The 1,153,433-nt window shown below is 40.4% G+C and overlaps 9 protein-coding genes, 5 long non-coding RNA genes, 2 other non-coding genes and 7 pseudogenes across 64 annotated transcripts; 16 read left to right on the top strand and 7 right to left on the bottom strand.

Annotated features, from left to right (window-relative positions):
* Nucleotides 1–86,161: 86,161 nt before the first annotated feature.
* On the bottom strand, nucleotides 86,162–110,501 carry LOC140607879 (uncharacterized). Of its 10 annotated transcripts, none has more exons than XR_012009797.1 (6): nucleotides 107,011–109,276; nucleotides 104,432–104,483; nucleotides 98,562–98,642; nucleotides 92,348–92,466; nucleotides 89,727–89,951; nucleotides 86,162–89,448 (listed from the first exon to the last, which is right to left on the bottom strand). It is a non-coding gene; the product is annotated as an uncharacterized lncRNA (long non-coding RNA). The 10 variants fall into 10 exon arrangements; XR_012009796.1 differs by having other exon boundaries at nucleotides 86,162–86,797; nucleotides 89,292–89,951; XR_012009794.1 differs by adding an exon at nucleotides 95,118–95,229 and having other exon boundaries at nucleotides 86,162–89,951.
* Nucleotides 109,438–173,409, top strand: TMTC4 (transmembrane O-mannosyltransferase targeting cadherins 4). Of its 8 annotated transcripts, none has more exons than XM_072782470.1 (18): nucleotides 109,438–109,598; nucleotides 115,085–115,300; nucleotides 119,542–119,657; nucleotides 120,788–121,004; nucleotides 126,711–126,798; nucleotides 144,650–144,750; nucleotides 148,382–148,474; nucleotides 148,704–148,826; nucleotides 149,733–149,935; nucleotides 151,519–151,690; nucleotides 151,778–151,909; nucleotides 159,535–159,614; nucleotides 159,775–159,882; nucleotides 159,991–160,132; nucleotides 166,828–166,942; nucleotides 168,054–168,166; nucleotides 170,824–170,893; nucleotides 172,118–173,409. In XM_072782470.1, the coding sequence occupies exons 1-18, from the start codon at nucleotides 109,506–109,508 to the stop codon at nucleotides 172,264–172,266; spliced, it is 2,331 nt and encodes a 776-aa protein (XP_072638571.1). In that variant the 5' UTR covers nucleotides 109,438–109,505; the 3' UTR covers nucleotides 172,267–173,409. The 8 variants fall into 8 exon arrangements, with proteins under 8 accessions (XP_072638571.1, XP_072638575.1, XP_072638576.1 ...); XM_072782469.1 differs by having other exon boundaries at nucleotides 109,439–109,598; nucleotides 144,653–144,750; nucleotides 148,704–148,868; XM_072782468.1 differs by having other exon boundaries at nucleotides 109,440–109,598; nucleotides 148,704–148,868.
* On the top strand, nucleotides 119,866–119,970 carry LOC140608502 (U6 spliceosomal RNA). Its single transcript, XR_012010523.1, has one exon. It is a non-coding gene; the product is annotated as a U6 spliceosomal RNA (small nuclear RNA).
* A 13,125-nt stretch (nucleotides 173,410–186,534) lies between the features above and the next one.
* On the top strand, nucleotides 186,535–229,125 carry GGACT (gamma-glutamylamine cyclotransferase). Of its 14 annotated transcripts, XM_072782493.1 has the most exons (5): nucleotides 187,269–187,685; nucleotides 190,982–191,164; nucleotides 215,130–215,181; nucleotides 215,974–216,025; nucleotides 228,096–229,125. In XM_072782493.1, exon 5 carries the CDS (start codon nucleotides 228,110–228,112, stop codon nucleotides 228,578–228,580), a length of 471 nt encoding a protein of 156 aa, XP_072638594.1. In that variant the 5' UTR covers nucleotides 187,269–187,685; nucleotides 190,982–191,164; nucleotides 215,130–215,181; nucleotides 215,974–216,025; nucleotides 228,096–228,109; the 3' UTR covers nucleotides 228,581–229,125. The 14 variants fall into 14 exon arrangements, 6 of the variants coding, with proteins under 6 accessions (XP_072638590.1, XP_072638595.1, XP_072638592.1 ...); XM_072782489.1 differs by lacking the exons at nucleotides 215,130–215,181; nucleotides 215,974–216,025 and adding an exon at nucleotides 186,535–186,622 and having other exon boundaries at nucleotides 187,409–187,685; XM_072782494.1 differs by lacking the exons at nucleotides 187,269–187,685; nucleotides 215,130–215,181 and adding an exon at nucleotides 186,540–186,622.
* Nucleotides 220,736–223,219, top strand: LOC140607881 (heterogeneous nuclear ribonucleoprotein D-like pseudogene; annotated as a pseudogene).
* A 1,161-nt stretch (nucleotides 229,126–230,286) lies between the features above and the next one.
* Nucleotides 230,287–692,946, bottom strand: PCCA (propionyl-CoA carboxylase subunit alpha). 9 transcript variants are annotated; one of them, XM_072782479.1, is made up of 26 exons: nucleotides 692,839–692,946; nucleotides 691,634–691,689; nucleotides 657,426–657,580; nucleotides 623,293–623,370; nucleotides 613,204–613,251; nucleotides 613,029–613,097; nucleotides 572,566–572,679; nucleotides 570,705–570,758; nucleotides 526,808–526,939; nucleotides 511,085–511,121; nucleotides 489,095–489,173; nucleotides 485,349–485,451; nucleotides 474,372–474,466; nucleotides 470,797–470,947; nucleotides 443,683–443,826; nucleotides 441,926–442,000; nucleotides 437,666–437,734; nucleotides 436,073–436,148; nucleotides 420,792–420,902; nucleotides 409,594–409,702; nucleotides 374,319–374,424; nucleotides 329,181–329,279; nucleotides 307,765–307,818; nucleotides 244,749–244,889; nucleotides 233,272–233,349; nucleotides 230,287–230,631 (listed from the first exon to the last, which is right to left on the bottom strand). In XM_072782479.1, exons 3-26 carry the CDS (start codon nucleotides 657,429–657,431, stop codon nucleotides 230,563–230,565), a joined length of 2,097 nt encoding a protein of 698 aa, XP_072638580.1. In that variant the 5' UTR covers nucleotides 657,432–657,580; nucleotides 691,634–691,689; nucleotides 692,839–692,946; the 3' UTR covers nucleotides 230,287–230,562. The 9 variants fall into 9 exon arrangements, with proteins under 9 accessions (XP_072638580.1, XP_072638581.1, XP_072638578.1 ...); XM_072782480.1 differs by lacking the exon at nucleotides 657,426–657,580; XM_072782477.1 differs by lacking the exons at nucleotides 657,426–657,580; nucleotides 691,634–691,689; nucleotides 692,839–692,946 and adding an exon at nucleotides 633,504–633,651.
* On the top strand, nucleotides 230,657–250,667 carry LOC140607887 (uncharacterized). Its single transcript, XR_012009809.1, has 2 exons — nucleotides 230,657–231,759; nucleotides 248,060–250,667. It is a non-coding gene; the product is annotated as an uncharacterized lncRNA (long non-coding RNA).
* On the top strand, nucleotides 292,890–295,540 carry LOC140607882 (malate dehydrogenase, mitochondrial-like). The gene has a single exon (XM_072782488.1). It carries the CDS (start codon nucleotides 294,303–294,305, stop codon nucleotides 295,317–295,319), a length of 1,017 nt encoding a protein of 338 aa, XP_072638589.1. The 5' UTR covers nucleotides 292,890–294,302; the 3' UTR covers nucleotides 295,320–295,540.
* LOC140607885 (uncharacterized) lies at nucleotides 299,160–366,741 on the top strand. Its single transcript, XR_012009806.1, has 5 exons — nucleotides 299,160–299,242; nucleotides 301,136–301,228; nucleotides 338,002–338,050; nucleotides 362,876–363,073; nucleotides 366,360–366,741. It is a non-coding gene; the product is annotated as an uncharacterized lncRNA (long non-coding RNA).
* On the top strand, nucleotides 306,885–309,163 carry LOC140607884 (large ribosomal subunit protein uL29m pseudogene; annotated as a pseudogene).
* Nucleotides 509,498–509,629, bottom strand: LOC140608475 (U4 spliceosomal RNA; annotated as a pseudogene).
* LOC140607886 (uncharacterized) lies at nucleotides 533,387–536,193 on the top strand. Of its 2 annotated transcripts, none has more exons than XR_012009808.1 (4): nucleotides 533,387–533,512; nucleotides 534,697–534,893; nucleotides 535,410–535,504; nucleotides 536,008–536,193. It is a non-coding gene; the product is annotated as an uncharacterized lncRNA (long non-coding RNA). The 2 variants fall into 2 exon arrangements; XR_012009807.1 differs by lacking the exon at nucleotides 533,387–533,512 and adding an exon at nucleotides 534,156–534,256.
* On the top strand, nucleotides 560,907–561,011 carry LOC140608498 (U6 spliceosomal RNA). Its single transcript, XR_012010520.1, has one exon. It is a non-coding gene; the product is annotated as a U6 spliceosomal RNA (small nuclear RNA).
* Nucleotides 644,110–645,098, top strand: LOC140608300 (high mobility group protein B1-like; annotated as a pseudogene).
* LOC140607749 (asparagine synthetase [glutamine-hydrolyzing]-like) lies at nucleotides 659,175–660,293 on the top strand (annotated as a pseudogene).
* Nucleotides 692,947–704,553: 11,607 nt separating the features above from the next.
* ZIC2 (Zic family member 2) lies at nucleotides 704,554–709,645 on the bottom strand. 2 transcript variants are annotated; one of them, XM_072782496.1, is made up of 3 exons: nucleotides 708,225–709,642; nucleotides 706,236–706,399; nucleotides 704,554–706,024 (listed from the first exon to the last, which is right to left on the bottom strand). In XM_072782496.1, exons 1-3 carry the CDS (start codon nucleotides 709,294–709,296, stop codon nucleotides 705,665–705,667), a joined length of 1,596 nt encoding a protein of 531 aa, XP_072638597.1. In that variant the 5' UTR covers nucleotides 709,297–709,642; the 3' UTR covers nucleotides 704,554–705,664. The 2 variants fall into 2 exon arrangements, with proteins under 2 accessions (XP_072638597.1, XP_072638598.1); XM_072782497.1 differs by having other exon boundaries at nucleotides 705,885–706,061; nucleotides 708,225–709,645.
* A 10,242-nt stretch (nucleotides 709,646–719,887) lies between these two features.
* On the top strand, nucleotides 719,888–728,623 carry ZIC5 (Zic family member 5). Its single transcript, XM_072782499.1, has 2 exons — nucleotides 719,888–721,541; nucleotides 725,869–728,623. The coding sequence occupies exons 1-2, from the start codon at nucleotides 720,047–720,049 to the stop codon at nucleotides 726,309–726,311; spliced, it is 1,938 nt and encodes a 645-aa protein (XP_072638600.1). The 5' UTR covers nucleotides 719,888–720,046; the 3' UTR covers nucleotides 726,312–728,623.
* Nucleotides 728,624–734,340: 5,717 nt separating this feature from the next.
* Nucleotides 734,341–823,388, top strand: LOC140607892 (uncharacterized). The gene is made up of 3 exons (XR_012009811.1): nucleotides 734,341–734,475; nucleotides 787,334–787,578; nucleotides 821,950–823,388. It is a non-coding gene; the product is annotated as an uncharacterized lncRNA (long non-coding RNA).
* Nucleotides 748,507–1,048,534, bottom strand: CLYBL (citramalyl-CoA lyase). 10 transcript variants are annotated; one of them, XR_012009810.1, is made up of 12 exons: nucleotides 1,048,401–1,048,534; nucleotides 894,968–895,154; nucleotides 821,993–822,181; nucleotides 817,935–818,036; nucleotides 816,107–816,200; nucleotides 814,587–814,754; nucleotides 809,919–810,043; nucleotides 791,669–791,788; nucleotides 763,523–763,655; nucleotides 750,579–750,715; nucleotides 749,895–750,132; nucleotides 748,507–749,061 (listed from the first exon to the last, which is right to left on the bottom strand). XR_012009810.1 is itself a non-coding variant. In XM_072782509.1 (10 exons), coding segments are annotated over exons 3-10 (963 nt in total). In that variant the 5' UTR covers nucleotides 941,745–941,843; nucleotides 979,481–979,533; nucleotides 1,048,401–1,048,463; the 3' UTR covers nucleotides 790,562–791,692. The 10 variants fall into 10 exon arrangements, 9 of the variants coding, with proteins under 9 accessions (XP_072638604.1, XP_072638603.1, XP_072638609.1 ...); XM_072782509.1 differs by lacking the exons at nucleotides 748,507–749,061; nucleotides 749,895–750,132; nucleotides 750,579–750,715; nucleotides 763,523–763,655 and adding exons at nucleotides 941,743–941,843; nucleotides 979,481–979,533 and having other exon boundaries at nucleotides 790,562–791,788; nucleotides 1,048,401–1,048,463; XM_072782503.1 differs by lacking the exons at nucleotides 748,507–749,061; nucleotides 749,895–750,132; nucleotides 750,579–750,715; nucleotides 763,523–763,655 and adding an exon at nucleotides 772,053–775,057.
* Nucleotides 955,313–955,902, top strand: LOC140608301 (transcription initiation factor TFIID subunit 13). The gene has a single exon (XM_072783255.1). The coding sequence runs from the start codon at nucleotides 955,382–955,384 to the stop codon at nucleotides 955,754–955,756; it is 375 nt and encodes a 124-aa protein (XP_072639356.1). The 5' UTR covers nucleotides 955,313–955,381; the 3' UTR covers nucleotides 955,757–955,902.
* LOC140607890 (keratin, type I cytoskeletal 18-like) lies at nucleotides 1,018,686–1,031,263 on the bottom strand (annotated as a pseudogene).
* A 30,405-nt stretch (nucleotides 1,048,535–1,078,939) lies between the features above and the next one.
* Nucleotides 1,078,940–1,142,392, bottom strand: TM9SF2 (transmembrane 9 superfamily member 2). Its single transcript, XM_072782510.1, has 17 exons — nucleotides 1,142,015–1,142,392; nucleotides 1,128,848–1,128,915; nucleotides 1,126,671–1,126,764; nucleotides 1,121,045–1,121,172; nucleotides 1,116,781–1,116,910; nucleotides 1,115,605–1,115,729; nucleotides 1,113,165–1,113,276; nucleotides 1,111,639–1,111,718; nucleotides 1,110,786–1,110,894; nucleotides 1,103,565–1,103,697; nucleotides 1,100,556–1,100,675; nucleotides 1,097,267–1,097,324; nucleotides 1,093,869–1,094,028; nucleotides 1,091,859–1,092,010; nucleotides 1,090,670–1,090,781; nucleotides 1,083,434–1,083,605; nucleotides 1,078,940–1,079,629 (listed from the first exon to the last, which is right to left on the bottom strand). The coding sequence occupies exons 1-17, from the start codon at nucleotides 1,142,180–1,142,182 to the stop codon at nucleotides 1,079,562–1,079,564; spliced, it is 1,989 nt and encodes a 662-aa protein (XP_072638611.1). The 5' UTR covers nucleotides 1,142,183–1,142,392; the 3' UTR covers nucleotides 1,078,940–1,079,561.
* Nucleotides 1,086,561–1,088,924, top strand: LOC140607894 (guanine nucleotide-binding protein G(I)/G(S)/G(T) subunit beta-1 pseudogene; annotated as a pseudogene).
* Nucleotides 1,142,393–1,153,433: the final 11,041 nt, after the last annotated feature.

Genomic DNA, 1,153,433 nt, shown 5'->3' on the forward strand with positions numbered 1-1,153,433 from the left:
CCACCTAGATAATTTAGGATGATCTCACTAACTTAGGGTCAGCTGGTGAGCAAATAGTTCTACCTGCAACCTTAATTCTTCTTTGCCATAGAACAAAGGCAAGGCAGGTTCCAAGGGCAGGGATTTGGCTAAAGCTTCACTCCCACAATGCCTGCTCTCAACTAGGCATCATCAAACCATTACTTGTCTATATATTACTGAAGCTTAAACTGGCACATTAATAAAGAAACGCCCTAGAAATATTGAAAGAAAAAAAAAACCCTTTAAGAACCACAGGAATGAATCTAAAATAGATCTTTTAGATAAGGTGCCCTACCTGTAGAGTTGTAAGATAAAAATAGAGGATGTCCAGCTAAGTTTGAATCTCAGATAAATGACAAATAATTTTTTTAGTATAACTATATTCCAAATATTGAATGAGACATACTTATACTAAAAAAATTATTTGTTGCTTACCTGAAATTGATATGTATTTGATTGTCCTGAATTTATTAGCTAAATCTGGCAACCCTATATAGTAGAACCTCTTTAAATTATAGTGTCTTGGCAGGTCCATATTCCTCCTCCCCAAAGGCCAGACATATTTCCAAGGTCCATTGTTCCCTAGTCTAATAGAGAACCACATCATACAGACCCAAAAATATATTAAAATTTTTTATTAGTTATATTAAAAGCTACTGTATGACAACTACTTTTCATGTGTGGTTCCTAAAAATATGTAATATAACCCTCCAATCAGTCCTGCAAGGAGAAAATTCAGTCTTAGAGAGTAACTTACCCGTGGTTACCCAGCTACTAACATGCAGGCTGAGAATCCAATCTAGGTCTATCTGCCTCCAGACACTGGGACCACAGCCTCTGCTCTTTCACAAGTTTCTGAGTTTCTCTGTCCACACATTTCAATTCCCTTCACCAGGACTTACTTTCTTGGGCATTAATAAAGCCATATGTGATGGTTGTCAAACTTGAAATAAATGTACACACAGGCCCCAGGCAGAAAAGGATAAAAAGCACAAGTCAACTACAATACTGAAGCGAATTTCTTCTGTCATGTAGCCACAGCCGCTTAGTTATTTCTGTATTTGTAGAAATTCTCTAAGCTATTTTTAACTCAGCTTTTAAAGTCTGAGACTTATTATTTACTAGGCCATTTTTGACTAAGTTGACAGGATCAATTTTTATTTCATTCCATTCAATACTGGATCTGCTCCAAAGGTCACATTTGCTTATGTGGACTGAAAGAGGGCATTGCAAAATGCAAGATAAGGCAAAAATTAAATTTCCATTCAGAAGCTATTTATGCACCTACATTTTGCTTAATGCCATAAAGTAGTGAGTCAGAGGCTTCTCTACCTGAATTCCTACTAAGCCCCCACTCCTCCTGCTTGCCTCTGTGTGAGTCAAAGCCCCAGACTAAACAAAGTTACCATATGCTGTGCTCTTCCCCCAAGACACTGAAGTGGGGTAAGCATTTGGTCCCCAGAGGGCTGTTCAATTAGGACACAGCTGAAGATCACAGCCTCTTATAGGGGCTCAATCCTCAGATCATGACCTGAGCCAAAGGCAGACACATAACCAACTAAGCCCTATGAATGTACTTATTGCCACTGAATTGTACACTTCAAAATTGGTTAAAATGTAAATTTTTATGTGTATTTTGCTATAATAAAATAAAACCATAAAAAATTTAAAAAATTAAAAATTAAAAAAAATTAAAAATTAAAAAAAATAAAAATTAAAAATTAAAAAAAATTAAAAATTAAAAAAAAAAGGGATCCCTGGGTGGCGCAGCAGTTTGGCGCCTGCCTTTGGCCCAGGGCGTGATCCTGGAGATCCGGGATTGAATCCCACGTCGGGCTCCCAGTGCATGGAGCCTGCTTCTCCCTCTGCCTATGTCTCTGCCTCTGTGTGTGTGTGTGTGTGTGTGTGTGTGTGACTATCATAAATAAATAAAAAATTTAAAAAATAAAAATAAATATAAAATAAAATAAAATAAAATAAAACCACCACAAACTGAAAATTTCCTCTTCAGGTAATCAGAAGGCTTGTAAGACAAGTTGAAGGCTGATCATTTCCTTGCCAGTATAAATGAGTAAATACAATGTAATTAATGCGTAGCTGACACATTCTGTAATTATAAAGGAATACTTGAATATATAAAACCAAGATGCCTGCTGAATTCACTAGGACACCAGTGTGATTTTGCTTGACAACATTCAAAGTGTAGGAGATGATCTCTTTCTTAGCAGGGAAATTAGAAAATGACTCGGCTCTAAGCTGCTACAGAGGATAGAAATCAATTCTCAGTCATTCTGTAAGGGGCAGGAAGAAGGAGCTTTCTTGAGATGTTTGTTAGTTATGTTTCCCAAAGAAATCTGTCCAGGGTCAGATTGGTTCTGCTCAGCTGTTTTTCTCTAGTGTTCCCCAAAGAAAAAAAGCTGTTATGAGTCTCACAGAGAAAATACATTTGAGCTTCATTCTGGCATCAGGGACAGTCTTTAAACAGAAACACACATAAAACAAAGTCATGTATTGATCAGTTGACAAAAATGTTGAGACCAGAGGCTCACAGGAACCTAACCCTGTATTTCCCATAGGGGCAATGGTAGTGTATGCATGAATTCAGCATTGGAGGAAACAGTCTAGAACATAACAACCCGTAATATCTAAAGTTAACCAATATCTCTTTACTATCTGATTGGGAAATTGCCACATCAGCCATATTCATTGTTGCATCCTCGGTATCAAGTACAACACCTGGTACACAGTAAGTGTACAGTAAATATTTGTGGGATAAAGGGATAAATGAATTCATTCACTAATAAATGAAGCAACCATCAGCTTGTGTCAGAAATATTGTTTGCTCTTGACTCAGAGTCTCAGAGCAATGGCACTGCAGATCTTTGTCAAAAAGCATGAGCATTGCCTGTAAAAGTAAGAGGCAGTCCGGGAGCTTGAAAATTACATCATATTTACATAATATCATACATAATTATTAAGACTGCTGCAAATGCTCCCAATCTGTACTCAGTGCTTTCATTCCTAGAGCTGTTTGAGGATGCTTCACCTCCCTTGGGTAAGACCCAGGTAAGACCCAGAACCCGCTTGCTGGTAATTCTGTTGCCTCTAGAGGGAGAAACAGACACAGTGACACAATTTGCTTGTCTGAGGTCAGCAGTTAACACCAGAGAGAGGATTTGAAGCCCACCATGTGTGTCATAACCCTTACTCAGTATTCATTTCCTCAAAGTGAAGTCATTTTCCAAAGAGAATTACCTCACATTTCAGTAATTGGAGGTGTCACTATAACCAGAATTGCAATTTCAATGCTTCCATGTTGGGACAATCTGGGACTTAAATTTTACTTCGTCATGTTTCATTATAAACATTTCCACTGTCAAAACAGAGTTCAGCTGGCAGCCTTTGCCCAGAAGCATCTCAGAACTAATTTAGCATGAAGAATTTAAAGCTGTCTTCCTCCAGCCCAGTTTTCTAGGTTGTTCTGCAAAGCCACACGGAACAGGATGGAGAGGTACTGCATCCACAGCTCGTGGCCTTCACATTAATCTTCTCCCCAGTGCAATTATCTTCCTAGACATTGAAAAATCTATTACCCCAAATTTATGGCAGCTCTGGAGTTGTAAGAAAGTGCAAATTGTTCCCATTTGATTGGAAAAGATAAATTGCAATCACTTCAAAAGGAAACTCCAAATTGGAAGCCCTTGTCGACCAGAGTGATTTTCCTTGGAAAAGAAAGAGCTAGTCACACAGGACAGCTGAGGAAGGAACAGTGTTTTGAAAAGATTCTGGTTCCTATGGCAAGTGAGGCTGGATGTATTCACTGCACAGATTGTGAGGAATGTTACCAAATGTAAATTTAGAGAGGCTACTAAATGACTCATATATTGCATGTCATATTCATATTAGACATAATGAAAATGATTGCAAACATGGAGTAATCAGTACAATATCTGCCATGCCCAGAGAAGCCAGAAATAATAACGTAGTTCTCTTCTTGATTCTGACCATGAGCATCAAGTCAGAGTTTGTGCTGAAGCACCGAGCACATTAGCCTCTTCCAGAGCATACGGCTTCCAGAAGTGTTCAGTGCCTGCACCCTAATAGAAAGACAAGTGAGCAGGGGAAGCAACCTAGAATGGAAGAAGAGCACTGAATTCAGAGTATAAAGACTCATGCTTGAGAATTTATCTGTCAATCATAAATGGCTCTGCCATTTGAGACAAGTCACTTAGCTTTTCTGGGCCTCAATTTTGTATTCAGTGCAGTGGCGGCGATTAAAAACTTCACTCTCTGTAAAACAGAGTTGTTAGAAAATGCAATAAAACCATGCACAAGGTTGTCAGAAGTCTAGATATTAGTTGCATGTGCCATTTAAGGACTGGGGGGAAACTAAGGTAAATTTAAGTTTTTATAACTGCGCATGTTCATAAAGGGATTGTTGACTCTCATACCTTCCCTGTCCATAGCCAAGATAATTGTGCAGACAGAAAACACAGTGGAAAGAATTAGATGCAGAGTCAAGACACCTAGAGTTACTCTCCCAGGCTTGCCACTAACTAGCTATAGAGTTTAAGCATGTTGCAGTCATTCTGTATATAGAATTACTCATCTGTAAGGTGAAGGAACTTGACTAGGTAGTTCCCAAAGCTTTTTCCAGTTCTAAGATTTTATGGACGATTTTTTCCATCCACTGTTCTGAGTCACCAATACTTTGATGTTCAGGAATCTTGCCCAGTCCAGCTTCACTGCAAATGGCACTGCCCTAAAAAGGTTCAGGGCAGAGAGGATCACTGAAAGCAAATGACAAATTTCTTTTGTTCTACTTTTCTGAGGTCTCATTATAAATGGGAACTATAAATGAGGACAATTAAGTTCAGAGTTCTCAATTTCTTTTTTTTTTTAAAGATTTTATTTATTTACTCCTGAGAGATACAGACAGAGAGAGAGGCAGAGACACAGGCAGAGGGAGAAGCAGGCTCCATGCAGGGAGCCCGATGTGGAACTCGATCCCGGGACTCCAGGATCTGGCCCTGGGCTGAAGGCAGCACTAAACCGCTGAGCCAGCTGGGCTGCCTGAGTTCTCAATTTCTTGATAGGAAAAGAGTATTTGCAAGAAAAGTTGACTTTGCCAAGTGTCACAAACTCCTGAGTGATCATATTTGAGCTGAGTGGTTATATGCACCTGTGTTCAATAAAAGCATATCGATTGGACAAAGTAGTCTTCCACGGCTGAGGAAAGAGGATACAGTGATCAGAGAACCAAAGTACCCCAGACTTCAATAATGTATTGTTAACTGGTGTAATCTTCTGAGAAAGTGCGAGACCTCAAATTAACAGGACTGAATTGAGCCTAATAACTACATTGCACAACATCATATCTACTCCTCAATCAATACTTAATTTTCTCGCACAGCCCTCAGCCTCCTGCAAGCTTTTATTGTGTTTTACAAGGAACTGCATTGACCTTGAGGAATGCCAGTCACCTTCAACCTTAATATCCCCAAATGGCCAAATGAAATATTCCCAAGACAAATAGAGGCTGAAATCCATACCCAAGAAAATAATTTTTTTCTACATTATTCACTTCATATTGTCAGATTTGTCAGTTCTTCATCATATGGTAAGCCTGAAGTGATTGAGATTTGACAATCAACCTATGCTTTTATAAGAGGTAAATTTAAGAGACTTTGCTTGAGGTCACACAAGTCATATCAGCAAAGTCATACTCAGAGATCACATTTTGCTGCCTAAATTTCATATTCCACAATCCTGGAGCTTTGGTCACTGAAGCTTAGCAAGTCTTAAAGGAAAGTGACTTTTTTTTTTCATATCAATTAACAAAGTTTGCTCTGGAGTGTGACAATGTGATTAATATTGAATCTTTGGGAACTTCTTTAATATTTTGTTCCAGCTTCTTGATGTTGTATATTACAAAGGAAAGTCATTTTTTAAATATTTATTTATTTAGGGATTTAGGGATGCCTGGGTGGCTCAGCAGTTAAGCGCCTGCCTTCGGCTCGGGGTGTGATCCTGGAGTCCCAGAATCGAATCCCACATCATGCTCTCTGCATGGAGCCTGCTTCTGCCTCTGCCTGTGTCTCTTGCCTCTCTCTGTGTCTCTCATGAATAAATAAATAAATAAATTTTTTTTAAATAAAAGATTTATTTATTTACTTGAGATGGAGAGTGTGCATGTGCACAAGTTGGGGCAGGGGCAGAATGGGGAGGAGAGAGACAAGCAGACTCCATGCTGAGTGCGGAGCCTGAATTGGGGCTTGATCCCAAGACCCTGAGATAATGACCTAAACTAAAGCTCAGACGTTTAACTGATTGAACCACCCAGGTGCCCATAGGAAAGTCTTTTTTTTTTTTTTTAGGAAAGTCATTTTTTAAGGTAGGAGGAGAATCTTCACAAATAAATCATCTGCTATCTATTCACTCATTTATTTTTTTTAATTTTTTATTTTTTATTTATGATAGTCACACACACAGAGAGAGAGAGAGAGAGAGAGAGAAGGGCAGAGACATAGGCAGAGGGAGAAGCAGGCTCCATGCACCGGGAGCCCGATGTGGGATTCGATCCCGGGTCTCCAGGATCGCGCCCTGGGCCAAAGGCAGGCACCAAACTGCTGCTCCACCCAGGGATCCCTATTCACTCATTTAATTCATAAATGAAGTGCTGAGTGCTGATTCATTTAATCTAGGTCCCATATTCTACCCCTGGAGCCAGACAGAAGGCAAAACTCTTTTATAAAAAATAAGCATGCATATTGTACACCTGAAACTAATATTGGACTATGTTAACTAACTGGAATTTAAATAAAAACTTAAAAAATAATAAATTTAAATAAAAATAAAAATAAGCATGAGTGGGTTTTGGGTGGCAAAATCATCATGTAATTGTCCACTATAAAGTAAACAATCATTGAAGAAACAATAGGTGGCAATGGAAAGAGTGAATATGAACAGATGAGAGGAGAAAGAAAATTTATATTGTAAAAAGAAAATCTGAATCTGACTTCTGTGATCTTGAAAACAGTATTTAACCTCTCTGAGCTTCATATCACTATGAGACATGAAGCTAATGCTTCTTACCTTGTATTTTCTTCACCAGGTTCTTTTTTTAAAGATTTTATTTATTTATTTTAGACAGAGACACAAAAAGAAAGAGAGCATAAGCAAGATGGGGGGAGAGGCAAAGGGAGAGGGACAAGCAGACTCCCCACTGAGCAGGGAGCCCAATGCAGGGCTTGATCCCAGAACCCTGGGATCATGACCTGAGCCAAAGGCAGATGCTTAGCTGACTGAGCCACCCAGGCACCCAGCACAGTGTTCTTTAAAATATCATATTGAGTGTATCAAAGTGCCCTATGACTATCAGGTGATAGAATAAATAATAAAATGAGAAACATTCCTTAGGATACTAGGAAGTTTTGGCTCTGCAGCCCTTCATTAGAAGCCTGTCCTGATGTTTTATCACCTTCATAGACCTTAATGATAGGGACGAGGAAAAAAAATGGCAGATGGGGAAACAAAACATATTTAAAAGAAAACTAACCAACCCAATTATGAGATTCCAAAAATCCACTTATTAGATATTCGTACTTACTACTAGGCAAACAGCATTGTGAGGGCTCTCAGATGGACTCCCTACCCGGAGTAGGAAGCAGATCTAAAGTTATAGTTGATGGTGCTGCTGAAAACCATTATTCCAACATGTCGTTGGGGTTGAAACGGCCAAGGGAATATTTAACACTATCAGGGTTAGAACTGCACAGAAAACAGAACCCACCCATGATACCATCAACACAGCCAGCGTAGTAATGGTGTTTCCGACCTCACAAAAAATAAAACGGAAAAGAAGCAGAAAAGGCCAGGTAAGTGATAATAAGGAACAAAGCAACATCTAGGGTAAAAGCAGATTCATTTAGGAAGATGAATTTACTGAAAGTCTCTAAAACATGCTGCTACCCATTTACAGGCTTGGCTTCAGCCACAATTGAGGCAACAGAGCTTTGTGTGGAAGAATGAATGTACAGATTTTGCATACAGGGGCAGACTGCTGGCTGTGCGGCCCTTCAGCTGACACACTCTGGCCCTCGAACTGAAGAGTCTGTTCACAGCTTCTGGGAAAGAGAGGCTGGTTAGGACGGCTGCTGTCACTTCCCATAAGCCTCTCAAGAAGAGCTTCGGCACACACCTACACGGGGCTGCTGGATCCCCCCCCCCCCCCCCCCCCGGGGCAGAGTAGGGCCTGGAGCTTGTGGACATTACAGGAGGATTAATTAGATCATGTCTTCAAAGCACTTTGAGCTCCTTGGAGGGAGGCCTTTTAATTATAGTATTGGCCAGGAGCAAGCGGGAAAATAGACATGGAAATAATATCAATTTTGTCAGGGGTAGGAAAGAATACTCTCCGGTTAGATCATTTTCTTGCCTCAAGTGATACATGTGTGTTTTCCCAGCCCTTATTCTAGACCTATCTATTGCTTGAATAAGACACGGTAAATTTTATGTCTCCATTTGCTTATGGGATATGCTGTGGCTATTCTTTGTATTGATATTATTCAGACATTGTTATTCAAATCAACTCATTTTTGAAATTTGCCTTTTAGAAAAGTAAGATACCTCTTTTCTCTGCCTATTTTGAACTGTCAATGAAATGTATAGCAAGAGCCTATTTGCCTTAATTTCGTTGCAGGATTTGGTGAGAGATGTAATTTGTCTGCTCATAAATTTATTCCGTATTGAGAAGTAAATACCAGCTACTAACCACCTGGAAAAGGCAGACAACACAGTTTAAATTTCTAGGATATTTTGCTGTACTTCAAAATTCAGTTAAGAAAGCCAGACAGGGCTTTCTAATTGTGACACTTCATTAGATCTGGTCCCATCTGCACGAAAATTTGGTTTAAGGAGTTCATATTTATGCACCATCCACAAAAGATTGAAATAATCAACATTTTGGCTCATATGGCAGTTTGTTACATTTGGGAAGTGGGAGGTTTGACTTTATTTCCATTATAATTTTAGGATTAATCATTTAGGATTAGTCAGTTCATTAATGATATGAAGGAATTGGAGTCAATGAACTAGGCAGATGAAAGCTTCTCTATCATCTACAGATTTGCGTTCTAATGTTAATAAGTTGAAAAATAATTTGGATTGGTGCATGCTCCCCTAACATTATGGGTCCACATTAGAATGCAGAAACAGTACTGAGTTTCTCTAGGTCAACATATGAAAAGATTAGAGTTGAAATGACAGGTGCTCGCTCACTGGACTTGCCAGTTTGCACAGTGCTTGGCACAGACATGCCCCTCACTCCTTGCAATCTGTTAAGGCAGGAAAACAAATATGGGCTTCTTCTAACCTGCCCTCCTCCAGGGTAAGCAGGAGCTGGAAGTAAAGTTGGGAAGAAGATTGTGAAAAGCCCAGGGTACCATTAATTCCTTTAGGTTGCCAGTCCAAAGGCATTTCAGCCTGTGAAACTGAACACTTGAGTGGAGGATGATTTTCTTGATAATTAAATTGCAGCCAGCCATCTCCAGGCATCAAATGCCTCTCCTGTGGTGCCCAGAAGTCCTTGCCTAGGAGTTAGCAGCCTTGTAACAAACAATAGATGCTTAATTGGGGCTTACAGTCCAGCAGGCATCCCAAAAGCCAGGTAAGAACATCCTTCCAACATCTGCATGGACTGCTCAATGGGCTATTTTCCCAGCACCATGCAATGTAACACAGAAACATTATTATCCTCAATTAGAGAAGAAGCAACCCAAGTTAGGGAATTTAAAGCATTTGATCAGTCAATAAAAAGAACTGAAATTTCCATAGGCCAGAGATTTGGTTGTATTTGCCTTAATTGCTTCAATATCTATCCTTCTTTAGAGCTTCCCAGAGCCATTGCTACTTGGTTCTGTGGATCAAGGGCATATAGGACTGGATTGGATAATTCCCAACTCTGGATCATCTTTCTCATTTGCATTATGATCTCTGTAATCCAAAGGGCTACTCAGACATGTGGCTTAATTTCTAAATATGTGGGGGTATATTTCAATTTAATCTTACTATTGATGCCTAACTTAACGTCATTGTGGAAAGAAAAATGCGGTCTGAATATTTCCAGTTCTATGAAAGTGGTTGATAAGGTCTTGATAAGACCTTGCCTAAGGTCTACTATGTGGTCAATTTGTGTAAATGTTCCATCTGTGCTTGCAAAGAATGTACCTTGAAGCAGAATTCTACATATGTTCAATAAATCAAGCATGGTGATTGTGTAGGCAAATCTTCTTTATCATTTTTTAGTCTGCTTGACATATCAATAATTGAGAGAGACGTGCTGGTGCATTTGTCAATTAGTTCTTCAGTTCTATCAATTTTTGCTTTATATATTTTGAAGATATTTTATTAGGTACATATACATTTAAAATATTAAATCTTCCTGACGAGTTGAATCTTTGTCATTAAGAAGTGACACTCTCATTCTCTAATAATGTTTTTTGTCTTAGAATCCACTTTTGTTTGATAATAATATGACTTATCCCGGCATTCTTTTTAATTATATTGATAAATAATATATTTTTCCATCCTCTTTCAAGCTTTCTGTTCTTATAAGTGTGTTTCTTGGAAACCTGATAGCGCTACATTAGTTTCAGTATTGCTACTCCCGCCCCAATAGTTTTTTGGACAATCTCTTTTATGTTGTAAGTCCAGTTGATTTATTGCCATTGAGATTATTGATATACTTAAACTTGCTTCTACCACCTTTTTAATTTGTATTTGTCTCTCCTTTTCAATACTACTTTTTTCTTTCTTGGTCTTCTTTTTGAATTGACAGGATTTTTGTTTGTTTTCATATTATCTTTCCATTTATTCTCTTTACCGGCTGGGAAATTAAAGCTGTTCTTTTAGTGATTCTTTTGCAATTGCATATTTAACTTAATAAAGTCAAATAATAGATTATATCTTAAACTTTGTTACCAAAAATAAAAAGCACTTTACATAGTTACTATCTTTTCCCTAATACTGTTGACAAGTTCATAGCCAAACTGTGCTTTCATGTCTTTTTTAAGAACAAAAATTAGTATTATTCTCCGGCCTAGAAACTGTTTAAATTTATGTTTACCATTTTATTGGCTCACCATTTCCTTCTGCCTCTCAGACTTTCATCTAGATCATTTTTTTTAAAAAAAAGTTTTTCTTTTTTTTTAATTCCAACCATGATCGTTTTCATTTTAGAAGTTTTATTTTGCTCTCTTTTGAATCTTCTTGGTCATTTCTGATGTCTCCTATTGCTGATTCTTGACATCTCCAATCTCTGTGATTCCATCCTGTATGAGTGCCCAGGGTTAACTTGTCTAAGACAGATTCCCTGGAGGTTGGCCTTCTAGAAGAGGACTTGGCCTCCTGCAAAGCAATGTGGAAACTTAGCCATGGTTCATTGCTTATGGTGATCAATCCTAGTCAACCTCAAAGCTTGGCCTGTGGCCCTCTGACCACACCAGGGAATGGGCTGCACTTCCTCACCCATGAACAGAGTTGACAAGACAGTGCTAAAGCCAAGGCTCAGCCACATCATATTGCTACTGTGTCTCTTCCCAAACCATGCAACTTAAAGCTCCACAGCCCATGGTCAAATCCTCTCTGTGATGTCTGGCTCTGTGCTACCCTTAATCTGTTCATTTTAGCAAATAAACACTACTCCAGTGAGTCCGTGCCAAGTCTCCAGGCCACCTGCCCTCCAGCTTCTGGTCCTCAGTTTAGTACTCACTTATTCATCAAGATGCTGCTGTTGGCATTTGCTCCCAGGGTAACCTTTTCCTTCTGCTAGCTTATTAGCCAGAGTTACTCATAGTTTGCTCCTTTGGAGAAAGTAGAGAGGGAAAATCCCCTCCATGCCTCAAACTAAGCAATTCATCAAAAAGTAGGTTTTATTTTGAATCTAGTTGTTGTTTTTCGCTAAGAGGGTCATCCACCCCCCCCCCACCACCACCACCAAATATCTTAGCTTCAAAATGCCATAAGTCTGATCTAGAGAAAACCTTAAAATTCATTCTAAATGTAAGGCCTCAAATGCAATGCTGGTTCCAATATGGCGCCCATATAATTTTAAGTCTCTACTTAGCATCCCCACCTTCCCCCCCACATATACTCTGATTTCACAACAAAACCAAAGCTGGAGGTTGGTTTCAGCATCCTCCGCTCCATCACTTGAGAGTAAGTTCTCCCAAGGGCTTAGGAAAATGGTAGGATCTAAAATACTAGACAAGGCAGTTGTTCTCAACCCTGCCCGTAGGTCAGAATAATTTGGGGAGCTTTTAAATATCTCAGTGCAGCACCCCAGATCAATTATATCAGAATCTAGGGATGTAGGACTCAAGCATCAGTAAGTATTTGGATGCAAAGATAGATAATTCACAGGCTTAGATTCCAGAGGAGGAAACATATAGACAGACTAGCAAACAATGTGACCTACGCCATCTTAGAGAGCTGAAAGGGAAAATGTCATCCCAAAATATGCCACTTTGGCATATGGATTATTTTGAGCTGGAGTCAATTGAGAATCCACAGATGCAGGCCTTCTCAGAGCTTTCCTTATGTGATTAAATGTGGAAACTTCTGAGAAAACTCTCCCAGTTTTATGGCCATGAAGAAGATGGGAAGTAAGCACCAAGATAAGTCTTTACACACAAGCCTTACTAAAATATCCCTTATCTTTCATTGGTCTCCTCATATATTTATGTTTCCATAATTTACCACTCCTAGAAGCCCACATACCCTTCCTTTGTACAGTCACTTCACAATGTATTGCTCTTTGTTATACTGGTATATAAGCTTCCAAATCTATCCCCTTCTTTAGGTTTTTACTTATTTTCTATAAAACCCCCATGCATGTAAAAATATGAACATCAATAAAAAAACATATGCCTTTTCTCTTATTACTCTATCCTTTGTCAATTTAATTCATCAGCCCCCAATCACTGAACCTGGGAGAATAGAGAAAATATTTTCTCCCCTTACAGATATTAGCAACAGAGAGAAGAAAGTGATTCTCTCTAAGAAGGGAGAGGAGAGAAAGGCCAAGCACAGATTCACAGAGGAGGAAGGGGATCCTGGGCTGTGACTTGAAGATAATATGGAGTTTGCTAGATGGAAAGAATTCCAAGCAGAAGGAATAGCAGGTGCAAAGCACAGGGGCATGAGAGAGTAGAATGCCTTTAAGGAGCATCAAACATTTCTATATGGATAGAGAATATGAGATACGTTGGAAAGCCTCTTAGATACCAAAGTTACATCAATGAGATCAGACTTTATTCAAGAGGCAATGGAAAGATATTGACAAATCATCAATAGTAATTGACTTGACTGGATTTGCATTTGAGGAAGACTTTTCTTTTTAAAGATTTTATTTATTTATTCATGAGAGACAGAGGGGGGGAGGGAAAGGCAGAGACACAGGCAGAGAGAGAGGGAGGGAGGGAAAGGCAGAGACACAGGCAGGAGGCACAGGCAGAGACACAGGCAGAGAGAGAAGCAGGCTCCATGCAGGGAGCCCGATGTGGGACTTGATCCAGGGACTCTAGGATCACGCCCCGGGCCAAAGGCAGGCACTAAACCGCTGAGCCACCGAGGGATTCCCGAGGAAGATTTAAGCAAACAATGCCTCTACTACTGTCCCTGTTCCTCTTGTTATGAGATTGGATGTGGTTTTCATGTTGAGACTACAGGGCTATGCCATGCCCTTCCAGGTGAGGCGTGCAGTTGCCCTGAAGGGTGTGGAGCCCCAGTATCAGCCCTCTTGGGAAGACTGAGATCCTAGGGCAGGAATTGAGGATTTAGAGGTTTGTTGTGAGATAGAAGGGAAAGGAGGTTCCAGAAGCTTGGAGAAACTCCCTGCCCGAAGGGAAAATATGGCCTCTGCCCTAACTGAGGAGCACAGAAGCCGATAGGGAGCACCTGCAGGTCTCAAGAGGTTACTAAGTATCACAAGTAACAAATACAAAATGACCTCTTGTATTGTCATTTCTTGTTTTTCTCATGGACAGAAAAGGCTTTTTAAATGCTTCTATGTTAATGCTGGTCTCAGCTGTGAGATAGAAAATTAAACAAAGGGCCCCTGTCCCAAAGTGCCAGTAAGAAAATAGAGCTGTAAAAGGCCAGAAAAGGTAGCAGCCATGATTGACGGCATCCCCATGGAGAGGCTAAATCTCCAGGACAGAAGAGAGGGAGCATGAGACCCAGATAACCCTCCTCACCACCTCCCCCCCCCCCCAGAATCTCTGTTATCATCCTCTAGTTGAACTGGGGTGTCACTTTATTCAGAGAGCCCAGGGGTCTTCAAAGTTATGACGACAGGGGACCAGCCCAGAGGCAGGAAACTCCATAGGAGGATTCACGCCCAGTTAAGAGAAGATGACCTAAGACAGTGACCTAAGACAGTGGGCGTGGAGAGGAAGGAGGAGAGTCACTGGTGAGGGACACTGGGCAGGGATTAATGACACAGGCCAGATGCTGGGAGCAGGGAGAGAGCAATGATCTTGCAAACTAGGATAAAGGGAGCATGCTTGGCAAGCAGCAGGGGAAGCTCCTGAAGACAGCAGAAAGAAATGCTTGAATCTAACTAGGATGCAGCCTTTTCTGGTCCACAGAACCAACTTTTAAAAATGTGAAGGGGCGCAGAAAATACACAGAAAGCCCACTCCTCTGGACAATGACGACGAAAATCGTGCGCGTCTTTACATCTGTCAGGGTCCAGCTTGCTGCCCTAAGCGTGTTTAATGAGTGAATAGAAGAAAAGGGAACCTTCTATTTATTAGCTACCCGAAACATATCAGCCCAGCATCAGTGAGCCTGCTGCATGATAAGAGCCAGGAATCGCTCCCAAATCACTCTTGCTCCAAATTCTGCATTCCTTCCACCACAGCATCTGGTGCCCCGGGGTCAGGGGAGGGGAGAGGGCAGATTCAGTTTTTCTGTTTTTGTTTTGGCTTTTGTTTTTCCAGTTTTTTTTTTTTTTTAATTGGGGATATAGCTCAGTTTTGTTTAATAGGCACTGTTCTGTCAACGAAAGCCACATGCCACATGGCCGGTGTGGTGTGTGTAAGAAAACTGAAGCTCAGAGGAGCCAAGCATCACATAGGTAAGCAGGATGTGAACCTGAATTCACCACCTTTGCCTATCCTGTTCCCAAACCCATGTTCTTTCTACTGCAAAAGGCAGGTTCAAAGCCTACTGCAGCTTCTTGCTAGTCATTCGCTCAGCCTTGATTTTCCCACCTGCTTAAAAGGGCATCACCATCCTGCCTCACAGCGCAGGGCAGGCTGAGTAAAAGGTGCATATAAGACCAGAGCAAGTGCTCCCACCCACCATCAGTCCATGCAGGAGGCAGAATAATGCCCATCCCCACCCTCATCCCCCGCCCCCGCCAAAGGCCCCAGTCCTAATCCCCAAAACTTGTGGCCATGTTAGATTATATGGCTAAAGGCACTGCACAGATGTAGTTGAATTAGGGACCTTGGAATGGATGCAGACTATCCTGGGTTATCCGAATAGGAGTGATGTAATCACAAGAGTCCTTGAAAGCAGAAGCGGGAGGAAGAAGAAAATCAGAGAGAAAGATGTGTAGATAAACAGAGGGCTGGAGACAGATGCGAAGTTCCTGGCACTGAAGGTGGAGGAAGGATCCCCAAGCAAAGGAAGGCAGGCAACTGAGAAGGGAAAGACAGGATTCTGCCTTAGAGTTTCCAGAAAAGAAAACAGTCCTGCTGACACCTTGACTATAAGCCATCTCAGACTTCTGACCCCTAGAACTGGAAGGTAATAGATGTGTATTATATCACCCAGTTTGTGGCAACCTGCTGCATCAGCAACAAGAAATTAACACATGAAGGAGACAAGGGTATTACTGGTCAGCTGTCCGGCTGTCCGCCCTGCTTCTTAGGAAGGCTACTTGGGTAGAATAAAACACTTGTTTCCGAGCAGGGACTATGGCTTGCATTTCCATCTTCCCTACAATCTTTCTCTTGGAAGAGTCCTCTGAGTTTGATTAATTGACCCTTTGAGTGACTGAGTAAAATGCATCAAGATAAATAACCCCATGAAATAAGTCAATTGTAGAAGGGCAAACATTATATGGTCTCATTCATTTGGCGAATTTAAAAAATAGTGAAAGGGAATAAAGGGGAAAGGAGCAAAAATGACTGGGAAATATCAGAAAGGGAGACAGAACATGAGAGACTCCTAACTGGAACTCGAATAAGGGGTGGTAGGAAGGGAGGTGGGCGGGGGTCGGGGTGACTAGGTGACGGGCAGTGAGGAGCGCACTTGATGGGTTGAGCACTGGGTGTTATGCTATATGTTGGAAAATTGAACTCCAATAAAAATAATAAAAATAAATAAAAATAAAAAATAAATTGAGTTTCTTTAGACAAAAAAAAAAAAAAAAAAAAAAAGATAAATAACCCCAGTGACAGTATCTGTAAAGCTCTAGAAGCATTGCTTTAATTCTGTCTGTCTGGTGGTCCTGCGAAATTTTGCCAATGCATCAGGCCTCTTGGAAATGCTTCTCAGAGAAGCCCCTGTCCCTTCGGGACCTCTTTTTGGCCATCCCTTCCATCCAAACACAGGACACTGGGTTTGAGACATGCTAATTCAGATCAGGTGGCAAGTGAATTGATGATGAGTCCATTAACATTCATTGAATATTTTGAGTCCAAATGTTTAAGTATATCCAAGAAGTTGGACATGCAATCCCCGTCTTTAAAATGATCAAAATGAATTTAGTAAAACAGAACATGCATGTGAAGCAAATAAAGAAAACATTTGTAGAAAGGAGAATGTGTCCAAGCAAGGCCAGGCCTAAGGCATCCTAGTGATACCACCTTCTGCATGTCTTTCAAGTCTTTCACTTCTCACCACCCACATTGTCGTTAGGATCCTGATCCACATGAGCTCTCGCATGATGGACTCTCCCAACACATCTCCCCACTTCTAGGCTGGCCCCTCTCCAATCTACTCTTCATATGCCCCATTCCTGCTTCAGTTCATCCACTGGCTTTACCTTCCTTTGGAGGAATTTCAAACTCCTTAACACAGCTGCAAGGCTGTGTTATGTGGCATGTTGGATCTTCTCAGCCACTACACTAACATCCAAAAGTCACATCCCGTGGTTGTTCAGTGCACAACCTACACAATCATATACAAACAGCCCTACAGCACCATCTAAACTTCCTTCATGTCATAAACATAGCATGTTCACTTGCCCCTGGACCTTCACCCAAGCTATGCTCCCTGAATGAATAGTATCATCTTTGAGAAGTCTTCTCCACCACCAAGTCAGAATATCAGAGCTTACAAAAATAGTGTGGAGACCAAAAGAGACAAAATCCATAGCTCCTTCTCAAAGACCATCATTAAGACCCAGCATTTTGGGGTGCTTGGGTGGCACAGTCAGTTGAGTGCCCAACTTTTGATTTCAGCTCAGGTAGTGATGTCAGGGTCATGAGATGGACCCCTGTGTCAGGTTCCGCTCTGGGCGTGGAGCCTGCTTAAGATTCTCTCTCCTTTGACCCCCTGCCCCTTCTACTTGTACACTCTCTTTCACAATAAATAAATAAATCTTAAAAGAAAAAAAAAAGACCCTAGCATTCGGGGGACCAGAGCCAAGAGGGGTTCACTTGGGATGTGAAAATATGAAGCTAAGTGGGATCCAAATAACAAATTTCCTTTCCACTCCTGAGGCCAGATGGGGGAAGCAGTGCTAACAAAATAAGGCAGACTAAGGCCTGGGATTATGAACAAAAGGCAATTAAAGGAAGACTATACAATGTTCAGGGAAGAAAGGGTGAAGGGCCCTGGAGAGGCCATTCCTCTTATGCCCCTAATGCCCAGCACAGTGTCAGACAGGCAGCTTGGTCTCTACGAGTCGGGGTAGAGAGTGTATGAGGCTCCGAGCCAAAGAATGAGCTGCCTGGGACAGCCTCTCACACACACAAGGTTTGGACCAGGCCTTGAGGTCAGGCTCAATCTGACAAGCTGAGGATACAGGAGAAACAGAAGTACCAAAGTAGGTAGCAGAGGTAGGTGGTGATGAGGATCCTCTCCCAGTAAGAAGACAGTGCTGGTGTCTACCATCAAAACTCCTCTCCCTGGGCTCCGATGCCCTTCTCAGGCTGCCCAGAGCTAATCAGCCTCCCAGGGGGGCACAAAGCATTTTCCTAAATCCAACAGAGCAAGAGTATAGTAGTCATTAGTGCTACTCACCAAAATTTTCAATTCTCTTCCCTTTTAGAGGACATGAGGATGCACTCCCTAGGCCTCTCTGAAGTGGCCACCTGACTTGATGGGGCCAATGAAACATGAGCTGAGGCTTCCTGCATCATTTCCAGGACAAAGCACCAAAGTGCACATGTCCCTCCCACCTTCATGTTTTTCCTGCCTTGGTGTCCTTGGAAACGTATGTCCAGATACAATCTCTAGCAGCACAACAATGTGATTGGACTTAATACCACTGAACTGTGCACTTAAAAATGCTTAAGATGACAAATATCATCTTATGTGTTTTTTGCCACGATTTTTTTTTTAAGCAACGACATTTGGCTCAGGCCATGATCCTGGGGTCCTGGGATCAAGCCCCACATCTCTCTCTGCCTATGTCTCTGTCTCTCTCTGTGTGTCTTTGATGAATAAATAAATAAAATCTTTTTTAAAAAAGCAATGATAAGATAGGGCCTCCATTAGGCTGTGCCCCTATGTGACTACAACCAGCAAAACCCTGCACATGAAGCATGAGCTGGAAATAATCTTCTGTTGTGTTAAGCCACTTAAATTTGGGGATTGCTTACAATCTTGTCGCATTTTTATTGAACAAGGGGTAAATTTAGTTTCCATAATCTCTTTTGAAAATCCTACCATGTAACCGCTTAACACTCTTCCTATTTAACTTTATGCCATTTGTTAGAGTTATTAGAAACAATATACTAAAGAATGGGGGGGGGGTTAATTTCATTTCTTTCTGGCAGCATTTTTGTAATAAGTTAGAATCATTTCACCAGTAAAAAACACACACACACACACACAAAGGTAAAACACTGCTATAACATCAAGCCTTAAACATTGCAATCTAATGTTCACATTATCTTTATCTGCATTTGTCACATGGCCTACAAAACAACCCTGAGCTAGCAATCATTCCTTGTTACTGGCACCCAAGAGCTGAGAACACAGGTGCAGAGAGAGCAGAAAGTGGAAGAGGTAGGATTAGAACCCAGGAGCTGAGAGCTCCCTCCTCTGTGCCTCACTGATAATGAATACTACAGACTATGTTTTCATCTTATTGCTAAACAACAGTGCCCCATAGTTAAGACAATATAACCAGAGTAAGAACTAAAAGTTCTTTCAACGAAATGATAGCAATATATTGCAAAGCTTAGCATAGCATTACAAATAGCTCATTGAACCAAGGCAGTTTGTTTGCAGGGTAAGCAAGCAGATTTTCTGCATAATATAGCAGTGCAGCTGGTAATAGCAGCCGCTAAAACAAAGCACGAGGTTGGGGTGGGGGTGGGGGGAGCCTCATTTATAGACAAGTTGTAGGCCCTAATGAAACTGCATTTTGGCCCTATCATCATCCTCCTGAGAAAACTCCCCTCGAGGTTTTCCATGTGAATCCTGGGCATATTTATGAAGATCAAAGTAATGGCTTTTTAAAATTAATTACATGAATTTGTAGCTCAACAACACTGAGTGAAAGGCGGGTGTTGTACCCCATGCCTTGTTACAGCTGTACATTACACACATCAAAAGCCCAGGACGCTAGCGAGAGCACGTTCCCTGCCACATCAACCCCCAAGCAGCCGGACGGACATGGAAAGAGAACAAAGGATCAGTCCCCAAAGTTGTTGTGACAGCTTAATTGTATTATGGTGCTCAGATAATTCCCATTTATTTGGCTTTTTCCTCAGAGCAAATGCTGACCCCCCAAGCATAGCTATTACCAGGAGAATAAGGATTCACAACTTTGATGGTTCTTCTCGCCGCACCCCCCCTAACGCCAGCTCGCTCAAAAGTCCCCATAATTGTTCCACGGTGATCAGGCTTTCCCCCAGCCTTCAGCATGCTGAGACCCGACAGCAGCTAACTAATTGCAATTAAAATCTGCCACGTGAGTGGCAGAGAATAACATAAATTAATCAGTACATTAGCAGAATTACATTTAAATGTCCAAATGTGCCTGCAACATAGTGGGACATTTTAAATTACAAAGCAAAGTACTTCATTATGGATGCTGATATTTTAATGAGGAAATGTGATGTTTGGTTAAATAGGAGTACAATATAGAGACTTCCTTAAAATTAGCATCAATGATGCATTTTAATTCAAAAAACAAGTTGTGGTCTGTGTAATTCCTGCATTTCAATGTGGAAAAATTGCCTGAAGCTGTGGAAACAGTTGAACATCTCATTCTCTGAAGAATTAATAATTTCAGCTGTACTAACTAGCACTTTATGTAAATTGTTAGATAAATCACAGCAATAAATACAGGTTTTAGAAGAACAGAACAGTATGCTTATCCTTAATTTATTCAATCATCAATTCATGTATACTAAAGCTAGGGGATATGAAAGATTAAATGTACCAGGCAAAAAGCACAAAAAACAAAAAGAAAGGGAAAAAGGAGAAAAAGATGTCTTGGATAGCCATGTACAGAGAAACTCCAGAATAAAGGCCCCGTCCAATTTTATAAAAATCTTGCATATAGAAATCTCTTATGATGCATGTAAATATAAAAGATGGGTTACAATCTTATTGTTTTCAAGTACAAAGCTTAGTGATCAACACATATACCAGAGTTCGAAAAGCCCTCCTTACAAAATAATTTTCTTATTTAATTGCATAAGACATAGAGCCTATGTGATACACATATATTTAAAGGGCTGCATCAGGTCATCTTTATAATTTGTATGTGCTGATTGAAGTTTGATGTTGGAGGCACAAATCCTAAAACAGATGATACAAGCTGATCTCAACCTGGCTTGCTATTCCTGTCACAGGTTAGGGATGGGGCAAATCCAAGAAGGCGGTTTTGTCTTCTCCTGGCCTCTGCTCGGATTTTATTAGCAGTGAGATGAATTCTTGCTGGTGTCTATAATACATCAAAGGCAGGGCAGGGCAGGTTTTAACAGCTAAGAATACACACAGAACCGCCACACTTATCGTACATACAAAAAAAATCGAGTATTTACAAGTACCCAAGGCAAATGCAGACCAGAAATGGACAGCATAAGTGAGCAATACCAAACATAGACCAAATGAAAACAAAAATAAAAAACCTGCCTTCCATGACACCCATTCACAGTTTGGAATCACCACCCACTCCCCATCTCAGCCCCACTCATAATTCTCTATTAAAATTGCCTTATTAATGTGATTTTTGTTCTTCTTTTGCAAAGAATAGAAGGTCTTAATCTGCTCCGTCCTTGGGTTTCAGGAAAAAGATTGCTTTGGAAAGGAAAAACAAACTCTCTTTCCAGAGCAATCTTTCCCCCTAAACAAAAGCCTTTCCTGAATGGAAACACTCCCATGGTTGACTTCCCTTAGGATCTCTTTCTGGCCCAACTGGTGGGGATTCACCTTCTCCCGGGTTAAGTTACAGCACAGCCTGGCAACCTGGCCCTTGACAATGTTAGATTTCACCTGAGCCCAGTGATTCTGGAAAACAGTGGAGGTTAAGGAATGCCCCCACTCTTTGCGACTTCCTACAAAGAACCCCCTTCCTCAGATGACTTAGATAAGCCTCGTGGATGTCCCCTTTGTTTACCTACCACCAGGCCAGATCTGCACCCTGCAATCCCCCATTGTTGGCCTCGTAAAAGATTAGCTGAACTGCTTATGACCAGTGATGAATCAGAACAAAATACTTTTTCACCCAGCTGTGGGGAAGCGTCTCTCCTTCCTCCAGGCCTCTGAACTTTGGCCCACCTCAGCCTTGAGCAGCACACAGCCCCTCCGAGAACAGGCTGGCCTCAAGGTCAAATAGTCTCTGATCCATTATCTCACCATCTCTCTTACCTGGTTCTCCCAGCCTCGTTTATTCATCCTTGTAAAAGAAAAATCTTTTTTCTGCCTGACACTTGAGACAGTTGCAGACGTTACGGGTATGGTTTTCTTTCCCACTCCTGCAATCCTTTAGAATAAAGTCTCTCCTTGCTAAGTATAGATCTGGTTTTTTATTTGATACCATCCACAGTGGTGTCCAAGTGCAGCAGCTCTATGCATTATTAAAATCTATGCAAAGACATCTCTTTAGATCCCATTGGAATTAAGAGTACCAAATCCCAGAATGAACTGAGGCTGCTAAGATATACTATAGACAACAGGATTCTTTTTTTTTTTTTTTTTTTTTGGTGCTATCAGAGGAAAAAGCTATCATTTTATTGCCCCGTAAACACAGCAGCAACTCACTACACAAGGCAGTTTCCACTCACAACGGCCTGGGTCTGGTCTGAACAAAGGATTGAAAAGAGTGAATAGGTCTGTCCCTCGGCAACTCCTGTAATAATAATCAACCTTGAACCGTGCAATGGGGTTTTGTATACTAATATGGCAAAGCTCCGGAGCAGGTATAGGAACAATGATGGTTACAAACACTATCATCTCGCTAGGTTCTTGGGTCCACCTAGCCGTTGCATTCACATCTGCATCCATGAACACGGCTACAAATCACATCAGTGCTCATGATACTTTCACCCCCCACAAATATACATGCAAGTATTCCCAAGAAACAAAGTAACTCTATTAGATAATTTTCTCAGTCGATCAATTCGAGTATTTCATCTTCTCCAGAAATAGCCAAAAGTGAACGCAAAAGAGAATGAGAACCAAAGCTAAGAATGCTTTTCATATAATAACTTCGAAGTTGGCTGCCTCGGCTGGTTTGGGTTTAATAATGTGATATGGTTTTCCCATGAGACTGTATTTATTACCTGCTCCATTTCTCACCGAGAGCAAGAAATACTATCAAGCAAAGACAAAATAAGTCACAGGAAAATTGAAAACAGATAAGTCCTGGTGTAGTTTATCTTTCCTCATCTCTCCTGTGGAAATGTTCTACTGCATATGCTGTTTTAATAATACAAAACAAAGCCAGGGGAGGAGAAGAATAAACAGAGAAACAAAGGAAAAAGATTGCTGGGTTCCATTTTCCGGACCCATGGGAGCATCTAAAGCACTAAGACTGAAGCTTCAGAATATAGTGATAAATTGTCACCGAGAGCAAAAACTAGGAAAACAGGGAATGAGGATCATGTATATAAATTAAAGAGCTCTTTGTTGTGTGCTGCTGAGAAAACTGGAGCTTTGTTTTAACTTCTCCATAATTAAAATTATCCTTACTGTAAACGTTTTGTGAACAAAGCAATATTCATTTTCTTCACCCTTTCTTCTTCGTAGCAAGATGCAGAGAGGAGGATTAAAAGCTCTTTTACCCAGCCCAAGACTGAGGAAAGATATTTGGAAAGTACCTGCTTTCACTCAGGCAACAAAATTTTCCAAAAGGGTGCCAAATAATCCATAGAAGCACATAGTCCTGGTGACTTTCAAGACTCTGATTCCAGCTGGTTCCCTGCCCATATTGTACTCACCAATACTGCCCATCTTTTGACTAAGTTGGTTCTGCACCTAGGGTCCTAACACATATTTGGTGTGTGATCATTATTGCAATAACTACTACCTAGCACTTATTACACACCAGGCACTCCAAGTGCCCTATTATACAACCAACCAAAGGGCGGGGGGGTGGGGGGGGCGCTGACCATTCCCACCACAGAGGCAGGCTATTTGAGGCATAAAGAGGTTAAGTAAATTGTCCAAAGTCACTTGACTATGAAGAAAGGGAGCAAGGACACAGATCAGGGACTATCTGGATCTTAATTACTCTGCTACCAGCTTCCCAGGCCATGGGACTCAGGAGCTCCACATCATGGGCATACAGAAGATGCTCCCCTTCATGGGTCTCTCTGTTCTCCCTTGTCTCAGGTTCCATAGCTAACTAATCCACCATCCACCATAAGACACACACACAGACACACACACACACACACACACACACACAGTAACACAGTGTTGAACTGGTTGCTGCTGGGTCTTAGTTAGAATCTGCTTTGTGTCTTTAGGTTGACCTACTGTTTCCCTGCACTAACCCACTGTGTATAGTTTAGCTATCAGAGGACAATGTTTCCCCCTCTCTTCTTCATGTTTTTGCTAGAAAGACCTCAAGGTTGCTTCTTTGTGTCCTCTATAATAATGACATAGAAGAAAACAAGAGTATCACAGAAAGATTAATGTGCTTATGGTAAACAGAGAATTAGGCATTGAATTGTATACTTCTCCCCCTACCCCCCACCCAAATATGTTGAAGTCCTAACCCCTGGTACCTGTGATTATGATCTTATTTGGAAATAGGGTCCTAGCAGGTATAATTAGTTCAGATGAGGTCACAGGGAATAGAGGGCCCTGGATCCGGTATGACTGGCATCCTTATAAGAAACAAGAGAAGAATGCCATATGGAGACAGAGACACATGGCAAGAAGGTGATCTTGCCTGAGCCTGAGTTGGAGTAAGGCTGACACCACCTGAGGGGTGCATGGGGCTACCAGAAGCTGGAAAAAGTTCCTTCCTGACAGGTTTCAAGGGACATCTGGCCTCGCTGACACCTTGATTTCAGACTTCTAGCCTCTAGAACTATGAAGAACAAATTTTTGTTGTTTTAAGACACCAAATTTGTGATACTTTGCTACAGCATTTCTAGGAAACTAATACACAGGGTGATTAGGCTAGAAGCAGGAATATTAGTTTGGATGCTTTTGTATTTGGCAGTTTCTTTATAAGATGGGAGGCACCAAACTCTGGGGCAAGGTGGTACTGGGCTGTGAGAATAGATAATCTGCTAAGAGGATTGCCTCCCATTAAGTCATCAAAGAAAAATTCTGCTTTAATAGATATTCAAATAGGAATTGGCCATAAAAAAAAAAAAGGAATTGGCCATAGTGAGCACTTGAGTGAAGAACCTCTGGATGGGGGCGCCAAGCATCTGCCTTGGCTCAGGTCATGATTCCCAGGGTCCTGGGATGGAGCCCCACATGGGGCTCTTTGCTTGGTGGGGGGTCTGCTTTTCCCTCTCCTTCTGCTGCCCTTACTGCCCCTAAACTTGTGCATGCACACACACACTCCCTCTCTCAAATAAATGAATAAACAAAAATTTTTTTAAAGTTCTGGAAATTGAGGCACCTGGGTGGTTCAGTTGGTTAAGCATCCAACTCTTGTTTTCAGCTCAGGTAGGAGATCGAACTCCATGTTGGGCTCTGCACTGGGCATGAAACCTGCTTAAAATTCTCTCTGTCCCTCTCCCACCACCCCTTCTCCCATCCGTCTCTAAAAAAAAAAAGAAAAGAAAAGAAAAAAGAATGCTCTGGGAGTCAAACTAGAGAACCATGGCCAATTGCTTTCTATCAGCAAAGATAAATATTGCATTCACTTGGTTTCTGTTTCCAATCAAAACACTCTAATGTCTCTCAAAACACGAGATTTTCATAAAATTTTAAAACCTAAAAAATATAGAATTGTAAGAATTAGATAGTATAATACAAAATTCCTATAAATAGAGGCAAAAATAAGGCCTTGAGAAGTTGAGTTTCATAAAAGTTCATAGAACCAGATGGACACTGAGCAGGGTGGTCTTTCACTCCACATTCACTGCTATTCTTCAGCAAGATGGCAAAATAAGAGATTCCAGCCCTCATGCTTCCACAGACGCATCCATTTTGATCACCATCCATAGATGTAGCTCTGTGAGAATCTGGGAGTCAACTGGAAAGGCCCCAGAGCCCTGTTCAAACAAAAATCACAGAAATAAAATAAACAATCCTAAATTCATAGGGAACCACCACAGACCCTGAATAAAAAAACAACCTTGAAAAAGAAGAACAAAGTGGGAGACAAAACACTTCCACATTTCAAATTATATTACAAAGTGACAGTAAGCAAAACAGTATGGTACTATCATAAAAAATGGAAACACAGACCAATGGAACAGAAATAGAGAGCCTAGAAATAAACTCACACATATATAGTCAACTCATCTCTCACAAAGACCCCAAGAATACACAATGGGGAAAATATTGTCTCTGTAGATGGTATAGGGAAAATCAGACAGCCACATGCAAAAAAATAACACTGGACTCTTGTCTCAAACATCCACAAAAATCAACTCAAAATGGATTTAAGGTATAAACATAAAAGACTTGAAACCTTAAAACCCCAGAAGAAAACATAATAGAAAAGCTCCTTGACTTTGGTCTTGGCAATAAATTTTTAGATGTGACACCAAAAGCACAGGCAGCAAAAGAAAAAAAAATAAATGAGATTACATCAAACTAAAATATGGTGGAAATGGTTTATTTCCACCATATTTTCTGGAAGGCAGTAATACCTTGTGTTTCTTTGCATAGCAAAAAAGCAATCAACAAAATGAAAAGGCAACCTACAGAATGGGAGAAAATACTTGAAACCATTTATCTGATAAGGGGTTGCTATCCAAAATAAATAAGGAACTCATATAAGTTAATAGCCAAAAAACCCCAAATACTCCATTTTAAAAATGGGCAAAACCTAAATAGACATTTTTCTAATTTAAGACATACAAATGGCCAGCAGGTACATTAAACAGTCTCAATAATCAGGGAAATATAAATCAAAACCAAAAGGAAATATACCTCACACTTGCTAGGATGGCTGTTTAAAAAATAGTAAGTATTGATGAAGATACGGAAAAAAAGGAACCCTGATATGCTGTTGATGGGAATGTAAATTGGTACAGCCATTTTGTAAAATAGTATGAGGGGTTCCTTACAAAGTTAAAAGTAAAACTATCAAATGACCCAGCAATCTCCCTTCTGAGTATTTATCCAAAGAAATTGAAATTGAAATTAATATCCTATATTCACTCCTATATTTACTGCAGCATTATTCAGAGAAGCCAAGGAAACAACCCAACATCCATTGATGGATGAGTGAATAAAGAAAATGTGTTATAAACATATGATGGAATATTATTCAGCCCTTAAAAAGGAAAGCCTGCCATTTGTGACAATATGAATAGACCTGAAGAACATCATGCTCAATGAAATAAACCAGACACAAAAAGACAACTACTATATGATTTTGCTCATATGCACAATCTAAAATAGTCAAACTCCTAGAAGCAGAGAAAAGAATAGTGGAGATGAGGGGAGGGAAAATGAGGAAATGTTGGTCAAGGTGCACAAAGTTTCAGTTACACAAAAAGGAACAAGTTCTGGAGATCTAATATACCACATAGTGACTAGAGGTAACAATACTGTACTACATGCTTGGAAGTTGCTAAGAGGTTAGATCCTGGATGTTCACATCACAAAGAAAGAAAGGAGAGGAGAGGAGAGGAGAGGAGAGGAGAGGAGAGGAAGGGAAAGAGAGAGGAAGGGAGGAAGGGAGGAAGGAAGGAAAGAAAGAAAGAAGAAAGAAGAAAAAGAAAGAAAGAAAGAAAGAAAGAAAGAAAGAAAGAAAGAAAGAAAGAAAGAAAGAAAGAAAGAGAAAGAAAGAAAGAGAGAGAGAGAGAAAGAGAAAGAAAGAAAGAAAGAAAGAAAGAAAGAAAGAAAGAAAGAAAAATTATGTGAAGTGATAAATGTTAGCTTGATTGAAGTGATTACTTCACAATGTATAGACGTATCAAATCATCAAGTTATATACCTTAATTATTTACAGGAAAGCCAAAAATAAGTAAAAAGAAAAATACATCACAATAAACTATCAAATCTTATCTGGTGGAATAAAATTTCTAGAACTTCCTTTCTGTGATGAGAAGTCCCTCCTTACCTTCCTTGGCTCATTGGAGTGGTAGGGGTGAAATCATTGAAGAGGAAAGGTGAGAGGTATTTTTCTTCCTTTGGGATAGGGAAGGAAGTTGATTTCCATCATATTTCCTGGAAGGTAGTAATACCTTGTGTTTCTAACACTTTTAAAATATAGCTTTAGGGATGCCTGGGTGGCTCAGTGGTTGAGCATCTGGCTTCAGCTCAGGGCATGATTCCGGGGTCCTGGGATTGAGTTCTGCATCGGGCTCCCCATGAGGACCCTGCTTCTCCCTCTGCCTGTGTCTCTGCCTCTTTCTTCTCTGTGTCTTTCATGAATAAATAAATAAAATATTTAAAATGTAGCTTTAATTATTTCATATAACTGAGGCTAACAGATCAGGAGATGATTACCATTGAAGAGACAGTTCGTTATGCTCACGGAACCTGAGAGGAGGGGACACACCACACCATGCAAGACCACACAGGAAAGAAGTAAGGTGGATCAGGAGTTGAAGATCAAGGGAAAAAGCGAGCAAGACCCTTATTGTGGTCTCTGTAGGAAGGAATGTATGAGGCAAGGTAAGCAGGTTTAGGATTGGCTAGTTTGAATAATTTCTGTGAGCTCTGGGGTGTAGACGCTGTCCCCAATTATCTGGTACTTGGCTCTGGGTGATGGGGGCAGGCAGACAGTGGCCTGTGGTGGAAAAGCTCAGTAGAAGAGGTGGTTTGGAGTCTGGACTCTGGATTGGTTGGTTTGCATGTGAAAGGCATATCCACAGGTGAATCATTTGCTGCCCCTAGGAATTCACCAACTCTGAAAGGGGCAGTCCTTCTATGGTCAGCAAGTCCTCAAGACGTCAAAGCATCAAAAATACAGAAAATAAAAAGAAATGATTAATGCAAATATCTAACCCCATTTTCATGGGCCCTCAGGAATTTGGTTGGTTCAATTGAAAACAGAAGGGTAGGACCCTGAGTGGAAGGGTGAGAAGTCAGTTGGGGAAGGAGGAATGGTCCTGAATCTTAGGAAACCAGATCCATCAGCCTGATCCTAAGAACACTGTAGGGGTCAGAAAGAGCCAGAACCTGTGGATAAGGACTAGTGTGGAGGGCAGGGCAGGGAATCTTGTGGGTGACCAGAACCCATCCCAGCACCCTTACGAATGAAGAACAATGACAAGACAATCAGGGTTGTTATCCTCCAAACTTTCAAATAACTCAGTACTATTGTAGAGGTGACCCGTTTACCCAGTCAACAATATGGATGCTATCAAGTCAAAAAGAGAGACTTGATTCACCACTCAATTCACCTAGACTCAATTTACTAGGTAGAAGTAAAATTACACCTAGGTTATAAACATGATTTTTTCAGCATTGTAGACTTAGAAGGATGAGTCAGAGATATCACACATTGAAAAGCAAAGAATGGCCTATTTAATTAATTTTTAAGATTTTTTTCCCCTTCAATCTAAAATGTCCTTGTATTTAGAAATATTCTTTACCTGTTGGATGCAAAGTCCTGGAGAATTGTCAGTGTCCTCAATGACATCAATGCTGTTATTCTCAGGATAATCAATCACTACAAAATAGTTATATACTCCAATAGGAGAGTTCACCCCATCCTTTCATCGCTGGTCACTGCACTGTGAACTCCCACATGATACAAGGAACTTATGGAAAACACTGTGCTGACCAAACTTTAGCCTGGCTTCCACCTCTACTGTGCCACATCCAGGCAGTTTTTGCTCAAGAAAACACAGCGCTGCCAACCTGCAAAATGTCCATAGTCACCACCTACATTGCCAAACCATTTTCAGTAACTCTCTCCTTACTCTCCTTCTGTGATTTTCCATTTGCCGGTGTCCTCCCTGGTCCCCTTTCTTGTTCCCCTTTCCTCAATTCCCCATGGCTTCCTTTCATTCCCTCTCTGTTCTCTCTTTAAAAACCTCAGTCATGGGGATCCCTCGATGGCCCAGCGGTTTAGCACCTGCCTTCGGCCCAGGGCGTGGTCCTGGAGTTCCAGGATCGAGTCCCAGATCGGGCTCCCTGCATGGAGCCAGCTTCTCCCTCTGCCTGTGTCTCTGCCTCTCTCTCTCTCTCTCTCTCTCTCTCTCTGTGTCTCTCATGAATAAATACATACATACATACCTCAGTCATTATTGTTTTAGTTGGAGTTGAGCTCAGCTCATATATAAGTCTCTGGTACCTACTGCAGTCAACTGAAGAAAAGTTGTCTTGCCGCCGTTACCAAGAATCTGTGATGTCTTCTTTGACATCACTGTAATAAATTAATTAGAATTGTTCAGTAGTATTACAAAAAGTGGCTCCCTTTTTCCTTTATGCTAGAAGCTCCAGATCAGGAATTGAAGTTTCTGGAAGAAACACAAAAGGAATGAACAGGAGAGCACTGTTCCAGCTACTCATGACACCACCATAAAGTGACATCATGTCCTGTCAGACTGTCCCAAAGGACCAAGATATAACTCCCTGGACTCCTATAGCTCAGAAGCAGGTGACTTTATGAAAGCCAGCTGCTGACTCAAGATCCAGAAGAACAGGAATCAACTGTGCAGGATTAAATGGAACTGAAAAGGGTAATTTAATTGTGGTAAATGTTCTTCTTTGGCTGTAGGGGGGAGAAATATCCTTTCTTGCATCTTGATCTATCTTTTCTTTCTAGAATTTAGCAGGCTAATCTGCAAGCAGCAAGAAAAAACACCTTGTTCCAAACCCCTCTTCAGAAGTCAGGGGAAATACTTTATGAGAAATCTAATATAAGTTATAAGCTAGTGGGGGCACTTGGGTGGTTCAGCTAGAGAATTGACAAGGGAACTTTTTTTTTTAAAGATGTTATTTATTTATTCATAAGAGACACAGAGGAGAGGCAGAGACACAGGCAAAGGGAGAAGCAGACTCCCTGGAGGGAGCCCAAAGCAGGACTCCATGCCAAGATTCCAGGATTCCAGGATCCTAGGATCACACCCTGACCCGAAGGCAGATGCTCAACCACTGAGCCACTCAAGTATCCCTGACTAGGGAACTTAAGAACTATAGAAGACTGCAAAATTAATTCAAACCACCAAAGTGCCTTCACCAAAGGCCTTTATTTCTCCTGGCAATGTGACTATTTGCATCGGTTCAGTAGGAATCTGTAATGATATAATTGGATAAACCAAATTTGTTACCATTCCAGAAATGTCTTAATTAAATCCCACTTAATTGAGGATGATCAGCCCATTTATTAAGGAACAAGGACTGTACTTCCTAGGTGATAATAATGCCTACAAAATCTTCCAGGGAGGGATCCCTGGGTGGCGCAGCGGTTTGGCGCCTGCCTTTGGCCCAGGGCGCGATCCTGGAGACCCGGGATCGAATCCCACATCGGGCTCCCGGTGCATGGAGCCTGCTCCCTCTGCCTATGTCTCTGCCTCTCTCTCTCTCTCTGTGACTATCATAAATAAATAAAAATTAAAAAAAAAAAATCTTCCAGGGAAACTGCCCTGATGCCTGATCCGAGGCTTATGAAGTCCCGGTCTTAAAGGAGGTCAAGGTTCACACTTCCTGGCAGGCCAAGACATGCAAACCTGCTGTTACAGACTATTGGTGTCTTCCTCAAATTCATATATTGAAATCCTAAACCCCAATGTGATCATATTAGGTGGAGGGGAGTCTTTGAGAGCTTATAGGTCATGAGGGTGGAGCCCTCCTGAATGGGACTGGGACCCCGGAGAGCTCTCTTGTCCCTTCCACTGGGTGAGGACACTGCAAGACGATGGCAATATATGAACCATGAAGCAGGCTCTCACCAAACAATCTTCAGGCATTGTGAGCTTGAATTTCTTAGCCTCTAGATTATGAGAAATTTCTGTTCTTTATAAGCTACCAAGGCCATCGTGTTTATTATGGCAGCCTGAATAGTCTATGATACATGGGGCATCACAGAGAAAGAAGAAAACCTTACAGATACAGGTACTCCAAGGAGAAATCTAGTAAGTATTCTTGGTTTCTGGAAAAAAGATAGGCAATATAGAATATATCTGGCATAATAAAAGTAATCCTGGGGCTTTGTAAGGGGGTCACAGACACGAACTCACTCTTTAACCCTAACATCTTATTACTAAGCTCAGAACAAGCAGGTCTTTACATAATATCATCACTTCTTCCTCTATGTTTTGTTTTTTTTTTTTTTTTGTCAACAAAACCATCCAAATAGAACAGAACATCAAGTTAATTATGCTAAATCAGAAATTCTAGAATATTGGTCCAAATATTCTACATATTTGGTCCAAATCATGCCATCAGGGTAGAATTTGCTTACAAGAAGACCTCAAAAAATAAAACCGACATTCTTATCCTTAGCTTAGCTCTGTCTCATATGGAAAGATGGCAACTATCACAGCTGAGAAAAGATTTACACTTTTAAAAGCCTTGTATTCCCAGAGATAAGCCTTGAATTACAGGGCCATTCTAAAGCCTTACAGCCAGAGATAAGCTGTGATCCTGTTTCCTATTATCAGAGACAGGCCTTTAAATCAAAACAGAACTGTCAACTGCTATATAATAATTTGAACTATAAATACAGTCTTCTGTCTTTATTCTGAGAACCCAGTTGCTCTGAAACCTTGCTTTGGTCATGCAAAACTCATCCAGGTGGTAAAAATATATATTTTTTTTATGGGGAGAGAGAGGATAGATTTCTTTTGAAAAGAAACAATGAAAAATTGCATTGGGAGGAATAAAAAGATTTTTAAAAAGGTAACTTTCCAGCCATCATGAGCAACAACTAAAACATGACTTGCAGAGCCTTTATTGGGGTGGGTGAAGAAAACCAGGATGAGGGTAGTGGTAAAACAGTAAACAGATTTTATTTAAGAACCATCAATAGGGGAAAAGAAACCTTAGTATAGAACTGGCTCAGTTCCTAAATAGAGCACAGACAAGCCAGGATCTATAGTCAAGGTAGAGGGTGGAGTCAGTGAAGGGACATGTATTTGGGAAAAACATCAAGGATGGGGAGAGATCTGGTTAGATAGAGCTGGTGGGGGATCCCTGGGTGGCGCAGCGGTTTAGTGCCTGCCTTCGGCCCAGGGCATGATCCTGGAGACCCAGGATCGAATCCCACGTCGGGCTCCCTGCATGGAGCCTTTTTCTCTCTCTGCCTGTGTCTCTGCCTCTCTCTCTCTCTCTCTCTCTGTGACTATCATGAATAAATAAATAAAATCTTTTTTAAAAAAAAAAAAAAGATAGAGCTGGTGGGATTCTTGCTGAAGGCAGACCTGAGTGATCAGAGATCACCAGGGGATGGTGGAGGGTGAGGATATTTGATCAGATATCCAAGGGGACCAGATTTGGAGGGTGAGGTATTCTCACTAGACTGACTCAGCAAGATTCCTGCGACAACAGGGCTTTACAGGACAGGTTCTAGGACAGTCTACTAGAAAAGGGGCTCAGAGTCTAAAGTTGGTCAAGAAGAGACTATCAGGGGATCCCTGGGTGGCTCAGCAGTTTAGCGCCTGCCTTCTGCCCAGGGCATGATCCTGGAGTCCCGGGATCGAGTCCCACATCGGGCTCCCTGCATGGAGCCTGCCTTTCCCTCTACCTGTGTTTCTGCCTCTCTCTGTGTGTGTCTCTCATGAATAAATAAAAATAAATAAAATCTAAAAAAAAAAAAAAGAAAAAAAAAGTAAGAGACGATCAGGGGCGCCTGGGTGGCTCAATCGGTTTAGTGTCTGCCTTCTGCTCAGGTCATGATCCCGGGGTCCTGGAATCGAACCCCATGTTGGGCTCCCTGCTCAGCTGGGAGTCTGCTTCTCCCTCTGCCTCTGCCCCTCCTCCTGCTAACCTCTTTCTCTCTCTTTCATGCTCTCTCTCTCAAATAAATAAATAATTTCAAAAAGAGAAGAGACTATCAGTTGTCAGGAACCTGGGCTGCCAATCGCCTCAAGGCTGTATAATCTACATACAAGTTATCCTGATAACAAAAATCTCCCCCCATTTGGGAATTTCTGCTGCCCTGAACATGAAAGGTCAGAAAGAAGTCTGTAATTCTTGGTGTCTCCCTTTGGTTCTGTAGTGTAGGCAGGTGTAGACAGGTATGCCACGTCAAGGGAAGCTGCTATTTGCTCAAGAGGGAGCCAGGACCAGGAGATGGAGAAAGGAAACAGTGAGGCACAGGGAGTTAAGCCAACAGAAGCGATGATGGGAGTCTGTGGATGCTCACTCACTCATTCACCTTCTCTCTATTAAAACAAACCCAGGGAATCCTTCAACTCCAAAGACCACCTTCTGCAGAGTAAGTTTCTTTCTTTTTTTTTTTTTTAAAGAATATTTCATTTATTTTATTTTTTTATTTATTTATTTTTATTTATTTATGATAGTCACACACACACAGAGAGAGAGAGAGAGAGAGAGAGGCAGAGACATAGGCAGAGGGAGAAGCAGGCTCCATGCACCGGGAGCCCGACGTGGGATTCGATCCCGGGTCTCCAGGATCGTGCCCTGGGCCAAAGGCAGGCGCCAAACAACTGCACCACCCAGGGATCCCCAGATTAAGTTTCTAAGCAGAATTCCCCTTCTTCTCCTTAATTCAGCAAAAACAATTCCAAGAAGAAGGAACACCCCAGGAAGCCAGACCACAGACTGCATCCTGACCCTGTATCAATTTTGGGAGCCTGCTGGCCAGCACAAAAGCTGTGTCGCCTTGAACCTAGCAAGGTGTAGACTCACCGGGTGGCTTGTACCCGCTTGACCCTCAAAGTGCTGGCTTCCAACCTGCTATGACTTACCATCAACACCCTGTAGAAATGGTGGATGGACCCATCCTGGGCAGCACGTGCCACATGCACCCCTAAATCAGAACTAGAGGGAATCTCACGTTCTTCCCACACCAAGCAGACACCTGAATGTGCTCAGACACAAAAAAAGTGAAACAATGAGAGTGTATCATTTCTTTTCTATTGCTTGGAAAACAAAATGCCACAGAGAAAGACGGGGCCTTTTGGAGAGGTACTCAGACATAAAGACTTAAACCATTAGCTATTTCTGAGTGCGCCGGATACATCAGACAGAAGGCAGTCTGCCTGGGGCTGCCTGGCTTTCTCTCATTGAATCTTGATACTGGTTAAAACTGGTGAACTGATCAAAAAGACTATTCATCGTTACTAGCTAATGTTTATTAAGTGCTGTCAAAAGGAACACTTTTGAGGACTCAGTGACAAGAGACTTCTGTTCAAAGGCTTATTTCGAGGAATGGAAAGGGACTATTGAGATGGGGGAGAAGGATTAGTGATCACAAGGTCTGTAACACCTCAAAACCAAACAGAAAAAGGGTTTTCTTTTATATGGTAAGAAGCAGGCAGAAATAAGCAGAATCTTTGAAGGGGAATCTGGGCAAGCAAAGAGAAATGACCAGTGGGGTCTGACTAGAAGAGGGTCTGGCTATGGCCAGTTGATTTCCAGGAGAAACTCATAAGAGGGACAGAGTTCACTGCTCCAATTTAGGTATAAGCAGTTTTCAGGGCCCGATAGGCAAGAGAGAGTTCTGGCCAAAATCTGGCAAAGACAAAGCAGAGGGTTAGAAATGGGCAATTGTGGGCACTTGGGTGGCTCAGTGATTAAGCATCTGCCTTTGGCTTAGGGCGTGATACCGGGATCCTGGGATCAAGTCACACATCGGGCTCCCTGCAAGGAGCCTGCTTCTCCCTCTGCCTGTGTCTCTGCCTCTTTCTCTGTGTCTCTCATGAATAAATAAAAAAAAAATCTTTAAAAAAAAAAAAGAAAAAAAGAAATAGGCAATTGTGAGCACTATGCTAAAATCCCACATGAAAAAGTGCTTTGATTTTTCCCTATTTTGTAGAGGCAAAATAGATTCTGAAAGTTCAAGCAATTTTCCCAGAGTCACACAGCTGGTAAAAATCCCTGGAACTCTTGTTACCCAAAGGGAAATAATCAGAAATATGATATGTAGATGGTGATATAGGGAAATTAGAACTTTTCTTTAACCTCACTCCCTAGATAATGTTCAACCCATGTTTGGGAGTGAATATAGTGACTATAGGAGGGGAGAGGATATAGTTTATAAATCCACCCACTTAATCTCATTGAGTCTTTTCATAACTGGTGCCATACAATTGATACTTTTGTTATCTTTTTAAATCTTAAACTAAGTAGGCTTTGGCTGAGCTTTTTCTTCCCAAGTTGTCTACTAAGCTGCATGGGGTCACCCCAGAACCATCATGGGCAGACAGGGCCAAGGGTATTGACCAACATCTACACAGCTTTCTCAAGAGCTGTCCTGGGAAGTGGGGGAGGGGTAAAGAACTCCTCCTGACCAAGTCCACCCTCTAAAGGATTATGCACCCACAGAGAGGAGGCCTCAACTATGTAATCTCTGCCACAACAACTTCTACACTCTTCATGGGCATTTAAAAATTCACATGTGCCTGTCCTCATGCCCAGTCACCCATATCGCCGCCAATACCACAGGGAGCTCCTTAGACAGATCGCTCCTGGGGAACCTGGCATCTGCCAAGCAGATACCAGCATTCTCTCAGCTGTCTAAAACCCCCTTAATTAATGACATTGAACTGAGTGCACTTCCACTCATCTAGGTGGAAAAGGTATAAACCTCTGTGCCTGGCTGGCCACAAAGAAATTCAATTAGAGGTCTATACAGATACAAAACCTCAACTCTCATCCTTGAAAGCCTCACTCCCAGAGGGGGACAGTACCCTTAAGCCACTAAATCAGAATTATAACGTCTTATTGCAGAGGCCCCCACAACCCTCTTCAAAAGTAATCCCACATTCTGAAGGGAGTGTTCTCCAATGACCTGCACACAGCTTCTAGCACTTTCTGAGCATCTCCTTGCATCAGTGCTCCATGGAGGCATCCTTGAGTTAAGGCTTGCTCCCCAGCCATCTCACCTCTATCAGAGGGGGGCAGTTGAATACGAATGAGGTCTCAGAGAGTCTGTGTTATAGACAGATACAAATGTACCTGAACTCTGGTAATAGGAATGTTAATTATACCTGTTCATACTGGACTATAAATTCCATGAGGTTGAGACCAGATCTACCTTATTCACTGTTGTATCAACAGTACTTTGTAATGTGCCTGGCACCCACTAGCAATTAATGTGATTTGTTGAATGAATAAAAGAATGAAGAAATGAAGGCATCCTGCCTCATTAGGTTTTTGTGAATATCAATTAAAATCACATATAATTTGTAAATGACACTTCTCTGCATATAAGAGCTAAAAATAAATTAGCCATTGTTGTTACTCTCAGAGGTCTCTACTGTAGGCATAGTTTATTACAAAAATTAAAATGAACCATATTTATTGTAGAGTTCATTCCCCAGATAGCACATTTTTCTCAAATGATAAAAATGAAAGAAATTCCTTATTTTGAAAGGCTCACTATTTAAGTCACTTGTATATGATAATAAATAAACACACTTTATATTAAAGACATAAATACCATGTGCAATGAATTACCATTGAAATTGAAGTATTTTCAATCCGTAGAATCAGTATGGAGAAATAAAAATAATCAAAGTCCTATAGAGAGGAGTCTGGCCATATTTCTTCTGTACTGAACAAACACATACACAAACACACCCACACACAAGTCAAAAAGAGAAATTCTGTAAGCCATTGTTAGAGGCTGCAAGCTGCAAAGCTAACTTGTTATTCTAGAATGGAGCAAGAAATTACTAGAAGCAGGAAATGATGGCTAGAATTAGCCAACCGGTCAAACACTCCCAGAAACAAGCCATCCTAAGGTGTGATGGGGAGAAAATTTACTGATGACTTGGAATGTCCAGAAGTAGGCATCATAACATGTAGCTAAGATAAATTAAGCTGTCCTCATAACCATGACACAGGGAGCAAGGGGCACTAAAATGGTGAATTTCTCTAACTCATAAGAAATGTTATCATAAAAGGGAGTGTTGGGGCTCAGAATTTTTCAGCACTTATGCTGTGCAGTCCCAAGAAGGAAAACACCATCTAATGGTCATTAGGTATGTCACTCTATTAAAAAAAAAGAGAGAGAGAGAGAGAGAGAAATGGAGCGTCTGGGTGGCTCAAACAGTTAAGCACCCAACTCTTGATTTCAGCTCAGGTCATGATCTTGGGATCATGAGATCTGCTTAAGATTCTTTCTCCCTCTTCCCCTACCCCCTCCCTCACAAAAAAGAAAAAAGAGAGAGAGACAGAAAGCCTCAAGCAGCCAACAGAATTCTCCTTCTCAACTCATACTGATTCTGTGCTAAAAGCAAGCAACTCTGGAGAAGGATTTTCTTCACTAGGTGCCTCAGTACTGTGAGTGTTCCCTAGATTTTTCTTCTTTCGTGTTATCACGGGGCTTTTCCTAAGCCATATGCTTCACGTGCAAGAGAGGACATTATTGCATTTATGCTCTCCTCCCTGGACAGACCACATGGCCATGCCCTGGGAGCCAAAAAGCAGAGCCCGCCTACTGGCAGGCAGCCAAAGCCACTCAAGCTGCTCACTCCTCTTCCTTTACCTTCTGGAAGGAGACTGTCTCCTCTCCACAATTTGGCATGCCCCAGCTGGTCTAAGAAGTCAGATCCGGGGTTGTTCCCAGATTAAAGGGGTTGCTTGTTGTGGCCTTGGGATTGGGGGGTACTTGTGCGATATTTGTTTTCCTCCATTCCTAGACATCTGCCAGGGTGCTGACAAATACAGCATTCAGCTGCCTTCTTCAGCAGATCATGGCCTGAGGAGAGCCTCTATTTAGAACAAAAGTAAATTGCTCTCTGCTAGATACTATGTGAGGGGTATTTTTCATTCATTACAATAATTTCTGATTTCCAGCATATATTTTTTTAAACCACTGCAGTTGGCATTTTCAGCTTATAGACAGATTGGGGTCTCAAAATCTGGGAGTCAGTTGTTCGATATTCCTCAGAGCAATTTAACATAAACCCATAAATGGAAGGTATTTGGGGACAGAAGCATCTTTTTTAAAAAAGATTTTCTTTATTGAGATGCCTGGGTGGCTCAGTGGTTGAGCATCTGCTTTGGCTCAGGTCATGATCCTGGGGTCCTGGGATCGAGCCCCACATCAGGCTCCCCACAGGGAGTCTGCTTCTCCCTCTGCCTATGTCTCCTCCTCCTCTCTTTGTCTCTCATGAATAAATAAGATCTTTTAAAAAAAATTCATTTATTTATTTATTTGAGAGAAAGAGAGTGAATGAAAGGGAGAGAGAATCTGAAGCAGACTCCACACTGAGCACAGAGCCCAACATGGGGCTCGATCCCACAACCGTGAGATCATGACCTGAGTGGAAACCAAGAGTCAGATGCTTAACCAACTGAGCCACCCAGGCACCCCTTGCATCTTCTAACTTCAGAGTTGTTTCACCAGGGAATGCGCTGTTGTAAGAGATGATGGATTTCTTGTCAACAGAACAGGTCACTAGTCAGCAAGGTAAGCTCTCCAATTCCTTATAAAACAAATATATCACGAATATGTCTATGGATATTTTATACACATATTTAGAATAAAAAATTAAAAGCTCATGTGGCAATTTTAATCATCAAACAAACAAATAAGTAAATGACCCCTAGTATTGAGAGGAAACAGTTCAGTTAAAGGCAGGAAGGTGAGCACAGCAACCTTTGTGGGACTTCCAGTGAGTCTTAGAGAACTATTCTGGGACTTTCCAGCACAAAAGTCTGGCCCTTTGTCACATGTTCCACTTCTGGCACAGTACAGATGTGTCCATATCCTAGTTTAGCATCATTACTGAGAGGTGCTGTAGCCCATAAGTGGAATAAAAAAGGAGACCAGTGTAGGTTTGTATTTACCAGAAGGATCTTTCTCTCTCTTTTTTAAGATTCTATTTATTTATTCATGGAAGACACAGAGAGAGGGGCAGAGACACAGGCAGAGGGAGAAGCAGACTCCACGCAGGGAGCCTGACATAGGACTCGATCCCAGGACTCCAGGATCACGCCCTGGGCTGAAGGCAGGTGCTAAACCTCTGAGCCACCCAGGGATTCCCTTATGAGAAGGATCTGAGCAAAGATGGAGAGGATGATCATTAAGAATAAGGATAAGGATAAAAATTAATTAATTAGTTCATTAAAAATAAAATAATAAATTTTAAAAAGAATAGGATATGGAGGTGTGCGCACATGAGAACTCTTGTCTGAGGTGGCATCAGGGGTACCGGAAGCAAGACAAGGCAGAGGCCACAAACCCATGGGGAAAGAAAATTTTCAGTCCATTTGTCCTGATTTCTAAAGAATTAGTATTTTTTCCCCTCTCTCCTCTTTTAAGGAAGGTACCTACCTTCTTAAAACAAAAGGCAAACCTTTAAAGTTATTACTCAGAAAAAAAACTAAAGTCACCCTGATGAGGGGTAACTGACAGATGGGTTGGCCCTAATCTAATCCCTGAGTGCTCTTCCTCGATGGCTTTGACCCCCAGCAGGACATGCTGCTCCCCTGCAGGCTGCTCCTTGACTAAGGGTTCAGCTTGCTTTGGCTGCCCTGCCTTCTACAAGCAGAGGCATGCCGGGACAATCAAGGAGAATTCAGGAGGCATGGAACCTGCTACCAAGGGCAGGTTTCTTGTTCTCCCAGATTTAGTCTCCCCCAGATCTCAGATCCTTTCCTATCCCACCTGCTGAGTAAATTATCACCAACATAGCCCCGAAGAGGCAAAGAGCACTCTAGCCTACTCCCCTCCCCTGCCAGGTGGCTATCAACCCATGATCCTTGTATTAATCTCCTCCAGCTGCTGTAACAAAGCATTTTTTCCCACTAAATGGCCATGCCCTGGGGCACCTGGGTGGCTCAGGGGTTGAGCTTCTGCCTTTCACTCATGATTCTGGGGTCCTGGGATCGAGTCCCGCACCGGCTTCCCCTCAGGAAGCCTGCTTCCCCCCTCTGCCTGTGTCTCTGTATCTCTCATGAATAAATAAAATCTTTTTTAAAAAATAAAAGAATAAAATAAATGGCCATTCCCTATGCTCACGTCAGAGGACCTTACCCTGTATGGGCCAACAGCACTGCCGCAGCCTTCCTAATACAAAGCCTGCATACAGAAGTCAGCAGGAAAATGAGGTCCTCTTTTCCCCCCAAATTACTGACTAACCACATAAGTCACATAAACACAAAACCCCTTCCAATTAAAAACAAGTAAGAACTAAGCATGTAATTCAATGATGCAAATCAAAAGCTGCGATGTGAATAGAATATTATCTTTAACACCCCACTTGTTGCGGAAAACCTTGGCTAGCCCAGTTATCGGGCTGGAAATTGTTGAGAGGAAGATATTGACCAAACAGACTGATCACAGGGTCACTGCCACAGAAAGCTCAGAAATCATCCTGCCCATGTCCCGCATTCATACCCCACCCCAATCAGTTGGTGCTTAATGCCACCTGTTGTTATTGTTATTGTGAGGTTGTTGTTTGTTTTGAGGCTTATCTCTTCCCTGGGAAAAAAAAAAATCTTCATGTTCCTGCTCCAGTTCAGCTTTCTCAGTCTGTCTGTCTGTCTCTCTTGCTCCAAATCCCCAACTTGGGAAAGTTGAAATAATGATTATATTCTGTTTTATTCCTTAGTGTTCAGATCATGGTTGATATCTGACCTATGGGTATCAAGTTACCTATTCCATGCAGCTTGATACAAAGCTAAATTATGACTATGTCACATCAGTCAGATGGAATTTGGCAAGAAATATTCACATAGATCCTATCACTTTGGCGATCCAGTAACAAGGGAGGAATAGAATATCCGCATTCTGTCTTCTGAGAATTTCATCATTGTAAATTAGGACCCAACGGCATAAAATATGCGTTGAAATCATGTCCTCCAAAGATCATTTTATTGAAATATTTCCTTTAAATATGATCACCCAGCCATAGTGAGAAGAGGTACCAGATAAAGTATAACCTAGAGGGCCATATCTTGCCAGTGGTCTGTTTCTGAACAGCCTGCAGGCTCAGAATGGTTTTTACATTTTTAACCAGTTATAAAATAAACAAGGAAAGTGAGACATAGACCATATACAGACAGCAAAGCCTGAACTTTCTGGCCCTTGAGGGAAAAATTTTGCCAGCACCTTAACTACAGTATCATAGAATAAGGATGCGACCAAAAGTCCCTCTGCTATAAGTATTAGTCAATGCCATTCATATTTCCAAGTGAAAAACTGAAGCAACTCACCTAAACACATCAGTGAAGCAAGTAATAGGAGAGAGAGAAAGATAATCATTTATTGGCTATTGACCCTATTTGTTCTTGTCATATTGACAGTTGGTAAATTGCACATAAGAAAAGATGCTTTGGGGAGATGTGAGTGGCCCAGTGGTTGAGTGTCTGCCTTCAGCTCGGGTCATGATCCTGGGATCCTGGGATCAAGTCCCGCATCAGGCTTCCCAGAGGGAGCCTACTTCTCCCTCTACCTGTGTCTCTGCCTCTCTCTCTCTCTCTCTCTTTCTCTGTGTGTGCCTCATGAATAAATAAATAAAATCGTTTTTTTAAAAAAGATGCTTTTCTGTTATAATAGAGGGAGGGGAGAATCTCCTCCAAGGCATCCCACTAACAGCCAGCATATATTCCTCACTCATCCTGAAAGTAGTGGCACTGTGGTCACTACTACACTTTAGAGAAAGCAGCCCCTGTCACCTGTCTGATGCCTTTACTATAAGTAAGCATCTCAGACAAAAGGAACAATGCCAGCTAGTGCTCCTGGGAAAGCCCCGGCCTCCAGAGACTCTCCATGTACCATGAAAGGTAGATCTGTAGCCATTCGTCTACTTAATTACTCTGATCAGAAAAGCAAGGCACCTGGGTGGCTCAGTGGTTGAGCATCTGCCTTTGGCTTGGGTCATGATCCCAGGGTTCTAGGATCAAGTCCCACACTGGCCTCCTCATGAGGAGCCTGCTTCTCCCCCTGCCTATGTCTCTGCCTCTTTCTGTGTCTCTCAAGAATAAACAGAATTAAAAAAAAAAAAAAAAGGAAAGTTAATAAATCTTTTACTTTCCCAAAGGCAAAATCATTACATCCTGGAATAGGTACCAAAGTTAGCTCCAAGGGTGTTGGGGAGACCGGAGCATCATCTTTCTGGACATAAAATGGAGTTACACAGGGCTACCTAGTTCCTGGGGGAATTTTATTTATGTACCAGAAGGATTATGAACAGCTGCCTCTTTTCCCCTTTATGAGCAAAGTTAAATCATTTATCCATCTCCCTCACCTATGGTATGTCCACTACTTAGATAGGGAAAAAAAAAATCCCCTTTGGCTCTTATGTCACCCAGAGGTAAGCAATGGTACAAGGGTTGACACATTGATATTTACTGAGCAATAATAAGAAATCTCTCTGAGCTTCCAGGTTAGTAAACTCGTGGAGATTCAGAGAGAGTAGCACCTGGAGAGGGCATGGAAACTGCACCCTTCCCCCACGCCTCACTCCATGCACCTCTTGCATCTGGCTCTTCCTGAGTTATGTATGTCCTTTCATAACAAACCACTGATCAGGAGTCACTTGTTCCTGAAAGTCAGGAGAAGGCATGAAGGCATGATGAGGAACGGAGTCAACCACACACACTACTATGGCAGAGAAAAGCAACAAATTCTCGTTTTCTAGCCATGTTAAAGCTTTGACACTCAATGACAAGTGCAAGATAATGAGCACTTTAAAGGACACAGTTCTCAATGGAAATAAGCTTCACCTTGCACCATGGATTTAGTCAGGCAGATTCCTGGAGGGGCTGAACCTTGCCTTGGCATGGAGTGTAGAACTCCTTCGCCAATGGCCTCGAGTATGAGGCTCTGGGTGGAACACAAAGGGACACTCTGCTATTAAGCCTGTCTGGAGTGGCAGCATTCTGAAGGTGTGTGCCACAGCACTGAGGAAAGAGCAGAGGCCTAGGCTTGCTTTTGCCTGGATTTAGGACTGGACATTCAGGACTGCTGGTTGTGTGTGCTGCAGTGCAACCATTGCCCATGCATCAGATGAAGCAGTTCCTCTCCCACTTTGGAAGGAGTGGTGTCTTCTAGGAGGTAATCCTGGCCAGTCAACCCTACATTGGCTCCTGGTAGTCTCTCAAAGCTCTGTGCCTGTCCACGCAGCCTATTTTCTTTTTAATGGCCCCCAGTATTTGAGGGTATACCAAGACCTGTCGATGTCCCTAAGAGTCCATCTCAGCACCTAGCTTCTCGCTGGCCAGAACCCAGCTCCTCAAGCAGCAGCTTCTATGGTGTGCAAAAGATACAGTCCTGTGGGTGGCATGGGTCAGTCCTGTCGGCACCCAGAGCCAGCCAGCCAGGAGCGGCCCTGGGCTCTAGTGGCAAAGGGTGCAGAGAGGAGCCCACCCTAAAACTGAGGCCCAGGTGTACACCGGATGCCATATAAGACCTGGACCTGGATGTAACTGGGACCCAGACACAACTGAGGCCCAGATGTAAAACCAGACCCTCGGGAGCAAAACCCTAGCCCGGGTGCAAACCCAGGAGGCAGCAAGGGGCACAGGGCCCTGGAGAGGGGACAGCGCGAGGACCCCCGGGTGCCGGCCCAGCCGCCCAGCGCTGCAGGGGGAGTCCTCCCGGGGGCTGGAGGTGGGAGCTGGGGTTTGCAAGCTAGAGGACTCGGGGCTTGTCCCCAGGTCCCAGTCTTAAAAGCGGAGGTGCCAGGTGTGAGCTCAAAGCCCTGCCCCTCGGGCCCCAGTTCCCTCCCAGCGCAGCCGGAGGGCCTCATCCGCGGCACCTGGCAGCGCTCGCACCTGCGTCCCGGCGCGGGGCTCAGCCAGGTGCGGGGCCCCAGAGCGCGTGTGCAGCCTCCCCGGCCCTCCGCCCCACCCTCGAGTCACAGCCTCAGGTCCGGGGGCCCTCACGCCCTGGGGGTGCCAGTTGTCTTCCCTCCTGAGACACCGTTTGTCCCCGCTCTGTAGAGGAGTAAGGGGACCGAACAGGTGACTGAGGACAAGAGCTAAGACCGTGGCGGCCCTTGAGCTGCAGAAGCCAAGGGCTGCCTGGCTGGGCCCTTTTTACGGAGTCCTAAGGAAATAATCACCGAGAGAGGGCAAAGTCTCTGAAACGTTGATTGATGACATAATTATCACATCGGAGTTTTATGGAGCAAAACCTGTATCTTACAATAGAAGATGATCTTATTATGAAAAAAAAAAGAAAAAGAAAGAAAGAAAGAAAGAAAGAAAGAAAGAAAGAAAGAAAGAAAGAAAGAAAGAAAGAAAGAAAGAAAGAAAGAAAGAAAGAAAGAAAGAAAGAAAGAAAGAAAGAAAGAAAGAAAGAAAGAAAGAAAGAAAGAAAGAAAAAAATCACTGACCCGGAACACCTCATGTGTGCATTCGGAATAAAATTAACAAAGGTGAATATGAGAAACTCAACAGACACCTTTTAATTGTGCCTATTTCAATCATTTTATTTCTGAGTTTTTAATAGAATGAGTCCAAAAATCAGCACGTTTCCACCCTTAGCACTAACTCAGATATTTATTTGGTGGGAGAACACAAAGCAAAGATGGTTATGCTGTGTTTTTCTATCCTGTTGTAAAGATGTTTTCCTATCCCACTGTAAACACTGCTTTTTTTTTCCACCAGGTTTCCAAGGAGATTTATAACATAATAATTAGTACAATATCAATAATCCTGACAGCAATAGGTATAAAAAATTGTTTTGTCTTAAATATGCACACTACGGTATGTTCCAGGCCTTCACAGCCACCTGGGAAGGGTCAAAGCTATTGAGAGCTATAAAAACAGTGACATGGGAATCTGGAGGCTAAAGGTCCATTAGGAAAATATGCTCATCTATGGCTTTTTAAATGTCATTTGCTTTGTTTTATTTTTATATCAATCAATGTTTTTCTTTCTTTAGGGAAATTAAAAATGAATAATAAATAAATAATTAATTACAGAAATATTGTCTAAATATGCTTCTTGTCCCTCCAAGGGAAAAAGAAAATCCTGTGAACACAAAGTGATGATTTTGGTTTTGGTGTGGGTTTTTTTTTCTTCTTCTTTCTTTCTTTTTTCTGGGGGGTGGGGGTACTGTCGTGAAAGTAGCAGCAAAGGTTTTCATATGTTGTCTCAAACATGCTGTCTTTTGAGTCCCTGTTGGTTTTCTCAAGCCAAAGGAAGTCAGGAGCCAAAAAGCTCATAGTCCTTGGAGTGTGTTCAGACACCTCAAACCCCCCAAACAAAGCTGATAGATGAAAGCAGCTTCCTTGTTCCAAAGACAACTGAGGTCTTTCTGAAATGGAAATGAATTCTCAAATTCTCCCTTCCTACACCTTTCACAGTATTAGTAACTGCTATAACTTTTTGCTACACAGCTAGCTCTGTGCCAGGCCTGGTTAACTATCCTATTACTAATCCCTATAATTGGATGAGGTCATTATTATTATTCTTGTTTTATAGATGAGAAAAGCTGAGCATAAGTAATGTACACAAAGCCACCGATGAGTAAAATAATGAGCTAAGATTGGGACAAGTGGCCTAACCCAAAGTCCAGGCTCCTTCTGTGTCTCTTGTTTGGAAGCCTCCCTGTCAAATACTATCTAGTGAAATCTGATGAGAGGAGGTTTATTGGTTTGGTTGGTATTCGTTTGTTTTTTAGGATGATTAATTGGTGAAGCATCAATAATACAGCCACTCAAAAGTTTTGGAGTTCTAACATATAAGGACACTTACTTTATGACAAAACAATGCAAAGCAATTTTAGTGTATAGATTAGTTAGATAGCCACGTGGGGAAAAAAAAGCATATCTATTCCCTCATGCCCCATAGAAGAATCTTTCCAAAATAGATCTAAATATGAGAAGTAAAATGGTAGTTTCAAAGATAAGATAGAAGAATATATCTATTGCCTTGATGTAGGAAAATTTTTCTTAAACAGAATACAGAATATAGGGATCCCTGGGTGGCGCAGCAGTTTAGCACCTGCCTTTGGCCCAGGGCGCGATCCTGGAGACCCGGGATCGAATCCCACGTCGGGCTCCCGGTGCATGGAGCCTGCTTCTCCCTCTGCCTATGTCTCTGCCTCTCTCTCTCTCTCTCTCTCTTTCTGTGTGACTATCATAAATAAATAAAAATTAAAAAAAAGAATACAGAATATATTAACCTTAACTTAAAAGCTGAATTAACAAAAAAAAAAAAAGTTGCAAAATACAAACTCTTCAAGAGTTGAATAGGTTTTTTACAAGAGAATATTCAAATGACCAATAAACATATTAAAAGGAGCTTAACTTCAGTAGTCACCAAGGAAAATGAAGTGTAATACCATTGTACCCCTGCCAGAAAAGCTGAAATTAAACAGAACTTAACAGAATTTTAATATAGTTGGCAAGAACATGGAGCCATTTAAACATCCATATGCGCATGATGAGCTGAGCACTGGATGTTATATGTTGACAAATTTAATTTAAATAAAATAAAAAAATTAAAAGTAAACATATGTTGCTGGTAAGAGTGTAAATTGGTACAATCGCTTTGGAAAACTGTTAATGTTCATCAATGGTGAACCTTTGCCTATGACATAACAATTACACTCCTAAAATGTGTCCCATGGAAATATATAAACAACGCTACAATAGACATGTACAAGAAGGTTCATAGTGGGGCTGTTCATAAGAACCCAAAACTCAAAACCATTCAAGTGTCCTCCAATAGTAGAATGGGGACATATATTTTGGTATTTTTATACAATGAAATATTGTATAGCAATGAAAATGAATGAACTACATACAACAATATGATTGAATTTCATAGATTTAATATTAAGCAAAAAAAACCCCATGGTTAAATTGTATAATTTCATTTATATAAAGTCTTAAAACAGGCAAAACTAATTTGTGGTATTACAGTTAAGATTTTGGTTACCTTTAGAGAAAAGGAAGGGAATAGATGAGAAGAGGTCTTCTGGAATACTAAGAATGTTGAATTTCTTGATTTGGGACGAGGGTATGGTCACTCTATGAAACTTCCCCAAGCTGTAGACTTATAATATGTGCACTTTTCATAAGTGTGTTACCCATCAAAAAAATGATTAGAAACAAAAAGGGAGAAATGGCTAAGCATAAGTAGACACATTATAAATGGAAAGGGCTGGGCAGAGACCGACAAAGGCCAAGGGAGAAAATAAAAGGCATTGTGACCTTAGAGAAATTAGCCTTCTGAGGATGACAAAGTCAAGCGACAATGTCAGGAAGCCAAGAAAGGAGAAGAAAGTGAGGAAAGAGATGAGGTAGTGAAGACTGTCCAAGGAGAGAGTACAAAGCAGAAGGCTCAAGTAAAGATCATCTTTAAAAATGAAAATTGAGTGTGTCTGAAATCATAGAAGATAGAGGCTCAAAAACATCAGTGAGAGAAGTAAAGCAAAGAAACAAAGGGATGGATGAATAGATGAATGAAATAATAGTTACTGAGGGCTTACCCTGTATCAGAAACTGCTAGCAGCAAGTTTCAGGTAAAAAACAAAAGGGAGGAAAAGTAGAAGAGAAGAAAAAAGAAGAGCAGTTTTGCTTTGCTAAAATCATCGGGCTATAAGCCAAAGCTTCAAGTGTTCATACCATATAAACTTTACCTAGCATTTCAGGTAAAGTCACACATCAGGCAAAAACAATCTCATCTATAATAGAAGCACAAGAAAGACCAGCTGCCTTAGAGGTAGCTTGGTGAAAACAGCCTCTCAAGGTTTTGTATTAGTTAGCTAGGGATGCTGTAACAAAGTATCACAAAGTACATGATGTGAGAAAAACAGAAATATATTGTCATAGAGTTCTAGGGACTAGAAATCCAAAATCAAGGTTTGGGGCAAAAGGGCTGTGCTCCTTTTGATGGCTCTAGGGAAGGATCTTTCTTTGCCTCTCCCAGCTTCCAGGGTCTGCCAGCAATCCTTGGCATTTCTTGGCTTGTAAATGCCACTCCAACCACATGAACATCTCTTCCCTATGTGTCTTTACATCATCTTCTCTCCATTCATGTTTCATCACACAGCTGTCGCCTTATAATGATGCTGGTCATAGTGGATTAGGGACGCCCCCATCTACTCCCATACCACCTCATCTTAATTAAATGTGCAACTACCCATTTCCAAATAAGGTCATATTCTGAGGTACCTGGGATTAGGACTTCAACATCCCTTTTTTTGTGGACACAATTCAACCCCTAACGAGGGTACATTAGGATTGCCCCAAACCAATAATCATATCTTCTCTTAAGAGGAGTATAAATGGTAGGTCACCTGAGCGCAATTATGTTCCTAAGCCATGCCACATTTCTCTTCTAGATCTCTTTAACCCAAACTACATTTCAGTATCTGAAGGGCTAGGACATCGCTTCTCGGCCTTTTGGCTAAGATCAAGTGAAGGGCTAGGACAGCAATGTGACCAAGAAGTCAATGAAGCAACCCATATGCTAATCCATATTGTGTATTTTTGTGTTCCAGTTGCTATGGCTATGTAACAGATGATCCGAAAACTTTGTACTGTGAAATAACCACCATTATGCTCACAGATTCTGTGGTCACAAATTCAGACAGGACACAGTGAGGACAGTTTATCAGGGCTCACGATGTCTAGGGCTTCAGCTGGAAGAGTCAAAGGCTGAAGAATGGAATCACCTGAGGTCTTAATTTACTTATAGGCCAAGACCTCAGCTGAGATTGTCAGCAGGAATAACAATTCATTGTTTCTCCGTGTGTCCTAGGCTTCCTCATAGAGAATGATGGCATATTTTAGAAATTAAGAAAAGTAGGTTAGCTGGAGAAATGGAGGCAGAAATAGTACTAGCTGAGGCAAGCAGAGGCTGTGATCATCTGGGCTTCTGTAGACTATGCTAAGAATTTTGGACTTAGTTCTAAGGGCACCAGGACACTTTTGAAGTGTTTTAAGGAGGAGAGTAATACAATCAAGGTAACATTTTATAAAGATCACTTGAAGATGATGAATGCATTAGGCGAAAAGGGACGGGAGGGGATTCTGGAAGACGGATGGTTTCAGAGGATCAGATCAAGAAGGGAGACTGAGCACCTAATTTAGGAAAAATTTTAAAAGTAAATTCCTGAAAGATGAAATGCAAATAGGATACATTTCACAGGGAAAATCGGAGCCCACGAGAGATCAAGAGAAACTTCTGGCTCTGAGCCAAGGATCCGAACAGTGGGACGGGCCCTGGGTACCTTGCAGGGTGAAAGTAACAGAACTACAGCTACTCCTGCTGCCTCCGACCTTGGGTGGCTACAGCAGCAGTTTGATTCATTTTGTTCAATTGCTGGATCCTTCCAGCCTAGAAGAGCATCTGGCAAATAGTTGTTATTCCCTGTGTACTGATGAATGAATGAGCATGGCTCAGACTGGAAAGGCAGGGCAAGGTTCCTGCGTGGCTACAAGCTCTGAGGATGAACAGGGATCCCCAAAAGCAAAGAACAAATTAATCAAATGATACCCCACCTCCACCACTACAGTCACCTGTGGTCAACTAAGTTAAACAAAGCAGGCGGAAGAGTCTCAAAAAGAGTAACAGACAACCAGGAATCAAAGGATACGTTAGGGAAATCAAACCAGTGAAAAAGAGGACCCAAGCCTATGAAAAGGAAAAACATAATCGTAAAGAGACAGAGTTAACAGAGCAAACAGAAGATTTTAATGTAAGTGTAATTTATAACCTCACAGATTTTTGAGAGGAAATAATGGCCACTATCCGGGACAAGATGATGGAGGCCTGGTGTAAGGTGATGGCAGTGATTACTGAGGAAGACACTGGAAGATTTAAACAGTATCAGAGGCAGGTCTGATCAGACTTGAGAATTGATTGAAAGTGGAAGGTGACAAACAGGGAGAAGTAAAGACTAACTGGGTTCCTGCTGGAGGAATTTGGTAGAATTACTGATATGGGAAAATAAATGTTTCCCCCACAAAATTCATATATTAACTAACTCCCAATGTGGTGATATTAGGAGGTGTGGCCTCTGGGAGGTGATTTGGTCATGACAGTGGAAACTTCATGTATGGGACAAGTGCCCTTATCAAAAGGACCCCAGAGAGCTCCCTCGCCCCTTCCACATGTGAGGACACAGTGAAAAAACAGTCATCCATGAACCAGGAAGCAGGCTCTCACCAGACACCCAATCTCCTGGTGCCTTGATGTTGGATTTCCAGCCTCTAAGACTGATAAATAAATTTCTGTTGTTTACAAACCGCCTTGTCTGTGGTATTCTGTTATAGCATCCCAAACAGACTAAGACAACTAGAAAAGCAGATTCTGGAAAGGGTCTCAGGAATTCAGTTTGGAGAGTGTTTGGCTGGTTGGCAATGCCCATTAGACATCTAATGGAGTAGCGAATGAGCTGTTGGCTATGTGTGTTTGGCACTTGGAACAGATGTATGAGCTAGCTATAGATTGGGGAATATCAATCTATATAAAGCATAACCGAAGCCATGAGCGTGAATGAGGTTGTCTGGGGTGTGAGCAAGGGCGAGACTAGCAGAAGTCATAGAACAAAAGTCCTGTTTCCAAGAAGACCATATGGGGAGAAAGAGTTTTGCAGAGAAAAAGCAGAAGGCTCCATGAAAAACCAAATTGCCTGTAAAACTTTTAGTTTTTCATTTTCAGTTGTTCTTTGGTGGGGGACGCTGCTTCATATAAAACAAACTGTAAAGTGGGGATCAGGGCGTATTAGTCCCAGAGGCTTTGCTATGAAGATTAAATGAGATGATGTGCAGTGACCACTTAGCTCAGCAGTGGACATGGAGTAACTGGTCAGTTAATGAGTTACAGTATACTCAAACATAGTTGACGTAGCTAAAAAAAAAAAAAAAAAAAAAAAAAAGTTCTCTCCCCAGGTTCTCCCAGAATGCATAATATACCTGAAAACTGCTTTCCTCAAAATTAGGTTCATTACTTTTAGGTTCATTAGGTTTTAAAAAATAAAAAAAGAACAATGCAGGGGGGTTTTGTTTGCTTAAATAGTGGAAATCTCGTATGTATATTTTGTATTGTGTAGCTTTTACTTTGAAAACACACAAAAAACTTTAAATTTATCTTGTATGAAAAATGAGAAACAGAGTATCTGTCACAGTGAACATTCAATTACATGTCACAACAACAATAATTTGTACAAAGTGCATTTTACAATACCTCTCCTCATGTGCCTGTTTGATTCTAGATGCACCCAGTCAACGTTTCTCTCACTAACTCAATCACAAAGCCTGTGTAATGAAACCAAAAGCAACTTGGATTTTTGTTAGTGTTCCCCAGAACTGTTTGGCAGAATTCTCTTGTATGTGTAGATGGTATGTTTTTATTTGCAACCAAGATAAACAGAAAACTGGATCTGGAAGCAGACTGAGAACAAATCAAGACGATTTTTGCACCGCTATGAACAATCAGGCAATTTTTTTTCATGTCATTTCCATACCACATAGCCAACAGAACGCATTCAAAGGAAAATCAAGAATTAATTTCAAAGAATGCATGAACCTATACTGTTATTTTGTCTAACTCTGAATGAGAACCCTCATCTGCCAAAGCTTGTATCAGAATGAAAGTAAAGAGGAAATGGGAACCATTTCAGTGTCAGGGTCATCTTAGCTAAATTCAGAAGAACACAACCCAACTGAGAAAACCAAAAAGAAATAAGCAGCAAGAAGCAAATGATTTTCAAAAGAGAATTTCACTGGATTTTAACTTGTTTCAACAGGATATTTCTTCCTTTTTTTTTTGCTGCTTTCTTTGGAGTGGCATAGCCCATCTTGGGCTTCCCTGCCTTCTGGTTTCTTCTCCTTTCTTCAGTTTGAAAACAGAACCGTATTCTTCATATTCCTCAAAGACTCTCTTCTCGTGGCTTTAATACTTTCCATTTGCCTTTTTAATAAAACTGAACTGTAAAATCAAGCCGAATTTCCCATTAATACGTATGATGATGTTAATAAACCTAAAGCCTTGCCCGCTAAGCCACCAGCCCCTCACTGGCTGCCAGGGACTCTGGCAATTGCTGCTCTCTTCCGACTCTGGCAAAAGAAACTCAGCCTATCAGTAGGACCACTTCTCTCACCCACCTCTGCCTCACCTCTATTTGATCATGTGTCCACCTTCCAAATGACTCATGTTATCCTCCCAGGACATCACAGTACTGTTTTTGTTCAGTGAATAGCAAATCGAAGAGCATTATGTATACCATGATCCTGTTTATAATTTTTTTTAAAATATGTAATCAGGGATGCATTAAAAAGTTGCAGGACTCTGCTCAACAGTATTGTAAGGGGTGATAATAGAGAAGACTTTCACTTTTACCTGTGATATATTTGTGATATTTAAACATTGTATATATTCATCCACCTGTCATCTCCAAACTAAAGACCAATTATTCCAAGACTACCTCTTCCTTGAAATTTTTTCAGATTACTCCTTAGCTCTACTTACTGCCCTCACTTCAGTAATGTTTTTGACAGCTGGATATTTTGTCCACTGTTTATATGTATATATTTGTATATTTGTAAATATATATATACATATATACACAACACAATATACATATATATTCCTTCTTTCTTTTCTTCTATGTGTTATTGTCCTGTGTTAAAAATCTCCTTAAGACTAAGGTAAGTTTTATATAAGAGAACAGACAAGACTGTGTACAATCAAAAGACACAGATGTCTATTTTAACATCATCTAGCTCATGATAGACATTCTTGAATAACTAAGAGTGACCATAGTAATGAATGAACCATATTAGCACATGGACCCGTATAAAACCTGCTTCAACATTCATTTGTTCTTCTTCAGCAATTATATATTTTTTCTGAAATGTATATAAAAAGTATGAAATTATACTGGTCCTAATAATCCTGGAAAACCGCCTTTTCTTTGTTTGCAGCTGCCAACAAAGTTACAAAAGCCAGATTTTTTTTACCAATAATTTCAGTCATTCCTGACAACTGGTTGAAAACCCAGGACCCTTTTCAAAAGATCAAAAGATGTAGTGATTTAAGAATTGCCATGCTCAGTTGGGGTTAATAGTGACATCTCCCACTTAGCTTTCTCAGACTGGATGAAACAAGATTTTACAGCTCTTTATTAATGCCTGCTTTTCCAGCCTTGTATTTGTCTATCAACGGATAATTGTACTTCCAACGACTGGAGACAAACTATCTTTTCTTCTTTCCAAATGAGAATTTGTAGGGGTTTTCTGGTCCCATTTGCCACCAAGTGCACATCAGAAGATGAATATCCTAGCAGGAGGTCAATGATAGCTGAGGAAGAGAGAGGCCTGCTACCCGCCCAGTGACAGAGCCAGCAGAAGGGCCTTCCCCAACTCAAGTTGCCATGACAAACTGTCTAATGAAAAATGCTTCCATCTGAATTCATCACTAGAGGGTGATTAGAATGTAAATAATAGTGAGATATGTAGGTGATAACATTTTTCTATTAAAAGAAACGTGATGAAAAGCACATCCTAGTTGGATAGCCACTTACTATAGGTGTGGCTACTGTTTGTCACACACAAAAGCCCTGAAGCTTTTTACAAAACCTACTGTTTTTCATTGGATCTTTCTGTAAACTTTCAGTTTATTGCATAAAAACTAGGCACCAATTAAGGCTGTTTAAGATTTAAATGTATTTCGGGCGAGTAGAGGGAAGTCTGTCATTTTTCTTGCTGTATGGTGTGTGTAGTGGATGGGTTAGCATCTGCTCTCAGTAATTCCTCCAGTTCAGTTACAACACATTTGGAAATTGCAAATATGTACAAGGCAGTATTTGAATCACAATTGTATTTATTTATTTGTTTATTTATTTAAGCTAAAATCAGGGTATACATTCCTAACTCAACATAAGAAATTTATGTTTTTCATTCCCATCTATTAAATGCCCCCAGCATTGAAAACCATATGGAACCTTGCTGTAGTATAACTTTTGTTACAACTTTTGCCTCCTAGACTACCTGGACCCCTACCCCTACCGCAGGGACCTATATCTCCCATGTTGTGAAAAGTGATACTTGCATTCTTTTGAAATTAGAAGAGCAGAATGGATAAAGGCATCAGCACATTTAATATTCCAAAGAAAAACAGATTGGTATCTTTTCATCACTCATTTATGTATTTGTGCATGTGTTCACTCAATTAGTATTGACTGAACACCTGATATCAATGCCATCTCTACATTGACTATAACTGGGTATGTCAATGAAGCCTTATGTACGTGGCACAAAAATATGATGTTACTTTCTTAAAGTCTATCACCCTTGTCTTTGTTCAAGACCTCACAACAGATAATAAATCTCATTATGTAACTCTGCCTAAGCACCACAGTTGATACTGCAAAATAACTTTAGTTCTGTGATCTAATCGTCCCAAGATTGCAGCCGTGAGTCATTGCTACTATTATGTCACATTTGTGAGAATTACAAAATGGCACCCTGTCAGTGAATAAATTACAAAAGCAACCCCTCTCTTGGGATTTTAGCCCTACCCACACCCTCTACCAGGCTCCTTTGAGCATGTGCTATCTGCACACCACAGGGAGATGCTTGTTCCCTCCCACTGCCACCCACTAGTCCAGACCTGATCCCATTTCACCCAGCAAGAGCCATTTCCTGCATATCCAGTATCTCGGTGGAATGATGCTGAGTTGGACCAATCCAACTCCAGATGGCTCTCCCAAACAGGCTGAGTTAATCTCTAACTGCTTATGTCTGTCACACTCCCTTCCTTTTTGTTTCAAAAATGTACCTGGTTTCCCAGGTGTTTCCTGAAAGGTATCTTTGTTGAGTCTTAAAACTTTTCTCAGTGGATTCCTCCTCCTTATTCAGAGACCCTCTAGACCCCAAAATGCCTTAAGATCTAATAATGCAAGTGACCTTAATTTATTACACAGCTTTCAGGATGTCTGCCTCACCCCAATTCTATATTTCTAATTTTATTGATAGAAGGTAGAGCACTCCATCTCCACACCTGACAGAAGGTGTGATGCAAAACACATTCTCACAGAAATTATCCTATCAGAACACAATGCTTATTATGCTAAAAGGACACATCTGATAAAACTGGGGGAAGATCATGGTTTGATCTCCTCTCCTCCTTAACACTCTGGAGCAAAAACACCAGCCAAGCTGGAAGAGTCTGGAGGGTGCATTAAGGCCATGATTTCTTCCAAGATCTCTAAAAGAGAGGGCAGTATGGATGTTCTTCTCACCAGTGTCCAGGGGGACATTGGCTAGGAAAGATTGTCAGTGGCCTCCCTCTCAGGAAGACTTGGCAATGTTCCAGTTTATTCACTGTAGGCTGACCAGCTAGACACTGCTCAGGAGGTCTCAACATCCTGACCAGTATAAGGGCTGAAGGAACACCAAAGTGATTGGGTTAAAAATATATAAACTTGGGATCCCTGGGTGGCGCAGTGGTTTAGCGCCTGCCTTTGGCCCAGGGGGTGATCCTGGAGACCCGGGATCGAGTCCCACGTCGGGCTCCCGGTGCATGGAGCCTGCTTCTCCCTCTGCCTGTGTCTCTGCCTCTCTCTCTCTCTCTCTCTGTGACTATCATAAATAATAAATAAAAATGAAAAAATATATATAAACTTGTATTTAAGAGGACTCAGTAATCTGGGAAAGGGAGTGAAAGAAACAGGAAGGAAGGCCAGGCCATGAAATGTTTGGATAGGGGGCTCCCATTGGAGGAGAACTAAGCGAAGACCCAGAAGGTAACATTTAACAGATGCCTAATAAGAACCCCCAAGAAGATTTAAATAAGATACCTAAAACATGTTCTGAAAGTTGAAGAAAGGAAGAAAAAGCTTTGATGCTATAGACTGAATTGCTTACCTCTCCCCAACCCCCAATTCATATGTTGAGGCCCTAATCCCTGAGTGATGGTATTTGGAGATGAGGTCTTTGGAAGATAATTAGGTTAAGATAAGGTCATAAGGATGGCACCCAGGCAATAGGATTAGTACTCTTATAATAGACACCAGAGAGCTTGTGCTTTCTCTCTCTCTCTCTCTCTCTCTCTGCCCCATCTGCGTGTGTGTGTGTGTGTGTGTGTGTGTGTGTGTGAGAAAGAGAGAGAGAGAGAGAGACTACCATGTGAAGACACAGAGAGAAGACAGATATCTGCAAGCCCTCACCAGAAACTAACCATCCTGGCACCTTGATCTTGGACTTCTAGCATCCAGAAAAGTGAGAAAATAAATTCCTGTTGTTTAAGCTACCTAGTCTGTGGCATTTAGTTATGGCAGCCTGGACTAAGTCATTTGATATCTTTATTTAAATATGCAATGTGTGAACTGAGAAAGATGATGATCATAGCTGAGAACCAATTAAATGGTCCAAAAGATCAAGAGCTAGTAGCCCAAAGCAACAACACAATGAGATGAAAATCCCAAGGGAAAAGATAAGAGGTTTAGAAGAATCAGGCCAACATGTCCCTCAGCAATAAGGGCAGAAGGATTTCTTTTTTTGTACTTGCAAGGATTCAGGACATAGACTATTAATGTTCCCTAGCTGAGGAAAATAGGAAGACTTAAGTAAATGTCCATTGACTGAGGTCTGACAACCCAAGAGAGAAAAAGATGAGGGGAGCAGGCACAATGATACTTTCAATCTATAGCTACACTAAATGGATAGGAGGGTGTCAGGGAACCTAGAATATGAATGATATAGAAAAATATTTCAAATAGAAGAGATTTACTTAATGGAAATACAGGGACAACGTTTTAAAAATGATAACGAGAAAAAAAGATAACGAGATTATAATATACATCTTTCAGAATTTGACAGATCAAGTATAGAAAAATCAATAATGATATACAGGATTTAAATACTATAGTCCACAAGAACAATTTATGAAGCACAGAGAACTATGTTTTCTACAAGCAGAGAATACAACTTTTCTTTTGTGTCCATGTGAGAAAAAATGATTATGTGCTTAGCCATGAAGAAAACTTCCCTGAAGTAGAAATTGTGTAAGCCATATTCTTGGTTCATACTCTTACAAGGGAGAAAAGATTGATGATAAAATGGTCCCAAAATGTGCATTATTAAAATTAAGGCACATTCCCTTAATTGACCCCTTTATCAAAAATATATCAAAATTTGTCTACAACCTACCTGAAATGCATCCTAAATCAAGCTGGATTGGTGAATAAACAGAGGAATGGGTAGTTCAATGTATATGTGATCTAATAAATACAGCAAAATATTCATTGGAGAATTTGATGGTAATGGTTCTGTATGATTCTTTCACATTTGCTGTAAGTTTGAAATGTTTTATAATAAATATTGGAAGAAATATATCAAAATCAGAAACAATTATCAAAAAAGTATTGAACGGAAGGTTTCATACCAAAACCATAACTAATTATGTTTTCAAAAATAATATTATCCGGGGGTGTCTGGGTGGCTCAATTGGTTAGGTGTCCAACTCTTGATTTCTGCTCAGATCATGACCTCAGGCCCATGTCGAGCTCCATGCTCAGTGCAGAGTCTACTTCAGATGTTCTCTTTCCCTCTCCCTTTGTCCATCCTTCCCCCACTCATACACTCTTGCTTTCTCTAAATAAATAAATAAAATATTTAAATAATAATAGTATTATCAGGACTTCCAGAGAAGATGGTGAAGTAGGAAGATCCCAAGCTCACCCCATCCCATGGATACAGCTAGGTAACAACCAATCAGTGTAAATAACCCAGAAAATGATCTGAAAACTGGCAGAACAGCCCCAACAGCTAAATGTGGAGAAGAGTCTACATTGAAGAGGATAAGAAGGGTTGAGACATGGTGGAGAGCTAAACGGACCCAAGGGACTGTCGGTGGGATGGAGGGATGCTGCAGGCATCACAAAAAGCACCTCAAGCATGGGGAACCCACACAGGAAAGATGAATCCCCATGACATTTGGCTCTGAAAACCAGAAGGGCCTAATTTTCTTATAATCAGCAGGGTTTAACACCTGGAACTTTAAAAATCAGCAGTTTGGCTTTGGGAAAACTGGGAGAGCAATAGGAAACTGAGTCCTCACCCTTAAAGAGCACAACAAAGAGCCCCCTGGAGATACAGCATAGAAGCAGCAATTTGAAAAATACCTGAGGTATGTAGGGAAGAGATTTATTTACTAATCTCAGAGTATGTGCTAGAGGAGCAGGGACTTTTAGGAGACTTCTCCAGCAACAAAGGAGCTGGCAGGTGCCATTTTCCTCCCTAGCCCCCCAGCCTAGACTCATAGACATCTATGGGAACCAGCAAAGCACCAACACTCTCCACCCAGCTTGCTAACAGCATGCCCTGCCACTGAGCTCTCCTGCAGACTTGTCCCCTCCAGCCTTTGGTGAGAATTTTCTAAAGTGACTGCAGGTCTCTTCTCACAACAGATGTGCACAAACCTTGCTAGTACCACATGCCCTGCCCTCATGTTCTGCAGACCTGCTCTGCCCAATAGGCCCTTGGCTGGAGCCCATTCAAAGCCACAAGCCCGGCAGAATGCAAACAGCCCCCCAACAGGGCCAGCACCACTCCAAATGACTCCTGCCCTGGGGACATAGGAAAATTACCACATGCACAAATCCAATTGCAGCCCCAGCAGTGGGCTGGGAGAAAACCTCTGGCCTCACTGCAGGCCCTGCCCACCAACCAAAGCTTCTCAGGGGACAACACAGGGAAAGCACCCTGCAGTTCAGTGCAACCACAGCACTGACAAACACCTGGTCTGACTCAACTCAAGCTCTAGGTGGCCACAAATTGTCCCACTAACAACAGAGGCCAAACTTTGCCCACAGTAAGCCAAACAGCAACTGCAGATGACTGGACTGAAAGCAAACCCAGCTCAGCCACAACAGTAGGGTGCCCACAACATACATAGGAGAAAACCCTGAAGCGCCAGGTCCTGGTGAACAGGGGGCATTGCCCTGCAGGGCACTACATGACCTCTTCTTCATAAGACTACTGCTTTCAGGATACATAGCTGTCATAGAAACAGACACAGAGAGTTAGAGAAAAATGAGAAGACAAAGGAATATGTCCCAGATGAAAGAACAGGACAAAATCACAGCAAGAAAGCTAAATGAAATGGAGATAAGTAATATGCATGATAGAGAATCTAAAGTAATGGTCATAAAGATACTCACTGGACTTGAGAAAAGAGTGGAGGACCTCAGTGAGAACCTCAACAAAGAGATAGAAAATATTTCCTAAGAGCTTACATATATTAACTCATTTAATCTTCACAAGAATCCATTTTCCAGGTAAGAAAACTTACCTGTAAGAGAGTTTAAGTAACTTATCCAACGTCAACCCAGGTACTAAGTGTCAAAGCCAGGTCTTGAACCAAAGTAGCTAGTGTTCAGTTCATGAACTTAATCACTACCTTAGACTTCCCCTAAGTTTTTCAGTTTAGGAAACAATAAAATTTATCAAAAATAAAGGAAGAAAATTGATTTTAAAGATAAAAGCTGAAAATAATTAAATAGAAAAGATAAAAATTATGGAAAGAATGATAAAAACTAACACTTATCATTTTAAAAGATTCCTGAAATAGAAAATCCCTTGAAAGCATAATTCAAAAAAAAAAAAAGAGAGAGAGAAAGCTAATACATAATTCATAGGAATGAATAAATAGATTTTACTCTAGGTGTGAGATATATTAAGTTTCAAAAAATAATAGGTGCACTTTATAATAATACATTTGAATACCTAAAAACAAATTAGTATTACAAAAAAGCAATCCAAGAAGTTGAACACCTCAAAAGACCAATACCAAGAGATGAGATTGGAATATTAAAGGGCCAGTATTTAAAAAGACACATGGTCCATTTGGTTTTATTGCTGCTTTCAAACTTTTGGACAAGAGAAAATTCTTATTTCTTGGCCTTTCCTAGATCTTAGAAAAAAGTGGAAGACTTCCTTAGTATGACCTTCATATGAATTATGGAGAACTATGCAAGTATGTTCCATTTGTATAGAAGTAAACAAAAATTTAAGCCTTAGATATGTGTATACAGGTTGTTCAAGCATAAAAGGAGTTGTGAAAGGTTATAAACTAGGTTGCTAGTGTTATTTATTTCAAGAGATTGAAAGTTGGAAGGGGTGGAGGCTTAAAAATGGGCTTCAGGTCAGACAAAGCCAAGTTCAGGTCCCAACTCTACTGTATCTTCCTTTCGTGACCTTGGGATTCTTAGGATACCTCTGTCTTCATATGGGGTTATGATAACTAGCAGTGCATTTAAAATGCCTGGTGGTAAAGAAACACTGGCTATGACAACTAGGATTCCCTCTTCCTCCCAATGTGCTTTTTGTAGTTATAAGAAATGAGTCTCTGTGCATCCCACAGGCTCACTTCTCTAAATGTCAGCTGTATCCTGAAATTCCTATTCTGCATGTTTCAAGTGGGTATCATTAACTTGCAAATTTCCAAACTATGTCATAAAAAAAATCAGTTGGGGGAGGTGGTCTATTCAGCAAAGCAACTCCCCTTATGAAGGGGAGTTGTCTTTATACAGAATATGCCAGTTTCCAGTTTTGCAAAAATTCAAGAATCCATCCCCCACAAATATGCAAAGATAAAATATCTAGTTAACTGCCACTTCCCACTGGTTTTAGAGATGTGGGCACAAGCCGTGGCCACCACAATCCCTGGCTCACTAACTCTAAAAGAGACCTAGTGCAGGGGTGGGAACACTGCAGGGAAAAGCAGGTATGTGGGTGTCTCGAGGGGAGAGTTGTTACTGGGTGTATCCTGTCTCCTAGCAATGATTATGCAAAATTAAACAAGAAGGTTGACCTCTCTGATGTCCCAGTCAATTGTGCCTCTCTCCAGGTGGACATGAAATTACCCATAACTCACTCTTTACCTAAGAGTAGCAGGACTCAACCCAAATCCTCCCAGCCCAAGGATGAAAATGTTGTATGGAAAGGCTCCTGGAGCCCAGATATATTTTCTACACACTTGGTTCTGTTCAGCTCTTTTATCTCTTGTAGAAAAATTTCATCTACTTTATACAAAGCTAGCCTGATTGTTCTGTGTCACCTTTTTCTTTTCTAGGTTATCACAAATTGATTGTGCATTGACATATCCTAGTCACTTCCAAGTACAACAAGTAAAGGGAGCTGCTCTGTAATTACTGAACTTATCATTTGTCCTTTGAAAAGATGGACACAATTGCTGTCCTCCTCTGTATAGAGGACTTCCCACTCTTACCATGGATTACCATGATCAGTGTCTTTTATAATTAAACCCATCACTTCCTTTAGATGAATTCCTTTGTCCTGGAAGAATAGATCCCTGATTATGTTGGCCAAAGATGACTAGAAACATGTGCAATGACAGATCAGGAAACCCCTTGAAAAATAAATGCACTGTGCATACCTAAGTGCCAATGGTGTGTGTTTGTGTGAAATGCAATCCAACACTTTTAGGGAGGTTTCACAATATTCCTGACATGTTACCATAGAGAAAACTGTCCTTCTGCCATAACATTCCCAGAATTGCTTAAACTCAAGCCAGCAAGAAAAGCATATTTCTGGTTCTAATAGTGGATATGAAACTCTGAAATTCACACACACACACACACACACACACACACCACATGGATTGAGGACCTGTGTGGTGCAATTGGGACCACCATCCAGCTGTCAGTGGGCTGCCAAAAGGAAGAGAGAGAAAACTTTTGATTGTGGTTCCCATCCTCAGGGAAGGGGAAGAATGGGGGTTATGATTCTGACCCTCTTATTGTGTACATGACTGACTTCAAGCAACTCAGTTTCTAACCTAATAACTTGGTCATAAGCTCTATCTAGATATAATTCATCACCAACAACAGACTGAGTTTTGTTCACCCCCACCCAAAATTCACATGTTGAAAATCTGACCCTCAAGGTGATTGTATTAGGACATGGAGCCTCCTGGAGGTGATTAGGTCATGAGAGCAGAGCCCCCATGATGGGATTAGTGTCCTTTATAAAAGAGAATCCGGAGAGTCCTCTCATCTCTTCCAACATGTAAGGTTACAAAGAAAAGACAGTGTCTCGGAAGTAGACTCTCAGCAGACATCAAATATGCCAGTGCCTTGATCTCGGACTTCTTAGCCTCCAGAACTGTGAGGAATATATGTTTGTTATTTATAAGCCACTGTCTACAGGTTTCTGTTATAGCATTCCCAGCAGACTGTGACACCTGCTAAAGATGATGCTTACATTGCCACCCCGATACCAAAAACTAACATCAAGGCTTTACAAACTGGACTTTCACTACTCTCACTGAGAAAAGCCAAATAGGAAGCACAGTATAATTTTTGGTAGAACACAAATGCCTTGTTTGAATCTGTATTTTTGTGTGTGTGTGTGTGCACAATATATCAGAACCAAGAAGTGTAAAAGAACTGGAGAGGGTAGGGAACAAGCTAAAGCCATATCTTTTGAGGAAGTACCTCTAGAAATTGTTTTGTTCTGGAAATATGGGCCATATCTCCAAATGCCAAGTTAACTGAGGAGATTAGCTCTATAATTCAAGGTTCCCAATTACTTTCACTGGAAAGAAATATCCTGCTGATCATGCAAAACTGTTTTCTGTGAGTTGAATAATGTGGATAATTGCCTCAATTCTCGATTACATTTTGACTATATCACTGCCATCCAGTCAGCAATGTGTGAACTAACTAAAGCTTTAAGTATGTTGCCAATGTAAAGCTTGTCTTCTTCCCATATGAATCAACCCCACATTCTTCACAACTAGCTCATCTACTGCTGCCGGGCGCCCTGCAATACTGAGAAACAGCCAGCCAGCTGTCACGGATGCTCCAATAGCTCACGGTTCTCAGTGCAATGCATGTCCCACAAGCCCCTAACTTTGGGGACCTGCCATTCACCCCAGCACTGGCTGGCACATTGACAGTTCTGTCTAGGGAGGGGTTTTCACCAGCATTGTCCTCTTTGGCAGGGGTTCAGATGATGGGATTCTGCAGATACTCATCTTTTGATGAATACTTGAGGGCATATCATCTTGCCAAATGAGGAAGCCAGACAACCTTTGCGGTTCCCTCGGTGTCCAGTGCAGAAGAACACATGTACAGTTACCTTATGCAACTTCACCTGGCCTTCGGATAGCTGCTGTCAAGCAGCAGGAACAGCCTGAATGGCTGGCAAACTCCAGTACCAGTGGGCGCAGATCTCTTTATTTCTCATAGTTCTGAGGCTGGTAGGTGCCGGTAGAGGTGCCAGCCAGTTAGGGTCCTGGTGAGAGCCCTCCTCCTGGCTTGCAGATGGCCACCTTCTCACTGTATCCTCAGGAGAGGGAGAGAAAAAGGGTGAGGCAGGAGAGGGGGTAGGTACCTGAGATAAGTGCATGAGCCTTTTTACTTGGCGAACCTGCCTCCCTCTGTGGTCTGTTTCTGGGACCATGTCTTCACGTCTTGGTTCTAAGACAAACATAGTCCCTTCCTTGCTTTTCTTCTTATCCCTAGTACTAGCAAAGAGCCTGGTCCAGCACGAACCAATGCTTGAATGGATGAATGAAGAGCCATAACTGAGTTTAAAGTTAAAGCTAAAGAACCTCGGGGAGAAGATACAGGTGGAAATAAGGAAAGGAGAAGGAATGAGGAGGGGGCATCAAGTCCAAACTAGCCACACAGACATCCTCGGGTGCTCAGGGCTCACTGAAACAGCTGAAATGGGGAGCTTCCTCCTGTTTTCCAGATGATATAGCAGGTGCCTCTTGTGTGCACCTCACCTTGGACTCCTGCTGCAGGTGTGGACAGCAGCCCCAAGGAGCTTTCGATCTATTGTCTGCTCAGGGACCTGCCCTTCACCCTGCACCTCTCAGAGAACAGGGAAGGAGCCTACTCCATCCACTTCCTTGCAGAGCTTCTCAGGGCAACCCGGGGTGGGAGCCACAGGACAGATGCTCCTCCAAGACCATCCCTGTCTATGGGATGAGTTTGAAAAATGAGTATGATTTTTTTTTTAAGATTTTGTTTATTTATTAGAGATGGAGAGAGAGAGAGAGAGAGCGTGGCAGAGACACAGACAGAGGGAGAAGCAGGCTCCACGCTTCCAGGGTGGGCCTGTTACTTGCATGTTCATCCGTGATCTGTCCACCTGCTCAGGCTACAAGCTCCACCCGGAATCACGCCCATCATGGACATAACTGCAGCAAAGGATGATCTCCCTCCTCCTTTTGTCTTTCTAACCTCCCTTCCTTTTTGCTTCCACTCTACTTTCGGCTCAGAATGCAATATCTTCTCTCTGCCTCCTTAATCATATTCATTTTTCGGGCAGCCTGGTGGCTTAGCGGTTTAGCGCCGCTTTCCACCCAAGGCCTGACGTGGGACTCGATCCTGGGTCTTCAGGTGGACAGATCACGGATGAACATGCAAGTAACAGGCCCACCTGGTTATCAAATGCTGTAAATGTGTCGGGAGGAGCTGGGCAGAGGGAGAGCGCAAAACAGCGGGTGTACATATGTGTGTGCAGCCACAGCCCTGGAGAGAAAGTCACTACATGGGTGCCTCCTGTTTAATAACGTGAAGCGGCATTGCCAAAGCCATCCATCGAGAAGTCCTCTCTCTCTAGCTTTCCAATCAGCTTAAATTGGCTTGATCAGTCCTAAACACGAAGACCGTTGTGCCACCTTCATGATGCATGAGCTAAGACATAAATATGTAAGCAGTTCCATATTAGCGTTAATTAGCAGCAGTAGCCTGGAAAAGCTTAGCATAACGCTGGGAAGCACTAATGGAATTGTGTATCTTTCTCCTCCAGGATGAGCAGTCAAGAATCATGCATAATGTAAAAGCGTGGAGTGCAGCTGGTAGCAGCAGGCTGGATCACAGAAGATGATTTCAACTCGTTTTTATGATTGTGCGGAACTACCTTTCAATCAGGCCCCCAAAGCAAATACTATCTTACAGCCCTGGGGGTGTGGAGGGACGCAAAATCATACTACATAACAGTAAATAACAATCCCACTTCGAGACCCCAACGCTGGCTCTTTGTTGACATTCGATCCACATTTAGAGAGTCTAAGGGAGTGTGTGTGGCGGCGAAAGAAAGCAGATGCCACTCGACCTGCCACCTGACCATAGGCTGGTCGAAACTCAGGGCTTGAGCCCTTCTCTGCTGGGGCAGAGGGCTGGTCAGCCCTGGAAGCAGCCACTGGACATGCTGTCGTCTAATTTTGAAATTGTTCAGACTCAAGACAGAAAGGCAGCAACAGAGGAAAGCCTGATAGTCTCAGCTCCCCAGTGGGTCCTAACCCACCCTCATTGGTGGGTTAGAGAGCAGAGGAAAATCAAGGAAAATCCCAGCAGACTCCTCAGTTTCACCTGTTCTCCCTGTCTTCCTTTTCTCAACCGCTATGGGTTTTTGGAAGTTTTTTTTTTTTTTTTTTACAGCTTTTTTGGCATGTAATTTGCATACTGGATAACTCACTGATTTAAAGTGTTTAATTCAATGCATCTGGGTATATTACATTATTCATTTTTTGAAGTTGTGAAAATATATAACAAAGAAGCTTCCATTTAAACCGTTTCAGGTAGGATAATTTTTATTATGGTAAAATATACATAACGTAAAATGTGCTGTTTTAACCATTTTTAAGTGCACGGGCCATTAAGTACATTCACACTGTACAACCATCACCAGGATCCATCTCTGGAACTCTTCATCACCCCAAATATAAACTGTCTGGTCACGAAGCAATAACTCTCCATTCTTTCCTCTTCTCTGCCAGGCCCAGGCTACCTCTAACCGATTTTCTGTCCCTCTGAATTCACTTATTCTAGATATTTCACGTGAGTGGAATATATAATATTTGTTCTTTTGCGTTTGGCTTATTCGACTCAGCATGATATCTTCAAGGTTCTTCCACGTGGTAGCCTGTGTTAAGATTTAATTCCTTTTTATGGTTGAATAATATTCCATAATATGTATATACTGCATTTTGCTTATCCATTCATTTGGGTTTTTTTTAATTTTTTTTTATTTTATTTATTTATGATAGTCACATAGAGAGAGAGAGAGAGAGAGAGAGGCAGAGACATAGGCAGAGGGAGAAGCAAGCTCCATGCACCGGGAGCCCGACGTGGGACTCGATCCGGGGTCTCCAGGATCGCGCCCTGGGCCAAAGGCAGGCGCCAAACCGCTGCGCCACCCAGGGATCCCTATCCATTCATTTGTTGATGGATACTTCAGTTATTCTCACCTTTTGGCTATTGTGAATGATGCTGCTATGAACACTGGTCCCCAAGTATCTGTTTGAGTTTCTTTTCAGTTCTTTGGTATATACATGTAAAAGGGGGTCGTATGTTAATTTAACTTTTTGAGGAAGCACCAACCTGTTTTCCACAGTTGCACCATTTTACAGTCCCATCAGCAATGTATAAGGGTTCCAATACACTTCTTATTTTCTATTTAGGGTTGTTTGTTTTTAATCATAGCCACTAGAGTAGTAGTAGCATGATTAGTGAAGTGATGTCTCATGGTTTTGACTTGCAATTCCCTGCAGATTAGTAATATTCAGCATCTGTGCATGTGCTTACTGGCTATTCGTATATCTTCTTTGGAGAAATGTGGTAGTTTGCTAAGGTTGCCATAACAAAGTACCATAGACTAGGTGACTTAAATCACAGAAATTTATTTTCTCACTGTTCTGGAAGCTGGAAGTCTGAGTTCAAGGTGTCAGCAGATTTAGTTTCTTTTGAGGCCTCTCTCCATAGTTTGTAGAGAGCTGTATTCTCTCTGTGCCTTCATGTGGTCTTTTTTCCATGCCTATCTGTGTCCTAATCTCCTCTTTTTATAAGAACACCAGTCCTTCTGCATTAAGGCCCACACCAGTGACCTCATTTTACCTTAATTACCTCTTCAAAGACCCGATCTAATATTGTCACATTTTGAGATACTAGGGGTTAGCATGTCAACATATTAACTTGGGGGAGGGAGAGACACAATTCAGCCCATAACAAATGTCTATTTAAATCCTTTGCCTATTTTTTTCAATTGGGTAGTAACTGCTGTCAGTTTTGATGTTGGCTATATGGTTTTATTGTTTATAGAGGTAAAAGTAGGGATAGGAGAATAGGAGAGAGGAAGGTTATTACTAGGTTTTTCATCTTGAAATGTCTTATTTGATTAGATCACCCTCACACTGTCCCAAAGGACGTCTTCCCATCCTTTTCCCTATAGAGTTCCAACCATACTATCTCTCACGAGAATAATGCGATAATATCCAACAGCAGCAAGCAAGAAATCACTACATCATGCCTGAATCATAGTAAATTACTTTTCAAGTGCCTACTAGACTATAACTTACTTGAAGGCAAGTGTCATTTTTCTTTTATTTATTTATTTATTTATGATAGTCACACCGAGAGAGAGAGGCAGAGACATAGGCAGAGACATGAAGCAGGCTCCATGCACCGGGAGCCCGATGTGGGATTCGATCCCGGGTCTCCAGGATCGCGCCCTGGGCCAAAGGCAGGCGCCAAACCGCTGCGCCACCCAGGGATCCCTCAAGCGTCATTTCTTACTCAACTTTGAGTCTGCCTCAATATTTGAGTCCCAGGCCATGACAACATTTTCTCATGTGAGAAACATAATAATCTATGTAGTAGCTCTTACTATGCCCACGACACAGATGAGGAAACAGAGGCTCAGAAGGATCAAGGGACTTGCTCAAAGTTACAGAATAAGCAGCAAAAGGAAAGTATAGACCTGGACCTAGCCAACTCATCCTTCTATCCACTGTGATTCCTTTCCTGTAAGGGTGGAAATGGGGCATAAGTGCACTGTAAGCAAGCAGCATTGAATCCACTGAGATTTCTGAATGACCTGAGCTCATCTCTATGTGGTAAATGCTTACCATTTAGAAGGTGGCACTGTCTGGGTTCATAATAGTTCCCCCAACCCCCACCCCCCGTTCCTTACTTCTTAACTTCTTATTTTAAGTCTTGCTAAAATCAAGGGAGATTGCATCTCTAAGTTAGACTTTTCCTACCAAAAGATTTAACAAAATAATGGGTCCTGAATGAAGTTGTGCAATGTATTAAAGACTCTCCTGTCTTCAGCGGTACATAAAACAGCCTTGTAATCAGATCAATCTCTCAATAGCACTTCAATTTTACACATTCACTGATGAGAATCCTCTTGGTATTGTTAGCATAAGCTAAGCTTATTTTTTTGAAGTGAGGTTTTCTAATATCAGTCATAAAGGAATAATATTTTAGTATCTCACAAATCAATTAAGTAGATATCATACCAACACAGGAAGTTCCGTCAATATGCTACATTCATGGTGACTGTAATAGAGACAAAGGATTTTTTTTTATTAAAAATGATGAGATGGGGCAAAAGGTTATTAGATGACAGTTTCAGTACACCAAAATATTGAAAGCTGTCAATGATTATTGTATGTTTTTAAAAGATTTTGTTTATTTATTTGGCAGAGAAAAGGAGCGAGAGAATACAAGCAGGGAGAGCAGCAGAGGGAGAGGGATAAGAAGGCTCCCGCTGAGCAGGGAGCCTGACTCAGGGCTCCATTCCAGGACCCTGATATCATGACCTGAGCTAAAGGCAGATGCTTAACAGACTGAGCCACTCAGGTGCCCTGATTATTATACTTTTAAAAAAATTCTCATAATAAGACAATGAAGGCAGCACGCACAAATTATCCACACTGGCTTTCAGCCCTCTGCTGCTAAGGTGAATTTTTCTTTCTGGCTTTTTTTTTTTTTCCAAACAAATTTATCTGTTTTAAAGGATGTATATCACACAGTTTCCAAGTGGTAAAGTAAACAATATTCTTCCTTGTAAATTTTAATTCTTTTTTTTAAAGATTTTATTTATTTATTAATGAGAGGCACAGAGAGAGAAAGAGAGGCAGAGACACAGGCAGAGGGAGAAGCAGGCTCCTTACAGGGAGCCTGATGTGGGACTCGATCCCAGGTCTCCAGGATCAGGCGCTGGGCTGAAGGCAGTGCTAAACTGCTGAGCCACCCAGGCTGCCCTCTTCCTTGTAAATTTTAGCCAATTTTTTTATAAATTTATTTTTTATTGGTGTTCAATTTACCAACATACAGAATAACACCCAGTGCTCATCCCATCAAGTGCCCACCTCAGTGGCCGTCACTCAGTCACCCCCACCCCTTACCCACCTCCCCTGCCACCACCCCTAGTTCGTTTCCCAGAGTTAGGAGTCTTTCATGTTCTGTCTCCCTTTCTGATATTTCCCACTTAGTTTTTCTCCTTTCCCCTTTATTCCCTTTCACTATTTTTCATATTCCCCAAATGAATGAGACCATATGTTTGTCCTTCTCCGATTGACTTATTTCACTCAGCATAATACCCTCCAGTTCCATCCACGTCGAAGCAAATGGTGGGTATTTGTCATTTCTAATGGCTGAGTAATATTCCATTGTGTACATAAACCACATCTTCTTTATCCATTCATCTTTTGATGGACACCGAGGCTCCTTCCACAGTTTGGCTATTGTGGACATTGCTGCTATAAACATCAGGGTGCAGGTGTCCCAGCGTTTCACTGCATCTGTATCTTTGGGGTAAATCCCCAGCAGGTGCAATTGCTGGGTCGTAGGGCAGGTCTATTTTTAACTCTTTGAGGAACCTCCACACAGTTTTCCAGAGTGGCTGCACCAGGTCACATTCCCACTAACAGTGCAGGAGGGTTCCCCTTTCTCCACATCCTCTCCAACATTTGTGGTTTCCTGCCTTGTTAATTTTCCCCATTCTCACTGGTGTGAGGTGGGATCTCATTGTGGTTTTGATTTGTATTTCCCTGATGGCCAGTGATGCGGAGCATTTTCTCATGTGCGTGTTGGCCATGTCTATGTCTTCCTCTGTGAGATTTCTCTTCATGTCTTTTGCCCATTTCATGTTTGGATTGTTGTTTCTTTGGTGTTGAGTTTAATAAGTTCTTTATAGATCTTGGAAACTAGCCCTTTATCTGATACGTCTTTTGCAAATATCTTCTCCCATTCTGTAGGTTGTCTTTTAGTTTTGTTGACTGTATCCTTTGCTGTGCAAAAGCTTCTTATCTTGATGAAGTCCCAATAGTTCATTTTTGCTTTTGTTTCTTTTGCCTTCATAGATGTATCTTGCAAGAAGTTACTGTGGCTAAGTTCAAAAAGGATGTTGCCTGTGTTCTCCTCTAGGATTTTGATGGAATCCTGTCTCACATTTAGATCTTTCATCCATTTTGAGTTTATCTTTGTGTATGGTGCAAGAGAGTGGTCTAGTTTCATTCTTCTGCATGTGGATGTCCAATTTTCCCAGCGCCATTTATTGAAGAGACTGTCTTTCTTCCAGTGGATAGTCTTTCCTGCTTTGTCTAATATTAGTTCACCATAAAGTTGAGGGTCCACTTTTGGATTCTCTATTCTGTTCCATTGATCTATGTGTCTGTTTTCGTGCCAGTACCACACTGTCTTGATGACCACAGCTTTGTAGTACAACCTGAAATCTGGCATTGTGATGCCCCCAGCTATGGTTTTCTTTTTTAAAATTCCCCTGGCTATTCGGGGTCTTTTCTGATTCCACACAAATCTTAAAATAATTTGTTCCAACTCTCTGAAGAAAGTCCATGGTGTTTTGATAGGGATTGCATTAAACGTGTAAATTGCCCTGGGTAACATATTTTAGCCAATTAATTTCAGCCAATTGATTTTAGCCAATTGATTCTCATAGAACACTTTCCTTGATCTTTTGCCAAACTCTTATGTTTACAAAAACCCATGATTGCAACTGATAAGCAAATATAGTTTTGACAAGAACGTCAGTTGATGTTTTTATTTACATTAACAAGTAGGGTGAAACAATGAAGACATTCAAACTTTCACTTAATCATCATTGACATTATTGACTTCCTTGTTGAATCTGATAATTTTCTAATGCAGGAAGAATATTTCCTCAAATTTTTGTGCCATTCACAATGTAATGACCACAGATGTGACCATCTTAAAGTTTAGTCTGTATTGTTAATATTTCCACCATCCCTTCTTATGTCTAGACAGTCATTAAACCAGTAAATCAAGCCCTAACTTGTAGCAGTTGTCAACTCCCATGTCATTATTACTCCGACCATTGCAGACTTGAAGCTACCAAAGTGACATTGAGAGAGATGCACAGTAGCACACCATTATATACTATTGATACCATATAAATACTATAGATATAAAAATCTCAAAAGATTAGACAGTAAACAGAAGGTGATGAATTTGTTTTTTAATATAACTGATTTAATTATAAGTGCATACAATCTAATTTTTAATAATGGCTGTGTTTAACAACTGATTCTGAAAATTTCTGAATTTAATCATAAGTTCTTGAAAACTGGTAGGAGCCAAATTCAGCACACAACTGCATTGAACCCACAAAAGATTACATGACACTATCAATGTTAGGGAATGCTTTAAACTATAGGTAATAGTATCTGGCTAAGAAGGGCTAGAATTAGCTCTAGGATGTCAAGGATCTTTGTTCATTGAGATCTCTTAATGTACCTAGAACAGCTCCAAACACATTAGAGATGCTCCTTAAACATTGCTGAGTTTGTTGAAATAACAGAGGGATTTAGTTACTACACACAAAGAAGTACAAGTGCAGGTAGTTTCCAGAGCCAATCCATCCAGGGCACTCCATCAACCACTCTGTAAGGTTCTGGCCTTCTTATGGCTGGCAGAGTGGCTACCACAGCCCCATTCATACCCTCACAGCACAACACTGAAAGGAGGAAGTAGCACTAGCCATGCAATCAGGGACATGTCCTCAAGTGCTCTTCTGTTTTCTCAGGTAGGTCAAACACAATCAATTGCAAGGAGGCTGAGAAAACAGAGGCCCCCTTTTTGGACCCCGTGCTGAGAAATAGGTAGAGAAAAGGAAGGTCGGGTATCAGTACACCATCTAATAATTTCCTTGGTTTCCTACTAGGCCAATTCAATGTTAAGAATCGAGTAGCATAAATACTTATTATGGTTCAAGTGTCATCTGAATATAATCATTGCTCTGGAATTCTCTCTTTGTATTGAGCTCCTTGAAGTATTGTTTTAAAATTAAATGTGTAATGACTCTTCCTGATTACCAAATGATCAACCTTTTGAAGGAAATCTAGAAGGTCTAAGTACTTATGTACAATTTGATTAAAGGAGGTCTGTATCAGATTATCACAAATCAGATTTCTAATATAATAAACAGAACTACAAAGAAAAAAATCCTTGTAAAAATTCTCTAGCCCATAAAACATTCAAATAAAATACAGCAAATACAGTAACATTCTGCGGAGAATTTGAACAGTTTTTACGAGTATATTTTCCTAGGCTTTTGATCTACGTTAGTATTACTAACAAAGAAAACAACTGAAAATTATTCACACGCAAAATATTTACATTCAAGCAACCCTCAAATATTTTGAGGAGCCTCCTTCCACGCAGTACTCAGAGAGCCCAAGGAAATAAATGCAGCTTACTTTGGGCTCCCAAGGCTGTCGGCAGAGATTCTGGTCACTGAAGAAGATTCTTTCCCATCTGTCACGATCCAGACACATCTGTGGCAGAAATAATCCCCGAGTTCAGGAAAAGGCAGAAAATAATTGTCAGAATTAGTACCATCTGGGGTTTACTCTTTTCAGACTCAGAAAATGATCATAGGACTTAGAACTACGATGGACTCTAGAGATCATCTTCTTCACTTACATTCAGAACTATGTTCTCCTTGCTCAGGTCATTCTAGAAAATGGTTTTATACAGAAGAAATTGGGGCTTTTTACTCTAGACTTCTTTCGTGTCCTGTAAATCTGAACAACTATAATACCTAGCTTTTCCAAACATGATGTAACCATGGAATGCCCACCCCCTTTCATTTTGAAATGGGGCACATATTTTTTAATTTTTAAAAAATTATGGTAAAACATATAATAAGCCCCCTGGCTTCAATCAGATTACATGGTTATTTAGGGGCTTTTCTGGGGTTGCTGATAGCTTTGTCTTTTTTTCTAATGTCCCTAAGGCATTTCTGAAATTTCTAATATCTGCAGAGATGCTTACCCTTTTTACTTAGACAGCCTGTTTACTTTGGGCAGGTTTCAGGAGGAAGATGATGACTTATGTAGTAGGCAAAGGCTCTTCTACTCAAGCCACCCCTTGATAATGCTGTGGAAGAGCTGATATGAGGATTCTTGAGCAAGGGAGGGAATATATATCATGTGTAGAAGGCATATGAATTGTTGTGCCAAAAGGTGTCCTCTGCCAGATTGTGTTTTCCAAATATTGCACCACAACAGGTCCTGTCCCACATGCTCTTCTTGCAATGTGACCTAGACACTCCTCCCATGGTAGGAGAGTCTCTACCTCCTTCTCATGAGTCTGAGTGCCACTTTGACTGCTTTACCAATATAGTAGGTGGAAGTGACTCTGTGACTTCCAAGGCTTAACAATGCCACACACACTTGCCTTGGGAAGCTGATGTTTGGAATTCAGCCAGGGTGCTATGAAGAAGCCCAAACTAGTTCGTGTGGAGAGATGCTGTGGCAAGGACACATATAGGTGTTTAAGCTAAGAATCTAGCTGAGAATCCAGTTGACAGCCAGCACCAAACACCAAACATGTAACTGAAGACTCTACCAAATGATTCTAGCTCCTAGCCTTGGGCTACTTTGTATCTTCCGGTCTTCCCAGCTGAGTATCTAGACATCATGGAACAAAGACAAGCCAGCCTTGTTTCTCCTGCCCAAATTCCTGATTCACAGAATCCATGAACATAACAGAAGGGTTATTTTTTTAAGACTTATTTATTTATTCATGAGAGACAGAGACAAAGAGACAGAGACATAGGCAGAGGGAGAAGCAGGCCCCCCACAAGGAGCCTGATGTGGGACTCGATCTGGATTCCGGGATCACACCCTGAGCCGAAGGCAGACGCTCAACTGCTGAGCCACCCAGGCGTCCTGGAAGGGTTATTTTATACTCCTGAATTCTGTGGTGGGTTATGAGATGATAGTAATGGAAATGAGTAAGAACAAGAGCTATACATTTTATTTGTTGGATTTTTCTCTGCCCATTCCAGGAAAGCCTTTATGTTTCCTTTCCCTAAAAATAGACTTTTCTGGAACCCTATCTCTCTTTTTTTGGGGGTTACATCCCAAAGATGGAAAGGAAGAAAATGAGTATGTGAGAGAGGGGGGAGGGGGATGGAAAGGCATGGAGAAGAAACGCAGAAGAAATACAAATAAGGGAGGATCCCCTAAACTAGTATACTAGAGCAGGGTAGAGGCAGGAACTTACAGCTCGCCACCAGGTCCCCCATGATGGCCACCAAAGGTAGCCTAACCACAGAAGAAAGGCTGATGTCATCCTAGAGAGACTGGATTCCAGGCACAGGGCACAGCACTGGCAAAGATTTCCGTATCAGTAGTGATACAGAAGTAGCAGGACAAGCAATTTGCTTTGGCAATGGGATTCTCAAGGGTAACCAGGGCAGACCACAGATCTGCTCCCAGGATAGCTACCTGCTAACTACCCCACAGCCTTATTATTTAATGAGGGTACCCCAAAGTGATTGAATGCATTTTTTTTTGCCAGATAAAATGGTGACTTGGACTTTAATTTGATATAAAAGAAATGAATGTCCCATGGCAGATTGTCAACCCCTTTTATATGAAACTCATAAAAATCATCACATAGAGACATTTTAAAAAGTACAAAAATGAATGAAAAGAAAGAAAACACTGGGACAACCAGAAACTGTAAAGACTCTCTTAAAATTACAAAGTAGGCAAGAATACATTAAAGAAGAAAAACTGCAGTCCAGGATGAAGATGGGAGAATTCTGCTAAAAGCCTCAAGGGCACACCAGACCAAGTGGGAGGGAATCCAGAAGGGGGCACCAGCTCAGAGCCACCAAGGCAAGAACAGCAAGCAGCCCCTGAGCATCCCGCCTCCTCCCCAGGCATGGCAGCAGGCAGCCACGGTACAGATTCTTACCTTTCACAAAGCAGTGGGCACAGGAACTCTGGGAGAAAGAGAGAGAGGGCAGGGACCTGGTGTCCCTTAAGGACATATACTGACACATCACAGAAGCTCCTGCCATGCTCACTAAAAACATGAGTACAAGCCTGAATGGCAGTCCCCACACTCCCTCACCCAGTCTGCATAAATTGTAACAGCACATCTGTAACACAGAATCTTATCATTAAGGTACCTAAGCAAGAATCAAATATTTGAAGAGAGCCAACACCATCAGATAGAAGGAAGGGCACCTGGGTGGCTCAGTGGTTGAGCATCTACCTTTGGCTCAGGGTTTGATCCCAGGGTCCTGTGATCGAGCCCCACATTGGGCTCCCTGTGAGGAGCCTCCTTCTCCCTCTGCCTATGTCTCTGCCTCTCTCTGTGTGTCTCTCATGAATAAATAAATAAAATCTTTAAAAAAAAAAAGAAAAAGAAGGGAGTGGGGAAATAAATGGAAAAAAGGAAATGTACAACTAAAGAAGCAGATTGAATAGTGCAATCATAGAAGGGTTTTTTTTAACTATAGCAAAGGTTTAAAGAAATAATGCAATCAAAAGAATAGATAGATAGAACTAATAAAAGCTGTTGGGCATTAAAATTATACTTGTTGAAATTGAAAGCTTAATATGATGTATAGAGAAGCAGAATGGGCACAGCTGAGGAGCAAATCAATTGGAAAATGAAGCTGTAGAATTTGCTCAAAAGACAGGAATTAAGATACTTCATAGAATAAATCTAATTCCGGTATCCATTACAAAAAAAGAATTGCAAAAGAGTCTACAGAAAATGAAAACAAAATTTAAAGAAATAACTGATTAGAAAATTACAGAACTAAAGTAAAACATGAGGTCTGTGGAAGAACTCATCACCCAGTAGGATCATTTCTTAAATTATTCAGACACAATTGATATTAGAAAACAGTTGTGTCCACATGGCTTAGCTCTTGGGACCAAGAACCAAAACCACCTGTTTCAACATGACTTGTTTGTAGCAGGAAATCCTTGCCCAGAAAGATAAGGCTCTAAATCAATAAATACTTGCCTTTTTCCTCAGAAAACTCCTGAAAACCAATTTGTCTGGGCAAAGGGTGTATGCATCTGGGCAAACAGTTTTCTTCTCTCAACAATAGTGTTTACACCTGAGCAAACAGCTCATTTATCAACAACAGTATATATGTCAATATTTGTTTTGAGCTTCACTGTGTCCACCAAAACTAAGCTATTAGTGAGGAATTTTGCCCAATCCTAGTCAGTTCCCTGCCTTGAAAGACCTGCCTTAAATCACATGAGCCCTGACTCCAGAACCCTATAAATACCTACCTTGGCTTTCCCCTTCTGAGGCACTCCTAAGAGCCTCTCTTAGGTGAAGGTCTCCCTTTCTGCAGTAGGTTTAATAAACTCAGCTTTGCTCATCAAAAAAGTTACTTCCAGTAGACATTTTGGGGAGTGGGCTATTGAAAATCCATGGAGAAACTTCATTAAAGTAAAAAAAACCATCCTAAACCCTCCAGAGAGGTATGTACTGGTTGTCTGCAAAGGAAGATGAACCTGGTTGATGTCAGGCTTTGTGGCAATGGCAGTGGATACAGAAAGACACCGAAGCAATCATCTTCAATATATAAAGGAGAATAACCTTTGAGCCTAAAATTCTATACCCAGACAAACTAACATTTAAAACAAAGGTCAGCAGGGACACCTGGGTGGCTCAGTGGTTGAGCGTCTGCCTTCGGCTCAGGGAGTGATCCCAGGGTCCTGGGATCGAGTCCTGCATTGGGCTCCCTGCAAAGAACCTGCTTCTCCCTCTGCCTACGTCTCTGCCTGTCTCTGTGTCTCTAATGAATAAATAAATAAAATCTTTTAAAAATATAAAAAATTAAAAAAAAAATAAAACAGAAGTCAGCAAAGTATGGCCAGTGGACCAGCCACCTGTTTTTATAAATAAAAATGTCTTGGAACACAGCATGCTCATTCACTTACCTATTGCCTTTATATATGTAGTCTGTGGCTGCTTTTGTGCCACAATGGCAGAATTGAGTGGCTGTAACTGAGACCATATGGCCTGCAAGCCTAAAATACTTATTATTTGTACCATTTAAAGAAGTTTCTGGGGGTTCCTGGCTGGCTCAGTTGGTAAAGCATGTGACTCTTGTTCTCAGGGCCATGAGTTCAAGTTTCATGTTAGGCGTAGAGCTTACATTAAAAAAAAAGTTTCCTGACATCTGCTTTAACATAAAGACACTTACAGACATAAGCTCTTATGAAGTTTACTATTCAGTGACTCTTCTTGGAAGCATCATGATGAAAATTATGGGGGTAGGGAGAAGGGAGTTTCAGGATAAAGAGGGAAGATTTATAAAGGAACAAGTGACAATCACAGTGGTAAAATTAATTGTTACATTAAAATAAGTATTAAAGGGGGCACCTGGGTGGCTCCATGGTTGAGTGTCTGCCTTTGGCTCAGGGTGTGATCCCAGGGTTCTGGGATCAAGTCCCACATCAGGCTCCCTGCAGGGAGCCTGCTTCTGCCTCTGCCTATGTCTCTATCTCTCTCTGTGTGTCTCTCATGAATAAATAAATAAAATATTTTTTAAAAAAGTATTAAATATTTAAGTTTTAAATAAGGTATCCAATGCAGGTGGAATTTTATGGAGACAAGTGAGATTGTGAATAGGTAGGGAAACTCTAAAGGGGAATAAAGTTCTTGCCTTTTTGTTGGGAGTGTGGATGATCGAAGATAAAACTAATTCCAGGCAAAGTTTATTACTTCCGGATTATTTCCAAGTAATTATGCATTCTAGACAATGTTTAGCATTTAATGTAAGCATTACAAGATTACATATAAGGGTAAGCATTACATGTCTACAAGGGTAAGCATTACAAGCTTACATTTTTAAACTTATGGAAGGAAAAAGCAGAAAACAAACAAAAAACCAGTTAACTCAGTTATACACAACTTAAAGGCATAGTAAGAGAAATGCAAATAAGGCAGCAGGAATAAACCCGAACATGTCTATGAATTTGATCCATATGACTCAGGTTACTTTTAGTTCATCATTGTTTACCACGTGCATCCTTCGTGACTGGCATTCTTATAGGCTCTAGAGACAATTAACAGAAGCTTACATTCCAGTAAAGACACAGACACAAACCTATAGGTATGTAATATAATCTCACATAAAGGTGCTATCCAAAAACAAAAAAAATCAGGAGTACTTGGGTGGCTTAGTCGGTTAAACATCTAGCACTTGGTTTTGGCTCAGGTCATGGTCTTGTGATCATGGGATGGAGCCCCGCTTCAGCCTCTGCATGCAGTGTGGAGTCTGCCTTAGATTCTCTCTCCCTCTCCCTCCTACTCACTCTCTCTGTCTCTCTCTCAAATAAATAAATAAAATCTTAAAAAAAAATAAAAAGCAGAGGAAAAGGCTGGAGAGCGATGTAAGTTGGTCACCTTGGAGGCTAACAATATGTCAGTCCAAACAATATGTGATGGGGGCTCAGATTAGGGTGATATTTGTGGAAGCAATGGCAGTGATAGCATTTGGGGGAGATTATAAAGAGAAAGATGACAGGATTTGCAGACAGAACCTATGAGAGGTACGGAAGGGTCAGATTACATTGACACATTACAAAGGAACATTCAGTTCTGTGTTAAAACATATGGACAAGCGCACGATCAGCCATATTATTTGTAATATTTGAAATTGCTATCCATCATGTATTGCAGGGTTCTTGCCTCACAGAGTCGAAGAATGAATCTCTTGGACAATAGGGTGAAGCAAAGTGAAAGTTTATTAAGTGAAGGTGAGAACAGAAAGGAAAGCTCTGTAGAGTGAGAGGGTTCCTGAATAGGTCACCACTGAGGACTTTTATGGTTGGTCTTTTATAGAAAACTGACCAGGGAAGAGAGTTAATAAATATTCGAGCAGAACTCAATAAAATAGAGACCAGAAGAACTGTGGAACAAAACCAAGAGTTGGTTCTTTGAAAGAATTAATAAGATAGATAAACTATTAGCCAGCCTTATTAAAAACAAGAGAGAAAAGATTCAAATTAATAAAATCACAAATGAAAAAGGAGAGATCACAACCAATATCAGGGAAATACAAATGATTTTAAAAACATATTATGAGCAGCTACATGCCAATAAATTAGGCAATCTAGAAGAAATGGACACATTTCTGGAAAACCACAAACTACCAAACCTGGAACAGGAAGAAATAGAAAACCTGAACAGCCCAATAACCAGGAAGGAAATTGAAGCAGTCATCAAAAACCTCCCAAGACACAAAAGTCCAGGGCCAGATGGCTTTCCAAGGGAATTCTATCAAACATTTAAAGAAGAAACAATACCTATCTACTAAAGCTGTTCTGAAGGATAGAAAGGGACGGAAGACTTCCAAACTCGTTTTATGAGGCCAGTATCACCTTAATTCCAAAACCAAAGACCCCACCTACAAGGAGAATTATAGACCAATATCCCTGATGAACACAGATGCAAAAATTCTCAACAAGATACTAGCCAATAGGATCCAACAGTACATTAAGAAGATTATTCACCATGACCAAGTGGGATTTATCCCTGGGATGCAAGGCTGGTTCAACACTCGTTAGCAATCAACGTGATAGATCATATCAACAAGAGGAAAAACAAGAACCATATGATCCTCTCAATAGATGCAGAGAAAGCATTTGACAAAATATAGCATCCATCCTGATCAAAACTCTTCAGACTGTAGGGGTAGAGGAAACATTCCTCAGCATCTTAAAAGCCATCTACGAAAAGCCCACAACAAATATCATTCTCAATGGGGAAACACTGGGAGCCTTTCCCCTAAGATCAGGAACATGACAGGTATGTCCACTCTCACCACTGCTATTCAACATAGTACTAGAAGTCCTAGCCTCAGCAATCAGGCAACAAAAAGACATTAAAGGCATTCAAATTGGCAAAGAAGTCAAACTCTCCCTCTTCGCCGATGACATGATACTGTACATAAAACCCAAAAGACTCCACCCCAAGATTGCTAGAACTCATATAGCAATTCGGCAGTGTGGCAGGATACAAAATCAATGCCCAGAAATCAGTGGCATTTCTATACACTAACAATGAGACTGAAGAAAGAGAAATTAAGGAGTCAATCCCATTTACAATTGCACTGAAAAGCATAAAATACCTAGGAATAAACCTAACCAAAGAGGTAAAGGATCTATACCCTCAAAACTACAAAACACTTCTGAAAGAAATTGAGGAAGACACAAAGAGATGGGAAAATATTCCATGCTCTTGGATTGGAAGAATTAATATTGTGAAAATGTCTATGCTACCCAGGGCAATTTACACATTTAATGCAATCCCTATCAAAATACCATGGACTTTCTTCAGAGAGTTGAAACAAATCATCTTAAGATTTGTGTGGAATCAGAAAAGACCCCAAATAGCCAGGGGAATATTGAAAAAGAATACCAGAGCCGCGGCATCACAATGCCGGATTTCAATTTGTACTACAAAGCTGTGATCATCATGGTACTGGCACAAAAACAGACACATAGATCAAAGGAACAGAAGAGAGAACCCAGAAATAGGCCTTCAACTCCATGATCAACTAATATTCGACAAAGGAGGAAAGACTATCCACTGGAAAAAAAAGTCTGTTCAATAAATGGTGCTGGGAAAATTGGACAGCCACGTGCAGAAGAATGAAACTAGACCATTCTCTTACACCATACACAAAGATAAATTCAAAATGGATGAAAGACCTAAATGTGAGGCAAGCATCCATCAAAATCCTAAAGGAGAACACAGGCAACACCGTGTTTGAACTTGGCCACAGCAACTTCTTGTAAGATACATCTATGAAGGCAAGGGAAACAAAAGCAAAAATGAACTATTAGAACTTAATCAGGATAAAAAGGTTCTGCACAGCAAAAGAAACCATCAACAAAAATAACAGACAACCTACAGAATGGGAGAAGATACCTGCAAATGACATATCAGATAAAGGGCTAGTATCCCAGATTTGTAAAGAACTTATTAAACTCAACAGCGAAGAAACAAACAACCCAATCATGAAATGGGCAAAAAAACATGAACAGAAATTTCATCAAAGAAGACATACACATGGCCAGAAGCACATGAGAAAATGCTCCACATCACTTACCATCAGGGAAATACAAATCCAAACCACAATGAGATACCACCTCACACCAGTGAGAATGGGGAAAATTAACAAGACAGGAAACCACAAATGTGGGAGAGAGTGAAGAGAAAAGGGAACCCTCTTACACTGTTGGTGGGAATGTGAACTGGTGCAGCCCCTCTGGAGAACTGTGTGGAGGCTCCTCAAAGAGTTAAAAATAGAGCTACCCTATGACCCAGCAATTCCACTGCTGGGGATTTACCCCAAAGATACTGATGCAGTGAAACGGTAGGACACCTGCACCCCAATGTTTATAGCAGCAATGTCCACAATAGCCAAACTGTGGAAGGAGCCTCGGTGTCCATCGAAAGATAAATGGATAAAGAAGCTGTGGTCTATGTATACAATGGAATATTCCTCAGCCATCAGAAATTACAAATACCCACCATTTGCTTCAACGTGGATACAACTGGAGGGTATTATGCTGAGTGAAGTAAGTCAATAGGAGAAGGACAAACATTATATGGTCTCATTTGTTCAGGGAATATAAAAAATAGTGAAAGGGCTTATAGGGGAAAGGAGACAAAATGAGTGGAAAATATCAGAGAGGGAGACAGAACATGAGAGACGTCTAACTCTGGGAAACGAGCAAGGGGTAGTGGAAAGGGAGGTGGGTGGGTGACTGGGTGACGGGCACTGAGGGGGGCACTTGACGGGTGCCCTCAGCACCAAGGGCCGAGCACCGGATGATATGCTATATGTTGGCAAATTGAACTCCAATAAAAAGAAAAGAAAAGAAAACTGACCAGGGGACTTGGTAAATATCTTGTAACATTTAAGACAACAAAATGGATTTGTATATATTATGGAAATATCTAGACTATATTTAGAACAAACAAAGTGGATTTGTTATGTTCCCTTCTCTCTGGCTAATACCTTGTCCATAACATTTTTCCACATCTGGGATATCTGTGAGCCTCGTTACTTAGCCCCCTTGAATGAGCCTGGTCACATGGCCCCTACCTGTCTCTCCCTACCTAGCCTTGCCTGTCCTTTATTCACATGGACAACAGAGACTTTAAAATGCCAGTAAAATCTTGAACATAGCATCTCACATCCTAAAGAGGGCTCAAACTTGCCAAGGAAGGAATATTCCCTCAGGACAATGGAGAGTTCTCAGAAGCTGTTCTAAGGACCGCCCTTGTTGGGCACTCTAGAGCAATTTCCTGTTCGAATTAATAGATTAGCTCTTGAGAGGTCACGACCGTCGTTCTGCACAGGTGTGATTGATGAAAAGCTGCACAGTTGCTTGGGGAACACAGTGATTTATTCCACCTTTGAGGTGGAAGGAGTGGCCACCGCAGCTGCCTCACAGTCGCTGGGAAGCAAGGAAGGCTGCATTGGCGCTGTATTCGAAGCTAGTCATTTGATGCATCACATCCACCAGCAATCTTTAACGTTTTTTCACTGGTTTTCCATCAAGCAGCCACTATAATTACAAACAGACCTTTGAATCGTAAATATTTCAAAGAGATATCACAAGAAATAAATGGAAGTTGATTTTAGGCTTTATCTTTTTGTTGTTGTTGCAACTTTCTTTCAGATGAAAACAATATAAATCTTAATACTTCCGCTTTTCTGACCAAATTTTCCAGCAGTTTTCACATGGAATAGAGAAAAGACATCTCTTATCTTCTAAAATGCTGTATTAAGGAAAGTAGATGGTGGCTGGAAAAACCCTTCCCTCCTCAACCTGATGTTCTGTTTTACTAACAGGTTTCCTGGAAAACAGTTAACAGATTGCAGGAGAATTAGACATGGGACAGTTAGGCTTGAGAAGGGAGAGTAGCCAAAATATAACTGATTCCAATGCCATCGGGTACAAATGCTATTTCCCTTTGCTAACTTGATTCACCTGCCCCCTACCAAGATCAAGTCAGTGGAGTTAAAAGTCCCTGACCATGTGGAGGATTCTGCTTTCCTGAGTTATTGTCCTCTCTTGCTTCTCTGTGTGTGTGTGTGTGTGTGTGTGTGCTTCCCTTCTGGCACTAGCTCACAGATATTCCTTCCCAAAGATTCAGTCCCACACCCCAGAATTGCTCAAACCACCCCCACCATCAAGCTAGACTGGACCCATCGCTCTATGATATGGAGTGAAATTGTCCCCCACAAAGTTCATGTGTTGAAGCCTAAACCCCCTATTGGCAATATTTGGAGGTGGGTCCTTTGAGTGGTAATTAGGTCTTGAGGATGGTCCCTAGGTTAGGAGGAGTGCAACAAGGAGATGAAGAGACCCAAGCTCGCTCTCTCTGCCATTGCAAGAACATAGCAACAAGGTTTGCCGATGGAGGATTCTCTCCAGAACCCGACCATGCCAGCACCTTTGTCTCAAAGTGCCAGACTCCAGAAGTGTGAGAAAAAAACTTTTGTTGTTTAAATCCCCCCAACCTGTGGTATTTTTGTGATAGCAGCCTGAATTTACTAAGCTGGCCAATCCCCCCTTTCTCTGTATTCATCTCCTGTTGCTACCATAACCAATTACTACAAACTTAGCAGCTTAAAACTATACAAAAATGCATATTTGCTCCTGGAATTCTGGGTGGGCTCAGCTGTTTCTGCTCTGCGTCTCATAGGCAGAATCAAGATGCTGGCCTGCCTGGGCTCTCTCTCATCTGGAGACCCTGGGGGGAATCTGCTTCCAAGCTCATTGATATTGTTGGCAGCATTCACAGCCTTGCAGCCAGCTATAGGACTGAGGTCTGTTTCTAGAAACCTGTCTGAACTAGTTAAGACCGCCTGAGTTCCTCATCTTGATTCCCCCTCCATCTTCAACTCAGTAATGGCACATGGAATTCTACTTACATCTGGAGTCTCTCTGACTTCTTCTGTCCTTTCTCTTGGACTCCATTCAGAGAGTGTTCTGCTTTAAGGACTCATGACAGTGTGTGTTCCCCTCTCTCCTTCCCATCTTGATCCAGAATAGTCTCCCTATCTTCATGTCAATCTGCTATCAATTACAAATTTTTATCACATCTGCAAAATCCTTTTTGCCATGTAATGTCACGTATTCACAGGCTCTAAGAATTAGGGTGTGGACATCTTTGGGGGCCATTCTATCTCCCACCCACCCCCAAGTTTCCTTTGATGTCAAGCAGATCTAGAATCTATTGTGCCTAGAGCAAGCCCTCTACACCCAGGAAAGCCTTTGAGTGCTGCACCAAGCTCTGCAATCTACCTACCACCTTGATTCCTTAATCCCACCCACTGTCCTGCCAGGGACTCAGGTCTCCTCGGCATGACCTGAGCACCCATCTGAGAAACTGGTCCTCCTCTCGCCCCCCCCCCCCCGACCTCCCCAGGAGCTTGACCACAGGTTGGTGTTGTACTACAATTGTACAGCACTCCAGGAACTGCCTGACACCTCCAAAAATCTTTTATCGTGGTGAACTGGCCTCCAACATGCCATGTCCCCAGGATCCAGTACCACTACCAGTACTCCCAGAATCAGCCTCCATTTTCTCCCCACTATGGCCACCAAAGAGACTTTCCTCACTAGGGCTAGCAGCAGAAAAACAAGAACAATAATCCAATAAAGTCATGGATTGCCTGTATAAAGCATAAATTAGGACCAGTTCATTTTTTTGTTGGAAATCTAGTGAATATTTCTAATGAAACCACATTTTGTAATCTAACGATGTAGGCGATATGTTCTAAATGTTGCTTGTTTTGAAACATTTCTCCCCTAAAAAAATATGTTCGAGCTCTCTTCTCTCTAAACCCAGATAATATAAACACACCAAGAATTTATATAATAGAGATTCAGTATTTCCCAACTTCCTTATCATTTCTACCCTGCTTTCAACTCCTATTCAGTGCATTTCCCTAAGGGAGTCTAACTTCTTACCTGATTCACAAACAAAATCCTGACACAAAGAACAGCCACAAAATCTGTAATAAGAAGGGAAGGGAATCTGCACACAAATGTAAACAAACATGCTCCTTGACACTAACCAGGGGTGGCTAGATAACTGATCTATCTCTCCAACTTGGTCTTCCATCCCCCCAAGTCTTGAATGTTTCCATACACACAGTCCACCCTGTGACCTCGAAGACACACAATGTGAGATAATTTAAGTATTTATTCTGTGGTCCTTTTCTTGGTGTTAATTTCATATAAGTATCCACAATTCACAATCCAGAAACTCAGGTGCAAAAAGCCCCCATCTCTTTATTTACATCAATCAGTCTGATTTCTGATTCAATTCCAATAATGCCAGTCTGGTAGAAAATGGAACCTTGATCACTTTCAGGGTTTCCCGATGGTTCCCTGGGGTGCTCGCATGGAGGTTTGTCACAGTTCTGTGATGAGTCCCCTGGACAAGGGTTATCAGGTTGTCATTTCTCCTTGCATGGCCGAGGAGGCTTACTGAGGCTCTGCTGTTGCCATCCACATGTGGGAGCCTAGCTGGGTCCAAGGACTTCTGGGAAGCCATAACCAAGACACTTTCCTCCAAGACCCTGAGACTTCCCTCTCCTTTGATCTAAATTCTTTCTAATCTGTGATGGAGAGTGGCCCAGATGGAGCGGGGAAAGCTCCATCACACCTCTCATTCCTCCAAGCAGATCTCCAAGCAGAAGAGTCTTACTGGGGCTTCCTGATCAGGGACCCACAGTCTTATCTCTTCAATGGGCTGGGCTTGGAAACAAATCAGTCAGCTGCAAACCTTCTCTGAACAAGGAACATCATGGTCTACTATCTGTTTAAATAAGTGAGAGGAAGGGAGAAAACTGGACTGAAATACAAATATCTCAAAATGCTGCTTAGCCAATAATAATGAAATATGCAGCCTTTATACTCAAAACAGTTTATGCTCATGTTTGACAGAGAATGCCTGAAGTCTGGATGAGCCCCTTCCAGTTTCGGTGGTTCAAGTTTTTCTTCAATTCGTGAGCTAAGAGGGGAGATCTAAGCTATATCTGCCCAAACTGTTCTTTCCCCTTGAAGGTAAAACAGCATCTCTCCTTCTGTCAAAAGTCTACAAGTTATTTTACCACTAGTGTACAAAAATTTTAAAAAGAAATTATTTAGGAGAGTACCATAGGTGTTTTTCAGCTAGTTGCTGCAAGTTTGCACTCCCAACCTTCCCTGATAGAATGAATGGGTCTTTCCTTTATTCCCACACAGTGTGCAGTTTTTGAGGTATCTTTAGCACTTACTTCCTTCTGCCTTCTCTATGTGTCCATAAATGAAGACCACCCAACTAAGAGTGGGCAAAGGCTACTTATTTAGAGCTTGCCATGACAAGGGAGTGGACCACCACTTGTATTTCAGAGACTGCAAGGAGACAGCAGAGTGGAAGTGCTTTATAATAGAAGAAGAGAAGGCTCCAGGGGTGCCCTGATTGGCCTGGAGAAGCTGGAGCTAGGTCAACAGGGAGGAGGGAATCCTGAGCAATTGGTTTGGGGCACATATTTGGCTTACTGTGGTTGGTGCCAAGGTGGAAGCAGAGACAAAAAGAGAATTAGGGAACTGTAAGATTTTTTTTGGGGGGGGGGGAACTGTAAGATATTAATCAAATCCTGGCCACTTGGGGCCAATCATTATAGAAGTTATTGTATGGCTTCCTGGGCTGGTTGCCAGAAATAGTGGTCTGACTTCCTACGAGTCTAACCTATAGATAGTAGTCTGGTCTTCCGAGCTGCTTACTGTAGATAGTGGATTGTTTTTCCTGAGCTGGCTGCTGCAGATTTGAGGTCAGAATTTTATTTTTATAGTTTAATTTTCTTTTATTATAGGTCTGGCCATTGTCCATTTTATATTCAGTCTCTCATCTATTATAGTTGCCTATTTATGTTCATGATTATAAGCTCCTTGAGAACAGAGATCAACTCCTTGTGTTTGTGTTTCCAAGACCCAGAGTCTAAGATAATTATTTTGAGAATAAAACTGAATCCATCTCACATATGTTTTGGGAAGTAAGTTGACTATATTTCATTTTCCCTATTATGATCATTGGCTTTATTTTTCCCTTTAGCACAAAATTCTAAATGCACAATACTATACCGTCCAGCATTTGAAGCAAGACATTTGAAGCAAGCTCCCTCTGCTAACAATTCTCCAGACTCCACTTGTGGCTGATTTGACCTCAATGATATATCTGTCCTCTCATCATCTTTGTATATCTCCCCTTGCCTGGATTCGGTTGAAATTAAGATGACAGGTCACCAATGAGAGGCAAAATACCATCTCACTGGGTTCATGAATCAGTGTTTTATTGTTATGAAACTGAACTCTATCTACCTTTCCCAAGTTGGCTTAAAAACAAGATGCATTTGTATTGAACCGCTGTTTCCTTGTATGATTTCTTTCTGGAGCATGTTTTCATTGAACTATACATTTTTACAGCTATATTTTGATTGCCTGTATGGGACTAACATAACCCTCTCTAAGAAAAATAAGATCGGTGGTTTAGGGGATCGAAGAGATGCTTTCATGATTTTTTAAAATTGTTTTCTTTTTCTTTTTCCACATAGATATTCATGCCAGAAACCTGGGTGTAATTCTAGCTTCTCACCCCTCCCTCATTACCCACACTGAGGCATCACACTGCCATTATTACCTAAATATTTCAAACACCTCTTTTCTCTTTCTTCCCATTGCCACCACCTTGGTACAGCAGACACCCCTTACCCCCATCCTGGACAGCTATAAATGCATCTTGCCTAGTGTCCTGACTCCAGTCAATGCCCTACACTGGCAAAGAGGATTTTTCCACACTGAACATCTAGGCACATCACTACTCTGCTTATATCCTATGATGGATTCCCTACCACTTGCCATATAAGTCAAAATTGTGACCATGATTTTAGTGATCTAAGAGCCATCTGACACTTCTTCAATCTCCACTCTATCTCTCTAGAAGCAGACAACTTCAGCCACATGGGACTAAGTGCCAGTCTCTAAAAGGACCCAAATTCTCTTGCTCACTTGCTTTTGCACCAGAATCTCATTCTACTTCATGATTCACATAAGTGGCTAGTCTTCCCTGACCTTCTTTCCCCAAGACTGAGTTCTATTTGGTTTTCATTCCTAGTACTTAGCAAAGTAACTAAGGCAGAATGGGCAGGCACTACCTACTGCTTTGATGCAATAAAGACATACACAACTTACATTACGTGCATATCATCTCCTAAACCAGGAGCTCATTAGACATTAAGCCCCTTAACATCCTGCTTCCCACCTAGTCATACCTTGGAAACTATACTTTTTGGTTTGCCTCCAGACAATGGTGTGGTGAGCTTTGTTTGGTAACCGGTTCTCTTACAGGACAAAGCCCTGATATGTAGCATCTGCCGATTTCTTCAGTGTAAACTCTGCCACGCAGGACCAGCTACATAATTTATGGGCCTGCCACAAAATGAATATGTAAGGTTGATTGTCAAAAAATTATTTAGACTGTCAAGCGACAAGAAAGCATTAAACCAAACATGAGTTCTTGTGCAAAGACACAGATTTCACATTCAAGGAGCACTCGCTTTGGCCAATGAACTCCAATTTGGGGGGATTTGCACAATGAGCTTGTGCACAGGCAAGCCGTTTCCAGAATACTACTGCCTCCAGAGTACTTAGCATCACACAAAAGGCCTTCTCTTTCTACCTCTACAGCCCCAACTTCCAGTCCCTACCTCACTTTCCTCTACAGGAATTGCTTGTAGTTCCTCCAACTGCATCATGTTTTTTATGCTATGCTATTTTGTTCATGCTGTTTCCTCTGACTGCATTTCCTTCTTTCCACTCCTTCCCAAAGTTATCCTCTAAATGGCTTCAATTCATCCTTCAGTGCTCAGTGCAGACAGGAATTTTCTCCTCCGGAAAGTTTCCTCTGAAATCCCTTCGACCAGGAGATTCTTCTAGATTGAAGGAAGGGTAAAGAATGGAGAGCAAGAGGTCAGCCTGTTACACATTTCTCCCCTTGCAAAAGGAACAGTAAGAATCAGAATACCTTTGTTTATATTTCAAAGACTGAGTATATTTTGATGTAAAACGTGCCGTGAACTAAAGATAACTATGAAGAGATCCTTTTCTCCCCTATTAGTGGCTTTCCCAGGTAAGAGAATTCAACCTGCCTAATTGGTGCCCCTTTAGCTTTGGTCTGAACACAAATAACTAGGTCTCCCCTCTCTGACTCTCTTCTCTCTCTGTCTCTAATTGAGGTAAAATTCACATAAATAAAATTCACCATTTTAAAGTGTACAATTCAGTAACATTTACGGTATACTCAAGGTTGTACAATATCACCTTTATCTAGTTCCAAGACATTTAAATTTTCATTACCCTAAAAGAAACTCCATGCCTATCCTCATTGTCCAAGGCAACCACAAATCTGTTTTCTGTCTCTGGATTAATCTCTTCTGGATATTTCATGTAAATGTCTGGAATGTCCTATCAATGACTGGGTTCTTTCACTTTGCATGTTTTCAAGAGTCATCCATATTGTAGCATGTGTCAGAAATTCATTATCTTTTACAGTTGAATAATATTCTCTTACATGGATCACATTTTGCCAATCCAATTCCTCAAATAATGGACATCTGAGTTGTTTCTACCCTGCAGCTATTGTGAATAATGTTGCAACACATTTCTGTGTAGACATGTTTTCATTTCTCTTTTCTCTCTCCTATCTACCTAGGAGTGGAAATGCTGGATCAAAATTCCATATTTAACTTTTGGAGGAGTCACCTCGCTTTTTAAAGTGCCAGATGTAAGGAGTGTTCAATCTGTTTGAAACATGCTGCTGGCAATGGAGAACTGGAATGGGCTTTCTGTAACCTCCAGCAGTGTCCCTTCCTCTCTGCTGTGTGGTAAGACCTCTGTGTATCACACCACATTGTACTGAAATTATCCATTTCCAATGGCAGTAATCTTGACTAGCCTGCAAGTCTTTGCACAGCAAGAGCCAGTGTCGTATTTAGCACTATGCCTAGCACATAGTAGGAGTTCAAAAACATTGGTGAGTCTAAAGGAACTCATGAATGATTAAATTAATTTAGGCATCATGCTTCAGTGTTTTGGTCTTCATTTACTAAATACAAAAATTTTCCCCAGGATCCCCACAGAGAGCTGCTGATAAGGCACAGCACCATCGTCTAACATGAGGGGCGTGTAAATTTGGAAAGCAATAAACCCCAGATATACTAATAACAATGACAACAACTCTGCTCTGGGGTGGTACATTTAACTTGTGATTAAATTAAAAGTGAAGCGCCCCTGAGTATTTCTCAGTTCTTAGTACAAGGGCTCATTATCTTAAGCCAAATACAATCTTAGATAACACTGACAATAAAGCTAAGTGTTGTGTCTGTAAGAAAAATTATTTCAGTGATACTCTGGTTGTATTATGTTTTTATCATTCAGAACGTTTGGCCTGTAAGGTCACCCCCACTCTGCTTCAGCAGAATAATGAGTATATTGTAGGATCATGAAGAAGGACACAGTTAATTTTTTAAATGTGCAGTAAACTCAGGCCTACAGTTAAATGGAACAGTTTCACAGCTCAGTACTCCCAGCTGGCTGCTCAGTTGGCATTAGGTGTTATCTAAATGCAATGCATGCCATTCAAGAACCCGTTGGAGGAGACAACACGCCACTCTGTGAAACTCCCTGTCATTGCAATGAGGAGACCTCTTTCTCCCTGCTGTAAACTCTCTGTTGATGTTGAAATGCCGAGGCTAAGAATGATCAAATACCAATTAAGCCACAGCAATCTAAGAATTATGCAAGATGATGACTAGGAAGGGACTGTCTAGCCCTGAGAGATAAATTGTGAAGCATGTAAGGGGAAGAAATATTAATTCTGGGTTAAAATGGGTGGTTTCAGTGAGGCAGAACACAGGTGGAGACCAGGTTCACCATTTCTTTCTAAATCCTCCTTCTTTCTGTGCATATGGTGTCCCCGTGTCTCCACATGCCGAGACTCAGGACAAGGCATCAGCTTAGGTGCCTTTTCTCTCAGCCTTGGTGTTAGTCCGTCCTGTGCCTATAAGTCCTCCTCACGTGTGTGCCATCCTTCACCTCCTGCTGCCGCGTCCTACAAACATTTTAAGCTCATGGTAATGGGGTTATTGAAAGAGCCTTCTAGCTGACTTACCACATCCAGATTCCCTACATTCTAACTTATTTATCAATCCCCTTCACACAGAGGCTAATTCACATTGAGAAACTGCTAATGAGGGCCTGCTCCCTCCAGAATAAAGTACTAATGCCTTGCTGGGCTGTCAAAGCCCTCCGTAACCTGGCCCCGACTTACCTTTCTCCACCACAGTTAAAGTGAGCTATTTCTGTTCTCAACACACGTTCTTACGATTTCAGCAGGGCTTCCCCAGGGTCCTTGACATGATGATTAGTGTGCATGACTTATGGAGGCAGCTAGACACAGGAGGGAAAAAAGCGAAGAAGGTGTGTCATTTCTGGTTGGGAACATAGGCCTGATCCAGCATGGGGAAGCTGCAACTTTGAAGTCAGCCTCAGAAACAAAGTTATTGGCCTTCTTACTCCTGCACCAGCAAGTCCTTGGCTAGGGGCTGGGTAGGGAAGGTGAGATGTAAACTCTAGGCTTTTCTGGATCTCTGTGCAAGGAGACGAAACTGGCCCAAGTAGTCCAAAGGCAGTCCTCCAAGAGTCAAAGGTGCAGAGCTGTTGAAAGCAAAACATATCACAGTCGGTGTAGGGGGGTGAAAGATGAAAAAAGGTAAAGGAACCTAGAGGGTTTGGGTGGAGTAGTAACAGTGCCTATCACATCTACCTGGTATCTTACTTCTACCTCATACTAGGAAAGAGCTTACTCCTGTAGCTAGGAAAGAGCTTTTCATCTCTACTTCCCCAGAGCCTGACCAGTTCCACAGCCCAGCTCAAAACTGTCAACACATCTTCCCTCACTGGCATACACATGCACACTCACACACCAAATGTCTTTAAACAGATGAATGAATAAACAAAATGTGAGATATCCATGCAATGGATTATTATTTAACCTGAAACAGGAACGAAATTCTGGTACATGTTTCCACATGGATGAAACTTTAAAATATCATGGTAATGTAAAATAAGCCAGACACAAAAGGGAAAATACTATATGTATGATTCCGCTTTTCTGAGGGGGGTAGAATTGGCCAATTTTGTAGAGACAACAAGTAGAATAGTGGTTGCCAGGGGCTGGAACGGGAGACGGGGTGTTATTGTAAATTTCCATTGGAGCTTATGAAAAGTTCTGAAGCTCACAATAATTTTTTAAGAGTGCAACAAGAATTTTAAAAAAATGCTCCCGATAAATAGAGGAGAGAGTTCTAAGGATTTCACTCATCTAAATATAAGGATATCTCAAAAAAAAAATCTAAGTTTCAATTCATTCTTCTTTCCAAAGGTGGATGCTTGGATGCTCTCCTCACCAGCAGAACCCCTTAGGAGTCCGTCACACACCCACAATAGTGCCTCCTGGTAAGTGTCCAGTAAATATGGGTGGAATGATTCTTCTCAGTTCAAAAGAAGGCCCAGAACCCAGTCTAGGATCAGGATAGAGAGCTAAATTGCTATATATAATTCAGTAACATAAAGTTTTTAGTCTTACCCAGGGGAGTTGGAAGAAAATTTTGGAGTGGATGTTAGGACAGGGCAGAAGCATGGGAAGTAGTTTAAGGGAGACAGGGTGAGAGAGGCAGCCAAGCAACACGGAAGAAAGCCAACCTTTATGAAAGTTGCCAAGTGAGCTATTCTCTGTGCTGAGCTTAGGCAAAGAACTTCAAGATGGAGATAATTAATACTGGAAATATGGAGCTAGAGATGAGCGCAAGATCAGAAACTCCAAGGAAATCCTCCAAAGTCTGTAGATAGGGTGCCTGATACTCTACTATACATGAAATGTGCACACACACACACATATGTGTGTGTATTGACATATCTGTATGCACATATATATACATACCAGGATATACCTAGTCATACATATGTACATACATATATAATGTTGTATATATAGATACATATATAAAATCTCACTGGTGTTAGAATGGATGACTAGAAAAATTATGCTCTTTGGTTTTACTGTGAAGAATTGCATGATGCATAAAATTCTCACATCCAATACACACTTGTGGCACTTCCTGCATTGGACTACAATAGTTGATAATCACTACAACTCTTTGTTAAATGCTTCGGTAATGGTCCATCTCTATCAGTCACAACATCAATAAAAGGATACGAGCTATGCACAATTCACCCACAGCAGCTTGCCCTCTCTCTGTGACTTTTAATTGAATAGCATGTCAAAATATTAAAAAATTAGAGAAAAAAAATAAAAATAAAAATAAAAAATTAGAGACTAATCATTGACTTTGTAAAGTCAGCTATCACCAACTGACAGTGATACAGAGAACCCACAGTTCAGTGTTCCTTAGAATGACCTGGGTGGGTCTTCCTAGGTACCACCTTTAAGACATTCATATTTACAGTGCACCGGATGATGAGGGTAAAGACAGGAGAAGGAAATAAAGCCATGTTAAGAGTCATATACTGCTTCCAAAACCAGCAGGACTTGGCAAGCTCAGCTATTATGGACTGAATTGTGTCCCTCCCAAATTCACATGTTGAAGCCCTAACTCATAATGTCATAATGTGACAAATTTTGGTTCCTTTTTTTTAATAAATTTATTTTTTATTGGTGTTCAATTTGTCCAAATTTTGGTTCTTTAAATAGGATCTCTAAAGAGGTGATTAAGTTAAAATGAGGCTTTTAGGGTGGGCTCTAATCCAATCATATTGGTGTCCTTATAAGACAAAGAACATTGGACACAAAAAGAGACACCAGGGGTACACAGAGAAAAAAGATCACAGGAGAGACCCAGCAAGAAGATGGCCATCTGCAAGCCAAAGAGAGAGGTCTCAGAAGAAACCAAATTAACTAACACATCAATCTCAGACTTCCACCCCCCAGAATTGTAAGAAAATACATAGCTTGGCCAAGCTACACAGTCTGGTATTTTGTTATGACAGCCCTAGCAAACTAATAAACCAGCTCTTCTTACCTGTTTCAGAGCTGGCTCACAGCCTGTAGGAGTTGGTTTGAAATGTGTCATCACAATATGGCTTTCTTCATTTCTGGGATGCCAGAATTTGGGGAGTGAAGGCTACAACTGTCTGTTTATTTGGGAAAGAGACACTGGAACACAGACTATCAACAATTGAGATAATATACTTGTGTCTGTTAAGATCTGACCACAAGCCCTCACTCTCATGTGATTGAGTGAAGGGAGTGGGTGCCAGAGGCTGACTTCTTGATACCAGAAGCTGGATCAGCTTGATAAAGTGTATTCATCAGCATTTACATGAGCCAATGCTTTGTTGATTTGATTGAAATCACTCAAGTAAAAAAAAAAGAAAAAGAAAAAGAAAAAAAAGAAATCACTCAAGTATTAGGCATCAATGACATGCTGTCCGATTGCAAACCCCACTTGTCAGTAAAGGCAGGACCCACTGGAGGAAATATAAAATGGGTAAATGGAGTTGATGGATTTATTAAAAGTTTTATTGCTGAAGTTAAGAGCTGTAATCCTTTCCTACTTATTTAGAAATCTACTGCTGTACTTTATCAAAATCTGACACCATTCTGGCAGGTATTATGAAAGTGGTTGAATAATACTCACTTAATTAGATTAATTGCCTGCTATAATTATCTAGAGAATTTCTTCATCCTTATCTCCCTTCTTTTTTCTCGGCTCTTTCCTTCCAGGTTGTTTACCAATGGGTGGTATGTTCAAGATGGCAGGATATTGAGAGAGGGGGAGAGAGAAAGCAATTGCTAAGACATTGTCATTTCTCTTCTTTATTCACCTCTGGGCCTCTGAACCACCTCCAATGGAGGCAACATCACCACCAGGAGAGACATAGGGTTTGGTTTACACTGGAAATGAAGAGGAGGCTGGTCTGGGGTGGAGGTGGATGAGAATGGAGAGTACAGATGTGTGGAGAAAAGGGAGAAGAGTTAATAGAATTGTGTTCTTTGCCAAAAAACAGGTTGGAGTTATATTCCCATACCTGTGAATATGACCTTTTGGGAGATAGGGTCTTTGCAGAATTAATCAAGTTAAGAAGAGGCCATATTAGAACAGACTGGGCTTTAATCCAACATGACTGGTGTTCTCATGAGAAAAAGAACATTCAGGTACAGACACAGGGGGAAGACAGCCATCTGAGGTCAGAGACAGAGGCTGGAGGGAAGCTGCCACAAACTAAGGAACACCTGGAGCCACCAGAAGATGGCTCACTCACAGGGCTGGCATGATGTGGGTGTCGGCAGTTGGCTGGGAGCTCAGGTGGGCACATGTTGTGCAGAGCATCTCACATCATGGTGGCCAAGTTTTGAGGATAAGCATTCTAAGAGAGAGGAAGCAGAGACTACCAGTCCTCAAACTGACAATGGTTCATTTCTACTGCATTCTATTGGTTAAGTGGTCACCAGGGTGGCCCAGATTCAAAGGCATGGGAAATGAAGTCCATCTTCTAGTGGTAAAAATGACCAACAACTGGTTGCCATCTTTAATTAACTACAGACAGCTAATGGAGCTTTTAAAAATGGGAATGTCTTCTATGCTCATTAAAATTGTTTGTTTTGCTTCAATTTAAACTTATCTCCAATCTCTCTGGGGAATGTATATTGTTTATAAAAGCTTTGTATACATGGATTTTGGTTTGGGGTTTTTTTTTTTTTTTTTGAAAATCCAAACAAATATTGACTTTTACCTCTAGATTAATGCAGGATAAAATAGATACAGCAAAGATATGGATGCAGAAAAGTAGAAAGGACCATGAGAACACGTCCTTGATAATTTAAAGGAAATCAATATGTTCTCTTACATTGATAAATACATAGAAATACAACAGTATTAAGTTATAGAAATAATCATTATGAATGATAAAAGTAGAAATATTTAAAATAGGGAATCTTTTTTTAGATTTTATTTATTTATTTATGAGAGACACAAAGAGAGGTAGAGACACAGGCAGAGGGAGAAGCAGGCTCCTTGCAGGGAGCCCAATGCAGGACTCAGACCCCAGGACCCTGGAATTATTCCCTGAGCCAAAGGCAGAAGCTCAACCACTGAGCCACCCAGGTGTTCCAAAATAGAGAATCTTATAGAGTAGAATTAGACACCAAGGTGGTATAGAAAATACATGAATTTTAAATTTTTTAATATTTTATTTGTAATATTTTTGAAACAAAGGAAAACTTTGTCTCTCAGGTGGGCAAAGATTAAATATATTGACAAAACCTGTTTGGGCAAGGTACTGAGAAATTGGCTTTCATGAACTGTTGCACTAAACATGAATAGGGAAAAAAAATATAATAAAATAAACATGAATGGGGTATAACCTCTTCAGAAATGTTTTTACAAAAATGTTTGCATATTATTACTAGCAATCTCATTTCTAGGAGTTTACCTTAAGATGATAATTTTTTGAAGATTTTCTGCTTTATCTTTAAAAAAAAAAGATTTATTTATTTGAGAGAGAGAGAGAGGAAGAGAGAGAGTGCGGGAAAGGGCAGACAGAGAGACTCTTCAAGTAGACTTGCCACTGAGCACAGAGTCAAATACAGGGCTCAGTCTCATGTCCCATGAGATCATGACCTGCACCAAAACCAAGAGTCAGATGCCCAATTGACTGAGCCACCCAGGTGCCCCCACCTTAAGATGATAATTACCAACAATGTCAAAAATGTAGGCACGAAGATGTTTAGCATTGTTTATAATGATGGACAATCAGAAGCAACCTAAATGACCTTCAATAGAGAACTAATTATGGTACAGACAATGTGATAACCCCCAATCATTATAAGTGATTTCTAGATCCACATTTATGAAGATGGATACCTAAATATTTTATAATAAGTAACATTTTAATAAGATTTTCATTTTATTTTAAAAATATTTTTATCTATTTGAGAGTGAGCAAGAGACAGCACGAGTGGGGCAGGGGGAGGAGCAGGGGAGAGTGGTAGAGGGAGAAGCAGACTCCCCACTGAGCAGGGAGCCTGATGTGGGGCTCAGTCCCTAGACTCTAGAATCACGACTTCAGCTAAAGGCAGACACTTAACCTACTCAGCTGACACACAGCTTACTGAGCGTCCCACAGTATACTCACTGTATACTTATTTTAAAATATAAAGCTAACTTTGAAAAGAGCTACAGAAAACAATAACAGCATTTGCAACAGTTCAAGATTATACCTAGGCCTTTTGTATAACAACTACTTGGGAGACATGACAGCATTTTATAAAGCAAATACCATAAAGAATACAAAGCATACTTTTTTGCAAATGCCATAAGCAAACAAACAGAATGTCATCATCTGTTTTGAATGACATCATTCTACCCACTTCTCTGGAATGTTCTTCCAGAAATAAAACAACACATTTCTAGTTAGAAACCCAGAGTTTTCATATGAAAGAGAAAAAGGAAAGATTCACTTACTTGGGGGGTAACTTGCAGCAAGAAGAAAATCAGGCAAAATATTATTGAATTTCTTGTAACTAGTTGAGCCATCTTATCAACCTGGGAGAAAACCAAGGTAATTATTGCTTTTAGTTTTCCAATTTCTTTCTTGAACATTTACCTGCCCTATTTATCAGAAATTTCATTATCTTCTCCCGGAAAGCTTCCTTATACCTGCCATCTCAGTGCCAAGAATTCAAAGTTCAGTTGCCTATCCCCTAGTCCCAGGCAGAGGAAAATCTGAGTTTTGCAGATCAAGCTCAGCACCATCTCTCTGGGGCCGCCACTATGCCTGACAGATGCCCAGTTGGCAGTTATGGCTTCTTGGTTTCAGACACAGTTGTATCCTGCACCTGGATCTTACAGTTATATTACCTTTACTTCAACCACATGGTTGGCTATTTTTTCCAGCATGATACTCTGCTAGAACAGATTTAGGAAGACCACGAATATTTAAGGCTTGTGCTGAACCTAGTTCACCAGTCCAGATACAACTCCACCCAAATAGATAGATTAGATAGGTAGATAGCTAGGTAGCTAGGTGGGTAGGTAAGTGAATGGATAGATTTGAGTCCTAGGTGACCTTTTCCAGCAACTGACTTCATCTGGGTCAAAGCCATCTTGATTCATCAGAAAAAGCCTTAAGAACATGGAATCTCAGGAGTGAAAGGATAGATGAGCCTCACTCCTCTTCCTCCCAAATCTACCCACCTGCTAATTCAGTAACTGTCTCCAACAGCCAGGGGTTTTGGTACAAAGTCCAGCAAAAAGACCAGAGTAATGAATCCCTAGTCAAATTACATTTGTATGACTGAGGGGCCCTTGAGGTGACTCTTTTCTCCAGCAACCCCAAAAATTAACTCTAAAGACACTTGTTACAAAGGCTAACCTGGCTAAGTGCAGATAGCTCCTCTGTTATAAAATCCTAAATCCTGGCTAACTGGATATCGTATTAAGAAGGTTTCATTTAAACAAAACAAGAGGGCAGGGAAGCTGCCTGTATAACTTAAAATTTTCTCCTCTGTTCTTAATTTGTGTCAAGACCTACTCTCCTGAATCAGCCTTAATAATTCCAGGGACACATTACATACCCAAACAGCTCATGACAATGACTTCTCCCAAAATGGTAACCAAGTGACCTGAGACCTGCACTAGAAGTATTAAAGCCTTTTGTATGATTATATTCAAGCATCCCTATGTGATCTAGACCTTACTTTTTTTAGACACATACTTAGTATCTTTCTTTTGTATCATGTCAATGCATATAGAGCTAGCCCCAGCTGGATGACTATGGTTGAAATGTATTAGACATCAGTGGAAAGACCGGCAAGTGACTGCTGCTATTCAGAAAAAGTCTTTAAAACTTGGAAATAAGGTCAAAAAAAAAAAAAAAAAAAGAGTAGGTGGCATGTCCCATTACTCACTTAGGTTGATTACACACCACACACACACATATATACACACGGCAAATTCATGTCCTTCCCAGAACCTCAAAGTGTGACCTTATTTGGAAAGAGGGCTTTTTGCAGATGTAATTAGTTAAGATGATGTCATACCAGGGTAGGGTGTGCCCTAAATCCAATATAGCTGGTGTCCTTGGAAGAAAAGAAAGATAGAAAAATGGTCAGACACACAGGGAAGAAATGCCATGTGATGGCAGAGGCAGAGATTAGAGCGATGTGTCTCCAGGCTAAGGAACCCCAAGGATTGCCAGCAACCATGAGAAGCTAAGAGAGAAACATAAGACAGATTCTCCCTCAGAGCTTCCAGATGGAACCAGCACTCAGGACAATTTGATCTCAGATGTCTGATCTCTTAAATAGTGAGAGAATTACATTTCTGTTGTTTTGAGCTCCCCAATTTGTGGTGATTTGTTACAGCAGCTCTGGGAAGCTTAACACACTGAGGCATTGTTTAGCAGGCTCATCCAAGTATTATTAAATTTGGGGGGATTGTCACTTTATCTGCTTTTTCTACTTAATATTAATAAGAGTTCTGTCTCTGTGTGGTTACTATTAACTTTAAGCCTTATCCAGGAGAGATGCAAATAATTTCCATCTAGTAAAAAGGATAATCTTAAAGGTATCAATTGTATTCCCTGTAGACATTAACCAGTTTTATTTCACACTCGGCAGTTATATCAGAATAAGTAACTCCTATTACTCTAATTCTTTTTTAAAAAATACTCATTTCACCATTTCTATGGTTATACCTACATTGCAAGTGTTTGCTACATTTACATTTATTCTCCAAACTGTTTCTTGCAGTGCATTTGCCTTATTTACTTTTTGTAAATTTTTTATTTAAAATTCAATTTGCCAACATATCTATTCCTCTAATTTTTATTGAACTGGTTTTACCACCTCTCTAGTTCTCTCATTAGAAAGCTGGATGAAATCTTCAACACTTTTTTATTCTATACATGTATGGGAGGCATGTTTTCAACTTTTTTGAAAATTATACCTTAACAGCACCAGAATCATTAAGATCAAGATGTCCTTTTGAGGTCATCTGATTCAGTGTCCTTCTAAAGGTAGGAAAGAATTCCCTTCTCTGTACATATGCCATAGGTTTGTTCCGCCTATGCTTAGAGATGTTGCTTAATGGGGAACTCAAGATTATTTTTAAGGTAGCCAGTTTGTTGTTAGATATTTATTATTAGAAAGTTATTTCTCAAACTGAGATACAGTCTCTTTCCAACTCTTACCCATTAGTTTTAATTGTGTTTAACTGAGTAACAGTCCTTGGGATATTTGAGATCATATCCCTACTGGTATTTTCTTCCCTGGCTAAACTGAGATTAGATTAGATTCCATAGATTAGAGTCCAATGCACACTAGAGTATTCCTAGTTGAATTTGGAAGTTAAATTTAACAAACACATTTTTTAAAAAGATTTTATTTATTTATTCATGATAGACGGGGGGCGGGGCGGGTAGGGGGCGGCAAAGACACAGGCAGAGGGAGAAGCAGGCTCCATGCTGGGAGCCCGATACAGAACTCGATCCCGGGACTCCAGGATCACGCCCTGGGCCAAAGGCAGGCGCTAAACCGTTGAGCCACCCAGGGATCCCCCAACAAACACAATTTTTGAGCTTCTATCATGTTGGGCCCTGAAGCCATAGAAAGGGAATCACACCATCTGAATTGTGGAGATAACTACATTTTTAAACAAATCTCTACAAGAACAGTTAATAGGTTGGAAAGAGTCTCACAGCTTTATGGGATCCAAGGAAGAGCCAAGAGAGGACATGATTAATTCTACCTGGGGGGTTGAGAAAGGCTGACTTCCAAAGAAAGTGCCCCTTGAACTAGGTTCTGAAAGTAAGTGGAAAGTCTCTGGAAGGTCAAGGTGTGATGGATATCCTAGACAAAAGTAGAAAAACATATGAACCAAAAAGCCAAGGGAAAATCCTCAAATGGTCAGAAGGTACTAGAGTGCCCTCCAAATTCCATGAGAGCTACAACAATATAAATGTAATTCATAAAAAATGAATTACAATCATGGACATGTAATCCATTACTAAAAATGTAGACAGGAGGGTGGTGGTCTGCACAAACACCATAAAACTTGAGCTTAAGAGCAAGAATTTGGCAATCCAAAGATATGGGAGCATATGGGAAAGAGTCTAGTATTTTGGAGGAGAAAAGCAAAACTTTGAAGAAACAGTAATCAAACAGGAGGCAATCCTGTATAATGATTCAAAAAATGGGATCTGGTGCCATGTTGCCCAGAGCAAATCCCAGCCCTGCCCTTGGCTTTCTTCATGACCTTGAACAAGCTACTTAGCATCTCTAAGACTGATTTCCCCATCTGTGAAAAGGGGAAAATTAGCACACTGCAAGGGTTATCGGATTCATATAAAATCATCTATGAACACATGTATCATATGCATATGCCTGAAGCATACTAAGCTATCAGTGAAGATTAACCATTACTATTGCTGATTATTCCATGTTTGTAATATTTATTTTAAATAGAGATTTACAGTAAGACAGCTGGAGATAAGAAGACAGGGAGAAGGAAAAGAAAATAAGCTGCTGAGCAGAGGAATATTAAAGGTCAGGCAAAGGAATATTGAGAAGAAGAAAGGAGGGGGGCACCTAGATGGCTCAGCCCGTTAAGCCTCTGTCTTCAACCTAGGTCATGATCTTGGGGTTCTGGGATCCGAGCCCTGCATTGGGCTCCCTGATCAGCAGGGGGTCTGCTTCTCTCTCTCCCTTTGTCCCTCTCCCCGCTCATGTGCTCTCTCTCTCTCTTTCTCTCTCAGATAAATAAACTTTTAAAATCTTTAAAGAAAAGAATAGAAGAAATGCTGAAGAGATAATGATGCAAGTTTTGACAAGGAATTTGTACAATTCTTGGTTGATGTGCACCCCAGGCCATGTAGGAGTGGAAGACAGAACTGGTTAAATCATGATCCTTGCCTGGCCAGACTGCCTGGCCCTAAATCCTAGCTCTACCCCATACAGCTGTTACTTCTCTGTGCCTCAGTGTCTACATCTATAAAATAGGGGACAATATTAGATCTACCTAATAAGGTGTTGTCTGGCCCTAATGAATTAATACACCTAATGTGCTTAGGACAGTATGGCACAGAGAGAAAGCACACTTTCGTTCCCTCTTCTGGCATAATACTCTTTCACCAGCCACTTATAGGGCTTAAAGTTTAGATTCAAATATAACTATATTGGCTAGACAAACTTGTTTGCTTAATGTATTATTACACACCTAGTGTTGAAAATGCACATTAAAAATGAAAATGTATGGAAATACTATGTAAAATATGATGCTTTAAAATGAAGCAAATAAAACCACTTAGCATTTCTCTCCAGAGCATTTTTAGTGTTTATACCAAAAAAATATCTACACTTCTCAAATATTGATTGACCTACAAAAGTTCTTACCAACTCTTGTGAAATTTGGGAATTCTAAAAACAGAGATGATCATGGGCTTCTTGAAAAGAGAAAAATTTAGAAGAAATGAAAGAAAGGAGGTGGTTAATTTTTTTTAAGATTTTATATATTTATTCATGAGATTTTATTCATATTTATTTATTTTTTATATTTATTCATGAGATTTTATATATTTATTCACACTTATTCAATATATTTTATATATTTATTCAGTATTTTATATTTTTATATATTTATTCATTTTAAATATTTTATATATTTATTCATTTTTTAAGATTTTATATATTTATTCATTCAATATTTATTTATATATTTTTTTATATATTTATTCATGCAAAGAGAGAGGCAGAGACATAGGCAGAGGGAGAAGCAAGCTCCATGCAGGGAGCCTGTGATGCAGGACTCAATCCCAGGACCCCAGGATCAAAACCTGAGCCAAAGGCAGATGCTCAACCACTGAACCACCCAGGTGCCCCAAGGTGTTAATTTAAGGGTAGATAACCAATTTGTTGACGGCAGATAAACAAATTGTTTCCCCCAAATTAGATAACACTGAATGGGAGGTTTATCTTATTTAGCATCATTAAATATTCCTTAGCTTAAGAGGAGAAAGGTATCTATTCCAACCTGTACCCTGGATTAGATTTTCTTCTTAGTTCCTCAGAGACCATAGTCCATATCATTTTACCCCCCTCCTTTCTCTTCAACCTCTCCTCTCCCTGGTTTTTACTTCTCAACATACAAATTCAACTCTTTCATGTGTTAATAGTAAAATTCTCCCTTGATGCTCTATCCCCTTCCAAATGCCACCTGGTAAAACATGCTAATGGTTACCTATCCAACATCCATTCCTCCCAACAGAAACTCCCCAAGTTGCCAGCCCACCAACTTCTCCCACCCCTCTGTGATTTAGGGAAACAAGACTGCGTTACCGTTAAGTCCTGATCAGTCTATTGTGGTTCTCTTCCATTGCTGGTAGATGATCTGTGGGTGAACATATGGCCAGGATCTCAGGTAGACAGTTTCTAGGAAAGATTTCTACCCTCCTAACAGTCAGACGTCATTGGAGAAGGTTCCTTCCTGCTTTTAGATTTTGCCTTTTTCAAATAAGACACCAGGAACTGGGAGGGCCATTTTATACCACGAAGGGAACTGAAATGCCACCCCAACATGGATGGCAGAACAAGGAGATGGAAAGAACTTGGGTCCTTGATGACTAAGCCAACCCTGGAGCAAACAACCTCTGTCCACCTTGACTCTGGCAAGAGCATAAACGTAAGGGGACTCTAAGGTTCCCTTCTTGCTTGCCACCCACCCCAGTTAGAAGTGCTATCAAGGAACACAGGTGCACTGAACAGCAGCACCAGCATTCAGGGTATACCAATGAGAGGCAAAAGTGTGGCAGCTGGGCAAGGTGCCCCATAACACCTGTCCTCAAAAAATTATGTAGTTGGGCAGCCCCGGTGGCACAGCGGTTCAGCGCCGCCTGCAGCCCCAGGGTGTAATCCTGGAGACCCGGGATCGAGTCCCATGTCGGGCTCCCTGCATGGAGCCTGCTTCTCCCTCTGCCTGTGTCTCTCGCTCTCTCTGAATAAATAAATAAATAAATAAATAAATAAATAAATAAATAAATAAACAAACAAACAAATAAATAAATCTTTAAAAAAAATTACGTAGTTGCCCTCCAAAAGGCTCAAATGGTCCACCTCCCTCTAACAACTTTTGACACCTGCTACTAAAAAAAGAAAAAGGGAAAATGTATGGGGGTGGAGGGGAAAGGAAGACAATACTTAACCATCTTCTCAGTTCTAGTTCTTTCCTGCCCTGAATATCAACCTCATTAGGTATTAGTGGTTGAGTGTCAATAGTTCTTTAAATCTCCAGCTACATCCCGCAGTCGTACACTCAGTCTTGGCTCCACTAAGAAATGCTCTGGCTAAATTTGCAACAACATGGATGGAACTAGAAGGGATAATGCTAAGCGAAATGAGTCAGTTCGAGTAAAACAAATACCACATGATTTCACTCATATGCGGAACTTAAGAAACAAAACAGATGAACATAGGGGAAGGGAAGGAAAAATAAAATAAGATGAAAATTGAGAGGGAGGTGAGCATAAGAGATGCTGAACTCTAGGATACAAACTGGGGGCTGCTGAAGAGGAAGGGGGTAGAGGATGGGGTAGCTGGGGGATGGGCATCAAGGAGGGCCCTTGATAGTAATGAGTACTGGGTACTATTTGCAACTGACAAAGCACTAAATTCTACCTCTGAAACTAATAAAAAAAAAAGAAGAAGAAGAAAAAGAAGAAAGAAATGCACTGGCTAAAAGAAAGAAAAGAAAGAAAGAAAGAAAGAAAGAAAGAAAGAAAGAAAGAAAGAAAGAGAAAGAAAGAAAGAAAGAAAGAAAGAAAGAAAGAAAGAAAGAAAGAAAGAAAGAAAGAAAGAAAGAAAGAAAGAAAGAAAAAGAAAAATGGACTGGCTATTTGCCTCTGGACCTCTATGCTTCTTTTTCCTCATCCATAGGCTAAGGATAATGATATTCACTTGTTAGAGTTTCTGTGAGGATCTTTAAAAATAGCATATGCAAACACGGTTTAGAAGCACGCCTGGCACACACTAAGCACTCAACCAACCTGCTTTCTATGTGTGACAGTGACCCAAGAGGCTGTGGTCAAAGGGTGAGGGTCAGTGTATAGAGGTATTCTCTGCATCTCATACCTTTTTTTTTTTTTAAAGATTTATTTAGAGAAAGAGTGTGTGTGAGTGGGAGAGGGCTAGAGAGACAGGGAGAGGGAGAGAGGGAATCCTCAAGCAGACTCCCCAGTGAGCATGGAGTCTGACTCAGATTTAATCCCAGGACCCTGAGATCAGGACCTGACCTGAAATCAAGATTTGGCCCATTGGCCACTTAACTGACTGTGCCACCCAGGTGCCCCTGCATTTTTTATTTTATTTATTTATTTATTTATTTATTTATTTATTTATTTATTTATAATAAATTTATTTTTTATTGGTGTTCAATTTGCCAACATACAGAATAACACCCAGTGCTCATCCTGCCCCTGCATTTTATACTTCTTAATAAACCACAGGACTGTGAAAGGCGGAATCAGCACTTTGTTCACTTTAATATTCACAGAGCCTGCCCCCATCCTTGGCACATAATATGATAACACTTTAATCACGGCTGGCTCAGCAATTTATGGAATAGAATTCCATTGGATTAAGTCAGGAGATTCCAATTCTAACTCTAGCATCGCCAATAACAATGTAGTATGACTTTCAGAAATGTACTCCTTTTGGAGAGACATTGTCGAGTGCCTGCTCTGTGGGAGGCACAGCACCTGCAGCGGTACAGTATTTAAGACAGCCATGTCCCTTAACTCCATGGAATTCACAGTCTAATGATGGAGCTAGATTTTGTACAAGAATCACATGGATAGTTATACTTGTGATAAGAACGATGAGAGCACAGGGGCACCTGGGTGGCTAAGTGGTCAAGCATTTACCTTTGGCTCAGGTCATGGTCCTGGGGTCCTGAGATCAAGTTCCACATCAGGCTTCCGGCAGGGAGCCTGCTTCTCCCTCTGTCTATGGCTCTGCCTCTCTCTGTGTGTCTCTCATGAATAAATAAATAAAATCTTAAAATAAAGAGAGAGAGAGAGAGAGAGAGAGAACAACGAGAGCACATACAGAGGGACTTAAGGGTGTTTGGGGAGATAATTCAGGGAAGGCTTTTCTGAGAAATTGACATTTGAGCAGTGACCTGAAGGATGAATTAGTTAGCTGAATGTCAAGGAGAGCAGGAGAGAGTGCTGCAGAGTGTGTGACCAGCCCACGATGGAAAGGAACATAGCACACTGTAGGACTATAAAAGCTCAATGGAGCTGAATTCAGGAAACAGGCGACAGGCACATGAGACAATTTGGGAGCAGTAGGCAAGGGGCCAGGTCATGCAGCATCACTGGGGCATTCTACAGAACATGTTTGTTGATTTTTTGCTGAAGGCTTGTATCTGTATCCAACCGATGCTTGTAATTCAACTGCGATTTCACAAAAGGATTGTATCTCAATCTGCTCTTTTTCTCAATTAAGTTATTATCACTAAATCTGATATGTGATCTGCTAAGCTGTTTTTTTACCCTGTATAAATAAACCCATTAAACTACAATCTTTTAGCTTCAATACTAAGCACAGCACATTTTAAAGTTTAATCTGCATTATTAACATTTTTTTCCCATCACTTTCTTACGTCTAGAGACAATCAGCAAAACAACAAACTAAGCTCTGATTCATAGCGTTTGCCAATTTCTATGGTGTAGATACCGTCACCATGGCCGACTGCAATCTGCCGATGTGACATCACTGAAGGTAGGTTAGGAAGACCCAAGCACAGCAGCATGCTATTTCCTTTTGGCAGTGGAAATGGAAAGAAGTGGACAGATTTGATAGACATTTAGCAAGTAAAACCTTGGTGATTTGTTAGATGCCAAGGGTTTGGGAAATACTGGGCAGGTGGTAGTATTACAATTACATCACTTATTACAGGGAGACCTGAGGAGGAGAAAGCAGTGAGAGCATGCATTCCATTTGGGATGTCTTCCATCCTCGGTGCCAGTGACACAGCCAGGTGGAAGCTAGATAAATGGGTTTGAAGCTCAGATAAGTAAGGACTGGAGCTGTATCAATCTGGGATATATTGATTGAAATGTTGGCAGTGGATTAAATCATACAGGGAAAAACTGTAGCATGAAAAGGCTGAGACCTTAACAACATGTCCTTTGGAGGTCATCAAGCAGCAGATGAGCAAAGTAAGGAGACTGGGGAAAACAAGGGAGCAGCACACCACTATCACCAAAAGAAGTGTGTTTGAGGAAGAATACTGCTGAGAGATCAAGTAAAATGAGACAAGAGAGTGTCCCTTGGATTTAGTGATTGTGGGTGACTATAGGAAAAAGGCAGTTTCAGTGGAATGTGGAAACCAAGAAGTGGCTCTCGGAGCTGAAAGACTAGAAAGGGCGGGGGGCATGGGGACCGGCAGCTCTTTTAACTTCAGTTATGGAGAGGAGGAGAGGGAACAGGGTGGCAGCTGGAAGGGTAGGGTGAGGGGCAGAGGAAGGCTTGGGACTGATTAAACGCTGATGACAGGGATCCAGTCAGGAGGGAGGGATTGATCTCAGGCTGGATGGGACTGTGTCATACTGGGGGGGAGGGGGGTGTTGGAAGCGGGGGAATGAAGGGTGGAATCCGCGTTTTAAGGTTTGTACGTTTGGCGGTGGAAAGTGGAAAAGGCTCCCCTCTTTCTGTTGAGGCAGCAAAGCAATCTGCTGAGATGGGAGTTCCTGGCGGGTGGCCTGGCAACCCGGTCGGGAGTAAAAGTTTAGGACAAAGTGACTACTGGTGACTGGACGCCGGAATGTCGGCTGCAGCCGGGTGAGGAGCCACGGCGGGGATGGGGCTCGTGCATCAGCAGGAGGACGAAGACCCGAGCCGAGGAAGAGGATCCACGGAAAGCAGCAGGCGGCAGGCAGGGCCTTGGATGGCGGAACGCAGCCTTCAGTTCTGCTCCGAGAGGCACCGAGCGGGGACCCACAGACCTGAAACAACTCCTGCCAGACAGGAGGAAGTCGGGAAGGCCGAACGCGGAGACACACCGATTTACACCAACTCCTCCCCGGCAGGAAGGGTCCCGACGGTCCTCTCCCAGCTCGTTTCCCTGCAGGGCCGCGGCGGTCCCCCGCGGAGCGCCACCCACGGCGCAGGGGCGCAGGCCGAGCGCGGGCAGGTCCGCGCGCACGGGGGGGGGGCGGGGCGGGGCGGGGCTCCGCGGCCTGAGCCCGCCCCCGGGGCCAGCAGGGGCCGCCTCTTCCCGCCGGGCCTCGCCGGGCCTCCGCGCCGGGAGCTCCGCTTCCTGCGCTCCCGCCGCCGCCGCCGCCGCCTGGCCCTGCGCCTCTCTCGCCGCCGCCTAGCGCCCGGCGGTCCGACATCCCCGGCGCGGCCGCCAATGAGCTGCAGAGGAGCGGGCTGCGGCGTGAAAGTGACGGCCGGCGCAGCCAATGGGCGCGGGGAGAGGGCGGGCCGAGGCGGGAGTGTGAGAGTGAGCGCCCGCGCGCGTGGGGAGCCGCGGGCGGTGCGGGCGGCGCGCGGCGCGGGGGGGGGGGGGGGCGCGGCGGGGGGCGGGGGCGGGGGCGCGGCGCGGGCGGCCCCTCCCCTGCCCGGCTGCGGGCGGGCGCCGAGAGCGGCCGGAGTTTCCGCGCCCGGGAGGGAGATGCGGCCGCCGCTCGGGCTCCTTGCAGGTAACGCGCGGGGCGGCCCCTGCAGGGCCGAGCGGCCGAGCGTGCCGCGAGGCGAGCGGAGTTGGGCGCGGAGTGGACGCGGGGTGCCCGCTGTCGCCGCGCTCCGAGCCCCGCGGGCCGGCCCGGGCCCGGCGGCCGTGCTGCTGGGAGTTGGCTCCAGGACCGGGGCCGCGGCCGGGGCCGGGGTCACGGGGGACGCGGCGCGCCCGGTGTGAGCTGCCCGCGGGGCAGTGGGCGCGGCGTGGAGGGTGCGCGCCCCGCTTGCCCTCGCCCCGGGCCGTGGTCTCCGCTGCCACCCCCGCCTGCTCCAACGGCGCGGCGCCCCGTCGCCCCGTAGCCCAGGGCGCGCCAGGCGCCTGCAGCGCGTCCCCGAAGCGGCCACCTGGCCGCGGGGCCCCGCGCCTGGCCGCCAGCTGGCCGCGGCGCCGGGATGGCTGGGCACAGCCGGGCCTCCTGGCCGCCCGCCCTGGGGTAAAGGCGGCTCCCCGCAGTGCCGCGAGTGCCAGCAACCCCGCGCCGGCGGCCGAGCGGAGCGGCGGGAGAGCCGCGTGCCACCGGCCGGGGTGCCCGGGGCCACCGAGCTGCCACTTCCCTGCGCGCGTTTGGAGTTTGGGGAAGCCGAGCAGGTGGCGCAGCCGCCGCCTCACCTCCTGCGAGCTCCGCGGGGCTTTGGGCTTGTTGGTGTTTTGACTGTGGGCTCTGTGTGTGTGTTTCTTTCTTTCTTTCTTTTTTTTTTTTCCAACCCCACACAAAAGAAGGGAGGAGTTAGAAAAAAGATCAAGCCAGCGCGTTGTGAGTCATCATCCCACACTGTTATCTCTAGAAGAGCAGATGGACGCGCAGAATTCCTGGAGGAACAATTACCATAACGACTGGCTGGGTCCCTCTCGGTCCCCTCTCCCGCCGGGCCTGGCCGTGCCTGGCACACCCCAGATGGACGTGGGGTAAAGTGATGCGCGCTGACTTAGCTGGGAAAATGGCTACAAGCTAGCAAGCTGGAAACTTTCTGGGACAGTGTAACTGTGGATGTCGAACCACACGCAGTCATTCTTGCTCTGGGCAGGCGTGGCTCCCGCCTGTTCCTGAATTTAAAAAGAAGAAAGGCTATCACAGGAGGAAGATACAATGAGTAGCATTTGTTTTCCCAGTTCTGCGTGGGGGAGGGCGGTGGAGATGACCAGCTCCCATACCTTGAGGGCCCCAAGAGAGCAGCGGCCAGCTCAAGTCTTCAGATGCTGGGTCAGAAATGATGGTGTTCCTTAATCTGATTTCCAGAAGCACTGTCTCATCTCAGCCTGGTAGAGGGCAGCTTGGCACGGATGGATTGTTACTGATGAGGTAGAAAGGTCGCCCGGAGGCCAGCGGGCCCTTCCATGCATGTGGAAGAATATTCTGTAGTAGTTGGCTGCTGCTTATAAGTCCAGGGTGAATCCTTGGGGTTTAGTCTCATCATTCCTATTTCCTGCCGTCCAAGGCAGCTGTGTCAGCTGTCACTGGGTCCCCAGGTTCACAACTCTGTGACATTTGTTTTGGGAGGTCGAGTCCTTGTATGAGATCTTTCTGACCATTGACGATTGATTCATTTGTTTCAACCTCCTGGCAATAGAGGCTTCATATTAGGAGTTTTGAGAAATCGAGACTAGAGCCTTTTGCTTTGTTCCAAATTCAATTACACCTGGGGCCAGTTAAATTCGGAACAGTGAGAAATGAGCACAGGAGTCAGGGGTCAGAGCAGAGCAACCTTACTGGTAGGCAAGCTGGCTGTAGCACCACTTGGGACTGAGCTTGTGGCCTACATGAGGCCCCCTCCTTTTCACCCCATATGGTGAATTTACTGTCCAGCCACCCCCCAGAGCCAGGGCTTCCAGGCAGGACACCTGGAGGAGAGAAACGAGACAGTGCAGCTGGGGACCTATCAAGAGAAAATCAGAATGTGTGCCTTCCCATTTCATGGCCTGCATAAACAACAGGTGGAGGGGCGGGTACACCTGTCTGTATCCCCTCACTCTGGCAGGGCTTCTTTTACTTGAGCACCAAGCCCGGCTGGGATCATCACAGAACAAAGGCCATTTCCTTTTGGGGGAAGTGAGGTTGGGAGCAGGGTCACCATGATATACTGTGCAGTTTATGCAGGACATACAGACGCCAGCCAAGCACACAGTGCCCTGGACCCATCCAAAGAAGGGCACCTATTCTCAGTTATATCGGGACACTGGATGGGCTACTGCTGGCCTTGGTTGGTAAGGCCATCTACAGGAATGAAGAGTTGATGGCATCAGTGTTCCCAAGACAGGAGATTAGGAACCAGGCCCTGGGAACTAGTTTCTCCGAAATAGTAACCATAACAGGAATGAATTATTTCCATACATTCTCTCCTCTAAGCCTATGACAACCTCCCAGAGTATGTAGTGGTACCCTGTTGGGCCTATGAGAAACTGATCCTCAAGGTCTCAGAGATGACAAGTACAAGTCTGCTTGCCTCCAGAGCCTGAGTTCTTAACCCCTGGGCGACGCTCCAAGAACTTTGCATAGGTTCCTAACACACTATGGCTTTTATCGCATTGACTGATCTACAGTATTCTTTCAACCATCCCAGTGTATACATTAATCATCATACCTTAAGTAAAAAGGGCATTTGTGAGTATTTACAGGGACAGCAGAGTAGTGAGAACCTCAGAGACTTGGGAGGAAGCTGCCATGAGGTGGCAGGAGCCCAGCAGAAAAGAATAAGCTGGAGGGTGAGGAATGGGGCAGACTCTAGGTTTGCTGATGTCCTTGCAGTAGAAGAGGGGGAGATCATTCCAAGATTGCCTCAGCTGTCCTGGGAGTGCTCCGGGAGTCCGGGCCTGGCCCACCAGGGCACTGCAGATCTTCAGGTCTATAGTCTGCCTTTCATATGTTTTGGCTGGTGCCTGACTACCAGAATGATTCACCTGTATTACAAGTCATCTGAAATGAAAAGTGGGGCAGGACAGTGACTTCAGGAGCGCAGATTATCTCTTGCTTCGGTATTCTTCCTGTATGGGTATTGGAACCTCACAACAGCCTTTTGTGAGATAATAATAATACTCAGATATTTGGGCCTAAAGCAGGTAACATCAAGACCAGCTCTGTGACCATGCATCAGCTCACAGCTCTATTGTGCACTTAAAACTGATGTATTTTAGGGCACCTAGGGGCTCAAACCATTAAGCATTCAACTTGTGATCTCAGTTTAGGTCTTGATCTCAGGGTCATGAATTCAAGCCCCTCATTGGAGCTCAATGGCCAGCATGGAGCCCTACTTAAAAACAAAAACAAACAAACAAAAAACATGTATTTTCCTCCACATTAATTTTCCAAATCCAAGAACACTTTCCCTCCATGTTAAGTCGTGGTATCTTTCTAACTACATAGTCTTTGTGATTTTTTTTCACATTTTTGTCTGTTTTGCTTTTTTTTTTTTTTTTAGTAGCGATTTCTTTAGCTGAAATGCAGACACAGTAGTAGGGGCCTGCATGGTGACCGTGACCTATATTGTATATGCAGCTGTAATTTGGATATCACCAATGGTTTAATCCTTTCAGTGGAAAAGAAAAAGGCAGCAGATAGTAAATGGACTATTTCCCTCCAGCATTTGCTGAGAGTGTGAGTTACATTAGGTGGAGAAGCTTTGAGGGACCTGCAGTGAGAGATGCAGAGCGTTTCCTCTCTGGAATTGTAAATCTAGACCTCTTTCCAACACCCGGAAAGGGACAATGTTACCCAAGAATAACGTGTCCCATTGACTGTTGGATCTTTCTCCACATTTACTCAGATAAAAGCCTGTAGAAAAGATGCCTGTGACCTCAGATGGCCTATTTGGCTGATTTCTTATTGATTTTGTTATCCGGGGTATTCCCTTGGAGGCCTGGAAACAAATACATCTAAACTGCCTTCCCAATCAATGACTCTGGGATTCTCTTCTATCTTAGCATTAAAGGACTGGGGGCCAGGTCCCTTTACGACACCAGACAATAAACCAAAACACTAAAGGGGATTTTAAGAAATAGTTCTTTCGCCTGTGCTTTTACCCTTCTTATAGAAAGTGTTTGTAATAATAGTTACCTCCCCTGAGCATTCATTAAAGCCAGACTAAAGTTCTAAGCACTTTAGGTGGGTATCTTGTTTAATGGCAACCACATAAGGTAGAAGAATTATCCCCATTGTAGAGGCCAGGAGACTGAGGCCAGAGAGGTTAAGTAACTTGTCCAGAGTAACATAGGACTGGAACCTGAACAGTTTGAGCCAAACATGATTCTGGTAAACCCAGAGAAAACACCTCTTGAGGGTGTAGTGAGGATAGGGACAGATAAAATGTGATTTGCAGGATAGTTTGATATTTGGCCAAATTCCAGAGCAGGAAGCTCTCAGGCGGATCTCACCACTGGAAAGTCCTTATGCTTTGCTGAGTGACTCAGGAAGTGGACTTTGAAAGGGCAGGTGACACACATGAGGCCACAGAACTAATAAATGGCAAGGCGGAGAGACAAACTCTTCTGGCTTTAACATTTTGCCTGTTAGAAAAAGTTAAAAAATAAGAGTGTATTTTTAACTTGACTCTTTCACCAACAGTGAAGGTCATATCCTTACTTGGAATAGCTTCCCCTCTTCTCTGTTAGGATTCAGTTCAGCCCTTTCTGGACTAAGGTAAACCAGTCCCTATGGCGTTCTCTCCTTCCTCTGTCTGTGTGTGAACCTCTCACCTGGCCATCGATCGTGTGCTGTGCCTCATCATCTGTGTTAAAACTCTTCTCTCTCCCAGATCCTCATCTAACTGGAGTGCGTGTCTGAGTTGTAGAGAGACTGTCAGCTCTTTCAGAATCAGGACCATGTTTTGTACCCTAATACGTAGACCTACACCACATGCTAAGACCCAACAAGGAATATTTATTGATTACTCTTGATTGAATGAAGCAACATGGTGACTTTTTTTTTTTTTTTAACTTTGGTGTAAACTAGTTCAAAGATTATAAAAACAATTTGTCTTAAGGGATTGATATATATACCAGATTCTCTGAAATTAATGTTTCTCAGGATAATCCTGTATCAGAAACCCAAAGGCTTCGGTTTGCTAGGTTGCCGTTATGCCCAGGGAGAATTTACATGTGTTCCGGGTGACTCTTCTGCCCACAGAAAACCACGACTTGAAGTTTGTAACGACCACATCCACGAACGTGCAGCATAGATGGCTGCTAGGTACACGTGTCCGCTGCAGAAACATTCCTAACAGCGTGTTGATGACTGTGTCGTGTCACTTTTCCCGTAGATTTCTAACCAGCATAATGCTGGAGCGAGAGGCCGGCAGGCTGCAGTTTTCAAAATGACCGAGTTGGATGCCGATTTGGATCACATCATTCCAGCTTCTGTCCTGCCCCCTTTCTGGGCTAAGTTGGTGGTGGGATTTGTTTCCCTCGTGTGTTTCGCCCGTAGCTACGATGGAGATTTTGTCTTTGATGACTCGGAAGCTATTATTAACAATAAGGTTCGTATCGTAACTCCTTTTTGGTAAACTTGTGTTAACCATTTGCCTGTTTCTCGTTAATAATCACAGTTTGTGTTGAATAATTCTGTGTTAAGCTTTGGTTAAGCATTCTAGATTTCCTACCTCTTTTAGGTCGCATCTCCTCAATTTGGGACCCCTTTAATTTATTGTTGGAAGCAGGCTCTCCAGCCCCCTGCCTGGCCTCAAGCTTTACCCTCACCATGTATACCCTTTTCGAGGCTCCAGTCTACTCACGTGTCAGAGAGACTATTTCTCTCAAATTACGAGGCAAGGAAGGGTATTGCAAGGCATTGCAGACTAAGTATCTTAGGTTTTAGGACAAATTTCCAGAATCGTAGGCCACAGCTGTCCTCCCCCTCCCCACCCCTGCCCTGCCCCAATATGCATTTGCTGCAGCAATGGACCAGTCTAATGACCTACCAAGAGGTGCGTCCTCAGCAGCAGGCAGTGAGTTGGCTGTGCTTCTTTGTCCTTTGCTTGATAACATCAGGACAGCCTGCTGGTAGCTGCTGGAGAGTGAGGACTGTGTTGTCCTGGAAGCTGCAGTTCCTGCTCATTTCTTGTGTGTAGACTCAGATTTGCTGAGTTTGCAAAATCCCAGCCAGTTTTGCTCACCAGTGGGTGCTATATTGGTGCAGGATAAATGATACTGCTTTTCACTAGCTGGAGATAGAGAAGAATAATTAGGTTTGGAGGAAGGGAAGAACAAAATTTAAATGAGCTAAAAAAAAAAAATCGAAACAAGAAACTGGGAAGTAAGGAGAGCCAGAGGAGAGGAGGAGAAAGAATGCAGAAATGGCATAGATTAGAATTTTTATGATGACCCAGTTACTCAGCAGATAGAGTCTGTGTGTGCCTTAACCCAATGAAGAGAACCTGAAGGTATATATTAATCTCTCTCTAGTAGATGCAACTGTAGCAACTCTGCAACACTGTGGTTGAATGCCCTTAGCATTTCAAAATTATGGATTTTTCTCAAGAAGAAAGTCATTTTCATATTGAAAATGTTGAGAAAACGTCTCTGCGACCAACATGTGTTCTGTGGGTGAGGGTGGGGGGAAGTAGGGGTGACTTGTGCAGGTGTTTTATTTGTAACATATTGTCTGTACCTGATTGTCTCTATTTTGATGACATAGACCACAGCCTCCGTGATGTTTGTTTTTAATCTGAGTTCTTCATGTGTAATATTTCTCAGATTCACCAGGCAGTGGCTGCAGTGTTTTGTTTCTTTTTTCAGCCCGCTTAAAATCAAAAGTAGTAAGTTTGTAGCTCCCAGCAACTGTGTCACATCGTGGCTTGTGGCTGTAGAGTTGGCTTTTGAAACAAAGACAGAAGCAGATGACTTAATTTTAAAGCCCATTCTTCATTTTGTTGAGGGTTTCTTAACTCTTCCACTTTTCCAAAGTGGAAGATAGATACAGTATTAACTTAGGATGTATGTTGAAGACCTTTGATGAACAAGGCAGGGGAAGGTGCGTGCTCTGTTGTATGTGAGATGCCCTGGTATGCGGTTATAATTCTTCCTTCTGTGTGGGGTAAGGCAGATGAAGCCATTTTGTGGCTCTGCTGCACATTGTCTTGGCAGTGTTTTCTAGAGCATCACACTGTGCCCCTTTGTTAACTTCTTAGCCTTCCTTTTTTCCTTTCCTGTTTAATGAAAGGCTCTGCTCTGTTCGTTGGCACTGTGCCCACCATAATGTGAAACAGGCTGTTCCTGCGTTTTATTGGTGTTAAAGACTGTTTTCCAGATGCTTCCTTGTAGGGTTGAGTTGCCTTTTTTCATTGAGATGGTGATTTTCTTTGAGACAGTGGAGTTAGCAGGAATTTCAGACACACGTCTTTTCCATAAATCATTAGGAGGAAAATTGACCTTTCTTCCTATAGTGCGCCCTGCTGTGTGTAGGCTACACCTAATCAAATATTTAGAGCTTCGTTGGTGTTCATTTTCTACTCAAATGGAGGGAAAGAGCCTACGCCCAGCTCCTGCACAAGTGAACAGGTACTTCTGGGAGAATGCAAAAGAAGATGAACTTCCAGTTTTATAACCGAGCAAGCCAAATTAGTGGGTAGTTTCCAAGATCTTCCTGAAATGTCAAACTGACTCGTAGAAGAGGGGACAGTATGCTCCAGGGTGGTGAAACCGGTATGCAACAGAAGTGAAATTCACCATCAAAGTGGGTATGGGGTGGTCAGCTTTGCCTGTCACCCATCCCCAACCTTGCCCTTTGAACCCATGAGCACTGAAGTCATAAATACTTACTGAACTCCACCATGTGCCATAGACACTGGGTGCTCTCCTGGGCCAGCCATGATCTGACATTCCTGCTTGAGGCTTTCCCCACCTCGGCTGGTCAAAGCCTCAGAGACTGCCTGGGTTGGGTGCAGACTTGGGCGCAGGCTCTCCTCTCAGGTGCACCCACCTGTTGGAGTCAGGAGCTAGCCACACAAAGAGGACAGGGCCTGGAAGTGGCTGGGCAGCCTCAGCAAGGTGTCTGGCAGTGTGATTTGTGGGTGTGCATCTGGCCACAGAACCCCAAATCTGGGAGCCCACCTGGGAATGGAGAGCCTTGCCATCTTCCCTAATGCATTTCTTTTGTGCTTGTTAATCAGAGTTGATTTTAGTTCCTGCACTGAAGACTCTTGATTGATACACTGTATGTGCTTAGCATGTCATAATTGCTAGTCCCTGAAATATTCCTTTTAGTTATGCTTCAAAGAGAGAATTGATATTCACTTGTGTCACTTACTCTGTAGTGCCTTATCTGCCTCTCTTCTTGTTAAGATACAGTTTAAGCCATCTAGTGTTACGTTTATTTTTTAAGATTTTATTTACATATTTATTTTAAAGAGTAAGTGCACATTACTGAGGGAGGAACAGAGGGAGAGAGACAAGCAGACTCTGTGCTGAGCACAGAGGCCGACACAGGGCTTGATCTGACAACCCTGAGATCATGACCTGAGCGAAAATGAAGAATCAGACACTTAGCCAACTGAACCACCCAGGCGCCCCTGGTATTATGATTAAATGTGTTTTTAAAGGTGCATTTTTGGGGCACCTGGGTGGCTCAGTGGTTGAGCATCTGCCTTTGGCTCAGGTCGTGATCCTGGGGTCTTGAGATTGAGTCCCACATTGGGCTCTCCACGGGGAGCCTGCTTCTCTCTCTGCCTGTGTCTCTGTCTCTCTCTGTGTGTCTTGCATGAGTAAATAAATAAAACCTTTTAAAAATATAAAAAGTAAATTAAAAGATACATTTTTAAGCATCTGTAGTATAGGACCAAATTAAATGACCTTAATAGAAAGATAAGTATAGTTTTTTTAATATTTAGTAATTTTTTTTATCTTTAAAAATTATGTAGAAGTTGGTTTTTTCTTCAATTTTCTGTTTAGCTCATGATATAAAATAAACATATGCTTCTCCATCCATGTTTTAACCAAGATATTGTAGGGAAATTAACTTATGTATTGAATATGAAAGAGCTATATGATCCATTAGTTCATTCAACATGGATTAAGCACCTTCTGTATACTGTATACTCCACAGCCACAGATGTGACCTGGGTCTCCTTGACCCTCAGTCCTGTGGGGCAGACAGATGGTAGTTAGAGATGATAAACCACCAGTGTGCCAGCTGCTGTGAGGCTGGGTGCGAGATGCCCTGTGACCCATGGAAGGGGAATTGCATCAGCTGAGGAAGGTCACAGCTCACTGGTTGGGATATGAATGATGGGATGCGCTGGGCTGTGAAGAGCTGAGGGATAACTGGTGGACACCTATGTGTGCAAAGCCTTTGGGGTAGTTGGCAGCAGGTGCTGAGTGGGTAGGACAAAGGTCAGGGTCTGAGTGAGAGGAGTGTTGCAGGTAGAGCTCGGCAGGAGCCAGAGCACCCTGTGGCCTGTGATGTCCACATCAGGATGTAGGCTTTGTCCTGGGGGAGGAATGGAGCTATTGCAGTGTTTTAAGCAGGGTAGGGTGGGTGCCCAAATCTGTATTTTGGAGAGGTCAACCTGGAGAACATGTCACAGGGCATAGTGGACCTGCTGGGAGGCCTGGCTGTATCCTAGATGAGAGATGATGGTGGCCTGGCCCAGGACTGGTTGGAGAGGTGGAGCCTAGGGCAATGAGCAGCTCCAAGGAAGAGCTCAGGGTGAGGGCTTAGACACGAGATGAGGGTGAAGTCCTGACTCCTTTGTCCAGAATGCCCTCTGCTGTGTTCCTGCAGGACCTCCGAGCAGACACCCCCCTTGGGGACCTCTGGCATCATGACTTCTGGGGCAGTAGGCTAAGCAGCAACACCAGCCACAAGTCCTATCGCCCTCTGACTGTCCTGACTTTTAGGTAAGATATGATAGCGTGGGCTGCATGCGATGCTGTACCAGGTTCTGTGTGATAAGGCTCCCAGTGTGGGGTAGTCAAGCCAGTGGATCCTAGGGAAGAATAAACCACTTATTCATATGGGTCTCCAAAAAGTATGTGCCAATTCCAACTGCTAGGAATAGGTCACAGGAAGATGGAGAGAATGTGCATGAGGAAACACGACTCCAGGGCTGGCTCTGCCAATACAGATACTAGAAGTGGAAGGATACAGAGAAGATGAGCATTGGCCCCTTGCAAGGATGACACACAAGTTAGTGAAATGTTCCGTATTTTGCACATTTCTTGGAGGTTGCACCTTTGTTGGTGTTAACCAGAGAAACAATGTGAGTCAAGGCAACATGAGGCATCTAATGAAATTGTGAGGTTTTTTCCATTACAGAAATAAGGTAAAAATCTTCCTAGTGTTACCAAGCCAATAGGCAAAAAAAAAAAAAAAACCAAAATAAAGCTAAAAACACCTCTCACTCACCTCCCCATTTGCATTAAGTAGATTTATTCACCTCACCAAAATTCCCATTCATAGCTATATCTCAGGTGCATTAAACACTTGTGTACAATCTCTCAGAAGCACAGAAATGATGAATTAGAACTGGTGGTAATTGAGAAGCAGTCAGAAATAAGAATCCATGACAGTGAGAATGTTTGTTGGATGGAAGGCTGATGGATGAACTATCAAGGAATGCTTCCTGTCTTTTGGATAAGCAAGTCACATGACTGTCTTAAATTTGGGTCCCTGTGGGGTAGCCAGGAGGAATGTGGGCTATGTTATATCATCTTGGCATGCAGTCTTGCCTTTTTAGCACTTAAAAATTGGTCCAGCTCTCCTCTTGCTTTTCCTCTCCACATATTATCTGCCTCACTCCTCTGACATGCTCTTCTCTTCCATTTTTGCCATCTGCACTTAATTATGCTCTTACCCTTTCTTCAACCTTCCAAGCTTGATAGACATTATTCATCTTGATGTCACTTTCACCAGAACTTTCTCTTCCCCCTTTCATGCTATTACTCACCAACCTTTTCCTCCAGGTGGTTTGCATTTTACTGTGCATGCTTCTGTGCATCTGGTATGAACAAACACCTTTCACTTACAGGATTAACTACTATTTATCTGGAGGCTTCCACCCCATGAGTTTCCACGTGATCAACATCCTACTTCACGGTGGCATCTCTGTCCTCATGGTGGATGTCTTCTCTGTGCTGTTTGGTGGCCTGCAGTACACCAGTAAAGGGCGGAGGTTGAACCTGGCCCCCAGATCGTCCCTGCTGGCCGCTCTGCTATTCGCCGTGCATCCGGTACACACTGAGTGTGTAAGTAGCATCTGTCCGCGGCATACGTGCTTGTGTGAGGACAAGGAGCCTTTGATCTGTCGGCTCATTCCCTAAAACAGGCTCCCCTTGAAGAGCCTTATTGCAGTACCAAGTGTACGGTGCTACCCCCTGCCAGACACCTGAGCCACTTATTTGTAAATCCCACAGGTCTCTCTTAGGAAAAATGCAGAGTCCCAAGATGGGCGAAGACCTTATAATACTGATACGATGTGATATCTGGTCATGCAGACATCATGTTTCCCTTGCGTGACCACACCATAAAGGGTAAATCGTGAATATCGCCAGCTTTGGAAGTCTAAAGGCCAGAAGCTAGGTAGGAGCTTATCTTCAGCAAAGGGTCCAATGCAATTTTTTTTTTTTACCTCCACTGAGAGCAGTCTGGGGGCAGAACTTAAGTTCTGGTGTCTGAGGCCCATGCTGGGGAGATGCCGGCACTGGGAAGGTGTGGTTTCCACACCATGCTAGGGACTGGTCTGGAGCTCTCCCACCTTCTCTTCTTCTCTGCTGCCTGGATGGTTCTCCTTCCCTTGAAAGACTCCACCCAGGTGGCCCAGCTGACGTGGCAGCTCCTGACAGGGCCCTCACCTGCTGTCCTGCGGGCCACACCTTTTTTCCATTGAGTTGCCACTGAATGTATTTGGTACAAACTGTGTTGGGATTTAACCATATGTGTGGGGATTTCAAGAACCACCCTATTCCCCTGCCACCATGGAACCCTTTAAAAATGAAAGTCTACATATTTGCTGAGGTAAAAGATGTGATTTTAGCCATTTGTTCTGTGAGCTTGAAGCACCTGGTATAAAATATTACATGTTTCTTATTACTTCTCCACAACAGATTTTTTCATTTCATGTGTGTTTAAATCCCCACATTTAACCAAATGTATTGAGCATCTTGAAGTGAGTTTCACTATATTGAACCGAATTCCTGCCTTTAGAATCTGCTTTTGTTGGACTCTATTCTCGGTATTAAGAGGATTGTAGAGTTGTTATCACAACCTTCTCTTAGTATCTTATCACTATAAAGCTTTTTTAAAAAAAATTCTCATAATGTTTTACTTTAGCAAATTCAGAGGACTGACAATCTGGAAACTGTTACAAAAGATTTGTTATAGACTATTTATATATAACTGTGACCAAATTAGAATTTGCTTCCATGTGAGTTCTCATTATGGCTTAAATGTTCGTTGGGACCCAGAAATAGTGTATGCGTTAATCAGAAATAGGGGAATTTCTGGCAAAAGTATTGATTTACAGTTTAATTTAGTGTGATCTTAAAGCAAAATGGAATATTTGAATTATTAGCCAAAGAAATTTTCCTAAAATTCTGAATTTAAATGTTGAGAAGTTAGTTTATAGAAAAGTTTCAAGTGCTAGCAAGTATAGCTAGATACACACACACACACACACACACACACACACACCCATGCCCCAGTAGATGCCATCTGGGATCATATTAATCCTAAAATTCTACATTTGAAGTATTTTTTTTTGTTTTTTATTTATTTATGATAGGCACAGAGAGAGAGAGAGAGGCGCAGAGACACAGGCAGAGGGAGAAGCAGGCTCCATGCACCGGGAGCCCGATGTGGGATTCGATCCCGGGTCTCCAGGATCGTGCCCTGGGCCAAAGGCAGGCGCCAAACCGCTGCGCCACCCAGGGATCCCCATTTGAATTATTTAAAAAGAAGTCAAGGAAGGTCTAGCTATAGGAGAAAAGAAATATTTGAGAAAAATCTCTTCATCTCCCTCAACCTCTATTCCGTCAAAGTCATTCAAACTCAAATTGCAAGAAAAAATTATGGGTCATTGAAAATCAGCATTCTTTTTCTGAGATTTTATTTATTTGAAAGAAAGAGAGAGAGAGAGAGCACCAGCAGTGGGGAGAGGGCAAGAGAGAGCAGACTCCCCGCTGAGTGGGGAGCCAACACAGGATCCAGGATCCTGACCTGAGCCAAAGTCAGACGCTTAACTGACCGAGCCACCCAAGTACCCCAAAATTAGCATTCTTAAATAATTTGTATGTTCATCTTTCATTGTTCTGGCAAATAGGGAGTATTCAGTTTCCTCCTATCTACACCCCCTCGTTATACCCCACTCTGCATTTAACCCAGCTTTAAAAATAAGCCAGAAGCAGGACCCAAGGAGTTAGGAGGAAGGAGAGCCCTTTGAAGCCCCCAGTACAGTGCTGGGGAAGCAGCCCTGGGCTATGGACTCCAGATGAAGACCTGTGTGACAGCCCTTGGCACAGTGCCCCCAAACTGACCAGCGAGCTAGGATGAGGTCTGGGGGTTGGGGAGTTATTGTGCTTCTGATTACATTTGTGAAGAGAAAGCACTGGCAATGTGGGTCCCTCCAGGTTTTAGTAATATAAATTTCTTTGTATTAGCATTTATGTGTTTGTGTCTTTATACTTTCTTGATATTAGCATTGAGGATGTTTTTGTCTGCTGCAAATAAGAATCTGAATTTCCCAGTCTTACAGGGTGACTAGCTATCCACTTTGCCCATTATTAAGGGGGTTCTGGGACGTGGGACTTTCTATTTTAAAACTGGGACAGTCCCAGGCAAACCCCAGGGTGAGTTCATCACCCTACAATTTTCCCACCTCCCAGGCCCTGATTGGTAATGAATAATTTTTTTTAAAGATTATCTATCTATCTATCTATCTATCTATCTATCTATCTATCTATCTATCTATTTATTTATGATAGACATAGAGAGAGAGAGAGAGAGAGAGGCAGAGACACAGGAGGAGGGAGAAGCAGGCTCCATGCCAGGAGCCCGATGTGGGACTTGATCCTGGGACTCCAGGATCGTGCCCTGGGCCAAAGGCAGGCGCTAAACCGCTGAGCCACCCAGGGATCCCCGGTAATGAATAATTTTAATGAGTGTTATTTGCTCTTCAACTGACAAGAATGTCTCTCGTCTCTCGTTTTCAAGGATACCACTCCAAATCACTCTGGGGTGTTTGTAGGCCTATAAGGCCAGTCATTATGGGAGGGAGTTGAGCTAAGGGAGATGGTTGTCGAACCCTCATCTGTGGCTGTCAGGATGGAGGCCCCAGCAAACACCAGTGCCACCACAGGGTTTCCTTTTCCTCAGAGTATTGGTAAGGATATCAAGTATTGCCTGGATTTGGTATCAAAGAGGGAAACTTCGGGTTCTGTAGGAATTCTGTCTATACAAACCCCAAACCCAAAGTTCAATACTCAGGCATTAGGGGGAAGCATTCCCCCCTTCCCTTCCTCTAGTTCCTTCTTACAAACCCATGCACATTGTTCCCAGTGGGGAAACAACATGACCCGCTCTGTGGATTTGAGGGAATTGCAAACCCTGATATGAGTGTTTCGGGTTATCTCTGTAGGAGTGGAAACATTTCCCTCTCTTCCCTCCTAGGTTTCACGTCTGGCCTAATGATTACATTGGCCTAAGACAGATTAACGAGAGAAAAACAAATTTGATTCCTGGAACCCCATAAAATGTACTGGAGCCCTGTAAAAATAGGAGATTCAAAGAAGTGACCAAAGCAGGAAAGTTTTCCAAACTTGTGAAGAAGCATTGACAGGACAATGGGGTTTGGGCTTGGGGTCGTGAATTAGTGAAGTAACAGGCTTGTTTATTTAGCCTTCTGGGGATGAGGGTGCCTTCTACCCTCCTGACAGAGGGAGGGTGCTTTTAATAGGAGAGATTTATTTCCTGCTTTCAGGGGGACAAAAGATAGTTAGATCATCCTTCTTGTCCTGACTGTTTCTCAAGTACCTTTAATTCAGAATACTCAGTATGCCAAAGTGGCATATCTGAGGATAGCAGAGCCTGCTCCCTTTCCTTTGTATGAAAAAAAAAAAAAAAATAGGGACGCCTGAGTGGCTCAGCGGTTGAGCGCCTGCCTTCGGCTCGGGGCGTGATCCTGGGATCTGGGATCCGGTCCGCATCGGGCTCCCTGCGTGGAGCCTGCTTCTCCCTCTGCCTGTGTCTCTGCCTCTCTATCTCTCTGTGTCTCTCACGAATAAATAAATAAAATCTTTAAAAAAAAAATAGCCTGCAAAGGCTATTATAAAGACCTTTGCCTGAAAATATATATAATGCAGATATTAGGAAAGAAAAATAAAACCTCTCCACACTCTTGCTCATGTCCCCAAACAATTGGACACAGTACTTCCTTAGATAGCCCTTAAAAACTTTTTTCTGTGAAATCTGTCTTTAATCACGATGTCAAAAGTTCTTTGTAAGGACTAAAAACTCTTTGTACTTCAAAACGCCTGCTGTACTTTTTAAAATTTGTTTTTCTTTATGTCAGATAATATCACGTACATTGCTTAAAGACTTGGGAGTATTTTCACCAGTGAGCCAAAGAATGTTTGTTTTAAAAATAAGCTTATCACGGGAGCGCCTACGTGGCTTGGCTGAGCATCTGATTCCTGGTTTCAGCTCAGGTCGTGATCTCAGGGCCATGAGATTGAGCCCCGCATAGGGCTCTGCACTCAGCTCGGAGTCTGCTTGGGATTCTCTCTCTTCCTTCTTAGGAGGTTTTTTTTCCCTGTGGGTGGCATTCACAAGTTGGATTCATCAGCTCTTCCAGTCTTAATGATCGTGTGACAACCTTGCACTGCCACGTGCGCTGCCATCAGGAGTTAATGATCAGAATGGATAATCACCTCCGACGTTTTATATCTAGCCATGGTAGCAGGAAACTGTTGTCAAAAAGCAAAAGTCATTGCTTGTCCACACAGTTGGGAATCATACATAAATAGAGTAATTTTCATGTTCATTGTGTATTCTCTTTACCTCCATTTATAGCTTACTTAGTCTTTATTATGTCCCACATATCATGGAACTGTTGGAGAGGCCTGAGGGAAGGGTACCATGATATGTGTGCCATTGGAGAGATACCTAGAGAATCCCAGTAAGGCTTTGGTATGTGTCATATCCGAGTGCGGGTTAGCAAAGCATGCCGCATAAACCAGACCCACACTCCTGGGTGGAATTCTGTGTCTTTCTCTGCCAGGAGATTTTGGAGAACAATTACTGGATGTGATGTGAGAAAGCAAGGGAGGAAAGGGCATTTGTGGAGAAAGAAATGGTAGACATTTTATTCTGTTTTCATCTTCCTTCTCAATCACTTTTAGCATTCTGATTTCCAGGTCAACCCACTGAATTGATTTTGATCTTGAAGGGAGGAGGAGTGGCAGGGGCAACTTTGAATGATTGTTCCCATACCTTTTTCTATTTACCTGATGACTTTTCACATTTATTTCCCACCTTTCCTCCATGTTTCCAATCAAATTTTCTTTACTAAATGTTATGCCCTTTGAGCTGATGGTTTTTTCCATTGACAATCCACATTGTGGACATCAGTGGGATGGGTGTCTGGGCTCCAGGGTGCAGTGTGCAGGGATGGGGCTCTCACAGCTCATGCAGGACTGTGTCCTCCCAAAACAGCCATCAGTACGATCCTTGCAGCCTGGCTCTCATGGAAGCAACTAACTCAAATCTTAGACCAAAGAGGGAAAAGAAAAACCAATTGTAAGATAAGACCACAGGGCTGTTGCACAGTTATTTTAACAGATGGCAAAATCTTGTAAGGTTTTTGCCTTGCCTTTCTAAGAATTTTTTTATGTTTCCTAAGTTTAGGATTTTTTAAATGTTTTTTTACATAAATCTTTTTTTCTTCTCCTTCTTTTAAGGTTGCTGGTGTTGTCGGCCGTGCAGACCTCCTGGGTGCCCTGTTCTTTCTGTTATCTTTCCTTGGCTACTGTAAAGCATTTAGAGAAAGTAAGGATGATGTTTGCCTTCTTAATTTTAAGCTGGGAAATTATCCATTTATTTAATTTTATCACTTTGCGAGAATGTGGACCAAAAGATCTCTCTTTAGATACATGTTTACTCTGTTGCTTTTTTAATAATACAAAGTTCATACATTAGCATTCACAGGGGAGCCTTCTATTGGGTGCTCTTTACTAAAGCAGTTGTGATGGGTGTTTATCATTTTATTTGCAGCAAAATTGTAGGGGAAAAACACTTTTGTTTATTCTTTATTAAAACTTCTCAGTGAGAAAAATAGAAAAAATCTAAAATGAATAGCTATGGATGTGGACCTGGATTATGAAATTCTTGGTTTTGTCATTGGAAGAATATTAATACTTACAAAGAAAAGCATTGTTTCTGGAGTTGAAATGGCTCAGAGTGTGTGTGTCGGGGAGGAGGCATGGAGGAATGGTTTGCAGCAGCACAGCAGGTGCATTAACTGAGATGCAACAGAGTCCCTGTATGGCTCAATGATCCCCAAGTCAAGTCCTACCTTCCCAATTGCTTTATTGTAGACATTGGATGGGATGAATTCAGCTTATGTACCTGTCATGCCTGTTAGCTCCAGCGATGCATATACATTCAGTTTCTGTATCTGAAGAAGTGAGAAGTGTATGGACTGTAGAACTCTCCTTGTATATCATAATCAATGATTTATATTTGGGGGGAGGGGAAAAGAGGGAAGGTGAGTGGGATGATTTCCTCTGGAATGTTGGAGTAGAGCAATTTAAGCAGGAGCATGTGTATCTTGGCATGTTGAGGCTTTTTCCATAGAGTTTCTCAAAGCTCAGGTGTGGTCCAGAGCTGCCAGGGCTTTCATATTGTGGTCATGTACTGATTCTTGTACTTTGGTTTCTCCTGTGAATTAATCTCTTACTAATAATGAAGAGCAGACTGCTCATTGAGAATTTTGTGTGCTGGGGCTGGTGAAATGGAAATTTCAGGGTTAGTAAACAAAGGGACCCAAGGCCAAAGCCAGCCCACTACCCCATAAACTTTCTCATGTGGCCCATAAACTAAGAATGATTTTTTTCCAAATACATGTTGAGCCACTACTATCTAATTTAATGACCACTGTGGCAAATTTTAATAATGATTTTTACATATTTTTGTTACCATTACAAAAATGATTCCGTTTTTTTTCCATAATTAAATTTCCACAACACCTCACAACTATTACAAAAGAAAACTTAAAAAAAAAATCATGTTTTACAGATCTTAAACTCATCTTTAGCATTTAGCTCAAAGGTCTCACCGTCCTCAAAAAATAGTTCGCCTGGGGTACCTGGGTGGCTCAGTGTTGAGTGTCTGCCTTCAGCTCAGGTGGTGATCCCAGGGTTCTGGGATCAAGTCCTGCATCAGGCTCCCGAAAGGGAGCCTGCTTCTCCCTCTACCTATGCCTCTGCCTCTCTCATGAATAAATAAATAAAATCTTTAAAAAGAAAAAATAGTTCTCCTGCTAACCTCCTGCTAATCAGCTTAAAGTTCTATCTCAGTAGTGAGAAGATGGTCTTCACTAGCCCATGGTAATTCTTCTCTCATTTTTCCTAACCAGTTAGGGCTGAACAGCAAGGTAAGGCTCAGATTGGCAGGTGAGGGAGGAGGGACACAAGGACAAGTTTTCCCCAGAACAAGATGGCTTCTGAAGCTGATGGGAGAACAGAACTGTTGGAGAGGCCTGAGGGAAGGGTCCAGAGTCAGAGTCTCTGCTGGAAGAGCAGGAGGAGGAATGCTTGTCATGCTCATGGTGTTTATGCATCTTTTTATGAACTTTCTTCATTTTCTTCCACATCTTCTTGTCCATCACCATTCCTCGTGCTACCATGCCCTGTGCCCAGGGATTCACGGGAGGCGTGCCAGGAGCAGGTGGTGGGTGAAGACTGAGAGTTTGGCATCCTGGATACCCTGGTTGTGGTACAAGATGAGGGAGTGCATCTGGGGAGAAAGCTAGATTCCCCTGGGGAGCTGCCAGGGGAGTTGGAGAGAGTCCTGGAGGATAGGCAAGATTGACAGGCAGTGGATGGGCAGGATGGGCATCTCTGGGGATTTGGCCCTGGCTGCCCGGCATTAGGATTCCACACGTAAAAAAAAAAAAAAAAAAAAAGGATTCCACACGTTCCAGAGCTCCCTCCAGCCTTTATGCCACCGCCTGGGCTTGACTCATCCTCAGCGCTCTGATTTTGACATGTTTAAATGGTTAGGAAATAAGGAACAATAATAACATTTCATGACATATAAGAAGTTACATGAAATCCAGATTTCAGTGTCCATATATAAAGTTTTATTAAAACAGGCACACCCATTTATTTTCATTTTGTCTGTGGCCACTTTTGCCCTTCGATGGCAGAGTTTCACGGTGTTGGTACAGGCCATCTGGCCTGAAAGCCTAAGACACTTAACTGTCTAGTTCTTTGCAAAGTTTGCCAGGCTCCAAGACAGATGATTCCCAGTGTAGCTGTCACCATCTGAGTGGTTCCAAAATTGTTTTAGTAATGATTAATAGGGGTTTCCAGCAGAAGGTTTTTACTTTGGAACGTAGATGACTTTGCTGTTAATATAATAGCTGCCATTTTTTGACTGTCTACTGGCACATGTGTATTTGTGTGTGTGTATATATATATATTTGTATATATATTTTTTTCTTCTTTTAACTATGTAACAATCTTTAAAATAGGTAGAATTACTTTCCCATTTCTCCAGATGTAGGACTTAAAGTTTAAGTAACTTTTTCAGGGTCACACACTATTTATGGCAAAACTGGGTTCACACTGGAGTCTAACTTATTGTAGTCTAACTCACTTCAAAGCCAACACCAACTGCCTTGTGCTCTTCTGCTTCCTTATATTTATTGGATCAATAAGGCAAAGCTTATCAAAACCATCATTAAAAATAACTGGGGGAAGGGGGTGGGACACCTGGGTGGCTCAGTGGTTGAGTGCCTGCCTTTGGCTCAGGGTGTGATCCTGGTGTCTGGGATCAAGTCCCACATCATTGGGCACCCTGCAGGGAGTCTGCTTCTACCTTTGCATGTGTCTGTGCCTCTGTGTCTCTCATGAATAAATAAAAAATCTTAAAAAAAAAAAAAAAAACAGAGCAGGGTCACCTGGGTGGCTCAGTCGGTTGAGTGTCTGACTCTTGATTTTGGCTCAGATCTTGGAGTTGTGAATTTGAGCCCCATGCCAGGCTCCATGCTCAGCAGGGAGTCTGCTTCAGATTCTCTCTCCTCTCCCTCTGCCCCTCCCCACCCCCCACTTGCACTCTCTCTGTCTCTTTAAATTAGTTAATTAGCCAGGAGACACATTCAATTCTGCTAACAGATTATTAAGATATGAGGCATGATAATGGCATCACAGGTATGTTTTAAAAACAATCCTTTACTTTTAGAGACACATGCTGAAATTCTGACGGATGAAATGGAATAATGTCTGAGATTGGCTTCAAAATAATCTGAGAGGAGGCAGGAAGAATGTAGTCAGATTAGCCAGAAGTTGATAATTATTTAAGCTAAGTTAGAGGATGTAAAAATCACTGTAGCCGTATCTATACTTTTGTATGTTTTTTTGTTTTTTAAAATAGTTTTTTTTTTTTTTTAATTTTTATTTATTTATGATAGTCACAGAGAGAGGGGCAGAGACACAGGCAGAGGGAGAAGCAGGCTCCATGCAGGGAGCCCGACGTGGGATTCGATCCCGGGTCTCCAGGATCATGCCCTGGGCCAAAGGCAGGCGCCAAACCGCTGCGCCACCCAGGGATCCCAATAGTTTTTTTTTTTAATGCCAGGTGAGTCACCAGATTAAGAATCAACGGATTTTGATGACATGCTCTTTTCATCTTTAAAACATTGTGTTTATCTCAGACAACTGGATGATATATTCTTTAGGAGTTTTTTTTTTCCTCCCTACATTACATGAAACGAGTGCATAGTTAATGACTTTTCATTATGGAATCAGGAGAGAAATTTTAAAACCAAAATGTAATAATATAATTTAGCAATTAAGCGTGAAAAACAAAATACGAGAAAGGCAACTAGACACATTTGTAAAATATTTGAGACACAAGAATGCAGTTGATATATAAGTAGTAAGCCAGAATTCATTTCTGTAACTCATAACTGTGAACTCATTTCCCAACTTTTAAAAAAGGCACCTTTTCAAAATTAAAACAGTTTAAAGACTTTGCTTCTTCCCCTCTCCCCCACCACCTCGTCTCCAGCCCTTTGGCCGCGTGGGACCATCCCTGAGTCCTGGGGCTCTGCCTCTCCTGAGGTCTCTGTGGGTTTGGAAGACAACCACTTAGAAGGTTGAATAGTCATCTCCCTATGACTCCCAGGTGGTGTCCATCTGCACAGTAAATGTAGGTGAGGCTACTTAACCTTATTATTTGCTCTCAGGATTCTGAAAAGAGTTTCTAATACAGTCTGCCTTCCAAGAAATGCTGTCCTAAGTTGAAAATGGCACAAAGACCAGATTTTCTCGTGATTTTTTTAATGTCCTGTGTACTAGTGAGAGTTCCCTAGCAGACACAAAAAGAATTAGTTCTATTATTTAAATCCCAGTAGACTTTTCCCTCTTATTTTTCTTGTGGTAAAATATACATAACATAAAAGAGACCATTTTTAAATGGTTAAAGCTTATTAAACACACTTATTAAACACAGTTGAGCTTATTAAATACACTCCCATTGTTCTGTAACCATCACCACTGTCCATGTCTAGAACTTGTTCTTCTTGCAAAACTGAAACTCTACACCAATTAAGCAGTAACTCCCCATTCCCCCTTCCCTAACCCCTGGCGACCACCATTCTGCTTCCTGGCCATGAATTTAACTGTTCTGGGGCCTTGTATAAGTAGAATTGTACAATATTTGTCCTTTTCTGTCTGGCTTATTTCACTGAGCATAACATCCTCAAGGTAATTCTATTCTGTGTGTCAGAATTTCTTTCAAAGTTGAATAATTCCATTGAATGTATATACCACATCTTGTTTATCTGTATATCTGTCAGTAGACATTTGGGTTGTTTCTACCATTTGGCTACTATGAATAATGCTGCTCTGCACATTGGTGTACCCAATGGACTGTTTTAAAGAAAGAACAATAGATTTCCTTTTAACCTTATTTTTTCCTACAAAAAGATTTAGGCAGGGTTATAAACTCTTCTAGCACTGCCTCTCCTCCATCCCATCCTTTACAGGCTGAACATGGGGCAGATTGTGTCTTGGAGCATCTGTTCTTTCAAACCTACAGCTCTGCTAAGATGCAGCAGACAGGTGACCCCAGTGACCCTAGGCTGTACAATGCTCACTCAGAGCTTGATTACATACAACAACTCTGTACCCCCCTTGTTACCATTATTTTATACCGATATAAGACCACCAGTTTTTTGGTGACTCACCATGTTTCTGATACAGCAGAGAGGTTGGGGAAAGCTGAATAGAACAGCTTCAAGTACAGAGAATATTGGTGGTAACTTTTCTTCCTGAGACTGAAAGTTAACTTAACAATGAAGCATGTCCTGCTCTTCCTGGGGTTGAGATCTCCCTACCCATCATGAGCATACGGTTCCTAAGATACACATGGCCCCAGGGGCCTGGTGGGGGAGCAGGGGGGTGTACACCTCATAGATGCCTAGCGTCATAGGGCATTCAGCACCATCGTGTGACTTTTCCATAAGACTGGCTCAGCACGAGAGTGGGAGAGCAGGAGGGGGTCCATTCACTTATTACTCTTACGTATTATAGATGGTGGTAATTCATGTGTCTCCGTTGGCAAATCTGAATTTCCAGTTACAGAGGATAATCATTTACCAGTCATATTTTTCCTAAAGAAAATGAAAACTTAAATCTGTTGGCCTTTCTCAAAGACAGCTAAAGTTTCATGAAGAATCATTTTATTAATTTTAACATAAAGAATCTATTCCTTATTCTGAATGCTTGTCTTTGTCAAAGACATCAGAAGGGGTTTTTGGAGAAAATTCTAAATGTTGATAGATTGAACATGTGGGGGATGCCTGGGTGGCTCAGTGGCTGGCCATCTGCCTTTGGCTCAGGGCGTGATCCCGGAGTCCCGGGATCGAGTCCCACATCGGGCTCCCTGCATGGAGCCTGCTTCTCTCTCTGTCTATGTCTCTGCCTCTCTCTGTGTGTGTGTCTCTTGTGGTTAAATAAAATCTAATACATTTATTAGCCTCTTTTAATGTGGAATATTCTCAGAGAAAGGTACAAAACTAAAGACATCTTACATTCTTCTTTTGGTTTCTTTAGCGTTACCTTTTTTTTTTTTTTTTGAAGGTTATTCGTTTGAGAGAGAGCAAGCGAGTGAGAGCATGAGCAGGGAGGAGGGTCAGAGGGAGAGGGAGAAGCAGACTCCCCACTAAGCAGAGAGCCAGATACAGGGCTCCATCCCAAGACCCTGAGATCATGACCTGAGCCAACGGCAGAGGCCTAACCAACTGAGCCACCCAGGCACCCCTCCTACTGATCTTTTTATTTCACAATGTACATATTCTGATATATGCATCTGTTTTAAATTCATTTGTAAATTACAAAATTATTTCTGAGAAGATAAATTTTTTAATAAAGCCTTCAGAAACTAATACCAAAGGTAAAAGTGCTCCAACGTGTAATGGCTTTTCAACTACTAAGTTGATGCTTGAGAAATTTACAAAGTCTGTTCCAGTCCTAATGGAACTATGTTGATTGTAGTAGCAATATGACCTTTCTTCTTTGGTCCAGTGGCATTCTTTTGACATTTATGTATTTGCTTTAAAATTGGAAAGAGCTGGTTGGGCCTTTAATGTTACATTTGTTAATGTTTTCAAGAAAGTTAACCTGGAAATGTTGAATGTTTGCACGCAGCAGTGGTAAATGTGGCTTCTGCAGGGAGCCTTTTAAGAATATGAATAGATTTTCATGAGGTTGAAGTTACTTAGAATGGAAGACAAATGCATCAATTAGGAAGTCTTTGAAGAAGTGTTGACCTCTTATCTACAGCACCTGCCTCCCACGCCTTCCCAGGGTCTGTTCTCCTGTTCACTTGAACCCTCCTTCAAGAAGAGGAAAGAGTAGATAAAAAGGAAGCCTGTGGCCCTGCTTCCAGACTGGAATGGTCTTTTACAGTCCCTGGCAGCTTATTTAGTCATTAGAAAATGTAAAGCTATGAGCTTGCTTCTCTCCACGCAGCCAGCCTCAGGGTCTTGACCCTGAAAGTTATTATTGGCTGTGGTCTTTTGTGTCCTTTTTGTCCTTTCTTGTATCCACCTGTCCAGGTATGCTTTGAGTTACAGCTCATGATTGTTTGTTCCTTGTGAGTTTAAAGTAGGTGGTTGAAGACACCCATCCCTCAATCTGTACTCTCCATCATTTTGAGTTGGTTTTCACTGCTCTTTTCACTTCCCACTCATTGTTTCACGTCACAGAGTATGGAGGGCATGATTGAATTCTGCAGGTCTGGAGGCACAGACAACCTGGATACGAAAGAGAATGGCTTCCACTCGGCTGCTGGCTGCTGGCTGCTTGGGGGAAGCCCCGTGTCTGAAACAGATGGCAGATCTCTTATCCCTCTGCACAAGGCTGTGTGCTATGAGCCCCCACCTGCTGTACCTTGGGAGCAAGCAGAGCAGGGCAGGACATGGTGACTGGATGCCCCACCTTGTCCCCCGCTTGCTCTGCTTACGTCAGACAGCTGCCCTCACTGTGCCAGCCACCCCTTCCCTCCCCTCTCCCAAATACCCCTTTGTTTCATTACTTCCCCACCCCCCACCCCAAACCGGTGCCCATGACGTCTGCTAGAGTCTTTCTTAGTCTCTGTGGACGAAAGCACTATGTTTTCAGCCACTTTTCTGTGTTTCAGATTTTTCTGTACTCCTCTTTAACCATACTAAGAATAGAAACTACTTCTTTGTTTATAACTCTCTGGAATAATCTCTACACATCATGTTTAATGTTTGACTTCCTCCCTATGGTGGCTAAGAGTCTTTTTTTTTTTTTTTAAGATTTTATTTATTTATTCTTGAGAGACAGAGACAGAGAGGCAGAGACACAGGCAGAAGGAGAAGCAGGCTCCATGCAGGGAGCGTGATGTGGGACTCGATCCCAGGTCTCTAGAAACACGCCCTGGGCCAAAGGCGGCGATAAACCGCTGAGCCACCCAGGCTGCCCTAAGAGTCTTTTAAAGAGGACCAAGACTTTCAGAAACTAATAATACGGGGCCTGGAGCCTACTTCTCCCTCTGCCTATATCTCTGCCTTTCTCTCTCTCTCTTTCATGAATAAATAAATAAAATCTTTAAAAAAAAAAAGTAATTCTGGTAAGGGCATCCATAATAAGACAATTTTTCTGTTCTAAAATAGAGTAGAGGCTTCTCAATTTTGGTCATTTATTCTTTCAGCAATAATTAACCAAACATTAATGGTGTCCGTGGTACTATGTCCTATGCCCTGTTTTGGAGATACAAAAACTAGAAAGATACATCTGTGCCTCAAAGGGTTTACAGTCAAGTGTGTTTTGATTAAAATAAAGCTGTCAGTATTGAGAATGCCCAAGGAGTAGAATATTCTGGTTTTTCATACCTCCTTGTTAATTTTTTCCTGTACGCCCTTGCAATGGGCACTCAATAAGTATTCTCTTCTTATCATGGTGCATTAATGCAGAATTGATAACTATGGCCTTTGTGCTGTTAATTTCTTTGTTTGCCTTGGAATGTGCATTGTTTTTTTTTCTTTGAGATATAATTGACATATAAATTTTGTTGATTTTAGATGTACAAAATATTGAGTCAATATTTTTACATATTGTGAAATGATCCCCACCTCGCATCCATCACCATATATAGTTATAGGGGTTTTTTTTCTTGTGATGGGAACTTTTAAGATCTACACTCTCAGCAACTTTCAAGTATGTAACAGTGTTGTTAACTATAAAACTATAGTCACCATGCCATACGTTATATCCTCAGGATTTGTAACTAAAAATTTTTACCTTTTGGCCACCCTTGTCCACTTTGCCCACCTCCACCCTCTTCCAGCAACCACCAATCTAGTCTATGAGTTTGTTTTTTAATTCTACATATAAGTGAGATCATGCAGTATTTTTCTCTGAGTTATTTTACATAGCATAATGCCTTCAGGGGCCAAACGTGTTGTTGCAAATGGAAGGATTTTTTTCTTTTTTATGTTTGAGTAATATTCTATTTTGTTTATACTGTGTATGAATATATATTTGCACAGTATATATTTTATATATATACTACATGTTTTATAGTATATTTATTCTGTATATCTTTTGGATAATACTATACTATAGTATTACATACTGTAGTGTAATATGCTGCACTATAATATGTTACGGTATTATATAGTAATATACCACGGTATATAGTATATGTATACATATACATACATATGTAGTATAGAGTAATATACCATGAAATTACATAGTATTATGGTATATATATAGTACACACAGGGTATTTTATATATAGAGAGAGAGCGTGTGTGTGTGTATAACAATTTTTCTTTATTCCATTCATTCACCAATGGACATTTAGGTGTGTCCATGTCTTGGCTCTTGGAAAAAATGCAGTGAACATGGAAATACAATATCTTTTTGAGATAGTGAGTTCATCCATTGGATAAATACCCAGAATTGGAATTGCTGGATCATATGGTAGTTTTGCTCATGCTGCTAATTTCTTTCATCTCTATTAAATTTCCTTCAGTCCAACAGAGCAGAGCGGCTGTTATTTGTGGACATTCAGGTGTATATTTTTTCATCTGGCCTTTCAGATATGTTAAGAAATAGTCACTCACTTTTTGTTTTCTCCCATCTGGTCAGTATGGATTGTACAAAAAGCCAAGTAGTAAACACGTGTGGTAAACACGTTGTCTTGGCCATGATGATTCCTTGTGCCAGTTGCTCCTGTTATCCACATGTTTATAAGCGCTCCACTGAGAATCAAAGCTCCTTTGTGGTAGACGTTCAGGCCAGTATTTATTGGATAAAAATAAGAATGCTATTTATTGTTTAAACATAAGGTTTAAAGTGACCTGGGCTTTGTTCTTTTTGGATCTGAGCATAAATTCAAAGGTCTAGCATCAGTTACACAGAAACTTGTACTTCAAGAAAGGTTTTTAACAATTTTTATAACGGAATGAAACATTGGGAACTCTGAAATTAGTGGTTTAACTAGTTAAAGAGCTCTTTCAAAGGATACCTTTCTTTTTGATAACCTCATTAGCTTTCTTTATAGATGCAATGTCTGTATTTTAAACCTCAGGACAACTTTTAACTGCCTGAGTTTATTAAAAAGCAATTCTGTGCTAACCTCTAGAATCCCTGCATTTTCAGAAAATGGAAAAAAATCTACTCATGTAACATTTGTCTACTTTTTTTTTTTTTTTTTGGGTAGTGGTAATGAGGTATGGGGTACTTAAATAGAATATCTCCATGCAAGATATTTTGCAACAGAATCCTCTTTTAAAAAATAAATGTCCTAGGATGCCTAGGTGGCTCAATCAGTTAAGCATCTGCCTTCAGCTCAGGTCCTGGGGTCCTGGGATCAAGTCCCAAGTCAGGCTCCATGCTCAGCTGGGAGTTTGCTTTTCCCTCTCCCTTTGCTCTCCCACTCCTGCTCTCTCTCTCTTTCTCTCTCTCTCAAATAAATAAACAAAAATCCTTATTTAAAAAAACTAAATATCCTTATAAGGGAAACCATACTTTTTCTTCGAAAAAAGAAAAACACAAAGTCAGATAAAGTTGACGGTGTGCTGGTCATTGTTTCCAAATGCCCAAAACAAAAAGAATTCCTCTTGTGATGAGATATCTTGTCAACATTTACATCTCTTTGAAAGCCTGGTGTTTTGGGTTGGAAGCAGATAATTTCTCTGCACAGTAAACATGGTAGAGTAGCCAAAACAATTTCTCTTCTAAACAAATAACTTAAAAAAAAAATAAAAATAAACAAATAACTTATTATACTTGTTTCATAGGAGTTAAGACTAATGAGGAATTTAATTAGTTCATTTATGGTGAGCAGGAGAGAACTTTCTGTTTTGTTTTGTTTTATTTTGTTTTGTTTTAGGAGAGAACCTTTTAAGAGGAGAATGAATCGGCTACTTCCTAGAACAACCATTTTTTTAAAAAATTTTTATTTATTTATTCATGAGAGACCCAGAGAGAGAGGCAGAGACACAGGCAGAGGGAGAAGCAGGCTCTTCACAAGGAGCCCGATTGCAGGACTAGATCCCCAGACTGAGGATCACGCCAAGCCAAAGGCAAACGCTCAACCACTAAGCCACCCAGGCATCCCTAGAACAACCATTTTAAATTTCAAGTGATTACAAAAGACAAGCTCCCAAATATGAGTCATTGCAAGCTCTTAAACTTTGTTTGCTCTATTGCTCTCCTTGCAGGAGTTCAGGCAGCTAAAATAGGATAATTCTTACTCTTGGGGTATCATGTCCTCATATTTGCATTCTGACTTAAGACATCTGTTTTTCTTTGACTTAGAATCATGTGGCTCTAAAAAAAATAGGGCAATTGTGTAACTCACATAGCATGGGACTCTTGTTTTTAGGTTTGGGGTCATTGCCGACTGAATTCTGATGGTGGGATTCATGTGGATTTTCTTTTCTCTGCCTTCATGTTTCTTTGGTTCCTGCATTGCTTGATTTCGCCCAAACGGGCTGGTGTTTTAGAATGACAATGTCTGACTTCTTTCATTCTGCGCGTGGAAGCACTGCCTGGTTGGCTCCAACATTTGGAACGGGAATCTGACGCTCATTGTGTCGCTCTGGCAGAGGGAGTAGGGGCCACCTGTCGGGGTGGCGTGGTTCCCACACACAACAGGACGTGCCAGTTTCAAGGCAGCAAAGATGCCAGGCATTGAGTGGTGAAGAGGGTAGCTCGTACAATGCTTTTTCTGAAAGAAGATCTTCCCACCAGAAAGTAGTGCCAAATCCAAGGCACATGGTTCATTAAATTGATCACATCTGTTGGCACTTGTGAGTGTTAGCACTGACAAGTGTCTTTCTGTTAGTGCATCTTAGGAGTGAGTTTTTTTTTTTTTCCTGGGCTCCCTCCACTCCATTAACCTTTACCTCCACTTATCTAAGTGGTTGTATTCTCTTAGATACTGCAGACATATACGGAAACAAGGAAAACGTTTTCTAGGCCAGTTTATTAAGTTCTGTATCATAAACTATTGAAGTTCACTAATGCTGCATAATTATCCTAGAGCAGGTGGTCTTCTTATGTGATGAGAGATGTCACATGGTGTAAGGGTGATTCTCTTCTTCTCCTGGGTCATTGGTGATTACAGTTTTGCAGACTGGATGGAGATGAGACAGAGAACTCTGGGTACATGCAACAGCCCGAGATGCTTGCATGTAGCTACATACTACTTAGAATTGCCTGTTTGGAGAAGATTTTTTTGAATAAAAATATTCATAAATGCAGTTACACTGGAAATAACATCTGGCTCTCAGGATTTATTTTTTCTGTTTTTAACAACTCTAAATTTAAAATTAATATAATTGATTTTACTGTGCTTTTTTATTATTCCTTATGGAATTTTTAAAATTTTTAATTCCAATTAGTTGACATACAGTGTGACCATTAGGCTTATGTAATTTTTTAAAACATTTTTTTAAAGATTATATTTATTCATGAGAGACAGAGAGAGGCAGAGACATAGGCAGAGGGAGAAGCAGTCTCCCTACGGGGAGCCTGATGCAGGACTCAATCCCAGGACCCTGGGGATCACAACCTGAGCCAAAGGCAGATGCTCAACCACTGAGCCATCCAGGTTTAAAGACATTAAATTAATGTCATATGATAAGATGTGACTTCTGGCTATATGTGTTCACATTGAGCAAATTATTAGCTTTTTGGTATTATTACATATCGTAATTGCATAAGAAATATGGGAATATAGTAAGACTTCTGGTAGACATAGAAATAAATGAAAGTATTGATTCCCCAAATATTTGTTGAGTGCCAACTATATTGGAGGTGGCCTATCATTATCAGTATCAGCTGTCCTATTAAAATAGCTTGCATTAGTTACTAAATCAGAGCATACTCCCAAAATTGCAAAGTCCAAACTCATCTAGGTATGTTGTATCTTAGCAGCTATTAGCATTGGTCACTTGACAAATCAACTCAAGAAAAATTTATCCGGGTAAAACTATGCTGCTGCAGGTCATATTACCAGAAGTCCACTAGGCTGGGCTCGGAACCAGTTTCCCAATTGATATTTAATTTTTATAAAGCCTTTCTTGAATACCCCCATAATAGAAATACTGTCAATGCACAGTGGTCTTCACTTATCATGCGCGTGTGTACCACACCTTTATAAAGAGGACCCCTTTGATTTATATGAAATCATTTAAAAACATTAGTGAAATTAAGCTTTCTTGTTTGAATTCTGGAAAAACTGAAGTGTTTGTGCATGCTTCATCTTATGACTCCCAATAATGTCAAGTGGCCAATCTGGTTAGGAGAATTGCAGGAGAAAGAGAGCTAAACAGGCAAACTCACTTCATAGTTTCTGAGTTTTCGAAGACAGACTTGTAATACAAAGCCATGTGCAGATCATTTCCTCTGTGAACTGGGTCTCTGAGGACATAATATAGATAGTACTGTGCAGTAGAAATATAGTATGAGCCATGCATGTAATTTTTAAATTTCTAACAGCCACATTATAAAGAGACCCTGGTTAGATGAATTTTAACTACATTTTTAGCCCAATATATCAAAAATATTATAATTTCAATATGTAATAATCAGTATAAAAATGATGAAATATTTTACATTTTTTCCGTACTGAGTCTTCCAAATCAGGTGTGTATTTTATGCTTACAATACATCCCACTAGGGACTGGATAGATTTCAGATGCTCAACAGCTGTAGTGCTGACTCTTCTAGACAGTGGCAGTCTCGAATTTGATTTTCTGAATGTGAAGCCATCTCTGGGTTTGTAACCAATGACTGAAATTTTGCCTTTGATCAGAAATTGCCATTGTTAAGCAGTGGCATAATATTTAATAATCACTGTAACTGAAGACATTTCTTCAGCAAAAAAAAATTGTCTTTTATATGTCTTCTACCAGACATGTCTGCACAATATCAAAAGTATGAGAGATAATTAGAGAGTGGGACCCTTCCAAAAGAATTGTGATAGAGGATTTGAGAGGTGTGGGGTGTCCAGGTCCTTGCAAAAATCTGGGGTTTGAGAAGTGTGAAATTATGGGGTGAGATTAGGGAGAAGGTTATCAGTAAATCTGAACACTGTGTTTTCTATAGAAGTTATTTTTCTGTATTCAGTGAAATCTTTGATTTAGCCATCTAAGGAAAAAACCGTTTTAAATTCCAGACAAGTGGAACATGAGCTCATTACTTTCACATCTCTCTACTAATTTAACATTGTGTTAATGGAGTGCATCAAAAGCTGTCCTTTGGGTGTTTTAATGGAGGAACTGGGAATTTTTTCTTATCCAAAGCCACTGGTCCATGGTGGGGGGGAAATTCATCCAGGTTACACAGTCAAGTAAAATACAAGCTCGTTTAGTTTTTCTAGGAAGGAATATATAATGGCCAAGGGACCTTCCTTCTTAATTTTTTTTAAAGTAAGTTCTACACCCAATGTGAGGCTTGAACTTACAACGCCAAGATCAAGAGTTGGATGCTCTACCAACTGAGCCAGCCAGTCGCCCACAAGGGACCTTGTGTAAATGTTAAAAACAGTAGCATTAAATTGGGAAGTCCTGTTACATTTCATGAAGAGTTCCAAACACAGATTGTTTGAATGAGGAAGCTTAGAAAAACCCAATCCAGGCAGTGGAAGAGAGGTCCATTTGGTTCCTAGTGAACCACCAAACCTAATGCTTAGTGGATGTGGAAGCAACTGGCCGAGGCCAGGGCCCACAACACATCTCTCACGCTGGCCTGGAGCAGGCCTTGTCCTGAGCGGCCTCCCTGGGGGCACATGAGCCACGGGTCATTTACTCCCTTTATCTGTGGAGGAGACCCCCTGGTAATACATGAGTTCTTTAATAATTAAAGGCAGCTGTCAACTGCTAATATGAGAAAACCCTGAGAGTGCTTTGACAGATGCAGGAAAATGTATGGTGGGAAAAAAGTGCAATGGACCCATACATCCACCAGCATGGAGAGAACAAGCCTTAAGGATGTCATCTGCCTCTCCCATCTCCATCATATGTCAGAAGCATGGTGCATTGTGAACTCTGAGCACCCCTGGGCTGTGTTTCCACAACTTGTGAGGTCTTTCATAAAATCATAATTTAAAAGGAGCTAACCAGTGTGTTAGCTTTAGAGTTATTTCAGCCAAGATTTTATGTAAAAGCTTTGGGTCTATGATAGTGTCTGCTCTGATGTTGTTTGCTGATGATCACCAGCAAATCCCCTCCCCCCAAAATAGTAAGTTCCAATAAATATGTAAACACTCAGATACAATCATTGGTTTAATGGGGTTTGCTCATAATTGTGATCTTTCAGTTTCACATCCATGGAATATCATTAATTTCTGCAAGTGTAATGACCCTGGGTTGGATTGATGGGGCTCTGTATACCAATATAGAATGGTTTTCAGTAATGAGAAATTAGCTTTCAAGCACTGTGCTTCCTGAAGAGTTGGAAGGTGTTAGAGCAGAGCATAGCCAAACCCTGACATCTTGGGAAGCAGGTCTGGGCTCACCCTGAGAAAGAACATTCCAACAGCTCAGAGTTTAAGGACCAAAATGGGTCCTTGCAGAAAGAGAATACCCATCCCTGAAGTTATTGAAGTCAAGACCACGTGGCCCCCTGCTGGAAGCGTCTTAGATTCCAGCACTTCCTGCACAGCCTCTAAGAAGCACTGCCATTATTCCTGCATTGTGGTTCTAGGATTTGTTGACGTCTTGCCCCTTTTTGGTAGACTAAGACAGTAATTTCATTCACCAACCATGTGTTGCCTTTCCAGCGTCAGTCAGGTGTTGTGGATTCCTACAACAAAAGTTTGAGTTGCTCCTACGAGCTAGGCATGGTACCAGGGATGCAGCTGGGAGCAAGCTTCCTATCTAGGGTGATGCTCTCCAACCTATAGCAAGCAGCAGAAGCACCTGGAAGCCTGGTTAAAAGGCCAGATGCTAGGCTCCACCCTCGCATTTCTGATTGCACAGGTTTGGCTGGGGCCTGAGACTCTGCATTACTAACATCATCCAAGGGCAGGTGCACAGACCACCCGTTGTCAGTACCACTGGTTCACAGCAGTGATCCCAATTGCAGGTGATTTCTGTCCCCCTCCTCCCAGGGATATTTAGCAAAACCTGTGATGTTTTTGGTTGTCAAAACTGAGGCCTGAGGTCTGCTGGGTGCTGCTGGCATCTAATGGGTAGAAGTTAAAGATGCTGCCAAACATGCACGTGGTTAAAGAAAATGTGAAAGATACGTGACTTTCTTTTTTTTTTTTTTTTAAGATTTTATTTATTTATTCATGAGGGACAGAGAGAGAAGCAGAGACAGAGAGGGAGAAACAGGACCTGATGTGGGACTCGATCCCCAAACCCAAGGACACTCCCTGAGCCAAAGGCAATGCTCAACCGCTGAGCCACCCAGGCTTCCCAATACATGACTTTCTTCCTTCCACTGTCAAAAATTTTCTTCTTAGAACTGTTCAGAAACTACTGTGGTTGGTTTTGTGCATGTTTTCCCGATACGTTTTGCATTTACAAGAATGTTTATGTAATTTTTAACACAAATGGCCAGGTATTCTATGTAACTTCTCCCCTCTCAAATATATCAGTAAGTAGGTAATGTTGCTCCCATTTTATAGATGAGGTCATTGAGACTGTGTGTGTCAATTTGCTCAGGGTCACATAGTAAACAGCAGAGCTAGAATTTGGACCAAGAGTTGTGGTTTTAATCAGAACGGAACCAGGATGCATAGACAGCCCAGGCAAGCTAATGGTTTTGCTCTCTAAGCAGGTTCACTTTGCCCTACTTCATACCTGTCTTTCTGGAATGTTTGTTTACCATCCACATGGGTGAGGAGGTGAAGTCTTTACAAAGGAAGAATGGAGATGAACACCACATGTGGCCTTTCCTCCTTTTAAGCAGTTCAGCTCTGGCCCCCAAATTGCAAATATCCCCCACCAAACAGCATGGAGCCAGACCCTCCCTTTCCAGAAGTCAGTTCCAGGACTTTCCGTGATTCCTTGAGCTCATTCCCACCTCAGTCTCCTTACTCCAGAGTTCACACTCCGAGTAATGTTTTGGCTTGAGTCCCCATGGAGGTCAGCAGCCCAGCCTGGCCTGTGTGATTCCCTGGACTCATGTGCAGTTGTCGGGTTTCTCAGGGCCCCTCAGCCATTGCCCTCACTGCTGTGCTGACAACAGCAGTCACTGCTAGGGTCAGCCTATGACCAGATGCAGTGCCTATACTCTCAGGGGAGTGCTCAATACAACTTGCCAGAGTGGCCTGTTAGGTGACTGTCAGGTCGGGCAGAAGGAACTTGGCCCAAGGGAACCTTCGATGAGCTATCTCTGTGGCCAGGGCTTTGCTGGAATGCCTCCCAGAGGCCGTGGGCACCTGCTAGGGTCTGCCTGAAGAGTGGGTGTGTATAGCATTTTGAGGGTGCTGTCTAACTAGAAATGCAGAATGTAATATACTTGCCTACAGAGAAATGCTGCCAGAAGACCAAACTCTTTTTTATGCAAGGGAGGTTGTGGCTATTTTAAGGTACATGCTTAGAATTTTAGTTCTTGATGCTAACAAGTCTGAGCTGTATTGCATGACTTTTATGTTTCTCACTTCTCTTAATCAGCAGGTAACAAGGAGGGAACACATTCTACGTTCTGGGTGTTGCTGAGTATCCTTCTGGGAGCAGTGGCCATGCTATGCAAAGAGCAAGGGATCACCGTATTGGTAAGAGCCGAGATGCAGTCAGGGCCTGCCCTTCTTCCCCTGTGGTAGAGACGTCTTGGGCTAGCCCTGCCTCTACTTCTCCACTCCATTGACCTTTCTGCCAGTTATTTGTGCATTTAGTACATCTGATATTTCATGGAAATGGGCTGTCTCAGTTGATGATCATTAGCAAACAGTGGGAAATGGGAAGTGGGAAGGACTTCAAGACAATGATCGGCTCCTGGGATACCTGAGTGGCTCAGTCAGTTGTGTTGTACTTATGGTTTCAGCTAAGGATGTGATCTTGGGGTCATAAGATCAACCCCTGCAGGGGATCCCTGGGTGGCTCAGCGGTTTGGCGCCTGCCTTTGGCCCAGGGCGTGATCTTGGAATCCTAGGATCGAGTCCCACATCGGGCTCCCGACATGGAGCCTGCTTCTCCCTCTGCCTATGTCTCTGCCTCTCTCTCTCTCTCTCTCTCTCTTTGTGTGTGTGTGTCTATTATAAATAAATAAATAAATCTTTAAAAAAAAAAAAAAGATCGACCCCTGTGAGGCTCCACAGTCAGCATGGAGTCTGCTTGAGGAGTCTCTCTCCCTTGCCCTCTGTTCTTCCCACTCGTGCACACACTCTCTTACTCTCTCTCTCTCTCTCTCCAATAAGTAAATCTTAAAAAAAAAAAAAAAAAAAGACCATGATTAGCTCTCACAGAGGTATACTGTAGAAAAAGAGAAAAGAGGAACAGAATGCCTGGGTGGCTCAGTGATTGAGTATCTGCCTTTGGCTCAGGTTGTGATCCTGGGGTCCTGGGATTGAGTCCCACATCAGGTTCCCCACAGGGAGTCTGCTTCTCCCTCTGCCTATGTCTCTGCCTCTTTCTGTATCTCTCATGAATAAATAAATCTTAAAAAAAAGAAAGAAAAAAATAATTTAAGTTTTCTAGGGTGCTCTCCTATTTTAGTAGTTCTGAATACAACAGTGGGCTGACCCCATCAATGCTTCCAGTCCTGATTAGAGAAGTATTGAGTGTATGTTGTGCTCAGCTTCAACTGGAAATATCAAAAGGAAAGGAGGAGCCTCTGAAGAGTACAGATGTACACCTCTTATGTCTGATTAGAATTGAAGCTCCAGGGAGGGAGAGGCATTGAAATTCATTTTCCTTTTTTTCCATTCTAGCCAATTTTATGCTTGACATTATTAGAGGAAAATTTAGAAATTAGGGATGTGATCCCAGGTAGAGAAATGGAAAACAAAGATATGGGATTTGAATCGCCCATATAGGAATAGCTTGGGAAAGAAAGAGCAGGTAAAAGCTGTATGGGATTTGATGTAAGTCAAAGCAAAGACCCATGGTTTTATTAGGCTCAGTCTATATTTTTATTTTATTTTTTTTTAATTTTTATTTATTCATGATAGGCACACAGTGAGAGAGAGAGAGAGGCAGAGACACAGGCAGAGGGAGAAGCAGGCTCCATGCACCGGGAGCCTGACATGGGATTCGATCCCGGATCTCCAGGATCGCGCCCTGGGCCAAAGGCAGGCGCCAAACCGCTGCACCACCCAGGGATCCCTATATTTTTATTTTTTTAAGTTATTTTTTTAAGTTGGTTCTAAGGCAGTGTTTCTCAGTCTTGGCATTATTGATATTTTGGGCTGGATCATTCTTTCTTATGGGAGGGCTGTCCTGCACATTATACCACAGTAAGTGACATCCCTGGCCTCTACCCCCTAAACGTCAGTGGGACTCCCTTGGTTGTGACAACTTAAAATGTCTCTAGACATGTCAAGCATCCTTCAGGTGGCAAAATCATCCACTACTATAAACCCTTGCTTCTCAAAGACCAGCAGCATCAACACCATTGGGCACTTACTAGAAATTTAGGATCTCCAACCCCACTTTAGACCTGCTAGGTCAAAATCTCCATTTAACAAGATACAAAGTGGCTCCTGTTAATGTTCGAAAAGCACTAAAGGATTAAGTTGAATTTATGTGACTAAAGATATGGTAAAATTTAGCTATTTCCAAAAATTTAATTAGAATGTGGAACTTAAAAAAAAAAAAGAATGTGGAACTTTTGATGATGCATTTATAAATGGCAAGTTGGAGAGTATGAAACAGAAGTGATGACAGGTCCCCTCACCCCTTTGGTGATTGTCCTATAGCTCATAGGGAGAAAAACAAATGGTATAAGACAACAGCAGCTCAACAGGGAGCTTCTGCCTTCTAGAAAATGGTTTTATACCCAGGCAGAAATGGTCCGCTGTGACCCACTAAAATCCTGTATCACATGAGTGGATAAAATCAGAATTCTTTGACATGATTAACCCAGCACTAGCCTATGTATTAGATAATTAATGGCTTCCAGCCTTTATGGGAGAGGGTTAAGTAGGGGTGTCATCCTTGCTCTGGAAGCCACAAATTACCACTGGCTTCTGATGATTTATGAACTTTTCCACCACAAGGCTCCATATTAAAAAGGCCAAAGTCATTTAGGGGGAACTTTAACCATATACGCCACATGTATTGTGACCACCTTATCTAGATTGGGCAGGGAGTTCCAGAAGATGACAATGCCTGCAGCGATGGCATCTATAGAAAGTCTCCTACAGGGTAGAGAAGGGAATCCAAGGCTCATCTAGCCTCCAGTCTATAATTGTAGGTATAGTAGTTCCAAAAGCAAACCTCACCTACTAGAAAGAAACTATTTTAGTGCTACCGGAAGCTGTCAGCAGAGGTGGAACTATAGTATCACGTCCTAAAATCCAGTGGCTTCACATAATGGAAGTTATTTATCGTTCACCTAGTGGCTATGGGCAGAGGTGGCTGTTGTCCATAAAGTGGACCCAAGCTCATGGAGGCTCTGCCATCTTGAGAGTGTAGTTTCCAAAGTTGACCCAATGGTGTCCATCCCAGCCAGCGGGAAGAGGAAACCAAGTGGCAGAGTGTGCCCAGGTTATAACCAAACCTCCAAAATGAGCTTTATGGCTTCTACCCATGATCTGGAGGCTGGAACTCAGTTATGTGACCACATGTAACTGCTGGATTGGCTGGGAAGTGCAGTCTGGCTGTGTGCCCAGTGAGAACTGAAAACCAGCAGACAGCTAGGAGTCTGAACCTGAGAGATCTCCAAAGCCCTATCAGAGATTATTATGTATGGTGTACCCCTGCTACTACTCCACATGCTGAAATCAGTGAGTACTTGGTGTTCTGGAGGTGCAATTAATTACTTATGTGCCTTGATTTTCGAGGTTGATGGCTGCCTTTATCTTTTGAGGCATAATTACTGTGCAGGGAACCCCTCCATTATATCAACTAAGAGTCTTTTATAGTGAAAGAAAAACAAGGACCTCTGCAGAACTTCTCCTAGGAACCCCAAAATTCCAGCTATCCTGAATCTTAAAAGACCCATACATGTAGGCTGTGAAATTATGACCAATAGGGATATCTTTGATAATAAATTTGATATATCACCATGAGCTGGTTTTATAGGAACAATAGTAGAGTGTCTGTTTTAGAGCTGAAGACACCTTCCGTGATTATCTTATCCACCGCAGTTTTTGTTGGGATTCAGTAATAAAATTATGAAGTATAATTGCTGCCTAATCAGAGCTAGGCTCTCCCATCACTGATTGCCTTGCTTTGCTTCCTCAGGGTTTGAATGCAGTCTTTGACATCTTGGTGATAGGCAAATTAAATGTTCTGGAAATGGTCCAGAAGGTACTACATAAAGACAAATCATTAGAGGTAAGTATATACTTTTGTCTCCAACCCAGACGTGGAAAATGTCAAGTACCAGCTGATTTAGAAATGCCATTTTCAAAATATTTCTTGTGGTTCTGATTTTTAAAATAACTAGCCCTTTTAAGCACAGTGTCACCGTGGTTCAAGTCAGTATGCTGCATGTTTGCACCTAGCTTGGCTGCACTTACATTTGAAAATCTGCACCATCAGGGGCTTTGTATTGTCCTTTCAGAAAACTGGTATACTCAGGAACGGGGGCCTCCTCTTCAGAATGACCCTTCTGGCCTCGGGGGGCGCAGGGGTGCTCTACATGCGCTGGAAAATCATGGGTACAGGCCCCCCGGCGTTCACAGAGGTAGACAACCCCGCTTCCTTCGCTGATGGCATGTTGGTCAGGGTGAGTGGTGAGCCTGCCCCCCCCCCCCCCGATGGATTGCCCACCAAATCTCAGAAAATTTGTCCTCCTCTTCTCACTTCCCAGCACATCCACAAAACCCCTGATAAGTGGAACACCTCCACATTTGTTTGCTCTAAGGATACTCTAGGATGAAACCAGAGTTTTATTAGGAGATTGAGAGGGTATAAGCCCTTTGTATTTCCATTCTAATCAAAATTAAAGAGAAATGATTCTTTCAAATATCAGGTTTCCTGCCAGCCTCACTAAAGTGTCCCCTGACCCCCATTACTTTTGTCATAAAGAAAATTGATATAGCAGGATTAAGACAAAATAGAAGCACATTGGTTATATCTTTAAACATCCAGCAGTATCAAGACTCTTTATTGTAAAGGTTTGCTTTTTCTGAAGGCAAGGATGTCAAGCCACAAATTCTTAGCTGTGCATTTCATAGAGATAGAAATCAAAAGAAGGAAAAACCCTGTTCTTATATTGTAAGGCACATAGGTGACCCCTGGGCCTCAGATTTCCTGGGTCACAGACTTTGGGCATCACTAAGTAAATGGGACATACTTTGACCAGAAATATAACAGATGTACAACAGAGTCTGATGGCTTTGCTGTATTTTTGTCTGTTATAATCCGAACACATTTAATAAATGGCAAACCACGGCCTCATGTCCAATGTAGAAACTGGCAGTATTTTATTTTCTACAATTGCTCTCCTTGAATAGAATGGATGCCTCAAAAATGAAGTTACAAGATGTGTATGTGTGTGTGTGTGTGTGTGTGTGTGTGTGTGTGTATACATATGTATGTATTGGAAGCTCTGTATCAAATAAATGTTTGTTTTCCTTTTGACTGACAGGCCATAAACTATAATTACTACTATTCACTGAATGCCTGGCTGCTGCTATGCCCCTGGTGGCTGTGTTTTGATTGGTCAATGGGCTGCATCCCCCTCATTAAGTCGGCCGGGGACTGGAGGGTAACTGCACCAGTGGCCCTCTGGTTGTGCCTAATTGGCCTAATATGCCAAGCGCTGTGCTCTGAAGACAGCCACAGAAGAAGGTAAGAGGCAGCACTGAATTTTAACTTCCACACTGGGTTAAGTCCGAGCATTTTGCTAAATCCAGCACCAATCATGTTCACAGTTTTGTCATGTCTAAGGACATTTATTTCCAATACATCCTTCCAGCCAGGATGAGTGCCGTCCCTTTGGAGTCCATTGCTGCTTTCAGCTGTTGGGGAGTGGACATGGAAGAGGGGGGATGGCTGACTACCCTCCCTTCTCCTTCCACAATCCCCTTGAAGTAGCATCTTGAGATCCTACTCACTGTAGGTGGTAGAGAGTAATTTATGGTCAGAATGGAGAGTGTAATTGATGTGTGCCATGCCCATTATTTCACAATTCTCCTTCAGAAAGCCCTGATGGATGCTCTAGTGTAATTCCTTCTGTTGTTGTTTAGTAGAAAAATAAACTGCTGCCCCAAAGAAACTATTCTTTCTTGCCAAAAGAGAGAGAAAGAAAGAGAGAGAGAGAGAGAAAGGTTATTGAGAAAATAATTGAGGAGGGAAGCAAACAAGTTTCATGATAAAGAAAACTATTTAGGGATCCCTGGGTGGCACAGCGGTTTGGCGCCTGCCTTTGGCCCAGGGTGCGATCCTGGAGACCCGGGATCGAATCCCACGTCGGGCTCCCGGTGCATGGAGCCTGCTTCTCCCTCTGCCTGTGTCTCTGCGCCTCTCTCTCTCTCTGTGTGACTATCATAAATAAATAAAAATTTAAAAAAAATTAAAAAAAAAAGAAAACTATTTAAGGTGATTTATTCCCTTTAAGCATAAGTGTTTATGGAACTAGATTAGTAATATCTCAAAATAAAATAAGTTTTAAGTTTATTAAATTGTTTCATAATTCTAAAGAACAACTAACTTTAGTCCCAGCTTACTTATACATGTGCAATAGTATTTTTTTTTCAGTCCTGGGGGCACAAGTTCCAGGAAAGAGCCACCAAATTTGACTTAGGAAATTTAGTCTCTTGCATCACATGGGACACTGGGAATGTTGCCTGGTTCCAGAAGTGTCTTCTTGTTCCACTTTCTTTTTGCTTGACTAACATTTATGGTAATGTACCACCCAAAAATGATTTCATTGATTTCAGATTTTTATAAAGCGTAAACTAGTAAAGTATTACTATTCCTCATAAGATTGAGGGGGGGATTTTTTTTCCCCATGAAAGCTATATTGGACTAATTGGGACCAGTATTTCCTCTGATCTATTCAATGCTACATGGTTTGAGGTGAGGCTAAGGGTAGGTGAATTAATGAGGCCTCACACAATGTGATCATTCTAATCTTACTCAGATGGATTGGGCAACTTACAAGTCCTATTCCAGTGTTTGATGCTAGGTGCATTAATAATGAGATTTTTTTTTTTTTTTTTTTTTTTTTTTTACTTATCCCTAATCCTACCAGGCTAAGCCCTGGGCCCTACTGATGACATTTCTTTGCTACTGCTGATACCTTTTCTCAATTGATGGCATGAAAACAAAACAATACAAAACAAAAAGAGGCTTTTATGACTATTTTAATGTTGACAGGATTTTTTTTAAAGGTCTGAAAATAGCCATTTCAAGTACTTCTCATTTTCCAGGATCCTTACACTGGGCCTGGGATTTCTCATTATCCCATTTCTTCCTGCAAGTAATTTGTTCTTCCGAGTGGGCTTTGTGGTTGCAGAGAGAGTCCTCTACCTCCCCAGTGCTGGGTACTGCATGCTGCTGACTTTCGGATTTGGAGCTCTCAGTAAACACACTAAGAAAAAGGTATTGGGCCCAGAGTGGTGCCATTCATAACCAAGACAATTAGACAGATCTTCCTTATGACATTTACTATCTCTCTCTCTTCCTAAGAAATTGGTTGCTGCTGTTGTACTGGGAATTTTATTCATAAACATGCTGAGGTGCATGATTCGCAGTGGCGAATGGCGGAATGAAGAACAGCTTTTTAGAAGTGCCCTGTCTGTGTGTCCTCTCAATGCCAAGGTATGTTGGCTGCTGTGTTTCTTTAGAAAGACTTCTTTAGGATAGGCTTTAAGTTCAACTTAACAAGAAGATTGTTTACCTTCACACAGAATCTAGCATAAGACCATGACCAAATACTTGTTTTTTTCTTCAGTTTTGTTAATGATTTTGATAAAACTTATTACAATTCCACTTGACCAAAATAATTCAGAATAAATTATTACAACCAATGTCAGTGAAACTGTAATGAAGTTTTGCTCATCTTCCAGTTAGTCCAGTCAATCACCCTTTGAAATGGTGGCAGAGAAGTAACCCCACACATCCAGACTGTGGCTGGGAGAAGGACAGAGTAGGAATTTGTTTCACTTGTATTTTTGATGAATCCAGTCTCTTCATTTAACCAGCTGTGCCTTTTTGGGCAAAAGTAAACTGTTTTGAACTTTCAGTGCCCTTATCTATAGAGGGGAGATAATGTCTGTCTCCCAGGTTTGTTGGGAGGCCTTAATGAAATATGGCATCCAAAGAGCCCTAACATGGTAGTTAGAACATAGTAGGTACTCAAGAAATATTAGCTTTCTGGGGCTCATTTTGGTTTTGGGTTGTGTCATTAAATGACAAGAAGAGAATGCTAAATGACAAGAAGATAATCCTTCCCAAAATAGGAGAAATGGGTTTGGTTAGAATAATTTTCTATCGGTATATAGATTATTAATAAATAATGATATATTCTCTCTCAGGTCATCAGAATAGGAGTTCCTAGGATGCTTAAATGTGATCCTCTAGGTGGAGAAAAAGAGCTCTCTGGAGTTCTTTCTCATTTCCATATTCTATATTTAAGAGAAAGCAGTGATTTCAGACAAAATTATATGAATAAATCTAATGAAGAGTTAACATCTTATTGTGATCCTGAATAAAGAATAGTATAAAAGGTGCTAACTCCTTGTTTGTCTTTTTATTGAAAAAAAAAGCTTGTTCATGTTTTATAGTTAAGAGACTTAGATAAGAGTGAATTACTTCAAGCTTTTCTCCTTAATTTGATTTGCTGATCTATCCATTTATTTTATGCTACTAAAAATAAATTGCCTGTGATTGAATTTCATAAATGTTAATAGATATGCTTTATTTTTGCTTTTCTGTTTGAATAGTAATAATTATCCCTTCTATTTATATAGTTCTTTCCCACAAGGAACTCTGATATCTTTGTAGAGGCTCTATAATTAATCTCTATTATCCTCCCTCTAAGGTTTTTATAGAGAGGGTTTTCTTTTCCTTACTTTCCAAATGGAAGAAACTGAGGCATAGAATGATGGAACTGATACTATCTAGATGACTAATTTAGGTGGTAGATAGAGACATGGTATGATATACTGCCCAGGTTATGCAAGTAAGTGAAGGGGAGGGGTGACATATGTGATGTTTGAGCCTATATGTCTGCCCTAGTAAGTGATTTCATATGTTATAATAGGTGATTTCCTTTGTTAAAGGTATGACACATGGGCAGACAATCATATGTCTGCATGTGTAGGGTTTTTTTTAATAAATTTAAGACATACATGTGGTGCCTGGGTGGCTCAGCTGGTTAAACGTCCAAGCTGGTTAACCATGACCTGATTTCAGCTCAGGTCATGATCTCAGGGTCATGGGATTAAGCCCCACACCAGGCTCTGCACTCAGCATGGAATCTGCTTCAGATTCCCTCTCCCTCTCTCTCCCATTCTCTCTCTCCCTCTTTCTCAAAAAAATAAATCTTTTAAAAAATTTAAGACATAGATACAAAACCTCATCCTCAAAATGGACCCAGTGGTGAAAGTCCTTCCTAAGAACCTTTCTCAATGTTACCATTCAGTATAAGCAAGATAGCAGTTTGGGGGGTTTCTTTATCTGTTTCTGTGTATTTGTTTCCCTTTCCACTATAAATTGCCATGTAATAAAATTATGTTTCCTTTTTTTTCTTTTTGGAAAAAAGCTAGGCTGATTTCAGGGAAGAGACTGCATTTAGAAAGATGCTGTTTTCATTCAGCTCTGTTGCAGGAAATACATTTTCTATATTGGTTTCCACTTTATATTCATTGCATACTAAGTAAGTGTTTGGCACTTGGCTCTAGACTAGGCCCAGATTTACAAGCTGAGACTCATCTTTTCCAAATATTGTAATATCCACGTAGCTAAGGCCAGTGCCTGGTCTACAGTTAAATTACCCACACTGCCTTGCATGTGGTAGGCACTCAATATTAGTGATGGAATTGATTAACATGGAAATTAAACATCCTTAGCCTACAACAGATGCAATATCAAGGATTTAATTATACTTAGTCATTTTTCATTTTTAAGCTTTAAAAATAATTGTGCCACTTTGTATCAATTCAGATACAATTCCAAATCCTTTTAACAATGAAAAGGATCATACGCCATGATGAGGTATTTCCTTAAGGATGAGCCAGGATAGTTTATAGGACTTTTAATGTGTTTAAAACATTTTAGCATCAAGCGTGAGCAGAAAATTTGAAGCAAACTGGCCATAGCTCTGGTGTTAATGTACCTTCCATTGTTGGTTCACGTGTCATGGGGCTAGGGTGGTGGTTTTTTTATTTGCAGTTTCTGTGCTGGTTTGATGCCTCAGCAGATGAATCACAAAGGCTAGAGGCAAAGTTCAAGAACAAACAGGGTTTTTCAGTCTTTTACATTGTATGGAAACAAAACTCACTCATTCTTTAAACGCTGTTAGAAGTGAACTGTTTAGGAGGGTTCGGGTGTTTATCCTTTTACAATGGGTTATCTAGACAGCTGTTTTCCATATAGATACTTCCCTCCATGTAACCCATAGGATGAGGCTGGCTTCTGGGCCAGCCTGTTTATATCAATTCTTAATTATGGACAGCTTGCCTTCTAGGTCTGTGTCAGATTTTTAAGTAGTTCCATGGAAATAACTAGAGTCTGAATTTCCAGAGCACTCCATCTTTCTCCCCTGATCTCCTGGCTGCTGTCATTCTGGGTGCCTAACAGAACACCATGTGTACTGCAGAGGGCAGTTGAACTCTTTGTCTGAGCTTTTTATTGAGAAAACAGAATTTGCCCATAACAAAGAAAAGCAGAGGAGCCCAGGGGCAGAATGGGCCAGAGTCCTGTGAAAGTCTGAGTAGAAGCTGAATTTGTATTCTAGGGACCACACACCCACATTGCTCACCGGTTGGATTCTCCAGATTTGGCTGCTTTGTGCATGGGATGGGAGGTGAGGTAGCACATCGAGGCTGGGGCCAGGGCAGGCATAAGGTGAAACCATCTAGAGCCCACTTTTCAAAGCATGTGCTACAGCCATAGCATTAGCTACAATTTGAAGACACTAATACCTATGAATGGACAATAATATGGGTCGAGAAGCTTAAATTATACCATATGCTGTGCAGTCCTGTACATTTCTATCACCTGTGACTTCCCTGCTTGTGATTCCTTTTGTCGGGTTAGATAAAAGTAAACGTATAGGCTTTAAAATTGGCAGTTAAAAAACGAATCCCTGGTATGTATGTGCTTAAAAGAACATCGCACTGTTCCATACCTTTCCAGAAATACTACTATTTTTGAAGACAAGCTGTAACTGTAGATTAAGATTGATACGGAAGGATGTGGTTATATTTCCAGAAGGGTTTTTGAAATATTCAATGTGATGCTACTTGAAATGCGCTTAAACCATTACCGTATTTCATGATATATTAATTGGCGGTTTAAATAAGAGACATTTATTTTCTCACAGTTCTGGAGGCCAGAAGTCCAAGATCAAGGTGTTGGCAGGGTTGTTTTTTCCTGAGGCCTCTACTCTCTTGATGTCCTCATGCGGTCTGTCCTCTATGTGTCCTCTGTGTCCCGATCTCTTCTTCTTACAAGGACAAAGGTCAGATTGGATCAAGGCCACCCCAATGGCCTCAGGTTAACTTAATTTTCTCTTTAAAAGTCTTGTCTCCAAACACAGTCACATTCTGAGGTACTGGGGGTCGGGACTTCAGCAGGCGAATATAAGGTGGGAGTGGGATACAATTCAGCTGTTAACATGCAACAAGAAACATGATTTACTTTAAGAAAAATAACAGATGGCATGAATGAGTGGGTCAAGAAATCATTTCAAGCAGCTGGCCCCATCCTCACCCAGTGCCCTCATAGATAGGTGTGATATAGTGAGAAAAGCACAGGTTTGGGAGCCTGGCTTCAGACTCAGCACCACATCCCTTGGGTGAGATGCTTGATGATGCCACAGCAGTCCCCAACTCAGAAGGATAGCCATGTGGCAGGGCTGCCATGCAGAGAAATCACATATGTATATGGTGCCAGCCTGGCACCGGGCTTGTGGTAACCCTCAGTATGTGCCAGCTTCCAGAATTACTGTTGTCATGAGCCACACTGAACACATCTGATTTGAATGAATTTCTCTGGCATCATCTCGTCTGAGATTGCTATTGGCCTATGCATCATAAGCCTCTAAGAGGAGTGTCCATAAATACTTCTGACAATAGTCCTTGTGAGTCTGTGATTCTGCTGCCCCAGCATTATTTTGGGTCCCAGCCCCTTTCCTTGTAATTAGTTCTGAGCCCATGTACAGTTGAGAAAAATGCCCATCGGTTGGCCTCCCGGGGGCCCTCAAGTTAAGCTGACCTGAGAATTTCTGGTAGCTTTGCAACTCTGAGTCCAGTTTCTTCTAGTTAACTTTACCACCCTCTTCAATCATTTAAAAATTATCTCCTTATTCTCCCTTCCTTTACATTGAGGCAAAATTCTCATAAAGTTGACCATTTTAGTTCTTCAAAAAATTAAAAATATAATTAACCATATGATCCAGCAGTTCCACTCCTGCGTAGATACCCAAAAGGAAAGTAGGATCTCAAAGAGATGTATGAACACACATGTTTTTAGCAGCATAGTTCACAGTAGCCAAAAGGTAGAAGCAACCCAAGGGTCTGTCTGTCAGCAGATGAATGGATGAACAAAATGTAGTATGTGCATGCAATGGGATATTACTCAGCCTTGAAAAGGAAGGAAATTCTGGCACCTACTACAATGTAAATGAATCTTGAGGACATTACGCTAGGTGAAACAAGCCAGTCACAAAAAGACAAATACTGTATGCTTACACTTCTGGAAGTTATCTAGCATAGTCAAATTCATAGAAACAAAGTAGAATGGTGGCTGCCAGGTGCTAGGGAGAGGGGGAAACAGAGTTAACTGTGTAATGGGTGCAGACTTTCAAATATGCAAGATGAGGAGAGTTCTGGAGATAGGTTGCACAATAGTGGGAATGCACTCAACCCTACTGAACTATACACCCAAAACTAATGAAACATTGTGTGCTAACTACACTCAAATAAAACTACATTCTTTCTAGTGGTTAAGATGGTAACCTTAAAGTTATGTTTATTTTAAATTAACTAATTTTAATTAAAAATTTTTTTAAAAGATGGTAACCTTAAAGTTATGTTTATTTAAAATTAATTTTAGTTAAAATTTTTTTTAAAAAACTTCCCATGTGTTTTTTAGAATAAGATGGTCACTATTAAATACCTTTTTAAATTAGCCATTTCAAAGAGAACATAGTCAGTGACATGTAGAGTGTCATGATGTAGTGGGACCCACACTTCTCTCTAGTTCTAGAACATTTCATCACTTCATTCTCCTGCTGTTGCTATATTATCCCCAGTTCGCAGTTTGATTAGAGAGGTTGAAACAGGAAAGTCTTATGGGATCTCTTCCTCTCCTGGCTGGCTTGCTCCACATGATCACAGGACCTGTGGCTGTACCACCTCAGCCTCCCTGCCACATTGGTGTCCCCAGCCTGCTCCTCTCCTGAGCTCAGGTGGCCACCTTGGTCTCTCTACTTGAGTTCTCCAGGGATTTCAAAATCAGCCTGATTCCTATCCCCCCAAGCAAGCCTAGCCACCTCTCCTATCTCCCTGCAAAGCCATCATATCATTCAGGTTGTGCAAGTTAGAAACCTCGAGTTCATTCTTTACATGCTTTCCCCACTCTTCTTAATCCATCACCAGTTTCTCTGCCCTTTGCTCCCACAGTGTTCTTGAAATTCCTCTGCTCTTTCACCACCACCCTGTTCAATCAGCTGTCCTCCCTTCCCTGGGCCTGCTTCCTTGGGCTCTCCCTGGACCCCTGCTACCTGCTGCTTCCCCACTCACGTGTCTCCCACAGCATGACTGATTTGTTATAAACCTAACTCTGATTATGACCTGCCACCCTCCTACACCTGGCTGTGGTTATGGGTTGAATTGTGCCCCCCGAAAAAAAGAGATGTTCAAATCTTACGCCTGGTACCTATGAATGGGGGCCTTGGCAGGTGTCATCAAGATGTAGGATGAGTTCTTAGTGGTACAGGGTGGGCCCTTAATCCAAATGACTGGTATCCTTATAAAGAAACACAGACACACAAGGAGAAGACCGCGTGAAGACAGGCAGAGATTGGAGCGACACAGCTGCTAGCCAAGGCACACCAAGGATTGCCAGCGATCCTTAGAAGCCAGGAGAGGACGGAATACCTTTTCCCTTAGAGCCTCTAGTAGAAATCAACCTTGCTGCCACTAATCTGCCTCCAGAATGATGAGGGAATACACGTCTGTTGTCTTAGCATCCCCAGGCCCCAGATTTTGGTATTTTGTTTGGCAGCCCTCAGAAACTCACACACCTACAGACCCTGTGCTGGTCTTTTACTGCTTCTGGGCAAAGACTAAACCAGACCCATCACTGCTTGGGGTTCCCTGTGCAGCCTATTCCCCCATGCCCTCCTGCCTGCTCTCCCTTGCCCTCTGCACTCCAGCGACACTGGGCTTCTTGTAATTACCCAACTGAACACACTGGCTTCCTCCCTGCCCATTGCCTGCTCTGCCCTGCACACTCATTCCAGCCCCTCACCTGGTGACCCCCTGCAGATCTCCACTGGAGGGAGGGCCCTGTGACAAGACAGCCTTCTCCCGCCCAGACCAGGTGCCACCCTGGGAACTCCCCTTCCTCCATAGCCCCAGGTGCCTTCTAGTGACACACCTTCCAGGAGGGTCATTTCACCCACAGCTGGGGCTCCAAGAGGCAGGGATCTGATGGGTTTGCTCGCCCCTGTGTCTCTAATTGCCAGAAGTGCCTGGGCAGTCACCACAGGCATCACCTGAAGGAACAAGGGTGTTAGAATTTCATTAGCATAAACTAGGATGTTTGCAATGCTACAGAAGAAAGGTGTCCTACAAGAAAGGGCTGTAGTTAAAATGCAGAATCCTTGTTTTTTCCTCTCACAGCCCTGTGTGGTTGGATTTTGCATCTCAGCCCTCATGGAGGATGATGGGCATCTGGGAGGAGGGGGACTGAGGGTTTAGCAGTAAGACCAGCCCTGCTTTGTAATTTTTGAGTTTTCTTAAGTTAAATATCCTTCTGTCCTATCTGAGTGATATCATCTGCTTGTTGCACCCTGTCTTTCTTTTTTCTTTTTATACAGGGTGGCCTGCCCTCTGTAGGGTTTTAGCCAAAGCTCTGGTGGGATTTTGTTGATTTTTTGTGGTTTTTTTTTTTAACCTTTAGTTTTTCTTTTCAGTTAGAAGCCATAATAGGTATCCCTGCTCTGAACAAAGAAGCCTATCAGCTGATGGCCAAGTTTTTATCTGTATTTTCAGGTTCACTACAATGTTGGCAAGAACCTGGCTGACAAGGGCAATCAAACAGCCGCCATCAGATATTACCGGGAAGCTGTGAGGTACTGCAAGCTACTTGTCTCATTTATACCCATGTCTTGTTTTAACTGTCTAGGATTTAAAAAGACCCCAACTTTAAATTTCTTTGCCAATTCCTGACAATTTAGTGAAGACTAACTACTGAGCATTTACAGACAGCTCGGTTTCTCTCTCTGCTTTCAGATTAAATCCTAAGTACGTTCATGCCATGAATAATCTTGGAAACATCTTAAAAGAAAGGAATGAGCTGCAGGAAGCGGAAGAGCTGCTCTCTTTGGCTGTACAAATACAGTAAGCATTGGTTTTTATAATTACGCTAACGACAAAGAGATGGACTCCTGCATTCTGGGGTCTAAGCCTTTCTTTTCTTTCTCTTTTCATTAAAAAATGCTCTTCTAGACCAGACTTTGCCGCCGCATGGATGAATTTAGGCATAGTTCAGAACAGCCTGAAACGGTTTGAAGCCGCCGAGCAGAGTTACCGGACGGCAATCAAACACAGAAGGAAGTACCCAGATTGTTACTACAACCTTGGGCGTCTGGTAAGTGTTAGGTGTCCTATGGCTGCAGAAGAAAGGCTTGGTTTTTCCTTTTTATAATAAAATGATAGAAGCAACATTCAATGCTAGCACCCTACATCTTATAAAGTGATATGCTTATCACTTGAAGGTAACTATTTGATTTCCTAGTCTGTAACTTCTTAAGCTCTAATTAGAGAGCAATTCAGCTTGACTTAGCCAAATTTAAGTTATCTGAAAGGCAACAGGTTACACCAAGGAATAAATTAGAATTTTTTCAGGTCCCTTGTGCCCTATAAAACAGTACTCTGAGGGTCACTTCCTGATAAACATCAGTTTCTTTGTTTTTAAAACATGAATAAAAGCAGAGATTAAAAAAACAAACCCATAATGTGGTTTCTGAGTTTCCATCTTCTTCTTCCAAGGACAGCTCCCCACATCCCTAGACATTCATACTAACTGTTCTTCCTGTAAAAGAAAGCTCAGGGGGATTTATTTGAAAGGGCCTCCAGATTCTCCAAAGGAAACAGGAAAGAATGTATTCCATAATGACTTCCTTTTTTTAGTTACTGCTAAAGATCTGATTGCTCCTGATTGTCTTTTCTTATACTTTATTTCTTTATTCAAATAAATATTACAACAATAGCTAAAACGATAAGTTCAGTAATCCTAAAATCTGAAAACATGCATTGGTAAATGATGTGGATCCAGTTATTGCTTCTGAAAAACCTCCATGAGGATGCACAGCTTAATCCTTTGAGCTCTGGATTTTCTTAATGAAGAACCATACACACAATGATGTGAGGTGATGGAGGTAGTATAACTAGCCTTATTGTGGTGATCATTTCACAATATACACATTTATCACATCATTACGTTGTACACTTTAAATTTATGTAGGTTCTATGCCAATTATATCTCTGTAAGGCTGGAGAAAAAAGACCCACAAACAGCAAAATTCCTTAAATAAGAATGATTATATTCTCCCTTCAGTTAAGCCTTTAATTTTATTTTAAGAAACTAAATGCATATGTTTCTAATATATTCAGTTTGATTAAATGAAAATTTTTTTTAAGATTTTATTTATTTATTCATAGACACAGAGAGAGAGGCAGAGACACAGGCAGAGGGAGAAGCAGGCTCCATGCAGGGAGCCCGAAGCGGGACTCGATCCGGGGTCTCCAGGATCACACCCCGGGCTGCAGGCGGCGCCAAACCGCTGCGCCACCGGGGCTGCCCGATTAAATGAAATTGTTAAGGGAAAAAGGGTTTGCTCATTTTAGCCAAACTGGAATACATATATAATGATATAACTTTTAAAAGAAGTTTAGAGGGGTGGCTGGGTGGTTCAGTCAGTTTATCATCTGCCTTCAGCTCAGATCATGATCCCAGGGTCCTGGGATCAAGCCCCATGTCTGGCTCTCTGCTCAGCAGGGAGCCTGCTTCTCCCTCTTCATCTGCCTCCTGCTCCACCTACCTGTGTGTTCACGTGTGCACATGCTCTGCTCTCTCTGTCAAATAAATAAGATCTTTTTAAAAGAAAGAAAAGAAATTTAGACATAATTTTCCAGATTTCATCCAGACTTGCCTCACAGGTAGGATTACATCAAAGTTGTTTTAAAGAGATACCTATTTATCCTCACTTTAAGGGTCCTGAAACTTCTTGGTTTCATGGAGTCCTTGTGTTAGCAAAACCAGTGGTTTCTAAAACTGGTTGAATACTAAGTCCTTCTACCCCATCTCAGATTTATGGAATCAGAGGCTCCATGGATGATCCACATTTACAAAGCAAACCAACAAAATTCTCCAGTCATTCCAATACCATATTGTTGGCCCTATATTTGGGAAGATCTATCTGAGCCCTGAGAAGACAGACCAACCAGCTTAGAGCAGAAGAGACTGTTTGGGGAGGGCAACTTGGAAATCATGAATTGCTTGAAGATTTTGAAAATCCAGGGTTCAGTTCTTAGCATGATGGGAATGTATGTGGTCTAAACTGCTGTTTATGGATTGGGTAGCCATGATTGTGGGTGTCATGGAGGCAGAATTTTATGAAGGGAGGAAACTAAGTGGTAGGAACGTGTGGCTAATGATGGTGAAGTTTTACCTCTCCCACTATGTATATGTCACTTTAAATGGACAGGTACTGTATGTGTTATACATTTTAAAGTGAAGTTGAAGTGGCTTGTGTGTTTATTATTCAAAGAATAAAAAACATGTTTCAGTTAGGATATACCCTGGGAAGATACCATCTCTATATAGATGCTCTAGTGTGGAAAAGAGGAATTGTTTCTTCCTGTGCTCAGAGGAAGGTGGCAGTAATGTGACTGAATCCATGCAACAGCAAGGTGTTTAAACAAGGAAAACTGATGGCAGGTGATTCCTGTTGTCCCACATAACTTTCTTCAGAGCCTTTCAACCTTTCCCACATTTCTATTTTCCTTTTACATTTTAAAATTCTGTGCTTTACGATCTAGTTACATACATTGATGTTGAAATAGTTTTCTCTGTGAAACCTAAGATTTGAGGAAAGCTGAAATTATTCTAGTGAGAAGCTGTTGAAGGACAATAAAAACTTTCCTCTACCCTCTTATGTTCTTCCTTTGGGGCCCTGCAAATTAGACTGACTACAGACAGATTAACAAGAGAAAAAAAAAACAATTTTTTAACACATACATTGTGCATACACATGGGAAAAACAGTGATGAGTAACTCAAAGGGGTGGTTAGAACGTGGGCTTCTATAGCATCTTAACAAAGAACAATACATTTGTAGATAAGTGACAAGAGAAAGGAAGAGATTTTAGGTTTCCAAGGGTGGCAAACTGTCAGAAGGTAAATACATATGGAAACTAAGGTTTGTGTGGGTCCTTCTTCATGGCCATAAAATGCCCCCAGGAGAAGGGGGCATATGACAACCCTTATGTCTCTGTTTCTGCTTTTAGTCAGATAAGGGAAGCTCCATGAAGGCTTCTTTCTGCATTTGTGGAATCTCAAATGTCTTTAATGCAATAATCCTTATGTCGGACCAGTATATTTGGGATGGCATATTTTGATCCTGTACATTGTTCTCTCTGGGGCAGAGGGTAGGGAGACAGTAAAACTTCACCACAGTGATACAAGTAGAGACCAAAAACTTCAACCACATGCAAGGCAGGGTGGATCCTTCCAAAGTCAATGAAGTAAGAATGAGGGATGGGAGCAGGTTGGGTATTATCTGAACACTTGCAGGGATTACTGTTTCTATTGACTATGCCTATTACACTAGGACTTGCATGACATTATATTTGATATCCATATGAGTTCTTTCATTTTTTTTCTTCTGTTTCGGAGGTAGCTTTCTAGGTTATTGTTTGCAAAGTGAGTGTATCTGCCTCAGTCTTCTAGGTCACACTTAAGGCTCTAATGCTTGGCAGTCTGTTTCCTTCCCCTAGTAACGGCCTGTCACTGCAATTCTGTGGGGTTTGGAAAATAGAGAATTTATGCTAAATACGCCCTCTAACAGGTCCTAAGAAAGGGAAACAGAATATAAAAGTCAGGATTTTATCCATGGGCTTTAGTCCTTGGAAAGTCCTTCCCACTTTCATGTAGAATATCATCTGTAGTATTAAGTATATTAGACCTGGTACCACTCTCTCTGTATATTGTTTACTAATTATGCTACTGTGAAATGATCTTCCTGTGTTCCCTTCTGCCAACTGTTCTTGCTTATTTAAAGATTTTGCTCTCCATTGTTGTTTAATTATCCAGCTTTTGCCTGCTTGACAGCTTAAAAGCATTAAGAGCTTAATCTTTAACAGCTCAACCAACACATTTATATATTGATGAATAAGATGAACCTAATAACTTAAAATTTTCTTTTTAAAAATCCTCCTTAGTCACTCTTTAGTAACAAGAGGCAGAAACATGCTTTGATTTCTGCACTGAATGAGAAGGAGATGTAATGCAGTTTCCTTGTAAAATAGAAAATTGAGAAAAAGTGGCTTATTTGGGACATGTTACTATTAGAGAATTTCAGTAATAGTGACTGGAAATATTATTAGAGGTGATTCATTATGCAAGGACTGATTGTATCAATCAGGAACCATTCAGGAAAACAGAAACTGTGCTAAGTATTGTATCTTATTTTTATTTTATTTATTTAGTTTGTTTGTTTATTTAAGTAATCTCTACACCCAATGTGGGGCTCAAACTCACAATCTCAAGATCAGGAGCTGCATGTTTTCCAACTGAGTCATCCAGGTGCCCCTATGCTAAGTATTTTAACTTAGGGAACTCCTTCCATTTCTGCTCTTCTAGCCTTCTCACAATGTCTAGCCACGATGTTAACTCTGAGAGTATAAGGAAACCCTGTAGGAAACAAACAGGAGGAAGTGGTGCCACCAAAACATAAGGGCTCAGAGAAGGGAGCCCCTGTAATCCCAGGAGCTGATATCATGAAGGAGGACCACTGCTTCCAGCCTGGAACTGTGAAGTTGGGGTGAGGGGGACATAGCTCCTTCAGATGCGCTATGTTACGCATTCGTTATTTTACGAAGGGAAAGAAGGGACAGTGTGAGAGTGAGGGAAAGGATATCTCTTCCAACCATCTGATGTCATCTGTGACTCCTGTGGCAGAAAGCTAGCAAGGAGCAAAGTGGCAAAAGACCCTGAGACATGCATTTTGCAAAGTATAGAAGGATGGGCATGAGGCTAATATGTAAATAATGTGTGCATTACCTGTCTGCTTTCTGCGTGGGTAGTTCTGGCCAAATCACTGTTTTTCTCTATATTTCCCTGAAATATAGATGCTACAGAAGGGGGAGTTTGAAACAATATAAAAGTAAAGTAAATTTGACCTGATTTAGTCTGTTGTTGTTCTTCAGGAAATAGTAATAATAAAAAGAAAGAATAAAATATGTGAAGAATTTTGTTGTTGTGTACATGATGTTATGTTGGCTTGCGCCTGTGTGTTAGAAAGAATGTCGCCACAGATTTTGTCCCAACTGATTCAGATGCATGTTACTTGCAAGAGAGAATGGACCAAGAAATCAGTGGAAAGTCAAATATGAGCAACTAAATGTTGGTATAACTAACACCCTAAATTATTTTACTTTTTGAACTTTTCACATCTTTTCCTCACTTATGGGGTGAAATATCGTGATTTGAGTTTCTGAGTCTCATGGAAAATCTGACAACATCATTAGCAAATGGATATCCATAAGGTTTCCATAATTGAACCTTTCTTTTAAAAAATTTTTTTAAGATTTTATTTATTTATTCATGAGAGACAGAGAGAGAGGCAGAGACATAGGCAGAGGGAGAAGCAGACTCCCTGTGGGGAATCCATGCAGGACTCGACCCCAGAATCCTGGGATCACAATCTAAGCCAAAGGCTGACACTCGGCCACTGAGCCACCGAGGTGCTCCCATAATTAAACCTTTCCTTTCCTTACCTAATATGCCACCTGTTTGCTGTGTGAGTCAGAGAGAAAGTCAGGATGTTTCTGTTGCCTAATAAAAAGACTTGCCAGTAAGGAAGGAAATTGCCTTCAAGTCCAATGAATTGTTATCATTTCTAGTTTTTGCAGACAGAGGCAAAGGAACTAAGTTCATTCAAATGAGATGGGCATTTGAACTGAGTGAAAGACTGCAAGAAGTTCACCTGCTAAAAAAAATCTATCACTTCCTCACTTGGAGTGCTTTTATTAACTGCAAAGTGAGAGCCACCATTTTGTGTTGTCATCAGTGTTAAACAACGTACCCTCTCAAAAGAAAGCAACAGGGGCACGTGGGTGGCTCAGTGGTTGAGTGTCTGCCTTTGGCTCAGGTCGTGATCCCAGGGTCCTGGGATTGAGCCCCACATCAGGCTCTCCACAGAGAGTCTGCTCCTCCCTCTGCCTCTGTCTCTGCCTCTCTGTATGTCTCATGAATAAATAAATAAATAAAATCTTTGGGAAAAAAATAAAAAAGAAAGCAACAGATAATTCTCTTCTTCCTAAAGGAGGCAAACAGACTTCAAATTGCCAATGCAGGGGTGCCTAGCTGGCTCAGTCTATAGAGCATGTGACTTTTGATCTCAGGGTTGTGAGTTCAAGCTCTGAGTTGGGTGTGCAGATTACTTAAAAATAAACCTCTTTTTTAAAAAATTGCCAAGGGGTTCCATATTCCAAGGAATTTACTAAAAGTATGTCTAACACACTCATTTTGGATGTTGCTTAGACGTAGGCAGGAAGAGCCTACCCAGAGCATCCATCACAAGATGAATTTGACACATGTAGCTGTTAATCACATTAAATATTTTCTTTACCTCTTTAAATAATACTTTATCAAAGGTAAACTATGTGGTCTTTCTAGAAAAAGTAATGATTAGATTTTTAATTTCTCTCTCCAGGAATCTCAAATATTATTTGACACCTAGAATCAATAAATTATGAATTACAGTTAAGAGGTTGTAGGCTCAGGAACTAGACTACCTGGTGCTCAATCCTTCTTTCCCATTTCTAGATGTGTAACTTTGAGCAAATGACTTAATATCTCTGTGCCTCAGTTGCTTCATCTGTAAAATGGGGCTAGTTATCTACTTCAGTGAGATATTTGAGGATCAAATGAGTTAATATGAAAACTTAGAAGCTCAGTAAGCACAAGGCTTTGTTTAGTTTAGGGTTTGATTTTAGTTATGTCTTAGAGGAAGCAATGACATTGAAATACTGATATTTAAGGGCCGTGCTTTATTTTCAGTATGCAGATCTAAATCGCCATGTGGATGCACTGAACGCGTGGAGAAATGCAACCGTGCTGAAGCCAGAACACAGTTTGGCTTGGAACAACATGATCATACTCCTCGATAACACAGGTACAGAAAGGCACCTTGTTGCATAATTCAGAGGACACTGTGCCACAGTGCCATTGGATAATCAGCAGATTAAATGTACATTCTTTCTCTAGTGTGTATGAGTTAAAAAGAATTAACATGGGATAATATTTTACATGACAAAAATTATTCTTCTAGAAAACAGAGTTTCCTTTGACAAATATGTATGTGTGGGGAAATGGTGCACTTAGAATTAGTGCTGAGCCATGGGGGAAGGCGGGTGCTCGGATCTCATTTCTCCTGGAGCCTGTCATCTAGCATTGTCCATCATCTAGGGTGCTGGAGGTACCCAAAAGTGATCAATAATGGCTTTTGGGTTAATAAATGCGAGGTCCATGCTCTAAAGTTCACAGACTATTTTTAAAGGAGATGCCCTCAAACCTACACTGAGAGCCATGGATTCCTATTTTAGATCTAATGCTAACAGATTTGATGTGGTTTCTCAGCCAGGATCTTAGCTCTGTGGACTGAAAGTTACTCTACTCCCCTTCTTTTGAAAATCCAAGTATTCGGTAAGAAATGACAGTTTTAATTTGGCGGAATTTCAAGCTAGTGAGCCATCTAAGCAGTGTGGAGAAAAGATACACACTTGTTTCTAATGGAGGTATAAAATGTGTACTTCAACATGATAAATACTCAGTTATTAAAGTGTTACTATGGTTACTCTTATTCTACAGACTTGTTTTCTCATTTAGGAATAACTGGTATCTGGGGAAAAATTAAAACTAGGTTTTATATGCTTTTATAGCATTTAATCAAAGGCTGTTTATATATTATGTCAGAATTGTGCTGGACTGCAGTGGTTTTGCAACTGATCTTATCGTGTGTGTGTTGTGTGTATGTATATGTGTTGTGTATAGTGCATATGTGTGTGTTGTGTGTCATGTGTGTTTGTGTGTTGTATATGTGTTGTATATATGTCTGTTGTATATATATTGTATGTGTACATGTGTTATGCATTCTTCATTGATTTTCTTAAGGAATTATTCATAATCATTGTGTACAATGCACATAAGCACTGTTTGAGAGACAGAATGAACTACCAGTAGAATGTTAACATGTTTTTTTAAGTTTTTCTATGGTTTCCTCACAGGTAATTTAGCCCAAGCTGAAGCAGTTGGAAGAGAGGCACTGGAATTAATACCTAACGATCACTCTCTGATGTTCTCGCTGGCAAATGTGCTGGGGAAGTCCCAGAAATACAAGGTGTGTAAACTGCAGGCCGAGATTTCTTGCAATTAATGCCAGCATCTGACAGAAGCCATAAATGTTACTTCTGCCCAGTTAAATTCCAAATCAGGCCAAAAGAGCAAGGGCAGGGCACCAGTGTGGCTTGGTCAATTTGCTTCCTAGAGAAGTTGCCCAAAAGATGGATTTGCAGGGTCAGACTTCATGTCTTTTCTCATCAGAGTTCATTACTGTTGCTCTAACATGGGGAGGGGAGGAGAAGACCACAGAAGAGACAGTGACAGCTCTCCTAGCAGATACCCCAGCCCCTACTCTGATATTTAAAAATGAGAGACGTGCATGAAATATCTCGCTGGGTGGCTCTGAGGTTTGGCGCCTGCCTTCAGCCCAGGGCATGATCCTGGGGTCCCGGGATCAAGTTCCACATCAGACTCCCTGCGTGGAGCCTGCTTCTCCCTCTGCCTGTGTCTCTGCCTCTCTCTCTGTCTCTCTCTCTCACTCACTCTCTCTTTCTCTGGGTCTCTCATGAATAAATAAATTTCTTTAAATAAAAATCTTTAAAAAATATATCAGAGAGTTTAATAGCTTCATATTAATGTTTCTAGGTTTTGCTCCAGAGAAGCTTTTTTTAAAGATTTTTATTTATTTGGGAGGGAGAGAGAGAGAGAGAGAACGCGAGACACGAGCATGAGCAGGGGGTGGGGGGAAGGAAGAAGCAGGCTCTCCAATGAGCAGGGAACCCAACTTGGGACTTGATCTCAGGATCCCGGGATCATGACCTGAGCTGAAGGCAGACACTTAACAACTGAGCCACCCAGGTGCCCCTAGAGAAGCTTTTTGAGGGGGTTAATTTTTGTTTTTTATGGGTTTACCTGTGTAGAGCTGGGGGAAGAAGGTAAGGTTTATGGTTTTCCCTTCCATTGACCTTTCCAGCCATCTTTGTCAACCTAATGGCTCAGAAGTGTCCAGCCACCAGCTACAGCCAGTCATTTTCAAGATACAACTTATATAACCATTGTATTGATTTCTTTCTATCATCCCACAGTCTATAAACTAGAATCCTAATAAAATGACTGAAATTTGGCTTCTAGTTCACTTGTTGATTTTTTTCTAGATAAAGTAGACAATACTCCATAGAGCAGAATGGAGAAATGGGTTTCCTACTTTTTCTATACATTTTGCATCCTAATTGTCTAGGCCAGGATGCTGAGCCTAAGATAAGGAAAGAAAATAAGTTTTAAAGTCGTTTTAGATTCCCTGGCCTTCCTATTTCTCAGATTTTAGGTTAAATGATAATGTTTGACAATCATCAGAAAGAATAGCTACTTAGAGCATAGCTACAAATCTCTACAATCCTTAATTTTTTTTTCCAGCATACCTAACATGGCAAGAGAACCTTACACTGCCTCAAAGGAGTTTCAGCTATTCTAACTTGGACCATAGTCATTGACTGAGTTCTGGTAGTGATATTTGCTGACATCTTGTATGTTAGCCTGAGATCTTCATTCATTCAGTCCTTTCTGGATGACATTCCCAAAATACAAATTTTCCTTTGCCAGCTTTCTCTAAAAGATTGTGGTTTCAAAGATGTTTTCCCAAGGGTCCAGCCTGCTTCTCAGGAGTTCCCGAGGCCATCTCTGGGCAAGAAATTCAGTCTTTCTATACCTTATAAGATGCGTGATCCTAGATGTGGGAAGCTCCCTTGGAAATTCACAGAAGGTGCAGCTCGAAAGAGGAAACTCATCCCTGAACCACCAACTTTAGTTGATTTAGATTAGGGTTTGATACTCACTAACACATGCATGGCCCTTTAGGAACACAAATGTGGATGGTGTGAATAGCTACCCCAGCAGGTGTCAACAAAGAACAGTTAGGCATCTTTATTTCTCAGTATTATGGTAGAATGGGACTATCCAGGCAGCCATGGTCCCATAATGATCAGGTAAGAAGACACTTGGCCATGCCCCATAGCAACCCGATTGAAAGTGAGCACTGTTTGGAGGAAATGCAAGTCTATAGAAGAATCGGTTCGCGCCCATCAGGGGCATTTGGTCATGGTCACATGCAGTATTGTGACTGCTTAGATGACAGATGGCTGTCAAACCGTCATTCTCTCTGCTTATTTTTTCCAGCTGAATGGGCTACTTATGGATTGCTGAGAAGGTTGTGAGTTCTTGGGGGAGATTAAATTGGCCCCAAGCTCCTACCTTAAGAAACCTGGAAATGAGTTTATTGATGCTAACTGAAAATGATACTTTTGTGGGTGTCCTTAGCAGCCCAGCCCTTTCCTGGTCATTTGACTTTGGCTCATCCTCCACTGCACCCTGGGATCTTGCTACTTGAAGTAAGTAGCAAAATCCCACCCTCCTCAGGGAGGCAAGTGGCAGAGCTCATTTGCATATCCATCCTCTCTCTATGGCTACCACTGCTTCCCACTGCCCATCTTCCCCTCACTGCTGCCCTGTCACCTTTGTCCTGCCGCACAGTGCCCTGCCTGCCCTTCCAAACCTCTGCACAGGGTGTGACCCTCCTAGTCTTCCCAAATGTTTCTGGGAAAAGGATGCAGTGGTACACAAGGAGAACATTAAGAAGTCTGAAAACCATACACAGCAAAACTGTGTTGCTTTTGCATCGTCAATACCTTAATACCTTCTTTTTTTAATATCATTCTTCAGGAATCTGAAGCTTTATTTCTCAAAGCAATTAAAGCTCATCCAAATGCTGCAAGTTACCATGGTAATTTGGGTAAGGAAGTGTTTCAGTTTGAATTGTATTGAAGTCCTGTGGAAGTTTAAAAAAATGTGTGCATTTCTGTAAAATCAATGTTGGGAGAATGGTTTTTTCAAATCTAGCCTGTATTGGCCTTTATAATCTGGTTCTAAGATGTGTGTGTGTGTGTGTGTGTGTGTGTGTGTGTGTGTGTGTGTGTGTTTGTTTTAAGAAATTAACACATTAAAAAAGTATCTAAGTAAGTCATATTTACAAGTCATAATTGTATGACTAGACCAACTCCAATAATCCCCCACTCAGTGTATCCCCTTTTTATGATAAACTTTGATTTTCTTCCTTTGTGTGAAAGATCCTAGAATGTTAAACTAAGAAGTACTTTGGAAGTTTCTAATCTAACTTATGTCCTCTCCCTTCTTCCCTAGTGGACCTCCCATTGTAGCCTGGTCTCCCCTGTGTTCTTATGTGTTCTCATATCTTGGCTAAAAGTGCATTTACAGTGATTTATTCCTTAAAATTGCTTTCTTCCATTTTTACATCTCAATAATTAAGATTTTTAGAGCATAACAATGTCAATGTTTAGAATGGTTCACATGTGAATATATTTTTACCAAATCTGTTCCCTACAGACTCTGTAGCTTCTCATCATGAAAGTCGTGAAACGGCAACAGTTACCCTTCTGCCCATGTCAAAAGTTGGTTTTACTCACAAAATCACAATAATAATCAGACATTTTATCATTCTGATAATTAGATTTTAGTTATCATTTTATGGTCAGATCTTAATGTTAGAGCCCTTATTTCTAGCTAGTAACAAACAAGATATTATTTTGACAAAAGATATAGGGGAATCTTTTATTCATATGCTGGGCTTCTGCGTGGTCAGGCCTCTGAGCAGTGGCGGACTCCAGCCCTATCCAGCCTTACTTCCTGGAAATTTCATGGCAGCCTTCGTGTACTCTTCCTTTAATTCTTTATGTAATAATGTTGCTTTAGGTAGATGGGTTATGTCTAGTGATATGCAGAACCCCAGGAGTAACAGGAGGTGGTTAAACGGACAATCACCAGAGAATGTGGTTGTAATAAATAAAGTTTGTGGTACAGACAATATTATTTTAAACAACAATTTCTGAAAACTGTTTGCAGAGGTGCTGTGATTTTTTTTTTTTTTTTTACAAGTGGTTAGGAATACCTCAAGGTATTCAGAAGCATTTCCAATGAAATCCATCTCTTGCTATTTCAGCTGTGCTTTATCATCGTTGGGGACATCTAGACTTGGCCAAAAAACACTATGAAATCTCTCTGCAGCTTGACCCCACTGCATTAGGAACTAAGGAGAATTATGGCCTGTTAAGAAGAAAGCTGGAACAAATGCAAAAGAAAAACGTCTGATCCTTTATCCTACATTTTTGTTTGTGTGCATGAAGCATATCATTAATATTATGTGGTTATGTTTAACCATTTGAAAGTCTTAAGTGTTGTTTATTTTATTCTGGGTTTTTTTTTTCTATGAAAACAAAGACATGCAAAAAGATTACAGCACCAGCAATATACTCTTAAATGCTTGATGTGGTTTTTGCATTGAAATTGTATTTTTTCAGACAACTCAAATGTAAATTCTAAAATTCCAAGAATAAAATCTTTTTTAATTAAAAAGAAAAAAGAGAAAAAAAATTATCTGGAGCAACTCGCAGTGGAATTAAACCTGCATTTGGGGTGTGAGCCATGTTGTACAGAGACTAGTACTATTACATGTCAGTCCTGAACAAGAAATGACAAACTGACTCTTAACAATTTATATAAATATCAAATGTGTCTGTATATTAGAATTTTTATTTAATGACAAAGAATAAATTGAGATTTTTGTTTTTTTAATCATTTTTTTAACAATACACCATAAACTTCATTTGTAAGGAAATATATTTATTTGTATTTTTATGTTTTGAACAGGGCAAATAATTGCACGAAGAATGAAGTTTTAACATCTAATATATTTATATACTTTTCCCCCCATTGGAAGACACTCACTCCTGCAATAATTTTTGGATTCTCCCAATTTGTGCAGCTTCATAACATAGGAAGTTATATAGTATTCATATTCTACTTAAGCTGTTACTATTAATAGAAAATTCAAGCCATGCTTTAGGCAAAAGCAGGCAGTCTGAAGTCTTTGTTTTTGTTATATCCGGTATTAAGAGGGCTACGTATCTATGTAAATTGCTTTTTCATGTTTTTAGCTGTAAAGCAGTTTTCCATTTGGCTTAATGGAACTGCAGTCATTACTGTATCCAGAAAATGCAAGAGGTAAATTTTCTCTTAAAAGGAGTCATACTTGGGGTGTTTGTGGTATTTTTAAGACTTGAAATTTTTCCTCTTACTTGATCAGAATAATCATGTTTGCTTTGTTTTGCTCTTCTATATATACTGTTGAGCTAATGATTTATGCAATCTCTGTAATTTCTTATGCAGTAAAATTATTACACAAACTGGTATAAAAATGTTGTACTGCCCTCTTAATAGATGATTTTCAAAGTAGTGAACTTTGTCTTCCTTTCCCTTTAAAATGAAATCAAAGTGACCAGTTCGTCCTTTCTAGTATGTGGCTTCTCTTTGGTGTCAAGGACCATGTAATAGGATTGCAGTCTGGAATATCCAGGTTTAGAGAACAGGATGAACAGATCCACAAGGAAATGAATTTAATTCTCTACACTCAAATTTGGATGGGAGGGCAGGTCTGCGTCAAATTGTAATTTAGAAATCGTAACTTATGATGGTTTGAGGTACTTCAGGAAAGAAAGTGCTAGTGTTTGACATACATCAGAAAAGAAAGTGCTGTGTTTCAAACATTTCTTAAAAGGTCCCAAAATAACAGTAACAATTTATAGATCTCTCAGGAGCAAGAGCTGTCATATTCTTATTTATGTTCCTACAGTACTCAGCTTGGCAGATAATAGATGCACTATATGCTTGTTGATCTTTTTTGTTTTTAAAGCAAATGTCTTTCTTTAAAACAGTACATGCCTTTTGAGAGTAAAGAAAAACATTTCTTGTAAAAGTTCCTTCAGGATTCTTTTTTTCTACTGATACTAAAACTTTCATGTCAAATCAAGACACACCTATCCGGGAGCCCTGCCTGCAGAAGGAATCACCTTAGCTTGCACTGTTCCAGCTCCATCTCTCAGGATTTCCATCACAGCTGCCTTCTTTGCAGAGAAAACAGTAGTTTGATTGGTACTACAGTCTCCTGTCTCTGCAGATCTTGAAAGTGCACCACACTGGTGCTCTTCCTTCTTTCTCCACCTTTCGATGGCACCTACCTTCTCCTTCCTGGGTTTCCATCCCAACCGTCCACCGGAGGCAGAAGCGGGAGACTGTCACCTTGTTCTCCCCCTTATTTTAATGTTTTTGTTACTGATCACTGTAGGGGGGTGGGATGGGTGGTTGTCCAAATAGACATGGTTAGGGGTAGTTTCCTGTTTGAGAAATCTGAGTCCTGATCCCCATCTTGCACCTCCCTGATGGTGAAATCCCCAAATCCTGAAAAGCAGTTTGCAGTTGTTCTCTCTTTGCTACATTTCTTCTTTGTTTACATGCAGTCTTATAAAGTAAGTAATTCTTAAAAGTTTCATCCTTAGACTTAGCCTACTGCCTAGATGGGGCCCCCGGGGGTTCTGATTCTATCCTATTTCTTAAGCATGGCCTTTGCATTGATTTCAAATTATTCACTTAAAATATGCAGGATAAAAGACTGAGCCCCACAGCAAAGCACTGGACATCCATGTCTGTATTCACATCTATCAGCTTAGACTTTGGGATGAGAAAACCTAGATTTGAGTCTGGGTTCTCCCACTGTGATGTCATAGGCAAGCCATTTAGCACTGCTTAAGCCTCAGTTTCTCGTCTGTAAAATGGGGATAATAAGACTTCCCTCATGGCAATGAAGTACTTGACCCAGTAGACCCTCAATAAATGATAGCTTAATTGAAAACCAATAAAAAATAAATTTATTATAAAGAAATAAATGATAGCTTGGATTTTGGAAGGGTGCAGATTTTACAGCAGATTTGACCTTAAACACACTCATTCCCTCATTCAAACAAATCTAAGTGCCTGCTCTGTGCCAGATACTCTCCTAGACACTGGGAATACAGTGGTGTGTAGAAGTTGACATGGCCCATTGCCCTCATGTAACGGGTAGTAACCATGAGAAACAATACTTATCAAATAGTCATAAAATTAATAATAGAAGAGGGAGACTGGATCTTGCCTGAAGGGGTTCCCAGGGAAGGTGACTTTTGAACTGAGATTTGATAGGCAGAGAGGAATGAGATCGCTCTAGGCCAGTAGTTTTCTCACCCAGGGGAGATTCAGCCCCCAGGGGCCAGTTGGCAATGCCTGGAGATTTTTTGGTTGTCGCAACTGATGGTGGGTGAGAGGATGCTACAGTTGCATATCCTCCAATGCACAGGATGGCCCCCACCAAAGAAAATTATCTGGCCACAAGTGTCAGTAGTGCCAAGCTTGGGAACACCTGGGCTGTGTGCATAAGAAACCCCACATGCAAAGGCTCTTGGGTGAAAAAGTTAGAGTACTTGCAGAACAAAGTCCAAGGAGAAGGGGGAGGGGCACTTGCTAGAGCAGGTAAAGGTAACTAGAGCCAGATTCACCAGGGTTTGCAGACTAAACGGTCCTTAAACCATGGAAGGCTGCAAAGTAGAGAGGCGACACAATCAGATTTCTATTTTGCAAGGATCACTTGGGCTATCGATGGGGGAGGAATTGGAGTGAAGAGACCATTCCATGTGTCCAGGGGAAGGATGAGCCAGCTTGCTGTAACCAAGTGGCAGTGAAGTTGAAGACTTGTGAACTGATCTAAGAAATGCTTAGGAGTCAACTGGTGATGGATGGGAGGTGGGTGGGTGAGGGAATGCTAGTGTTCTCATATAGTTAAACATAGATTGATAGAAGCCGAGTCAGGACCCAAACCTGGTTGGAGTTTAGCTCTAGAAAAGAGGAAATAAAGTCCCCATATGTTACAGGTTACACAAAGAGACAGATGTAGACACATCTGTACATTTTTATGGTTGGCCAAACCCCAGTTTGGGAATGAAAATTGTAAGGCCAGCCAGAATCTTCACAGAGGATCTGCCAAATACGATGTCCAGCAGATGTTCAGGTCACTGGAGCCCTCTTCACTCTACATGGCATTGGGCCCGATCTTGTGATGTGTATTTTGGGGCCCACCATGCGTTCCTCCCACCTGGGCAAGTAGCACTAAGCTCATAGCTCTCCACTTCTCTTTATCTCCCTCTGGGGAGCATCCACCCCTAGATTTCCACATACGTGTCTGTCTTGTGACTCCTCCCTCAGGGGCTTCTCTCTTTTAAACAGTTTAGCTTAAGTAACTAACTGGAATTTAAATAAAAAACTTAGGGACGCCTGGGTGGCTCAGTGGTTGGGCATCTGCTTTTGGCTCGGGGTGTGATCCTGCAGTCCCAGGATCGAGTCCCACATCAGGCTCCCTGCGTGGAACCTGCTTCTCCCTCTGCCTGTGTCTCTGCCTCTCTCTGTGTGTGTCTCTCATGAATAAATAGAGAAAATCTTTAAAATAAATAACTTAAACAGGGTTTAGCTTTTCAAAGTCAGTCTATCTTGACTCACATTTACATTCTGGACTGCTATCACCTCTCTTAGACTGTTTTTACTCTCACATTACTGCTTTATTTTTTCTCACATCACTACTTTTCATTTGGAGGTTGTTGTCGATTCATGCAAGTTGTAAGAAATAATACAGAGCTCCCAATACTCTACACCCAGTTTCCTACAATAGTAATAGATTAAGTGACTATAGTATAAGATCACAGCCAGGAAATTGACATCGATACATCTACCAACCTTATTCATATTTCATCAGTTTCATATGTCCTCATTAGCTCTATAAAATGTTACTTGTGAGGATTTGTGTGGTCATCATGGTCAAGATATAGAACAATCCCACCACAAGGATCTCTTGTGCCATTCTTATGTTACAAATTGTCCCTAAATATGTTTTTTAATCTTAAAAAAATATTTAGTTATTTATTTTAGAGAGGGGTGAAGAGCAGAGGAAAAGGGAGAGAGAATCTCAAGCAGACTCCTTGCCAAGCTGGGAGCCCAATATGAGGCTCGATCTCATGATCCTGAGATCACGACCAGAGCTGAAATCAAGAGTCGGACACTCAACTAACTGAGCCACCCAGGCGCCACCCCGCTACAAAATAATTTCTTGTATACCATCTGTGCCAGCTGCTGGGGACACCAAAGAAAGTGCATACAAAGGGAATTTCTGCCCCTATGGAGCTTCAGTCTACCTTACCTCAGCCTTTAAGCACTGTTACCATCCCCTTTCCAGGGAACTTCTCTTGGGGAGTCCACAGGCCTGTTGGTCAAGCATTCATGTCTACATTTGTAGCTGTCCAAGTCCCATGTTGCCAGGGCATTTCTTTTCTTCTGTGTTCAAAATTCTCCACCAGTTAGTGAATCTGTTTTTCCTGGAGGCAATGAAACTTACAATCAAGTTCAATTTTCTATTTCACAGAAACAGATAATGGTTCAGTCACCTCTGCCTTCTCCTTTGGACCTCAAATTTATAGTGAAAGCTTCACTGGGCATCTGGGGAAGAGGACATTAAGGCATAAAGTCCATCAAGGGGTCAGCCATATTGTACATGGATAAGTGTTTGCATTTACCATATTTGGCCCAAATAGGGGATCCCCAGAGTTGAGTAACCCTAGTTTTCAGTAAAGTAAGGTACTTAATATTACTCAAAATATTCATTAATAAATACTAATACTAATGATTATCGAATGTTATAGCCTCATTTTAAAAATCCCACAGAGGGGATCCCTGGGTGGCGCAGCAGTTTGGCGCCTGCCTTTGGCCCAGGGCGCGATCCTGGAGACCCGGGATCGAATCCCACATCAGGCTCCCGGTGCATGGAGCCTGCTTCTCCCTCTGCCTGTGTCTCTGCCTCTCTCTCTCTCTCTGTGACTATCATAAATAAATAAAAATTAAAAAAAAATAAAAAAATAAAAAAAAAATAAATAAATAAAAATCCCACAGAGGGGATCCCTGGGTGGCTCTGCAGTTTAGCACCTGCTTTCAGCCCAGGGCGTGATCCTGGAGTCCCAAGATCGAGTCCCACATCAGGCTCCTTGCATGGAGTCTGCTTCTCCCTCTGCCTGTGTCTCTGCCTCTCTGTGTGTCTCTTGTGAAAAAATAAATAAAATCTTAAAAAAAAAAAAATCCCACCGAGTCTTGTCTTAAATGATCTCGTTCACCTCTAAAATTCTACCAAGAAGACATTAATTTAGGCTCTTATCCTCTTTTAAGATTAATACTCCTCATAAAATACAAATTGGACAAGCTGATGTCTAGCTCAAAGGAGAAGGAGCAAAGGTCCTGTGTGGAATAGCGTGGTTGGAATGAAGGAGACAAGGAAAGATAATGGTGGGGACAGAAGCCAAAAGAAGATACTAAATATTAAGGCTCTCAGCCTCTTCTGTCATTTTCCAATCTCTTTAAACTTTTATAGGAATTATAGTTTATCTTAACGTTGGCCAATTCTTTGTAATAAGCAGTGGGAATGAGAGACTTTTCACCTTCTACCTTGTAATATCTGCATCATTTGATATAATTTTTCCCTCTAAATAAACTACATGTGCAGCTCACAGAGAAATCTTTACTCAAGAGAGCCATGGATTTGTTTGTAATAAAGCTGTGCTAAGGGGCATTGGTGGGAGGGAGATACTATAATGGAAACTCAGGTAACCAAGGTGGTTGCTAAATTGCTTTGCCCAGCAGACAAAAAAAAGTTCTGGGGAGATGGGGGCTCCAGAGCAATGCTGAGTGGCAAGAACTTGGAAGGCAGCATTTTCCAGATCATTGGCTGAACCCCGGGTGTGCAATTTAGACTCTTCTCTGAACAAAGCCTTTATATCTTCACTAGATTCTAGATGCTATGTGACCATCTTGGTGGTAGTCTGGAAATAGCTAGCCTTTGGGTGCATAAAGCTTGCATGTGAAAGGAAAAGGTGTTACACCTGGCTTTGAATCTTATTCTTCCACTTAACCAGTTGTATGACCCTAGGCAAATGTAGTGGGTTGAGTAGTGTCACCTCCCAAATTCATATCCCCTGGGAACCTCAGAATGTGACCTCACTTAGAAAGAGGGCCTTTACAGATACACTTAACTATTTTGAAATAAAATCATCTTGGATTTATGGTGGGTCCTAAGTCCAAAGACTGGTGTCTTAATAAGAGGAGAGGTCACAGAGAGATACTCAGAGAAAAATGGCCATAGGAGGAAAGAAGCAGGGATGCTTCCAAAAGCCAAGGAATGCCTGGAGCCACCAGAAGCTGAAGAGACAAGGAAGGATCCCCCCTAGAGCCTTCAAAGTAAGTGACTCCAAACTTCTGGCCTCCAGAGCAACATTTCAGTTGCTTAAAGCCACCCAGTCCCTGATAATTTGTGGCAGCCCCAGGAAACTAGTTCAGCGAGTAACCTAGTCTTTCAGCAATTTGGCTTTCTTGTCTACAAAACGGGATAAAACTACCTTTTTTCACAGAATTATTGACAGGTTTAAATGAGAAAAGTTATATAAAGCCCTAGATCAGTGTTTGACATGTAATAATGTTCAATAAATAATTGAAGGGGGATAACCCTTACTTTTCTTGAAGTTTCGTATCCTGTAATTAAATGCCTCAGAAACAATCTCAGATTTATATTTTTAGCACTGTGTTCTGAGTCTGATTCATTTAGCAAGTACTGTTTTTATTTTTTTATGTGTACAGTTAGAGAGCCAGGAGAGACAGGAGAGGGACAGGCAGAGAAGGGAGGAAAAGGAGAAAGAGAGAATCCCAAGCAGGCTCCACACTAAGTGCAGAGCCTGACATGGGGCTCAATCTCATGATCCTGAGATGATGACTTGAGCCAACATCAAGAATCAGACACCCAACTGACTGAGCCACCCAGGGGCCCCCCTTTAAATCTGCTACACTATTTATAAAGACTATCTTGAGCATCTTGCCTTTCTGATAATTTTTAAATACGTGGCATTTTTCAAGGAACAATAAAGATTTCTGCTTCCAACTTGTGACAAGCGTTTGAGAAAAATTTTTGCCTGCAGATTTAAATTGCACTTTTATTCATCTTTTAAAAGCAGGTTTGTCTTAGCAGCTACATTTCTATAGCATTAATTTTGATGGCCAGACTTGAGATTTGTTCTTAAAGAAAATAAAAGCTACTCATTTCTAGAACTTTCTGATAAAGTAAATTGGATGATAGCTTTTAGAGTACTGGTCTAGTAATTTGCAGACATCAGCAAACAAGGTGATAAAGTAGAAAGAACAGAGACCAGGAGTATGAGATTATCCTAGGGCCAAGTTCAAGGCATTAGTCATTTTTTTTTAAAACTTTAATAATTCAGTTAGTTACAAACACTTCCAACCTGCTATTAGTTACCAGAAACCTGGAATGAGCCACTTAATTATTTACTGCGTATCAAAGGTGCTTCTAATAAAATTAATAGTGGTAGTGGTGGTTGCGGCTTTGTTGTTAATTTCTCTCTATGAAATAAGAGGGTTGTGCTATGCCAGGGTCTTCAAACATCCCCAGATGCATAACCCTTTTTTACTAAAATACCTAAATCTTATACAGAAGTCTTCTATAAAAAGCTATAAAAGTGAGCCTCTTTGGATGCTGATATAAATGGTTATTTAAAAATTTGTTGTGTTGGGGGCACCTGGGTGGCTCAGAGTGGGGAGTCTGCCTTCAGCTCAGGTCATGATCCCAGGGTCCTGGAATGGAGCCCCACATCCATTCCCTGCTCTGCGGTGACCCTGCTTTTCCCTCTCCCTCTGCCTGCCACTCCCCCCACTTGTGCTGTCTGTCGAATAAACAAATAAAATCTAAAATTAAAAATAAATAAAATATTTGTTGTGAAATGTAAGAATGTTTGAAATGCCAATGCTTTTGTGGAAACAAAATATTTTCAAGGTTTCTAGTCCTTCACAATATTTTGAAGGTAAAAGTACCTCAGACTGAAAAAGGAAAATTCTCCTCTGCCATTCATCAGACTAAGATAGCACAGATTATGTTGGCTGCAAAGTGAACAGGAAGACACATTCCTCCCATGGATACACTGAAGTGATATGTCAAATATCACCCTTCCCTGGGTGACTGCTGCTTTCCTACTAAGAAACCTTGTTCTGGAAAAGCACTGACAATAAGAAACATTGCTATTTGAAATTATCAGTAAGAATGGGCAAGCTATGTAACCTCCCTCCTTCATCTGTAAAGTAAAACAAATTCTCTAACTGGTCTTTACCATACAATGCAAGAGTAAGCCTCAAATGTAATCACGTATATGAAGGCTCTTCAGGGAAAGAACTACACGTGTAGAAATTGTTCATTGGAATCAGTACCTTTAACAACAAGGTTCAAATGTAAAAGAAACTGGGATGCCTGGGTGGCTCAGCGGTTGAGTGTCTGCCTTCAGCCCAGAGCATGATCCTGTGGTCCCAGGATCAAGTCCCATATGGGGCTCCCTGCATGGAGCTTGCTTCTCCCTCTGCCTCTGTCTCTCGGTGTCTCTCATAAATAAATTAAAAAAAAAAAAAACCTTTTTAAAAGAGCCTACTTAAAAAGAAACTATGAGCCCAGATGACATACATCTCAGTGTATATTACCCAGCTTCCCTATTTTAGCCCTCATGTTAAAGAGCATGGGTTGGGGCTCACCCAGATATGGGTTCAAATCCTATCACTTTTATTTACTGGCAGCATGTCTTTAAGTGAGTTGTTTAGCCTTTTGGAGCCATTTCATATGTAAAATGGGAATGATAACCTCTGCTTCATACTATCATTCAAGGGATTAAAAAAAGAGAAGAGTCATAATATGCTGGTCACATGACAGCACTCAAAATATGTTCATTTCCTACATCAATAGTTCAAGGGAATCAAGCTACATTTTGTAATATCTACATTTCTAGGCACCAGGTCAGCATTATTTCCTTTAGAAAGTTACTGTTTGGAGAGCAGGACCAAATTACTTGATTCTGGTTTTGGGAAGAACGATGACAGCAATATTATATACTCAGAGATTAGTTTGTGGCCGAACAATGGTTCTTTGCAACGTAATTAGCTTTCGTCATGATGGATAACATATTTTATTGGTCAAATTACTTTTTCTGGGAGTTCTCATAATTATTCTCCTACTCATGGTTAGGGATTTATCCAACAAAACTAATGAAATAATCTCATATATATTATCTCTTTAGTCTTTACTTGTCATCCCCAGAAGTACAGAAGATGGGCAAGAATAGCATAAACCATTTCAACTGCAATTGCCTGGAAAAGTCCATAGACTTTTCAGAAAAGATACCACATTTCTTTTGCGGAGAAAAAGTCAATGCCTTATTTTTAAACATCTGACAGCAAGACAAACCATGAGAGATCTTAACTCTGGGAAACAAATAAAGGGTTGCCAAAGAGGAGGCGGATGGAGGGATGGGCATTAAGGAGGGCACATGATGGGATGAGCATTGGGTATTATACTATACGTTGACAAGTTGAATTTAATTAAATTTAAAAATGATATCTGACAGCAGGGGCGCCTGGATGTTTGGGTCAGTTGAATGTCTGACTCCTGATTTTAGCTCAGGTCATGATCTCAAGGTCATGAGATTGAGCCCTTCATGGGGATCTGCAATAGGTGAGGATTCTCGCTCTGCCTTCCCCACCCTGCCTGAGTACATTCTCTTTCTCTCTAAAAAAAGAAAAAAGGAAATAAAGAAAAAATCTGACAACATTAATTCCAGAAATACCAGGATTGAATTTAATGTGAGTGAACATAGATAGCTTCACAAGGTTGGTTTTCTCTCTTCGTTCATTTTTTGGCCACGGAAATTGTTTAGCAGTAAGATCTCTTGTAATAAGTAAAATAACGTGACAGAATGAAAAGAAGGAAAAAAATATAACCCTGCTGCCTTCAAATTTAACAACAGTTTTTTTTTAGAGCCAGGTTTAGAAATGGAAATAAGGAGTCCAATTATTGGGAGAACGTATTTGTTTCTACTTTCTGCACAAAAAGTTTCTAAATTAGCCTAATTAATGGATCCTGTGTTGAACTGCAGAGCCTTTTTGTTAAGTTCACATAGATTTGGATAGGGAAGGGACGCCTGGATGGCTCAGCAGTTGAGCATGTCTGCCTTCGGCTCAGGGCCTGATCCCAGGATCCAGGATCGAGTCCCACATCGGGCTCCCTGCATGGAGCCTGCTTCTCCCTCTTGTTTCTGCCTCTCTGTGTGTGTGTCTCTCATGAATAAATAAATAAATCTTCAAAAAAAAGATTAGATAAGGAAAATGATCAAAAAGTAAGCTTCACTTAAATAAATACTACTGAATACCTAACTCTGTGTACCATAGTGGCAAATGCTGGAAACTCATAAAAAGGATACAAGTCTGCCCTCATGAAACTCAGTCCAGGAGGGAGGCAGTCATATAAATCAACTATTACAGAAGAGACAGGTAGGTATTGTAACAGAGGCTGGAGCAAAAAACTACAGGGCAAGGTAGACAAACTCTGTAAGAGGGCAGTTGGTAAATACTTCAGGCTTTGTGGGTCACAGAGTCTCAATGACAAGCAAAGACTCCATGATTAAATGATAGTGACTATGTTTTCAGTAAAAGTTTATTTATGAATACTGAACTGTAAATACCATGTAATTTTCATGTGTCATGAAGTGTTCTTTTTTCTTTTTTTTTTTTTTTTATTTCAAGCATTTAAAATGCAAAACTCATTAGCTCATGGGCCATACAAAAACAAGTATTGGATTTATGTTGTAGGTTATTTGGGGCCAAAGATGACTTTTTAAAATGATTTACCAGAATAATTTGATAACATTTCAGTAGATTTTGTAATGTTATTTAGTTAGATTCCAAGCTCCTTATATAGTCTCCTCATTCTGTTATTTATTTCACATTATAACTACAGTTTCAAGAGGTGAAGATGTTTTCCTATCTTCAGTATGGTATTTGCAATGCTGGCGGCAAGTGGGAGGAGTGACAAGGAGATGGGGCCGTCCCTTTTGCATAAAGTAGCAGTGTATTTAGTCAAATATAAATATAAATCAGGCATCTATTTTATCTACCTTATCGCACCGAAATCTGGAAAGCAAGAGCTTGGCAATTACCCGCTTGGATTTAAACAATGACAATGGCTAAACCAGAAAACTCCAATTAAAGACAATCTATTGGTTTAAATCATTTGAGTTGATAAAGGAAATGTCGTCTGAGCTTTAAACCTACATAAATCGGGATCCCTGGGTGGCGCAGCGGTTTGGCGCCTGCCTTTGGCCCAGGGCGCGATCCTGGAGATCCAGGATCGAATCCCACATCAGGCTCCCGGTGCATGGAGCCTGCTTCTCCCTCTGCCTATGTCTCTGCCTCTCTCTCTCTCTCTCTCTGTGACTATCATAAATAAAAAAAAAATAAAATAAAAAAAAAATAAAATAAATAAATAAACCTACATAAATCATTTGTACGCTTGACCCTGAGCCTGGAAGATATGGGAGATTATAGATGGCAAAATAATAGACCAGAATGAGCACAAAAACAGCTAGCTGATGGGAAGCTGAACCCTTTTTGGTGAGTCACTCACCTCCACAATTTGGATGCAGCCAGATAGCCTTCCCGAGTCAACTCTGTTCCTAAACCCACCAGAGCAATTGGCTTACAAAGGACTCCTGTGTGCCCACCAATCCTAAACTGACAGGCCATGGACTTGTAACTGACCACACAGATTCCTTGAAAAACTATGGGACTCTCACCTTTCTGAAAGTAATCCACACCCTTGCCTTTGCTGGGCAGTTTATTCACACAGGGTCACACCCTGTGTGTGCCCATCTAGTAGATCCTGGGAATCTAGATCCTATTCCAGTCCACAAGAACCAGAATGTGTATTTTTAATCCAGATCTTCAGTTGATTCACAGGCACATTTCAGTTTGAGAAGCACTGGAGCAAATCTTCACTAAATCATGGTTCTCAAACATGAAAGCGCATCATAGACACTAGTCAAAATGCTAAGCCCCACTCCTGGAATTGGTGATTAAGAAGACCTGGGGTCTGACCTGAGATTTAACATTTCTAAATTCCCAGGTGCTGTTGATACTACTGGATTGGGGCCACATTTTGAAAACTTCTACTATAAACTATTTGTTTATGAGTTATTTCTTGAGAGTTAGCTGAAGACATTATCCCACAGAGCTATGTTGAATCAGACTCCTCAGGCTTACCTGGCATTAAATACAATTGAATGCTCCCCTTGTCATCGTCTTTAATTTTCCTTCACCAGAAGAATTATTTATTCATGTATTTGGCTCATTTTCTTTTGCCAACATGATTTGTTCTCCCTCACAAAAGAATCATTCTTCACTAAAAAAAATATTAAGATGATTACTGTTACTCTTTAAATATATTGTTGAAAATATATGTTAGACAAGTTTTTTTTTTTAATATTTCAATTTAATTATAAACTTCCCAAGACAAGAAAGAACTTTTGGAAATAAATTATGGCTTATAAATATGATCTTCTAGTTTTCTTTGGGAACTGTATATCCATCCAAAACACAGCCACATCTGCATTATTATTGGAAACGTTTGGATAAAAATGAAATTGTAATAAAGTTTCAACTAGTCCACATACGAGGCATCTGGGTGGCTCAATTGGTTGAGCATCTGCTTTCAGCTCAGGTCATGATCCCAGGGTGTGGGGATGGAGCCCAGCGTCAGGCTCCCTGCTCAGCGAGGAGTCTGCTTCTCCCTCTGCCTCTGCTCCTCCTCCCAGCTTCTGCTCTCTCTCTCTCTCTTTAATAAATAAATCTTAAAGGGGATCCCTGGGTGGCTCAGAGGTTTAGCGCCTGCCTTTGGCCTAGGGCGTGATCCTGGAGTCCTGGGATCGAGTCCCGCGTCGGGCTCCCTGCATGGAGCCTGCTTCTCCCTCTGCCTCTCTCTCTCTCTCTCTCTCTCTATGTCTATCATGAATAAATAAAAATTAAAAAAAAATCATCATAAAAAAATAAATAAATCTTACAAACAAAAACAACCTAGTCCACATACATGAAAGAGTGGAAGGGGCAGAAAATGATTAAGGTGGATAATTCCATTCCAGTAACTCTGTGTCTTTGGAGAGAGGCGACAGGAGTGGGCTCTGTCTCTGTGCCCTTCTCGTCACCTGGGTCCCAAAAGGAGCATTGTTTAAACCCAGAATGAACAAAGTTTCCAGAGAAAAATTCTCCTTCAGCTTTTGGTCTTCACTCTTCTAATGTCTGGGGTTCCAGGTTTGTCCTGGGCGCCAGGGGACAGACGGGAAGTCATTTCTTTCATTGTCCCCCACAACCACTGTTTTATTCTAAAAGGGAGAATCGGAAAATGCCCGTTGGTATGGACGTAGGAGCACCTGCATCCGCTGATGCCAGCGCTGAGCGCGGGTGCTCCGGAGGAGCCTGGTGGTGGGCGCGCGTGCCCTTAGCTGCGGGGCGGCCCCAGGTGTGCTCGGGCCGGGCCCGGCCGGGGCGCGCGGGCGGGGCCGCGTCCCGCCTCCAGGGGGCGCCGCCGGGGGCGGCCTCCCGGGGCGGCTGCGCGCGCCTCGCCCCACGTTTCCGCTCGCTGCCCGGCCGGCCCTCCCGACGGCGCCGCGCTCCGCCGCAGGTGAGGCGCTGGGCGCGGGCCGACCCGGGGTCTCGGTCCCCGCTGCCGCGGCGCGGGCGCTCTGGGGACGCCGGGGACTCGGGGCGCGGCCCCCCGCGCGGGCGGGGGCAGGAGGAGGCCGGGGAGCGCGCCTGGCCGCGAAGGGGCCGCGGGCGGCCTGCGGGAGCTGCCGGGCGGGGGCGGGGCGGGGGGGGGCACCCGGAGGCGACACGGGCCCCGGAGCCGGCGCGCGGCGTGACGCAGGCGCCACCGCCGGAGCGGGCGAGGGCGGGCAAGTTAGGAGCTGTCTGCGGGGCGGACGCTGCCGGCTCCCACAGGAAAGGCGGGGGTTACTCGCAAGGTAGTTTTAAGAGGATCTCTCAGGGGAACCAGGCTACCGCTTTTCAGAATTTTTTATTTTTTAATTTTTTTTTTTTAGATTTTTAAAAATTTATTCATGAGGGCAGCTCCGGTGGCTCAGCGGTTTAGCGCCGCCTTCAGCCCGGGGCGTGATCCTGTGGAGACCCGGGATCGAGTCCCACGTCGGGTCCGTGCGGGGAGCCTGCTTCTCCCTCCGCCTGTCTCTGCCTCTCGCTCTCTCTCTGTCTCTCATGAATAAATAAATAAAATTTAAAAAAAAATTTTTTTTTTTTTATTCATGAGAGACACAGAGAGAGGAGGGAGAAGCAGGCTCCCCGTGGAGGTGGGAGCCTGATGCCGGACCCTGGGGTCACAACCTGAGCCCAAGGCAGTTGCTTAACGGACCGAGGCACCCAGGCGCCCCTGAAAATCTGTGTGTAATTTCAGAGATTCCTGTTTGTGAGGAAACCCGAAGCTGCCGAAGAAATCTAAAAACTTCTGGTGTTTGTCAGCGTGTGACGTTAGGTTTCTTTGGAGCTGTTAGGTACACGTCTGAAACACGGGGAGAAACTTCTCGAACAGCCTTGACTACCGAGTCTCGTTGTTGCTCTTCCGCTCTGTCGGCCAAAGGGTGCCCGGTAATTGGACTTGAAACCCTGAATCAGTGCACGGTTCTTGAAGCACCGCTTCTTGGCTCCAAGCTGGCTTTATGAATACTGAGCTGGTAAGAACATGCAGGAGACTTGTAGCCGCTTTTTAAAAAGCAGATCATTCATTGTGCCAAACGCCCTAGGGAGAAATCATGTATTGAAAACTAAAGGAAAAAAAAAAAAAAAAAAGTAAAGGACACGGAGGCCCGGGTGGCTCAGTGGGTGGAGCCTCCGCCTCTTGGTTTCCACTGGGCTCTGGGTGGAGCCTCCGCCTCTTGGTTTCCACTGGGCTCGTGATGAAGCCACAAACCTTAGACAAATTAAGCACGAATCTGCTTAAGATTCGTCCTCTTCTCTCCCTCTGCCCCTCTCCCCGATTAAAAAAAAGAAATAACCTAAAGGGCATCTCTCAATCTGTTGGATTGGCCTATATAAAGTGTAGGTCTCACACTGTCCTTAGGTACTTTTTCCTATAACGGAAGACTGTTCTCCTTGGTCTCTCATTCAATTTATTGAAATGCTAATATGAAGAGCTCCTGCAGTTTGCCCTCATTTTCCCAAAATGCCTTGTTTTCCTGAAATGACTCCCAGGAGAAGCCGGAAGTTCCTGAGTAAGCAGACAGCCCTGGTAGAGAGGGTTTGTATTTCAAAAGCCGCGTTTGTAAAGTTCTGTTAATTTCCTTTTTTCTTTATGAGCTTTTTATTTTTTTAAGATCTTTATTTATGATAGTCACAGAGAGAGAGAGAGAGAGAGAGAGGCAGAGACACAGGCAGAGGGAGAAGCGGTCTCCATGCACCGGGAGCCCGACGTGGGATTTGATCCCGGGTCTCCAGGATCGCGCCCTGGGCCAAAGGCAGGCGCCAAACCGCTGCGCCACCCAGGGATCCCGAGTTCTGTTAATTTCTAATTGGTGGATTTTGGTTCAGAAATATTTTGGACTAGTTGACCTTGCTAACGACGGTCTCAACTGTTAGCATGAGATCTAGAGAGGGTGGTTATTCATGCTGGCCTTAGATATTGGGCAGCAGGAAGTATAAGAGAACAGGCACAGAAGCTGTTACTGTTTTTAAAATTATCTGCCCTTTTTTTTTTTTTTTTTTTTTTTTTTTTTTATCTAGTGAGATCTCTTGAAAGTTCCAGCCTGTGTCAGCTCTTCTAAGTGGAGTCACTGAAAGGCTTTGTACGCAGTTAGCCAGGCCCTTTACCAGGGGGCGGGGCACCCTGCTGACTGAGGTGGAGGTGAGGGCTGCAGTGTTTGTTTGCAGAGGGACTGGTCCCAAGGAGAGGTGGTGATAATAAGAGGACACATTCAAGCAAACTTAGCATTCCCCTCTAGAACATTCTCTATTCAGGGGCAAACCTTAGCAATTAAAGAATGTATTAGGAGGGCATCATTTAAACATGACCAGCCTCTTAACAGAAATTCATTCTTTACTTGAAGGTCTCTCTCTTGTCAGTGAAACTGCTCAGGGCAAGACAGCCTTGTTTAGGTTGGACCTGAGAGCTGTATAGACAGAGCTTACTGTGCATAAGGTGGTATACTCCGCCACTGGAATTACAGAAAGACCCAGTTACTAGGAATCTCAGGATTTGTAGGGCATTATGAGGTAATAGACACAGTAAAGAGCTAAAATGTTAAAAGGGATGAAAAAAATTTCAAAGTGGCAGTGGTCTATTGGGGCACAGAAAGATAAATTGCCCTTGGAGGACCTTGGAGGACCTGGCTAGGGTCACATTTGTGCTGGACCTTGAGCAGAGAGTGGAATCTTAATGGGCTAAGGAGTTGAATGGGGCATTCCTGTGGCAGACACCATGAACAGAGTAAAGGAGCTTAAAATGTAACCAGGTTCAGAGATATAGGAGCAACTGGTGTGTTGAGTCTGGACTCTGAGGCGGAGGTATACCTGAAGAGAAAGGCTGTCTGGCTATAAACTCTACCATTTTTTTTTCTTTGGAGAGGTAAAGAATCTAAGCAGGCTCCACGCCCACCATGGAGCTGGACATGGGGACATGCGGGGCTCAATCTCACAACCCTGAGGTCATGACCTGAGCTGAAATTCCAAGAGTCTAACTTAGCCAATTGAGCTATAAGACACCTCTATAAACACTTTTTGATCAAGGTTCTGGGTTCTTTTTTCCTTTTTTATTAAAGCAAACACAAAAGCACAGGGAGTAGTACAATGAACTTCCACAAATCCATCAAATAGATGGAACAGTTTGTTAAAACAATTTCATTGGCCATATCTGCTTCATCTTTTTTGTTGAAGCAGCTTAAATTCCAGACACCGTATCATGTCATCCTTAGTGCAGTATGTGCTTCCAACAAAAGGTCTTTTTCTTGTATAACCTTAATACCATTGTTATCTCATTGTCACGATTATATTGACAATAATTCCATAATGTTTTCGAAGACCCAGTCCATAAAGTTCCTTGATTGCCTCAAAAATGCACTTACTTTTCTCTTGGTTTATGTGAATTGGAATTCAAACAAGGTCCACACATGATATTTTGTTGAGCAGCTGATGCCTCTCTTAATCTAGGACAGGGGTTTGGCAGACTTTGTGAAAAGGGCCAGATACTAACTCCTGCAGGCTTTGCAGGCCTTATGGTCTCAGTTGCAACTAATCAACTGTGTTCATACAAAAAGTAGCTGCAGATGATATGTACATGAATGAACGTGGCTGTGTCCCGATAAAATTTTGTTAAGACTTTTTGTTTTAAATTCCACTGGCAGGCTGGACTTACCTGAGAGCTATAGTTTGCTGACACTGGTCTGTCATGGTCCCAGTGGGTTTCTTTAATGCCAATGATTTACTGGTGGCACTTGGTTGCTTATAGATGCCTCACGTTCTGGATTTATTTGGCTTTTTGTGTAGTATCATTTAGCTTGCTCCTCTATCCCTTGTATTTCCTATAAACTGGAAGTTAGATCTAAAGGTTCTAAAGGAAGTTAGATCTAATTAGGTTTAGGTTCTCTGTTTTTGGCAGGTGTACTTCAGAGGTCATTTTAATTGTTTTTTAATGTAAATATATGGCTCAATATTCCTAAAATAGTCTTTGCCTTATGGCTGAAAATACATTTTTCCCCCCTTGTCTTAATATTCCTTACTTGAAGGAGAAGATATGGCTTCTATTTCTCCAGGATGTTGAGAAATTTGAATCCCTCTGCTAGGTCAGTGGAAACCCCACCCTGTGGCCCCTTGGCTGGTGGACCACATTTTCCCACTGAATGGAAATATCTTCCTTCCCAGACCCAGGGTTTCAGATGCCATCTGGTAAGGGCTAGGTTGGTTTGTTTTTGTTTTTAAGCCCCTTGTCTCTTAAACACTCAACTTTCTTCACTCATCTTCTTCCTCATCCTCCCAACAGGACTGAGAGCTGGAAAGAAATACTTGGTCCATGCCATGGTTTCCTGGTCATCCTGTGAGGTGGGAGTACTTATCCTGCTGTCCCGTTTAGAAGGATTCTAAAGTCAAAAGCTTTTGTAAGCTCATACACTTATTCTGGTGCTGGATTCTAGGGCAACACAGCTTTGAAGAAACATGTTTACAGGTAAGAATTCTTGTTTTCCCCTCTGTTGTAGAGTGCATTTTACTCCTAAATCCTGGACCACCAGAGGTAGCATCTTGACAAATAGTGTCACTTGGAAGTCCTTGTCTTTCTGTTGTTTAATAGATGAAACTGTCTGTTCATCCCTATACCCATTCTTCTGAATAGTATGTTATTGATCTTTCTCTTATTGATTTGTAAGAATTCTGTATACGTTGGAGATACTAATCTTTTGTTATATGTGTTACAACTGTTTCCCCCATTTTTTTAAACTTTGTTTACAATAGTTATGCTCTGTAAAAAATTTAATTTTATATAGGGAGGAAAATAACAGTTTCTGTTTTACAGTTCCCTTGTTTTATATTTTGCTTAGAAAGACTTGTCCAGGGGATCCCTGGGTGGCGCGGCGGTTTAGCGCCTGCCTTTGGCCCGGGGCGCGATCCTGGAGACCCGGGATCGAATCCCACGTCGGGCTCCCGGTGCATGGAACCTGCTTCTCCCTCTGCCTGTGTCTCTGCCTCTCTCTCTCTCACTGTGTGCCTATCATAAATTAAAAAAAAAAAAAAAAAAAAAGACTTGTCCATTTCAAGATTTTTTTTAAGGTGTTAATAATACAGATAAATGAACATGTGATGAGAACGAGGAACATGTGATTCTGTAAGAGAATATTGAGGGGCACTTGAGTGGCTCAGTTGGTTAAGTGTCTGGCTCTTGGTTTCAGTTCAGGTCATGATCTCAGGGTCGTGAGATTGAGCCCTACTTTGGATTCCACCCTCTGCGTGGAGTCTGCTTGAGTTTCTCTCTTCCTCTCCCTCTTCCCCTCCCCCCCACTTGCATGCACTCTCTTTCTCCCTCTAAAATAAATAAGTAAATCTTAAAAAAGAGAGAGAATATTGAAGTGGGTTTTTTCTGCTAGATAACATTAAATTGATTAAATGTTGGTGTTAAGATTGGCCCTACGTTGGTAATTGTTAAAGTTGGAATTTGGGTATTTGAGGGATCATTATATCATTACTTCTGTATATATTTGACTTTCCATAATAAAGAAGTTTTTCTTAAAAAAAAAAAATAGTAGGGGAAAAACCTTCTTTGTCCCATTTGTTCATATTCAGCAACTATTAAGCTTCTCTGTGTTGAACACCGGGAGTGTTTGTGTTATTAAATGCACAGGCTAGGGCAGCCTGGGTGGCTCAGAGGTTTAGCGCTGCCTTCAGCCCAGGGCGTGATCCTGGAGACCCCGGATCGAGTCCCATGTCGGTCTCCCTGCATGGAGCCTGCTTCTCCCTCTGCCTGTGTCTCTGCCTCTCTCTCTCTCTCTCTCTCTCTCTGTCTCGCATGAATAAATAAAATCTTAAAAAAAAAAAAAAAGAACTGTGATGAAAGTTACATCAACTTTAAAACTTATAGAATTATACAACCAAAAAAGGCCAATTTTACTTTATATAAATTCTAGTAATGATGAATGAAAGTATCAGAGATGTAACTACTCTAAAACAAAATAAGAGGTAAAAGTAAGAATAAGAGAATTCTGAATTAAGCTAATGCCTGGCACATATCAATTATGATTATTAAAAGAGACCTAGGACATATATAAACCAAATACAATGAATGGGCTTTGTTTTGACTTTGGTTTGAATAAACCAACTGCACAGACCTTTTAGGCAAATGGGGATATTTGAATATAGTATTAGATGATATTAAGGAATTTTGTTCATTGTTAGGACTATAGGTATGCAAAAACTAAAATTAAAAAAAATCATAGTAAAATATTTAGTATTTATCACTAAAATATTTAGTGATAAAATTATGTGATTTCTGGTATTTGCTTCAAAATTCTTCAGAAGAAAGCAAACAAACAAAAACAAAAAACAAAGGGAGAATGACAAATGGAACATATATGGCAAAGCCAGGATGGTGCTGTCAGTTCATGAATGGTTAAGATCTACTGTACTCTATTTTTGAATACGGCTGGAAATGTTCATAACAAAATGCTAAGAGAAGGAAAAAAAAACACAGTGACTTAGTCTTTGTAAATACTCCTCAAAATGCAATCTAATTGTTCTTTATTCATTTATAAGGTACACTACAGTTGATTCTTGAACAATGCTTGGTTGGGGAACCAACACCCTGCATTTGAAAAATCTGAGTATAACTTCTGACTCCCCAAAAACTTAACTACTGAGAGCTTACTGTTGACCAGAAGCCTTAGCGATAAGGTGTGCGTCAACTAACACATATTTTGTAAGCTGTATACATTATATATTGTATTCTTACAAGAAAGTAAGTTAGGGAAAAAATGTTATTTAAAAAAGGATGAAGAAGAAAAAATATATTTATAGTACTATTTTTATAAAAAAAAAAAGCTGCATATAAGTGGATTCACAAGTTCAAACCTGTGTTGTTCAAAGGTCAACTGTGATTTCCCCTTAGAGTTTTTATTAGGCTTTTATAATTTTATTTATTTATTTTATTTATTTATTCATGCGAGACATAGAGGCAGAGATATAGGCAGAGGGAGAAGCAGGCTCCTCACACAGAGCCTGATGCAGGACTTGATCTCAGGACCCCAGGATCATAACCTGAGCCAAAGGCAGGTGCTCAACCACTGAGTCACTCAGGTGCCCCTCATCACAATTCTTTTACAGAACAGCACCACCAAGAAAAGCCAGAAAACAAAACCAAAAAATACTGGCTTCCCTCATTCAGTCCCATTGTAAGTCAAACCCTTCCCCTTCCCCTAGTTGCTGACAACCCTTGATCTAGTCTCCATCTTTTTTTTTTTTTTTTTTTAAGATTTATTTATTTGAGAAAGAGTGAGTATGTATGAGGTGGGGAGGAGCAGAGGAAGAGGGAGAGAGAGAGAACCTTAAACAGATTCCACGTTGAGCATGGAGCCCAAAGCAGGGCTCAGTTGCACAATCCTAAGAACATGACGTGAGCTGAAATCATTAGTGGGATGCCTAACCAACTGAGCAACACAGGTACCCTGACTGATCTCTATCTTGAAATGTTTTGCCATCTCTAGATTGTCACATAAATGAAATTAAATAGTATGCAACCTTGGGACTGGCTTCTTTCACTTGGACAACATCTTCGAAATTCCTCTGTGTGTGTTCTTATTTACTGCCCATCTTACAGGCATACCCCAGTTTACATATCCATTCACTGTTGAAGGACATTGGATTCTTTACAGTTTGAGGAGATTATGAATAGAGCTGCTATAAACATTTGTAGATAGGTTTTTATGGATTTAAATTTTTCATCTTTTTAGAGAAGACCCCCAGGAGCTAAATGGGTGGGTCATATGGTAAGTGTGTGTTTAACTTTTTAAGAAACTGCCAAACTTTTCCAGAGTGGCTGTACCCCATCATTTTGCATCTCAGCCACGAATGTATGAGAGTTCCAGTTGCTCCATATTTTTGTTAGCACTTGATGTTGTCAGGGTTTTGTTTTTTGTTTTTTTTTTTTATTTAAGCCCTCCTAATAGGTGTGTTGTTTTTTTTTTTTAATTATCTGATTTCAGTTTTTTTAGTATTCTAAAAAAATATTTTTAATAACTCTTGAGTAAATTACTGAATTAAATTTATTTTATATACCTATTATAAAAATAATTATTTTTGGCTTTTTGATGATATTCTGTATTTAAATACGGTAAATATTCCATATAGAAAATAATCAAAACCAGAATGTTATTTGGATAGATTTTCTTTTTTCTTTTTAAGATTCATCCATTCATGAGAGACATGGAGAGCACAGAGAGGCAGAGACATAGAGGGAAAAGTAGGTTCCCTGTGGGGAGCCCGATGTGGGACCCAATCCCAGGACCCTGGGATCATGACCTAAGCCAACGGCAGGTGCTCAACTGCTGAGCCACTCTGGTGCCACTAGATAGACTTTTCTTTAGTTTCACCAGTCAACACATCATATTTGGCAAAGGATTACAGAACAGTACCTGAATACATGATGCATTTTGCGGTGATCCATTCATTATAAGCATCTTGTGCTTGTCTCATTTCTATTTTATAGAAATTTTATAACTGCTTTTGGCATCAGTTTTATATTAGATTGATCAGGGGGCTCCCAGGTGGCTCAGTTGTTTAAGTGTCCGACTCTTGATTTCGGCTCAGGTCATGATCTCAGGGACGTGAGATCAAGCCTCGTGTTGGGCTCTGTGCCGGACATGGAGCCTGCTTAAGATTCTCTCTCCCTCTCCCCCTCTTCCCCACCGCCTCTAAACAACAACTTTATTTTAAAAAGAAAAAGAGGGCACCTGGGTGGCTTAGTTGGTTGAGCATCTGCCTTGGGCTCAGGACATGATTCCGGAGTCCTAGAATCGAGTCTCAGGTCTGGCTCCCTGCTCAGCAGAGAGACTTCTTCCTCTCCCTCTGCCCCTCCCCCCTGCTTGTACACACTCTCTCTCAAATAAATAAATAAAATCTTTTTTAAAAAAGAAAAAGATCTGTGAATAGTAAATTACATGGGAGCAACTGGATGTAAGAGTAATTTATTTGCCTTTTAACTACAGAGAACACTGCAGTGTTATAGTTTAAAAATGAACTCCCATGTGTCTAAAGCTGTAGTGAAAGCTTGCATTTGAATACCTTTTTCTTTATTAAAGCATATTGAGCTCAAGGAAGAAAACCATTTGTGAAATAAAGATCGTCTGCATCTCTTTGTATGACTTAGGGACCATAGTCACTGGTTACTATTGCCTGAAAGTGTGGAGTTGCCTCCTGGTTTAATTACCTAAATGTCACTGCTAATGCTTTTGTCCTTCCCTCCTTGAATTAGATGAAACTGTGGAGGTCACTGCTGGGGGACAGCTCTGTCAAGTCTCACCATTAGCTGCTATGGTTTGAGCTTCCAGTTGGTAGTATCATTTAACAGAACGGAAATTACCATCATCCAGAATCAGAGATTCTTCTGAATATTTCTGAAAAGTTGCTGAAGGATTAGGTCAATTGGGAGACCTTCCTTTGTAATCCCAGGGGCATTAGAAAGAAAGATGGAGGGGTGCAGTGGTTTAGCGCTGCCTGCAGCCCGGGGTGTGATCTTGGAGATCCAGGATCGGGTCCCAGGTCGGGCTCCGTGCGTGGAGCCTGCTTCTCCCTCTGCCTGTGTCTCTGCCTCTCTCTCTCTCTCTCTCTGTGTCTCTCATGAATAAATAAATAAAATCTTTTTTTTAAAAAAAAAAAAAAGAAAGATGGAGCCAGACAAAGAAACCAAGATGGAGGACCACTTGCCTGGTAGGCTTGAGGTTGCTGTGGTATGAAGACTGAGAGGCCAAGTGTTAGGAAAATTTGGTTCAAAATGTAAAGCAATGGGATGCGTTCCTGTGGCTAAGTCATTTTTGGTTTAAACCTAACAGTAATTAACCCTTATGTCAAGTAGGATTGGGATAAATAAAAAATAGTGAAGGATTAGGAAGGTTGTTACCTCCATTGGACCTAAGTCTTTGTTTCGTCTAAAAACAGTATAGATGTTCTTTAAACTTCATTCCTGTTGATACTAATAAAGTCCTATAGATGTGCATATGTAGTGTGGGGGGTGGAGGAACAATAGACATGTCCTGGGGCCTTAAATTGGGGCTTTGGAGTACCAGACTAATACATCTGCTGCCCCCTGGTGGCATCATGTTAAACAGTGACATTCGGCGGTGAGGCATTCCACAGAGCTGAGTCTTGCCTTGCAAGAGGAGACGTTTTCTCTTTCCGGCTCTGTTCATAATTACTATCTGTATGATCTTAGGCAAATCATTTAGTTTGATTACAGCCTATATTTCACTTCACCTTTAAAATGTAATTTTGAAAGTTTTTTCCAGCTTTCACATCTGCCAGAATTTCAAAATTCTCTGATGGTAATACCACATATTATGTACCGAAAGATGTTAAGTTCCACTTTCTCTTTTAGCAGCTAAATCCTAACAAGTCCCAGATATTTATTAAGAAAGCAGACTCTAGAGTAACTCCTGAGGCTTGATACGGACAGCAAACTGCATAGATGTATCTGTACCACTGTCCATAATCAATCAGTATGACAATCCTGCATTATGATGAAAGCTTACAAGTTATATCATTTAAAAAATATTTTAATTTTTATTGTGGTACAAAAATAACAAAATTTACCACCTTAACCATGTTTAAATATACAGTTCAGTAGCATTAAGTATTCACAGTGCTGTACAGCATACCTCCAAAACTTTCATCTTGTAAAACAAACTGTGTACCTGTTAAATAACTCCCCTCTCTTCCTCCAGTCCTTAGCAACCAAATTCTACTTTCTGCCTCTATGAATTTGACCATGTAAGTGGTATCATACAGTATTTGTCTTTTCATGACTGACTTATTTCACTTAGCAAAATGTCCCTAAGGTTTATCCATTTTGTAGCATGTGACAGCATTTCTTTCCTTTTTAAAGCTAAATATTGTCTGTAGATACCACATTTTATTTATCTATTCATCTGTGAATGGACACCTGGATTACTTCCACTTCTTTGCAATTGTGAATAAGGCTGTGCTGCATCATTTGTAGTATGCAGTGTTTACAAATGCAGAGAGGGTTTATACAATTTTTTCTGTGCATAAAAGGCTAAACTTTATTATGAAGAGCTACCATTCAGCCATGCTAGAAAACTAGGATATGGTGACTTTTTATGTGGATGAATAAGTTAGAAAGGAAGTATCTCACATGTGGTACTTCGCCCTGCTGGTAAAGGGCAAGGAAAGGTTCCCGGTTGTCTAGCAGGCTGAACTGCACCGGGCTTTACAATTCTGGCCAGTCCCTCTTGGAGGTCAATGCTGTGATTTTTGCTCAGGATGTCAGAAGGATGGCTTCTTCTTCCTCATGTCTCCCCTTTGTTTGAAGTCTGACCTGAACCCCAGTTACTTTAAAGAATGATTTTTTTTTTTAAAGAATGATGTTTTGATGGAGATTTTGGATTTTTAATTTCAGGCATGTCATCAGAAGCCAATCTAAACCAGGTTACCTCTGAATTTGGGTAGCAGACAGACAGGCTCAGAGGATTGGGCAGCGGGGAGGTGAGGCCATCTCACTTGTGGAGCATCACATAGAGAGAAAGCATTTCAGGTTCACTTCACTCTAGCTTTTCCTCACATCATTATGGTTAGAGTTAAAAACAAACATAAAGACTGTCCATTAACCCTGGGTGATTCCTGGGAATTCAGCCACCTGGGGCAATGGTTAAATCATGCTTCTGGAAGATGTGAACCCAGCCTCTGGGCTTCCTTCCCCTGAAGGCCCAGCTGCTGCCACCCCAGGGCACACCCAGCTCAGAGCCTGTGCAGAGAGCCCTGGACTGTGTTATGCTGCTGACACCAGGTGTTGAAAGTAAAAAATGTATTTATTCCACATTTTTAACATGATTATTCTTGTTGCTTAATATTTGTACTTAAGGCTGACCTCAAATCGTAAGAATAAAAACATGATGCTCCTAGAACATTTGTATTTAGTGATATTGCTGAGGGAACCCTCTCACAGTGAAATGATGGGGCACATTAAAGGCCTAACATGTATTATACTTGGAAGGGACCACCTTTTAGTTACTTAGAATCTTTTTAATGTATTTTCCTTTTTGTGTCACTTGGACAATTGAAGTGTTTTATTTTTAAAGACACAGGTTTCCACTTGTGTTACATCTTTAATATTTGAAAATTTTGCTTTTCTGGTTAATTGAACTTTCCATATAGATGAGAGTTAAGCAAAAATCTTTTCTAGAAAATCTTGTGAAATGAATAAATATGCCTTCCCTGTTCTTACAGTATACAGAGCATAATGAAGCCTCTTTTACCCTAAAATTAGTAATTCTGTAGTAGCATCAGCATAAAACTAAAGGACCTTACTCAGAGTAGGCAAGATATGGAAACAATCTGCGTGTCAACAGTTGAATAAAGTGTGTGTGTGTAATATTCCATTATATGTGGAATTATATATATATATAACATAATGGAATTTTATATATTATTCATATTACATATATTTATATCATATATATAGTTATAGTATTCAGTCATAGAAAAGAAGGAAATCCTGCCATTTGCAGCAACATGGAAGGACCTGGAGGACGTTATGTTAAGTGAAATTAGCCAAACACGGAAAGATAAACACTGTATAATATCACTTATTTGTGGAATTTAAAAGTGTTAAACTCATAGAAGCAGAGAGTAGAAGGGTGATTGCCCGTGACTAGGGGGAGAGGGAAATGGGAGCTGGGTACAGGGTACAGAATTCCAGCTGAGAGGAATTCACTCTAGGATCTACTGTGCAGCCTGGTGAACTATAGTTATAATACATCGTATTCTTAAAATTTGCTAAGACAGTGCACTCGAGTGTGTGGTAACTTGAGGTGAGGAGTGTGGTAATTAGCCTGATTGTGGTGATCATTTCACAATGTGTACATGTGTCAAGCCATCACATGATCCAGGGTGGGGGGAACCCTGAAAGACCCTTCCCTAGATGGGAAAGCTCACTGAGAAATAAATGGTTTCCCAAAAGATTAATCACTAGAGAGGTTTTTTAAATGTTGTATTTTATTATAAATACAGGTTCCTGTTCCAACTTCAGACTTACTAAATTAAACTTTGGGAAAAGGAGCCCAGGAGCAGGTATGATGAAACTTCCCGTGTTTCAGCAGCTCAGCAGAGTCTACTCAGTGACCCCAGGCTCCCCTCCATCCATCTTCCCGGGCAGGCTGTGCCCTAGGCTCCTGCCAGCCTCACCTTCCTACCTGGAGGCCCCGGGCCCGTCATCTCCCCCTAGGAATACCACCCCTGCCACCCTTCTGTTTCTTTCCAGGAGACCTTTGCCCTCTCTTCAAGGTCAGTTCATGGCCAAATCACACACAAGCAGGATTCAATTCTCTCTTTCTGTTCTTCATGACCCTCTGTTCAAGCACTTTTACCTGTCAGTATATTGTATTCTTGTATGTGTATCTTTTTAAAGATTTTTTTAATTTAGAGTTTTTATTGAGATGAAATTTACATAACATAAAATTCACTATTTTTTTTTTAAAGATTTTATTTATTTATTCATGAGAAACAGAGAGAGAGAGAGAGAGAGAGGCAGAGACACAGGCAGAGGGAGAAGCAGGCTCCACGCAGAAAGCCCGACAGGGACTTGATCCCGGAACCCCAGGATCACACCCTGGGCTGAAGGTGGCGCTAAATCATTGAGCCAACCGGGCTGCCCTAAAATTCACTACTTTTAAGTGAAGAACTCAGTAACATTCAGCACTTTCATAATGATGTATGACCACCCCTGTCTAGTTCCAGCACATTTTCATCATCCTGAAAGAAAATCCATGTAGGCTCGGCAGTCACTTCCAAACCGTCATTCCCTGCAGCCCCTGGCAACCACCGTGTCTGGATTCACCCATCCTGGTATTTTATATCATGGAATCAGACGATATGTGACCTTATGTCTAGCCTCCTTCACTTAGGATGTTTTCTGGGATCATCCATTTGTATCATACCTCATGTTATCCTAGGAGCTGTATCACAGCTGTTGTGTAACGAAGTTCCGCAGACTGAGGGCTTACACAACAGAATGTATGGAGGCTGCAAGTCCAGGGCACGGTTGATCTCTCCTGAAGGCTCTCTCCTGGACCAGCAGACAGCCGCCTTCTCCCTGTGTCCTTACATGGCCATCCCTCTGTTCCAGCATCCCTGCTGTCTAACTTTCCTCCTCTTATAAGGACACTGGTTGGACTGAACTAAGGCTTATTCTGAAGACCTCGTTTTAACTTAATCCCCTCTTTAAAGACCCTGTCTCCAAATATAGCTACAGTCTGAGGTGCTGGGGTTTTTATGAATTCGGCAAGAAGTGGGCACAATTCAGCCCATAACAATCAGTATATCTTGTTTGCAACTTAGGTTTCACACCATTTTCCACATTAGAGTTCTCTGAGCACATGCCCCCTCTTCCTTCTAGATTTTGAGCTTGAGGGCAGAGCTCCCATCTGTGTCCTCACAGTGTGGCAAGCTCTGGGTGGATGCTGAGTGCTGTGGCTCTGTCCAGACCCAGTACAGGGAGCTGAGTGTCCTCTTCTGTCCTCCATCTGCACCAGTACACAATACGTGTGTCTCCAATGAACTAATGATCCTTGTAGATCTTGTTGTTGGAGAAGGCAGTTTTTATCTAATACCTGCTTGGAAACTTTTGTTGTCATTGATTTCTTTCTGATCAAAATAGAGAAAAGAATTGGCTATTTGAGAATTCCCAGAACCAGGCAGACATACTCATTCATGTTCTCTGCATGTGCTGCATTATGGGGGACAAGTTAAAATGTGCTCCCTGTCCTTCAGGAATTTAGTAAGAGAGCAAATAACCAGAATGTAGGACAGAATGTGACCAGCGCACTAAGATACAAACAGAGAAGGCTTTGGGACAGAGGCAGGATCTAAGCTGAGATTTTATGGATGGGTTCGATTTGGGCAGGAAGGTATAAATGTAGTGTCCAGGTGGTAGTAAAAGATTAGGATTGAGGGAAGCTGGGGAGGGTTCAGGGAGCAACAGCAGGACAAGTTGGCGGGGCTCAGGCTGCAAGTACAAGGTGGGATTGCACACAGCTGGACAAGACGCAGGGGTGTCCTGAGCATCACCACCTGGGTTAGAGTTCCTGAACTTGCCTCAGGAAGCTCAGTACAGCTTAAGGGTGAAGGTCAGGGCTAGAGCTCCTAGAAAGGAGAGATCTGATTGGGACTGTAGCTATTTGGAGGTGGGTAAGGGCTTGAACTCCAGAATCAGACCAGCTCTGCTACTTGTTAGCTGTGTGACTTTGGTCAGGTCAGCTCTGTTGACCTATACCCTCTGTCTCCACTTCTTCATAGGCAGAATGGAAACAAAGGTGCCTAAATTACAGGTTTCCGGAAGGATTAAATCAGTTAAGATATGTAAAGTGCTTAGAAGTACACCTGGCTCTTTGTAAGTACTGCAGAAGTGCTGGTCAGGACTATTAGTGACACCAGGTTTGAAGAGGGTGATGATTACCCAAGGAAATACTACTTTTCTTGCAACACTAAAAAAGGGTGTGTGTGAGAGAATGGAAATCAAGATGTCAGCCTCTCCTAAACTTAGTTGACTAGATTATCTATTATTTGCTGTTAAGGGTATGTGACTGGGGACCACATAGGCAGGGCTTGTCATTTATGGAAAAATAAAATTTCACAGTGTTTCCATTGCATCCAGTAATTTGAACATTATGACAAAGCCAGTAAGGCAGGCAAGACAAGCGGTTCTTCCCTGTGAGGCTACGTGAGGTCCCCCAAGGGCTGCCCTGAATCCAGACCTTTTGAGTCCCACTATGTCACATGGCCTGGGAGAAGTTCCAAGGCAAATAAGCCTCTGTTTCCTGTATCTTCTCAGATCAGGGAACCTCTGGAGAGTGATCTTTTGAGCAGAATTAATATTTTTCTATTTATTTCATTGAAAATAACTCTGCTACGGTCCAAATGTTTGTGTGCCCCCAGAATTCTGTAAGTCACCCAGTCCATGTTATTTTTGTTACAACAACCTAAACTGACTCTTGTTTGTTGGGTACCTACATGGATGATACTCTGTACTGGGGCACTTTACCTGTGTTATCTGAGGGGGTGCCCACCCTACCTCCATGAAGTGCTGCTGTGCGACTGGACAGAGAAGGAAACCGAGACTCAGAGTTTCGGTCATTTGCCAGTGTCACTGTCCAGGCTGGCCTGATCTCAAAGCCAGTCCCCACAACAGACATGCTTCTGCCCATCCTGGGGCCCTGGAAAGATGGGTGAAAAGCACTCCCAGAACTCAGCATAGCTGAGTTCTAAGTAAGGGAATGTTTTCTGCACAGGTTTTTATTCTAAAGATAGCAAAAGGAGACCACTTGGAGAATGTTTGGCCTTTGAAAAATCATACTTTGAAATAGGCATCGTGTCTCAGAAGAGCCCTCACTGGCAAGACAAGCTCTAAAATGGGTCAGAAATGGGAGTAAAAGGGGTGCGTGCCTGGGTGGCTCGGTTGGTTAAGCATCTGCCTTTGGCTCAGGTGCTGGGATTGAGCCCCGTGTTGGGTTCCTGCTCAGTGGGGAGCCTGCTTCTCCCTCTTTCCCTGCTTGTGCTCTCACAGTCTCAAATAAAATCTTTAAAAAAAATTTTTTTTAAAGAAATGGGAGTAATGGAGCAAAATATGGGTCTTACCTCTCAGTAACAATCAGAAATAAGCAATTCTCTGGGGAAGTTTGTAACTAATATAGAACTTTTGCTTATATGAGAAAATAACCAAAGAGAAATACAAAGCAGAGTTCAGGAAGGTTAGATAATAAATGATGAGCCCAAGAAAGTTTAGATCATTAATGGCGAGTTAATAAGAAATGTAACTTGAAATACTGAAACAGTTTAAAATGTTCCAGGAATATTACTGTTTAACAAGACAGGTGAGTAGGCCAAGAGCTTACCCTATGGCTGCAGAGTCAGAAGTCAGGGACTGGGCAAATGAGACAGTGTGTGACTGTTGGGTGTTCTAGGTGCATTGTGATCAAATGATTCCCATAGTCGTAAGCCCTGGAGGAGATGGGGTGGGGGTGCAGCCTGGGCTGTCAGAGACATTCTGGATATCAGAGATTTCCCCCACATATACATCAGTCTTGTAGCTCACATGTCCTAGTGCTTTAGAAAACAACTGCACTATATTTGAGGACAACGTGTCCTAGAAACTTACACACAACTTGGACAAGAATCTAGGAAAACAGAGATAGATTATGTGAAGATATGGAATTGTCTATAACAAACAAACAAAAAAACCCAGGCAAGTCAAAAGCATCGAATTAGATCAAGTGATGATGGTACAGATACGGGTCCTTAACTGGGGGAGCAAGGGGGGGTCATTAGGTGAGAACAGTAGAAATAGGCATTTGTCCAACAGGCATTGTGTGCCTGAGGGCAAACCAGGTGCTCTGTGTCCTTATCCAGCCTTCTCAGGGCCTGGCTGAGGAAGAGGTTTTTCACCCAGCTGGTAACCTTGGTGGGGGTGGAACTTCACCCCAGAGCAATTCTGTCTTGTTTCTGGATGTAGATTTGAGTTAAGCTTCCCTGGGTAAAAGTTAGGAAAAGAGAATATAGAGATTTCTCAACTGTCTTCATTGAAATTGGAGCAGAGAGGAATGGATAAATCAGTTTGGCAAAGATAAGGCCTAACTTTTATGGAGTCTTAACCTATTACAGAGGTGCCTGGGTGGCTTAGTTGATTTAGCATCTGACTCTTGGTCTTGGCTCAGGTCGTGATCTCAGGGTGGTGGGATCAAGCCCCACATCAGGCTTCACACTCAGTGCAGAGTCTGCTTTTGTTTTTGTCCTTATTAAGTTGTGCGAGTTTTTAAAAATATATTTTATATATTAACCCTTTATCAGATAGATGGTTTGCAAATATTTTGTTCCATTCAATAGATTGTCTTTTCATTCTGTTAATTATTTCTTTTGTCGTATAGAAGCTCTTTAGTTTTAATGTTCTCTCACTGATTTTGTTTTTGTTGCTTGTGCTTTTGGTGTCACACCTAAAAAATTGTTGCCAAGACCAATGTCAAGGAGGTTTACCCCTGTATTTTCTTGTAGTGATTTATTTATTTTAAAAGATTTTTAAAATTTATTCATGAGAGACACAGAAAGAGAGAGAGGCAGAGACACAGGCAGAGGGAGAAGCAGGCTCCATGTGGGGAACCCCATGTGGGACTTGATCCTGGGACTCCAGGATCACGCCCTGGGCGTGAAGGCAGGTGCTAAACCACTGAGCCACCTAGGGATCCCCTCTTGTAGGAATTTAAGTTTCAAGTTTTATTTTAAATTTCTAATCCATTTCAAGTTAATTTTTGTGTGTGATGTAAGATGAGTATTCAATTGTATTTTTCTGCATGCGGCTGTTAAGTTTTCATGATACCATTCATTGAAGAAACTGTCCTGGGCAGCCCTGGTGGCGCAGCGGTTTGGCACCGCGTGCAGCCTGGGGTGTGATCCTGGAGACCCGAGATCGAGTCCCACGTCGGGCTCCCTGCATGAGCCTGCTTCTCCCTCTGCCTGTGTCTCTGCCTCTCTCTCTCTGTGTCTATGAATAAATAAATAAAATCTTAAAAAAAAGAAACTGTCCTTTTCCCATTGTGTATTCTTGGCTCCACATTAGTTGACCATATATGCTGAGATTTATTTCTGGGCTCCCAATTCTGTTCCATTGTCCATGTGTTTATGTTTATGCTACTACCATACTGTTTTAATTACTATTGCTTTGTAGTATAGATTTAAATCAGGAAGTACGATGCCTGCAGCTTTGTTCTTCCTTCTCAGGACTGCTTTGTCTGTTTGGGAACTTTTGTGGTTTCATACAAGTTTTTTTTTAAGATTTTTTTTTTTTTAAGATTTTATTTATTCATGAGAGACAGAGAGAGAATGGCAGAGACACAGGCAGAGGGAGAAGCAGACTCCATGCAGGGAGCCTGACGTGGGACTCGATCCCGAGTCTCCAGGATCACGCCCTGGGCTAAAGGCGGTGCTAAACTGCTGAGCCACCCGGGCTGCCCTCTTTCATTCTATTTAATGTGGTGTATCATATTTGTTGATTTGTGTATAACAAACCATCCTTGCATCCCAGGGATAAATTCCACTTGATTATCATGTGTGATCTTTTTAATGTGCTATTACATTCCATTTGCTAGTATTTTGTTAAGAATTTTTGCATCTGGGAGCCCCGGTGGCTTAGCGGTTTAGCATTTGCCTTTGGCCCGGGCATGATCCTGGAGACCCGGGATCAAGTCCTACATTGGGCTCCCTGCATGGAGCCTGCTTCTCCCTCTGCCTGTGTCTCTCCCTCTCTCTCCTTCTGTGTCTCTCATGAATAAATAAATAAATTCTTTAAAAAAAATTTGCATCTGTATTCATCAGGAATATGAGTCTGTAGTCTTCTAGTGGTGTTGTTATTTGGCTTTGGTATCAGGGTAACATTGAACTTGTAAAATGAATTTGGGAGTGTTCCCATCTCTACCATTTTTTGGCTGAATTTGAGAAGGATTGGTATTAATTCTCCTTTAAATGTTTTGTAGAATTCAGTAAAACCATATGGTCCTGGGCTTTTCTTTATTAAGAGGTTGTTTGTTTGTTTTTAAGATTTTATTTATTTATTCGTGAGAGACAGAGAGAGAGAGAGGCAGAGACACAGGCAGAGGGAGAAGCAGGCTCCATGCAGGGAGCCTCATGCGGGACTCGGTCCCAGACCCCAGTATCATGCCCTGAGCCAAAGGTAGATGCTCAACTGTTGAGCCACCCAGGAGTCCCTGGGAGGTTTTTGATTACTGATTTAATCTCCTTATTTGTTGTTGGTCTGTTCACGGTATCAATTGTAATGTCTCCTCTTTTATCTATGATTTTATTTGCTTGAGTCTTTTTGTCTTAGTCTAGCTAAAGTTTTCTCAGTTTTACCTTTTAAAAAAAACCAGCTTTTAGTAGCTTCATTGATATCTTCTATTATTTTTTTTTACCTCTATTTATTTCTGCTCTGATCTTTGTTATTCCCTCCTTCTGCAAACTTTAGGCGTAATTTGTTCTTCTTTTCCTACTTCCTGGATGTCTGTCTTCTACTCTGTTAATATATATGTCTTAAAAATGTAATGCACAGGGGCACCTGGATGGCTCAGTTGGTTATGCCTCTTGATTTAGGCTTAGGTCACAGTCTCAGGATCCTGGGATCAAGCCCTGTGTCAGGCTCCCTGCTCAGTGAGGAGTCTGCTTGTCCTCTTCCCTCTCCCTCTTCCCCTACCCACAGATGTGCATGCATGCTTACTCTCTCAAATAAAATCTTTTTTAAAAATTGTAATGCACATTTTTTAAAAAGATTTATTTTTATAGAGAGAGTGCAAGCTGGGGGAGGGACAGAGGGAGAGAAAGAGAGTCCCCAGCAGACTCCTCACTGAGCACAGAGGCCGATACAGGGCTCAGTCTCAAGACCCTGAGATCATGACTTGAGCCAAAATCAAAAGGCTTAACTGACTGAGCCACCTAGGCTCCCTATAGTGCACAATTGATGAAAGTGTAACACATCAGGAATGTGTAGAGTTCATGTAGCCTGATGGATTTCCTACTAGGAACATGCCATGTAAGCAGCATCTAGATCAGGTGTCCTCATGTCTTTCCTCAGTGGCAGCTACTGTCCTGACATCCAGCCCCAGAGACTAGTCTGGCTGTTACTCATGTTCATGTAAATACAGTCACACAGTTTGTGCTGTTTCTCCCTGACTTCTATCACTTGGCGTTGCTGGTGAGATTCATCCGTGGTGCTACACGTGGTTGGCCATTCATTCCCACTGCTGTTGGTCCCCACAGTGTACCCCACTTTATTAGCCCATTTTACCGGAGGTAGTCATCTGGGTAGGAACTGCTTTTGGGCCATTACAAATGGAGCTGATCAGAAATGCTTGTCACTTTTTGCGCACTTGTGTTGACATTTCTGTGGAGCATCTGCCTGGAGTGGATGGCAGGGTCATGGGGGAGGCACAGGCCCAGCTTCCATAGATACTGTCAAGCAGCTTTCCACTGGGGTTGCCCTAAATAATTTTTTAAAACAGAAATCTTACCATGTCACTTCCTAGGTTTAATACGTTTAGTTACTGCCATCACATAGGGCTGAAACCTGGGCCCAGCCTCCCTCCTTTGCCTCTTCCCCTGTGGTCCTGGCCTTACACGCACACTCTACCCCCAGGCATGGCCAGGCCATCCCCCCTGCCCTGACTATCCATTTGTCCCCTAACCCTGACTTGTGCCCACCTCTTTCCTGTTTCTCCTCGAAGACTCTGCTGTTCAGATAGTCATCCTTCAGGACACATGGTGCCCTGGTGCCCCAGGCATGTCTCATTGGCCTCCCCACAGTTGTTTTGTAGTCATCTTTTAATTCTTAGCCCGTGGGGAGGAGGTATAGTCCATCTGGGCTGCATCAGTCTTGCTTCTTCTATGAGCTAGAGACCAGCTCTCTGAAGAACGGTCTTTATTCTAGAATGGGAACAGTAGGAGGGAGGGCGAAATTTCCTAACTCAAAAATAGTTGAGGGATCCCTAGGTGGCGCAGCGGTTTGGCGCCTGCCTTTGGCCTAGGGCGTGATCCTGGAGACCCAGGATCGAATCCCACATCGGGCTCCCAGTGCATGGAGCCTGCTTCTCCCTCTGCCTGTGTCTCTGCCTCTCTCTCTCTCTCTCTCTCTGTGACTATCATAAATAAATAAAAATTTAAAAAAAATAGTTGAAATTGTTGTTCTAGTAATATAATGCCAAGTTTGCGTGAATGTTGAAGGATCCGCTCCTTTGGGCCACTGTGGTGCCGGGGGTCCCCCTGCTTGCTGCCTCTGCACCGTGGTCATGCTGGATAGCAGGGCCCAGGTGTCCTGGTTGGAGGGCCCATTCGAAGGACTGGTGTAGGGGTACCCGGGGGGCTCAGTCGGTTTAGCATCTGCCTGCAGCTCGAGTCATGATCTCAGGGTCCTGGGATCGAGCCCTACATGGGGCTCCCTGCTCAGCAGAGAGTCTGCTGCTCCTTCTCTACCCACCCCTCCCCTGCTCATGTTCTTTCTCTCTAATAAATAAATAAAATCTTTTTTAAAAAGATCCAAAACAAAGGACTGGTAGGAAACGACATATCCACTTCAACCAAGACTCTCCTTGATTCTTAGTTTGTGGCTTGTGAAGCAGGGCCTTGGGGAGTTGGGGGGGGCGGTTATTTGTTTCCTCTCTGGGGAGATCCCTGAGATACCATGTGACACCTGTTACCTCAGCCTCAGCTGGGGGAGGAGCTGCTGACCACAGACTGTCCCAGGATGGGGGGAAGGTGGACGAGAGAGACCTTATTTTCTTGTCTTTGTTGTTTACATATATGACATGTTTCTTGGGGTTTTTTTTTTTTTTTTTTTTTAAATTTTTATTTATTTATGATAGTCACACAGAGAGAGAGAGAGGCATAGACACAGGCAGAGGGAGAAGCAGGCTCCATGCACCGGGAGCCCGACGTGGGATTCGATCCCGGGTCTCCAGGATCGCGCCCTGGGCCAAAGGCAGGCGCCAAACCGCTGCGCCACCCAGGGTTCCCATTTCTTGGGGTTTTTAAATATATATATAAGAAAGCCATTTGGGGCAAGAAAAATGACAAAGTTCCTCCAGAAAACTAAAATTCTTGGGCTATTTGATTAGAAAAATGTTTGAATAAACACAATGGTAGCTCCCTGAATCTTTCTGTTTATCGTGATTGAAAGAACATTAAGAAACCTAACAAAAAAGTCTAGTAATGGAAAAAACTAAGCTACTCTGTTTTTGAAATTTTTGAAAAAGTGTTTAAACTGAATACAGCAGCATCTATTCTCTGATAACCACAAAGTAGCAACGAGGGATTTTTAGATTCTCACTGGATTTTGCGCTTCCAGGAATAGACTCTGTGTTAGCTTTTAAGTGCTTTTTAAAAGCCAAGTATAGACTAACTTGTGCTTTTTAGTAATATTTAGAGTCCTGAGATCCACCCCCCTACACTAGAGAGGCCAGAGCATCATGAACCCTGAGAAAGAATGGTGTGTTCAGCCTCAGAGCTGCTGGCCGCTGGCCCTAATGGTACCATAGCTTTTAAAGTGGGATTAAAAAATTTTTTCTGGTGGGGGTTTCGTATATGAAAGGATTGGATTCAGTTAGTTCAGTGCATCCAGTTCCCCTGAAACCCCTCCAACACAACATGTTTTTCTAGTAGTTTTTGGACCCAAAGAATCCTGGCTGCTGTCGGCAGACAGCGACCTGCTGTGTGTTTTAGGACTCAGGAATGTGAGTGAAGGATCTACTTTAGGTAAAGTATTTAAAAGCATGTTCATAACACAGCCTTCATTTCATCCCCACTTCTTTCTTATAATTCAGAGTTTTAGCTGTTCTCTTAACTGTTTTAATTGAGTTGAACTGAGGGTAATGAGAAAAGCATTGGAAGGATTTGAATGCTTGAGGGACAGATAATTAATCAAAAACCCCATTAGGCTTAATTTTCTGTGCTTTTGTTTTTTCAAAAACTTTTTAAAAAATGGTTAAAAATGGAGAATCATGTGTCACATATGCATGTGGGGTGATTCTTCTGATGAGAGGCAGTCAGTGTCTGTCTGGTTTGCCTTCCTCACCCTTGCCTGTCCGACAACCTCCAGGTAACCAGGATTTTTGCAGAGAATTTAAACTGGCTTTATCAATAGTTTTAGCAAAAGGTAATTCTGCAGGTAAATCTGTTACCGAAAGAAATGAGTTCTGAAGTCCAGAGCCCCCTGGAAATGGAGTTTGGATTATTGCTGACTCGCCGTGGGCTGGCCATGCCAACCAGTAGTAGAGCCCTGGGTGGGGAGCACAGTCCTGGCCCTAGTGTAATGTGGGTTACCAGGTTAGCACCAGACCAGTGGGTGGGAGCCACGTGTTGGTGGTCCCTGAGTAATGCTCAGGGTGCCTTTTGTAACATAGATGGCGTGCTGGAGCTTTGTCGTTGTACTTGGTCATGTTCCAGGGTCTTTTCACTAACTTGTTCTGCCCCACGTCATTGGGAGGCCTTTGACTGGCTCTCCTGCAGACCCTGGTCCAGGAGCAGCCAAGTCCAAGATGCCTGCATCTCTCACTCCCAATCACTGTGGCCTTGCCCCATTTGGCTGGGTGAGGCAGGTGTCTCTGACCATCAGCTGGGGCTTGGCTTTGACCTCTGACTTCTCGGCTCTCTGTCCAGTGCTCCTTCTGGGAGGCTTCTTCCCCCTAAGCTATGCAATATTATATTAAATATAGGGAGCATGGGCTCAGGAGCCCTCACCCGCATTTGTAACATTATTCACTTTTGGGTAGGCCTGACTTCGGCAGGTTGTTTAAACACATGTGTGTTCTCTTCTTGGAATTGTTAGCAAACCACCTAAAGGAATGGTTTTCTTTTCTTTTTTTTTTTTTTTAATTTTTATTTATTTATGATAGTCACACAGAGAGAGAGAGAGAGAGAGAGAGAGGCAGAGACACAGGCAGAGGGAGAAGCAGGCTCCATGCACCGGGAGCCCGATGTGGGATTCGATCCCGGGACTCCAGGATCGCGCCCTGGGCCAAAGGCAGGCGCCAAACCACTGCGCCACCCAGGGATCCCAGGAATGGTTTTCTATGACATTTTGTAATAGTGTTTTTCTGTTGCTTCAGACTTAAATTTAAGTGTATTTCCAGGCTCCCCATTTCTCACCTTAGAAAGCAGAACAGCTAAATAAAAACCACTTTTGTTAAGATAGCCTTAAAATGTTTCTGAAAAACAAAACCTTTTATTTTTAAATTTTTTTTAATGATTTTATTTATTTACTCATGAAAAACACACAGAGAGAGGCAGAGACACAGGCAGAGGGAGAAGCAGTCTCCTCGGGAGCCCGATGCGAGACTCGATCCTGGGACCCCGGAATCACACCCTAGGCTGAAGGCAGACGCTCAACTGCTGAGCCACCCGGGCTGCCCCAAAACAAAACCTTTTAGATGGTGCACTGAGGGATAGTCATTCCCATTCCCTCTGTTGCTTTTGGCTCGAGTTGCCACCAAGAAAAACAAAGACCCTCGGGGGGGATACAAGGTGGGTGGGGGTCACCTGCCTCTAACCAGACCGCTTGGCCCTGTTGCTATGCCCTGCAGACGGATGTCGGGTTGGGACACGACGCACATTCTTGGCTTTTTCTTCTTGATCGGAGGGCTTGTGCCAGGCAGAATGAACATATTTTGAGCAAGTGCCAGCATGTCAGTTAAGAGCTGCACTCTCCTCTAGCAGGCTTGCAAAAACCCTCTTAAGGGCAAATCATTTGCTGTATTTCCTAGTAGCCAAGTGTGAGAAACCTCTGCTTGGTCAGTGGCAGTGCGGACAGGCCCTGGGTGGGTAATGACAGCTTGTGAGACCCGAATCTCAGTAGCCATGCCCAGAGCTCACGGCACTCACAGCCCCACCTCCGAGGGCTGCTTCACCTGCCACGAGCCCAGAGAACAGATCCAGAGAAATTTGCTGGCCTCGTTTTACTGCATGTTGGGTTCCAGAAAGTAACTAAGTTTAAGGGAGGCCACCACAAATCCTAAATAAAAGATGGGAAGGTTTTGCTGTTGATTGGGAACTGTGAAGCATCATGAACTCAAATAAGAATATAAACCTGTAATAGTAATTATAGACTGAGAGGCCAGCCAGTTGTGTTCCCTCTATGATCTCAGTATTTTTCTTTAGATCAGTTTTCTTTGAGATAAAATTTTACAGACAAGAAAATTCACACCTGGAAAGTCGAACCCTCTGGTAGATCATTCTGAAAAATATATATACCTCCTTCCAGTATTCCAAGGAAGTTCTGCTGGGAATGGAGTTTTGCTTCTCTGAGCAAGACAGTCACAGGCAAGACATGACCTCTTGTCTTTGCTCTGAGTCTCCCACACATTGTGGGACCCTGGGGTTCTGTGCTCCTGGAACATCAAGAATGCTGTGCCTCTGGCTGCGTGGATCTCCTCTGTTCACTAGTGTCCCATCAGACTTCACTTAACACAAGTTCAAAGATAAAAGTAGTAAGAATTCCAGGATGGTGGCAGCTTCTGAGTGCGGATTCCATGGTGCACGCCTGGAAGGCTGCAGTGATGTATGATCAGTGCTCAGCGAACACCTGTGGGTGCCTTCTGGGTGAGGACATCAATGGAGCCCAGTGTGGAGCCGTGGTCCGAGCCACTGGCCGCCTGGGCCCCCTGGAGGCAGGAAGGTATCCCTGTTCTGCAGTTTAGGGCAGGAAGCAATGAGAGGAGTGTCTCCTCCCAGAGCTGGGTGAGAGCAAACACATCTGCTCTGTTGGCTATAACTGGCTAAGTCACTCTGTCTCAGTTTCTCCATCTGTAAAATGGGAGAAGCTAGAGACTAAGGAGATCTCCCATTGAGTGTTAACTTGCATGGGGCAGGCACGAGTAAATGCCGTTCCGTTGTGGAGGCCGGCATTATTCCTGTTGTCCCCTCTGAGCCACAGGTGGGCCCCCTGTGGGGATGAGCCTCAGCACCTTGTCCATGGGCAAGCCCGTGCTGGTACCAGTGCTCTCCCTCCACCTCCGGCAGCACATGGTCTCTGGCGGGCGCGGCCAGGCCTCTCCTGAGTGTTCAGTGCCTCCTCCCCGAGCCTGATGGGGGGGTGGGGGTGGGGGGCTGTTACTCCAGGCTGTGGCCCCGGCAGGCCCGGCCCGTTCACCATCCAGCCTGTTTCCATCGAGCCCTTTCCCTGACTGGGTGTTCGGGGAGTTTACAGCTGTTCTTTGCAGACTTTCAGAGTAGGCCTGGGGGTGTGTGGGGATGGTCCTATCTCCCTTGTTGGTCACTTTGTTTTAAAGATGGTAAAAGAATTGCCTTAAATGGGCAGCCTGGGTGGCTCAGCAGTTAAGCGCTGCCTTCAGCCCAGGGCGTGATCCTGGAGACCCGGGATCAAGTCCTGCGTCAGTCCCCCTGCATGGAGCCTGCTTCTCTCTCTGCCTCTCTCTGTCTCTCATGAATAAATAAATAAAATCTTTTTTTTTTTTTTTTTAATTCATAGAGACAGAGAGAGAGAGAGGCAGAGACACAGGCAGAGGGAGAAGCAGGCACCATGCAGAGACCTGACATGGGACTGGATCTAGAGTCTCCAGGATCATGCCCTAGGCTGCAGGCGGCACTAAACCACTGCATCACCGGGGCTGCCCTAAATAAATAAAATCTAAAAAAAAAAAAAAAAAAAAAAGAATTGCCTTAAAGGTGGTATGACATTAAAACATTCCTTTGTAAAATGTCCGGCACAGCCAGAGTGAAAACCCATGGGATGGTGGCTGAGGCAGCGTTCAGAGGCCCCAGTGTGGCATCAGGGCCCATAAAGCCCCTATTTGTTGCACGGCCGTGAAGGGATAGGGCAGGAGGGGACAGCTGTGAACCGAGACCCTCACTTCGTGAGTTCAAAGGCACTGCAGTTTTGCCGGAGCCGCTTGGTTAATGTAAGAAAAGTGTTTTGCCGTAACCGTTTCTGGGGTATTCACTGGGGTGGGCGAGGGTCGGCGGGCAGGAAGCCCTGTCGCTGCTGTAAAGAAAGCAGCAGGCAGCAGGGCGACAGTATCAAAGTGCCCACAGGATGCAGCCGAGCCCCCCTGCCCCCCGCCCCGGGGGCCACTTGAGGGGAGCCTGACAGGGCCTCACGGCCCTGCGGGCTCGGGCCCAGCTCCCGCGCAGGGTTCAAGGGATTTTGTTTTTTCACCTGTTTCCTACAGCTCTGAGAAACTTGTGAAGAATTAATGGGTAACTGTATGGGACACTCGGGCGTTGTCTCCAGGGAAAGTAGCAGCCAGCAGGGCGGGAGAAGCAGCCCCGGGACTGAGCTGGGGGCTGGGCGGGGTGGGGGGGGCTCTGTGGAGCAGGACCGGTCCAGAGTGCTGGCAGGCCCGCAGCCCCCCGGCTTCCGGCTGAGATCTGGCCCCACGGGTCAGGCCTGCCGGAGGCTCCTGCACACGCCCGCGGCCCCGTGGCCCGTAGCCCACGAGCCCAGAGCGCAAGGCCGCGCGCATCCTGCACCCCTTACGGCAGGCAGTGGCCATTGCTGGTGGCCAAGAAAACAGACAACTGCCATTCCCTGGATCGTTACACTTTAATCCATGCGGGATGAGTATTCTCTGGAGGCGCCTTTCTTTAAAGGTTGTCTTCATGTTAGAAAATGATGTCCATTTAAGTCCTTTTGCGGATAAGTTTAAGAAGAGCTCAGTATTAGCCCCTTTTTTGTTGGGCTCACCTGGTCTGCATGTGTTCCCGAATAGGTCCTCAGCACGCGCAGTAGTCACTGTGTATGAACTAGCATCATAAACCCTTCAGCCGAACCCTGCCTTGTACACTCTTAGCACCAGGTGGCTAGGAAAAAAAAATTAAGCAGGAAAAATTCAACAATTATAGGAATGACTTGTAATCACTTTCAATTTCTGCTTCAGCGATGAAATATGAAACCATAGACGGGTTGCGCCTGCAGACCAGAACTGCTGAGTAAGTGACAGGCATCTCCTGCAGCGCCAGGCCGAGCAGCACATCCAGGATTGGCTTTGTTTTCTTAAACACCGACGATACTCAAGTAGCCACATTTTGCTGAAGTAAAACTTTTCGAGACTCTCTGAGCCTGTCCCCCCTTCCCTGCAGACCCCCGGCTGTCCACACCACTCCCAAACAGTTGGGTTTGGGACAGGGGTTCAGTTTGGGGGCTCTTCGATTCCCAAGTGGAAGGTGCTGAGACCCTGGTGCAGCAACAGCCTCCACTCAGGCCTGTGCGCATTGATCACATCGTTGGAGGAGATGGCACTCGGGGTCATTCAGAGCTGCCTTTCCTACCTGAGAGTGACATATGCCACGTTGAATGTTAGTCTCCCTGCTTCTCTCTCATTGCTTTTGTAGGGAAATCCATGCCTGGGGGATGGTGACCTAACAGGTAGAAAACACTGTGAGACTTTTTCTCCTAGACTGCATTTGTTAGAGGAAGGTCAGGCACCGGAACCCCCTGCCCCCACATGACTGTGGCGTTTAGAGTGGTGGGTCTTATCCCACCAATACAGAACCCCTCCAGTTCACTGGCCTGCACTTCCTGTGGCGTGCAGTTTCTCCTGTGCATTCAGTTTCCCTTCCATTCTCTAAGTTATTAACTTTGACAAGTCACCTCTTGGTTGTACATGATTTTATTCACAATTTGTTTTTCTGATTCAAAGTGAACATGAGTGCCTTCATCCTCTAATGGGAATTAATTGCTTGTTTCAGTGCTTAACTCTGATCCTTTCTCAATCCCCACAGGGATGAGTTTCTTCCTGCAGGATCTCTGTTTGTTCAAAACACAATCAGAAAGGTAATGATGTTTTTCTTATGAAAGGAGCCAGAAATGCAAAATGTTAATTCTTTTCTTACATAAGTAGTAAAGGATACAACTCAATAGATGAAATGTAGACTATTAAAATTTGGTCATTTTGGCAGGCTGCATTATTACCTAGAAAAGAAGTTTAATTTTTATTGTCAAGTTTTCTTTCACAAGAAGAACTTGTCTTCTGCGGAAGAAAGCTGCTGGAATGATTCTCCACAGAGTTAAAGTTAATCTGTGGTCTACCCACAATCGTTTCTATGTAACACCACCTTCCCAGGTATCCTTGGCTCTGAAAAATCATTAAGGCCCAACCAGTAATTGATATGGCATGATTCCCTCTCCCATTTATTATGCAGAATATTCATTTTTTAGGAGGCTTCATTGAAAAGCATATAAGCTAGTAGTAGTGTAGTAGTAGATATTTTTATCATTTTAATATTCCTGCTGAGGATTGATGCAAAAATTCTAAATATATTAGCAAACAGAATTCAGCAACACATTACAAGAATTATGTACCATGGCAAAGTGGACTTTATCTCAGGAATGCAAGGGTGGTTCGACATAAGAAAATCAATGTAATGCATATTAACAAAATGAAGGAAAAAAAGTTTGACAAAATTCAGCACCAGTTTGTGGTGAAAACACTTAAAGTAGGAATAGAAGGAAACTACCTCAACATGATAGAGGCCATATATGAAAAACCCCAAACTAACCTCATTCTCAAAAATAAAAGACAATGTTTTTCCTTTAAGAATAGAAATTAGATAAGGATGCTATTAAACATAGTATCAGAAGTCCTACCTGAAACAATCAGGCAAAAAAGTAATGTGAGAGATCCAAATTAGAAAGGAAGAAGTAAAAATAATTATCACTGCTTATGTTATCTTATATGTAGAAAGCTCTAAGATTTCTATAAGAAAACTGTTAGAACTAATAAATGAATTCATGAAAGCTGCAGGATACAAAATCAGTGCACAAAAAGTCAGTTGCATTTTTATATATTAACAATGGAAAATCTGAAAATATAAAAACTAATTCCTCCTCTTAGAGTAACATCAAAAATAATAAAATACCTAGGAATAAACATAACCACGGAGGTGAAAGACTTACACACTGAAAATTACCAACATGTTGCTTAAAAACATTAAAGACAAATAAATGGAAAGAAAGCTCATGTCCATGGATTGGAAGACTATTGTTAGGATGCTAACACTACCCACAGTGATCTACAGGTTTAAGGTAGCTCTTATGAAAATTTCTAAAGGTGCATTTTTGCAGAAATAGAAAAATCCATCCTGAAATTCATAAGGAATATCAAGGGACCCCAAATAAGCAAAGTCATCTTGAAAAATAACAAAGTTGGAGCTCTCATGCTTACTGATCTCAAAAAACTTACTGCAGAGCTACAGCAATAAAAAACAGGGCAGGGGATCCCTGGGTGGCTCAGCAGTTTGGCGCCTGGGTGTGATCCTGGAGACCTGGGATCGATCCCACATCAGGCTCCCTGCATGGAGCCTGCTTCTCTCTCTGCCTGTGTCTCTGCCTCTCTCTCTGTCTCTCATGAATAAATAAATACAATCTTTTTAAAAATAAATAAGTAAATAAACAGGGCAGTACTGACATAGAGACACAATGAAAGACAATGAGAGTCTAGAAATCAGTCCTTGCAAATACAGTTGAATGATTTTTGGTAAGGGTGCCAAGACCAAGGGGGAAAGAGCAATCTTTACAACGACTGGAAAACTCGGTCTCCGTATGCAAAAGAATGCTGTTGGACCCTTACTGTATGCCACATACAGAAAGGACCAACAACATAAGAGCTAATGTTACAAAACTCTTAGGAGAAAACATGGGGCAAAAGTTTCATGACACTGGATTTGGCAGTGATTTCTTGTATATGACACCAAAACATGGGAAACAAAAGTAAAAATACATTGGACAACACCTAAGCTCAAAACTGTGCATCAAAGGACACAGTCAACAAAATGAAAAGGCAACCTACGGAGTGAGAGAATATATTATAAATCATGTGCCTGGTAAGAGGTTAATATCCAGAAGAGCTAGAGAATTAAAATTCAGTAGCAAATACTTGAGACATTCCTCTAAGGAAGATATACCAACGGCCAATAAGCAGATGAAAAGATGCTTAGCATCACTAATCCTCAAAACCACAGTGAGATACTGCCTCACACCAGTTATGGCCACCATTAAAAAAACAACAAAACAACAAAATGGACACCTGGGTGGCTCAGTGGCTGAGCATCTGCCTTGGGCTCAGGTCATGATTCCAGGGTCCTGGGATCCAGTCTTGCATCAGGCTGCCTGCGGGGAATCTGCTTCTCCCTCTGCCTGTGTTGTGTCTCTGCCTCTCTCTCTCTCTGTCTCTCATGGATAAATATAAAGTCTTTAAAGAAAAAAAAAGCAAAACAAAAAGGAACAAGTGCTGACAAAGATGTGGAGAAATTGGAACACTTGTACACTTGGTAGGAATGTAAAAATGGTACAGCTGCTAGTGGAAAAACAGAGGTTATTAAGAAAATTAAATAGAATAACCATATGGTCCAGCAATCTCACGTTCATGGCAGCATTATTCACAATAGCCAAGAAGTGGAAGCAACCCAAATATCTACTGGAGGATGGGTGAATAAAATGTGGTGTACATATATATGATGGAGTATTATTCAGCCTTAAGTAGGAAAGAAATTCTGACAGGCTGCAGCATGGATCCTCATGGAACCTTGAGGACATTATGCTCTGTGAAGTTAGCCACAAGAAGACAGACACTGAATAATTTCACTTACATGAGGTACCCAGAGTAATGAAACTAATAGAAAGTGGCATGGGGTTGCCAGGGGTAGGGAGACAGGGCAGGGGGTATAGAGTTTCAGTTTTATAAGATGGAAAAAGTCTTGGAGACGGGATGTACTTAACATTACTGAACTGTATAATTAAAAATGGTTAGAATGGTAAATTTTATATTTTGTGTATTTTATCACGATTTTTAAAAATTTTGAAAATAAATTCAGAGAAGGAATTGGTTTATCAAAATTTAGTGAAAAGAAGTGAGAGAGACACAAGAATATAGTCGGGAGTGTCCTTTGTAAACCGTCGCTGTCACTGCAGGGCCTGAGTCCTAGGCTGTGCGGTGGGCACTCACCTGTGGCCTTGGGGTCAGCCGGAAGGGCAGAGCGCTGGAGCCTCATCTCAGCCACCTGAGCCTCCCCCACCCCTCAGCGGGGTTCCCCCACCTGCAGAGATGGCACTGGCGGGCATCGCTGGGAGGAATCAGCCCTGCAGATGTACCATCTTCTCCAGCTCCCTAACCGCAATTTCTGTCCTTCTGTCACCCTCAGTAGGCCAGCCTGTGTAGTCCTGGTGAGCTGTCCTGGAGTCATGGAAGCACGGTGCTTTCTTTGCAAAGAACCTGCTCTGGCATCCTATGGCTCTTATTCCAAAGCCCAGGCTTTTCCCAGGAGGGCTGTTCTAAACCTCTTTCCATTCTGCAGGTCCTCAGCCCTGGTGGCACCCGCCCTGGACAGATGACATCACCTATTTTCACATCCCTGTGGCCACCCATCTGTCCCTTCTGAGGCAGGGCCTCTCACCACGCCCTGGGCGCACTCCTTCCCACTGTCCTTGCTCCACTTTTTTTTTTTTTTTTTTGGATGCTGCCTGTTTACTAGTTTATTTCCCCTGACCTTCACTGTGAACAGGAGAGGGGAGACTTTGTCTCAGTCCTTATGTAGGAAGCCGAATTTTCCCTCTACCTTTAGTACTCCCTGTAGTAAAAGATTAACAGGAGAGAAACACAAAAATTTTATAACATGTGTCTCTCCTGTATACCCCGGGAAACCCAGGAAAAGGAGTAACACCCCAAAGGCCACACCCTCCCCTGAGATACTGTCTCCTGCTAAAACAGGAGAGACACTGGGGCCCAGGAGCCGATTGTGGGAGGTTTGCAGGCAGAGCTCAGTAAACAGGGTAAGGTTATGCATCTCCCATTCTCTGCCTTTGGCACAGATAGAATTTCTAGAGATGGAAAATCATCCCCCTCTTGCTGGGACAGGTAGGAAGACAACCTTACAAATGGAGACACCCCTTAGAAATGCAAATGACTCTTCTTTTTTTTTTATTTTTTATTTTTTTTTATTTTTTATTTTTTATTTTTTATTTTTTTGCAAATGACTCTTCTTAAAAGAGTTACTTATCTCAGAGCTTCTCCTGTGTTTCATAAAATATAATCAGCCTAAAGTAATCCTCCCACCAAAGAGGCATATTGTGGGGTGACAAACTCAGCTCCCCTGTAGTGTGCACCCCTGCGGTTCCCTGAGGGCCCTGCTGGCCTTTCCCTCTCCTAGGCTGCTCTTGCCTGCCAAAGATGATTCCCCTCTGCAGGTCTGCCCCCACCTGCACCCCGCCCCCGCCCCTGCCCCGGCCAGCCCCCTGTGCCCACCTGCCACCTTACTGGCAATCTAAAACATAGCCAGATCAGTGGTGCCATAAACTCTTCTCAGCGCCCCTCTAAGCAAGTGGTTTCCAAACCTCCACTTGTGTCCCATTTCATATTGAGCCTCTGGAAAGATGAAGGTCTGTGGGCCTGTGAAATGGTGGAGTGGGTGGTCAGGGAGGGCTCCCCAAGGAGGAGATGCAGAGGAACAGGCTCCACTAGTCCTGCTTTCTCCCTAAATGCCACTCCAGTGACCTATAAAGACAGAAGGCCAGGGAGGACAACAACATTCTGGAAGACAAAATGCCTTAGCAGCCTGAGAAGCCAGAAACCCAAACCCCTGCACGGTGTGAAGGAAGCAAGCAGCTAGCCACCTGGTACAGCAGACCACCCGGGAAACTCTGCACCCAAGGGCGTGTGAAGATGACGGTCAGGGAAGGGTAAAAGTCTGTAAAGGGAGCAGAGATGCCCAGTCTCCTCTTCCCAGCAGGGAGTAGAGGGTATGCTGTCCAGAGAGGCTTCGTACTGGGGGCACTGGGCCCGGCTGAGGGTGAGGTTAGGTGGCACCCTAAAAATGGAGACCAAGGGAAAATCTGCATACCTAGATTCTGTTACCTGCCACCCCCAAACCTGCACCCAGAATCCCCACACGAGGCCTGCCAACCATCAGGTCCTCAACGTTGCACACACAGCTTTCATTTACTATATGATGTCTAGATTCTCAATATGAAAAGCCAGTGGCCAAGGATTACCAGCTTTGGAAGAAAACCTGTAAAGAAACACCAAAACAAAGTCAATGCAGGCAAAGATGAAAACATCAAACAACAACCCAAACCTAAGGTAATTAATACCTTCCCAAAGATGAGAGGCGGTTTGAAGCTGGGAAAGAACTATGATGGCAAAGATAGACACAAACTCACAGAAGAACTGGGAGTTAAGTAGATTAAAAAGAAAAATACCTAGAAAAAAAGGAGGAGAGAGAGAAAACGGGAAAATTATTTCAGGATATGGAATACGTGAGTATTAGATCAGAAAGAGAACAAGAAGGTAGGAATGAGAAGGAAATTTCCCACGGTCCAAGATGGTGAGTTTTCAGATGGAAGTTCCTGGCACAATGAATGAAAACCCCACAAGGAGTGGGGCACCTGGGCAGCTCCATTGGCTAAGCGTCGGACTCGTGATTGCAGCTCAGGCTCATGATCTCGGGCTCATGGGATTGAGCCCCGGGCAGGGCTCTGCGCTCAGCAAGGAGTCGGCCTGAGGATTTTCTCCCTCTGCCTCTCCCCGCGCTCGTGCTCTCACTCTCAAATAGATAAATATTTTAAAAAGGGAAAAAAGAAGAGCTCGCAACTCTCCAGGAGGAAAGCTCAAGTCCTGAACAGAGGATGGTGGAGCCCAGTGGCGCTGGACTTCTCAACAAGATCTTGGGAAATTTAGAAAACAGGAATGCCTTTAAAGTTCTGAAGAGCTCTGCCGCCGCCGTTTTAAATCCAGCTCCATACAACGCTCCGCCGCCGACCCCGGCCGCCAGCTCCGCCACCATGGAGGACATGAATGAGTACAGCAACATAGAGGAGTTCGCAGAGGGATCCAAGATCAACGCGAGCAAGAATCAGCAGGATGACGGTAAAATGTTTATTGGAGGCTTGAGCTGGGATACAAGCAAGAAAGATCTGACTGAATATTTGTCTCGATTTGGGGAAGTTGTAGACTGTACAATTGAAACAGTTCCAGTGACTGGAAGACCAAGAGGATTTGGATTTGTGCTTTTCAAAGATGCTGCTAGTGTTGATAAGGTTTTGGAACTGAAAGAACACAAACTGGATGGCAAGTTGATAAACCCCAAAAGGGCCAAAGCTTTAAAAGGGAAAGAACCCCCCAGAAAGATTTTTGTGGGTGGATTGAGCCCAGATACTTGTGAAGAACAAATTAAAGAATATTTTGGAGCCTTTGGAGAGATTGAATATATTGAACTTCCCATGGATACAAAAACAAACGAAAGAAGAGGATTTTGTTTTATTACCTATACAGACGAAGAGCCAGTAAAGGAATTGTTAGAAAGCAGATATCATCAAATTGGTTCTGGGAAGTGTGAAATCAAAGTCGCACAACCCAAAGAGGTATATAGGCAGCAACAGCAACAACAAAAAGGAGGAAGAGGTGCTGCAGCTGGTGGACGAGGTGGTACTAGGGGTCGTGGACGAGGTCAGGGTCAAAACTGGAACCAAGGATTTAATAACTATTATGATCAAGGATATGGAAATTACAATAGTGCCTATGGTGGTGATCAAAACTATAGTGGCTATGGCGGCTATGATTATACTGGGTATAACTATGGGAACTATGGATATGGACAGGGATATGTAGACTACAGTGGCCAACAGAGCACTTACGGCAAGGCGTCTAGAGGGGGTGGCAGTTACCAAAACAATTACCAGCCATACTAAAGGAGGACATTGGAGAAAACAGGAGGAGATTGCTTAAAGTTAACCCATCTTGCAGGACGACATTGAAGATTGGTCTTCTGTTGATCTAAGATGATTATTTTGTAAAAGACTTTCTAGTGTACAAGACACAACCGTGTCCAACTGTATATAGCCACCAATTAGTTTCCTTTGTTTTTACTTTGTCTTTTGCTATCTGTGTTACGACTCGATGTGGATTTGTGTTTATACAAATTTTATTTGTATGATTTCATGTTAAACCTCAAATAAATGCTTCCTTATGCGACTGTTTTTCTGTGTCAGGTACTAAATAGCTCTGTAAAAGTGTAATTTAAAATAAGCAATAATTGAGGCACAGTTTATTTTGTAGGGACTTTTGGTCCATGAGGAAAATCTGTGGTCCTTTATGAATAGCCAGCTACAGTGTCACCCTGTTCCCCATTTTTGTTAAATGTATACTATTCTCTAAGGCTTCATTTCCCTGCTGAGGATTCCACCACACTTTTAATGTTTCTTCTCTGTGTATCCGGAGATCTTGTCATAATGTTGTCATTAGTGGAAGATTTCCAGCTGACCATCAATCTTCTGGACTGTGTTTTTGGAAAAGTGCACCTTTTTGGCACAAGGCATGTTGGTAGCTCCTTTCATGAATAGAAATGATTGTGGCTTGTTTGCTTCTATCTCTGGGAAGCCATTTATTATATGCTAAATCAGAATCAGTCTGCTAGGAAGAGCTTTGGCTAATCATAATACCATGACTTTAATTCTCTTGATTAAAATGTCCAGATACACACAGGGAAAGGCACTGTTAAACTGTGTATAGGAGCTGCAGTTTAAGAGTATCAGAGATGGTTAAATTTTAACAAGCATTTTGGCAGATAGGTGGGTTGAAACTTGAGCAAAAGTTAGATTCAGTTACTTGGAAGTGTAGTGGCTGAGGAAATTAGTTGTATTCTGTTCTGTATTGTCACAGCAAGCACCAAACTGAACAAAAAGTTTAATATTGGGACATTTTCAGGAAGCTATTTTGGGTATTAACTGTTAAGGTGGTGTGAGTTTAAGAAGTCATGGTAGTAGGTTGCATCATTTTTAATGCATTAGTGCATGAGCTGAGTAGTTAAGCATACCCAGATTCAGACACAGGAAAGAGTAGTGGCGGGAAATACACTTCAAATTTTACATATGTCGGTGCAAATCTAAGTGACCCAGTCATTAAAACATCTTCCTGGTGCATCAAGAGGCAGTTTTAGCTTTAGATTTTGGAGAATTTCCTGGGTAATTAAGTTTTGAATTTTACGTTCAGTGTAGTTGGTACTAAGATAGAAGTTTTGTTTCTGTGGTTCCACATTAGTCTCTAGTATTGACCTACATGTTCACATGTGGAATAGTTGATCTCACCTTCAAACTGTAAATTTTTCTTGCTGATGAACCTGCCTTTTGTTTTATTTGGTGCCTGCAACTTCCTTTGTTCAATGATGTTTGTACTTGCTGGCTATCAAGTTACAATGCACTTGGCCTCCTTTTGCTCTTGTTTTGCTATTTGACCTTAAACCTAGGCCAAGTACCAAGGTTGGTTATTGCAAGGGACTGTTTATTCTTTAAACATGCAACCTTAGGGAACAAGGGAGATTTTCATTTTAAGTTATGTTGTCAAAAGTCTGTAGGTGCAGCCTTTAGGGCAGTGAATCCTGTTAAGTTAAAATTTATGAATAGGTGACAAGTTGACATTGAGATTGTCCTTTCCCTGAGCAAAAATGAATAAAGGCTTTTTAAACAAAAAAATAAAGTTCTGAAGAAAATTGTTTCTAGAATTCTCTACTGAGCCACGCTGTGAATTAAAGGTGGGAAAGAATTAACTTCAGCAAAATGAGGGAGTCGACCAAGAAGGGGCCATGGGATCCAGGTGCCAGGCTCTGGCACTGGCTCACGGAAGCCCTGGATGGCATCACGGAACGTCCCAGAAGGCAGCAGTGCCCAGACAGGAGCAGGATGGGCTCCAGGGGAACATGAATGGAAACCAGTGGGTAGTGGTTAAAAAGAGATACAGAGGTGCCTGGTTGGCTCAGTCGGGAAAGCATGCAACTCTGGATCTTGGGGTCCTGGGTTCCAGCCCCACATTGGGTATAGAGATTACTTAAATGAATAAACTTTAAAAATAAGAGGCCCCAAATGGCTGCATTTTAGGCCAAGTCACTAAACCAGGACTTTATACCTAACCTTTTTGTGCTGTCAGACTTCCTTAGTAACTTCTCTAGACTGATGAGCACCTATGAGGTAACGTGTCACCCAAGCCCTCCTCCATCCCCAGAGGAACAGAGCAGCTAACTTGCTAGTAAGACCACCTGGCATCCTGTCCTCTGCCCTCTGGGGGAAGGTGCCCTTGCCCAGAACAGTCCTTTTCTTTTGCTAATAACTTCCCTGCCCCACCGGCCTTCCTGGAGCCTTCCCTTTAGTACAACTCCTGTGTGCCCGCGTGCCCGGTGGGACGCTGCCTGACTCGTGAATCGAGTAATAAAGGCAATTACATCTTCACACTACAGAGTTTGATTTTTGTTCTTTAATGGTGGTCAAGGCTGAAAGGATGCTTTCTGAAACTCTCTGAAACCGAGAGGCTGAATTACTGTCAGAGAAGCTTGAGCAGAGGAGGGAAAAAGCTGCAAGCAATTTTTAATTCCAAGAAAAACAGAAAAGTTGTCCAAGAAAGGAAATTAATGATAGTACGCTATGTGCCTTATCTGAGAACAGTGTTTACATAGTTCTAACGCTGACATGAATATGGATTTGACCAAAACTGTGACGGGGTCAGCCGGAGGGATGCGGGGCAGAGCGGTGTGCGCGTTTGGGGCACAGACCCAGGCGGGAACAGCGACAGCAGGAGTCCGCTGAGCCAGCGGGGAGTCGGCCCGGCCCGCCCGGTGTACCCACTTGCTGAGCAGGTTGCCATTACTTCCTTTTACAGCCGAGGCAGAGAGGTTAAGTGGTTTGCCTGACGTCACAACCCCGGCAATGGGGTTCTAAAGTCTGTGCCTTAAACCACTCTGTTCACCTGCTTCGGGGGTTGGCAGGTAACACTTAATTTAAAACATCGAGAAGTCAGGGCAAGTCATCAACAATATGAAGAGAAACACCAAATGCTACAGCTTGAAGGCTTAAAAGTACTGCCCCCCGCCCAGGCTGTGGAAAGGGTAGGCGGCTTGATTGTTCTGGTAAAGCTATTGGACTTGGACATCACGGACACATATTACTTTAAAAACTTAAAGAGAAGAGCTCGGGCAGCAGTGATGGCGCATCTCCGTGAGGACTCGCTCTGCCTGGCTGTGCACGCTCAGATCCTCACCAGCCTGAGCCTGGGCATCGCTAGACCCAATGTTTCCATGTTTCCTTCCAGCTCTGAACAGCCGGGACCAGGACCAGCAGCCCCTCAGAGAGCAGGGACCACGGAGAGCATGTCGGGGTGGTGCGGGGCTGCTGGGTGCTGCTCCAGGCCAGCGGGGGGAGGCCTCTGTGCCCCCTGCGGAGGGCCCAAGGCTGCAGGGAACACAGGCAGGTCTGGTTGGGGTTGGGGGCAGTCCTTGGGCGAGGGTAGGGATGGCGACCAGGGTGAGAGAGGGACCTTGGGTTCCCCTGGAGGAGCTGTGGCCAGATCGCACCAGCAAACAGGATGCAAGTGTTGGGGGAGTCAGGAGGCTCCTCCTGAATGTCTCCAAGGCTGGCGCACAGCCTCCCCCACCCCCCGTGGCTCCTCCTGACGCCCTCTTTGTGCTCAGGTTTGCCCATCCTCTCTGGTCCCCTGTAGCAGCAGCCCTGTCACCTTCAGCTCCTTGGTGCCCACAATGTCCTTTTCCCTCTATGGCTGCACTCTATCTTCTCCTTGACTCACCTCCAGACTCTCATGCCCAGCATGCCTCCCTGTCATACCCCACAGCTCTAATCTGTCCTTCCTGTCACTGGAGTCACTAGAACTAGAGCTCCCACCATGTCCCCTGTCCTGCTCAAGGTGTCCCAATGTTGCCCGGTATGCACATGTTCGGCCAGCCTGGTGCTGCTCTCACAGCCAACCCTGTCCGACCGCAGTTTACCTGAAACCTGTGCAACTCTTGACACTCTGCAGGCTGGTGATAGAGGCAGTGCGTCTGTGGGGGCCGTGCACCCTCCCCAGACGCCCTGAGGAGGTGAGGCGAGGCTGAGACCCCCACACCAAAAAGTGCAACTCCTGTGAGTCAAATGTGACTTCCCCTAAGGGCCACCTGCCAGGTGACTGGCACCTAGGGGGTGTCACCCTCCAGGTGTTCCTGGCAGGGGGCGGGCTGCTGCCAGCACATGGATGCATCTTGTATTCCTGTGCAAGGTGTCTTCCTTCCAAAGCCTGCTGTCCTCACACAGCGCTGGGCATGTAGGGCAGCGAGATGCCAGGCCCTGAGGAGAGGCCCACTTTAACTTCATTTCTAGTTTGGTTTGAGTCACTTTAACACAAATGACTTTTATCAATTATGTAACAATCTGGGGCCCAGACCCCAGTGAGCAGTAAATATTTACCTTCACGACAAGAGCCAAGACTGCCGCGCTGAGTCACAGTGAGTCACAGGGAAGCCTCATTACCCTCTAGGACCTTGAAAAGGAAGGTGTGATTGTTAAAATTTGCTGGGTCCTACTGCCAGGGCCAGAATGTAAATTTAGTACCGACACCTGAATAATCTCTCGTAGCTGACTACATGTGACTATTTTCTACGTGTGTGTCTATGCACATGTGTATGTACCTATATTTGCTTATTGGTATTTCTAACTTTTCTAATAAAATATATTTATGGTATAACTTTTAAAGTCTTTTCAAAAAGATTGAAAATGAACCGGCCTAAGAAACAGCAGTTCTGCAGGGCTTGATCCCAAGGCAGGCAGTCTCCTTCTGACAGGTATGGTCGTAAAGGAGTGCCTCTGCCCAGAAGACTCTAAAGGGTGGCTGGTGTTTCCTGATGCCGTAGGGCCCACCACACAGGGGGCAAGAGTAGTGGGCTCTAGGCTGTGCGGGGCTCGTGAGCAGCTGCTGGCTGAGCAGAGCCTGGAGTACTTCCTGTCGGGCCCTTCCCGAAGTATCCAACCCCCACTAAGATGGAAAGATCCTTCTCTGCCACACACAGTGTGTACAGTCTGCTTCCTTTCTCTCCCGCAGCTTCTGTGGCCCGCATGGCCCCTGTGTTTGTGTATGGGACTCTGAAGAGAGGCCAGCCCAACCACAAGGTCCTGCTGGATGGCACCAACGGCTGCGCGGCCTTCCAAGGCCGGGGCCGCACGGTGGAACCGTACCCCTTGGTGATTGCTGGCGAGCACAACATCCCACGTCTGCTGAACCTCCCGGGGCAGGGGCAGTGTGTGGTCGGGGAGATCTATGCCGTGGATGAGCAGATGCTGCGCTTCTTGGATGAGTTTGAGGGCTGCCCCGACATGTACCAGCGCATGCTGGTGAGGATCGCCGTCCTCGAGTGGGAAGACACACAGGGAGCCCCTGAGGAGACGCTGGCCTCAGACGGGACCCTGCAGTGCTTCGTCTACAGCACAGGCACCTACTCACCTGAGTGGGTCCACCTCCCATCCCATGACAACTATGACTCCCACGGGAAACATGGGCTGCGCTATAATCCCCGGGAGAACAGGTGAGAAGTGCCAGGACTGCTCCTTGACCAGGGGACAGAGGGAGCCCTGGTGATGACGAGATTGTGGACAGATGGTAAGCCCCGGAGGCCTCCCCTCGGACCACACCACTGAATGCACAAGCGGAATAATGCTCCCTGAAACACATAGTTGTAAAACTTAATCTGTGGGAAAAGGAACAATCTCTCTTTCAGTTGTAGCCGATTTCCCCAATATTTTGACATACTGATCACAAGATTATGCCTGAAGCCCCTCTCTCTGCTAGCGCTTTGTTGCTTGCTGCTTCAGGAACGCCCTGGGCTTGAATGGATGGGATAAGGAAGATCCAGGATTTTAATTCCCCTAAATGACATTTCAAGAACTCATGTCATACTTTTCTTTCTTTCTTTTTTGCTTTGCTTTGATCTGAAGAGAACATTTAAAATGTAGACTTTGTGGAGCAGCTAGATTTTAGCAACCCCACTGTATGGATTCTAACCTGTCACAGTGAGATGAATTTTTAAACTGATTTGGGTTATCTCAGCATTAATAAAAGAACCTCAAGAAAAACATACTGTGTTTTGGGGGTAGTTTTAAAGCATATAAAACATCATATTCACAATTTTCAGATCAACCTTATTAAAGAAGGGATTACTAAGAATGATCATGTAACATTAAACTGGATGTTTTGGGAAACCGAATTTAAAAGTGTTGGTACTACTGTTGGGTTTTTTTTTGGGGGGGGGCGGGGCATTACTTACTTGGTAGAAGGTTCTTTTTTTTTTTTTTTTTTTTTTAGAAGGTTCTTTTCATTATAACCTAGCAAAATAACAAGCCACCTACTTGCTGGCAGATACTGCTGAGCAGTCCGATGTCAGCTAGAAGCTCACCCGAGCCCGAGGGGCAAGGTGCTGTCCCTGCCCCCAGAGGGAGCGGTGTTTAGGGAGTACGGGGGGCCTTTCAGAGAAGAACCAACACATTAGTAATTTGTTCTTCAGGCCTGACAGAAAGCTTAGCTTCCAAATACAAACAGCACTTAAAATAATTTTAGCAAGGCACGAAGTACCAATTACTACCCACCTCCATCTGATAATCTGTCAGCGTAGATTCAGATCAGCGCACGCCTCTGCCTCTGCTTACTTACCAGCAAAGTATGAAATGTATTCCAAGAATTTCAGAAGCAGTGAAAACGCAGCTGCTGATCCTTAGTAACCTCGTTCTCCGCTGGGAGAGCTCACTTGCTCTTCAACTTAATGGTAGACTATGATTACTAACTGCATCTGGCACAAAAAAACCATCAGTATTTTTAGTATTTTTAGCCCTTTTTTCTTAATTGGAAACTTGCTTCACAAAAACACAAAAAGGCAAGGATGGGTATCAACTGATGGGCTTGTGGCAGCCACACCCACCACTCTCAGGCCAGGGAGCCCCAGCAAAGCCTGGGGGAGGCGGGGCAGGTGGCAGGGGGTTTCCAAGCTCCTGGGTGGGGGTCCTGCACAGGCTTTTGGAAGTCAGGTGTAGCCACAGACCAGAGTGAGGGCCTCAACCAGGAGAGGTAGGTAATCAGATTATGAGGTGGCAAATGATTATTTAATGAAACTAAGGCAAAGAACTAGGATTTATATAGATTTTTTTTTAAAGATCACAATGAAACACTAGTATTTAAAGTCTACTGGCACAGCCAGTCGCCTCTTATGTACATTGTCTTCATTCAAAAAAAGGCCAAACTAATATTTAGACAAATGCTCAGCTTTATTGATTTAATTTTGACACTAGGAAATCTCACAGCAGAAGTACAAATCATATGTACAAGTATTTATATCAATAAAAATTTCCATTGGTGATTTTTTGGCAGAATGTTGGTTTTGACTATATGTGGAATAAATATGACCATGTAAAATCTGCTGCACAGGAGTGTTCCTGCAAAACGCTTGAATAAATTGAGTGTGAAATAATAATAATACAAATGGCTAATTAAATTGGGTGATGACTGAAAGGCTATAAATACTTCATTCCAGTTCCACGAGCAGATCTCCTTCTCCAACTGTGTCTCCAGCTTTACAATGCACTGATTTCACCTTGAATTAAAAAAAGGGGGGGGGGGTAGTAAGAATTATTAACTAGACCATGAGGGAGCCAGCTCATCATCCACTTCTGGAAATGAAGAGACAGCCTGGCAGGCCCTGCACACAGGTAGCACAGTCGGCTCCCACCCGGCAGAGGGGACTTCACGCACAGCTATGTCCTCGTGGAGGGCTGTGACTTGCCGCCTCCCGTCTCCCGCCTCCTGGCCTCTCCTTGGCTGTCCCAGAAGTGGCTAGTCCAACAGAGTTTGTGCTGACGTCTGCCCGCTGGCCCTGCCCTGGGTACCCCCAGGGTCTGCACGGCATCCTAGAAGCCAGAAGCACTTGTGCCAGGTGAACCCTCCACAGCCAGCCCTCCCAAGCCCTTCTGCAGCTACAGGTGGCATAAATAGTTTCTGCGAGTTAATGCATACTTGGTTTAGTGTTTAAAAAAAAAAAACAAAAAAACCCACATAGTTCTACAAGATTCAAACAAAACAGGGACCACTAATTAACAGGAGAAACTCTGTAGCCTGAGATCATAAACTTCCTTCTGAAGGGAAACGAAACGCTCCGAAGATGTGCGGCTGCATGGACGGTGCTCGTGGCCTAACGTGGAACAGATGCTGAGCCCCATGGCCGTGCCACACTGCCCTTCCGTTCTACTCATTTATCTCGGTTGTAGACATGTTTTGCTTTCCTGAATTTGTGTTCAGCTTTAAAATGAGTGGGGAGGTACTGGAGTGGAGAGAAGCAGCCTTTGGACTTCTTGGGAGGTTCTTGCTCAGGCATAAAAACAAACGGTGGGCGAGGACTTCCTGGCCACCTGAGACCTGGCAAACAGGAAGAATGTCCTGGACCGCACGGGTCGGGTGCCCTGGCCTGCGTCCCTGCTGCTCCGCTAGGAAGCCGAGGCCTAGGAGGGCCTTTCTCCCTTGAATTCCAGCCCAGGAGCCTTCAGAACCATGCGAAGCTATGCAGTGACTACTTCAAAGGCCTGGTAGGTGCTACTGGCACTGGCTGCTCTTTCTGATCTGAAGCCTCCGATGTTTGCAGAGGATGTATCTTTCATGCTGTGAGGACGACACGGAGGACCGGTTTCCATTGTGAACATTTTCTCTGGGAGGAAAAATGGCTCTCCAGGTAAGAACTGCTAGTCCCCAGGCTCTCCAGGGTCTGCTCCTCTGGGCCGGGGCTCTAGCCACTCCCAGGGCGCCGCTGGGGGCAGAAGGAAATGGGATGGCCAGGAAGGGCTCCAGATGATAGGGCTTAGGCCAAAGTACAAGTTGACCCAGAGCCCATCACCACCCTGAAAGCCACTGGGGGCTGCCGAGGGCCAGGGATCAGCTGAGCCTCCACACAAGACCCACCATGAGGCCACACAACACAGTGATAGACTAGGGAGCTAAAGCCATGTTTGTTGTGAGTCAGGACCCCAGGCCAGCAACATGGGCGGCCCCTGGCAGGCATCTGACATGCATACACGCATACACACACACACACACACACACACACAAATATATATTTATTTATTTAATCTGCCCCCCCACCCAAGTGAGGCCAGGTTCTTATCACACGTGGACATTTTGTGACACTAATGTCACATAAATGTTAAGTAATCCCAGGAGCAAAAACAACAATTTCCAAAAGAACAGATACCATTTTTGGTTCACTTTTAGAAAAGTCATCAGATGTAGAGGGCAGGATTCCCCAAAACTGGATTCCCAAATTGTGCCATTCTCATCTCCCAAACGCCACAGAGATGGGGCCCAGCTGACGGCAGCCTCTTCCAGCCTGACCAGGCAGCTCCAGGCCCACCCACCACAAACCCGGCCTCTGTCCTCGCTGCCAGACCTGTGGGCTGGGCCAGCAGCCTCACTTCCTTTTGAGATGACAAAGGCTGCATCCCTCTGACACAGATGACACTGTGAGCGGACAGTACTTCTCTGCCAGGGACCCCCCCGTACCCCTGGCTCGGTCTCGGCTACAGCCAAAGGGCAGGCCATGGCCACGGCTCCTCTCCTTGTCCCACCCTGCCCCACCTCACTCCAGGATGCAGACACCTCCAAACCAAGCTGTCCTTCGGAAAAGGCTCATTCTGCTAGTGTGGCATCTTCTTAGAAGCAGGAAGGATAATGAAGTTATTATTAAAAGGACTTTTCTATTTTCTTCAAGGAGAAAATACATGTAAGAAGTTTTAGCAAGTTTCAGGACAAATACAAGTCCTTTTTTTCTCCCCAAATCATTACATCCCACGTGTGTACACGGGGTTCTCAGCTCCTCTTGATCTGAAATTGAATTGTTCTCTTTGTGGAGAAATTATCTTGAAGAGTTAACATTAATTCTTGCAATCTCTAAAACCATGTCCTGCTGTGTCATGTAAGTCTCAGATCACTAACTGCCTCCAAGACAGATGTAAACATTAAAAATTAAGGACCCCTTAATTTGAAAGACATTAAGGTGAAAAAGAATTGTTCTTTGACTACCTGCACCTCAGACAGACCTCCCCATCTTAATGTCCTGGACTGCAGGGGCAGGAGTTGGCAGTGGTCACCCCCACGGTCCCTTCCAGGCCTGACCATCCAAAAGCCAAAGGTACAAGGTCTGCTTCCTGTCACAGAGCAGGCGAGGGCTGGTGGGAACTTGGGGACATACCTTGCCAGTTTTCCCAGCTGTCATACTGTTCTGCATTTTCATGGCTTCAATCACACAAATTTCCTGACCTTCTGCTACCTGGAAAAACGAATAGGAAAAAAGACAAGTTTTAAAACCATTCTAGTTTTGCAGCAACACTCAGGAGTGAAGCCATCAAGAGATTCTTTGTCACATGCTCAGAAATGTTACCCAAGCAGCAGCAATGACCTCTAATATTTTATGTTCCAAGTGAATCTTTGGGGGATAGCAGAGAAGGACCATTCCCTCGATCTTCATCAGGCACCACCAAGACGTGGCAAAAATGGGACATTCTCCTATGTGAAACGTCCAGACTTGGCACATCTCTACAGACTGGAAGATTTGTGGTTTCTAGGGGCTGGGAAGAAGAGGGGAGCCATTGCTGATGGACACAGGGTTTCTTGTGGGAGAGGGGGGGGTGTTCTAGATTACCTGTGGTGATGGTCGCACGAGTGACTCCAGGAATCGAAGAGAACCACTAAGTGTACACTGTGAGGGGCTGAGCCATACTGGATGTGAATTTTATCTCAGCAAAGCTGTCACCGAAACATGGAGTATTTCTGTCCATAGTCCTGGGGAGCTGGGAACCACGGCCAGCCGGGGGACCACTGTCTTAACCTCAGCAAGACATGCCCAGGAACAATGGGGTGGCTCCTGGAAGGTGTCTTCCAGCACAGGGAATGCTTTCTCCAGCTGCGCCCAGTGCTTGCATAGAGACCCGCAGCCCCACAAGCGTGGGCTCAAGCTCTACCTGCCTTTCCTTGGAGGGGGGTGGGGGCGGGAGGCAAGCCAGGGGAGGCTGAGAATGAGCTCCCTGGCTAAGCCTAGGACTTCAACCCAGGAGGCAGTTGTGACCAAAAGCCACTCTACGAATCCTCTTTCTGCTGCCCCAGGTGGGTAAGCACCATGGACCTGAGCCGAATTTTTCTCCTATCGTTGTGAGAAGGGCCTCCCAGTTCTTGAAATGGTAAAGCTGAGTTTCCCAGGGCAACTGGCTGGCTGTTTCGGGGTGCTGGTGGGCATCCCGGTGTGGAGCTCCTGGACACACACCACTGCGGCTGTGCTGGCTCAGGGTCACAGGAGCGCCCAGAGAATATTCTTTCCTGAAATCCCCAGATGATCCCCGAGCTCCCCCTCCGGCCCCCTGCGCGGCACAAGCTGTCTTGCTGGCAGTTGGGACTGCTTGCGCCCTGTGCCTTCCTTTCCTCTGCTGATCAGGTGGTGGGCTGCCTTTTCCTGGCACAGAAATCTAGGAAGAGAGGGGATGCCAAAGGCTCGATGCTGGCACAGGAGAGAGACGCTGTGCTGGGGAGCTGGGCTTTGAAGCGCTGTGCTCACTGCCTGTTTTGATTCATTTTCCCCTGGCATCTGCATTCCATAGAGAGTGAAGAATCCACACTCGAGGGCTGCTCTTCACAAGGTAGAGGGACGGCAGGCAGGGTGGCAGCACAGCTACCCCCTCCAGTCCTCATTTCAGGGCTTTTTTTTTACTCTTCAGAGGCAGGCAGGGACCCCGTGAGACAAGAGAAGGCCAAGTCCCCAAGGGTAGCACCTGCCACTTAGCTCCACCCATAAAACTCCGGTAGACCCATAGCACCATCTCACGGAGGCTGGGGAGCCTGGGCTGACCTCCAGGATGCAATGTCCCAGTCAGGTCCCAGTGGATTTCTGGAAATGGATCTGAAACTCAACAAAACAGAACGGAAATTCTCCCCCCAAATTAGTAATCCGCTCTTCACCTCTGGGTTCTGGTAGCTCTTTCCTTCATGGGGTGGATGAGTGCCCACAGCGGGGACCCAGGTGAGCTTGCCCCCCAGCCTCCACCCAGTTGGGCTTCCTCTGCTGTCATCAAAGAGCCCAGGGCTTGCTCAGAGGCTCCCGTCTCCCCATCCTTGGCTCAGCGGGCTTCTGGGGTGGAGGGCACAATCTAGCCCCCTCTGCAGCAGGTGTGATCCCTCTCAGCTGCTTGGCCCACCCCCCAGAATCTCCAGGCCACACAGAGCGCACCCCACTGGTCCTTTATGGGATCTTCAACTAAGTGAATTCATGGTTAATGCACATAGGAACCCAGGGGATTTCCAGTGGTCATACCAAGGGGGCACAGACCAATCTGACGAGGATGCCAAAGGGCCCACGCTGAAGGGCAGTGGGGCCTGGGCCACGGTGGTGCTTAGATCAGGGCCTGCTGCCCTCTGACCATCCTTCCTGGCTGGCTCTGGGTGCTGTACCCTGCATGATTTGCAAAGAGGTGACCTCCAGGTGACTCAAGTGGCAGGTCCCCAATCCACTACTCAGAAAAACAAAACCTCTCATTTAGACAGAGATAATCAAGAGAGGTGGGAAAGTCCCAAAGTTACAGTATTTTTTTTGTTGTGTGATTCTGGCAATTTAATTAAAAGGACTTCAAAGAAAGTGCCTCTGGATTTACAGGGGCCCAACGGGCAGCACTGCCCTGAATCCACATCCAATCCTTGCAACCCGGGCCTGCTGTCCCCTCCTGTCACCTCCCTTGGTCTGCAGTTCTCCATTTCTACTTAGGTCTGTATGGAACCTTAAGTAATTTATTTCTCCCTCTCTGCCTACTTAGGCAATGGGTTTTGCAGTCTGTTTTCACTCACTGATCCTTAAAAGAGAAAACTCTTGGAGGTTGTTCCTTGGGACCCCACAAAATAGTGAGGAACGTCTTGGTCAGCAGAATTGTGTTACGCACACGCGGAGTTGATCTAAATTCACACTATTTCATCCCTCCATAATTGCAGCCGGAGGAGCTACGTGGGGCTTGCTGCCCCCCAGAGTCCCCCTGCCCACCTCTCCCCCACCCATGCCCCCTAGATCCCAGGGCCTCCCCTGCACGGGGACACCCTCCGCATTTCCCCAGGTGCTCGCATGGGCAGGGAACGCTTGGACAGCTCCTGTGTGAGGGCACGGCCTCTGAAGGGTTTGTGCGCACACTTCTCTAACACTTTTGTGCATCATCTGACAAAGACTCACTGATTGTGACAAGAGGTCTCTGACGTTGAGCTTACAAAATGGTCACAAGCCTCACCAGTCTTTTCGATAAACCTAGTCAACCTGATGGACTTCTCTGCTGCCCGTCTAATTGGTGTAAAGTTTGGAGGCCCCAGTCCTGTATCTTTCATCCGGTTTATTGCGTCTTCTCCTTTGACGTGGGGTCAAGGTTCACATTCGCATCCGATTATCAGGGCGCACTCATTAAGCAAAGGCCTGCCTCACTCCAAAATGAGTAAGCTGGACAGAAAACCCGGCCCATTTACTCAGCAGATTTTAGTATGTTTAGGAGGCCTGAATGTCAGGCAGCAGTGCTCTGTGCTGAAGAGTTTCAGACATCTCCAGCTGATGATTAATTGTGAGTGATGGGAAATAAAATCCAGTAAAGCCAGCTGCTTGCCATGGTCGGCAAAATGACTCTAATGGATCTAGGCTGCCAATTTTCCAGTTTTACTGGCAAGTCTTCCAAGTGTAATTAAGGGAAGTTATAAATGATATGGAAATCTATCAAGTTCCATTTATTTTCAGAGGACTCTTTCCCCCAGAGACTTTTATCTTCAAGCTTATAGTATGCTTTGTTGTGCTAATGATTTAAAACCCTTCTTATTTCTGATTAAAGCCCCCAATATCCTTCTACCAGTTCGCTTCACTCCTTCCCCAAAGATGAAAAGGCACAGAACCTTCTCCTGCACATGTCCCTCTTGGAAAGCACACTAAGACCGGGACACGTTTGGCAACTTGTATCGTTCAGACTGCAAATGCCGAAGAAAGCTCAAAGAAAGTGCGGAGAGAGGATGAGCAGAGAAAGGGGGGAAAAAAGACCTCCACCAAACATAAAAGGAAGCCCCCAAAAGTCCAGACTTGAAAGCTGTGCTCGAGAGCAGACATTTATCAGAAGATGGTGTAGCCCACTAATGTTATTTGATTTGGAATAAAAGCATGAAAATGATGGCAAAGGCCTAAAATTGGAGATGTAAAGGCTGACTGCACAGTATTCCATTTCTCAATTTCATCCTTCAGAGCCACAAAATGGGGGTGATACAGTGATGGGATGAGGTTTACAGTAACAGCTGTGCTCTTCCCACACAGGGGAGGCCCTTCTAATGGGCGAAGGTCTGTTTTGAACAGACGGGGAGTAACAAAACAAGGTTCCCTATTAAGAGTGTGCAGTCCTATTTCTGATCAAGAAAATGAGTATGGGAGTCGGATTTCCTCGAGGATGGCCCCTACCCTCTTTTGTCGTCCAAAACCAGGGCTGTTTTAAAGGAGTTATCCTTTAAGTGGAGGAAGGAGGACATAATGTCAGGGAGCGCTCCCCCCACCCCCGCCCGAAGCCTACTCTCCAGCAACTGTAAAGAATGTACAGGAAACGGTGCCAGTGGCATATGGCTTTCTACTGTGCTAAACGTTCACACAAAAGACAGGTTCATCAGTCATTGTGGTATCTGGATAAAAAATTAGCTCCTGATGGATGGTATTTTGAGCTTACCTGCTGCTATTACATTACCAGAGAAACACAGGTTTTGAAACCCATATGACATTAGAAATTGCAGACCATGAAATACGACACGTGCGGACGTACATAATGTACGCCAGATTATACAAAATAATAAATAAGCTATTTAAACCCTCTGCCTAAAATTGGGCCCCGCTGCAAGGAACCCTGGGTCACTTCTACGCAGGCCAATTAATGCACAGCATCTGCTGTATAGAAGCAGGGCATGAAGCACTTCCGAATGATTTCAGCAATTAAAAGAAAACTGTTTCCTGCCTGTTCAGACAGCAACTGTTTCAATGCAAGAGTGAGCACCAAATCACTGTGTGCAGCTGAAAAATTAAGTCCCTTTTTTGGGGAAGAGGGGTGGGCGGGAGGCAAGAATTTTTACGGAAAAGGAGCCTTCTTTTGTTGTCCTACATTCTGTGTTTTTCTGCCAAATTAGACAGAAGGCTCGGAGGGCTTACCGGCCCGCTGCAGTCTCCCCTTCTGCTGCATGGGCCCCCGAAAGTGTGGATCAATATCAACCCTGCCGACGACTCTACAAAAGTGAAAATCCTTCAATTACTTTTTAAAGGCTGTTCTACTTAGAACACAGGTGCCTGAATGCAATGCATTTTATGGCCCTTAGATCTGAAGAAAGACGCAGTTAACGGCCACAAGATAAAGGCCTCTCAGATTTGGTTAAAAGGCACTGCTAGAATCTGATTATAATAACTTCCTCTTTCTGAGCCCGGAAGATAGGCTGGTAAATATCCCCTGATATTTTCCGAGAAGAAATGTGCATTCGCGTCCCAACATCGTCATGTAAAGGGGGAGGGAGGAAGACCCCGGGAGACTGTCTAGTATTTAAGCAGTGATGGAAGGAACCAACATCAAATTACAAAGAAAGAGGAGGCAGGTGACAGAAATGCCACCAAACCCCTTATCTGCAGTCTGAGGCCTCCTGCCATGAGTTTGTGCGCAAGCTGCCTGACTCACTGGGAAGGGCACGTGCAATGAGGAGTGACGCATCCACTGAGGCTGCTGGCTGGGGCGGGCAGCGGGCTCAAGGCACTCCGGGTCCCCGCCTGCCCCTTCCCCACCCCGGCCCCCACTCTCCCTGCCTGCTCCTTCCTGGCCCCGCTCCCCTGCTGCCCTGGTAGCCTCCCTGACTCCATGCAGTGGGCAACCAAGCAGGGAGCAAATACAGAGTCATGGCCAATACAAAACAGGTCCCGTTTCCTTAAAATGGAAACCATTTCTCCCTCTCGCCCTCTAAATTTGCTGGGAACTGGAGCCAGAGCCCCTAATTAGAGAACTTACAGTATCTGTAAGAAATCAATCTGGATCCTCCACCTCTGTGAAGGACGTTGTTTTTAAAGTACTCAGGGACTTGATGTGGTTTTTGGTTTTTGTTTTGTTTTTTTTTTTAAGCAAAAGGGTGAAAAAAGATCTTTTGAATCTCGGTAAGGTTACAAACTGCCATCTATGAAAATGGTTAAAACCAAGATAACATAGCCTCTAATCCCAAGTAGATCATTTCTTGAAAAATAAAATAAAATACCAAACTTGCAGAAGACTCACCTACAACAATGTATTGCTTGATCTGTAAAAATATTTTATCTTATACTGGATAATTAAATTAGATTTTTAAAATTCTCAAATTGCTACCTCCAACAAAAATTAACCCTAACATTGAAAAATTAATGTTATCTGGAAAGGACAAAAAGGCCAAAATAAGAGTAGCCATCACCTCTGAAGAAGGAATCTGATTAGGGAGGAGCCCCAGGGTAGGTTCACAGTATAAGCTACGTTTTATTGTTAAGTACCTTGGGAAGCAAAACTGGTAAAAATGAGCAGAGAGCGTATGAGTACTTGTATCATTCTCTGCAACTTTGTTTGCAATATTTTGTAATTTGAAGTTGAAAAATCGATCTGTCAGGCCAGGTCCTCTACAAGGAAAAGATGCAGACGTGGATACTGGGCCGCACGAGGTACAGAAGCCACTGCCAAACAAACATGTCAAGAGGGCCCATTCCAATGCTCCTCATCTAGAATACCTAAGAGCAAAGGAGGGGGCCTTCAAATCTGTTTCTTCAAGACTGGAAAACCACCGGTCTCCTGCCAAATTTATTTGCAGTTTCCCCAAAATTAGCTGTAGGCTCAATTATAGATGATTTGGGGGCAAAGATGTGAACACCATGCTCTGAAACAGCACACTTGTGCCTAGTTATCAGTGGCCATCTAGCTGCTTGGGAGACTTCCCTTAGATCCCCTGAAGGAGCACAGGCAAGGAGGGAAAAAAATCAGGGCAAAATCTGGGTGGTACTCCCATTAATGATGACAAATTTTATGTTCTCACTGATGCACTTTACAATATATCATTCTTTGCCCAAGACGCTGTGCAGGAGAACCAAAGTCCCAACCACTTACTTTCCCTTCTGCTAAAGGCCAAGTTCCATTACACATGGATCTTCCCCATCTTGGCCACACAAAAATACTCCCAAGCCTGTCTTACTAATATGGAACAAGCCATGTGGCAAGAAAAGCAGCAACAGGTACTTATTGCCAATCTATTCTTTGATCTGGTCTCACAAATAAGTCACAAAGTGATAATTATGAAAGAAAGATACGTAAAAGGAGACACAGCCCGCTTCTGGTTCATGTCTCAATTGTTATCGGATTAAAATGGTTTGGATATTTCTTCTTCTTCTTTCTTCTTCTTTCTTCTTCTTCCTTCTCCCTCCTCCTCCTCCTTCTTCTTCTTCTTCTTCTTCTTCTTCTTCTTCTTCTTCTTGGATGGTTTGGATATTTCAGATACAGATCTGAGATGTCTGCTGAACTGGAACCTAACTCAGAAGCAATCTCGATTCATTGCAACAGTTAAAATCTCCCCTTGGGTTGCCTTATTTTTATTTTTTTGCTTTGTTTCTGATATCAAAGGGCTAACAAAACAACTGTTCCCCTAATGACTTTATTTTACACTTCAGAGTCAAAATGGAAACTGATTTCAGCAGCTCTCAGCCTAAAGCTGGCAAGTACATTCTGCCATTATTGAGAAAATATGTGTTTTTAATATTTTTGTTCAAGAATACTATAAAGGTAGACATTTTAAAAATTAAAACAAGTTACAAGAAATGCTGTCTTTGTTTAAGTGCCCTCAGTTTATGATGGTGCTAAATAAAAATAGGTATTTTTCTAACTGAAATGAAAAATCAGTTGTGAAAGTATTTTCAGAGGGTAGATTATAAAACAAAACAAACAAAAAAACCTAGCGGACTAAAGGCGTATCAAAGTCATTCTATTGGGGCAGCCCGGGTGGCTCAGTGGTTTAGCGCCGCCTTCAGCCCAGGGCCTGATCCTGGAGACCGGGGATCAAGTCCCACGTCAGGCTCCCTGCATGGAGCCTGCTTCTGCCTCTCTCTCTGTGTCTCAAATGAATGAATGAATAAATAAATAAATCTTTAAAAAAAGAAGTCATTCTATCAACTATTTTCTGAATTAAATGTGTAACTCCTGAGTTTCCATAATCAACTCCTACTTTGTTATTGGGTTGTTTGCTTGTATGCATTTGGCTTTATTGACCAGAATCCACACCCCCCACACATGTTCAAAAAGGCTATCATACAATTGTTTAAAAAGATGGTTTTACTGCCACATTTAATGTCAAACACTATGTAAAAGACATTGAAAGATTTTAGAAACTTTTGCTGTGTGAATCCAAAAGAAATAAAGAAAAAAAACCCACACAGCTTCTGTGCTCAGAGAGGGGAAAGACCTTCCCACAGGCAGCTGAGTGCATGTATTACTTCTGAACAACCACCCCATATCATTTCATCCTAAGGTGTTTTTTTGTTTGTTTTTTAACTCTGCTAAGATTGTTTACTTCACAAAGCAGATTTATTATTTATTATTTATGTGGTGCTTTTGTGAAACACATTACTGCCAGGCCCACCATTCTAAGATCTTTCAAGTTTTACTTAACCTAAATATAAAAATTACAGATACCTGGAATTTAATCTATTAAAAAAATTCAAAGAATAAGAATAGTTGTAGCCCCCTACTTATTTCTTAGGTCCTATTTTTCCTTGAATACACACAGAGATGATTGATTCCATTATCTTTCTACTGATAAAAGCAGAACTTTGGCTCAGCTATTGCTAGTACTAGAACAACACAACATGCCCCACAGTGCTAAAATAATTTAAAACCACAAAACTTAAAAGTTACAAGTATTATTTTCTCATAATGGCCTCAAGTCAGTGCTGTGCCTTTGGGCAAAGGAACGTTTTTTGTGTTTTAATTACACAAAGCAGATTTCACTGTACAAGTTGCTGTAAAGAGTCTGCGATGAACCCCTGCTCCCCGTCCCCCGCATGTGGTGAAGGTATTAGCGGTTTGGGGAGACTTTTCACAAATAGTAACTCAAGAGAAAACATTGTTTTACCAAAACACAATGGCACAGAATAAGAAAGGAAGTTGTGCAGGGGCCAAGAGGTGTGGGAAGTGGAAAGAAGAAAGCACAAGTTCCCCGACCAGCTGAGGCCGGCAGCGGAGAGCACTTGCATCTAAGTTAAGGTGAGCGACACAGATTTTAGGAGCCAATTCACCCATATCTGACTTCAAAGGACTACATAAAATAGAGGTCCCATTACTACACAAAAACATATTTTGAACAGTTAGTTCTCAAATTAAACCCTTCTCGAATACCCACATTTAATTATGGGTGGTGGTTTTCAATATTTGAGCTATCCCAAAGAACTAACAACTAATACCACATTGTCCTAACTTACTAAATGCCTTGCTTTCCCACATAAAATTATTAGCCAGGAAATGGAAAGTAGGAAGACTAAACCCTCCCGGTGTCTGGAGAAGCTAGACTAGAAGAAAGCAGTTGCTGGAAACAAGGAGGCTGCATGCTCCCTCCCAGTTCTCTGCCCCAAGAGAGGTACCAGGGAGGCTGGTGCCAGAGGGAAGCTAGTGCCCCTTCCTGCCCACCCTTCAGGTTTCAACTTAGGTGTTGGAAAAGTAAGGATTTCAGTTACACGCTTATTTTTTTTTAAGTGCAAATATGATTTTATAATGAAAACTACACAGTCGGGACTGTCAAGCTCAGAATGGCAGCCTATGTAGCTTCTACAGAAGGCTAAGAAAAATGAAAACAAACAAACAAAAATAATCACCATGTTGCTTACAAACCTACATTTCTAGTTGCTAAAAGATTCCACTGACTGCTCTGATAATGGCACTGTATGAGGGTAGGCATTTCCTTAAAAGATTTATCTATTTTAGGGAATGTGCATGCATGCACACACACACAGGAGGAGGGGTATAGGGAGAGGGAGAGGAGCCTCTGGCAGACTCCCTGCTGAGCGAGGACCTGGAAGCTGGGCTCCATCTCATCACTTGAAGACCATGACCGGAGCCAAAACCAAGAGTCCACCACTCAACCAAGCCACCCAGGTGCCCCATATGCAGGCATTTTTACAAGATTTTTTATTTGAGTAGAGTTAACACATAAGATTACATTAGTTTCAGGCATATAACACAGTGATTTGACATCTCGCTGTAGGTATTCTTAATGTCAAGGCCAACCGGCTATCATCTTACGACCCTAACCCTTTAGAATGCAAATGCATATATGTAATTTCTATGTATCATTTCTCCCAAATTCTTTTTTTTTTTTTTTTAGATTTATTTATTTATTTATTTATTCATGAGAGACACAGAGAGAGAGGCAGAGACACAGGCAGAGGGAGAAGCAGGCACCATGCAGGGAGCCTGACATGGGACTTGATCCCGGGTGTCCAGGATCAGGCCCTGGGCTGAAGGTGGCACTAACCCACTGAGCCACCCAGGTTGCCCTCTCCCAAATTCTTAAGACAGTCTTAACAAGTACTTTCTTCCAGGAATATCAATGCCATTAAAGTAAAGGTAACAATTCCTAGCTGAGCCTCTTCTATGCTTTTCTGAAAAAGCAGGTAGAGGTCCATTTCCATATCATCAGGTAAAAGCAACTGCTAAGTCAGTTTTCCAACTTCACTTAGCATTTCAGGGCTAATCACTTAAACAACTGAAGCTGATTGTTTTTCCTTAATATGCATTTATTGTAAATATTTTTCTAGAAGCCAATGCCAACTTCATGAGTTTTCCTCAACATTATTTTACTTATGTTAATGCAGAAATATAGAGACAGTTTTAATGCACTCTTTACAGCAAAATGTGTAAACTCTTGTGACTTACCAGACATAGAAAATGGAATGATCATGTTTGGCCATTACTTTCCAGCACATAAGTAAAACTGCTAGTTTTAAGTTTCCCCTAGAAATCTGGTTGCATTTTTGTTTTCTTATTTTTGCTGCAAATCAGTGGAGATTTCTATCCATGCTCTATGGAAACGCACGGATCCCATCAATTTGTCTATAGCCTATTTATCATGAGACTGAACATGTGAGGAAATATTAATATAGCTTTGATTTGTGCCTTAATGTCACAAGGTCAAGATGAAAAGCTTCAAACTGTGATCCCAAATTACATGTATCAAGTTACGGAAGTGCTCTGGTACTACACAGTTTATGGGATTAACTTTCCTTAGTTTCCTTCCCATTTACTTCAGAAATCATACAGAAAGTTCCTCACCAAAGGGCTATTTCTTGGTATCAGTTCTTCAAGGATGCTTAAAGCACAGAAAGCTAGAAAGTACCTAAAAATTAAATAAAATACTTCCAAAATACTAAATTTGCCAAAGAACAGAATGAATCTGGCCTTCTTTCTATTCTAGTCCCAGGTCTTTGGGAGGGAAGGTATTCAGGAGATACTGCTACTAACCCAATTCAAATGTGCAACAGTTGGACAGAGAAGGCAAGAAAGCTATTTTGCTGTTCTATGGGGGCAGCATGAGTCAAGCAAGAGGGGCACGGAGCAGGACCACACGCTTCAGCCCACCTGCCCCACAGACAGGAACGGTCCTTACCATGTCTCCAGGCTTGACAGAGATGGCCACCACCACGCCAGGCATCGGGGAGCGCAGAATACTGCTTGTGTCCTCAGCCATTTTTTCCAGCATATATCTGTTCAGTTCTGCAGCTAGTTTGGTTAAGATATGCACCTGGTACTTAAGGGGGGGCAAGGAGGGGGAGAGAAAACCGTCAATGAGTTTAAATGAAGAACTTTTCCTCAGCTGTAGCACTCATTTGGCATACGTTTTTAGCTTTGAAATTTAAATGATAACATCTTTGAAGTCAAATGGATTTTGATAATTGTAGTTAGAAACAGAACATATTCATCTGTTTCTGGCACATGTTGTGAGCTAGTTATTTAAGAAACTTCTTGAAATAAGAACGACCCCAGAAAAAAAAAAAAAAAAAGAACGACCCCAGTAACTAATTAATGACAAACGGTGGTCACCCTGTATCACTCTGAGAAGCAGCTCAAAACTTGATAAACAGTAGGAATTTCCCTTGTCTTCTCTTCACCGCTTACAAACTTATCCCAATTAACATGACTTCCGAGATTGAACTGTGTCAGCCTGAGCAAGAGGGGTGAGCCTGCGAACACCTGCCAGCAGATGGCAGCAGATCGCTGTCTCATGCCTCCCACTCCCCTCCGCGGAGGCTGTGCCACCTGGAAGTTAAGACAAAGGCTTTCAGTGTTCCTTTTGGGCAAAATAATATTTAAAATTCAAATTTTTCTAGAGACATAATATGTTATATTCACTCCTGAGAAAATTAGCTTTCTTTTTAGACACAACGTGACGTAGTTTTCCCAAGGACAAGTAGGGTAAAGATGAAATAGAATGAGTTATCTTCTGTGAGGAAAAACAATAATATCCAGATTTTAAAACCACTGAAAGAAACATCATGCACAAGCAAGTATTTCAATGGAAACTTCTGTAGGTGGCTCTCAATTAGGGGCGCATTAACGGGAGTTCAAACAAAACATTTCCAATAAAAGAGAATTTCTGTCCAGCAGGAAAAAAAACCCTCTATCGCTGTGGACAAATATAGGAGCCACAGTTTGGTCTATCAAAAACAAAACAAAAAACAAAACAAAACAAAACAAAAAACACCTAACTAAAATGGTTGGAGGAGGTGTTACTCAGTGAAGGCGAAACCACCACCTGAAGATTTCTGGATTCCTACCAGATCACATCTCCCTGGGGTAAGACAGATGCAGCATGGAGGCAGTTCCATTTTGTTCGAAAAAAGCTGCTGTAACTCAAAGCCTCCTGTGGGCATCGTGATGGCAGGGATGCAAAAACAAAATAGAACTAACCCTTTCATTCTGGACAGGGATGGCAGAAATCTCTAAGCCTGCTCTTTGCAGGGCCTATTCTAAAGGGGTAGGGGAGAGCCCCAGGAGGAGATCTGATGGCCTAGGTTCCAAGCAGATTTGCCACCATGACAGGTTGAATAATAACATCTTTTGCATGTTTCTTTACTCCTGAGTGTGTGTTTTGCAATCAAGACATACAAGTGTCTGCCAGTTTCTGAAGGATATGATCCTTAAGTGAAATTACAGTGCAAATAAAAGCTTTTTGCTCCTATTAAAATTCATCTGAGTCATAAGTGGCAATGGAAAAGCAAGGAGAGTGCATTCTGCTGTCAGTCTAATAAACATTCTGGGCAGAGGGACTATTTATCGGTGTTGAATTGTACCTCAAAGTCCTTCATTAAACTATGGGGGGGTGGACAGCAAAAGAAGGGAGAATATAATTGTACCAAATTGCATGGTTTTCATATCTGTGCTCCATCTGCTTTAGAAAAGGAAATCCAGTATCACCAGGAGGAGAGTCACGGGGAAAGTCACTTCTCCAGCCACCAGCACCCTCGGCTGCTCCATGTGACTGGCCAGCACCCAGATGGAGATTTTTCCCTCTGTTTTTCATACATTTGACCTCAAAATGTGAAGTCTGAATTCAGGGAAACTATCTTTCTACACTGAGGATAATATGATTTATCACATTTCACCACAGTGGATAGGCTTAAAAACTAATTTTAGCTAAATCACAAACAAGTCTTATTATAAATAAAGAGCTAAGATTGTACCCAGCTCCATTTCTCCCCAGAAATTACAAGATCCTGACTAAAACTGGATCCTTTTACTATTTTTATAATTTTCATATCTCTTGAATTCCTTTCTCTGTAGGACTCCTGCTTTGCTTGGAAAGAGATGTAAAAGAGTCACAAAACTCAACGCCTTTAGATGCAGTCTTTGTTATTGATGAGATGTTCCTTTTCCTTTTGTATTTGTTTATTGTTCTTAAATCTGTTTGGGGGATAAGCGACTTATTGTAATCACAAGTGAAAAAATAACAACGGGGTAAATGCCTCGGGAAAGGCCTCGGTGCAAATAGTTGGCTAAGAAAAGACCTTTCTGAATATAAAAAGAGGAGGCAGCAAGAAGGTTCTCTTTTTAAGATTACCTTTGATGTTGTTCTGACCCCTTGAGCGCGCCCACACAAACACGCCTCTTAAAACTGCGTCTTGGCTCCAGGCTTGGCAAAGCGTGGCATACAGCCTGCCCGGGTGGCATCCGAGCGAGTGTAGCACATGGGCCCTGCAGAACGAGCTGCCAGGGGAGAACCATAAAAGCTTCTAGATGCTCCCAGAAAAGAAGTCATTTAAGAATGTACACTAGGGCTTTCAAAGCTTATGATCAGAACTGCTATTTATTGGTTTCTCTGAATTTTGAGGGGGCACGAGCAGAGCAGCCAACCAGCTGAGAGAATCCATGAAAATGCCTTCTGAGGGCACAGAGTTGGTTTTTATGCCAGGCATTTAAAAATTCCTAGTGGGTTCTGCAGAACTTCCCTGGAGGGTTTTGACTTTAAGTTGTTGTTGTTGTTACTGTTTGCAAGCACAGAAACCACAAACTTGATGTTTTGGCGGTGGGAGTCCAAAATTTTACAGGTTAGTTGACAGGACAGGGAAGTAAATCCTCAAAGAGACCAGAAGGTTCTCACCCTGCAAGGCCATGAGGGATTAGAAGCCGCTCAGTCCTGGGTCCTGAACTAGACTCGCTGTGGGTCCATTAATGGATGGAGCCTCACTGTGGGCTTAGGGAGGTGCTCAAAAATTGCAGCTGAATGAATGATCAAGTTCTTGGAAAACACACTTCACGGTGTAAGCACTGAGGACAGGTGCTCTCCAGGACTCCAAGCTGGACAATAATGGGAGGGAAGGAGGTGCCATCTAATGACCCCAGTTTAGGTCTCTAAGCAAATGAATTGCTTGGCTTCTGCAATGTAAAACCATGTCTAACAAGAAAATTTCTCCCAAAAAGTTCAACAGAAAGAAGGAAGAGAAGGCAATCATACCAGATGTAAGAGGACCAGGAAGAAAACCACCAGAGATGGACAATTAAAAGGAACACAATGGAATTGTTTTAAAAGTTGATGTGCAGCTCTTAACATGGAACCTGACAAAAGGGGGAAAGGTGTGGGGCAGAGAGCTGCTGAAGTTGGGGGAGGAGGGAGCGGTCAGGGTTTGGGAAGGATCTATGTTTTTGATCAGATCCGTTAACAAAAAACACCCTGAGAACAGGCATGCCCACCGGTGCCATGCATACATACAGCTCATGTGCCACTGAGGGGCAGGGCAGCCCTCGCTCCAGGCAGCTCTCACTCTGGACGCAACTCCACTCAGGTGGTCACACAAAACACCTTGCTGCCCGTCTCTGTGTCTCCTTGCGTCTCTAGGGCCTCTAGATCCACCAGCAATTTGACACATCCCATGTGCCCGCACTTGCATGACCCAGAGGTCTATGGGTTCTTTGCAAGAGGAGTGCTTCCAGTTTGCTTTACCTATTTTTTCACTTGTGATTTCCTCTTAAAGTAGTTCACCTCTGGTTTCCGTTTCTATGTCGTTCTTCCAAAACAATGAGGATATGTACAGCTGATGAACTGTTCGTGTTTTTGCATGGCAACTGTGGGTCATCTTGGCCAAGGGTCAAAGATAAACTTTACTAGGAATTATTTTACATCGATTCCCTCAGCATCCTGAATCACTGGCCACATGCTACATATGGACCCTCACTAAGGTGGCCAGCACTGCACTTCTTCACATACAAGGCTCTCTTCTTCAAGGTTTTCCACCTTTCAGCCCCAAGGGTTTCCAACATTCACCTGTGCCTGCATTTCCACAGTGTGGCAGTGAGAGCAAACACTCAAATATGCCCCTAAAAGTCTGCTTTCCTAACTCTGAGCTGGAGAGCAGTCAATGTTCTTGAAGTGACAGAAATGACTAGCTGCAAAAGATGACACATCTTTAAAGACATCAGTAGTTCGGAAAAGTACTTTTAAAAAACCCCACTAAATAGAAATTAAAACACTGAGGTAGAATTAGAATCTTAATTCAACTTTTTTTTCCTCCCTTTCCTAAGTTCTCTGTGGGATATACAATTAACACGAGAGGAACATAGCAAGGGTTTGATGTCCTGTAACATGCAAGCATCTCTATTTCAGCATTGGGCCCAGCAAAGCCAAATCGACCAAAATCTCCAGGAATCAATGCCCCGAACATCCAACATCAAGAATCAGTGTGTATGTAGCTGCCCTCCTCTTGGAGGGATGCCCCTGGCGATGAAGGTGAACTGAACAAGCGGCTGTAAAAGTGTCTGTACAGCTGCAACCACTGGGGCAGCCTGTTAGCATAATGCTGTGACAACTCCATCCACACAGTCTCAAGGTAGCCGTCAATCAGGACGCATCATTTAATCCAACAGCACTCGAAGGACTTTCTCCGACAACCCACATGACAGCATATCTACAGCTCTATTTATATCAGCGCCCAGTTGTGTTTACAATGCTGTAGCAATTAGAAAAGATGCAACAGGCAGCAATATTATGGAAATTTTCATTTTGCAGTATTGCCCCGTAAAGTGTGATCCTGCTTCACAGAGTCAGGCTAAATGACAAAAGGCTATTTTCTTCACTCTCCCAGCTCAGACAGCACTTCATTTGCAGCTATCTATAATTAGATTAATGGTGTAGTGCAGTACAAAGCAGGCCCACTTCACATCAGATAGCATATGAATTAGGACAAACACTTATTTCAATTCCAGGCAGAGAAAGCAATGACTGGGGTATTTAGCATACCCTTTATGGTGGAATGAGATGTTAATTGTGTACCATTACCTCTAAACTGCTTGCTTGTTGTATAAATCACTGTGCTAATTGATGCAGAGATAGAAATGTAGCCACAGGCAAGAAAGCAAAGGAATGACGGCTGAAGATGCTGGATAAAGGATTATCGAGTAAAACCATATGGAGATGAGGTTCCTTTGAAACCTTTCCTTTCTGCCCAAGAGCAGGATTTCTTAAAAGTACAGAAAAACTCTTGTGCAAGTAAAGAAAATTTAATTTTTCACATTCCTTTTTGGAAACACCCACTTCTTTGAAAAGTTCCTCGCTGCCAGAAATCTAAATAAGAGGTATGTGGAATTAATCTGAATATACACTTACAAAAACACGGGCTGCGTAGTTTTCAAAGTCAGATCTCCCTATCTGGGTTTTGGGCTCACGGGTTAATAAGGAACACTTGTAAACTACCTGAAGCAGATGTTTCTGACCCATCTACAGGGCAAAAATAAATTCTTTCCCAAGACTTGGAGTTGTTCTTCTAGACCAAAACAAAACACAACACAAAACGCTGCTGGCCTATGTCTGTTATCGACTCCAATTACGTAGAAGGATTTATTCAGGATGTGAATCCAACAGAACCATTCTGATCTGCCATTGAAACAATGATTTTAACACCATCACCAAAACGCTGAAATTGGACTACTCCCGTTCATGATTTTATATCAATAGTAATGGATTAGAGGAAATCTTTTTTGGTTTCCCCCTAAAACTAGCACAACATAATAAACAAAAGCACATCGAAATTTAAAAGTATCAGTCTTATTACAAAGTGCTACTCTTCTCTTTTTAAAATGTCTCATTCAGCACTCAACAGCTCTTAGTGGGGTAAAAATGAGTGTCTTGGGAGCACAAATATAGAAATCAAATGCTACACTCAAAAAGTCAAACTGTCAAAGATCCACGGATAAATGTGCTCTGGGGAAGTTTATAAATCAAGTGCATGCATCCTGGGTGTGTTCACAATTTTTTTCATAGCAAAGCAGCAGTAAGGTGCAAATTACTGCTGTGCACTTTTTCACAAATCCAGCTGTTTAGTAATTAGCACTGTTATAACAAACTTTTACACAGAGAGTAAATATAGTGGGTCAGTTAGTAGTTCAAATTCTCAACTTCAGAGTAACAGTTAATATATCCATCTATTGGAAATGCACTTTTGAGAAATACTGGGTATATAGTTCAGCCTTGTGAAATCCAAATACCATATTAACTTGCAAGACAATAAAACAACATCCCAAGAAACTATAATGTCTGGTCCCAGTTATCACCAGTGAAACCTGGGCGGGGGGGGGGCAAACCTGCTTTTCATGGTACCAAATGGTCCTTACATATCCTCAACACCTGTACTGCAACTGCAAAGTCAACAGTTTAAGGTTTAGGGCATTATGCTAAATAATACTTATATATGTATATATTATTTATAGTATATTTCATATGATACTTAAATAAACACGCACAGAGAATATGTATATGTATATAAAGAAACATCATTGGTCCTTGAAATGGAAAACAGTGTCAGCGAGATAAATAGCATGATCTACCCTGAAGTAACACCTCCCATGCGTGCAGCTAGGTGACATAAATGGAAGTGCACTGGAGAAAAGATCTGGAAGCAGTGTAAGGGCCTGCTCCCTATCATTAATCACTTGTTTGAACCACTTAAACTAGGGCAGTACAGCCCGCAGCAAAACACCATCACACCCCTTGCTTGCAAGCTTATTTATGATGCCGGTGTTAACAGGAGAAAATATATGGTTTCTGATATTGCAACCAGTTCCCCAGCATTTGCTCCCTTTAATTGAAAAAGGCAGTTAAACACAAAGTAAATCATTCAGTTAGGTTAGCTGTTTAATGACACATAATTGATAATGTCAATATGTGGCAGTGACATAATGCACCACTTTCAACACCGGCCCACTTATGGTTATGAATCAATCTATATTCCTGGTTTTATTCTTTCACTGCTAAGTTGGTTCTTGAACTTCAGTCTTTGGGGGAACGACCAATGTGCCACAAGGAGTCACAGTGGTGCAGCAATTTCATTATGGACAGTTTTTGAGGCAAGAATTACAAAAATAGAGGTAGGAGGAAATTTCCAGCAAAACAAAACAATAAAAATCCATGCAGCCCATTTCTGCAACTCATCTTTCAAAGTTCTTGCTGAAAAAGAAGTTTTCTTAGAGAAAAGAACTATCTTAGGCTAATATCAAAACCTTTGGAGGAATGGGTCAATGTGGGTGTATCTCTGGCTTATTTCCAAAAGACAATTCCCTCTGAAGGGAAAGATATGGGGACAATGGTCAATAACATAAAACCTAACCAAACTTTTTTTCAATTTCTTTTTTTTTTCATCTGGACACACGAGTCCTTCCAATTCTAATATCCTAAGATAAGCAACTTTTCTTTTTTCACAACAGTGCTGAAAATGAAATCGACAATTAAACATTAAGCCCAGTACTTCATAAATCCTATTTCCTCAGTTATATTCCACTGACGTTACTTTCCTCATGATTTGAATCGCTGGTATCTTAAGAGAGAACCAAAACTGATGGAAAAGTAAAGGAGCTAAGCACAGGAAGCCAGCCCACCCCTGCTCTGCTGGGCAGGCCAGCACTAATCGCAGGTCCTCAGTGGGTTTCTCAAAGAGTGAGTCTGTGAAAGGGGTAACGTCCCTGGTGCCCAGCACGGTGGGGACACGAGGTACAGGTGTGCCACGATAAAGGAGCTCAGCCTGTGCTTCACTGGGGTGCCCACAAGCTGTCTAACAAGCAGGTACATATACCACAAAGGTAATTTGCTGGAATAAGTGGCACTTTCCCATCCACAAAGGCAAGTCCATTGACAATGTGCTATACAGAACTCACAAAACAGAGCCCATGTATTGTTTGATCAGGAGTCTCTGTGACACATTATGACTATAATGAGTCATTTCTTTCTTATACAAGAAAAATATTATAGATCTTTGAAAGCCTTGTACTCAATTATGTAACAATACCAACATCTGTGAACAGTATAGGCTGTTTCTATTCTGTATCCTGAATTGTTTTACGTAATTACACATTTATAAGGTATTTGGTAAACCAGTAAGAAGGTACCTTTTTAAAAGCACTATATAATTTGAGGTACAATGAAATGTTCTCTTGAAAATCTATAATTAGGGCAGCATCAGGTTACAGAAAAGTACAGGAAATGTTATAAAATAGGGAAGTGTACTATTTTGCTATGGTCCCCCACCCCTCTATTTCCTCCTCTTCTATTTGAATTATTCTTTGCTCATCTCAAGTTAAAGTTATGTTGTCTCTGGGGTGCAGAATAAGTGAACTCTGGGGGGTAAAGTCAGGGAGCTTGGCCTTCCCTTGTAAGTCCTACAGTCCTGAGATGGAACACCAGAGGCCAGGGTAGTGTGCTGATGCCAGGAGCTGTTCAACGATACTTTTGGTTTTATATGGATTTTTTAAATGACGAAATATTTTTTTACTATTATGAATTCACTACAGAAATTCAGAACCCAATAAGCCCAAATGTTGGCTTGTATTGGTCAGAAATCTGAAAAATATACCAAGGCAAAGCAAACAAAACTACAGATAATACTACTGGGTAGTACTTTCGCACAAGGAGGTTTTGAGCTGAAAGCAATTAATTCTCTGCCCTCCCCATCCTGTCTAAAAGCAGGTCTCTTTCTCTCCCACACACAGGAAGAGAACTGCTCCAGAACTACTATTATCACCTGAGAAAGCTCTTATCTGCCCCAAGTTCTAAATGTCTCAAGTCACATTTCTTTGGGAACTCCCATGTAGAAGTATATGATATTACCTATTTTTTTCTCTTGTTAATCTGTCTTTGTCAGTTTGATTTGCAAGGCTCCAGGCACTGAAATCTAAGACAGAGGGGGAAGTTTTCCTCTCCTACACCACTCAACAGCCAGTGGTCCAAAGTACTGGGAATGATCATGTGAGGGACGACGAAATTTAATCTGCCTTTCAAGGTCCTTCTTTCTAGCTGTACCAAGGATCAGATGGACATAAGACAGATTAACAGGAGAAAATCAAATTTAAAATCATACTTATGAGGATTTTACACAGACATGAAATTGCAAAGACAGGCAAAATGAGGTATCTCTGTCATGCTGAACACTGAGAAGTGGGTAACGGGGTCTGGGACCTCAAAGGGAAGGGATGCAACCTTCGGAAAAAATAAAAAACAGGAAATGGTATGGTAGGCAAATGTTTGCTGGGCCACTCAGAAACAATGGGACATAGAGGACTTTGATCAGATAGGCCTTTCTGATTCCTCCCTACCAGACCTAGTTCACAGTATAATGTAATTATCTATGGTGACAGCTCTCTTCATGGAGCAAGTCCTCTATCTAAATTTTTTCAGGCAGTTATGGAGGAGGTTGGCCTCTGCCATCTGTCAGGGGGTACTGCTTAGCAATTTTATAGTTTAAAATTCTAACATATCTTAGAAGTTTAACCTGTGCCACTTAATGGACTTTTGGCATGTCACAAACTATGCACTATACAAAACATATAATACTGAAAATAGAAGAAACTTGTAAGGTCCTGTGGTCATCTGAGGGAAGAGGAGATGTGACCACCATACTGGAAGCAGCAGAAAAGAGTGGGGGGAAAAAAAAAAGCATAAGATATTGAAGCCAAATGACTTGAATTTTGATATCCCAATAAATGTCACCTTTAGACCAGTGACCTAACTTCTCAGAACAAATCTCTTCATTTCTAAAATCAAGAAAAAAACATGCATTAAATGATGTAGGGATTAAACTGACAAAGATTTGCAAAGTAACTAGCAAGTACCTGACAGTAACTGCTCACCAAATATTTTGTTTCCTTCCTAAACACCTCTCCATGAAGACAAGGGACAGTAGATACAATTTGCTTTTTCATTGCATATTGTAAAACATCTTGAATTAGCAACTTTACTTGTTACAGTTCTAGTTCTATGGTTCCACATTCAGGAGTGAATAGACTAAATTTTTCAAATACCATGTTTGGCTCTAAGATCAAAGAAAGGAAATTGGTTCTGATATTAAGAAGGCTTCTAGACCAGGCAATGCAGGATTCTATGGTCATCCTTTCCTTAGATACTGTCATACTGAATTAGAGAAATAGTTTGGTTCATTCATTCAAAAACCATTTATCAAGCATATATGAGCAATATGAAAATATAAATAGGAAAAAATGGCTTCTGACCTCAAACACCATAACCTGGCCAGAGAGAAAAGACAATCATGAATAATACATAATAATATAAATACATATCAGTCCTACAAAGGATGCAATCAATATGATTTGGACTTTTTTATTTTAGCCCCTCTCTTGAAATTAAGTGAAAGGAAACCAAACCTCTTTTTCATACTCCGATTACTCTGGACACTAACTCTGGGCATTTTCCCCACACCAAGTAATTCTCCCAGTTGATAGACACCAACTGGGTATTCTACAGTTTGTTTCAGTTCTTATACTATCTACCTATAGTTAGCGTCAGACCTCACAGGTTAGAGGCTCAGGCCCACAAGACAGCCCCCACATCACATGCCAACCGCAAGTCCAGCTTGTCACCTGTGCTTCTGACTGACCTGCTATAAACTGGAGGTTCCCACAATCCCCTCCTCAGATTTGATACTTTGTTAGAATGGCTCACAGAACTAGGGAAGATAGATTACTCATTTATTATCAAAGGAGACACCTCAGAAACAGCCACAGAAAAGAGATGTGTAGAGCTAAGTATGGTGACAGGAGTGTAAAGCTTCCATGTGCATTCCAGGGTGGTACCCTCCTAGCACCTCCATGTGTTCAGCAATCCAGAACCTCTCCAAATCTTTTCAATTAGAGTCTTTTATGGAGGCTACATTATGGAGACATGATTGATTAAATCACTGGCCATTAGTGGTTAGTTCAACCTCCGGTCTCTCTCTATTCCCTCCCCAGAGGTCAGGAAGGTAGGGCTGAAAGTTTTAGTACTTGAATCATCTTCTTGGCTTCCGTGGCAACTAGGCTCCATCTTTAGAGGCTTTGCAAAAGTTACCTCATCAACACAGCTCAGGTATGGTTTAAAGGGGCTTGCTATAAGTAATGGAAGATGCTCCTTTTGCCTTCATCACTCATTTCACTTAGGAAATTCTAAAGGATTTAGGAGCTGCATGCCAGGAATGAGACAAAGACCAAACATTTATTTCTTATTACAAATCACAGTATCTCACCAAGTCAAAACTCTTGACACCAGAATTCTGGGCATATTCTCTGAGAAGATGCTGGAGGCCATACTGGGTGGGTCTAGAATTCATCAAAGCATACATATCTAAATCTCTCTTTCAAGTACATGTAAACACATAGCTTACTTCTCATGCTTCATTCTCATTTGGAATTTTCACTGATAATACCCTTAGCCTAATAATTTGGCCTTCCATTCAATTCTTTTTTTTTTAAAGATTATTTATTTATTTATTCATAGAGATGCAGAGAGAGAGAGAGAGAGAGAGAGAGAGAGAGAGGCAGAGATACAGGCAGAGGGAGAAACAGGCTCCATGCAGAGAGCCTGAGGTGGGACTCGATCCAGGGTCTCCAGGATCACACCCTGGGCTGCAGGCAGCGCTAAACCGCTGTGCCACCAGGGCTGCCCCTTTCCATTCAATTCTTATGAGTGTTCTCCTAGCTGGAAACTTTGCCATATCCATGCTGATCTATCATAATCTTTCCCCAGATTATGTTTCTAATTTCTCATGGCAGAAGAATTCATATTTGAGGAAATAGAGAGATTTATGAGAGAGAGGAGGAGAACTGGGGACCGAGTTTGTAAGTGAACCTTGAAAGCTCTTATAAAATTTAAGATGTATTTTATGGAGTTAACAATAGTTAAAGGCTTGTACAAGTACTACAATAAAGAAGTATATAAAACAAGCTAATAATCCCCCTACTCCCCTGAAGTCATGAAATAATTTGTATTATAAACCTCCTACTCAAAAAGATCTATAAAAACATAAACACACATATCTATTTTTACAAATGCTTCCATACTGTGTAAAATACAACGAAGCCATTCAAAAAAGGAGAAATTTTAAAAAGGAGAAATCCATGAAATTTTGCCATTCAACAGTCTTGACTCACTATAAGCTCTTAAACAAAGGGATGAACTTCTAAACACAGGAAGAAATTTAGGTAACTTATTTTTCTTTTTACATGCTTAGCTCATCTAAAGCAGAGGAAAATACCCGTGTATTGCTCCCAACCCCCCTCCATAATACACAGACTCTGCCATGACAACTCCAGAATGTAGAAAAATAGACCCACATGGCCCTGTCAGCTTCTTTTACAAGGGCTCAGTTCCCTTCTCTGTGAGGATGAGAAAGCCCTGTTGTAAATGCAAGAAGGCCTTGGGTATGCTTCTCCAACCCTCCTTCCCAAGGCTGCACTGACAAATCACATACTCTGCCATCTGCTCTATCTCCCTATCCTTTTCTCAATTTTGTTCTCTTTTTCTCTAACTATCCTCAACAGCATGACTTGTTATGTGTACCGAAGAGATAACTCAGCCTGGGTGCAATGATTCCACAATAATTTCCCCAGAAGTGCTGAGTGAAGTAAGCCAGTCGGAGAAGGACAAACATTATATGTTCTCATTCATTTGGGGAATATAAATAATAGTGAAAGGGAATATAAGGGAAGGGGGAAGAAATGTGTGGGAAATATCAGAAAGGGAGACAGAACGTAAAGACTGCTAACTCTGGGAAACGAACTAGGGGTGGTAGAAGGGGAGGAGGGCGGGGGGTGGGAGTGAATGGGTGACGGGCACTGGGGGTTATTCTGTATGTTAGTAAATTGAACACCAATAAAAAATAAATTTAAAAAAAATAATTTTTCCAGTCATTAAAAAAAAAAAAAATTTCCCCAGAAGTCGTCCTTCACTCAAATACTAATACTCATACCAGTCAACATAAAGCTCTCTTAACTTTATAAATTTTAACTACTTGGTGATTTTCTGAGTCTAGAAGGAAAGAAATGCCAAAAGAAACCACCAAAAGCTTTGGTCACAGAAGTTTTGATCATTTCGCTATTGACTTATTTCTAAGTGATAGCAGTCTAATCAAACTGAAAAACACCGAACACTTTGACAATGACAACTAAATGATGTTACACAGCAGTCCATGAAATAAAGCTGAGAAACATTTCAAGTGTGCCCATAATCCAGAGACCAGGAGTGCTACTGGCTATTCTTTGTTGACCTGTAATGTTTTCCTCTGGGTTGCAAGTATAGGATAGAGAGAGCCCGGGGAGTGGGATGGGATGGTTGCTGCTGGGCAACCTCACTCCGTGGCATCCACTTTAGTGAATCCACCCTGGATCAGAGTCTGGGCCTCTGTTTCACAGTCTTAGAAATTAGACTTCCTCTATAGCACAGACTGGGTCATTGTCAGTTAGATGTATCTGCTCGTTGAACTCACAAGAAATGGATGTGTAAAATCTATCTTATGAATTTATAATCAGAAATATATCCGTACCCTAAGGGTAGCAGTGTGGGTATACAAATTACAGTCTGTGGTTGTTTGATACGATGGAGTCAGCAGAAGGGGCATCAAATGGTCTTCAGCAGTGCTCTCCATTCAGATAGAATAAGCAGTGGAACATTCTTAAACCAGAAGTATCAAAACTTCCCCAGAGGCCTTGCTAAAACAGATTGCTGAGCCCCACATCCAGAGTTTCTGATTCAGGCCTGGGCTGGGTCTTGTATTTCTAACAAATGCTCAGGAAATGCTGAAGTGTGATCTGGGGCCACACTTGTGCAAGTGTGGACATAAGACATCCTTCTCCACTATTGGAACAGCCTTTCCAAGGGGGCTTTCTTAGACCCTCTGGGCTGCTCTAACAGAACACCAGGGCTGGGTTGCTTATAAACAACACACATTTATTTCCCACAGTCGTGAAGGTTGGCAAGTTTAAGATTAAGGCATCGGCAGATTTAGTGTCTGGTAAGAGCCTGCTCTCTGGTTCATAAGCAGCCATCTTTTTGCTGTCCCCACATGGTAGAAGGGGCAAAGGATCTTTCTGGGGTCCCTTTTATAAAGGCACTAATCCCAAAGGCTCAACCTCCAAATACCACCATAAGGCAGCTAGGTTTCACCACATCAATTTGGGGGTAGGGAGATATAAACACTCTGTCTCTAGCAGGGATTTTTGAGCTCATGTCCAGTGAGAAGTCTCTCTTTACCTAGACTCAGCCAAATATAACGCTATTAAAGAATGCTTCTTTGACTCTTGCTCTGCATAGAAAAAACTTCTGAGTGACATGGTCTTTCTTCATATATGATAATCACTGATAAGCCCAAGAAATTATGAGTAGAGGGTTAGTACTCTCTAAATTGGGTTCAGGTCCTGACTTTTTTGTGTGGTCTATGGTGTTACCTCACTTTCTACCCTATTTCCTCATCTGTTAAATGGGGGAGAATATTGCTGTCTTGTAGAACTTTTTTAGCTGTGGTTAAAAAAAAAAAACTAACTTATAGACTTTTTTCCTCCAAATTTTTATTTAAATTCTAGTTAGTTAACAAATTGTTGACTTATTTTAATATTTCAATGAGATAAGATGTAAACTGTCTGGCATAATTCCCAGCCCACAAAGTATCCAGTGAATGGGAGATACTATCATGACTCTTGTTATGTTGATATGAACTGAATTTTGACTCCTCGAAATTCACAGGTTGCAGCTCTAACCCCCAGTGTAGCTATATGTGGAGACAGGGTCTTTTGAGAGGCAATTAACATTAAGTGAGGTCATAAGTAGGGTTCTAAGGCAACAAAACCATGTACTTATAAGATGTGGAAGACACATCAGGAGTCTGTGCACACAGAGGAAAGACCATGAGAGAACACAGGAAAAAGGAGAGTGAAGGACAGCAGAATTTGCCATTCCAAATTGTGTCTCTTTGGCATGGCGATTATTTGAAGCTGGTTATTATTTAAAAACAGCAGACACAAGTGAAGCTCTAAAAACGAAGTGAAAGTTATTACCCTTACCCATGTAAGCAATATCCACATTTATAAGGGATTCTCCATTTGAAAGTGCATCTCCTTCCCTGTACCAGAAAGAGGGGGATGACTTTAAGTCTCTAGAAACTTTGTAACTATAGTTGACGTATTACATTGGTTTCAGGTTACAACACAGTGGTCAAATCTCTGGCAACTTATCAACAGAGAAGGCAATGACTTAGATATGCATAACATTACCCTTGTTTATCAGGCTTTTCCTGGTGACCTTCCATAACTAACTCCCCTGCCTCAATATCTTCTTTTATCATTAACTGAGATGGGATTTTTAATTTTTATTTATTTATTCATGAGAAACAGAGAGAGACACACACACATAGACAGAGGGAGAAGCAGGCTCCATGCAGGGAGCCTGATATGGGACTCGATCATTCCAGGACTACAGGATCACGCCCTGAGCTGAAGGCAGGTGCTCAACCACTGAGCCACCCAGGTGTCCCACTAAGATGGTATTTAAGGTGAGGGCTTTGGCCACTTTGGGGAGTTGCTCAGTTTTCCTGGGTTTCTCCCAGGTATGCAGGAGATGTATATTTTATCAAACTTCTGTTTTCCTCCTGTTAATCTGTCTGATATCCACTGAATTACTAGACTCACCAAAGAACCTAGAAAGGCAGAAGGAAAAAACCTTCCTGCCCCTACAATTCTGGCAACCCCAAAGGTACCTTCACTGGCAGGACACTGCTCATTTCCAGGCTGCCACAGCTGAGAGATCTGACATAGGAACAGTGAAAGGTAAGGATTCTTACCATGTCAGTCACCCCGTGGAGCAGAGAGTGGTGAGAGTCCTTTTTTGGTTTTTTAAATTTAGATTAGCATGAAAAAATATTTACGGAACTAGTTCCTTGAGTATAGCACCTAGGATAAAAATTGGTTGAATACTCTTGGTTTCTTTTGATCCATTTCCTCCCAGAGATGGTTACCGTTTTAACTTTGTCTATCTGTTATGTCATTTGTCAGAAGGAGGAAAATCACAGGGCAGAACCTAATAACCTGCTGTTTTATCCAGCCTCACAGACTGGTGAGTTCATAGTCTTCACCAAACTAGCATCTGTTTAGACCAACTTTGGGATAGGTTAAGGTGTACATGAGGTAAAGGCTATCCCCAAGGGACATCTTGGAAGCCAAAGCTGCAAAACTGGTGGGCAAGGATAGAACACTTCAAAGCTCTTAGACCGCCTGCCACCTAACCCAGACTCTCATATTAACAGTTGGACACACACAAAAAAAAAAAAAAAAAAAAAAAAAAAAAAAACAGTTGGACACACAATGGGTTAGACTGACAGTAGGTCACCCACCAACCTCAAGAAAGCTTCTGTGTAATGAGGCACACTGTAAAACACTACACGTTCCCCAACCCAGTGATGCATCCCTCTTAGGTATTTGTTTGGCTCCGAGACCCAAGGCTTGGCTCACACTGTACTCTTCTGAGGAGACAGTTTTGAGGGGTGTCCACAGTTTAGCCATAAAATGGCTTACTGGTGAGTCGTTATTGAGATTTTTTTTTTCTTAAGATTGTATTTATTTATTCATGAGAGGCACAGAGAGAGAGAGAGAGGCAGAGACACAGGCAGAGGGAGAAGCAGGCTCCATGCAGGAAGCCCCATGTGGGACTCGATCCTGGGTCTCCAGGATCACACCCCAGGCTGAAGGCGGCGCCAAACCGCTGAGCCACCCAGGCTGCCCTGTTATTGGGATTAAAGTAAGATTTGTCTTGTAAATGGCAGGAAGATGATGGATGCTTTGAATTGAACACCTTTCTATATGCTATATGTTTTTAGATAAATATCATCCTTGGGCAGCCCGGGTGGCTCAGCAGTTTAGCACCGCCTGCAGCCCAGGGCCTGATCCTGGAGACCCGGGATCGAGTCCCACATCGGGCTCCGGGCACAGAGCCTGCTTCTCCCTCTGCCTGTGTCTCTGCCTCTCTCTCTCTCTGTGTCTCTATGAATAAATAAAAGATTTATTTTTATTTATTTATAAAAAATAAATTATTTATTATTTATATATTTAAAGAAAAGATTTTATTTATTAATGAGAGAGAGAGAGAGAGAGAGAGAGAGGCAGAGACACAGGCAGAGGGAGAAGCAGGCTCTGTGCCGGGAGCCCGATGTGGGACTCGATCCTGGGTCTCCAGGATCAGGCCCTGGGCTGCAGGCGGCGCCAAACCGCTGTGCCACTGGGGCTGCCCCATAAATAAAATCTTTTATAAAAAAAATCTTTCCTTAAAAAAAATAAAATAAAATAAATATCACCCTTAACGGATTGTTTTCTCTGTCAAATAAGGACACGGAAGGGTAGAATAGCCTTAGGGACTCCCTTAGTAAAATGGAAGAATAGAAATTAGACTAAGAACAGTAATTTGAGTCCATATCTAACATAAATTCCCCTTCTCCATCCTCTTATTTCCTGCTCTACTCCCAACTCCATGTCCCAACCTTCTGGAATACATTTTGGATCTCTGGGCCCCTAGGCTTAAAGCCCTCCTCCACCTCCAAGTCCAACTCTAACACCTCAGCAAATTCCCTTAGACCCCCCAACTCCTCCAACTTCCCCAGAATATTCCATAAACATCCAGCTGCCTGTCTGGTCTTCCCTCTTTTAACAAGATTGACCGAGAGCACTACGGCCTGATCTCCAAGCCCAGGATATGCAGCTTACTCATGTAAATACTAAGAGCCAGGTAGTGAATTTGGTAAGCACCTTAGCTGGTATGTGGAATAGCTCTGAGGTCCCTTACAATTGCTCCTGCTTTCCAGGGCTCTGTAATCAGGCTCTGCCAGCTTTAGGCTTTTGTATACAATGTTCTTACAGATGCATCTTGGACACCCAATGCAAAGAATTTGCATCCCTTGGACAGCAACAGATCTTTCAATTACAGAGCTCTTTGACCTCCACTTTCAGATGATCCTACCAAATTTAGAAAGGGATTAGAAAGATTAGTGGCCATTCACAACCCCTTATCATAGAGGAAACAAATGAACAAATTTCTCCTAGGCTCTCCTACAAAATGATCAGCAGGAAACCAACATTTAGGGACTGATAAAAGCCAAGGTTGAATTATGCTTTCAGGAAGGAGAGCATCCAAGGTCCCTTTTAAAACACTTTATATATAGACTTTTAAAAGACATAACTCATGAAACCCTGATGTTCTAGAACACAGAAATCTTTTCATTCCCATCTTAGCTGGAATGGAAGTCTTCTCCCTGATATAAAGAAGCAAACTGAAGATAATTTTTTTAAAGATTTTATTTACTTATTCATGAGAGACACAGAAAGAGAGGCAGAGACATAGGCATAGAGAGAAGCAGGCTCCACGCAGGGAGCCTGATGTGGGACTGGATCCCAGGGCTCCAGGATCAACGCCCTGAGCCGAAGGGAGACACGCTTAACCGCTGAACCACCCAGGTGTCCCAAATTGAAGATAATTTAATTGAATGAGCAAGTCAGTCCCTTGATATTCAGGCTGCACTCCAACTCTCTGGGGCATCAGAAACAACTGTACTGTTTAGCAATCTCTACAAAATCAGAAATGTGGTTCTAGAAGCAATTCAAACCTACCCTATTCATCCCAAAATACTTCTAGGTGCCATAAAAGATCAGGACATTGGAAACCATGGTCTTGTACTTAAGGGAAGATTTAAATAGTAATCGCTCTAGACCTCTGATAATTGGCAGAAATAGCTCCAAAACTCCTTGAAGAAAAGTTGGATACTTTCTCTGTACCTTTGCGATATAGATTTCTACCTCTATCTTCTCTAGGATGTAAGAGCCATTCTTTGAAATGTGAACATTAGGGAGATGTTTCTCATCAGAAGGTGAAAAAGGAAGGGGACAGTGGGAACAGGAAGGTATTTGGAAAATAGGCTACTGAAAAATCTTAAATGTCTTCTCAGGAAATAATAGAAAAATCTTTGGCCATCTGAGCAAGAAACCTTAATATATTCCATGTGCCAGAAACACAACTTGGATTCAAACGCTCTTTTATAAGTTGGTAAGTTTTGCATTATTAGACCCATCTCATGGCTGAAGTTGAAAATGAAAGCCTGGGATGCCCGGGTGGCTTAGTGGTTGGGCATCTGCCTTCGGCCCAGGGCGTGATCCTGGAGTCCCGGGATCGAGTCCCCCATCAGCTCCCTGCATGGAGCCTGCCTCTCTATGTGTGTCTCTCATGAACAAATAAATAAAATTTTAAAAATTAAAAAAGAGGGCAGCCCCGGTGGCTCAGCGGTTTAGCGCTGCCTGCAGCAGGGTGTGATCCTGGAGACCCGGGATCGAGTCCCACGTCAGGCTCTCTGCATGGAGCCTGCTTCTCCCTCTGCCTGTGTCTCTGCCTCTCTCTCTCTCTCTCTCTCTCTCTCTCTCTCCTCTCTGTGTATTCTCATGAATCAATCAATAAATAAAATCTTTAAAAAAAATTAAAAAAGAAAGAAAATGAAAGCCGTATGCATCTGTAGGTTTATGTGTGTCTATATATATATGTTACAGATGTGTCATATTTTTCTACTTCTGGATGGTACTACCAAAATTAATTTGTCAACAGCTCCAAAATTAATTGGCTTAAAATTAAGCACTTATAAATGAAGTATTCCTAAAGTTCTCAGAAATGTAATAAACCGAAATGCTTCCTAGGTTCACTTGGTCTGGGAAATTATTCAATATTAAAACTAGTTTAGGGATGCTTAGGTGGCTCAGTGGTTGAGTGTCTGCCTTGGGCTCAAGGCATGATCCCGGGGTCCGGGATCGAGTCCCACATCAGGCTCCTGTAGGGGGCCTGCTTGTCCCTCTGCCTGTGTCTCTGCCTCTCTCTGTGTGTCTCTCATGAATAAATCGATGAAATATTAAAACAACAACAACAACAAAAAAAACTAGTTCAAGTTTGTTGGTCAATTAAAATAAGTCTTTAAAGTTATCAATATTCAATATAATACTTTTATTCTACCTAGGCTTACTAAATACGTTTATTATCTTGGCGAATTTTGGCAGCAAGGAAAACAGCTTGGAATGATGACTGTGTCTAATGTCTCATGAAACTTTTGTCAGTAGTCTAAACACATTGCTGGAATTTACATAGATGTAAGCAGGATAAGAGTCTCTAGGGGAACTTCACAATAATTATATTGTATGGTATGTGTACTTAAAAATAGCTTCCACAATCTTCTAGCTAATTTAAAACTTCCCAGTTTTGCTAAGTTTGGGGAATTACTCTCTTGTTGGCTCCAATGTTGCTGTCCCCGAATGAGATCATACACATGATTTGAAGGGTATGACTGGGGAAAGAAACATGTTAATAGGGACAGCTGGGTGGCTCAGCGGTTGAGCATCTGCCTTCAGCCCAGGACATGATCCTGGGGTCCTGGGACCGAGTTCTGCATCAGGCTCCCTGCATGGAGTCTGCTTCTCTCTCTGCCTATGTCTCTGCCTCTCTCTCTCTCTCATGAATAAATAAATAAAATCTTTTAAAGAAAAAAGAAACATGTTAATATAGATTGAAGGCTAGGCTTCTCCGGTTCTGTAAGTAACCTTCTGAAGTTGGAGAATACCACTGGGCTCAAAGTATCTTCTGGAGAGACGTTCTCTTTAAATGTTTACAGATTGTAGATGGGCTGAAACTGGCCATAACCACACAATATCTGGGCAATGGGGGGAGTATTCATTTGATCTCTTGGTTTATTAAAAACTATGGGGAAGCTAAAAAGTCTTAGAAAAGTTGGCAAGGATACTTCAAACGGAATGCATATGTTATTACACAAGCTTATTAAGTATAAATCCCTTGAAAAGAAACTTTAATATTAAAGAAATTAGAATATATCCAAAGGAGAATTCTAGTCTCAATAAATGACAGCAAATATGAGTACTAGATCACTACTGCCTTTGGTCTGGCATCTGCAAGAGGAAATTATACACTCAACCAGTTTGACTCCCATGTGACTTTCAACATTTCTCCAATCTTGTTAGAACATGGAGAGTCTGGAAACTCCATTCTTTTTAAAACTAATCGCCTCAATCTGAAGATGGTCCCAGGAGAAAAGGAGTTGAACTAGAACTCTTTAGCTCCTTTCCTGGACAGTTAGACTCCATTCTTACCAAATTTTTTACTTCAACTAAGTTCAGAGCTGCAGTGACTTGACAATAGCATTCAAATACTGTTCATCTTATCTTAAAAAACAAAAACAAAAACCAACAAACAAATCTTTTATTCATTCTCCCTGAACGGCAGAAACATGATTTAACTGAATAGTCCTTAAAAACTCTCGAGACTCTTAAGCTGGGGACAATTAAATACTAACACTTCCAGAAAAGTCTCATGTATCCTATGAACCAGAAACACAAAATGTTGTTTTTCTTGGCTTTTTCTGTATCATTTTGAAAACTGTCATCTGTAAAAGAAAAGGCTTTATTTTAATGTCAAATATACTTAAGATTTGTTTATATCAGAAAGTATGTCAAAGTTCACATGAGCTTTGGTCTTCATGGCAATCCATGCTCTTTGTCATGAGAAGGCATGACAGGAAAAGCTGAAACTTTACTAAAATATTACTCATCATCCCAACATAAACATCTGTCTTGAGGCACCCTACAGGCTTGCCTATTACTGCGCCAAATAAAAGAAGTCAAACAGTACCAGGAAGGCAGGGATGAAGTCACGTGGCCCAGAAACTGTGATTGCTGGCCCGGAGGGAAAAAATGGGAAGAGTTTCTTTGTCAAACATTAAAAGTCATCAACATCAGAATTACAAATATTTCACTAACATCTTATATCCTAGAGACTGGATTGATAGGCCATTTCTGTCTGCCCAACACTCCAATCGAATGAAACTTATCTCCCAGGGCAATAAGCTCTTAGTTTTACCAGTTTGTGAACAACGATGCTGACAAAGGGGGAAAAACCCCCTTATTTCCAGGCCTCTTTTGGGAATAGTAAAGGCTGTTGGTATTTAGGAAAGGTGAAGCAGTTTCATGCTGAGCACTGAAAGGAAACACTGTTCTCTGCATAGACTGCACACCTGTGATTTCCACCTATAACAGGTGGAAAAGCCTCCACCTGTCACCCCAACTCACACTTTTCCACGACGGCATTAGCTGACAGCAGTGATTTTGCCCACAAGGCTGATTCAAGTCTTGTTGGCTGTCACTGCCAAGTTCTCAGAACCAGAGAATTAAGTTGATGCCTTGCGAAAAGGTTGGGCAAGGTTTGTGGGCAGAATACAAAATTTTTCCCTACTCTAAAAAATTTTGCTAACAAAACAGAGCTGACTCTTGAAATTGCTCCAATCCTAGAAATATCATTCCAAAATAGTTCAACAGGGAGGATTTGGTTTTTAAACATAATTAAAGAATATACTTGGTAGTGGAATATTACTACTCAGCCATAAGAAGGAAGCAAGTACAGAACTTACTACAACAGGAGAACTACAAAAAAAAAATTATGCTAAGTGAAGGAAGCCAAACACAAAAAGTCACATATTCTATGATTCCATTTATAGGAAACATCTGGAATGGGAAAATCCAGACACAGAAAGTAGACTAGTGGCTGCCAGAGGCTGGGGAGAGAAAGGAATGAGGAGTGACTGCTAAGAGTTATAGTTTCTCTATGGGGTGATGACAATGTGCTGGACTAGAGAGAGGTGACAGCTCTGTGGATGTACTAAACGCCATTTACACATTTTATTTATTTTTATTTTTTAATGTATTTATTTGAGAGAGAGAGAGAAAGCACAAGTGGGGGGCAAAGGCAGAGGGAGAGGGAGAAGCAGACCCCTGCTGAGCAGGGAGCACACTGCAGGATTCGAACCCAGGACCCCAGGATCATGACCTGATCTGAAGGCAGATGTTTTACCAACTAAGCCACCCAGGCGCTTCACAATTAGTACATTTTATTTATTTATTTTTAAAGATTTTATTTATTCATGAGAGACACAGAGAGAAAGAGAGGCAGAGACACAAGGCACAGAGGGAGAAGCAAGGCTCCATACTGGGATCCCGATGTGGGACTCGATCCCAGGTCTCCAGGATCCCGCCCTGGGCTGAAGGCGGCGCTAAACCACTGAGCCACCCAGGCTGCCAACGATTAGTACATTTTAAAATGCCATAATACATTTAAAAATAGTTAATGGTTAATTTTAGGCTATGTTAATTTTAATTCAATTACAAGAATATGGTTTGCCACGTGGATGTCGTAAAACATTCATGGTAAGGCTCTTTAGTTACAAGTATGGAGATGCTAATTGATTTGTGGCTGGCAACTATACACATATCCATCTTCTCCAACAGATAGTAATAACCTCCATGAGGTAGGGATCATAGTGTCTGGTACATACAAGATACTCAATATTGTAGATCAAAAAAGAAAAGAATCTATAATGATTTACCTAAGCTCTACATGTCTCTACCCCAGCAAGAAGTCGCAAAAAAGCAGAGTTATCTGCTATGAAAAGTTCCAATGCTACAGAATGAGATTCTGTGAGCCTCAAATCTGGCAATTACTCATAGGGAGAAATTTGGCGGGTCTTGGAAACCTCAAGGAATTCTTTTGAAAATGTATTTTTGCCCAGACATCATTAAAATTTAGAGAGGTTCATAACCCTTTTCTTGCTCACAGTATCACTAACGTTCACCTTGCAAAGATGACCTCACTGACAGAACAAAGGAAATGTCTTGATGTGAATTTAATTTGAAGACAGGAGAATTACAGCAGTTGCTTGACAGAAACCTAGAGAAGTCCTGGCCAGTCCAAATGTATCTGCTACCTCATACCTGGGTAAGTTAGCAACATGCTGCCACTAAGCTAAAAATTTTAAATAGACTGAGTGTCAAAGAGCATAGAGAGGCTACACTCATTCACCATTCTACAATTTTAACTTCGTGCTCAAGCCAAAGAATAACAGGCTTCTTGGATAATATATTGCAAAGCCAGATTCAGGTTGACTTTTTATTTGCACATTTTTTACTTTTTATTTTCAATAACTTTTACACTCAAAAAAACTGAGGGAAAAAAAGTGACATAATTTTCTGCAAAGATAATTATCTTCTTTGAGAAGGAAATCAATTTCCAGTGCAATAAAATAAATTGTACCCCCGATGATGTAACTTTTGTGACTATCAAATACTGTGACTTTCCCTCTAATGCCCCACTTTCCTGCTACTTTTGGCTCTGTTACTTAGAGGAGAGAAGACTATAGACCTCAGAGACAAAAGAGACTCCACAAATCCTGAGAGAGCATGGGCTCTGTTTCTGGCTTCCCATGAAACCTCATGCACTCAGATTTCTATCTTAGAACTCAAGTTGCCAACCACTGCAGTTTCCTAAACATATCCTGCCATTTCATGGTTCCATGGCTATGTTTATGTGTTGTATCCTTCTAGAATATCCTCCCCAGTTTCCTTTGGTTGGCTGACTCACAATCATTCCCTAAGTCACCACTGTGGTGTCATCCAGTCAGGGAACCCCACAGGCTCCCATGGTACTTGGCATGTCTTACCTACCAGACTGTACTGAAATTACCAGTTTAAGGGTTTATTTCCTTTACCAGACAAACAGAAGAAGGAAACGTAGTAACCTTTTTTTTTTTTTTTTCTTTAAGATTTACTTCATCTGAGAGACAAAGAATGAGCAGGGGACGAAGTAAAAGCAGAGGCAGAGGGAAAAGCAGGCTCTCCACTAAGGAGGCCTGGGGCTCGATCCCAGGACCCTGAGATCATGACCAGAGCCGAAGGCAAACACGCCTGAAACACAGTAACTTTAATAGCAGAGAAATTAGATGAACCCCAACCTTAACCAAGAAGTCAAAGTAATGTCACCAGTAATGGGACAAACAGAAACATGTGCATCCCCATAGAATACACTGAGGACACAACACAGTTCTGTGGTATTCCTGCCAAAAAATATGTATCTTAATCTGATTATGAGAAAACACCAGACTAACCAAATTGAGACCCATTTGACAAAATAAAAGGCCTGTCTTAAAAAAAAAAAAAAAAAAAGTAAAGGTCACGAAAGACAAAGACCAAGGAACTGTTTTAGACTGAAGTAGGATAAAAGGACATGAAAACTACATGCAACGTGACTCTGAATTAGAGCCTAGATCAGAAAAAAAAATATTTTGTTTTGCTATAAAGACATTAGTAGGAGAGCTAGCAAAACTTGAAAGGCCTTTAGACTAGAAAACAGTACTATACCAATGTTAATTTCCTGCACTGTGGTTATATAAGGGAATGCTGCCTTGTCTTTAAGATACATTGTTAGGGACGTCTGGGTGGCTCAGGGGTTTAGTGCTGCCTTCAGCCCAGGGCCTGATCCTGAGACCAGGGATCGAGTCCCACATCTGGCTCCCTGCATGGAGCCTGCTTCTCCCTCTGCCTGTGTCTCTGTCTCTGTCTCTGTGTGTGCGTGTGTGTGTGTGTGTGTGTCTCTGTGTCTCTCATGAATAAATAAATAAATAATCTTAAAAAAAATTAAGATAGATTGTTAGTGGGGCCCCTGGGTGGGTGCAGTTGGTTGAGCATCCAATTCTCGGTTTTGGCTCAGGTCATGATCTCCATCTTGAGATCTAGCTCCATATCAGGCTCCAAGCTCAACATGGAGTTTGCTGGAGTCTCTCTCTCTCTCTTAAATCAATCAACCAATCTTTTTTTTTTTTTAAAGATAAGTTGTTAGCAACTTACTAAAATGGTTGAGAGAAAATAATCACAGGGGTGAGATGATGACACACAATATAAGCCACCACAATAAAATGTTAATTTGGGGAATCAGTGAAATTATATGGACATTCATAATTGTACTATTTTTGTAATTTTTCTAAAGTCTCAAATTATACCAAGATAAGTTAAAAATTTTTTAATTACAAATACCTACAGAAAATTTTCCTTTTAGATGAGAGGAATAATGTATGGGATTAGAAACGCATATGCTATGTTCAGGGTAGATGAGAAAATCTGCAGTAATTACTCCTTTCTTCCTTGCAGTAATTACTTTTAAAATGACATCAGTGGCTACACAGAGTGCTAATTGGAAGTTGGCACAATTCCAGGTCACTGACACTATCTCCCAGATTAACCCAACAAACTGGACAGCAGAGTAGTACAAGGAATTTTCTTTAGTTGTGTCGTCATAAGTAAGAAGCAAGAACACTGCAAACAATACTGAGATCTCCACCTGCTTTACAAATAAATATTTTTCACACAGCCTTTACAAAGTTAAAAAAGCCCCAGCTTCACCTTGAAGGTAATCATCTTACAAATACCCCACATAAAAGACAAGGGACAATACACTGAACAAGGATTATAATCTGTCATCGATGGATGCTCACTGCCAGCAGCAGCACTATCCCTATGGGTTTGGTCATTTCAGAGCTGGCACTTTCCAGGACAAGACTAAATTAACTGTACTCGCTATAGGGCTATAAAACAAAAAGAATGAGGCTTTGTGTCTGCCATCAGGAAGTTTACCAGGACATCTGAGGAACATACCTGTAGAGGTAAGTTGGAGCACAGGATAATTGGAGACCAACGAGGGGTCCAAAAGCTGCAAGGACTCACAAGGGAGCTCTATAAATAACTCCAGGTAGAAAAGGAATCGATTTATTGCCCAGCCATAGATGACATACAGGAAGGCAGAGTTTGACTTAACATAAGGTACAATTTCCAGCAGAGCTCTCCAACAATGAAATAGGTGGCCTGTGACATAGGAAGCCTCACCCCTGAACACATTCGAGTATGTCCAAGATGTACTCTTCATGTCCTACAAGAAGCTAAGATTCCTACATCATGTGGGCTCCATCACTGAAGGTCAGGTTTCTCAATGCAGCATCACTAGCCTCTGGTCCCTAGATAGCACCTGCTCCCAGTTGTGATGGTTAAAAATGTCTCCAGTCACTGCCATGTGATGGGGAGTGGGAGCAAAATTGTCCCCAGCTGAAATACTCCAAACAGCAAGTTTCTGAGTCTGTGTGTTAAGAAAATAAATAATACAGAACCTCAGAGAGGGCTAATGTAGTCAGGGGACTTGTGAAGGCAGGACTGGAGAGGAGTCTTGGAGAAAAATAATTCTAAAGAAAGGGAGAGGAAAGAGTGAGCTTTCTTGGATAAGGATGGTACGAGTCAAGGTGTTGAACAGTTAGGAAGGAATAAGGCTGTAAGAGGATCATTAGGAAGCCAGCTGGCCAAGCAGAAGGGTTCAATAGTAGATAAAGCTAGAAAAATATGTAGTGTTGAAATGTGTTGAAGGAATTTCCAATCTGAAGTCAAGGCTACTTAGATTAGCATCCATGACCTATCCATGTCATAGGAAAGTTAAAGGTGAATGTAGTCCTGGAGGACACACATTCTGGAAGAATGATGGGATTCTGTACAGGTAGGTGACATGGAGTATTAACCACTCCTCCATTTTCAAAAACATTAAATACTTGCTTTCTTATCTGTCATTGCTCTCTATGTGTGATTGACACAGATATGATTCTTATTTTACCTTTTTTTTTTTTTAAAGATTTTATTTATTTATCCACAGACACAGAGAGAGAGAGGCAGAGACACAGACAGAGGGAGAAGCAGGCTCCATGCAGGGAGCCTGATGTGGGACTCGGTCCCAGGTCTCCAGGATCACACCCTGGGCTGCAGGCAGCGCCAAACCGCTGCGCCACTGGGGCTGCCCTCATTTTACTTTTTTAAGAGAGGAAGTGCAAGCAAGGATGGGAGGGGCAGAGGGAGAGAATCTCAAGCAGGCTCCACATCCCTGTGGCTGTCATTTTATTTTATTTTATTTTTTAAAGATTTTATTTATTCATGAGAGACACAAACACACACAGAGATAGAGGCAAAGACACAGGCAGAGGGAGAAACAGGCTCCATGCAGGAAGCCTGATATGGGACTCGATCCCAGGTCTCCAGGATTGGCGCTAAACCACTGAGCCACCCAGGCTGCACCATGTGACTGTCATTTTAAAGTCCAAGTGGAAGAGGTACCTGGGTGGCACAGTCTGTTAAGCTTCTGACTCTTATTTCAGCTCACGTCATGATCTCAGGGTCATGAGATCAAACCCCACATCGAGCTCCATGCTGGGCACGGAGCCTGCTTGAGATTCTCTCTCTCCCTCTTCCTATGTGTGCCCTTACCCACCCTACCCCTGACCTCACAGGTGAACATGAGCACTCTCTCTCTCTAAAAAATTGAAAATAAAGTCCATGTTGAAGAGAAGCTGAAGGCAAGTAAGTGGGGAGTAGGAAGAGAGGAAGAGAACAGTAGTCACCAGACACTGTACTGAAACACATCAGGTTTCCTGAAAGATGGTAGGATGTTAACATTCTGCGATATTCAAGCAATATCCTCATGCCAAGAAGTCTGGAATTTCCAAGTGTATGAGATGATCAATACTTCATTCTTTATTTTGTTTGGTTCTATAGATCTGAAAGTCACCACAAGAAGGTTTTCCCAAGTCATGCTGTGGGTGTGAGAAAACTGGGCATGTGGCATCACTGGGGGTCAGAGCTTAATCAAGGCCAGGACCAGCCTTAAGAACCAAGCTCCCTTAGGGCAGGCTGGGTCTCCTTTGGCATGGGGCCAAGTGTATTCAGAAAGGCTCAGGAAGGGCTCATGTTCAGAAGGTGTGCTGGAATCTTGGGAGACTGAAGGACCACTTCCAGGGCACCTCCTCTGTACAGAGACTGGATGGCAGTACAGGCAACTCCATCCGGAGTCCTCTGAAGGTCTGAGATGCCAAGAGTGCCTCCCACCCACTGGCCGTGGGGCCCCTTCACTGGTGCACTCAACTGTAAGAAACAGTAAACACCTTCCTGCTGAGTCTGTTGTCTTCTGCTGTTTAGAAAAAGGGCAGTCTATCAGAGTAGTTACTCAGGGGCAGGAAATTACTGGCTTCTCTAAGAAACCTATCAAACCACCTCCCAATGGTACAAATGAACCTCTTCTCAGTAATTCTCCCACTGCATTCCAAAAATCCTTCTGAAATGGGCCCTCCCATTGACCTTCACCAGGTTCTTTGGATTATAGTTGTACATGACTCTTGAGAGTCCTCTACTGCTTTTGGGGCATACAAGAAGCCACTTGCTCCACCTTTACTTAGGCTCATTCACTAAAATACTTTGAGTTTAAAAGGTAGAGAAAAAGAGACCAAGATATTTACATTGAGAGAAGACTTGAAATAAAAGCATGACAAATGCAAATGAGTTGGTACAAATGGAGAGCTTTCCATCCAGGCCTCCTGCTGAGCCAGCCACTAACAGCAGCACCTTCTGCCACGCATCTCACTTTAATGGAGGCACTTTCTCGAGGGCTGAGAGTAAGTTATTAAGAGTGTGAGCTTTGGCCATTATTTCACAACTGAGTTAACCTCTATCCCAAGGGCAACATTTTGCAGCTGTTTGCAGTGAGTCAGTACTTTCTTTTCATTCTTTCTTTTCCTTCTTCATTTTTTTCTTCTATTTGGGTAAATTACTCTTGACATTTATGTCTGTAACTAGGGTTGTTAAGATAAAGTTTAGGTCTGTGTCTTGCTGCTGTGAATAGCTATATGCTTTTTAAAAGGCAGAAATGAAAAAAAATAAAAGGCAGAAATGTTAATAGAGGCACAAGACGTTAATTCGTTTGAATTAGTCACTCAATGATGGGTTAAATACACACGAGTGTGCGCACACACACGGAAAATAAGCAGCCATGGCACTTCAAGGTGATTGAAAAACAGCACCGTTCAGGTGGTAGTTAGTGGTAGGTTCAGCATTTAGTCTTACAAGGTGTATTTCTTTCCTCTAGAATTAGCTATATGTTAGTATGCCCGGCACCAAGCATACACAGCAGACCCGTCATAAAATATTTCTCACAATGCTGGAGATTATGTAGACCAGTGGTCCCCTGACTAGCAGCATCAATGGGAACTTGTTTAGAAGAGCTGATTTTCAGGCCCCAGCCAAGATTTAAGAAAGGGGGCCCAGCTGTCTATGCTCTCATGAGCCCTTCAGGGGATCAGGATGCTGGCTCTGATGTGTAGTGACTAAAAGGGCTCATGTTTGAATCCACTGCCCCTGTGCTCCCATTGTCTCACTTTCTTCACCAGGAAAAGAGAGGGAGTAATGGTAAACTATCTTAAAAGACACTGTGAGGAACACATGAGTGTTCACGGCAGTTGTCTGGTGCTGGCAGTGGGGCAGGGGTCAGCTGCAAACAGGCAGAAAGGAACTTTTGGGGTGACAGTAAATGTTTGACAACTGAACTGTAGCAGCAGCTGCACAAGTCTATAAATTTACTACAAATCACTGAATTGCAACTTACACAGAAGACTGCTGTCTGTGAAGCATACCTCAGTAAAACCTAAAAATGTTTAGAAGAGTGCCTAGTTCATAGGATCAGATATTGGCTCTTATCATTTAAGCCATTCAAACAGATTTATCAAATTGTACATGTTCTAAAAAGAACTAATCTCCCTTTAAAGTGTGAGGGTCACATTCTGCCTTGATGTCTTGAGTGGGATCTGCGCTGTAACCTGTAATTGATTCAAAAAGTAAATTAGGACTATGGCAATCATTCCTATTATGAAGATTTTACATATGGAAAAACAATTTCCCACAGAGTGATGTATCAATGGCAAACTGATATGTAACCAATCCAGTTATATTGCTCCATAATCATTTACCATAATCACTTACTTTCCTTTCAAAATACAGTAAACGTGGATTTTTGTTCTAATTCATAGTAGTCCTCCTGATTGCCATCTATTTCAATAAAGAATGACTCATCACAAACTGTACTGATTAGCATACAGGCAAGAGAAGCGATGCAAGACAAAACACAAGAAGAGCCAGACATGGCCCTGGATAGAACCTTAGCAAACAACTACATTTCAGTGCCAGAACTATATACTAGTCTGTATTTAACAGTACTGATTTTGTGGACAACTGACAATGCTGAACCTTCCCTGAGCGCTGTGCTCCCAGAAAACAGAAATGGTTACAGATCCCTCCCACTCTCGTGTCCAGTAAATGACTAAGGACAAAGAGCCACTCTCCCCACACGATTTAGATAACATTTACTATCTTCTTCTCCTCATAAACCCCATTAAACTCATGAGGACTCCCCTGTGTATCTGCTTCTATGCAACCCGAGCCCTTCCTTTTCTTTAAGACATCCCTCATTAATAAACATTCTCTCTCTTGCAATAGCCTGAATAAAAGGGTCTTCTCAATTATCCAGTGCCTTTTGTTCTTGACACAGTAAATACAATGAATAAGTTTGGCTGGCATTTCTATCCACCCTTGGTTAACAATGTTATTTGAAACACTTGACATTTTACGATATTTTAGAATATACATATGTGCACACATATACACACACCTGTGTGTATGTACTAAAAAAGGTAAAATTAGTCTGCACATCAACCAGCTACAACTGATCATCCAGGGCAGAGGTAGACACACTTTTTCTACAAAGCGCAGATAGAGAATCTATCTTTTGGGTTTCACAGATCATACTGTTAACTCAGAGTTTATGTTAACTTGCATATTGTATGTTAAGTCAGAGAGTTTTTGCTTCTTACAAGTATTTTTTAAATCTATAAAATCATTAAGTAAATCAGTGTGTTTTTTTTAAATAATAACTATATTTCAAAACTACCTATGTATTTGAAACAACTGCATGGGGTCACCTTTTTAAAATATATAAGTACTCTTTATAGAGGTACAATATAGAGAACATTAGCTTATTCTAGTTCAGACATGCTAGTAAGTGACATGCTACAATCCTTCCTCTAAGATTACAGTTTTGTAGGGGATTTTTTTTTTTTTTTTTTTTTTGGAGGTCTTCTTCCAAATCATTGGCATTTCGGCTATTATTTCTGTTTCTGAGTCATCTACACCATCCTGCTTCTTTCTAACTCCTAGTTTAAGAGGTCCCAAGGCATTGGGCACCTGCAGACTCATTCAAAAGAGCATGCAACTCTTGGTCTTAGGATTGTGAGTTCAAGTCCCATGTCAGAGGGGTAAAGATTACTTAAAAATAAATAAAAACAAAAACTAAAAGTTCCCAAGGCAGTATCTCCTATATTAAGTCTACAAAACGAGTTCTGGGAAAAGCTAATAAGTACTCAGTGAAAAAAAGAAAATCAGTGGTCAAAATAAATTTGAGACTACTGCATTCCATATTCCCTCCTGAAGATTCAAAAATGAATGTAATTCTAGTAAAGACTAAGAAGTTCTAAAGTAAAAAAAAAAAATTAAAAACAACAATAGCAACATTGTTTAGGGGCACCTGGTACAACATGCAACTCTTGATTTTGGAGTCAATGAGTATGGACTCCATGTTGGGAGTAGAGGTTACCTTAAAAAATTATTTAACCGACCATTTCCCAAATTATCTAAAATAGAATATATTTTTTGAAGCATTACCATTCACATTGGTTGGCAAAATTGTCCTAAATACACACACAGAGATCCACTTATTCTTAGAACTGGCTGTAAATTATTAGAATTAGCTAATTCTTAGAATTCTATGTAAATTGAGAGTTAATAAAATTGAAGTCATGAACTTAATAACAACTGTTTAGTGATTTTCAAGTTTTTTCCAGTTATTCCAAGTTAAAAAAAAAATCCATGGGGAGATGCCTCCAGAAATCTGGGGTGTTAACCTATTAAAGAAATATAATTTTCTTGTTTCAGCTCCTGAGTTATAATGCTGCTCTATTATTAAGTCCCCTCGTGTGATTACCTAATTTGTTGTAGAATACAGGTAAAAGTTATTCTTTGGTTGGTAGCCCCTATGTCTTACTCTGTTCTCTCCTTAATAATTAATACTTTCCATTTTAGCTAGTTATTTTATATTATAAAATATTCTATATTTTTAAAGATTTTATCCATTTATTCATGAGAGAAAGTGAAAGAGAGGCAAAGACCTAGGCAGAGGGAGAAGCAGGCTCCTCCTGGAGGGGAGCCCGATGTTGACTCAATCCAGGACTGGGGACCACGCCCTGAGTGGAAGGCAGACACTCAACCACTGAGCCACCCAGGCATCCCCATTTTAGCTACTTTTAATTAGTGCCTTGGTATGTTTTGCAAATATGCTGCTGAATATATATGTAATGTATGTTCATTATTAAAAAATCAGATATTGGGGGATCCCTGGGTGGCTCAGTGGTTCAGCGCCTGCCTTCATCCTAGGGCAAGATCCTGGAGTCCCAGGATCGAGTCCCACATCGGGCTCCTTGCATGGAGCCTGCTTCTCCCTCTGCCTGTGTCTCTGCCTCTCTCTCTCTCTCTCTCTCTGTCTCATGAATAAATAAATAAAATTTTTAAAAAATCAGATATTGGGGTTCCTGAGTGCCTTAGCTGGTTGAGCATCCGACTCTTGATTTCAGCTAGGGTCACATTCTCAGGGTCACAGGATCAAGCCCCATGTCCAGCTTTGCAGTCAGAGGGGAGTGTGCCTGAAGATTCTCTCCCTCTGCTCCTTCCCACACAAACTCTCTCTCTCAAATAAATAAATAAATCTTTAAAAAAAAATCAGATGTTAGCAGAAGAGCATGAAGAAGATTCTACTCAAATTAAGCAACTATTAATATTCCTGGATTCCACTTTCTAAGTTTGCATCTTTTAAATAAAATAGTGTCCTATATATATCACTTTAACCTTTATTTTTTCATGTCAGTGTAGTTCATATTGCATCTTTGCATGTTAATAAACACTGACCTAATCTTAATTTTAATGGCTGCATATTAATGGTCTACCATATGGAATGCCTTGATTTCTTTAATCAAACCCCTGTTGATGGACAGGCTGGTAGTCTCTAATTATTTTGCTAATATAAACAACACTGTGATGAATATCACAGACATATTTTCGGGAACTCGTCCAATCAGTTCCCATGGTAGACTTCAGTCTGAGTACTTGTCCCATCCAAGTTTTCCTAGGTGGCAATGTGAGCCCTATCACCTGTCCCTGGGCTGGTGGGACCTCTGTAATCCACTACACATCTAGGTGAGACACAATAAGATGGGCTAGTTTGAGTCTCTATCTCAGGATGAGGCAGATTCCAGGAATAGCATGATTTGGAGAATGGCTGAGGAGGCTATGGCATGTGTCAATCTGCCATACGTAGTCCTCAGTTACAAGACAGAAACTGTACCCAGCAGAAGTGAAAGCCATGGATGGATGCAGGCCGACCCCTGCAGAGACAGTCATGTTAGTGGGGGTGCACAAGAGTGAGGAGGGTCCAGGAGTTGCTCTTGTTGGGCTTCTAATCACAGCTTTGCTGTCAGAGACCTCAAGGGTAAAGCTGGATTTCTGATTCTGGCGGCATGACCCTGGGAAGACTACTTAGTGTCTGTGCATCTTAATTCATCTCAAAAACATGAATAATAACAGTATTTATCTCATCAAAGATTAAATGAGAAGATAAACTAAAAAGCTTCAAATATATTGAGCACTCAATACATGTTAGCTCTTATAATTAGTCTTATCATTATGATCAGAGCTACCCAGGGCTCAGAAAACCTCCAGTTAATGCATTCTCTAGGGCCTGGACAATTGGCCTTTCCCAAAGGTGTCTGTACACATATCCTGGTAATACGTTTAAGAAACTTGAGTGAATCTCCCACATGCAAAAGAACCTAACTAAAACAATCCCTTATGATTAATTCCAGAGTTGGGATGGTCAAGTCAAAGAATAGTATATATAATTCTCTTGGAGAAACTTCTCTTACAAGTTACTCATGCTGAATGTTGGTGTGAATTGATTACTCAAAAAGAATTGACCCATATGATACCTAAACCCTAGAAATGCTTGGTACACATGACTTGATATGTAAATGGCTGTGAAATAAGGTTATCTGTGTTCAAGTTCAATATGGGTCTCAGAAACAACAACCAGAACTGATAATGCACCTCCACGCCCCATCAGAGCTGCCACAGTGAGTTCATTCTGGGTAAATATTCAAGAATACAAAGAGTGGGAGAAAAAGAGGTGGCTCTACTAGCCAGTGCTTTATTTATTTTTTTTTTAATTTTTATTTATTTATGATAGTCACACACACAGAGAGAGAGAGAGAGAGGCAGAGACACAGGCAGAGGGAGAAGCAGGCCCCATGCCGGGAGCCTGACGTGGGATTCGATCCCGGGTCTCCAGGATCGCGCCCTGGGCCAAAGGCAGGCGCTAAACCGCTGTGCCACCCAGGGATCCCTAGCCAGTGCTTTAAAGAACAATGTGGCTAATATAGAAACACAGGTCCAATCCATAAAAACCTTTCCACTATCATGAAAGCAATGGGGTGAGATACCCACTTGTTCCCTTTTCCCCCCTTCACTCCTCAAGCTCTCTGCTTTGGCTCCTGGATCTTAGAGTGATGCTGTCTCTTTGGTTCTGAATAGAGAGAGAATGAGAGGAATAGGAATAGGAGGCATAAGCGGGTATGAAAATATCTTAAGCCTGGGTTTCTTAGGATGGCCCTAGGTCCTTAACTTCATCAAACAGTTGGCAACAAAAAATACGCAAAACAAAACTGTACCTAACAAGTTTACAATAGTGGTTTTATGAGGTATTCACCAGAATCACAGGAAAGCCATTTAAAAATGGATATAACCAGGCTCCACTCAGACCCAATACACTACTGGGTTAATATTCATAGTAGAAAAAAAATAATGGTTGCTTTATAAGTTCCATCAGTTTCTTCCAAGTTACATCTGTCTACCTGATTATCTGGTACTATCTGGAAGAAACTGATATTAATAATGGACTCTCAAAGTCTACATATGCCAAATATATCCACAGGAAGAAAAAAATTCAAACATCTTCAGTGATCTTTGTAACCCCCGGCTTTCATCTCAAGGATACTAAACACACATATTGTTTAGATGTTCAGAATGAGAACACAGGCGTCCTCACAATACATCAAAAACTTTAGGTGCCTGTTGATGGGTTTCTCTATTCCTTAGTCGTCTTCTATTTTTGGAGGACATAATCCCACACACACCTCTTACAGCATCTGAGCACTTTCCTTAAGATGGGTCAAGGGTTTCAGGAGGGCCTCACTCAGTTCCTGTAGAACACTGCATACTTGCCATTGACTTAAAATAGGGCCCCAATTCCTAGCGTTTCAACATTAGTATCATAAACACAAATGACCACCTGAGACCACAGAGGACCGGATATGAGCTACTTATAGTAAAATTGAACCAGGGAACAAGAATAGCAGGAAAGCTGCCTACTTTCTTGTAGTGAGGTCCTTTGAAGTAAACTATTTATTAAACATTATATTAGTGCTCGAAACAAAAATCTTTGAAGGCAGGTTATCCTCCTCTGCACAGTGGTCCACTGCTAACGAATTGTTTCCTTTTCCTCTTAGGTTTTGTTTTTCCTCTTGTGAAACTGAAACCCGGATTGTTTTCCCCCCATCTATGAAACTAGCTGGCACCAAGCACTCCTTCTGGCAAAAATGTCCATGAATAGAAAGAGCATTAAAAAGAGACACCAACCCATCACTTTCCACCACACAAGAAAGCATGCTTATCAAGAAGTTGCTATATAAAGTTCAGCAACTTCTCTACATTTGAAAACTAGGTTACAAGAAATGAAACCAAATGAATAAAAATGGCAAGAATTCAAATGATATGATGTCACTTCTTATTTTTAAAAGCAAACTTATCTATTGCAACCCCTACTTCACAGCCCTAGACTGATAGGCCTTACTTCAGCCAGCATTCTTCCACTTTTCACTCCATAAAGTTCCCTGCATCCACCAGTGACAGTCAAGTTTTAAAGAAATGTTCCAAAGAAGAGCAAAGGGTGATATGGTTTATTTTTCCAAATCAATCATTAACTTAAGAGTCTTCCCCCAGAAGTATAATGAGAAGGGAAACTCCCAATGGGCCAACTGCCCTGGTAACACATCACTGATGGCAGAAGCCTGGCTAGCTCCCAAAAGGCCCACTCTCTAGCTTGGTATGTGCCGATAAGAGAAAGGACAGTGTCATTGCTGGACATACAGCTGGGTCTCTCTCAATGTGGCTGGGAACGGCGGGAAGCTTTTCAAAATCTAGAAATACTTCAAAGGGCTAATGCATATTAAGCTCTCCTCCCTTTTTCCTGAAAGGCTCACTTTTGTTCCTAATATAAAGACTTAGATATTTCTTTAGATCATAAAGCAAGTTGTACTTTTAATGATGGATTAAAAATTATAAAAGTAAAAGATGGCTTGTTCTCACTGTTCTTTCTTTCTTTCTTTCTTTCTTTTTTTTTTTTTTAAGTGATGAATGCAGGAAAAGACCAGTCTAGGGCAGATTCCTCTCTTGCTGACCTTCAGGGACATTCAGTGTTGAGTAAGGCAAGTATCATGGTAGCATAAAGTCAAACTTGGATAATTTGGTCACTTTTTTTGTTGTTGTTAATTTCTTTATTAAAAACATTAGATAATAAACATATAATAGCACCCAAGGTATCTGGCTTTAAAAATAATATGAATTTTCATTCTAAAGAGTGTAAGATGAAATAAATTTGTGCTCACACTGGTCTTTTGAAATAGAAAAGTCTGTTATGTCAACAGAATAACTATTACTGAATGGATGGACATTTTTACAAAGAAAAAAGACCCCTGGGCTCCATAGATAGCCTACAACCCTACCAACTTTTCTCGATTTGCACCCATCCTTAGCTCCACCCCCTTAGCTCTAGTCCTGTTTGGCACTAGACACTGCACTTGAACCCTTGGCCTATTCTTTACTCCTTCCTTCATCAATTATGACTCTGCTTCATCAACCATACTCTTTTTTTTCCTCTCTTTTGGCTCCTTGTCTTCAGCCTAAAAACAAGCTTAAGTCATTCTCAGTAAGAACACAAACTCTCCTTTGCCTCTGCATCCCCTCCAGTTTCTGCCTTCCTCTTCACTGCCTCGCCCCCATCTTTCCTCCCCTGGTCTCCACCAAGGCCACCTCCGTTTTCTACCAGGCCTATTGCAGGAAGGCTCTGCCCCACTGACAGCTTATCTGAGGCATCCACAAGTTAGATATTTCAGGGGAAAAGACAGAGTGGTACAGAAATGTTCATAATACAATGAAGAAATAGAGCAAGTCACACTGAGTTAAAGTTTCTAGATCTACAGTAGTTGTTCTTAGGAAACCACCATGGCAGAAAGTTCCCAGGATCCTCTCATAAAGATGAATAAATGTTTAGTCCTTGGTGTAAAATATATTTCTACAGTGCTGGTTATATTTATTGAGTGACTGCTTTGTGCCAAGGATTATTTAAGTGGTACATGCACATTCTCTCACTTAATTCTCACAATAGATGGAATTATTGTTCTCATTTGACAAACCAGTAAACTGGGTTTAGAGAAAGTAAATAAGGCTAAGATCAAACAGCCAATAAATAAGCATCTGCCTGACTTTAGAGCAGGTGTCTTTAGGCATTGCTCTGCAAATTACATTTTTTAAAAATACTTTATGTTTTAGAAGTTTTTTAGGTTTAAGCAAAATGAAGTGGAAAATAGAGGGGTTTCCTGCATCCTCCCCAACCTCCCATATGCAGGACCTCAACAAGTAAATTGCTTTCTATATACAAACAGGTGGGAAATACATAATTGAAGTAATAACTATAAAACCCAGAAGAAATTCAAGAAAGGAAGAAAGATCTTTACATCTGTGGAAAGAGACAAGACCACAAAACCAAAAAATGGCTTTTACTTTAAAAAGGGAGAAGAAAGGGAAAAACTTAAGAATTGAACTTTCACCTTCCCCCTTTAAACTTCCCTGCCCTGACCCTCAAACCGGGAACTGAGAACTGACCTTGGTGTCCTTCGTTTTGCCATGAGAACCCAAGAAAGGTGATTCTGTGGGCATATGAATTTATACAGACAGTCCCTGACCTATAAGGGTCCCATATGATTTATGATGGCTCGAAAGTAGATATGCATACAGTAGAAACCACACTTCAAATCTGAATTTGGATCTTTCCCAGGCTACTACAAGGCAGTATGATCCTCTCTGGTGATGCAAGGCAGTGGCAGCACAGCTTCTATCCATCATACAATCACAGGGGTAAACAACCATATGCTGACAACCCTTCTGCACCCATATGGCCACTCTGTCTTTCACTTTCAGTACAGCATTAAATAAATTACATAAGATATTCAATACTTTATTATAAAACAAACCTTGTGTTAGATGATTTTGCCCAAATGCAGGTTAATGTAAGCGTTCTGAGCTAATTTAATATAGAACAGACAAAGCTATGGTGTTCAGAAGGTTAGGTGTATTAAGTGCATTTTCAAGGATTATGTGTTTATCAGCACATAACCCCGTCCTAAACAGAGGAAGGTCCGTATTTATTACATCAGCTTGTTGTATATTTATATACATTAGCTGGTTGCTTCTGGATATTTATTTGTGATTTATACTCTGTCCTATATCAATTAGTCCTTTTCCCCAGGATGTGGAACATTATTTGGCACATAATATGAACCCAACAAATACTTGTTGAATGAATGAATGAATGAAGGAACAAATGAACAAACGAGTCACAAACTTCCATGGCTAGGCAAAATAAAAGTGCAGACAAGGACTTTCCCTTCCTAGTTTCTGCTAATTTTGAACTAGTGACTCATAAAGATACTTAATATGTTTTTCCTTCTACACAATATTAGTGCTAATTAAATACAGTGTCAGTTATTATATCCCTTACAAACACTTGTAGGTGGTCTGCAGAACAGAATTACTACCTAAATGACTAAGGAATTAAATGACTAAGGAATCAAAGTATTTGAAGCTTGATATTTTCACTATCATAGTTCCCAAAGCAAAATATCAATTCACAGGCAACAAAAACAAACTGCCCAGTAATGTGCAAAAAATATTATTAGTTGGTTTAAATCTCAAAATGTTACAAGATACCTATTTAAAAATTATACAAACAGCATTAACTTTCTCTTCAAGGCTGATTATTCTTTTTTCCTCTCAGTGTAATGACCTTCCTGCACAGTATGTGCTACCATTTAAAAAAAAAAAAAAAAAAAAAAAAGCCTAGGGAAATGAAAGGAACTGCTTAATATCAAAAACATTTTATTTGCAGAAGGAAGAAACAATGCAATAGGAAATACACAATAATTAAAATGCATGTGCTTTGTTGTTTCATTAGGGTTAAGTTTGTTTTAAAAAACAAAACACAATAATATGCCATTTGGGCTGTTTTTGAATTAGGATCTCTAGAGAATAGAAGGAATCCTACGTAGAGAGTATTTAAAAACAAGTCCTATCTTTACACCTGCTAGGTGGCTAGAAATCAAAAAGATATAGACATCGGATGTTAACTAGACTTACGGTGATCATTTCACAATACATACAAATACCGAATCCCTGAACCAAGCACAGTGCTGTCAATTATACCTCAATAATAAAAACGATAGAGACATGCTGGCAAGGATGTGGAGAAAATAAATGATTCACATATTGCTGGTGGGAATGTAAGATGGTGCAGGTGCTTCAGAAAACAGCCTGGCAGTTCCTCAAAAAGAACTTAAACATAGAGCTGCCATATGACTCAAAATTCCCTTATAGATATTCACTCAAGAAAAATGAAGACATATGTCCCACAAAAACATGTATAGGCATGTTCACAGCGGTATTATTTATAATAGCTAAAAAAACAAACAATTCAACATCCATCCTGAGGAATAGATAAGCAAACTGTGGTATATGCATACACTGGAACGTTATTCAGCAAAGAGTGAATGAACTACTGAAGGTATAAGAGAGATGAATCATTGAGAATATGATGCCAAGTGAAAGAAGCCAGTCACAAAAGATCACATAAATGGTTTTGTTTATACACAATGTCCAGAATAAGCAAACATATACAGGTAGAAAGATTAGTGGCTGCCAGGGGCTGGCAGGGCTGAAGGAGAATAGGGTATTAACTCCTAAAGGGAAAGGGGCTTCTTTTTGGAGTGACGAAATGCTCTCAAATGGACTAAGAGTTGCACAGCCCTGTGAACACACTAAAAACCACTGAATTCTACACATTAAATGGGTAACTTGTGTAGAATGTGAATTATATCTCAGTAAAACGTTTTTTTTTTTTTTAAATATTTTTTTTTAATTTTTATTTATTTATGATAGTCACACACAGAGAGAGAGAGAGGCAGAGACACAGGCAGAGGGAGAAGCAGGCTCCATGCAGGGAGCCCGACGTGGGATTCGATCCCGGGTCTCCAGGATCGTGCCCTGGGCCAAAGGCAGGCGCCAAACCACTGCGCCACCCAGGGATCCCCAGTAAAACGTTTTTTTAAGATTTTATTTATTCATGAGAGACAGAGAGAGAGAGGCAGAGACACAGGCAGAGGGAGGAGAAGCAGGCTCCCATGCAAGGAGCCTGATGTGGGACTTGATCCCAGGATTTGGGATCAGGCCCTGAGCAAAGGCAGATGCTCAACCGCTGAGCTACCCAGGCGTCCCAATAAAACTTTTTTTTTTTTTTTTACATCAACTCCATACCCAACATGGGGCTCAAACTCCCAACCCCAAAATCAAGAATCAAATGCTCTACCAAGTGAGCCAGCCAGGTGCCCTTCAATAAAACTTTTTTTAAAAGGCCTGACAGTCAGCCATTTAAAATGCTCTATGAATGGAGAACTTGACATCTTCTGACCAGAGGCAAAAGGTAAAAATGGGAATGCAAAGAGAAGTAGTAAACATGCAAAATAGCTACAAGAAACACAAAAATAGTGACACTGCAAAAAACCTAAACAATTGTTTCCAAGGGCTAATACTTGGAATTATGAAGTAAGCAGGACACTATCTCAGTCAAAAATAACTACTTTGTACATACGTAAAGGAAAAATGAGCCTCTAATTTGAAGATTCTACTTAAAAGTCAATTAGCTTATTTGCATTTGAAATTGAAGAACAAAAGAGCTTTAGTTTCTAACAGTTTCAACCTATTTTATACAGATATTTATTAAAATGCTTTAGTTTGAAATAACGCTATAGGCACCAGAAAGAAAACAAATATGAGCAATTCAATTCTATACCTTCTGTTCAATAAAACTTGCTTCTCCATGGCAGGTGGTACAAAGAAGTCTACCCAGGGGGTTAATCAAAATTCCCTCAGAATAATTGAAAAGCATCTGCATTTTTTCCCCAGAAGCCACAAAAAAGTCACAGGAAGCAGAACATATAATCTTGATTATGAGCACTGAGTCTGTGCCAGCACAATGTACTGTCCCCTGAAATTATGTGACAGGACACAGTATCATTGTGCGAGCAGCTACTGAGGTTTCCCCAAATGAGGCTGAAAAACTCAAGAAAATCAAAAGACAATGATAATAAGTTGCATGTGTGATGTTTTGCTACTGTAGTGAAGCAAACCCCATATTGTGACAAATGTAATCATTCTCAGAGCAAGCCAGTGCTGGGGAAGACCTCAGGGGTCACGAACCCCAACCTTTCATTTTACAACAAAGAAAACAGAGGTTTAGGAAGGTCACATAATCAGTTTAAAGGATTACTGGGGCTAAAATGAGACCTTTCAAGGGTTCTTTCCATGCAATATTTTTTCTATGTACTCCCTGGTGGGGTGAGAGAGCTGCTTACCTAAGACATGGAAAATTCTTGGGAACTTCTGAGAGCTGCGTGTATAAAACTCCACACAGAAGTGCTACAACTAACCATCTGTGAAAGTGCATCACCTAAGAGTTTGGGGACACTCACAATTCCCAGCAAAGTGATCTGTGTGTCAGCCTAAGGGAAGCAAGACTATGGTTCTAGAGTTCGAGTCCATGACTACAGTTTCAGTAGCTGCAAACTGGTAACTGCTTGAGCCCTGGTGGGAGGATCAGCAGCAGCACTGAGGCAGAGAAGACAAAGAGGGGGACACTGAAGAGTGTTCTTGCTGGAATTCAGAAGTGATTTGCCAGACTTTAGCATAACATAGGTACACTAGGTCTCTCTTTGTCCTGATAACCCAGCCTAGTTTTGAAATAATTCTGCCTAGGGGTGCTGGGTGGCTCAGTGGGTTAAGCATCTGCCTTCGACTCAGGTAATGATTCTGTGTCCTGGGATGGAGCCCACATCAGGCTCCCTGCTCAGGAGGGAGTCTGCTTCTTCCTCTACCTCTGCCTCTCCCCCTCCTCCTGCTCATGCTCTCACTGTCTCTTTCAAATAAATAAATAAAATCTTAAAAAAAAAAATTCTAACCAGCCTTCCTAATTATTCTGATATCATCATTCAGCTGATGTTCCAGAGGATAGACTTGAAGATTTGGTCATGGGAGAAATATTCTTAATAAATATTCTTAATAAATATTCTTAATATTCCCATGACCAAATCTTTCTGAGAAAAAAAAATTACTCATATTCTGGATTAGATGTCAGTCTTGTGGGTTTAGTTACTGTTATGTCAGTTCCTTTGGACCTGATTATTTCCAAGTTCTTTGTGCATTTAATTAGTGGTGTTTTTCCCCCCCTCCTATTCCTTATACACATGACCTCTTGGAGGCCTTATAGACCTGAGGAGATCCAGCCTCTCCCAGGGCTGGCTAAACCACCCCCCACCCAAAGATAGGGAAGACCTTGGGAATATGCCTTTCATATGCAAGCTAAGTACTCCTTTTATCTAGCTTACATACCAAGCCATTATTTCCCAGCCCTCTATCAGCCTAGGACCAGGTATCAGACAGAGACCTCAGGCTGACGTCCCAAGCCCACACTGACATTCAAACTAGCAGTCTTAAGTCATTTACCCTGCCCTACTCTACCTTCCTGTGGAAACCCCAATAAAGGCTCCCAACCATGCTTTCCCCGTAGCTCCTTTTTGCCTCCTGACAAACCCTGGTGCTTTTCCAGTAGCCCTGTGTGGTGTGGGGTGCTCCCTCCTCATTAGAAGTATAAGTAATTCCTTCAATGGCATTAACCTTGGTGTTGACACTCATTACCTCCATAAATTAAAAACCTGCAGGTACATTTCAGAACACCCTGCAAAGGCAAGAGCAAATCTGCAGAATCACTGAAGGCCAGAATGCAGGCCACACGGTGCAAGGTCACTTGAGGTGCAAGGCCAGGAAGCTCCCGCCTGGGCCCCACTCTCACCTGCTTGCAGCCCTGCCTTCAAATCACAAGAGCTGCTGTGAGGAAGACACAGGCTCTATGGAAACCTTACACATGCTGTGTGCACACATGGAGCACACAGCATGTATTTATATAGGTTTATCTTCAACAAATTGATAAATTGATACCACAACATCTAATTGATCTTTTACTCTGAGTAGCTATGGCATTAACAGAGATCATTCAACAAGAAATCGCTGATGGACAAGCTTGAAATGTAAAACATTTGTTTTTTTGAAATGAAATGTAGATACAATCAAGAATACAAAAAACAATATCAAAGTCCTTTGGATCATAATTGCAGACACTGATTAAGAGGAAATCTTATTTAGAGGAATGACATGTTGGTTGAAAGTCTGTGAAGACAAAAATGCACACACAGAATCATCAAGTGAGGGCAAGACAGCAAAACAATACATGTGACATATATGGACATGGGGCCCAGTTCTTTCTTAATATGATCAAGATACCAGCAGTTCCTTCAATTTACAAATTAAGGCTGGGTAAGGTGGGATGAATGAATAAGGTGGGACAGCTGTGGACTATTTATCCAGAGGACACCTAAGTTTGCAGAGCATCAGAGAGCTTTGTGAAAGGTTAAGGAGATGGAACAGGTACTTTTGTGCCCGTCCATAATTATTGTCTAGACTCAGACTCTCAACCTCTGCACCACTGACATTTTAGGTTGGATAATTCTCTTGTAAGGAGCGGTCTTGTTTACTGGAGGATGTTCAGAAATATCCCTGATGATGCTTGCAAGAAGTTTTAGGAAATCCACCCAGTGGATTCCAGTAGCAGCCCACTACTTGTAACAGCCAAAATGTCTCCAGACGTTGCCAAGCATCCCTTGAGAAGCAAAACTGCCCAGGGTTGAGTACTACTAATCTAGACTTACAATACCTACACAAATACCATCAGGAACTTCAATTTCAAAAACTACCCAAGGTATTCATAAAATCCTTCAAGGGGGATTACACTTTGGTTGCATAAGGAAGTGAAGAGTGGAGAGGGGTTAAATACTTGGATAAGAACAATTAGTCTTTCACAACACACTTTAACAACCTACTCACCCTAAATAATAGCTAAGGTTTTCTCACATTCAAACTGAAAGACTTTAAATCAAATTGTAAAAAAAAAAAAACAAAAAAAATTGTAATTTTAATCTATTTTTAATATCTGGAATGATTACCTGGTAAATATTATCTTTAAAAAAAAATTCCCTCCCTGGATACAAAATAACTCACATGAGGAAGCCCAGGAATCTGAACCTTTAGCACTCTACCCCATTAAATGGCTGGTCTCTAAGTTCAAACCCAGAAGAGGAGGGTTAGTATGTCCCTACCTCCAGGCCCTGCTCCCACCAAAGCTAGCTGCTCTCTACCAGGCAGTCAGAAGTAATTAGCATGTGTAAAGGGCCACTAGAAGACCTAAATCCTAACAACTCAGAAGCAACTGTGAAGGAAGCCAGGTCTGTCAGCAGATCTGGGTTTGAATCCCCTATTACTGCCTTTAGTATAGGAGCCAATCTGAGCAAATCACTTAATGTCCATAATATTACAATGGAGGCATGACCTCATCTGTAAAATAGGGGTTCTGCCGATGGTCTCAAACAGTAGTGGGAACTGAATGAGGTATCAGTGTAAAGTGTTGGGAGCATTGTATGCACTGAAGGAGCATTGTCTCCTTGGTCTGGTTTACTGAACAGCTAAGATAGGAAAGAGTTGAGTGATGGGATGCCTGGGTGGCTCAGAGGTTGAGCATCTGCCTTTGGTTCAGGGCATGATTCTAGAGTGCCATGATCAAGTCCTGCATCAGGCTCCCTGAATGGAGCCTGCTTCTCCCTCTGCCTGTGTCTCTGCCTCTCTCTCTGTGTCTTTCATGAATAAATAAAATCTTAAAAAAAAAAAAAAAAAAAAAAAAGGAAAGGGCTGGGTGAGCTCTGAGAGACAGCATACAATCAGGGTGGCTGCTAAAACTTATGCACTAATCATTTCCCTGCCCTTAAATGAGGCAGGGGTTCTATTGCAAACAAGGGCACTTCATAGTTTCATGTGTCCCCTGATGCCTGGTAATTACCTAGGGTAATTAACACTGATACCTTAGTAATTATCTTTGCTGTCCCCCACAATCTTGAGAATTTATACCATACAAAATGTACGCCAGCTAGGGGAAGCCTCAGAAACACACACCTGACATGCTGGCTACTATTTGATGCTCACACGTCTTACCGGGCACTCTGCCATGTACTGCCCATACGTGGCGGGGAAAGTGCCACAGATATTAAAGAGCTCTGCAATTAAATGCTAGCCAGAAGAGAACAAAAACTACTCTTTGCAGCAGCCATTGTGAGGTGGTGCTATAAAACATTCTACGTAACATCTCTCAGTGGGAAGATTACAAGACTTCTACAAAATGGAGGACCAAAGGAGGAGCCACAGCTTCTGAGATAAGATATGACCTGTACCTGTTCCCTGCTGACTCAGCACATGAGTCCTTCAGGAAACTGTTATTGGTAAATAGTTTAAAAAGGACCCACATAGAATGCAATTATGCAAACTAGAATTTCCATGAATAGCCATCCATAGCAGATCTAGGTGATGATCCAATACTTGGAAGACTAGAAGGGGTAACCCTTGTACCATTCCCACAGCTAACATTTAAAAAGGTCATGAAAACAAATGGAATATGAGGTTAGCTGAAGTGTGTTGTCATTTTCTCTGCATAAAGCCATTTGAATAGGTCAAAATGTGTGTAAGATTTTGTAAGCTTTAGGCCACTGAAGAGTATCTCATCTGTTCTAGAGATTTAATTTCTACAACATTATAGTGAAATGGGAAAGAAAACTCTGGAACTTCAATTGTTATTACATGTAGTTTAAGCCAGTGATTCTCAACCGGGGTGTGTGTGGTGATTTTGCTCTCTTTCCACCCCCAGGGCCATTTGGCAATGTCTGGAGACAGTTGGGTTGCTCTATCTGGAGAGGTGTTGCTACACATCTCATAAAGCACAGCACAGTCTCTTATAGCAAGAATTATCTGGTTCTAAATGTCATTACTGCCAAGGTTGAAAACCTCATTCAAAGCCAAAAATAAAAATGATCACTGTCTGGGGTGCCTGGGTGGCTCAGTCGGTTAAGCATCTGAGTCTTGATCTCAGGGTCATGATCAAGCCCCAACTTGGACTCCATGCAGGGCTTATTTAAAACAAACAAACAAACTGTCCAATGGGTATAAAACTTAAGAGATATAGCTGATACTATAGATTTAATTATACTTCAGGTCCTATCGTGTCCCTTCCTGGTTAAAAAAAATTATTATGAAAAAATTTAAAAAATAAATAAATAAATAATTATGAATGTATACACTAATCAATCCAAATAATCAAATGTTTGTCCTACCCTCTAATTACAATAAGAAACATCAGGAACATTGCTCTTATGCTTGACTCATTAACACCAGTAATCTAATGTGTTTTGGGTATTCATTTCCTAAACTAGAAACTAATTCTACCATTAAATGTCAAAAAATAAAAAAAATAAAAAAAGTCAAAAAATATATTTAAATCCTAATCCTGACATATTATATTTTAGATTTTATTTATTTATTTGACAGAGACTGAGAGAGCATGAGCAAGGGAGAGAAGCAGACTTCCTGATGAGCAGTGGGGAAGCTCAATCCCAGGACTCTGGGATCATGACCTGAGCTGAAGGCAGGTGCTTAACTAACAAAGCCACCCAGGCGCCCCAGTCCTGGTGTGGTGTGGTGTGGTGTGGTGTGGTGTATTGTATTGTATTATTTTTGTCCTTTCACATCTTTATTTTTCCCAGAAATGGATACCTTTATTTTTTTACATTTTTAAAAGTTCAATTTGTCAACATATAGTATAACAGCCAGTGCTCATCTCATCATGTGCCCTCCTCAGTGCCCATCACCCAGTTACCTCAACCCCTCGCCCACCTCCTCTTCCGCAACCCTTTGTTTGTTTCCCAGAGTTGGGAGACTCTCAAGGTTTGTCTCCCTCCCTAATTTTCCCCACTCAGTTCCCCTCTTTTCCCTTATAATCCCTTCACTATTTCTTATATTCCATATGAGTGAAACCATCTGATGACTGTCCTTCTCCTACTGACTTATTTCACTCAGCATAATGCCCTCTAGTTCCATCCATGTTGACGCAAATGGTGGGTATTTGTCCTTTCTGATGGCTGAGTAATATTCCATTGTATATATAGACCATACCGTCTTTATCCATTCATCTGTTGAAGGACATCATGGCTCCTTCCACAGTTTGGCTCCTTTCATTACTGCTGTGAACACTGGGGTGCAGATGTCTTGGCTTTTCACTGCATCTGTATCTTTAGGGTAAATATCCAGTAGTGCAATTGCTGGGTTGAAGGGTAGCTCTATTTTTAACTCTTTGAGGAACCTCCACACAGTTTTCCAGAGGGGCTGCACCAGTTCACATTCCCACCAACAGTGCAAGAGGGTTCCCTTTTCTCCACATCCTCTCCAACATTTGTTGTTTCCTGTCTTGTTAATTTTCACCATTTTCACTGGTGTGAGGTGGTATCTCATTGTGGTTTTGATTTGTATTTCCCTGATGGCAAGTGATGTGGAACATTTCCTCATGTGCTTGTTGGCCATGTGTATGTCTTCTTTGGAGAAATTTCAGTTCATGTCTTCTGCCCATTTCATGATTGGATTGCTTCTTGGGTGTTGAGTTTGATAAGTTCTTTATAGATCTTGGATACTAGTCCTTTATCTGATATGACATATCAGTTCTGGTGTATTTTATTTTATTTAAAAAATATTTTATTTATTCATTCATGAAAGACACGGGGGGTGGGGTGGGCAGAGACACAGGCAGAGAGAGAGGGAGAAGCAGGCTCCATGCAGGGAGCCCGACATGGGACTTGATCCCGGGTCTCCAGGATCACACCCTGGATCGAAGGTGGTGCTAAACCGCTGAGCCACCAGGCTGCCCAAGTCCTCGTGTATTTTAAACTGATCTCTCCAAATGCAGATCTGTCAGTATCACCTGGTATGTAGGGAATAAGCCTTGTTGAGAAAGAAGCCAGGAATTTGCATTTTTAGCAAGCTTTGCTGGTGACTTACACATGCTCAAGTTTGACAACCCCTGACAGTCATTGATTCTAGAAGAAAAGAGCTGCCATTTGTGAATCATTCTTACCATAAGTTAAATAGCAACCAAATAATTTATAAAAACAGAATCAGGGCTCCCTGACCACTCCAACCAACCATGCTTTCCGCCCTCGCCCGCCCTGCCGGCGCCGCTCTCCGCCGCAGCTTCAGCACCTCGGCCCAGAACAATGCTAAAGTAGCTGTGCTTGGGGCTTCCGGAGGAATTGGGCAGCCCCTTGCACTGCTTCTCAAGAACAGCCCCTTAGTGAGCCGCCTGACCCTCTACGATATTGCTCATACACCCGGAGTGGCCGCAGATCTGAGCCACATCGAGACCAGAGCAACCGTGAAAGGCTACCTCGGACCTGAGCAGCTGCCGGATTGCCTCAAAGGCTGCGATGTGGTGGTTATTCCAGCTGGAGTCCCAAGAAAACCAGGCATGACACGGAATGACCTGTTCAACACCAATGCCTCAATTGTGGCCACCCTGACTGCTGCCTGCGCCCAGCATTGCCCCGAGGCCATGATCTGCGTCATTTCAAATCCGGTCAACTCCACCATCCCAATTGCAACAGAGGTTTTCAAGAAACACGGAGCTTACGACCCCAATAAAATCTTCGGGGTGACGACCCTGGACATTGTCAGGGCCAACACTTTCATTGCAGAACTAAAGGGTTTGGATCCCGCGCGAGTCAATGTTCCTGTCATTGGCGGTCATGCCGGGAAGACCATCATCCCCCTGATATCTCAGTGCACTCCCAAGGTGGACCTTCCCCAGGACCAGCTGACAGCCGTCACTGGGCGGATTCAGGAGGCCGGCACGGAGGTGGTGAAGGCCAAAGCTGGAGCAGGCTCTGCCACCCTGTCCATGGCATACGCTGGAGCTCGGTTTGTCTTCTCCCTTGTGGATGCAATGAATGGGAAGGAAGGAGTTGTCGAATGTTCCTTTGTTAAATCCCAGGAAGCAGACTGTGCCTATTTCTCCACACCATTACTGCTGGGGGAAAAGGGCATCGAGAAGAATCTAGGCATTGGCAAGATCTCCCCTTTTGAAGAGAAGATGATAGCAGAAGCCATCCCCGAGCTGAAGGCCTCCATCAAAAAGGGAGAGGAGTTTGTGAAGAACATGAAATGAAAGGGCAGCCAGCTAGCAGTCCGTTTCCCTAACTTATGAAGGCATCATGTCCCTGCAAAGCCATCTCCTGCCCTCATGTTTCCGTTGCGTTAACCACCAGTCATGTTAACGTCACCACCCCTTCCAATCGCAAGTCCGTCAATGTGTGCATCAATAAAAGCAGGCTTCCATTTTCAAAAAAAAAAAAAAAAAAAAAAAAACAGAATCAGCAGTATATTGCACTATACTACAGTGGCCTTCAAGAGCCTACCTAAAATAGCAGCCCTTCCACGTGGGGCCAGTCTAAGGAAGAAAGCCCCTGAGCACTGTCGTAAAATAATGATGTATGAGAAGTATTTTGTCTTCCAAACTCTGGATTTCCCTAGTCACGACTGTTCGTGGTAAACATCCTCACTCTTGAAGGAAGTGAATGTTCTTAAGCATCTAAAGGCCACAAACCTTCACAAGTATCTGAAGGATTAAATACATGCTTTATATTAGTACATGAACTGTGAGAGGTTAATGGTCATAAACCTAAGAACAATAATTAGACTTTTCAAATAAAAGAGAAATATTTTCCTTCTGAATTTTTCTGCAAACTGAGCACCCAGTATGATCTCAATGGAGAGTACAATCTCAGATGACAACAGGTCTCCAGGCAAGCAAGCAAAAGGAGAAAAATAAACCCCACAGGGCAAAATGAAGCAAAGGGAAAGTGTATTAAATATTAAATATTTTTTGGGGGGTGCTGTACTATATGTCAAACTACTATATGTCAAGTACCTATTATTCTTTGGCATTTTATAAACACTTTCTTATTAAACCCTCACAACTTCTATAGAAGTAGATGTTCTGCTGATAAAAAAAAATACTGAGGACCAGGGAGGTTAAGTAACTTGGTCAAATTCACAAAGTTGGCATGTAGGAGATTCAGACTCAGAGAATCAAGCTTTATTTAGCAGCCTACCTCAACATCCATGAACATCTTGGGAGTGGTTTCTGGAAATTTCTTGTGAACATGTAACTCAATAATTGCAAATATTTATCATTGACATTTCAGAGTGCTGTGTGCCTTATTTTTACAACGAAGTCTAAGCTGCTATATGCCTTGTTTCAGAAAGTGAATAGATTCAAATAAGCATTCTAAAACCCTAAAGCATCATACAAATGTAAGACATGATGTTATTTATTAAAATTAATTTTATTTTAAGGATCTCTGGCAGATGGCAGCAGGATTTTGAGACACTTTGAAATAATTAGTGATACCCTAGGATAATGTGAAATCATGACTGAGGTTACATTAAGTTAACTTCTAATAGCCACATATAATATAAATTATTTGGACAATAGGTAATGCCATTTTAACAATGATATTATAGAGACTCAGAGCCTCCTCCTCAGATGTGGACTTTCCCAGGGGTCTGATCTGGGCCTTTTCTCTTCTTCACCATCCCATCCCCATGGACAATCTCAGCTACTGCAAGCCTCAGATCTCATCTCTGCATGTTGACCAAGTGCCAAATAACATGCTCATCCTTAATCTTTTTCCTGATCTCCAGACTAGAAATGTCCCTGACATCAGAGATGTCTCCCTGGTATTTCAAACTGAAAACAGTCAAAAATCTAAGTCATTACCTATCCCACCTTTTCTCTGGTATAATTCTTCTCCTCTTCCTGTTTTTCTCCTTTGGGTAACTTAGTTATCACATCTGGAAATCTCAGAATCATCTTTGAATCTGTCTAACACATATCACTGGACCCTGGGTCCTCAAGGAGTCTCTCAAGTGCACCCTCTTCGTTTGTTCCCACAAGTTCTCTTTAAAATCAACATAAAACAAATCACACCTCTCTTCTTTCAAATCCTTCAAAGTCTAGAGAATAGGGTCCAATCTCCCTGGCATGGCTCTGCATCATCCAGCTCCCACTATTCCAGTTTCACCTTCAACACAGACCTTGGCCACTGGCTTGCTACCCTCACTAGGCAACCTACTCTTCTTTAAACATCTGGTCACCCACAAGCCTCTGTACCTCCATTTATTTTATTTCCTTTGTTTCTCTACTATCGTCACGGAGCACAGCTTCTGAACATATGGTCTTGGGTTTTGTATCAGAAGAAGAAATAAACTAATCTATAATTTCCTCTGCTATCTCCTTGCCCTATACATAACCCATCTCACACTTACCATGTACTCATGAGACCAGTCTGTGTCACCTGGACCCAGTACACTGTTTAAGGGCAGAGACCAAATCACATTCATCCAGGACACTTCCTAGCACATAGTACAGCAGGCAGTCTGTGATTTCTTTAAATGTTTTGTTCAAAATGCATCACATAATGGGATATTAATAATTGCAGTTTCATATGATATACAAAATGCCAATTTCAAAAGGCTAGAAAAGTAAACTCAGTTACCTCCCAAAAGTTTGTTCTTGGGTTGGTTACATGGTACATAGAACATGTTACCAAAAAACAATGTTCAAGAGTAGGAAAGCATTTAAAGCCCATTTCCTAAAATCTTATTTTAGTGACATTTTGGTTGAAATTTCGCATTATGTGGGGGAAAGGCAAGACAGAATGCTATAAAATTACTTTTTCTTAGTATTATAAAATGTATCTAAAGAACAGAAATACTTGGGGGTGCCTGAGTGACTCAGTGGGTTAAGGCTGGACTCTTGACTTCAGTTTAGGTCATGGTCGTAGGGTTGTGAGATCAAGTCCTATATTGGGCTCTGCACTGGGGGGTGGAACCTGCTTAGGATCATTTCTCTCCCATTTCCCCTCTCCCTGTCTCTGTCTCTCCCTTTCTAAAAACAAAAACAAAAACAGAAAGACTCATCACTCTTCCACAAAATGTCTGCTCTGTGGCTTTCATCCTGATGTCTATGGCTGGACAGGAAAAGGATCAGGAATAAAGAGAACATGCCCCAAGTGGGGATAAAGCCCTGCGTGGATGGGGTGGAAGTGGGTCTCTGCCGAAGGCTGTAGGATTTTACGCCAGTTTTCCCCATCCAAGGAAACCGAGACCAGCACAGGTAGGTGGGGTGAGCAAATCCCATAGAGGCAATTCAGTCAAGGGGTGGGCACACATGGAAAGCCTAAAGCAGCAGCACTCAGGATGACTGCAAAGGCAGGCTGGGACACGGATGACCATGCCAGAAATCCCAATAAGCCGTCGTTTACTCCTCAAACCTTATTAATACAGGGAAAGGAATGGGCTACAGAAGGGAGAGACGGCGGATGGAGATTAGAGGAGCCAGACACGATGTAAATAGAAGGGCTGCTTACGAATCTGTAAGGTATACAAGACTGAACAAGTTCCCTGGAAGTTTATTTTTGGAAGACAATAATAACCCAAAACTATATGACATCATTTACTTCTCAAGAGTACTGACTCAGAAGAACAATAACAAACATAGTTCCTTTCATTTTCCAATTATTTGGAGTTCAAACAAATAGGAGTTTACTCTATCAAAATTCAATATCCATATGTGAGTTTTCAGAAGAAAGAGAACTTTTTGATGATGTTTATACATCTATCTATAAATATGAATAATGCAGATTTTGGATCCTATGATATCAGATGACAAGATACAGCCTAAGCTTCAGCTCTTGCTAATTAAACGAATCAATTAAGAGACTACAGTTGCAACTGTGTAGCTGCTGTTCTATAGTAGCAATAACAACCCCACGGGGAGGTCTTTTACTACATTAAAATGCTGTCCTCCACAACTCCATCTGATATTATTAGAAACAGTTATTTGTGTCTTGCTGTCATATTAGTAGCAAAGGCAAATTATGGAAATATGCAGACCAGAATGGTCCCAGTATGAGATCAGGTTGGGTTCTCAGCTTCCAGGGGAACAATTGCTGAAATTCCAAAGTTCCCCAAAGTTCTTTAATGGAACTGATAAATCTATCAGCACAGCAGCCATTTAGAAACTAGGTAAGGGTCACATATTTACATACTTTCCTGCTAAGCTGATACAATTCAACTAGATGAATTATCATATTAAGTTTACCCTCCTGAGTTAAACTGATGGAGTTCAAAATTGTTTTCGATGGTTGTCATTAATCGCTGTTACTCCGTAAACGCTTACTTTGAAATCTAATTGTGCTGGTGTATCAAGGGTCATATTAATAGCATCTTAATGGTAAATCTTTGTAAAACATGTTTATTCTACTGATATTATCACTCAAGCTTTCAAGGCTAATAAGAAATAAAGTATATTTATTATCAATAAAAACTTAATTTAAAATGTACAATTTGAGATTTAAATTAGCTTTAAGAACTTCAGCATGATTTGGTTTCATTAAGAGATCTGGCTAAGCTTCAAAGACATATAATTTGATAGTTCCTCAAGAGTCCTTGGGTAAATGCCAAAAGCGCAGCTACGAAGGAGCTGTTTATTGTACTCTATGCTTATTTTCGCTTTGGGGCAATATGTATTGTTTTCACAAGAAAAAAAAATTAGTCTTGGTGAGATATGTTTGACTTAATATTATAGTATTTAAAAAATAATAGTACTTTAAAAATTAAACATAAACAATGATTACAAAACAAAACTTTGGAATAAACTGGTAACTTCTACATTCTTAAAAGCAATAATGAAATATTCATCCTTATTGCAAAGCATAGTTCAAGTAAGTAATTCTGGTTCAGTAAAACACTGGACCTCTTTCATTTCTTCTTGAGCTTATACTATCTGATGTACACAAACTCACAGCTGCACCAAAAACATGCACATAAAACAAAACTCAGACAACTTACAATCTGAGATAGGCATATATATCTTGGAAAAATTCTGGGATATGTAACTCACCAACCAAGTGTATGTTATGGATTATATGTTTGTGTCCCTCCCTAAATCCCTATGTTGAAGCTCTAATAATCCCCAGTATAATGTTATTTGGTTGTGGGTCCTTTGGGAGGCAGTTAGGTTTAGATGAGGTCAAGGGAATAATAAGGCTTTCGTGATGGGATTAGTGTTTATAAAAAGGAAGAAAGACCAATTACTATATGGTACACCTGAAACTAATGTAACACTGTATGTTAGTTAACTGGAATTAAAATAAAAGCTTTTAAAGAAATAAAAAGTAAAAGATAAGAAGACCAGAATTTTCTCTTTGCCATGTGAAGATAGAGTTACCAGCTAGGAGGAAGACCCTCACCAGGAGTCAAATCTGCTTGACCCTGAACTCAGCAACCACTAGAACTGTGAGAAATTAATGTCTGCTGTTTAAGCTACCCCATCTATGGCATAGCGCCTAAGCTAAAATACTTGTACTTAATAGCAGTTATAGCAATAACTGGATCACACAATAAAGCTGTTTCTAAGGCACTCTGATGGTAAACAGCTTAACTTGAAAGTCAGAGACCTGATTTTGCATCCTGCTTCTGCCAGTTATTAGCACAGAATAGTCATTTAAACTGACTATGCTCACTTTGTCTTCTGAAAATTAGGCATACCCTTTAATTGGTGTTTTGCATGTTTGAGTATGGGATATAGGTGATGATAAAAGGTAAGAAAATATCTTGGAAAATAAATGGCAGTGCTCAAGTCAGGTATTAATGAGGAACAATGCTCTGATTATGAAATATACTTTTAGGTAAATTGCCTGAGTTAGTTTTCAAATTTTCATACATGTCAAATAAATGCTTTCATGCCTATCTATGTTGGGTATATACTAGGTTGAGCCCTGCCATCCAAAAATTCACATCCAGCCAATATTTCAGAATGTGACTCCGTTGTAAAGAAGGTCTTTCCAAATGTAATTAGCTAAGACAAGGTCTTACTATATAAGGGTGGTTCTTAAAGCCAGTGACTTGTGTGCTTAGATTTCTGTGACCGAATATACACAGACCTGGGAAGGAAAGCCATGTGAGGACAGAAGCAGAGATCAGAATGATGCAGCTACAAGTCACGGAACAGTAAGTACTGCTCCAACTATACCAGAAGCTGTGAGAGAGGCATGAAACAGATTCTCTGTGAGAGCCTCCAGAAGGAGCCAACATTGCCCACACCTTAATTTCAGATTTCTCATCTCCTAAACTCTTAGGGAATACATTTCTGTGTTCTGAGTGAAGCCACCCAGTTTGTGGTCATTTGTTGTGGCAACCCTAAGAAATGAATATAGTCCTATGTCCTCCATGTTGGGAGTGGTCATGAAGTTGATAGATACTAAAGGTTAAAATGTGGATGGCCTGAATTTGTAGGTACATCCAAGTAAAATATGCTCCTCTGAATCACAGAGGCGCAAATTTCATCTCAATGCCTTTATTTTTTTTAAAGATTTTATTTATTCATTCATGAGATACATACACAGAGAGGCAGAGACATAGAGTGAGAAGCAGGGTCTCTGCAGGGAGCCCAGTGTGGGACTCGATCCTAGGACCCTGGGATCGTGACCTGAGCCAAAGGCAGACGCTCAATCACTGAGCCACCCAGGTATCCTGATCTCAATGCCTTTAGTAGAAGAGTTTGCCTTTCGTTATATAAAAATACTTACTAACTTAACAATTTTTAAATCAAGTTCAAACAGAGTAACAGAACGGAAATACCTTACACTTAGATTTAAAATTAAAGAGCCAAAGATTTTACAGTAGATCGACTTAATCCACTGACTCTTCAATGTCTACATCTTTTCTATACATGTAAATGGATATGGAACTCTATCAGCAAGAAGAGTCCTTTATATTCCATGGCTGTGTGTTAGGATAAGCTAGGTTAGGCTTCAGAAATAGCTCTGAAATCTCAGTCCACAGAAAGTTGGGGGTACGGTGCCCCAGCTCCAGCCTTCCCCAGGAACCCATGCTGCTAGGAACTCAACAGCCAAGCATGTTGTTTCCCCAGCAGACATGGGAGGGACCTAGAGAGCTCATGCCTGCTCATGGCTGTCCCTGACCAGAAGTGAAGGACATCACTGTAAGGAGACAATTCTCCATGGGTCTCTCGTGCTTCTCAACTTCTTGTGAGTGTGGCACTGACTATCCTTTGTTCTGGACTATACAAACAGCCTTGTAAGACAGAGACACCCTTGGAACAAAGGGAAGGCATGTTCACTGCCCACAGAGAAACTCAGAGTTCTCTGAACTAAACTCAGGTTCCCCTACTATAACAGAACCCACTGTGTGAGCACATGTCCTCCTGCCCTCTTCACACCACACTGTGGGAACTGGAGCTCAGGGAAATGATGCAAAAACAATGATATTCTGGCCACTGCTATTGCTGTAATAAACCATCCTTCATCTCTGACCCTGGAGTCTCACCTCTTCTACCAGCATCCATGACTGTAGTGGGCTAATTTGTCAGCTTCAAGGAAGGTAAAATCTCAGAGCCTCCACAGTTCTTGACAGTCACTTCCATTCACAGCTCACAATCCAGACTAGTCAGGTGATCCAACCCAGTCCTCCTTGCCTTATTAAAAATGCAAATTACATAAATAGACTAAATTCATGCATATATACAGTCTCACTCCAATGAAAGATGGGCAGAAGGTGTGAAGAGGTACTTTACAGAGGATTAGACTCAATGGTCAATAAACATAAATGCAGAAAAATATGTTCTACTTCATTAATAATCAAGATGTTAATTAAAACCACAATGAGGACACTACTGACACTGGCAAAACTTAACAAGTCTGATAATATCAGCTACTAGTGAAAATGTGGAACAAAGTGAACTCATTCACTGCATACTCTGTGCACATCAACCCTAACAAAACTCTGGCATACATGCAATCAGGATATATGTACTCATGCACATATGCTTAGAGCAGCACGGAGTTACAACAAAGACACTACAGACCACCCAGGGGTCCATCAACTGTAGAGGTGGACCTCACAAACAACACAGAGCCAAATGACAAAGTCAGACAATAACAGAATATAATCCCATGCATGCTGAGCTTAAAAACATGTAAAACTTAATTGTTTAATATTTAAGGATGTATTTATATGGAAAAGTTATAAAGGAAAAGTGATAAAAATTAGGAAGGAGGAGAAAGGAGATCTGATAGGACTGAGAAGGAATACACAGTGAACTTCAAAGGTAATGATAATTTTTGTGTTTTTTAGAAAAACTCTGGTGGGTATACAGGTCTTTGTTTTATCATTAGTCTTTGTAACTTATAAGTATTTTATAAATGTTCTTTTATACATATTATAAATGTGTAAAGTATATTTATAACATTTTATATAATATTTAGTATTTATATATGTAGCAATCTAATTTTAATAATGAGATTTAGGGACACATGGGTGGCTCAGCAGTTGGGCATCTGCCTTCAGCTCAGGGCATGATCCTGGAATGCCTGGAATGAGTCCCACATCAGGCTCCCTGCACAGAATCTGTTTCTCCCTCTGCCTGTGTCTCTGCATCTCTCTCTGTCTCTCTCATGAATAAATAAAATCTTTTTTAAAAATGAGATTTTAGTGAGAAATAACAAAATTGTATTTTTTAAAGTTCAAATTGTGTGAAACAACAAATGAAATTATTTTGAAGTCTGTACCTTCTCTGAACTGACAGAACATTTTTGAACTTTATCAATGCAACAAAAGTCCTTCTTTTAAAAAAAAAAATATTTATTTAAGAGACAGAGAGAGAGAGGCAGAGACACAGGCAGAGGGAGAAGCAGGCTCCATGCAGGGAGCCCGACGTGGAACTCGATCCTGGGTCTCCAGGATCATGCCCTGGGCAGAAGGCAGTGCCAAACTGCTGAGCCACCCGGGCTGCCCCATAAAAGTCCTTCTTCTTCTTCTTTTTTTTTTTTTTTTACAAAAGTCCTTCTTAGTCTAAAATTCAACTCTTTGAACATGAAGGTATGTTTATCAACATTCAAAAGCCAACTTGTATAGAAAATTCTACAATATTCTCACAAAGAAAATTTGTATTTCGGAAGTCTTCCCTTAACCATGTGACCTACCAATGCTCTTCCTGACTGCATCTGCTTTAGGAAATTAGAAGTGAAGCAGTACACGCTTGCTAGAAATTACTCTGCATCTGTCTTAACAGTCCCACTATTCTCAAGACCTTTTCTTTCTCTCTTTCATACTGATCTATTATTACTGCCAATAGTACACATAGAAAAATGCACTGTAACAAACTACAATGGCCATCTCAATGGCTGTGATGTAGAATTTTAGAGTACTTCAAAATTACTCTAGACACTGACATTTCTTCTCTGTACAAAGTGTATAAACAATGTGGACAAATAATTAGGATTCACTAGCAAGTCACCTCTTTTTTCCTGGAGGAAGACAGTGGAATCAGCTACATAAACAGGTCCACTTTTTTTTTATAAAGATTTTATTTATTTATTTATGAAAGACACCACAGAGAGAGAGGCAGAGACATAGGCAGAGGGAGAAGCAGACTCCATGCAGGGAGCCCAATGCAGGACTCGATCCCAGGACCCTGAGATCACAACCTGAGGCAAAGGTAGATGCTCAACCACTGAGCCACCCAGGTGCCCTAAACAGGTCCAGTTTTTATGGCTGTTTAGGGTGCGTTTATGTACGTTTCCTGCTGTATTTTAGGGGCCTGGAGTAGATGAAAAGAAATAAGGTAAAGGGCATTTGATGATGGGAAGAGCACTGGGCTGAGCAGACAAACTGGAGCTCCCTTCTGTGAGTTCCACTATCTGTGAACCCTTGGCCAAGAGAGTTGTCTTTTCTGACTCAAGTTCCTCACTTGGGCAAGAGGGATTCATTGCTAAGGTCCCAAACAGTCCCCTAGGCTCTTCCGTCTCCTCCTTTGTTTCTGTATTTGCTTTCTTCTTCTTTAAGTGGAATCTTTAGGTCCCATACTTACGGATGTCATTGATCCACTCGATAAGCATTCATGGAGTGCCTATGTTATGAAGGCCCTGTTCTGAGTGCTGAGTGAGAGCAGTAGACAGGACAGTCAGGAGCCCTGTGCTCATGGAGCTTAGTTTACCCAAGTGGGAGAGATGGACAATAAACAAGTTTTAAAAAAGTAAAATATGTCAAACATTAAAATATGTCAGATAGTGATTAACTGCTAAAGAAACAGAACAAAGTGGAGGAAAAGTGGTAAAAATTTTAAACAATGTGACCAGGAAGTCATCCCTGAGGTGGTGGCCAAAGGTTTGAATAAAGTGAGGGAACCTTCTGCGCAGTTGCCTGGGGGCAAACAGTCTTGGCAGAGGAAAGGTAGGTGAAGAGATCTTGGTGTCTGCACCCGACGCAGCTGAAGAAAAGTAACAAGAACAATAGACTTGATTTATACTCTAAAAGGATCATGTTAACTGGTAAATGAATCGCATTTAGGGGAAGACAAGAGATGACAAAAGCGTTGGTCAGGGTGGGGTGGTGGAAGTAGTAGAAGGGGAAGCAAGGACAACACACTGTTCTGCTAGAATCCATAAAAACAAGTCCTTTCTAGCACAAGTGCTGAAGTACAGAGAAACGTCCACATAAGATCATTCTAGGAAGATGTGTAATTCTCTTTCCAGAAGATCACAGGTACACTGCATTCTATGGTGCTTTGTTTTATTATGCATTGCAGATACTGTGGGGTTTTTTTTTTTTAAACTGATTGAACATTTGTGGCAACCCTGCATCAAGCAAATCTATTGGTGCCATTTTCCAATAGCATTTGCTCACTTGCTATGTCTGTGTCACTTTTTAATAATCCTTACAATATTTCAAACTTTTATATTATGACTGTATTTCATTATTACTGTTTTATTGTGACCTGGGATCAGTGGTTTAACGCCTCCTTCGGCCCAAGCCCTGATCATGGAGACCCAGGATGGAGTCCCACGTGGGGCTCCCTGCATGGAGCCTGCATGTGTCTCTGCCTCTCTCTCTCTCTCTCCTGATTAAATAAAATCTTAAAAAAAAAAAAAAAAAAAAGCTCTAATGATGATTAGCATTTTAAAGCAATATAGTATTCTTATTTATATTTTTTCATAATTTATTTTTATTAATCTCTACACCCAACATGGAGCTCAAAATTGCAACCCTGAAATCAAGAGTCATACTTTCTCTGAGCCAGCCAGGCCCCCCCAGCAATATAGTATTTTTGACTCATTTTATTGCAACATAGGCTTTCTTGCTGAGGTCTGGAACCAAACTCACAGTATCTCCAAGGTGTGCACACATATCTATTGATAATAATGTAACTGCCACTAAGGGATGGGATGTGTATACTTTAGTGATGGTGAATTTTATGTATCAACTTGGCTAGGCTACAGTATCCAGATTTTTGGCCAAACATTATTCTAGATGTTTCTATGAAGATATTTTTTAGATTAAAATTTAAATCAGCAGACTTGGAGTAAAGCAGATTACTCCCCCTAATATGGGTGGGCATAATTCAATTAAACGAAGAAAAAGGAATTCCCAAGTAAGAAGGAATCCTCCAAGTACATGGTCTTTGGACTTGAACTCCAAGTCTTCCCAGGCCTACCATGCATATTTTGGACTTGCCTCCTCTCTCTCTCTCTCTCTCTCTCTCTCTCCCCCCCCCCCCCATATACAGAGAAATGCTAATTAAAACACTAAGGCACCTTATTATCTGATCATACACCTCATGAATATGATCATTACTACGACCACTACCTTCACATTAAAAGAAAAATAATAACTGTAAACTTCTTTTCACCAGCTAAAGTTAAATAATTTTGAAAACTGTAACTACTGCTAACAAGAATGCAAAGCAGTATTCTAATACGTGACAAAGGGCATTGTAAAAAGACAGGAAATAACTAGTAACACATACTAAGCCATAAAATTATTGATGGTCTTCATTACACTTTGAATGAAATATATCTTATACATTTTTGAAAATATCCATGTTTGAAAAAAATTCAAAATATCAAAAAAGCAAAACCATAAAGTTGTTCATTAGAACACCATTCATAATGGCAAAAATGAGGGGTCACTTAAATACCTAACAACTGGGATTCATAGACAATAAAATATGTCATATCCATTCACCAGAATGTTAAACACAGCTCCACTAAAATGATGCTGATAAATATATTCTAGCAATATGGAAAATGATTAGTAGAATCTTAAGTGAAAAAAAATCAAGATACAAAATTATGACTCCATTTCCTTAGAAATGCGTACTTGAAAAAACTTAATAGACAAAGTTATAAGGAAAACCGACAGGAAAAGCATCTTAAATGTTTCTTATTTTTTATTATTAAAAAACAGGCAGAAAACCTCTAATTGAAAAAAAAGCACTTAAAATAACAACATACAAATAATTTTTAAAAACCTATTTTCTCTCTAATGAGAAATAGCTAAAATTATTCTATCATGGAAACCTCTTGAACATTAAGAATGCATTTATTAAACAAAAACATCTCATTTAATAGCAAAGTAAAACCTTGATGAAGACAAGTTCAAATACATGCGTTAAAGCTAGTTGAACACTTTTATTCCCCCTCTGTAAATTTAGTGAATATACAAAATAATAATCCCGTCATGCTTACCACTGTACCAAGAAACTGAATGCTCATGTTTCCACCCGCTTCTCGAGAAAGACACTGGGGAAAAAAAAGAAGTATAAAATGAATTCATATCCACACAAAAATGTGTACATGAATGTTCATAGCAGTATTATTAATAGTCAAATAACCTAAATGTCCATCAAGTGGTACATGGATAAACAAAATATGGTATGCTTATATGATGCAATATTATTTGGCTATTAAAAGGAATGCAGTACTGACATAGAAGGTCATCACATAGGACCACATATTATACGATTCTATTTAACATGAAATGTCCAGAATGGGCAAATTTACAGAGATAGGAAGTAGATTAGTACAGTTTGGCTGTTCTTTACAGAAGACTCACAGCTGCCCTGGAGACTTCCTGGTTGTCACAATTTCTTGGGCTAGCACAGATTGCCTAAAAATCCACCAAATGTCACATCTTTTCATTAGTGTAGATTACATTATTCCACTGGTCAAGGAATGTATTGAAAAAAATTTTTGATTCCCCAAGAAATTAGGGTGGGGGGAATGAAACTTGGAGCTTCATGGACCTGTCAACAACTAGGAATGAAAGTAATGAAAATATACATAAACTCTGGTTGTCCTACTGAATAAACATGCGGGATGCCTGGGTGGCTCAGCAATTGAGTATCTGCCTTCAGCTCAGGGTGTGATCCCGCAGTCCAGGGATCAAGTCCCACATTGGGCTCCCTGCATGGAGCCTGTTTCTTCCTCTGCCTGTGTCTCTGTCTCTCTCTCTTTCTCTCTGTGTGTCTCATGAATAAATAAATAAAATCTTAAAAAAAAAAGAAACAAACAAACATGCTCCTAACTCTAGAGCAGGATGCTAAGGGGCAGAGATTGCCAATGCCAAGTCTGGAACAGTTGGAAAGGGTAGCAGATTCCAGAGGTACATTAGATAAAGTTGTCCAGGAAAGAGAAGATGCCTTAAGGCTTCTTCAGACTGCTCAAGAAAAAGCTAGACCTCATGCTTGGATAAGAGACATCTTTGAAAGATCCATCTGGCACAAGTTCAAGAAGTGGCTACACCTTGGTATCTAAGTAACAGTTACAAGAAATGATTCCTTGCCATGCCTTACATGGGGCATTTTGTCAGACTGAGACTAGAGAAGCAAGCCCACATTAAAGCCAATAAGAAAAGTTTAGGGGAAAAAGTAAGAAAAATTTCTTCAGAAAGAGTTTCCACATCTTTCTGAAAGTCAAGTCTTATCTAGTAAGTCTGAACTCTTAACTTTCTATTGTGTTCTTCTTGGATAACAGTCTATATACAAAAGTAAATATATGTTAAGTGGTTTCGGAAAGAACTTGTGACAATTTACTTATCGATTTGGTCCAAGTGTTAATGTCATGCTAATTCTGGAGGTGGTTGTGCTTCTACCAAACTTTGAAAAAAATCAAGTATATAAAGCACAAATCAAACTCCTTTTAGAAAGGAAAGAAGGGAGGGGAGAGGGAGGGAAAAGAGAAGAAAGATAAGTGAGGATGGGAAGAAGAAAAGGTGGCTGCCAAGGGAGCATTGCTGGGAGGAAATGAGAAATGACTGCTAATTAGTATGGGGTTTCAAATTTTTGTGTTAGTGAAAATGTTCTACAAGTGATTGTGGTGATGACTGAACAACTCTGTGAAGAGACTAAAAAATGCTGACTTGTGCATTCTGGGTGAACTATGATGTGTGAATTCTATCTCAATAAACCTGTCATATAATGTTAGCATTTGTTTAAAATAACAAGAGGGACAACACAATCCTTCTATGTCCAGAGGGCAGTGAAAAGAGACATAGCCCCTATGTTATGCATGTATTTGTAAATAAAGTAAGTTCAGAGTAATACAATATGATTTATGCATATCTTGTTTTAATTTTAGTTTGCAAGAAATGGATAACTAAATAGTTCATTGGAAGTAAATTATACTTTTTTTCCAGAAAATTCTCACCTGTAAAATTGCTTTATTTATTCCTAACCTGTTCTTCAAAATTCTTTCTTGTGTTCCTCAGAAAAGGCCCAATGACTTCAAAGATTCCACAAAAAATAAAGTAGTTCTAACTAAGTAGCTATATGGTTTGTTTGTTTGTTTTTTAAGTTCCCAGATGTAACTCTGGAGGGAGCAGTAGCCTGCACTCAACTGCATGCCATGAGCTATCACAGATATATTCTTATTTTGTTCCTTTTTTAAAAAGTGTAGGTTGGGGCACCCGGATGGCTCATTGGTTGAGTGTCTGCCTTTGGCTCAGGTTGTGATCCCGAGGTCCTGGGATCAAGTCCCGAATGAGGCTCCCTGCAGGGAGCCTGCTTCTTCCTCTGCCTATGTCTCTGCCTCTCATGAATAAATAAAATCTTTTAAAAAATTAAAATATTAAAAAATAATAAAAAGTGTAGGTTTACTAACCCCAATCTTTAAGATCACTCAAATCATAGAACCCAGAGCAAATCTCCAGAATTCCAGCTAAGCCCCTGGTTCCTGATTGAGGGAAGTTATGCCAGTCAGAAGGAAAGTAGATTAATGCACAATGACAAAATGGTTAGCTCCCCCCTCCCCTGCAAATATTGCCCCCAGTGACCCAACACAATAGTAAACTGACCAGCACACTCAACATGGTGTGGTATAGTGCAGAAAACTCAAAATCAGTATTTTTATCTCTTAATTTCACTTTTAAGAATTTAACCTAAGGGAAAAAGTCATGAGTAGGCAAAAACAACAAAAACAAAAGACACCCATAGCTACAAAAATGACATCACAGTTGCAGTTTACAGATTCTAAAATCTTCAAGCAGGTTAAATGGTTAAAGTGGTTAAATAAATTATGGTATAATCCATGCATCCATTAAAAATGTTTATAGTATATTTCTAAGTGCAAAAATAAAGAACAAAACAATAGGTCGGGAAGACATCATGTTAAAAACTTGTATATGTTAAAGATAAAATTCTAGCATAAATAATGCACATAAAACAGTTAACTATTATTTCTGGGTGGAAGATATTAGTTGGCTTTTTTTTTTTTTGGCTTACCTATTATTCCTATTCTTCCAAATGTACATATATAATTTCATAAAGGCAAAAAGAGAAATGGTACAGAATGGAACAAAATCAATTATCTCCCTCAATGTCCTAAGGGATTAAGAACTAAGTCTTGAATCCTGGGTTCTGACACTGGCACTTCTACTTTGGTCATCCATCCATCAATCCATCCATCCATCCAACCATCCATCCAACCATCCATCTATCCATTCATCTGTCCATTAACTATATTGAGTTGAGCACTGCTAGCTGAGTTAAAATTCACCCTCTGGGAGACTGAAGGAAAAAAGAGAATTCTACAATAAATTATAGGGGCATCTGGCTGGCTTAATCAGTAGAACATGGGACTCTTGATCTGGGACTGTGAGTTCAAGCCCCACATTGGGGATAGTGATTGCATTAAAAAAGGAAACAAAATAAATTATAATTCAATATGATAAATCCATAGTACAAAACATACAAAGTATTAAAGGATGAGAGGCAAACCAGCTAAATGCCCAGAAAGGTCAAGGAAGATTTGCAGATACACATTAGAGCTGGGGATTAAAAAATTAGCAGGCATTCTCCAAAAAGGAAATAAATGAAACACTTTGGTTGGATGGGACAGTGTGCATGAATTTCAGATTAAGAAAAAGCCTGGTGATTTTAAGGTGTGGTGAATGGTTTCATACGGCCAGAGATAGGTTTGGCTGCTGGAGTAAAGGGGCATGAAAGGAAAACCAAGAAGGAATTACAGAGCCAGGTCCCATCTTGCAGAGTTCATACTTTACAAAGTATTACCATTTAAAAATTGGGGAGTAACGTGGTTGCTTAAGAAAGATTGAAGTCTAAAAAAAAAAAGAAAGAAAGATTGAAGTCTGATGTAAGGTTGAGGATAAACAGGAATGAGGGAGGAGGTGGGCGGGGAGCCCAAGAAAAATGCAGCAGGTAGCAATCACTCAAGTAAGGAGGACTCAAAGGCTAGAAGTAAACCCAAAAGTAGAGCTAAGCCTGTTTCATTCCCAGAAACTTATAATTTGGAGGGCAAACAGATCTCAAAATCTACATTTTGTTTTACTTATGAGGAATAAACGTGCAGGGATATAAAAGTAATTTGCCTACACTACAGTAGAAGAATAAGAATTCCAATTCAAGCAGTTGTGCAGGGTTGGGCTATCTCTACTGTGTAGGATGGAATATCTCTACAATAAGGACTAGGTCATCACTTAGGACAAGGACCATTTCTTGCACTTCCTCCTTAATCCCAACAGCATGCGTATCAGTGCCACAAAATGGAAATGAAAAAAATCAATTTTCACCAAGAATTCTGAAGCTTTTCCATACCAAGAAAGACAAGAGTGACCTACATATCTCTCTCAATCTTCAACTATCTAGCCGAAGTTTTAGCTGGGCAGAGCTAGAGGTGTAGCTGTCAAAAAATTAGGGAAAGGAATGCTATAGAATTATGTAGACTGAGGATAGGCAGTTCAATGATATGCTGTAATTCTAGGAGTAGTGAGGAAAATACTCAGTGAAAGCATCGCCATTCCTACAAACCCAAGCCTCAGCAGTTAAATTTTCTCTCCTCAAAAGCCTGAGGCAGAGATCCAGAATCCAGTCTATATTTACCAGCACAAAGTGAGCACAACTGACCACCTGTGTCATGCAGCAGCACACTTAATCCTAACAGCTGTGAAGAAAGAGAAATTTTCTGATTGAAAAGTGTAGCTACTAGATTCTGGGAAGATGGCAGTGGTGGCATGGTTTCTGAATCTTCCACAGAAACACTGAAGAGACCCAGCAGCAATAAACATCCCTAGCACCCCAGATGTTATCTACAAATACCATTTCCCACTCCAAGAAATCAAGGCTTCTCTGCAGAATGGCTGATCCCGGGGTTTGGGGGCAGAGATAAGGCTGCTACATCTCATCACATCAGAAAGCAAGGGAGCTATCAAAGATTGGGGCAAGTTACAAAGACTCAGGGCTCAGGAAATTCCCTGGCCAAAGCTGGCAAAATCTGACCATGAGTAAGGATTATAACTGCAATGGATTAAAGCAGACCAACTATGTTTGAAGCCATGAGTTCAAAATGGATACCAGAAACAAAATAACAGTCTAATTTAGTCACTTTTGAAGAATGACAGGGAACCAACTCTTCGGGACTGGAAAGTAAAGGGAAAAGATCCAGCATTTATCTTACATCTTTTCTATGAATGCTGTAGTCCTGGATAACCCAAGAAACAGTTGAGATACAGTTTCTCTTTAAAGAATCAATCCTGGTAATAAATGAAAAAAAGAAAAAAAAAAAAAAAAGACATTGAGACATCAGCATTTTGTAAACCTTAAGGAATTTATTGACCGAAGCTTGAGTATCAATGTAGAGGTGACCAGACCTCTGTATGAGGTGTGCCACACCATTTTATGACCCAATCTTGCCAAAGATAATGGCATTGGAATCTGATTACATCTCTGGAGCCAAATATCAATTTATAGAAAACAAAGGAGGGAAGACATGTAAAACCACACCACTGAGAAGCAATCAGCTCAGTTCTGACAATGGAAAACTGTACAGGACAAACAGTCCTGTTCCTTGAACAAAAAAAATGCAAAAAATAATTAAAAAAAATTCTATAGACATGTCCCTCTAGCTACTGTTCCCTTTGTCCTTTACAGCCAAACTCTGTAAAAAGCTCTTTCTCTTCATGGTCTCTACCTTGTCCCTTTCCATTCTCCTCTGAACCTGCTCCCATGTGTTTTTTTCCCCACTGTTCATCTGCAGTCCTTCATCAAGATCACCCACGGTTTCCATGTTGCCTTACCTATCGATAAGTTGGCTTTGTCCTCATCCAGCAATGCTATGAACTGTCAATTATTCTCTCTCCCAAATACAATTCTTTCATGGACTTCAAGTTTTCTCCTACCTCCCTGAAAGCTCCTTCTTAGCCTCATGCAATTTCCACCTGCAGGAGGTCCCCAGGGCCCAGACCTAGGCTCTCTTCTCTTTTCCATCTACTTTCTTTCCCTGTGTCATCTCATTGACATCCATGCTCCCCAAAGGTTCCAATCCCCATCTTAAAATAAATCAACTTTAATGAAATATAACTTATGTACAGAAGACTACATTCCATTTAAAGTATAGAATTCAATGACTTTCGACAACTATAAGAAACCACCACCACAGTCAACACACAGAACATTCCCACCACCTCCAAAATGTTCTTCCTGCCCTTTCACAGTCCAACCTTGGTCCTTACCTCTAGGCAATCACTGATCTGCTGTCTAATAAACGAGTTCATTTTATTCACCAAATGGATATTGTTTCAACACCATTTAAGAGAATTTCACATTAAAATTTCTTAGCATCTTTGCCAATAATCAACTGATCACCTGTAACTGGATCTATGTCTATACTTTATTCTCTATCTATCTATCTACCCATATCATACTGTCCTGATACTGCTGTTTCATAATTAATCTTGAAATCAAGTTATATATTTCTTCCAACTTTGTGTTTCTTTTTAAAAATTGTTTTGGCTCCTACGACTTTTCAACTAACAGTTTTTTTGGTGATAAGCAATATAATAAAATTTACCGTTTTAACCATTCATAGGTACACAGTTCAGCGTATTAAATATATTTATGATGATGAGAAACAGATCATCATAACTTTCTCATCCTGCAAATCTGAAATTCTACACCCACTGAACAACAACTTCCCCTTCCCTCCCTCCCCATAGACCCTGGTAACCACCATTCTACTTTCTGTTTCAATGAACCTGATGGCTTTAGGTGCCTCAAATAAGTGGGTGTATATAGTATTTGTCTGATTTACTTCACTTAGCATAATGTCCTCATGGTTTAACCATGTTGTAGCATGTGACAGGATTTCTTTCCTTTTTACAGCTGAATACTACTCCAGTGTATGCATATACCACATTTTGTTTATCCATTCATCTGTCGGTGGACATTTTGGTTGCTTCTACCTCCTGGCTATTCTAAATAATGCTGCAATGAACTGGGGTGTTCAAATACCCCCTTTAAGACCCTGCTTTCAGGAAGCCTAGATAGCTCGGCGGTTGAGCATCTTCCTTTGGCCCAGGGTATGATCCTGGAGTCACGGGATCAAGTCCCACATCGGGCTCCCTGCATAGAGCCTGCTTCTCTCTCTGCCCGTGTCTCTGCCTCTCTCTCTCTCTGTCTCTAATGAATAAATAAAGAAAATCTTCAAAAAAAAAAAAAAAAAGACCCTGTTTTCAATTCTTTCAGATATATATCTAGAAGTGAGACTGCTGAACCATTTAGTAGTACTATTTTTAATTTTTTGAAGAACTCTCCTACTGTTTTCCATACAAGCTGTGCCATTTTACCATTTTGCCAACAGTGCACAAGGATTCCAATTTCTTTATATTCTCACCAACACTTGTTATTTTCTGTTGGCCTTTTTTGGGGGTAGTAGCCATCCTAATGTGAGATGACATCTCATTGTCAGTTTCATTTATATTTTTATGATGATGAGTGATGTTTAGCAAATTTCCCTATGTTTATTGTTTGTTTGTATATAATCATTAGAGAAATGTCTATTTAAGTCCTTTGATCATTTTCAAGTCAGGTTAGTTTTTGGGGTAACTGGGTCACTCAGTCAGTTAAGCATTTGACTCTTGATTTCAGCTCAGGTCAGATCTCAGGGTTCTGGGATTGAGCCCCAAACTGAGGCTCCTTGATCACCAGAGAGTCTGCTGGGTATTCACTCTCTCTCCCTTTCCTTCTGACCTTCCACCCTCCCCACTCACACATTCTCTCTCTAAAATAAATAAATAAATCTTTTTTTTTTAAGGTTTTATTTATTCATTTGAGGGGGAGAGAAAGAGCATGAACAGTGGGGGAGAGACAGAGGGAAAAGGAGAAGCAGACTCCCTGCTGTGCAGAGAGCCTGACAAGAGGCCCGATGTCAGGACCCCAAGATTATGACCTAAGCTAAAGGCAGACACTTACCCATCTGAGCCACCCACGTGCCCCTAATTAAATAAATCTAAATAAATAAATAAATAAGGTTCATCTTCTTGTTAAGTGCTAATTCTTTATACATTCTAGATATTAACCCCTTATCAAATATATGATTTGCAAATATTTTCTCCCATTCACTCTATTGTTTGTGTCCTTTGATGTACAGACATTTTTAAGTTTGATGTAATCCTATTTATGTTTGACTTTGTTGCCTATGACTCTGGTGTTATATCTAAGAAATCTTTCTTAAGTCTAGTGTCATGAAGCTTTTGGTCTCCATTATCTTCTTTAGGTCTTTAATCCACTTGAGTTAATTTTTGTGTATGGCATAAGATCTTTTGTATGTGGCAGACCCATGCTTTGAGAGAAAATCTAAAGGCTCATGACTATGGGATTTATGTTTTCAATTCCCATTTGTCCTATGAGTTCAAAGTCAAAAAGAATTATTGATTTGCCTCTCCAAACCTGTTCCACCTAACTCCTATCTCAGCAAATACTGCTCTCCTTCACTCAGTTGCTTACCCTTCACTCTTTAACTTCTTTCACACCTGGTATCTGATCTGTCGATTTTTCCTGCCATTTTGCCCAAATATATGTCAAATTATTTTGCCATCTTCACCACTACCACCTTCGTCTAAGCCAAGGCTTGGCAAACTCTTTCTGTAAAGGGCCATATAGTAAACATTTTAGACTTTGTGAGGCAAAATTGAGAATATTATGTAGCTAGTTACGGAACAAGAGAGAAAACAGATTTTCACAATATTTTGGGGCAATATTCATGATATAATGCCTAAGCACAATTTTTTGATAATACTGCAGTAAGGAAAATGGAATTCTCTTATCTAGGGATAAAATTGTTTTAATTGGGGCTCAAAGTTAGTGTTCTCTATCATCAAAATCAATGGCAAATATGTATCCGTTAATGCTGATCTGCAATGAGATTTTACCTATTTCATCTTTTTAAAACAAGATTTTATTTACTTGACAGAGAGAGGGAGAAAAAGCACAAGCAAGGGAAAGTGGCAGAGGGAAAGGGAGAAGCATGCTCCGTGCTGAGCAAGGAGCCCAACGTGGGGCTCAATCCCAGGACCCAAGGATCATAACCTGAGCCGAAGGTAGACGCTTAACTGAATGAGCCATCCAGATATCCCACTATTTCATCTTTGATAATACCTTTTCCCACAGATAGTTACTGCCAAATACTGATGACAATCCATAGACACAGGATTTTACTTAAGCATATTCATTGTTTGGAAGGCATTTATAGAATTTTGTTAGATTACTCTCCTGGTATTTGCCTTTAGCCTAACATTACATTGTTGTTTGATCACTTCCAATTTTAGGCTAGGTGGAAGATCCTCAATTGTACAGTGAAATGGATTTTAAAATATGGAAATTTCCTTTGCTTTTGCATTGAGGTTTGAAAAAATGCTGCTGAAACTATAGTTCACTTCTTGTTTTAATCTTTTGACAGCCTGGGAAGTATAAAAAGCAGCTTGACATTAGTTGTGATTCAAACATTAATTGTTGTCAAAATGTTACTACCACAGTATAAATTTTGCATGTAAGCACTGTTTTGTCTTGCAATTTTAGGCTGAATTTGTTGATAAACATCAAATCTGCAGCATAAGCTAATTCTCCTCACAGCTATTCAATGTTGGAAAACACTGGCTGAGAGTGGTTCTTCTTGTTCGGAAAAATTTAAATATTCGTTCTGAGCTCAAAATAAATCACAATAAACTTTACTACTACTAAGCCACTGAATTTCTGTGTGATAGGGAAAACTGGGGTATTAAGGTTCCATTTAACAAAAATTCCAAAAGTACTCATAGCAAATAAAAACAAATCAATGTAGTTGTATTCCAGTAAAGCTGTATTTATGGACACTGAAATCTAAATCTCACATACTTTCCATGTGTCATGAAATTCTATTCTACTTTTAATTTTTTCCAACCATTTAAAAATGTGATAACCACTCAACTTGTGAGCCATCCAAACACAGGCCCTTGACTAGACTTGGCCTATTCCTGGCCTCAGCCATCAGCAACTCTCAGCTATACAACTACAATGATTGTATAAATGGCTCCCTTATTTCCGCCACTAGTCCCCTGTGGTCCAACCTCCTCACAGCAGTGCTTTTAAATCATATCCTATCATTCTATTCAAAACCCCTCAAAAGCTCCACAGTGGGAATTGAATAAAACCCAAACTTTGGCCTACCAAGATTCTGTACAATCTAATCCCTGCCTATCTTCTTCTACTCTCCTAAGCTATACTCAAGACACTGGCCTTCCCTCAGACCTCTACACAAACCAAGGCAGTTCCTGTCTCAGAGCCTTTGCACTTGCCATTCCTGCGACTTGGGACTTTCACCCTCTAAATTTTCGCATGGCTGCCCCCTTCTCCTTACAGGTCTCAACTCTATGTTAGCTATTCAGAAACAACTTTCTAGCCACTCTAGCTAAAATCGCCTCCTACAGGTACTTTCTGTGAGTTATACTGTTTTATAGCCTTTATTAACCTTCTTCGTACTCAAATTACCTTACTTATGTGCTTGCATTTGATATCTACATCTCTGTTGTAAATGTTGTACATGTTGTGAGGGGGAGGGGGATATCAAAGCAAGGAGGAGAAGTGGGAGGAAGAGAAAGACAGAAGTGCCCAAACCTGACACAGCTCAGCAGTAAGGACTGACATAAAAAAAATAGGGAAATAAAATTTCATTCAAACTGGAATTTACCTCTATACAAAAAACAGGAATATACAATTTTCCCACAGTTTATGATTAAGACAATTAGGTTTTAGAATTCACAAAGAACAAAGTATCAGAGCTTACAAAGAGTCTGAGACATGCCAAAACAAATAGGAACTGACCATTTGATAAGCTAGTAACAGAAAGTAAAATAAAATAAAAATTAAGACTTTTATTTTCATGAAACATATCCCAGCCTTATTAAAATATTTTCTCCAAGTGTTTTTTACACCATTTCCTATTTTGAGTGGCACTTCAGAGCTAGATAAAAACTTTCTTCTGTCCTTATTTTGATACTCTGCTCCAACATGCACAAAATATATACCTTTTTTTTTTCTGTAAAGAAAAGTATATTCAAGAAGTAAGGCTTTGATGATTGAAACGACTTCAACATTTGTGAGAATCAAGTTCATACAAAATTAGGAAAGGCTGTTCACTCAAAAAAAGCAGGACATCCACAAAATAATAAATGCTCCAAAAATATCTTTCTGGGACAATAAAATCATAGGCAATTTAACCTTTAAAAGTAATCTCACTGAAAAGTCAGAGGAAGAAATAGTAATAGTTTTCTTTTTCCCCTCACTGATTTCCAACATGATAATGTGTTGTAAAGGCCATTACTACAGGATTTGTCTTATCACTCTCCAACGTAGCTCCTTGTATTCTTTTCCACGTTTACTACAATCAGTGTTTATACTATTCAAAATTCTCTTCTGGCAGCTACTAAGATATAATTTTCTAGTAAACAGTAGAGGATAAAAAAAATATGTGGGGGGAGGAGCAGGGGAGACGCAGAATGACATTTTCCCATTACAGTAAATTTTTAAAAGCAACTCCAAATCATAAAACCAATGCCACTAGAGACAAGAAAACTGCTAAGCTTCTGGGACTCCATTACAAAAGCAGGTAGATGTGTCAAAATTAATATTTCAAATTATAGTTGTAAATACATCCCAGCTGTTAAATTGTGATTAAATTTTTCAAAGCATAGTTAAAGGAGTTATTTCTGTTCTCCTGGTGGGCTTGTTTCTAAGATGTGTAACTGTAATTGATGTTTTCAGGAATGTGAAAAGGAGATGGTTAATAATTACTCTCTCATTTCCCATTTCTTTGGGAAAAAATACCAAACCCCACTTACTAAGTTATATATTTATATATCCTATACATCCTAAATAAATGGTTTCATATTACATTTGATAACTCTAGGGTAATCACATGCATATAGTACAAAATAACAACTAATTACTTCTAAGGGGATGAGGAGAAACAGCTGAAAACAGGGAAAACATTTATTTTGGGACTAAAAACAGAAGATAATCACTTCCAAAAAAAAAAAGAAGATGAACACTTCCCAAATCCACTTTTTTTTTGGCACTGGCAAAGAATAAGGAAACACATAAGTTACTCCATTTAATTTTTGAATTAAAATATAATTAAAACATTTACTTTAGCACCTATACACATTTATTAGGATTATAACAAAAGTTGGTTCCCAGAAGTTGTGAGAGTTACTTTCATCTAAAAAACTAAAAAAAAAAAAAAAAAAAAAAAAAAACCTAAAAAAAAGGAAATAACTTATTTTTTAACTTCCCTTACTCAAGAGGTATAAGAATCAATTCATTTTCTTCAAAAAGAGAAAAATAGGTTTAAAATTTAAAAATTATTCACTCTATGCAGATAAGCATTTGCAAACATATCACAGTTAATCCACAAACACCATTACATATCTTCTATCATATTTATGTGTTTATATATAATATTCTATATTATACCAGCCCACTGAGAATTTTAAGTTATCATGTTATATAATCTACTTAACATTGCAATCAGTTCACAAATAATCCATTTAATCTGGGATTCTGTAGTAAATAACATGACATTCATGTGAGACTATTCCAAATGTGTCTGCTTTAACATAGAAAATTAGTTCCACATAGTTGAGTATCAATAACCCATTCAATGTAGAATGCCCTGGTACCGCAGTCAGCTTTGTACTGTTACTTATCATAAATTTATCTTCTCCTGAAAATATTTAACCAAGAATATGAGAAATAAAAAGAAAAAAAGCCTTCAAAGGTACATCATGAATGGCTTCACATCACATAAATGCAGAGATTGTTAGACCTTAGCAGGATCTCAAGATATTTTCAAAAGTATTTAGCTACTCTTCAGGCCTGTAGACAACCTGCTGTGAGCAGGTGGATAGAAGAAATCATGCCACACAAAGAAACAGGCCAATAGCAGTTAGTCGGCAGCTCTGCTTCCAAATGTTCAAACTACGTGACTACACAAAATCAAAATCTAGTATGTAAAATGCTAACAAGAAACAACACATTAAATCCCAGCAGACAAATTACACTGTAAGAAATGGAAGACTATTTGAGTTGTTCAAAGTAAAACTGAAGAGCCTCTTTCAAGGTAAAAAAAAGAATGCTTCACAGGAATAGAGTGTAGTCAAAAAAAAAAAAAAAAAGGAATAGAGTGTAGTCACAGAAATTAAAAAGAAAAAGAAAGTTCTATTTGTTTCATGCTAGATAGGTGCTAGGGTGTATGAAGACATACAGTAAGCTCTACATGTACAGAACACAGAAAATCATTTGATCCAATACTTAACTATATGCTGTAGGATAGAAATCATTCTGTGTATTAAAAACAGTCCTAATTTTTGTTAAAGTTCTAAAATAAAATGTGAAAAGTTCATTAACTAGATGATAAATTCATCTTCTGCTGAAAAGTGAATTTAGTTCATCTACTCCTAATTTTAAATGATAAAAACCCAAACTGTTGTTGACACAGGGAAGCATGAAAAAACCAATATATTTTTCTTCTACAAGCACTCTTATTTAGGAAAGGTTTTGTTTATGAGTTAACCACTAGCCACATGTGTCTACTGGGGACTTGAAATGTGACTAGTACAATTAAGAAACTAAATTTCCCATTTTATTTAATAGTAAATAATTTAAAAATAGAAGCTGTGGAATACACTTTTCTTTACACATGATTTCATTGTTCTGGTACGACTACATTTCACATTCATCATTCTGTTGCTTGAGCTGTTATCAGTATATTCTTATATGCATGTCAGGCGTGTTGTTCCTGATACCACATTAATAATTTTTTATATTATTTTGTCTTGAAATGCTAACATTTTGAATATACGGAGTTAAACGAAATGGATTAGTGAAATTAATCTCACTTGTTTTTACCTTATTTATTTATTCATGAGAGACACACAGAGAGGAAGAGACACAGGCAGAGGGAGAAGCAGGCTCCCTGCAGAGAGCTCAATGCGGGACTGGATCCCAGGACCCCAGGATCACAACCCAAGCCAAAGGCAGACACACAACAACTGAGCCATTCAGGTGCCCCTTGCTTTTACCTTCTTAATGTGGCTACTCAGAAACGTAAAACTGTGTGTATATGGTTCATTAGATTTCTATTGGACAATGCTGCTCCATTTTATCACTTTTTAATTTGGTAATTTGAAAATGAGACGATACCTTCCCACAATAGAAATGAGAAATGACTGTATATTCTCAGATTATACCACTTAGACCTACTTTTTTTTTTTTTTTTTTTTTAAGATTTTATTTATTTGGGGATGCCTGGGTGGCTCAGCAGTTGAGTGTCTGCCTTTGGCTCAGGGTGTGATCCTGTGGTCCTAGGGTCGAGTACTGCATCCCGGAGTCTGCTTCTTCCTCTGACTGTGTCTCTGCCTCTCTCTATCTGTGTCTCTTATGAATAAAAAATTAAAATCTAAAAAAAAAAAAAAAATTAAAATCTTAAAAAAAAAAGAATCTGTGAATGTCAGATGTTTGGAAATTAAAGAAAATTGATAAAACAACTAAGAAGGCTGCCATATGAACATAGGTTAATTTGATGACTTCTTAGAAGAAATAAAATCTAAATCTTAAAAGTGTAGATAAGACAGATTTCTTTGTTTTGTTTTTTGTTTTGAAGATTTTATTTATTTATTTAGGTAGTTATTTAGTTATATATTTATTTATTTGAGAGAGTGCACATGTGCAGAAGAGCAAGAGCACAAGAGTGAGCACATGAGCAGGGACAGGAACAGAAGCAGATTCCACACTAAGTGGAGCCCGACAGGGCCCAATCCCACAACCTTGAGTCACAACCTGAGCTGGAACCAAGAGTCTGAACGAATGCTCAACAGACTGAACTACCCAGGTGCCCCAAGACAGATTTAATTTCTGAAATTACAAAATGCAAGAGGTCTATCCATGCATTCATCTCCTCATCCATTTGTCCAGTTACTGAGACTTTACATTTGCCAGGAATTCAGCACAACAATAATAATTAAAGGTCAAATCAAAACTGAAATTTTTGATCAATTAAAAAGTTAGTAATCTATGAAATTCATTATCCAAGTGACGGTACATGCCAAATTACCATTTATTTTTAAAGAAATTCATGGATAATATTAAGCTTATGAGGTTTACCAATGAAAACCAGGAAAATAGATAATGTGATATGACTGAATTTCATTGGATGCATAAGGAGCTAATTCCTAAAGAAAGGGTATGCTTCTTCCCCAATTATTTTATCATCTAATCAGATAAAGATGTTAATTGCTACTTTTCATGTAGTCACAGGGATTCAGTTATAAAACTAAATAGGTGTTGGGACGCCTGGGTGGCTCAGCGGTTGAGCCTCTGCCTTTGGCTCAGGGCGTGATCCTGGAGTCCTGGGATCGAGTCCCACCTCAGGCTTCCGGCATGGAGTCTGCTTCTCCTTCTGCCTATGTCTCTGACTCTCTCTGTGTCTCTCATGAATAAATAAATAAAATCTTAAAAAAAAAACAAAAAAAACCTAAATAGGTGTTAAGTACTCACATAACCTTAGGATGCTAGACTAGCTACCTAGTAGAACATGCTAGGAACTGCAAAACTAACAATTGCCCCACCTTAAGAGAATCTCCCACCTTAAGAGAATATGAAAAATTAATCAGTGGAGGTGAGTTCTTAAGCTAAGAACCCAATACTTTGGGTTCAAGGTTGAATACTTTAAGCTAAGTGAAAGGGATTTTATAAGAATCACTTGGTTTTCCATGTATCTCCTGGTTTTGAAGGACACCTAGGTAAGATCAGCAATTGTTTTGGTGACAAAGCAGGAAGAAAAGAGTTTGATGAGGCATGCATTTATAATTATTTCTTGTGGCCCAGATATAGATCATGCAGAAGAAACCCAAGCTAGGTCATTATGAGAGATCTTGTTCAATAAGAAAACCTGGAGCGATGTGAAACGGGAGGGTAAAGGCAATTGAAAAAAAACGAGCAGACTTTAAGAGTTCTGCAGGTGAGAAATTCTCCCAAATCCACAGAAGTGTCCTTAAAGACAACAGCCAACTTTGGATGCTTGCCATGCCCCCAAAATAATGAATGACCGGTTACATTAGCCTGGGTCACCCTAGTTCTTACCATGTTCCTCCTCTCTTTACCCCAAACTTTAACTTTGGAGAGAACTCGGAATGCAAGTACGAAGTGGGAGAGTATATAAAGCAAGGGAGAAGAAAGCAACAACACTCCCATCTCCCCACAGAAATTTCTCAGTCTGAGGTGGAAGTGCTTGAGATTCTCTCTCTCTCTCTCTCCCTCCCCCTCTGCTGCCCCTTCCCCCACTCACATGCTCTCTCTCTCTCCCAAATAAATTTTTTTTAAATCTTTTTTTTTTTTTAAAGGTTCCTTCTACTTGCACTAAAAAAGTTCCATTTGTGCAGTAAAGTGGTTACATGGTAAAAAGATAAAGGAAGGCCAACTATTAGGAAGTACTCAGAATGTTTTCTTAATATCTAAATGAATTTTGTTCTATAATGAGGTACCACTTCAACCCATTAGGAATACTGTTATAAAAGAAAAAAATCACTAGAAAATAAGGAAAATGTGCAGAAATTAGAATCCTTGTGCATTGCTGGTGGGAATTTAAAATGGTACAGCTACTGTGGTAACAGTAGAGTGGTTCCTTAAAAATTAAACATAGAATTACTATATGAGCCACTAACAGAGGATCAAGATTTCACAAAATATGAAGTTTTATGAATCAATAAGAAAAAGATAAACACTCCAATAAAAAAAAAATGGGCAAAAGCCATGAAGAGGCAGTTTGCAAAAGAGAAAAAGCAGTATCAATAAATATATTTTTAAATTTTTTTTCAATAAATATATTTTTCAAATGCTCATTGTCATTACTAACCAATATATATTAAAACCACAAAGAGATACCATTTAAACCCACCAGTCAGGAAAAACTTACATAGTCTGGATACCAAGAGTTATCTAGGATGTGAAGCAAAATTGTTAAAGGCACAGATTCCTGGGTTCAAATCCTGGCTCTTCCATTTATTAGCAGAATGACTTGGGCAAGCAATTTAGTATCTAGAAGGCCTCAGTTCCCCAACTGCAAAATGCAGGATAACATCAGTACATTGGATTGGTGTGGGGATTAAATACTTTAATACAAATGAAGCATATAGAATAGTCAGTGCCTGACATAGTATACAATATGTTTTGTATGTAATATGTTGTATGTAAGTATACAATAAGGTTTTCTTATTATTCATATTGTTGATACCAGCAGCACTGATAGACATATACATTGGTACAGCCACATCGGAAAAACCATTTGGCATTACTGTGTAAGATTAAGAATACATAGTCCCTATAACCAAGCTGTTCTACTGGCATATTCCTTGGAAAAACTCTTATTTCAAGAAGAAACATACAGAGAAATGTTCTGAAAACAAAATAAGTAACACAAATATCTACTTAGGGGAGAAAGAATAAATCATGGTATATTTACATGACTTAATAACATATAGCATGGAAATAAATAAAGCTACATGCATCCCCATGACCAATCTCACAAACATAATACTAGAGGAAAAGGCAACTCAGAGAAGCAAAGAGAGAGTATGGTGCCAATGACACAAAGCTCAAAGACATCAAAAACTAAACAACATATTGTTTATAGTTGCACTGTATATATAATATTCCTAAAGAAGAGGAAGTAAGGGATGCATTTAAAAATGAAATTAAAAAAAAAATGAAATTAAAAATTGGGATGGTAGTTACCCACCAAGGGGAGCAGGAGGAACAATTTAATTAAGCAAGAGCACAGAGAAAGTCAGGAGTATTTTTTAATCTAGATGGTAAGTAATTGGGTTTTTGCTGTATTCTTCTTTAGTTTATATACAGATTAATACATATTTGTGTATATAGAATACTTAATAATAAAAAGTTTAAATGTAGGCACAAAAATCCAGGGGAAAAAACCCAGTCATTATTACTATAAAATCACTTTAAAAACACTGTGGTCACATCCACCCCAGAGTTCTTCTTTGAAACACACAGTAGCATTTCCACAGCTATTTAGAAGTATTGAACTGAAAGTCTTGGGCAACTCAGCCCAGGAAGTCAACACAGAGAAAAGGCAGCTGGGCACCAACCCTGAAGATCTGCCTATGCTTAAGGCAGGTGGAAGAGAAAGCCACAAAGAACACTGTGAAGCTAGTATTCGTTCTCCTGTCTTTTCAAATCCCTTAACCACACAATGCTCTTGTTCTGACTGAAAAGACTGAGACAAGATGATTTCCCTCCTCTGTTTTTGAAGCTCATCCTAACTTCTCTCTCTGCATCTAGTCTCATTTTCCTTGCATCCTCTCTCTACAATGCAACTAGAACCAAACTCTTCCTAAACTCCAATGCTCTCCACACCATTTCCTTTTTGAACACTCATCCACGGGTCCCACTGGCCACGCACGGATAAGGCAGAGGCCACAGTATGTAATTAATTAGCAAGGTTTCAAATGACTTGGTTCCTACTTGCTTCACTTTTGCTCATCACACTCAGCTTATTCTCTGAAGCAATGATTCTCAAACTGTTCCCCCTGGACTAGCAGCATTGGCATGACTGGAGAACTTATTAGAAATGCACACCTAGGGCATGATCCTGGAGTCCTGGGATTGAGTCCCACGTCGGGCTCCTGGTATGGAGCCTGCTTCTCCCTCTGCCTGCGTCTCTGCCTCTCTCTCTCTCTCTCTCTCTCTCTCTCTGTCTGTCTATCATGAATAAATAAATAAGATCTCTTTAAAAAAAAAATTAAAAAAAAAAAAAGAAAAAAGAAATGTACACCTAGCCCAGACCTACTACACTGGGGTAAACTCCAGGGGTAGGTCCAGCCATCTGGGTAATTCTGAAGCATGTCAGAGTTTGAGTATCATTGGCTTAAAGCATGAAAGGTAAAATATTATTTGAAGAACTCTGAAGGAGAAAATAAGATAGTACTATGTAGCACACACTCTGGGGTTATGGTGCCAGCATTCAAATTTCTGCTCAGTTTCCTCCTAGATTTGTAATCTCAGAACAGTTGCCTAGACTGCTTCAGCAGAGTGTGATACCTAACAGCATAGGTCCCATAGCGAGCCTGCTTGGATGTAAATCCTGGTTATACCTGCTATCAGCCATGTGACCTTGAGCAAGTCACTTACTTTCTCTGAGCCTCAGGTGCTTCATTTATGAAAGCATACATTATAACACCTACTTCATACAGTTGCCATGAAGATGAAATCAATATATATATGCACTGTGCTCAGAACTATACCTGATACAGAGTAAATATTATGTATTATTTATTCTCATTATGTTATTAATTTCATGGGGACCACATTACATTTTGGAGATAAAAAATGTCACCACTGAATGCTAATGACCATAACAAGTGTATAAAGTTCACCTATTCAGGTAAAGAAAAACTTTCCTCACCTTTTTTTAGAGTAATTAAGTTTGTTTGGTTTTTATCCAGTATACCAATTATACCTCTCTGAGTTTATTTCCTTCCAATGAGATAGTATTTAACTGGAAGCAATGACCTCCTCTAAAGAGTCAGGGGGTTTGCCTTAAGGGGTCATTGATTTCAGATTAATGACTTTTTTTTTTAAAGCAAAGAACTTAACAAGAATAAAAAGGAGGGATCCCTGGGTGGCGCAGCAGTTTGGCGCCTGCCTTTGGCCCAGGGCGCGATCCTGGAGACCCGGGATCGAATCCCACATCAGGCTCCCGGTGCATGGAGCCTGCTTCTCCCTCTGCCTGTGTCTCTGCCCCTCTCTCTCTCTCTCTCTGTGACTATCATAAATAAATAGAAATTAAAAAAAAAAAAAAAGATTAAAAAAAAAAGAATAAAAAGGAATTTACTGAACTGTATCCTTATGATAAAAAAAATATTTCTGGGAATTATTCTAAATACATATCCAGCATTAACATAGCTAGGAACTCTACATATGAAAGGGCCATCAAGTTACCTACCTGCAGTCATTGAGAAGGAAACTGAAAATATCCTGATATGCCGCTTTGGGGAGCAGTTCCTTCCCCTCTCTATACCCGCTCCTGGGAGGTTACTCTATGTCCCCAACCAGAACAAGTGTCACTGGCCACAGTACATTCAGTGCAGAGTACATTTAATGGAACACAAGTATTATAAACCCATGTTTTTTGAAGACACAATAAATGGATCTTAAGTAATGTGAAATTATGCACTGATATTTTTTCCAAGGATCTTAAAGTGTTTCACCTCATAGTTAGAATTTATAAGAAAATATGAGAGAATAAAATAACTGTAGCAAGCTACAAAATCAAAGTCAAAATATACAGCTCATTCCTAAGAGTTAAGATTTCTTAGAACCATAAAGAAAATATACCCAATGGCCTAGCTTAGAAATCAATTTAGTTATCAAATATTTAGTGGAGGCTTCTATCTCTAATAGAGGTATATGTGAATCTGCTATAGAGAGTTTTTATCTGTGATTCTCTTGATTTCTCTATGCTTTAAAAATCATTTTCCTGTATAAAATTCAGTTTCCTGTGCAAAATCAAGTTAAGGAAACATAAAAATATTTTCGTGTTAAAAAAAACCCTAAAAGAATAAGTATTTAGTACTATGGGGAGAAGGTTATGATTTTTTATTTGCATGTGACCATCACATGTTACATGGTGTTCTTTGTTTTGTTTTCCCTGGAGCCCTAAACCTTAACTAAGGTGAGCTGAAGGAATTTGGGCAGAATCTCTTTCAATAGCTGTCTACTTTAAAATGGAGGTTACTGATGACAAAGAACATTCAATCAATTCTGGATTTCAAGTCATTTTCTCAATGCAAGAAATCATACTTTGGAGGGAAAATATAGGTTAAAAAATTAAGACCATTCTATTTTTAAAAGGCATCAATGTGTTCTAGCAAGTCAAGCTGAACATAGCTCGCCTTTCTGCTGATCTAATGCTACACAATCTCAATTACACAGAAAAGAAAGGTAATGAAGTCATATTTTATAACTACAAACCCAAAATGGCAACAAAAATTTTTAGCAAAGCACACAGGATACTTTATGTAGGACAAAGTATGGTAACATACACTAACTTTCCTGGATGGCCTGAAAAAAAGAAATATTGATTCCTCGGAATAAGACTTGCTTCAAGATCCTCCAAAGTAGGAAAAATGTTTTCAACCATAAAATGTAGGAGATGAATAAATGTGGCTTCTTGCAACTGTATCTGTCAGTATTAACCACCCAGGTGCTAGTCAGGATTCTAGACTTGCCGGACTCCTCAAAGTAAATTATAGGAGTACTTACCTGTATCGTCCTCTGAATGCCATCGACGCTGACAGACAATAAGGGGGAAGCCAGGTTCCACGTGCTGGTCACATTTAGTTTCGACCCATCAACTTCCACCTGTTGTGACACCAAGTAAGATGGTTACCATGAAGAAAGACAGAAAACTGATCTCAAGTTCATTGCTGCATACAAAGCAGCAGCCATTTTAAACAGATGGCTCCCAAACAACCTGTCATGTTTACTGCTCCCTCCATGAAAGACAGGGTCCAACAAGAGTCTTCTCAGCCATCTCTGGGGAGAGGTGAAGGACCTGGGCACAGCTGCCTCTGGGTACTGAGGTTTCAAGTGATTTCCAGTAAGTAACAAACAGCCTTCTAACTCTAAACCTATCTGGACATGCTACATTTACTGCAATTAGACAAGTAATGCATATAAATTCCAGTGACATTTTGCAACCCAACATCAGGGCTTGCATATAATATCCTCTCCAAGGACCAAGAAAGAACTTTTTCTGTGTTAATTTTAATGAAGGACTATGCATTGTTATCTTAATTAAACAGAAGCTTTAATTAGGCAAAATTCTTTAGTGTTGAATATTAAAAGTCCATTTGAACTTTGCAAAAGTTCTGTCATATTTTTGTCGATCATAAATGACTAATTTCATCAAGTCATCATTTATGAAGATGTAAGAAAACCTTCATAATCTTTTAAAATAGATACTTTCAAGAGAAAAATTCTAATTTCCAAATAAATAATATAAAAGTAACTGAAAGAAAAAAAAAAAGCAATGTTAAATTAAAATAATAAGTATTGGGTGAAATACTTCACCCAAGTATTGGCAAGTATATTGGCTCAGCGGTTTAGTGTTGCTTTCAGCCCAGGGCCTAATCCTGGAGACCTGGGATCGAGTCCCACATCGGGCTCCCTGCGTGGAGCCTGCTTCTTCCTCTGCCTGTGTTGTGCCTCTGCCTCTCTCCCTCTGTGTCTCTCATGAATAAATAAATGAAACCTTAAAAAAATAAAATAAGTATTGTTAGTTATTGCTTCCTTTTCACTCACGGATTACCCAACTCGTGTATATGAGTGCTAAGAAGACAATAACTAATATTTTAACTCTACAGTAAACAACCTAACAAAGGGATATTTAAGTTTGTTCAGGGTTCAGAATAACCCTGTAGCAAAGTCAAGACACATGATCCCTAACGATTCCTTCCCTCTCTCTTAATTCTCTTAAACAATACTTAGTAAAATAAAAGATGTGGAGACGTTACTGTTTAGTGTGTTTAGTGTGTCCTTATACATCTATACGGACTTTAGATAGTGGGAAGAAGGAACATTGGCTTGGGTCTCACCTGACATTGCTGTTTTACTAAGTTAGAGCTACTTAACTAAGCTGGAGCATTTGACATCTCTGAACCTTAGCTGCCAAACTAAAATAGAGTAAAAATATCTATCCAAAAGGGTACTGTAAGATTAAAGAAGTTAACATATAAAACCCTCTACCAACATTCCTGTCATGGTAGTTACTAAGTATTTTCTCCTTTCTCCCATCCCTAATGGTTCCACTATCCTTGAATGAGTTTTAAAAATAAGGTCAGATAATCATACTACCTCATAAATTATTTACTATTAAAACACTAGATGAGAAAGATCTGTGAAGCAGCAATAATACATTTTAAAATTATCTATTTAGCACCTCTCCCCGAATTAAATATATCCTTATGTTATGAAAGATTTCCAAAAGAAGCTCCTAATAGAGTTTTTACAAATATTAAATGCTAAAGATACCTTTTAAAACTGAAAAAAATATTTGCTTTGACATGGCTTCTAAATTTAAAAAGATTTTAAAAGGCCAATGTTCAGTTATAAAAGTTTTATTTGTCAAAAAGGAAAGTTAGAAGCTATAAGGAAAAATTTTTAATGGCAAGCATTTAAAAATTTGTATTTGATATTCATTTTAAATCAACAGAGGTGACAGAATGAAATTGTAATTGTCATTTTTAGGACTTATGAGGGGGAATTGAGAAAAGAATCCAATCTAGTCAACTTCTGTAGAGGAAGAATCAATTTACCACTGACTAAAGAAAACTATTTTTAAGAATGTTCAAACAAAATGTATCACACTCATATAATAGAATATCATTTGATAGTAAAAAAGAATGAAATGCTGATAGATGCTACTATGTGGACGAAGCCTGAAAACATACTAACTGAAAAGCCAGTTATAGAGGATCACATATTACATAGTTCCATTTAGAATGAAATGTTCAGAAGAGAAAAATCCATACAGACATAAAATAGATTAGTGGTTGCCTTGGGTTGGGAGTGTGGGGATAGATGGAAGGATCGAGGGGTGACTATTATGGGATATGGGCTTTCTTATTTGACACAACGAAAATGTTCTAAAATGTGGTGATGGCTGCACAGCTCTGGGAATATATACCACAAGCTACTGAGTTGTACAATTCATACAAATTGTATGGTATGTGAATTATATCTCAATAAGGCTGTTAAAAAATAAGTAACAAATGAAAATAGAAAGGAGGGATTTTGCTTTTTTCAAAAATCAGAAGCAATATTTTGTGAGAAATTAAAGACTTAAAAAAATGGATACACACACAAACATACACATACACCATGTTCATGAAATAGAAGTTTTAGTATTATTAAGATATAAGTTCTCTCTCAAACCAATTTATATATTCATTGTAATATCCCAACAGGTTTGTTTTGTTTTGTTTTGTTTTGTTTTGGTAGCGGATTCTAAAATACATGGAAAAGCAAGGATATAGAATAAAGATAATTTTGAAAAATTAACAAATTTGGAGAACTTACGTCCCCTGACTTTAAGACTTCTCAATCACTTGATGAGATGAGCACTGGGTGTTATATTATATGTTGGTAAATTGAATTTAAATAAAATATTTTTTTAAAAGAGACTTCTCATTAAGCTACACTAATCAAGACACTGGTGTAAGAATAGACATAGTCATTAATAGAAGAAAATGAGAGTTCAGAGACCTATATATAAAGGGTTAATGGATTTTTTTAAAGTGCTAAGACATTAAATGGCAAAAACAGTTTATGAACAAATAGCACTGAAACAATTAAACATCCATATTCAAACAAATAAACCTGACTTCTATCCCACAATTTAAAAAAAAAAATCAATTCAAAACCATGAAAACTAAATATAAAGTGTAAAAATAAAAAACTCCTAAGAGAAAACCTTAATGATCTTGATCCAGGCAAAGATGTCTTAGGACATAAGAAATATAAATCTTTTTTTTTTTTTAAGAAATATAAATCTTACAAGTAAAAACAGATGAATTAGACTTCATCAAAATTATAAATTTATTTGAAAGACACTGTTAAGGAAAGGGCAGTTGAGCCCCAGGTTGGGGGAGAATATTTGCAAAACACATAAAGGATCAGAGTCCAAAATCTCAGGTGGATGCCTGGGTGGCCCAGCAGTTAAGCATCTGCCTTCAGCCCAGGGCTTGATCCTGGGGTCCTGGAATTGAGTCCCACATCAGGCTCCCTGCATGGAGCCTGCTTCTCCCTTTGCCTGTGTCTCTGCCTCTCTCTCTCTCTCTCTTTCTCTCTGTGTCTCTCATGAATAAATAATTTTTTAAAAAAGAATTCTCTTTCATAAGACAATAAGAAAACTGACTGAATTTCTTTAAAAATGGGCAAAAGATTTGACCAGACACTTCATCGAAGAAGAGAAATGGGGCAGCCCGGGGGGCTCAGTGGTTTAGTGCCGCCTTTGGCCCAGGGCGCAATCCTAGAGACCTGGGATCGAGTCCCATGTCGGGCTCCCTGCATGGAGCCTGCTTCTCCCTCTGTGTCTCTGCCTCTGTGTGTGTGTCTCTCATGAATAAGTAAATAAAATCTTTAAAAAAAAAAAAAAAAAGAGAGAAATGGACGATAAGCACATCACTGAGTGGTCATTAGGGAAAAACAAAATTATAATGAAATAGCACTGTCCATCCACAAGAATGGCTAAAATGCAAAGGAGTGATAATACTAAGAGCTGACAAACATGTGAAGTAACTGAAACTTTCATACACTGCAGACAGGAATGCAGAATAGATCTGCTTTAGAAAACCCCAGAGGAGTGGAGACATATGTACACATAGAGTGTGCATGAACGTTCACAGAAGCTTGTTTATGATAGCAGAATATATACACAGAAAGTTTACATCTACCTCATACTGGAAAGACCCCAAAAGTCCAATGAACCAAATATAATGGACAAAAACAGTATATCCACACAACAGAAAAAGAGCAATAAGCATCTCAAAAGTATTCTGCTAAGTGAAAGAAGGCTGGCGCAAAAGAGTATATGGAACATAAGTATGATTCCATCTATAGAACATTTGAGAAAAAGCAGAAACCAGGTCAGCTGTTGCTAGGGGCTACGGGTGTATGAGGATAAGCTTGATTAGCAAAGGGCATAAGTGAACTCTATGCGGTGAAATGTTCTAAATCTTGATTTTGGTGGTGATTATATGACTGTACAGATTTGTCAAAACTCAATCAAACCATACAATTAAAGAGTAAACTTTTTTATTAATTATATCTCAACAAATCTGACTTTTTTTTAAAGATTTTATTTATTTATTCATGAGAGGCACAGAGAGAAAGAGGCAGAGACACAGGCAGAGAGAAAAGCAGGCTCCATGCAGGGAGCCCGATGTGGGACTCAGTCCCAGGACTCCAGCATTATGCCCTGGGCTGAAGGCAGACGCTTAACCTCTGAGCCACCCAGGGGTCCCAAGAAATCTGACTTTTAAAAACAAAAACAGAGTTGCCTGGGTGGCTGAGTCGGTTAAGCGTTTGACTTGATTTCAGCTCAGCTTGTGATCTCAGAGTCTTGAGATAAAGCCCCATGTCAGGCTCTGCACCTAGTGAGGAGTCTGCCTGAAATTCTCTCTCTCTCTCTCTCTTCCCCTCCCTCCCTGCTCACTCGCTCTCAAATAAATAAAAAATCTTTAATAATAATTAAAAAATCTTTAATAAAATAAAATGATTTTAAAAACAAAAACAGAGGGAGGGAAGTCTACTTCTTCAAAAACTGAAAATAGTTATGTTTGAACCACCTTTATCTTCCCTTACTAATAATTTATCTACCTGCATCCTCTGCTACTGGATGAGTGAACATGAATGTTAATTTGGGAAGAAAGACAGAAGGAAAGTTTCTTCTAGACAGAAACCCAGGAGGAAAAGTCCTTTTCAAGTTCTATGAATTACATGAAGGAAAGACACAGAGGGCAGATGAGAGTATCAGAAATCAAAGATCAGAGACCTCCCCATCTCCTTTGGGTAGGAGGTAGAAATGGAAAGAAATGTGTGAAAACATTCTGACAAGTATCAGGTATCCTAAAAATATCTGCGCTGGAGGTCTACTTCTGGTCCATAGTCTGGAGAGGCAGTAGGCTTCTACTAAAGCCCAGTACTTGATGTCATGACATTCCTAATGTGGTGTGTAACCAAAAGCACAGCACTGACAGTGGAAGAAGCTGGATAGATGACGCAAGCACACCATGATAGGAATCCAGAAGTTTCTACCTGTTTTAGTGAGATAACAAAGTCTGGGCCAGGATAAAGACAACATAGTACAGAGAACTCCATGGCTACAGGCAAGTAGTAACCAGAACTATGGGTAGCATAGGCTTCTTCAGTGACAAAGAGGATAAATCATCACCTGACAGTCAGTCACAGGTCCAGGTCCTTGCAGCAAAGCCTTATAAAGACACCGTGGGTCTGCACTCTCTTTCCCACCTCTATAGTTATGAGGTGAGTCCAACCACGTGCCTAAAGACCCTTTTTGCCTGCACCCAAATTCCATCCAGCAGTGATGGCCGGAGTAAGGGAAAGAAACCTAAAGCACCATGGTATTGGAATGACACTGCTTACACTGAAGTGTTTCCTCCCCCTCTCCCTTTACTAAAGGTAGAAGGGAGAGGGCTTGTGAGGAAGAGGATGTGACAGACATGCAGAAACATTTCCTTGTAAACCCAAGAAGTAAGGAGCATAATTTTGCAACTTCACTTTATAACTGAAGCAAGGAAGTTATCATAGCTCCAAATCATAAACTACGAAGCCTATCTGCAAATTTAAATGAGGGAAGAAAACACGCTGAAAACGATCAGATGCCTTCTCAGTCCTCAAGCTGTAAACAGATTTCACCAAGAAGTATAATTCACAATAGCAGATGCAATGATTCTATTGATGCTTTCATTAGATGAGCAAAATCTAGATGTAAGTATAGGGCATGAGGAGAGCAGGGAATTTGAACATTATAATACTATAGATAGATTCCTGTTACTATGCCATATACACATTGTTTACACCTAATTCTTTAGCCAAGGGGGACTGAAACAGCAGATGTGGAGTAGAAGTGGCGTTTCACTATTACAACACTGAGAACCTGACATAAAGTACCACCCTATCTTTTCCATGCCAAAAACTAATGGGAAGTGAAATCTAGGACAATGGAAATCACAGATTTGATGAGAGGGTTTTAGAGTAATAGGCCTAACAAAGTTGTAGGCTGCCCATGCTTACACCCAACCAACTACCCGACTGCACATAATGATCAGAAAATAAGCAATACTGGATCTTCGGATACAATTTGCAAGACATTTTTATCAAGAAAAAAGGTAAATTCAGAGTATTATAACACAAGAAGAACTACTCAAGGAAACACAGGAAGAGTTGAGATAAATAATTCTGCAAAGTCTCAAAGATAACCATAGGAAACATGACTCCTCTTTTAAAAAATGAGCTCAAAGAAGAAAAACAAAGGTTCAAAGAAGAGATCATACAACAACAGAAGGAAATGAAAATCAAGCTGGTAGAACTCAGAAAAAAAATGAAGAGAAAAATAACATTATAAAGATAAAAGCCACCTTAAGAAGCAACCAAAAATAGAATCAATGAGACTACAAAGACAGACAAAGACATAGAGAAATCATATAAAATAAAACAGAAAAGACTAGCAATATAAAAATTTATAGAGAAGACAACAAACATGGAGGAGGGAGAAATGGGATTCAAAGAATATACAAAAGACGTTTTCAAAAAGGTTTATAAAGAAGAAAGAATAAATACAAATTCAAAGACATGACAGAGTAAAACTTTTCAAAATGAATAAAACCTTGAATTTGTAGGATGATGTTATTTACAGAACTTTTAAGAATAAAGAGAGTTATGTGGAGATTTAGGCAAAATTAAGAAATCAGGCACAAGCAAGCAAAAACCTCAGGTCAGCCTTATTTCTCAAGGACAAAACTGATACATAAGACCACAGAGGAATGTGGTCCAAGTACTAAAAAGAAAAATGTTGCCCCCCAATTTTATACCCAGCCAAGATGTCCTTAAAGTATATCATATAAACACATCTTGTAGCATATAGAAGAACTTAACACCCTTTCTTTAAAAAGGAGGCATCTCTCTACAAATTGGTATGAAACCACACCCAAGAAATTGATAGCATTAATCATTTGTTAAGGAAAAAAAAAAACCTCTAAGTGCATTTTGTAAATGTACAGAATATCTCTAGGAAAATATATAAGAGGAGAGGAGGGGTTGAGGGACAGGGATGGAAGGGAGGCTTGCTTTTTACTGTAAATCTATTCATACTATTTAAACTTTGTTCTGTATATGTTATATATTAAAAACTATAAAGGTGAGGAGAAGTAAAAGGATCTATTTTCCTCTCTCATGGTATCATGAAGTCAATATTTACTTTATACCTTTCACTAATGGGCACACAACACATAACAGCTATTCTTCTAAAACTTCATTTTGGTTAAGACACAAATATTCATTTCAATTTCTCTGGTCATAGATGTCTTGATTTCATTTCCAGCACCCAATTTTGCAATGTATTTTAGACAAACCCTCTGTATCAACTCTTCCTAATCTGAAAAGGAGGCACCTGCATGAGCAATGCTGAAGATCTCATTTAGGCTAAAACTCTATGGTTTTATGGTTGCAAAGCCCTTTTATTTAAGATACACTTACTATTTCTGATATGGCAAATTCCAACATTCGAAAGGAACTTTGTTTTGCTCAGGGATAGGAAATTTTTAAGACCTTTCCTTTGACAAATAATAAAAATTAACAAATTAATTCAAATTCTGTGTGGGAATTTAAAAAAAACAGACCAATAATAAAATGACAAATGACATAATACTCTGGGGTACAAATAAAATTTCATACCTTTGAGGCAGACAGTATCACGGAAATGTTCTAAGCACTATGAAAATACTAAACTACTTTAAATTATTTTAAAACTATATTTAAAAAACAACCCAAAGACACAACATCTTTGTTTAGAAACCCTAACCCAGATATACAGATTTCATGTATTTAGTTTAAATAGACCTAGGACTCAAGTGCATCAAATCTACATTAATTATCACATGAATTCTGACCCACACTCTTGGCAGATGACCCCCTCTTTTCTTTACCCAAATTGAAGCCACAAGACATCAGTCCTCTTATTTTTTGGCATCATTGAACCATCTTTCCTTTACTGATATCTCACACACTGACTGCTTCCTCTGCCTCTGTGCACGTACAGGACTCCTATATTTTCACAGATGGGGAGTTGACCCACTATGCCCTCCAACCACCAAACTGCTTCTTTCCTTTATTTCTCTGATAGGCTCTAGAACAAGTGTTCGGTACCTTTTCTCCTACTGTGTAACTTTTTCTCATAACCTTCTACAATCTGGCTGCTAAAACAGTATTCTGAAAGTTCACAAATCTTCTTTAGCAATTATATACTCTTTTCTTAATTCTCATTACTGTTTACTCCTCACAGGAAGAAAGAACTCTCAGGAGGAGGTGATATTTATGACGAGGTCTGAAAAGTGAGTAGAAATTAGTTGGTAGCAGTGGGTGGGCGGTAATATCCAGAGGAAATATCCCAGAGGGAATTTCATGTAAAAAGTCCCAGAGGCAAAAAAGAGTTTACTCCTGTAACCAAGGTGCCAAGGACAAAAAACCAAGGTAAGCATGGTAGCCAGTTGGGGGGAAATGGGAAAACTGAAGGATTCCAATTTGAGAGTAACATCATCAACTTGGTCTTTTTTAAAGATCGGTCAGGCTACAGCTTGGAGAATGAATGAGACGAAACAAAAACGAAAACTATAGTAGTCTAGACAGCTGGTAGTGGGGAGAAGCAGGATACTCAGGAGTAGTATAAATTGGGGAAGGAAAGTAAAAAGTGTGAATAGAGACGTCATGAAATAGTCATGAAGAAAAGAGAGATGAGCTTATCAGAAAACCAGAAAAACTACCACCCAGTGTTGAATGCTCAGCCACAGCAGGACGTCATGCACAATCTGCTTCTGGTGTATAGTTTTCCCCAGCAATGCTTAGGTACCTTGCGTGTTGTAGCCATAAAGAAACTGGCTAAGTTCATCTAAGTTTGAGAATAATGGAAGAACAAAGGGGTTGAGGAAGTTGAGGGTATATGTAAGCAAAATACTACAATTATAGGCCAGGGTATCTAAGCTGGATAAAGAATAGAAAAACAGGAATGGGATCCATGGATGGAGAGAAAATATAAGGACTAATGGTTATACTGAGGCAGAGAGATAGACCATGAACTGGTTGCTGGCCTTCAAATGCACAGGAGGGACCTTAGAAGTTGCCAAGAGGGAAGGGAGGTAGTGATATAGCCAGGTGATATGAACTTCAAAGAACAAGGGTTTTCCAAGAGGGAGGGGAACATGGCCTAGAACAGTACTAGAGGAAAAAACAGTCTTACTTCCCATCTCAGAAGGGCATGTATTATGGGAGAAAAACAACCACCAGGTTTCTGTGGAGGCAAGTAAGTGGCAGAATATTCAGAGAAAATGTCTGAGAATACAGGGCAGTTTGTTGACAACAAAGCAAGAGACAGAGGGCACAGTGGGAAGGGGAGAGAGGAAGGGGACAGATGATGTTGAAGAGTGTGGATGACTAGGGAGGCTTTCCAATGGCCCAGCTTCCCTCCACAACAATCCCACTTGCACCTGCTCCTCCCTCTCACCTGGACTACTGCAATAAACTAGTCTTCCAAGTGTATTTTTCTGGATCTCCAATTGGTTCTTCTCACTACAGGCAGAATAGTCTCTGGTAAACATAAACCTGATCACTTATAAAATTAGAAAGAAAGGGGGTAAAAACTATGAGAATGACCAAATAAAGGTCCTGACTGCTTTTGGAAAGTGTAAACTCCAAAAAAGATGTGTAATACTGCAACCTTCAGTACGTGAACATCATCTCAGCATTCTATAATCATTAAAGATTACACTCTATTTAAAGTATTGATATTTAAAGTTCAAATTAAACAGAGAAAGGCTATGCAACCCATCTTAACACACCATTTTCTGCAAAGATGCCCCCACCTAAAGAGGATTACTTAAGTTACTCATAAGAATGTTTATGATGTTTAAAACCACCCTCCAAAAACATGATTCTTTCTTACTTCAAGAAAGCATTTTCTCATATATAACAATCTACTGGTAACTTTGTACTTCATTAAAAGCATTTAATTGCATTTGTGGTACAAATAATGTTGATGTGGAATATTTTCCATGAGTTGTTTGGAACATTCAATTTTCCTATCTACGTAACCATAAGGGAAAAAGAAAGTGCACACCCAAAATTAATTTGACATTTGAGAGAGATTACTTACATCCTTTACCATTAAAAAACAAAAAAAGGCACTTCCTCAGAGGTACCTCATGACACAGTTAAAATGTTGTAACTCCATTTGCAATAACCACCTGCTAAATGAGTTTTTTCAACAGTAGGAATGAAAAACTTACAAAACAAAGTATTTGCCAAAAAGGTTTTCCAGAAATAATAAAAATTTGGGAAAATACAGGCTGTAAAAAGAGTTTCTGATTCACCATACAATTCTTCTTATTTTGTTATACACAAATTCTTTTTTGTCATGAAGTGTTAAAATTAGCATTGTGCAGAATTAGATCTAAGATAAAAATCAAGGTATTCATTCCACTACTTTAAAAAGACTTTTATCACATATTTTGCTTCTATTTCTGAAAACAATATGAATGATAAAAAAGATCTGTTGATCAAGCTATAACTACTTTTCAGAAAAGAATAATTAGTGTCTGCTCATTAGACTTTCATAGCACATCTTAAAAATTATCAGTTTGCACAAAATATGGAAAAAGATGTGCAGTTTTCTGATTTGACTAGGCTGGAAAGGATCCTAGAAAAGCATATTCCAACCCAACCCTCTCCTCCTCCTATTGCACGTATAAGGAAATTAAAGAAACATATAAATTATGGAAGCAAGAGAGGCAATTATCCTACAATTCTCAGAGTATTTCACTGAAATCCACATGTCAAAAGCAAAAGTAACACTTATAATCTAAATACTAAGGTATAATGCTTCTCTATGGCAGATACTCTCTGCTTATTTGTACCTTGAAAGAAGACTATTCTAGAGATAAAGATGCTTATTGATTCTTTTTGGTTTTTATCTCTTAATTACTGCTAACAAAAATATGATTATTTAACTGTATATCAAATTGATGAGGTATGTCCAACATTCCCTAATAACAAAGGAATCTATAGGCCATGCAGTTAACTACATGGGGATATTACCACCATCTACCATCATCATAGCTCACTGACTTCTTCTACATACACTGAGTCTAAATATGTGAAACACAAACAAGTTTTTTTTTAAAAAAAAATTCTGTAGTTGCAATGTTGACAATAAGAAACATAACTTTCCTAAAATTTAGGTCTAATAACTTTGCTAACTTACTTGCTTTAATTTCTCAGGTAAAACATGATAAAAATAACTCAGACATTTTTATTAAATTATAATTCCTAACATTCTAATATAAACTACAGCACAATCTTAATTAGTTCTTAATATGATATAACAAATGTAGGTTTTCTTTATCCTGCTTTCCTATTTACTAAAATACTTCTTCCAAAATATAGTCATGATACCTCTACTCCCCTTCCAGAGGGAAATGAGATGCTAGTTTTCTGAAGACAAAAGGAAACAACCATTTTTCTTAAGTTTCTTCTTTACCACCATCGCCTTGGAAACAGTCTTTTACTTCTCTCCCAAAAAGATATGTAATAATGACAAAAACATCAAAGGGATTAGACACCATGATGGTGAAGATCTGTTAATCTGTCACAAAAGATTATATTAAATATGCATGTGTTATAAATGTAATTAAATATATCTCAAAGGATGTGAATTGCAAAAAACGAATTTTAGGTACTCATCTACAATCAGCCAGGTTAACTAGTTTCTCTTTAATTATCGCCTCATTAATTGATCAGTCACAACTGTAATTTCAGTCATATGGTTTAAAAAAAATCCTGCATTATTTTGCCTACATTTTAATTATAGTAGTAATTTTTTTGGATTGGTGTGATAAGGTCATTCTCTGCAGATAATACTGTAAATTATATCATGCTTAAGGAATAACTGTAAGTAGATGGGTTTAACATAATGAGCAAGCAAAATTGCCTTTACTTCTCCTACCAAATCTACCAAATCAAGATGGAATCTTGCGTTTTCACTGTAGTTTTGTCAAGAGTCAGTATGTCTATATTTGAACCTCAGGTTCACAAGCTGCCTAACTGCTTGTGCCTCTGTTCTCACATTTTAGATCTGTGCTCACAGAGTGGTTATGAGGAACAAAGTCAAGCACTTAGAACAGTACCAGGCATGTAATTAGCCCTCAGCAAATGCTGGCTGTTGGTGAACGTTCAGTAGAGTGATACTATGTCCTCCCCCCACAATGATGACTGTTCTGGATCTATTTTTCAACAGGCCTGCTTTTGCTTGTTCTTCCATTAATACCTCCTCCATTTTTATCCTTTTTTTTTTTAATTTTTATTTATTTATGATAGTCACACAGAGAGAGAGAGAGAGAGGCAGAGACATAGGCAGAGGGAGAAGCAGGCTCCATGCACTGGAAGCCCAACGTGGGATTCGATCCCGGGTCTCCAGGATTGCGCCCTGGGCCAAAGGCAGGCGCCAAACCGCTGCGCCACCCAGGGATCCCTTTTATCCTTTTAATTTCATCTCATTTCTACTAGCATCTCTTTTGCTTTTCCTCTGTATTTCACTACCACAGCCCCCCACAATGAAATCCCAGAACCTTAGATGCTGGTTCACCCACACAAGACCTAAGTGGGCTACACTACTTTCACGGTAACCTCTAAGTCCTCCTTCCTCCTACATTCCCATATGCTGCAACTGCGACGTGCCATTTCCTAATCCCACCTCCTTTATCTACCCTACCCGGGACTATGCATTCTGGTTCTAGCTTTAGGCACACAAGCTACCCTAATAGCTCATTTCTCAAGGCCAATAACAAATATATTTGATATTCTATGTTCCTACCTACCAAGGATTACTCCTGGTTCTGCACTCTCTTCTTAACTTCTGTGGCCATTGATAATATTATTCCTAATACATTATAAAGATATTTATTATGTCTTTCTTGTACTGTAATACCAATAACATATATATGATAGTCTTATGTTTGAATTTTAAAACTGTAATACCAAATTTACTGCCAAAAAATTAGTATGTATTTTATGTCCTTAAAACTTCATGTGAATTATAGATCTAATAATAGAATATTTTATAAGCATGAACAAGAAAATATTTGTTGGAATGCCTGGATGGCTCAGTGGTTGAGCATCTGCCTTTGGCCCAGGGCATGATCCCGGAATCCAGGATGGAGTCCCACATCAGGCTCCTTGCAGGGAGCCTGCTTCTCCCTCAGCCTATGTCTCTGCCTCTCTCTCTTGCTGTGTCTCTCATGAATAGATAAATAAAAATCTTAAAAAAAGAAAACTTTTTGTCATGGTAAGGAGTGAGATACTGGAATTAATGCCCAAGAACTATTCACCACATCCATCCAGTGAATAAATTAACAACCAACCTTATACTCTTTAAGACCAAATTATATCTCAAGAAAAACCCTAGTAAATCTATTCATTAAGTTGATCATAATTTTTTTTAAAAACACACTTGGAATGAGTTGATAGGATAGCTTATAACAAACTGACATAACCGTACTAGTATGAGATAAGGTTTACCAGTTACCAGTATTTTTTCATTGCTTCTAATGGGAAAATGGTAAAGTCAGTTTCTATCATTTTAATGAATGGTCTGGGAAAATATTTCCTTTTACTCTGTTCCTTTTTTTGTGAAGTAATTTCGAATGTATATAAAAACTGGGGTGCCTGGGTAGCTCAGTCAGTTAAGCATCTCACTCTTGATTTCAGCTCTGGTCATAATCTCAGGGTAGTGGGGATCCCTAGGTGGTTCAGCGGTTGAGCGCCTGCCTTCGGCCCAGGGCGTGATCCTGGAGTCCCAGGATCAAGTCCTACATCAGACTCCCTGCATGCAGCCCGCTTCTCCCTCTGCCTGTGTCTCTGCCTCTCTCGCTCTCTTTCTCTGTGTCTCTCATGAATAAATAAATAAAATCTTAAAAAAAAAATAATCTCAGGGTAGTGAGATCAAGCCCCACATCAGGCTCTATACTCAACAGAGAGTCTGCTGGAGATCTTTCTCCCTCCCTCTTTGCCCCTTCCCCCACTAGTTTTCTCTCTCTAAAAATAAAATCTTTTAAAAAAATGTACAGAAAAACTGCAGCAACAGTACATCAAGTTCAGATTCCCTATTTGTTATTAATTTTTGCCAGTTAATAATTTTGCCAGTTATGATGTTCCACTGCCTCCATTCCTAAGTACAGAGATGCCCTCTGTACAGTACCCCTCTGTACAGTACAACAAGCAAAATCAGTGCATTAATACTGATTCATTATTTTTTTTAAAGATTCCTGCAGGGAGCCCAATATGGGACTCGATCCCAGAACTCCAGGATCACACCCTGGGCTGAAGGTGGCACTAAACCGCTGAGCCACCCAGGCTGCCCGATTTCATATAGTCTTAATGCATGTCATTCAGATAAATAGCTTTTATCTTACATTGCTGATCACTGACAACGTAGTGCTAATTCAAAACTCCCCAGGACAGCTTTTGGTAAGACTAATAAAGCAACTTTTAAGTATTTTTATATGCAACGATGTGGATGGAACTAGAGGGTATTATGCAAAGTGAAATCAGTCAGTCAGAGAAAGACAAATACCACACGATTTCACTCACATGCATAATTTAAGAAATAGAACAGATGAAAACAGGGGAAGGAAAGGAAAAATAAAATAAGACAAAAAGAGAGAGGGAGGCAAACCACAAGACACTCTTAACTACACGGGACAAACTGAGGGTTGTTGGAAGGGAGGTAGGTGGGGGGAAGGGGTAACTGGGAAATGGGTGCTAAGGCAGGCACTCGATGTCATGAGCACTGGGTGTTATATGCAATGGATGAATCCCTAAATTCCACCCTTGAAACTAATAATACACTATATGTTAACTAAATTAAATTTAAATAAAAAATTTAAAAGATATTTTTAGTCATAATGTCCTATGAAGTGTTGATAATACTTGTATTTAAAAGTTCTCATGTGCTTAGAGTAGCAGATTAAAGTTATTCCAACTATATAAAAAAAACTCCATTACGTCCTTTTAGGATACAAAATCTACACAGGAACTAGTATATCAGAATGAACAACCCATTCCCCCCACACACATACACATACATTTAACATAGCTCATTTACAAAAAGTGAGAAAGAATTTTTTTCTTTTTTATTTTTTTAACTTTTATTCATTTATGATAGTCACACACAGAGAGAGAGAGAGGCAGAGACATAGGCAGAGGGAGAAGCAGGCTCCATGCACTGGGAGCCCGACGTGGGATTTGATCCCGGGTCTCCAGGATCACGCCCTGGGCCAAAGGCAGGCGCTAAACCGCTGCGCCACCCAGGGATCCCAAGAATTTCAAATGAAATTAAAAATGCCACTTAAAAAAATGCCACTTAAAATTCTATCCCATTTCTAGGGTTTCATTTTCATGTCCATACAAATAAAATTATCTATTCAAGTTGTTAGATTAATCCTTTTCATTCTGATGACTGCGAACAAAGTAAGACCATTCTATTATTTCTAAAACTGCTCCCAAACTGAAAGGAGAAGAAAACTGGCACTTTTCCAGGAGCCTTGAAAAGGGGCATGGCTAATGTAATATATCAGTTTGGGTAGCAGTTACCAGAAATAACATACCTATCATGGCCAGAGAGAAAGCTAACAAGTAAAGAAGACTGGACACTGATGAGGAATAGCTCAAGAAATTAATGAGCAAACTGTATTCATTCTTGAAGACGTCCAGAGATACAAACTGAAACAGAAATAGTGACATATTTATATTTTAATTACTTAGAAAGCTATAAAAAAACTGGTGCAGCCACTCTGGAAAACTGTGTGGAGGTTCCTCAAAGAGGTAGAAATAGATCTGCCCTACGACCCAGCAATTGCACTGCTGGGGATTTACCCCAAAGATACAGATGCAGTGAAATGCCGGGACACCTGCACCCCGATGTTTATAGTAGCAATGTCCACAATAGCCAAACTGTGGAAGGAGCCTCAGTGTCCATCGAAAGATGAATGGATAAAGAAGATGTGGTCTATGTATACAATGGAATATTCCTCAGCCATTAGAAACGACAAATACCATTTGCTTCGATGTGGATGGAACTGGAGGGTATTATGCTGAGTGAAATAAGTCAATCGGAGAAGGACAAACATTATATGGTCTCCTTCATTTGGGGAATATAAAAAATAGTGAAAAGGAATAAAGGGGAAAGGAGAAAAAATAAGTGGGATATATCAGAAAGGGAGACAGAACATAAAAGACTCCTAACTCCGGGAAACGAACTAGGGGTGGTGGAGGGGGAGGTGGGCAGGGGTGGGGGTGACTGGGTGACGGGCACTGAGGTGGGCACTTGACGGGATGAGCATTGGGTGTTATTCTATATGTTGACAAATTGAACACCAATAAAAAATAAATTTATTTTTAAAAAAATAAAAAAAAAACATTTCAAGCAATGATACTTTGAAACAAGGATCAACTCAAATCAATTCTCAGGACAGATCAGATGCATGGAAAAAAGCCACAAGAGTATGAAAAATCTTGGTTTCTCTACCTCTTATAGCCAAGGATTGACATTTCAAACAGCTTCTAAAAGTTTACTATAACTGGAACATAATAAATCTCAAGGGGACTTGGATCAATAGCAGAGTACAAAATTTACATAAAGTACTCATCTGTTAACCAGTAGACAGAAGGGTTACAGTAACTGTTTGCAGTACTGAACTCCCCAGCAGAAGCCTTGAGCCAGCATCCCTCCTAAACATCCCTTTGGAAAAGGGCCCTTCGAACCAAATAAGATTGGACTTGATTTTTTAATATAGGTAATTCTAAATTATTATGGGTGGGGAGTAGACCAAAAATACAGAGAAATATCTATATAACCAAACATAAGCTAAACAGTATAGTCATGCCTTCTCCTAACTCAACTAAAGAAAAATACTTTCTTTATGGAAAATATTTCTACAGAAAAAAACACACATCATTAACTCTAGTGTAAAAAAGCTAAGATCAATCATTACAGAAAAACTAAAATTATTAACCCTTCTGTGAGGGGTGAAGTAGGAACAGGCATAAAGATCCAGTCCAGTGACTACAAATTCTACACAATCATTGCTTTCTTTTTTTTTTTTTTTTGTATATTTTATTGGAGTTCAATTTGCCAACATATAACACTCAGTGCTCATCCCATCAAGTGCCCCCGTCAGTGCCCATCACCCAGTCACCCCATCCCCCCACCCACCTCCCACAGTCATTGCTTTCAATGAAGAAACTGTCTTTAGAAAGCTCCTATTAAAATCCACACTGTCTCGAAATTAACTCATTTGTACACGAGCACGCATATTAGTTCATTAGGTTATGCAACTTTCGCTTTAGAGGAGTCATTTTTGATAAAAGGATCTGGGAAAATTTTTTAAAAGCAGGTACTGGGAAGGAACTGGGAAGTACAGAAGTCCTTACAAAAGTAGAGGGTGAGGTCACAAGCATATTAAAGAAAGAAAACAACAATCCCGTTATGGAAAATTTCAAATATATACACCAACAGCAAGAACAGCTTAATAACCCTCATAGTTCCAGCACCTTAGTTCAAAACTTGTCCACTTATTAAGCCAATCTTGTCTCACATATATCCCCACTGATTCCCCTAGCCTGCTCCATGACTATTTAGAAGCAAATCCCAGGCTTCTTGTTCTTTCATCCATAAATTCAATGAGTATTTTTTCTTAAGTTGAGTCTAAAGTACTATGACATGCATGAAGTTTTTGGCAACAAATCAATCAAAAAAATAATTTAATATTCAGTAACAACAGTTATCTCCTTTTTCTTCCACACATCCATTTTGGTTTCTTTGAGCCTGAGAAGGGAGGGAAAGGTGGAGAGCGGGCAGTGGAGCAGGCAGCTGTAAAAGGTTACCTGAAAAATAATCAGTAATCACACACACTGCATATTGTGCTTTCTATAATTTTTATTCACTGAAGGATGAGGTCAGAATGAAGTGTTCCCGTTAGCCTGGGTCACAAAAGTAATTCAAGATGCATATAAAAATGCTTATTATCATTCAAGTTCTCTAAACTCATTCAACCATTCAGCCCTTTGCTTTTTGATAAGACTGCCAACAACTATGCCAATTAGTGTCAATTGCGATGTTAGATTTCATAGCATCCGCACCTGCCTACCAGTTAGCTTTAGTAAGCAAAAAGAAGTGACCAGTGATTACAAGTTTCAGCAACACTAAACTCTCTGTTTCTTCATGAACACTGGCAGCTCTACAAATTCACCATTCGGCTTTTTTTTTTTTTTTTTAAATATATATTTGGCAGATTAGCTTCTATAGAGGACTTCTTATATTTTTGGAAAGAGAGTAGGTTTAGCCATTATATTTTAAACTATAACAGTAATATTTTTTTTAAAAACCTGCAGTTTCATAACTAGGGAGAATCTAATTTATAATAAATCTAGTGAATTATATATTTACTTAAAAATTTCACAAATGCTAAGTTAATGCACATCATTTAAACAAGTGGTTATTTTTTTTAAATCACCTATTCATATCTTAAATGAGTGTTCTCACTTTAGAACAAGATTTTTGAATTCAAATTTGTCTTTTTAAATTTGTCAAATATTAAAGCACATATAAAAGAGCAAAGTGTAATTAACATGGAAGAAAGCATGAACTTCTGAAATCTGATATATATCGTCATATTAATTAAAGTATATATTTCATCTATCCTTTGTAAATTTTAATTGTTCATAATTTAAACGCATGCAATACTTCTGAAATATCCAGAACAAAATATAATCGTTATTTTATCCTCAGATCAAAATGCTTCACTTTGGTTTGTTATAATTAATAGCATAGTATTTTTAAAAATTTCACAACTGATTTCATAGTATTTTTAAAAATTTCACAAATTGCATGTAGCTGATGAAAGCTACTGGAAGTAATATAGTGGTTAAAGACAAAGTGCATTACTAAAGAGAAATAAAAATTGCATGTCAATATCTAAAAGTATGGGAGATGTTTATAGTGTAGCACATTCTATCTAGTGTCATTACTTAAATTGCTACTTTTCCTCAACAATCTATTCTCCAGCTCTAGCAAGTAAAACAAATGGTAATTTTACCTGCCAAATTTGGCATAAAAAGGGACAAGCAACTTCATTAACAGAACAATGCTTTCAATATGATTTTTTCCCTTTTTCCACCCAGTGCCAAATAGTAGAACAATTCAAATCAAGAAATCTAAGCAATTACCTCCTCTTGTTGAAGTTTTACATGGTTGAATAAGCAAATGATACTAGAATGCTAGCAAGAATATCCTCCCTCCCATAAGTTAGTATATGTCTTCTACTGTGGCTTAATGCCAAGCTAGTATGCTATACTCAACAAAAAGGAAACACTTCCCCCATTGAGATAAAATTCTCAAGGTGTGGTACAGTGTGGTGTGATAGGGATATAGGACCATTTAAAACCAATGGAATAGAATAAACCTAGGAGATTTGATTTAGATTAAACTTTTAGTTAAAACATCCATTAATGGATGGAAAAATCCAACCAGTAGTGTGGACTTAAACAGAACAGACCTTTCCTCAATCTTTGATAAACTAATGGAACACCACACCCACTGCCAGCAATCTTGCCAATCACGATCAGCTCTCAGACTTCCTTGGTGTTTTTAGTAGCTGGCTATAAACCAAATCATAAATTTCTATAAATTCTGTTTCAAATCTGATCACAAAAACAGCAAGCAACAACTCTTCTATTAATAATGCTGAACTTGTATACTTAAAGAGATAAATTGAAGCTAGTTCTCAAGTAACCATCCCTAGATTTAAAAGCTAAACATAAGCATTTTTGTCCAACTGGGTAAATTTGGTAACTAAATACAAATTTGTCTATGGTTATTTACAACAGAGCATTGTGCTGTGTTTAATCTCCAGCTGGTTCCCTTGCTCTTGTTCCATATGATGACCATGCATCACACATCTAAACACAGTCAGCGGTCTTTATAAAAAGCCAAGTAACAAAATAGGGCAACAGCAATACATAACTATCATCATACTGGCATGATAAATATGGCTGAGAGCAATTAGATCCATGAGGAGTCATGCTCAGTCATTTACACTAAATTTTAAAATTTCAAGCAGTATCTATTTTGGAGGGGATTCAAAGACTAGTTAAAAACAAAAAGCATCGTTTATTTTATAATTTCCTTCTTAGAAGTAAAATACCTTAAAACAAAACACTGGATCGGAATAGAAGCTCCAATGGTGAGAATACCCAGATTATGAATCCCCTTTGGCTATCTTTGAGCGGTCTAACATTTGTTACTTGTTCACAAAAATTAAGACTAAATTAAAGGGAACACACAATGAGTGCCCACTATCAATTAGATATTTTAATAAACACTAAACTCACTGAATTCTCAGAGCAATCAATCCTACAACAGAGGTTTTTAATCACATTTTATAGAAGACAAATCTGAGGCTTGGAGGAGTTAAAATAACTGCTCAGGGCTTCAAACTAGCTAAGTAGCATATCCAAACCTAGGATGATCTGATTACATCTCACCTGAGCCCATTTAGGAATTTGTAGATAAAGTCATTTGGAGGGACAATGCAACAGCAAGAGTCGATTTTTTTTTTTTTTTTTCTGCAAAGAATGGTTACTATAACCATTCTTTGGTATGGCAATTCCATGATGTCTGGAGTTTTAAACAAACATCAGTATAGTGTCTACTTGAGAAGAAAACAGCTCTACATGGAGAAGGTAGAGATTTCCCAAAGAGTCTGATCCCTTCAGCCCTGCAATTTAACAGTATAAGCATGCCCCCCCCCCGGGGGGGGTGATGGGAAGGAGGGAGGAACTGCAGGATTCATGTGATTTCAAACCACAAAGTGACTGGAGGGAGGGTAGGGACCACAGCCAGCAGCTCATGAGCCTCACTTGACAAAATTTCCCCAAGATGATTCACCAAGCAGTGAGGGGATTACCCTACAACAACGCTCCAGGTACTCTATTCTAGCCTCAAAAAGAGCTTCATAAAACAAATGAATAATATAATTCCAACCAAGAATATTAGAATCTTAGAATATGAACAAGTCTTGCCAATGTGAGTGTACAATTATTTTTAGTCTTATTTTTAAAGCTTTTCACACATTTCTCATACAATGGAAAAGAACTGCTGTAATGTAAAAGTTACTTTAGATTCTTTTCAATAGCACATACTGTATATTTGGGAGGAGGAGGGAAATGGTTTCTCAAGTGCCTACTACATGCCAGACACTGTACTAGAAACTTTACATACATTTATTTCATTTGATTTTTACAAAACCCTGGAGAACATTAACCCTATGCTATACATGAGAAAACAAAGGCTCAGAAAAGAGAAGTTACTTCCACTGATTTTATAGCCAGCAGTTCCAGGACTGAGTACATACTAAAGTCTATCTGACTTTTGGCCTTTATGTTTTCCTGAGTACCAGGGCCTATCTCAGAGTGGGTGAGGGATACTCCCTGAGTCTTCTCAAGGTTACACAACTGCTAAGTGGCTAGTAATAAGGTTTATCTGTCTTCAAAAACTGTTGCTTTAAATGCAATGTTACATTATTAATCCTCCACCACCCACCTACTTACCTACCCCCAAACTAAACCTGTTAGTAAATACTGACAGTTAATTTTTATAACTGAAGATAATGGAGAAAGAATATGATTGCCTGTTTCCCTATATCCAATGTGACTGATTTTTCTTTTTTTTTCCTGATATTTCTTTTTTATAAGATGGCCCAGTATGCAGATGAGAAAACGTGATTACTTATTAACTTCAAATGTTACATATAGGATCCCCTAACAAGTTGTCTTGCAAATTGATATAAAAGAAAATTCACAATGTTCTGTCCCTTGTGTTTGACATTTTATATTCTTACCAAGATTTTTAGAACATTTGTAGGAAATAAAGACTGTGAAATGATGTAACACTGTACTAAGGCAGAACAATTAAAAGAACACCTTAAATAAATTATATCAATAAAAATTTTAAACCTTAAATTTACTAAATTTAATGATATATTCCTGATTCACATGTCCATAATTCTAATACTAGGATTTCCCTCAACATAGTGACAAGTCACAAAACATGTAACGAAGAACACAGAGATCAATTCCCAACAATACTGTTAGCCCTTTGGTGAAGTCCCTTTCTGACTTATGCCAGCATAGCTCCAAAATATATTTTTTTAAATTGTTTATTAAAGGCTTTTTTTTTTTAAAGATTTTATTTATTTATTCATGAGAGCCAGAGAGAGAGAGAGAGACAGACAGACAGACAGACAGACACAGGTAGAGGGAGAAGCAGGCTCCAATGCAGGGAGCCCGACGTGGGACTAGATCCTGGGTCTTCAGGATCTGGCCCTGGGCCAAAGGCAGCATTAAACTGCTGAGCCACCCGGGCGGCCCTTATTAAAGGCTTTTTTAATCTTTTTTTCACATCTTCAACAGTGATACATCTCTGACCATTAGTGTTAAAAACTGGCAGTTATGTACCGCTAAGTCCAGTGACTAACATGGGAAAGATCAGTTATGGCAAAGCAACTAGGCAGAAATACAAGCCTGAGAGCTACAGATTCTTGGGTGGAATACTGAAATAACAAGACACCAAAAGAATTTGTGGGATATACTGCTATGTATTTTTCAGTGTGATCTGAGGCTATGGGACAATTTTAAGCTTGAATCATCTAAATTAATTTTGTCTTTCCATAAAAAGAAAAAAGTAGTAAGAAGTTAGAGTTTTTTTTTTGGTTTTTTTTTTTAGGATTTTTTTTTCTAACAAATCAGGATGTTTGTTATATGAAGAAAAACTTTTAGAGATGCAAACCTGTGCCCATGAGTAAACAGACCAAAACTTCCTGAAGCATTTCATCCTAGATACAATGAATGACCAGGATTCTGGGAGGGGTCACAAACCCCTGAAATGTAATTAGAATTGTGGGCACAGAAGATAAAAGCTGCCTTGATGATGAAGCATGCCAGACCCTAGACACACGAGCTGAAGAAAGAGAAGAAAGACCATCATTTTCAGGGGAAATCCAAGTAGCTAGTCTAATGAAAATGTAAAGATTTAGGGATAATTTTTTAAAGACCCCCAAATGGTACTAGTAGGATATAGTTTTTTAAGTATATAATTATACTATGGAAAATATGTTTTGATCCTCTCAGCAGATTTACTGAAAGTATATCATGAGCCATGCACTGTAGGGAAAGTAAATCAAAACACTATTTGAATTATAGCAACCCTTATTAGTTTGATTTGCTCTGCTCTTGTGGTTCATATTATAAGCTTCTGAAACAAATGCCCTGTTAACACATTTACTGGTTCTCACCTTATGCTGGCATTCAAATTTCGGGCCTAGAGAATTATTCTCCAAGTTTACACCATAATTTTGGTTCATGCCTCCCGTAAGCAAAATATGCAAACACACAGCTGCTCAAATAGTCTGGCTGAACAACATCTATTCCACAGATCCCAGACTTCTACCAATAACCAGCACTGATACAAAAGGAATCTTAGTGAAGAAAGCTATGTTTTCTTAATAATAACAGTTGTATAAACAGAAGGTCTTCTCAGTTAAAGGGAAACCAACATCAAACAGCAGTAAAACATAGAACCCTAAAGCCCTCTGTCTTTGAAGAAGCCTGTTTGAAGCGAGGTGTTTCTAGTTATGGGTGAATGAAATGAGAATTCAGTTGCAACCAGCGGACACCCAGTCCCAGGAAGGGCTAATTAGATCCATCTGAGAAGCACGTCTAAAACTGCCTCACACATTTCAAAGGCAGGCACCAGTCTGCCTTCTGCAGAGACATCAAAACCCTCAGTCACAAATGACGCACATCGGGACTCTATGACAATATTATTTTTATGGACTACAAAGCTCCATAAAAGTAATGTTACGAGTTTACATGATTTCATTACTGAAAAATCAGAGTTAAGGCAGAATATTTTATTTCTATCTGAAATTTCTTTCTGGCCTCTGACTCTATTTTTGTACATCTTTCATAAGACCTCAAAAACAGAGGAGATACATCAATATTTCAAGTGTTTCAAATATTTGTGGGCTGGAAGTAGTTAAAAAGTTCATTAAAAAATTAGCCATAGCTGCACAGTTAACTTTTTTACTGGGGAAAAAACAGGCTTTTGATGTTAAGACTATTGAATAGTTAATAAAAGCCAGCAGAAGCAGCTCAAAAGTTTAAACACTTGTTGGTTTGACAAAAATATTCCATTTAACAGCCATAATTTGGACTACAAAGTGGTAGAAGAAAGTTATATTCAGATTAGGAATATTATCCCAACAGAATAAAGCAGTCTCAGTGTCTATCCTACCAAGCCTTTTTAAATTTCTGTACTTGGTTATGGCGAGCTCATATAATCCTATTAAGCAATCACACCTTTTTTCTTAAGGAACACTATAGAATGTAATGGTAGGCAACAACCTCTCTAAATAGAAAAAATTTAGTACTTCAACTTTTTTGGTTAGTTTTCTCAAAACTAATGCCATCCTCATATTCATTAAACTTGAGTTTCTTCTCACTATAGAGAACCCAATATAAAGAGAAGGACTAGCCATTAGGAGACCTGGGGCTTCTGACTTTGCTCATGTAATAATCTTAGGTAAGGCCCTCAGCCTTCTGGGCTTGATATGCACTCTGATATAGACAAGGAGGTGGCCTAGGGGAGTCAAAGACTTATAACTTCTGGAAAACAGTATGGAGGTTCCTCAAAAAATTAAAAATAGAACTACCGTGATCCCTGGGTGGCGCAGCGCTTTAGCGCCTGCCTTTGGCACAGGGCACGATCCTGGAGACCCGGGATCGAGTCCCATGTCGGGCTCCCGGTGCATGGAGCCTGCTTCTCCCTCTGCCTGTGTCTCTGCCTCTCTCTCTCTCTCTCTTTGTGTGTGACTATCATAAATAAATAAAAATTAAAAAAAAAAAATAGAACTACCACATGATCCAGCAACTCCACTTCTAGGTATTTATCTGAAGAAAATGAAAACACTAACTCAAAAAACCTGTACTTCCATGTTCATTATAGCATCATTCACAATAACCAAGATATGGAAACAACCTAAGTGTTCACCAATGGGTGAGTGGATAAAGAAAGTGTGAAGCATGCACACACATGCAGAGAGGAATATTATTCAGCCATAAAAAGAGGTAAATCCTGCTATTTGCCATGACATGATGGCATGCATTATGACCTTGATGCATTATGCTAAATGAAATAAATGCATTGATGCATTGACCATTATGCTAAATGAAATAAATCAGAGAAAGGCAAATACTATCAGATCTCACTTATATGTGGAACTTAACAAAGTGAAACAAGACAAAATACCACATACACAAACTCATAGATACAAAAAATGGATGGATGCTTGCCAGAGTTAGGTGAAATGGGAGAGGGGGTCAAAAGGTAATAACTTGCAGTTGTAAAATAAATAAGCTATGGGGATGCAATGTACAGCATAGTGACTACAGTTAATACTGTACCACATTTCAAGTTACACAAGAAAAAAAATTGTAATTACATATGATGATAGATGTTAACTAGACTTACTATTGTGATCACTTCACATTAGTATATACAAAAATGGAATCATTGTTATATACCAGAAAGTAATGTCAATTATATCTCAAAAAGTAATTAAAACAAATAAATTCCATGCTCAATCCAGAATTTTTATTTATAAGTATGTATGTATGTATGTTTTTTTTTTTTAAGATTTTATTTATTTATTCATGAGAGACACAGAGAGAGAGAGAGGCAGAGACACAAGCAGAGGGAGAAACAGGCCCTATGCAGGGAGCCTGACATAGGACTTGATCCCGGGTCTCCAAGATCATGCCCTGGGCTGAAGGCGGTGCTAAACCGCTGAGCCACCCAGGCTGCCCTGTATGTATGCATTTATGAGAGACAGAGAGAGAGAGAGAGAGAGAGAGAGAGAGAGAGAGAGGCAGAGACACGGCAGAGGGAGAAGCAGGCTCCCTGTGGGGAGCCTGACCTGTGACTCAATCCCAGGACCCCATGATCATGCCCTAAGCCAAAGGCAAATGCTCAACTGCTGAACCACCCCAGCATCCCAATCCAGAATTATTTGAAGTTAGGCAGTGAAGATAAGCAGAGCGAAAAGAATACTTCTGTCCACAGGAATAAGGGGAAAGGCAGTCATTGTACAGTGAGCCGAACAGAGCAAAGCTAGCCCGCAGAACAGTGTGGCCCTCCACACCAGTCTGAGGGAAATCAGCTAATGCCATGCTTTGATTTACTGCATCTCAGTCCACAGACACTAAGAATAAGCATGCTAGTTTATTACAAGTCTCTGAACTTTAAGAATAATCACAATAAAGACCATGTAAGCTGGTTTCTGGAAAAACAATAAGAAGTTTTATGAAATATTATGCAGTTACTTTATTTTTTAATATCTGAAATCTCAGTTGGAGATAGGATCTTTAAGACTCTAACATAATAACATTTCAGAAAAGCCAAGAAATTCTTATAACCACTAAAATTCTGTGATTTTTTTCCTTCAAATACGAACCTATGCAAACACTAAATGGATTGTTGAGAATCCTACTTATAGCTGTTTACATAACAGAAATATGCTAATGCCCCACTTCTGTACTACCTTCTTTGCCCCAAGAAAATTTGGGGCATACCATGACAGTTTAACTGTAAGACTTCAAGTCAAAGGACATTACATAGCAGAGAATAAATTTCTGGAAACAAATACATACTGCTATTATTACTGAAAGAAAAAACTATTAAAGAAAAAAAATTTTTTTAAATAGTATCTAAATACTGACATTATTATCCAATTTAAAATACTGCCTGGAATTGTATACTTAAGAATTTGCATTCAGTAATAGTTATCACCCACAAACAGCACTGATCCTAGTATTAAAAAACATCAGTTACACAAACTCTTACTGAGGCTTACCAGAGGGGAAGTGGGCGAGGGGATGGGCTAATGATGGGGCTTAAGGAGCCCACTTGTCAAGTATATTTAAGTACACCTGAAACTAATATTACACTGGGTGTGTAATATTAACTGGAATTTAAATAAAAACTTGGAAAAAATGTCAGTTACAGGAGAAAGTATAAATTTAATTCATATGGGTACCACTTATAGTGCTGGAAAATATTAGGTATAAAATTTAGAATAGCTGAATGAAAATCAAATTTAAAATGACTTACTAAATTCCAAACAATAAAGCATGATACAATGTACTAACATGCTCATTGCACAGCTTTAAATGTATTCAATGTTATTAATCATTTATAACTAAATTAATGAGGTACGCAAAATTAGTAAACAAATGTGGTTATAAGAGTTGTTAGAAGTTGGGAATATCACTCAGTAGGCTACAGAATTTAGGTAGGCAGGTGACATATCTGAGTGGGCCAGCTGCCCTCCTGTTATAGTAACATGACACTTGACATGATTTCTTCTTTCTCAAATGAAGCCATATCCTGGGCTCTGCAGCTTCCACAGTCGATTAATCTCTTGGTATCATTCAAGCTATTGATTTTTATCGATGTCCAAATATTAATTTGAGCTTGTTTTAATGCTTATTCTTTTCTAATCACAAAGTTGAAACTAATCAGCTTGAATGTTCCCTAAATTTGTTTTGTAAGAAACTGAAATCAGGGATACCTGGATGGCCCAGTGGTTGAGCATCTGCCTTTGGCTGAGGTTGTGATCCCAAGGTCCTGGAATCAAGTCCCGCATTGAGCCTGCTTCTCTACCTGCTGCTTTCTCTCATGAATAAATAAAATCTTTACAAGAAAGAAAAGAAAAGAAAAGAAAAGAAAAGAAAAGAAAAGAAAAGAAAAGAAAAGAAAAGAAAAGAAAAGAAAAGAAAAGAAAAGAAAGAAAAGAAAAGAAAAGAAAAGAAAAGAGAAAAGAAAAAAAGAAAGAAAGAAAAGAAAAGAAAGAAAAGAAAGAAAGAAAGAAAGAAAGAAAGAAAGAAAGAAAAGAAAAGAAAAGAAAAGAAAAGAAAAGAAAAGAAAAGAAAAGAAAAGAAAAGAAAAGAAAAGAAAAGAAAGAAATTAAGAAGAACCATGTTCTTCCTGGTGAATGGCAAATGTCTTCTAAATTGCTTTTTTTTTTAAATAAAAATAAATAAATTGCTTTTGTTGTGGGACACCTGGGTGGCTCAGCGGTTGAGGGCCCACCTTTGGCCCAGGGCATAATCTTGGAGTCCCAGGATAGAGTCCCACATCAGGCTCCCAGCAGGGAGCCTGTTACTCCCTCTGCCTACATCTCTGCCTCTCTCATGAATAAATAAAATCTTTTCTAAATAAATAAATAAATTACTTTTGTTGCTTAAAAAAAAAAACACTTCATATTATTTTGCTTTTCCTGAGACCCTGAGGAAATTTGAAGTATTATCAGAATATATTAATCAAACTCTTTGTATCCTAAACATTTTCTTAGCAATTTTATAAATCTAAATATATTTCATTTTTTGATTTGTCCTAAAAATGATTATATAACATTCTGTAAAAATGTCCTCCACATTGGTAAAGTCAGAATACAACACTTATCAAAAGTTAACCTCTTATGTTGCAATGACCTTTGCTAATGACTTCACTGAAAATATAATGAAATATAAAAGTCAAAGATATATATACTTTTCTAAGATTTTCAAAACTGTCAATCAAAATATGCAATGGATATTTTTCCTGCATCTAACCTACTCATAAAAATGTTTTATTTCTTCAAAAGCACACTATGGTATAGTAAGCAACTTTCTTTTCAACAAAACTAAATGTTTTTCCTCCCAACTGGTATCTTGTGAAGTAGTGTCAAGTCCATTCTCCTTCATGTGGGCATACAGTAGGACCATACCTCCCATCAACTAAAGCCGAGGGTAGAGTCACATGATTTGCTTTTGCCAATAGAATGAGCAAAAGGATGTAGGCTGAAATTACAAGAACTAGTCCATGATTCCCATGCTCCTTTTTTTCCTTTGTTGGAGCAACTAACAACATGGCATCTTGAGTCTCACAGTGAGGATGCACTCCCAGCAGACACAGAATGGACATCTGATATGCATAAAAAACAAGTCCAAGTTCCATAATTTTAGGGTGGTTGTTAATGTAGGATGATAGTCCAGCTGATCCTAACAGATACATAAAGCTATATTCTGAGTGATGTTGCATCAGTAATGTGTATTTTTCTTTTTTGGTTTCCAGCAAAGTCCAATATAAGACAACAAAAGCAAACAAGAGCCACCTAATGGTATATTAAGATTTATCTGAATCTGTAACAAGTGTCAGTAACATTAAAATGGTCCTTTAGAAAATGATCTTTTAGAAAACAACCCATCATTCTTAGCCTAAAGGGCAGATTGAATCTTGGCAGTTAAAATTTAGTATAGAAAACAAAAATTCACTTTTGTTGCTGATAAAATTTTTTAAAAAGATTTTTCTGCCTATTTACTATATACCTGAGTATAATAAACAAGAAAAATAAAATGGGGGATGCCTGGATGGCTCATTGGTTGAGTGTGTGCCTTTGGCTTGGGTCATGATCCCCGGGATTGAATCCCACCTGAGGCTCCCTGCAGGGAGGCTGCTTCTCCCTCTGCCTGTGTCTCTGTCTCCCTGTGTCTCTCATGAATAAATAAGTAAAATCTTTAAAAAAGAAAAGGAAAACATAACGGATTTTCTTTTTAAAAATTCAAACCCAAATTTCTTTTTTTTTTTTTTTTAAGATTTTATTTCTTCAGGAGAGACACAGAGAGAGAGAGAGAGGCAGAGACACAGGTAGAGGGAGAAGCAGCCTCCCTGCAGGGAGCCTGATGTGGGACACGAACCGGGCCTCTGGGATCACACTCTGAGTCAAAGGCAGTCAACCACTGAGCCACCCAGGTGCCCCATACCCAAATTTCTTCACTATGTTCTTCGAGTTCCAGAGTGCAGGGACACCATATTCTTGACAAGCCAGCTCATGAAGGTGGGCTGACTTCTCACTCAGCTCATTCTCCTGTCTGTCCCACTGTGGCAGGCATACACTTCTCAACAATGATGCTGAGCTTCACCATGTATCTTGCTCTGGGCAGATAAATTTACTGCATGGTGGAGATTAGACTATACATGTGTTTACACGGTATGACTTGCCCTCCCATTCTCCTGCCCCATTTTATGAAAACCCTGAGCTTGCCCTGCAGGCTAGACCAAAACCCAGGTGAGCCTGGTCAAACCAGGTAAGCCCAGGCCAACCTTAGTGGGAATCAAGATGAGCCTCACCAAATGATGTCACAGCTGAACTGGGACGGCAGGGGGGATTCAAGTACTTTTTTAAAAGATTTATTTGAGAGAGAGAGAGAGAGAGAGAGAGAGAGAGAGAGAACACATGTGGTGAAGAGGGGCAGAGGGAGAGGCAGAGAGAGTCTTAAGCAGACTCTGTGCTGAGTGGGGAGTCCTTAGCAAGGGGGGCTCAATCTTACCACTCTGAGATCATGACCTGAGCCAAGACCAGGAGTCCACTACTGAACTGACTGTGCCACCCAGGTGCCCTAGGGTGGTTTTTTTGTTTTTTCCCTACCAAGACCTGATACCCTAACCTTCCCTTAGACTTCCTTGTAAAGGCCAGCTCAGCTTGGTCTCAGTTTAGGTTGCTGTTTAAGACTTAACTCCTAGACCATGGTAACCTGGCCTTCCCTCTTGGAGGGGAGGCGTGAGGGGTGATGCGCACATAAGCTACACTAGTGACTACCTTCTACCACAGTTTTGGCACCTGTGTTATTTTTAAATTATTTTTGTTTAAAAAAAAATTATTCTAGGCCCATCCCATTTCTGAGGTGCTTTTTGCAGACCAACAAAAGACTACATGCTTGCCAGGTTATCACAAGAAAGGCCAAAATCCATTTCATTTGATCTAGTAACTGGAACAATATTATCTGATGACAAATAAAAATCTCTTAAGTTTTAAACCTCAGAACATTCCATTAATGAATAAAAAGAATCATCTCCCCTTTAATGATACTTACAGTGATTGGGTACTTTTAATCACACTCCTACCTACACACATGAATCTAGTCTGAATGACTTTCAGTTTTGAAATGAAGGAAGAAAGCTTAAATTTTATATCTGGAATTACATTTCCTAGGTGCTGGATTTATAACAAACAAAATTATTGTTTTCTTTAATCATAACAAATTATAGCAGCAAACACAATGGCTGAATTTGATATCCTGTTTTGTAACTAATTTGTTGGAGAGCAAACAAAAGGCAACTGGCAATGCAGATCACCCTGCAAGTAATAGATTAACATTCTAATTTATCAGCTGAAGCCTTGGCCTGCCATCAGGAAGTGATTTTTCAACTCTCTACCCCCTTTTCCTTCCTTCCCTCCTCCCATCCCTCCCACCCCACTGAAAATTTCCTGAGAAGTACAAATGGTAAACAAGGCATGGCCCTCATCCTTATAAAGCTTATACTTTAGTGTAAAGAGACTGAAATTACACAAGGGGGCAAAGAATTAAAGTTTATGATAAGTGCAACAAAGAAAATAACCACTGTGATCTGATAGCCAGAAACCATACAGTTCACTTAAGGGGCCTAAGCATTGTTCCTGCTTCCTTGCGTAAAAACAAGAATGAAGACAAAACAAAAGGATAACCAGAATTCTGGTCTTCTCATACCAGAATTAGAGAGTAAAAGAAATTGATACAAAATATGATTTACTAAAAGTATGACAAATTTATTCATTCCTAATGGTGATCAAAGTACATAGTCTATTAATTCATAAGACATCAATTTGAACATATACACTTTCAAAAATCTTGATTGATCAAGAGTCTTCTCTACAACATACTTTATAAAATGCTCCAACAAGAGCTGGTGAGATAATGAACATCAGAGTAAAAACTCATGGTTTAAAAGGCCCTCTGGGAACTGTGCGTGTCCGCTTTGCTCACTGTTAACTTCCTAGCCCTCTTCCTGCCAAGCCCTGCTCTGGTACTGCTGTCTCCCCGATCAATTATTTCTGCTAAATCCAAGAGGCGCACTTCGGTTTTCTTCTTTTTTTGTGACTTCTTAATATTCATTGGCATCACTGACCTTTCCACCTTCTTAAGATACTTTCTTAAAACACACAATCTTAATACAGAGGCTTAGTAAACATCTCCACTTGTCTATCTCAAGCACTCAACAACATGCCCAAAATTCAAATTCCTATCTCACCTGTTCTACTTGACAGACACAGCCTTTGTCCTTGCCATGCTCAACAGATGGCAAGTTCTATGAGGAGTGAAACACCATTTCTCTTGATTACTGTTGGTTCTCCAGGCAGGACCTATGTTGTAGGAGATACTGGATAAAAGCTATTAAGTTATATTACAACTGAAATGATAAATGTATAATGACAAAATAGATCAGAATTCATCTAATGGTTGAGTCACTCAGCAAAGGCATGTTTAATGGTTTGCTTCACTGTTCATTTATAAATAAGTTTGAGGGGCCAGTAATATAATAAAATGAATAAAATAACTTTTAGTAAGTTGCTGTGGAAAAAATTTTAGCAGTTCCCTTAACAAACTACTAGACTACAGTGAATTATTTACAAGGGCTTATAAAGCTGAACTGACTCAACCTGAATGCCTGGGTGTCTGAAATAAAACAAAGTTTTATTCTAATAAAATGCTTCAGAAAGTGGCTGAAACCAGTGGCTAATAATAAAAAATCACTTAAAGCCTTAATTATAGTATTTGCCGACTCTAATATGGTAACAACCAATACCATTCAGTGTTTTCCATTTCCAAAGAAACTGGATTTCATAACTAATTTTTTTCTTCATTTAGTCGCATAACAAGTTCCTTGACTCTTGAGCACAACATGACAGTCATTCAAGAGGGTACAGGTGCAACTGTGCAGCCAATTAGACAAGCAATTTTCCAGATTACATGGGCAGGAGCCTCACCTTTTTATGAAAATTCAGTCTTATGGTTTAGAAGTACAGTACCATATCCACTGAACAAGGGTGCATTTGAAAAGTAAATAGGTCAAGCTGTGCAAGGTTACTCTTCAGACTTGATTTGTCTACAACCCCATTTATCTGACCCCCTCCTAACAGATGTCAAGCTGATTTGGAGGAGCTGGCTTTGAAAGGATATTCTTTAACTTGCGGTAAAGAAGTCATGTTGAAGAGCAAGTTACTTTGGAGCCTTCTTCCCTAAACCAAGAGCAGCAGAGAATAATTTCATTCTACCACTGATATTTTAGGACCAATGAAATTACTATGAATTCTGGGACCCTGAGCAAACTTTGTGCAGTGAGTTCTTACTACTTTTGCTGTTAGCAAGATATACATTTTTCTAGCTCTTCTATATAGTAACCTCTTTGCATAGTTTACACACCTAAAGAAGGAAAAAAATAGGAAGCTGTTGGAGGGGCTGTCCAAATCTATCTGATTCAGTTTCCTTCCTCTGACCCATGTTACCATCCTTCCTTTGCTTTTTCCAGTCTCTTAATTCACATTAGGTCAACCTCTTAACATAGCCTACTAAGTGATCTCCAGCAATTACCTTCAAATTCCGAGTGCTAGCAGGAGTTTCAGTAATTGTACCTTGTGTACTTACGTGTAAAGAGCTCTTTATTCAATGAGCCAGCTGCTCATATGACTACTTCCCTGGATGCCACAGGCATTACAATAGTTTCTTGACAGGTTATTAAAATTTCATTATTTCAATAGTCTCACATCTTCCTGACCTTTCCACTGCATAATTTTGAAGTATCTTTTTTGGGAGAAGTGGGGGTAGGGACACAGGTAACACAAAATAGATTTAAAATCCAAAAAGTATTAAAGAGACATCTAGTACAAGGTATGTATCCTCACTTCTGTCATGGGATCAGCTATCCAGCTCCTCAGTGCAAAGGCAACCATGGTTATCAATTTCTTGTGGCTCCTTCCAAAGATATTCTATACACACAGCAAATGCTTAATGTTCTTTTAACACAATGAAAATACTTTTGTCACTTAATATATCAGCATGTAGAGAAAGTTCAGATCCTTTTAGTTTTTATTTTTTTAAGATTTTATTTATTTATTCATGAGAATACACAGAGAGGAGAGAGAGAAGCAGAGACACAGGCAGAGGGAGAAGCAGGCTCCATGCAGGGAGCCTGATGTGGGACTCGACCTCGGGTCTCCAGGATCACACCCTGGGCTGCAGGCAGCACTAAACCGCTGAGCCACTGGAGCTGCCCAGTTCAGATCCTTTTAAATGGCTATTCAGTAGTTCAATGATAGGGCTTATTTAATTATCCCATTTTGATGGATATTTCAGTTCTCCCCAGACCTCTGCTATTATGAACAATACTGCCACAAACATACCTGTACATCTCCTATACATGTGAACATATCCTGTAGTATAAATTCATTTTGTCAAATTGCTCTCCCTAGAGGTTTTTTTTTATTTTTTTTATTTTAAAAAAATATATTTTTTTAATTTTTTATTTATGATAGGCACACAGTGAGAGAGAGAGAGGCAGAGACACAGGCAGAGGGAGAAGCAGGCTCCATGCACCGGGAGCCTGATGTGGGATTCGATCCCGGGTCTCCAGGATCGCGCCCTGGGCCAAAGGCAGGCGCCAAACCGCTGCGCCACCCAGGGATCCCTCTCCCTAGAGGTTGTATCAATTTGTACACCCACCAGTAAACATACATGGGGCTATTTCTCTATACCTTAAATAATGAGAGAATTATCAAACTTTTTATCTTTGCCAAAATGCAAGTGGGAAAAGGTTATGTGATAATTTTAACTTGAATTTCTCTGTGTATTGTTAGCACATTTCTCATATGTGTAGGAGTCGTTTATATTTCCTTTGCTATAAACCATCTGAGCATTTTTCACCTAGAAGGTTGGTCTTTTATATATTGAGCTGTAAGAGTTCTTTATATATCAAGAACATTTCCCTTTTGTCATTAAAATGAGTGGCAAATTTCTCCTCAGGTCTGTTAGTTTCTCTATTGGCTTCACTTAAGATAGTTTTATATTTTTTGCAGAAATAGTTAATATTTTTTAAGCATAAATTTATTTTGCTAGCAACTTTTTCACAAATGGAAAAATGTTTATGAAAAAAACAAATACTTTGGCCACGGTGAAAGAACTTCATGTTTACACAATATTATGTTTTCTGGAAAAAAATTCATTAACAGAAAATATGTTCCTCAAATAGGATAATATTTTCGTCACTTTGTCTAGCATACATTTTAAAACTGGGTAGGAGGAAAGTCTAAGTGAAAAAACTACCTAATAGGAAAAAAAGGAGTTTATATGATCATAACATTGAGTTGCTATTAAAAGAAAAAGATTTTAAGGTTTTTCTTAAAGACTTTATTTATTTATTTATTTATTTATTTATTTATTTATTTATGAGGGAATGAGCAGGGGAGAGGGGTAGAGGGAGAAACAGGCTCCCCACTGAGCAGGGAGCCCCACACAGGGCTCAATCCCAGGACCCTGAGGTCATGACCTGAGCTGAAGGCAGCTGCTGAAATGACTGAGCCATCTAGGTGCCCAATTTTTAAGTTTTAAATATAAAATATTGCATAATATCAAAAGCTTACCTCAGTTTTCTGTCATTTATCATGTACACATATGTCAATTTTCTAAATAGGATTAAAGTGCTTTATTAGAAGCACCTAAGAGTACTATGGTATTCATCTTAAAATGCTACTTCCAAAATGTTCTGTTTTCTGTCTGCCTATTGTGTACTTAAGCCATAGATAATTTTGTAAGAAAGGGCCTACAGTAGGCATATATGTAAAAGTGAACCAACCTTGTTTGCTGATGTCTTTCTCACATTCAAAAAGAAGAGTCTACTCTAAAAATTGACTACAGAGGCAAGAGACAGATAGAATAATATTGTATTTTATTCTAGGAAGGGTTATTTGAAAATTATTTCTTTAAAAGAACCATGATCTTACCACGTCTCTACAAAAATTCCATGAAACTACATGATTTGGCATTACAATAGGATAAAAGGAACAGAGACTGTGATGTGAAATAAGTCTAAATTCTTATTGAAAACAAAGAAGAAAAAAAAGAAAATATTCTGTGCACAAATTTATTGACAAATGCTAACTTCATTTAATCCTTCATCTTTATGATAATATTACATAAAAATACTTTACTAGCTCTACTTAAAACCACATTTTCACAGTGCTCTCTAAGCCCTGACTGAGGGCGCCTGGCTGGCTCAGTCCTCAGAGTGTGTGACTCTTGAACTTGGAGTTTTGAGTTTGAGCCCCATGTTGGGTGTAGACAGTACTTAATAATAAAATCTTTAAAAAAAATAAATAACTGGTGGAATATTTTCTTAGCCATGAAGTTTAGAGCAAAATACATGGCAGTAGAACAAATGGAAAAGGGTTAGCTATATTACAGTAAGAAACTCTCAGACAATGTGTATGTAATTATTTCTTATGCATCCATATGTAATTATTATTTTTTATTCTTATGTTCATCACCATTTTCTCTGTTTGGGAAGAAAACTATAGGATGGTAATTTCAATGATATGAATACTACAAAACATTTCCCTCCCTCTACCACAGGCATCTAAAAATGAGACAATTTTACATCAACCAAAACAAAAACAAGTATATACAGTGCCTGGGACAGGATCTGTCTTCAATACTTCAATACTAGAGACAGCTGCTTCAGGAAAATACCTTTAAAAAGGCTAAAACAGCATTAAAAACAACAATGCAACTAGAACAAGACCGCGAAACCCTTTCCTCACTCTATTTGTGGAAAACAAATAATTAAAATATTAAGGAAGCACATACTTCCATAAGAAATTGAAGTTATCTACAGAGGATGTCTCTTATTTTTCAGTGAACTCAGCTTGCTACCACATGCCTGTGCTTTTCCTTGTCTATGTATAGCATGAGTTCCAAAGCAAGTTGTGACATAAATAAATCACGTTCTAAGCTACTACTCATTAGTCATCTCTGTCAAGTAGAACTTCTTTGCCTAGATCCTTCCTTTCCCCCAGCCAGCTGAGTGCTCTTTCTTGTATCTTTCTCACAAACTTAATTGGATGAAGGCACCTCTATTACAGCATTTACCACTGCATTTTAATTACTTCCACGTCTCCCTTTACCATCGTAAGTAGAGATTTTCACATGGATATCTCCAGGGCAAGCTGTCTTTAATTCATCTTTTTCAACATAATATCATGTTCATATTAGCAATTTTTTATTGTTTCCTTGGGATGGATTTCTAGAAGTAGAGTCAGTACACCAAAGAATATGAATATTTTTAAAGGTCTTTGAATGAATGTTATCAAATTAATTTGTAGAAAGGATAAGGGATACATATTGCTATTTAATTCACCTTTGAGTTGCTGAAAGCTCAGCAACTACTATTTGGAAAAATTTATTATTTGAAATATTATTTGGAAGGTAAAACATATCTACCATAGTAACAAGGATATAATTCAGTCTAAAGATACTTGTTTAAATATTTAATCTGTTAAGCATCCAACTCTTTTGTCTCAAGTCATATTCTCACAGTCGTGAGACTGAGCCCCCCTAATCCCCACAGACTCTGTGCTGGGTGTAGAGTCTGCTTAAGATTCTGTCTCTCCCCCCTTCCCACCCCCTCCCTCCGCTCTCTCTCACTCTCAAAAAACAAAACAAAATAAAAAACCAAGAAGGCTCTGGATAACCCAGATGTTTAAGCTTTTCAGGAAATGCCAAGCTGTACCATTTTATATTTCCACGAAGAGCGTGTGAGGGCTCCAATTTCTATGCATCTTCCAAAACACATATTATCTATTTTATTATAGTTATCCTAGTGGTATGAGGTGCTCTCTCAGTGTGGTTTGGATTTGCATTTCCCTGATGAGCAATGAGGTAGGGGAGAGCCCATGGGTGGCTCACCTAGTTAAGCGTATGCCTTTGGCTCAGATAATGATACCACTGACCTGGGATGGAGTCCCATGTTAGGCTCCCTGCTCAATGGGGAGTCTGCTTCTCCCTCTGCCCCACTCCCCCACTTGTGCTTTCTCGCTCTCCCACCGAGCACGTTGGTTGAGATCCATCTGACTGCCGCCATGGGGCACAAGACCCGGTGTGGAGGCAAGCTTGGCTTCCTGGCAGTGAGTACCCTGCAGCTCCCTTCTGGGGACTTCCATGAAGCCCCCTTCCCTGCCCAGGAGCTAAGATACAAAAATGGGTGTGGGCTCTGCCTTTGGGGGCCGACTACCTAGAGGGTTAGATAGCCAGTCAGTGGGTCGTTTCACAAATATTTAGGCACTGAACAAAAGAGACAAAAAAACAAACAAGCAAAAAACCAACAGAACCCCTCCTGGCTCTTAGAAGCATAAGCAGACATTTCAGCGCCTGAAGAAAGAAGACTGATTTCAGTGATACAGTGACCCATATTCAGGGGGTTAAATATATGACTCTCCTGCTCTTCCAAGTGGTCATAAAATTTTTGACATTTAAAAAAAAATCTAAATTAATATCAACGGTCATATAACTGTTCTCTATTATTTCTGCTTATTAGTAGTTAACATAAATATCATGCAAAAAGAAAGTTAAGTGCATCCCATGATTTAAGAAGTCTGAATTCCTGAGCTAATTTTCTTCGCATCAAAATTTTTCTTCCAAGTGAATTGTTTTCAATATGAAAATAAGCCATCGGGGCACCTGGTTGGCTCAATGGTTGAGCAACTGCCTTTGGCTCAGGGCGTGATCCCAGAACTGTGGGATCGAGTGCTACATCAGGCTCCCCCACAGGGAGCCTGCTTCTCCTTCTGCCTATTTCTCTACCTCTCTCTCTGGGTCTCTCATAAATAAGTAAATAGATAGATAGATAGATAGATAGATAGATAGATAGATAGATAGATAGATAGAAGGAGGAGGAAGTAGGCCATCATCTTTAAGATAACAAATGTATTAATCTTTTTTTTTATCATGAACTATTTTGACCAGTTCCACATTACACAGAGTAAAAGAGAATGGAAAATATCTTCAGAATCCAGAAGAGAATCATGAGTTAAACATAAGTGAAACTTAGTTTTTATTTTTAAGTTTATCATCTTAATATGCAAGATAATATTTGAACTTTGTATTGAGCAGATTTTATACTTAATTCTGCTATTCATTCTGACCTTTATATTTAGAATAAATATATAAGATATAAATTTATAATATATAAATATATAAGACCTAAAACAAAATTTTACCCCATCTACTATTACCTCTTCACTTCACTTTTCCCTCAACCACTTTTCCCTTTGTTTCCCCAAAATTTCATCCTTCTTGCTTTTACATTTTTTAATCAAAAATACTAATCTATGCTGGTTTGCGTATTTTTAAAATTTTTACAGAAGAGAAAATTTACTATCTTAATGATTTTAAAGTATACAGTTTAGTGGTATTAAATACATACACCTTGGGGCACCTGGGTGGCTCAGTCAGTTAAGCGTTTGCCTTCGGCTCAGGTCATGATCTCAGGGTCCTGGGATCGAGCCCCACATCAGGCTCCCTGCTCAGCAGTCTGCTTTTCCCTCTCTCTCTGTCCCTCCTGCTTGTGTGTGCTCTCTCAAATAAATAAATAAAATCTATTTAAAAAATACATACATAATACACCATGCCGTGCATCAATCACCACTGGCCCTCTCCATCACTTTTCACCTTACAGATCTGAAACTCTACATCCTTTACACAGTAACTGCCTGTTCCCCACTCCTCCCAGCCTCTGGCAAACACCATCCTGTTTTCTGTCTACAGATTTAACTACTTTGTGTAATGTAGGATTTGGAATCAGGCAGTGTCTGTCCTTTTGTGTCTGGCTGATTTTACTGAACACGTCCTCAAGGTTCAGCCATGTAGCACATGCCACAATTTCTTCTTTTTTTGAGGCTGAATAATATTCCATGATATGTATATACCACAATTTGTTTATCCATTTATCCATCAATGGACATTTGGTTGCTTCTACTTCTTAGCTATGCTGAACATGGGTGTGCAAATATCTCTTCAAGACCCTGATTCTGATTTTTGGAGGAGGTAAATACCCAGCAATACCACTGCTATGTCATATGGGAATTCTACTTTTCATTTTTTTAAAAGATTTTATTTATTTATTCATAGAGACACACAGAGAGAGAGAGAGAGAGGCAGAGACATAGGCAGAGGGAGAAGCGGGCTCCATGCAGGGAGCCTGACGAGGGACTCGATCCCAGGTCTCCAGGATCACACCCTGGGCTGCAGGCAGCGCTAAACCATTGCGCCACTGGGGCTACCCTCTACCCTCAAAAATGAGGAAGCACCAAATTGTTTTCCATGGCAGCAGCACCATTTTACACTCTGACCAATGGCTGCATGGGGATTCCAAATTCTCCACAGTCTTACCAACACTTACTAGTCATTTTTTATAATAGCTATCTTAAGAACTGTGAGTTGGTGTCCAATTATGGTTTTGATTTGCATTTCCCTAATGATTAGTGATGCTGAGCATATTTTGCTTACTGGCCATCTCTATATCTATATCTTCTTTGGATAAATGTCTATTAAAGTTCTTTGCCCATTTTATTTTATTTTATTTTATTTTTTAATTTATTTATGATAGTCACACAGAGAGAGAGAGAGAGGCAGAGACACAGGCAGAGGGAGAAGCAGGCTCCATGCACCGGGAGCCCGATGTGGGATTCGATCCCGGGTCTCCAGGATCACGCCCTGGGCCAAAGGCAGGCGCTAAACCGCTGCGCCACCCAGGGATCCCTCTTTGCCCATTTTAAAATCAGGTTGTTTGGTTTTATTGCTGTTGAGTTACTGGAGTTCTGTATATATTCTGAGAAATAACTCTTTCTCAGATATATGCAAATATTTTCTCCCAGTTTGGGAATTGCATTTTCATTCTGTTGACTGTGGGTCATTGATGCACTGGAATCTAATGTATTTTTTGTTGTTGTTGTTGTTGTTGCCTGGGTTTCTAAAATCACGTCCAAGAAATTATCATCAATCCAAAGTCATAAGCCTTTTCCCTTGTTTTTCTAAGAGTTTTATAGTTCTATCTCTTACATTTAGGTCTTTGATATATTTTGAGTTACTCTTGTATAAGGTAAGGCAAGAATCCAACTTTTTTCTTTTGCATGAGGATAAAAATGTTTCCACTACTATTTATTAAAAAGACTATGCTCTCCCCCATTGAATTGCCGTAGTACTCCTATCAAAAATCATTTGATCATATATTCAAGGGTTTATTTCTGGGCTCGTGGGCTCGCAATTATTCTACTGGTCTACGTGTCTGTCTTATGCCAGTACGACATCATTTTGACCATTATGTTTTGTAATAAGTTTTAAAATCAAAAAGTGTGAGCTTTCCAACTTTGTTCTTCTTTTTCAAAATTGTTTTGGCTATTGGGGTCCCTCTCTTAAGATTTCATATAAATTTTAAGATGGATTTCTCTCTCTCTGCAAAAATTCGGTTGGGATTTTTATAGGGACAGTATTGAATCTGTAGATTGCTTTGGGTAATATTGACATCATAACAACATTAAGTATTCCAATCAATGAACACAAGAGGACTTTCCATATATTTGTGCCTTCCTTAATTTCTTTCAGTAACATTTTGTAGCAACTCATATATATGTCTTTTTCATCCATGGTTAATTTTATTCCTAAGTATCTTATTCTCTTTTATGCTGTTGTAAATGGTATTGTTTTTGCACTACGTGTTTCAAAATTTTATATAAATTGTATCATTAAGTACTTATATTTTCACAACTTCCTTTTTTACTATTATTATAGTACATATCCACATATTATAGGTATAACAATATGTACAAGGGGATCCCTGGGTGGCTCAGCGGTTTAGTGTCTGCCTTCAGCCCAGGGCCTGATCCTGGAGACCCGGGATCGAGTCCCACATCAGGCTCCCTGCATGGAGCTTGCTTCTCCCTCTGCCTGTGTCTCTGTCTCTGTGTCTCTCATGAATAAATAAATAAATAAGATCTTTAAAAAAAACAACAACAACAACAATATGTACAAGGAGGACACATAGCATCTTTAGGATAGCTATCACCTCTGGAGAGAAAGAGGGCAGAATGAGACAGCATAAAGAAGGTATTTAGCTGTAACTATGAATGTTTTGTTTTTTTAATGAGACCTGTATAGAACATTTGTATCTAAACATTTTCCTGGTACTATTTCTGGGACCAATGACCTAGACTGTCACCCCAGGACAATTTTTTCTTGATGTGGCACTGGGCAATCTAGAAAACCAATAGTCACAGTTCTTCCCTCCGAGAACCTAAAAGCAGAGGTTCCACACTATTAAAGACTTCATTCCAACGAGCCTTTACTTACTCTACATTACACCTTGACACTTTTCAAAAAGACTAATGCCAGATGAAGCTCAGTCCAAATATGCTTAGGAAAAAAGTACACACCATCAGGAGTACTTACTTTTCATTAGGTTTGATATGTCTGACAGTAGCAAAGCCAATAAATAGGGGCAGTGGTTATGATACTATATATCACGGTGGATATTTTCCAGGGAAATTTTTAATAGAATAACTTTGATGTGTTTTTTCAAACAGCCCTACTTTTCTCATGAGCTAAAAGGTAAAACAAGGAGTAATTCTTCAGGAAAAAGTCAAAGACACCACTTGAGTTGATGGTCTCTAGTTTTTCAACATGGAATCTGAAATAAGCACAAAGAAATAACAGCTTTAAGAAGTAATCTGAGCAGTTTTCTTATTAAAGGCACTGCTTAGAAAAACAGCATATTGGAGTATCAGATGAACAGTAACACTTCAGTGGTGACTCACTACAGAACTGAAAATTATGCTAAGTCTACATTTTTGTAAAGTTAACCTTCCCTGAGGAAAATGCTATACTATAATGTTTATAGTCTTTACTTCAATACATATAACTTGCTACCCAACCTGATGTCCACTTAAGTTTCCACTTATAAAACTACTTTTTAAAATGATCATATAGAAAGGAGGAAAGTAATGAATCACATAAGACCATCACAAAACATATCATAAGACAATTGCTTAGCTCCAACATAGTTTTCATTTTAAGAGAGGTGACTTGGGATCCCTGGGTGGCGCAGCGGTTTGGCGCCTGCCTTTGGCCCAGGGCGTGATCCTGGAGACCTGGGATCGAATCCCACGTCGGGCTCCTGGTGCATGGAGCCTGCTTCTCCCTCTGCCTATGTCTCTGCCTCTCTCTCTCTCTCTCTCTCTCTGTGACTATCATAAATAAATAAATTAAAACCTTTAAAAAAGAAAAAAGAGAGAGAGGTGACTAAATACTTTTTAGGAACAAATGCTTTAATAATTTTGGCATATAGAATGAATCACAAAATTTATAGACAACCAGGAGACTACACTTAATTCATGGATTAATCTCATTTACTTGTGACTGACTACTACATAAAAATGTCAGTTTCTCCAGTGTAACACTCACCAAGCACACAGTAGGGATGTAATAAGGATATGGTGCATAAATGAATTCTCCTTAACTCCTGACTTGTGTTATTTTCTATCATCAGGAAACTGCCACAAGGGAGTACCTGCTTGGCTGGAGTCTGTAGAGTAGAAATCTCTTGACCTAGGGGTCTGGAGTTTGAGCCCCAAGCCAGGGGTAGAGGTTATGTAAAAACAAACATACAAACAAAACTACCACTAAATACCTCAGCCTCACCAGGTTTTATTTCTGTGAAGTTGTATTATTTTGATTTTCATATCCTATTCAAATCTTTTTATTAAAAAAGTCATTTTTCCATACAATAAAATGACATTTCATTGCAACTTAGCCACAAGAAAAGAAATGTAGCTTAATAAAATATTCATTGTACTAACTACACAACAGCTTCTGTGGGTTCATGCTGAAAGCAAAAAAGGACGCAAGTTAACCTTCCATGGTATTTTTCTGGTAATCTCAAATCACAGAACTTAAAACATATCATTCGTACCACAGTATAAACACTAAATCTTAATGTAACATTGTTCAGTATAGACCGGAATTAAACTAAAACAGTTCTAGTATGGATACTATCCAAGGGGTTTAAGTTCAAGTTTTAAGTTCCTTCAAAACAAAAGGAATGTCACCAGAAGGTAAATTTAGCCTCAAGAATGTCTCACACAACCTGAAGTCTCAAGAAAATGTTATATAGGCTTCAGATTACTTGTTTAAAACAATGATTACCTACCACAGCTATCATATGTTTGGAATTATACCTAAAGATGCTCTTCTCTGTGACAAAAACAAACGTATTACTTCTCAATAACAAAAGGAAAATGAATCAGGTGTCAGGAAGTGAGTTTAGAATGTGGCTGAATCTCAGAATATATTTCCTAATTAACGTGAGACAACAAAAATTGCCATTTACATTCAGCTTCCTAAAGAAGATGAGTCAAACACATAGCTTTGTCACAGATTCAAAAGACGACAGTCACTGAATAGGTTAAAAACTGCTTTAAATATTCACAGATAATTTCAAGATTGACAAAAGAGAAAAAAAAAAAGGAAAGAAAGAAAACTCACAGAGAACGTTGTTGGCCCACTGTTTGACGCTATGACAGTATGAACTTCATCATGCAATTTTATTGAGAGCTCCCAGTTAGCCACTTGTGGTTTAATAATAGGCACTCTGAAGTAGAAAAAAAGAAAAAAATAGTTAATCTTATAGGATTCTCTTAGTAAACTGATTTTCCTTTGACATTAAGTGTGCTGGGTAAAACTGCCAAAGATTGTACTTCAGCACATTATTTTAAAAGGTTCTATCCTTGAAAAAAGCTTTCAGGTTTAAACTAGAGCAATTAAAAACAAACAAAAAACACACAGACATTCCAAGGACAACAGAGATCATTCTAGGATAATTGTGGTTCCTCCATCTACTCAAAGCACCATCACCTATTCTGTGTATTTGAGTTGCTTCATTGTGACAGTCTTTCAAAAATCAACTTTATGCAATATTAATTTCTTTTCACTATTTGGTTACTGTTCCAGACTATTTTCAAAAATTTACAATTTTGGTCTCTTATTTTTCTGGTTTTATTGAGTTATACTTGGTATCAAAAAACTGCATATAAAACGGGACGCCTGAGATGCTTAGTGGTTGGGCATCTGCCTTTGGCTCAGGGTGTGGTCCCAGTCCAGGATCAAGTCCCACATCGGGCGCCCTGTGAGGAGCCTGCTTCTCCCTCTGCCTCTGTCTATGCCTCTCTGTGTCTCTCATGAATAAACAAAATCTTTTTTAAAAACTGCATATAATTAACATACAAATAGGTATTCAATTGTGTTTCTATCACCATAATTAAAGTAATAAGCCTATCCACCACATCCAAAAAGTTTCTTGTATCCTTTCCTTTTGTTTTGGTTTTTTGTTTGTTTGGATAAGAATACAACATCAGTGATGCTAGTCTTAACACACAGGTCTTTTCCTGCCCATGATCCACATTACATGATCCAGAAAAACTGGGTCAAACAGCCAGAGACAAAAACATTTTTAGAATATAAGTATTTCTCACAAATTTTAAAGTAACAAAATTTTAATGATTTCTGAATTAACCTAATTTAAATATTAAGTGTTTTCAATTTTTATAGTTGCAAAGTAATATTATGAACTACTAATATTTATGAACTACTATTATTAACTACTACCTATTTATGGATAGGTAGTATCCAGATTTTGTCTTATGTCATAACTCTGTGCAGGTTATGTTTTAATATCCCCTCCCTCAAACTTCAAAAGGATTCTCTGTGTATTCTATTAAAAAAAAATTCAGTCACAAAAACTATGATTATAATCAAATCATCTATAGACACAATGTCTAATGGAGGATTATGGATGATTTAGGTGAACATTTGTATTTGGCCCACTGTTTATTTTCTGAAGATGAAGAAATGTTTTAAATACTATAGGATTTAGTTAAAATTAAAAAAAAGTTTAAAAATGCATCAACAAACCAATACTAATGCACATGGCAGAGACATGGAGGATTTTCTTTTGGCAATTTAAAGAGGATGGTTTCAGTGGACAGAGCTTCACATAGGAGAGCTGGAAAGAACAACAGGGAAGCATACAGGAGGCAGAGGATGAGAAGAGAGAGGAAGAGCAGCACGGGGTACAGTGCTCCTGTGTGCCAAGCCCACCTCTAATTGGGCATGCCATTCCATGGGACAGGCATCTGTTTATCTCCCCAACTGGCCTGTGACCTCCTAAAGGACCAAGATCATGCCTTATTTTTGCATCCCCAGGTCCCACTGCACGTTGAGGAGAAAGGGTTGGGGTGGGCAGGAGCCGGAAGGAATTTGAGGAGCACCTGCAATGTGCCAATGACTGCAAAGGGGAGGCCGTGTCACCCAAGGGGCAGAGTACACTCCAAAAGGAGCATGGACCCCAAGCTGAATGTTCTTGGGCTATACAGATGACCTCTCTAGACTTTGCCCTGTTTACCTTCAAACAGGGTTAACCCCTGACCTTTTCAGGGATACTGTGATAACAGAAATAACCTGGCAGCTAATATTACTGACAACATAGCTTTCTTAAATCTTGGCTACTGAAATCTTAGCTAACTTACCTACCATTCAAGTTTCTTATAAATAACACCCCACTCTTGTATCTGGTTTTATTTCTGATTATTCTCTGATTTGTATAGCCAGTAGTGCCAAACCCTTAAGTTACTTCACAAATAAAACCTGCAGAAGAACTAAACCCAGTGATCAGAAACTCAGACTCTGGTGACTCACAGAAATAGCTAAGAAACACAGCTCTGCCATTCATTAGTTCTGACTTTGGGCCAACTGTTAGGTCTCTGTCTCTTTAAGTATCAAACCAGACATATATCATAGTGATATACCAAAGGTTAAATAATGCACATAAATGGTAACTTTTATTACTTTGATTAGTCCCAACCCTAGACCTATACTCATTGCCCCTCGCCCCCCCCTCCATAACTGAAACCCCTTTAAGGAAACCCTGGATTCCTTCTGCTCCACAAATTTTTCATGAATATCATCTCTCTCATAAGCGTTCTCTAATTATAGGTACTGATCAGAGTACAACCTCATTCATCTCCCTTCCGCTTAAACTTTATTATATGCTTAGTACTTTTCACAACTCAGTAGACCAGAGAAGGTAACTCTTCCAGTAAACCTGGAGACCACTCTTAGTTATGCAACAAGCCTCTGTTTCCAGAGGAGCTGGGAAGTTAATCCTGACATCCTGCTGGAACCCAGACTGCATTTTCCCACAGAAAGCAATCCTACAGATGGTGGCGAGATACAGTTGCCACCCTTCAGAACCTAACTACTATTTATTTTTCCATTGTTTTATTTTGATCCACATCTGTTTCATATATGTTATAACCTACCCCAAGAGGAACCTTGTGCAAAGAGCATAGTCTCTTTTGAGTTGAAATTCTGAGGTTTTATCTTAGACCATTCTCTTACTAACGATGTACCAAGGACTCTTTCAGTCCCTTGTAATCAAAATTTCTACACATGTGAAATACAGCTAGCGCAGCGCTGGGAAAGCAAAAGAAAAGCTGTTCTTTCTTCTGAGCATACAACTCTGAGATGGTACTTTCCAAACAATATCTTTTTAGATGACGAGTTACTAAGAGGATTTCCTGTGGAAGTAAGCCCATGAGATATGAAAAAAAAAAAAAGGTCACACTGTGCAATCTCTTTATGCATTCAATTCTTTCACAAATACAACTTGTTAAAATCCCTTCTGGCTTTATGTGAGTTTGAAAATAGTTTTGTTTTAAAATAAAATGGATGGGTTTGGGCATATGTGCCCAGTATAAAGATCCATAAACTCTGCAGTAGAAATAAATTATAATAAACTATAAATAAAGATAGTAACACACACCAACCTGAAAGTACATGTGCTCTATTTCTGCAAAACCACTGAAACTACAGTAACAATAATTACTTTGAAACACTGGTATCAATCTCACTAGCACAAATATGTTTATCATTATAAACCAGTTACATTTTATAGTTATATTTTAAATTTTAGAAAAGAGCTATATTTATTCATTAAATCTAAAATAGTCTCAAAGATTTTTATAATTAACTCTCTGGAAAGGGAGAGAAAAAAATCCTGGAGTTTCACACAACTTACTACGGTAATGGTACACAGAAAACAGCTTTTTACTGAACTACATCCTAGTGAAAGAGGATGCCCTCTGATCAAAAATTTCATCTGTGCAGCTTATTAGTTACTTAAAAAGCTGATATCATTTAAGTTACTGCTTCAAAAAACAAACAAAACCCAGGAAAAGGGAATTCACATAAACAGCTACTCACAAAGCAAGTCAAATAATAGCTCTTATCCAGACCTGTCCACTCTGATTATCATCAGCCAACCAGAATGAATATGCTCAATAAAACTAAATTTTTCTGTATTTTATAGTAAAAACAGCTCATTATCACAAATGCTATTGCTAATCCATTTACTAGAATACTCAAAAAAGTGTAAATAATACTAACCCAAATACATTGCTATTAAGTGTTGTGTTTAAGGCAGAAATTATGTAAACATAACTCACAGAAATCTTTGTTATCAAGGATTAATAAGCATCTCAAAACCATATTATGAGACACTCAGAAAAGCTGGTTTTCAACTGTGCCATTACCTATTTAGGAGTGAAATACTGAGTTAAAACAATGTTAGTGGTCAAAGAATCATTAAGCAATCCTTGATCATAACTTTCACAGTGGGTGGTCTGTAAAATGATCAAGAATAATACGCTGCATTCCATAGCCACAGAGGTCAGCTTCTGCATACAAATCTTCGCAGGAAGAAAAAGGCCTTCAGAAAAGTGGGCCATTCATCTGAACCAAGTTCAGAGAATTTCCAGCATGGTGAAAAGATATGTTATGCAAGCACATAGATGTATTCAGTGGGGGTAGACAGAACCAGCTACATGGCGACTACAAAGGAGCCCTCCCATGGTTCATGAATAAGTCGAGGAAATGATCAGAAAAAAAAAAAGAGAGAGATGTTTAGACAGATGGCCCACTTAAAATGCCTGAGACAGGGCATAAGCAATTTTAATGAAACTTTAGATCTAACATATGAATTGTTTCTTATTTCCTCCAGGAAAAAAAAAATCTAAAGATGACAAAAATTCAGCGATTTGCTGAAAAACTCACTTTTAGCAAGTTGGGATAGAGGAAGAATTTACAAGTTTTATTAGTTCAATAAATTTATATAAAATTCTTCACAGAGCCATCAGCTATCAAATGAATATAAAAAGCATGGAATGAACAGATTAAAGGAATTTTAAACAGAAGTCTACTGCCAAAGCAAACAAAAATCTAAGCCTTATTATGTGAGAACTTACAACACTCCAACATTAAAGTTCATCACTGTAGAAAAAAGATAAAAGCAGCATTTTTCAGAGAACCTCTTCAAAGCAAGAAATTGTCATAGTAGAGGAACAGAATCCTGCCTATATGCAATTTAAAATGTGTACATTCAAATAGAGGAGGCTGTGTAGAAGAGTGTGTATCACAAAATACTGCCTAGAAAGGGTTATGAGATACCCAAGTTTGATATCATTAGCATTACAAATAATAATACATATGACACCTGAATCAGGAAACAAATACTGATGTTACTTATAATTTTATAGAGTTTAATATTATGCAAACCCTATTTCTTCTGCCACCAATAAAAGCTTCACGTTCTCTATTGAAACACTGGCCATGACTAGTCTGGAAAGGCAATGGAGTTTAGCCATCACCCCTACAAGCCCTGGGGTTGGACTGACCACTGACCCCAAAAACCATGTGACCTTCCAAGTCACTTATCCTCCTTGTGTCTCTTTCCTGATCAGTGAGGCCAAGATAGTAAGAACACTTTATCCATATGTTCATTAAAGAAGATAAAAGGTATAGCATGCTCAGATTGGTGTATGGTAAAGAATGCCAGGTAAGAGTCAATACCATCAATCATTACCATAATTTGGTACAAACATCTGAAATCCTCAATTATTTCAAAAACCTGTTATTTTTTTAAATATATTAACCTACAATTAATAGACAGTGAAATTCACAAATATAAGTTCCATCAGTATCCTTTCAGGAAATCTACCTCTTCCCCCAGTAGTTCAACTATAAATTAGACTAAAGCTCCACATAAACAGACACCAAAACACGTGCTCCGATGTGTGGCTTCTTTTTGCTCAATGGGATATTTTTGAGGCTCATGCATGTTGAACAGTTCATTCATTTTGCATTGTCAAGTAGTACTCTATTGTACAAGCATAAAGAAGTTAGTTCATCCTTTGGCTGATGCACTTTTGGGTTGTTTCCAGTTTGGGGCTCTTAGGAACAAAACTGCTATAAACATTCTTTGTATGAGTCTTTTTTGAAGACAGATGTTTTGATTTCTTGTGGGTAAAAACTCTAGGAGTGGAAATATGAGGGTAAACACATTTAATTTCATAAAAACTGCCAACTTCTTTCACAAGATATTAAAACATATCTATACTGCCTCCAGCAATGGAGCTTGTTCTATAACCTTGCCACCAGTTCAAATTGTGTTTCTACTTCTAGCAAGGCTAGTGGCTGACTGAGAAACTCTCATTATAATTTAATGTGCATTTGTCTTATGACAAATTATGTTGGACACCTCAGTATTAGAGTTTATTGGTCACTTGTATTAAAAAAAATTGCCCATTTTTTATTAAGATGTTGGTTTTACTGATTTGTGGGAGTTCTTTATCTTTTAGAAAGCCTCTGTCAGATTTACGTGTTGTGAATATTTTCTCCCCCTCTGTGGCTTATAAATTTCCTTAAAAATGTCTTACTTTAGCAGTTTGTTTTCATTAATGGACTTAATTTTTTTTAGAGCAGTTTTAGATGTTCAGAAAAATAGAGAAGTAGAGTTCCTTTATATACCCTCATTCACCTCACCCTGGATACAGCGTCCCTATTATTAATATTTTGCATTGCTGTGGTACATTTGTTAAAATAGATGAGCAAATGTTGATACATTAGTATTAACTGAAGTTCACAGTTTACATTAGGAATCACTCTCTGAGCTGTAGGTTTAACAAATGTATGATATGTCATACATATCATACAGGTTTAAACAAATGTATGATATGTCTCTACCATTAAGATTCCATATATAACAGTTTCACCCTAAAACTTCCCTGTGCTCTACCTATTTTAATCCTTCTTCTACCCCTCCTCCCCCCCCGCAGATCACTGGCAACCACTGATCTTTACTGTCTCCCAACATTCTTTTCCAGAATGTTGTACAGCTAGAATGTAAACCTTTTCAGATTGGCTTCTCTCACTTAGCATTATGCATTTAAAGTTTCTCCATGTCTTTTTGTGGCTTAATGGTTAATACCTTTTCACTGCTGAATTATAAAGTCCATTGTCTAGATATACCACATTTAACTTATCCATTTACCTACTAAAGGAGACACCTTGGTTACTTCTAAGTTTGGCAATGATGAGTAAAGCTGCTATAAACAAACATTCATATGCAACTTTCAGTGCAGAAACATTTTCATTTGGATAGAAACCAAGTAGTACAACTACTGGATCATATGGTAAAAGGATGTTTAGTGTTGTACAAAAACTGCTAAACTGTCTTCCAAAATGGCTATGCTATTTGCATTCCCATTTGCAATGAATGAGAGCTCCTGTGGTCCCACAGTCTCACAAGCATTTGGTACTGTCAGTGTTTAGGATTTTAATCTTTCTAACAAACATGTATCTCTGCTGTTTAATGGAAATTTTTAATTCTAATAAAAACATATGAATTTTCCCTTTTATGTTCAGTGCTTTTATGTCTTTGCTAAGAAGTGTTTTGACTATAGCAAGGCCCAGAAGAAATATTCACATTTTCCTTTAGAGGTTTTACATGTTGACCTATGATTCATCTTTTTCTAGTATGATGAGAAAGAGGAAGAGGTTCATCTAGTTGTTGAAAGATAATCTGCAGACCAAGTTCTGCAGGTCTGTCCATCAGTAAGAATAGTAAGATGCAGGTCTGTCCAACAGTAAGAATCTGCAGACCAAGTTCTGCAGGTCTGTCTAACAGTAAGAATCAGTAAGAATAGCCAGTAATACTGGCTATTCTTTGCATTTTCATAAAAATTTCAAAATCAACAGGCAATTTCTTCTCCATCCTCCCCAAAACAACCCTAGTGGGATTATGTTTAGGCTTGCACTGAATCTCTTCATTAATAGAGGGAGAGCTGACACTTTATCAGTATTTTATCCTATCTATAAGAATAATAATAGCTCTCACCTACTTCACACATTTTTAATTTCTCCCAACAAAGTGTGGCAGTCTTGAATCTACTTTGTTAAAATTATACCTATTTTTTGTTTCAGTTTTACTAGTTGTATCACAGATTCTATAGAGTTTTCTTAAGTAGCCTATTAAGTTGTCCTGGAAAGCTTCCTTTCCCCAATCCTTATGCTTCACTATTTTTCCAAGCCTTAATGCTCTGACAAGTGGGTCTAGATTTTGTTAAAGTATTTGCCTAAGTTTTCATTATTAGAACACAATTTATATTTGAGTGACTTTTTATCTTGCAACTCTGCTAAATTTATTCCAGTAATTGTTTTAGATTCCTTAAAGTTTTCTATATAAACAAAATTCCTCTGTGAACAGAAACAATTTTATTTCTTCCTTTCTGATCTCCATGACTTTTTTATTTTCTATTGTACTAGCCAGGATCTCTAGTAAAATGTTGAGTATAAGTGACAAATACAGACAACTCTGTCCTGTTTCCAATCTAAAGAGGATAACAAAATATTTTTCAAATATTTTCCCCATTTTGTCTTCTCTTTCTATTGTATCTCCAAATACATATAAGTTAAACTTCCTAATCCTATCAACTTAGGTCACTGAGACTTGTAAAATACGGTTTCTCTTCACACAATATAGTCTCTATGCCTCTAAGTTTGCCAACTCTTCCTTCTGCCAGCACCATTATACTTTTCAGCCTAGCCTGTAGGTTTCCCACTGCAGAGGATAATTAGTACCATTTTAGATCTAGAATTTCTAGTTGGCAATTTGTTAGTTTCCAGGTATGCATATATGCCCTATTAACTCCCTCATTTTGATCTTTAATATTTGAAAATAATTTCAATAACTGTGTTAAAATCTTATCCATGATCTACATCTTAGTAGTCTCACAGTTGTTTTCTATGGACTGCTTTTTCACTTGACTGTGGGTCAAATTTAATTCTTAAACTGTATGCCAAGGAAATTGTTTTTGTATCCTCAATTGTGGAAATGTTGGCTATTTTTCTGTTATCTTCCCCTGAAAAGGACTGATTTTTATTACAGTAGGCAGTTAAATTACTGGCTGATCACTCTGAAATCATGAAGATTCATCTTTGTGCTGTGATGTCTACCTGGTTTTGCTTTTAGGAACTTAGAAGTCCAAATCCAGAAGTTATTAAAAGTCCTTATTCCAGAAACATAGTGTTTCTTCTAAGACATGGTCCCTCTGGGGTTTTTATGAAAAACTCAAAGGTGTTTACAAGCCCCTCAAATTTAGTGATGCTCAAATTCCAAACATTACCATCTCCTTGGAGGGCAGCAACTGAAATTTCAGCTCTGTTCATTCAGCATTCCAGCAGGATTCATATGCTGGGATTTCTGAAGTCTTTATGCATGCACATTTCAGGAGTCAACCATCTATTTGATGGAAGCTAAATTCAGATACAGAAATCCTCACTCTGTTGCTCTCTTTTGCCATGATATCTCTGCTCAATTTTCAGCGGTTCTTAAAATTCTGAGCATCACTCTTCACGACCTCAAGTCACTGAGATAGTGGCTAACTCCTGAGCTCTGGCCATGCTCTGATACATGCGTGCAATGTTGACTGCCTTCAGGGAAAATGTCATACACATTTGGAGCTCATCCAATGTGTTTTCCTTCTATAAATGCTCAAAATCCATTTGAATTCTGACTGGTTTTAGTTATTATCCAGAGCTTTCAAATTGTTGTAGATCTTCTCTGGAGCTTCTAATTGTTATTTGGAGGAGGGTTAGTTGGAAATAAGTAAGCTACACCACCATTACAGAAACTAAAAATTCTCTATGTTGATTTAACTTTATATATCCCTCACATTGAAAGGCAGAAGAGGAAACAAAGAATGGAAAAATACTCTGGATCACATATATGTACCATTCTTACCCACCAGGTAGTAGCCTACGAACACCTGACATTTTTACTTGTCAAGTTTATTCATGTAACTAAATCGAGAGCAGTCATATAAACATTTTATGAGAAGAAATAATCTTTTTTTTTTAAAAGATTTTATTTATTTATCCACGAGAGACACCACAGCGGGGGGGGGGGCGGGGAACAGAGAGACAGAGACACAGGCAGAGGGAGAAGCAGGCTCCATGCAGGGAGCCCAATGTGGGACTCGATCCCGGGTCTCCAGGATCATGCCCTGGGCCGAAGGCAGACGCTCAACCGCTGAGCCACCCAGGCGTCCCGAGAAGAAATAATCTTAAAGAAGACTTCATCATGCTAGAAAATACAATATCATTTGACTTTAATTTCTAAAATTTAAGCTATTATACCAATAGGAAAGTAAATTCTTGAATATAAAATACATCGTTTTAAAAATGTTAGTTATTTTATTGACACATCATAAATTTAACCCATCTAAACTGCATAATCCAACAGTGATTAGTATATTCAGGGTTGTGTACCCATCACTCCAGGAAATTTTAGGCAACTTTAAAACATTTTTGTAATCCCAAAAAGGAAAATTTGGACCCATTAGCAAGTCACTCTATGATCCCCTCCCCCAACCCCCACAGCCTTACACCACTACTAATGTACCTTCTATTTCTACAGCTTTGCTTATTCTAGATATTTCATATAAATGGAACCAAAGAATTTGTGGTCTATCATGATGCCTTCTTTCATTTAGTATAGTGTCTTCAAATTTCACCCATGCTGTAGTGTTAATACTTTATTATAATTGCATAACATCCCATCCTATAAATATACAGCATTTTATTTAATATTACATATTCATCATGAATATTAGGCTTGTTTCTGTTCACTCATGAAAAATGTCAGTATGAACACTTATATACAACATTTGTATGGACATAGGATTTCATTTCCCTTGAGTATAACCCTGGAGGTAGAATAGCTAGCTGGGTCATGTGGTAATGGCATACCTTTTGAGAAACTGCCAAATCATTTCCAGGTTTGCACCATTTTACTCAAATTCCTACCAGGAATGTATGAGGGTTCCAATTTCTCCACATCCTCACCACACTTTGATATTGTCCATCGTTTTTATTACAGCCACCCCAGTGGGCATAAATCAGTAACTCATTGTGGTTTTGATTTGCATTTTCCTAAGGACTAATACTGCTGAGCCTTTTTTCATGGGCTTGTTGGTTGTCTGTGTCTTTGGAAAAATTTCTATTCATGTCCTTAGACCTTTTTAAAATTAGGCTTTTTATTATTGAGTTGTAAGAGTTCTTTACATATTCTAAACAAAAGTGTCCTAACAACAAATACATGATTTGCAAGTATTTTCTCTCTATTCTGTCTTTTCATTTTCTAGTTGGTGCCCTTGAGAGCACATTAAGTTTTTTTCTTTTTGTTTCTTGTGCATTTGGCATCTTACATAAGAAGTCATCACTTAACCAAAGGTTAGAAAGCTCTTACTTTTAGGACTGTGATTTTTTTTTTCTTTTTAGGTTCATTTTTGTATACGGTATAGGGAGGAGAACAACTTTGATCTTTTGCATGAAGATATCCAATTGCCGCAGTAGCATTTATTGAAAAGATTATACGTAAATACTCTAAATTGTCTTCATACACTTGGTGAAATCAACTGATCATAATGTAACTACATTTGAACCCCCCAATCTATTTATTCCATTGATCAATATATCTATCCTTAGGCCAGTACAACACTGTCTTGATTACTATAGCTTTGTAACAAGTTTTATAATTGGGAAGTAGAAGTCCCCAGACTTTGTTCTTTTTCAAGACTATTTTGGCTATGCTGAGTCCCTTGCACTTTCATATAAATTTTGTAATCAGATGGCCATTTCTGCAAAAAAAAAAAAAAAAAAAAAAACCACAGCTGAGCCTGTGAGAGGGACTGCACAAAATTTGTATGTCATGTTGGTGAATACTGTCAAATTAGTATTAGATGTTCTGATCCATGAATGTGGGAAGTTTATTCATTTAAGCTGCTTTTAATTTATATCAACAATTTGGGGATCCCTGGGTGGCTCAGTGGTTGGGCGCCTGCCTTCGGCCCGGGGCGTGATCCTGGAATCCTGGGATCGAGTCCCACGTCGGGCTCCCTGCATGGAGCCTGCTTCTCCCTCTGCCTGTGTCTCTGCCTCTCTCTCTCTCTCTCTCTCTCTCTGTGTCTCTCATGAAATAAATAAAATCTTAAAAAAAACAATTCATGCAAAAAAATTTATATCAACTGTTTTGTAGTTTTCAGCACACAAATCTTATGCTTCTATTAAAAAATTTAAGCTTAAGTACTGTATTCTTTTTAGTGCTACCATAAACAAAATTGTTTTGTTAATTGCCTTTTCAGTTTGTACACTGGTACGGTACAAAAATAAAACTGATATTTGCATATCATTCCTGTATCTTGCAACCTTGCAAAAGTCATTAGTTCTAATAGATTATTTTGTGAATTCATGAGGTTCTCTTATATCAACCACCTAAGAGTCACACTGTAAGAAGCTGTCACCTTTCCTCGTCCTCTTCACCATCTACTAGTCAGTTGCAAAGTAGCAACCATGCCTGAATGCATCTCCATCCATGTTGGCCAGGCTGGTGTCCAGATGGGCAATGCCTGCTAGGAGCTCTATTGCCTAAAATACAGCATTCAACCCAATGGCCAGATGCCAAGTGACAAGACCAATGGGGGAGGACTCCTTCAACACCTTCTTCAGGGGGAGACAGGTGCTGGCAAGCATGCACTTGAGGCAGTTTTTATAGACTTGGAAACCATAGTCATTGATAAAGTTTGCACTGGCAACTACCTCCAGCTCTTCCACTCTGAGCTGCTCATCACAGACAAGAAAGATGCTGCCTATAACTATGCCCAAGGGCACTACACCATTGGCAAGAAGATCACTGACCTTATCTTAGACCAAATTCAGAAACTGGCTGACCAGTGCATAGGTCTTCAGGGCTTCCTGGTTTTCCACAGCTTTGGAGGGCGAACTGGATCTGGGTTCACCTCCATTCTGAAGGTGAACCAACATCTCCCTATCTCATTTATGGCAAGAAGTCCAAGCTGGAGTTCTTCATTTACCCAGCCCTCACCACCCACCCCCAGGTTTCCACAGCCATAGTTGAGCCCTACAATACCATCCCCACTAACCACACCACCCTGGAGTACTCTGATTGTACCTTCATGGTAAACAATGAGGCCATCTATGACATGTCACAGAAAACTCAACATTAAATATCCAACCTACACTACCAGACCCACCTGATGCCCTATCCTTGTATCCAATTCCCTCTAGTCACATATGCCCCTGTTATCTCTGCTGAGAAAGCCTACCACGAACAGCTTTCTGAAGCAGAGATCACTTATGTATGCTTTAACACAGCCAACCAGTGAAATGGGATCCTCACCACAGTAAATACATGGCTTACTGCCTGCTGTACCATAGCGACACGGTTCCAAAGAATGTCAATGCTACTGTTTCCACCATCAAGACCAAGCATACTGTCCAGTTTGTGGACCTATGCCCCACTGGCTTCAAAGTCGGCATTAATCACCAGCCTCACACTGTGGTAGTTGGTGGAGACCTGGCCAAAATACACTAAGCTGTGTACATGGTGAGCAACACCACAGCCATTACTGAGGCCTGGGCTTCCCTGGACCACAAATTTGACTTGATATATACCAGGCATGCCTTTGTTCACTGGTATGTGGGTGAGGGCAGGGAGGAAAAAGAGTTTTCTAAGGCCCCTGAGGAGATGGCTGCCCTTGAGGACATGGCTGCCCTTGAGAAGGATTATGAGGAGGTTGGTGTGGATCTGTTGAAGGAGTGAAGAAGGAACAGAGGAATACTAAAAGTTAAAAATGTCACAAAGGCACTGCTTCAACAGGGAAGTTTATTCTATTTTGAACACTGGCAGTTTGTGCTCTGATCAGTTAATTTGTGTGTAGCAGTGTATATTTTCATATACAATTACTGACCTAAGCTTTAAAACACAGTGCTTTGTTACAGACCCATGCTTTCTATTTCTTTGATGGGCTTAAAGTATTCCTTGTCTTAAATGGAAAAAAATAAAATAAAAAGATGATTTTTGTATGTGTGTGAATTCCTCAAGATTTTCTAGATACAAGATCAAGTCATTTGAAAATATCACTTTGTTTCCCCATCTTAACACTTTCCATTTTTTCTTGCCAAACTGGCCTAGGAACTCCAGTAAAATGATTAAAAAAAAAAAAAAATTTAACAGACATCCTTTTCTTATCCCTGATCTTAGGAAGAAAACATTCAGTCATATATCGTTAAATATAACATTAGCTGTAGGTTATTTAGAAATGGCCTTTATCATTTCTAAATCTTTCTAAATCTTCCTCATTTCATGAGGGAGTTCCCTTCTATTCCTTATCAGATGAGTATTTTGGGGTTTTTTTCCCAAGAATTTTTAAAAATTTATTTGAGAGAGTGAGAGAGCAGGAACGGGGAGGAGAGGGAGAAATAGGCTCCCCACTGAGCAAGGAGTGTGATGTGAGGCTTGATCCCCAGGACCCTGGGATCATTATCTGAGCCAAAGGCAGAGGCTTAACTGACTGAGCCACCCAGGCACCCCCAGTGAGTGGTAATTACCGTGAAAGGCTGTTGGATTCTGTCAATTTTTTTTACTGCATTTATTGAAATAATTCTGTGATTTCTGTCCTTTATTAATATGGTTTATTACATTGATTTTTGGATGTTGAGCCAACTATGTATTCCTAAAACAAATCTCACACCTGGTTACAGTGCATAATCATTCTATATTCCTGAGTTCCATTTATTTGTATTTTGTGGAAGACTGTTGCATTAACATTTATGAGGGATTTGGTCTCTAGTTTCCATTTCTCATAACATCTTTATCCAATTTTAGTATCGTGATAATACTGCTCTCATAGAATGAGTTGCAAATTTTTCCCTTTTCTATCTTTGGAAGAGTTTGTAAGGAAATGGTATTAATTCCCTTCTAAATACTTCACTGAGTTCACCAGTGAAGCCTTCTAGTCCCAGGCTCTTCCTTCCAAGAAGTTTTGTGATGACTGATTCAGTCTCTTCCAGATCTTTGCAGATTTTCGATTTCTTACTGAGTCTGAGCCCAGAGCCTGCATCTTTTCAGAAATTTCTCCATTTTATAAGTTACCTAATTTGTTGGCATACAACTGTTCAGGTTATTCCCATATAATCCTTTTAATTTCTGTAAGGTCCACATGTACACCTCCTCTTTCATTACCAATTTTAACAACTGGAGTCTTTTTCTCTTGGACAGTCTACCTAAGGGTTTGCATTTCTGCCTATCTGCCCAAGAACCAAATTCTACTTTTACTAATTTACTTTATTGTAGAAAAACAACAGTCTTTTTCATTTATTTCCATTCCAATCTTTAGTATTTCCTTCCCTCTGCTTGCTTTGGTTTAGTTTGCTCTTTTCCTATTTTATTAAAGTAGAAAATGAAGTGATTGGTATCTTTTTTTAAACATAAGTGTTTATAGCCCTAAATTTTCCTCTAAACACTACTTTCAATGCATCCATAAATTTTTGAATGCTGTGTTTTCGTTTTCATCATTTCAAAATCTTTTCTAAATTTTTTTTTATACTTTCTCCTTTAACCCACTGGTTATTTAGGTGTAATTTTCACATATTCGTAAATTTCCCACAGTTGCCTTTTCTACTATTATTGGGTGCTACTGCTAATGTATTGGATCTATCTGGTTTATATTGTTTTTCAGGTCTTCTACTTCCTTGTTGATCTTGTCCAATTGTCATATATCCATTACTGAAAGTGAGGTACCTACAATCTCCAACAATTGTGTTATTTAGTACATAAATATTCATCACAATTATAGCTTTCTGATGGACAGACACCTGTATCATTATAAAATTTCTCTTTGTCTCCAATAACAATTTTTGTCTTAAAGTTATTTTGTCGTGGGGATTGCTGGGTGCAGCGGTTTAGCACCTGCCTTTGGCCCAGAACGTTATCCTGGAGTCCTGGGATCGAGTCCCACATCAAGCTCCCTGCATGGAGTCTGCTTCTCCCTCTGCCTGTGTCTCTGCCTCTCTCTCTCTCTCTCTCTCTGTGTGTGTCTCATGAATAAATAAATAAAATCTTTTAAAATAGAAGTAAATTAAATAAATAAAATTATTTTGTCTTATACTAGTATTAGTAACCAAAAAATTAGTATTACAAATATTTGTCTGATAACCCTGTCATTTTCAACCTATTGTGTCTTTGTGGGTTTTTTGTTTGTTTTTAAAGACTTTGTTTATTTATTGATGAGACACAGAGAGAGAAAGAGAGAGAGAGAGAGAGAGAGAGGCAGAGAGAGAAGCAGGCTCCATGCAGGGAACCCGATGCAGGACTCCATCATCACACCTTGGGCTGAAAGAAGGCCGCACTAAACCGCTGAGCCATTCGGGCTGCCCCCTATTGTATCTTTGAATCTAAAGTGTATCTATTGCAGAAAGCATACAGTTTGATCTTGTTTTTTATCTTGTCATTTGCAATGACATGGATGGCTCTATAGAGTATGATGAAAAGTGCAATGTCAGAGAGACAAATACCACATGATTTCACTTATAGGTGGAATTTAAGGAGCAAAACAAATGAGCAAAGGAAGAAAACAGAGTGACAAACCAAGAAACAGACTCTTAACTATAGAGAACTGATGGTTGGTTCCCAGAAGAGAGGGGGACTTGGGGGATGGAGATTCAAGAGTACGTTTTTCATGATGAAAACTAAATAAATGAATGGAACATTTTAAAAATAATAATAAAGTATGTCTACTGTAGAACCATATAATTTGATCTTGTTTATCCATTCTGCCAATATCTGTCCTTGATTGTCATGCTTGATCCATTTATATGTGATACACTCTTTAAGTAGCATTTATATCTTTTTTTATTAAGATTTTATTTATTTATTCATGAGAGACAGAGAGAGAGAGAGAGAGGCAGAGACACAAACAGAGGAGAAGCAGGCTCTATGCAAGAAGCCTGATGTGGGACTTGATCCCGGGACTCCAGGATCACTCCCTGGGCTGAAAGCAGGCACCAAACCACTGAGCCACCCAGGGATCCCCAGATTTATATCTTTCATTTTGATTATTTCTTTCTATATGTCATGTCTTTTTGGTTTTTCTATTCCTCCATTACTGCCTTTTGTTTAAATAGATATTTTTCTAGTATACCATTTTGATTCTCTTCATTTACTACATTTAAAAGCTATTTTCTTAGTGGTTACCTGGGGGACTACAATTAGCATCTTATGTTCAAACACAGCTTGGAATAATGCTAACTTAACTGCTATATACAGAAAATCTGCTTCACTATATCTTGTTTCCTCCATTCTCATCTGTCCTTTTGTCATACAAATTCATCTGCATATATTGTGCACCCATCAACTTAGAACTATTTCTATCTACTGCAGTTAGCTGCCTTTTAAATCAGAAGAAAAACAGATGTACAAAATAAAAATACATTTACACAGTCTTTTACATTTACTGATGTAGTAATCCTTAACCACTTCATATGTATTTAAGTTTCTGTTTAATGTCTTTTCCTTTCACCCTGAAGAAGTTCTTTTCATATTTCTTGTTGAGTAAATCTGCAGCAATAAATTCTCTTGGGTGTTGTTTACCTGGGAATGTCTTAATGTCTCCTTCACTTTTAAAGGATACTTTTGCTGGATATAGAATTTTTGGGGGACATTCTTTTTTTGTTTTTGTTTCTCTTCAGGGCCCCACTGTTTCTAAGTCCTAATCTTATTGAGGACCCCCCCCCTTTCACAGAGTGGGTCATCATTTTTAACTCTTGCTGCTTTTAAGATTATGTTTGGGGATGCCTGGGTGGTTCAGCGGTTAAGCATCTGCCTTCAGCTCAGGGAGTGATCCTGGAGTCCCGGGATCGAGTGCACATCAGGCTCCCTGCATTAAGCCTGCTTCTCCCTCTGCCTATGTCTCTCCTCTCTCTCTCTCTCTCTCTCTCTCTCTCTCTCTCTGTGCCTCTCATGAATAAATAAAATCTTAAAAAAAAAAAGGATTGCTTGGTTTTTGACAGTGTGACGATGTGTGTAGATACAGATCTTTTTGTGCTTCTAGTTTACCAAGCTTCTTGAATGTACAGATTAACGTTTTTCACAAAATTTGGGATGCTTTTTGCTCTTTTTGTAAGTAAGCAATACACCCAAAGTAGAACTCAAACTCATGACCCTAAGATCAAGAGTCATGTGCTTTACCTATGAGCCAGCCAGGTATACTCGGCTATGATTTCTTTATTGTTTCTATCCTTTCATCTTTTTCCCCTCTCCTTCTGGGACTCAGCATGTATGTTGGTATATGTGATGGTGCCCCATGGGTCTCTGATGCTCTATTCATTTTTCTTCCTATTCCACACACTAGATAATCTCAATTAACATATTTTCAAAATTGTTGATGGTTTCTTTTGCCAGTTCAAACCTATTGTTGAGGTCTCTCCAGTGTACTTTTTCATTGTAGGCATTGTATTTTCGTCTCTAGAATTTTTATCAACATTTTCTTTTAGTGCGACATAGCTGCCATTCTGTTCTTTAATTCTTTACATCTGGTTTCCTTTAGTCCTTTGAACATATTATTGCATAACAAAATACAGCATTTGGACTCCCTCCTGGGCAGTTTCTATTGATTTTTTTAACCTGTAAAAGGAACATACTTCTATATTTCTTTGTATGTCCTGTAACATCTTACTGAAAACGAGACATTGACATAGTGTGGCTAACCTGCAAATGAGATTCCTTTCCCTCACCAGGATAAGCTGCACTTCTCCTCTAGCAGTCTTCAGATTTGATAATTTTTTGTTTAATATCTGGCTATCTGATTCCATTTTAGGCTTCCTAACGGACAGGAACTGTTATTACTCTAAGCCCAAGCAACTTATCACAAGGAGTGCTAGTTGTTATTTTTAGAATAATCTAGTAACTCCAATTTTAAAGGTAAAATGTTATTTATCATTAAAATATATATTCAGGAATTTATTCTACCAAAAGAAAGTAGCCTTTGTGAGGTGGAAGGTCAGGACACTGGTCATCTAGACCAATGTTACCTTGATCCAGGGCCATTCATTACACATGAGCACTCAAGGTATGATATTGGTCTGATACACTGTGAGAAGCCAGAAATTCCAAAGAGTACTAATGATACCTTTTTTTCAAAAGTAAAATAAAAAAAGATAGTATAAAAGAAAAAGATGGGCAGCTTAATTTAGAGTTTAGCCTATAGATTAATGCAAGAACTTTAGTGATTATATAAGGGAATATTAGGATAAAGAGCTACTATGCTAATTTTTTTAATTAACAGTGCTTTCAAACAACATGGATTACTAATCTCTGCTCTTTTTGTACATATTTCTTTGTATTTCTTAGAATATCCAAATTTCATAAAATTTATTCACAGAAAAAATTTCACCAAATCTGTTATTTAGAATAAAGATGGAAAGTAGTTCTATAAAGAGAAACTTAAGTCTATTAAATTCAAAGAATCAAGATCTAAACACATTCATTTTCATCTTCACTAATCTATCATTATTACTGGATTTTTTTTTTAAAGTAGTACAGGCATACTTTGTTTTATTGTGCTGTTTTACTACACTTCACAGATACTCATTTTTCAAAAATAAACTGAAGGTTTATAGCAACCCTACTTCAAGCAAGTCTACCAATACCACTTTTCCATTTGTTCACTTTGTGTCTCTGTTGCATTTTGGTAATTATCACAATATTTCAAACTTTTTAATTATCAGAACTTTTATATAGTGATTTGTGGTCAGTGTTTTATATGGCTCATTGAAAGTTCAGATGATTGTGAGCATTTATTTGACAATAAAGTAAGTTATTTATTTGTTTTTATAAAGATTTCATTTATTTATTCATGAGAGACATAGAACAGAGAGGCAGAGACTCAGGAAGAGGGAGAAGCAGGCTCCATGCAGGGAGCCTGATGCAGGACTCGATCCCAGGACTCCAGGATCACTCCCTGGGCCGAAGGCAAGCTCTAAACCCCTGAGCCTCCCAGGGATCCCCTATTTGACAATAAAGTAATTTAAAGTAAGATGTGTACATGATTTTTTTAGACACAATGCTTTGCGCACTTAACAGACTACAGTATAATGTAAATGTAATGTTTATTTGAGCTGGGAAATCAAAAAATTCATTTGACCAGCTTTACTGTGAGATTTACTTTATTGTGAAAGTTTAGAACCAAGCTCATAATATCAATGAGCTATGCCTGTATACAAGTAAATGTATAAATAGCTGTTAATGAAGATAGTGCCCAAATCAATCTCCCAGAAGAGACTTTTAATCTCATTCTGGTAGATTATTTCATCTATCATCAAATACATAAATCATTACATTTTTAAGTACACACATACACAGAGAAAAGAGCATTATACTGAAAAATCAAGTCTTATCTTCAAAAGATATATTTTTCTATTTGTATTAATTCCATTGCTCTTTTAAATGTATACTTCTCTGACAAATCTCTCTAACTCCCCTTTATATCCTATTTTGGGACAAGGCTAAACATAAATATATACAAATATTCCTCCATTACCTACAGAAAATTGCTTTACACAGATCGGCTAACTTGGATTTTATAAATTTTTGAATTATGTAAATTAATCATCTGACATTTTACTATGAATGTAGTGATGGTGTTGATTTAGTTTCAATTCAAAAATCAAGGATTTCATTATCCTATAAAACATATCCAGAGTTCAAAGTATTTAAGGGGGGTTAAACAAAATGCAAACATTTAATGCAACATTAAGCATGTGAAATAAAAACTTGATTGCCTAAAGAAAGCATGCTATGCTGTTACCCTGGTGACAGGTTAAAAAAGGGATTGTGAGCTGAATAGCTGTATGATATGAAATTAAAATGTTTCACATTGAACAATCCAAAATGAATTGGGAAAGGTTAGAGTAGAGGAGAGAGAAATCAATTCTCCAATGGCAGTAGTGAATGGAAAAGAAGTATGAATAGGATTTGCCAGTGGGGTGCAACAGCTGCCAAATATCCTGCAGCCAAAGAATTACAATAATACTGATGAAGTGTGCAAGAGCTCTTGGAATCATTGCAGGGAACAGAGAAATTCTCCTACAATAATGAGGCTATTCTGTCTTCGGTTCAGCTGTTATAGTGGAATAAAAGAAAAAAATATTTTTAAATGCAATATTCAGCAAAAATTGTATAAATGGGACATCTTAGCCACTTAGTATTGTGTGCTTAACCTCACATACATTTCTAAATCATTCAGGACATACTCATACCAAGTAACTAAAAATATCATAACATATAGTAAAAAGTAACCACACTTAAAGGCTAATGACTGAATTAACATTTTCTCCCTTTTGTTGCTTTTAGGAGACTTATTTGCTCAAATGAAAGAAGGTATTTCCAAAGAAATAGTATGGCTATGTATGTCTGTGAACATATACCCAGAATAGTGTTTTATTTAATTATATAATCAGGAGAACATCAACTTCATTGTCATAATGAAGTAACTTAGCTGAGGGCAAATATGTAACAAGTATGATATAAAGTTGTATTTTATTGTCCTGGATGGTGTTAAGTGTGTTAACAACTTGACACGTCCTTCTAAATTCAGAGACATTTAAGCATAACAACCAACTGCAACTGTACAGCAATACCTGCTTCTCCTTGGCAACTATTTTCACATGGCTGCTTTATTCTGCTTCTTTCCCAAATTATCTTTCAATTCTTACAATATTTTAAAACCTCAAACCCTTATTACCTAATTGAAAATTTAATAATGGGTAAGTGAATTATAAATCTACAACCAGGAAAGGAAGGAAGCAAGGGGGAAAAAAAACCCCAGATAATTGCACATGTCAGGTAAAAATCACTAAAAAATTGATTCTCTATTTTATCAGGAAGCCAGAGGAGGAAAGAAAATACAACATGAGTGTGATTCAAGTGAATATAACTTTCCATTACACAACTCTGGCTAACAATAAAGCCAGGGCAGGCTCTGTGGCCAGTCAATGTCGCTGATACATTCTACCAAGGATCAGCTCCCAGGGGTGACCATACACTGACTCCACACACCCAAAGTCATCTCCCCCGAAGTGAACACTACATGCTTTAAAACCTTTCAGGCTAAAGTCTTTTCATCAGTGTTATTGTTGGCCAAAGCGAAGGAGCTCCTTTTACTGAGTCTTCCACCTCCACTTGAATCTCAAGAGAGGCACTAGAAGCTTTAAGTAGAAACCAGAAAGTGAAAGGGTCTTGTTTGACCACATGCAATCCACGTAGGATCAGTGTTGGAAAAAAATGTCAGGAATCATTCAATTCAACACTGCCATTTCTCAGAAGAAAAAACTGAGTCAAAAGTTGAAGCATTTGTACGGAGACTTGGGCCACCTGTATACTTACTTGGCAGTGGTGCTGAGACCAAAATCCTGAGTCCGGCCACCTCATTCAAAGCTGGCTCCACTGCACCATGCCAAGCACTGACATTTCGGTGATAGCTGAAGGAGCCAAAGGAACCATTTTTCCCTAGCCAAAATGACTGAACAGAGGAGCTGCCATAACATCTACAATGTTAAAAATGGCCCACTTTCTATAAAATCAAAATAAGATATTACATGTATATATAGTTTAAAAAGGTAAATCCTAAGAGTTGCTGGAATTTACACAATCTCCAATTTCTCTCTTCCCACTCATCTCAAATTCCCTTTAATCTACCTCGAACCACCACTTCCACACAACATTCATGAATACTGCCCTCATCAAGGTCTCCTAGAACCTCCACATTGTTAAATTCAATGGTCAATAGGCACTCTTCAAATGTGATGTATTTCAGTTGAATATTTATGCCTCCTTGAACCCTTTCTGCACTTGGCTCTCTGAACTATTTTTCCCACCTATCTCCTCTGCTGTTCCTTCTCAGCCTTCCTTGCTGGATCTGCCTCACCTTCCCAATCTGTTACTGTGGAGTGTCACGGGGCTCAGGCCTAGGACTTTTAGGCCTAACAGTGACCTGGCTTCCCCTTATTCCCCCCTTACAGTTGTTTACAATACTGCAATTACAGGGGGCACCTGGGTGGCCTAGTGGTTGAGCATCTGCCTTGGGCTCAACTCATGATCCCCGGGTCCTGGGATCGAATCCTGCATTGGGCTCCACTGGGAGCCTGCTTCTCCCTCTGCCTATGTTTCTCTCTCTCTCTCTCTCTCTCATGAATAAATACATAAAATCTTCAAAAAAACAAAACATTGTGATCACAATGCCCTTGTTACTACATACAAGTTCTTCTTTGCTGAAGACTCTGCAATGCCTTCCCCATTTCACTCAGTGAAAACCTAAGTCCTTATCCAAACTAACTCCCGTTCTACCACTGCATAGCTTGCTTACTCCTCTTGTTACATTGGCCTCCTTGCTATTTGTCAAAGAAGCCGGGCATACTTTGACCTCAGGGGCTTTGGGTTTGTTTATTTATTTAAGATTTTATTTTTAAGTAATTTCTACACCTAATATGAGGCTCAAACTTATTAACCCTAAGATCAAGAATTGCACACTCTACTGACTGAGCCAGCCAGGCATCCTGACCTCAGGGGCTTTGCATTTGGCGTCTCCTCTGATGGGAAGGTTCTTCTTCTGATACTCATGTGATTTGCTCCCTTCCTCCATTAGGTCTCAGCTTTAAAGTCAATCTTCTCAAAATAATAATAATAATAATAATAATTTTTAAAAAAATTTTTTAAATAAAGTCAATCTTCTCATCCTGCTCATCCTTCCTGCCTTATACTACCCTGTGATCCAAATTAAAATTCTAACTACCCCACCATCCACCTCTAGGAAATTTATAGCCCTTCTCTGTTTTATCACCAAAATTTTTATCATCATTATCATTATAATATCACAGAGTTTATTGACCTGTTTTGTCTATTTACCATCTGCTTAAATGTATGCTCAATGGGGGTAGGATTTTTTTTTAATAATTTTGATCCCTGCTATTTTTTTTAAAGATTTTATTTATTCATTCATGAGAGACACACACAGAGAGAGAGAGAGAGAGAGAGAGAGAAACATAGACAGAGGGAGAAGCAGGCTCCCTGCAGGGTGCCTGATGTGGGACTTGATCACAGGACTGCAGGACCAAGCCCTAAGCCAAAGGGAGACGCTCAACAGCTGAGCCACCCAGAAGTCCTTGTTCCCTGCTAACTTATCTAAATTTTCTAACTCAACTCTTGCAATGACCAATCAAGGATATTATAAGAAATGTGATTATATTTAATATGTGTATATGATTCTGTTACTTAAAACAGAATGGAAGAACACATTCTTAATGCAAGAAAAAAATTTTCTTATCAATTGCTAATATTGATGTTGAAACACTCAAGGCATTTCAGTTAGTAAAAAATAAAACAAGCATGCATCATGACCATTACCATTGAAATGGAATTCTAAAAAAGAAAATTAGGCAAGGATAGCTAAAATTAAATGGGCATGTTAAGTATTTTATATCTCACTTGACATTGACAAAAACTCTTTTAAGACCTACTATTATCTCCACATTACAGATGAGAAAATGGAGTTCAAAACAGATTAAATAATTTATACTAAGATAATAGCTAGGGACTGGCAGAACCAGGGGAAATCCAAGTCTCTGGCACAAAAACTTTTGCTCTTAAACATGAAACTATACTGGAAGTTCTAACAGAAAGGAAGGCATGGAAGACTAAATTAAGTGGTGGTAACTTTAGTTGATTACTCAAACATCTATTTATAATAGTTACCAGAAAATTAGTCCAAGACAATCATAATAACTCAGTTCCCTTTGCAGTGACTGGCTCAGGAATGGGCAGGAGTTTTGCTTCTGGTCAATAAGAACCGAGAAGTAGCTGGTTGGGGAATAGCTGGGAAAGCTGTCCTTACTTAGAGACAGACATAACCCTCAGAACTTAATCTAGATTTGATTCCTGAAACTTCTACAGCTATCCTGTTACCAAAGCCTTATGAAAAAGTCACAGAAAGAAGAAAGTGAGCCTAAAAGAACATGGCATCAGCAGATGAACATACTGAGCTCTGTCTTTTCTCTCCTCTGACCATTCTGCTCACTATGAAGGGAGAACCAGTGTCAGTCTGAAACAGAGTTTCTGTTACCTGTACCCAAAATCATCTTGAATGATTCAGACAGTTACAGGATTGTCCCTCTTAAGATCAAGTACAAAGGTATTATAATAGATATTTTAAGTTTAGGAAGAAGAATTATTACAAAAGAAATACAAATAATAAGGTAATCAAATTCATGACAGCAACAAATGGTGGTTGCCCAAGGGCTCGAGGGAAGAAGAAACAAGGCATTCAATGAGGGTGGAATTTCAGTTCTACAAGATGAAAACTTTCTAGAGATCTGTCTATGCATATAGTTAACACATATGTATTGTATACTTAAAAATGATTAAGATGGTAAATTCCGACTTTTTTTTACAATTTAAAAAAGATACACAAATATCATTAGCTTCTCTTTACCAAATCAATAATCATTTTTAAAATGAGAAAAATATCTCATCCATAATATAATAACCTAAGAATAATGACACAAAAACATAAACTAAGAATAACAAGAAATTAACCCTTATAATAAAAAATTATAAAGCTTTAATTAGGGAATCAAAGAGACTCTGATGAATACAAAGCCATATATTTTAGGTAAAACTTTAACATATGATGTTTATCCTACCCTAACTTACTATAATTTTAAGGTAATTTCAATATCAAAGTGCCTTCAAAGCTCAACTAGAAGAATGATCAACAAATTTTAGGAGAAGAACATAATAAATTATTAACATAAGAATAGAAGGACAAAAAAAAAAAAAAGAATAGAGGGACAAATGAAAATAAAGAGAAAAATTTAGAAATCAGACCATAATATATCTTAAGAATTTTGCACAGGATCAAGGTAACATTTATAATTAATAAGGAAAGGACAGACGTGTGACTATATGGAACTAATTCTAATAAAACAAAGAAAAAAAGACAAAACACAAAATGGACTCTTAACTACAGAGAACAAACCAGTGGTTACGGAGGGGGGCGGGGTATGAAACAGGTGATGGGGATGAAGAGCACACTTAACATGATGAGCACTGAGGAATGTATGGAAATGTTGAATTATTATATTGCACATTTGAAACTAATATAACAATATATGTTAACTATACAGGAATTAAAATTTAAAACAATGTAACTGATTCTACTGGTTAACTATATGAAAAAGTAAAATTCGATCTCAACTTCATTTCAGCCTACAAAATAAATTTGAAATATGAAATACCAGTGTAATAAACTACAAAAGAAAGGAAATAGAATACAATAAGTGATATATTGATATAATCCTAGGTCCTTTTAAGAAAAGAAGCAAACTAAAAAACCACAAAGAAAAAGAATGATATAAGTAACATTAAAAACACACCCTACTGGTATCCCATTTGCTGGACTGTAAGACAAGACATCTCAGTTATTTCAATGAAGAGAATTAGACCCCAAATTCTACTTTCTTGTCATATAATAGTTACCTGATATAAACAAAAAAGGCATTTCTCATTCTTTATGGATTTTGCTTAAGGTATTTCCTTAGTTTTATACTACAATATAGAATTTATTTTTTATTTCTTTATAACAAATTGGGTAAAAATTTTGGTACTGAAACATAATTACACAGGATCAATTACTCTAATAAAAACTTTATGAAACAGTACAGAATACACATGATACCCATATACTGGTAAACTTAAGCTTAAGATAAAGTAACATACATAAAGTCACATTACCTTTTTTTTTGTTAAGATTTTATTTAGTGATTCATGAGAGACACAGAGACATAGGCAGAGGGAGAAGCAGACTCCTTGCAGGAAGCACGATGTGGCACTTGATCCCAGGACTCCAGGATCACGAGCTGAGCCCAATGCAGACCCTCAACCACTGAGCCACCCAAGCATTCCTAAGGTCACATTACTAATAAGTTGTATAGTTATTACTAAATACCAGACTTCTAAGTTCTAGTTTTTTCCACTAAAGCAGAATGTATTTATGTAACATATGCATACCTACTGAAATGGTGGGGGGCGGGGGTTGTGCATGCAGGAGTCACACAGGTGAAAGAAAAAAAGGAAAGAGGAAGGAAAGGGAAGGGAGGGGAGGGAGATGGAGCGGGGAGAGAGAAGGCATGGGTGCATAAGCATACACTCACTGCTGTTAACTGAATATTAGTGTCTTCACTCCAAAACTCCTATGTTGAAGTCTAACACACATTGTGATGGTATTTGGAGGAGGGGGCTTCTGAAGATATTAGGTCATGAGAATAGAGCACTCATGAATGGGATTATGCCTTTATAAGAGGAGGCCAGAGAGCTAGCTTGCCTGCTTTCCACCATATGAGGGTATAAAAAGTAGTTTTTCAGCCACTTACAAGAGAGCCTTCACCAGAACCCAGCCATGGCTGCACCCTGATTTCAGGCTTCCAGCCTCCAGGGCCGTGACAAATAAATGTTTGTTATCTAAGCCACTCAGTCTATGGTAATTTGTGAGAGTGGCTCATACTGAGACACTCATGTATATTTGTCTTGCTATCGTTGGACATATAAAGGCATACTACTTTGAGAAATAGGTTGGAATATTTTATAAAGAAAAGGCTGCCAAATCACAATGAAGAAACCCACTTATAACCTACACATAAGTGAACTCGAAATGAATTAAAGAGTTAGATATTCCTGATTTTCCCAATAGTTCACATGTAAGTGTTTAGGAATTTTTTTTTAAAGATTTCTTTCTTTATTTGAGAAAGAGAAAGAGATAACAGGAGCAGAGAGAAGGAGGAGAGAATCCTTGAGCAGACTCCCCACTGAAGGCAGAGCCCAACATGGGGCTTGATCCCAGGACCCCAAAAATCATGACCCCAGCGGAAATCTACTTGGCCACTCAATCAACTGAGCCACCCAGGTGCCCCATAAATGTTTAGGAATTTGATGAACACATTCTCTGGGAAATGGTGAAAAGTACAAAGAAAGAAAGAAAATGAAACAAACAAGCAAAAAGAAGCCAAGAAGATTTGATTAATTTACTACATATCTGCAGAAAGAAAAAAAAAAAAAAACTTTTGTAAAATCCATGGAATCAACGTTTACTTTGAAACACCTTAAAACAGCTTTAATACATAAAAACAGAGAGCACTTCCCACATCCACCTCAGTGCAGCTTAGCCTTTAAGACTGACATCTAAATAGGAGTCAAGGGCTTAACTCTGAGCCACACCCTCTGACAACTTCTTATAATATACAAGGTAAGTGAATGCAAAACAGCCCTCTAGTAGGGAGGAGATTTGATCACCAGCCATTCTACCACCAGGAAAGTTGGTGCAGCTCTCTCTAGAACTAATCATTACATGATAAATTAGACAGCTTAACAGAGAGTAATTATGGAATTAGGAAATGTAAGTGATAAAGCTTAAGAAAGGCTGGAAGACTACTTACTTAGGTATCAGATCTAACAAAAGGTGCAGAAATAACAGTGGGGATGGCAGACATACAGAAGTTTAGAGAAAGCACATGGTGTTCTCACTAGCACCTAAGAAGCTTGGGATGGCAGAGGTGGACCCCAACCAGAGTAAAGGACCAATAGGGCCTCACTCAGAAAAGTGAATCCTGACCTGTGAGCAGCATTTGGTTCTACAGGCATCTTGAGCATAACAAATGAAATATTACTGAAAAGGACTGAATTGTTTCCTTCAAAATTTTTCCTCTCATCATCATCTGTTAGTGCAACAAATTATTGTCCACAATGCTGACAAAATCACTTTAGCTTCAAATAACATGAAGTGATTGATACAACTTTCAAGGATTCATTCCTGTCAATATAAGTGTTTTGGAATAATTATTATGTACTTATGTAAAAACTTAAATTCTGTTTACCAAATTTATTTATGGTCATCCAAAGAAAAATCACTATTGTTTCTGATGTTAACTTTTTTGCCCTTAAAATGCACTATCTTCTTACTATCCAAATACTATGAGTACATATTGTCAGTGTCTTTTTCCAAGTCATAAATGATGAAAGAGCAAAATCCATAGAGATACTGGAAAAATAAGATCGGCAGCCAAAACAAGCCACACAAAGGAAGGGCTGTGGGCTACTGGATTTGAAAGCATAAACATTACATGAGCACACCCATGACTGAGCAATGTGCAGCCACACCTGGAGGCTGACTCTTAGACTCCAACCCCAAACCAATGATGAAAACAGGCCTCCTAAGCCAAAATGTAAAGATTCAATCACCTACCATCAGCTTTGATGTCAGAGACCCTTTCAAGCAAACAAGCAAAAATAACTCAGGTTCACTTTGCCTAAGCAAGATCATACTCTGTCAAATAAATCAATATATTTTGCTTGATATCACAGATCTCTGTTGTCATGGGTAGTACCTATTTCACAATAAGCTGGCTTACACATAAATAAGTTTCAGAGAAAATAAACTCACCAAATTCATATCATTGTTATATAGGTAAGACATGCACAATTATCTATATAACTGAACTTCTGGCCTATATATTTCATTAAATAATTTTTTCCAACTTTTAAAGGGTAATTAGGGCCACCTGGGTGGCACAGTCAGTTAAGCATGGGACTCTTAGTTTCAGCTCAGGTTGTGATGTCAAGGTCATGAGATTAAGCCCCACATCAAGTTCCAAGACGGGCTCTGCACTCAGTGAAGAGTCTGCTTGAGATTCACTCTCCTCTTCCTCTCCTTCTCCCTCACCCTCTGCCCCTCCTGCTCATGTGTCCTCTCTAGGATAAATAAATAAATAAATCTTTTTAAAATTTAAAAAGAAAGGGGGTAATGAATTCAACAGTAATGTATAGAGGAGGATGATTCTGGGATGATGGTAGACTATGAAGTTCCAGGAATCTGTCTCACCACCTAGATGACAATTACATTGGCAGGATATCTCTGATAACTAGTTTAGAACTCCACTCCAGTAAAAGGCTCACAAATTTCAGGGGAAAAGTTGGATGACAAACTGCAATCAATTTTCATCAACTTCAGGACTGACTCCGGTAGCAGCTATTCATCCCCCCATCCCCAGTCAGCAGCAGGAAACTGTGCAAGTGTTCCTGGAGCAGCTTACACACAGTTTGTGGAAGCCAGGGTGGGCAAAAGAAGGACAGTGTCCCTCCAAATACTGGGGATCTGTGCTATGATAACTGATTGCTCTTCTGATCACAGAGGTCCAGAAAAAAAGGTGGGTAGACATTGTTACTGCACCTCCTCCCAATGTGAGCCCTTCTTCTCTGGCTAAAGTGAGTTCCAGGGGACTTAAAGGGTCAGTACCTCCTTTTTCCTCCATTTGTTGCTTTTTTCACTTTCAAGAGCCAGACACTAAAGACTATTACATTCAAAAATGACCACATTTATGAGGAAAATTAGCGACCACACATGTGCAGAAGAATGCTCAGAAAATACCTGAGAAGACCTTAGATATACATCTCAGGCTGATTCTTGACACAGAGACAGCCCTCAACAAATAAACAGAAATAACAACAACATCATAAGAGTAAACTTTAGGGAAGGAGGATAATCTGATTTCCAAAATTATTACATTATTAGATTCAAATGTCCAGTGTTCAACAACAAAAAATCACAAATCATAGACAAAAAGAGAAAAGCATGGCCTTCTCAAAGAATAAAAATTAGCAGAATATGACCATGAAAAAGACCTAAAGGCAGATATGGTAGACAAAGACATTAAAACAACTCTCTTAAAGATGCTAAAAAAAACTAAAGGAAGATGTGGAGATAGTCAAGAAAACAATATGTAAACAAATGAAAATATTAATAAAGAGATTAAAAACCCACAAGGAAATTGAAAAATTCGAGAGCTGAACAGCATAACAATTGACATGAAAAACTCAGGATTGAAAAGCAGATTTGAGCACGCAGAAGAATCAGCCAATTTGAAGACAAGAGAAATTCTCAAGTATAAAGAAGAGGAAGATTGAAGAAATATGAACAGAACCTAAGGGTCCTTTGTGATACCATCGAGATGACTAATGTACATGTCATGGAAGTCCCAGAAGTAGAGAGAGGAGAGGGTAGAGAAAATATATGAATAATGGCTGAAAACTTCCCAAATTTGGTGACAGGTATGAATATAAACATTTTAGAAGCTTGAGACACCTGGGTGGTGCAGTAGTTAAGTGGCCAACTCTTGGTTTCAGCTCAGGTCATGTCAGGGTCTTGAGATCAAGCCCTGTGTCAGGCTCTGCGCTCAGCACAGTCGGCTTCATATTCTCTCTCCCTCTGCCACTCCCACTCATGTTCATTCTCTCTCTCTGTCTCTTTCATATAAATAAATAAATCTTAAAACAAAAATTCAAGAAGCTCAATGGACTCCAAGTCAGATGAACTCATAGACTCACACCAAGACATATTATAATCAAATTTTCAAAAGCCAAAGATAAAGAGAAAATCTTGAAAGTAGCAAGAGAGAAGCTAATCATCACATAGAAGGGATTCTCAATAGATAGCTAGATTTTCATCAGAAACTGTGGGGGCCAGAGGCTGATATATTCAAAGTGCTAAAAGGAAAAAAAAAGAAACCAAAAATAAACTGTTAACCAAGAATCCTAAAACCAACAAAACTGGATCAAGACAAAAAAACTGGAAATTAAGACATTACCAGGGAAACAAAAGCTGAGGCAGTCTGTGACCACTAGACCTGCCGTACGATAAATGGTAAAGGCAATAAATAGTCTTGCAAGGTTGAAATGAAAGGACACTAGACAGTACCCAGGAAGTCACATGAATAAATAAGTTCTTCAGTAAAGGTAAACACACAAGCAATTATAAAAGCTAGTATTATTTTAACTTTGGTTTCAAACTCCACATTTTGTTTTCTATATAGCTTAAGAAACTAATACATTAAAAGTAATTACTGGTTTATGGTTTGGGGCACAGAATGTATAAAGATGTAATTCTGTGACATCAACATCAACCTAGGGAACCAATGATCTTCTTCCTGTCTTTATACTTTTGCCTTTACTAGAAACTTCAAATAAAATTATAGATTACATAGTCTTCTTGAACTGGTTTCTCTCTCTTAGCGTGACTTATATTTTAGATTTTTTATGGTGATGCATGTATCAGTACTTCTTCCTATTTTACTGCTAAATAGTATTCCATTATATGGATAAATCACAGTTATTTATCCACTTACCACCTAATGTACATTTTATTGGTGTGTATTAGTGTAGCATTGTGATTTTAATTTGCATTTCCCTAGTGACTGATGATGCTGAATAACTTTTCCTGAACTTGTCATTCATAGAACTTCTTTAATAAGTTCAATAGAGGAAAAAATAAAACAAGATGAAATCAGAGAGGGAGACAAACCATAAGAGACTCTTAACTGGAGGAAACAAAATGAGGGTTGCTGGAGGGAGTAGATGGGGGGTGGGGTAACTGGGTTATGGGCACTAAGGAGGGCACGTGATGTGATGAGCGTTGAATGATAGAAGACTGATGAACCTGATGAATCGCGGACCTCTACCTCTATGTAAGGTGTGTACACACACACACACACACACACACACACACACACTTAGAAGGGAATACAACAAAATGTGAAAAAAAGTGTTTACTGAAGAGTTTGTAGGATTACAGATAATTTTTATTCTTTTCCTTTTAAAAATATTTATTTATTTATTTATTTGAGAGACAGAGAACAGTAGAGAGACAGGGCAAGCACAAGTGGGGGCAGAGGGAAAGGGAGAAGCAGGTTCCTCACCTAGCAGGAATCTGGATGTGGGGCTCCATCCCAGGACCCTGGGATCACAACTTGAGCCAAAGGCAAGGGCTTAACCGACTGAGCCACCCAAGGCCCCTATTCTTTTCCTTTTCAAACCTTTTTCCAGATTCTTACCAATGGCAAGTCAGCACTCTCTGAAAACAACTTGAATACATTTCTTAAAGATCAAACCAGGGATCCCTGGGTGGCGCAGCGGTTTGGCGCCTGCCTTTGGCCCAGGGCGCGATCCTGGAGACTCGGGATCGAATCCCACGTCGGGCTCCCTGCATGGAGCCTGCTTCTCCCTCTGCCTGTGTCTCTGCCTCTCTCTCTCTCTCTCTCTCTCTCTCTGTGACTATCATGAATAAATAAATAAAATCTTTAAAAAAAAAAAAAAGATCAAACCAATTCATCATTAGCTATCCTCAGGACTTCAGAAATGATCAAGGTCTAAATAACATCTTAACGTAATCGGGATATGAATACTCTATTTATAAAAAAAATAAAAAATAGTACAAGGTATGATTCCGGTTTTAAAACGAAAGCTAGGGACAGCCCCAGTGGTCTAGCGCCGCCTTCAGTCCAGTCTTTGATCCTGGAGACCCGGGATCGAGTCCCATGTCAGGCTCCCTGCATGGAGCCTACTTCTGTCTCTGCCTCTCTCTCTCTCTCTCTCTTTCTCTCTCTCCCTCTCTATTCTCGTGTGTGGGTGTGTGTGTTATTCTCTCATGAATAAATAAAATCTTAAAAAAAAAAAAAAACCTATGAGATATCTATTTAAAAAAATAAATAAATAAAACAAAAGCTAGACACACAGATACCTCCAAAACATCCCTGTACCAACAGAGCTTGATGGAAACGAACTATAATGATGGAAGGTTCTTTTCTACTGCTGAATTCAGTAACCACTTACCACAGTACCATGGAGAATATGGCCAGTGAGTACTTAAAGTGGCACTGCAACATGACTGAGAAACTGAAATTTTAATCTAATTTTAATTCAAGTAGGTACACATGGCCAGCGGCTACCACACTGGTTAGCAGAACTTTGGGGGAAAAAAGTCAACCAGATTCATGGCTCTATTGCCCATTTTTCTCCTCCTTCCAGTCACTCAGTAATTTACTGGTATTCAATAACCTGTCATCTCTCCCTGGACATCAAATCATAACTTAAAAAAAGACCATACGTTATTCCACTAATCGGTATTTACCCAAGGGAAATGAACACACTAATTCAAAAAGATGTATGAATCCCTGTATTTATGGAATCATTATTTACAACGGCCATTTTCTTCATTATATACATATGGAGAGGGGGAAAGAGAATATTACTCAGCCATAAAAAAGAATGAGATCTTGCCATCTGCAAGAACATGGATGGACCTATTAGGGATTATGCTAAGTAAAATAAATCTGAGAAAGACAAATCCATTGTCATATGATTTCACTTATATATGGATCTAAAAACCAAAACAAAGCAGAAACAAACCCATAAACGTAGAGAGCAGACAGTTGCCACAGGGAAGGTGCTGACGGGGTGGGTAGTGTGGATAGGCAAAATGGATGAAGGGGAGGAGGAGGTATAGGCTTCCAGTCTGGAATAGATAAGTCCATATGAATTATACAGCATATAAATTATAGTCATTGGTACTGTAATAGTGTTATATGATGGCAGATGTTAACTATGCTTATGGTGAGCAAAAGAGCTGTCAAATTACTATGTTGTACATCAGAAACTAATGTAAAATTGTGTGTCAACTATACTTTAATAAAAAAATGGGAAAAAAATCATACATTAAGGTTCCTGTATGTTCTCTTGAGAATGAGAACAAATGAAGAGTACCAGTGACTAAGATTTCCTGACTAAAATCAGTTAGCCATTAAGATATAGCCCAAACCCAATTTACTTTTACTCTACCTAATTCTTCAGGGGTAATCTGAGTTTCTGATCTGTGTTTAGTCACCTGCCATCTTTTTGTTTTTATCTTTGTTCTTCCTCTTGTGGAAAAGCAAAAAGAATGGAAACGAAGTTGAAGTGACACAATTTTATCAACAACATCATTCTAGTACATAATAGACTCTACTTTCTAAAGGAGGATTACACTAGCAAGGACACAGACATTCATAAGAAGTTATCCCGTCATGTAGAGGCATTAATGTCATGATGATTTTGCTTTGGTTTGCCCTGGTATAAAGCATATTTTGTCTTTCACTTGTGTTACTAGGAAGCTCAAAAGTATACTTAGGGCTCACAAGTAACTAACTCAACCTGGTGTTAGTTCCTTCTGGAATCTCATGAGTTTCATATATATATTATGTATATTTTATATATATATATGTATATTTTTACTGCTCAGATTCAATCCTAATTTTTTGTACTGTAACACTTTTTAAAACTTTGCTGGAAATTAACAAAGCTATAAAACAGAAACAATAAATAAAAATTACTTAAACAAATACTCCATAAGGTTTCAGAGTATCTTCTTACCTCTAATAATGTCCAAATTAGAGAGGCCAAGATCCTTTGTGTTTGAATTTAAAAAAATCATTTGAACAAAATAGAAACAATACCATTTTTAAACAGTGCAATTGTATTATACTTCTTCAAACACAAGATTTAAAACTAAGATCAGTCACATCTTTTATTAGTTATTTCCTATGCTGACTCGATTATTAGTATTTTTCTCTCATTTATACTGTTTTAGATGATCTAACATACCTTGAATTTTCATGTTCTTGAAAATGTTGTGCTCTTAATTGGAATGCCACAAACAATGATGATGCTATTGCCAATAACTGGTTTCTCTCATTCTCTGTTAACTTGTGTCCTAAGGGAAATCAATCAATTGATCAATCAATCAATCAATCATATACATCATATTAACATCTAGCACTTCAATCTTTTAGAACTATTTAGTCAGGCAAATCGTATTTTATCAAACCTTTATTACAGAGCTATACCAGGCACTGGGGCATGCAGTGGGGAGAGGGGTGGGAGCAAGATTGCTCAAATAAGACCAAAAAATCCAAGTGAAATCTATCAACTAGCTCTGGAAATTCAGAATAGATCTCTCAATAGCCTGATTAAACCTCTACTAGAGGCTCTGAGAAGTTCCTGATTTCCCCAACACTTTAGTGATAAAAACATCTCATATGATTCCATGGTTACTCTATATGAGGATTACAAAAATTTAGTCTATCTTCTCAAAATATACAGTCTACACAAGCAATTCTCAGTGTGGCCTGGGGACTATGGGGAGTCTCCAAGAACTTTTGGGGCCTGCCCGGTCAAAACTACTTTCATAATCAAGCCCCATACTGAGCTCTGCACTGGGCATGGAGCCTGCTTAAGATTCTCTCTCTCTCCCTTTCCCTCCGCCCCTCCAACTCCCTATCCCTCCAGCTTGCATGCACATGCTCTCTCTTTTAAAAAAAAAAAAAAAAAAAGAGCAAAACCTCCTTTCCTAATAATACTAAGATTTATTTGTTTTCCCCTCATTTTTTTCAGGTATATACTGATTCAAAAGATCTATGTATGATGACATCACTGCTCTGATGTCAACATATAATGGATCTATTTTTGGTACTTTAAAAATGAAGTAATAAATATTTTTAAAGCTCATAAGTTTTAATTTATAGAATGGCAACTATCTGTGGATATAACACAAAAGCTCTTTGGAGCACAAAGAGGACCAGTAAAATGATCTCAAACTTTACTGTGCATCAGATCACCTGCATTAAAGCAGAGAACCCTGTGCTCTACCTGAAGAAACAGACCGGTCATATGTCTGGGGTGCAGCCCAAGAACTTGTATTTCTAACAAGCTTCAGAGTGGTACTGATGCTGCATGTCTACAGAGCTCACTTTGAATAGAACTATTTTAGAGACATTTATCAAACTGTGTAATAAAAACCACTTACATAGTCCATGAAACCCTTTTAGTAGGTCATGATCAGAAAGACAAATTGTGTGAACATTTTGAACACCAAATCTTTTTTGTGTGTACACTAAATCATGATGCAGAATAGATTTCTTACAGTGGTTCAGTCATTTCTCTGGACACATTTACACATCATATGTCAGCAGCAGAGAAAAAGACAATGCATTATGAGAATCCTTTCAACTGTAAGACACAGAATCAGTGTTTCATTTGATCTAATAAACTGCTAGCTGTACTAATAGTGAGGAAGGAAGTTCCCAAATAAGAGTCACCACCATTTATCACATCTCACAGAGAAATAGACATAATGCATATCAATTTTCTTTTTTAAAGATTTTATTTGAGAGAGAAGGAGCAAGCAAGCAAGCAGGATTGGCAGGGGAAAGAGGCAGAGGGAGAGGGAGAGAATCCCAAAAAAGACTCTGCGCTGAGCATGGGGCCCAATGTGAGCCTCAATCTCACAACCTGGGGATCACAACCTGAGCCAAAATCAAGAGTTGGACGCTTAAGCCACTGAACCACTCAGGCACCATAGCAATTTTAATCCTTTTATTGATACTGAAAAGATTTACAAATTTTACCAATGACTAATTCCCAGTAAATTTCCATCTGACTGCAGAAGACTCATCTACTTCTACAATTTATATCTGTTTCTAGAACCTGTTTAAGTCTCTCTGGCAATTTTCACAAATAAGTGGTGCAGAGATGATCTTCTTCAACTTCCATGCAGTGCAAATATCTCTTCTACGGCACTGATTGACAGATGGTTATCTAGGATCTATAAAACTTCAACACTTGGAAACTGACAAATCCTTTCAAAGATTTCTAAATCATTAGATTGTTAACTTCTCATACTGAGTTAGACTGCTTGTGACTTCCACCCAACTCTTCCAAACTAGAGTAACATTAAATAATTCTAATTCTATTCTTTCTTACACTTGTACATTAACAATCTTGAAGGATAACACTGCAGTTAGATACGCTACAACTCAAAAAAGGGTTTATCTTGACCATTTTTGGGGTATCTAGCCACCCTGAAAAGAAGGTATTCAGGTCTAAACTGGAAGTGTAGAAGAGATTCCACCGTGACTATTCTCATGATAATGGCTTTAACCTAAGGTTACTACTGATCACAGATCGAAGGGGCCTTGATTCCTATTGTCCTCTTAGGACCTGATGCCCATGACATGTCTGCCCTGGCCCTGACTTTGCATTCCTTCCGAATGTTTATTACTATGCCCCCTGGTTTCTCCCTTGCTGAAATCTCTGGCCCAGCTGGTCCTGATGTCTGATAATACATGTTCCAAATATTTTTCTAACTAGATTAGACTCAAATCCATCCTATCACTTGGACCTGAAAGCTGGTCAAATGCAGAAAGGGACACTGATTGAATCTTGGGTTTGACATGAGGATTAGTTCATTATCTGACTCTTTCATCAGAGGGATCAATATATGGTACGCCCTACCAACTACAAAAGTGATCCCTTTTGTGTTAGACACGGTCAACAAATACACACAGATCAGCATCTAGGGCTCAACTGGGTCAAACTAAAATGACATTAGGTCAAACTAATGACAGCTGCATTATTCGTTAATAATGAGTCTCCCAATTCTCCAAGCTAACTACCTACAGTTCCTTCAATGTTCTCCACACCATCATACCATCTCTAATAAGACATTATGATCTTCATCATAATCACTTTCTTTTGCATGCACATAAAAATGGAAGTTTTTTTAGTTCTTTACTAACAATGGTAATGTTTACAAATTGTGAAATAATAGACATTAAAATGTAAATGGCTTTGCCTAATATCACAACCATGTTGAGGTAGTCTGTGACTAGAGGTTATATAATCATACTATGACTCAATACAAGATATTATTAGACTATACTTATAGTCTAATATAGACTAATATAGTATATTATACAATAGTATTAATATATAAAAAACTTATTTTAATTTCAAAAAATATTTATATATGCTATTTTTGTAGTTTCCAAAGTATAATATAGACAGAGTAATTTTTTAAAATTACAAAAAGCCCAAATGCAAAATTTCAACAAGTAACTGACTACTGACATACAAAATCTAAAAACCAAACAAACAAAAAAACCCCCACTATATTCTAGCCATTTAATGGACACTGACCAATCAATAATAGTTTAAAAAGAGGGATACCTGGATAGCTCAGTGGTTGAGTGTCTGCCTTCGGCTCAGGTCATGATCTCAGGGTTCTGGAATCAAGCCCTACATTGTGCTCCCTACTCTGTGAGAAGTCTGCTTCTCCTTCTCCTTCTGCCCCACCACCCCCACACTCATTCTCATAAATACATACATAAAATCATTTTTTTTAAATAAAAAAAATCACTTCAATCTCTAGGTAGTGACTAGACTCCTCAATTTCATTCTAATTATTTTTGTGTTTTATGTTTTACAATTAAATTTTACCTGGGATTCGTTTTTCTATTTGGCATAATTTAAGGGTCTAACATTTCATAAATAGTAAGAGGAAAAATTCCCACATATATTAATTTCTGTTTATGAGCTCCCTATTCCATTACACTGATATATTTATTCATTTTTTTCTATTTTCTGTTTTCAAGTACTTCCATTCCTATCATTTATATCACATTGTTTAGTTAGAGGGGCTCGGCAATACATTTTAATGCACAGGTCTATTTTTCGTTCATTTTTCATAATTTTCTTGGCTATTTACAGAAATGTACGAACTTTTTAATCACTTAATGTAGTGGACCTTTGTGAATCTAAGATGACAAAACCTGTGTATCATTTGGGGAAGGATTGGCACTCCTATAACATTAAGTCCCCAAACAATAACTGACATGTTTTTCCATATGTTCACATCTTATTTCTTTTTCCTCAACAAGATTTTACAGTTTATAGAATCATATAGGTTTTATGTCTTCCCTATTAAATTTCTCTCCACTATTTTGCAAGATACTCCAGTTAATATGAGCAGGATTGGCTTTTTTTCCATTTTCATTTTAAGCTGGCTCTCACTGACAAAAAGAAGAGACACTAACTTTGAATGCTTATCTTGTTGCAGTCAGCTACCTTGCCAAATGTGTTTTTATTAAGTCTAGAAATTTTTAGTAATATTTTCTGGGTTTTCTAGGAACATAATTACATATAGAAAAAGAAAAATTTTTCTCCCCTTTTTAAAATATTTAAACCAGCTTTTTTTGGGGGGGGCCGGCAGGTGGCTTTTTGATCTTCTAAAATAATGATTTATAATAAAGGTCATTTTATAGAATTCATTGGTTCCTGATTTTAAGTGAAATTTTTGTTTAGCATTTCATTTAAAATTATGTTATTAGTTTTCATTACGTAGGCTTTTATTTTTTATTTTTTTCATTACGTAGGCTTTTAATCAAACTTAGCTTTTTAAAAAGATTTTTATTTATTTATTTATTTAGAAGAGAACACAGAGAGAGGCAGAGACATAGGCAGAGGGAGAAGTAGGCTCCCCACCAGGAGCCCAATGCGGGACTCGATTGCGGACCCTGAGATCACACTCTGAGCCAAAGGCAGACGCTCAACCACTAAGCCACCCAGGCATCCCCAATCAAACTTAGTTTAATTTTGTATTTTAGAGTGTTTTAATAAGAAAAGGCAACTGAACTTATAACAACTATTTTTCTACTATTTTTTTTTGTAAGCCATCACTTTTTATTTTATTCTAATTGCAATGGATATTATTAACAAGATTAGGGGTACCATTTAACCTTGAGGTGCCATTTGTAAGGCACCATCTGCATACAAAATACGTCCATTTTAAATGTGTAATTCAAGAGTTTGATAAATGTGTACACCCATATAAACACCACAACCATCTATTTAGAATTTTCCACTACTCCAAAATGCTTGCTTGCATCTCTTTCCAATCAAGACCTCTACATCAGCTTTCCCTCCCTAGCCACAAGCAACTAAATCCTTTTCTAGTTTCATATAAATGGAACCAGATAGTAAGTACTCTTTCGTGTCTGGCTTCTTTTGTAGATAATATTTTTTAGATTCATCCATGTTTTTGAATGAACTGACAGTTTCTAACATTTTAGCATTAAGAAGTATTCTATAGCATGGATATATTACAATTCGTATAGCCATTCATTCCCTGAGGGCTTTCGATGTAAGAGGGAAGATGTGATTTGGTTCTAAAAGTGAACTCCAGCTGCTGAGTGAAGATGAACTGCTAAGTGCAATGGTGGCTGGAAGGAGGTCAGTGAGAAGGCTGTTCCGAGTCCAGGCAGGAGGGAAGCAGCTGGGACTGGGAGTGGTGTGCTAGTTTGGTGTTGAATGGAGACATGCCTGCATTCAATTCCCAGCTCTCCATGAACAAGCAAGGGCTAGTGCACTGCACTGAGCTTTGTGAGCAGGAAAAACCTGTAAAGTTGCTCTGAGGGGGGTTGAGAACACCTGCTGCCTGCTAACAACAAAAACCCCCCAAGGGCAGCAGGTCTTTCTGCTTACCAAGGAATCCTAAGCACCTAGAACTTTTGGATATAGATAAAGTATATTCAAGTACTTCTAGATTCTTTTTATCCCTTTGTCAAGTGTGAAGGTAAACTAAGAGAGCACTGCGATCTTGACACTTGGTTTTCACCTCTGCCAACCCTGACTGAGAAGACTCATAAGCATGATCCTAGAAGTCTGTGAAACCTGAATAGTGAGGCAGCACAAACTGAGAACCTCCAGCTTGGCACACAGGACAGACACAGCCTCACACACTCTAGGGCAGATGTCTTCAGTAGCAGCAAGTCATTTCCACTTAAAAGTTAGAACCCTAGCCTGGGAGGAATTCTAAGAGTTTCTCAAACCCATTTTTTGAAACCTCCAGGATTAAAGCTTGAAATCTCTACTGCACTCTCTAGTGAAGACAGGCTAGAAAAAGATACAACTCTTGATTTTAAAACCCTTAGTCTTTTTAGAATAGTTTTCAGTATCCTGAGACCCTAAATAACTACCTTTAACCTAATAGATTCAGTAAATATTTATGAAATAAAAGAGAAAAACTTCCTCCTCACAATATGTCCTCACCTTTTTAACCTTCTTACAGATTGGGGTGTATATGTGGGGGATGGAATTTTAAACAAAAGCCCCAACCCTCAAATAATATTTACGTTCTCTCACCCTTACTCATTAAGTTGGTGGTTACTACGTGGAGGTCAAATCACATAGTAGCACCACAAGATCTGTGATACACCTCTGTAAACTTTCTGCTATAAACACACCCATGTCCATGACCCAGTTTTTAAGAAGCCTGATCTGTGTTCTCTTAAGTGGCTTTAGTTCTATCATCTATTTTTAACAGTCATCTGGTGCCTTCCTTCCAATCTAGTGTCATCATTAATGATGCTAACAGATGTCCTGATTCTGAGCCAGGCATGTTCTCGGTCTGTGGGATGTGGCTTTGCTGATGCTTTGCTTCATGTGTAGGCTTCATGTGTTGTGGCACCTAGAGGTAATCTGTCTATGGCCGGTTAGGTTTCTCAGAGAAGGATATTCTCCTATTGTGACTGAGAGTGCCTGTCTCCCAGGCCAGTACTTGGGAGCTAAGAGAACAACAGTTGGCAGAAGGACATCACCACATTCAGTATGTCCACATTTACCCAATCCTCTGTCCAACGTGCCTGGTGTCCACTGGTATAGAGGGCATCCTATTCTCTATAAAGAAGAATCTCAAAGCTATTGCCAGGGTGGAGGAGAGCAAGCCACCCTCCTCTAAAGAGTAAGGGAGGGAATATAAAGAAATTCTTCCAGAGATTTTAGACCAACAGTCCTACCTCTAGGAATTTCCCAAGGGAAAATTAGGCAGAGATAAGCAGCACCCCTGAATAGTCCTTGGAGAGGTGCTACAATGGTACAAATGCTACCTCATCCTTGAAGTCATCCTTGAGTTCCTCAATCAAAACTGGTTACTTTTTTCTTGGTGCTGGTCACTTGGCTTTTATCTTCACTTAGCCCTTATTTTGACCTGTGATGTAGCTAGTTCTTTACATATTTATTTCTCTTGTGATATAAGCTTCTTAAGGGCAAGGTAAATACACTACTCATTTTTCAATTTCTTCAAGAGCCTATACCAATTATTTGCTGAATGACTTAATGACTGAATTCTCAAAGGCAATACAAGTGTCCAAGTATCAGAGTACCACCATGTCTTGGGGTCAGCTGGACCCCAAGACATGATCTTTACTGCTCACCTGCTTGGACTCACCATCTTCTGTCCCCAATTTTTCCTTACATTCTTCTCTCCAATTTCTCTCTTAATTCAAACAAAAGACCCTACAGGCATAATATCCTGCAATGGAAACTGAAACTACCCCTAAAGCACTAATAACTGCCCCAAAGAGTTCCACATGGCAGACCACCCAGACCAGTCTGAAATTAACCCAACTCACACCTATATATATAGACAATAGCATGATTGACAGTTATCTTTACTCTTTATATTCAAATCTCTACCAAAGGAGAAAAAAAGCCTCGTTTACATAATATACAATGTATATATAGGCATGTTTCCTTACATCACATGTGAGGCCTTATACCTGCCTTTACATACTATAACAAGGCCCCCATCTAAATATACATCCTAATCCTAAATAATAGGAACCCATTCAGCCTTGCCCAGAGTGTCACAGCTTTGGAAGCTCCCCTCACCCCACAATATCCTTATTTGCTGCAAATAAAGTTTCTTTTGTGTGACAACTCCACCTGGTGTGGTTTCTATCTGTGACTCACCAAGGAGCAAATTCACACTGATCTGGTTACACCACTTTTAAAGGTATAGAAACACTTGACTAAATTTAATGGAAAAGAGAGAAACATAATAAATGGTATATTACTTGTGTTTAATCAAATTTTTATTAAAGAGATGTCACTTTCCAGAGCACAAAAAAATCTGATCATTTCCTTTGATGGGGCTAGAGGTTTAACTGCAGCAAGGCAGCAGAGAAAGGAGTCCAAAATGTTCATTACAGGCCAACTGAATTGACAGTTTTTTTTTTTTCTAAGATTTTTTACTTATTTATTCATGAGAATACAGAGAGAGAGAGAGAGAGAGAGGCAGAGACACAGGCAGAGGGAGAAGCAGGCTCCATGCAGGGAGCCTGACATGGGACTCAATCCCGGGTCTCCAGGATCACACCCTGGGCCGAAGGTGGCGCTAAACCACTGAGCCACCCGGGCTGCCCTGAAATGACAGGGTTTTTTTTTGTTTTTTTGTTTTTTTTATTTATGATAGTCACAGAGAGAGAGAGAGAGAGAGAGAGAGAGAGAGAGGCAGAGACACAGGCAGAGGGAGAAGCAGGCTCCATGCACCGGGAGCCTGATGTGGGATTCGATCCCAGGCCTCCAGGATCACGCCCTGGGCCAAAGGCAGGTGCCAAACCGCTGCGCCACCCAGGGATCCCTGAAATGACAGTTCTTAAAAAATCTTCTACCTCTCTTTCTTCCAGAATCAAAATATCATCTTCCCTATTTTTCATTTATGTTTCAGAATCAAAGGCCAATAGCTTTTCAACATCATAATCTAATAAGTATACATGAAGAATACCTTCCTATGTAACCTGTTTTAGTTTTAAGCACAGTCATTCCATTCCATTAGTAACACTTTCCTACTCTGCAAATAAATTTGGGATGATAAACATATATACTAGAAAAATTTAAATCAGTCATAAAAACAGGCACTTGCCTGTGAACAGTGCCTAGGATAGCTGGACAGATGGGAAGCAGACGGGTAATCCCAAAGGGGCAAAATGACCTGGCCTGAAACATATGGAGAAGATCCTGGATTAACTTCAGTGGCCACTTCCTGCTGTCTCTTCCAGGCACATATAACAAACAATCAAAAATGATAGTTTAATATATCAAATATCTGCTCTAGGGAAAAAGAGGGAGAGGGAAATAGAGTTATATGAAGAACAAGAGAGAGTAGCCACTCAGAGAAGAACCAACATGAAAATAATAGGAGGGAAGACAGTAAGAGGTCCACACTAAAAATGGCAAAGCTAAGTGTGTACTTTTAAAGTGCTTATGGCCATTCTACAACAACAACAAATATCATACTCTTAAAACCTGTATGATTTATGATTTTTGAATCCTAGCACAATTGAATGAGTACTGAAACAGGAGATAGAAACTCTAAGTTCAATTACTGGCTTTATTCTATTACTGATCATTTAGCCTTATCAAGTTCTCTGGGCTTTGGTCTCCTCACATGTAAAATAAAGGCTGAGATTAAACAATCGTCCTAACAACTTACAACAATTTTTAAGACTGTGTTCCTATCTTATACGAGCATTAATGGAATTATAATATCCATGCTGATGATGCCCTATCAAAACAAAAGTGTAGGGGATCCCTGGGTGGCTCAGCAGTTTGGCGCCTGCCTTTGGCCCAGGGCGTGATCCTGGAGTCCCAGGATTGAGTCCCGCATCAGGCTCCTGGCATGGAGCCTGCTACTCCCTCTGCCTGTGTCTCTGCCTCTCTCTCTCTATGTCTATCATGAATAAATAAATAAAACCTTTAAAAAAAAGTGTAATATATTAAATGTATTCTAGAAAATGGCAATGTTAGTTTCTAAGTAAATTTCTGAGTTCGCCTGAGAATGTGGAACACTTTCTACTAATGCCAAATGTACAGTACATTGTAATCAATTACAATTAGAAAATTTTTAAAAGGTTTTATTTATTTATTCATGAGAGACAGAGAGAGAAAGAGAGAGAGAGAGAGGCAGAGACACAGGCAGAGGGAGAAGCACGCTCCATGCAGGGAGCCTGACGTGGGACTCAATCCCGGATCTCCAGGATCATACCCCGGGCTGAAGGCAGCACTTAAACCCTGAGCCACCGGGGCTGCCCATGGGTTATATTTTTTAAAAATTCAAAAGTTCAGGAAAAAGAACCATATGACTCATTAGTTTTTCTTCTAAGATCCCAAATAAAAAACATTTTTAATTTCTCTTGGTACTAATGATAAAACTCTATAACATTTAAGTTTTAAAACAATAATCAAACTAGTAATTTCCAGTTAGTCTTATGAAAACTCTGTACTGTAAAATCTAAGAAACTGCTTTATAAATATATTCAAAAGCTCAATACATGAAGTTGACCTGAATCTCTACACAGCTCCTCATATGAATGCGTCATCTTACATAATAAAACACTCTAAATGGATATAAAGAACACTTGCCATTTGTGAGAGTAAAATCTCATCTTCATATATTCTCAAATTCATCAGGAACATATGTAGATACTTCTGGCTTTCACCTGAATAACATTTTTTTTTTTTTCCTGAATAACATTTCTATTAAATCACATGTAAGTCCTCTTGGTTTCTTTATCTCACATATGGACCATGTTTTTAATCCTCACTAAAGGATTTTCTCTGTCTCACTTGAGCAATTTTTCTACTAAGGGAAACACTCACTGGTAACTTCACAGTGCTAAAGTTCACATTCTCCTCATTATTTTATTAAAAGCTTCATTTTTATGAATAAAAATAATAATCTTCTTAAACATCCTCACTTTCGTTAACAGAGATAGCATGTGGTATTCTGAAATTTTCAGTACTAATTTTCATAAAGTTTTAATCATTAGAGTTCCTGTATATACTCCTATAATATACCAGCAGGGAGTACAAATTTGAATTGGCTTTCAGAAACCAGAATGCTCAGGTAGGCTAATGCTTTGTCTCCATGTTTTGCATCAAAACTAGATTTGCATAACATTCCACATACTTGAATTCCTCACTCAACAAAATTATGGATTATTGCACATTCATGAGTCACTCATGAATACTAAAATCACGAATGTCAATAGTCTAGGATACTCTATGTTAATAAATCAAATATAGTATGGGCTAAAGGCTTTAATTTCAAAATAGAAAAATTATGCGTTATAATAAAGCATAAAGTAACAACTTTAATACAGTAAAATACTTCAATGCATACAAACCTTTAAAGCCATCAGGATATACATCAGAAAGAAATTTAGTGCTGATGTCTCCTTCTATGAAGCGTGAGTTGATTATCACCTCTCGGAGTAACGCAATATTATGTGTAACACCTAAAAATAAAATGTTATCAGATTGAATTAGAGAACGTGTCAGTTAAAAGTCTCTTACTATCTAGAGAAATTTATCATCTGTGTCTTATGACTAAGCAAGAACCAAGGAAAGATTATTCACCTCCTGGACTTCAAGTAACAGCAAAAAATGTCTAAAGTTATGGTAGTAATAAAACACCAAATGCAAACTTAAGCTTGTACTGCCAAATCAATTCAATAGGGAAATTATATATATAATTTATTTATTCAAGAGAGACACAGAGAGAGAGGCAGAAGGAGAAGCAGGCTCCCTGTGGGAAGTTCGATGAGGGACTCTATCCCAGGATCCTGGGATCACGACCTGAGCTGAAGGCAGATGCTCAACCACTGAGCTACCCAGGGCGCCCCTCAACAGGGAAATTAATGTCTGTTCAGTAAATGGTACTGAAACAAGTAGATATCTATTTAGGATAAAAGAAAACAAACTTCTACCCTAACTCACACCATAAACTAAATTTGATTCAAACTGAATCAACAAACTTAAATGTAAAACCTAAAACTGTAAGTTATGGAAAATAGAGATGAAAATTCTGATTATCTTGAGGTAGGCAACAGATTTTTGGGTAGTACACAGAAACTGAGCCACAAAAAAAAAAAAAAAAGTGTACTTCGTCAAAATTTAAAAGTCTGCTTCAAAGAATATGGTTAAACAAGTGAAAAAGCAAGCCACAGACTGAAAGAAAATGTTCACAACATACATATCAGACAAAAAACTTGCATTTGGAATATATAAATATATAAAGAATGCTTAAAACACAGTAATATGACAGAATAAATAAATACATTTCACAAAAGAAGATATACAAATGAAAAGTTGTTGCACATCACTATCATCAAGGAAATACAACGAGATGCCCCCCAAACACCCCCAATTTAGTGGCTAAAGGCTAAAAGAGGGCAGCCTGGGTGGCTCAGCAGTTTAGCGCCACCTTCAGCCCAGGGCGAGATCCTGGAGACCTGGAATCAGGACCCATGTCAGGCTCCCTGCATAGAGCCTGTTTCTCCCTCTGTGTCTCTGCCTCTCTCTCTCTCTATTTCATGAAAAAATAAAATAAAACGTCTTTGCTTTTAAAGATAGATAGATAGATAGATAGATAGATAGATAGATAGATAGATAGATAAAGGCTAAAAGACAGAAATAGCACATATCAGTGAGGACATGGGGCAGTATAAGTGTCACACCCTGTGGTGGGGATATAAATAGCACAAATACTTTAGAACTGCTTGGCAGGTTCTTAAAAAGCTAAACATATACTCACACATATGATTCAGACAAGTCACTCCTAAATATTTGCCCAAGTTAAATAAAAGCATACATCTATACAAACATAAACAAAGGTTATGGGTTTTATTTGCAACAGTCAAAACTGAAAACAATTTAAATGTCCATCAACAGATGAATTAGCAAAATGTGATTTGTCCATTTAATGGAATTCTATTTAGCAATAAAAAGAAATGATTTACTAAGATACACGAGGATGCATCTCAAAATAATTATGCTGAATTTAACGAGACTACTGTAGGAGTCCCTGAACATAAAATTTCAGAAAAGCCTCGACAACCTACAGTGACACAGAGCAGATCACCTGGTCGCACTGGGACAGGGATAGACAGACGGTGGACTACAAAGACAATGAGGAAACTTGGAGGTGATAGAAATGTTCAGTGTCATGACTGTGGTGATGGTTTCAAAGATGGATATATACATCAAGACTCATCAAACTGAACATTCTAAATATGATAAGTTCATTTTATGTCAAGTATACTTCAATCAGTAGTAGAGGAGGAGGAGAAAAAGAGAAGAGGAAGAAAGGCAAGAAGGGAGGGAAGGTGGGAGGGAGAGGGGGAGAGAGGAAAAGAAAAAGGAAGAAAGGAGGGAAGGAAAGAAGGGAAAGCTTGTGATCCAGGAGGAAACACTGAGCCTAGAACACAAAGACTCCTACAAAGTTAAGTTAAAATAGATAACCACCACAATAAGGATTCGAATGGTATTGGATGAGTTCTCTGAGACAGAAGGACTTTAGGAAGGGAATATTTGAACTGGTCACTCATATTACAAAGATATCAAGACAACTAAAAAAGGGAGAATGAGAGGCATGTCAAATCTAGGGGAAGTGAGAACTCGATGAGGCTTCCACAAGAGGAACAGGACAGAATTGAAGTGATGAAAGGTTTGCTAAGTCCTTCCAATTTCTTCATCCCACTTCCTTACATCCTCATCTATACCATTCTGCTGCATAACGAACCTAGAAAGCTTGGTTCTGATCTTGCTATTCAGTCTTATAGAGTGCTCACTTTTACAAAAATAATTCTAAAGTAAGCAAAGAATCAGACCCTCAGGCTCAAGTACCAGGTCTACCACTTACCTTGGGTAAGGTAAGCTATTTTGCCTCCTAAAGATTTAGTTCCCTCATTCGTAAAATGGTGATCACAACAGAACCTATTTGCATTACTGTCATGAGATATAAATTGAGATAATGCTTAAGGCAATGCCAGGCACTCAGGAAGGTGCACTCATGTCATACTCATTACCCTTTCATACAAGAAGACATGCAGTTAATCAACATCATGCTCATTATCCTTTCATACCAGCAGAAGCGTGCAGTTAACATCGGAAAGTGAACAAACTTGGCCTGCAAATCTAACCACCCCCTATTTCTGTAAATCAAGTTTTGTTCTGAATACAACAGTGTTTACATACGGTGTATGTGCTACAAGAGTCAAGTAGTTGTAACAGTGACCATGTGACCCATAAAATCTAAGCTACTTACTCTCCAACCCTTCCCTGAAAAGGGTTGTTGACCTTGCTATAAGGTTTTCAACAATGTTGAAACGCTGAGCAAATTAATCTCTACCTAGCAACATTTACCCTACACCTGCTGCTCGTGTGCAATTAGGTATCACAGGAAAGGGGATGAGAGCCAACGCTGTATGACAATATGGTGCCTGCTCTGGACGAACTTTCAGTGACCAGTCATAGCATAAGAAAATTACAAGGAAAAAAGATTGAAAATAAGAAAACTGTGATCCAGCGGGACTGAATCATTTATCTAAAATTTAGTAAAATAGAAATTATAACAGCAATATAGGTTTAAAAATATGACTGCAGGTTTCCCCTAAAATATGCTTTTCATCTTTTCCACAGTTAACGGAGCCTTAGCAGAACAAAGATCCCACAGACACAGACTCTATCTTCCCATCTGTCTTACAGCTGGACCTGACAGACTAATTCCTAGACGAGCTGCTGGGAGGTAGAGCAACACATCCAACTCCCGTTTCATTTAGTTGAAAAGAATTGCTTGGACTTCTGTTCCTCCTTCTTCCTATGAGCTTCCTGATATGGCAGGAACTGAGCTTTGGAAATGAAGGTGAAGCAGAGAAACATGATGGGGGTGTAGAGGGGGAAAGGGATGTATCTCCTGGAATGACCACAAGACACTAACTTGCCCCATCAGCACAGACAAGCCAGACAATTAAATGAGAAGTAAATAAATTTCAGGGTGCTTGGGTGGCTCAGTCAGTTAAGCATCTGACTCTTGATTTCAGCTCAGGTCATGATCTCTCAGGGATGTGAGATCGAGCTGTACATCAGGCTCCGTGCTAGGAGTGGAATCTGCTCGAGATTCTCTCTCCTTTCCTGCTGCCCCTCTCCTTCAAACCCTTCCCCCACCCCGCCCCCAAAAAGAAAGGAAGTAGTAGTAAGTAATTTCTATCTTATTTATACCACCGTATTTAAGAATCTTTGTTACAGGGATCCCTGGGTGGTGCAGCGGTTTGGCGCCTGCCTTTGGCCCAGGGTGCGATCCTGGAGACCCGGGATCGAATCCCACATCGGGCTCCCGGTGCATGGAGCCTGCTTCTCCCTCTGTCTGTGTCTCTGCCTCTCTCTCTCTCTCTCTCTCTCTGTGACTATTATAAATAAATAAAAATTAAAAAAAATTAAAAAAATAAAAAGAATCTTTGTTACAGCAGGTTACCCTGTACTCTAATATATATATGGGAGAGAAAGGCATATCTTTTAATAGGATTTCCTATCTCTGAGCCATGCAACTTAATATATCCAACTAGGCATTGCTCTATGCATCTCTGCATACTAGACCATGCTAGAAGCCATGTGCGAAAATCTGAACATCTTTGTTCCTGACTCAGAAGATACCATGTAACTAAAATTTTTTTTTAATTTTCAATCTATTCAAACTACCTCAAAACATTCGGAGATAGTTCCAAATGAAAATATTAATGCATCCCTTTAGCTAAATTTCCATGGAAGACGTTATCACATAGAGACAATAACCTAATAAATGTCTATCATAGTACATGCCCAGGACAAATGAACAGTTATCCAAACTTTGTTCAGTGGATAATAACTTAGACAATATTCAACAACTAATGGTTAGAAGGGCTATTCTATTTATGTATATTTCTATGAGGAAAGTATAAAAAGGTGTAAGAAACTTGTGATGACACAAATGTACCTAACAAATCATTGCAAAAATGTGACATCTGCCTAAATTATAGGTGATATTTGAGTAGATGAAAATGAAGAGCAATTGAAAGCAATGTTCTATGAGTGCTTAGAAAGTTTATCTTTACAAAGATAAACTCAGTAGGCAAGAATTTAAAATAAAAGACTCCTTGAAAGAGGTCAGGCTACGAAAGGGAACAGAATCCCTTTGTTGTATGTTTTACAAACAGACAAAACAAAAAGCACTTTTGAAGAAGAAAAGGGTATGGCCTGCCAGGGAGATTTCTATGCATAGGAAATGATGTGGCATTCCAGGAAGAGGAAAGTAGCCGTGACTTAAGGTAAATCTTCCTGGTTGGGGGAAGAAATAAAGAAAGATACAAAAGGACACAAAGATGGGTAATATTAGGGAATAATTTAAAGTACTGAAGAATTCTCACTGTTGTTGAGACAGCTGGGCGGCTTAGTCAGTTCAATGTAGGACACTTGGTTTTGGTTCAGGTTATGACTCAGAGTCCTGGGATCAGCCCCATAGAGGCTCCACACTCAGGATGCTGAGTCTGCATGGGTCTTTCTCCCTCCTTCCCCCCTCTGCCCCTTCCCCTCTTCTCACATGCACACGTGGGTGCTCACCCTCTAAATAAGTAAAATACTTAAAAAAAAAAAATTCTCAGCGTTGTCAAAGCAAATGGATACCACCAGGTATTTCTGTGAAGAGAACAGAAAGAAGGATACCATGACCAAACAGCATGAGCAAAGGAGAGAATGGTGGACCTGAAAAATCCAACAGGGTGTTCAGGTCTGAAAGCCCTGCAAAGATTTTACCTCTCCTTGGAGCCAACCAGAATGAGTGAAGCAGGGCAAGTACGACTAGATTTGTGCCCATGAATCATGCAGGCTGCTACTGAAAAAGGGACTAGGGTGAGGGGTTGTGAAGATGGAAAAACCCATTAGCTGACAACTTCAGGAGACTTGCTGAACAAGGGCAAGGCCTCCAACCACAGCAAGGGTGTGGGCAATACAGACAAAGAGAGAGTTACCAGACAGAGAGGGCATGATGACTTAGTGGATGTCAAGAATGGGGGAGATGCAGGTGCCTGGCTGGCTCAGTCGGTTTGAGACCCACGTTGGGTGCAGAGAGTGCTTAAAAATAAAATCTTTTACTTAAAAAAAAAAAAAAAAAACCAGAATGTGGGAGACGAGTCAACAAACATGCACACTTCTGGCTCTGGCACACTAAATGACAGAAGAAGCTGCTTTACAAAAAAGAAACAGGTTGAAAGGAAAACATCTGATTCATTGTGGACAAGTTAAACTGGAGACCCCTGAGAGAGACGATTGATGGTATCCGAGAGGTAAGAGTTCAGAACAGCAGGCCAATTAGAATGCAATTCCACCCAGAGCATAGAAAGCATGGAGGCAGATGTCCACTGTCCACATGGTAGAGTCCAGAGCAGGAGACAGCAACGCAAGACAAAGCCAGCAGTATGTAACTTATTCCTATGTAACTGAAGTTTTGAAAAAGTAAGATCCCAACAAAAGAGCTGAAAAGGATAAAAATTAGAAAATCAAGGTGCAGATGGACTTTCATTTCCAAAAAAAAAAAAAAAATTTTTTTTTTTTTGGAAAAAGATTTTATTTATTTATTCATGAGAGACAGAAAGAGAGAGACAGAGATGTAGGCGGAGAAGCAGGGAGCCCAATGTGGGACTTGATCCCAGAACCCCGGGATCATGACCTGAGCCAAGGGCAGACGCTCAACCTCTGAGCCACCCAGGTGCCCCCAAAAGAGTATTCTTTTTTTTTTTTTTCCAAAAGAGTATTCGTATGTGCAAATTAATATTTCAGAATGTTTCAATTTATAAGTTTATGTATAAACAGTAAATAACTTAGAAAGGTAATCTAACTCTCAGGCCCAGTTAATAGTATAAATTTTCTTGTTCTTCTGAGGTCTGAGGCTGATGCCAAAATAGTTGGCATCAAACTCTTCAGGAAGCTCCAACACAGATTTCAGAAATAATGATCATCTGAACAAAAATAAGATTGTTACCCAGTAATCTATTTGTGACTGAGAACGTCAAAAAATTAAAATGTATGTAGTTTTACAAGATAAATGATCTGTTGTACTTTTATTACATATTCAAAGTTGAAAAAGGAGTGATTTTAGAAAATCTAAGTCAAAGGAATTATAAGCAAATATTAATTTACATTTTGGATATCAAAGAGCAGAGCCATTCAAGCACACAAATGAAGCCCAGACTTTCAAAAAAATCTTTCTACTTGAATAGTAAATAGAGCATGAAAACAGACTTTTATCTTGCTAAATGATGTTTCAGGAATAAAATTACTACACAAAAGCATTTTCTCTTTAAGTCTTCTCTGAATAAAATATCACATATTACTATGCAAAATCCAATCATTATCTGTTTCTCTTTCCAAAGAACTAGAAGATCAAACAGTGGCTAATGGCAGACAACCAAACTATAGGTGCCTCTACTGACAGCTCCAAAGACTACTGTACAGCAATTAGTTCTAAAGCCAAATGGAGGAATAATCAAAAACCTATTTTCTTTTCCTAAAAGCTCCAAGTACCAGATAGATGGGAAAAATCAGGGAACTGTTAAGAGATATCCTACACATCTGAAAGTTATCATTTTGTACAAAGTTTACTTTCTTTCCATGTCCCAGGAAAGACAATGCTCTTTAAACTGATCCTTGTTCAAACAAGAAGTCAGTTGTAAAAGTACTCTGAGGCGTAGTTTATAACTTCAATGATATTATTAATCACATACTCATAGAAATTATGGCTCTGAGTTTTAGACAGGGAATTGAAAATGACCTCAGCCAAAGTTCACAGGGTCCCATCTGTATGGGAAATCATGACCAGGCCACAGAAGAGAGGACCCCTAGGAGCAGCTTTCTCCTGACTACCTGCTGTTTCCAAAACACTGGCCAGACATGAGCTGCACACACTGCCAGGATCAAACAGAGGCCAAAAGCCACTGCTTATTTCATGGGGACTCAGAAATTAACTTTAACCAAATTACATTTTTGCTCTCAAGATTTTTTATTTTAACAAAAGCTCACAATCAGCTTACGAAGAAAATACTATTTGAACTAAGCAGTTATCCAACAAGACAGTATGAATTGTCCTTCCTTTTCTGTTCTTTACAAAACAATTTCTTTAAGCCCCCTACCCTTTAGAAGTCATCAAATGAATAATATATTAATCACAAATGCATCTGTTTTTATTCCTTAAATAAAATTCCTCAGCTTTGGGGGGAGGAGGCACATGCTCCTCTTCACCTATTTTTTTAACTTTTTTAGAATAATTTCAGAATTATACAAAATTCACAAAAATAGCATGAAGAATGATCAAAATCCCTCACCCAGATTCACCAAATGTTAATATCTGTTAACATATGTATTTATCATTTTTTTTTCTCTTTATACATACACACATACACACACAGACTTCTTTTCCTTAAACATCTGGGAGTAAGTCGAAAACAGGATGCACTTTACATACTTCAGTATTTCCTAAAACCTAAGTAACTTTAGGAAAAGCACACAAATAAGTCATGTAATCACAGTACAATGACCAGATCTGAAAATTAACACTGATAACAGTATCTTTATCTAATCTGCAAATCTTATTCAAATTTCACCAATTGTCTCATTGGACTATTAGTTTCTGGTCCAGGAATTAATCCTGCATTGAGTTGCTATATATCCTTAGTTTCCTTTGATCTAGGTAAATTGATCCACTTTTGTGTTTCTTGACCTTGACACTTTTGAAGAGTACAAGCCATTTATTTTGTACACTGTCTTCAAATTTGGTTTCTCTGCTGTTTCCTCAATGATTATACCCACGTTACACATCTTGGGGAAGAACATCATAGAACGATGTTCTTGTGTTCTTGTCGGTGCATCATACCTCAAGAGGCATGTAATATTGCTATGTCCCATTACCAGTGATGTTAATTGTGATCATTGGGGAAACTGCTAGGTCCATCCATTTTAAAATTATTATATTTCCCACTGTAATTAATCAGTGTATCCTGGGGATATACTATGAAACTATGCAAATACCTGTTTCTCATCATATTTTCACCCACTAACTTTAACATCTGTCCCTGATGATTCTTACGAAACAATTTGGCACAAATGGGGATTTTTCTACATTTATTAATTAAAATTCTACTGTAGGAAAGAGCTGTGCCTCTTCCCTCTTTTATCTTTCTTACCTATTTAGGTCAGTATGAATCCACAGACTCATCTTATTCCCTGGGCTTTAATCCATTGCTAACATTGTTTATTTTGTTGCTGAAGTTTTCCCAGATTGGCCAGTGGGAAACCCCTGAGAGCAGATTCCTGTATCTTTTTGACAGATCATCATCTCTGAGCACTGGATAATTTTCTTATACAAGATGTTCCAGGTTCATCTTATACTCTTCCAGAAACCAGCCATTTTATCACAGGTACTGTTTCCATTTATGAGACAATGGTATTTAAAAAACAAGATCTGGGTTCTTGGTATGCTCGTTGCTATGGGTGTCAATGTTTCCATGACCTCTCAGCAGGCTGGTGGTTCTCAATCGAGGATGATTTGCCCCCCTCCCTCATGACATATGGCAATGTCTGGAAATAGTTGGTTGTCACAACTGAGAGGATGCTACTGTCATTTAGTGAGTAGAGGCCAAGGGTGGTAATAAACATCTTACAATGTGAAGGACAGCCCCACCATAACAAAAAAAATTAACTACCCCAAAATATCAATAGTGCTAAAGTAGAGAAACTGTGAGCTACAGAATAGGTGTATGTAGGTACCCACAAACACACATGCACACAGTAACATATTTATACACTTATTTTTTAATCTGTGTTAAAAATCATGAGTTTACACTGATACCTCCAGTTTCAACTCAACACCACAGGGTTCAACGTATCCTCATCTATTTCCACATTTGTAACTTCTTTCTCTGACAATGAGAAATGTTGCTCATCTTATCCACAATCCATGTATTTATTTCCTCAATCCCAGAATATACATAAACTGGTTTTAGAACGACTAACCCATGAACTAGGAAAAACAAATCTATTAACCAGAGTTTAATGTTTGTTTATACATATTGTTCTTAGCTTGAGGGTATCCAGTCAAAATATGGTTAGAAGTTATTTAAGGCTAGGTTTTTATTTTCTTTCTCTCCTTCCCACCCCCATCACCATGATTATTCATACAGTACAATCCATTGGTTTCTGTTTGTATTCCATTTTGAGTTTCTCCCCAGAATGCTAACAATTTTGAGATATTAATGTCAGAATTCGAAAAGTAAAATAAAGTCTCTCTCTTTCATCCCATGTGTTTTCTTTCCTATCCCATAAACATTTCCATCCTATCCTCCCTCTATGCCCTGTAAGTACACCATCTTATTAGTTCTGCTCTTGTGTGTGTATATGTATTTCCACAAATGAGCAGATACATGTATATATTCTTACTTCTCCTAGTCATCCACCAATATCTCTTCTTTTTTAATATGAGAAATACTACTTTTTAACTTAGTTTATGGACCCCTTGATATCCACTGCATTTTTCCCGTTTTCCTAGCAGCTATGTAAGATCACATGATTAAATGCCAATAGAATAGGAGCAGAAATAAAGGGTGCTTTCTTGGGACACCTGGGTGGCTCAGCGGTTGAGCCTTTGGCTCAGGGCATGATCTCGGAGTTCAGGGATCGAGTTGGACACTGGGCTCCCTGCAGGGAGCCTGCTTTTCCCTCTGCCTATGTCTCTGCCTCTCTCAGTGTGTCTCTCATGAATAAATAAATAAAATCTTTTTTTTTAAATAGTGCTTTCTAGGTTATGCCCTGAAAATAAATGGGTATGAACTCCCCCTGCCATCTTCCTGCTGAGGCTAGATGATAGGCATAAAAGCAGCCACTTTGAGGCCCCCAAATGAAAATGATCCACTGGGAATCTAAGAGTCTCCCTACCAGACCTTGACAATCTCCCTTTGAGACTATGACATGGCAGAGAAATTAAACTGTATCTTTCTTAGGTCACTATATTTTTTATTCACCCTGACTATGAATGCCCTCAGGTAAGAAGAGGACAGACCATCCCAGGAAATGAAAACAGTGAAGTAGGAAACACAAAGGGGGAGAGGGATAAGACAAAGTGGTGCAAATGACCATAGAGTTACAGGAAGACAATCAGGAGACATTACAGGTTGTTAAGCAGGGAAAGGATCACTGGGATTGTACTTTAACATTTACTCTGTCCATAATGAAGAATGGATTAGTGCAGGTGCAGAGTATCCACAGAGAACCCATTCAGAAAGCTATTACCCTGGGCCATGACATAGACAGAAGTAGCATGGGCTGGCAGAGCCAAAGAAAAGGAAATTGAGACAGAGGTTACTGAGATGAAATGGACAGACCCAGCCCCTTCACAATGCCTTTGAGACCACTTTTCTGAGCCCAAGGGCTCACCTTCCTATCAGGTACTTCAGGGACTCTGCATCTATCACCAGAAGGATTAGCTTTTCTGGCCATCCCTCATCTTGGAACATCAGCTCATCTAACTACTGCCACCTCCCCAAAACACCTCAGGCAATTCTTTTCCAAGCGCTCTATAATATTTTCTGAGATTGCTGCTCCATGATCATCTCCAGGTCTAGTGAAGGGTCAGTATTTTTATGGAACATTCCATCTAGAACCTTGCCTCACCTGAAAACCTCAGTGCCCTCAAAGACCTCATTTTTCCAACAACTTTCACATACCTCCTTGAAATCCACAGCCACTTCTAGAACATTAGCTCTTCTAATCTTTGGAGAAACTTCTATTTCCTTAAGGTTTATTTTATCTGGTCAAAAAATCTCCTACAATTCCCTGTCATCTATGAACATCCTCATCACAACCCACTATTTGCTGCAGAATTTGTCACCTGACTCATGGCCTTCCTTCTGATTCTAACTGCTGTCACCTTGTGTGGATGACTCAGGCAACATCCTCACTACTCAGCTCTTAAGGATCTCATTTCAAATAATCTCTTCTCTTATTTTATCCATCTAGTGCCAGAGCCCTGAAATCATCTAAGGTTCACTAGCTGCACCATATTCAAAATTCCCAATTCAAAATAAATTGCTTTCCAACTGCACACCCCCATTTTTTTACCTCATTTACCAAGTGCCTTGATCGGACCAAAACTGAAACTTCCTACCTGGAATGTGAGACATTCTAAGTCAGCTGCCCTGGAATCTGCTGAACAGTTAATGATACATAATCCAAAAAGAGAAGGAGCAAGATAATAAAGAGACACAAATAAAAGCAATGTGTAAACTCTGACTGTACTGGGAGATTAAAAAATGAGATTTAAAAAAAAAAAACACACTTGGCAGAGCTAGGGAAACTTGAATATGGACTATATACTAAATGATATTATGAGATCCTGTTAATTTTCTTTAGTGCCATAATAGTATTGTAGTTTTGTAGAAAACAATCTTACTCTTAAGATCCATACTGAAATATTTAGGAGTCGTGTGTCATAACGTCCTGCAACTTTTTTTTTTTTTAATAGTTAAGGAAAAAAACAAGAAGAGAATGGAGGAAGAGCAAAGAGGAGGAGGAAGGAAAAGGAAGAAAGGGACAGAGGGAAAAAGCTTAGCAATTTAGGTGAAGAACATAGTGCAATGTACCATTCATTCAACTCTTCTCTAGGTTGAGAACACCTGAACACACAATACCCAATGAAAGCCCAGCCATCATGACAAACCCTTGAATGTTGTCTTGAGAAAATGATGCTGGTCATCACAGCTTCAGTATCTCCTGGTTTTTGATGTTCGGCTCTCCTGGCTGATCTCAGAGTTTCCTAGGTTTTCCCTCCTCCCCCTCTCACCACTTTGCTGTCCTGTGTAGTGATTTGGTAAGAGAAATTACTGCTGCCTACCCTCTACCCCCAACTAATAGTACTACATATGAGTTTCAAGTTTTATTATTGCAATAAAAGTGTTTTATTTGGCTTTTCTGAAAAAATAAATAGATTAATTAATTAAGATAAATTACATAAAAGGCCTGGGGGCAATGTATCCCCTCCCAGGGATACACTGGGGGAGGGGATATTTTTCTTTCCTCACCTCTGCATTTGATTCTTTGGAAGTAATGTGAGCACTGCCTTAGGACTTACAGGTGACTGTTGTGCTCCCTTTCCACCCATCTCAAATAAATGAATAAAATCTTGAAAAAGTAAAATAAAAATGTCTTAACTAGTAAATATATATAGTAAGTAAAGTGGTAAACATTCATTTAAATATAAAATATGAAAGTGTATTCTATAAATATGAAAGAATATTCCTTTCAGAAGCCAGAGTAGAATACAACACTAGTATTTTGACAAACTGCCCATATGCCATGCCACTATGTTACATCAAAGCTTAAATAGAGATGTGATTTGACAAAATATTCTTACTCAAATTCATGAATTTACTACTCAAGCTCATTAGAGCCAAACTCAAATTAACCAAAATCTAATAAATCAACCACAATAAAAATTACAAAGATACTGGAGGGGGGGAGAATCGAGAGAAAACTCTTATAAATACTTTAAAGGCCTCTGGGAATAATATCCTAAGTGCTTTGTTTATGTCTATGTGTGTATGTAAACATACAGAGACAAACACATACCCAAATTAGGTCTATTCCAAACACACACTAAAGTAATATGTGAGGAATATTATTTCTAAGGAAAACAGACACCTCCAGGCCTACTTAACCAATATATAGAAAAAATATGTACTTGCCGCTTATGGTGGAACATGGCAGACTTTAAGAAAAAAAAAAGTAAATACTCCACAACTAAGGCTACAAAATAACTAGAGAATGAACTAGAAAGAATATAAAGGGGATTTTTCAAATGTATATATGCTTTGGATACTGATATAACTGATTTTTATTACATCTGAGTTCATTTGAGAGCTTCTGTTTTCCTTTCACTGACAATGGTAAATCATTAGCACATAAGATTAGATTCAATCACTGTTACTTGTTAGTGAACAAATGTTAAGAAGAGAAATAAAAGGAAATAGAGGGAAGAAATTTCTCCAGATCTAACAAGAGAAAAAAGTGAGGACTAGATGACTAGATGAAAATGAGTAGGAAAAGGAAGATATGTAAAAATAGTCACTAAGGTCCCTGCATGGCTCAGCCAATTAGGCATCTGACTCTTGATTTTGGCTCCGGTGGTGATCTCAGGCTCATTAGATCAAGCCCAGCAAAGAGCCTGCTTGGGACTCTCTCTCCCTCCTCCTCTGCTTCTTCCCCCAGCCCACCCAACCCCCCAATCCCCACCACTCACACTCTTGCTTTAAAAAAAAAAATTTTTTTTTTAAATTTCACTAAATTGTCCTAAGCCACTGCTGTACAGTTATATGAACTGTTTACTGCACAAAGGCACTGGGTCAAGGGTACAAGTAAGGGTTTGACATGCTCCATTACTAAGCTGGGCTGTCTTAGGGCTGGATGCACCCTAAGAACAGAGCACTTTCTATTTCAAACAAATTTATCTTGCCAAGCCTTCTGACCTACAGGCTGTGTCCACTTGAAGGGAATCCTTCTGAAATTGCATAAAGCTCTGTATGGGCTTGATGGAGACTATGTAATCATATTCCACCCACTGTTCTACCCCCTCAGCCTCGAAACTTTAGCCTCCCGGCTTCACTGTTTTACTAAGCCATGAGAAAAGAGAAAAACTATGCAGGGCAGTCCTTCATATGGAATGTTTTTAGACCCACACTATTGACTCATAAGTCAAAGTGAACTTACATCTTACACTTTAAATTCAATGTTTATTCTGAAGTTGATGATAATTTGTTAAACTAAAATGAAATCTTTTCACGACTAATGAAAAGTTGCTAATACAATTTATAACATAATTTACTCCTTAAGGGGAGTAAGTACAACTTTGCTTCAATTATTTAAATAAAATGGCTGTGGGGCACCTGGCTGGCTCAATTGGTGAAGCATGCAACTCTTGATCTTGGGGTTATAAATTCAAGCTCACATTGGGTACACAGACTACTTAAAAATAAAATCTTTTATATATACATATAAAAATAAACTGGGTTGTTTCTAATTCAGTTATTGCTTTACATTCTAAAGGCTTATAGGATCACACTTTGTTTAGCATTAGAACTGACTTGTATATACGTGTGGTAACAAAATTGCATTTGCTAGAAGATATTTTATAATTTGCTCTTATAGGCACAAAGAGCTATTCCCTCTACTCTCAAATTAGTCAACTATAGGTCACTATATTTTATATCTCCATACATTTTCAGATTTCACACTTCAAAATATAATCAACAAGGACAAAGACAATAAATAGTTAATTTTCTGTGCTCGTTAATAAAAAGCTTCAAAATACAGAACCATTTTCCATACAGTATGTAAAATACTAAGTGCTCATCTAGGAAGGCTCATGAATCAAAAAAGAAGAAAAAATACCTATTCTTAATTAGTATGTCGTTTAGTTCAAGTTTTTTCTGATTTCTATCTAAATATACAGTAAGCATATTTTCTACTGAATTCTCTAGCATATCTTCAAGCTGTTTTCCAGAATTGGACATCATGTCCAATGACGAATAACAAGACTCTAAATGTGTGTTTTTACCTCGTATAACATAGTTATCCAGTGCATCTTCCATTCTCTTCAGTGCCTCAGTTCTATCAGAACCATATGTGATCAGCTAAAAGTAAACAAACAAAAAACAATTTACATAGATAGTACCTATCAATCTAAAAGTCACACAATTCATCCTAATAAAAATCAGAATACTTCCTAACAGATTTCCCAGAACATCTTTTGAAACTTCACAGTGGTTCAGTTTATAATATAAAGCACAACAATTCATATTTTTAAAACTCAATATGAAAATCAAGCTTTTTAAGACTTTTCTCCTACTTTCGCTATCACAGAAAAGAGCTACTTGAGATAACCAAGCAAAAAAATATCAAAAAAAAAAGGAAAGATATCAAATGTGAACATTATTTGAGATAGAATATGAACATCTGAGATAGTAAAGGATTAAGCAAGGTTTGGTTTTCCTCTCCTTACAAGAATGTCATTTCTAAGTCTGACACTCTGTTTAGCTAGCTTTTACACATAACACAGCACAGAAGCAAATCTAATTTTGATTAGAAAATCAAAAGGGTCTTTCTGTTCTATATGATTTTGTGACTATTTATAGGAATCTTAAACAAACTGACAAATAAATATAAGCAATAAGCAACATTTTATTACTAATTTGCTTGTTAATAAGACCTTAACTACTCATAAAATATTTTCCTGGTTATTACATTGGTCAATCTGTAATTGCAATTACTTTAGTACACTTCATCAGTTCCTCAGTATCAAGTCAGGTTGAAAATTTATTTGCAGGCTACATTTCTGAACAGAAATGTACTAATCAAAAATGGAAACACATCTGTTAAAATCAATCTATAATATTTTTGGGTTTTATTTTTTTTTGGGGGGGGGTTTATTTTTAAATAAAATTGCACTTCTCTGACAAAATACCTGAAGTTCATTTTAATAACATTACTGTAAAAACTTAAGTGAAAAAAGAAAAATGGTTTGCTTGCTTCAAGTACATAAGAAAGCTTACATATGAAATCTTACAATTCTAAAGCTCTTAAAAGATCTAAAAATTTAAGCAGCATTGTATTCCAGAAAGTCAAATTTCAAAAAGACAGGTGAGCAAAAAGATACTCTTACATAAGATTTAATTATTGTGCAATCCCCACAAATAATTAGTGATTCATAAAATTGAAGAGAAATAGTAAAGAGTACTCCAAAAAACATGACGTAACACCCTGACTCCATGATGTGGCCTGCCATTCACACTTCCATCTCAGGCAATTTTCAGGAATGAACAAATAACAACTTAATTCATCCTCACTACATGGGCTGCATTGGAGCCACTGGTTAGGTATCTTTGTTACTGTTGGGAAAAGAGATCATCATTGGATTTGACTGGGGAAGAGCCACTACTGACTCCCTTAGGGAATGTTACAAAGTAACACAGTATTGAAATGTCTCAAGAGGAAGAAAATTTGCTCCTTTTCACTTTTCCATCAAAGCATAATTACTTGTTCAATTATAGCATGATTCAGAGAAAAACTCAACTTCAGATTTTTTTAATTAAATACTTCCACTGTCTCTTCAGAAGAAAAGTGAACAAAGCCATTAAGAAATCAAACTAACTTTTGAAATCATTGGATCATAATAGATGCTAATATCACTTCCTGGCTGGATGCCGCTGTCAACCCGGACCTGGAAAAAAGAAAGAAATGAAAGTAACTTCATATTGTGAAGATATTTTTCTCACAACAATTTTAATTTCCAAGGACCAGATGGATAATTTAATTTCAAGTAACATTTCAGCTTCCAGAAAACAGAAAAATGATCTAAACTATATAGAGACCAAATTATCTTGATCTGTTTGTATGTAGTATAAAGTATTTTTTGTTCTTCCACTAAACAAAGGAACTAAGAAACCTCAAAAAGTAACAATAGTAATACTTTATACATCACTATCCTGGGATGCATTTGTAGCTATTTGATGGTGTCTTCCAACTGAAGCATGGCATGAATGATGCCCCTTCTAGGCACACTCCCCACTGTACCCTTTCAAGAGCTCTAGGGAGGACCACAGTCAAGCTATGCAGCAGGACTCGGGAGTTCTGCTCATCAGCTCTACAGGAACACTGGTCCTGTGGCTTTCATGTCTGTAACACTTTCCTTTTTTGCCTTACCCTCTCAACTGTATAGCGTTTTTTCTCCGTTACTGTTAGTCCTCTGAGACTTTAATGTTTACACAGCTTTTCTCATAGCTTTGCTTTGTAAGGACACAGTCCCAATTAGAGTTCTGATTTTGTGATTTTCATGGGGAAAAAAATAGCACAAGTTCAAAATATTCTTTTGAAGAGCCTGATTGCTGTTAACCAGCCAACAAGTTAGTTAGTACATCGCTGATTCTTGTTTTCATCTCCCAGTTTGATACCAGCAGTAAGGCACAGAGGTTAGCCATGTAAAACTTTAAAAATGAGCAGTTCCTGAGGATGAAATATTTATTAAATTATTGTGCCTAAGTTTTGGAATCTGAAGTACTTAAAAGCTAATCAAAATACTTAAGACGTCAAGCATGTCCTAGGGATCTTGAAGATAGAGAATTTAATCGAAGCTGCTAGAACAGCAGGACTTTGACGCCCAACATTGTAAAGGGTTGGGAAGAGAAGAGCGGAGGCTCACATAGCTCTTCACCTGTGGGAAGAAGGCTTCCTAATAAACAGCAGCTCATCTGTCTGCAGCAAGGCAGAAAAAGGTCAACACAGCGGCTGTTAGGCCTTTAATATTTTAATTTAGGCAATTATCAAGGGATCACATGTAGAACCTCTTGTCTAGAATATCCACATGAGGGTATGATGATGGCTTTATTATATGGTGACATCAAAAGATAAAGCATAGTTTCGTTCTCTTAAAAAAAAAATCAAACTACTATTATTCTCTTTGTAAGGTTTTAGAAGATAACATTGTAACATACCCAGAGTGCTTTTATTTCTCTATTTGCAAACACAAAAGTATGGATATTTGTATTTACATTCACATTCATATATGAAAATCTTAATTTTAAATGAAAGTCACTCATCACATTTAAACACATCATGGCTTTCTATTTTCTGGAAACATACTTCAGTCCTATGAAATTCAGTGTTTATAAAAACTAGAAAAGAATTAATGGGACAGCTGTGAAAGCAATAAAACCATAATCTACCCTCTCCTCACATTTAAAGAGCTCCCAAATGGCAGCTGGCAACCAACTTACATAACAGAAAAGAGCCTTCTGAACTTGCATTTTCTTAATTTTAGTAAAAAAGTTAAAGAGCTTATTTTACCACCATGTATTATTATTTAAAACCAGATCACACTTGCTAAAGCTATGTTTCAAATTGAGACTGGTACAAATTCTAACATGTTTGACTTTAAATATATCTTATTTGCTACATAAACTGCTACAAGGCTAGTGTGGAACTCTGATGTCTAACTCACTGGTCAAATAGCATAGACAATAAAGATTATTTATTACATTCTTCTATAGTTTATAATTCAAAATTTTAGTTACCTTGAACACCACCATCCTAAAATTTAAGTTGCCTAGGGTTCTTAAATATAACTATGTCATCTACTAAAATTATGGTCATAGAAGGTATGTCATTTTAATTTAAAAATACATAGGATAAAATCAGGATGTATTATACATAATCAACATACATCTCTAATCAAATACATTTCATTAGTAAATCAACATTTCCAATTTAAAACTGTAACAAAGCATGAAGACTATGACTTATAATTTCCTGCTTATGTAGCTCATTTCAAATACTCATTGGCTTTTTTTAAACAATGAATTAAAAGTCAAAATAAGTCGCCACTTCTTTATGGAAACAAAGGCTACATAAAAGAATACATTTTAGCTTTTGCACAAAACGCTTTAAGAATAAAGTCAAATGGAAATGTAACCAAATTTCTGAGAACAAAATTGCAGTCTGAAAATAACAAATTGATAAAATGTGGTAATCAAAGATTTTTAAAAATCTTCATCTATACCATATAAGTAAATTTTAGGCTTAAGGAAGCATGTGAGAAGTACAGCCTGTAAATTAACCCTCAAGTATGTATCTTGTGACCAAAAACAGTAATAGCCAAAAAGAGTTTCCCAAGTTAAAACTGACTGATCTAGTTAAAGAGGCAAGGAGGAAAAACCACCACCACCATTACCACCCAGGCACCTGTGTATGAGGATATCAAGCCATTGCTCAGAAACCTCTGGCATAATTTAAATGTCTTTCTTCTTTATCAACAGTGGACCGTGTGAAACTATCAGCCATCTCCCACCCTTCATGCTCTATTCGCCTCTCCCCCTCAGTCCAACTCCCAGCCCGCCATGTCTACCTGACAAGTGACAGCCCAATCTGATTAAATGCTTCCAAGGGAGGGGACTCGTGGGCCTCCATGACAGGCCAAAAGTGATCACCATGGAGATACATAATTACAGCTGTCAACGCATCTACTGTCCTGCTGACATCAATTTGATTGCTCCCAGCAATAATGATAGACAAAGCTTGGTGTGCACTCTCCCGCACCCAATCACTTTATCTATTCCTTGGTCCATTTAGCTGACATGCAACATTCACACAAGCAAATAACAGCAGTAAGCAGAACATTTAAGGCATTTTAATTGTTTTTTCTTTCTGTGGATGGCTCACAACCACAAATGTTATTACATAAAACTCCTGCTGCAGCATTAATTGAAGAAAGATTTGGTGGGACAAAGACTGTAGGGGGTATAGTTTGTCCATTATCACTTGTACTTTCAACAGGTCTCACGTTTGAAAATTGCAAATTGCAAAAACTTGCGAGGGCAAAATATTTGACATCCTGTTAGCTATTACAACATGGTGAAAACTTCTAACAACTAGAGTAATCATTATGAATTCTTATTTAATACTTTTTTGTTTGATTAAAAAAATGTTTAGATATGTCCCTATGACACTTGTTTTCTCATCTGCTATTTAACGTCACATAATGCCTGTTAAATCTTTACAATCTTTTTTCTGCCTTCAGGCTTTGAACACAGCATGCGGTCTCCCAGCCTAGAAAGGGTCAAGTCTCTTCAGAATGCATATGGGCAAAAACAATTTAAAAAGTGAAATAAATCATATATCCAATAACATCTTCAAATTTAGAATTCTTCCTATAATCTTTCATCATCTTCATGCCAGTAATCAAACTGAATAATCATATTCACAGATGGTACAGCCTTGTCATCCACTAGTTAACATAATGTCATATATATATGCACTTATTACCTTGATTAAGAAAAAGGGTATGTCCTTGTTCTTTTGTGCAGTAAAAACTATTTAAAGAACAGCTATTAAATACAGAAGAACTATGAACTAAGTGGACAGTGATCACTTTTCTTTAACTGGTGGAAATATGTACTTCTTAAAGTCCACGACACTTGATAGAATGAGGCACTTTGTTTTCCTTAATCCGTTTCAATTAAGGGGCTGACTTTGCACTTGAATTTTTAACATCTGACTATACAGGGACTCTGGGTTAGATTTACTGAAAAGATTTAAGTGTAATACAGTAAAATCATTTCCCATTCTTAGAATTCTGTGATCTTTTTCATTAGAATTTTCAAAAGAATTGGGAACATTGTAAACTATTATTTATTTACAAGTCAGATGTCTCTGGACTCCCCCTATTGAGTAAATTCTGACTTTCCTACATATCACAAAGTACAAAATATTAAACAAAACAAAACCAAAAACCTGTCATTCCCCAGGAATTTAGCTTGTCCTTCAATTTACACCCTTTAGTGTTGATATGCATAACATAAAAGTATGACATAAATCAAGGTTTTAACCCCTCACTTGGTATTACAGCTTAATGACTTACACCAGGTAGATGTATCGGTTCTTGGTACTGAGACAATCTCCCAATGGATGGTAAACCAAAAGACTTGTAGGGGTCCTGGAAGTTCAAAGGAAAGGAAGCACAGTCTTTGAAATATAAATCAGCAAACTAAGGTCAAATATTTATACAATGAAGAAGCATTTATAGATCTATTTTCAACATACAATATTTACCAAATCACATATTTCAGAAATTATTGTTGTATACTCACTCTAGACTACTTAGAAAAGTATTTAAAAATCAAACAGAACTGTAAGCAGAATTTAGCCTGACCTTAGTCATACTTTATTGAAATTGGTAAAATTCCAACATTTTATAAATCTTCTTAGAATGCCTTGAACAAAAATAAAATAACCTAGGCGCTACATCAAAACATCCTCAAGTTCAGAACAACTGTAGTGCACTAAAGATATTTTTCTTACTCTCAAAAAACAGTACACATATGGTAAAATTGGAGAATTGTGGCTCTTCAAATAAAGATCTGAAAGAAACTTTATGTGCTATTAGATATGTGCTCTATTTGTAAATATCTTAGATCATCAGAATAAATACTAAATAAGTTCAGTGTCATAACAATACCACTTAAAATATAATAAAAAGCAAAATTAACCAAGCCAAGTATATTCTTAAGATCCTTAAAACATTTCAAAACAACTTCCAGTATTCTTAAACAGGTATTTTTAATTTACTTTTTGTTTCGACAAACTTAAAATGTCAAAAGTAAAAGTATAAATGTTTCCTTGAATTGTTTATTTTTTTGAATTGTTTTAGTCATTCAAAAAAAGCATTTTCAGATGTTAACTGCTTTATTATCTGATTAATATAGTTATAAAATAGTATAAAAGTAACAGACTGATACTTTAGGAGTAAAATCCATGATTAAAATTATGAATGAAAGCTTTGCAATTTAAATTTTAATTCCTACTTTCATATAAGCCTAAGAGATAAAATTATTAGAAAATAAACTAGCAAAAAATTTAAGTATCAAATTAACAACTCATGTGTACTCAGGATAGGCTCTAAAAAAAAAGCACAAAACAAACAAAAACACAGAAATAAATGCTTCTGTTTATTTCAAATATGATTTGAAAACAAGCAAACAAAACGAAAACCATGGTCCATTCAAGCATATTGAATATTTAACAAAAGCAGGAAAAATTAACGAATGCTTTGTTTCCCCTTAAACTGACTGGTAGCTATTTTTCCCATCAAAAAAAAAAAAACAAAAAACAAAAAAACAAAAACAAAAAAACATGGAACTTAATTTAACTCAATCTTTTAACACTAACTTGAATTACATCAAAATTGTCTAATTTGGGATTCCTGGGTGGCGCAGCAGTTTGGAGCCTGCCTTTGGCCCAGGGTGCGATCCTGGAGACCCGGGATCGAATCCCACGTCGGGCTCCCAGTGCATGGAGCCTGCTTCTCCCTCTGCCTGAGTCTCTGCCTCTCTCTCTCTCTCTCTCTCTCTCTCTCTCTCTTTCTCTCTCTCTCTGTGTGTGTGTGTGACTGTCATAAATAAATAAAAAAAATTAAAAAAAAAAAAAAAGAGAGGAGAGAGAGGCACTTAATCTTTGAAAAAAAAAAGTCCAATTTTTGTTCATGTTGAATTCTGTATTACATAAGCATACACTCGACACTGGTTATGAAATCCTAACTTTACCTTCTGTTTAGCTCTACCTGGTCCCATGACTTGGGGACACAATCACCATCCTTCCTCTCAACATCATTCATTTTACCTCAGCATAAACCCGACATTCAACTGCCCAGCCATTGATGGGAATATCAGCTTGTCTGTGCCTGAGAGGGTAACCCTTGGCAACACGGATCATTTCTTGGACTAGGTCCAGGCCGGTAATACATTCTGTGACAGGATGCTCAACCTGCAAGACCAATATGTGCCAATCAATAGGTGTAGGAAAAGGTAAATAAACAGAAATAAGCAAGAACAAGTTTAATAACTTCTGAGTAAAATGAGGTCAATTATATTTAACATTAAATCACTTTTAACTAAGAAACTAAGAGAATAAAATTAAACACAATCTCATACAAGGTACGATTTTTTTTAAATACCTAAAAAGTATTTGTAAACTATCTATATTACTTGTCTGTTTTAATTAGATGTCATCAAGCAATGTTTAACACTTTCAATTTAGAAACAACTTCTCATCTGAAAATTACGTATTTAGCTGCAATCCTCCGTATGGCTGATAATCAACCTATTCTGCTACACTTAGCATGGCATCCACAGAGGCAGCTTATGATTTTCCAAAGCACTAGGCTAGCCTAGTCTCACCCACTCTCATGCTTTCACTAACCTGTCCTGACAAGCAACCAGATTAGCGTACTCTTACATCAATGCAGTGTAGCAGAAAGGAGCAGATGGATCCTGCAGGTTGTTTTCCCTTCAGACTTACATGAGGAGTGCTTAGCATGCACAATAGCAAACCTGAGCCAGTGAAATCACTCTGCTCTCTCAGCAAATTGCTGATAACTACTTTGGATGATGCTGTCATGGGGATCCCTGGCCTTCCACACTCATACATGAGATACACATGTACAAAAACATGCACCAACATATAGGGATATTAACAGGGATACACATCATTATGAATTTGGTCACATACAATTTCCTAAACTTAACAAAGCTAAAATAAACCACTCATGGCACTGATAAAGAGCAGATGATCTTTCATCGAAATCCCTGAATAAGTTTTAGAAATGTAAATAGAAGTTTGGCCGCATCTGCTGCTTTAATGCCAATTTCTTTTCTCATAAAAATTAAGCATGTTCTAAATGCACTTCATAATAGTTCCTTTATCATGACATGTCTAATTTCGTACACTCTGACACGGGAAAAGGTCAACGAACAAACGAATTGTCTTCCAATCTTCAACTACACTAATTGAAGGACAGGACTTAAGTCATTATAATAATCTTGAAGCTTATCATAAGCAGACAATGCCATGGTCTTAAAAAAAAAAAAGCTCTGTAAAAATAAACAGATGGCATCCATAATTAGCTCTCTGTGTGTTATGAGTTTGTTTACAGTTTCAACAACATTTTAAGACATTTTGACATAATTTTAATGACAAATCATCACTAAAATAAGCATCTACCCTTTGTAAAATAAATGTGACACTAAATAAAGATCTTACTAGATAGTTCAAAAAATAAATTTTTGAAAGCAAGCTATGGTTTTTTGAGAAACAAGATTCTATATGACAAATATAACAAGAAAGGAACAAGTGTAAAGCCCATCTCTTGTTAGAAACGAATTTCATTTGAGAAACCAACTTACCACTCTAGTCAAAGTGAGCCTACTGTGTGCCAAGGGCTTTAAATCAATACTATTCACATACCTTGTTAGATGAGAAAACAATTTTAAAAGTTAAGTGAATGATTTAACTTCCTCCTTCTATGTCTAGTCCCCAGGAAAGTAAACACTATATACTAGGCAAATAAATAAATGTTGTATGAATAAATAAGCAGCAAATCCAGAGCCACATCTATAGTAAATGGCAGAGGCAGGGTTGGAATTTGGGTCACTCCAGGGATGGTACGACCTTCCTATTCTCTTCATGGAAAAATGTATATAAAAACATGTAGTAAATTAGGGTGCCCGGCTGGCTCAGTCAGTGGAGCATGTGACTCTTGATCTTGGGGTCATGAGTTCAAGCCCCACATAAGGTATAGAGATTAGTTAAAAAAGTGTAGTAAAACATAAACAACTACATAATTATGAGCCGTTGTCTTCTATAAACCACAGTATTATGAAAGTTTAAAGATATGAATTCATAAAAAAAAAAAAGATATGAATTCATTTAGGCTCTGTTTTACCTTGGAAGTCTTCTCTGTAACTAAATGTGTAAGAAAAAAGTATATTCGACCCATACTGAATGGAATCCAAAAATGGACCCACTTTACTGCAACTTAGAATTATAAAACAGAAACAGCCCATTTTACTAAATTAGTAAGCTACTAGCATTTCAAACTAAAATAATTAAGTAAATAACTAGAATAATAACTAGCTGCCAAAGGCAAAATAATTACTTACAGAATTTAAAAATATATCCATTTAGGGTCCAAAAATTATTCAAGAAGTCTTTCTAAACACATTTTAATAGAATTCTGAAGTTATTCAATTTTTTGTGTGAAGCATTTCCTCTAGATTTTGTATTATATTACCAGGAATCTTGTAGGCATAACATCTTTTCAATAACCATGTATAGCCCCATTTCTGAGAACTAGGAAACAGGTCCCCTTTGCAAGTCAAGCTCAATACTTAAGAGATCAAAACAGAGATACACAAAGAGACAAAACAGCTCCCAGGCCAAAGTATAATTCAACACACGTTTTAAAAATACCTTTAAAAGGAGAGGGGAAAAAAAAAAAAAAAAGAAAGGAAAAGAGAAGGGAAGGGAGGGAGGGAGGATCAATGGAAAGTGAAGGTAGCTACGTGGAATGAAAGGTTATACAAAGAAAGAGTCAGACTGGTATCTGGTAGGCTGACGAGTTCGTCTTGTTCCACGAGAAGGAAAATCTACACAAGTCTAATGCCAATAAATATATATTCTGAGGGCTGTTATATGAAAGGAAAACAAAACAAGGCTTCCGTGTGACTTCTATTTAGAAAACACTGACTTTAACTATATTAAACATGTTATTTTATGAAAGACTCCTCAGACTCACTCATCTGTGACCATGCTTTGGGATCCTCAGTAGGAGGCTATCGCATGGTGTTTATACTTAACCACATCTCCTTTTGCAGGATATCCTTATAGGTTCAGAATTCCATGGAACACACTTTTAGAAACAATGCCTTAAACATTCAAAATACAAAACTGAATTCCTTTATTGTGACTATCCTCATCAAACAAGTTTTTGAGAACCCATATTCATAAATAATTGGGTTTTTTTACCTCACTGAAATGGGTGCTAGAAGCATATGAATAAGGGATACACCAAATAGTATGATTCTGCATTTCAAGATCAGTATATTGACATTCTAATAGGTAAATCTTATGATTTAGTCAACAAAAGATCAAACTCCCACCCCACCCACCCACCCACCCCCCCCAAAAAAAAGAAAAAAAAAAAACACACACACACATGCCAAAAAGAAAACAAAAAAAGCCCAAAACCAGTCAGAATTTCTGAATTCTCAAAGACAAATTTCCAGTTGGGATCAGTGAGACAGTGTGCATTCAGCAGTGTCTATCAGTAGCTAATAAATCAGTCTGTACTGGCAATGCCTCTATCACTCCATGAATGTTTTGTTCAAACAGGTACAAACAACTATAATCATGAAATGTCATATTATGGAACATAATCACACACAATCATGCTACAGTGAGTATACACAGTTCTATATGCCTATATTAGACAGTGGCAAATATCCAACTTTTTATTAATCTCCTAGCTATTTTCATTTAGTTTTGTCTTCTTGATCACCACCAAGCTGTCACTAATGTCAGTGCCTAAACCTCTTGCCATTATTTTCAAATGTATTTGTTGCTTTAAGCGTATTTCCTAAAAAAAAAAAAATAAATAACTGAGTTCATCAAATGCAACAGTAAGGTAAATTTGGTTTTGCTTTAACTTTGCGTTCTCAATGTATCAAACTTCAATACTTCAATACTGACGAACTTAGAAAAACAAATCTTCCTGGCATTGTGTCTGCCATTGCCACTGTAATTTGTAGCCTTACTCTTCATTAAATACAAACTTAAATACAAACTAGGAAGTATCTAAAACTAGTGGTCGAAAGTATAGTGAGGTATTTCCAGTCTCAAAGTATCTTCCTATTAGATGCCTTATTGACAACAAAGGGAAAAGTAGTAACTCTATAGCAAAGAAATGCAAAAGACACCACCTTAACGATGCCAACCTCAGCAATAATGGGATAAGCAGACATCATGTTTCTCTTACATGGTACTCAGAGAAGGACAATACACCTTCTGTAGTATACTTGCCAATGTGCAGAGCCTCAATATAGCCATGAGAAAACGGACAAATGCAAAACAAGAGATGTTCTATAAAGTAAAGGGCTTGTGCTCATGAATAAAAGTAAAGGCCACAATTGACCAAAAAAAATAAGATTAAGGGACTGTTCTAGATGGAAAGAATGAGGTAAGACAAGTAAATGTAATGTAGATCCCAAACCAGAAAAGGTGTTTCTTTTACTATAAAAGATTAATGGAACAACTGGTGAAATCTGAATATGACCTCTAGACTGAATGATACATAACATATAAATGTTAACATCCTGATACTGCTAATGGTACTGTGATAATGTAAGAGTTTTCTTGTTTTTAGGAAATACTCCTTTAGGAGTAAAGGGACACCAGGCCTGCAATTTACTCTTAAATGTTTCAGGTAAAGAAGACAGATTTAGATACACAGATACCAAAAAAAAAAAAAGGATAATGCAAATGTAAATGTCAGAACATTTTTGTAACACTTTGTAATTTTTCTGTACATTTGAAATAATTTCACATAAAAGTTAATAGAAATTAAAGCAACATCACTAGAGTTTGTTTTTAAATAATAAAATATTATTAAAATAAAGATTTCTAATTTGATCAACATCTTCTCTATAATCAAAATTCACTGTGTTAAATAAAAATAATCAGCAGCAGATAGGTTGTTCAATAGGTTTTCTCTGACCTAAACTTTTACATATTATGTGTCTATTTACCAATAGTTCCTAAGATTTTAAGCACAAGTAACTAGATGACAGGCAAGTTTTCCTCCAGGTGAGTGAGATGCAGGCAAATTCTTATTATACACTTAAGTTATCTTCAAATGAAAGTTAACACTGAGGGAAGTTCCAAAGAAAAAAAGGCACAGAAAGTGTAGAAAGAATTCAGATGGAACAAGTGTGTTTAAACTTGGCCACTGACAGAAGGAGAGCAATGAGAAATATTTGAGATTCCTTAAATGGAGGAATATTTGGCTGTAACTGTCAGCTGGTGAATGGTGGCTCAATTGCCTAATCAAAGCAGAAGCTGCCCCCAAAGGTAGAAAACCCAACAAACATTCTGTAACACCTAAATAACACTGAAACTTACAAAATCTTTCCATATGCATGAACTTGTTCCTCAATACGCCATTGCCATTTTATAAAGAAGGCATATGAGATACAAACAAGAGGTATATAGAGAGTGAAAATTAAGAAAATCTAATATTCAAATAATGTTATTTTAAATTCATATAATTCTAGGGAACATCTTAAATACATCGAGTCTAAATGACAAATATTACAAGGCTTGGCTTGTCAAAGCTATCTTTGATGAGCAGAACTTGTTCAATTCAACAAAGCAGTTTAGGTGTGATTACCTGTTGAATTATGAGGAAATTGAGTTTCATAATAGTTTTTGGCATAACAGGTCTAGATTCAGTTTGTTGTTATTCCAGCCTAAAAGGATAACTGATGCCATTATTTTTGGTTCTGCTCTTACGGTTCAAAGAGCTGCTTTGTCCAGAACAGAATCTAACATATATCTATTAAAATTCTGAAGCTCTACCTCCTGAGAATACAGGATTTCAAAATAAAGATCTAAAGTTATTAGATTTTGATCCACAGGACTCAAAGATAAAAAGCACGTTGGGAAATAGGCCCCAACACACAACTCCTGTAAACTCACCTTGAAAATAATGGCCATGTTCAAGCGTGGCAGTGAAAACTGAATAGATTCTATTATAGAGCTTCCCTGTTGACCACAACACAAATAACCAGATGAAGAAAGGACAAGGGAACTGTTACGGGCTGAACTGTGCCCTCTAATACATATGTTTAAGCCCTAACCCCTTAGTACCTCAGAATATGACTGTATTTGGAGATGGGGTCTTTAAAGAGGCAATTAAATTAAAATGAGGTCATTAGGATGGGCCCTAACCCAACATGACTAATGTCCTTAAAAGAAGAGATTAGGACACAGACAACACACAGCAGAGAAGACAGACCATGAGAAGACACAGGGAGACATAATGGCCATCTGCAGGCCAAAATGAGAGGCCTCCAGGAGAAACCAACTCTGCAAACATCTTCATTTTAGACTCCTTCTAGTCTCCAGAACTGTGAGAAAATAAATTTCTGTTGGTTAAGCCACTCTGTCTGTGGTATGCTGTTACGACAGCTATAGGAAACTAATACAGGAACAAATTTGTAAAATTAAAATCTAGGGAAGAGTCTAGAACTCAAAGATACCAAAATAGTTTATAACATGCTTTAAAACAAAAACCTAACTGAAAGTATCTGACAAGTTTACCTCTTCACGTCTGTGTAATAAAAAACTTCTTTCCTTTAAACTTTCTAATTAGACTCAATAAATATTAAGGGAAAGTATAATACACCCTACTTTATATTCTCAGTTTCTTAGGAGACTAATTTCAAATATTCCAGAACACCCCAGTTCTGGCTTACTTAAGCCATTTTGAGAATCTTAGCTTCTAGGACGTTAAAAATAATCAAAAAGGTCAACTTCTACCTAAATCTAAAAATGTCCCTTTTGGCAATAAGGTGGTTTTACAAATTAGACACAAATCCATTTCCCTGTAATTTTTCCTAATTCCACCAATTATTCTTTCAATCAGTATTTGAACTCCAAAAAAGACCAAACTCTTTTACTATGGATAATCCTGAATATTTTTAAAATCCAAAACTGCTCTGAAATTCGAACATGATATTTGTTCAGTTACAGTCAACTCTTAGAAACCAGAATTTAGGTTGCAATAATTCTTAATTTTTAAAAAAATGAAATAGTAAAAGGTAAGAGTTTCTTAAATCTTCCTGGAATATAAAGATGGTACAGGTACAGGATTATCTCATAGGAGATGGGGGGCATCTGGTCTCCATAGAATTTCAATAATTCTTAATACAATAATTCTTAATTTTTAATAATTTTTAATAATTTAATATTAATTTAATTAATTAATAATAATTTAATAATTTTAATAATTCTTTTAATTTTTAAAAAAATGAAATAGTAAAAGGTAAGAGTTTCTTAAATCTTCCTGGAATATAAAGATGGTACATGGTACAGGATTATCTCATAGGAGATGGGGGGCATCTGGTCTCCATAGAATTTCAACAATTCCACTGCACTTTTTCTGTCATCCCATTGCAAAAGCACATTCTTTCTTCACTGTAGCAATCATATATAAGCAACTGACTATGGTCTAACAACAGTGGGAAATTTAGCTCTCTGTTCTTAAGGATATGGCTGACCATGCTTCGGCATTAACTACTAGGCTATTTCTTTCTACTTAAAAGTGTTCCAACTCTTATAATCTTTGTAGACTACATAAAGGCTGTTTTTCCAAAGAATTAAAACCTAGTCATAACCTACATTTAGAAATTAATAATTATACACACAAACTTGGAAAGGTATATTCAGGGTCTTAACATTAATCTCAGTACGAGAGACTAAGCAGAAATAGCTTATGAATTTAACACTTCTCCCATCAGTTTCATTTTTAGGAGATTTCCATCTCCATTTTTCTCTAGACTCTTACACAAACACTCTTACGATAAAAAGTGGCTTTTAAAGTGGTTTATTGCAAGCATGTTTGTTCATTTATAACAATAATTTTGCAGTTAACCGACAGAAGAATAAAGTTATTAATTTGTAGCTCAGTTTGCCATCTGAAAAAAATTGACTACTGACAAGCTTCACTAACGACAACAGTACAGTTAACATGTTAACCAATATTTAACAAACATAGCATGTGGAATATTAATGGTGACATGCTTATAGTCAGGAAGAAGAATGAGTGCTTAGTCTAAACCAGGCACTTTTCTGAGCATTTTAAATGTATTAATAACTCAGTTAATGCTCACAATCCTATTAAAAATTACTCTTGGGATCCCTGGGTGGCACAGCGGTTTGGCGCCTGCCTTTGGCCCAGGGCGTGATCCTGGAGACCTGGGATCGAATCCCACGTCGGGCTCCTGGTGCATGGAGCCTGCTTCTCCCTCTGCCTGTGTCTCTGCGCCTCTCTCTCTCTCTCTCTGTGACTATCATAAATAAATAAAAATTAAAAAAAAATAAATTTATAAAAATTACTCTTTATTGATAAAGACAATGAAGCATAGCGAAGTTTAAGAATTTCCATACAGTCATACAACTAGGAAGGCATAGAGCTAGGATTTACTTGCATTAAGTCAAAATAGTGGATGGTCGCAATTAACTAAAACAATGACTAGAAAACTTCTGTCTTAAAAAAATAAAATAAATAAATAAAAAATAAAAAAGTTCTGTTTTAGTCAGCTCTAGTTGTTCTGAACCATTCTAGGGTCTAGAACTTCACTAAATTTCTCCCTAGAAAAGCATGTATCCAATTTCAGAGGGTCCACAGACTTGCCCGAAGCTCATTAATGCAATCCAGATAAACCTGGTTAAATATTTCTGCTCTGGGAAAATGGCAAAACTAGTATGGTTCACCACCTCTCCAATCCAAATCCCACAGTCTCTATCCCCCAGAGTCTGTGAGCACCACAGGATATTGCAAATAGTGACATCTGGGGAAAAGTGAGAGCCAATAGCAAGTAATGGGCTCTTGTCTCTCATGGGTTGGGGGAAACCCAGAGGCTAGCTTCAGGTATCTCCAGGGAAAGGTGTGAAAGAAGAGGTCAGGGAGACAGCTTGGCCTGCAGAGATCCATGCAGCCTGAAAACAAACTCACTAAAGGCTCAAAAGAGTCCCTGGTCACTTTCCTAAGAAGTTCAAGGAGTCAATAAATATTAGCTAGGTTCTACCCTTGAGATGAAGGCCGTGCAAGGAGATACATGCTCTTCCTGACTTCAGGAGTAGATACGGTTACATCTGCAACCACTTGAAGGTCTGCTGCCACTCTGAACATTACAACAAACAGCACTTAGTACTGATCTCAAAATCAACTACAGTAAAACCACGGCAGGTGGCTTATCCCCAGAGACAGGGCAAGCATTCAGAATAATGACTATAGACACGAAGAGAAACAGAGCAGTTGAGGAATGGGGTGGGGGAGACACAACACACAAAACATCCAAAAAGCAATAGGGCACCTGAAAACTTCAAGAGCAGCAATACATACACACATACCCCCACACAGAAGGAGACTTTCCAGGATAAAATAACATGATTTCCCAATTATGCAGATTTAGTACTTTAAGGAAAAGATGATCGCCATTAGAACTCAAATTAGTAGCCTGGAAGAGCAACATAAAGAATGAATAGGAAAAAACAGAACACAAATAAAAAATGAGAGTAATCATGAGGAAAAAGACTCAAGCTTCAGTGTATGCCCAATACACCTAGCCCACAATAAAAGGAGTTCCCAAAGGAGAAAATGAGTAGGTGAGAAAAGGAAACATTTAACAGAAGAAACTTTCTCTGGAATGAAGAAACAATTAAATCTGTACACTTCAAAGAACACACAGAGTAAAAGGCAGAATCTATGGACATAAATACATATCTAGGCATGTTCTGGTGGAGGAAAAAAAAAATCCCCAGTTCCAATGATCAAGAGGAAACTGGGCTACCTTTCAGACAGCAAGATTATATTACATATAATGGAAGACAAATCAGAATGACTTCAGACTTAATACCAGAAACCAGACAACAGCACAGGGTATTTACTATGGAAATCCAAGAATCCTAGACTCAAAATATCATTCCCCTTCAGGCTAAAGAAATGTATTTAGGATGTGGCATTTCTAAGCATAGCCTCCATATGTTCCAGCTGAGGAAACATCATGAAAAAATGCTCTAATGAAATTAATAAACTAGGGCAGAAATCTCAAAGAAGGGAAAGACAGAGAAGATAGAGAAATGAGAAAACTGTGTACACACAAACTAAAAGCAAGTCTGGAAACAGAAGAGTTCAACAGCAAGTGAAAACCAAATATAGCCTAGAAGCATAAGATTATTCATGTTGCCAAGTTGGGGCAATCAGCTATATTCTATTTACAAGTATTAATGGAGAAAATACCCAACTCAACAGGAAGATGAACATAAATAAAATCTTAAAAGAGAGGATTTCCAATCTACCAATGGGAAACAACAGGAATAATTAGCAATTTAATTCAAGCAACATATAAAAAGGGGGAAAACAAGGGGGAAAATGGGATACAAATAAAGATGAAATAAGATCAAGTATTTAAAATTAGAAGAACTAAATTTTCATACTCAAAGAGTGTCAGATTGGGTTTTTTAATTTAAACTTAAAAAAAAAAACAAGTGACAAGAAGGCTTCAAAATAAATCAAAAGGCAAATAAAAGAAAAAGAAGCAGATGCAACATAATATGAGTTGAGGTGGAATTTAAAATTAAAATCTTTTAACAAAATAAAGATATTATGTAATGACAAAAGGCACAGGATTCATGTAGAATAGTCAGAAACCTATATGGCAAATTATTTTATAAGTAAATATGCAAAATAAACATTTAAAATGCAAAGAAAACATAATGAATATATGTGTACACTTAAATATTAATAAACAAAATTTAAAAAAATAAACAAAATCATATGTCTGAGATTTTTGTTAAAATACTCCAGCTAAAAATAGAAGTAAGGAAAAGAAGATATCCACAAAACAATACTTGGCAAAGTAAACACAAAGCTAGGTTACAGATTCATGAGACTTTACCAGACCACTTTTGCTGATGCTACTCTTAGCACATCTGTATGTTTGAAGATTACCATGCATAAGGGAGACAGAAAAACTGACACATGGAGGGAGGAAGATAAAGAAGGAAGACAGGAAAGGGAGGGGGAAGGAAAGAAATAAAAAAGAAGGAAAGAGACAAAGAAGTTTTGAATGCAAGAATTTTTAAGGCAGTGAAACTACTCTACACGATGCATGGTGGATACAGGTTCTTACACATTTGTGAAAACCCACAGGATGTACAACACCAAGAGTGAACCCTAATGTAAACTATGAACTTCAGTTAATAACAATGTATCAACACTGGTTCATCAATTGTAATGAATATGCCATACTAATACGACATATTACTAGTAGGGGAATTGAGAGTGGATGGATAAAGGTGTATATGGAAACTCTGTACTCACTACTTATTCTTCTGTAAATCTAAAACTGCTCAAAAATAAAATCTATTTTTAAAAATTATGAAAAAACCCATGTTTCTTTTTCTAAGTCAAATAGATCCAATTAAAAAAAGAAATCTAAAGGAATATGAATACAATTAATAATCTTCAAAAACCTTGATTTTGAATAGATCGTATTACCTCAAAAATACTAAAAGTCTACCACAGAAGGAATCAACATGATGTTTAAAGATCTACAACTGAGAAAGATACCAGTACAAATGGATTCACATCTGAATTTTAATATTTAAGGAACAGATAATGCCTATTATTACCTGTACAATATTCCCACAGTTTCAAAAAACACATATTATTCAAACGTGGTAAAGACAGTATTTTATTTTATTTTTTGAAGATTTTATTTATTTATTCATAGAGACACAGAGAGAGAGAGAGAGGCAGAGACACAGGCAGAGGGAGAAACAGGCTCCATGCAGAGAGCCTGACGTGGGACTCGATCCAGGGTCTCCAGGATCACGTCCTGGGCTGCAGGCGGCGCTAAACCGCTGCGCCACCGGGGCTGCCCTAAAGACAGTATTTTAAAAGTAAAAATTAGAAATCATTGTATTAGCACACAAATCTAGTAGAATAATGAAATGAAAATCATTACGTCCAATTAAAATTTATTCCAAGAATGTAAAGCAAAAGTATAAAAAAAAAACCTGTAATATTAATGAACTAAGATAAAAGCTATTTTTCCTTACTAGTAATTGGTAGGTCACTAGCAGTTTTGGTCACAATCAGAGACAAAGATAAGATTGTACAAATTTCTAGATGGAGAAAAAAAACTTTAAACAGAATCAGAATACATCTCAATATCTAAAGTCAAAACTAAAAGAAAGCAACAAAAAAAATAAATAAAAATAAAGCCTTCAAGATGCGAAGAGAAAGTTACTTCCAATCCAAAATTCTATACTCTAAATGCTAGAAGAAAATTTAGGAGAAAGTCCTTATGATCTTAGGTTAGACAAAGATTTCTTAAGTACAACACCAAAAACACAATCCATAAATGGAAAAAAGAAAGGTAAATTGGGCTTTAGCAATAAAAAAACTTTTGTTTCAGTCTTTCAGCCAGAACCCCCTTCTTCCAATAATTAGACAAAGTGACCAACACAAAGGGAAAGATGAGAGGTACCACAATATGTTCTCTGGGCCTTTTTAGAAAACATGAAGTTGCTCCTTTGGCCACATACATGCAAATCTACGAGAAAGGTGATATTGTGGACACCAAGGGAATGGGCACTGTTCAAACAGGAATACCCCACAAATGTTACCATGGCAAAACTGGAAGAGTCTACATCATTACTTAGCATGCTGTGGGCATTGTTGTAAATAAACAGGTTAAGGGCAAGATTCTTGCCAAGAGAATTAATGTACACGTTGAGCATATTAAACACTCAAAGGGTCGAGACAGCTTCCTGAAGCGTGTGAAGGAAAATGATCAGAAAAAGAAGGAAGCCAAAGAGAAAGGTACATGGGTTCAACTGAAGTGCCAGCCTTCCCCAGCGAGAGAAGCACAAATTATGAGAACCAATGGAAAAGAGCCTGAACTGCTGGAACCCATTCCCTATGAATTCATGGCATGATAAATGTAAAGAAAATGAAAGACCTCAAGGAGTGATTGAGGAGTGCCTTTCCCTGTGGTGCACTGAGGAGTGGAGCCCCAAGCTTTCAGCTCCATTTTCACTTTCATCTTCTAAAGCTACACTGAAAGGCTTCAAGGGAACAAAGCCAACACAGAACAATTCAGAGCAGATTACTTAGCCTGGACCCCTGGCAAGGGTGGTACAGTCTCACCAAGGGAAAAGATATCTGAGAATCAGCATAACAGGTCCCTCCCCCAGAAGATCAGCAAGAACATCAGCTAAGACCAAGTTAACCAATCACAGAGAATTGCAAAAGTCCAGAACTAGGAGAAAATAATATATAGAATTCATGGGTTTTTTTCCCCACAATTCTTTAGTCTTTTAATTTTCTCTTTCTTTTTCCAACAAATTTCTTATTTTATCAACTCTTTTTTTGAGACGCCTGGGTGGCTCAAACATCTGCCTTCAGCTCAGGTCATGATCCTGGGTCCTGGGATTGAGCCTCACATTCGGCTCCCTGATCAGCAGGGAGCCTGCTTCCCCCTCACCCTCTCCCCTCTGCTTCTGCATGCTCACATGCTCACTCTCTCTCACGTGCTCTCAAATAAAATCTTTTGAAAAAAATAAGTTCTAAAAAACTCCTTTTTAAAAATCTTAATTTTCATCTTTACAGTTAAATTCTATCAATAGTTTTTTTGTACATATATAAGTTTTTCTTTCTTTACAATTTTGAGATATAGTTTATCAAACCAACCAAAATATACTCAGGGTATAGTGTATTGCTCTGTTCTGTTCACCTGTTTATATTCCTCTCTTTTTGACTTTTAATTTTCATTTTTGCAGTTACATTCTATCTTTTCATTATATTTAATTATATTTTTATACATATATAAGTATATGTATAATATACTTCTTTCTTTTTAATTCTGGGATCTAGTTTTCTAACCACCAGTCCAAAATACAGACAGGATCCAGTGGATTGTTCTGTCCACCTGTCTGATTATATTCTTTTTTGTTTTCAGTTTGAGGTCTCTTCTGATTTGTTTACTGTATATTTCTCTGGGGTCACTGTGGCTACATTAGTATTTTGTTCTCTCATTCACCTATTCTACTCTGAACAGAATGACAAGACAGAAAAAACCTCAAAAAAGAGATTAAGAGGCAGTAATGACTGCAAGGGACTAATCAGTATAAACATAAGTAAGATGTCAGAATTAGAGTTCGGAGTAACGATTATAAAGATACTAGATGGGCTTTAGAAAAGCATAGAAGATACTAGAGAATCCCCTTCTGGGGAAACAAAAGAACTGAAATCTAATCAAGCTAAAATAAAAAAGTGTAGTAAAAAGATGCAATAAAAAATGGAGATTCTAACTGCTGGGATAAATGAGGCAGAAGAGAAAATTAGTGATATAGAAGACAAAAACGAAGATGAATAAAGAAGCTGAGAAAAACAGATAAACAACTGGATGACAAGGGGAGAATTCAACAGATAAGTGATATCATAAAGCAAAACAATATTAGAATAATTGGGAGCCAAGAACAAGAAGAAAGAGAGAGGGGGCAGAAAGTATATCAGAGCAAATTATAGTAGGGAACTTCCCTAATCTGGGGAATGAAACAGGCATTCAAGTCCGGGAAGCACAGAGGACTCCCCTCAAAATCAATAAAAATAGGTCAACACCCTACATATAATAGTAAAAGCTGCAAATCCCAGAGACAAAGAGAAACTCCTAAAAACAGCTCAGGACAAGAGGTCTGTAACCTACAAGGGCATAAACATTAGACTTGCAGCAAATCTATCCACAGAGACCTGGCAGGCCAGAAAGAACTGGCATTGTATATTCAGGGAGCTAAATAAGAAAAATATGCAGCCAAGAATACTTTAACCAGCTAGGATGGCATTCAAAATAGAAGGAAAAGAAAAAAAAAAAAAAATAGAAGGAGAAGGGCACCTGCATGGCTCAGTAGGTTAAGCATCTGCCTTTGGCTCAGGTCATGATCCCAGGTCCTGGGATAGAGCCTCACTTCAGGCTCCCTGTTCAGTGGGAAACCTGCTTCTCCCTCTCCCTCTGCTACTCCTGTCTGTGCGCTCTCTCTCTCTCTCTCTGTCAAATAAATAAATAAAATCTTAAAATAGAAAGAGAGATTTAAAAACAAAACAAAACAAAATCCCTTCCAGGACAGGAGCACCTGAGCAGCTCAGTGGCTAAGGATCTACCTTTGGCTCAGGTTGTGATCCTGGAGTCCTGGGATCAAGTACCACATCAGGTGCCCTGCAGGGAGCCTGCTTCTCTCTCTGCCTATGTCTCTGCCTCTCTCTGTGTGTCTCTCATGAATAAATTAATTAAATACGTTTTAAAAAATGATTCCAAGACAAACAGAAACTAAAAGAATTCGTCATCACTAAACCAGCTCTGCAAGAAATATTAAAAAGGATCCTTTAAGCAAAGAGACAGCCCAAAAGTAACACAAACCAGAAAGGAACAGAGACAATACACAGAACCAGTGACTTCACAAGTAATATGATAGCACTAAATTCATATCTTTCAATAATTACTCTGAATGTAAATGGGCTAAATGGCCCAATCAAAAGACACAGGGTATCAGACTGGATAAAAAAGCAAGACCCATCGATATGTTGTCTGCAAGAGACTCATTATAGACCTAAAGACACCTACAGATTGAAAGTGAGGGGGGTTAGAAAACATTTATCATGCCAATAAACATCACAAGAAAGTTGAAATGGTAATCTTTATAATAGACTATTTAGATTTTAAGCCAAAGACTTGGCTCCATAAGAGATGGAGAAGGACACTATATCATAATTATAGGGTCTGTTCAACAAGAAAATTTAACAATTGTAAATATTTATGCCCCTAACATGGGAGCAGCCAATTATATAAACAAATGCATTAAAAAATTAAAGAAATACATGGATAATGATATAATACTAAGGGACTTTAACACCTCACACTGCAAAGGACAGATCATCCAAGGATATCAATGAGGAAACAAGAGCCTTGAATGACACATTGGACCACATGGACTGTATAGATATATATTCAAAGTATTCTATTCTAAAGCAAAAGAATACATATTCTTCTCAGGTACACATGGAACATTTTCCAGAAGAGATCACATATTGAGTCACAAATTAGGTCTCAACTGGTACCAAAAGATTGGACTGACTCCCTGCATATTTTCAGGCCACAATGCTTTGAAAATGGAATTCAATCACAAGAGGAAATTTGGATAGAACTCAAATACATGGAGACTAATGAGCATCCTACAAAGAATGAATGGGTCAACCAGGAAATTAAAGAAGAATTTTAAAAATACATGGAAAGGAATCAAAATGAAAACATAACTGTTCAAAATCTTTGAACCACCAGCAAAGGTAGTCCTAAGAGGGAAGTATGCAGCAATACCAGCCTTTCTCAAGAAATAAGAAATGTCTCAAATGCACAATCTAATCTTAAACTGAAAGGAACTAGAGAAGGGAACAGCAAATAAAGCCTAAATGCAGCAGGAAAAGAGAATTAATAAAGATTAGAGCAGAAATCAATGGAATAGAAAGCAAAAGAACAACACAGCAGATCAATGAAACTAGGAACTGGTTCTTTGAAAGAAATAGTAAGATTGGGGATGCCTAGGTAGCTCAGGGAGCCTGCTTCTCCCTCTGCCTATGTCTCTGCATCTCTCTGTATCTCTCATGAATAAACAAAATATTTTTTAAAAAGAAAAAAGAAATAGTAAGATTGCTAAACCACTGGCCAGACTTACCAAAAAGAGAAAGGATACAAATTAATAAAATTATGAATGAAAGAAGAGAGATCACAACTAACACCAAAGAAATAAACAATTTTAAGAAGATATTGAGTAACTATATATCAAAACATTAGGCAATCTTAAAGAAATGTATGCATTCCTAGAGACGTATAAACTACCAAAACTGAAACAGGAAGAAAGAAAAAAACCTGAACAATCCATAACCAACAAGGAAATTGAAAAAGTAATCAAAAATCTCCCAACAAAGAAGAGTCCAGGGCCAGATGGCTTCCCAGGGGAAATCTATCAAATACTTAAAGAAGAATTAATATCTATTCTTCAGAAGCTATTTAAAAAATAAAAATAGAAACAGAAGGAAAACTTTCAAACTCTATGAGGCCAGCATTACCTTGATCCCAACACCAGACAAAGACCTTACAAAAAAGGAGAATTTACAGACCAATATCCCTGATGAAGACAGATGCCAAAATTCTCACCAAGATACTAGCCAATAGGATTTAACAGTACATTTAAAGGATTATTTACCACGATCAAGTGAGATTTATTCCTGAGCTGAAAGGGCGGTTTAACATCTACAAATCAATCAACATGATACACTACATTAATAAAAGAAAGGACAAGAACCATATGATACTCCCAATAGATGCAGAAAAAGCATTTGACAAAGTACACCATCCATTCTTGATTAAAACTCTTCACAGTGTAGGGATAGAAGGATCATAAAAGCCATATATGAAAAACCCATAGCAAATATCATTCTCAATGGGGAAAAACTGAGACCTTTTCCCCTAAGGTCAGGAACATGGGACGGATGTCCACTATTATCACTGTTGTTCAACACAGTACTAGAAGTCCTATCCTCAGCAATCAGACAACAAAAAGAAATAAAATGCATCCAAATGAGCAAAGAAGTCAAACTCACTCTTCACAGATAACATGATACTCTGTGTGGAAAACCCAAATATTCCATCCCAAAATTGCTAGAACTCATACAGGAATTCAGCAAAGTGGCAGGATATAAAATCAATGCACAGGAATCAGCTGCATTTCTATATATAATGAGACAGAAGAAAGAGAAATTAAGAGTTGATCCCATTTACAACTGCACCAAAAACCATAAGATACCTAGGAATAAACCTAACCAAAGAGGCAAAAACTCTGTACTCAAGAAGACTATGGAACACTCAAGAAACTGAGGAAGACACAAAGAAATGGTAAAACATTCCATACTCATGGATTAAAACAAATATCATTAAAATGTCTATGCTACCTAGAGCAATCTATTTTTTTTAAGATTTTTATTTATTTATTTATTCATAGAGACACACACCGAGAGAGAGGCAGAGACACAGGCAGAGGGAGAAGCAGGCTCCATGCAGGGAGCGGGACATGGGACTTGATCCCGGGTCTCCAGGATCACACACCAGGCTGCAGGTGGCGCTAAACCACTGCACCACCAGGGCTGCCCTATCTAGAGCAATCTATACAATCAATCAATTCCCTACCAAAATACCATCAGCTTTTTTCACAGAGCTGGAGCAAGTAATCCTAAACTCTGTATAGAACCAGAAAAGAGCTTGAATAGCCAAATGAATGTTGAAAAACAAGACCAAAACTGGTAGCATCATTATCACAGACTTGAAGCTGTATTACAAAGTGGTACTCATCAAAAAAGTATGGTATTGGCACATAAACTGACACATAGATCAGTGGAATAGAACGGAGAACCCAGAAATGGACCCTCAATCCTATGGAGAACTAATCTTCAACAAAGCAGGAAAGAATATCCAATGGAAAAAAGACAGTCTCTTCAACAAATGGAATTGGGAAAATTGGACAGCCACATGTAGAAGAATGAAGCTGGCCCATGTCCTCACACCATACACAAAATTAAACTCAAAGGGGATGAAAGACCTAAATGTGAGACAGGAATCCATCAAAATCCTAGAGGATAACACAGGCAGCAACCTCTGTGACCTCGGCCAGAGCAACTTCTTGCTAAACACATTTCCAAAGGCAGAGAAATAAAGATAAAAATGAACTATTGGGACTTCATCAAGATAAAAAGTTTCTGCACAGCAAACAAATAAACAGTGGACAAATTCAAAAGACAACCGACAAAATGAGAGAAGACATTTGCAAATGACACATAAGATAAAGGGCTAGTAATCAAAATCTATAAAGAACTTATCAATCTCAACATCCAAAGAACAAATAATCCAATCAAGAAATGGGCAGCTGACATGAACAGACATTTCTCCAAAGACATAAAAATGGCCAACAGAAACATGAAAAAATGCATAACATCATTCGGCATCAGGGAAATACAAATCAAAATCACAGTGAGATACCACCTCACACCTATCAGAATGGCTAAAATTAACAAGTCAGGAAACAACAAATGTTGGTGAGGATGGGGAGAAAGGGGAATCCTCATACACTGTTAGTGGGAATGCAAGCTGATGCAGCCACTCTGGAAAACATTATGGAGGTTCCTCGAAAAGTTGAAAATAGAGGTATCCTATGACCCAGCAATTGCACTACTGTATTTGTACTGCGTATTTACCCCAAAGATACAAATGTAATGATCCAAAGGGGCACATGTACCCCAATGTTTATAGCAGCAACATCCACAATAGCCAAACTATGGAAAGAGCTCACATGTCCATCAAAAGATGAATGGATAAAGAATATATATAATGCAATACTATATATATAATGCAATACTATATATATAATGCAATACTATATATATAATGCAATACTATATATATATATATGAATGAATGAATTCCATATATATATATGGAATGGAATACTACTCAGCCATCAAAAAATGAAATCTTGACATTTGCAAAGATATAGATGGAACTAGAGGGTATTATGCTAAGCAAAATAAGTCAATCCAAAAAAGACAATTATTATTATCCAATTATTATAGGATCTCACTCATATGTGGAATTTAAGAAATAAAACAGGATCATAGGGGAAGGGAGGGAAAAATAAAACACAATGAAAACAGAGAGGGAGAAAAACTCTAAAAGACTCTTAATCATAGGAAACAAACTGGGGGTATATGGAGGGGAAGAGGGTGGAGGGTTAGGGTAAATGGATGGATGATCGGCAGGAAGGAGGACTTGTAATATAATGAGTATTGGCTATATATAAGACTGATGAATCACTGAACTCTACCTCTGAAACTAATAATACATTATATGTTAATTAATTTAATTTAAAAAAATTTTTAAGGGAAAAAAAAAACGGAATTTTATTTCTTGCAGTTCTCAGGCTGGGAAGCCCAAAATCAAGGTGCCAGCCAACTCAATGTCTTATGGGAGTCACTTCCTAGTTCATAGGTGGCAGTCTTCTCACTGTGTCATCACGTAACAGAAGGAGGCAGGTTTCTCTTTGGGATATCTTTTATGATGTCATAAATCCTACTCATTAGGGCTCTATCCTCATGACCTAATCACCTTCCCAAAGCCCTACCTCCCAGTTCCATCATCTTGGAAGTTATGTTTTAACATATGAGTTTTAGAGGGATACATTCAGTCTATATTGCATTTGTAAGATTTAAATGGATGAGTGTTAGGGTGCCTAAGAGGCTGGTTTCACCTCAGGTCATAACCACAAGATCCTGGGATCAAGCCCCCTATTCAGCTCCACGGTCAGCAGGGAGTCTGAGATTCTATCTCTCCTTTTCCCTCTGCCCCTCCTTTCACTCCCACTCTCTCTCTCTCTCTAAAGTAAATCCTTAAAAAAAGAAAGATTCAACCAAAACTAAATAAGTCAATTAATTAACTAACTAAATGGATGAATGTTATGATTTGCAAATTAAACCACAAGAAAAATTATTGGGTTTTCTCCCCAATAAGTTAATACAGAGTCTCTCTACACTCATGCAAATTTTCATACAATTTAGCTCCTATGCTCTGGTTCTCAGAAAGTTAAAGATGTATTCCAGGGGAAAAACAGAATAAACCAAGTGTTTAACAAAAATCTGAGAGTAAAGAGATCCAAAAATGAGAAGTGTAAAGGTATCTTCAGGACAAAGTAGGGAAATCTCAGCTAAAAAGCCAAAGACAGATGTAGAAGGCAATCAGTATAGACAACAAAAAGTTAAAAGAAACCAAATATTTCTACAAAAAAAGATGAAATTGACGGAAAACTCCATCTGCCTGAATATATTCAAACATGGGACAAATTTGTGGATAAATTAGTAATGGACACACAGAAAACTAAGCAAATTTTTAGTAGTAGAGAAAAAATGGTGCAGGAAAGTGAAAGTAATCTTAGGTGACAACAGGACTGCTGTGAATAGCGTTCACACTGTGATCATAACAAAATCCCAAATACTGAGCTAACCCAAATCATGATAGAGTGGTGGTACGAAGATGAGAAGTGTGCATTTGTGCAGTGGGTGTGGCAAGGTGGGAAGCTGGCTGAAGAAAATGGAAAATCAAGAAAGACCTATACACATGTACTGATGAAAAAGATATAAAAATATTAGAAGAATCAACTAAGTTAATTAAAATTGGTCAGAGCCATCCATACTAGGCTCCCCTGTGAGGGGAGGCAGGGATTGTTCCTAAACAATGGCAGTTGACAAACAAGAGCTTTCCTCCTGCTTTTCTCTCCCAAAGCAGCACTGGCTATTCCCTGCCCAAAGCTGTAGTTACCCACACAGCAGTTTAAAGAGTCTTCCCTCTTCTAAGTGATTTCTCATTTCTCCTTATTCTGTTTTTTTTTTTTTTTCTTTTTTCTTTTTGGTGGGTTTTGGTGATTACTCAAAGGTTGATATTGGATCAAAAAAGCCAGAAATATGTCAATCAGCTGTTTCAAATCCCATAAGTGTATATATACCCAGGTGAAAATTCATCAGTTATAAAGATAACCTTATCACCCATCTAAGAACTCAGAAGATACAGTACCCATGGATACCTCTCAAAAATAAATTCTTGATTTTAAGAAGAAACAGAAGAAGAACTTAACCATAAGATGAATCAAAATGAAGAACTGACTAATCACAAAGCAATGGTAAGATGCAGATGGTGATGATGAAAACAATTTAAAATACAAAAGGGGAATACCCTAAAGAGCCATGCCTAAAGAAAAGTAATGTTACAATAATACAAAACTAATAATAAAAATAGTAAAAATGGAGAATTAGGGGGAAAGACAGTAGGATTAAATATGCCAATTTCTATTCATTTTTGTAAAAAAACAATACATTCTTTCAAATTGGAGTATGAAGAAATATGATGACAAAAATATGTGGTTTAATAACCATTTTTTAATAATTAAGGACATTTTTAAGGAATTAATATCTCTGGAAAATTGCAAACATTTATATAATAGTTTGGCAATTTCATCATTTTAATCTCTTTTTCTTTGGTTAAATATAAATGAAATAAGTTCATTCTATCACACCATATAGAAAAAGAAGAGTAATAAGAAAAGACTAGCCCTGCTAGATACTGTGTTATAATACAGAGATACAACATCTGAAATAATGTGGTACTAGCACATGATTAAACAGGTTAAAAACAAAACAGTCAAGTAAACATATCTGCATACATATGAGAATTTAGGATATAATTAGGATGACTTCTGATTACTACATAAAAGAATGATTATTCAAAACTGGTTGTGACAGTCAGGTAGCCATTTTTAAAATAAAAAACTCAAATCAAATAAATTCCAGATGGAGTGAAAATTTTACCAGGAATGATGAAATAAGTACTAAAAGAAAACATAGAAGAAAAATGTTTAATTTATGAATGAACAGTAAAAGCCTAAGTATGTTCTAACACCAGAAATGATAAGAGACTTAAAATTCAACTCTAAGATTTAAAAACATTTCTACACAGAATACACACACACACACACACACACACATACAAAAATCAAAAAGGCAACAGATGAAGGAAAAATAAATCACATCTGGGTTTGTTTTTGTTTTTTTAATCTACATTTATTTGATAATCTTCCTAGAAAACAGTTTGTGAATGGGAGAAGAAACCAATTACGTACTCACAGAACATCTTTGCATTATAACCCACACACACCTCAATCCCACGTAGAGAGCACTGTGTGTGATAAAGGTCTGATTGCCCTGCGTAGGCAGATGGGTAAGTAGCACAGGAGAATAACCCTAAAACTATTACACTCAGAGCTGATGTAAGAGTTGCTGTCTCTTCTGCCCTTCCTCAATGCGGGGTGGGGGAAGGAGACAGAGAGCACAAACTTGGTTCTGCAATGTACACCTATCTTTCTGAGGAGAGAAGGGCAATGCCAACAAATGACTCTGAGGAAAAATAAGACTTTCTCTCAAGCACTCTCTATCTTAAACTTGCTATCCTTTCATCTTGGTACCAAAGGTCCTTGGTTAAAGACCCTCACTCTGTAGAAATGTGAAAAATATTCATGAAGCATTGCTTCTTCATGATATAATAAGTGGCTAATTGCCTTAAAAAAAACTAAGGGACACTTATAATAAGAAAACCCAAAGGACAAAGGAGCTAATGGCCAATTCAAAGAAAAACAAATGTTAATCTATGAAGAAAAATTCAACACCACTCATAATAAGGAAAATAAAAATAATATACTATTTTTCACTATCAGAAAAAGACCAAAAGTCAAAAATCCTTTAAATCAGGGAGTAAAAAACACTGATAATACTTAACTAAATTATTAAAATTCTTGTTTCCCAGAAATTCTACTTTCACATGTGCAGAATGATGATACAATGGATCATTCATAATTGTCAATATTTGTGAAAGCAAAATACTAGGAAAACTACCAACAGGAAACTGGGGAAATTACATGACTACATCTATATCTGAATATTGAAAATCATAAAAATGAAGAATATAATGTTTTAAGTTAGATATGGAACATTACCAAAGGCACACTTTTTAAGTAAAACAAAGGCTGCCTCCAGAGGAAAATCAAATGGTTGTGATAAAAACATAGTATACAGTGTTACTTTTCTTATGCATATACTCTTTTTGAACCATTTGGGGTTTTTTTTAACCAAATACTACCAATTCTTAGTCTTATCATTTGATAAGAAACTAAATCATTCAAGCAAAATCATATATAATTTAGTTAATTAAAACAGCATTTTAACAAAATTATGGTTTTTTGGTAGAGTATTTCTCCAACTCTCTACTCACCTTTCATAAGCAAAAAGAAGGAAACAGGTTATATATATATATACACACACACACACACACACAAATACGTGTGTGTGTGTGAGTGGACACGTACGTGAGCTTCTACCGCAGAGAATGAAGTGACCATTTTCGAGCAAAAGGAGTTATGTGGAAAGACACACAGAGGTCAAACTCAATGGCATACTCGGGAAAGAAAGGAGTGTCTCCTAGCAAGTACATTGAGAATGGCACTGGCAGGAAAGATAACTCTGAGGGAAGATGAAGGATATACTGAAAAGGGACTTAAGGCAGAAACACTTGAATTTTACCATTAAATTTTACCATTAATTTTACCAATTTTACCAGAAGATTAACAACTGTGAACACAAACAAACGTATATAAGGATAGCATACATAATTCTGATACAGAAATTTTGACCAGACTGAGAACAAAACCAGTCAGTTCAACCAAGTATTTATGTTTTTAAATCTATAAGTTTGGTGACTGACACCAAACCTGTAAGACTTTCTCAATGTTACATCTCTTCTTTTTTTCCTTAAAGATTTTTATTTATTTATCCATGAGAGACACAGAGAGAGAAGCAGAGACAGAGGCAGAGGGAGAAGCAGGCTCCCTTCAGGGAGCCTGATATGGGACTTGATCCCAGGATCCCGGGATCACGCTATGAGCCAAAGGCAGATCCACTGAGCCACCCAGGCATCTCTCAGTATTACATCTCTTTAAGGAGAAACTGTATTTATTTTAAATTTTGCCCTTAAAAAAAAAAAAAATCAAACAAAGTAAAGAGGCTACTCACACTTCTGTTACCAGAAAAAAAGCATCTAACTTCTGAAGCTGGAAAAAGTAACAGTTCAATCAAGATATTTCAAGGAAAAAAAAAAAAACCCACATAAAATTATAGCTCTCCAGACTCAAAATGAAACACTAATTAGAGATAACTTTTATCTTAGAAGATGAAGGATTTGGCAAATGTGCCTTAAGTATTATAATTTTAGGTTAGTAAAGAAATTTGAAAAAGAAAATCTATTAAAAGAACATCTGAATTGTTTAAATATCAGAAGGAAGTCTCCAAAATACGTAAGATTGACTTTCTGAATACAATAAAATACAAAGTTCTTTATTCATGCTCCCATTCAGTCCCAGCCTCTACCACCAAATATCCCTCCATCACACAGATGCTTTTGAAAAATCAAAATTAATTTATCTGGTAACCGATAGGATTATGGTCACTGGAAGTAAATCCACAGTAAAGAAATATTAAAACATTAATTGAGAGACACATATGAATCCAAGTGTGATAATAAATAGCATAAAATTAGGTACCGTCAGGGGATCCCTGGGTGGCTTAGAGGTTTAGCGCCTGCCTTCAGCCAAGGCATGATCCTGGAGTTCCAGGATCGAGTCCCATATCAGGCTCCCTGCATGGAGCCTGCTTCTCCCTCTGCCTATGTCTCTGCCTCTCTCTCTCTCTCTCTCTCTCTCATGAATAAATACTTTTTTTTTAAAATTAGGCACTATCAGATGTAGTAAGATGAAACTCTTCATGAAATTAATTTTAAGTTAATTTATAATCTTTTTTTGAGAGAACAGAATATAACTTGCTGACAAGCCATCCAAGATACAAAATGTAAACCTAAGTACATAATGATTTTGAGTAACTGCATTATTTATGAATACCAACTTCCAGAGGTCTAATACCAAAACCAACAATGGGACAAACTCAGAAAAACTTATGGGTTGAGATAAATGAGCCAGAAACAAATAAAACACACACACACACACACACACACAAGAACATAGCAATAAAGTGAACTAAAGATAGCACTGGTTATTAATTCTGTAAATTCTGTTAAGTACCCTGACTAAACAATCTAATAGCTCTTTTGTGTGGAATAAACTACAAATTTAAAGTAGTCACTTTAAATTGCCTTCAGAATTGTATTACAAACTAGCATTCCCATCATGGCATAGTAAAGTCTCTCCATTTTAATAAAAGAACATGAATTCCTAGCTAATTATCTAATTAGATATACTTTGTTATAAAGGCATATTTTTAATCAAAATCAAATTAATCTCTAAAAGGCAAAATTCTGTCACTCCTAAAGATAGTCACACCAATAAATTACAGGCTAAAAAAGTGATTTCAAACACAAGTATCATTAAGTTTTGAACAACAGCACTAAGGTAAGACTTATACAAACTCTACAAATATTTACGATACTGATTTCAAATGCATCCAGATACCATAAATTCTGCCATAATAAACGAAAACCAGTCCCACAGCATAATCTTATAAGCATAATGTTGAATAAAGAAGCAAGGTATGGAAAATTACATATTACATGATCTCACTGATTTCAAGTTTAAAAAAGAGGTACAATTAATTATATATTGCTTAGGTGTGCAAGATTAAAAGGAAAAATTATACAGAAATGAAATAAAGTGTTTAGAATTCAAAACAGTAAACAGCTGTAGAAGAGGGATGAGGAATACCTAGAAGGAGAGGAAGCTAGTGAGAGGTGGGCTGGTAAGAAGTGCTGGCATTTTGTTATCTATGTAGATCCACTTGATGCTTACATGGATTTTTGCTATAATAATTTTTCAACTATGTATTTTATGTACTCTTCTGTATGTATATTTTAGTTTACAACTTAAAAAAGAAAAAGGGAAGAAGGAAAGCCATTAGTCCTCCTAAGACCTTGATAGGAACAGAGGAAGTGTATCCCTAACGTCAACAGTTTAGCTCTGATTAGGCAGTGACTTCTAAATACCGTCACAGCGGCAGTGGTGGCAGTTCCTCTAGAAGCCAGGCTGAATGGTACAGTCCTGAGTGCCATTCTTGAAAGTTACTCTAGGTACTCCTCCTTCCTCCATCCCTTCCAAAGATCTGTAAGCACTTATGCCCTTTCGGTTTATCATATCTAACAGCAGTTCTCTTAACAGCACATGAACCCTAATTAATATAAGTCATCAAGAGAAGTTCGAAAAAAAAAAAAAAAAACAAAGCTGAATTTCCAATATGTAGCATTAACAGTAATGAAGAAGAGCTAGACACTGACCATTAAATTAACCTGATACTAATCTGTCATTCCCAACAGATGTCTTAGCACAAGCATAAAAATGAAATCTTTAATACTTTATGAAGTTGACTTTTAACTTTTATAAAAACAAAAAGCAGTGGGAAAGGAAGGGCAGAGTTACCTGGAGTCTCGTATTCATTTCCAAGAAATAAAAATTCTTCTTAGAATCTACAAGGAATTCTACAGTTCCAGCAGAGGAATACTTTACTGCTTTGGCAAGAGCTACAGCTTGCTCTCCCATTGCTCTTCGGGTCTTAGAATCCAGAAAAATGCTGCAAATACAGAAAGAGTAATCAACATTTTGAACAAAAGTAATATTATGCATACACCATATAAAATTTTTCTTAAACTTTACTCAGATATGATCATGTGTATCAATTTAAGATTTTATATTATATGCTTTATAGGTTTAGAAAATATGCTTTTTGCATTAGTAAGCCTAACATGTTTAAGTCAGCTTCAGATTTTTATAAAACTGACATCTGAACTTCCCCATTACAGTGCAACTTCCATCAATTTTAGCACTAGTAGTTGTTTACAACCAGTAAAACTTAATATATTCAGAACTTTCCTAAGCTAAAACTGGGAGACGTGCCTTACAGAGAACACATGTGTGCTGGATGAGCTTCCTTCAGGCAAGTGTTACAGCACTGCTGGCCAGGACTGTGAGTTCAATATTAATGAATCAACAACATGTATTAAATAAGGTAGCCTTCAACAGAAACAGACATAAAACAAGGTTATGTCAGGATATTTTCATCAAGGTTACATATTGATTAAAATGTCCTAATTGGAAGTTCACAGAACCTAACTCTGAACTTCCCCTAGGGACAATGCTTCAGTAATTGCTAATTCAGTGTTCATAGTGACTCTGTAAAACCTAACTACCACAAATAACAAGAATTGACTACACATGTAATAAATCCTCAAAATTTTTATTTCACAATACCAAAACAACCCTTCAGCAGGCAAATAAAGCTGAAATGTTTTCAATAAGCCCTAAAAAAAAGAATATTATAAAATCATTTGTGTATTTTCACAAATTTTGCTTCATGCAAGAAATAGAACATTGATTACTTTTCTATTTGTGGATTAAAATTTGTAGATCAAGATTTAGGTGGTTTTCATAACATTTTATTATGGAAGAAGATATTGAACTTCTATGCACCTGCTACCCATATGGAATAATCATTAATATGTATCCTGTCTTGTTTAACGTCTATACCGCATATCTACTTTCCTACCAGTCCTACCCATTTTGTACAAATTTTATTTTAAATCAAATCCCAAATTAGGTATCATTTCATCTATAGAGACTTCCATATCTGTTTCTATAAAAGTTGTAACATAATCACACTTAAGACATTAACAAGAATTTCTTAATAGCATTTAATATCCAGTTAGAATTCAAATTTCCCGGGTTAATCCTATTTTTTTCAGGTAATATCTTTGAATCAGAATTCAAATAAGGCCCAGCCACTCCATTTACTTATTTATTTTTACATCTTTGCAGTTCTTTTAACTTGCAATGCTCTCTTCCCGTTTTCCTAAGGCAAGCAAGAATCTGCTCATTTTCCCGTCTCATTTCTCATAATCTGGGTTCAAGCGGATGCAGCCCCACAGTGCATTTTAACATCTGCATTATATTTATATTTCTTGTAAACTGCTGGTTAGATCTAGAACCTTGAACAGATTTCAGATTGGACTGGAAGAGTAGGAGGCAAGAAAACTTCAAAGACGAAGTGTACCTCCTTATGTCTTTCTTTTGGTGTTTAGGATTAATCACTGAATTTAGGCACTATGAATCTTATTTGCCTATTATGAACATTTCTGCATCAATTACATTTCAATGATAACTCACTGACAAAATTAATACAAAAAAGAAAGAACACCCAAATTAACATCATAACATTTGGAGAATCTCAAAGACAGCAGAATAAAACTATTTTTGTCCTACCTGGTCTTGTCCTTTCTTTTGTCATAAACTCTGCTAGTAACACTCAAGAGCCATAAGCAACCTTACCACTGCACTCAAAACACAGCAGTAAATTCATACTTTAGAAACTGAAAACTATGTATTTCTCTTATTTAATATTTCACAAATAATAACAAACACCTATCAAGTCACTATTAATAATCAGTTCTCATTTTGGGGTTTCTTTTTTGTTGGTGGCATTTCTATTGCTTTAAATTTTCCTTTTTCCCTCAATTAACAGATGAGTTCACATGAAAAACTTACATTCCTAGAAAAAGTGAGATGAAACAAAAATAATGATTCAAGGTTCCTAGTCTGTGAAAGATTTTTATCCCAGGTAAAACCTGAGTGGGTTTTTTTTTTTTTTTTTAAAGAAAGGTTCATTATATTGGAAACAATAAGAAGAGAACAACACGAAATTATAAAGACTATTATCATTCTACCAGCAACCCTGTACCCTTCTTCCACACAACTAGAATCTTAGCAGAGCAATATGGTTACTTAATTTTAAAAAGGCAGTTTCCAACTTCCCTAGCAAAGTCCCTAACTTCAGATCACCACCAAGCAATCAGGACTAGTAGGTTCTGGGGCCTTTCCATAAAGATACAGGTAGATCATTTCTTTTGCCTTTTCTTCTTCCTTCCCTCTTACATCCCAGTCCTGGCCCACGAGATAAGGCCATAACCCCGTGTAGGCTGCAATGGGCAGTTCTTCACAGCAGGGTGCCTGGTTTTTAAGCTAAGTGTCCCAACAAGCAGGAAATGGAATCTGGCAGTTTCCTAAGGCCTCCATCACTTCTATGCAGTCTATTCTCAAGCAGTCACAGAGCACAGAATCAAGGAGATGGTCAAAGATCCCTACCTTCTCTGGTCAACAAGAAAAGTGGCAAAAAACTTGGGAACGATGTCTTAAAATCATCACACCGTATCATATGCTTAAAACCTAATAATAATTAAAGTAGGACTTGCTTTTTCCCATTACCCTGTAATTAAAAATTCACTCATATTCACCTGTACTCTTTATACAAACCATACACACATATCAAGGCACACTGGCTAGGACAAAGTTACAACTGGTTATATTCCTTATTGCTTGGCTATTAAAAATGACAACATACACTCAACTGAGGGATTTTTAAGGACTCAGAGACAATTAGAATATATACAAATACTAACCTAGCAAATTAGAAATGAGGTTCTATTAAATTGCTAAACTAAACATATCTAAAGGTGACTTGTATCTTGTACAAGTCTTTGTACCACTTTTCGTGCTCAAAATAGTTCTGATAATCAAGGGATTTCTAAAAACCATGTTCCAGAAGCCTTTTGATGGTAGGATAAATTCAAAAACTTCAGGATCAACTTTATGAAACCTTCACCAACAGAAGATCCTAGAAGGCCTGTATCCCCAGGCATTCCACATGACCAGAAACACCAACAGGGTCTCTATTACCTAGAAGCTCATGGAAATCCTACTTGGCCATCCAGCCAACTCTCTCCTCTAACAAAACCCCACCTATATTTACTCTCACGTGTCACACACTGACATATTGAGGAAGACTGAGTGACAGATTCTTAATTATAAAAATATACACTAACAGATTCTACCATGACAATTCCAACAAGTTGCTACTGAAGCAATTTTAGCCAATAAAATGGGAAAGAAATATACTAAATAAACAAAACAGTCTATTATGAATGTTCATTGAGAAAAACTCTTACCTTGGTGCTTCCTCCACCACTTTCTGATTTCTTCGCTGAATTGAGCACTCTCTTTCATTGAGCCACAAAGCATTCCCATGCTTGTCACCTAAAACCTGATAGAGCAACACCACTTGAAAACTTATATAGTCATACCTACAGAGTATGTGCCCCATTAACATTGTCATCATGCAACACTCCTTGGTTTTTACCACTCATACCTCATAAACACATCTACCTCTCCATTATGTCCCTCTTTTGGTTGATGTTAATAGAGGAAAACTTTATTTACAACCCTGAAACTCACTAAAATGTTTTTTAAAACTTGAGGAAAAAATTCTCATGTTATATTTCCAATGCACTGGATAAGATATCACATCAATTGTACAAATTTTGTGAAGGACACTGAGTATCAATAAAGGAAATACACATTCTAGATATCAGTGGTGCTTTAGAAAAACCACTGTTATTACAAACGTTTGTTTGTTTTTAACATAATTAAATGTCTGTTGATCAAGAAATGCTATTTTATTTACATTTAGTCTGTTACTTATATATGGATGTCTTTATTGAGCTTTATTTTTGTTATAGAAACTGATGAAAGGCCTGGGGTTAAAATGTAACACATTATGATTTTTCTCATTTGTAATACTGAAAAATAAGCTACAGTTGCCACATAAAATAACAGGACACCGATATGAATTTGAATTTCAAAGATTTATTTATTTTTAGAAAGAGAGAGTGCACTCATGAGTGGAGGAGCAGGGCAGGAGGAGAGAATCTCCAGTAGATTCCCCACTGAACACACAGACTTCAGGGCTCTACCTCAGAACCCTGAAATCGTGACCTTATTTGAAACCAAGAGTGGGACACTTAACCAACGGAGCCACCCTGGCACCCCTGAAATTGAATCTCAAATAAACAACAAAAAAATCTTAATAATAATAGGTCCCAAATTTCACTTACAAAAATATACTACCTGAAATTCAAATTTAACATGTGTCTTAACAGCTAAATCTGGTAACCCTAAGACATGCCATTGGTTAGCATTTTTGCATAGAATGTTTGTTTTTAGGAACAGATTAATCTATTTTCATGATTAAGAGTAAATACGTATTACTGAATGCATATATCATTAAGTTCACAGAAGTAAAAGCTATTCTAGAAGCCAAAGTGTAGACATTCATTTTAACTCTGTACTATACAATTTCTCCAGGGCAAGTCACTTTTCTCCTTATATATTATAAATATCAAATAGTATCATCTCAATGATTTATATGGCTGCTGAAAATATAAAATCAGTAAAGATCATGGTTATAGCAATAGAATAAACTATAAAATGAGTAGTTAACATATAAATGCAAACTTAATTTTTAGTAATAAAACCTACCTAAACCATAAGAACAATTACAAGCAAAGGAAAATACTGAAATAGTGAAATGACAATAGTTGGAATTTAGTTTTTTAGTCTCAGAGGTGGCTGCATGAAGTACAGCCTAAGAAAAATTTAACACTAAAAAATATTTTAACACTAAATTTATTCTAATCCTTTTCATTCTAGTTGACAAAGTAAAATATTTTATGTCCAAGAAATAAAGCTACAATAACCAAGACTTCTCAGAAATATTTCTAACTGCAAAATATTATATTCATATATACAATCACATTTTTTTCCCCTAAAGCCTGTATAGTTCTTTTTTAAAAAGTCTTGGGGGAGAGGGGGGCTCAGTCAATTAGGCAAATAACTTGATTTTGGCTTGGGTCATGATCTTGGGGTTGTAAGACTGAGCTCCCAACAGCTGTGGAGCCTACTTAAGATTCTTCTCTCCAGGTACCAGGTTGAGCATCTGCCTTCAGCTAGGTCATGATCCTGGGGTCCAGGAAATCAAGTCCTGAATCAGGCTCACTGAGAGGAGCCTGCTTCTCCCTCTGCCTATGTCTCTGCCTCTCTCTGTGTCTCTCATGAATAAATAAATAAAATCTTAATAACAACAACAAAAAGATTCTCCCTTTCCTCTACCCTCCCTTTGACAGCTAGCTTTCTCTCTCTTTAAAAAAAAAAGTTTGGGCAGCCTGGGTGGCTCAGTGGTTTAGTGCCACTTTCAATACAAGGCGTGATCCTAGAGACCCGGGATCGAGTCCCACGTCGGGCTCCCTGCATGAAGCCTGCTTCTCCCTCTGCCTGTGTCTCTGCCTGTCTTTCTCTCTGTGTATCTCATGAATAAATAAATAAATCTTTTATTTATTTATTTATTTTAAATTTTTTATCTATTTATGATAGTCACAGAGAGAGAGAGAGAGAGAGAGAGAGAGAGGCAGAGACACAGGCAGAGGGAGAAGCAGGCTCCATGCACGGGGAGCCCGACGTGGGATTCGATCCCGGGTCTCCAGGATCGCGCCCTGGGCCAAAGGCAGGCGCCAAACCGCTGCGCCACCCAGGGATCTCTGAATAAATAAATAAATATTTTTTAAAAAAAAGTTTTGTTATTTCCTAAGCATGCAACAAAAATAATTTTTTTTTAAAGATTTGCTTTACAAAAAGAAAAAGAGCAAGTGGGGGTTAAGCCAGAATGAGACAGAGATAGAGGATCCTCAGGTCCACTCCTCGCTGAGCACAGAGCATGACCTGGGGCTCAATCCCAGGACCCTGTGAGCATGACCTGAGGGGAAATCAAGAGTCAGCTGCTTGGGGTCATCTGAGTGGCTCAGTTAAGCATCTGACTTTGGCTAAGGTCATGATCTCAGAGTCCAGAGATAAGAGTAGCTCCCAGTCGAGCTCCCCACTCAGCAGAGAATCTGCTTGTCCCTCTCCCTTCACCACTCTCCCAGCTCATGCTTGCTCACTCTCAAATTTTTAAAAATATTAATAAATAGCCCTTAATCAAATTGACCCACTCAGGTGTTCCTCAACAAAAATAATTTGATAATGATAGTGTGACACTAATAAATGAAGAGACTAGAATACCAAACAATATAAAGAGTGCATGGAAAGAAAGTTAATCCTAAATCCCTTAGGAGTTTTGGGATTTTGGGGGGGGGGGTTCTTAAGATTTCATTTTTTAAGTAATGTCTATACCCAATGTGGCACTTGAATTCACAACCCCAAGGTCAAGAGTTGCATGCAACACTGACTGAGCCAGCTAGATAACCCCATCATGAGTTTTTCTTTTTTAAAGCTTTAATATAGCCCTTTATCAATCGGCAGGTACTCAATGTGGAAAAATCTCCCAGATACACTGCTTACTGAAAAAAGCTTCATGACAACAAGAGTGTCCACATAATGCAAGCCATTTTGAAACCCTGGATCCAACCCAAAAAATGCCAGTAGTGTCCGGGGTGAGAAAAAAAGGATTTAAACCACACAGAAGGGATCCCTGGGTGGCGCAGTGGTTTGGCGCCTGCCTTTGGCCGAGGGCGCGATCCTGGAGACCCGGGATCGAATCCCACATTGGGCTCCCGGTGCATGGAGCCTGCTTCTCCCTCTGCCTGTGTCTCTGCGCCTCTCTCTCTCTCTGTGACTATCATAAATAAGTAAAAATTTAAAAAAAAATTTTTTTTTAAAAAAATAAATAAACCACACAGAATGCTGCCACTACCAGTACAGTTTCAGCATAAGAAAGGACACAGTATACGAAAGTCTGTCTAAAAAAATAGGTAATACACATATATAATTCACAGTCCACAGCAGGATATTCAAAAAAGAGTTTTGGAGCCTGTTCCCAGAGACAGAAACCAAGGAACTTGGAAACAAAAGTAAAAGGAAATGTTAATTTTTCATCAGATATCCTTTGCTATGTGCATAAATTACCTCATATAATTATATACATGCAAATTGAGGAAAATAATTTTTAAAACTTCCAAGTGTAGATGATCAGATACAGCAAACATCTGTTACCTATTCAAGTTACTAGGAAATACTTTTACCTATGTTTAAAATTATCACCTACATTATATGCTGTGGCTAATGAAAATAAACTAAAAGCTGATGTAAATATATAATTACTTAACACAATTTGACATACATTTATTGAGTATTAGTAATGTGAAAGACATCCACCTGGTTGCTGGAACCAACAAATGAGTAAGACCTTAGTAGGTCTTATTGGTTAGTAGGTACTTCTTGATCTATTTGAAAAGTTAGACAACTCAAGATAAAAATCAATGGTCTTCTAATAGCTGTGCTATGTATATGTTATACATGACAGGGAATACAGGAAGAGGAAAATTAATTTTGCCTGTAAGATCTTAGAAAGGCAGCCAAAATATCTCCCATAAGCTACAGACTTAAATATCCAATCTACTCAACACTTATACTTTGATATCACAACCTTGATTTCTCCAACATCACACCCTGATCTCCTCCCCAAAACACACACCTCTCACAGTTTTCTCACCTCAGTAAAAGACAGTCCTAGTCTTCTAATTCCTCAGGCCCCAAACTGAAAGCCATCTTTCATGCCTTTTTTCCTATATATCATATCTGATCTCTTAGAAAATCTGATCTACCTTCACAGAATATCCAGAATTCAATTACATCTTACCATCTCTACTACCAACACTCAGGCCTAAGCTGCCATCATCTCTCGCCAAGAATTCCAGCAAAAAGAGTCTCATATGAGATTTCTCAGCTTCAACTGATAGTCTTCAAATACTAAGTAAGAGCCAATGAATACTGTGTGCTTTTTTTTCTTTTAACCTTGTTGAATGGAGCTATTTATTGCAGTGTCATATCCTCTTCTCATCCCTGTAAGTTTGATGAGCAGGTGTCACACTGTCTTCAAAAGTCTCTGCATCAGAAGAACTGTCTTTATAGGACCATTTACAGTAAGTCTTATCCATAGCTGGACCAAGTATGAAGATGAAATTCTGGTCTTGGAAGGAAGGTGTTTATATTCTACTTATGGAAGGACATGATCACTGGAGCTGGAGGATGGGTTGTGGTAGCTCATCTAAAGACGGCCCCGGGGATCCCTGGGTGGCACAGCGATTTGGTGCCTGCCTTTGGCCCAGGGTTCGATCCTGGAGACCCGGGATCGAATCCCACGTCGGGCTCCCGGTGCATGGAGCCTGCTTCTCCCTCTATGTCTCTGCCTCTCTCTCTCTCTCTCTCTCTCTCTGTGTGACTATCATAAATAAATAAAAATTTAAAAATAAAATAAAATAAAATAAAATAAAGACGGCCCCCACATTCAACAATACATTAAAAAAATCATATACCTCGATCACATGGAATTTATCTCTTGCAGGGATGCAAGGATGGTTCAATACTCACAATCAATGTGATACACCATATTAACAAAATGAAAGAGAGAAAATCGTATGATCAACTCAGTAGATACAGAAAAAGCATTTGACAAAATTCAACATCCATTCATGATAAAAAAACTCTTCACAAAGTAGGTTTAGAGGGAATATACCTCAATAAACCCACAGCTAACATCATACTCAATGGTGAAAAACTAAGTGCTTTTTTCTCAGTAACAATATGAAGATGCCCACTCCTGACACTTTCTTGAACAAAGTACTGGAAGTCCTAACCACAATAGTCAGATAAGAAAAAAGGCATCCATCCATCCTTCTTTAAGGAAGAAGTTAAATTGTCACTATTTGCAGATGACATAGCACTATACATAGAAAACTCTGAAGACTCCAACAAAAAAACTATTAGAAGTAATAAATTTATTCGGTAAAGTTACAGTATACAAAATTAATATACAGAAATCACCCATATTTTCATACAATAATGAAGTAGAAGAAAGAGAAATTAAGAAAACAATTCCATGTACACTAAAAAGAATAAAACACTTAGGAACAAAACTGACCAAGGAGATAAAATATCTATTTTCAGGAAACTATAAAACACTGATGAAAGAAACTGAAGATGACACAAATATAAAGCTATTCCATGCTCATGTAATTGAAAAGAATTTTGTTAAGATATCCACAGAACTCAAAACCATTTACAGATTTAATGCAATACCTACCAATTACCAACAGCATTCTTCACAGACCTAAAACAAATAATCCTAAAATTTGTATGGACTCACAAAAGATCGCAAATAGCCAAGGCAATTTTAAGAATAACAAAGTTCAAGGTATCACAATCTTAGATTTCAAGATATACTACAAAGCTACAGTCATCAAAATAGTATGGTGCTGGCGGAAAAACAGACACTTACATCAACAGAACACATAGAGTGACCGGAAATAAACCCATGATTTTATGGTGAAGTAATCTATAACAAAGAAAGCAAGAATATACAATGGGGAAAAGATGGTCTCTTCAGTTAATGGTGCTGGAAAAACTGGACAGTTACATGTGAAAGAATGACACTAGACCACTTTTTAACACCATACACAAAAAATAACTTCAAATGAATTAAAGACCTAAATGGAGAGCTAAAACCATAAAAATTCTAGAAGAGAGGACAGGCAATAATTTCTCTGATATTAGCCAAACCAACATTTTTCTAGATATATCCCCTAAGGCAGGGGAAACAAAAGCAAAAATAAACTGTTGGGGCTATACCAAAATAAAAGGCTTCTGCACAGCAAAGAAAACCATCAACAAGAAAAAAGGCAATATGGGAAGAGATTTTGCAAATGATATATTTAATAAGGGGTTATTATATATCCAAAATATATAAAGGACAGGGGCACCTAGCTGGCTCAATCAGTGTAGCATATCTCATGGTCTCAAGTTCCAACCCCATGTTGGGTATGAGGCTTACTTAAAAAACTAATAATATTTCCCTGATGGCAAGTGATGCAGAGCATTTTCTCATATGCATGTTGGCCATGTCTATATCTTCCTCTGTGAGATTTCTGTTCATGTCTTTTGCCCATTTCATGATTGGATTGTATGTTTCTTTGGTGTTGAGTTTAATAAGTTCTTTATAGATCTTGGAAACTATCCCTTTATCTGATATGTCATTTGCAAATATCTTCTCCCATTCTGTAGGTTGTCTTTGAGTTTTGTTGACTGTATCCTTTGCTGTGCAAAAGCTTCTTATCTTGATGAAGTCCCAATAGTTCATTTTTGCTTTTGTTTCTTTTGCCTTCGTGGATGTATCTTGCAAGAAGTTACTATGGCCGAGTTCAAAAAGGGTGTTGCCTGTGTTCTTCTCTAGGATTTTGACGGAATCTTGTCTCACATTTAGATCTTTCATCCATTTTGAGTTTATCTTTGTGTATGGTGAAAGAGAGTGGTCTAGTTTCATTCTTCTGCATGTGGCTGTCCAATTTTCCCAGCACCATTTATTGAAGAGACTGTCTTTCTTCCAATGGATAGTCTTTCCTCCTTTATTGAATATTAGTTGCCCATAAAGTTCAGGGTCCACTTCTGGATTCTCTATTCTGTTCCACTGATCTATGTGTCTGTTTTTGTGCCAGTACCACACTGTCTTGATGACCACAGCTTTGTAGTACAACCTGAAATCTGGCATTGTGATGCCCCCAGATATGGTTTTCTTTTTTAAAATTCCCCTGGCTATTCGGGGTCTTTTCTGATTCCACACAAATCTTAAAATAATTTGTTCTAACTCTCTGAAGAAGGTCCATAGTATTTTTTTTTTTTAAACTTTTCTTTTTTTTTTTTTTTTTTAAAGGTTTTAGTTATCCACTCAGGAGAGAGACACAAAGGGAGAGAGAGGCAGAGACACAGGCAGAGGGAGAAGCAGGCTCCATGCAGGGAGCCCGATGTGGGACTCGATCCAGGGTCTCCAGGATCATGCCCCGGGCTGCAGGCGGCGCTAAACCGCTGTGCCACCGGGGCTGCCCGAAGGTCCATAGTATTTTGATAGGGATTGCATTAAACGTGTAAATTGCCCTGGGTAACATTGACATTTTCACAATATTAATTCTGCCAATCCATGAGCATGGAATATTTTTCCATCTCTTTGTGTCTTCCTCAATTTCTTTCAGAAGTGTTCTATAGTTTTGAGGGTATAGATCCTTTATATCTTTGGTTAGGTTTATTCCTAGGTATCTTATGCTTTTGGGTGCAATTGTAAATGGGATTGACTCCTTAATTTCTCTTTCTTCAGTCTCATTGTTAGTGTATAGAAATGCCACTGACTTCTGGGCATTGATTTTGTATCCTGCCACGCTACCGAATTGCTGTATGAGTTCTAGCAATCTTGGGGTGGAGACTTTTGGGTTTTCTATGTAGAGTATCATGTCATCGGCGAAGAGGGAGAGTTTGACTTCTTCTTTGCCAATTTGAATGCCTTTAATGTCTTTTTGTTGTCTGATTGCTGAGGCTAGGACTTCCAGTACTATGTTGAAATGAGATACCACCTCAGACCAGTGAGAATGGGGAAAATTAACAAGGCAGGAAACAACAAATGTTGGAGAGGATGCGGAGAAAAGGGAACCCTCATACACTGTTGGTGGGAATGTGAACTGGTGCAGCCACTCTGGAAAACTGTGTGGAGGTTCCTCAAACAGTTAAAAATAGACCTGCCCTACGACCCAGCAATTGCACTGTTGGGGATTTACCCCAAAGATACAAATGCAATGAAACGCCGGGACACCTGCACCCCGATGTTTATAGCAGCAATGGCCACAATAGCCAAACTGTGGAAGGAGCCTCGGTGTCCAACGAAAGATGAATGGATAAAGAAGATGTGGTTTATGTATACAATGGAATATTACTCAGTTATTAGAAATGACAAATACCCACCATTTGCTTCAACGTGGATGGAACTGGAGGGTATTATGCTGAGTGAAGTAAGTCAGTCGGAGAAGGACAAACATTATATGTTCTCATTCATTTGGGGAATATAAATAATAGTGAAAGGGAATATAAGGGAAGGGAGAAGAAATGTGTGGGAAATATCAGAAAGGGAGACAGAACGTAAAGACTGCTAACTCTGGGAAACGAACTAGGTGTGGTAGAAGGGGAGGAGGGCGGGGGGTGGGAGTGAATGGGTGACGGGCAGTGGGGGTTATTCTGTATGTTAGTAAATTGAACACCAATAAAAAATAAATTAAAAAAAAAACTAATAATAAAAGAAAATACACACACACACACACACACACACACACACATATACACATATAAAGAGCAACTATGCTATTTACTAGACCTAAATATAACATTATCATATAATCCAGTAATATTTCTCTCCTCAGGATATCTGAAAGAATGTGTATGTCCATAAAAAGACATGGCAATTTATTCATATCAAAAAGCTGGAGGGGCACCTGGGTGGCTCAGTGACTGAGCACATGCCTTTGGCTCAGGTCATGATCCCAAGGTCCTGGAATTGAGTCCCGCATCAGGTTCCCCACAGGGAGGCTGCTTCTCCCTCTGCCTATGTCTTCTGTCTCGTTCTCTGTGTCTCTCATGAATATATAAATAAAATCTTTAAAAAAATATATATATCAAAAAGCTAGAAACAACCTGAAGATCTACCAACAGGAAAATGGATAAATTGGAAGTTATTCAAACAATGAAGTATCAGAGCAATTTTTTAGAGTTAATAGTAACACACAGCTTCATGGAAGAATCTCAAAGACATGTTGTGTGAAAGAAGCCAGGCATAACCAAGTATATACTGTATTTCATTTATATGCAGTTTAAGAAGACAGAAACATTCTGGGGTGTGAGAAGTCAGAACAGTAGATATTTTGGTGGCCAAGTGGAGGGACTGAATGGAAAGTTGTATGAAGAAATCTTCTGATGGCACAGAAATGTGCTATACACAGATCTGGGTGGTTGCTATATAGCTACACATGTGTACATAAGAATTTTATTGAGTTGGACACTCAAGATTTGTGGACTTTGCTGAAGAGATGTGATATCTCAGTTTAGAATATCTAAAAACAAAAAACCCAATGACAACAAAAAATCCTGCTGATGTTAGAAAGAAATACACTACGTTCAATGTTTTAAGACTACTCTGATTGGAGAGCCTAAGTGGCTCAGTCTGTTGGGCATCTGCCTTCATTCAGCTCAGGCAATGATCTCAGGGCCCCTACTCAACAGGCAGTCTGCTTCCAACTCTCCCTCTGCTGTTCCCCCTGCTTGTGCTCTCTTGCTGTCAAATAAATAAATCTTAAAAAAAAAAACCCTCGCTGGGATTATATATATTTGCACATTTCTTCCCACTCTGGAAAACTGGAGGATCTAGATGAAGATTTTCTACCCATAAGAAATATCTATGTAAAATAATTAAACTTGAAAAAACCCCACAATGACAGAACTTAGAACTTTTATTACACATAATCAGAAGGGGCGGGCAAGGGCAACAAAGAACTATTCTTTAGTTTTCTGGTTCTCTATTCACACCAAAATAAGGAAAAAAATACTTAAACTTCAGCATGATTTCAAATTTGATTTGTATTTTATCAGTTTGAATTCAATTCATAGTCATAACGTGTAAAATAGCACGAAGACATTCTTAATAGAAATCAAACTTCAGGAGATGTTGTCTTCTTCTGTGTATTATTTCAGAAAATCAACTTTTGTCTTGCTGAAATCCATATCCTCACAAATTGCTTTAGCAGTTGGATTAAAATCTTAACCTGAGTAGAAGAATTTATTTATTCATCTCTATACTAGTAGCTCCTAGAAGAATGCCTGTCTCAGTGAGCCACACAGACATTTGGTGAATTGAAGTAATGAGTCCAGATTAAGCACTTAAAAAAAAAAAAAAAGTAAGCCCTGTTATGGCCCAGTCTCAGAATGGGAAGGAATGAGTCTCTAGGTGCAATGTATTTAGTTTGGTTAGATAGCTTGGGACAGCTTCTTTCTACAGCAGGATTTTTATATCATTCCCTATGTTGACCAACATGCTGGTGTGCTTTGATCGAAGTATACCAAATTCCAAAAGGAAGTGATCAATTTATGTACATTCTCTATTTTGAAGTTATTCAAGTGTATCAGAACAATTCACAATCATTCTAAATGCGAGAAAGGATATGTTTCCAATAGGAATAAATGGTGTTTTATTAAAGTCATAATAATTAGAAAACATCTTAAAATGTACCAACCTGGATTTCTATATGACGAGGGTTATCAATAAATTTTTCTATTAGTAGCCTATCATCACCAAAACTAGAAGCAGCTTCTTGAGACGAAAATCTAAAACCATCCCTATTTAAAAAAAAAAAAAAAAAAAAAAAAGGGAAAAACAATCAAACTAGCTAAACAAATACAGCCCTCAATATAAAAGAAAACAAAGCAATTAAATCCTTATTTTGGTTCACTGATAAACAAAGCAAAGAAAAAATCACTTAATGCACAAATAACTAAATTGACTTAGTGGACCCATAACTCTTACACTTACCAGCTTTGTCACCTGGAATCAGTGATGTAACTTCCCCGATTCTGGGGGAATATATTTATAATCAAATATATTTATAATCAATTTATAATCAAATAGGAATACCACTACATAGTTCACCAACTGTTAAAAATTAGATATTTTTAATAAACCACATGAAACATATAAAATTCCATTTCCTCAATACCTTAATTCCACTAATTAAAAAAATTAAAAATGCATATTCATTTGACTTAAGAGTCAGAATATGCACACAAAAATACAAAGAGCCAATCTGGCCAACGTCACAACTGGAGCAAAATACTCAAGTGAGAATGAACATCCTTGAGGAGGATTCTCAAGAACATTTTATGTTCTTCATATGTTATGGACATATAATGATATTTTAAGTATACATATTTAAATGTAACTGCCCTTCACACACCCATACAAATTATTACAACTTTATCGACTTTGGACTCTTTCTAAATTAATCATTAAAAGAGAAAACAATTTTTGAAAATAAAAATACCAATATGATTATGGCTTTACATGTTTTACTCTCCAAAGATAATAATTTAAATTGTTGTAATTAAAATGTGCTCACTAAATTCATACACAATGAAATGGGCTCATTTGGTCTATTAAAAACACACATTTGTTCACCTAAAACTAATTGAGTATATTATTTTACACTCACTGATATATTGAGAATATAAAGTTTAATTCTTTTTACATGTCACTAATAGTTTCTTAATCTTCAGATTAAATATAAGTATTTAAATACAATATTAAAATTCTTCCAATCTTTTCATTTGCAAACACTCCATCTGGCATTAGAAATGAATACATTTGCTTTTGTGCTTAAAAAACACAACATAGCAAGTAAACAATGACCAGATGATAAATTCAAAACATATTGCAACAATTCCTGTTTCTCAGAGTTCTCAAGGAAAAGGTATCAGGTTTTCTTAGTCCTCTATTACTTCTTTGATTTAGAGGAATGGAGTTTTTAGATCTCTGGAGACTGCAAACCTCAAAGAAACTAAAACACAATGAATTATTGTTTTCAGTACCATACGACCAACTTTTTATTAGATGGAGTATGACGATTTGCAAAGAAAAAACAAAGTACTTTACAATTTATCTCTGTTCTAATGACTAAGAACTTTCATTTTGCACTTAACCCAAACATGCTAGAGGGAAAAAAAATCAAAGTCACCCAAATAAATTATCACATTTGAAAGCATAACCAGAGTATTTGGGAGCTCACAGAAAACTATTTTAAAAACATTTGTTACACTCAGTTACACATTCATTCAACAAATATTTACTCATCATGAATTCATGTGTCTGCTGCATGTTTAGGTGATGGGAATACAAAAATAAAGCCACAACTGCCCTCACATCACCTAAAGTGTAGCAGGGGTATTCCAAAATGCAGATGTGGTCAATTTTCCATTGTGCCATATTTCATTGAAATGTGAATGGGGAAAAGAAAGCCAGAAGTTAATATGAAGCTATGAGTCTACTTTTAACAACCTTCACAATCCTCACCCTAATTTAATATACAATAACAACAAACACCATTTAAAAAAAAAAAAACTTTCAGATGTTCTAAAGATAAGCCATAGATGCTACTTCCCTGAAACACTTAGGAAAGATGTTACAAAAGGGAGACATTCCCCAGAATAAAATAATAAGGCAATTAATGGTTGCTAAGCCTTCCAAAGAAGACTAAAACTTACGTGCATTATTTAAAAAGAAAAAAAATTCCCCCTCAAGAAGGGAAAAAAAGAAGGAGCACATGCAATGTGGCATATTAACAATTGGTGACTCTAAAAGAAAACTACTGAGCATGTTCTGGACTGTTCTCTCAATTTTTCTGTAGTTTAGATTTTTCCAAATTAATAGGGAATACAGAGCAATTATTTTAAATGAGGAGCATGTATCATTAAATCAAATAGTATCATACTTTGATCAAGTTGAGAATATTTTAGATAGCAAATTATTTGTGTATGTCTTTTTATTAGTTTTATTAGCATATTTTGAATCAATATGCATTTAAAGAGTTATTTACACCCGAAAAAGATCTCCACTCTCTGTATGGTTATAGCGATTTCTGAAAATACAGAACACTACATTAAAATCCATTGTGTTAACAGCACACAGGAAATCGCAATGCCACAAAGTGAAGAGTAATCTTCACCATAAGAGAATATGTTGCTAATAAGTGCTAAGGCTTTCAAGGGAATTGCTATGTAAGTACCATACAATGGGGGCCACCTCATGAGAAAAAAGTTAAAGTTTCTGAAACATGTATCTCTCACAAAACCATGAGGTTGTGTTTAATATCCTGTTACATCATTCTTTCGTTCCCAGAGGCTATAGCAGACTGTCCTTCCCAAAGATGGTAACAGGGCTATCTCCCATTCAATGTGTTTATGCTGTAGATCTCTTTTGCCTAATCTTACAGTACACGAATCTCTTTGCAAAATAAGGCTTTAAGTGCAAAAAGAGAGAGAGAGAGAGAAGAAAATGCATAGGACTGCACAGGAAACAAATTACATTGAAATACAGGATTCGTGGAGCAGCCCAGGTGGCTTAGCGGTTTAGCGCCGCCTTCAGCCCAGGGCCTGATCCTGGAAAGCTTGGATCAAGTCCCACGTCAGGCTCCCTGCATGGAGCCTGCTTCTCCCTCTGCCTCTGTCTCTGCCTGCCTCTCTCTCTCTCTCTCTCATGAATAAATAAAATCTTTAAAGAAAAAAAAAAAGAAATACAGAATATTTTCTAAGAACAAATTTGGGATATAACATGTGGGGTTCTTTACTCATAATAAGCTCCAACAACAAATCTAATAATCACTGCTACTTAGAGATATATTATCACACTATAGTTGTTGAAGATATGTGATTTCCAAAGTGGTAGATTTCCAAAGATGTGATTTCCAAAGATAATACCACTACTGTAGTTTGTTGCCTATTTGGAGAAAACACTAAATCCCAGTTAGAGGCTAGTGAAAGAAATAGGCCCTTTTGGGGGCACCTGGGTGGCTCAGTGGTTGAGTGTCTGCCTTTGGCTCACATCATGATCCCGGGGTCCTGGGATCAAGTCCCACATTGGGCTCCCTGCATGGAGCCTGATTCTCCCTCTGCTTATGTCTCTGCCTCTCTCTCTGTGTATCTCTCATGAATAAATAAATAAAATCTTTTTAAAAAAATACACTGTAAAAACAAAACAACTCTTTCTTATGCTTAAGAAAGTAAAAAACCTTTCTATAAGAGAATAACCATCATCAAAATATAAACAATGAAGTTTTCCGCATAATTTCCATTTTTTCCCATCTAAAAGAGTAAAAATGAGATGGTTATTATAATTATTCCATTACACTTTTGGTATCTGTTTACTTGACAGTTTAATAAAACTCTAGTAACTGCAATTTTCATCAAAAGTATATTTTGGACAGCACCTCACCTGGTCTCTTCATCATCCCAGGCGATTCGCATGCCTTTCCCACCACCACCTGCTGAGGCCTTGATCATGACAGGGTAGCCTAACAGCAGGGAAGAATTAGACAGAAGTTCAGACTTTGATCATCTGGATGCATGAACATGACAACTGACCACATGTTCAATAACACAGAAGACAATAACTAATTTATTTAAAAGTTCCTTTCTTTAGAGTCAGGAAAATAACACCAGCGTGGTAATCTCATATATATTTTAAAAATGAGAGTATGATCATTTTAAAAGAAAAAGACTATTTGTATCAATAAATATAACATTTTCTCCATTAATGAAATAAAAAACTAAGGAAACATAAATAAGTTATTTGACCATGGATTCCAAAAATGGACGTAGATATAGTATTAACTAACCAAAGATAAAAAGCAACTTTTATATAATATTAAGGAAATAAACACATATAACATTCCCCAAAAGTGTTCTTTTGCATGCATAACAAACTAAACACCTTTTTCCAAAAGTAATGATTCACAGGCATTTGAGGTATTTTTATCTGAAAAGTCACAGGGAACCCCTACAGCTTTTATCAGCAAGAACTGACACAATGATATGGGGGGGAAGAGGGAGGGAATCAAGTCACACAGTTATTGTATTATGGGAGGAAACAGAAGCTCCAGGATTCGCTATTATCCATGAAGAGGCTAACCCCACTATTTCCACTCATCCAACAGGGAATGTGTATGATAGCAAGTAAGATTAAAACACAAAGTAAGGCCAGAACAAATAATATCTCCAGCTAAAGTTTTATAAGAGAAAATTAAATCATAAAATTGTTAGTTGATAAGTATTTAGATTATTATAAAGTAAAAATTTTGACAACTTGAGTCACCTCCACCAATTTACCAAGAAATGCTGTAAAAATCTCCTTGCTTAGAGGTTTTCTGCAAACAAGGTGGATACACCCATGCCTGAGACACTTGTTTATGATCTTTTCTGAAGTGAGTGCTTTAAAGACTCTTCCAGGCCTGTGATGCTCTAACAGCACTACATTCTAACCATAGGACCTTAGAGGAAAAGGAAGAGAGGGCCAAATGTCATAGATCTTTAACCTCTAAACCACAAAATATCACCCTTAACTTCAACTTAGTTAAAATACCATTTGCTTTCTGTTTGCTAATTAATTCAATTTTTAAAGTTCTGATGTTGATTATATTTATGTGGGACAGCGTTTTAAAAGCAATGCTAAGTGTAGTGAGAAGAAAGATTAACATACTTTTTCTCACTGGGAACCTTAGAATCTTGGAAGAAAAAGGGAAAAGCACCCAAATAATTCTATCACTGGAAACTGCAAGGAGAAAAGTATCATAGGAAGGTAACAGAAAAGGGTTAAGGAAAGCATATTACAGCAAGAGCCATCTACATGAGGCTATGAAGGATGAGAAGGATTTCAACATTTTAGGCAGGAATAGCACGGATTGGTTTAAAAAAATGACTGAAATAATCCAGCTGGAGTGTATCTGTGAGATGGTAGAAGAAAAACAGAACTGAAAATATAAATTAGGACGAATGTACGCTTCTCACTTTTGTATGCCAAAGATCCTACATGAGAGTGAAGAGTATTTGTCTCCTTCAATGCTATAGCCTCACAATAATTGTCACATAAAGGAATCAGATTGTAGCCTGTTTTGGAGCAGTGAAGAAATAATATCTAAAAATTAGAAAACATGTCATTAAACATGGCATGCCTAAGAAAACATTTTCACAAAAATTTAAACAAATGGATCCATGGGGAGGGGGGGGGTTTCTATCACCTTACCACCCAAAACTATTTATCCATATAAACAGGAAACAGGAAACCACAGGAGGTAAGATACCTACATCCCTTATCGTGGTTTTCAGTTCCCTTTGAGGATTAGGAAATTTGCAGTATTATCTCATCTTAGTTATTTACTATAGACCCTAGACTACACAGTGATTTGTGAGGTTCAAAATAAGATTGGGAAATTGTCCTTGATCACAAGAAACTAGATGGAGAGACAAAACACAAAAAGTAATTTGTCAATGAGAGATTTTATGTTTAGCAAAGGTGGGATATTGTTAGGCAACAGGGCAGTATGTACTAAAGCAATTATAAAATGTCTCCCCAAAAGGAGGTAATGTAGCATTAGATCTGTCAATACATATTACCCAGAAAGACAAGATTCCTTGACAAAACAAACCCAATATAACACAATTGGGAGAGAGGAAGAAACAGCCATAAGCTAGTGACATTATAGTCACAAACTCAATCCAATTTCTGAACTATAATTGAAAATAATGTAAAGCTAAGGTTTTCTACTCAACTTGCTATGCCAAGTTAGTCATTAAATCTCAGATAGAACATATCTTTAATTTGTCACCATGCCATGTAGAAACTAGACCTAGCCATTTGAAGAGGGGAAGAATATTCCACAAAGATGATGTTAAATAATATCAAAAAGCCCAGTCCTTCACCCCTACTTTTTATGGTGTCTCTGCAACTCTGATTAGGATAAATCTTGGGGTGCCAGGAACTGGAAGAAAAAGGTTAAAAAGAGCCAAAAGTTGACATTCCTGGAAAAATCCAAAATAATCAATTTGATGACTATCACCACTCCTTTACTTTACCTGTCTAGACACAAAATTTCCATTAATGTTCTGTCCCAATTTATTATCCATTGGAGTACTTACTCCTGGGTTCAGCTTTTGTCTGTGATGCAGTCCTTTAATTTTCTATTCTTCAGTTGCCATAGGTTTGAAACAGGCCAATCTTCTTAAAACAAACAAAACAAAATTCTCCAAGTTTTTTAAAAGGAGAAAATCTCTTGGCATGAAAAGATTGCTTTAAAAAAAGATACCTCAGGCCCTAGTGGTATTGGCGAGTTCTTCATGCTTCTTATCCTCTCACTGGTTGCCTACTCCCACTACCTGATCTCATAACCCAGACCAAAGATTCATGTGATGCTCCTACTAACACTCCAACTCCAACAGGCATGGACTCTCCGTTTTCTATTTACCTTCCAACTAATGCTTCCAAAAAGAAACTAACTAAATACTACAAGAGAAAAAAATTAGATATTTAGGAAAATACAGAAACTCAGGTTACCAAAGCATCCACCATTCCTACATTTCTGTCCTCAAACCTCAAGGACAGGTCTGGTCTCCTGTCCCCCCAGCAAACAGCAGGTCTTACTTTTCACCATAAAGCAGCAATCGTCTTTCCTTCTAACTCTCCATCACACTTTTGTTCATCAACTCAAACATATATACTCAGTATAACACTATGTGCTAATAAGCACTGATCTGGCTCTGGGGGATACAAAGATAAACAATTCAGAAAGTTCTTTGCTCTCAAGGCACCTACCATCATCTAGTGGAAAAAGATGTGTGAGGACACAGGCACCTAAATATGCATATACATCCAGAACACATACATGTATTAATACACACACAACACGTGAAATGCTGAGGAGTTCCAAATGGAGACAACAGAAGGACGTGATTGAAGGTGTTTAGGGTTACTTTTCCTTAAAGGCTTCTCTGAGAAAATGGATACTGAAGGTGAGGCCTGCATGAGCTGGAGCCAGCCCCCTGAATAACAGTAAGGGAAGAACATTACTGACAGATGGAATAAGTTGGGAAGTTATACAGTCAGGTTTATGACAATCTCTTTGGCTACTCTGCAAGGTACGAATTGTAGAAGGGCAAAGGTGGACACAGGGAGACTGAGTAGGAAGCTTCTGCAGTGTTCCAAGGGAGAGCCAGCTGTGACCAGGACTCAGGCTGACAGTTGGCTTTAGAGACAGAGTCAGAAAGAATTGCTGGCAATTTGGATACGGATGATAAGAACATGAAAAAGAGTCTAGGAGATACAGCACTTTCTCATTTTGTTATGGATGGCAAGTCTAAAGGAACGATTTCTTTTTACCAACTGACAGCATAATGCTGTCCCATACAAGACATAATATATAAGCTTTCTGCTTCAGGCAAAACCTGTCCCTATACATGATAACATAACCTGATAACATAACCTGAGAACATAAAACCGATAAAATAAATGACACCTTAATGATGCAATTGTCATAAAATATATAATTTTATATAGTTTTTCATCTATGGTGTCTTAAATTAAGATTTCATTAATGACAGAGACAAAAAGTTCTTTGTTTTTGTTTTTGTTTTTTTAATGAAAGTGAATTATTTCTTGAGAAATGTTCTACTCCTAATTTGGTGTACAAATCAGAAATCTCTGCAGAGTCAGAGTATGGTTTTTGTTGGTGGTGGTGATGGTGGTAGTCTTCTTTTATTTTTTTTAAGACGTATTTATTTTAGAGAAAGAGAGAGAGGAACAGTGAAGTGGGGAGGGGCAGAGGGAGAGACAGAATCTCTAGCAGACTCCCTGCTTAGTGAGGAGTCTGACCCAGGGCTCGATCCCAGGACCCGGAGATCATGACCTGAGCCGAAATCAAGAGTCAGATGCCCATCGGACTGAACCACCTAGGCACCCCTTACCTTCTTTTAAAAACAGTAGGAAAACACTTATAATTAATTGCAAGGCTTTTATTTCCTAAAAGGTTCCAAATTAAAAGAAATGAAAGCTATTTTAAAGAGCAGGATAATCTTCCAGATGGATAGAACAGGATCTGATAATGGGACCTCAAAAGAAAGAAGAACCTGGGTAGGGGAGGGAGTTCCAAGACAGCCAGAAAAGAAATCTCCAGACAGAAGTTTAACATTACAATTACAGAGAAATCAAGTATTATGCATTGCAATTGTTGGACTCTTTTCTTCTCCTTTAATGTAAAATAGTTCAGTTACCATTTTGGTTTGGAGTTTGTGTTTATGTGAGGGAGAGGGGGATCCTTCCTGAAAGTAATAATTTTGAAAAATCCAACGTGGCGATTGCATACAATATTCTACAATTTGGGGACACCTGGGTGGCTCAGTGGTTAAGCATCTGCCTTTGGTTCAGGGCGTGATCCCAGGGTCTGGCATCAAGTCTCACATTAGGCTCCTTGCAGGGACCCTCCTTCTCCCTCTGCCTATGTCTCTGCCTTTCTCTGTATGTCTCTCATGAATAAATAAAATCTTTAAAAACAAAAATCCACAATTTAAATTTACCTGATTGCTTCCTTGTTATAAGATTCAGAATTATAAAAAAATTTTAAATACTACATAACTGATATCATACCCTAATCCTTTTGTGACACCAGAAAGCAAAAAAAAAAAAAGGGGGGGGGGGAAACATTTGTCCATTTCCTTATGAAATTTGCTTACTTAAAATGGTGTTCATTAAATTTCCTCATGAAAAATATGCCATTTTGTGTTTATAATTAGCAAATGATCTATATATCGACACTTGTAAACTCTGAATATCCCATACTCATACGATATTCCACTCAATGATAATAATAAACATGAATGATTCTTGCTTTATAGAATTTTTACACTCCTCGGAGCCAAAGGCAGACAATCACTGAGCCACCCAGGTGCCCATAAGTAAATGTATTAATTTATAATTTCAGTAGTAGCAAATCATTTATTTTTACTACTCTAATATATTTCACTGTATAAATATACTGAAGCATTATCCATTCTAGTATGCATAGACATTCAGATTTATACATACAATGCTCCCATGAATATTTCTGAATGTGTTGCTTGAGACCCTATGTAAGAGTTCCCCGAGTTTATGTCTAGAACTCTAACTGTTGGATAGTATGCAACGGCTATAAAGTCTATTAAAAAATCCAATTTCTTGACTATTCTTCATCTCCATGACCACAACACTTATACAAACTACCATCACCTACTTCTTCATAGACTGCCTGCAGTAGCCTCCTAACACAACTCCCTACCACTACATTTGGTCCCCTCAAACTATACAGCAGTCACTGGAATTCTTCAAATATATGTAAGATCACCTCTCTCCTGCCTAAAACATTATGTTTTGTAAGAGCTTATATTGTACCAAGAAATCATAGATGTTTAAAAAAAAGAAAAAGAAAGAAAGAAACGAAACCATAGATGTTTAATGAAATAGAAATAATGAACTCAGGGACAGGAAGCATGGAAGGTACAGAAAGATGGCCTGCCATATACTTACTGAATCACAATACCAGGTAAATCTATGCTTGACTTAAGCCAAGAAAATAAAAAATAAAAAATAAAAAGCCTAAAACGTATTAATATGAACAGCAATTAACTGATCTATCAAACAAAATAAACTTTAACACCTTTTACACAAAGATAACAAAATCCAAATACACAATATAACATTCACAGTGTTTATAATCCAATTAAAAATTAAGAGACATATGGGAGCACCTGGGTGGTGTAGTCAGTTAAGCAAAGACTCTTGGTTTCAACTCAGGTCATGATCTCAGAGTCCTGAGAGGAAGCCCCTCCCTCGGGCTCTGTGAAGAGTCTGCTTAAGACTCTATCCCTCTCCCCCTGCCTCTATCCCCCCCCAATCCCTTGAGGGGCTCACTCACATGCAAGCTCACTTGCTCGCTCTCTCTCAAGTAAATAAATAAATCTTTTTAAGAAATTAAGAGATGTGTGAAAAGGGATGCCTGCAGACTATGTGATTCTTAATCTCTGGGTCATGAGTTTGAGCCCCACATCGGGCATAGTGATTATTTTAAAAAGAGAGAGAGAAACAGACATGTGAAAAGAGGTAAAATGTAATGCACTTCAGGAGGAAGAGTCAAAAGAAACAAACCCAGAAATGAAGAACCTTAAAACAGCTATTATAAATTACAGCTATTATAAACACTGTAAATACGGAAAAGGATTTCAAGAAAACTTTATCAACTATACCTCAAGCAAAAATTTTTTTCTGGGGCAACTGGGAGCCTCAGTCAGTTAAGTGGCTGACGTTGATTTCAGCTCAGGTCATGATCACAGAGTCCTGGGCTAGATAGAGCCCTGTGGTGAGATCCACAATCAGTGGGGTGTCTGCTTCAGGATTTTCTCTCTCTCCCTCTCCCTTGCCCTCTGCCCATTCCCATCACTTACTCTCTGTCTCTCTCTAAAATAAGTAAATCTTAAAAAATAATAAATAATAAATAAACAAAGAAACAAAATAAGTAAATCTTTATTTTTTATAAAGATTTTTACTTATTTATGAGAGACAGAGAGAGAGGCAGAGACACAGGCAGAAGGAAAAGCAGACTCCATGTAGGGAGCCTGATGTGGGACTCGATCCCAGGACTCCAGGATCACACCCTGGGACAAAGGCAGGCACTAAACTGCTGAGCCACCCAGGGATCCCCTAAAATAAATAAATCTTTTTTCTTAAAGATTTTATTCATTTATTCATGAGAAACACAGAGAGAGAGAGAGAGGCAGAGACACAGGCAGAAGGAGAAGCAGGCTCCATGCACAAAGCCCGATGTGGGACTTGATCCAGAGACTCCGGGATCGCGCCCTGAGCCAAAGGCAGATGCGCAACCGCTGAGCCACCCAGGCGTCCCTAAATAAATCGTTTTAAAAATCTTTCTAAAACGAAAAAATTATCATGGTGAGAGAAATGGAAATATAAAAAAAAAAATTAAAATTTGAATTCCTAGATATAAAAATAACTGAAAGGAAAAAATCCCAATGTATAAAAAGAATTATACCATGACCAAGTGGGATTTATTCCCATTATGCAACGTTAGTTCAACACTCAAAAACCAATTACTGTAATCCTTCACATCAACAGGCTAAGGAAAAAAAATCTGACATGACCCTATTAGCAGATGGAGAAAAAGCATGACAAAATTCACCCCCATTGAGTTCAGCAAACTATGAATAGAAGGAAAGTCCTTAATAGAAGGAAAGTCCTTCCTAAAGAACATCTACACCTACACCTACCCTTATACTTAATGGTGAGATCATAGAAACTTTCCCCCAAAATAAGGAACAAAGTAAGCATATCCCTTCTCACCACTCCTTTTCAACATCCTTTACAAGTTCGATTTTATGCAATAAGAAAAAGGTTAAAAAAAAAAGGTAAACACATAATAAATAAAATTCTTCATTAGCAGGTAATATGGTTTCTATAATGAAAACCTCAAAGAATCAAGAACCACCACCACCAAAAAATCTAGAACTAATAAGGCTGCAGGATACAGGGTCAATGTAAAAAAGTTAATTGTATTCCTATGTACCAGCAATGAAAACTTCATATTTGAAATTAAAAACACAATACCATTTATATTAGCCACGCCCCCTAAAAAAGCTTAGGCATAAATCTAACAAAATATGTATGATATCTATATGAGGAAAACTATGAAATTAAGGAAGATCTAAGTAAATGGATAAATATTCATGTGTAAGACACCAATTCTCCTCAACCTGATCTATAGATGCAATGCAATCCCAAACAAAATCCCAGCAAATTATTTTGTGGATATCAACAAACTGATCTTAACATTTATACAGAAAAGCAATACACCCAAATAGCTAATGTTAGAGGAGAATAGCAATTTCAAAAGATTGGTACTACTCAACTTCAAAATGTATTAGAAAAGCTACAGTCAACATAGGATTTATAAAAGAGCATACAACTTAATCAATGGAATAGAGAAACCAAAAACAGACACACACAAATATAGTCAACTGATCTCTGACAAAGAAACAAAAGCAATTCAATAAAGGATAATCTCTTCAACAAATGGTGCTAGAAGTGGAATTTCAGACACAAAAAGTGATCTAGACACAATCCTTAAAAGTTAATTCAGTGGATCTGAGACCCGAATATAAAAACAAAGTTCTAGAAAATAAATAGGAGAAAATTTAGATGACCTTAGGTTTAATAGTTTTTAGATATGATACCAAAAGTACAATTCATAAAAGAAAAACATTGATAACTGAGTTTTATTAAAATGAAACACTTCTCTGTAAAAACAAAAACAAAAAAATAAGAGAATGTAAGCAGGAGTCAAGACTAAAAGAAAACATTTGCAAAACATATATCTGATAAAGAACTTGTATATAAAAGAGAGCTCTTAAAACTCAATAATAAGAAAACCCAATTTAAAAAATCAGTAAAAGATTTAAAGAGACTCCTCTATAAAGAAGATACAGGATGGCAAATAAGCAAATGTAAAGATGCTCAGGACACCTGGGTAGCTCGGCAGCGGTTTGAGTGTCTGCCTTTGGCTCAGGGCGTGATCCTGGGATGCAGGATCGAGCCCCATATTGGGCTCCTTGCAGGAAGCCTGCTTCTCCCTCTACATATGTCTCTTTCTCTTTTTCTCTCTGTGTGTGTCTCTCATGAATGAATAAATAAAATCTTTAAAAAAAAAAAAAAAAGGTGCTCCACATCTTTGTCTTCAGGGAAATGCAAATTAAAACAAGATACTACTATATGCTTCTCGGAAAGGCTAATATCCAAAACATTCACAATACCAAAAGCTATTAAGGATGCAGAGCAATAGGAGAGCAACAAAAATGCTTATTCACTGCTGGTGGGAATGCAAAATAACCTTACCCTAGGCCTCAGCAGCCATACTCCTAGGTATTTACCCAACTGAGTTGAAAATTTATGTCCACACAAAACCTACACATAAAAATGCTTATATCAACTTTGCTATGATTGCCAAGAACCAGAAACAACCAAGGTATATCTTTCAAAAGGCAAATGGATAAACAATCTGTTGTATATCCATACAAAGGAATATTATTCAACAATTATTTTTTAAAGATTTTATGTATTCGAGACAGAGAGATAGAGAGAGTTAAGTGCACAAGTGAGGGAAGAGGCAGAGGCACGCTCTCTGCTGAGCCAGGAGCCTGATGTGGGGCTCAATCCCAGGACCCAGAGATTATGACCTCACCTGAAGACATACTTAACCATCAGAGGCACCCAGGCACCCCTCAACAATTTTAAAAAATGAGAAATCAAGCCACAAAAAGACATATCAAAGAGGGAGAGGGAGAAGCAGACTTTCCATTGAGCAGGGAGCCTGATACAAAGCTTGATCCCAGGAACCTGAGATCAAGACCTGAGCCAAAGGCAGATGCTTAACTGACTGAGCCAACCAGGCGCGCCCATGAAGGAACTTTTAAATGCATGTAGCTAAGTGAAAAAAGCCCGTCTGAAAAGGCTACATACTGTATGATTCTAAGTATGTAACATTCCGGAAAGGCAAGAGCATAGAATTATAATAAGCAGTATGTGGAGGAAGGGAAAAGAGGGTTGAAAGGTAAAGCACAAGGCAAACTATTGTGAATGAAACTATAATGGTAGATACATGTCATTATGCATTTGTCAAAACACCTAGAACTATACAATACCAACAGGGAAATAATGTAAATTCTGGACTACAGTTAATGTATCATTGTTGGTTTATTAATTGTAACAAGTGCACTACACTAACACAAAGTTTTAACATTTAGAAAACTGCAGAAGGCTTTGGTTGGGAATGTACATGGAACACTATCTACTTAATGAACTGTTCCATTATTCAGTAAATCTAAAACTGTGCTAAAAAACTATTATTAATCATTTAAGGGGGGCTGAAAATTTGAAGACAGTTTACAAAAGAAGATTAATGAATGTGAAAGCATTAAGCATGTGAAAATATACTCAACAGTATTTTGGTATTAGGGAAACAGAATTTTAAATAACAAAGAAATAAAACTACACATCCATTAGAATAACTAAAACTAAAAAGACAAGCAATGTTAAGTGTTTTGCTGGAATAACTGGAACTCTCAAACGCTGCTAGTGGAAATGTAAGATGGGGGAAGGGACATTTCAAAAAGGATAGAAATGTTCTATATCTTAATTGTTACATTTATTAAAATTCACTAAACTATACATTTCAAATAGCTAGATTTTATTCTTCATAAAGTGTACATCAATAAAAATGATTTTATGAAGCAGACAAAAAAGATCAGACTGCCTACAAAGAAACAAAAATTAGAGCTATGTCTTCAATAGCTATGTAACACAATACCAACATTCCAGCACTTTGCTGATAGAGGACTACTATCAATCTAGATTTGCATATACAGCAAAACTATCTTTCAAGAAAGAATGAAAGACAGTTCATGCAAACAAAAACTGAATTAACTAACCACACTAACTTCTAAAGAGTAACTTCCAGGAAAAACAGAAAGAATCAAAGATGAAAGGAACAATGAACAAAGAAAATAAGCATTTGGGTAAAGCTAAATCAACAATGGATGATTACACCCTATAATAAAGTTTTATTAGTGAAGCAAAAAAATAAGGAAATAAAATATTAAAAAGCATATAAATGGTAAACAGTATTAAAGTACTTCTTTGGTAGTAGGATAAACTTTAGACTGAAATTTAAAATAAGTGAATGTTTTAAAAAGTTTAATATAGGAGAATATAGCCTGAAGGACTATATTCTGAAAGGACACCTGAAGGAATATCTCTGAAATTTAAATTTTTTTTAAGATTTTATTTATTTATTCATGAGAGACACAGAAAGAGTGGCAGAGACATAGGCAAAGGAAGAAGCGGGCTCCCTACGAGGAGCCAGATGCAGAATTTGATCTCGGAACCCCAGGATCACAACCTGAGCAAAGGCAGACAATCACTTAGCCACCCAGGTGTCCAAAGTTGAAATTTCTATAGTAAACACTGAAAGACTAGAACATGAGTGTAAAATTTCCATCATGGTGGAGAGGGGTGGAGGGGAAATGAAATAGAACAAGAGAAATTTTTAAAGTCACATCAAGAAGTCAAGAAAAAAGAGAAAACAGAATCCAGAAAAGGAACAAAAATAAAAAGCAGATAATAAAAAAATAATAATAATAAATTTTAAAAAGCAGACAATATAAATAAATCAAAATACGGCAGTAAATACAATGAGTATACATGGACTACACTCTGGTCAAAAGACAAATACTCTGAATAGAAACGAAACACCAGGCAATATACTTAAAGAGATTCACCTAAAACAATGGTTCACTGGTTGACTTAAAAGTTGTAAGAACATACAAGGAAAAAAGAAAAATGAGCTGGTGTAGACATATTATCATCACAAAAAATCAGATTAAAAAGCCAAAATTCGCTACACATTGATTAAAAGCAAAGTTAGCCAAGATGACACATTACACTGTTATATTACCCATTAACTTATCTTAAGAATATACAGAGGCAAAACCTAACAAGCAAGGAAGAACTGGGAAATTCACTCTTTCAAAAATTGACCAAATAAATAGCCAAAAAGTCATTACAAGATTTCAACATCCTAATAGGTAGCTTTGACCTGCTGGTTATCTATAAAATATATCACATAATAATTTGAGAATATACATTCTTTTCAGGTACACATGTAATATGTAAAGTGACTAACTCCTTGGCTGTAAAATAATTCTCAACAACTCAGAAAGATTCTAAATTTAAAAAGATCATATTCACTTACCAGAAAGCAATTTAGAAATTAATAGAATAAAAAGTAGAAAATGTTCAGTTATTTTAAAATGCATTCCTAAGAATCATGAGTCAAAAAACCTAATAGAAATCTGGGGCACCTGGCTGGCTCAGATGGTAGAACATGAGACTCTTGATCTCAGGGTTGTGGGTTTAAGCCCCATTTGGGGTATAGAGATTATTTTAAAATAAAATCTATTTAAATAATAAATAAAATTTAAAAACTAAAATCTTAAAAAAAAACTAAAATCTTTTTTAAAATCTGAAAGTACTCAGAAATGAACAATCATGAAAAATATATATCAAAATTGTGAAATAGTGATTTCTATCCAGATCACCACTTTAAGCCATTCCCCCAGCTACTGAAGTCTTGGTCCTCAGTTTTCTGCCTATGATCTTGCCCCTTCTTAGGGGCAGCCCACATCCAGTGGTAAGCTGATATGGGTGTATAAGGCTCAATCCCATGGCCCTAATTTGAAACAACTATAAAAGACCAGAGCTCTTTGCAGGCTAAGGCCTTTGTTGAGTCTGCATCTCAACTCAATTCAATTTCTCCTTCAGTCTAGTTTCTTTCACTCCCTCACACACGTTGGTCCCAAGAGTATTTCCCCAGTAAAATTCCAGAATCTGTTTCCAAAAGAATCCCACCTGACAGAGGAATACATTTGAAAGGCTATTAGAGTGATTAAGACAAGAGATGAAAGAGAGAGAGAGAGAGAGAGAGAGAGAGAGAGAGAAGAGATGACATTAGCTTAAACAGAAAGAGATCAGTAGAGAAATGGAGAGAAGTTGATGAATTCAAGATTTGGGAAATGATGACTATCATGCATAAATAGTGAAACCACATAATGAAATACAACTGAATCATGGGAAAAGCCCAATTGAGCCCTCTCTAATTCCTGCCTCTGTGATCCATGACATTGTAAATGGTAGAACTTCCATCAGCTTTATTCTCTGCATGAGGTTAGCAAGACAGCAGAACTCCTTCCTATCCCACAATGTGACCAATGGGAAGTAAACACATAGGATGAAGAAAAACCCTTCTTTGCTTACGATCACAAGAAAGAGCAATACAAATGTGGAATACTAGTGCTCTTATGAATTAATGACAGCTACATGAACTCAAATATTAGCATATTACTAGAATTTTCCAAGGAAACACAATTCAGAATATACTGGGAAACATGGCTGCCATACAACACTTGGCTACATGGAAAAATTCCTATCATATATACAAAGAGGTAGTTTAAATTCAAGAAATTTGAGGAAATGAATACCATTAACAAATGCATTACCCACTTTGTGTATGTTTGTTCATAATTTTCTCCTAATCTTATTTTTCTTTTAATTACAAATTAGCTATAGTTAATTTCAACATTATCAACTTAGTTTTGCTATACTGTATGGGTTCACGCATTTCAGACCAAAATGATATTCATATGCGTCAGTACTATGTGGGATCTATACTCATCCAGTAACTAGAATATAAACATGTTATATACTGCAGTCCAACTATGAATTATTCATATCTCTGCTACTACTAGAGATATATATAGGTGTATATATCACCTGTATATATCTCAGGTGATCCTTATTATCACTGTATTTTTCCCATGGAAAAACAAAGTGTGAAGTGGACACAGGATATTTTGCCTTTCCTAAGTTGACCATCCACACACATAAACAAACAACAATTTTAGTTTAAGTAAGAATGAACCAATATTGTACATATACAGCTATAATCAAGATATATTACAAGCTAAAGTAAACCAATAACAACATTACTTGTTTTGATTTGGAAAGAAAAGCAATTATTCTTTTTTTTTGGTTGTTAAGATTTTATTTATTTAGTTGACAGAAAGGCAATCATTCTCTTTAGAAAAACTAATCTTGTCTATCTCTCTCCCTCTACTCAGGCAAACAAAAAAATTAGATCCTAACTCTATTTCCGGGAACAGAAATCAAGCACATTTCAAAGTATTGATAGATTAAAGCAAAAGGGGTTCACAGACAGGAAGTTTCCTAACAAAAACCAAAGGTTCCTTGTTTTCATATTATTGTCAGAACATTATGCAGAGTCTTTTGCAATAGAGTAATAGAAAAAAAATGAAAAGAAAAGGAATTCAAGAAAGAATAACAATAAAACAAAAAAATATATGATTAAGGGCTGAGAAAAAAAAGGCAGTGGGAATGAATATGGTAAAAATACAGAGAGAGAACTTGTAAAATCATGCTTAAATTCAAAAGGTGTATACTGGAATAATAAAAGAAAATGTAAGTAAATACCCTAAGTGACAATTGTGGGGCTGGGTTGGGGGTCGGGGAGAGAGGGGATGAAGATCTCTAGTTCCCATCTCCCAGGGATTATCATCCTGACCTCAATCACCACATTACTTCAACAATGGGAAAACAATGAAGTAAAATACCTCACTTTTTATCGGATTTCACAAAGAATACTTTAAAATTATTATCTTCAACATAACTTCTCCTTAGGCATTTATTAAATCTCCTTAGCATATTAAACATATCGAGGATCAAACTGGAAAATAAATTAACAGGATGTGAGATTGTGATGGTCTAAATTATAATATTTTTTAATATATCTTCAACCACACAGTTGTATACTACATGTGAAAAATTTTCTAAGTGGGATGAAAGAGAAGAAATAAAAGATTTGGTGGCTTAGCCAAGTATTTTTATCCCTCTTAAGTACAAGCAATTTGTCTTTATTTATTTAAAAAAAACACACAAACAAATATGAGTAATGTTTTTTATGTAATGCCAAGTCAAAAGGAAGATGGGAAGAATAGACAAAGGAAAACAGCCAAGGCATAGAAGAAAGGATGACCAAAGCCCTTACATACTCATGAGAGACAGAGGCCAAGGCTTATAAAGACTACTATCAAAAAGAAACAAATGGAAGGGGGCACCTGTCTGGCTCAGTCAGTAGAACATAGGACTCTTGATCTCAGGGTTATAATTTAGAGCCCCACATTGGGTATAGAGGGAGGGGGGAAGGGAGGAAGAGAGGGAAGGAAGAAAGAAAAAGACATAGAATCTATCTTGCAAAGAATGTAAGACATCACCAGAGACAAGGACAAGGCAATAAGGTTCAGTCACATAATCTTATACATCTGAATCTTAGATTCCTAAAAACTTCCATTAGCCCAGTCTAATGAATCCAAGAACAACCTACAAGAATTGCTGGGTAGTAGTCGTTAATAAGCACAAACTAAATTTACTTGAAAAATCAGATTATTTTTTAATTACCTATTTACAGAGAGTTTATAATGGATTACTTAATATTCCTGTTCTTCCCAGGTATATCCATTACAAAATTAAAGATTAAAGGAAAAGAAATAAGAAATTACTGTCAAATTATGGTCTATAAATATTGTAGAAAATAATTTCTACATACATGATTATTTAATTCATTTGTATACTGATACAACATTTTTATTTAGATTTGTTCACTGAATAACCACTTCCTGAATACATACTATGGGATAAGCATTGTGTTAAGTACTAGAAATACAAAAGGAAAGTAACCTACTTGGTCACTATCTATAAAACAGTAACTAAATGAACATAAAACAATCATTTGCAAAGATAAACAGAATCTGTATAATGCAGGGACTGTATAGATATTTTGGTTACTATTTGCATGGGATATCTTTTTCCATCCTTCCACTTTTGATCTATTTCTGTCTCTGGATCTAAGTAAGTGTCTTGTCAACAACATATAGTTGGGTTGTATTTTTTATCCATTCTGTCAATGTCTGGCCTAGTGAGATATCACTTCACACACACTGTGATGGCCATTATTTAAAAAAAAAAAAAAAACTGAACATAACAAATGTTGGCAAAGATGTCAAGAAACTGGAACATTGCTGGTAGGAATGTAAAAATGGTCCAGCCACTGAGGAAAGAGTTTGGCAGTTCCTTAAAAAGTTAAACACAGGGGATCCCTGGGTGGCGCAGCGGTTTAGCGCCTGCCTTTGGCCCAGGGCGCGATCCTGGAGACCCGGGATCGAATCCCACGTCGGGCTCCCGGTGCATGGAGCCTGCTTATCCCTCTGCCTATGTCTCTGCCTCTCTCTCTCTCTCTCTCTCTCTGTGACTATCATAAATAAAAATTAAAAAAAAAAAAAGTTAAACACAGAATTACCATGTAACCCAGCAATTCCACAAACAGGTATACACCCTGAAGAATTAAAGCTGGTTATCCAAATACATGTAGATGCATGTTCACCATAGTCAAGGAGGAAATGACCCAACTGTTTATCCACAGGTGAATGGACAAACATAAAGTTGTATACACATAGAATAGAATATTACTCAGTCATTACTCAGTCATAAAAAGGAATGAAGCCCCAATACACAGTAAACCATGGATGAACTTTGAAAACAACTCTAAGTGAAAGAAGCCAGACACAAAAGGTGCCATTTTTACAAATCAATCAGAATAAGCAAATCCATAGAATCAGAAAGTAAATTAGTGGTTGACCAGGGCTGGAGGGGCATAAGCAGATGAGTACTAAGGAGTAGAGATTCTGTTGGGGGTAATAAAAATGTACTGGAATCAGACAATGGTGGTGGTCGCACAACACTGTGAATATACAAAAACCAACTTACTGCACACTTGGAAAGATTGACTTTTATAGTATTTAAATTTTATCTCAATTTTTAAAAATCAAACCTTTAGTATAAAAACTTAGAACTAGTTGCCTCTGGACCTGAGGAGGATGGTGAGAACTGATGTGGAAAGAACATGAGGGAACTCTCTGGGGTGACAGTCATGTCCAATACCTCGGTGAGATTTTAGGACACACAGATGTATGCATACATCGAAATCAGCAAATGTATAATTAAGATTAGTTCATGTTACTGTATATAAATTTTGTCTCAGAATAACAAAACTGGGGGCACCTGGTGGCTCAGTGGTTGAGCTTCTGCCTTTGGCCCAGGTCATGATCCGAGGGTCCTAGGATCAAGTCCCACATCAGGCTGCCTGTGGGGAGCCTGCTTCTCCCTCTGCCTATGTCTCTGCCTCTCTCTGTGTGTCTCTCATGAATAAATAAATAAAATCTTTTTTTAAAAAACAAAACTTTTTAAAAAATAATAAAAAAATAAAAAGTCAAAAAAAACACAAAACTGTATATAGATATCGAATTCAGTTAATGACTTCTATGTTAAAGTATTTAGTGGGATACATATCTGCAACTGTACTTTGAAATGCTGTATGATTGAAAATGTATGATTTCAAAATGTTGTATGATAGAAAAATTTCAAAATACTATATTGAGGGAAAAAGTAATGAACAAGAAAAATATCATTGCAGAGACGGAGAATACGGTTATAAGAGGAATGATTGAGTGGCAATATCAGAGTATCTTCTGTTGAAGAAATGACATGTCAGCCAAGATATGAATGGCTATAAGGAGCCATCTAGGGACGCCTGGGTGGCTCAGTGGTTGGGCATCTGCCTTTGGCTCAGGACGTGATCCTCGGTCCGGGGATCGAGTCCCGCATCGGGCTCCCTGCGAGGAGCCTCCTGCTCCCTCTGCCTGTGTCTCTGCCTCTCTCTCTGTTTCTCCTGAATAAACAAATAAAATCTTAAAAAAAAAGGGGGGGGGGCCATCTATGTGAAAACATCAGCTAGAGTACTCCAGACTCCCACCCCACCCCACCCCCAAAAAAGCCTAATTCTAAGGCTCTGAAGTCTGGTGTATTCAAGAAAGCCAGTGTAACTAAAGCACAGCAGGCGATGAAGGGAGTAGTATAAAATGAGATTGAAGAGAAAGGCAGATGCCAAATCATTTGGGGTTTGTAGTCAGGGTAAGGAATTTTGATTTTATCTAAATGCAAGGAAAAGCCATTAGAGGGCTTAAAGCAGATACGGTGTGGGATGAGATGGGGGTGTGTCCTTATTACTTAGAGTTTTAAAATATCACACTGACAGTTATGTGAAGAATGACTTTGAAGTATTTAAGAAAAGAAGTAGAGAAACTATTGTCACAGTCCCTCCAAGGACAATGGTAGTTTGCAAGAGAGTACTGGTAGTAAAAAGATAGTGAGTAGTGAATATGGGAAGTATTCTGAATGAAGGATTGACAGTATCTATTGATATATTGACAATGGGACGACAGGGCAACGACACCAGGATAGATCTTGGGTTTTAGCTTTAGCCACTGAGTAAATGGAGTGACATTTACCAAGATGTAGAAACTTTGGGTGAAGCAGGCTTAGAGTATGGTGAATCTGAGGATCAAAAATAATATATTATTTAAATCGGGCATGATTTGTGGCTATAAGAAAAACAGGTAAAAGAAAAGAATCAGAATTATCCAGAAGTCGTTAAAGGACAAGTTTTATATTTACAATATATCTATGGGTTTTGGGGTGGGGGGTTGGTTTTTTTTTTTACGAATCAATTCGGGCCTTTGATTAAATAAAAAGATCAAACTTTAATGCAAATCAAGCTCACTGATTACCATTGTCAATCTCTGGGGTTAAAGATAAACTGGGGATCAATAGCCCTGTATCTCTAAACTTAGGTCAAAGGAAAAAAAAAATCAGGAGTGAGAATGAGAGAGATGAGGAAGACCAAAAAACAAGCACACAGAAGTAACATATTAAGCCTTAACAGTCTCTCACCCTGTCACTGATAAGAGAAGGTTTCTTCAATTCCACATATCACATGTGTAAGTGCCTTACAGTACCTTACACAAAGTAGTAACTCAAATTTGAGCTCTCATCACGTAATCTCATTAGTTTAGCAAAAGTATAATGAAAACTCGATAGTCTTTGGAGCTAAATGAACCTAAATTTAAAGCAGGCCCACCACTCAGTAGGTCTAAGACCTTGAGCAAAGTACTTACCATCTCTAATCCTTGGTTTCTTAAATGTAAAAAATAATTAACCCAAAAATTTGCATTAAAAATAACATTCACAAAGTGCCTGATTCATGGAAAATATACTCCATAAACAAAAGCTACTATTATGTAAAAGACACCTAATTCATCAGTGCTTAAGGCAGCTAGCTTCCTCCTTTGTCCTCAAAGATTCCCGTTTCCATGAGAGAAGACACAAGAGAGAAGGAAACCACAGAAAAGATGGTCAATTTAATTTTCTCCATGTAACACAGAAAGAAGTAGACAGAGAAATCTGTGAATAGATATTTATGACATGGACAATTTGCTACCTATAAATGGACAAGTTCAAAAGTTTGATTATAATTCAGTTGTCTAGAACTAGGAGCACATTTTCCTATGAAATCAATGTTTAATTCAACTCTTGGATGAATTCACAAAAGCCCATCAAAATCATAATGTAGTTAAAATGTGATAGATCTCAATAAAATTAGTAGAAAACAAAACTGATGAATCACCAAACAAAACAGAATACCAAGAGACTAATAATATGTAATTTCATTTATTTTAGAAGCTGGCACTTGAGGGAAGAGGTTTTATGGGAGGCTTCTGAGGTGATTCAGAAAGGTTTTCAGGGAAATTCCAAATGCTTTATAAAGCTGATGACCCTAGTTCTCTATTATGTTTTATTTCACGTCAAGTTTTACGGCTTCCCTTTCTTTCAGTATAAGCAAAACTCCAGCACTCCTACACTTAACAGCCATGATTACGATCATTTATTTCACAAATGAGAAGGCGTAATTGGAGAAGAATTAGAAGATAGGAAAGAGGAAGGAGTCATAAAGGTTATGCCTCAATATAAAGAAAAGAGCCTGAGATCAAATTAGGTAACCTCGGGAGTAAGCTCAAAGGGAAGTAAAGCACAGCATTAAAATATTAAGGGAGGAAAGCCAAATGATGAGAACTATTCAGAGTCCCATTATGATTAACTAATTATTTTAAAGGTCACAGATTATTTAAAAAAAAAAAAAAGGTAAAAGACATGAAAGCAAGCAATCTGCAGCCTGCCATTTATACAAAAGAAATGCTCAAGAGTGGAAGAGTCATAATTCAAAATATGGCATGCCAATGTAATTCAAGATTTTCTTCTAATCTCTTTCATTTCTCTAAATTCCTCCAAACAGTCTTTCAATTAGCAATGATCGCGCCTCAGATAAACCTATTGGCTACAATACTGCCACTGCACGAAGCTCCTCCAAATAGTCTGTCCTTTCTATGTAGATACTGTTGTGCTAATAGTATTAATCTATCTTATTATGGATAACAATACTGTCTAAACTAGAACCAAAAAGATGACTTTTTAAATCTAAGAGTATATAATAGAATAAAATGAAATTACTTTAAAAAAAAAAAGTCTCCCCAAAAGCCAGCAGGTACCCAACATGCCTCTTAGGCTGCGAGGAATGCAACCGATTTCAAACCTCAAAGGCAGCTTTTGATTTTCTCAAAGAATAAACCACAAATCATTTCCATGTAGTCCAGCTTATTCAGCAATCTAGCAAATCTTCCTGTGAAGTAGTAAAATGCTTTTTGAAAATGTTGATATGTCTGAAGAAATGATTAAGGAAGAGACATAGTTATAAGATAAAGTAAAATTTTCTAAGACCTGGTCTTAAGTCCAAATCTCCATCGGCAGCAGCAATGTTTGCAAAACAAAGAACAAAACACACTTAACCATGAGCCAAACCAAAATAATTTAGCCAGACCCAACTAGACACAGGGACCCAGAAACCAAGCAACTTTCCAGGTCACTGCAGACCTGTTAAGCTAGCCAGAACTGACTGTGAAGAATGTATTTACTAACTCAATTACTTTCAGAAATAAGATATATATCACAACTATGTAAATTTTGCCAAATCAAATGCTCTCCCAGTGAATAAAATCATTCTAAATAATCGATCTTAATGAGAAAACAAGACTAGAGAATGTTAAAGTAGGATGCTGAAAAGTTTAGTCCTACCCATGTAGGAAAGCTAAGATGCTGAGATTTCCTGATTGCCAGGCACTGATTCTCTCACATACCTACAATGTTCTGTCAAATGTATATAAATAGTAATCAGATTAATACAATTATAGTTACTGAGTAGCATTACTAATCCCTGATAACAATATGCCCTCATACATTTTTTTAAGTTAGTAGATACTGAAAATAGAATCAATGTCATGAGCAATAGGGACAGTTTTTAGAATATTCCATTCTGATTTCTCGTATTCTTTTTCCTAGCAAGATTTTTAAAAGTAGATATTTAACATCTTAAGAAAAGGTAAAAACTCCAAGAGCCTTGACAAATAGGAAATCTTCATTTTAACCTTTCATTTCTTTAAACTTTAAGAAGTTGTATTTAACTAGTACATAAAATTTATATCACATTGAAGCTCAAGTGTTAAGACAATTTCTTCTTTTAACTAGCAAGTGATTTTCAACTTACAAAAGGGCTATAATTAAAGTCAAATTACTCTTTAAAGTTCACTTTCATAATAGAACACAGTAATTCACCTGATAAATTTTTCCAAAGGGACAAGTAATCAAAATCCAAAAAGTATTAAAATATTATTTGCTCTATGGGGTTACTTATTACATGTTTACTCAACCATATCTGCTGCTGAAAGACCTAGAAACTCTACCAAAGTTAATTTAAGAACTTACCAATTTCCCTTGCAATTCTGACAGCTTCATCTGCATCCTGTAAAAGCAGGAAATGAGACCCAACATTAATCCCATCAGCCATTGCACAATGTCTTTAGGGCAGTCATATATTGCACTACTGTCTCCAATGATTCATTTAATGTTCAATTTTACAACCTTCTAACTCTTTTCATTCAGAGAAATGTAAAATTAATACCATAAGTGGAATGTAAATTCTACCTCATCATTATTATATTAAGAAACTCAAAGCAGTTCGAAATGAGCTGGCAGGAAGCACTACTAGAATTGCCAAATGACTTGGTGCAGTTGCTGGAATTTAACAGCAGAATTTAGATGTTTACAATCAATACTGAATCATAAATCAGATCATTAAAGCTTGTCTACAGCCAGCTTGTTTCTGTCCCTCTGATATTTATATGTCATGTTTTCCTGGATTCTGTCAGCAGGGGGAGTTGATTCTCTATTGTTTGGGAGAGGCTCAAGGTTTTCCAGAAATAAAAGGTAAAGTTCCAGTATCTACAGAAAGTGCCAACTGTCCCCCCAAAAAATTCCTTTAGTAGTCTCCATTACTTTTTCCTTTCCTTCTTGTCCTTTTCTCTCAGGTACATATTTTATCTTTACTAGGCACATCTTGTTATGTAATTTAAAACCTTAAATTCCATGAGCCAACTTGTGGGAGGAAACTCTGATAAAGCCAAGGAAAGCAAATGCTTTCCAAAACAGTACAAGGTAAGAGTTGATGATGTAAGGATTAATTATTGCTAAATATCAACCAATGCAACCGAAAGAAGAAAAAGTTTCCTCAGATCTAAACCATTTCATTGATCACTAACTCTTACCTAGCACAGGACACTCCTGATACACTTCCCCATGAACAATATGGAGAAAGCTAAAATGTGGCTTTTCTTTACAACTCAGGGATATAAACTGATCACAAGGAATGACAATATTTTGAAACCATTAGCTAGTGAGAATGCATGAATTTTCAAAAAAAATAACTTTAAAATACTAAAGTGAAGGCTGGTATTTTGTAAGCCTTTAAGCCAGCAATTTAAAAATGTAGTGTAACACCATGTCAGAATCCTCCCCCAAAAGGAGGGGCAGGGGATGTTTATAACTGGTTCATTTATGTCTAATAAAAAAAAAATCTTCCTTAAAAGTCTTCAGTACCTAATAACATCCCCTGAATAAGGAGGTTGGCAGGGGAAGTTGTCAGAAAAATTTAATTTCCTTTCATTAGCCAGTCTGCTCCACAAATAGGTGCTTGTTAAGTTCAAAGCGGTCCTGAAAGCGACATCAGTTTTAAGTCTTTTTTTTTTCCTACTCCAAGCAGTCACATCTGCTAATGAGATTTTCCAAATAACAATTGTTCTCAAGTCAGAGATAAATCTATACCTCCCACTCTACTCTCCCAAAAATCAAGGATTACTGCTTTATGACACCTTGCTGTTTTTGCTGGCCCTACATTCTCCAAATTTTAGCTTAAAGGGACAAAAATCCATGAAAAGGGTCATTTAAGAATGTTAGTGGTTTCCACACATTGAGTTTGAAGGTTCTTTGTTCAAGCCAGTGACAGTTATTGGAGAATACTTCCCCTTAATAGCCTCTCTGTCAGGAAGTGTTAAACCTGCCAAATGCGGACAATTAGTGCCTCGCGAACAAAATACAGGAAGAGCGCTGGCTGATGGAGACTGGATTATAAGAAGCCTAAAAGGAAAAGTTTTAACATGTCTTTTATTTCAAATGTGTAACAGCATATTTGCAAAATATATTTGGAGAGAAAATAAACTGCTGTCACAAAAGTCCGTTAGCTTGAGAGAACTGACAAACAGGCAAATGTTAAAAGATAATTCACAGAATTCATTAGTTATATTTATTATATACACATTACGGATATATGTGTGTACATACATATATCTGTTTACACAAACCAAAACTTCTAAAAATTTTTTGACTGTCATAATTCATAACTTCAATATACTGCCACAAAACAATCTTTTCTTTTAACTAACAGATATGTTTCCTTACTATGATGCAATATTTGGGACATACTTTTTTTAAAAAATCATTGTTTATCTAAGATTCAGATTTAACTGGGCAACCTGTGTTTTCAGCTGTCACTCTTAAGAATATTTCCTACTATGAAAAGCAAATTTTACTCAATGAACTTCCAAGTAAAATCAAACCGCCTTAAAAATTAGGTTTTCATTTGTTATTCATTTATCCCAAGATATTTTATTCAGGATATATTATATATTGGACATTTAAAAACTATTACCAGTTCCAACAAGAAACTATTAAATATACTCATCTCTAATATGTTCTTTTAGTACATTTATTTAGGTATCATCAGGCAATATAAAGAGATTAAAAAGCCCCATATAGCTCCAAATTCAATGGCAATGACATATCACACATTATAACTTTCCTTTAAGACTACAGACAGAAAAACATTTTTTAATTAAAACCCCTGAATCAACAAGAAAAAAGACCAACAATTGTCAGGAAAAATGGCCAAAAAATTAAATGAGAAGTTTCCGTAAAATGAAATCCAAAAGAATATATGAAATATGTTCAACTTGAGTCATAATTATAGGCATTTAAGCTAAAACAATGAGAGACCACGTTCGATCTGCCAAAGTCTGCCAATAGTCAGAAGTGAAGACCTGAAGGTAAGCAGACATGACTCTCACTACTGATGTCATATGAAATGGTGTGATCTTTTTTTGAAAAGAATTGTCTAGTATCCATCAAAAATTTGGAGACCTACGTTTTTCTTTTTTTGTAAGCTGTCCTATAGATACATGCACAAGCATGCACGTGGAGAGATATATAAATAAATAATTTTTAATTTGTTGCTGGTATTTCGGTAGGAAAATCAGAAAACCATTTTAAAGGTCTTCAATAAGGGATTGGTACCAAAAAGGATACATACATGAAACAGAATATGCCACAGTCTAAAACGATGAGGTTAATTCAAATATAATACTAGATGAAATAGTTCTTGCACTCACAGAACTTACAGTCTTCTTTAATAAGGGAAACCGAAAGGGAGCAAACAAATCAACTGAGAATTGAAATAAATGTTACAAGGAAACAAATGGTACTGAGGGAGCAGGGAGAACACTGCTCAGAAAGGCTCCTTCTGGGAGCACCTGGCTGGTGCAGTCAGTCGAGAATATGACCCCCAATCTTGGGGTTGCGAGTTCAAGCTCCACACAGGCAGTAAAGGTTACTTAATAATTTTCTTTTTTAAGAAAGAAAAAAAAAACAGAAAGGATTCTTCTGAAATAAAATGTAAACGAATGCCTAAAGAGAACCATCACCACTACAGGAAAATTAAGGCAAAAGAAGTCTAAATAGAAAGAACAACAAGGAACAAAAATCCAAATTCAGAAGTTATTTCATATGTTCTAGAAACCAAGGACACAAGGTGAAAACTGAAGACAAAAAGCAAGAGGCAGAAAAGGACAGCATGAAGTCCAGGGGAAAGCATGGCCTATTCTGGTAGGACTTTCGGGACTCAGCAGAGTTCCAAATGCCTTGGCTCTATGCCGAGTAATGAGGACTGGGGTTCAGGAAGGTAACGCCTACACTCTAAGAATATGTCAAATGCAGTGCACAATGTGGGGGGAATCAAGTTGTAGCAGAATATTTATAGTATGACCTTATCTTTATTAGACAGAAAAACACCTTGGAATGCTCATAAAAGCTTATGCATGGACATATACAAAAACCTCAGCTTGAGTTACTGCTTGAAAGTAGGATAAGAGGTAGGGAAGAGGGAACTTTGACTTAGTGCTGCAGACACATACATATTTAACTTTTTTACCATTAAGATACTATTTTCACAATATAAAAATTAAATCAGCCACATTTGAAGGTGTCAAACTAATTATTTCTAGGGCATAAAACATTATCAAGACAAAATAGTATTGCCAAAATCTGTTTAAACTTTTCAGGACTCCCCACTGCCTTAGAACCAAAATTCAAATCCTTTACGTGGTGTCAGTACTGGATCCTGCCTGCCTAAGTACCAGTCTGGTCCCCAGCCCCTCCCTACTTTGGCTTTCCCTCCCACCCTCAAGCCCACACAGGCATTCTCCAGCTCCCTAGCCTATATGCCATGTACCAGACCCTGAAGACAGGAGGGAATAAAAAAGGCACCATCCCAGTCTTCATGTAATTTATAGTCTAGTGGGAAAGGTAGGCCCTTAAATGACTATACAGCAGCTAAGAAACCATTATCAAGATGCATGTTACGCAGGAAAAGTAAAGAGGGCACGTGACAACAGAGACACTCTAATTCAAGAACAGAGTTCCTATGCAAGAGACTTGACAAATGAAAGCGTAGTAGAACAGAGTCAGGGGGACAAGGCCTGAACAGCAAGCCAACCAGAGAGTGAGGCATGGCTGCACAGGCCACAATAAAGAGGCTGCTGAACTTCAGCCTAAGAGCAAAAAAACAGAGTACTCACTATGGCTGCATTTTGAAGAATTTGAGTGTATAATTTACTTATTATTTTGAATATTGTCTACCCTCTGCATCTCCCTACCACATTAAAATATAAGCTCCATAAAAGCAGAAATCTCTAGCTGATTTAAATCTCTAACTGGTTCAGGAATAGGTTTTAAATTCCTAGAACTGTTTGGCACACAGTCATCATTCAATAAATAGCTGATGCTGAATGAACCAACAAACAGAATTTAGAGAGAGGCAAGAGGGATATGAGATTGGAAAGCAGCAGTCTGGAGGAGAGAAAAAATGACCATATTCTGTTAAACTCAGGGGTGAATCTTCAGGTTTCACCAAAATCTCATTTTCTCCAGAAAGCCTTTGCTGTGTGACCAGATAACACTTTGTCCTTCAATTATGACAGCAATGACTAGGTCTACTGCTCTCCACGAAATCCCCAGAACTTAGCAAATCAATGCATCAACACGTTATTTGTTGAATTAATAAACTATCCATCAGCTTCCGCAGAAACAAGTCTGTTGTGATAATAGTCTCCTAAATGATCTACTCCAGGGCCAACAGAACTGCTCATCTCCACCATCATCCATGTTTGAAGTGAACAAACTTATATCCAATGAGATGTAGTGGCTTATTCAAATTGACACATTTAAGTGATACAGTAAGGAAGCACCACACAGTAGTTCAGACAGGAGCTAAGGAAACAAATAGGCTTAGGTTTTGCTTCAGGTTAACACAAAGCACACTCAATGAAATACCACTGCTGCTGGGCAAAACAGCCCAATATGTACCCTTGTCTTTTAACCCTCAGTCAAGCACTTTTCTTACTGCATCCTGCAACTTGAGTCATGGGATCGAACCCCGCATCGGGCTCCCTGCTCAACGGAGGAGTCTGATTCTCTCTCTCTTTCCTTTTTTTTTTTTTTTTTAAAGATTTTATTTATTTATTCATGAGAGACACAGAGAGAAAGGCAGAGACACAGGCAGAGAGAGGAGAAGCAGGCTCCATGCAGGGAGCCCAATCTGGGACTCGATCCCAGGACTCCAGGATCATGCCCTGAGCCAAAGTCAGACGCTCAACCACTGAGCCACCCAGGCGTCCCCTCCCTCTCTTTTCCACTTGTGCTCTCCCTCTCACTATCTCTGTCTCTGTCTCTCTCAAATAAATAAAATCTTTAAAAACTAAATAAAATAAAATGTCAATTGAAGTACTTAGAATATTTGTTTTTATGTTAATACTACTGAGAAAACACTGGAAAGTATAAAACCAAATGAAACAAAATATTAGCAATCCTATTCCTATGGCTTCAAATCAGGAAGTAGGAAAAAGGAACAGTCAGTCTAACGATATGATTCAATTCAAGTCTCTGTGGTTTGTTCTGCAATTCCAGCCTATAATCCCAGTTTAAAGGAACCCACACGCTGGTTCTGAAGTTATTTACCATTTGGGAACACCAATGAGGTAAATATTAAATCATATAGGTTACAGAACAGCAGTTCCATGTGGGACCCAGGAAATTTAACAAAAATCTCCTACCCCTGGACAAGCAGAGCAGGACTGATTCCATTTTGTGCTACACCTGCCACCTCCTGTATGACCCCCACATGACCTGCTTATTGCTTAAGGCGCTGCCCCACCCTAGTCAAGCCGGTGGGCACACCCTAATCGGAAATGTAACCCTGCTTTGTGCCCGCCAAAACTGCGTGCCAATTCTGACCAAAGTAATAGGCCAGCTCAAATGGATACTATAGGCTAAGATGTAATTCAATTGGCCACCTGCATGTGGACCGACATGACTGTGCAACTTTCTGTGTATCCCATGGGCCACCGGCCCCTATAAAGCTGCTACGCCTCTTAGCCTCGGGGTCCAAGTCCCTGCTCTGCTGTGTCGGGTATACTTGGACCCAAGCTCAAGCTTGTAAATAAACCCTGTGTGTTTGCATCGGTGTCAGCTCCTCGGTGGTTTCTCGGATTCGCAATCTTGGGCACAACATTCCAAAAATGGAGAAAGAGCAAAGACAGCACCAGAACCACTAACCATTTCTTTTACTTCCCTCTTACAGCACAATTTACATTAGAAGAGCTCAATCACTTAACCCAAGAGCAAAACAGTGAAAAATTCTGTTTAACAGAGAATATTATGGGAGGGTTGAGCGATGTTGCTATAACCAAATAAGCAGATCACAAAAATGTCAAAAGGAGCTAAGAAAAATCAAGTGCCTTTCCTACAAGCCTGTTTGCTACTACTCTCCAGCCCTCACCTGGGAGGCATCAAATGGTAAGAACCAATACCAAAAACATAGGTGCTGGAGACAGAAGGTGTGGGCTCCAACACCCGCTCTCAGACAGTGAACTGGTTACCTCCCAGGGAGCCTCCCGAATTCGGTTTCCTCACATGTAAGATGGAGATAGTAACAGTATCTATCTCATAGGGCCATTGAGAGGATGAAATGAGTCAGGGCTGAAATACACCAGAACGATATGCGGCACACAACGGGCTTGGCAATCTGTGATAAAACGGGCAGATTGCCCCCACAGAGTCCCAATTGTCCCTTGCCTGCCTGCCTTTAATTGGTCTATCTTGTGGTCATCATCCATCCTCTGATTCCACAGAACACAGAACTAATACTGGCATTACAATACTGCAAAAAATGTGCACCTGCATCCCCAGCACATGCCACTGGATCAGACGATCTGTGCACTCATTGTCTCTGGTGAGCAGGGAAGAGGAGCAGGGAATGGGAAGCAAAAACTATAATAAGGACAGGCAAACAGGCAAATTTAAACAGATATCCCTGATGCTAAACACCCAATTCACTCCTACAGTGACTCAGACCATACTTCTCCTTTCTCACTCACTACAGTAGAGCCTACATACCAACCCTGAATTCTGCACTCACTGGATGAGAGTCCTGCCACTCATTCACATGGGAAGCTACTTAAAAATTTACTTTCCTCAGCTTCTAGAACAAATTAGCAACTGTTTTGGGTTGGTGGGGGGGGGGGGATCATTGGTTCAATATACTATGGACACAAAAAGCATCCTCAAACTATTCTGCATTTTTGTACAAATTAAGCAAAACTCAACAGTCCTGGGTTCAGGAAATTGATTCCAGCTCACTGGGTTTTCCAGACAACTCTGAGTCAAAGAGAAGACTATGAATACACTCTCAAATCTTTCTAAACTTTACTACACATTTTTATAATTGTAAAACAGCATGGTAACCATAACTGAATTTTATTTTTTTTTTCAAATAAAGGCTTTGAGGCATCATCGGGAGAGTCATTCTTGGTTTAGTAGGGGAAAAGTATACGTCTATTATTGTACTTTGTAATTACTAGGACATAGCTTTTCAATTTTTTCGGTATTTTGGTTTTTTAAATGATTCGCTTCATGCTAATTTGTGTTATTATTATTTGGCTCTTCCTGATAAAGCAAGAGTACAGTTTTTAAAATCTGGCTAATTGGGGGACAAAAACAATGACTAGTTTAAGCCTGTCCTTGAAATTTACAGACCTCATTCAAATACATTACCACGCTCTGCTCTGAGACATAAAGGACAACAGGAACTCAGAGAAGTTTAATGAATTTCTCCCAAAGTAAGAATGGTGAACAGGTATCACAACGAAAGGCGGTGAGTTTATTAGTGGTGATTGCTCCCTCTGCACCACTCCTGACGTGTACCAGATCAGAGAAGCTACAAATTCAGCCTCCACCAGGCCCTCCTCCACATGATCCACCCTGCTCCATCCTAATACTTTAGTTTAGGCCTCTATCATTTCTTTTTTGTTTTGTTGTTGTTTCAGATTTTATTTATTTATTTATTTATTTATGAGAGAGAGAGAGAGAGAGAGAGAAAGCACATCGATGTGCTTCAATGTGGGACTCGATTCTGGGACTCCAGGATCATGCCCTGAGCCAAAGACAGACGCTTAACTGTTGAGCCACCCAGGTGTCCCAGGCCTCTATCATTATCCAGGAAAAGCACTTTTAATTTACTGACCAACCTCAAGTTTTGCACTGCTCCAATCCGTTTTCCACATCACAAATAAAAGTAAGTTTTCTAATTATACAATTTTATCACGTTAACTTTTCTACAGGAAACCATTCAGAGGCTCCTAATGCCATAATAACCTACAAATCCAGGCACGTCGCAGTCAAGGCCACACATATCTGATCCTCATTTTTTCTCCAGCTCACTCTTACTACAGCCCCTGATGCTGCAGATCTGCACTTTTCCAAAGCTCCTGCAGTCACTCAGCTGCAAGCTTTAACAATAAGGTATTCTCACTGACCTTAGAGTTGTGTCTCCATCAGCACCTTCACTTTTTATTTAATGAACTCACTACTACTCAAACTTCAGGCATCTCTTAGATAGCACTTCCAATGGAAGATCTGCCATGACACCCTCACACAGGTTAGGTGCCCTCCTACATGGGTCCCCTGCACTCTGAGTTTTGAATTATTAAAATGTATTCAATTGCCTACTTGTAGGTCAACTACGGTGACTTGAAGCTCTTTGAAATCAAGGCCTATAATTCATTATTCGTTGCTAAACAAGTGGGCTGGGCTTTCGAGACCCTGTCTTCCACCAGCTTCAGATGCATACTCTACACTAAGCTCAAGTTCCTGAGATTAATGAGATGTTGAATAGACCAGAACTCATTAAAGGCAAATATTTGATACCAGATGACTACTTAAGAATCATACCTTGTAACTATTTCTCTCTAATCAAAAGAATGACTCAAGAACAAAACATAATGAAAACCATTCCAGAAGACTCTTTAGTATTACACATGAGGTTTTAAAAGAATGCAGTTGGGGTGCCTGGATGGCTCAGTGGTTGAGAGTCTGCCTTTGATTCAGGTGTGATCCCAGGGTCCTGGGATCAAGTCCCACATTGGGCTACCCATGGGGGCGCCTGATTCTCCGTCTGCCTACATGAACGCCTCTCTCTGTGTCTCTCATGAATGAATAAGCAAAATCTAAAAAAAAAAAAAAAATTTAAAATGTGGTAAACCATCTCTATATACCCTCCATATAACAGCCTAAATATCCAAATGGGAAAGAAAGAAAGGTTTTAAAAAGCAATGTAACAAATTGAAACCACATTAATTTCAAGTTAGAGGTGAAAATTACTTGGGGAAAGAAAGAATACAGTTGTCAAAGAAAAAAAAATTTAGCCTCATTCAAATACAAAGAACTGTACAAACTCTAGAAGTATCTAGAGTTAACACATACATTCTTCCAATGGAAAAGTTTTGCTAATGCAATTGCTAAAACCACAAGGTATTCCAAAAAGTTACACTATTTGCATCAGCAAACTTCTATCTTCGTAAGTACCCTTAAAAGTAATCTTGTACCAACAAGTTCTAAACTATATTGTGAAAAACAATGTAGTTCCAAATGAATGTAGGGTTACTACACAGGAAACTAATAACCAAGCTTTAAAAAAGTATATACAACCTCTTATATCAAATAATTAAAAGTAAGCTACAAGTAAAACCACCCTGAAAACCTATAAGCGAAACTAAAGGGCAGTCCTAACATTATTTTTAAATGTTTATCTGAAAACTATAACCTGCACGTTCTATTGGGGCTTACCTACTTCAGGGAACAGGTGTCAAGAACTGTATACCATAAAGTTAACTCAGGTAATGATAACCTGCCATTATTTTAGAGTATGATTAGATCTTAAAGATCACCTAAAGCATAGGAGGAGACAAAACTAAAAAGGTAAGTGGATTTTTCTTCTACTTGCTACTTATCCCTTTCCAAATTAATAGCAGTTGCAAATTCAAATGCAGGCTGTCAAACACAGGCTCCCTAAAAAGACGACCACATTGAACAAGCAAAACCAACTTTATTATACCAACTACAGTTAAAGATACCATCACCTTGAGGCAATCTGGGAGGTTCCAATAAGTTGTTCTATTGAAGACCCTAGATTCAAAAACTACCCTAACTCAGATCCTTAGAAGCTGCCTATAGTTTATTGCCATGTGGACTTTCTCAATATGGCATCTTCCTTCATCAAGCCAAAAACTAGAATCTGTTCTCTAGTCTCCTAAGATGGAGTCTAATATAATGATACCCCCATGACTTATCCTGTTACCTCTTTAGATGGCTTGCTAAAACTATTTAAAATTGTGAATAGAGGGGATCCCCGGGTGGCTCAGTGGTTTAGAGCCTGCCTTCGGCCCAGGGCGTGATCCTGGAGTCCCGGGATAGAGTCCCACATCAGGCTCCCTGCATGGAGCCTGCTTCTCTGTGTCCCCCCCTCCCGCCCACCCCACCCCCGTCTCTCATGAATAAATAAAATCTTTAAAAATAAATAAATAAATAAATAAATAAATAAATAATATTTTGAATGGAGTCCCCACCCTCCCAGCATTCTCCTTCCCCATTCCCTGTCTTATATATCACCATTGTATGTACTATACATTTGATTATTTGTTTATTGTCTCTCCTTCTTCTATAGTATAAGCTCTATGAGGACAGGAATGTTTTTATTATTGTTGTTCATTACTACACCCATAGCACTTCAAACAGCATTGGACAAACAGTATGCACTTAAATATTTACTTAGTAGATGAAGGAATGAATGATTTAAAATGTGATGGGCAAAGTGTAGGGTACTAAGGGAGAATATAGCAGAGGGCCTAATCTAATCTAGACAGTCAAGGAATGCCTCTGGAAGAAATGTATGTTGAAGCTACCTAAACAATGAGAGACATTCAGGAATGAAGACAGAAGCAGAATCAACACATATGACAAAATTTAGTATAGAAGTTTCAAGAATCTGAAAATGTCATATATGGTTGGTATACACAATGTAAAGGGTAAACTGGCACCTTATCATTTTGAAGAGAAAAACAAAGGCTAGCTATTTAAAGGATTTAAATGAGTAGCCATTCAAGAGTTTTTAAACACAGGCATAGAATTGAAATTGGATTTCTGAAAGGTCGCTCAAGCTAGTGTTGAAAGTTAATTGGGGGGCGACTGGGTAGCTCAACCAGTTAAGCAGCTGACTCTTGGTTTCAGCTCAGGTAAAGCTCTCAGGGTTGTTGGACTGAGCCCTATGTCCAGCTCCCAGGGGAATATGCTTGGAATGCTCTCTCTCTCTCCCTGTACCCCTCTTCCTGCTTGTGCTCTCACTCTCAAAAATAAATAACTAAAACTTTCAAAAAAAGAAGACGACTAAGTTAGTTAGATGGGACCAAGACTAGCTGCAAAGAGATCAATTAGAAGGTTGACAAAGTAATCCAAATTAATGATGGTAGCTGGAAGTTGGGTGTTAGCGTGAGCAAAGAAAGCAAATGGATCAGAAAGATCTATAGGTGACTTCTCTCTAGCAATATTTTTCAAGAATAACTCTAAGTTTCTAGCTTGAGAAACGGTATAGAAAATACCACCACTTTCTCAGGCAGGAAAAGAATCAGGTTGAGAAGTTTATAGCAAGAGTCAGTAAACATTTTCTGAATGGCCCAGGTAATAAATATTTTAGGTTTGTTGCGTGACACAGTCTATCACAATTTCCCAACTCAGTCACTGTTAATGAAAAGGCAGCATTCAGCAATACATAAAGGAAAGAACATGGCTGTGTACCAATAATACTTTATTCACAAATCAGGTGAGCATGGAGCCATAGTTTGCCAATCATTAATTAGAAAGAAAATTATGAGCTTAGTTTTTAACTTGTTACTTTCAAGGTGTCTCAGGGGCATCAAGCAGAACTGCTTAAGCACTTACACATCCAGTTCTGAAGTTTAAGAGAGATCTAGCACAGATATGCATATAGATATAGACATAGATTTAAGATATGAGCTGTAAGAATAAATAAGGCTGCCCTAGGGTGAGAGTGTACAATAAGAAAAAATTTCCTACTCAGAACCCAAAATAAAACCACCATTTACAGAACAAAGATAGGAAGAACAATCAGCATGAAAACTAAGAACGAGCATTCAAAACAAGCCAAAAAACACAAAAACAAGACTAGAACGCAGAAGTGTGCCAGAAGTAGATATTTCAAGAAGGAAAAAGTGACCAAGAGTCTCAAATGTTCCGAAGAGATAAAGGGCAGGACAAACTAGGTAATGAATTTAGTGAGAAGGAAAGGTTGCTGGTAGCCTTTGCAAAAGAAATTGTCATGGAAATGAGGAAAGAAGCCAGCCAACCATAGATTAATGATTAACTGAAAAGTGTAGAAATGAAAGCAGGTAAGGACAAATCTTCAAAGAAAATGGAAAGACTAAGGTGACAGCTATGAAGTGATGAGGGGTTACTGTGCTCTAGGAAGAGAACAATCATATTTCTTTCCACTAAACTGGAAGCGCCATGTGGTGAGGGATCACGAGCATCCTTCCTGTTTATCACCACGTCCTTCCCACTTACTGATCCCAGGGATCAGTACACTTTTGACTAAGGATTTTTCATAACAAGGGTAATGGAAAAGACTAAAAAATGCGTTTTCAGATATAGAAAAAAAAATAATTAGTAAAGACTGTAGAACATGAAGGTTACCAGGGGTACATCTGGAACCTAACTAACATGAAGAACTGGCTCAACTGAGGATGGGAGGATCTTTTCCTTGTTAACAGGAGAGAAGGGGCAGGGGAAGAACATGAATAGAGATTAAAGTAAACATAGGGGGATCCCTGGGTGGCGCAGCGGTTTAGCGCCTGCCTTTGGCCCAGGGCGTGATCCTGGAGACCCGGGATAGAATCCCACGTCGGGCTCCCGGTGCATGGAGCCTGCTTCTCCCTCTGCCTATGTCTATGCCTCTCTCTCTCTCTCTCTCTCTCTCTCTCTGTGACTATCATAAATAAATAAAAAATTTAAATATATATATTAAAGTAAACATAGGCAAGAAACTGAGGATATTAGTAGAGGCCAAGCTTGCTAACTGTCCTATAACACATGAAAGATACACAATCAAGAATCCCACAGCCCCAAAACTAACAATAATTGACAGTGAAATGAAAAGTTTTTGCAGACTAACCGAAATCACAAAGTTAAAGTCTACATAGGGACACTCTTCTTCTAATGAAGAAAAAAAAAAAAAAAAAAACAGAACTTTTCCTGGGAAACACACAAGCACAGACACATACACACACACTTCAATTTCTGCATTTCTTTCCTAGAAAGCTTCAGCTGCTAAAACTGCGTACTTCCTGAGGACCTATAGCTGAAATCTATAATCATCTACAGCTACACCACTTTCCACCAGAAACACATTTATGATTTATGTTTTAGGGACACCTAGGTGGCTCAGTGGTTGAGCGTCTGCCTTTGGCTCAGTGCATGATCCTGGAGTCGAGATGGGAGTCCTACATCAGGCTCCCTGCAGGGAGCCTGCTTCTCCCTCTGCCTGTGTCTCTACCTCTGTCTCTCATGAATAAATAAATATTTTTAAAAAAATAATAATAATTTATGTTTTATGCATCTGGACAGAAGCTCAACACAAAGATACATACAGAGGATACAGAGAACATCATAATGTTTCAAATGTTAAATACATACCATCATTAAATGAAGTCCAGAGAGCTAAGAGAATATTTTTAAAACACCAAGTTTTTCCTATGAAATAAGAGTCAATACTAATCATGACTGAATGGGAGAAGATATTTGCAAATGACCTATCCAAAAAGGGTTTAAAATCCAAAATGTATAAAGAACTTATACAACACCACCAAATAATAATAATAATAATATAATAATATATATAATAATATAATAAATATATATAAATATATAAATATAATATAATAAAATAATCTGATTAAAAATGGGCAGAGAACCTGAATAGACACTTTTCAAAAAAAAAAAAATACAGATGACCAACAGACACATGAAAAGATGCTCAACATCACTAATCATCAGGGACATGCAAATCAAAACCATGATGAGATCATCACCTTATACCTGTAAGAATGGCCAGAATCAAAAAGACTAGAAATAACAGGTGTTGGTGAGGATGTGGAGGAAAAAGAACCCTCATGTACTGTTGGTGGGAGTGCAAACTGGTGCAGCCACTGCAGAAAACAGTATGGAAGTTCCTTTAAATATTAAAAATAGAAATACCATACCATACAGTGATTCTACTACTGTGTATTTATCCAAAGAGAACAAGAACATGAATTCAAATATATGTACCACTATGTTTATTGCAGCATTCTTTACAACAACCAAGATATGTAAGCAGCCCATGTGTTAACCCATAGATGAATGGATGAAGAGGTGAAACACACACACACAGGGAATATTATTCAGCCTTAACAAAGACCAAGATCTTGACATTTAGGACAACATGCGTAGACCTAGAGGGTATTATATAAGTGAAATAAATCAGAGAAAGACAAATACCTATTTCATTTATATGTGGAATCTGAAAAACAAATAAACAGAATCATACATTCATAAACATGAGGAACAAACTGATGTGTCCAAAAGGGACTGGGGGGTTCAGAGATGGGTAAGTGGTTGAAGGAGAGTGGGAAGTACAGGTTTCCACTTACAGAATAAGTCACAGGGATAATAAAGTACAGCACAGGGGATATAGTCAACAGTACTGTAATAGGGTTGTATGATGAGAGATGACAGCTACACTTGTGGGGAACATAGCATAATGCATAGAGTTATAGAATCACTATGTCAAAAAAAAAAAAAAAAAGAATCACTATGTCATAAACCTGAAACTAATGAGACATTGTACACATCAATGATACTTCAATTAAAAAAACTAACCATGAAATATAATGCTTAAGTGACTTCTTGCTCCTTTTAACTTATATCATTTAAAATAATCCAGGGGTGTTTGCTTGGCTCAGTCACTAAAGCAGGTAACTCCTGATCTTGGGGCTGTAAGTTCAGGCTCCATATTGGGTTTAGAGATTACTTAAAAATAAAATCTTTTAAAAAATAAAATAATCTGGGACACCTGCATGGCTCACTAGTTGAGCGTCTGCCTTCGGCTCAGGTCGTGATCCTGGGGTCCTGGGATGCAGTCCCACACCTGGCTCCCTCTGGGGAGCCTCCTTCTCCCTCTGCCTATGTCTCTGCCTCTCTTTCTGCATCTCTCGTGAATAAATATATAAAATCTTAACTAATTAATCCAGTGTAAACAGTAATGATTTATTTTAACCTATGCATGTATATTTTGTAAAAGCAGTAATAGCATTTTATCTTACGCTTCTCACAAAATGTTTGACTTAAGGACACGTATATTACAGTAAAATAGTTTCTCACCTTGACTACTCCATCAAAGCCGGGGATTGTGTTAACCTTTGCTTTCTTAGCTAATAATTTGCTTTCAATCTTGTCACCCATGGCATGAATAGCATGTGTGTCAGGTCCAATGAAAACCACATCTTCTGCTGCCTGTGGAGAAACACAAGTAGAAATTTTAACAAAAACAGTATCGTGCTTGATACAGAGTCACAATTTTATAAAAACAAAAAACCATAAGTATATTTACTAATTATTTACATACCAAAAACAACTTAAAAGCAAAGCATTCGGGCAGCCTGGTGGCTCAGCAGTTTAGCACTGCCTTCAGCCCAGGGCCTGATCCTGGAGACCCAGGATCGAGTCCCACATCAGGCTCCCTGCATGGAGCCTGTTTCTCCCTCTACCAGTGTCTCTGCCTCTCTCTCTCTCTCTGTATCTCTCATGAATAAATAAATTTAAAGTAAAATCTTAAAAAAAAAAAAAAAAAAAAGCAAAGCATTCAGGTCAATACATTAAAATATGTAGTATTGTATATAGCACAAGTGCACAAAGATATAGGAAACAAAGTCAGGCTAAAGAAAAATAACAAAAGAAGGATTCCTGCTTGATATTAACAATATTCTTTGGGAAAACCACTTCTGTGGTGTTATATTTATATAAAGTATCCTGTCACCTAACCTAAACAGTAGGTTCACCTTTAAAACATCTTATAAAAAAATAATAAAATAAAAACACTTTATAAATCTTTGTATTCTCCATACCCTACAGCACACTGCCTATTTCAACACAAATGTCCTTTTTTATTAAATACCAACTCTGTGCCAGGCTTTGAGATAAATATAGGGGACGTGGATGAAAACCACAGGATATCTACTAATTCAAGGAAATGTGATTACTGATACCTCAGGGAAATAGACAAAAGAAAGTACAGAATGTTTACATCCTTGTAACTATAAGAAATGAGTCAAGAATACAGTGGGAAGGGGATCCCTGGGTGGCGCAGTGGTTTAGCGCCTGCCTTTGGCCCAGGGTGCGATCCTGGAGACCCGGGATCGAATCCCACGTCAGGCTCCCGGTGCATGGAGCCTGCTTCTCCCTCTGCCTCTCTCTCTCTCTCTCACTGTGTGCCTATCATAAATAAATTTAAAAAAAAAAAAGAAGAATACAGTGGGACTTTACCAGGTCGATTATAGTTTCAACAAAAACTATATAAATATAACTATATAAATGTGATTTATATATATGTGTGTGTGTGTGTGTGTATATATATATATATATATATACACACACACACACACACATATGATTATGCATGTATATATATCCCGGTGCATGGAGCCTGCTTCTCCCTCTGCCTATGTCTCTGCCTCTCTCTCTCTCTCTCTCTCTCTCTCTCTCTGTGACTATCATTTAAAAAAAAAAAAAAGAATAGGTCGTGTATTTTATGCTTCATACTCTGTCTATGGGCATTGGTGACAAAAAGACTTTTGGCTTGGGAAAAGAGCTTCCTTCCCCTTATAGGTATATTATCAAGAGTAGCTACTACAGTATGTTGCTTGGATTGGCCTCTCAGCCATTATAAATCAAGAGGATTAAACACACCTAGAAGCAGAAGGTGGAAGGAGAACAGGGAATCAACAAAAGGAATGTATGAGAGATAAATAATTGGGGGATGAGATGATGACTTAAACTTTGCACATGCTAAATTGAGATGTCTATGGGATAGTGCTCAGGAAGCTGACAGAGAGGTCTAGAGGTTCTAAGAGGAGTCCAGGCTGAGATAGGGATTTTCAAAGGCATTAAATATAGGAGGAAATTAAAAGTTGTAGGTGAAATCACTCAGATAAAATGTATAGAAAACCCAATACTTTTCATTATGCCCAAAAAGCAACACAGAAGAAAAGGGAATTTTTTTAGATTCTGAATTAATAACTTCCTTTCCTTTGTCGGACAATGAGAATAATAAGCACCTTTCAAGTTTGATTGAAGGATTAAATAAAATAGTACAAAGCTGAGTGCCACAACTGTTAGTTCGTATCTCTTAATCAGAAGTCTTCATAAAATAGTCTTCATACTATTCTACACTAGAATAGTAAGATGGTTAGGTCCAGAGACCCCAAAATACATTACAGAAGACCAAATACCTCCAAGTACCAGTTATAAATGGCAGAATGCTAGATAAGAAGTCTCTTCAGACAAAACAAAGGCTCATGAAGTCTCTCCCCATCAAATGTTTGTATTTAATTTTAACAGAATTTTATCTTCTTAATTAAAAAAATCTTTTGTGAAACTCCCAAAATGTAAACACATGAAAAGTGGAACTGCTCTGTAAGGGGAGAAAGTGGTTGTAGGTTTACATTTCTACATACTCCACATGTCTCCAGCTTGATCAACTAGTCATTTTGGACCACAGCAATTATCATATTCATTTCTTCTCACCCAAAACCTGCAACCCACTAAATGCCAAGTCACGACAAGAGGAAACATGATTGTTTCAACTACCAATTGTCTTTCCATATTCTCATTTTACTTGCTAAGATGGAAGGATTTTTTTTAATTATAAATGTTATTTTAAATACCACTATGCTACACAGATGTAATCAAGTAATCAGAATACCCATGCAGACAGCTGAAGAAATAACATAAATGAAAACATCCAAAATACATTATGATTATACAGTAAAACTTCTGATTAACTGGAGCCCAACAACTAGGAACCACTGATTAACTAGATTTTTCTCATACATTCTGATTTGAGACAAATTACCCCAAAATGCAAAATTGCCAAGAAAAAAAGCTCACATCAAGAATTTAGTGACTATTCTTTTTGGCCCACCCAACAGAAAAGAAAAATAGCCAGTGGTAAGCTGGGTAACTACTCAGACAGATGTTTATCTAGATGTTTTGGTAGCATTCCCTGGGTTAGCCTGTAAATGTCATTAAAGCAAAATGAGAATGCAGTATTCTAGTTCCTAACTCCCATGATTCTTTGACCAAAAGAGCAAGGATGAGGTCAGGGTAAAACGGCAAAAGTGATAGGGCATGTTTTAAAAGTTCTGAGATTTTGACCAGTCATCAGTGTGATTTAGAAAGCCAGAATTTATCACTAGTACCCTTTTGATAATCTTTTGTTCACCCTAGATCTTTTGTCATCCATCCAATTCTCCATCTCCCTTAATCACCAGTAAGTCTTTTTGACATTGTATAGCAATAAAATGTACTCCTAAATATGTGCTTTTTAAGGTCTTTGTAAATTTATAATGATGATAAGTATTATACCTGAAGGCAGCTAAATGTCTTACAGTCATGAAAAAAAGTGAGCATTATGAGGGCATGTGGGTGGCTCAGTCGGCTGAGCATCCGACTTTTGATTTTTGGCTCCAGTGGTGACCACAGAGTCATGAGGTCATGCACTGCATCAGGCTCCATGCTCAGCAGGGAGTCTGCTTAAGACTCTCTCTCCCTCTGTCCTTCATCCCCCTCTTGCAGATGCCCTCTGTCTGTCTCTCTCTCTCTCCAAAATAAATAAATCTTTTTTTTAAGTGGGTGTTTTTTAAGAAGCACAGGAAACCACTTTGTGATACATAGGAAGCAAACCATAAAAAGTTAAAATCACAAAAAGTTGAAATCACTGCTCTAAAGATTCCTTTCATTATCTAACTTCTGTGATTTTTATGGTTCTGGTCAAATTTTCATAGAAGAATGAGAACAAGAGTTCATTTTGAACAGCATGTATGGGGAATAATGAGATTTAGCTTACAACAAGCTTTATGTTGTGAATGAAGGATAGATATAGTCATCATTTGTGAAAACAGTACGATACATAATTCGTTTACAGAAATACAACAGTTAGTAAACTGCTATACTATGAATTCAGATTACTTTTAAATTCATACACTTCAGGCTAAGATACTACTTGGGTAACTGTAAAATCAGGGTCAGACAAGAGATACAGCCATGAAAAAAATTGCTGAACTACCCAAAGACTCAGGTTCTAGGCTTTAATGTATTCCTTGCTAAAAAGGAAAAAGAATTTCTGGTATAAAAGGTCAGTTTAGGATTGGTTTGGGGAACTCAGTACATGAGATTAAAAAGTGATCCAGTGAGAAAGCTTTCAAAAATTAATATGATTATGTCAAAAAGTACATAGTAACAGATAGAAAGGCTACTCCCTGAATATGATAATAACAGTATGAACATCAAAAATAACAGGGAGATTACAAGTTAATTCATCTTTTCAAGACCTCAGGAAAAACCTTTTTCTATTTCTATTCAATTACTTAAACTTCTTAGACATGTATCACTCATTTAAAAAATATATACAGCTCTTTAAAAAGCAATATATAGAAAAACTAACTTCACAGATAAATGTAAGTAAAATGAAAGGATCAAGATAAAATCCCTTACAATGGTTTTACAAGGAAAAAAACAATACTAGAATTAAAAAAAAGCAAAAGAGAAAAACATACCAACACAAAACAGATCAAAACTGTTATCTACTCTTTCAAAACAAGCTAAAAAACATTTCTTAAAGTTATAGAAAACATGAAATAACATAAATTAGAATTAGAAATGTTCAGAAATGAGGTGACAGACCTCAAGATAAAACCAGAAATGAAGGGCAGCCCCGGTGGCGCAGCGGTTTAGCGCCATCTGCAGCCCAGGGCGTGATCCTGGAGACCCTGGATCGAGTCCCACGTCAGGCTCTCTGTATGGAGCCTGCTTCTCCCTCTGCCTGTGTCTCTGCCTCTCTCTCTCTCTCTCTCTCTCTCTCTCTGCATCTCGGTGAATAAATAAATAAAATATTAAAAAAAAAAAAAGAAATGAAAAAGAAATATCACTCTAGAAATTAAGACTAACCCAGAGGGAATTCAAGAGTGAATAAAGAAAACAGATAATGCCTTATAAGAAATAAAGGAAAAAAAAAAAAAAAAGAAATAAAGGAAACTTTTCTTAAAGATCAAAAAATGAAATTATTTTTAAGGTATAAAAGAAAATGACAAAACTGAAGATAAACAACATCCAATATATGGATAAGAGGTGTCTTTCAAGAAAAATAAAGCAAAGAAAGAATACCAAAAATTATATTCCAAGAAAATAGTCTTAAAACTAGAAATAGCAAAAAGACATATACTACAGTAAAACTGAGAAATTCCATCCAGAATGATCATGATACACTCTAGTAATAATGCTTAAAAGAAAAAGAAAAAACTACAAGAGAAAAAGAATATATGACTTATATAAAAGAGAAGCTTCATTTATCACAAGACTCTGACAGTAATCCATGCAAAAGAAAATGGAATAACATAGTCAAGAAAAAGTATGAGCCAAGGATTCTAAATCCAACAAAACTGACATCCAAGAATAAAGTATAGAGAAAACGTAACAACAAACAAGAACTCTGGGCCTCTTTCTGAGGAATCGAACAAACCTGTAGTTTGCAAACTACAGGCTGTGAGCCTAATCTGGCCTGCTACCTGTTTCTGTACAATCCACATTCTAAATGAATTTTGGCAGGAGCATCTGGTTGGCTTAGTCAGTGGAACATGCAACTCTTGATCACAGGGTTATGAGTTTGAGCCCCACATTGGGTGTAGAAATTACTTAAAAATAATATATATGTGTATATGTAAAATGGATTTTAGGGGAAACAAAGTTTTTGGGAAAAAAAATTAAGAACACTGTATCCTGGGGCACCTGGATGGCTCAGAAGGTTAAGCATCCAACTCTTGATCTAGGAAGAGAATCTGCTTGGGATTCTGTCTTCTCTCCCTCCCAATCCCCCTGCTCATTCTTGCTCTCTTTCTCTCTGTCTCTCTCTCAAATAAATAAAATCTAAAAATGCACTTTAAAAAAAGAATACTATATCCTGACATGTGAAAATTACATGAAACTAAAAGAGTTTCATTGGAAAGTAGCCATGCTCATTAGTTTACATGTTGTGTGTCTGCTTTCTCAGTACCAGAGTAAAACTGAAAAATTGCAACAGACTGTTTTGCGAAGCCAAAAATATTTGCTATCTAGCCGGCCCTTTACAAAAGAGTTTACCCACTCCTTTCTAAAAAATGATCTTCAGAAAAACAAAATGACTAAAAAGAGGTCAACATAAAGGGCCTGTGATTATTTGCAGGACTAAAACCAAATTAAGGCTATGGAGAGAGTATACTTTATACCAGCTCTATTATCTTTTTTGCTTTCTTTTTTTCTTTTCTTTTCTTTTTTTTTTTTAATTTTTAGAAAAAGGAGAGGGGCAAAAGGAGAAGGAGAGAGAGAATCTTAAGCAGGCTTCATACCCAGTGCATGGCCAAAGGACTCACTCTCATAAGTATGAGAGCATGACCAGAGCCAAAATTAAGAGTCCTATGCTTAACTGACCCAGGCTCCTCATGCTAACTGTATTTTCTGACAGCACATATAAAGTACAACTATTTTTCAAGTGGGGGAAGAACAGCAAGAGGACATGTAAAACTTCTTTAATGATTGTAATATCATATTGGTATTGATACTGATATCCTGAGATTACTATGTGTGTACTACTGACTAGACAAGGAATTATGAGGTATTCTAATTTTGTCATCTCTCCTGTCCCAGAGAGTCAGAATTCTAAATATGAAAGCAAAGATACAGAGGTAAAAAAGAAGAGGTTAAGTAAAAGTTCTGCAATCTTGAATATAATTGAAAGTATCACTATGAATACAGGGGGTATTTTTAATCTCACATCAAGTAAGACTATATTAATTTATATTTTAAATTATAATTTATAATTTAAATACTTAAAAGGCTATATTTGCATGTAGCTGATAGTGTGGCCGAGCAGTCTAAAAGGCTATATTTAATTTTACATTTATTATAGGTTATATATAATATGAACTGTATTTGTAATATAGTATGTGTATTATGCAATATCTGTATTATACATTTATATTATATACACCCTATTTGTGTTCGGGGATAGCATTATACCTAAATATATATATGAAATACATTAGCATGTTATATTTCTACTAGCAGAACACAGTTAATACACACATCTTGTAATAAACCTATGTTTAAAAACCTGTTAATACACATATCCTCCTAGCCCTATTAAAAAGGCCTAGAAGCAATGACCATGCCTCGCACCCTCTGGTCTCTAATACCATTTTTAAAAAAACAGTGCATCTTGGTAAGATAGCGGATTAAAGCCTGGAGCAAGAAACATAAAACAAGAGCCTAGAATGTCTTGTGAGACTAGAGAACCAGGAAGCTGTAAAAGATTAAGAGATCAAGTCAAAGAGACCATGAGCCAACTTAGTTAGGCCCCACTGGCCTAGAGAAACAAGTTGGGCCTCATTGAGAATTCCAATAGATTTAAACCTACAAAATATGTTTCAATCTATGACTTCATAATGACACTTTTTTTAAAGAATTGGGTCAACTTTGAAGGATAAGGAAACCATTCATTACCTTGAAAACTAGTAAACAAAGGTAAAGAATTATGCATTTATATTGTTCTTTCTATAGGAATAGTACCTCTAAGTAACCAAACAATAAATGTGGCAAAAGGTCTCTTTATAAATTGTAATATATTTATAAATAAATAAAATATACTTGAGAGAGAAAGAGTACAAGTGGTTGGAGGGTGGGGAGAGGTACAGAGGGAAAGGGTGAGAGAATCCTAAGTCCAGTGCAAGGCTCGATTTCACAACTATGAGATAATGACCCAAGCAGAAATCAAGAGTCAGATGCTTAACCAACTGAGCCACCCAGGTACCCCTAAATATATTCCAATTAATTGATGAAAAAAGATGTCAAGAGTCAAAATATCACCATTTTGCAATCCAGTGAAATACTAGATATCGACAGTAAGCATCAAAGGCTGCTTAGATTATAAACAGTGCTAACAAGACCCTATGTGCCTCTCACAGTCTTGGCCAAAGGCATCCAAACCCAAATCTGATTCCATCTCTGAATTCAGATGTAAGAATCCCACTGCAGAAAATGCCAAAAATGGAGGAAAATCCTGACCTGTACCATGAGCACACAATCAACTAAGTCAAGACGGACAGAAATTCTACAAGTCAATAACCCAGGGTTCTTCAACAAAACTGAAAGGAAAAGAAAGGTATGAAAAGCAACCCTGTGGTTTAAGAGAAACCTAAAAGGCATCAAAGTTGAAAATAAAGGGGCCAGACAACGCATAATGCCTAGGGATGCACATCTGGACAATAAAATTATTTTAAAATGCAAGAAAAGGATTACTGTAAAAGTCAAGCAGTGGGTATGAATAGAGAGCGACTGGAGGGAAGGACTGAGATGAGTCACATGGACAAGATTCAGGGCAAACATCTAATATCTAGACCTATGCAGCGATTACAAGATTATTTACCTTAAGTAAGCCACACATTTGTTCTGCGTATTTTCCTTTTATTTTACAATAAACATTTCGAAAGTGATTTCAGAGTGGCGACACCAGCTCATAGGAATGAAACCACTAGCTGGACCAGAGCAGACAGGAACAAGGTGTGGATGAGCAAGTCCCACCACTACCATTCTACTGCAGGCCCCAGGCAGTGCTGTGTGACAGTGCGAGATTAGAGAAGACTGCTAACTGAATCCTGATTCTTCTTCCTCCACACAGACAGTGGGGTATCAATCAAGAGAGGCACAGAACCACCCTAAAAGAGGGTGCCAGCAGTCTCCAACCCTACATTTACAGGAATCATTTTCTTTGAGGTACCAGTCAGCTCACCGTGAATTTAGAACCCAATTTATGTGACTCACTGGGAAAAGAACTTTAAGGCATTTGATTGTTATGGGGATGGGTAGCAGAGGGGAGACAAAGGTTCTATTTTTAAATTCTAAATATAAACTTATAAACCAATACAGTTTTTTTATTTGTTTTGGATGCTAACTGCAAGATCAACTGAAATCTAATGACATACTTACTTACATACTGTATTTACCTTCTAGTACACTGTGTGTGCTGTGACTTAGTTTAACCAAAGAAATCTGTCTATTTCAATATTCCCAGTATCTAGACTTCATTCGGTCTATTGTATATTTTGTATTGTCTACCTGGCACAAGGCAATATTATTACTTCCAGATGATAGCCATGTACAATATTTAGTTAGGGAAATGGAGTAATGGTAACTGTCCCCACTTTAACAATTGGCAGAAGTCAGGTTTTCTAGTTGAAGACTATAGTTACATATTAAACCTTGTTTTTCATTCACAGGAAGTGAGCATTACAGCAACAGAACACTCTACTTCTAATATTTGACAGTGGAATGATGTTCATTTCTACTTTTCAGCTATTACTAAGTCAGAAAATGGTTAAATTTCCTTTATCAAATGTTCTGGGTTTCTGACAAAGGTACTTAGAGCATACAAGAAGTTGAGGGTACTTTTTCATTTAATAAAAGACATTGAAATAAACTATAAATCTTTGGGTATCTTTGTACTTTGGGGATAAGCTTTTCAAGCTCTTAAGGAAGACAGTCTATTTTTTTAAATTCTCATTACTATAGTCCATATTAATTTTGGAAATGTTCTTTCCATTTTATTTTTTGTATATTTTTTTATTGGAGTTCAATTGCTCATCCCGTCAAGTGCCCCCCTCAGTGTCCGTCACCCAGTCACCCCAATCCCCCGCCCACCTCCCCTTCCACTACCCCTTGTTCATTTCCCAGAGTTAGGAGTCTCTTATGTTCTGTCACTCTCTCTAATTTTTCCCATTCATTTTCTCTCCTTTCCCCTATAATCCCTTTCACTGTTTTTTGTATTCCCCGTATGAGTGAAACCATATGATGTTTGTCCTTCTCCGACTGACTTACTTCACTCAGCATAATACCCTCCAGTCCCATCCACGTCAAAGCAAATGGTGGGTATTCGTCCTTTCTGATTACTGAGTAATATTCCAGTGTGTGTGTGTGTGTGTGTGTGTGTCTGTGTGTGTGTGTCTGTGTGTTTGTACACATATATATTTATAGACATCTTTTTTATCCATTCATCTGTCAATGGACACCGAGGCTCCTTCCACAGTTTGGCTATTGTGGACATTGCTGCTATTAACACTGGAGTGCAGGTGTCTCGGTTTTTCACTGCATCTGTACCTTTGGGGTAAATCCCCAGGAATGCAATTGTCCATTTTAGAAGACTCAGATTAAAGTTTGTCAGTGTTTGCCATCTCTTTTGTGCATATCTAATTTCTTCTTTTTATTTCCTTGTAATCAGCACTGATACCTATTTCCAGAGTCTAACTGATTGTAAAGAAGAAAGACACTGGGCACTTAAGCTTTACAGGTCTATGCTCTGAGTTAGTGCAGACCAGGATACTAAAAAGAGAAGAGTTCACATAAACCTGAGAGGGCTGTTAACCCTGTTTTTTCTTTGAGGGAAATGTAGATGCATTAACATTTCCAGCTGTAATACTCATTCTAAGCTCCTAATGTTTAAAAATGCAAATGAAGTTTTCTGTCTTTTCTGTGCCTGGAGGTGTTATGTGAGAAAACAGAAAGACGTTTCTAGGATTAGTTCCACAGATTTCCTTTATCATGTAAAATCTCAAGACTGGTTGCAATGGCAAGAATCAAAGAAAAGCAAAGTGACGACACCCAGAGAAAATGAATTCAATAATTTCCTTAGCAACACATTAAGAAAATTAAAGTTAACTAAAAAGTCGGACATTGGGATAAAGCTCAGCCTCCCTCCTTTAAAGAAATTCTAGTTTTAATATTTAGAACATTAAAAAAAATACATTGGCAAAATACTGATGATCAGTTGAATGACAGTTTTCTCAGACGAAATTGTTAAATTTATCACTCAGCTACCTGGAATTTTCAAGAATTTAATTTATATTATAATAGTAATAATGCTTTCATTAACGATGCAGGTACAAATTTTAAAGTTTTTCTTTTAGAATGCATACTTTAAAAGGACAAAGTAAGAAGCTTCACATTTAAATATATATGTATTGTTAAGGTTCTCCTTATGTAAACTGGCCAGAGAAATTAGTTATGAAGTTGTAATCATCTTCTTTTGCACTTCACATAAAATATTTTATATCCCTACAGTCTGGACATTAAAAATGAGTTGCCTTCATTTCTCCTTGATCCAATTATTTTTAATGTTTCATGAACACTAAAACTAATTGGTACTTTTGAAAACGAATACTTTCCCAGTTCAATTTTGGAATATACCGTATAGTAACTATGAAATTAGATGAGCAACTTTACAATGTCAGTAAAAAAATTTAAGATTTAATAATACTTCAGTTAGTATGAGAGGATGTTAATGAAGATACCTTCCTATTCTTCACAGTCCATTAATATTTACTGCCAGGAGTGAGTAAAAGGAGTCAGGTGGTAAGCTGGTGAAAGGCTTGAAAGCTTTTGTTTAGTCTAAATGTTAGATATCAAATTTAATTTATTTTTTTAAAAATTGCTCTGGGATATGATATGAATTATGTACTGTTTCTATTTCTTTTGAAAATATTTGTCAATTTCTTTAAAAATTTGGGATCCCTGGGTGGCGCAGCGGTTTGGCGCCTGCCTTTGGCCCAGGGCGCGATCCTGGAGACCCGGGATCGAGTCCCACATCAGGCTCCCGGTGCATGGAGCCTGCTTCTCCCTCTGCCTGTGTCTCTGCCTCTCTCTCTCTGTCTCTCTGTGACTATCATAAATAAATAAAAATTAAAAAAAAAAAAAATTATAAAAAAAAAAAAATTTCTTTAAAAATTTACTACAAGTAGAAGTCCTTCCGCACTCACTCAATTTACTGCTTTCTGGAATACATCAAGTTCTCGGTACCACCACTGGACAGAAAGAAGTCATATGGTTTGAATAAAGCATGCTCCACCTACAGTTGGGATATGCTTTTCTGTTGGCACATTTAATTGCCGTGCTCTAAGATCACTGACATTATAAGGCTTATTTCAAATACTGAATGGGATGCTAAAAAAGCAGAGATCATGATTTCCAATTAATTGCCGAGAACAACTGGGGAATTCCTCACACTACTCAGCATAGTCTAACCCACCAACCTGCTACTTTCACCCTTCTGTTTGGTCATTAACGAAGATGCAATGAGGCGAAAATGACAATAAGATGTAGAGGAAAAAAAAAAAAAAAAAGATGTAGAGGAATGACCCGAGTAGAGGTTAATTTATCTCTAGGTGGGAAACTTTCTTTTTTTTTTTTAAGTTTAAAGAGAGTAAAAGAAAAAGGAACTCACTAACATTAATAATATATTTTTTAAATTTACTTATTTAACATTGTTTACAGGGCATCATATTAAGGCTTCCTTTATCCTAAAACCCACTTCGTAGATAAACACTTCAGTCTTCAGCTTCTAGTTTGTTTACAAAACTAGAAAGTCTTTACTTTATTCTAGAATTCCAGAGTGGTATCTTACAGTGTGGTAGGACATTTCAAATTCTTTTTAATATCTGTTTCTCAGGGTGGGGGTGGGGTGGTAGGCCAAGAAACCAGAGGACATAAATCATCCCCTCTACTGAGCATGTTAGTAAAATGAGGATCCAAGAATCCAAGAGATTGTCCAACTGTCACTAATAAACTGCCCACTGTCACCAATAAACAGGTAAAGTGCCAGGAAGAAGCTTCCAACCTTACTACCTTCTCCTGTTGTCTCACACACTGTGAACAGGTTCAGGCAGCCCGTACTTACTCACCAAGTCAAAGACCATGCACTGACTACTCAACACCCATCACACATAAGGTGTGCCCAAAAGAGTCCTGGGACAGGACCATTACCCCAGCATCCACCTGATTTGTGCCCCCTCTCGACTCACAGAAGAAGCATGATGGTTTGGACAGACCTGGTTTTTACCCACAAGGAGTTTACAGTCTAGTAGAAAAATATGTGCCAAACAAAAGGAGCAATACGTGGCAGAGAATAGTAAAGACACTGGAAAAAAAAAAAGTAATAAATAAAGCACTTATTATGAACAGAGTCCATGCAATGTAGAAATCAAGGAAGGCTTTACAAAAAGGGAAGCATTTGAGGGGAAAAAGACAACTAGGATTTAGAAAAACAGCACGGGAAAGCAAACATTTAAGTCCATAGGAAAACATCTCTCACTGGCCTGTAAAGGGCCAAGTGGTCATCAGAGAATGACGACAAGATCACACGCAACCAGTGCTCATCCAGAAGGGTCTCCTCTTTTTCTTAAGGTCAACAACAACCAGATCTCAGTTATAGACTTCTCTGGTATCCAACTCAACAGCTAATCATGCATTCATTCCACAAACACCTCCCAAGTACTTACCTATTGTTTGAGGCACTGTTCTAAGTCTAGGGATAAAATAACAGATAAGAAGAACTGTTATCACCCTCTTAGTTGAGGCAGCAACTAGGAAGATGTAAAATAACAAGCAATTAAAATCATAATCCAGGGTAGGTCAGTCAGTTAAGCATCTGCCTTTGGCTCAGGTCATGATCCTGAGGTCCTGTGATTGAGCCTAGAGTCAGGCTCCCTGTTCAGCAGGGCAGGGCGTCTGCTTCTCCCTCCCCCTCTGTGCACAAACACACACTCTCTATCTCTCTCGCTCTCTTTCAAGTAAATAAAATTTAAAGATCTTTTTTTTTTTTTTTTCTAAAAAAAATCACAATCCAGAATGAGTACTCTAATAGAGTAAGTCTAAAATATTCTGGGAAACTCATAATGGTAATTGGAATAAAGCAAACATGAGTAGAGACTTCGTGAGCCAACTTAATGTAAGTTTATCATACATGGAGTGCAATATTTCAAAAATTCCCTGCCCTTTGCTTCAGAAAATTTCTCCCTTCAGTTATGTGAGATATGCTACAATTTTAACATGCTCAGATTACTTAATATTTCTGTCTTTCTCAGAAAGTCCGACCAGGGCCTTCCTAACTTCTGATAAATGAGATTTGAGAATCCAATCTTCTCCCTTTATTAAAGTCAAGCTTGCAACTGAGGAGGGAGAAAATGAACATCATATATAATAGGCTAAGCTTCATTTTACATCAACATCCACTATGCATAAACATAAATCCCAGCAAAATGATATTCTTAAAATGTTTTACCAGCAATGTGACTCTCTTCAAATGTACGTGATCACCACCCTGACATAGCCTTTTGAAGTTCTAAAGTTTCAACAGACACTATCTATTTACTCCTCACCTCCCATGCCACTTGAATCATTTAAAAAAAAAAAAAAAATTGTCAGGTAAATTTTTTAATCATTTTCTTGAAAGAAAGGCAGTAGTTAAAAGCAATAGAGTATAATAGTTGATGCAGGGACTGTGGAGCCTGCCTGAACTCCAATTGTACCATAAACTACGTGGTTGGCCTTTGACGAATTACTTAACCACTGTGTGCCTGTTTCTGAACCTGTGAGGATTCAATGAATTGATAAATGTAAGGTACATAGGACAAAGGGGCCCCACGGGCACCTGGGTGGCTCAGTGGTTGAGTGTCTGCCTTTGGCTCAGGTCATGATCCCAGGGTCCTGGGATCAAGTCCCACATCAGGCTCCCTGCGTGGAACCAGCTTCTCCCTCTGCCTGTGTTGTGTCTCTGTCTGTGTCTCTCATGAATAAATAAAATCTTAAAAAACAAACAAACAAACAAAGGGGCCCCAGAGTAAGCTGCTACATAAATATAAAGGGCTATGGAAGTCCATTATAAGTCCAACTGTTAGCTGGTGAGGAATCCCTGCCTGCCTTCCTGGGTACATATGTTTAACACACTCAGGGAGCCTTGTTCCAGAGAACAAGTCCTACTGCTGTTAACCCCTGAGCCCCAACTAATTCAGACACTTCCTGAAGAGGCTAAACCGACCTTTCCCCGACACCTTTTAGCTCTTCCTCTCAATTGGCTCCTTCCTCTCAGCCAAAAACCCTGCTTGCTTGGATAGTTGCATGCCCTTCCAAGATGTAACTAAAATAGAGGTGAGCCTTCTTCCAAAAAAAGAGCAAGACACCGTCCTCCAAAAGGAAAAGATGTTCTACAGACAAAAGTTCTTTGAAATGACTATCACAACACAGCAGCAGATCTCCCCTGGTAACAGAAATTGCAGAGAAGGGAAACACAAATGGTATTGCTAGACCAACAGAAATCAGTGTTGTGAATGGCCCACGTGAGGAATGAATGCAGAACTTCCAGAGAGTTCTGAAGCACTTCAGAAGATCAGCATGTTAGCAGCACTGAGATGGCTCCAAGGAGGAAAGACTGAAGTGGCCCAGGTAAAAAAGGAGAAAATGAGAAGGTTCTGGAGCAGCAGTGGGATCCAGTGGGAGGAAAGAGGCAAGAAATGCAGCAGCGATACTAACAGGAGATCTGGCAATGGATTTCGGGAGAATGAATCAATGAGGAAGAGAGGGGAATAGACAAAGATAACTAGAAGGCTTTTCAGACCAGAAAACTCCACTGCAATACGGAACCAAAAAGCAGGCTTGGTTACATGGACAATAGGATTCATTCTGCCTAGTAGGGACTTATTAGTAAAACAATCAGGGTGACCCTCCAAGGGAAGACATTTTGTACCTGGACCTAGAGTTATCTTCAGTAGATCAGATCCAAACCAATCATATAATCTCTTGTGATAAACTACTCTGCACTTAAAATCTCACATGTACCTATATAATCTCTACTGTCATGTACTAATACTTCTAACCGACTATAAACAGTTTACTCATGTTATTATCACCTTTAATATCTCACTTTGAAAACAAAAAAGGTGTTTTTGGAGTACTACTGTTCATGTTATAAAGTTCTGTGGTTTAGGATGTTTTTCTGTTTTAGAAGCTCAATTTTGACACTGCAGTTATTCTACTAACCAAGACTTCAACTCTGGTTTAACATTGTTATTTAATTACAAATACTTCAAAAGTCTTTTTCAATTCTTGGCATCAATATCCACACAAGAAGTTGAACAGCGAGGATGTGACAAGTGAGCAGAACATATAAACTGCCATCAGGGATGAAATCCATAAACTGGGATGACATGCCAAGGCATTTCCATAGAACACTAAGGTCCACCCACCATGCCAATCAGAAAACAGTGCTCAGATGACATAGGAGTCATCAGTCACCAGCAATTTCCAGTGATTATAAGAGGAGGCTAGACCCTAGTTAAGACCTAACAGGAAATAAAGGCTAACACCTCATGAAATGCAAGTAATTTAAAATAGTCTTCTGTCAATTCTTTAGGCTACCTATAATAAAGCCCTCAAAAGAGTCCTTTTCCAATATGTTTGTCCAATCTATGAAGAATTTTCCAATTAACCACACATAAATTGATTTGAGGCTTTTTTTTTTTTTTTTTTTGGATGAGAAGATAGCATAGAAATTACCTTAGCCTGGAAAGGTGTGACCTTATGGGTTTAAAATAAGAATCTTACACTATTAGGAAACAAAAAAAATTATAACCATTGTTTATACTGCTCAAAGTCAAGATATATCTATAAAATAATTGTTTCAAACTATTCATCTGTAAGTTTCTAAATAAAATTTTAAAAAGCTACTCAAAATAATGTAAGTCTTCCTATTGCAACAACTTGGGATGAAGATCACAGGTCATCCAGAGATCACACAAAATACATCCCCACCTTGTGGTCAGCTTCACGAAAACAGACTCAAATTAACATTAATCCATCTATCTGCCTAAAAATCTCATTTCTTTTTTTTTTTTTAATTTTTATTTATTTATGATAGTCACACAGAGAGAGAGAGAGAGAGAGAGAGAGAGAGAGGCAGAGACACAGGCAGAGGGAGAAGCAGGCTCCATGCACTGGGAGCCCGACGTGGGATTCGATCTCGGGGCTCCAGGATCACGCCCTGGGCCAAAGGCAGGCGCCAAACCGCTGCGCCACCCAGGGATCCCTCATTTCTTTCACAGATCCCATTTGACTTTTACTTCCAAGAATTCCTTTTCCCCATGTTAGTCTCAACATGCTAAGACATAATTCTGGTTCCCTCTTACATGCTTACCCTGTTTCTCCAATTTTTTCATCAGAGAGAATAATACCTAATCCATAAATTTAAACATTAGCAATCAGCAGGTATGAATTATCAAGTAGCCATAGAATGGAGTGTGTTTATACCTCTAATGCTTCAATCCCACATCTAGTAGGTTGCCAGATTCTGCCCCACTCTATCTGGGGCTGGGAGGGTGAATCTTTGGCCTCTTCAAGAACATAATTCAAATCTTCTGGGGAAACCATACATTTTATAACTCTAACAGTAATGTTTACATAAGCTACTATACTTTACATACATTTTATCAATGCAGTTAATTCTCAATCCACGGAAGATGTTTAATTCTGAAAATAATTCCTCCACAGCATTCTGAATTCATTGTTCACATTCTCAAGTGATGTGCACTGAAGAGAATGTAAATCGAAAGTTACTGAAAAGGACTACTGGGCCCCACACATTCAAACTACACAACACATGTTAAGATTACCTCTGTATCATCCCTGTTTGTTAAATTTTCCCTATCATTCTCTACTCCCCATCCACTAGTACAGATTAACTCTACCATATGCTTTTTGATTCACCCAGAGTCTCTTTCTAATGGCTATAACTAAGTATGTGCTTACCAACAAAATAGTGAATTTGCACTAGATTAAATATATTTGTATAGATACGCAGCTGTTTCAAACACCACACTCAGAGTACCAAGTAGTCAATTCCCATCCAACTAAAAAGAGACATTTTTAAGTAATTGGAAAAAAAATTAAAAACAGAGTATTTCATGACATGTTAAAATATATAATTGTGCAGTTACAACTGAGTTAAACAGTTGTGACATTATGGCCTGCAAAGTCTAAAATATTTATTATCTGGCCCTTTACAGATGAAGTTTGCCAAACACTGGCTTATATGATAAAAGGGTTTAAAATTCCAGTGATCATAATCATGAGCACCAGCTGAATAAACCACCTTGCACAGATGAGTTACAAGTGAGTTCTGCATTTATAAATATCTACCTACTTAAGAAGGAATTTACACACAAAGGTAGACAATCCACCTCTTACTCATTTACTTGCTCTTTAAACAAATGTATATAAACCAGATACAGTTCTAGGCACTGAGAGAATAGTAATGATCAAAACAAATAAACTCCTGCGGTTGTGTGATTTACTAAATACGTATCAGGCAGCAATACATACTTCAGAGGAAAATAAATCAAGAAATGGGAATTAAGGGATCCCTGGGTGGCACAGCGGTTTAGCGCCTGCCTTTGGCCCAGGGCGCGATCCTGGAGACCCGGGATCGAATCCCACGTTGGGCTCCCGGTGCATGGAGCCTGCTTCTCCCTCTGCCTGTGTCTCTGCCTCTCTCTGTGTGTGTGTGTGACTATCATAAATAAGTTTTTAAAAAAAGAAAGAAAGAAATGGGAATTAAGAGTATGAGGTGGTAGGAAAATGGTAACCTGAAATTTTAAAGGCACACTTGAGAAAATAACTTTGGATCATGGCCTAAAGAAGATCTATCGGAGGCACGGTGTTCTAAGCAAAGAAACTAGCAAGTGAAAAGACCCTGAGATTGTTAAGTATATCTTCTCTCAAAAGAGAACTAAAGCAAAGGAGATGAGTAAGAGTAAAATAGTTATGTCAGAACAGTATAGGGAGGGTGGTGAGTGTCTTGAAGGACTTTGGCTCTGATTCTGAATGAAATTGGAACCAATTAAAGGTATTTTGTGGTTTGGTTTTTAGCCAAGAAATGCTTTGATATCTGACTTGAATGTTGACAGATTATTCTGACTAGTTTTTGAGTAAACCCTAGAGGGAGGTAAGCATGGAAACCTGGAGAGCAATTAGGAGGCTAATGCAGTGATGCAGACGAGAGATGCTAGTGACTGGAATAGATGGTAGTGCAGGAAATAGTGAAAAGTGCTCAGATTCCAAGCTTATTTCAAAAGGAGAGCCAAGAAAAATCAATCCCCTGCCTGAAACGTCCTTTCCCCTTTTGTATGTCCATGCTTTTCCTCTAAATGCTACCTGTCTTCAAGTCCTAGTTTATACGCTCCCCTCTTTATGAGACTTTCCTACATGCTACCCTCTTTATGAGACTTTCCGACACACTCTTCCCCGATCAAAAGTAATCTCTCCGAGGCACTTGGTGGCTCAGTGGTTGAGTGAGTGCCTTTGGCTCAGGTCATGATCCTGGTGTACTAGGATGGAGTTCTGCATCAGGCTGCCAACGGGGAGCCTGCTTCTCCCTCTGCCTATGTCTCTGTCTCTCTGTCTCTCATGAATAAATAAATAAAATCTTGAAAAAAAAAAAAAACTAATCTCTTCATCTGATTTCCCCACAGGCCATCTGTGACAACCTGATGAGCTAACCTCCTCCCTGTTCCATCTCTTCTCCACAAACTTCTTCAATGTAGTGAACCTCCATCTTTGTATTCATCAGCACTGTCACACCAAAAGATGCATGCCAAACAATCAGATACATGCCAAACAATCAAATTAGTTAAGTTCTAAGTTTCTCCTTGCTCAAGAAGTCCATGATGGTCTTCTACATGTATACTTTGTAACTCTGAAAAAGCTACAGTCATGAAACATAGCTTTATAGGGGCACATGGCTTTAATGACAGGTGTCAATTCCTAGGGAGGAAACCAGGAACTATAAAAATACTCTTCACTAATCCTTAAACACACATACACCTCTCATATAAAGTTGGACAATTTTCTCTCCAGCAAACCCAATCCCAAACCTATCAGAATTAACTTCTACTTTCATGCAACACCTACACTAGACATACTTTGCTGAAATTATCACACTGTCCTATAATCAAGGGGTAGAACACATTTTGTGGCACAGTTACCCAGCTCACAACTTTGCTGAATTGTCCTCTTCCCAAACACAGCAAAAGATCCCTCAACTTCCCAAACACAGCAAAAGATCCCTTTTGAATGATATATTCTTGCCCCCTGAACATAGACAATTGAAGCAAAAAGCAGCTAACCCAAACTACATCTATCATAGTCCCTTTCCTAGGTATGAGGACAGAAAGAAGAGGCTTTCCTCTTTTCAAGATGCAAGACCTCAAACACCTAAGCTCCAGGTGTTCCACGGGGCCACACGAGCAAGGAAGCAGAAGATGAAAGTGGACAGGCATGCAGAAAGAAGCAAAAACAGAGAGAAACAAAGAGCTAACAGCTGGATAGTCTGTTTCTAATACTTTGCTCAAGCCTACCTATCTTCTAATTCTTGGATCTGTCAACACACCCATTTATGATAGATATGCAAATAGTTGGCTGTCTGGCAACATCCTTGAAGCAACTCACAGTCCTGAGACTGGTTACCTAATAAGTAAGAGTTTATGCCTTAAAGCTCTGAGTTTCTACAATTTTCACTAAATATTAATAATGGAGTATTTTTTTCAGTCCCCAAACTCAATGCAAAAATAGTCTTAAAACAAATCAAAAGCCAATGCCCATAAAAAAAGTTTCCTAGAAAAGCAAGTTCTGTGCTCTATTTTTTAACTTAATTCCTCAATGTCTAGCACAATGAGATAGGAAAACTTTTCAATAAATATCTAATCAAATACAACAGGCTATTAACCCATGAAACATCCCAACTCTCCCCTCCCCCAACACACCCCACCAACCTTCTAGACAGAAATTCTTCTAAAAGTACATCTCACAGTTCTTGATTTCTCTGCCATTCTCTTGGATCTACCCCCATTCTGTAAGCCAACTCTATCCTTAGGCTAGCTATCCTCACAATCACAATATGGCTGCCAGCAGCACCAAGCCCTCTCATTCACAAAAAGTGTGGGAGGAGAAAGGGGAGAGGAGGAGAAGGCTATTCATGAATAATGAATATATTATTCTGCTATTCAATGCAACTCTCTAAGAATGACAAAGTTTCTCTTCTAGGAATCTCAAAAAATCTTCTCATGTTCCATTGACCCAAACTGACATAGGCCTTCACCAACTCATCCCTAAATCAGTAATCATCAGGAAAGATAAAGTGATCACTGACTGGCTTAAATAAATCACCATCATAGAAACAGTGTTGGACAAGTAAACCATCCACTAAAATGTGTGAGAGTGCATGCTCACCTGCACACCTGACATACACAGCGTTCATTTAAGCATGTCTGTGTAGTATAACCATCACCTGCTAGCCAGACAGAAAGTTAAAGAAGCGTATAAGTAATTAACACTGGTGGAAGATATCAAAGGATACAGAACTTCAAGTGACCACTTTAAACTGGAATACCATATATTCTCCTTGTATCCACATCCATCTACTAACTGTTCTTGGGACTTGAAGGTAAAATGTTCCCATGAGCTGACTTACTAGAGGGTTTTTCAAGATTGAATAATCTGGATTTAGAAAAATAAACCATTGTGGGAAGAGGAATAATTCTTGGTATTAATCTTTCACAGTAAAAATGGTGTTTACTAAAAAGTCTATGATTTGCAAAGTATAAATTAGAAGATAGCTTCATTTCACAGAGCTATGTCCTGCAGGTGGGCAGGAGTGAGACTTTACCTACTTCGAGAGCATTGTTTCTTGTCATATTCAGTGTGGAGTTTCAATTTTTCTACTTATCATAACTGTTTGTATATGTACATGTATTTGTATGTTTATGTGTATTTGTATATGACCAAACTGAACTTAAAAATGATTAACCAGCCAAATCTATCTTGATCTCCATTTCCTAAAAGATCATGAGAGCATGTGGGGCCAAAAAAAGTAAATTATTTGTCCCAATTCAAATATCAGCTATAGGTTTTAGTCTTCTTTTCAGTAAAATACAGATTGAACGGTTTCTCATTCCTTAAAAACACAGCAAGCAGAGAAGGAGGACACGAAAGTCACTGAGCATCTCTAAAAGAATGCACATGAGATACTATTCAACAATAGTTTCTGGTGGGTGCTAGATGGGTGATGGATATTAAGGAGGGTACTTAGTTGTGATGAGCACTGGGTGTGGTATGTACACAATGAATCACTGAACTCTACTCCAGAAACCAATATTGCACTATATGTTAACTAACAAAATTTAAATTAAAATATATATATAACAGCTTTTATCAGCATATAAATTCTACCTTATAAAATCAGTTATTTACAGAAGTAATAATTACTTCAAGCTATAAATATTTAACTTTATGATTATTATGTAAAATACAAGGTAAAAAAAAAGACCATACAGAAAAAAATTTGTTAACAAGTGAAAAAAAAAAGCCTTATGTCTATATCTAAGTAATTTCTTAAAATAAACAGACATTAAAACAAGATTCAAAGAAACAAAAATAATATAGAAAATTTTAATGCTGTACCTGGGAAAATATCTAAAAACATTTGCCTAGGGGTGCCTGGGTGGCTCAGTTGGTTAAGCATCTGTCTTCAGCTCAGGTCTTGATCTCAAGGTCCTGGGATGGAGCCCCACAAGCTTCCTGCTCAGAGGGGAGTCTGCTTATCCTTCCCACTCTACCCCTCCCCCTGCTTGTGCTAGCTTTCTTTCTCACGCAAATAATTAGATTTTTAAAAAGAAAAACATTTGCCAGTAGGTGTTGCCAGAACCTCCCATCATTCTAGATTTGGGAGAGTCTGTACCAGCAACCCAAGCTAGTGCTGTAGAGCAGCTCTAGTAGTCCACTTTAAAAATTCTGAAAAACCCACTTGGGAGTTGTCAGTAGGAGGTAAATTAAAGCCTTATGCATTGAAAAGCAAATAACCTGAAAGATGGAGATGCCTAGGTGGCTCAGCAGTTAAGCAGTTAAGCATCTGCCTTGGGCTTAGGGCATTATCCACACTTGGCTCCCTCTGTGGAGCCTGCTTCTCACTCTGCCTATGTCTCTGCCTCTCTCTGTCTCTCATGAATAAATAAATGCAATCTTTAAAAATAATCATAATAACTTGAAAATGTACAGGGGCAATGAATCCTGAAGTTATCAGACATCAATATGTTTTCTACAGTTAAGCTGGAAAATCTAAATTTTCTGCTTTTCAACTATATTCTAAAAACATGTAAAAACTGCTAAATTTGGCTCCTGGGTTTAAGATGCCACTTATCAACTATAAGGTGAATTTACATAAGCATCTTGTCTACTTTTTAAGTTGAAATAAATCTATACAATATCCAAGTAACTGGGCAGGAAATTTTTATCAAATTAAATAATCCAACATTTTCTGTAGGAAAAATATATTACTACATAGAATATTTATCAGATATTCAGAAGTGAACAACAAAAAAGAAGACCTGAAATCAACTGAAGTCTAGTAATATTAAAGTAATCTAAGATATGTTGCTTCAAGTCCTAACCACTTTTAAAACGGAATTCTACCTCTAAAATACAGATTTATTCAAATAGGAAAAGGGAAATCTCTACTTTTATTTAGTAATTAGCAGGGGGAAAAAATATCCTTCACAGTGAAATTTTTTTTTTTTAAGACTTTATTTATTCATGAGAGACACAGAGAGAGACAGACAGACATAGATAGGCAGGGGGAGAAGCAGACTCCACCCAGGCAGTCTGATGTGGGACTCAATCCCAGGACACCAGGATCACACCCTGAGCCAAAGGCAGTCGCTCAACCACTGAGTCACCCAGGTGCCCCACAGTGAAATTTTTAAAGACACACTTTATATAAAGAGACCACTTAGTACCATGCTCAAGTTTTCAGTAACAAGAAAATAAAAGTGTAATCAGTATGATGGGAATATTTCCTTGGGTCTTTTTTAGCTTTAAGAATGTCTAAAGTCAAAAAAAAAAAAAAAAAAAAAAAAAAAAGAATGTCTAAAGTCGGGCACCCCCGGTGGCGCAGCAGTTTAGTGCCGCCTGCAGCCCGGGGTCTGATCCTGGAGACCCAGGATTGAGTCCCGCGTCAGGCTCCCTGCATGGAGCCCGCTTCCCCCTCTGCCTGTGTCTCTGCCTCTCAGTCTCTCTCTCTCTCTCTCTCTCTCTCTCTCTCTGAATAAATAAATTAAAAAAAGAATGTCTAAAGTCTTGAGCTATTTTTACATGCACTTCTAGAAGGAACAATTTCCTTACATCTTATACGTTAAAATGGTTTGGAAATGGTAAAAACAGAAATGATCAATTTTCTCTTTCAACAGGGGGCCAAGGCAAGGTTTCCTTTGCCAAAATTCAAACAGATACACCCTTCTCAACACATCATGAGTGTGTAGAAAAGAATACTATCTTAAAGCTCACTTTGGGACTTTTTTTTTTTACTACAAAGAATTGAATTAAAGGTGTTTACTAAATAAATAATGGACTTGAGAAACAGAAGAATCCTACATTTCTTTATCTGACCCCAAGTCTACTAACCATGTATCACTAAAACTAAACACACGTTATACAAGAGGCAATTTGCCAGTAATTGAAAAAAGCCTACAAAATTAACAAATGAATGCTATTCTGACACTAGAAAGCTGGCAATGGTTACACAAGCTTTAGCCTTCTAAAACCGTAATCAGAGCTGGGATGATTAATCAACATTTTAACATTTCCCATCTGTACAAACGCTCAAGGTAGTGCTTACCATTGCTTGACAAGTTGCTTAGCATTGCAAAATTTGATCATTCATGTCTTACTGAATTTTTACTGACTTGGAAGAAAATAAAACACCAATTAAAAGCAGATGTCACCTTTAATTCTAACTGGCTGACAAACTTCTAATTTTTTTTTTATCCAAAGCACTTAGAGAACACACATAGATGACAGTTTGGACAGTTAAATATTCAAAGTCACTGATAGCCCCCCACAAATTTGCAAGTGATTTTCCAGAACTTAATCTCATGGGGTTTTATCTGGCAAGCATCCAGAAAGAATAGTTTCAAGTAGTCATCTAGAAGGTAAATTTATTGTTACATTTTTGCAAAGGCCTCAAGTACTGATTGGAACATCACTAAACTAATATTCTCAAAGTCCCATCTTTACTTTCATACATATAAAGAACTCCAAAACTATGTTGCTCCTCTATTAAAACTCTAGCTAAAAAAAAGTAAAGGTTTAATAAACCGTGGCTAATATACCTTCATGGTCAAATGATTCAAAAGCTAAATCATATCTAACCTGAATTTAACATAAAATAATCTGACTTGAGTACTCATGGTTTTTAATGTCTTTTAATACTGCAGTCATAAATTCATTCACTTTTGATTCTAACCATTAATTATGAAAAAACTTATTAAATTCAACATTTTAGAAAGCAGCACAAAAATAAATAAGTAGATAAACACACACAACTTGCAATACCTAGATTTTTACAACTCAAATTTCCATGTATATGAAAGTAAACTCAAAATGTAGAATTAGCAGCACATTTTTAATCTTCTAAAGATAGCTAGGCTAGTATTTCCTCTATGCACAAAGTAACCTGTAATAAAATGCCGAGTTCTAAAAATGCTTCATTTTAATATATCAAATTTTTCTACAAACAGAAAACTTCTGGATCTTTCCCAACACCCCAATTTCAAAGACAACATTAACACAATTCCTGTCGCTATGTCCAGGAACACCGACCACGGCCTCCACAGATTACCCTTTAATGATCTATGCAAGCTTTCAAAAGCCAGAACAAGCTGGTACCAATCAGGCAAAGGGGGAAAAATGAATCCCAGAAGGAATCACCACAGAGACCCCAATCACAATAATGGGGTCCCTAGGAGCCATAAAGCCGATCAAGCCCTTTGCCTCTGTGGATTCATTGCATAACAATCAGACTTCGCTTCATACTTAGAAGGGGTAAAGGAAGCAGATTGATCCTCTATTGTTTACTTCCTAGGTCTATAGAATATTTTCACTTTAACAGAAAGTTGGCCTTGGAAGAAGAATCTGGGGAAAATTAAATGGAAAAGTAGTCACAAAAAGAGTAGGTTTAAGGGGAGAGCCTACCTGGGACTACATTTGTAGGCCTCATCTTTGCATTTTCATCCTGCTTCATGCATTGCTAATCAGAGATCCACTGGAAGCTTCAGAACCAACTGAAAAGCCTGGCAGGGTATTTGGCTTTCAATTCTTCTACTCTGTTTATTCCCAATATATATTCTTCGGGCTTAGAAACAACTCTTGAACAAGGGTAGCCACTCGGCAATGAAATGTAAATTACTGGCATGTGCTGAAACCTGGACTTGCCACCACTAATGAGCACATTAAAGGAAAATGCTCACTAGATGACTGCAGCCCTTTTACTTAACCCTGTGTGCACGGAAAGCCACAATTCAACATCAATTAAAAGAGCTAGCTGCAAAACAGTAACAGAGCAGCCCTGTCACCACTTAAAATACCTCAGAGACAGAAAAGCTAAGACAAACATGAAATTTCTACACTTCCTCAACTAAAAATATTGTGCAAAACATGACTGTCAACATGGTCAGCTTTAGTTAAGATTTGTGTGACCTGTTTCAAAGTTGTCATGACTTCAAACAATTTCCTAAGAGTGAAAATAAGATCTCTAGTTATCTAAAAAGAAAAAAAAAATCAACAACATACTAAATTATTGATTTTTTCATTACTCAGTCAACAAATTCAGACTTAGTTATATAAAGCTCACCTGGAACTCGAAAAGACTGAGAACTTTAGAAGTTTGTTAAGAAAAAAATTATCAGGGATCCCTGGGTGGCTCAGCAGTTTAGGGCCTGCCTTTGGCCTAGGGCATGATCCTGGAGTCCAGGGATTGAGTCCCACATTGGGCTCCCTGCATGGAGCCAGCTTCTCATTCTGCCTAGGTCTCTGCTTCTCTCTCTGCTTCTCTCTCTCTGCCTCTCTCTCTCTCTCTCTCTTTCTCATAAATAAATAAATTTTAAAATCTTTTAAAAAAAGAAAAAGAAAAAATTATCATATAAACTAATGATTTAGATCTCAAAATAAAATATTTGCTTTATATAAGCAGAGCCTCATTTATTGGCGCTAAAAATGTTAGCCTATTCACTATAATATCATCTGCAATTTACAGTAGGAAAACCTAAAATAAAATATGTATAGACATCTAGTATCTGTTATTAACTTTTGAAATAAATTATGATTTTCAGGGGTGCCAGGCCGGCTCAGTTGTAAGAGGATACAGTTTTGTTTTGTTTAAGATTTTAGTTATGTATTTGACAGAGATAGAGCCAGAGAGCACAAGGGAGGGAATGGCAGAGGGAGAGAAGCAGACTTCCTGCTTAGCAGGGAGCCCGATTTGGGGTTCAATCCCAGAACCCCAGGATGAGGGCCTGAACTGAAGGCAGATGCCCCAGAATGGGGCTCTTGATCCTGGGGTCATGAGTTTGAGCTCCATATTAGATGTAGAACTTACTTTTTTTTTTTTTTTTTTTTTTTAAGATTTACTTATTTGAAAGAGAGAGTGAGAGTGAAAAAGAGAAAGCATGAGCAGAGGTAGGGGCAGAGAGAGAAACTGTCTCCTTTCTGAGTGGGGAGCCAGATCATGACCTAAGCCAAAGGCAAGATGTTTAACCAACTGAGTCACTCAGGCACCCCTAGAACTTACTTTAAAAAAATAAATTATGGTTTTCATAAATAGAATATTTTTTTAAGATTTATTTGACAGAGAGAGAGAGAGAGAGAGAGAGAGGACGTGTGTGCACAAGCAGGGGGAGGGGGAGGCGCTGAAGAGAACAGAAGCAGACTCCCTGCTCAATCCCTGAAGCCGGAGATCATGACCTGAGCCGGAGATCATGACCTGAGCAGAAGGCAGACACCCAACAGACTGAGCCACTGAGGGACCTAAATAAAATATTTTTTTTCTTTTTTTAAATTTTTTATTTATTTATGACAGTCACACAGAGAGAGAGAGAGAGAGAGAGAGAGAGAGAGAGAGAGGCAGAGACACAGGCAGAGGGAGAAGCAGGCTCCATGCACGGGGAGCCCGACGTGGGATTCAATCCCGGGTCTCCAGGATCGCGCCCTGGGCCAAAGGCAGGCGCCAAACCGCTGCGCCACCCCGGGATCCCTAAATAAAATATTTTTAATGAAAATTTCAAAATATGGAGCAATGGAATGAAGGTATCATTAATATATTACTTTACTATTTTGAGTTATTCTGTGACATTTGTCTAAAGAATACTATATGTAAGCACCTATAATATTAACATGTTTCAATATATGTGTGTTTTTTTTTTAATTTCATTTATTCTTTTGACAGAGAGAGCAAGAGAGCACAAGCATGGGGAACAGCAGAGGGAGAGGGAGAAGCAGACTCCCCACTGAGCAGGGAGCCCCCTACGGGGCTCAATCCTAAGACCCAAGGATCATCACCTGAGCCAAAGGCAGATAGATGCTCAACTGACTGAGCCACCCAGGTGCTCCTGTTTGAATATAAGTTTATCATTCTCTGATGACCTAAAAAGCATGCTAGCTTCTTAAAGCTCCCCTCAAAATTAATCCAATAAGTATCACAAATAACACATTAAAAATCTATTTTCTCTTTATGGATGCTGAGTAAATCTTAATTTTCCACACAATATATGAAGTTAAACCAGCTTTCTAGAACCCTCCAGGCTTGAAATAATAGACTTCAATCAAAAGAAGTGATCATCTACTATTATGTGTTTAGGAAAATTACTTTCTTTGCTTTTTTCTTTTTTTTTTTTAATTTGAGAGAGAGTGAGAGCATGAGCAGGGAGAGGGGCAGAGGGAGAGGGAGAAGTAGACTCCCTGCTGAGCAGGGAGCCAGACAAAGGGCTCCATCCCCGGACCCTGAGAACATGACCGGAGTCAAAGTCAGATGTTTAACCTTGACTGAGATACCCAGGCACACACATACATCTCATTTTTAAAAGATTTTAATTATTTATTAGAGAGAGACAGAGACAGAGAGGGAAAGAATCTCAAGCAGACTCCCTGCTCAGTGCAGAGCCTGAGGTTGGGCTCAATTTCATGACCCTAACATCACAACCTGAGCTGAAACCAAGAGTCAGACACTTAACTGGCTGATCTACCCAGGAGCCCTAGGAAAATTATTTTATTTGGTTCAATTCCTTCATCTATAAGTTAGAGGTAATGATAACACAAGAGCACATAAAGATTTTTAAAAAGCACATAGGAAATACTTTTCATATTATCAGACAATCCCCCCAAAACAGAATAATTAGTTCACTAAGAACCCAAATCCTCCTCCTCCTCCTCCTATCAGAGTCCCATTTAGCAAGGTCGAGTCTTACTCAGAAGTTTACCTGCCTATGCATCACAAGTCCAGCACTCTTGACATTCTTTTACCTTAATGAAAATGTACACTGATCCAAATAATTTGCTCAGGGGTAAACACATTTGTCCACCTTCTATAGGATACGAATTTCTGCATTACTGGTCACTGTTTTGGCACCTCGGGTAACTGTTTTATCTTCTAGCTCTTCTTATTCCTTATTTCATATCTTTTAATATCCACAGATCATCCACGTTGCTGTTTTTAACCTCTACCAAATTCTGTTAAGGCTATTACAGCCTCTATACCCATTTATTAAAACTACACTGGCCAAGGCATCTAGAAACTGAGTCCTCCACCAAGTGTGTTCTGGACTGTGCTGTAGCTGCCACAGACTGTAACCAGAACTACTACACTAAAGACTCTACTACAGGTACGCCTGGGTGGCTCAGTGATTGGGCATCTGCCTTCGTCTCGGGGCATGATCCTGGATTCCTGGGATCAAGTCCCATATTGGGCTCCCTCATGGAACCTGCTTCTCCCTCTGCCTGTGTCTCTGCCTCACTCTCTCTCTCTCTCATGAATGAATAAAAAAATATTTTTTAAAAATAAATAAAAAATAAAACAAAGGCTCTACTACAAACCACCATTATTGCTTCCACTGTTTTCTAACTTCTTCTTTGTGCTTTTCTTATTTCATCTGCTACTTTTCCCAAATTCTAGCTTTTAGGGAGGAAACCTGAACTTTTACAGACAACTCTTTATATAGTCCCTTTAGGTATCAAAATGTTCAGCCATCTGAAGATACCAAGAGGCTTAACTTGTTATAAAGTTATAACAAATTATAAAATTATGGTCTTACAGGGAAAACATAATCACGGGTGAGGAAAAAAGTTGAAAACAGTTTAAGATTTTGTTTTTTGCTGCAAAAAGTTGTAGAATCTCTTTCAGAGGGCATATAGCCCAGTAACAGTAGAGAGTAACAGAGAGTAGGTAAGCCTCCATTCCAATCTTTTTACCCTGGCACTAACAGCTGTATGACCTTGAGCAACTTGCTTATACTCACCACCTTCCTTCTACCTCTTACACTTATAAAGTGAACACATTACTATCCACCTGCAGAACAGTTACAAAAAGCAAATAGAGGAGCGCCTGGGTGGCTCAGTTGGTTAAGTGTCTGATTCTTGATTTTGGCTCAGATCATGATCTCAGGATTGTAAGATCGAGCCCTGTATCCACCTCCACACTGGGCGTGGAGCCTACTTACATTTCTTTCTCTCCCTCTCCTGCTGCCCCTCCCACCTCTCTCTCTAAAAAATTTAATTAAAAAATAAAAAGGAAATGGAGTTAGTACAAGTACTTAGCATAGCACCTGGCACACAATAAGTACTCAACAATTTAACAATCTACTAAAGGTAGAAATTTCATCCTTTGGAGAAATATCATCCACTTGTATCATGCTCACAATCAATCTTGTTGCCTAAACTCTTTATCTAAATGCCTTATTTCCTTTCATCTTGCTCTACTATTCACTTTTAAAATTGCTTTTGTTTTGGAGAACCTAGGTGGCTCAGTTGTTGAAGTATCCGATTCTTGGTTTCTGCTCAGAGTAATGAAATCAAACCCCACATCAGGTTCCACATTCAGTGGGAAGTCTGCTTGAGTTTCTTTCCTGCTGCTCACATACCTCACTCGCACTTGCACTAGCTCATTCACTCTCTCTAAAAAAAATAAATAAATCTTTTATAAATAAATAAATTACTTTTGCTTTTAAATGGTGTGATAAAGGATAGTAAGAGCAGGAATGATTATAAAAACCACAGTCCTGGACACCTAGGTGGCTCAGCAGTTGGGCAGCTGCTTTCAGCTCAGGTCATGATCCTGGGATCCAGGATTGAGTTCTGCATCAGGCTCCTGCAAAGAGCCTGCTTCTCCCTCTGCCAGTGTCTCTGCCTCTCTCTCTGTCTCTCCCAAATAAATAAAATCTTAAAAAAAAAAAAAAAACAGTCTTTATATACTTCACTAATAAATATGGGCCCAAGTTATAACTCCAAAGCATAAAGATTGCAAAACTAATTCACCATTAACAAATATGAATATTATACTGTCATATATAGACATCCAATGTAAGATTTTTTTCATGTAAAATACATAAGATATATACCCTAACAAATATTTGTTATTTCTAAAAATAAAAATGTATTTCAAATGAGCTTAGAGTGAACAGCAAGGAGATTAAAGCCCCTTTCCAAAGTTTATCTCATATTTGTAAATGTATATAAAAATTCCATTTAAATTGGCAAAGAATTATTTATGACTAGTATGTAAAGAAATAAACAACAGGAATTCGGAGATAAATAAGTAAAGGTCCTTGATTTGACATGTAATTTTTTAAGATTTTATTTATTTATTCATAGAGACAGAGAGAGAGAGGCAGAGACACAGGCAGAGGGAGAAGCAGGCACCATACAGAGAGCCTGACGTGGGACTCGATCCAGTCTCCAGATCACGCCCTGGGCTGCAGGCGGCACTAAACCGCTGCGCCACCGGGGCTGCCCTTGACATGTAATTATAAATAAGGCCAAAAATGATGCCAAAATGAGGAGGGGAAGTGTACTCAAAGAAATCTTGCTCTTTCAAACTAGAAAGCTCTTCTCCCTTGGGATACCTGGGTGGCTCAGCGGTTAAGCATCTGCCTTCAGCCCAGGGCGTGATCCTTGAGTCCTGGGATTGAGTCCCACATCAGGCTCCCTGCATGGAGCCTGCTTCTCCCTCTGCCTGTGTCTCTGCCTCTCTCTTTCTCTCTCTCTCTCTCCCCCTCTCTGTCTCTCATGAATAAATAAATAAAATATTTTTTAAAAAAGAAAGAAAGAAAGCTCTTCTCCCATGACATTTCAGCTTAAGCGTCATCCTCTCAGAGAGGTTTTTTGCTGCCACCTTCTCTAAAGAGGTAACCCAGTTACCTTTTGGCACTGCATTTCTCAAATTTGGGGAGCTCAGATCCAAACAATGAGCATGTGAAGAACTAAATAAAAAGCTAAGAAAATATAAATGGGAGCACATACTCAGAGGTTCAAACAAATATGCCATTAGTATGTTGGGAATTGTGCATACATAAGAATAGAATATTCTTTGCTTAGCAAATTAGCATATCACACACTGTGCTTCAATATGGTGCCTCAGGAACTTTTTAACAATATCTTTAGGGATCCCTGGGTGGCGCAGCGGTTTAGCGCCTGCCTTTGGCCCAGGGCGCGATCCTGGAGACTCGGTATCGAGTCCCACGTCGGGCTCCCGGTGCATGGATCCTGCTTCTCCCTCTGCCTGTGTCTTTGCCTCTCTCTCTCTCTCTGTGTGACTATCATAAATAAATAAAAATTTTTTTAAAAGTATAAAATAAAAGGGAAGATATTAAAAAAAAAAAACAGTATCTTTAGATAAGGTCCAGTCCAAAAACAAAACCCCAGCAATCATCTCGTTATTTCTGCCTCAGTCCATTTTAGAAAACATGCACTTAAAAGCTTAATTTTAGAATGTATTTGAGGCATTAAGCATCATTAACTATATGTAACGGTGATAATGTACTTTATTAAATCTGACAAAATCTTCAATCTATTATGTTCACTAGAACAACAAAAAATCTTTCCTATTGAATTCCAAGTTTAGGGGTTATATACAAATAAATAGTTGAAATTCAACTTTAAGAGATCACTAAGTTAGTGAAAGTTAAAAACAGCATTACAACCTAAAAACACAGAGAAGTTTCTCCAAGTGTCTTTCTCTATTTATTTCTAGAATTCCAAGTTTTAATTCAGCAACTTCTCTCACCTATCAAATAGTTAACAAGCATTTACTGGGCAGCCCAGGTGGCTCAGCAGTTTAGCGCCACCTTCGGCCCAGGGCGTGATCCTGGAGACCCAGGATCGAGTCCCACGTCAGGCTCCCGGACTGGAGCCTGCTTCTCCCTCTGCTTGTGTCTCTGCCTCCCTCTCTGTTTGTCTCTCATGAATAAATAAATAAAATCAAAAAAAAAAAAAAAAAAAAACACTTCCTGAAAGCTTCAGTGATACAAGAGTATTAAAAAGCATGATTTCCAGCCTTTTACTCATGTAAAAGTTGGGACGATCAACAGATGGCAGATGAAAATGTGCTACAGCCATACCATGGATTTTATCAGACTTAGAATGCAATGAAATTGTGACACACGCTACAACAAGGATGAAGCTTAAAGACATTATGCTCAGTCAAATAAGCCAGAAACAAAAGGTAAAATATTCTATGATTCCACTTATAAGAGTCACCTAGAATAGGCAAATTCATAAAGACAGCAAGTAAAACAGACCTTACAAGGGCACCGGTGGGAGTGAGAGGGAGTTATTGTTTAATGGCTGCAAAGTTTCATTTTCGGATGATGAAAACTTTCTAGACATAAATAGTAGTGATAGTTATACACTGTAAATGTACTTAATGCAACTGAATTGTACACTTAAAAATGGTGAAAATGTGGGGCGCCTGGGTTGCTCAATCAGTTGTGCATCCAAATCCTGATTTCAGCTCAGGTCATGACCTCATTTTTTTTTTTAATTTTACTAGAATTTATGGGGAAGAGATAATGGAGTCAAACTGTCACAAAGAAAATCTTCAGATTAAACTCCCGCCAAATAACATTCAAGTTCTTTCAGTCTCCACTGCCTGAGCACTGAAGCAACACCCCTTCTCTCTGCATGCACATGTCAAGCTGCCAGTTATTGTATCCACCTGTTTTCCTGCCACTTGTCTCAGTAATCCCAGACGTAAAAACTTCTTCCATTTCTATGGTTGCCCTCATCCAGCTGAGACTGCTGCTGGCTATCACAAACCTTCACCAACCATATGCTCTGGTCCATACAGCTCAGGGTCCTGGGATCAATCCCCGTGTCAGGCTCCATGCTCAGCAACAGAGAGCCAGCTTGGGATTCTCTCCCCCTCTTCCTCTACCCCTCTCCTTGCTCACGTGCTCACTCATTCTCTCTCAAATTTTTTTTAATAATGATGAAAAGGGGCCCATATATACTAAAATTGGAAGGATAGAGAAGATTATTAGCATGGCCCCCACACAAAGATGACATGCAAATTCATGAAGCATTCCATATTTTTTAAATGGTAAAATAGGTAATTCTATGTTATACATGATATACCACAATTAAATATGTATATAATAAAAGAAATAAAAACAAAACATAATTTCTTCAAGGTACCCTAAAAATAGGCCAAAATGAAAATCACTCTTAATTTCAAGAGACTGACGTTTGGGTCATTAATGAAGGAAATGTCCTAACTCACCTCAAACATATTTAAAGCAAAAGTTATGACATTATCCTATGGAATGTATAATCTATGCAGATGAAATACACATGACAGTGGTATTTCAGAGAATGGTATTTCAGAGAATGCCGATGGAAAGACAGGGGAAGAGGACTATACACATTGTAACATTTCTACATTTCACCTAAAAATGGTAAATGGTATAATATTAATTCTAAATAGACTATAAAGTTAAGGATGTATATTGCAATACTTAGAAAAACCACTAAGAAATAAAAGGTCTGAGGTACCTGGGTGGCTCAGTCAGTTAAGTGCCTGCCTCCTGCTTTGGTCATGATCTGGGGTCCTGGGATCAAGCCTCACAGGTGGTACTCCCCACTCAGCAGGGAGTCTGTTTCTCCCTCTCCCTCTACCCTCCCCCATGCTCATGCTGGCTCTCTCTCTCTCTCTCTCTCTGTTATATAAATTTTTAAAAATCTTTTTTAAAAAATGTAAAAGGTCTTAATAAGTAAATTTAAATGGAATTCCAAAAATTAAGATAATCCAAATAAAATAAGAAAGGAAAACAGAAAGGAAGTAATGACATAACCAGAAAAAGAAAATGGTAGCCATAAACCCAGTCATATAAATGCTAACCTATCTTACTGAAACTGCATATCGGTGAGTGTACACAGATGCATGACAATACTAAAAAAGCACTGAACTACTTATCACAAAAGGGTGAGTAGTAGTACACAGGAATTATACCTCAGTAAAGCCGTTATTAACGAAAATAAGACAAACCAATAAACAGACTAAACACTACAATTAAAGGTGCAGATTATGAGAATGATTTAAAAAATACAACCCATCTACAAGCTGACTGCAAGAGATATGTTTTCAATATAAAGAGTCAGATGGAGAAATGCATACTGTGCATACTGTAAGCATAAGACTCTTGAGAGTCTTGAGAGTTCAACATTAAGCAACTTGTCCAAGATCCTATAGCTACAACATGGCAGAGCAAGAATTTTAACTCTGATTCCAGACTAGCCTAATAAGTGCAAGGGAACAGTAAGGAGCAAGAGAAGGAAAGCTTGAGTAAATTCAAGCTATTTGAACTTTAAGCAAAGTTTAGAAAATCCCAACCTCACTGAATCACTTTTTTTTTTTTTTTCATGAAATCCCAGATTCTTAACCTTCCTACTGAAGTCGCCCCCAACCCAACAATCCTAAACTCCCTAGAAATAAAGGAGGATTTTTCAAGTATCCATGTTGGGAGAGCATTCTACTCAACATCATCTTCAAATTCTTCAATAAATATCTAGAAGTTAACCCTCATCCAACATGCAGGAAATGAAACATGTTCTCAAACATTTCAAAGCACATTCTGTTACAACCATGGTTTTGTGAAGCTACTTGCACTGGTTTTCATCAATTCTGCTGAACATGACATTTAAGAGTCACAATTACAAATATAAAATTGTCAGAAAGAAAGAGTCATTGAACTTTTTCTTCTAAATCCATAGAGACCAGATTAATTCAACATAAGTATATCACAAAGCAGTAAAAAGTATCAATGACTATTCTGTAGCTCTATCAGTTCACTCAAATACTTTACTTACAAAGTCAGCAAATCCAAGTGAAGACACTTTCACTTGTGTCCAAGATCAAAGATCAGAAAAACAACAATAATTGTTTTTAGACCTTAAAAATGGCACACCAATAGGGGGGGCAGTGAGCAAAAAGATAAAAGTCTCCAAGAGCAAAAATAGGAACCATCCAAAGCTATCTTTTAAAAAAATAAAACAGAAAACACTAACAACCTGATCTCATTTCAATTCATCTTTGAAGCAGCTTGGAACATTTACTGGGTATGGAATTTATACTTTTGTTAGAAACTATACTCTCATTTACTAGCTATGTGATACTGGGCAAGGCATTTATTTCTGAGCTTATTCTCTCTTCTTAAAACCAAGGATAAGAATAATACATCACAGACTGTCAGGAAGATAAAATAAGAATGGTACTAGCATATCTGAAGGTTCATATCCTATACCTATTTTTAAGAGCCAGGGGGAAGGCAAGAAACATTCTGTGCCACTTTTTTTCTTATACACAAAAATCCTACTTCGGCAAATAAGAGTACCCTACATAACAAATCTATAGCAAAATTATAACACACACTCCCTCACTCCAAAAGGATATAAATATGGTTGCAGTGGTACAGTGGTAGCCTCCGGGGATTTAAACTGGAAGCTGGGGTCAGAGTTTCACAGATGAAGGAAACCTCTTTCAACATATACATGTGACTTAAATTTAAGATTTTACACTTTCAAAAATTTTTTAATTTTAACATAATAAAATCAAAGACCTGTATCCAAAATGTGAATTCTACTAACACTACAAAAATGTAGCTAAACCTGTATCTATAAAATACACTAGTATTAATAACATTTCTCAACTTTTTTTAAGAGAGAGAGAAAGTGTACAAGGGTGGAAGAGGGGGTGGCAGCAGTAAAGGGGAGGGGTAGAGGGAAGAGACAAAGAGAAAGAGATAGAAACTTAAGCAGGCTCCATGTCCAGCTTGGAGCCAGAGGCAGGGCTCAATCTCCCAACCCTGAGATCATGACCTGAGCTAAAATCAAGAGACAGACACACAACCAACTAAGCCACCCAGGGGCCCCATATTTCTCAACTCTCTTAAGCCATAATACAAATAAATTTCAATAGCCATGGACAAAAAACTTCAGTGAGTTACCTAGATCACAGCCCACATAAATAAAATCAGAGTTATATACAATTCTGGACTTGCAAGGTCCTACTTTAAAAAAAAGAAAAAAAAGCTTTTACAACTACAAGTGAATAGGTATCATATGAATCCCTTTAAATTACTCTATACTATTTTAAGAACAAAAATATTGTTAAATGAAACCATTGGCCAACTTCCTAACTTCAAAATTATTGTATTAGTTACAAAGCACTTCTAACATACTTCCAAACTCTAATAAGACTCTATGGATTACAACCCCATAACTGAAGAAAACCTAGCAACATGCTGTCTTCCAGTTTCTACCTACATAAGTTCTTTTCCTACAATCTACCTGTGCTACCTGTACTACAACAAAGTGAAGGAAAAGGTTTCTATGGGCTTTGCCTAAGTGGGTAACATTATTTTGGTCTTCACTTTTGGCTTCTCTTTAAATGCTCTCTCTTTCCAACTTAGCCAAGTAGGGTACAGTTTTTTGTTTTATTTTTTCAAGTGTTCCCTACCCAAAAATCAGCTAACCTGTGTCAAGTCCTGACTCTGTTACTTACTAGCATAGTGTGACTATTGGGAGGTCACTGCACCTGAGTCACTGTTTTCCTTTTGTTATACAGAGTTCATAATATCCAGCTTCAGTGGTTGCATGAGTGAAAGAAATCATGCGTCAAAATAGTTCATAAACTACAGTATCATGGACATACATATAGCAGTATAATTCTACCAAACTATTAATCTCAACAGGAAAAAAATCTAAATTCACAAAATTCACAAAAGAAACTATCTGATTAATTATGCAAAAGTACTAATTTCAACCATCTCATTGTCCTAAAAACTCTTCAATAGGTCTCTTTCTACTAAAGTAATTATTATGGATGCCTGGGTGGCTCAGCGGTTGGGTTCCGGTCCTGATCCTGGGATCCGGGATCAAGTCCCACATCAGGCTCCCAGCGAAGAGCCTGCTTCTCCCTCTGCCTGTGGCTCTGCCTCTCTGTGTGTGCCTCTCTCATGAATAAATAAATCTAAAATGTAAATACATAATTTTTAATAAATAAATAAATAAATGAAGTAATTATTAACAACTGTAATGCTTAAGATGATTTGCCTAGCAGTGTCAGACTGTGTGGTAAGTTCTCTATGTATGTGATTTCCCATCTTTACAACAACCCTGCAGATAGAGGTCATTCTTTTCACTTTATAGATGAAAAAATGTTAATTTATTTCCAAATTCTGCTATTATAAGCAAACTTACCGTGAACATTTTTTAAAATTTATCTTTGCAGGTGAAGTTCCTAAGACTATACTTGTCAGATCAAAGAGTACATACATTTTAAATTTTGATAGATACTAGCAAATTTCTGGCACCCTCCTCAAACCCTAAAATAATTTACACTCCAAAGAACAAGACAGTTGTCCTGTACACTTGCCTACACTGGATGTTATACCTATTTTTTTCAATTTTTGATTAATACAATGGATAGAAAAATTATACCTAATTACTATTATAATCCTTATCCTGTTAAAAAGTGTCCAATGAAAGAAGATAAAAGAATACAATCATCAAATCTAACCTGCTTGCTGTTCTCTATACTCCCAATGCTGAGCATTGTGGATAGAACTCACCATCTATAAGTGATATATACATGGGCAAGGCCCAAATGTGAAACAGAAGTTATTTAATATAACAAATTTCCCATAAAGCTAATTACCATAACTTATAATGCTATGTAACACTAAAACATGAAATATTATGAAAATATGTGTGTATAGATAAGCTCAAAAAGTAACTTGGAACGCTATGAAATCTTTTTTTATAAGTATTTATTTATTTTTTAAAGATTTTATTTTTGGGGCGGCCCGGGTGGCTCAGCGGTTTAGCGCCACCTTCAGCCCAGGGTGTGATTCTGGAGACCAGGGATCCAGTCCCATGTCAGGTTCCCTGTATGGAGCCTGCTTCTCCTTCTGCCTGTGTCTCTGCCTCTCTCCTTCTGTGTCTCTCATGAACAAATTTATTTTTTTTTCCTTTTTTTTTTTTTAATTTTTATTTATTTATGATAGTCACAGAGAGAGAGAGAGGCAGAGACACAGACAGAGGGAGAAGCAGGCCCCATGCACCGGGAGCCCGATGTGGGATTCGATCCCGGGTCTCCAGGATCGCGCCCTGGGCCAAAGGCAGGCGCTAAACCGCTGCGCCACCCAGGGATCCCTCTCATGAACAAATTTAAAAAATATTTTTAAAAAATTTTTAAAGATTTTTATCTATTTATTTGAGAGTGTATGCACATAAGCAGGGTGAGAGGCAGAGGGAGAGGGAGTAGCAGACTCTCTACTGAGCAGGGCTTGATCCCAGGAACCTGAGATCATGACTTTAGCCAAAGGCAGGCGCTTAACTGACTGAGCCACCCAGGCGCCCCTATGAAATCTCTTTAAACCAATACTTCCTCTTTCCAGGAACAGGTAGTTGTCCTTCCCAAAGCTCATTCCTAAACTAAAAATATTTCTTAATTCTAACAGTCCTCATAGCCTCCTATCACTCTGCTTTTACTGCTCAGAATATGAGGAGCCCAGAGGATAAATACATAATGAAAAACAGTCTAGAAATAAAATCTGTTGGCTCAGCACATTAAAATTACTGAAATTTCTTCACAAGTGTTATTTGTAGCTTTGTTATTTTTCTATGACTTAAGCAAAAACAAAGTATGATGTTTATTTTTTTTAAGTATGATGTTTAAATCAAGTACAGTACAGATTGTATAATCTGATCCCATTGCATGTAAATTAAGTATAAAGAATAGTCGTCACCAGCACCCACAAATAACCCCACACAAAGCCCCAAGTGAAGGCTGTTATTTTTTTTTTAAGTTTATTGTATACTTTCTAATGCAAATATATAGCATAAATGCAGGGGTGAAAAATCAAGAAATTATTCATGGTTGTTAACTAAAAATAACAATGTATCAATAAAGCACAATTAGTTTTTCTAGAAATATGCATGATTTTGAATAGCAATTTAAAAACCACAGAACCAGGAGTACCTGGGTCAGTTAGTTAAGCATCTGCCTTTGGCTCGGGTCATGATCTCAGGGTCCTGAGATCCAGCCCCAGATGGGGGAGGGCGGGGCAGGTGGAGGGAGTGTCCTTGCTCAGCAAGGAGTCTACTTCTCCCTGCCCCCTCCCCTCCCATGTTCATGGTCTCTCCCTCTCAAATAAAATCTAAAAACAAAAACAAAACAAACAAAAAGCACACAGAACAGGGCGCCTAGGTGACACAGCTGGTTAAGCAGCCAACTCTTAGTTTTGGCCTGGGTGTTGAGATGAAGCCCTGGGTTGGGCTCCAGATTCAGTGAGAGTTTACCTAAGATTCCTTCTCCCAGGGACACCTGGGTGGCTCAGCATTGAGGGCGTGCCTTCAGCCCAGGGTATGAACCTGGAGACCCGGGATTGAGTTCCATATCAGGCTTTGTGCGTGCAGCCTGCTTCTCCCTCTGCCTATGTCTCTGCCTCTCTCCCTCTCTCTCTCTCTCTCTATCTCTCATGAATGAATAAATAAAATCTTCAAAAAAAAAAAAATTAAAAGATTCTTTCTCCCTTTACCTTTGCCCCTCCCCTGATCTCTCTCTCCCTCTCCATATTTGATTATATATCTCAAACGATACAGTATTACAATAAATGGAACTCCACAGTATTCAACTTTAAAAAAAAAAATTCCATCTTCTCATTGCAAAGTCACTATCAACATGGTAATCTATCACCACTACACTGGAAATCAGATTTCTAAAAATAACTCAGTTTGTGATAATAAGTATTGAATTTCAATGGCTAGTCACCAATCACACGTTTATAGGGCCTAACAAAAATCAGTAGGCAATTTCATTTCAGTGCTGTTGTGGGTTTTTTTTTTAAGATTTTATTTATTTATTCATAAGACACAGAGAGAGAAAGAGAACAGAGACATAGGCAGAGGGAGAAGCAGGCTCCATGCAGGGAGCCCAATGTGGGACTCCATTCCGAGACTCCAGAATCATGCCTTGAGGCAGTCACTCAACCACTTAGCCACCCAGGATCCCTGTTATTTATTTATTTTTTTAATTGAACTTACCACCTATAACCAGATATTCCAAAAGGAGAGTTTTAAATCGCATGCTCCAATGGGCAAAGACTTTAATGCTACGAAAATTATATCCAAAAAGGAATCTTGCCACGATGCCAAAAAAAAAAAAAAGAGGCTAGTTATCACGAACTACATGGTTTCATAGAGAACCAAAACATGGCAATAATGCCTTCTGGCTATAAAACAGTCCTTTTTGGGACTATTAATAAATAAAATCTTTTTAAAAAATAGTCCTTTTTGTGATATGAGGAAAATTTTCTTGCATGTTATTGTTTTATAATTCTTAATTTAATAATTATTCTTTCTATAACATTCATTGAATCTAACATGTAGAAATCATTAGACTATAAAACAAAAGGGAAAGAAAGACTGATAAGGCCAAGTCTCTTGCCTCACAAGGAAATAAAAATACAGAATTTTAACATAATATGTAAAGTAAAAAAAAAAAAAAGTCTCTAGAAAACAGAGGAAAGACATTATTTCTCACCAGAGGGATAGAGAAACTATCCTGGTAGAAGTAACATGTGAACTGTGTCTTTCAAGACAGGCAGTAGTTGGAAATGTGGGAGAGGACAAGTATGTTCCCTGAGCAGAGTCACAAAAAGGATGGACCACACAAAGAACAAGACATGTTTGAGAACAGCATGGTGTTCTGGCATGGCTGAGGGATAGCTCTAAGAAAGGGAAATGGAGGAGCGGATATAAGAAAATTCATGAGAAAGGAAAGTAATCATTTATATATTCTGCACTCTTCTAACATGAAACCCCTGATGGAAATACTCTCCATTTAAGGAGAATGCGAACTTCTTCGTAATATTTTCTTCCCTGAATTGAAGTCATCTGTGTACTTGATTTACTTGACTGTGAGCTCCTCATGAGCAGGACACACATCTGATTCATTTTTATATCTTCCTCAAATACCTTAAACATAGATAACAAACATTTTTTAATGATCAAATGAATACATGAATGAACATAATGACCATGTCATTTAGCTTCTCTGAGGAGACCCAGATATCCTTCTATACCAGGAATTGGCAAAATGTTTCTATAAAGGGCCACACAGTAAATATTTTAGGCTTTGCAGGTTATTTGGTCTTGCTATAGCTACACAATTCTGTTGTTATAGAGCAAAAGCAGCCCCAGACAACAGATAAGTGAATGAGCTTGACTATGTGCCAATAAAATTTAACTTACAAAAAAGGCAGCAGGTCACATTTGGCCCACTGACCATGGTTTAGACTCTTCATCTATACAACTTAAATTTAGTACTTTATATTGTACAGGCACATTCAAGTCACTTTCTGACACAAGGACAGAACTCAGCCAAAGTTTCAAAGAAGATAACAAAAAAGAATATAAATGGGAAAATGTGGCTATACTGTCCAATCTATAAACCTGGGCCTTTGGCTGTTTCCACCTAATTTGCCCTCTCCAGACACATTAGCTATCTGTGTCACCTTACATCACAATTTCTGCAGGCCTCAGTTTTTCATCCTTAGGCTCTACTTTTTAATCTTTCAATTGGTTAAAATAGATCATTCTAAACTAGAACTCTAGGATCTTAAAAACTGTCCAAATTAAAATTACTGATTTTAAGTGGAAATGTCATCTAGAAAATTACATTCATAAATAATTTTGAACCTATGAAAGAACAAAATACAAGCATTTCACAGAAACAAAGTAAAACATATTAAATAATAAATTAAGATATCATCTGGGATAACTGGTGTACAAAACATTCAAAATTCTATTTTAGCACCTGAAAACTAAGGTTTCAGTACCTTGTTGAATGTAGTTATAAATACACCTGAGAAATCAGTTCAATTCACCCAATCAGGGTGGTAATATCTGAAAGAGACTCAGATCATCAAAAATCTTTCCCCAAAATAGACAAAATAGTAAGATTTGATCTTAAATGCCACAATTAGTGATAAAAAGGGAAATAATGCTGTTGTATAATAATAAATCACTGGACTCCTTGACATAGCTACGAATCTGAAAAGCTGAATTTTTTAAAAGTCCATACAATATATAACAAACTTGGTATCTGGGATCCTGGGGTGGCACAGCGGTTTGGCGCCTGCCTTTGGCCCAGGGCACGATCCTGGAGACCCGGGATCGAATCCCACGTCGGGCTCCCAGTGCATGGAGCCTGCTTCTCCCTCTGCCTATGTCTCTGCCTCTCTCTCTCTCTGTGTGACTATCATAAATAAATAAAAATTTAAAAAAAAAAAAAAAAAAAAACTTGGTATCACTCATTAGGTATAAAGCTGATTTTGGAACTTCTCCACTTTTATTCTCCAAACTAAGACCTGGGTTACAGAATAAAAATTCTTCACTTTTCACAAATGATTTTCAAAGAATTGACAGGTCAATTAAAACTATATAATTCAGGGACGCCTGGGTGGCTCAGCTGGGTAGTAAGTAAGAATCTGCCTTCGCCTCAGGTCATGATCCTAGGGTCCTGGGATGGGGCCTCTCTTCTTCCTCTCCTTCTGCCCCTCCCCACCACTCATTCTCTTTCTCACTCTGCTCTCTCTCAAATAAATAAATAGAATCATTTTTTTTAAAAATCTGTAATTCATCACTACCCACATTTATAAAAGTAACACCATTATACTGCTTTCTGAAATATAAACAAACAGATTCTGGTTCGTTACAAACTTACCAGACATTTGGCAAATTCTTTGTTTTCTGAAAGGAATCCATAACCTGGATGTACCTTAGAAATGAAAAATAAAAAGCACTTTCAATTTTATCACATCACAAAACCTTTATAAGCAACATTGTGCATGAATGTGTTTATATTTCAAGAGCCTTGAGTAAGGTTACTTTTCCTACAGTTCCAACTCACATTCCCGAGTACAGACCCAAATTCAAGAAACTGCAAACGGAACACTCACTCGCAGCACGCTACCTTTGTCCTAACCATAAACAGAACCATTGACCTATAAATCTGTCTGTCCACCTACATCTATTTCAACACAACCTGAACTCTCCCTACTTTTTTCTGAGGCTAATTTTGGCCACAAGCATGGAGAATTTTCTAATGGCTGGTGGGTCAAAGACCATTATAAGAAACCATTTGTGAGATGAATGAAAAACTCCTGATTCCCCCTTTCTTTACTGTCTCCGGAAATGCTGCTTTCCAAAACCCTGGCTAAGCCAGCTAACATATTTTATTCCTGACAACATGAATACACCAGCCACTTAATGAGCAGTTTTTATCAAAACTAAAGTGGAAGTCTGATTTTACTTTTTCTGTATACATTGAATTTTTTTCCGTTAATATTTACTCTTCTTTCCCCCTTGTCCCACTTAGCATTTCACAACACTTTATGCTAACCTCTCTCACAAACCATGTCGCTATGATTTAAGTTCTATTGTCCTGTTCTATCATACTGGCCCAACAAATTTAGATGCTCTATTATCAGTGAGTATTAAACGTATTTCCAGGAGAACAATTCTGCTATAAGGAACGCCAAATTTTGGAAGGAGCCAATATCATAATGTAGAAGTAGCTACACATCCGAGATGTTTAAATGTTAAACTACGCTTTATGAACATGGTACAGAATTCAAAAAACTGCATCACAGGAAAAGAGTTTCACTCCACCAATCACATTTTACAGAAACATTTAATGAAAGGTTATATTCTAACAAGCTATCATTAAAGGGTTAAGAATTCTACCTTCATTAATTCTGATAATAAACTGTAAACGCTTATAATATGGGTTCATGAATTCAGTTACTTATTTAAACATATATCTTACTAAACCATTTCTTTCGCAAAATATGTGAGCATTAATTGAAGCACTCCAGGCTAATTGCTGGTATTGGCTGTTTCCATCCAATTTTAGAGATAACTCTGCATAGTTTGTAACATTATATAATAAGTTCTCTGATCTAACACACACACACACACACACACACACACAGTACCAGCAAAACACCATTCTTGATGTCAGAAATGAGTTTTTTTTTCCTGGATTCAACATTCAAACAGAATTAGAGATGGGAAGAATTACTGACTTCTCCATGTAAGTGAAATGCATTCTACTGACATTATCAAATTAAAATAATTACCAATTGCAAAGTTTTTATATCTGGAAGTGTAACCAGGTATACATAACTTTAAATGACTAAAACAATTTAAACAAGAATCTTGTGGATCCTATTTATAAGAGATGTTTTTTAACATTTTTATTACACTCAAAGGGTTAATACTCAAAACTAATTGGGATTTCTTTTTTTCTTCCCTAACAAATTTGGAAATGAACTGAAACTGCTCCCTGGTGTGAAAGCTGAATCCAACAGCCACCTGCAGGATCAGCAACCAACACTGCCAGATGCTACAAAGCCTTTGATTTCCAGTAGCGAATTCGGCCACATTTAATTCATGTGACATGAACTAACTGCAACAGCATTTTCAATCATTCTTTCTTATTTTTCTTTTTTCTGAATACAAACTCTAGCTTTCTGCTCACTATATATGAAACAGCTGCAGTAGATAGATTCATTCAGACTCACAGCTTGGGCCCTGGTTTTCTTAATGGCTTCCATGATGGCATCCATGTTGAGGTAGCTTTTACTGGTGGGAGCTGGGCCAACACAGACAGCCTCGTCCGCCATTTTCACATGAACCTGAAGAGACAAATCTCTGCATTAACAGATGCTCCCAGCAAAAAGAACTCCCATCATTTGCTAATATACACAGAATTGCAAATGTGATTGTTTCACATATCATTTAGTAGTCAGATTCTTTTTGAAAGTGCACTAAAAAAAGAACAGTGCAACAAATCAACTCAGAACTATATTAACCATGACTTCCATTTATTACAAGCCTAGTCATGTCTAGCCAGATAACTTTCATAATATTCCGTACCAATTTGATTAAATAAAACCCCTGCAAACAACGTTGGCCCCTTATTTGGTTCATCTATACATAAACCTTATATCAAAAACTACCCTCTTACATGTAGCCAGGCTAGCCCAATATTTTCCTAACAAGCACTCATGCCCAGTTCTAAGCAAGCTCCCCAGGAAGTGGGGATAATTAGAGAAACTGAATGAAGGGATGTAGTGAGTGTCCCTGCACAGCATCAGGTCAGCACCAAGCACAAATTAAAGTCCACAAGTAAAGAGTTCAATATCACTACACATGAGCCAGAAAATCTTGACAATCATCTAAATACTCTCACATCTGATCCTCAACGATTTTACCTTTATTCCTAAAACAGCTGATACGCGGATTAAGTTCTGAATCTACTCAAAACTTAGAAATATATGCTCCATTTTTAAGACTACTCATTTTCCATTCTAATTCTACTTTTTGCTTAATTGAGGTAAGTCTTTCACTACTGAAAAGAATAACTTATTTCTAAAAAAACAAAAATCTATTCTTTTAAAATGATAAAGGGATTCATATATCTTTGAAATGGCTTTCCCTAAATTTTCCAGCTTAAGGAACTTCTACTGTGTTTGAATTTATTTTACAAGGCAGACATAAAAACTAGAGCACCTACATCTACCCGGATATTTATGACCCTACCTCCCCAAAAGTCTAAGATAGAAAATACTTTTGAGTATTGCTAAGTTCTACTCTTCACCCATGAAATTTTAAGAAGCACATTGTTTTAAATGAAATCTACAAAAAAATGAAACCAATTAAGTCATATTTTAGAAATAATCAATTCAATATTTTCAAATAAGTAAAAAATTATATTGTGCCCAAGAGATTTACACATCAGTATCTTAATAGAAAATGCTCAAATATATACTCTCTGTAATCTCTTTAATGATAATGCCCCTGCAAGGAAAAAGCAGTCAATCCTGCAAAGGGATCCTAAATATTTCCATGTTCAAAGCAAGGCTCTCCTTGTGGTTATTTCTGTCTTGCTTCCCCCCCTTAACCTCAAGTTGCTCCTCCTCTACTGTGCTCTTCCCAGTTGGGTCCCTATTACTAGCAATTTTGTCATTATAATTGTGGCTGTGCTTTTTTTCTATAAGAAAGGAATTGAACACTGAGCAATCCTTTAAAATGGACACATTAGCCAGGTGGGAATAAAGTAAAGTTAAATCCACATTTATTCTGTGTATTTTATTCACCTCCTGGTACTAACTACTATTAAAGATACACTTAAAGTTTCACTTTTACCACCAGGTCTTTCCCAGGTACTTCAGCTTCGGATGAATCGCCTTTAATCTGAACTCTTATAGTACTTAGTACAAAATCTGGCATTTAATTGCATCCTGCCGAGCAAAGTTATTCTGACTGCTTCACGGATTAGGACTACTACAATTTAGACACCTTGCTCCACCAGATCAGAAAGTCCAGCAAGGCAGAGGTTGCCTTAAATTCTTTTTTTTTTTTAAATCACTCCCAGCACAATGTTGTGTACTAAAAACTTATCTCACAGATATACATGGCTGGCAGTTTAATAACTTTCACTGATAAATCATTCTCTTTGTGGTGAAAGTTTACAGCAAATTAAAAATTCTACAATCATACTTAGCAATACATAAAGGAACTAAAGGTTGAATGGGAAGAAATTCAAAAATACATACACACACGTGTGTACATTTATATGTCCAAATTTTTTATCATAAACATGCATCAAAAAGTAAAAGAGATTAAATAGTATTTTATTACTTCCCATCTTTTTTTCTAAATACAGTTTGTAACCATACTGCATATATGTTTGCATCCTTTTGTTTTACAACATCTTAACAGACATGTTTCCTGTTATCACAAACTGTTTATAAACATGCAGAGAATCTAGCTCAGAGTCTAACATATTTTAACAGATAAATTATATGTCAAAAGATCAAGGCTTTACAAAGAAGGGCAAAACATGCTGTTTCTAAATGATTGATTTCTTTTCTTCTGTTTCTCAGAAACAAATCTTTCTTTAAGGTAGAAGCCTTTACTAGCATCTCAACAAAACCACAGTGAAGTCCAAGGTCAGTACTAGCAAAAATCCGTGGCAAAGCTATTTAAAAGAAAAAACTAGAAGCCTCTGTTGCTTTGGTCCCCAAGGAAATACTTATGAGTCAACCTGGAAAGAATAATTCTAAAAACTCTGACTCAAATTTCAATTTTGTTGTTATTATTGTACTAAATGCCTGAGGTGATTTCACTGGGTTACTAATACAAAACCAACTGCATTCAAGCCATGTAGGTGGCTCTTCTGAAGAGCAACTTATCACTGCCTACACTGACTAGATGGATTTATGTTTCAAGAATTTCAAAATCTTGAAAAATATAAATTCCTTTTTATATACTTTGATATGTAATAATCATGGAAAAGTTTAAACTGGACTAATCAGTTAACTAGGATATTGCTGGCTACAAGTTTCAAAAAGAAAAAAAAATTAAGTATGAAGTAGTCTTCAGAAACTTTTCCAATAAGTTTTTAAAGATTATTAATTTCCCCCTCAAGCATTTAGTTTTATATTTTAAATTTTATTATTAAAATAGAAAAAATTACTTGAACCAGCCTTTTATTTTCCAAATAATAATCTAACAGAACAAAGTGTGTTTTTCAACTTACAGAAGAAAAAAAAAATCACCTTCTTCATTGATTTTTCTTTTAAATGACTGTAAATACTTGGATATAGATAGATTAAAAATTGTGGTCTGAATTTTAAAACTCAGTTAATAGAAAATTTCATATTAGCCCATTAGATGCCTAATAAATGTCCGGACTTTAGTATCCACCAAATCTAACCCAATTCTTTATCAACAAGCAAAAGCCACCCTTAAAGACTGAAAAGGTAAAGAAAAGAATGCCAACTACGTCAATCTTAATTTGAGAACCCAAAGAAAAAAACCATTTTTAAAAGATTTTTTTTAACTAATCTCTATACCCAACATAGGGTTCAAACTCACAACCCTAAGACCAAGAGTCACACACTCCACCAAATGAGCCAGTCAGGTGCCCCCAGAAAGGTCATTTTTAAAAATGAAATAAAATCCTATTTCTCAGAGGGGAAAAAAAAGAACCTTTCTCTCTATTCCATACAATGTGTCTAAAGAGACTTACACACAAATGTCAACAGACTAGCATTCTAGAATATCCTTCTAGAAAGGCAATTCATTTCTAGAAGATAAAGAATGATTTTTCTTTTTTCTTTTTTTTTAAGATTTTATTTATTTATTCATGAGAGACACAGAGAGAGAGAGAGGCAGAGACACAGGCAGAGGGAAAAGCAGGCTCCATGCAGAGAGTCCGATGTGGGACTTGATCCCTGGACTCTAGGATCACACGCTGGGCCAAAGGCAGATGCTCAACCACTGAACCACCCAGGCGTCCCAAGAATGATTTTTCAAAATCATTATATATTGTATTTGTTTTGATTTCATTTTGTAAAACTACATGTGTAGCACCATGACACATTTATTCATGATTTTTTTTTTATGCATTTCTTTGTTTTTTTAAGATCTTATTTATTCTTGAGAGACACAGAAAGAGAGGCAGAGACATAGGCAGGGGAGAAGCAGGCTCTCCGCGAGGAGCCTGATGTGGGACTCAATCCTGGGACTTCGGGATCACTCCCTGAGCCGAAGGTAGATGATCAACCACTGAACAACCTCGGCATCCCTATTCATGATTTTTAGATACCAGAGTTAGTGACTTTACTATTTTTCTTTGGTTACAACTTACATAATTTTCAGAGTGGTAAAACCACAAATTAAAAGTTACAGGGAAAAGAGATTAGGTTTTTGTTAGTTGCAAAACTCCCAATCTATTTTCTAAATTCCTGTTTTCACAGTATGGAGGTTCCTCAAAAAGTTAAAAACATAGTGATTCAAAGGGCCACATGCACTCCAATGTTTATAGCAGCAATGTTCACAACAGCCAAACTATGGAAAGAGCCCAGATGTCCATTGACAGAGGAATGCATAAAGATGTGGGATATATAATATATAAAACATATATATAATGGAATATTACTCAGTCACCAAAAAGAATGAAATCTTGCCATTTCCAAGGATGTGGACAGAACTAGGAGAGTGTTATGCTAAGCAAAGTAAGTCAAAGAAAGACAAATACCATATGATTTCACTCATATGTGGAATTTAAGAAACAAAACAGATGAACATAGGGGAAGCAAAGAAAAATAAGATGAAAATAGAGAGGGAGACAAACCATAAGAGACATTAAACTCTAGGAAAGAAACTGAGGGTTGCTGGAGGGGAGGTGGGTTGGGGGAAGAGATAGTTGGTCGATGGGCATTAAGGAGGGCACTTGATGTAACGAGCATTGAGTGTATATGCAACTAATGGATCACTAAATTCTACCCCTGAAATTAATAATACACTATATGTTAACTAAGTTGAATTTAAATAAAGAATTTAAGTTTTTAAAAATCCTGTTTTCCTATCAGTAAAGGGTTCTGTCCCGGAACCAATGGGTTTGCCGAGTCTTTTTTTGGCAGGGAGGCATTTCTAAGAACATGGTAAACAAAAAAAGAATGAAAACCAGCATGACTAGAACCATATACTTTTAACACTAATCCCTGGTAGAAGCATCAGGGAACGATGGGAAGGATGGAGTAGGGGAGAGGAGAGACCAAGTATGAAAGCAAAACCTTAGCAAAAGCAATGTCAATGTACCAAGACCACAATGAAAGAGACCGTGGAATGGGAGGAGGGGTGCAGAGAGATGAAGGGGTGGGACAGGGGTTACTTATATGTTTGGTTGTAAAGGTTGGGAGAGGCAGAGATATAGCTGAGAAAAAGTTTGAAGTGGGATTTTTTTTTTTTTAGCTTAGGAAAATTTGAACAAATGCACTTGAGTAGGACTCTCTGGAAAGTAAGGAGCTTAAAAACATCTGGGAGATGAAACAATTCAAATTGACAATCAAGTGGCAGAGCTAGGAGACAAGGGGAAGCAGGAGACAGGGACAAAGGGATAGAGCTCATTTCTAACACACACAAAAATATAAGCCAGGAATTAAAAAGAAAAAAGATGAAAGAGAGGGCACCTGGGTGGCTCAGGTGGTTAAGCATCTACCTTTGGTTCAGGTGATGATTTTTGGGGCCCTAGGATCAAGCCCCACATTGGCTCTCTCTGCTCAGCAGGAAGCCTGCCTCTCTCTCTCTCACTCTGCACACTCTCCCTCTCTTGCTCTCTCTCTTAAGTAAATGAATCTTTAAAAAAATGAAACAAGATAAAGGAAAATCAGACAGGAAAGACAAACAATAAAGACAGAAGGACAGACAGACAGCTTGTTAAGCAGTCCAAGACAAGCTCCCAAAGCACCCACTCCTCAGCTGTGCTGCCTAAAAATCCTTCTCCATAGACATTCTCCAGCCACCACTGCAGAGAAAGCAGCAGGAATAAGATCAGGAACGTGTCTTTCCTTCTCAGTAGTCGGAAGATACCAAGAATAGGCATAAATACAGGTAGATTCATAAATCTATTGGCAGAAACTGAAGGCTCCAGCCTTTGGCAGTTCCTATTTGGTGTGCAAATCAAGAGATAAGATTACCAAAAGAGTCACTGGTGGTATAAGAATATAAAAAGGGCTGGAAATGAGAGTCTGAGAAAGCAAACTATCAAGAGAAATCTAGTAAGACCGCCAGATATTGACAGCATTCATAAATTTCAAAATCCTTGTTGTGAAAGAACTTTAGGCCAACAAAATGGCACAGGCTCTATGTCAAACAGTACAAAGTTCCTCAAAAATTTTTTTTAAAAAACTACCATGGAGGAGATCCCTGAATGGCTCAGGGGTTTAGCGCCTGCCTTCAGCCTAGGGTGTGATACTGGAGTCCCGGGATCGAGTCCCACATTGGGCTCCCTGCATGGAGCCTGCTTCTCCCTCTGCCTGTGTCTCTGCCTCTCTCTGTGTGTCTCTCATGAATAAATAAATAAAAATCTTAAAAAAAAAAAAAAAGAAATACCATGGAGTGCCTCACTGGTTCAGTCTGTGGAGCATGTGACTTTTGATCTTGGGGTTGTGAGTTTGAGCCCCAAGCTGAGGGTAGAGTTTACTTTAAAAAAAAAAAAAAAAAGAAGAAGAACTACTATATGCTCTAGCAATTCTACTTCAGGGTATGTATTGGGAAAAAAAAAATGAAATCAGGATCTCAAAGAGCTGTTAGCGCTCCCAGGTTCATTGCAGAACTATCCGTAATAGTTAAAATGTGTTTAGAAACAATCTAAATGTCCACTGACAGCTAAATAGATAAACCAAGTGTGGTATACACTTAAAACTGAATACTATTCAGTCTCTTTAAGAAAAGGAAATTCTGCAATATGTGACAACACGGATGAATTTGAGGACATTATGCCAAGTGAAATAAGACAGACATAGACAAAATACTTCAGGCTTCCACTTACAGGAAGCACCTGAAATAGTCAAATGTATAAAATCAAAGACTGGAATGGTAGTTATCAGGGATAAGGGGAGGAGGAAATGGGGAGTTATAAACAGGCATAATGTATTGTGCATTTATAATCTGTTAAGAGGCTAGATCTCATGGTGAATGTTCTTACCACAAAATCTGAAAAGAAAATAATGAAAAAATTTAGGCCATATTGGCCATACACAAGTTATTTCTGGAGATGGATATAATGGTGGACACCAAAAAGTTGAACAGGAAAAACTGGGTAAAGATTATCTACTAGTTAAATCTATGTTGCTAAAAAGTTTATAATAAAAGCAACTCTCAGTCCAAAGTCCACCACACATACAGTTAATAAGCAAACATTTCTCAGCAAAACAGCATACAGCATAGGGTGCCTGACTCTCAGTTTTGGCTCAGGCCACAACATCAAGGTCCTGAGATCAAACACTCAAGTAGGGAGTCTGCTTGAAGACTCTCTCCCTTTCCTACTGCCCCTCCCCCTACTCATGTTTTTCTGATAAATCTTTTTTAAAAAAATTAAAAAGAGCATACAGCTTGCTCCACATGCTGCATAAAATCCCAATTCTTGTCAAATTATCAGCTTGCATAAAAGAGTCACCAAGAGAGACATAATAAAATTCCAAATGCAAGATTTGATCTTTACAGTTGCTATAAAGGCAACCAGAAATCCTCCTCTCTGATGGTGGGATACCAAAAACAAGGAACTCAAGTGCAAGGCACCATCCATAGAGGTAAATGCCTTATTAATTCTTGTATCATGTCCATTCAAGGGTGAGAGGTCTTGGAAATGTTTCAGCCAATCCAAGTATCTTGGATAGTGTTAATTTCACTAATAAGCATCAGTTTCTAATATCCATACTGCTAAATATTAAACCACTAATGTCACCAATGAAAACCCATTTACTTACAAATTTAGTCTTGACTGAGATGTGGAAAGTTGTAAATGCTTTTAAAAGCCATCCCTAGATTGCTGATTGCCAGTAAGAGGAACTGAAAGGACCTACAATGTAGTTTAAATGAACACAGGGGTTTATGCCTCTCCGTTCTGAAGGAGTTTAAAATAAATTATAGGGAGACCTGGATGGCTCAGCAGTTAATCTCTGCTTTCAGCTCAGGGCGTGATCCTGGAGTTCAGGGATTGAGTCCCACCCAAATCAGGCTCCCTGAGGGGAACCTGCTTCTCCCTCTGTCTGTGTGTGTCTGCCTCTCTGCCTCTGTGTCTCTCATGAATAAATAAAATATTTTTAAAAAGTAAATAAATTATAGATATCACACCATGGTAGCAGACCACTACTGTGCCCCAAAACCTTCATTTCCCTGCTCCCATGGCATATGACTGACTAGGTAGAGACCAGGTTTATTAGACTAAGAAGAGTCTTTTAAGTTTGAGTCACTGGGATCAGAAAGAGAAATGTACAACTTGGAAATTCCCTACAACTTAAACATAAGCATATTTTCTGAATTTTGGCTATGTTCTTTCCCTTAATCTGGAACACAGATGTAGTAACCAAGTTCAACTATGCAAAACAAAGATAACTTCCCAGGGAAAGGGACAACAAATTATAGTGACAGCCAAATCCAGCCCGATGTCTGCGTTTAAAAAAAAAAAAAAAAAAATTATGAGAGCACAGCTACACCTATTCATTTACTTACTCTCTATGACATCTTTTGTGCTATAACTACAAAGTTGGGTAGTTGGGACAGACACCTAAAATATTTACTCTGAGTCTTCATAGGCAAAGTTTGCCTATCTGTGCCCTAAGGGATGGCAAAAACAATAACCAAAATTTCTGGATATCCTTAGATACACTGGCATCTGTAACCTAAAATTAAAAAGATGTTTAGATGTTTTGTGGGAGAACATTTGAAAGTCATATTATTTAAATCACAGTATTTTGCTTTTGTTTTAAGTAGGCTCCACACTCAGCATGGAGCCCAAAGCAGGGCTTGAACTCACAACCCTGAGTTCAAGACCTGAGTTGAGATCAAGAATCAGATGCTTGGGGATCCCCGGGTGGCGCAGCGGTTTAGCGCCTGCCTTTGGCCCAGGGCGTGATCCTGGAGACCCGGGATCGAGTCCCACGTCGGGCTCCCGGTGCGTGGAGCCTGCTTCTCCCTCTGCCTCTCTCTCTCTCTCTCTCTGTGACTATCATAAATAAATAAAAATTAAAAAAAAAAAAAAAAGAATCAGATGCTTAACCAATTGAGCCACCCAGGTGCCTAAAACATCATATTTTGTAGTATCAGTAACTATTACTTATAATAATATCTCAAATACAATCACCGCCATAAGTTCCAACTCAATACTTCTTAACAAGAAGACCAGATTAGTGAACTGGATGTAGAGATTTCATTAGAATATGACCAGGTCAACCTTAGAGGTTCCTAGTCAGAAAGGGAAGTAACTGGTAATTACATACTTTTGGTATAGGCAGTTCACCATGGGATCGGACCACCCCAAGCATCCTTACTGAGTGTTCCAAATGGCAAAATCTGATCTTGAGCAGTGTCTGCAGCTAGTCATATAAGCTAGGCAACTAAGTAAAACAAGCACTCATAGTGTGACTATTAAAGAACTACTTGCTCCCTGTTGGAGGGGCCCTTGTTAGTTTGTTGCTTGCTACAAAACATGCTAAACTTACCCTGATCCTAGTTGGCACAAACTTTCCCTGAGTATTTTGTATTTCTGCACATCATATGAGCAAGGCACCAACTGCCTTTTGTCTCAAAGTGTATTTGCACAAGTGTTTGGATAACCAACAGCCTGAGAAGAGAAGGATACTGTCAGACTCTGGGGCAAAGTGCAGAGATGCTAACAGTCCATTATAAAAGATTCACTATGTGAGAAGAAGTCTAAGCTCAAACTATTTCATACAGGTATCATCTGATCCTCTCCATATCACCTTCTGGGAATTGGGACTTGGGGAATGAGAGCAAAAATGCTGATATTCTGACCACTGCCATGGCTAGTGAGGAGTAAACGGTCCTTCATCTCTGACGGAGCTGCCTTTTATCTTCTAGCAGCACCATGAAACTGTGAGAGCAAACTTGTTAGCCTGAAAGGAAAGAGGCAAACTTGTTAGCCTGAAAGGAAAATTTCACAGTAAAGATTAGAGTAAAACACAGTTCATGACAGGACTGTGTTCCTTAGCTGTGACACAACCCACTTCATTTGCTGCCACTCAACAGAAGGATGACATCCCCCTGTGGGACTTCTGAGCCAACAGCCAATGTCACCATGCAGACACTCCAAATGTTGTTCGGATGGACTGTTGTCTACTTTTGGCACTGACAGTATTGTGGCAGATATCACGCTTGCCATCTTCTAGGACATGGGTTACTTCCCTGTTTTAGGGGTTTTTTTCTTTGTGTTTATAAGCAGGAAAGGGGAGAAGAAAAGAAGAATAAATTTTTAACAAGGTATGTTAAAAAGAAAAAAGCATTGATAGTGATTGGTAACTTCTCATGCTGCAGGAAGACTGACTAAATGACCATTCCAACACTCCTCTCTAACTTGCTTCCCTCTTCTATCAAGGGCAAAAAGCAAAAGAGAACATTTCCCAGGGGTACCTGGCTGGCACAGTCAGTAAAGCATGCAACTCTTGATCTCAGGATTTTGAGTTTGAGCCTCACATTAGGTGTTGACATTACTTAGAAATAAAATCCTTAAAAAACAAAAACAAACAAAAAGATTTCCCAGACTTCCTTGCAATTAGGGGGCGTGTACACGATCCCAGTTCCACCAATCAGGCACACCCAAAGAAATAAGAGTAATATGAAGTGGTACCCCAGCAAGCAGATTACGTATCATACCAGGCACAGAAGTAAAAGAGTCAGTTCTTCTAGGACAGCTTTAGAGAAACTTTTGAGTCTATCCCAGAACATCACAACTGGCAAGAATGGTCAGTAGTGGAAGATGGATCTGTTCTCTAACAGACTCATTTCACCTGACTGGGTTGTCTATCTTCTGGCCCTCTTGTGGATTCTGCGAGCCACCTTAAATGCAAAAGAACCAGGGTCAACAAACTTTTTCTGTGAAGAACCACAGAGTAAATATTTTAGGTTTTGTAGAGAACAGACTCCATCAAACCCCTCAAATCTGCTTTTGTAGCACAAAAGCAGCCATACACAATACAAAATCAAATGGGCATGGCTGTGTTTCAATAAAGGTTTATTTACAAAAACTATGTGGTGGGCCAATTTAGCTCACAGGCCATCATTTTCCAACCCCCATCTCAGAAATGCTTTCAGTCCAAATTAGGTCAGTCAGGATTCTCCAATAATAAAGTGACATGATCAAACATGTTTACCTGAAAATAACACTTTTGAATGGGGCTAGGAAACCCAACAGAAGGTTTTCAAGGAAAAAAAAAAGGTTTTCAAGGGACTAGCAAGAGTCGGAAGCTATGATCACCCCAGTCCTGAAAGTGCTCGGGCCAGGAAGAACATAAGTAGAACTAGGGAACATGCGTGCCCAACCACTGCCCCAGCCCTAGAACAATGTGAGCACTATCAAAACTGAGGCAAGGCAGGGAAGTAAAGATGGGATAAGCAATCTAATCTTCTAGATATCTTCAAAGAGCTAAGCAGAAACACAGGGCAAAGAAACTCAAGTGATATACTCTACAGATGCAGATTAATCCATAAAAAAAGAAATCCGAGAAACTAGAGTTCATCAAAAGTTAAAGTTTTTGCTCTTCAAAAGACATTGTTAATCACAATGCAATACCAATTCCCACTGACTAGGAGAACTATAACAAAAAAGATAACAAGCACTGGCATGAATGAAGAGAGATTTGAACCCTCATGGGCTACTAATAGGAATGTAAAATGATGCAGCTGCCTTGGAAAACAGTCTAGCAACACCGAAAAGTTTAAGTATAGTTACCAAATGACCCAGCAATTCCAATCCTAAATATACATGCAAAAGAAAGGGTAATACATGTTCACACAAAAACATGTAGACACATATTCATAACAGCATTATTCATACTAATTAAAAACTAGAAGCAACCCAAATGCCCAGCAACTGATATAACTCACTGAACTATACCCTTAAAATGGATAAGCTTTATGATATGCTAAGTGTACCTCAATAACACTGTTAAAAAAAATCAGCAAGTTTCATATTCATTTTTTTAATACACTCTGCTGTGAGTTCTGCTAGGTGAGGAATTTCTGGCACATAGCACAGTGACACATACTATAAATGTTTGATTAGTAACTGCAGCCAGTAAAGAAAGAGTTGGAATTAACCTGACAAAGAGGACTCTGGCTACAGAAAGCACTTCAGAATGGTGCTCCAGCAGCAGATGCACAGAGCCCTTAGAGACCAGAGGATGGTGAGGGAGAAGAAAGTCATCAAAATGGTGGGAGAGTCATCAGTGCTGCATGCCTCATGCAGACCAACTAAGATGAAGATTCAGAGAAGTAGCTACAGAATCTAAAATATCAAATCTCTGGCGACCTTGAGGACCAATTCAGAAGAACAATAAATAGAAGCCTGGCTTCCCTCAGTTGAAGGGCAAATGTCAAGTAAGAAAGAAAAACTGAAGACTAGTCTTTCATGTGGCTTAACTGTAATGCTTGGGAATGCAGGACATTTTCTTTTCTCTATAACTTTTGGGAAAGCTCGGTACACACACAAGGTAATCAATATATCTTTCTAATTGCAGATTGACACAGCTTTTCAAAGAGATTGCCCCACCACAGAGAAACACCTAACACATGTGAGCATGGGTACCTCATAAACCTGACCAGAAGTCCCTAAGATGGACTCATGACCTAAGCCAAAACCAAGAGTTCAACATCCAACTGACTGAGTCACCCAGATAGATGCCCCATTCAGGGTATTTTTAAAAAGTATTTCCAGAGCATATGAATAGCTACATGTCAGTTCTAGTCATTTAAAATACAGAGAGTCAACAAAGTCATGAGATCTCAAAAAACTACTGGAGCCCCATCATCAGTACCATTGCTCAACATGTGCCACTAATTGACAACACTATAAAAATGAATCATCTAGATGTTATTAAAGTTTTATTTTCCTTTAATCACCCAAGTAACATGTGAATATACTACTTCAATTTTTAAAACAAAGAGTTTGGGACGCCTGGGTGGCTCAGCGGTTGAGTGTCTGCCTTCGGCTCAGGGCATGATCCCAGGATCCAGGACTGGGTCCCACGTCGGGCTCCTTGCATGGAGCCTGCTTCTCCCTCAGCCTGCGTCTCTGCCTCTCTCTCTGTCTTTAGTGAGTAAAAAAGTTTTTAAAAATAAATAAATAAAACAAAGAGTTTAAGCAATAATAATAACAACTGCTCCTCACTCCCTTAAAGAACTCCAAATTCCCACCTTAAAAGCAATTACCAATACTGCCACTGCCGAGCACCACCCACCCCCGCCCCGTCTATGCTTTTATGTAATGTATGTAACTACATTATAAAATCTTTTCTTTTCACATGGAGTTTTTTTAAACATCAACAGTATTATTCTAGTGCCATTTTACTTGTTTTCACCCTCTAATGTCTTAGAGATGTTCTGTCAAAATCTAGAGATATACCTCATTCTTTTTTGACAAATAAAAAATTTCAAGACATGGCACTCCAGTTCACCAACCATTCCCCTGACAGACACTCAGCATGGAGGAATCACCCAGCTGGATGATCATAATGAGGTTTCTGAACCAGACATCTTGTTAATTATTCCAGGTTCCCTTTCCTGCTCTGGATCTTTCTCTTCTGAAACTGTTCCACCTTTTGTAGCCATTTCCTCCTGTGTATTGACCAGTACTTTCTGTTGAATGAATAAATACATTTGCTATCTATCCTTCAGAAATTCTTCACTGTTTTCAAGACCGTATTTCCCGTATTTTTGCACCAAAATCCTGGTTATTTTCTTTCGGTTTTTTTTTTTTTTTTTTTTTTTTTTAATATTTATTTATGATAGTCACAGAGAGAGAGAGAGAGGCAGAGACACAGGCAGAGGGAGAAGCAGGCTCCATGCACCGGGAGCCTGATGTGGGACTCGATCCCAGGTCTCCAGGATCACGCCCTGGGCCAAAGGCAGGCGCCAAACCGCTGCGCCACCCAGGGATCCCTCTTTCGGTTTTTTAAGTGCTTCTCTTTCCTGGGAATTTGGAACAGGAAGATGATGTCTGATTTATCCCACCAGCTTAAATTAGATGTCGGGACTCTTTAAAATTTTGTATTTCTTACCACAGGAAATACAGCATGTATATTTTTATTTTACTTTAAAAATCAAAAATTGTGAATATTATTTTTTAAATGAAGCAGTTAAAACTTTTGAAGATGGGGGGGTGCCTGGGTGGCTCCATCGGTTAAGCGTCTACCTTTGGCTCAGGTCATGATCCCAGTACCCTGGGATAGAGCCGAAAGTTTGGCCCTCTGCTCAACAGGGAGCCTGATTCTCCCCTCTCCCTCTGCTTGCTTGTGCTTGTGCTCGCTCACTCTGTTTCTCTCTCATTCTCTGTCAAATACATAAATAAATAAAATCTTAAAAAAAAAAAAAGCTTTTTAAAGATGGTCATGAAAAATATCTAATATCTACAAACCTTTACTGAAAATCTAATCTGGTATCAAAATGGTTATATGAAAATCATCATATAGTTCCTAAATTACCACAGCCACAAATGCAACCTAGCTTTAAGGAATACCTGTTACCTACCATTATTCCATTAGTGCAGCTTAACAGATATCCTTCTCAAAGCAGCCACTCTCCCAGATACCAAGGAATTCCCTCTGCCCGCCTCCTTGCTCATCCTCTCTCCCTCTGTCTCAAATAAATAAATAAAATCTTTAAAACAAAATCCTGGCACTCTACAGTTAGCTCCCTTACTTAAAGCAACAATCACAAAAAGCAGTTAAGGAGTTCAAAAAGATTTTGTCTTTGTCAGCACACTCATTCTCAGTGAGCAAGGAGAGGATACACGAAGTCACCAAAAACATCTGGGAAATGTTTTTATTCTCTAAAAATAAATCTTTTTTTCTCACCATCTTCCAAACAAGAAAATTTATTCTCTAGCAGAGGACAGGATGAGTACTTTGAATGAGCCCCAGGCCTAATAATTAATTTCAATAATTAAATCCAAAGTGATTTTTGCCATCCATTGAATTTACCTGAGGCTCTATGCCTGGGCCTAGCCACCAGGAACAGAATAAGAGCTGAGTGGTACTTCTATGAGGACTTAGTCTGGAGACTGAGCAACACACAGTCAGATAAACAGAACTTGGAATCAAGCCTGAGGCCAAAACAGGACTCTCACCTTCCTAGGAATTATAAACAACACAGAAGGTAGAGAACAGGAGTCAAAATGGGGGAAGAACTCAAAAGTGTCCGGAGAGATCAAGTTACCTGATAGCTTGAAGCATGACCCACCTCGCACTGCCTCCCACAAGGAGCCTGGTCCACTCAACAAGGTCACAGCTGAAAGTGGCCAGATAAAAGCCCAAGAATGCAGGACTTCAGTGAGCTTCCCAAAAGCACTGGAGAACCCAGGTATAGACTCTAGTCTGTAGGGCAGCTCAGGGAATTTCAGATTTCAGGATCAATTAGTTCCTTACATTGGGAAATAGATTTGTCACGGGACATACTGTAAGGACAGAGGTAAAAGGGTACCCTACCCAGCAACAGCAATGGGGAAGGAAGATATAAATAGTTTAATGGCACAAGCTACTCGTCTTTCTTTGAAAAATCTAACTTTTTTTCAAATCCAAATGTCTGGCTGGGTTAAGAAAGAATACTTGGTGCAGCTGTCCACAGGCCGCTTTTGTATAAGAGAGTAAATAAATGTATTCAAATGAAGAGGAACATCTGGACAACACACGGTAGAAAAATCTGCAGCTGCCTCTCTGAACAGGGAGATGACGGCTGGCTCTATGGACAGAAAGAACAAGAGAAAAAGCTGCCCCTCCAAAAGAAAAACTATAACAAATAGACAAAGAATAGGACTACCTGAGTATTATTCCCAAAACCCAAAGTAATAAAACATTTTGCCCTAAACATAAGTTCCTAATTCCATTTATAGATTACTGGGTCTGCTTTTCACTCTCTTTTCTAATTCAACTACTTTATGCTCCACCCACCATATATCATTACCATTAAATAGACCCTGAACACTTCCCTCTCCCTTCCCTGACTCATTCTGACATTTATCATGGGCACTCTGCTACATAAAGAAATGGTACATCACAGTCCTCTCCCTTCCAGGAGTTCAGGCTAGAACCAAAAAAAGACTTAATACAACCAACAGCAGGACACACTGCTAATACAGAAACTGATTTCATGAAGAATCCATTTTTTAAGTATAAAAGGGAGTTTCTAATAAATGGAAAAAAAGTGAAGAGAGTAACTAACAGGCAACTTCTGTACTCAAAGTCGTGGAAATGGAAAAGGCCCCAGCCTACCCAGACATCCGTAAAACAGCCTGAAAGCAAGATGTACTGATGGGTGAGTATGGGGAAGATAAAGACATAAAGACTTAGAAGGGAAACCACCACCAATTTTCAATGTCCTAGTGAAGAGTTTAGGCTTTAACGGGGGCTGGCGGCTCTTAACAATTATCTCCTGTGAAAAGAAAATAATGTTCATGTGAGGAATGTTATACTCCATCACAAACAGCAGCTTACTAGAGGTTGCTGCAGTTGGGCCATTCCAAGCAGTTAGCTATAAACTAACTATAACCTCCTTTCTCTCCCACAAATCTCAGACAAACTTAACAGGCAGTGCTCTTGATCACACAATGAAAATCTCTTGCTTTTCCTCTGTTATCTAACCAAACTTTTCCCATATACAGCATAATAGTATCAGACACAAACACCTATTCAGCTACACTGAATTCCTTCCCACACTTGTTTTAAAATGACTTTTAAGAAACCCCACTGATCATTCTAATTGCAAATAAAACATTAGTAAATGTGGTCTTCTGTCTGTCCCGCTAAATGCAGCTAAGAAATCTGAACATGAATACATGAATCCACTATGTGTGAACCCTGAGAAGTAGCAGGCAGATCAAGAGGAAGAAGAAACCTCAACCAGTGGTGAGTTTTCACATTTTCCAAGTTCTCCCCCACCACCACCCCCCACCCCCAGGCCGATGAACAAAATTTAATCCCCAAAGTAGGTACTGGTATGCTGACAGAGCTCCTCCAGGAGAAGCCCTAGATTTCTGACTCAAAAAGTAGAAAAGGGAGCTCCTAAGACTTAGAAATTTCCCAGGGATTTTTGTTTTTGTTTTAAACTTGATTCTTTGGTGCCCCAGCCATCAGGTAACTCTACTACTGCAACAGGAGCCAAGAGACAAAATGGGAGCTTGCAGGAGCCAAAACAGTCAGAGAAGGAACATTCTTCTCCCATCAGTGAAACTGCAGTCCCATGAGGGTTCGTGAATTCCCACTGCCTTTTTTCTGACTGAAGAAGAAATACATATTTGGTCTCTGCCCCCGGTTCCTGACACAGAACTTCTAAAACCCTTGTTATTTCCTGATAAATAGGGGTGTTAAGAGCATCTTTTGTTCTAATATTTGGTCTTTGACCCCAGTTCCTGACACAAGAGCTTCTAAGATCCTTGGAATCTCCGGAGTGATAAGAGTGTCTTTTTGTATGCTAATAAGATGACTGGGGGTGGGAGGCTAGATAGCTTCGGGGAAGGGGCTGGTCACCAGATTAACGGAGACACAATCAGGGGGATGGAACTTTCAACTCCCTTCCCCAGACCCCAGGGGAGAAGAGAGGGACTAAGGAGTGAGGTAATCAGCAATGGCCAACAATTTAATCAATCACACCTACATAATGGAACCTTCCTAGCCAACGGGGATTCGGTGAGCTTCTGAGTTGGTGAGCACAGCCACGCGCTAGAAAGGTGGCACACCTTAACTCCATGGACTCCTGTACTCAAGACCCTTCTAGACGTTGCCTGATGTAACTCTTCCCCTAGCCATCCATTTGTATCTTTTATGATACCATTTAAAGTAAGCCAGTAAATGTTTTTTATTTAAAAGATTTATTTATTCATGAGAGACACAGATTGAGAGAGCCAGAGACACAGGCAGAGGGAGAAGTAGGCTCCTTGCTGGGAGCCCAATGAGGGACTAGATCTCAGATCACAGGATCAGGAACTGAGCTGAAGGCAGGCACCCAACCGCTGAGCCACCCAGGCAACCCACCAATAAATGTTAAGTCAAGTATTTGGCTGAGTTCTGTGAGTTATCAAAGCAAATTATCAAACCTGAGGAGGGGGCTGTGGAAACCCCTAATTTATAGCCACTTGGGGAAAAGTTCAAGTGATAACCCAGGACTTGAGAAAAGCATCTAAAGTGGGGGCAGTCTCACAAGACCTTATCTATGGAATCAAACTCCAGGTAATTGGTATTAGAGCTGAATTAAATTGTACAACATCCAGCTGGCGTCCAGAGAGCTGGAGAACTGGTTTTTGGTGCGAGGGGAAAACCCCACACATTTAGTGTCAGAAGTGCTATGAGTAAAAAAGTAGTTTTCCTTAGTCTCCCTCTGTACTCTCAATACCTGGCCATAAACAGATATATAAATGCAAAGTAACGAAAATCCCAGCTTCCCCAATAAGAGGAATGAAAAGGGAAGCACAGATAACAAAGGAAAAGCTAGTGAAGAGAAGTGACCCAATAAATTTATCAACTCCTGCACCCATCCCTTGGTTGGATGGACATGTATAGATATAATCCTAATAGGCATATCAAGAATATTTTAAAACTCAACAGACGACAGATCTCAGACTGACTAGATGGTAGTACACCTGTGAGACACAAAAACAGTATCACAAAGGCCTAAAGCGCACAGAAAAGGGATGACAACATTGGCTCTGAAGCCAACCATGTTGATTGCTGCTGATAAAAAAAAAAAAAAAATTCTTTAAAGAATTTAAATTTCAATTTCATAATACATAAAATATCCCAAAGACAGTTGCATCTCTGAACAAACCTGGTTTGAACTGCACAAGTCCACTTATATAACCAATATTGTGAGTGTATTTTCTCTTATAATTTTCTTAGTAACATTTTCTTTTCTCTTGCTTATTGTTAGGAATATAGCATATAACATATACAAGATACAAAATATGTATTAATCTGGGAAGTCATGCCTAATCTCCTACTTCTACAGAGATAGAGAGATCCTCGGGAGACTGAAAACCAAGAGGAGCCAAGGAGGAATTTCAGGGGCAATGGACTGCTCCAGCTCCTGGGTCCACTGATAACTCAACCTGAAGTCACAGACTGGTCTGAAGATATGCAGGGGCCCTCTACTGAAGCTCTCAGTCTGCCACTGATGACTAGGCTACAGCTCCCACTGCTCAGGCCAATGAATGGATAGGAACAACCACGGAGTCTTAGGCTGCTCTTCCACAAAAAAAAAATAAAATAAAATAAAAATGGAAATAAGGTTGGTGGAAAATAAATAGTTTCTAAAAGTTGAAATGTGTGTGTGTGTGTGTGTGTGTGTGTGTGTGTGTGTTAATTGACTGTAAGTTACTGGTAAGTCAAATAGTAGACTATTAGATTTGGAGAAGTCAAAGTTTATATATGGATTTTTGAATGCACAGATGTTTGGTGCCTCTAACCCCTATGTTGCTTAAGGGTCAACTGCACAATCCAAAATTGCTTAGCATACCAAGAACAAGGTAAATTTCAACACTTAGAAAGATAATCAGAGCAGCCCGGGTGGCTCAGTGGTCTAGCACCTCCTTCAGCCCATGGCGTGATCCTGGAGACCCAGGATCGAGTCCCATGTCAGGCCCCCTGCATGGAGCCTGCTTCTCCCTCTCCCTGTGCCTCTGCCTCTCTCTCTCTCTCTCTCTTTGTGTCTCTCCTGATTAAACAAATAAAATCTTAAAAAAAAAAAAAAAGATAATCAATAGACAACAAAGCCAAGATGACAACTGCTGAAATTATCTAACAAAGATTAAGGAAGCTATTATAAAAATACTCCAAAAACCAAGAGCACACACTCTAGAAACAAATGAGAAAGAAACAGAATTTGCAAAAAGGAACACATGGAAACTTTAACTGAAATATATAATAACCAAAAAATTTTTTAACTTAATGGATGGGCTCAATAGCAGAGGGAAGAGTCAATAAAGTAAAAGAAATCTATTATACAATCAGAGTCAAAGAGAAGAAGGATTGGAAAAAACTAACAAAGCTTCAGAGAACTATGGAATAATGATAAGTCTAACATACAGGTTACCACAGAACAAGAAGAAAAACAACACAGTGCTAAGAAAATATTTGAAATTAAAATGGCTGAAAATGCCTCAAGTTTGTGAAAGACATAAAACTATAGATTCTAAAAACTTAACAAATCCCAAGAAGGATAACAAAAAGAAATCAAGGATCAAACACATCTAACCAAACCACTGAAAATTAAAGACAAAGCAAATCCTAAAAACAAAAAGAGGAAAAACAACACGTTAATTATACAGGAATAATTACTCAAAGAATTATAGATACCATTTTTTTTTTAAAAAGGAACTAGGTTTCACATCAGAAGCCAGAGGTGGCACAGTATTTTTATTATTTTAGAACAAAAATTTAATTTTTTAAGTAATTAAAAAATTTGGGGGGATGGATGCCTGGGTGACTCAGTGGTTGAGCATCTGCCTTCAGCTCAGGGTATGATCCCAGGGTCCAGGATCAAGTCCTGCATCAGGCTCTTTGCATGGAGCCTGTTCCTCCTTTTGCCTATGTCTCTAGGTCTCTCTCTCTCTGTGTGTCTCTCATGAATAAATAAATAAAATCTTTATTTAAAAAAAAATGTAAAAAAAAAAAAAAAATGTGTTTCGGGATCCCTGGGTGGCGCAGCGGTTTGGCGCCCGCCTTTGGCCCACGGCGTGATCCTGGAGACCCAGGATCGAATCCCACATCGGGCTCCCGGTGCATGGAGCCTGCTTCTCTCTCTGCCTGTGTCTCTGCCTCTCTCTCTCTCTCTCTCTCTCTCTGTGACTATCATAAATAAATAAAAATTTAAAATAAATAAATAAATAAATAAATGAATAAAAAAAACGTAAGTAACCCTGCCCCCAAAATGTGGCACTCAAATGACTCCAAGATGAAAAGTCATATGTTCTATTGACTGAGATGGCCAGATGACCCTTTAATTTTTTTAGTATAGTTGATACGCACTGTTATATTTATTTCAATGTATAACATAGTGATTCAACTTCTCTATAGAAGTGGCAAAATATTTTTAAATATTTTTAAACTGCTGGGGTTAAAAAAAAAACTATCAACTCAGAATTCTATATCTACCGCCAAGAATATAAGCAAAATAAAGAGATTCTCAGAGGAAGGAAAAAAATGAAGAGAATTAATTGTCAGATCAGTTCTAAAAAAGAGGTGGTGGGCTAAAGGAATTTCTTCAGGTAGAAGGGAAATGATATAGGAAGGAAACCTGGAACATCAGGAGTGAAGAAGGAACACTAATGGCAACCATCTGGGTGAATATAATAATTCTTATTCTCTTGAGTTCTTTAAAACGTGTTTGTCTGTTGAAAGCAAAATACATTGTCTAATGGAGTTTTTAATGTATATTAAAATCCATAGGCTAAAAGTAAAATGAAAGAGAGAGAGAATACCATGCAAATATTCAATGAAAGAAGACTGGAATGCCATTATTACTATCAGACAAAGCAAACTCTGAAGAAATTAACAAAGCATAAAGAAGACTATTACGAGATCCCTGGGTGGCGCAGCGGTTTGGTGCCTGCCTTTGGCCCAGGGCGCGATCCTGGAGACCCGGGATCGAATCCCACATTGGGCTCCCGGTGCATGTAGCCTGCTTCTCCCTCTGCCTATGTCTCTGCCTCTCTCTGTGTGTGTGTGTGACTATCATAAATAAAAATTAAAAAAAAAAAAAAAAGAAGACTATTACATAATAAGAGAGTCACTTTAACAAAATGATATACAAATTCTTAACATGTAAGCACCCAACAACAGTGCTTTGTAAAGCAAAATCAGAACTGAAGAGCAACAAATATCTGATTATATTGGTTGGTGAATCTAACACTCTTCTCTCAATAAAAGGCAACAAACTAGCAGTAGAGAGAATCAGGTCAGCACAAATAGAGAGGAATTACACTATGAATCAGCTGCATCTAACTGACATTTAATCCATCCAATAGATGATGAAAGTCTTTACAAGTACACATGAAACAGTCACCAAGATACACCAGAGAGGCATCATGAAATAAACTTTAACACATAAAAAAAGAAAGAAAACACATAAAATATGTTCTATGACCATAAACAAATTAAAGTGGAACTCAGTGACAGAGACAACAAAAAATTTCCAGGGTGCCTGGCTAGCTCAGTCAGTAGAGCAGTGGAGCATGAGACTTTTGATCTTGGAGTCAGGAGTTCAAGCCCCACATTGGGCACTGAGCTTACTTAAAAAAGAAAAAAAAAAAAAAAAAAAAAATCTCCAAACACTTGGAAATTGAAAAATTATAAATAACCTATGGTGGATAAGAGAGGAAAATTAGAAAATATTTTGAACTGAAAAGAAATGAAAATACAATATATAAAAAAATAATAATAGATGCACCACTTACAGCACTGCTTATAGAGAAAGTTATAGTAGCAAATATTAAGATATACCTCAAATCAATAATCTAAGCTCCCACATTGACAAACTAGAAAAAGAGCAAAATAAGCCTAAAACAAACAGCGTGAAGAAAATAATATAAACATAGCCCTGTGTCCCAAGACTACAAAATCTCCATTAGACAGACCACACCCCATTCCTGATTTAGACAGGGCTTTGCAGTAAACATACTGAACAGATAAATGACTGGAGAGAGCAACAGTAGATTTATGTCTGATGTATTCACTTGAGTTGAATATGACTGAAGATAAACATGGCTCAGTCACAATAGCAGGGCATACACAACAAACACAGGAGACATCTCTCAAGTGCTAGATTTTGGTGAACAGGGTACATTGCCCTGCAGGACCTCTTTTTTATAAGGCCACTACTTTCAAGAGCAGGAAACACAGGTGACCTTCCTAACACAGAGAAACAGAAACAGAGAGTCAGACAAAATGAGGAGAGGAATATGTCCCAAATGAAATAGCAGGACAAAAATCACAGCATGAGAGGTAAATTAAAGAGAAATAAGTAATATGCCTGATAGAGAACTTAAAGTAATGGTCATAAAGATACTGGACTTATGAGTGGAGGACTTCAGTCAGACCTCAACAAAGACAAAGAAAAAGAATCAGAGATGAAGAATTCAGTAAATGAAATTAAAAATACATTAGACAGAGGAATGCTTGGGTGGCTCAGTTGATTAGGCACCCAACTCTCGATTTCAGCTCATGATCTCAGGGTCGTGATACTAAGCCCCACTCATATTCTCTCTCTCCATCTCCCTCTGCCCACTCCATCAGCTAGTATGTGCTCTCTCTCTTAAAAATACACTAGATGGGATAAATACTAGACTAGAGGAAGCAGAAGAATGGATAAGGAACCTATGAAGAGTAGTAAAAAATAATCAAGCTAAAAAAAAAAAATAATCAAGCTAAACAGGAAAAAGAAAAAACTTTAAAATGAAAACAGACCAGGATCCCTGGGTGGCGCAGGGGTTTGGCGCCTGCCTTTGGCCCAGGGCGGGCGATCCGGGAGACCCTGGATCGAATCCCACATCGGGCTCCCAGTGCACGGAGCCTGCTTCTCCCTCTGCCTATGTCTCTGCCTCTCTCTCTCTCTCTCTCTCTCTCTCTCTGTGTGACTATCATAAATAAATAAAAATTTAAAAAAAAAAAATGAAAACAGACCAAGGGAACTCAACAGCATTATCAAGCATTAATAATGTTCACATTTTAGGGATCCCAGAAGAAGGAGAGAGAGAAACAGGAACAGAAAATTCAAAGAATATATGTGAAGCTGAAAACTTCCTGAATCTGGGGAGGGAAACAAGAAATCCAGATCCAGGAGGCACAGAGAGTTCCCAACAAAATCAACTCAAGGAGTTTCACATCAGGACACATAGTAATTAAAGTGACAAAAAGTAGTGATAAAGAGAGAATTTCAAAAGTAACAAGAGATGTCAATAATCCAAAAATATATAAAGATCTTATCCAATACCAAAATCCCCCACATAATCCAATTAAAAATGGACAGAAAACATGAACAGACATTTCTCCAAAGAAGACATACAAATGGTCAACAGACGTGAAAAGATGCTCAACATCACCCATCATCAGGGAAGTGCAAATGAAAACCACAATGAGATAACACCTCACATCGGTCAGACTGGCTAGAATCAAGAAGTGAAGAAACCACAATGAGATAACACCTCACATCGGTCAGACTGGCTAGAATCAAGAAGTGAAGAGGCTGCTTCTCCCTCTGCCTGTGTCTCTGCCTCTCTCTCTCTCTCTGTGACTATCATAAATAAATTTAAAAATGTTTAAAAAAATAAAAATAAAAATAAATAACTTAAAAAAAAAAAAAACAAAAGAATACACTTAATGTGATGAGCACTGAGTAATGTACAGAATTGTTGATTTATTAAACACCTGAAATTAATATAACTGTTAACTATACTGGAATTTAACAAAATAAAAATAAATATTACATTTATAAAGGTAAGCTATATTTTCAAATATTTTTGATGTAAGCTTTTTCAGTAAAACTACAGAATTTCTAAACCTTCTTGAATAGATGCTTGAAAAAAAGTCCATGATTAAGTACTTTTTCCTGCCATCAGGCTTTACATTGAAACACAATGTTCTTTTTCCAACTATGCTGTTTAAATTTTGCCAGAAATGTTGAAATACACAAAAATAAAATATACTCAATATTTCACTGTGTTTTGATCTTAAAATTTTAGTATTGGTAAAAGTTCAAAGTTTTGTTTGAACAAAATTAAGATCTGGGGATACTCTTTTCCAACTTACAAAGGAAAATCTTCACAAGTTACTTTCCACAGATTTAAAGTTGGAATTTTTTTAAGTTAAATAGCAAGTATGCAAACACGGATGTCAAAAAAATAATTCATACATGATATTGATATAAATCCTTTTTCCTGTCCAAACCTAATTTTTATATGCTGCTAAAGAAAGTCACAGTCCTTCCTAACTGGAATGATTGGTTTACCTTTAACTCCAGGGAGCTTAAATGATCAGTCTTTTAAGAAGCTTTGACAGGTTTTGACGATTTAACCTGCTGAGCTCACAGCACCCAAGGGAGGGTCTTGCTTACAAGTTTTATTTCTGATGCAGCTGACCACTAATACAGACTTCACAGATAATGGATTTCAATAACAACCACCCACAGGTTAACACTTTTAGTAGTACCCATAATATTGCTTTAATTAAGTTAATACATGAAGGTCACAGTTTGGTAGAAAGTTTTACTAAATTTGGCAGTGCTTACAACAAAAGAAACTGTGTGTGTTCATCTGTACAGTAACTCCATAAATTTGCCTATAGATATAATCCAGTTTGCTCATGGATTTATGCTGTATTTCAATTTATTTTCTAAAAGGAATTCAATTTATTAGTTTCATTTCCCCCAAAATATGTACATTTCTAGCATTTCTAACTGACAGTTTCATGACAGATGGCTCTAACCATGCTGGGCACAGAATGGGTCTACCTGGCACAAAGAGACCACCCACTAGAGCAAAGGAAAATTCTACTACCACCACACCCACCCCCTGATTTTAGAGCATTTTGATGGTGGAAAAGATTAACACTTTGATTTGTCTGCAGCTTCATATGTTAAATATTGATATCTTTTTGAAATAATGGAATTACTGTTCATCTCAAAAAATTAAGATATAAAAATTTCACTTTTTAATCCAAATTTTTTATGAAATAGAGATAAACCAGAGTATTTAAACTAATATATGAAAGTGCAAACATTTTTAAATGAATCTAAAATTAAGGGTTCACTCTAAAGTGTTAAAAAAAAAAAAAAAGAAGAGAGAGAGAGACTATAATACACAAATCACACAGTCAGCAGGGTTGGTTCATTTTTCTATTTTTATATGTATTAGGTAATCTGAGGTTATTTTATTGAAAAGCAAAGAATGGTGGCTGAATTTATACATACTGAATTCAGCAATAATTGTATTTTTTAAATACACAACCTGACAGGCACTATGGTAGATAATAATGAATCAGCATGGGAGCCATTTAATATACTTCTTGATTAACTCATTGCCTGTCCAGTTCTCACACAGACATGCTTACATGTCATAATCGTCATAATTCCCATCATCCCCACTGCTAACACTCAAGCTCCTTGATTAGTGCACAACTCCCAGACGAGCCATTGCTAATGCTAAATAATTCTCTTCAGCCTCCTGCTACTATTCTGCAGGATCTCCAATTAAATATAATGTCCCTGATGAGCCATATTAATGTGAACAAATCCTTACCAGGAATCCTAACCTATTCCATTTTACCCAAAAACATAGAGAAAGTAATTTATCCAAGCCAAAGATAATCAAAATATTCTAAGTTGATGTAGTATAATGTTTCTGCAAAATATGTTTTTTCCAAGGACAATAAAAGCAAAAATGGAAAATGTCTAAACATCTATTTTACTTTCTTCTCCTTATTAGTTCTTCACTGTAAAGTCTAGTGTTTTGAATTTGCATAGGTAGATACTGTATTCTTAATTCTTTTTTTGTATTAATTCAAAAAGATTACTGAAAGCACTAAGTTTTACAAGAAAAGTGAGCAATAACAAGTTTTAAAGCAAGTATACCATTTAAAAACCCTTTAGTTACCTAATTACCAGAATTCCAAGGTCCAAAAATCCCATTAATGAAATCAAATCCTCTCTTCCCATTAAATGTAGTATTGCAGTAACTTCAAAGGCTTTGCTGTGCAACTTGATGTTACTGATAAGAAAACTTCATGTGGAACAATGACAATTAATAAATGAATTAGAAATCCTTAGCTTTTCTATTGTAATCTAAATGACTGGCAATGTTTCTGAATGAATTATGACCAACTGGGAAACATGGACCTCATGGCCATCATCTTAAATTACTCTGCAGTAATAAAAGCAATTTAAGAAAATGTCATTTAAATACACCATCTCAACTACACACACATATAATAAATGGTCATGTGAATTCAGTTACCACCACCGAAGTTTTCCAAACCTGCCCCTAGTTGCTTATTCCTATTTGAGGATCAATGATTACACTGGTTGTAAATAAGTCCTTAACAGATTGTGAAACATATTTTTAACTCAAGAACTTTAACTCTTTTCCAAATATTAAAAGGTTGAAAAACATTCCAAAAAATAAATCCTATAAATGATAAAAAAAATCATGAGGTTTTTGCCTTTAAAATGCTTTCATCTCTATACACCTAAAATAAAACTAAAGATATTCTAACAGATATATTAATAATAAATATATAAAGACACAAAAAATACGCAAAGATAAAAAATAAAGATATTCTAACAACCCCATAAAATTTTTATAAGGTTTTCCCAAAGGTCTTTTATACCTTAGCCTACATTAATGTATTCCTTCTTCATTTACCTGATCATTACCCTCCAGTTTGTTCAACTGGAACCAACATACACTAATTACATAGACATCACGAAGTCCTATTTGTCCTCAGTACCTCCCCAGACAGCAGGGAAATATTATCAAGGGTAGGCATGCTAAGTGATGATTCCCCTCACCTCACTGTCAATCATCCCAGAGTGCTCATAGGAAACACCGCTCAATCTTATTACTGAATCCTAAGGGTAAGACTACAATACCCACCAGGAATCATACTTCAAACAGCAGGCTAGCTGCCTGACCAAGATGTGAGTCACAATGACGACTCCTCTGATTTTAAGTTTTGGTTTTAAAGCAGTCAATATCAGGTATTTCTCATTCAAAGCCAGTATTATTGTACACAAAGCAATAAAATATTGATACATTCAATTTAGGAGCATAAATAGAAAATACTGTCAAAGATTAAAATACAGAATTATTTAATCCATTTTAAGAAAAATCAAAACCACAACTTCAGAGGTTTGATATAACAATATTTTGCATGGGAAAGCATATTAGTCTTTTTACTTAAAAACAGAGCTGTAAAAGTAAATAGTTATCCAGCATGCATTTTGAGTACAACTTTTAGGTTCACCCATTCTTGGTTCTCATTATCCACCAAACTAAAGAAGTTAAGATCTGCCTTCTCATTTACAAAGTCCTAGTCACTAAACCCAAACATTTCTCATCTTTTATATTTCTTAACTTCTTTGAGACTACCTAAATCACAGACTAATGGCATAAAACCCTAGAATCTACCTCTCCTGCCTTCTAAGTCAATATAATAATAAGGCCATCTTTGACAAGAAGTTCTCCTTTATCAGCCCTCTGCCTAAAATCCAATGAATTTACTCCATAGACCTGTCTCTTCTTGTTCCAAAGTTATATGGAGTTGCCCTAATTATTTCTGCATGATAAGGTATTAAAATGTATTTTAGTATTTGTTAGAATAGTCCCCTCTTCAATTTTCCACAGAATTGGCCTAGAATTGACTAGGCCATTCTACAAATTTAGTCCTTTGTGAATGCCCCCGCACACATAATTTGGTATGTGCGATTACAGTATATTAGGATTTAATAGAAAAATGCACATTAACTTTCAAATAATATTTATACTATTCAATTTCCCTATATGAAAATAAGAAGTCCTCATATAAGTCCTACAAATTTCATATCAGTGTTTCAGCTTTTCTGCTATTTCTACAAAGCTTTATTTCTTAAACTGTGTTTTCTACCTTGTAGGAAACCTTTAGATTTATTTAACTACCATAGATATTGTTTTTACTGTTTCTAAAGAGTTATTCGGTTAACTGTGTAATTAGAAACTCAATACAATCTTACTATTTCTGCCTTTCCCGCCTACCATTTTACAACTCTTGCCTAACTGCATTACCTAGCACTTCTAGAATGCTGTTAAATAATAGCAGTGATAGTAAATTTATCAGTCTTCATCCTGAATTTCATGAGAATGCGTCCTATGAGGTATAACCTTTGTATTAAGGGAAGGCAGCATGCAACTAATCCTGTTTTACTAAGGATTTTACAAGAAGACAGTGAATTTCTTTTAAATGACATTTAGGCTTCTATCAAGATGATCATCTAGTTTTCCTCTGCTAACTTATTAGTATATTCAATTAAATTAATAGTCTCTAATATTGAACCATACTGAAATGTCATGATTACATTCCATATGACTGCAGCATATTATAATTAAATAAATTATGTTACCCTATTTCCTATTAGGATTCTTCTATCAATATATGACCCTCATTGTAATTTTATTTTTTGCTTATTGCTGTTATTATAGTGGCTTCATAAAAATATTTTTTTAAATGAAATCTATTTTTCTTTCTCTAAGTCTACAGCAATTTAGTAGTGCCAAATTTCTTGCTTTCTGAAAACTGCAAAAAAATTCTTGTGAGAATCTCTATCTGGACACCCTACTCTAATCCTTCTATAACAACTGAGAGTCCAGGGGATCCCTGGGTGGCTCAGCAGTTTAGCGCCTGCCTTCGGCCCAGGGCGTAGTCCTGGAGTCCCGGGATGGAGTCCCACATCAGGCTCCTTGCATGGAGCCTGCTTCTCCCTCTGCCTGTGTCTCTGCCTCTCTCTCTCTCTCTCTCTCTCTCTCTCTGTGTGTGTGTGTGTGTGTCTCTCATGAATAAATAAATAAAATCTTAAAATAAAAATACTGAGAGTCCCTTAGTCAATGATCTCTTACTTAGTCGGGCTCTTTCATGCACATAGTTATAGGCCTATAATTGTCACCCATTTTGTATTCTGAGCAAAACAAAATAAATACTAACATTTTTTAAAAGATTAAAAGCATGTTAAACCCTACTTTCAATAATGGATAGTACAACCAGAAGATCAAAAAGGAAACAAAAGATGTAAGTATTTATATGAACCAACCAAGTATCTAGAGGACACTCCACAAAACAGCAGAATGGTCATTCTTCTAAGTTCACATGGAACACTCTCCAGGATGGAACATACACTATGCCATAAAACAAACACCAAGCAATTTTAAAAGGTAGAAATAAAAAGCATGTTGTCTCGCCAAAATGGAAGAAAACTAGAAACAAGGAATGAAAACAAACTTGGGAAGCTCACAAAGAATGTGGATTAAACACCACACTCTTAAGAACTAGTAGGTCAAAAAAGATATCACAAGGAAAATCAGAAAATATTTTCAAAATAAAAATGAAGAACAAAATACCAAAACATATGAGTTACAGCTAAACAACAAAGAAAAATGTATATAGCTTAAGCTTAAAAAAGACCTCAAGGGGGGATCCCTGGGTGGCGCAGCGGTTTAGCGCCTGCCTTTGGCCCAGGGCGCGATCCTGGAGACCCAGGATCGAATCCCACGTCAGGCTCCCGGTGCATGGAGCCTGCTTCTCCCTCTGCCTATGTCTCTGCCTCTCTCTCTCTCTCTATCATAAATAAATTTAAAAAAAAAAAAAAAAAAAAAAAGACCTCAAGGGGCATCTATCTGGGTGGCTAAATCAGTTAACCATCTGCCTTCAGCTCAAGTCATGATTTCCAGGGTCCTGGGATCGAGCCCCAGATGGGGCTCCCACCTAGCGAGAGTCTGCTTCTCCCTCTCCCTGACTCTTCCCCTGCTTGTGCTCTTGCGTATTCATACTCTCTCTCTCTCAACTGAATAAATCTTTTTAGAAATATAAATAAATAAATACATACAAACATACCTCAAGTCAATAACCTAATCTTCTACCTTAAACTTTTAAGAGATGCCGCAGAGTCAGTTAAGCCTCCAACTATTGATTTCAGCTCAGGTATTGATCTCAGGGTCATGGGATGGAGCCCCATGCTGGACTCCATGCCAGAGCAGAGTCTAGTTTTTTGCCTTGCTCTCCCTCTGCCTCTCTTCTCTCTCTCTCTTTCTCCTTCTCTCTCCCTCTCTCTCTCTCTGTCAAGCGAATGGGTAAATCTTAAAAAAAAAAAAAAAAAAAGAAGAAGAAGAAGAAGAAAAAGGAAAGAAGGAAACTTTTAAAAAGAGCAAAAAACCCAGAAGCTAGCAGAATAAAGGAAATAATAAAGACTACATGTAAATGAGGCAGAGAATTAAAAAAAGATCAATGAGATCAAAAGTTGGCTCTTTGAAAAGATCAATAAAATTGAAAGCCTTTAAAATGACCAAGAAAAAAAACCTCAAATGCTTAAAATCAGTAAAGAAATTATTACCAAACTTACAGAAATAAAAATAAGGAAATATTACAATCTTATCAATAAACTAGATAACTTAGATGAAATAGACAAATTCCTAGAAAGCCACAAACTACAGACACGGACTCAAGGAGAAACAAAATCGAATAAACCTTTATTTTTTTTTTATTTAATTTATTTATTCATGAGAGACACACACACAGAGATAGAGACACAGGCAGAGGGAGAAGCAGGCTCCATGCAGTGAGCCCGATGTGGGACTCGATCCCAGGTCTCCAGGACCACAACCTGGGACCAAGGCGGCGCTAAACCGCTGAGCCACCTGGGCTACCCCTCAAATAAACCTTCAATAAGAGATTGAATAATTGAAAAACTACCCACAAAGGGACACCTGCCTGACTCAGTCAGTAGGGCCTGCAACCCTTGATCCTGGAGTTGTGGGTTTGAGTCCCATGTTGAGTGTAGAGATCACGTAAAAGTAAAATCTTTAAGAAAAACAAACAAACAAACAAAACACATATAACTTCCCATGGAGAAAAGCCCAGGCCCAGAAGGCTTCACTGGTGAATTCTAACAAACATTTAAGGAAAAATTAATGCCAATTCTTCACAGACTCTTCCAAAACAACAGGAGATGAGGGAACACTTCCAACTTATGAGGTCAAGACCACTCTGATACCCAAAACAAAGCCGTCAGAAGAAAACTGCAAACCAATAGCTCTCATAAGAACAGATGAAAAATTCAACAAAACACTAATAAATGCATCCAGCAACATATATAAAAAACTATACACCATGATGACCAAGTGTGATATATCCCAAAAATGCAAGGCTGGTCTAATATCCAAAAATTAATGTAATATACCATATCAACAGAATAATGGACAAAAGCCACATCATCTCAGTAGACACAGAAAAAGTATTTGAAATAATCCAATACCCAATCATGAAAAAACACTCAATAATTTAGAAATACCAGGGTACTTCCTCAACCTGATAATGGGAATTTATGAAAATCCCACAGCCTAAATCAAACTTAATTGTGAAATACTGAATGCTTTCCCGCAAAGATGAGAAACAAAACAAGATGCTTATTCTCACTACTTCAATAGCATTCTAAAGGTTAAAGCCAGGAAAATTAAGCAAGAATATGAAATAAAAAGCACCCAGATTGAAATGAAGGAAGTAAAACTCTCTATTTGCACATGTTCTTCTAGAGATAACTCTAAGGATCTGTTTAAAAAACATGCACGCACATAATAATAAACAAGTTCAGCAAGGTTGCTGGACATACACCATCACTATACAAAAGTTCATTGTATTTCTATTAGCTTGCAATTAATAAAAATTGAAATTTAAAAAATTACAATCCTAATATCAAAAATACTACTTACTAATAAACGTAACTAAGTGCAAAATTTATACTCTGAAAACTACAAAACATTGATGAAATTAAAGCAACCTAAGTGGAACAACATCAAGTGGAATATCCACAACTGTGGAAAGGAGGACTTAAAAATGTTGCAATAGTTACACTTCCCAAATTGATCTGCAGATACAACACAATCCAAAATTCCAGCAGGATACAGTCTTCTACTAGGACTATCTTCCCTTCATAAACTATTCTCTAAAACTCTTTCCAAAGAATAATAAGGGCCTGGTGAACATATAAAAGACAATTCATGACTTGGTAGAAGGCACAATTCCCATTTTCTCTCTCCTGCCCTGACCATTTCCCACTGCAGCGCATTACACTGCTTGTGGACTCTGGCCTCATTCTCTGGATGCAGTTGCAGTAATCTCATCAGTATATGTGAACTGCCTTCCTAAATCCAATTTTGATACTGCTTTCTATCAGTCTTCACTTCTTAACAAAAGCAGGACAACTTCCTCAAAAGAGAATAGGATATCACACTCAAGAATAAACGAACTAGATAACCTGCAAATCCTCCCTACAAGCACCTAAAACCCTAGATTAAATTTAACAAACATCTTTAAATGAACAACTTGGCTTACAAGCAACTACAAGCAATCCCCAGGGATCAAAAACAGAGGAAGCTGAAAACCAGACAGTACCCCTAGAGCCGATATCACAGCTAATCATGAGGAATGAAGTGAGCATCTGAAGAATCTGAAGAATGGGGGTTGGTGAACACATGGAGATTTGGAGAGAGTGGTGTGCTTAAGGAGGTATACAAGCTTCCTGCCCTTTCCCCATACTTTGCCTTATTCAGGTCTTCCATCTGGCTACTGCTAAAGGCTATATCCTTTTATAATAAAAATGATAATCGGGATCCCTGGGTGGCGCAGCGGTTTGGCGCCTGCCTTTGGCCCAGGGCGCGATACTGGAGACCCGGGATCAAATCCCACGTCGGGCTCCCGGTGCATGGAGCCTGCTTCTCCCTCTGCCTATGTCTCTGCCTTTCTTGCCTCTCTCTCTCTCTCTCTCTCTGTGTGTGTGTGACTATCATAAATAAATAAAAATTTAAAAATAAATAAATAAATAAAAATGATAATCTAGTAAGAAAAAAAAAAGAAACTAAAGAACTGAGTTTTAATTCTAAGAGAAAGGAACTGAAGATCAAAAGGAAAACTCCCTAATAAGGCCAGGTTTCTCAAAGACTACAACCTAAGTGAGAAGGGGGGAAAATATCAATCTACTAAGTACGTGGAAGAGAAATATCTTAAATTACTTGCTGTGGTTCAAAGTAAAAACTGTTGAGCAACCTTTGTGCCAATAAGTTAATATAAAACTTAGTCCCTGATCAAGGATACCGTGGAGAGCCTGGTAGAAACAAATATAGCATATACCCAGCCAGGCCATATCTGCAACCCACACCACACTGGGATTCAACACAGAGATTTCAAATAGGAGGTCACAGACAAAACCACACACATGAAAAGATCATCCATTGTAAAGAAAAGTCAGAAACAGACACCTAGAAACTTGGAATAACATAGCAGTACGATAGAAGCTTCAAAATAAGTCATTAAAAATAAGACATGAAAGGAGGCCTCAAATACATAAAAAAAGAAAATACAAAAAAACAGATTCAAAATGGAGTAGACTTGACAGTTTTCCCAACAACAGCACAAGACAAATGTAACCAAAGTAATTATTGTCAGATCATGTTTATCAGTGGATGCAAAAATATTAGATGAGAGGTTGATGGGGGACAAATATCCCCACGGATTCAAAGATTCACCCTCCAAAAATTAGTATCAAAAGAAGAAAAAAGGGGATCCCTGGGTGGCTCAGCGGTTTGGCACCTGCCTTTGGCCCAGGGCGTGATCCTGGAATCCTGGGATCAAGTCCCAAGTCGGGCTCCCTGCATGGAGCCTGCTTCTCCCTCTGCCTGTGTCTCTGCCTCTCTCTCTCTCTCTCTCTCTCTCATAAATAAATAAATAAATCTTTAAAAAAAAAGAAGAAGAAGAAGAAGAAAAAAGATTTTTAAAAAAGAGGGGGGGGTCCCCTGGGTGGCTCAGCGGTTCAGCACCTGCCTTTGGCCCAGGATGTGATCCTGGAGTCCCAGGATCAAGTCCCGCGTCAGGCTCCCTGCATGGAACCTGTTTCTCCCTCTGCCTGTGTCTCTGCCTCTCTCTCTCTCTCTCTCTCTCTAATAAATAAATAATCTTAAAAAAAGAAGAAAAAAGGTACCATTATAATGGAGAAAACTGGTAACAGCTACCTCAACCAAGCGACCAAATTTAGTGCAATCAGAAACACCCAACATTATGAAACTCTTGATATGATACAAGAATAATAAGAAAACCTACGGAGTATTGTTGTCAAAAAAGAAAATATTTAAACTGGAGGCACCTGGGTGGCTTAGTCGGTAAAGTGTCTGCCTTCAGCTCGGGTCATGATCCCAGGGTCCTGGGATCAAGCCCCAGGTCAGGCACCTTGCCTCCCCCTCTCCTCACCCTCCTATCCTGTAACCCCTGTTCATGCTCTCTTTCAGTATCTCTCTCTCTCAAATAAATAAATAAAACCTTTATAAAAATATATTTAAACCAAATCTACTCATGAGGAAAGAATCCAACAAATCCAGAATATCTATAAGCCAATTAGCCTGGATTCCTCAAAATATCAGTACCATGAAAATCAAAGAAAGGAGGAAAGATAGGAAAACTATTTCAGATTAAGATACTAAAGAGGCATAATTAACCAAATATAATTCGTGAACCTTAAGTGAACTATGAATCAAAGAAAAATATTGAAGACATTTGGAGGGGCACACAGCTGGCCTAGTTGTTAGAGCACCTTCATCTTGGGGTCATGAGTTCAAGCCCCATGTTGGGTGTAGAGCTTACATTTAAAAAAATAATAATAAAGTAAAAAAGACATTTGGAGACAAGTGGGGAAATGTGAATATAGTTTGCATATTAGAATATTCTATAGAAGAACTGGTAATTTTCCTAGCTTTGATAAGGTATATGTAAGAAAATATCCTTTTCCTGGAAATAAATACTGAAGTATTTAGGGGTGAAATGCCACAATGTCTATATCTTACTTTCAAATTCTTTAGCAAAATTAAAAGCAAAGAAAAAAGAAGAAACGTAATAGTTATTTATACTCATATATATATATATATATATATATATATATATATATAGAGAGAGAGAGAGAGAGAGAGAGAGAGATATTAGGAAATGTATCAAAATGTTAACTGATGAATCCAGGCAAAGGGTACACAAGTATCACTGTATTGCTCTCCTAATTAAATATTTGAACAAACACAGGAATATAAATGTCCATTAATATGAAAAGGTACTCAACATCAATATTCATCAGAGAATTTAAACTACAATGAGGTAACACATAATGACCAATAGAATAGCAAAAATCAAAAGGACTGATAAGACCAAGTATAGCAAGGACATGGAGCAAAATGAACACTTAACACGTTATTGGTGTGAACATAATACGGCATGACCATGAAGGGCAACTGTTTGGTAGCTTCTTATAGTTAAACATGCATCTATTTGTGCCAGGAATCAGCAAAATACCACCCACCTACAGGCCAAATCCAATCTAAGGACAGGTTTTTTATAGCCCTCAGCTAAGAATGGTTTTTACATTTCTAAATGGTCATAAAAGGGGCACCTTGGTGGCTCAGTGAGTTAAGAATCTGCCTTCTGCTCAGGTCATGATTCCAGGGTCAGGGTCATGGGATGGAGCCCTGCAAAGGACTCCCAACTCTGCAGGGAGTCTGCTTCTCCTTCTCCCTGGGCTCCTGTACTCCACTTGTCCCTCTTGCTATCTCTCTCTCAAATAAATAAAATACTTTTTTTCAAAAAAGGGGGAAGGTCATTAAAAAAAAAAAAAAAGAAAGAAAGAACATACAAAGGAGATCATACAAAGGAGACCTGCAAAGTCTAAAATATATTTACTCTCTAGACAAACAGATTTACTATCCAAACAGGAAAAGGCTGCTTTGCCTCTCATCTACCCTATGACCTAGCAATTCCACTCCCAGGTATTATCCAAGAGAAATGAAAGTATATGTTTACACAAAGACTTGTACTAGATTGTTTAAAGAAGTCTTGTTCACAATAGCTAAAAACTCGTGAGTGGATGTGTCTAATTATTTGATAAGATTATCCCAAGATTAACACAGAAGAGCAAAAAAAGAATGCTGAAGATAATACTGAAGAACAGGACAGGGCCGAAAGGGTACCAGTGAAAAAACAGCATAATTATCTTCAAAAGCCAATTTTTTTCCATTACACATTAATCGTCTGCAAGGTAGTTAGCTTTGTGTGACTTATCACTTAATAGTTGAAGTAACTGTTAGCCTTTTTCCCCTGCTTAACTGTTAAAAAAATTAGTTGTGAAAATTGTTAACTTGCCATTTAAAAACAATCAACTGTTACAGTAATTTCCTACTGCAGTATTTACATTTCCATTTATGAAATTAACCTATGAAGCACAAAAGATTTCCCTACAAGTTACATTATAGATGCTTGCCTCCTGAAAATAAACACTACGACATTAACAAGACATCTGAATAGCACATCTGGTTCATATTATTCATATTGTAAAGCTGATTAAATATGATAGTAAATAAATAAATAATAAATATGATAGTAATCTTTCTGATCACATATTAAGGAAGCAAAATAAACTGTTAGAGGAATTCACCCTTTCTCGAGGCTGACACAGACAGCAAATAACAGATTTGGCTCTACTGCTGAGGCCTAAATTAAACTTTGGGTATTCCAACTATCATTATCATCCAAAACTGTACCTTTCTAGTAAAGGACCTAAAGCAGGTCATACTTAGAGGAAGTTCTGAGCATGCATTGCTTCAATTGTGGGACCTGGGAAACCTTAATCTAAATTACGTACTCTAGTATCTTGTAGACTCTTTTCCATTGCCGCCAAAAAAGTAACTAGAAGTCTTTAAAATATAAAACTAAACCATCCCTGCTTTAGAAAGATGTGAATGACCATCTTAAAACTTAGACCAAAATAAATAAATAAAAATAAAAATAAAAATAAAATAATTAAAAAAAAAAAAAAAAAACTTAGACCAACTCTTTAAAACTAGCTTTTTCCAAGCCTGGAAAGTAACAGTCCACCTATAGATCTGAATGTTATGGGTGAGAGTCTGTGTTCTGTGAATAGAGGTACTTGGATTCCCCCAAGAGAAAGATTTATGTGAGCACCTGCATCTGAGAATGCATCGGTACTTGGATTCCCCACAAGAAAGATTTATGTGAACACCTGCATCTGAGAATCTGCATTCAAACAGAGACAGAAAGTAGAAAGCACAAATTGGTTTATTAAACAGCAAGTACACTCTCAAGGTGGGAAAGCAGGCAGGCTCCCAGAGGTCCAGTGGCCTCTAGGTTGTTTTGGGTTGGATATTACTGGGTCTCTCTGGGCTAGGAGGAGCTGTGATGGACAGTGGGATGGCCTCTAATGGGTGGGGGGCGGTTGGGAGAAGGGAGTTTTTGACCCTACAAGGTTTGTACCTGATATAACAAGGCAGCCTTTCTCCATTGGGGAGGAGGGGCCACTCTACCCACAATGCAAATATATTATAATGAGGTTATAATGGGGTTACCGTGGAGCAGAAGTGGAGGAGGAGAACACATGTTCTCCACCTGAGGCTCTTTGGTCTGTCAGTCCCAAGGTCTTGGGGAAGCCACAAGGTCAGGATGTTGCGCTCCTGGACCTTTTTTTTTTTAAGATTTTATTTATTTATTTATGAGAAACATCGAGAGAGGCAGAGATATAGGCAGAGGGAGAAGCAGACCCCCTGCAAGGAGCCCGATTTGCAACTCAACTCCAGGGCCCCAGGATCACACCCGGAGCCAAAGGCAGATACTCAATCACTGAGCCACCCAGACATCCCACTCTTGGACTTTTAATGTGTAGCTCATTTATCCCCATCCTTGCTTCCAGCAGCTCCTGTCTCTATCATTCCTCTTGAAGAATCTGGGACTCTGCCTCAGAGCGCTCCATCCACTGGCCATGTCTAGCTTCTACCTAACAAGAATACAAAGCTTCAAACTTAAGAATGGGAAGAGACAGTCATGCTATTGGGAGTTAGAATACCAACCCTGAAATATAAATGTTAAAAAAAACAAAATATAAATAATTCTGGACTATCCACACCAACAGTCATCTTCATGAGAACACAGAATAGAGAATTAACTATTTTGATATAAGAAAAATAAGTGAAAGGTTATTATCAGACTTGATCTAAAAACAGCGATTGTCCACAATTCAAATCTTTTTCTCTCTCAATTTACCCATGAATGAAAACACTTTGTGAGCTAACACAATGAAAACACAATACGACAAAAAGAGGGGCTTAAAAAAATAAAAATAAAAATAAAGAGGGGCTTAAGATTTTTTCTTTTTTTAAGTAATCTTTCCACCCAACGTGGGACTCAAACTCACAGCCCCAAAATCAAGTGTTACACACTCCACTGACTGAGCCAGCCAGGCATCCAAAGAAAGAATTTTAAATCTATTATTAGTCTGATGCAACACAAACTTTTCTGTAAAGGAGTTTGGTGTTGATAAATGCCTTAGTTTACCAAACAAGAAAGAGATTAAATAGTTTTCTCATTATTTCATGAGTATCTTTTTTTTTTTTTTTAAGATTTTATTTATTTATTCAGGAGAGACACAGAGAGAGAGAGCGAGAGAGGCAGAGACACAGGCAGAGGGAGAAGCAGGCTCCATGCAGGGAGCCTGATGTGGGACTTGATCCAGGGTCTCCAGGATCACACCCTGGGCTGAAGGCGGCGCTAAACCGCTGAGCCACCGGGGCTGCCCTTCATGAGTATCTTGTAAGGAATATAAACTACTATTGAAGCTGTCAGTTAAAACAAATTATTAGTAAAAAGGCCAGAAACAAATATTAAAAAAAAAAAAAGAAAAAACTACAGACACAAAATAAATTTGTTTAATTGCTTGATTTAATTGCTTTTAAGTAAAAGATAATGATTTTAAATATATCTGTCAAATAAACAAGATAAATACTTAACCTTTATTTTCAGGAAATTAGAGTAGCTTGCAACAGTTCTTTTTTTTTAAAAAAAAGAAAGTCACAATAAAGCTAAATGAACAACAGTTCTAGATAAAACAAGTAATCACAAATATTGGAAATCTTCTGTATATTACTATACAATAAAAGTTGCCATTACCAATAGGTTGTTACCAAAAGCAAGAATGAAAAACAGTAACTTACATTAAAGTACAGCTACTAAAAAAAAAAAAAAAAAAAAGTACAGCTACTAATTTCCTCCTCTAAAGTTCCAATAATTTACATTCTTTTCTCATGGGATTTTTCTCTATTCTTTCATAGTTTATTACTGCTAAAAATGTCTGCTGTGGTAAAAATCCCCAATAAAACTATGTATCACTCATTGCTTTATACTATTCCTTGTGTTCATGTCCAGTTATTATTTGCCTATCTTTCATTTATCAAACTATCCACTGAACACGACAAAGCATTTAGGAAGTTTAAACAATTATAGCATTCCCTTAGTAATATTAGAATTCATCTGTGGGAAAATGTGCTCTCATAAGGCAGCAGAGTATATAAGCATTTCATCGATCTTTGAATCAAACTTCCTCCAGCTGTGATCAAATCTACTTGGTGGTCAGCAATCAGTCCAGCAATTTTTAAACTCTAGGTTTTTAAAAACTCAGGGGGAAGAAAAAAGACACATATAAAGACATTATGATACTTGCATTTTGCTTAATATACAAGTGAATGATTAGATTTTTTTGTAATTGTGCACACCCACACAATTGGGTGGGGGAGGGGACACCCACATTTTTCCTTTTTTTTTTTTACTCCAAATAAGTCCTGATCCAAATAAAGCAAAAATATACTTACAGAACTAGCATCAACATCACTGTGGATGGCGACCGTCTTAATGCCCATCTTCTTACAAGTTTTAATAACCTATTTTAAAATATATAAATGTTATCTATTAACAGAGATTCGGATTTAAAGGGATTTCCTAATAATAAACTTCACAAAGTAAAATGGAAGATTAAAATCTACTTACCCTACATGCAATTTCTCCTCTATTAGCAATAAGAATTTTATCAAAAGTCTAAAGAGAGAAAAAAACACATATAAGAAATTGTTACTCTCACTTTGGAACCAGAAAACAAGTTTTCCCACAACACTGGACATGATCCTTAAAAAAACATTTCTTCTTACAGTAGTATTAAACATCATACATATGTTCATCCACAACCAGGTTGCTACTAAATTCATCTGGTAGGATCCCTATAATTACTCTGTTAAAGCATCAACTAATTAAGTTTAGTAAATCATAAGTGGACTAAATTTATAAATTTGATTTATAAATTCCCTTCCCCAAAGATAAACTTCAAATGATATTTCCGAATGCTAAAATACTTTAGACAGAATTCCTTGGCCACTTACTCAATAATTTATATTCTAAATTCAGGGAAATTCTAAATGTCATGAGTTGATTATCGAAGGAAAGTCTGATACAATTTTTATGCCATCTCTGTTGGGCATTAAATGATACTTTCAGTAACTCAGAATAAAAATTAAATATGCTTATATCTAAAGATTCCCAGACCACGCAGGTTATGCTATTTGAATACACTGTTAAGTTTGAATAACCACATTTTGAAGCAGCTGAGGCCTCATAATAGAGTAGTTCCATTCTGTGGGGAGCTAGAAACCTCAATTCCAAGCCCAGCTTTCCCACTAACTATACCTATCTGAGTTGAAGCAAATCAATCTCTGTAGGTCTTCCCTCCCACATATAAATTGATAGCATTCTAAGGAGAAACTATTTCATAAGGTTCTCTACTCTAAAATTATACAGGCTAAATCCTTTTAAAGAAACACACATTATAAGTAATCTGGACATTTTAGTACACAATTATTTCTGGGTAAGTGAACTGTTAGAAGTTATATAGAACTATAGAAATAGTTTTAGTTATATTTTTTTTTTTTAGTTTTAGTTATATTTCTAAAAGAAAGTTAAAGAAAAGTTAAAGAAAGTTAAAGCTATATATGACCTTAAAAGTATTCTTCTGTAACTGAAAGCAATATTTTAACCCAACATGGAGTCACAATCTCAGAATTAGAAAAGGCTTTCAAAGTCTTGGTTTAACCTTTATGTCACATATGGCTTATTCCACCAAATTGAGACAAACCTCTGGCTTAAAAATGGGTAAACTCCAATCTGATAGAAACCTGAGTCATTCAGAGCCTTGAGCCTTAAAATATCCTAATCTCACCTCAAGCCTGAGACTGCAAAATCATCTGCCATTCTATACCCAAATGGTCATGGTAAATCCCTGCTGAACAGTAAAAATATCTGAAGAAAAAAGTATTTATACTTTTGGGTTTTTTTTTTTTTTTCAGTATTTATATTTCTTTGAACTGCATTTTTAAATGTGCATTTTTATAGCTATTAAGCAGATGACATCTGATAAAAACAGAACAATGAAGTTACACATTCAGCAACTGTTACAGCAAATATAACAAATTATAACATCTTAGGGATAAAGAACTCCATCCTAATTTTTATCTGAGTGGAAGAATATGATTAAGGGTCAGTCTGGAATCAAAGTGCCCAGTCTGGGATCTCAACACTACCATGTTTCTTGTATAAGGAGGTCGCCTTTTTTTTTTCTCCTTCCAAGTTTTTATTTAAATTCAAGTTAGTTAACATATAGTGTAGTACTGGTTTCAGGAGAATTTAGTGATTCATCCCTTAATCTGACACCCAGTGCTCATCACAACAGGGCAAGCTACCCTTCATGACCCTCATTTCCTGGTATGTAAAATGAGAGTAATAACAGCACTTGCCACAAGAGGCTGCAAGGACACGAATTAACACTCAAAAGTGTTTAGAATAGTACCTCGCACACAATATATTCTGAAGAGGTGTCAGCTATTATTATTCACTCCTTTGGGCCACACACCACACCAGCTCTAACAAATCTAGGTGTGTGAGTGAACCTAACAGGAAAATATCTATATCAAAACCAATATCTGACCTAACACACCTTCTCTGTGCAGAGCTTATAATGGTAAACCTTATGTGCAACTTGACTGGGCCACAGGGTGCCCAGATGAAACATTATTTCTGAGTGTGTCTGTGAGGGTGTTTCCAGATGAGTCTAATATGTGCATCGGGGACTCAGCCCCGTGCACTGCCCTCCCCAATGTGGGTGAGCATTATCCCATCCATTAACAGACCCAAAGATAAAAAATAGAGGAAGGGAGTGTTTGTTCTGCTCTCCTGATTGAGTTGGGACATGGGTCGTCACTTACCTGGGGGCACCACTGGCTTCCATGTCCTCAGGGCTTTGGACCTAGACTAGAATTACACCACCAGCTTTCCTGTGTCTCTAGCTTGCAGGGGGCAGAGCATGAAATGAGGCCTCCATAATTGTGAGCCAGTAGATCTCTTTATATCTCCTACTGGTTCTTTTTCTCTGAAGAACCCTAACTAATACAGGACTATCAATACCAATTAGTGCACAAGCTAAATAAAGCTGATGATATCAACTTTCCATACATAAGATATTCTTTTAAATAAACACATGTATGTGGTTCAAGGTTTAAAAGTTACAAAAGGAAAAAAAAATAAAAATAAAATAAATAAAAGGTACAAAAGGGAGGGGAGCCTGGGTGGCTCAGTCGGTGAAGCATCTGCCTTCGGCTCGGGTCATGATCCTAGGGTCCTGGGATCGAGCCCTGCATTGGGCTCCCTGCTCAGCAGAGAGCCTGCTTCTCCCTCTCCCTCTGCTGTTCCCCTTGCTTGTGCTGTCAAATGAATAAATAAAATCTTTAAAAAAAAAAAAAAAAAAGGTACAAAAGGTGATATACTTTGGAGACACCTAGGTCTTTGCCCCAAAGGCAACTGCTATTACCCATTTCCTATATATTCTTTCAGATAAGCTCTACATATAAAAGAATATACATACAAATAAATTTATACCAACTTTAAAATTCCCCTCTGCATCAAAAATTACAGGGAAACATCAAGAGCATTTGACAATGTCAATGTACAAATATGGCACAATCACAACAAAGTGTGGTAATTGCTACAATATGACTACATCCAGAAGGCTACATATAGCCTTTGCAGAGAAGGATGGCACAGAGTTCTCTACAAAGGCTGGGACACTGAAAGCAGAAGATGACACTGAAAAACAAGTAATTTTTTTCACAAATTAATTTGAGGGAGGCAGGGTCGGAAAGGGAAAGAAAGAATCCCAGGCAGACTCCCCTGATGCGGAGCCTGACATGAGGCTCGATATCACAACCCTGAGATTATGACCTGAGCTGAAATCAAGAGGCGGTTGCTTAATCAACTGAGCCACCCAGCGCCCCAACAAGTAATTTCTAATATAGCTGAAGCACAAAATACGTGCAGGGGAGTTGTAGCAAACAAAACAAGGGTAAAAGGGGCCAGATTATGAAAGGATTTATATGCCATTAAGGAACTGGACTTTATCTTATATGTGGAAAGCCACAACATATAAGACACTCTAAAGATATTCTAAGGGAAACAAACAAAACCACCCTTAAATCAGGAGGCTCTCAGGTACCATGCAAGATAAAGAAGGAACTTTTGCAGCAGTTGTTCTATAAGTGTGCTAATGATGTCACCCAGGGTAAGAAACACACTGGAGATTTCATGGAGGTAATTTTTTAATTCTCTCCTTTTATTCCATTCTCTATTCTCCTTCCTTCTTTCCCTTCCACATATTTAGATCTTCACAGCTGGTGTCTAAAACCACCAAGGACATTTTACTCTGTTCAGAGCCTGAGAGAAGGGCTAGGCTGGCCCATTCCCTTGGGTACTTGAAGGAACAATCATAGAACACCAAAGGGTAGTAGTCACTTACCAACACTTCTGAGAAGGGGTCCAGCACAGTGGGTAAATCCACTGCCTCAGGAGAAGCCTAGGCTTGAGTTTATACCCCACTTACACTTACTATCTGTGGATTTTAAGCCTGTTTCAAATGTATAAAACCAAGTTGTAAAGACTAATATGAAGCAGGGGTGCCTGGATGGCTCAGTCGATTAAGTGTCCAACTCTTGATCTCAGATCATGTCTTTTTTTTTTTTTTTTTTTAAGATTTTATTTACTCGAGGAGGGGGTGGGGCAGAGACACAGGCAGAGGGAGAAGCAGACTCCATGCAGGGAGCCCGATATGGGACTCGATCCTGGGTCTCCAGGACCACGCCCTGGGCTGAAGGCTGCGCTAAACGGCTGAACCACCCCGGCTGCCCTCAGCTCAGATCTTGATCTGTTGTCAGTTCAAGCCCCACACTGGGCCCTATACTGGGCATGGAGCTACTTAAAAAATTTTTTTAAAGACTAATTCTTTGGGCAGCACAAGTGGTGTGATCCTGGAGACCTGGGATCAAGTCCCTCATCGGGCTCCCTGCATGGAGCCCGCTTCTCCCTCTGCCTATGTCTCTGCCTCTCTCTCTCTCTTTCTCTGTGTGTCTCTCCTGGATAAATAAATAAAATCTTAAAAAAAAAAAAAAAAAGACTAACCTTTTTTTTTTAAGATTTTATTTATTTATTCAGGAGAGACACAGAGAGAGAGAGTAGAGACATAGGCAGAGGAAGCAGCAGGTTCCCTGTGGGGAGCCTGATGCAGGACTCGATTCCAGAACTCCAGGATCATGCCCTAAGCCAAAGGCAAACACTCAACCACTGAGCCTCCCAGGCACCCCTAAAAAGACTAATATTAAGTAGCTAATATTTAGGACACATACTTTCTCTATGCCAGATACCAGGACAAATCCCTTCTGTGTACTCTTCCATTTCATCCTCACAATAGTCCTAGGAGTTCAGTTGAGAACATCCTCAATTTACAAATGAGAAAACTGAAGCTTAATGAGGCCAAATCACTTGCCTAAGTCACTTACAAAGTTAAAGGGGGAAAGCCAGAGTTCACAGACCTATTCATGTCAAAACACACCATGATGTGACATGATAAAAATATAATGGTGCAAGCTTTAAACACTGCATTAATAATTATAAATAAATAAATAAGATCAAATTTGCCATGCCAGGCATGCCATAGTACTATACTGGCTCACACTTACTTAAGGCCTACTAAAACCTCCTAGTCTTTTTCTAAGCAGGTTACTTTTAAACCTTCCCTATTCTTGTGAACATTCCTGAGACAAGGTGACATGCTTTATAAAACAAGTCGAAAAACAGTATTTTTAGTAATGATTAAATTTTACCTGACTTCAACCTAATGTGAGTCACTGGTAAAATGTGGAGTAAGAAAGGAGTCAAAGGCAAGTTCAGATGAGAATCAATTTTTTTAAATCAATTTATTTAACAAATACATTTTCTCAAAGATCACATTACCTGTACTTAAGACAGGAACAATAAACAACAACAAAAAGTACAGTATTTAATGAATGGCTATAAGAAAGAATTCCTAGAAGTTGAAAGGCTCAATTAAATGCTGCCCTCTGTGCCTGGCTGACTCAGTAGTAATCTCAGGGTCCTGCTTCTCAGGGAGCCTGCTTCTCCCTCTGTCTCTCATGAACAAGTAAATAAAATCTTTGGGACGCATGGGTGACTCAGCAGTTAAGCTAAGCGTCTGCCTTCAGCCCAGGGCATGATCCTAGAGTCTCTGGGATCGAATCCCACATGGGGCTCCCTGCATGGAATCTACTTCTCTCTCTGCCTGTGTCTCTGCCTCTCTCTCTCATGAATAAATACATAAAATCTTTAAAAATAAAAAATAAAGGATCCCTGGGTGGTGCAGCGGTTTAGCGCCTGCCTTTGGCCCAGGGTGGGATCCTGGAGACCCGGGATCAAATCCCAGGTCGGGCTCCCGGTGCATGGAGCCTGCTTCTCCCTCTGCCTGTGTCACTGCCGCTCTCTCTCTCTCTCTGTGTGACTATCATAAATTAAAAAATAAAATAAAATAAAATAAAATAAAATAAAATATAAATAAATAAATAAATAAAATATTTTTAAAAAAACATGCTGCCTTCAAGTGAAGGGCAAGCCCTCAATTTGGCCCAAAGCCCAACACCTATAACCACCATTAGGTGCCAAAAAGTATCATAGACTTTTTCATAACTGAGCACATGATACAGTTTCTCTACAATAACCTCAAGCAAATGATGTGGGGAACAAAGGCAAAAGTATCGAAAAAATTAAACTTCCTTACAACTTATGTCCCACTGACAAGTACTCTGTACAGAGTGACCTTTCTCCAGGACTCAACAGCCTTTACGTTAATATTAATACTTTGCTAGAGGCAAAAGGCAACCTCAGCTCAACATAAATCCCACCCCCAGGATCCCGTAAGTCTTCTTTGGAAACCTCCTTTATCACTACCCCCACACCAAGATACAGGTTAGCAATCATCCTCCAAACTTAGCGCCCACTGATATCCATCTGAAGGGTCTTGTGACTAAGGTTACACTAGACAGTAATAAATGACCCTTCAAGGTCCAGAAAACCTCGCTTCTAAATTCCTTAGGCACTTGCGCTATCCCTGACCCTCTCTCAACTTGAAAGTATATGATCAGTCCCTCCTCACAACCCCACTACAGCTTTTTCTGCCCACAGGTCCTGTCCCCGTTCTTTAATAAAACCATCTTTTTTGCAGTGAAGACATCTCAATAATCCTTTATTGACCATTCGCTCCCAGACCCCGAAATCTCACATCAGCAGGGACAGTAGGCAGATCTGATTTTAGACATTTACAATAAAACATGTACCTTTGTGGATTGGGGGGATAGGGGGTATCTCCTAAACCAAAATAGTTATACACATTTATTTTTTAGTAATTAGCAATGGCCACCAATGTGAGGGGTGAATCAGCTATTACTTTAAGCTCACTATGAGGTTATGGCAAAAACAAATTTCAGACCCAACTCTGCCACACATACACACATTTATAAACAGACATAGAAAGGATCTTAAAATCTGCTGGATAAGCTCAGTGAAGTCTCAACTTCCTTCATTCTGTAATGCTCCAATAGCCTGCATGAAAGGTTCACCTGAGGCAAATACATTGATATTCTGATTTAGTTAACCATACTGTCGGACTCAAGCTTGGTGAACCCCCAGACAAGCAGCTGCACACAGGACTTCATTTAGGGATCAAGCTTAGGTTCTATCCTTAAAGGTAAAGAATGGAAGGCCAACCAGACTGTTACATTCTTCTAATTCAGTGGCTAAGAATTGATATGAAGTAATAGCCAGAACACCTATCTTGCATACCACTAACTTCATCAATGACAACCCATTTCTAACACCTATTATGCTAATGAGAAAGGCTCCCAGAGTTAACAGGGAGAAAGACAGCTGAACTCTTTGTAGTATTCTATACTGCCCCCACTCTGGAATGTGACCTCTAGTACAAATACTAGCTAACCATGCCCTAGAATGTTTCTAGTTAGCACAGCTCACTACCTCTAGACTGAACTCAACACATGTGTATAGAAACACACAGACTGGGGATCCCTGGGTGGCTCAGTGGTTTGGTGCCTGCCTTTGGTCCGGGGCCTGATCCTGGAGACCTGGGATCGAGTCCCACGTCGGGCTCCCTGCATGGAGCCTGCTTCTCCCTCTGCCTGTGTCTCTGCTTCTCTCTCTCTGTGTCTCTCATGAATAAATAAATGAAATCTTTAAAAAAAAAAAAAAAAAAAAGAAACACACAGACTTACATGTACCTCAAGGTATACTGTCTATGCTGAAGTTTCATATTAAACTATGGATTTGGGCAGCCTGGGTGGCTGAGCAGTTTAGCACCACCTTCAGCCCAGGGTGTGATCCTGGAGACCCTGGATTGAGTCCCACATCCAGCTCCCTGCATGGAGCCTGCTTCTCCCTCTGCCGTGTCTCTCTCTCTCTCTCTCTCTCTCTCTCTGTGTGTGTGTGTGTCTCTCATGAATAAATAAAATCTTTAAAAATAATGATAATAAAATAAAATAAACCAGGATTTCAGGGCACCTGGGTGACTCAGTTGGTTAAGCATCTGACTCTTGGTTTCAGCTCAGATGGTGATTTTATGATTCTTGGGATAAGCTCCATGTAGAGCTCCATGCCCAGCAGAGAGTTTGCTTGAGATTCTTACCCTCTACCCCTCCCCCCACACTCTAATAAATAAATCTTTTTTAAAATCATGGATTTCATAACAGAAGTGTATTATAGCTAATTCATCTGGACTACTGCTGTGCAATAAAATAACCACTAGCCACATAAGGTTACTGAGCTCTTTAAATGTGGCTAATCAAATCAGGATGCCAGAATTGTAAATTATACATTGGATTTAGAAAGTTTGGTACAAAAAAACAAAAAGAAGAAGAAAAGTATCTCACTGATACTTCTTTTAAGATTTTATTTATTTGAGAGAAAGAGAGCATGAGTTGGGGGGGGGGGGGGGGAGGCCCAAAGGTAGAGGAAAAAGCAGGCTCCCCACCAAGCAGGGAGCCCGAAGCAGGGCTCAACCCCAGAACCCTAAGATTGGGCAGCCCTGGTGGTGGCCCAGTGGTTTAGTGCCGCCTTCAGCCCGGAGTGTGATCCTGGAGACCCGGGATCGAGTCCCACATCGGGCTCCCTGCATGGAGCCTGCTTCTCCCTCCGCCTGTGTCTCTGCCTCTCCCTCTCTCTGTGTCTCTCATGAATAAATAAAATACTAAAAAAAAAAAAAAAAGAAAAAAAAGAACCCTAAGCTCATGAGCTAAGTCGAAGGCAGATGCTTAAACAACTAAACCATCCAGGTGCCCTGATACTTTTTACATTGACTATATATTGAAACAACACTTTAAATAATAGTTAAAATACACTACTAAAATTAATTTCTTCTGTTTTTAAGGTTTTATTTATTTACTCATGAGAGAGAGAGAGGCAGAGACACAGGCAGAGGGAGAAGCAGGCTCCATGCAGGGAGCCCAATGTGGGACTCAATCCTGGGACTCCAGGATCACACCCTGGGCTGAAGGCAGGCGCTAAACCGCTGAGCCACCCAGGGATCCCCCTCTTCTGTTTTTTTTAAATGTGGCTATTAGAAAATTTAAAATGATCTATGTTCTGCAATTGTGTCCACATTTTATTAATATTCAACTACAATGGTATAGATCCTTTCTCCAAGCCTCCAGATTCCTTTGAGGAGTTTTATTTTTTGTTGTTGTTTTGAGGAGTTTTATATACTTCAAGAGATGATTTATTAGATCATCAGCTACTTCATTCTCAAATAATCATTCACCAGTTTAACTTCATGACATTCAAATTGAACCATCTCTTAACCAAAACTCCCTCCTGCCCTATTAGAGGCCTTCATTGACACAAATTACATATTATCTCCACAATTGCCACTTCTAGGTCTGCTCTTTCTCCTATTACAAGCCCCAACCATTATGCTATTATATCAGGATTTTCACTGGAATTCTCTTATCCCAAAATTTACAATATATAAAATTGCTTTCGGAATACCTGCGTGGCTCAGCAGTTAAGCATCTGCCTTTGGCTCAGGGCATGATCCTGGAGTCACCGGATAGAGTCCCACATCGGGCTCCCTGCATGGAGCCTGCTTCTCCCTCTGCCTGTGTCTCTCTCTCTCTTTGTTTCTCTCATGAATAAATAAATAAAATCTTTTTATAAATAAATAAATGAATGAATGAATGAATGAATGAATGAATAAATAAATAAATAAATAAATAAATAAAATAAGTTTTCAAAATTAATTCTATAGGGGTGCCTGCATGGCTCAGTCGGTTAAGTGTGCTAATGCTCTCTCTTTCTCTCTCTCTCTCTCTCTCTCACTATCTCTCTCTCAAATTAGTAATAAAATCTTTGAGAAGAAAAAAAAAATCCCACAAATATTAAGTGAAAAAAAAAATCAATAGTCAAAATCTCTCAAATGCCCAATATTATGTTATTCTGCTAAAAACAAGGAAAACATACTAAAATGTATTCAACTTTTTGGTACAGATACTAAAATTATGACTCAGGTTGTGGCCCACAATGAAAAAACCTATGATGTTAGATCAGTAATTATATAGCATTAATAAAATTTAATCTGTCCAGTGAACACAGCATGGGGACAAGAAAGTGAAACCATTATAACTTTGCTATTCAAAGTATTTAAATACTCACTTTTTCATTAGAATCATATCCTGCTGAACAGAAACTACGGGTCACCATTAAGTGCTGTCTTGAGTAGTGTGGAACATACTACAAAAAAGAAAGAAAGAAAAGAAAGTTACAGATACTTGAATGGGCTTTAAAAATATTTTTCTCCGGGCAGCCCGGGTGGCTCAGCGGTTTAACTCCTCCTTCAGCCCCGGGGGCGTGATCCTAGACACCTGGGATGGAGCCTCCTTCTCCCTCTGCCTGTGTCTCTCATGAATAAATAAATAATAATCTTTAAAATATATTTTTCAGGGTAATTCTTCCAGTATGCTTCTACCTAAAATATTTTACCAATCAACAGATGTAGTTCTGGGCAGCCCCGGTGGCGCAGCGGTTTAGTGCCGCCTGCAGCCCGGGTTGTGATCCTGGAGACCCAGAATCAAGTCCCACATCGGGCTCCCTGCATGGGGCCTGCTTCTCCCTCTGCCTGTGTCTCTGCCTCGCTCGCTTGCTCTGTGTCTCTCATGAATAAATAAAAAATAAAATCTTTAAAAAAAATAAAAAACTTAAAAAAAAAAAAACAGATGTAGTTCTAAGCCACATGCCGTAACTGTGGAAGATAAATCATAACCACAGACATTTCCTTTGGCGCACAAAAGAAACCAAAAGGCATCGGAAGGATCTCTAGGAAAGTAAAGTAAGAGTCAATGGGGTCAATCTTAATTATAGTGAAATGATGGTTACCAAAGGGGAGGAGAATTAAGCAGTGATGAGCACCAGGTGATGCATGGGATTGTTGAATCGCGCCATACTGTACACCTAAAACTAATAACACTGTAGGTTAACTGGAATTAATTAAAACTTTAAAAAACAAAGCCAATGAGTCAAAATTTGAAGAAAGGTCTAATTATGCAGACTGACATGGCAAAATCATAGATACATCCCACACAGAACTTTATACAACATAAAACAAGAGTCTTGGTCTTCAAAGAGTTTCCATTTTAAGAGACCAGAAAATAAGGCAATCAGGCAATCAGTAATACCTCTTTTTTTTTTTTTTCAGTAATACCTCTTAGAACTTTCTAAGAAGACAACACAAATAAGCAAATGTTTTTATAGCACCATTTTTAAATAAACTCAAAGATTCATATAATTTTTGTAAAGCATCAAGCCCCAAATTACAAAATGTAATCTTAATACAAAAGCAAAGGTAATAGATAAGAAAGATACACTTTATACAACGAAGCCTACACTATCAAGTAAAAGACTAGTGAAGATAATGGTCTAAGACTGAGAAACACACTCTGTATTCCATCCCTTTTAAAGACCAAAACTCACTCTTTCACAACTTCAGACATCCCAGTAAATTCAAGAGTTTTTAGCCCAATTTTAAAAATCAAAAAACAGAGTCTCAAGAATTTTAGTTGGTCAAACGTCCTTGGGCTAGGATGCAATGGTCGCAAAATTTAAGCACAGATCAAAGCACTCTGGAGTTTATTTCGAGAATAAAAAGATAATGGCACCTCACATTAACACCAATGTGTCTGCAAAGATATGACTTGGGGAGAAAGAAAAAAGGGAAAAAAAAAAAAAAAAACTTTACCAGGAGTGTTTAACCACTCTATGTGCCCAAACAAAAATTTAGTCTTCTACCGCCTTCAGCAGAAGAATTATAATTTAACAACTTTACTCCTACATCAGATTTAATAGGATAAAGGTAATACATCTTCCCTGGGAAAATCAGATCTTGTGTTTACAGCCTCAGCCGAAGCAGAACACAAACTAAGAAAACAAATTCTGAGAATAAAGAAAACCAAAAGCTCCCTGGGAATTTCTTATATTTATTTTGCTGCAAGGCAGTACTGGGATATTTACACAAAGTAAATAGCACACCAGCTTCCTATCCATTTTATAAAATGTAACAACAAAATAGTTTACATTTTTACAAATTCTCCCTAATACTGTAAGGTACATAATGGTCTGTCGCATGAACAAATCAACATAATCCTTTTACAAAAGACAAAAACCAAACATGTGTCTTTCATCACTAACAAATAAAGGCTATAACTGATTCCTGCTGGCAAAAAACAAATTTGCATCTTCCAGAGACAAAACACAATCTGGGGTAGACATTTTAGGTATTCTAATTAGCTTCGGTGAGTGAGAACAACAGTGATGTGTATGTCTGGGGAAGGGAACACTTCAAAAAGCAACTTACCACCCAGCAAAGAACTATGATAGCAGGAGATCTAAATTCCACCCCTAACTCTAGGACTTGAGCAAACCACTATGACCCTGCTCTCTGCTAAGAAATGAAAGCTTGGATGACTTCCCTATCAGGTCTCTTACCGACCTAAACCACTATTATCCAAAAAATAAGAGCTTAAAAAAATAAATAAATAAAATAAATAAAAATAAAAAAAATAAAAATAAAAATAAAAAAAAAATTAAGAGCTTAGTACAATATATCTAACATGCACAAACCTCTGAAGATCATGGGAGGATATGCAGTAAATCCAAAGTCAACAAGCAGGCCAAGAAGGTAGTGACCCAGATCTTACTGCTGAACTACTCTGAGAGTAACAAACATGCAGATACTTGGTGGAAATAAGAGTAAATTTCATAGATTTTAATAAATATGAATTATGCATTAAGCTGCTAGGCTACCTCTGGGAATAAAAACCTAAGGACTCTATTAGATGAGCCCATGAGGAATAAGCTAAACTTACCCCAAAAGGAAAGAGTTTCTACCCCAGAACCATTCAGAAATCTCGTGGCCAACCTCTGAGCAATATTTGGGTCTGCTGACTCAAATGAACTATACTTACCTTTAGGAAACTACCAGTAACCTAAAACTAGAATAAAGTAAGTCTATGTTACAGTTCCTAAAACTAAGTCCACTCTATTACAAGTTACACCTGGCCAAAATGTAAAAGCTATAGCACTGTGATCGAGCTGGTTTTGGGGAATCTTTTTATTACTATTTAAAATACTTAATTCTGAAGATCTAAGACTATATTTTACCACCAGTATATAAACACACACTCACACAGCTTGTACACATGTGAATTTGTGATAATGTGGCGCAAAATTTTGAAAAGCATGGATTCCCCTGGTTAGCCAAATAACTAGAAATAGAAATGACTCAAGCAGAACTACAACAGCAGAACTATAAAGAAGAAACAAGTGTTTGGGCCATTTCCACAGCGAGGCTGAACTGGTTTGTAGTTGGCCCCATAAAGACTTTCTCTGTTCCTGTTTACTCCTGGCAGACCTTCATGGAAGGTCAAAGTTATAAAGAATATAGGTCAAAAATCAGAAGATTTTTGTAGAGATACAAGATAAAATTTCTTTTCTATTTTAATTCATTTTGTAATCTCTATACCCAACATGGGGTTGGAACTCTCAATCCAAAGATCAAAAGTTGCATGCTCCAATCAAGGACTGAGCCAGCCAGGTGCCCCTAAATTTTTTTTTTTAAATACAGACAACAGTTAGTAGAAACCTGCTTATTTGCACCTCTACACAGAATTTTATCATTTTTGTTAAGCATATTTTGTTAAACTGACTACAAGCCGAAAGGAAAGGAAAGGAAAAAGGAAAGGAAAGGAGAAAATTTAAGTAGGCTCCACACTAGGGGCTTGAACTCACAACCATGAGATCAAGACCTTGAGCTGAGGTCAAGAGGCACTCCCAGTCCAAAATCTTTTAAGGTACTTCCTAAAACCAGGAGTTCTAGGGGAAAAACCTAAATCAACTCCAATTATAAAGACCATTTAGCCTATCACAGCCAAAAGGAGAAAGGTCAACATGTACAAAATGACTTCTCAGAAACCTCTTACCATTGGTTCTTTTCTACAAGATAAAGATTTCCTATATTTTTCACACTTAGAAAAGAAATGGCCTATAGTGTGGCACATGACAAGTAATAGAACCTTCAGAGTCACAAGACTTGGATCAGCTCTTAGCTCCACTGCCTCACAGTTATGTACCACTGGGCAAATCATTTCTCTGGACTTGTTTCTTTTTAATAAAATACGAAAACACCTCCTGGCTTCCCTACAGTTGTCAAAAGGATCATACAAAAAAATCACAAAGATTTTTTTTTGAAATGATCAAATCTCAAGATTTTCTGGCTCTGCCTCCACAAAGTCAGAGCACCAGAAAACTATATACATCAACTCTAAAATTTTATCATCCCACCCAGCTCTACCCTACCAAGCCATTCTTGCCACCCCAGACGTAGCAGATGTTGTTAGAGCTCATACAGATCCTCTTCAGCAGGCAGCGCAGCATCCCCAGCTGCTGTGTTGACTACTCACAGTTCACACCTGCTCCCTAGTCTGACCAATTTGCCTTTACCAGACAGTTCTCCATCAAGCCAGGAAGCTACCACTTCTCAGCCCACAGCCAATGATTGAGTAGGCAAAGAGGGTTCAAAAGACCATCTCCACTCACCTCCACATGGGGCAGTGTTGCAATCTGGTTTTTAAGAACTGGCTGTCCAATATGGCAGCCACTAGCCACACATAGCTAACTGAGCACTTGAAATGAAATACGCCAGTCCAATTTCCAATGTAGTCCAAATATAAAATACACTCCAAATCTGGAGCTTTAATACCAAAACAATGCAAAAGTCTCCATTAATATTTTTTACATTTATATACTGAAATATTTTGAATATATTGAATTTTTAAAAATACACTAATATTAATTTCACCTTGTTTTACTTTTTTTTTAAGATTTACTTATTTGAGAGAGAGAAAGAGTGAGAAAGGGCATAGTGGGGAGGGACAGAGGGAGAGGGAAAGAGAGTCTCAAGCAGACTCTGCACTGAATGTGGAGCCCCCATAGGGCTCAATCTCACAACCTGAGCCAAAACCAAGAGTTGGATGCTCAAGCGACTGCACCACCCAGGCAAGCCCTTGTTTTACTTTTTAATGTGAGTGCTAGAAAGCTTTAAATTACATTCGCAGCTCACATTACATTTCTATTGGACAGAACTAATCTAGAGCAGCGCTTCTCACTTTCCTGTGCATCAACATGACCTGGAGGGCTTCAGAAAGCATTGCTGGGCTCTATCCCCAGCTTCTAACTGGACATTCTTCTGGGGTACAACTACAAAATCTGCATTTCTAACAGGTTCCCAGGTAATGCTACTTCTACTGTAAACTGAGTCCCCACTTTGAGAACCACTGCTCCAGACCTCCCCTGTGGGGTGAGACTAAAGCTAGTCTCTAGCTGGGGTCCCTTCCTTGCTTAGTTTTTTATCCCCTGTGCTACCCTGCTTTCTTCACACTTCTATTGACCACCACCTGCACAAAATCCCTTTTCTGTGCTTCTTAAAAAACTAACCATCCCACTTCCAACAGAACTGTTTTTCCACAACTACAGCCTTCACAAAGTGTCAGATCAGTGGCAACTAATGAGATGAGAAAGACTGCTGCATTTTTTGTAAAACAAGTATCACAGTTATTTATTGGATTGCTAGTTGCCCTTATATAATGTATTCTATGCAGTCAACGCTAGAACAAAGTTTATTCATCCCGATGAAGGAATGTTCCTTACTGTTAAGACACGGACAGCTCTAAGGCCTACTGCTTCCCTCTTTTCTATGGCTACTATGGTGTTCAAACTAGCTTTCGTGCCCAAGATGTATAAATATGCCCTATATCCCCTTTATTAAGTTTGTTAATATGGTATAATAAAAGCACTGAAGTCAGATTTTAGTTTGAATCCTGAGTCTCGGGACACCTGGGTGGCTCAGTGGTTAAATGCCTGCTATCGGCCCAGGGTGTGATCCTGGGGACCCAGGAACGAGTCTCACGTCAGGCTCCCTGCATGGAGCCTACTTTTCCCTCTGCCTCTCTCTCTCTCTCATGAATAAATAAATAAAATCTTTTAAAAAATAATTAAAATTTAAAAATAAAAAATCTTTAAAAAAAAAAAACTGGAATCATTTGAACAACTCCTTTTCCCTCACTCTTTTGATCAAACTGTCCCCTAACTTTCCTCCTGATTTAGAAAAGCCTTTTACTAATCATTCCTCGGTTCTGAACCTCTTTTTTCATAAGATTTATTTATTTACTTGAGAGAGAGATAGGAGGTGGGTAGGGTCAGAGAGAGTGGGAGAGAGAAACTCAAGCAGACTCCACACTGAGCCTGACATGGGGCTCGATCTCACAACCCCAATATCACAATCTGAGCCGAAACCAAGAGTTTGAGGCTTAATCAACTGCACCACTGAGGTGCCCCCTAAACCTCTTAAGAACAAAATAAAATCCAAAAAGCATATATATAACTATACAAACGTCCAGAAGTATTTTATTCTACCAGAAACTGATATCTGTAATAATCTTAGAAACTGTTCTTCCCAAGTGATGGTCAGAAATCTATTAGCACATTGGAAAGATATACCTCCATGCAATTCTAAACCATTCAGAAAGGTTTAAACATTTTTTTTCAAGACTAGAAAAGAAATTCTTAGATTTTAAGGACCGTAAAGCTTGAGTATTTAAGTTCAGTGAATTCACCATATAATATCACTCAAATGAAGACAATTTGTAATTGTAAAAGCAAGGTTTGGGAATCATGCCACCCAAGATTTAAATTCCACCTCAATGGTGCCCTAAAGCAAGTCACTTAACTGCTGAGCTTTGTTTCCTCATCTATAAAACTGCAACTTTTTAGCTAGTTGTCAGATGGATAAGATGTAATACATGAAAACCATATAAGACACACAGAAGTTCAATCAACTGTAGCAATTACCATAAAACCTGGAGCCACTGAAAATGTAGACAGGAGAAAAAACTAGGTATTTAAACAGAACGTGTTTAAAAAGCTAATACACAAAACAAATAAGACTAAAAGGTAAACTCAAACCCTAAAAGCAAACAAAAAGAACGGGGACACTAGGGTCTAGAGTTGCCAGACTGCTTTCTAACCAACCAAATGGTTACAGGAGTGGAAAGAGGAATGAGAGGAATAAAATTTTCAAATGAGGAAAGCCTGGATGGCTCAGTTGGTGAGTGTCTGCCTTTGGCTCAGGGTGTGATGGGGTCCTGGGATTGAGTCCTGAGTTGGGCTCCCCCGCAGGGAGCCTGCTTCTCCCTCTGCCTATGTCTCTGCCTCTCTCTGTGGGTCTCTCATGAATAAATAAATAAATTCTTTAAAAAAAAAAATCTTCAAATGCTTCTACCTCAGATGCAGATTCAGTGGAGCACATTTCAAATTCATGAAAGAGGGATCCCTGGGTGGCGCAGCGGTTTGGCGCCTGCCTTTGGCCCAGGGCGCGATCCTGGAGACCCGGGATCGAATCCCACATCAGGCTCCCGGTGCATGGAGCCTGCTTCTCCCTCTGCCTATGTCTCTGCCTCTCTCTCTCTCTCTCTGTGACTATCATAAATAAATTAATTAATTAAAATAAATTTTAAAAAAAAAATTCATGAAAGAGAAGCACAGAGAGAAGCTAAGCAGCTATTCAAGTTCTTCCAAGCTCTTTCCCAGAGGTGACAGTGAACTCCGGACATTCCTCCCACCTGCAAAAGGAATTCCTTACTGTCACAAACATAACTCTACTCCAGTCAGTACTATCACACATCCAGCACCTATTGTACCAAATACTGGGCTAAGAACACAGAAATAGGGGGATCCCTGGATGGCTCAGTGGTTTAGCGCCTGCCTTCGGCTCAGGGTGTGATCCTGGAGACCCGGGATCAAGTCCCACGTCGGGCTCCCTGCATGGAGCCTGCTTCTCCCTCTGCCTGTGTCTCTGCCTCTCTCCCTCTGTGTCTCTCATGAATAAATAAATAAAACCTTTAAAAAAAAAAAAAAAACACGGAAATAGACAAGATGCAGTCTCGCAGTCTCTGCCAACACACTGAAAGAAAGCAGGAAAGAAAAATTCAAAGTTTACATATTACACAACAGTGTATAATTAATATCTAGCAGTAAATACTGTAACATCTTTCCTCTCACCTTCACCAATCTAAAATGTCAGTGTAATCCCCCTTGCCTCCAACATGAATGGCTTCACGTTACTAAAAGATAAAGACAAAAACTAAGGGGCACATGGGTGGCTCAGTTGGTTAAGCATCTGCCTTCGGCTCAAGTCATGATCCCAAGGGTCGTGGGACAGAGCCCCCACATAAGCCTCCCAGCTCAGCGGGGAGTTTGCTTCTCCCTCCCCTTCTGCCTCTCCCCAGGCAAGCCCCACCCTGTTTCATGCTCCTTGACCTCTCGCTCTAAAAATAAATAATTAAAAAAAAAAAAAAAAAAGGACCAAAACTAATAGCTTGATCTACAAAGCACAGCATGATAGGATTCACCCTTACCTTCCTAGCACCATCTAATATCTGCACAAACTGCCTCAGCAGGTTTTCCCAGTGCTTCTATCTTGTCATTCCCTCTGGCCATAGGACCTTTGGATGTGATGTTCTTGCACATTTAACACTCATCTCTTCTCTTTGCCTACAAAAAGGTCACTTTACCCTTCAAAATTTGTTTTAGTTTTCACTTCCAAAGGAAAACATTCCTTTCTCTTAAGCAGTATAGCATGATTAAGGACACCAATTCTGGAGTTCTAAATCCTAGTTCTGCCATTTACTAATTCCATAGCTTTGAGCAGGTCACAAAACACTTTGTGCCTCAATTTCTTCATCTATAAGCAGATTATATAGCTGTTGTGAGGATTTAATAAATTAATTCAAGTAAACACCACAACAATATTTATGACATAGAGCTCAAAATCTTGATTTGATCAAATCCCTCCATTTTATTTTCTTATAGCACCAAGACCTCTCACCTAATACCATTTTACATTTATCTCTCTCTCCCTAATAGACAAAAATGTCTAAAAGAGCAGAAACTATACTTGTTCCCTATCAATGGAACACAGGAATAATCCAATAAAGATGTGTTGAATAAAAAAGTAGCTGAAAGGAAGAAGCTGAGGCCCAGCAAAGTGACTTATCTAATACCCTACAAAACTTCATCTGTGTGACTCCACAGGCCATTCCTTTCCACTACCCCAAGTTCCAGACTCCTATGTAAATGCTAAGAGTTGTGGAAACTGCAGTTGATGTGGCCAAAAAATGATTACAAACACAAAGCATTTAAAAACAATAAATTTTGTGGCAACATAAAGAATATTGTGTACTTTAAGAGTGGCATTCCAAAGTTGACGCTAAGCTAGTACAGGTGCAGGCTTACTTCCATTTCCAGCTCCAGCTCCAGCTCCACTGCTTACCTGGGCCTCAGTTCCCTCCTCTTTAAAAGAGTTGGATGGCCCAGATCATCTCTGAAATGTCTTCCAATTCTAGAGTTCAATGACAATAAATCATATTATGTGACAATTTTTTTAAAAAATTTTTTTAGGTAAGTTTAACAAGCAGACTGAACCAGATGGCAGGTGATTTTCAGGGAGATCTTTATTTTAAAGAATTTGTTCAAATAACATAATAAATCTTATTAACAAAGTAAGGTTATCTCTGTTCAGAAACTGCAAGACTCCAATTTCAAGAGAAAGTGTTAACAGCCACCCAGAAACACTCCAACATACATGCCAAGGCTGCCACCATGAAACCTTGGGGCATACACAAACAGTGGCAAAATGTGTTTAGAACAGTACAAAAACCTGGCTAACCACTACGTAGAAAAGAAAAATAAATTCACAGAATATACAGTATACTGCTATGTAATAATTTAAACTAGGCTCTCAACCAAAACGTAAAAGGAGGTAGCAATCCTGGCATCGCAGATACTTTAAAAGTTGAGATAAACTCACAACCCTAGCTGTACTTCAGCAGCAATTCAGTTAGGAAAGAGGCAAGAGGCAAATTAGGGAAGAGGCAAGAGAAAATGGAAACTGTAAGGACCCTTAAAAATTCACCCTAGGAAGCTGACGGCCAAGCCGAGCCGCTGGGCGCGAGCGTGAGCGCGGGGAATGCACGTCCAAAACGGCCAGAGGGCTGTCAGCCGCTCCCGGGCAGGCCAGCCGAAAGCGCACGCCGGCCGGCTCGCTGGGCCCCTCTGCCCTCCACGAGCCTCGCGGCAAGGGCTGCGGCGGGTGGCGCCCGCTCCGGCGCGCTGCAGCGCGGCCTCGGTGGGAGAGGGACGAGGGGCGCGGACGGCCGGGAACCCCGCGGTGCTCCCCGCCGCACCCGCCAACCCCCAGGCGGTGCCCGGCTGCGAGCCCAGCGAAGCCCAGGTCCGCGGGGAGCCCGGTCGCTCCTCACCTTCAGGGTCCACAGCGCTGCGCTCCGCATCAGCGGCTGCAGCCATCGCCGCTCACGCCGTCCGGCCGCGACGAGCGCCGCCATCCCCACCCAGAGCCCCGCCATTGTCGCCCCTGCAGACCGGCGCTCTGCTGACCTCTCACCCCGCCTAAGGGGCGGAGAAGGGAGCGCCAGCGCTTTCGCCAATCACGCGCCGGGACCCGCGGCCCCGCCCCCTGCCGCGCAGGACGGGGGGAGGGAGCGACCCGTCGAACCCAGGAAACCCGCAGCCCCGCGGCCGGGCGCGTGCCGGGACCCCGGGGGGAGCGAGGCGGGGAGGGCGCGCAGGAGTTCAGGAGGCAGTCGGTCCGCGCCTGCTCGGGGTAAACCCGGTCCAGTTTACCAGCGTCCACCGAGCTACCAGCCCGGGGCCAGGCCACTCTGCGGCACTTAGTCACCTAAGCCCCGCAGCCACCCCACCCCCCACCCCCCCAGAGCCCAGTGTCCCAAATTCCAGATATGCGCCCAAACTATATTCCTTTTCTTCGAAGGCATAAATTGCAATGTACCAGGTCAAGGTTCGGTGTTGAATGAGTGTGGTAAGAGAAAACGCTCTAGGTCTAGAAATCAGAGCTCAAGTTCTCCCACTGCCTGGTAATATCTGCATGTCGGGAATTAGCCAAAATCAGGGACAGTTTCTGTTGCTTGCTAGCAGGCATCCTTATTAGTGCAACTACAAAGGGCCAAACCTTGTGCTAGATATCTCAGATTCTGTCTCCTTAATCTTTACAAGAATCCTAAAGGCCTGGGATCCCTGGGTGGCTCAGCGGTTGAGCGCCGCCTTCAGCCTGGGGCGTGATCCTGGAGACATGGGATCAAGTCCCACAGTCCCACGTCCCACAGTCCCACGTCGGGCTCCCTGCATGGAGCCTGCTTCTCCCTCAGTCTCAGCCTTTCTCTTTCTCTGTATGTGTGTCTCTCATGAATAAATAAATAAAATCTTTAAAAAAACAAAAAGAAAGAAAGAAAAGAAAGAATCCTAAAGGCCCATACATTATTCCCACTTCGAAAAGCTGAATTTATAGAGAGCTAAAGTCATTTAGATAGTAAATGGTGACACTAGGGTTTGAACCTGCAGCTGGCTATCTCCAGGGACTGGTCTTATGCTTTGTTATATTACAAATTTGTCGGGACGCTTGGGTGGCTCAGCCATTGAGCTTCTGCTTTTGGCTCAGGGTGTGATCCTGGAGTATCATGCTCCCTGCATTGAGCATGCTTCTCCTTCTGCCTGTGTCTCTGCCTCTGTGTGTGTGTCTCTCATGAATAGATAAATAAATCTTTTTAAAAGAAATATTTATTAACATACACAAGAGAGAAACAGTATTATGACCACCAGGCCCTCGTTACACAGCTCCAACAAATCAACATTTTGTAAATCATGCTCCATCAATTCCCCCTGTTTCATCTTTTGCTAGAGTGTTTTAAAGCAAATCTCAGACATCAGGTCATCTTGCCTTCATATAGGCCAGTAACAGGGGCTCTGATCTTAACTATTTTGATACTCCTTCTGAGTCACCTTGAGAGAGTTACAAAGCTAGGTATGTTACAGCATGGCAAATGCCTAAAGATACAATCAAAATATTCAGGGATATCAGAGACATGACATTTAATGGAACTGTAAAATTAAGTAGGAACTTTCATGACAGACAAAAAGGAGTATCAGTTTCACAGTATTTCTCATTGAATTTATCTAAGCCTGGAATCATTTCCTACCAAGAAATCTGCTTCTCTTTTTTTCTTTTTCTTTCTCCCATTTTTAACCTTTGGATTGGTTCACCTTAGATCCTATCTGCTTTGTCTTATAGAAGTTCTTTTCATGAAAGTCATTTGTGGCAGAAACTACTTGTCCCTTATCTATTTGCTACTCATTCCTTTAATAAGAATTCCTAAATTTTAGCTATACACAGGCAACCCATCCAAAGGCTACAATATCTAGCCTCCTTTACACAAGATGTGGCCATGTGACTAAGGGCTGGCTTATGGAATGTAAGGGTTGTGCCCTTAAAGAGTAGAGGCATGCCCTCCATTTCCTCTGCTCTCCTTGAAATTACACGTGCTGGTGAGTGCTGGAGCAGTCTTTTTTTTTTTTTTTTTTTTTAAGATTTTATTTATTTATTCATGACAGACACACAGAGAGGGAGAGAGAGAGGCAGAGACACAGGCAGAGGGAGAAGCAGGCTCCATGCAGGGAGCCTGACGTGGGACTTAATCCCAGGTCTCCAGGATCTGGCCCTGGGCTGAAGGCGGCACCAAACCGCTGAGCCACCCGGGCTGCCCTGGAGCAGCCATCTTAACTCCAAGACAGGATCCTGAAGACAGCAGAACAAAAGATGGGGGGAGCCCAGGACCCTGACACTGTGGAGTCATCTTACCATAATGCATAGAAGGTTCTAGGACAGAAATAAAGTTTTATCTTGTTTAAAGAACTTATTTCTGGCTTTATAATACCAGCCAAAACTGTATCTTAACCAGATCATAATTTAGTATCTAGAAGTGAGGTGCTGACATAATGAAACCTGAAATGAATGGTAATAACAGTGACCACCCCCAAAAAGCAAAGCAGAAGCTGAAAACTGATCACTCTTTTTGCCAGGGTACCTCATTGGTAAAATGGTTACTTCAAACTTTTGGACAATCTCGCTATTGGTAAAATGGTTACTTCAAACTTTTGGACAATCTCGCTATACAACCTGTACTTCTTACATGGTGTTTTCAAAGGAACAGTGGCATTTTAAGTTGGATAGTTCTACCCTGTCTGAGCTGTGCCACACATCTGGGATGTTTCTGATCTCCAAATCCACTTCCTGGCTGAAATGTCTGAAAACAGTTGTTCCATATATTTTGTCCACTTTATCAAAAGTGATGGTTATTCAATCCAGAAGCAGCCTGGAGTCAGTTACCCCATAACGGCCAGAAGCGTGTCTTTTACTCAGAATTTTGAAAGTATCCTTACATCATTTTCTAGCTTCCAAAATTGCTCTTATTCTTTTTTTTTTTTAATTTTTTTTTTTTATTTATTTATGATAGTCACAGAGAGAGAGAGAGAGAGGCAGAGACATAGGCAGAGGGAGAAGCAGGCTCCATGCACCGGGAGCCTGATGTGGGATTCGATCCCGGGTCTCCAGGATCGCGCCCTGGGCCAAAGGCAGGCGCCAAACCGCTGCGCCACCCAGGGATCCCAAATTGCTCTTATTCTTGATCCGATGTATCTTCCTTCTTACAGTTACCTGGCCCCTATGCCTTGTGTAGTGGGTATGGAATAGAGAATAAGTCGGGGTTGCAAATGATGTAATCATGAGCAAGTATTAAGTCTCTACTCTACCAAGAGACCCTGATCTTTGAGCTACACATATTTGGCTCTCTTTGAGTGAGTACCTCTGTAAACCAGGTATACTGGATTGGAAACTATGTTTCCTGAAACCATCTTCCCTGTATGGTTCCTGGTTAGATTTAACCAAAAGAAGAACTTGTAAAATACTTAGAAGGGAGGAGTAAAGCAGTAGCCATTTCCTTTGTAAGATAAGGAACAGTTTCCTTTTCCAAAGTTTCAGTTTGTCCTCAGACACAACCCTATATCCACTTTGTTTTTCCCAACTGCTAAGCCCTGATGACCCCCAGCAACTCAAGGCCCACCACTGGATGCTTGACTGCAGACCCACAGATGAGTAACTATCCAGAGGTAACTATTTCTTTTTTCTTTAAAACTTTATTTATTTGAGAGAGAGAAAGAGAGAGTAGGGGAAGGGACAGAGAGGGAGGAAGAGACAGAGAATCTCAAGCAGATTCTGCACTGAGTGCAGAACCTGAAGCAGGGCTCCATCTCATGAACCCAAGACCATGACCTTAGCCAAAACCAAGATTTGGACACCTAACTGACTGAGCCACCTAGGCACCCTCAGACGTAACTGCTTCTTATTGACCCCTCCAGGGGATCCTTCTCATTCCCATTTGGCAACCAGGTATGTTTGGCTTCTCAGCTATCCCTCAAGCTCCAACTTGTCTACCTTGCCAATGTATCAGGCAAATTATTTTACTATCTCTTTCTTTGATCTTCTGGAAGGAGCCTATAGCCATTGACTAATGTGAAAATGCACCAAAGGAAGGAAAAATAACCAGAGTTTTCAGGAATTGCTGGCTCTGAAGTGATACTAATTCCTAGAGACACAACATGCCATTGTATCCCACCACTGAAAGTAGAGAATTTGACACAACTGTTTTGGTTTTGTTTTTTTAAGATTTATTCTTTTGAGAAAGAGAGAGCAGAGGGGAGGAGAAGAGGGAGAGAGAGAATCTCCAGCAGACTCCCTGTTGAGTGTGGAGCCCCAGGCTCAGTGCCAGGACCCTGAGATCATGAGGCCAGCTGAAATCAACAGTTGGCCACTCAATTGATTGAGCCACCCAGGCATCCAGCACAACTATTTGAGTGATGAAGGGGTGGACTGTGACAGGGACAGCTCATTGTCCCCTGATATCCATCTTACTCTCATTAGTAAAAGAACTCTCACAATTTAACTGGGTACATGGTAAGAACTACATTTCCTTAAGTAAGGACTTCCATGGCAGCAAGAGTGGCCAGGTTACTAAGTTTTCCCCAATGGGATGTAAGCAAAAGTGACATGGACAACTTTTGGGTTGTGTCCTTCAAAGGAAGAGGCATGTCTTCCACTTTCCCTTCTTTTCTTCCCAGCTTGCCAGAATGCAGGCAAAAGAGAGTTGAAGAGATGGCAGAAACTAACTGCTCTCCAAATATGTTCATTATTCCTGAGCACACTACTAGGCAACATTTCCTAGCCTCCTTTACAGATAGATGCAGTGAGATACTTGCATTCTGGCCAGTGGAATGTGAGTGAAAGTGAGATATACCAACTTCCAGGCTAGAGTCATAACTTCCATGCATTCCTTCACACCCTTTCTCCTCTCATCTGCTGAGACTGCTGGAAGGCGCTAGATAGAAGGAGCACTGATATCTCAATAACTAAGTAGACTAGGATTTTTCTTGCTGTCCCACACTAAACTGTGACATGACCAAGAAATAATTTTTTATTCACTTAAGCCACTGAGATTTGGGGATTACTAGAACAGTTAGTCTACGCAGCCTAATAGAGCATTAATAGAAGTAAATAAAATAGACTAAAAAAGACTTTCATACACATCAGAAGGGAAAAGGTTATATTTAAAAGCAAAGTAGATTTTCTTTTCCAAAAATGGAATAAAAGGATAGCTAATACTGGGACACCTGGGTGGCTCAGGGGTTGAGTATCTGCCTTTGGCTCAGGTCATGTTCCTGGGGTCCTGGGATTGAGTCCCACATTGCGCTCCCCACAGGGAGTCTGCTTCTCCCTCTGCCTATGTCTCTGCTCTCTCTGTGTGTCTCTCATGAATAAATAAATAAAATCTTAAAAAAAAAGAATAGTTAATACTAAATTATATACTTCATTAATTTTGACAAGAATTATTCAAAATCAAAGTACTGAAAATATTTTTTCACCATTACTCTCAATGAAGTAGACCACTGCTTAAAAACTGTTAGAATTGGCACAAAAACAGACACATAGATCAATGGAACAGAACAAAGAACCCAGAAATGGACCCTCAACTCTACTGTCAACTAATCTTCAACAAAGGAGGAAAGAATATCCAATGCAAAAAAGATAGTCTCTTTAACAAATGGAATTGGGAAAATTGGACAGCCACATGCAGAAGAGTGAAACTAGACCATTTCCTCACACCATACACAAAATTAGACTCAAAGTTCATAAAAGACCTAAATGTAAAACAGGAATCCATCAAAATCCTAGAGGAGAAGACAGGCAGCAACCTCTGTGACCTCAGCCATGGCAATTTCTTGCTAGACACATCTCCAAAGGCAAAGGAAACAAAGGCAAAAAATAACTATTGGGATTTTTATCAAGATAAAAGGTTTTTGCACAGCAAGGAAACAGTTGACAAAACAAAAGACAACTGACAAAATGGGAGAAGATACTTGTAAATGTCTTATCAGATAAAGGGCTAATATCCAAAATCTATAAAGAACTTATCAAACTCAATACCCAAAGAACAAATAATCCATTCAAGAAATGGGCAGAAGACATGAAACAGACATTTCTCCAAAGAAGACATAGAGGGGTGCAGCCTGGGTGGCTCAGAGGTTTAGCGCTGCCTTCAGCCCAGAGCATGATCTTGGAAGACCTGGGATTGAGTCCCACATCAGGCTCCCTGCATGGAGCCTGCTTCTCCCTCTGCCTGTGTCTCTGCCTCTCTCTGTGTGTCTCTCGTGAATAAATAAAATCAAAAAAAAAAAAAGAAGAAGGAGAAGACAACGACGATGATGACATACAAATGAGGCAACAGACACATGAAAAAATGCATAACATCACTCAGCATCAGGGAAATACAAATCAAATCCACAATGAGATACCACCTCACACCTATCAGAATGACAGATGTCAGCAGGAATGTGGAGAAAGGGGAACCCTTGTACACTGTTGGTGGGAATGCAAGCTGGTGCAGCCACTCTAAAAAACAGTATGTAGGTTCCTCAAAAAGTTGAAAATAGGGCAGCCCTGGTGGCCCAGAGGTTTAGCGCCAACTTTGGCCCAGGGCGTGATCCTGGAGTCCCTGGATCAAGTCCCACGTTGGTCTCCCTGCATGGAGCCTGCTTCTCTCTCTGCCTGTGTCTCTGCCTGTGTCTCTGCCTCTCTCTCTCTGTGTTTCTCATGAATAGGTAAATAAAATCTTAAAAAAAAAAAAAAAAGTTGAAAATAGAGGTACCCTATGACCCAGCAATTGCACTACTGGGTATTTACCCCAAAGATACACATGTAATGATCCAAAGGCACCTGTACCCCAATGTTTACAGCAATGTCCACAATAGCCAAACTATGGAAAGAGTCCACATGTCCACCAACAGATGAATGGATTAAGAAGAGGTGGTATATATATATATACACACACACAATGGAATACTGACTCAGCCAAAAAAAAAAAAAGAAAGAAAGAAATCTTGACATTTGTAACAATGTGGATGGAACTACAGGGTATTATGCTAAGCAAAGTAAATCAATCAGAGAAACACAATTATCATATGCTCCCACTCATATGTAATATCTAAGAAACAGAACAAGATCATAGGGAAAGGGAGGGAAAAATAAAGCAAGATGAAATCAGAGAAGGAAACAAACCATAAGAGACTCTTCTTAATCATAGGAAACAGGGGCTCCTGGGTGGCTCAATGGTTGAGTGTCTGCCTTCGGCTTGGGTCACAATCCCAGGGTCCTGGATGGAATCCCACATTGGGCTCCTGGTGGGGAGCCTGCTTCTCCCTCTGCCTGCATCTCTGCCTCTCTCTCTTTCTCTCTCTCTCTCTCTGTCTCTCATGAACAAATAAATAAAATCTTTTTTTTTTAATTTATTTATTTATGATAGTCACAGAGAGAGAGAGAAAGAGGCAGAGACACAGGCAGAGGGAGAAGCAGGCTCCATGCACCGGGAGCCTGATGTGGGATTGGATCCCGGGTCTCCAGGATCGCGCCCTGGGCCAAAGGCAGGCGCCAAACCGCTGTGCCACCCAGGGATCCCACAAATAAATAAAATCTTAAAAAAAAAAAAATCATAGGGGGCAGCCCGGGTGGCTCAGCGGTTTAGTGCCGCCTTCAGCCCAGGTTGTGATCCTGGAGACCTGGGATCAAGTCCCACATCTGGCTCCCTGCATGGAGCCTGCTTCTCCCTCTGCTGTCTCTGCCTCACTCTCTTGTGCTCTGTGTCTCTCATGAATAAATAAGTATTTTTTTTTTAAATCATAGGAAACAAACTGAGGGTTGCTTAGGGGAAGTGGGGTGGGGGTATGGGGTAACTCGATGATGGACATGAGGTGGACTTGTGATATAATGAGCATTAGATATTATATAAGACTGATGAATCACTGAACTCTACCTCTGAAACTAATAATACATTATATGTTAATTAATTGAATTCAAATTTTAAAAAACTGTCAGAATAAGGGGTGCCTGGGTGGGTCAGTTGGTTGGGCATCCATCTCTTGATTTCAGCTCAGGTCATGATCTCAGGGTCATGCAATTAAGCCCTGTAAGGGGCTCTGTGCTCAGTGAGGTATCTACTTCAGATTGTGTCTCCATCCTTTTCCCTCTGCAACTCCATCAAATAAATAAATCTTAAAAAAAAAAAAACTTGTCAGAATAAAATATACATTAACAATATCAAGAACAGTATCAATCCTATGAATAATAACCAAGGTATCTAAAAATGTGGCAAGGATATCTTAAAGAATTCAGTATTAGAGTAGGCTCTAGAGAAGGAGTTGCCTTTTTCTGTGTAAGTAAAAATAAATATTTCAGGCTTTGAGAGGCACATAAGTCTCTGTTGCATATTCTTTTTTTTCTTTCTTTAACAGCCCTTTGAAATGTAAAAATTTTTAAATTAAAGTCTTAGTTTCTAATCCTTATAAAAAACAGAAAGGAGGCTGAATTTGTCCTGAGGTATGCTCTGCTACAGAGGAGTGCTAGACTAAGTGCACTCCAGGAACCAGTGCCAATTGGCCAACCATGGGAGAGTTCTATGACAGTTCTGTAATATCTTCTAATGATTCAAGTATATATCCCAATACACAGTCTATGGTGTATTTGTTCAGGATGCTGTAACAGATATACCATAGACTGTGTGGCTTAAACAATAACTATTTCTCACAGTTCTGGAGGTTGGGAAGTTCAGGATTCTAGAAGTTCATGTTCTGCTGGGGGCTACTTTCTGGTATGTAGATGGCCATCTTCTTTTATCCTCACACAGTGGAGAGCAGAGAAAGAGGAAGCAAGTTCTGAATGCTCACTCTATGCCAGAGACTGTTCTGAGCAAAAGAGTGTTTTGAGACAAAGCTGAAGGAAGAGGAAAGGCCAGATCCTGAAAGCATGTATTATGCTATGGAGTTTGGGGTTTTCATCTTCAAGGTCAGAAATCACAATGGAGCAAATGTGGGCCACATATGGTACAAGGCTATATTTGGTTTTAGCCCTCTGTGTGGTTGTGTGTGTGTGTGTGTGTGTTGCACACACCTGTGTACACAGGTGTGCTTGTTAAATTAAATTAGTCAACTAGGGACGCCTGGGTGGCTCAGCAGTTAAGCATCTGCTTTTGGCTCAGGGCATGATCCTGGAGTCCTAGGATCGAGTCCCACATCGGGCTCCCTGCATGGAGCCTGCTTCTCCCTCTGCCTGTCTCTGCCTCACTCTCTTGTGCTCTCTGTCTCTCATGAATAAATAAATAAAATCGTTTTTAAAAATTAGTTAGCTATATTCAAAATATGGCAGCTTTCAAATGAAATTCCAAATTTTCTACTTCTCTTGAGATACTGAAAGATTTAACAATGCAGGGAGTGATTCCCACCTGAAAACATTCAAAGGCATCTCCGTGTGCCACACTCAACCCTTTATTTGTTCTGTTTAGGTGCTTGTGTTCTACATCCCTGTTTTTTGGGGTGGAAAACCTGAAGCATCTTAATCCAGGAAGCAATACTGTATTTGCATTTTAGAAAATTGGGGCACCTGGGTGGCTCAATCTGTTAAGCATCCAACTCTTGATTTTGGCTCAGGTCATGACTTCAGGGTTGTAAGATGGAGCCCTACATCCGGCTCCATGCTGGCCTGAAGCCTACTTAGGATTCCTTCTCTCCCTCTTACCCTCTCCTCCCTCTCCCTCTCTAAAAAAAAAAATAAAAATAAAAAAAATATTTTACACCATTCTAGAACTAGTGCAAGATAAATCTCACAAATATAAGATGCAGCATGCATAAATAAATAACAAATTGCTGAAGAATATATACATTTGGACACTATTTTCACAAAAGCTTTAACATATGTGAAACAATCTCATATTATTAGAGAACACATACGTAAGAAAGGGACGAAACAGTGTATGGGAATACTAGTCTTAATTTTGAAAGACAAGTTGCCCTTCCTGAGGGAGTCTGTGTTTGTTTCCTAGAGCTGCCATAACAAAATACCACACACTGGGTAGCTTAGACAACAAAGATTTATTTTCTCACAGTTCTGGAAGCTAGAAACCTAAGACCAAAGTGCTGGCCATTCCATTTCTGGTGAGAATTCTCCCTGTCTTGTAGACAGCTGCCTTCTCATTGTGTCTACACATGCATTTTCCTGTGTGTGTCTGTGTTTGTAGAGGGAAAGAGATCTCCTTAAAAAAAAAAAAAAAAAGAAAGAGATCTTTTAAAGTCACTAATCCTGTCATTTCAGAGTCTGACCTAATAACCTCATTTAACTTTTAATTACTTCCATAAAGGTCCTATCTCCAAATACAGTACCATTGGGGGTTAGGGGTTCAACATATGAATGGGATGGGGGATACGTTCAGCCCATAACACTGTCCCATTAAGGGTCACACAGAGTACCCTCTTTGCCCATCAATGAAAATTCACATGTGTGGCATCTGGCTCCCGCTTTCACAGCCATTGAGCTCCATAGAGCTCCATAGAGACAGCACCGGGGCAAATGAGAGCCAGACAGGTACTGGGCAACTCTGTTGAGGAAGATAATTAAACATGAGCCAAGGAGAGCCTAAGAAGCCAACAGGCAAAATGTCATCATATGCATTCTTTGTGCAAACCTGCTGAGAGGAGCACAAGAAGAAGCACCCAGATGCTTCGGTCAGCTTCTCAGAGTTTTCTAAGAAGTGCTCAGAAAGGGATCCCTGGGTGGCGCAGCGGTTTGGCGCCTGCCTTTGGCCCAGGGCGCGATCCTGGAGACCCGGGATCGAATCCCACGTCGGGCTCCCAGTGCATGGAGCCTGCTTCTCCCTCTGCCTATGTCTCTGCCTCTCTCTCTCTCTCTCTCTCTCTGTGACTATCATAAATAAATAAAAAAATAAAAATAAAAATAAAAATAAAAAAAGAAGTGCTCAGAAAGGTGGAAGACCGTGTCCGCTAAAGAGAGAGGAAAAGTTGAAGACATGGCTAAGGCAGACAAGGCCCATTATGAAAGAGAAATGAAAACTCTTGAATGTATCTCCCATAAAGGGAAACAAAAAAGAAGTTCAATGATCCCAATGTGCCCAAGAAGCCTCCCTCGGCCTTTTTCTTGTTTTGTTCTGAGTATCACCCAAAACTCAAAGGAGAGCATACCGGCCTATCCATTGGTGATGTTGCAAAGAAACTGGACAGAAAAAAAAAAAAGAAACTGGACAGATATGGAATAACACTGCTGCAGATGACAAGCAGCTACTTATGAAAAGAAAGCTCCTAAGCTGAAGGAAAAATACAAAAAGGATATTGCAGCATACCAAGCTAAAGGAAAGCCTAACGCAGCAAAAAAAGGGAGTTGTCAAGGCTGAAAAGAGCAAGAAAAAGAAGAGGAAGATGAGGAAGATGAAGAGGAGGAGGAGGAAGATGAAGATGAAGAAGATGATGAATAAGTTGGTTCTAGTGCAGTTTTTTTTTTCATGTCTATAAAGCATTTAACCCTCCTGTACACAACTCACTCCTTTTAAAGAAAAAAATTGAAATGTAAGGCTGTGTAAGATTTGTTTTTATTTGTTTTTTAAGATTTTATTTATTCATTCATGAGAGACACAGAGAGAGGCAGAGGGAGAAGCAGGCTCCCTGCAAGAAGCCTGATATGGGACTTGATCCCAGGACCCCGGGATCACGACCTGAGTCCAAGTCAGATGCTCAACCACTGAGCCACTCAGGTGCCCCTAAGATTTGTTTTTAAACTGTACAGTGTCTTTTTTTTGTATAGTTAACACACTACCTAAAGTGTCTTTAGATAGCCTGTCCTGGTGGTATTTTCAATAGACACTAACTTTGCCTGGTACAGTATGGGGGTTGTAAATTGGCGTGGAAATTTAAAGCAGGTTCTTACTGGTGCACAGCACAAATTAGTTATATATGAGGATGGTAGCTTTTCATCTTCAGTTGTCTCTGATGCAGCTTCTACAAAATAATTGTTGTTCTGTTAACTGAATACCACTCTGTAATTGCAAAAAAAAAAAAGCTGCAGCTGATTTGTTGACATTCTGAATGCTTCTAATGTTTCTGCCCAGGGAAGATTATTAGAGATGCAGTGACCAATGTTTCTATTAGGGGCTAGTCATGTAACCACCGTCTGCTCAGCATGTACCAAAACTCCAGATACCCAGAAGGAAAGCAGGTGTTCAGCATAAGCCACGTTGTTTGCACAGTCTGAGCACAGTGAGCCACTCTTACCAGTGGGGAACAGTGGGAACACTCCCAAAATCCAGCCAAGGGCTAACTATGCAAGCAGGCCCTTCTAAGTATCACTTCAGGCTTGCTGTGTTAACTCTCTTCTGCACACTTACCAATGACCCCCTCAGCTCTGCTTCATTGCTCTTACTTCCTTATTAAAGATCGCTAAGGGATCCCTGGGTGTCTCAGAGGTTTAGCACCTGCCTTCTGCCCAGGGTGTGATCCTGGAGTCCCTGGATCGAATCCTGCATTGGGCTCCCTGCATGGAGCCTGCTTCTCTCTCTGCCTATGTTTCTGCCTCTCTCTCTCTCTCTCTGTGCCTCTCATGAATAAATAAATAAGATATAAAAAACAAAAAGATTGCTGAGATATCCAATGGCTAAGCACTAAAACTGGTACAGTTTTACATAAATTATTGTTTCTAGGATTAAATACCATTATTAATCAAGACCAATCATAGTATACCTTATGACTTAAAAGGCCCTGGAGGTTTATCGGTGTCCTTACAGACCATAACATGTTCTCTCCCAAAGTAACTATTGATTACATTCTTCTAAATTAATTATATGTCATACTTCAAGAGAGGATCCTACCCTCTTCCATCCTTAGTAATTAACCTAGTAGGCAAGCTCTTCAGTCTTATTACCACAGCAAAGACAGCTTGGTGACCACCTTACTCCAACAATGGATGTGGAAACACTTCAAAGCATAATCAAGGATGTTTAAAGTACATATTCTAACCTGCTTGCAACAAAATCCTGGCAAAACTAAAGACAGAAAAGAGAATAGAACCAAAGCTTCTTCTTTTAAAAAAAAATTATTTATTTATTTATTCATTAGAGACACACACAGAGAGAGAGAGGCAGAGAGAAGCAGGCCCATTCAGGGAGCCCAACATGGGACTGGATCCCGGGTCTCCAGGATCACACCCTGGCCCGAAGGCAGCACTAAACCGTTGAGCCACCTGGGCTGCCCTGAACCAAAGCTTCTTTGAGCACCTCCAAATGCATGGTAAAAAATTGCCCCAACATCGGGAAATGAATGTGTTTTGGTAACTGTGTGTTTATTATCGGAATCAAGTTCTCTCTTTTCAGAGAGCCACAACTTTACCAGCAGCATAGACTTTCCTACTTAAAGAATCTTAACATCCTCTCTCTCCAGGGAAGAAACATTAATTTCATTGAAATTTTCATTAAAAAAAAAATTTATCATTAATGAGTTTTATAAGGCTCAATACTTCACTGCCCATATCATCCTCCATCCTCAGATAATACAGAAAAGACAAACAGAATTCTCAACTCTAGTTAAATTTTTAGAAACTCTGGAACTTGGCCTAAATTGTTGCCTTTGGTCCTAATGACAATGAAATCAACTGCATAGCTGGCCCATTGACTCTCAACCTATTAATAGTTAGGCATCTTACCTACCTGTAAATGTCCCTAGTTATACACTTTGCCTTATTACAGGCTGATAGAGTCAGATATTACAAATGACTTACATGATATATTCAGTTAACTTTTTTAAAGTTATGGTCAAGTATAATTAATGTAAGATTTACCATTTTAACCATTTTTAAGTTCAGTGGTATTAAGTACATTGATATTGTATAAACCATCACCACCATCACCACCAAAAGTTCTACCATTGCTAGAACTTTTCTCATCTTGCAAAATTGAAATTCCATGTTCATTAAACTGCCCCTTTCCTCTTCCCCTAGACCCCAGCCACCATTATTCTACTATCTGTCTCTATGAATTTAACTATGCGAGGTAGCCCATGTAAGTGGAATCAATGCACAATTTTATCAACAGATATGAGTTGCTTATCTAAAACATCCTTCAAGGGGATCACTGGGTGGCTCAGCAGTTTAGCACCTGCCTTTGGCCCAGGGTGCAATCCTGGAGTCCCGGGATCGAGTCCTGTATCAGGCTCCCGGCATGGAGTCTGCTTCTCCCTCTGCCTGTATCTCTGCCTCTCTCTCTCTATGTCTATCATGAATAAATAAATAAAAATATTTTAATAAATAAATAAATAATCCTTCAAATCCTTCAATAATCCCTATTCACCATTTAAAATCCAGAGGAGGGATCCCTGGGTGGCGCAGCGGTTTGGCGCCTGCCTTTGGCCCAGGGCGGGATCCTGGAGACCCGGGATCGAATCCCACATCAGGCTCCGGGTGCATGGAGCCTGCTTCTCCCTCTGCCTGTGTCTCTGCCTCTCTCTCTCTGTGACTATCATAAATAAATAAAAAATAAAAAAAAATAAATAAAATAAATAAAAATAAAATAAAATCCAGAGGAAAAAATTTTAAAAATAAATAAATAAATAAAACCCAGAGGAGGGCACCTGGGTGGCTCAGCTGGTTGGGCATCTGCCTTTGGCTCTGGTCATAAACCCATGAGTCCCTGCATAGGGCTCCCTGCTCAGCGGGGAGCCTGCTTCTTCTCCTCCCTCTGCCCTCCCACTCCCTGCTCCCCACCACCTGGCTCATGCTCCCTGCTCACTCTCTCTGTCTTGCTCTCCCTCTCAAATAAGTAAATAATATCTTTTAAAGAATGAAAATAAAATAAAACCCAGAGGTGTCATCTTAAAAAGACATGAGAAAAACACTGCCCTTGAGCTCAGTAGAAATTGTGCCTTATAGGCACTATTCTTAATAACTAACACAGCACCTATACCCTAGTATGTTGATCCTTGCTTCCTGTGTGTTAATGAAGGAGAAAGACGCCCTCCTTGACTCAGAAAGACTGTTCCTGCTATAGACCTCAACCGGAGAATTCTTAGGAGTCCTCCAGAAGCCAAAAACTGCAAGAAAACAGCTTCCACTCTAGACTATCAGAAAAAACTAATGACTGCACAAAGGCAACCACCCAAGACCCAGAGAACATGGGAAGTGAGGGTACTGGCACCACACATGGTCACGCTTCAATCTGTATGCATGTTTTAATTTTCCTAGGTATTTTCCTTTACCTCTTTGGGTTTAGGTTCTGAATTGTTGACAGCTTGTTACCTCTTAACTATGGTACCTAGAAGCAATGGTTTGCTGGAGCCAAATAGAATCAGCTAAGGGGAATCAATTGTTGAGTTGTCAGGAGCCTTGCTGATTAAATTCTTGAAAGAAATCAGCCTGTGGAAACATTTATGCCATGGAAAACAGAAAACTACGTATCAGGGCCTCCCCGACTCCTGCTTTCCCAGAGAATCTATCGTTAAATATTTACCAGCACACCACTTCCTAGAAGGTCCCTGTCCTTTAATATTGTCCTTTGCATCCTTAGTCACTCCCACACATATGTCCAACTGATGACAGTTTGCTGATGATATGGCTAACATACACTGTCAAACTGCTGAATTTGTATTCACTTTCCTTTGGGAGACCACCCAGCTTCATTTGGGACCATTCCTTCAGTCTGGGTTGGTTTCCTAGGTAACTGGATGCAGTCATGAAGCAACTTTTTGGATGGCAAACACCTCATAGGCCAGGCAACCAGGAATCTGAAACTCCTTATCACATTGTACCGGAAAGGAAGAGTCCTATATTCACTTGTAAATCTTCCAGGAGTGCTAGTCTTTGCAAGGAAACTTTCACAGCCACAGATCTTTACAAAGTTGGAAACAGATGGTGTACACTCAGGGGTCATCCCATCTTTGCACACCTTACAAGATGGCACGCCATGAAGGCTCAACCTGGAGCTCTCACTTTAGATCTAGCTCCTGATTTCTCCACTCTAAATTCAGTCACTGATGCTGCACTAATCTTGATGAGTGACACAATCGCTCAAAGTACCACAGGACATCTTTGCCCACAAAAATTGGGGGCTGCACTGAAAACTAGCTGCCAGTTCCTTTCAGACCTTGTTTGGCTCAAGGCAAGATGTTCCTTACTAGAGAGAGATGAGAAGATATAGAGTATTTCTCAATCTTGTCTGAGAAGTGCAAGCACCACTGCTTGTCAGTGCAAGCCCAAACAACTCAGCATGGCCCTGTTTCATTCCTGCCACCAGAAAACTAAAACTACCCACACATGTGGAGTGATCCAAACTCTTCACTTTTGGCTCTCACTCTGAGCACTTACATTCTTTCTTAAACCAGACATTGAGGGAGGCCTGGGTGGTTGAGCGTCTGTCTTTGGCTCAGGGCATGATCCTGGAGTCCCAGGACTGAGTCCCACATCGGGTTTCCTGCAGGGAGCCTGCTTCTCCCTCTGCCTATGTCTCTGCCTCTCTCTCTCCCTCTATGTCTTTCATGAATAAGTAAATAAAATCTTAAAAAAAAAAAAAAAAAGGAAAAAAAGCAGACACTGAGTATTTTGTCTTAAAAAGAATGCTTCATTTCAGGCTGGGCTACTTTTCAGGCTGAGGAACTTCATGTGCTGAACAGTGATAGTTTAAACTCCTGTGAAATGCCAGGCTTAATTCAACTAATTATTTGTACAATTATTCATTTAATGTATGTATCTACTGTAAATTCTATTGCAGTAGGGTCTCTACCTTGATTATTTACTGTTGTATCTCCTATGCCTGGCTCACATACTAGGCACTATATATAATGAGTTGATATTGACAATTCTGACTCAAAGTTATCATCACAGAGATTTTCCTTTTTTTTATTTTTTTAATTTTTAAAAAAGATTTCATTCATTTATTTATGAGAGATACAGAGAGAGAGAGAGAGAGAGGCAGAGACATAGGCAGAGGGAGAAGCAGGCTCCATGCAGGGAGCCTGACGTGGGACTCGATCCCAGGTCTCCAGGATCAGGCCCTGGGCTGAAGGCGGTGCTAAACCGCTGAGCCACCCGGGCTGCCCTCCTTTTTTTTTTTTTTTAGATTTTACTTTTTAAGTAATCTCCACCCCCAACATGGGGTTCAAACTCACAATCCCGAGATCAAGAGTCACATGCTCTACCCACTGAGCCAACCGGGTACCCTTATAGTGCTTTTTTTCCTTATCTTCCTAACTTGGAAATCTTGGTTTCTAATAACATTAATAGTTCCTTATTTGTTTTATTTTATAATATGTAAAAGCACAAGAACAACAATATTACCTGACAATAAACTTATTGAATACAGTTCAAAATATCTTCCTACTTTTATTTGTCCTTAGACTTCATGTGGGGAAATTGTTACAGTGTTTTATGTTCCAAAATAACTTTTAAGTAATTATTTTTTCAGGGCCCCTAGCTGGCTCAGTCAGTGGGGATGTGGGTTGCAAGTGATCTTGATCTGGGGGTTGCAAGTTCGAGCCCCACATTGGGTATAGAGATTACTTAAAAATAAAATCTTAAAAAATATATATTTTCTCAGTGTGATTAGTTGTTTTTTTGTTTGTTTGTTTGTTTGTTTTTTTATGATAGTCACAGAGAGAGAGAGAGAGAGGCAGAGACACAGGCAGAGGGAGAAGCAGGCTCCATGCACCGGGAGCCTGACGTGGGATTCAATCCTGGGTCTCCAGGATGGCGCCCTGGGCCAAAGGCAGGCGCCAAACTGCTGCGCCACCCAGGGATCCCCGTGATTAGTTTTTATAGTCAGTTCCACTCAGTGGTTTCTGTTTGTGTTCAATTTCAGGGTTTTTTTCTTATTTATTTAATTTTATTTTTTGAATATTTAAATCATTTCCATGGTTCAGATGTCAAAGCTACATTAAAAGGGTAGCCAGGGAATTGACATTTTGCTCTCACCTTTACTCCTTTACACCCATTCTACCCATACTCAATAAGGAATCATTTCCACTTTCAAAAATATCTTGTTTATTCTTCCTTTTTTCATAAAAATAAGTATATATATATGTACAAGTATATACAAATATGTTTATGTGTGGATATGCCCTAGATTATTCAATCATTCTTCTCTTGATGGATACTTGGATTTGTTTTCAAGCTTTTCTGATCACAAATAATTTCACAATGCAGAGTACATGCATATCATATTTTGCATATGTGAAGGTACGTTTTCAGCTAGGTTCCTAGAAACATAACTGAATCAAAGGGCAAATGCACATATAATAATTTTGTTAAATATTGCCCAATTTTCCCTCCAGAGAGGTCTTACCATTTTTCAATCCCACTAGCAATGTTTAAGAATACCTATTTCTGGGGCACCTGGCTAGATCAGTCACTGGAGCATGAGACTTTATTTGGGGGTTGTGAGTTTGAGCCTCATGTTGAGTGTAGAGATTACTTCAAAATAAAGTCTTTTATATTTTACTTTATTACTATTTTTTTAAGATTTTAATTACTTACTCATGAGAGAGACAGAGAGACAGAGAGGCAGAGACACAGGCAGAGGGAGAAGCAGGCTCCATGCAGGGAGCCCGACGTGGGACTCGATCCTGGGTCTCCAGGAGCAAGCCCTGGCCAAAGGCTGCGCTAAACCACTGAGCCACCTGGGCTGCCCCACTATTATCTTTTTAAGTAGGTTCCAAGCCAGCACAGAGCCCCAACACAGGGCTTAAACTCACAATCCTGAGATCAAAGTTGAGTTGAGATCAAGAGTCAGCTGCTTAACCAACTGAGCCAACCAGGTACCCCCAAAATAAAGTCTTTCTTTAAAAAAAGAATATCTGTTTATCCCTAAGATTACCAACATAGTGTGATGTCAAGCTTTGGGACTTTTAGCAGTCTAGAAGTGGAAAGGGTGTGAGATTTTACCTTCCTTGCATGATAACAAGATAGCCTTAGTGAGTGTTGCCAGAAGACCTTAGACTCTTAGGTCAAAAACAGGAGAATCTATTATTTATGGTAGAGCTGGAGCCTGAGCTTCATGTTGGCATTGGTTCATCTTGCCCCTCAAGTCCCATGGGGATGAGGAGGAGCAGCCTAGGTAGATGCTGTGTCCAGGTAAGTTTGTATCATACCAGAGGAACAGTGAGCCTAGGAAACCACCGAACTTATATAAGGGAGCTGCTACAAAACCCACCCAATCTTTACTCCCAAGGAAGATATTATTATCCTAGTCAGAAAACAAATCTGCCCTCCACTGCATTTGCATTGCTTTCATGAAGAATGATGCTGAGCACTTTTTCAAATGTTTCAAAAGCAATTGCCTTTCATTTCCTGTGAACCATCTCAACATTTCTGGCAATTTTCCTACCAGGTTTTTGTCTTTGTCTTTTTCTTTTAACAGTTGTATTATTAAAAAACAAAAACAAAAACAGTTGTATTATACTATAATTTACATAGCATGATGCTCACCCATTTAAAGAGTACCATTCAAGGGCACCTGGGTGGCTCAGTTGGTTAAGTATCTGCCTTCAGCTCAGGTCATGATCTCAGGGTCCTCAGATCAAGTCCCACATCAGGCTCCCCATTCAGCTGGAAGTCTGCTTCTCCCTTTCCTCCCCAACCAACGTCCCCCCCCCCCCCCCCGCTTGTGCTCTCTCTCTCTCTCTCTCTCTTTCACTCTCTTTCTCAAATAAATAAAATATTTTAAAAAATATTTTATTTATTTATTCGTGAGAGATACACAGAGAGAGAGACAGAGACAGGCAGAGGGAGAAGCAGGCTCCGTGCAGGGAACCCGATGTGGGACTCCATCCCAGGACCCCGGGATCATGCCCTGAGCCGAAGGCAGACGTTTAACTGCTGAGCCACCCAGGTGTCCCATCAAAAAAATAAAATCTTTAAAAAAATAAATAAAGAGTACCATTCAATCAGTAGTATATTTACAGATATACAACCATCACCATAATACAACTTTGGAACATTTTTAATACCCCCTAAAAATTCTCAGTAGTCATCCCTCATCCTGAACCCCCACCCCTGCCCCATCCAGTTCTAGGTGACCATGAATCTATTCTCCATATCTATGGATTTACCTATTCTATATAGGTATAGGTTTCATACAAATGGTATCACACAGTACGTGATCTTTTGTGACTGGCTTCTTTGGCTTAGCATGCTTTTGAGGTTCATCCATGTTGTAGCATCTATCAATACTCTTCTTTATTGTTTATGTATTTTTTAAAGATTTTATTTATTTAAGAGACAGAGAGAGAGCGCATGAATGGGTGGACGGGAAGAAGGAGAGGAAGAAGCAGACTCCCCATGAGTAGGGAGCCTAATATGACTTCATCTTAGGACTCTGGGATCATGACCTGAGCAGAAGGCAGAGGCTTGATCAACTGAGCCACCCAGGCACCCCCTTTGTTACCTATTGATAGAAATTAACTATTTTGTGTAATTTAAACTGAAAATATTTTCTGCCAGTTTTCCATTTTTCTTTTCACTTTTATTATGATGATTTTGCCAAGTAAAAGTTTTTATCTATCTATGTGTACATATATATAGATAGATACATAAGATATTAGATAGATAGAGATAGGCTTAAAGGTACCAATCTCTCTCCATGGCTTCTGGAATTTCAATTATAATAGAATGGCTTTCCTCATGTCCATGTAATAAAGAAATCGACATTTTATTCTTGAATGTATCTTTTCTTTTTTTATATATATATTGAAATGACTGATCTATTTGGAGTATATTTTAATGTAAAGTAAGGGAATAAATCTAGATATGTATTTTTTCAAATGACTCTCCAGTTGTACTAATACCTGTTTTTTTTTTAAAGTTAATCTTTCCCCTCGATGATTTAAGATGATTCCTTTGTCAAATGCTAAATCTCCACATATACTTGAAATTGTTTCCATTGGTTTCTCTGTTAGCAGGCATCAACACCACATTGTTTTAATTATAGGGTCTCTACCATAATTTTTAATATGTGGTAAAACCAAACTCTCTAATTGCTCTTCCTTTTGAAGACATTCATGAGTATTCTTATTTATTTTTCCATATGAAGTTTAGGATCCAGTGCCAGGAAAAATTCTGCTGGCATCTTTTTGGGGAATTATCCTAAGTTTATACATTAACTTGGAAAGACTTAAAATATTTATGATGCTAATTGGTCCTATCCAAGAACAAGGAATGTGTTTCTATTTTTGTTTAATCATACTTTTGTGATTTTTCAGGACTCTTTCAAAATCTTCCTCATATAGGCTTGATCCATAATCTCTTAAAACACAGAGTTTCCCATTATCTATGTAACTAGATCAACAGAGTATGGTCAACCATAGTAGCAGCTCTTCTCTTTGAGAAGAGATTAGGAAGTGAGCTGAGAGAGAGGGAAACAGAAGGGCAAATATCTTCTATGTTCTACTCTCTCTGAGTTTTGTTCTGTTAGCCCCACTGAGGATTTTACTTACATGTATGTTGGTAGTTATGCTACTATATAGCACTCATTGAAACATTGTCTTTCGTAAGCTTTACTAGATAGTATGGCTGAGTATAGTGTGGGATGGGAAAAAAACTAGAGATTGAATATAGGAACCTAGTTAGTATATAACAGGGCTTTGGACTTGAGTTATTCCATTTTTTACTCAAGTCAAGGCTTGTAATGGAACACCTCATCTGCCCAATGAGTTGACTCCAAAAGAGTCAGAGGGGAAATAACAATTATCAGGAAAGTGGTTTCACAAAGGTGAAAGCAGGACTTCCTTGGTACTCTGTTAGATACCTCTGCTGCGGGAGATAGCTATACTCCAGGTTAATTTGAGGCTTGGAATAACAGAGTATATAAACCAAATGGAATAACATAGTATATAAATAAAGGAAGTATAGGAGAAGAGGAAAAGCTTATTTCTTTTTTCAAACCCTTCCAGTTCCTCTTCAGCTCAGAGAACAAAGAGACTATGTAGGACCAGCAGCAATCTTATGTTAATAATGCTCAGCCATCTCTCTGTTGGCACCATCATCTAAGCCTCTTCTGGGACTCCTGAGTTACCACAGATTAGCAAAATAAAAGGCCTCCTCTTCCAAAAGTTAACCTAGTACCCTTATTCTTAAAATGTATCCATATAATAGGGTACTATACCTATAAAAGGAATAAGGAAAATCTCTATATAGGGATCCCTGGGTGGCGCAGTGGTTTGGCGCCTGCCTTTGGCCAAGGGCGCGATCCTGGAGACCTGGGATCGAATCCCACGTTGGGCTCCCGGTGCATGGAGCCTGCTTCTCCCTCTGCCTGTGTCTCTGCCTCATTCTCTCTCTCTCTCTGTGACTATCACAAATAAATAAAAATTTTTAAAAAATTAAAAAAAAAAAGGAAAATCTCTATATACAACAATGGAGTGATTAACAGCATATATTGTTGAGAGAAAGAAATCAAGACAGAGGCGCATGGCTGATTGGTTGGTAGAGCCTGCAACTCTTACACCTGGAGGTTTTGAGTACAAGCCCCACATTAGGTATAGAGCCTTTTTTTTTTTTTTTAAGATTTTATTTATTAATGAGAGACACAGAGAGAGAGGCAGAGACATAGAGATAGAAGCAGGCTCCATGCAGGGAGCCTGATGTGGGTCTCGATCCTGGGACTCCAGGATCACTCCCTGGGCCAAAGGCAGGTGCTAAACCACTGAGCCACCGAGGGATCCCCCTATAGAGCCTTCTTTAGGAAAAAAAAAAAAAAAAGAGGGGTGCCTATGTGGCTCAGTGATTGAGAGTCTACCTTTGGCTCAGGGCATGATCCTGGGGTCCTGTGATCAAGTCCTATATCGAGCTCCCCACAGGGAGCCTGCTTCTCTCTCTGCCTATGTCTTTGTCTCTCTTTCTGTGTCTCTCACAAATAAATAAATAAAATATTTAAAATAAATAAATGAATAAATGATTTTTAAAAAGGAATAAATCAAGGTAGAAAGAAAGTATGTATAGTATGCTACCATTTATCTAAGAAAGGAGGACTACAGATATAAATACATAGATAATGCTTATATTGAAAACAATGGAGGGATCCCTGGGTGGCGCAGCGGTTTAGCGCCTGCCTTTGGCCCAGGGCGCGATCCTGGAGACCCGGGATCGAATCCCACGTCGGGCTCCCGGTGCATGGAGCCTGCTTCTCCCTCTGCCTGTGTCTCTGCCTCTCTCTCTCTGTGTGTGTGTGTGTGTGACTATCATAAATAAATAAAAATTTTTTTAAAAATCTAAAAAAAAACCAATGGAGATAATCCATAGCCCTTGCCTCCATTCCTGCTGCCAGTCTGACCTGCTCATGTCCAGAGAGCCAGTAGCTCTACTGTGCCATATGTGGCATTTGTGCCCCTTTTGGCAGTGACAATTGTCTCTCCGATCAGTGTTGGAGTGCTTTGAAATCACACACAGAGGTCCAGATTCATCTCATCTTCAGAATGTCAACAGGTACATGAACTGCTACTTTGGATTTTACTGGTTGGCAGTGGTTGACCAAATGTTTGGAATGCAGCCAATTTAGGCAAAGAAACATCCTTACTTGTGGCTCTGTTACAATGGTAAAATCTATAACCACAAGGAGATGAAACACATCTCCTTTTGAATTTAATTACCCTTTAATTCTCCTTTTGAATTTATTTTGAATTTAATTACTACATCAAAATTAATGGTGAGATCATCCCTCATTGTTATGACAAAGGAGGAACAGAGCAAATAATCTGTATGTTGGATGGGGTGCTTGCATTTATTTTATAAATATTTTACACCAATTAGAAAGTGTTCCTGGGCACAGACACCTGTGGAGTCAGGCCTTTGTATAAAGCCATGACAGAAAATCAATTTTTGACTGTATATTTAGAAAGGTCTTGTTAACTTGAAGTACATCACAACTTCTTTATCAAAATGGAGCCTTTCTGGATACCTGCATGGCTCAGTCAGTTGCGTGTCTGCCTTCAGCTCAGGTCATGATCCCAGGGTCCCGAGATCAAGCCCCACATTGGGCTCCCTGCTCAGTGGGGAGTCTGCTTCTCCTTTCCCCTCTGCAGCTCCTCCTGCTTGTGCATGCTCTTTCTCTTTCTGTCAAATAAATAAGTAAAATGTTTATTTATTTATTTTAAAATATTTTATTTATTTATTCATGAGAGACGCACAGAGAGAGGCTGAGACACAGGCAGAGGGAGAAGCAGGCTCCCTGAAAGGAGCCTGATGCGGGACTTGATCCCAGGACTCCAGGATCACGACCTGAGCCAAAGGCAGACCCAACCACTGAGCTACCCAGGTTCCTCTACAATCTTTTTTTAAAACATAGAGCCTTAAAAAAAAAAAATAGAGCCTTTTCAAAAAAAAATAGTGGAGCTTTTCTTTTAGGACACTATCAAATTTTGGACTTAAAGTCAAGTGACAAAGTTGCATCAGTGAAAATGGTTAAATATCATCACTGTAGAGATGAATATCTGCATGCCCTCTACAGCAGTGTAGAGATTCCCCTACTCCCAGGTCTTGACATAGAACTTGTGGAGAGAAGGTGAGGAGAATTAGAGACAGCAAGTATAGACAATTTTTTTTTTGAGATTTTATGTCTTTGACACAGAGAGAGGGAGAGAGATAGAGACAGAGAGAACAAGCAGGAAGAATAGCAGAGGAAGAGGAAGAAGAAGCAGGCTCCTTGCAGAGCAGGGAGCTTGATATGGGGCTCTATCCTGGCACTCTGGGATCATGACCTAAGCGGAAGGCATACACCTAACCGACTGAGCCACCCAGGCACCCCAAGTATAGACAACTCTTTTTTTTTTTAATCTTTTTTTTTTTTAAAGATTTTATTTATCCATTCATGAGTACACAGAGAGAGAGAGGCAGAGACACAGGCAGAGGGAAAAGCAGGCTCCACGCAGGGAGCCCGATGTGGGACTTGATCCCGGGTCTCCAGGATCACGCCCTGGGCCAAAGGCAGGCACCAAACCACTGAGCCACCCAGGGATCCCTAGACAACTCTTTTAAGAACTTTTGCTATAAAGGAGAGAGATAGATGCAAGATGAGAGATAGTACAGTGTCTGTGGATTTGCACATGTTATCAATGGTCCAGTAGAAAGAACAAACTGATGATGCATGAGACAAGAGGAACAATCCTTAAAACTGAAACTCAAGGCAAACCTGTTATAATTCCGCTGTGGTAAAGTAATTAATGTTTGCCTGGGGAAGCAGATTTATTCATGTTCTTTTTATGTTCTTTTTCCTCTTCATGTACATGCCTACTTTTGGATCCTCTTTCTTTCTTTTTTTTTTTTTTTTTCAGATCCTTTTTAACAATGCTATTAAGAAATGTTACAGGGCAGCCCTGGTGGCTCAGCAGTTTAGTGCCACCTTTAGCCCAGGGCCTGACCTGGAGACCTGGGATTGAGTCCCATGTCAGGTTCCCTGCATGGTTCCTCTGCCTGTGTCTCTGCCTCTCTCTCAATCTCTCTATCAATCACATGAATAAATAAATAATATGAAAGAAAGAAAGAAAGAAAGAAAGAAAGAAAGAAAGAAAGAAAGAAAGAAAGAAGAAAGAAAGAAAGAAAGAAAGAAAGAAAGAAAGAAAGAAAGAAAGAAAGAAAGAAAGAAGAAAGAAAGAAAGAAAGAAAGAAAGAAAGAAAGAAAGAAAGAAAGAAAGAAAGATAGATAGATTACATGATAGACAGAAGGACTGGATGCCTTTTATCATGGGGCTTGGATTCCAGCTTGGTTGCTGTCACCCTGTTGAAGTAGCTAAAAGAAGCTCTGGTACTGGGGATCCCTGGGTGGTTCAGTGGTTTAGGGCCTGCCTTCAGCTCAGGGAGTGATCCTGGAGTCCCAGGATCAAGTCCCACATCAGCTCCCTGCATGGAGCCTGCTTCTCCCTCTGCCTGTGCTTCTGCCTCTCTGTGCCTCTCATGAATAAAAGATAAAATCTTAAAAAAAAAAAAAAAAAAAGAAGCTCTGGTACAGTATGTTCTCCAATCATTTGCAACTGGCATGGAAGACAGTCCCCATTTCCTGGCTGCTGAAAAGGTAGCAAATCACTTTGGGAATGAACATCATGAAGTCTTTTTTAACTCTAAGGAAAGCATACAGATACTGAATGAAGTCATATTTTCCTTAGAAACTTATGACCTTACAACAGTTCACACTTCAGTAGATATGTATTTAACTTCCAAGTACATGTGGAAGAACACAGCATGGTGATCTCTGGAGAAGGTTCAGATATACTTCTACAGAGTTACACATATTCTCACGAAAACTTATTTTTCTGTTTTTTTTTTAGGATAGATTTATTTATTCATTCATTCATTCATTCATTCATGAGAGACAGAGAGAAGCAGAGACATAGACAGAGAGAGAAGTAGGTTCCTCACAGGGAGCCCAAAGCAGGACTCGATCCCTGGACCTAGGATCACGCCCTGAACTGAAGGCAGACGCTCAACTACTGAGTCACCCAGGCATTCCGAAAACTTCTTTTTCTAAAAAATCCAACTTGGGCGAGAAACTTCTGAAGGAACTGTTTGTTTGATGTTGTTCTCCACATAGATCAAACTACTGCTACCCATGGACTTGAAATGAGAGTCCCTTTCTTGGATCACTGATTTTCTTCCCATTACTTGTCTCTGCTACCAGCAATGAAAATTCCAAAGAATGGGATAGAAAAACATCTCCTGAGAGATGATATTCAAAGACTCTAATCCTTTAAAAGAGTCTCTGGTGACCAACAGAGCCTTCAGTGATGGGGTAACCTCAGTCAATAATTTCTGGTTTAAAATTTTACAGGAATAGGGGCACCTGGCTGGTTCAGACCATGAGCATATGACTTTTGATCTCGGGGTTGTGAGTTCAAGCCCCATGTTGGGTTTATTTTACTTAAAAATAAAATATTTACAAAAAGATTTTACAGGAATATATTGACAGCAGGTTGATGATGCTATGATGGTAACTTCAAGACAAAAATTTCCTTCAGTACTTCTCAAATTTACAAAGATGATTACTACCATTAATCTTTGAATGCTGCTACCCAGACCAGGCTGACCTGCTGACCAGTTATTGGATGCTCAAGTGGATCAATGCCACTGATCCCTTACAAGCTACCAAAGCTGAGGCACTCTCTAAAGTACAGATCAAAAGTAAAAGTTCCTTCTGTGAAGGGTGGTGGGACTCGGGGCAGGTGGGGACATCCACCCATACATACTTGAGCATGAAAAAAAAAAGTCTCAAATCTAAAAAACAAAGGGAAAATAAATCATAAAAATTTTTTAAAGTTGTTACTAATGAGGTTGGAGGAAGAACAGGATAGAGAAGACAGTGATAAAAGCCAGACATGTTTTGTATACTTGAATTTGAAACAATGTAAATACTTTACATAGGCCTAAAACAAGATGAAATTTTAGCAACTTCTAAATACCTAAAGGAAAATGAAGCAAATGAACTCACTAAGAATCCTTAATGACCTAACTACTAAATCCGATGCCTTGCTTGAGGGCACGTTCCACTTAACCTGTCTATATAATTTGACATTGTTGATCATTGACTTTTTTTTTTTTTTAAGAGTTTACCCATTTATTCATGAGAGACACAGGGAGAGAGAGAGGCAGAGACACAGGCAGTGGGAGAAGCAGGCTCCGTGCAAGGAGCCCGATGCAGGACTTGATCCCGGATCCCAGGATCATACCCTGAGCCAAAAGCAAATGCTCAACCGCTGAGCCACCCAGTCATCCCCATTGACTCATTATTAAAATTCTCTCCCTTGGGATCCCTGGGTGGCGCAGTGGTTTGGCACCTGCCTTTGGCCCAGGGTGCGATCCTGGAGACCCGGGATCGAATTCCATGTCGGGCTCCCAGTGCATAGAGCCTGCTTCTCCTTCTGCCTATGTCTCTGCCTCTCTCTCTCTCTCTCTCTGTGTTTGTGTGTGACTATCATAAATAAATAAAAATTAAAAAAAAAATTCTCTCCCTCCTTGGCTTTTCTGAGACCACTCTTTCCTGGTTTACTTGATAAATCTCTGATTTCACTTCTTAGTATCCTTCACAGGGCCATCTTCTACCTATGCCTTTATTTATTTTTTATTTTTTTTAAGTTTTTCTTTTTTTATTTTTATTTATGATAGTCACACAGAGAGAGAGAGAGAGGCAGAGACATAGGCAGAGGGAGAAGCAGGCTCCATGCACTGGGAGCCCGACGTGGGATTCGATCCCGGGTCTCCAGGATCGCGCCCTGGGCCAAAGGCAGGTGCTAAACCGCTGCACCACCCAGGGATCCCTCCCCATGCCTTTAATATAAGTAGTTCCCATTCTTTTTTTTTTTTCCTTTTTTAAGATTTTATTTTTAAGAAATCTCTGCACCCAACATGGGGCTCAAACTCACAACTGTGAGATCAAGAGTCTCATGCTCTACTGACTGAGCCAGCAAGGTGCCTACCCCCACCTTTTTAAGTAGGCTCCATGCCCAACATGGGATTTGAACTCACAATCCTGAGATCAAGAGCTACATGCGGGGATCCCTGGGTGGCTCAGTGGTTTAGCGCCTGCCTTTGGCCCAGGGTGCGATCCTGGAGTCCCGGGATCGAGTACCGCGTCAGGCCCCCAGCATGGAGCCTGCTTCTCCCACTGCCTGTGTCTCTGCCTCTCTCTCTGTTTCTCATGAATAAAAGCCTGCTTCTCCCTCCTCCTGTGTCTCTGCCTGCCTCTCTCTCTCTCTCTCTTTCTCTCTCATAAATAAATAAATAAATAAATAAGTCTTAAAAAAAAAAAAAAAAAGGAGCTACATGCTCTTAGGGTGCCTGGTGGCTCAGTCAATTAGGCACCTGACTCTTGGTTTCAACTCAGGTCATATTCTTGGGGTCATGAGACCCAACCCCATATTGAGCCCCTAGTAGAGTTCCATGCTCAGGACAGAGTCTGCTTGTCCCTTTCCCTCTGCTCCTCCCCTGCTCGAGCTCACTCGTGCTCTCTAATAAAATCTAAAAACAAAACAAAACAAAAAAAAACCCTGCATGTTCTAGGTAGTTCTCATTTTCTCTTTCTTTTTTTTTTTTTTTTTTTTTTTTTTTAAGTAATTTCTACACCCAATGCAGGGCTCAAACTTAAAACCCGCATATCAAGAGTTGCACACTCCACCAACTGAGCCAGCCAGGTGCCCCTAGATAGTTCCATTCTTAATTTACTTTTTTTTAAACATTTGCACAGGAACTAGGAGATAGTTCATTTTTTTAAATGATTTTATTCATTTATTCATGAGAGACACAGAGAGAGAGAGTCAGAGACAAGGCAGAGGGAGAAGCAGTCTCCATGCAGGGAGCCCGATGTGGGACTCCATCCTGGAACTCTGGGATCACGCCCTGAGCCCAAGGCAGACGCTCAACCACTGAGCCACCCAGGAGTCCCTTAATTTACTCTTTTTATTTTTTTTAATTTACTCTTTTTAATCTACTGATCACTCCCAGCAGTAAAACTATATACTCCCCTGACTACTATTAGTTATATTTACATTAATATGTGATTATAAGAAAATTAAAATCAATATAGGTTGCTGTATTATAGGGAAATATTGCCATGGGAAGGAAAAAATGAACCAATCTCAAGGGAATTGCTCTACAATAGTTTCTTTGAATAAGTCTTGCCTTTCCTTGCCTCAGAGCTTGTTCTGGGCTCTCACTCTCTGCCATTAAAAGTTGTTCTGTGGTGACTCTGGAGTTACAAACTCCCTCAACTATTTGGCTTCTCTGTGAGCCTGTATACCCTCTAACCACAGTCTCCCTGTGGCCACATGGTTGGTGCCACCTTTCCTGTAGCTGCCTCCTACCTTGCTTCCTTTTGAGGCTTAGAGCACATCCACTCCTTTTCCTTTTTCCTTTTTTTAATTTTAATTCAATTTGCAGGGAAGCCAGGTAGCTCAGCGGTTTAGCGCCACCTTCAGCTTGGGGCGTGATCCTGGAGACCCAGGATCGAGTCCCATGTCAGGCTCCCTGCATGGAGCCTGCTTCTCCCTCTGCCTGTGTCTCTGCCTCTCTTAATTAATTAATTAATTCAATTTGCCAACATATAGTACATCATTAGTTTCAGATGTAGTTTGCAATAGTTCATCAGTTGTGTAGAACACCCAGCACTCACCCCATCATGTGTCCTCCTTAATGCCTGTCACCCAGTTACTCCACCCCCAAACCCCCTCCCCTTCCATGATCCTCTTTAAAAAGGGGAGGGGGGCTAAATTTTATGTTATGTATATTTTAACCACAATTTTAAAAAAACTTTTGAAAGGTATTCTACCTTTTGTGTAAGAAATAGGGGCATAACATTCATATTTGTTTATATTTGCATAAAGAAATACTAAACAATAAACATATATGAATGTTTACCTGTAAGAGAATGGTGTGGATGGGGACAGATGTGAGGAGATTACTCCATGTACACTCTTCATATCATTTTTATTTAAATCATGTAATATACTACCTATTCAAAAATGAATAGATGTTTCAAACAACTCAGTAACATTTACTCAGGTATGGCTTTTCTCTGACTAAAGCAGTCACTTGCTTTTTAATTTTTTTTTTAATTTTTTAAAAGATTTTATTTATTCATTCATGAAAGACATAGAGAGAGGCAGAGACATAGATGGAGGGAGAAGCAGGCTCCCCTCAGGGAGCCTGATGTGGGACTCAATCCCTGAACTCCAGCAGCATCAGGCCCTGAGCCAAAAGCAGAGCTTAACTGCTGAGCCATCCAGGCGTCCCAGTCACTTGCTTTTTTAAATCATTCTTACATAATTAAAGGTCACATAGTTACTTTAAATAAACACAGACTCAATTCCATTTTATATTTTTTAAAGATTTTATTTATTTACTTGAGAGAGAGCAAGAGAGCACAAATGGGGGAGTGAGGGAGAAGCAGACTCCCCACTGAGCAGGGAGCTGGATGTGGGGCTGCACCAGGACCCTGAGATCATGACCTGAGCCAAAGGTAGATACTGAGAAACTCAAGTGCCCCTCAATTCCATTTTAAATAAAATAAATAAATAAAAATGTTTGATCCCATAAAAGAATGAAAGCTTCAAGGTTAATTTAATGCTAGCTCTTGTCCTGTCCTGCAGATGGGCTCTGCAGTGAGTTAACTCCTATCAATGGCAGAAGGGAGCATAATCATCTTTCTCCTCTCCAAACTTCTACCATTCCTTAATGGCATTTTACTGCTCTTCCCTTTTTTTTTTTTAAGATTTTATTTATTCAAAAAAAAAGATTTTATTTATTCATTCATGAGAATCACAGAGAGAGAGGCAGAGACCTAGGCAGAGGGAAAAGCAGGCTCTCTGTGGATAGCCTGATGCGGGACTCGATTCCAGAACCCTGGGATCACAACCTGAGCCAAAGGCAGATACTCAACCACTGAGCCACCCAGGTGCCCCACTACTCTTTCCGACCCATCATCCTCCACCAACAGGAGGAAAGAAATGTTCCTACTTTACTGGTAGGACCATAAGATGGTTGTATAGCTTCTGTGCTTGCAGATATTTTAAGCCAACCCTTTCTCTTTTGGGGCTCTTCGTGGATTCTTAAGAGATACACCCTACAAGTCATTGTTGGACTGAGCTGCTGTTCCTTTGACCTGAAAGGATACACTCTATCCCAAGTCCCTTATTCACTCCAAAACACTGGGAATTCAATGAGACTCTTCTAGCTTCTCCTCATTTACATGGCCTTTGAGTCAGATTATGCAATGACCCCAAAGAGCCTCTCTTTCACATATGGTTCATGGGAAACACTCATGCACTGATTACTTAACAAATTCTGGAAGAATGGGCTGATTCTAATCTACTAGATAGTCCCCCCTGCTCTACTTCTAAGTAGCAAGCCAGCTCTTCTCTTGATCTCTAGATTTTCTGAAAAAGAGTCAGATCTCAGTGAACTGTGACCTGATAAATTCAGAGGACATACATTAGGCTTTCCAAGTGGAAGCTGCTCACTTTTGACTTGAGGGAAGGAGGAAACCACATACCTACTTCTCCTTATCAGAGGGGAGCAAGGTTCAAAGCCTACCAACAGCTCTCTCCAAAGAAATCCTTTAAAAAATTCCTCTCCCTTATAGTGGAGAAATTGCAAAACCTTGGCCAAATTATCAAAATTGCTGTAACCAGGGGCTCCTGGTGTCTCAGTCAGTTGAACGTCCAACTCTTGATCTTAGCTGAGGTCTCAATCTCATGGTCATAAGTTCAAGCCCCACATTGGGTTCCATGCCGGGCATGGAGCCTACTTTAAAAAAAAAATTAGTGTAACCAATGAAAGGCAGATAGATATTATACACCTCAAGATGTGATACTCTGAGAAAAATACATCATTTATATAGCATTTTGACTAGGGTCATAAGTTAAATCTAATCATGAGAAAATACCAAGCAAACTAAAAAGAACTGTTCTTTTAAAAACTTTTTTTCAGTATTCTTCAAAACTATCATTGTGATAAAAGACAAAGAAAAGCACCAGAACTGTTCCATATGAAAGAGACTAAAGAAAACAGCTGAATGCAGTATGTACACTGCAACCTCTAGTGGAGGGAAACAAATGCTGTGAAGGATGCCATTCAATTGACAAACAGGAATGTGGACATAAGTCTTTCAAAGGTACTGTTTTACTGTTAACATTTCCTGAAGTTAATAACGGCCCTGTGGTCATGGAACACAATGTCCTTTTTCTTAGGAAAAATACAATAAAGAATTCAGAGACAAAGAGAAATAATGCATGCAGCTTATTCTTAACTAATTTAGAAAAAAATAGAGAAAGAGGAATGAGAAACCTCTAACAAAAAAGCAATTTATGACAAATTGTTAACAATAAATGAATCTGAGTAAAAGCCAAACAAGTACTTTTGTATCACTCTTGCAACTTTTCTGTGAGTTTGAAATTATTTCCAAATAAAACCCTTTTTTAATTTAAAAAAATCTAGCCTAGGACGTCTGGATGGCTCAATGGTTGAGCATCTGCCTTTGGCTCAGGGGGTGATCCTGGAGTCTCGGGATTGAGTCCCACATCCAGCTCCCCTCGAGGAGCCTGCTTCTTCTTCTGCCTATGTCTCTGCCTCTCTGTGTGTGTGTCTCTCATGATTAAATAAATAAAATCTTTAAAAATAAATGAAAATCTGCCCTAAGGGGCACCCAGCTGACCAAGTTGGTGGAGCATGTGCCTCTTGATCTCAAGGTTTAAGTTTGAGCCCACGTTGGATGCAGAGATTACCTAAAAATAAAATCTTAAATAAATAGGGACGCCTGGGTGGCTCAGCAGCAGTTTAGCACCTGCCTTCAGCCCAGGATGTGATAGTGGAGTCCCAGCGATCGAGTCATACATCGGGCTCCCTGCATGGAGCCTACTTTTCCCTCTGCCGGTCTTTCATGAATAAATAAAATCTTTAAAAAATAAATTAATTAATTAAAAATAAACTTAAAAAATAAATAAATAATAAAAATCTCTGTCTTTGGGCAGCCCCAGTGGTGCAGCGGTTTAGCGCCGCCTGCAGCCTAGGGTGTGATCCTGGAGACCCTGGATCGAGTCCCATGTCCCGCTCCCTGCATGGAGCCTGCTTCTCCCTCTGCCTGTGTCTCTGTGCCTCTCATGTGTGTGCGTGTGTGTGTGTGTGTGTGTGTGTCTCTATAAATAAATAAATAAATAAATAATATTAAAAAAAAACAACTCTGTCTTCTCCAAAAACATGACTCATTTATATCCTTGCTAAAGGTAAAGGGACTGAGAGTCAGATATCTGATTTTTTTAACAAATTCTTCTTCTTTTTAATTATTTTAATATGAAAATACCACACAAATGGACAAGTGCATATTATAAACACAGCCTGAAAAACAATAACACAAATACCTGCGTACTCAGGATGTAGCTTATAAAAAAGAACACTATCAGTATCCTTGAAGCCCCTACCCATACAATGCCTTTTCTCAAACACTCCATCACTCCAACCTAAATAATCACAATCCTGACTTTTATAATCATTCAATCCTTTGCTACACGTTTTTATCACGTATTTATGTAGAACTTAAAAATGTATAATTTAAATGTGTTTCAGGGCACCTGGGTGATTCAGTCGATTAAAGTGTCTGCCTTCAGCTTAGTTCATGATCTTTGGATGCTATGATCAAGCCCTGCATCAGGCTTCCTGCTCAGCAAGGAGTCTGCTTCTCTCTCTCTCTCTCTCTCTCTCTGCCCCTGCCAACACCTCTCTCTCTCTTTCTCTCTCTCAAATAAATAAAATCAAAATAAATAAATAAGTCTCTTTTAGGGATACCTGGATGGCTCAGTTGGTTAAACATCTGCCTTTGGCTCAAGTTGTGATCCCAGGATCCTGGGATCAAGCACCAAGTCAGACTCCCTGCTCAGCGGGGAGTCTGCTTCTCCCTCTCCCTCTGTGCTCGCTCGCTCTCTCTCAAATAAGTAAATCTTTAAAAATAATTAATGTGTCTCTTTTACATTTTTTTTCTTTTACATTTTAAACAAATAAATGTGCTATGGTCTGAATGTTTGTGTCTCCCTCAAATTCATCTGTTGAAACCTAACTGCCAACGTGATGGTATTAGGACATGGGCATATAAGCCATGCTAATGAATGGGATTAGTGCCCATATAAAAGAGCTCCATGGAGCTCCCTGACCTCTTCTGCCATGTGAGGATACAAGAAGTATGTAACCTGAAATAGGCTTTCACCCAGCCATAATAGTATCCTGATTCTGGACTTTCAGCCTCTAGAATTGTGAGTAATACATTTTCTGCTGTTTTTAAGCCACTCTATGATATTCTGTTACAGCAGGCTTAATGCACTAAAAATGATATAATGTTTATTTTTCCGACATGCTTTTTTTTGCTCAATATTACATTTTTTAAAAGTTTTTTTTAAGATTTTATTTATTTATTTTGAGAGAGAATGAGAAAGCATGAGATGGGGAAGGGCAAAGGGAGAGGGAGAAGCAGATTCTCGCTGAGCAGGGAACCCAACTTGGGGCTTGATCCCAGGATCCCAGGATCATGACCTGAACCCAAAGGATGCCCAACCAACTGAGCCACCCAAGTGCCCCTGTGCACTTGTATCTTAATAAACATATGTATGAGCTTTCTCTAGGATACATTCCTAGGAATGAAATTGCTGGTATGCACCAGGGTTCAACTTTACTGCTGACTAGTACTAACTACTACTAGATAATGCTAAGATGGTTTTAGCAATTGATTGTGATTGTAGCAATTTACAATGTTACAATGAGAAATGTTTGTTCCATAACCTTGGTCAGTATTTGTTATTATCCAACTTTAACATTTTCCATTCTAGTAAATATGAATGATATATTATGGTTTAATTTGCATTTCCCATACTACTAATGAGCTTGATGTCTTTGCATATACTTATGGGCTGTTTGTCTTTCTCTTCTATGAAATGCCTGTTCATATATTTTGCTCCTTTTTCTTTTTCTTTTTTTTTTTAAAGACTTATTTATTTATTCACAAGAGAGAGAGGCAGAGACACAGGCAGAGAGAGAAGCAGGCTCCATGCTGGGAGCCCCATGTGGGACTCGATCCCAGGACTCCAGGACTACGCCCTGGGCCAAAGGCAGGCACTGAACTGCTGAGCCATCTAGGGATCCCCTCATTTTTCAATTATATATGTTAGAATTATATTATCCTGGTTTGTAGTTTATATTCCCACTCTTTTTTATGTCTTTTTTAAACAGAACTTTTTCTGATCTCAGGGTTGTGAGTTCAAGCCCCACATTGGGTGTAGAGATTACTTAAAAATAAAATCTTTAACAAAACAAAACAAGGGTCACCTGGGCTGCTCAGTCAGTTAAGTGCCAATTCTTGATTTCAACTCAGACTATGATCTCAGGGTTATGACACAGAGTCCCATGTCGAACTCAGTGCTCAGCAGAGAGTCTGCTTGGAATTTTCTCTCTCTCTCCCCTCTCTTCCTCTGCCCCTCCCCCCTGTGCATGCTCTCTCTCTCTAAAATAAATAAGTAAATCTTTAAAAAAGAAACAGAACTTTAATTTTGATGTAATCTAATTGATTAATCTTTCAATTTTGGTTTGAAAATTTTGTTTTGTTAACAGAATCCTTTCTTATCCTGAGGTGATAAATCTATCACCTTTTTAAAATTTTATAGCTTAGCCTTCATATTTAAATCTTTAATTTACTCAGAATTAATTTTTGTTTATGGTTTGAGTAGGAACCAGACTTTGTTTTTCTTTTAATTGGATGGTACTTGGACCATTTTTTCAAAAATCATCTTTTTTACCCTCAGATTTCCAGTATACTTACTGTCCCAATATGGTCATATCTGGGGGGGAGGGGGTCTGATTCTCTATTCTGTTCCACTGGTCTATTTCTCTATTTCTGAGTCAGTTCAACACTCTCAATGACTATATCTGTAAAGTAAAATTCTAAGACCATCTAGCAACCTTACTGTTTTTCATTAGAAGTGTCTTAGATACTATTGGACCTTTGCTCCTTCATATCAATTATAGATTCAGCATCTTAAATTCAAAGAATAACTCTGTTGGAGATACTGGAATTCCAATAACTCTTGAGGCAGAATTAGCATTCCTAAAATATTGAATCTCACCCATTCACATAAAATAGCTCTACATTTATTTAGATCTCTTGAAAATAAATTCTTTTTGTTACATTTTTCTAAAGTATCGCAAAAGTTTCGGTACTATAATAAATGGAATTTTTACCGATTTTTTAAAAGTCATCTCTACACCCAATATGGGACTCAAAGTTACAATCCTGGGATCAAGAATCACATGTTCCACCAACTGAGCCAGCCAGGCACAAATGGAATTTTTAAAAATATATATATTTCTAACAGATTTTTCATGATGTTTAAATGTAATAGTGGTTTTATTTTATGTTTTAAAGAATTTTATTTACTTATTCATGAAAGAGAGAGAGAGGCAGAGACATAGGCAGCTCGCAGGGAGCCCTATGTGGGACTTGATCCCGGACCCTGGGATGACATCCTGAGCCAAAAACAGACACTCAACCACTGAGCCACCCAGGTGTCCCTCATCCTTTTTTTTTTTTTTAAGATATTATTTATTTATTTAAGATTTTATTTATTTATTCATGAGAGACAGAGAGAGAGAGAGAGGCAGAGACATAGGCAGAGGGAGAAGCAGACTCCTCACAAGGAGCAGGATGTGGAACTCAATCCTAGATCCCGGGATCAGGCCCTGAGTCAAAGGCAGACACAACCACTCAGCCACCCAGGCATCCCTTTTTTTATTTATTTGACAGAGAGAAAGCACAGACAGAAAGAGTAGTAGGGAGACAGAGAAGCAGGCTCCCTGCTAAGCAAGGAGCTGGAAGTGGGGGGTGGGGTAGTGAGGGTAGGGGTTGGGGGGGATCTCAGGACCAACTCAGAACTCTGGGATCATGACTTGAGACAAAGGCAGATGCTTAGCTGACTGAGCCACTCAGGTGTCCCCCCACCCCATATGATCATCTTAATAAATGCAGAAAAATAAAATGAGAACACTCTAAACAGGTTAGGAATATAAATAAACTCCCATAACCCGATAAAGCCCACCTTAGAAAAATTCATGGCAAATATACCATTGACTCTTGAACAACAACATAGGTGGAGGGATCGAGTCCCACATTGGCTTCCCTGTGAGGAACCTGCTTCTCCCTCTGTCTATGCTCTGCCTCTGCCTCTCTCTGTGTGGTTCTCATAAATAAATAAATAAATAAATAAATAAATAAATAAATAAATAGTAAATAAGTAAATAAGTTAATAAGTAAATAAATAAATAAATAAATAAATAAATAAATAAATAAATAGATCTTTTTTAAAAAAGATGACCAGGGGATCCCTGGGTGGCTCAGTGTTTGGGCACCTGTCTTCAGCCCAGGGTGTGATCCTGGAGACGCGGTATCGAGTCCCACGTCGGGCTCCCTGCGTGGAGCCTGCTTCTCCCTCTGCTTATGTCTCTGACTCTCTCTCCATGTTTCTCATGAATAAATAAATAAAATCTTTAAAAAAAAAAAAAAAGATGACCATATGGTTTTTACCCTTTAGCCTCTTAATCTAGTAAATTGTATATATTAATTGTAATAAAATCAACTTTCAAATGTTAAACTAACTTGCATTTCTGGGAATGAATCCAATTTGGTCAGGATGTATTTCATCACTTTTACTCATTGATGGATTTAGTTTGCTTAGATTTACTTAGGATTTATGAATGACATAAGCCTATAATTTATTTTCTTATACTATCCTTGTTAGCTTTGGTGTTTCTCTAAATTAATGAATTAATTAATTAATCATAAAGATAATGAGAATTTCAAAGAGAAGTAAAGGTACTGACAATGACAAGAGATAAGACCCCAGATATTAGAATAATTACTCTGACCATCTTCCTATTCCTTTTTTCTTTTCTTTTTAAAATATTTTTTAAAATGTAGGCTGGGTGGCTCAGCGGTTTAGTGCCTGCCTTCAGCCCAAGTCGTGATCCTGGAGACCCAGGATCGAGTCCCATGTTGGGCTCCCTACATGGAGCCTGCTTCTCCTTCTGCCTGTGTTTCTGCCCCTCTCTCTTTCTCTCATGAATACATAAATAAAATCTTTAAAAAAAATAAAATAAAATATTTTTTAAGATCTTATTTTTTCGTTTTTCTAAATATTTTATTTTTTAAAAGTAATCTCTAAAAAAAATAAAAATAAAAATAAAAGTAATCTCTATAACCAGTGTGGAACTCAAACCCACAACCCCAAGACCAAGAGTTACAAGCTCCATAGACCGAGCCAGACAGGCACCATTTTATGATTTTAAGTAATCTCTACACCCAACGTGGGCTTGAACTCACAATCCTGAGGTCAAGAGTCACATGCTCTACTGACTGACCCAGACAGGCATCCCCTATGCCTCCTTTCTTTTTTTTTACTTATTTTTATTTTTTTTAATTTTTTTAAAATTTATTTATGATAGTCACACACACACAGAGAGAGAGAGAGAGAGAGAGAGAGAGGCAGCCTATGCCTCCTTTCTTATTCCCTCTTCCCACTTACAGAGAATGATATAAAAGAATAACGACATATACTATGTCATCTATTTCTTCAATTTTGTGTATTTTGCAGAAATTGAGCAAATACAGGAAAAAATATTAAAAATGATAAATGGATTTAGATTAAGTTTTAATTCCTAATTTCTTTTTTTTTTTTTTAAGATTTTACTTATTTATTCATTAGAGACACACAGAGAGAGAGGCAGAGACACGGGCAGAGGGAGAAGCAGGCTCCATGCAGGAGTCCAAAGTGGGACTCGATCCTGAGATTCCAGGATCACACCCTGGGCCAAAGGCAGGCTAAACCGCTGAGCCACCCAGGGATCCCCTAATTCTTAATTTCTAATCAAACTGTTCACCTGAAAAACTTGCCTATTCATTAAGAAGCAGAAATTGAGGGATGCCTGGGTGCCTCAGTGGTTGAGCTGCCTTTGGCTCAGATCTGGGGGTCCTGGGATTGAGTCCCACATCAGACTCCCCTGTAGGGGCCTCCTTTTCCCTCTGCCTATGTTTCTGCCTATTTCTCTGAGTCTCTCGTGAACAAATAAATAAAATCTTAAAAAAAAAAAAAAAAAGTAAGGACACCTGAGTGGCTGAGTGGGTTGAGTGTCTGCCTTCAGCCCCAGGGTGTGATTCTGGAGTCCAGGGATCAAGTCCTACAACAGGCTCCCTGCATGGAACCTGCTTCTCTCTCTGCCTGTTTCTCTGCCTCTCTCTCCCTGTGTCTGTCATGAATAAATAAAATATTTTTTTAAAAAAAAGTAGAAATTGAGAAGTAAATCATGTTCTGTAATTTTCCATGGAGTTCTTTGGGATGATTTTTCTTTTTTTAAGATTTTAAAGCAGTGACCCCAATGTGGGACTCGATCTGAGATCATGACCTGAGCCAAATGCAGACACTTAACTGACTGAGCCACCCAGGTGCCCTAGGATTATTTCTTAATCCTATGTCAGGCCGACAATTGCTATGTTATTCTAGTTGGAAAGTATGTGGTAAAAAAGTATGAAAAATAATTTTAAGAAATACTGAGGGAAAACAAAATAAAACCACAGACCTAGATATTTTGCTGATTTCTCCAAAAGTTTAACTGTAGCTGCTGAATGCATTCATGTGCTCACTCCATGGCACAGAAAAGTCAGACTTGAGTGATTCCTTATTTGTTAAGTGCAAACAAAACTGCTGACTCAGCCCTCAATAGGGAAAGGCAATGCCTTGTCCCAGGAGTTCAAAACCTAAGACAAGCAAATGCTGTACAAGGTATCCAATGACAACTTGAATGAAAACAAGGCACTTACATTCTAACCTTTTAAGAATAGGAACCCAAAATAAATGTATAAACACTTTTCCTCTTACCACCTTATCTTGGTTTCAATGTGGGACATTATTTTCTGAGATTGCAATTTTAAAAGTTATGGAAGCAATGCTAAATCTCTCAGTTAAAAATATACAGTGTGATTGTTTATGCATTGATTCTCATACTCTGGACCCTTCCACATGTCACATGGCTATATGATATTCCCAAGTCATGGATTTTGCCGTTTGATCTCTAATGCAGCTTGAAGGTATTTCAGGGCTCCAGAGCTAGGCAGTTCTCTGAATACACTAAGTATACATATGAAGCAGCTCAAATGTACAAGTGCTTCCATCAACAATCACTTCAAAGGTCATTAATAACTTACAGGTGTGAGAGTGGAAATGCCCTCTGCACTCTCATGCCCCTTCTTGAACTCTGGTTACTCTCTTTGGACCATTTTTGTAACAGTGAATTCCTAACCTGATATTTCTCTTTCTCCATTTTCTCTTCTCTGGTTCTGAGGCTTTTAAGATGACATTACAAAATCTTCTAGGAAACACAAAAGCAGACAAAAATCCCTCAATGTATTAATTCTAGTATTTTTTTTTCTTTCCATCCTTATGTCGTTAGTTTATTAATAGTAGAGAAAAGCAGGGCAACTGGCTGGCTCAGTTGGTGGAGCAGGTGACTCTTGGTCTTGGGGTTGCGGGTTTAGGCTCCATATTGGGTGTGGAGACTATTTAAAAATAAAATCCTTAAAAAAAAAGTAAAGAAAAGCAATTTAAATCCTTCTTGAGAAGATAACCTATAAAGGAAAGGAAAGACAGAACAGGTGGGCAGCAAAATCTGCCTGGTTTGAAAGAAACATGATAATATTATGATGGACTCTAATATCTGCTTGGTTTCTACCACTGCTGAAGATAGGGTCTAAAACTTTACTAGTGTCTCTGAAATGAACTGTGTGTGAGAAAGCAGCTTAATTCTATATCTAGGTTAGACAAGGTTTCTCAGCAGTAGAAATACTGACATCCTGGGCTGAACAGTTCTTTGCTAGGAGGGCTTTCCTGTGCATTGCAGGATACGCAAAGCATCTTTGGCCTCTACCCACTAGATGCCTGTAGTATGCACCCCCTCTCAGTTGTGACAACCAAATACGTCTCTGAGGGGCAAAATCACCTCCAGGTGAGAAGTACTGTTCTAATTGGAAGTATCTTCTGATCTTGAGCCTATGAATATGAATCAACCCTACATCACAGCAAACTAAATAAGACAGGTAAATGTTTGTTCATTGAGTGAAGGGATATTTTCACTCTATACTGAAGTATCACTCCATATATCATTTTTAACTCCAAAGAAGAAAACGTACCTTTATCATAGAAAGAACTGACAGTTACCACCTTAACAAAGTGACCAAATGTAGCATCACTAATAACGGAACTAAATGACATCATGAATTCAACCTGAGTCTAATCAAACCTCTAGACTTGGGGTGCCCAGGTGGCTCAGTCCATTAAGTATCTGACTTCAGCTCAGGCCCTGATCTCAGGGTCCTGGGATTGAGCCCCACATCAAGCTCTCTACTCAGCAGGGAGTCTGCTTGTACCTCTCCCTTTGCCCCTCCCCCTGCTTATGAATACTAATGGTAGTATATTGGAGAATGTCCTTCTCTCCCTCTCAAATAAATAAATAAAGTCTTAAAAGAAAAAAAACCCTCTAGGTTTATAGAAAAGAGAAGGGATAGAACGGGTTAAATGACACCATGAGGAAATAATCAAACACAGAATGTGAGATATACACTATTAGAAAAGTAGAGGGGATTCCTGGGTGGCTCAGCGGTTTAGCGCCTGCCTTTAGCCCAGGGCGTGATCTTGCAGTCCGGGGATAGAGTCCTGCTCCCTGCGTGGAGCCTGCTTCTCCCTCTGCCTGTGTCTCTGCCTCTCTCTCTCTGTGTATCTCTCACAAACAAATAAATAAAAATCTTTAAAATAAAAATAAAAGTAGATTGGACCTTTCAAAAACATTTACTATTAATGTCATAAAAAGAAAATTAAAAGTGAAGGACTTTGGGTTCCTGGGCGGCTCAGTTGGTTGAGCATCTGCCTTTTGCTCGGGTCGTGATCCTGGGGTCCTAGGATCGAGCCCCACATCGGGCTCCCTGCTCAGCGAGGAATCTGATTCTCCCTCTCCCTCTGCCTCTCTCCTGGCTTGTGTGCTCTTGCTCTGTCAAATAAATAAATAAAATCTTAAAAAAAAAAAAGTGATGGACTTTTTTTTTTAAGATCTTATTTATTAATTCACGAGAGACACACACACACAGAGAAAGAGACAGAGAGAGAGAGAGAGGCAAAGACACAGGCAGAGAGAGAGGCAGGCTATATGCAGGGAGCCCAATGTGGGACTCAATCCCCAGACTCCAGGATCACACTCAGCGAAAGGCAGACCTTCAACCACTGAGCCACCCAGGCATCCTGTGAAGGACTTTTTTAGACCAAAAAAGACTAAGAAGATAACAGTGTAGAAAACTTTGTATGATTTTTAACCTATAAAAGGTATCTGTTAAAACAATTAGAGAGGGACGCCTGGGTGGCTCAGTGGTAGAGTGTCTGCCTTTGGCTCAAGGTGTGATCCTAGGGTTTGGGATTCAATGCCACATGGGGCTCCCTGCAGGGAGCCTGCTTCTTCCTGTCCTATGTCTCTGTTTCTCATTCTATCTCTCATGAATAAATAAATAAATCTTTTTTTTAAAAAAAAAAAAGAGGGGATCCCTGGGTGGCTCAGCGGTTGGGCACCAGCCTTGGACTCAGGGTGTGATCCTGGAGTCCTGGGATTGAGTCCCACGTCGGGCTCCCTGCATAGAGTCTGCTTCTCCCTCTGCCTGTGTTCTCTGCCTCTCTCTCTCTCTGTCTCTTTCTCTCTCTATGTATGTGTCTCTCATGAATAAATAAATAAAATCTTAAAACAATTGGAGACATTTTTAAAAAGATTTTATTTATTTATTTATTCATGAGAGACACAGGAAGATAGGCAGAGACATAGGCAGAGGGAGAAGCAGGCTCCATGCAGGAGCCTGATATGGGACTTGATCCCAGGTCTCTAGGATCACGCCTTGAGCTGAAGGCAGACGCTTAACCACTGAGCCACCCAGGCATCCCGCAATTGGAGAAATTTGAACATGAACTGGGTATTAGATGTTATCTAAGTTGTGATAATAGTAGTATATTGGAGAATGTCCTTAAATCTCAGCATGTGCACGTTGGGGTGAAGTTTCATGATGGTAAATTACTCATGCAACTGTGTTTGAAAAGTTTTAAAATAAGGGCATCTGGTTGGCTCAGTTGATGGAGTATGAGACTCTTGATCTAAGGATCATGAGCTTGAACCCCACATTTGGTGTAGAGGCTACTTAAGAAAAAAGTTCCAGGGATGCCTGGGTGGCTCAGTGTTTGAGTGTCTGCCCCTGGGTGAGGTCGTGATCCCAGAGTCCTGGGATGGAGTCCTGTATCTGGCTCCCCACTGGGAGTCTGGTTCTCCCTCTCCCTGTGTGTCTGCCTCTCTGTGTGTGTCTCTCATGAATGAATAAATAAAATATTAAAAAAAAAAAAAGGAAAAAGAAAACAGAAAAAAGTTCCAAAATAGAAAATTAGGGAAAAACAAAAGATAAAAGTATTTAATTTAAAGGATCACTAGTATTTATATCATTACCAATAATAAGTATTTATTAAGTTTATACTCAATGCACATGAGAGATTCAAAGTTATATAATCCCTGGCCATGAAGTGATAAACATTTATACTCTCCTAGAGTCTCCAGAAAGAATGCAGCCCTGCAGACACATCTTAGACTTCTGACTTCCAGAAATATAATAAATTTGTGTTGGGTAAGCTACTATGTTTGTGGTAATGTGTTAAGCAGCAATAGGAAACAAAGGGTAAATCAAATGTAAGCTTTCTGTATATTGCCAAATTTCCCTCCATAAAGTTTGTACCTTTTTGTACTTCTACCAGCAATGTGCATATTTTCCCACCATCTCTCCAACAAAGAGTGTTATCAAACTTTTGAATTTTTGCCCATATCCTAGGTGAGAAATTATTTATCTCAGTAAGGTGTTTTTTTTTTAAGATTTTATTTATTTATTCATGATAGACACAGAGAGAGAGAGAGAGAGGCAGAGACACAGGCAGAGGGAGAAGCAGGCATCATACAAAGAGCCCGACATGGGACTTGATCCAGGGTCCCCAGGATCACACCCCGGGCTGCAGGCAGCGCCAAACCGCTGCACCATCGGGGCTGCCCTCTCAGTAAGGTTTTAACTCATGTGTGAAAATGAACATCATTTCACATATTTAAAAGATTTCTAAAAAAACAAAACAAAACAAAAAAGATTTCTTGGGATCCCTGGGTGGCGCAGCGGTTTGGCGCCTGCCTTTGGCCCAGGGCGTGATCCTGGAGACCCGCGATCGAATCCCACGTCGGGCTCCCGGTGCATGGAGCCTGCTTCTGTCTCTGCCTCTCTGTCTCTGTCTCTGTGACTATCATAAATAAGTAAAAAAAAAAAAAAAAAAAAAAAAGATTTCTTTTGGGGATCCCTGGGTGGCTCAGCAGTTTGGTGCCTGCCTTTGGCCCAGGGCGCAATCCTGGAGTCCCGAGATACAGTCCCACATCGGGCTCCCTGCGTGGGGCCTGCTTCTCTCTCTGCCTCTGTCTCTGCCTCTCTCTCTGTCTTTCATGAATAAATAAATAAAAATCTTAAAAATAAATAAATAAATAAAATTTTAAAAATAAAAAATATATAGGATTTCTTTTTCTGAACTGTTAAAATATGTTCTACACTTTTCTACTGGGTTGTTGCTCTGGTCTTGATTTCTTTCTTTTTTTTTTTTTTTAATTTTTTTTATTTATTTATGAGAGTCACAGAGAGAGAGAGAGACAGAGAGGCAGAGACACAGGCAGAGGGAGAAGCAGGCTCCATGCACCGGGAGCCTGATGTGGGATTCGATCCCGGGTCTCCAGGATCGCGCCCTGGGCCAAAGGCAGGCGCCAAACCGCTGCGCCACCCAGGGATCCCTTGATTTATTTCTAAAAGCTCTTTATATTTTAAGGATCTTATCCCTTTATAATATGAATTACAAATATTTTCCCATTTAGTCATTCGTCTTTTCACATTGCATGTGGCATGTATTGCTATGCATAAATTTTCATTATTTGTATTTATTTTTAGTTTATGTTTAAAATTGTCCTCATATGGACGCCTGGGTGGCTCAGTGGTTGAGCACCTACCTTCAGCTCAGGGCCTGATCCCAGGATTCAGAATCAAGTCCCGCATCAGGCTCCCTGTGAGGACCCTGCTTCTCCTTTTGCCTGTGTCTCTGCCTCTCTCTCTCTCTCTGTGTGTCTTTCATGAATAAATAAATAAATATTTTTAAAAAAATTTTTTAAAGATCTATTTATTTGAGAGAGAGAGCACACAGGTGCACAAACATGAAGATGGGAGAGGGGCAGAAGGAGAGGAATAGAGAGAATCTCAAGCTGACTCTGCACTGAGCTTGGAGCCCTGCTCAGGGCTCGATCTCATAACCCATGAGATCACGACCCGAGCAGAAACCACCAGTCAGATGCTCAATCAACTGGGCTACCCAGGTGCTCCTATAAGAGTATGTTTTTTACCGAAATGTATTCTTTTATTTATTTATTTTTTTAATTTATGATAGTCACACAGAGAGAGAGAAAGATTGAGAGAGAGAGGCAAAGACACCGGCAGAGGGAGAAGCAGGCTCCACGCACCAGGAGCCCGACGTGGGATTCGATCCCAGGTCTCCAGGATCGCGCCCTGGGCCAAAGGCAGGCGCCAAACCGCTGCGCCACCCAGGGATCCCCAAAATGTATTCTTTTAAATTTTATTTTTGAGAAGCCTATTTGTATATCTATGGCAAAACATTCTCCTAGCAGTGTTATTTATAATAGTGAATGATGGAAGTAGCCCGAGTGTCCATCAATAGATGAATGAAGGGCACCTGGGTAGCTCAGTCAGTTAAGCGACTACCTTTGGCTCAGGTCATGACTCCAGGGTCCTGGGATCAAGTCCCAAATCGAGGTCTCTGTGGGGAGCCTGCTTCTCCCTCTGCCTATGTCTCTGCCTCTCTTTCTGTGTCTCTCATGAATAAATAAATAAAATCTTTAAAAAAATAAATAAAAATTTAAAAACAGATGAATGGATAAAGAAGATGTAGTATACATATACAATGGAATAGTATTCAGCCATAAAATAGGATGAAATCTTGCCATTTGCAACAACATGGAGCTAAAGAATATAATGCTAAGTAAAATAAGTCAGTCAGAAAGAGACAAATGCCATATGATTTTACTCATGTGTGAAATTTTAAAAACAGAACAAATGAGCACAGGAGAGAGAGAGAGAGAGAGAGAGACCAAGAAACAGACTCTTAACTATTGAGAAAACACTAATGGATACCAGAGGGGAGGTGGGTGGGAGGATGGGTGAACTGGTGATGGGGGGCAGGTGCCTGAGTGTCTCAGTTGGCTAAGTGTTTACATTTGGCTCAGGTCATGATCCCCAGGTTCTGGAATCAAGTCCTGCATCAGGCTCCCTACTCAGCAGGGAATCTACTTTTCCCTCCATCCTTCCCCCCTACTCGTAATATTTCTCTCTCTCTTTCTCTCTCTCTCTCTTTTCCTCTCACTATTGCTCTCAAATAAACAAATAAACTCTTTTTTAAAAAAAGAAATAGGTGATGGAGATTAAGGATTATACTCGTCTTTATGAGCACTGGGTGATGTATGGAATTGTTGAATACCCAAAGGTAACATAACACTATTATACTGGAATTAAAAGAAAAAAAAAAAAGACATTCTTTCTCTTAGTTAAAAAGAACTAAGACCTGGCAGCCTGGGTGGCTCAGCGGTTTAGTGCCACTTTAAGCCCAGGGTGTGATCTTGGAGACCCCGGATCGAGTCCCACGTCAGGCTCCCTGCATGGAGCCTGCTTCTCCCTCTGCCTGTGTCTCTGCCTCTCTCTCTACCTATGTCTTTCTTGAATAAATAAAAATTAAAAAAAAAAATGAACCAAGACCGCTTCAGGATCACAATAAAGAAACATTTAACAGGGGCATGGCTCAGTTGGTAGAGGATGTGGTTCTTGATCTCAGGGTTTTAAGTTCAACCCCATGCAATGGGTGTAGAGATTACTTAAGAATATTTTTTTAAAGAAATATTTAATTGAGTTACTACTAATTAGGACAGAAATTTAAGCAACTCAAAAATGAAGTTGTATAGCCTAGAAAATTTTGCTAATATACGTTATCACAAAACTATTTTAACTTAGATTATAATTTAAACACTGTTGGTAGTGGGAAAATATTGTTTATAAACTTTTTAAAGATTTTATTTGAGAAAGAGAGAAAAAGAGCATGAGTGGGAACAGGGGCAGAGGCATAGAGAGAGGGACAAGCAGACTTCCAACTAACTGGGGAGCTCAATCCCAGGACCTTAAAATCATGACCTGAGCCAAAGTTAGATGCTTAACCAACTGAAACACCCAAGTGCCCCTCTGTTTACTTTTTTTATAGTGTGTTGCTTTCAAGTTTAACTTTTTCTTAACTTTTCCAAAGAATGTTTATATAAGTGTTGGGATTGTTAGGTTTTTTTAAAGATTTTATTTATTTATTCATGAGAGACACAGAGAGAGAGGTAGAGACCTAGGCAGAGGGAAAAGCAGGCTCCCTGCAGGGAGCCTGATGCAGATCTCAATCTCAGGACTCTGGGATCATGCCCTGAGCCATGAGCCAAAGGCAGACACTCAACCAATGAGCCACCCAGGCATCCCAGAATTGTTAGTTTTTTTTAAATGTTATTTGGTCATAAAGTTATATACCTATGTATGGAGAGAAAAAAGCTCTTTATGTTGTTCTTGAGGGTAAGCCTACATTAGACTTTGCATTGGGGCCTATTTTTACTCCTTAGATTCTACTGAGTATTGGCCACCAAGCACTGAGACCAGAAAGGGAGGCCTTATCCAGATCATAACAAGCCACAGCGAGTATCTCATCCACTCCAGTGACATCAACAGCTATTTTCCTCTTCTTCCACAGTAACAGCTGGAGCCAGACATAGGTCTACCTAGCTAAGCTACATTTCCCAGTCTCCCTTGCAGCTTGGTGGGACTCAGTTGCCAATAACAGAATGTGCCTGGAAAAACTGGAAACAATGTATACTGCTTCTGGGTAAAAGCCTTCAATTATTAGGCACACGTGTTCAATTGCTGTTTCTTCATCTTCCTTCACATTGTCATGTTAAATGTTAAAACTAGAGCACCTTACAAGCTATATGTTGAAGATAACAAAGCTGTCTAGTCAGCTAACTAGTCTAGATCTCTAGGATGGCTTTATGGAGCAAAGTCCATCTATCTACCCTGAACTATTACATGAAAGAGAGTTAAATTGCTATCTAATTGGCTACTGCATTTGGGCATCTTTTTTTTTTTTTTACCAGAAACTGGGATCCCTGGGTGGCGCAGCGGTTTGGCGCCTGCCTTTGACCCAGGGCGCGATCCTGGAGACCTGGGATCGAATCCCACATCGGGCTCCCGGTGCATGGAGCCTGCTTCTCCCTCTGCCTGTGTCTCTGCCTCTCTCTCTCTCACTGTGTGCCTATCATAAATAAATTAAAAAAATAAAAAAAAAATGTTTTTTTTTTTACCAGAAACTAAACCAAAAATGCCAAATATGATCAAGAATAATTTCTTAGGGGGCTGCCTGGGTGGCTCAGCAGTTGAGCATCTGCCTTTGGCTAAGAGTGTGATCCCAGAGTCCTGGGATTGAGTCCCACATTGGGCTCCTTGCATGGAGCCTGCTTCTCCCTCTGCCTGTGTCTCTGCCTCTCTCTCTCTCTCTGTCTCTCATGAATAAATAAACAAAATTTTTAAAAAAAAGAAGAAGAAGAAGAATTTCTTAGAGACACCTGGGTGGTTCAGTGGTTGAGCGTCTGCCTTCGGCTCAGGGCATGATCCTAGAGTCCCGAGATTGAGTCCCACATCAGGCTCCCTGCAGGGACCTGCTTTTCCCTTTGCTTATGTCTCTCCCTCTCTCTCTGTGTGTCTCTCATGAATAAATAAATAAAATATATTTTTAAAAAATAATGATTTCTTAGATGGGGCACCTGGGTGGTTCATTTAGGTGTCCAACTCTTGATTTCAGCTAATGTCATAATCTCAGGATTATTAGATCAAGCCCTGCATCAGGCTCTGCTTTCAATGCAGAATCTGCTTGGGATTCTCTCTCCCTCTCCCTTGGGCCCTCCCACTAGTGCTCTCTCTCTCTCTCTCTCTTTCTCTCTCTCTCTCTCTGAAATAAATAAATAAATCTTTTTTAAAAAAAAGAATTTCTTAGATAACACATAAATAGTTATTTTAGGATGATCTATGTCTAGTAGGAAGTCCCTCTTGAGATAATAAAGATATTCTCTTACATTTTTTTTCTGAAAATGTTTAACTTTTGCTTTTATTTTTTTAAAGGTTTTATTTATTTATTCATGAGAGACACACACAGAGAGAGAGAGAGAGGCAGAGACACAGGCAGAGAGAGAACAGGCTCCACACAGGGAGCCTGATGTGGGACTCAATCCTGGGACTTCAGGATAATGCCCTGGGCCAAAGGCAGACGCTCAACCGCTGAGCCACCCAGGCATCCCATAAGTTTTGCTTTTAAGATTAAGGTTTTAATACTAGAACATGGTTTGTATACAGTTAGGGTAAAGATTTATAGTTTTTATATGCAGTTAGTTGATTGTTTCAGTACTATTTATTGAATATACCATCCCATTGATTTATAATATCACCTGTGTCATACCAAATTACTATAGGTACATGACTCTCCTCTGTTCCATTGCTTATAAGCTTGTGAAAATGTCACAATACTATCATTACTAAAATTTTATTTTTTTTTTAAAGATTTTATTTATTTATTCATGAGAGACCAGAGAGAGAGAGAGGCAGAGGGAGAAGCAGGCTCCACGCAGGGAGCCCGATGTGGGACTCGATCCTGGGACTCTAGGATCACACCCCAGGCTGAAGGCAGGCGCTAAACCGCTGAGCCACCCAGGGATCCCTAAAATTTTACATTAAATCCTATATTTGGCAGGACAAATCACTCATTATTTTTCAAAATCATCTTGGCAATTCTTGACATTTTACTTTTCCTTTTTTTAAAAAAGATTTTATTTATTTACTTATTTATTTATGAGAGTCAGAGAGAGAAAGGCAGAGACACAGGCAGAGGGAGAGGCAGGCTCCGTGCAGGGAGCCCGACATGGGACTTGATCCAGGGTCTTCAGGATCACACCCTAGACTGAAGACAGGCACTGAACCACTAAGCCACCGGGGCTGCCCAACATTTTACTTTTCCATTTAAATTTTAACATCTGGGCAGCCCCGGTGGCTCGGCGGTTTAGCGCCACCTTCAGCTCAGGGCGTGATCCTGGAGACCTGGGATTGAGTCCCATGTCGGGCTCCCTGCACGGAGCCTGCTTCTCCCTCTGCCTGTGTCTCTGCCTCTCTCTCTCTCTGTGTGTCTCTAATGAATAAATAAATAAAATATTTAAATAAATAAATAAATTTTAACATCCACCTATCAAATTACACACATACACAAGTATTAGGACTTATAGTGGAACTGTAGGGAATGCATGAGTTAATACAGGAACAAATTACATCTTTACAAAATCAAGTCTTCCCACTCATGAGCATGTTACGTGTATACATTATGTACTTAAATAAATTCTTTAATAATTTTCTCCATAAAAATCTTCAACATCTTTTGTTAGATATATTCCAAGGTCCCTTATAGCTTTTTCACTATTTAATATGTTATTTTTTAATTTTTATTTTAAAAAAATTTTAATGTAACCTCTAGGGGCACCAGGGTGGCCCAGTCAGTTAAGTGTCCAACTCTTGGTTTAAACTCAGTTAGTGATTTCAAGGTGCTGAGATCAGCCCCTGTGTTGGGCTCTATGCTGAGCACAGAGTCTACTTCAGATTCTCTCTACCTCTCCCTCTGCCTCTCCTGCTCATACTCTCACTCTCTCTCAAATAAATAAATAGATCTTTTTAAAAAGAAAACAAACAAAAAAATCTCTACACTCAATGTGGGGCTCAAACTCATAATCTCAAGATCAGAAGTCACATGCTCTACCAACTGCGCCAGCCAGGTGCCCCTTCATAAAGTATTTTTTTAACTGGATTTTCAATTTGTTGTTGGCACACAGGAATATTGTTGGTCCTCTGTATACTAATCCTGTAACCTATAATTTTGCTGAATTCTCTTATTAATTTTAGTGGTTTGGCTTTCTTAGATTTTCTATATAGGATTTAAAAGAACAATTTACGGGGATCCCTGGGTGACTCAGAGGTTTAGCACCTGCCTTCGGCCCAGGGGGTAATCCTGGAGTCCCAGGATCGAGTCCCACATCAGGCTTCCTGCATGGAGCCAGCTTCTCCCTCTGCCTGTGTCTCTGCCTCTCTCTCTCCCTCTCTCTCTGTCTCTCATGAATAAATAAAATCTTTTAATAATTAACTAATTAATTAATTAATTAATTAAAACAACAATTTAGGGGGTGCCTACGTGGCTCAGTCAGTTAAGGATCTGCCTCCAGCACAGGTCATGATCTCAGGGTCCTCGGATCAAGCCTCTCGTTGTCGAACTCTCTGATCAGCAGGTGCCTGCTTCTCTCTCTCACTCTGCCTGCTGCTTCCCCTACTTGTGCTCTTTTGCTCTCTTTGTCAAATAAATAGATTGAAATCTTTCTTAAAAAGAAAGAAATTCGGGCAGCATGGGTAGCTCAGCGGTTTAGCATGAGCTACCCATGCCTTCAGCCCAGGGCCTGATCCTGGAGACTCGGGATCGAGTCCCGTGTCAGGCTCCCTGCATGGAGCCTGCTTCTCCCTCTGCCTGTGTCTCTGCCTACCATTCTCTCTCTCTCTCTCTCTCTCTCTTTCATGAATAAATAAATAAAATATTTTTCAAAAAAGAAATTCCTTTATTATTCCTACAGAGATAAGTTTGCATTACAAATGTTTTGAATTTTACCAAAACTGTTTTTGAATTTTTTGAGATGATCTTACCATTTTATTTAACTTGTAAACATACTGGATTATACCAGTTATCAGTTAAGTTTTCTACTGTAGACCATCCTTGAACTCCTGGAATAAATTCCTCCTTAACCAAGATTGCATTTTTTTATACATGCCACATTTAATCTGCTCATGTTTTATTTAGGATTTTTAAATTATAAACATAAAGTGTATAAGTAAAACTGGACTATAATTTTTTCTTTTCTTAATACTTTATTAGCTTTTACCATACTCATCAAATAAATTGGAAAACTTCCCTTCTTTTATAAAAACTGATTAAATTGATGGGATGCCTGGCTGGCTCAAAGTGTAGAGCATGTGACTTCCTCTCAGGGTCATGAGTTCAAGCCCCACATTCAGCACAGAGCTTACTTAAAATAAACAAACATGCAAATTGTTGACATACAATAGGCATTATCTGTTCTTTGCAGGTTAAAAGCCATTATGAGCCTTAAAGGTTTAAAAGCATTATGAGAAATACATACATACACACACACACACACACACACACACACACACATGCATGTATTATGGGCCTGGTATGTTTTACTGTGGAAAATTTTTAAACAAATAATTCCATTTTTTTAAACGGTTATATGTTCACATGGGTTTTCTATTTCCTCTTAAAGTAATACCTCAAGTAAAGAATACATTAAGCTAGGGCAGCCCAGTTGGCTCATTAGTTTAGTGCCTGCCTTCGGCCTGGGGCATGATCCTGGAGACCCAGGATCGAGTCCCATGTCAGGCTCCCTGCATGGAGCCTGCTTCTCCCTCTGCCTGTGTCTCTGCCTCTCTCTCTCTGTGTCTTTCATGAATGGATGAATAAAATCTTTAAAAAAAAGAATACATTAGGCTAGAAATAAGAGAAAAACTGACTTTCTGTAAAAACAAAACAAAACAACAACAAAAAACATTTACTTTTTCTTTTTTTTCCCCCTAGATAAAGTCTGTTCAGAGAAGACACAGCTCCTTAATGATGCTGTCAGGAAAGTAGCCTTTAACCTTCCATTCCACTACCCTTAGCTTAGAGGTCTGCACCTCATGCTTGGTACACTTTGGGCTCAGAATAGCTGCTTATATTTCCAATTCTCACTTTTTTTAGGTAAGAAAGAAACTGAAGCAGGGATGCCTGGGTGGCTCAGTGGTTGAGCATCTGCCTTTGGCTCAGGGCGTGATCCCAGAGTCCTGGTCCCACATCGGGCTTCCTGCATGGAGCCTGCTTCCCCCTCTGCCTATGTCTCTGCCTCTCTCTCTCTCTCTCTCTCTTTCATGAATAAATAAATAAAATCAGAAAGAGAAAGAAAGAAAGAAAGAAAGAAAGAAAGAAAGAAAGAAAGAAAGAAAGAAAGAAAAAGAAAGAAAGAAAGAAAGAAAGAGAGAGAAACTGAAGCAGAAAGAAGTAACACCCATATCAGGAAATAAAACGCTTTCATCTCATTGTCCAAAACTATATCACAAAGCTCATCTAGCCACAAAGAATTTTAGGGAAGTATTTTTATTTGGGCACGTTACTCTAAACAAAATCAGAACTAGGTTAATAAAGAAGGCTGGATTTTGAATTGTCAATTGGTATCTGCTGTACTCACTTTGAATAAGTTACATTATCCTAGGAAATTATCCATACCACCTAAGTTTCTAAATTCTCTTATCATTTTGAAAAACATCTCTGCTATATCTATAGTTTGTCACCTTTAAAAATTCCTAGCATTGTGCACTTGTGCCTTCTAAAATTAAATTTTTAGGGCAGCCCAGGTGGCTCAGTGGTTTAGTGCCACCTTCAGCCCAGGGTGTGATCCTGGAGACCTGGGATTGAGTCCCACGTCTGCTCCCTGCTTGGAGCCTGCTTCTCCCTCTGCCCGTGTCTCTGCCTCTCTCTCTCTCTCTCTCTCTCTCTGTGTGTGTGTGTGTCTCATGAATAAATAAATAAAATTTAAAAAAATAAAAAAATAAAATTAATTTTTTAAAGATTTATTTATTTTAGAGAGAGAGAGCATGAGAGGAGGGGTAGAGGGAGAAAGAATCCCAAGCAGACCCCAGGTCAAGTGTGGAGCTCGATGCAGGGCTTGATCCCAAGACTCCAAGATCACAACCTGAGCTAAAACTAAGAGTTGAATGCCCAACCTATGGCACCACTCAGATGGCCCAATTAAAAAAAAAAAAAAAATTTTTTATTTATTCTTTGATGAGAAACACAGGGAGAGAGAGAGGCAGAGACACAGGCAGAGGGAGAAGCAGGTTCCATGCAGGGAGCCTGATGTGGGACTTGATCCTGCGACTCCAGGATCATGCCCTGGGCTGAAGGGGGCGTTAAACCGCTGAGCTACCCAGGGATCCCCCCAATTTTTTAAAAGATTTTATTTATTTATTCATGAGAGACACAGATAAAGAGGCAGAGACACAAAAAGAAAATAGAAAAAAAAAAAGAGGCAGAGACATAGACAGATGGAGAAGCAGGCTTCCCACAGGGAGCCCGATACAGGACTCAATCCTGGGACTCTGGGATCACGCCCTGAGCCGAAGGTAGACACTCAACCACTAAGCCACCCAGGCTTCCCCAAACAAATAAAATCTTAAAAAAAAAAATCTTTAAAAATTAAAGATTTAATAAAGAGAACCAACTTTCACTTTCTTGAGCCTCCCAATTGCTTCTTTGATTTCCAGTGCATTCATTTCTGTACTCATTATCATTACTTAATTCCCTCCTCATAGCTGTGTTAGATTTTTTCCTCTACCTTTTTTTTATATCATTGTAAAAGCATTTTTAAAATTTCCTTTCCCATTTGTGTCTTTCTGCCATACAGAAGTCCAAGTGATATTTTGCCTTTTGACCTTGTATCTACCTATTCTTGCTAAATGCACTTATTACTTCTGAAAGTTTGTAGACTCATTTAGATCTTCTACCAATGCAGGCTCATTCTCCACAAATAAATTTGATTTCTTCTTTATCAATCCTTATGCCTTTCCTTTTTTCCTGACTTACTGCAACTAGCTACAAGGCTAGGCCTTCCAGTATAATGTTGAATAGAAGTGGCTTAACATCCTTAAGCTGTTCCCAATTTGAGGGAGAAAAGTATTCAGTTTTTTCCTTTGAGTATTACGTGAGCTGTGGGTTTTGTAGATGCTCTTTATCTAGCAGAGGAAGATGCCTTCTGGTCTTAGTCTGCTAAGAGTTTCTACATGAACTGCTATATCAGATTCTCTCAGTTTGGGTAAGTTGTGTTGCCATCATGTTTTGAAACACCCTGAACTAGTCCTCATCATATTATTTTATACATGCAGTAACTATTCAATTTCCTGCATGTCAATGAACAACTTCTTTGTACCATTTCCTGCTGCAGCCCACTCTCTCCTTCTGGATTTAGACTCTTTTCCTCCTGCACCTCCTACAACTTCCTATAATTGTTACCAAAGGTGAGTGGTAAATTCCCACTATTTGGGTCTGAAAATGGACTTTTTTAAAAAAGATTTTATTTATTTATTCATGAGAGACATGGGAGGGCGGGGGAGGTGGCAGGCAGAGACACAGGCAGAGGGAGAAGCAGGCTCCATGCAGGGAGCCCGACGTGGGACTCGATCCCTGGTCCCCAGAATCAGGCCCTGGGCTGAAGGCGGCGCTAAACCGCTGAGCCAATGGGCTGCCCTGAAAATTGATTTTTTAAAAAGATTTTATTTAGGGACGCCTGGGTGGCTCAGCAGTTGAGCGTCTGCCTTTGGCTTGGGCATGATCCTGGAGTCCCGGAATCGAGCCCCACATGGAGCTTCCTGCACAGAGCCTGCTTCTCCCTCTGCCTATGTCTCTGCCTCTCTGTGTGTGTCTCTTGTGAATAAATAAAAATCTAAAATATATATATTATTTATTTATTTGCTTGTTTATTTATTTATTTATTTATTTATTTATTTGAGAGAGAGTTAAAGTGAGCACAAGCTGGGTGGGGAGGGGCAGAGAAAGAGGGAGAAGCAGATTCCCTGCTTAAGGTGGGGCTCAATCCCACAACCCTGGGATCATGACTTCAGCCAAAGGCAGATGCTTACCCAACTGAGTCTCCCAGGTGCCCCGAAAACATATTTATTTAGCCTTTATTTTAAAATAACAGCTTAGCTGAGTATGGCATTCTGGGTTACAGTTATTTTTCTCTCAGACCTTTCCTTTGTCTTCGACATCTCTTGTTGATGTTGGGAAGTATATTGCTAGCCTAAATGTTGTTCCTTTTACAGTTTCTGATGTTATTTTATCCATCTTTGAACACTCTGTGACAATGTATAAATATTTCTTTTAAGGCACTCACTCATGGGCAGCCCGGGTGGCTCAGCGGTTTAGTTGAGCCTTCATCCCAGGGCGTGATCCTGGAGACCTGGGAACGAGTCCCATGTCGGGCTTCCTGCATGGAGCCTGCTTCTTCCTCTGCCTGTGTCTCTGCCTCTCTGTGTGTGTGTCTCTCATAAATAAATAAATAAAATATTTAAAAAAAAAATAAGGTACTCAACTCACTCATTGTGCTTTATTTAGTCATTCTCCATATTCCAGTATTATTTACTTTGTATTATTTAGTCATTTTACATAATTGTCTTAACTCTACCATTAGAGAACAAGCTACTTGATACTGTAGTAAATGCTGTACATCTTTTCCTTTAAAGAGGCACCCTGTTCTCTTATGGAATAGGGAGTGGCACACAAAGAAAAAGATCAAAATGTCCTATCTGAGTTTAGCAACAGAGGCTTGGCTCAGAGAGTGCCTGAATATCAATTTGTTGACAATTGGCTAATGTTTAAGAACAAACAACAAATGAGTAAATTATCTATGCATTGACTATTCTGCTCACTATTTATTGTTTGGCTTTCAACAGATGGTTGGCATTCTTATTAGAGGCTGTTTAAACATCAAAAAGGTATTTGTTAAGCTCAGCAAAGTCTTCATCTGCCAACCTGGGAATTTATCAGTATGCATACAGAGCTGATTCTGAGTGAATTTATTGGGAAGGGGAGTAGCCCCAACTATTCCCCAACTATACAGTCTAAGCTGTTTCCATCATTGAGGTTCGTAGATGTCTGAGCAATTCTGAAAGAACAGTAAGATGACCATCTGAAATCTATTTACATGAGTGCCTTAGAAACCTCCTGAGAGTAGACTCATTATCTTAAGCAAAGAGAAGGTTAGGTAGCTTGCTCTTAAAACAAAGTGCTTAGTTGGTGCTTAGAGGAGATGAGGAATTTTTAATGTATCTTAGTTCCTGAGACTAGGCATTATTCCCAGCTCAGACCACCTTAGATTCAAAGTGAGGTTCTAAGGAGAGAGAAGGCTACAAGTAACAATGAAATAGCTCTTTATATTAAAACCATTTTTGGCAGACCATTTGGGAACCTCTGACAACATATATCACGGATAGCCAACAATGAACACTGCAGCACTCTGCCATCTCCATATGATCATTACATTCATCACCTGCTATATCCAGAAGCAGTAGCAACACCGCACACAGAAGAGATGACTGATCAGCGTTAAGACATTCGAAAACGGCTAGAAATAGAATGCCCACAGACATCTTTCCTGGAATGATGATCTGAAGGATGGATGTAACTCTAAAGTTCAATCTAATTCTAAAACAAACATATGTCATTTTACTGTGAAATAATACTCTGTACTTACGTGTTACTCAGGGGATCTCAAATCGTGTTAGGGCAGTCTCTTTTTTTTCGGCTTTCCTAGGCAAGAGAATGAATACAAACACTTACATGATGCTCTAGCCTAGCCCAGATCCCAAATTAAAGCCCAGAACTTGGGGCACCTTGGGTGGCTCAGTGGTTGAGCATCTGCCTTTGGCTCAGGTAGTGATCCCGGGTCCCTGTAGGGAGCCTGCTTCTCCTTCTGCCTATGTCTCTGCCTCTCTCTCTCTCTCTTTCATGAATAAATAAATGTTTTTTTTTAAATTCTTTTAAAAAAATGAAATAGGGACGCCTGGGTGGCTCAGAGGTTGAGTGTCTGCCTTTGGCTCAGGGTGTGATCCCCGACCGTCCGGGGATCGAGTCCTGTGTCAGGCTCCCTGTGAGGAGCCTGCTTCTCTCTCTGCCTACGTGTCTGCCTCTCTCTGTGTGTCTCTCATGAATAAATAAATAAAATCTTTAAAAAAATAAATAAAAATAAAATAAAGGCCAGATCTCATCTGTCTTACTGCTTTTTATTTTTCCCTCAGAAGCAGCCCTAACCTTCGTTCTAACAAGGGGTGCTGGCTCTCATGGCAGTGTCACAGCAGCGGACACTCCGAGGGAGAGGGAGCTGAGAGGCAAAGCTGAGAGGCAAAGGTGACCTCCAAGCACCGAGTGAAGTATCACCTCTCTATTTTCCAGACTTCCGCGGAGCGCTCTAAAGTCTTTCACCGAAGGGACAAAGGCATTGCTCCTGAGGCAGCAGCGTGGGGACTGGAGGTGAGGGAGCTGAGGTACGGGACGGGCTCCTGAGGGGCCACGTCGTCCCGCAGCCGTTTCCTCACGACAGTCCCACGGCCAGAAATAACCCAACAGGGACACGCAGCCACGCCAAGTACTCCAGGTATCCCTTAAACTTCCTCCTCTTCTTTATGAATTTGTATTATTTATAAGACACTTGACACGTGTTTAAACACAGAACTCCTCAGTTTCAGGAAATATGGCTTGTTCAGCGGAGGAGAAAAAAGCATATAATGAGGGAGTTAACAAGGGCTGATATTTTTTTACGACATTCTTTAAAAACTGAAAAACCTCTTTAAACACCGGGAACAGCTTAAATAATTCAGTCTAGGCCTGCGGGGCCCATGTGGATGTTTCCCTCTCCCCTCTCCCCGGTCCCTTCCTGGCCACGTTCTCCCCGGGGTTCACCTGGGAAGGAGGCCCCGACGGGCTGCCACCTGCGGCCTCAAGGCCACGTCGCCACCAGTCCTCCGCCTGCTGGGGGAGGGGGCGCGTGGCCCGAGGCGCCCGCGCACGCGCGCGAGGCCCGGCGCCGGAAGGGGCCCGGGCCCTTTGACCCCCCGGGCGCACAGGACGCCGGGAGCGGGCGGAAGGACAGCGCCGAGGCCTGTCGAGGCCCGTCGCGGCCTGTCGCGGCCTGTCCTGGCCCGGAGGCAGCGGCTCTAAGGACGCCGCCCCGGACGAGGGTAGCGGCCGCGTCAAGCAAACGGTGGCCGAGGCGCTCTTTCGCAGGCCCTACCCCGGGGACTTGTACGACCACTGGATGGGACCTAGCAGCTCCCGACCCGGGGCCACCCGCGCCCTCCCTGGGCTGCGGACAAGGGCGTCCTATGGGTAGCGACCCGCGCTGAGGCCCTGGGGGTGGCCTCTATGTAGGTCGGCTTTGCGGACATCCGAGCCTCGTGCCGCCTGTTTTGGGGGAGGGATGTGGATGGGAGCTGCGTCCCCACATCCCTCGCACTGGGGGGGGGGGGTCCGAGGATGCAGAAGACCAGCCTGCGGGGCCCGGGAGGACCGGGAGGAAGGATGAGAAGGGCGGCCGCCGAGCGCGGCCGGAACGGCGCCGGCTGCCGGGCTGCGGGGCGCTGGAAGCACCTGCCTCCGCCCACCTTGACCTACCCTCCCCCCCCCCCCCCCCGCCCCGGCCGCCGCCCCGAGCTCCCGGGCGGCCCTCGCGGAGGTCCCCGGAGGGCCAAACCCGGAACCTCGCGGTCTTTGAGTGTCCTCTGCCGGGGCGGGCGGGGCACCCGGAAACCCTTGACCTAGGCCCGCTCCCCGGGGCGCTGAGAGTTCGACGCTCCCAAGGAGGGGGTCTCCTCGGAGGAATTCCTCTTGCCTCGCTTTCAGACTTGAAAGCCCGGAGGCCGTCGGTTCTGCAAAGAGGAGCGGTCGGGCGCGGGCCAGCAAGCAGCTGATGAAAATAATTGTCCTAGCGCACACAGCCCCGAGCCCAGGGGCGCGTGTGGGCGCGCGCACACACACGCGCACACACACACACACACACACACACACACAACTTGCCTCCTCTAGCCGCCCAACCTTAGTATTCCGGGCATGCGGTTTTCAACAACTTGCTTGACACAATAACAAAGACATTTAAATGCCAGGACGCAGACTTCACTTTTTAACCTGCTGAGAGGAGCTACTTTCAAAGCTTCCCCACCGCGAATAAACTGACAAAAAATATGGGGTGCACTTATAAATTAAACACCTTACCCTCAAAGCGACGTGCGTTAATCAGGTTTCTAAGGCAATAGCCATCTCTGTCTTTTCCTATTCACCCAAATAATGCCACAAGAAGGAACCCCCTTTCACAAGAGAGAGCCAGGAAAAAAAAAAATGAATTATACCCATTGCTAGTAAAAATCATCTTAAATCAATAGAGCACCACTTGAACTTGAGTTTCCATTGTTTCACTGAATCATCAATGTTTTTAATTAAACAGAGCTACCCTTTCTGTTAAAACATTACATAAAAGGGTTAGGTTTCTACTTTTGTTGAGGCAGCTGGCGTTTGTTGGCTGTTGTGTTTGAGCAACAGACTGTTCAATAGAAGCGAGAAATAGCTCAACGCGCTCTTAATAGACCTGTTTCAACAATGTACCTTGAAAAGGAATACATTGTGTTATTGTGTTAGTTTGCTACAAACCTATTAAAAGAAAAATAGCATCCATCAGGTCTAACAAAACGCATTTGTATTATATGTACTTATCTGCTTCAAATACACTTCTTGGCACAATGTCTAGAATTCAACTAGATCATCAAGAGCTGGACAGAATAACACATACCAGTTAGGTAATGATACACGGGCTAAAAATAATAATAAAGGAAGGTCTAAGCAGACGGTAATCGTTATCTTTTGTTTGTTTATCATGAGAAATGCAGGCAAGCCTCCTTCAATTGAAAATACATTGCAAAAGTGCGGATTCTAATGACAATTTTTTTTCTAATGACAATTTTAAAAATATTCCTTAAATTCAAAAATATTCTAGCATGGGAATATTGATTTAAATCACATATTTGGAACGAATCTGATACACTTTTGATAGCAATTTGTTTCATACTAGGATTCAAGGCACAAGTTTCTATGCATTTTTTTAAGCAGAATTAAATAGCGCAAAGAGCCTGGTTCTTTAGGGAAATGCGTGAAACAAACAAATCGAAAGCAAGGGTTCCAGCCAAGAGGTTGGGGAGCAGCGTTGTCTGGCAGTAGGAAAGGAAATGCTTCTTGAAAGTACTCTCTTAAAGATTATTTTTACACCGACTTTATTATATTTTAAACACAAAACGAAATTTGAAGCAAAGAAATAGGAGACTCTGAGTCACATGTGACAGAACCTACGGCATGTTTCAGAGAGGGCTGCCACTTGGACCGCAAACCTTGGAAAAATAGTAGCAAGTGATGACGCTAATTTAATTCCGAGATCCGCTTGACAGCAAACACACCTAAAGTAGCATCTGTCAGAGGAAGATACTTTTGCTTCCACAGAAAGCATTTGATAGGGTTTCCAACCTCAGAGTGCCCAGCATTTAACTTTCAACTGCAAAAATGTTGGGGGCATAAGTGAATAGTAGACTACAAGTGAACTCAATTGTCAAAAATAAGAGAACTTACATAGATTACAATAGCACTCTATGGGCGATATCTATGTTAACAGATAGATGATGCAATACTTTGCCCGATAAAATCAATTATTTTTTACATGTCTGAATTAGTAAATTAGCATGTAAAGATTTAGAAAAATGTCACCCTGAAACTTTTGATGACAGTTTTGCTCTATTGTAAAATAACTATGATAGACTTTTCCAGAAGGCATTTGAAGTCAGATGATCATCGGTATGACTGCTCTCTTCAGTTAAAACATTTTCTTTTCTCAGGAAGGGTGTGTGTATGTATGTAGTAGGAGGTAGTTGAGATGTGTCTGATTTATACTTTAGGACTTTTCATTGATAATACCTCCTCCCTAGTGCAAATCAGTTTTTGACTTAATTCTTTTGGATCTAAAAAAAAAAAAAAAGGAAATGAAATAAAAGATCCCAATTGCATATCATGAAAATAACTCCTCATAACATTGACAGAACAGTTGATATTTTCAAGGTGAGATTTTTATTTTGATGTATCAGATGATTTACCTAGGATGAAAGGAAGTTCACTATAAATTGGTTTGGTCATGATAAGAAATATTGTTACTGAGGCTTTATTTTTTTTTAAATCTTTGAATTTCATTTAGAACTTTTAGAAATATTTTGTGTGTCAGCAGTTAAACTGTCAAGGGGAAAATATTCAGTTCATTTTAATTTGAACAGATAGTTCAGATAAACAATCACCAAAGATATCATTTGAAAACCCAGCGGAGGAAGACATGTATTTTAGAGAAAGATTGTAATCTGATTCCTTGTTTTGTTCTTCATCTTGAAAATCCTTGTTTCTCCACTCTTGCGAAGAATTCTCAATAGTATAATATGTGAGGGCTAGATATTTTTTATTATTTCTCTAAAGTTAAAAAAAATCCAAGTAGTATGTACTGTAATTTATCTCGCCTTAAAGAACAGGAAGAAGAGGATCACATATAGATTATTTTCTATATGCCCTCCAAATTATTTCTAGAAAGAGACTTCTAGCCTAACTCATTATCACTGATATCTAGAAAAGTTTTAACCAATCAAATCATTAAACAGTTTTTTACTGCCGTTGATCTTAAGCAGCACCTAATCTGAAAGATTCTGTAGAGCACATTTTCAAAGCATCAAGTTCTTACAAGTTTCTTGTCTGCCTTGGGCAGGTAAATGAATATCATTTCAGATTTCCTCTTGGCTTCTTTTGCCTTTTAGTTCAGAAGTATGGGAAGTAAGAGAGGTTAAATACTATTTTTTAAACATTTCTGCCACACGCAATTATTTCAATACCCTTCTCTGATGTTGTGTCTGAAAAAGGGGTGGCCGAGCCTGCAGCCCGCAGCGCCAGACATTCAGCCGGATCCACCCCTGGGCACAGTCGTCAGAGGGAAAAGATTCTGCTTCCAAACTTGATTAAAAACAGCCTACCAGTTTCTGCCCCGTTAAAGAACTGCGTGGCTTGAGAAGCTGAGTAAACTGCCTGGGAGAGGAGTGGCTGAGGTCTATATCCCTGTCAGATGGGAATCCAGAGAAGCTTGAAAAAAGCAGCAGATAGTGGGCTGCAGAAGGACAACTTGTCCATCAAAATCTGCAGTTAAAATCCGCTTCACACGATTTAGGTGCTGAAAAACAGTGATTTTACCTTGTAATTTTTCACCTTAATTTTAAGGGAAAAAGGAAACGCATGCACACACCAAAAACCTACCCAGATGCTTGGGAAATGTTGTTTCTGAGTTACTTTTTTTTTTTTTTCCTCCTTCCTGTTGGCAAATACTTCAAAATATCCTCTCCTTTAAGTTATATTCTGGATGATACAATTAAAAGAAAGATACTGAGATAGAAAAACATCCTAGAAATAATGAATGTGTAGGTTTGTGACTAAAATAGATGCCTATCAGTATCTTCTTGAAGATCCGTTGCTGTTGTTGCTTCTGATATTTTTATAGGAAAAACTAAAGACATCCAAACAGGATTCAAATATGAAGAGAAGTGGGAAGTTTCCTGATGTGTTTCAATAATAAAATGAAAATCGAGTCTGTATGTGCCTGTGTGTTCCCCTTCGATTTGAAATTTTATTCCTGAAAGTGCTACAACTTGTTACTTTTTTGTGGGCACAGAAGGAGGAAAAATATGATACATTGGGGGATTTTTCGGCAGAGCTGTGTTTAGTTTTAATTTTCCTGTATTTTAAAATAAACACTTTGACCAAAGCATGTTTGATCTTTGCAAGAAGGAAATATACATTGTGGAGGAATGTGCAGTGGTTGGGTATGAAAATGGGGTTGTGACTCACAGCTGCAGGCTGAAAAAAAAGGCGTCGTGGTGTCAGCCAGAGGTGTTCAGTCTAATAATTCAAGCTGTAAACTGTATCCCCTAAAATTACCTACATAATAAATCATTGTGTGAAGAAAAAAAGTTTGAACTGAAAAGTGTAAGTGAAACAGAATCCTCAGGAGACTTCAATGCTGGGAGCTATTGACAATGATGTAAAATACAGTTTATTTTGTACCAAACTTTGAAGATCAAAATAATACTGGAAATTATTCTAATACAGCTGGGGGTTTTGTGTGTGTGTGTGTGTGTGTGTTGTTTTGGTTGGTTTTGGTTTTGCCTTGAGTTGCATAATCTGTTTCAGAAATCGGGTTTGCTTTTTTTTTTTTTTTTCTCTCTCTCTCTCCTGATCATACAGCCGAAACTCTTTTATGGGATTTACAGTCAATTTATATATTTTCAAGGGAAAAATCAATTCAAGAATGAATCTATTTTAAGAAAGACAGTATAACCAAGTTATCAAATGCATATTAAGAATGGAGGCAGAAATGTTTCTGGAAATTCCCTCAGGTTCCTGTCTCAGATTTCACTGTTGCTTACAGGTACCAAAGAAAACACTGCAATTATGTAAACTGATGAATTAGCCTGCCTGAGAATTCACTGCTAGATTGAAACGCTTAGACACTGCGGTTGGCAAAGCCAGTGTCAAATCCTGGAGACTCGAGAAACGGGAACGTTTGGGGATGGAATACACCCGTCTGGAGTAGAAAGGAGCTCAGTGCCTGGAGAAAAGATGCGATCGTCAAGAGGAAGTTTAAAGGCCAAGAACACACGAAGTCTTGGAAACAATAAGGGTGAGGAAGTCAAGAAGCAGACTCGCCAAAGCCACATTGAAACAATTTATTTTATAGGATCCCCTACATTTCCAGAATTAGTGAGCAGAAGAAGCGCCCTGCTGGGAACGCGGGCTGTGGGCTCTCGCGCACACACGGGCACAGGGGAAGGGATGAAGTCAAGTTGACGCGGGTCTCTTTCGCCTGGGCATTTCAAATGAAAGTATAAGAAGGAGGGCGGGGAGAGAAGGAGACAAAACGAAGCTCGAAATGACGACTCCGAAGTCTGCAGTAAAGATTAACTGGAAAAAGGAAGTCGACAGCAATTAAAACTCCTACCCTGGCTCATTAGTATTCATGACCGAATGTCCAGCTTTTCTGTTTATCTTTCTCCCGAGATCAATATCGGGGCAGCGCGGGCCTGGGAGGAGCCCAAGCCCGGCCCTGCGTGCGCCTGACCTCTCGCGCCCTCCCTACAGGTCAGAGCATCTTCAGAACCGCCGGGCCAACGCCGCGCCCAGGATCATTAAAGCCACCATTCATTCATCTGCCGGCGGGGAGGGGGAGGGGGAACAGGCCTGGGCTGGGGGGATGGGGTGGGGGCGTCGGGCAAACAGACCCAGACGACTCCAAAGAGTTTCGAGAAACCACACTCCGCCACACCAACCACTGTGGGCCCAGTGGGCCAAGAGAAAGAAAAGAAAAAGAACGAACCGTGCGCGTTTGCTGCGAGAGGCCCAGCGCGGCTTCTGGCCAAGCAGTCGCTGGCTCGGCGTGGTTCCAGACCCAGGATGGGGGGGATGGGGGGAGACAACCTAAGAACCCCTTCCGCACCCTCCCCCATGAAGGACCCCACGCCCACTCCCAGCCCGGCGCGGTCTGTATCCGCCCCAGGCCTCCGTCGGCCTCTGAGGAGCAACCCAGTCAGGGAGCGTTAACTAGGATGATTATCTTTGACATTATTAACATTATTATTATTTCTACCCCCAACCTCTCTGGCGGCGTTGAGCCCTGTTCTGCTCCCCTGGGCCACCAGGTTTGGCCTCGGGGACAGAAAAATACTGGCTTCAGGGGGTTAGGAAAAGAAGAGGCTAAATAAAGGCGGAGGTTGGAAAGGAGCGAGGGTTAGAAAACTCTTTCCCTCCCTTCTGGTTTAGCTGAGAGGTGAGGAAGCGACCTTCCCGCCCGCGCACTCGGGGGTGGGGGGGTGGGGGGAGCGGACAGTCGGGCCTGTCACCTTCCCCGCGGAGTGAGCCTGAAGGATCGGGCCTGGGTGCGGGGGATCCCCCGCCCAACTTGGAAGTGCGGGCCTGAGCCTTGGAATTAAGGCCCAGGCAGTAAGACTCTCAAAACCCAAGTTGGATGGAGAGTTCAGGGCAGGCCGGGCCCTTTAGGAGGGAGGCCGTAGGGGGTGGGGTAGCCGAGAAAGAGTGGACGGGTGAGAGGATCATCTCTTGCTGGGATTGCTTCCATGCGCCCCCAATCTCTGCAGCTCCGGTCTATCCCATGCACGAGAGTGGGTGGCTGGGGGTTGCCGAAGGAGACGAGCATGTGAGTGCATGTGTGTATGTGTGTATGTTGACCGTGGAGAGAGATTGTGAGAGAGAACTGTGTGGATGGGGGGGGGGGGGTGGTGTCTGTGTGCAGCACTCAAGTGAATGCGGTGCCCCCAGCTCTGGCCTGGTGGCTGCGCTGAGCCTTAACCCGAATGACCCGGCAGGCAGGATGCGGGATGCGGGACCAAGGACAGGATGCAAGGCCCCCCGGAGACGAAGCGAGGTGTCACCTCTTGAAAAGCTCGTTGAGGGGATCCCTGGGTGGCTCAGCGGTTTAGTCTGCCTCCAGCCCAGGGAGTGATCCTGGAGTCTCAGGATCGAGTCCTGCATCGGGCTCCCTGCATGGAGCCTGCTTCGTCCTTTGCCTGTGCCTGTGCCTGTGTGTGTGTGTGTGTGTGTGTGTGTATCTCATGAATAAATAAGTAAAATCTTAAAAAAAAAATTCGTTGAGCCTTGGGAACAAAAGGAAAGGTGCAAGTGCGAGGAGTGGCCCCAGGACCCACCGTCCGGGGGACCCGGCCCTGAGGGGCGGGGCGGGAGTGGGAGGACCCTGGCTCCGCGCGCCCTGAGGGCGATCTGGGCCGCGGAGGAGCAGGGGCGGAGCCGGGCGTGGACTCTGCGGCCCCTGTAGCCCCACAGCCTTGACCGTGAACTCCAACCCAACTCCAACCCTCGGGCTGCCCTGGTTATGGTTTACAGAAGTTCTCATTCGCAACACCCTGTTGAAACTGCCAAGGCTGCCTTTACTTTCACAGGATCCCAGAGGGACGACCTGAGGGTTTATGCCCCATCACTGGACCCAGTCTAAAAGGATCTAGATTCTTCCCTAAAACAAAACCCCCCCTCAGCAATCTGTTGGGAGCTTAGGGAGGGGGGTGAGCGAGGAGGGCAACGCGTCTCCAGCCCTGTTTTAAGCTGCCAGTTAAAAATAGAAAACGTTTATTGCGTTCTGCTAGGGGTAGCAGTTGGCCGAGGAGCTCCAAGTTTCTATGGAACCAAAGCGATATCAGACTATATAATCAATCCTCAAGTATTTATTGAACGTGTATTGTGCATCGCTTTCCGGTCTGTTTAAGTAAAAAGGCATCCAAGGGTTCAACCAAGTCTTGATGAGGTATTATTTTGAGGCCTTTATTGCTTAGCTTTTGGACACAGGCCTAGGGGGCCCTTTGGGTTATATCCGTGGGGTGATAGAGGGGAGGGCTGGACCCCAGTCCCAAATGAGTACTTGGTGGGCCCCTGCGTGTCCAGGTGTACTACTGGTGTGCTCACCAGGGACCCACCAGAAGACACCTCCCCCCCCCCCATCAGGCCTGCCTACTCAGCAGGCTACTGATCCCTTGGAAAACCCAGGCCTTCCTGGTCACACCTGGAATTCGAGAGAACAGCCCAATGTACAGGGAAACTCCGAAAGTCCAGTCCAGCCTGTAATCTGTCCTAATCTCACAGTTTTGTGCAGAAAATGCACCATTTGATACTGAAAACATCCGTCTGAAAAAGACAAAAGGGGCAGGGGGTAGGGAGGAGGAGGAAGAGAGAAGGTGCCCGCAAAAGGAAAGAGGCTGTGACAGCGGGACGGGGTGTGCAGGGCCCGAGACCTGTTTCCTCTCCTCCCATCCCACCGGGCCTCGACCTTAGCAGCCTCCCCTTGCTCAGGCCCAGAGCAGAATCAACACGGCCTCTGCTCCAGGAGTGACCTCCTCCCCGCCTGGGACTTGGGGGACTTCACTGAACCGGGAGGAGCTGATACCGATGCCAGTTATCATTGTGATCATTAATAATGCAGTGAGGATCATGATAATTAATAATAATAATGATGGGCCTCCCAAGGGGGCTCCAGCTGCCTCCGGATAAAGCGGCTCTTGCATGAGGGGAGGTATTTGGTGGTGGACGGAGCGGCGCGCATCTGGAGCGAGCTTGGGCGCCCTGAAGTTCAAGTTGATGGCAGTGACCGGCACAAACAGTCCTCGGGCGGGCGGAGGCAGCCGAGCCTCCCCGCAACTCTGGCTCCCCGAGGGAAGCGAAGATGGGCTTCGGTTTTGTAGCCCTGGAGTCCAGAAGAGGGCAGGTTAGAATTCAGGTCGGTGCAGGCAGTGGGCAGACACGCGCGCGCCCCCCACCCCCGGGCCTGGCGCCGTTTGCGACGCAGAGTCTTGCACCGCCAGCCCCCCTCGCGCTTTCCAACTTGAGCAGTTCTGACGCCTTCGACCACTTTTGCCATCTCCGCCTCCCCCCGCCATCCTGTCCCCGGGCTTCGAGGGGCCGGAGCGAGAGGCGTGGAGCGGAGCACACCATCGGGTCGGTGCCTAGTGTGGACAAAGCGCTGGGGCGCCAGGCCCTGGGGACAGGAGCCATTTTGCGGGAGAGCCGCTCCCACTCGCTCCTCGCGTCCTAGGGAGGACTAGGTACCCGCTCCCAGGCTGCGATCTCCCTTCGCACGCCAGGAGCCTTCCCTTTTTATCTCAAGCTGAAAACTAGGATGAGCGCCCCGGGCCTGCAGGGCCCCCCGGTAGCTCTCCGACATTCAGCGCTGGAAAGCCAGCCAAGCCAACTCAAGACTGTGAGAGCCACTGCCTCTTGTTGCGCAGTTCCTTCTGCTGCTGCCAAATGAGAAGAAAAGCCCCAAGCCTTGACCTGATACTAAAAGTTGCCTACCTCCCTCCATTCCACCCTTCTCTTTAGATTTGGGAAGATGTCTCAAAGCCAATAATTTCCACCAAAAACAAAAACAAAAACAAAAAAAACAAAAAAAAAACACGTTTAACACATTTAGGATAGACTATCTCTTTCTTGCCCAAGTGATGATAAATATTTCATCCAATTCCTTCACCCTTCCCCTGGAGGGGGGTCCCCCCAGGTGGGGAGTGGGAGGTTGGGGTTGAAAAACTAAACACTTTCCTCATAGCTTATAATGTGTTCAATGAAATCTTCCAAGGATCAGTAACATATGCCAATTATTTTAATAATTCTCCTTAATATTATTAGGGGTTATAAATTTGACTTTAATAGGGGGCTGATTGCTTCAGGAGCTGGTGTTTGGGCAGTTGGTTGGGCCACTGGAGAGGGCTAGCCAGGTGTCTGTCACCCTCTGGGACACACACACACACACACACACACACACACACCAGGCTGGAGTCTTTCCCTCCCCTTTGGATAGGTGGTCTCGGGGAGGTCAGGGTTGCCCTTCTCTTCAAGCGGCCCTCTGGCCTAGCCTGCCTGGCCCTACAGCTCAGTGGACTGCAGAAAGAAGGAGACAGAAGCAGCTGTCTCTGAAGCAGCCACCCGCGCCCTGGGTCTCCCCCCGCAGAGTCCGGAGAGCCCACTGGGCCATCCTCGGGAGGTGTCGCTGCTGGTACTCTCTCAGAATATCTACTCAGTACCGGGTGGTGTGTGTGTGTGTGGTGGGGGGTGACTCAGGGTCTGCCAGGGACTCTAGAGGATACTCAGGAAGAGATGAGAGGTTTTTGAGTTCTCAGGGATTTCAAAATAATTTCCCCCGTTCCCACCCTTTGATTATTAAAATTATCTTTACCTTCTTCCTTAGAGCATCTTTGAAATTTGATCAATTGTTTTCAGGGGAGGGGAGTGAAGCTGCAAACCTTATACACAAACTGGTGGTTGGGGCTCTGCCTCACTTCCACCTGACCATTTGAGTCTTTATCTTATTCGGTTTTACTGAATTCTTAAAGAGATTCTCTTGTTTGGGGCCAATAGTTTGTTGCTTTCTGAAATTTAAATGTACTATCTCCTTTTCCTGAACATCCTAGTTATGGGTGGTGCAGCAGTTGTGCAGATAAGCAGAATTTGAGCTGGCTCTCTAAAATTTCAAGAAAAAAAACTTGGTAGAAAAGGGCCCTTAAACTACAATCACTGGACCAAGTTCAAAAACAAAGTACTCAACTCAGTTTTAAATGTGCAATTAAAAATAACTGTACCTCAGCTTTTCAGAGGGAGGGAGAGGAAAGGGGGCAGGGAAGAAGGGGAAACAAAGAATAAGGAAATGTTTAGTGCTCTTAAATCCAGTCCAAATAGCTGAAAGAAAGGCATTCCCTCAGATAATGGAGCCATTAGAAACTCTGAAGGTTCCTGCCGCCATTCCTCACAGGGCCTTTCCAAAAATTTAATTCACTCTCAGCCACAAACAAAGGACGTAGAAAATAATTTTGAGACTTTCTGCCAAAGGGGCAGTTTGGCCTGGTTTCTATGCATACATACACCTTCCTCCCCAGGATGCAAGGTGGTACCTCCCATTCATTTAGGCAGCTGAGCCATACCCACATCAACCCTCAGCTGTCCCCTTCCCCTTGTCTTTAATAACTTTGCTAGAAAAAAAAAATAGTATGTTCATGCAGTTTCAACACATTTTATTATATTTCTGTATGCATTACTCTCAAAACATATCACGAGAAATGATCAAACCACTTAAAACCTTCAAATAAAAAATCTGAAACAGTTTATGCCCACAATTGTACATATTTATAGTTAAGAAACATTCTTTATAAATATTGTTTCCTCTGTAGCAAGTTAATACCATAATTTAATTACAAATGGATAAATATGGTAACGGGTATTTACAGAAGGAAGGGTGTTATGACGGAAAAGCTAACGGCACAACGTTTATTTTCCCCCACAATCTTTCATACAGGAACTAACGAATTGAACTTGCAAAAGCACTAAAACATCACATGTAAACCCAGCTAACAGAAAAAAATACATTCACAAGCATTGGTGGTGGTGGTGGTGGTGGTGGTGGTGTACATGTGTGCTGTGGATCAACGTGTTGAAGAAACAGAAGGGAGACTTTGGCACGGCTCGGTTTTTTCCAGTCTATAGTTGCATGAAGTTTACAATCAAGTTGCCTCATGAAAAGGAACACAATATTCAATACCACAATACAAAATAAACCATTTTCTTCCACATTACTTAAAAAGAAACCGGGTAAACTAAAAAGAGAAAAGAAATAGCCCATCACTTGAGGAAGGGAAGGGAAGAAAGGCAGGAAGGAACGCAGTCCGGAGAGTTACAAATGGACAAACTTCTATACACCAAGAAGCCATTAAAACCACCTTGGAGAAGGAAGGAGTTCACTATGTACAGTTTGTCAGAAGACTGGGAACTGGGTGAGAAGGAAAGAGGACACGGGGGCAGGGGGGAGAGGATGGGGGTTTGGTTCAATATTTTTTATGGGTTTTTTTATTTTTTATTTTTTTATTTATTTTGTTTTCAGCTTCTGAGACTCCGGAAGGGATATTTTTGCTTTTCATGCCTAGATTATTATTATTTTTTTTTTTTAAAAAAAACGTTTAAAAATCCTTCTGCTGGTAAAATCATTTTCATCATCATAAAAATCAGATTCATAATTTTAACAACACATCACAGGGTGCCCTTGGCGCTGGCCACCGGGAGGGAGGGCTGCGCCAGGGTAGGGGACTGGGGGAGGGAGAGAGGCCCCCGCCTCTCACACGTACCATTCATTGAAGTTGGAGGAGAGGCCGCTGTGGCCCCCGGCCGTCCCGCTGCCCCCGCCGGAGCCGCCGCCGCCCCCGCCGCCCGCCCCGCCGCCGCCGCCCCCGCCGCCGGAGCCGCCGCCCGCGCCGCCGCCGCCGCCGCCCGATCCTCCTCCGCCCCGGTGCACCGCGGACACGGCCGCCGCCGCCGCCGCCGCCGCCGCCGCCGCTGCCGCCGCCGCAGCCGGGGAGAGGTTAGAGCTGCTCTGGGGCTCGGCGCTGGGGGACACCAGCCCCGGGGGCGTGGACGACTCGTAGCCAGAGCTGGCGGCCGGGGAGGACTCGGAGCCCTGCGGGGAGGACTCATGGACCTGCAAGACAAAAGCCGGGAGGGGAGACCAAAGGGGACTGGGTGTGAGTGCAGCTGCTGTGGGGCCGGGCTCCCGGGGGGGGGCACGCCCAGAAATGCCCTCCTCCCGGCACCGGGGAACCCTGGCCTGCCCAGGCTGGTAAGGGTTGTCCAGGCCGGACGGGCACCGCGGGCCAGCCACCTCGCACTCCTCCCGGCCTCCCCGGTGGTACCTTCATGTGTTTCCGCAGCGAGCTGGGGTGCGTGTAGGACTTGTCGCACATCTTGCACAGATAGGGCTTGTCGGAGGTGTGGACGTGCATGTGCTTCTTCCTGTCGCTGCTGTTGGCGAAGCGCCGGTCACAGCCCTCGAACTCACACTGGAACGGCTTCTCCCCTGTGGATAGAAACACTGGCGCAGGCTGCCCACACCCAGGGCTTCCCAGAGCCCCCACCCACCCCGGAGGGAGCAAGGCCGCTGCAAGGCGAACCAGAAGGGCCTGGGTCCCTTAACAGGTCGGATCGCCTCTGCCACAGAACTAAGATGAAATTAACCGCCTTCCCACCTGACAGTCCTGCTCATTTATTTCATATTTTAATTTTCTTCTAGACTGACACCCATTTCCTCAGATTTGTAATGAATTTGGGGTAGAACCCGGCCCTGCCCACCTTTCTATAGGACTCCTTGGATTCGCAGCTTCTAACAAATTGGTCTCGCCATGGAGAAGCTGTTATTATGACAAAATATTTAGGGCATTATCAAAATCACACAGGCGGCTGGGCTGCTGTCGGTTTGTCTCTGGAGCCAGTAGGCAATTACATTTGGAGTTGCTATGTTGTTTGGGGACGGGGCTGTGGATCGTAACTGAGCCAGTATTTTTCATCCAAAATTCTGCAAATTAAATAAACCATTATTCTAGTCTCTCTTCTAGTCATTTTAAAAGAAGTCGAGGGTTGGGGGGAAGGTAAATATTAGGGATAAGACAAGCATCTAGCGATGGCAGAGGCACAGGCTGGGCAGTGGGGGGTAGGGGGGGCGTCAGCAAAGCCTTTCAAAATCTCCCTGTTTAATTTTCTGGCGGTCCCTGCATCCTGTTGCCAGAATTCCAAATGCTTGGAGTCATTTAGAGGTGTGAGAACTCAAACATCATTCCTCTTGGAAAGGGGACCATTTAACGTTAAATTCCATTAACACCTAAATTGTTTTTTAAAGACATCCGCTCAGACACAGGACTCGAAAGCATTTCATGCAAATAAATTTCTCAAATTTTAAACCTTGTTAAAAGCTTGTCTCGCACCTCGGCTCCCTCCCTTCCCGGAAGAGAACAATAGGCCGCTGGCTCATCCCCACTTCGGAGTAAATATTGACGGGGGAAGTTGCTAAAACATTTGGCTTTCTTTTAGGAGATCGTCTGGCACGATTTTGGCTGGGACCTGGTCAGAGATGAATAATCTATGAGTCGAGAGGCGCGTTCTGCAGCTCCCTCTTCTCACGCGATTACGCCCCGGGGCTCTGCTGCCCCAGGGTTTTTTCTCTGACCGGGTTGTTGGTCCAAGTTTGGAATTGAAAACCCTCTGGTGCCCATTAGAGAATTTCACAAACTACTGCGAACCCACCGTAAAGCCCTGCGACCTACCTCGAAATGGGCTTAAAAAAAAAAAAAAAACAAACAAACAAAAAAAAAAACAAAAAACTTTCTTTTTTTTCTTTTTTTTTAAACGAGAAATGCTTCGGCTCACACCAGACTAATTTAATGGGAAGAGTCCCTGGAAGGACTTTTGGACCGCGAGTAAAAGAAGTGGGAAAACACACAAGCCACCCAAACACAGACACACAGCCGGAGCAGAAAAGCACATCCAGACAAGCTGGCAAAATCCTCTCTAGGCTCAATTCCCGGGCACCGAGTTGGAGAGCAGTTTTATTTTGTACGTTCTATTTAGATCGGAAATTATTAACTGGGGCTGAGCAAACGAAGCAATTGCATCACCCAAAGCGTACATTTGATGTTACACCGATCATTTTAAACGCAATTTCCGTACATGGAAAAACCCAGCCCGATAATATTCTTTCATTCTCCAACAAAAACAAGCCGCTGGCTGTCTCGCACACACAAAAACCCCTCCTATCCCAGAGCAGGAGCTGGCGGTCTGCGCGTTTCTCCCAGCCAACCAACCACAGCCTCTCCTCTCTGCGCCCCATCCCTGTCCCAGCCCGCAGTTACCTGTGTGGGTCCTTTTGTGGATCTTGAGGTTCTCGGAGCGCGCGAAGACCTTGCCGCAGCCCGGGAACGGGCAGGGGAAGGGCTTCTCGCCCGTGTGCACGCGGATGTGGTTGACCAGTTTGTATTTGGCCTTGAAGGGCTTGCCCTCGCGCGGACACTCCTCCCAGAAGCAGACGTGGTTGCTCTGCTCCGGGCCGCCGACGTGCTCCACGGAAACGTGGGTCACCAGCTCGTGCATGGTGCTGAAAGTTTTGTTGCAGCTCTTCTTGGGGTTGCTCAGCTGCTCGGGGTCGATCCACTTGCAGATGAGCTCCTGCTTGATGCACTGCTGCCGCATGTAGCGGAAAAAGGCACCGGGGTGGTGGTGGTGGTGGTGGTGGTGGGCCGCGGCCGCTGCCATGTTCATACCCATGTTCATATTCATGGGACCATACTGGTTGTGGAGCTGCGCCGCCGAGTAGGGGTCGGTCCGCGGGCTGGCCACCTGGCGGTACTGCTCCGAGCGCCCGAACACCTCGCCGGGCAGCCCCAGGCGCATCTGCCCGTTGAGCACATTCTGCGAGCCGTGCGGCCCGTGCTGCTCCGGGAGGCCGGGGAAGAGGAGGTGGCCCTGCGCGTCCGAGTGCGCGTGGTGCAGGCCGCTCGCTCCTGGCCCAAACAGCCCGTGCTGCCCGCCGCCCGGCGCCGAGTCCCCGAAGCCGCGGCTGCGGAACAGGAAGTCCCGGGTGGAGTTGAAAGGCGGCCCAGAGTAGGAGCCGACGTGCGCCGCATGGGGCCCGAGAGCGGCGGCTGCGGCGGCAGCCGCGGCAGAGCCGGGGTAGGCGCCGGGGCCCTGCGACGTGAACGCCGAGCTCTGGCCGGGGGACAGCTCGTGCGCGCCTGGGTTGAGCTTGAAGGCGCCCATGTGCGCGGCCGCCGAGTCCACGAAGCCGTTCTGCGCCGCAGCCAGGCTCAGTTCGCGGTCCTGCATCTCGGCAGCCGCCGCCGCCGCCGCCGCGGCCGAGTGGTGATGGTGGCGCGCGAAGCTGCCCACCCCGATGGCCGGGAACTGCGGCCCCGCGTCCAAGAGCATGGCCAGCGCGCCCGCCCGCCCCGCCGGCCCCGGCGAGCCCCGCGCCTCCTCGCTCCCACTCCCGCCCCGCGCGCGGCGCGTCCGGCGGCCGCCCGGCTCCGAGCGCAGGCGGCGGAGTCGGTGGCGGCTTCAGCCCGCGGAGCCGCGCTCCTGCGCCCGCCGCCTCCGCCGCCGCCGCCGCCTGGATCTGCCTCGGGCGGCCGGGCGCGGAGCGAAGGCGCGGAGAGGAAGAGGAGGAGGAGGCGGCGGCAGAGGAGGCGCGGGAGGAGGAGGAGGAGGAGGTGGAGGAGGAGAAGAGTCCAAAGCCAGGCGGAGAACCAAAGTGTATTAAAGGAGCTGCGGCGGGGGCGGGCGGGCAGGGCAGGGGAGGGCGGGCGGGAGGAGGGAGCGGGAGGGAGGTGTGGGGAGCAGAGTGGAGAGGGGGGCCGAGGGGGGCGAGCGCAGCGCCGCGGCCCCCACCCCAGCGCGCACCCGCGCGCGCACGCACACACTCACTCGCTCGCAAGCCCCGCGGACCCGGGGCCCGGCAGCGCCGAGCGGCGCCCGCAGAATGGAGTCACGGCAGCGGCGGGGCCACGGTGCCCGAGCGCGGTGGCCGTGCACCGGCCAGGCAGGCGCGCGAGGAGGGGACGCAGGCGAGCTCCGCGCGGGGCGCCCCGGCCCAGCGCGCCCACGGCTCCACCTGACGGCGGCGGGGGCCCTGGGGCGGCGGGCGGAGGCCGGGCGCCCTCTCCCAGGCGCGCCGGGTCGGCCGCTCCCTCCCCCGCGGCCCTACTCGCGCCGCCCCGCGCGCGGCCGGTATTGTTCCGCGCCGCGGCCGCGGTGTTTAGCCCTCCGCGTCCTCCGCGCTTGGCATTGGCTGTGCTTCGCGTAGTAAACTTGCGGCAGCCACGAATTCCCCCAGATGAAGGAGGCTGCCGCGCCGCTCCCTCTTTCTTTAAGTTGTGCGGGAGGAGGAGGCGGGGGAGGAGGAGAGAGGGGGGATGTGGGAGGGGAGAAGGCTTGCAGAGGGAGGGGAGGAGGGGAGGCTAGGCTGAAAAACAATAACAACAATAAAAAAGTAATCTCCAGCTCTCTCGCTGCCCTCGCCGCCGCTCGCCGGGCGGCCACAGGCGCCGGACCCCGAGCGGGCAGCCGCGCTCTCGAGGACCGACCGGAGTCCGAGACCCGAGCGAGTGCGAAGAGGCCAAAGCAGGTCCCTCCCCACTTTTGGGCTGCGCTGGGCTCCGCGGTCCACCTCCGCCTCTGCTTATTTCGGTGGGCGCTGCAGCAGGCGCCGCAGCCTTTTATTTATTTATTTATTTTTAATTTTTTGTCTCCTCCTTTTCCTTTCCTCTCCCCCGCTCGCCCCCGCTTCTCCCGCCCCGGCCTCCCTCCCCTCCCCTCCGTCCCCTCCCTCCCCTCCCCTCCGTCCCCCTCCCCCCGCTCCCCGCTCCCCGCTCCCCCTCCCGCTCCCCCTCCCGCTCTCCCTCCCGCTCCAGGCCGGGACTCCCGGTCACACCGCCCCTTTAACGGCGGCTCCCGCCCCGCCCGCCCTTCCGTCGTCGCCATTGGCCGCCGAGGCCCCGTCAATCCGGCGCCCCCGCCCCGCGGCTGGCCTGCCCCTCCTCCCCGGCTCTCCCGGAGCTCCCCGCTGCCCCCGCAGCCGCGGCTCCCGCGGACCGTCGCAGCCAGCCCGGCCTGCCGGCGGCTCCTCGCCCGCGCGCCCGGCGCCGCGCCTCCCCTCCGCGGCCGGCTGCGGCTCTCCCCGGAGCCGGGAGGGCCGCGTGTCGCCGGTCCGCGCCGCGGGGTCACCGTGCCCTTGGCTGGGTCCAGAGGAGACTGCACCCCGCACTCGAGCCCTTCTGCAGAGGCCACCGGCTCCCGGGTACCCGAGCCAGCCCCGGCGGGCTCCGAAAGGGCAGCCGCGGTCACACGCGCACTCGGCTAGCGACCGGGCGCGCCGGGCGGGAGGTGGCCGGAGCCGGGATCCGACAGGCCCCGGGCGCAGTCGGGAGCACGCGGCGGGGAGCGGCCCGGGGACAGGTCCCCGGGAGCGAGTGGCACGCCCTGCCTGCTCCCTCCCCCCTTTAAACTTACTCTGTGGCATCGAAAGCACGGGGGCCGGATGGCGGGCCTAGGGGAAGCCAGACTTGCCCCTGCCCCCCGCCCTCCGGACCCTCACCCAGACACCGCCCCCCGCCCTGGCGCTGGCCCCGCTCGCAGCTCCGCGCGCTTCGCTCCCCCCGCGGCTCGCGTCCTGCTCCGGTTACAGCAGTAAACACTGGGCAGCGGCCCCCGTGACGGAGGGGGTGGACTGGAAGCCCTTTAAAGACAGTGTGGTCCTGGAGGTGGATGCCCAGATGCCCCGGCCGCTGCTACGGTGGGGTGGGAAGTATGGGGACGCCGGAGGCGCGCGGCGAAGCAAGGCTCAGGCTGGAGCTTGGCTGAGGGTCAGGCGCAGGGCCCCCAGAGAAGAAACCTCCAGACTGTAGGGCTGAAACCTTCTAGAAGATATTTATCACTCCTTCTGCGGGAGCTGGGAACGCCCGACCCCACCTTCGGGCGGTGGCGGGACCCGGCGGGACCCAGGGCCCTTCCAGGCCCGCCCAGCGGCCCTGGGGCTACAGCCGCCCCCCGGGCTCCTGGTCGGCCGTTGGGGACTTTTCCCGTCCCGCCGCGGAACGCTTGCGCTCGGAGGTAACCGGAGAGGGTTCGCCGGGCCGGGAGGCTGCAGAGGTGTGAATGAAAGGCCTCAAGCCAGCGCCTTTCTTCGCCCAGCTCGCTAGAGAACTGCTTTTATTTACAAATCTCTTCGAGTTGAAATAAAATTCAAAGAATAGAAAAGAATCGACATGCATTTGCAATTTTCATGGTGAAATGGAATCAACAAAAACGCGGGAAGACAACTCCGGCTCGCTATTGCCGGGAAAACCTGGTCTCTCTACCGCCGGCGCCGCCGGCAGCCAGCCACTCCCGGCTTCAGCGGCTCTCTGAAGGTCGGAGCTGGCCGAAGCCCCTTGCTTACAGATGTCCTGTGCCCTCCCGATGTCCCCACCCAGTTGCGGTTGGAGGGGGGCAAGAAGGAGGGAGGCTGGGTCATCTTGTCTGAAAGCCCGAGATTTTTGTCTGAAAGCTGAAGATCCTCGCCTTACCTGAAAGGAGGAAATGTTCCTCATTTCCACACACCTCTCTGTTGGAGGGAGGGGAAGCAGATGCTAAACTGCCCCCTAAGCAGAGAGGGCATTGAGAGAGAGAGAGAGAGAGAGAGAGATCTCCAAGGAGAAAGGCTGCCTCTGGACATTGAATCAATAAAAAGATTGCCCACAGCACAGCCTTTACACTTGCTTACTTTCTTCATTAATTTCTATGGGGGTGGGAGTAACTGGAAAAGCCTACTCCAAAAATATTTACTAAATAAAGTATTTTCTTAGAGATTGGTCGTGAAAATAGCAGACCTGCACATCTAAAAACCTCACTTCCCCCCTTTTATCAAGGCACCAGACTTCAAGTTTTCCTCCTTTCACACTTTGTCGCCTCGTCCCCGTCCTCCGCCTCAGCCTTCTCTTTGCCCCATTCTCTCCTTTTCGCTCTGATTCCCCTTTTGCAGCGTCCGCGCGCTTCGGCTGGCGCGGCTGGGCGCTCGCTCAGGCTGGATTCGGGGGGCCGCCCGCGGCCGAGTAGTGGGCAGGCTCCTTAATTCCCGCCGGAGAGCCCGCAGGCTGGGCCCTCCTGGCTATTCTTCCCCAGCTCCAGTTCTCCTCTCTCTGCAGGACACAGAAGAGCTGAGCCAAGTTCAAAGTCATGTCGCAGTCCCCCTCTTAGAAGTGCTTTATTTCTCTACAAACCGCAAAACGCCTTTCTCCCATGACACGATTTTTTGTTGTTTTTTTGTTTTGTTTTAAGGAAGAAAAAGGGAAGAGAGAGAGAGAGAGAGGGCGCGCGCAAGAAAGCAAGGTGGGGGGGAGGGATCCCTGCAAAGGCTTTCAGAGTCGTTGCCTCAAAAGTAGATTTGGGCTCCTTGGCCGAAGGGAAAAAAGCGGCTAAGATTGTTCTGCACCTTGTTTGTGATCAATTTTTCAACAGGTCTTTGGAAGGGCCCGCCTTGGCGATGTCAGACGCAGGGGACTCACGACTGTCTCCATCGGGTAAATATGTCCCCTCTTTGTAAATTTTCCAAAATTGTTCTTTGATAATCTCATGGACCCTGCCAGGTCTGGTGCCTGGGGCTGGCGAGAGTCGGAGCTTTGCTGTCTGTGGACGGCCCTGCATGGCTGGCCCTGGCGCATGGGCTGGTGTCCCCTTACCCCGCAGTGCCAGAGAGAATTCAGGTTGTCTTCAAAAAACGGCAAATCCCTTCAAACACCCAGGCACCCTTGAGCACCTCATTGCGGTTTAAGGGCCTCTGTGAACGGTTGACTGACTTCTTTTGTAGCATGACCGGTATGTTGTGTGTACATACACACAAAATATAAAAACAATGTGTATGTACACACAACACATTCTCACACACACATAGGTGTGTCTTGCTGACCAGAAGAAGTAAAAAACAAACAAGCAAACAAAACTGACCTTTGAATTGGAAAGCTGAAACACTCAGTGGCCATATCATTTAAATTTTTAATTTCCTCTTAGGGAAAGAAGTGGGAATGGGGTAAAGATGGGAGAAACAAATGTGGAATCAACTGTCTATACACACCATGCCTCCCCCCGCCAAAAAAAGAGGATTTTAGCACCATCCTCTGTATCACAGACTCATAAATTCAACAAGATCATCAACAGGATATTAAGTTGCAGAATACCTTTGATTTAGCCCTCTCAGCCTCTCCTGGGCTGGGTGACCCCTGACCCTGAAGGACCACATGTGTGGTGGGGGAGCCCCCTCTCTAAAACCTACCTCGAACAAAAGTTCTTTGTCAGAGCTTTAGAGAAGCATAATGTAAAAAGAGAGAGAGAGAGAAAATTTGTAATGTAAAAGAAGGGGAAATGATGAAAATCTCAGCCTCTGTTGTAACTTTTAAATGCCATTTTTAGAAGGGGGAGGTTGAGTGGAGGTGGGGAGGTATCATAGGACAGGGCCCTCTCCAGTCTGCTAAAAATACTCTTCTCTTCTTCCTACTGTTAAAATTTACTGTTCTGTAACTGGACTTATAAAAAGTCTCTATATAAAATATATGCTCACCAGTAGTTTAGTGATAGGAATACAAATGTTTGTCTATTTGTCGCTAGGGACTCAGGAAAAAAAAATAGTCAACACTTCTACGTGACAGTGATTGTGGTTTTGCAAAAAGGAAGACAACTAACTAATTGTCCTGACTTCATCCCCTCTTTCCTGATGGGAGTGTTTTCTACGGCTGCAAAACAAAGCAAAACAAAAACAAAATAGAAAATGGGAGGCATTAGCTTACAAGAATGTGTTTAATTATTTTGAGGACCGTTATCCTTTGGGCTCCTAAATGAACTACATCCAGGGAGGTTGAATACTGGTGACAGGGGAGCAGCTTTCCAATAAACTGCAGTATTATTGCAATAGACTTTGTAATACAATTTATGCTGTCATTCATAAATAACAATGCCATATGTCAACCATATTGCTTCCACAAGTAAATCCGTCAACGTGTCACTATTTGATTTGCCTCAACAGCTTCTTCAAATATTGAAGTATAGTTATTGGAAGGGGTGTGGAACAGGGGGAAGTGCCCACAATAATCTGGGATCAAAAACCAAAAAACTCCACGCAAACTCTACTCCTCCTTTATCTCCCATCCAAAGACATCCTAAAAGATAAAGAATGGAAGGGAAGAGAGGCACATCTTGGATCCAACATAAATCGTGGGTGGTTATAGGTACCGTGAACATGTAAGGGGGTTTTGTGGTTCCTGTTTTGACCTTCTAAGCATATTTTCTAGCGTAACAATTAGGCGTTTCCCACGAAATTACCAAACCTAATGGTTAAATGTGGGTCAAAGGCCATTCTCCTACAACCCCTATCTCAGAGGGTAAACATGATTGATAACCAAATGAGAATATTTGATGACAGGCCATTTTTACCCAACTTATTTTTTAGTAATGGGGAAGTAAAGAGAGCCATAATTTTTCAAGGGCTTTTAAGCACCAAGGTCAGGTAGACATGGGATGGGTCCCCCTTCTTACTATTCAAAATAAACAAACCCCGAATCCAACCTTTCAGGCACAGCTACAGAATCTCGGTCTTGTGCCTTAGAAAGACGAGAGAGAGAGAGAGAGAGAGAGAGAGAGAGAGAGAGAGAGAATCCTCATTAAGTCCAGGTACATGGGACAGGGATCATGAACTTTAGCAAGAAGCACATTTTTAGGTTACTCCTAGCCCGGCAGGTATCTGTTAAGCCTGAGAGGGCGAGCTCAGAAGTGCAGAAGGAGAGCCGCCCCGGAGGGACACTTAGAGGGCTGAGAATCGCCCAGCGTCGGGGAGCACCCAAGGCCCAGGGCTGGCTCGGAGCTCCCAGGTGGTTGCACCGCGAGTGCTGAAGGCGGGAGGGCGGGGAGCTGGTATTTGCCGAGACCAAGCCGGGCAAGGGGCCGAAGAGAAGTGGCTGCCTAGACGCCTAGCGAGCCTGAGTTGAGAAAAGCCTTGAACCCAAAGTCCTCACCACTTCCGGCAAGACAAAGCTCAATGAAGAGGAACCTCTATGGGCTCCTGAGCCCACTTTGCCTGGGCTTCCGAGGGGTCTGAGTGTACTCCTCCCCACCTTCTCGGGGTGCGGCTAGTGACTCCCCCTCCCGGTTGAGTCCCACTGGCGCCCTGGGGCCGGGCTCCGAAAGTCCTTTGATCCCTGGAGTAATTCCGGGCACCCTGTTCGCCCTTGAACGTGCCTCTGGCGCGGCCCAAATGGCACGAGGTGCTTCAAACCCGCCAGGCACCCAGTCCGTCTGCAAGGAGGCCGCCCTCGCGGAAACCACGCGGGACTGGCCAGCGGTAAAGCAATTGCAAAGGCAATAAAAGGCAGCTCAGTGGGTCCCCCAGATCCTTTCTTGTCCACCTCACCGTCCCCGGCTTATGCCCTCCCTCCGCCTGCAGAAACAATCAAACAAAGGCTCAAAAGCCAGGAAATGTCCAATTCACTTCCCTTAGAGTTTATTAATCGCCCACACCCATCACAAGGAAACTTGGCTCTGCTCAGAGACGAACGAAGGGAGGGCTCCGGGGAGCCTCAGTCACCCCCCACCCCCGCCCCTGCGCAGCGGGAAGCCAGCCGGCCAGCCTGGGCATCCTCAAGACCCGGTCCCATAGCCTCAAGGCAGCTGAGCGCGGCGGGGCCGCCGGGTTCGGGCCAGCTCGGCGTTTACTGTACCTCCTCAGCCTCCTCAAGCCTTTGTTTGGCTCTGGAAGGAGGCTGGGATTCCGGGTGCAACAGGGAAGTCTGAAAATCGACGCTCCCCAAGAGCACCTGTTGACCCCAGAAAGGGCATTTCGATAGATTGCCACATCGCTGCCCCCCTACACAGCACCTTTGCTGCAAAAGCGCAGACAAGGGCTCGAGTTTTAGGGTCGGCCCTGACAGCCAGCACCACCGCGGAAACATGGGGCTGAATCCACAGATGGGAACTGACTTCTATCCTCTCTCTCTCTCTTTTTTTTTTTTTTTTTGAAACCATTATTATTATTTTCTTGAACGCCCTGGAAATTGCTGGTGTTTATTTAGGAAGTGTGACACAGTTATTGGGTCCTTAGAAACTCGGGATTTAAGGGGTTTGATTTGGCTCACAAATGGCTTGAAAAAGAAACAGCGCACCTGGGGTCAGGCGGGTCATCACAATAACAAAAAGCGCGTCTACAAAATAAAAAGCCCTTTTATAAAGAAAGGCAATCCCGGAAATCCACTGCGAGCCTTCCTGGTGACCATCTAGCTAGGCCTATTCTCAGGTTTAATTGGCAGGCGGTTTATTGGCGCCTTATTGGTGTTGATTGAAATTTTGCTCTCAGTTCTTTCTCTTAAGAATTAGCATCTCAAGTCGATTTACCTGAGTCAATTATCTTTTTAGAGTCTGGGTTTGGCCATAAATTTGCAAATATTCATTAAACGCACTTTGTAAATATCCCTCTTTCCAATCACCACCCAAACCTCTATTATTTCCTAAGAAAGACTTGTTTTTTTTTAAGGCTTCCATAAAAAGAAATTGATCAGGGAGCTATATTTGAATTAAGACATATTAAATCGATGACAGATACATATCATGCTGTGTTTAACAAGAGTTGTACAAGGAGGCGGGTTCCAGATTCCGCACGGCTCTGCTGCACTATTATTCACATTTTTACAGCCTTTCCTTCATGCCTTCACCCATTAAACCATTAAATTTCAGCAATTCAATAAAACAAAGCAGTTATAATTTTGAGGAAAAGCTATTTTGAAGGGGGTGGAGGTACCCGTTTTATTGCACAATAAAAATGCTCAATAGTCCATATTAAAAGGTAGGTTGTGTTTATTTTCTTCTTTAGTCGTTCACTTTTTTTTTGGTTTGTTTTTACTTATAACCTGCAGGATTGAATGCAAAGCTATTATCGAAGTAATGATGCTCATTGCCAAGGAATTCAAATAAGGGAAACTCCTTTGAAATTTTCTGAGAGAGGATGAAGACAGTGGTGACAATTCCAAAAATGATGCTTCCCCCATAAACCATCCAAAGAGATGGCAGTCCTCGCTCCACTTTTGCCTGGTTGGCTAGAGACATTTTAAGTCTCTGAAAGGAAAATTGTCAAAGGACTCATCCTCTCCAAATACAGATGCGGATTTAGTCTCTGTTGTTTATTAATTTTTTTCGTTGTGTTTGCACTCATGCCTTTCTTATTTCCCCATATATGAACTTCACTGAAATTAAAGAAAAAAACCATTTGAAATTTGATTGTAGTATTTTCTTTGTTTGCTTGTCAGTTTTATAAGAGGAATGACATTCCCAAGGCTCACGGGGAAGTTCCCTGTTAAACATTGCTCACACCGACGTAAATGGGACTATCAAATCAGTTCTTTTGAAAATATTTCTTACCACTTTTCAGGACCATCTATCTCCCAGGACCCTAAAGATGATGGCTCTACACAGTCTATTTTTACTTGGACTGCAAACGAATTAACCTGATAACTTTTTTTTTTTTTTTGTATCTCCAAGGGGGGGGATCATATTTAAGTCATTATCACCTTTTTTTTTATTTACAAGTAATTTTATACAGGGCAACAAAATACAAATTAAAAACCCTGACGTTAATTTTTGAGCATCTTAGAACATCACAAAATTTTCAGCTCCTACAAAGGAGCTGAAGTGACACTTGGGCAGCAATAACCCTAAAGTTTGGGGATGCCACATTTCTCCACCCTCTCAAAAGTGACGCAGGAACCTAGTTCTCTTTTTAAAGAGGTGTGGTAACAAATCGCTTGGAAAGAATGGGGCTCACTTAAAAAAAAAAGGGCCAGTTTATAGTTTTCAAATAAGACATCTTGCCTACTATATCAGTTTATTATAAAATGATGACAAGGTAAAAGGTATTCTATTAATAAATAGCTTGATTTTAAAATATTCACTTTATTGGATTAATTTTAATTTATGGTCCTTTCAAAGAAACTGAGGCACACATATGGAGTACTTTCTGGGACGGAAAGAAATTCTGCGTAAAGGATATTGTTTACTTAGCCGCTTCCCTCCGGAGAGATGCTGTTTGGCCTGCCCTGCCACTGTATCTCAGAAAGGCAAAAGTTAGAATCGCTACCCGACGCTCCCCCCCCCCCAAACTCCCTCCCTCCCGTAGATCTAATTGGAAGTGGCAGATCTAGAACTGACGAGCAGTGAGATTACACTTCGAGCCAACTCCTTTGAACCACGTTGAAAAGGACTGCATGAGCGAAAAAGTCGAGGTAAAACGGTTCCTTTTTCGGAAATATTTATTTTGACTTCACCTGGTGTCTTGCGGAGCCAAATCACCTAAATTGTTTTGCAACCAATAGGACGTCCTTAATATCCGTCCTCAGAGAGGGCCTGTCTCTGCGCCCTACGTGAGCGCTCGGCAGATTGGGTGTCCTTCCCAAATACGAAGTTTCTAGCATCACCTCTAGAAGTACGACGACGGGTTATACTCTGTTCACCTTCCTCCTCCAGAGAGCAGCCCAGCGCTCTTCCAATGGAGGAGGTAGAAAGTGTTTGCACGCTGGGGGAGACGCTGCGTGCGGCGAGGCGGAGGTTTTTGAAGTTGGGGGCTATGCCCCTTCCATCTTTTGTCCCGGGGTGGGGGGGTTCCCAGCCCCCACCCACCCCGCTCCCTCCGGCCGCGTGCCGGCGCACGGTCTCCGAAAGGAGCGTCATGGGAACGCGGGGCGCTGCGCGCGCAGGCCCAGCGCAAACTTTCTGCAAGTGCAACTTGGGCATCCCCCTGGAAGGCGGGGACGCAGGGCTCCAGGGGAGGAGGGGGCGCGAAGCGAAAGCGAAGGCGGCGGCGAGCACGGGGGCGGATCCCTGCTGGGCCGGAGGCCTGAATGGGAGCCAATCCGGCAGCCGTGGCTGCTGCCAATCACGCTGTTCCCTCCAATCCCACCCGTGCCATTTCCAAAATCTCGGTCCCACTGTGCAGCTCAAATGTGGTGTTGGCTCTGCCAATCGCTGGAGGACAGAGTGGGAACAGGAATAAGCAGAGTTAGGAGGCCAGGACAAAGAAGTTAAAGGGAGCCTAATATATACATGTTTTTGAAGGTGGGCAGAGGGAAAAAAAGTCCCCCCAGTGAGGGTCTATGGGTCTGATTGTGTAGTTCTGATGGAGCCCCCTTTGAGCAAGAGGAACCCGCCAGCGCTGAGATTAGCGGATTTGGCAACGGCTCAGGCCAGGCCGCTTCAGAATATGACAGGCTTCCCGGCGCTGGCCAGCCCGCCCGCCCACTCCCAAGGCCGCGCCACAGCCACGCACCTCCGCCCTCGGGACCTGAGCGCTGACCCCGGCGTGGCCATCACTCCGCTCGGACCCGAGCACATGGCTCAGGCGAGCGCGCTCGGCCTCAGCCCTCCCTCCCAGGCTCTCCCGGCACAGCCCGAGGCGCCGGCGGCCGCCGCCCGTGCTGCAGCCTCGGACACGCACCCCGGCGCCTGCACCTACCCGGGTGGCGGGGGCAGCAGCCGCGCGCAGCCCTCCGCGCCCCCGCCCCCAGCCCCTCCTCTTCCTCCCTCCCCTTCGCCCCCTCCCCCTCCTTCTCCTCCTCCCCCTCCCCCTCCCCCTCCTCCTGCCCTCTCGGGCTACACCACCACCGACAGTGGCGGCGGCGGCAGCAGCGGCAAAGGCCACAGCAGGGACTTCGTCCTCCGGAGGGACCTTTTCGCCACGGCCCCCGCGGCGGCCATGCACGGGGTCCCGCTCGGAGGGGAGCAGCGGTCTGGCACGGGCTCCCCCCAGCACTCGGCCCCGCCTCCCCACTCGGCCGGCATGTTCATCTCGGCCAGCGGCACCTACGCGGGCCCGGACAGCAGCGGCGGCGGGGGCCCGGCGCTTTTCCCCGCGCTGCACGACGCTCCGGGAGCCCCCGGCGGCCACCCGCACCCGCTCAACGGCCAGATGCGCCTGGGGCTGGCGGCGGCAGCGGCAGCCGCGGCAGCTGAGCTGTACGGCCGCGCCGAGCCGCCCTTCGCGCCGCGCTCCGGGGATGCGCACTACGGGGCGGTGGCGGCCGCTGCAGCCGCCGCCCTGCACGGCTACGGAGCCGTGAACTTAAACCTGAACCTGGCGGCCGCGGCTGCTGCGGCGGCGGCCGGGCCGGGCCCCCACCTGCAGCACCACGCGCCGCCCCCGGCGCCGCCGCCGCCGCCGGCGCCCGCGCAGCACCCGCACCAGCACCACCCCCACCTCCCAGGGGCGGCCGGGGCCTTCCTGCGCTACATGCGGCAGCCAATCAAGCAGGAGCTCATCTGCAAGTGGATCGACCCCGAAGAGCTGGCCGGGCCGCCGCCGCCGCCGCCGCCGCCGCCGCCGCCACCACCGCCCCCGGCCGGCGGCGCCAAGCCCTGCTCCAAAACTTTCGGCACCATGCACGAGCTGGTGAACCACGTCACCGTGGAGCACGTGGGCGGCCCCGAGCAGAGCAACCACGTCTGCTTCTGGGAGGACTGTCCGCGCGAGGGCAAGCCCTTCAAGGCCAAATACAAGCTCATCAACCACATCCGCGTGCACACGGGCGAGAAGCCCTTCCCCTGCCCGTTCCCGGGCTGCGGCAAGGTCTTCGCGCGCTCCGAGAACCTCAAGATCCACAAGCGCACTCATACAGGTGGGTGTCTGTCCCCGGCCGCGCCGCCGCCGCCGCCGCCTCCCGCGCCGCCGCCGCTTCCGCCGCTGCTTCTCCTCCTCCTCCTCCTCCTCCTCCTCCTCCTCCTCCTCCTCTTGCTCGCCTTAATTTTTCCCTACTTCTGCTGCTTCTCTTCGCATACGTATAACCCGGACATGTGACTTCTTTTTTTTCTCTCCCCCCCTTTTTTTTCTATGAATAAGTAATTCGATAGCACACACAGGCCCCGCGCTGGGTTCCCACACGGTGGAGTCTCCAGCGCGTCCACAGCCCCTTCGCCGGGACCGGCAACGCGCTCCAGCCGCCGCCGCCGCCGCCCCGGAGCAGAAGCAGCAGCAGTCGGAGCAGGAAGGCGCCCAGGACGGTCGGCAGCCCACGTTCGCCCGGCCCCGGGAACTTGGGGAGGGCGCTGGGGAAGGAGGGCTGGAGCCGAAGCCGCCCCGGTGGCTCTTCCCCCCGCACCCGGTGGCGGACCCCGCGCGGTCGCCGTGCTCGGAAGAGCCCGCGTGCAAGGGGGCACGTGGGATTCACTCCGGTATTGGGGCCACTAGGCCAGGCTCACTGTGGCCCTAACAGGAGGGGAGGGGTTCGGGGTCTCCGGGGCGTGGTGCGAAATGCCAAAGGAATGCGCCTTTGGGCCCCCCCCTCCAGGCCTTCACACACACACACACACACACACACGCGCACACTCACGCACCCCACAGGTACTCCTTCACGTGCACGCGGCCCGTCAACAACTTCACACATCTGCATCTCAGACTACCCACCTCTGCCTCATTCCGGGAACACGTATGCTCGGACACCCTCCTCTTCCACCTACCTCTATACTTAGGCACACTTCGTACACACCCATGCGCCATCACACAGCTCTGTCACACACATTCACACGTGTCCTAGAAGCTGCTCGAGAAATTTACTCTGTCCTTTCAAAAAAGGTCCTCGGTGGAGGAGGACAGGGTGAGCTGAGTCTCCTGCGGTCGTTGGTACCTGCCCCCCCAGGAACGTGGGGGCCACCCCCGGCGCGGCGGCGACCCCTCCCATCCCAGCTCCCCATCCTACCCACCCCCCAGTGGAGGCGGCTGCGGCGTGGGACCGTGGGGTGTTTCCTGTGCGTCGTGTGCCTCCGTGGAACGGATGAGCGGGTTGGTGGGAAGCGCTGGTGAGCGCGAGCAGTCGGGATTTATAGGGACAGACAATATTACCCCTCGGAGGACACTTAAGTAACTGGAGTTTACATTCAGTAATTACTTGGCTGATTTATCGGCGCTGGGCGGCGAGGAGGCAGCCGCCGCGCGTGGGCCCAACGCCTGGCTGGCAGCCGGGGCCGGGGCCGGGGGCACCGGGGGCTCCTGGGGCTCCTGGGGGGAAGCCGGGGCAGGGCGGCCAAGGCGGGGCCCGGGGCCTTGCGCCTGTCGGCCCACACCCGGCCGGCCGCCTGGGGACCGATGATGGCCTGGGAGGAAGTCTCCCCTGGAGCTCCCGAGGCCGGCCGCGCTCTTCTCGTCGGGAGCAGACCGCCCTCGAGAGTTTTCCAAAAGGAAGCTCCCCCTGAGGCTTTTGGAAAACCTCCGCGGCCCGCCCCCGTGGCCAGCGCTTGCCGCCAGGGCAGGGACCCGGGGCCGGGGCGGCGGGGCGCGCGGGGCGCAGGAGGCGAGGCTGCCCGCAGCGCGCTCCCCTGCGGGCGCCCTGAGAGCTGAGCCTGCGCCCTCGGGCCTCCGCCTTTCCAGGCCTCCGAGGGCGCGGACGTTGCCTTCGCGGCGGCCGGAGCTGCAGGCGCGGGAGCAGCGCCGGCTCCCAGGTGGGCCCTGCGGCCGGAGGCCCCCGGGGAGGGGCGCGCGCGGCGGGGCGGAGATCCGGGACGCCGGGCCCGGGCCGAGGGTGCACTGCCAGCCCGGCTCCCCGGGCCGCGTGGTTCTCGCCGGGCCCTCGGGGAGGGGTGCCGGCCCTCGCGGTCGTGCTCCAGCCCGCGCCTGCCGCTTAGCCCCGGGGCGCTGTGTGCGGAGAAGGGCCATCCGGGCCCCGTCCTGCCACGGCACTCTCCCTTTTGGGGGTTATCCGAGATTCCGGAACAGATTGATCAAAGGGAGGCCTTCCCCGGTCGCTCCCGAAGGCCCATTTCCTGGCCCACGTGCCCCCAGTTCGGTTTATAGCCTTCCTCCGGGCCGGACTCGAGTTCTGTCTGGGAGAGGCAACTGGTAGACCTGAGGGTGGCTCACGTAGCATCCCTTACTCCCTCAGATTCTGCAAGGAGCTGAGTTCTGATTGACCCCTCTGTCCGCATCTGAAATGTAAACACTGGGGTCTCACCCTCTCCAGTTAGCTAGAATTTGCTCACTGCCCTCTTAGGCCCCCTGAATAAATCAGGCAATTCTTTCACCCTCACTTTTTTCCCCCCACTTTTCCCCCCTGCTTCTACTTTCTTCCTCTACCTCTCCGTTGGCCCTCCTTTTCTACTCCCCCCCCCCTCCCCATTCCATATCTCCCTTCACTGGGCCTAATTCTCTTTATCGTGGGCAGTGGCAGGGCAGCAGTGTCTAAGCTGTGTGTGTTCTTCACAACCCGGGATATATAGCCAGCCTAGAAAACAACTCCAAACAACACTGCACATTTACATAGGGTGAATAAAACCACTTAGGCCTACCAATTGAAGAAAGGCTGATGACAATTTTAAAAATTATGTTGTATTAAATTAGTATTATCTTCGAGTTAAAGTAGAACACAAGTCAGGACAGATAACTGATGTTTTGATAAAAAAACAATTAACGTTTTTTGTTGTTGCAGCTCATCTGCAGAGAAGGTTGTGATTATTGTGTTTTGTTGTGTTTTTCTCCTCTCTGGATCAATGCAGGACCTATATTTGAATAATATCTAATTTCATGTTTAAACAGTCTTTCTAGGTAGGATAAGTAATATTCCAGCCATCTGAATACTTTCAGATTGTGTTAATACGCTCTGGCATAGAAGCAGTTATCATTGGTGAAATTAAAAAAAACAAAACAAAACACAGAAAACCCTGCACTGAAATATTTGCAGAAGAAAATTCACCACAAAAATTTATATACACTGAGCTGTTTTAGTAGTTGTTCGTTTTTTTAAAAACTGTATTATCCCAAACCAAGGAAAAAGCCATACCTCGCAAGCCACCAGAATAGCTGCGGTAATGTAGAGAAATTCAACTTTATTTTTAAAATCATGTAAATATGAGGGAAATATTATTAAACAGTAATATGTAAGAGATGACTTGTTCAATCATGACTCAAATACATCAAGTTCATAGATACTTAGTGAGAGAGAAAATTCATACTGTTATCTGCAGTCTTCCTTTTTTCCTTTTTAATACCAATGTATGGTGGCTGAATTTCTAGTTGTCTTATTAAGCATTTCCGCTTCCTGCTCTAGGGGCCTTGTGTTTAAAGACATTGTGTTCCTGGGGTGGTTAGAGCAGCTTCAAGGGGCAGTGGGCCAAAGACTGGTAAATAATAGTCCCTTTTCTGACTATTAAATAAGGTAGGAAGCTGTCAGCATCTGTTTCTGCAGGGCATCAGGTATGGGCTCGGTTCTGGTGGAGGTTTTTTATTAACATGCTAAAGTTCTATTCCAGAGGCTCTCAATTGCCCTGCAAGTTGGGAGGGAAGGTGGTAGAATGAAGAGGCCGTCAGCCTAGTCTCTGCCCTGCCAGGCTTATACAAAATCTAGTGATGGGATTGTGTGTTTCACAGGTGCCTTTGTTTCTGAAGAGAATGATATTTTGCGTTATTTCATTTCTTTTCCAATCGGTAGAATCCTGGGGCCGCTCTGACACAAAATGCCATTATTGTAATTTTATGGCACTACCCCCACTTCACTTTTAATTTAGTGGCTGTGCTTACTTTTTTTTTTTTTTTTTTTTATATATCCTTCACCCAAGCTGTGGCTTTAGAAGAATCATTTTATCAGCATTTATTTTGACAGGGGATCTGCTTGTGTTTTTGCAGGTACAGACCCTGAGGGCAGTGAGGATCGGGTATTTGGGTACTTGTAGGGTTTCAGTGTGGCTTCTTGGACCAAGAGTTCAAAGCACACTGGCTGGTTCAACACTCTGGCTCTCCTGCCCCTGAGCCCTGTGGTAACCCAGGGACTGACAGGCCCATCCCTGGAGTATCCCTTCCCCTTTGCCTTCTGGAACATAGGGATTAGGAAGAGAAGCCAGGCCTGGGGTTGGTCTTCAAGAGAATGGGAAGATGCATTCACATTTCTGCTCCAGGATTTCTCTTATCAAGTGAGGGGTCTCTGAAAAGCAATTGTTGACCTTCCCTCTATTTTGTTGCAGGGGAAAAGCCTTTCAAATGTGAATTTGATGGCTGTGACAGGAAGTTTGCCAACAGCAGTGATCGGAAGAAGCATTCCCATGTCCATACCAGCGACAAGCCCTATTACTGCAAGATCCGAGGCTGTGACAAGTCCTACACTCACCCCAGCTCTCTGAGGAAACACATGAAGATTCATTGCAAGTCCCCACCACCTTCTCCAGGAGCCCTTGGTTACTCATCAGTGGGGACTCCAGTGGGTGCCCCCGTTTCTCCTGTGCTGGACCCAACCAGGAGTCGCTCGAGCACTCTATCCCCTCAGGTGACCAACCTCAATGAGTGGTACGTTTGCCAGGCCAGTGGAGCCCCCAGCCACCTTCACACACCTTCCAGTAATGGAACCACTTCGGAGTCTGAAGATGAGGAGATATATGGGAACTCTGAAGTTGCACGGACGATACATTAGAATTTACTAGTCATAATAAAAATAAGTCATAAGTGGGAGTCCTTGGACCATATCCTAACCTGGGACAATGCCGAGCCTGAGACAAACCCTTGACTCAGACTTGCCACCGGGTCTAATTAGCCCTATTTATTCAGTATGAAACCCTATGGTGTTTGTACATTTAATTAATTTAATTAAGATATTTGGGCTTTTTTTTTTTTTTTCCTTAGAAAACAAACAAACAAAAAACCAACCAAGCTGGACTTGTATGTTGCAGGGGGACAGGGCTAGGAGCAAAATGTACCAAGGGTTAATCGAGATACACACTGCCAATACAATACATGTATACTTTGAGAGGAGTGAGAAAAAGCTTGAAGTCAACTCCACAGAGCAACAAGGCCCTCTGCATTTCCTGCAGTGCCTCCAGAATGCCTTTAACACCATAACGTGGGCTTCTTTAGAGCCCCCTTGCCTCCTCCTTGGGCCCGAATTCCAAAAAAAGGCCCCTTGATTGTAAACCACACACTTGCTGCATTGCCAACAGATCTTAGACTGTACATGTGTCCAAAAAATATTTGTAAAAACCCTTTAAGTTCTAATAATTGTAATTTTAAATTTCCACTCTTTTCTTACTGATCTCATCCTAACACACTATTTTTATACAGGATTATTTCCTTGGTACCACGCTTGTATGATTTAAAACGAAAAAGATGCAGCAGCCTTAAGACGTCTCCATTTATTGTGCTACTGTGATTGTTTCAGCAAAAGTGGAGAACAGAAAAGGCTGCTGTGTAGACAACTGTGAAACTGTGATATTTTGTGAAATAGAAGAAATTCAAGTGCTTTCCTTTCCTCTCTCTTTTTTTTTAAAATCTGAAATCTCAGATGCTGCCTCTTTACTGTGTGCAAACTTCTCGTGTAATAAAGAGATAAGTCTTAGATAAGTTCTTGGGGATGTCAAAATTAACAGGCAAGTCTAAGGAGGTGTGATGTTGGCAACATGCCTATTTTTGGGAAAAGCTGTTGTTTTTAAAACAGGCCAAGCCCTCTTTTATACTGTTGTATCAGCCTTTTAAAAAAGTGTTTATTTTTCAATGCCCGAAACTGCATTTTTCATGAGTTTTTTCCCACCTGAGCACTGAGCACACGCAACTGGATCCCATTTAAAAATGACAGTGTGTGAAGTGTATGATTTACATTAAAAGAGGGGAGGGAGTTGCTATACATATTAAAATTTTTTAAGGGTTTATAGTTACCACCAAACATTGTTGAATGTGTGACCTTTGCCAGAGCTGTCATGCTAGGATAAAAAAGGTCAAGGACCTAGGACAATAACTCTTAGTCAATTTATTTTCAGTTCGTGCAACACATCTCATGCAAAATATAGCTCATCATAAACATCTTACAAATATACTAAAGAGCACTAATTTATCCTCAGAGACCCTGAAGACACCCCCTCCCCAGGGTTTGTAGAAATTTGTTCTGTGTGCTGTGAGTGGTTGATGTAGTCTTGTCATTGTTAATAACTTGTATGTGAACACTATTATTTGTACAGTTGAATTAATTTATTTTCAGACATCATCCTTTGTTTTTCCTGGAAGAGTTCAAAGCACACCAAAGAATTATATTATACATTTTGGTGAAGGATTGTTTATGACACACGGTTTATTTAAAAAAAAAAAAAAGGAAAGAAAATGGGGGAATATATTTTTAAGCTTACTTGAATGAACAACGTAATGTGAAAACCAGGACTCTTCCTGCATGTCTTTTTTGCATTGTGTTGACAAGATTCTATATAGTTTATAGATATATTATATTACTAGTACAGTGCATGGTGCTGTCACTTTGAAAGCCTTTCAATGTTGTCTTCAGATTGTTACAGTGAATATGAAACATGCAGACCCTCCTTTATAAAGAAAAAGACCATAAAACTTGAATATAAAATAATTCTACATTTTTAAAGTTTATTTGATTTTCATATTATTCACTTTCAAAGCTCTTTCAAATAGATAAAATAGGTATGAACTTTGGGGGGATAATTTATGTATCGTAAACTTATTAGAACAAAATATTCCTGATTTATAATGAGTTGTTTTATTTATACAACTTTTTCAATGGTAGTTTGCACTATTCTTTATTATGCTACAGGTTTATTTATTATGAAACAAAGGAATATGTATTTTATGTATTTTGCCATGCATAGGTTTACTCTGCCACAGATCTATTGGTTCCTGATACACCTAAAATAAAAACTTAAAATGTGTACCTCCAATAGAAAGAAAGCAAGAATGATTATGAAGTAAAAAATTTAATAAAGGTATTCTTCCTATGTATTGCTTATGTTTTACCTAATGGCATTTTTCTGCCATTCTTTTACAAACAGAACAGGTTGCTGACTAGTGAACATTGGGGTTCTCTTGAGCTCTTTATTCTTAGCCTCTCCCAAGCAATAAAATATTTTTACAGCTTGGTTTAATTTACAATCTAATCTAGAAAATACAATGTACTTATGAATACTAAGCCCTATAAGTTGCATGTAACACTAGCATAAGTCTTAGGGGTTACTGCATCCATTTGTTAATAATATCCTTAGTGATCATAATCAGTGAAAATCTGGTGAGTGAATTTGAGCATTTCTTTGGTGCCTAGCTTCTGACGTAAAAGGGTAAAAAGACTGAGGAAAAGCTGAAGGGACAGTGATAGGTTACCAGACAAAAAAGGTGAAATCAGGAGCTGGCATGGGTGCGGGGTTAAAAACACCTGGTGAACGAATAGTGGGCATCAAATACCTCTACCCATCAGGTATTGGGGAAGGTGGGGGGGGCAGGCAGCATCCAGTTGGATTGTGGTTATTTGCAAGTTGAGCTGATCTAGGAAGCCTAGCTCAGCTTTTTTAGTAGGCAGTGTTAGCTAGAAATTAGATTCAATGGCAACAAAATATCCAAGTAGCTCAAACTGATGTAATTGGATGTCCACTTGATCCTCTGCTTGTTTTTCGGTTAGCTGATACAAAAGGGATAAAAGGCAAATAGTTAAAAAAAAAAAAGATGAAGAAAAAACAATTGGTAGTAATGTCAACAAGCAGTTCTCCATAAGGTTATGGCGGTTTTTAAAAGATTTGTTAAATGTAGTAAAAGTGAAACACGTTGCAAAGAGTTGTTTTAAGCCAGATGACAATAACCACCACACGAAGGAGAAAAACACTCATAGCTGAGGGCCCCAATCAATGGGAAAACTTATAGCTCTCTAATGAAGTTTCTGGTGAAAGGGGTGACACAAAGCCACCAAGACATGAATCATTCATGGGAAATATAAAAGATAAAAGATATCTGACAATGAGCAGAACCTTGTATAGAGTGTATAAAACAAGTTTCCCCTTCTTATTTTCTGCTTTAAAACGCACAATCTCCCACTCCCAGAGTTCTCTGTCCAGTCTATAGAGTTAAAATTGACCACTGCTCGTCCTGCGCCACTTCAAAGTAATTTAGTCCAGAACGGAAGGCTTGGCGCTTGGACAATCTTCATGGTGTGTTAAGATTTCTATGGCAATTGGCAAGCAAGACGTTCCCATCTGAATATGTCTCAAAGAAAGCCACTTATTGACACTAAGTTGGCTATCATCAAAGACTTCATCTCTTCTAGGCAAAGCGTGGCCCTTGTGGCCCTCACAAACATTTTAAATCATCTACCTTTGTTTTCCAGGCTAGGAGAATCTTCAAACGCATGGTTATTTGTGGCTTATGTTTATCTTTAACCGCATTCATGATTCTTTGGTAGAACTAATGCTCCAAAAATCTAAAGCACCGGGAATAGCTTGAGGGTGGGAATTATATTCTTTTAAGGAGTTGGAGATGGCCACACAAGAGGGATAGCGCTGGGGGACAGGAACAGGGGGCCCAAAGTCCTTGAAGGCGAGGCCCAACTATCTGCACACATGTTTGTATTGCACTCTTGTCTTTTACATCCGGCATTTTGTGGAAGTTTTTTGAGACAAGAGTGGTTTGTTCTGCCTACCCACCCACCCACCTACCTACCTACCTACCTACCTGGCAACTAATCTAGCTAGCTATTTCTCTATTTTCTATCTTTCTATCATCTATTTATCTATCATCTATGTACCTCTCCTTTCTCTCTGAAATGGGATGAGATGTTCCCCCAGAAGTATTTTTTAGCCCAGTTCAGTTAGGAAATAGAAAATGGGGGAGAGAGGAGGAGGAGAGAACCTGATTTCTAGAGAGATCATTTGAGTCAGAGAAAAAGATAGCTGAATACAAGAGAAACAAACAATCTAGATACTTATTAATACTTTCAGCCTGTCACATCACAGGACCCATCATCTACCAAAATAGACACATGGCCAGGAAAACCCACCCTCCAGAGCTGGAGGGATGGCTAAGGAGACCCACAGTGACACTGCCCTGGGGTTGCCAGCACACCACTTTCCCTACCTGAACAAAAACTCACAGATCACCCCCCACATGCCCACGCCTAAACACTCCTGGGCACACGCATTCACACAGGGCACAAGTGCCTAATCAGGCAGGGAGAAGTTCAAAGGCATGTTCTTTGAAATTCAAACTACTGCTTTTATGGTACACCCACACCGAGTGTTCAGAATTGCTATGGCAATGGGCTGGGCCAGGGGAGTCCCTGGCAGAGGGTCCACAGCCATTCGAGACACTATTAAGATACAGTTGCAGTGACCTGCACTTTCATGCCCACGTAGCTCACTCAATTTTCACCTCATCGGAAATATAGGTATTACATGTAATATCACCCATATAATATGACACGCACGACCTATAATAACCTAGGTCTTTCCACCCACTTGTTACGGTGGCCCATAGAACGTCCGAGCTCGCCAGAAAGGGGAGAGGGAGATAGGAGAGGAGGAGGGAAGGCCGGGTGGGGGTGGGGTGGGTGCAGTTAGAGGAGGGGACAGAGCAAGGGGCGCCCGGGCTCCAGTTCCTCTTCCTTCTCTCCCCACCTAAGTACTTTTATTTGCAGAGCGATTGTTCTTTGTTTATTTAATACAAGTACTGTGTGAATGGTGAAAAATAAACACGATGAAAAATAACCAAACAGATGATTCCTCCGAGTGAAAAAGCCCGGACTTAATAAAAGTGCGAAGCAGTCACCGCTGAATGAGAAACCCTTTGAAGTGGAACTTATTATAGGAGGAATACTTTGGGGTTGCCTTAACGACGCCGCTGAATCGAAAGCGCTCGCCTTTGTCAGCGATTTGTTCTCCTTTGCCGGGGTGCCCGCAGAAATTACTTACATGGACTGCCTTAACATGCAGCCTGCAAATCAGTAACTTTGCAGCTCAGACTTGCAGACGCCACTCGGCAACGGACAAAAAGAAGTCAGGGGGAAATGCTCCGAGCGTTCACGCCGAGCCTCTGGGGATGGGGGCGCACCGGCGTGTTGGGGGCGGCAGATAAGAAGTTGTATTACAACCGGCCCCCCTCACCCCGGTCTCCCCACCCCGCCCCCGAGCCTGGGCTTGGGCCACGGCCGGCCGCGGGCCGCTCGGCTGCAGGGGAGGCCCGGCCCGTCTGGGGCGCTCCAGCGAGGGGCGCTCTCCCACGTGCTGGCCGGGCGCAGGACTTTCCCAGCGGTCCCGGCTATATTTAATAAGGGTCGTTTATCACCCGGGCGCTTTGAAGGGTCGCCTCCAGCCCTGTGCCCATTAGAAAGGCGGAGGTGACATTTAAACTCCGTTTTCAAGGATCGCGGGGGGATTTCAATGAAAAGGCAACTCGTTTGTCTTATGAGCCTGGAAACAACCCCCTTCTCGCTCCTTTTGACCACATGGCATAACTCAAAAACAATAGTTCAAAAGTGAAATGGCATCGTGGTGTTCACTCGGAGACAGGCCCCCATCTAGCACCAGAGAAAAGGGGTAGTCCGCAAGACAATGCGCTTTTTGTGTCTGACTCTGTCACAAGGATTGTGTTGTTTGCTTTGGAGGCTGCGCCTGTTATACTTTGCTGAAAGTGCTTGTGTTAAACAAGAGTTATAAGTCATCCAAAACAACAAACATTTTGATTTTCTTTGCCTAAAGGGCTTTCCCTGGCTATGGGCACCGTGAAAAAATAATGTCCTCGCTGAGAAAGGAACACCAGTAGTAGCATTAGAAGCGGGCGCATTAAATATTGAATGACACGGGGAAAAAGAGCTTGTCGAGGGGCACTCAGCCTTAAAGTCTTTCTTCAACTTTGTCTTCGGTGGCTGCTGGACTATTTAAGATGGTATTAATTAAGGCAGCTTCGGATGCCGCCGAGCCCGCCGGCCCCTCGGCCCCACTAGGTCAATGGGCCTGTGTCCCCGCGCTGTGCTCACGCGGTGGCTGAGCCCAGTGCAAATGTCACTTCTCATTTGGAGGCTGAAGAGAAGGGCCCATCCTGCATTAAGGGCGGCAGGGATGCAGTCCTCAGCAGGCGTTAAAGGAATCCGAGGGCTGAGGGCTCGGGTGAGGGGAGGCGGGAACAACTTGGGAACATCTGCCCCCGGCCGGGAGGTGAGGGCGCCGGCGGGCACCGCTTTGGGCACAGGTGGGAGAGTGCAGTTCAGCGGACCAGGGCCGTGTGGGACCGGCCGAGTTGGCACACTCGCTCTCTGTCATTGGCTCGCGTGGGGAACATTAAAACCCCAGCCTTGCAAAAATCCGCGAGGCAGTCTGGCCAGGTGTTATTTTACAAAGGAGCTGGTTTGTGCAAAGAAAACCGAAAGCTTGGTGCAAGCAGGCATCTTTACTGACTTCCTCCTCTCCCAGAGCACAAAGGAGCTTTGCCAAGGACCTCCTCCACTCCAATTTTACAGACGGTGAAACTGAGACCTCAAGCAAGCCTCAAGGGAAGATGTTTGTCAGGATTCCTTCCGGGCAAGGGAAGACCAAACACCCAGACAGAGGGAGTTCTCTTTAAGGGCCCCAAGAACCGAGCCAATACACCTCTCTCCTCCCCGCTGCCAAGCATTTGACTCAAAATCAAATGGAAGTGTATTTCAGCAGCTGGAAATTACTAACGTTAAAAAAAAAAAAAAAAAGGAATGGAGCTTATTGCTAACTAACTGTGACATACATGAAATGAGTACTTTAAGAAACTTTGTGAACTCTCAGTTCTTGACCAGGACAGACAAGACCTGGCTGGCTGGAGGGGGGGAGGGAGGGGGGGTGCAGGGTACCCTGGTGGATTGACTTTTGGGGCCAGAACCCCCACGGGAGGCTCTGGCTCCTGGCGTGGAGTTCCAGATGGACATGGGCCCTCTCCTTCATTACTAGGTACCCAGAAGGTGAAGGGAGATGCAGTATCTCGTGCCCTTGCTGCAGAGGGCAGGGGGTTAGCATCCTTAACGTTAGATCCGTTTGCAATGTCGGCTTCTCCACCTAGGGCCTGTGTCCCCTCAGGGGTCCCCTCGGGCTCCAGGATAAGGGGCGGTTACATTTCCCTCCAGAGCAATCCCGCAGCAGAAGCAGTTGCCACCTTCCAGCGGGGTCTGGGCTCTGCGCGCCGGGCGGGGAGGGAGCTGGGATCTCTCAGCGGGAGCCTCGGCCTGCGGCCTACACAGCAGCCCCACTGGGAGCTGGAGGCGTTGCTCTAGGGCGGAACCCTCAGGCCGGGTCGGGGCGCTGTGCCAGAACAGCCCCCTCCTCCAGCGGCGGGTCTGCAAGACCGGAGAGACTAGGCTTCCCATGCCCAACTGCCCCCATGGGTGATCTTTTTTGCACCTTTTTCTTTGGTCCCCTTCTCCCTGCCTCTACTACTTTCTGGCACACACAGGCCGCAGGCCAGGGTAAGGGATGTAAAAACGTGGCCTCTAGGTCTGAAACGCAAGGGCGCGCGCGCACACACAACTCTCTCTCTCTCTCACACACACACACACACACACACACCCATGTACAACTCAACCCCCTCCGCCCCCGCCCTAGCCAGTGCACTGGGCACACGCTTGGGTTCCAGGCACCTTGCCAAGAGCGCGCGAGCACCCTGCGTGGCACACTGGCTGCAGTTCCTGCACGGAGTGGCGGGGGTGGGGTGAGGAGGGAGGGGTGGGCGCGGTGGACGCCGCCAACTGCTGGCGGTGCGCACAAGTTCAGCGCTCAACTTCCCGCTCTTAACGAGACCAGGGATCCCTTTGGAGAGGCCCTCGGGAGCCGGCGGCGGGGCTGGGAGTGGCGTGGGTAAGCTGGCCGGCGCGGGTGCGGGCGGCGGGGCACGCGGGCGCGGCAGGAGGAGGGCGCGGGGGTGCCCGCGGCCGGCCGGGCGCTCCGAGAAGTCAGCGCGAGCAGCTGTGACTTCACCTATTAGCCCCGATGTCTTTCCGAGGAGCCTGGTGGAGTTAAACAGCCCACAATGGGCGCTCTGGGGCGCCTCCAGCCTGACCTCCACCCGGGTTTAATAGTTTCATAGGAACTTCATTAAATCAATTACTTAGTGAGCACATCATCATTTATTTGTAATTAGCAGCGAGGAGCGCGTTCTCCCCCCCAGCCCGCGGCCCGGGTCCCAGCGGGGTTGGCGGAGTTGTGCAAGCACTTTTGTTTGCTCGAGTGTTGACTCCCGGCATTATTCGGCGCGGGTAATCTTTACGTCTTAATCTAGCATTCACGGGGCGAAGGGAAAACAAACAGGGCGCAGGCCCGAGGCCAGCCCTGCGGCCCCCGCTGCCCGCAGCCCCGGCCGTGCTGGGCGCGCGGGGCGGCTGCGCGGCCGCTCTCCTCCCGGGCCGAGCGGGCGCACGGGAGCCGGGACCCGGCGGCAGGAGCCAGGCCCGGGGCGGCCCAGGGCCGAGCGCGTTGGCCGGGCCGGGAGGCACCTCCTGCGAAGCGCCCAGGCTCGCGCGTGTGTGCGCACGTGGGTGTGCGCGGCTGCGCGTGGACTCGCCTCCGTCCCCGCTGCGGGGCGCGCGGAGGCAGCTCGCTGGGTGTCCAGGCCGCGGAGGCGCCTTCCGTTGGGGACTGTAGCCCCGGGCGCAGCTCCGCGGCGGCCCACAAACTGCGAGCGCGCGCCTGGAGAGGAGGGGGAGCCGCTGCAGGCCCCGCCAGGCCCCGAGCGCCCCGCGCCGCGGCTCCCGGGGGGCCGTGACCCCGCTCCCCCCCCCCCCCGCAGGCCGCGGCGCCGGCCCAGTTCCGTGCGGCCCCTGGGGGTGTGGGCGCCCCCCTGCGCCCCCGCGCCCCTGCCCCGGGCCCGGTTTGCGCTCCAAGTTGAAGTCCCTCGAGCACGGGCAACGCGCTCCTGCTGCGGGAGCTCCCAGCCCAGGAAATGGCGAGGCCACCGAGGGCCGGGGAGAGGCGGGTCCCTGATGATCCGGTTCTCCCAGGAGCCTGCGAGTGCGGACAGCCGCGAGGTTAGGAAGAGGCCCGGGGAGTACAGCCTGCCACTGGGCCTGGGAAGCCAGTCGCTGGGGGGCCTGGAGCTTGCTCTCCTAGGTGGACCCCGTGTATCTGTGTTTGTGAGAAGAAGGTCTTCGATTTCTCCACTGGTTTGTGTGGCCAGGCGTGTGTGATCCAGTTAACTGTTTGGAGGTAGTGAGTGTGTAAAGGTAGCTGTTGCCTTGTTGGTGATCTTCTGACCTGTGGTTTCAATACAGACTCAATCAGTTGTGTGGAGTTTGTGCTCCAGCAGGCCCAGAGAGTGCATCAGTGGGTGGCTGCATGGTGACAGGGTCTGTCCTGAGGGGAGTGGCCCCAGGGCCTCTGGATTCAGCTGGCTGTGGTTGTGCTCCTGGGGCTGGAGGCCTAGCTTGTCAGGGACCCAGACATGGGCTCTCCTGAGGCCTGCAGTCTGCTGAGCCCAAACCCATGACAACTCCTTCTTTGGGCTCCTAGGAGGTTCCAGCTTCCTCAGTCTTCCATTTTTCTCCTCCTTTCCTCCGGTCTCACGATCCTAAACTCATCCTGTTTTTTTCTCCAGCCTCCCTTTTGTAAAGTTGACTTACAGGTCACTTGGCCCTCAACCCCCGGGGTCTTTGGCAGCCTAGTGCCTGGTGGACAGAGGATGAGAAAGAGGCGGTGGCTCAGATCCTGGCCCGGAATAGGCTCCCTTGAATTGCAGAGATCCCGCTGAGACCCCCAGCTGCTGAGACCCACCCCGGATAGTCTGAGAACTTGAGTCAGCCTGAAAAACAGGAAATGTATCCAGAGAAAAACCATCGACCCACTGGTCTGCAATCCTGGAGAAGGCCCTTTTAAATATGAAAGCACTTTGCAGCTTTGCATACCCTCCCTGCTCCTCCAGTGAGTCCATGCTGAAGTAGTTGAAACAATCAGGCTTCCAGAAGAATTACAGGTTTCTAGAAGAATTACAAGCAAAAGCAAATATGTATGCACAAAGCGAAATATGATTTTTTTAAATGTATCTCCAAATACTGTAAGCATAAGCACTTCTTGAAATTGACATGTTTCTGCTCTGTTAAAATGAGTACCTGTTCATATTAAGTGTATGTTTGGTCAGGATCAGAGAAGTCTACACACACACACACACACACACACACACACACACAATTACGTCACATTTAAATCCAAGCTGGCAAATTCTCAGAGCCTACACATCCTGGACCTAACCAAATTTAGCACAGCCTTGAAAGAAACAAAACTGAGAAAGACTGAATTTAAAATAAAATTTCTTTAAAAGATTTATTTATTTATTCATGAGAGACACACAGAGAGGTAGAGACACAGGCAGAGGGAGAAGCAGGCTCCCCACCCAGAGCCGGATGTGGGACTCCATCCCCCATGCGGGATCACACCCTGAGCTGAAGGCAGATGCCCAGCCCCTGAGCCACCCAGGCTTTCCTAAAATAAAATTAAAATGTAATTCACCCCTGAGTTTTCTCTCTGCTCCCCCACACACCCCCCCCACACTGGTTAATAAAATCATTTGGAGAAAGGAAGGCAAGTCAGGGAAGCATTTTACGAGCTGGCAGGTAATTTGGTGAAGTGGCTGATTTAGAAAATCTGGATGCTGGCTGTGAAGTTTTCTTAGTGATACTTAGACGATGCATCTCTCCTGGCTCCAAGTCCTGACAGCTCCAAGTCCTAACAGTGTTTGACCTAGTAACTGGCTCACATCTCAGGCTCTGAACCGGCTGCACCCTGGGGCCAAACCACCTGAGGCCCTCCCTCCATATTGGGAGCCCTATGCTCTGCTTGCCACCTTCCAGTGGGGCTCCTCCTATAGACTGTGTGGGGCCCTTCTGGTGGGCTCCTCTTTTTTGTAGGGGGTCCTTAACATTGGGCCCATGACCCTGAAAATTCACAGGCACCGTGTTCCGTTCTGTCCTCATCTCTATGGAGGGCTTTGAACATGCTTCTCATACCAGCTGTGGGGGTCATCTTTCTGACTTGCAGGGAGAAGACTGGCTCTGATGCGTTGTAGATGCAAAACTGGGCCAAAGCCTGTGTGAGGGGACCCAGGAGCTCTTGGCTGCCTGGCTTGGGGTAATGGAGTGTAGGGAAAATTGAAAGGAAGGCCCAGGGAGACTTGGAATAGGAAGGATTATGCTAATATTTTTCTCCTTTCAGGGGGAGAGGGCCAAGGGTTTGACTGCTCTGGCCATCTTTTTTCCTAAGACTTATTTTTAAGTAATCTTTACACCCAGTGTGAGGCTCAAACTCACAATCCCAAGATCAAGAGTCACATGGTCGGGGCGCCTGGGTGGCTCAGTGGTTTAGCGCCTGCCTTCGGCCCAGGGCATGATCCTGGAGTCCCAGGATCGAGTCCCGCATCGGGCTCCCTGTATGGCGCCTGCTTCTCTCTGCCTGTGTCTCTGCCTGTCTCTGTGTGTCTCTCATGAATAAATAAAAAAATCTTAAAAAAAAAAAAAGATCTGTCTTTGCTTTAAAAAAAAAGAGAGAGTCACATAGTCTACCGACTGAGCCACACCATGCTCTGGCCTTTTCTTAAATAAACTGACCCCAAAGAACAAGTTAGAAAAACCTGTGGTCTGTGTCCAGTGTCTGCCGTGTTACTGAGAGAACTTCTAGGTAGGTGCCGGCCTCAGATTGGGCCTCCCCTTTCTGCCTTCAGATCCAACCTTTGGGGGTTCCCAGGTTCCCCTTCTTGGACCTGTGTGGGGGCAAAATCACAAAATGATTCTAGGCAAGAGCTTCTCAGGAATGAGGAACCCAAAAAGACAGGCCAGTCCAGGAAAACACTGCCATCTAGCCAGCGCCTCCCCTCCCGGCCCACCCACCCTGTTATTTGTCACTTTGGCTCTCTAGACCCTTCCTGTCCATCCTGGGAAACAGGGGGCTGAGGTGCTCCAGCCACAGAAACATACCTCGAGAAAACTTTAGTGTCTGTGGCCACAGGCAGGGAGATTGGAGCATTGATTTTCTGAGATTCCTCCGACCTGAATGCTGCCGGTTAGGAACAGAGAAATTGCATCATGAAAATGTCATTCTTGGTTCCTTAAACTCCCTTTTCAGGTTGGAAGTGGGTTTTCCTGGAGAGGCTTCCCTGAGCTGCTCGGGCGTTTGGGAAGTGTAGACACAAAACCTCTCCTTCTCTCTCTCTTTTAAAGATTTTATTTTTAAGTAATCTCTACATCCGACATGGGGCTCAAACTCACAACAGCAAGACCGAAAGTCACATGTTCCATTGACTGAGCCAGTCAGGCGCCCCAAAACGTGCCATTTTCTTAAGGGCAAAGGATACCAGACGTGGCTGGTTCAGGCGTGGGTGGTGCTGGGAGCTCCAGGGCCTGGGGACGGGCTGCAGGCTCTGCAGAGGAATACAAGCAGGGGAGGCAGGGTGTGGAAGATTGTTGAAAACCCTCATGTCCCTTACACGCTTTTCTTCTCCCATTTAAAAAGTTCTGGTAGGGATCCCTGGGTGGCTCAGCGGCTTAGCTCCTGCCTTTGGCCCAGGGCGCGATCCTGGAGACCCGGGATCGAGTCCCATGTTGGGCTCCCTGCATGGAGCCTGCTTCTCCCTCTGCCTGTGTCTCTGCCTCTCTGTCTATGTCTATCATGAATAAATAAATAAATCTTTAAAAAAATGAATTTGCAAAAAAAAAGTTCTGGTAAAGTAAATGTAACATGAAATTTACCATGTGAACCATTAAGTATACGGTTCTGTGGCATTAGGGGATTCACAATGTTGTGCACCCATCAGCACCCGCCCCCTGGAACTTTGTCATCTTCCCAAACAGATATACGTCCCCTTCCTCTGGCCCCTGAGAACCTCTTCCACTTTCTGCCTCCGTGAACCTAAGGGCTCCAGGTTCCTCATGTAAGTGGAGCCCTGCAGTATGCGTACGGCTTCTGGGACTGGCTTATTTCACCGAGTGGGATGTCCTCAAGGTGCATCCGAGTTGTAGCACGCTTTAGAACTCCATTCCTTTTTATGGCTGAGCGATACTCCAGCACCTGGATATATGCTATTTTGTTTATCTGTTCATCTGTCAATGGACATTGGGTTGTTTCCACATTTTGGCTGCTGTGACTAATGCTGCTAGGAACACAGGTGTGCCTGCATGCTTTTATATGTTTGCATATTTTTGCATAAAAAATATACCTTTTTATGAACCGATGTAAAACACTTTAAACTAAAGGGGAGCTCCAGCCAATAATTGAAATCTCAGATTTCTCACTTGGATCTGGCTTTCTGAGGTCAATCAAGTGCAGCTGGAATTCGAGGGAGAGCCAAAGCATTGTGTTTTCCAGTGTGGTATTCTGTGTGTGTGTGTGTGTGTGTGTGTGTGTGTGTGTGTGTGTGTGTCCAGGCCTACCCAGTGCTGCTGCTTCAGAGGAACTATTAACACATTAATATTATCAATAGCAGGCAGTGCCTGAGTCATTAGGGATTTATGAAAACATCTGAAGCAAGTCGTTTCAAAGCGCTGATTTGTTTTATAGTCAGTATTACATTTTATGACAGGCTCTTTTACCAGCAAAATGAGCGTATAAGCATCATACACAGCTCAGTCGATGGAAACTGGTGCCCTGTGCTGCCCTACAAATTTGTGTTCCAGATCCCTTGGGAAGCTTTGGCAGTTTGCAGACAGCTACTGACCCTTGGCCAAAGGGTCAACCCACCAGAGATGGGGAGTCCACCCCCCTTACTTTTCTAGCTGTATAAAAACTAGAGCCTGGTCCGGTGTATGTGGTCGTCCTCAGACTCAATAAGGACAGAATAAGAAAGGCAGTATCCAGTAGACTAAGGCCAAACAGAGACGTTTTCTTGGACACTTTTGCTTTTCTGTTGTGGTTTTTTTTTCTTTCTTGAATTTCCAGAGCTTCCCAGGGCAGATCCTCTAGCTCTGGATGGGTCCTATCAGCCGGGGCACCTGGAGGAGGTGGATGTGTGTGTTTCTCAGTTTCCCTCTCACTCCCTCTGCATTCAGACCTCAGAGATGGGGGTCTGGGGGGTGGGAGGGTCTGGCTGACAGGGTAGGGGGACTCCTGGTGGAAGGGGGAAAGAGCGCACCTCCTCTTCTTCTACCTTTCCCCCCACCCAGGCTGGGATTTGTGGGTCCACTCTCACAGGGCTCCTCTCTGGGAGGGAGATAGCTCTAGAAAGTTCCTTCTCAACGTTCCCAGGGAGCAGGGTTTGTAATATTTTACAGCAGCTGTTTAACATTTCCCTACCTAGTTATTAAACACGAAAGGGAGTAAATTAAAATGGCAAAGTAAAATGAAATAAAAGGCGTCTTTTCTTTCTGTAAAGAGACAACACCTAATTAAGGAATATTTGAATCCCACAAAAATGCAGACTCTCATGGGTGACATAAAACCTCCTTTAAACCAGGAACAAAACCCAGAAAATTGGGGACAGGCCCAAGAGGTAGTCCTTACAGCACAAAGCTCCATCCTCCTGAGACTTCTGACTTGTTTCTCCCTTCCTTTCCCCCTGTTTCCACAGTCCTAGGGGACGGTTAAACCCAAGGGAGTCTTTTGAACTGAGGTTTCTGGGCAGCGTCCCCCCCCCACCCCCTTGAGCAGAGTGGTTGCTCCCCTGTCTGCCCTCCCTGCCCCTGTGCTCCCCTAGGCCTCTGCAGCTCCCCACTCCCCATCCATCCCATCTTGGCTTCTCTCTTTGTCCCTTCCCTGCTCTGGGTTTTTCGATTTTTTGGTTTCTGGTTTTTGCAACACTTTCTCGAACTCCCCCCATCTTTTTGAGGAGCTTCCCTGAAGGGACACCCCGCCCCCTCAACCTCCCAGGGCTGGGAGAAATGGGACCTTATGCCTTTTTCTGATCTCGTTCTTGATGAGACCCCAGGAGCCTGGCCTCTCCTGCCGTTCCACCCTGGGGGCCCAAAGGCGCTCCTTCCTTCCCACTGAGCCCCACTGTCTTCCATGGCCTTTGGTCCCGCTGTGGCCCCAGAGCCCTTGGCCCTTTACTTGGGAACTCTGTTGAGTGCCCCTGCCAGGAATGGAAGTTGGAGAGCGTGTGGGGTGCTCACCGCACCCAGGGGAGAAGGCACCAGCCTGGGCTGGGCACCTCTGCCTCTCTGGGAGGGACAGCGCTGCTGCAGCGGCTGGAGCACAGGTGGCAGGACCGAGCCCCTCCTGTGGTCGCTGCTCTCACCTTCACTGCCCCCGCCACCTGTTCTTTTGGGAGAGCATTGTGCTGGCCCTTTAGTCCTGACCTTGGGACGAAAGAAAAGTAAGGATGGGGAGGCTCAAAATAGATGGACTGATGTGTCCTGAAATGTCTCTGCAACTTAAAGAAATTCTGGGTCATGTCTCTTCTCAAGTTTGACTTTTTTTTTTTTAAGATTTTATTTATTCATGAGACACAGAGAGAGAGAGACAGAGACAGAGAAAGAGAGAGGCAGAGACACAGGCAGAGAGAGAAGCAGGCTCCATGCACCGGGAGCCCAACATGGGATTCGATCCCGGGTCTCCAGGATCACGCCCTGGGCCAAAGGCAGGTGCTAAACCACTGCGCCACCCAGGGATCCCAAGTATTTTATTTATTAATTTGAGAGAGAAAGTGAGTGAGAGAGAAAGAGAGAGAGAGAAAGAGAGCACAGGCAGGGGGAACAGCAGATGGAGAGGGAGAAGTGGTCTCCTCACCAAGCAAGGAGCCCAGACGACATGGGGCTTGATCCTTGGACTCCAGAATCATGACCTGAGCTGAAGGCAGCCGCCCAACCAATTGAGCCACCCAGGAGCCCCTGCATATGATGTTTCTGACTAAAACCCTGGGTGGGTTTTCCTTTTAGGAAAAGACCACAGTAATAAATCCATCTGACATCTATGTGGTATCTCCCCAAACCTTGGCATCTTGCTCATGTTCTAACCCAGGCACTAGCCCTCCAGAGGACAGTGGGCGGGCTTTATCATTTTAGGGGCGAGTGGATGGACTCACATGGTAGAAAGGGTAGGACCAAATTAGTTCAAATCTTTTTTTTTTTTTAAACCAAAACATAGGGATCCCTGGGTAGCTCAGCGGCTTAGCTCCTGCCTTTGGCCCAGGGCATGATCCTGGAGACCCAGGATCGAGTCCCACGTCGGGATCCCTGCATGGAGTCTGCTTCTTTCTCTGCCTCTCTCTCTATGTCTATCATGAATAAATAAATAAAATCTTAAAAAAAATAAACCAAAGCATAATGGACAGAAATAATAAAAAAAAAGAATAAGGTAGAAAGTGATATTGTGGTTTGGTGACCAGCTCTGTCATGTTTTCTGATATAATAGGATCAGCAGATGACCAGCATCCCATTATCATCTCTCCTTCAAAAAACAAACAGATGAGTGAATGGGGAAAATGGATGTTTGCCTGACCCGATTTGTAAGCAATGCTCCAGGCCGTGGTGCGTCTTCTCTGATGTAGAACATAACTTTTCCACGGAGAAGCGCCTCATTATCCTTTCCATTGAACTTCACCTTCTCTCAGAAGTCAGCCCTTTCACCATCTCTGTCTAGTCCCAGAGGCCAGGCTGGTGTGTCCTCTGGAGCCATGCACTCTACCGACTGTAACTCACTTGATTCCACAACAAGGCTGGGAAGCAGGTACTTTCATTACATCCGTGTTGCAGATGAGGAAACCGAAGCATAGAGAGGTGAAAAATCCAGTTCAAGGTCACACATCTGGAAGTGGCTGAGCTGGGATTGGAGCCTCACTAGTCTGGGCTCCACAGTCCATACTCCTGATCCTGCACAATGCTGCCTCTCAGCTCTTACCCTGCTGGCATCTTTGTGTATTTTTTAAAAGATCTATTTATTTATTTTTCAGAGAGATTGGGAGGGGGTGGGGGTTCGAGGGAGGGGCAGAGGGAGAGGGAGAGAATCCAAGCAGACTCCGCGATGAGTACAGAGCCCAACGTAGGGCTTGATCTCATGACCCTGAGATCATGACCTGAGCCTAAACTGAGAGTCAGATGCTCGACTGACTGAGCCGCCCAGGTGCCCCTCCTGCTGGCATCTCACATGCAGTATCTCACAACTCAGTGAGCGCCCTTCCCCACATGACACCACACTGTCTCTGTATAGTGCATGTACTGACTGTTCTGCCCAAGATGTGTAAAAACACGTTTTTATCCTTCTTAAGCAATTGTAAGCTGCTTGAGAGTGGAGACTGTGATAATCAGCTTTAAATGTCCTGAGGTACCTATTGCTTATACAATGTAATAATAGATACTCACACATATTTTTAGAATCATGCTAAATCAGCTAGAAAAATCATCTGTCCCCCAGGGATTCAATGAGTACCAACTATGCAACAAGCACTTATTAGGCCCTGGTGAGCAAGTTAGATAAGATTTCTGCTATTAAGAAACTTAATTTTAGGAAGAGAAACATGATAAACAGATAAAACAAGAAAACTATCAGCTAATACATTGGAAAATTAAAATAGGATATGATAGTGATACTTCAGAATGGGGATGAGAAAGGACTTCTCTAGGAAAATAAGATCTAAGGCAGGCTATGAATGACTAGAAGGAGTGAGACATGCAGAGAGTAGAGAAAGGGCAATTCTAGATAAAGGAATAGTTCAGGCAAAGGCCCTGAGGCAGGGAGATTGCTGTCCAATTTCTTTAGCAATTTGCAGGATTTCCCAACCTCAGTACATGTCTTAGCTTGAACTGCCATAACAAATTACTATGGACTAGGTGATTTAAACAACAGACATTTTTTAAAAATATTTATTTATTTATTTTTGAGAGAGAGCATGGGGTGGGGATAGGGGTAGAGGGAGAGGGAGAGAAGCAGACACCCCACTGGGGGCAGACCCCAATGTGGGGCTCAATCCCAGGACCGCAGGATCATGACCCGAGCTGAAATCAAGAGCCAGACACTAACTGACTGAGCCACCCAGGCACCCCAGACATTATTTTCTTATAGTTCGGAGGCTGGAGGTCTAAGATCAAGGCTCTAGCAAAGCTGGTGTCTAGTGAAAGCCTCTTCCTGTTTTGGAGATAGTTGCCTTTTTGCTGTGTCTTTCCATGGCAGAGAGTCTCCTCCTCTTCTTTAAGTGCACTCATTCCTTCAAGGGAGCCCCACCTTTGTGACCTCACTTAAATCTAATTATTTCCCTATGGCCCTACCTCCAAATATCACCCTGGGCATTAGGACTTCAGCAAATGAATTTGGGGCACGCAAATATTTAGCCCATGGTAGCACTATTGACCTCTGGGCCGGGTAATTTTTTGTGTGTGGGTGGTGGTGGTGGGGGTGGTTCCTGTGCCTTGTAGGACATTTAGCACTGTTCCCTCCCTCTGATCTATACATCAGATGCTAGGAGCAATCCACTCCCCTCTAAACTGTAGAAATAAAGCAATATCTTCAGACTTTGCCAAATGTCCCCTGAAGACAAAATCATGCCCAATAAGAACCACCAAGTTAGAGGACAGGAGGGCGGCTGGAGTGGCTAGAGTGTGGTTAGGAAGATGGGTGTGTAGGGATGCCTGGGTGGCTCAGCAGTTGAGCGTCTGCCTTTGGCTCAGGGCGTGATTCCCAGGTCTGAGTCCCACATCAGGCTCCCTGAGAGGAGCCTGCTTCTCTCTCTGCCTTGTCTCTGCGTCTCTTTCTCTCTCATGAATAAATAAATAAATCTTAAAAAAAAAAAAAAAAAGAAGATGGGTGTGGTTCAAGACGAGCTTGGAGAGAGAGAGGCTGGGCTCAGATCAGGTGAGGAGTTTAGATGTTTAGATGTTACCAGAGGTTCAGTGCAAAGGTTTAAACTGGGGCCTGGAACGATGTAAGTAACTTTCTGGGAACTGAGTCCCAAGTAGGGGGACTGGCTATTATGCTGGGGGCAAGAGGGGAGCAAGCATTGTAATGGCCCGGGAAATGGGGGAATGGAGGCGGACGGCTATCTCCAGGGTATGTCTCAGATGACAAATTGGCAGCACTTGCTGAACCAGCAGAAAGAAGTGGAGATGATGGAGAGAAGCATCAAGGATTTGAATCCAGCAACAGGGCAAGCAGCAGTGCCATGAGGAAGGTGAGGCCTTTAAATGAAGGGGCAACAGCAGAAGGAGAGGGAGAAGCAGACTCCACTGAGCAGGGAGCTCGACGTGGGGCTCGATCCCAGATCCCCGGGATCATGACCTGAGCAGAAACCAAGAGGCTGCCACTAACCAACTGTGCCAGCCAGGTGCCCCAAGAGAGTTTTTAATTAGTTGAAGTATTTTTATGTTGTGTACAAAGAGTTACACTAAGGTAGGTAGCCCGGGTATCCGCAGTTAAGGCAGGTGCCCTGGGTGACCTATTCAAGGAAGTTGACCTGGTCTCACTACTGCAGCCTGTATCCTCCATACACTGCTGAGAACCCCCAGAGCTCCAGTACCCAGGCCCTGAGGCCGTATTCCCAGACCTCACACCGTATGGTTTGAGCAGAGGCAGCAGGAACGACAACCCTGGTCACATTTCCTCAGATGGCTTCCTGAGGAGAGGAAGAGCCGCTGGTCACTACCTTGCTCTCTCGGAAGCAGCGAGCCAAAAGGCCAGAGAGGTTTTGATAAAAGCAGGACATCTTAGCCCTAATAACAAGAGGGAAGGCATGGACTATGGCTGAGGTAGGGTAGGCTGGTGGTCTTGTCAATGGGCAGATAGGAGAGGCTCTGGGGATTGCTCACCTTTTCTCATTGAGGCTGGAGAGTGAGCACTGGGGTAAGAGCGTAGGAAGAGATGGAAGAAAGTGTGCAGAGGCATCTGAAGAGTGGGAAAGTGCAAAACTAAAGACTATGTCGTTGGCCGTGTCACGTGTCCATTTGCTGTTCGTGTCTTTGAATTAAAGTGACACCAGCCGGTGCCTGGGTGGCTGTCAGTTTACCGTCTGCCTTGGGCTCAGGTCATGGTCCCAGGGTCTCGGGATGGAGCCCCACGTCAGGCCCCTGCTCAGTGGGGAGTCTGCTTCTCCCTCCCCTTCTGCTGTTGCCCCTTCTTTTCTCTAGGTCTCTCTCTCTCTGTCAAGCAAATAAATAACATCTTAAAGAAAAATAAAGTGACACCAGCCAGCAACACTGAGCAGTTTTTAAACTCTTTCATTATTATGGTGAAATATACGTGACAAGAATTTACCACGCTAACCAGTTCCGCGGTATTAAGTACATTCACACTGTGTGCAAGTGTCACCGCCGTGCTTCTCCAGGTCCGCCTCGTTGTCCCTTGCCGACACTCTGCAGCCATTAAATGGTAACCCCCACCCCCACCCCCCAAAGCTCCTGGGAACCGCAGGCGCATGTTTCCTACCCAGCATGTTGGGGTGCGGACATGCTTGGGCGCCCAGCCGAGTGACGTAGGCGTGCTGGGGAGGTAGAAGGGAGCAGGGGAGTTATAGGGGTTTGCGAGGCAGGGGTGCCAGGGGTGCCAGGGGTGGACCTTGTACGTCAGGCTGTGTAAGCCCAGGCTGAGAGGGTGGGAAGAGGTGACCAATGATGTCTTTGGAGTCCAAAAGATGGTGCTGTCGTCTTTCCTTTCCTTTCTTGTGATGCCGTAGATGGCAGGAGTCAAAACTCATTTCAAATTGATTAATTAACATGGTTCCCTATTGCTCGACACCCCTGAAGAATGTTCCACACAAGAGCCCGAAGTAGCCGCTTGAGGCACCCAGCATCACCTCCCCTAGGACACATGCACCCAATTAGGTAGGAGGAGACACATACGGGGTTTATTTGGGGAAAGAGGTACATTTTCTATGAATAGCATAGCTATGTGAACAGACAGGCTGACAGATGATTCCACTTTATCTGATCACACAATATGGGCATCCGCACTGTGTGAAAACCCCCAAAGCTTCAGGAACTTGCAAACGTCCTTCTTGCTTTCTGCATCTCTGCCCTATGCTTTTCCCCTCAAGACTGAAGTGGAGGTAGAAAGGCCCCTTCTCAAACTCTATGGGCTTTCTGCTCTGACATCTCCTCACACCTCACCTCTTCCGTGCTTCTCACGCCCTGGGCTGTTTTCTGCATTGTTGACTGAAATAATCTCTTCTTTCCAATACACCAATCATCCTTTCTGGTGACCGAGTTTTCTGATGTTGCCTATGTATATATATTTTTGGCCTACAGATTATGTTCCTGGAAGATGCACTTGCACTATGTAGAAGGCTACACCTGAGAAGGCCACACCTGAGAAGGCCAGTCCCATAACCCAGATGCCCTTGACGAGGAGGCAGAAAGACACAGGGGATGGGCTGTTCCACAATGGGAGAAGCTGAAGAAGGTCACCTGATACCATGGCACTGGATTAAGTGATTCATAGACAAACCTAATCTCACATGAATAATGTTTCCAGGAATACTTTAGAAGACCTAGGAGGGCATCAGAATGGCACTACAGAGACCCTGTAGGGCTACGTCAAATTTCGTATCAACGATGCAGAACATTCTGTAATAATGGCAATGTTCCATACTGTGCTGTCTCGTGTGGCAGCCACTAGGGTCCTGTGCCTGCTGAACTCTTGGAACATGGCTAGTGCAATCAAGGCACTGACATTCTAATTTTATTTAACTTGAATTTATTATTATTTTTAAAGATTTTATTTGTTTATTCATGAGAGACAGAGAGAGAGAGAGACAGAGAGAGAGAGAGAGAGAGAGAGAGGCAGAGGGAGAAGCAGGCTCCATGCAGGGAGCCTGACGTGGGACTCGATCCTGGGTCTCCAGGATCACACCCCAGGCTGAAGGCAGGCGCTAAACTGCTGAGCCACCCAGGGATCCCCCAATTTAACTTGAATTTAAATGGCCACATGAGACTAGTAGCTGCCATACGGGAGTGGAGCTTGTAGGAAGTACCGACATGCTAATCAGTTACAAGCTTTTCAAGAAAGATAACATCACTTTAATTAGATTTACTCGGTATCTAAGAGATCATGATTGTCTTTGGCTGTGAGTGTTAGGAATCTGAATAACCAGGGCCATGCAGGTGGGTTCATATTCTCCCACGGCAGGAAGGGCAGTGGTGGGCAGTGAAGGACTGGACCGGTGGGTAGGACGGGCCTTGCAGAACTCTTTCACCTTCCAGTTTTACTATCCTTGTGGTGTGACTTTCATCTTCAAGGTTATGAGAAGGCTTCTGTTCTTTTTAGAATCAGCTCTGGATCCTAGACAGGAAAAAAAGAAGATAGAAAAAAAAAAAAAAGCAGAAGGCAAACCAAAAGCTTTGCAAATCAAAATGGTACAACTTCCGGGCCCCTGGGTGACTCAGTTGGCGAAGAGTCTGCCTTTGGCTCAGGTTATGATCTCAGGGTCCTGGGATCAAGTCGTCCCACCCCCTCTGGGGGTTGGGCTCCCGGCTCAGTGGGGACTCTGCTTCTCCCTCTGCTATTCCCTCTTCTTGTGCTCTCTGGCTTGCTGGCTCGCACTCTTTCTCTCTGTGAAGGAAAGAAAGAAAGAGAGAAAGAGAGAAAGAAAGAAAACCTTTAAAAATATATGGTACAACTCCCGTGGCACAGAAGTTGGCAAGCTACAGCACAATTACTCACGCTATTGCCCTTCAACCAGCAATCCCACTTCTAGGAATCTGTCCTGAATGGTATCAGGCATAATACAAAATGACTCATGGGTAAGATTACTTACTGTGGCATTACTGGTGATTAAAAAACAACAACAACAAACAAACCCTGGAAATAACCCAGTGTCCATCAACGAGGGACTGTTTGGATAAGTCATAGTAGACACAATAATATTGTGCAGTAAAAAAGAGGAAGTGCTACACATATAGCCACGGGGTAATCGCCAAGATACAAGAATAGGAAATAAAGAACAGTGAAGACATCGATGTAGATAGTGTTGATATGCATCCTTTTGTGTGCACACACCCACGGACTTGCTCATACTTGCAAGGGAGACACAGGAAAAAGAAACAATAGGACTAGAGGAGGAAGGGAACAAGGCTGGGATGGGTGGGGGTGACATCCCTCTTGACTTACAAATACATAAAGGCCTGATTTCCGAACCCTCACATATAGAAGTGGTTGATAAGAGCAACCTCACCCAGTTTCTCTTTCAGTTCCTTGGTTAGACTTGAGTGGCATGGGCACAGCCACTGCCAGCTGCCAGGGCATGTGGGAGGGGAGTGTTTTACTGGGCAGGTGGCCCCTTGAGCCCAGTGGGGATTCAGTAAAAGAGAAGAGGGGAGGGGATGAGCCTTTGGGCAGCAGCGTGTCCAGCCCGCCCGAGCCACCCCAGTGCCAGGGCCTCTTGCCTGGGCCGCGACTGTCTGTCGCCGTGACTCCTTCACGCCCGTGCCAATGGGACCGCGCCAATGGGACCGCCACCATAGTTTCACTGCCTGTGCAGGCCATCCACGAACTCTGTGCCTCATTTCTCACTCACAGGCCAGGGAGATGGGCCTGTGTTCATCATCCTCTTTCCAATACAGCAGGAAACATGTGTAAGGCAGCTGGGCCACTTCCCCAAGGCAGTGAGTGACAGGGGACAGGCTGAAAAGGAAGTACCGACATATTAATCAGTTACAAGCTTTTCAAGTAAGATAACATCATTTTAATTAGATTTACTCGGTATCTAAGAGATCATGATTGTCTTTGGCTGTGAGTGTTAGGAATCTGAATAACCATAACGTGAATAATTCACGGTGACCTCACATGTTCTCTCATAAGAAGTGATCTGGAAAGTATCACATTTAAAAGTATCTAGGAGTGGGCAGCTCGGGTGGCTCAGCGGTTTAGCGCCGCCTTCAGCCCAGGTCGTGGTCGCGGAGACCCGGGATCGAGTCCCACGTCGGGCTCCCTGCATGGAGCCTGCTTCTCCCTCTGCCTGTGTCTTTGCCTCTCTCTGTGTATCTCTTAGGAATAAATACATAAAATCTTTTTAAAAGATTTTATCTAACAAAGGGCACCTGGGTGGCTCAGTCTGTTAAGTGTCTGACCTTTGATTTCAGCTCTGGCCATGGTCTCGGTTGCAGGATCGAGTCCCCTGTCGGCTCTGTGCTCAGTACAAAGTCTGCTGGAGATTCTCTCTTCCTCTCCCTCTTCTCTGCTTCCTTTTTCTCTAAAATAAATAAATCTTTAAAAAGAAGAGGGTTCACTCTTGGTGTTGTATATTCTGTAGATTTTGACGATTATATAAGGACATGTATCCACCATTATGGTCTTATTCAGCATAGTTTCACCGCCTGAGAAACCCTCCATGCCTACCTTTCCATCCCTCCATCCTCACTAACTCCTGGTGACCGCTCCTCTTTTCACTGATTTTTGGTGACATTTTTGATTATCATAACTGAGGGGTTAGGATGATACTGGCATCTCATGGATAGAGGCCAGGGATGCCGCTAAATACCCTACACGGCACAGAATAAGGACTTTCCTTAATCAATGATCATGTGGTGTACACAGTAGATAATAAATATTCAGCGAATGAACACTTACCAGTGAAGCATTTGGATAACCCAGGCAGAGTTTATATACACAGAGAAAAGCAAAAGAAAACATTGTCTAATAAAATTAAAGTCCTGGGAGCCCGGGTGGCTCAGCTGGATAGGTGTCTGCCTTAGGCTCAGGTCATTATCCTGGGGTCCTGGGACCGAGCGCTGGGTTGGACTCTGCACTCAGTGGGGAGTCTGCTTCTCCCTCTCCCTCTGCCCCTCCTTCCCTGCTCATGCTTTCTTTCTCTCTCTCATAAATAAATAAATAAATAAATAAATAAATAAATAAATAAAATCTTTAAAAAATAAAATAAAGTTCAAGCCGTGTAGCTACCCAGTTTGGTAGAGTGGGCAGGTAAGGAGAGGGCATTTTGACAAGAAGCAGGCCATTTTCTTCAATCACCATGCACAGAGATTGCATGTACCATGTGGGATAGAGTTTGTGCAGATATGGTTAGTGGCCCGTCAGCATGAGGTATGAATTATATGACTTTCGAGACATCTGAGTCTGCACTGTTTGCTCTATAAGACAGAGGAGATCTCTCAAAGTATTTAAAATAGTCCAGAAGCACATTTTGGTACATTCTCCTTTGTTTTATGCAGTATCCGAGATTCAGAAATGAAGACAGATGGGGGACGGGGTGGCAAGCTCTTAAACATCACTTGAAAAGTGCATTTTGGGGATCCCTGGGTGGCACAGCGGTTTGGCGCCTGCCTTTGGCCCAGGGTGCGATCCTAGAGACCCGGGATCGAATCCCACGTCGGGCTCCTGGTGCATGGAGCCTGCTTCTCCCTCTGCCTGTGTCTCTGCTTCTCTCTCTCTCTCTCTCTCTGTGTGTGTGTGACTATCATAAAATAAATTAAAAAAAAAACTTCTGTAAGAAAAGTGCATTTTGGGGTCCTCGGAGAGTTTTTGATATAGTATATTGAAGAACTGTCAGGGAGATAACAGAAACGGAAGACTTTTGAAATTTAGTTTGAAACAAAGCATAGAGACATGAGGTTCAAATATAATGAAGGGAGGGATTTCGAAAGAGCAAGTGGGCCACGCTTCCTGGTTTTTACTCTCACATATCAAACAAAGCCCACCTGTCAAAGCCGCTGCCAGTCTGCCATCTCGCTCTGTCAAGGGACCTCGCACACTGGTGCCAGGAGGCCTTCGGAGGCCCCGTTCCCTTTTGGTGTATTCAGGCCCTTACTCAGGGGAACTTGGCCCCACTCAGACATGGTCAAGGGTATCTTCTGTATCCTGAAGTGGGTCTGTGTCCTTGGTATTCCAAACTTCCTTTGACAATATTGGGTCCCACTCAGACCGTCTTCTACTGAGTGAGGTGGATAGAGATGCAGGCACCCGGGCAGGCAGATAGTTCCAGTCCATGCTAAGGGGAGTAAGACTGTCTGATCGCAAGGAACTCATGGCTCAGTGAGGAGGACTGTATGCAGGTAAACTGTGTGAGCCACATGAAAACAAAATGATCCTTCTATCATGGTATTTGCAATGTGCTCTGGGGACGCTGGAGGTGGGCCAACTCTGTGGGGGACGTCAGAGAAAGCTTGAGAAAGAAGGTGACTATAGGCTGGGTGTTAAAGGATGAATAAGAATGGAAGTAAGCGGGGATCCCTGGGTGGCGCAGCGGTTTGGCGCCTGCCTTTGGCCCAGAGCGCGATCCTGGAGACCCGGGATCAAATCCCACGTCGGGCTCCCGGTGCATGGAGCCTGCTTCTCCCTCTGCCTGTGTCTCTGCCTCTCTCTCTCTCTGTGTGACTATCATAAAAAAAAAAAAAAAAAAAAAAAAAAGAATGGAAGCAAGCAAGAGTAGAGGGAATGTTCCAGGCAGCAGGGACATTCATGAAAATCCACAGGGTTGTAAGTGGGCTGTTGTGTTTGATGTTCTGTGGGGAAGAGGGTTGAGAACTAGTGGAGGTAATGAGGCTGGGAAATAAATTAGAGTTTGACCATGAAGGACACTTATAGGTTAAAATGCGAGACTAAAGTGAGGGATGCATGGTCACACAACTCTGGGGGGCACTGTTGGTAGCCTAGCCTGAGTGAATGGTACCACAGTGTCATGGCACGCACAGCCTATGGGACTCTACCTGTTGGCTCAGTTCATGGTTGTTGAGGGATCACTTCTGGAAGGTACACTGACAGCTCTGTTTATTTTATTTTACTTTTTTTTTTTTTAAAGTAGGCTCCACGCCCAGTGTGGAGTCCAGTGTGGGGCTTGAACTCATAACCGTGAGATCAAGAGTCAGATACTTAATCGACTGAGCCACCCAGGCGCCTTTTAATCTGACTTACTTCTTTACCTCATGAGGTAAATTCTATTTCCATTCTCATGGAGAGATGAGGATACTGAAGCACACAGAGGTTAGCATGTGCTGGTACGAAATGCTGGAACTGGGATTTAATCTAGGCAGTTTGCTTCAGAGCACAAGGCAGAGTGCCTCCCAACTTTTGTCCCAGAGGGCACTCATAGGCAGTGACGTTTTATGACACAATAGGGTAAAAGCCTCAGATGCTTACAATCTGAAGGGCCTCAGCCCAGGGACTCCTGTGTCCCAGGAGGTACCCTGGCCACCCTGATGGCTGAGGGCCTTCTCAGGGTCCTGGCACACCTGTGACTCACTTCCACAGCACACCTGGGGGACAGGTGGACTTCAGCTCTAGGGAATACACTTGAGGTCACTTTTCAGCTAAATTCTGGTTACATTACAATTAAACTCTCAAATGGGATGCAGGAAAAAATGCTCCCTTTAGGGTTCCGGATAGTTGATTCTCTGTTTTGTAGTTTTGTAGGTCAAGGGGCAAAAGGATTGTAAAAAATCATGGGCTCTGGAAACACATAAAGCAGGTCTTTGTCACGTGACCTTGGCCAAAGTATTTGCTAGCTCTGCGGCTCAATTTCTTTACAGTTAAAAAGGCCAGAATGAAAAGACACTTCATAAGTTTGTTGTATTAAATGCAGTAGTTTACAGGGCACCTGGGTGGTGCAGCTGGTTAAGCACCCGACTCTTGGTTTCAGCTAGGGTTGTGATTTCAGGATTGTGAGATCGAGCCCCATGTTGGATTCTATGCCCAGCATGGAGTCTGCTTGAGTTTCTCTCTCCCTCTCCCTCTGCCTTTCCCTGTTCACTATCTAAAATAAATAAATAAATCTTTATAAATAAATAAATGCAGTCGTTTATGTAAAGCAGCTAGAACTGCCTCTTCGTAAATACCAGCCTGCGTGACTGGTATTTCCTTCCAGTCTTTCCTTCCTCTCCCTCTCCCATGGATATTTCTGATAGGGGATCACAGTGATGCCGTGCTGGGGAGCCCTGGTTTAGGGATAGCCAGGCAATAGCCATCTGTCAGGAAAGCCACTTATCTTTCTTTAGAACCCCTTTCTTTTTTTTTAAGATTTTTATCTTTAAAGATTTTTATTTATTTATTCATGAGAGACACACAGAGAGAGAGAGAGAGGCAGAGACACATGCAAAGGGAGAAGCAGGCTCCATGCAGGGAGCCCGACATGGGACTCGATCCCGAGTCTCCAGGATCACACCCTGGGCTGAAGGCGGTGCTAAACCGCTGGGCCACCAGGGCTGCCCTAGAACCCCTTTCTTATGAAAGTACTCCTGAGTTTTGTTGGCACGAGTTCACAGGTATCAAACATTGTCCATGAAAACAAACAAACAAAGCTGTCCTGTAGCCATTTCCACTTTTTCCCACACTTGTTTCCATGTGGTAATCTTCATCATTAATTTTTAAAACTATCTGCATTTATTTTACAGCAAAAACACAGATGACATTTCCCAACTTCACCACTTTTAAATGTGTATTTCACTAGTGTTAAGTTCATTCACATTGTTGTGAAACGGATCTCCAGAACTTTGTACCTTGCAATCTGAAATTCCCCCTACTGAACAGCTGCTCCCCTGTCCCTGGAGCTCTGGTTACCACCTTCATCATTTAATTTTTCAGAGGGCAGTTCAGTTTCCTAACAAGATGACCATTCTGCCCTGCTGGTCTAGCAGGTTGCTTTTGAAATTATGACTACGTCAAACACTCCTGTGTTACAGGCTGGTCAGAGTATAACTGTGCCTTTTAACAAAGATTAGCATTCAGAAGAGATGATGATCAGTGGTACCACTCGAAGACACATATACCTCACAGACCATCCAGATCCTTTTTTAAAAAGTAGAGTCTGTGCCCAACACGGGGCTCAAACTCATCACCCTGACATCAAGAGCCATATGCTCTATCAGCTGAGCCAGGCAGGTGCCCCTTACCACCCAGATCTTTTTTATCCTAATAGTTGATTTATCCCATGTTCACCCAGGGGTCTGAAAGGACCCTCGGTTTTACAGGCTCCCTACAAGGTGTGTTACTGACGTTGGCACTGATTAGGTAAAATAGGAGTGAACGACTCGGTGCTGGAAGGGTAAGAGTCAGTGAACAGCACAAGCTTCTGGAATGTCTTCCACCACTTAGGAAGACAGTCATGGCTCCTGCCTGGCACACCATAGGGAATTGATGCCTCCCAAACCTGCCTGTAAAATCCTAATGGTGGGGATCCCTGGGTGGCTCAGTGGTTTAGCGCCTGCCTTCAGCCCAGGGCGTGATCCTGGAGGCCCGGGATCGAGTCCCACATCAGGCTCCCTGCATGGAGCCTGCTTCTCCCTCTCCCTCTGCCTGTGTCTCTGCCTCTCTCTGTGTCTCTCATGAATAAATAAAATCTTAAAAAAAATTCTAGGGGAATGAAAATAACATGATATCTCTGTTAGATTTAGTCCCTACGGGCACCTGGGTGGCTCAGCGGTTGAGTGTCTGCCTTTGGTTTAGGGAGTGATCCTGGGATCTGGGATCGAGTCCCACATCAGTCTTCTTCCGGGGAACCTGCTGCTTCTCCCTCTGCCTGTGTCTCTGCCTCTCTCTGTGTTTCTCATGAATAAATAAATAAAATCTTAAAAAAAAAAAAAGATGTAGTCCCTTGCCTTAAGAAGGGGCTCATGCATGCTAATCAATAAAAGAACAACTCTGGGGGAGGAGAAAGGAGAATCCTAAAGAGGGGCAGCCGAGGAGTGTTTTTCAGACTTTGCAAAATCCAGTTTGTATTGTTCACTATTGTCTGTATGATTCTGGCCCATTCATAAAATATCAACAATAAACGGCCCCTTTTCCCAAATAAATTACTCTGGGAACTAGAAGTCAGCACAGAACAACTGAGTCACTGGCAAGAGTCCTTTCAGGTCTGGCTGCGTGTCACCGTCTCTGCCTTGCTTGGGTGTTATCAGGGAGTGAGGTGCCATTTAATTTTTTCATGGTGTGTGTGTGCGCTTGTGTGAATGTGTGCACGGTGAGGTGTGTGTCTGCTTTTCTTCCACAGGTGGGAGCTTCGGACATGCTTTGCAGGCAGTAACAGTGTTCTGGCTGCCCCAGGGTCCCTTTCTTGCTAATATGTTTCTGAGCTGGTGGGTTGCCGCGCCCTTGTCCAGAAGATAATGATCTGCTTTCCTTGGCTGTCCATGCTTCTGTTTCTGGGGCCAGAAGCAGTGTTTGTCTTTCTGCTGGTGGGCTCTTGCTCATGTTGACCTGTGCGCGTTTTCTGGATCCCATACCCTGGTGTTAGACCTTGGTTTCATTTCCAAGGAAGCCCCGCCCCCTCCAGCAAGCTTCCCTGTTTTGTTCCCTGTACTAGTCAACTCCTGCCCCCTCCTTTCCCCTCCCTACTTCCCATCCAATCTCTGTGACTTCTGTTTCCTCATTTTGGCTCCCTGTTTGTGGCATAAATTTGGGACCTGGGCAGATACTTGAAAGTTTTTCAGTGACCACAAGTCATGCATCCCTGCCTCTGCTTGGTACTTTCCTGGGCCCACCAAGGGACAATTAATAATAAACCAGTGAAATGTGTTTCAGTGAATCTCCTTGCCTTAAATTCTTGGAGATAGCTCTGAGGGAGGTATAAGGAAGGAAGGGGCAGCCCTCAGAATTTCTTCTATCCTGCATCTTCAAACAGCCTGGTGTTGCTTGGTGTCTATAAATAGTCAACAGGGTTAGAACTCAGGGAAGGAGGAATGCTTTAAGGAAATACGAAGACACTAGGCTCAGTATATTCTTGTTACTCTGGGTCAGTACAGGACTCAAATGTTCTCTGGGTATACAGCTCCCAGAGCAAATAAGGAACATCAGTGGAGAAGAATGAGAAGGAGGAGAGAAGACCCAGTAAAGACAGCAAGTGTTGAGCGTTTGCTGGGATACTCTGGGATAGAGAGGGCCAGGAAGCACATCAGTTTTCATAGTTTTTGTCATTCGGAAAAAATATGGGCTCCAACTAAAACATGGCATGGGGAGGGAGAAGCTCTTTAGTGATGAACTTCACAGGAAGACCCAAAGCAACACTTAACACTCCAACCACAGGCCGAAGGGCCAGGAGAGGATAAAAGGAGTCAGCTGGAGCTGGGCAGGGGGATGAAGGAGGTGGAAGGAGAGGGATGGAGAGGGTGGGAGCACCAGTGGACAGTTTGGCACATCCCTGCCCTGGTGTGGTCAGTAGGAGGTCCAGTGGAAAGTCCTCCCTGAAGCAAGCCGAACTCTTCCAGAGTTTTCACTTCCACCCTTCTACAAAATCCACTTCATATCTCTCCTTGTCCTATTCTCTTCAGCTTATATTAGTGTGGTTAATTCATGTTTTCCTTTGATCAGCTTCGTTATAAAGGGCCACATCTGCGACCCCTGGCTGACTTCGTGAGTTAGAAGCAGGTGTGAACAAGCCATTCATTCTCCCTTGTTCTACTGGCTTGGGGAGGAGCTCTGGTGGTTTCTGCTTGGTGGATGTAAGATGTGGGGGCGCCTGGCTGGCTCTTGATGGTGGAGCCGGCATAGCATGTTACTCTTGATCTCAGAATTGTGGGTTTGAGCCCCACAATGGGTGTAGAGATTACTTAAAAATAAAATCTTAAAAAAAAAAAAAGATGTCCAAAAGGAATGGAACGTCATCAGTAGGTACACTTCGTAAGTGGAGGTTATGGTAATCACTGTTCCAGGGGAACAAAATTGTGTGTACTTGATGGAGCAAATACTACTTTATTTGTGTAATACTTGTTAATAATATCCAGACCAGTATATTCTGTAGGTTGGCACCCCAAGCTCTAGGGCTCTGCCCTGTAATTTATGGAACTATGGGAGAAGGCATTCTTCATGTTCCATGAGAGGCAGGAGGGTGTTTGTGGAGGTCTATTCGTGGACACAAAGTCTGGTGGTGCCTGCCATCTTCAAGCCTCAGGTGGTTCTCTAATTCTCCTCATGGCAGAGGCTCTGATGCATGTGGTGGTGGGGATCTTGGTGAGAAAGTGAGTATGCTTTTTTTTTTTTTAAGATTTTATTTATTCATGAGAGACACAGAGAGACAGAGAGAGAGAGGCAGAGACACAGGCACAGGCAGAGGGAGAAGCAGGCTGCCTGTAAGGAGCTTGATGTGGGACTTGATCCTGGATCCCAGGATCGCACTGAGTCAAAGGCAGACGCTCAACCGCTGAGCCACTGAGGCGTCCCAGAAAGTGTGCTTTGAAGCAGTAAATGTTGAGCTTCATTTTGATTCCACACTCTTTTAGGAGCTAGGTTAGTTAGCGTGAGGTGAATTCTCGGTTACTTGTCTGCACGTGTGGACAAACACCGGGTTCATTATCTCCTATTAAAAATATATCACTATGATTAATACCCATGTTAATTAGGTGCTTATTGTACACCAGGCTTTATACACACATATGCTAAGTGCTTCATACAGTCGTCTCATTCATTCCTGAAAACAGACCCATTAGGGAGGAATCCTATTATTATTCTCGCTTTATAAATGAGGAAACAGAGACTCAAGGCTACATGGCTTGGTCACAGAAGTGGCAGAGGCAGGATTTGAACCCAGTTCTGTCTGATTCCAAACCCAGCCCTCCAACCTGCAAAAGAGACTGCCCTTCATTTCCAGTCTCGGGGTGTGAGCAATTTACTTTCACGTTCAACATGGTCAAGACCACCATCTCCTTATCCCTGCTCCCCCAACACTGGCCCTGCTCCTCTTGTGCTCAAAATTAATGATGGTGGATAACTGCAAGGACATCCAGCGGCCTCCCATGGTGAGCTCCCCAGTCCAAACCAAATGGTGAGATCAAGCCCATTGGGGGTGTCATTTCCTCACCCCTCCACAAGTAATTCAGTTGTTTCTGCTTGTCAAACACTTCTGTTTCCTCGCTAAGCCCGTATTAGTCATCGGGATATGTCAGGATGTGAATGGATTTACTGCGTTCTAGCAGCTGCTGTGCTCCAAGCACATGCCCCACACATGGCAGAAACGAGCTGGGCAGGTGGTGGGGGGAGCAGACAACCAGGATCTCTGAAATTCTGTCCAGGGCTTGAGAGCAGAGAGTGGATGCTGGGGGAGAAACCACTGCCCTGATATTCAGAAGCGATCTGCCCCCTTTTGGCCCCCACCCTGGCAAAGAGATGAGACATTTTGTGTGCGGGGAGGAGACAGCTCTGTAAAAAATTTCCTCTGTGAGGTGTGGTTCTTCCCTACTCGGAACAGAGCCCATCTGTCCAACAGTGTCTGAAATAACACCGGGCGGCCAGCAAAGGAGTGTCCATTGTCACATGCACATTTGGACTGCAGGTAGTCCGCATGGGCTCCTGTGATTCAAGTCAAAACAGCTTCTTTGGTGACGGGGAGGCGGGGAGTGAAAGTAGTAGTTGTGATTCCAACAACCAGAATGATTGTTTTTCTAAGAATTTCTGCCAGTGGCCATTGAGGATGCTTTGTGTGCGGCACCTACGGGAGATGTCGAGATTTAGGCAGCTATCAAATTCCAAATTAAACACCTAAGTGCTGCTGGCGTGCTGGAGAGGCAGCCTGGTCATACGGATGTGTATTTGGGAAAGACCAGCTTTTGATTGTATTTGATGCTCTTTAATGGAAATTCTCCTAACAGGCTTTCCCAAGATCATGAATTAGACACTGGAGTTTAAAGCTAACGTGCCACTGAAGCTCCGAAAAGTTTGCTTTGAACCTCTGGTCTCAGAATTTCCTAGATTGGGCTATAGTTATACAGTCACAGGTTTTTTTTTTTTTTTAATTTTAATGTTTTTACACACACTGGGACATTTTTTTTTTTAAAAAAACATTTTATTTATTTATTCATGAGAGACAGAGAGAGGCAGAGACATAGGTAGAGGAAGAGGCAGGCTCCATGCAGGGATCCGGATGTGGGATCGATCCCAGACTGGGATCACGCCTTGAGCCGAAGGCAGACGCTCAACCGCTGAGCCACCCAGGCGTCCCAACACAAACTGGGACCTTTAGCTTACACCTGGCTTGCTGTGAGCACAGGTCAGGTTGTAGCAAACATTTTCTCCTTTCCTATTTATTTATTTATTTATTTATTTATGATAGTCACACACACAGAGAGAGAGAGGCAGAGACATAGGCAGAGGGAGAAGCAGGCTCCATTCACTGGGAGCCCGATGGGGGATTTGATCCCGGGTCTCCAGGATCGCGCCCTGGGCCAAAGGTAGGCGCCAAACCGCTGCGCCACCCAGGGATCCCCATTTTCTCCTTTCCTTAAATAACTTTAATATCAACGAGGGAGAGAATCAAGATGGTGTCATCCAGGATTGAAGCTTATAGAAGCCTCTCATAGGATCACCTGGGTGGCTCGTTGGTTAAGCATCTGGCTTTTGATTTTGGCTCAGGTCATATCTCATGGGTCGTGAGATCGAGCCCCAGGACAGGCTCTGTGCTCAGCAGGGAGTCTGCTTGAAATTCTCTCTCTCTCCATCTGCCCCTCCTCCTGCTCTCTCTCTCTTAAATAAAGAAATAAACCTCAAAAAAAGAAAAAAAGATTTTTCATGGTACGGCCTCATAACTGAACACAGACTGTCAATCAGAGTGCTGGCTTCCTATCCTGAACATGTAGCTCTCTGTCTGGCTTTGGGACGTTGGGCAGATTACTTAGCATCCTTTAGCCTCAGCTTCCTCACTACAAAATGAGGATAATGGGAACAAGAAGGACCCCTTTGTGAGATTGGGGTGTGAATTAAAAAGAGATAACAATATGCTTAGCACGGGACCTGGCACATAATAAGCATTACTTTAGTATTATCTAAAGATGAAGATTGGAAATGGGTTTTGACTATTTCTTTGCCCGTTCATCCCTCTTGGGGGGTGGCAGTGTAAGGTTACTCCTGGGGTCTGGGGCACTGGCTTTTGAGCACAAGCCCAGGCCACAGACAGGCAAAGGCCAAGCCATTGGGAGGTCAGTGAGTAAAAGCTGAGGTGTAGAGAGTGGGGAAATGAGCACCAAGTGGGGGCTCGGGCACCAGGGATGCAGAACTGAGGCTTGTGCTTGCTGTCAAGGTCTGGGTGAGGCAGGCCAGGGCAAGTTAGGGTCTCGGATGAGTGCTCCACAGTATGCACAGATGCATCAGGTTGGGTTTTAGGAATGGCAGGCAGCAGGTTATTTTTAAAAATTTTGTTGTGGTAACATATACGTGACATACAATTTTCTAGTTTTTTAAAAGATTCATTCATTCATTCATTCATTCATTCATTCATTCATTCATGAGAGACCCAGAGAAAGAGGCAGAGACTTAGGCAGAGGGAGAAGCAGGTTCTCTGCGGGGACTCTGACATGATCCCAGGACCCTGACATCACGACCTGAGTAGAAGGCAGATGCTCAACCACTGAGCCACCCAGGCTCCCCCATACAATTTTCTATCTTAAGGATTTTTAAGAATATGATCAGTGGCATTAAGAACATTACCCAGGTGCCCCCTTACGTTGAGGGGCACCTGGGTGGCTCAGTTTGTTGAGCATCTGCCTTTGGCTCAGGTCGTGATGTCAGGGTCCTGGGATTGAGCCCCACACTGGGCTCCCTGCTCAGCTGGGAGCCTGCTTCTCCCTCTCTTCCATGCTTGTGCTCTCCTACCTCTGTCTCTGTCTCTCAAATGAATAAATAACATCTTTTTAAAAACCACAAAGGAATATTTACATTGGAAAAAAAATAAAAACATTCACATTGTTGTGTGGCCATCATCACCATTCATCTCCACACCCAACTGAAACTCTATATACATTAAACAATAGTACCTCATTTCCCCCAACCCATGGCAGCTATCATTCCAAGTTCTATGAATTTAACTCCTCTAAGTGTACCACATATAAGAGGAATCATATAGTATTTGTCCTTTTGTGTCTGGCTTATTTCACTGAACATAATGTCCTCAAGGTTCATCCATGCTGTAGCATGTGTCAGAATGTCCTTCCTTTTTTAAAAGATTTTTTTAATTATTATTTTTATTTTATGATAGTCACAGAGAGAGAGAGAGAGAGGCAGAGACACAGGCAGAGGGAGAAGCAGGCTCCATGCACCGGGAGCCCGACGTGGGATTCGATCCCGGGTCCCCAGGATCGCGCCCTGGGCCAAAGGCAGGCACCAAACAGCTGCGCCACCCAGGGATCCCCAATGTCCTTCCTTTTTAAGGCTGAATAATATCCCATTGTATGCATACACCACTTTTTATTTATCCATTCATCTGTCAGTGGACATTTGGGTTGTTTCTACCTTTCAATGATTGTGAATAATGTCACTAGGGACATGAGTGTGTAAGTATCTATTAGAGTCTCTGCTTTCAATTCGCTGAGGTACATTCCCAGAAGTGGAACTGCTGGATCATATGGTAATTCTATTTTCTTTTTTTTAAGAGAGGGAGGTGGGACAAGGGGCAGAGGGAGAGAGAGTCCGACTCAGGGCTCAATCTCATGACCCTGAGATCATGACCTGAGCTGAAATCAAGAGTTGGATGCTTAACTGACTGAGCCACCCAGGCGTTCTTTAATTTTTGAAAGAACCGGCCTACAGTTTTCCACAGTGGCTGTACCAGTTTACATTCCCACCAGCAGTGTGAAGGGTTCAAATTTCTCTGCACCTCACTACCACTTCGTTTTTAATTTCAGAAAAAGAGAGAATGTTCGTGGGGTGGGGCAGAGGGAGTGGGTGAAGCAGGCTTCCCTCTAAGCAGGAGCCTGACCTAGGGCTTGATCCCAGGACCCTGAGATCATGACCTGAGCTGGGCACTTAACCCACTGTGCCACCCAGATGCCCCAAGGAGGGGCTGATTTTAAAGGCATCATTAGACTCAATCTCTAGACAAAAGGCCTGATTAGCACGATGCCTGGCACATGCTGAATGTTCAGTAGCATATGATAATAGCAATGTCCCTCTTTGAAGGAACTAGCAATTTGAGCATGTAGGACCAAGTTGTTTGAGTTCCCTAGATCTACACTCCCTCTGGGGCTGTATTAGGAGACAGTGGCAACCTTGATAGTGGGATTTCACGGCACCAAAATGTCCACCTGGCGCCAAAGATAGTCTTTACCAGGTGGGTGTGGTGCCTAACATCCCCCCGCAGGAAACTTACCTATTAACATGGTGCGCACCGTGGCTGGCCTGCGGCTGGCATGGAGTCCTGGGAAGGTGGGCCAGGGCCCGCATGTTTGGCCACGAGGAAAGCTGAAGGTGGAGACCTCGTTAGGCAGCAGAAGCCAGGACGCCTGGGATGGAAAGAAGTCCAGAGGTGGCAGGTTGTTCATGTGCTAGTGGCTACAACACGGGGAAATGTCACCAGTCGTGTCAGAAATTTTGTGTGGGCTCATACCATTTGCCCGATTCCTGTTTACTCCATGACCTCTTCAGAGGCTCTGTCCCTCATTCACCTTCTTCTGCCCGGTCCTGAATGCGCCCATGCACATGTTTCTACTTCCTAGCTTCCTCCCACTTTTTTGGGAATTAGTACCTGTATTTTTACCACCTGGGTTATTAGAAAATTGAAAAGGTTGATTCATCCTCTTCTAGATACCAAGTAGCTCCAGGCTAAATGTGCTAAGTGGGATTTAGAAAATAAATCATGGATTCCAGAAAAGCCAGGTATTTGTTTTCTCCACACTTATGAGTACATTCTCTGTCAGAGTGGTTGTGGCAGTTGATGGGGATCCAGGTGATGCAGATACTGCTTCTCACTCTTGAGGAGTCAGTTGTGCAGCCAGGGACATGAATGTAAAAGCCAATGAATGGGGATGTGTCAAATGTAATGGGTTGTAGAGGGTCCAGTGGGGGTGTGAAGGAGGAGTTTGGGGTGCATGGATCAGGAAAGCCTTCAAAGAGGAAGTGACACACAGCTCACTGAACCCAGGTACAGAATGACATGATTGGGAGTTGGGAGCTGCCAGTGTCCAGAACGCACTGTGCTATTCTGTACATGAAATTTTTTCCACTTATTTTTCTTTTTTGTGCATTTATATTTTAAGAGAGAAGATATATCAGAAAATGAAAGGCCCTCGGCCAGGGTTCCAAGCAGACCTGCATTATTGCTGGATCTCAGGCTATAGCTGTCGTGTTGCATGCTTCCTTATTGCTTCTTCCCCATGAGACTGTTGGGGATTTGCTAACTGATGCTTCTGAGGCTTTGAAAACCCCATGTCAAGAAACGTATTAGGTTAGTATCAAGTAGAAAGCACGTATTTGCTTAGAGATGGTTAGACAACAAAAGTATATATGAGGGACACCTGGCTGGGTCAGCTGGTAGAGCATGTGACTCTTGATCTCTGGGATGTGAGCTCGAGCCCCATGCTGGATGTAGAGATTACTTAAAAAATAAAATCTTTCGGGGTGCCTGGATGGCTCAGTTGGTTAAAGTGTCTGAGTCTTGATTTCTGCTCAGGTCGTGATCTCAGGGTAGTGGGATCTAACCCTGGGTCAGGCTTCTCGCTGGGTGTAGAGTCTGCTTAAGATTCTCTCTCTCCATCTCCCTCTGCCTCTCCCCTCTGTGTTCTCTCTCTCAAAATAAATATTTTTAATAAAAAGTAAAATCTTTTAAAAAAAAGAAGTACAATGAAAGCAGCTTTAGCTATTAGATTGATCAAAAGGAAAATGAAAAGATGTTAAAACATACTTTGAACTCCTAAATGAAAAAATACAAAAGAAAAAGGAGTTTCACTACTATTCAAACTTTAGCAATCAAAAGAGAAAATTGGGGCACCTGGGTGGCTCAGTCAGTTAAACATTTGACTCATGGTTTTGGCTCAGGTGGCAGTCTAATGGGTTGTCATCTCATGGGTCATGGGATAGAGCCCCTATGGGGCTCCACACTCAGCAGGGAGTCAGCTTGATAATTCTCTCCTCTGCGCCTCTCCCTACTCGTGCCCACACATGTACTCTCTGTCCAAAATACATAAATCTTAAAAAAAAAAAAAAAAGTAGGGATCCCTGGGTGGCTCAGCGGCTTGGCGCCTGCCTTTGGCCCAGGGCGCGATCCTGGAGACCCGGGATCGAGTCCTGCATCGGGCTCCCGGCATGGAGCCTGCTTCTCCCTCTGCCTGTCTCTCTGTCTCTCTCTTTCTCTTTCTCGTCTGTCATGAATAAATAAATAAATCTTTAGAAAAAAAAAGTAATAGAAAACGGAAACAAACATCACCATGAATGAAATTCAATTGGCTCCTGTTGACAAAATAAGGAATATTGTTAATCACCAGTATCACACAAATTTGAGGTCCTTGGGATATCTGGACATCCGAATCAAGTTAAATTGGCATGATCTACATTGTATATGATTTGAGTAAGAGGCTGATTCGGGGGAGTGCTTAATGTTTCATTTATTTATAATCACACTGCAAAAACTGTGTTCATCTCTCTCCTCAAAGGCTGGAGCACACATAAGGTTCATGAATGATAACCAGTAAATCCTCTGTTATAATGGATGCAGATGAGAGTGCAGTGTTTCATTTTCTGTCAACTCAGCAAATATTTAAAAAAAGATTTAATTTTTTTTTGCAACTTGCAAATGTACATTATTTTATTCTAAAAATAAAATGTAGGGGCACCTGGGTGGTTCAGTGGTTAGCCTTCTGCCTTTAACTCAGGTCATGATCCCAGGGTCCTGGGATTGAGCCCCACATAGGGCTCACTGCTCAGCTAGGAGTCTGCTTCTCCCTCTGCTTCTGCCCCTCCCTCTCTGCTTGTGCTCTGTCCTTTGCTTTCTTTTTCTCAAATAAATAAATAATCTTTTAAAAATAAATAAATCAAAAGAAAATGTAATATTTTCTGTGTATTTTTATTTTGGGGAACCCATCACATAGTTTTTTCTAACTCCAGATATTGGCTTTAAAAAAGTCAGTTTTAGGGATCCCTGAGTGGCGCAGTGGTTTAGCGCCTGCCTTTGGCCCAGGGCGTGATCCTGGAGACCCGGGATCGAATCCCATGTCGGGCTCCTGGTGCATGGAGCCTGCATCTCCCTCTGCCTGTGTCTCTGCCTCTCTCTCTCTCTCTGTGACTATCATAAATAAATAAATTTTTAAAAAAAAGTCAGTTTTAAAATGACTGCAAGTGATTTTCAGGCATTTTTTCAAATACATCCATTTCTAAAATACACAGAAAAGTGATAGGATGGCTTTCATAAAGGATTTGCCAGAGATTATATCCTTCAAGGAAAGTGATCCTGAATTCAGTCTGGTTGTCAGTTTCATTAAGAAGGAAGTAGCTCATCTCGTATAAATATTCTTCAACAACGCCCTGTAATACTGACAGTAATGCTTTCTAGGAGCACCCAGATGGGGGACCTTTCTAACTACAGCTGGAAATGGTCTAAGAAGAATTAATTTATTTAGAGTTAGTGGTGGTAGGTTTCTTTTTTTTTTTTTTTTTTTTTTTTTTTTTGCCGCTTGGTGGTAGGTTTCAAGAAAAGACTTATTTGTGGGTCTGTGGTTTTTCTTCGACAGCAAAGTGAAATCTGGAGACCTAGGGGCTTTGTGACAGTGACAGATTTAGCAGACTCTCCCAGTGCCACCCCAAAAGGAGAGGAACACCCACACTCTTGACTTTACATTCCTTATTTTATGCCAGATAACCTTCTAGTTAGTAACACTGCAGTTATATATTTAAGAAACAAGTGCTTATAGTTCCTTATGATTTAGCAATGATTTCTTTTCCCCAGAAGTTAAGTATTTTTGAAATGGTGTATTGACTAGGAAGTTATGGGTCAGGACTGTGTCAAGGATCAGTTAATGTGGTTGAAATCTTGGGCTGTCAGCTTGGATTAACTGGTAAAATGCAGAGAGATAGTTTTATTCTCTAATAGCAACACAGTATGGGCTAGAAAAATATTTAAGAATTAGGTATTCAAGACTTTGAAAAGGACAGATGAAGTACAGCAGACAATTGTCAACATTCTGTTGACTCATACAAAAGTCTGAATCATAAATTAATCCTAAGTGGGTGGCATACTGGGACACCTGGCTGGCTTGGTCAGAAGAGCATGTGACTCCTGATCTCAGGGTCATGAGTTTGAGCCCCACGTTGGGTGCAAAGATTAAAAAAATAAACAAATAAACTAAGTGGATGGGATACTTCTTAGTTTACCAAAATTATGAAGTTGTTGCTAGGAAAATGATGTGATCTGAGTATTAGGTGATGAGACTGATCCCAGATGGCCTGTCTGGTCAGGGACTATAGGGACTTTTGTGTGCTTAGGGGTTTGGGCAGGGAAGGGCTGAAAAGGTAACTGTTTGGGATCCCTGGGTGGCGCAGTGGTTTGGCGGCTGCCTTTGGCCCAGGGCGCGATCCTGGAGACCCGGGATCGAATCCCACATCGGGCTCCCGGTGCATGGAGCCTGCTTCTCCCTCTGCCTGTGTCTCTGCCTCTCTCTCTCTCTCTCTCTGTGACTATCATAAATAAATAAAAAAATTTAAAAAAAAAGGTAACTGTTTTCAGGGTACTCTGTGTTAGTCAGGACCCAAGAGACTTTGCCTGCCTTGTTTATTATGTCTGAGTTTGAATTTGGTTCTACATGGATTCTATGTAAGATTTTATTTTATTTTTTAAAGATTTTATTTATTTATTCACGAGAGAGACACAGAGAGAGAGGCAGAGACAGACACAGGCAGAGGGAGAAGCAGGCTCCATGCAGGGAGCCGGACGTGGGACTCGATCCCGGGTCTCCAGGATCAGGCCCTGGGCTGAAGGCGGCACTAAACTGCTGAGCCACCCTGGCTGCCCTTCTATGTAAAATTTTAATGTCTGCTTTCATGGATTCTTTCTAAAGAAAGAATTCCTCTTTTGAGGAATATTTGGAATGAAGCTGGGAGCCATTTATCTGGCATAGAGATTCTTCCAGACACTTCTGGACAAGACAGAGCTACTATAGGAAAGGGGCAGATGCAAGGAATCAGCAAAAGGAATCTCCCAGGAAAGGGAGGTATGAGCTGGTCTCATTTACTACCATGTGGCCAGCAAGGCAAATTCCCAGATGTGGGAGCCAGGGAGCATTTCTGAAAGGGAATAGTACAATGGCATTTTCTTTCCTGTCAAAGTACACAAGGGCAGATTGTACCATAGATGGCCAGATCCACGCCACACTTCTTTCTAGAAAATTAAGGCCATGGAAATGATGAAAGAGATGCAGAAAGCAAAGGTGGTGGATGCGATAAAAGTGAAGAAAGAGTTTAGGGGCACCTGTTTGGCTGTCAGTGGAACATGAGATTCTTGATCTCAGGGTCATAAGTTCGAGCCCCCATATTGATGTGGCGCTTACTTTCAAAAAAAAAAAAAAAGCAAAAAAAGCGAAGAGTTTATGTAATGCTTCCCAACTTGTTAAACACTGTGGCACACAGAGAAAATAATATTTTTATAGAAACTGGGCAGCTCTTGGCCAGCCATTCCTGGCCCTGTCTGGACTTAAAGACCCAGGCACACATCTGTAACCTGTTCTTGCATGTTGATTGAGGAAACCCTGGTCTAGTGAACATCATGAATGTACAGTGACAAGACAGAGGTCTTGGAGCCCTTTGAGAATCTGATTAAAGTTATGTGTCCTCTCCCTAGAAACACTGTGCATGTACATGCATATAGAATTTTGCCCACAATTTCCAGAGATTCATAGAATTGCTCAAGTCCACTTCTGAAACTCAGGATGAGAACTCTCACTTTAGATAATTAATCAAAGAAAGAGTGTTGATGAAGAAATAAAGGCAAAGGATAAATTCAGCCACTTGGATCAAAAATCCATCTAAAGAACGACAGAATCACAGACTCTTAGGGTTTTCAAAGACCTTTTCTATAAAGCTCTGGCTTTGGAAAAGGTTCAAAGGCTGGGGATACCAAGCAGAAAATATCCAGGCCAAGTAATTAGATTCAAACAATTGAGCACATTGCAATGGTTGAGCAGATTGCTTAGCCCCACGTTGTCTACTTTTTAAAGGTATTGATGTTAACTTGGTCAGGATGATGATTGGTAAATGGTCAGTTCATTGGCACAGATTTAGTTTCCGAATCCCTTCCTTCCCAACATTTTTAAGGGGAACGTTCTCTGATTTATGTGACGGAATGGGGAGGTTGTGATGGAGTATGCCCTTGCATGGACTTCTAAGTTTGACAGAGGCTTCTGGGGCACTTCTTCCTTAGGGCTCTGCTGCTTGATTCATAATCAGTCATTCTGATTAACTCAGCCTTACTTGCCCAAATAAGCCCATATGTACCCTCAGAGCACCTAGAGAGGGAAGACGATGGGTACCCAAAACAAGATCACTTAGAGCTAAATGCCTTACTAATTATTTCTGAAACAAAAAAGCTGGATCTCAAAAGACTAAGTGGTGAGTAAGGGATGGAGCAGCAGTGTTACCTTGAATAATGTATGACTTCTGTTAGTTTACTCTCAGGTCTCACATCACTTGAAAGTTGTCTCTTTGTAAAATACAGCCTAGAGGGAAATTTTGCCAGTGTCGTGCTCTGGTGAGTTAATATGCATTTAAACAGTTTTATAACAGATTATTTACCAACGGGAACAGAATGCCTTGGCACGGGATGCATTTGAGAGAGCTGTCCTAGTGGGCTAGCTAATTCCATATTTCAAAATAATTTCCACATTACCTCCTGCTTCTCGTAGGTTCTCTCAAACTCTTCCCTCTACTGGTGAAATGAAAGAAATGACAAGTAGGTAAGATTATGTTGCCCTCTGGTGTCAGCCAACCCAAAAGAAAGACTAGAACTCAGGAAGGGCACGAGAAGTAGAGGGACGATAGAAAGAAGACACTCCATACCAGGGGAAAGGTGGAGACTTGGAGAGGGAAAAAGGGAGATGAGCATGGTACTGGATTCTTTTTACTGGTAAATGATGGGATTTCAACTCCCCCTTGGCTGAGGAGAGTTGATACCTCCATGGCTATTTGTCTAATAAATCTGGTGCCTCTGTGATTTGTGATGAAGAGTAGGTTCATGGAGGCATGGGGCTTGGCCTTTCTCTTTGGGGGACTAATAGGGAAAAGAACTGGGTGATGACCAACCATCACAATGGCAGATCCCTACCTGAGAACTCACCTCTTCCTTGAGATGGAGAGGTACTAGAGATTTCCATTCTTTTTAGGGATTCTATCAGTAATCCCCAAGGCAGGCAGGGCCTCACTGTCTAGCCTTTTAGCATATGCCTGGACTTGAGGGCCTTGTTGGGGGAGGGGAAGCAACTACTACTGGCTCCTGGAGCTCCTTCTCACCCCAGCTCCTCCCCTCTTGACATATTACCAAGCTTTGCCCACTCTTTGGCTATGGTTGCCAGAGCACTTGAGCAGGGTATGATTGGCTTGTCCAGCCTATTAAATCTTGACTCATTTTCGAATGTGTCTATCCTGTCATTGACTTTTGGTGTCCTAGAGAGGGACTGGCATTATGTCTTCTTGTTGCAAGCTGTGAAAAAGTCAGTGGAATATTGTTAATTTTTTTTTTTTTTTTTTTTACAGAAACAACTTTTGTCTTTAAGAATAAATGGAAGCCTAGAGCAAAAATGTGGGTTAAGTTTGGGCAGATCACGAATTTCATCTTTGGTCAAGACTAGAGGGGATAACAGAACCATGGAAAGGAATCCTTCCAGTAGCAGAGCCCTATGGGGAACAAGGAGAGGGCCAGGATCTGTAGTTAACTGGAAAGAGGTAGGAGTTAAGGCAAAAGAGAAAAGTGAAGTTGGGAGAAGGAGGTGCCATCAGATGCAAGTTCCTGTTGTAGATTCTCTTGGTTTCTTCAAATCTTAGTTCAAAAGACAGTAAAGTTGGGACTTCTGATGTATTCCTCAGGCTGGCACAACTCTTGAGTGAAGGAGGATTAATAGTTTAGCTCCTAGCACCTGGTAAGTTCAGGACATATTATCGAATGGATGGGTGTGATATTGCAACTGATTTTATTATTGGTTTTCAAATAGAAGGCATGTGTATGGATGGTAAGTAATAAGAGAAAAAGGGAAAACAGATAACTCCTCCCCACCCTCACCCACTATGTTCATGTAAGAAACTCAGGTTAGAGCTATTTAGAGTTGTGGAAACCATGAAAGACTGAGAATTACAAGAGAAGTCCAGAGGGAGAAAAATAAACAGTGGAATAATTTTCAAAATTAGCTAACTTATGGATTTGTAAGTTACTTTAATTTGTTTAGTGGTTATGCAATTGAAACAAAAGTCTGCATAATTACTAGTAGTTTCCTCAAATTCTATTCTACAGGCAAGGTAATACACTGGGGATTGGGTCAGCTACCCCGCTGGGCACTTCCCGTTTCTTACCCTCCACATATTTTTCCTAAAGGTGAGACGGCTTAGTTAATGAATAAGAATACCTAGCATTGGCTTTTTGGGCAAGGAAACTGCAAAAGGACACTTGAACCCAATGTGATGTGATGTGATGTGATGTGATGTGATGTGATGTGATGTGATGTGATGTGTGATCCTACCCATTTTACACAGGTGCCTTCCAGGAAGTCTATGCTTTTGAACTTCAGGTCTCCAGTACGCATCCACCTCAAGCCACTTACCTTGCATTTGCTCCCTCAGAGCACATAGCTTAGCTTATTCTACTTTAGCCCTGGCTTTGCCCGTAACCTTAGTGCTCTTTTCTCAAAAAAGATTTGGTGAGATTTATTAAATTCAGACTTAAGAAGTTGGTTAATTTTATTTGTCAAAACATGAGATATACCACTATGGATCAATCATTTTGTGAAACCTTTCTCCACCCTGTACCCCTCCCCCATCCCCGCGCCCCATCTTTCTTTGTAAGTCAAAGCAATTTTGTATCACCCAAGCAACAAAGTGATTTACGAAATGAAAGAGAGGGACAATCTATTCTAATGGTTAAGAGGCAATAAAAAATATTTATGTGTGGCTGGCTGATGTTGACTTTTGGAGAGCGTACGTACGCTTGTAAACTCAAAGCTGGGGAAAATGAAAGATGAAAAGCCAGCCCTTGGGGTTCTAATTCTGAACACAGATCTTCTTAGGAAAAAAAAAAGTCATTGTTTTGGTTTCAGATTCTGCATTTGTCAAGCGAAGCTATTAGCGTGGACCCCTCTCTCAGCACTTCTGGGCAGTGTTCTAGCTGATTGTCATAAAGTTGATTCTCAGACCTGGGCTCAGAAGTTGGCAGTGCTGGGCAAGGGGCTGGGGCCATGCTGGCAGTCTCCTGGGGCTCACACAGGTGGGGGTAGGGTGGGTTGTTGAATTTGAATTCTTCCTGGGCCTCATCTTTTTCTTTTATCTTCCTTGTCTCTCATAATAACACCCTTGTGAAGCCAAACATTTTAAAAATTAGATAGCAGATGGTTATATATGCTTGTCTCCTTGTGCTGACATCTTGCACCTTGCCCAACCCTACCTGCAGCCCACTGTTGGGTGTGCAGGAGATTTAGGGCCGATGGGTTGGATTGTAATCTGTGTGCACCCCAGCTGATGAATCCATGGTAAAGCTTTGCTCTGTAATATTTGTAAGGAAAATGCAATGTTTGCACAATAAAGCTCTCCAGATTTTTTAAGCCGTAGGAGTGAGGCCAGTTTACAATCAATGATAACAGGTTTCCTGTGCTGCCATTACCACAAATAGTATCTTATTTCAGCAAAATGGTGGCAGTCAGCAGGAGGTCCAACAATGCAGATTTTAATCAGAAAATTTAATTTTATATACAATTCACAGTTTGTGCATGGTGAGAAATGTTTCTCACTGCATGAACTTTCAGGACTCGGCTCTGAGCAAAAGGAGTTTCAATTTATGTAACGCCTTTTTCAGCAAACAATACCCCAAAGCACTTCCTGGTAATATATGGCTCGTGCTGCTTGGGAAGCTACTGCAGCAGTCTTTCTTAAAATTACCCGAGATATTTATTTGGAGCAATTAAAAGAAGCACTGTGTTCCACACAAATCCGTTTTTAATGTAGACATTAAATTGGCCGCCCTTTCAACACCGACTCTCTTTGAGAGCATCACTGCACTGTACTCTCTCTGCCCTTGTAAGGCAACTTTCCGCTTGGGCTCATTTCGTTTTCCAAGTTAACTTGTCAACTCTCAAGAGAGAAGTCTATGATGGAAATGTTGACAGGGCCTTTACATGAAGGGCTCTGGGTTTGGAGGTGTCAAATCGCAGGCCAGGCCCAGGAAGTGGTGGATGCAGGGAGGAGAGAAGGGTCACTTGGCTATCCCGCAGATGACCCAGAGATGCCAGGCCTTGACTAATTTGCTGCTCTTGAACATGGGTTGGGGCTAAGGGTGCCAGGCTGCTTTCTCTGGAAGGCCAGTGGGACCTGCTCCTCTCTGTGAGGGTGGGGGGATATTACACACATATTGGTAAGAGCAGGCAAAGACAGTCAGAGAGAGGAGGCAGAGTCAGAGCAGGAAAGCAGAGCGGAGAGGCAGAGGCAGCGGGAGAAGACTGCGGCTAAGCTTCTCAGGGCACAATGCTCCCATCTGCGGAAGGGGCAGGAACTCATAACTGAGTCATCCATACCAAGATCCAGTGGGAGGAAGTAAGGGGAGTGCTTCCAGAAATGGAAAGTCTTAGGTGAGTCAGCGCTGCATTCAGAGGAGCAGGAGGAGGCAGACAGGTGGGTCACCATCGGCCTGGTCTTGCCCCTGGTCCCTGCCTGAAGAAGACACCCTCTCGGCTTACTGGAGCCAAGTGCCCTCTCTGTTGATCCTTAGTAGGGTCAGTGAGTCCTTGCATGCACCTTGGTGATCCCCTCACTCCCACTCCCCATCCCCAAGCTGCTGCCCCCACCTCTGCCCCTCCCCCCAGCCACTGTGGTGGAGCCTGTATGACCTTGAGTTCATGATGGACTATTAATCCTGTGTTGGGGGGAGCCGGTAGCAGTGGCTTAAACAGGAGCATCCCAGCCTTGTTTTAGGTTATGCTGGGACCCTGGGGATGAAGTCACGAAGGCACTGGGCCTGGCTGGAGGGAATACAAAGCAGGGCTTAGCAATAATGGGACCTGCCATTTACTGGGAGCCTCCTCCAGTATTCCAGCCAGATCTATTTATATGCATTATCCTATTTAATCTTTGCAACAGTTGAGAGAGGGAGAGATCCTATTTTCCTAGGAAGAATCGGATTCTGAGGCTCAGAGAAGTTAAGTAACTTGCTTAGCTGAGGTCACAGAATTAGCCATCAGCCATGGACCCACAAGGGAGGGCAGAATGGGACCCACTCCATTAGTGTTTTTTCAGGAGTGGGGTCTGGCAGGGCATTTTGGGAGCTGGGCTTCAGTCATGGGAGCAGGCGGTTCACCATGCGACTGTGGACCCAGTGGGAAGGACAACCCTGAGGCCAACCATAAGGATAGGGGTTAGGCCAGAGATCCAGTAGGCCTTGGTTAGTAGTCAATACTAACCTAACTGTCCTTTTTGGACAATAATTTGGACCCTGAATCTAGACCCCGTTGGAAAGGATACTGAGGTTGATTAGCAGTCTCTGTCCTGGACTAGGTAGAAGGGAGTAGTGGTTGTTTAGAACGAATTTGCAGTCCTGGTTTAGGTATCTTGGCTTGGAGAATTTTTTCCATTCTGCCAAATGCTTATTTTCCACAAGCGGATAGGAATCTCACTTCTCCTTCCCTTCTTAAGCTTAGCCCACAGCTTTGGAGTTGCATTTGGTTGTATGTTTTATCTGGGGAGAATATCAGGCATGCACAAAGAAAAAGCCAAAAAGTTCTTAGAGTTTAAAATTCAAAGAATACAGGAAAGATTTTTTTCACATATATTTATCATAATACTTAGTATGAGCTTGGCACTATCTTGAGTATTTTACAGGTATTAACCCAAGTATTTCTCATAACAACCTTGTAAGGTAAGTCTCAGTATTATCCCCATTTTACAAGTGGAATGATTAAAGCCCAGAGAGGTTAAGCATCTTGTCCAAGGCCACACAGCTTTGTGAACTCAAGCAGTCTGATGTCAGAGTTGTCTGTATGATGAAATCACGGCATGCTGCCTCTCTGCAGTGTACATATTTCCATTTTGCTTTCCATGTGGTTTTGGGCTTTTTATGCTTCATGCTTGCTTTCTGGACCAGACTGTGAAGGAAGGGGTTATGTTTTGCTGTGTATACCTGAAATAGGAGGAGCTCCTATTTGGAGCCATGAATACTGATGATCAGTGGTATGATTTTAGGAATCTATCACTGCATTTGAATCATTCTCCATTTGTAGGTCTGGTTCTGCCACCAGAGTGAGCTGCTAAGAGTGGGACCCTGAGTTACACACATTTTTATATCCATGGCATCTAACACAATAGAGAGGAGAACATCTTTCATTTGATTCACTAATCTATTACCTCATTCATTCAACAAAAAATTATTTTTTATATGTGTATCTTTTTTGTTGGAGTTCGATTTGCCAACATATAGTGTAACACCCAGTGCTCATTCTGTCAAGTGCCCCCCTCAGTGCCCGTCACCCAGTCACTCCATCCGTCTGCCCACCTCCCCTTCCACTATCTCTTGTTTGTTTCCCAGAGTTAGGAGTCTCTCATGGTTTGTCACCCTCTCTGATTTTTCCCACTAATTTTCTCTCCTTTCCCCTATAATCCCTTTCACTATTTTTTATATTCCCTGTATGAGTGAAACCGTATGATTGTCCTTCTCCGATTGACTTACTTCACTCAGCATAATACCCTCCAGTTCCATCCACGTCAAAGCAAATGGGGGTATTCGTCCTTTCTGATGACTGAGTAATATTCTATTGTAGCAAAAATTGCACCTTGGATAAACCTCATTGGCTACGATACCGCCACTGTGCAAAGCTTATTCTATTGTATATACAGACCACATCTTCTTTATCCATTCATCTTTTGATGGACACCGAGGCTCCTTCCACAATTTGGCTATTGTGGACATTGCTGCTATAAACACTGGGGTGCAGGTGTCTCGGTCTTTCACCACATCTGTATCTCTGGGGTAAATAAATACCCAGCAATGCAATTGCTAGGTCGTAGGGCAGGTCTATTTTGAACTCTTTGAGGAACCTCCACACAGTTTTCCAGAGTGGCTGTACCAGTTCACATTCCCACCAACAGTGCAAGAGGGTTCCCCTTTCTCCACATCCTCTCCAACATTTGTTATTTCCTGCCTTATTAATTTTCACCATTCTCACTTGTGTGAGGTGGTATCTCATTGTGGTTTTGATTTGTATTTCCCTGATGGCCAGTGATGTGGAGAATTTTCTCATGTGCTTGTTGGCCATGTATATGTCTTTGGTGAAATTTCTGCTCATGTCTTCTGCTCATTTCATGATTGGGTTATTTGTTTCTTTGCTGTTGAGTTTAATAAGTTCTTTATAGATCTTGGATACTGGACAGCCTGGGTGGCTCAGCAGTTTAGCGCCGCCTTTATCCTAGCATGTGATCCTGGATACCCGGGATCAAGTCCCATGTTGGGCTCCCTGCATGGAGCCTGCTTGTCCCTCTGCCTGTGTCTGTGCCTCTCTTTCTCTCTCTCTGTTTCTAATGAATAAATAAATAAAATCTTAAAAAAAAAAAAGATCTTGGATACTAGCTCTTTATCTGATATGTCATTTGCAAATATCTTCTCCCATTCTGTAGGCTGTCTTTTAGTTTCAACAGAAATTTATTAAGGGCCAGCAAGCACCATGCTGGATGCCAGGAATGAACAAACAGATAACCCTTCTGTCTCTGTGGATTAATTCCTACCTCACAAGAGTATGTGTAGAAAAATGATGTTGACATTTTTTAAATGGGACATATTTGTCTAAAAAAAGGCCACCAAAAAACCCCCCAAAATGAAAAAAAAAAAAAACAATGCAGTTACTTGTCATTGCAACTTATCAATTCCTTCCTTATTATAGCATGAGATGAAATAAAGTTGTGAACAGTTATTTTCTTCCAATTTTACTTACCAAAAGCACTGGTTGCCTATGTTAATCGGATCTAATACTTACAGTTAAGAGAAAGCCCTTTTGGTGTAGAGCTGATGGAAGAATTATCAGGCTCCCACAATGCGAGGTAGGGCTGTTTCTTCCCCTTTTGTTATATGAAAAGCTTCAAGCATTAGTAAGTGATGACAGATAGTACACTTGGCTTCTGGTATTTCTTTGAAGGCCTGCCTATAGCGTGCTGCTTGGAAGCAGGAATGATTCCACAAATGGTCAGGAAGCCACCTCCTCTAAACCGCCCTTCACACCAGGTCCAGGTGTGTAAACAGAGCAGATGGGCTCTCTGCCCTGGAAGGAGAGCTGGAGTGGAGTATTACAGTTTTCAGAATCACTTCTTCTACCTCTGAGGCAGTATCTCAAAAATTCCCTCAAACTGCTTTTCTCTTTCTCGGAGGCTGCTAATTGCATCAGAGATCCTTCCTTATAGAGAAGGAAGAGTGTCATCCCAAGACCTCACTGGGAGTCGGTGCCAGAGTGGGGACTGGGACTTGTGTACTTTCTTGCAAATCTTGAGTGGCCTTCCGCCGCCCAGCACAGCTGAGCCTGTCCTCCCTGTGATGAGAAGTGGCCATGGTGGCCAAGTCAGAAGGAGTCCCTGCCTAGAGTCCTGGCAGCAGCATGTCTCCAATCATGTGAAGACAACCTGCTAGGGCCTCTCTTTTCAGGGTCTTCTCAGTATGATCATATAATGATCAAAAGCAGTGTTTCAGTAGATTTGTATTTGTAATTAGCCCCAACTTGGTTTATAAAATTTTGATATATTTTAATATTTTATTTTTTAAACATTTTATTTATTTATCCATGAGAGACACACAGAAAGAGGCAGAGACACAGGCAGAGGGAGAAGCAGGCTCCTCAGAGGGAGCCGGATGTGGGACTGGATCCCAGGACCCCAGGATCACAACCTGAGCTAAAGGCAGATGCTCAACCACTGAGCTACCCAGGTGCCCCAGTTCTTTATATGTCTTACCTCATCTAAGTTTCCTATCAATCTATGAGATAGCTACTAGTATTACCCCTTTTCACAGATAATAAAACCGAGGCACAGAGAAGTGAGTACCAGCAGTAGATAATAAGCGGAAGAGCCCGGCAGTCTATCTCCAGACTCTGCATATGAAGCTTGGTATTTGTTTTTGACCTTAGCTTTATATTAAGAGCATTTTCTTATTTTCTTCAGAAACACCAGCTTTCAGGGCTGCTAATATTCCATCCAAGAAATGTTCCATGGTTTACTTAACCACAGCTCAGTAATTTAAATGATATAATTGTAAATCAAGTAGTCTTAGTGAATGAGGCTTTTTCTACATTTAGGATCACAAAATTTCCTTAGGATAAATCCTCAGATCCAGGTTTAAAAGGTACAAGAAGATGATGACAAGTCCATTGGTATACACTGCCCAAAACTTTCCAGGAGGACTGGACTCACACTGCCACCAGCCATGTGAGTGTCGGCCTCAGAGGTTACCACTCATAAAATGATTAATTTGATAGGCAAAAACATATTGCCTTCAGCAGTTCTCCTTGCCCTGAAAAATTTTTAATCTTTTTATAAACATTCGTTTTTATGGTTACATGAGAATTTACCTGTAAGATACTTGTAAGTTTCTTCCTTTTTTTTTTTTTCAGACCTCGAGCTAGGTTCTTAGTGCATCTGCATATTTGTTATAAGGGATAATAAAGAGTAATTAGAACGGAATGGGGATGGAGAAAACCAGAATAAGAAAGGTCTCAACAGCCCATCCTGCTTTCACTCCTGACAAAACTCCTGGACCATAGAGGACATAGGACCATCTCTAGGATTGCCCTCTTAGCCGTCATGAACGCAGTGCCATCACTTAGCATAGGCACATAATAGGAGCTCAATAAATCCCCTCTGGAGGAGCGAATCAATAAACTGTTCTATCTCAGTCGGCCACATGTTAACCTACTCTCTCCTAGCAACTCTATCCCTTGAATCACTGCACCTCAGTGTCCCCTTTGGTTAAAAAAAAAAAAAAAAAAAAAAAAAAGTTTGCATCTGTGATCCCAGGTCCTGGCCTTATTAGGATCCTAGAGTAGTGGCCAACCAGAGGTCTTTTAGCCCAAAGCAAATAACTGAGATCAAAGTCTCCTGGATCTCTCCCGGGAGGTCCTTGCCTGAGAGAACCAGGACCTCAACTCAAAAAAGACTGGGCTCTCCCCTTGCCTTTGTGACCTGTGAGCTTGCTGTCTCTGATGGGAAAAGAGGAGAAGGAGGCAGATTTGGGGGAGTGTAAAAGGTGAGGGAGATGATGTTCTTGGGGGAGGCCAGTAAGGGTGACTGTTTACAAAGATGGCTCAAAAGTCTGCTGAGTCCCAGGCTGAGGCTTCTTACTATAAGGAGCTCTTTTGCTCAGCATGGCCTCTCTTGTTCTCTCGGGGCCTTCAGAGCCTTCAGAGCCTTCAGAGCCCCGATGGCTGAGCTCACTCCTGCCTTCGGGGGGGAATGTGGGGACTCACTCACTCAAGATGAGTTGTTGTTTGACATCCCTGACTCCATTTCTATAAAAACTGTACAATGTAAAATTCAGGTGTTTTGAGATCTTCAGATGATACTGGGACAAATACTGCTTTCTGCTTGAACGTTTTAAATGCATGTAAAAAAACCCCTACAGAATATTAGTCATGAAGTATGACGCTGCCACTGAAGAGTTCAAACTTTTAAGTACAATGTATAGGAGGGTAACCATCCATATAAATGTGCCATATTTTAAAAATTAAGTGTGAGACATTTTAAGACTATGATTATACTAACCTTTTCTGTGAATCAGTCAGGGATGTGAATGTGTAAACATTAGAAAGTACCATCACATGGGAAGAATCAATCAACTATTTTATAATTAATGTGACCCTAAACTGAATTATGGAAATTTACTTGTTACTTACTTGTAAGTAAGTTTGCTTCTAAAGGTTAGCCTGGCTAGGAGTTCCCAAAGTATGTTACAGCATAATTAGACTCAGATCCCTAATGTAAAAGGCATATTTAATCTTTCAGAGTTTTGCTTGGTTGTTTTTGTTTGTATCTGAAAAATGACAGGTCAGACCAGCGCCTGATTTAATGAGTCTCAGTGGGGCCCAGACATTGGTATTTATTAAATGCCCACCAGGTAATTCTAATGTGTAGAGTTAAGAACCATTGGCCTAGGTGATCTCTAGAGTCCTTCTATGGCACCTAAATGCTGTGATTTTTCTAATTTAAAATTTAAATCAAAATCAATCAGAAAATCAGGTTCATTTCATAGAGCATTCTGCTTAAAAACATCTTTCCAAATTCAGAGGTCTCAGAAATCCTAAAATGAAATTTATTTCATAACTAGCCCAACTCCAACCCCATTAAGGTATTTTGGTCAGATTTTATGAATTTTGAAAATTTATGTTTGCCCTGCATTTCAACACTCCTAACTGAGTTTTAAGGGAATTACCCCCCTCCCCAAATTATTTTTCCCCTTTGATGGTCAAGATGTGGTCAAAGTGTTTGATTTGGAAATCAAAAGGACCCAATGAAGTGAACAAGGGGTAGTGGAAGGGGAAGTGGGCAGGGGGATGGGGTGACTGGGTGACGGGCACTGAGGGGGTCACTTAACGGGATGAGCACTGGGTGATATGCTATATGTTGGCAAATTGAACTCCAATAATGATAATAGAAAAGGGACCCAATAAAATGTTTGTGGACAAAGGTATGGGAGAAATGAAGATATTGAATCTTTGCTGTTAGCTTGGGATGACAACTCCCTATGCGTGAGTGTGTGTTTGCACATGAGCGTCTGCTGGGATCGGGAGGAGCAGTTGATATGCGTGAGGGGATCTCATAGACACGAAAAGGACAGATGATGGCACACTGCAGCCATGGGGCCAGCATGCTACTGATTTCAAAGCAACGTCTACCTAGGAACTGTTCTTATTGAAGACTCGTTCCCAGAACCATCAACTTTTTAAAATGAGTTCAGCTGGGGATGATTTTTATTTTGTTATTATAAAGCCCAGGCATCCACACTGAAGGCTCAAATAACCACATCCTTACTTGTGGACTCACAAGTGTATCTGTGGCAGAGATGCGAGGTTGAAACTCTCTGTGAATAAGTCAGGAAACAGATCCAAGTTTGGTATTTAGATTAGAAATACAAGTGAAAGAAGTAATATTACCATCAGAAATGTGCATTTCTAAAGATTCATTTGAAAGTTTTGAAAAAAAGTAAAGCTCATGCCCTGGGGCTTCTGGGAGTATGTACAAAATACAATAATTAAATTAAGTCCAGCAGTTAAAATTCCTCATAAAAAGAAAAAGCTGGAGCGCTTCCCAATGGGGAATGGTTGACTTAAAAGGAAGGTTTTACTCCGTGGCCTGAAGGTCAACAAACTGGGACTCTGTGGGAATGTATAAAATTTCTTAAAGGGTTCTTCGGTCTTTGCTTTGTTGAAAGAAAATAAAAGAGTAAAAAGGGACAAGTTTTGAAAATTCAAAAAATGGAGGTGCAGTCCTAAAATCATCACAATTTTTATAAATGCAGCACTGGAGGCTATGAAATCATGCTCTTTTCTGAGTACTAATCTAACACATATGCTCTCTGAGAAGGAAGGAAAAAGGCCAATGGCTCCGTTTGAACAAACCATTTTAAAATGTGCTCGTTTTCAGAGGCAGTGCATGCAAATTTATGGCCCATTCATTTGCTCCTTACTTTGGAAATATTTACCTTAAATATTCTCATAAATATATTCCGCAATTTAAAGTTCCTTAGACGACACAAAGGCTAATTGATTTTTTTAAAGGCTTTTACAAAACATAGTTGTAAAAAATGATTGGGGGGGGCGTCACACCTTTAGTTATGTAAAATGGAATGTTTATCATAATTTGAAAATATCTGTTTTTGTAAATAATCACTTATTGCTACCTGTCTAGTAATGCTCCCCCTCGCCCTGCTCTGGCCCCAAAAGGAATACGGTTAAGAACAGGACAGAAATCAAATTTTATATCCTTGAACATTGTTACTTATAAGTAACATAAATTTCAGGCTGCATATCAAATAATTTCTAGTAAAACATAAAGAACCAGTAATCAATTTGCAGGATCCTCATCTTTATCGCATAAATAGAATCTGAATGTTGCCTTTGCATTAAGACAACATGATCAAATGCAGGATATTAGGAATAGCAGTTTTGGCAGCGATATTTAATTTACTGAATAATTAGCAGTCTCATTGGCATTTCTACTTTGATTCCCAAAGTACAATATTAGCTGTCCTCTGCACTCGGGTTCTCTGCAGTAAGATGGGCTAATAAACTTACTGTGCCAAGTTCATAGTAAATGAAGGACTATGGAGCCTCCTGCACACAATTTAAGATGTTAGATTTACTTCCAAAATGTGGACACAGAATTAGGAAAAAAAAATTTTTTTTTTACCCCATTTCATTTTCTTTCCTACATTTGTTGGTTTTGCATCTGGAATTGCAAGGGGAGGAAGGAAAGGGAGACTCTAAGGAAGAGGGGAGTGGGAGTGGACACAGGCCAACAGTAGGTACAGGGATGAGAGAGGAGACAGAGAAAGAAGGCCATGGAGGGAGCCGGGAGGCTGGAGCCAAGGGGAATCCCAGAGAGCTTAAATAGCTCTGTCCTGGAGGTCTTCAGACTGCTCCTTCATCCCTCCACTGGTATTCCTTTCTTTAGACCACCCAAGACATTCTCTAGCCATTCAGACCAGACCTCAGTGGGCAGGCATGGGAAATATTTAACCTAGGAGGTGATCCAGGCCTACAGGAGCCAGGGGCCATCAGGATGGCGTTTGCCTGGTGATGGAGCTTCCTGACTGCGTTTGAGGACTAGTTGTTTCAGTTGTGATGAGCTCAAATATCTCTGCTGGGTCAGGCCCTGTGTCTGAGGGAGGGAGTTATTGAAAAAGATGATTCAGGGGCCACTGGCTGGCTCAGTCAGTGAACCGTTGATTCTTGATCTTGGGGTTGTGAGTTCAAGCCCCATGTTGGGTGTGGAGCCCACATTAAAAAAAAATGAAAAAGAGGTTTCAGCTATTTTTCTCATTGTTTCAAAAAACTTATTTGGAGCTTCCTTAGTGGGGAACTTAATGTAAAACCAGAAATCTGGTTTTAGGAGAGGAGTTCTTGGGTGTGGAGCTATGTGGTTTACGGTTTAATTTTGAGACATTAGTCGTAGTCTTGGTTTTGCCAGCTGTGTGACCTTGAGCAAGTCCGCTAGAAGGGCCAGTATTTGCACAACTCCATTTTTTTTCCTATGTGAATGGAGCCCCCTTCAGCCAGGAATCGGTACTGTATAATCTTTGGGAGCTTCCAAAATCAGGGTGGTTGGACAGAATGAAAACATGAATTGGTAGTCAGAATAGCTCTATAGCGGGAGAAATTTCCATAGTCTGGGAATGGGACTAGGAAGTTCTGAACAACAACAACAACAACAACAACAGAGCCACAAAGCTCCCCTAGAATGTGCGTGGCTGTTGGGAGTGCGCTGCCATGCCCAGCATGTCCTGGGATTGGTCCCACCAATATGTTCTCCTGTGAGAACATATCCTTCACCTGCCAATAAAAGTAAATGAGAAAATGGGGTTCACTTAATAGAAATTCATTATCCAGCCAGTTTGCTGCTGGGGGTGTTTCCCATCCTGGACTACAGCACAGGTTCAGCACTGGGATGGAAATTATTTGGCCTTTCTGAATGCCTGCTGTGCACCAATCGTGGTGTTAGTACTTTTCAAAAAGTACTATATTTATTCATTTGGTTTTTTTTATTTATTTGACATTCATTCTTTTTTAAAGATTCTTTTTTTAAATCGTGGTAAAATCTACACATCACCGGATGCAGGCTGACATGAGAAGGTTGAGACCCTGGTCAGCTGTCTGCATCTGAGGCAGATGCTGAAGGAGGAGGAGCTGACAGCTGGAGGCTGTCTGCTTACCTCACTGTCCCTGGCTGGCCGAGCCAGTGAGTGGGAGCGGTGGAAGGGGGACCCCGGAGGTGCATTTTGGTGCCCACTGCCTCCTCATAGCAACTCTTTGAGTTAGGTATTATTATTCTAGCTGAAGAAACTGATACTCATTTATTCTCTCTAAATGTAACACAATCTGGTCATCAGAAATGACCAGGATTAGAACCTAAGTGTCTGATCGAGGAAAAACTGTTCCTAATTTGAATGAATGCACTTGTCGCAAACTCTTGCTGGGGGTGAGAGATGAGCAGGAACGCATGGCAATGTCCAGTATTCAGGGCATCCACACTCTTCTTTGGGGGTGGGGGACACACACACAACAAGTACTACAGCAGCCATCTGATCCAGTGCAATAGAAGGACTGGGGGAGGGACAGCAAGTCGTCTGTGGGAAGCTGGGGAGATCTCACAGACTGACCTTCAAGGAATGTCTGGAAGAATGGTTAGGAGTTTGTTGGGTGTGCCAGAGAGGAAGAGGTTGCAGCTTATGCACAGGCTTTGCAAAAGAGGGTCAGTAGCTGCAGCGAGTTGAAGACCAGGGCCCCTTGACAGAGGTGATGCGGCACTAGTGTGGAAATGCTGGTGGAGCTCCCAGCAATGGGAGCTCCCTCCAGCCAGATTGGGAGAGGTCTCACAGAGCTCCCCAGAAGTTGCTGCATGATTCCAATCCCTGGAAATCCGCTGGAGGAAACGGGTGTGTTCCTTTCCTCGTTTGGGTGCTCAGGTTATTAAGACAGTTTTCCCAGAGAATCTAAGCCAGAAATTCATGTTAGTTTTTATGTTCTTCCTTCCATGGACCTCAAAAGAGCCAATTAAAAAAAAAAGCCACAAGCCTAGAATGTATAGTCTTCTGAAGAAACTCTCCACCACAAGGCTATCTGAAATGGAATGTTCATTTTTCTCTTGATTATTTTCTGGTCTGAATAACTAAGGCAATTTGTGCATTGTTTAAAAACAAAGCAGAACCCGGCCAGACCAGCTATCTGGCATTGTGTAGACCAAAAAATCCAGTTTCTTGTCACTGAATATCTCCGTTTAGCTAGACGTTTTAACATCACAAAATGTAGTTGGTATTTGGTCTCTCTTTGTTTTTCACAAGATTTGAGTTTTCAGTATATCAACTCTCTTATAACATGTAATAAAGGGAATCTTAAAAATTCCTTCCAGGGCTTAGACTAATCTCTGGGACCAGTTTTCTAGATGTTTACATGTTGCACACACAGTGTGAGAAATTGATTTTGACCAGTGGAGAAGTCTAAGGACCGAGGACTCCCTTGGTCGATAGGCACAGGTGATCCGAGGGTGCGTTTTCTATCCTTTCTGATAAATAGAAAGCTTGGTCTTTGACTTAGGGTTCAGCATTTAAACCAAAGGAACTTCCTTGGTTCCTGAACAAGAGCCCATACTGGAGGACGGCACCTCCATTTGGTCAAATTCTATCCTAAACCTGAGCACGGCTTTCCAATTCCCTGTGTAAAGTCAAGGGGAGAATGGGACGAGATCGAGTGTTTGTTCTGATAAGTCTGACTGGCTGTTTACAAACTGACTTCACTCTTCAGACTTCAGGCAGGACTCCCAGCTTCAGGACTGCAGCCTGGCCGAGCATCTAGAGACCAAAAGAGGAGGGCAGAAGGAGATAAAACAGATGAAAAAAGTGGCTGGTTTTCCAAGCATATGGTGTATAGTTTTTCAAATGTTTTAAATTCTTAATCCGCACCTCTCTTGTTACTATCACTACTGTAGTCAATGGCACTTTTTGTTTCCGCATTTGACATTATTTTACGCCTTTGCTCTTCCTTTGACTTCACACAAGAGCATTTTAATTTTGAAAGAAAAGTGCATCCGGAACCAGTCCTATGACTTTCATACAAGCTAGCTGTTTGGCACCGGGTCAGGCTCAACAGATGTTTGTTGAATGAATAAACGAATGAATGAAAGGATTCTCTCAAAAAAGTGCAGAGGAATCTTTACTTTCAGAAAAGTTTTGTTTTTAAACTCGGGATTATCACTCATAGTATCTATCCTCTATGGATTTCAGAGGGAGATTGGCAAAGTTGGTTTTGAGTCTTTTGAAGAATCTCAACCAAAAACCAATCTAAAATGGAATGCTCGTTTTTCTCTTGATTCTAATACGGTGTTTGAATATCGTGGGAAATCCAGTCCAGTGACTGAGTGCGGGGGGTGGGATCCGATTCCTCCGAAGGTCCCTCCGGCCAGGGATCCAGATCTGAGCCCGGCAGCCGAAGGGCGCGCGCGGGGCTCTGGTCAAGGCGAGCTGGGCCCAGGGGGCGCGCCGGGCGCTTGCAGGGTCCCCAGGGCTGGGCCTTGCGCGCTGCCAGTGCCGGAGGGACCTAGGGGCCGGCGGGTCCCCAGGGCGGGCGCGAGGGCCCCGCGCAGGTGTCGGGCCTGCGCGCAGGGTGCGCCAGGGGTGCTGGGGGCCTGGGAGACCCGAGAGAGACGTTATTGTTACACTGTAACGAGTCTGATTAACATGCTCCTGACACTTTCCCTTAGTTTCCCGAGCTCCTAGCAACAGCTCACAAAGGCGCGGGATTGTCCCGGGCTCCGCGGGGACACGGGGCAGCCTTTGATCTGCCACCATTACAGCCGGGCTGCGCGACAGGCTCGCGGGCTCCGGGGGCCCACGGGTGCGCGGCCCCGGCCCACCGGGCTCTCCCGGCCCCGGCCGCCCCCGCGGGGTAGGGACGGCGCGCGCGGTGCCTCGGGGGCCGCCGAGCTCCGCGCCCCGGGGCCCCCTTGCGCCGCCGGCCGCCCTGCGTCCTCGGGGAGCGGCGGGGACGCGGCCTTGCGCCGGGCCCGGGGGCGCACGTCCTTCCGACGGGGCGCGCGGCCCGGGCTCGCCGAGCCCTTCTGTCGGAAGAAGCAGCAACCGGCAACGCCGAGCCGTTTGCTTACGAACAAAATTCAAAAAAAAAAAAAAAAAAAAAGGAAGGGCGAGAGCGAGACATCTCGTCTTTTACAAGACTTGTAAACATTTTTTTTTTTTTAAATAAAAAAAATTCTGCAGGCTTCAGACCGCTTAGCTGGAACCGGGTCGGATCGACAGCAAACCATCGCAAAAGGCGCTAACGACGCTTTTGGTTCCTTCCCACCCATCACTTTCTTTATGTCGTTGGCAATTCTTACCGATTCGGAAAGAAATATGCTGCCAAATAATTGCTGGAATGTAAACAAACTACCACGACCAACAGCCACAATCGCCCGTCACAGGAGAGCAAAGAGCTGCCCAGTACCACGGCGCAAGCTTTTCAGGTACTAAGTTAGGTATTTTAAAGTTAATTATTTGCCATTTTGTTCGCTCGGTTAGCCCCCGCCCCCGATTTAAAATAAAGCGCGGAAAGGAAGATTAAAGTTTTAACATTTAAATGCTGAGCTCTGCTAATGACTTTCCTCCACTTTCCCCTCAATTACAATGCAGTGTCCCCGAGCCTGGGGCACAAACTCTTCAGTGACCCACCGGTTCGGTGCCCCTCGCCCGCATTAATATGCACGAGATCCTGCTGGTAATCTTATAACCTGTTTTGTACCATCAATTGCCTTCCAAGGACTAGAGGTACAAATAAAAAACAAAACGGACATTTAGCCTTCCAAGATGAATGCAAACCTTAAAACCAGAATGTCCTTCAAATTAAAAAGCCATGTACTCCTCTTTATCCTCTTAAGACGTCCTTAGAAAATATAACCTCTCCAGTGTAAGGTCAGTTTCCCAAACTCGGGCAGAACTATTAGGGGTTCATGTGTTAATGATCGTAACAGGTATATTTTAGAAAAGGAAACAAAACAAAACAAAACAAAACAAAACCCAACAACCTACATGGTCTATTCCATGTGCCCAGAAATACATGGCAAGCTACGAGCTACTTTCAAATTCAAAGAGGCTGTGGTGAAGTCTTGAGGAAGCTTTTCCCAGCCTGTCCCTGGAGGAGAGGACCTAAGGGCAGCCCGCGGTTCAATACTTGGAAATCTGAAGGGAACTGCACCCAGATGCCCGAGAAATTCCCAACTTGTGCTCACAGACAGTGCCTGACTCCGCTGGACTTTCCCCTGCACCATTTCAATAAAACATGATTGTATTGATATAATCCTCTATACATTAAAATGAGGTTGTCACAGATTGTCATTAAGATCTCAGTAAAACAATGAAGACATTATTGGGCACCCCCCCTCAGGCAAGGTATTAGGGGAATAAAACAATCTACACCACACGGGTCCTATTGAGATTAATGAAAAAATTATGCAAAAAAAATCTCAATTTCATTTTCCCGTGACAGGGCTTTGCATACATAGAGTCAGCCCTGCCCTGCACCTGATGATTTATTAAACTAATCTACAGTGATCACCACTGATGTTCTCAACTCAATCTTGTCCTGGCTCATTTTCTAAGTAATTGTTTCTCATTAGTTCTGATAATGTTTTAATAGTGTTACCCATAATTTAGCCCCCAAGAATTAATAACAAGGGGGTGATATGGCAAAGCAGCTTGTGATGAGCTACACAAAATATAAACAGGTATGGTTTTTAATTAATCAGATTGCTGCAAGTTCCTCTTCTTGTAGGCCATTGCTAGCTGGAGGAATTCCCCAGGATCTCTGACTCTAACTTAAACCCTCTTCTGGGGCCCTCCTTAGGGTTTTTTGCTCAGAGTACGATGTTGGTCCGCATTTTTGGCTCTAGTGGGTCTTCGTCTCATGATATTACCATAATTGGGAACACTGGGTTGTGAGAAAGAAGATAAATGCAACATTTAGGTGTCAGATCAAAGGGTGTGGTGACCAGTCAGTCCCACGTTGTAAGGTATCTAGGAACCCATGGGTCTGTTGGTAATGGGGGTGGGGAGTCCTAGCCACATCCAGGCTCTCAGCACCCAGAGACAGTGCTGAGGGTCTGTTTTTCCTGAGGTCCCAATGCCTTCACCCCAGAATCTGAGGTGCCCTCAGAGGGAGGGCTTAGCTCTCAGTGGGCCCTTGGCCTGAGGACGTTCACATGTAGGGTTAGGGGGTTTCCTATGTAACTGGGGTAGAGAGTATAATGTCTGGGCTTTCATCCTGTCAAATCAACTGGTTATCTGCACCAACATACAAGAATAGGAAGGGCAGTTGGGTTGAAGTGGGGGCTGATGTAGGGAAGTATGAAGGAAGGCTTTCATTTTCTTTTTTTGTTTAAGACAGGTCCTGCATGGGTTAGTTCTACAGGTGAGGAGGAGGTGTGTGTATGGGACAGGTCAGGATGAGAGGAGGCCTCCCTTTGCCTTCTGCCTTCTGCGGAGTCCTCCTGTGTCTCTGTGCTCTGAGTAAAGGGGTCCGAACCAGGTCTATGATCCTGAACTACCCTGGTACACACATGGCTGCCAGCCCACACTGGCATAGCTGCAAGAGTGGTGGTGGTGGTGGTGCTGTAACTGCTGACTGCTGCCCCAAATGGCTGGAGGCCAGTTTTCTCCCACTTTGGCTAAGGTGTCATCCTCCTCCTGCTGGTGGCTCCTTGTGAGGATGGAGCGAGCACCTACCTTCCTTTCCAGCTAACTCAGTGGCAGCACAGGATGACCTAGGTGAAGGGTGACAATGCTCTCATGAGGGACTGAAGAGAGGGGTGCACAGAAGAAAGGAGACCCACTGCCCAAGGCAGCCTAGGACCCCGGCTTAGCATGTCCCATCCCAGTCTCCTCAGATCCCAAGTTTGGGATTATTAGTTGGTGTTTCAAGAATGTGTCCCCCTGCAAAAAACTTTCCTGCCTAGATCCAGTTCCTTCCGGATGCCAGTTAGAAATGAATCATCCCTTTTCTTCCTGCCTAGATTCAGTTCCTTCCGGATGCCAGTTAGAAATGAATCATCCCTTTTCTTCAGTGCACTGCATGCGTGGGTGTTGCAGGACGGTGTGTGGGCTTCTCCCACTCTGCTTGGGTTCCATGGCGCCCTTCCTTGTATATAACCTTCAACTCTACTTCCAACTCTAGGCTTCCTGTAGGAACTGGAAGAGGCAGGGACAAAGTGGACCCCTGAATGGGTTGTACAGTAGAGGCCATGGAGGAAATAAACAACAAGGGTATAGGAGGAGGTGAAAAATGAAAATAAAAAAACAACTGTTTTCTATTTACAAATTTAAATAAACAGAACAGCCTTCCCTGCAGTGTTTGTCTAAGAGTAGCAGCTTTGCTGCTGTGTAGGTCATGAAAAGGTTGGTGTAGAGTTTAAAACTTCCCATTCTGTTAATTTCTTAAAGAACAGTCATCCAGAGTCTCAACACAAAAGCTCATGATTTAATGAGGAGCAGAAACAAAATCTCTGATTGTTGGTGTTTCAAATTTCATTGGCGTCCTCTGGCAAACACAAGTTGATCCTTCCCAGCTTCAATACCCTTTAGCCTTCAGTATAAGAGCACATGCTGAATAGGGAAGAATGGCTGGTTGTTATGTTTATTTACCCTTACTACAAGCTGGGTTAACCTCTTCAAAACAGCTTTACTAAGCCCGTTAACCATACCGCCCATATGACCTGCAGCAGCATCTCTAATGTGATGCAAATCTCGCAGGGGACCATATGCACCAGCTCTGCTGCATTGTGTCTTCTTAGAGTCTACAAGTTTATTGCTGAGGGGGCCCTGTCCTGGCCATACATTTACAGGGGGGAAGTGGCCTCAATGGCAAACAGTTAAATGGGGAAATTAAGGGAGAGAATGGATGGTCTTGTGTTTCTGCACATTTTTTTTTTTTTTAATTGCTGGTATCTGTTGACCCATAGCCTTCACCCAGGATGAGGGCTTTCAGAGTTCTCACCTAGCAGTTCAAATGTAGGGATGTTTCATTTTGGGAGGTGGAGGTTAAAAGTAATCAGTTTTGAAGATTTATTTTTAGAAGCCATCTGTATGAACAAAAATGATAACTTTTTCTATGTCATCTCTCGTTTTATCAGATTTCTAGTGAAATAAACACAACCCCTTCACTTAACTACCATTTTTTAAGATTGGCCTTAAAATTATTTATAGTGTGGAGTAGAACAATGTGGGAAACATCTAATGTGAGAAATGTGAAGGGAGAAATATTCGGGAAAGATCTGTTTCATTAAAGTCCTAACAGCCCCTCAGCCCATCTCTCTTCACTATTTTATCTCCCTGTGAAATCATTAAGTGCATATTTGTAACACATTAATGAGCAGTAAAATCATAAGCTTGGAATCAAAAAGAAGGAAGTTCATTTTTAAAGGAATAACTGGCCAGTGAGATAATAAAAAAAATTGGATTAACATGAACTGTAAATGGGAAAAAGGTTCCGATCTGGCATACTAACAAGTTGCCTTGAGTATTATGGTTTGTCTTTAAGAAACCCACTGTATATGTTCAGCCCACCTGATGAGAGTTTCATTTAACAGATCATTTTTCCTTGATGGATGTGGCAAGCGTAACAATGTTCTGGGCTTGCTTCAGTAATGGCATGTCGATCATACTCCCTCGGAAAGTAAAGGCTCCCTGGAAAACAGAGAATACAAACTTCCTAAAAGAATGTTCAGAAATTATAGGCTTCCTTTCTGTGCACACTTGTACAACAAAAACACTTTAGATTCTACCTGAATTATATTGACTTCCCTACCCAACTTTTGAAAAAACCAAAGTAAATTACAGGGGTAAGATTTCTTTTTTCCTCCTCAAAAGGGGAAAAAAACCCCCAACCCTCCAGCATTTTAATGGAGGGGAAAAGCATCATACACAAGGCATTTGAAACTGTTCATTTAACTCTTGAAATCAAGCAGAACACAACTATGGAAGGAAAATGCAAATACTTCCTTATATAGCTTTCAAAATATTACACGGAACTTTAAAAATAGTAATATGCTCTGGTAACCAACTGATTGTTGTTTGAAAAAATAGCTGTATGATCAGGTTAATGGCAAATGCTTCCTTCTTGTAACATAATTGAGGGGTAACACTATCATGCGATGAGAAAATGTAAGGTAGGATTGTACTCAATAAAAATAAAAATAAAAAGGGATCCCTCTGGTGATACAGAAGTGCAGAAGAGGACTAGAATGACAAGGGACATGAGCCTATAAAAAAGAAGTCACAGGTCTGTTGAATGGTGAGTCTGGAAAGAATTTCTGAGATCTCCTGGTTTATCACCATTTTACAGATATATTTTCTTTTCAATTTCTGCAAATACCAAATTCAATGTGTCATGTGATCCAAGTTCTGTTCTAGATGAGGAATCTGAGTCCTAGAGTAGTTGTGATTTTTCCAAGATCACGTGACTAGGAAAAGTTAGAGCTGGAGCTAACACTTGGGTATCAGAACCTCAAGCCTTGATCAGAGACTCCTATATTAAGGTAACAAGGTAATGTCTTTACTGCATCAGAAAAAGAAAAATTAATTGGACAGAAGGCAGTATGCCCAGAATCTGAAGTTAATGTCTGGTTATTTACATTCTTTTAATCACTCCTTCTTGCCATTTACAATCACAGCTCTTCATATTTCTCCTTCCTTCCACGTAACACGTGGCAAGGATAATAGTGGGTGGGAGCAATCATAATCCTTGCTGGTGGTCCATCTGCATACACTGCCGTCCATTTCTGATTTCACAAGTATCACCTCTTGACAGTCTATATTGTCATCACTCAAAAGTTCTGGGATGGGTCTCCTGGTCTTTCTGAAAACCCTTACCTCCCACAATTACAAGAGTTACACATAGAATGGAGATTTTTAAAAGTGGCAGGGAATCCTTAGCAATGACTTTGGAATTTATTTTTCAATTAAGAGATTTAAAAGCCACTGGGATTAGAGTACCAGTAGTACTCAGCCTTACAATCTGATTCATAAGAGCACCTGTGCTGGCCTAACATCCTATACCTGAATTCATTTTCCAACCCTCTCATTTTTACTATTTATATCTCTAGATTGACTTTTGCCTAATTTCATTCAGCCTAGAGCAAATTTTGGTGATCTCTGTGACCATGATGAATTTTATGAATTCAGTTAGAGAAGTTCCAAGGATATTCCATGGGTTAGCATAGCGTGTGAAATCAGGGTGTGGGACTCACGCTGTTTTACAAGGCAATAGTCTAGTTTTCTTATTGGAGTAAATGATGAAGACCAAAGGCCTCTTGGTTATCCGCCCACCAAGTGGATTATGCCCCTGTAAAACAGCACATCTGTCCTGCTAAGGTTTAAATAATAGGCTGGAGAGAAGAAATTAGAATAGATGCACACAAAATCAAAATGATGCACAGACAATCAAAATTACGGCCTTGGGTTTATGCCATGTTTCCCAAATCTGCTTTGGGTTCCATGTGCACATCAAAGATGCAAAATATTTCATAAAGATCATTTCTTTCTTTTACAGTAGCAGATTTTGCTTGGCCTCCTTCATTAAGCTTAAGCTGCAAAAACAAAATTAAACATTTTTGTCTCCATCTCTGCAATTGAGGATCTTAGTGTTAGGAATTCAACTGCCTAATCCTCCTGCTTTCACATATTGACCTGTAATATGGTTGGGTTTTTAAACATAAGGATCTACATGTGAAATGTGAATGGGTCTGTTGCTCAGGATTTGGAAAAATGCAGTTTGTCAAAAGTTACTTGAATTTGTGGGGAGAGATTGAAACAGTCCTTAATTAATGATTAGAAATAAGTTTCCATTTTTAAAAAGATTTTATTTATTTATTCATGAGAGACACAGAAAGAGAGGTAGAGACATAGGCAGAGGGAGAAGCACGCTCCTCGAGGGAAGCCCGACATGAGACTCAATAGGGGGACACCGGAACCACACCCTGAGCCAAAGGCAGAAGCTCAACCACTGAGCCACCCAGGTGTCCCAATAAATTTCCATTTTACAGCCCAATGCTTTCCTGAAAAACTGGCTTACCATTTCAAAAAGTATAGAGAACCTCCATCAGCTTGAAGATTCAGTCTATAATTTGGTTTAAAATGCCTTTAAATAGTAACTTATTCATAGTTAACTACCTTAACAACCAGAACCATGACAATAATAATAACTGTAATTTTTTGAGCAGTTGCTAGATCACGGACTGCGCCGGATACTTGACATACTTTATTTCATGTAATGCTCTTAACAACAGTGTGAGGTAGATGCTATTATGCAACCCCATTAAAATTTTCTTTAAAAAATTCTCTTTAATTGTGGCAAAAACACATAAAATTTATCACCTTAACCATTTTTTAAATAAATTTTTATTTATTTATGATAGTCACAGAGAGAGAGAGAGAGAGGCAGAGACACAGGCAGAGGGAGAAGCAGGCTCCATGCCGGGAGCCCAATGTGGGATTCGATCCCGGGTCTCCAGGATCACGCCCTGGGCCAAAGGCAGGCGCCAAACCGCTGCGCCACCCAGGGATCCCGCACCTTAACCATTTTTAAATGTACATCTTAGTAATGTTAGGTGTATTTGCATTGTTGTACAAAAGATCTCCAGAAAGTTTTCATCCTGCAGAGCTGAAACTCTGTACCCATGAAACAAGTTACTCCACATCCTCTCTCCAGAAGCCCCTGGCAGCCATCATTCTTATTGTGTATCTAATTTGTACATATATCCCCATTTTATAACTGAGGGGGCTGGGCTTAAGAAACTTCTATATGTCTGCCCTGTAGCTACTGAGTACAGAACTGGGATGAAAGCTAGCTCTAGCTGATCTAGAGTGTGCTCCAGGCTTACACTGTAGGCTCACAGACTGAGAAATGTTCTCAACCAGATCAGAATCATCTAAGGGGGATGGTAGGGGATGTGGCTTGTTAAAATGCACATACAGTCCCATCCTACAGGATCTGATGCAGAAGGTTGGGGGTGGAGGGTTGTCAGCAATCATCTCATGATTCTAAAGCCAATATTCAAGTTGGAAAAGTTCTGTGTGTTAGCTCCTCTGGTTAGAAATAGTTAGGCTCCCTTTGATATGGATATGACCTGATCCTTGCCCTCAGGAGCAATGTGCTGGAAAAGAAGCAGGTGCCATAAAATGCAACAAGAATTAGAAAAAAGCCCAGTGTGATGAGCACAGAGAGATCTGAGGGTCTGAAAGGACTGCCCTTGTCTACTCAGGATCGTTTGCCCTGTTCACATGGATATGATACTGTGTACCTAGTACATATCATGCATTCCTGGCTAGAGCTGCCACGGAGCAATGGGGTTTTATTCCAGAGTTACCTATTGAGTTATTTGTTGTAGTAAATCATTGGTCAATCACTTTGGCACATTTCACTATATACATGTTTAGAGTCTCAAATTCCTGGAAGTGAAGGGCAATATCCTCTTAGCATACATGTTATCTGTATAGCAAAGAAAACAATTACTCTTGGGTTATAGTTTCTCTAACAATGTAGTTATTGCCCATTGGTAAAACAAGCACTGAGATAACCTGAATTTCGCCAGACTCAAAAGTTCTTCATAGGGGTGAATTGGACTTACAGTTTGGTAGCAAAAGTACAGATGATAGTGGTGGTGATGACAAAAGGAATCATCTATAGGAAATATTAATATATTTTGCATTTTTGGCACTTAATACTTGAGAATTTTTTTCTCTAGAGTACTAAAAGAGTAATTTACTAGAAACACAAATGGGTTTAATTCTTTCCCTCCTCCTTTATTTTTCAAATAATGTCTTTGAGCACTTGGGGAGTTCTCTCTGGCATGCCAGTGATGGTGGTGCTCTGTTGGCACAAATGATAACATTAGTACAGCTGTCATGGTCCTTCTTTTTCAGGGTGACACTCCTCCTGTATGACTCTAAGCCTAATGCCCAGTGAAATATTTGCCTCACAGCAGTTCCCAGTGAATTCCTAAAACTTTTGTCAGCGTTGGCCTTTATGAAATTTCTCTTCAAGATCTAGGTTGTGCCCTCTATTTGCTCAAATCTCTCAGACCCAGCATGGTCTGTGATTAGTTCTTCCTTAGAAAATCATCTGCTCCTCCCTACTCCAAAAAGGAGGAGGATGATTACTCCACTGAGGTATTCTGATGGACACTTTCATTCTTCTTTCTTTCCCATTTTTCACCCTATCACCCTCGAGAGTCCTTGGAGAGGCCCCAGGGTAGCCCTTGGTTGCCCCATGAGTTGTTAGGACATTTTTTTCCAACGATGTTAGTTTGGTTGCCAGGCAGGCACCCACAGCTCAGTGGGGATGTCTCACTGAGAGACTGCTGGGATGTTTACTGGGATGTTGCACCTCCCTAACTGGGATCATGTTGTTATCTTTCTTTCTTTCTAAAGATTTTATTTATTTATGAGCAACACACACACACACACACACACACACACACACACACACACACACAGAGATAGGCAGAGGCAGAAGCAGGCTTCCTGCAAGGAACCCGACATGGGACTCGATCCCAGATCTTGGGATCATGCCCTGAGCCAAAGGCAGACACTCAACCGCTGAGCCACCCAGGCATCCCAATCTTTCTAAAGCACTGGATAGGATCATCCATTTGCTTATACCTGGCTTTGGCTCTCTTTGGACTTACAAAATCAATGCAATCTCCTTAGCAGGGATCCCAGGCTTCCCATGAGGACACCAGACTCTGTCTCTGCTCTCAGCCTTGTCCCCTGCTGGTCCACCCACTATACACACACACACCCACACACCCATACAACACCCCCCCCCCATAGTTACATTCTTCTGTACCTCTCCCATATGCTCTATTCTCTGCTCTGAGGATCTTTCCCTATCTGTCCTATAAACTCATCCTTTAAACCGTCAGAAGATGTCAGGTCTATAAAGTGTTTCTAGACTTTCCTGGTAGGGCTGATCTCTCCTTTTTTTCTCCTTTAAGTAAACTCTATGCCTAATATGAGGGTCGAATTTACAATCTTGCTATCCAGAGTCCCATGCCTGGGGTTGCCTGGCTGGCTCAGTTATTAGAGCATGCAACTCTTAGTCTCAGGCTGGTGAGGTCAAGTCCCACATTGGGCGTAGAGCTTACTTAAAAAAAAAAAAAAAAAAAAAAAAGAGTCACATGCTTTACTGACTGTGCCAGCCAGATGCTCCTATCCTTCCTTTCCCTACACAGCCTCCCATTACAGCCCTTGTCACACTTCATTGTAATGATTTGTTTACTCTGCTGTCTTTCTCACCAAGTTGTAAGACTCTTGAAGAAGGGGTCATGTCTCATATATCTTTGAATACCCAGAACCCAGTACTCAAAACATAGTTTGGAGTCAAGAAACTTAGTTCTTTTGTGGGCCTCGAGTTGGGTGGCTGAGGGGAGAGTGATATGGGAAGATGCTATCCATCATACCTATCTACTCTCCCTCATTTTCAAACATCCTTCTATGCCACTTGATCTTTCCCTGGTCTGGTAATACTCCCTGGTCAGTTGGCTAACACTTGCTGAGCCTCCAGTGGGACACAGTGATTTACCTTAAGAAATGTGATGCTGGGTTGGGGTCAGGTTAACTCATGCAAGTGACTTAATAGTTTTTTTTTTTTTAAATTTTTTTTATTTATTTATGATAGTCACAGAGAGAGAGAGAGAGAGAGAGAGAGGCAGAGACACAGGCAGAGGGAGAAGCAGGCTCCATGCACCGGGAGCCCGACGTGGGATTCGATCCCGGGTCTCCAGGATCGCGCCCTGGGCCAAAGGCAGGCGCCAAACCGCTGCGCCACTCAGGGATCCCGCAAGTGACTTAATAGTTAAAATACAAGCAAGTCTGTCATATTTGTGGCATTTAAGGACTGAGGAACTAGAGAGAAACAGGGCCATCAAGATGGAGGTGGTTTGGCCAGAAAAGGCTTCGAAGAACAGGTACATTTAAAGTCAGGTTTAGAAGGTCAGGGATACCAAAGGAACAAGAGAGAGGCAATGGATACTAGGAGCAGCATGTAGAGACACATCAGTGGGGTTGGCTTTCTGTGTCTGCAGGACCCCTTCATGCCTCTGGCCACCAATGATTCAATAGGTCAAGCAAAATGAAGGAACACAGTATGAGATACTGCATCTGTCTATGGCTGAATGGGATTCTCTAGGATCTAAGGAAAGGGAACCTGATCTAGCCTATATTAATATGGATGATTACTGGTTCTATTATTCGTTGGCTGCTTGGCTTTCCTTATGCAAGGCACAAAACTTAGCTTCTCCTTGATGAAGCTGGACTGGAACCCACTGGAATCCCTTTGTTCTTGTATGCCCTGGTGAACCCAGTACTTGCTCCCTTCCTGGACCCTAGGGGAAAGAGAGTGAATCACCTGTTTCCTTTCCTTTATTCTAGGCATTATCTCCCTGTCTAAGGGTGGTCTGGGGATCCAACAAGCTAAGAGCTGGCTTGGTTCAGCTTTGCTTCTGAGTGGGACCATCATAAATGGATTGACTTGGGCACCAGGGGGATGAGAAGGATGTTCATTCCCTTTTGAAGAGGAAATATGAAGATTCCCTCAGCAACTATAGCCTAGGCTCTAGTTAGCAATAGACCTTAGTAAGGCCTGGAAGATTTATTTCCAAACTGAAAATCGGAGAGGTACAATCTTTTTTTTTAAGATTTAATGTACTTATTTGACACATAGAGTGCCCACAAGTGGGGGGAGGGGCAAAGGGAGAAGCAACTATGCCAAGCAGGGAGCCCAACTTGAGGCTCTATCCCAGGCCCCTGAAATCAGGACCTGAGCCCAAGGCAGACACTTAACCAACTGAGCCACCCAGGTGCCCCGGAGAGGTACAATCTTATTAGGAAGACCCAATACCAAAAAAAGAGATTTCATCTAATAGTACTTTAGGATTTTACAAAACATTTCAAAGACATCTTCTTACTTGCAGGGGGTAGGGCATGGCAATTTCTGTTTTACAGATGCAAAAACTACAGTTCAGATTTAGTTAACCTTTTTAAAGCAACTTATGGGAAGGACAGGACTAGAATCTAAGGCTTATCACCCTAAATCCCAAACTCTTCCTCCTAATTGGTATACTCCAAAGTATGACTGGTGACAGTGCTATCTGAGATGGTTATAAAAATGTTTAAATATAAAAAATTAAAATATATATTTATTTTACATAATACTATATATTTAAAGATTTTATTTTGTGCATTATAAGAAATAACCACCATATCTGAACTGCTATTTCAGAGATAATATTACTTAGGATGAGGCTGAAAAAAATGATATACAGATAAGGTCAGATAAGCAAATATGTGAAAATGTAATTTATTTCATTTTATTTTTTAAGATTTTATTCATTTATTTGAGAAAGAGAGAGAGAGAGAAAGCACAGGTGGTAGGGGAGGAACAGAGGAAGTGGAGCAACTGGACTCAGTGCTGAGCACTGAGGTTGAGGGCTCTACATAGGGCTCCATCTCATGACCCCGAGATCATCACTTGAGCTGAAATCAAGAGTTGAATGCTCAACTGACTGAAACACCCAGGAGCCCCCAAAATGTAATTTTAATAACTGAATTCAGGAACAACTGAAATATAAATGCTTCAATCCTGAGTTTCCACTTAACAGCTTTTACTATAATTAAAAATTTTATTTATTTATTTATTCATGAGAGACACAGAGAGAGAGGCAGACACATAGGCAGAGGGAGAGGCAGGCTCCCTGAGAGGAGCCCAATGCAGGACTCCATCCTGTAATCCCGGGATCACTCCTTAAGTCAAAAGCCGACCCTCAACCGCTGAGCCACCCAGGCGGGTGGTTGTATGCATTGGTGAACCCACTTTACTATAATTATTATGATATTAGGAATACTGAAAGATATTTTCAATGAGAAAAAATCAATAATAAATATGTGAATGACATCTAAAGTCCTCAAAAAACCTAAAGCATTTCTAAGAAGGACTAAAGGAGGTGACATTTGATCCTTATATATACTTCTGAGTATCAGTAACCCTTGGTTTATAGATAAACACTTTTTAATGTTACCATTAAGAGGGTAAAAGAATATTTCTGAAGACTTGGAAAATAGAGAACATGTTTTTCTTATTTTCACACTTATGTTGTAGTGATAATTTGATAGGTACTTTAACAATATTTTGAATTAAAATTCAATAGCCAGGGGCACCTGGGTGGCTCAGTGGTTGAGCGTCTGCCTTTGGCTCAGGTCATGATCCTGGGGTCCTGGGATCAAGTCCCGCATCAGGCTCCCCACAGGAAGCCTGCTTCTCCCTCTGCCTGTGTCTCTGCCTCTCTCTGTGTGTCTCTCATGAATAAATAAATAAAATCTTAAAAAAAAAATCAAAAGCCAATTACTGCTATGGCCAGAAAATTTCAAATGTTAATGTAGCTCTACATGAATTTCTAAAAGTTCAACTGAAGCCATTCGACTTGGTCAACACTTCACATTGAGCTGATGTGTCATTACTACTAGCGCTGAAATTCTGACAGATGACACTGCATGGCCTTTGGTGGGGAAGCCCTTTAAATGATTCCTAAGAATGTAATAGTTGGACTATCTGAAGCGGGTTTGTATTGTACCAGATTGGGGAATGCAGTGACAGTTCAGGACTGTAAAACTGTTAGGAAGGCCCCTCAGCACCTGCCTCAGACGTGGACTCAGAAAGGGTATGAGGTCTGGGGGATCCTGCATCCTGGGCAACCTATCAGATTTAGTTTCCAATTTCTGAAAGGTGAAAAAGCCTGGAGAAGCTCCCTCCTTATTCTTCCCATCTTTTCTCCCCCATAGCTCTCTGACTGTAAAAACTCCAGAGGGGTTTGAAGGGCAGGGTTCTATTCCAGAGCAGTCCCACCAGCTGAGGCAGTAGTGGCCCAAGAGGACACCAAGGATTGTCTGTCTAGGAAGCCCCTTTGTGACCTTCCACCAAACAGAAATAGGCAACTCTCTAGGATGGGCATTCTGAAGTGGTATTCTGTAGCTTGCAGCTGAAACAAAAAGTATACAAACACAAACAGAGAAAGGGTCTTGCTTCTCCTATGTAAGGCATCTTAATGCAGAGGTTAGAATATGGGCTTTGGGGTCAGCTACACCTTGAATCCAAGCTCTGCTATTTCCTAGTTGTGAGCTACAGCAAACAATGTTACTTTTCTGAGCCTCAGTTTCTTCACCTGTAAAATTGGGGTGAAAATATCTCCCTTACAGAATTGTTGTGAGAATTAAGTAAAATAATGTATGCAATGGCCTGTCACAGAACAGGCTCTCAGTATATGGGAGCTGCAACTTCTAGCACCACTCCCATTACTGTCACTACCACTGTGACTGTGTCCCCTTGAGACTGCTGCCACTATCACTACCAATGTTATCACCTCTACCTGATTGCTGTCACCACCAGCATGATCACTGTTGTTACTGCCACTGCTATTGTTAGCCAGAGATGATTCAATTCCATTTATCACAGAAAGGTGCAGTGAGAAGCACAGTATTTTTTTTTAAGATTTTATTTATTTATTCATGAGACACACACACACACACACACACACACACAGGCAGAGACACAGGCAGAGACACAGGCAGAGGGAGAAGCAGGCTTCATGCAGGGAGCCCCATGTGGGACTGGATCCCGAGACTCCAGGATCACGCCCTTGGACCAAAGGCAGGAACTAAACCGCTGAGCCATCCAGGGATCCCCTTTGCACAGTATTTGAATTATAACAGGATTTCATGATTTCAGAGTAGCTTTAAAGATTCTAGGGACGTCAACATTCTTGAAGATGCAATGAGTCAAGCCCGACTCATGCCTAAAGCTCCCTGCCTCCTCTAAGCTATAGCTTAGATCATAGATTGAATTGTCCCTTTAAGAAACTAGACCCAGGTGCTATATATGTATTTGAAATTTGAAAACAAATACATTTAAAATCATTTAAAAGCTTAGAATATCAGCTGAGGAGATACTAATCAAATGCAGATGATCTGAAATTTACACTGGAGAAGGCAGTAAACAGAAGGACAGGGTTTCCAGCAACAGGAGAGCAGAACAGAAGAGTGCTAGCAAAGCACATGGCTTGATGCATTTATAAAAAGGAGGAAATTCCTTGGGATGTGGACATTGAGTGAATGTAAAATGAATAGGCATCATTAACATTTTGTTCTTTAAAAAGGAAGCATGAAATCATTTAGCTGTAGCTCTGCACAGAAGGCAGAAACTCTCGTGTTATATGCTGTTAAGATTATTTGGGGACTTCACCAACAGTTTTAGGAAGTGGGAGGAGAAAAGAAAACAGTGAAAGGCTTGCAAAATGAAACTGGCAGGGAAGACGGAGGTGGCTGGACAGTAGGGAGGAGAGCAGAGGTGAATGTTTGGGTCAATTATCTTAATATGTGACCAGTACTGAGTTGTCTACTTGCCCAGATGGACGGTCTCAGTGGACCAGAGCCATCTTTACTATACAAACGGATGGGGAGACCAAAGGTACCTTTTTTTTGAAAATTCTTCTCAGAGCTCACAAAATGTAGGCTGCAAAACTTATCTTTAAAAGTACCCAGGCAGAATGATCAGATAGGGACAGGCAAGTCTTTATTTTAAATATCTTTTGATAAGGAAATTTGGAACCAAGTATGCCATGTGGAAAGCTACCTAATGAGGTGCAACAATTGGATTTATAAGCATATTGTAATTTAAAGGAGTTTCCACATTTGCTAGTGCATTAGATGTACTTAATTTTTTTTTTAGAAAAAAACTGAGGTATACTGAGGTATAATTTGTATAACCATACAATTCACCCATTATTAAGTGTGCAATTGGTTGATTTTTAGTAATTATATAGAGTTCTGTAGCTATCACCTTCCACTCAAATTTTTTTTAAACTAGAAATCTTAGTTGAAAATATTTTTAACACTGAGTTAAATATGTAAACATTTTTTATTTAACTTAGGATATTTCATGTCAAATTTAAGCTGGTATTGCCTATGAGAAAAGCAGAGAATGGAAGTCATTTTAAAGCAGCTTGCAGCTAAGAGCAATAATGTTAAAACTTCTATTTTGTACACCATAGGTTTCTTCTTTCTTTGGAAAGCACATATAAATTAACTCAAAGTCACTTTAAATTTTAAAAATCTATTAAAATATAACTGATGACAATGATAAAATAACTGGTGAAAATATTTTTTCAATTATTCTAGAAGGAAACAAAAGGTCAGTATGATATAACCTGTTAAAAGTAGAGTGAATCATTTCTTTCTAGGAGAGTCAGAAATTTAGAGACCAGTTAGCCAAATAGTATTTACTAAATGCATATTGTATACCTATTTCTATCCAAGATGCTGTGGGGAGGTATGTGTTTTAGTAAACAGAATTCTTTACTCTCTAGGGTAGTGGTGAAAAATTTCCTTACTTTCTTTTGATTCAGGTTCACTAACCTACAATGAAAAAAATTATAGAAACTCGATTTATATTTTTTAATAAAATAAAAGTTCCATTTGCTTGCTTTTTAATATAAAAAGAATTACAAAATTCTTTAATAAGTATAACAAACAATTCAAAGAATGCTCTGAACTTCTTTATTTTAGTCGGCTAAGGGCGAGAAGGCAAGGGATGTCGGTGGGGTGTGGAGATGATGTGGGGGGAGAGAAAGATAAAGAGGAAACACGTGAGAGCTCATGGAAAGGAAAATGAGGAAGGAATAGGCAAGCTATACAGAGAAACACACATCCGACCCACACATACAAAAAGGGAGAAATATTCTACGAGGGAAAAAAGAAGATGTCCAAAGAGTAAAAACCATCCTTTCATGGCTCGTGTTTGGATCTTGCTTATATTACAGACGCTGAAAGCCATGGTGTTTGTGCAACCACAGGTGTAAGTGAGACACAGGACATTGGGAACCTGTCCTCGAGCGAGATGAAATGGAGCTTGGAGCTAGATATGGCCTCTTTGCCAAAGGCTCCCAGTCTAGCTAGGAGAGTTTCCAATCTACATTGGGAGATGGAACAAATGATGACTAATACAACAGAGCAGGATTTGCAGTGATCTGAGCCAAAAAGTCTTTCTGGGGCAAGAGAGAATTGAGAAGGAGGGTGCGATGTGGGGAATAAGAGCAGTGAGTGTTGGGAAGGCACACAGAAAACTCTGTGTTCTTTCCCTCCTCATCGGTTTCTGCTCATGCAAAAAAAAAAAAAAAATATATATATATATATATAGCACTAAGAAAAAAATACTAATCCGAACTAACCAAATTAACATTTTGTTAGTGACTGAACAGTTTTAAGGCTCTATCTACTTTTGGTCATTAATGTGGACGGAGGTTTACTATGATCCAAGTAAAACTACATTTGTGTTAACTGTGTTCATATCTTTATTTACAAAGTTAGCCCTGAATGCTGGTAGGGGCTCTATCACTACCTTGGTTGTGAGTGACCACAGGTAACTTCTAAACCCTTGCTGAGTCTTAGTGTCTTAAGTTGTAAACTGAAAAGATTTAACTGGAAGATTTCTGAGATTTTATCCAACTGAAAGAATTATATTTTTAATTGAAATTGAGCCAAAAAATATCCTGAGAATATAAATCAGGAGAAAAATATTTTGATTAAAATATCCCTAAGAATGTGTTATAAATTAAGGACAAAGCAAACAACTTTAGAAATCATCATATTTAACCTCAATGATATAATCTATCTTCTAGTACTGAACCATTTGCCACTAAAACTATGAGAAATCGAATATATTGCCACCAGAATTGTATTGTCTTACTTCATATGTTTAGAAATCTGCAATTTGTTGCTAATCAGATCACCCTTGAAGTCCTCCTTGCCAGACTCTCAGCTTTTTAATGAACTTGACTGTTCAAAATCAAAATTATGGCATATGGTTCTAGAAATATTAAATGAAAAAGGTAATAAAAGGAGTAATGTAATAACTGAGCATCTCAAAAATAGGGTTGTGTTTCTTCAGTTTTCATTTTCACTACACATCACTTGGTTCTGATTTTAGTATTCCTACTTACAATTAAAAGGGGGGGGAAGGCTGTGGGTGGTGGGATGCGTGGGTGTGGGAGGGTATATTGTTGTCTATTAGTGGAATCAACCCTTTCAGACGACAAAGACAACAACCAAATCTTTAGATGGTTTATTTGATCTGCGTGAAAGAGTGGCAGTGGGATTTCTGGCACTTGAATAAGCGGAAACAATATTTTTGGCTAGAGAGACTTCTGAGTTCTCTCAGGGAGCCCTCTAGAAGGCCATCTGGCCCAAACAGTATTTCTTTTGTAAAGCCCTGCATTTGGAAACACAAATGAAAGGTGTGTGAGCAGCAATCAGATACCTATGAAAATAATTTGCTTTCAATATTTGGAGGGGGGTTATTATTCTTTGTAATTTTCTAGATGAAAAGACTTATACGAGGGGGAAAAACCCTCTTTCTTTATTGATATAAATTCCCAATTTATGTTCCAGTAGAGGATTTGCTTATTAATGTAAACTTATTAATTTGCTCTATGGTTTTCTCATGAGTGAAATTAGAATGTTTCAGTGATGCTTACAGTTGTTATGTCAGTGACCTTATTTTTGACCTTTATAATTGTTAATTGAACCTAGATTTTAAAGATGAACATTTCCCCTTCCTTGGTTTTTAGCTAGCTTGTGAAGCTGTAACAAATGAAAAATATTGAAAAAGTTCAACGAAATCCTTCCAAAACCAAATTATAATGATATGAATAAAACTGAAAATGAAGCAAAGCCATATTTGTGGTCAGATACTACAGAAAACGGGACTATTCTAGCAAAGTACCTTTAAAATCTATCACATGTAAATATACTTTGCTATTCTCTCACATTTTTCTTTTAGAGTCTTTACTTAGAAAGAAATGGTAAGTTCTTATATTAAGATACCTTAGATTACCTATTGATCAGTTCCTTTAGCTGTCATTTCTGCCCAAGAAGAAATGAATATGAAAAGAGAAAAAAATCAGAACTGAATTTATAACAGGCTTGAAAAAATATACTGTATCATAATACATAAATGTATAAATATTGCATAAATATTTAAATGTGCTTATATGTACATTATAGTTTTCACTGATATATATTAACTAAATATTTTCTTGAGATGTTTTCATTTCAGTTATCCAATTTTCATACTATACACAATTTTAAATTGATACAAAAAGAACTGTCAAAATTCTATTTTTAAGAAACAATACTAAATTCAGTTCTGAATGGAGAATTTTCAAATACTGGAATCACCACTGTTACAGAAAAAATAACATCAAAAATAAAATTGACCTTTAGGAAAATCTTCTATAGTCTTATAATAAATTACATGGAAAGTGATTTATCCTGACTAAAGTTTCTACCAAATAATTTAGAGTTAAAATAATTAATGACATGCAAGTTGTATCTCAAAATATATTTTTCTAGGACAGGAGAAAAACTCAAGTTTGATGAATACTGAGGATATATATATCTCATGGCTGATGTCAGCTAAATTTGACATATTTAACTTATGGGAATTAAAATAGCATAGAGTATGTGAAGTGTTTAAGCTTTTTCTAAAAGATTTTAATAAGAGAAGATGGCCTTTAGTCTCTAATTTCAATCTACAGCCTAATTCTTATTAGTGAGGACTACTGTGCCAGGCAAAAGGCTTTTGCTTGTAAATAGCTATAGTTTCCTGAAGCAAAGCAGTCACAAGTATCACTAGCTGCCAAACAGATTATATGAGGAGATTATTATTTCTTAATGTATTTTTCACCTGACATCAAACTTTATTTCCTAAGAACTTCCAATTAAAATGAAACAAATAATTCTGTGACACCAAAGATTGAGCTCCAATAATTTATCTACTTTATAATCTAAGTATTCCCACAAATTTTATTTGAAAGGAACAGAAGAAAGGTACAACTTTTATTATTGATAATAATTATTATTGTTGTATAATGATAATTATTATTATCACTATAGAAAATACAAAGGACCCAGCATTACCTGTGAGCTTTAGCTATACCCTTGGTTTTAGGGCAGAATATAATTTAAGATGGGAGCAGAAGCAGAGAAAAGCAAAAATATGTAATTTTGCCTTCTTGGGTCATTCCTTTAAAAACATTACTTGAACGAAATTTTCATCTGAGGGGGGAAAAAGGTCTTTTGGAAATTTGTAACCATCTCACTAGGACACAAACTATCAGTTTCCCATCACTGACAAATTCACCTGTGCTTTGGATAAAGTATCTGAGGGTGTATGTTTTCATCACGATTCACATTGGAAATAAAACAGATTAGATGTTTGTTGGAAGCAATACTTTCTACAATTGAACAACCTATTTATACTAAATCTTTACAAACAGAATGCCACATTATTTAAACCCCAAGACCCTTCAAGACCCAGAGTCACCTACCTGCAGACCCAATTTTTGTGACCAGCCAATTTATAGGCAAAGTGAAAGAAACATGTGAACTGGATAAAATAACCATATGTCCCCACTGGAAGCCCCATTACTTGACTCATTTAAACCTTGCTGGACAAAGCACCAGGAGAATTTGCTGTAGGAAACAAACCTACACCAATGGGGCAGGGAGGAAATGACCTAATAGTGAGTCTCCCTTCTGCTCTAATTTCTGTGGTTCTGTGTTAAGAAAAGCTGTCCTGCTACACTGTTATGAATGCTTATGCCCCAACAAGAGAGCATTTCTTATGGAAAAAAAAAAAAGCCAGTTCAGAATTTAACATTTAAGTTGCCATCATCAAAAGGTAAAGACACTTTGGAACAATTTTGTTTGGGAACACTTTTAAGATACAAGGAAAAGTGTGGTTTTTTTTTCGTTCACTCGAGAACATAAATGCCAACAAAAGAGTGTGTTTCCAATTTGAATTTTGTTCACTGGCTTCCCGAAATTTAGGGTAACCTTTTCCATGCTCCTGGCTGCTTATAATGCTAAGTGGCATCCTTTAAACTGTTATTCAATGTGAAACCCAGTGTAGATGGTTAATGGAGGCAGTGCTGGTCCAGAGTGGAACTCTGCTTGGTCTGCCATTTTGATGGCCCATATCCTGCCTCAGTTTATTTCAGTCAGAAGTATTTATCAGCTGACTATAAGGTACACACAGAGAGGTGGAGAACATTTAGTGAGTGTGTGCACAGGTGGGACAGGGGAGTGGATGGAATTATTTGCATATATAGAATGAAAAGGTACATGGTGGGATGCTTGGGGGGCTCAGTGGTTGATCATTTGCCTTTGGCTCAGGTCGTGATCCCGGGGTCCAGGGATCGAAACCCCGCATTGGGCTCCCTGCAGGGAGCTTGCTTCTCCCTCTGCCTATGTCTCTCATGAATAAATAAATAAATTTTTTTTTTTTAAAGAAAAGGTACATGGCTCTTCTCTCTAGGCAAATATTTATGTGCATTCATGGAGGAGCTGGGTTTTGGAGTCAGGATACAGAAATGGACATTAAAATACAATGTCAATTTCAAAATATATTTCTATAAACTGCAGTGTTTTTCCAGTAGCCCACTCCTGATTTGAAATGAAGTAATGGTATTTATGCGGAAATTGGCGTAAGTCCAAATGGGATGTTTCCAATGTCACATATTTTGTCTTTTGATTTGAAGTGCAAGTTTGTGCAAAGATGAACCTCTGAGTGTGTGAGGATGAGCAAGGTCAAAGCTGAAGGCAGGTATTCGTAATGGGAGGGAGGGGGTGACCCACTTAATATTGCTACCCATGTTCCCAAGTCCTGGGATTTTCAGGTGTTTTTACTGCCAGTGAAAAGTGCAAGTGATACTTCTCACATTGATGTCACCAGTTCACCACTGAAGTCAGTTTTGTCTTTTTTTTTTTTTTTTTGTAAGGGGCTGTTTAGCATTTACAACCTTGGTAATATTTCAGCATTCTTTCCCCCCCAAGTACTTTTGCATCACAGGTTTTAAAACTTCACTCCTTATGTAGGTAACAAGGCTGAGTTCAGATAGTACCTCTAGGATAGATTTATAAATGCAACTTTCTCCCCATTCTCTTACAAAGAGGCAAACGGTATTACTGCAAATAACCTTTAAGATAATTAACTGACAATGCTGCAACTAGCATAAAATCTTCCTTCAGGCGACACCTAATTTAAGTGTTACTGGCACAAAGTGGAGACAGATTGCGCATCACCACTGCAATATTTACATAGCAGAAACCCACAGAGCAGGAAACGCGAGGCTCAATGATGCACTAAATTAGGAACAACCATACTCCAGTGTTAATTTGCTCTCCATTCTATCCAAATCTCAGGTCCAGAAATTGGTACAAACACATACACAGCCTCCCACTCTTAAATGACTAAACCGGAGGAGCTTTTTGTACATTTTTGCCCTCAAATTAAAATAACTCGAAAATTTATATCCTCTCTCCACAAGAACCATTTGATCAAACTGCATTTATTTCATTACAACTTGCTCTTACTTTGATCTAAAATTATTTTCATGTGAATGCTGCATCAGAGTCTATAGAGTAAAACTACAGACTTCTATTTTCTCAAAGGCTGCCAATATAGTTTATAAAAAGAAGAAGCTATAGAGAGACTTGAGGGCCATGTAGTGAAATATTCAGAAACATGGAAGGGCAAATTTACCTGAAGCATATTTCTCCCTGATGAATGTTGTCCCCGCACGGCCCCTCCTCTGCCCCCGCCACAAGCCAATTAATTTTTGAAACAACTCAAAGGATCTATATTTTAGATCCCCCCCCACAGTATTTTAAACACCAGATTCACCCGAGGCATTAACAAAACATTTACCTTTCCTAATTGTTGATGTTCTTTAAAGGCAGTGATCAGTTCCTCAGCCCACTTGATTTTTTCAGGGGAAGGAGAAAACTGTTCCTGCACGACGGCAATTTGGTTAGGGTGTATCACCTGCTTACCTACAAGAAGATTAATAACACCAGAAACACGAAACAACAAACAGATGTTCAAACAAAATGTCTCAACCACAAAAGGCTCCTAATGCCTCACAAACTGTATGTAAAATAACTAATTATTTTAGACTTTTTAAAAAGAAAGTAACTGCAATCTGGCATGCTTTTCCATAATACCACATAAGAAACACAGAAGAATGGAAGTAATTGTGTTTCTGATCCTACAGAAATGCCACCTTAGCGCAGATAATCTCTCATTTTTAGTTACAGGTGGGTTGACTAGACAGCTTGTTGACTAATCCTTTGGCTGGAACTTTAAAGGACAATATCTGCAAATTAGAGTGATTATTTTGAGTTAAGGTAAAAAAAATTATATGTTAACTCTTTCAAATTTTATAAGTTGTCTTTTGCTTATTTTGTACCATTATCCCACCTACCATGATTTCTTTTAGAAGTGGTCTGTTGATTTTCATAAAGCTAACAGGAGCAGATGTTACAACTATATTAATATAAAATAGTGGCTTACAATAACACATTTAATTTTCTTTCTTTTAGACAAATATAGTGTGTGTCATTTCTAACCACTAACAGAAAATTGGATTTCAATGAAAAGATTTTACTCAGTACAGTGAAACAGAAGGCAGATTTGAACACAGTGGTCTCTAGGTTACTCCATTTCAAAATATTTAAATAAAAAAGTGCCTGAAAGTTTCTCTAACCAAAAACATAATCAGGTTTTCCCTTTTTTCTTGTAGAATGAAGATTAAATACTTCCCTCTTATACAGATATTTAAATACCCCAGAAGAAAAGCTTATCTCTGTGCTAATAGCTTTAGAAAAGCTTTCTGCTTCTTTTTGGAGTTTAAGGATCTTGAGGAAAAAACATTACACAAACATAAGACTCACAGGCTTCTACGAAATCATGCAGTCATTAAAAGAAACAATTTAACAATCAGGGAAGTGTAAAATCGAATCAGGTCATTAATAAAATACAACATAATTTAATGTTATAATAATGATGAGATTATATTTTATTACATGATAAAATTATGGACATATTTGGTTTTTTAAAAATGAATGTACACTTAATGATAATTTGCTCTCCTAAATATATTTGACCATATATCAATGTGCTTTGCTTTTGAAATAGTTGTTTTAACATTTGGCCAGTACAAATTATACCTTTGATGTAAAAAAAAGTTTTTTAGTATTTCATGGAAAAAGAGTTAAGTGAATAAATATAGCAGTATCTTTTCTTACAGTAGCATAATTAGAACACCTTCAACCTTGCTATTTCATTCGCATATGTCAGCATACTAATAAAACATTAAAACCCTATACAAATAAAGATGCTTTAAATTATTTGAGGAATCATGCTTGCTTTGGCAGCAACATATATTAAAATTGAGGAATAATTTCAGGGAACAAATAGTATCAGTGATGACAAATGAGAGCTTTTCTCAATGGTAGGTATTGCAATTATACTAAGTCATCTAATAGCTGTTACAATATTATTAATAAAGGATGTCAGTTCTGGTAGTCATTTTGTACTAATTGTTAGTCCTGAATTTTATAATTTATGTACATAATTTACACAGATGTGTAAAAAGCCATATTTCACGGGAACTTCTTGGTACAGATACTATGACTTAAGGAGCAAAACAGAAACTATTTAGGAATACTGGGAAACCACTGATGGCCTGCAAGTACCCATATTTCAGTAGTGAGGCTAATTTTAGGATATGTGTTAAGTTTTAGAAATTTATGAACATCCATGTATGAAGTTATCTTTTGTCGATTCTTGTGCACCCCAACAATGGAACATCACACTTTAATGTCATGTGAGAGTGAGGCAAATATTTTATACAGAAGTGCTGTTATTGGCAAGTTACCGAGGGTACAAAATTGGAAGACATTAAAATTTATGACCATGAAATCCTTTTTACAGTACCACTTGATATATCGTGCTTTAAATCAATACCTGTCAAGTCTTTTAGGTGACTATATGATGGTGTCATTTTTGTCTTCTACAAAAGACTGCAAAAAAGAAGAAAACCTACAGTGCTTCATATTTATCATCTTTCTTCTCAGCATGCAGGACTGCAATAACTGTGATGACCAAGTCAGCTGTTGAAGCTTTATTACAAGATTTAGTTTTGGTTTCTTTTTATAAAAATAATTCCTAATGTGAATAGCCACTTGTATGGCCAATGCATTGATTTCAAATCAATCCACATGGACTATGGCCCCGTGAAATAACGACTGCAGAAGAGAAACCATAACGCACTGTTTGATGCCTGGCTAACTTTAAAAAAAACTACAAAACTCGTTTAAAAATGTATCATTTTTAAAAGCAGAGAAAATCCTTATGGCATAGACTGTTGCTCATCAGTGTTGTGGGTAACATGATACTTTCATGAGATTCTAAAACTTTCAAACACCTGCTTCAGAGAGGGTGTGTATTTCTCCTTCCTTGCTTTTCTCTCTGCTTGTGCAAAGCCCAAGTTATGACAATTAAATGACAATTAGGACAAACAGATCACAAGTGGGTTTAAAATACTCAAAGCCCTTCTTATTTCAAAATACTACAAATAATCTGGTATCTTATTATTGGACTAATTACCTTTTTTACTGGTATGTAGAAATATAATTGGGACAACAAAGATCTTCCTTTTAAAAATTGCAAACTGGTTATGAAGTATAGCTCCCTAGTTTACTGACTTATTCACTTGAATATATAATGGGCACTATACCCTCTATGTCTCCCCATCCTCCCCCTGCTTCCATTTTTTGTGTGTGTGTGTGATTTAATACTCCCTGTTGTTGAGAAACAATAGTGCCAAGCGCATAAGCTCCTCATGCTGAGTTGGGCACAGTCTAGAAATCTAAATGTGATTTGAAGTAACGTGTCTTCTGCGACTGAATTAGGGACCAATTTAATTCAGCCCTGTTTCTTGGAGAAATTCTCAAACTCCTTTGTAAGTTCTGGAGCAAACATTTACCCCAGAGGTAGCTGAGGACACCCAGGTTATACTGAGCGATGGTGATACAGGCTAGCATCAATTCAGTGTTTTCAAAAATTTTTTAAAATTTTTATTGAATGAGTACCCATTTCACAGCAACATCTGGCTGCTTGGCAGCTAATGCCACACATTTTAGACCAATAACATCGAGGTCTATTAGATAGATTTCATGGAGTGTTTCTCTTAACTTTTCCATTTGGGCTATGTCCTAACTGGTCATTGGAAAGAGGCAGATGTAACAGGCCATGGGGACAATGGCAACCTTGAGGCCAGGATAGAGGGACTCTTTCTTTCTTAGTCACTGTTAAATGTAGGGAGGATTAATTTATTAATAGTTCAGATGACTGGAAAATATTTCTCTATACAAGATCACATTTATTTACTTATTTATTTATTAAACAGATTTGAGGGGAATCACATTTTATTTTAACTCTTCATATTAAAAACATAACAAATAACACAATTATTTAAGTCTAATATAACACTAAAATTGTTTCTCCAGTTGTTTGATTTTATTTGGAGTTAAAGCATCATTCATTAAGATATGTTTAACATGTAAGGTCACTTTATGAACTCCCTAACTGGACACATTTCAAAAATATTTACAAAAGGGACAGCAAGGATGCTTGTCTCTTTTTCTCATTATTTGAGTTCATTTCTGATCATGATATTCTTAGAACTTGTAGCAGAAGAATAAATAAGCATAAAAGAATTTATGGCTTAGCCATGGTTGCGTGTGTGTGTGTGTGTGTGAGAGAGAGAGAGAGAGAGAAAGAGTGTGAGTGCACACAACTGCAGATATGTGTTTGTGTATAGAATCCCATTGTGGTTTTGGAAAAAAATGGATTTCTGTTTCAAAAACATAATTTTCAGTTGCTCCCTGGACTCCTGATGCTCAGTGATCGGACACATCAATCAACAGATATCTGCCAGCGCTCCAGGACTGGATTGTAGGGAACCCACTGACCTTAGTGCCAGCCAATGCCCGTAGGTGTCGCCAGGTGCATAGACACTTACTAGGAGGTGGGAGAGAAATACGGGGCTTGAAGTGGCAGGAGAATAAAAAGCTAGTTATGAGTAAAAAAAAAAAAATCAAAGAAGATATCAACAAAGTTTCTTTCAGAAATGAGTGAATATTTTGAATGTTTAAGGAAATTTTTGTTCTACCCATCAGCCCAAATTCTTACGGCTGTTCATTCAAAAACACTTCTATAATAGCCTCATCCCTCCTCCAGGGTCAGCAAAAAACAAAATACTTAGGAGGACAGGACAGAAAAAAAATGGTAACTAATGTAAAGAGGAAACAAAATGAATGCTTCATTGTTCGACTTGCACAGACAAAGGAAAACATGACAATTTGTTCAGCAGGTTCTTGCCCTAGATGGCTTTTTCACATTTCAAATAGCAGAATAAGTATATGAGATATATGGCTACATTAGAAACTCTAATTTCTGGTTCTATTTCTACTTTTCTGGAATGTTTGCTAATTTAGATCCTGCTTTCTAAGGTATCATCAAAAATCATACCAGTAAATCCCATTGCAGCTCCTTCCCTTGACTGCCTGAGGAGCCCCTCTCCATCTCGAAAGTCGATGTACACCAGATCTATAGCCTGTAGACCAAAGGCTTTCGCTATGACAATAATCTTTTGTCGGGCGTACAGAATATCTTGGGTTTCTTTACTACTTGTTGCACCTGAAATGGGATGTAGACAGAAAAAAGAGACATGAACTCGGAAACCAAACCTAGCCATCTGTTGTAAAAACTTGGTTTGTAAAGACATCGTCCTGGGGATTGTTCCCCAGCAAAATGATGACTCTAATATAAATGAAGAGAGGGATATGTGGAGGCAGAGTTAAATCTCCTATGTGTCTCTTTATCTTGGAAGGCATCTTTCAGCGTCATTACTTGTGTGTGTTAAAAAAAGGATTCTCCTGCATCTCAGGAGATACAATCACAAATGACTTGATAGGTCACAAATTACTTCTGGTATATTTTTTTCCTTTTTGCCGTTGCTTGGAAAGTATCGGTCCAAAGACAGTACCACAAAAGGTGGCCAAGTGGCTGTGTGAGGAAATGGTTAACTTCTCTCACTGAGCACAGAAATTTGCGTGCTGGGGTTGCAATGCTCTGCCATAACTAAGGTTCTGAGCCAAATAGCGCAGCTTCAGGGTTTGGATGAAGAACTCAGGGAAACGGAAGGGCACTCATTTTGAAAGAGGCAGAAAGTGTCCACTGAACTGTCGGAAACACAAAGGTCTCTTAGAAAGACTGGTATTAAACTAAGTTCCTTTTCTTTCACCCTAAGGGCGGGTGTGTGTGGGGTGTCACTGTTTGCATTTGGACCGTGACACTCCGCTCAGGGAGAGCTCCAGTTTCTAGGCCACCGGGACTGTGGTTCTGCACATGCTTTGTGGCCTTGCTGTCTTTTCTAGGTGTGCCCAGAGTCACTATGTACACATGTACCCAGACCGGAGGCATAGTGCCCAAGGGATGGGGAAGATCAGTGGAAATGAGCATACTATCTCAATAAATATTTAATAAGGAGTTCTGAAATGTGTTTTAGGAGGAACTTAAGATCTATTTAAAATAATATTTGCATATTACATTTACTGTAGAAAATGATCTAAAGCAAATGTGAAATTATGTTAAATTTGTGTTACAAGCCTAGTTAACTCTCAGATGGATGTGAAAACAAAATATTTAAGCAACAGAGAGGCTATTCATATATTATACTCAAAATGAATAAAGTAGATGTCATATACTCCTGAACACATTTGAGGTTGCAACAGGCTTTTTATTACTTTATAAATGAACAGAAGTAGTAATATGGTGTTCTGGAAGCAGGACAGTTCTGAGGTGCCCTAAATTATCAGAAAGTACTGCCCATTCAGCTGAAAAACCATTGTCATGATTGGCAAATATATATTGTCATGTAAATGTCCTTTCATGAAGGGGCAAAGAAAAAATACATACATACACATACATAGACACACAGAGATACATGCACACACGGAGACTGAAAAAGAGAGAAATGTGTTTGATACCTATGCTGGCTCGAAAGTCTTCTCCTCCAAAAACAACTGCATCTAGAAAAAGACCTACTTGAGGTCCACTCTTTAGTGCTTCTTCACACACGGCCTGTAAAAGAACAGAACAGAACCAAATCTCATAGAAATGCACAATATAGAGAGAAGCAGCATGGTGTATTTTCAGTAACAGAAAATTCCAACTCTGAACACAGTTTGGCTGAAAGCAAACCGGCAGTCCTAAAAATGCAGCCCTAAATTTACCCCTTTTGAAAGGCATTTAATATTGTCCAAAATAATTATGCTGTATAGATTTGCTTTGCTTAGTGGATTATATTTAGTTCCAAATATATATGAATACAGTTATAATGTTTGAATCACAGTTCATCTAATTTCTAAAAAAACTTTGAATTCACTTTGATTGTTCTGTAAATTGATTCTCTTTTCCTGAAATTTGTTTTGTTTTAAGAGACTCTCAAACAATAAACATAAAACCACAGGAGAGAAGGAAAGAATTTTTAAATCAAATTAATTGGATTATTTGTGTTAGGATCAGGATTTCTTAGTAAATGGTCTCAGGATTAAAGACATACAGTACAAAAATCTACAACTCCAGAGGGGAAAATAAAAATGCAACAAGTCATCCAAGATGTATTAATTAGCAACTTCCATATTTCTATGTGAAAATAAAGATTAATAACATTTGTCATAGATGTAACAATCTACTGAGATGGAGATTCAGCATGCTAATGTATGTGGGTAGGGAAGATCTGAAAATTGGGAGTGGACACTGTTGATTAATTTCAGGGGTTGAAAGTGCTTCTAGGTACAATATGAAATAAAACGGGGCGGTGGAGTTTAGAATTCAATCATCGTATGAATCTAGTCATATCTAAGGGACATGCTTTATTTATATCTCAGAATTGTGGGGCAGCCTAGAAGAATTTATGATCAGTTGTGTAAATGCGCTCATCATGAGGCTTGAAGCAGCTTCCCAAACATGTGCCCTCTGCCCCTCCTGCATGGTCCAGTAGGTCTCAAAGTTTCCTCTCAGAGCATTTACTCCCATATTATCTCTCTAGGGAAGTGTTCAACTATCTCTTTTCTTTGGTTTTAGGGATTTCTTCCCTTTTGCCCTCTGAGATGGGGTGCAACATTGATGTTCATGAGTCAGGTGAAATGTGAGGCATATTTTGGAAAACAGTTTAAATGATCAGTGATAAAGGGGGAAAAAAACAAACTAGCCATGATATCATTAAGGCAAATTATTTAATGCAACCATACAATGCTGGAAAACACTTGGCTCAGCTGATCTTCCTGAATGCATATCAGGAAATATTTTATGTTCTAATGTGACAAACTGAATTAATATACTGCAAATTATTGATGTATACTAACTGACAAACAGCAGTCTTATATGCTAGACGTTATGGATACTATTACTACAAAGAGGCCAGAAAATTTCCCACTAAAAGGCAATTGTTACAAAAGAACAATCGAAAGTTAATTCATAAGGACAACAAAATAGATTTTCATGTACAATTCATTAATAAATATAATTCAAAGCGTGTGTTTACATAGGATTATTTAAAGTGAGAATATATAAATATTTCACTTAAATATTTAGGATTGGGAAGTCTTTTCTTGCTATTTAGCTAGTTTCTTTGTTTTCTAAGATGCTCACAGCCTGGTTTTAGATTATTATAGATAACAAATGGTGTTCAAGGTTTACTTTGCCTATAAATCTTTCTAGAAAAATATTTTAAGTAGATGTCAAAATTGAGAACAAAAGTTCTCTTTAGGTAATAAATAAAGCTAACTTATTAGTTACATTATGTTCTCTTACCTTAAAATTGAGCAAACCCATTGCAGTTTCCACAAAAGGGATTAAATTCATAGGTTGTTCAAGTTTTCGGCCTTTTAAGTAGAATGAAAATTTGTCTGAAAACTAAAATCAGAAGTGTCATTGGTAATTAGTAGGGGGAAAAATGTACAATCACTGAAATGTAGACACGGTAGTATTTGAGTCTTTGGCCTAAGGAAGTAATATCCCAGTCTATTTCATACATGAAAAAGAATTAAAACAAAACAAAACAAAACAAAACCAGGAGGAAAGACCAAGATAAAAAGGTAACAAAGTTTCCACCAAACTAAATAGTAAATAGTAAATTTAGTGCATTATAATGCTTGTTTTTTTTTTTTTTTTTTTTTTTTTCCCCCTAAAGGAACAGTTTGAGGCCTAGGAGTTAGAAGTGGAAAGAGAGATTCTGGAGTCAAAATGCTTTCCTTGAAAACATATTTACTTAAGACCTCTAGCCTTCACTTAGCTAAATGCAAATGATAGGCCCCCAAAACAGCGAAGTCTTGTTCTACCTGCCATTCTGTTTTTGTTTTGGACCAGGCACTGACATGAGTGTAACTGTTCAGCAGCCTTCTACGTGGAACCCATATTATTCATTATAGCACCATTATCCTTTGTTCTGAAGGTTTTTCTTCATAATTTTTTAGCTTACCTAGGAAGACCTTAAAAAGGAAGTTTAATTCTTTGAAGACCAAAGCTCGCCAATTTTTTCCATGAGACCAGTTCACAGCTAGCTCTGTGCTGCCAGTGGGGTAGCCCAAATTCCAAAATCTATCATCTGGAAACATACAAAAGCTCTTGCACAGATCTCCACCACCACCACCACCCCCCCTTTCAAAAGGAAAAAAAAAAAAAAAAAACCACAACCCACCACACTCTAAATTGTAAATCTATTATGTCTATCTAGATCTAATAAGATGTGGGGAGATAAAAAAGAAACAACACAGGTATGATAAAGATATTTTTGTAAATAAAGATGAAAACATATATATCCATTTTAAATTTAAGGAATATTCAGCCATTAATGGATATCAAAGGAAAAGGGAATTTTAATCATCTCTCCATTCAGTCTCAGTTGGGTAAATCATATCTAAGAGATTTGCATAAATATAAACCATCAAAGACTTTTCATCTTCAAAGGGGGTTTCAAGACCCTATAAGCTTTGTACTGTAATCATCGCAGGTCACCACCCTGCAGGAATAGGGCTGCTATGGCAACATAAAAAAACTAATGCTTAAGGCTTAGCATAATATTCTGACTAATAGAAAGGAAACTCATTTTAAAAGCTGGCAGCCTATTTACCAGAAGCAGGATTAGAGGTGTTATTTCCCCTTTTAGCTGCCCCCTCCTTGCTTATGCAGCACTCCCTCCCCCCCCCCCCCACCAAATCTAATCACTGGGATCTTTAAAAAGCTTTTGAGCAATTTGCAGTAACTTTACAATTAGGCTAAAATAAATCACAGCTTTCAGTAATGAAGAATTATTCCCATGTTGCCCCTCCCTGCCTCAGACACCACCATCATCACCTCCTTAGTAACTTTTCAAGGGAAGGAATAACTCAAGCAAAACAGCAAGAAAGAAGAGAAGGCTACGATGTAAGGAGACAAAGTGTATAATATTCCATGAAAATAAAAATAAAACCTAACTTATGTCACATTTAAGTTAGAAAATGGGGAGTGAAATATTAGGGGTTTTGGTGTTATGGATGCACCGGTGGAACTTTTTTCTCATTAAAACAACAACAACAGCAATGTGCAACAGTACTTGCCCCATTCTTTGTGATAAAGGTTGTACCTACAACAAAATCATGAAGTTTAAAACTAGTTAAATACTTTACACTCTATTTCCTGTTCTTAGAAAAAATCTCTAACCACCTTTTGTTTTTAAGCCAACAGGGGCATTTAAAAATGAAATATTCTGGCCCATTCTCCTTCTCCTCCTCCCCTTCTTTCTTAAAAAATTGCATTAAATACTGACACAAAAGGTAACTAGTGGAGAAGTTTCAATTAATTTTTTCAAAAGGAGACGATTAAATGTTTCCGGCCTGGTAAAGTGTTCATTTCAGTGAGGTGGTGGGGCTGGGGAGGGGGGTGAAGGAAAAGAAGGGGAAAAAATCACAAAGAGATTGGGGAGGAGATGAAGTAGCAGGGCTCAGCAATTCTTTCAATTCCAGTGCACACCCAATAGTGTGTTGGAAGAATGCACACTGTTCGGGATTTGTGGGAGAATTGTCCCACGACAAAGGAGGCAGAGTCACGCTTGTTATAGTCCAATAAGCCATGCCAGTCAAACAAGAACCCACACTAGCGACAAAAGGCCAGCAAGAGATTCTCACACAAAAGAAAACAAGGAAGCCCATCTTTCAGTTGTGCATCAGGGCTCTGGGTTTTATGCTTCACATAAATACAAACGGAGAGGAAAAAATAAACAGCCCAAAAGACTTCTGTTAACTAGAAATCCTATTTCTATCCAAGGATTTAAAACAGCGAACAGAAGCTGTAGCTGAAGGCTGGGTTGGGTCCTCCCCTCTTAAATGAAGGGTAATAACGGTGATAAACAGGCATTAACATGAAACCAAGAGGGAACAGTGGCTTCAGATTCCATTTCAATCAATTTAAGACACATTCAAATGGGGTAGAGGCCTCAGGGATTGTAACCTACTGTAACGGGTATCTCCTAGCTTCTGAGGGGTGACCCTGGAGAGGAACTCCAGTTTAGAAAGTAAATATGGGTCCTTGAACATGGGGTCTTCAAGAAGACCCCAACATGGAGCTGTCCAGCAGAAAAATAGTGGCAGCTATAGATGTAATTTGAAATTTTTTAGTAGCTACATTAACAGAGTAAAATGAAACAGGGGAGTTTAATTTTAATAATGTTTGTTCAACCCAGTATATCTGAAATATTACCACTTTCAACATGTGATCAATATAAAAATTACCCAGATAATTTACATTCTTTTTTGGGGAGGGGGCTACTAAGGCTTCAAAATCCCATGTGTATTTCACACTTATGGCACATCTCAATTTGGACTTGCCACATTTCAAGTACTCAGTGGCCACATGGGGCAGGCGGCCACTGTGCTGGAAAGTACAGGTTCAATGCATCTACATGCATGAAAAAGGTGAGTAGTAGTTTGCTCCAGTATTACAACTGTTCCGTGTATGGCTACATTTGCAGCCACAGCCTCAGGGATAATCCCAGATCTAGCGTCAAAAGCACCGTCTGCATACCCACGGACATGTCCCAGGCTTTGTGCTTGGAGTGGCACAACTGGCAGGTATTTTATTTGGCAGAGATCTGCAAAATCATAGCAACCTCTAAATAAAATCTAGCCTCCCCCTACTTTAACAGTGAAAACAATCATAGTATAATTAGGCCTATTTCAAAGTTTTCTTAAGTAATTTGAAATGCCAGGTTTTTATTGGCCAAAAAGTCTGTCATGAAACACACACACACCTGTCAGCAATTTAAAAAGGACAGACTAGAGAGCTGGTCAGGAAATAATATCTGTGCTAATTAAAACCACTAGTTAAAAGCTTCCTGTTACTTCCTCTAGTTGCCCTCAGGAGTGACCTTTCCCTCTCCTCTAGGTTCATTTTTTCCTTCGTGGCTAATGTGCTTTCGCTGTCTATGAAGACTGCAAATGAACCTGGCTAAGAGCCATTTACTTCACTGCTCTTTCAGGTGGAGGTTAGGGCCTGGCAGGCTGTGAGAAGTGATCCAGTTCTCAGGCCAGCCTGTTTCCAGGGATTGCTATGTGAGGCTGCTGAGGAGGCGGTTCTGGCCAAACTGCAAGTCTTGAGTAGGGAGCAGAAGCATCATCCCAAGAGCAGAGTTGTTCCTTTGAACACTCTGGGTAAGGCCAGGCTCTCCTTGTGTGAAGGGAACAGTCTCTGGGGCTCCCCTCCCCTTTCCCTCAGTTCCCTTTCTCTCTGCTCCGTGTACACATTTTCAAAATCTGTGACCCCCACATCCTTCCCTTCTGTTACTCTTTCATAGCTGCTCCTGAGACTTTAATTAAAGCAGGACATCAGCTACTCACCCACTGGATTTCTTCAGGACCTTCCACCTTGGGCAGCATCAAGCTAGATGGAAGAACCCGGGACTGCAGAAGGGTCTCCAGGTCCTCTTCGGCTAGACCACTGGATACCGAGTTGACTCTCACACACGTTTCAGTTGGGCCCAGGTCAAAGTCTTCAAGAGTTTCTACTATCCTCAGCCTAGCGTCATTCTGTCAGTGACAATAAAATGTATCTCCTAAGGTTATTTATCATTGAGGGGATATGTTATGTGGATTCAGATTCTGAGCACCAAGACTATATCTACACATTTCCTGTCCAGCAGATAGATGGTATTTGAAATAAGTTGTCCAATCTGATAGACAAGTGATTGATTTCCAGATTTCATTCAAGATAACAGAGATGACAGCAACCATAATGCATACTGGTGCATTTCCAAATAGTTCTGTGCTCTCACCCATTAGCACTGTTTTTCAACTACAAAGGTAAAATAACTGATAGGTAACATTACTTACTTATTTTTTTAAACGATTTTATTTATTTATTCATGAGAGACACACAGAGAGAGGCAGAGACATAGGCAGAGGGAGAAGCAGGCTCCCTGCAGGGGGAGCTTGATGCGGGGCTCAATCCAGGACTGTGGGATCACGATCTGAGCCAAAGGCAGATGCTCAACCACTGAGCCACCCAGGTGCCCTAGGTAACGTTTATTGAGCATTTATTAAGCTCTAAGCATGGTTCTAAGTCCTCTACCTGCATTTTCTCATTTCATAAACATAAGGAACTACATAACATGTGGATAATGGTAGTCTCGTCTGTCAGCATATTCACATTAGGGAAAAAATAAGGATTTGTTTTTCTCTTTCCATATGTGTCATGTTTTTTAGTCACTTAAAATATTTTTGCTACTGAGTTGAATTTTGACATTCAATTAAGCCGCTCACAGGAAAATGACACTCCATAGTACAAAAAAACTCCAATTTATTCAGATGGAAGGTAATAACACCACCAAGAAATCTCTTCATGAAGTGGAGGACAAATACATTTTTTTCCCCTTGGATTTGACAGTCTGTGCTCCATAGTTAAGAAAAGCTGAAAGGTTGAAAGCCTGCTTCAGTATATGAACTATCCCTAGAAAAATTGTATGAAACCAAACATGTTATTTATTGGCTCTGAGTTGGAGTGTTGAAGGTGGGGTAGGGGGTGGGAAGAGAAAGGACACTGAGGAGCTGGGGGTTGGAGTCAAGAGAAAGAAAGCACTTGCGGTCATTACTTCCTGCCAATTTCAGTTTCAAAAACAAATTCCTTCAACTTGCCAAAAGCCCTCAACAAATTCTCATTGTCAGAATGAACACTTATCAAAAGTAGTTTCATTTGGGAAGGGTTTTTATGATACTAATAAAACTTTAAAGCTTCTTACTGCTGACGAATGTGGTTTAAAAAAAAAAGCCTGAACAATATACAGCCATTTGAACAACAATACTTATCTGGGAAATAGCAAGCCAAAGTGGAGACAAAAAGAGAATTATTAGAGCCGATATTGGGTCTAAGTCTAATCAACAAGACAAGCCAGGACAGTAGATTTAAAGCAGACGGATGTAGGTCTACGACCGAGTGGAAACGGGGAAGGCTTCCAAATGTGGTCTGAGTTAAACAGTGTGAGGAAACAGTGGCTTAGAGTTGTCAGGTCAGATGGAAACAGAATACGTAGACCAGTTTAAGACAGCCCTGTGGAGCCCTGATTTACAGAACTCTGACTGCAGATAATTAGGCCAAGCTTAGACAAAAGCAAGAAAGAGCGCACACTAGCTTCTAAAGTGAAGGGCGATGTGGCCAGCAGTGGCTTGATTCCACATCATGCCGTTGGCTATTCCACAGCTATAAAACTCATCTGCTTGCTCTACCATGCCTTCTTGTTATATTCACTAAAGAGGAAAATCCTGAAGGTGAAGGGTGGAAGTGAGCTCAGTATCATGGTTCCAAGAACATCTAGAACTGTGGAGAGAATGCCTTCAGCTCTGGCAGTGCAGGTATTTAGATCCATGGCCTCCGAGAACCTAAAATGTGTTATGCTCTGTGTAGCCCGCACAAGCTACAAACTCAGGATTGCTCCAACTTGTAAATATTTCAGTTTCCAGGATTTCTTTTGATAGCAGGTTGGGCTTGTCAAAGGGTCTCCTGGGACAAAGTAAATAGAAAATGGAAGGGAACTAAACTAGATCATTTAGCCTGAAATGCATTTTAAAACTTGGGTTACTCGAATCATCATATACGCTCTACTTTAATCATCCCGTGTGCTCGAGGTATAGGATCCCTGGCAAAGTCAACTTCCTAAATTGTTCATGTCGGTGTCAAACAAAATCTGACCTCTAAGCTGTTTTGTTATTTCATTTGGATTAGAAAGGGGCTGTTTGTTCAAAGCTCATGTTCTAAACCTGTTTGTGATTTTTATCTAAAGTCAGATTGCCATGGTTTCAGCACATTCCGGTTTACTTAGTAAAATTCAACCTTTGTGAAATTGGCTGCAAATGAAGTACCTAATTCCAATTTTAGGCATAATCTGATTAGTACTTTTCGTGTTATAATAATGAATAGTGAATACTCAGCATTTTGTTAGGCTTTTTTTTTTTCTCAGAATTAAAACAAGCTCTTTCCACTTCATCATTCTGTACCTTTCCAAAAAAAGATGATGGCTTTGGAGGTATATTGCCACACAACACCCTTATTAACAGGCTGCTGCTTGTTGCAATTTACATAAACTAAGTGTGCATCCCTCTGCTATGTATCCCAAAATATCCAACAACTTCACTGAATTTACACCAACCAACAAGTATGTTGATTTTTTTTTTCTTTTTAGTGCTTTAATGGTGAAATATGTTACTGTGCTAGCAAACACACCCATGCCATCTGTTGGGTGAGAGGAAGGCAGTTTCTAAGAACAATTAGGTTTAGTTCTGGGTGCTCAGCTAGAGAGAGCCACAGTCCACCCAGTTGTGAAATGAAAGAAATTCTGTTCATTCTGATCTCTCCCTCCTTCCCTCTCTCCCTCCCTGTCCCTTCTTCCTCTCTCCCTGATACCAATCTCTCTCTCTCACAGCTCTCTCCTTTGCATCACCATACTCCCTTCTCTCTCTCCCTCCTTCTCTCTCTCTCTCTCTCTCTCTCTCTCTCTCTGGCTCCTGTTTGGCCCTGACTATCCTTCCAATTTTTATCTCATTCGGGGGATCCATAAGACACAGCTTGGCAGACAACTCCTTCTCTGAAGGGCTATATATGATCTGCTGAGATTATTGGGAGGTAATGTTTCCTGGCAAAAGAAGGAAGAGGAAATCAAAGCAAAAAGAGGCCACTCAAAAAAAGACCTTTCTTGGGGGGCGGGGAGGGGGAGGAGTGTCTTATATTCTGATGGCAAGACAGGTTGTTCAAAGTGAAGTTTAGAAGGAACTGCATTCTAAATGTGTTAACACTACAGAACGGCCTTGGTAAGCATTTCTTAATCTATGATGAATTTGTCCCTCTAAAATCTGTCAACCTGGAAAAAACAGAATAATGGCATTAAGGCCTTTCTCAACAGTTCCATTAGATCTTTGCAGAGACTAATTACTGAAGTATGTTCTATAGCATGTCTGATTCCAGAGGCGAACTTTGCAGAAGTCACAAAGAAAGTTGGCACGGATCAGACTCTTCACCCGCCCTGTTCTAAATGAAAAGTGGTGTCACCAAACTTCCCACATTCAATCGATATTTCGTGCCACGGACTGCTCAGTGCAGTGGACCAGTGGCTAATAAACTTGTCCTTCTACATAAGCCACCGTATTATGTGACTCTGTCTGGGCCAGGAACCAAGGCGTGCTATGATTTCAGAGACCCGGTTCTTATCACCTGGGGAAGAGACATGCTCCGGTGACGTAACAGAGCGGATAAATCAACCGTCGCCAAGACCTGCAGACTCCAAAATTAAAGGAGAAAATATGCGTGCAGTTGGTTCAATTGGCACCCATTAAAGCTAATAACTAATCATCCTCGCAAGTTTCTAGCTCAGAATGATCAAATCTGCAAAGAAAACAACATCCGTCCACTTTTACACTCCAGTGGAAGAGGTGGTCCCTCGCGGCAGGGCGGCACAGTCTCGCCATCTGGAGAATAAATCGAGTGTGAAGTACAGTATAGTTTGGGACCAAGCTCCGTGGCGGCAGCTCAGCAGTCAGTTCATTAGTTCCCAACTTCCAGGGATTAGAGCGGCATCAATTCTACTGTCGGATAGGAAGAGACAGACAGGATACAAGATTCAAGGAGGATTGTGACAACCAGGAGGAGCCCCTTGGGTTTATTTATAAAACTACAAAGTATAAACATACCCAAATAAGTGCCTTAAATAATAGCATTATCACAGTTTCATAACATCTGAATTAACACCTTTCCCTTCTTCCACCCCCCACTCAAACCTTGTATGTTAATGTATAGTCCTTTTCAGGGGAAACCACAAGCTCGCCCTTGATGCAACAGGAGCAGTGAGAAAGCCGAGCGGCCGAACCCAGATTTGGTAATTAAGAAATATGAAAGACTTTCTAGACTCCAGGGAGATGCATAATCTTGGTGATTTTTTTAAAATGTGCAATTAATATTTCATCATGCCAAAAGGCAAATTGCCATGCTACATCCTCAAAAACACTAGTGAATTCTATCTTTTCTGAATTTGCCCATCTGATTTCCATTTTATCTAATTTGTAAAATGATGTCACACAGGCATGGGGGTGCAACAAACTTTGGGCAGATGGCCTTGCTATCAGTATCCATGTGAAATTTTTTAAACTTTGAGGTTGTTTGGTTTAAAATACAAAACTTGGAGTGGACTTTTCCATTGGAGGAGCTCGTTTTCCATGTAACTTCTTTTATATATTTATGTTTTTAAAAAAGAAGTGCTTGTGACATAAGATAGGTCATCACTTGTAAACTATGTTACCGTATTTTTCTCATAAAAATGTATATAAATCCCAGAGACTGTTGTAGTGACTACATTGGACAAAGGCTAATAAATTCCTCATTAACTAACAACAACGTGGTAGTGTTTCTTTAGGAAGGTAATAGTGTTGAATTTTCTATTCCAGTGTTTTTTCCACATGAAAAGGAAACCTTGGTTTGCTTGTTTTTGAAAGAAGAAAACTGACAACAATGAATATACCATGAATATACCATGAATTAACTGGTTTAAAATTTCATTCATGGGTAATACCAAAGGTGCAGGTAACAAAAGAAAAAAATAGACAAATTGGACTTCGTGAAAATTAAAAAGCATTTGTACATCAAGAGACTATAAGTAGAGAAAGAAGGCAACCCACAGACAGGGAGAAAATATTTGCAAATCATTTAACTGATAAAGGATTCATATCTAGAATATATACAGATCTCCCTCCTAACACTCAACAACAAAATAAACAACACAATTCAAAACAAAACAAAAAACAACAAAAAAACCCCAACACAATTCAAAAATGGGCAAAACAAACAAACAAAAAACCCCAACACAATTCAAAAACGGGCAAAGGATTTGAATAAACATTTCTCCAAAGAAGATATACTGATGGCCAGTAAGCACATGAAAAGATGCTCAACATCATTGATCACTAGGGAAATGCAAATCACAACTACACTAAGCTACCACTTCACACCCATTAAGATGGCTACTATAAAAAAACAAAAACAAAAAACAGAAAAAAAACAAGTGTTGGTGAGGATGTGGATAAACTGAAACCCTAGTACTCTGCTGATGGGAATGTAAATTATAGCTGCTATATAAAATGGCATGGCAGTTCCTCAAAAAGTTAAAAATAGAATTACCATATGATCCCGCAATTCCGCTTCTGGGTGCAGGGTCTTACAGAGATTATTTGTGCACCTATGTTTATAGAAGCATTATTCACAATTGCTAAAATGTGGAAGCAATGTAAGTGCCCACTGACAGAAGAATGGATAAGCAAAATGTGTTATGTATGTACAACGAAGTATTATTCAACTTTAAAAAGAGAGGAAATTCTGACATATACTGCATTATGGATGAACCTTTATTTTATTTATTTATTTATTTATTTATTTATTTAATTTATTTTTCCTTTTTTTTTCTTTTAAGATTTTATTTATTTATTGATGAGAGACACAGAGAGGCAGAGACACAGGCAGAGAGAGAGGCAGGCTCTCTGCAGGAAGCCCGATGTGGGACTTGATCCCAGGACCCCGGGATCACACCCTGAGCCAAAGGTAGATGCTCAACCACTGAGCCACCCAGGCATCCCTTTTTTTTATTTTTAAAAATTTTAATTTTTTTCAATATGGATGAACCTTGAGGACATTAGGGTAAGTGAAATACGCCAGTCACAAAAAGACAAATACTGTGTGATTCCACTGCAGTGAGGTACTTAGAGCAGTCAGAAAGTAGAATAGTGGTAGCCGGATACTGGGGGGAGAGGGATTGGGGAGTTAGTGTTTAATGAGCACAGGGTTTCAGTTTTACAAAATGAAGAGTTACAAGGATGGATGGTAGTAGTGGTTGCACAACAGCGTGAATATACCATTAACAACCTAATAGTACACTTAAAAATGGTTAAGATGGTAAATTTTGTTATAGATACAATACACCATAAAAAAAAAGTGAAAAAATTAAAAAAAAAAAGTGAAAAAATTTTCACTCACTGTTTTATCCCACAACTTCTTATATTCTAGGCACTCTGTTTATTCTGAAAATGTAGATTTGGGTAGAGCAAAGTCTCTGATGTGTTAATTATAAAAGGTACATTAAAACACAAGTTTAGGGACGCCTGGGTGGCTCAGCGGTTGAGCCTCTGCCTTTGGCTCAGGGCGTGATCTCAGAGTCCCGGGATTGAGTCCCACATCAGGCTCCCTGCATGAAGCCTGCTTCTCCCTCTGCCTATGTCTCTGCCTCTCTCTCTCTGTGACTCTCATGAATAAATAAATAAAATCTAAAAAAATAAATAAATAAAACACAAGTTTATGGTGAAATGCCAAATCAGTTTTCATTCAAAGGACTAAGAAGACTCAGGGTGTATGGATAGATAGTTCATAACATGCAATGGGCATTTCTGCCCCTCAGAGATATAATGGAAAAAGAGAAAACTCTACAAGAAACAATACTAGGATACAATAAATCTATGAAAAGAATTTAGTCTGAAGATCTCTGAGCAATTAAAAATATTTTTTAAAGACACTTAAAAATGACTTTAAGTCATATAGGCCTATACGTTCATCAAAATTTATAGAATGTATGCTTAAAGTTTGTGTTTCATTTTATATAAAATTTACCACAAAAGAGCAAAGAGAATGGTAAACAATTTTTGAAATCTGGTTAATGATATACACATTTAAGTATTTAAAGGGAAGTCTATTGCTGTTGTCTGCAACTTATTTTGAAATTAATTAAAAAGTAAATGAATTGACTGATGGATAGAAGGACAGATAGGTGGGTAAGGTTTTACTCTGTAAAACATTAATGGGAGAATATAGGAAGTAGGTTTTTCACTGTACAATTGTTCAACTTTTGTGATGTTTAAAATTTTTATAATACAATTTGAGAAAAAAAAATTTAAATCTGGGATCCCTGGGTGGCGCAGCGGTTTGGCGCCTGCCTTTGGCCCAGGGCGCGATCCTGGAGACCCGGGATCGAATCCCACGTCGGGCTCCCAGTGCATGGAGCCTGCTTCTCCCTCTGCCTGTGTCTCTGCCTCTCTCTCTCTCTCTCTCTGTGTGTGACTATCATAAATAAATAAAAATTTTAAAAAATTTTAAAATCTTTTTTAAAGATTTTAAAGATTTAAAAAATTTATTCATGAGAGTCACAGAGAGAGAGAGAGAGAGAGAGGCAGAGACATATAGGCAGAGGGAGAAGCAGAGTCCCTGCAGAGTCTGATGTAGGACTCGATCCTGGGATTCTAGGATCACACCCTGAGCTGAAGGCAGATGCTCATCTGCTGAGCCACCCAGGCATCCCAAGAAAAAAGAAAATTTCTTAAAGTGCCTCTAAAATGTTGATAATTTTTGGAGCTGATTCATGAATACATGGGGACTCTTGACACTATTCTCTTTACATTTGCATATACAGATCTTCCTCAGCTTATGATGGGGATATGTCCCAATCAATTCATTGACAATAAACTCATTGTCCCAATAAACTCTTAAGTCAATAAATACTGTAAGTGGAAACTGTGTTCAATTCACTTAACCTACTAAATGTCATATTTGAGCCTAGCCTACATGCTCAGAACACTTACACTAGTTTACAACTGGGCAAATCATTTAATACAAAGCCTATTTCATAATAAAGTATTGAACATCTCATGTAATTTACTGAACACTGTACTGAGAGTGAAAACCAGAGTGGTTGTATGGTACAGATAGTTGTCAGTGTATTGGTTGTTTACCTTTGTGATCATGTGGCTGGGTGGGAGCTGTGGCTCCCTGCTGCTGCTCAGCAACATGAGAGAGGATCTTACTGCCTATTGCTAGCCCAGAAAAGATCCAAATTCAAAATTCAAAGTGCAGTTGCTACTGAATGTGTATCACTTTGCACCACTATAAAGTTGAAAAATCCTAAATTGAACCATCATATTAGAATATTTCCACAAAAAATGTTAAAAACTGGTTAAAATGACAACATATGATTTCACTCATATGTGGAATTTTTTAAAAAAGATTTTCTTTATTTATTTTAAAGATTTTATTTATTCATGAGACACAGAAAGAGAGGCAGAGTCACAGGCAGAGGGAGAAGTAGGCTCCATGCTAGGAGCCCGATGTGGGACTCAATTCCAGAAATCTGGGATCATGCCCTGAGCCAAAGCTAGATGCTCAATCGCTGAGCCACCCGGGCGTCCCAAGATTTTATTTATTTGAGAGAGAGAGAGAGAGATCGAGAGGAGCAGAGGGAAAGAGACAAGCTGACTCCATGCTGAGTGTGGAGCCCGACACAGGGCTTGATCCCACAACTCCAAGATCACGACCTTAAAATCAGGAATCAGGAATCAGGAAAATCAAAAATCAGGAATTGGACACTTCACCGACTGAGCCATGCAGGTGCCCCTCATATGTAGAATTTAAGAAATAAAACAAATTAACAAAAAGGAGGCAAAAACAGACTCTTGAACACAGAGACCAAACTGTTGGTCGATGAAGGACACCTGGGTGGCTCAGCAGTTGAGCCTCTGCCTTTGGCCTAGGGCATGATCCCGGGGTCCTAGGATTGAGTCCCGCACTGGGCTCCCTGTGGGGAGCCTGCTTCTCCCTCTGCCGATGTCTCTGCCTCTCTCTCTGTGTCTCTCATTAATAAATAAAATCTTTTTTTTTTTTTTAAAAGATTTTATTTATTTATTCATGATAGTCACAGAGAGAGAGAGAGAGAGGCAGAGACACAGGCAGAGGGAGGAGCAGGCTCCATGCACCGGGAGCCCGATGTGGGATTCGATCCCGGGTCTCTAGGATCGCGCCCTGGGCCAAAGGCAGGCGCCAAACCGCTGCGCCACCCAGGGATCCCCAATAAATAAAATCTTAAAAAAAAAAAAAGTACCTCATTGAGCACTGAGTAATGTATAGAACTGTTGAATCATTTTATTGCACACCTGAAATTTATACGACACTGTATGTTAATTATACTTCAATTAAAAAAACAAGTTAAGGGATCCCTGGGTGGTGCAGCGGTTTGGTGCCTGCCTTTGGCCCAGGGCGCGATCCTGGTACCCGGGATCGAATCCCACGTCGGGCTCCTGGTGCATGGAGCCTGCTTCTCCCTCTGCCTGTGTCTCTGCCTCTCTCTCTCTCTGTGACTATCATAAATAAATTAAAAAAAAAAAAAACAAGTTAAAAAAAAACAAGTTAATGACAAGTGAACTTCATCTTGTTATTTGTGGGAAATAATTTGGGGGAGATTATTTTTTGGCTTGTGATTTTTTTGGCTAACAGCTTTATTGACATAAAGCTCAAATAAAATAATACACCCATTTTGAGTGTACAATTGAATGAATGTTAGTATATTCATAGTGCAACCACTGCCATCGATTTTAGAATATTTTTGTCATCCTAAAAGGAAACCTCATACTCTTTAGCAATTACTCCCAGGTCTACACAACCACTAATCTATCTTGTTCTCTGTAGATCTGCTTATTCTGGACGTTCATATAAATGGAATCTTGCAATATGTGATCTTTTGTGACTGGTTTCTTGCTTAGTACAATGTTTCAAGGTTCATCATGTTGTAGCATGTATTAGTATTTTCTTCTTTATTGCCAAATAATATTCCATTGTATGAATATACCACATTAAGTTAATCTACTATCAGTTAATGAACATTTGGTTTGTTTGGCCTTTTGGCTGCTAGGAAAAATTCTGCTATGAAAATTCATATACAAGTTTTTGTATGGTTATCTGTTTTCATTTCTCTTGAGTACTATCTAGGAAAAAGTAGAATTGCTGGGTCATAAAGTAATTCTTTGTTTAATCTTCTGACAAACTATTAACTGTTTCCGGAGTGGCTGTGTCAATTTATATTCTGACCAACAGTATATGAAGGTTCCAATTACTCTCATCCCCACCAACACTTGTTATGATCTTTTTGATTACAGTCATCCTAGTGGGTGTGAAGTGGTCTCTCACCATGCTCATTTTGGTTTTGATTTGCATTTCCCTGATGACTAATGATGTTGAGTATCTTTTCATGTGCTTATTAGCCCATTTTATTTTATTTTTTAAAAAAGATTTTATTTATTCATGAGAGACACACAGAGAAAGGCAGAGACATAGGCAGAGGGAGAAGCAGACTCCCTGCAAGGAGCCCAATGCAGGACTTGATCCCAGGACCCAGGATCACGACCTGAGCCAAAAGCAGATGCTCAACTACTGAGCCACCCAGCTTTGCCATTATTAGCCAATTTCATATCTTCTTTCGAGAAAGGTCTAGTTTGAATCCTTTGCCCATTTAAAAAAGTATGGTAAAATACATACAATACAAAATTTTCCATCTTAGCCACTTGGAGGGAAGGGGCAGAGGGAGAGGGAGAGAGAGAATCCCAAGCAGACCCTGAGGTAAGTGAGAAGCCCCATGCAGGGCTCCATCTCACAACTCTGAGATCATGACCTGAGCCAAAATCAAGAGTCAGATGCTTACCCAACTGAGCCACTCAGGTCCCCATTTTAACCATTTTAAGTGTACCATTTGATGGTCTTAATTATATTCATCAGTGTTGTGCAACCATCATGATTACCTATATCCAAAACTTTTTAATCATTCCAAACAGAAACTCTAAGCATTAAGTAATAATTTTAATTCCTGTCTACCTCCAGACATGGTAACCTCTAATTTACTTTCTGTATCCATTCTTTTGGGTATATATCTAGGAGAAGAACTGCTGAGTCTTATCCATCACCTTTACCCACTCTACTCCTCTCTTACTTTGCCTTTCCCCACCTGCTTCTCATGGATTTGCTTCAACTGTATATGACAGTTTTTTTTTTAAAGAATCTTGCCAGGCACCCCTATGGGCCTCTGAGGGGCCAAACTCACAGGCAATGGGGAGCTAGTGCTGAGAAGATGTCCCTCGTGGGCACAGCTGCCTATGCTTTCTTCATTTCTTGTTAACTTTGACTTAGCATTGTGGCTTTGAGGTACACTTTGCACATCACCTTTTCAAAAGACAAAAAGTATTTACCTACTAAAGGCATGTATTGCATTTCCCCATGTGAATAATAACTGCCATGCTCACATGTGTTTATGGAGCTCTGGAGTCCTCCTACTCTTACTATTTTCTTTGTTCTCACTCATCACTTGTTCTCACAGCCTCAGAGGGGCAATGGTATAACTTCTGGTTTCTAGCAAGGAAGCAGAGGCACAAGAAGCCATGAGACTTGTTCTAGGCAGGACAATGTGAGTGGAGGAACAGGGTGCTAGCAGGGGGCCACTAGCCATGTCTAGATGATGTGAAGGATCCAGAGGAAAACTAGACAACACCACCACTAGTTAGGTATTTTATGTACTTAAGGCCAAACATCCCTAGATACTTGAAAACACTTAGATAACTGATAGGATTTGTCCTTTTCTTTAAGAACATTTGTGATTCTGAAAAGAAAATTTCCTGAATACTATCCCCAGATTGTTTAATGTTTTTGGTCTGCTGCATTTAAAATTTTTTAACCAGTACGAGAGGGATCAATCAAATGCTATCCACTGTGCTGGGAACAGGTGTAGAGGGATAGGGAAAAATATATAAATAACTTTATATTGATATATAAATCAACAGAGGACTGTGTCATCTAGTTGTGGCAATGAAAGATCTATAGAATGAGAAGTGAAATAGTTCAAGTGGATGGAACAGACAATAGGACTGTGGGACTTAGAAATAGGAGAGGGCACTTCAGGCTCAGTTAGGAGGCAGTAGAGTTGGGGATTTCTGGAGGTGCATAGGGGCTAGCACCCAGCAAAGAGCCAGTAAAGGGCAGAGGGCAGAGGGCAGAGGCAGGAATAGTGAATGAATTAAGAGGCAGATGGTCAATACATATGAGGTGAGGTAGGGAAGGTTCTGGCACCAGGAGACAGAAAGACAAGAGCTTCCCAGATGGGCAGGAGTCAGCCCCAATTTAGGAATACAAGGGTTGAAGCCTTATATTTCCCCCCTCATGGAGGGAGAAGACAGTTTTGGGGGTGGTGGGACAAGAATTGCAGTTCACTTGAGATAGTACTCTCCATAGTGGAAGCTGCTGGTGCACAGCCCTGGACTGGGAGAAGGTCTATCCCTTGAGTGCCAAGTGGAGAAGCTCCCTGCTTGAGCCTGCTCTGCCCGTGGGCAACTTCTCCATTGCGGGAGCGAGCGTGAAGCATGCTTTTATCATCAGAGGGCCTCTAGTCCTAAAGCTACTCAATTTTGTCTTTGGAATGGGTGCTTTTTTGTTTTTCCTTTTTTCTACATGGGTCTCTGATCTGGGATTCAGTGTCCAGTATAGGTACACTACAGTGAATTTTCTCTTCTGAAAAAGAAATGTAAAGTACACATAGAGTGAGAACGAGGCCCACCTCCCTCCCTTTTGCCTTCTAATTGGTCTCCCTCTGCCCTGAGAATGGCGAAGGTGGCTCCATTCCCACCTGGTGCAAAGCACAGCCCCAAGCAAAGCTGCCCTCTTCCTCTCAACTTGCTAGATTTCTGTTTCTCGACTTCTCTGGGTTACAGAAGGTAATTAACTGTTTGGGTTTTAAAGCCCTCCTGCTGGGTTGCAGTCTGTGTGGGAGAATAAAAGTAAACAAGCGAAAGGGAATAGTGTCATCAAAGGACTCTGTACCTACCTTTCTTCATTATAAGGATGCAAATACTGCCATTTGCCACAGGTGCCATAGACTACCCACCCACGCAGGGCAGGGTCTGTGGGCCTTTTATTCCTTTTTAACGGTAAGTCAAGAGTGATTGGGTCATCATGTAATGAGGCAGCTCTGCCATGGTTTCAAGGATGCTTCAGATAATAGCCATGTCACCTGGCCTGGCCTGAGCAGTTCTAGTGTGATGCTCACAACTGTTGTGGCTGATGACTTCCTAAGATATATTGCTAGGGGATCCCTGGGTGGATCAGTGGTTTGGCGCCTGCCTTTGGTCCAGGGTGCGATCCTGGAGTCCCGGGATCGAGTCCTGCATGGAGCTCTCGGCATGGAGCCTGCTTCTCCTTCTGCCTGTGTCTCTGCCTCTCTCTCTCTCTCTCTGTCTATCATGAATGAATAAATAAAATCTTAAAAAAAAAGATATATTGCTAGCAACTAATCCAAACTGTCCCATAATCTCAGTAGGAAGAACCAATTTTCTTAGAAAGCCAAAGCTTCCCTTCTATGTGGGGAAGCATCTGTTTGCTGGCCTGTCACAATTTTGGAGGCGAATCAGGCCAACTTCTTCCCAAGGCCGCATTAAGGTGGGTTCCACAGGAGCTCTGCTGCGACCACGGTGCTGCTGGGAAATTCCTGTCCATGTGCCAACTGCTTCTACAACACTTCTCTAAGGTGCTGACACAAAGAATCTTGTCTCTGTAAGTAGGAGGTTATAAAAGCTTACAGATAGAAGGATAAATGTCTAATAATAAGGCACAAACAGCCACGCAATTCAACAAACCAAAATAATGGGCATTTCAGCTAGTTGTAGGCACAAGGCCTTGACTTCACATTTTGGGAAAGAAGCTTTACTCTGTGGAAGAACAGCATCCCAAGCAGGATTCTTAATTAGTCTTCCTGGCAGCCATGAATGAAGAAATCGAGTAACTGAATAAGCTCTGTGATAGCAGAAATCGAATATGAAGAAGTATTTCTTACAGTAAGCTAAACTGGATTATTATTCCCACAAACTACTTTTAATGTAGTTGAGGCTTTAAAATGAAAAGGAATTTTAAAATCCCTTGCATATGACCAGTCGGTTCTATCTTTGTAGATTTTGATTTCTATTGCTCAAATAAATACCCATGCTTCATTTTATAGTAGGTAATCATATCTTTTTCTTTTTTTAAAGATTTATTTATTTATTTATTTATTTATGATAGACATAGAGAGAGAGAGAGAGGCAGAGACACAGGAGGAGGGAGAAGCAGGCTCCATGCCGGGAGCCCGACGTGGGACTCGATCCCGGGACTCCAGGATCACGCCCTGCGCCGAAGGCAGGCGCTAAACCGCTGAGCCACCCAGGGATCCCCTCATATCTTTTTCTTTTATTTTTAAAGATTTTATTTATTTACTTGACACAGAGAGAGAGAAAAGAGAGAGAGCACAAGCAGGGGGAGTGGCAGAGGGATGGGGAGAAACAGGCTCTCCTCTGAGCAGGGAGCCCAACATCATGACCTGAGCCAAAGGCAGAGGCTTAACCAACTGATCCACCCAGGTGCCTCTATTTTTCATGGTTCATTGTTGATCTCGTTTGTCTTGCTTCCTAATTATTTCCCAAAGAAAGTGGTCATTAAAAAGGCTTTGTTTCTTTTAGGTGGCAAATTCATAGGTATTTTATTATTATTATTATTTTTATTTTTTAAAGATTTATTTATTTATTTATTTGAGAGAGAGAGAGAGAGAGTGATTCGGGGGAGAGGCAGAGGGAGAGAATCTTTAAGCAGACTCCCTGCTGAGCATGAAGCAGGACATGGGGTTTGATCCTACGACCTATGAGATCATGACCTGAACTGAAACCAAGTCTACTGCTCAACTGACTCAGCCACTCAGGCGCCTCTAATTATTTTTTTCTAAGATTTTATTTTTAAGTAGTCTCTACACCCAATATGAAGCTTGAACTCACAACTCTGAGATCAAGAGACACATGCTCCACCAACTGAGCCAGCCAGGTACCCCAAAATTTATAGGTATCTGAAAGAGAACTTCTCTATCCTATTCTTGACATTTTATTTAATTCTAAAATCAACAAGGAAAAGAGAAGAAAGGCACAATGTGGAAAATTGAAGAATGAAGGAGGAGGATGGCCATTAGAACATCTTATTTTTTTAAAAAAGCAGATTCTATGCTTTGAGAACTATGGTTGGCTTACAGCAAAGGTCCCTTCTCAAGGACCAAGCCACACGGGAGGAAGTTTATTTTTTCTTTTTAAAAAATTTTACTTATTTATTCATGAGAGACACAGAGAGAAAGGCAGAGACACAGGCAGAGGGAGAAGCAGGCTCCATGCAGGGAGCCCAACGTGGGACTCGATCCTGGGACTCCAGGATCATGCCCTGGGCCAAAGGCAGGCACTAAACCACTGAGCCACCCAGGAAGTTTCTATTTACAGTCCATTGGAGCATGCCATAATTTCTCTCAAAATGGGTACCATGGAGAAAGTGGCAGAGCCCAGTATCATTTTACCTAGTTCATGAATACCAGCTCTTCTATAATTCAAGGTCTTCCTTGAGGAAATGCTAATAAAACAATGCAATGGCCCGCACCACACTTGATTTTCATTGTGTTGTACACCTTGTCCTCTTGCCAGCTCTTCATGTTGACTTTCTCGGCAGCTTCATTCCTTCACTGGTGCCAGGCAGGCTCAGTGCGGAACCACTTGGGTTTTCTTCCCTCTTTTATCGCCCAGTAAATTTTCATAAAGCATTTAACGTGAGAACAAGCAGGTTAATTTGCCATGCCGGTGAGCCAGGCTCTCGGAAGGCTCCCTGCAACACTGCCATGTTCTGGCGTCAGAGTCAGAGGCCTTGGTCCCAGTGGCGAGGAAGCTTGCCAGAGCCTTCTCTGTGCAGACACCAGGTGTGATTTAGCATAACAGATTGTGTGGACGCTCAGCAGCTTCTATAATCCATGCGTCAGGACCAAATTGTATCTTTCGTGCAAGATGAAGATGGAAGTCTCAGGGGCTAAAAGCTCTGCCAGGAAAGGCTTCTGGACATACAGGAAATAGGAACATCATCCCACTTTGCACCACATGCCTGGTTTCAGGAACATCAAAGTCCTTTTTAACAATGTTAGTACCTTGTAGAAATGCCCTGTTATATCACAATGCTATTTTTCCCTAATGATAGGTGGGCAATGAGAACCAAACAATTTAAAAAGGTCCAAAAAATAGGGGCACCCGGGTGGCTCAGTGGTTGAACATCTGCCTTCGGTTCAGGTCATGATCCCAGGGTCCTGGGATCAAGCCCTGAGTTGGGCTCCCCGCTCAGTGGGGGGTTTACTTGTCCTTCCGCCCCTCCCCCTGCTCATGTTCTCTCAAATAAATAAATAAAATCTTTAAAAAATATATCAAAGAATAGAATTATAAGGAAATTTAAAGGCTTCTTAAATCCAGCCTTCATTATATACCTGGGAAGTTGCCCAAATCACACATGAAGTCTTGGTTGATAGTGACTTTGAACACTGATGTTCCAGAGGTCAGCCCTTGGGATGCAGCTTAGGGAAGACTTTCAGGGAGACGCCAAACTTTGATGCTAGACACTGCAGATCTCACAGATGAGAATAGCATGTTCCATGCAGATGGCAAGCTCACGGAGTCTCAAGAAAAGGACAGGCCTGAAGCAGAGGTGACCCCACAGAAAGAGTAACTGAAGGCACGTGGAAAGGGATTTAGTAAACAAGACTGCCAAAATTACCAGCTTTTTTGTCTAGATCACTGCCATGTGTAATTTAATGCTTCGTGATGTACAGTTAGTAGATAGGACCAGTGGCATCCCAGTGGCATTTCAATGCTGAGTAATATGGCTTTAAAAGAAGGACATATGTTCACACATTTAGAATCATTGGATAATAAGGATGTAAATGTTTTTTTCTTTAAACTCTGTTAATGTAGTTTACATACAATGTTACATTAGTTTTAGGTGTATATCATAATGATTCAGCTTCCCTATACCTTATGTTATGCTCACTACAAGCATAGCTACCATCAGGCAACATATTACAATATCATTGACTGTATTCCCTATTCTGTACATTTTATTCCCATGACTTACTCATTTCATAAATGGAAGCCTGGATTTCCCACTCCCCTTCACCCATAAACTCCCTTCCCTCTGGCAACCATCAGTTTGTTCTCTGTATTCACATGTCTGATTCTGCTTTTTGTTTGTTTATTCATTTGTTTTTTTTTTTTTTCAGATTCCACATGAGTGAAATTCTATGGTATTTACCTTTCTTAGTCTGACATTTCACTTAGCATAATACCATCTAGGTCCATCCATGTTGTCACAAATGGCAAGATTTCATTTTTTCTTTTTTTTTAAATTTTTTTTATTTATTTATGATAGTCACAGAGAGAGAGAGAGAGAGTGAGAGAGAGAGAGGCAGAGGCAGAGACATAGGCAGAGGGAGAAGCAGGTTCCATGCACCGGGAGCCCAACGTGGGATTTGATCCCGGGTCTCCAGGATCGCACCCTGGGCCAAAGGCAGGCACTAAAACGCTGCGCCACCCAGGGATCCCAATTTCATCTTTTCTATGGCTGTGTAATATTCCATTGTGTGTGCATGTACACACACACACACACACACAACCTTTCTTATCCATTCATCTATCAATGGACACTAAAGTTGCATCCATGTTTTGACTATTGTAAAAAATGCTGCAATAAACATAAGGGTGTATATTATCTTTTTGAAATTTTTGAATTAGTGTTTTTGTTTTCTTTGAATAAATACTCAGTACTACAATAACAGGATTATATGGTATTTCTACTTTAAATTTTTTGAGGAACCTCCATCCTGTTTTCCACAGTGGCTGCTGCATTCCCTGAAAAGTGCATGAAAGTTTCTCTACATTCTCACCAACCCTTGTTATTTCTTGTCTTTTTCAACAGGGATGTAAATGTTACATGGTACTTTTTAAACTTGTTTTTATACCCCATTGCTTTTTTCATTCATTCATTTACTTTTAAAGCAATCTCCACACCCAACGTAGCCCTCAGACTCACAATCCTGAAAGGAAGAGTTGCATGCTCTACTGACTTAACCAGCCAGGTGCCTGATGGAACATGTTTTTTAACTTTCCATAGGGCTTGTATTTCATGTGCCCTAATAGCAGTCGTAAGGTGTAATGGGGAAAGTTTTACTCTCCATATTTGCTTGAAAAACATGGGAGTTACAACAGTTAAGTTTTTCAGAGATTGCATAGTTAGGAAGCAGTGGAGGTGATGCAGAACTCAAGTGTCATGCTCCCAATCTTGTGCCCTGTCTGTGGAGCCCCTCTTGCATTGTATAGGGTCTGTGAGTTACCCAGTAGTCTATAATAAACTATTTTGTTTTCTGCTTTTACTTGGTAGAGTAGATTCTGTGTCTGGCTACCAGGAGTCCTGACTAGTACAGGGATCATCTTAAACGTGCATCACCTACTTTTTTCACCCAACAACAGGCACAGTATATCTCTAATGAAGGAGAAAATCTCCACAATAATTTGTGATGACTGCACAGTATTCTATTACATAGATAGGACATAATTTAGCTAGTCAATCCTCTAATGACTAAGATATTAAATTTCCTCAATTTTTTGCTATTAATTCATTCATTTTACTCAACAGATACTTACTGAATATTCTTTATGTGTCAGGTAACAGAAATAACAGATCCCTGCCTACATGGAACTTATATTTCAGTTAGGAAAACAACTAATAAATAACTGCAGCCTATGAAAAGATCTTTAAAAGGACAGAATTTAGTTAGTAATGGGATAGCATGCTGGGGGGGTGGTGGTAGTACTTGAGTAGGGCAGCCAAACAGCTTCTTTGCAGACATGACATTTGCCCTGATACCTAAAAGATTATACACAAAGCTGTAATGAATACCCCAGAACATTCATTTCAGAGCACTTGTCTGAATATTCCCTTAGGATAAATCCTAGAAGTGCAAATGCTAGGTCAAATTACACGCTCATTTAGGCTCCAAAGGACTGGCCATGAAATTCCAACTTTCAGAGCCTCCCTCTAAACCAGCTCTGATCCAGCAAGTCTAGTTTTTTCAGAGGCAATCCCACATGTTAGAAATGTATTGAAACTTGTGGGTGACTCTGATGTACCTAATTCTTCCTCTGATGCACCTGGAGTTTTGCTTTCCTGTGTAAACACTCATATACATATATATCAACTCGTAAATGTTTCCAACTGTGCAAATTCCTGGCTCTGTAAGAAACTGGGCAGTTTCTCAACCTCACTGTGACTCAGTTTCCTCATCTGAAAAGTGGGGACATGGGCAGCCCCGGTGGCGCAGTGGTTTAGCGCCGCCTGCAGCCCAGGGTGTGATCCTGGAGGCCCGGGATGGAGTCCCACATCAGGCTCTTTGCATGGAGCCTGCTTTTCCCTCTGCCTGTGTCTCTGCCTCTCTCTCTCTCTCTGTGTTTCTCATGAATAAATAAATAAACAAATTAATTTAAAAAAAAAAAAAAGAAAAGTGGGGACAATAATAGTGCCTGACTTAGGGATTGGTGAGGATTAAAAATAGTATAAGTGGTTAATAAATGTTACATTGAAAACAAAATACATGCTCATTTTAATGTGTATATGAAAACTACTTTTAAAAAAAGGGCTGTCCAAATTTAAAATCCCATTTCCAAGGCGCCTGGGTGGCTGAGTGGTTGAGTGTCTGCCTTTGGCTCGGGTCATGTTCCTGGGGTCCTGGGATTGAGTCTTGCATAGGGCTCCCTGCAGGGAGCCTGCTTCTCCCTCTCCCTCTCCCTCTGCTGCTCCTCCTGCTTGTGCTCTGTCAAATAAATAAACAAAATCTTTAAAAAATAAAAACATAAAAAATCCCATTTCCTGGAGTCCACTTACTTGGGGTTGGTTCTGAGCTAATACTAGCTTGCCCTATTTTTGATAACCCAGTATCCTCACACCAGAACTATAACCACATGATAACAGGGATTTCATGGCTCCTGTGTCCCCAATGCCTAACTGAAAGGAAAACACATGGGGTTGGTCTTCTAGCACTAAGGACAGTCCCCAAAGGAACCAAATTTACTCACAGATAATGGGAGATAGCCTGTCCCCCAAATCTTAGAACTTTCATTTTGAATAAAATCAGATATTAAATATCTAGAGTCTACTTTCCTATGGGTACTATAGCCTTCAAGTTACTGGGTTCTTCAGGGAGACAGCTAGGTCCAGTGTGCTTGATTTAAAAAACACCATTGCTTGATTTAAAAAACAAAAAAGCAACCTGCTAAATGTTTTTGTTCCAACTTAGAAACCCCAAACCCAGAATCTTGATTCAGTGCCTCAGGAGGAATTAAAGACCACAGGTTGCAGATGGCACATGACTTACTGCAATCTGAAAAGGTCTATATTGCTGGTATAAAATATGACCACGTTCCATTTCTTCCTTTGTCCATCTGCTGCTATTTTGGTCTAGGAACGAGGATGATTTTAAAGATTTAAATTTGGACTATGTGTAAACTGATTTCTCAAGCCATATTTACTATATTTTGGCAACAAACACTACTTTGGTCATGTTTGATTAAGAAGGCAGGAGGGAATAAGAGGTTTTTGATCTTTTTTTAGGTTGTATGCATTTTTGAATGGAGGTGGTTGTGATTAAGGTACTAATACATAGATGAAGTTAATTTTTTTTTTTTTTTAAGACTGGAGAGCATGGAATAGGGAGGAAAATGAAGACTGCAAAGCACAAGAGCCCCAGAATAATTCCTGGTTTCTCTTTCATCTTAGGCATATCAGTCTTGTCTCCATAAGCAGGTAAAGGAAATAAACTCATTGAGATCTGACCATGATTTGAAGCCCTCAAAGTTCCTAGGGTAGGGCAGGGCAAGGAATAGATGCCCTATCTGGAAAGATTACCTAGGGAGTCAGATGTGAGATCTCACAGGAGTGAGCAGATCTCACATCTCTTGCTCATACACACACACCTTTTCTTTCCCTCTCTCACTTTCTCTCTCTCTCCTACACATACATATGCATTGTTTTTTCCATGTCTGTTAGGTTCTTGCACCAAGAAGTAGATGCCCCATTCTTAGGTATGATGGATTCTTTCTTATGTTTTGTAAACATGATCAGTAACTGAGGTCCTGGAGTAAGAATCACAGAGAATCAGAGTCTTAGAGTTGGGAGGGGTCTTCGAAATTAACCCCAAGAAGCTCTGGCCAGGGCAGGACTCCCCTTTGATCCTCTTGGCAAGTGATTTTTCTGCTACTGTGTAAGCATGGCTATGGGAAGTCCTACAAAATCTTCAGGATGGTCACTCTATTTCCTAAGTTTTTGGTCTTCTAATGCTCCTCATTCTCATAGCTGTCTCTCTGGAAGTCTATGATACAGATTCAACCTCCCCGCACCACTGAGTTGTCCTCCTCTGGACATAATCCAGATTCGGCTAAGTTCTTTCTAAACTCAGAACCAGGGATCCCATTGCTCTTCATCTGGATGTTATGTGGGGGCATGACATCTGGCTGGCTGGATAGTTGATTCCTAAGAAGGCTGGTAAAATTGTTGGTTGACAAGGATGTTAGGATGTTAGACTTTTTATACATTCAATGTGCTTAACAACATGGCTTTCATTACAGTGTTCTTAAATCCAGCCATTGTGAATAACAATTTTTCAGTTTTTCAAAAGGGTTTTTAAGAATGTTATATGTTGGGCAGCCTCGGTGGCTCAGCGGTTTAGTGCCTACCTTCAGCCCAGGGCAAGATCCTGGGTCTCCAGGATCCCATGTCAGGCTCCCTGCATGGAGCCTGCTTCTCCCTCTGCCTGTGTCTCTGCCTCTCTCTCTCTCTGTGTCTCTCATGAATAAATAGATAAAATCTTAAAAAAAACAAAAACAAAAAGAATGTTATATGTTTAATAACATAATCTGAGAAAATTACCATATCTCATAAAAGTCAGTCTTTGTCCTAAAGATAAACAATGATATGTATATTCAGAATTTTCTTTTGGCAACTCATTTTTTTTTCATTTTTATCTGCGATAGAAAATATGCCACAGATGGAAGCTTCCCAAGATAAAAATTTCACATGTTTTGGGCCTCAGTTTCTAAACTGATAAGTTCTGAGTTGCTTTCTGGCTTTAACATTTAACATTTTCTGTATATCCCTACCCTGGGTCAAGTGTCTCAAGAAAAGCCTCTCAATTCATAGAAATACACACCTCTATCATCTCCTTTCAGGTAGAAGTAATAACATACTGCTAGGTTAACATTTCAACTTAGTATTTTATAGTAGGAAAATGCAAAATATCCAATATTTTGAGTGTTCTATAGTTTTAAATATAAAAGCTTTTTAAATCATTTTGGATAAAATGATGTTTTTAAAAAGTCAGCTGAAATTTATTATTAGCCTGTATACATTAGCCTTTATACACATATATGTAATATATAATTATGCATAGTCAAAGAATAGATAACACCTACCTATCTTTAAACTGGATTAAAGAAGTATTAGTGGATATTAAAGCTACTGGGATTTTGAGGACTTAAAACCAGTTCTGCAAAGATGAAAACGTTCTGGAGATTGGTTGTACAGCAATGTGAATAAACTTAATACCACTGAGCTGTACACTAAGAAATAGCTATGATGGTATATTTTATGTGATTTTCACAACTAAAAATATTTAAAAGGGACGCCTGGGTAGCTCAGTGGTTGAGCGTCTGCCTTCAGCTCAGGGCGTGATACTCAAGTTCCAGGATTGAGTCCCGCATTGGGCTCCCTGCATGGAGCCTGCTTCTCCCTCTGCCTGTGTCTCTGCCTCTCTCTCTGTGTCTCTCATGATTAAATAAATAAAATATTTTAAAAAATATATTTAAAAATGCATCCTTCTTGGGATGCCTCGCTGGCTCAGTTGGAAGAGAACATGACTCTTGGTCTTGGGGTGTGTGAGTTTGAGCCCCATGTTGGGTGTAGAGATCACTTACATAAATTTTTAAAACGCACCCTTGAAATAAACAGGAATGAAAAATTGCAAATCAAGGTGATAATATATACAACAGGGCAGACATCATGTGGTGGTTGTATAGGGTATAGCAAAGACTGCTCATGGCTCCAGTACCCATTCTTGCCTCTTTGAGTTTTACCAGGGTATATATATCGTTTACCTCTCAAAACTTGCATGGCCCAGCCCTACTTATGACTAGGATATGAATGTAACAGAAGTGATGTGTCTGATTTTTTAATCTCTCAAGGAAGCCACTTGCTCTTCACTCTGTCTTTTCCTATTTCACAGGCTGGAACTCAAATACAATATGGAGCCAGTCTCAGCCACACAGATTAAGGTGTCATAGAAACAGGGTAGAAGTGACTTGGTCTCCCAATGACCTCAAGGAAGAGTGCTGCCTACCCACCTGGACCACCTGCCTGCCTCTGCATCGTTAGGTGAAAGAGAGATAAACCTCACTTGGTTTGAGCCAATGCAGCTTTGGGTCTTTATGTTATAGCAGCTGAGCCTGAACACAAAAGAAGAGAATAATCACCTACATATAAAGAGTGGGGAAAATGGTGAGAGGGTGAGAGTAGAGTATGCAGCTGGGAGAAGAAGACTGTCTGGGAGAATATAACAACATGAAGGTTCTGCTATAAAGTCCAACTTCCTAGCCTCTAAACCCTGGGCATTGACTGGTATTCCTTTTACTGGTTCTAGATAATTCCCTTTCTCATTGCTCTGTATGTGTGTTGGGAGTTGGGAGGCATGTTTCAAAAATGGAGGGGGAAGACCCAACAGAACAGGTGGAATTTTGGAGTCTGTATGTGTAGATGATTAATTTGATTTTTAGATGTGTTTCTTTATTATTTCAATAAATAGGGGTACCTGAGTGGCTTAGCTGGTTAAGCATCTGCCTTTGGCTCAGGTCATGGTCTCAGGGTCCTGGGATTGAACCCTGAGTTGGGCTCCCTGTTCAGTGGGGAGTCTGCTTCTCCCTCTGTCCCTCCCCTACTTGTGCTCTCTCTCTCTCTCAAATAAATAAAGTCCACCAAAAAAAAAAATTCAATCCTTCTTGATCATCAAAATTCTGAACCAAGAATCAGCATGAGGAGAATCAAAACATCTATTTATTTATTTTTAAAGATTTTATTTATTTATTTATTTATTTATTTATTTATTTATTTATGAAAGAGAGAGAGAGAGAGAGGGAGAGAGAAAGAGCATGAGTAGAGGTATCACATTGAACTGATCTCCACTGGTGGTCAAATGGAGCCATTACTGATGTTCTGCTTTCTTTCTAAAGCTATATTCCTAATTCTGATTATAAGGAGTAAACAGCCAACTTGCCCTGTCCACATAAGGGATGAGTTCTTGGGTTCCCTCAGAAGGTAACTTGAGAAGTCTGACAATGAAACTCCTTTCCAGGGTATGTCTGTTTTAATAAATCTGAACACACTAGCTCACACCCAGGCTAGGTCATTCCTTATTAACCATCTACTGAAATGATCCATATATATGCTGTTTTTTTTCTTCTACCTGGATAGCATGCTGTGGGTATTTAACAAATGTCTACTGAACTGAATTGAATAATAAGAAAAAGAAGTAGAAGTAAGGTAACAGTGGAATCTAAAGCAAGTTCTTTCAAGAGATCATCTTAAGATTTGAAAGGACAAACAAGTGGTACAACCCAGTCAATGCTTTCATAGTTTTTCTGATGGAAGTGAATCATCACAGCAGAGTTGCTCAGATATTGACCTGGATTCAGAAAAACAAGCAAGTACACAATGTGCTGTTATTAAAAAATCACTCATTTGGGAATAAATAAATCCAGTATTGCTACAAACATTGTAACCTGTTCACCCTCAACTGTGAACTAGTAATCTGATTAACATCACATTCTAATTTTGAAATGAAGACTATGTTGGGAAACAGCTATTAAAGGATATATTGAGGGGCAGCCCGGGTGGCTCAGCGGTTTAGTGCTGCCTTCAGCCCAGGGCCTGATCCTGGAGACCTGGGATGGAGTCCCATGTTGGGCTCCGTGCATGGAGCCTGCTTCTCCCTCTGCCTGCGTCTCTGTCTCTCTCGCTCTCTCTGTGTTTCTCATGAATAAATAAATAAAATCTTTAAAAAAATAAAAATAAAAGATGTACTGAGACAGAGCTATTGATTGAAAGGACACGCCAACAAATTCTGGCCAAAAAACCAGATAGCGGACTATTTGATAAATGTATACAGCAAAATTTTATTGGTACTATTACTCTAAGAAGCTGAAATGCCCTACAATGGAGAGGTTATTGGAGAGTATATATCTGATACAGAAATGAAGTTACCAAACAAAGCTGAGGATGGAGGAATACCATCATGAAGCCTTTTTCTCTGATAATGAGGTGTTTATTTCCACAAAAAAAAATCTTAAGGAAACAGTAGTTCATTCAGAGGGTGGTATTTATGGACAGTTTTTTTATACAGTTTTTTAAAAATTTTATTTATTTATTCATGAGAGACACAGAGAGAGAGGCAGTGACACAGGCAGAGGGAGAAGCAGGCTCCATGCAGGGAGCCCGATGTGGGACTCAATCCCGGGTCTCCAGGATCAACACCCTGGGCTGAAGGCAGCGCTAAACCGCTGGGTCACCCAGGCTGCCCTGGACAGCTCTTATGTGAGCAAAAATGTTTATCTCAAAAGAGATCTAGTATTCCTGTTTAATAATATTATTAATATGTTTTAAGTCAGTGTTCTTTGATTTTAATGATCAGTAAGACCAGCTATGAGGTTAATAGGAAAAGAGATTAGAGTTCCTGATTTATGGTGTCCATCCTTTAAGATATACTCATCTGAAGTATATTAGTTCCTAAGGCTGCCATAACCAATTACCACAAACTCTGACTGCTTCAAACAACAGGAATTTATTCTCTCATAGCTCCAAAAAGCAGAAATTTGAAATGGAGGTATCGATCAGGCTGTCTCCCTCCCTAGAGAATCTTTCCTGGCTGTTCCCAGTTTGTGTTAGCTGTGTCATTCTCATCCTGCCTCTCTCTACACGTGGCATTCTCCTCTGTGTCACTTAAAAGGACACCTGACATTGGATGATCAAGGATGATCTTATCTCAATGACTGAATTACATCTGTAGAGACCCTTTTTCCAAATAAGTTTGCATTTATAGGCTCTGGGGATTAGGATATAGTCATGGCTTTTGAGAGCTACATTTCAAACCACTAGAGTATTTTATATATATAAAATGTATATTATATATTTATATATATTTAAAATATTTTTATTATATATAAATAAAAAATATAAAAATATGTCTCATATATGTATTATTTATTTATTTGAGCAAGAGAGTATGCACAAGTGAGCAAGAGGAGGGGCAGAGGGGGAGGGAGAGGAAGAGAGGGAAAAAATCCCATGCAGACTTTGTCCTAAGCATAGAGCCTGATGCTGGGCCTGATCTCATGACTCTGAGATCAAAAATGACCTGAGCTGAAACCAAGAGTTGAACAGTCAACTAACTAAGTCACCCAGGCACCCCAGTAATTGAGGTATATTATTTCAATTATTCCACCCTTAATATGCTTGCAAGAATATCTTCAGATGGGTAAATACCAAAAGGCTTCCAGTTATTTTTTTTCAAGTTTGTTTAGTTATTTTTAGGTAATCTCTGCACACAACATGGGGCTTGAAACCACAACCTTGAGATTAAGAGTTGTGTGCTCTACCAACTGAGCCAGCCAGGTACCCCCAAAGCCTTCCAGTTCTATTTATCTGTTTACCTGTTTATCTGTTTATTATCTATCTATCTATCTATCTATCTATCTATCTATCTATCTAAGAGAGAGAGAGGAGAGAGAGAGAGCATGAGCAGGGAGAATGGTAGGCAGAAGGAGAGGGAGAAGCGAGTCCCTGCTGAGCAGGGAGCCTGATGTGGAACTCGATCCCAGGACCTGAGATCATGATTTGAGCTGAAGTCAGACGCCCAAATGACTGAGCCACCCAAGCATCCCATAAAGGCTTCCAGTTCTTAGAGTAGAAAATCAAGAAGCATTGGGTTGTGATAGCCAAGAATCATAGGTTAACTAAAAGATCATGATACTACTATTTTATTAATAACAAATGAAACCAGACTTGTCTAACAGATTTGCCATCAACAAATATTATGGACAAAACTACTGCCTGTGTTTTTTTTTTCACACCATGACACTTACTAGAACTGCTGAGAGAACTAGATATATGATTTTAAACCTAAGTTGAGGGATGCCTGGGTGGCTCAGCAGTTGAGCGTCTGCTTCTGGCTCAGGGTATGATTCCAGGGTCCAGGGATCGAGTCCTACATCAGGCTCCTTGCATGGAGCCTGCTTCTCCCTCTGCCCATGTCTCTGCCTTTCTCTCTCTCTGTGTCTCTCATGAATTAATAAAATTAAAAAAAAAAAAAAAACAACCTAAGTTGATTTTTTTCTTACTCTTGAAAACAGTACTTTGTGAAAGCAGTTCTTACAGCTTTGTTTTCAATCAGCTAAAAAAATTTTTAAAGATATTTATTTACTTATTTAAGATTTTAATTTATTTATTCATGAGGGACAGAGAGAGAGAGAGGCAGAGACATAGGCAGAGGGAGAAACAGTCTCCATGCAGGGAGCCCGATGTGGGACTTGACCCCAGGACTCTGGGATCATGCCCTGAGCCGAAGGCAGATGCTCAACTGCTCAGCCACCCAGGTGTCCCTAAAAATGTTTTATATATCACTCCAATCTAGTGTCCTAAATTGTACTGTTTTCTAATTTGTATTTATGTCTTGAGACAGTAACTTTTTGAATAAAAATAAACCTACTCCCTAAAATGAACACAAACAGTGGGATGAATGGTTCCTTAAAAGAGATACTAGACCATGATCTCACATCAGTCAGAATGGCTAAAATTAACAAGTCAGAAAACGACAGATGTTGGCAATGATATGGAGAAAGGGGAAGCCTCATACACTGTTGGGAATGCAAGCTGGTATAGCCACTCTGGAAAACAGTGGAGGCTCCTCAGAAAGTTGAAAACAGAGGTACCCTATGACCCAGCAATTGCACTACTGGGTATTTACCTCAAAGACATAATAATCCAAATGTAGTGATACGAAGGGGCCCCTGCACCCCAATGTTTATAGCAGCAATGTTCACAATAGCCAGACTATAGAAAGAGCCCACAAGTCCATCGAGAGATGAATGTATATATACTATATATATATATGTGTATATATATATACACAATAGAATACTACTTTATGTGTGTGTGTGTATATGTATATATGTATATACACACACACAATAGAATACTACTAGGCCAAAAAAAAGAAAAAAAGAAATCTTGCTATTTGCAATGATGTGGATGGAACTAGAAGATATTACGCTAAGCAAAATAAGTTAATCAGAGAAAGACAATTATCATATGATATTATTCATATGTGGAATTTAAGAAACAAAACAGAGGATCAAAGGGACAGAGAGGAAAAAATAAGACAAGATAAAATCAGAGAAGGAGACAAACCATAACAAACTCTTAATCATAGGAAACAAACTGAGGGTTGCTAAATGGGAGGTGGGTGGGGGCATGGGGTAACTGAGTGATGGACATTAAGGAGGGCACGTGATGTAATGAACACTGGGTGTTGTATAAGACTGATGAATCACTGACCTCTACCTCTGAAATCAGTAATACATTATATGTTAATTAATTGAATTTAAATAAAATTTAAAAATACATATATAAATACATTTTTAAAAAGTGGTACTAGAAAATATGTTAATCATATGTTAATATGATCTCTCTCTTTTCTATCCACCCTCTCCTCCCCTTCTCTGTTTAGGTGAACATGCCTGGACTACTACCTTTGACAAGGTCTCCAGGGGTGCCACTGTAAGATAGGGAACAGGGCTCAGTATTGTCAGAATCATAGGGTAGTTGAGTTGGGACAGATCTTAGAGGTGACCTGGGACAACCCTAACTGCATACATAACTCCCCTCTGCAAAATTTCTGGCCTGAGGGGCACTCACAACCACCTGAATGCCTCTGAGTCCACCTCTTTGTTCTTGGCTAGCTCTAACCACTACATTGTAGGCCATAGTGCTGTCTCTGGCCATATTCAGCCTCCCTATTTATTCTGTGCATCAGTGCCTTTCTCTCCCTTTTTTGCTTCTTACTCCCACTGAAAGAGCACCTAAGGATAAGGGAAGAGGAAAATAGTACTTCTGATCCACAGTCTTTAGGCTATGTGCTTGGAGAAATTCTTTCTACCAAAAATGCTGGTTTTTCCATGTAAGCCTCACAGATATCTTTCATCAACCACAAAATGTATTTTTAGATAGTTGGCAAAGGTTTGAATCATAAAATCATACAATCTTAGGGCTAAAGAAATCTCAGCAATTATCTAATTGCTTTAGAAACAAGGAGATAAAAGTCCCAGACAGATCAACAAATTACTGAAGGCCACTCTACATGATGGGGGCAGAGCCAAGACTAGAACTCAAGTCTCCTGATGCCTATGTAAACACTTTCCCACTCCATCACACATGATACAGAATGTGATGCAAAGCTTGCTCTACATGAATTACTCTTTGAGATGTTGGCCTCATTGGTGTCAGCTAATGAAATAATCAACCTTCTATGGTTTGAATGTTTGTGTCTCCCCAAAATCCGTATGTTGAAGCCCTAACCTCCAATGTGATGGTATTTGGAAGTAAAGAGGTGATTAGGTCATGAGGGTGAATACCTTGAGTGGGATTAATGTCTTAAAAGAAGAGATCAAGGAGAGATGACCTTTCTTTCTGCATTGTGAAGAAAAGTCAAGAAAACAGTCATCTATGATTTAGGAAGTAAACTCCTGGGCAGCCTGGGTGGCTCAGTGGTTTAGTGCCGCCTTCAGCCCAGGGCGTGATCCTGGAGACCCGGAATCAAGTCCCACGTTGGGCTCAATGCATGGAGCCTGCTTCTCCCTCTGCCTGTGTCTCTGCCTCTCTCTCCCTGTTTCTCATGAATAAATAAATAAGATCTTAAAAAATAAAAAAGGAAGTGGACTCTTAGCAGGAACCAAATTGTCCTATACCTTGATCTTGGGCTTCCCAGTCCTGGGAACAGTAAGAAATAAGTGTTTGTTGTTTAAGCCACTCAGTCTATGCTATTTGTTATAGCAGCTCAAACTGATGAAGACATAACCTAATGAATATATTCACTGAATGTGTGCTATGGGCAGACAAGGTCTTTGCTCTCACAGAGCTTGCATTCAGGTAAGTGAAAGACTGATGGAACCCAAAAGGCTGCAAGGCTCTGATCCAGCTTTACAGATCTGTTAGGGCACTGATTGGGACTAGGGACACCTAGTTCAGCTCTTAATTCTTCACTATCTCCTTAGAGGAAAGGTAAAGTACCTGAAGTCAATGTCCCCACTTAGAACTGTTCTGTAACTTGTCAGATGTCATCATTGGAGTCCAAAGCACTTCTTGACTTAGAAGATAAGTCTCCTTATTTCCTCTCTAGTACTCAACTCTAAGAATTAGCAGGAACTCAAAGTCAACAATAAGAACAATAAAAAAGCTGTTTTTTTAAAAAATTAAAACTCATTACTCTCCATAAAATAAAGTATATCTCTTGGGAACAGTGAAACCATCAACTAGCTACTTGTAAATGAGAGAGGTGTTTTCTAGTTGACACAGGAGCGAGAAAGACCCAGATGGTGGATCCTTTTGGCATAGACTTATCTGCTCCGGCTGTCTAATACATTTATCCACTGTGTTAACTCTTCCTCCATCAGAACCATCACAGCAGTTTGCTTATTTCTAAGGAAAACAAAAACAGAAAGGTTTTTATCTGTAAGATTCCTACCCTCCTCCTTCAATACTGGGGAGGCCTATTCACTGCTGGAGGCAATTTAAATGACCTGAAACCTCTGGCAACAAATCTCAAAGCTCTGGCCCATGCAAGGTTCAATACAGTCTCTTCCTCATGAAACAGAAAAGGGGAGTAGACTTTTGGAGGCTATGTTACCTGAGATGGACCTGATTCCTAATGGAAGATTCAGAATTTATTTTAAAAAGGGTTTTGGCTTGTTGGATGGAGCATGTTGCATGACTGCTGGCTGGAGAATGAGTCCCTTGGGCTTGCGGCCCTGTCTTCTTTCATGAGGAATCTCTGCCAATCCAGGATCTGTGAACTGCTTCTGCCAGCTAGTCTCTAATCTAGCATATGTACAAAGCCAATTTCTGGACACCATGATGGAACCTGGCACCTCTGCAGCCCTCCATGTTTGTAATACTCAGTGAAATAACAGGTAACTAGGAAGAAAAAAATATGACAAGAAAACGCTTTCTAAATTCACAGATAAATTGTCTATGTATTATATATGTATATGGGTCTCCCTCCTGCTTTTCCAATATAAACTTCCCCCATGTAAATCCTTGTAGTTATTTCATTTAGATTTTCAATCTGGGATGCACTTAGCAATAGCCAACAGTGACAAAGATAAAACCCTGCTCCCCACTGAGAACATCTGATTTTTTAAATGTAGAAATGCTGCTCTTTAAAAAATAGGACATTTCCCTTTTAATTAGTTTCAAAATATACCCAAATACTTTGCAACTAGGAAATAATACCATTTTAGAGTACTTAGAAATAATTCCCATGCATGCAAAGCCAATTTGATGAAAGGCACAAGCTAGTGAAACCTTCAGTTTTTAGAAAAACTTAACTATTAATGTGGGGACAATCATCACTAACAGAAAAATTCACCTAACTCTCAGGCTTTGATCCTTGTCTTCTATCAGAAAACCCTAGTCTAAGGTATTTTCTGAATATTTGGGGACAACTGCTAAGTGAGGGTCAAGTGTACCACCCATCTTTTAGCCTCCCTCTCTTCTATAGATCTCCTAGCCTCCTTCTCTTCTATAGATTTTTTTTGCCAACCATCTAGTTTTTTAACAGTCCTTCAAAAAAGAATGGTAGCCACAAAAGCTCAATGGTGTCAGGTCAGGCTATCTTTGAAAATAAATACATATATAGTGCTCACTCATCCTTCAATGTGCTGGCAATGAGTCCCAGAAGGGGCATCCATCAGGAAAGGTATTTTGACTTTTGCCTGTGCTTGAATTAAATCAAACCTCTGAAGAAAAGGGAGGGGGAGGCCATATTATTTTCTGATGTGTATTTCTTCCAATGCATGGATTATGACAATGACGAACTTTTTAGCTCTTTTTGTAAGTGAGATCTCTGCTCTCCTGGCCAGCTGAACCACTGCTGATAGGTTTGCTAGCATGGGATGAACAAACTCTCCCAAACCATACTCAGTCCTTACTTGCTATGGTAGAAAGAAAGTCTGAGCCATGCATGTATAAATATAAATATTTTAGGAGCTCGGCTGATGGTGAGCTCTGCATGGCCACGCAGAAGTCAGCTTGAGTGCCCTGGCCTGGTGTGGGGCTCCCCAGGTGGTACGGGCTGAGAGCGGGCAGTGAGTTGGTGGGGGGTAGAAGTGAGTGCCTCCAGTCATTCTGAGCAGCCCCTGGGCTGATTAGTGACGAGGGCTGACAGGCTCCTAAGGGGAGGTCCTGTCCAGTTTCTTTCTGCAGCAGGGATGATGGGCCATGCATGGGGTCCTGAGGCAGAGACTGGGGATTTTTTTGTGTGACCATGACTACATTCCTCATCAACAGGCCACACTCATGGTCTCTTTGGAGGCCACTGACTCGCTGGAGGATTACCATTAAGGGACGTCTGCTCAGTGGCGCCAGGTTCTTTCCCCAGCCCTCAGGGGCCAGCATGGTGCCTCCATGCTGCTTGTCCCAAGCCAGACAGAAGGGCAGGGCACCAGGTCTGGGAATTAGAGAGGGCGATCGATATGTGTATACGGAACATAGTCACGGACAATTGAAAAGGCTCACACGTAACCCCACTGGGAACTGCTTAAAACTGAAGTCTGTGATAAATGACTCACGGAACCCAGACCCTGACTTAGTCTGCCTGGGAATGGCCAGAGGTGAGGTTCATCACTTTTGTGATTCATGGGAGTTCAAGTGACTAGAATGTATGTAAAGAATTCCAGGGCTGGCCCTGCAAATAAAAATAACTACTTAAACAGGGAAGAATTTTTTCACCCCTGACTGATCTTAAAACCTTGAATTATGAGATCACTACCTTTTCAAGTTTAGTGTCAAGGGAAAGACTACTTCTTTGAAACATAAAGCTTACAACTTGGGTTCTACTGCCTTGGCACCCTGTGACAACTGCCACTTGGACAGTACATTGAGATTCTTTACTGATGAGCATGTATTCATGGGGAGACCATTTGGGGAATAATTAGAGACTGTATAGCTATGAGAACTAAGGCAGATACAGGATTAGAACACAGATGTTTTGAACTTTTGAATTTGATGAGGTAAAATCAGTAAGGGTTAAAAAAGTATATACTTTAGTTATACCAAAGTTTAGTAGATTCTAAGATCAGAGTTGGTTTATAGTTTGGGGTCAATTTACACGGTTTGTTGTTCTAGTAATGCAGTGATTTTCCTAGTGAAAAGAAAACATTTTGTATCCTGGATTGATGAGAGTTGGATTATAACAGAGTCAAAGAAAAGGTAATCTCTGGGTAGAGAAAAGCTGTATCAGTCAGGGCTCTCCAGAGAAACAGAACCAACAGGAGATACTTAGACAGACAGACAGGCAGATTTATTTTAAGGAACTGGCTTACAAGGCTGTGGACTGACAAGCTCAAAATCCATAAGGTAAGCTGACACACTGGAAACTTGGGTAAGAGTTGATGTTATAATTCTAAAGCAGAATATCTTCTCCAGGAGATCTTCAACAGATAGGATAAGGCCCACCTACATTTTCTAGGGTAATCTACTTTATATAAAGTAAACTGATTATGGATATTAATCATATCCACAAAATACCTTCTTAGCAACATCTAGATTTGTGTTTGATTAAATGACTGGGTACTATATAGCTTTACCAAGTTGACACATAAAACAGATCATCACAGTAGATTTCTTTCAAACTGTAAAAAAATAATAAATGTCTTCAGTCCATGAAGATTCAGCTTTCTTCCTTTTGAAAGGGTCCTGCAAGCCACACCTCATCAAATGAGGCATGATACACTAACAATATGCAGCTCTACAGTGTTCCTCACCAGATATCTATTGGAAGAGGATGCAGATTCTGAGCCTTCTATAAATGTCCAGAGAAGGTACTGGCAAACAAGCTGAAATGGAGAGGAGAAAAATCACTTATTCTATAGTTTCTGTTCTGGTTCTACCAGTGTCTCCAAAGCAGTTACTCCAACTGCAATAGTTGTCTGTGTTGCCCAGCCAACCAGGTACTAGCACGTGTCTTTCCTGAACACTGTTTCCTAAGTATTCACTAAGTGTGTCCTTGGAGCATGATGTACTCTTACCATGTGGGTAAACTTCACAAAAGGAAATTGTGAATATACTGGGCCAACAAGTCATGGGTGTTCTCATCCTAAAGAAACATAAGCTTCCTTCCCGGCTAATTGTACTATAAATCATAATTTTTATATTTATAAAACAGTTTATTTTATTTTTTTAAAGATTTTATTTATTTATTCATGAGTGATGCAGAGAGAGAGGCAGAGAGAGGGAGAAGCAGGCTCCATGCAGGGAGCCCGACGTGGGACTCGATCCCAGGTCTCCAGGATTAGGCCCTGGGCCAAAGGCGGCGCTGAACTGCTGAGCCACCGGGCTGCCCCATATAAAACAGTTTAAACAACAAAGCATCCTTCATCTAAAGAGGACTAAAGCAGGTAATAAGAACCATTCACATGACACTTTATCATTTATAAAGCGCTTTCACACACACTTATATTTTATCCTTGAGGATAAAAGGTTGATTGTATGACTCCCATTTTACAGATGATGCCATAAAAAGTTTGGAGAGGTTAGCAGCCTCTCTTGCTACCATACAGCCATCAGACTGCTAGGCAGGGATTGGAGGTGTAGCCTTCTGCTCCTGGCTACACCTGGGGCTGCTCAGTTCATTCCAGGGCTTGCTGCTGGTGACCAGCTCAACTCTCCAACTCTAGTTTATGGAGTTACATAAAGGTGGCCAGAATCCAACTGTCCACCAAATCAAGAAGTGACTCTGCTTCTGGAAAATCTTCATTGAAGGTATTGTTCCTACATACGGCCAGGTACCCTACCTTTTTCCCTTCCATGTGTCTTTCCTGGGTGCAGAGAATTCTCTGTTGGAATTCAGTGTGTGGGGGGGGTGTCTCTGCACCATAAAGAGCAGGGAATGAGAAGCAGGATATGAATCTATTCCATAAAGTGAAAACTGAATGTCCTAACAAGTAATTAAGAAAAAATTTGAGGTTGTTTCCTCAGCTGATCATCACCGGCAGAGCCAACTTTGGATTAAACACTTCTGCTCAGTGGTTTTGACATTCTCAGTCAGGCATATCTTGATGAAATTAGAGATGCAGAAAATATTTTTTGATGGAGCGCAGGGACAAAACAGCTAGAAGGGAAGCCAATTTTGTGTGCAAACTTGTACAGACAGAGATAAAGAGGAAAAGAGAAAGCAAGAGAATAAGGAGTGTGCAAGTGTGTATAAGTGAAAGAAGATGAAAGAACTGATAGAAGAGGAAAGGCTGATGCTCATTAATTAGACTTTAAGATCCTGGCAGCAAGAGGTGTGTTTATAAACAATCTTCACTAAAACATACCTTTCTAACTACTGACTGTTTTATTTGCCAAAAAGTCTCTAATTATTCTGTCCTGTTTCAATCCAAAAGGAGAGAGAGCACGTGAATGAACATAACCACTCTTATGATATAACATATATCTCTGCATAGAAGCTAATATTTCTAATGTTCAATTAATCAAGCATGGCTAGTTCAAATTATTTTACAATAGGATTAGGTAGGGGGCTATTAGTCAGAAGGCTTTCAAATAGTAAAAAAAGAAAAGCTAGACCAAAGATATAATAGTAGAATGTAAACTATTCAGGAATCTTAGTAGCATGCTTATACTAAGCCATCAGTAAACCAACTAGTTTTCCTCTTAGGATTTAAGTCCAGAAAAGTCTGATCTGTGAGAACAGAATAAACATGTGTAGATACGTCAAAACTTTTTTGTAAGTTATCTCCCATGCATCCTTTCTAAGGAAGTTCCTAGAGTATGTACTCCCTTAAAACAAGAGAATAAACCAAGAAAGAAAAAGATATGAGATCTGATATATAGAAAATCCAACTCAGAAATCAGACCAAAGGATTTCCCAGGATGACAGGAAAGGAAGTTACCAGATAACAAGCTATTGGGCAAACAGCACAGACTGGAGCAGTGGATGATGGTTCTGTTGGAGAGTTTGGGATTGAATTAGTGAGAAATATATAGAAAATAAAGCAAATTCAATAGGTGAAAGAATAAACCATGATACTCATTTGATGGAATATTATGCAGTAATAAAAAGAAGAGTTCTCAAGTCACAAAAAGATATGAAGGAATCTTAAATGCATAATGCTAAGTGAAATATGCCAGTCTAAAAAGTCTACATACTGTATAATTCTTTTTTTTAAAAGATTTTATTTATTTATTCATGATAGACATAGAGGGAGAAAGAGGCAGAGACATAGGCAGAGGGAGAAGCAGGCTCCATGCAGGAAGCCTGATGTGGGACTTGATCCCGGGACTCCAGGATCACGCCCTAGGCCAAAGGCAGGCGCTAAACCGCTGAGCCACCCAGGGATCCCCCTACATACTGTATAATTCTGACTATTTGACATTCTGGAAAAGACAAAATTATAGAGATAGTAAAAAGACCAGTGGTTCCCAGGAGCTCACTGGAGCAGGCTGAATAGATAGAGCAGAGGGGATTTTTAGACTAATAAAATCATTCTGTATGATACTGTAATGGTAGATATATGACATTATGCAGTTGTCAAAAGCCTGTAATCTGTACAAGACAGAGAATGAATCGTAAGGTAAAGTATAGTATATAGTTATAAATATATAAAATATATATTAACTTTGGTTAATAAAAAATTTGTAAATAAGTAAGTAAAACCAAGGCGCCTACTAATTTCAAGAAGAACGAGAAAGAAAATATAATCACAGTAAACCATATGACTCAGTTGTGAAAATAAGTATGTTAGGTAAACACTGAATATTGATTTAATCCTAAACTATATTTATATTGGGAGGACGGGGGTAAGGAAGAGAGGTGAGAGAGTTCAATCCTCATCTTACATAAAAAGAAGTCAATAGGTAATATATAAAACTGAAAAATGAAGAAGTAACAGTATAAACATGCTATTTAGAGGCAGTAAGAAAGTTAGAAAAGTTGAAAGTAGTTTTTTCTAGGAAGCAAGGCCTGAGGAGGGGCAGGAAATGGTGGATTTTCTTTATGAGCTTTATTGTAAAAGAAAGGAAACCCCTATATCAGCTATATTTCCCTGACTCCTCAGCACTTTGGGTCACAGTTATGTAGTAGGTAGGACATAATATTAATAAAGTCAGAACTATGATCTTGTTCTCTGAGCACATGAATCTTCATCTCATTGCAGTCATGTGCCATTTGTCTAAATTAAAACAGGGGCTACAGGGGATCCCTGGGTGGCTCAGCAGTTTAGCGCCTGCCTTCGGCCCAGGGCGTGATCCTGGAGTCCCAGGATCAAGTCCTACATCGGGCTCCCTGCATGGAGCCTGCTTCTCCCTCTGCCTGTGTATCTGTTTTTCGCTCTCTGTGTCTCTCATGAATAAATAAATAAAATCTTAAAAACAAAACAAAACAAAACTGGGCTACAGCAAATGGAGTTGCTCAGCACAAATCCATAATCACTACTTACTAAGATCCATTGGGTTGATCTCTGGGTGTGTTGCAGGACTCTTTTAAGTTACCATGCCTGTTCTTACCCAGACTAGAGGGATCTTCAGGTTTCAGGAATCTCAGCCTTACTCGTGAACCACTTCTTTGACTTTTTTCATGACCCTGATCCTGTCCCAGTTTTAGGCTTCCCAGACACCGGTTCTGCTGTTTTGCTATCCCGTTTACATTCTTACCTACTCATTTAGACTTGACAGTATGGACCCTATATTTGTGAATAAATCACTCCAGAAGTCAGTGGCTTAAAACCACAACCATTTTATTGGCTCATGATTCTGTGGGTCAGAATTTGTGCTGGCTTATCTGAGTGGTTCTGTTGGTCTCACTGGGGACTGCTAATGTGCATCCACTTATCTCGTGGCTTGACTGGGCCTGAATGATGTTAATGGTCCCATCTACCCGATTGTTGGTGCAGGCTATCATTAGGGCCATGTGTCTCGAGTAGGAAAGCCAGGAATCCTTTATGAGATGGCAAAGTTCGAGAAGGGCAAGCCCCAATGTGTTCCTTGGCCAAGGCAAGTCACATGCCTAAACCAGAATTAATGCAGGAGGGGGCTACACAAGAGTGTGGATATAGGAGGCATGAATCATTGGAATCTACCACAGACATATTCTCTGGTTGTGATCTGGGTCCCTGCTTGATTTCCAGGCACCAACCCTCAATGGAGACAGAGCTCTCTCCCCAGGAAATGGAGGTAACATTTTTTCTCTCCAAGAAGAATGTAAGCTCATAAGGATTTATCTTTCTCTCTTTTATTGCCCCTCCATAAAAGAAAACAAAGGCAGTGTGCTTTCTATGTAGGAAACTAGGTTCTCCTGAGTCTGATCTCAACACCACTGAGGTAGGTAACACCAAAGAGAGGTAAGGAAAAGGCAGCAGCATTTTTGACTACACACATGCAGTGCCTTGGTGCTGCCCTGCAACACACACCAGAATCCGTTGGCTATGTCCTTCACAGAGAGGAATTAGTCCAATTTTCCACAGAAAATGAAAATTAGAGATATGCTTATCCAATAACAGTAGCAATTTTAGATAAATTATGCTTATCTGTTCATTCATTTACTTACAGAATAATGTGAATTAAACCAACTAAGTGCCAGGCACTGTACCAGATGCTTGGCATACAGAGATGAATACAGGGACTCCTGGGTGGCTCAGCGGTTGAGCGTCTGCCTTTGGCTCAGGGTATGATCCTGGAGTCCTGGAATTAAGTCCCACATTGGGCTCCCTGCATGGAGCCTGCTTCTCCCTCTGCCTGTGTCTCTGCCTTTCTCTCTCTGTATCTCTTGTGAATAAATAAATAAAATCTTAAAAAAAAAAAAAACCCAAACAAAGATGACTACATTACAGCTCCTGTCTTTTTTTTTTTAACTTTTTATTTATTTATGATAGTCACACAGAGAGAGAAAGAGAGGCAGAGACATAGGCAGAGGGAGAAGCAGGCTCCATGCACCAGGAGCCTGACGTGAGATTCGATCCCGGGTCTCCAGGATCGCACCCTGGGCCAAAGGCAGGCGCTAAACCGCTGCGCCACCCAGGGTTCCCATATAGCTCCTGTCTTAAAGCCGCTTGGAACCTATTAAGGATACAGATAAATATAGACATCCTTCCATATCCAAATCTCTCATCCTCTGCCCCTCCCGCTGCATGTGTGTATGCATACTCTCTCTTTCTCAAATAAATAAATAAATAAATCTTAAAAAAAAAAAAAAAGTCCTTGGTAGAGAATTCTTTTTTTTTTTTTTTTGAGAATTCTTTTGATGAGCAAAATTCCCCTAACTTTACTAGTCACCTCCCTGATTTAAGTGTTTTGATAAGTTGGATTGTCTTGAAGCAGGGTATAACAGCAGCATCTCATACTTGTTTTAGACAATTGTGCATCAGCTTGATGGAATATTAAGCAGTCATTAACATTTATAATTATGAAGACTGTGGTGATGTGGAAAAATTCTTGTGTATTAAGTAAAAAATAGCTAACTACAAAATTATATTCAAACTATTACTGCAACGAAGTGAAAATGCATGGGGAAGGGCTGGAAAAGAACATAGAGTAAGGAAAGCATTTTTACACACATCACATTTCTAGTGGATTAAGTAGAGCTTTACACAAAGCAAATCCTACCTTACAGCTATATAAACTGAAGAGGGCAAACGACTTCACATTTTAGCTACAGTGATATGAGCTGCTATAACAGAAAACTTACAATCATAGAGGCTTAACACAGTAGCAGCTCCTATCTTGTTCATGTTGAATCTCAACTGTGGAGGAGTGGAGGGCGGGGTGGCTGTGCCTTCTGCTCTACCCTATCTTCCAGGACTCAGGCTGCTAGGCCTCTATCATCTTTAACTCACAAGTTGTCTCTTTGGCTATTAATAATAAACAAGGAGAAGGAACACGGAGGACAGCAAAAAGTTTTTATGGGCAAGAGCCAGAAGTGATAAACATCACTCCAACCCACATTCTGTGGGTCAAAACATAATCACACGGTAATATGTAACTGCAAAGGTAGATGGGAAAATATCATCTGTGTGCCAGGAAGAAGTGGAAATGGGTTTGGGGGAACAGCTAGCTGATCTCTGCTACACAAATGCTCCCACCTAACTAGACAGGGCAAGAACTGGAAGCCAGTCTTCCTTTCTTGGTTTTGTGCTTATATTTTCATTTCTCATTCACTCATTCATTCTCTCTCTCTCTCAAAATAAATAAATAAAATCTTAAAAAAATAAACAACTAGAAGGTTCAATTCCTATTCTCTGAGTTCAGTCTCTCTGACTATATGACCTGGGTAAGTTCCTTACTTTTGCATGGGTTTTGCAGCCCTTAAACCAGGGCTTGCAGTAACCCATAATATCTATATGATGAAGTGGGAGAAGATGACAACTTAAAGGCAGGCATCTGAATTATCAAGAAGAAAACTATCTTTTAAAAAAGTATTATTTTAAAAATCACCTTCAATATAGTTAGCATAGAAAGGCTAATGGTAGAGAGAACTAGCTCTGTTTGGTTAAAAAGAAATAAACTGTTTGTGGTAGTTGCTAGTGGAAAGATAACCCTGAAGGTGAGGCTGAGATGGATTCGGAGTGAGAGAAAGAAAACCAAATTTCTTTGCAAAACGAAGTAAGAAGAATGAAGACATTCTAGCAGTTTGAGAACGAAGGGGAGAGGGAGTTAGAAAGGTGGTGGGACTTTGGTCCATGACAGTGGCCTATGTTCTGTTTCAAGTATTTGATTATCCTATGGTGTGTTTTCTAGTAGCTGGAAGACCCGGGGACAGCAGAGTGGCTGTCATCTGATTTACAGGTAAGATATATTGAGCATTACATGTCAGGCACTAAGTTATGCAGTAACCATGCACATTCTGATTTAATCTTCATACCGGCTCTGTATGACTATCCTGATTTTATAGATGAGTGCTCAGAGACTTGCCAAGGGTCAGACACCCAGTAAGTGAGAGTTCAAATCTGAGTTTGATTGATTCCAAAGTCCATCCTATTTATTAGTCACTAGAGCATATTATCCTCATGAACACTGAAAGACTGTAGTTCTAAGCTATGGAGCAGAAATTATTGTGGTTTCCTAATTAAGGGCAATAAAAGCATCTCAGAAATGCAGAGTACTAAATAAATACTAGTATTACTGTTCTTGTACTTGACCATTGACATCTGAAGGAAGCACTGTCATCTGAAATGGAAACGTGACAAGCCAGCAAGGGCTTATTAATGTCAAATGAAAATGATATAGTTAAATACTCATGTTTGCATTACACCAGATATTTATATTCTGCAGACCATGTTCTCAGGCACTGAACTCCCATTAAGGTCAGCATCATTTGCAAATCCAGAGAAAATACAGCTATATCACTTTTTTTTTCTTTCCTGAGACAAAAAGAAGAAAAGTGGTTCAGCATTTTGGCTCAGAATTGTAGAGCAGAAATCATGGTGCCTTTACCACTCTTGCTTCAAAAAGAAGAAATTATAGCCTTTCATTCTCCTAGCAGCATGTAACTAAGGTTTAGATGAGTGAACAGATGCATGCAAAAATCAGCCACGCGCATAGAAAACATTCATTTTCACAATCTGGTAAATCTGCTAGGTATGCATGAAACGGAGCCAAATTGATTTCAGCAGAATGCAATGTCACAGCCTCGGCACAACAGGGATCCTTCTCGGCCTCACTCAGTGCCAGGCCTGTTACCATCCGGGGTCCTGGGTGTATTGATCACCCAGTCACCAAGGGTATGTGAATAGTCCCATAAATGGTGGCATGATTCGCTGAACCGCAGTTGACTGGCTTGTGTTATTTCCATTCCTATTAACGTACTGGAACATGAGACTATATTCTTGCTTTTCCCACCTGGAGGCCTATTTTGAGCTTCTTGCTACCCAGCACCTTATCCCTTCTACAGGTAGTTCACTGAACTATGGAATCTGAAAACAGAAAGTGTCCTTAGAGATTATCTTGTCCAATTCCTTCATTTTATGGATGAGATACAGGGAGAAGAAAAGTCTTGCCCAGGCCACATGGGTCATGAACAATGACTCAGGCACCTTCTGACTTCTAAACCTTTGCTTTTTTTTTTTCACTTCATGCTGTCTCCATTGAAATCTGGTCTTAGCCTCCATTAACAGGAAATTTCTGTAATTCCATCAACCTAAATCTCTAGATGTCTTTGAAATATTTTATAATGTGAAGGGCTCTATTTTGCCTGCTCTTGGATTTCCTGTTTGTCTATTGGACCACAGGTCGTCAAACCCATAACGATACCAGATTTACAATCCCTTATTAGAAAATCTCAGAGACAAAGATGTTTTGGAATGAAGCATTTTTTTTTTGAACCTTGCAAAAGTAAAACAGTACCCAGATAGTCTGTTTTGTTTTGCTTCTCCCAAAACCTGGATCAAAATGTAGGACTAGTCAGGCTAAGGTGATGGAGTCTACAAACTGTTTCACATCAGTATAGGTCAGGTTTTGCTGCTGAGTAAGTCGGCTGCAAACTTGTGATAAAACCTGTGGTTTCTGGAGCTCTTTGGATTTGGAACTGTGAATAAAGGACTGTGGATTCATACTACTCTCTTCACACGGGTGGCCTTGAACAAGTGTCATGGACCAGTTGGATAGTATCAATCACTTTTATCAGTAAAAGGGTGGTTTTTCAATAGCTTCTTCTTGTTAGGACTTTTGTTTTTCTGTAGACTTCGGTTATTCCCACTGCCTTTCAGTTATATCCCAGATAACAAAATGGAATGGTCCCATGCTGGATAGACCTTAGAAGAGCTTGGGTTCAGAAGCTGGCTGCCCTGTTTGTTTCTTAGATTTTTTATGAAACAGATCCTGCTGGGATCACCGGAGGGGCAGGTGCTTTATGAGGCAGCTGGGGAGGTCATGGTGGGGACTGGAAGCAGCACCTGTCCTCTTGGGCTTCAGTAAAAGCTGAGCAGGGAGGGCTTGCCACCAGGTCCCCAACGGGCAACTGATCGTGCCTGTATCTCTGGGCTTTCTCCGGCTCCAACTGCTTCTCAGCTTCTTCCTTCTCATCAGATGGGCAGGTTTCCAGGGCTGTCAGATTTTCTTCTGCCCAAGTTAACAAAGACATTGATTTTGGAGGAAGGGAGGCCCTTCCCCCAGCCCATGCTTCCCTCACTCCTGGCTTAGCCACGCCAGCTCTGTGGCATTGTCCGGTTTTATTAGTACTGCCTGGCTGAGGCCTCCTTTCCCAGGTGGCCCCTGTGATTTCCAAGCCCTCTTCACTTGGCATGTCGACATGCAATTCTGGTCTCCCAGGGAGAGCCTGCTTACCTGGATAATGGGCACTTGACCCCCTGGTTTCCAAAGTGGGCTTCTGTACAACAGCAGGGTTTGCATCTGTTTTTATTGTTTTCTGGACTGTTGCCGGGAGGGAGTCCTATAAACGTGACTTTGCTTGGCTGACTTTGGGGTTGATGGAAATCAGATCACTTTGGGGGTTCTAATGGGCCTCGATGGAAGAGTTTTGGAGTGATACAGGAAGGAATATTGTGATTGTGCCCTTTGCCCCTTCAGAACTGGATCACAACTTTTCTAAAATTTTTCATCTGGCATAGAATTGTAGGCACCTGTTTCTTTGAGGAATTTCACCATAGGGACAGGAGGATGGAATTTTACTTAGTAAACCATAAAGGTCTTCTAAGAAAAAAGAACCCATGTATGTCTTTGGAGCAATCATGATGGGTAGGTTTGGATGAGAGGAAGGAAGGAAGGAAGGAAGCAAGCAAGCAAGCAAGCAAGCAAGTAAGCAGCAAGTAAGCAAGCAAGCAAGCAAGCAAGCAAAGAGAACTTTGTCTCCCACATCTTTTGTGCTTATTTCTTCTCACTAACCATGGTGACTAATAGTGGCCTCTTCCTCCACTTTTGCCCAGGCCAAATCCACTGTACTGCACCCAGAATGATATTTTGTAAGACACTCATCTCTGTGTTTAAAACCCCTAGTGGCCTTCCATTACTCTTAGAATGCATGTAGTCTTTACCATGGCCCTTGGTCCTGCATCAACTGGCCCCTGACCCCTCTCTAGCCTCATCCTGCAGATCCCCATGCTCACTGGCCTTCTCAGAGGTTTCTTGCTGTTCCGGGGTCTTTACACACACCTTTCTTCCTGCCCAAAAGGCTCTTTCTCTGCTTCCCTGCCACGTTTCCCCACCCCTTAATCCAGTTATTTCCTGTTCATCTCTCAGATTCCAGTTCATTTTTCTCCAGCCTGGAGTCCTGTTTCCTACTCTCACAGCACTCTGGACTTCGCCTTATCACCTATCACAATTGACAACTTGCTATTTCAGCAACTGTTGGGCTGATGTCTCTCTGTCTCTCCCACTGGCCCATCAGCTTTGTGAGAGGAGGGGCTGAAATTTTGTTTGCTCAGGATTATCACCTCCAGTGCTAGCTCTGCATTCCCAGAGGGTAGTTTCCTAGTAATTATTTGATGAGGTACCCAGTGAATGATTTATCTAGCTAGTGTGACAACCTCATGAACAATACTACTCTTATGTAAGAAAAAAACTCCTATGTTACTCCACTATGGAGTGGAAATTCCACTTGCTGGGAAAACTCAGGCATGGTTTACTCTTAAGAGTCTGGATGAGTGAGCCAGTGTCTCCACTCCCTGGAGTCAGCTGTGGAGACTACATCCAGCTTGATGTTTCTCTCCTGAAGCTCCAAAGGCTCTCTCTGATGGCAGACTGGCATGTCTTCCCCTAGTCTTCATGTTGGCCAAGAGGAACATGTCACATTGGTAATAATGTCAGTAAACTCTGAAGCTGCCAAGGAGAGCAGCAAGCGAAGGCCAAGAGGAAGCCGGCAGAGCCTTAAACATGCAAGCCCTGGAAATCATCTCATTACCAGAGGTGCCAGCCGTCACACCCTGGATGGAAGGGCATAATTGCTGAAAACAGCTAATCACTAACAGCATGACAGCCAAGGGCCTACAGCCGTCCTTTTCTTCACTTCAGGATCTGTCCCACGAGGGGAAAGGTGCCAAAAGAGGAAGCCATGCATGAAGACATGGCTCCTGTCTCAGAGAAAGGGCATTTCTTCCCCAACTTGTACAAGATGCTTTGGGAAGCGTCTCTTTATTTGTTACTAAGCTTGAAATCTTGATGCTTTGATCCAAATGTAGTGCCTCTGGACTTCAGAATTGTGATCTTAATTAAGCCCAGTATGGCAGAGGATGGCCTTCTGTGTGACACTGGCCATCTGCAGAAAGGGGTCTCACAAAAGTAACATTTTGCTTTTAGGAAAGTATGTGGGCAAATGTGGATTGGACACCCATTGTGTAGATACTCCTACATAAGGTTCCTAGGGGAAAAATAAAATAACTAACAGTCCTCATAATTTCTTTGTTTAATTACATTATTATGGTAATCTATGATAATAAGTGGATGGTTTCATCTAGCAAATGTCCACAGAGATATCAAAACAGAAGTTGCAAGTATCTGGGAGGTGTGTGTATACAAAATTAACATAGCACCTGGATAAGTTCAAGCATATCTCTTCTCCTTAACTCATCTCCCTCAACCATTAGTAGAGTACCTTCTGTGTGTCTGGAGCTATATACTAGATGCTTAGGACAGAAACATGGTTGTGGCCCTCAAGGAGCTTATTATGTATTAGTGGAAGAGAGCCACGGACAAATCAGCAACTATGTTGTAGAGTAGAAAGTATAGGATTGGAGGTGTCAACATGAGTTTCTTTTAATGTCTGAAGGCAGTTTTTGTATACAGAAAAGATCATGTAGGTTCCTTTGGTTTTAAAAATTATCAATTCAGAAATCTATTTTCCTTAGGCCTTTGAGTTCAGCCTATAATCTTATTATTCTGTTTATAAATGAAATGGATTAGTTCAAATTGACTAGATTTAAATAAGTTCAAATTGAAGGGTGCCTGAGTGGCTTAGTCAGCTAAGCATTTGGTTTAGGTCATAATATCAAGGTCCTAGGATTGAGCCCTGCATTAGGCTCACTGTTTGGTGAGGAGTCTACTGCTCCCTCTCCCACTGTTCCTTTTGCTCATGTTCTCTCTCTCTCTCTCTCAAATAAATAAATAAATAAATAAATTAATTAATTAATAAAATCTTTATAAATAAATAAGTTTAAATTGCAATTTACTTTATTAAATTCCCTTGAACTTTTAAAATCGTATTTATGATTTTACCCTCTTTTTCTTTTTCCTAAAGATTTTATTTCTTTTTGATGAGAGACAGAGAGAGAGAGAGAGAGAGAGAGAAAGAGAGAGAGGCAGAGACACAGGCAGAGGGAGAAGCAGGCTCCATGCAGGGAGCCCAATATGAGACTCAATCCCAGGACTCCAGGATCATGCCCTGGGCCAAAGGCAGGTGCTCAATCGCTGAGCCACCCAGGTGCCCCAATACCCTCTTTTTCTTAAGTGCTTCAAATACTCGACTGAGCAGGCAAAACCTCCCCCAAATAAGCACTTCAATAGTGCTTGTAAATCTATAAGATACTCTGGAAACTGAGGTTGCTTATAGGCCAAAGATCCTCTGCAGGCACACAGGCCTAGGTGATTCTTCCTCTGCCAACAGGATCCTGAGCCCTCTTCTGGTTGCCATGATTATAGGGAATTTAAAGTTCATGCCCTTCAGATAGAATTGGTTTTCTTGAGTCTAAATTACAGTTGAGGGATGCCTGGGTGGCAGAGTGGTTGGGTGTCTGCCTTTGGCTCAGGGCGTGATCCTGGAGACCTGGGATCGAGTCCCACGTCGGGCTCCCTGCATGGCACCTGCTTCTCCCTCTGCCTGTGTCTCTGCCTTTCTCTCTGTGTCTCTCATGAGTAAATAAATAAAATTTAACAACAAAAAAATTACAATTGAACCTAATTCTTTCCTCTGCTTTGAGAGGCAACCTTCTCACCCATTTGCTTTTTTCAACTAATCTTTCTTTGTTATTGTTTTTTTTTTTTAACATTTTATCTTAATTACTTATTCATGAGAGACATAGGGAGAGAGGCAGAGACATAGGCAGAGGAGAAGCAGGCTTTCTGCAGGGAGCCTGATTTAAGACACGATCCTAGGACCCTGGGATTATGACCTGAGCCAAAGTCAGGTGCTCAACTACTGAGCCACCCAGGCATCCCTCAACTAATCTCTTTTCATGTTCTTCATATTCTTGGTTGGGTCCCAATTTTGAAAATATTTTATTCTGGTAAAATATGCCTGATATAAAATTTACCACTTAAACTATTTTTAGGTATAATTTAGTGGTACATTAAGCACATTCACATGGTTGTGCAACTATCACCACCATCCATTGCCAGAACTTTTCTCATCTTTTCAAACTGAAACTCTCTACCCATTAAACAGTAATTCCCCTTCCATGTTCCCTGTAGGCTGTGGTGACCACCATTCTACTTTGTCTCTATAAATCTGACCACTCCAGATGCCTTATATAAGTGGGATCATACAGTATTTGTTCTTTTGTGATTGGGTCATTTTCTTTTAGCATAATGTCTTTTAAGATTCATACATGTTGTTGCACATGTCAGAATTTCCTTCCTATTTAAGACTGACTACTATTTAATCGTATGGATACACCATATTTAACAATTTTTTTTCATTTATTTTAAAAAGGGGGGGGGGAGGAAGGGCAGACAGACAGAAAGAATCCCTCAAGGAGACTCCCTGCTCAGCATGGAGCCTAACATGGGGCTCAATTTCAGGACCCTGAGACCATGACCTGAGCCCAAGCCAAGAATCAGACACTTTACCAACTGAGTCACCTAAGTGCCCTTACACCACATTTTTTAAAAAAGATTTTATTTATTTGACAGAGAGAGAGAGAGAGAGCACAAGCAAGAGGAGCTACAGGTAGAGGGAGAGGGAGAAGCGGGCTCCCCATGAAGCAGAGAGCCCGGTGTGGGGCTCAGTCCCAGGACCCTGGGATCATGACCTGAGCCGAAGGCAGATGCTTAACCGATTGAGCCACACAGGCTCCTCTACACCACATTTTTAAATCTATTATCTATCATGGATATCTGGGTTACTTCTACTTTCTGGCTATTGTGAGTAATGCTGTTCTGAACATGGGTGTGCTGGGTTCCTATTCTTTTTTTTTTTAAGATTTTATTTATTTATTCATGAAAAACAGAGAGAGAGGCAGAGACACAGGCAGAAGGAGAAGCAGACTCCATGCAGGGAGCCCGATGTGGACTCAATCCCAGGACTTCAGGATCACGCCCTGGGCTGAAGGCAGACGCTAAACCGCTGAGCCACCCAGGGATTCCCTGGGTTCCTGTTCTGACAGACATTTCTATGCTACACAAATATAATTTTACATGGACTAAACCGTAAAACAAAGTTTAAAATAAATATATAACGTGGACACACTGGTACACCCCAACACTGCTGCTGAAAATGTATCATCAATCTTTCAAAAAGAAATTTTTTTAAAAATTTTATTTATTTATGATAGGCACACAGTGAGAGAGAGAGAGAGGCAGAGACATAGGCAGACGGAGAAGAAGGCTCCATGCACCGGGAGCCCTACGTAGGATTCGATCCCAGGTCTCCAGGATCACGCCCTGGGCCAAAGGCAGGCGCTAAACCGCTGCGCCACCCAGGGATCCCAGAAATTTCTTATATATACCTTCTGTAAAACATTTTAGCAATACATAACAAAATCCATAAAAACGTTTCTACCCATTGAGCTGGTAATCCTAGTTCTGAAATGTATTCTATTTCTTTTTTTAAAAAATATTTTATTTATTCATGAGCGACAGAGAGAGAGAGAGAGAGGCAGAGACACAGGCAGAGGGAGAAGCAGGCTCCATGCAGGGAGCCTGATGTGGGACTCAATCCCGGGTCTCCAGGATCACACCCTGGGCTGAAGGCGGCGCTAAACCGCTGAGCCACCCAGGCTGCCCGTATTCTATTTCTTTTAAGAGATTTTATTTATTTTTTTATTTGAAAGAGAGAGCCCAAGTATGTATATGTGTGAGTGGAAGAAGCAAACAGAGAGGGAATCTCAAGCAGACTCCGCGTGGTGCAGGGCTTGATCTCAAGACTCTGAGATCATGACCTGAGCTGAAATCAAGAGTTGGAAGCTTGAGACACCTGGGTAGCAGAGTGGTTGGGCATCTGCCTTTGGCTCAGGTCATGATTCTAGAGTCCCAGGACCGAGTCCCATATCGGACTCCCTCCATGAAGCCTGCTTCTCCCTCTGCCTATGTCTCTGCCTCTCTCTTTCTCTGTGTCTCTCATGAATAAATAAATAAATTCTTAAAAAAAAAAAAAAAAGAGTTGGATGCTTAACTGACTGAGCCACTTAGGTGCCCCGTGGTCCTGAAATGTATTCTAAAGAAATACAGTTTAGGGACACCTGGCTGGCTCAGTCAGGAGAACATGCTACTCTTGATCTCAAGGTTATAAGTTCAAGCCCCATGTTGGGTGTAGAGATTACATAAAAAAATAAAATCTTAAAAAAAGAAAGAAATGTAGTCTAAGGAGGGAAAAGTTATATACATAAAGCTCTATAGTGCTAAGGTTATAAAATTTTAAGTTATATACTAATCATACAATAAAATTATATAATAACTACATCATAAAATTGTAGTGAAAAACCAGAGACACTTAAATATTCAATAATAGGGAAATGGTTACCTGAATTGAAATGAAACCACTTGATGCATATTATATACCTATTAAAATAATAAATACATTAAAACAAACAAAAATAATAAAAACAAAAATTTTTTATAGCAATAAAAAAGGAAAATATAAAATTATAACTACTCATTCATGTAAAAATTATGGCTGCAAATGGACAAAGCCTAAAAAAGAACAGGGGAGTAATTAATAAAATGAATTTTGTGGATTGGTGGATTCAAAATGACTTCTTCCCTTTTAAAAATATTCTTTGTTGTTGGTAAAAGCAATAAAAATTAAAATTTGAAGTAGCTGACAAAACTTGTTCATTAATAAAAAAAAAAAAAACTTGTTCATTAAAAATAAGGGCACCTGCTGGGTTGCCTTGATGATTAAATAATGGATGCAAAAGTAGCAAGAGATAAGTCTGCAGGCACTCGACAGTCTCCCCCCAGCCCTCTCTGCCTCACCCCTCCTTCCTTCCAGCTTAAGCATCCAGCAGATACAGGATCATCACTGGTCACGCAATACCTCCGTACCTTTCTCTTTCTCAGTAAGAGTGTTCCTTTTGCTTTTTATTCTTTTTATCTATAATTTCCAGAGCTCAATATGATCTGGACACTTATACTTTTGGATTCTCTCATCAAAATGAACTTGTTTTTTCCTCCCTACTTAATATATGGTTCTAAAAAAGCATGTAATATTATGTAACAATCTGGTCAATCTCCCCTACCCCTCAAATTAAACAGTTACTACCATAAGATCCACAGCAATTCCATCTTTGAGTATATGTCCAAAAGAAGTAAAGTAGGCACTTAAACAGATAGTGTATACTCATCATATTCCTAACAGCATTATTCACAATAGCCAAAAGGTGGAAACAACCCAAGTGTCCATCAACAGATACACAAAATATGGTATACCCATACGATGATATATTATTCAGTTTTTAAAAGAAAGGATATTCTGTGGGCACCTGGGGGGCTCAGCCGGTTGGGCATCTGCCTTTGGCTCAGGTCATGATACCAGGGTGTTGGGATAGAGCCCCGCATTGGGCTCCCTGCGGAGTGGCATACACAGGTCTGGTGCTGGGTGCTGGGTATCCAAACGCAATTCCTGCCCCTCTGGGACTTCTGATCTAGTACGAAAGAAAAGAAGCACTGTACAAGTATAAGAGTATGATGCATGTTATAGAAGGGAAAGGACATGGAGTATGTAGAACAAAGAGTCTGGAAAACTGCTGAGTCTCAGTGGTTCTGGAAGGCCTCCTAAGGAATGATGATCTTGGAGAGACTCAGACAATGCTGAGCAGAGGGAATAGTGGAGTGGAGAATGAGTTGAACAACTCTCACACTGAACTCTTCATTCTTGGGACACCTGTCAACCAGAGACCAATCATTTGTTTAGTCAGTCATTCCTGATGCATTCGTGACATAAATATCTACCAGCAGTAGGTGAGAAGGTATGCATGTCATCGGTGAAAGGGACTTAAGAGCTGATTAGTCTGCGAATGAGCCATGCCTTACACTTCATCTCTCTTTTTCACTAGCCATACTATTGTTTATTTAAACTTCCACTGCAGTCTGGACCACCTCAAAAAGGTGAATTTCAAACCACAAGTGGTATCTTTAATGTTTGAGTTAAGTTTGATTAAAAAAAAAAAGAATTTGGAATTATTAAGGTGCAGTTTTAAGATTAAAGTAAATTTCAATTATTTGCATTCTCTTATTAGGTGTTTCTATGGATTGGGCCATTCATTTCTTATTTCAAATCTCAGCATATATACAGGTGATAATATCAATAAGAATACATGAGGCACCTGGGTGGGTCAGTCAGTTAAGCATCTGACTCTTGGTTTTGGCTCAGGTCATGATCTCAGGGTCCTGAGACCTAGTCCAGGGTAGGGCTCTGTTCATTATGGAGTCCGCTACAGAGTCTCTCCCTTCCCTCTCTCTCCCCTTTTATTCCTGCCCCTGTATGCTCTCTCTCTAAAATAAATAAATAAAAATCTTTAAAAAAGGGGGGGGCAGAGAATACAAAAATACAAACCAAGGGGAAAAGAGATAAACTGCTTAACACATAGAATTTGGTAAATAAAGCATACACATTCCACTTAGCTTTTCTAAGACATGTTCTATTCTGGATAGCAGTGGATTGATTATACCTCAAAGACAATTATTTCTATTACTCCTTTTCCAAAAACTATGGCTTTCTCCAAATCAATCAGTAATCAATCTAATGTAGTATTCAGTCTGATAAAAAAAAAAATCCAACTGTCTACTGCAATGTCAATAAAAGAATACCTTGCAACAGAATGAGTCTTGCCATTAGGACACACACACACACACACACACACACACACACTTTTTTCATTTATTTGGTAGTAGAAACTAATTTAAACAATGATATGTAACTTGTACATTGGGAACATTTGATAAACATCAAAATAGTAAGAATAGGCAAGGGTAAAAAGTGAAAATTGGCTGCATTTAAAGGTTTTTAATAAATACTCCTCACAACTTGAGCTCAAATGCTTAAGGGCCAGCGGACTGGGGCACGCCAACACAGCCAAGTGCAGCCCCGGGGGCAGGCTGAGGGCCACAGTGTTGGTCTTTAACCAAACCCCTCCTCTGCCCTCACTTCATCCCTCAGAGCTGCTCTTCTCCTACAGGGCCTGCTCCAGTGAAACCTTGTTCTCAGGAAAAAATCTGATAAATGTGTCCCATCAGTTAGGACTCTGAAAAAAAAAAAGGGCAGAAAACCACCTCCCACAGGCTTAGGCCCAAAGGGACTTTAATGTCTTAAACGAGTGTTTTCAGGCCAGGGATTTTGCTTCAGGGCTTCCTGGAATCAGGTCCAGAGGACGACCTTAGGGCTGGGTTCTCCATTTCTCAGTCCTAATTTCTCTAGAGAGGCTTCATTTCTGGCTCCACATTGTGGACCCTGGACATTCTTGGGCTACTGTGGTCTGAGGGTAGCCACAGTGCCAGTTCACCTCCGCTCACAGAAGCTCCAGCCAGAAAGATCTCCTGCCCCTTTGTCCCACAGAAGTTCCTAGACTGACTCTGATGGGCTAATGTCATGTGCTCGTGGCCAATCACTGCGGCAAGAAGAATGCAACTCACTGATTGATTATCCCTGAACATCTGACTCAGAGGGCAGAGGGATGGGGGGGCTGGGAATGGAAATCAGGAGCCATCCTCTAAAAAAGGAAAAATGGATGCTCAGTAGCAAATCACAAATGTCTTCTATACTCATTCACATTATTCCCAGTATTTAAACTCTTGCAGGACACAAAACCTTAAAATGAGTCTCAAATGGCTCTCTAATCATGGAGTTGCAAACACTTGACTGTGGATGGCACTGCTTCCTCTACCCATTAAGCCACTCGGTAGCCACCAGACCTGGTGTGTGTACAGGGACATCAGGCCTCTTCTCGGACATAAGCAAACACGTGATATGATTGTTTTACATGAAACCTCTATGAGAAAACCAGGGTGTTGATGTAATTGCTATGCATGTAGTTCTCACCATTAGTACATGCTGTAGATATGTAAAGGATTATCGACCTCAATACCTAATGTGATTGATACCTATGCGATTATCTGCCATGAAGATACACCCTTTCCTGCTTCTAATGCAATTACCTTCCTCTATATAGATGGAATTGGTGCCCATGTGATGACTTGCTCCAGATCCATATGCGATTATGCTTGTGCAATTATCTAACACAATGATATGCCAGTGATTGAAACCCATCTGATTATCTGCTAAGATGATACCCATGCAAATGAAAATTGGCAAGTCCTGTGAGCTCTAATAATAACCCTCACTACAAGCCAAAACCAATGGCTAAGACTTAAAGAAAGGTTCTTTAAAAATAAACAGGCACTTAACTGTGTATGTATGTGGTGTGTATGAATGTATATGCAGGAGAGAGATTGAGATTTATTTTTCTGTAGTGTTTAAAACTTAGAATAGGACTACAAAAATGAAAGAAAAGAAATATCAAGGTAATTTTCAGCTCCAGAATTCTCAGATTCTAGGGTCTTAATAATAACCTAAGACCTGTTACTGATTTCATAGGAAGTAGCATTTTATTCCACAATTTGTGTTTTAATTCACAGACTTTGTGTCCTAGTGACTTTTTTGCCTTTTGGTGACCACATAAGGAAACGAGAGGTTGAAAATTACCGATGTAAACAACTACATACAACTGAAGGTACAGCACAGACATATAAATCACTAAGACCACATTTCCAACTCCAGAGCACGTGCCATTATTACAGACAAGACCACACTCAGCTGTTCTCCCCAGCCTCCACTGCTCTTCTTAAAAAGAAACAGTCTAAGTAATAACATGTTTGGTCATTTATCTTGCTCTTTTTTTCCCAATTCGTTATTCTGACTTTTGAGAAAAGCATGTAATATCCCCATAGAATTTGATGATTTTCTTTGTTATTGTCAAAAAATGCTAATCCATGAAGCGAACCTTTCTGGGTAATGTTAATTCAGCTGCCTGTTTTATAATAGGATTATGTTTTCCAGGATTTAAAAATCCCACTTGTTAGCTACCAAATAGACTTCTACAACAGCTATAAAATCGAATTTAATCCCTATTGGCATTAACAAAATAGCCGAGGTAAAATTCATGTCTAACTGCACTTAACTTCTTACAACCTCCAATAAATATATAACATTTCTTTTGAAGTTATAAAAGTAAACTGTTCAGTGGATAGCCAGTCTCATGGGTCCAATCATGCAGTATCTCTAAGGCAGAACAAATGCTGTTTACATACAGTAAGGACTACGGGAAACATTTATTTAAACGGATTAATCCATGTTTACATGTATTAATGCTCCTTTTTCCAACACGCAAATTCAAGTTAAAATGATCTTCATTCCTCTCTTTTAAAAACAGTCATAGGGGAGTCAACTATTTGGTCTGTTAACATGTAAAAAATCTAGTTAGGTACAAATAAATTTCAGAATAGAATACTATAACACAATTGAGGTAGAGGCTAACATTATATCTCACTTTACAAAAGAGAGGGCATTTTTTGGAGGGTGGGTGAAGATAAGGAAAGGCAAAGGGCCCCAAAAATGATCTCACTGCTTACCAAAGTGAGGGTGGTAAGCAGATTCCCTTTTGTCTTTGGCTCTTCATTCCTATATCACTCTGTCTTCAAAAATGAAGTTGAGCTGGCATTAAAGGGCCTTCTGGGAATGCAAAATTCAAGTGTGGTGAAACAGAGACATATTTCTCTTCCCTTCTTCCCTCCCCTCCTCTTTCAAGCAGGTGACTCCGGAAGCTTATGGTGGGCCAGATGGGAACAAAGATATGCTGGCAAATAACCGTTTCAAGATGAAGGAGAAGAAAACAAGGAGGCTGACATGTAACATATCAAAGAATATTCAGGCACTCGGAAGTTGAACATGAATCTCAGGGCAGTCCAACCTCTTTAAAGATGCAAATTGCAGTCAAACACAGAAAACAGTAGGGTTCTGTTTATCCTTTCACAAAGGGTGCAAACTGCTAATCAGGCTCCATTGCTGGGCTGGCCACTTTGTTTATCAATAAACAGGAAGACAGTTAGACTATAATTTTCCTGCCTCGCACTGGTAGCCAAAAGGAAATGCTGGCAGCTTGGTAGTACTGAGTTCCAGTTGCATCAAAACCCAATTATTATTGTAATAATGTATGGGTGTTTGCAAGTTGCACAGGCGCGCTACACATGTCCACAGAATCATGTGAAACATATTGGCAGAGAACGAGCTTGGTGATACATGGACTAAGGGGAGCTGTCAAAATAGGCTGGTCCTCCAAGAGCTCAGCTGTGGAGTGTTGTTTAAAAACACACACACGCTGGAAAAGAGTTAACACGGCAGATATGGAAATCTTCTACATGTTAATACAACACGACAAAAATATGGTTTGATGAACATCAAACAACAAATAGCCTTCAAATGGGAAATTTGGTTGGAGTATGCTATAATTGCCACTACAAACTGCTACCACAGAGTACTCATATACCTTCTAAAAAAGGCATTCACAGTTATTTTCATGTCAATAGGAACTATCTTCCTGAGATACTATAAAATCCTAAATCTAACTTTGGGAGCACAAGCCCCCAAATCTAACATATAACCAAAGTTCAAATGTACATGTGTTTAGGCCTTCGAATTGTCCAAATCATGGGACGCCTGGGTGGCTCAGCAGCTGAGCGTCTGCCTTTGGCTCAGGGCATGATCCTGGATTGAGTCTTGCATTTGCTCCCTGCATGGGGCCTGCCTCTCCCTCTGCCTATGTCTCTGCCTCTCTCTATGTCCCTCATGAATAAATAAAATGTTAAAAAAATTTTTAATTGTCCAAATCATGACCTTAGGGCATTTTTCTTTTGTCTGTATAGATGCATCTATAAGAGATTAAGACGCATTCCAAATTTCGTATAATGCCCAAGATGGGGCATGACAAATATAAAATACAAAGAGACTATATTTTCCATAACATAGTGTTTCTATTTTTTTTCAGATTTTAACAAATTTACAGTGCTTCTATTAATGTTGAAATAGTACATGTGCTAATAAGAATTATATTGATCACATGCAACTCATTTATTCATCAAACGTTTGCTGAGTACCTACTATGTGTCAAGTACTATGGTAAGCTGTGGGGGATACATTGGCACCCTCTTCATCTAACTGAGCCTACCAGGAAAGCAGATGTGGAATAGGTCATTACATTAAGGTGTAATGGCTGTTATGATGGAGTAAGTCAGTCACTCTTTTTCTGTACACCCAACCAGTCTTCACTGTGTGTCTGGCTCTCCAAGATGCCAAACCACAGCACTACCCTGGCAACTTGAGATAGGGGACTGTAGCTCACTTCTGCTTGGACAAAACATAAACAAGTGAAGTTCAGTAAGTTCTGTATGGTTCTGATAATAACTCTCATTTGCAAGTGTAGTTGATGAAGTTTTGGAATATAGGTGAGGTGTGGTGGGGTGAGGTCGGAGTCGACGACCAAGAAAGAATTCTTGAGACGTCTTTGGTGCAAAATGGTGGTTTTATTAATGTACGGGGACAGGACCCGTGGGCAGGAAAAGCTGCTGCTCCAGGCCTGTGAGGGGTGGCTGATTATATACCTGGGAGTTGGGAGGGGTTTGAGGATACTGTACTCTCTAAGGAATTCTGGAAGCAAAGTTTCCAGGACCTTGAGGTAGCTATTGTTGGGAAAAGGTCACTTATTACTGTCTAATAAAACCTGAGTCATGAAACCCTTCAGATGTATATCAGTGGGCCATGTGCTTGGAGAATGATTGCCAACATGTATCTTGGGGGTTTAGAGATAAAGGGAAATTTCTTTTTTCTTTTCTTTTTTTTCTTTTTTTTTGATAAAGGGAAATTTCTAAAGCAATTTTTATGTTAAAGTAGACTTACAAGATCCTGGCAGTCGGGCTAAGATTGTTTTTGCCCTTAGCAAAGTATTAACATGGAGGCAGTTGAGTCTGTAGAGGAATGTCCCTTTGCCTGTTTCAAGGACTTGTCAATGTGCTGTCCCAGGCTTGTGCTTTGTCCTCAGCTAGTCCTCTGTTCTCCCATCATAGTGACCACAAGTGAAGCTCTAGAGTGTACAGCTTTCCCACTTATTGGCTGTGTGACCTTGGGCAAGTTTGTTAACCTCTCTGTATTCCAATCTCCTTATCTGTCAGTGGGAATAACAGTACCTCCTTCATAGAGCTGGTGTGCATATGAAATGAGGCAATCCATGCAAAGCACCTAGAAGTAGTGCTGGCACATAGACATATTCTAAATGTTCTCTAGTATTGGTCCCATATCACCTTCAGCACCACGGTCAGCTCCAAGGCTCACTCCAATTAGGGCAGAGGCCAGAAAGAATGATTGTAGATAGCTAGCTGCCTTTGGCCCAGGAATGGACCAAAATTCAAAATCCAAGGAGAACCCAGGAAGGAGTGGTGATATTGTCCATACCTGCTATGACCCTCAGAACTGAAGGGTGATATGCTCAGTATGTCTCCCAGGCAAATGTGGAAAGAAAACCCAGTCACAGCTCCCAGCTCAGAGAGTGGGAGCTCCTTGATCAATGGAATTCTTGATAAAGGTCTCCCTAACCTTCTCATATGTTGGTTCCAAACTTGGGTGCTTCATACCCACTTCAGGCTCCTTTGCTTTGACAGCCTATTTGTTAGTTCTTTCTTTTTTTTTCTTTTTCTTTTTTTTTTTTAAGATTTATTTATGAGAGAGAGAGAGAGAGAGAGAGAGAGGCAGAGACATATGCAGAGGGAGAAGCAGGTTCCATGCAGGGAGCCCGATGTGGGACTCAATCTTGGGGACTCGGGGATCACCTCCTGAGCCAAAGTCAGACGCTCAACCGCTAAGCCATCCAGGCATCCCTTGTTAGTTCTTTGTATTTATTGGCCCTACTTTTCTACTTTCCTTCCCCTATGCATCTAGCCATCCAGAAAGAGAAGCTCTTTATATTTATGCCAGACCATCAGCCTCCTGCCACTATGGAAAGGCAATTAGATAATGTTTATAAAAAGGCTTAGTAGAACAGCCTCTTGGGGCTTAATCTAGCTTCATTCTTCCACCCTCTGAGGTTCCAAGAATTCATCCTCTACTGGAAAAACTTGAGGCATCTTTGGGAAGCCTACTTTCATCTCAGGCCAGTTCCCTGGCTCATCTTTCTCTCTAGGCTTTTGCTCTTCTGACACATGTGTAGGAAGGTCTTTCTGGTCTAGTTACCTGGAGCTATTCAGTACTTTTCCCAAAAATATGTGCTTCTTAGACAAGACTTGGGTGGAAATTCAGGGTACAACTACTAACTTTTGCAGGTTAATTTATGACCACTGATTTTATTAAGTGGGAAAAAGTTGCAAAAACATATCTGAAACAGACAGCATATCTTTATTAGAAAGGCAGGCTATGCTTTGGGTTAGTTTTTGACTTGACATTTGCTTCTGACAAGCCACACTTTTCTTTTCCCATCAAAACACCATCTTCTCCAACCTACTCAGCAGGTATAGAATAAGAATTAAATTCTCATCATCCTGAGAAACTCTGATGTATTAAAAAAATACATGGCAAAAGTGTATTATTTCTTAATCACCTCTCTAACTCAAAATGTTAAATTATGCCTTAAAATATACCCAATAATTCATTATTGAAAACATGGTGGCATTTAATACTTATAAATTGTGGTCACTGAAATAGGAAAACTTGAAGAATATACTATTCTTTGATATCAAGTATGTTGCACTGCAAAATTTCATGCTGTAGCTCCTTCATTTTGGTTGTGGCTATATGTACTCAATTTTTTAGTGACTGAAATTTACCAAACTGAGGTCTCCTAGGCTTATTTTGTGAAAATGACCTGAGGTCCCTTGATAAAAAAAGAAGAGATTTTTTTTCACCGGTAACTAAATTTGGAATAAATCAGCTTAATGATTTTCACTACAGATTTCAAGTTATTTCTTACTTCATTTTGAAGGAAATGACTATAGTTTCTACTTTTATAAAGTTTCAGCTCATTTAAGCTGGGTTCCTTTCTTTCAATCTTAATTTTGAACTGGAGCTCAAAGATCTGTTCTAGGCTTGGGCTTTCCATGGTCAGGTATATCATATTATAGATCATACTGTCTTAATTGGATTCCTAGGAATTGCAGGAAAAGAAATAACTGGTTATTTGAAGCCTGTATTTCTTTGTAAAGAGATTTTGTTGAGCTCATTAAATGGAAATTGCTGACTAGTATGACCCTAATAGAGATATTTGAATCCTTGCATTAAAAAGAACCCTGTTTTGAAGAATAAAACAATGAGGGGGGAAAAGGTCAGAGTTTTTCTGGGGGAGGTTAAAGCAATTACTCCACAAAAGGGGAAAGGTTATTTAAGGGTATGAAGGGATTAATAAAAGACCGAAAACACTTTACTATTTCTTTGAAAACCTGGAAAGGTATTTGTATCAGAACCTTTAAGGATCAAAAAGACCTTGCAGAGTTCCTAAGCACAGTTCAGCTTTCCATACTGTTCCAAAAAGACTCACAGATACCCCAATTCCTATTGAAGAAATCTCCCAAGCTTTCAAGTCGTTTAATAAAGGCAAGGCCCCTGGGAGAGGAGCCTTCCATCCCAATTTCACACCCCTACTGAAGAGGAGTTAGCGCCCTACGCCCCTGTATACATTTAATCATTCATTGCACGTCAGTTAGCTTTCTCCCTGTAGGGAGAATACACCTCACTACTCTACAAATTTATTTCAACTGAAGTAACAGCACAGGTATTTAAAATTTAGCTAAATGGATTTGTGTGTGCATATGGTAAGTACAAATGGGGTGTAGTAATAATGTACTTGTGTGTATTTGCACACACATGAATGTGCACAAAAAGAAACCAAATGAAAGAGCACAAATTAGAATACATGTGTTCAGGGTAGAAAAGGATCTGTATGACAATTAAAGGCATTACAAAGGAACTCAAGAGTTAACTGCTTAAACTGATGAGTGTCAGGAAGTCATAGTCATATTTTTCAATTGATAATATAAGCCAAAGGCCTTGACTGACATTTATTTTATTTATTTTATTTTATTTTATTTTATTTTATTTTATTTTATTTATTTTATTTTATTTTATTTTATTTTATTTTATTTTATTTTATTTTATTTTTGAGAGAGAGAGAGAGAGAGGAGAGTGCATGTGCAGGAGTGGGGAGGAGGGAGAGGAAGAATCCCAAACAGGCTCCACACCCAGCCCAACTCAGGGCTTGATCCCATGACCCTGAGATCATGATATTTGGTGTTTCTTAATGAGCAACTCAAACTCTCAAATGCAACTGACTCCAGGGTTCTGCAATCTGACAGGTAATCAGGAGCGCTTTCTCAATTACTGTTTGTGAAGAGTACTTAGAAAGTTGCTCTCTACTGGGGACACAACTGCACTTCCCTTGCCTTTGCAGTGTTGCCTGAAATTGTTGTTTCCTTCACAACCACTAACCTTTCTGTAGGCCTCACATGTGTACTGATATCCAAAGTGGATAGAGGGAAGAGAAGCATTCAAAGAACATGGCCTCATGGAATGATCCTATGGGGCTTCTGAAGCACTGGTGGTTGCTTAGAAGGCAAATGGCTCCCTCTTGCTTTTTTTTTTTTTTTTTTTTTTTTTTTTTTTTTTTTTTCCCTCTTGCTTTTTATGACAGTGGGCAGCTTTGACAACATGGTCCTCCTGGCAGTCCTAGGTCCTCTGCCAAGCAGAGCAAGTGGTGGGAAGAGAGCTGCTGTTCCAATCCCTACCAACCAAGAGGCTCCCCCTGACATTCTACTAAGGGAAGCTCTGTGACAGTCTTCCTCCTTCAGTTTCCCAAAATGGAGAATGTCATTTTAAACAGGTCTTTCTCAGGACCTAGACCACAGCCTAGCTCTTCCTTACTCTAATTATTCTCATGGGGCCCAGGCCCTCACAGGCAGATCTGTCTACCTTCCTCTACCATCTTCCTACTCCCTTTCTGCCAAGAAAGTAAATGCAAGGTAAAAATTTATTGATTAGCTACTCAAGAAAGATAATCTCTTTTCTGGTTTCCTAAGAAAAAGAATAAGTAAGATATTCCTGACATAGTTGTCTCTAGCCTCCTAGTGTTAAGAAATCTGCGAGGGAGGGACACCTGGGTGGCTCAGTGGTTGAGCCTCTGTCTTAAGCTCAGGGTGTGATCCCAGAGTCCCAGGATCAAGTCTTGCATTGGGCTCCCTGCAGGGAGCCTGCTTCTCCCTCTGCCTATGTGTCTGCCTTCTCTCTGTGTCTCTCATGAATAAATAAATAAAATCTTAAAAAAAAATCTGTGAGGAAAGTAGAAAAATTGGTATTTTGTCTCTAGGGTCTTTTCTTTATTTGTCTACCATTTTAAGAGAAAGGTTAAAAAAATAGCAAAATTGGCAAACTCCATCACATTTAGAGCAAAAACCTATCTATGCCAATATATTACCCTATGAGAGTCAAGAATCTAAGGTATGAATCAATACCAGTGAATCTTGGCATTGCAAGGAGACTTGAATTAATCCATCAGACCCTTGGTCAGGAATATAGTTAAGACACTTGCTCTTTAAGTATTTATCAAACCTTCTTATAGCACTTACAGAAGGAACACTGAGGCACAGAGAAGCAGAGTAATTCGCCCAAGGTCACACTATTAGGACAAGATATTACCAGAATCCACACATAGGCAGCTTGACTTCAATATGTGTGTTCTTGATCATCAAATAACTTTCCTCTATGTGAAAGGGACATCTTATGGAACATATTATCTATTCTCCTAAGTTTTCTAAGCTTTATTCCTTTAAGAATGATACAACTAGGGATCCCTGGGTGGCTCAGCGGTTTAGTGCCTGCCTTTGGCCCAGGGCGCGATCCTGGGGTCCCGGGATCGAGTCCCACGTTGGGCTCCCGGCATGGAGCCTGCTTATCCCTCTCTCTCTCTCTCTCTCTCTCTCTATCATAAAAAAAAAAAGAATGATACCATTACTTAAAGAAATATTTTTTTTTTATTTTTTATTTTTTTAAATTTTTATTTATTTATGATAGTCACACACAGAGAGAGAGAGAGGCAGAGACACAGGCAGAGGGAGAAGCAGGCTCCATGCACCGGAAGCCTGACGTGGGATTCGATCCCGGGTCTCCAGGATCACGCCCTGGGCCAAAGGCAGGCGCTAAACCGCTGCGCCACCCAGGGACCCAAGAAATATTTTTGTAATGCGTGAGAGTTTACAAAGTGCTGTTCTGTTTGAACCTCAGAGCTGGTCCTATGGTGGGCAGTGCAGGTTTCATTATCACCTATCTTATGGAACACAGAAGGAAACAGAGGCTCTTGAGTTTATAAACTCAAGTTTCCTGACTAGCTAGTGTTAAAACTGGGAAATTTAAATAGGCTTCATGTTGTCAAGTTCTCTACCCTTTCTACTGAACTGGGTTCCTGGTACCAAGTCAAGGTGCCCACAAGTGACATCCCAGATTTTACCTTAGGTTCCCACAGAAAAATCTTCCCTGAATTACAATTCAGAGTTCATCCTTTGGCTTCCTGAAGGGTAGGTGTAATACCCCTCATGACTATAAAGTCCTAATACATCCCCACTACTTGCAAATCATATTAGAAAAAAAAAATATACTATGTTCATGTAAGTTGCTTTTGTCCTTCAAAATAGAACTATCGGGACGCCTGGGTGGCTCAGCGGTTGGGCATCTGCCTTTGGCTCAGGGCCTAATCCTGGAGTCCCAGGATGGAGTCCCACCTTGGGCTCCCTGCATGGAGTCTGCTTCTCCCTCTGCCTCTCTCTCTTTCTGTGTCTCTCATGGGTAAATAAATAAAATCTTTTTTTTTTTTTTTTTAAAGGAAGAATAAGAGAACTATCTCTCAGGAACTCTTACAGGGGATGAGAAGACACAAGGACACATTTCCACAAGAAGATGAAACATAAAATACTGGATGCTTCTGAACATATTTAGAAGAGATTTAGATAATTAGTGAGGAAGTAAGTTTTCACTTTGTAACAACTGAATATGAAACAAATTCAGGGGAAAGGAAAGGTAATTATGAACTCCAGGGGAAACAACAGGTTGGCAGGGGGAAAAAAGATAACTGATTTATTACTACGTAGTTAAACTCTAAGTAGTTTTTACACTGAATACTAATCTTATCAAAGTTATATATAATTTTATCGAACTGAGAGATGAGGAAATTCACACATAGTAGTAAGGGTGGTGGTGGGGAAAATCCCATAGCAAGGAGTCAATATCATGCCTGAAACTGAAAAAATAATTCAAGAAGTCTATCATTTAGAGATAGGGGAGTTATTGCCACAAAAGTAAGCTAGAAGAGATAAAAGGGACTGTGTCTGAAGGGGAGAAATGGAATGATGTTTAGGGACTGCTTATCTCATAACTATTTGATTTTTTACGTATAATTTTAGATTATTCTGTTCAAGTTTATAATTTTTAAGAAAGATTTTATTTATTTATGAGAGACACACAGAGAGAGGTAGAGACATAGGCAGAGAGAAGCAGGCTTCCTGCCAGGAGCCCAATGTGGGACTCAATCCCAGGACTCTGGGATCATACCCTGAGCTGTAGGTGATGCTCAACCACTGAGCCACCCAGGCATCCCTTTAAGTTTATAATTAAAAAAAGAAAATTAAAGGTTGGATACTTTACTTCGGCAATATGGCAAACCAGATTCTCTAAAGGGCCATCCAACCATAAGATGGATCCATTTCAACATGAGTACTTTTCATTGCATTGCTGGGCTCATAAGAATGCAAGGGAATTTTCCCAAGGCCATTGTAAAACAACAACATAGAGCTGATGTTTGATTTATGAAGGGTCAGAAAAGTAAGAAAGCTTAGAACTAAATACCTATATCAGACCTGGTATCAGGATACTAAGTCTGAGATCACTGCAAAGTTGGAGGAGAACAAATTGAGACTCCAAATTAGTAATATCCCTGACTCCCAGCAGAAGCAAACACAATTTCTTGGAGGAAAAGCTCCCTACTCTAGGCCCTTGGGATTCCCAGGAATTAATTTCAATCAATATGAGTTCAGATCATGACTATGAGTCAGTGAACAACAAGAAGTGATTTAAAAGCAAAAAGAATTAAAATTGGGGCTCCTGGCTGGCTTAGTTGGTAGAGCATCTGACTCGCCCGTGTTGGGCGTGGAGCCTACCTTAAAAAAAGAAAAAAGAAAATAAAAGAATTGAAATAGTCATTCAAAATAGACCAAGTAGATATGAAAAAAGTCAAACAGAACTTCTAGATATGAAAAATATAACAACTAAAATAAAAAGCTCAGAGGATGGGTAAAATAAATACAACCGAAGAGAATGATAAAAGTATTGTTCAGATATGAAGAACTAACCAGCAGTGTAGCACAGATAGACAAAAAGACAGAAAATATGAAAAGATACTAAGAGACATGGAGGATAGGATGAAAAGCTCCTAGTAGGTCTACTTACACCCCTGAAGGAAAGAACAGAAAGAATGGAATAGACGTGATATCTGAATTGCTAATGGTAGAAATTTTACAGAACTGATAAAAGACATGAATCCACAAATATGGGAAAAGCAACTTATACTAAAGAAAGTAAGAAAAAGAAGGGAAGGAGGAATAAGCCAACATCTAGTCAATATTTTTTAAAGATTTTATTTATCTATTTGAGAGAGAGAAAGAGTGTCTGTGAACAGATGGTAGGGGGTGAGAGGCAGAGGGAGAGGGAGAGAGGGCATCTCAAGCAGAATCCCTGCTGTGTATGGAGCCTGATACAGGGCTCAATCTCAAGACCCTGAGATCATAACCTGAGCCAAAACCAAGAGTCGGATGTTTAACAGACTGAACCACAAGGCACCCTAACACTTAGTCAATATTTTAGTGAAATTTCAGTACAGCAAAGACAAGAGGATCTTAAAAGCAGCCAAAGAAGAAAAGGCAAGTAACCTTGTTTGTAGACTGACAATGGAGTTCCCAAAAGCAATAACAGAAGCCAGAAAAAAATGAAATAACTATGACCAGAAAAAAATGAAATAACATCTTCAAAGTTCTAAGAGAAAATAACTATTAGTCCTGATTTTTCTACCTCACCAAACAAAAAGACATTTTCAAACAAATAAAAACTGTGATTACATCATCAAAACTTTGCTATAGGGGAAACTCTGAAGGAGGCACATCAGAAGAAAGATGATCCCAGAGAGATCTGAGATGTAAAAAAGGGTAATAATGAGCAAGTTAAAGAAATGATGAAGTGGGTAGGTTAATCTAAATAAATGCTGTATATATAAAATAATGACAGCAACAATACAAAATTTGTGAGATTAAAAAGAGATAATTGAAATACTAGGCAAAAATAACATCAATTACAAGGGAGAGGATTGGATTTAAAGTTTTCTAAAATTTGGGGATCCCTGGGTGGCTCAGTGGTTTGGTGCCTGCCTTTGGCCCGGGGTATGATCCTGGAGACCCAGGATTGAGTCCCACATCAGGCTCCCGGCATGGAGCCTGCTTCTCCCTCTGCCTGTGTCTCTGCCTCTCTCTCTGTGTGTGTCTTTCATGAATAAATAAATTTTAAAAATCTTAAAAAAGAAAAAGGTTCCAAACCTCTCTAATTGCAGGTAACTTATCATTAAATAATAATAATAATAATAATAATAATAATAATAATAAAAAAGTTTTCTAAAATTCTTGTGTTGCCCAGGAAGAAGGTGTAGGTTAATTTTAAGCTTTGTTAAGTATACTGGTAAAATTTCAAGAGTAACCAATGAAAGTTAGAAATACAGTCATAACTTCTAAACTAAGAAAGGAAAACAAGGACTAAGAAATGAAAAAAGTCAAATAATCTTTAAAAGGCAGGAAAGATGAGAGGGAAAAAACACAGAAAGATGAGAAAAATAGAGCAAAAATAATGTAATATTTAAATTTAAATTTTTCAGTAATTACATTAAAAGTAAATCTGGTTGGCTCATTTGGTAGAAGCATGTGACTCTTGATCTCCAGGTTGTGAGTTCAAGCTCCACAATGGGTGTAGAGATAACTTAAAAATAAAATAAAAATAAAAAGTAAGTGGATTAGTGTTCCATTCAGAAGACAGAGATTATCCACAAAGGTATTAAAAAAATTTAAAAACAATAGGAGAAGGGATCCCTGGGTGGCTCAACGGTTTAGCGCCTGCTGTTGGCAAGGGGCGTGATCCTGGAGTCCCGGGATCAAGTCCCGTGTTGGGCTCCCAGCATGGATCCTGCTTCTCCCTCTGCCTGTGTCTCTACCTTTCTCTCTCTCTCTATGTCTATCATGAATAAATAAATAAAATCTTAAAAAAAAACAATAGGAGATATATTTAAAATATACAGATATGGAAAAGTTGAAAGCAAAAGGCTAAAAACAATATACTGGGCAGATGCAAACCAAAAGGAAACTGGTGGATTCATATGAGATCACAGAAACTTTAAAGCAAAACATTTTAGGTGACAAAGAGGGTCAGTGCATAATAATAAGTGATTCAATATACAAGGAAGATACAATAATTCTGAATTTTTATATACTCAATATCATAGGCTCAAACTACAAGTAGCAAAAATTGATAAAACTAAAGGGGGAAATTGGAAAATTATCTATTGGAGCCTAAATTTCAACTAGCCTCTCAATTATTGAGCCCCACCGGGGCTGCCCCCAAATTGGTTCTTTACCGCAGAGAGGAATGCATTCTTTACTGGCTCCTGGTTCAAGAAAGATATGAAAATAGAAATTAAAAAATACTTAGAACTGTGGCACCTGGGTGGCTCAGTCGGTTAAGTGTCTGACTCGTGATTTTGGCTCAAGTCATGATCCCATGGGTTGTGAAATGAAGCCTCACTCCACCTTCTTCATCAGGCTCCTCAATCCTCAGGGAGTTGGGTTGGGATTCTCTCTCCTTCTCCCTCCCTTCCTCCCCCAACTCATGTACGTGTGTACTCACGTTCTCTCTCTCTAATAAATAAATCTTTAAAAAAATACTTAGAGGGATCCCTGGGTAGCTCAGTGGTTTGGCGCCTGCCTTTGGCCCAGGGCACCATCCTGGAGTTCCGGGATCAAGTCCCGCGTCCGGCTCCTGGCATGGAGCCTGCTTCTCCCTCCTCCTGTGTCTCTGCCTCTCTCTCTCTCTCTGTGTCTATCATAAATAATAAATAAATAAATATTTAAAAAAAATACTTAGAATCCAATGAGAACAAAAAATATATGTTCTTATAGACTTTTATGGTTAGATTATAATTTTTTATTTTTTACTTTTTCCCTGTCTCACCACCAGCCTTTGAGTCCTCCACATTGGGGACCATGCAATCATCTTTGTTCCCCTCCTTCTTGCCATGGTGCCTGGTTGAGTAGATACTCAATATTTATTTAGATATCCAGTGTCTAAATTTACATATTTAAGCTTAAATATTAAATCAATTTAAGTATTTACCTTAATATCTGCTCACTAAAATAGCAACCCTGGAATCCTGTCTCTATTTATTCCACTCCTACTTTCTTGGCCTCACCCAAGTGTCATGGAAATTCACCAGAAATCTGTATATTACTTGGCTTATTTTCACTGTGTCCCAGCAAGCAGTGGCTTATGCAGTTCTGTATCTCTCACACATTTAACAACAAAAAGAAAAATGTAATGAAGGGAGTGAAGACAGTCTTTTCATCATCCATACTTGGGAAGGTGAGCTGGTAGTGCCATCCTTGACATGAAGGAGCTACTTAAACACAAATTGGATTAGCAGGACAGGCTTAGAGCCTGCAGGAAGGTATTATACACTGCTCCGTGGAAACTCCTATTGTTTTCATTACAAACCCATACTCCACAATGTCAATCAAATGAAAGATTGATTTAGTCTACTAATAAAAAAGAAATAAAAAGAGTTACAAAATGAAGCAAGTTTTAATAGTGCCAAGAAAGTTGATTAGACAATAGTTGAGTTTAGCAAAACTATAATGAAAACATCTGAAATGAAAAAAACGATCTGAAATGAGGTTTTTAAAAAAAGATTTTATTTATTGAGAGGTATAAAGGGAGAGGGAGAAGCAGACTCCCTGCTGATCAAGAAAGCCCCCATGTAGGGCTTGATCCTAGGACCCTGAGATCACGACCTGAGCTGAAGCAGAAACTTAACTGACTGAGCTACCTCCTGAAGTGAGTTTTAACATGTATTTCTTAAGAAATACACTCCCGGAGATCCCTGGGTGACTCAGTGGTTTAGCACCTGCCTTTGGCCCAGGGCATGATCCTGGAGTCCCGAGATCGAGTCCCACATCAGGCTCCCTGCATGAAGCCTGCTTCTCCCTCTGCCTGTGTCTTGGCCTCTCTCTCTCTGTGTTCTCTCATGAATAAATAAATAATATCTTTTAAAAAAAAGAAAAGAAAAAGAAACTCCCTAAAAATGGTCTCTACTCCATCTTGTTCATCAAAAAGACTAATATTCAATAAGAAATATGATTAAAAGGGCAGCCCCGGTGGCGCAGCGGTTTAGCACCACCTGCAGCCTGGGGTGTGATCCTGGAGATCCAGGATCGAATCCCATGTCAGGCTTCCTGCATGGAGCCTGCTTCTCCCTCTGCCTGTGTCTCTGCCTCTCTCTCGCTCTCTCTGAATAAATAAATAAATAAATAAATAAATCTTTAAAAAAAAAAGAAAAAAAAGAAATATGATTAAAAGATGACCTCAACAAAGAAAAAATAATATATGTGTGATATGTGAGAAGTTTCAGATGTATCTGGGCATTTCAAATGAATCGAAGTCCCTAAATCTATTTAGACTTAATCTAATTAGATTAACAATCCCAGGACAGTACAAGAATTTGCAGTGGTGAATACAAATCTCCCATCAGTAATCTCTGAGAAACCATCAGGTCACAAAGATGACAAAAGATAAAGAAAAGCCAAGGTATAAATTTGCCAAGAAAGAAAAAAAAGTTTAATTATGGGATTATGCAGACAGGTGAACTTGAGGCTGATTCCTGGCAAAAATTCTAGGAGATTCAAATCTTGGTTCTGTATTTAATGGCACTGTGATCTTGGACATATTTGAAAACTGCTGCAAGGATTAAATGAGATAATACATAAAAAGCATTTAAAATAGGGATGCCTGGGTGGTTCAGCGGTTGAGCGTTTGCCTTTGGCTCAGGGCGTGATCCTGGAGTCCAGAGACTGAATCCCACATCGGGATCCCTGCATGGAACCTGCTTCTCCCTCTGCCTATGTCTCTGCCTCTCTCTCTGTGTCTCTCATGAATAAATAAACAAAATCTAAAAAAAAAAAAAGGATTTACTATAACACCTCCTATATAGAAAATTCTTGGTAAATGGTAGCTATTACTATTTTTCTATCTCCAGCACTTCAAAATGAAGACAGCTAGGTACTGTCTGAGTAAGGGGTCTTCAGGATCAAGTCTCATCTGCTTAACTTCGTTTTTGTGGCAAGGTGTTAAGTGCAGGGGGAGAAGGCATTTCTAGGCAGTTAATTGGGATGGTATCTTTATTTTGAAATGGCATTAGATAAAAATCTCTTGTAAATCCTTATGAAAAGATTGGATTTTAGGAGCATTAGGTGATTGAATAACCAAACTCACAGTACTGATTCATAAAATTGACCTCTCCATGCCTTAGTTTCTATCTGTAGAAACAGTATAGTAGTACCATACTGGGTTTTTATGCAAATTAAAGCTCTTAGAACAGTGCCTGGCATTTAGTCAGCATTATACAAATAAAACATGAACAGAAGCTTCTAGTTGCATGCTTTTGCAGTACTTGGCTCCAACCTCTTCAACACTTCCATCAAAAACTTGTTACATTTTCATATGATATGCTGGTCAAATTTTCAAATGCTATAAATAATGGATGATGGAATCAAAATAAAAAAAGATCTTGATAGGCAAGGTAGAAATGAAATAAAACATATGAGATAAAATTAAGTCCTGGATAGAGATCTTAAGAAAAATTTTTTTACAAGCTGAGCAATTAATGGGAAGTTTAACTGCATTAAGAGAACCGGAGTGTCCTGATGAAGACATTGTCTGGATATAGACCCAAAGATGGCAGGCATAGCCTGCCCATCAGGAATTCCTTCCTCCCTTTCCTTAGCTTCCTCGTCCTCATAAGTAGAGGCTCTGGGTACAAGGATGCGCTTGAGAACACAGGTGAACACTAAGGAAATGTGAGGCAAGAATGGACCATATTTCCAACTTATTTGGGTGGCAGAAAACATCCTCTGGTTGATATGGGAAGATAGCCTCAAGATTTGTGAATGTAATTAGAAGTTTATCAGGGTACCTAATGGCTCACTGTGCTACATGCTAAAATAAATTCTCCTCTAATCATGATTACTATAGGATTTATCTAATCTATTTCCTATAGGAAATCAAGCTACTCCCAGGCATTTTATCAAACTTTTCTTCATAATAATCCCTGTCTCTGACAAAAGAAGATTTTGTCATCCCACAGTATAGATAAGAAATTGAGGCAAAGAAGTAAAGTGAATTGCCCTGGGTCACAAAGAACTGAAATTACAATTTAGTATCTAATCTTAGAGCGCACTACATGATATTTGGAAGGGAGCATATTGGAAGCACATTATATCCTCCAAGAAAAGGCCTATTTACCTTAATCTTTGGGAAAAAGAAGATTAATTGTATTTTCCTTGGGGCATGCCAAAGATGTCGAGGAGGCTCTTTAGATTCCACATGCTTATTCTAATCCTTTTCCAAATACTTGGAAAGTCTTGATTTGACCATTAGGAAGATGTTGGAAGTTAACTTTGTCTTTTTTTTTTAATTAAGGCAAATATTTGTTTGCTAGACTCTCCAAAGAAAGCAACTAATCAAGAAAGCTGTACAGTACAGCCATGCTATTTCAGATAACTTTAGACAAGAAAGTGTCCAGATAGGCATAAATCCAGATGGCTATCTCCCTCTATCACCCAGCCCTACAATTTATTCCCAGACAACGTCACTGTCTAGGGACTAGATAGAAAAAGGTCAAGTAGGGCAGCCCCAGTGGTGCAGTGGTTTAGCGCCGCCTGCAGCCCAGGGCATGATCCTAGAGACCCGGGATCGAGTCCCGCATCGGGCTCCCTGCATGGTGCCTGCTTCTCCCTCTGCCTGTGTCTCTGCCTCTCTCTCTAGCTGTGTCTCTATGAATAAATAAATAAAATCGTTAAAGAAAAAAAATCTTTAAAAAAAAAAGGAAAAAGGTCAAGTAAAAACAAGGTTTTAACTTCAAAAGTTCCATACAAAGAGAACTTATTGTTAGAATGATTTACACTTAATTATTTCACCTAAATACTAAACAAATCCATCTTAATTATAAAAACCTGGAAAATGAAGTTAAGTATACCAAATGAAACAAAAAGCATCCATTATGCCACCACCCAGGAAGAACCTCTTGTACCTGTTACAACGGGATACTTTTTAAGGCTCAGTCCTCTCTGGTCAGGCCATGAGGGAATCAGCCAAAAGCTGCAACCCTAAGGTTCTGCATGTAGTTTCCCTTAAATTAAGTAAGAAAAATGGTGACTTATTTGTAAAAGTCTATCTTTTATTTTCTTGGCACTTGTCCCAGAAAAGATAAAGCTATTTCTCAATATTAAAATTAAATAAATTCCTGGGGCATCTGGGTGGCTCAGTCACTTGAGTGTCCAGCCCTGTTCAGCTTAGGTCTTGATCTCAGGGTCCTAAGTTCAAGCCCTGCATTGGGCTCTAGGGTGGAGCCTACTTAAAAAAAGAAATAAATTCCTAGTTGCGTCTTTCTGGTCTAAAAGATTTATATCATAATTCTCAGATTAAACTCATTTGCCCTAAGTGGTAAATTGTATAGCCAAAATAGATTGTCTTATCTCTTTATCAATATATACACATAGTCACATATACTGAAGGTCATGATTTTAAGTATATTTTGGTTGGGTTCTTCCTTTCTCTTGGAGAAAAGAGACACATTCAGAACCCATAGGAAGACTGGGTCAAGAATATATTAGTAATAGCAAAAGGTGAGGGTGGTAGCATCTTTTCAATTAGTGAGCAATGTTACCAAGACAGCACCAAATTTCAATCCACTTCTTTTTCCTGTCCTAAGGAAAAATCATGCTATTACCTTTTTATTCATAGCCACACCATCCTCGCAGTCGAGCACCGCACAATCTACATTCAGGAAGGGAATCTTCTTTATTTTCTTCTCATCATTTCCAGGTACATAGAGCACTGCCCTCCGGGGAACGTACCTGTGATTGGATGAGGAACTGTACCCAAGCCTGGGCACATCAGCTACCAGAAATGGTTTCCTGCAGGAGACATAATTGGGGTTAGTCTAGAATAGAATCTATTTACAAATTTTTGAAAAACTATATTTTAATGCAAAATAAAACGGGAAACATGATTATTTTAATTTCAGCAGATCACAATCACATATAACTAGGAAAACAATAATAACAGAAATAACCAAGAAACAAAATGTCCTTTTGGCTACAGTTTAAAAAATATATAGCGCTGTTTATTGAGACAATCTTCAGACAAAAGAAGGAGTGTGTACCTATTTCATCTTGGAAAAACATTCCAGTATTAATATATTATCCAGATAGTATCCATGAACAGAGAGAAAATAAATTTATATCCAGAAGGTCCTAAGTAACTATCTATAATTATTAGAAAACAGAAGCAGAAAATAAACAACCTATATAAACATTAGTCTATGGCCCTCTCCCTGCCAATGAGTCTAAAATCGGCAAATAAGTGATTGAAGTTCAGTTTTAACAACAGACAAGGATGCTTGGCTACTCTGTAAGGGAGCAAAAAAGATAATGAATGGGAAAAGATCACTACTAGCTCTGGAATGGAAGGCAACTTCATTACTGAAAACTTCAGGTCCTTCATCAATAAAAATAATACTAATTTTGCAGGTTGTTGAGAGGGTTGAGTTAAAGAAAATAAGGCACATGAAGCACCCAGTAAGGGCCTGGAAGATGTGGTGGTACGCTTTCCAGGAGTACAGACAGTTGTTATTCTTTTTTTTTTTTTTTTTTTTTTGACAGTTGTTATTCTTAGTGGAGAAACTAGGTGTCAGTGGCCCCTGCCTGCTTCTGACACCTGCTCTCTCCTTCCATTCCCTACTGGACTCAGTTTAGGCTCTTGTGGAAATAAGAGGAGTTAGCCAGAAGCTTGTTTGGCTCATTACAGCCCTCACCCCTAACCTGGTCCATACTTTGGAGCTGGGAAAGCTATGGTTTAGCCCATAACATATGGTAAAGGAAGGTGAGATCAGGACCAGCTACGTTATTTTTGGGCCCAGTCTACAATTAAAATATAGGCCCTTGTTCAAAATGTATTAGGAATTTTAAGATTGGTGACAGAAGAACATCAAACCAAGCCCCAGACCCTTTTAAGCACAGGGCCATATGTGACTGTCCAGATGACATATCTACAAAGCCAGCCCTCCCCACGACAGACAAGCTATATATGTCATGAAGTGCCCAGTTAAGGAAAGGTTAAAGCCACAGCAAGCCAGAAGCACCCTAATGTTTTACTCTGCCCTGAGTACACAGCATCATCCTTTCCAAATATATATCAGCTCTACTTTTCATGAAAACTCCCTTTTTGGAAGTTATCCTAAGTTAATGCCATCAAGTATTTTACATGGATGTAACATTTTGCCATGATTAGGGTACCTTGTGAAAATGAATCTCAAGAAAAATCATTCATTCTTTGGTGGTCTGTCAATTTTGTGTGTGACTCCTCATTCCTTCTTGTAGCCAACCTAAATACACTATAAAATTTGAGTCTGGGTCTTATTTTCCACAGCATAAGCATTACGCTACATGAGGTATGGCGAGATACAAATGGATTTTAAAAGTGGTGCATGTGTTGGGATGCCTGGGTGGCTCAGTTGGTTGGGCATCTGACTCGGTTTTGGCTCAGGTCATGATCTCAGAGTTGTGAGATCAAGTCCTGAGTTGGGCTCCATGCTCAGTGGAAAGTCTGCTTGGGATTCTCTTTCTCCCTCTGTCCCTCCCTAATGCATGCACTCGCGTGCGCTCTTTCTCTCTCTCCCTGAAATAAATAAAATCTTTTTAAAAAACTGTACAAGTTTTATAAGACATTTTATTTAATATAAAATGCATTTTGAAAGAATATATTATGGTGAGCTAACTGAAGAAAACTGAAACACCTGTCATTGCTGTGCACTGACTAAAAATATCTGGTTTATCTTTTAAAAGTGAGAAAATATAATGATGTAACAGCAAGAATCATATTTTACTTATTCATACTGGAATCCAAAATTTGCAATGTATCCATTTCCTTAAAATTGGTAAAAGTAATTAAACAAGATGAAATCTTATTTACCAGGAAATGCTTGGGGTCAAAATTACTCTTCATCAGAATTTGTTGTAACTGCACGTGTAAAACCCAAATAGAGGATTGAGAATGGCTCTAGTAGAAAGAGCTTCAGTGGTCCTTCCTAGATCTCTCACTTCACCTGACAGAGTAAATGTCTGGACACATCTGTTTATTGGCAACCGACAGTCATTTAATGAAAACTGAGCTTTCTTCCACGTGAAATAGCTTCTGACCACCATTTCAGCTCCAGCCACTGTGGTCTCCAAGCTACACTATTTGAATCTCAAGCCTGAGCTCCCAGCTATAGCTCATGTTGTAAATCATATCACCATCATGCTAAGCACTTGAGTAAATCTTTCCTAGCACATTTATATGAAGTGTAATTTTAAAACAGATGATCGGGATCCCTGGGTGGTGCAGCGGTTTGGCGCCTGCCTTTGGCCCAGGGCGGGATCCTGGAGACCCAGGATCGAATCCCACGTCAGGCTCCCGGTGCATGGAGCCTGCTTCTCCCTCTGCCTATGTCTCTGCCTCTCTCTCTCTCTCTCTCTCTGTGACTATCATAAATAAATAAAAATAAAATTAAAACAGATGATCACTTAAAAAAATCTGCCACTGTTAATGTTTCTGGTTTCCCAGATAGTCTTCTATAATCATTAAAATATTATTTTGCTCATCTCCTGGTCAAAAACTGTCAACAGTTCCTCACTACCTATATGATTAAGTTCACTCTCAGCTGATATTCCTTTTCTCAACTTATATCCCGTTATTCCCATTCAGTAAGTATCTTAGGAAACTTAGATTTTGATCATCTCTAGAACATGCCACAGTCACTGTTTCCAGAGTACCTTTGCTTCTGCTGTGCTTCTGCTGGAAAAGTCTTCCCTTTCAGTTTATTAGAATATTAAGGATCCTTCAAGTTCAGTTCAAATTCCACTCTGAATCTTGAGGCTTTCTTGACTATTATTTAAACTCTCTCATCTTGGGGCAGCCCTGGTGGCTCAGCGGTTTAGCGCCGCCTTCGGCCCGGGGTGTGATCCTGGAGACCCAGGATCGGGTCCCACATTGGGCTCCCTGCATGGAGCCTGCTTCTCCCTCTGCCTGTGTCTCTGCCCCTCTCTTTCTGTGTGTCTCTCATGAATAAATAAAATCTTTAAAAAAAATTAAAAAAAAAAACTCTCTCATCTTAAACTCTTACAGCATTTATCAATCATAACCAAACCAGAACCAGCAAAGGACTGCTATCAAGGCTGCTACTAAGGCTAAAGTTCTGCTATCAAGCTAAAGTTAATTAAGATGGCAGAAGAGTTCTGGAAAAGCAACTGATGATACAAATCAAAAGACCTAAAAAGTTTTCTACTTTTTGACCCGGTAATTTTAAGTTGTTTGACAAAATTCCTTTTGGAAATTGTTATAGACCGAATGTCTGTGACTCCCTAAAATTCATATGTTGAAATGTAATCCCCAGTGTATTTGGAGGTGGGACCTTTGGGAGGTGATTAAGTCCTGAGGGTTTTGCCCTTAGAAAAGAGGCCCTAGAGAGCTCCCTGTTCCTTTATGCCATGTGAGGACATGGTAAAAAGACTGAAGTCTACAATCAGGATGTGAGTCCTCATCAGACACCCAATCTGTCAGAGCCTTGATCTTGGATTTCCCAGCCTCCAGTACTATGAGAAATACATTTCTGTTGTTTACCAGTCACCCAATCTATGGTATCCTTCTATAACAGCTGGAACGAACTAATAGACCGGAATCTATCTTAAGAAAATAATTAGAAATAAGACTAGAGGGGTGCTTGGGTGGCTCAGTTGGTTAAGCATCTGCCTTCAGCTCAGGTCATTAGCCAGGGTCCTGCGATTGAGCCCCACATTGGGCTCCCTGGTCACAGAGAGTCTGCTTCTCCCTCTCCCTCTGCTGCTCCCCCCGCTTGTGCTTTCTCTCTCAAACAAATAAATAAAATCATGGGATCCCTGGGTGGCGCAGCGGTTTGGCGCCTGCCTTTGGCCCAGGGCGCGATCCTGGAGACCCGGGATCGATTCCCATGTCGGGCTCCCGGTGCATGGAGCCTGCTTCTCCCTCTGCCTGTGTCTCTGCCTCTCTCTCTCTCTGTGTGACTATCATAAATAAATAAAAATTAAAAAAAATAATAAAATAAATAAATAAATAAAATCTTTAAAAAAAGAAATAAGACTAGATATGTGTATTAAGAAACCGAAGGGGTCCCTGGGTGGCGCAGCGGTTTGGCGCCTGCCTTTGGCCCAGGGCACGATCCTGGAGACCCTGGATCGAATCCCACATCGGGCTCCCGGTGCATGGAGCCTGCTTCTCCCTCTGCCTGTGTCTCTGCCTCTCTCTCTCTCTGACTATCATAAATAAATAAAAATTAAAAAAAAAAAGAAACTGAAAACCACTTTTAGGTCCAACAGTAGGATGAATTATAGTATATATATTCAAGGAATATGATGCTATTGTTAAGAATTAAGTTTATAAAAATATTTAATGTTAAGGTAGTTACTGCTATTTTTAAACAGAGGATATAACATTATATATACAATAACATTTCAAATTGTAAAAAAATGCAAGGGAAAATATCGGAAAGGAAAGACACCAAAATGTTATGAGGGATACCTCTGAACTGTAGAGTTTGGGATTAAGATTTTTCTGCTTCTGCACATTTGTTCCTATTTTGCATATTTACTAGAAGAAGCATTACTCCTTTTTTAAAAAATTCATTTTTTAAGGTTTTACTTATTTAAGTAATTTCTACACCCAATGTGGGGCTCGAACTCACGACCCCAAGATCAAGAGTCACATGCTCTTCTGACTGAGCCAGCCAGATGCTCCTTTAAAAAATCTCTTCTAGGGGGATCCCTGGGTGGCTCAGCGGTTTAGCACCTGCCTTTGGCCCAGGGCGTGATCCTGGGGTCCTGGGATCGAGTCCCGTGTCGGGCTCCCGGCATGGAGCCTGCTTCTCCCTCTTCCTATGTCTCTGCCTTTCTCTCTCTCTATCATAAATAAATAAATAAATCTTAAAAAAAAATCTCTTCTATAACTGGCTTAAAACAAATCAATAAAATCACCCAAAAGGTCTCAAATGGCTTCATAATATAGTAGAAAAGATGGACTATATGCAATTTAGGATATCTGACCATTTTTGACTTACAAAAATAGCCATTTTATATGGTTCAATCCAATACCGTGATTGGCATTCAGAAGATGGGATGAGAAGCAAGCCATCATGCAGCCTCAGTGGCACAGCAGTTTAGCGCCGCCTGCAGCCTGGGGCGTGATCCTGGAGACCTTAGATCTAGTCCCACATGGGGCTCCCTGCATGGAGCCCACCTCTCCCTCTGCCTGTGTCTCTGCCTCTCTGTCTCTCTGTCTCTCTGTCTCTCTCTCTTGTTCTGTGTGTCTCTATGAATAAATAAATAAAATCTTAAAAAAATTTTTTATCTTAAAAAAAAAAAAAGAAGCAAGCCACCATGTCACTCTAAGTGTTAATTCCCTCTTCAGTAAGAAGCAACAGATAGCTATATGTTGCTATATCTTATACAGGGGAGAGTTCACCACAAGCAGTAAAGCATCATGCACTTAGCTATTATGATTATCTGAAACTTGTCACTCATGTTCAATGCTGGTCAGCACAGCCCTAAATCAGGAATCTTGTCTCCAGCACCCTCTTCCACTAGGTCTTGAGTTCTATGAGGGAGAGAAAGGCCTATGTCTCCTCCACACTGCTCAGCACAGGGCTTTACACACAAGGAGACAAACAATTCCTGTTACCGTATCATCTAAAAAAGCCAGCAATCCAGAGGTGGGTATGTAGGACAGATTTGCAACCACAGTGTCTTTATTCTTCTTGTGGAAGAGTCAAGTTTTAGTGGTGATTATAGGCAGGAGGTCATTTTTATTCCCTCTTTCCTTTGCCATCCTGGAAACTCTAATCCGACCCATAGTCTGTTGCTTCTTTTTCCATATTTATCCCCTCCTTTCCATAAACACAGTGTTAACAGGCTAGTTTATTTAGGGCCTCATTAACCTAGACCTAGATGACTATGGAAGCCTCTTATCAATCTTGCCTTCCACTATACTCTTTCATTTATTCGTTTGTTCATTTGTTCACTTATTCAGCAAGCACTGATTAAGCACCTACGGAGAGACCTACACTGGGTCACCACTAGCATATGTCAGGTCCTTCTCTGCAAATAAGAAAAGAGGGCCCCCTGGCACCTTCCAGCAGGTAGAAGGGCAAAACGACACCTCCTACTTCTGAGGCAACATGCTTTGGTGAGTGGAGATACACTGAAGCTCAGTCCTGACACATGCCTCTCTGTAGGCACCCCCCGATCAGGGCATACCTCCACACAACTGTATGTAGGGGCTCTGACTCACTCTGTGCTGAGTGCAGTGGGGAGGTGGCACAAAAGAAACAGGACATGCCCCGAAGGTCCAGGGAAGAACACCCAAACAATGGTCCGCAAGCAGCTCAGGAAGTCTAAAGTACATAATGAAGCTCCAGAGAAAAAGATCAAAGGCAGTAAAACTGGAATAATGAAAAGGAGAAAGGTATAGAGAGGGTTCGGGTTTCAGGTTCTGTTGCAGACTCTGAGGTTCAGGAGGGGGCTGTTGCTGGGTAGGTGGCAGAAGCCCATCTCAGCTTCCTCAAGCCTCTCTCTCATCCCTATACTGCTTCTGTGTCCTTTCCTTCCCCATCTCCGGCTGTTTCAAAATCTGTTCCACACTTGAGTTGTGCTCAGCACTGACTATTGTGTATGAATACAATTGTAGTAGGTGACAAGAGCTAACTTAATTTTATCTTACATATTTGGAGTTAGGGCCTCTTGATAGTCAACATGTAAATGTATTCAAACAATATGCAAAACAGGGCTTAAGAGGCGTTGAAAAAAATCTGGTAGCCTTATGGTGAGTTCTCTCTACAGAGGGACCTTCTTTTGGATGTAAAATATCCCTTGGCAGGTCCAAGGGTTCTTTTGGCTGGAAGGGGGCCCTCCTGGCCCTCCTTTCCTCCTCTACCTGGTAAATTTTTATAAGCCACTTATATAACTAAAGGTACCCCTAATGCTGCAGGGGTTTCCCACCTGGGATTCAATATAACCATCACTCGGGGACCTTTTAAAAATGGTCAGGAGTACCTAGGTGGCTCAGTTGGTTGAGTGACTCTTGATTTCAACTCAGGTCATGGTCTCAGGATGGAGACCCGCATAGAGCTCTGTGCTCAGTGGGGAGTCTGCTTGGGATTCTCTCTCTTCCTTTACCTCTGCCCCCCACCCTGCTCACACACTCTTTCTCTAAATTAAATAACTAAAAAAATTTTTTTTAAAAAAAGGTCAAAATTGGAATGCCTGGGTGGCTCAGCGGTTGAATGTCTGTCTGCCTTTGGCTCAGGGCATGATCCTGGAGTCCCAGGATCGAGTCCTTTATCGGGCTTCCTGTATGGAGCCTGCTTCTCCCTCTGCCTCTATCTCTGCCTCTCTATGTCTTTCATGAATAAATAAATAAAATATTTTAAAAATAAATAAATAAATAAATAAATAAATAAATAAATAAATAAATATTTAAAAAGTCAAGATCAAAACCACAATGAGCATCACCTCATACCAGTCAGAATGGCTAAAATTAACCAGTTAGGAAACAACAAATGTTGGTGAGGAAGCTACACTGCTGGTAGAAATGCAAGCTGGTGCAGCCACTCTGGAAAACAGTATGGAGATTCCTCAAAAAGTTAAAAATAGAACTACCCTAGATCCAGCAATTGCACTGCTAGGTATTTGCCCCAAAGATATAAGTGTAGTGCTCCAAAGGGGCACCTGCACCCCAATGTTTATAGCAGCAATGTCCATAATAGCCAGACTATGGAAAGAGCCCAGATGTCCACTGACAGATGAATAAGGAAGATGTGATCCATATATGTAATGGAATACTACTCAGCCACCAAAAAAATGAAATCTTGCCATTTGCAATGACATGGATGGAACTAGAGGGTACTATGCTAAGTGAAATAAGTAAATCAGAGAAAGACAATTATCAAGATATCACTCATGTGGAATTTAAGAAACAAAACAGAGGAGCATAGGGGAAGGGAGGGAAAAATAAAATAAGACAAAATCAGGGAAGGAGACAAACCATAAGGGACTCTTAACCATAGGAAACAAACTGGGGGTTGCTGGAGGGGAGAGGGGTAGGGGATGCGGTAACTGGGTGATGGGCATTAAGGAGGGCATGTGATATAATGAGCACTGGGTGTTATTTACAACTGATGAGTCATTGACCTCTACCTCTAAAACTAGTAACACACTATATGTTAATTAGCCCCATCCAGCATAATCAAATTCAATTCATTGGTAATAGGGCCAGGCTCTCTCAAATATATATATTTGAGCTAAGTCCTTGTGAATTATGTGAGGTGTTGCTGCAGACCAGTACTACTGGTCTCTTACCTGTCCTCATGTGAGAATTTCCCATCTCTCATAATAGCATCTACTATCGTCATATGGGAGCTTGTTAGAAATGCAGAATCTGCCCCCCCTCCCCAAGTCCCTCTGAATCAGAAACTACATATTAACAAATCTCCAGGGGCTGCTTATCACATGGAAGTCTGAGAACCACTGCTCTAGGCTGATTCAATTTGGGAGCATGTTGAAATCATCTGGGGAACTTGCAGATATGCTGTCATTAAAGCTCCAGGCACAGAAAATTTGGTGTCATTGGTCTGGGGTAAGGCCTAGGCTCTGGGACTTCTAAAAGCTCTCTATATGGAGGTCTTCTGAGGAGGACCAATGTGTAGCCACTATCTTAATACAGGAAATTTTGCCCCAACAAAAATTTCTCAAGTCATGTGCTACTGCTATACATAAGTAGATGCCAGGAAAAGAATAAGATCATAACTGAAAATGTAGCAAACTTAGAAAAAAAAAATCCATGTTTAAAGAAAAGTTGTTCTAGTAAAAAAAAATTAACACACCAACTGCTAACAATATTTGAAATAAGAGCAATACTCAAATGAGCTAATAGCCATATTAAGATCTACAATTTGGTACGCAACTTCTATACCCAACTTAGTGGTGTCTTTATCTAGCTGATAGCTAGTACAGATGTCCCTATAGTAGCTGCCCATCACAATCACCCAAGGAACAAAGAAAAAGAAAAAAACCCTAGGCCACACTCCCCAACCCAATGAAATAAGAGCACAGCGGTGAGTTTCAAGCATCAGTGTTTCTTTAAAGCTTCCAGGGAAAGTCCAAAGTGCAGCCAAGGAAGAGAACTTCTGCACTACCATTTGCAAGGACAACCAAAATGTCTAATTGGTCCTAGAAAGGACTAAAGGTTGCTGGACTTCACCAGTTGCCAGAACTGAATCCTACCATATTTAGGCAGGGGAGCTGGGTACCAACTATGCAAATTATCCTACTAATCAAATGGCTGGGGAATGATAATTTTGAGAGGAGTGAGGAAAACCTTCTTGGCCTAGAAATCATGATGTTCTACATCCCCCACTCACTGAACCAGTAGCCATCACCTGCAGGGGCTTGAAAGTGGTGTGGGGTGAACAGGAAGTCTCTGCTATACTAGGCACTTCAAACTAGAGTCTTAGATCAAGTCCACAGTGAAATAAAAAGTTTGCCTTTGTTTTTAAAGATTTTATTTATTTATTCATGAGAGAGAGAGAGAGAGAGAGAGAGAGAGAGGCAGAGACACAGGCAGAAGGAGAAACAGGCTCCATGCAGGGAGCCCGACGTGGGACTCGATCCTGGGTCTCCAGGATCACACCCTGGACTGAAGGCAGTGCTAAACCGCTGAGCCACCCAGGCTGCCCCATAAGTTTGCCTTTGTTAACAGAAAAGGAAGTCTCATTTCCAGTAGCTGGAGGGGCTGAACCTGCAGCTCCCAGGAAGCCGAGTGAGAAAGGATGGGGGACTTAAAAGTAAGCAAAATCCCTGCCACCAACAGGACCCAAGACGAGCATACTATATTCTTGCTTAGTAGTTCCTTTTCTTTTCTTTTCTTTTTTTTTTTTTAAGATTTTATTTATTTATTCATGAAAGACACAGGCAGAGAAAGAAGCAGGCTCCATGCAGGGAGCCTGATGAGGGCTCGATCCCAGGACCCTGGGATCACGACCTGAGCCGAAGGCAGACGTTCCACCGCTGAGCCACCTGGGCGTCCCAGCTTAGTAGTTCCTCATGACCCATGATACTGAGGTAACAAAATTAGTTAAATTTCGCTACAGCGAATACTGGTGCCTCTGATTCTGGGTTCAGGTATACTGCTGAATTTTTTTTTTTTAAGATTTTATTTATTTATTTGAGAGACAGAGAGAGAGCATGCATGTAAGACAGAAAGCACAAGCAGGGGAGAGAGAGAGGGAGAAGCAGACTCCCTGCTGAACAGGGAGCCTGATGCAGGACTCACACCCATGACCCTGGGATCACGATCTGAGCTGAAGGCAGATGCTTAGCCAAATGAATGCCCAGGCGCCCATAACTGCTGAGTCTTATCTGCTTTGTATTTTCCAAGGAGTCACATCTTCCTCTACTTGGAGCCAATTTAATTCAAATTTACAATTTTTGCAAAAATCACAGTCATCTGAATAGATGCAGAAAAGAGCAACTGACAACATTTTTAATGATAAAAACATAGAAATGAAAAACATAAAAATGAACTAGATTTGAAGGGAAACTTCCAAATCTTGAAAAAGAAAGACTAAAGACTAAACTGAAGGCAGTAGAGACAGAATCCCAAGTTAACAAATAACAATCACCCAGCCTCTAGTTTCCTGAGAACCCACCAGTGCTCCACCAAAGTGTCCAAACTCATGCTGTTTTGCTTTTGAAGTTATAACAAACTCATATTCCAAGAAGAGCCCTGTATATCAGATACTTTTACAAATGCTGGGCCAACTGACTATTGGTCTATTTAACAAATGTATTTTTATTTAGGTGAAATGTGTTTATACAGCAATTGGAGTTTTTAAAACAGCAATTTGATTTTATTTTATCATATTTAATTTTTGTTAGAAAATTTGACAGGCTTTTCAAAGTTGGAGAAGGGAGGATTTTTTTTTTTTTTTAAAGATTTATTTATTTGAGAGAGACATTGCAAGTGTGAGGAGGAGCAGAGGAAGAGAGAGAATCTCAGATTCCTCACTGGGCAGGGAGCCGAAATGGGGCTTGATCCTACAACCCCATCATGACCTGAGCTGAAATCAAGAGCTGTACACTTAACCAACTAAGCCACCCAGGTGTCTCAGGAAGGTAGGATTTTATGTCAGTATACACAGGTCCGGGACTGGGGCCTGTTGGCTGGATGCTGCTTTCAATCCCAGTTCTGATTCTAGTTATCATCAGACAATTAGTGATCACTAGGGGGCCAGACCCCTGGAAAAAATACAAAGATAAAGAGAGTTTCTGCGATTCTCAGAAACTGACCACTCAGACTCTGTCAGGAGGCTGAGGCATTGAGGGGCCAGAGTCCCTGACGAGATAGGGAGAATATGACCACATAGAATAGGAAGCAGGGAGGACTTGGGGGTGTGGAGAAGCCCGTAGATGCCCTCTGTGTCCTGGGAAACATCCCAAGGAAGCAAGCCACCTCCCTAGGAAGCAAGAGCTACAGGAACTTGGCATTAGAAGAATTTTCTGCTATATTCTGTAAGTAGGAGGCTGAGGTAGGTTCTCTTCCAGTTGCCCCTCTTCCACCATCTTAAGTCAGAGGTACCTTTCCTTGGGTCCCTGCAACACCAGGAGCTGAGGCCAGGGCCTCAGTACTGACTCTGATGAGACAGTCACAAGTAGGTCAGTGGAAACTGGAGGAAGAAATGCTCTCCTCATACTGGGGTCAGGTTTGCAGAGGTGAAGGCTGGGAACCCACAGGGCCAGTGAAAGGTAGCCCTAGCTCCCTGCCAGGACCCCACAGATTCTGCCTTGGAAGCATACCTGGGCTTGCTCATCAGGACCCTGCTGCTTGGCCTAGTTCTCATCGTGGTCAGTAGACCACCAGCTGCTAGAGCACTTCAGAGCATTCCTGCTAATTAGAAACTTCTGCTTCTCAGCCTTACCCCCCCAACTAGTTGTTCCATGGCACAGATGCCAGCTGGCTGGTTCCTCCTGCCCTCAAGCTGCTTGCCCAGACTTGACTCCTTTCCTCTGGCCTGGGCAGATGAGGCTGTGGAGTGCCCTGATGCTGGGTCCCACCCAAATTATAACCAATGCAGATAGAGAAGAAGTTTGCCTGAGCGCAGTCAAGTGTCCAGATCCACAGCGTGGGATGGGCAGAGCAGGACTGAGGGATTACGCCTGAGCTGGTCTCTTCACAAGCAGCAGAAGGTCTCTGAAAGCTAATGTGGGGTAAAATATGATGATCAAGGTCCAGGGACCCTCCCTCAGTATTCCATGTCTTCTGCTTGACCCTGATCCTTGACCCAAGATGCCCTTGCCTCACCCATGGATGCCCTCCATAAGCACCACAGGCTGGCGAGCTCAACAACTTTCAAGGACTTCTAATGTTTCCATTGTCACATCCCTACTATCATTTCATAAACACAAATGTTTTGAGCCCATAAGTTTTTTTTTAAAGATGTTATTATTTATTCATGAGAATATACAGAGAGGAGACAGAGAGAGAGGCAGAGGCACAGGCAGAGGGAGAAGCAGGTTCCATGCAGGGAGCCCGACGTAGGACTCGATCTGGGGTCTCCAGGGTCATGCCCTGGGATGAAGGCAGGCGCTAAACCACTGAGCCACCCGGGCTGCCCGATCCCATAAATTTGGAATCTAATACTTTCTCGGAATCATCTAAATAGCAGGCTATCCAGGGTTGCCTGGGTAGCTCAGCTGGTTAAGTGTCCAACTTCTGATTTCAGCTCATGACCTCGGGGTTGTGAGATCGAGCTCCACATTGGGCTCTGTAATGGGCATGGAGCCTGTAGGGCTTGTTTGAGATTCTCTCTGCCCTCCCCCTCTCCTTCTCTAAAAAAATAAATACAAGAAAGAAAAGAAAAGAAAGAAGGAAAGAAAGAAAGAAAGAAAAGAAAGAAAGAAAGAAAGAAAGAGAAAGAAAGAAAGAAAGAAAGAGAAAGAAAGAAAGAAAAGAAACAAAGAAAAGAAACAAAGAAAGAAAGAAAGAAATAGGGGCACCTGGGTGGCTCAATTGGTTAAATGTCCGACTCTTGATTTCAGCTCAGGTCATGCATAATCTAAGGGTCATGAGATCAAGCCCCATGTTGGGCTCCACACTTAGCATGCAGTCTGCTTCTCCCTCTCCCTCTGCTCCTCCCCCTGCTCACACACTCTCTTTCATATGTAAATAAATAAGTGGGTAGGTAAATAAGTAAGTAAATGGCAGTCCAGACTTAACCAAGTGCAGATAAGAACTTTTTGATTCAAGACTTATCATCATCCCATGTCCTCTCTGCTCCTCTCCAGTCTCCTCCTCACATCACAGCCAGGCTGGACCTTTACAAGTGTCGATGAGATCATGGTATTTCTTTTTTTTTTTTTTTAATTTTTATTTATCTATGATACTCACACAGAGAAAGAGAGAGAGAGAGAGAGAGGCAGAGGGAGAAGCAGGCTCCATGCACAGAGAGCCCTATGTGGGATTCGATCCCAGGTCTCCAGGAGAGCGCCCTGGGCCAAAGGCAGGCGCCAAACCGCTGCGCCACCCAGGGATCCTGAGATCATGGTATTTCTCTGCTCCAAATACTTTAATGGCTTTCAGATGTTCTCTCATTAAAACCCAAATACCTTACCCTGGCCAACAAGGGCCTGGCTGCTGTGACCTGTCCATCCCTCTCTGCTACTAGCCTTGGTCAAGGGATCTTCCCCCAGTTCCCTGAATGAGCCTCATTTTTCCTGTCTGCCTCAGAAGCTTCCCATGCTATCCCCTCTGGAAGTTTCTTCTCCTGGATCCTAGCATGTCTAGTTCCCTCATCAAGTCTAAATGTTATCTCCTCAGCAAAGGCTTCCCCAACCTCTTAATACTAAATCAAACTCCTTCTGTGACCCTCTACTCCAGATTCCTGTCTATTCATTTCATAGACTTTCCCCTTTTGAAGTGAATTATTAGCCTGTTGACTTGTCTCTTGTCTTCCTTCCACAAAACTGACAAGAGTTTTTTTCATTTCAGGTATCCCATCCTTCTTATTTGGCAGGAAAGAAGTAGGCAACCCAATGGTCCTTAAAAGCAAGGGTGAGCACACATGGCACAGTGTGGCCACTGAGATGCTAAAGACAAGCCTTGGAGCCTTGAGGAATGAGGCAAAGATGGAGGACAGTGAAGACTTCCCTCATCCCAGTAGTGGCAAAGGAGGGAGGTGGCCGAGGATGGTGGTGCCAGGAGCCTGGGAGCTGGGGGCAGCAGGAGGGTGTCTTGGCCTGACTTGGGCTGTGTTTTCAGGTGTTTGTCACTGCCCACTTTCCAAGCCCAACTCTCCAGCCTGCCCACATCCCTTTCAGAAATTCCTTTTCTGCCCAAGTCAGTCCCAGCTGGTATTGGCCATTTACAACTCTACACACCCAAGGCACAGGATTCTGGTGAGCAAGCACCTGCTTTGCGTTGTGTACTCAGCACTGAGCCTCCCATATTTAGGGACTCAGGAAATGCAAGCTGAATGCAGGGAAGAACAAACTCAGGGCTAGCTGGGTGGTGAGAAAGGGCCACATATTTCCACTTGCCTCTGTCCCTCAAGGGCTAACGAGGAGAGCAGGCATAGGTGCTTGCTTACCTGACTTAGTTGGTAGAGCATGCAACTCTGATCTCAGGGTTATGGGTTCAAGTCCCATATTGGGTGTAGAGATTACTTAAAAATAAAATCTTAGAAAAAGGATAATAGGGAAATGGTCATTGTAATGCTCTGCAGATTTCATCAAATTTTCTTTCCAAAAGGTACTAATTCTACTCCCACTAGCAGTACAGGAGCCCAGGCTCCTGACATCCTCTTAACTTTTACACTGTGGTTTTGGGGTATTCAAGGAGAAGAGGTGTGATGTAGTGAGTGAAGACTGCCATGGAAAGGGGCTGGAGGGGTGCCTGGCTGGCTCAGATGGTGGAGCGTGCAACTCTTGATCTCTGGGTTCTGAGTGCGAACCCCACATTGACTGTAGCGATTACTTAAGATCTTTTTTTTTTTTTAAGATTTATTTATGTACTTATTTATGATAGACACAGAGAGAGAGAGAAGCAGAGACACAGGCAGAGGGAGAAGCAGGCTCCATGCCGGGAGCCCGATGCGGGACTCGATCCCGGGACTCCAGGATCGCGCTCTGGGCCAAACCAAACCGCTAAGCCACCCAGGGATCCCCCTTAAAATAAAATCTGAAAAAAAAAAAAGGAAGGGGATGGAGATGTGAAGCCTTGGGAAAAGGTTTACAACAGCCCTATTTGAGTAATGATGAAACAATTTATGAATTGTTTTTTTTTTAATTTTTATTTATTTATGATAGTCACACAGGGAGAGAGAGAGAGAGAGGAAGAGACACAGGCAGAGGGAGAAGCAGGCTCCATGCACCGGGAGCCCGACGTGGGATTCGATCCCGGATCTCCAGGATCACGCCCTGGGCCAAAGACAGGCGCCAAACCGCTGTGCCACCCAGGGATCCCCAATTTATGGATTGTATTAATCCCTTCAAAACTGGCATTCCCCACCTTGAGCTGACCTATATTCTATCATTTTACACTCCTACCATGTCAATTTTTTTTATTATGGTAAAATATATAACACAAGATTTATCATTACATTTTTAAGCACACATTTCAGTGGCATGAAATATAGTCACGTCATTGTGCAACCATTACCACCATCCATCTCCAGAACTTTTCATCTTTCCAAACCCACTAGACTCCCCATTCCCCTTCTCCCAGCACCTGGAGACCACCACTCATTGTTCTGCCTCTATGAATTTGACCACTCTGGGTATGTCATAGAAGAGGAATTATACACTGTCTTTTGTGCCTGCCTTTTTTCAGTATAATGTCCTCAAGGTTCATCCATGCTGTAGGATGTGTCAGAATTTCCTTCCTTTTTAAGGCTGAATAATATTCCGTTGCACGGACATATTGCATTTTGTTTATCCATCATCTGTTGGTGGACATTTGGGTTATTTCTACTTTCGTACTACTGTGAATAATGCTATTAGAAACACTAGTGTAGGGGATCCCTGGGTGGTGCAGCGGTTTGGCGCCTGCCTTTGGCCCAGGGCGTAATCCTGGAGACCCGGGATCGAATCCCACGTCGGGCTCCTGGTGCATGGAGCCTGCTTCTCACTCTGCCTATGTCTCTGCCTCTCTCTCTCTGTGACTATCATAAATAAATAAAAATTAAAAAAAAAAAAAGAAAGAAAAGAAACACTAGTGTAGGGCATCTCGGGTGGCTCAGCGGTTTAGTGCCGCCTTTGGCCCAGGGCCTGATCCTGGAGACCCGGGATCGAGTTCCACATCAGGCTCCCTGCATGGAGCCTGCTTCTCCCTCTGCCTGTTCTCTGCCTCTCTCTGTGTGTGTCTCTCATAAATAAATAAATAAATAAATAAGAAACACTAGTGTACATATATCTATTTGAATCTCTGCTTTCAATGACTTAGGGTACTTACCCAGAAGTGCAATTGCTAGATCATATGTTAATTCTATATTTAATTTTTTTTTGGAATTCTCATACTGCTTTCTACAGTGGCTGTATCAATTTACATTTCCACTCAGATATTATTTTTAAATATTTTATGCTGCATTTGAATACAGTAATGATTGAACAGGTATTTTGGACCCCCTCCCCAAAAGAATCGTCTTTTATGTTCCCTTTAGAAATTTCCTTCCAGGGGTGCCTGGGTGGCTCAGTGACCTGTCTTCAGCTCAGGTCATGATCTTGGGGTCCTGGGATAGTCCTGTGTCAGGCTCCCTGCTCTGTGGGAAGTCTGCTTCTCCTTCTCTCAAATAAATACTATCTTTAAAAAAAAAGAAATTTCCTTCCAAAAATTTTAATAAATTTTGGTAGATTCTCATTTGTTTATAAACCTAAGAAATAATAAGAAAACAAAGCACCATTTAAAAATAATACATCAGGCACCTGGGTGGCTCAGTGATTGAGTGTCTGCCTTTGGCTTAGGTCATGATCCTGGGATCCTGGGATTGGGTCCTGCATTGGGGTCCCTGTAGGGAGCTTGCTTCTCCCTCTGCCTAAGTCTCTGCCTCTCTCTGTGTCTTTCATGAATAAATAAATAAAATATTTTTTAAAAATAATAAAAATAAAAATAATGCATCAATAAATTTCTAGTTAGAATACTGCACAGAAATGACAAGGTCCTTTAAGTTCTTTTAGAGATTTTGACTTGGGGTACCTGACCGGCTCAGTCAGTAGAGTAGCAACTCTCGATCTGGGAGTTTTAGGTTCCAGCCCCATGTTGGGTGTAGAGATTACTTAAAATAAAATCTTTTAATAAAGAAAATAAGATTTTGACTCTTAAGAACTGATCAAAGTTAAAACTAAAAATTTCTTGGAGTGTCTTGCTGGCTCAGTAGGGCACGCGACTCTTGATCTTAGGGTCATGAGTTTTAGCACCCAACTGGATGTAGAATTTACTTAAATAATAAAAAAAATAAAATAAAAATTTCTTTTTTTTTTTTAAATAAAAATTTCTTATGAAAAAAAATCTGCACAAATCCATAGCTATAGGACAGATTCCTGATGGGTTTCCTCTATTTGGGGCTGGATCTTCATTCCTTTGAGACGGCTGGAGGAGTATAACTGAGCTATATCTTTGTTTCTTCTAAGTTTATACACTAGGAAAAACCGAGTTCTGTGTTGCATGGCCCATAGGTCTGATCTTGCATGACAATTCTGGTGCTTATGGAAGAATATATGTAATTAGAATGAGGATAAAAACTCATTTAACCGGGCAGCCCCGGTGGCGCAGCAGTTTAGCGCCGCCTGCAGCCCAGGGCGTGATCCTGGAGACCCTGGATCGAGTCCCATGTCAGGCTCTCTGCATGGTGCTTGCTTCTCCCTCTGCCTGTGTCTCTGCCTCTCTCTCTCTCTCTCTCTCTCTGTCTCTGTCTCTATGAATAAATAAATAAAATCTTAAAAAAAAAACTCATTTAACCAATCCTTTCCTACCCCCACAAAACAGTAAAATTCTCCTATGAATTTCAACCATGCTTATGACTTAATAATAGGTATTTATGCCAGCATCTATAATAACGGAGGCCTACTTATGTTCTCACTTTCCTAAGTTCCCAAGTGCCAGAGAGATTCCCTATTCTGAGGACTATTTCAGTTACTATGGCAACAGTGCACAGAGAAGGGGAGAGCTTTCCTTGGGCACGAGAGTAAAAGAACAGCTATTTGTCCTCCCATTGGCAGAACAGGGCCATTCGTGAGATTAGCATGTGGTGGAAATACAAATAAGCGTGCAGGCTGCTTCAGAAAAGCCAAGAAAACATTTTCAGGGCAAATTCTCTCATGAAGCAATTCTATCACACCTTAATCAAATGCTCCATTTTGTACTGAAGTGAAGATATAGTTTTTTGTGTCCAAAGTAGACACACAAGATAGCAGTTTGTGGTCCACTGTGGGTTTGCTTCTAAGCCCTGGACATAGGATGGGGCAACCCAGGGGCTGTGGACCAGCCTTTTAGCCATTGTGGGGTGTCATGTACAAAGAGGGTGACTGGTGAGGGAATTCCCTTTTAAACTATCCTTGCCATGGAGCCCCAGAAAAAAAGAGTGGACACTGGACAAAGGGCAGACTTAGCAGGAGTAGGGGGAAGAAAAAGAATCTATATTTATGCCCAGTTTGGTGAAGTTTGTGTCATGCTATTTCACAGCAGATCTCTGCCTCCTCAGACCATCAGAATACCAAAAGGCAAAGCAAGTGACCCCCTGCATGGAGGTCTTTTTTCACACAGAACAAGAAAGCAGACAACCAACCATGTCAAAAATTTAAGATACTCGTTATGCTAAGTGAAATAAAAAGCCAAATACAAAAGGACAAATACTGTATAATTCCACTCATATGAGGTACTTAGAATAGTTAAATTCAGAGACAGGAAGTAGAATGGTGGTGGCATGGGGAAGGGGAGTTCCTATTTAATGGGAAGAGATTTCAGTTTGGGAAGATGAAAAGTTCTGGAGATGGTGGTGATGGTTGCACAACACAGAGAATGTACTTAATGCCACTGAATGGTCCACTTAAAAATAGTTAAAATGGCGAATTATATATTATGTATATTTTACTGCAATGAAGAAAAAAGTTACCAAATCTGTTTCCCTTGTCATATCCATGCTATCATTTCATAAACACAAATGTATTGATCAACTTTAGTATTAATCATGCATCCAATAAATACTGAGTCCACTGCAAGCTGGTCCTTGCTCAGTATAGGCTGTGTGGGGGCTGAGCAAACACGGTTATAAAGCTACGCGTCCAGCACACCCTCAATGTTGCACATGCATCTGCCTGCTATAGCTGCAGGACTCTATTTTTCTAGATGTGTGCACAACTTGTGTGGGGATAAGTTCCAGAATTGGGGGGAAAAACACCTACAATAGTGTGACCATGAATGGGTCCCAAAGAAGGGGGCAAGTTTTCCATGAGAACAGAGACCCACATTTATATCCCATATGGGTTAGTCTTTTTTTTTATTAGTCTTTATTAATAACTGTTATGGGCACCTTTCAGAGTTGGTCTTCAGACTCAGGCATCTGGTAGCACCTCTGAGGGTCAAGACTGCCATTTTTCTGAAAGGAAGATGAGGGAAGGGAAGGGTTTGATATTGGCTAAGCCAGGCCAGCCCAGCAGCCAACAAGGAGGAAAAGAAGAGCAAGAAGACTATTCTGGAGGAGGTGAGGGAGAGGAAGAGGATGTGAAAAAGGAAAGGAAGGAGGAGAAAGAGGAGTTGCAAGGGGAAAGTTGGGGTGGGTAAGAAAAGTGGGAGTGAAGGAAGGCAGTTGGAAGTGAGGGTGCAGAAAGGGACAGTGGAGGAGGGGAGGGGGTAAGAGAAGACCTTTGTTTTTCCTCAAAGTTCCTTGTTTTGTGTTGAGGAGGGGATGACAATAGAGCATGTGCCTGTTACTGGGTATTCACAGTAATCCCACTTTCTTGCTCTACTTTTGGTGAGAGAAGGAGGAGCAGAAGTTTTATCTGAACGGAAAACTGGAAGGATTTTTTTTTCTTGGAGTGACACTGAGGTCAAGAGGGAAACCTGCACTCCTTCACTGAACACGGTTAAGAACACAATGAGATTAGCATCTCTTCTATTTCTGGGCTGCTTCCACCAGGGGCTCCTAGAAACACAAAGAAGTCCAAGGATATTGTTCATTAATGGTTAACTGTTGATGTTGCTGAGGACTTGGTCCAGGAATGACACTCAGGACCTCTGCCCACAGAGATTTGATAGATGAATTAACAAGTGTAATTCCACCATCGCATACGAGATATAGTACCTGTCGTAGCACAGAACATGGGAGCTTTTTGGTAAATTGTTATAAAAACCTAAAGGACATGCCATCAGATTTTCCTCTGCCTCTGTAGAGATGATATGGAATCTCTGAGCCTGAGGAATAAATAGCATACTGTTTCATTTCTGACCAAAGGTGAACATTCAGAGTATAGCTTTCTGTTTATATGGTTCATTGTTTACATCCCTTGCCTAAGAAGATCCATTCTAAAACAAGTTGCAGAAAAGACAATATTTAGTAGTTAATATATTAAAACAGCCAGTGGAGAGTATAGGAAATATTACCATAGGTCTACCAGAAAATTTTATAAAAAAGACCATTCACAAAATTTCTCCCTTTAGAGATTCCATTAGTAACTAGGTATTCTATCTCAAAAAATAATAAATTAAAAACTGAGATGATTATTTCCTAACAGAGCTTTAGAGGTAACTGAGCAAATGTGAACTAGAAAGATCAATTTCTCCTTAACTTTTTTTTAAAGGTCACGAAAGAAGACTGTCAACCTGACAGATGTAACCATGGATTCTTTCACAGAGCTCTTCAAAAGCTCAAAGGCTGCTAAATGTGTCAAATTAATGCATCTCCCCCATGACCGGGTTCTTTGATATGAAAGTAATCATGGGAGATTTTTTTTCCCCTTCCAGAAAATGGCTCTGCAATTTTGAGAAAATAGTTCTCTCCACATCTTAAATTTTTTTTGTAACTGTCATGAAAATGATGTGGGTTAATGGAATCTCCATTTTTCTCCCTAGATTCTCTCAAAAATTCCTTTCAAGTGTCAATCTCAATGAAATAAGGCCAGAATGTTACATAGCTTAGAATTTTGATATTGTTAGCTATGGTCCTTTGATTATCCTGATTTGTAGATTTTGGGAGGATTTAATATTGATCTCTCTCTAGCACTGAATAGAAAAAAAAAAAAAAAACAGTCTGAGTCTAATTGCCAGACCCATACCACACACACGAAAGCTGTGAATACAAGCTGTGATCACGAATCACGTGTATGTGGCTTTGATTGTGTGGGACCCACAATAAGATTAAGATTGTTTTTTTTCCTTCTTAATTATTCAGAGCTAAGTGTGATAAAAATTAAAACTAAACATATGGATGTGATCATGAAGGCTTTTTCTAACATAGTTGGTTGTTTTTTTTAAGTACGTGTAACATGCTACAGGCACTAATTCCTTTAAATATCTATTTAAGGCCAGATTTCCTAGAACTTGCTCTAATTTTAGGGGAGCTTAGGTTTTTTTTTTTTTTAATTCAGTGCCACACTTAGCATGTACCAGCTTGAAGTACAAAAGAGCTTCTTTTCCCTTTATTTTTGGTTCCCTCTCAAACCACTCTTTTTTTTTTTTTACTTTATAACTACACCAATATTTTTATTTCTTTTTAATAATAAATTTGTTTTTTATTGGTGTTCAATTTGCCAACATATAGAATAACACCCAGTGCTCATCCCGTCAAGTGCCCCCTTCAGTGCCCATCACCCATTCACCTCCACCCCCCGCCCTCCTTCCCTTCCACCACCCCCAGTTCGTTTCCCAGAGTTAGGAGTCTTTATGTTCTGTCTCCCTTTCTGATATTTCCCACACATTTCTTCTCCCTTCCCTTCTATTCCCTTTCACTATTATTTATATTCCCCAAATGAATGAGAACATATAATGTTTGTCCTTCTCCGATTGACTCATTTCACTCAGCATAATACCCTCCAGTTCCATCCATGTTGAAGCAAATGGTGGGTATTTGTCGTTTCTAATGGCTGAGTAAAATTCCATTGTATACATAAACCACATCTTCTTAATCCATTCATCTTTCGATGGACACTGAGGCTCCTTCCACAGTTTGGCTATTGTGGACATTGCTGCTATAAACATCGGGGTGCAGGTGTCCTGGCGTTTCATTGCATCTGTATCTTTGGGGTAAAACCACTCTTTTTATTAAGTTTTTTATTTTAATTCCAGTAGAGTAAACCAAAAGACTACTCTTATTGAATGTGTACTGTTACTTAGTTTTTGATGGAATAAACCGGTCAAACTCAGACAGTAACATTCTTTTGTAAATATAAGGGAATAAAATTAAAAATTAAGAGGTGAATCTTTTCCACAAGGTGCATGTCAATGATAATCTATGTTTTGGTTTACTTGTGACTTGATTCACAGTTTTCTGGCCTAATGACAAGAGAGATAAAATAGGTTATACAGAGAGTAAGATAGCCAGACAACTTTTTAGTATTTGTCTTTGGAATACATTAACTAATTTTAAAAGCTAATTTAATTTTACATTCTATCTAGACCAACACTGATGTTTTGTCTTCTATTGGAAAGTGCTAATGATATGCTACAAGTTAAGTGGCTCAGAAGATCATTGGATGACAATGACAGACCACTTGAGAATGAAAAATTGTTGAAGGTTTTGTGGCACCAAATGGACAATTTCCAAAAGATTCTTCCTTTGATTCTGGTTTCCAGAAACGCAAACAAGTTACAGAGAAATACTAAGCTACAAGTCAGGAGACATAAAACATCCATTCTTAGATCAGCCTCAGATTTTAGCTACTGATTGCCTGGCACATTTCCCAACAGCTCTTGGTACCCGGGTCCCATTCTTTCTTCCATCTCATATCTTCTTTCCATTCCCACTTGTGTCTCCCAAAGAAGTGCTTCCTTTAGCTGAACTCACATTTCTTTCATAACCCCAAACTCCTAGATTCATTTCCATGGGGAATTCAATTGCTGTCTATATCTTGAAATTGGGCCTTACTCTGCTGGTCATTTTTGTCTTCCTCCGGTTCCACTCCCTTAGCTCGGGTTAGGCTGGAGGATTTAGCAGAATGCTGACTGCCCATATGGGCCAACCAGTTCCCAGTTAGTTTATGTTTGATTAGGTCACCCTTGCCAGATCTCTGTCACCATAATACAAATTCTAAATACAAAAGAATCTATTTTGGTTCAAAAACCAAGTAAGAGGGACACCTAGGTGGCTCAGTGGTTGAGCGCCTGCCTTCGGCCCAGGGCGTGATCCGGAGTCCCAGGATGGAGTCCCACATAGGGCTCCCAGCATGGAGCCTGCTTCTCTCTCTCTGCCTACATCTCTGCCTCTCTCTGTGTGTCTCTCATGAATAAATAAATAAAATCTTAAAAAAAAAAAACAAAAAACAAAAAACCAAGTAAGAGTAAAGTTTGCAGTTTTCCAGGGTATCCAGCATTTTAAAGAAAGCATTTTAATGAAGCACAACCCTAGAGCTCAGTTTATCCCATTCCCAGCAAGACCAATAGACTGCAATAACAATCTAAAGTCAGGGAAAACGATAGGATATTAAATTACGAAATACCAACATTTGCATAGTAATTCCCACTAATTAAGAAAGAAAGATATAAGTTGTTTGTTATAAACACCACCAGGTCTTGAGCAAACACCAAGAGCTCACCACAGAGCCAAACCAAGCATTTGTCTAATCAAAGCCACTTTCTAAAGCGTTTTATTAGTACAGCTGCAGAGCACACATTTTATCACACATGCTAATAATCCCAGTTATGGCGCCTACATTCTAATCATTTGTTCTAGGCTTGTTTCTCAAACAATTAACACTAATGAATGGTCAGAATACCTCGGATCATATATGTCTAATTGCAGTCAAGAGCAGTTCTTGTCTGCATGTACATTTCAATTTACCTCTGGGGATAATGTTTGTTAATTGTATTTCTTTATACGAAAGTGAAGAAAAAGGCAGTTCAGGCAAAAAGGGACTAAGTGTTCTCCTCGCTCCCTTTGTTCCCACAAGAAGCTAAAGTCACTTCAAGAGGCACTTAATCCCATCATCCGCGGTTACAATTGCCTTGCAGCATCAATCAAAAAGAATCTGAAGTAAAATGATGCAGCTTTATTGTGTAATTAAAAGCAATTCAGGTAGTTATTGCTTGGGGCCCTCTACGGGTCCAAATACTAAAAATGGCCCCGCAGGGATCCTAAACACTGTAGTGTTTTAAATTTGGTCAGCAACAATATCTGAAGGAAAGGGAGGAATATGCAAAAAACAAAAACAAAAACAAAAACAAAACCTCCCCACAAAATCCTACAAACACAAAAACCCGAAACAAGAACAAAAAAGCCTACCACCCTGTCCTAATGTGTATTGTAAAGGAAAAGAAACAAAGAGGGTGAAAAACCCCCACAACCCCCAGCTACAAAATGAAACAAACACAGAAGGATAGGATGGAGAAAAAAGAAAACTGATGTTTTCTGAATTCAACAGTCCCTGTCCCAACCTAACTTTTGCACTTAAGGAAAAAAAAAATTGTGTACCAATGTCAGCTGGGTCTCTTCAACATTAAATGGAACAGCTTTGTAAGATCTATAACATGACAGGTAGAGGCTATCTGAAAATCCAAACTTACTAAGAAAATAGGAAGTAAATTTATTGTATGCCTATTCCACAGTTACTTATAAGGGCAAGATGTGAGAAGTACTTTCTAAAAGTTTGGCACAGATTTCTACCGCAATTTACTTAATATTAAGAAAAATTAAGCACTGAAGCTTTCAGGCTTCTTTGGCTTTTTAAAGCCAATGAGAGTTTGACATAGTGTTTTCTGCTGTATGCCTTTAACAAACAGCCATCATTGACAGAAGGTTGGGAAACAGGCATAATCCTCTGGTTTTGATTCTCGGCTAAAATATTTTTAAGTAAAAACACAACTTCTCAACAGATTTAAGACTAGATGTTAAAATAACAACGTGTGTTTAAGTTTTATCATCATTTCCCCCTTTATAATAAAACCGGGAAAGAAGGCTTCCTGTTGATTTACGAAAGAATTTCTGGAAAAAATGCTAAGTGCTTGCATGAATGAGCTACTGGATATTAAGGAACTTTTGAGAAAAAATACCAGGTTACTCTCAGAATAAGGTACATTCTGCCAACAGATGCTTATCACTAGAACAGGGCATTCATAGCAGCATCTATAAATACTTTCTAAGGGACAAGTTAGCGGCAAATTTAATTGTGGCCTAAAACCTACTATGTGTGTGCATGTGACGGTTACATGATTTAACTTTCAAGTCACAAAATCAAGTGAGATATCCAATAACAGTTCATTTAAACACAGAATTGCCCTCATTTTCCACATGAACATTCTAGCAACTTGAGTGCAAAACTTACAATTATGAGAAATGCAAAAGTACCTCCTCAAAGCTAAAGCATATATAGGAAGTACTGATTTGCAAAATGGCAGAATGGAACCAATTGTGTCTCCAACTCTAAAAGAACCAAACTTTTAAAAATCTGTCATTAAAAAAAAATTTGCCTACCTGCTTTCCCAACTATAATGACCATAGTGTTAGCGATATTACATACATTCACATCATTTTGTGTTGTGAATTAAGTATTTTCTGTAAGTGGGGCACCTGGCTGGCTCAGTTGGAGGAACATGCAACTCTTGATCTCAGGGTCATGAGTTCAAGCCCCACACTGGGTGTAGAGATTATTTTTTAAAAAGTATTTTTTTAAAAGATTTTATTTATTCATGAGAGACACGGAGAGAGAGGCAGAGACACAGGCAGAGGGAGAAGCAGACTCGCAGCAGGGAGCCCAATGCAGGATTTGATCCCAGGAACCCAGGATCGTGCCCTAAGCCAAAGGTAGACACTCAACCACAGAGCCACCCAGATGTCCCCCGAAAAAAGTATTTTCTGTAAGTTTAAACCTATTTATTATTATTCAGCACTCAGTCTTCAACTGTCTATTCAAATTCATTAACCTTTGGGCTCCGGGGTGGCTCAGTCGGTGAAGCATCTGCCTTCGGCCCAGGTCATGATCCCAAGGTCCTGGGACTGAGTCCTGTATCAGGCTCCCTGCTCAGTGGGGAGTCTGCTTCTCTCTCTGTATGCCTCCCCACCCATGGTTGTGCACTAGCTCTCTCTTTCTCTCTCTCAAAGTCTTTAAAAAAATCATTAACCCTTTTTAAAAATTATTTATTTATTCATTCATTCACAAGACACGCAGAGAGAGAGAGAGAGAGAGAGAGAGGCAGAGACATAGGCAGAAGGAGAAGCAGGCTACATGTAGGGAGCCTGATGTGGGTATCTATCCCAGGACTCCAGGATCATGCCCTGGGCAGATGGCAGGCGCTAAACCACTGAACCACCCAGGGATCCCCCACAAAAATCATTAACCCTTAATGGGTGGGAGTCAAGGGTCTGAAATCCCCCCCCTCAACTGCCATATTTCTATCACCCTTCCCTTCTAGGTAACAAACACACTACCCATGAGAATGAAAAGAGCAAGTGGATAACAGAAGTGCCCTACAGCTTACTTGAACTGAATACCTGTCTCTGTACCTCCACCACCAAACTTATCAGATAATCTATTTCCAAATCAGGCATAGGTGTTTCTTTGCCATAACTGTGCTCTCAAGTAAGCTACCTGAAGGCAGAATGTGAAATAAAGACTTTATTTTTTGGGATCCCTGGGTGGCGCAGCGGTTTGGCGCCTGCCTTTGGCCCGGGGCGTGATTCTGGAGACCCGGGATCGAATCCCACGTCGGGCTCCCGGTGCATGGAGCCTGCTTCTCCCTCTGCCTGTGTCTCTGCCTCTCTCTCTCTCTCTCTCTCTCTGTGACTATCATGAATAAATAAATAAAATCTTTAAAAAAAAAAAAGACTTTATTTTTTATCCATCAAAGCTTCTATTTCGTGTCCTACAGGTTTGTTTTTTGTTTTGTTTTGTTTTTTTTCTTGACTAGCTTTTGGATTAAGATATGCAGGTACTTTCTCTTAGGAAAAGGAAGTATAAAGTTTTAACAGGGGATATTTTAAGAACACCCAAAACTGAACTAGGCAAAAAGGAAAAAAATGAATTCACTGATAATGAATTTCATGCAAAGTCTGTACTGTGATCTATCCCTTATAACAATCTTTAACACAATTCCCACTGACAGGTGTTTTATCAATATCATATTTTTCTTCTCTTGAGTTCCAGGTCTCAACACTGCTCCCCTGTCCCTGATGCTCCCCTGGAACTCCCCAGGGATGACGCCCACCACAACTGGGTCCTTCAGTTCCTGCCATTGATCCAGCTGTGCGCATGCTGACTAAATGCTGCCAGGTCAAGTTGGAGAGCAGGACTTGAAAATTCAGTGCTAATTACTGTGATTACAATCTGTGTGTCAAGCAGCCAAAGCCTCTGGGAAGTGTCCACAGGCAACCTGTCTCTGAATCAAAAATCTCAGTTTGAGAGATGAAGAATCTATACACACCGACTTTGCCAGCTTGTTAAGTCATAATATGGGCGTCAAGTTGTTCATGATACCTTCTCTGGAAGCGTATGGACTAAGGTAAGCCCAGCACGTAGAATGTACAAGACAGAGAGGGGGAAATGATCAAACAATCCATGCACCCTCCTAAATAGCAAACACCAGAGCTCTGCAACATCATGTTCACATGGCAATTTTCTTGAGATGACTTGAGACCCTCTGGACTCAACCAGGGAGTGAGTGCACACTTAATGAAAACATGCTCATGGGCACCATCGCTCTGTAAAGAGCAGGGGCAAATGTGTCATGAGAAACTCCAAACCCCTTAGTATCCGTGTAAGTTGTGTATTTATGACAGAGCTCCCAAAGACAGATATACTCGAGTCAGAAAAAGTGATTTCACAAATATATCTTACATGATATTAAAGAATCAAAAAATGTTGATGGGAGAGAATGCTAAGATACCATTTTGTTTTCCTAGGTTCACAAATGTTTCTTAAAGTAAGTCTGAGTCATTTGGGAATAGGTTAAAGAATAAGGTGTATTTATATCTATTTGGGAAGGTAGCTAGTTTTGCTATGAGTGTATGGCTCATTTGCCTTTCTTCACAGACTATGTGCACATATGCTTGTTCTTGTCAAACTTAAACAAATACAGTTCTTCCCAGAGCATGATATTTAAAACAGAATTAATCCTTTGAGTCATCACGTAAAATCTTAAAGGGATTTCTACACTTGCAGGGACATTACAATGTTAAGTTTCCAGACACTGTCCAAAAGTTGTGATTTCACATCTAAACCATCACAGGACCCTTCTGTAGCTGATGAATACCACATAGGCTTTCTATGTGCCCACAACAAAGAAGAGAAGGCTTTTTAAGGGACACACTGTCCAGTGTGGTCCCAGGGCAGCAAGTAAAATCTTACCTGTCATTTTGAGCCTGGCCTGAATTGGCCATACATGTCTAAACACAGCCTTTATGAAAATATGACTTCAAATATTTTTCTCTCCTCCTTTCATTCCCTTTCTTCAAGTACTCCGTTCACAAAGTATATCTGTGTTTTTACTGAAAATGAAGTCACTTTTAGAAGGCCCAGTTGGGGGGATCCCTGGGTGGCTCAGCGGTTTTGTGCCTGCCTTTGGCCCAGGGCACGATCCCGGAGTCCCGGGATCGAGTCCCGTGTCGGGCTCCCAGCATGGAGCCTGCTTCTCCCTCTGCCTGTGTCTCTGCCTCTCTCTCTATCTCTCTATGTCTATCATAAATAAATAAAAATAAATCTTTATAAATAAATAAATTAAAAAAAAAAAAGGCCCAGTTGTTGGGCAGACTGGGTGGTTCAGCGGTTTAGCGCCACCTTCAGCCCAGGGCATGATCCTGGAGACCTGAGATCAAGTCCCACATTGGGCTCCCTGCATAGACCCTGCTTCTCCCTCTGCCTGTGACTCTGCCTCTCTCTTTGTGTCTCTCATGAATAAATAAATAAAATCTTAAAAACAATAATAATAAAATAAAAGACTCGGTTGTTTTATATCAAGAACCCTAAATAACAGAAGGTAATAATTTCAGTTATGAACTCATTCTATAAAATACCATTATTTGGGGCAGCCCCAGTAGCTCAGCAGTTTAGCACTGCCTTTGGCCCAGGACGTGATCCTGCAGACCTGGGATCGAGTCCCAAGTCCAGCTCCCGTGTGGAGCTTGCTTCTCCCTCTGCCTGTGTCTCTGCCTCTTTCTCTCCCTGTGTCTCTCATGAATAAATAATAAAATCTTTTTAAAAAAAATACCATTATTTGATTAATTATATAGGTTATTTTCTGATAATTCAACTTTTATAAAAATTTAAAAATACAGGTGATCAGGGGCCCCTGGGCGGCTCAGTCACTTGAGCATCTGATTCTCGATTTTGGCTCAGGTCATGATCTGAGGATTGTGAGATCAAGCCTCGCGTTGGGCTCTATGCTCAGTGCGGAGTCTGATTGAGAGTCTCTTTTTTTTTTAAATTTTTATTTATTTATGATAGTCACACAGAGAGAAAGAGAGAGAGGCAGAGACACAGGCAGAGGGAGAAGCAGGCTCCATGCACCAGGAGCCCGATGTGGGATTCGATCCCGGGTCTCCAGGATCGCGCCCTGGGCCAAAGGCAGGCGCCAAACCGCTGCGCCACCCAGGGATCCCTTTTTTTTTTTTTAGAGTCTCTCTCCCTCTCCCTCTGCCCCTCCCTCGGCTTGTACTAAATAAACAAACAAATAAATAGAAGTGATCATATGTTTGAAGATTTTGGTAGCTTCAGATAGTAATTTTTCTCTTTTTAAGAATTAAGGAGTGTAAGGGTGGCTCAGTGCTTGAGCATCTGCCTTCGGCTCAGGATGTGATCCTGGAGTTCTGGGATCAAGTCCCACATCCAGCTCCTACATGGAGCCTGCTTCTCCCTCTGCCTATGTCTCTGCCTCTCTCTGTGTCTCTCATGAATAAATAAGTAAAATCTAAAAAAGAAAAAAAATTTAAATGAAATCACAGTGTAAGCTTGGCAAAACAAACCATTACAAACTTTTTAAAATGCCTCTGATGTACACTCTTGTATACTTTTTGAATTCTCACAAAGACCTCTGTTTATGGCACAATGAGAATTGTAGCTGAGTGTCCAACTAAAGGAAAATTTAGAGTGGGACAAGGACAGATGTGCTGGCAGCTCATTCCCCACCCCCAACCCAGGCGCTGGTCCCCACTCTTCTTTTCACAAGACTTCACCAAGCTCCATTCAAGGGCTTCTGCCACTCAAAGTGAGGAATCTCATAAGTCAAAAATTTTGAATATCTCATTTTCATGTTTTTTGTTTTTTCCATGTACAATGAGAAAGCTCACAAATCTCCTTAGTCTGTTTCTGAATCTGAGTCTTTGGCTTTGTTCAGTTGGCAATAAGAACTCGGCCCTTTGGCTCGTGGACACTGACTCAAGTTTATCAGCATCTAGCATGAGGCCTTACATGTAGCCACACTCGTGTTTGTTGACTGATTGACTTACTGGCTTCTTTACTGGTTAACTGATGGTCATCATCATTGGGTTTCTCCATGGTCATTAAACAATTATATTTGTTCCATTGCTCAGATGAAGTCTAAGAATTGCCTGTGCTGTACTATGCAATAGCCACAATCTGTCCCTTGCAGGCTGAAAAACAGCTTACTCTATAAGACTACTAAATAGCAAATACACCAAAAATATGCTCTGGTCAATACAAATAAGTACAATGAAGACTGTCCCAGAAATAATTTCAATCAATTTTATGCAATTGAGCTATTCTTTCAAGGAGACCTTAATTTACTCAATCCCTGATTGAGTTGTTACATGAATCATGAAGGCTTAACTATGAAGATAAAGACAGATACTTCAATCAGGGAATACCCACGATGGTTTAATTAAAGAATTTTTGCATCTCACTTACAGAATATTGCTCCTTAAGTATGGCGTGGCATTTATTTAAAATGTCCCAGAGGCAATTAAGTCCTTGATTAATAATAAAATTTTCTTCCTTAAATTCATTCTCAATTACCATGCAGCTTATTTCTCCTTGCCTGGAACTTTAGCACGTAGTACTCAATGGATTTAACTCACATGTATTTCTGCACAATCCCATCAAAAATGGTTAGAAGAATTCAAGTCCACAGGAGCTAGCCTTTCCTAAAAGTTGGAGGTCATACGTGCAGTTTGCCTCACTTTTCACCTGCAACTTGCAGTCTACCCACATCCAGGGGTGTGTGATGACTCTCCTCTGAGTTATGAGAGAATAAGGGGACAATGACCAGGACATAACTAACTTCTAATACTCAGAGTTGTTTTTCTTGAGCTCAAGGAGAGAGGATAGTGATACTTGCCCACCTGACTCCGCTAGTCTGTGCTATGAGGAGAAAGAAAGGGTCATTTGTCCCCAGACCTGCCATCTCTGAATTGTTCTTCTACTTCCCTGGAAAGGAGGTGAGTGGTAAGGAAATCAGAGCAGTTAAGGGCATGGGCTCTGGAATCCAGCACACCTGGATCTGGTGACACCTTCAGTGTGTTACTTGGTCTCCCTAAATCTTAGGTTCATATTATGAGTTGGGATTTCTGTGAGAAATCAGTGAATGCAGGGAACACCTGATAAAATGTCTCACATTGGGACGCTTGGGTGGCTCAGTGGTTGAGTGTCTGCCTTTGGCCCAGGGCGTGATCCTGGAGTCCTGGGATCGAGTCCCACATCAGGCTCCCTGCATGAACCCTGCTTCTCCCTCTGCCTATGTCTCTGCCTCTCTCTCTCTGTGTCTCTCATGAATAAATAAAATCTTTAAAAAATAAAATAAAATGTCTCACACACAGGAAGTCCAATCAATAATAGCCACTATTATTAAAAAGAAGGCATTTCCCCCTCCTCTTCTCTGACCTCTTTGAGTTAGACATGGGGGTCTGGAACAGAGTGTTGCCTGGGATTTTTTACAGGTGTGCTGTCCCCCCCACCCCCCCCCACACACACACAGATGGTGAGAGGCACTCTGCCACATCTGGGAAACACACCTACCAATGGGACTGGGACCCCTCATCCATGCTAAGAGTAAGCAGCGCAGAAAATAAAAACGTCAAGTTATATCTCCTCTATAATATATAACCCTCTGGGTCTTCAGAACTTAATAGTTGGGCAAACTAGATACCAATTTTGGCATACCTATGAATTTTTAAACAGCTCTAAAATAATGTTTCATGTTTACCTATGCACATTAATCTTACATCTAAAAAGAGAGGAAAATCCAAAGGGTTTTGCCATTCATTTTATCTTAATGTTAGGCAATTTTTTTCTTTCAATGATTCTACAAATAGGCATTAGATACCTAAGCCTAGCCCTGGGGATATCAATGAGGAGAGAATCAGCTGTCTGGGAAGTTGAAGTCTAGGTAGAGAGACAGACCCAAGAAGGGGTCTCTAAGGCAAACAGAGGCCAGAAGCCCAGGAGTGGGAGGAGGCATTCAAAGAAGGCTTCTCAGAGGTGGTAACAATGTTGGAAGGGGGCAAACTCCAGAGGCAAAAGGTGCATTGTGGGTGCAAAAGGATGAGGAAGAGCACAGGTGAACTCACTGATTTCATCTCAATTATCACCAGTGTTGTTGTTTTTAAATATAATCACTATCCATATTTTTAAAAAGATTTTTATATTTATTTATTTGAGAGAGACAGAGAACGTGCAAGGGCGGGAAGGGCAGAGGGGAAAGAAAAGGGACAAGCCGACTCTGATGAGCTCAGGCCTCCATCTGGGGCTTGATCCCACAACTCTAAGATCATACCTGAGTCAGGCTGGACACTCAGCTGACTGAGCCACCCAGGCGCCCCTCACCAGTGATTTTCTTTCTTTGCAAATGCCATGCCCATCTCTAACTAATATGTTGGCTTCGTGCATGTGCTAGATTCCCAGATGTAAACACTAACCATATAAAACACCAAAAAACTGTCCTTTTTCTGATCCTGTCCTCTGTTACAGTGAGCAGAACAGTGACAATCCAATATCCTGAAATTTTCTGAATCAAAAAACCTCCCCTTTTGGCTCTCTGATAGGATTCATTTATGCTTTAAAATTATCTTAGACTTGGGATCCCTGGGTGGCGCAGCGGTTTAGCGCCTGCCTTTGGCCCAGGGCGCGATCCTGGAGACCCAGGATCGAATCCCACATCGGGCTCCCGGTGCATGGAGCCTGCTTCTCCCTCTGCCTTTGTCTCTGGCGCTCTCTCTCTCTCTGTCTCTCAGTCTTTCATGAATAAATAAATAAATAAAATCTTAAAAAAAAAATTATCTTAGACTTAACTAATAATTTTGTTTTAAACAAGTATTTCCAACAGAATCATGTTGAAGAGATACAACCATTACGATTTGTATTATCTGAAGCTTAGGAGCAAAGCAGCATTATCTAGGTAACTCCAAATGCACAAGGGATAATACACAGATTCGAAATGTTAAAATACAAGGTAGCCATACTCATTCTAAGGCAAACAAACCTAAAATCTCTTTTTTTTTTTATTTTTTTTTATTTTTTTTTATTTTTTTATTTTTTATTCATGATAGGCACACAGTGAGAGAGAGAGAGGCAGAGACACAGGCAGAGGGAGAAGCAGGCTCCATGCACCGGGAGCCCGACGTGGGATTCGATCCCGGATCTCCAGGATCGCGCCCTGGGCCAAAGGCAGGCACCAAACCGCTGCGCCACCCAGGGATCCCCAAACCTAAATTCTCAATGGTAGACTTTGTTCTTTCTAACATCTATTGAGTTCTTTATTTACAGTTCTCTTAATCCTTTCAACAATTGTATGAAATAGATACTCTTATTGTCACCTATTTTATATAGGGGAGCACTTCTAAACTTCAGTAACTTTATTTAATAATTTTAAATTTATTTTATTCAGTAACTGTAAATTTTCAAACGGGCAGCTGCTGACAATACTGTGCCACATTAACAACTGATACATTTTCTCAGGGCAGTGCACAAGCCAGAACATATTAACTGACATATATATTGATCAGAAGAGCTTCACTATTCAAAAAAAAAAATCAAAACAGATATTCAAACAAGGAATGATAGCAAGAATGCCTCCTCCCTCCCCTTCAAAATTGTCTCTATGTAGGACAGTCTAGAAGAAGGCTCAGCAAATGTTGTCTGAAAGGGTTAGATAGTAACTATTTCAGATAGTGAGCTGAGAGATAAATGCTGGGATATTATACAAGGACTTGTACAAGAGAGAACACAAATTTCCCATATTTTTTTAACTGATGAAACTCAAAATAAAATTGAGTACAACTTTTGATAATATAGTTCTAACCAAGAGAAGAATTTCTTTGCGGGGCTGGGGTGGGGGGGTGGGGGGGTGGGGAATAGCATTTTGCTTAATTGGGAGTTAATGGTAAATATGTTCCCTTCATCAGAGCATGCATCTGGAAAAACCAACTCAGTTCAAGAGCTGTATAAAAATAAGTAGTGAGCAAAATTTGGCCTGTAGTAGTGAGCAAAATTTGAATACTTATTTAAGGGTTTAGCCTAAGACAAACCTAAACACTGTGGAAAAAATAAAAATAAAAAATAAAAATAAACACCGTGGAGACCCAGAGTACACAGACATAGGACCCAAATTACAGAGAAGTGCCCTCACCACAATCATGGCAACAGAGCAAAATGGTTAAGACTCAGGTTCTCAGCTTTGAACAGCAGCCATGCACCAGCCCTGTTTATTATTCAGAGATATCAACAAATACAAAGTTTCCAGGGCTCCCCACTGCCCTCCCATGGGATTCTCGTTTTTTTTTTATATTACTTGCTAACTTTGGAGGTTTGAAGTTGCTACCACACCAACTAGCTTGTGCTACACTAAAGTCAACTTAGTGTTGAATCACAAAAAGTATGTTATATTCACTTGTTTGTGGCATTTAAAAAAAAAACAAAACCTCAATTTCTCCCACTTTCCTTATTCCCCGTATCCTGAGGCCAAAAAACTTCTTTTTTGGTAAAGTTTTAACAAATCAGTTTTGTGTTCCTAAGTCTACCAGAATTTCATCCTCCTTTTAAATACAAAACCCAGAAACTCACTCTTTTGTGGGCTCCCTGCTCTTTGTGTGATCATAGGGTAGAGGTGGGGGAGGAGAGGGGAGTGGGGTGAGGAGGGAGGTTATTGGCTCACAAAAGTCCAGACAGAATTTGACTACAAAAATGCAGCACAGGGGAGCAGGGTGGAAGAAATGAATCAGAAATCCCACAAACAGAGGAGGGTTATTTTTCTTTTAAAAGATTAAGGATTGTAGGTTTTCATGCTTACTCAGATGGAACAAGAAAAGATTTTAACTTCTTTGCCTCATTCAGTTTGGCTCTGAACAAAACAAAAGTTGAGCACATTCAAAACATCCATTATAATTTTCTTCTTCCCTTTAAGATGGTGAGGCAACATCTGGTGAAAGATTTGGGGTTACATTCTACTCAATAATAATCACAAGGAAGAAAAGTCGAAGGCTCACCAAAAACGGAAAGGGAGAGGGAAGTTGTAAGGCCTTTCCCCCTCCTTTCCTGTGGACAGACATTCTAGGTAAAGCTTCTTTGCCATTGTGAATTAAATTCCAGTTCTAGCATCAAGCGGGACACCCTGATTCTAGTTGTTCATAATGAATGGGGAAATGCACATAGTTATTTTACTGAAGTGTCCAAAGGAGTATAAGCAGTTTCTTTGGAGGGAAGGAACCATATTTTCCAAATTAGTCCAACTCGTAGTTGATGGGCTGACTACCCATTTATCTACATCCATAACGAACTAGTGCTCCTGATGACTAATAATGCTTTCAGGAAGTAGTTAAACACCACTATGTTGTACACTGGTAACACAGAAGATAAAAAAGCAAGAGGAATAGGCAAATGAGGAGAGGGAAGGAAGTCACGGCAGTAATTTGAACAATAAAGTAGAAAGAGTTTCAGTCACAACAGGGTCTCAGTTCAGCCTGAGCAACCCTCCATCTCTATATGGACAAGTCTGATCATTTCTCTGCTAGAGTCATCCCCCCCACACCTCGTAATTAAAATTTCTTAAAGATTTCTCTTCTCTGACCATACCTACTGCATATTACACGTCACTGGGATTACAAAATCTTAAAAATTAACACAAAGCTTTGATAACAATGATAAGGTAGAAGAGAATATTGGAGGGGTGAAAACAGAGATAAAGAACTGATTTTAAGAGCCATGATTTTATTTTATTTTATTATTATTATTTTTAAAGATTTTATTTATTTATTCATGAGAGACACAGAGAGAGAGAGAGGCAGAGACACAGGCAGAGGGAGAAGCTCCGTGCAGGGAGCCCAACGTGGGACCCGATCCGAGGTCTTCAGGATCACACCCTGGGCTGCAGGCGGTGCTAAACCGCTGCGCCACCAGGGCTGCCCAAGAGCCATGATTTTAGGGAGTTGTGATTTTAGAAAGCAGCCTTGTTGCTGACCCTGGCACTATACCAGGCATACAGTAGATGATAATTAAATTTATAAATGTGTAAATAAATGGGTGCGAAAACCAAGTATCTTAAATTAGCTTTGTATAAATTTCCCTTCCTTAACTGTATGACAGTGATAATAATTATTTGTAGAGAATTGGAAGAACAAATAAAATTATACTATTTGCCTACTAACTAATGTGCATATGTTAATCATTCAAATAGAAAACAGTGATACATAGGCAGGAAATTTCTTTTTTTCCTTTTTTTAAAAGATTTTATTTTTTAAAAAAGATTTTATTTATTTATTTGAGAAAGAGAGGTAGAGGGAGGGCAGAAGTAGAGGGAGAAGCAGACTCCCCGCTGAGCAGGGAGCCCAATATTGGGCTCTATCTCAGGACCCCAGTAATCATGACTGAGCCAAAGGCAGATGCTTAACCAACTAAGCCACCCAGGTGCCCCTAAAGATTTTATTTTTAAGTAATCTCTGTACCCAATGTGGGACTCAAACACACAACCTCGAGATCATGAGTTGCACACTCCACTAACTGAGCCAACCAGGTGCCTCATACTCAAAAGAGATTTCTGAGGAAGATGATGTATTCTTAAATATCTTTGGGTGAAATATAAAATTGTCCTGTTGATAGGAAGGGTGAAGGTAATGAAAACCTTTTTTATTACAACACTCTATTTTCATATTTAACTCTACTTTTAAGCTCTCAACATATTTATAGCATCTAAGGTTTATGGATATGTTCCCAGTGATCATGAACTAGCCACAGGTTTTATTTTAAACTCACTTAAAATAGCAAAATTACAAAACAATGACTCATTATCATAATCCTCCTGTGGATATAGCTTAAAATACACAGGAAATCAATTTCTCTCTGAAAAGAGAAAAAAGAAGATAACACCTTTAAAATGCCACATAATGCTGAAATCCTTAAAACAATGTGGTCTGGAAGATGGGAGTTTTTATATATTATATACAGAACAAAGAAAAAAGAAAGAAAAGAAACAACTATATACTCTTAATAAAAGTGAAGCCCCAACAGAATATACTGTTAAAATGCATAGCCATTGGTACTATTCATGCAAGAGTACCTACACTTCCTGTGCTTCAAAATATGTCATCCCAATAGCCTCCAACAGAGGAGCATAGTGACAGTTCTCACTAAAAAACTGAAGTACTGGTTCCTGAAAAGCTAAAGCAATGTGAAACCGCATTGTGGGAAGTCTGTTATTCAGTTTACTCCTTAGCAAGAAAACAAAGAAGTTAGAAGTGCCAGCACAGACCTTTTTTTCTCAGGAGATTTCTCCGTTCTCTTCTCCCTGCACCCCCTCCATCACCCAGTATTGCCACTGTCCATGTCGCCCCACACCCTGTGCATTACAAATGTGCATCCACACTCTCCTGCTAGCACTCCCTCACCTCATAACCTCTATCTTTACATGCGTCTGAATCCTTGTATCACCATCTGAATCCATCACCTATCAGCCTAATCAACAGCGAATGTTTCCATTCTTTTGGTGGAATCACCAGTAAGTTTTATTTCAATGCTTTGAGGCATTCTCCTCCCCTCCCCGGCATCCTTTTTTTGAAAGCAAGCCAGTCCACTGCTAGGCTTTTTATTTAAGAAATTAAAGTCATCTCCAACTTTTTAAAAAAGATTTTATTTATTTACTCATGAGAGACACAGAGAGAGGCAGAGACGCAGGCAGAGAGAGAAGCAGGCTCCCCATCCCAGGACTCCAGGATCATGACCTGAGCCAAAGGCAGATGCTCAACCACTGAGCCACCCAGGTGCCCCAAGTCACCTTCAACTTTTATTTTTTTTAAATAATTTTTAAAAAGATTTTATTTATTTATTCCTGACACACACACACACACACACACAGAGGCAGAGACACAGGCAGAGAGAGAAGCAGGCTCCATGCAGGGAACCCGACGTGGGACTTGATACTGGGTCTCCAGGATCAGGCCCTGGGCTGAAGGCGGCACTAAACCGCTGAGCCACCGGGCTGCCTCACCTTCAACTTTTAAAGCAGGCTTTGCTAGCCCTATTTTGACTGTATTAATCCACATAACTTTTCATCCTTGTTTATTTTTCTTATTATGGCGCAACCTGCCAGTATCTGGCCTATACTAACAAAGTACTACAAATCCATGACCCTCCTTCCTGAACCCTGACCAGAGGAGCTTGCTCTGGGGCTCCTGGGGGAGGGGTCCTCTCTCAGGCTCCTAGTTATGGGTTCCATGGTCTTCTCCACTGAGACTCCAGGCTGTAGCCTTTGTACCTTGGCTTCCCTACAGAATCATCTTGGGCTGCTCTGCTGCTCCCTGGGCTCTGGGGCCCATGTGTCGCCATTCCTTCTACAAACTACTGCTCAGAAGCTGCCCTGTCCCCCAGTCCCACCCATCCCTGCATGGGTAGAGAACCACTTTGCCCCTCCTCTTCAACCTAGTATGGCCTGTACTGAGGAAAGACAAAGGGGCAAGTGCTTCAAGTGACAATCCTTGATCCTAACTAACAAAGAGATCAGTGATGTAGCCAACTGCTCTCTGTGCAGACTTGGCTGGTGCTGGGGCTGCCCCCATAGGGCCCATTTGCTGTGCCTCCTGCTTGCCACCAGGCCTGCCACACTGTCCATGCACCTGCAGACTGATGCAGACCAGTTCTACTACATACATTAGTCAAACTGCAAGAGGTAGACCCAGATACTGGATGGAACACATTAAAGCAGGAATGTGACACCTTCACTGCCCAACTAGGAGGTCAGTTTCTTGAATACCTGCTGGTGTAGCTTGAGATCCACAGCTATGGTGACAGGCTCCCAGAAAGATAGCACTCCAGGCCCTGCCACTGTCCAGCCAGGGGCTGGTCTGGCAACAACACTGACAATAGTAACAAAGCACTGATTGGCGCAGGGAGTGGGGTGCAGTGGCATCTAGGGGTCGAGACAGTCATACATGCAAAACACTCAAGTACAAGCTGACAGTGGTCCAGGATGCAGTGCTCTTCTTTCTCCTTTTTTGTAAACTTTTGTAAACAGAAGAAAATTATATGTTGTTAACCGACAGAAATAAAAAGAATAGTTCAATGACTTTGGAGTGTCTAGTCCATGGGCCAATGGCCATCTGCACTTTTCTTTGGTTCCCTCTGGAGGGGAGGGAAGGGCTGGCGATGTATCTTCATGGTTTCTCTTTCCTATCCTATTTATGCACATTTCAAGAGCTCATCAAACTCTGAGGATATTCAGTCAAAACAGACCCATGTATCCAAAGGCAGACATCTTACTGACCAGATGAAACTGTGCTTCAGAGACACATTTACAGTAAGTAACATCAATCAAAGACACTTCCTGTGTCTTTTCCTTAAAGCATAATTGGTTCAAGCAGATGGCTGAAAAAGGAGTCCAATCTAGGGATGCATGGGTGGCTTAGCAGTTTAGCACCTGCCTTCAGCCCAGGGCATGATCCTGGAGTCTCAGGATCGAGTCCCACATCGGGGCCCCTGCATGGAGCCTGCTTCTGCCTATGTCTCTGCCTTTTTCTGTGTGTCCCTCATGAATGAATAAATAAAAATCTTTAAAAAACAAAACAAAAAAAGGAGTCCAATCTAAAAGGCCATTAAAGACAGGCTTAGCAATTGACATATAAGTGGAGGGCCTTTTGGCTAAGATCACACATATATTATCTTCATATAAATGACTGAGTACATTTGCTGGTCACCAGCAATATATAAGGCATACTGACAGCACACAAAAACACACTCTCTCATCTAGGGTTCACATTTTGAAAAGACAAGAAAAATCAGTATGAATCATTTTTTTCGGGCAGCCCGGGTGGCTCAGCAGTTTAGTGCCGCCTTCAGCCCAGGGCCTGATCCTGGAGACCCGGGATCAAGTCCCATGTCAGGCTCCCTGCATGGAGTCTGCTTCTCCCTCTGCCTATGCCTCTTTCTCTCTCTCTCTCTCTCTCTCCCCGTCTCTTGTGAATAAATAAATAAATAAAATCTTTAAAAAAAGTTTTTTTTGAATCATTCTTTTCAGTGCTACTTGTTTCCAATTATTAATGAGTGAGAACACGTAATACAGTCCTTCAACTTGATCTACAAGAAGAAAACAATGAGATGGTCCTTGTCATTATGCTTTTTTCTAGCTCTAATAGCAAAGCACTATTTATGCAGAAAGTTTTCAGCATTCCAAAGCAGAACAAACAACTGTCTTGAATATCTCAAAAAAGCTAAGTTTTTTTTTTAAGATTTTATTAATTTATTCATGATAGACATAGAGAGAGAGAGAGAGAAGCAGAGACACAGGCAGAGGGAGAAGCAGGCTCCATGTCAGGAGCCCAACACAGGACTCAATCCCAGGACTCCAAGATTGTGCCCTGGGCCAAAGGCAGGCGCCAAACCGCTGGGGGACCCAGGGATCCTCAAGCTTCTAGGTTTTAATTAAGTATTGAGAAGGTTCCAATTTATACTGAATGGATTTTGAGGAATTCTCATCATAAAACACATGAAAAGCAGTATAATGGAACCTGCAATATCAATCCTAATATCCTCTGTAAATAAAGGCAATGGTATCATTCCCTGTGATATCTATCATAAGGTTAAAAGGATAATTTTCTTCAGTTTGTATTTATTATACATTAGCTATGGGAGAGAGAACTAGGTCTATGTTTAAGCCCAGATCTCTCACTTGCATTATGTTTCAAAGGAAATAGCTCATTTGCTAGGTGACCTATTTTTGCTACTTACTGGATCCCAGATTTGACCATAAGGAGGTCTGAAGGAGGCTGAAACGTGCTTGTGTTCATCAATTTTTTTCCCACTTGGTTTCTGAAGATGAGGAGTCCAGAGGATCATAGTCCTCCGATTATATGAGAAGACAGTCTGCCCTGTGAGACCTTTATCCAAAAAAGAACCTGCAACCCTGGAAGAAATGTGGTGGAAGGCTTGATTTTGTTGAGAAAGTAAAGGCTGTGACTTCTTTCTTCTCAGCAATTATCATGCTGATTTTGTGTAAAAAAGCAGCATTTAGAGTATTTCCATTGTAGGGAATACCAAAATGTATGCAATTGTGTTTCATATAAAGCAAATGAAGCAGGTATTCCCTGAACCTGAGTCTTTGAGGATTTTCTACAGTGTGAGGTTCCAAATGGACATCTTCACACCATTTTTGGTGGCACAGAGAAAGCATGACTAAGTAACTTTCTGACCCTCAACATGCATGATGGGAATCAGACTGCAAACACTGGATGCCCTGTAGATACCTATTTCTTGGGAATAAGCAGGGGGTGGGGCACTCACAGAGGAGTCACTGTGAGCAAAGCCCTGTGTTGGTTCCTTCACCACAATCGGAGAACTTATTCTCACACTGTCTTGACTTAGTGGCTTTTCCCTTTCAGATAAAAAAAAGTAAGTGACAGCCTTTATCTTTTTCATGACACTACTCTGCCTCCATGGCTCTTTACAGTTTCAAATATGAAAAAATCTACTTGAGCACTTGGCTAGTTCAGTCAGGAGAGCACACAACTCTTGATCTCAGGGTTGTGAGTTCAAGCCCCACACTGGGTGTAGAGATTACATAATGAAATAAATAAACTTTAAAATTTTTTTTTTGAAAGAGACAAAAAGAAAACATCTATCAAGCATGCAACTTTGGTTAGTATTCCAAGAACTATGGTCAGGCCTGAGTAATCTATTCACAGACATGCTTCACAGAGAACATGTTCACTCCCACAGTTAAAGCTGATTATCAAAAACTAAATACTTAGAGGTTTCCACAATTTATAATAATCACTGTAGAAATGAGTTAAAAACCAATTATATTGACAATGATAACAATGCTGCTGTAATTCTATGAGCCTAGCATAAAGTAGGAGTTTAATAATTAGTATTCGATGAATGAATGAATAAGTTCAGCTTTGGTGTTTAATCTGGAAACAATACCAAAAGAGAATCTATGAGAAATCTAATATCTTATTCATTTTAAACTAATAATTTAAAAAACTCTTATGATTGGCTATTAAATCTTTAGCAGGACAGTAGTAATTGTCATAAGATGTACTTTAAAATTAATTCTAAAATCTTGCCTTAACTTGCCTTAATAAAAACACATCTGATGTATGAATTCATGAAAATAAATACAACTACCTCACTTTAGCTGAAAACAAATGTTTTAACTGGAAGCAAAGAGATTCTATCTGCACACACATCTAAAACTATCTTCTTAAAACTATTAACCTGTTGCCTTCATGCGCATGTGCGGTGACTGAATTATCAGAACAGAAAGCAGCAGCCCTAAGAGAGCCGATCTAGTGCGTCCAGTGAGTAAACCCACAAACAAAAAGGGATTTACACACCATCACAATGGCCCCTGGGAGCCGTTCCAGTCCATCAGAACCCAAATCCAACTTTTCAATGACACCTAAATATACAGACACCTAACAGACCTTGCATTTGCAATAAAGTAAACACGATACACCCTTTCGAAATCAGCTTATAAAAAATACAATAGGTATGTGCTTGAGTTTTTTTTAACTAAGTGCTTGAAATATACCCTAATTTGCTACTAGGTCAAAACAACCGAAAGAGTTAACAATATTCAACCCTGGGTTTCTGCAGCATAGTGCTAAATGACCCTTCATATCTCCGATGGCCTCTCAACAAACAAAGTTGGTAAATAAGAGAAAACAAATGACAATAGAATCCAATTTCCTACCTGATCCTGACCATCGCGGGGGCCAATCTGCAACTCCCCCCACAGCAGCCTCAGTGAAAGCACACAGTGGTAGGACTTACTTGTCCCTTTCTTGCTTTTGTTTCCTTTGAGAGCCATCCCTGAAACTTACCCAAGCTGTGCGTTTCTGAGTTAAGAGGCAGATCCAGTACCTTTAAAAAAGTTAACCGTGATAAATCACCATCTTCCTTACTGTTGAGTCTTTTTCCTTCTTTTACCAAGATTTCTTTCCACCAACCTGAGAGTAGAAACTTCCCTACGCTAAGATCTCAGATAATGGTCATGTTTAAAGACCAGCCCTGCTTGTCAAAGATTAGAGAGCTGTCTGGAGCATACACTCCTCTTCACCATCGCCAAGTAGGCCCGATAAATGCTAATACTCAGCATGACGCATCAAGAACTTTAAGCCTCAGCAATGGCTAAGCAGAAAGTATCACAAATTTACTGAAATTATCTGTGGCACAAAAGAAAAGAGAAGGAATTAATCAAAGTCTCTCTCTTAATGCAATGCTTGATTGAACTACCCCAATCCCTTTTTAAATAGGATACTGGTGGCAAGTGACCCTGATGGCATGCCCTAGTGAGATACACAAGGAACACTTGTTCCATTTTTTTCTTTTATGACCTCATTAAGGAGGATTTTGAAGATTGTTCCTGAATATGAGAACAAAGTGTCTTAAGACATCTCTAGCTTTTTATGTCTTTAGCCTTTTACTGCTGGGATGGACTTTGGGTCTGTGTTTATAACAGTATACACACTCATGCTCATACTTACCTCCCCCATAAAACAACAATCAAGCAAGGTGACTTGGGGGAAAATAGCCAAAGTTGCAAACCTCTAAATGCAGAGATGTGGTACTTTCTCACACTGGAAAGTTCTGCCAAGACCAACTTGTGATCCACTCTTTTTTTCCTTCACTCTGAGTTTAGCTACCATTAATTAGCTCTGGCGGCTGTTTCAAGGCTCTTATCAAGGGAGGGCGCAGACTGCCAAATCTGCTAGTGTGAAAATACTCCACCGACAGGAACATTTTTCTGTTTGTTGATTCCATGCTTTGATTTAATATGGAAGATTATATTTCATAATCAGAAACAAACAAACAGATTTATAACCGAAGACATGAAAGGCAAACAGGGAAAAAGCAAGCCAAAGGCTGAGACTAAATGTAGTATTTTTATTGACTTCTTAGAAACCAAATAACCTGGCATATTAGTGTGTGCATTCTGCAACAGACATTCAGCCCCATTGTACTACTTAGAAGAGAATAAAAAGAAACCCTACTGTTTGAAACCCAGCGGAACATCCCCACAACAGGGCACAACTGTTCCCTCATGCATGAATGGGAAGGAGATGAAAGAAAAGATGGACTTCTGAGGTACAGCAAAAAACAAAGACAACAAAAGTGCTGATCATGAGGGAATGACACAACTCATTGCAGCAAAAAGGATGAGAGAAAGGAGCTTAGACAATGGTGAGGACAGCTAAGTGACACATAGGAGAATTGAAAAATCTACAGAAGTGTCTTTTCTCTCCACCCTTGATGAAAAACAATTAAATGTTGGTACATCTGTCATAAAAAAAAAAAAAAAAGATCACTGAAACCTGTTACCATCATTATGTGCGGTAAACTTAACTACCCAAACTGTAACTCTCCAATTAAACCTTGCCACCTCTGTTTCTTACCCTTGCTAAAAGGGAAAGTTTAATTTCCATGACACTTTATAACATGTGAATATGCTATAACAAATTATAAAGCTCTAGGAGTACTTAAATGTATGAATACATGTATACAAAGGTTTAAAACACTCTATGTAAAAGATTGGCTTCAGGAAATTTGTTTATAAACTCAGCTTTTGTTTATAAAATATTTTCCTCTTGACTCACATTGTAATTATAGACATATTTGCTCTAAGTTTTGGATTGGCTTTCATCTAGTAGCAGCTCCAAACATTTTGGCTTTCAGTTTCTTTGCTCTCAAACCCCACTGCCAAGAAGATATTGTTACACTTATTATGAGTGAAGGAAGTTCATGATTTAATGCTACTTTTAGGTGAATGCAGTCATTTATACATGATGGGAATAATTACCTTTTGATGTTTCTGTTTTTCTTAAACAGAGGTACACCTGTCCACACTTCACTAATGTTGAGCCCTGCTAATGAAGTGTTCAGTGAGAAAATCCCATCAACCAAATGTATTAAAAAACCACCATATGAAATCCCCACTAGATGTTTATTGCTCCGGAAGTCCACCAGCCTGGGAAAGCCACACTGTTTTAAAGTGCACTCCTGAATGTGTTTCCTTGCTGGATAGTGTGCAGCCCCTCACAAAATCCTTAAAAAAGCAGTTATTGACTCTGTCAGAATGCCTGATTAATGGATAAACGCTGTAATTGATTAGCAGAGAAGTGTGAATTAAAACAGGGCATGGCATCAATAACCAGCTTCTAACAAAGGTGGCTGACATAAGAAGGAAAACAAGAGCCCACAGCTATAGCTCATCAAAAGCACGCTTTTCTTAAAACAGTGGAGAGAAGGGGAACTAAACTGGCCCAGCGTCCTGTTCTCTGCAATTCTTCAATCTCTCCTCTTGGTAAGCATGCAGTGCAGTATGGGGCCACAGCGAAGGATAGCAAACGATATGAGCACTCATTCCTCAGCCCACTTTCCCTCCATCTTTGGATATCAACTAGTAGAAGGCAGTTAAATGTTCCCATTGTTCCAGAACTTACAGAAAAAACACATAAGAAGTCCTATTCTCTTCTTCATTTTGTTTACGGGGAACTTACATCCTCATAGAAAAGTAAATTCTAAAAAAAAGGAAAAGGGGTAGCCTGGGTGGCTCAGCGGTTTAGCGCCGCCTTTAGCCCAGGGTGTGATCCTGGAGACCTGGGATCGAGTCCCACGTTAGGCTCCCTGCAGGGAGCCTGCTTCTCCCTCTGCCTGTGTCTCTGCCCCTCTCTGTGTCTCTCATGAATAAATAAATAAAATTTAAAAACATAAAATAAAAAATAAAAAATAAATTTAAAAAGAAGAAAAAAAGGTAAATTCCACTTATTCCAATGCCCCTGGAGAGACAGGGGTTGTTACTCACTGGAACATTGCTTACATTTGCTTCCAGAGGTGAGAAACTCATCCATTCATTCATTTATCCAGTCAGTCAGTCAATCAGTCATCAAACATCTGGTACAGACTAGTTACTCTTCTGGGCTGAGGAGTACAAAGATGAATAGGTTTATGGCAAGCTGAGTTGATGCAGAACCCACTCCCACTTAAAATACAGAGATATATTGGATAATATAAAGCAAAAAAAAAAAATATATATATATATGTGTGTTTTTAAGGTTAAATGTATAGCTGAGATTGAAAGAAAAAGTAAAGGGAAATCTTCAAGTGCTGAAAGAGCAGGAATTCCAGGGCTGGAACTCCTGGAACTGACGTTGTAGCCACAGAGGGATATCAGTCCTGGCACAAGGATTAGGGGCAGTGCAGGCATTAAGTTTATACCACCTGGATGTTACACATAAAGAAATTAAAATTAACTTGAATTCAAGACCCTGAAACAACTAAGTCTTGGTGTATAGTAGAAAAAATGCAAAGCAGTGCTGCAAGAATATATCCACAGTCCAGGGCACTTGGACTCCTGGAGATAAAAACACCCCTGCTGAAGATGAGCTTAAAATAGAGAGTTCCAATTATGTGAAGAAATAAGCCACCAGGTGGGACAGTAAGCAAGTACAATGCAAGGGTAACTAGGTACCTGGGAACTAGAAATAGGTGAAAACCTAAGGAGGAATCTGAAATATATGTTTGAAGTTATTAAAGTGATCCAAGAAGGAATAGTAACTATTAAAAAAAAAAAGGGACAGTACTGAAAATAAAAATCTGAAAGAGAATCAAATAGCATTTGATTTCCTTTAAGGAAAAAATAGAGTCATGAAATTAATAAGCACAACAGTAGTTTTTGCTTCTCTTATCAGATAGTAAGCTATAGGATGGATAAAAGGAAATCATACAGAATATGGCACAGACAGGTAGGTGACAGAAATCATGAAGATAGATAAAAATTGAATACTACTAAAAAACAGGAGTGGCTTAAAAATGCAAAAAGAAAAAAAGAAAAGTCATGAAGATAGGAAACAAAAAGGGCAAAATGAGTATATCTAAGAGAGAATAGAATGAGGATTCATGACTTCTATTTTTCAGAACTGAAATGTTTAAGTTTTCAGAATGAAGAAGCAGTCATGACCTAAACACAAATCAACACTAAAACATATGGCAGTGAACCTATAGAATACCTAAATAAGAAAACCACAACAAAACAAAAACAAAAATCCAGAAAAGACTAAATACTCATGAAGAAAAAACATGTTTTGTTGTACAATATACTGTTCCCCAGTAGCAAAAAACCCCAAATAATGGAAAAATATTTTCGAAGTATTAAAGGAGAATAACTTTTTGTCTTGAATTCAACTAAGCTATCATTCAAGATAGGGGTAAAATAAATACATTTTTCAGACAAACATAGAGTAAAAGAAGTTACAACTCTCATACTTTCTCTGAGCAAACAAAGTAACCAGAAATATATTTCATAATACACGAGGCCGAGTCTAGAAGAAGGGAGTGGGATCCAAGAAACAATGATGAGCCAAGAGGTTGCAAATAGGTAACTAAATCTAAAAGAGCCTTTTAGAACAGCAGCAGCAATAATAATGTCATCTCACTTGAAACAAAGGACTAAGAAAACAAAATAAAACAAGAAAATAAGTAGTAGGCTCTGATAATGTATTAGAGGACATGAAAGACTAGGGGTATATATCAAAGCTAAAATATTTTAGAACAAAAAAAATATTTTAGAACACTTTGTTCAGAAGGAGAATAGAGATTTATCAGTTAACTTTAGATTTTGTTAAATCAAATATACATATTAAAATTATAAAAGTAATCGCCAAAAGAAAAAACTAGAATATGTAATTTGTAAATCAACATAAACAAAATCGAAGGAATAAAGCTAAGTAAATCCAATTAAAAGCAGAAAATGAAGGAAAATAAAGCAAAGACAATGGTACATTAAAAAAGTGAAAAAAAAAAAAAAAAAGAAAGCTGCTGGCTGGCTCAGTTGGTGAAGCATACTGCTCTTGATCCCAGGGTTGGGATCTCCTCAACTTGGGTGTAGAGATTATTTAAAGATAAAATCTTTTTTTCAAAAAAGGCAGCAAAAATAAATTTCTGTAAGTAAACACAACAAATGTAAACACATTAAATATCCCTGTTAAAAGAAAATAAACGCTAAGAAAAACAAAAATTAATCAATTAAATACTGTTTAAAAGAGATACATTAAAACATAAGGCTGAAAGTTAAAAAATTTATATATGATGATAAGGATGGTCAGGGGACACTGCCCTGTTCCGGTCATGATATGCCTGGCATAGATTAGGTTCTTTCTTGATAGTCATTGCTGAATTAATGACTGAATTTTTTAAAAATTTTATTTATTTATTCATGAGAGACAGTGAGAGAGGCAGAGACAAAAGCAAAGGGAGAAGCAGGCTCCCTGCAGGGAGATCCCCCAGATCCCCTGAGCCAAAGGCAAGACTCTCAACTGCTTAAGCCACCCAGGCATCCCTGAATGACTGAATTAATTAATGTTAATATCAAACAAGATAGAAATTAAGGCAAAAAACATCCTTAGGGATAAAAAATATATCATTAGATAATGACAAAAGATTACTTTATTAGAAAGACATAGTATTCCTTAAACTATAGACATCTGAAATAGATGCAAATTACCAGAAGTACAGAAGTAATAACAAATTCAAGGGCAGAAACTGATAGGTCTAAAAGACAAAAATTTGGGTGCACCTGGGTAGCTCAGTCAGCTAAGCATCCAACTCTTAATTTTGGCTCAGGTTGTCTCAGGGACATGAGATGGAGCCCCATGTAGGGCTCTGTGCTGGGTGTGGAGCCTGCTTAAGATTCACTCTCTCCCTCCTTCTCTCTCTCTCCCCCTTTGCCCCTCCCCAACCATGAGTACTCACTCTCTCTCTCTGAAGAAAAAAAAAATTTCAAATAAATAATATTAGAAATGAAAAAAAAAAAAAAAAAACCAAAAACAGGGGCATCTGGGTGGTTCAGTCAGTTAAGCATCTGCTTTGGCTCAGGTCATGATCCCAGCGTCCTGTGATAGAGCCCCCCCCCCCCCCCCCCCCCCCCCCCCGGCTCCCGGCTCGGCCTAGCCAGGAGTCAGCTTCTCACTCTGTCCCTCCACGGTTCATGCTCTTTCTCTCTCTCTCTCAAATAACATTTTTAAAAAATGAAAAAAAAGGGATCCCTGGGTGGCGCAGCGGTTTGGCGCCTGCCTTTGGCCCGGGGCGTGATCCTGGAGACCCGGGATCGAATCCCACATCGGGCTCCCGGTGCATGGAGCCTGCTTCTCCCTCTGCCTGTGTCTCTGCCTCTCTGTCTCTCTCTGTGTGACTATCATGAATAAATAAATAAAATCTTTAAAAAAAAAATGAAAAAAAAAAAAAAAACCACAAAACCCTAAACCTACAGGTAGGTACAAAAGAGACTAAGAGATTGCTAGAAACAACCTTGTGGCAATAAGTCTGAAAACCGACAATGTGAACAATTTCCTAGATAAATATAAGCAACTAAAAGGGACTCAATAAGAACCGGGAAACCTGAAGAAATCATGCTATTAAACATACTGAATTAATAGTCAAGATATACACATACACAAGTTGTACAGATAATTACTAGCAACAGAATATTCGTATTTTATACAAACTTTCACAGAAAAGAATGAGGGAAAGGTGCTCAACAATTCTTCACAATATATTTGAAGAGAGTATAAAACCAAAGAAGGAAAAAATAAAAAATAAAAAAAATAAAACCAAAGAAGGTGAATACAAGAAAATTACCAGTCTCACTTAAGGCATAAATGCAAAATTCCTGAATTTTAGCAAACCAAATAAAAAAATGAAAAAAAAATGGTTTCATACCAGTAATAACATTAGAAAGTATATTAGTATATAGTTCACTAACAAATTACTTAAGTCTTCTGAACATCTCAAAAGATGTAGGAAAATCATTTATCAAATTCAATAATGTAAAGAATTTTGTGCATCAAAAGATATAAACAGCAAAAAGGCAACTGACAGAATGGGAGAAAATATTTGCAAATTCTATATCTGATAAGGGATTAATATCCAGAATATATACAGAACTCCTAAAACTCAACAACAAAAATCAAGATAATTTTTTTAAAAAACTAACAAATGTTCATACAGTTGGCTGGATACTAAATCAAAAGCTGAAACATGCCAGATCAACATGCATTTAATTCCATTTCCTTTCAAAAACCCAACTGAAGGGGAGGAGTATGAATCCCCAGTACCAGATGCAATGGAAGAAACCCCTTTTAAGAAATGTCAACTGGGCAGCCTGGGTGGCTCAGCGGTTTAGGGCCACCTTCAGGCCAGGGTGTGGTCCTGGAGACCGGGGATCAAGTCCCACGTCGGGCTCCTTGCATGGAGCCTGCTTCTCCCCCTGCCTGTGTCTCTGCCTCTCTCTCTCTCTGTCTCTCATGAATAAATAAATAAAATCTTAAAAAAAAAAAAAAGAAATGTCAACAAATTTGGGAAATAGTGAGTCGACAGGTGAAAAACTAGCTACTGAACTGCCTGACATACCGGGGCCAAACAGGTGTGGCAGGCCAAAGAAATGCAGCGACTTTCTAGAATACAGCTCTGGAAATGCTGAGGAATTGAGTTTCCTGCAACCCATGATTGGAGGGTTGTGGGCATGAACAAAAGAATTGTTTATAAATCTGTATAAAGAACACTAAGACCCTGCCCCTACTAATTTTCCCATGCTAATAAAGGAAAGGGAGTAACTCTCTAGAGAAACTGAACCAGCTTCCAACTTGTGGATACAAAACACGAGGAGTTAATCATGGGAGTAAGAACTGGGCCCAAGTGAAAGTCAGCTATGAAATGGTGAGGATTCCCCTTGGATCCATCCCCTCCTTGGCTTCCAGAATGCTAGCAGTCAGGTTATTCCTGTAAGCCAGAGGTTAGAGGAGAAACAGGCCCTCTAGACACTAATATTTGTCAGTCCCCTGGTGAAGGTGGCAGGTCCCCATCTGATAACCCTCCATGAAGCAAAGCCCATTAGTTAGCATGCAAAAAGAACTCCCTATCAATTTTTAAGTTCCTTACTCTTTTTTAAAAATATTTATTTATTTGAGAGAAAGAAAGAAAGAAAGAAAGAAAGAAAGAAAGAAAGAAAGAAAGAAAGAAAGAAAGAAGAAAGAAAGAAAGAGTAAGCATGAGAAGGGGAAGAGCAGAGAGAGGAGAAGCAGGCTCCCCACTGAGTAGGGAGCCTGAATAGAGGCCCTGAACCCTTGACCCTGGGATCATGATCTGAGCTAAAGGCAGATGCTTAACTGACTGAGCCACCCAGGTGTCCTTAAGCTCTTCATTCTTAAATATGGGCTGATAGCCACAGATCACCAGACATTTGAGGTAAATTGCTAAAATGAAAGATAAAGGGACGCCTGGGTGGCTCATTGGTTGAGCATCTGGCTTGGGCTCAGGGAGTGATCCCAGAGTCCCGGGATCGAGTCCCACACTGAGCTCCCTGCATGGAGCCTGCTTCTCCCTCTGCCTGTGTCTCTGCTTCTCTCTCTGTTGTCTTTCATGAATAAATAAATAAAATCTTTAAAAAAATAAACAAAATGAAAGATAAAGACTGAAAACAAACTAGCAGGCAGAGCACTCAAGAGAAGTGAGAAACTCTGAGTATATTATTTCATATAAATTTAAATTTACATTTAAAAAAATCAAGCAGCATTCCCACATACCAGCAGCAATCAAGCACAGATTCTATAGAAAAGACACAAGTCTTGCCTTTGTGGCATTCAAATTTTAGTTGGATTGACAGACATGCAGTCACACCACAATATGGTTAGTGCTAAAATGGAGCCATTATTTAGACTCAAATTTAGGCAGTATACTTTCTAGAAACCTCCTGAAGCCAGACTGGTATATACAGGCTTTAGAAGAGCTGTACTAACATCTAGATTGAAATAAAATTCTGAGACCATCATAAAGGAAAAGAATGTCGTCATCAAGGGAAATGACCCAGGAGAGCAATATTAGGATTTTAGGTCCAATGGAGGATGAAAAATCCTTTTAGGAAAACAAGAAGGAATGTTCAGACATAAAGATGAAGATCTAGGGAGATTAGCATCTTCAATACAGGGGAGAGGGAGGAGAGAATTTAGAGATGCAGGGCATGATCTACAGTACCAAGAACTAGAGAGAGTCAACTAGTATGAGGATTAAACTAGTATGAGTCAACTAGTATGAGGCCTTGGATCTGGCAATTCTAAAGGCAGGGGATCTTCAGGGGACAGGTGCAGAGTTAAAGGGAATAAAATAGGTTCTAATGGACTGAGAATTCAATGTCACTTAGTGGGATGTAGGAAAGGTGGATGCAGACAACTCCTCAAAGAAGTTAGGGATCAAGAGAGGTTAGGACACATGTCAATGGCTTAAAGATGTAGACATAAAGGTAAGTTTATGTTTTACTTCATTTTTGACAGCAATGTGTATAGAATCTCTTTGTAGGCTGTGGAGAAGAAGAATTCCACAAAGGGGAAGGAAGTAAAAAAACCAGGAGAGAGAAGGGCTCAATTGGTGTGCTAACATTCCCCAAGAAGCAGGAAGAAACGAGAAGGCAGCAACCCTGAAGAGAAAGAACAGCCTCTAATTTGAGAAAGTTAGGGAGGCAGGAAGAAGATTCCCTTCCAAGTGCAGCAGTTGGAGACTGAGAAAGTGTGATGTTTGAGTCATGGCCTGCACTTCTGGAAACCCAACAAGTACTTTTCTGCCTTAAAGAATAGGATATTTAGTGGTGCCTGAGTGGCTCAGTTGGCTACACATCTGACTTCAGCTCAGGTCATAGTCTTGGGGTACTAGGCTCAAGCCCTGCACTGGGCTCCCAGGTCAATGGGAAGTCTGCTTGTCTCTCTCTCTTTCCCTGTCCCCCTGCTCATGTGAGCATGCTCTCGCTCGCTCTTGCTCCCTCCCTCCCTCCCAAATAAATAAGTAAAATCTTAAATGTGTGTAAAAGGACAGTGCACAAAGGGCCAAGAAAAGGAGTGGGAAAACTGAAAGTGTCTGGAAAAGTAACATCCCTGGAAAAATAACCCCCCTTTACCTCTCTCCCTTACCTATATTAAAAATTCATATATTGGATGCCTGGGTAGCTCAGTCAGTTGAGCATTTGCCTTCAGCTTAGGTCATGATCCCAGGGTTCTAGGATTGAGCCCCACATTGGGCTCCATGCTTGGCACGGGGAGTCCGCTTCTCCCTCTCCCTCTGCTTGTGCTTTCTCCCTTTCTCCTTCTCTTTCAAGTAAATAAATAAAATCTTTAAAACAAACAAGCAGACAAACAAAACTCACAAATTCCCTCGTGCCCTCCATTGACTTCATAACTCTCAATGACAAAGACCACTGACAAAAATGCTGTGCAGTATAAATAATAACAGCTTTATTATTCCTCCAGCTCCACTGGGGCAGAGAAAAGTAGCAGACGGTCCCTGGGAAGAACAAATGTTAATGCTGCCCAGTCCAGAATGCACCCGGCCACATTGCTCTGGGCCTCTGGGGGGGAAAGAGAAACACTGTCCAATCTCCAATTTCTTTAAAAACAAACAACAAAGAAAAACCCAAGCCACCAATTTAAAGGTAGATAAGGGTGAGGTCTGCTACTCAAGTGCAGTCAGAGGACGCTCTACCAGACCTTTATATTGCTTCATTCCAGACAGCTGTTCATCTACATTTCCTTCCCCCACCCTTTGTGAAGGTATTTATTTTTACTTATTTAGGTTTTTTGAGGTATGGCTTCTACAGGATGTACGAACCTTAACCATGCACTTGATGTACATTATATATGTATATTCATTCTCAAGATCAAGATATAGAACATTTCCAGCACCTGGAAGATACCTTCACGCACTCCCCAGTAAGAGCACCCTAATAAGGAGAGCCACCATCCTGACTCATACCACCACAGATTGACACAGCATGGTTTTGGATTTCAAATAAACAGAATTATATAGTATGTATATAGTATGACTTCCCTTACTCAATATTATTAAATTGTGAACTTCTAAATATAAAGTCTTTTATCTATTTATTTATTTTTAAATATTTTTTAAAAGATACCCTGGCACCACGATCTGAGCCAAAGGCAGATGCTCAACCACTGAGCCACCCAGGTGCCCCTAATATAAAGTCTTTTAAATGTTTAAGTTTGATGACATTTTGTTATAGTTAATAAATATTACAGTGACCATATATTATGTGCATCACAGGGGTGTAGTGAAAAATTACTGGTTGGAAAAGACAGAGATGAAAGAGGGTCTCCAGGAGTATTAAAAAACAAGGAAGGGAAACCTGGGTGGCTCAGTGGTTGAGTGTCTGCCTTTGGCTCAGGGCATGATCCTGGAGAGTCCTGGGGTCGGTCCGAATCAGGCTCCCCACAGAGAGCCTGCTTCTCCCTCTGCCTAGGTCTCTGCCTCTCTCTGTGTGTCTCTCATGAATAAATAAGTAAAATCTTAAAAAAAAAAAAAAAAAAAAGGAGCTCTGGGATACCTTGCTGGTTCAATGGGTGGAGAATGCAACTCTTTTTTCTTTTCTTTTCTTTTCTTTTTTTTTTTAAAGAATTACTTATTAGAGAGAGAGAGAGATAAAGAGGGAGTACACGTATGCATGTGAGCACTGGGAGGGACAGAAGAAAAGAGAGAGAGACAGAACCCTTAAGTATGGATGAGAACCCTTGAGTATGGATGGAGCCTGACATGGGGCTTGATCCCAGAACCCTGAGATCACGACCTGAGCTGAAATCAAGAGTCTGACATTTAACCAACCAACCACCTTGAGCCACCCAGGTGCCCTAAGAATGTGACTCTTGATATCGGGGTTGTAAGTTTGAGCCCAATGCTGAGTGTTAAGATTAATTAAAAACAAAAACAGAGGAAAGGAAAGGAGAAAGGAGAGGAGAAAGGAGAGGGGAGAGGAGAGGGGAGAGGAGAGGGGAGGAGAGGGGAGGAGAGGGGGAGGAGAGGAGAGGAGAGGAGAGGAGAGGAGAGGAGAGGAGAGGAGAGGAGAGGAAAGGAGAGGAAAGGAAAGGAAAGCTCTAGACCAGCAGGCCATGACCCCCACAGGCCTAAATCCATGTCTGCCAGTGAGAGTGTCTCTGCCCTGTGACAGCAACAACAAGACCAAGGTCTGGTAAAGGCAGGGAGAAAGCTAATTTTATTTGTTAATTCAACAAATATTTATCTCGCACATGCAATGTGTCAAACACTCAGCTGGGTATTAGGGAGTCATTAGAGAAGAAGACAGACAACTTTCTGTCCTGTTGGGGTTTATAGTGTAGTGGTGGCAGGAGTGGGGTAAGGTCATAAATAAACAAGATAATACTGCAGTGTTAAATGCTAAGCAGAAAGTGACCAGTGTGAGAAAGAGGGATGGGGATGGTGGCTTGTGTGAAAGGCACACTGGAAAGGGGCAGAGCGATGCTTTGAGGAAGGACAGCTGAGCTGAGACTTGAATGATAGAGGAACACCGAGGACCTGAAAGGTTGCAGGAGGACAGGACAGGCAATGGGTAGCAAGTACAAAGGCTCTCAGGCTAGAATGAGCTCAGTATTTAGGAGATACACTACAGAGGAGATCTGTGGGTAGCTGGGGGGTAGTGAGAGGGAACACCAGAGGAGGCACCCAGAGGTGTTGGCAGGAAGGGCCTGAGCAGCGCAAAGGTTTGTATTTAATTTCAAGGGCAGTGGGCACAATTAGAGGGTTTTAAGCCAAGGGAATATCATCTATCTTATATTTTTAAAGGATCACTGTGGCCACTGTGTAGATAAAGGATCCCAGTGGCCTGAGAACAGGGATGGATGGATGGATGCTGAAGACTGATACAGAGAAGGTGGACAAGGTAGATGGGGGAATCCAGAGTCAGGTACCTGACATCCAGGTGAAGTAGAGTAGCCAGTGATCTGGAGACTTCAGCAAACCACAGATTCAGCTGGGGGGGGGGGTGGGGGGCGCAGGGGCTCGTCAAAACACAGACTCTTAAAAAACAAACAAACAAGCAAACAAACAACAGACTCTTGGGCCCTGCTCCCAGAATCTCTGATTCAGGCATACCAGGATGGACTCAAGAATTCACATTTATAACAAGTGACTAGACCACACTGCTGCTGCTGTCTGGGGACTACACAATGAGAATGAGGGCAATTGGACCCTGGAGCCTGGAGCTCTGGCACTCAGGAGAGACTCGAGGCTGGCCGGGTATTCACCACCTGTTTAAGTACACCACATACTTAAACCTGGGGCAACGGCTGGGATCTCACAGGGATTGAGAACAGAGAAGGGATGGGGTCTAAGGGCAGGGCCCTGAGGTTGCTACTGTTTAGAGGTCAGGAAGAGGAGGATGACTGAGGAGAGAGCGCCAGTGAGGTAGGAGGAAAATCAGATTGCTGCCCAGGAAGTGGTGGTAGGCAGAATGGTTACCCAAAGATTTCCATGCTCTAATTCCTAGAATCTGTGAATGTTACTTTGCATGGCATAAGTGACTTTGAAGGTGCTATTATGGTCACGGACCTGAATTATCTGGGTGGGTCGAATCTAATCACATGGCCCCTAAACAGTGAAGAACATTCTATGGCAAGAGTCAGAAACAGAGGCAGCAGAAAAGGGGGCAAGTGGATTCCAGACCTGAGACATACTCAGCACACTGTTGCTGACTCTGAAATGTGGGGATCTCATGTGCAGGGATTGGAGAATGGCCTCTAAGAGCTGAGGTGACAAGGACATGGGGACCTCGGGCCTAGAACTGCAAGGATCTGGATTTACTAGCAAACTTAATGAGCTCTGAAGTAGATTCTTCCCTAGAGCCCCCAGTAAGGCCGATGCCTTGATTTTAGACTAGTGACCCTGGTGTCAGACTTCTAACCTACAGAACTGAGAGATAATAAATAGGTGTTGCTCTAAACAGCTAGTTTTGTAGTCATCTGTTATCACAATGATAGGAAACTAATACAGAAGCCAAGAGAAAAAAACAGTTGAGAGTTTATAGTTTGCAGCAACTATTCTGAAAAGTTTTTCTGTGAGGAGTCGTAATGGGGCCACCTGTAGCAGGATTGAGATATGGGACAAAAAGAGGGTATTTGTTCTAAAGTGGGAAATTATAGGACACAGATGAGGAAATGATCTGATAGTCAAGGCAATACTGGTGCCAATGGACAGAATACTCAAAGGAGTCAAGTCCTTGAGTAGGCAGGAGTGGAAGGACCCAGGGAACAAGCAGAAAGGGGCAGATCCAGGGCCATTCTCCCTCTGTATCACATGGCAGCAAGTACATCAGATTTTGTGGATTTGGTGATGGGAAACTGAAGGACACAACCTCGTTTTCTCAGGAACTGGGCAGTTTGACCTCAAAGTCCTGTCTGTGTCTAAATTTCTCAGGAACAGGGGAGTCTGGCTGTCTCAGTTGGTAAAGCAAGCAACTCTTGATCTCAGGGTCCTGAGTTCAAGCCCCACCTTGGGCACAGAGTTTACTTAAAGAAATAGTAAGAACCTCAGGAACAAAAAGGTGGAAGGTGGTAGTAACCCATTGCTGCCAGGCCTGGGTTTCTGGGTCTTGACCTCAAGACCTTGCTTTAGGTACATGTCCCACCACTTCCTCCCTTCTAACCATGAGCCCCACTGCTAATCTTCTCTACCTGTGTGTCCCGCTCCCTTCCCTTCCCCATGTGTCCCACCACATTACTCCACCACGAACTCACATGTTAAGTGCCCCAGCAGGTGCCCCACATGTCCTTGCCACATGTCCCACCATGCTCTGGCCTCCCCATTACCTGCCCTATCATGTTCCACACATCCCCACCTTTGCTGCATCTCACATGGCCAGACCCTTCCATCGCCCCATCACATTGGATGCATCCTATCACGCGCCCCAACCCTAGTCCTCACTGCCTACATATACTGCTGGGAGTGACTTCCCCATGGGTCCCATCATGCCCCTACCACATGCCCAGTCATGCTCCACGTGTCCTCCTCACAAGCCCTGTCACACTCTGCCTGTCCCCTTCACGTGCCTCGTCACACTATGAGCACCCCCATCATGTGCTCCATCATCTGCCACAGCACCTCCCCTCCACGTGTCCCCTCCCCTCATGCCTGTATTTCCTTTTTATCAAAAGAAGTCATATGTAAAAGCCTACCAAAACACTCCCACCTCTTGTCAGGACTTCGGGAGAGAGGTAGCAATCTCTAGGAGTTAATTTATAAGGGGGTTATGATCTTATAAGGAAAGAAACATCAGCTGAGAAGGGGAGAAGAAATGTGGTTAAATGAGAAGACAAATTTTTCAACTACAGCTTTTTAGGAAGAGACAGAGGAATGAAAGGACATGGAAATTTTCTTAAACACCTGTTCTTGCTTGGAGTATTTTTTGTGCTATTTCTTGCTAGGAATCTATTTTCATGCTATGTAAGAAAGAAAAGGAAAGAAATACAAGCTGAAAAAAGAGCACGTTATTTCTCATTGGCCAGGAAATACAGGCAGATTCTCAGGTCAATGAGAAACACAGAAGGCTGAGGATGATAACGTCAACCATATTCATCTTCTAGGGCTGCCCTAACAAAGTACCAAAAACTGAGTGGCTGAAACAACAAAATGTATTATCTTGCGGTTCTGGAAGCCAGAAGTCTGAAATTTTTTTTAAAAAAAGATTTTATTTATTTATTCATGAAAGACAGAGAGAGAGAGAAAGAGTGAGAGAGAGAGAGGAAGAGACATAGCCAGAGGGAGAAGCAGGCTCCATGTAAGGAGCCTGATGTGGGACTCGATCCCAGGACTCCAGGATCACACCCTGAGTCCAACACAGATGCTTAACCACTGAGCCACCCAGGAGTCCCCAGAAGTCTGAAATTAAGGCAGAGATCACCAAGGTGCTAACTACTATCCTTTACTCCCTATATAAAAAGACAGGGTTCTAGGGGTGGGGCTGGTTCAGTAGGGAGAGCACATGACTCTTGATCTCAGGGTCCTTGAGTTCAAATCCCAGCAGTAGGCAGAGTTTAAAAAAAAAAAAAAAAAGGAGACGGTTCTACCCACCCATTCAGATATCAATAAATAAATGCCCAAGTGAATGAATGAAGTACATGAATGGGAAATACACAAACTTGGTGGTGATTGAGAACTTCTACACAGTAGAGCTGTGGTCCAAAGCACCCAGCAGAGTTCTAGTAGCATCCTTAAATCCAGGGTGAATGCTAAATGCCACCTAGTACAGAGCATGCAGGTTTCAGAGTCAGAATGAATGTGTTTGGTGGCAGGAAACATATGGATTAATGATTTAATGTGTGTGCCCAATTCTAATTAAACAATTCTGAAATGATTTTCAAATGTAGGTAAAGGCAGCTCTGGTGGCTCAGCGGTTTAGCCCCGCCTTCAGCCCAGGGCATGATCCTGGAGACCCGGGATCAAGTCCCACATTGGGCTCCCTGCATGGAGCCTGCTTCTCCCTCTGCCTGAGTCTCTGTCTCTCTCTCTGTGGGTCTCTCATGAATAAATAAAAAAAATCTTTAAAAAAAATGTAAGTGAAGAGGAACTAGTGAAGCGGCTGCAAGCGAGGCTGCGGCGCTCCTAGGCTGGCCGGCGGCATGGCCGACGAGGAGGAAGACCCTGCTTTTGAGGAAGAAAATGAAGAAATTGGAGGAGGTGCAGAAGGCGGACAGGGTAAAAGGAAGAGACTTTTTTCTAAAGAATTGCGATGTATGATGTATGGGTTTGGGGATGACCAGAATCCTTATACTGAGTCAGTGGATATTCTTGAAGACCTTGTCATAGAGTTCATCACTGAAATGACTCACAAGGCAATGTCAATTGGAAGACAAGGTCGGGTACAAGTTGAAGATATCGTCTTCTTGATTCGAAAGGACCCAAGGAAGTTTGCTAGGGTTAAAGACTTGCTTACTATGAATGAAGAATTGAAACGAGCTAGAAAAGCTTTTGATGAAGCAAATTATGGGTCTTGACACTTTCTGTATTTTCTGAAGCTTCATTATTTTCTGGGGAAACCGTGTATAATAATTGTATATTTTCCACAGTAAGGTCCCAGTATCTATCCATGTATATCCAAGATGGAGAAACAAAGTTTTCAGCTTTTATTTTCAGATCTTCAATTTTATTTTATTTTATTTTTTTTTTTAAATTTTTATTTATTTATGATAGTCACACACAGAGAGAGAGAGAGAGAGAGAGAGGCAGAGACGTAGGCAGAGGGAGAAGCAGGCTCCATGCACTGGGAGCCCGACGTGGGATTCGATCCCGGGTCTCCAGGATCGCGCCCTGGGCCAAAGGCAGGCGCTAAACCGCTGCGCCACCCAGGGATCCCAGATCTTCAATTTTAGAGTGAAATTTGAGCCTTGAATTGCCTGCCCTTATATGACTATACTTGAATTACTTGTTGGGTTTTAATGACCACATGTAAGTTGAAATACCTTGCAAACCATGCAGTTCCTTCCGACTTTGACCGTCTAAATGATGAAGTAGTATTTATGTGTTGAATGTATTTGTGCCATTGTAGGCTATACAATAGCTGTTTAATATATGAAATCTAAAGGGCACCTTTGATTATGATTGCTAAGATGTTTCATGTATTCTAAAGTTTTTAGACTACAGAAGTCTAAGAAATTATTAAGAGAGTGAACTGGTTTGCATTTTTTTTTAAAGGAGAAGATAATACAAGAAAATAATAGTGTTTTGGAGGAATGTTTATCGGTCTTAAGATATTTGTTTTTTAATATTCTTTAGATTACAAGAATGATTTTTTTGTTTGTTTTTTTTAAATGAAAAGTTTCATGTGAATTCTTCCGTATTGGAAGGCTTTGATTTAAAACCTTTTGGACTTAATAATGAACTAGTTGTCAAGTTTTAAGAGAACTCATTTTCCTAGGTCAGATTAAAACTTCTGAAAATAAATACTTTCAGTAGTAGAAATGGTGTTGCTTAAAAAGCTGATGGCAGGATAAGCATTTGAGATAGTGTTTTATTAACATGTTTGGGATCCCTGGGTGGCGCAGCGGTTTGGCGCCTGCCTTTGGCCCAGGGCGCGATCCTGGAGACCCGGGATCGAATCCCACGTCGGGCTCCCGGTGCATGGAGCCTGCTTCTCCCTCTGCCTCTCTCTCTCTCTCTCTCTCTGTGACTATCATAAATAAATAAAAAATTAAAAAAAAATAAAATAAAATATTAACATGTTTGTTAGTAATTGTTCATTGTGGAAATGTGTACTTGACTAAAATTATATATGGCTATGGAAACCACTTTTGTAGTTCAGGATATACCATTTTTGTGTGTGTTAAGCTTATTAAATTATTGCATTTAGATTAAAATAAGAAACTGCAATTAAGGGGATTACTGAATATTTCTCTATGAAATAATGTTTTGTGTGCTGCTTATAAACATAAATCAGTATGTAGGAGAATTTCACTTTCTTAACCTGTTGATACAAGGAATAAAATGAAAAATTAGGTTTATAATTGAAAAAAAAATGTAAGTGAAAAAGATGAGATTTTAGTAGCCAGCCTGGAAAAAAACACAATTTGGTCATCTATACAAATTACCAGGCTTTATCAACTCCCTAATACAAGGTCAACAGTTATTATAGCAGCAACATGTTTAACAGTACAGAAAGAATGCTTTTAATTTTTTAATTTTTTAATTTTTTAATTTTTTTAATTTATTCATGAGAGACACAGAGAGAGACAGAGAGGCAGAGACACAGGCAGAGGGAGAAGCAGGCTCCATGCAGGGAGCCCGATGTGGGACTTGATCCCAGGTCTCCAGGATCAGGCCCTGGGCTGAAAGCGGCGCTAAACCGCTGAGCCACCTGGGCTGCCCCAAGAGAATGCTTTTTAGTAACTAGTTTAAACTTGTATTTTTTAGTTTTTAAAAAGATTTTATTTATTTAAGAGAGAGAGAGAGCAAGAGAGAGCATAAGCAAGGGGAGGGGCAAAGGGAGAGGGAGATGCCTGATGAGTGGGGAGCCTGATGCAGGGCTCAATTCCAGGACCCTGAAATCATGACCTGAGCCAAAGGCAGCTGCTTAACTGACTGAGCCATCCAGATACCCCACTACTGTTTAAACTTTTAAATGTCTTATTATAAAACATATCACCATAAATCATTCAAAAATCAAGGCCAAATCTCTCTCTAAAAAAAATTGTCATGCTTGCATTTATTTTTTTTTTTTTAAGTTTTAACATATTTATTTGAGAGACAGAGAGAAAGATTATGTATGCAGAGGGAAAGGGACCAGCAGACACCCTACTGAGCAAAGAGCCCCAGTTAGGGCTCAATCTCAGGATCCTGAGATCACAACTTGAGCCAGAATCAAAAGTCAGACACTCAACCAACTGAGCCACCTAAGGTGCCAAATGCTTGTACTTTAAGGTACTCAAATTCAACTACATGCACTTGGAAGAAAAAAGGCCTAAAGAGAAATAGAAACACTTTAAACAGTATGCTTGGCTCTACCTGCCACTTAACTCACTAAGAAGAAAGATGTAAATTAGTCTGTGAAAGTCCCCCAGATCTTCTGAGCTTCTCATCCTGTTTAGGGAGCTAATGTGAAGCCTGTGTTTAAAACCAAATTAAAAAATAATAATAATAATAAATAAACAAACAAACAAACAAAACTCACCAAATTTCAGGGCAGCCCGGGTGGCTCAGCAGTTTAGCGCTGCCTTCAGCCCAGGGCCTGATCCTGGAGACCAGAGATCGAGTCCCATGTCGGGCTCCCTGCATGGAGCCTGCTTCTCCCTCTGCCTGTGTCTCTGCCTCTCTTTCCCTGTGTCTCTCATGAATAAATAAATAAAATCTTTAAAAAATAAATAAATAAAAATTAAAAAAAAACAAATTTCAGGGGCTGGTCGAGCCCAGTGGGGTCAGCCGTGGTCAGTCGTGGAGAGTGCCAGGAGCTCTTGCCACCCCGGAGCTGCCCCACCTCTGGCGTCCCGGGGGGCCAGCCTTTGGATGGGGAGTCTTCAGTAGTAACGGTCACTTCAGCCGTCCTGGTGTGGCCGCCAGTCAGCACAGTATTCTGAAATTTTTTGGTCGTTGCAATGATCTTGATAGGGAGATGAGAAAATGCTTGAAGAATGTGTACATGGAAATGAGGACCAAGAACAGGAAGCATGGCAATTCAATGTGAAAAAGACTTTTTAATCCTGCAGAGGAATCTGAAAAATAAATTATAAGCATACCTTGGAAAAAAATTTTTTTCAGGGACACCTGGGTGACTCAGCAGTTGAGCAGCTGCCTTTATAAAGCTCAGGGGGTGATTCCTGAGTCCCAGGATCGAGTTCCACATCAGGCTTCCAGTGGGGAGCCTGCTTCTCCCTCTATGTCTCCACCTCTCTGTGTGTCTCTCATGAATAAATAAATAAAATCTTTAAAAATGTAAAAATAAATTAAACCAAATTTCAGGGACACCTGAGTGGCTCAGTCAGTTGAGTTTCTGCCTTTGGCTCAGGTCATGATCTCCAGGTCCTGGGATCAAGCCCTTGCATTGGGCTTCTGCTCAACAGGAAGTCCTCTCCCTTTCCTTCTGCCCCTCCCTCTTCCCACTGCACATTCTCTCTCTCAAATAAATAAATAAAATCTTAAAAAGAAATCCAGGGGTGCCCAGGTGACTCAGTGGGTTGACTATCAGACTCCTGATTTCAGCTCAGGTCCTGATCTCAGGGTTGTGGGATCAAGCCCCTGTGCTGGGCTCCATGCTCAGCAAGGCATCTATCTGCTTGTCCCTCTCCCTCTGCTCCTCAACCCACTGTCTCTCTTTAAAAGTTTTTATTTATTTATTCATGAGAGACAGAGAGAGAGAGAGAGAGAGAGAGAGAGAGAGGCAGAGACACAGGCAGAGGGAGAAGCAGCATCCATGCCGGGAGCCCGACATGAGACTCCATCCCGGGTCCCCAAAATCAGGCCCGGGGCTGAAGGCGCCGCTAAACCACTGAGCAACCCGAGCTGCCCGAAATTTTCATTTCAACCAAATTACCTGAAGTGGCTTTTCAGCAGAAAGTGTCCTTTTCTTTTTGAAAAGATACTATATTCACAAGGTTCCAGAAAGGTACCAAAGAGTTCAATAGTGAAAGGTATTCTGTTCAGCCACTCTTCCTCTGTCCCCAGTTCACCTCCAAGAAGCCAACCAATGTTATCAGCAACTTAAATAACCTACAAAGTGTTTACATATAAATTCAGAAGCTCTTGAGGCATCTCCAGTTGTCCAAAGTAAATAAGATGGAGCCACAGGGGCTATTTTCCAGGGAGCATCTTAAAATCTTTTCCCCTCACTCCTACTTTATTTTTTTTTAAAGATTTTATTTATTTATTCATGAGAGAGACAGAGAGAGGCAGAGACACAGAGGAGAAGCAGGCTCCATGCAGGGAGCCTGATGTAGGACTCTATCCCGGGACTCTAGGATCACACCCTAGGCCAAAGGCAGGCACCAAACCGCTGAGCCACCCAGGGATCTCCTCCTCACTCCTTCTTTAAAGCAGGAAAACAAGATTCCCAGAATACTGTTTTATCTTGAATTTCCAGGGAATTCTGCATGAGGTTTTTTTAATGGTGAGCCAATTTTTTAAAAGCCCCAAAATAAGTAAATTAAGGTTAAAAAAAAAGAAGAAGAAGAAGATTAAAGTGATAGATGTGGTAAAAACAGTGTCTAATATATAGATTACCAATAAACAATTGTTGGGGGTGGCGCCTAAGTGGCTTATTGGTTGAGCAATTTTGGCTGGGGTCAGGATCTCGAAGTTATGGGATCAAGCACCCCTCTGGAGGGATTGGGCTCCCTACTCAGCAAGGAGTCTGCTTGAGATTTTCTCTTCCCTCTGCCCCTCCCCCCACTTGTGTGTGCTCCAAAAATAAATAAATAAATAAATAAATAAATAAATAAATAAATAAATATATTTTTTTAAAAACCCACAATTGTTGGATGAATGTGAAGGTGCCTCTAAGATATGACATACCTGGGTTCCAATGCTGGCTGCCATTTACCAGAAGTATGACTGAGTCTTGCTTTTAGTCCTTTGTGAAAATGGTGATAAACACATATCCTCGCATAGCTGCAGTTATGTTGTTGGAATTAAATGACACAATATATGTGATGTAGTTAGGGCTCCTGATAGGCATTAATTGCTCTGTAAATGGCAGCTATCATGTCTGCAGCCATGAACTATTAACTATTCGCAACCTTCTATATACTGTTGGTCATGGAGATCATTGGAGATTTGGTCCCCCTAAGGGCACCCAAGGCTGTCACTGAATCATCTCTAAGCTTGCACCATGCTGGAGTGAAGTGACAATCGACATGGGCTTTACATCCTACATCATCCTCTGCAACATCACTGAAACAATGTCAACTTCCTCTCTACTGAGAGGGAAAAAGTCACACTCCCAAACTGACATAGACAAAGGAATCCTGACAATCAGGGAGGAGGAAAAATTCAACTTTTCCATAATGAGTAGCAAATCATTTGTTTCAAAGTTTTTTCATGCTGTGCTCAGACAGACAAGAGCATCTACTGACAGTGTCCCACAAGTACCTTAACAGTGAAAAGAAAAAGCATTAAAATCTTGATTCATGGGATCCCTGGGTGGCGCAGCGGTTTGGCGCCTGCCTTTGGCCCGGGGCGCGATCCTGGAGACCCGGGATCGAGTCCCACATCGGGCTCCGGGTGCATGGAGCCTGCTTCTCCTCTGCCTGTGTCTCTGCCTCTCTCTCTCTCTCTCTCTGTCTCTCATGAATAAATAAAAATCTTAAAAAAAAAATCTTGATTCATAAATCTTTAAAAAAAAGGGGGCGGGGAGCCTGGGTGGCTCAGTGGTTGAGCATCTGCCTTTGGCTCAGGGCCTGATCCCAGATTCCCAGGATCAAGTCCCACATAGGGCTCCTTGCATGGAGCCTGCTTCTCTTCCCTCTACCTATACCTCTGCCTCTGCCTCTCTTTCTGCGTCTCTCATGAATAAATAAAATCTTTAAAAAAAAAATCTTGTTTCATGAGGCATTATGTTTATCACTGTAACAAATACACATTTAGATTCACTGAAAGCCTTTGGTCTAAAGGGCAGCCCATTCCATCCACAAAACGCAAAAAGCCATGACCAGCAACATCGTCAAGCATTATGCTGTGAAAAGAAACAGGCTTCTGCACCACTCAGCTGCTGTGCAAAAGTTGTCTGCTCTCATACTTTGTAGCACAAGGCTGTCACAGCATTGAACCAGGAAGGAGTCACAACAACACCAGGCTTTACAACTCCAACACAACCTCAGAACCACCCTCACTCTCTTCCATCAGGAGTCCCATGCTCAACAAGTAGCCAGTTCGCACCTTCCTTGAGATAGTTTTACACTGTGTTGCTTTTCCTCCTGAGAAGGAGAAGAGGAAGAACGGGAATGCTGAACAACGTTTTCTCTTCTGCATCACAATTTAAAATAGGAAAATGTAATCACGAGGTTTTTGTGGGTTGTTTTTTTCTTTTATAATGGCAACATTTAAAATCTCTTCCAAAAAAATAAAATAAAAATAAAAATAAATATCTTCCATATCAATGACAAAGAGAAAAAAAATCTGACTCCCCAAAACGATTCTTTCCTAGAACATCAGGGTTAGTTTCTGAGTGGCACGTTTTAAAAACATTTAATCCCGTGATCTGAATATATGTCAACACCTTCTGGCGGTGTGCTATAAAATGTGAACCTTGTCAACAGCAACAGAAAAAGGTGACACACTTGGGACACAGAGCTTTTATGCTGACACACAGTAATAATATAATTTTAAAATTTATCATCTGTTTAGCTGCAAGCAACAACAATTAATCTTTTTGACAATTCATACAATGCTTTAAGTAACACCTGGGAAGAAAAACAAGGCATTCTCAGTTTTACTTTCATCGTCTTCCAGGGCTTCATAGCTACAAATGCATAGAAAAACATACACAATAATTTTTTTTAATTTTGTGATTAGAATTAAAATGTTAACAAAGTACATTTCCCTTGTCACCTCATGCTCCTCCTTTCCTCAGTTAATAAAATTACTTAACACAAGAACTGTAATTGAGAGCAAGTCCCAGAGGAAGTGTGGGCCTCTAAGGGTTCATTTCTGTCACGTCAAATGACATTTTATTCCCAAATCATTTAACCTACGACTTTGCATGACTACTTACAGCTTCACTGGAATTCTGGTGGGGGCCCATAAATGACACTAATCCCTCCACTGGAAACTCCATCAAGGCTGTCATCCTGAGCCCATCTGATAATAACAATTTTAAAAAATATAGCCAGGCAAATTGCCTTCAAAATGCTCAGAAGCATGTGACTGTATATGTGTTGTATGGACTGACTGGGGCTTTGGGTGCCCTGCGAGGCTTTAGGAGATTTAGTGTTAGATGGCGTTAACCATCTTAATTAATCCTTAATTAATCTATTTCCTACCAGACATTAAATCAAATGCATGATACCAAATACACTTCCTGACCCACTGCCCTGCTGACCTCAAGATTTAAAAGCCTGTGGGGAAAAGGAAAGGCAACGTCAGCACAAAAGAGGATCCAAGTGAGAGGAAATCACAAACTTACAAGGAAACAAAATATGAAAGTTGTTGCAAACAACCCCACTGTCCACATCCACTTCACAGCCTCCTAAAGCCTTCCAAGACTCTGACTGTACCTACTGCACAGAGAAGGAAACCAGAGTGCTGGCAACTACAACTCCAAGGTTCTGCAAAGCAACATCCAAATTCTAGGTGCTTTCTGTTGTCACACACCTTAAACATCAATTAAGACTCAAAAAGAAGAAAGTAGCTCAAAGAGCTTACCCAAATGGGATAAAGTGTTAGAGGGCAAATGGCCCAAGGTTTGGGAAAAGTACTGGCAGCAGAAATACATAGAAAAATATGAGCTCTGCTATAAAACATAGAGAAGACGGAGTCAGAAGACATAGGTCACAGAATACAGGAATGGACATTTATGAAAAAAACAGAAGTTTGAGTATATGTGGCTCTTTGTCTATAGGTATTTCTTTGTCTTTTTTTTTCATCTTTTTCTTTTTCCTTCTTTGCCAGGATTAGGCCTCATAGGAAGTGATTAAATTAAGTTTTACCACGTGCCATGTGCCTTGTATCTTAGGGCCTGATTAGTAGATTTTCATTCCAATATTTTTTCCTAGTGAATGATCTCTATTACACGGTTTTGGTCTCAGACTTCTATGTGCCCCATGATTTTGTCCAGATGTTTATTAGAAAAACTGCAAAATCTTTTCCAAAAAAGACTGCAGAGAAGAGCATGCTATTCTACAGATTATGTCAGACTTTTTCTTTTAATGTTTTTTTTTAAAGATTTATTTATTTATTCATTCAGAGAGAGTGAAGAGAGAGGCAGAGACACAGGCAGAGGGAGAAGCAGGCTCCATGCAGGGAGCCCGATGTGGGACTCGATCCCAGGTCTCCAGGATCACACCCCAGGCTGCAGGCAGCGCTAAACCGCTGCGCCACCGGGGCTGCCCTATGTCAGACTTTTTCTAACAGACACATTGACTTAGGGACCATTAACTCTAAATTTTTCAGTGTCTCAGCAAAAACTTCATGAAGGTTTCCTTTATCCTTTGTTAATTATTAGTGAACTGATCCCTCACGAGGAAGGGACCCCTATGACATGTCCCTTCGTGTCCCAAGCTCAAAATGAACTGCCTGTGTAGCATCTGAAACTGCAGAAGGAACTTTTTTTTTTAAAGATTTTATTTATTTATTCATGAGAGACACACACACAGAGAGAGAGAGGCAGAGACACAGGCAGAGGGAGAAGCAGGCTCCATGTAGGGAGCCCGACGTGGGACTCGATCCCAGGTCTCCAGGATCACGCCCTGGGCTGAAGGCAGCACTAAACCTCTGAGCCACCAGGGCTGCCCGCAGAAGGAACTTCTAAACATGGTACTTTATTTTGAAAATTATAACTCTAGGATGAATTCTAGATCTGTGAGGGGACTTGTGGAATACCCAGTGTGGGGACCAGGACCTTAGAGAATTTCCTGACATCTGTGCTCCTGATCTCCTGACTTCCTGTCCAGTTTCCTCAGTGCCTCTATAAAGCTTGACCATCTTCCTAGCCCTGAAAAGTGTAAACATTATTTTCCCACTGAGGAGTTCTTTCCCCCAGCTACCAAAGGGGGGAAAAATCGCCCATACTTAATTGATTGATATATAAATTTCCTTTTTAATTATACTGAGTATTAATATTTAAGTCTCAGGCCTGAAACAGAACTCTCCAACTAGTGGAAAAGGCACTGAGGCCTACAGCACATATGCAAGAGAACAACTCTTAAAACGTGTTTAATTACAGGGAGCCCCTCACAGCATGGAACTGGAGCACAGGGATCTCAGAAAGCAATTTTCCGTTTAGACTGTGCTCCTCAGCTAATTAAAAAACCAAACGGGCCAGCAATCTGGACAAGGAGACAATGAACACCCCACACGTTACAACACAGGTAAAGGTATGTGTGAGCCTAAATGGAAATGAAAGCTGCGGGAACCCAAATGTGAAAAGCAGCCATTTATAGCAGTGGCCCTGACGGATGGGTAAGTGCCTGGCTGGTGAATGACACGCTGCCCTCTCACTCCGTGGCTGAAACATGGAAACACTCTGGCCATCTGTTGTGTCTGCAGAGATCTTCAACTCAGAGCAAAAGAAAAATGCCTGCTTTGGTTGCAGCTGTAATGCACATGCTTAGAGCTGATGTGCCTTCTTGACGCTGCCAGCATTTCAGGTTTGAACCCTCAATGACTGATCTTTTCTCCCCAACTGTTCTATCAGATTTCCTAGGTTTCTACAGGAAACTGTTTATTTAGGGGGTACAAGACATACAAGGGATGGAGAATGTGGAGTGGTGGCTGACTTTAAAATGGGTTCAGGGGATCCCTGGGTAGCTCAGCAGTTTGGCACCTGCCTTCGGCCCAGGGCATGATCCTGGAGACCCAGGATCGAGTCCCATGTCAGGCTCCCTGCATGGAGCCTGCTTCTCCCTCTGACTGTGTCTCTGCCTCTCTCTCTCTCTCTCTCTCTCTCTCTGTGTGTCTCTCATGAATAAATGAAATCTTTAAAAAATAAATAAATAAAATGGGTTCAGTTCTACTGTGACTATTGAAATGCCTCATGGATGAAGGAGGTTCCAGTGATTTGGTGCAGTTTTCACCAACCATAAATCCTGCTTAGCTTCCTTCCATTTATAGTTTATTGCATTAACATTTCTTTTGTGCTGGCTGCTGCTGGGAAGCTATTGTAAATTTGGGCAATTACGACTTTTGTTCCATCTGCCCCTCCCCTCCTTGGTACTGTAACATCAAAGGTGGCCAATTCTGTAGCGGCTGCTCTGTCTCTCAAATCCAACCTGAAATAGATGTTATTAGAAATCATGGGCTCTGAGCGAAAGGTAGCAGAATAAATCATAAAGATGCTGCTCCAGCCTTCTGAGAAAGTCTTAAAATAAGCTCTCTTAAACCTCCTGTACAATGCTCCCAAGTCAAAGCCTAGATAGGCATTTTAGGGCCTCCTTGTCCAAATCCCCTGAAAGTAGGTATGTGAACCATGTCAAGCAGGGGGCGTGCCCCCAAATGCTGGGGTTTCCACCAGCCCTGCCTCTGCCTGGGTCTTAGTGGTGCTTAAAATAATCTCTCTTTAGGTATCTGCATAAACCAGAGTGGGTCCTAACTGCTGCTGTGGGGATGACGCAGCCTGGAGAAATCCCAAGATCTGGGAAAAGGCCCTGCTGCAGATAAGGAAGGTCAGCAACCAGCTGAAAAGCTCAATGGACAATACGGAGCTGCTTCTATTCCTGACAAGCTGTCACTTGTTACAGGGAAGAGAGAGACAAAGAGGGAGAATGTCATCAGGGGTGTTGGGGATTTCATAGGCAATAGGACATTGCATTGGTCGGCTCCATTCTCAACAGCTTTCTGAGAACATACTACATGCTACACACCGTGGTGGGTGCCACACTAGAGAGAGGAGGGGTTCAAAGATGAAAAAGGACAACCCCTGTCTCAGGAAACTTAAAACCTAGTGCAAGAGACAAGCCTTGTGATAACTAAGTTGCTTCATAATTAGTTTTATAATATTAGGGACAGAATGCTATGTATCCCAGTCCTTTGAAATGTTAAACACAGAAGTACCCTATAACCCAGCAATTTCACTCTTAGGTATGCCCCCCAAAAGAAAACATACATCAACAATGTACACTAGTGTTCATAGCATTGTTAATAGCCAAAATACAGAGACAACTCAAATGTCCATGATAGATGAATGGATAGATAAAATGTAGTATATTCCTACAATAGGACATAATTTGGTCCTAAAAAGGAATGAAATAGTGATCCATGCTACAAGGATGAACTTTGAAAACATTACTCTAAATGAAAGAATCTAGACACAAAAGGGCACAATTATACAATTACATTTATACAAAATGTCCAGAACAGACAAATCTATAGATTCACAAAGTAGATTGAGGTTGCCAGGGGGAGGGAAGAGGGGCATGTGGGGAAATGGCTGCTAATGGGTATGGGGTTTCTTTCTGGAGTGAGGAAAGTGTTCTGGAATTAGTAGAGATCATCACACAACTTTATGAATAGACTTTAGTAAGGTGAATATTGAGGCATCTGGGTGGCTCAGTCAGTTAAGTATCTGCCTTTAAGCTCAGGTCATGATCTCAGGGTCCTGGGATCAAGCCCCACATTGGGCTCTCTGCTCAGTGGGGAGTCTGCTTGTTTCCCTTTCCCTTTGACCTTCCGCCCCTGCTCGCGCACCTGTGCTCTCTCTCAAATAAACAAAATCTTTAAAAAAAAAGGTGAATGTTATGGTATTTGAATTGATCTCAATAATACTACTATTTAAAACTGCTATTGGAGGGGCACCTCGGTGGCTCCTTCAGTTAAGCACCTGCCTTCAGGTCACGATCTCAGGGTCCTGGGATAGAGCCCAGTGTTGGGCTCCCTGCTCAGCAGGGAGTCTGCTTCTCCCTCTGCCCCTCTCCCCCACTCACTCAAATAAATAAATAAAACCATTTTTTAAAAAAAGATTTTATTTATTCATGAGAGACACACACAGAGAGAGAGAGAGAGATACAGAGACACAGGCAGAGAGAAAAGCAGGCTCCATGCAGGGAGTCTGATGCGGGACTCAATCCCGGGTCTCCAGGATCAGGCCCTGGGCTGAAGCTAAACCGCTGAGCCACCCAGGCTGCCCAAATAAAACCATTAAAAAAAAAAAAAAGAACATGATGAGGATTCTAAGCACTTTCTTTTTCTTTTTCTTTTCTTTTTTTTTTTAAATTTTTATTTATTTATGATAGTCACACAGAGAGAGAGAGAGAGAGGCAGAGACATAGGCAGAGGGAGAAGCAGGCTCCATGCACCGGGAGCCCGACGTGGGATTCGATCCCGGGTCTCCAGGATCGCGCCCTGGGCCAAAGGCAGGCACTAAACCGCTGCGCCACCCAGGGATCCCTCTTTTTCTTTTTTTTTAAGCACTTTCTTAAAATGAAAGAATGAGTGAATACAGAAAACAAATCATTGGATTCATTGTTCACCTCAAACCTCCTGGCCATGAAGAATGTACAGAGTTCCCACATTCTGAAACAATTACTTCCATACAGTCCATAGAAACAGCATTCTAAAAACTCAGGGGCTTAAAACTCTGTGCAGTGTGGGTTTCAGGTTTTGAAGATTTTAAAAAACACCTGCTGTGTTCCCACCACCATCACTTGGAGTGCTTGCACTTATCTGTCCTTCAAGCGATTTGGGAGCAGTGACTAAACATTTTATCTCTATATCCCTAGAACCAGAAACACACAGGGGAATCAACAGGTGACCCTGGAAGAAAGAGAGGAGGAGGGAGGGGGAGGAAAGGAGGAAGTCAGTCACTATTTGCTTATAATGAGCTTATAGCCTAATTCTTCAAGCTTTCGTGTTTTGTTTTTTAAGATTTTATTTTTTTTAAGTAACCTCTTAAAAAGAGATGGGGCTTGAACTCACAGTTCTGAGATCAAGAATCACGTGCTCTACTAACTGAACCTGCTAGGTGCCCCTCTTCAAGCCTTCTTATTTGTTCATTTTCTTATCAGGAGGTGTTGTTATTACACTAAGAAAAATGTTTGGTACTCTAGTTGTCATTTTTACAAGTCAAATTGGTCAAACAGTATGCAATTTCCAATGGTTCAATCTAACACACAGTCACAAGAAAGAATATCATTTTGATCCTATTTCATTACACAAGATGCATTTTAAACCTGGGGCTCTCTGAAAGCTCCTTCAGGGACCAGCAACTGAGAGGCAAAGGGGAGGGATTCTGATCCCCAAGGAACTCCTCCAAAAAAATAAGTCAGAGTTTCTATATAAGAGTTGGTTTGAACTAAAGACTTAAAGATGTGTGTCTAAAAATTAGTTTGTACTGGGCTGCCTGGCTGGCTCAGTCAGATCATGCAGCTCTTGATCCCAGGGTCATGAGTGGGAGACCCACATTGGGTGCAGAGCTTACTTAAATAAATAAATAAATAAATAAATAAGCATAAAAATTCATTTGTGCACCTCATTCATAGCTCCAGATAGACATTCATTAAGAAAAATGGTGCTTTGGTCAAAGAATCAATGCCTAAGGTTTTTACTTCCAGTTCATTCGAAAACCAAACTGCTTTACAAATTTCCATGCTATCTACTCAGGACATCTAGGAGAGCCATCTATGGAAGAGGCTACCATGTTGGAAATTTTGCATAGGGCAATGGTTATGCTAGAAACTCAAAGTAGTAATCCAAGGGTTAGGAAAAACACTAAATCCAGAGAGTACTCATTAACCCAAGGCTTTCTGCATAGTGTCTATACCACCCTGCTGCCTCTAACCATACAGGACACTGTAGGTCTCAGTATGATAGAAACCTTTTGTTGAAGTAGGAGGCTGACAGCTATTTGTGATGAGGGGTTTTTGTTTATTTGTTTGTTATTCAAATAACTTTCCCCCAGAGGAAATTCAAAAGGAAAATGTCAGAAGTATGTGATTAATGATTTTTAAAAGAGGGGATCCTCCCTGTTGAATTGAGAAGTATGTACCTAAAAGGAATCCACTCTATTAAATATGAAATTCTCATCAGTAAGGTTGATACTGATTGTTTCAAAAGAGTTCTGCTTTTGAGTCAGATAAATGACAGGAGGGTCTAAGTATCAACATCCTCTGAGGGGCAGCTGTTGGGTAACATTCTCAAAGCAGGGCAGCCCCTGTGGCGCAGCGGTTTAACGCTGCCTGCAGCCCGGGTGTGATTCTGGGGACCCTGGATCGAGTCCCACGTCAGGCTCCCTGCATGGAGCCTGCTTGTGCCTCTGCCCCTCTCTCTGTGTCTCTATGAATAAATAAATAAAATCTTTAAAAAAAAATTCTCAAAGCATAACAATAAACTAAACTAGAACACTGATGATGTGACCAATTGGTGATGGGGACTTGTCCAGTTCTCTTATCCTCCAAGCTGTGCAGCATTGTGATTCCTAAAGTCATGTTAAAATTTAAAAAGGAAAAGTACATGTTGCTGGGGACAGGGGCAAGGTTGTGTTGGGGTGGGAGAGAGGGAGAGGTGAAAAGATTCCAGAAAGAAAAAACCTACCCTCAAAACTTATTTTTTTAAGGTTCCTTTTAATCAGCTCTTAAAGCAAAGACAGAAACTGAAAACATTCCATGTAAATAAACAGCAAAGAACTCCAAATCCTTAGCAGACCAGAACACCGGAAAGAGCTTGCATAGTACTGCCAGGCATGACCGACTTTAGTGGATTTAACAATAAAAAAAGAAGATGGCGCCAAATGACCAAACTACATACAACTTTCCCTTCTAGCAAGAAAAGTGGATAAAACTTTCCACTGGGTAGGGGGGGAAGGGTCTAGAGAGATAAAATGCTACTTAACACAACAATGTGAATAGCATTTAGGCCACATGCAAATTTCATCCACAGAGCTTGCAAATGGAATGCAATTTACTGCTTAGGGGATGTAACCTATTTGAGACTAGAGAACTAATTAATAAAACAGTCTAAAACAGAATGCAGAGTTAATTGCCATCCATCTCCTGGTCTATTTCAACTCCGTTCTTTATACTTGCTGTTAAACAAAATTCCAAATATTGTTATAGCAATCATGTTTTAGTTATCTTAGGAAAAGGCAAGTTAGGTTTTGATGAAACTTAAGTCTCTTAAAAACACTTGAAAAGTTGAATCTCTTCTCCTCAGAGCTTGTTCTGTGGTGAATAAAAGTTTCAACAACTATAAACGTTTCAAGTCAGGTCACATCTAGGAAGTAAGGGTAAATATATGTGATTGTTCAGTCAACAGTGCTAGATCTGTTTTGCAATTACTAAGGCTGAAATAATTGGGTACAATCTTTAAAAATCAAACCCTCATTTATAGATACAGTTGGGCACAAAGGATGTAAAACCTACTCCCTTCCTTGCTGTGAATCATGGAATTAAAGATAGCAGTGATTTTTATCTCCAATTTTCTCTTGACTTTTTCTTCCCTTAAGCATACCTGCACTAAATAATTTTTGTTTTTCACTGATAACAAGAGAAGTTTGAGCCAGATTATTTCCTTTGGGCCAACCTGTCAATGATTACAAGGATACTTTTCAAAAGATCCTGCAAATAGTGGACCCAAGGCTCCTTCCCGATCCTATTTCCCCCTGAAGCTTGCTGAAGGGGAGCACGACACTTCTCCATTCTGTCTTGGTTTACGTGCTTCTGGAATCCTGAAATTGATTATTAACTATGGCTATTTTTCAATAACAAGGCTTACAATGTCAAAGACACTCTAAGAGGTTTTTGTTTTTTTTTTTTTTTTTTTCTAAGAGGTTTTTGAGTGGAAGAAGATACTTGGAGTTTTATTAGGCCCCAAGGACTAGATCCTGGGAACTCTACATTTCAGCCACATGTAATTGCTAAGGATGGGAGGGGCAATGCCTGGGGTGTGAGGCTTATTTTATGGTGAGTCCTTCAAAACCAAAGTGGGCAGACCTGGAAAATATAGGTCTTCCCCTGGCCACAGTCCCAAAAGTGCATCTATATACCTCGGGCTTTTGTCAAGATGAATGATGGTGTTGAATAATTTCAGGAAAGCAACTCACATGCCAAAATATGACTACCACGATATTTGGAATACTCTGATTTAGCACTTCATGTAATTGCACTTTCTGATTTTACAAATAAGGAAGTTACCTACTGACCATTAGAGCTTTTCTTTTATGCTGTAATTCCTGGAACAGCTATATTCCCAACCCTGCAGGCCATGTAGAAGCTGGAAAAGATACACTGAGCACACCTAATTCACCACTTTCTCATTTTCCATTCACATGTTATTCTTCTAGCAATGACAAATTGGTACACCAAAAAGTACGAGGCTAAGGAAAAGCCAAAGAAATGATGTCATTAGTGAATGCAAATATGCTAATTGAGATAAAAACATAATGCTTAAAAAGTCCTACTTGTCATATGTAAAATTATTTTAGTGACATATTCAAGAAGAATCTGGAGATTATGTTGCCAAGAAGGCGATACATTTAAGGCAATCCTACAAAGTATATGAAATCACAGACTGTCATATCCTGTAACTATTTTAATTTTAAAAGCTCAGTTTACAAATATATATCAATATTTTTCTCACTTTTAATCACTCCCCCACTGTTTCAGCATAAGAGCTAAAATAACCTAAAACGGCCTCCTAAAACACACACAGCAAGTCTGTTACACAGATCTAGAAAACAAAAAATGTATGAAAGAAAGGATTTTTAAAATAATCTAAAACCGAGTAGCAAAAAAAATGTTTGGTTTCTAGGTTTTAGCTACTAATAAAAAATTTTCCTGAGAAAATAGTACTTTAAAGCAACTCTAAATGAAAATGCATATAATTAAGGGAAAGACCATTGCTTCAAACAGATTGACTGTCTTTAACAAGTTTCTCTCTTTCGAGCTACTCAGATATGCTATATTTCCTAATTATCACCTTTTAAGGGCCATCTGGGCCCATTCCTCCCCATCAGGGGGCAATTCCATTTGCATTGTTCCTGGGTTGAGTCATGATCAAGTAGTCTGGTGGTAAAGTTCATTAGAAATTAGAACAGAAGCATTCAACCCAACACAGTAAACCAAGTATCTGATACTCAGGCACCCACTGGAGAGATGCTAAGCACTTCTACACATTCTTACATAACCAACAAGTCTTCCATGTGCATTTTATCAAATTGCTTAAAGAAACAATCAGCCTAGTCCCTGACCAGGTATGAAATGAAAATTTGATTAAGTCTCCTCATACTGCAAAATATTTCTCAATTAAGGCAACATAACTGAGTCCCTTAAGCCTTTCGTTCAAAAGTCTATTAAAAACCCTTTAATGATTCCCTCATTTAGCCTACCATTCACTAGCAGTATACTACTTCCTTCCTGTAGAGAACACACAAGAATTATCCTAATTGTATTTTCTGTGAAATGAATGCACATTACAGAGAAAGCGTATCCAACCCACAGACCAACGCTGACGGGTATAGGTTCCAAAGAGCATTCCCTTTTGTCCTCATCAATAGATCATCCTATACATTCACACGCTCTTTACAAACATGTTGTGAGCCAAAGGCTGGCTTGGCCCCTAAATATGCTAGATGGTGTAGGGAGCTGCCCTTCTGCAGGGCTGATTGGAAAAGGCCTGGCTAATTCAAGGCAGCTTTATATAGCAGTTCCTGCTTGATACCTCGTAAGGTCTGATACATAAAACTCAGGAAATAGTTACCTGCTTCATCTTGCCATTTCTGAGCCTAACTTGCAATGACCATCTTAATCTGAAATGCCAGCCTATTGAGCTCAGGAAGAAGCACTCCCTGCGGAGACCCACAGCTTCACCGAGCTCCACCTTAGTCTTGCAAATGAAGACAGCTGCAGCAGGTCCTAATCTATGCAAGGCAGGTGTAGCCCTGGGGCTCTCGGCAAGTGACCCTAGGAGTTCTTAGGGCTGTGAAGTTAAGAAGCTACTGTCATAAAAAGAACGATTTCATAGCCTCTCATTATCGAGGTGATTATGCTTTTTAAAGGAACAATGGCTTATTTCCTCCGATTTGTACCTTGATATTCTCCCCTGCCTTTCTGAAATTCCCTTATTTAGACAGTCCCTAATTCTGACCCCAGCTGGGACATTTCAAATCAGTGGCACAGTTTACACCTAACTGATGTTATTTGCTCGATGCTATGTTGCAAAATTGGTTCTATGTCAAGTTCTCCATCTTTAAAACTTATCCTAAAATCTCTTCAGACATTAGCAGAAATTTCAGGAGAAAACAATGCCTAACGGATCTTCCCAAGATAATGAAAAAAAAAAAAAAAGATAATTCAATACTGCTTAGTAAAAGATCTACAGCAATTTTGGGAAGAAAAAAAAAAAAGATCTACAGCAAAACAGTACCACTGAAACTGAGCCAACAATAATTAACTCAAGAAGTGGTCACCAACGGGACGCCTGGATGGCTCAGCAGCTCAGTGGTTGAGCGGTTGAGTGTCTGCATTTGGCTCAGGGCGTGATCCCTGAGTCTCAGGATCAAGTCCCGCATCGGGATCTCTGCAGGGGGCCTGCTTCTCCCTCTGCCTGTGTCTCTGCCTCTCTCTGTGTGTCTCTCATGAATAAATAAATAAAATCTTAAAAAAAAAAAACCTGGGAGCTAATATATTAATTTTGAAATAAAGGTGATAAATATATATTTTTTAATTTTATTTACTTATTCAGAGACACACAGAGAGAGAGAGGCAGAGACACAGGCAGAAGGAGAAGCAGGCACCAAGCAGGGAGCCTGACGTGGGACTCGATCCGGGGTCTCCAGGATCACACTCTGGGCTGCAGGCAGTGCGAAACCGCTGTGCCACCTGGGCTGCCCAGTGATAAATATTTTTAAACATTTGGATTTTCTTAAAGAATTATTTTAGGGGCACCTGGGTGGCCCCCCCAACTCTTGGGGGACTTGGTTTCTGCTCAGGGCTGTGAGATCCAGCCCCACAATGGGCTGTCTCTGTGCTCAGTGCAGAGTCTGCTTAGGATTCTCTCTCCCTCTGCATGCCCCCTACCTCCAGTGTTGGTTTTCTCTCTCTCTCTCAGATAATCTTTTTTAAAAATTTAAGAATTATTTTAGAACTTATTTTTTATTTTTTAGTGGTTCTGTATTTTTCTACCCTTTCACTTTTGAAATACACATAATAAGCTTTTTTTTTCAGTTCCTATAGAACTGTTGAGTTTTTATAAAAGTATAAAATTTGAAACAAGTGCAGAAAGCCTGTAAATGTACCAGAAATACCAGGCTACACATCCATACCCATTACTTCTAACAATTTCACAAGAAGGAGCACATTTTCATGAGTTGTGTGATGTTTTAGCAACAAGACTCCTATGGGCTTTAATGGAAGTCACACAGCTAAAACTCCATGCACCACTTTGAAAATTTAAGAGTAATTGCTAAGTCCCCCTTAGAGGGTCATAGAAATATTAAAAACCAAAGTATTTTGCTAAGAACTCCAATTATGCCTGAAGGCTTACATCAGATTTTATAAAATGATTGGTCACATATATAATGTACTGTAATACTGTTTTATTGGCTGGTTGTTTTCTTTATAAAAGAGGGTCTTTGTGAAATCCCATCTGAAAAGGAACATACAATACAGTGAACTTCAGTTCTAATGCTCACTGAAGGCCATGGCTCAATCTTACCAGGGAGGTGCACGTGAGAAATAAGATGGACTTGAGAACATTTTATCTTGTTATTTGTAGACTCGGAGGGGATCATTTAGTTCTCTGTTCCATCAGGCTGGTAGATTTTGAAGAAATACATTAAACTGTTGAATATAACCAATACACCTTGGTGAACGTTCTTCCTAAGAATCCGTTTTGACTAGCTGAGCCATTACAACTGACCCTCTGCATGTGATGCAGTGGCAGGCTTTGTCTGAGAATCTCTGTCATAGTAGAAACCTCTGATTTCTTTCCAGAATCATATACAAAAAGGCTTATTAATCTGAGGCAAAAAGACAGCATTTTGACTTTAATTTTTTAATAAAATTTTAAATAATTTCAAACTAACAAAAAAGCTGCAAGGGTAGCCGAAAAAAATTCCTGAATACCCCTTACCCAGATTTGCCAATTGTTAACATTTTTTCATATTTGCTTTATCATTACTGCCCTCTATTGATTGACTGAGGTTCATATATTACGTATTTATTTATTTTTTCTTCTGAACCATTTGTAAATTGTATTCATTGTGCTCCTTTACCCCTAAATACTTCCTCAAATCAAGGATACTCTCCTACACAACTGTACTAAAATGATCAAAATCAAGAAGTAGAACAGTGATATAATGCTGTTGTCTATTCTGTAGACATTATTCAAATTTCATCAATTGTCCCAATAAGGTGATTAAGTCCATTTTTTCAGGCCCATGACCTGATCCCAAATCATTAACTACATTTAGTTCTCATGCCTCTTTAAAGTCAGTAAAGCACAGTATCACATTATTTCTTAAAGAGACTGTTCACAAATAATTCCCCTTATAATCTCATGCTATGGCTCTGGTCCAAAATAATCACAAGAGGAAAAATAAAATTTATTTTATTTTATTTTAAAGATTTATTTATTTATTCATGAGAGACAGAGAGAGGCAGAGACACAAACAGAAGGAGAAGCAGGCTCCCTGCAAGGTACCCGATTTGAGACTCTATACCAGATTCTGGGATCATACCCTGAGCCAAAGGCAGACGCTCAACTGCTGACCCACCCAGGCATCCCAATAAAACTCATTTTAAAAAAGAAAGAGGACATAGGAGAGGCACAGTAAAACATCATGAAAAATATGTGTTTTCACAACCAAGCTATTTATTTGGTTCAAGCCTGATGCAAATATAACTAAGATTTCAGGCTAGGGAGAGAAACACAAGCAGTCTGTTGTGAGGCCACAGCCTAGACCCTTGATGTTAGTAGCTGTATCATGTCTGTGCTGCTGATCAGAGAAAAGGCTCAGTATGGGGGTAAGGCATTCGGTAGGCACAATGACTAGCACCGGAAAATTACACTCGAAATTCCTGTTCTACCCTGGTGGAATCATCATCATTCAATGAAGGAAACTCACTGGGTAATTCAGGATCTTATTTAGGTATAAAACAAATAAACTTTTCTACTAATCACAACAAATTCTAGGTTTGGATTAGGGGTGAGAAATTTGGTAGGCTAGTTGATCAGTCCTTGATTAATTATTTTTGGAGTACTTTTCTAAGACTAGGTCAACTGAGGCATCATTCTTTTATTCTAATGCAACAGAAGTATCAGTGAAGCAACTGCTATTCTAACCCTACTAATGCCACTTCATCAGGCTATGTTCTAAACTGATTCATAAAACATTTTACATAGAATCTATGATAATGGGAATATGTTTTCTTTTGAGATTTTATTGATTTATTCATGAGAGACACACAGAGAGAGGGGCAGAGACACAGGCAGAGGGAGAAGCAGGCTCCACGCAGGGAGCCTGACTGGGACCCAATCCCGGGTCTCCAGGATCACGCCCTGAGCTGAAGGCGGCACCAAACTGCTGAGCCACCTAGGCTGCCCAGGAATATGTTTTTATGGAAGGGTGCACTGTATCCTTGGAGATTTTCAGACATGAGCAATAAGAAGTACAATGGGTGTTCTAGAAGTCAAAAATGGTATCAGATATTCTCTTCTGAATGTGTGAAGGAAGACATTTTTTTTAAGGTTTTATTTATTCATAGAGACACACACAGGGAGAGAGGCAGACACACAGGCAGAGGGAGAAGCAGGCCCCATGCAGGGAGCCCGACGTGGGACTCGATTCCGGGTCTCCAGGATCACGCCCCGGGCTGCAGGCGGCGCTAAACCGCTGCGCCACCAGTGCCCGGAAGACATTGTTCTGTTTGTCTGTTTGTTTAAGATTTATTTATTTATTTATTCATGAGAGACACAGAGAGAGAGGCAGAGACACAGGCAGAGGGAGAAGCAGGCTCCATGCAGGGAGCCCGACATGGGACTCGATCCCGGGACTCCAGGATCACGCCCTGAGCCAAACGCGGCCCCAAACCACTGAGCCACCCAGGGATCCCCAAGACATTGTTTTTAAAGAAGACCCCTTCTTTGCTGTCATAGGCATTGCCATAGTGAAATTCTCCCATTAGTAGGCCTACTTCAAACCACCATTGCCCATGAAAATATCAGACAGTAAAAGATACTTTATAGCCGTTTGCTTTCAGCCAAAGTCATGAACGCAAAAGTTTCCAGCACAAATACTAAAAAATGCAAACTGAGCATCCTAAATTTTTATATTGACTATTGTCCCATTAATAAAACATGGCCATTTAGATATTATTGTTTAGGTTCTAAGTATATACACTGGGCAGTAATAACATTACTCTTTAAAAATGCTGTTTCTCGGGCAGCCCCGCTAAGGTGGCGCAGCGGTTTGGTGCCGCCTGCAGCCGGGGGTGTGATCCTGGTGACTGAGGATAGAGTCCTACATCAGGTTCCCTGAATGGAGCCTGCTTCTCCCTCTGCCTGTGTCTCTGCCTCTCTCTCTCTCTCTCTCTCTGTCTCTCATGAATAAATAAATAAAATCTTTAAAAAAATGCTGTTTCTCACATCAGGACCCGTTGGCCAACTATTTTCTTTGGATGAAGTTTAACAATGGGTACCTGGAAATCTAAGGGCAGCTGCTGGATTCTGCATCCAGTCAATGGCCAGAGGAATCCACTGATCTGCCTTTCTTCCCATTTCTAGCAGATATTTCCCTCTCTCCCCCCTGTTTTGGAAACAGAAAAAATATGGTTTATATAAAGTGGGCTGTGGTTACTCATTATGTGACCCTCGGACAGATGTATCATTTGCAGATACAACAGGTCTGTGCTTCACTGCCCCCTACACAATTACTCAGATCACCATCTGAGGACCTATAAGAGCGATTCAAAAGGTAAAATCAAAGTCCCAGCACAGTGGACATCTGAGTAATACTCTGATAAACCGAAGCACAGATCTGCCAACTGAGGAACATGTAAGCAGAATACCCCAAAAGGCCACAGTGTTAAAGAGGAATTTGGGGACACGAAAGACCATTTCTTGAGGCCTAGAAAAAGTTCAAGTCTCCTTTTCTAAAACATACCCAGGGCAGAGTTTAGTTAGCTGTACAATTCAGGTCACAAGGCTTTCTTTCTTTTTTTTTTTTTAATAGTTTTTTTTTTTTTAAGATTTTATTTATTTATTCATAGAGAGGCAGGGACACAGGCAGAGGGAGAAGCAGGCTCCATGCAGGGAGCCCGACGTGGGACTCGATCCCGAGTCTCCAGGATCACACCCCAGGCCGCAGGCAGCGCTAAACCGCTGTCCCACCGGGACTGCCCAAGGCTTTCTCTAAGGAACAGTACATCAGTCCATTATAAAGAGCTGAAATATTCTGAATGAGAAAACCCAATTTGTTGCACACATGCTCAGTTTTTCACTGCATGGAGCAAGAATCCAGTACATACTGGGTCCTCCTCAGATATCTGTGAGAGACATGCTAAGCACATTCTCTTATATTTTGTTTTTAAAGAGTTAATCTATGTGAAAATGTCAGGAGAGTAAAATATTTCACACTAACTCCTGCCACCTACCTTTTCTTTAATTATACAAAAGATGATTGTAACAAGCCCACTCTGGTAGTCTCCTAAAATAAAAAAAAGATAATAATACTATCTTAATTTTAGTTTTGTCATAGAAAAGGCAAATTGGTGCATAATTAACAATTTGTTGGTGCAAATTCATCTGCATCTTTTAATTGGTGTTAATTAGATTAGGACTAAAATTTCTTTAATCCTCTATCTTGCCTTTTTTGATGCAAACTAATTTTCTCAGCTGGATGTCAAAGTTTCCCATTAATTACACTTTTCTAACAGGAGCTTCTTCAACCACGGAGAAGCAAACATATACAACAGCAGTTTTCAGAAGGGCTAAGGACCAACCTTTTGGGGAAAATAACGGTGAGAACTGACACTTGGGAGATAACTAGTGAATTCACCCAAATTCACTGGTGAAGCAGGGCTACCACAATTAGCAAATCAGGGACTGTCCGGGATTTGAGAGCCTCCAGCATTTGGTAGCTGTAAATAACACCCTGTAATGTAACTCTGCCACACAGTGCAGATGTTAGAGCAGACTTTCTGAAACAACAATGACAAAATGTTTTGCCTTACAATTAAGAAGATAACCTGCTTTTAAATCCCAAGAATAACAGTTTGCTGCCTTTTACCTAAGAGCTATTCAAAGTACTCAATATACCCACTTCCAGTAGAAAGCGAATGCAAATGTAAACCATCTTAGGTGAATTAAGTTCCATGTTTCATATGGTTTTCTCCAAATATAGTAACTCTTCTACAATGGTTAACATGTTGGGGAGAAAAGCCACAAAATATATTCAATGTCTTTTAATGGCAAGGTGACCCGAAATAAAATTTTATATAGTTAAGGATTTTTGATAGTTCCTTATCCATCTCTTTCCTCTCACTATGCAGCAGTGATGATTGAAACCTGATGTGTACTGCAAAAAAGGCTATAAAACATTTTATGTACAAATAAAACAGTAGCCATTAAGTTTTGCTATGATGTCTGAGTAGATATTCAGTATGAAAACATGATAAAACAACTGTAAACTGATTGTGATCAAATGTAATTACAATGACTTGTCTCCAATGAATGACATGAACTAAACACAGTCACAGACTTCTCCAAAATTACTTTGGGCAAAGAACCAAGAAAACACTATATCCTTTCTTCACTAAAGGCATTTTGCCAAATAAATTGCAAACACACAAGCTTTAATAACCACAGCCAAAAAAGCACTTGGGAACTCATTATGGAAATGTTTAAAACCACACACACGCACACACACACGATCATATTTGATAAAACTCCTTCATATCAATATAATTTCACTGAAAAAGCTATGTTTGAGATTTTTAATTGGTGCTCCCCAGAAATAAATCCAAAGTCTGATAGGCAATTACAAGTTGTTTTTTTTCTCCAAGTCAATGTATTTGGCTGCCTTTCCTGGTTTCTTTATTTTGGTGATGCTATTAAGAAAATCTACTTGAAATTTTAATGCAGCTAAAAGTAAACAATGATCTAGATTCTGAAATAACCTTATATTTTCAGTAAGCCAATGGCAGGTGGACTCTCTCTTTCACTCTCTGCCCTTTTTGATGCAGCTTACTATATAGCATTATGCTCCAAAGCAGAACAAAAAAAAAATATCCATTCATTTAACATTGCAGTAACTCAACAGTAACTATGGCTAAAATAGCTCTAAAAATGTAGGTATCTGGGAAAGAAAAACAGACATGTGCTCTAGGCCCCACTTATCAACTTTGTCTCGTTTTTTTTACCTCTAGCCTGCAATTGTGGTACTATCAATATAGGCTACTGTAATATTAACAAGAAGGTAGAGGGAAGCCCTGGTGGCTCAGCAGTTTACTGCCACCTTCGGCCCAGTGCATGATCCTGGATACCTGGGATGGAGTCCTGTGTCGGGTTCCCTGCATGGAGCCTGAATCTCCCTCTGCCTCTCTCTCTCTCTCTCTCTCTCTCATGAATAAATAAATAAAATCTTAAAAAAAAAAAAAGCAAGAAGGTAGAAATCTAATTTCACTCCTAAGTATAGACACTAGAAAACAAATGTCCACAAAAAAACGTGGATACAAATGTTCCTAATAGTGTTACAGTAACTAAAAGGCAGAAAACAACCCAAATGTCCATCAACTGATCAAGAGATAAACTATGGTATATTCAAACAATGAAACATTATTCAGCCATAAAAAGATATAAAGTACTGATGCATGCTAGAACATGGATGAACCTTGAAAACATTACGCTAAGGGAAAGACACCAGTCACAAAAGATGACATTTTATGATTCTATTTATATGAAATATCCAGAATAGGTAAATATATAGAAACAGGAGATAGATTAGTAGATGCCTAAGCCTGGGGAGTGTGTAGGGCAATGACTGTTAATAAGTATGACTTTTTTTCTGGGGTGATGAAAATGTTTTAAAATTAACAATGGTAATGCCCACTCAACTCTGTAAGTAGACTAAATAGACTAAAATAAATAGTATAATAAATAGACTAAAAACCCCTGAATTGTACACTTCAAGTGGATAAACTATATGATATGTAAATGACATTCCAATAAAGTTGTTATGCATATATTTTAAAAAGTAGAGATTCCTTACATTTTTGGTTCCTTTTGGTCTCAGGAGAAGCTATAGGGTCAACCATAAAGATTGATGAGTACTCCACAAAGAGTATTATTTAAAAATTCTCCTCCTCTGAAGAGGAAAAAAAAACCCATACCTCCTCCAAATCTGTTCTTGTTGAGGCCACCAATGACCCTCACGTTAGCTAATTCTCAGTTTCTAAATTACTTGGCCTACCAGCAGCATGTAGCATAATCACCATCCCTACCCTGTCTTGATATATTGTGTTCATCGGATTTCCAGGACACACACTCCTTAGTTATAATCCTATCTTACTGCTTGCTATTTCTCCATCTACTTTGCTGGATCTTCCCTCCCACTTACCGCTTAATGTTGGGAGTGTCCACAGCCAGCGCTGGGTCCGCAGCCTCACACTCTTCCCACAGGGACCATGCCTGGTATTACTGATTTAAATGTCACCTCTATGCTAGCAGCTTCCACATGTAGCTCTCTAGTCCAGGCCGCTCTTCCAAATGTCATACTTCTACATTCAACTGCCAACTTAGCATCTCCACTTCATTTCCAAAGATTTTATTTATTTATTCATGAGAGACACACAGAGAGAGTCAGAGACATAGGCAGAGAGAGAAGCAGACTCCATGTAGGGAGCCCAGTGTAGGACTTGATCCTGGGACTCCAGGATCACACGCCCTGGGCTGAAGGCAGGAGTTCAACCACTGAGTTGCCCAGGTGTTCCCTCCACCTGATTTCTAATGGAGAATCTAAAAGTCAATATGTCTAAAGCTAAACTCCTGATCCTTCCTCCTCCTCTGGCCCCAACACCCAAGGAAACCACATTCCGTCTGTAATCTCTCCCATCTCATTTTTTTTTTTTTTTAGATTTTATGTATTTATTCATGAGAGACAGAGCGAGGCAGAGACACAGGCAGAGGGAGAAGCAGGCTCCCCAGAGGGAGCCTGATGCGGGACTTGATCCCAGGACCCTGGGATCATGCCCTGGGCTGAAGGCAGGCAGCTTAACCACTGTGCCACACAAGCATCCCTCTCCCATCTCATTTGAAGGCAACTCTTTTCTTCTAGTCACTCGAGCCAAAAACCTTGACAGTCACCCTTGATTTCTTTTTTATTTACAACTGAGGAACATTCAATCTGCCAGGAAGTGCTGTTGGTTCTGCTTCAGAATTTAGCTAAACTACATCTCACCATTTCCCACTCTAGTTTGAAACATCATCAGGTCTTAGCTGGATCAAGGCAACTACCTCCTGACTGGTCTCCCTGCTTCTACCCTTGTCCCTTACAGTCTATTCTCAACACAGGTTACAGAAGGATATGGGCCCTCCCGTGTCTCTCCTTTGCTCAAAACCCCGATAGTTCTCCCTTCACTTGTACTGGGAAAAATCCTTAGAGCAGTTTGGCATCCACTACTTCCTTCATCTCATCTCTTACTGCTTTGCCACCCCTCTCTTATTCCATGCCAGGCCTGTAGGCCTCCTTGCTATCCTTTAGGCACAGGATGTTCCCTGCGCCTAAAGCACTCTTCTCCCATTATATGCATTTATAAGACATATGCATACATATGTGTGTGTATATGTGTGTGTATATGTATGTATGTATGTATATAGATATATGCCCATCCCTCCTTCAAACCTTTGTTCATATTTCACCTTCTCAATGGGGCTTATCCTTGGTATGCTATTTAAGATTGCCACCTGCCTTCCCTTCCTCACCCCAAAGGAAGTTTCCTTGGCTTAGCTGCCTTTTCTTTCACCATCTTCTAAAATTGTGTCTACTGGGATCCCTGGGTGGCGCAGCGGTTTGGCGCCTGCCTTTGGCCCAGGGCGCGATCCTGGAGACCCGGGATCGAGTCCCACATCGGGCTCCCGGTGCATGGAGCCTGCTTCTCCCTCTGCCTGTGTCTCTGCCTCTCTCTCTCTCTCTGTGACTATCATAAATAAATTAAAAAGTTAAAAAAATAAAATTGTGTCTACTTATTATCTCTATTTGTTGTCAGGTTGCTAAAACGTGAGCTCCAGAAGGGCAGATACTTGTTCTTGTTCACTGATGGATCTCAAATTCCTAAAACAGGGTAGTTCCTCAATATGTATTGGTTGGATGAATGAATGACTCCTGAAATCTCACTGGACCCATAACCTGCCAACATTTGTTTAATGGAGACTTTACAAGTTAACGGTATAAAATTTTGCTACACGTATTTTTACACAAAATGAACAGTGGAGAAAATTGATGTAAGGTGTTATTGCTGTTTAGTATTTATTATGGCCCTGAAACATGACACAGGTGACACAGATGAGATTCTCTCAACTCCACAAATCTTAAAATAAAACTATGAATGTTAAGATATTTACACTCATTTGGCAAATGAAAATTCACAGGTAAAAGAGGAAAATGTGTTCTAGATTTCTGAAGCGCTAACACCAACATTTGGAGTAGAAAGGAAAAGAGCAGATTATAGAGATATCCATCAAATTCAAGTGATCTTCGAGAAGCTTAGATTTCTATGGTGGTGCTCCTCCCTGCAATAACATGTGAAAATGGTCTTTAAAGAGAGATCCAAAAATATCCTGTGTTACAAAAGGAGAAAAGTTAAAATGACCTATCTTGTATCTTGGTCTTTTTGTAAACAAAATTCATTTCTGACTTTAGAAACAAGAACACATTGATCCTCTTCACAATCTGTAACTTTAGAAATGTTGCATGGGGATGCCTAGGTGGCTCAGTGGTTGAGCGTCTGCCTTTGGCTCAGAGCGTGATCCCGGAATATTGGGATCAAGTCCCGCATCAGGCTCCTCCCAGAGAGCCTGCTTCTTCCTCTGCCTGTGTGTCTCTGCCTCTCTCTTTGCATCTCTCATGAATAAATAAAATCTTAAAAAAAAAAAAAAAAAGGAATGTTGCATGAAATTTTCCAGTGAGACTGTGGAAGCACTGCCACATTCTATGTCAAAATTTTATATTCAAAACTTATTGTTACTGTGCTAAGACTAAGAAATTCCCAAAGAAAAAGATCTGAAGTAGTCACCTACAATGTATTTGCTTTTTCTTGAGAAGAGCTTTAACAGGGGCTAATAATCATTAATAAGAATATAGTTATTAGGGATGCCTGGGTGGCTCAGCAGTTGAGCATCTGCCTTTGGCCCAGGGCGTGATCCTGGGGTCCCAGGATCGAGTCCCACATCGGGCTCCCTGCATGGAGCCTGCTTCTCTCTCTGCCCCTGTCTCTGCCTCTCTTTCTCTGTGTGTCTCTCATGAATAAATAAATATAATCTTTTTAAAAAGAATATAGTTATTAATATTAATAGCTAATAATATAGGTCTATATTAAAGAGTGATATCATCTAAAAGACATAAGACAGATCTGACATGTAAGCACCACCCAGGGGGGCCTGCAGCGCCTGCTTCAGAGGTGACAACTCCCAACAAGAAGCAATCTCACCATCCCTGTATTCACAACTATCACTAGCACAGGTGGTGCTTGGAGTCAAAATTAATAAAAACATCAATGATCAATTACAATGTATACCTCTGAGCTTCAGCATGGCTAGAATCTAGCATCTTTTTTTCTTTTTCCAATCTTTTTTTTCTTCTTTAATTACAAAAAGTCCCAGTCACGTCCCAATACTAAGAGGAGAGCTAGAATTTGCTCAGTTTTCTCGTGAACCAGTGTCATTTATGTTGGGTAAACACACACGAATATTTTGAGTTTTACACCAACTCATTAAACAGCTCTTAATACATTCAATATGATTATTTATAATATACTTTCACATAAACTTTAATGGTTTTCCAGAAGTTTCATTTACATAAAAATATTTATTTTAATTTTTTAAAGATTTTGTTTATTTGAAAGAGAGAGAGAGAGAGAGAGAACAAGCAGGAGGAATGGCAGAGGGAGAGGGAGAAGCAGACTGCCCAGTGAGCAGGGAGTCAGTTATGGGGCTTGATTCCAGGATCATGACCCAAGCCAAAGGCAGATGCGTAAACAACTGAGCCACCCAGGTGCCTCACAAATATCATTTAAAAAGATGAGTAGCCCCACAGAATGTGAAGGACTTAAAAAAACAATCCTGCTTATCATCTCAATATATCTCTTACTATCAGTAAACTTTCAATCCCAAATCAAAATGTAGTAAATGGCTCCCACTATGATTGCTATCAATATTAATTATAATAAGTTATAATTAATAGTTATATGATCTAACATTGTACCAGGCAATGATCTTAGAAGTTTCGATACTTGGTCTCATTTGATCATTTTAACAGTATCCTTCATTTTTCATTTTTATTTATTTATTCATGAGAGACACAGAGGGAGAGAGGCAGAGACACAGGCAGAGAGAGAAGCAGGCTCCATGCAGGGAGCCCGACGTGGGACTCAATCCCAGGTCTCCAGGATCACACCCTGGGCTGAAGGCGGCGCTAAACCACTGAGCCACCCGGGCTGCCCTGGGCCTTCATTCTTAACCATAACTGTCTCCTGCCACCAAATTAAAACCAGGAAGCAAAAAACAAACAAAAAAACAGGAAGCAAAGGAATGTGTATTAACTGCTCCAAAGTTACAATATCAATTAAAAGTTTGCATGGTAAGTTGCTTTCAGAATTGATTCATTTATCCAGAAGTATTCATTGAACACCTATTACATCTGTTCAATTAGACACTGAATATAAGTATGTAAGTACAGAGTAAGACATAGTTCCTGGCCTCAATACTACAAGTCTGTGAGGGAGCCTCCCAAAAGGCAGTCAGAGCCTGAGGGCATGAGCTGAGAAAAGGTGAGATCAGGACTGTGCTTGACACTGGGGTGCACAAGTCAGTGACATGAGTCCAGGTAGAAGGGGAGTCTCTCACACATCTCTTCAATGTACAAAGTTTGGGTCCCTGCCATCTTTTAATAGAACTTTTGCAATCACTTCCTCACTTTAGCTTTTTAGCTTCCAGTCTTTCCCTGGCTCCCACAGAGCCCTTGAATTTATCTTGCCCATTGCTATGGATTAATCTTCCTAAAATTCAATCATGTCCCTTCCCAGTTTGAAAATTTTCAGAAGCTCCTTCCAGTTCAATTTCAATTCCTTGGCCTTGTAGTCCAGTCCATCACTGAGTCTCCCATCCTTCATTACGGGTGGGTCTGATGGATGCTGCTTTTAGAACATGTGTGTAGATATTACAAACAAGTTATGTTTCGGGAAATTATAAACTGCCATGAGACTTCACATAATTTGAATAGTGAGAACTTTTTAAGCATCATTTATGCACATGGAAATTTCTAATAGGCCTTTCACTCAAATTAAATAATATAAGAAAATATGCCTATAAGGAAATGTAACAGATTGACTAAAACTAAACTTGTCTTGCAGTTTTAGGAATTCTGTCTCTAATCCTGAGATGTGTACTGTGTGGGGTACAGAGTACAGTTTATATCTCAGTTGTAACAGTTCCTTAAAGCTAAAAATAGGGATCTTTATAGGGAATGAAAAAAAAACTTTGTAATATCCATGCAGTTGAAGGCAGGCTCTTAGTGAACTAGGAAATCTTTCAAAGTTGCAGAAGATGAAACAATAATTTGAAACTGCCATCCAACTTTACATTTCCTATTTGGAAAACTAGGGTTCCTAGGGATACCCAACTTTTTGAAGGCTTATGACTTTTCTCCTTTGATTCTTAAAAGATACTTTGAAAAGAGCCTGTGGAATCTCTGCCAAGACTAGACAGGGCTCTAGAAAGAAGAATAGACAACCTGCATGTTCTTCACAGTATTCTGGTTCCTTAATGCTTCACTATTGTTCAAAGCTGAGGCCCTATAAGAACACCAGTGGTTCTGTCCAACAGCTGAGGACACCTCCAGGGGCTCCATCTCCTGCCTTCCACCTTGAACTAACTGGCCCAGCTCCCTGATTGCTCTGAATCTGACTCTTGTCCCTGTAACTCTTCACCTATATTAATACCTTGATTTGACAGTACCATGTTCTTTGAGTTTAGCTTTATCCCTTAATCTTATTTCCTGGTTTGGCTCCAGCACCTTGGACCTGGCTGGCTACGCAATGCTCAGTTTAACCTCCAAAAGCCAGGCTGGGGTTGCTGTGCCAGTCTCATGCCAAGGAGGGAATACAGACACAGGCAATGAAGAGTGCAGTTTTCCTCTTTCTTCTATCTACCAAAACAATCATCTAGTCTAAATGGTCAACAGTTCATTAACAGTGAAGTATTATTTTTGCTTCTCACTTTTTTTTAGAAGATTTTATTTATTTGAGAGAGAGAAAGAGCACAAGTGGGGAGGGCAGAGGCAGAGGAAGCCTAAGCGAGGCTCAATTCCAGGACCCCGAGATTATGACCTGAGCCATAGTCAGATGCTTAACCCAACTGAGCTACCCAGATGCCTCTCTGGTTCTCATTTTTTTTTCTGGTCCTCATTTTTAATAATTATTTGGCATTAGTGAAAAATGATGGGTGAAAAACTTATTTCTCAGGTGACCACAGAATTCTTCAAACAAAACAAATACACACACACCCCACACACACACATCCTTTTGTTCTTAGACCATATGCCGACTGGAATAGTAGAGAGATTTTAGTCTTTTTTATTTTTTTTAAGATTCTATTTTTAAATAATCTCTACACCCAACGTGGGGCTCAAACTTACAGCCTTGAGATCAAGAGTCTCATGCTGTACTGACTGAGCCAGGCAGGCACCCTGAGAGATTTTAGTTTTTAGAGGAAATCGGGAATATGGAATGAGCTGACTGGTAAAATTTAAGAGAGAATGTTTAGGCAGCCCGGGTGGCTCAGCAGTTTAGCATATGCCTTCAACCCAGGGCGTGATCCTGGAGACCCGGATTGAGTCCCACATTGGGCTTCCTGCATGGAGCCTGCTTCTCCCTCTGCCTGTGTGTCTACCTCTCTCTAGGTCTCTCATGAATAAATAAATAAAATCTTAAAAAAAAATAAGAGAGAATGTTTATTTGGATGATCACGTATATATACTTTAGTCAAAAGGTAAGAAATTGGTTGTTTAATATGATACATTATATTGCTTCATAAAAATAATTTTTTAAAAGATTTTATTTATTTTTTCATGAGAGACACAGAGAGAGAGGCAGAGACACAGGCAGAGGGAGAAGCTGGCTCCATGCAGGGAGTCTGACGTGGGACTTGATCCCGAGACTCCAGGATCACGTCCTGGGCTGAAGGCAGCACTAAACCGCTGAGCCACCTGGGCTGCCCCCATAAAAATAATTTTTAATGTGGGCATTAGTTGCTTTCATTAAAATGTTCAATTTTATTCCATAAATACCCAAAGAAATTGAGGCCAACACACAATGCACATACACACAAAACTGAGTCTTACGGATTACTATTGAGTCCTAAACATTACAGAATGAGATGCAGAGTGGCCTCTCTACTCTTCCAGTGACAGTTTACTGTCTATAAAAAGCAACATCCTTTAAGCATGACTATCAGCAATCCTTTCCATAATCTGGCTCTGTGTGCGTGGAAGAGAGAGAGAGAGAGAGACAGACAGACAGAATGAATGAGAACCGTGATAGTTGCTTACAGCAGATTTAAGATGAAAACAACATATTCTGTGCTTGAAGGTACTCTACTCATTCAAAACCTTATCTAGCTTTATCCCCACAGGATGGTTACACATGGGTGGTTAATTACAAGTGTCAGTTCCCACTGTATTCTGGTACAGCTAGATCTGATTTCTAACTGACCCTGAGTCCCTGAGACCCCCAAAGCTCTAAAGCTTCCAAAGGAACCTCCCCACATAACTTACTTTTCTTCGACTTTTTTAGTGTATATGAAGGTCATTTAATTTTCCTTGGAAACCCTCTAAAGCAAAACTCTAACATGTTTTCAGTGTGCACATACTTCGGTGGGGCACAGGATGTTGGGACCCCATTCCCACGTGCTCGGGCATGCACAAGGGTAAGACCTATCAGCATGCCTTCCGTGAGACTCCTAAGTATATAGGTTTCTCCCATTATCTGAAAGTACAGCATTTTTTTTTTTAAAGTACAGCATTTCTATAAAAACCTTTTGTAAACTGAAATGGCATAAAGTGAAGAAGCAATTACGATTAATGTATATGGAATTTTTTTTAGCATTCCCAAATCCAAAAAATATCCTCTTAGGCTTTTCTGATACAACACATCTTGCTAACAGATACACACAAAAAAATGGAGATAAAGCACAAATGTTCACAGACACAGTTCAAAGCTCTGGTGGCTGGATGCTGAGATGCTGAGTGCAGTTCTTGGGGAAGGAACCTAGTGGAGCCCCTCTGGCTATTGTGGGTTCGCGATGCCTCTATAACAGTTTGCTATAAAACCAACACTGAATGCTATTTTTGTTTTTTTTTCGTAAGAGCAAAAATCCTCTTAGGATTTTTTTTTAAGATTTTATTTATGTATATCAGAGAGAGAAAGAGAGGCAGAGATACAGGCAGAGGGAGAAGCAAGCTCCATGCTGGGAGCCTGATGTGGGACTCGATCATGGGGCTCCAGGATCATGCCCTGGGCCAAAGGCAGGTGCCAAACCGCTGAGCCACCCAAGGATCCCCTAGGATTTTTTTGAGTTGGTGAAAACAGATATTAATATAGGTCTTTCATAAAGGCTAAGTGGCATAATGCAAACTTTCAAAAAGCAGAGGATACCTATATAGGGACCCTCAGGTTAAAAAAAAAAAAAAAAAAAGGAAAACCACCACTAAGCTGGCAGAATACCATCAAAAACATGGTTAAAGAGAGCACGGCATTTTAAATTTTGTTAATGTAGATGGGTTTGCCCATTTCTGATGGCTTTTTGGGGCAATGCAAATTTTTGCATGAATGGTGTAACCTCTGCACCATATTTTGACATCTACTACATCTGATTCAAATGCAAATTAAAAAATTGGGTTTGGGATCCCTGGGTGGCGCAGCGGTTTGGCGCCTGCCTTTGGCACAGGGCGCGATCCTGGAGACCCAGGATCGAATCCCATGTCGGGCTCCTGGTGCATGGAGCCTGCTTCTCCCTCTGCCTGTGTCTCTGCCTCTCTCTCTCTCTCTCTGTGACTATCATAAATAAATAAAAATTTTTAAAAATTGGGTTTGCATAATGAAAAACTATTCATTTTTCCCTTTTCCATCCAAGCAGGAACAGAAAGCAATTCCAAGCCACTCTGCAAATGTATTCAAGGTTAGGGATTCTGGAGGGAGGAGCCAGCCAGAATCTCATGCCCCAAATCACTGAAGCATTTCAGCAAACTGACTTAAAATAGTAATTCAAGAAAGAAAGGGGCGAAAACCCTTCAGGGAAAAACCCAGTGAGATTAGTGAATGTTCTGTTGCAGAACAGGTTCTTCCTAGAACCATTTCAGAGAAGCTTATGTTGGATTTGATCTCTGGGTTCTGCCGCAGGTGGCACACCCACCAGAGTCATCCTAGTAGGATGAGAATCAGACCACACACACCACCCTGGTGTGGGCAGTTGGCACTTGGGCCCTTGCTGGGGTCTAAGCTTAGCAATGCAATAGTTTCTCTAGGCATCTCCATTCATCCACTTCCAGACCCATCCCAAATGTCCCTCTTCTTCCCTTAACTCCTAATGCCACTGCTCTCTATGTGGCCTTCTCAACCTTGCTGCCCAGAAAGTATTCCAAAGCCCAAGTCCACCAGGCCTCTCCCCTCATGTTCCTTCTAGAAGGTGGACCTGTGTCTGGAAGGCCTCTTCATTCTTCTTATCCTCAGCTCCTCCAAATGAAACCCACAGTAAATCCCTCCCCAGACATATCTTGGAAATGATTAATCTCTCAGATTAACCGAATGGGCTCAAATATAAAAATATTTTTAAAAAACAGTAGGGTCGTTAAAGAGTGACAGATTTAAGCGCCATCTGGGCTCGCTGGTCAGGGTGGCGCGAATTCCATCAAACGGCTGAACGGTGCACGATCTGGGAATCCCATCTGTTTTATCTAGCATGAATCAGTCCAACAGTTTGGCCATTTTGATGTTAGAGCTGTTTAAAAAATACCCTGGACATATAATACCAATAGTTTTTCCTTCTCTAAACTTCTAGAATGCAAAATGTGTGCTTATCAGAATGAAAGATAAAAATGAACCTTGATTTGATTCTAAGAGGAACCCTAGAAAAATTCTAAATCAATCTTTTTTTCAGAAAATAATTACTTCCCCAGTTTTATTATTTTTTTAAATCTTTGGGACCATATGCAGAGAATTCTTAGGGTTGTCATATGGAAGTTTATACTAATAATTTTTTTCTTTTTTTATGTGTATATACATATATTTTGGAGATATATAAAATCTCCAAATTACAAAGTCATTGCAACAAATACACCTAAAGAAACACAGCGGAACACTAATAATTTTTTTCACTGAAAAGTACGTTGAGAAAATTTTGGATTTTATAAAATAGGAAATTATTTTGGTTTTCTTTCTCATTTTAATTCTTCCTCTTCTGCTCCTCTCAACAAAATATTTTTTATGAAAATAATATAATATTATAGTGGAAAGTAGTCCAAGTAACACTTAGATCATTTTAATGGCTAAGATTTTTTTTAAAAACAAGTAAAGCCTTCTCCTAGTTATTATAAATTGCATTTAACCTTTAGTACTTTTGGACTGCTTCCCTGTCTTGCTGTGCTATAATAATTCTTAGAAACACTAATCAGATTTTCCTGTCCCCAGTAACATAGTTCTGTTTCTGAACAGTGGCATTAAATTGCCCCAAAACAAATACCATGGCTACCTAGTCTTTAACAAGCAGGAAAAAAAATATGATTTTTAAGAGTAAATATATTTTGACAAATTTGGTATTTCATTTAAAAAATCATAAACTACAAATCAGACTACCTTTTAACTGGAAAATATCCTTCTACTATGATACTGATTATAATTTCTATCTTTAAAAACAGGGGTGGGGGATGCCTGGGTGGCTCAGGGGTTGAGCATCTACCTTTGGCTCAGGGCGTGATCCTGGAGTCCCAGGATCGAGTCCCGCATCGGGCTCCCTGCATGGAGCCTGCTTCTCCCTCTGCCTGTGTCTCTGCCTCTTTCTGTGTTTTTCATGAATAAATAAATAAAATCTTTTTAAAAAAATTAAAAAATAAAATAAAAAAATAAAAACAGGGTGGAATAATTCTATTTGATTATTATGTGACATATAGTATTTTACACATGAAAACAAAGCAATCATAAAACCAACATTCATGTAATTGTGTATTAAAAGGAGGACTGCACATTATCATATGATTTTATTCCAGTTTTTTGTCATCTTTTATAGCAATGATGTGGAACCAAAATAACTTCTTCAGTACTAGATTTATGTTATCTAACCATTTTACATACCACATATATTTCCTAAAACATAAAATTCTCTGGAAATACAAAGCTGGTACTATGTGGCATGTTATGAGTATGTGCATTTATTATTTCCTCATCTATAAGCCAGGATAATAATATCTTCCTGCAGAACTCTTTCAGAGGTTATATTTAATAATGTGTGTAAAAGTATATGAAAAATTATAAAGTTTGTGTAAAGGTAAAGTATTACTAACCGTGACAACAATAATTTCATATTCTATGGAACAAAAACTACTGAAAAATAAAACATCCTTTCTCTAGTCTCCCTTATGATTAAATAAAGAAGCACACTTACATGAATTCTTTCTTAAACAGCATTTCACACACAATTGCCCTTAAAGTATCCACTTCAGAGAATTACAAAATCTCAGAGAAAAATTATTTCTACATTTCCCAAATTTTAAGAGGCAGAAGCAAACAGTCAAATTGTCAGAAACTTTATTTGTATCCTTTACTTTCCTGAAAGTTGCTGGGGACAATTCAGAATCCTAAGAGCACACGAGAACTTCTGTTCAAGGGGGCTGGTCAGGACCTGAACTGGGATATAGCTCTATGTTATGACTCTGATCATCTTAGTAAATGTAGTCCTCAAAAGTTACAATCCGTTTAGGCCATGACGAAGGCAAATGCTGGGACCACCAACTTCTCTTGCTCCTTCAAGCTTATAAAACAAATGACGAAAAAAAGGACAGAACTTTTGGAAGATAAATGCTATTCACAACATCCTTGAGGAGAGAAACTGCACTATTAAAATTTCTTTAAATTTATGGTCTTATCCCTCTCAGCAGCACCTAAAACAAAAGACATGGGTCCCTGCACAGGGCTTCCAGTTGATTCTTCCCCTTTCCCCTGTGGTGACCAAGTCTGTGGCATACTGCAGCAGTAGCAAATGAGATCCACCCGAACCCAGCTTTAGTGACAATGGAGCAGCTGAAGTTGTCCCTGTGAGATGCCAGCTGGCTTCTGCACAAAGGTAACAAGGTTTCTTTGTTTGTTGTTAATCCCTTTGGCTTCTTATCCTCAATTCATGCAAACATGCACTGGACAATTGCATCAGGTGGCTACAGTCCTGATGTTCGGTCTCCACAAAAGTGTTGTGCCCACATCCCTAGGCAAATCCCCAACTCTACAGCCTGAAATATTCATTCAGTGGGCACACCAAAAAAGAGGTCAGTTACACTTGGTTGCAAGATGGTTCTGCTACCCAGCAGTGGAATGTGTGGACATGCTAGGCCATGGGGTAGGGGTGGGCAGCAACGAGTACTTTGGGTAAAAATGACAAGCAGTTACATTTGTGGGAGAACTACCACAGAGACATTCTTCCTTGGCCAGGTAAAAGGACTCTAATGAAGCAGTGTGCATTCAAGGATGCCAAACAGAAAATGTTTTTTATACCCATGCACGTAGCTAGTATCAAACAAGGCCCTATTTGCCCCAGTTTTATATATTGTTCAATCAATGGATACATATCTCTGGGGTTTATAAAGTTAGGAGGAAATATTCCTCTTGAGCTTCACCTAAGTAAGTAGCACAAGGTGAGCTAAGAGAAGTAATATGCTTGTACTGCCTTATTTTCATTCTAGCATATTCCTTGACAAAATACTTGTATTTTGAAATCATAGTTCATTTCCTTATATCTCATTCCCTGATCTGTATGCACTTAATTTTTTTAAAAGACTTTATTTATTTTGGGATGCCTGGGTGGCTCAGCAGTTGAGCATCCGCCTTCAGCTCAGGGCGTGATCCTGGAGTTCCAGGAGCCAGTCCCATATTGGGCTCCTGCACAGAGCCTGCTTCTCCCTCTGCCTCTGTCTCTGCCTCTGTCTCTGTGTCTCTCACGAATGAGAGAGAGAGTGAAAGCATGAGAGCAGGGTAAGGGGCAGAAGGAGAGGCAGACTACCCACTGAGCAGGGAGCCCAATGTGGGGCTTGATCCTGGGACTCTGGGATCATGAACTGAGCCAAGGCAGACACTTGACCAACTGAGCCACCCAGGCACCCTGTATTTGAGTAATTTTTAGAAAATATTTTTTTAAAAGATTTTATTTATTTATTCATGAGAGACAGAGGCAGAGGGAGAAGCAGGCTCCATGCAGGGAGCCCGGCGCGGGACTCGATCCTGGGTCTCCAGGATCAGGCCCCGGGCTGAAGGCGTGCTAAACCGCTGAGCCACCCGGGCTGCCCCAATTTTTAGAAAATATTTTATTTATTTATTTGGCAAAGAAAAAGAGAGAGCAAGCACAAGCAGGAAACAGAAGAGGGAGAGGGAGAAGCAGGCTCCCCACTGAGCAGAGAGCCCAATCCCGGGCTCAATCCCAGGACCCTGGGACCCCAAGACCATGACCTGAGCTGAAGGCAGATGCTTAACTGACTAAGCCACCCAGATGCCCTGCATTTGAGTAATTTTATTAAACCTTGATTTAAAGAAAATGTTCCGTCTTGCACCTGCATGAGATGTTCTTTCTACCAACAGTAAATATCTCAGAGTTCAGCACTGTATTTTGATTCACTTAACAGTGGCCCATTTAAAGGTTAATAAGTACAAAAACAAAAATAATTTCAATAATGTCTCTTTATCTCTTACCAAAACTGGTATACTGTGTAGTGAGAATTGGGAAATACTCTATAAATGTGCTGTACTATGTAAGTTATTATATTGGATGGTGACAAAGGAAGATGGTATCACCCATTTGTCAGGCTAACCCTTAAATCTGTGCTTTTAAATGTGACAGTTTGTCAAATTAGCAATACTAATGAAAAAATAACTCTTCTCCTAAAAATATTAGTTTTCAACTCATTTTAACCATTACCTGACAAAGAAAAATCTTTTAAGGAGTTAGAAGATAACAGGGGCCTCTAACCAGCCCAGTTGGAAGAGCATGCAGCTCTTAATCTCAGGGTCATGAGTTCGAGCCCCATATTAGGTACAGAGATCACTAAAAATAAATGAACTTTTTAAAAAAATAAAAATCTATTTTTTCAAAGCAAGCATACATTCAACAAAATAGAACCAATGGCCTAACATCAGTATCTAATGTGAGTCTCCCTACACAAAAATAGCTATGGGGAAGAGACACTAGAAAAGATTTGGAATCTATTTTGGCTCAAGATAATTGATGAAAATCTATTCCTCTCTTAAAAAAAAAAAACACGTTATTATTGCTGTGCCAGCTTTCTAAATAATTTTAAATGCAAACATCTCATCAAATTACTAAAGATCACACAGCACTATCAAATGTATGCTGAGATTTATCTTAAATAATCCCAAACTTCTAAAACGTCAGCAGCTTTAGTAAAAGCATCATAAAGTACTCGACAACCAGAGTAAACCTCTTTAAAGCGACAAAATAGCAAGGAAAGGTCAGGGAGCCAAGCAGGTCAACAAAGTCCTTCTTCCCAATCTGGGGTCATTCTTCCCTCCAGCACTGATTGGTCTCCCAGTAAATTCCACATTAGCTCCTCCCTTCAGCTGCAGCAGAAACACTTGAACTGCCTTCTCTCTCCACAAAAGTTTAGTTTGCTGATTGGGCATGAAACAAAGGGAAGACAGCAGGGGTACAATTTATAAGGGGGCAGGCGAGGTTGACAGGCTATTGTGCTCTGGAGGCATCCACAAGCTGTTAATTCTATTTTAACATCGTTAATAAGACTGTTAACACATCAGACTTTGTTTAGAGACCTTGAAAACATCAACAAACTATTAAATGACCCACCTGAAATAAAATAGTATCCACTTTGGAAGCATCAAAATCATACTTTTTTTTTAAATCCTTAAAATTGAAAGACTAAAGAAAGGAAAAAAGAAATCCATTACTGTTAAATGTGTGTAAATACCCCAAATTCTTATGTTTAATACTCTTGAAACACTTTTTTTAATTTTGATGTCATCTACAATCTATGAATTTTCAAAATAAGGAAGTCATATCAAAATAGACTCACTTCCATGTACATATGCAAAAAGGGATTAAAACCACAAATGCACAGATTTAAATACTTAAAATGAATAATAAGTCTGACAGATTTAACAGCAGTTAATTTTGCAATAGAATAATATTTTGAGCTCAGTCTTTAAAGAAATAGGAAAACACTCCATTATACATGGGAAGTTTGGTATTATGCCCTCAGGTCCAACTAAAAAACTGCTAAGTGAAAAAAAAAAAAAAGATCAAACTGCTAAGTAATTTCAGCAAGAGTAAAAAGTTCCAATTCATGACTTAAGGAATATAAAATTTTCCAAATACTATTTTGCTTTTTTCTGCTCCTTTGCTTCACTTCGCTTAATTTTAGGAATTAAGACTATTCAAAGTTAAAAGTACTATGCTTAAAATCAAGGAGACCAAATAACCAGTAATCAGTATTCAACAGTCAATGTTTATAAAGAAGAAATTTTCATTTGAATTTTTTGGTGTAAATGTATTTTTTGGTGTCAAACTCTTTTAAATTAAAATAGCATATTACTTATGGGATAATCTACTAAAATTACTATAATTGACATTTAACTATCTTTTCATGTAAAGCCAAAAATATATATTACAAAGAATTTGTAGTAATATCTTTAAAACAATTTTCTGGACACTATATATCTGAAATCTAATGACTGAAAAAACTTGAAGCATTTTGGATTAATTTTCTAACACTCTGTACTACAAATTTGTAGGTGTTAACTTTAAACATCCTTGCCTATGATTTAAAACAACAGTTACTTAATACTTTTGCCAGCACCAGAGAGAAAAATTAAAAAGGATGAGAAGTTAAGATGGAATCAAGTTATGTAGAAAGGATATACAGCTTTTAGAAGAAAACAGAGAATTCTAGGGAATATTTAAATCTTTTGACTCCTTTGAGTGCGGCTGTTTACTGGTGACCGGTGGTGGGCCAGGGTTGGGGGAGATGGTGAATGGTCACACTGTAGAGGCAACTAACAAACAAGGACGTTAATATAAAAACACAGACGTATAAACTTAGGGGCAAACACTGAGGCAACTCTAAATGCAATCTCCGCATTGAAGACAACATAAGGGTGAGTTCTCAACGGGTCAAATGACCAATGAGCAAACGCTGGTTCAAGGCATGGCGACTTTGGGCGACACAGTCTGGGAAAGCATCAATCACCACACGTTTTTACAAGTGGAAACCAAGGCAGTAACCCTCAGTGATGACCGACGAAGAAATAACATTTGGCTACCACTGTTCAGCTGCCTTTTCCAAATACAATGCCGTGCTTATTTCTCTGGCTTCCTACAATCTTTCATGTTTCAGTTATACACATTTCAATCCAAGTGTTTCAGTTGCCATAACAACTTCATAAATTTGTTCTCAAATGTCCTTTTTAATTACATCATTTTTTTAAAAAGCTGGATGGGTCGGGACAGTGCCTCAATTTATTCCATTCACACCTGGCTCTTGAGGAGTGGGGGTATTTTGTTCCTTTAACGATAAGAAGCTCAAACATCTGAAAATAATGCCACTATTTCTCTCTATCCATAGGTAAAGAAGATGTTTTTTAAAAATCTGTTTGCATGTGGCCTTATCATCAAAATTTTAAAACCCAGGCGACAATGCCCAGGAATCATCTCCTGGTTCGTGAAGTACGGAGATTGCTAACGCTGCCCAGTCATGTACAGACGGGCCTTGTGCACGGAGCAGCCGTTTTATTTCCAGATATCAATTATTTATACTGTCAAACAGGTTTTTGATAGAATCCTAGTGGTTTTAACTGGCTTCTAGTGACTATTACTACCTAGTATCTTTAAAATATAATTCACCTTACTATGGAAAAATTAAACCATGACAGTATGTAACAGTTTCAACAGCATGCATTAATTTTTTAATACTTAGCAATATTTTCAGATTTCATTCCAATAAAAAATAAGGCACAGTAACCCTGGCATCATTAAACAAATGACTTTTGCCAACATCAACAACCAGACAATGGAAAACAGGACTCTACCAACAAACGGAGAGCGGGTGTCAAAAAATTCAAGCTGGGATTTTTGCATATGTAGTGAAACCGAAGGCACTTCCCAGAAGGTATTGAAATGCACAGATAAGGTTACAAAAGGCCCTGAAGTGGTTTTGAGGGTCACAATTTGCTATTAAACACAGCAGAAGGAAACATGTGAAAGTCCACTTGAGTGAACTTTAGAATGCTCAAGTATAAAAATCGAGGGCAATGGACAAATTAGGGCAAGCAACAACTCCAGAGTTTTATTTTTAACTGTACCATCAGTTTGTTAGAATAGAAATATATACATATGTATGTACGAAAATATATATATGTATTTAAAATTAGGGGAATAAGGTAGGGGGGAACATGTTGTTTATAACCCCATCTGCCAAAAATTAAAGCACAGGGCGAATGGTATACAACTAAGTACCAGCAAAAAGTAAATATTGGCTATATTTAAGGAAAGAGATAAAAACAGATGTTATATAAAAATTTAGACCTTTAACTTCAAAAAATACTACACATCACTAGTTCTCTGCCACTGGAAAAAAAAAACTTTAATTATGTAAAGAGTGAAGAGAAGGTGAGACTCTTTACCTTTGAATATTAAATTAGGAAGCAGCCACATCAAAGGCAGGCTTGATCCGTTCTGCCTGAAAAATTAATAGGCTTGACAAGTCCTTTACAATATCTTCTAGAATTGCAAAGAAAGAGGTTCTAGTGACACCCACAGTCCCAGAAACAAAATGCAGCTGTAAAGGAGGACTTGGGGTTGGGGGGAGGGCTTTTTTGTTTGTTTGGGGGGTGTGTTTGTTTTTCTTTTATCACAATGGATAAAGCCTTCAGCCCTGACTCTACAGAGGATCTACACCACGACTTCCTCCCAGCTTCTTCTCCCTCTTCTTCCTCTCTCCACCGCCCATCACCAGTCACCTGACAGAGAAGGCCTGTGGCTACAACAGGGCCTGGCTGGAGGGCCTGACCACCCCAACCCTGCGGTTTCAAAGGGCAGGGAGTTGAAAGGAGGGGATAACTGTTAGAGGGGCAGGGATGCTGAGGAGAGACATCAATTCGGCATTCCTCAGTGGCTTCAGATCTTCACACTTGTTTTCTTTTCCCCTCTTCGCTCTTGGAAGGGTGAGGCGGGAACCAGCACTTCAAAGGCGAAACTTCTTGGAAGGACTTGTTTCCTAGCTCTGCTCTTCCCATCAGTGTGATTAACACCAAAGGTTGTTATTAAATGATAAAAACAAAATTATCTCTCTTAAAGAAAACCACTTTTCAGCTCCTGAGTTGCTTGCTGATGAAGATGTTGGTGTTAGGGAGGGTGGGGAGGGTGACAGCACAAAAGGCCTTGCCGTAGCTCTCTGCTCCTTTCAGAAAAATGTAAGGCACACTTCTGCAAAGTGGGGCACATTAGACCCTCATCCTCATCTTTTGTCCACCAGCTCTCTGCACCCAAATCCTGCCACAGGGAGCTGAGAGGGGCCAGAGCTCCAACAGGAAGGGGAGGGACGGAAAAAGGTCGCCAATTCAATAGTAGGAAGCCACCGAACGGGGCAGGATAAGGCAGGCACACAGACTGGGCTCAGTGTCTGGCTGGGACTGAGAGGAAACATGGAGGTTCAAGGCAAATGCCTCCCAATGAAACAAACTTGGCTCACATTACTGGGCGACGCTGATAAAGAAACCAGCCGAAGATGGCTATTTAAAGATGAGGGAAAGCAGAGCTGCTAATTCACTTAACAACAAATGCTAATTGCTCAAAACCAAGCAGCTAAGTTTCAAGGATGCCTAAGAGGCCTGAGAATACGTTTCAAGAATGACTAAGAATGTAATTCATAGCACAAAGTGCAATATTATCTTTGAAAAATAAAAAATTTTCAGGATCAGGATCAACTTGGAACTTAATCTTTTTTTTTAAGGGTTTAATTTTTCCCTCAACACTCCCAATTAGGTCAGAATTTAAATAATATTACAATTTAACAATAAGCCATTTATTTCACTGCCTTTTTAAAAGAAAAGATGAAAGAGACCCATGTACCTTAATCCTAAAGAGCTCAAAATCTGAATTTAAAAGAATAAAACATTACTAAACAATTACAGAGAAAGTCAAGAAGGGTTTCTGAAAGAGCTATCAAAAGACAATATTTGTATAGAATTTGAGCATTAGCAGCTAGCCTGACACAGCAAAACCATTGTATTTTCCACTAGTTTTGTTTTGCTATATACAGCTGTGTTTTCACAGATGCAAAGCCATGTGTCTCCACCAAAAGGTCTAGCCTTCCCTTCAGATGTGAGTGCAGATCAAAGGTTCAAACGCAGAAATACAAGATCCTTTTCCCTTTGGAACATGTTTTTATTTTTCTGCAGTGGCTGCAAACCAGAATTTCCATCTGCTGTCCTTCTGCAGTATACAGGTTAACCTTAGCAGTGGGGCTCAGGGCACTGTTATCTCAGCTAAGAAGTGCACAGATGAAGCACGTCTGCATGTATGCTCCAAACAGCTCCCCAACATGTTCACCCAGCTGCGAGAAAACTGAACAAGGCAGTAGCAGAACCCATTTCAATTGACATATAGAAATTAATTTTTAAATTCATCTGAAACATCAGATTATAAATTTAAGATGGGGTTTTGCTTTTATACAAGCACCCTGATAAAGATAATATCAACTGTGATTTCCTGCCTATCCCTTCTCTCTCCTATCCCCAGTAGAATGAGACATTTTGCATTTGAATCCCCATTTTTGGAAAATCCTCTAATAGAAAATGATTTGATTAAAAATTTCATTAAAATTTTTTTAAGATTTTATTTATTCATGAGACACACACACACACACACAGAGGCAGAGACACAGGCAGAGGGAGAAGCAGGCTCCATGCAGGGAGCCCAATATGGGACTCGATCCCCGGTCTCCAGGATCAGGCCCTGGGTTAAAGGCAGGCGCTAAACCGCCAAGCCGCCAGGGCTGCCCCCAAAATTTCATTAATCTTAAGTGGTGTTTTGTTTCATCACAAGTTAGGAACCTATAATTTTGAATGGATTCTTTTTTTTCTTTTTTTTTACCATTAAAAAAAAAAAGCCTTCATACTCAACATGGGGCTTGAACTCACAACCCTGAGATCAAGAGTTGCACGCTTTACTGACTGAGCCAGCTGGGCACCCCTTGAATGGAAATATTTTTATACATTTCTGTTACCTACTATTTTTAAATAACTCCTTTCCCCTCAGTTTCCATTCCTTTTACTGCACCTATCCTCAGAATGACTAAAGAGAGATATGTTTCCTTGTTTCCTACTCTGAAAATGGATTTACTGCCATGTAAACATCTGCTTAGGAGAATACAGTAAAAATAAAGCACTGAAAATGTGGGAGGCTTTGAAGTTATTTTTGGCAGGTTTTTAAGGTCACTAAATAGAGAGAGAGAAAGAGAGACAGAGAGGCAGGCACATTTACCTATTTGTAGAAGAGCAAGAGAGGTTAGAGGGATGAATGGATGGATGGAGATGACAGATACAAAGCTTTGGCTAGTCCCTAGAGAGATTCTACAAAAAACCCAAAGTGGAAAGTGTCAGGGATTGGTCCCAACGCTAATGTGTGAGTGCCATCTAGTGGTCTGCCTAGAACTGCACCCTGGTCTAGCTACACTTGGAAAAGTCCTCCAATGACCCCCATTTCTCCACTCCATTTTGGCTCATTTCAGTACTCAAAACCCTCCTGCCCGATAAATGAAGCTTTTCTCCCCTATTTTCCAAATAAACCAAAAATACGAACAGCCTCAGAAAACAAGATCAATGATGATCCCAAAGGTTGGGGTGAGTCTCCCAGAAGCAAAGTGTATCACAGGTGTCCCCATTAAGGGCTGCTCCAAGCCATGTGGAGAAACTTAAAGAGTTTCTAGATAATGAGTTGTTGTGACCACACCTGAAGGACCAGGCTAAATAAACAGGGAGCCCTACAATCTACACCTGCCCACTCTCTGGTGTTAAATCTTTAGGCGGGGTGGGGGTGGGGCATGGATAATTAGCTCTATGGCTGGGCATCACTATTCCTGTGCAGGTACTGAGAGAGAACAAGATGTGGATAGTCTGTTATAGCTGAAAAGTACATATTCCAACTCTCATTTTCCAGCTTAAGTGACTCAGAAAGGTGAAGGACCCTCCCCAGGTGACCTGGAGAGACAAAGACTCATTTCATCATTTCCTCCTGCTCCGAGAAGGGGTCACTGAAAGGAGGGTGAACAGTTCACATGAGAATGAGCAAGGGAGGGTACCTACGTTCTTCACATACAGTGCTGCAGAGTCCTAGGCCAGGGTACATGGTAACTCAGAGGGCTTACATAGTCAAAAGCAGCCCCAGCACACTAGGGTCTTGTGCAGTGGTAAGTGAGGCTGATTTTCCTTGGATCACCTGGTCTCACTCCTTCTTTCCCTTTTCACTTTAATAACAATAATAAACAGTTACATCACACTATGCCCACACCTGTTCCAAGTTCTTTCAATTTTATCTCACCGAATCCTCACAAAAATTCTCTGAGGTAGGTACTATCATCCCCATTTCATAGAAAAGGCAACTGGACTAGAGAAGTGAAGCCAGTTCACTATAGTGGCAGTGCTGGGATGAAGTGTAGGAGTCTGGGTCCAGACTGTGCCACCTCCACAAAAGCACCTTTCCCCTCTGTATGAAAACATGGACACTTAAAGAGTTTAACAGTTAAAGAAGGTGTTTAGGGACTATCAGGGTTAGCCCTTGGATATGCAGGGTAGTAAGCATTCTCCAGTAATGGGCTGTGGGCAAGAATATAATGTCAGAGCATCAGTTGGACTATAATACAGGGCTACAATATTTGTCTGCCTCAGAGTAGGTTGCTAAAAATGCAATGAGATCATCTGTGTGGATATGCTCTGTAAAGAGTCAAGTCCAGGGGTACCTGGGTGGCTCAGTCGGTTAAGCATCTGCCTTCCTCTCAGGTCATGATCCTGGGGTCCTGGGATGGAGCCTGCATTGGGCTCTGTGCTCAGCAGGGAGTCTCCTTCTTCCTCTCCCCAACCCCCACTCATGCTCTTTCTCAAATACATAAAACCTTAAAAAGAAAAATTCAAGTCTACTGGAACAGAAGTGGTATTCGTGTTCATCGTGTGAGACCATCCCTGTTGCCTGACACCCAGAGAGGGCCACGTCACACACTGACAACAGGCACCAGAAGCAAGGCCAACAGTTTCCATGCTTCAAATACTTAAAGTTCCATGGAGCACCAACCCATAATGTGTCATTTACTGGGATGAGAGGAACCCCCCTCCCCATATTATGCCATAGCCCAAGAGACAAACCGGATTTAGAAAGCTTGAATTATGAATAATAATGAGAAATAACTGCTGATATTAATCCTCCTAAAACAAACACAGTGGTTAGTATTGCAAGCATACCTCGAAGCACTTCTCCAGCCATCTGAGGCAGTATCCTACAGTACATGTGTGCGGTGGCCCATGAGGGAAGAAAGATGCCCAGAACTGACTGACCCACACGCTTGTTCCACCCACCAGAGGCCACTGTCCTGGCTTCTGTGAGTCACATTTTGTGTGCAGACACCTAAAAGAACATAGCTGTACTGACAGTAACAAAATGCAACACTGTAGAACCTACCATACTCTTCTAAGTTTTTCCCCCCACCCTACTTTGAGATATAATTGACATATAATTTTGTGTAAATTTAAGATATACAACATGATTTGATATACATATACATTGCAAAATAATTACAGTAAGGTTAACACAGCCATCACTTCACACAATTACCATTTTTGTGTGCATGAAATAAGAACATTTAAGATCTATTTACTTCGGTCTGGCAGGAAGAGGGGTTCTCAAGATAGATGGGTCACTGCATGGAAAGAATGGGCTTTGGAGTGGGTCTGGGCCAGAATTCTGGTTCTGCCAAGCATCACCATGTGACCATTGCAAAGATCCTTAACCCTCTGGGTCTTGTGCTCATCCAATATGAAACAGGAGTCACAACACCTGTTCTAATCAGAGTTAAATGAGATGATGTACTCAGAGTTCTGTGCCAACCTTGGAGGGAGGCTCAGTATATATTTACTGAATGACAGAAAGAAAGGAGGGGATCACCAAAGGATGATGGCGGGGAGCATCGCCATGGGAACTCCACTGTAAGTGTATGGCATTGCCCCCATTTCCCCCATGCATGCTAAATGCACAGGTTAAAGTTTCAGAACACAGGTTCTGGAGTTGGGCAGACCTAGGTACACAGGTGCAGTTTTTTGTTGTTCTTGTTTTTTTACCTGTTCTCTCAGTAACCTTGGCCAAATTTCTTAACTTTATTTTTTATTTATTTATTTTTATTTCTTAACTTTAGTAAACATATTTCCTAATCTATAAAATGGGGCTGATAACAGGACCAAACTTATAGGACTGTTTGTATTTTTTTTTAAGATTTTATTTATTCATGAGAGACACACAGAGAGAAGTAGAGTCACAGGCAGAGGGAGAAGCAGGCTCTGTGCAGGAAGCCCGATGTAGGACCCGATCCTGGGACTCCAGGATCATGCCCTGAGCCGAAGGCAGGCGCCAAACCGCTGAGCCACCCATGGATCCCTATAGGTCGGTTTTGAAGCATAAAAGTAGATAACACAGTGAGCAGTCTGAAATATGTGTGGCAGAGCAAAGTTTGAAGAGATTAACCACTGGGTTTGACCCCACAGGATTAATATCAGCACTGTTATTTCTCATTATAGACATTTAAGTTTTGTTAAAATACTTAGTTTTAAAATTGTGAGTTGTTTCAATGTGGCTCACTCTGGGCTTTGAGGTCAGAGGCTCTGTGCTCTGCCCACTTTCACGAATTATTCTGAGATGATTTCTTTGGAGACCTTGACAGTAATCAAGACTATGATGACAGGGAAGCAGGCTAATATAATGCACAAGAAACAACTTGAGACCTGATGATCTGGGCTGAACATGGCCACCCCTCCACATGTGGGCCTCAGTGCACTTGAGTGGAGGCCCCAAGACCCAAGACCCTGCCCACCCTTCCTCTTCATGTCCCTGGTTCAGTCCTGTATATGTGGTGCCTATGCCAACTTGTACATCTAAGCTCGGTGTTTGTCTCAGCCCAAACATCCTTTAGCTATCCCTCAGCTCTGGTGTGTAAATACTACAGTGGCATTGTCTGCCCACCAGGACAGACCCAGGAAGAAGCTAATAGATTTCCCATCTAACGATGACATTTCCCAGCCTCTCTTGTGTCTGGGTATATTCATGAGACAAAGTTCTGGTGGATGGGGTATGGTCAGGATAAGCAGAAGTATGGAGCAGAAGTAAAAGGAAGATCCTGCACATCTTCCAGGTTCCTGTGTCATGGACCAGAGCAGAGCAGCCTTCTTAGGTAGTAAGATGCTGAGGAAGGAAGAGCCACAAGATAAAAGGAACCTGGGCCTTCATAGAGCCATCACAGTTTCTACCACCTACGTATACTTAAAGTGAGAGAGAAATTATCTTAGATAATGCACTGTATTTGGGGGCCTTTTGGTTACAATATCCAAACCTGTACCCTGACTTATATACAAGTTACTCTATATGTTTGAATGAAATGGGCACCTAGCCTACTGTGCCTAGCTATCACTAAAATCAGTCTAAATTTGATCAGGAGAAAGAACAAGTAAACCAAAACTACACTATTGGTCCACTAGGACATCTGGAGCACTATGCGATTTCAAGTATAAGGCAAGGTTAATAAAAACTAGCATGGAGGAAAAAAGAATTTAAAAAAACAGAACAAACGGAAAGCCAAGGAGAAAATAATCAGCTTCTTATGTGGTAGTTTAGTTTTATTTTTTAAAAGATATTTACTTATTTGAGAGAGAAAGAGAGGTACAAGAGCACAAATAGGGGGAGGGGCAGAGGGAGAGGAAGAAGCAGACTCCCCACTGAGCAGGGAGCCCAACACAGAGCTCAATTCCAGGACCCCAAGATCATGACCTAAGCCAAAGTCAGATGCTTAACCAATTGAGCTACCCAGGAGCCCCTTAGGTAGTAGTTTAAATTTTCAAATAGATGCACATGATTAAGGAGACATTTTAAAGTGAAACATCATTATTTAATTTCATCATCATAAAAATGGTGCCATTACCGTCAGATAAAAAAACTGAGGCACAGATACTTCCCTGGAATTACAACTAACTTTAATTTTATTTATTCATGAGAGACAGACAGAGAGAGAGAGAGAGAGAGAGAGAGAGAGGCAGGGACACAGACAGAGGGAGAAGCAGGCTCCATGCAGGAAGCCTGACATGAGACTTGATCCCAGGTCTCCAGGATCATGCCCTGGACCGAAGGTGGTGCTAAACCGCTGAGCCACCGGGGGGCTGCCCCAACAACTAACTTTATTTTAAACTTTGTGAGAGAGAGAAAGCACAGGTGCATGTGAAGGAGGGCAGCATAGAGGGAAAGGGAGAAAGAAAATCTCAAGTAGGCTCCACACCCAGTGCTGAGCCTGATGTGGGGCTTAAACTCACAACCCTGACGCCATGACCTGAGCTAAAATCAAGAGTTGGATGCCTAACTGACTGAGCCACGTAGGCTCCCCACAACTGAGTAACTTTAAGACTAAGATCCTAGGTGCTCCCTCCCAAAGTGTTTTTTTTTTTTTTTTTTTTGGCCAGCCATCTTTGTCCCTAGGTTATCTGCCTCATGACAAAGACTCCTCTGTGACCTATTACTTAACTATAATCTTAAAAAAAAACAAAAACAAAAACAAAAACAAAACACATTACCATACTCCCATTCTGAAATCTACAGGTGCTCCTACTTGCCTAGAAAGCAATGCCTAAAATCAGTAGCCTATAAGTCTAGGCTCTCCACACTCTGACCCAAACACAACTTTCCAATCTCATATCTCACCAGTCCCCACACAAACTGTTGCCTTCAACTGACTTATCTTCTCAACACACTGCATAACTTCCTGCCTCCCCAGTATCACATCCCTTCTACCACGCATGTTCAAAGCCTACTCACGGTGGAAATATTCTTTTATTGCCACTTGTTCATCATTTTTAGGTCATATCTCCCTGAGTTCATGACTGCATCTACTCCCACATTGGCCAACACAGCCCTTTCCACTTGGGAGAGTGGTACCCATCATCTTGATTTGACTGATTTCTTAGGAGAAACAACTTTCAGGGGCATCCTCACATCTAGGGCCCAGCTAAGAACCTGACCATTCTTGCACAAAGGCCCCTGAATGGCTTTACTACAAGTATGACCATGACACCATTGAGCAGGGTGAATGGTACTGCTGGCATGTACACTGCCCCTTCTTACCTCAGCTGCCCAAGCCTACTCCAAACCCTGCATCCACAGGCCACATAGCCAGGCTTGAGAGAGGGTGAATTGCAGGGTCTGTGTTATCCTTTTCCAGGAATATATGCATTCTTATAAAGGACTTTCTTCTCCTTTGGGTAGAAAGTCTTGCTCAGAATCTTATCAGACAGGCCAGTCAGGGTGCCTGAGTGCTAGAAACGGAACATTCATTCAGTCCCATATGAACATTTATTGGTTACCATCCGCCCCAAGATCCACCCCACCTCTTGAGGAATTGCGTCATCCTACCCACAACTGACTGTCTTCTGGAATTAACATCAAGATGCCCAACTCTTTGAGAGCCAAAGGGTGGATCCATTTTAGACCAATCAAACATGTCATCCCCACAGGTAACATTTTGAATAGAGTTAAAGATTGAACATGCTGGTAGCACTTCCATTCTGATGGCTGAGCTGGGACAAGACGAAGGAGTCATGCTGATGCCAAGATGCCTAGGGTTGCCTTCCCAATGATTTTATGAGTGTGTCCATATCCCTCCAATAAATTCCTTTTTGCTTAAAAAAGCCAAATTTGGTATCTCTTGCTTAAGACTGCTCTTGCCTTGGGGCACCTGGGTGGCTAAATTGGTTAAGCGTCTGCCTTTTCCTCAGCTCAGGTCATGATTCCAGGGTCCTAGGATTGAGCCCTACATGGGGGGGGGGGGGGCGAGGAGGTCCCTGCTCAACAGGAAGGCTGGTCTCCCTCTTCCTCTTGCAATCTCTCTCTCAAATAAATTTTTAAAAATCTAAGAAAAAAAAACTTATAAAAAAGCAATTTTTGTTTTCTTCGTCTGGCTGGCTTAGTCGGTAGAGCACGTGACTCTAACTCTGGGTGCTGAGCTCAAGCTCCACATCAGATGTAGAACTTTACTTTAAAAAAAAAATTTTTGTTGTTGCTGTTACCTTAAAAGAGCCCACTTCAGTATCTGTTGCTTAACCAAGAATCTTAACTGATAGAAGGCCACAAACTAGAATTCCATTAAATCAAAAAAATACTTATTCTTTTTGTAGCACACTCAGCACCAAGACAGGTGCTGGCTTTCACACAGGTACAAGGACTAGCGCTATCCTTGAAGAGACTTAACCTAATATAGGAGACATAATAGAGCACAAAAAACAATAAACATGAGTAAAGCTATAGGGATGCAGAGGAAGAGTGTCCTTTATCAGGGTGAGTGTGAGTGACTGCTAAGATGTCATGAGACGAAGGTGATATATGATTAGGATTTCACCAGGTAGAATATGGGAAGAGGAGCACTATAGGGAGAAGGAAGTGCCTAAGCAACGGCAAGGAGATGGGCAAGAGCCAGGGTTGGGGAATCTTAACATTAAGAGGTTTTTTTCATTTTTAATTTTTTATTCATGAGAGACACAGAGAGAGAGAGAGAGGCGGAGACACAGGCAGAGGGAGAAGCAGGCTCCATGCAGGGAGCCCGATGCGGGACTGGATCCCGGGGCCCCAGGATCACGCCCTGGGCCGAAGGCAGGCGCTAAACCACTGAGCCACCCAGGGATGCCCCATTAAGAGTTTTAACGTGACTGGTGGGTCAGGTACATGGTGTTGGAAAATGATTCTGGAAAGGTAGTTTCAAGTCAGAGTATAAAGGCTACTGTATGGCCACGTAAGGTCTCCATTCTTTAGTGTTGGGAGCTACTCAACTTTTATAGAGTAGAGCAATGAGATTTGTATTCAGAGACTTCACTTTGGAAGACAGACAGGAGGGAGGAGAGACCAGGCAAGAGGATATAGTGATGAGCTGGGAGAGCAGCAAGGATGGAATGGCCAGGAGCCATGGTAGAAATACGCAGAATCTAAGGAGTTGGATGGAATCAATGAGATTTCAGCCACGAAACATGGAGTGGTGCAATGACCAGAACAACACACCAAACACAGAGGCTTCCATGCTTACCTCACTACTCAAAAGAAGACACCTACCTTTGGCCAAACCAAGACTCAACTTCATCTCTGAATGAGAATTAGCAATACAGTTCCTGGTTCCTGAACAGTGAGGCTAAAAGAGGGTAAAGCTTGTTTCCAACACTGTTCTTTACTATGTCCCCTCTAGGAAAATATTTTTCTCATGAAGAATCATAGAATATTTAATATGTAAGTTCTTGATCAATGTTTCAAATTTTCCCCCACTCCTCACCCCCTTTTAACAGCAACTAAATAAGATTTGCCAAAGAAACCATGACATTGCAAAGGTATAGCTCACTAAAATCTACTGAACTGTTACACGTGTTTAGCTTTTTTACCTTCATTACATCATTTTTAAGGGTCTTTGTATTCTTCACAGAACTGCACTACTTGGACTATCATATGAAAAATGGGTGCCAATTACAGTATTTTAGTTAAAACTGGTCGCTGTGCATCATTGTCTTATGCTAGAAGAGAGCTGGCACCAGCAACAAAGGGTTGCTATTAATAGTACAACACAGGACACAAGCAGAAAACTTGAGTGAAATTATGTTTTTTAAAACCCAGTGTTTAGTGCCCAGAAAAGGGACAGACTGTGCAGCATCTGTGCTGGGGGGATATGGAACTAATAAATCATTGCCGTTTTTATTACACATAGGCAGAATATCATAGTACAGCCAAAGCCAAACATTTGCTGTCCGAGAAAAATGATTTACGTCCCAGGGCTTTTTTTTTTCCCCATTCAATTTGAGAGTTTACCCATTTATGCATCCAAAAACGATTTTTATCAATTTAACTGTCCTATAATCTTTAACAGTTTTTTATTTGGGAAGGGTTAAACTTATGAATGAAATGTTAATATAAACATATATGTACACCCTTATGTTCAAACATAAAACATATTCATCTCAAAGTCTGATTTGCAGATGTAAAGCCATGTAACATGTAATTGGGATTAAAAATGATATTTTGATGCATATAAAAAAACTACTAGTTTATTAAAAAAAAACACTAGTGAAGCTAGATGCTAACTTTCTATTATCAGTCCAAGAAAGTGGTGAGAAAAGCTATATATATCTTTTTGCTGAATTAATTTTATCAGATAATCAAGGCAAGTTTATAAAAGACCTTAAACATTGATGAAGGTCCAATATCCTTCTTCAGTAAATAACAATCTTAGGACAATTTCTTAGGCTTCAGGCACATTTGGCCATCCTATCTGCTCTGGAATACATTAGTGTAATAAAAAGGGGCTTCTAAATAGTAATGCAGGCAGTTCCACTAATCACATTATCATCATAATGTATTGACAGTGAGAGAAGTCACAGAAAACAAGGGCTGACAGGAAAACTGTTTCAGAATTCAAAGAACAATAGGCCATTTATTTTGGCATTCCATAATCATTTTACCTATATACTCTTTTAAAAAATGGTAAAATTTAGGAAGCAGAGCCCTAGGAAGGGCTAACACATATTAGGAGCCTTCTGAACAGTCAATGGTGTTCAAATTTTTGTCCTAGGACTTGAAAAGTTAAAGGCATGGTCCTGCCAATTGTGAGATGCCCTCTCCAACACAGACCACCCACAACTACGGATTTTCCATCTGGTGAACAAAACAGACAGCTCCCTAATTATTTTTAAAAAGGATTTTTCTCCCTAACATACTTTCTTTATTTGTCTGTGACCTGGAACTTAATGGAAAACCTGGTACATGCCAACTTCTTTTCTTATAATGAAACATCCTATATTATTGTTTTAACTGGGGTTTTTCAAAGGCTCTAAGATAAAAATTATTACCCCCAGAACTAATGCTCCAAACCACCAAGACAATTCCAATGAACAACTGTTTTCTCTGAACAGAGAATTTCCTGTTTAAATATTAACCACTAAAGTTTTCTCTCAAAACTAACATGATGAAAATAGGAGGGAAATTATTTTCAATCATTTTTAACTGGGCATCCATACTGCTAGTGTCAAAATCTATGGCTTTTCCAATGAGATGGCCACCTCTGCCAAAAGCATGCTCAGAAATGCCAACTGTAATTAAAATCTGGCACCTGTCTTGGGCACCAAATTTGCTTCTAATATCTCCATGTTGAAATGTGTCTCAGCTTTGAGAGAACGTAAGATGCTTTTTGCCCTCTGCCCTTCGGAAAAACACTCGAGTGGAAAAATTGACGGCTGTTATCCCGAAAATTACATTTTTTACATCTTAACTATCCTACATCTTCTCTGTTTTCTTTCCCTGAGTCTGTTTGTTTAATTAGTCCCAAGAGAATCAGCATACATTCCCTTCACACATTTCGTTTTTATAAACCTCAGGAAAAATAGGCAGTAAAATAAGTTCTTCCTAGCATGAAGTTGTGTTGGGGGTGGGGGGTGGCAACATGTAACATGGATAGATTTCATAGATAAATGTTAGATACTATGGAATTGGGAAGCTATAGATGGGGGTGGGGTGCTTCTCTAAGTGGGCTGTTTAGACACTAGAGCAATAAATCTTGATTTGATGCATGTTGTCCTCTCTGCTGTCTATAAGCTTGTGTCCCAACTACTGTTTTGTTGAGCTGGGGCTCTCAAAATCTTAGTAAGGTTTTTGTTCTTCAAATAATATACCATTTCCCAAGAAGGAATTCCTTTCTCTCTTAAAAGTCTTTCACATGCTTGACACCTGGCCCAACTGAAAGTGAGGACAGAGTCATCTTTGGGCCCAGCTATCATACTGGAAGGGTAAATCTGTAGCACAGCTTGACCCCCAACAAGCCCCATGACAAAAGATCAGAGTGGGAGACCAACCAAGGGCAGGCTCACTGGAGAGGAAGTTCCTAGGCAGGGCCCCGATCCACCTTGCCCACTGTCTTATCCCAGGACCTAGAATAGTGCCTCTCACAGAAGGGGTACTCAATCAATGCCTGCGGAAAGAACAGCAGGCAGATCCAGTATGAATGTGCCTTTGTAAAGAACACCTTATATTAATACAGGGCCATCCTGGCTTCAATGGTAAAAGGAGCCTGATGATTATAAAGTGTTGTGAATGTGGGAAGATAACTTCTGAGGCTCGTTAAAGGGTGCAGACATGCAGATGTTCTAACCTTTGAACTTGCCAGCCTCCCTCTTCAGAAGCATTGTCAGCAACATCACTTACCCCCGGCCACCCAGAGCTCCTAGAACACATCGCTCTTCATAAGAAATTAAAAAGGGGTAAAGGAATGTGACGGAATGTTTAAGGTACAAATATATTTTACTACTAAATATACAGAAAGTGTAAAAAAGTAGTACCTAATTTATGACAGAGTTCTGCTAAAATAAATGCACCAAGAATTTGCTTTTTTGGAGCTTAAAATGCACTTTTCCCCATGGAAAAGATGTTACAAATGATGGTTAGGGTCTCAGGAGAGCCCACAGAAACCCATTCAACCCCACAATGTCCTAAAGTGCTGGTTTAACTATACCCAAATAGTTACGTAACAGAGTATTCATGGGACGAGAATCTGAGTTTAAACTAAGGAGCTCCACAACCACAGGAAAAATACGCAGGACGCTGCTCGTAGCTTGTGGGTGCCCCACACACACCCAAAAGAAAGCCATCTCCCTGGACCAAAGATTCCTCAAATGCAGCATTTTCCAAAGTTTTTTTTTACTACAACCCACAGGAAGAAACGTATTTTATACTGAGCCCAGAAACATCCCCAACACACACCCCACACATATTAAAAGAAACAACAGTTTTATAAAACAAAATTTAACATGTAACGTACTGACTAGAAAAATGACTCTTATAATTCATTTTTAATTATAATTCAAATTAATTTCCAGCTCACTTCCTGGGAGCCAAATGATCCAAAATGAGACACAAAGGGGTAGTGAGTGATGGCTGCTCATGTGTGATTCTTCAACTTTCTATAGCATATGACTAAATTTTAATGTAATTATGAATAAAAAATATAAAAGTGAGACAATTTCTTGCATATGTGTCAGAGATACATGTGTCCCTTGGTTCAGGCTCTAACCTGTTGAATCAACTCCTTTCTTTTCCCTTCTCTTTTTTTTTTTTTTTTAATTTTTTTTTTTTTTTTTTTTTATCCCTTCTCTATCTTGTCAAAGATACAGATGTTGGCAGAAAACCTGAGGCTATAGATACAGATACTAGGTAACAGAGACTACAAATCATGCTGATGAAAAGCCTGATGATCTGTAAACTTAAATGTTTCTGGTTATTCAGAACACATGGATATAATTTAATCAATGCTTGAGCTTTCAGCACCAGAGCTATGTGCAAACATTGCTGGGAGTAGGAATGTCATTACTACCCACTAGGTGCTATCTCAGAAATCAGACAGAAGCACAGTATCCCAAGCCTTCTAGCTCCTTCACACAGACCTGTTTTTTTCTCTCCAGAGAAAAGTCAAAGATTCTGGGTGAAGGGATGACTCTGGGAAATCCAGAGACAAGTAAGTACCTGAGAGGAACCTCATAAGCCCAGGACCAAAGTCCTTGTGAAGGCCACGCCCAATGAACACTTGAGTTCAATAGATTAGAAAGGGGCCAATATTCTGGTTTTCATGCTGGTGGTAGATTCAAGGAACCCGCTATGATCACTGCCAAGCTCTCCCATGCCTGCTTTGGCTAATGATGACTGCATATTCCCATCCTCACAAGAGACATACATTAGCCAAAGATGCAGTACTGAAGGGTCAGAATGCCCATGAGATGAGGCCTTTGCCCCTCTCCAGTGAGTGTGGGCTTCTCAACCAAATCTACCTACAGTCAGAGATCATAAAATCAGGATGTTTCCCAACAATCTCTCAGAATCTTGCACTGTGCCCAAGAACTTAGGACCCTTCTAAGAGTTCTTCCTGGGGAAGTCATCTCTGATCTGTCTTCTATGGGTTTTCATTAACACAGGTATGCATTTTTTTGCATTGTCACATTTTATTTAAAAATTCCATTCAGAGGCACCTGGCTGGCTCAGTGAGTAGACCATGCAACTCTTGATCCCAAGGTCATAAGTTTTAGCCCCATGTTGGACACAGAGTTTACTTTAAAAAATTTAAAAACAGAATCTTTGAAAAATAAAAAAAATTAAAATTCCTTCAAAAAACTGGGAAGCATTATTTTCTAATTCAATTTTTGAGGTTTTAATTTGAATTGACATCTCATAAAAGGAAAATGCACCAATCTCATAAACTCATAACTCCACTGAGTTCACCTTGGGCTTTTTATTTCTGTACTTTCATCCCTTCTTCTGTTGTAGGATTATTTAAATAAATAAAGTGATTTTTTAAATTGATATAATAAATAAAGGAAAGCAGCATATAGTGCCAATACAATATAGCTTTGGTTAATTTGGATTTCTACTTTATCCATTTACAATTCATTTTGACCTAGGTTATAAATGATTACACATATATTTTTGAAAGATTTTATTTTTAAGTAATTTCTATATCCAACGTGGGGCTCGAACTTACAACCTCAACATGAAGACTTGTACACTCTACTGACTGTGCCAGCCAGGTGACCTTCATATTTTAAAATCAGCAAAAAGCATACTATATCAATTGGGGTTGTATCAACTACAGATAATGCATGATTCTATGTTTGCACTGCCGATTGGAAAAAAGACTCCCAGCAGGACTGAAAGCAAGAATTTTCATAAGAAACTCCACAAAAATTATATATATTTCACATCTGTGATTTGCCAATACAGTCATAAAACCAAACAATATAAGCTCTATGTCAGAAAAACAATAAACGTGAAACAAGGGTAATACTAGGCACTGAATTTTTTTTTTTTTTTGGCAAGTCCTCCCATAAAGGAAATGTATTTTTAGTAAATGTATCAGTGAGTAGTTTGGTTTTGCACCTCCTATCATATATTCGTACACATACACGTGTGTATTTATGTACATAACGGGGCACACACATACATATTGCCAGAATAGTAAAAATCCTACAGTCCTTAAGATAAAATAGCAGGGGGCTCTGTCTATTAAGTTATTAGTTCCAGGCCTTCACTTTCTAATCAACAACTTCAGGGCTACTTTCATCACTTGTCATCTTCAAACCCACACTCAATTTTTCCTTTCAGATGATGTTGCATCCGTAATGTAGCAGTTTCTGACATACTGCAGCGTGTTGTTAGGAATATTTCTTCAGAAGCACAGCTTACTAGAAGGTGGAAAGGCAGAAAACCTGAATTTTTTCACATGTCAACTACTCAATAGAACACTATGGAAAAAACCCTCATTTTTACACTTATAATATTTTCCACTCCCCTTTGCAATAATCCCAACTATTTAAAGCAAGTAGATATAGATTTAAATAAGACACAAAAGGATATGTTACAAACAAAAAATATCTTCAGCTTAACATGGTGGAGATTGTTAAACATTAACAACAATATTTTCTGTCAATTAGTATACAAAAGCCATAGCTAAATATATCTGGTTCCAAACTAAAGTATTTTTTTTACAGATTTCATTGATTTGACAGAGGGAGAGCACAAGCAGAGGAGCAGGAGAGGGAGAAACAGACTCCGTACTGAGCAGTAAGCCCAACGCGGGTCTCCAACCCAGGACCCTGAGATCATGACCTGAACCAAAGGCAGAGGCTAAGCTGACTGAGCCAGACTAAATGATTTGTAAAACCCATAATGAAGGGCGCTGGGCTCCCTGCTCGGCAGGGAGTCTGCTTCACTCTCTCCCTCTGCCTCTCCTCCTGCTTGTGCTCTCTCTCTCTCACTGTCTCTCTCAAATAAATAAAATCTTTTAAAAAATATACATTGGGGCAGCCCGGTGGCTCGGCGGTTTAGCGCCTGCCTTCATCCCAGGGCGTGACCCTGGAGACCCTAGATCGAGTCCCACGTCGGGCTCCCTGCATGGAACCTGCTTCTCCCTCCGCCTGGGCCTCTGCCTCTCTCTCTCTGTCTATTCTCATGAATAAATAATAAAATCTTTAAAAAATAAAAAATATATATTAAAAAAATAAAACCCATAATGAGATAAGCAAAAACACTGAACAGCTAAGTATGCAACTGTCCAGTCTATTAAACTGCCTCATATGCAAAAAAAAATTGTTTTGAGCTTTGAGCTCATGATTTTAAAAAAGCCGGGGGAGGGGGGGAATTTTAAAAATAAAATTTAAAAAGCCACCAAAAGTAAAAGAATCAAATTTAAAAAAAAAATTTTTTTAAACTAATCTCTACACTCAACGTGGGGCTTGAACTCATAACCCTGAGATCAAGAGTCACATGCTCCACCAACTGAGCCAGCCAGGTGCCTAGAAACAATTTTATAAGTATAAAAAGTTAGATTAAAATGAGATCCTTCTGTTTAATTAAACTCTACATTACTTAGAGAATATGCATTTTCAACTACACATAGAGCAATCACATACCTAGAATTTTCCCAGATAATTTCAATTTCAAATGTTTTGTCCCAATATCCACTTCCACAAATGTACTCATGTGCTCAATGAGTACACTAATTTGTATTTCTAAAAATACAGTCACCTTGTGTAGGCAAAAAGGATAGGTTTTAGATTTTATTTTTGTTTTTGGTTTCATGTGTTATATATAAATGCATTTAAATAATTGCTAAACCACTGGAGCACTCCTTTAAGAATTACTACAAACGCTTATGTTCTAGAACTGATTGGATTTAGCCAATCAGTTTAGCCAAGTAGTTGCTATTATGGTTGCCCATATTTACGAAACAATGTATGATTAAGGCTTAGAACTATTTCTGCACTTTCGAGGCTTGCATCCCAAAGAGTAACGGAATTTACAAATAACAATACATATGTATGGGCACTAAATAAAATACTATGTATATAGAATGACTGACCACAAGCCCTGGCTTGTGTGATGGTCTTGGCTGACTCCTGATGTCCCAGTGTCAGTATTAATAGCATCCCTTTCACTCTCAAAACTGTCCATATTTGGATGATAAATTCGAAGGCTATACTGTTCATTAACGTGAAGACTGGTAGATTGGTTTTGTTTCTTTATTTTTAAAGATTTTATTTATTTATTCATGAGAGACATAGAGACATAGAGAGAGAGAGAGAGATGCAGAGACACAGGCAGAGGGAGAAGCAGGCTCCATGCAGGGAGCCTGACGTGGGACTCAATCCCGGAACTCTGGGATCACATTCTGAGCCAAAGACAGACACTCAACCGCTGAGCCACCCAGGCATCCCTCTTTTTTTTTTTTTTTTAAAACCTCTGAACCTTTTATTGGCCTCCTGCTCCTCAAAGGGTACGCTGTTTCTGCTGCCTCAACGCCTCAGAACTTTGGTGTCTTTGGGTCTCAGGGACCACCTTGCCATCCACGATCTTGCAGGTGGTGGTCTTCTGGATGGTCTGCAAGGAGTTGCTGTTGTCCAGGGCATCAGTAAGACTGAAGTCCTCCCTGTTTTCCAACAGGTGACGATAGGTGACAATCTCAGCCTCCAGCTTGACCTTGACATTCAGCAGGGCCTCATACCCCTGGGCCTGGCGCTGCCCCTCTGCCTGGGTCTGGGACAGCTAGACAGCTCTGACTCCAGGTGCAGCAGGGCCCCAGTGAGCTGCTCCATCTACATTGCATAGTGGGTCTCGATCTCCCTCAGGCTGTTCTCCAAGCTGGCCTTCAGGTTTCTCATTGAGTCCAGGTTGATCTCCAAAGACTGGGCGGTATGTCTCAGCTCCGTGAGAGTCATCTCAGCTTCTCCTATCTCAGCGGTCTGGGTGGTGACCACTGTGGTGCTCTCCTTGATTTGCTGGGACCAGTACTTATCCAGCTCCTCCCGGTTCTTCTGAGCCAGTTCGTCATACTGGGCCCAGATATCTGCCATGTCTTGCTGAGGTCCTGAGATTTGGGGGTATCCAACTCCACCGTCAACCCAGAGTTGGCAATTTGGTTTTATAGACCCTTTACTTTCTCATGGTTCTTCTCCATGAAGAGCAGCTCCTCCTTGAGAGCCTCAATCTGTCTCTAGCTGCAGCCGAGTGACACTGGTGTCATCAGTGACCCTGTGGAGCCCATGGTTGTCACTCTCCACAGACTGGTGTATGGCCAGCTCTGTCTCATACTTGACTCGGAAGTCGTCAGCAGCAGGATGGGCATTGTCAATCTGCAGAACGATGCAGGCATTGTCCACAGCACTTGCAAAGATCTGAGCCCTCAGGTCCTCGACGGTCTTGAAGTAATGCCCCCAGTCTCTGACCTGGGGTCCCTTCTTCTCCAGGTTTCCCGGATTTTCATCTCTAGTCTCTGATTATCAGCCTCCAGGCTCCTCACCCTCTCCAGGTAGGAGGCCAGGTGGTCATTCAGGTCTTGCATGGTCTCCTTCTCACCCTGGATGCCCCTTTGCCTCCCAGACCTCGGGCCATCCTCAGGCCCGAGCCCCCAGACCTCCAGCCACCCTGGAAGCTGGTGGAGCAGGATATGGAGATCCAGGAGCCCAAGCTCCCCACACCTGCATAGCTGCTGGCCGCCCTGCTGCTGATCGGCCAGACCTGGTTGCTGGGCGAATGCACGGAGCCCAGGGACCTGTAGTTGGAAGAGAAGGTAGAGTGGGTGGTGAACTCATGCTGTTCGGAGAGTAAGAGCATGACACAGGAGGCCAGGACTCAGGCTCCGGCCAGGCCTTTTTTTTTAAAAGTATAATCCATACCCAATGCAGAGCCCAATGTGGGGCTTGAACTCAAGACCCCCAGATCATATAAGACAGTTTAGCAGACTGGACAGTTACATACTTAGCTATTTATTTAGTATTTCTGCTTGTCTAATTATAGGTTTTATTATTTTTTAAATGTATTTTTAAGGATTTATTTGATAGAGAGTGAGAGAGAGAGAGCATGAGCAAGAGGAGAAGCAGTACTGAACTGAGATGAAGAATCCAACACTTAACTGAGCTACTCAGACACCACAGATTATTGGCTTTCTAACAGCATTTATCACTGTCATCTTTAAGATCTTTTAATGGGTGATTCTTCAAAATCTGATTGATTGTGAACTACAATTTAGCCTTGGGTGAAAGGGTAAACACAAGAAACTAGGTCAGCATAGTCTTGTCAAAAGAGCCCTACCGTTGGAATGGGACCTGTGGTTGAGATCCCAACTCTGCCTCTTAGTTTCATATTGGGAGAGGTACATACCCCTCTCCTTTTTTTTTTTTTTTTAAGTTTTTATTTATTCATGAGAGACGCAGAGAGAGAGAGAGAGAGAGGGAGAGGCAGAGACACAGGCAGAGGGAGAAGCAGGCTCCATGCAGGGAGCCTGACGTGGGACTCGATCCCGGTCTCCAGGATTAGGCCCTGGGCTGAAGGCAGCGCTAAACCGCTGAGCCACCCGTGCTACCCACCCCTCTCCTTCTTGGTTCCCTGATCTAGCAATGGATAGGGTTAACTGATGTGATGCCAACCAGCACAGGACTTCATAGTCACTGAGGGGGCTCCTATGAATCATACCATCCTGTTCAAATCCTGGCTCTACCACTTAGGAGTGAAGTAACCTTAAGCAGAACCAGCCAGGGGCCCTAATGTCAGCAGCTCTGAGTAAGAATTAAGCCAGAATGTGTGTTGAGATGGTAGTGTTGAGGAGAAAACTTCAAAGCAAGAGGTGCTTCCTTAGAGTTGTCTCCTACATAAGAGGGGAAAGTCTGAGGATAGAGAAGATATAGGAAAGGGAGAAAAGTGTCAAAAACCTAGTAACATTATCTGACACTTCCATGGTAGCCTTTGTCAAATGACATCCTTTCTTTCTGACCCAGAATCCTGACTCCCAGTCCACATTTTCTTCATTTTTGTCAAATTTCCTATAAGGCAGAAACAGATTATATTCCCTTACCCTCTACCACATATCTCTATTTTTTTCCCAGCTATTTCATGACATTTTTAAAAAAAGATTTTATTTATTCATGAGAGACACACACACACACACACACACACACACAGAGAGGCAGAAACACAGGCAGAGGGAGAAGCAGGCTCCATGCAGGGAACCCAAACTGGGTCTCGATCCTGGGTATCCAGGATCATGCCCTGGGCTGAAGGTGGCGCTAAACCGCTGAGCCACCTAGACTGCCCTATTTCATGACATTTTAAAATTTATTTTTCAAGGGGCACCTGGGTGGCTCAGTTGGTTTAGCATCCAACTTGTGATTTCAGCTCAGGTCACGATCTCAGGGTCATAAGATGAAGCCCTGCGTTGGGCTCCACTCTTAGCAGGGAGTCTGCTTAAGATTCTCTTGCTGTCCCTCTGGCCCTCCCTCTGCTCATGCACTTTCTCTCTAAAATAATAAACAAAATCTTTAAAATTTATTTTTCAAAAATAAAAGTGATACAAGCACATTAAAAAAACATTCAAAACTTTAGTCTCCCCTTTCATACCCCAAGCCCTCAATCTTTCCCCAAAGATGACTGCCATTAAAGGTTTTTCTTATGTATTCTTCCTAAAAATAATTTATATCTTCATATATATATTTTTTTAAGATTTTATTTATTTATTCATAGAGACACACACACACACACAGAGGCAGAAGGAGAAGCAGGCTCCATGCAGGGAGCCTGATGTGGGACTCAATCCCAGGTCTCCAGGATCACGCCCCAGGCTGCAGGCGGCACTAAACTGCTGCACCTCTGGGGCTTCCCTCTTCATATATATTTTTATTTACATAAAGATCCTAGTATATGCACACTGCTTTGTTTAGGTAATAATATATCAAGTGGCAATTTGGCTTGAGTTGAGTGGTTCAGAGGACAGCCTCTAGAATCAGAATGTTGGATTTGAATCCTACATATGACCCCCACTAGTTATGTGACACTAGGTAAATTACCCTGTGCCTCAGTTATCACATTTACAAAATAAGGTTAATAATAGTACCCATTTCATGTGATTGTTGGAAGGGTTAAATAATATATCTAAGGCAGGGGGATCCCTGGGTGGCTCAGTGGTTTAGCGCCTGCCTTTGGCCCAGGGAGTGATACTGGAGTCCTGGGATCAAGTCCCACATCAGACTCCCTGCATGGAGCCTGCTTCTCCCTCTGCCTATGTCTCTGCCTCTCTCTCTCTCTCTCATGGATGAATGAGTAAAATCTTTAAATATATATAATATATATATATATTAAATATATATATATGGCACTTAGAGCACTACTTGCTATATGAATATTTATTGTTTTTATGGTTATTACATGCTCACATCAACACATACAAATCTACCTGGTTCTTCTCTTCATCATTTCTGGTGATCTACATTCTTTTTTGTATACTCAAGTTATTATCGGGTTATTTCTCTTCAGCTTAAAGAACTTCCTTTAGCATTTCTTATAGTGCAGATTTCCTTGTAACAAATTCTCTCAGGTTCTTCTTTTCCGTAAAGGTCTTTATTTTAGCTTCATTTTTGAAGGACAGTTTTGCCAAACACAGAATTCTGGGTTGACATTTTCTTTTTTCTTTCAGCACTTTAAACATCAATTCATTTATCTCCGGCTCTCCATTGTTCCTGATGAGAAGTTGGCTGCCATTCATATCACTGTTCCCTTATAAGTAATGTATCTTCTTTTCCTCTGGCTGCTTTCAAGACTTTATTTTTGGATTTCAGCAACATGCCGCGTGTGCGTGTGTGTGTGTGTGTGTGTGTGTGTGTGTGAGAGAGAGAGAGAGAGAGAGAGAGGAAAGATATTTATCTTGCTCAGGGTTTGTTGAGTCACCTGTAAGCTAATGTATTTCAAGTTTGGGAAGTTTCTGAAAAAAAGTTGAGAAGTTTCTATTACTCCTTCAAATATTTTGTGGGCCTCTTGTCTCTTTTCTTTCCTTTTAGAACTCTAATTACATACATTAGACTGCTTGATATTGTCCCACAGTTTTCTGAGGCTCTATTCATTTTTCTTCAATCTTTTTTCTCTCTGTTCATCAAATGAGTAATTACTATTGGTCTATTTTTTAGTTCATTGACTCTTCTGATGTCTACAACCTGCTATTATGCTCATCCAGTAAGTTTTCAATTTAGCTAAGGTACTTTTCAGCTCTCTTTTCATAAAATTAATTTTAACCTTTTAAAGCATACGATTCACTGGCATTTAATATATTCACAATATTATACAAGCAGCACCATTATCTAGTTCAAGAACATGTTCATCAGGACACCTGGGTGGCTCAGCGGTTTGGCACCTGCCTTCAGCCCAGGGCGTGATCCTGGAGACCCCAGATCGAGTCCCACATCGGGTTCCCTGATGGAGCCTGCTTCTCTCTCTCTCTCTCTCTCTCTCTCTCTGTACCTCTCATGAATGAATAAATAAAATCTTAAAAAAAAAAAAAGTTCATCACCTCAAAAGGAAACCCTAACTAAACACATTAAAATAGTCATTACCTATTTCCTCCTCTCCTCTAACCCCTGGAAACCAGTACTTTTCAGCTTTTTTTTTTTTTTAAGATTTTATTTATTTATTCATGAGAGACAGAGAGAGAGAGAGGCAGAGACACAGACAAAGGGAGAAGCAGGCTCCCTGCGAGGATCCTGATGTGGGACTCGATCCGAGGACTCCGGGATCATGCCCCAGCCCGAAGGCAGGCACTAAACCGCTGAGCCACCCAGGGATCCCTTTTCAGCTCTTTTTAATAGTATTTATTTTTAAGGTGACGTTCTCTATCTGCTCTTTCATTGTGTATATATTTACCATTAAGACCTTGAACATACTTATGATAGATGTTTTAGCATCCTTATCTGTTGACTACAACATATGAATGATCTTGAGTTTGGCTTCAATTAAGTGCTTTTCCCCTCTTGTTTCATGTATATAGTGATTTTTAAAATTTTATTGATATAATTGATATATAATATTGTATTCATTTAAAGTATACAACATGATTTGATACAATGATTTTTGATAGGCCTTTGGACATAATGATTAATATGTTATATAGATTCTATATTCTGTATATTAATTTATCTAAAGGGTGATTTTTACTAACCAACTGTTCAGACAGTTGGTTTGTCTGAACACAAATACCACACTCTGTCTCCTCTGTGGTGAACAGCAGCTAAGATCTCTACTCAGTTCTTTCAGCTTCCAGCTACTGCTTTTTCACCAGTTCCACTGGAAGCTCCTCTACACAAACAGACAGCTTAGTGGCTGGCCAAAGATTTGTGCCATTTAATATGTAAATTTCCCCCTCCTTTACTCCTCCCTCAGCTCACCTGTGTACATACACACTCTTGCTCTCTGTCTCAAATAATAATAAAATAAATCTTTAAACAGTCACATTTGTACTGGTCAGGAGGCAAAACCTGGAGCATCCTGATATATACACTGTTTTGCCTAGGTAGATTCTGTAGACTGTTCTCGATCTGCAAAATTGGATCTTGAAATCTCACCTAATCTGGTTTCTTCATGGCTTCAGTTAAAGAATTATTTTTGGGATTATCAGGCGAGATCCTGAAGCTGGGCTGGTCCACGGTGAGGGCATTTGTTATTTCCACAGGTGACCAAGAACCTGAATTCTGCCCTCATGTTGGGGAACTCTCCATCTTCTGAGCCAATGGAAGCTGGAAATGTTTCCCTACTCCCCCAGCCCCAAGGGCTCTGCCTGTCACACACACTTGCCCCAGCCTTGGAACTCAGAGTCAGCCACACAAAGAAGCAGGAAGCATGCACGAGTAGCTGTATGAAAGTCAAACCTCCATATTAGCTATGATAGTTATACCATCATCATAGGCAACCTAAAAACTAACAAAAATATTCAGAGTTTCACTTGTTCCACTAGCAGCATGGCCCCCTTCCCCTCCACCCTCATCCGTGAAGGCACAAAAAGAAAATAACATATCACAACAAAATAGGAAATAACTAGCCATTGTCTCCACCTTTTATAGGCAAATACTTCATGGGATTTGCCTGCAACACTAAAAGGCGCATTTGTGGTTCTGACAGCCTAAGACTAAACTATATTACAAACCGATTACTGTCCAGAGCCTAAAGCTACAGTTTACAAGCCTGTTCTGCCTGCTTTCAGGCCCCTCCATGCTTATAAATGACACTTTCTAGTGTCTTAAAGTATGAGAGGCAGCTAGCTCCAAATTCTCAGGCTGCTAATGGTTTCACATAAAATGAGCTCCTACAATTTTATTACCACCCTGGTGTGAATTCACAGGTGAGGGGCCACCAGGGAAAGGATGTGGATATGTCTCTCACTCCTGGCCTCCTGACTTTTCCAAGTACAAAGAACTTTTCCACTCAATATTTCAAATGGCTGCTCCAACTCCCATGCTGATTAAGCCAAATAGGCTCTACTACATTACTGAAAGAGGAGTAAGTCACCAAGTCACCTCTCTGGAGAGAGAAGGGATATGAATCTGCATCCTAACTTACACCTGTAAAGCTGATTAAGCAACCCACTGATTTTACATTTGGACTTAAATATACATTTAGTGGGTATTAGTCGATTAGAATGTTGAGAAGTAACTACTGAAAACTGTTAAATTTCACATTCTAATCAGACAAGTCAGACATAAGTTTTGTATACATGATAACATGTATCTCACAATACAATGATTATTGATACTTGGAAAAGTGATCATGTTGGCATACAAGATTCTATAAAGTGCACAATTCAAAAAAAAATAAAGTGCACAATTCGGTACACCTCTACATTTGCGTGAAGTTTTAACAATATACAAAATACCAAATAACAGCACCAATGACCTGCTTTTGAAAGAACTCTGGAAGCCTTTAAAACAGGGCTGATTATCAGAAAGTACTGAAATTCACATGTTCAGCTATATATTTGTATGACTATTTTCTTACCTTTAAAAGCGACTTATGGCAGGGGCGCCTGGATGGCTCAATTGGTTGAGCAACCAACTCTTGGTTTTTGCTGGGGTTGTGGAATTGAGCCCTGCATCTGGCTCTGTGTTCAGGGCAGATGAGAGATTCTCTCCTCTCCTCTCCTCTCCCTCTGCCCTCCCTCTGCTCATGCTCCCTCTCTCTCCAATAAACAAATAAAAATCTTTTTTTTTTTTTTTTTTTAAAGAGAGACTTAAGGCAAGCTAAATAGATAAATGGGTAGACAGTAGGTCTAAAAATATTTACGTTATTTCTCCTGGGGGAGAAAAACAACCTAAAGCCATACAAACTAAACATAATATTCCAGTTTTCAAAAGTAGTTGATAGTGACTGTTTAATGAGGGAACTTTATTTTCTCAGTATCTTTTTTTTTTTTAATTTTTATTTATTTATGATAGGCACACAGAGAGAGAGAGGAGAGAGGCAGAGACACAGGCAGAGGGAGAAGCAGGCTCCAAGCACCGGGAGCCTGACATGGGATTCGATCCCGGGTCTCCAGGATCGCGCCCTGGGCCAAAGGCAGGCGCTAAACCGCTGCACCACCCAGGGATCCCTCTCAGTATCTTTTAAAACTAGAAAAGGTACGTTAAATTTTAAATGTAAACCATGTGAAAAACAATTCAATATGGCAAACTCTACTTTAAAAACTTTAGAATTTCAAATTCAAATAAAACAAAAGTTCACATAAATGGCTTAAAAAGCCTTCAAAAAACAACAAAACTGAACTTAAAGCTTACACATAAAAAGTTTTCCTTTTTAAGACCAAAGATCATCTAAGATCATTTGTCAGAGGCTTAGAAGTGGTGAAAACTAAACTAGCTGCCAAAAATTGTTTACTCTGTAGCACATAACACCCACTAAGTGACCTGCAGAGAAAATGTAAGCGCAATTTATTCTGCATGCTTCCGGTTTTACTTCCTGTTAAAATAATATTCATCACCATATTCAACTCTTTTTTCCTGTGTTTTATCTTAATCAAAAATAAAGGCAAAGGAAGGAACTTGGGGAGAAAAAGTGGGAGTGGCAAAAAACGGATTTCTCAGTCAGAAATTTAAGATTAACCCATGTGTTAAGAATAAATCTATTAAGGGGCACCTGGCTGCCTCAGTTGGGGCAGCATGTACCTCTTAATCTTGGGGTTGTGAATTTGAGAGCCCCATGCTGGGTGCAAAGATTACTTAAAAATAAAATCTTAAAAAAAAAAAGAATAAACCTACTAAGAAAAAGAATAACTCTATGATAAAGTACATCGTGAATACTTTATCCCTCTCAAAAATGTAGGATTAAAAATTGGAATTATTACATTTACTATATTCTCAACATATTTTTGTGTACATAGTAGCTTTTGGGTCTTCCCAGATTCAAAAGCACCAGCTAAAACACAGAGCCAGAACGAATGCAGCAAACTAAAAGCATTGAGCACAGAGCCTGTGCCAGATAAGCCAGAACTATAGCAACACCAGGGCCTGCCTATTAGTCCCAAATATCTATAAGCTCTTTGTCAGGGAAGCTCTGGAATGTCATCTGTCTTGAATTACATCCACCTAGGATTATGTTCCACTGACCAATATGGACAGATTACTGGAATTTGAAAACCTCACTTTTTTGGTAATTGACATTTAAATTGTTTGAAGTTTCTCATTAAGGTCGCTTAAGAAATTAACAGCAGATGTAGGAAACTAAGTGTATAGTATTCAGAGAAATGAAGTCACCTGAAGGCTCCAAATAACTAGAAGCGTTTAAATATAGTATGTGCATTAGGAGGAAAGGATGAACTAACCTGACCATAGGCTACAATTTCATCATTTTTTTCTCTATTCCAACTAGATAACTAGATTTCCCAGCACATTTTGAATGTAATTAAAAGAAAAGAGAAAGACAAGAGGTTGGCATGACGAGGACTACAACCTAGACCATAGCACAAAGAACTAACTTGATGGAGGCTGAGAGACAATAAACATCTCCACTGCCTCCCTGTTAACAACAAGATGTAAATCTGAAATCTTGGGCTGGCTTTGGAGGCCCTTTGCTACCTGGCCCCAAACCCCCTGCTCAGCTTTAGGCCCAGCTCTTCTGCCACTAGGCACCCCCTACTCCACAACAACCCCCTCCTAACTCCCCTGCTGTATCTTTGCACATGCAGTTCCCTCAGCCAGGAATGCCCTTCCCTCTCCTGCCATCGTTTCAAATCTGCTCAGAGGTTAACTTGCCTGGGAATAGTTCCCATGCCCTCTGAAAGTCACTCCTGCCTCTGCTTTACCATTTCCCATGACACATTCAGTTTACTCAACATTTACTAAGTACACACCACGGTCCACAGCACTATGCCAGCTATTCAAGGAATAAAATATAATAAGAGAATTGTCCTCTCAGGGTCTCATTCCCTGACCCAGGCATCTCAGATGACACATATATCTTACAAAAGATGTGCCAAACAAAGCACCTCCAGGTGCGTGGCATGGAAAAAAACCCATGGGAAATTTTCTTCCCTTCCTCATTTTTAGGAGCCTCCTAGAACTTACTAGAGGCATAATTCTCATCCTTTTCAGGAGAATGTATAAATGAATGTCTGAATAATAAAAAGAAATATAAGTACCTCTTACTTAAAAAGAACACCATCAATATATTCTAGAATTTCTTGTAAAGAAATGTTCTAAAACTAAATACTTTTCCCATTTACCTGCAGAATAAAATAATAATTCTTGCAAGAAAATGGTTTTGTCCTTACTAAAATAAAAGCCAAATTAAAAAAAAAAAAAAACACCACAGAAAGAAAACCAAATCAAGCAATAAGCCATATGGTCATGAAGATAAAGATAAGTTTTTTATCCCTCATTAACAATAATTCTGGAAATACTAACATTTTTACTATGCCTCAAAAACAGTACACCAATTAGTAATATGCACCTGTGTCAACAGTCCTGTTTCTATCTTTAAAAGTCATTTCTTCAGCCGATGCCTGGGGTCCTCATTTAGCACATTAAATGTGTGTGGTGCCTAAAAACTGCTCGTCACTGCTGGTCACTGGCTAGTTGCTAATGCTTAGCGGTTCCCACACACAACAGAACGTATGGAGCCATCCAGCTGGTTTCAGAAACTTGCTTGGGGTGCAGATTCACACAGGAACTGCAGAGAGACAGAAATGAGGAAACATGATGCCTTTTCCTCAAGGAGCATACAGCCCACCAGGCCTCAGATCAACAACAGAACTCTGCCCCTATCAGCCTGTGGGCTCATTCAACAAATTCCCAACAGAGAAGTCACGAGTAGGGAGGCTCTTCTCCAACAGCAGTCAGTAATCCAGTGTTGGCCACATACATTTACAGCCAAAGCCAGAAGTCCAAGCCTTCTAGGATACCTCACCCTAGTATCAACCAGGGTATCTGGGGTGAGGGTGGGAAATGGTGTAGGGAGAGGGAAAAACAAAACCAGAAAAAATTTCAGAATAAGAGCAAATATTGTTTTGGATCCTGCTAAGATTCCTACACTGAATTGAAAGATTTTTTTTTTTTTTAACACATCTAGTTGCTGAGTTGATCTGGAATCAAAAGGAAGTAGTGTGTTCCCCAGGTGAGAAATTCTGAAATAAACAGAATGTACCTGGGAGAGAAACACTAGCTGGCAGGAGATTTATACCACATGGACTCAGACAGGCTGGGATCTCCCAGTGATACCTCAATGCCAAGGTAAAGCCATGTTCTGTCATTGAAATATCCCCTCAACCCACAATTCATTTACATAAACAAATAATGTAGACAAGCATGTGGGGAAGATGCCCCTTTATGCTTTCAAAAACTTTCACAAAAAGGAGAATACTAAGAAATCTGAAAACAGCCCTGGACTGTGTTCAAAAACTCAAGCCAAGAAAGAACCTTCAGATTTGACATCTTAAATTAGCAGGAATGTTTAGACAAATCTATAATCTAGGAAAACATACATACACCCACACTCACAAATAAAAAGTTTGCCTTTCCATCCTCTCATGTCAAGTGAATAATGAGTAATGAATTCTGTTTACTGTGACCCTATGAGGATATTTTTCATTCAAGAATATTTAGTAAGTACCTACTATGTGTCAGGCACTATGCTGGATACAGGCATAAAGAATACACATGGAATTTCCAGTTTAGTGGGTGAAACAAAACATGAGGGAAATGTACCCATTCACAGCACATTACACTGCAAGTGTAATGAGGAATAGGATGCCCTGAGGGAGGAAAATGGGGTTGTGAGAGAGGACATGCTTTACATGGTTGTCCCCCTCCCCAAGGAGGTGGCTTTTACATATTTATCTTACTTTCTTTTCGCATCCACTGTTTATTAACATTCTTATGAGCCAGGCACTATGCATTCATTGTATCTCATTTAATTTTTACCGCTCTCTGTGGTAAGTACCACAAGCTGCTTTTATAAATGACAAAACTAAAGGGAGTTGGCTAATAAGTGGCAGGGCCAGGGCTACTGCTCAGGTCTGTGTGATCTCGGGCAAGTGTCTGAACCCCTCTGACCCTCAAAGCCCATGGTCTGCCTTCCTTGCTGGAAAAAGCAAGTGAAAGCCAATGATGCTGGCATGAGCAGAACATGTGAGAAGGGTAGAAGCAGGTGAGCTACCAGGGGTAGAAAGAAAGAGACCAGACACGCCCTGGGAGGCCAAGGGAAGGAGCTCTAAGGATGCTAAGCAGAGAAGAGAAATGAACCAATCTGTATATTTAAAAGTGGTTTGGAAAAAACGCTTAAAAAAAAAAAAGGCACTAATCTCCAGAAGGACTATCCTAAATACTTCATTTCTGAAACCTGATTTTTTTTTTTTTAGGCTCCATACCCAGCTTGGAGCCCAACACAGGGCTTGAACTCATGACCCTGAGGTCGAGACCTGAGCTGAGATCATGAGTCAGACACTTACCCAACTGCCACCCAGGCACTCCCTAAATCTGTTCTTTTTTTCTTCAGCAAATTTATATTGGGGACTATATGTTAGGTGCTGTTTTAGGACTGGACTATATAGCAATGGGATAAACAGAACAAGTGCCTGCTCTCACGAATATTTGGGAGGTGGGAAGTGATGGAGTGAAGACAAACAAACAGAGAAACATTGTCAGGTGGAAATGAAAACAATGGAAAAAACAACAGGTAGGGTGAGAAGAAGAGAGTGTGGAGTCTTGGTGGGGGGTAGTTGCTATGTTGTATAGGGCTGTGGGGGAAGACCTCTCCCATGGGTGACATTTGAGGAAAGATTTAAAGAAGCAAAGTCTTAGGATAGAGACAGAGCCTTGCCAAGGAGGCAGTATGGTTGGATGGAGCCAACAGAGGTAGGAGTAATAAGGAACCCTAAGGCACAGACTTACTTCTTAAGTTTTATAAACTTTTCAAGGGAAAAGATCAGTATAGAAATAATTCCTCTGCCATATATGTGTCTTTCATTTGTCTTAAAAAGTGACAGAAAGAACCTGGCTGGCTCAGTCAGTAAAGCATGTGATTCTTGATCCCAGGGTTATGAGTTCGAGCCCACGTTAGGCATAGAGATTACCTAATTCAAAAAAAAAATTTTTAAGTGACCAAAAACCATCTCCCCTATTTTATCACAAGTAAGGATTGTAAGGAGACAATTTACATCTCCCATTGCTAGAGCACCCTCCAGTGCCTCTGTGTGAAAATACCATTTGGCACAGATTTTTGTTGTTGTTCTTTTTCATTTCTTAAACTTTTGTATTTGGCCAAAAAATAAATATCATCCTTGATATGTATATCAAGGAGGACATATCATCTTTCTCACAAATACTATGAGATTAAATAAGAAGACAAAGCAAGTGTGCTTTAAAGTGTGCACTACTTGTAAAGTGGTACAATGTATACATGTGTGATGATATTTTTAAATGACTATATACACTTGTAAAAGGTTCATAGAATCCCTTATTTAATTTTTTAGCAATGTAGAACTGTCAAACAGTGAACACAATCTACCACTGAACTGTGACCCTAATTTTACTAAAGGTGGAAAGAGGGCAATAAAGTAGAAAGCATTTTCTAAAATTTCCAATATTTGGGGGTGCTTGGGTGGCTCCGTTGGTTAAGCATCTGCCTTCAGCTCTGGTCATGATCCCAGGATTCTGAGATCGAGGTCCACATTTGGCTGCCTGCTCAACAGGGAGCCTACTTCTCCCTCAGCCTCTGCTACTTCTCCCACTCCCTGCTTGTGTGCTCTCTCCCACTCACTCTCTTTCTCAAATAAATAAATATTTTTAAAAATAAAATTCCCAATATTTGCATGTTCTGAATATTCTTTTTAAAAGTGTCCTGCAAATACTTACCGAATACTATAGTCACTCTACCTTCTCAGGCTGAACATAGTGAAGGGGAGCAGGTATGTAAAACCTACCCATACTAGCATCCTATTAAAGCAGAATTTTTACTTTCTCACAGAGATTGACTCTGAATCCTTTATTATGACATCAAGCGCCTCTGTCGATCTCAAAAACCTAGGAGGAAGACATTACATATAGTGTAATTCAAAAGAGAACTTGCAGAAGAGGTAAAATTTCATAGCTGTTTATAGAAACACCTAGAAGCAAGGTCAGTATAACAGCCAACACCACAGACAGAAAAGCCACCCCTGACTCACAGCTAGGGGATGGGATCTTTCTAGCCCTGGCTCTGCCAGCTGTGTGACCAGCAAGACAGTCTATATACTTCCTTTACTGTGCATGGGCCTGCTGATGCCAAGGAAAATGAGCAGACAAGCCTCCAAAGGGCATCCTGCAATACAGGTATCCTTCGTTTTTCTGGAGGGTGATTTGAAAATAAGCCTCAAAAGACTTGAAATGTCCTTACTCTTGACCCAGCAATTTCACATACAAAAATTTACTTCCAAGTACATGAGTAAGAGTAACTACAGAGATCTGAGTATAGGGACATTTTCTCTGTATTTCCTAAGGCAGAAAACTTGGAAATAGTTTAAATGAATAAATGGAATTATATCATACAAATATATATGTGATAGAGTCATGGAACAATAGTGAACATCAATGCTCCCAGATTAGGTTAACATCCTAAAATTTAACCAAAGTATAAAATCAAAGGAGCTAAATAAAAAGCCACCAAATACCTGGCTTATAGTGGGAAAAGGAAGGGAAGAAAGGAGGGAGGGAAGGTGGGGAAAGAGAAAGGAGGGTAGGAAGGAGGGAGGGAGAGAGGGAGGTAAGGAAAGAATGAGTCTCCATTCTGGAGTGCATATATTATCTACTCATTCAAGTGAGTTAATTGATAAGTCATAAAACACTCAAGTAACAACAATAAGTTTGTTTTAATTAGAATGGATTTAAATTCATATCCAAGTGACTGATATGAAAACATAAACATTATTTCCAATTTTTTAAATTAACTAATAAAATTCTAAACTTGTCAAGCTCATGAACGATGCATAGAGGAATAACAAAGCAAAATTTAACAACAGAACACAGCTCCAGTTGCACTCAGGGGCAGAGAGTGTATTGTTTTTACAATTAACAACTTTTCCATCTTAAGAATATTTATCAAACCTACCAATAATCACTCCCCAAGGAGCCCAGCTTTCTTCTCCCTTCCTTCCTAAAATTTTAGCCACATGCCTCTACAGACTGCCTCACAGGGAGTCACACATAAAACAGTAGCTCCTTTAGGGCAGCCACAACATTCAGTTAAGGGAAACTGTGACCAAAGACTGTTCTTAGAAATTACATCAATCAGACCCTGGCTGTTAAAAACCTGTAACTGGAGAAAATAAGCACTTCAGTGAAGTACAAATGCTGAGTGGTGCCAGCCACTCTGTAGATGCTATCTCACTGACCATGTATGATGATGTTCTCCACCAGGCTCATCCACAACCAAGCATATATGTTCACTTTCTAAGCCTCAAATGTAACTTCAGAAAATACTCCATCCTCTACTCGCCACCATGGAGTATTTCTAGAATCATAAAGTGTATATGCCACTCAAGCATTCTAAAAAACAGGGACACTCAGGAGACTTCCTTGGGTGGCACAGACTTTGGTGGCCACAGTTACTCAGAGGGGAGTAAAGAAAAACACATGTGGTGAAACTGTCCTCAGCTCCCCCCATGGATCCACAGGGTAAAGGGGGTGGAGGGTAATGGTTATTCAGTCAAGAATTCATTTTCAGGTCTCAGTCTTTCCTCTACTCCTTGGCCTCTTCCATAGAAACCATCTGGGTTACCCAAAGTCCTTTCTCTTGGCCTGTACCCACACAGATGGTTCTAGTTCACATAAAATTCTATGACAGAGAAACAGTACAATCGGAGCAGAAGCCCTAACACAGCTGGAAGAGATCCACAGCAAAGGCTATGCTATTTAGTAGACTTGGCGCAGCCTTGTTTTAACAAACAGCACTTTGCTGGGAATTTCTCCTTGCAAGGACATCTTCTCCAGGAGGTACCACCCACACACGTGCATCTTCCAATTCAGGCCCAGCTACCACTTTTAGTTCTTGATCACCAGCTTGGCTGTTGGCCACTAGTTTTTGCTCTGGGTTACCTCATTTCCCACCAACTCCTCTGTCCAGCCTGAGGACATGTCCCCTGTTCACAGGCTACTCCTGATCTGTGTACCCTCTCATGGTATTTCCTGCACCCTCAGAGTCTCCTCCCTCTTTCTCTTCCCTTCAGCCTCCAACAGAGGCATTTCTTTCTCCATTAAAACATTCGGAATACTCTGTCCCATTCCATTCTTTTAGGAGGCCATTCTAAAAGGCTAGAGCTCCGATCTTGAACTTTTGGTCTACCATCTTTGATCATTTTTCACTTCATCCTTCAGCCTTTCACTTCTCTATCTCTACAGTGAATAACTATCCAGCTTTACCTGAAATAGAGAGGCCTCTTGGAAGGCAGGACTTTCAGTGCTAAAACCAGGCCAGTCCTGGGCAAGCTGAAATCATTGGTCCCTTGCCTCCCTGGACCACTTAAAATTACTTTCTGCCTTGCAACTCAAAACAACTTTTGATTATAGCATTCCCTTTTAGCTTCTCACCATGTACCTGGGCAAGTCAATTTCTAATGATGCCAATATATATTTTCAAGTAATATTCCACATTGACCTATTAATAACAGTTCAAGTAGCAAAGTATACATATTCACTCTTATTCTAGTTCTTTTCAAAATGATCATTTTTAAATTTCTCAGTCCTTTTTAATCCTTGCCTGCTTTTTAGCATTCATTCTGTAAACGTTTCTCCCCTTTCTCACCACTTCTGTTCTTCTCTGCCCTTTGGCCTCCCCCATGTATACCTCTTTTCTTCCCTTTCCATACTCCCTTTTAATTCCTTCCCTCCCTTCTTTTAATGGCCTCACAGTAGTATAGAGGGACAGCAATGGTTGTCACCACAACCTTAGAAATCTTCAAAACTCAGGCAAAATCTATAAAAGGGACTACTGGGACCTCTAACAGGTAACCCCAGTCAAGCTCCCTCAGCCACTTACACAACCCTGCTGCCTCTTTGCATACTGTTCCCTCCTGCTTACTCAGTCTCAGATGCTTAGTTTGTCTTTGTCCCTCTCTAAACTACCTTCACCTATTTTTTTTTCCCATACCAGGCTCCTCTCTAACCTGATACTGCAAGGCAAGAGGTAGTTCCTTTGAGAGTTTTACTACTAACTACTTTAGAAAAAAAGAGGATCAAGGTAAGAGGTGAAAAGAGATTATAGGGATCAGAAAACTCTCATAGTTTGCTAGAGGTAGTTAAAATAAACCCTAGAGGCAATTTATTATTAAAAGCTTATATTAAAAAAATAGATCTAAATTTCCACCTTAAGAAGCAAGAAGAAATGGGCAAATTAAACCCAAAGTAAGCTTAACATAGGAAATAATAAAGATAGGAATATAAATCAATGTAACAGAAAACAGAAAAACAGGAAAAAACAAATAAAACTGAAAGATTTTTTTTTTAAGATTTTATTTATTCATGAGACACACACACACGGAGACAGAGAGAGACAGAGAGAGACAGGCAGAGGGAGAAGCAGGCTCCATGCAGGGAGCCCAATGCGGGACTTGATCCCAGGTCTCCAGGATCACGCCCTGGGCCAAAGGCAGGTGCTAAACTGCTGAGCCACCCAGGGATCCCTGAAAGATGGTTCTTTAAGAGGATAAATAAAACTGACAAAACTGTAGCCAGACCAAATGAAAACGAGAGAGAAAAAAAAATAGGGAGAGGGGCACGTGACTACTGATGGTACTTTATGCCCATTAAAAGGTGACAGGGCCGGCAGTGGGAGTGAGGGTTAATTGAAAATGGGCTTGAGGGAATCTGGAAGATGGCAATTTGGAGGGATCTAACACTGGACTGTAGTGATGGATGCACAAGTCTATGAATTCACTAAAGATTATTCCACACTTACAAAAGATGAATTTTTTAAGTTATTATTATTTTTAAAATAAATTTTATTTATTTATTCATGAGAGACACAGAGAGAGAGAGGCAGAGACACAGGCAGAGGGAGAAACAGGCTCCACGCAGGAAGCCTGACATGGGACTCGATCCCAGATCTCCAGGATCACACCCTGGGCTGAAAGCGGCGCTAAACCGCTAAGCCACCAGGGCTGCCCAAAAGATGAATTTTTGATACACAAATTATACCTTATAAAGCTGTAAGAAAAAGGATAAGGCATTAACATGAGCAACTCTTTAAAAAAAAAAAAAAAACATGAACAACTCTTATGTCCCTGAATTTGACAACTTAGATGAACGGGACAAATTCCTTGAAAGCCACAAATAACCAAGAAGAACGTGGATAACTTCAGTTACCTTATATCTATTAAGAAACTAAATTTGTAGTTTAAAATTTTTTTACAAAGAAAACTCCAGGTACAAACATTTAAGTAAAAAAAATACTGCCAATTTACACTAACCATTCCAGAAAATAGAACACTCTCCAATGAATTTTTTTTAAGATTGTATTTATGTATTTGAGAGAGACAGAGATAGCAAGAGAGAGCAGCAACAGGGAGGAGAGGGAAAAGCAGACTCCCTGCTGAGCAGGAAGCCTAATGTGGGCCCCCAGAACCCTGAGATCAAGATCTGAGACGAAGGCAGATGCTTAACCAACTGAGCCACCTGGGTATTCCTCTCCAATGAATTCTATGTGGCCATTATTATCCCTATACCAAACCCAGACCAAAATAGTACCAAAAAACTATAGGCTAATGTTCTTTATGAGCACAGATGCAAAAAACTTTAAAGATTTTATTTATTCATTTGTTTGTTTCTTTATTTGACAGAGAGAGTGTGAGCACAAGCAGCCAGAGTGGCAGGCAGAGGGAAAGGGAGTAGCAGACTCCCTACTGAGCAGGGAGCCCTATATGGGGCTTGATCCCAGGACCATGGGATCGATCATGACATGAGCTGAAGGCAGATGCTTAACTGACTGAGCCACCCAGGCACCCCCAAATGCAAATAACTTCAGCAAACCGTTAGCAGATTCAATTCAACAATATATAAGAATAATACATCATGGGGTGCCTGGGTGGCTCAGTTAATAAAGCATTTGACTTTGGCTCAAGTCATGATCTCAGTGTCCTGGGATGGAGCCCCGCTTTAGGCTCCTCACTCAGCATGGAGTCTGTTTTTCCCTATCCCTCTGCCCTTGCCCTTGCTCACCTGCTCTCTCTCTCTCAAATAAATAAATAAAATCTTTTAAAAAAATCATACATCATGATCAAGTAGAGTTTATTCCAGGAATGCAAAGTTAGCTTAACTTTAAAAATCAATCTAGGGCAGCCCCGGTGGCGCAGCGGTTTAGCGCCACCTGCAGCCCGGGGCGTGATCCTGGAGACCTGGGATCCAGTCCCACGTCAGGCTTCCTGCATGGAGCCTGCTTCTCCCTCTGCCTGTGTCTCTGCCTCTCTCTCTGTGTGTGTGTGTGTGTGTGTGTCTCTATGAATAAATAAACAAATCTTTTAAAAAAATCAATCTAATTAACATCATATTAACACACTAAAGAAGAAAAGCCACATGATCACCACAATAGATACCGGAAAAACATTTTATACATTCAAATCCATTCTTGAGGGCAGCTCAGTGGCTGCCCAGTGGCTCAGTGGTTTAGCGCCGCCTTCAGCTCAGGGCGTGACCCTGGGGCCCCGGGATCGAGTCCCACCTCAGGCTCCCTGCATGGAGCCTGCTTCTCCCTCTGCCTGTGTCTCTGCCTCTCCCTATCTCTCTCTCTCTCTCTGTCTCTGTGTGTGTCTCTCATGAATAAATAAATAAAATCTTTAAAAAGAGAGAAAAAATAAATCCATTCTTGATCAAAATTCTAAGCAGGGGTGACTTCAACAAAATTGCAGAGAAAGGACATTCAAAAACCCAATCCTCCATAAAAGCAAAGAAAATATTGGCAAAAATTGTCAAAATCAACATTTTTAGAACTCTAGAAATTAATCAGAGGCTTGCAGCAACCTGGGAGCATTTCTTCAAAAAACACGGAAGAATCTCGGTAAGAACAACAAACTATGTGGGTGTTGTGTTTTTTTGTTTTGTTTTTTTTCTTTTTAACTTACCCACTCCTTCTCCCTAGCTCAGAGGTAGCCTGAAAACCAAGAGCCACAATCGTGGTCTTAAACCAGCAGCCTGGCAGCCACTGGAGGAAGCAGGGCAGGGTTAGAGCTCTTTTAAAGCACCATTTACAGAGAACTGACAACTATCTCACCTATCCAGTAGTCCCCTAGAAAATCCCACTTCCAAGGCTCACCCAGTTCAGAGCCTGAATCGTGGGCATAGCATTTTCCCTGAGAGCGTTTGTCAAATCAGAAGCAATTATTTAATATCACCGCCACCTGAGATAGCAGATAATAGAGCAAACAACAGGGAAACTAAAAAGCTTAAAAGGAAAAGCTGGACCCAAGAATATATAATGCAGAAGGAATGGTCTCTTGAATAAATAGTGTTGAGGTACCTGGATAGCTACATGCAGAAGAATAAAACTAGACCACTGTATTACACCATACACAAAAATTAACTCAAAATGGATTAAAAACTTGAATATAAGACCATAAACCATAAAATTCTTAGAAGAAAACATAGGTGGTAAAGTCCTTGACATCCGTCTCAGCAACCTCTTTGTGGACTGGACTTCAAAGGCAGGAAAAACAAAAGCAAAAATAAATAAATGGAACTACATCAAAGCAAAAAGCTTCAGCACAGCAAAAGAAATCATCAGGAAAATGAAAAGGCAACCTACTGAATGGGAGAAAATATCTGTAAAACATATATCCGATAGGAGGTTAATATCCAAAATATATAAAAGGAATTCATCCAACCCAACAACAACAAACAACATGATTAAGAAATGGGGAAAGGATCTAAATAGACATTTCTCCAAAAAATACATCCAGATGGCCAACAGGCACATGAAAAGATGTTCTACATCACTAACTACTAGGGAAATGCAACTCAAAACCAAAATGAGATATCACCTAATACCTGTAAAAATAGCTATTATCAAAAAGACAAAAAATAACAAGTGTTAGAATGTAGAGAAAAGGGAACCCTCACGCACTGTTGGTGGGATTATAAATTGGTATAGCCACTGGAAAACAGTATAGAGTTTCCTCAAAAAATTAATAGAACTACCATATGACTCAGCTATTCTTCTTCTGGGTATTTATCCAAAGAATAAGAAAACTTTAGTTAAAATTATACGCACTCCTGTTTCTTGTTATGTTCACTGCAGCATAGTTTACAATAGTCAAGATACAGAAATAAAATGTCCATCAGTAGGGTCGACCTGGTGGCTCAGCAGTCAAGCTCAGCTCAGAGCATGATCCTGGAGTCCTGGGATTGAGTACCACATCGGGCTTCCGGCATGGAGCCTGCTTCTCCCTCTGCCTGTATCAGTGTCTCTCATGAATAAATAAATAAAACCTTTAAAAACAAAATGTCCATCAATAGATGAATGTTATATTTATATAATGAAGTCAAACTCAGCCATGAAAGAGAATGTAATCTTGCCATCTGCAAAAACATGGATGAACATGGGTATTGTGTCAAGCAAATTAGTTAGATGGATAAAGACAAATATAAAATCTTACTCCTATGTGGAATCTAAAAAACAACAGAAATGAATGAATGAAACAAAAATAATCTCATAGATACAGAGAACAGACTAATGGTTATGGGTTAAGGGGGTGGAGGAGTTGGCAAAATGGTGATGGACAGTAACTAGACCTATGGTGGTGATTGCTATGTGTGTATGCAGATGTCAAGTTATAAAGCTGTATACCTAAAACATATAATTTGTTTAAAAAAGGAAACGCTGGAAAACGAAATGTCCATAAGAAGTTTTGAAAAGCTCTGACATATTCCTGGGATTCTAAAAGGCCACACACATGTGCAGAGCTATTGCCAGCAGACCCACATTAGAAGAAATACTAAAGGAAGTTCTTCAGACTGAAAGTAAGTGATCCCAGACAGTAATTCAAACTCTTACACACACACACACACACACACACACAGAACTGTGGCAAGGTAATTAAATATAAATCCATATTTCTCCTCTTTTCTTATCTAATTTAAAAGCAACTATACAGAAGAGCATTATATAATTGTGTTGTTAGGTCTATAACATATAGAAACGTAAGATATTTACTGATAACTAGACAAAGATGAGTGAAAGCAAAGATGTATTAGGCTGAAAAAAAAAAAAATGGCACCAGATGGTGACTCAAATAATTAGGAACAAATGAAGAGGACCAGAAATAGTAAATAAGAAGGTAACAATAACAAATACTATAAAGCGTGTGTGTATTTGCATCTCCTTCTCTAAATTTCTATTTTTTTAAGATTTATTTATTTGACAGAGAGCACAAAAAGACTGCCTATTTTAAAAATAAAGAAATGACATAAAAGTATATAAGTAGAACTATAACAGTGCATACTGGGTTTGTAACATATAAATACAATATGTATAACTATAATACCATTCAGCCTGGAGTCTGCTTGAAATTCTCTCTCTCCCTCTGCCCCACTTCCCTCTCTCCTGGCATATAAGCACCCTCATGTATGTGCTCTCTCTCTCTCAAATAAATAAATAAACCTTTTTGTTTAAAAAAAAAAAAAAAGGAAAAAAATTAAGAAAAGAAGAGGGCACCTGGGTGGCTCAGTCAGTTAAGCATCTGACTTCAGCTCAGGTCATGATCCTGCGGTCCTGAGATTGAGTCCCATACCAGGTCCCCTGCTCAGTGGGAAATCTGCTTCTTCTCCCTTTCCCTCTGCCACTCCCACTGCTTGTATGTTCTCTCTCTAATAAATTTTTTTTTTTAAAAGAGGAAGAAAAAATAAATAAATAAATAAATAAATAAATAAATAAATGGAAGAAAAAAAGAAAGGAAATAGAATTATATAGAAGGAACTTTCTCTAACTTCTGGAATTAAGTTAGTATAAATCAAAAGTAGGTTCTGAGGGGCAGCCCAGGTGGCTCAACGGTTTAGCACCACCTTTAGCCCAGGGCCTGATCCTGGAGACCCAGGATCGAGTCTCATGTCAGACTCCCTGCATAGAGCCTGCTTCTCCCTCTGCCTGTGTCTCTGCCTCTCTGTGTATGTGTGTGTCTCATGAATAAATAAAATCTTAAAAAAATTAAATTTAATTTAAAAATTTTTAAAGGGATCCCTGGGTGGCGCAGCGGTTTGGCGCCTGCCTTTGGCCCAGGGCGCGATCCTGGAGACGCAGGATCGAATCCCACGTCGGGCTCCCGGTGCATGGAGCCTGTTTCTCCCTCTGCCTGTGTCTCTGCCTCTCACTCTCTCTCTCTCTGTGTGACTATCATAAATAAATAAATTAATTTAAAAAAAATAAATAAATAAAAAAAATAAAAATTTTTAAAAAGTAGATTCTGATAAATTAAGATGTATATAGTAATATATATACAATGGAATATCGTTGAATCACAAAAAGGAATGAAGTTCTGATACATGCTACAAAATGAATGATTCTTGAAAATATGCAAAGTGAAATAAGCCAGAAACAAAAGAACAAAAATTGCATGATTCCACTTACATGAAATATCTAGAATCAGCAAATTCAGAGAGACAGAAAGTAGATTAGGGATTACCAGGTACTGGGGGAAGGAGTTATTTACTCAATGGGTTCAGAGTTTCTGTTTGGAGTGATGAACAAAATTTGGAAATAGATAGTGGCAAGGGCTGCACAACAGTGTGAATGTGATAATGCCACTAAATTGTACACTTAGAATGGTTAAAATGACAAAGTTTATGTTACATATATTTTGTTTTTATTTTACCACAATTCTTTAAAAAAATATATATATGATAAGCCCTAGAGTAATCACTAATAAAAAGCCCTTTAAAAATACAAATACAATTAAATGGGGTGCCTGCGTGGCTCAGTTGCTTAAAAGTCTGCCTTCAGGTCAGGTCATGATCTCAGGATCCTGGGACTGAGCCCTGTATCAGGCACCCTGCTCCATGGGGAGCCTGCTTCTCTATCTCCCTCTGCCTACTTGCTCCCTCTGCTTGTGCTTTCTCCCTCTCTCTGGCAAATAAATAAATAAATAAAATCTGAAAAATAAAAATACAATTAAAAAGTTAAAAAATTGTTAAAAATCATTAAAGAAATTTAAAATAGTAAAACATTACAAAATATTCATTTAATGCACAAAAAAGCAGTAAGAAAGGAACAGAGGAACAAAAAGGACATGAGACATACAGAAGCCAATACTCAATAAACACACCACATAAAAGGAAAACTACAGACCAATACCAGTATCTCTCATGAACATAGATGGAAAACCCTCAAGAAAATATAAGCAAATCAAATCCAACAATATAATAAAGAGAATTATACACCATGATCAAGTAGGATTTATTCCAGGTATACAAAGCTGGTTTGACATTCAAAAATCAATTAATGTAATCCGCCACATCAACAGGCTAAACAAGGAAAATCATATGATTATATTAATTGATGCAGAAAAAGAACTTGACAAAATCCAATATCCATTCATGACAAAAAGCAAAAACAACTTAAAATGGATTATAGACCCAAGTGTAAAACATAATACTGTGAAACTTAGAAGGCAATACAGGAGAAAATCTATGTGACTTTGGATTTGGCAATGAGTTCTTAAATATAACAACAAAAGCAGGGGCTCAGCCCATTAAGCATTCAGCTCAGGTATTGATCTCAGGGTCCTGCGATCTCAGGGTCCCAGCTTCAGGCTCTGTGCTCAGCAGGGAGTCTGCTTGAGGATTCTTTCCCTCTCCCCCTGTCCTCTCTCAAATAAATTAATAAATCTTTTTTTAAAGATGTTATTTATTTATTCATAAGAGACAGAGAGAAAGGCAAAGACATAAGCAGAGGAAGAAGCAGGCTCCCTGCAGGGAGCCCAATGTGGGACCTGATCCCAGGACCCCAGGATCACGCCCTGAGCCAAAGGCAGATGCCCAACCACTGAACCACCCAGGTGCCCCTAAATTAGTACACCTTTTTTTTTTTAAGATGTTATTCATTTATTCATGAAAGAGAGAGAGAGGCAGAGACACAGGCAGAGGGAGAAGCAGGCTCCAGGCAAGGAGCCCGATGTGGGACCCGATCCGGGGATCGTGCCCTGGGTGGAAGGCAGGCGCCAAACTGCTGAGTCACCCAGGGATCCCCTAAATTAGTAAGTCTTAAAAGAAAAAATAAAGGCAAAAGCATGGTCCATGGGGAAAACAATCAATAAGCATGATTTCATTAAAATAAAAAACTTCTAAAATAAATAATAAAAAACTTCTGTGAAAGATACTATTTAGAGAATGAAAAGACTAGTCACAGACTGGGAGAAAATATTTGCAAAACATATATCTATGAAAGTCTTGTATTTAAAATATGCAAAAAAGCCTTAAAACTTAACAATAAGAAAACAATCCAAGAAATAGGCAGAAGATCTAGATAGCCAGCTCACCAAAGAAGATACACAGACAGCAAATAAACATCTGAAAAGATGCTCAACATCATTTGACACCAAAGAACTTCAAGTTAAACAAATTAATGGTAAAACAACAACAGAGGGGCGCCTGGGTGGCTCAGTCAGTTAGGCATCAGCCTTCAGCTCAGGTCATGATCCCAGGGTCCTGGGATCCAGCCCTACATCAGGCTCCCTGCTCAGCAGGGAGTCTGATCCTCCCCCTGCTCATGCCTTCTTACTTACTCTCTCTAATAAATAAATAAAATCTTTAAAAAAAAGAGAGAGAACAACAGATACCAGTACATACCTATTAGAATGACTAAACAAAAAAAAATTAACTGCCAATACTAAATGCTGGCACAACAACAAGAACTTTCATTGATGATGGGCAGCATGCAAAATGGCACAGGCACTTTGGAACATAATTTGGGTGTTTCTCCAAAGCTAAATTTATACTTTTACACACAATCATACTCCTAGGTATTTACTCAATTAATCTGAAAACTTATGCACATAGAACACCTGCACAAGAATGTTTAGCACAGGGGAACCTGGGTGGCTCAGTGGGTGAGTGTCTGCCTTTGGCTCAGGTTGTGATCCCGGAGTCCTAGGATCGAGTCCTGCAGCAGGGTCCCTGTGGGAAGCCTGCTTCTCCCTCTGCCTATGTCTCTGTCTCTCATGAATAAATAAACAAAATTTTAAAAAAAGAGAGAGAGAGAATGTTTAGAGCAGCTTTATTGAAACTTTATAGAAGCAACTAAAATGTTCTTCAGTCAGTGAACAAATAAACAGATTAACTATGAAACATCTCTACAATGGAATATTCAGCAATAAAAGGAGTTATGAAGCCATGAAAAAAACACAGAGGAACCTTAAGGCACATTGCAAGTGAAGGAACACCATCTAAAGGGACTATATACTACATGACTCCAATTATACAACATTCTGGAAAAGGCAAAACTTTAGAGGCAGGAACATGATCAGTGCTTGCCAGGAATTCGGAGGAAGAAGGATGGATGAATAGATGAAGCACAGAGGCATTTTTAGAGAAATAAAACAATTCTGTATAGTACCGTTATGGTAGATACATGATACTATTCATTTGTAAAAATCCATAGAATTTTATAGCAAAACGAGTGAACCTTAATATATGCAATTTAAAAATTCACATAGGAGGTAAGAGACCCCAGGAAAGAATACAGACTGTGACAAGGGAATCTACCTTTATCACAGATGTATGAAACAATCTCACTGAAGGGGACAGGACGAAATGCCACCAACCTAAGTAACTAAGGAAATGAGTGGAACTGCACATAAGTACTGTACTTTTGACAGTTTTTTTCCCATGGAGTATGATCTAACAATCCAAATACTGCTATGTGTGTATGATGAAATTGGATGGTGGGAGCCGGGTTTCTTTTCTTTCCTTTTTGGTTAGGGGAAGGGATTTGGGAGGGGGAGTAGCACCAAGTTTCTAATTCCAGTAGTAAAAACTGATCAATAAGCAAAGGGGAGGAAGCTAGAATGATCCATGTGGTAATAGATTAAATCTTTTTTTTAATGTTTATTTATTTATGATAGTCACACACACACACACAGAGAGAGAGAGAGAGACAGAGGCAGAGACATAGGCAGAGGCAGAAGCAGGCTCCATGCACCAGGAGCCTGACGTGGGATTCGATCCCGGGTCTCCAGGATCGTGCCCTGGGCCAAAGGCAGGCGCTAAACCACTGCGCCACCCAGGGATCCCTGGTAATAAATTAGAACTGGAGGTAGTATGAACGCATGTTTAGCCTAATATAGATACAATAGTTACATATAGAAATATTTAGGGGTATCTGGATGGCTCAGTCTATAGAACATATGACTCTCGATCTCAGAGCCATGAGTTCAAGACCCACTTTGGGCTCAGAGCTTACCTTAAAAAATATGTATTTATAATAATACATGCATGGGTTGCTATTCACACATCTATTTCTTCGCTCTGTCAGTGGAGAGGGGTTAAATGACACTCCTACCAAAAGCACTGCTAGGAGTGGGGAGTTATGCTCCCTCAAGTGGAGGGCCAGGTATGTACATAAATTGAGCAGTAGCTACAGAAAGCGGGGCCAGAGATAAGATGAAAAGGACAGCATCAGGGACAGCACTACATCAGGAAAAATATTGGAGACTCAGAAGAGCAGCCAGGAATGGTCCCTGTCTACCAGCAATGGTGCTAATGCTCTAATAACAGAAGGAAAAGCCACCAGAGGCAGGCACATCCACCTGAAGCTTAAGCACAACCCAAGGGGTAGAGACTAAAGCATCTCTAAGCAGACCTTTCTAAGTTGGCATTTGACACCTTTACTTCTCCCATCTCTGTGTGTTCTGAAGGGGCAGAAACCTAGAAGACTTAAACCCATGGGTAGGCTCTCTGAAGCACCCAGCATGAAAGCCTGCTGCTGTGGCCTTAGTAGGATCTGTTAAGCATGTAGAGAATGAGCCAGCATGCTAATAAGGACAGCAAAGAGCACTGAGAGATGAGCCCCACGCTCATCTCTTAGAAGTAGGTGACTGCATGTGGTGACTGGATCTGTTATTAAACAAGCCTTAGAAGCTGGCCTGCAAGAAAAGGGGCCTGCTGGAAGGGTCTGGGTATATTGCCTCAGCAGCATCTCTGGTTCCAGGGGTGATCACCTGAACCCAAGGGCATGTTCCAGGCTCAGGTTTAGGAATGGGGAAGGTGGGATGCACACCATCGGGTAGGTCTCAGCTCCGGACACACTGGTGGGTCAGGAAGCACGGAGCAGGCAAATGTAAGCAGCTCTGGACCAGGAGCCATAAACTTGCTTTTGGAACCAAACTCTGCCATTCTCATCTGGGCATCACTTAGCATCTTGAAGCCTGTTTCTTCATCTTTACAAAGAAGTCTCCTGACTTCTTCACATGGTGGTCAGGAAATCAAATGAGATAACGTGTGTGCATGTAGTTGGCCAACTACCAGACCAGGGGTTCTCAAAGTGTGGTCCAAAGACACCTGGGAGTTCCCGAGATCCTTCGAGATGGTCTGAGAGGTTTCCCTCTTCCAACTAGCACCTGCCTGCACCCAGAATTCCTTTGTAAACTTCTTCCAAAGCAGTTGATGGGTCCAGTTGTCCTTTATGAAACTAAGGAGATTTTCAAAAATATGAAACCATGCTTCTCTTTCACGACCTACGTTTGTGTTGACATGTTATGGGTTTATCATTTATAAATGAGTGCTTTTAAATTTTATTTTAGGGATGCCTGGGTGGCTCAGTGGCAGAGTGTCTGCGATCGGGCTCAGGGTGCGTGATCCCGGGGTCCAGGGATCAAGTCCTGCATCGGGCTCCCCGCAGGGAGCCTGCTTCTCCCTCTGCCTGTGTCTCTGCCTCTCTCTGTGTCTCTCATGAATAAACAAAATCTTTTAAAAAAAACTAAATTTGTTTTAATTCCTCACACCATAAGAATTAATAGGCACAAGAGAAGCTCTTCGGGGTCCTCGACAATTTTCCGGCGTGTAAAGGGGATCCCGAGACCAGTCCGGGAGCCTCTGTGGGGACAAACGGGTGGAGGGTGTTCTCAGGCGGCGAGCCACCCCTCAGGGGCTGATTCCGGGACCCTTTTATAAAACAGCCGCGCGTTCGCGGTTTCCACTTGCGGGAAAGGCTCGTTTTGTGCTTCTGGGGCTGCTAAACCGAACGTTTGTACCCATTTCCCCGGCCCGAGCAAGGACCCTCCCACAGGAAAGCACGCGCGGGAGAGGCGACCCTGAGGCGACCCTCGCGGAGCGTCGGCGACCTTGGCAGAGGTCGAGCCTGCGCGCGGGAGGCGCGCGGGGCTCCCGGCCGGCGGAGGGTGGGCTGGGGGGTGGTTCCCGACAGGTACTGGGGAGGCCGGGCCGGGCGGCGGGGGACTCGGGGACCCGCACTTACAGCCTCAGCAGCGCCGCCGCCGGCGTCCCGAGTGGCACTCTCCGCAGCAGACGCAGCGCCATCTTCCTGACGCGCGCGCCCCGCCTCATTCCGGTCCTTCCTCGTTACGCCCCGCCCCCGGGGGCCGCCCCACGTGGCCCCGCCCTCAACCCGGCCCCGCCCCGCCCCGCAAGCCACGCCCCCTCCCTGAAGCACCGCCCGGAGCCGGGGGAGGGTCTCTGCTGCCGAAACTCCTCCGCGGTCCCGGCAGGCACAGCAGGACTCCGGATGGGTGGCCCTTTCTTGAGCGGTTTTTTGGGTGACTGAACCCAGTTTTCTCGGTGCTTCTGGGTTTTTTTAAGGCAACTTTTTTTTTTTTTTAAAGTTTAGCATGAATTACCATTTTATTTTATTTTTATTTTTTTTAATTTTTATTTATTTATGATAGTCACAGAGAGAGAGAGAGGCAGAGACATAGGCAGAGGGAGAAGCAGGCTCCATGCACCGGGAGCCCGATGTGGGACTCGATCCCAGGTCTCCAGGATCGCACCCTGGGCCAAAGGCAGGCGCTAAACCGCTGCGCCACCCAGGGATCCCCAAGGCAACTTTTTTTTTTCAAATTTTCTTTTTTTCTTTTTTTAAGATTTATTTATTTATTTATGATAGAGAGAGAGAGAGAGAGAGAGAGGGAGAGGCAGAGACACAGGAGGAGGGAGAAGCAGGCTCCATGCACCGGGAGCCCGACGTGGGATTCGATCCTGGGTCTCCAGGATCACGCCCTGGGTTAAAGGCAGGAGCCAAACCGCTGAGCCACCCAGGGATACCCCCACTTTTTTTTAAAGATTTATTTATTTATTTATTTATTTATTTATTTATTTATGATAGACATAGAGAGAGACAGGCCAAATTTTCTAGGGATTAGTTTCTTTTGTTGTTAAAAGTACTGCCTAGGGGATCCCTGGGTGGCTCAGCGGTTTAGCGCCTGCCTTTGGCCCAGGGCGTGATCCTGGAGTCCTGAAATCGAGGCCCACATCAGGCTCCCCGCATGGAGCCTGCTTCTCTCCCTCTGCCTGTGTCTCTGCCTCTGTGTGTGTGTGTCTCTCATGAATAAATAAATCTTAAAAAAAAAAAGAACTCCCTAACAAATTTGTGAGCCTCACCATGTGCACACTTTAGCAGTTAATCCATTATGGGACATATATGCCTGTAGTAGGATCAGAACAGCTGTGGGCAACTTTTGGGGCCAGAGAAATGCTTGCTGAACACTCAAGCAGCAAACACAACTCTTCACTCTAACTCCTTGCTAGTGTTGCAGCAAATACAACTACTACTTTACAGTTGGGGGACTCCTAAGGTATTAAAACAGACTTTGTGACTAGCTGTGTGACTTTGGGCAAGTTACTTAAGTTCTCTTTGTTTCAGTTTCCTCCTGTATAAAATGGGAATATAAATAGTACTCACCTCATAGGGCTGTTACAAGGATATGTTGAGTTAATGCCTATAAAGAGCTTAAAGCCTTGCTGGCCCAGAGCAAGTGTTCAGTAGCATTCATTCTCATTATTATCATCATCATGTCAATTCCCTTCTTGAATTCCTTAGGTGGCTTCCAATGGGAAGCATTTAGAATAAAATCCGAGTTCTTCACCACAACCCTGCCTATCTCCACCTTATTTCAGGCCCACATTTTTTCCCACTTTTTAAAAGTTCACTAAGCCATCTCCCACTTCAGGGCCTTCCTGCATGCTGCTCCCCATCCCGAGAACACTCACAGAGATACCTTCTCATCCTCCAGCACACTGAGACCACCTGTCACCTGCCCAAAGAGGCCTGCACTGACTTCCCAGAGTGTCCTCCCAATATATTTCACTGCCACAGCAACCTGATGGTTTCCATCACAGCCCTCATCATGATATTTGGAGATTTGTGAATTCACTTTCTTATTGTTGCCTTTCCCTCGGGGATTCTCAAGGTGGAAGGGAACTGCTGCCCATTGATCATAGGGCTGGGCTTTGGGGATGTGTTATGACCATTAAGGGGGTAAAGACTAGTATTGTGTAGGCAGTCCCACTCCCAGAAACCAGACTAGTTCTCTGGTTTGAAAACTCCATCTACAAGAATAGACTGTGAGCTCTTGGAAAACAGGGACCTGGTGTTTCTTGTCAGTGTTGGTGCCACGAGCACCTGGGTGAGTGACTTTTAACCAGTAGGTATTTAATAAACATAAAACGAAAATGTTCCACCAACCTCATTATAATTCCAAGAACTGCCATATGAGTAGTTATCTTTATTAAACATGCCCTGGACCTTATGGCTTTTTAGGTAAAGTAGGACCTCCAGTGACTCATTTGCTGATTGAATTTCTTTCAGACTCTGCTTGAAGAAATTGTAGCTATGCTCTTTCTCACCAGGACTCCTGTGGTTTTGTTGAGCTTCTTCATGAGAGGACTAACTCATAGGTATTAAGAACTGTTTTCTAATGTTTGTATATTTGAAAATAAAGTTTTATTAACTTCCCATATTTCTGGCTATAATAGAGAAAGGAAACCAGAGTTCCTCCTTTGAGGCTAGTCAAATCTGTTTTTATTCACAGCCTCCAAAAGTAAAATAAAAGTACATGTTTGCCCCAAGGACATTTTAAAAATATGAAATTTAGCAGAGACTCATTATCCTGTTAAATTAGGCAATCCAATAGGGTAAGAACCTTGCAGAGATCTGAGAAAGAAGAATAAGGGCCAGAAACATTACCTCTGGAGCATAATAAGCTCAGGGGTAGCAATAGTGAGCACTAGAATAATGAAGCAACACTGATAATTATTGAACCTGGGTGGCTGGTACATAGGGTGGGAGTGGGGTTGATTATATGTTCCTCACCTTTGTATATGTTGAAAAATATTCTTAACAAAAAAATTAAAACAAAAATCAGTTCAATTAATACTTAGCATAGAAAGAGCCAAAGGCAATTTTACCCAAAACCATTGAAGGTTAAGCCTCAGGGCCCCTGACTTGAATAGGCCCCTTACAAGTCCCTCCTACTGTGTGTTCACAGGTCATTTGTCTTTGTAAAAGTAAGATACTTTAACTACCATTAGTCAGGGTACTTTCTCTGTATACTGCAACTTACTTTCTCTCAGGCTTCTTTTGTGTTGGGTGGTGTTGGAGTGGCATTTTTAAAAAATGTTATGTAATTATTTAAGTAATCTCTGCACCCAACATGGGGCTTGAACTCTTGAGCCGAGATCAAGAGTCACATAGTCTACTGACTGAGCCAGCCAGGTACCCCTGTGGCTGCAGCAGTTTGAGGGTCCAGTTAAGCAGAAGTTGAGCTGAGCTATATTTGGCTTAGATCTAGTAGAATGTGTTTATGTGATTTTTTAAATGCATTTTTAAAATTTGTTTATTAGAGAGAGAGAGAGAGAGAGAGAGAGATGGGGAGGGGCAGGGGGAAAGAGAGAGAGGCAGACTCCCCTCTGAGCATGGAGCCCAATTCAGGGCTCCATCCTAGGACCCTGAGATCATGACCTAAGCCAAAATCAAGAGTCTGCAGCTTAATCGACTGAGCCACCCAGGCACCCCTATGTGATTTTTGAAAAGATTTTATTTTTAAGTAATCTCTACACCCAACATGGGGCTTGAACTTACAATCCTGAGATCAAAAGTTGCCTGCTCTACTGACTGAGCCAGCCAGGCACCCCTGTATTTATGTGATTTGCAAGCACTTCCATGTTTAGTTATTATTATCTGTCCAGGTTTAGGATTGCTTTCTAGGAATACTACTGCCCAGTGTGCTGCCTCACCTGTGTAGACATGCAAGGCCAGAGGTCATGTTTCAATAAGAATATGTTTCTAAGGCACGTGGCCCAGAAATATGTGGGTCATAGAAGAGAAAGTTTAAAATATATGAAGCCAGAGACCATCTGTGGACCGCATTTGTAAAATTGCAAAGAGAATGTTTCGTTCTTATCTGTATCGGGTCAATGTGGAAACTCTCCTGTCTGGTATATACTCTAATGGCGTTGTAGTGGCTTTCACACTGTTGATCAGCTCAGCTGACACCACTTCTCCCAGAATTTCCTTGACTATGTAGTTCCACGTTGAGATTGTTCAGAAGAGATATTTGTATGAGTTCTAGAAGGTGGAAGTGAAGCAGCAGGTCAGCATGGGGTACCAGACACTGTGGCCATATATGCATGCCTGTCGATCTGTTTTTTCTGTTGATATGGGGCTATCAATGTTAACTTCCTTCCTTTGGAGATTATTTACAGATCTCATTACTTTACATTTGTATCCACCTAGTTTTTTCAACTCAAAAATTTTAAAAGATTTTGTTTATTCATGAGAGACAGACACACAGAGAGAGGCAGAGACATAAGCAGAGGGAAAAGAAGGCTCCCTGCAAGGAGCCTGATGTGGGACTCAATCCCAGGACTCCAGAATCATGACCTAAGACAAAGGCAGACGCTCAACCACTGAGCCACCCAGGTACCCCAACTCAAACAAATTTAAACATTGAATGATTGCTAACCTCAAGAAGCTATCTGAATTCAGAAACATGCTACAATATGGATGAACTTTGAGGACATCATGCTCAATGAAATAAGCCAGGCACACACACACACACACACACACACACACACACATACACAGTATAATTCCACTACTAGGAGTTTTCCAGAGTAATCAAATTCATAGAGTCAGAGAATGAAGGTCGCCAGGGGCTGAAAGGAAGTGGGGATGGGGAATTACTGCTTAATGGGTATAGAATTTCAGTTCTACTAGATGAAAAACGGTCTGGAGATGTATAGTGGTGATTGTTGCATAATAATATGAATATAAAAAAATAATAATGTGAAAAAAAAAATAATAATGTGAATATATTAACCACTACTGAACTGTACACTTAAAATGGTTAAAAATGATAAATTTTATGTTTTGTATATTTTACCACAATAAGAAAAAAGATTTTATTTTCTCTAGACAGAGGGAGCTCACATGTGTTTCCGGGGTGGGGGTGGAGGGATAGAGTGCAAGGAGGGGAGGGGCAGAGAGAATCTTAAGCAGGTTCCACACCCAGTGCAGGGCTCGACCCTGGGCTCAACCTCCTGACCCTGAGATCATGACCTGAGCTGAAATCAAGAGTCAGCCGCGTAACCAACTTAGTCACCCAGGCACCTCAAGAAAAAAAGATTTTAAAAAGAAAGCTATTCAGTATAGTGAAAGAGGCAGACAGGTAAATGGGAAAAATAGGTGGGTCCTGAGTCTGCAGGTGATAACAGGGAAAGGAATACAGAAGCAGAAAGAATCCTGGAATTCCCTTTGCTTGAGAGGGGCAGGACAACCCTGGGACTTTGCAGAGAATGGGACAGCCAGCTGGGACTGGCTAGTGGATCTAAAAGCGTTGGGGGAAGGTACTGCCTGGGGCCAGACTGTAAGCTTGGGGAATGCTTGAGTCTCAACCAATGTTGCCCTAAAGAATACAGGTCTCCTGAATAGAAGTGCATTACATTGTTACCGCTTGGTTTTGTTATTGTCATGAAACTCAAATAACTCTCCTTATTAATCTTAGAAATATTGGGCTTTCGTATCAGCTCAACTATACCTTTGGCAAATCGTCACACCCCAGGAGATACTGGATGAAAATAGCTAATCAGCTGATGATTTACTGCAACCATTTAAAGCTTAAATAGCCAAGCAAGGCAGTAATGATTAGGAAAATGAAGCTACATTATTCTTTTGTTATAAACACCAAAGGCTCTTTATCATAATCCATTTTTCCTTTCCTTTGGTGTCTGGCCGATATAGGTTATTTTCACCAGTGTTGAGTCTCAAAGGCTGAAGGGCAATGTCACTGATTTAAGACTTCAGAATGCTGCACTTAGAAAGACATATTAGAAGTTCTGTGGAATGATTTTTCAACAGTGGCATAGATAGAACTACACTCTGAGATCATCCATCCCTCCTGCTGCTCTGATACAAAACCCTCCCAGCCTCACCTCCTGGCAGGCACTGCCTTTGATAGTTGGTGACTATGTCTGGCTTTCTTGGAGAGAGAGGAGGAGACTCTCAAATTTAGGCCAGATGCAGAATAACTAACGACCACATTGTGGACCTTCTGAGCCATAACTTTCTCTTTATGTACTGAGGAAGTTAAACCAGCTGACCTCTAAAATTCCTTCTGGCTCCCAAACACGGATTATATAACGAGATCCGGTACCATCCAGGCGCCAGGAGTGTGCTGCAGCTCCCTCTAGTGTCCGCAGGCCGAGGGGCCCGCGCCGCCGGCGGCCTTCCGCTGCCTTTGCCCATCCTCTCCTCCTTGCCTCCGCAGCACGTCCCCGTTTCTAAGTTACCACCTGATGACCTGATACATGATGTCCTTGCTGAATGTAAGCCCTGTAAGGGCAGGGATTTTTTCCTGTTTTGTTCACTGGTGTATCCTGGCACACTCCAGATGTTCAAATCTCATTTGCTAAACTCAAAGTGTTGAATCTTTTTTTTTTTTTTTAAGATTTTATTTATGTATTCATGAGAAACGCAGAGAGAGAGGCAGAGACACAGGCAGAGGGAGAAGCAGGCTCCCTGTGGGGAGGGCGTGGTCCTGGAGTTTCGGGGTCCAGTCCCATGTCAGGCTCCCCTTGAGGACCCTGCTTCTCCCTCTGCCTCTCTGTGTGTCTCTCATGAATAAATAAATAAAATCTTTTTTTTTTAAAGAGAGACTCTTCACCCCTGAACCCATTAAATACAGACACAGAGCACTTATCACTACTTCAAATTACAGTATACATTTATTTGTTTATTGCCCGCCGTTACTGTCATTTTGTTTACAGTATGTTACTTACTGTTAGGATGGAAACCCCATGAGGGTGGGAACTGAGTTTACCTTGTCTGCTACTATATTTTCAATGCCTAAAATGATCCCTAACACACAGTAGATGCTGAATAAATATTTGTGGGGTCTGCTTGAGGTTCATCTCTCTCCCTCTGTCCCTCTCCCCACTCTCTTTCTCTCACTCTCTTTCTCAAATAAACAAACAAACAAACAAACAAATAAATAAATAAATCTTTAAGAAAAATTTTTTGAGGGGCACCTGGCTGGTTCAGTTGGTAGAGCATGTGATTCCTGATCTCAGGTCCTGATGTTAAGCCCCATATGGGGTGTAGAGCAAGCTTGCTTGCTTGCTTGCTTGCTTTTAAATAGATTTTATTTATGTGTGACAGAGTATGTGAGTGCAAGAGAGGGGGAGAGATAATCTGAGGCAGACTCCCTGCTGTGTGGACTGAGCCTGACATGGGGCTCAATCCCATGACCCTGAGAGCATGACCTGAGCTGAAACCTAGAGTCTCATGCTTAACTGACTGTACCACCCAGGCAACCCTAACAGGCATAGAGCTTTCTTAAAAAAAAAAAAAAAAAAAAAAAAAAGGTTAAAAAGTTTTTTATAAATCATGTGTATGTATTACTTATTCAAACCACTAAATTTGAATCATATAAACAATAAAGTGAAAAGAAGAAACAAGAAACCACAGTCTGGCGGTGCCTGGGTAGCATAGTCCCTTGGGCCTCAGACTCTTGGTTTCAGCTCAGGTCATTATCTCAGGTCATGAGATCAAGCTCTGCTGAACTCAGAGCTGGTTAGGACTCTCCTCTCCCTCTGTGCCATACCCTCCTCTCATATAAATAAGTAAATCTAAAAAAAGAAAGGAAAGAAAGAAAGAAAGAAAGAAAGAAAGAAAGAAGGAAGGAAGGAAGGAAGGAAGGAAGGAAGGAAGGAAGGAAGGAAGGAAGGAAAGAAAGAAACCAGTCTGACCTTCATGAAGCTGTGGATCCCTAACTGGGCCTGGCTTCCTGCACTATCTTGGTATGTGGAGAGTCAGATATTATTGCATACACTGTGGCATGCCCGTGGCCACCAAATTCTCTATTTCATATCCCATATTACATCAGAAACTCCCCAAGTCCCAGCTGCTGCGCAAATTTGAGGGCCTAGCAACTTGCACAGGTGACAGTCTTTGCAGGCTCTGTGGACTTGTAATGCTGAACCATATAATGAAGGCTGGTGGCTAAGACCCTCTGGGTTTTGTGGAATAATCTTTAATGCACCAGACAAGAAGATTGTTAACCAGCCTTATTACTGACAATTTCCTATTACCATGGTAGGCCAGGCAGATGATTTGAAGGATTATCAGGGTGCTCACAAATCCCCTGGGCCCTGACAATCTCGTTTACGAAAGAATCAAATCTGTTTATTGCTGATAATAGATGGCATGCCCTCAGGTTTGCTTGTAAGTAACATGTGCATTGCTTTTTATTTTTTCTTTTAGCAATAGGAGCCAAACTTGGATTCATCCCGCTAAACTAGGCATTTGGGACTTTATATGATCTCACTGCTCTGAGCTGTTCCTTAATCCCCATTTGCTAAACCTTTGCACCTCTTCCCATAATGGCATAACTGGCCTTGATCCAGGATGGCAAAACAGTCCATCTAATAAATTGGACTATTTATTTATAATTGTTCATATGGCTGAGATTCCCTAGTCCCTCTTGTTTTTATCTGTTGTTCTAAGATTTAAAACAAAAGGACAAAGCAAATCTTGAACTTGTTGCTATGATAAGCACAAATCCCTGAATGTTGCGAGGTCCGTTTCTTCATTCCTAGCTTATAGCTCCAGTAGCTAACACTCAGCAGGTTCTCAAAACCAGTTGTGGGATTGCCTTGTTCATAAACTAACATAATTTCACTCCTCAGATATCTAAATTTTAACAGACTACATTTGGAAACACAAAGAGAGATTAAGTCACATCTATAATTCCTTTTGATTTATAAGAAGTAAAATGCCATCTGCCAGGTTCTAAACCTGTGCATATGGTTAGTATTTAATCTTATCCATAATATCACAATGAATGTGATTATTTTTTAAAGTATCGCTGTAGAAGAAAAATTTCTAAGCATAAATTAATATCTCAGTTAGCAAGACCTGCCTGACCCTTGGTCTAGCAACCACTTCCCCATGCTGCATGCGAAGCGGTGAAATGGTGATTATACACCGGCCCAGACTCAGAGGTAACTCCGGGTATATGGCTCCTGCACAGGGCATGCTTCCCTAGGGGCATACTAGGACAAGCCTGGTGAGGAAGGCAACTGGTGGGATCCCAACTCATTCCGTCCCACTCTGATTTTCTGCCTAGTGAAACAATAAAGCTACCTACAGGATTTCCAGCATTCCAACAAGCACCCTATGGAAGGTTTTCTCATCAGTTTCCTTAAAGTTAGAAAGTTCTTTCAGAATTCCTCTGGTGAAAAGTTGAATTGTTAAATATTTATTCTCTTATTTTAAAAAATCCCGGGACACCTGGGTGGCTCAGCGGGTGAGTGTCTGCCTCCAGCTCAGGGCGTGACCCCGGGATCCAGTCCCTCATTGGGCTCCTTGCGAGGAGCCTGCTTCTCCCTCGGCCTGTGTCTCTGCCTCTCTCTCTCTCTCTCTGTGTCTCCCATGAATAAATAAATAAAATCTTTTAAAAAAAATCCCATTTGGTATTATATAGGTAATAATATATGTTCGCTATAAACAAATTTAAACATGAAAATAGGGGCATGGAAAGTTAACACACAAAGGTAATTGTTAATATTCTGGTATCTTCCTTATAGACATTTTCTTACACATTTTTCTGTGTAATGTGTGTATGTGTATCTCTTTTTCACTCTAAACTGACAGATATAGATACACATAATCATATATATATTTTTTAAATCAAATACATATTTACATACATATGTAAGCTGTGAAAATGAGTCAGAATTTAGGAAATTAGTTTCTTTTAGTTCAAACTTTTTTACTCTGGCAAGCTTTGAAAAATATTTTTCACACCATTATTCTTTTATGAGAACACGGCTAGGAAATTTCTCCTATTGTCATGCAGTCCTAAACTTTAAGTTTGTCAGATCTAGTTTTTTCTTCTTCTTTTCCTTCTTTTATTTTTTTATTTTTTTTATTTCAAACCTTTTAATTTAACTTATTGACCCCAGTATTTTTGCCATATCCGTTGCTAGGATCAAATCATTATACTTTTCAAAAGCATTCCTTTAACCTGAGGTCAAACTAATGTGAAATATGAGAAAGTTATAAATAGACTGAAATCTAGAACAACCATAACCCTGATGTACTTTATCTAAATTTTTATAACTTTGAAGTGCACTGAATACAGAAAGAATGCAGAGCTTTTATTTTCCAGCCAGAGAAACCACATACAAAAAAAGAATAAAAAACTATCTCTTTCTCATTTCTGTAGTCAACCTCTTAATCCAAAAAAAGAAAATGGGGGAGGATTCAAGTCAATCCCACAAAAATAAACTGTTGCCATTGTTTATTGAGAAAATAATTCCTGGAGATTTTTTCCCCCAAAGAACGAAAATAAAAGATCATAAAGAAGATCTCTGGCTTGGTTTATTACCTAGAGGAAAAATTTTTTAGCATTTGTTTGTTTTATAAACACTACCAATAACAAGCTGACCCATAAAACTCCCCCCTCTGTTTTGTGTGGTGGGAAAGCAGCAGCAAGCTAAGTTTGGCCTATAGTTGGAATACGTTTTGCTGTTTTGTCCAGTTTCTTGAAGATTCCCAAGGTCCATGAACTGTGTCCTAGATGAGTAGCCCAAAGTGAGGGGTTGGGTTGGATGAATGGAGTGAGACCGACAATAGGAGGCTTTGAAATCTAGGTAGTGGAGTTTAGATTTCACCCTCATAATGGTAGACAGAGTTGGAGATTCCAATTCTTCCACCCTCTCTGCTTCCACACCCTTCCATCGGCTCAGTGTGCATAGAGTATATCCTTTACCCCTTGACTTTGAGCTTGACTACATGTGCACACTGAAGCTCTAGGCCTTAAGAGGCCCCACATGTTTCTGGTTTCCCTTTGCACTGTTGCCATCACTGTAAGAAGAACAGACCCTGACAGAGCACACCATAGTGCGGAGGAGAGCCCAGTGGAGCCAAGCTGCCACCTGCAGTGAGAAACGAAGCTGCCCCAGCCCAAATGGGCTGAACCTCAACAGACCAATCCTAAATACCTGTTTGTTATATTAAGCCTCTGAGTTTAGAGTGCGCCCTGCTATGTTGCATTATTGTGGTGATACAAATTAAAACACACTTAAAGCAAAAAAGAATAATAAATAATTTTTCTTTAAAATTGCCACATTTATGGGATGCCTGGGTGGCTCAGTGGTTAAGCATCCAATTCTTGATTTCAGCTCAGGTCATTACGTCAGGGTTGTAGGATGGGGCCTGAGTTGGGTTCCACACTGGGTGAGGAGCCTGCTTGGGATTCTCTCCCTCTCCCTCTGCCCCTCACACTGCACACACACACGCACTTTCTCTTTAAAATAAATAAATAAATCTTTTTAAAAAATTCAACCTTTACTGTGTTTAGGCTGGACTGAGGTGAGGAAAAGATAGTACAGTGGTTCAGATGTTGGATAATTAGCCCATGAACAGTGTGCAGGCAGTGGATACAAGAGGAACAGGAAGACTGAGAGGATTCACAAAGGGTGAAAGAAAAGGTTGAATCAGTGGGAACAGAGGCACATTTTTGCACCTAGAAGACTCCTGGGTCTTGGCAGTAATTTTTGGAGACTTTGATCTTTGAACATGACTTTAGGAAAAATGATGAGCTCACTCTGTACCATGGTAGGTTTGAAGCAACAGTGGTATAATCGAGTGGCAATGTGGCATAGTGGAAAGAAAGCCAGGTTTGACATCCATAGAGCTGTTTGCTAATCCTGGCTTGGCTTCTTACAGAGGTGAGGTGGATATCTGTGGGTATTCAGTCTGCCCAGTGTCTTTCCTTTTGGGAACACACCTCTGCTAGTTGGTAGGGTTGTCTTCACATGACCATATTCTCTGCCACCATGATTGATCCAGATGAGGGCATGTAATCCATCAGAATCCATTTTGGGGGATGGAAATGAATGTTTAGTAAGTAAGGGATCTCCTCTTCTGATATCAGGTATAGTAAGGACACTGTAAGCCTGATAGTATCACCATCTAGGCTACTTTGGGAAGAGAGATTCCTTGAGAACACATGTAACAGAGAAGGGCAGAGATGAGAAATTCAGAAAGATGGAGAGAGAGAAAGTCCTAACAATATTGTTTGAACCCTTAGATCTAATTGAGTTACTCATTAGACCTTCCAGCTATATGTATATATTTTCTAAATTAATGTTGCTTGAGTGAGTTTTTGGCTCTTGAAACCAAGAGTCTTAATTCAGCAAGTATTCAAGAAATAGCAGGTAATGGGGAGACTGGCTGGCTCAGTCAGAGGAGCACATGACTCTTGATCTCGAGGTCGTGAGTTTGAGCCCCACATTGATGTAGAGATTACTTAAAAATAAAATCTTTAAGAAGAAGAAGAAATAGTAGCTAAATAACAGTTCAATAGAGAATTACCACTTAGACTTTGCCTAACTTCACATTCTGTGCGTTGCCCTGTAAATGGTTTGAAGCCAAATGGCAGCAGCAAAGGAATGAAGAAGTCATTGAAATAGATGTGGATTCATGGGCCTTTTTTTTTTTTTTTTTGGATTCATGGGCCTTTGAAAGGAAACATGAAAAGAGTCACACTGTGAGATATGAAGACACACTACAAAGTCATAGTAATAAAAACAATGTGGTGTTGGCAGTGGAACAGATAAATAAGGGAGTGGGGGCAGGATAAAGTGCTCAAAAACAGATCCATTTACACTTGGAAATGGATATAGGAGAGTTGGTATCACAAACCTGTGGGGAAAGGATAGACTATCGGGTGGTGTTGGGGGGGAAATGGCTTACTATATACAAATATCAATAGGAAAATAATACTATATACAAAGATCAATCCTGGATAATCCAAAATCTAAATGTGAAAAGAAAAATTATAAAACCAATAGCAATAAATATCAGATAAATTTATCATCTTGAGGTTGGGAAGAACTTCTTAAATTAAGAGTACAAGCTGTAAGGGGGAAAAATGGGTGGATGGGAACCCATCAAAATGAAATGGTTCTGATCAACAGAGAAGGGAGGAGATAATAATTGTAAAGTCAAAATCCAACAAGGAAGTAATATCTAGAACAGAGGTTGGCAAACCACGGCTTACAGGCCATATCTGGCCCTGCCACATTTTTGTGTAAGTTTTACTGGAACATCGCCCTCCTTGTTCACCTACACATTATCATGACTGCTGCATGCTTCAACAGCAGAGTCGAGCTGGTGCAGCAGAGAACATATGGCCTGCAGATCCTAAAATGCTTACTATCTGGGCCCTTTATAGTAAAATTTATTGACATCTTACCTAGAATATACAAGGATGTTAACAAAAAGTGTCAGGAAACCAGTAGAAGAATGGGCCAAGGATATAAAAGGGAAAATATGACGAAAAGCTCAACTTCACTATTAGTCAAAGAGATGCAAATTATGAGATTCCACTTTATACTCACAGCATAGAAAAAATTAGAAAGTCAGCATAGAAAAATTAGAAAATAACAATAGTTGACAAAGATGTATGGAAATGGAAATTATTGTGCTGTGCAGATTGGACTGTAGAATGTGCAGTGTTTGGGTGGCGCAGCAGTTTGGCGCCTGCCTTTGGCCCAGGGCGCGATCCTGGAGACCCGGGATCGAGTCCCACGTCGGGCTCCCGGTGCATGGAGCCTGCTTCTCCCTCTGCCTGTGTCTCTGCCTCTCTCTCTCTCTGTGTGTGTGACTATCATAAATAAATAAAATATATATATATATTCTAAAAAAAAAAAAAAAGAATGTGCAGTGTTCTTCAGAGTAGCCAGACTTAGTGAAATGCCCATGTGTGGAATACCCGGCAATCCCACTCCTGGGTGCAACTTTGAGAAACCTCACTCTGGTCTGTAGGAAAATGTGCACAAGGACGTCCATCTCGGCAGTTTGTGGGAGTGGGCTGTTGGAATCTGTCTGGTAATATTCAAAGGAAGGGCAATCAGGTGTCCTGGGTACAGCCTACAGGGAGGGGCCTATGCATTAGCCAATAGTGAACTAGAGATTTGTAGAGTTGCATGGATAGATCATTCTGTGGAGGAGAGAAAAACAGAACATAGTGAGACCCATAGATCAATACTACATATGTACATATGTGTGTATATATATATGTGTGTGTGTGTGTGTATATATATATAATACATATACAAAGAACTCTATGTGTTTTTTAATGATTACATGCATATGTACATATCCCAGGACACACACCAAATATTATAGGGGCTGGGGTAGAGTGGGCAGAGAAATAAGGTTTGGAAATTAAGAGAAAAATAAAAGGAGAGAGGGGCCTTACACATAAAGATGACAATAATGGAATTAGCTAAATTCTGTGTATCTGAATTACAAACGTGTGCATTCACAGCTCATCAGAGAAAGTGGCTAGCTACAAGACTGGAGTCAGATTGGGTGAGTAGATAGGACACACGATGGCTTGAGAATTCTACAGAAAGTGTCATCACTGGAGTTCTAACATGAATGAACCTTCATAGAGGTTCATAAATATTTACCTCTATTGGCTCTTCCATTGCAGTATATCCCATTTGTACCAGTAATCAATTTATTTCCTTGGAGCTCCAAATCCATCCTTCTTTGCCCTGCTATGTGATGCTGGGGCTGGACCCTGTAAACATTTGTCCTGCCACCTGTCACAAAAGGTAAATATTATCTGCAGCAGGCACTCAGGGTGGATGGGTGGGGGAAGTAGGGGAAGACACTGCAGGTGAAAAGGGTTTTTTGCCCTGCTTCCAATGTCTTTGACCTTGTTCCTATAGCACAGAAACCAGCGGTGCCAGCGGGAGATCCATGGCACACACTCCCTGAGGAAGTTTTGCTGCCGCTCCCCAGCTGGCAGCTTCCCAGGATGTTTTACTTGCGCTCCAGCAGGTGATTTTCTGGTTGCTAGCCATGGCCTGCAACACCCCAGCAAACTGGCATCCTGTCCAGTGGCCACAGTCACACCCTCCCCAATGAGTCCTTTATCTCAGTCTCAGCGAGTGTCTTTTGAGTTCTCTTTACTCTTCGTGGTTAACTCTTTTACCAACTTAATAATTCTCTGTGCTAAAGTTTCTCTGTTCAAATTACTAGCATGGATTCTGTCTCCTGACTGGATCATCTTCACCATAAAATAGCAGGCAACAACACAACACAAGGCTTTCCCCACTTCTTACTCTTCACAGCTGACCCTCACGGTCTCCTTTTCCTGTCTTAATTCATCACAGTTGAACTCTCGCAAATGAAATAGAAATTCCTAAGTGCCCAAAGAGGCACCTTTTAGAGGTTTTCTCTCTTAATCACTTCTTCCAGAAAACATTCTTCTCCCTGATATCACTACATTTCAAACCATTTCTTTGAAGCCAATATAGTTCATATTCTTGCAAGAGTAAGAATATTGGAATTGGGCAAAACTACATTGAAATCTCAGCTCTGTCATTAATAAGTCACTTGATCCTGATCTTTGTGAGCCTCAATCAGCCTTCTCATCTGTAAATTGGGGACAGTAATGAAAATAACTAGTTTGCAAGAGTTTTAAAAATAAGATAATTTATGTAAAATATCAAAACCTAGAGCCTGGTAAACAGTAGATTCTCAATAAATGCTAGCTCCTATATTCTAATGGCCTTCCATCTACCCCTTAGTAGCTGTGGGTGATCCTGGATTTATGTTTCTCTTTCTTTTTAGCATTGTTCTTGGGCAATGTTACCACACATGAGGCTTTAACTACCACCTATTATTTTCTTTTAAGATTGTATTTATTTGTTCACGAGAGACACAGAGAGAGAGGCAGAGAGACACAGGCAGAGGGAGAAGCAGGCTCCCTGCGGGGAGCCCGATGCTGGACTCAAACCCGGGGCTCCGGGATCATGACCTGAGTCAAAGGCAGATGCTCAACCACTGAGCCACCCAGGCATCCCAACTACCACCTACTTATAGAGTCATGACTTTAAGACTTATAATCTCTTCCTAGACCTCTCTTCTAATCCAGAGAAGGATCTGATGTTGCCTGAGCGCCTATCATACCCAGAATACCCCTGGGTACCCCACAACATTACGCAGTTTCTCACCTGTACCTCCACATGTCCTGGCCCAAACTGACTGATCAGGGACTGGTGCTCAAGCAAGAGCTGCCACCTCTAGACAGGCCATAGCAATTCTCCACCTAAATGGGAAAGCTCTATGCTGACACAGTGACACTGGAGACCCAATCAGATGTCTTTGTGGGCTCTGGGAATGTGAGACAGAGGAACTCCACATTGACAGCCAGACTGAAAGAAAGCAACAAAAAAGCCAATATGCAGATCTCTCACGGCAATCACACCTAAGGGTAGGCAGTGGCATCAAGGAGAAGCAGAAATAATCACAGAAGAGACAGAGATGTAGGAAGCTCTATCATATATGAGTGGAGTTCCTAGAGCCAGTAGCAAAGGACACTCGATGTTGGACTGCTGGAGTGACTGGGAGTCACTACTTGTCATGAAGAGCATTCCAAGATTCTACGGAGCCTAGACATTGAGATGATTTCCTGTCTTACTTTTTTTTTTTTAAACATTTTATTTATTTATTCATAGAGACAGAGAGAGAGAGAGAGAGAGAGAGGCAGAGACACAGGCAGAGGGAGAAGCAGGCTTCAAGCAGGCTTCATGCATGATCTGGGATCATGCCCCGGGCTGGAGGCAGCGCTAAACCCGCTGAGCCACCAGGGCTGCCCTCTGTCTTACTTCTTTTCGCTTCTCTCCCTCCCTCTCTCTCAGAAATACCTTTATACAATTTATTCCATTTTTAAAAATAGATTTTATTTGGGGCACCTGGGTGGCTCAGTTGCTAAGTGTCTGCCCTTGGCTCTGGTCATGATCCCAGGGTCCTGGGATCGAGCCCAAGTTGGGCTCCTTTTTCAGTGGGGAGCCTGCTTCTCTCTCTTCCTCTTCCTCTGTTCCTCTTCCCGACTTGTGCTTGCATGCTTTCTCTCTCTCTCTCCCAAATACATAAAATAAAATAAAAGATTTATTTGAGAGAGAGAGGGAGAACACAGAGGCAGAGTGAGAGGGAGAAGCAGACCCCCCACAGAGCAGAGAGCCCAGTGTCAGATTCCATCTCAGGACCCAGAGGTCATGACCTGAGCCCAAGGCAGACACTTAACCAACTTAGTCCCCTAGGCATCCCTATACGGTTTTTTCCTGATTGTTGTAGTAAGAGATGCTCATTCTCTTTGTTTCTTTACAATAAATGCTGCCACCTGAAAAAGTCCAAAAGGATCTTTGCTCCCTATAACCTCAAGGAGTTTAACTAACATCCCATCAAACCTTCAGACTCATGTAGATCCACCTACCAAACTGCCCTTTCTTGGATAGCATACTCTTTCTTGGATGTCTGCTGTCAGCTGCATGAATGCACGTGTGTGTGCATGTGTACATACATGCTCACATACAAGCAGGGGAATAAAGGAGGAATGAGCCAGGATAGGACATGATAAAGAAGCATCTGAGAAGGCTAGCCAGTGCCTTAAGACAATGCATTGCCACAGATGGCAATAGATTCAGGTTTTGGTTTTCAAACATTAGTGGGCATCAGAATCACCTCAATAGACTGGGGCCTTGGGCAGCCCGGGTGGCTCAGCGGTTTAGCGCTGACTTCAGCCCAAGGCCTGATCCTGGAAACCCGGGATCAAGTCCCACGTTGGGCTCCCTGCATGGAGCCTGCTTCTCCCTCTGCCTGTGTCTCTCTGCCAGTCTCTCTCTCTCTCTCTCTCTCTCTCTCATGAATAAATAAAATCTTAAAAAAAAAATAGACTGAGGCCTTAAGAATCTGCATTTCTAACAAGTTCTCAGGTGAGGCTGATGTTGCTGGTCTGGGAACCACACTGAGAGCCAAGAGTTACAGGGAATGAGTGGCTAAGACAATCAAACCTCAAAGGCTTGGCATGAAGTAATGGACAGATTGAAAAAAATTTCTATGTTGTCCATCCAGATAGCAATTTCCAGAGAATAGCAGATTTTGCTGTTTCCTGTCTTGTGAAAAAAATGCCTAAAAAAAAAAAAAAAAAAAAAGCAAAACCTATTCCTGTCCCCTGGAGTATCCCATTGTCAACAGTGGTGGGTGGCATGGATGGGTCTTCTTCATTAAAGCTGTCATCACGGGGATCCCTGGGTGGCTCAGCGGTTTAGCGCCTGCCTTCGGCCCAGGGTGTGATCCTGGAGTCCCGGGATCAAGTCCCACATCGGGCTCCCTGCATGGAGCCTGCTTCTCCCTCAGCCTGTGTCTCTGCCTCTCTCTCTCTCTCTGCCTCTCATGAATAAATAAATAAATAAAATCTTAAAAAAAAAAAGTCATAAAGCTGTCATCACACTGCCCCAGCACCCAGCCCTGACTGGGACAGTCTGAGCAGTCAGAGCAGGTTAATGGGTTAGTTGGCATCTATCTCCCTTGGAATCCCACACTTTCAGCCAAAGCCCTCAGGTCAAAGGCATTCGGTGAGATAAAGCCATCTGTGGTCTGAATCCACATTTCAATAGAACAGAAACTCAAAATAATCAGAATCACTTTCAAGGGTGGTTAAGAGAGTCACCTCCTGAAAACAGCTATTATGTGTCCATAATCTAGGTTAAAGTCAAATTAGGCCTAAGGAAGTGATGGCTCCAGAGCTCCCTCAGAGGGATATTTTCATTTCAATTCTGTCCACACTTTAGAGCACATTTCCGTACTGAATATGGGACATTACTGATTGTCTACTGTATGAGTTTCCTAGGGCCACCAGAAAAAAAATCCCACAAACCAGGTGGCATAAAACAGCAGAAATTTGTTCTCTTGCAGTTCTGGAGGCTAAAATCGGAGAGGGAGGTGTGAGCAGGGCCAGGCCCCCACCCTCAACCCCCATCCCTTTGAGACCTGTAGGGGAGGACCCTTCCTTCTTTCCCTGCTTCTCTTGGCTTCCTGGCCATCCACGGTGCTCCTTGGCTTGCAGCCACATCACTCCAGCCTCTGCTCCTCGTCACACAGCTTCCCCCTTGTGTGTCTCTCTCTTCTCTTCTGACGAGGACACTAGTCATATTGAATCAGGACCCGCCCTGCTCCAGTATGACTTCAACTTAACTCATTATCTGCAACAACCGTATTCCAAATAAAGTCACATTCTGATGTATTGGGGGTTAGGGCTTTGACTTTTTTTTTTTTTTTTTTTTTTTGGAGAAGATGCAATTAACCCATAACGTCTACCCAGGTCCCTCTACTCTTTTCTTCTTCCTAATCAAACTCAGATTTTCCCAAAAACATATTAGCTGACATATGTATGAGTAAAAATATCTAAGTTGAGACTGGGAAGACCTAGCCTAGATGGCATGGCTTGTCCCAACAAGCCATTCCCTGTGTACAACAAAATATGCTTGGGGTAACGCATAAATATGCTCAGATAGAGCTTATAGCAATGGGGAATCGGGGCAAAGCAACAAGCTTTTAAAAGATTGGAACAACAACAACAAAAAAGAACAAAAATAAATAAATAAATAAAAGATTGGAACATTAGAATACCATGCATAGTCATGGCTAATTATGTGCTTTTCTGTCCGTTACCCCATTAAATTGAGAAGGTTGCTATTTATTTATTTATAATTTTTTGAAGATTTTATTTATTTATTTGAGAGAGTGAGAGTGAGCAGAAGCAGATTCCCCGATGAGCAGGGACTCCCCCAACATGGGGTTTGGTCCCAGGACCCTGGGATCATGACCTGAGCCAAAGGCAGATGCTTAATGCCCCTGAATATCTTATCTCTTACCATAAAGCCTAACATATAATAAGCACTCAGCTTAATAAATATTTTGAATACTAGCAAAAATATTAATTTTGCTAAATTCCTTTTCTTCTCCATTGTGAGCTGTCACCTGCCTGTACCATAGAATGAGTAAAGAAGGTTATACTACAGGAGCTGATACTGGTTTTCTCATCTTGGCACCAAAGAAATGGATACACAGTTTAAGGGTGATCAAGCTGGAATCATGTTGAGGGTTTGGCCACAGGTAGTCTAAATAAGACAAGATGGCAAATGCTGAGGCAGAAAATGCTGGATTGTTGGCAGAGTCTGTGTTTCCCTTGGACATCAAATAATAATGGACCCTGGGGATGTAGATATGGATGCAGTAGAACTCAAGTGGCCTTGCACAGGGTCAGCTAATAGGGCGATTTCAGCTCAGCTCAGGAAAGACAAGTTAGAGCAAACCCACAGAGGGTTCAGTTCAGGTACCGTCAGAGATTTAGTGACAGATTCCTTCTTACTCATGCCTGACCCACACAAAGTTGGATGAGAACTCAGAAGAGCCCCATGAACACACTTATATACTGCAAAATATGTATACCAGAAAAACTGTCAAAGATTTGGAAATCGGCAAAAAAGACTATTAGTATTCTTTCAGGGAAATGCTGGGGTGTTGTCCCCCAGACTGGCCAGGAGTACTGGATACCATAAGTGTGTGTGTACCTTTGATTGTCTTTGATTGGACTAGTTTACAACTCTGTAGAGGTGTTAGTAAACTTGTAGAAAACTGACAGCTATGCAAATGTTTCCCGTCTCTAGTGATGCCAGAGTCTTGTTCATAGTGGTGCAAAATTAACTTGTCCGGTAGAGAATCTGCATCTCTATAAGTCTACATCTTCTCTATAAGTCTACATCTTATTTGATCTGGTTTTAACATCTTAATTAACTCAATTAATGAGTTAAATAAAATCTTTCACATGTAAGCATGTGTTTATAGAAGAGTCATGAGTTTTACTTTTCAGAATATGATTCTTCTTGAAAAATAAGAAGTATGAAGAAGAAGAAGAAGAAAAAGAAGAAGAGGAGGAGGAGGAGGAGGAGGAGAAGGAAGAGGAGGAAGAAGAAGGCAAGCAGCAGCTGTGTCCTGGTTCCCAATAGAGAAATGTGCTTTGATTCTTTAACAGTTGAGGAATTCTGGGTACTTCTGCTGGGTGTGGTGTGGGAAGGGAGGACAGGGAAGGAAGAAAGGGAGGAAGTTTTAATTATTCCCTAGAAGCCCTATATTTCTGTGCACATTAGACACAGTCACTTAGACTATTCTTCCTCAGGAAAGTAACTGGTCACCAAAGCCCAGCCAGCACATCCTGCAGAGCCTGGCAGAAAACATAAGAAATTACAAGATAGATTCCCTATCTCCCAGTGGCAAACCACTTGTCAGCACCATATCTTCTACATGGGCCATGCAGGACACTGACATGTGGCTTTCACACGTGCGGGAAGTCTATTTGGGGTGTTGTTTCAGCTACACTCCACCAGGTGGCTTGGTCAGGCTCAGGCCTTCCTTGTACCCAGACCCTGAGCAACTTCTAAAACTTCCCTTTGACTGAGGAACTCATCAAGTTCCATTTGAAAGCAGGAGGGAGTTCATGCAACAGTTCATCTTCTTGAGGACTGCTGTTTGCCTACAGACTGAGAGTTCTGGAACTTTCCTCCATGACATCTCTTGGCATCCCACCCATTGGATCTTGTTCCTTTAGTGCTTATGGGGTGTTCACAGGGTACTGCAGCTTTGGCTCTGGCCCTGCCCAGTGCAGACATGGGAACAAAATCACAAACCAAAGGCAACATCTTGAACTTCAATTCAGCCAAGAGGCCACTTGCTTTATTTAGAGAATAATTGGCATGGTACCAAGGGACTCAGGATCATTATTCTCCCTTAAACTCTCCACATTCTATCTCAATGCCAGTTACCATCCAACTGCTATATTTGATTCGTGTTTTCTGCCCAACAGAAGACCAGTAAATATGGGCTCTTTAACTAGCAGGTCCCAGTCAATGGACATTGCTTGGTCAACCTCCAACTGGTTTTTACTACAGTCCCTTGTCTTGACTGGTGGGGACCTAGGTTTACCTCCTACAACCCAAGCAATGACTCTAACCCTCAAAATGAACCACATTAGTTCCTTTATGCTATCCTCTAACAATTTCTCTCTTTTCCATAGAGGCCATGTTATGATTTTAAGAATATAAAGAACAAACTAGAATAAATAATTCTAAAATTTGTACAGAACCACAAAAAACCCAAGTAACCAAAGCAATCTTGAAAAAGAAAAACAAAATTGGAGGTATCACAATTCCAGATTTTAAGATATACTACAAAGCTGTAGTAATCAAAATGGTATGGTACTGTCACAAAAACAGACATATAGATCAATGGAACAGAATAGAGAGCCCAGAAATAAATTCATATTTATATGGTCAGGTAATCTACAACAAAGGAGGAAAGAATATCCAATGAAGTAAAGACAGTCTCTTTAAAAAATGGTGCTGGGAAAACTGGACAGCTACATGCTAAAGAATGAAACTGGATCACTTTTTCACACCATACCCAAATATAAATTCAAAATGCTTTAAAGACCTAAATGTGATACCTGAAACCATAAAAATCCTAGAAAAGAGCACAGGCAGTAATTTCTCTGACATCAGCAATAGCAATGTTTTTCCAGATATGTAACCTAAGGCAAGGAAAACAAAAGCAAAAATAAACCATTGGGACTACATCAAAATGAAAAGCTTCTGCACAGCAAAGGAAACAATCAACACAACCTACCGAATGGAAGAAGATATTTACAAATGACAATACTTGATAAGGGGTTAGTATCCAAAATATATAAAGAACTTAGGCAACTTAACATCAAAACCCCACAAATAATCTAATTTAAAATGGGCAGAAGACATGAACAGATATTTCTCCTAAGAAGACATACAGATGGCCAAGAGACACATGAAAAAATGCTCAACATCACTCATCATAAGGGAAAGGCAAATAAAAACCAAAATGAGATCTCACTTCACACCTATCAGAATGGCAAAAATCAAAAACGCAAGAAACAACAAGTGTTGGTGGGTGTACAGACAAAAAGGAAGACTTGTTCACCATTGGTGGGAATGCAAACTGGTACAGCCACTGTGAAAAACAATATGGAGATTCCTCAAAAAATTAAAAATAGACATATAATCCAGTAATTCCACTATTGGATATTTACTCAAGGGATACGAAAACACAAATTCAAAATGATATATTCACCCCTAGGCCTATTGCAGCATTATTTACAATAGCCAAAAATGGAAGCAACCCATGTGTCCATCAATTGATGAATAAACAAGATGTGATATAGATAAACAATGGAGTGTTACTCAGACATAAACAAGAATGAAATTTTGCCATTTGCAACAACATGGATGGATCTAGAGGGTATAATGCTAAGGGAAATAAGTCAAAGACAATACATGATCCCACTCAGATGTGGAATTTAAGAAACAAAACAAATGAACCAAGAAAAAAGATAAACCAAAAAACAGACTCTTTTTAAAAGATTTTAAGTAATCTCTACACCCAACGTGGGGCTCAAACTCACAACCCCAAGATCAGGAGTCACATGCTCTTCCAACTAAGCCAGCCAGGTGCCACCAAAAACCAGACTTTTGACTATGGAGGACAAACTGGTGGTTACCAGAAGGGAGATGGGTAAGGGATGGGTGAAACAGGTGAAGGGGACTAAAAGTACACTTCTGATGAGCACCAAGTAATGTATGGAATTGCTGACTCACTATAATATACACCGGAAACTAATGGCATGTTAACTACACTAGAATTAAAACTTAAAAATTTTGGGATGCCTGGGTAGCTCAGTGGTTGAGCATCTGCCTTTGGCTCAGGGCGTGATCCTGGGATCCAGGATCGAGTCCTACATTGGGCTCCCTGAAGGGAGCCTGCTTCTCCCTCTGCCTATGTCTGTGTCTCTCATGAACAAATAAATAAATCTTTTTTAAAAAACTTAATTTTTTAAAAAAAGAAAGTAATATGTTAGTTTTTCAGGTGTGTGTGTACAGAATACTTACATATTATAGAGAATTTGGCAAAATTAGGATAAATATTCCAAATGCCAAACCATTGCTTATGTGACAAGACATTGGGAGAATCAGAGGTAATTGTTACTTAATATAAAATGACCTATCTCCTTTTTAGCTTTTTGCTCACTTGCTGACAGAATTTCACATATAGTTATCCATACATAACTATAGCAATCTAGAAACTCAATATTTAAATGTAAATGTAAGTTAGAAAGGATAAAAGTAGATATTACAGATTTTTCACAGCTTTGAAAATAGGCCTCATCTTCCAGTGGAAAAGAGCAATACATAGATACTTGGGGAGGCTTTCACCAACCACCTTAGGGTTAGTTTGGTGGGGAGTGGTCCACTCTGTTGGGACTATTCTGGGTAGCCAGGGTGTAGTAGGATGTTGGAGAATTGCTGGAACCTGGAACCCCAGTTGGGAGCATGCTCTGAGGCACTCACATACCTGGGCTTCCAGCCAAAGCCCCCAGATCAGGTGAGGGAGAGGAAAGGGGGCGTTCTTTTCAAACCAGCCTTGTGGGTTTGAAGGGAAGAGACCGGAAGTTAGCCACAGCCACAGCACAAAGCATGGGTGAGCCAAGGAAGCAGCCACCTCAGTGGAGCAATGTCAGGGTACTGGGCTTCTGAGGCAAACAAGAGCAAACATCAAGACTGACAGTCAAGTGCTGGTATCAGGTTGTTTTCAAAGGTCCGTAGTAAGGGGCCGCATTTCTGTGTAGCAATGCACGGAATTAAACGATGCATCCATTAGTTGGGATCTAGTGATGCTTTCGTTAGTTTTGGTCATTAGATAATGATGGTGGGTAGTTGAGTTAGGAAGCAATAGAAGTTTTTCTTCAAATCTGTTTCACCAAACAGTTCCTAAGAGGTAGCATATATCACTTTACATATTTATTAGATATTCCTGAGGTGTCATTTAATAACAGCGATGCTTTGTACTACATGCTGAATACAGTCTGCACAGTAAAACGATCTCCACAGCTGCTTTCACAAAATCCTCATGCCAATTCTGAAACCAAATGCTATTAATATTGTCATCTAAATAAGGATCCAAATAGGAGGCTTCAAGTAGGTAAATTAAAAATGAAGTTTTGGTTTCTGGAAAGATATGGTGCTCAGGAAGGAGAGTGTTAACAGTGATGGTCTCCTGGGTGGAGAACTCAGTGACGTTTAGGACGAAGGCAGATTTTCTCCATATTCTTTACTATGGTTTGAATTGTGTACCATGCACATGGATTACCCATCCCCAAGGAAAAATTGAATTAAAATAGTGAAAATTATAATAAATGTTCAGAATCTAAGCTGAAACTGAACACTATATATCCTGTTACAGTGCTTTTTCCTAAACCTTCAAGGTAAAGGGAAACAAGCTCTGCTATTAAAAAAAAAAAAAAAAAAAAGCCCTCTCTCCTTTGCCCCCTGCATCTCAATAGCTGTGTGTAATTCCTTTGAGGAGCCTAGTAAGCACGTGTGGATGTTAAAAATGCATTTAATCATTCCCCCCTCAAAGTTTGACAGAAGTGTGGCTAGGAGGGCCATCTGTTTTGTTTGAATGAGAAATGACCCAGCATTCTGATTTCAATTAGCCTCTTTGTAGCTTTATGTTTGAGCTAGTTCCATGGGTAACAGTTCAAACTAAGTGTGGAGAGGAGCTGGCCAAGTTCTGCCAGTGCTGATTTGTTTTAACAACTGTCAGTGATCATGGGACAAGTGTACAAGGCAATGTTGCGGGATACACATTAAAATGCATAATTTTATGGAATCAAAACAGCACATTCTAGAACCTGAGAGCTAAACAAAATACTGAAATGGTGTCTTTACGTCATATCAAATGATTTAAATATTCAAAATCTGTATCACTTAACCTAAATTCTTAGTTTCACTCAATAAACACACACCTACTATGTGCCAAGGACTGTTATGCCCCGGGCATGAACCAAAGATGATGTAAGCGGTGGTTCCTGCCCTTCAGAAAGAAGTCTGTGTTCTATCTGGGAGGATAAGCCTGCAAAGTTAAACAATAATCTAAGTAATATTTAAGACAAGAATAAGAGAGCAGTCAAACATCACCATGTAACAAATTATTAGGAGTTCAGAGGATGGGAAGAATTACTTAGGTCAAAACCTTTATACTGGGTGGGGTCTGATCAGTAGTGGTAGAGCAGGATTCTAAAGCCTGGGGCTTCTCTTTCTCTCTGTGTCTATCATAAATAAATAAATAAATCTTAAAAAAAAAAGGGCGGGGGGATCCCTGGGTGTCCCAGTGGTTTGGCGCCTGCCTTTGGCCCAGGGTGCAATCCTGGAGTCCGGGGATTGAGTCCCACGTCAGGCTCCCGGCATAGGGCCTGCTTCTCCCTCCTCCTGTGTTTCTGCCTCTCTCTCTCTCTCTCTGTGTGTATCATAAATAAATAAATAAATCATTAAAAAAATATAAAGCCTGGGGCTCTTTAGATCACTTCCACTCAAATCTCTCTCTCTCTCACACACACACACAGCTAATGCATACGTACATGGCAGGTTTACAAAGGTGGGTATACAGCCTCCAGAATGGTTAAAGGTAACCCAAAGATGCATCACTGTGTTGGTGAAGGTCCAAAGCATCCTGGTGGCTTTAGGGAAGCCAGCCTGAATCTTGGTCCTAGTCCTCACTGCCTCCCAGGGTGTGTTTGTCAGATACCAGATTCCTGGGCCCCCATCCTGCACAGGTTGATTGCCCAATTTGCTGATTAGTCATGCAATGGGTCTCAAGGAAATCATATAAATGTGGGCAGGGAAAGGGGTCGTTTTTGATGTCAGCTGGTTTGTGCAATTCCAGTAATGACTGGTTCACAATTTCCCTGCATGAAAAGCAAATGCCACCACACTTCGGTGCTCCCATTACCATCTGGTTTCCTGATGTCCTAAAGGAAGGTCCTACAACCTCAGTTCTGCAGCTTTAGAGGTTTCTTATCATGACCCCTTTCCCTCAAGGGGTTGGCAAAGTTCTTCAAGGTCAAATAATCCAGAGCAGAGGAGTAAGAATATGTAAGGTGTCTTTGACTCCTGGTGATGGTGGCCACTGAGGATACTCTGTGGTAGGGCCGTGGTTCAGCAGCGTCTCACAGGATGGGTTCTTCTGAGTCCACAGCTCCTTCCATCCTAGCACTGCCAAAGCAGGACACAACTGAGTTGCAGGCAGCAACTCTCCTGTGGTCAACCCTAGCCCTACCACCTTAGTTTGCTCCTGTACCTGAAACAGTGCCAGTCAGCAGGCTGCAACGCAACTTGTCTAGCTGTAGCATTAGCCAGAGAAGAGAGCCTGATTCACTTCGACTCACTGGCCTATTATTTTCTTTGATAATAATGTTAATAAAAACATTTGGCTTATATTGAGGAAGAAAATCAGATTTGAATTCTATATATACATTCCTTGATTATAAAGATTCAGTGAGAACCAGCTTTTAAAAGTAAACACTAATCCTTCAATCATTTTTGAGTTAAATGTTATATTTTTAATTCTTTTCAGAGAAATTAATGACCTATGGCCTATTATAGTACTATTTATATATCAAAGTCAAGACCATTCATGTGGCCTAGACTGCTTTTTGCTAAAATTATCCAAAGGAAATAATAAATAGGACTTTTAGAAGCCAATGTTTTCTTCTTTATAAAATAATTCATTACTGATGAAACTATCAACTATATCAGTGGGCCAAAGAATGAAAGAGAACAGAAGATAATCAAATATGAGAACGAAGATAGAAAGTTTAAATGGGCAGGCCAAAAAAATACAACATATTTCAAAACCTAGAGAAATGTGCAGTAACAATGATTTTTAGTGTTTAGACTTCAAATTTCAGTTAAGGAGAGAACAAATTAGTAGAAGGAAACAAGTTTGACAAAGTAAAAATTTCTGAGAAAGCAAACAAAAAATGTTCTACATATAGATTTCATTGCAGGCAGAGATGTTATGGCCACTATCCAGGCTACAGGAGAAAAATACAAAAATGGAAAAATATTTTAATTTTAATGACATAAATTTACATATTAATGAAACACTCAAATGTCCTGCTATCCATAGGCAGAAGGTAAGGAATACATTCTGTTAAGAGGTCATTATCCTGTTCATTAAAAACTCAAAGCAGGCCTTTATAAAGCCTTCTATAATCAATCATTTAAAAAAAATCTTTAGGACCTGTAATGCTTTAAATTTTAAAAGTCTTTTGTGACTCGTGGCATTACTTAATCTTAGCTGGTATATGTAAAAATATGAGGGCCTGATAGCATTGATTTAAGTACTGGTTAATTTTCAAGTCACCCATCACATAGGACAAAGGCACCAGATGCCCATCTGACAATACAGCAACTTCCAAGGCTGCACAATGCACCAGCTTTGTACCTTGTATGGTATGATGAATGCAGAAAGGTCTACCCTCAGCCACTTCCCCTAAGTGCTCCGTGACCTAAACAAGGCACCCTTTAGAAGCACTCCTCTCACTTGAAGCACTGTTCATACGCCATAAAACCCAAACTTCAAATGTTAAATAGCGTTACTAAGACTACTTTAAATACTGTCATTGCTTCAGATTATCAAATTAGCCAAGAGTTGGGGCATTGAGAAAAACACATAAAGGTAAATTCTGAAGGGAGGAGAAAAAGCAAACTGACTCCAATCATGTGACTGCCCTGTGTCCATGGCAACCGAGGCAAGTGAGCTAGAACCATGGAGCTGACGTCAAAGCCACAAAGAGGTGTGTTCTCCAAGGCCCTCCTCACCACTTGTCTTGCTTGCTTTCCTCTTTGCTGTCTCCTTCCTCATCTCTCATCTCTCCTCTCTACTAAGTCTTTTCCTTTGACATTTTATTTTTCCAATTGCCTCATTATTTGTGTAAAATGTGCTTACTGTGAAGTATAGAGAAAAATTAAAGTTTTATATTAAAAAAATTATATCAAAACAGTAAGTTGACTGTTTGAGTCACTAAGCTAATTGTTCATGGAAGGAACAATAAAATTTAAGCTTAACTTTGATCAGCAAAACTAGCCTCGTTCTGAATCCAGTTTTTTTTTAATAAAATCTTTTGTTTAGTCAACTAGCTTATCTCAACCGTACTTTAACAGTATTATACATAAAAACTATACTTTAAGAGATGCAGAAAATAAATTTATTTTTATTTTTTATTTTTTAAAAATATTTTATTTATTTATTCATGAGAGACACACAGAGAGAGAGAGGCAGAGACACAGGCAGAGGGAGAAGCAGGCTCCATGTAGGGAGCCCGACGTGGGACTTGATCCCAGGTCTCCAGGATCACACCCTGGACCGAAGGTGGCGCTAAACTGCTGAGCCACTGGGGCTGCCCCAGAAAATAAATTTAAAAGGAACTTCTCTAAAATCTCCATGTGAGAAGTTAAAAATAACTAGAGCTCCTTCAAAACCAACAGGTTCGTTTTTTTAAAAAAGAGTATCGGGGGATCCCTGGGTGGCACCTGCCTTTGGCCCAGGGCGCAATCCTGGAGTCCTGGAATTGGGTCCCGCATCGGGCTCCTGGCATGGAGCCTGCTTCTCCCTCCTCCTGTGTCTCTGCCTCTCTCTCTCTGTCTATCATAAATAAATAAATCTTTAAAAAAAAAAAGAGTATCAACATAAAACTGAGTAAGAGCCCAGCAATGTTACTATCTGATTTGTTCTCTCATAAGCAGCAAGCATCGAGCCCCTAAAATACAAGATGAATATCCTTATAGATATAAGCAAACTAATGTTTCTGTAATCATCTCAAATTTCTATTTCCACATAAATGGATTTCAATTAGATGAATGTGAAATAGTTCTTTTTCCTTTAAAGATTTTATTTGAGAGAGCGAGCGTGAGTGGGAGGGAGGGAGAAGCAGACTCCCTGCTGAGCAGGGAGCCCAACGTGGGGCTTGATCCCAGGACTCTGGGACCATGATCTGAGCTGAAGGTAGATGCTTAACTCAGCAATCTAGGCACCCTAGAAACAGTTATTTCCTAACTCTTAAGAAATAAAACTGAACTCCAAATGAATATAAAGACTAGATCTGCTAGTCATTGCTAGTATATAAACAAATACTGACTTAAAAAAATAAAAAATGGGGCGCCTGGATGACTCTGTCAGTTGGGCATCCAAATCTTGATTTCAGCCTATATTATGATCTCAGAGTTATGAGACTGAGCCTGTAGGCTCTGCTTTGGGCCTGCAGGCTGAATCTGAAGCCTGCTTAAGATTCTCTCTCTCCCCCTCTCCTTCTGCCCCTCCCCCACCACAGCTCATGCTCTAAAACCAAAAATAGTAAAAAAATAAAATGATTGGGACTTTTATTAAAAAAAATTTTTAAATACCGTATTTTGAAAAACAGGTCAAAAATATAAAATCCTTAATGACAATGTAGTGAGGCCCATATTAACTACTAGACATACATTATTTATCTGGCTAGATGTACATGACTATAATTACTAATAGTGAAAATCTCTCAGATTTGTCACAAAGCCCAAGAGACTGGAATTTCATTTAGATAACCAAGAAAGTGTTACATTAACAAAACTCAGTAAAATCTCATAAAACAGTATAAACCATTTTAAAATACCATTGGTACATAGATTTCTTTTATAGATTTTCCTTGAATATACATTAGGTAATGATGCAATGAAGACGTTTTTACAATATTTATTAAGATAACAAATTTATAAATTGAAAGACTCAGAGGCACATAGTTTAAAAGGCCAGTACCATGGGAATAATGAAGTCAACACAGAGAAGAAGATATGAACAGTTACAACCAATACAAGATTTTCTTAAAAGCCACAGCCCCCCAATAAACACATCATATGAATCATCCTTCAAAATTACCATGATAAAAAGTTATTTCCTTCAAAGAAAAATAATTCTTTCCACCTACCGAGCCTAGAAAATCCTATTTACAATGAACTGTCCTGCATTTCATCAGCACTGTTTCATATGGCCTCCTCTATTCTGCCATTAGCAGTATTGAAACTTTTATAGCTATTGTATTTACAAATGCACATAATATTTAAATTTGCTCTTCAACGAGAACTGAATATATACTTAATCAAATCACGATACAAATGTTTTAGTGTTGAAAACACATTTTGTGGAGACAGGTGTATGGGAAGAGGTGTACTTAGAATTATGTTGCTTCTCAAGGATTACTTAGGCCAATAAGTCTGATAAAACTCAAGGTAGTCACAAAAACAGCTCTTTGTTGATGAAGAATTTAATTTATTTCTGTTTTAACTGGACACACTGGCTTCTTCAGTCAACCTTCACCACACTGTATATTTTGGTAACAAACCAAAAGCATGCAAAGAAGCCAATTGTTCCTATAAAAAAATAAAAAAAAAAATAAATACTTTTCCAAAGGAAATTTCATAATTTACACAAAAACACAGATTTAAAATGATTGGTTCCTTTAGTAACAGCCACAAAACTATAAACTATTACTTACCAGGAATATACCATAGATCTGTAAGTTTTTTGAAAATTACACAACTACCTTAAATCAAATTTTTTACAGATTTGATAGAACTTTTTATACTCTAAGATTACCTAAGAATATTCTTTTCCTTATTACTTGCAAAAAAACTAAAATGAAAAGATAAATAGGATATCAATTTCCTTTTCCTATTTAATAATAATATATCACAAAATGGAAAACCACTATTAAAATTAATTCAAGGTATGATATAAATACCTTAAACAGAATATCAGATTCATAGACTTAAATGGGGGCTATTTCCTAAGTATAGTTATTGGGAATTATCAATTTCTAAAGAAATACAATAAAACTAAACTCAAAGTTTTTACAGTGTTAAAAATGATCTAATTAGGATCACAACAAAGTGCATCCCCACTGAATATGAGAGGTGGTGTGGTGTTGGAGGACAGAGCAGTTCTGTCATGACTGAATTATTCTTCAGACTAGTCAAATGAAATCTCCAAACCCATTTATTATTATTATTTTTTTAAATTTTTATTTATTTATGATAGTCACAGAGAGAGAGAGAGAGAGAGAGAGAGAGAGAGAGAGAAAGAGGCAGAGACATAGGCAGAGGGAGAAGCAGGCTCCATGCACTGGGAGTCTGATGTGGGATTCGATCCCGGGTCTCCAGGATCGCGCCCTGGGCCAAAGGCAGGCGCCAAACTCCTGCGCCACCCAGGGATCCCCCCATTTATTATTAAAACAGAGATAATTTTATCTGTCCTATGTAAAGTAAATGAGATGATTCATGAAAAATAAATGCTTTGGTTTTCAAGTATCTCCTTCATCAGTCTAGGTTCCAGAAAATTTGAATGCTAGACAGGTGACAAAAATAAGACTCAGTTAAGAAACTGTCTAATGGCCACATAGCTGAATTAGAATGCAAATTCACTTTTTCTGACTTCAAGTATGGTGCTCTTTTAAACCTTACCATGCTTAGATTTACTAAACAAATTCAGAGACATTGTTTTGCAAAAGATTATTTACTAAATTGTTAACTGCCTAATATATTTTTAAAAACTGAAAAAATTCCAGAATTACCCCGAGAAAATAAATGTAAGTGCTGATGAACACAGAAGGGGATGCACATATCTTTGTGTAAGCTTTATATCCATCGACAGATGAATGGATAAAGAAGTGGCATATATGCACAATGGAATATTACTAAGCTGTCAAAAAAGGGATATCTTGCCATTTGCAATGACATGGATGGAAGTAGAGGGTATTATGCTAAGTGAAATAATCACAGAAGGACAATTATCATATGTTTCACTCGTAATGTGGGATTTAAGAAACAAAACAGAGGATCTAGGGACGCCTGGGTGGCTCAGCAGTTGAGCATCTGCCTTTGGCTCAGGGCATGATCCCAGAGTCCTGGGATTGAGTCCCACATCGGGTTTCCTGCATGAAGGCTGCTTCTCCCTCTGTCTGTGTCTCTGCCTCTCTCTCTCTCTCTGTGTCTCTCATGAATAAATAAATAAAATCTTTAAAAAATAATAAAAAAATAAAACAAGATGAAACCAGAGAGGGAGACAAGCCGTAGGAGACTTTTAACTACGGGAAACAAACTGAGGGTCTCTGGAGGGAAGAGGGGATATGGGGATAGGGTAACTGGGTGATGGGCCCTAAGGAGGCATGTAATGTAATGAGCACTGGGTGTTATACAAGACTGATGAATCACTGAACTCTATTTCTGAAACCAATAATACATTATATATTACTTAACTGAATTTAAATAAAAAAAAGTTCCAAAGTTTTCGTCATTGTCTTAAATGTACTACAAAGAAAAAGTATTAAAGGAGATTTTCTAAGTCGATTTTCTAAGTCAAGAGACTATATGTGGGACATTATTAGGGGATGTTATAAATATTACTGTACTCATTCATACATCGTATGAGTCCCTGCAATTTGTCAGTCACTGTCTGTTTTAAAGGAAATAAAAATACATCTTTTGGATATTCAAAAGATCATTATTAAGGTCTGTGTAGAGGCTGGGGCTAATTTTAGAAAAGTAATGGTGAAAACATAAATGTATTTAAACAACCTTATGCTTAGCAAGAACTTCAAGATAATATTTTAAGATGAGAAAATACATTTATCACCGTATTTGGTAACCCTAAGGTTTTATTCTTAACAAAATACTCTTACTATTTCACTTTGTTCTTAATATGGGATAAATATAACATACACATGGATAGTGGCATCTTTTCTCATGTGACAGAATAATTGTTTTGTTTTGTAAAACACTGACTTCAATGACATGGTGTTAGTTAGGAGCACTGAAGTAAAATACAGATGTATCCCACTTTGGAAACATGTAAGACACTGAATGGGCTCACCACTCCCCTTTAGAGAATCTTTCCCATAAAGTGACATATACCAAAAGCTATTGGTTAAACTGGATGATTCAATTTGAGGTGGCTCCCAAATTTAGATTACAAAGGTTTACTCTGAATAAATAAAATGTGACACTAAAAACCAGAACAATAAAGATTTAGGTGATGGTTAAACTCTTATTATATCACATGCCTGGAAAACCAAGAGACATTCACTAAGATCACTACTTTTTTGTGTGTAAACAGGAATAAATTATTCTATATATGCCCTTAGGAACACACAGATACAGATGCATAAAAGCAGTAATTCATTGTCTCATAGGCTACCTCTGTTTTACAGACTATTTATTAAGATTTATAGCTGTGGACCTATCTTATTGATCACATGGCATCAAGATAAACACCTCCCACACATACACCTACCCCACTGTCTGACCAATGACCTAGAAATACAGAATCAACAGAAGAGCTTAAAGCTCATTCTATGCTGATACAGTTAAAGTTTCCTATAAGGAAACTTTAAACTCTACCAAATTCTCTTAAATATTAACAAATGACTAAAAAATAGAACAGTTCTAATTTTTTTTAAATTCCCTTTTCCTTTTCAGATTCTATACTTCCTCAAAGAACATGCAACACTATTTAAATACAAATTTTAGATGCACATTTTTTTTGTGAAAAAGAAAGGTCCTACAATTTTCTTTTTTTAAGTTTGATTATTCCATAAATGTTTACCAAGTAATTACTCTAAGGGCTCTAAGATGCAGAAAACTTTTATCTAGTGAACAGGTAAGACACACATAAATAACCTAAGTACCAATACTTCCCATTTAGGTACTTGGATTTTCAAGTGGAGATATAAACTTATAGTTTAAAACTTCTAGAATAAGGAGTGTTCTATGATGGTGTTCTCTTGATGACATTTTTCTCAAGCTCATCTTGACTTCACCCCCTCAACTTCTACTCATATTTAAACTTTTTACCCTACTTCTGAAATGAGCTTGCAAAAGACTATATACCATTAAGAGGTTACAGGGGAAAACTTTGGGCAGGTGTGGGTCCAGGTACCCCGGGATGGTAGGACAATGATGGTGTCTGTCTAGATTTCTTCCATTAGGTTTGGTTCCCTCACTTTTGGTTTACTGACATCCACCTCACAGCAGGGCAGATCAAACAATGCTTAGCTGCACTGAGGACTAAATACAGCAGTGCGTAGTAGTAGAAACCATCATGGATTTTATAAAAGGAAAATATTTATAAATAATTTGCCAACAAACTTATTAACTAAAACTAATCATTTTAATTCTTACCTGTAAAAAGAAAGAAGATCAAAACCATTATCATGGTATAGCCAAAGTACAGAATTGTACTTGCTGTTCCTGTGATTTGCAGTTTTGAAAAGAAGTAGTGTATTGCATATATTAAGAAATAAACTGCAGTAAAGCCACTGGTAAGGAATGAACGCCACTGCCAATGATAATCCTAGAGTAAAAAGAAAAAAGGAATAAGAATTACTTTTCAATTAATAGATAACATATAATAGCCTCCAAATCTAATTTTTACTATCATTTCCAATCTCTTTCCCTTACTGAACCTTGCCCATTTCCCTCCTCACTAAAGATGCTAAGAACTATCCTCTACTTTTAGGGGAGCTACTTAAAGACTGGCTAAAAACCTGTGGCAAAATCTTAAATGGTTTACAAATAATGAAGAATTAGACTGTATTTTTTTTTTTAAGATTTTATTCATTGAATCATGACAGACACAGAGAGAATGGCAGAGACACAGGCAGAGGGAGAAGCAGGCTCCCTGTGGGGAGCCCAATGTGGGACTCAATCCCAGGACCCTAGGATCTTGCCATGAGCTCAAAGCAGACACTCAACCTCTGAGCCATCAGGTGCCCCTAGACTGTACTTTAAGATGTACTCTTCCCGGGATACTTCCTTACGGGGAGCTATGCCTCCCTGTGCCTATGTCTCTGCCTCTACCTCTCTCTGTCTCTCATGAACAAATAAAAAACTAAAATATTAAAAAAAAATAAATAAAATGTACTCTGCCCAAAGAAAAGCAATGCATAAGAGCTTACTTATGTAGTTTAAAATTAATATTACTTATCATATAGTCTGGTCAACTTTATGTTAGAAAGATTATCCTATCAAGGCCTGATGAAATCTATTTTCAGTTACTACTAACAAAATTTAAACAAGGTTGATTTTTAAAACAGTTCTTACTTTTATATAAAGCTTATAGATTTAACAGGAGATCTTAAAAAAAAATACTTCATTCTTTTCTACCCCTTAAAATATGTGAAAAAAACAAATATGTTTACAAAGCATACCAGCATAAATGAGAAAATCTTAAGGAATCCACACATAGAAACTACTATAGCAAATTAATAAATTCAGCAAAGTTGCAGGATACATGATTGGAATGAAAATCAGCTGTGTTGTTATATACTACCAATGAACAATCTGAAAAGAAAATTTAAAAAAGAATTCCATTTAGGGACGCCTGGGTGGCTCAGCGGTTGAGCACCTGCCTTCAGCTCAAGGTGTGATCCTGGGATACAAGATCAAGTCCCACAATGGGCTCCCTGCGAGGAGCCTGCTTCTCTCTCTGCCTATGTCTCTGCCTCTATCTCTCATGAATAAATAATCTTAAAAAAAAATCCCATTTACAACAGCATCCCAAAAAATCAAATACCTAGGAACAAATTCAACCAAGGACGTGAAAGATTTACATACCGAAAACTACAAAACATTGGTTTTTTTTTGTTTTTTGTTTTTTTTTTAAAAGACAACTGAAACAAATGGAAAGACACCCATGTCATGGTTGGAAGACTTAATACTGTTAAGATGGCAATACTCTCCTAAAATTCAATGCTATTCCTATCAAATTTCCAATTTTTTTTTGCAAAAAAAGGAAAAGCTGATCCCAAATTCACATGAAATTTTAAAGGGTCCTGAATAGCCAAAATAATCTTCACAAAAGGACAACAAAGTTGGAGGTTTTACTCTCCCCAATTCCAGAATTTACTACAAAACTATGGTATTCAGGGGATCCCTGGGTGGCTCAGCGGTTTAGCGCCTGCCTTTGGCCCAGGGCGCGATCCTGGAGTCCCGGGATCGAGTCCCACGTCAGACTCCCAGCATGGAGCCTGCTTCTCCCTCCTCCTGTGTCTCTGCCTCTTTCTCTCTCTCTCTCTCTCATGAATAAATAAATAAATCTTAAAAAAAAAAAAAAAGCTATGGTAATCAAAACAGTGTGGTACTGGCATAAGGATAGCATATACACTACCAGAATAGAATTGCTTAAGAATCCAGATATAAATTCATACATCTATGACCCATGGATTTTCCACATGGTTACAAAACCACCCAATGGAAAAAGACTAATAGTCTCTTTTACAAATGGTACTGGAAAAACTGGATATCCACATGCAAAGGAATGAAGGTAGATTCCTAATTATCACAACTAAAAATTAACTCAAATGGATCAATGACTCAAATATATAAGCTAAAACTATGTACTCAGAAAAAAACATAGAGGTAAATTTTCATTACCTTAGATTTGGCAATGAATTCTTAGATATGGCAACAAAAGAAAAAATAGAGAAGTCAGACTTTATCAAAATCAAAAACTTTTGCATAAAGGCCATTATTAAGTAAAAAGACAACTAAAGAATGAGAGAAAATATCTGCAAATGTCTTCTCTCATTTATTTGATAAAGATCTAGTATTTAGTATTTTAGTATTTGGAATATATATAGAACTCTTACAGCTCAAAAAAAAAAAAAAGATAAACCACCCAGTTCATAAATGGGCAAAAGATTTGAATAGACATTTCTCCAAACAAGATACACAGATGGTCAATAGCACAAGAAAAGATGCTCACCATCATTAGTCACTGGGAAATGAAAATCAAAACAGTGAGATACCACCTCACACCTACTAGGAGATTGCTATAGTTTTGTTTTAAAAAGGAAAACAGGCTGACCCTTCTGCCCGGGTGGTGGCCGCGCTTGGACTTGGGGGATACTCCCTCCCCGTATGCTTCTTTGAGGTGTCTGAGACACGTCTCAAGTCCTTTAAATTATACAGCACACGGAAGTGGTATCAGCTATATCTGCTCAATTCCTCTATGGAAGTTTCTGAGTTGGGATGACAATTTTCCATGCATTGGAGACCAGACCAGAAGCACTTCTGAATTAAGATCTCAGATTCCTTGAGTTGGCATTGAAGAGCACTAGGACCTGAAGATGAGTGAACTTGACTAGTTATGGCAGGAGGCCGAGCAGCTTAAAAACCAAATTAGGGATGTTAGAAAGGCATGTGCAGATGTAACTGTCTCTCAGATCACAAACAACATCGACCCAGTAGGAAGAATCCAGATGCACACACCAGGAGAACGCTGAGGGCATTTGGCCAAAACTTATGCCATGCATTGGGGCACAGATTCCAGGCTTCTGGTCAGTGCCTCACAGGATAACAAACTGATCATCTGGGATAGCTACGCTACAAACTAGGTCCATGCCAACCCTCTGCGTTCCTCATGGGTCATGACCTGTGCATATGCCCCTTCTGGGAACTATGTGGCCTGTGGTGGCCTGGATAACATTTGCTCCATTTACAATCTGAAAACTCGTGAAGGGAATGTACGTGTGAGCCGTGAACTGGCAGACATACAGGTTATCTGTCCTGCTGCCGCTTCCTGGATGACAATCAGATCATCACCAGCTCTAGGGACACCACTTGTGCTCTGTGGGACATTGAGACCAGCCAGCAGTCAACCACATTCACTGGACACGCTGGGGATGTTATGAGCCCTTCTCTCGCTCCCAACACCAGACTGTTTGTCTCTGGTGCTTGTGATGCATCAGCCAAATTCTGGGATGTGCAAGAAGGGATGTGCCGGCAAACTTTCACCGGCCACGAGTCCGACATCAATGCCATCTGTTTCTTTCCAAACGGCAATGCATTTGCACTGGCTTGGATGATGCCACCTGTAGGCTGTTCAACCTTCGTGCACAGCAGGAGGTCATGACTTATTCCCATGACAACATCATCTGTGGGATCACCTCGGTGTCTTTCTCCAAGAGCGGGTGCCTCCTCCTCACAGGGTACGATGACTTCAACTGCAATGTATGGGACGCACTCAAGGCCGACAGAGCAGGTGTCTTGGCTGGGAATGACAACCGTGTCAGCTGCCTGGGGGTGACTGACGATGGGATGGCTACGGCGACACGGTCCTGGGATAGCTTCCTCAAGATCTGGAACTAACACTGACAGCAAGTAGACGCTGTGGCGACTGGAAGATCATTCCAACCTTGAAGCGTTACAGTGACAGCATTTCCAATCCAGCCCTACTAACATGGATGCCCTGCACCCCCTCAGAACTTTAAAAGGGCAAGACCTTTTCCTTCACTTATTGCTAAAATCAAGAGCACAATTCCCAAGGAGGGAAGAACCTTTGTGCTGTAAACTCAAATTGTCCATTCCTCCCGGGACCATTGTCTTTGTGTCCTTTTTTTTTTTTTTTTTTTTTTGTCTTGGATGAATTTAAAAGGAAATACTGTAATAAATGTGCTAACCAGCAGATAAACTTGAGTGTAATTGTGAGGCAGACACACACTTTTTTTTTTACTAGTTCATTTGAATTTTAGGTCAGTGACCCTATTTTGTGCTGTTCATGCCAAACAAGTTGAGGATTTTATCTTGTAATAGGTTCTAAATTTCAGGTTGTGTCTGTAACAGGATTTTGCTTAATCCCGGGACTCCAGGAACACACCCTGGGCCAAAGGCAGGTGCCAAACCACTGAGCCACCCAGGGATCCCATATTTCCTTTTTATTATTATTTTTTTAAGATTTTATTTATTTATTCATGAGAGATAGAGAGAGAGAGTGAGAGAGGCAGAGACATAGGCACAGGGAGAAGCAGGCCCCATGCAGGGAGCCCGATGTGGGACTTGATCCCGGGTCTCCAGGATCAGGCCTTGGGCTGAAGGCGGCGCTAAACCGCTGAGCCACCCAGGCTGCCCCATATTTCCTTTTTAAAATCTATTCCTTTCATTCAGTAGTTACACAGAGGAAGAGGGTCTGGTACAGCCTCTCTGAAATTGTTAATGATATAAATTGAGTCTCTTTTTTTTGTCTCATGTCACATAATTGTTAGGCATAAACATAGCATAGAAAGGAAGATGCTAATAAGGAAAGGAACCAAGCACATGCTATGGCTGGTCTTGAATGCATGATGAATAGTAAACTCAGATTAGGCACCGTCTGCTCCCTGACCTGTCCTCCCTGCCTTCTCAGTTCAGTTCTTAATCTCGCCTTGGGTTTCCTTGTGAAGTCAGAGGGAAGTTCGTAATAATAGCCTAACACTATCCTGCGCCCTGCCCGCCGCCCCATCAGGAACCTGTTTTCCAGAGAGGCGCCTGTCCTGTGCTTGGATAGTCAGTCAATTATTTGTGTATGAAACCATGTACAAATCAATGTTTTGAAAATAATGACCTCAAACTTTCTAAGTTAAATTAAAAAAAATTTCATCGTTTGCCATATTGGGTGGGTTTACTCTTAGAATCGCATGCTGTAGAAATACTCAAAAGCACATATAGGACTCAATCCTTAGATGTTCTTTTTCTTTTAAGAAATAACCTCTTTACAGTTGTACCCACTGTGGCTCTGTCCACTCACTGCTGCTATTCTGTGCACAAGTGTTGGGAAGCAGTGCAGCCAGAAGCGCTACATGCTTGGGCAGCGGGATTAGTTACTGTTTCTTTCTTTAAAAAAAAAAAAAAAAAAGAGTCTTGCTCCAAATGAAAATTGTTGGATTAATGGGTGGGGGTGGTGGTGGGGGCAGGGGATGGAGACCCTGGCCTTCCTCTATAAATTCATCATGGCCTGTCTTTGCCAGCCTTTTGCATCTGAGGCAGATCATTCTCTAACACACAGACCTCCCTGGTCCCACTGGAGGCCAGTGTGTCCGGCAGCAGTGTTTGGATGGCAGAGCCATGGGCCACCTCCCTGTACCCAATCCCACTCCACAGCAGCAGTGGTGGCTTCTCTCCATTCTGTTTCTGCAGCATCCTGTACAGAATTGTCCTGTGACATGCAGTATGTCTGGATCTGGCAGAGAAAATAAACACGAGCCCTCCTTCCTTTCCATTGACACCTTTGTAGAGCTCTCTGCACCATGTGCCCTTCACTGTTTGTATTTAATTTTAAAGTCAATGTATGGCAAGGAGGCTGGATGCAAGATAGATACTATATTAAACTATTGTTATTTAAGATGTAATAAAGCAGTTTGACATGAAAAATAGATAAATAAATAAGGAAAACAGCAAGTGTAGGCACGGATGTAGAAAAATTAGAACTCTTGTACATTGTTGGCAGGAATGCAAATAGTACAGTCATTGTGAAAAAGGTTGGTGGTTCTGCAAAAAGTTAAAGAATTACCACATGACTCCGCGATTCCACTCCTTTGTATATACCCAAAAGAAAGATAAACTGGTACTCAAAACAAGTATTTGTACCTGAATGTTCATAGCAGCACTATTCACAATAGCCAAAAGATGGAAACAAGCCTAATTTCCATCAACAGATGAATGGATAAACAAATTTGGTATATCTATACAATGGAATATTATTCAGCTACAAAAAGGAACAAAGTACTGAATCTTGAAAACATCCTAAGTCAAAGAAGCCAGACACAAAGGCCATATGTTATAGGATTCCATTTATATGAAATGTTCAGAATAGGTAAATATGTAGACAGAAAGCAGACTGGTGATTGCCAGGGTCTTGGGAGGGAGACGGGAAAGGCGAAGTAACTACTTAATGGGTATGAGGTTTTATTTAAGGGTGATGAAAATATTCTGGAATTAGGAAGGGTGGTAGTTGTACCACACTGTAAATGAATGTAGTAATAAGTCCCCTAATTGTTCACTTTAAAATTGTTAAATTTTAAATTATGTGAATTTAACCTTAATTTTGGAAAAAAAAAAGCATCTCAAGTTGAACAGATTCAATCTCCTATACAGAAAATAACTATAAAATAAATGATTTAATACAATCTAGACCTTTAAAAATTAATTCTACATAAGAATGCCATCAGTTAAAAAAAAGAGAATGCCATCAGTTTGCCATGAATAGAATTCATTATAATGTAACACTGAAATGTTTTAATGAATTTTCTCACTTAAAAATGTTTACTAAATTTCCAGCCTAGAAATAACTATATTTCATGAAGAACACTAATTTTTAATTTAGACATTTAAAAACTCAAAAAGGAAAACTCAGCATAATGTGCTATTCTCAGGAAATTAACATTTTAAATTTAAGCTCTAAATAAATATACTGAACTGAAGATACTATCTTAATCTATTCCTAATGAGAGCTACATTTGATTTAGGACTACAGGTCAATTTCTATCTTAACAAACACATATTTATAGAAATTAGTTCAATTAGTATTATTCAAAGTTGGCTTATGCCAAAATTATAAACACTGTCTACAAATTAATATAAATGAGCACTACTAATACATACCTCTGCACATAGGTGGAAATAGCAAAGAAGTATAGTTGCTTCTGAACATGTAATAACCAAAATGATAAATACCAGAAATAGGAAGCCAAACATGTAATACATCTGGTGTGACCTATAATGAACACATCAAGATTAAACTATAAACATTTTCTCTTTGACACAGTAACTGACACAATCCTTTCATGTTCCCTGAACTGGGAAATGTTTGCTTTTTGCCCCAACTAATCAAAGACAACAAATTCTCATAGGTGTAGACAGTGATGGAGTACGGGTGGGGCAGGGAGAGGAAAGGATATGGCAATGTCATTGGATTTTGCCTTTTCACTCACATAGAACCTGAAACTCTTATTCAAATATGCTTAGTCTAATTGTCTACCAGCGAGGCAAATAATTTCAATAAAAAATTAATGGACAGGCAGAGCCAAACTAAAAAAGGGTTCCATGTCGTACATAGTTTCTATCATGTGTGAAAGAAACAGTGAGTTGTGAAAATGCTATAAAAATCAGGAAGGAAAGATATGTTCTAATCGCTAAAAAGCTCAGATTCAGTTCTGACTTTAAGCTACTGCAAACCTTGGTACTTATTCTAACATACCAATGTGATCAACTAATAATGATATACTGCAGTGTATATATACCCTAATAAACTGGCTCAAAATTAGCACTATAAGTTTCTCCGTGCAAATAAGAAATCAAGAGAATGAAGGAATCCTGGGATTAGTAAGAACTCTGAAGGTCATCTACCTCCATGCTTCTCCCAATGCTAGTTCGAATCCCTTTTATAACAAGCTCAGAGTATCTTTTCTCTGAAGCAGTACAGATTACTTATTTAATAACACAGGTTTGGAGAGATAGGTTAATTTCTGTTACATGGTAACTGTGTGACACAAATAAATTACTTAACATCCAATGCTTCACCTCTCTCTAAAATGAGGATAATATCCACCTCACAGAGGTCTGAGAATTAAGAGAATTAATAAGTACTCAATTAATAACAGCTACTGTTATCACTATTCTTTTTCACACATGTAAAAGATAAAATTACCTTTTGGCTCTTAATATTTTTGATTATTGGATAACAGTTTATAAGATAGTCATCCAGAGAAACAAAGAAAGCAAGCTGCTACTACATATAATGGTAATATAATATAATGGTAATGAGAATAAGAGGATTTCACCTTTAGCTTACCAGATACTATTCAGAATGAAGAAAAGCTGTATAAAGATGCAGCCAAAAGGTAAAATCCCTCCCATGATAATACCAGGCAATGGCTTTGTGTAGAAGGACTGCTCGGGAATCTGACGTGGAATCTGATTGGTTCGAACAGGGTGTTCAATGGCCTTTAATAAAAAAAAAAAGAATGGATTCATAATTAATCTATTTTAAAAATTCTTCTCTATATTAGACTATTTGCCTTTTTCTCAGCTTTCATGCTTGTATTGGCAATACAAGTCTACTTCAGTCATCAAGCTGAAATGTGTATTTAGAAAGAATGACCCAGACTCTATCAGTACAATATTCAGTCTGTCTGTTGCAGCAAGCCACAACTGTTTCCAGCAGTTATCCACTAATGGCTTTAGATAAAGTAAGAAATACACAGGAGATAATACAATACTTAAAAATACTAGTTAAGACAAAAGTAGAGTTAGGTTTTCCCTTTTAATTATATACTTGTAAGAAATCAGCTGGTTCTGAAATTGTAATAGGTTTTTATTTGGAGATGGGCAATGCCATCTTTATTAAAAAAATCTCAATTCTACTAAGACTTAAGAACACAAAGGCAACAATGAATGGCTATCTGAAGTTTTATGACCATAAGGTATTGATAACATTCTCCCTTTCACAATACATGATCTGGTAGAATAAAAATCAGTGAAACTTAAAGTACTTAAAACATAGCTGAGGGGTAAAACAGGTACATATGTAGAAATTCACTTTCTTTCAAAAGCATACTTCCATAGTTTTTGTGATGATACGTCAAAAACTTAAAACTTGGTATTCTCATTGAGATTTTATTTCCATGGACTAATTACTTTACATGTAGATATGCATGCGTAAAGGTAGAGAATTGTCATGTTGTTCTTCAGTGTTTATATTTTTAACAGGCATATTTTTAGAGTTTCAAAAACCTATTTATCTATGTATTCAAAAAGTTTTAAATCTTGTCAGGTCACTATTTATAGTACATACACTTAAAATAATAAATTAAACAAAATGCCAAAGAACTGAAAAATCTTAGGAATAGGCTGGCATGGTAGGTGTAGTGGAGACAGCGAAGCACTGACAGTCTCTGCCAGGACATTCTAGGTCCCCTTTCCAAAGTGTATGACAGTAATACATTATATATTATATATAATATATATTATATATATTTTTTAACCTTGTGGACCGGATGTTTTCAGGAAGAGCAAGGATAGTGAAGTGGGAAGGACAGTGAAGAATAAATTCTCATTTTCCTCTTATCCTGAGGGCAGAAAAGGGCAGCAGAGGTGGAGAAAGACTTGGGGGAGGGAAGGACTGAGCTTTGCTGAGAATCTTCCTTAAAATTAAGTATTAGCAGGAAAACCATATAAAATTTATTACAAAGCTACACGTTAAAAAAAATGGCTGTCACTTTATAGTCCCTTTTCCTACAGCTTTCTTCTTAACCCATACTCTTAGTTTACTTTGTTAAGTAATGGAGAAATACTTAATTTGGGAGGGGGGCATAGGGTAATTGGGTGACAGGCATTAAGAAGGGTACATGATGAGATGATGGGTGTTATACTATATGTTGGCAAACTAAATTTAAATAAAATTTTTTTAAAACCTAAAAAAACCCTCTCAAACCAAATACTTAATGCTAAGGAAAAAATGCCATACTTTTTAGGTTAGAAAAAAAGTTACACAATTATTTTTAATGTTAAAAAGTCAAAGTTTTCATTAGTTTGAATTAGCATTTCATTTCCTATTTTACTTACAAAACTTTAAAATCTAAATTTACATCTGTGACTTTTTTTCTACCATACCCCAAAAATGCTATTTTAAGAATGACTCCAGTCAAACTAAGAGGTCATCCATTTTCTGTGAAATCCAGACCACACAGGTAAGCATATATCTTTTAGACATCTATTTTTAAAAGATACTTTTCTCTTTTAAGGTGGCATATGCTAACTTCCATAGCTGGAATTTATTTGAAATTTACACCTATAGACTTACATTCTTCTTAAAACCGAAGTATGCGCCAATAAATGTTAAAGGCACAGATATGCAGAACCAAAGAGCCAATATGGCAACCAGTGTTCCAAAAGGAATCGCTGCTGAAGATCCTTCTCCCCAGAGAATCAGATTCATTATAAAGAAGTCAGCAAACACAATCCTGAAAAATACAATAGGCTTTTGGGTAAAACTTGAGTCAGAAGCAAATGATATAGTATCAATCATATGTAATTAATACCATAATTTCTGTGTTATATACAAAGAAAACAAAACTGCTGAGTTATGGGGTGTATGAATTTAAAACTGCCAAATTACTTTTCAGATTGGTTCTGCCTGACTTAAACTCCCACCAGCAATTTATGAAAATTACCCCTTTTCCTTTTAACTTTAAAAAAAAAAATTATTTATTTATTCATGAGAGAGACAGAGAGGCAGAGACAAGGCAGAGAGAGAAATAGGCTCCATGCAGGGAGCCTGATATGGGACCTGATCCTGGACCCGAGGATCATGCCTTGAGCCGAAGGCAGCCGCTCAACCACTGAACCACCCAGGAGTCCCTGAAAGTTCCCTCTTTACAAATTTCTTCATGCGTTGGATTGTCAAGTCTGTTGTTTTAATTTGCATTTCCTGTTGATGACTACTGCTGAACATCTTGTGCTTGTTAGCTTTATAGGTATTATTTCTGTGACTTGCTGGTTACATCTATTGCTCATTTTTCATTTGGGTTGTACAACTTTCCCAAAGTTATAGATGTGAGTTATTTATATATTCTAGTTATTTAATAATTCCTTGTTAAATATCTTGTTCTCCCAGTTTATGGCTATTTACGAACCCAAACAAGTGAATGTGTGTACTAAATTTCTCTTTAGTCTTTCTTCTAGGAGTACTTTTTAATTTTATATATATATATTTTTTTAATGACTTTATTTATTTTTCATGAGACACACACACAGAGAGAGAGAGAGAGAGAGAGAGAGAGAGAGAGAGGAACAGACACAGGCAGAGGGAGAAGCAGGCTCCATGCAGGGAGCCCCATGTGGGACTCGATCCTGGGTCTCCAGGATCACACGCTGGGCTGAAGGTGGCACTAAACCGCTGCGCCACTGGGGCTGCCCTATGAGTACCTTTTTAAAAATATGGCTGTAATCATACTATAATTGTTTCTACATTCCTCACACACAGTTTTTAATGTGATCAGTCATCAATTTTTCCCTTTACTCTTTGTGTAATTTAAGACAAAGTCTTTCCTAGGGACGCCTGGGTGGCTCAGTGGTTGAGCATCTGCCTTTGGCTCAGGGCGTGATTCCAGTCTGGTGATTGAGTCCCGCATCGTGCTCCCTGCAATACAGTCTGCTTTTCTCTCTGCCTAGGTCTCTGCCCCTCCTCTGTCTCTCTCACGAATAAGTAAATAAAATCTAAAAAAAAGAAAAAAAAAAGTCTTTCCTAACCTGGGATCATGATGATACTCTTCTATATTTTCTTCCAATTGTTATGCCCATTATATTTAGATTGCACCTGGAACTGATTTGTGTGTGACTGGTAAGAAGAGAGTTTCTCCTTTCATATAGACAATTTACCAGCATCCTCTAACACTTCCTCTGGTTTGTGATGTCACACCTAGCATGCTTCTATGAATATCTGGTCTATTTCTATGTTTTCTGTGCTAGGAGCCACAGTACACTGCCAAACCCCTCATACATTTGGTGCTCTCATCAAGTAACATGGTGAATTTGTAACTCATACTAGTTAATTAGCTTTGTAAACTTGTCACATGAATGGCGCATGTTTTGACAAGTTATTTCAGGTATGGTGAAGGTTTCCTGTGGCTAATACTCCTGGTGAATAGAGTCCTCTTCCCAAACAAATACAACTACCACGAAAACATGGAATTTGCTATTGGTAGTATTCATAATCTTGGAATATTAGCTGATTCCTAGACATACTGCCAAACTTGTATTAATTCTCCATGTTTTATAGTTGAAATTTATTGATATTCTCTGTATACAAATTATATCACAACTAAATTGAGATTTTTATTAATATAAGGAAGCATCTCTCTCCATTAAATTCTTTTAAAATGTGGAAACAATGTTTAGTATTATCAAATGCCATTTGGTTGTGTCTACTGCAATAACTATATGTAGGTGTTTATTTCCATAAAATTACATGAATTTCATGTCATTAAATGGTACTTCTTTTCCTAGATGAATACCAATTCTCTCTGCGCCCTTGGGTTCTCGGTGCATTCTTGTGTGCTTTTCCTCTCCCTCCTTCCCTCCTTCTCCTTCTCTCATTACTTCACTATCCTTCTGGTGAACACCTACTTTTAAGGGTGGAATGAAGAAGATAAATCAAAGGGTTGATACAGATATAAAAGAACTAGCTTAGGATGTTCCTCATGCTGTACTTTTCACCTCTGTCACTTATTTATTTTACAACTGGAAGTTTATACCTCTTAATTCTCTTGACTTTTTGCCCATCCGCTTCCCCACCCCTCCCCTCTGGCAACCACCAATTTGTTCTGTTATTTATGAGTCTATTTCTGTTTTGTTCATTTGCTTTTAGATTTCATATATAAGTGAAATCATATGGTATTTGTCTTTCTCTGACTAACTTATACCACTTTACAAAATATTCTCTAGGTCCATGCATGTTGGCACAAATGGCAAGAGCTCATTCATTTTTTTTTTATAGCTGAGTAATAGTCCATTGTGTATTTATGTGTGTGTATATATATATATATTCATACACACACATCTTCTTTACCCCACTTATCTATCAATGGACACTTAGGTGGCTTAAAAGCTGCAATACTTTTGATTTCTGTCAAAATTTTCTATCAAACTTTTTTTTTTTTTTTTTAAGATTTATTTATTTATTTACTCAGAGAGAGAGAGAGGCAGACACAGGCAGAGGAAGAAGCAGGCTCCATGCAGGAAGCCTGATGTGGGACTTGATCCCAGGTCTCCAGGATCACACCCTAGGCTGCAGGAGGCGCTAAACTGCTGCGCCACCGGGGCTGCCCTCTATCAAACATTTTTCTATCTGAAAATATTTGCTTGCCTGAACCATGTTCAGGTGAAAATTGCTTCAAAAGCTTTCAATGCAGCCTTACACAACAACATGCCAGACCAACTTACAAAGTCTAAGAAACAAACTTTTAAGAAACGGAATGTAACAATTTCTCATGTCCAAAGATACTTTTTCCAGGTATGGCATGTGGTAATCACTGCACAAATGTTTATTAAATATTCAATTTTTATCTCTTTTTAAAAAATTAAATTAATTTTCTATGGTACATGGTTTAGAGACAGAGAAGATTCAAGACTTAAGAGACTGAAAATTTGGGAGCTAAAATATGATAATGTAAGAAAGTTACTATTGAAATGTTCACTTACCCAGGACAAAGAAATGATGTCAATAAAACATTTGTTTTCCACTTCTCACCTCCAAAGGCTGTAGAAGAAAACAAAAGTGGGATAACACACAGACTTTTCTTCAAAGCAAACCAAATGACCATATATGTCTACATTAAACAAATTTTCAGACAGCACTAGAGGCCCATTCCTAGAAAATCACACCAGTAAATGATATGACAGTCCCTACACAAGTGGTCCAGATCAGAGATGCACATCATAGGACTTCCCTGAATAAGCCCGGCTCTCAAGATGTTTGCTTCAGCATAATAAATCTACCATCAAAGGAAGGTCATCAAAACCACTGCTTTTCTAATCTTTTTTTACTTCAAAATAAAACAAACCCTTAAGTTCTGGGCCAGTTTCAATCCATGGGACTGGGGAGAGGAAGGGCATAAGGGGGGGATTCTCCTTTATCTTGCAGCCAGTTTCAGAATTGGTTATAAAACTAGGAACCCTCAAACCTAAAGTACAACACATTTAAATTTCCACAGTAGGCCTAAATCTTTAGGATTCCCCTGGCATCACAGTTTCTGGTCCGAGATATGGGTGGGGGTGGGGAGATCAGTGTGTCAGATCAGGTGACAAAGAAGAGTGGAAGGGTTTCGGCCACTTCACAGAATAAATTTGCTTATCAACTTTTCAAACTCCTTTGCTCCTCTCTAATTTCTTTTCCCCACTTAAAAACATTTTTTTAAGTATATAGAGTAAAAAATGAAAGCACTCCTCCTATTCCGGTTTAAAAGTTGGAGATGAAACTGGCAGAGATGTGAGAACATCTTTGATTTAAAAAAAAAAAAAAAAGTTGTAATAGTTTATAAGCAAGTTTAAGTACCATTTGTCCTACAACGAAATGACAAATGATATGTATATGATTTGAATTCACAGCATTATTGATAGACTATTGTGAAATGGTTAATTCTGGGTTTAATGCAATTCCAAACAAAATTCAAATATACTTATTGAAACGTTAGAAATATTCTGTAAAATGAAGTATTTTGTGACTGGGGCCACACGACAGCATGTCTCTGAATGTTCCACCTGATTAATGTGCAGCTGGGAGAACTGAGGATGGAGAGGAAATAAAGAAGGCTCTGCCTGGGATGGGAGGGAGAATGCGCTGGTACTTCCAGCACAGTGAACAGCATGGGGTAAGGTCCTCAGGCAGGTGTGAAGGTACACAGCCTGACAGAGGAACTGAAAGAAAGCCAGCATAGTTGAGAAAGGGAATGTGCTGCATGGGAGGCAGGGGTCTGATCATATCATTAAAACACACATGACACCCTCAATTCCCTGTCCTTTACTAAAGGATGAAAAGAAAGGAAAAAAAAAAAAACTGACAAAATCCACAAAGAGTAAAACACAGACACACATACATATAGGACTTCACCTTTTCAGAAGAGCACTGTATCTGGCAAAGTCTAACTTCTACTTCTACTTGGGGTTGAGTCTAGCCAACCTAACTTTAAGGATGCATACATAACCCAACCACCATGTCTGACTTCAAACCTTATTCACATCAACCTTAGCTCCTTAGCTCTGTCTCATCTTCTTTTTTTTTTTTTTGGTGGGCACTTTCCCCCCCTGAATTTATTACTGTAGTGTAACTAACACAGTGTTGTATTAGTTTCAGGTGTACATATTGATTCCATAATTCTATACATTTCTCATTGTTTACCATTATATAATCACCATCTGTTACCATACAACACGCTACATTTCCTATGCTGTAATTTTCACCTCCATGACTTATTTTATAACTGAAAATCTGTACATTTTAATCCCCTTCATCTGTTTCGCCCATCTTTCATCCACCTCCTCTCTAGCAAATCACATTTGTTCTCCGTATTTTTTGTTTTGTAGATTCCACATAGAAATGAAATCACATAAAATATGTCTTTTACTGTGCAAAAGGACAATGATATTTATTTTGATGTAATTCCAAGTTTATTTTTGCTTTTGTTTCCCATGCCTGAGGAAACATGTCCATAAATATGCCACTAAGGCTGATGTAAAAGGTTACTTGCCGTTTTCTCTCTTCTAGGGGTCTAATGGTTTCAGGTCTCACATTTAGGTCTTTAATCCATTTTGAATTTATATTTGTATATGGTTTAAGAAAGTGGTCTCATTTTCCCAGCACAATTTTTTAAAGACACTCTCTTTTCCCCATTGTATACTCTTGCCTTCTTTGTCGTGGGTTAATTGACCATATGAGTTTATTTCTAGGCTTTCTATGCTGTTCCATTGATAGGTGTCTGTTTTTGTGCCAGTACCACACTGTTTTAATTACTACAGTTTTGCAGTGGATCTTGAAAACTTGGATTGTGATACCTCCAGTTTTGTTTTTTCTTCAGACCGCTTTGGCTATTCGGGGTCTTTTGGGATTCCATACAAACTTTGGGTTTATTTGTTCTAGTTCTGTGAAAAATACTATAGTATTTTGGTAAAGATCACACTGAATCAGTAAGTAGACTGCTTTGAGGAGTATGGACATTTCAATGATATTAATTCTTCTAATCCACGAGCAAGGTATATCTTCCCATTTGTGCCTTCAATTCCTTTCATTAATATCTTATAGTTTTCAGAGCATAGGTTTTTTTTTTAACCTCCTCCCTGTCAATTTAAATTGAGGTTACCTATGAGATCATCTCAAGAAGACTTCAGGATTCCCTGGCAAACACTGGCATTCACTGCCCCTGGCAAATGTGCTAAGTCATCTAGTCACATCCCATCCTTACCCTGTGGACTTGATGTTTTTTTTTTCACTGAACTTTTTCACTGAACTAAAATAAAGTTCAAGAATAGCAAGAATACAAGATTACAGCTCATTATATTATAAAAGCAAATTAAATTACTTCAGGGCTCTTTAGCATGCATGACCTCTTATTCAAGAGAAGGTATGACTATATATATAATTTATTTTAGTTAATAAATCAGTGATATAAATATGCTTACTTCCTTTATTAGTCTATATATGTTTCTATGAATGTAGCAAATCTAAGTTGTTCAGCCAAACCTCTTATGCCAAAACTTAAAAGTAAAAGAACAGAGGGATGGTGGATAAGCAGCATCTAAATTTGCTTACCTCACTGTATAAACACTTATTAATAAATAAATATAGGGATGGTCATCCACATCACAAGCTTCTTTTAAATAAAGATATATACCTATAATACATACTGTTTCAAGAAAATCACCTGCTGGCCACAAAGGCTCATATGCAGTGATTAGATTTCTGATCTGACACTCATTCAGGGTGGCTTTTACTTACACTTATAAAATCTGGCAGCAACATAGCCTGCAGGAGTGCCCAGCAGCACCCATAGGACCACAGCACAAGTCATCAATGCTCCTCTGTTGGCAGGTGACAAAAATCCCAGGCAAGCAAAAACTAAAAAAATAAGTAATTTTAAGTTATAAATTTGGTTACTATTTCCTTTGTGAAATGATAGAAGACGACCTCATTTTTTAAACAAGAAACTAAATACAATTAAATAAATTCATGAATACACGGTCTTACCATAGGGTCCACACTAAATCTTAGCAATATTGTAAGGTACTATGTCAACAGGCTCCACCTTTCCTATCATCAGGGAAGGCTGACTAGGTATTCACAAGGACTTTCAGCTCTTCTGAGATTCAAGCAGAGTTCTTTTTTTTTTAATTTTTTATTTTTCTTTTATGATAGTCACAGAGAGAGAGAGAGAGAGAGAGAGAGGCAGAGACATAGGCAGAGGGAGAAGCAGGCTCCATGCACCGGGAGCCCGACGTGGGATTTGATCCCGGGTCTCCAGGATCGCGCCCTAGGCCAAAGGCAGGCGCCAAACCGCTGCGCCACCCAGGGATCCCCCCCCCCCTTTTTTTTAACATTTATTTTTTTTAGAGAGAGCGAGTGTGAGCATGAGTTGGGGGAGGGGCAAAGGGAAAGAGAGAGAAAATCTCAAGCAGACTCAATGTTGAGCTCAGAGTCGATGCGGGGCTCAATTCCATAACCCTGAGATCATGACCTGCTTCAAAAGCAGGAGTTGGACACTTAATTGACTGAGCCACCCAGGTGCCCCCATCAAGTACAGCTTTTTAAAAATTAATATGAATAAAGATATTCTCACCATGAAATAGTCCCACTTTTGTTCCTTTAAAAAAATAATACCGGGTCCTCTGGGTGAAAATTACCTTATAACATTCAAAGACAAGACAAAATCTAATCAATGAGTAAAATAAGAGAAAAAAGATTTCATAGTACACATTGGCTTTCGGAACACAAATTACTGAAGGACTTGGTCACTGACTCAGAGAAATTCTGGCTTCTACTTTTATTTAGTTGGTTGGTTTTATTTGTTCTTCCTTATAATAATGCACCTGACTAATAAGAATAAACATGCTATCTTATATTTATAGAGATTCCTGGATTTAAGCTGGGATTTGGAAGTTATGACTTTGCTCAGAAAGAAATCCAAGTGACTTTCTAATTCCAGTAGCAAGAAAGTTCCCAGTGTTTCCCTGAGGTGTACATCAAGCACATGTCCACCCACACCTTCTGTTCAGCACCAACTGAGGGGCAAAAGGAGAAACTCATGAGCAGGAAACCAACCAGGGGAACTTTAGAAGACCTATTCAAATTTCAACCAAAATGCACACCCTCATTCTCCCCAGAACAGAGAAATGGACTGTTCTGAAGGAGAAAGTTCATATTTGAGCATTTAAGGAAAATAATCCCTAGGTTCTCTGAATCTTTCCTTCCTCATGAGTTCACTTTCTAGCAGACCCCAACAAGAACCAGATGATGACAGAAGACAACTCCCAATACAATTTTTAGGCAGAATTTTATCCTAAAGCATCCATTCTGCTCCAGCTCCTGGCTCTCTGGGGGATCTAATGCCTTCATGCTATCCTCTGACTGTGTCTAAATCTCTGCCATGATGACTTCTCCCAATCTACCCTCTTCAGTATAATATATTCAAGAATTCTAGGTCTACCCATCACAGCTGCATCTCCTTACCTAAGTAGATAAAGATACATGTTCTAATTAATCTTCAAGTTAGTCTTCAAAGTAAGCCTAAAGGTGCAAATCAGTGGTTCTCAACCTTATTCAGGTGCCAGACACCTAGAAGTGAGAATCTTCTTTGTAAAGCATTTTATATAGTTCCATCATAAAAATCTGGAGTAATTTTACTAACATAAAATGACTTTGGTATTATATATTTAATATGTAATCAAATATAAGAACAAACGTTCATTAAAATTATTAAAAGGTCAGTGGTTTCTGAATTCTTCCAGTAATAATTCATTTGTTATTATTCATCAGAAGGCACCAATAAAGGAAACATAAGGAAAGTAATAGCAAAATTTAGAGAACTCTATTCATAAACCTTTTTCTTACAATTAGGAAAATTGCAGAAATACTGTATTCCCATAGAGTGGCCTTAGAACCATCCCTGTGGCTGATCAATAACTCTAAGGGGGGAGAAGGAGCTATCTGGGGGAAAAAAAAAGGTTGTCCTAGTTGACAAAAAAATTTTAAGTAATAACATTTCTGAAGATTTTCAGGTGGCACAAAGGAGAGGTATTTGTTGTGTAGGAAGGTCTCTCCTGAACACTGCTAGAGAAAAAAAAGTCTTGCTTCCTATATCCTTCCAAGATGAGGAAGGTCTACAAAAAGCTTCCTACCCTATTTCCTCTTTTCCTTTTTGTTTTTCTCAGTGGAAGCCAAAAACATCTTAGAATCCTAATCATACTGCTCCTGGTAGGGTGGCACCGTCAACCCTTATGACCCTGGTTCCACATCACCCAGACTCAGACCCAGATGGTCTTCAGGTTATCTAATCACCTCCAGTCCCAGCCCATGACAAAGGCTTGGTCTCTATGCAGTTTTAAGGGAGATATGAAGTCAGTTTTCTGGCACAGCTAACCTTGCCCCCAAGTGATGTATAGCCAAAGCACACATATTCATCAAGTAGCCTACCTACTTCACTTAGGAACATTGGTTCATTGTTTTGTTTTGTTTTGTTTTGTTTTTAAAGACTTTATCTCTTTATGTTAGAGAGAGAACACATGAGCATGCGAGCAGAGACAGAGGGAGAGAGAAAATCTCAAGCAGACTTCATGCTGAGCCTGGAGCAGGATCCCATGATCTGAAGATCATGAGCTGAAATCAAGATTGTGAGCTGAAATCAAGAGTTGGATGCTTAACCGACTGAGTTGCCCAGGTGCCCTGGAAGACTGGTTTTCAAATAATCACTTAGAAAAAGTATTTACTTTTTAATTTTCACTTAATACTTACACAGAGTCACAAAAGTCATAATCAAGATCTGTGTCCCCGATCCTAGAAAGACTGACAGCAGCATCCCTTTTCTTGGAGGACGGAATATATCACCATGAACCAGCTTCCAGCCAAATTCTTCCTGGGCATCCTCCTAAAATGGGAATTAAGTTGCTTAACTGACATGTATCACAGGACAGCTAGACAGTTTGTTCACTGGTGAATATGTTGATACAGAATTTTTTTTTAAACTTACAAATGTTAGTATTTATTTCAATTCTGAAGTTTTATGAAGTTTTGGTTTTACATAGTTTTCTTGAATTGATTTTTAAATAAAGTTAATAATTTAAACTAATTTAAAAGTTACTAAGAAATTTTAAAAACATAGACAACTACCATATGATACTTACCTAGTTCTAGTCAAGTTTTATGATCCAAATTAATGATTTAATTTTTACTCACACTCTAACCTTTTCTTTTTCTTTTTTTTTAAGATTTTTTAAAAATTTATTTACTCATGAGAGACACACACACACACACACACACACACACACACACAGAGGCAGAGACACAGGCAGGGGGAGGGGCAGGCTCCATGCAAGGAGCCTGATGTGGGACTCGATCCCAGGTCTCCAGGATCACGTCCTGGACTGAAGGCAGCGCTAAACCGCTGAGCCACCCAGGCTGCCCACACTCTATCCTTTTCAATCTACATTTACTAATCTCCAAAATGAGTGAATGGTATTAGGTTTCACAGCCACTCTGCTGGGTATGGTAGAGTTAGCTACGAGCATATGAATAAGATTGCCACCAGGCCTAACTGTTCCCCTGACACAAATACACAAGCAGCTCCACCTGGTTGTTTAATAGGCATCCTGAAGAGAATTATCCACACCTGAATGGATTCTCTCTCCTCAACTTACTCTTTCTGCAGGAACCATCCCCGCCCCTAGCCCCATCCCTGGTCACCCAGTAGTAAAAGCTCCATCTTGCCAGCTGTTCAGTTCCCAAAACCTTGGAATCCTCCTTGATTCCTTCCCTTTTTTCGTATCTTGACCATAGTCCTTTAACAAATCTTCAGCAATACCTCCAAAATATTTCAGTAGAATCTAATACTCGTTCCAGGTTCAAGTCATTACCTCTCAACTGGCTATTCCAACATATACTACATTGACCTCTGTGTTCCTGCCCTTGCTTCTATTCAGTTACTTCTCAATATGACAACCAGGAGGGTCCTTTATTTTTTCTCCCTCTTCTACCTTCTCCATAGACCAGTCAACCAATAATCTGTCCCACCTCCTAAACACCCCCTGTGTTTATCTGTGTCTACCTCCTTTTTTCTTCCCTACCATCATTCTATCCCCAGGAGTTCCATAACTACCTTTGGATGGTTTCTATACCTCCAATCTTGCCCCGATTCTCCACATATTCAAAGTGATTTTCCTGGGCAGCCCGGGTGGCTCAGCGGTTTAGTGCCGCCTTCAGCCCAGGGACTGATCCTGGAGACCCAGGATCGAGTCCCATGTCGGGCTCCCTACATGAAGCCTGCTTCTCCCTCTGCCTGTGTCTCTGCCTCTGCCTCTCTCTCTCTGTGTCTCTCATGAATAAATAAATAAAATCTTAAAAAACAAAGTGATTTTCCTATAACACAAACCTGGCTATGTCAGTGCTGTTTAAAATTCTTCAAGAGCTTCCCCGTGACCTTCAAACTGTATTGCTTACAGGTTACTCTGGCCCCCGTAACTTTTTCAGGCTCATTTCTTGACATTTCCTTCAGGATGCAGCTGATCTCCACCCCAAATTCCCAAACTTCTATCTTTGTGAGCAGTAGACAATACTATTGATAGTATGTTACATTTATACATATTTTTTAGTAAATATAAACTAAAATTTGAAACATGGATTTTATGTCGGTACTAATCCTGCTCTTACAATGGCTAATAAAAGACAATAGTAAAAATAAAAATACTTCCATGTACACCAGGTAATTATAGTCAGTCATTTATAAGGAATGTACAAATTGAAGTTTTGTTAAAAGTATATGGGCTCTAAATGGTTTAAATGAAATTATATTTGGATTGGCTTCAAAATAACTGAAAGGGAGGAACTCGTGGGATTCTAAAACAAGACTGAATGAGCTGAGAACTGCTGGACCAGAGTGATGGGTATACTAAATCTCTGTGCTTCTCTGAAGGTCTACATTAAAAGCATGAGGGGAAAAAAAGTACATTCACCTTTTTTTGTTTAGGCGCAGTAGTGTTACAGATGAGAGATTTCTCATTACTTTTTTACTGAATAAGCACTAAAAAACCCAGAGTTAAATGAAAATGAAGTTTCCCATAAAGGGCCAGGTCCCCTTTCTTTGGAGAAAACAAATGTGACTAGTTTCTTATTATCTTTGCAGAGATACTCTACCTATACATAAAGAAATGCACAGATACTTTTTTTTTCATTTTGCATAAATGGTAGCATATTATACACATTATTTCACACCTTGCTGTTTTAGTCCAATATCATGGAAATGCTTCCACATTTGTGTATACAGAATTGCTTCATTCTGGTTTTTTAAAAAAATACTTTATTTATTTATTTGAGAGAGAGAGAGAAGAGATAGCAAGAGAGAACACCAGCAGGGAGGAGAGGGAGAAGCAGACTCCTTACTGAGTAGAGAGCCCAATGTGGGGCTCAATTCAGGGACCCTGAGATCATGACCTGAGCCAAAGGCAGACACTTAACTGACAGCCATTCAGGCACCCCTGCCTCATTCTTTTTAATGAATACACAGTATTCTACTACATGGATATTCCATAACTTATAAAATCAGTCCCTATTCATGAGTATTTGGGTTTCTTGAAATTTTTTATAATAAGCAATACACTGTCTTAAAATTAAAAATAGCAGTAATAATAAAACCTTTCCATCCAAGTTAGTTTCTAAGAACTGAATTGTTGGATCGCATTATTTACATTATAAACTAATATTGCGGGATCCCTGGGTGGCGCAGCGGTTTGGCGCCTGCCTTTGGCCCAGGGCGCAATCCTGGAGACCCGGGATCGAAACCCACCGTCAGGCTCCCGGTGCATGGAGCCTGCTTCTCCCTCTGCCTGTATCTCTGCCTCTCTCTCTCTCTCTCTCTCTCTCTCTGTGTGACTATCATAAATAAATAAAAATTAAAATAAAAAAAAATGAACTAATATTGCTGAAGTGCTTTTCATAAGTTATACCATTTACATTCTCATAAGCTATGTATCAAAGTGCTCGTGTCCTCAATCCCCCAACACATTATTATTATCAAACATTTTAATATCTGCTAGTGTGCCAGAGGAGCAAAGAATCTTGCACTGCAGTTTTATTTTACATTTCTCTTATTATGAATGATGTTGCATCTTTTTATGTGTAAGGACCATTTGTTTCTTTTAAATGGACTCTCTTTTCATGTACCTTGCCTGGTTTCTTACTGGGCTGCTGACTGTTTTCGTAATGATTTTAGGATTTATAAGGCATTAACTTTTTGTTTGTGACATGTGCTAAATATTTTCCCATTTGACTTTTATCTTTTTACTTAATGGTATTTCTTACTACTCAAAAAAATTTTTTAACACAGTAATCATAGAGCAATCATTTTTTTTTTAATAACTTCTGGCTCTCTGTGATACTTAAATTCTACCCTTCTCCAAAGTTTAAAAATAACTTCTCATGTGTTCTAGTATTTTATAGTTTCATATTTTCATTTAACATAAAGAATAAAGGTGGCATCTACCTTATTTTTTAAGCAGTTGGCCACTCACTTTATCCAATACTATATATCAAATTTGTTTTTTCTTTGCTGATATACTTTTGTTAATCTCCAAATTTAGACTATTATTAAAAACAGAAAATATTTATTTGGTATCTTTTTGTTCACCCATCTTTTTAAATATCTCGTTAGTATTGGTTTTTATTTATTTATTTTCTGCTAAAGTACTTCTATAGAAATTTCTTCAGGTCTGATTGATTAATGGACTGACTGATTCACTGCTAACTGCTAAAGTTTACTTCTATAGACATTCCTTCGATAATGGTCTGTGGTCCACTATTTCAGTTTATCTGAAAAAGGTATTCTTGAAAGATACCTTCTTGGGACACCTGGGTGGCTCCGTGGTTGAGCTTCTGCCTTTGGCTCAGGTCGTGATCCTGGAGTCCTGGGAATGAGTCCCACATCAGGCTCCCTGTGGGGACCCTGCTTCTCCCTCTGCCTATGTCTCTGACTCACTCTCTGTGTCTCTCATGAATAAATAAATAAAATCTTTTTTTTTTAAAAAAAGGAAAGATACCTTCTCTGGGTACATGATTCCATGTAAACAGTTAATTTCTCTCACTGATATAAGACGTTTTGTCTCTGAGCTTCCATTTCCAATTTAGTTGTTTTTCTTTTGCAGATGTTCAAGTTTTTTCCCCCTCTCTGGCTGATTCTAAGATCTTTTTTCTCTGGTGTTCTGTTTTTGTCATGGTTGATCTAGATGTGGATTTCTTTTCACTTCTTCTGCTTAGGGACACATCATGTTCCTTTTACCTAAATATTTGTTATTTTTTCATATTTAGGACTTCAGGGGGAGTTCTAACGTGTTATTTTATTGTAAATTTTTGTGAATTTCTAACAGGTCCTTTTTTTTTAGACTTCTTTTGCAGAAACAGGAGCGGAAAGGAGCAGAGGGAGAGGGAGAGAATCCCAAGAGGACTCCTCACTGAACACAGAGCCTAATGTGGGACACAATCCATAACCTTGAAATCATAACCTGAGCCAAAATCAAGAGTCAGACACTCAACCAACTGCGCCACCTAGGCGTCCCTAGATCATATTTATTGATCTTAAATTGAGGGAATCCTACAAACCTAAATTTGGGAGACTTTGCCTCAAGGGATTTCTACTTAATTCTGACAAGAATCAGAAGGCACTTACTAATCTAGAATCATTTTGCTCCCCTTCAAGAATTCATGCTTAATACAGGAGAAGACTGAGGTTCAGCTCTCCCATTACTGACCCAAGGTTTAGTCTCCCAATGGTTAGAAACTTTACATAAGCATTGACTCAAAGGAGAACTCCAACCTGCCTCTTGTGCTTGCATTGCTTCCTGCTCTGGTCTCAGCTCACTTTTGTGGGGGGTAGAATGGAGTTGGGAGGTAGTCCTTGGATACCTTTTTACCTATCCTGAACCCAGCAATGCATCAACAAAGCTTGTACATCAAGGAATGACTCATTCATTCATTCAACAAATATTTACTGAGTACCACCTATAAGCACAGCACTGTTCAAAATATCAGAGATACTACAGTGAGTGTAACAGAAGAATCCATCTAGAGTACAAGTTCTCACTGGGAAGGCAGACAATAAAACAAGCAAGTAAAATATAGAGTACATTAAATAGTGGTAAGTACTGTAGAGAATACTTAGATATGGATGTGTGGGGGCCAGGGAGGTGAATTTTAATGAGATGGTCAGGAAAATCTTACTGGGAAGATCCTATTTTAGTAAAGACTAATGTAAATATCCGAGGGAGTAAATAACATCTGAGGTAGAGAGAAAAGCAAGTGTAAAGGCCTCAGGTTTGAGAACATGCCTGATGTTTCTAAGGAATAGCAAGGAGGCCAGTGTGGCTGTGGCAGAGCTTCAGGGGCACTGTAGGGCCTATGAACCATTGTAAAACTCTGGCTTTCACTGTGAGTAAAATGAGAAGCCACTGGAGGAGGGCTGTGATCAGGAATAAAATGATCTGAATTATGCTGCAACAGACTCTGACCACTACAGTAAGGGAGGAAAAGGGAATGGGAGCAAGAATGGAAGCAGGGTTGCCATGCCCTGTATCCCATGGCACCTCTGCACAAATTAAAAAAAAAAAAAAAAAATATTAGCTCAGCAATCATTTGAAATTGCCAACTATGAAGAATATTTTGAAAAAAAATTTTTTTTAAAGATTTTATTTATTCATGAGAGACAGAGACAGACAGAGGCAGAGACACAGGCAGAGGGAGAGGGAGAGAAGCAGGCTCCATGCAGGGAGCCTGACGTGGGACTCAATTCCGGGTCTCCAGGATCACACCCCAGGCTGAGGTGGCGCCAAACCACTGGGCCACCGGAGCTGCCTTTGAAATTATTATTATTATTATTTTTTAAAGATTTTGTTTATTTATTCGTGAGAACGCAGAGAGAGAAGCAAGCTCCATGCAGGGAGCCCGATGTGGGACTTGATCCCAGGACTCCAGGATTATGCCCTGAGCAGAAGGCAGACGCTCCACCACTGAGCCACCCAGGCATCCCCCTTGAAATTATTTTAATTAAATAATCAATAAAAGTAACAGAAAAGAAACTGTAGCACAGAAATGATAAAAATCTTAGTAACATTAATATGTTCTTTTTCTAATTAGGACAGAAAGTTATGGGGAGGGATCCCTGGGTGGCGCAGCGGTTTGGCGCCTGCCTTTGGCCCAGGGCGCGATCCTGGAGACCCGGGATCGAATCCCACATCGGGCTCCCGGTGCATGGAGCCTGCTTCTCCCTCTGCCTGTGTCGCTGCCTCTCTCTCTCTCTCTCTGTGACTATCATGAATAAATAAATAAAATCTTTAAAAAAAAAAAAAAAAAAAGAAAGTTATGGGGAAAAGGCTAAGAAGTCAGGGAAAAGAAAGCAATAAAATCTGGGTTTTTTGTATTCATTACAAGTCACTATGTTTTTTGTGGAAATTTTATCAAAGAGCTGCTATACAATGAAAAAGTATAGGAAGTAAAATATGCAACTTAAGGTGTTTTGAGAATAAATGAAGTTGGGACATTAAATAACTTTGAACATACCAAAATGCTGAAATGATAAACTTCAGTTAAAATTAATTTTAAAAAATTAAACACACAAATAAAACCTGCTTGGGAGTTAATTCCACTCAGCCCTGCTGTTTCATAAGCTGGGTGCATGCTGTGAATGGCCAATCTGAGAGCTGAAAACAGGGGACAGACCTGGAGCTGTGCACCTACACCCACCCCACACAATCCACTAACACAGATGGGGCTGGAAGAGTGCAGCTCTGAATACTGGATTGCCTAAGTTTCTAGAGAATACCAATTCTTAAGGATCATTTCTTATTTGAAAAGGTGAATTCAGGATAACTTTTGAGAAGAAAGATTCTGTCTAAAGCCATTTTTTCAACTTTTTCCAAAGAATAAAATAAAGACTATCCTTAACAGACCAAAGAACAGTTCAAATGTTTCCCTCACCGTGGAATCCATCTGATTATATCTGGCAATATCTTTATGCAGTGTCCGTAGCATAATCATAGCCACCATTCCAGACAAGAAGAGGACAATGACCAGGGAATTCATGATGCTGTAGAAATAAGCATGTCAGGATTAATCTGTAGCTTAATTTTCTTTTTAAAATATTTATCCAGTAACATTAAAACAGTACTGATCAAAATCAAAATTTGACCTGAAATCCAACAGATTCAAAGAACTGTGTCCTTCTAGTGGATACATAACTTTATATACTTATCATAACAATCTTATAATCCTTTGAGAACTAGAATTTTTTGTCTGTGGTCAACATTATTAAATAAGTACTATGCCCAAATAAATGCAATACAAGCTGCCAGGATCAACAAAGATCTGTGTCCTCAAAAAATTTATGACAAATCTACTCCGTAAGTTAATGAGTGTCAAAAGGCAGTCAACAAAGTAGGAAAAGGAGAGTGATGGCACTATAAACAACTATCCAGATAAAAATTTTGAGTCATGCTTTGAAGAGAGAATAATAATAAATAGTCCTAACATGAGCAGTGGCTTCTTCCATTTCAAGTAAAGTGGTCAAATGTTCTGTTTCATTCATTCTCCTCTAATCCTCAGGGACAGACTTGTGAGGCAGGTATTTCTAGATAAAGAAACAGACTCTGAATAACTCGGTGACCTGGCCTGACTCACAAACAGTGACTTAAAGCCAGGATTGAGCACATGTATCTATCCAACTCAAAAGCCCAGACTTCTGGAGAACTAGAGAGGATTAAAGAATAAAGAAGATATTCAAAGGGACAAAACATAAGCACAGACCTAAAGTGGATTAACTCTGTACTCTTACCTAAACCACTGAATGTGGGTATGAGGCATAGATTCCAGAATATAGTCCCATCTAGATGCCCATCTGATGTTTTTATCTTCCTACAAAGATCAAAGAAAACATAACTCTTCAAATAAGCATTTGCTGACAAAGTATATTAAGAATTTAAACATTTCCACAGACCTTCCATTCAGTTAACAAATGTTATTTCTCATTATCATAACTTGGATTAGTCATGAGTTTCAGACTTTAGCTCTAACTCAAGTCAGGAAAATCAAAATGAGATTCAGTAGCAAATAAAAAATAATAAGAGTTCCTATAAGTACCTAGTTACCTGCATTTTTTTTGAAGTCTTGCTTTAAATTTTAACTAGGGGATCCCTGGTGGCACAGCGGTTTAGCGCCTGCCTTTGGCCCAGGGCGCGATCCTGGAGAGCCAGGATCGAATCCCATGTCGGGTTCCCGGTGCATGGAGCCTGCTTCTCCCTCTGCCTATGTCTCTGCCCCCCTCTCTCTCTCTCTGTGTGTGACATCATAAATAAAAAAAAAAGATTAAAAATAAATAAATAAATTTTAACTAGCAATAAATAAATAAATAAATAAATAAATAAATAAATAAATTTTAGCTAGCAAAAGTTTATTTTAGATATCAAAATTTAGAGCTGTACTTAATTTTTATTCTTTTTGATGTCACCTATGCTTATGAAACAATAGAGTCATAACTGAGCATCTGGCAGGTGTCACCCAGAATAAGCTCTTAATACCTAAAAAGAAATATATAGTGTTTATAGCACTAGGCTTGCAAAATTACACACTACATGAGGAGAATAAACGTTGTAACTATACTTGATTGCCAAGTTAGTTTATTAAAAATAGAAGTGGAGGGTGCCTGGGTGGCACAGTCTGTTAAGCATCTGACTCTTGGTTTGGGCTCAGGTTGTGATCTCAGGGTGGTGAGACTGAGCCCTGTGTTGGGCTCCACACTCAATGTGAAGTCTGCTTAAGACTCTCTCTCCCTCTACCTGCCCTACTCCTACTCTCAAATAAATAATCTTAAAAAAAAAAAGAAGTAGAATATTGCCTAAGATTCTCATAAAGTGAACTTTTACTTTCCTTCCAAGAAACTTATCCATAAATGAAAACACTCCCTTGAATTCCCCAAAAATCTATATAAATCATCTACTATCAACTCTCCATTAAAATTTATACTAATCCAGACTTCAAAATAGTGTCATTTTCCCAAATGCTTGTTACCTAAATCTTTGACATTTTCAGACTATTCTCTATGCCTCTTTACCTTTTGTCTTCTACGTACCTCTTATGACTTAACATTTAATCAAGTTTAATTCTCCAATTTACTATATTTCTCATTTAAATGGAGACTTAAGTTTTGAGTGTGATTATGTTGCCTAGTGCACTGACTATTCCATATCAGCTCATTAAAAGCTTATCTATGTGACAAGGTTAATCATTAATATTTTTAATTAGTTTAAGTAGTATGAATTTAAAATCAATTTCTGAGTTATTCCAGAGATAAAACAAACTCACCTGGAAGCTAACAGAATAAGTATAGGCAATTTTGATCTCCCCAGAAGCCTTGTTACTTATATCCATGGGGGGTCCAGAGCAGTCCGGTTTATCTATATGGGTATGTTTGAAGCTGTGGGAAAAAAACATTTTGGCAAGATGCTGATAAAGTATAGCTTTAAAAAAATGCGGTAAAGACTAGAAGTTCTGTACATATTTTACAGTGCTACCACAGTCAAAGGCAAAATTATTCATGCCACATTTAATATTACAAATATTTACTTCATATAAATAATGTGCTTAGTTATAAATATGTGTAAGAAATTATTACTCAAAATTAGAGACAAACTTTTAAAAGCACTATACTTGAAAAGCATTTAACTATCTCAAAAAAAATGGGCAGCTGGGTCAATAAAGCGTCCAACTCTTGATTTTGGCTCAAGTCATGATGTCATGGTCTTAGGATCAAGCCCCACATCTGGCTCCCTGCTCAATGGGAAGTCTACTTTCCTTCTTCTCCCTCTGCCCCTCCTCCATCTTGCACACACTGGCGCTCTCTAAAATAAATAAATCTTCAAAAATAAATAAATAAATACCTTAAGAAATAAAAACAAACACTAAGGGAGTTTAAAGTAACTGCCATCTTATAATGGTATGCATTTTTTAAAGAGAGCACAGGTGAGACAGAGGGGCTATGAGAGAGAGGGAATCTTTTCTTTGCAATTTTGTTTATTTTATTTTGAAGATTTTATTTATGGGCCGCCTGGGTGGCTCAGTGGTTAAGCATTTGCCTTTGGCTCAGGGCGTAATCCTAGAGTCCTGGGATCGAGTTCCCATCCAGCTCCCTGCAGGAAGCCTACTCCCTCTGCCTGTGTCTCTGCCTCTCTCATGAATAAATAAATAAATCTTTAAATAATAATAATAAAAAAGCTATTTATTTATTTAGAGGGAGAGAGCACAAGTGGGGGAGGGGCTGAATGAGAGAGAGAGAGACAAGAGAGAGAGAAGCAGATTCCCTGCTGAGTGGGGAGCCTGACATGGGGCTCGATCCCAGGACCCTGGGATAATGACCTGAGCCAAAGGCAGATGCTCAACCAACTGAGCCACCCAGGCATCCCAAGATTTTATTTATCTTATTTTGAGAGAGATAGTGTGTGCACAGTGGGATGAGGGAGAAAGGGAGAGAGAGCCTCTCTAGCAGACTTGGCGCTGAGCACTGAGCCCCCCACAAAGCTGGATCCCACAACCCTGAGATCACAACTTGAACCTAAATCAAGAGTCCCAGGCTCAACCAACTGAACCACCCAGGCACCCCAGCAAGCATTTCTTTACCACCAGTGGCATGGGGGAAAAGGCTAATTAAATGAGGGGTGAGGGGAAGTCATGAAAAAACAAACAAAAAGGAATAATCAAAATAGGATCCCATGAATAACTGACAGGTACTTTCATACTAAAAATACTGACAACTTGAAGAGATGCCCTTTGAATGACCTGTCAGGCAATGGCATCTAACACTGCATGGAGATTTTAGAAATGATAGCACTCAGCTCATCTGAGGGAGTGCCTGGCTGGCTCAGTCAGAAGAGCATGCAACTCTTGATCTCAGGATTGTAAATTCAAGCCTCATGTTGGGTATAGAGATCACTTAAAAAATAAAACCTTAAAAATCAGCTCATTTGGGACTCTGATAAGAAGTCAAGTTGCAAATATTAGAGACAATGCTTTTCCACTATAAGAAGAAACACCGTCCCAATCAGTCACATTATTCACTTCAAGCTGATACAGTAAAACTGCCAAAACTTCTTGATTAAAAAACAAAACAAAAACGCACTTTGGCTTAACTACTTACCATAACAAGAAAAATAAATCTGCACAACCTATAACTCAATAGCAAATCACACTAAAGGGAGTTTTATTTTTTTATTTCTTTAAAGATTTTATTTCTTTACCTGAAAGGGGGTGGGGAAGCAGAAGAGCACAAGCATTGGAGAGGGAGAAGCAGGCTGCCCATCCAGCAGGGAACCCAATGCAGGGCTTGATCCCAGGACCCCTGAGATGATGACCTGAGCAATGGCAGACTGGGCCACCCAGGTGCTCCTAAAGGGAGTTTTAGTAAAATCAATCCTGAAATGCCAGATTATATGTTAGAATACTGATTAACTGGGCCCTAAATATTTATTCTTTGGGAACAACTTCACTTCCATTTACTTTTCTATTTTATTTTATTTTTTCAGTAAGCTGTATGCCCAAAATGGGGCTTGAACTCATGAGCCTGAGATCAAGAGTTACATGTTTCACTGCCTGAGTCAGCCATGTGCCCCCTTTATTTTATTTTAAGTAACCTCTACACCTAATGTGAGGTTCAAACTCCCAACCTTGAGCTCAAGAGCCACATGATCTTCTGACTGAACCAGCCAAGCACCCCCACATTTGTTTACTTTTTACCTGTTTGTATAGTTACCTTTTTGGTTCAAGTTTGGCAGCCACTAATCTTGCTCCCATGGACCCAGTTTCAACAACATGATAGTATATTTTGATGTCAACATGGTTAAAGATGTAAAATGTATCTCTTTCATGGAATTCTGACTGTGGAACAGAACTTAAAGGTAGAAAACTGGCTATACAAGAGTCAAAACAAAACTTTAAAATGAGGCACAAGTAGGAATATTTGAGCTTAGACAGAGCTTTAATCCTTCCCATAAAAATGTTTCAGTTTTAAGCTTAACTCTCTATCAGCCAAAACTAACAGGCAGAGTACAAATTATGCTTCTTTAATATTTTAATTCTTACATGAAAGTAGGTACTTATTAAAAAAGAATACATCTAACATTTTCTAGCTTTCCACTTATGACAAAACTAACAATAAATTTTAAAATGTTACATGTTATGAACATGCTAAATCTTCCACATTTCAACACTTTTCCTCCTTAGAAGTTTTATAACTTCAGACTAAACAAAAAACTTAAATTATGCAAGTGTTTCTGGTCAACTCTCCCAAAAGCATTAGCTAATGTAACCAGTTTCATGATCAAGCTCATGCTAACTTCTACTACCAGGTAATATTAATTAAGAGATTAAATCGGATTGACCTGATTACATAAAATTTAATATATATCCCCAATAATTTTAATACTTTATATGTTAACATCTTCACTTTACTATCCTTTTTAAATATAAAAGAATGGCAATAAACTATGCATTTAGTTTTTAAAACAGGTATAATATCAAACTTGTGCAATATAATATTTTATGGACTTAAATTTGTGATACAAATTTCATGGACTTATATTGAGGTATTCCTGGCACTCCACTAATCTGCTTTTTAAAAAATATATACATTTATGAGTCTAAACTTTTAATAGAGTCAGAACATACAAAGTCCCAGCCCTTAGCACAGTGCCTACCATATAACAGACACTCTCAGTGAATACAGAACTAAATCTGAATTATTTTAGTTCTAAAATTAAATTTATACATTGTTAATCTGGTTTAAATTTAAGATCTAAGCAGTTGTATTTTAGAACATCTGAATTGTACTCATTCAATGAATATAACAAATTCTGTCCAGGTAAAGACAGAATCCTTCTATACCAAAAAACATTTTTAAAAAGTAGCATAGAGTTTTTCATGAACTTACATTAATAACACAGGCATCTTTCGCATGGCCTTTATCTGTAATGTAACAGCCAATAGGAAATCCAGGATTACAGAACCTCTGACCATCTTCAACGTCATAACACCACGTTACAGGCATATTATCAACAATCCTATGCACAGAAATAAAAGTCAAGTTAGAAATCATCAAACATGATTAAGAAATACTGCCCAAAGCTGTGTTACCACTTTACAAAATTTAAATGTCTATAAATGCCTTAAGATGTCAAAACTATAATAAAAGAATTTTATTAAGATATGGTATGTATCAGAAATAATAGCACTATTCCAATATTGGATACACTACAGTGAAGAAAAATACAGCTTCTTTGAAACTATAAGTGTATATAGGAAAGAGAGTTTTATAAATTAATTTGCCGACTCGCTAATTTAATAATATAATTATCTAGATAAATAAGTATAGTTTACCTTTAGCAGAATACTCAAAGCTCTAAATTAGGTGCAAAGCAATGTATTTAGTTCCTTGAGAACAATTTAATGGAACAGTATAGAAGCAAATGTCCTTTATTACTAAGTAATTCAATGTAAAGAAGAACATAACTGCAAAATGGGAAAAGAGTCAACTTAAGGGCCAGGTGAAAAAGTGAAAATTATAGTATTATCTATTAAAGCCAAGTAAATCCAACTTGTGTCTGAAAGAAATGCTGCTATAAAACTAGAGAAACAAAGTTGAAAAGTTCTAAAGTGGGAAAAAAGCTTTAAAAAAGGGGGATAGGGATGTCTGGGTGGCTTAGCAGTTGAGTGTCACCCTTTGGCTCAGGGCATGATCCGGGAGACCCAGGATCGAGTCCCACATCAGGCTCCCTGCATGCAGCCTGCTTCTCCCTCTGCCTGTGTCTCTGCCTCTCTCTCTCTCTCTCTCTGTCTCTCATGAATAAATAAATAAAATCTTTTTTAAAAAAAAGAAAATACACCTTTAAATAAGTAAATAAATAAATAAACAAACAAACACACTTAAAAGGGGGATAAAAATAAATAAGTAAAGAATAAGGTTCTGTAGCACTAACTACATTAAAGTCCGAGCATGTGGTCCCCTATCCCAAGAGCACACTGCAGGATACAAATCTAAAAAAATTACTAAAAATATACTAGCTATATTACAGTCATAAGATGACACTCCAGGGCATGTTTTATTTGTTAATTAATGTATGCCTTAGGAAGTAAAAATATGATTCTATATGTATCCAAGATGTACATTAATGACCTAATAAAACATGTCTTGTCACATTTAAATGCTATTTAATAGTACCCAATATACCAAATTTTAGAATCACCTACACTATTAAGTTCATTATTATTATAATCAGCAGGCTAGTAGTTTTCATGAAAAAGGCTTATAAAATATTAGAAGCATAAAAGCAGGGATCCCTGGGTGGCGCAGCGGTTTAGCGCCTGCCTTTGGCCCAGGGCGCGATCCTGGAGACCCAGGATCGAGTCCCACGTCGGGCTCCCAGTGCATGGAGCCTGCTTCTCCCTCTGCCTGTGTCTCTGCCTCTCTCTCTCACTGTGTGCCTATCATAAATAAATAATAAAAAAAAAAAAAAAAATTTAAAAAAAAAAAAAAAAAAAGAAGCATAAAAGCAATGCTATATAAAATAAATAATTCAGGTATTTTGGAGGCTTAAACAATCAGTTAATTGCTTTAATTTTTAGGTAGAGAATTAAGTCCATTCAATGAATATATACTGGCAATATATTGATTATAACATCTTTATGCTATCATAGCCAAAAAAATACTACATAAAAATTATAGTGCTAGTTACAAAATGAAAAATTAAGGAGCAATTTAGGCTTTTTAAAAGCAAGCATCTTAAGCACCATTTATATATCTTGACACAATAACCTTTTCTGGTAATAGCATTAAAAAAAACCAAATACTTGGAAATAAATCTAAGAAAATTTAAAGAATATAATTTTCAATTACTGCCTTGCTAATAAGTTAGGGAGGGAGTAGTAGCTATTTGAATTTATAACACCAAAAATACTTAAAATTTTATTTTCATTCTGATACAGTGAAAAAGGACTCAAACAGATAAAGACTGAATAACCAGCATCTTCAAGTTTTTTTTTTAATTTTTAATATTTTTGTAAAGATTTTATTTTATTTATTTATTCATAGAGACACAGAGAGAGAGAAGGAGAGAGAGAGCCAGGCAGAGGGAGAAGCAGGCTCCACGCAGGGAGCCCGACATGGGACTCGATCCTAGGTCTCCAGGATCACACCCCTCTGGTTGCAGGCGGCGCCAAACCACTGCGCCACTGGGGCTGCCCAGCATCTTCAAGTTTTTAGACAGACTATAGTTTAAGTTTACAATTGACATACCCATCACAAATTATTGAATCAATTTCACTATCAAATGCTTTCTAACTTTACAAACTATTTTAAATTATTTATTCTTGTTATTATATACATTTGGGCATCAAAGTAGTACCTATATTAATTGTGTCATAAATTAGTTAAAAATATTTCTAGGGAACGCCTGGGTGGCTCAGTGGTTGAGCGTCTGCCTTTGGCTCAGGGCATGATCCTGGAGACCCGGGATCAAGTCCCGCATCGGGCTCCCTGCATGGAGCCTGCTTCTCCCTCTGCCTCTGTCTTTGCCTCTCTGTCTCTCTCATGAATAAATAAATAAAATCTTAAAAAATATATATATATTTCTAAGTACTTTACTCTGAGGAGGCTACCGAAGAAGAGGTGCTTCTATTACCTTTAGGAGCAAGCCTCTAAGCAGTAGCATTCTAAGAACAGACAGTAGAAGAAACAGCTAAAAAATCACCTATAGACTTGAAGAGCCATTCTTTCATTTTGTCAACAAACAAGTAGCTATTAGAGTAAATAGGGGTGGATGAAGCTAACATAAAACTGTAAGAACTGAGCCTCAGATATTATTTTGAAGGCTGTTAAAGAACAATTTGAAGCAAAGAGAAAGTACCAAGGGAAATTTCAATTATTTATGAATAAGCAAACGTATTCAAGTTATACTGATTTAGCAATTAGCTAATCTTCTCACAGTAGCTTAGAAGAAAAAAGCTCTTGGCTTACTAGAAACAAAGAAATGAGGAAATTTCAAGTTTGTGTTTGCACTGAAGGCCACACGAGGAGGAAGCTCACACAAATGTAATGGGCAAGTTTCCTCCTCATTCTAGGGGTGTTCTGCTATGAACACCTCTGAAACTTATTCCTATATGGTTTAGGACACTGAACCAGATTCTACTCATCTGGCCAATCAGAATTAATCTCCCCAGTTACAGACTAGTTCACGGATGGGTAAATGACCCAAGGCTGCCCCTTCTGAGGACTTTTTTGTTCCATGTATATGGAAGGGAGGAGCAATAGAATGACAGGCTCCAATCACAGGATCTGGGCATGTCAAACTGAAATCAATGGTTCCTAACCTCCTGTGGTTTGGGCAATGAGACAGTTTGAGATACTGATAAACATTCAAGAGAAGTACATGAAGACAGTCTTTCTGTTCAGTATCTCCACTTTTCAGAAGATGTAAAACATGTAAATTAAGACCCCACATAGAATAGAGGCATTTGTCAGCAAAATTACCTGGAAGAATAACAAAAGTTATACTTGAAAAGCTGGCTCTTTAGACCCCTTTTTAAATATTCAACATTCGAATTCTGTATAGTGAATCAATACTACCTTTATTTTTTATGTCAATACTACTTTAGAAGCAAAAATAAAATAGGTTTAAATGCTTTCTGATTTACAACGCAAACTGGTAAAGATCTAGTTAATGTAACACCACATGTATAAAATAAAAAACAGATTACTCAAAATACAAGTGTTGTATTTGAAGTAGATGCTATTTATTAAACATTACACAAAATTTAAGTTTGTTTTCCCACCATCTTTTTCATGGCCTCCACATATAAAATAACAGTATTTTTCTAGATGATTGATGTAGGTCCTTTTCCCAAAGTATAAAAATGCTCTTGTCAACCACATATGAAAAAGAGAACTTTTAGTCTATGTAACAAAAGAAGTACCAGATATTACTGTAATCTATGCAGTTAAAAGATGATACTGTAAGCCATCAACTTTAGTAATCCTTGGCAAGTCAAAGTCATACCTCATGCTATTACTAGCAACAAAAAAAGGAAATCAATTGATTTGCTATATTTTATACAGTTAATGAAGTAACTTATATATTCATGAAACAGAGGTGTCATCTAGAAAAGGAAAATACCAAAAGTCCAAAATCTCCATGTCTTACCAGTGATGTTGATAATTCAGTAACATGCTTTTTTTCAAGAATTCTAACTTTTGTTTGTCTTCAGCTTTCTCTGTATGATATGTTTTTGTACAGACAAGCTTGCAGGTTTCCTCCTTATTAAATGTAAACTGTATTAAAATAAAATGAAAAGCAAATTAAAAATTATCTAGGTCCTTCACACCTATCCCATGAGGAAAAATACTAGTCTCGTTAAATTACTTAAGTGCATTAGTAATGATAATATATATATTTAAATTTCTCATTGCTCAATCACATTTAAATTTTAATCTTACTGTTTCTCTAAAAATTTAAATCAATTTTTCTTTTGATAAGTAATAGTTTTTATTTTTATATATTTTTTTATAATTTCAATCTACCCACCTTTTATATGTAACTGAATCCTAGAAGGGGAAAAAGACTACATGTAGAACAAAATGAAACATTAGTCTTTCTATAGTAATGTCCTCTGATGTTTTAGAAATTGTGGAGTAGAAGGCTTTCTAGTAATAAGCAGACAAGTTTTCAGTCCACAGATGCCTCCTATGTGTCAGGTAAGAGAGATGCAGCAGTGAGTAACAGACTGTGATGATACAAGAAGTCAGATTTGGATGTCTAAAAATCAGGGTAAACATAATTTTTTTACTCACCTTTGAAAAGATTATCAATTTTCAGGATCTTATTTAATAATAAAATTGATACAAAAAATAAGGCTTAAACAAAAATTGGTAATTTAAATGTTAAAATTTCGGAGTCTCCAAAATTTCCTCCAATTTCGGAGTCTAGGACTTATTTCATATGTGTAAAAATAATGATATTCGTAACATGTAAGTTTACTTTATTAGGATCCATTTATGGCTTCATTTAAAAAATATATTTCCTAGTTTAAGATTATAATTTACTAAAATAACTCTATATCACTCATAATTATATACCATTCAATACATTCGAACTTCATTACACATGATTAAAAAAAATTTGCCTATGTTTCACTTTTAAGTAGTCCATTGTTTTGTATATTATTAAAACACTTAAACCAGCTTCTGTGCATTAGCTGACAAATGAATGCTTCAGGTGTGGCCCACTGCTGCCACCTGTCAGCCAAGAGTTTAGTTTTGGCCTCATTGCTATTTACATTCTGTAAATGTAGCAATGTTTGTACAATTATTTAACATTCTTAACCTTAATGAAAAAAAGTATAGATACTAAGGAATCAGAGGGATAGGTCTCAAATTTAAATTGAGCAGAGATAGACATTACTAGTTATACCAAAACTGGCAAATCAATCCAATGCATACTGGATTTAGGCAAGTCAGCTGTGTGTTCAACTGTGAAAGTAGTAAAACTAGAGAAGATATTTAATCATAATAAACATTTATTAACTCATGTAATCTCCAGCAAAGGTAGTCTCCTTTGCTGAATCCTCATCTTCCTAACCTAGTAACACTGATGCCTCAAGGCTCAATCCTTAGAATCCTTCTCTTCATTATCTATCTACTCTCCCTTGGGGAGCTCAACAATTCCTGGCTTTAAATACCATTTATTAACTGATGATGATTCTCAAATGTGTATGTGTAGGCTAAACCTCTCCTCCAAATTCCAGACAGATATATTCAAGTGTTACTCCACATCTCTTAGACACCTAATTTCCCATTCCTCCCAAACCTGACCTTCCCAGAGACTGTCCCATTCTAGAAAACAGAAAGTACACACTCTATATCCCATCCCTCAGCAAATTCGCAAATTCTGTTGTGCTGGCCCCATCTTCAAAATATAACCAGTTCTGTGATTCTGACCACTTCACAAAACCTACCCATCTACCCCATGGTCTGAACTACTATCATCTCACACGTATCCCAGTGATTTTGAGTGCCTAACTGGTTGCCAGTCTTCTCTCCTTGCTCTTCCATGGTCCATCCTCAACAGAGCAGCCCTAGCTAGTGATAGTATTAAAATCTAAGCCTACGGGATCCCTGGGTGGCGCAGCGGTTTGGCGCCTGCCTTTGGCCCAGGGCGCGATCCTGGAGACCCCGGATCGAATCCCACGTCAGGCTCCCGGTGCATGGAGCCTGCTTCTCCCTCTGCCTATGTCTCTGCCTCTCTCTCTCTCTCTATGTGACTATCATAAATAAATAAAATTAAAAAAAAAATTAAAAAAAAAAAATAAAAAAAAAAATAAAAAAAATAAAATAAAATCTAAGCCTACTCAAAATCCTTCTGTGCTAATTATCTTGTTCAGATATACAGACCAAAGTCTTTACAGTGGCCTATGAGTCACTATGTGATCCCATCGCTTCTTTGCCCCCATTTCCTGCTATTCTCTATCTTGCTCACTTGCTCAAGTCACACCAACATTTTTCTGTACCTTGAGCACACCCAGACAAGCTGACATCTTAGGACAGTTGTATTTGCTTTCTTCACAGAGAACATTCTCCCAGATATTCACATGGCTCATTCCTTTACTCGCTTCAGGTCTTTTGGTCAAATGTCACAGCAAGACTTTTGCTGGCCCATTTAAAAGTACCAATTCTCCATTCACCTTCCCTGATTTATTTTTGATAGTTTTTCCATTAGCAACTGGCATACTATATATTTTAGTAATTCATTTTGTTTCCTTCTCCTCATCAGAATATAAGATCCATGAGGGTAAAGATCTTTGTCTCTGTCTCTGGTCACTGCTGCATGCCACACCTACCACAATGCCTGGCACAAACATGTTAACTGAGTAAATGAATGAGTATGACTGGTTATATTTGGGATGAGATTCTATGACCCTGAGAAATGTGGCTCCAGCTTCACATCACACACATAATCTTGAATTGTTGTTTTCCTGACCTCAAGAGAAGTCCTAAATAAAAGACAGCAAAGTAGATTTGAGGTTTGGTTTGGTTTCTGGTTGTTAATATTTTTACTGCAGATCTAAAATAAGGCCAAATTCTGTCAAAATAAGGGACAAAGAATACTGATCATATTGAAAAATATGGGTCAATACATTTATGGTTGGCTTGGACAAAAATCTAATCTCCCATATTTCTGTTTACCCATGCTCTGGTCTTAAGAAATGCCTGCTCTGTCTCTTTAAGCTTGGGACTTAAAGATTTTGTTTTAGCACAAACCTTGATCCTAAAAATTTCTAGGAAATTCACAGAAAATGAGAGATGTACGCACATCTTTCTCCATTTTGAAGTACTCCTGTTCTCCTATATTACCTCAACTCCTGGTTCAAATTTAAATCTGCAAGTCACGAGGCCTAAAAAGAAACACAGCTGTCTTTCCCTGTAAATAAATATACCCTGGATGGAAGCCTACTATGGAAGTAATTTGCCTTTAAATTCTACTCCAAAGGGACAATCTTCTCCAGGGGTTTGAATATTTTGCTGGCCTTCCCTGTTTATCTACAATCTGATACAGGCTGTTTACTGCAAGAAATTCCTGCTGTCCCTCGAGTTCACGGAAGATGTTACTGATGCTCTTCTCTTCCATCATTTCTCAAGGCAAAGGTATCACTAAACAAACAATGGGGCTGAGATACCATAGGAATATCTATAGTTGATTATATAATTTAATAAATTTGCCTGAAAATCACCCTCTGCTATGAAAGCAATGCAATAACTTCCATAGTATTCTTTCAAACTATCACACCAGGGAGTGATAAACAATTAAGATGATAGGTAATCAGGGGATCCCTGGGTGGCGCAGTGGTTTGGCGCCTGCCTTTGGCCCAGGGCGCGATCCTGGAGACCCGGGATTGAATCCCACATCGGGCTCCCGGTGCATGGAGCCTGCTTCTCCCTCTGCCTGTGTCTCTGCCTCTCTCTCTCTCTCTCTCTGTGACTATCATAAATTAAAAAAAAAAAAAAGGTGATAGATAATTAATATGTTTGCCCTGCTCAGTAATACCCATGTCCATACACTTTGAGCTTCTTTTTCCCCCAGTAACTTCATCCCATATGCCTTCAAATCTGGCTTTGAAAAAATTTTAAATTACTGGCATCTTTAGGGTAGAAAATTTAAAACTGCAGTACTTAAGAGTACTCATGGTTGAGAACTGTAAACTTGTAAAATTATGTGGATTAAACTTGCACAGCTCTGTGTCTTTTTCCCAGCGCTTCACAAAAGAGCACAGTGCTAGAGGGAGTAAAATAGGTGTTGGGACTACTCTAGGTGTACGGATCTGCTGGACAGATGTTCAATGCAATGAAAGGGCCAAGGCAAATAGATGGCACTGCTAAGTGAGAAAGCAGAGAAGGCAGCTAACCATGGGGTCTAAGTCACAGAAGATAAGGAGGAGACTCTAAGAGAGGGATCAGGATGGGTTTGAATAAACCTTGGAAGTCAAGTTAAAGCGATTAAAATAAATGTGTTCATGCAGACAGATGCCCACAGTAGCAACGTAAAGGAAAAAGGCACAGTGCAGAATAATATGTTAAAACATAAATAAGTAAATCTTTTTTTTTTTTAAAGATTTTACTTATTTATTCATGAGAGACACACAGAGAGAGGCAGAGAAGCATGATGTAGTACTCGATCCCAGGACCCCAGGATCACGCCCTGAACCCAAGGCCGATGCTCAACCACTGAGCCACCTAGGTGTCCCCATAAATAAGTAAATCAAATTTTATTTTATATGCTTATAAATGCATGGAAAATTTCAGGAAGGATTAAGAAAGAGGGTAATGTGAATCTAGGGGGAAGATAGGCTTTTTACTTTATATTATTCTGTACCATTTAGGCTTTTAAATGGCAATACATCGTTATTATAAACTAATTTTTCTAAAAGAGAGTGAGCATTATTCTTTGTGTAGCAGGAGAGCAGATATAAAATGAACAGGGGACTGTGCAATGTGGAAAGAAAACAGGCTTAAGTGTTAACAGATTTAAAAGGCAGAACAATTCTGGGTGATGATGAAGGGAATATCTTATATTGTGCTTAGTTTGGTTTAACTGATGTCCTAAAAATGTACCAAGAACATTCCAAACATACTTTTAATGGTCAAAAAAGAAAGGTTAGCTTCCTCAAACCCAATGGGGGAGCCTAAGTAGTACTGTACTTGCTAAGAGACAATATGTCTAATATGGGGAGCCTTAAGGCCACTTTCATGACTGAAGGCTAGGCTTTTTGGTCCTTCTGTAAGGTAAGGCTGGGGGTCGGACTACTATCTTTTAGGCCACCACCTTATCATTTATAATATTGGTATCTGAATGTGCATTAAGACAAACTTATTCATGACATATTGTGAAGAGAGGGATCCTTCCAAGCTCTGAGTTTAAAAATTATTTCCAGAGATAAACAATAAATGAAATCCTCCTTAGCTATAAGAGTTATCTCAGGCTTTTCTGTAAGAAAAAGGAAAAGAAAAAGAAAAGAAAGAAAAAGAGGAATGAAAGAGCGAAAAGCAACTAGATGACTTCTATATAACACTGAACACAGGGCAGCCTGGGTGGCTCAGCGGTTTAGTGCTGCCTTCAGCCCAGGGCGTGATCCTGGAGTACTGGGATCAAGTCCCACGTTGGGCTCCCTGCATGGAGCCTGCTTCTCTCTCTGCCTGTGTCTCTGCCTCTCTCTCGGTGTGTCTCTCATGAATAAATAAATAAATCTTAAAAACAAAACAAAACACTGAATACAAACCTTATATGGTGAAGGTTCAATTCTTTCCCCGAATAATACCTGACCAAGATTTTCAGATGGGCGTTTTCCTTCTGATGCTTGGCAAAAATCAAACCTAAGGGGAAAGAGTATTTAAGCTTTTACATATGAAAGGAAACAATGAAATATCAAACTCCTAGCCAATGCAGAGGGTAGATTAAGTATAGACCATTCCAGTAGCTCTAGGAGATGAGTAAGAAATATAGTCACATTCCAAGTCCCACGTATACTTCCCCAAAACAAAAAACCAAACATCAGAAAACTACAGAATACTTTGATGTCTTACTATCATTTTGAAGATGTAAATTACAAAATTTTAAAAACTGACACATTTTATTTTCATTCATTTCAACGATAAAATTATTTACATCCTTATTCTTCAAGTGAATTTTGCTAACTTATCTCGTTTTGTTATAATTTCTAATTCAAAGCTTTACTTAATAATGACATCTCAGGTAGATGTGTCAAAGTTCCCTGGGTTTCTGTCTCATCTCAGTACACTGGCCAACACATCCCAAAATGGGAAGAAGCATGTGTGAGACAGATCCTAGAAAACAGGAAATTGTGGAGAAGCCGTAATCACTCAGCTGTAAGCTTCTCTATAATTCCCTTGTATTATCAACCAGATTTTAATAAAGTTTTCTTTAAACATTACAGTCAAACTTCAGCTTTGCTACAGAAAGTTAAAGGGTAGTTCTGTGTTCATTCTGGAATGATATGGGAGTACTTGAGGCACTAATTGCTACAGATTAGATTCCTAAGAGAAAGATGAATCTCAGGTAATAAAAAACAGGCTGTAAAAGTCCTCAAATGAAGGCTTTCTATGTGTTGGATGTAAGAGATCACTGTTATTCCCAGGAAAATCCACAAAGATTTAAGGAGATACATTTATTTAACAAAATAAAAGAAACAAAAACTAGAGCACTGAGATCTCTAATAGTTACGTAAATGACGGTCCATCCATTCATGAATGCCATACTCTCTTATATTCTCCATATTTAGGCATATGGATTCTTATAGGATAGTCTTACTTTTAAGTATAATGCTTTTCTCTACAATAAACACATTTTCTTTTAAAACTCTGAGATATCACAAAAATTTAGAAACTAACCAAAATTTAGCAACTATGCTTAATACTAAATATGGCATATAGTGGTCAAAAGAATAAAGTATATTTTTGTACCATTTTTTATAATATCAAAAAATGAAAATAATCAGATGTTCATAGAGAATTAGTGAAATAAATCATACATGACTCTATACAATCTTTACAAAAAAAAATAAACAGGACCTGGCTGGCTCAGTTGGTAGAACACGCAACTCTTAATCTCAGGGTCATGAGTTCAAGCCCCATACTGGGTAAGAGCTTACTTTAAAAAAAAACAACAAAAAAAAGAGGGTGCACCTGGGTGGTGCAGTCTATTAAGCATCCGACTTGAATTCAGTTCAGGTCATAGTCTCAGAATTGTGGGATCAAGTCCCAAAGCTCTGTGCTTAGCAAAGTCTGCTTGGAATTCTTTCTCCCTTTCCTGCTCCCACTCCCTCTGCCCCCCAACTCATGCTTTTACTCTCTCTCTCTCTCAAATAGATAACTCTTAAAGAAAAAAAAAAAGGAGAGAAGAAAGAAAGAAAAAACAGCTATGAAAAAGACTGAGGTAATGGTAGCTGTGTATTAACATGGAAAGATGCACACAACAGATTCAGTAAGAAAAAGAAGGTACAAAACTACTTTTGTTTAAAACAAAAATGCATAGATGTAGTTAGGTATATGAGAATATGCAGAGAAAAATGTGGAAGAGTAGAAAACAAAGCAACTGTTTCTGGGGATTATGTGGGACATGAGGATTTTGTTTAAAACTGTATGGAGTTTTTTATAATTAAAAAATTAAAAGAAAACACAATGGCTTTTTGTCCACTCAGATAAAAAAGGAAATCCATGGTTTTGGTTGGTGCTTCTACTGTATTGAAAAAGATCATGTTTCACATTTTAACCATATCTTAAACATAAAGAATACCCCTTAAGAAATGTTTTCAGATCCTGTACATTTTTAAAATACATATGAATTTACCCATAACTGTGGAGAAAATAAATTTCTAAAAGTACAAGATTCTGATGAGTCACTTACAATTTTATATAAAAACCAAGCTGAAAAACTTACGCCGTATATTCATAAGGAAGAACAGATTCCACTGAATCAAGCCTGTTCACAAATAGTTCTATTTCAGCCTGAAAATGAAGAAACAAAGAATTAGAATATAAACAAATGGAGATCAAAACTTAAGTCATGCTTAGAACCAAAAACTAATTTGACATGTTTGAAATGTAAAATTTTATGATAAACATTTCTCCTGTAAATCCATTCACTGAGTGGACTTATATGCAGTTAAATTACAACAAAATGTTTTCATAGTTTCAAATTTCTCCAATATTTTTTTAAAAATTTATATATTCATTTATGGGGGGAGGGGCAGAGGGGGAGAATCTTCAAGTAGACTTCCTGTTGAGTGCAGAGCCCCATGCAGGGCTCAATCCCACAACCCATCAGATGGTTACCTGAGCTGAAACCAAGAGTTGGAAGCTTAAGCAAATAGGCCACTCAGGAGCCTCTCTCTTTGGCTGTTTTCAAGATTTATTTATTTGTTACTTGAGAGAGAAAAGAAAAGAGGGGGAGAGAGAGAAGTATGAGGATTAAATGATTTAACATTTGTAAAGAATTTCAAACTGCCTAAAAACATAGGGAACACAACTTCAGTCTGGAGGTAGCATAATGCCAGACTGCTCAGGTCCTTCAAGTCCTAAATTTACTCTTAATAAATATGTGCTTTTGGTCAAGGAGTAATTTTGAATGTGAGGAATGTATAAGGTGATAATAAAATGGATAAGAATATAGAAACTGGTCCATAGTTGATACACAATAAGGAAAATGACTTTTTAAATTTAAGTTCAATTTGCTGGGGATCCCTAGGTGTGGCTCAGGGTTTAGCGCCTGCCTTCAGCCCAGGACGTGATCCTGGAGTTCCGGGATCAAGTCCCACATCGGGCTCCTTGTATGGAGCCTGCTTCTCCCTCTGTTTCTCCCTCTGCCTCTCTCTCTCTGTGTCTCTCATGAATAAATAAATAAAATATTTAAAAATAAATAAATAAATTCAATTCAATTTGCCAAGATACAGTGTAAAACCCAATGCTCATCACATCACACGCCCTCCTTAATGCTGGTCATCCAGTTAAGGTAAATGATTAAATAAGCATAGCTACTCTTATTTCAGAGAAAAGAGACATTCCTGAATCTGAATATTTACCAGTATAAGGATAACCTTGACGGTTTCTCCCTGCTCCCATAAAAGGACACTAAGACAACAGCCTTCTGATCTACTACCTGTTTATACCTATTCATTATTCTTTTCTTAGCTATTAGTCTAGGGGAGGGGAAGATAATAATTATCAAGCACAATTCTCATAATGACCTTATGAGCTAGGGATTACTTGCTCTACTTTAAGAATATAAATTTAAAACCTGGACTGCTAACTCAAAAAAAAGTGCGGAAACTCAAGTGCTAACTACCATCACTTAATTTCTGCTGCTCTCAATCCTCTACTTCTCTTCCTTCTGGTCTCTTCTGACACTTTTCCACATTTACTTTTACAAGGAAGTTAGTCCATCACAGATATCACCACTGAATTACGGACCTTTTTCTATTATTTGGTGAACTAATCAAAATACATCTTGGATATTCAGTTCATTCTGGTTATTTTTGTAGCACTTTCATTCTTCCTTTAAATTCTGAAAATCTAAAAATTTAAGAATTATCCTCTCACAACATGCAAAGAAATGTAAATTACAATAAATGATATCTTTAACAAGAACAGAGCAATTTATACCATATTTGTAAATATGCTACATTTATAACACTTATTTCATTTTATTTAAATTTTGGAGTTTAATTTGCCCTTTTCTTCTTTAAAAAAAAATTTATTTATTTAATTGAGAGAGAGAAAGAGCATAAGCAGGGGGAGCAGCAGAAGAAGACGGAGGGAGCCTCACATGGGGCTCTAACCTAGGACCCTGAGATCATGACCTGAGCCAAAGGCAGATGCCCAACCCAGGTGCCCCTATAATACTTCATTTTAAATATCAACTCTTATCTGAAACAAGGAAATTTCAATAATATTTTAAGAATGAGATCCTTGTAAGGGCTCCTGAGCAGCTCAGTTGGTTAAGCGTCTGACTCTTGGTTTCGGCTCAGGTCATGATCTCAGGGTTGTGAGACAGAGCCCTAGAATTAGGCTCTGTGCTTGGTATGGAGCCTGCTTGAGATTCTCTCTTCCTCTCCTTCTGTACTCCCCCCCCCCCTTTTAAACACTTTTTCTCTGTCTCAAAAATAAATAAAATTGCTATTAGGAATGAGATCCTTGTTATATGGCAGTAGAGAAAATGTTAAAAATTGGAAGGAGAAAGGAAAAGAGCCTGCTCATAAGCATGTGATTTCATGAAAGGCAAAATGCTACAGACTTGACCTTCATCTCTAAAAATATAAACACATACATGGATAAAACAATTTGGAAAAATATAATCAGCTGTTGGTTCTAGTGGTCTAAATGGATATATAGGTGATCATTATACTACTCTATCAACTTTTTTTTTAACTTTGAAAATAGTCAAAATTAAAAGTTGGAAAAATAAAAGGCTTTAAAGTTGACAGCAGACTTTAGTCTTTCTGCGAAGCAACAGAAGCCTAATTGAAGCAAGAAGAGAGAAAAATGAAAGAGTAAAATTTAGCGTGGAAAGTTGTTCTGGACTAGGAAAGATGACTTCAAAATAAGTATTAAAACAGGAGAAAACAATATGCAATGTACATGAAAACTGAAGTACATTCCCAAGAATAAAAAAAATCCTGCTGAACAACCATGAGAAAGTCATTCACTCAACACATTTATTTAATGGCCACAATACTAGACATTGTGAGTGATATAATAATACAAAGACAGAAACACTTGCCTTTGAAGAATTTCTAATCCAGATGAGAAGATAAGACATACATTCAAGAAAGTAAAAGAAAAAAATGACAAAGCTATTTATAAGTTCTTGGGATAGTTACTGAATCTCAAGGGATTTTATTTTTTTAAACATTTTAAATTTTATGGTCACTTTCTACTCTGCATATCTTTACTTCCCATCCAAAAGTTAAGTACATCTCCTTCTGGAAATTTGCCTTAAATAGAGACAGCCAACTACAAAATACCACTGACATGACTAGAAAGAGCTTTATTTTTTTTTAAGATTTTATTTATTTATTTATTCATGAGAGACAGAGAGAAAGAGAGAGAGACAGAGAGAAAGAGACACAGGCAGAGGGAGAAGCAGGCTCCATGCAGGGAGCACGATGTGGGACTCGATCCCAGGGTCTCCAGGATCAGGCCCTGGGCTGAAAGCGGCACTAAACTGCTGAGCCACCTGGGCTGCCCTAGAAAGAGCTTTAAAGGTTACTTACTTCATATTCCTGCTTTCTAAGTGTCCCAAACTGAGTTATTAAAAGCATGAAAAGTTGTGACAAAGGTATACTTTTTTTTTCCCTAAATATTGCTTATATTTATTTAAAAGGCAGAACATAATGCATCTGTAGGGATCCAGGTTCCACAGTTCTTAAAACACTAGCTGTAAATAGGCTCATCACCCTTAGGAGGTTACAGATAAATCATAAAACAAGACAGTAAATTTTAAAGCAAGACTTAGGGGGATCCTTGGGTGGCTCAGCAGTTTGGCACCTGCCTCCGGTCCAGGGCATGATCCTGGAGTCCCGGGATCGAGTCCCACATGGGCTCCCTGCATGGAGCCTGCTTCTCCCTCTGCCTGTGTCTCTGCCCCTCCCCCTCCCTCTCTCTCGTGTGCGCATGCGCGCTCTCTCTCTCTCTCTCTCTGATGAATAAATAAATAAAATCTTTAAAAAAAAATAAAGACTAATTAAATCCCACCCTAAGAATTTTTTAATGGAAATAGTTTTATTTAATTTAGAGTGTTATGGTCTCTCTTCTAAATCCTTCTCTTCCCAAACGTACAATTTTCTTTTTCTGGTCCTAACCCACTCATTCTACATCTGATCCCAGCTCTGGTCACACCTGTACTTTATCACCTTAAGCCATGTGTGCCATGCCACAGGCCTGCATTGTTTTATTTCCTTTTCCTTCTTTTTGCTTTTATTCCACTTTACCTGCCACCACATTTGTCCCAACCCACATCTACAACTGATTTTCAAGTAATATTCAGAGAAGAAACGTGAGTCTGAACAAGAACCAAAGCAAGTGGCTAGTCACAAAAGGCTCTAAGATACGAAGGCACAGCCACAGAAAAGGAAAACTGTGGACATTTCAACTGCTCAATATTGGAGAAGTCCACAGTGGGAAAAATTCTGAAGAAGGAGAATCTGGGGATCCCTGGGTGGCTCAGCAGTTTGGCGGCTGCCTTCGGCTCAGGGCGTGAGACTGGAGTCCCGGGATCAAGTCCTACATTGGGCTCCCTGCATGGAGCCTGCTTCTCCCTCTGCCTGTGTCTCTGCCTCTCTCTTTCTCTGTGTCTCTCAGGAATAAATAAATTCAAAAAAAAAAAAAAAAAGGAGAATCTTAACTCAGACATAATAAAACAATCCCAACAGAAATGCTGGAACTCATAAATGGTTGCTCATGAACTTTGAGTTATCTGACCAGCAACGCCCAGAAGTTGATCTCCTATATACTAAGGTTCTTCCTTCTATCCCCACTTCACTGAAAACTAAAATTTCAATTTTAGGTTGTATCAAAGAAAGGAATAAATACAAAATATGACTACTTAAAAATTGGCTCTACAGGTTAAAACTGCATCAATTATAGAAGTCAATAATTAGCAGCCAGGGATCTCCAAGGTGAGGCAGAAGAGGTGGAGAATACTCAGCATGGAATATACAGCAGTACTCCAACATGGTGAAGAGCCCAGCCTTTAGAATCGGACACTCTAGGAGCTGAATCTTGGCTTCACCACTTACTAGGTAAATACACTTGAGAAGGTTACTTCATTTTATCCAGCTTCGGTTTCTCTATTTATAAATCACAGGACTGTTCTGAACATTAATTAACTAAGGCACCCACAAAGTACACAAATTGTATTCTTTATTGTTATTATTAGCATAGGCAATAAATAGGTTTGAAAATTGAGAATAATAGCAAAGAAAATATATTTCAAAAGTTTCTTCCAGGAGCACCTGGGTGGCTCAGTGGTTGAACATCCGCCTTGGGTTCAGGGTGTGATCCAGGGGTCCTGAGATCGAGTCCCACATCAGGCTCCCTGCAGGGAACCTGCTTCTCTCTCTGCCTGTGTCTCTGCCTCTCTTTATGTGTCTCTCATTAATAAATAAATAAAATCTTAAAAAAAAAAGTTTCCTCCAAAGCCTTTCATGGATACTTAGTTATTTTTAATGGCAAAAGAGAAAGACTTTGTAACCTTTTAGAGCACATTTAGAGTAGCAATTATTAACTTCTATACTTTTCTATACTTACTAAAAGGACACTGATTTTAAAAAGTGCAAGGAAGAATAGGAAGTAAGAGCATCAAGAACTAGGCTCTAGGCCCACAGAGCACAGACCTGTCTCTAGAATTTGTGTGTGTTTCTATGAGTGTGTTGAGGATGTGGGATATAAAGTACTTGTCTGTGGCTTTGTTTCAGATGTTCAAAAATATACCTTTGGAAGGGCTTCCCTTTGTGAAGAGCCAATGGCAGCAGGAGTTTTTTATCCATATTGACCTTGCTTGCTTTCCCAACCCTAGCTTTCAGATCCAGTATTATTGAACAATCACAGCTTTAAAATAGTTTTATTCAAAAAATTTAATTTCTGAAAGCAAACTTTCTAAGCTCCATGTACTTTTCCCACAGAAAAGAAAAACAATTGTTGGAATGTGAATTTATCATAGTCAAAGTCATTCCAACGCCAAATTTCCTTTTTTTTTTTTTTTAAGATTTATTTATTTATTTATTCATGATAGATGTAGAGAGAGAAAGAGAGAGGCAGAGACACAGGAGGACGGAGAAGCAGGCTCCACGCCAGGAGCCCAACGCAGGACTCGATCCCAGGATTCCAGGATCACTCCCTGGACCAAAGGCAGGCGCCAAACCGCTGAGCCACCCAGGGATCCCCCTAAATTTCCTATTTGAAACATTATCAGTAACCCACATACACTGATTAGTTTCCAGAAGCTAAGAATCAATCTCTTATTCCAGCGGAATTCTGATAATATGAAAGTAAATACCAATAAACATATATCAATTATATCAAAAAGTTCATATGTAATTATGTTTTTTAGATATTTCAAGATCTTCAAACTCTATCTATGGTTAAATTAAAACAAGTAAAATATACATCTGCATAAAGCAACATTTAGAATTATTTTCTTATATTTTATTTATTCCATATTTATAGGCAACTGCTCCCAAAGTAACAGACATACAATTTATTAAACATTTCTAAATGTAACTATCTAGAAAAAGTATTTAAAAGTATGATTCTGGGGATGCCTGGGTGGCTCAAGGGTTGAGCATCTACCTTCGGCTCAGCGCGTGATCCCTCAGCGCGTGATCCCGATTCCAGGATCAAGTTACGATTGGGTTCCCTGGGAGGAGCCTGCTTCTCCCTCTGCCTAGGTCTCTTCTCTGCTTGCTCTCTGTGTCTCTCATGAATAAATGAATAAAATCTTAAAAAAAAAAAAGTATGATTCTGGTAAAACTGTCACTATAACAGATGACATGATACTATGCTTAAAACCTTAAGGACTCCACCAAAAAACTATTACAATAACTGAATTCAGTAAAGTAATAGGATGCAATATACAAAAATCTGTTATGCTTCTGTTCACTAATAATGAAGTAGCAACAAAGAGAAACTAAAAAAACAATGCTATTTACAATTACACCCAAAAGAATAAAATACCTAGAAATAACCTTAACCAAGGAGGTGAAAGACCTGTACTCTGAAAACTATAGAGCACTGATGAAAGAAACTGAAGATGACACAAACAAATGGAAAGATATATCATGCTCATGATTGAAAGAATATCGTTAAAATGTCCACACTATCCAAAGCAATCTACTGATTCAATGCAATCCTTATCAAAATACTATTAGTATTTTTCACAGAACTAGAACAAATAGACCTAAAATTCCATGGAACCACAAAAGACTCTGAGAAGCCAAAACAAAACTAGAGGATTCAACAATCCCAGATTTCAAGATATACTACAAAGCCATAGTAATCAAAACAGTATGACCCTGGCACAAACAAACAAACACAAAAACAAACAAACAAACAAAAACAGACACACAGATCAATGCAATAGGACAGAGACCCCAGAAATAAACCCACACTTATATGGTCAATGAATCTACGGCAAAAGAGGCAGGAATTTACAATGGGGAAAAGACAGCCTCTTCAAAAAATGGTGCTTGGAAGACTGGATCACTTTTTTACACCCTACACAAAAAGAAACTCAAAATAGATTAAAGACCTAAATGTGAGAACTGAAACCACAAAACTCCTATAAGAAACCATAGCCAATAATCTCTTTGACATCAGCCTCAGCAACATAGTTATGGATAGGCTTCCTCAGGCAAGGGCAACAAAAGCAAAAGGAAACTATTGGGACTACACCAAACTACAAGCTTTTGCACAACAAAGGAAACCATCAACAAAATGAAAAGAAAACCTACAGAATGGGAGAAGATATATATGATAAAGAGTTAATATCCAAAGTATACAAAGAACTCATACAATGTAACATTAAAAAACAAAATAAAATTTAAAAATGGGCAAAGGACCTGAATAGACATTTTTCCAAAGACATCCAGATGGCCAACAGACGCATGAAAAGATACCTAACATCACTCATCAGCAGAGAAATGAAATCAAAACCACAATGAGATATCACCTCACACCTGTCAGAATGGCTAAAATGAAAAAGACAAGAAACAGCATGTGTTGGCAAGGATGTGGAGAAAATGGAATCCTTGTACACTGTTGGTGGGAATATAAACTGGTGCAGCCACTTTGGAAAACAGGATAGAGGTTCTTCAAAAAATTAAAAATAGAAATACCATACAACCCAGTAATTTCACTGCTGCGCATTTATCCAAAGAAAACAAAAATGCTAATTTGAACATATATATGCACCCTATGTTTGTTTACTATAGCATTATTTACAATAGCCAACATATGGAAACAACCTAAGTGTCCACTGATAGAAGTATAAGGAAAGTGTGATAGACACACACAAAAATATTACTCAGCCATAAAAAATAGAATAAGATCTTGCCATTTGCAACAACATGGACAAACCCTGAGGATATTATGCTAAGTAAAATAAGTTGGACGGAGAAAGACAAATATTGTATTTTATTCATTCACATGTGTAATCTAAAAAGCAAAACAACAACAAAAAAAGCAGAAAACAGATCCATAATACAAAGAACAAACTGGTGGTTGCCAGAGGGGAAGAGGAGGTGATGTTGGGCAAAATGGATGAAGGACAGTGGAAGGAACAGGCTTCCAGTTATGGAATAAAAAAATCACAGGGATGAAAAGTACAGCATAGGGAATATAGTCAATGGTATTATAATAGAGTTGTATGACAGTTTAGGGTGTCCAATACTAGTTGCACACTTAAAACTAATGTAACATTGTGTGTCAACTACAATTTATTTTTTTTATTTTTTTTTTTTAATTTTTATTTATTTATGATAGTCACACACAGAGAGAGAGAGAGGTGCAGAGACACAGGCAGAGGGAGAAGCAGGCTCCATGCCGGGAGCCCGACGTGGGATTCGATCCCGGGTCTCCAGGATCACGCCCTGGGCCAAAGGCAGGCGCCAAACCGCTGCGCCACCCAGGGATCCCGTCAACTACAATTTAAAGAAAAAGTATGATTCTAACTACATTTCCTTTTATCAAAAAACTGTAAATTAATTCATTTAAACATTTTTTTTTTTTTTTAAACACAAGGGGGTATATTCAGTTATTTTTCCTTACTGGACAGGAAAGAAAATCTTTCATGTAAGAACACAATCTGGGATCCCTGGGTGGCGCAGCGGTTTAGCGCCTGCCTTTGGCCCAGGGCGCGATCCTGGAGACCGGGGATCGAATCCCACATCGGGCTCCCGGTGCATGGAGCCTGCTTCTCCCTCTGCCTGTGTCTCTGCCTCTTTCTCTCTCTCTGTGACTATCATTAAAAAAAAAAAAAAAAAAAGAACACAATCTATATATCAAGCAGTAAAGAAGTGGCAGATGTTTTGGAGATTTTATTTGTTAGGTCTGAATTCATGTTGACAAGCTGACAATTAACTGAAAGTTAAATGCAGCAACAGTGAACTGCTCACTAATCAGCTATTAGCCATCAGAATGCTACTCAGCACCCTGAGGACCAATCTAAAGTAAAACAACACGCAGCAGCTAACTGAAATGATCAAAACTTTTATGAAGTAGATTAGACTGCACATTTTACTCTGTAAAGATCTATTAATTTCTGATCAGGGCTTTATTCTATTTATTGCAGTCAATACATTGTCCCTTAATTTTAAGAAAGTAAAATGAATCCTAGAGGGAAAAAATACATAGTTCAATTATTTTATTACTATGGTTTCAAAAACTAACAACACAAAACAAATAAAAGAAAAAAATTAAATGAGAAACCTTAACAGCAATGAAAGTAATACGTTAATGTTTTCCATATCGTCACATAGCTATTAAAATAAATAAGAATTATAAAATATTCTGGAGACACAGCGAATCATTTAGCTAAAGGCATTACAAAGCAAACCTATTTTTTTTTTCAAATCTATCTTTTTTGAAAGAAACCTGGCAATATCAAATAGAGCTATAAAATTGCTTCTTGCCTTTGACCTAGTAATTTTTTATTTGGGAATATGTAAGTAATTTCTACTGAATATATTCTAGCAACATTATTTATAACAGAAGAAACAGGAACCAATCTCAGTGCCCTATAGGCAAGAAATGGTTAAGCAAACCACAGTACAGTAATAGAATAAAATACTATATGGCCAATAAAAACCAGTAAGAATGTGCACTATGTTGATATTCAAATGTATATACACGTACTAAGTCTAAAAAAAAAAGGGAACCCACAGAACATAGTCATAGTATTTACAAAGGCTCATAAAGATCATACATCAGAAGTTAGAGCAATATAAGTAGAATTTTATGTTCACTGGACTATTTCTCTGCCATAAACATAAAATGAACATAAAATAATTTTGAGAGAAGAAAATGACCAAACCCTCAAGATTCTTTTGACTGTCTCTCAACAATATACACATAATGTACTAAACGTGGGACAGTATACAAGTAATGACTACACTACAAAAATTACAAATGCTGAAGATATACCTGTTTCATCTTTATACTTGAAAACGTTTTATAATATCACAACCAATAAATATTGTACTTTTTCTCTAAAAAATGCAAATCACTTTTCAAAGGGAACAGATAGTAAGCAAATATGATCATCCCTATTCTACAGATGGAAAAACTGATGGAAAAAGTATCAGCGTCCTACACAATTCATCCAACTCTTGATTTCCTATCCTTAACAGCATCTTTTGGAAAGAATTTTTCCCACTCACATTTTACTTTTCATTATTTATTTTAAAAATAATTTCCTTTAACTCTTCTGAACAGTATATACATGACTGTCCTTCTTAAATATGAAATATATGAGAAAAAATTGTTAATACACTGAAGTAATAAACATTTGAACTATTTACTGTTTTTCTCCTCTCAGAGGCAACAAAGATATATATATATATTTTTTTTTAAGATTTTTATCTATTTATTCATGAGAGACACAGAGACAGGCAGAGACAGGCAGAGAAAGAAGCAGGCTCCGTGCAGAGAGCCTGATGAGGAACTCGATCCCGGGACCCCAGGATCATGCCCTGAGCCAAAGGCAGATGCTCAACCGCTGAGCCACCCAGGCATCCCAAGAAGATATATTAAAATCTACTTCAAATTCTCTATCACAGTCAAATTGCAGGAAAAAAGGGTTACAGGTATATCTTTCTGTTCTTCTAAGAGTTGTTTCCATTGACTAAGTTGTGAGAGCAGTTGGCAACAAAGGTGAAACCCAAATATTTCAGAAAAAAACATTTTGCCTTGCCTGTTTTATTCCTATAGTTTTGAAAATTAAAAATACCAAAGGGCTCCCCCAAATTATCCAAAAGTTAACTTAAAAGTAGCTACTTAGGGGATCCCTGGGTGGCTCAGCAGTTTAGTGCCTGCCTTTGGCCCAGGGCGCGATCCTGGAGTTCAGGGATCGGGTTCCACGTCCATGGAGCCTGCTTCTCCCTCCTCCTGTGTCTCTGCCTTTCTTTCTCTCTCTCTCTCTCTCTCTCTCATAAATCAATCAATCAATCAATCTTAAAAAAAACAAAACAAAACAGCTACTTAAAGAAGGACTGTTGAGAAACCAAAAATCATCTAAGAGGCAGACCACCTGTAAATTTCACTCAGACTGATGTCCATCTCAAATGTCACTTCCTCTCTGCAGCTTTCCCCTAAGACTCCAATCCACAGATGTTTCCTCATTTGTGTTTTAAGGCACTCTGGACATACATCTTTTATAACATATCAGATTTCAATGATCTGTTCATAAACTTATGTCCTTTACTCTGAGGTCCCTAGAAGACAGGGAATTTTTTTTTTTTTTTTTTTGTCTCTAAGGCACTCGGAATACAATACAGGATTGCTGTTAGATTTAAATTTAAAGACCAAACACTAGTTTTTAAAGGCTGGTTACTAAAATATTTAACAGAAAAAACAGTGTGCTTTCAAGACTAACTCTCTATTTGCAAGCACTATATTCTTTCAGTCAGAACTCTCAAAGAGTGAAAGCTTCTTGCTGCAGGGTATGAAAGTTAACAGTTTGATAGTGGTAACTGTCAACTTGAGTAAAACTTAAAGATCCTTAGACATTTTTAGAGATCCAAGATTTTTTTTTTTTTTAAGATTTTGTTTATTTATTCATCAGTGGGACAGAGGCAGAGACACAGGTAGAGGGAGAAGCAGGCTCCCTGAGGGGATCAACTCCCAAGACCCTGGGATCGCGCCCTAAGCCAAAGGCAGACGCTCAACCACTGAGCCACACACAGGTGCCCGAGACTGAAGATTTTAAAGCAAACTGTAAAATGCTATGAAAAATTTAATAGCTTATTTAGTGCCCTAAAAGAAGCTTAAAATTCATAGCTACAGTAAAGCTGGCAGTAATAAAATAAACATGTCTTTAAAAATAAAATCAAACTTAATAAATAAACCTATTTACAGACTGTAAAAGTTTGCTGAACGATTATTTGAATTGTTAAAATTATTACTGGTTTCAAAGAGATCCTCATGCCCCAACGGTGTTAGCAACTTAAAACTATTATGTCTACCGTCATGCTCTATAGCAAATAACGTAAAAGCAAGTTACTAATATGCCTCTTCACTAGCAGTTAAGCTGAAAACCTTGAGTGTAAAAGTCGTAAGAGATCACAGTTTTCAGGATCTGTCCTAGGAATAATACGCGTTTCTCCTGTGACCTGCTTGTCAGTGTTTAAAACAATGTCAGAGAAACTAAGTGCTGGGATCTTTTACAATTTCTGCAGGCTAAAAAATATTTTAAGTGAGTTAGAAATGAACAGCCTCCACTATTACAGCAACTTTTTATTGATGCAGTTTACGCGGTTCTGGGTGTTAAGAGTTCACCAAAAAAGGAACACACTGCTAAGTGTGAAGCTGAAACACCGAAGTCCTAGAAAGAAAACAAGCTCTCAGAACCAACCAGGAGTTCCAACAAAGTAGGGAGAAACAAAAAAAAAAAAAAAAAAAAACCACCTCGGGAAGCAATGAAATTTTTTTTGAAAAGTAACTGGAAGACCCAGTCGCCCACTTTCTTGGAGTGCGTGACCCGGGGCGGTGAGCCCACACTCCCCCGTGGACTGCGTGCGGACCCGCATGCACCCAACTCCAACGGAGGGCCGGCCATCCATACACGCAGCCCCTGTTTGCAGGCAAACGGACTACAGCTGCTCGTGCTACCTGGACCTTTAGACCCGAGGCGAGCCTGAGGCCCACTGAGCCCCGCAGAACCCACCCCTAAAAGGCCATTCCAGAACCTCCGACCTGCCGCCGGGCGGACCCAAGCACTTCCCGGGGACACCGGACCCATCCCAGCTACGCCCCCTTCCCCTCGGACCGCAGCTCTCCGGCTAAGGGGAGGTTGCCCTTCGGTCAGAGCACTCAGGGTCCGCCAGGCCTCACTCACCTTACACTCGTCACTCTTTTTGTCTTCTTCGCAGAAGTTGACTGGCGCCAGGCCGGGCAGGTAGAAGGCGGCGCCCGGACGTGGGCCTGGGGCCGCCCTCAGGAGCAGCAACAGCAGCACCAGCCCCGGCCACCGAGGCGGAGACAACACCAGCAGCCTCGCGCTCATGACGGCTGTTTCTGGAAAAGGGCAGCCGAGCCGAGGGGGCGAAGAGGGAAGGAGGGACGGGGAGCCTCGGAGACCACTACAAGATCGCGGGAGCTGAAGGGGGACCGCCCCGCCACGGACAGTTCCGGTTGCGCTAGGAGACGCCGCGGGTCCCGCAACAGCAACCGAACCGGAGCTCGACAGAGCATGCGCAGCGCCGCCTGCACATGCTCAGTGAGAGGGGCCGCAAGCGCCGGGAGGAGTTTCCGGGACGGAGCCTGGAGGAAATCCACTTTCCAGGTTTTCAGCAGGCCCACGAGGGGGTTGCTGGCTTCCGCGTTCACGGCTCGCCTTCCAAATTCAGATCTGGAGCTGCCTGGCGGCGTCCAGGAGGGCACCACGTGTCGCGCTGCGGCCCCGGCTCGCTGCTTTGGTTCAATTTCCCATAGCAATTACGAGGTTTCCTCGCCACACCTCTCCTGGCACGTCAACCCTTGCTATAGAGTTGGTGCCCCAGGAAATGCTTGCTGATGGAGGCGGCCTTGGTGGCGAGAAGTAGTTCGGCAAACACCTGTTTGGGAGCAGGATAAAGAAACAAATGGGGAAAACTAGCCAAAAAGTCTCGTATAGTTTTGAGTGTCCCTGTTTGCACGGACAGGTTCCAAGCGTTGGATGCCGTGAGCCGTTTTTGCCTGGGACAGTAATAGTACAGAATAAACGAGATCTCTTTAAAGATGAGTGGAAATGAGGTGGGGGGGGGGATCAGGAGTGGGCAAACAGAAGGTAGTGTTGATGTTTCTTTGCAAAAGAAGATGGGCAACAGTTAAGTGAGGATAGTCGTTCTAGTGAAATAGCAATCTGGTATTGATGAAGTTTTGGAATTATAGGTGAGGTCCGGAGCTGACGACCAAGAAAGAATTCTTGAGACGTCTTTGGTGCAAAATCGTGGTTTTATTAAAGCACGGGGACAGGACCCATGGGCAGGAAAAGCTGCTGCCCCGGGGCCTATGAGGGGTGGCTGATTCTATACCTGAAAGTTGTGAGGGGTTTGAGGATACTGTATTCTCTAAGGGATTTTGGGAGCAAGATTTCCAGGACCTTGAGGGGCCTAGCTGTTGTTGGGAAAAGCTCATTTACTACCGTCTCATAAAACCTGAGTCATGAGACCCTTCAGATGTGCTTGGGGGATGATTGATTGCCAACACGTATCTTTGGTGGGGAGAGGTTAACGAAATTTCTAAAGGAATTTTTTTCTTTTTTCTTTTTTTTTTTAAGATTTTATTTATTAATGAGAGACACACACAGAGGGAGAGCGAGACAGAGAACAGGCAGAGGGAGAAGCAGGCTCCATGCGGGGAGATGGATGTTGATCCAGGTCTCCAGGATCAGGCCCAGGACTGAAGGTGGCCCTAAACTGTTGAGCCACCCAGGCTGCCTTAAAGGAATTTTTATATGTTAAAATACACTTACAGGATCCTGGGGGTCGGGCTAAGATTGCCTTTTGTCCTTAGCAAAGTATTAACATGGAGGCAGTTGAGTCTGTAGAGGAATGTCCCTTTGCCTTCAAGGACTTGTCAATGTGCTGCCCCAGGTTCGTGCTTTGTCCTCAGCTAGTCCTCTGTTCTGCCATTGGTTACGATCACCTTTGAGCAAGTTTCTGTCACTTTCCTGATTGAAGTGACGCGAAGACCATCTGTGTATTTATGTATTTGTGTGTGTGTGTGTGTGTGTGTGTGTGTGTGTGTGTGTGTGTGTATTTTCTTGAGTATTTTTCAAGGAGCAACTTGCTTTTGGTAACATAATGTCAATTCAGTTGAGCTTTGAAAGACTTTGTAAGGATGGATTCTCTTAGACTATATATCAAGGAATGAAAACCTGGGAGTACCTCCAACTCAAGAATGGGCAAATTTGTTAAATCAGTAACTCAGGAAAGTGTGCAGCCTCATGTAATTTTATCTAAATTCTTGTGGGTATTTCCTCCCCTGGACAGTTTACAGTGTTCAGTAAATTTTCAAAGGGATCTATGACTACAAAAAAAGGTTGAAAACCACTCACTGTTCTGTACTGTGGAGTAACCAGAACAATGAAAGATAAAATTCTTTCATGCAAAGGCAAATCGCATTAACTCCAGTGAGAACACTACTATCTAGTTAATGTGACCCCGAGCAAGTTAATTAATCAAATCCAGGGTAGTAGAACTGGAAAGCAGAGAGAAGAGAATGCTCATCTTAAGGTTGTTGTGAAGATTAAATGAAAAAAAAAAGTTAAGTGCTGAACACACTGCTTGGCACAGAGAAATGGCAGTCATTTTTATAACAAAAGCCAAGGTACTGGGGGCCTGAGCAGTGGCCATTCTTCCGGCAAATCAATTAACATATCTGTTGAGCATCCAGTTTGAGCTAGGGAAAAGGATTTATAACATTCTGATGGAGATTTCCAACATAAGAGGAAGCAGACGGTCAAGGAGAGGGAAGGAAAAGTAGCATTTCTGTTCAATTATCTTTTATTTTTCCTTGACCTTCACTACCCCCACTGCCCCCATCCCCAACCTTTCTTCGCTCAGTTTTCCCCATCTCAGGAATGACACTGCTGCCCCTTGCTCAAGAATCCAAACCTGAAAAAAAAAAAAAAAAAAAGAATCCAAACCTGGGGATGCCTGGGTGGCTCAGTGGTTGAGCGTCTGCCTTTGACTCAGGGTGTGATCCCAGGGTCTGGGATAGGGTCCCATATCAGGCTCCTGCAGAGAACCTGCTTCTCCCTCTGCCTATGTCCCTGCCTCTCTCTCTCTCTATCTCATGAATAAATAAACTAAAAAAAAAAAAAAAAAAAAAAAAAAATCCAAACCTGGGAGATAACCCAAGTGTCTCGTTTCCTCACTCCTAACATAGAGTCTGCTTGCTGGGCGCTGAACAAGACTAAATCCTTTCCATGTCTGCGGCCACATCCTCGTCCAAGCCAAAATCTTAGATCCCCCTGAACTTCACCCTTACCGCAATAGCCTTTCAGCTTCCACTCCTGCCAACAGCGATCTTATAGTCTTTAAATCCCTCAAAACCATTCATCTGCTTAACTCCGGCACCCCATGCTTCCACTATCTGGAATTAACGTGGTTATGCTTACCAGCTCACTTCCCTTTTATATATAAACTCTGTGGGAGATAAGGACTCTGTTTCTACATCCTACATCTCTACATCCCCAGAGCCTGGAGCAGCGTGTAGAACACAAGTGGAGTCAGTAACTGGAAAGCACTACAAGACCAGCACTGGCCGGACCACAGAAATTCCAAATCTGAATTTAGAATCGCAGACTTCTAGTGCTGAAATAAACCTCAGGTTTTCCAGATGCATTTAACCTTTTATAGAACAATGAAGGGGCGTGGCTGCCCACAGCCAATCAGCTACTTATTGGGGCTGAGACCTCAGAGACCTGGGGGTTCAAGGAAGTCCCCGGGTTCCTTTCCTCCAAACCCCGCCGCCTCTCGAGCCCCCGAAACTCAGCATCACCAAAAACCCGGAGAAGTGGAGTCTTCCTCAATAAATGGTCCCCGGACTCCAGTCCCAAACCTGTCTGACCAGAGTGCGGACGGCGCATGCGCAGGGCCCACAGGCGGCTCCTCCCCAACTCCTACCCCTGCGACCTCCTTCCGGCTTCCGCCTCCACAGATCAGACACGTCACCCCTCGCGGCCGGGCCCGGTGGTAGGACAGGGGGCGGGGCTCGGCCGCAGGGAGGAGCGGAGCGCTTACTTCCGGATCCGGCCTCTCCCGGAAACGCCGTCCCCGGGGTTCCCTTGGTTACCGTGCTGCGGTGCCGGGGGCGTGGCTCGGGGAGATCGCCCCACCTCCTCGTCCGGGCCACAAAATGGAGTCTCTGGTTGGAGGGGGTCTTTCCTTCGGGCTCTGCCACGCAGAAACCCTGGTGGGGATTCCAATTCCAAACTAGGAAGATACGAAGTTTTCCTTACATCCTCCCTTTGTGACGCTCCCTTTCTCCAAGGACTAGCTCAGACCCGGCTGTGAAAGTTGAGGGATATGCTTTGGTCCTTTCCTCCGAGGCAGATAGCATTGGATGACTCCTGTTTTAGTCTCTTAATAATCTGGCATTCAGTTTTTCCACTCCTCTTTGCCAAAGTAATTTAGACAGCTGTTTTTCTGCGTTTCCCACGGCTTCTATGTGTTTCCTCGCAAATAAAAGTACAGGATGCTTAGTTAAATTTTAACCAGATTAATAATAAACAATTTTTTTAGTGCATGTGCATCCCAGATATTCCCTGGGTCATGCATGCGTCTGACCTGGCAACCCGATGTCTACGTCACGTTGCGGGAAGGGCCGCTGTAGTCCGCTAGCTGTACGCTTGGCAATTAATGGGCTTTCAGGAATTTCTAGAAGATAAAAATCACCTCATTGTCCTTTAACTTCTGATAGGAAAATGTGATAGTCCAAGAGACAAAAAGTGAGTAATCCATGGTCCCCTTCCCCAGTCTAAATACTGCAAGTAGGAAACCAAACTGTCCCTGAACAATAGGCTATAAAGGCAAGTTCAGAGCCAACGTATAAGAAATGTTAAGTTTTAAGGTGAAAGAATGGTTCCCGGGACATTGGGATTTATTAGCTAAAATAGGAGTCGCAACCGGAAGGATTATTTAGCCAGCAGAACCTAGGAGAATGAAATCCGCAGAGGCAAACACCACCAAGGGAGAACCCCGAGAAGACCATAATGGCCTGGCTCAAAGCCTGCGCGTCTGCAACACGGGTGGTGGTGTGTCCCTGTTAATACAGAGTGACATATTCTAATCATGTAGCTAGTGCTACTTTAAATGTATGCCCAGCAACCGATTTACAAGCTTACAAGCTTTCTGTTTTTAAAAAATATTTTATTTATTTATTCATGAGAGACACAGAGACAGAGAGGCAGAGACAGAAGCAGGCTCCATGCAGGGAGCCCGACGTGGGACTCGATCCTCGATCGCTGAACCGCTGGGCCACCCAGGCTGCCCACAAGCTTATGAGCTTATAATGTAGCTTGCCATGTAGCTTGTTTACAGAGAGCGAATGTTTGCTGGATTCAAGTATCTGTTCTGTGGAATTACTTTTAACAACTCTATTGAGGTATAATTTACATACCATGCATCACTCAGTTTAAGTCTACAATTCAATGATTTTTAGTAAATTTACTGAGTCATGTCATCATCACCCCAATGAGATGACCTTTAATGTTTAATCCCCCTTTCCACACTCAGCTCTAGGCAACCACAAATCTACTGTCTCTACAATGTGTCTTTTCTGTCTCCTTTGGGTTTTTAAAATGATAAATTAATAATTGTATTCATCTATTGATTTCTGTGTCTGTAGCTAATGTAAATTCAACCCATGGATAGGTATATTTTCAGTGTCCTGACAAGTTACCTGTGTCAGGCTGCTAGGCTGTCCTGGATTCCACAATGTCAATGCCCTCCATGCAAAGGCCTTCAGGACCACACTAGTGGCTGGGTTCATTACTAGTCAGATTTATTATTCAATACAGGGAGGGAGGATGCACATCGTGGTGAACTATGGGACATCTCAGTAAGAGTATTAGGAGGGACTCATTATGGTATTGGAGCTTGTTGGATGTTTTAGGGGAGTAATTAAAGAAGAGGCGCTTTGCTCTGGATAGGATGTTGCCAGGAAGCAGGGGTAATTCTTAAGACTGGATATCTTAATGAACCTTATCTAGAATTATCTAGCCAACAGGCTAGACTGTTGGCTAAAGCTGTGTTTGGTAAAGAAACAGCAGTCACTATTCTTAGAGTAGGGGAAATATTTGGTGATTTTGTGGTTTGGCCAATGTTCAGATTTTGTCCCTCCTTAAGACATAATTACAGAGGGGTTGTGTTTTGTCTTGACCATGGTCAGAATGGCCTTGTCTGATGTTCATGTTCTGTGAAATTATTTATACGCAACGAATGAGGCTTACCTTTAAAGTACCATGCCAGATCCTCATGTCAGGGTCTGTTCTCCTCACCAAAATAATGTCATCCACTTGTCTGGGTAATTATCCAGCTATTCACTCCTCAGTATTACTAGATATACTTACCTTTTTCTTGAAATTTCTGCAAAAATACTAGACACTGGGTAACCTCCAATCCTCAAACTCAGATTGTGATCATTTCTATGGATTTTAAAATGGTTCACCCTTTCTTTTATAAGTGAAGCAGTGAACAACAATATTAGTACTCTTTATTTACTTGCTTTCTTTCAGCACCCTGAATCTTTCAAATGGAGTTTAGAAATATTTGCTGTACATATAACTGACAAAAGGTTTCTATCCATGATATAAGAATTGTTATAAATCATTTTTTAAGACAAGTAAGTAGAAAAATGGGCAAAAGATAGAATATCACAAGAGTAGATAGTGGTCCAGAAAAATGAAGACATCTTCAACCTCATTACTTATGAGGAAATTGTAAATTAAAACTTCAGTGAAATAGAGCTACACAGCAGAAGAACTAAAATTTATTTATTTATTTTTTTAAGAGTTTATTTATTTATTCATAAATAAATGTGCTGAGAGACACAGAGAGAGAGAGAGAGAGAGAGAGAGGCAGAGACACAAGCAGAGGGAGAAGCAGGCTCCATGCAGGGAGCCCGACGTGGGACTCGATCTCGGGTCTCCAGGATCGCGCCCCGGGCCAAAGGCGGGCACTAAACCGCTGAGCCACCCGGGCTGCCCAAGAACTAAAATTTAAAAGACTGACAACATTAAGCATTGACAAGGATGTAGAACAACTGGAAGGTACATACACTGCCAGTGGGAGTATAAATTGATGGGAAATTGTTTCGCACACATATTCTATAGCCTAGAAATTTCACTTCTAGACCTAATACCTACTTCCATTCACCAAAAGATATGTTCACCAAAACAGAGCTCTAATGTTTTTCTACAGTAGTGTGGATAAATATAATATAGTTCTACTATAGAGTACTACGACAGCGATGAAAACAAATCACTGTTAAAAACAACAACATGTATTAATGTCACAAACATATTAAGTAAAACAAAGGGAATGAGAACACTTGCAGGATTCCATTTATATGAAGTTTTTGCCTCAAAAATAGGCAAAAGTAACCTATGATGTTAGAGGTCAGGTTAGTGGATACCTCTTAAAAGCTATAAAGAAGTAGTGATTGGGAGGACATGTGGTGGGGGCTGCTGCAGTGGTTGTATTGTTCTGTATCTTAATCTGTATCTTAATCTTTCCTTCTGTTCCGGGTGATAGTTACCTGGATGCAGGGACTTTGTAATAATTCTTGGAGCTGGATACCTATGATCTGTGTACTTTTTTTGTACGTATGTTGTACTTCTAAAAAAAAGCTTATTAAAATATATATCATTGGGGCACCTGGGTAGCTCAGTGGTTGAGTGTCTCCCTTCAGCTCAGGACATGATCCCAGGGTCCTGGATCAAGTCCTGCATCGGGCTTCCTGCAGGGAACCTGCTTCTCCTGCTGCCTATGTCTCTGTCTCTCTGTGTCTCTCATGAATAAAAATATTTTTTAAATAATAAAATAAAATATATATTATTATTGTGAAAAACTTAGTGATCATTGAAGTTGGGTATTGGGTACAGGAGGTTGATTATACCATTTTCTCCACTTTTATGCATTTGGAAGTTTCCACAATAAAAAGTTTAAATATATATAAACACATATGTTTGCATGTATGTATATGTATATGTGTACATATATACTTATGTATGTGTATTTTTGTATGTATATTTATTCATAAATGTTTGAGTTGCACTTGGACTGGCCAGTCTATTCAAAAGTGAACATGATTTCCCAGAGATCACAGCAACATGAATAGAGCCCTGGGATTCCTTTATAATACGTTAGATTGGAAATTAACATATAAGGAGAATGTTTGTGTGCTTATATGGTATTAGCCAATAAAACCAATGTACCTAATATGTAAAATAACAATCTGAATGAAAATCCATATACATATATATTCATAGAAATATATTGAATATGTATTATATGTATATTATAGAAATAGATACAAATACATGGAAGAGAAGGCAGACAATATGACAGAACCTATTATGACAGGGCAAATCCTATTAAAAATGAACTTAGGCTAGGATTATACATTTTTTATTTCATGGGAATGTTTCAAATGTGGTTGAAGGGATCCCTGGGTGGCTCAGAGGTTTAGTACCTGCCTTTGGCCTGGGGCATGATCCTGGAGTCCCTGGATCGAATCCCACTTCAGGCTCCTTGCATGGAGCCTGCTTCTCCCTCTGTCTGTGTGTCTCTGCCTCTCTCTCTCTCTCTCTCATAAGTAAATAAATAAAATCTTAAAAAAAAATGTGGTTGAAATACATGAGGTTTGAATGTCATTCATGAATTGTTTGAAAAAATGAATACATTTTGCTTTGGACTCTGGGCTAATGATTGGTTTGAAACTTCTGAGTATCAGTATGTATATTTCAGTAAAATAAAATGTTGGGCAAAGTTTTTAGAAAAACTTCCATAAAAAGAAATAAAGACAGAGGTTGCCTGAAAGAGCACATGATTGCATAACAAGCATTGTAAGCCCATCACCATGATTACCCTTAAGTAGCTGCTGAATGGGCCAAAATATACATGTTCTCCCAGAAGAAAAATATTTGAGTAATTTGGGGTCAGAATGTTTATTGAAAATTTGGACTGAGGAAGTTGGGAAGCATGAACTGAAGGGTAACTGTATAAAAATAATCCGGTGGAATCACAGCCTGGTCATGTTTTCCTTGAGAGCTAACTTTAGAACATGATGCCCATGTGAGATGAACTTCACTACTATATCTGAATTACAAACTAACAGTAAATACTTGTTTAAACATTTTAGAAACTGATATAAACCAGAAAAAGCTTGTAGGCAAACAGATGGACACTGTTTAAAGGCAAACACTTTAACTTCCTCACCCTTTTCTGCCCATACTATTTTCATGGAGTGAAATGGTCTGAACAACCAGATATCTGCCCAGGGACTTTCCTTCTGTTCTGAGAGGATCTCAACTTCATTGAGCATAAGAATTACCATACATGGGGGGGGGGGTTGCCTGGGTGGCTTATATGGTTAAGTCTGACTCTTGGTTTCGCTCAGGGTCGTGAGATGCAGCCCAGTGATGCGCTTCTGAGTGCAGCACTAAGATTCTCTCTCCTCCCTCTACCCCTCCCCCCACTCACATTCTGAATGAATGAATGAATTACTCTATAAGGTAGAAGAAAGAACTTCATATATACTGATCTTCAAAAGCTTCTTAAAGGAGGACACCTGGGTGGCTCAGTGGTTGAACACCTGCCTTCAACCCAGGGCATGATCCTAGAGTTCTGGGATGGAGTCCCACATTGGGCTTCCTGCATGGAGCCAGCTTCTCCCTCTGCCTGTGTCTCTGCTTTTCTCTCTCTCTGTCTCTCGTGAATAAATAATTCAAAAAAAAATTTTTAAAAGCTTCTTAAATAACTTTTACTTATTTTATTATTTTTAAAGATTTTATTTATTTATTTATTTGACAGAGAAAGAGCACACTCAAGCAGGCAGAGGGACAGAAGGAATGGGAGAAGCAGGCTCCCCTGCTGAGTAGGATGCGTGACTCGGGGCTCCATCTCAGGACCCTGGGATCATCACCTGAGCTGAAGGCAGATGCTTAATTGACTGAGCCACCCAGGCACCCCTCTAAAGGACTTTTAAAGGCACTTTTGGTCTTACACAATTTTCACCAAATGTATTGAGTTTAGAACCGAGCACCCAATTCAGCCATACTTCACCGCAATTGTGACTCCTGGCTGGGTTCCCAGATAAGATACAAGTTATGTTATGTTATGTTTACATTTCAGATAAACAAAATATTTTTCGGGCATAATTATTAAAAATTATCTGTTGTTTGTTTATTAAGTAGGTTCCACACCCAGCATAGAGCCCAACTTGAGGCTTGAACTCAAAACCCTGAGATCAAGCATCATATGCCTAACTAACTGAGCCACCCTAGTGGCCCTATTTGTTGTTTATTTTTATTTACTAAATCTGGCCACCCTCACACTGATGGATCTTTCTCTTTGAGGCTTCAAAAGGGGATGACACAATTAAGGAACATTGAAATGAAAAGCTGGGAGAAAACATTTGCAATGAAAGGGTTATTATAGAATAATAAGAAAAAGAGGAAATTCCCCTATATAAAATGCACAAAAATCTTTAAAACAAAAACAAAGAAGGTGCTCAAAAATGCACAAAGGACACAAAGAGATAATTCACACACACACAAAAAAATATACAAACGGCAAAAAGCACTTAAATATTCACCCTTACTTATAATGAAAGAATGGCATGTATTTTTTTAAAGATTTTATTTATTTATTCATGAGAGACAGAGAGAGAGAGAGAGAGAGGCAGAGACATAGGCAGAGAAAGAGAAGCAGGCTCTATGCAGGGAGCCCGATGTGGGACTCAGTCCCAGGACTCCAGGATCATGCCCTGTGCAGAAGGCAGGCACTCAACTGCTGAGCCACCCAGGTGTCCCAAGAATGGAATTTTTTTTTTAAAGATTTTATTTATTCATGAGAGACACACAGAGAGGAGAGAGAGAGGGGGGGGCAGAGAGAGAGAGAGAGAGAGAGAGAGAGAGAGGAACAGACACAGGCAGAGGGAGAAGCAGGCTCCATGCAGGGAGCCTGATGTGGGACTCCATCCCTGGTTTCCAGGATCACGCCCTGGGCTGAAGGCGGCGCTAAACCGCTGAGCCACCTGGGCTGCCCAAATGGCTTATTTTAAAAAAAGATTCATTTATTTATTTTTAGAGAGAGAGAGAGCAGGAGCAGGGAAAGGTAGAGGGAGAGGAGAAAGTTTCTCAAGCAGACCCTGCACTGAGTATGGAGCCCACCATGGAGCTTGATCTTATAACCCCAAGATCAGGACCCAAGCTGAAACCAAAAGTTGGACACTGAGCTGACTGCACCACCGGAGTGCCCCAAGAATGCTACATTTTTAAAAATCAGTGAGATACTTCTTTTAAGCTATCAAGGAAGCAAAGTTAAAAAGCAACAGTAATACTGTGTTATTTCATACCCTGACGATTTGAGTTCAATAGCCTTTCTGGAGGACAATTGGGCATTATGTATTTTTTTAAAAGCCTTGAAAATGTGTATAATCTGAAAGAATGATTCTGCTTCTCAGGATCTGTCCTAGGGAAATTTTAGAATGTGTGAAAAGATATAGCTCTAAGGATATTCCCCAGTGTAATGTTTTTTAACAGT

The sequence above is a fragment of the Canis lupus genome, chromosome 17 (assembly GCF_048164855.1).
Source record: "Canis lupus baileyi chromosome 17, mCanLup2.hap1, whole genome shotgun sequence".
Taxonomy (NCBI): domain Eukaryota; kingdom Metazoa; phylum Chordata; class Mammalia; order Carnivora; family Canidae; genus Canis; species Canis lupus.

What these genes read in the sequence shown, in the direction of transcription:
- TMTC4 (XM_072782468.1), top strand. Translation starts at nt 109,506, where the DNA reads ATGAGCTGCAGAGGAGCGGGCTGCGGCGTGAAAGTGACGGCCGGCGCA. An exon ending in TGTGTCCTCTCAATGCCAAG is followed by an intron (nt 151,910 to 159,534) that starts GTATGTTGGCTG and finishes CTGTATTTTCAG; the next exon opens with GTTCACTACAATGTTGGCAA. An exon ending in CATACTCCTCGATAACACAG is followed by an intron (nt 166,943 to 168,053) that starts GTACAGAAAGGC and finishes GTTTCCTCACAG; the next exon opens with GTAATTTAGCCCAAGCTGAA.
- LOC140607882 (XM_072782488.1), top strand. Translation starts at nt 294,303, where the DNA reads ATGCTTTCCGCCCTCGCCCGCCCTGCCGGCGCCGCTCTCCGCCGCAGC.
- PCCA (XM_072782477.1), bottom strand. Translation starts at nt 633,608, where the DNA reads ATGGCGGGGCTCTGGGTGGGGATGGCGGCGCTCGTCGCGGCCGGACGG. An exon ending in GTGGTGGAGGAAGCACCAAG is followed by an intron (nt 470,948 to 474,371) that starts GTAAGAGTTTTT and finishes CTGTATTTGCAG; the next exon opens with CATTTTTCTGGATTCTAAGA. An exon ending in GGATAACTATGTTATACGAG is followed by an intron (nt 420,903 to 436,072) that starts GTAAAAACACAC and finishes TTTTATTTTTAG; the next exon opens with GTGTTACACATAATATTGCG.
- ZIC2 (XM_072782496.1), bottom strand. Translation starts at nt 709,296, where the DNA reads ATGCTCTTGGACGCGGGGCCGCAGTTCCCGGCCATCGGGGTGGGCAGC. An exon ending in CCACAAAAGGACCCACACAG is followed by an intron (nt 706,400 to 708,224) that starts GTAACTGCGGGC and finishes TTCTATCCACAG; the next exon opens with GGGAGAAGCCGTTCCAGTGT. An exon ending in CGCTGCGGAAACACATGAAG is followed by an intron (nt 706,025 to 706,235) that starts GTACCACCGGGG and finishes TTTGTCTTGCAG; the next exon opens with GTCCATGAGTCCTCCCCGCA.
- ZIC5 (XM_072782499.1), top strand. Translation starts at nt 720,047, where the DNA reads ATGGAGCCCCCTTTGAGCAAGAGGAACCCGCCAGCGCTGAGATTAGCG. An exon ending in CCACAAGCGCACTCATACAG is followed by an intron (nt 721,542 to 725,868) that starts GTGGGTGTCTGT and finishes ATTTTGTTGCAG; the next exon opens with GGGAAAAGCCTTTCAAATGT.
- LOC140608301 (XM_072783255.1), top strand. Translation starts at nt 955,382, where the DNA reads ATGGCCGACGAGGAGGAAGACCCTGCTTTTGAGGAAGAAAATGAAGAA.
- CLYBL (XM_072782503.1), bottom strand. Translation starts at nt 1,048,489, where the DNA reads ATGAGGCGGGGCGCGCGCGTCAGGAAGATGGCGCTGCGTCTGCTGCGG. An exon ending in GTCCTGAAGAAATCCAGTGG is followed by an intron (nt 818,037 to 821,992) that starts GTGAGTAGCTGA and finishes TTCTGATTTTAG; the next exon opens with TTTTCAGACAAATTTTCATT. An exon ending in AACATCAACAATTAGGAAAG is followed by an intron (nt 791,789 to 809,918) that starts GTAAATGTTTTG and finishes TCTGTTTTCCAG; the next exon opens with GGAGCCTTTACTTTCCGAGG.
- TM9SF2 (XM_072782510.1), bottom strand. Translation starts at nt 1,142,182, where the DNA reads ATGAGCGCGAGGCTGCTGGTGTTGTCTCCGCCTCGGTGGCCGGGGCTG. An exon ending in ATAATCAGATGGATTCCACG is followed by an intron (nt 1,103,698 to 1,110,785) that starts GTGAGGGAAACA and finishes TTCCCATTTTAG; the next exon opens with GAGGATGCCCAGGAAGAATT. An exon ending in GATCTTCTTTCTTTTTACAG is followed by an intron (nt 1,079,630 to 1,083,433) that starts GTAAGAATTAAA and finishes ATTTTTTTATAG; the next exon opens with GAACAATTGGCTTCTTTGCA.